The sequence below is a fragment of the Panthera pardus genome, unplaced genomic scaffold (assembly GCF_024362965.1).
Source record: "Panthera pardus isolate Hobbes unplaced genomic scaffold, ASM2436296v1 HiC_scaffold_16, whole genome shotgun sequence".
In the NCBI taxonomy this organism is placed as follows: Eukaryota; Metazoa; Chordata; class Mammalia; order Carnivora; family Felidae; genus Panthera; species Panthera pardus.
In genome coordinates this window covers 136,985,299-138,138,731 of record NW_026526721.1, presented here as the reverse complement: position 1 = coordinate 138,138,731, position 1,153,433 = coordinate 136,985,299, and the positions used below count along the sequence as shown (strand labels likewise).

The window sequence follows — 1,153,433 nt, the reverse complement described above, 5'->3', positions numbered from 1 at the left end:
CGGCTGAGACTGGGGAAAGGATTACATACGTCTATCCATATAACACATATATGCCTGTATGCATGTACAATTATTCTTCATATGAAATAGGTTATTTATGATGACTTATTTTCTGTGAGTCATAGAGGTAGGTATTGTTGAAAATATATGAGTTCACATTGTGCACTGGCAAAGACCCTTCTGGTTGCTCCTTAAGTTGTATCCATCTGATTCTAAAAAAGATACAAAAACAGGTGGACTGATTGGCAAATCCCTATAATTCATTTATTTAGGTGACAATGTCGTGGTTTTAGAAATTAAAAATTCATTGACAACTTTTAAAATTTGGAGATTTTGCTTAAAAATAAGATTTTCAGCTTGTGATACATCTAAATTCATGGCAAAGTTAGTCTCCCACTTCACAAAAGGATTAGAATGGTGGCTGTCTCCTTGTATGAAACCTCCTTCTTTAATTTGCCAGTTTCCTCTTTCTCTACAGTTCATTCATTGGAGTGAGTCACTTCACTCATATGAGTTCCTTGCCTGGTCCATTCATGTGGTAAAATAATTTAATTCAGTGAATTGATTAATTCTTCAAACAACTAATTGGTCTACTCAATCAAAACAGATGATTAAGTAGACCAATATAGAAATATTGTGTGACTCACGTTCTTGACAATTTTTCAGTTGAACCTTCTATTGATTATTCTGCCCTTGGGCCTTTAAATAAATTAAGTCCAACTTCTGGGGAAAAGATGTTGGCTTTAAGAGTGAATATATCAACTTCCTCCTGTTAAACAGGAGGAATGTCTAAAGAGAAAAAAGTATAGTGAGTGGAAATGTTTATGATGTTTTTTCAGATACAGCATAGATGTATCAATATGAAGGAGGACACAGGAAGCTAACAGATAATTCACCTTTTTGAAGAGAATAGAAATTCACTTCATTCTTTAAACCTTTATGCATTCTGTAAATTTTTTCAGTTATTATAAGTCTTCAGATCCCACAAACTGGGAAGGGTGGAAAAGAACTTGGACATAGCTTGGTTAGCATAGAGGAAGAGCTTTTCACTGATGTAATTCAAATGCATTCATATGCAGAAAAGGTGTCCCAAAGATGTAGCAAACAGTAGTTAATCCTGCTAATTGAAATGCTGCCATTACATCAGGCTTAGACTTAATATGTCTAAGGCATATTAAAATAAAAAAAGGACCTCTTTAGTGCAGCAAAGCCAAGAACGTAGATGAGCCAAAACTCTTTCCTTGGTAGGAGGAGCTCACAGGGAGTGGGTTGTGATGCCTCCCCCTGTGTGGTGGCTAGACTTCTCACCTTCTCTGTGAAGCTCTGGGGACAGGAACTGATTTCAAAATTGTAAGAGTGTGCTGAACTTCAGAGTCAGAGAAGTTGGGGTTAGTTTAGCAAGACCCAAATCTAGGGTTAGGAACCAAAGATACGAATTAAGGAAAGTTACAGGATTAAAACAGTAAAGTGGATCTAGCCAAGTACAGGATGGACAAAGGAGAGTTGCTGAGGATGAATTTATTTTATTTCCCAAATTATGAGTTATATATAGGATAAATATATATATATATATTTTATTTCCCAAAATATGAGTTATATATAGGAAATGTGATAATGAACACGTATACAGTATATTTTATTGGTCTAACACAAAGCCACTTATCAGAGTGTTTAACATCACTTATAAATGAAGCCCTTGCCTTTAAATGTCTTTGTTAAAAATAATTGGTATTTTCCCCCAAACATGGACAAAATAATTCTTTTTAGTGTAAAATTAATAAACTTAGTAATTTAAAATGGATAGTATATGAAACTACAGTGGCATAATCAGACTGAAACTCCTCATAACATCAGGTAAAAAGTACATCAATTTTAGAGATGATAATAAACCAGACTGGAATTAAATGATTAAATATCATGTTCAAAGGAAAAGTAGAAGAGGCATTGGAAAAATTCCTCTTTCAAGTCACACTATTAGCTGTTACATAATATAAAATTGTAGTCAATATGAAGGTACAGTTAGTCTTGTGTTTGTATTAACAGATATTTATGGGGAGCCGAAACCACAGTGGTAGATAGTACAGATCAGCTTCTGACTCACAGTGCTGCCTTTTTGTTCTGTTATACAGTGAAGCACTGTGCTCCCAGAAGTTGATGTGTTTTTTTGTGGTTTTTTTTTTTAAAGTTATGTTGTAAATAAGAAAATTGTTTTGGGAGTAGTAAAGAGTGCTAGCTGTGTGCAGAGGAGGATGGCATAACTACATAAATAAAGGCAGATGACATGGATGTCCATTGATAGGCCAGTTTGCTTACCCAGAACATCTGGCAATGAAAATACTTTTTCTAATCTTGAGGCAGCCTTGGAGGAAATGTGTATGTATGTGTGTGTGTGTGTGTGTGTGTGTGTGTGTGTGTGTGTATTTTTTTTTTAATAAGTTCATTTTGTATCCAATGTGACTGTATCAATATTCCAGCTTGGAGAGGAAAAGAGCACACATGAGGTTTTACAATGAGGGATGATTTTCTAAAAGTTTCATAATGATGGTAATGCTGGTAAAACCATGTTGGATTTATTTATTTATTTATCACTTTTTAAAGTTATATCCAAGTTCGTTAGCATATAGTGCAATGATGATTTCAGGAGTAGAATCCAATGATTCACCCCCTACATATAACACCCAATGTTCATTCCAACAAGTGTCCTCCCTAATGCCCCTTGCCCATTTAGTCTATCTCCCTACCCACAACCTCTAGCAACCCTCAGTTTGTTCTCTATATTTAAGAGTCTCTTATGTTTTGTTCCCCTCCGTGTTTTTGTATTATTTTTGCTTCCTTTGTCTTATGTTCATCTGTTTCGTAACTTAAATTCCACACATGAGTGAAGTCGTGTGATACTTGTCTTTCTCTGACTTATTTTGCTTAGCATAATACCCTTTAGTTCCATCCATTTTGTTGCAAATGGCAAGATTTCATTCTTTTTGATTGCTGAATAATACTCCATTGTGTGTGTGTGTGTGTGTGTGTGTGTGTGTACCACATCTTCTTTATCCATTCATCTGTCCATGGACATTTGGGCTCTTTCCATACTTGGGCTATTGTCAATAGTGTTGCTATAAATATTGGGGTCCATGTGCTCCTTCAAAATAGCACACCTGTATCCTTTGGATAAATACCTAGTAATGCAGTTGCTGGGTTGTAGGGTAGTTCTGTTATTAATTTTTTGAGGAATCCCCATACTGTTTTCCAGACTGGCTGCACCAGTTTGCATTCCCACCAGCAGTGCAAAGGGGTTCCTCTTTCTCCACATCCTCGCCAACATCTTTTGTTACTTGAGTCATTAATTTTAGCCATTCTAATTGGTGTGAGGTGGTATCTCGTTGTGGTTTTGATTTGTATTTCCTTGATTCTGAATGATGTTGAGCATTTTTTCATGTATCTGTTAGCCATCTGGATGTCTTCTTTGGAAAAGTGTCTATTTGTATCTTTTGCCTGTTTTTTCACTGGATTATTTGCTTTTTGAATGTTGAGTTTGATAAGTTATTTATAGATTTTGGATACTGACCCTTTATCTGATATGTCATTTGTAAATATCTTCTCCCATTCCCTCAGTTGTCTTTTAGTTTGGCTGATTGTTTCCTTCACCATGCAGAAGCTTTTTATCTTGATGAGGTCCCAGTAGTTCATTTTTGCTTTTGTTTCCCTTGCCTCTGGAGACATGTCTAGTAAGAAATTGTTGTGGCCGAGGTCAAAGAGATTGTTATCTATTTTCTCCTCTAGGATTTTGAAGACTCCCTGTCTTAGTTTAGGTCTTTCATCCATTTTGAGTTTATTTTTGTGGATGGTGTAAGAAAGTGCTTTAGGTTCATTTTTCTGTGTGTCGCTGTGCAGTTTTCCCAACACCATTTGCTAAAGATACTGTCTTTATTTCATTGGATATTCTTTCCTGTTTTGTCAAAGATTAGTTGGCTATACGTTTTTGGGTCCATTTCTGGGTTCTCTATTCTGTTCCATTGATCTGAGTGTCTGTTTTTGTGCCAGTACCATACTGTCTTGATGATTATAGCTTTGTAATACAGCTTGAAGTCTGGGATTATGATGCCTTCAGCTTTGGCTTTCTTTTACAGGATTGCTTTGGCTATTCGGGTTCCATATGAATTTTAGGATTGTTTATTCTAGCTCTGTGAGGAATACTAATGTTATTTTGATAGAGATTGCTTTGGTTATATAGCTTGCATTGGGTAGTATTAACATTTTAACAATATTTGTTCTTCCAATCCATGAGCATGGAATATTTTTCCATATGTGTGTGTGTGTGTGTGTGTGTGTGTGTGTGTGTCTTCTTCAATTTCTTTCATAAGCCTTCTACAGTTGTCAGTGTATAGGTTTTTTCGTCTCTTTGGTTAGGTTTATTCCTAGTATTTTATGGGTTTTGGTGCAATTGTAAATGGGATTGATTCTTTGATTTCTCTTTCTGCTGCTTCATTATTAGTAATGTAACCAATTTCCATGCATTGATTTTATATCCTGCAACTTTGCTGAATTCATGGAGTATTGTGTCACCTGTGAAGAGTGAAAATTTGACTTTCTCCTTGCCGACTCGGATGTCTTTTCTTTGTGTTGTCTGATTGCTAAAGCTAGGACTTCCAATACTGTGTTGAATAACAGTGGTGAGAGTGGACATCCCTGTCACAATCCTGACATTAGGAGGAAGCTCTCAGTTTTTCCCCATTGAGGATAATATTACTGGTGCCTCTTTCATATATGGCTTTTATGATCTTGAGGTATGATTCTTCTATCCCTACTTTCTTGAGGGTTTTTATCAAGAAAGGATGCTGTGTTTTGTCAAATGCTTTCTCTGCATGTATTGAGAGGATCATATGATTCTTGTCCTTTCTTTTATTAATGTGGTGTATCACATTGCTGGATTTGTGGATATTGAACCAGCCCCACATCCCAGGTATAAATCCCACTTGATCGTGGTGAATAATTCTTTTAATGCATTGTTGGATACAGTTGGCTAGTATCTTGTTGAGAATTTTTGCATCCATGTTCATCAGGCAGATTGGTCTATAGGTCTCTTTTTAGCGGGATCTTTGTCTGGTTTTGGAATCAAGGTACTGCTAACCATGCAGAATGAGTTTGGAAGTTTTCCTTCCATTTCTATTTTTGGAACAGCTTCAAAAGAATAGGTGTTAAATCTTCTTTAAATGTTTGGTAGAAGTCCCCTGGAAAATCGTCCAGTCCTGGACTCTTTTTGGGAGATTTTTGATTACTAACTCAATTTCTTTACTGGTTATGGGTCTGTTCAAATTTTCGATTTCTTCCTGTCAGTTTTGGTATTTTATATGTTTCTAGGAATTTGTCCATTTCTTCCAGAATGCCCATTTTATTGGAATATAATTGCTCATATTATTCTGTTATTACTGTTTGTATTTTTGCAGTATTGGTTGTGATCTCTCCTCTTTAATTCTTGATTTTATTTATTTGGGTCTTTTCCTTTTTCTTTTTTATGAAACTGGCTAGAGGTTTATCAATTTTGTTAATTCTTTCAAAGAACCAGCTCCTGGTTTCATTGATCTATTCTACTGTGGTTTTTGTTAGCTTGTTTTTTATTTTATTTCAATAGCATTGATTTCTGCTCTAATCTTTATTATTTCCCATCTTCTGCTGGTTTGGGGCTTTATTTGATGTTCTTTTCCAGCTCTTTAAGGTGTAAGGTTAGGTTGTGTTTCTTAGGTTTCTAAGACCTGTCTTCCTTCTTTAGGAAGGCCTGGATTGCTATATACTTCCCTCTTATGACTGCCTTTGCTGCATCTCAGAGATTTTGGGCTGTCATGTTTTCATTTTCATTGGCTTCCATGTAGTTTTTAATTTCCTTTTTAATTCCTTGTTAAACATTTAATTCTTTAATAGGATATTCTTTAACCTCCAAGCATTTCTTGTTTCCAAATTTTTTCTTGTGGTTGATTTAGAGTTTCATAGTGTTGTGGTCTAAAAATATGCATCGTTTGATCTTGATCTTTTTGTACTTGTTGAGGGCTGATTTGTGTTCCAATATGTGATCTATTGTGGAGAATGTTCCATATTCACTCGAGAAAAGTGTGTATTCCACCACGTTAGGATGAAATCTGATTATATCTGTTAAATCCATCTGGTCCAGTATGACATTCAATTTCATGCCATTGTTTCCTTGGTAATTTTCTGTTCAGATGATGTGTCCATTGCTATAAGTGGGGTGTTGAAGTCCCCTACTGCTATGGTGTTATTATCAATGAGTTTCTTTATGTTTGTGATTAATTGATTTATATATTTGGGTGCTACACATTGGGGGCATAAGTGTTTATAATTGTTAGATCTTCTTGGTTGATAAACCCCTCAGTTATGATTTATTTTAAAATCTAGATTGTTTGATATAAGTATAGCTACTATGGCTTTCTTTTGGTGACCATTAGCATGATAGATCCCCTTATTTTCTTTTTAAAAATTTTTTTAATGTTTATTTTATTTTTGAGACAGAGAGAAACTGAGCATGAGTGGGGGAGGGGTAGAGAGAGAGACACACACACACACAGAATCTGAAGCAGGCTCCAGGATGTCAGCTGTCAGCACAGGGCCTGATGTGGGGCTTGAACCTGTCAACTGCGAGATCATGACCTAAGCCAAAGTCACACACTCAACTGACGGAGCCACCCAGGAGCCCCTAGATCCCCTTATTTTCACTCCGAAGGTGTCTTTAGGTATAAAATGGGTGTCTTGTAAACAGCATATAGATGGATCTTGTTTTCTTATGTATTGTTACCCTCTTTTGATTGGAGCATTTAGTCCATTGACATTTAGAGTGAGTAATGAAAGATAGAAATTTATTGCCATTGTGTTGCCTGTAGAGTTGGAATTTCTGGTGGTGTTCTCTGGTCCTTTTTAGTCTTTGTTATTTTTTGTCTTTTTTGTTTTGTTTCATCTTTTCTCCCCTCAGAGATTCCCCCTTAAAATTTCTTGCAGGGCTGGCTTAGTGGTCACAAACTCCTTGAGGTTTTGTTTGTCTGGGAAACTCTTTATCTTTCCTTCTATTTTGAATGACAGCCTTTCTGGATAAAGAATTCTTGGTTGCATATTTTTCCATGGTCAGTTTTTGTTGAATCTAATGGAAGTTATCAGTGTTTCTTGGATTTTGAAGTCTGTGTCTCTCCCCAGGTTAGGAAAGTTTTTCATTAGGATTTGTTCACATAAACCTTCCCCCCCTAAACCTTCTACCCCCTTTTCTCTCTCTTCGTCTTCTGGGACTCCTATGATTTGGATGCTATTCCTTTTTAATGAGTCACCGAGTTCTCTAATTCTTGTATCATGATCTTTTGCCTTAGTTTCCCTCTTTTCTTCCTGCTTCATTATTCTCCATAATTCTGTCTTCTATATTGCTGACTCACTGCTCTGCTTCATCCATCCTTGCTGCCATGGCATCCATTCGAGATTGCATCTCAGTTATAGCATTTTTAATTTCATCCTGACTAGATTTTACTTCTTTTATCTCTGCAGAAAGGGATTCTATGCTATATTCAACCCCAGCTAGTATTCTTATTATCATGATTCTAAATTCTAGTTCACGCATCTTGATTATATCTCTCATGATTAAGTCCCTGGCTGTCATTTCTTCCTGTTCTTTCTTTGAGGTGAATTCCTTCATTTTGTTATATTTGGAGGAAGAAAAAGAATTAATATAAAAATTGAAAATTGAAAAATTAAAAACAACACAAAACTCAAATAATGGAAGCTAGATCCTAGGTATGTTTTAGTCTGGTTGTTGAAAGAAGCTTGAGAGAATAGAGAAAAAAAGGAAAGAAAAAAAGAAAAGTAAGAAAACATTTAAAAAGTAAAAAAAAAATGTATAGAATAAAATAGAATAAAATGAAATGAAGAAGGTAAAATAGAATTAAAAATAAAATAACAAAAAATAAAAAGTATAGAAAAAGAATAAAATATTTTCATATAAAATATGGAAAATAAAAATAATTTTATCTCTTTCTGTATCCAAGAATAAAGAAAAGAAAAAACCCCAAATAGATGGAGCAGTGAACAGAATGAAATCCAAATGAAATTACATCCAGTTTCCCCTAGTAGTCAAACTATGAAGCACTTTATAGTCCATGCACTAAGCTGACTGAGAGACTTTTGGTGGTCCTCTAGGGCGTGGTTGGTGCATTTGGACAAGGCTTGGTGTAATGGCTCTGATTTCCACTAGGTGGCACTGCTTAGCATACTGGGGTTGTTCAGTGTGGCGTGTGTGTGTGTGTGTGTGTGTGTGTGTGTATGCGCATGCCCAGAAGAGGTGAAAATGGTGTCACCCAGCTTCCCGGTCTCTAGCTCCAGAATTCTGTGCTCTCACCTATCAGCAATCAAGTATCCCTCCTTTGTCTCCGGCTTCAGTCCACTACCTGCTTTTAAGCCATCAGCCTGCCAGGCAGCACCTTCCTCCTGAGTTTTATCTCAGGTGGTGCTGTTTTTCCAAACCCCTCACTTTTGTGGGCCCTGCAGCGTGGACCGGCTCTGACCCTCTGGGGAAGGGTCTCGAGAACAATGGCCAGATGCCTGTTTGCCCCCAGGAAGTTCATGTGCACAACTGCAGAGGTTCAGAGATGGTGGCTGGGTGCCGGCCTGCCCTAGAATAAGTTTGTGTGATCACGCAGAGGCAGTGGTTCAGGGATTATGGTAAATCACAATACACAACTAGTGCACCCTGGCATTTTTGTTCAATACCAGCAATCATGTTCTCCAGTGTCCCTGAGACCTTTGCCTGTGGGGAGGCCATACGGCTTCTACCAAATGCCCTCCTAGCAGGGGAACCACTTCTCCCTGTGTGGCCCGCGGACCCCTCAGACCTTGCTGCCTACTCCTGAGGAGTTACCCTTCCCACCACATCACCACCAGGAACTGAGCTGTGGAATTTCCAATGTGCTCTCCCCTGTTTATAGAGTCCTAATGGTATTGATACCTTCTCCTTTCTCCTTTTCCCCTTTCTTGTTCAGTCTTTTGTGGCTATTTCCACTCTTTTTCTTTCTTTCCAGATACTTTTTGGGGAAGTGCTTTTCCTGTACCCTCCCCCCTTTCTCTGTCTTCTATCTGCAAATACAGCTACCTACCCTCCACAGCTTCTTTCTCCCCTAGTTAACCTCTCCATACCATGTACCTGCCAAGTTCTGTGGCTCAAGTTATGCAGATTGTTGTGTTAATGCTCAGATCAAATTTCTAGGTGTGCAAAATGGTTTGATGCTGATCTAGGTGCATTTCAAGGACAAGAGAAGCAAAGAACTTCCATGCTGCTCCATCATCTTGGTCCCTAAGTTCCATGTTAGTGTTCTTGAATGTCAATGTGTAGAAGATCTGATAAAATACTGGAATTTGTAATGAAGACCACATTGTGATACCACAACCAAAAATGGCTTGATTTTTTTTAAGTTTATTTATTTTGAGAGAGAGAGAGGGTGAATATGAGCGCAAGTGGGGAAAGGGCAGAGAGAGAGAGAGAGAGAGAGAGAGAGAGAGAGAGAGAATCCCAAGCAACTTCCATGCTGTTAGTTAAGATCCTGACTTCTCAGGAACCATGAGATCATGAACTGAGCCAAAATCAAGAGTCAGAAGCTTAACCGACTGAGCCCCCAAAATGGCTTGATTATTCAGAGTTGATATTCTTTTATGTTTTATGATTTTTACTTTTTATTGAAGAAACAAAACAATGACATATTGGACATTTTTACAAACCATATCTAAAACTTGCTATAGATTATAACTCTTAAATAAAACTTTCCAAAGCTGAATACAAACAAAACACAAATTGGGAAACAAGTCTCCATTATTTCACAAGTAGAAATAGTCAATGTTTTCCTTTTTGGCTATAGTTATACCTATTATGTTAGTATCTGATAATGCTCTTAAAGTAGTAAGTCAAAAAGATGTGTCTCCATAATTTTTAAGCTCCTGTTTGGACCATTGCTGCCATTGATGATGATATATGTAAATCTGAAGTTTTACATTTAACAGAAGTAAAGGATAGGAAAGTAAATTGAAACTGTCTGAATAGAAAATCAGATCTATGCCCAAGCTATTTGGCATTGCATCACATATAGTTGCTAAGGAAAATTTGCTGAAAGAAACTTTACTTTTCGTCACTATTAAACTACTACCAGTAGTAATACTAGTTTACAATACTGCTTTATTGTTTTGGAAAGGGTTTAAAAATAATCTAAAATTTGTGGATTATGAGTGCACCGAAAGCCAAATGAATGGTCTACAGATGCTGAAATGCTCAAAAGCATTGAGCTGGAGAATGAGGGCCAAAAGGGAAATTGAGCCAAAAGCCTGGAAATAATCATTGCAAAAAACAGTGTGAGATAAACAGAGAATCCAAGGTATTTTCCATGAGTAAAGCTGTGCTCTTCAGGGCTAGTCCCTGTTGCATATGGAGGGGTGTTGCTTTCTGCTAAGGCATTAAGTTGGGGCTGACCAGTTGAAATTCTCACTGAAACTTTTACTTTCATAGTAGATATTATCTTCCTTATCTTTAAGCCTTTCTTTCTCAGTGCCCTTCACGTAATCATTTAATCCTAAGTGACCCACCCAACCAGGAAATGCCCTTTTGTCCAAAGTTAAGGCATAGGCCTCTTTTATTTTCTTTCCATGGATGACTTTATATACTTCAAGTTTTAACTAGCAATTTAAAGCAAATGCTTTTTAAAATCAATATTTCTGCTTCATCAGTCCCCTAACTCATGGCCCATTTTTCAGCTGCCAGGGGCTCTTTGTTCTCAGAGGGAAACTTCTCCCCAAAGGTGGGTTTCCTTAAGCCCACAAAGTGAATCTCCTATTTTGAACTCTTACAGGACACTCTTCTTCTGAAATTATTACTATCCCATACTTTAATTAATTAATTAATTAATTGTACATCATGTACATATTGAATCCTTAATATTGGATTATGTGTCCCTTGAGGGCTAAGAAGGTTTTATGTATTTTATTTATTAACCCCTGTTCATCCTCATCACTCCCTATAGTGCATATAATAGTGTCTGCCACAGTAGATGTTGCATAGTAGGTGTAACATTAGTTAAACGGATCTATGAAGGAGTAAACTATCTTGGACACTTGCATCCCTTTTTCTGACATTTCGTTGGTCAAATAAAAATAAAATTATAATATAAAACCAAACATATTTCTGTTCATTTGCCTCCGTAAAGAGATACTATTCTTAGAACATAACATTTAACAGAGTTCTTAATGTTCTTTTTTACAATCAGATATTTTCATTAAAATATACTGAAACCAGACTGGTATGACAAGTAAGGCATAAGGCTAAAGGCTACAAGAAAAGCAAATTTAGAAAAATTTAGTAAGAAAATGAAGAAAGAAACATAAGTATATTTTAATCATTGTTAACTCTTGTAAATAACCAAATATTTAATATTGAAAGAAAGGACTCTATGTAAGTTGTGGGATTCTGTAGACACACATGGCAAGAGGTGATGTTTTCACAGTTTTATTAACTTAGTGACTTGATGAATTTTCTCTAGTTAAAATTCTAATAAACTTAAAATCATTTCATGGAGTCTGTGTATTCTCCGCTGTATCTTCATTTTCCTTGCTCAATTTATTCATTTTTTCTTTCTTTATAAAATAGATTTTATAAAAAGTACTGTTGGTTGTGCAGTGTGTGCAGTGTTTTGGACATAAAAATTTGTGAGCTAATTACAACCTTAAATCTCTTGAAGTGAATTCATTAATCTTAAATAGACTTGATGAGTTTGGTTCCTTTGTTTGTCTCTCTAGCACACACATACACAAACACACACATTAGAAAATACAATAGTTGTTAAAGTGTTTACAAGATCCTTTTATTAAGATCCTGCACCTAAATAGATAAGAAGAAAGAGAATTGGAATACACATATACAGACACATACTTAAACACATATGTATACATGCACACATGCACATATACATATTTGTTATGCTTTCTTTTTTAAAATTTTTTTATATTTATTCTTGAGAGAGAGACAGGGTGTGAGCAGGGGAGGAGCATAGACAGAGGGATACACAGAATCCAAAGTAGGCTCCAGGCTCTGAGCTGTTAGCAGAGAGCCTGATGCAGGGCTGAAACTCACAAACCAGGAGACCATGACCTGAGCCGAAGTCGGATGCTCAACCAACTGAACCACCCAGGTGCCCCTGTTATGCTTCCTACTCTGTAGTCAAAATGCATGGATCAAGACCAATGGGTGGAGATGGGAGTAGCACCCTTCAATATGACACCTGTTCATCCACTGTAAGTATTTTTGTTTGGTCTTTTCTGGACCCCTGGGCCCAGTGAGTTTGGAGGACCTAGTACTCAAGCAAGGATTTCTTTCATCAGGTAATACAATTATAGTTCCTATGAATTGGAAGATAGAATTTCTTCTCTGTCTATACATAACATTAGGTATGTATGTATGTGTGTCACTGAACCAACCAAGTAGAGAATAGTGTTATTATTTGGGCAGGGTAAATAGATCCCTGTTATCAGAGAGAAATTGGATTTCGCTTCCACAGTGGGGGCAAAGAAAATAATACCTGGGATCCAGAGAATGTGCTGGAGGGACTTAGGATACCTCCTTCCCCAGTAGTCCTAGCTAATAGAAAAATATGATAACCTAATATTAAGACAAGACCACTGGTTCACTTCCCACAGGAATGAAGTTTGTGGAGTAGAAGGAAGCTCTAATTGCAAATTTAGGTCTTAGGAACCAGACACAGAAAGAACAATCGAAGCAACTATGTTTTATGTTACCTAATTGCTTGGTTTTTTTTTCACTTTTTCCTTTTCCTTTATATGAAGAACCCCAATTTGGGCTAGCATATAAGTTTTGGGATAGGAGTGTGACTTGAGTTGACATCACTCTATTTCACAGTTGCCAATAGGACTTCAAACATTTCCTGTGTTTGGACATGATTTTTTCAAAGGGCCAAAATTATGCCAAGAGGGAAATGGGGTTAACTGTGATACATAATTCCACTCTCATCTCAAGACCCATTTTCTAACCTTTTTTTTGCCCCAGGCAACCAAGTTGTAAAGCTTAAATGCATGGTCTTTCTTGCGCTCCAACTTCTGGTTGGGTTTGGCCAATGGAGTGCCAAGCCTATAGATCAGCAGGGGAGAGAAGAATGAGGTCTAAGCATTTACTTTTCTGGCTCAAGTTGCCTCTGACTGGCTTCTTTGACTAAAGTTCAATACTTTACTCAAAGTTGCCTCCTCTGCATGATTTCTTCCAAGCCTGTGGGTCATTGCCTTTGGTCTGGATTAATTAACTAGTACCTTCTTGTTTTCCTAGAGCCTCTACACGTGTTTGTAAGACCTTCTCAAATTATCCTAACTTGCTTGGTTCTCTGCTTTTTGTTAGGAACTGCACTGACATGATTCCTTTTGTAACCCCTGTTCAGTAAAAAGAACATAGGCTGTGAAAAAGAGTTTGAGGTGGAAAGAGGTTATAAATTGTGGTTTGGGGCTTTTAGAAGAAGGAGAGAAAGAGCTAGGGATTAAGAATATATGGAATCATGTGAACCTCTTCTTTTTTTTCCCCAAATATATTCTCCCATTCCGGAGGTTGCCTTTTCCTTTTTTATTATGCCCCTTAAAAAATTGGGATATAATTGACATGTAACATTTGTTTCAGGTGTACTCTATAATGATTCAGCCTTTGTAAATATTGTGAAATAATCAGCACAGTAAATTTAGTTAACATCTGTCAACACATTTAGTACAATTTTTTTTTCTTGTGATGGGGACCTTCAAGATCTACACTCTTCGCAACTTCCAGATATACAAAAAGTATTGTTAACTCTAGACACTATGCTACATGTTATGCCTTCAGGACTTATTTATCTTGTAGGTGGAATCTCATCTTGTATACGTAGCCCATTCTATGGCTCTCTTGTCGTAATACTGTCAGCTCGTTCTTCTTCCAATTTTTATAATTCATGATTTAGCCTGAAATCGGGACCAGCTACCTAATTTATGGGACTCAGTGAAAAATGAAAATGCAGGGATACTTGCTAAACAATTCTTAATAATTGCAAGAGCGTGACAGCGGAGCCATAAACCAAATCCGGGGCCCCTGTGAGTGCCAGGCTTCTGTGTACCTGTACCCCGTGTGCCTGTGGAACTGGTGCTGCCTGAAATCCGAGGATACAGGGGAGAGAAGCCACCACTTTTAAACAGTACTAGAAAGTTTAAGCTACTAAGATGAAAAGTCTTAGCTAAAATACATATTTTTCCATAATGCCTGAAGGCTGAGAGCTGCTGTTGTTCAAACTTCCTATTCTTTTCTGGGGCTCTTTATAAGAAGGTCGAGGCATTAGGGAGGGATGAAATAAAGTCAGAGGTTGGGGCTCTTGAGTCACTAAGACAGTGATTCTCAATCCTGGCTGCTAATTAGAATGTCCAGGGAGGCTTTAAACAAAACCCAATTAAGTCAGTAGGGATGCGGTGAGGTGAGCCCTGCACCCCTTTGGACTTAATTGGTCTGTCCTGGGACCAATGTAGCTTTAACAGCTTTCAAGGTAATACTAATTTGTAGACCAGTCTGTGCCCTGTTCCTGTAATTTTTTTCCTTCACAGTTGGAAACTGTTGGAGGTTTAGTCCCTTTTAAAGAGAAATTGATACCTTGCTTTTTCATTCTAAGGAAAAAGGTAAGGAAAAAAATTAATGTAGGATTTTAGTAAAGCTAAGAGTTCTCCAGAGCATTAAGAAAATATAATTGAAGTTGGAAAGATGTGCCCTCTATTTGAGGCTTGGCTTGACTTTAAGTTTAGCTTCAAATGGTACTTTCATATCAAATTACTGTTTGGGTATAAGTAAGTGCTCCATTAATAGACATACTGATATTTTAATTATATATATATATATATTTCCTGTATAAAATATTATATATATATATATATTTCCTGTATAAAGCATTTCTTTGGGATTTGTTTATTCCAGTGAATTTCAAAATATGGTACAGAGATCCTTTCAAGGGGTCTGTGAGTCAAAATTATTTTCATGGGATTTCTAAGATGGTTTTTTCCACTCTCATTCATTCATGTGTGCGCAATGGAGTTCATACAACAGGTTGAGTGCAGGAACAGGAAGAGAATCTAGTTTGCTATTAAGCCAGACATTAAAGGGATTTGCAAGCATTTAAAACAATGACTACATATTTTGAATAAGATATATTTTTAAATAAGAATGTTTTTTTACATTAATACATATAGTTTTACCTTAAAATTAACAACCATTTAATAAAATGATCAGCTTTAATTTCTAGTTATACCAAATAGTTATAGGTGTAACCTACACAAAAGTTCTTTGATTTCTTCAATAATTTATTTTCACAATCATTTACTTTTTTATTTTATTTTATTGTTTTACTTTTTTTTCCCATTAAGATAAGTGCACTTCTTAATCTCCTTCACCTATGTCACCCATTTCCCCACCCACCTCACCTCTGGTAACCATCAGTTTGTTCTTTGTTTCCAAACTGTATTGCGTTTATTTATTTATTTACTTACTTACTTATTTGCTTATTTATTTATTTATTTTTCTGATGGCTATTTCTTTTGCTGGATATAGAATTCTGAGTTAATAGTTCTTTCCTCCCAGAACCTTAAAACTGGTGTCCCATGTTGCCAGAGACAGAAAAATAGCCCCTCAAAGATGTTAATGTTTTAATGCCTGGAACCTGTGGATAGTTTACCTTATTTACAACTTTGCAACTTAATTGTAATTAAGTTAAGGGCTTTAAGATGGAGGGAGAATGCTGGATTATCCAGGTGAGCTCAATTTAATAACATGCACCCTTGAAAGTAGAGAACCTTGGGGCACCTGGGTGGCTCAGTAAGTTGAGCGTTCGCCTCTTGGTTTTGGCTCGGTTCACGATCTCATCATTTGTGGGTTCTAGCCCAAGCCGAGTGGAGCTTTGTGCGGACAATGTGGAGCCTACTTCGGAGTCTCTTTCTCTCCCTCTCTCTCTGCTCCTTGCCCCCTCACACTCGTGAGTGTGCATCCTCTCTCTCATCAATAAACAAACGCTTAAAAAAACAAAACCGAGAACTTTTACAACTCTTGTCAGAGGGAGACATGACTGGATAAATGGCCAGAGACATGAGTGTTGCTAGGTTTGAAAAAGGCCGATGGAAATAAAGAACCTGGGCAGCCTCTAGAAGCTGGAACAAGCAAGGAAACTGATTGTCTTTGAGCCTCCAGAACGGAATACAGCCTTACAGATGCTTGGAGTTTAGCCTGTGAGACCCACGTCAGACTCCTAACTACAAAACTGTAAGGTAAGAAATTTATGTACTTTAAAGCCCCAGAATTGATGGTGATTTGTTACAGCAACCGTAGAAAAGGATTGGAACAGTTCTCTGGTTTCTGTTGAGAAATCTTTAGTTATCTGACTTGTGCCTTTGTGTGTGATGTGTTACATTCTCTGTTTTCTGGTAGTTTTGGTTTTTTAGCGGTTTTGTTATGTGATATTTGGGTAGGGTCTTCAGATTTTCCCTTTTGGGGTTTTGCTACACTACTTAAGCCTATAAAATCATGTTTGTGGCTCTGAACTGAAATATTTTAAGAAAAGTTAGAAAGTGCAGCAGGGGTTAAGTGGGTTGAAAAGCTTTATTCTTTTTCAAGATTGTTTATACTGTGCTATGTCCCATGAACTTCCATATAAATGTGTGGATTTGTTTAGCAATATATGTGATGAAACCAGCTGGAATATTGATAAGGCTTGTGTTGAATCTGTAAGGCCAATTTGGGAAGTATCCCACTCAACAATATTAAGTCTTCTGATGTATTCCCCTTTGTTTAGGTCTAATCTTCTTCCAAAAGCATTTTGTAGTTTTCAGAGTGTAAGTTTGCTACTTTTTTTTGTTCAATTTATTCTTTTCTATTCTTCTTGAGACTATTTAAAAGGAATTGTTTTCTTAATTTCTATTTGTTTGCCTGTTGTTACTGTATTAAAAAACCAATGGATTTCAATATGTTGAGCATACATCCTGCACACTTGCTGAATTCTCTTATTCTAACAGGTTTTTTGTTTTAGCAGATCCCTTAGAATTTTCTATTGTGATGTATTAGCTGATTTTTTGGGTGTAGAACCAGTTTTGCATTCCCGGGATAAATCCTATGTGGTCATGATATATAGTATGACATGTTGTTAGATTTGATTTATGATATTCATCAAAGGCAAATCTGTAGTTTCTCTTCCTGTAATGTGTGAAGCCTGAAAACAACCCCCAATGAGCTGAGGTATCAGAAGAATCTCCTGCTCTTGGGTATTAGCCCTTGGGCTAAAAGGAGGAAAGCTGGAGATCCAAGGGTTGAAGGTAGAAGCAGATAGGATAACCACCTCAAAAAGTGTTTCAGGGGATTGTTGGTAGTATGTGGAGTGCCTGAGATTATTCCCAGTTTTTGCTGTCTTGCCAGCAGAGGACTAAATTCTTCTTGGTTCCAGGAGATGGGTAGGGAAGTCTGTAGACTTGGTTGAGTGAAGAGGAAGTGGTTAGTGATAGGCCCACTTAATAACTATTTGTCTTCCATTGTGGGACCAGACACAAGTCTGCTTTAACACATCAAATGCTCCATGCTCAAAAGCAGAGTGACTAACCATCCTGGCTTTCTCTGGACTGAAGCGGTTCCTAGGACATGGGACATTTGTTGCCTAAAAGTGGGAGAGGCCTGGCCAAACTGAGTCAAATTGCTCAGCCTATTTCAAAGTGACTTCTCCTAGTAAAAATATTCTCTCTCTGGGCTCCTGGGTGGTTTAGTCGGTTAAGCGTCCGACTTTGGCTCAGGCCATGATCTCACGGTTTGTGGGTTTGAGCTCGCATCAGACTCTCTGCTGTCAGCGCAGAGCCCAGTTCAAATCTTCTGTCTTCCTCTCTCTATCCCTTCCCTGCTCATTCTCTGTCTCAAATATGAATAAACTTTAAAATAAAATTAAAAATATAAGTATTCTCTCTCCACTTGCTCTGAAAGAAAGGAGTGGTACTGGAATCGCCCATGCAGAGGAATGGATGGCTGTTGGATGTAAATCTAGGTGTCCCCTATTAGGGTCTGGGAGTTACTGTAACGTTTTCACAGTTCTCTGTGGAAATAGTACTTTTATGTCCAATGCAATACAGTTAAATGTAAGATTTTTTTTTTTTTTTCGTTAAGAACCTGAGAATGTCTGTCTAGAAATTTCAGAGCTGGAATTGGGCTGCGTAGCACTGTTTCAGTTGTCCAGTTCTAATATGTAGAAGGCAAAACCAAACTTAATAGTAAATATCAAGTGGGGGCCAAGTGTCTTTCCTGCAGGGTGTTTGGACAAAGCTTTTCCAGTCCTTACATTAGGTGTTAGAGTTGAGGAAACTGAATTACAGCGAAGTACAAAGTAGTGAAGAATGTAGAACTCAAAACTGTGTGTGTGTGTGTTGTAGAAGTTAGTAGTGTATTTGGGCTGCGACTCTTGGATTAGTTTCAGCAAAAATACCAGTTATGTTAAATTACTGTTGCTTAATAATTCTGTTTTTATTGGCTTTGTAACTTCTTGAGTTTTAACTTGGTTTTATTGTTGAATGAGAACAATAGTTATAATTAGTTTATACTGAGATTTTCTATATACAAGTAACATAATAAAGTCAACACTGAGAGTCTAAATATATATAATAAACATATTGTTTTTCTTTCTTACTTGGCTATATAAGGCATAATGTACACTCTCTTAAAGGTGTTTTGATTTAATGCAGATGCATTACTATTCGTTAAACTTTCAGCTCTGTAGAGGGAGATAGAGAGGGTTACATGGGAAAGGGGAAGGAATGGAAGAATTTAAAGAGCCAGTATATCTTATGGTTCATTGCATAACTCATTTCCTAACATTTTTGACTGTACTATTTAGAATCCACAAACCTTTAAAAATCTCTAAAGATGTCTATGTCATGTCTCCCATGATTTTAGTGGTATATTTCTAAGGAAATATAAGACTTAAGTCTTTTGGGGGGATAACTTGGAAATCAGGCATGCGTAATATTTTTTTTTTTTTTAGAGTGTATTTATTTTTGAGAGAGAGTACCAGTGGGGGAGGGAGGGGGGAGAAGAGAGAGCGAGCGCGCGAGAGAATGAATAAATGAATCCCAGGCAAGCTCTGCACTGTCAGCAGACTCAAGGCTCAATCTCCCTAAGCAGGAAATCATGACCTGAGCTGAGATCAAGAGTTGAATGTTTAACCAAATGAGCCACCCAGGTGCCCCCAGGCATGGGTCATATAAGAACTTCCTCAAAGTGTAATAATAAGAAGAATTCCAGGAACTTCCTCAAAGTATAATAAGAAGAATTGTAATAAATAAAACTTGCATTGAACTCCTATATGACACACGTTGTTCTAAATGTTTTAATAGAGTACTTTATTTCCCAACCATCTATGAGTAAGCTATTACTTCCATTTCCTGGAAGAGAAAGCAGAGGGAGAGAAGAGTATAGTAATTTGAGGAGGATCCTGAATTTAATCTCAGATTATCTGGTTTCAGAGTGCCCATTCTTAGACATTATGCAGAGAAATGTGATTAACAACAAAATGATCAGACATTTGTAATAAAGAGATATAAGATTCAAAGACTTGAAAATAAGTGGGGAAACAACAAATACCCATTATTTGTAATTAAATAATCTTTGGTGTTAATATGCTGAAGATAACAAATTTTAATATCTGTCCTCTGAAGGCAAAAGGATTGAAAGATGAAAAATTAAAATATAACCGAAGATTCCTTCATTTGGTTTCAGTGTGTGTGTGTGTGTGTGTGTGTGCGCGCGCGCGCGTGCGCGTGTGTATAGGTAGGTAATCTCTATGCCTGGCATGGGGCCATTTGGTTTTAGTTTTAAAATGTCAGTTGCATACTATATAGTGGGTGGTAAACTAGAACTTGTGTCCTCAAGCCTAAATTGGTGATAAAATAATTCCCTGGGTCTCAAAGTTAGAGGGCAATACTATAAAACATTCTGAAGGTTGTGTGTAACATGGCCCCATTTCGAGAAGTTTAGTTAAGGAAAATGCTGGTGTTTGGGAAAACACTGTTATGCTCTACCAGGGTCTATTTTTCTAGGAGAAAGTACTTTGTTAGTCTATAGGTATGGGCTACACAACTGTAATTTCTAAACAAGGTAAAGTCATTGCTGCCATTAGTAAAGGTCCTGTTACCAAGAACAGTTGAGGAAAAGTGACCTGCAAAAATTTGTTCCTAATACCTTGAAATATCTTACTTTCTTAAAGTCCCTAAACTATACAGCAATGATCAATATAATGTCTCAAAATAGTTTTCAAGGAGTATATCTAAATTTGAAATTATGTAGATCAAAGAAATACTTCTTTAGTAAACAGCATAAGGAGAGCCTTCTCTTTTTGTTTTTTAAGGCCAGGCAGAAGAAATATAAATGGGTCACTTCAATGAGAAGATCAAGGGTGGAGCTCACTTAAGATGTAACTGGATATAAAGACTTAAAGTCATGAAGGTTGTATTTTTTCGTTTTAAAAGCTCTTCATCCTGATTGGTCGGTTTAATATTCAGACAGGATTTTTCAATGTAAGTGAAAAATAGGTGCCATAGTTTAAGAATAATATTATCTTTATAGCTAATAATACCAGATAAACAACAAGTCTTGTTAGGAAAGCCCTACAAATAGTTTTTGATTGTTGTGGCTTGATTGCTGTCACTATCTCAGACTATGATCTATAATGGAGAGATCTGATTGGCCAGCCGAGGTCATGTGCCCACCCTTGTGATGGAAGATGGAGCCATGTGATTGAAAGTATCTCTGAGAGAATGGCCACCTGACTGAGATCTGTTAAGACCCTTGACAAAAGCCTGGGTTACTTTCTGAAGCCTCTTTTGGGGGGGGGGGGGCAGACTTACCAAGAAACCAAGTCTTTTTCTGATATTGCTAAATTGGTAGGCTGTAAGCATGGATAATCATGGGCCATCTTGCTTGCCATACAGCTAGAACCTATCTATAAAGCTGTGGTCCTCTTTAATGCTCTTCAGTCAGTATTTTTAAGCACATAGTAGGTTTGTACTTCCAGTCCTCTTTGTGGTTGACAGCATCATGTGACTTTATTTGCACAATAAATCGCAAGAGGAAGTGATGCATCACTTCTGGGTGGAGGACGTCATTACTGATATGAAACCCTGCAGAGTGCTTTCCCCTTAGCACAGCACTTGACAACATTTGAAATGGCACTTGGTTTCATAAGCCTGAAATAGTCCTGAGTTATTACTGTGATCAGGGTCCCTCTGTTGGATCCCAGGGGGCATGTGATATAAGCAGTCTTCAGTTTTAAGTCAGCTTTTGGGATTATTTGTCCCCACACCATGGTCTAATCATTCTAATGATCCTGTAACTATGTAAATTTCTGTATTAGCTAACAGCATTGGCTCATTGTGGAAATTACTGTATGTGTTAAGCACTGAGGCAAATATTGCTAAAGTTTATTTCTGTATTATCAGCTCTTTAACTTTCATATTAAATATACATACAAAGTTTGGTGAACAACTGTTGTACATATTCCTAACATTTGTCATTGACTCTACTGAGCCTTTTATAAAACTAAGTATATTTTATCACAAGGCTACATTTTTTCCCCTTACATGCAGCCTCAGTACCTAACATTGAAAGAAAGAAGACTTCCTTCGAAACTTGGGTTTGGCTTAAAGTCTGAAAGAAAAGGTTATGTGCTTTACTGTTAACATTTTAAATGAACAATACCTCAGAGACCTAGACTGTGTAATCTTCTAAGCTCTTCTCTTATTTTGAAATCATAAGTTATATTGATTTATTAGCTATATATATCTCCTTTCTTCAGGGATTCTTTCCCCTTGCAGCAGCAGAATGTCAAGGAAACAGTAAGTTTCTGTTGCTTATTAAGCAAAGGTATAAGAAAACAAATTGCTCTAATGAAATATTTAAGAAGAATACTAGGGTAATATGTAACTTCATGTTTATTTTTCTGCAACTGGAAGGCTCAGCAGAGGAATGAAGGTATAAGAGATAAAATTTGTAACGTGAGGTAGAAAATCAAGATGTAAATTTTCAAAGGAAAGACATAAAGAAGCAGTTTCACAGGTTTTAGATTCTCTTCACCCATAAAGGGTGATAGAAAAATTAGGTTGTTGGAGAGGTTAGAGGATTCGGGAAAAAGGATTTCTTAGGTGTAAGATGTACAGTGATTCTTGGCTTTGACCTTAGCTAGGGCGGGGGGGGGGGGGGGGGACTAGGAGCATGCTAATGGAAGGTACTTCATCAGTACTATGGAGATTTTTGACATGATGTTCCTGAGTTACAAGCACCAGAGAACTAGGGGCTGATAGCTAACTACTTTGCAAGTGGAGTTGCTGTCACTGGGTTTGGATTCGCATGTGCTCCTAGCGTTTCTCTGGGCAAAGGGTGGATGCGTTTTACCTATAGATCAGAGGATGGCCACATGGGAGAACCAGCCTGGAAGGGTTTGAAATCCAGCCAAAAAGGTGTCTTAGAAGTTCTGTGGACTCCATAAAGAGAATGTGTGTGGCGAGTGGCTGAAGATAATGGGCCAAATGGGAGTGGCAGGAAAATTGATCTCTTGGATCCTGGAAAAGAAAAACAAATTTTTCTGATGTGGGGAATCTCTGAAGAAGTTACAAAATCACTTAAGAGCAAAGGAATTAACTTCCAACATCTGCCACCCTTGGAATTGGGAGCTAGCTTAAAATGTTGCCATTGAGTAAGAACATTGCTTTTCTCTTTCCTTTCCCACTGCTTGGACCCTCATGGCTTCAGGAACGGTGACAAGCAGTTTCTCTGCTGGAAACCGACCTCTGGAAAGGCTAGCTCAGGGAGACCTTACAAACTGTGGGTCTAGATTATGATAAGTAGTTGGAAGTTTTTAGTTGTACAATTAAGATAATACTTGGGACTCAAAGTGGCTTATGCTCTTAGGAGCAAACGGGTGAATTACTCTATCAGCAGGTTGGCAAAACTGTAGAGTAGCTCCTATGAGCACATACCCATGGGACATGTTTGTTCAATTTACTGCTTATGTTCATTACATTTGAATAGAGAACGCAGCCTCTCAAGTCTCCAAATGATACTTTACATTAAGTTACTACTTTGATTCTAAGTTGCACTAGGTTTTTTAACATATTTACAATTGATATGGACTGATTTTTTGAGTGATTTTTTTCTTTCTTTAAAAAATGTTTCCATAATAGTAATAATACATTATATAATTGCTTCTGTCCTAGAACTTAGGAAATACATGATTTTAAAAAAACACCATAATTTTGCATAGTAGTTTACATAATTTTATATTAAATATTGGAGCAAGTCACTAGGGCGTTAAAATGGTCATTCAAATACATACAGTTCCAATCTAAGGAAAATACTGTTTAAAAAAACAAGGATTTTGATCCTGGGTTTTCCACATCATAGTTTTCTTGAAAGGTGAAATCATGAAGAATCTTGACTTCAGAAAAAAAAACGACTGAGCAGGTAACTTAATATGGTAAGTTGTATGTGAATTGCAATATTATGATCTGAAATATTACCTAACTTTTAAGTACCTCAGGGCTCATCTTATTCTACACTTAGATATGACATGAAGGATATTTGGGCTTGTTTCACATGAGGAAAAATATGTTGATATCTAGGTTGTTTGAAGCCACATAAGTGGGTTAGAGTCTTGGATTCAGATGTTACTCTCTCAAATTCTAGGAGAGAGAGAGAGAGAGAGAGAGAGAGAGCGCGCGAGCGCGTTTGCTGCATTGAGATGAGTATAAAGAAAATGCATCAGAAAAACCTAACAAGCAATACTGGAAAAAACTTATATCCACACTGACTGCCATGTCCATTATAAGATAATATTTTTCCATAGCTAGACAAGAAATTTACTTGGAATCAAGAGCAAAGAATACTTTAGGCTGTAAGATATAAATAACCCAACAGATGAATTATGAAATTTGTTGAATCCTGCTATTGTCCGGGAAATCGTTGGGATAGAGAAGAATACACAAAGTTTAAGACATAGTTCCTGCTCTCAAGAAAATGAATGTTTTATTGCTAGAGCCTTACCTGTGGAAAACTAACACGTGGGACATAGTAAGAGCCCAAGGAAAGAGAGTCACAGATGGTAAATGCTGAGGAATCACCTGCCCCTCTTCTCACAGATTGAAACACTATCCAGAATGGGAGGATTTCTGAATTACCATTTTGAGCCTTGAGTGCATTTTCATGGTTCTTTTAGACCTTTCACTTGATCTCTTCATTTATCTTGTGATGTGATTGCAATTCTCATAGTTGACAAAACTGTGAACCTTAAAGTTGTCCTAGAATACTTTTTGTCTTTACCCCACTACCATGAGATTGTCTCAAAGACCCGCTGGTTCTTGATCCAGTATACTTTTTTTTTTAATGTTTATTTATTTTTGAGAGACACAGAGTGGAAGCAGGGAAGGGGGGGGGGGGAGGAGAGAGAGAGAGAGAGAGAGAGAGAGAGAGAGAGAGAGAGAGAGAGAGAGAGAATATGAATCTGAAGCAGGCTCCAGGCTCTGAGCTGTCAAAACAGTGCCTGAAATGGGGCTCGAACTCAAGAACTGCTAGATCATGACCTGAGCTGAAGTTGGACGCTTAACCAGCTGAGCCACCCAGGCACTCCTGATCCAATCTAGTTTTAAAAGCTGGTGATTTTTTTTCTTTCCCCCTTCAATATGGGTTCAGGCTCATCTCCACTTGTGTCTTGGTTATAGCAATACCTTGTTTTCCCTCTTTTCCAAGTTTATATGTTGACTGTGACTTGACCTTGCATTCTCTGACAGTATCTGTGAAAAGCAGAGTTTTTAATGATAAGTTGATAAATCGGACTTCACTGTCTTCTATGCTTCATGCTTTTTGTGTCCGAAGAAATACTTGCTTAACTCGGTGTAATGAAGGTTTTCTCCTGTTTGGTTGCTGTGTTGTTTTTAGCCCTTTTCCAGATGTTATATAGTTTGACTTTATACACTTAGGTTTACAATCTATTAACTTTTGCATATATGTGAAGCAAAGTCAAAGTTCTAAAAACTGACATGAAACATTAGATGGGTTTCAGAGATACAACATACTGATTTTGTATATGCATACATTATGAAATCATTGCTACAGTAAGTCTAGCTAACCTCCATCACCATGCATAGTTACAATTTCTTATAATTTTTAAGATGACTCTTCCAACTACTTTTGAATATGTGATACAGTGTCACTAACTATAGTCACTGTGCTACGCATTGCATTCCCACTGCTTATGGTATAATTGGAAGTTTGTACCCTTTGACCATCTCTACCCATTCACCCACCCCTCAGCCACTGTCTACAACAACCACCAATTTGTTCTCTGAATCTGTGGGTTTGTGTTTTGTTTTAGTTCTTGTTCCTGAATTCTACATATCAGTGAGATCATATGGTAATTATCTTTCTCTGTCTCACTTATTTTACCTAGCTAGCATAATGCCTTTAAAATCCATGTTGTCTAGGGGCGCCTGGGTGGCTCAGTCAGTTAGGTGGCCGACTTCGGCTCAGGTCACGATCTCACGGTCCGTGAGTTCGAGCCCCGCGTCGGGCTCTGTGCTGACAGCTCAGAGCCTGGAGCCTGCTTCAGATTCTGTGTCTCCCTCTCTGTCTGACCCTCCCCCGTTCATGCTCTGTCTCTCTCTGTCTCAAAAATAAATAAACATTAAAAAAAATTAAAAAAAGAAAACAACAACAACAACAAAAAAAAACAAATAGGAGACCTAGCTGGTAAAAAAAACTTACCTGAATTTGGATTTTAGGCGAAAGGAAGCTACATAAATGATATTTTTAGTCCATAAATCATTCTGCATTGGTGCATTTGTTATGTATGTGTCAGGAACTGTTAGAGACCTTGGGACGAGGTCCCAAGATGGATGAGATAAATTCCCTGCCCTCAAGAAATCTGCACATTTTAGGGGATATGAACATTTAGAGGAAATATGTTTAAACATTTAGTTTTAGATGATAGCAAATACATCAAAAGAAACCAGATTTAGACAGGTATATTAGACACAGTTTGCGCACTATCTTGGATTTGCTTAGCCTCACCTGCCTGTATATTCAACCTGGGTGTTGATTTCTTTGGCTGGATTGGATCTAGCAATTGCTTATACCATCTCTGCAGTTGTAAAGCTGCCACAGGGTAAGGAGGCCCCATCTGTGGTGCCAACCAAATAGGAGAAGCTCCTATCCATTCCCTACCTGGAATGGGTGCTTGGAGTCTACAGCTTGTTCAGTGGCTTCCTAGAAGAGCCACTTTTTACAACCTGGAAGTATGAAGAAGTTAAAACCTTGAAGAACATCATATCCATTAGAATGGTTAAAAAACAACAACAACAGAAAATAAGTGTTGGCAAGGATGTGGAGAAAACTGGAAACCTTGTGTGTGGTTGTTGGGAATGTAAAATGGTGCAGTCACTGTGGAAAACAGTATGGCAGCTTGTTAAATAAAAAGGGATTAACATGATACAGCTATTCAATTTATTTTTTTTTAATTTTTAACTTTTATGCACTTTTGAGAGGCAGAGAAAGTGCAAGTGGGGGCAGGGAAAAGAGAGAGAGGGAGACAGAATGTGAAGCAGGCTCCCATTGGTACAGAGTCTGACATGGGGCTCAAACCCACGAACTTTGGGGTCATGAGCTGAGCCGAAATCGGAAGCTTAACTGACTGAGCCACTCAGTCCCCCTCAGCTATTCACTTTTTATGTGTACGTCCAGAAGAATGGAACGGAAAGTCTTGAAGAGGAATTTGTACACCCGTGTGCATTGAAGCATTATTCACAATAGCCAAGAGGCAGAAGCAATCTAAGGGTCCATCATGGGGGAATAGATAAACAAAGTGTGGTATATTTGTACAATGGAATATTACTCAGCCTTACGAAGGAAGGAAGTTCCGTCACATGTTGCATCATGGTTGAACCTTAAGGACCTTATGTTAATTGAAACAAGCTAGTCACAAATAGACCAGTACTGTGTATAGATTTATGTGAGCTACCTACAGTAGTTAAACTTAAAGTAGAACAGTGGTTGCCAGGAGATGGGAGGGGAGAAAAGGAGATTTGTGGCCTTCAGGGAATAGAATTTGCAAAACAGAAGAGCTCTGGAGATGGGCTGCACAATAATGTGGATGTACTTAATATGAAACTATACATTCAGTAATGGCCAACATGGTAACTTTTACGTATATTTCACCACAGTTAAAAAAACTCACAATCTTATGAAGTAGAATTCAAATAATCACAGACAGGAGATTGGAAAGAGCTAGAAGAAAAATTGTACACTCTTTGTCTCCCTTACAGTGACAAACTATTTGGAGACAGAGTAACTTCATATGGCCCTTATGGAGAATGTGAGAACAAACAACCAGCTGTGTTTTGTTTCGTTTTGTGTTTTTCTTTCTTTTTTTTTTCTTTTTTTGTTTGAGAAGTTGTGGCTAGCAGAATAATACATTCCCCTGGCATATGCTATCTTATTCATGATCTTCCTTGTCTTTTACTCTCACTCTTCCTTAGAATTTCAACCTCGCCTATCTCTAACTTGACACAATTGATAGTTGACTCTTAATCAAATTTTATTTTCTAGGGAATCCAGTCTTAGGCATGTGCATTTGTAATATTGTAGATGATTTATTAAGGGCAGCATTTTAGAAGAGATCCTGTGTGAGCTGAGCTTGGATAAGGAAGTAGGAGAGAGAGATTTTCAAGAAGTGCATTTCAGGGGCGCCTGGGTGGCTCAGTCGGTTGAGCGTCCGACTTCAGCTCAGGTCATGATCTCACAGTCTGTGAGTTCGAGCCCCGTGTCGGGCTCTGTGCTGACAGCTCAGAGCCTGGAGCCTGCTTCGGATTCTGTGTCTCCCTCTCTCTCTTCCCCTCCCCTGCTCATGCTCTGTCTCTCTCTGTCTCAAAAATAAATAAAAACATTAACATTTTTTTTAAAAAGTGCATTTCAGATCAACAGCAAGTACAAAGGCCTTGAGGTGGGAGAAAGGTTAGTACTTCTGAGGATTTTCAAGAAGGATAATATAGTTGGCATGACATTCAAAATAAAGTGCTGACAGTGGAGAGAGGGAGTCATGTCCCCAATCAGTTGGGTCCTTGGATGCATGGGAAAGATTCTGAATTTGATTCTAAATGGTGGGAAGCCAGTGGAGGAGGGCTCTGTCATCTGAGATACAGCTATAAAAATACCTTTCTGGCTAAAATTAAAAAATGAACAGTAAAATATGTTGGTAAGGATGTGGTGAAATTATAAACTTGTTTGTAAATCATAACAAAGAATTGGAGATTTCTTGATGGATTGCTAGTGGGAATGTAAAATGATGCAGCTGCTGAAGAAAACAATTTGGTAGTTTCTTAAAGTTTAAATCTTAAGACAGCTATTGCACTCCTACATGTGTATCTCTCCTCCCTGCACCCAAATTGAAAACACAGAATCAAACAAAACTTATCACACATTAGGAGAACTATTCATAATTGCCAGCTGCAAAAACAATCTAAATGTCCATCGATTGAAGAATAGGTAAACAAGATGTGGTAGAAACTTATAATAGAATATTATTTAACCATATGAATGTCTGATATGTGCTGTGTGTATGAACCTTGAAAGCTTCCAAGTGAAAGAAACCAGGTACAGAAGGTAATATATTTTATGATGGATATGAAATACCCAGAATAGTAAATCCATAGAGACAGAAAGCAGTTGGTTGGTGGTCTGGTCCTGGGGGGAGGGGGAATGCAGAGTGAACATCAACGGGTGCAGAGTTTTCTCTGAGGGTAAGAAAAACGTTTTGGAGTTGATGATCGTACAATATACGAAAGTACTAAACGTCACTAAATTGTACACTTAAAAGTGATTAACTCCAGGTTGTGTGAATTTCACCTTAATTAAAAAAAAAATTAAAAGATCTTTCTGGCTTGTCTGAGGAGATAAGATAGAAGCAGGGAAACCAGTTACAGGATTGCATTAGTGCAGGCAAGAGATGACAGTAGCTTGGGCTAAGGTGGTGGTAATGAGGAATCTCCTTTCTTGGGGATGAAATGAATGTGGAAAGGGAGGAAGTGTGAGGGGCCAGATGAAGCCAGTGAAGTGGATAATTTATGAATCAAGTCTACAAACAGTGTGTACCCAGTCAGCAACTTCCATTTCTGTGCGTCCTTCATATCTCACAGGACCAAGGCCCACATGGTTAGTCAGAACCTTGAATAACCTAAAATCAAGCAACTTGGTTTCTTCTACACTCTGTTGCCTATTTTATTGTTGATGGTTTCTTATCAGTATTAATGTTAGTGGAAGAGGAAACTGAGGTGTATCTTCTTGTAGCATTGCTTCTCCTGACCTTTTGGATACAAGGAAACTGTGCTTTAATCATTAGATACTTTATTGGTGCCTGCAATGGTAAAACCTTTTTTTAAATGTACCCTTTGCTTTAGAAATTCATTTGAGGGCCACATGGATGTTTTGCGATTTCAGGATGATTCTGATAATTCCTCTGTTTTGTTATGGTTTTGCTGAAGGAGTCCTTTTTACCTGTTGACATTACTTATGGCTTTCCCACTGGGACTGGGACATGTTATAAACCATTTGAGCCTCTGCAAAGTATGGTTAAAACCTCAAGGAGGGCTTGGATTTTTCATTTACTTGATTTTTATTAGCAAAGGATAAACAAGGTATAAACTTGAGCCTTTTTCAAGGAGTCAAATCATTGTGTATAAAGGCACCAATATGAGAAAATTTGATTTCGGTAGCTTGCCGTTTTGATCAGCTTTCCATGTAAATTTTGTTATATCAGTTTTACTCTTGCCTGGGTCAAGATTGTGAGGTTTTAGGCAAGCCTAGATAAATGCAAATGACATGAGGTAGTAATTAGGAGGGTAAAAACCCTGCTACCCTTCATTGTGTGGATGCAAGACAATTCAGTATGTTGTTGTTGTTTTGTTGTTGTCTATTTGTCCTTGAGAGAGAGAGAGAGAGAGAGAGAGAGAGAGAGAGAGAGAGAAAGCAGGGGAGGGGCAGAGAGAGAGGGAGACACAGAATCCGAAGCAGGTTCCAGGCTCTGAGCTGTCAGCGCAGAGCCTGACGTGGGGCTCGAACTCAGGAACCGTGAGATCATGACCTGAGCCGAAGTCGGATGCTCAACCAACTGAGCCACGCAGGTGCCCCCAGCTCAGTATCTTAACGGTATTTTTGTAGTGGTGTTAGTGGAGTGAATGACGATCTGGAAGGGTGCTAAGGAAAGTGCCCCTATGGCAAGCAGTTGAGGTAGATATGCTCACTTTTCCTGAGGACCAAGATTAGGAGCTTTGTTCAGTGTTTGTTTTTCTAACCAACATGATACTATTCCCGCAAAAGGGGGAAAAAACTGAGATCAGAGACTATGCACACACGGTGAGTGTAAGTGATTTCCAAGCTGACAGAAGGTAAGGATCACCTCTGGGCGACAATGCATTAAAGCCTTTTTCTCTCTCTCAAGTTGCTGCAGATCAATCAGTACCTCTGTACAATGGAAACTATTCCGTAAAAAGGAAACTGGGATAGAAAGATACTGAAATATATTTTATTGGAAAATAACAAGCCCGGGCTCTCTAAGTTAGCAGTTTAACTTTTCAGTGCTGGAATATAAAAATAGGTCAAGAGACCTATTAAAATAGATCATGGTGAGGCTGTTTCCAGTGACTGTCATGGATAAGCCAGCAGCAGCATGTCATAGATAATATCGGTCGTCTTCGGAGAGTTTCAGCTCTAACTAGATAGGTTCAAAGTGGCAGTCATTCATAACCCTGTAGGTGGTGGCTGATTCCCTTTAAGTCAATTTCTCTTCTCCCTCTGTCTAGTCTGCCACCCTCTTCATAGCCCGTTTCATCTTAATAATCAGCGCCTGGGAGGAAGTCAGGTGGTCATGCCTCTGAACTACCTTGCTCCCCAGCCAGAGTGTTGGTTATAAAAGTTGTTCCTCTGAGGCATTCCCTTAGCTATGTTGGAGATGGTGCTATAAAACTAGGGAGGTACATAGTACTTAGTAACATAGAATAAACCCTAAGCAGTTAAATTGGAAACAATAACCTGGTGTGCTGTTCTTCAAAAGTGAATGGGTTGTAAATATTTGAAATTGGAAGATGGCACACGAAAATGTCCCAGATTCTCAACTTTCATTGAAGAATTTGTCATTCTGGAGCTGGGCTCACACATTACCATGATCAACTGTTAGGTAGCAGGCTCCGAGGTTTGAAGGCAAAACGTTCCTCTTAAAGGTTGTTTTCTCTCTTGTTTTCCTTTTCCTTTACCCCAAGTCAGCATTGCTGGTCTGCTGTCCTTGCCTGGGTCCTGTAGAAATTGGAGAACCCCAAATGAATGAATGCAAATTTTTTTCATAAAGTGGAGACACCTAATTAGAACAAGTTGGTTTTTTTCTATTTCCCTCCGCCTCCTGCTATGTTCTGCTTTTGAGGTTTGCTACCACAGAATGATAAATAGTGTGACTCACTCGAGAGAAGAGGTGTTGAAAAGAGAAATGTGGAGAGGGATGTTTCCTATAGCTATCCGCCTTGGAATATCTTAGATTGGATAGGACTCCAACTGAAGAAGCTTGGGACAGGAGAAAATAATTACCTTTCTTGTCAAAACTGCTGCAGTCTTTCTGGAGGGCAGTTAATTAAGGAGTTTATAAAAAGCCTTAAAAATGTGTGTATCCTTTAACCCGGTAATTTCATTCCTAGAAACATTTTGAAGAAATCAGCAGACATGGAATCCAACATTTATTGTGAGGGTTTTGATAATTGGAGGAAATAAAATAGAGATACAACCTAAATATTTGTCAGTACGGTAAATTCTGGTGTATCCTTATAAATTGAAGCTATCACTGGAAATATTTAAAGAATGTTCAGCAATGATATAAATGTCGAGCGTACGTTGTAAAATAGACAAAGGCAGTATGATTCCTCTTCTCTGAAACTATTTGTTTACAGGTACGAGGGAAAAAGAAGGATTACATAACCAAATATTAATAGCAATTATTTAGATTACGGACATGTATTTTTTTCTATAATTGGAAATTTTTGCCATGAATAAATAGGATTTTGTACAAGTAGAAAAAAATGGTTATTTTAACATTCTTTCCTCCTATTCCCCTTCTATTCCCCTGTAGGTACCACCCTCTCAAACTTCAACAGATTCATAAGAATAAATACAAAGAATAGCGACCAAGTGGTTGATACTAGAGAATATGAAGAGCCACCGAGCTGCTTGAGTTGAGGTTCTAGCTGAGATATTTTCTGGCTATATGAGCTTGAGCAGATACTTAGTCTTTCTTTGTGTCAATTTCCTCTTCTGTGAAATGAATGTGTATTCATATATCACAGGGGTGTTGTAAGGATTAAGTTAATATTATAATCTTAATTATAATGAAATTTATAATGGTATTTCATTAAACAATTCTATATTTTATATAATACAAATATTATAATTAAGTTAATATTTTAAAGCACTTAAAATAGAACCTAGTTTATATTAGATGCTTGGTGTTTATTGAATACATTAAATTTAGTGTGAGTTAGAGTAGAATGGCTATGACAAACCCTTTAAAAGTTACATTGTGCCATTTTGGGGGTATTACTCTGTTTCCTTTGGAGTTTTCAAAGGGACCAAAGACCATTTGTAGTTCATTGCGCTTTGCAAGGGCAGGTCAGAACTATTGGAAACACCTTTGACCACCTGGTACTGGTGGATCAAAAGATTCTAGAATCTTTTCTTTGAGAGCTCCCCAAGGATGGGATAGGACTCAAGAGCATTACTAGCAGGTTTAGACTGCAAGTGATACAACTTAATGGATCATTAAAGTAAAGGAGGCCCTAATCTCCATCCAGCTGCCAGGGTGCATATTTTGTCTGTCTCGGAAGAATCTGGAAACATTAATATAACAATCAAGTGGCAGTGTTTGGAGCCAAAGTTGTAAAAAACAAAATTGTTAGAGGTTCTCCTCACCACAAAACATATACAGATGAGGCTAACTTATATGCACTACTTTAGACACTGTGGGAAAGGAGATACTTTTATTTTAATAGAAAATGTGCATTTCCTTACTTGGAAATAGCCCTGGGTTTGTGGCTTCCTTCCTTAAAGGAGCTTTGAACACCCTTCTCCTGACTTTGCAGCTGGAAATTACTTGATACATTGTAAGCACTCAATCTTTTTTTTTTTTTTTTTTTAATGTTTATTTTTGACAGAGAGAGAGACATAGCATGAGCCGGGGAGGGGCAGAGAGAGAGGGAGACACAGAATCTGAAGCAGGCTCCAGGCTGTCAGCACAGAGTCCGATGCGGGGCTTGAACTCACGGACCGCGAGATCATGACCTGAGCTGAAGTCTGATGCTCAACCGACTGAGCCACCCAGGCGCCCCTCAAATCTTTTTTTTTAAACAAGAGTAATAAAGTAGCTAGAGTTGATGTTTCAAGTAAATAATTTGCATTTTAGAAATTACAAGCATATAAATTCTAGTTTCAGCATATTGGGCATTGCTGTCTGCCCACGCTTGTAATCATTTGACCAATATCCCCCCATCCTCTCCCTGAAATCTAGACATAATTCTAACTTTAGGCAAGTAGATAAAGTACACCTATCTCAAAGCCAAGGCCTACCACCAACACTTAAAAATACAGAGCTGTGTGTTGAACTTGCCAAACAAGTTGATTTCATGTTACTTACACGTGCTGGTCCTTCTGCTGAGACGCTTTATCTCTAGGTACTTGGGTGTTGCATTTCGGTCTCCGATCAAGTATCACTTGTCACTGATGCCTTACCCACCTACCTTAGATGAAAGAACAACCCCCTCCATGCTCCTACACTCGCACAGATGCACTCCCTAAATCTTTAACCTGGTTTCATTTTCCTCTAGGGCACTTAAAACTTGCCAAAATACCAAATGTTCACTTGTTTGTGTGTTTATTTTTGGTTGCTTCCTATTTGAAAGCATCATGCGAACAGGGACTGAATATAAATTGTATTCCCAGCACTCAGTCCCGTGCCTGGGCACAAAGTGGGTGCTCAATAACTATTTGAGGAAATGAACAAGCTAGTAAATGACCCTTTATTGAGAGCCTAAGGTTTTAACCTATTCTGATTATCTGGAAATACTATCTCAGGTTATTTTCCAAATAGCCCTAAAGGAGAGAAGTATTACTTCAGTTTTTTAGAGCAAAATCAGGACCAGAGAGCTGAAGCAACTGCCAAAGCTTGCACAGGTAGAAGCAGTGAAGCTGTGGTTCCGCTCTAAGGGATTTCAAAGGCTGTGCTGCTGCCCTCTGGGCCCCCATCTGGTTCAGTTCTCATGTGACACCTGTGTTTCTCCTCTCAGCCGGAGTTTCTGCCATGGGACTTGTTGCATCCGGATGTAAGATTTGGAGTCCTATTTTGCCACCACCTGTTGGCCCTGATAAAGGGCTGGAATCCCATTCCTGAGCCCTGTCTACTAGTGGGGGGCACTTCTTTCTGGGCAGAGTTCCCCCATATTGTCTGCCTGCCCAGACTTACTACATTACTTCTGCCCCAAGGGGGATCCTGTTCAGGTTTCTAATACTTCAACTCAGACCCTATTCAAGTGGAGGCCTCACCTGAGTTGTCTAAGGAACCCTTATTGAGTGTCCCATGATCCAAGTTCTAGACTTAAAAGCTAGATAGTCAGTGGGAACAAGACAGACACAATCCTTGCCCACAAGGAGTTCCTAGTTTACTATTTAGCAGGAATGTCACTGGATAAATGATTATGATCAAGGTGCTTCTTCTGGATTGTTTTTTGCAGGGTCAACAAAGTTGGTCTTTAAGGGCCAGAGAGTAAGGCTTTGTGGGCCTTAAGGTCTCTTAGTGGGTAATCAACTCTGCCATTGGAGATCAAAAGAAGCCAGAGACAACACATGAATGAGGGACCCTGACTATGTCCCATTATATGTTACTTAAAAAAACAGGAGGCGGGCTGGATTGAGCCTATAGGCCATACTTTGCTAACCTCTTTTCTGCTGTCAGTTTGGCTTTAGGGACAACTACATGTCCCACAATCGTATGCCAGGATGGTGTTAGGCTAGAGTTGACATGTGATTTTGGGAAGCAAAAATAAAATAGCATCCATCAAACTCTGAAAGACTTAGGTGGTTAGAGATGGAGAGAGGCATGGGTAGGTTCCAATTTATCTGGCTGAGTATCCAGCTCTTTTTTTGTCCCACCTTGACGCTGGTCCACTCTGAGACCCTTGACTGTGAACCCAAAGAAGAATGACACTTGGAACAGAATCTGCCCCACTCATTACAAGCTTCCAGGTTTCTCTGAAAACAAACTTGTTGATTGGTATTGAGACTGGGGAGGAATTTTCTCCTTTGTTTGGAACTTCCTTCTCCAGATCCTGCAACACTTGTCTAAGGTCCAACACCTGGACTAAACTTTTTTCCATTACACTCACAGTTCTTTCCTGATTGGACTGCTCTTAAGGGATGAAGTCCAGAAGGGTATAAGGTTTTCTCAGGTGAGCGCTCAGCCTTTGCTACTAAGAATTTCTCCCGCTGACTCTATTTTCATTTCTCCTTATCTCTTTTAGGTCTTTTGCTTACTTGATCTTTGGTCTTTATTTTAATTTTCATTATTATTCTATACTTGATCTAAACCTGGAATGGGTAGGAAATTTGATAAAGCAACTAAACCAAGTCATTCATCAAGTAAGGTGGACACACTCTTGACAACAGTCAACAGCCAACGTGTGTTTGCTTTTTCCCTTCCCCTTACAAGACTTGATGGAGGCCCTTGTTTGGGTGAGGCAAAAGCCTTGGATGTTGGGGTCAGACCAGTCCTGGGTCAAATCCTTTCACTCTCTGTAGGCCTCCTAAAGTTACTTAATGTATTAGAATCTGCATTTGTTCCCATGTCATGAGGAACACCTGCTGACGGATAATAGGGTGACTAGGTCACTATGTATTTGACACAGCTACTGGGCACTTCATAGCTGTGAGGTCTCCTGTCACTGTCCTTGGCCTGCTCCCCTGATGTATTGTTTGCAGCCTCACTTATCTCCCTGCTGTGCTGCATTCTGCATATCACTGTGATAGCAAGGTGTTCCTCCTCTCGAGCCTGGCACCCCCAGACCTTTCTACCACAGCAGTGACTCATAATGAGAAACAATCCCCATGCAGGGATGTTGGCAGAGGAGGAGAGAAGATGGGAAGCCATGAGCCCCCAGTCTCTAACAGAACATAAAAATACAGGTGTTCTGGGGCGCCTGGGTGGCTCAGTCGGTTAAGTGTCCGACTTTGGCTCAGGTCATGATCTCGCGGTCCGTGAGTTCGAGCCCTGCGTCGGGCTCTGTGCTGACTGCTCAGAGCCTGGAGCCTGTTTCAGATTCTGTGCCTCCCTCTCTCTCTGACCCTCCCCCGTTCATGCTCTGTCTGTATCTCAAAAATAAATAAACATTAAAAAAAAATACAGGTGTTCCAATAGGTACCCTGGGGAGGAAATGATAGCAATTCCTGTACCAGCAGACTATTTCTAGATAAAACAGGTAGATAGAACTGTTTCCCCTGGAATTATTTCCTAGAACTCTTTCATCAAAGAATCAAACCTTATATGGCTAACTGCTATTCTTCCATGAAACCTTTTCTGATCCTTCTAGATCCAGAATTCTCTTGTATCTAAACTCACAGTGGGTGTCTGGGTAGCTCAGTTGGTTAAGCACCTGACTCTTGGTTTCTGCTCAGGTCACGATCTCGAGGTTTTGGGAGTTCAAGCCCCTCATTGGGCTTTGCACTGGCAGCATGAAGCCGCTTGAGATACTCTCTCCCTCTTTGTCTTCCCCTCCCCAACTCATGTTGTCTCAGTCTCTCTCAAAATAAACTTAAAAAAATTTAAACTCACATAATCCTTGATTGTTTGCTGACCAAACAGATCATGTACACTAATAGACTGTAGCAGAGCAGTTAAAGTGGGGGTCAAAAGTTAAAATATAGACTGGGCCTTGACTAGATATATAAACTCAGGAACAATTACTTTCTCTTGGTATCCATTTTCTCATCTTCACAATGGTAAAAATAACGGTATTTACTATTCTGACATAAGCTCTCTTTTAGAATTCTAAGTATGTGCATAGCTAAGCTCTACCCCTCCCTTGTATGTGAATTCTCTAGGAGAAAATCTAGGTTTGATTTATCGAGCCTGTGTCTTTGATCTTTGTTGCAAATTCCCAAATCATGGCTGCTGAACGGATAAATACATGAGTGTACTTAGCTGATCTGATGAAAATGTCTCATCAGGGAAACAAAAGCAGATGAGTGTGCTTGGATATACTTGCTTCCTGGAGACATGTATTTAGGGTTGAAAACACCTTGTAGTGTGTTCAATCCATATGCCTTTAAATATTTAAGGTCCCAAATTGACCTCTTACTATGCTTTCTGCCTCTTGCTCTCAGAACTTACTTCTTACCCATTTTGAGCTAACCCCTACTGTCATCAGTCCCATAAAAGAAAATGAATGTGCTCGTTCCTAAATAAATAATGACACTGTTGCTAGTTTGGGGAGGGGGGTTCCACAAGGGATTCTTCCCATGTCTTATTGGAGCAGTGAGGCACACAGAGAAAGGACTACTACATTCTTATGTGGAAATGGGAACAGACATCTCAAAAACAGATATTTCACATTGGTTTTGGGTGCTACTGACACATGTCTTAATTTACAGTTAGGGGGAAGCTCTAGGTTACAAAGCTGACATCTGAAGAAAAGACCTGAAATGGGGAATTTTGACAGTCTCTGCCTTTCTCCATTACCTCACGGATGATGGATAATTTCATACTGATGACAGCTCAGAATATAGCTCTGGAAGTCCTTATCTTGTCAAATATCCATTAAATGTATGTTGGTGCATGCATATTTTAATAAAAAAATTTTCCTTTTTCTCTAAGTGGTAAATAGTGCAGTTTTCTCAACTGGTATGTTGCCGTATATGTAAGAAGGTGGGAGAGCAGCAGACAATCAATTTTATCCTAGATCTAGGACTAATCTGCATGAAAGAACACCTAAAGCTGAAGGAAGTTGTAAATGTGAATTTCATATCCATGACCAAAAGTTCTTTCTCCTTTTCCCTCTACTCCTTTCCCTCTTCTTTGCTGCCCCTCCTCCCTTGTCTTCCTTCCCTCCTTCTTTCTCCACTTGATTTATCCTCCTTATCCCCCTACTTCTATTCTTCTTTCCTCCCTCAACCCCTTCCTTCCTCCCCCTGCCTATCATTTCTCTCATCATTTTTCTTTAAACTTTGTCAACAGTTCTTGTGAAAAATAAATGATTTAGCATAGTGGCTCCTTTCAATGAATACACTTAGTCTCTGAAGACTTTTAATTGTTGTTACAGTTGATCTGATAACTGTTAACAGATATCTGATAACTGATAACTGTAGTTACAGGTGATTTTTTTTAGTCTTTTATTAAGGGCTTTGGTAATTCTGTCTGGGATTCTTTGTTCGTTCTTGGATCATCATGTGCCCCAGTAGGATGACAAACTGGTATCTGATTTTAATGGTGTGACTACCATGTTGAACTTCACTAGGAGTGTTACATTCTTCTCTTGTAGATTAAATTTTTCTGGCTCGTAAATAAAGCACAACAAGGATAGTTAAAAACCTAGAAAATACATGTACAATACCTCATATATAGGGTTCCCGTTTCCTAAGAAGCAAGCTTTTTATTTTTCTTATTTCTCTTTGTTTATGGCCAGAATTGTATTGGACATCATGATTTCTCAATGTAATCGTACCACACGGATCCTTGATAACATGAAATCATATGTTAAAGGCAGTAGGGAGCTTTGGACATCAGGTAGCAATTTTTTCTTTTTTCCACAGGGGTGTATCTAGGCTCAGAAGCTCAGTCTTGGCCTAGAGCTAATTACCAGTAGAAACAGAAGAAAAATTAGCCATTACTCGCAAATATAGGTCCTATTGCTTATCTTTAGTGAAGGCTCTCAGAGCATCAAGTTGTGGATTGATAAATCATGACAAGTATAAAATGTACGTGAATATGAGTGTGGGCTCCATTGTCAGACTGATTTAGGTTCAGATGCCATACTTTCTTACAGGGTACCTTGGGCAAGTGATTTAATTATCTCTACCCTTGTACTTCACCAACTATAAGAAAAGGAAATATGAAAGTATAAAATATGTGTTTTCCTAAGTAAAGGAATTAAGAAAGTGACTGTCATATTAAATTTGTAGTAAGTTTTACTTGTACATTGTATTATTATCAGTAGTAGTAGTGATATTCTTATTATTTAGTGTCATATTTCTCTTCTCTAGACTATTCCTGTAGTGGTCAGAGTATATGATGCTCTATAATTGAGCTTGTTTTCACTGAGGTTAAGATTTGGTGGGTTTTTTTTTTTTTTTTTTTCATGTTTGTTTATTTTTGACTGAGACAGAGTATGAACAAGGGAGGGGCAGAGAAAGAGGGGACACAGAGTTCGAAGCAGGTTCCAAGCTCTGAGCTGTCAGCACAGAGCCAGACGTGGGGCTCAAACTCTTCAACCGCGAGATCATGACCTGAGCTGAAGTCGGACGCTCAACCTACTGAGCCACCCAGGCACCCCAAGATTTGGTGGGTTCTTAGGACTAATAAAAATACAGAGCAATCCAGGAGAGTATGGCCACTATAGAGGTACTCCTGAGAGATACCTTTGCTATCTCAGTGATACTAAACATTTTTAGGCTATACATACATACGTACATTTATCTATATCTATCCAGCCATTCATCCAATGAATTGTTACTGGTAAGTTCTATGTGACAGGCCTCAAACTCATGGTAAAGGAAGAATTCTAAAGTGCTAGAGGAACATTCTTAATGTCATCAGGATTTTCCACTTCTTGTTGGTCTTTAAGGGGGATGAGGGAGGAGAGTTGTTGGATATGGAAGAATGTGTATGTGAGAGTTTCTGTTGGGGTTATGGAGATGGGTTGTGACACCAGTCCTACCTCAGGAAGGAATATTTCATGCCATGACTGGCTCATAAGAAAGATTGCTTTGATAGCTCTTGAGGCCATGTAATTACAAACCAACTCAATCTGGCAGAAAGAAGTTGTCTACACAGAAAATAGACAAGTTATTTTTTATATATCCCAAAGGCATTTACCCTGACTCTTGATGTACTGCTATCCTGAGTGGCGGTACAAAGAATTCTGGGAAACTCTATGCCACTATAGAACCATTTTTCATGAACTTCAGCTTCATTTTCATTAAGCTTCTCCCCTTCCCCTCCCTTTGAAGACCTATACGTTACTCCAGGAGATGCTGGGATCAGAGCCTTCTATTACAAAAATCCACCATTTGTTGAACACCTACGATATGTCAGATGCTGAGTTGAGCTCTCTGCAGGCCCCATCACTCACGGGGTAGACATGATTCTAAGAGTTGACAGTTGAGAGAAATTAAACATAAAAGGAAAAACTGTGGAAGTTCTTGAGCCAAGTCTGTGACTATATATCCAATACTTAAAAGGGAACGGAAGAGGAGACATGTCAAAGAAGACGATGGATGATTGTGGCAGAGAACTCCATGAGAAAAAGAGGGAACACGTTTGCACCCTGGGTCTGTTGTAAGACTGTCTGCGGTTGTGGTTTATCTTAAGTTTTCTTTTTCGATGAGAGAAAACTTACAAAAGTGAGTAGAGTGGGCTACTTGGTGAAGGCAGCAGCTTGTAATTCTCTGCTCAGAACCCTGAAAGATGTGTTTTCTGCAGAACCCTGTGGACCCAGAAACTGGTAAAGGAGGTTTCCTATGAAAGCAAAGCAGGCGGGGGGGGGGGGGTATTTTAGAATATAAATTGCTAAGAGACATTCCCTTGTACACTGTTAACAGCATTAAAGCTACAATCTTGCGCATGCAACGTTAGTTCTCCAGAGTGATAACTCTGAGCTGGAGTTCAGGAAAAGAGGAGGGCGAAAGCAACTTGCAAGCTCACCAAGAGTTACTACAACTTACAAGACACCATTGAAGGGGATATCTAGTATTGTTCCCATAAGTGTCCAAATATTAGAGCGCAGCAAAAATGTCTGAGGTTTTATTGTATTACAGGAAGTAGTGTCTGTTCGTTACTTGATAGGGGAGCATACATGAGTTACTGTTATGTTCAGATTTTAACATGTAGACCCTAACTGAAAAATAGATGAATAGAAAACCAACCCATGTTTTTCTGTCCATTGTGTTGATTGAAGGTTCATTAGATGGTGTTGGGAGTTTGGAAAAGGATGTACATCCAGAGGAAAGAATCTTTATCAGTACCTGCATTGATTCTCTTCTCCCCAGAGAGTGGCCCCCGTGTCTGTGTATAAACTGCCAGCTTTTCTGGGTGCATGATAGTACATGAAATTAACTATGACCAGCTGGTACAGTCCTTCCAGGAGACTATACCTTAATTGTATTCAACCCACAGTCCCAAACTCTGTGAGTTATTCTATTCTTCACTTATTTACACCTCAGATTTTCCCCCATTGGAGATGATGGTTTTTGCAAAAATGCAAGGATACAATGGCTGGTTGTAGTATGTTTCTGTTGGAATGTGAGTATGCATACTTAACCAGAGCTGAACTAAGTTACTACCTGTTCACTGTATTTTTTTAAAAAAGGAAATAGCATTGTGCTGGTCATTTCTGGGTTTGAACCTCTACTTAACAGTGTCTTAAGGATCAAACAAGATGAAATTAGAAAATAAAGCGTGGTGTTCTTGGAAGATAATGGCTCCTTTTCTTTCATTCCTGCTTCTGATTTGTCCCACATGAGCCCAATGACCAGTGGGGCTGCAAGCAGCACTTAGATCCTGTGGGAGTTGTGGTAGGTCAGAGGAATAGGGAGGTTTTTTGTTTTTTGTTGGGTTTTTGTTTTTGCCTTCATTGGTGGGTGAGATCCTGAAGACCTACATCAGAGAAAACTGCAGTGAGGATCAGAAATGTGAGGTCTTGGGAGAACCGTGGACCTCACATGCACAGTCCTGATAGGAGGTCAGTATTAGCAGCATGCATGTGGCAGGTCCCTGCAGTGCTCAGGAGGCCAGAGAAGAACCGACTGGGTGGATGGAGTCCTCTGTGCCTTTGAGGCTGAGAGAGTGAATGCGGGCCAGGTACCAGTTAAAGCGTTCCTTTTGATGCCCCTTCAACTCCATGAGTCTCTGAGAACACTTAGCTGTCTACTGTTTACAGGACTCAGGCTACTCCTTAGACTCCATGGAAAAATAAAGGTGTCCATAAGCTAGAAAGATGATCAGTCACAACAAACTAGATACACATCCACTGAAATACAGACTAGAGGAGACAAATGTCAACCTGACATACATAATAAGCATTCAGGGCTAATATAAATTTTGTGGTGTTGGAAACAATTTCTGTGCCCAAGTTCTTGGTTTAATTGAGAAGAAGGTCAGAGTTGAGACTGAATTTGTGATCTAGGAAATAGGATAAATATCTTAAAGTACACAACAAAAACAAAGAGAAATGAGGATGAAAAAGATCGGAGACTGGTAGGTGACAGAACCTGGACACTTAGAAAAAAGTACACAAAATTTAAGGAAGATCTTCTCTGGAAGACACAATGAAAGAGCATATTGAGGTCAAAGGAATATTGATAAGAAAAACATAGAGCACAGTATATTCAGTACAGTATAAGTACAGTAAAACCTTGGATTGTAACTTGTTCCATGAGTGTCATGCAAGATGAACAAACATTTCTAATAAATTTTAACTTGATAAATGAGTGATGTCTTGGAATAGGAGTAGTACATGACGCCGAATATCATGTGATCACATCTGAGCCAATGGTTCTCTCCCTCTCCCTCTCCTCTCTCTCGCTCTTGCTCTCTTTCTCTCTCCAGGATTCTGGGTGATCGTTTCCCATGCTCAAATGCTTGGTGTCAGGCCACAGTGTTTGGCAGAAATGAGTGATCTTTCAGAATGTTGGAAGGTGCCCACAACTGGCACTAGAGTATTTTTTGTCACTTCAAAGCACGTATGGACAGTCCTTTGCTTTTCCGTACAAGGCTAAGCTCAGGAATGCTTTGCTTCATTCTAGGTCAGGCTGCCTGCAGATAGAGACCTTTTCTCCTGCCTTATTGCCAGTTACATTAAATACGGTATGTGATAAGAGTTTATTAATACCGTACTGTAGTCAACATCTGTGTGAGCATATACAATTGTCCCCATGCAGAAAAATGTTGAAAAGAAAGGTGGTAAGAAGGAGGAGATGATGATGGTGGAAATTAAGAAGGAAATCATTGAAGAGTACAAATGAAGTATGCAAGTGGCCGAAACTGCAAGATTTTATAAGATTTCTGCCTCTTGTCTGCAGAAGACGAGAAAAAGGTGGAGGAATCTCTCACTTCAAATGAAGTTAGATATGTAAAATGTGGGCAACAGTGCAAAATTACGTAGAAAACACCACCCCAATAAGGCCATAGCAGTGGGAGTGATGAGTTTGTTTAATGACAGTGCAATGTCACATTTCCACAAAATCCTCAAAAGGACGCAAAAGCTCGTGTCATTGGATAGGTTCCTTGTTAAAGTTGCATGAAAAGAAAAACCTTCCATTGAGCCAATGGATAGCAGTGATTCTGTCAGTGACAGTGAAAGTTGTCCTACATAATAACCCTCCTCTCTCGTGTCTCACTCACACCAGCCATGAAGGTTTTCAAAGGGAAGTGCAGGTTAATTTGTTTATTTTTCTTTATATTTTTTATTATTTTACAGTATTAATTTTTATATGAATATTTTTGGGTTATGGAACAAATCATCTGAGTTTTCATTATTTCTTTATGGGGAAATTCACTTTGATATGCAAATGCTTTGGATTACAAGCATGTTTCTGGAATGAATTATGCAAGGATTTACTGTATATGTGGAAAATTCCTGAATACTCCCATTCCAACAGAAACACACTACATACTACATACATACCTGTGTTGAAGGATAAAGAATTCTGATGAACTTACTGTTGGGGAAAAAAATCAAGTTACACATAGAGTAATAGTCTAAATTATTTTTCCCTATTGATAATCTGCAGTGCTGGAATCTAGAAAACAGTAGTATGGTTCCTACAGATGGAAGGTATAGAACTTCAACCTGAGAATTTCTTACCCCTGAAATTATAATTGGTCTGGAAGGCCAACAGTTGAATTAAGATCTAGAAAAAATTTAATTGGGCACCTAGTGGCTCAGTAGGTTGAGCATCCTACTCTTGACATGGACTTCTGCTCAGGTCATGATCTCACTGTTTGTGGGATTGAGCCCTGCCTCAGGCTATGTGCTGATAGTGCAGACCCTGCTTGGGATTCTCTCTCTCCCTCTCTCTGCCCCTTCCCTGTGTGCTCACTTGTTCTCTCTTTCAAAATAAATAAAGAAATAAAAACTTTAAAAGAAATTCAAGAGTATATCCGTAAGAAAAACACAAAGGTCTAGAAGAGATTCTAAGTGGACAAGTGAAGGAGAGATGTGTACTCAAGCCAGGAAAATGCGAAATGAGGTGGAAATTGTGAGAAATCAGAGAATATGTGCTTGATGGTGTCAGTTTTGATGTAAATGGATGATAGATTGACAATACATGATCTTTAGCATTTTTAGCATTATATGTGAAAGATAATAGAGGCAACATACAGCAATGGAAATTCAATTAATAGTTTAGAACTAAAATGATGAATTGTCCGTAAATCCTTGGATTTGAAGTGAGAGGAAAAGAAAGTAAAATCATTCAAATTCTTGCTCAAATTTTATGGAGGCAATCAGGGAGAGAAATGAATCTATGCTAACTGGGTAATATTATGGAAAAGGAGAAAATAATAATAGAGCATTTTATTAGGGGGAATGGTTTTTTATTTTTACTTAAAATGTAGAAAATGGGTTTCTGGTAATAAAAGATAAGGTAATTGTTAAAGAATTGGGAAAAAAAATCTATTAGTAAAATTTTCAAACAAATATCGGAAAAGAGCAAATAGCAACAATCAAACTAGAAAAATAAGACCAAAAACTAATATACAGAATTTTTATTCCTCCTTTCATTTTCATTTTGTCAGCTACTCCATTTTTTTTATTTTTTTTATTTATTTTTTAATATATGAAATTTACTGTCAAATTGGTTTCCATACAACACCCAGTGCTCATCCCAAAAGGTGCCCTCCTCAATACCCATCACCCACCCTGCCCTCCCTCCCACCCCCCATCAACCCTCAGTTTGTTCTCAGTTTTTAACAGTCTCTTATGCTTTGGCTCTCTCCCACTCTAACCTCTTTTTTTTTTTTCCTTCCCCTCCCCCATGGGTTTCTGTTACGTTTCTCAGGATCCACATAAGAGTGAAACCATATGGTATCTGTCTTTCTCTGTATGGCTTATTTCACTTAGCATCACACTCTCCAGTTCCATCCACGTTTGTCAGCTACTCCATTAAATATGAAAGCTGGATTGTGTCATAAGTGTCTAACTTAAAATACAGTAAACTGCTTTTAAAAGAAAAACACAAATGATTTAAAGTAGCAATATGAAGAAAATAGGAAGAAAAATGAAAGCATAAAAGGAAAAAGGAATATTATACAATGTAGAATTTAATAGAAACACTATAAAGATCACGAAGGACAATAATTGAAGGCATAGTTTATGAAGACCTATAACAGCCAGGAAGTGTTTTAAATCAGGGAGAGGGAATTAATAAAGGTGACAAAGTATGCAGGGAAAACCGCAATGCAGGGAAGGATAAGTAAGTCTCATTGCTGAATATTTTGAAGTGACAAACTAGTGAAACCAATCAGAAGTCTACAGGAAAAGGTAAGAAAGCAAAAATGGAAAAACATGGAACAGAAAGGAACAACGATTCATAGAGCAATTGGACAAATCTTACGAGTGAATTACAATGAAGGTTTCAGTAGTGCTTTTGAAAAAGTAGACAAAATGACCCTTCCCTGAAAGTTATAAATTACCAAATTATCCCAAGGAAAAGGAGACAACTAAATAATTGATGAAAAGTGAGAGAAGGTAAGTTGAAGCAGTGAAAAAACCACTAGTCTTGATAGATTTCAAAGATAAGTTGCATCTAATCTTTAAAAATGGCTTGTTCCAGTTTTATTTAAGGTAATCCCCTAGTATAAAATGATGGTATTTTATTCATGAAGAGAGCATCATATTAATAGTGAAACCTGATAAGAAAATGAGTCTAAAGAAGAAAATTTACACCTATACTCAGAAACACAAAGGTAAAAATTGTGAATAAAATATCAGTGTATAGAATGTAGTAATAGATGAAAAATTTAAAGTATCATCTCCAGGTAGTATTAATGTAGGAATATAGTGGTTTCTGATTTTAGCGAAGTTACCATCATAATCCTATTAATACATAATTATATCAAAAGCTGCTGAACAAATATTTGATATCCAGCAGCCATTTCTATTAAAATTAATTGAAAGGGTATTAGAAGGAAAACAAATGTAATGAAAATCTATTTACCGAAAATCAATGGCAAATATTGTCCTAATGTTAAAACAATTAAATAGAACATTAAAATAATTAAAGTCAGGCTTAGATAGGGAGATGTGTTTAACTCTATATTAGAGATTCGAGAAAATGAAGCAAGACAAATGATTCGATAGAAACACAGAAAAAGAAAAGATAATGTTGTTGCCAAAATTTGATTGATATAATACTAGATCATTTGCTAAGATTTGATTCATTTTTAGAAAACCAAAGAGTTTAAAATGACCAGAACAAATAGAGGATGTTGGTAAGGTGGCAGAAAGTTCATTTTCTCTATCCTAGCAATGAGAATTTGAAATGGTCTTGGGATATTCTTTATATGATGGTAACTCATACCATATTAGGAATGAATTTAACAGAAAACAAAGGATTTCAATGAAAAAAATCATGAAAACTAATGTGAGGATATAAATCAAGAGCTAAATGACAAACTGTTTTCTTGGATGATAAAAAAAAAATAATAAGAATTCTAATTCTCTCAAATGAATATACAAATTCAGTGCATTTGAAATTAAATTACAACAAGGTTATTTTGGGGAAATGCCCAAGTACAGTGGTGTGCACACATTCTTTTCATACATATGCAATATATGTTTAGAATATGCACACACATATACACATATATGGACACACAAACATGCATATACATAAGTACATAAATATATCAGTGTGTATATGTATACATATGTATATACACAAATATTTCATGCATATGGATATACATGTATATAAGCATACACATATATTTTGCATATGTGAAAAGATAAAGTGAGATGGGCCTTGACTTCCAAGACATTAAAGCATACCATAAAGTTTCATCATTATGATATTGACATAGGAATGGAAAATACATGCATGGAACAAGAGATTCTAGAAATTTTAGTTATACGTATGACCAAGGTAATGATTTTCTGGGGAAGAATAAATTATTGGTGTTGATCCTATGTCCTGTGCATATGGAAGAAATATTAGAATCTAATTTTACATCACATACAAAAATAAATTCCAGATGGGTTAAAGATCTGTTTTTCCTGAACCGTTTGAGAGAAAGTAGCAGACATGATGTCTTTTCATTCTTAAATGCTCAGTGTGTATCTCCTAGAAATAATCACAGTACAATCAAAATCAGGACATTACAATTGATGCAATATTACCTACAATATTAGATAATTCAAATTTCACCAATGTCCCACTAATGTAAGATGAAAAGGGAAAAGTAATTCGCTTTTTCTAGTCCAGGGTCCATTTCAGGATATTCTGTTGCATTTAGTTGTCCTTTGGAATTCTTCCAGATTAAGATCAACTATAGTCTTTAATTTTTTAGGCAATTCTAATTAAAAAGGCTTTGGCTTTTATAACCGTGATGTTTTTGAAGAATATAGAAGTTATTTTGTAGACGGTTCCTCAATTTGATTTGACATAACTAAAGACATTCTTAACCATGCTTTTGATTGATCTGCAATGACCTTCAAACAGTGGCCTCTTCCACTGATGTGAGGCTGCTTGGTGGCAACAATGGAATGGACCTCTGATTCAGGGACTTTATATGCGAAGCTACTTGCTAATGACAATAAGACCTCCTGATAGCAGCCACAGCCAAAAAAGAAGCCTACTAGAATAACTTGTACTTATTGTCCGTTGAGGTAATTATATAGGAGGCAACACCCTTAGGAAACCTTTGTCACGTTTGTAATGAAATTTTACACCCAGCTTAATCAGGCCCTAGTGACAAGTCCACCTAGAAAGGAAAAGCAGTTTGTTTTATATTTCTACTTAATGCTGATTTTTTTTTTTTTTTTTGAATTGGCAGGTAGTGATTGTCTTTGTTGTAAACACTTTTTTTTTTTTTTTTGACTGGCTGGCAACCAGTATTTTATTTCAGGTAAATTCTTTTGATCTTCTGCCCCAACTTCCAACGCCTCAAAGACTGTGGGCTAGATTTTAAACTGGCCCAAAAGAGTCTTTAATACGTGCGATTTAATCTCCTGCCGTTTTCTTTGCAAACCGCCAACGTTGTAAAGTTTATCAAAAGGCTTATAAACGGGTTGGCTTGTTGCTGTGGACAGACGGAGTGAGAGAAGCGCTGCTGAGTTGGTCCTCAACTTTTGAACTGGTGTGGTTCGACATCGGGACCTGTGATACTGGCTAGATAAGACAAGACCTTGGTTCCAGCACTTTGACATCCATCTGACTTCAGGCAATTTAATTTATAGCACCATATCTAAGCTTTCTCACTTCCTAAACAGCAATAATGATGTTAAATATTTCCTAGGTACTCATTTAAATGTGTGGAAGATTTAAACAGGAATACGTGGTACATAACATACGTATAACTACATTTAGTAAATGTTGCTTATTATTTTAACCTGTTAGGTCACTTTAGGAAACCATGTAAATGAATGTCCTGGTTATTTATTCTGTGTAACAAACTACACCAAGCCCATAGGATTTAAAACAGAAATCATTTTATATTCATGATTTTGCGCAAGAATTTGGGCAAGACTTGGCTGGGCGTGGCAACACTTGGTGTCATTTAGTCATTTATAACTGATAGCTAAGACGGTCTGGGATAGTCCAAGAACGCCTCATTGGTTTGGGGTCCCACTTATCTGGTGGCTTGAGAGGGACAGCCGCAAGACTGCTGTCAGCTTTGTCTCTCTACTTCTCCATGTAGTTCCTAGTCTTCTCCATATGGTCTCTCCAGCAAGATAGACTTACATAGCAGCTCAGGAATTCAAGAAAGAGTGGTCTAAGAGACCAGAGAAGAGTGGCAAGCCTTCGTACATCCCAGCTTAAGTCAGTGTCACCTGTGCTGCATTCAGTGGCTCATGTTCAGTGCAGAAAGGGACTAATCAAGTACACGAACACTTGGAGGCATAATCCATTGTGAGGTTATCTTGGAGACAAGCTGCCAAAATGAATAATCAAGGTTCCTCCAGTGGTGTTCATTCACATTGTGTGCAGACCGTGCACTAGTTGGTGTGTGTCCAAGATGTGTTACTGCAAAAGCGTTTGAAAAAAGAACTACAGACTCATCATACAGAGTAACTTGAAATTTTTCTGTGGTTGTATTTTTGGAATGATACTGGGTTGGGGGATCCCAAGAAAGTATAATTCGTAGTTATAGACTCTTTATTAGATTAATATTTTCTCATTTTTAATTTCTTGTAATGGATAGTATTTGAGGGTTTGGAATATATTACTTGGTCATTGCTTTGATTGCACTGTGTAAAAAGGCACCCTTTTATGTCAGTGGTTTATAATATTTATTTCCTTTTCTCATGTCTGAGTCCAGCTGTGGGTTGCCTGGGTTTGGCTGAGATTACTAGGAGTCAGCTGGACGAAGCCTCAGGCTGTGGGTTGGTCCAGGTATATTCCACTTATGTTCTCAATCTGGATCCATGATACAGTTCCATTCTGAACTTAGGATAAAATTTAGTTCTAGAGGCCAAAGCAAAGCATCCAAAAACATCTCACACCTCTGTTCATGCCATGTCTGCTTATATTCCATTAGATAAGTCAAACCAATGGTTAAGCCCAAAGTCAATAAAGCTGGGAAGTTGATTCTACCTATAGGGAGGCCATGGAAGAAAGGAATAATTGTGAACAAGTAATACTCCCTGCCACAGAGAATCTAGGTATAGCTAGGTAGAGTAGAATAAGAACTGTTTTCATGGGCATTCATACAGTGCTGAAAGCATAGACAATTTTCCATTTATGAATCTGTCTCCTACATAGTAGATGAGAGTATCTCCCTGATAATTTTGTGTGTGTGTGTGTGTGTGTGTGTGCACTCAAAGTTCAGTCCAAAGCATCATATTTTAATTGTATAATATACAGAAATGGCTGCCCTATTTTTAGACTTTTTGTTCTTTATATTCATACTGTGTTTATGAGGCACCAATGCTGTATTCAACTATTGACAATGTGTAAGAAATTGGTCTCTGCCCTGAGGAATTTATTTCAGAGCAATTCAAGCTGTTTAAATCAGTGTCAGTCTCTCAACTTTGAACAGACAGCTGTGGAGAGGAGATAAGCTTTTGAAGATGCAGCAGAAATGGTGTTTATACAGGGATGAAAGTGGGAAAGATGATAGGCAACCAAGAAAGAAGAGTTTATCCAAACTTGCAAAAGGAATGGTAGGGGAGGCAAAAACCAACAGTTTAGATGATGAAACAGACAAAGGTTAGGCTCCAGCTCAACTTTATCCTCTGCACTTTCAGAAATCCTGAAGAATTTAGATGTCAACTCGATTTGACAGACCTACTTCTTGAAGACTTGAAGTTTATCATCTCTTCATCACATACATGTTTTGTGCTGATAACATGGAGTAGTTCTCCTTGAGTGTGGTGAATTTTTCTCTGTCCTTGTGGGTATGCTGCTAATAGATAGATAGTCCCTGATAATACTCCAACTCAAGTTAACACTTGACTATAGGCTGAAACAGCAACTTCCAGTATGTGTAATTTGAGAGTTTCCACAGGCATTTAGACCTTCAAAATAATGTTTACAACTGAACTCATCATATACCTGGTAATACAAATTATTTACCACGTGAAAATTTCTCTGTATTACAGGAATTAAAACTGATTGGGGCGCCTGGGTGGCTCAGTCGGTTGAGTGTCCGACTTCAGCTCAGGTCATGATCTCACGGTCTGTGAGTTCGAGCCCCGCGTCGGGCTCTGTGCTGACAGCTCGGAGCCTTGACCCTGTTTCAGATTCTGTGTCTCCTTCTCTCTCTGACCCTCCCCCATTCATGCTCTGTCTCTCTCTGTCCCAAAAATAAACTTTAAAAAAAAAACCTGATAAGGGACGCCTGGGTGGCTCAGTGGGTTAAGTGGCCAATCTCTTGATTTCGGCTCAGGTCATGATCTCACAGGTTCATGGATTCGAGCCCCACTGCACTGAAAGGGTGGAACCTGCTTTGGATTCTCTCTCCCACTCTCTCTGCCCCTCCCCCACTCATGCATGAGCGTCTGTGTGCTGTCTTTCTCTCAAAAATAAACGTTTTTTAAAAAGCACAAGACCATGAAAAGTCTTGTAGATGGAGTGGCTCATGGGATGGCCACATAACAGAAGGAGATTTGATAGGAAGATCCAAGCTGGCAGAAAAATCATCCATGCTCCTTGCCACCCTGAGCTGTCTCCTCAATCTCTGCCACCTCCTTACCAGCTTCTGTAGTGGGCAGTTGTTTTGGGCTGTGTGGAATCCATGTACTTGTCTCAATATCCACTCCCCACCCATGATTGTTTTCAGGTGAATTCTTCCTCCCACATGGTGGGTAATGTTTGCTGATCTATAAACAGAGATACTTGGTTCTGCTACTCAGGTGCATTGGTCTTCTGGTGTGTCAACTTGTCTACCCTACTGTCCCCAGTTGCTTAAGGAAACCCTAATCTAGGTATTGCTGTGAATATATTTTATAGATCTTATTAAAGTCCATAATCGGTTGGCTTTAAGGAGATGACCTTCAGTAATCTGGGTGGGCCTAGTTCAATCAGTTAAAAGACCTTAACAGCAGAGTTGAAACTTCAAATTCTGCTTGTGAGCAGCAGCTTCAGACTGTGCCTGAGAGTTTCATCGTGCCTTCCTGATGGCCTGAGAAGTTTGAACTTACCTAACCAACCCCCACATCAACTATTGACCGCATAACCTTTTCTTTGTAATAAATCCTTTAATGTAGGTCTTCTATTGGTTCTGCTTCTCTGGATGAACCCAGAATGATAGACTTTTGCATTTCTCCTTTCTCACAAATGACCTGTAAGGGGTGCCTAGTGCTTAGTTTCCTCCTCACCAGATCTCTGCTCTCACTTCCATAATAGACCTGAAACTAAGCTTGGCCAGCTGGAGACGTCGACTGTTTTTCTTCTATTCCTTATGTTACTCTCCTCCACAGAAAGACTAACATCCTGATAAAACTGTCCTGACAAGATCCTTCAGTAGTTTCTTTTTCTCCTGTTTTTGCTCTATTTCCAATCTTGGTGCGTAGCTGTTGTATTCTAGAAATAATTTTTTCTTTTGCTTGGCCACATCAAAAAAACCCGCAAAACTACCCCACCCATTTCTGTCACTTGGAACAAGAACAAAAAAACCTTAACTGATACAGCCCCTGAGCATGTTGACAGACTTAAATAAAACCTGAGTCCCATTCAAACCTCAGCCCCCAGAGTATGTCCAGAGAACCCCTGAAAGGGCCTATAATAATTGACTCAGCTTATTCCTTTGGCATTAAGTCACAGGGTGGGGAAATTATTAAAAGGCCAGTGTTTTGTGGCCAGAGTAATATATTTAAGCTATTATCCATCACATACACTTTGGTTCAACTTAGCCTATTCATTGAGCCAGGCATGTGTGGAAATCCAAATGAATGGAGGAAAACAGTGTGTGCATTGTGATACAAAACATGAAATGTATCAAAAGGCATAACCTAATACAAGATTGCTATGTAGAAGTAGGTGTTGAATAGGGGATGGAGAAATAGGGCAGGGGAGGAGAATGGGATTGCCACACCATTATAATGACAGCTATGCTCATGCTCTATGGTAGGCAGGGTAATGGCCCCCAAGAAGTCTAGATCCTAATCCCTGAAACTTTGGAATAGGTTATTTTACATGGTGAGGAGGAATTAGGTTGCACCTGGGATTAAGGTTGCTAATTGGCTGGACTTAGTGTCAGCCTGTATTATCCATCTCGGCTCAATGTAATCACATGAATCTTTAAAAGTAGAAGAGGGAGGCAGAAAACGAGCAGGTGTCAAGGCTGAGATGCGGGAAAGACTTGACCACCTATTTCCAATTTGGAGATGTAAGGGCCCTGTACACTGAAGAATACAATGCAGCCTCTAGAAGCTGAAAAGGCAAGAGGCACAGTTTCTCTAGAACCTCCAGAAGGAATGCAGCCATATGGACCACTTGATTGAACCTAGTGAGACCTGCATCACATATCTGACCTATAGGACTGCAGGACAATAAATTTGTATTGTGTTAATGTGGATAATTGGTTATAGTAGCAACAGAAAACTGTTGGACCCTATGACCCACAAACACAGAAAGAATAATGTTTAGCCATAAGACCCATAGGTGGTCTATACAATGGAAAGATACAGATCATTTTTCAGCTCTACCATTTACGTGCAAGGTGATCCTTTGCACTTCCTTAATTTCTCTAAACTTTAATATTCCCATTTCTGAAATGGGCAGAAGTTACATACCTTTCTAGGGTTATTTTTGTTTTGTTTCGTAATGCAGTGCTTAGTTCTTACTGTGTGAACTCTTGCTAGCTCTGAGGCTGGGATTCAGGATAGGACTGGGTGCCACTGAGGGGCAAGGAATTGATTCTAGCAGTCAGGGAAATACATTAGAGGGAAAACTGACGTTCATAGAATGTCAGGTCAACATAGACACTGGAAGAGAAGAGAATAGTGACCTGAAACTCAAAGTGATAGGGTACAGAGGCAACAGCTGGCTTTGAGCAGAGGGCTAGTGCTCTGACTTGGTGAGAGTGAAGGGATGACTACAGGGAGGAGTTTGAGATGCAAGGGTTAGCAGCAGGCTTACAGTAATTGGGGGGGGGGGTGTCTCTCAGGAGCCCTAGATAGTGTAGACACCTAATGATAGCTCAATAAATACAGATTAATGTTTTTTGTAATCAAGTTGTGGAAGATTCCAGCCATTATTCCTTGTAATAATTTGTTTACTTTCTTCTCTCCCACCCATTATACTCATTGGCTTGTATGCATGATGTCTCCTATTTCTTTGAGATGCTGTGTTTTTTGTTGTTGTTGTTGATACTTTTTTTTCTTTGTTCTCCAGATTTATGTAATCTGTGTTGATCTATCTTCAAGTTTGCTGTTCTTTGTTCTATCAACTTACATGCACTGTGGAACCCCTCCAGTGAATTTTTTATTTCAGTTTTGTACTTTCCCACCGCTTCCATTTGGTTCTTTTTAGTAACTTCTTAGTGATCTTCTCTATTTGAAGGGATCTTGCTACAAGCATGGTCTCATTTAGTTTGTTAAACATCTTTTCAGTGCCTGCTTTGAAGTCTTTGGCCGCTAAGCCCACCATTTACACCTCTTCAAAAGCAGCTCTTATTGCCTTCTTTTTTTCCCCCCTATGTACGGATCACACTTTTCAGTTTCTTTATGTCTCCTAATTTTTGGTTGAAAACATTTTAGATAATGAAGCAATTCTGGACACTGATTCCTATAGAAGTTACTATTTTGTTTGCCTGGTCATAGGTTTGCTTGGTCACTGGTTTGTGTTTAATAATGTGGCTGAATAAATTCACCATCTTCTTGGTTGTACCAGCATGGCTTAGAATGCTGGGTGGGCGTTGGGGGATGTTGGAGCACAGAACTGGATTGGGAGGGTATGTAAGCAAGTGAATCTTGGCTTAAATGCCATGGACTCTGATTATTCTTTCCATGACTTAGTATATTGTCATATATCAAGGTTCCTTCATTTGATGTATTCTTAGTACGATTTCCAGAGACTTCAAATTATTTCAAAATAAATTTTACCAGTTAAACATTTATTTTGCTGGGGAGAATCTGAGCTCCTTATTATGCCATTTTAGAAGTCCTACCTCGCAGGGTGCCTGGATCAATTGGTTGAGTATCCAACTTCAGCTGAGGTCATGATCTCATGGTTTGTGAGTTCTAGCCCCAGGTCTGGCTCTGTGCTGACATCTTGGAGCCTGGAGCCTGCTTCAGATTCTGTGTCTCCCTTTCTCTCTGCCCCTCTCTGCTCATGCTCTGTCTCTCTCTCTCTCAAAAATAAACATTAAAAAAAAATAAGTCCTACCTCTTTTTTTTTTATTTTTCTGCTAATTTGAGTATATGCTACTCCCCTTTAAATAAGTGAATGAAAGTTACTTCTCACCAATAACTTTGATAAATGAGAAGTTCTGAAATGTGCCCAACCTGACTGACGGTCACTTAGTTTATTTTCCAGTAAGAGTTCATACTCTCAGAGCAGCAGCACTTGTAAGCAGGGCTTATATCTGAAGCACTGGTTTCAATACAGTGATTGATTGTGGCATCTGTTTCGATAGCCTTGGTACAGTCTGACTGTGGAGTTGAAGATACACAGGGTTGACCCTTCCAGAGGTATCTGTGGGCACTTAGTAGAATTGCTTTTCATCTAGTAAGAAGGAAATAAGATAAATGAGCTAAAAAATTGAACCTTCAGGTTTAAAGTAAAAGGCTTAAATGTCAACTAAGGAAATACAGGTAAAGATCAGAGTACAATTGTGGTTAATAGTGTATGTTAGTCAGTGTGCTGGAAAAGCAGCATGACCCTGCTGACATGTTGATTTCAGATTTTTCATATCCAGAACTGTAGAGAATAAATTGCCTTTACTAGTTTGTGGTAATTTGTTATGGCAGCCTTAGGAAGCAAACATCTATATATGTCTCCTGTTCCCACTATAGTGTAATGTATATTTTTTCAGCTGTTCATATATTTTATGTGGATGTATGGACATCCTTGATAAATGTCTAGGCTTATTAGCAATGAAAGGAATTCAACTTTTAAATGGCTGTAAATCAATTAAGTCTACCAACAACATGCCTGGAATGTGCCTGGCCAGCTCTGAAGGCAAAAAATCTATCCCAGTTGTCCTAGAAGTCCACTTATAAACTATACTACTGGGGCATCTGGGTGGCTCAGTCAGGTAAGCGTCTGACTCTTGGTTTCTTCTCAGGTCATGATCTCATAGTTCATGGGTTCCAGCCCTGCATCAGGCTCTGTGCTGTCAGTGTGGAGCCTGCTTGGGATTCTCTCTCTCCCTCTCTCTCTTCCCCTCCCCTGCTTGCTCTGTATCTCTCTAAAAATAAATAAATTAAAAATTTTTTAATTAAAAAATATACTACCAAATTGGTAATCATCACCATCGTGCATCTTTTGAATTACCATAATGATAAAAATCATTCTGCTGATAGAGGAAACAGGCAAACTTGGATATTACTAGAGGTACTATAAATGGACCCAGTGGTTGTAGATAGCAGCTTGGCAATATGAGATATGAATCATAAAGATGACACCACTTGCCTTAATAACAATATTTATACAAATATGTCCCAAAGAAGAACTACCAAAGGGAAAAAAAAACCAAAAAACGATCAAGGCATTTCTGTACCTAAATAAAAATAAACAACCCCAGAATGGTTCAAAGGCCAAACTGTGAGCTAGTAGGTAAACAGACAGTATTTAACTCCTTCATAGAGTAAATTTTTAGTAAAGACTCTCCTAAGTGCTGGGGATAGAAGTAGATAAAGCAAAATGACATCTTGAAGAAGCTTAAAACCTAATTCATAATGTCTTCTGTGACAGAAGGAGGGAGGGAGGGGGAGAGAGAGAGAGAGAGACACGGAGGGAGGGAGGGACACTACTTTCGAATAATGTTAAGAGTTAACTGAGCACTTACTTTGTGCCAGGGACTGTCCTCCACACTTTAAATATATTAACTTACATTACTCTATGAGATGGGGAACCCAGGCAGCCTAACTCCAGAGCCACTGTTCACCACCCCTGCACAGACTGCTCTTCCCTGACACAGTCAAGATGCGTGGGTTATTAGCTAAACTTAGAAATTACGATGGTTGGAGAGACAATCTGGAAGAAAATAAAATCCGTCTTGTAGTGAGGCCTATGGGAGAGCAATGTCATAGTTATGTGAGTGTAAACAGGGTAAAAGAAGGTTACAGCAAAAGTTGTGTTTTGTTGGAGCTGATCACAGTTGTGTTGCAAGCTGCTTGGCACTCGTCTCCTGGTGGACCTCACATCACCAGTCTGTAGAGGTTGAATATATATGTGCTTCCTTATTTATGATTTTATGCTAGATCCTTGTTATTTTGGGTAATTAAATTTTTGGTTACTGGTTCACTGTATGGCTGAATATAATTGAAAATCATCAAAGGGAAACAAGTACAATTAGTATTCGAGTTGTTTCAGTATTACCTTGTATTTCCTAATGCACTTACCACCTTCACTAATATTCTTTGCAGGGTGCTGGCCTGTTTGAAACCAAAGGGAAGGAGTCCCTTGTTACCTAAATACAAACTCTGTGGTCGGGTATAATGCTGCATTCTATAGCTTCACATATCTCCTGTATTCTCAAAGCCCATCTTTTTAAGCTTGGTATTTTAATTAGGAGGGTTTCCTACATTTTCCCCCAGTCCTTTGCCTCAAAATTTCTTAGAAAACACATGTCAGCTTTTCACTTCACCTTCCTTATTATAAAAGAAGAGGGCAGAATATCTTAGTAATGATCACCCCTCCCCACATAATTGGTTACTTAGATAATCATAGCAGATGTAATAGAACATTTTAGTGTCCAGCCAAGAGACACTTGTATAATAAATATAGCTGAGACAAAAAGATGTCAAATGACTTGCTCACAGTCCCCAAACAGTAGTTGACATTTGGGGACTAGTAGAGTAGCTCACCTGAGAAGTATATGATGTTTTCTATTGAAAACAATCTACTTGTTCTTTATTACCTATAAAATTCTAAACCCTATGATCAGGTATTATCAAGTAGGCTAAACCAGTTCTCAAACTTGAGCATAAGTCAGATTCATCTGGAGGGCTTGCTAACTAATAGATAGCTGGACCACTTGCCCCGAGGTTGTGATTCAGTAAGTTGGTGTAGTGCCTACAATTACATATGTTTAAAAAAATTGAGTGGTGCTGATGCTTATGGTGTGGGCACAGCACATTGAGAACTGGCATGAAAAATACAGATGTTTATTATTTTAAATAACAAGAAATCCTGGGACAGGACAGCTCCAGGGCTGTGGAATTAAGCCACTCAAAGATTATGAAATTATCAACCTCGCTGTCCTGCCTCCTGTCATGGTTACAGGATAGCTGCTTTGGTACAATGTACTTCAAGAAGTAAGAATGTCCACTGAAAGGCAAGGGACCATCTTTTCTGGTGTTCTTGTTTTTGTTTGTTTGTTTTTTAATTCGTGGGGAAAGCTTTCCTCAATGTCCCTAGCATACCACTGTTGGCCACAAAGGCATCATATATACCCAGCTCTTAACCAATCACTAGCAAGGGGAATGGGATTACTATACTAGATTTGGACGAATGAAGATTTACCTCTGAGTGGAAGATGAGACACAGTGCCAAGTGGAAGAATGTGAATACCCCAAATATAAGCAGCGTGGGGGATCTGAGAAAGGGGTTTGGATAGGCACCACTGGTGTCTATTCTACTAGACATTTAATATCTTATACAGTTAAACTTGATAATCACATACATGCAATAAGAAATATGACCCTAAGTGCTTCTATCTGCTACCTAGTAATGATTCTCAGTTTCATGGAGTATTCCATCCTGCAGTGGTTCAATGTAAGTAGACTGTTCTTAGAAGGGTGTAACTGGCTCCAAAGAGATAGGTTGCCTTTCCTCAGGTGGAAATGGATCGCATTAGAAATGTTAAAAATGACATCCCGCCTAATTTGTTAGGACTAAGGATTCTAAGTGTTGATTTTCTTGCCAAACGAACGTTAGAAGAGGTGCTGCTTGCTTGACAAACTGGGTGACAACACAGCCTTTAAGAAGGACTCCTAGAGGCAAGACTGTCTGTTCTACATCCTTTCCCCACCCTCTTTGGTTCTTTTCCTTGCCCTCTTTGTGTGTCCAGACATAACAAAAAGACTGTAAATTTGGATGTTAGGATCTGAGGAAATCCCAACCATACTTTGAAGGAGAAAATTAGAGACAAATTCAGTATGTCTATTGCGGATCCGTTTGTCCATGAATTCCTACGACTGTCTTTGAGAGATGGGGGAACTGGTTTCCGTCTCTGTGCCAGGTGATGTGAAGCCCATAGTGGACAAAGCAAATAAATTCTAGGCCCTTAGAGATGATACCTTAGCCCTGGTGAATTAGTAAGCTGTAAAGAAATAATTAAGAATTAATGTATATCTATTCCATTATATCGATTACCTCTTTCTAGATAAAATTTAATTGTAAGTTTATATTATTTTTAATATAGTGTATTGAACTGGCTCACAAATTTCCTGAGAGTGAGATCCAGCACTCCACTGGGTACATGATACACAAGGAGGTAGGCCAGAGGTACAGCATCGACAGACAGGACCTCCACTTGATGCAGGTTTCTGCTGCTGAAATGAGGGAGCGTTCTAAATGTAGGTCAGTTCTATGCACTGGAGCCCATGTCAGAAGGTCTGTTTCTGTCAGACCCCAGGCTGGCCCTGTGCTTCCATGGCTCTGAGTATCCTAAGTGAAATCAACTGTAACTCAAGTTCTAAAATTGCACGACAGGTGACCATATCAAACCCTCCTTAACCCCTCTCCCCAGTGTGTACACACTCCTCTGAGCCGAGGCCATACCACACAGTCCTGTGGTCCCATTTATTGGTCCTCGATCCTTTTCTGATGCAAGCCCAAGCTTCTCTCTTAATGTATGAGTGAAAACAGGAAGAGAAGAGGGATGAAGTCATTGGTTGGGTTGAGGGGGCATCAGAGATTAGATATGAAACTGCATTTTTTCCCATCCTGATCTCAAAAAATGTATGAAGACTTATAAGATACAATCATTACTGGCAACCAGCTTAAAAAGTAAAAGACTTCAGACTGTATCCCTGGCATCAATTATCGTTCTATAACTTGAGAGCCAAAGATTCAGAAGATATTTTGAGATTTGGCTTTTCATTATTTGACCTCTAAAGAAAGTTAGCATGACTCTTGTCTGCTTCCTGTTAAGTTTCTAAAATGTATAAATTATGCAGGTAACTGGATATCATGAAGGGGCTGGAGCACAGAGTTGGAAAAGCCAGTGTGAGGTTTGATAGCAATGACACGAACACACACACACACACACACACACACCCAACACACACACATTTCTATGTTTTAAAAATATATATACACTGATATATACTTATGTAAATAAATGTATACATGTTTGTGCTAACATATATTAGCATATACCTATATTTTCTGATTTTCTAGTGTGCAGAAGCTTTGTAAGGGAGAACTTGAAATGTGCCTTCCTTCACAGTTCAGTCTAATAAAGATTTTAACAGACAATTGCAGAGAGGTAGGAATCCTATAGTAGGGAGAGACACCTCCTTAGCAAAGCGCAACCATTGGGTACGGAGGAAATCTGGCATGGGGGCTTACACTGAGCTTTAGGATCTACAGATCAAGAAGGAGCAGTGGTTCTAAGTCAACCTGCTCTATGGTCCACTTGCCTCGTGGCTCTGTGAGGAAGAGAGCTGCATGTAATATGACAACAGGGTATCAGACAAGTCTAAGCTTCTCTGGGAAAGAGCTAGAGGTTCACAGCGGTTGAAAGACGGTCCTGCCCCCACTCATATGTGTGCACCATGTCCTGGAAACTGAACTTGAAATTTGGGAAAAGGGTCTTAGCAGATATAATTGAGGTAATTAATTGAGATGAGATCATCCTGGATTATCCGGATAGATAATAACGGGTGTTTTTGTAAGTGATAGACGAGATGCCCGGAGAAGAAGAATGTGAAGTTTGGAGTGATGCAGCCACAAGCTAAGGATCACCTGCAGCCTCCAGCAGCTGGACGTGGCAGGAAGGATTCTTCCCTACAGGCTTGGGAGGGAATAGGGCCCTGCTAATTCCTTGATTCTGGACTTCTGACCTCTGAAACTGTGAGGGAAAAATTTCCTACTGTTTTAAGCCATGCAGTTTGTGGTGCTTTGTTACCGCAGTCCTGGGAAACGTCTAGAAGGCTGCATGAGAGAAGAAAAGACCATGGGTTGCTGGGGAGCTCCCCAGGTCTTCTGTGGGATATGTTCTAAGAACAGGCCACAAGAAGGGGCATTAACCTTTCCCTTGTGAAAGGGGACAGTGGAAGTTAAGAGACAATGATGCGGCTCTATTTGGAGTAGCGGAAACTGTAACCACTGAAAGAGTATTGCAAACCTAGCGCTACCCCTTGCCCTCTCGGGTGGAGCTACAGCAAGGTCGTGGTCCGTGATGGCACGGCCCGTGTGGTGTGGCACCACTGCAGACATGGGACGTGATGGATGGCGCGAGCACCGGTGAGCCCTTTCATAGCTGGTCTGATTTGTAAGATGCGCTCCTCCCTCTGGAAGCCTGAACAACACAGCAGGGAGGGAGGCTGGGACCCTGCAAGTTAACAGGACCTGGTAATTGGTCCAACATACTTAGGAACAAAACATTAGAGTGCGCTTCCCATGATCTATAAATTGAAGGTTTCCTAGGGCCATTTTGGTCACATATTTTATTTATTGGTGAATAGAAATAATCATAGTAATTTTCTACATTGAGATGAGAAGAAATTATTGCCACCATGACTTTTGATTATCGTTGCCCCTATGGATAGAATCTTTGTATCAGTATAGGTACCATGAACACATTTTCTGAGGGAGCGTAAAAGATTTCTGACAGTAATATTGTGCCACTTTGGGTAATAAATGATAGTCAAGGAGATACCATTTGAGTGACAAAATGCTGGAAATTTCAAATCTTGGTGGGAATGGGCAATTCAACATAATACATAAAACTGGCATTGTTTCAGAACACCCAGGTGGTGGATACAAGGAATTAGCAGCTCTTGCTTGTTTTTGGCTTGGGAAAACTGAGACTAGAAAAAAAAAAAAAATCAACAATGCATTTGTTTTTACCAGAATACAATTCTGGTCAAAAAGAGTGCTATTAATTAAATCTCTAATGATATTCAAGGCTCTGTGAATTTCTCAGTGAGAAGCACCTGAGATTAAAGAGGGGGCCACTCACACTCAGGTTCTATGGATTCTGGGTGTGATGAGACTTCCAGGCCTGTGTGATTCAGTTTCTTTATTTTACAGGTGTAGAAATTGAGGCAGAGGTTGTAGTGTCTCAGATGAGTCACCCTAGGAATGGTTGCCAGAGCCTGGAAGAGAGCCAGGACTGCTGGGTTCTGGTCTGCTGACCTTTTCCCCTGGCTGAGCTCGTCAAAGCTTCCTATGTAAATGCAGACAGCATTGTCCTTGGCCACTTTTTGTGGCTCCTGGCTGCTTCTCACTGGCTTCTGGCTTTTCTCAGCTGTTATCAGAGGCAAACCTTCAATCGCCTCCTTAACATATAGTCAATTCTACTTGAAAGACTGGACAATGTACTCAATTCTTCAATGTTCCCAGGCATTCTGAGCTCTCTGCCTCAGAGGATCTCCAATTAAAAATCAGTTCCTTTAATTACAAACTTATATTTCCCTAGAATCATTTACCTTAGACTTAAACACTTTTTTTTTTTTTTGCCCCAAGATGTGAAGGCATTAAATAAAACCTCACACTTTCTTTTCATACATAACGAATATGATCAGTGCTTACTAGGATCTGTGTGAACTTTCACATACATTGTGGGAGGAGGCATGGCATGCATGTGCAATATCAAATCTGATAATTATCAAGGTGTAAATTCAAGTTCGAGATGAACTACTCTGAGTTCTGGGTCTCAGTTCTGTCAGTAACGTGGTAAACTTTTTTTTTTTGCTTGGTAGCAGGACAACCCAATGGAGTTACTAACTCTGTTACTTTTCTGTGGGCTCACTGAGATAAAATGAGAGAGGAGGGAAGGAGGAGAGTTGAGTCGGAAAAACCTCGTGCCCCCCCTGTGGTTTCTATCTTTATCTCTTGAAACTCGTTGGGCCAATCAGAGCAGCAGAAAAACTCTAAGGAAGTAACTTCTGATTGCCTTGAAGTTGCATAATGCTGTCCTTCACTGTCCAGTGATTGACCCAGGAAATTCACTCGCCAGCTTAGGGGCCTAGAGTTAAAACCCTCTCTTCCAGTTATGTGCATAATAGCAGCCAGTGCTGAAAATAGGAGGATGTTCTTCAAGGTGACAGTGATCATAATCGAGTGGCTTTTGGAATCATCTGGCTTCCTTCTCTGGGAATCCATCATTCTCTTTGCTGCGCCAGCTGAGCCCGACAGAGACAGCTAGACCGAGGTTTGATGCCAGTGACTGCTCCAGGAATGCAGAGCTGGAATCTGAACACATTACCAGGAGGTACTCGATTCCTTGTCAAATTCAGCACTAAAATGCTCACAAAAAATAAAACCCAAAAAGGTTGGTTGTAGGACCCTATCTTTCACCATCAGTAGTATCTCACACTTTCCACCAAGCATGCTCCCCTGTGGAAAAATGGCTCAGGTCTTGATCTCACGGTTTTTGGGTTCAAGTCCCACATTGGGCTCTGTGCTGACAGCTTGAGCCTAGAGCTGTTTCAGATTCTGCATCTCCCTCTCTCTCTCTGCCCCTCCCCCTGCTCACTCTCAGTCTTTCTCTCTCTCTCAAAATTAAATAAACATGAAAAAAAAATTAAAAATTAAAATATATTTAATGGATACCTATTAGAGGCAGGACATCCATAGCATTCCCATAGCTGATAATGGGGTTTCTAGTTACTGCCCTGTTGCATTATATGCCTGTGTCATCCTCATCTAACCCACCTATTTAGCTCTTGTTGTGGACCAATGTCCTCCTCACCACCAACCCCCCCCCCCACCCCCGGAGATTGGTGAATTTTTTGGTGGTGGTGTTGGTAGTTCTTTTGTTTGTTATGTTCTCAACTCTGAGTCCCATTTTCTCATTGAGCTTTACCTAGAGGTCTCAATCTCATCTGGAGCCTGAGATCTCCCATCTTAACCTACAAAGGAGTGATTTTTTTCTTATAATTATCTGTGTATAGACATAACCCAAATATATTAGGAATTTCTGACTGTGGTGGATTTGCAATTTATTCACAGCAACTTGAGAATCACTCCCTCCTTCTCCATAATAAAACAGATCTCAGTGTTAAATATTCTGTTTTTTTTTCCCTGGAATCCCCATCCCTATTCACAAGTAGGAAGAAAGCAGCAATAACCACCACAGCATAAACAATTATACATTTCAGCTTGTTTATTAGGGATAAATTAGTGTCTTCCATTTTAAAATAGTATCTTTTGGATAAACAGCATCTTCCAGTTTAGGAGTTTCCATTTGGTAAACTCAGTTTCTTTTTGAGCGACAGCTCAGTCTTTCAAGATCTTTTCCTCTCTTGCTTTCCTTTTTCTTATGTCATCAGAGTGTAGGAGAGATTTTACCCAATCTCCTATAAGTGGTTGTAGGGCCCTTGGGTCCCTATGGTGATGCTGTTTATGGCCTTTGGTTGAGATATAGCTCATTTAAGCCGAGTCTTCGGGTGTTGCTCTCTGTCCTTGCTGTGTCTTCAGGTGACAAGTTTATGCCTGATGTAATGCATGGCTTAAAGTTCGCCAGCAGCGGTCATGGTGAGCCTTAGTATGCATCCCTACTGCTTGGTTCATTGCCTCAGCCTCATCAGGGGCTACCGCCCTCTTGTGGCTCAGATGTTTCACTTCCCTCCTGGTATTGAGCTGCCTAGAACCCAGCCTGGACCTTAGGAGTCCCTTGCCCTTGTACTACTGTGATCCTTCAGTAGGCACATTGATTTTTAAATTTTCACCTGTCTCTTGTATGTTTCATACAATCATGTGGTAACTTAGGAATCTTTAGCGTGTACTGAGCAAGCATAGGGAAAGAGGGAAGCAATATTTCTAGATTGTAATCTACACCCCTTTACTCTATGGACAACATTATACCATTCATGCCATGATTAAGGGGAAGCAGATCCCCAACTGAGCTGTGCTGGAATTCTTTGTTAAGCTATGTGGGATCTTTGTTGTTGAATTTCTGTCACCTTGAAGTTTTTAACATCTATTGCCCCTCTGGGCCTATGTTCAAGGGCGTTAAAATACTGAGTGCCAGAGAAACAACAATCTTACCCTGGTTATATCTCATCAAAATTTATTTCTGAAATTGCATTTTCCATCCAGAAGCCAGAGAAATTTGTATTTTTCCTTCTGTGACTGGAGCTGTGACTCCATCAAGTTCTCTCTATTCTGTAGAATAAAACTCCATGCTTAGATTTCCAGGGTTTGCTCTTGATAAATAAGTCAGGCTTTGGAATTTACAAAGTATTTTGTCTCTAAACAGAGCCTGGGCGTTCAGGACTTCTCTCATGCTATGGACTCAAGAAAATTTATGTATTTTTAAGTTTAAACCTGAACAATGATTTCTTTATTCAAGGCAGCATCTGACTTTCCTCAGGAATGAAAGGCCATTAAATGAGAAGCCAGAGGCAACATGATTTATGGAGGTGGAAGAATCATTGTTTTAAACATCGCAAAATAGAATGCTCTCGTAAAGAGCAAGGATCGTGTTTTATTTCGGAATGCTTAGTGCCTGGCTCAGCATCTGCTACACAATAGGCACTCAATAAATGTGTTGTGGGTGAAAGGATAGTCTTGTCAGCTTTTATTCAGATTACACTTTATTGCATACCTCCGGATATCCCAGTCTGAGGGAAGTCAACTGGAGGATGTACATGAATGAATGAGGTCTGTCTGTATGGACCTGTTTGATGTGTCTCCCCACATTTACTCAGTCCCACATAACCCCTGGGCCTATGTGGTTATCACCTCCCTCCTAACACAATGACTCTTTATGTGTGGTGTCTGGATAAGCACTATGAGCATCACCTGAGAGCTTGTAATAAATGAAAAACTCATGTCCCATCCTAGAACTGTAGAATCAAAAACTCTGAAGTGGGTCCCAGTAAGGTGTTTTGACAAGCCCTCTAGATGACTTTTAGTGGTAATATTTGAGACCCACTTCTCTAAAACCCCTATCTAGCTCAGCTTCCCCTAGGAATGAGAGCTAGGATTTATCCTCTGCTGAGCCCACCTGGAAGAAGCCTTAATCTCTCCCATATTCATATTCTATTGGGCTGGATACTCAGTTTCTGGCTTCCCAGAAAGATCAAAGTAACAATCTCCAAAGTGCTCAAGGAGTTAATGCCTTGTACAGATATGTGGAGGTCATGATGAGAGTGTATGTGTGAACTCAAGCCAATGAGCTTGATCTCCTTGTGTTTGCGGTTGAGATTAATTTAAAGCAATATGATAGGAATGTGTGGTCTGAGACCGACATCAAAGCTGAATCTCTGTAAGACAGCATTCTGTAACGGGGACTGTTTTTCTGGTCTCCTATTCCTGATGGCCAGAGTCTTAATGGTTTAGTTAAGTCAATAAAATTCTGAATACACCGTTAGTATCATCAACCAAGACTTTCTAGAGACAGTAAAAGGACTTTGAGTAAAATTTTATGTGGAATGTATAAGGTCAAGTTCATCTAGTAGTTCAAGTAAGTATGATGGTAAATTACCTACAACACATTTCCCCAACATACAGTATGTTCCCAAGTTAAATCTTGGGTATATTTTCAAGAAATAACTGGTGAAACCTTAGGAAAATATCTCTGTCCTGCTCATAGTTTTCTCCTAGTTTTAAGTCATTTGATGAGTTTCTTAGTCACATCTGTTTCAGGTTCCAAGATGTCTGTGTTGGAATGGTTACCTTCCTTGTCCTGATTGCAGAGAACTTTCAATTCTTTGTCATGTTCAATGTTTATATTGATAATCTAGCAGCCTCAAAAACTGTATGTGCATTGCTTTCTCCTCTGATTAATACCTGTTGTAAATTTCAATTCAGTTCTGGAACTTGAAGTTTGCTTTTACAATGTCTGCTGTCTGTTCCTCTGAGTTCTTCTGTCTCTGAGGGTTTTATTCATGGTTTGCTCTTTCCTTATTCTGAAGGCTTGTGTCTCTGAAATCTGTCCCTCTAAATTGAATAACAGTGGTTTTTCTTGATGAAAAATCACTTTCCAATCTGATAGAGCTAGAAAAAGACTTCTCTCTACCCTTTCCCCTAACATGTTTACCATTTCGTCATAATTGTTACATGTTTTGTCAAATATTTTCCACCTCATTAGCCGTATAAAGTGTTTTTAACTCTTATGTGTGCTTACGTAAAGTTACCAGAGGAGTAATGTCATTAGTAACATAGGAAAATATCTACTGAAAATAGATCTGTAAAGAATATTTTGGGCTTTTAAAGGGGAAGAAAAATGAAGTTACATTGGGTAGCAAGCCAAGGAGTCAAGGTGCACTTGCCAAGAAGATGAAGGCCCAGGTTAAGACTGAATGGCATGGATGTAATGGACTTTGGGTGCATGGTTTAGGTAACCCATTTGATGAAACTGTAACCCCTAGGAATTGAGACCAAAATGGTGGAAGATGTAGACACTTTATCAAGGCTACTGTGATGGAGTTGGTGCTTGCAAAGCTCAGGAGGGGAAAGTTAAGGACAGCCAAGAAGAGGACACTTGGGTAGAAGAGGTGACTAAGCAGATGCCAAAGTGAAAATTAAGAATTAGTTCATGTTCTCATAAATCTCTTTGATTAATTAATGAGCACATGCAAGTGGGGGGAGTGGGGGGCAATCGTCGAGGCGGGGGGCGGGAAGAGAGAGAGAAAGAGAGAATATGAATCTCAAGCAAGCTCCAGGCTTAGTATGGAGCCCAACTCGGGGCTTTATCCCACAGGTCTGGGGTCATGACCTAAGCCAAAAGCAAAGACACTCAACCAGCTAAGCCACCCAGCACCCAGGTATCCCCTGCCCCCTATAAACCTCTTTAAAACCTTTTGTTACCAAATAGAGCACTGTCAAACTTCAGAAAATCACTCTTGTTAAAAATTCCTAGTTCGCGGGGCCCCTGGGTGGCTTAGTCAGTTAAACATCTGACTCTGGATTTCTGCTCAGATCCTGATCTCATGTTTCGTGGGATCGAGCTCTGCATCTGACTGTGTGCTGACAGCATGGAGTCTGCTTGAGATTCCCTCTCTCCCTTATTCTCTATTCCTCCCCTTCACATCCTCGTGCTCTCTCTAAACAAACAAACAAACATAAAAAAAATCCTAGTCTGCAACACAAAGATTCTTGTGGTGTATTTATAAGGTCAGGCTTAGAAGTCTTATCTTTATCTAGTAGCCTGACTGATATTCCCATACTTGCAGAAACCCCTTCAGGATCCAGTCCAAACTGTTGACCATAAAAAAATGAGTGTCCTCTAAGATTTTTCAAGGCTCTTCAAGCATTTGTTGTTGTTTGAAGTAATTCCAATGCCTTTGAGATTGATACTTTTCCTTTCTATTACAATGCATTCAACGGATTGCTATAGTGCTTTTGAACATAACAACAGCTATTTATTTACATTTCCGTCCTCTTCTACAAGATAGTGAGCAATTTAAAGATAAGGACTGTCACTTGCCTCTGACATCCAAATCTTCAGCACAGTGCTTAGTATAGAACAAGTCCTCAAAAATCAGTTCTATTTACATTTATAAATGTAACCAAGTGAAATTTACTCCCATCTCTTTAGGGTAACAGATACTGCTAACTAATGTTAAAAGATCAATTATCCCCTTCCGCCAACAAAATCAAAAAATGATACTGTATTGTCACCACTGCATTCCTTTCTTGTGAAGTCTGGCTTTGATATCAGGCTAATCTTAGCCTAATATGTGGGAAATATTCGCTCCTCTATTTCTGAAAGTTTGCTTTGAATTGGAGTGTGTATATATATGTGTGTACATATACACATACTTGAATGTTTGGTAGAATTCACTAATAAAGTCATCTGAGCTTTGATATTTGTGGGAAGATTTTTTTATTATTAATTTCTGTACTATATAGGTAAATTCAGATATTCTCTTTCTTCTGGTGTCAGTTTTTGTCATTTATGTTTTTCTAGAAATTTCTCTATTTCATCTAAGCTGTCCAATGTATTGGTATGAAACTTTTCACTATGTTCCTTATAATCCTTTTAATTCTTTGTGTTCCATAGTGATAGACCTTTGTTTTTATTCCTAATTTTAGTAATTTGTTACCTTTCCTTCTTAGTTAAAGTAAACTGTTCTTTTGCTTTTTCAAAGAACTCAATTTTGGTTCATGGATTTGCTTTGTTTTTTGTTTTCTATCTTTGTGATTTCTGTTCTGATCTTTATTTTCTTCTACTTACCTAAGCTTTGATTTTTTTTCTTTTTTTTTTTTTTTTTCAGCTTCTTAAGGTAAGGCTAGATTATTGATTATAGATCTTCCTTTCTAATTTAGGTGTTTAAAGATAAAAGGTCCTCCTAAACACTGACTCAACTGAATCTCATAAATACTGATAAGTTTTTATTAAGTTGTTTTTGTACTTAGTTTGATATTTTAAATTTTTCCTTGTGATTTCTTCTTTGATCTATTAGCAATTTACAACTATGGCTTTTAATTTCTAAATAATTGAGTATTTCCCAAGTTTTTTTGTTGTTGTTCACAGTTTTATTCCATTATAGTCAGAGAATATTCTTTGTGTAATTTAAATCCTCTTAAAAATATGTGAATTGTTTGATGACACAGTGTGTGGTCTACCCCAGAGAATACTCGATGTATGCTTCAAAATAGTTTGTAGTGTGTATTCAGCTGTTGGTGTGGATGGTTATATGCATGTCAGTTAGGTTAAGTTGGTCGGTGGTGTTACTCAGGTGTTCTATAACCCTAGTGATTGTCTAGTTGTTATGGCAGGTATTTCAATTGAATATTGAATATTGTAGCTCACAGAAATACAAATTAGACTTTTCCCAAGATCTCTGTGATGATTCAGGATATGAACTGATAGAAAAGGAATTTTTAATATTACTTTATTAAAAGTTAGCTATGCCTCACATAAAATTATACATGGATAAAAATTATTTTTAAATGGGTCTTTTAAAACTGGTTTTGTTAGTATGGGGAACAAGATACATTTTGGCTTTATTAGAAATAGAAAAATCAGTACGTACGTATTGTAAGCATGTGGCATGAGATATGTCAAATTGGCTGGTCTATACTAATCAAACACTAGGTATTACTGTAGATTTTATAGATGTGGTTAGAATCTATATTAAGTTCACTTTAATTAAAGAAGATTACCTTTGATAATGGGTGGGTCTCATACAATCAGTTGAAGGCTTCCAGAGCAAAAAGATTTCCCAGAGAAGAAGCAATTTTACCTCAAGACTATAGCAGAACTTCCTGCCTGTATTTCTAGCCTGCCTTTTAGATTTCAAGTTTACTAGCCTCCACAATACATGAGCCAATTTCTTTTAAATAAATCTGTGTGTATAATAAATGTAAGTTATATAATATATATGTAATTATGTATATAAAAACACATGCATTTATACATACTCTCCTGTTTCTCTGGAGAACCATGACTGATCAATCTGCTTACTTCCTAGTTTTGTAGTCTCATTGTATTCCACTCTACTCTTTGAAAAAATACAGCTTTATTTATTGAAGTATAATTTAATTATATCAAATGCATACATGTTACATGTACAGTTTGATAAATTTTGACAAATTATACATTCATGTAATTATACTTCAGTCAAGATACAGGCACTTTACTCTTGAATGTGGTAGTCAATGAAAATAAAACATAGCATACCTAAGTTTATGGGATCCAACTTAAACAGCACTTACAGTGTAGTATAACCGTGCAAAGTGGTGTGAACACAGTGTTGCCACTTCCCCCATTAATTGATAATAGTTCATTTGTCAACTCCTTGAATCTGGGCTGGTCTTGAGTCCTCCTTTAATGTATAGAAGTGAAGAAAACGATGTTGTATGAGTTTTGAAGCTTCTTGCAATTTCTGCTTCATACGGTTGAAATCTTGAAGCTTCTTGCAATTCCTGGTGTCACACTGTTGAAATCCTGAGGCTATCGTGTTCTGAGGAAGCCTCATCTAGTCTACTGACTGGTAAGAGGCCACAAAGAAAAACCGGGAGGCAACCTAACTAGTAGGTAAATGAACTGCCAGATAGGTGGGTGAAGCCATATTGGGCCTTGAGCCTAGCCAACCCTACAGCTCAGGGGCTGGCAAACTTTTTCTGTAAATGGCCTGATAGTAAATATTTTCACTGAATAGGCCCCCCACTAAACCTAACACTAAAATGTGTATTAAGTGTCCCTCCTAGGTCCTCCTGTAGACCCTGCTCATATTTTCCCACTATGTAATATAGGTGCCCAGCAACTCCCTGTGTTATAGGCTGTGGCATTCATGGGGCCAGTGATCACATTTCTTGGGTTTATAATTATATTTGAATGTCTTGCATACTTGCTGTCACATAATAGACAAATAATAAATGGAATGAATGAATCATCCTTCTTTAAAAAGCTAAGGATGCAACAGGGGGAAATTTATTCACAGTGTCTTACTTCATGAAATGTTTAGATAGAATGAAAAATAAACCTGGATGGACACTTAACTTGGTTTTTATTAGGTTACAAGGTTACAAATCAAAAACATATGCCTTTAAGAATGTTAAAGAAGATGGACATAGAAATGGACATGACTAATAGTAGTGGAAAAACAGGCAGTTGTTGAATTGGTTTATCGAATACATTTTGAATTTGAAATGTTACAAATAGAAAATGGCTTTCTTTTCCTCCAAAAAAGGCCTTCAAGCACACTGTGTCGGCTTATACTTCCTGATTTTGTTTTTAAGGTAGATTATGTAGGTATTCTAAAGCTGAAGCCATTCAGAATGGAGTTCAATATAGGCTTTGACTTCTAAATGAGGGATTCTGACTATATTTTGTACTAAATGTTAAGATTTCTACAGTTCGATTCAACATAACTTCACTGGGCAATCAACTAGGCTGTGACTATACAAAGGTTTATAAGCAAAACTGTAACCTGTGGTTAGAGAGAAAATGAAGAGCACTTTCGTACGTGTTTGTACACGTTGCCATGACAGCAGAGAGGAGAGGTCACCTATCTGGACTGATGTATGTTTAGAAGAGATGTCTGATCTGAGTCTTAAAAGATAGTAAGGAGAAAAGGTATGAGGAGGCATTCCTAGTGTAAAAAACACAGGCCATAGGGTTAAAATGTGAAAAAGCAGCTTCATGTATTGCTGTATTAGTTTTTGATTATTTGGGAAATTATAAAATTCTAAGGTTGGGAGGGATGCTAAAGCTAATTTGATGTAATTTTCCAATCCAATTCAAGAATTCTTACTCTAAAATCCTGAGCATATCATTCCATCCAATGTTGTCCCTGTGATTTCTGTACATGTAACTAATGTCACTGACATTCTAAAAAGGAAAGAGAAGCAAGTAAGAACAGAGAAACTCTAGTCCCAGAACATACTGCCCAGGACTGTGCTTCCGTTTTTGCATTCCCCATGGTGCACAGACCTTTCCTTGGGGGCAAAAGTAGGTGTTCACTATACAAGAGCTTACTGCAAGACACATCCTGGAAGCAGTTCAAAATAAAAAGCAGTCATTTCAGTGACTACATGGAAATCCAACCTTGCTCATTTTTTGTTCTGACAGTTACTGATTCTTAAGGCTATCTGAGTGCGTAAGCAACTTGAGCCAGTCAAAACCCTTTATAGCTTGTGCCATGTGAAGGAAAGCCATAGGCCTTTTGTAGGGATGGCTATATAATGATTGGTTTTTAGTGGAAATAACTTACTGATCCTTAATCAGGGTAAAAGATAATCTCAAGATAAGTAAGGGCTGAAGGTACAAGACACAATCAGTCAATTACAGAAAGAATCTCATTTTACATACACTGGAATGCTGGGAAATAGCTTAGAAGTATGGAAATTTTAGAGCTAAAACAGTCTTTATAAAGTACTTCAATTCCTTTTTTATTACTGTTGAGAAAACTGTAGCTCAGAACATTTTCTTCTTTCCTAAAGTTGTCCCAAGAGTCTGTTCACTTCATTAATTTTACTGGTCAGCAGGCAATCTGTCCAACTTGATCAAGCAGATAGGCCTAGCCCATAACACAGATTTATTTCTAAGCCAGTGCTTCCGTACACATAGAAAAGTCCTTTGTGCTCCATTAAAATAGCAGAGGAAGGAAAGAATAAACTTTGAAGAGCCCATGTTACTGCTTCTGGAATATTTGCCTATAAAGCACATACGTTCTACCCAATAGTTTTAATTCATTGAACACACACTATGTTTCATAGTAAGAGGATCTAGGTTTTTTGAGAATGGCACTAACATTTTAAAAGAGAGATTAAGAAATAATCAGTATTAACAGCAACATAAACAGGTCTTAATCAGTATATTGATAGCAACATATACAAGTCTTTGTGTAAAGCTATTTTCCTTTTTGTTCTCTCATAAACCCTCACCTCAAGCTCAACAAAAATATAATACATATTTTCTAATATGATATCCTGAGCACAAGCAAGTTTACTTTTTTGCCAGTGAGAGATCAAAGGAGAGTTTTAATGCAACTATATTTATTCAATAAATACTTCAATGCCCAGCACATGTCAAACATTATGTGATGCACGTAATATCCAACAGTAAACAAAACATGCAATTATCTCTGGTCTCATTCAAATGTAAACTTCAAGCGATATAGGTGGAATAATTACATTAGTCTAATGTTTAATTCACTTGCTCACATATGCCTATTTATTATATACATTATGATGTGAATTTTGAATATTCCTTTTTTCTAATCTCACATTTCAAAGGCGATTTTGTTCAAACTTTTGCATGCAATATTTAAAGTAATTCTTAAAAACTATCATGATTCATCTAGCAGTTTTCCAGTGTAAAAATGTGGTTTTCACTTTTATTGAAATTGAAATAATGCTGCTATGCTCCAAGAACCCCTTTGTATAATGGTAGCATTGTTTTCTCTTTTTTCCTGTGGGTAAATATACCTGGTTTCCACAAGTAATCACTTATTATAATGTGCTTTTAAGTAATTGTTGAAAAGCATCTTCACAGTTGTGTCCAACGATGCTGTAGTGATGTCATATCCCTAGGGATAATTAATAAATTCATGCTTAAATTTTAAATTGCATTTTACTGATTCTGTCAGATGAGCACTACAAACATTAAAACTACCATTGATTGTTATTTTATGGTAAAGTATCTTCCCCCAATACTTTTGTTTTTTAAAAATAATGGACAAACTTCCCCAGATAATATTACAACTCATGAAGACTTAAAGGTAATTCCCTTACCAAGTGCTATTTAGGCATATATATTAGGAATAGCCATAGTGAGGATTCTATCTTCTCTGTGAATTACCCATTCCTCCCACACCCTTCCTTTGTGACCTTTTCACAAAGGAGATTTAAAAAGGTAATGCATTTTGGCTTCTGTGTCTTTATGTAATTCTTTTTTTTTTTTTTCCCATAGAGAAGTCTAGGGCTATCTTCATTAGTGACTGGTGGATCATACCTCTAGAGGCCAATTACTGCTCACAGAGAGTTGGAGGGGTTTCTACCTCAGTAGGCTTCCTTGTGCATTTGGCAGAGAGATGACCTGAGTCAACAATACCCATGCAACTGCTTCTAGCTTCTGTACGGTTGCTGGAGAGATGGTTTCCAGTATCAAGTCTGTATGGGGTCGTTCCGTCAACAGATGCTTCTTGAGCATCTACTGGAAATGATTAAAAGAATTCCTGAGTACCGTAATCAGTGTGTTACGAGCCTGGGTTTGCTCCCTTTTGTGCTCCTCAGCATTGACAGGAGCGCTTCTCATCATTTTTAAAAGAATGTTAAAGCCATGTAAAGTAAGTGTCGATCACAATGATGGCTTGTCCCAGGACTCAGATCCAAAGCCAAAGTATGAATGATACATGTTTGTTTTTTTTTTAACCATCAATTTGATGTTTTCTCCATCATAGTATGAATGTGATAGAATTAGTCTTTAAACTGTAGTTTTTGACAGGTGAGTTAACTTGATTAACACATAGCTGTTGGAAAGTCCCATGATTAACCCTGTTAAAATCAAACATTATTGTATGTTTATGATTCGGAACACTCTAAAGATTAATTTGGGAAGGGAATGGAGGCATTGCTTTAAACATGTATGCCTTCCGTTTTATCTTAATATACAGACAGATGAACCATAAGTAACCATTACCGAAATATAGTTATGTTGCTGAGATGTTATGACATCTTGCCTTCAAGCAATAAAAAGTTTGCATATATTTTCTTCCATAAATACATGTTGCTTCCTGCACAAAAATGCACAGTTCTATAGTTCATAGAACTATTAATGGTCTATTTTTAGAATTAGATTTAGGTGTATAATACAAAATAAAAGTAACTTTTTTTTCCTGTAAGCCATAGAGCTGGCAAATTGATTCCTAACTGGTTCTTGCTAGAATAGCTTCTTTGGAACTGATAACCTATTTTCAAGGCTTCTTGGGAAAGTAACATTTACAAGTCCAATGGTTCACACAGATTAGATTTGTTCATTTTGCCTATTTTGAATTATGCTAGAAGTAAACTTGTATTATTCCCTCATAGTCTTTTGCTCTAGAGCTAAAAATACTGCCACAGTTTAATAAAATGGTGCAAAGTGACTGTAGTCCCCACATGGGACATCCCAACTTGGTCTCCTGTCTGCTAAAAAGAGGACCAACTTTGAAAAGATTTTGGATTACAAGATACGTATTAAAAAGTGTACTTCTTGGAGGGATGATGTCAACAGGTGGAAGATTACAGAGAAACGAATGTTGAGTGAACATACTGAAATTGTGTTCATATAACGGTGATTCCCTCAGAGCCCACAAGAGGCTCTGATTAGCCTCAAGGAGAAACTCGGGGCTTATTTTCTAAAGTCCCAAATGGGTCCATGGCTACCAGGCTTAGACATAACCTTTGCCAGCACGCTTGTTGCCTAAAGGACAAGGTGGTTTGGGTCCTGTGATTTTCAACAGTTGGGTCCCAGGTACCTTCTCTCCTGAGGTAATGATGTGTCCGACAGACCTGAGTTCAAAGCTTGTGTCCTGCCCTGACACTGTACTCAGGAATGATTTCTGTTTCTTCCCAATTCCCATAACAACAGCACTGGTGTTTCTGTTGCAAGGATATATCCTCTTATCTTGAAGTAAGGTATTCTGGTTCATATGTTATTTCTGTTACCAGACTGCCTATGCTTTGAAGGGTAAGGATTGGGCCTTCTTCATTGCTGTGACTCCCAGTACCTTCCAATCTAGAGACTATCACATGGTAAAAAATAAAGGGGTCTTTGACAAAAGGATCAACGAAACCCAACCATCAACCAAACAGAAAAATTTTGAGGCTTTTTAGAAGTTGAGTTATAGAGAAGGCTATCAAGTTGAGAATTGCTAATCAGATCTTACTCAATTTTACCATGACTACCAAGTTGTAAGGAGCAGTAAAACAAGTTTTAAGACTGTTCTTCCTCCTAAGTCTTTTTTTCTTTTTTAACATTTATTTATTTTTGAGAGACAGAGTCAGAGCACAAGCAGGGGAGGGGCAGAGAGAGAGGGAGACAGAATCTGAAACAGGTTCCAAGTTCTGAGCTGTTAGCACAGAGCTCAACACAGGTCTTGAACCCACAAGCCCTGAGATCATGACCTGAGCTGAAGTCGGATGCTTAACCGACTGAGCCACCTGGGCCCCCTTCTCACCCCCCTCCCTTTTTTTAATACCAGTGCCTATACTTTGATTCCAAAGTATGTAAGCAAGCTAATATTTGATGCTTTGGGAATGGATAACTAGACAATTAGTTCCCAATCATGTCTGATGGTAACAGTCTGTAGGGCCTTGTGTGGGGAGTGTGGTCCTTTGACTAGTAGCTTCGGTATCCCCTGGGAGCTTGGTAGACATGCAAACTTTCCAGTGCTACCTCAGATCTACTGAATCAGGATCTGCATTTTAACAAGTTCCCCAACTGATTAGTTTGCGTATTCAAGTTTGAGAAATACTGCCCTGGGGTATTGATTCAAAATATGGACTCCCAGGCCTCTCCCATAGATCCCTCTGATGCACTAGAGGGTTTCTGCAAATCCATATTTTTAGTACCGGTGAGTTTTTTTTAAACCATAAATCAAATTTAAAATGTAACACACTAGTCCAATCAGGGACAGAATGTTTTAAATGATGACCTAACAAGTTTACTTCTTTGTATATAGTTGCAGATGTTCTGTAGGTAGAAGGGAAGAAAAATAGAACAACGATCTGTTAGGAGACTCTTGGGTCCAGATTGACCGTCTACAATTGGGGTGATCCATGTTTTTGTAGAGTAAACCTGTGCTTAGGAGATAAACAATTTTTTAAACTTTAGCTCTCTTTGATGGAAATATTCTAACATGGCATTTTATGTTTCCTTACTTTGGCAACATAATTCACTCTTTGAGGCTGATGCTTTCAGGTTGATGTGTCTATTTGTACAATGGTGTTATAAAACAGCATCCTGGGGCATCTCCGTTACGTCCTGATGGCTGCACATGTAAGGGATGATCCACACAGATGCACAGAAAGCATATTATATGTACAGGTGGTGTGTGTATGTGTGTGTATAATTATGCACATATATTTAAGTATATGCACATATATTCACAAAAATTCACCTGCAAAACTTGCCATTTGTGAGTGTGAATGTATGTCAACACAAAACATGTTCCTAAAGTGATTGTTTTTTTATTTTAAAAAAAAATTTTTTTTAACGTTTATTTATTTTTGAGACAGAGAGAGACTGAGCATGAACGGGGGAGGGGCAGAGAGAGAGGGAGACACAGAATTGGAAGCAGGCTCCAGGCTCTGAGCCATCAGCCCAGAGCCCGATGCGGGGCTTGAACTCAAGGACCACGAGATCGTGACCTGAGCTGAAGTCGGACGCTTAGCCAGCTGAGCCACCCAGGCGCCCCTCAAAGTGATTGTTTTATTCAAAACCTTGGAAGAAGGAAGGGCTCTAAAACTACTGGGTTTTTTTTCTTTCAGATTCTATAATTAAAGCTTATCATGATAAATTTATTTAGTCAGACCTATTGCGAAAATAATGAAGGGTAGATCTGAATCAAATACAAGATGAGTTTTCTTCGAGCATTTGCCACAGAGACAATAATTTGTTTCGAAGCAATTCAGTGGCGTCAAGGTGAATGGGGAGTTCTGGTGAATCAAGGGCCTTCGTGGGAAGCATGTTCAGAACTGAATAGCAGTTAGCACAGAAAATATCCTAGATTTGCTTGTGTAAAAATAATGACCTGACAGACTATGTGCTGAGAATGAACCTCTTTAAGCTCAGCAACAAAGGCTTTATGGCAATAATGCCAAATAGTGACTGTAAACAAAACCTTCTGCCTCACCAGCTCTGTGAAAATTGTTTGTGTTCCCCACCCCATGGTTGTCATGTTGCCAGTGGTGGCCTCTATGCGATGTTAGGAGTGTTCTGTTTGGATTTATGGTTTTAAATACTAATGATTTGTGGTTTTTATGGAAGAATGCCTCAAGCTTTCCTGTTTCTTATAAAACCCTTCCTTTTTGATCCACATGCAGTGCTACTTGTCTGTATCGTACATCCTGTGCTTAGTCATAAACATGCTTTCAGTATTCTGGAACTGTCTGTTATTTATAAATGTTAGTATTCTTTTGAGTGGGGATCATATGGTTTAAACTCTTTATATACTAACGAAGTATTCAGTGTTCGTTACACTTTGTCTAGATGTAATGAGATGGAGATATGCCATTTGGCAGGTTAAAAGTCATTCCACAAATAGTTATTTAGCATCTGCCATATAAGGAGAGCTTACTTAAGTGGTGGGGATATGGTAGTTGTGATCTCTTCTCTTAAAAAGCTTAATTTTAATGCAGGGATGGGCACATAAGTAAAACAGAGGTACATATTCTGATGGAAGGAGAGGGCATATTGGCCACTAAGCCAGAACTGGAAATGGGGTAAATTTTTCAGAGGAAGTCCTCTCTGCAGTAGTCCCCAGGACAGTAGGAGTTAGAATAGAATAGAGTCCCAGGAATAGAGAAGAGCATGTAGAGGTCTCCTGCATTGGAGAGAACATGGTAACTTGAAAGACCCAAAGGTTCAATGTGCTGGAGTGTGTCCTCGAGTAAGAACACCTGGTATTTGGATTGCTCTTCAAATTTTTCTAAGCGCTTTTTCATGCAGTATCTACCTTATTACTCACAACAACCTCATCTGACATAAGAAAGGTCAGTAGGGATGGAGTAAGTTCCTGGCTCAGAATTGTAATTGAGGCTCAACCTTCTCAGGCTGAGTTCACATTCCATAATATTGTTAATATATGCATTCTAATATATTGTCATTCAATGCATATCAACTTGGAGATTGTCCTCAGAGTTTCGAGAAGTGCAGTTCCTTCTTTAGCAGCCTATTTTACCTGTGAAAACAGTGCTTCCTCCATAAATCAATCAGTAAATTTTTATACTCTCAAAAATACATAATACATTTATCCTGTAAAATATATACTATATTGTCTAAAAATATATACTATACTTTATATTATAAAAATCTATATATTATAAAATATATAACTTTATAAAAATACGTAACGTATTTTACATTAGAAAATAAACATTATAAAATGTGTACACTTTATATTATAAAAGTATATAAAATACATTTTATATTATACAAAACATATTAAAAGACTCCTTCGAGGGCCTTAAAGACATTCAAACCTCAGGGGAGACACCTGGACAGGTTAATTAACTCAGAATTGACAATAATTAAAATATGATAAAAAGGATGCTTTATTGGGCCATAAATCTCAGAGAAAAGTACAGATTTAATGGATGTCAGGAAAGAGCAGTGTTACCAATTACTTAAGGAGGGACTCTACCTTAATTATAATTTTAAAGAACTGTCAGTTACAGAGTTTTATTTAGCCAATGATTTTGAACTAGCTTTTCAGTTTTTTGTTTTTAACTCAGATTGGCACTTAACCTATCAACAAGATAAACCTAAATTTTATTTTTGTATACATTTTTAAATGTTTATTTTGAGGGAAATAGAGACCACCCGCGCCTGTGTGCAAGGGGGCGAATTGAGGGAGGGGGAGAGGGAGGAGAGGGAGAATCCCAAGCAGGCTCCACTGCTGTCAGTGCTGAGCCAAATGCTGTGCATAGCTCAGTCCCAGGAACTGTGAGATCATGATCTGAGCCAAACCAAGGGTTAGATGGTCAACCAACTGGGCCATCCAAGCACCCCAATAAATCTAAATTTTAAGCGGAAAACTTCAATTCTCATGCTTAAAAAATAATGACTAAAGACCATGAAGCCTAGTGGAAAATATACAGACTTTGAAACCTTTCTGCTTAATTGTTATAAAGAAACAACGTTCTTTGACTCTAAGTTTATTTCTCTCTTTTTAAATTTTTTTGTTAACATTTATTTATTTTTGAGAAAGAGAACAAACAAGGGAGGGGTGCAGAAAGGGAGACAGGATCCGACACAGGTTCTGTACTGTGAGCACAGAGCCCAATGTGGGGCTCGAACTCAGGACTGTGAGATCATGATGTGAGCTGAAATCAAGAGTGGGTAGCTTAACTGATTGATACCCCCCAGGCACCCCTGAGTCTCAGTTTCTATATCTGTAATAAAATCTGTTTGCTGAGGCTATCGTGAATATTAAGTAAAGAATAACCATTTTACATTTACATAAAATCTTACTAAGTTTTTTAAATCAGTGCTTAACTGAATTGCCTTATATCTCCTTAAATACTAAACAAAAATGAGTCTATTGCCATCAAGGAATTTTGAGAAGTTATAGACAGTTGTAAACTGTTATTTAGATGTATCTAGAATATGGTCGGGGAAATGGAAAATGGTAAAAAAAAAAATTTAGGTAAACGAATTCACCATTAACAGAAGGGCAGACTGAATGTATAGAAGCTTAAAGCATTCATTGGGAAAGAGTGATGTGTGTGCAAGGAGATTTCCCACCTATCGTGATAAGAAAAATCACCAAAAACTTGGAAATAAAAGCAGGATGGCATATGTTTTCCATGTCATACCTAACCATTGTCTAAAAAACCCACCCAATGGCTATTACTTTTCTTAAGTTTATTTTACTTATTTTGAAGGAGAGAGACAGAGACAGAGAAAACACACATGCATGAGGAACAAGGAAGGGGCAGAGAGGGAGAGGGAAAGAAAATCCCAAGCAGGCTCTGTGCTGTCAGTGGAGAGCCCAAGGCTTAATGCAAGGCTCCATCTCACAAACTGAGAGATCATGACCTGAGCCCAATCAAGAGTGGGATGCTTAATCGACTGAGCCACCCAAGTGCCCTTAATTTTCTAGGTTAATGTAGCTTTGTTTTGCTATTGATTATGGCTGGCCAAAACTGTGAAGTTACATGTTAACTGATAGACTTTTGTCTCCTAGAGAAGCAAATGATTTCTGGTACTAATGCAAGTGAATGGGTAACCCCAGTGGTTATCCTTTTATTACCCTGTGGAACATTAACCTGTCCTTTCTTGAACTTAGCAAAACTATTTCAGCAGATTTTCTCTGATAGGCTTTATAAATCTGTTTTCAAATGCTGCTTGAACCAATTTTACCATCCTCCTGGTTCCCTCACTCGTGAAATAAATAAATCTTTGACACACATATTCTACATTTGTAGAATGGCTTTTACCTTTTTGGAAATTAAGCTTGACAGTTTTAAAGAAAATATACTTATAGTAGGTTTCCAAGGACAGTGTAGAAAAGAGAAAAGGACCTATTAAAGGCTCGATTATTAAACACTCTTTCCTTTATGGACAGGGTGAGTAAAGGCTTGAAGCATTACTTAATTTGTGAACTGTTTTTGGTCTTCCATATCTAGCAGGATGATGAAATAACGTTTTCTACTGAAAGAAAACAGCAACAAATTACACAGTTACTTTGAAGTAATAGTACAAATTAGGTAAGTGGGGATATATGAATTGGTTAAAACAGTATAAATATTCTAGTTATTATATATAATGGGATGCACTCTGGAGATTTACCTTTTGCTTTTATTTGTCCTTTTGTGGTTTTTTGCTCTGGGGAGTGGCCAGAAATTACTATCTAAAAGGAGACAGGGGATTCATAGAGAATCCTAGAAGCATTTAGATAGCATGACTGTTGTTAGGAGGTGGCCAGGAAGACGATTTTCAGGGAGGGACAGTAACCTGATAGGTGGATATGTAGGGCCTGAAGGAAGAGGCTCTAGAGGAAATAAGGGAGAACGAAGGTATATCTTGTCTGGGGCTCTGGATTTATGGCTTTGTGATTACTTAGCTCACTGTGACCAAGAATTATGCAGTAGGCTGTGGCTGAAGCTGGGATGGCACCCAGAAGACCATCCAACATAGTGAACCTGTGTGAATGGTGTTGTGTCAGAGCCCGTGTCTAACAGGAATTTAAGAATCAAAGCTCCACTTGTTCCTGCCTCCATTTTTCAGAACAAGCACTACTGTGGATAGTGTACCCCCTTGTGGTCATGGTAGGAGTTGCACACTAGCGCCTTTAATGCCCTTTATCTTTGGGTGAGAATCTGGGCTCAGGAACTCATTCTCTGGTCAGGCTTAGTACAACAAGAATTGGGGGAGATGATATGGGGAGTAGTGGGGAGGTTAGAGAAATGTCCTTGTTGATTTTATTCTGTAAGAGACTAGAAGTGAACAATAGCTATTAAGATAACCTAAAACGTGGTTTAGAAGATGAATGAATGATAAATAAATCAAAGGAGTAAGTGTGTGTCTAGATTTCTAGATTTCGAGGTAAAATGATATGTAATAAGATAAAGGCTCGCTCCCTGATGTAAGGATATGTTTCACATAGATGACAATAACATAATAGCATTAATTAGCATTAAAAGAGAAACAGAATCTTTACATTTAACGTGAAGATCACATGAAAATATTAAGGCCTATATTAGTTTCCTATTATTACAAATTACCACCAACTTGGTGACCGAAAACAATACAGATTTATTTAATATCTTACAGGGCAGGAGATGGGAAATCTGAAGTGGTTCTCACTAAACGTAAGGATTTTGACGGGACTACATTCCATTTAGAAGCTCTAGGAGGAAAGCTGTTTACTTGCCTTTTCCAGCTTCTAGAGACTGCCTGTATTCCTTGGTTCATTGTCTTGCTTCCATTTTTAAAGCCAACTATGACTGGTTTAGTTTTTCTCTTGTTTTTCACTCCAACACTGGCCTTGTGCTGCCCTTTTTCACATTGAAAATGCCCTTGTGAATACACTGGGCCCACTTGAATACTCCAGGACAATCTCACTATATTAAGGTCAGCTGATGGGCAACCTTACTTCATCTGTACCCTCAGTTCTCCTGGACCATGTAACAGCATATTTATAGATTCTCAGGATTAAAAATGAGCATCTTGGAGTGGGGAGTATTACTCTTCTTACCATAGGTCACAAAGATAAGGAAAGCAAGATGAAGTAAGAGAAATATGAAGTAAGTCTCACTGGATCATAAGATATAAAAACTTTCATTGATTGACTTCATTGAATGTTTTATTAGTGCATCATAAATGCTTGTAAAAATCTGTGGTTATTGGTGGGAACTTTCAAGCCAAGTTCCTTATGATTTGATGTTGTGGCAAGTTAATTTTGGACAGGTGTTTAAACAGCTCTTTTTGGGGGGGGGGGGTAAAAATAGTTAACCTTCAAGTGATGATAAAATAATACCTTCTTTTCACAAAAATGACAAGAAAATAAGAGAAATACATAAAGAAGAAAGTGTTAATTCATATAGAGAAAACTCCAAGTGCATTTTAGAATATCAGGTATTTGGATAAGCCTAAAAGCAATATGCTTGTTTAGATAAATGGGGTTATCTTTTGTTCATGAAAATACAGGTCTGCATCATGGTTTTTAACTGGTTTTCAGAATTCCTTTTTATGATGTTTAATTTAAATGATCTGTTATTGTTGGACATTTCCCGTAACTCCCATTTTCCTTTTCTTAAAAAAAAAAAAAAAAAAAAAAACCTACTGCAGTTAAATATAAAAAATATTGTTGACATCTTTGTACCTACTTATTTCATACATTTTCTGTTGATTTCCTTGGAATAAATTCTAGAATTAGCTCAAATAGTAACAGATAACAATTTAAATTAGTTTTTGATTCTCAAGGACATGAAGGAAATAGCTAACAAACCTAGAGAATAGGGATCGTAGAACGGTGGATAATTTAAACTGTACTGAAGTATGGTAAGAATGACTTTTACATATAAAATTGGATGTTTATTATTCATAGAGTTGCATTGCACTCTAGTAAAAATTGATTTTATTCACTGTTTAAAGCTCACTTTGATTATTTCCGTGGAATTTTGTGGATCCTCATACTAACAGGCAGTGAGGTCCTTGGACAGGAAGTAAAAATGAACCACAAAAAGTGATTCCACTCTATTTTGAAGAGAAGGAGACAGTCACATAGTTAGGGGCCGGGTGTATGCCTCAGGTCATTTAGGATACCTCTATGGGCCTTGCTTGTCTAAGGGTGGGGTTGAAGAAATGACAGAGTTCCTTCTGGCTCTACCATTCTGCAAGTATTTAGTGTTCTGCCCTATGTAAAGCGATGTTTTGATGTTGAATGTACTGGTTTACATTATTTATTTATGTATCCTCTTTACCTCCAAAAAGGCTTGTAGCGGCTTATAATGAAAACTTGGATATAATAAAGCCAAGAATAGCTATATAATAAAAGTCAAGTTACTCAAACTCTGTGCATCAATTTTATTGGTAGAAACAGAATCTGGACACCTACACTACATCGCTGTCAAGCAGACTCAATGAAATAACATAAAGAAAATTCCCATCACGCTCATGTCTATAGTTCCCATCCCTATCTTCTCAAATGAAAGAGGAAAAGCAGGGAAATAATATAATAAAATCTGGGTGAAGAACCCTGTACCAAAATAGGCTCCAGCTTCTTAGCATCTAGGGCAAAGTGAGAAATGTGGGGGTAGCTGAAGCTGATGCTGGCTGATAGCAAAATTGAAAAAGGGACTGCTATCTTTCTGCCCGTGAATTCTAAATGGATCTCATCTCAAGAGTCTTTATAAATGGCCATAAACTATTGCATATCTATCGTAACAATCGCATAAAAACGTTCTTCTGAATAAAAGGTTGATTGCAGATTTTAAAATTCAAAATATAGTATCTTCCAGGAGTATTGGAAAACTACTAGAAGTATATTTATCTGATATTTTGAAACAACCCATAACCAGTGAGTCCTGGCAAAGTTCCTAGACATCTAACACTAATTTAATACATTTAAAAGGTAAATTGTTACAAGTAAAGAACTTCAGACATGTTAATCTCTGACCTGCTCATTTAGCTTTTAAGGACCTGGTCTAAGGTTAAACCAAATGCAAAACACAGAATAGCCAAAGGCATTAAACTTTTTGCTACAGCATTATTTTTAGTATGTAAACGTTAGATATGGTCTAAGCACATGGAAAGTCTCATAACTGGTAATGGGTAAACTGATTTACATACCTGCAGAAGAATCTTAAAACCTTTTAATTGGGGTAAAATATATATAACAAAATTTGCCACCTTAACCATTTTTAAGTGTCCAATTCAGCGTTCAGTGCATTCACATTTTTGCTCACCCAATCTCCAGAACTCATTTTAGTAAAACTGAAGCTGTACTTATTCAACAAAACTCCACTTTTCTTCTTCTCCCGTCATTTCCTGCCAATCACCATTCTTCTGTCTCTATGAACTTGACTACTCTAGGTATCTTACATAAGTGGAATCATACTGTTTGTTTGTTTGTTTGTTTTTCCAGCACTGGCTTGTTTCACTTAGTGTCCTCAAGGTTTATCCACGTTGTAGCATGTGTCAATTTTTTTTCCATTTTAAGTGTACATAATATTCTGTTGCATGTATATACCACATTTTATTGATCCAGCCATCCATTGATGAATATTTGGGTCACTTCTACTTTTTGGCTACTGTGAATAATGCTGATGTGAACACAGGCACACAAATGTCTCCTCAGGACTCTGTTTTCAATTCTTTTGGGTATACACTTAGAAGTGGAGTTGCTGTAATATATGGTAATTCCGTTTTTAATTTTTAAAGAAACCGTCCTACTGTTTGCCACAGTGGCTGCACCATTTTATATTCCCACCAACAGTCCACCAGGGTCCCAGTTTCTCTACATTCTCACTAACACTAATTATTTCCTCTCTTTTTGTGAGGTGTTACCTTATTGTGATTTCAATTTGCATTTCCCTCATAATTAGTGATGTTCAGCATCTTGTCAGGTTCTTAATGGCCATTTGGATTCTTGCTTGGATTCATCTCTGTTCAAATCCTTTGCCCATTTTTTAATTGGGTGTTTTTGTTCTTGTAGCATTGTGGGTGTTTCTTACTGACTTGGTGATAGGCAGGTACATATATGACTTGCGTATATATTTTTTTGCAGGTTCTGATCAGATATTATGATTTGCACATATTTTCTCCCATTTTGTAGATTGCTTTTTCACTCTGTTGATTATGTCTTTTCATGTGCAGAAGTTTTAAACTTTGATGTAGTCCAATTTATCTATTTTTACTTGTGTTGTTACCTGACATAACTTATATATACATTATTATAATGATAGTTATGAAAAATTATAACTCATGAATATAATCATGTTACCTGAAAAAGCAGGACAAAAGATTTATATAGGAGATTAACAAAACACAAGTGCCACTTAATAGTTTGAATGATACAGTTACATACTCAGTCCTTATTTTTGATAGACACAAGGTGATATGCACTGTCCTTGAGGTGTAAAAACCCATTTCATGTCATATGAATATATTAATTTATCTTAAAATAATATTTTAAGGATTGTATTAACTATATACTACCATGTATTTAAATTATAAGGCATGTTGCATTTATTATTTAGGCATTTTTGTTTGCATAAGTCATTTGAAATTTCTTCCCACACTAGAAAGTTTGTATTAGAGGTGATTTTCTTTTCCTACTTTCTACAAGCATTGTTATGCTGAGAAACGATTGCATTCAAATATTACCTTATACGCTTCTTCATTTATCTGTGTTTAATGTTTACCGTGGTTACAAAGGTGATTAAGAAACAAACAGTATATCATCATGGAATTTCTTTTGGGGAAAGAGAGATATTATATAGGGGAAGTATATGAACAAGTGAGATAATGTCAGAGGATAAAAGGTTCTATGAAGGAAATAAAACAGGAATTGTGACAGAGACAAAGGAAGAGCTGTTCTCTTGAACATTGATATTGCTCATTTTACATGCATTTATAACTCAGGAAACACTAGAAATTTTACTTGATAGTTTTCAAGCCTCGTTCTCTGTATAATATGATATAAATATCGGCTTTAAAAAAGTTTGCATACAACAAAATATGATCTCAGAAAAGAGAGGTACCTCAGTTCTTTTCCCTCTGTTCCCCCCTACAACATAGCTTTTTTTCTTTGATGTTTATTGATTTGTTTTTGAAGGTGAGGAAGAGCAGAGAGATAGGGAGAGAGAATCCCAAGCAGCCTCTGCACTGTCAGCACAGAGCCCAATATGAGGCTTGAACTCATGAACCCTAAGATCATAACCTGAGCTAAAATCAAGAATCAGAACCAACTGGGCCACTCAAGTGCTCCTTTACCTTCTCAAAGAAAACATCCACTAATTAATACGTAAATGCAGCATAGTAGCAAATTTGTGGAGTGCATAATCAGGATGAAATACTCTGAATCATATGGAAGTAGATTGAAAACATTACTAGGAAAACTAGAAACAGGGAGAATGGCATAGTTCTCCTTGGTCTTTTTCTTTGTTTCTTTTTTGGGTAGGGGGGAGCGAGGGTGAGTGCTAGTGGGAGGGAGGGAGAGGAAGAGAGGGAGAGAGACCATCCCAAGCAGGCTCTGCTCAGTGTGGAGCCTAATGCAGGGCTTCATGCCACAACCCTGGGATCATGACCTGAGCTGAAATCAAGTCGGACACCCAACTGACTGAGCCACCCAGGAGCCCCTATTTGGTCTTTTTCAGTTTGAATGTAAGTAATTCATGTTTTACTCACATTGAAAGAAAAAAAAAATAAAAGCATCACTTTTTTATTGTTAAACAACTAACATTTAACGACTAAATTATTAGAATATTAAAATTAGTAGAAACCAATAGAACTCACATCCACCATTCTCATTTCAGAGATGGGAACTTAGAGGCACAGCTGTAAAGTGACTTACCCACAGTCACGCACAGCCAGCTTGACTTCTAGTCTGGAGGTCTTCTGCCTTCCCTTCGGGACTGTGGGCTCATTTTCCAGCTGTAGGAGAAAGTTCAGCCTTGGCAGGGAGGGTCCCTGTCCTCCGTGTTCCAACCCTTTTTCGAGGAGGGTAGAGAGGGGAGATGGCTCTTTTTGTGACATGAATGTTGTGTTTTCACTGTCTCTATAGAAGTGAACTATTTCCATTTGTTCCTGATGTCCTTTATTTTAACGTAAAATGAATGATACTTGGAGCACTTTTGTATTTTGGTTTTAGGTTCTGTTCCCGTTAGTATATGCAAATTATAATCATTCTCAAGGCATCTGAAACTCTCCTATCACAAACATAAAGGCTGAGAGGCAGTTTAAATCTGTTTTCTTCTTGTTGTTCCTTTATGAGCAACTTACCACACTACAGGTCACTTGTCAGTAACATTTAGTTAGCTGAGGTTGTCTTTCTGAGCTGAGACCAAAAAACTGGTTGATTGAAAAGTCAATGCACATGAGTTCACCACTCTGCAATCAACGGGGTAATCAAAGGTGCTGAAATATTTTTCCCAGGTTCAGATTGCATTGCGTCGTGCCTGGATGCAGATTCTCAGCACTTGTACTTTAAATATTGTGGGACTAAAAGGGACTACATAAACATTACCTGAACCCTGATTGCCACTGAATTGGAGGCAAAACAGCATGTCTAAACAGTTGAGAGTCAGCTTTGACATTTTTGTGGCGTTGGAGATCTGTAGAAGGTTTATGACTGTCAGTAAAACTTGGGAGTCTCACTGAAAATCTTCATAAATGAATGAAAGCACATATGTGTAGCCGTATGCATAGCTCTATGCATTTTATTATAGCAATATGAGCAAAACTGCACTTCTAAAGGTAGAAGGTGAAACAAGGGTATGTTTTAAGTCACAACTGAAATCCGGGAAAGAATGTAGCTTATTTTCTCACCTCTTGTGAACTTGCAGTTGGAAGTTGGTTGGTTGAGGTTGTTGGCGTGGGCACGGATGGTTTCCTTAGACTGTGGTGAAATAAAATTCGTTCATTCATCATCAACACCACCAAAACCACTGCTGTCACCCTGTCAGCAAATGAAAGTTGTTTGAGAACCAGAAGCTACTCACTACGGGCATAGCATAAGCGGTATGAATTGCTAGAAAGAACTTAGCTTTTTTTTAGATGCTCATGGCTGTGTAATTAGCTAAATTACAATAGTGTAGTAACCTGTTCCGACGAAACTACAGATCCCCACATGATACACAGTCACTGAACACCTACTTACAGGCACTGGGCATATACACTGTTGACCGTGATCCTGATGGTCCTAGCTCTCATGGACCTCAGAGGATAAAAGCTAATAAGATAATTTTAAATATTAAGCACTGTGAAGCCCAAAAATATCATCAAGGAGAAGGCATTTGACCTGAGTCTGCATGTCCTATGCAACCATCATGTCAAAATCTGGGGAGAGTCTTACCAGGCAGGTAGAGGAATAAGGGAAAAAGCTCCAAGATAGGAATCAGCTTAAAGTGTCTGAGAAACATAAAGGCAGCTGTCATGGTGGGACTATTGGAAGCAAGAAAGTGGGTGGAGGAAGATGAAGTTGGAGAACAGAGGCTGGATGGGGTTAGGCTATGTAGACGGTAGTAAGGGGTTCGTGTTGGGACACCGCTATGGGGGAGTGAGCCTGGATTTGTGTTAGAACTGTAAGGAATGGATTGATTATAAAAGTGATGAGAATGAGTATTTTATGAGAGCAGATTTGTATCATTTTTATTCACCACTGCATCTCCACCCCTGAGTGGTACTTAGAATATAATAGGTGCTCAATAAATATGTTGAATATACAGATGGGATGTGTGGATGGGTGTGCACGTGCGTTCCTATGATTATTAATAGATTTTGTTGAGCATCATTTTCCCCCTAGAATTCTGCCATCTACATATTAATTTTTCTCTCTAGAAAATAGCTTTATTAGAACTTTAACTTTGTCTTTACAAGAAAGTTGATAATTTGCTTGCTATTTAGTATGCACCTTTTATACATACAAAGTGGACATCCCTGAAATTTCATGTAAGAGTCTATGCTTTTTGTGTTCTTCAATCTGCTATAAATTATATTTTATACCTGTTTTTGTAATACAAAACTGTACACCAAGTGATTTTTCCCTTATAAAAACTTGATTTTCTTTTCTTTCCTTTTTTTTTTTTTTTGGTTAATTTAATACCTTAGTCACTAAAAACATCCTTATCAATTCCTTACACATTGACCTCTATCTTACTTGCTCATTTTGTCTTTTATTGTCTTCATTTTTTAGTAGGGTGTTTAAATTGTGCGTCTCCATCTTATCTCACCTGTGTAGGTGTGTTTTAGATTTCTAGAGAGAGCTGTTTCTTCCTTTATATCTTTATATGTCTTACAAAGTTGCTTATTGCATGAATAGCAAGTTATAAGCTTGCCTGGGGCCATGACTACACATCCACTGGTGAAACTTAAAAACTTAAAGATACATTACCTGTAAACACATGCTTGTTGTCTTCCCTGCAAGTTATTTCAATAGTTGGAAAAGTTTCAGTAGTTTCTCTGTTGACCTCATTGTCTACAGTTTCTTCCTATTCCAATTCATCCTTCAGTAATGTCCCAATTTCCTAAAACAGTGGTTTGTTAATGTCATTGGCTCACTTAAAGCAGAATCCAGAAAAAGGTTTTTTATCTACAGAATAAATCACCACCCATCCTAGTGATGAAGGAGTGTGGGACAAGCTGAGGGCAAAGTGCAGGCTAACAGCAACCCTGCCCCCCCCCCCCCCAAGGTGGGACATGCATGATATTCCTTGGGCACTCCAGGCTAGCCCAAAACAGGAAAGGACAAAAAACAAATGTTTCAACTGATGAGTCTCTACCAGTTTACCAGAAAAAGGCAATTCCATCATAGCCTAAAGTCCAAGAACACCCTGCTGTCTTAATGTTAATGCCTTGTTGGGGGGAAAAACAAATTTAGCTTAAAAATAGCTAGGCCTCCAGTAAATCTTTAGCATATGAAAGTCACTTTGGAAACTCATTCTTGATCCCCTGACTCCATAAAACAGTTGCCCCCCACACTTACAATACAGCTTTTCCTGCCCATGGGTCCTGTCTCCATGCTTTAATAAAATCACCTTTTTGTACCAAAGACAACTTCAAGAATTCTTTCTTGGCTGTCGGCTGTATTCCCCCACAAACCCCACCATCACCCCCAAACTTCATCACTACCACCTGGAGTAGGCCTTCCTTGACTGTTGCCTCTTTTGCTGAGCCCACCGCACCTTGTTTGTTGACATAAATCTCCTTTCCCCAGTTGGATCATTTCATCGAAACCCTCCTCATACTTCCAGTGTCTCTTGAATGCCATTCCCAAACTTCTTGGTCCAAATTGGTGATCATGAATCTCTACTTACGCTGCTGTTTTCTTTACTCTCCTGTCGTACTTAACTGGCCACATAACTTGTTACTACTATTAGAAAACAGAATTGAAAGTGAATTTGAAGATCTAATTGGCTTTATTAAGCAATTCATGAATGGGCAGCCTCACATCCAGCAAGTATAGAGGGGAGCTGTGAGGAGTTGTACAAAATGGAAGGTTCTTACAGGAAATCGGGTAGGACCAAGAAATAATTAGCAAAAGAAAAGAAAGATCTTTGGGGGCTGTTTTCTTTAGGGGGTAGAGCAAGTGGCTTTGTTTTGCAGATTACCTCATTTTCCTTTAGGGGATGGAGAGGGTCCATGTGAAAGTTACGTCTTTGATACTGAGTAGAAAATTCCTATCTGGCCTTTTCTGGGGGCTTGGTGGTTGGAACTGCAACTAGCTTAGCTGAATTTAGTCATTTTACATTTATTGTACTACTGATAGACCTGGCCTTGATTCTGGGCATGTGGCCCAGAATAAGTGACTCCATTTTGGGCCTGTGGTTTTCTTTTTGACCCAGGTCTTTGAGCTCTTTAAAGGCAGAGGAAGAACCCGATTGTCATTTTTATCACCAGTATCACACACAGTATTTTACGAAGTTCCCAGCCAGTAATTGATGAACAAATGAGTGAGTGAGTGGCCCAATGAATAGTGGTATTTGGGAACATGAGTGTTACTGCCCTATCAGCCACATTCTCCATATTGGCAAGACTTTGACGTCCTACCAGAAACTTGGAGACACGATTGTCGGTGAGATAAGCACTAGCAAATTGACCTACCTCAAAACTCCAGCAAGAATAGTTGGAAAGGTAGCTCTGATCTTAAGTGTAAGGCATCTCCGTTTTTATTTTTCTGAGATGATGCTCTCTTTGTAGCTCATATATTTCCTATAAATAATACTGAAACTTTTAAATTAAGTATAGCATATACATATTAGTGGACACACAGCGAATTTTCGTAGGGATAACATAGCCAGGTAATCAGTACTCAGACCGTGATAGACATCCCTGATGCTGGGCATTGTATCTCTTCAGGCTGTCTGAATGAACTGGCTGTCTTCTTCTTTGGAGAAGACAGTGCTTCACAAGCTGATAGTTTCTCTTACACCATAGGAGGGTGTCAAGGAGAGAGGTGGTGGGTGGTTAGTGCCCTTGGAGCAGCCCTCAAGGGATGTGCATGGAAGTCTGCTCCTAAATTGCACAGCCTCCGCATCCTGCAGTGGTGCAATCTTGAGGTGTGTTCTACATGGGTCCTCATGCAGTGATTACATCATTTTTACAATGTATTTAGAGCACAGCTTAAGATTTGTCCCACACAAAATTGTGTTAGAAAAATCATATTAAAGTTTGTGGACACAAATAAAACTTTATTCTATATAAACACCACATAAAACCATTGTCTTGAGAGGTATATGTGGTATATGGATTATGGAAATTAATAAAATATAACAAGAAAATACTAGTCTGGGAAACAATCTATTGATCTATCTGTATATACTGTAGGAGTAAAGGCCACAGTGCCTCCCTGCAAATAGAATCAAGGCCAGTTATATCCGTAGTACAATAAATGTAAAATGAATAAATTCAGCTATTAAAACAAAGAGTTCTAGATAGGATTAAAAATAACTAACTATATACGCTTAATAAGACTGGCACCTGAGATCTGAGGCTAGAGAAATTTTGAAGATAAAGGGTTGAAATGTCAAGAACATAGGAACAAGAACATAGGAACATACAAAAGAGTTAAAGAGGAATATCACTTTATGTTAAAAGAGATAGCCCACTTGGAATATATAACTCTCAAGACTTAGGCATTTAACAACCTAGGCAGGATTCATGAAGCATAAAATAAAAATAATTATAGTTTGGGAAAATTTAGCACAGCCCTTTGAGAAATGTATAGATAAAGAATGCAAAACAAGATAACAATATTTGGAAATATTGGAAACACAGGATTAATAAACTAATACATGTGCACAAAACCTTTCATTTAATAAATAGAGATAATACATTGTTTTCTAGTATTTAGTAAACCTCTATACACTTATGTATCACAAGGCCACAAATGAGTCTCAATAGATTTCAGAAAGTCTGTATTATATAGATGATATTCTCTGGCATTAATATAGTAAATATTCATAGCTATAACTGACATAAACAGAAACTCTTTAAGATCCTCAATAATTTATAAGCACATAAAAAGGTCATGAGATTAAAATGCTGGAGAGCAAGTGATGTTAGTCAAACTACCCCTTCTCTCTTCTCCTCCTCATTCCCACATAAAAAGAAAATTCACCAGGGTTCAGTAAGTTTCACAGTTTCATTTTACAAGTCTTCATGGAATAAACAGTATTTGCAATACTGTTTTTGCAAATACATTCTATTTTTTTATGTTGGTAAAACTATCTTAATGTCAACTTCTGACAAGGATTGTAAAGGAAAGGAATATTTAAGACTGCTCGTTTATGAATATAGCTGCCAACTGTTTAAATGAAACACAATAATTAAAATCTAGCATTGTGTAAAAGAAACATCAGGTGGAGTTTATCACACAATTACAAGTTTGATATGAAAAGATAGGATTCAGTAGGCAGAGAGGGAAAGGTTAGGACCTGAGGTCCCTGGGTGGGGAAAAACACATATTTTGGAGCAATGCTGGGAGCCTCTGACCACAGTAAACCCCTACCAGCATAAAGTACCTACTTACTACCTACTCCCCCTCAGGTTCGCTCAGGAATTTAACAAAAGACCTGACTGAAAATAAGTAGTAGACTGTAAAACATACATGACCCACAAGGAATGATATGGCCGTAGACCACCCCTCACACAATGGAAATGAGCCAATCAGGAATGAACAACCCAGCACCTAGAGTTATCAAGCCAATAAGGGGTAGAACCTGAAAAGGGTCAAGGAGGTGGGGGGGGGGGGGGGAGGGAGGGATCAGAACCTTATAAAACAAGGACCCTTGCCTACTGTCATGGCTCTTCACTTTCAAATGTCCCCTCTAAAGAGAGCTTTCATACTATTCTTCCTTTCTTTTACTCTAATAAACTTTTGTCTGCTGCTCATTTTGTGTTCACCTCTTCATTCTTCTAAGCCCCGAGAAAACTGGGTATTGAGGTAAAAAATCCTGCAACACAAGGATGATCCACATTACTATCATCTGTTGATTAATATACTAGGGAAATCTATATCACTTAAATAGATAAAAAAAAAAAAAGCAGTTGTTATAATCCTTTAGTTTACTTGTAAAAAATCTCTTATCAAACTAGCAATAGAGGGCAATTTCCTTAATCTGCTACATGGTATATATGAACATCATAGTTAGTAGTCTAAGTTTAGAAGCATTCAATTAAAATCAGAAATAATACAGGCATAACTGATACCACCTCCACTGTTCTTCAGTTTTGGTAATTACAGCCTTTACAATAAGAAAAAAATATTATTTAAAGGAAGAGATAATTATCATTATGTATAGATAAAAAGATCTATGGTATAATCCAGAAAATTGAGCAAATTTATAAATTAAATAAATTTCAAGTGTTTTTTTCATGACCTTTGACAAAATACCTTTAAAATTTAATACAGATGATGGAAGTTCCAATAATAGTTGAAATAATTTTTTTGTGGAGAAAACCAGAAAAGTCCTACCACAAGAAAGCCATTTTTTGTTGTTCAGATGAAGTGATTAAAATGGTGCAATATTGGTGTCAAGCCTGACAAGATCAACAGAGCATTATATAGAAACTCAGAACATATCTAAGCACACACGGTAAATTGCATAGAGTAGAGGTGGTGTTGAAATCACCGGGGAGACCATGACCTACTGAAATGGTGTTGGAAAATGGCTATAATTTAAAAATTTGGTCACTATTTAGCATCACATAAAAAATATAATTTTTTTAAAGACTCCCAAGTTTTCAAAGACAACATAAGAAAACATTTTTATTATCCGATGGTAGAAAGGATTTGTTAAAACGCAAGAAGTACATAGAGGTAAAAATGGAGGGGCGCTGTCAGGGCTTGGGGTTCTCTCTCCTCCCGCTTGTGCTCACTCAAAATAAATAGATTGATAAATTTGACAAATTTAATATTAAAAATATTATTTTAGGGGCACTTGGGTGGCTCCATCAGTTAAGCAGCTGACTCAATTTTGTCTCAGGTCATGAGTTGAGCTAGGTCCATGGGATCGAGCCCTGCATGGGCCTCCACATTGCTGAGTGTTGAGCCTGCTTAAGATTCTATCTCTCCCTCTCCCCCTCTCCGTCTGCTCCTCGCTCCCATTCATGTGTGCTCTCTCTCTCTCAAAACAATTTTTTTTTAATACCATAAAGTTAAACATTAATTTATAGACTGAAAACGGATATGTGCAATGCATCTATCAGAATGAGTTTGATATTAAGAACATACGAAGAATGTATATAACCCAGTAACTAAAAGATAGAACTGAAAAGAAAAGTGGGCAAAAGTTAAAGCAGAGAAAAGGAACCCAAATGGTCATTAGACATAAGAGAAATTCACCCTCACTAGTAATCAGAAATGTCAGCTAACAAAAACAGTTTCCTGTTAAATTAACACAAAACCATTAATATTCATCAGTTTCTGTAGAAGTGGTGTGTGTGTAACAAGTTCAGAGAGTTTTGTCTCCATGCAAATAATTTTTTATATTCTGTAAATTGCTTTTTCTCCTAAACTTGTGTGTGATTTTCATTAATAAGAACAAATGTACAATGGACTGTGATTGGCTGATTACTGTGGGAGACTGAATAGTAACCAGTGGAAGATACCCGTGTCCTAATCCATGGAACCTGTTACTGGCTATCTTAGGTGGTGAAAGGAACTTTACAGGTATAATCAAATTAAACATCTTGAAATGGGGAGATTATCTTGGATTTTCCAGATGGGTCCAAGGTCATGGCAAGCCTCCTTACAAGAGGGAAGCAGGAGGATCGGGGACAAAGAGAAAAGATGATGATGGTAGCAAAGAGAGAAAAGACAACATGATCCAGAACCATGAGCCGGGAAATAAGAGGCAGCCTCTAGAAGCTGGTAAATTTCAGGAACAGCTTTTCCATAGAGTCTCCGGAACAATGCAGCCCAGCTGATGCTTTGATTTTAGCCCACTGAGACTGGTTTTCATCATCTGGCTTTCAAACTGCAAGATTATATGTTTGTATTACTTTAAGCCACTGCATTTATGGTTACTTCTTACAGTAGCAATATGAAACTAATACAGTGATCTGCGTGGATAATGGAATTTCTCTCCCACTATGTAATGAAATGACATGAGAAAATCCTGGATCCATAGGAGGGCTCCTTGTAGTTCTCTTGACCCAAGCAGATCTGTTCATGTCTGTCCAGGCACTAAGCACCCCCAGAGAAGGATCAGGTTAGTAAGGGAAACACTGAGTTTCTCAGATAAAAGCAACTAAACATGCATTGCTTAGTTATTCACCAGGGACTCGGACCGTGAAGCCTGTTCACATGATAGACATTCTTGGCCCATCATGAGAATTGATAAAGATGTAAAGTAATCCTTGGAGAGTTTGGAGCAAGCTCTTCTCATCTGCGAGCAGAAAATAACCATGGTTGAGGGTAGCAACGGCACCAGGGGTAGGTAGGAAAGAAGAGTGACCTAACTTTAGTCAAGTAGATGTTATTTCCGGTCAAGCTAACTAGATGCTAACGTTTAGGAAGCACCCCGAGATTCCCAGCCACCACAACCTGTGCTCTTCCAGACTGGGCTCTGAGAGTCTAGACTGTGCATCTGTTCAGAGGGAAGGGAGAGCGGCGGGTTCAGGTTCCGGCTTAGTCAGTGACAGGTTTCAGTCTGTCCTTGTGTAGCCATTGATCTGTGAGGTGATCGCAAGTGCCAAATAGCCTGAGAATGAACGGCTGCAATTTTCAGTGTTCGTGCTAGCAGACACCGTGTTCCTGTAAGTTGCAGGAGCCAGGCCAGCTCGAGCTGGCTGACTTATTTTTCATGTCTTTTTGTCTCTGTGTGGGTGGCTGCCTGTATCTATGGTAGGTGGTACATTTTTGTGTTCAGACACAGATTTTCTCATGTAAATCGATTGTGTTGATCACATGACAGGAACCAAAAGATCGCTCCAAAGAGGACAAAACCCCAGAGTGGCCCACAGGTGGCAAAGGTGTGAAAGAAAAAGATAAGACTACTGTAAAATACTGTATGTTATCAACCAGAGTATACCTTGTGTATTTTCTAGGCATACTGGGCATGCTCCATTGCTCTAGAATTTGTGCAAGAATAGACTTTGGTTGGGTTTTGGGAGCCTGCAGTGTGCCTGGCTAGATTCTAGTCAGCTATAATTAATGTCCATTTAAAATATGGTACAATAGGGGCGTCTGGGTGGCTCAGTTGGTTAAGTGTCCATCTTCAGCTCAGGTCATGATCTCACGGTCCGTGAGTTTGAGCCCCAAGTCGGGCTCTGTGCTGACCGCTCAGAGCCCGGAGCCTGTTTCAGATTCTGTGTCTCCCTCTCTCTCTGACCCTCCCCTGTTCATGCTCTGTCTCTCTCTGTCTCAAAAATAAATAAACGTTAAAAAAATAATAAAAAAATAAAATGAAATATGGTACAATAAAATGTGATTAAAATTACAAGTGGAAGTTGACAGTATGAAAGACAGATTTATAATTTATTCGAATCTCCTAGTTTGTTTTTAAGGGTAGGTGGTCACTTGTTTTTCTTGTTTTCCTAAAGTGATCAGTATCTGGGAGTTCCAAGGTAGAGTGTCCCTGGTAGATGAAGGCTATCCTCAGAAAAAAAGACATGCTGTTTTGCTGTTCTCAGCTTCAGTTGCAAAAGTGCCCCAACCCACCCACCAGAGAGCTGGCTTCAGTCGTTTGTGCTCCAAATGACATCTTCGGTGCGTGGTGAAACAAAGCGTTCTTGGCAGCCCATCACCATTACATTCCTTTGTATTTATCTTGGCAAGTATTTACTTTTTTCCATCTTCACAGTCACCTTTGCTAGGTAAGTAAGAACACTCAGTCTTGAATAAACTGAGAGATTTGCCCAAGGTCACAAATCTCGTAAATGGCAGAACTAACTCTTGAGCTAGTTTTTGGAACCGCTCATACATTTGTTTTTTAAAGATGGTCTACAGAATTTAGTTACACAGTATTTCCACAAAATGAGTAGAATTTCTATATTACTGATTTGCATGAACTTGTCTATCTGATGAGAACATTTAGTAATTTTCCTTGAGATATGTTTGGTACATATTGACAACCTTCATTCATAAGAATGAAGCTATTGATACCCTTTTTGTGTATTTGTTATTGCTGCTGTGCTTTTTCAAGCCACAAGACGTTGTTAGCACTCAATTTAGGCTCCTTATTACCACTGGGTTTTGCTAAGCATCACATAATAACCCAAAGATTAAAACCTTACTTTAAAAATTCAAGCCTTTTATTATGCATTTTCTCACACACGCTTGTAAGTAACATTGGTATGTTCAAATGACAGGGGGTGCAATGTGTTTTTTGCTTTCATTATTTTTCTCTGTGTTTATAATTACACGGAGCTCTAATATATTTTTAATAACTTTAAAAAAGTTGTTGCAAAGGCACAAAGAATAGAATGGCAGAGCTCTGCAGAGTAATAGAATTAATTTCAGCGTCCTTTTCAAATGGCTCATAACAGTTGCCAGGTTTAATCACAGCTATCCATCCCCAAGGAACTATTTGGTTTGCAACAATTTTAGATATGAAAGTTCTTTGACCTGAATGCTTGGCATCCTGGAGTGGAAAAAAATGAGGGTTGTAGTTAAAAATGGTAACGTCATATTTTTAAAATAAAAAATGCATATTTTGTGGAGCCACTAAGGAGCATATTCATAAAAATTTTAAGCTTTACTGTGTGTGTGTGTGTGTGTGTCTGTGTGTGTGTGGCAGGGAGGGAGGACGTTTTGTTGCTCATTTTTCCCTTGAACAGGTGTGAAGAACATGGTTTGCCAGCAGGAGCCTGGGTGATTCATTAATTTCTTCTCACTTCATGCAAGGGAGCTTTCTCTCACACCTGAGGTTCTTACTCTCTGACCCACTCGAGCCTTCTCTATGGCCAGGGAAACCACCTTGAAAACAGCAAAAGAGGGAGTATGTATAGCTATTTCCCCTGGTGGGTTCTGTAGCCTTCCGCACTTTTCCCATTTAAAGGGGCAGGATGCATTAAAAAAAATAAAGGACTTGTAGCCCAAACTTCATTTGACTCCCAGGTCTACCACTGGGTAGTTGTGTTAAAATGAGAAAGTTACTTAACTGCTCTGAGCTTTAGTTTTCTAATATAGAAAATATAATTAGTGGTCTCTGCCTTGCAAGATGGTTTGGGAATGCGAAGTGATGACATACACAGCATATGGCACACAGAAAGCCTTTGATATATGGAAGCCGTTTGTGTAGATGTTACCGTCTTTGACTTCTCCATTAAATCCTGGTCAGTCTGAATTGTGGACGTCTGTTTATTTAAGGTGGAGCTGATAGGGTCTAACTTGTTGGAGAATATTGCTTCAAGAAGAAAAGCAGTATGTTCAGAGTAGGGTCCACATGAGAAGACAGATTTGGCCTCCTCTTACTGTATTGAGAGAACCAACGACTTACTTTTTAAATTGAAGTATCATTTACACAGAATAAAGTGCACAAGTCTTAAGTATACAGCTCAGTAAGTATTTACATTTATATGTACCTGTGTCATCATTACCCAGATCAAAATTGGGAAAGATCCCTCCCGCCTCTTTGCAATCCATGGCCTCAACTGTGCTCACAGATAATCACTATTCTGCCTTCTTTAACCATAGGTTAATTGGTCTGTTCTTGAACATCATATAAAGAGAATGATACAGGATATCATCTGGGTGTGGCTTCTTTTGGCTTCTTTTAACGTTTTTGAGATTCAACCATATATTAGTACTTCATTTGTTTCTCCTTTTAATAGATTTTTTGGATTGTTTCTAGCTTTTGACTGTTACAGAAAAAAAAATCTATCAGCATTTTATCATACACTTTGGAGGACATAGCCTCTTACTTCTTTTGACTATATACATAGGATTGGAATTGCTAGGTCATAAGGGAAGTACATGTGGAAAATTGTTAGAAATTGCCTAGCTGTTTTCCAAAGTGTTGGTCCCACCTTCTGTTCTCACCAGCATTGTATGCAAGTTCTAGGGCCCTACATCCTCCCCAAAATTTGCATTGTCAATCTTCCTAATTCTACGCTTTTTAAAAATTTAGTGGTGACATCTTAGTGTATATTTAATGTACATCTTCCTGAAGGAAGATGAAGTCGAATATCTTTTCATATGCTTATCTTTGATCTATCTTCTTTTGTGAGCTGCTTATTGATGGAACCAAAGGCTTACTGAACAATTGGACTTCGGGGGGGGTCCTTATGTATTAAAGATAGATAAGCATTTTTCTTGGAAGCAATTGATTTTAAAAAATCAAACCAATACAAATACATTTTCATTTTCTAGAACAAGGCTAATTGGTCGTAAAGAACTAAGTCTTCCTTTAAGAAAAATACACTGGGGTCTCCTTCAGTTGGTTCCCAGAAGGTCTTGTAATAAGATGTTCCTACAGCTCACAGCCTGTTGGAACATAGACATCACTGGGGAATGCTTTATTGCTAGCCTCTGTTTTGTGCCTGGGGCTTGATGGCTGCTCGCACATAGCAGATATGATTAGGCATTTTCACAGAAGACAGCTCAGAAGGGAGCTGTCTGACAGCTTCCCTTGCGTCTCTTGCTCCACTGAGGTGTTCAGAGGCCCTTAGGGTGACATCCGGTGAAAGAGGTGATTTAAGCGGAAAGTGTCTGGATGGCTATTATTTGGTGGCTGTTATTGAAAATGTACTTCAGGAAACAGAATGTCATAAGCAGAAATGAACACATGGCTCATAGAATTGGAGGATTTTAAAGTTAGAAGGGGCCCTAGAGATTATCTAGCCTAAACATCTCATTTTGTGAATGAGGAAATCGAGGCTTACTGAGATACTGGACTTAGTGGAGTTTGCAATGCTGGTCGAGGAGTTAGATTTTTTATGTTCTTTATAAGAATTAGATTACCTGTTGAGTAAAATTACATTGAATTCAGGGTCTTGGGGGCACACTTTGCATCATTTAAAAGGTCCTGATAACTCTTGCCACTGCTATTTATTATATACCCCTGAGCTCTTTTGGGTAGAAATTTGCCCTATTCTCCTTCTGTTCCCCAGCATATGCATAAAACCTTGCTTGGGATTGGAGCCCCTCCTCTTAGGAAGGAAACTATGAAAAGCCGGCAGCATGTTTTAGCCACAACAAGTGGAGTTGAAGAGTGAATCATAGAATTATGCTTGAAGAAAGAGTTCAGGATCAGGCTGGAGAAGTGTGTCTCAAATTCTGTGAAAGTCAATAGTCTTGTAAAATTCCATTTATTGAGCAAGTAATGGAAATTTTAACGAAATGTTTATGATCTCATACAACAGTAAGCCTGGAGGCAGGTACTTTCCAGGATTGGTTAACTTCGTGGATCAATGGCACCAACAAGGACGCAGACATCTGCCATCATTCCATACAGAATCCTCAGTGGACTGGATTGCCCTGTGGTAGACGAGGTGTACTACTCAAGTCCTTCTTCAAGAAAGGTCTTGCTGTGAGGAGTAAGGTCAACAGGCAGCCCCAGATCTCCACACCTTCATAAATTTATGCCTCAGCTAAAGAGAGCTGCCTCATTCTTCAGATATCTGAGTAAAGTTGAGAGTGTAAGGAAATAAGCCATTTCTGTCCAAAGCAGGACAACTTCTCTGGGGGAATACTGGTCCAGAGCTCCTCATGTGGTTGAGTAAAGCTTTGTTGGGCCTGCATCATAGTTCACTTCTCCCTTGCCCTAATCCTGCTTCTTCCCACTTTTCCTTCCACTTCCTTCCACAGGTGTTGACGCCTAACAAACACATTGCATTTTAGTCTCTGTCTTTGTATGTGTGCATAAAGCTTTTATGTATTCTCAATTATTTTCTTAGGCTAGGTTCTCAGATGTAGAATTACTGGGTTAGAATATGCCATTTCAAAGCCGTTTTGATATTACAGCTTACTGAGCTACAATGGATATAAAATAATTACAGATATTTAATGTATACATTTCGATGACTTTGGACAAATGCATCCACTCATGATACCAACACCACGATCAAGGTAATACATGTATCCATCACCCCCAATAGATTCCTTATGTCTCTTTTTTGTGGATTTAGATCGCTTAACATGAGATACATCCTCTTAAATGTTCAAGTGCATACCATGTAAAATGTAGGCCTTATGTTGTACAGATCTCTAGAACTTACTCATCTCACAAAACTGTAGCTTTATAACCATTAAACACTAACTCCCCATTTTTTCTTCTCTTAGAAGACTTACTTCACTTAGCATCAGGTCTTCCAGAATCGTCCATATTGTCACAGATGGTAGGATTTTCTATTCTTTTTCAAGGTTGAATAATATCCCAACCTCTGTCTTAATAATGTCTGCTTCTGGCATATTCAGTTCACCACAGCTTCTGAATCTGGGGTCCCTTCCCAATATTGCTGTCCCAACTCCAGGTGTTATAAGCTGACAATTAAAAGGTAAGAAAGAGAATATAACTCTCTTAAGTTCCATTTATTTTTTTAAATTGTTAAAAGTTTTTATTTATTTATTTAATTATTTACTTATTTATTTATTTATTATTTTTTAAATATATGAAGAACAAACTGAGGGCTGATTGGGGGTGGGAGGGAGGGGTGGGTGTGTGATGGGTATTGAAGAGGGCATCTTGAATCCCATTTAAAGAGTGTAGAAATCCATCCCAGAACCACTCAGCAGACTTCCTCTCATTTTTATTGACTGTAATTGTGTCACACACGAATGCTAAAAGCAATCACTTGGGAATGTGAGTGAAATCATCACTGTTGGCATAGACCAGTTAAGATTTACCTCTTGGGCTTGGGTTGTGGCCCAGCTTCTTCTTAAGAACTATACTGTACTGAGGACAATAAATAAAATTTGACCTCTGTGGAGCACCTGGGTGGCTCAGTCAGTTAAGCATCAACTCCGGCTCAGGTAATGATCTCATGGTTCATGAGTTCCAGCCCCATGTCGGTCTCTGTGCTGACATCTCAGAGCCTGGAGCCTGCTTCAGATTCTGTGTCTCCCTCTCTCTCTCTGCCCCTCCTCCACTCATGCTCTGTCTGTCTCTAAAAAATACCAAAATGAGATTAAAAAAAATTTGAGTTCTGAAAGAAAAAAGACAGTGATTGGGAAGAGGAGGATAAGGCTTGCCTTGATATACAGTCAAAAATGAGAATCTCAGAGCCAAGAGGTGTGTAAAAGCCACGAGAGAGAAAGGCAAAGAGCAGTCTTACTGGAACATGCAAATGGCCTGAAAAGAATGGACACAAAATAATTGGCCAATGAATGCTTATTGAATAAATGAGAACAGGTTTTATGATTTATTGGTCCTTTTGGGATAATGATGTTAAGTCAGCCTTTATAAATCTTTCTTTCATCATAAAACCACACATATGATACTCTAATGGACATGTGCAGATTTAATAAAGACACATCAAAATTTGTGGGAAGTAAGGCATCTGCCTGTAGACATTTGCCCTTTTGGCCTGGGATTTATAAAATATATTCTATAAGCACATGAATTGCAAAGTTATTTATTTCAGGGTTTCAGGATAGAAATTTACATGAAAAAAGAAATACGGCTACAATAATTTAAAATGAATTACTGAGGGTTTTTTTTTGATAAAATTTGATGTTTTTCTCAGGTAACATTAATGAAGACATGCGTGTCTATAAAACAATATTAATTTTCCTAGTTAAAATTGGAATATATTTATAGATTCTTTGAATTTAGATTTTAACACTACTATAAATATTAATAATAATATCACATCAGTAATTTGCCTGCTTTGGGTTTGATATATAAAGTTGTTTTATCTTTATAGAGATATTCTAGCATTATTCTTCCTGAAAAGCAATGAAAATATATATGCAGTAATCACCCTGTCTTCATCTTTTGCTGCCTTTTTCCTTACTAGCTTTTTATCCATGGATAAAATGAAAATCAGAAATACAAAATCACAGCTAAAATGCATAGTGATAATTTGCAAACAAACTGTTGTGAGGTATGTCTGTAGAGTTCCATCCCTAAAATGGATGGATAAGACAGACTGCAGATTATAGCCGCACCTGCCGTTGTAGCAGGTGGCTGTTATAACTCTACCCTTTCTCTACCAGCTCAGAAAGTGTATTGAGATGCAGGTAGGTGACAATGATAATATTCCAAGACTAATCTTCGATCAGTACTAATTTATGTAAGCATCAGTCTTCACAAATGTACTTTGACCACTATTGATTATAAAATAGTAGTGACCTACCTGTCAATATTTATTTGGGGGAATTATAACACAGTATAGTTTATTTAGCTCCAGGGAACCTCTTGGTTTAGTGTTTTTTTTTTCTTTTGTAAATTGAGATGAATTTCTCATAAGATAAAATTAACCATTTTAAAGTGCACAATTTAGTGGCATTAGTGCATTCACAACGTTGTGAAACCACGGTCTCTTTTAGGTTCTGAATCATTTTCACCATCCCAGAGTTTTAGTATGCTTCTGAGCCTTTATGCTAAATTTTACATAAATCTTGTATTACATAAAAGACAGGCAGTACGTAGAGGCCATTTGGGAATTGGCACTTCAGTAGAAAGTGAGTACATCCATCTTCTAGGAAAGTGGAGGACTTGGGAAAAGGCTATTTCGTTACCCCATTTGTTTGGAAAATTGATAAACACCATTCATCAATCAGTCAATCATCTATGTTGGGTATTCAGACAACTGAATGTCTCAGTGCACACATGCCTTCAGACATGTCTACCACTGGTAAAGTGTGGGGATACTTGTTCCTATCATAGGAGTAAGCGAATAGTAGGATGGATGGAAATTTGTATGCAGTCTTAAAATAAGACTATTTTATTTTGTGCTCTAGCCTTACGAAATTGGTTTTCCATAGCTTAATTCGCCAATCCGAAATGACTGCTCCGATATCTCCATGGCATCAACCATCTGTCAGTGGATCCAACTTTTGAGGTGTTAGGATAGTAGTTGTTGAAGGACAACAGGGGAATCTGTTGTAACTGTTCATCTCCTTTTCTTCTCTGATAGGTGTTCTCGTAAGTGGGTTAGAGCTATTGTGAGTAAACTGCAGATGTTCGGTGGAGGAAAAACTGCGTTTTTCTACTTACATTGCATTTATTCGTATACAGCATGCATTTATTTTGAAGCCTTGATTTCCATTACATTCCAGTGCTGTCCTTCTTGAGTTAGATTCACTTGGATATCCTTGTAGTAAACCAAAGAAATATGTGTGAAAAACTATGTGCAGGTACTCCTTGTGAAGAATGAGAAGAAACTGTTACTGGTTGGGAATACTCACATTTAACCCGAATGCTAAAACTGTCAATGTATGAAAAAGACTAAAGAGGAGGGAAGAGGAGGATGCTTTCAAAGACTGAAAATATACCAACAACAAAGGAAAGGACTTAAAATTTTGAGGAAATAAAAAATAAAAAAAAATAAGAGAAACCCCAGACTTCTATACAAGAGACAGAATAAGCAAAGTGAAAGTAATAAGCAAAGTGAAAGCGAATCAAGTGCATATAAAGTAAATGCAGTTAAAGTCCACACGTGAATGTGGAAAACAAAAGTCACCCAACAGGCAACTCCCCTAACAGAAATCTTACAACTCCAATAAACACAAGAAACTCAAGATCACCAATAAACAAATGTATGCAAGTCAAATCCAATATCAGATAATTAACACCATTTCAAACTGACAAAGTTGAAAAAGACTCAAATACCAAATGTTGGAGAAGAAGTAGGGAAATACTGACTGTCTTAGAATTATGGGTTGTAATATCTCTTGGTTCTATTTAACCACCTCAAAGGTCAATCTGATAATATCAAGTATAATTGAATGTTTACATACTCAATTTTATAGAAATAGCAACAATATTATAGAATTTGAATGTCAAACCGTGTGAGTGATGATACTGTTCTACTTCTAACAGTGGGGAAGATTGAATGTTATGAGGGCCTTGAGCTGAGATAAAGAAGATACTGGATAAAGTCAGAACACATGTATGAGGGGAAGAGTTATTGGGAAGGAGTGAAAAAAAGAGGGAAAAGGTGGTCCAGATAGTGAAATCACGGGCATAAATATTAAACTTAAAAGTGAAAACACAGTGACTATGAAATTGGATTTTTTTAGACTGTTTTTTAAATGTTTATTAATTAGAGAGGGCACAAGTGGGGAAGGAGTAGAGGGGGGAGAGAGAGATTTCCAACTGGGCTCTGTACTGTCAGCACAGTTCGTGACACGGGGCTCAATCCCACAAACTGTGAGATCATGACCTGAGCAGAGATCAAGAGTCAGACACTTAACCAACTGAGCCACCCAGCTGCCCCTGGCTTTTAAAAAGTAGAGAAGCAAAACAAAAATAGAACAACATCAAAAAACCTAATTAATTTTTGTGCTATTTGTACGAACCACACTTTAAACAGAAGAATATAAGAAGGTGGAAAATAAAATAATTTGAAAACCAAAGTTTTTCTGGGGGGGGGGGGTAGTGTTGGCAGAATACCTTTTACTATTCTCTTTCTGCTTTTCTTCATTGTTAAATTTAAGGAATATGTCTTAGAAATAGCATATATTTGTGTTAGGGTGGTCATGAAAAGAGTAGACAGACATTCCAGACATAGAAGCATTTCATAATGTCTCAAACCATATAGCTTCAATATGCAAAGGAAAATAATAACAAAACTACAAAAACTGCACAATTACAATGGTAATTTTAATGCACATCTCTCAGCCAATAAAATAAATGCATACAGACATCAAGCAGAATATAAATCGTTTGAACAATACAGTCAGCAGTTGACATTCTATAGTACACCACACCCAACAACTGCTATTTGAACATTTATAAGCATTGGCTATTGGTTTAGCCAGAGAACAAGGCACAATATGTTTTTTGTTTTTTTCTTTTTAATTACAGCATACAAACTATATTCTTTAATACTTGTGAAAAAGAGCTAAAAATCAAAACTAAAATGACACTGGAAAATTGCCAAATAATAACTTCTAAATAACCTATAGGTCCGAGGGAGACAAAGTGGAAATTAGAAAACATTTTGCTGGGCGCTTGGGTGGCTCAGTTGGTTAAGCGTCCAGCTCTTGATTTCAGTTCTGTTCATGATCTCACAGTTGGTGGGACCAAGCTCTGTGTCGGGCTTGTACTGACAGTGCAGAGCCTGCTTGGGTTTCTCTCTTTCTCACTGCCCCTCCTGCCTGTGCATGCTTTCTCTTAAAATAAATAAATAAATAAATAAATAAATAAATAAATAATAAAAAACATAAACCATTTTTACATAATATATGACATGAAATCTAGTGAGATATAAATCATAGATATATGCATTAGAAAAACCTGTGAATGCTAATATTCTAAGATCCAGCTCAAAAAATTAGCAAAAGAATAGCAATTCAAATGCAAAAAAGATAGATAAAAGGATGACCAGAAATTAATGAAATAGAAAACACAATAAATCCAGAAAACCCCAAATCACTTTTTTGGAAAAGAAAAATTTGAAAAACTTGGCAAGACTGATCAAGAAAGAAGGCACAAATAAATGATATTATAAATATGTTGATAAGTTTGGGACAAATTCTTAGAAAAACGGAGCTCACTAAAACTAACTCAAGAAGAAATACAGGAAATCTGAATTGTCTTGTAGCAATTAAAAAATTGTCATTCGAAACCTCCTACAAAGAAAATCCTAGGCGTAGATGGCTTCATTTGTGAATTTTTCCAAATATTTAAGGGAGAATTATCACAACTCTTCCTGAGAATGAAAGATGAATCCATTTCCTAACTCATTTTTTTTGAGACCAGGAAAACATCGTCATGAAACATTGTTGAGGACATTTCATGAAAGAAATACTACAGCCTATCTTTCTCATCTACAGAGATGCAAGAATTCTAAGCGAGAATAGTAGCAATACAAGTCTGGTGTTAGATAAAAAGGCTAATATGTCATGATCTATTTGGCTTATGCTAGAAATACAGTAGTAGTTTATTTGAGAAGGAATCGATGTAATCCACATGGACAGAAAAGGAAGGCAAATCATATAACCATTTCAGTAGATGTAGGAAAAGCATTTGATAAAATTCAGCAGCCACTGATTGTTTCATAAAAATTTTAGTACCAGAAAGATAACATTTTTAATCTAATAAATCACATCTCTAAAATTTTAAAGCAGTTGTCATACTTAATAGTAAAGTTTTAAAGCTTTCTCCCCTGATATTAGAAATGAGAATATTTGATATGATTATTTTTATTGAATGTTGTACTAGGAATCCTATTCAGCATAATTTGTCATTAGAAATAAATAAAACTTGCAAGAACTGTAGTGGAAGAAAGGATACTGTTATTTGTAGAAAATATAATTGTATATCTAGAAAATCCAAAAGAATCTACAGATAAAATGTTATAATTACTAACTGAATTAAGTAAGTTTTCTGGATACAATATAAAATCTTTGAGAAAGCAATACTATTTCTATACACTGTCAGCAAGCAACTGGAAAATTAAATTTTAAAAATATAATATAAGGTAGTGTTAAACATCAAATACCTAAAAGTAAGTCTAACAAGACATGCTTAAGAACCCTATATGTAAACTATAAGAACATAACTGAGAAAAAAACAAAGGAGGCAAGTGAAGTGAGAAATATACCTTGTTCACAATTTGAAATAGTCAATATATGTTGTAAAGATACCTATTCTTCTCCCAAAGTGTCTAAAGATAAAATGCAGTATCAATCAAAATTCAAGAGTTTTTAATGGAAATTAACAGATTTGATCCCAATATTTGTTGGGAAATTCAAAGGGCCAAGATACCCAAGATAATCTTAAAGGAAACGAAAAAGTCGGCTGATTTTTTTTCTTATTAAGTCTTATTACAAAACTATAATAATTAAGAGAATCGTATTGGCAAAAGGATAGATCAAAAGAACAATAGCAGGGATTGTAAAGTACAGAAACAGACGTTCTCAATCATGGACAATTTGTGTATGGAAAAATGGCAACATGAACAGCCGGAAAAGAACAATTTTTACAGCAGGTTTAATATCACTTCCATACAAAAAAATAGATATTGACTTTGAGCATCATGCACAAATATATGTCCCACATAGGTGCAATTTTGAGGAAAATAATCCAGATCCAAAATGTGTGATTCCATTTATATAAAATTTAAATATTAGTCAGAAACCTTCTATAATAATTAGGAATCAGGATAGAGGTTGCCATGGTGAAGGAATGAGGAGTATGCACCCAGGGCATGCTTCGGGGTGCTGATACTGTTTAATTTCTTGAGGTTGGTGGTGGTTACATGGGTATATTCATTTTATGGGATGTCATTTAGCTATATGTTTTTGATTAGCATTCTTTTCTGTAAGTATACTATGCCTCAATAAAAATTATTTCAAAATAGGGTTAATTCATATTTACATCTGTCAGCTATGTGTGTCTGATAGATTGGTAGGTATAGGTTTTATTATTCCCTACACTTTTCCTTTTCTAAAATAATTTTTTAATTTAAAAATTATAAAGGGGAACGCCTGGGTGGCTCAGTTGGTTAAGCATCCAACTCTTGATTTGGGTTCAGGTCATGATCTTGTGGTTCAGCATTGAGGCCTGTGTGGGGCTCTATGCTGACAGCTTGGAACCTGCTTGGGCTTCTCTCTCACTCCCTCTCCCTCTGCCCCTCCCTGCTCCCTCTCTCTCTCTCTCAAAATAAATAAACCTTAAAAAAATAATAAAGGAAAAGAAAGCCATTGATAACCAATCATTCTTTTGAAAGGATTGAGGCTTAATGTATAAAGTTCTTCTAGAAAGTTCAGTAATCAATTTATTAATTCAGTGAGTTAATTTATGAGTTTAATTCTCCTTTTTTTTCTGCTCTGTCCACTACCTCTCTCAACCTGTTAAAAATAGCCATCACATTATTTTTTGGGTGTGTCTATGTATATGTCAATATCTGTATCTTTTTTCCCCATAAAATGATAGTCTTCGTGGAGTGTTCATGCTCAGGGTTTTCTGGGAAATAAATTATTCTCTGAGCTAGAGAAGAATCAAAGCTTCTTAACTCCTGCCCTTTTTCTGAGAAAGCAATTTATCAATGAGCTAAGAATTGAAGTGCCACAGAAAAGTAACACATATTGCTTTTCTTGAGATCATCAAGGGCTTATATGTTGTTTATATAAAAAGATAATTACCCATATTCTCACATATTCTACCACTCATATGCTGATTTTTAAAAGAAACATAAATAGCTCATTTAAAAATATAGGAGTATATATAAAAAGTCTTTTAATCTGCTCTTTTCACTTTACATAGTAAGACCTTTTTCATGTAATTATATATGAAGGTATTCTTTAAATCCTATGTTTTAGGATCTTTAGAAACATGTTAAGTGTGTAGAAGGTAAAGGGAACATCATCCTTAGGATGTGATTATTTACCTCATAGTCATAAGTATTTGCTGGCTTGGGTGACTGTGCGGGGTGTTCTCTATTAAACTGTGCATTTTTATTTTCCTTGTCAAATGGGCACATCTCTGCCACAACGCTTCGATCTCTGCTCTGTTTTAAAGAAATGGCCCGTAACCTCTGAAACAGAGTGAACCTAATCAATCCAGAGGAAGCAGTGCTTTTTCTGAGGAGGCCGCCCAATGAGTGACTCTTGAGCAAATCTCCTGTCTTACTTGCCTGGGTTGCTGCCCATTTCTGCTTCTGAGATTACCTTCTCCCCTCCGAGTGGGTTTTTATTTCCCTTCACCTCTCAGCTCACAAAAGTATGATCAGAGTTACTCCAGGACTTACTTAAATGGACTCAGCAAAACTAAACCCACTTCTTTCCAAACCTAACTATAGGAACAGACAATGCTCCAAAGTTATTCTTTGCCTTTTACTTAGTTTCTCTGTTTACAATTTCAGTTTAACTTTAGAAGTCTTTAGAAGTACTGATTACATTCTTTGTGCTTAGCGTTACAGAAGGATGGATAAACTGGTTTATTAATACCACATTATTTTGTGGTTATAATAAACACATTTAAATTGTAATTTTAAGCCAGTTGGTGAGTCAACCCAAAGACCTTAATAATGTGCTGCTTCAACGTATGTCATCTGCTTTAAATTAAAGCATAATTTGGAAGGCCCCTCTGGTCAATGTACAAAAAGCTAGTTAGAGGACTATAACTAGAAAAGTTTTGTGATTCAGCTACAAAGAAAATTATCTATGGGGCTTACACTCTCAATTTACTTTTTTTCTTTTTGGTAGATTTAGTTTGTAGGTACTCTCAAAGAAATAATCAAAAATTAAATACATATAAAGAAATTTCTGATCCAATGTGTACAATTCATGATAACATCACTAGAATAATAATAGAATTTACTATTAAATATTGTGGATGATTTCTAGTTTATAATGTACTTTGGAAGAAATAATTCATTTTTGTAAGAAGTTAGAAATTCAAAATGATCTGAAATGCTGCTGTTACTTTCTGGCAAAGATGGGATGTCTAAGTTAATTTTGGCAATTGGCTTTAGGGACTTCAAAGCTTCATGTTATCTATGAAGTGCTTCATTATTAACGCCCTGATGTAGCTGGTAATGTTCAGTCTAATTGGATTTAAATAGCTTATTGTAGGAAGTTTTCATTTGAGGTTATTTTTACAGTCTTGGTGATAATATCTTGAGTTACTGAATGTTTTCCTAAGAATTTTTGCCGGGAGAAAAATGTTGTCAGCTGAATAGTTGTATCTGATCATCAGTTGATGATGGGATAGAGTAATATAGTAACTTTATTCATAATAATGATTCTGATTTTTCATAAGTATATAAAAAACAGATCTAGTTCATAGTAATTGTTCAATCATAAGATAAAATGTAGCCCTGTGAGGTTGGGGTGGAGAGGAAGGGTTGCTAGGAAATGTATCAACTTAGACCTCTACAAGAAATATCAATACCCTTGATCCTGCCCCATTGGGGCAAGACATAAAAGGGACTGCTGGAAAACTCTCTGGGACAGGATCACAGTATTCCACAGCATAGTCATTCACAAGGAAAAGTGAAGGATATCTATCTATTTGTCTTACATGGAGTCTCACTACGAACAAATCATTGTTGTAAGTGTTCTGAAATATTAACTCATATATAAGGAAGAAGCATTCATAACCGAGTAAACTCTGTTTTTTATATTTATGGCTTAGAAGGACCAATGGTAATGTCATGAAACAAAACTGAGCTATAGACACAATGTCATGAATCATGAAAGGCAGGTTGACATGGGAGTTGAGGCCTGTGTAGAGATTTCCCTCAACCAGTCTTGAAGTAATTAGGCAATGGGCTTTCTGCTCGGAACATGATACACTGTTTGTGTCTGTCAAAGGACTAGACAGCCTCTGGGAATAACTGATCAGGAACAATTAGGAAAGTCAGAAGAATGGATTAAACCTAAATTTTGCTACTTTTCTCTAGTGATCAAAGCATTTTATAGGTGTGATGGAATTCACTGGTTATTTTGGAAAGCCCCTCTGATATTCAAGAATGAGTCCAAAAGTGGAATTATCTTCTGTAGCCCCCAAGACTGAAAGTGAATTTCTAGAACAGTGCTGTCCAGTAGAGCTTTATGTGATGATGGAAATGTTCTGTTATCTCTACTGTCTAATATTGTAGCTACTGGCCACATGTGGCTACTGAGTACTTGATACATGGCTAATGGGATTGAGGAACTGATACATTTAATATGAATTAACTTTAGATGTAAATACAAGTATCACATGTACCAAGTAGCTACTGTATTAGGGCAATTATAACTCCTTTTCTAAAATCCTAAATCATAATTGTGTATGATAAACTTGCCACTAGAGAAAATTTTATTTATTTTACATTATATCCTATAAGTTATCAGGTAATTTATATGAATTATAAAAAAGAAATGTTTGGTTAAATATGTGCATTTCCAAAATCACTTTGGCACTGTGTTTTAGTATTTTAAACATTTTCCCCAGTGACACTATGCATTTTTAATATTTTTGAGAAATGCGATTTTTTCCAAAAACAGAAAATATAATTCTGGCAATATTGAAACATTTTTAATGTAGTTTTATTTAGTTGCTGGGAAGAATGTATTTTTAAGGTTTTATTGAGATAGAATTTACCTACCATAAAATTCACCTATTTAGTGTACAATTCAGTGTTTGTTTTTTTTTTTAGTGTGCTTAACAAAATTGTGCAAACATCATCATAATCTAAATTTAGAATATTTTCAACACCCACAAAAAGGAACCTTGTTCCTGTTAGCATTCACTCCCATTTCCTCCCTAGTCCCTTGCATCATCTTTCTCTCTTGATCTGTTTATTCTAGATAATTGATATGAATTGGAATTATAGCACATGTAGTAATTTGGGACTTCTCCCAAGAGATGAATTTCTTCACAAGAACCTTTTTCTTTATCTGAGACAAAATAAGTAAATACGGTTAAAAAAACAATAGATTTCATGTATAGGAATAACCACAAGAACCCAGAGAAGAAGAAAAAAGTCCAATAAATGTGAATAGAGAATTGGCATAATTAATACAACATCTACAAAACCAGTGCTAGTTGGGAATGTAAACTGGTGCAGCTGCTCTGGAAAAGAGTGTGGAGGTTCCTCAAAAAATTAAAAATAGATCTTCCCTATGACCCAGCAATAGCACTGCTAGGAATTTACCCAAGGGATACAGGAGTGCTGATGCATAGGGGCACTTGCACCCAAATGTTTATAGCAGCACTTTCAACAGTAGCTAAATTATGGAAAGAGCCTAAATGTCCATCAACTGATGAATGGATAAAGAAGATGTGGTTTATATACACAATGGAATACTACATGGCAATGAGAAAGATTAAATACGGCCCTTTGTAGCAACGTGAATGGAACTGGAGAGTGTGATGCTAAGTGAAATAAGCCATACAGAGAAAGACAGATACCATATGTTTTCACTCTTATGTGGATCCAGAGAAACTTAACAGAAGACCATGGGGGAGGGGAAGGGGGGAGGGGGAAAGAGAGAGGGAGGGAGGCACCCATAAGAGACTCTTAAAAACTGAGAACAGGGAGGGTTTCTGGGAAGATGGTGGCATAGGAGGACACTGGGCTCACCGCGTCCTGTGGATCACTTAGATTCCACCCACACCTGCCTAAATAACCCAGAAAATTGCCAGAAGACTAGCAGAATGGATTTTCTGGAGCCAAGCGCAGAGGAGAGGCCCACGGAAGAGGGTAGGAAGGGCGGAGAGGCAGTGCGCGCTCCACGGACTGAGGGAGCACGGGCGGAGGGGCAGCCCACCGGCCAAGCAGAGCCCCCGAGTCTGGCTTGCAAAAGCGGAGGGGCCGGACGGAGTGTGTTCCGACAGTAAATGGGACTTAACATCTGGTAGGTTATAAGTTAACAGATCTACTCAGAGAACAGGAGGGCTGGAGGACAACGGGAGGGAGAGTTGTTGAGCCCTGGACAACAGAGCTCAGCTTGGTGGGGAACAAAGGCACTCACCAGCGCCATCTCCCTCGCCCATCCCCCAGCCAAAATCCCAAAGGGAACCGGTTCCTGCCAGGGAACTTGCTTGCACCACACAAACACCCAATGCTGTGCTTCTGCGGATCCATCTCTCCAGTGGTGGCTCTGACTCCCTCCCGGTGCTGCAGGGCCCCTCCTAAAGGGGATCACTGAAGGAAAAGCGAGCTGAGCCTGCCCCTCCTGCCCCCCGTGCACCTTGCTGATCCACCCCAGCTAATACGCCAGATCCCCTGCACCACAAGCCTGGCACTGTGCAAGTAGCCCAGATGGGCCATGCCACCCCACAGAGAATCCCGCCCCTAGGAGAGGGAAAGAGAAGGTACACACCAGTCTGACTGTGGCCCCAGTGGTGGGCTGAGGGCAGACATCAGGTCTGACTGCAGCCCCACCCACCAACACAAGTTATTCAAGACAGCACAGGGGAAGTGCCCTCAGTCCGCCCCACTCCAGGGACTATCCAAAATGACTAAACAGAAGAATTCCCCTTAAAAAAACCTCCAGGAAATAACGACAGCTAACGAATTGAGGAAAAACGATTTAAACAATATAACAGAAAGTGAATTTAGAATAATAGTCATAAAATTAATCGCTGGGCTTGAAAATAGTATAAAGGACAGCAGAGAATCTACTGCTACAGAGATCAAGGGACTAAGGAACAGCCAGGAGGAGCTAAAAAATGCTATTAATGAGATGCAAAATAAAATGGAGGTGACCACAGCTCGGATTGAAGAGGCAGAGGAGAGAATAGGTGAACTGGAAGATAAAATTATGGAAAAAAGAAGAAGCTGAGAAAAAGATAAAAAAAATCCAGGAGTATTAGGGGAAAATTAGAGAACTAAGTGATGCACTAAAGAGAAATAATATACGCATAATTGGTATTCCAGAGGAGGAAGAGAGAGGGAAAGGTGCTGAAGGTGTACTTGAAGAAATCATAGCTGAGAACTTCCCTGATCTGGGGAAGGAAAAAGGCATTGAAACCCAAGAGGCACAGAGAACTCCCTTCAGACGTAACTTGAATCAATCTTCTGCACGACATATCATAGTGAAACTGGCAAAATACAAGGATAAAGAGAAAATTCTGAAAGCAGCTAGGGATAAACGTGCTCTAACATATAAAGGGAGACTGATAAGACTAGTGACGGACCTCTCTACTGAAACTTGGCAGGCCAGAAAGGAATGGCAGGAAATCTTCCATGTGATGAACAGAAAAAATATGCAACCGAGAATCCTCTATCCAGCAAATCTGTCATTTAGAATAGAAGGAGAGATAAAGGTCTTCCCAAACAAACAAAAACTGAAGGAGTTCATCACCACTAAACCAAACATACAAGAGATCCTAAGGGGGATCTTGTAAGACAAAGTACCAGAGACATTGCTACAAGCATGAAACCTACAGACATCACAATGACTCTAAACCCATATCTTTCTATAATAACACTGAATGTAAATGGACTAAATGTGCCAACCAAAAGACATAGGGTCTCAGAATGTATAAAAAAACAAGACCCATCTATTTGCTGTCTACAAGAGACTCATTTTATTTATTTTTTTTTTTTTAATATATGAAATTTATTGTCACATTGGTTTCCATACAGCACCCAGTGCTCATCCCAACAGGTGCCCTCTTCAATGCCCATCACCTGCCCTCCCCTCCCTCCCACCTCCCATCAACCCTCAGTTTGTTCTCAGCAAGAGACTCATTTTAGACCTGAGCACACTTTCAGATTGAAAGTGAGGGGATGGAGAACTATTTATCATGCTACTAGAAGTCAAAAGCAAGCTGGAGTAGCCATACTTATATCAGACAAACTAGATTTTAAATTAAAGGCTGTAACAAGAGAGGAAGAAGGGCATTATATAATAATTACAGGGTCTATCCATCAAGAAGAACTAAATTATAAATGTCTATGCACCGAATACAGAAGCCCCCAAATACATAAAACAATTACTCACAAACATAAGCAACCTTATTGATAAGAATGTGGTAATTGCAGGGGACTTTAACACTCCACTTACAGAAAGGGATAGATCATCTAGACACACAGTCAATAAAGAAACAAGGGCCCTGAATGATACATTGGATCAGATGGACTTGACAGATATATTTAGAACTCTGCATCCCAAAGCAACAGAATATACTTTCTTCTCGAGTGCACATGGAACATTCTCCAAGACAGAGTGGCCACAAAACAGCCCTTTATAAGTATACAAGAATTGAGATCATACCGTGCATACTTTTGGACCACAATGCTATGAAGCTTGAAATCAACCACAGGAAAAAGTCTGGAAAACCTCCAAAAGCATGGAGGTTAAAGAACACCCTACTAAAGAATGAGTGGGTCAACCAGGCAATTAGAGAAGAAATTAAAAAATATATGGAAACAAAAGAAAATACAACAATCCAAATGCTTTAGGATGCAGCGAAGGCAGTCCTGAGAGGAAAATACATTGCATTCCAGGCCTATCTCAAGAAACAAGAAAAATCCCAAATACAAAATCTAACAGCACACCTAAAGGAAGTAGAAGCAGAGCAGCAAAGACACCCCAAACCCAGCAGAAGAAGAGAAATAATAAAGATCAGAGCAGAAATAAACAATATAGAATCTAAAAATACTGTAGAGCAGATCAACGAAACCAAGAGTTGGTTTTTTGAAAAAATAAACAAAATTGATAAACCTCTAGTCATGCTTCTCAAAAAGAAAAGGGAGATGACTCAAATAGATAAAATCATGAATGAAAATGGAATTATTACAACCAATCCCTCAGAGATACAAGCAATTATCAGGGAATACTATGAAAAATTATATGCCAACAAACTGGACAGCCTGGAAGAAATGGACAAATTCGTAAACACCCACACACTTCCACAAGACAAACATGAGGAATAGAAAGCTTGAACAGACTCATAACCAGCGAAGAAATTGAATCAGTTATCAAAAATCTCCCAACAAATAAGAGTCCAGGACCAGATGACTTCCCTGGGGAATTCTACCAGACATTTAAAGCAGAGATAATACCTATCCTTCTCAAGCTATTCCAAAAAATAGAAAGAGAAGGAAAACTTCCAGACTCATTCTATGAAGCCAGTATTACTTTGATTCCTAAACCAGACAAAGACCCAGTAAAAAAAAGAGAACTACAGGCCAATATCCCTGATGAATATGGATGCAATAATTCTCAATAAGATACTAGCAAATCGAATTCAACAGCATATAAAAAGAATTATTCACCATGATCAAGTGGGATTCATTCCTGGGATGCAGGGCTGGTTCAACATTTGCAAATCAATCAATGTGATACATCACATTAATAAAAGATAAGAACCATATGATCCTGTCAATCGATGCAGAAAAAGCATTTGACAAAATTCAACATCCTTTCTTAATAAAAACCCTCGAGAAAGTGAGGGTAGAAGGAACATACTTAAAGATCATAAAAGCCATTTATGAAAAGCCCACAGCTAATGTCATCCTCAATGGGGAAAAACTGAGAGCTTTCCCCCTGAGATCAGGAACATGACAGGGATGTCCACTCTCACCGCTGTTGTTCAACATAGTGTTGGAAGTGCTAGCATCAGCAATCAGACAACAAAAGGAAATCAGAGGCATCAAAATTGGCAAAGATGAAGTCCAGCTTTCACTTTTTGCAGATGACATGATATTATACATGGAAAATCTGACAGACTCCACCAAAAGTCTGCTAGAACTGTTACGTGAATTCAGCGAAGTCGCAGGATACAAAATCAATGTACAGAAATCAGTTGCATTCTTATACACTAATAATGAAGCAACAGAAAGACAAATAAACTGATCCCATTCACAATTGCACCAAGAAGCATAAAATACCTAGGAATAAATCTAACCAAATATGTACAAGATTTGTATGCTGAAACTGTAGAAAGCTTATGAAGGAAATTGAAGAAGATAGAAAGAAATGGAAAAACATTCCATGCTCATGGGTTGGAAGAATAAATATTGTCAAAATGTCAATACTACCCAAAGCTATCTACACATTCAATGCAATCCCAATCAAAATTGCACCAGCATTCTTCTCAAAGCTAGAACAAGCAATCCTAAAATTCATATGGAACCACAAAAGGCCCCGAATAGCCAAAGTAATTTTGAAGAAGAAGACCAAAGCAGGAGGCATCACAATCCCAGACTTTAGCCTCTACTACAAAGCTGTAATCATCAAGACAGCATGGTATTGGCATAAAAACAGACACATAGACCAATGGAATAGAATAGAAACTCCAGAACTGGACCCACAAACGTATGGTCAACTAATCTTTGACAAAGCAGGAAAGAATATCCAATGGATAAAAGACAGTCTCTTTAACAAATGGTGCTGGGAGAACTGGACAGCAACATGCAGAAGAATGAAACTAGACCACTTTCTTACACCATTCACAAAAACAAACTCAAAATGGATAAAGGACCTGAATGTGAGACAGGAAACCATCAAAACCCTAGAGGAGAAAGCAGGAAAAGACCTCTCTGATCTCAGCTGCACCAATTTCTTACTCGACACATGCCCAAAGGCAAGGGAATTAAAAGCAAAAATGAACTATTCGGACCTCATGAAGATAAAAAGCTTCTGCACAGCAAAGGAAACAATCAATAAAACTAAAAGGCAACCGACAGAATGGGAAAAGATATTTGCAAATGACATATCGGATAAAGGGCTAGTATCCAAAATCTATAAAGAGCTCACCAAACTCCACACCCGAAAAAAAAAATAATCCAGTGAAGAAGTGGGTAGAAAATGTGAATAGACACTTCTCTAAAGAAGACATCCAGATGGCCAACAGGCACATGAGAAGATGCTCAACGTCGCTCCTTATCAGGGAAATACAAATCAAAACCACACTTAGATATCACCTCACGCCAGTCAGTGTGGCCAAAATGAACATATCAGGAGACTATAGATGCTGGCGAGGTTGTGGAGAAATGGGAACCCTCTTGCACTGTTGGTGGGAATGCCAACTGGTGCAGCCACTCTGGAAAACAGTGTGGAGGTTCCTCAAAAAATTAAAAATAGACCTACCCTATGACCCAGCAGTAGCACTGCTAGGAATTTACCCAAGTGATACAGGAGTATGGATGCATAGGGGCTCTTGTACCCCAATGTTTATAGCAGCACTCTCAACAATAGCCAAATTATGGAAAGAGCCTAAATGTCCATCAACTGATGAATGGATAAAGAAATTGAGGTTTATATACACAATGGAGTACTACATGGCAATGAGAAAGAATGAAATACGACCCTTTGTAGCAACGTGGTTGAAACTGGAGAGTGTGATGCTAAGTGAAATAAGCCATACAGAGAAAGACAGATACCATATGTGTTCACTCTTATGTTGATCCTGAGAAACTTAACAGAAACCTATAGGGGAGGGGAAGGAAAAAAAAAAAGGTTAGAGTGGGAGAGAGCCAAAGCATAAGAGACTCTTAAAAACTGAGAACAAACTGAGGGTTGATGGGGGGTGGGAGGGAGGAGAGGGTAGGTAATGTTCATTGAAGAGGGCATCTTTTGGGATGAGCACTGGGTGTTGTATGGAAACCAATTTGACAATAAATTTCATATCTTAAAAAAATAATAAAATTTAAAAAAATAAATAAATAAACTGAGAACAATCTGAAGGTTGATGGGGGGTGGGAGTGAGGGAGGATGGTGGGTGATGGGCATTGAGGAGGGCACCTGTTGGGATGAGCACTGGGTGTTGTATGGAAACCAATTTGAACAATAAAATTCATATTAAAAAATAAACATGAAAGTCAACAACAACAACAAAACCAGTACTAGAAACCTAATCCATAAAGAAGTCACTCCGCCCGCGAGGTGCCGAGTGCAGATAAATGACACAGAGAGTTGTCCTGGGAAAATGTAGTCTTCTTGAGCATGCTGTTGTTGCCTTTCAGGCTCCCTGTGCAGTCCCCCCTCCTTTTCAGGTGCTGCCTGTTTTGTCATGGGAGTTCAGATTGTTTGGAGCATGGAGTGCTGTGGTCAGTGAGGGGAGGGGTCCTCTTCTGGTTTTCTGGTGGTTTACTCTTCAAAGGGAATACCAAGGCAGATCTGTTTCTGTCCCAGTGTTTTATGGAGTTTTAAGTGGATAACTTCTTAGAACTTTCACCTACTGTTTCCTCCTTCCCACTTGCTTTCCTTCCACATGCATTCAGATAGGTGTACGTGAAAGGGGTCTAGAGGACAAATGTCTTCCCCAGCAATTATGATCTGATCAGAATTTCTCCTCTTTGCTGAAGAATAATAAGGCCATACAACTGAGTCCATCCAGCTTACTGGGTCCCATTCTTTCCTCTCCATAACAAGTTCAGATCTAGAAGCCACCTCAGTCCCTCATGAAAGCTGGTTTTCAGCTGGTCAGACTCCTCAGTTTGTCAGACATGTCCAGCTATGTTGGAACACCAAATCTTTGTAGTTAAACTAAGGTTGGGAAATCCATTAAATTTCTCATTGTTGTGCCATAGGACCTCTCAGTAGTGAATAAGGGTGTAAATCTGTGTGTGGAGCCATCAGGTGGTAAGACCATCTACAAATCTGCCCCAGATTTTGGCTACTGTGGAATTCTCACGTTATATAATTAGCTTTTCCTTACCTCTGGGATGGTAGTTCCCAATTCTGTAGTAATGCCCCAAACCATCATGTTTCTTTTATCCAGTAAGTTGACTTCCTAAAAAAAAGTCTATTTTACAAATAGAACTAAATATAGTCAAACGCTTGTCTAGCAGGTTGATCTTGAAAAGGGCTGTATGTCAGTGGCAACAAGACAGCTAGTTGAAAAAATACGCATCATGTTAAACATTAAAAGTAAAACGTTGAACCCATTAAAAGTTATTTGGTGCTATGTGATGCAAACCAAGACTGGTTAACTGGTTTTCACTTACAAAAATTACCAAATTCTGTCAAGTGAGTGATATGTGTGCCTATAGCCGACTTAACATGCTAACAAAACTGTATGAATTGAGTAAAAAAAAATGCTCATTCTCATTACTGGCACTGTGAAAAATAGAAGGATAAAGAGTTTAGACTTTTTTGAGTTGTGCCTGGGTGGCTCATTGGGTTAAGCATCTGACTCTTGATTTCCGCTCAGGTCATGATCTCACAATTCGTAAGTTCAAGGCCTGCATTGGGTTCTGTGCTGACCAGTGCAGAGCCTGCTTGGGATTCTCTCTCCCTCTCTCTTCTGCCCCTCCCTGTTTTCTTTCTTTCTCTCAAATAAATTAAAAAAAAAAAAGAATTTGGACTTTTTTGAAAAGATACTTAAGTGAGTATTAAAAAAGAAAAGACTTTAAAGGATCCAATATAAATCTAGACCTATAAAGGAAAAATAAAATATCCTTCTTCAATAGCTATGGAATGCAGCAGACACCGTTTCTGACTTGAGGGTTTTTTTTTTTTAGACTTTTGGAATATTACATGTTAGATTTTATCCACATTAATCCTTCAGTTTATCCTTCAATTTTTTTGTCCCATAACCTTATTGTATGGACAGATGTGACCAGCATACAAAAGAACTCTCTTCTAGGGGTAGAGCAAGGCAAAGGGAAATAGCTGGTCTGGGTTGTGACTTCATGGGGGAACAAGGATGTTGATTTCGAGACAGAGATGCTCGTTTCTCTTGTTTCAGAAACTTAATATTTTCTAGACTAGAGTGTTGTAAGTATTACCCTGCTTTTTCCTTTCTCCTTTCACTTCCTTTGTTCCCTAACTATTAGGAATATTTCAGGAGAAGAGTCACAGAGATAGTCTTGTAACTACATAGGCTCAATATGGTATGGGCCTTAAGCTTTCCTAAGTTCTTCTGATTATTTTTACATTCTACAAACACGTACTGAATTGAGAAATGATTGGAAAGAAGAGGAGAGTTAGTAAAACAGATGAGAGTGATAATGGATAGTTTGACACCGGGGGAAACAGAGGCAAAGTTTTTCCACACCTTGGAACCATACACCCTTGATCAGAGAAGAGGGACTTGAGACATTTTTAAGAGAAACTGGTGCTTTTGCAGGAGCAGTGGGCCAGTGTGGTGCTGAAGGCTCTATTATAGTCTGTAGATTCTGATCAAAGCCAAACTTTTTTTTTTATAATTTTTTTTACATTTATTTATTTTTGAGAAACAGTGAGACAAAGCATGAACGGGGGAGGGGCAGAGAGAGAGGGAGACACAGAATCTGAAGCAGGCTCCAGGCTCTGAGCAAGCAGCACAGAGCCTGATGCGGGGCTCGAACCCACGAACTGTGAGATCATGACCTGAGCTGAAGTCGGACACTCAACCGACTGAGCCACCCAGGCGCCCCAAAAACAAACTTTTTAACCTGATGAATCCTGCCTGCTCTCTGTGGCCCTGGGTGAATTCCAACGGAAAGCAAGAACACAGCTTCTCTTGATCCGTGATTACAGGTTTGGCAGGCCACATTAGTGTCCTAACAGGCACCAAAGATAAATAATGAGACACTCTTGGTGTTCTGAAGGAAATTATGACTTAGTAGTAGGCACTTCCAGGTAAGCAATCACAACATGGCATTATGTGTAGTAATAGAGAAAGGATGGATTCTGAAGCCAGCCTAGAAAAGAATACAACTATTTCAGTTTTGGGAGAGTGAAAAGCATAATCCAATAGGTGACGTTTGGGTATTGAAGGATGAGTGGTAATTTTCCAGGTGGCAAGGAACAGAAAGGGAATAAGTTTGTTGAAATAATGCCTTGGGAGAAAGGTATGCACGTAGGCAAAAAACAACAACAAAAAACCTTTCCATTTTTATAATCTTAGGCTCGATAAGACCTTTATGTGAGTAGGAGCTGGGTTCTTATTTTCTTTTATGCTCTTCTGTGAGCTGATATATGTGCAATGCCAAATGGAGTTTGGGCTCAAAATTTCCTAACCCATTAATCTTCAGGTGTTTTTCACATTTTGCCTTTGAGTGACTGCCATAGATGCACTGACCCCTCAAAATGTTGGTAAGCCACAGAGAAAACAGCAGACTCCCTGAATGATAAGTATTTATAGAAAAGGCAGTTCACTTAGAGTAATTACTCAGGGAAATTAGGGGGGGAAATTAGGGAGTGAATGCCCATCACTTATTAGGTTAGAATTAAACCGAGTATAATCTATGGATAATGGATAGAGATGACTTTTTTAAAGTAAAATTTTTCGCTCTAATAATGTAAACCTCTGACATCAGGGCCTGCTTCTGTGCTGAATCACTCAAACTGTGGCTCAGTGCCCAAAACTCAATTTCTTTTGTTCAGTGCCCTCTAAAGCATGTTCTCTCTGAGACTCAGCTTATCCTGGCAGAACTTCGCCTTATTGAATTTTGCTTGATTTGCTCTTCCTTTTTGAGTCCGATTAAAGTTTCCTAAGCTTTCCAGCACCCATTTGTTTCTGCTTCAAGGGAGGAGCTTGCTTAGTTAGCTCCCTTTGATTTCCCTTGTGGGTTTTTCCCCAGTATGTTTCTTTGTTGCAGAAACCCTTGCAGATAGAAATGTGATCTCTTGAGCAGATAATAACAGCTCTTGTTAACTAATAGTACTAACCCTTACATGGCTCTTATTACTTGCTGGTTACCATTCTAAATGCTTTTTGTGACTTAATTCCATCTTCATGAAAACTGGCATGTATCATTATTTTCCCCATATTGTAGAGAGGAAACGGAAGCAGAGAGAGAGAGCTTGCCAAATCTCACAGTCTTGGTTGGTAGCAGAGTTCTGTTTCCATCCCAGTTGTCTATGCTTCTAACAATATACTCTATAGCCTGCCGTTACAAGCCCGGGACTTTGTGTACATTACCCTTTTTACTGCTGGCACCCTCCATGGAAGGTGGGTACTTTAATCTTAATTTACATATGAGAAAGTGGAGGTTCTTATAGCTTCTGTAACTAGCTCAAGTTACCTGCTGGCTGAGATGTGTTTCAAATGCTAGTGTCTCTAATACCAAATGCCTTGTTATTAGCCACTACATTGAGCACTTTTGTTTTGTTTTGCTTTTTTCAAAGCAGTGATCCGGAGCTCAGACCCCGACCTCTCCTCCTTCCCTATATGATCTTCTCTTGTCTTGAAACTTTTTTTTTTTTATTTTTTTTTTTCAACGTTTTTTATTTATTTTTGGGACAGAGAGAGACAGAGCATGAACGGGGAGGGGCAGAGAGAGAGGGAGACACAGAATCAGAAACAGGCTCCAGGCTCCGAGCCATCAGCCCAGAGCCTGACGTGGGGCTCGAACTCACGGACCGCGAGATCGTGACCTGGCTGAAGTCGGACGCTTAACCGACTGCGCCACCCAGGCGCCCCTTGTCTTGAAACTTTAAATACTTATCTGTACTGTGATGATTCCCAGGTCTGACTTCTTTCCTCAGTTTCACATTCTTACATCGGCGGGTTGTGTTGGGGAATTCTTTCTATAAGACCCACCTAGTAAAAACTGTAAAGTTTGTGGGTCATAGGACATTCCTCTAATAGTGTGAGTAACTTGAGCGTAGGAATTGGATCTTTTCATCCTAGTGTCCCTCGTGCCTAGATCGACATCTGGCAAATGTGTTCTCAGAATTTGTTAGATGAACCTTAGTAAATGGATATAAAACATTATCCTTGAAAACAAGTTGTTGAAACCTTGCTTACAGACACCTTTTCTTGACATACTCCTAATACACATTAGCTGCTCAGTAAGGGGAACAGTTTTTCTCAAAATCTTGGTACCTCTGACGGAAATGGGTTCTCTCTCCCTACTGCTGAATACAATACAATACAATAATTTTGAAAAAAAATTGTATAAAAATACAAGTGGTTATCATCACTGTTGGTATTAACTTTGATGTGCATAGTAAATTGGAACAGTGTTGGGAGCCAGACAAAGCTGGAATCAAATGATAACACTGCCCATTAGCAGTTTTATGACAATATGCAGATAACTTAAACTCTTAGTCTCAGTTGTAAACAATGACGCGGAAGTTTTACAGACTCTGTACAATGTGCATTATGCCATAAATCATATAAAAGGATATAAGATTATTATGAAGATTAAAGAACGTATGTTCAAAATAACATAGTACTGCACACAAGTTGCTCAATTAATGGTAGCCACTGCTGCTGCTCTTGTTCTCTTGTTAGTGGTAACTGCCATCTAGGTACAAGGAATCATAACACAAGACATAACACAAGACAGTGACATTAGCCATGAAGTTACTGTTCAAGTGGTTACTGATGCTAGAATGTCTGATATCAGGGTGGTCAATTTGATTCATGCCAAAGGCAGGTTTCTGACACCCTCTTCAAGAGAAGCCAGGTCAGATCATCAACCAAAGGTACTTACGGAGTCAGATGCTGTGCTAAGAATTAGAAGGAATGAAAAGGGACCCCTCTGCTCTGAGGATCAGATCATCTAGTTAACAACCTGGTATACCAAAGGGAGAGAAAACACTGTAGGTACCCTCCAGTTGCTCAGTTAAAGAAATATAGGGCCTTGCATTTTACAAGACAAAAATAACCCAACTGGTCATAGAGGCTTCCTTCCTTCCATTAGAATCCTCATCCTAGAAAACTGTTCGTTGCTATTTTTATATTAAACATTTAGAGAAGGATGGAAGATGATTCTGAGGAATATATTCCTCCTCTGTGTTCCCAGTGCCAAGCCCAGTGCCAGACATATACTACATGTTCAGTAAAATACGTTGAGTAAGTAAATGAATGCATAAAAATGTTCTTAGCACAGAACATGGAAGGGATATAGGATCGTGATAATATTGATAGACTCTCTTCTGCATTTATATTACATATTTAATTTCATTATCCACAACTATTTCATGGAAAAAGAAAAGTAACTTGATCAGCATCAAATTTATCACAGCATAAACGCCTGAGGGATATTAGTGAAAGTTTAAACAAATGATCTTATCAAACCTCACCAGGAGCGTAACAGTAACTGAAACAAATACCTCGTTAGAGCCATTGATTCTTACTTGGTTCAAAATTTCTTTCAAATGCAACACGATTCCCTTTTTTTTTTTTTTAACGTTTATTTATTTTTGAGACAGAGAGAGACAGAGCATGAACAGGGGAGGGGCAGAGAGAGAGGGAGACACAGAATCGGAAGCAGGCTCCAGGCTCTGAGCCATCAGCCCAGAGCCCGACGCAGGGCTCGAACTCACGGACCGTGAGATCATGACCTGAGCTGAAGTTGGACGCTTAACCGACTGAGCCACCCAGGCGCCCCTCCTTTTTTTTTTTTTAAGTGAAATTTTGAAGTTATTTTCAAATTATTTAATTAATTTTCAAATAATTTAGATTCCACTTAATATATAGTGTAATATTAGTTTCAAGTGTACAATTTAGTGTTTCAACAGTTCCATACAATACCCAGTGCTCATCACAAGTACACTCCTTAGTCCCCATCACCTATTTCACCCCTCCACCCACCCTTTTCCCCTCTGGTAACCATCAGTTTGTTCTCTATAGGTAAGAGTCTGTTTCTTGGTTTGCCTCTCTTCCCCTCCCCACCCCCCTGCTATGTTCATTTGTTTTGTTTCTTAAATTCCACATATGAGTTAAATCAAATGGCATTTGTTTTTCTCTGAGTTTTGCTTAGCATAATACTGTCTGGCTCCATCCACATCATTGCAAATGGCAAGATTTCATTCTTTTTCATGGCTGAGTAATATGCCATTGTGTGTGTGTGTGTGTGTGTGTGTGTGTGTGTGTGTACATACATACATACATACATAATACATACTACATGTTCTTTATCCGTTCATCAGTGGATGGACATTTGATCTCTCCATAGTTTGACCCTTGTTGATAATACTGCTGTAAATATTGGGGTGCATGTATCACTTCCCATGAGTATTTTTGCATTCCTTGGGGAAATACCTAGTAGTCTAATTGCAAGGTCATCTAGGTCATAGGGTAATTCTTTTTTTAACTTTTTTTAAAAGTTTTTTTGTTTATTTTGCGAGAGGGAGGGAAAAAGAGAATCCCAAGCAGGTTCCTCACTGTCAGCACGGAGTCTGACGCAGGGCTCAATCTCACAAACCATGAGATCATGACCTGAGTGGATCAAGTGTCTGCTGCTTAACTGACTGAGCCACCCAGGTGCCTCTTAACTTTTTTTAAAAGTTTATTTATTTATTTTGAGAGAGCAAGAGTAGAGGAGGGCAGAAGGAGAGGGAGAGAAAGAATTCTCCACACTCAGCACAGAGCCCAATGTAAGGCTCATTTCATGACTGAGAGATCCCGACGAGAGCTGACATCAAGAGTCAGACACTGAGGTTCTGGGATGGCTCAGTCTGTTAGGCGTTCAGCTTTGGTTCAGGTCATGATCTCACAGTTTGTGAGTTGAAGCTCCACATGAGGCTCTGTGTTGACCGTGCACAGCCTGCTTGGGATTCTCTCTCTCCGCCTCTTTCTCTGCTACTCCCCACTTGCACACTCTTGTTCAAAATAAATAAACATAAAAAAAAGAGACACTAAACCAAATGAGCCACCCAGGCATCCCTACTTTTAACTTTTTAAAGGAATCTCCATACTGTTTTCCAGAGTGGCTACAACAGTTTGCATTCTCTTTATCTGCATCCTTACCAACACTCATCTCTTGTGTTGATGAGTTTAGCCATTCTGACAGACATGAGGTGATATTTCATTATAGTTTTGATTTTTGTTTCCCTGATGATGAGTGATGTTGAATATCTTTTCATGCGTCTGTTGGCCATTTGTATGTCTTCTTTGGAAAAATGTCCATTCATGTCTTCTACCCATTTTTTAATGGGATTATTTGGTTTCTTTGGGGGGGGGTATTGAATTTTGTAAGTTCTTTATATATTTTGGATACTAATCCTTTATCAGATCTGTCATTTTTCAAATATTTTCTCCCATTCTATAGGTTTCTTTTTAGTTCTGTTGATTGTTTCCTTCTCTGCATACAAGCTTTTTATAAAGCTTATAAACTAAAGTCCCAATAGTTTATTTTTGCTTTTGTTTCCCTTTCAGGAGACATATCTAGAAAGTTGATATGGCCAGTGTCAAAGAGGTTACTGCCAATGTTATCCTCTAGGATTTTAATGGTTTCAAGTCTCACATTTATGTCTTTAATCGATTTTGAATTTATTTTTTGTGTATGGTGTAAGAAAGTGGCCCACTTTCATTTTACTGCACATTGCTGTCCAATTTTCCCAGCCCCATTTGTTGAAGGGACTTTTTCCTGTTGAATATTCTTTCCTGCTGTGTTAAACATTTATTGACCATATAGTTGTGGGTTCATTTCTCAGTTTTCTATTCTGTCGTCTTAATCTCTGTGTCTATTTTTGTGACAGTTCCCAGCTATCTTGATCACTACAGCTTTGTGATACAATTTCATGTTCAGGATTGTGAAGCGTCTAGACTTGCTATTCTTTTTCAAGGTTTCTTGGGCTAGCTGGGGTCTTGTACAGGTTGTTTGTTCAACCTCTGTGAAAAATGCTGTTGCTATTTTGATAGGGATTGCATTAAATCTATAGATTGCTTCGGGTAGTATAGACATTTTAATAATACTTGTTTTTCCAATCCATGAGCATGGAACATCTTTCCACTTCTTTGTGTCATCTTTAATTTCTTCCATCAGTGTTTTGTAGTTCGATTCAGAGTATAGATCTTTTACCTCTTTGATTAGGTTTATTCCCAGGTATCTTATGGTTTTTGGTGCAATTGTAAATGGAATCGATTCTTTGATTTATCCTTCAGCTCCTTCATTTTTGGAGTATAGAAATGCAATGAATTTCTGTTGATTTTGTCTCGTGACTTTAATGAATTTGTGTATCAGTTCTCGCAATTTTTTGGTGCAGTTTTTTGGGTTTTCTACATAGAGAATCATGTCATCTGCAAATGGTGAAAGTTTGATTTCTTGCCGATTTGGATGACTTTTATTTCTTTTTGTTGTCTGATTGCTGTGGCTAGGACTTCCAGTACTGTTAAAAAAAAACTGTGATCAGAGTGGACATCCCTATCTTATTCCTGACTGTACAGGATACTCTCTCAGTTTTCCTCATTGAGGATGATATTAGCTGTGGGTTTTTTTTGTATATGGCCTTTATTATATTGAGGTATGTTCCTTCAATCTCTACTTTGTTGAGGTTTTTTTTGTTTTTTTTTTTTTTTTACCATGAATGGATGTTGTACTTGGTCCAATGCTTTTTCTGCATCTGTCAAAAGGATCATGTGGTTCTTATCCTTTCCTTTATTAATACGGTATATCATGTTGATTGATTTGCACATATTGAACCACCCTGGCAGCTTGGGAATAAATCCCACTTGATCGTGGTGAATAAATCTTTGAATGTATTGTTGGATTTAGTTTGCTAGTATTTTATTGAGAAATTTTCCATCCATGTTCATCAGGGATATTGGCCTATAGTTCTCTTTTTCAGTGGAGTCTTTATCTGATTTTGGTATGAGGGTAATGCTGGCCTCAACATGATTTCTTTTAGACCTTAATCCTAACGGCTAATTTTATACAACTGAATGCTGCTCAGATGTTAATGTGTCAAAGAATCACCTTGGAATCTTAATAAAAGGCAGAGTCTGATTCTAGAGGTGTAGGGTGGGACCCGAGATTTTCCATTTCTTATAAGCTCCCAGATGATGTTGATCCTGCTGTTCAAGGACCACATTTTAAACATCAAGGGCTTGACCATGGTTCAACATATTTCAGGTGATTCTTTTTTTTTATTTTTTTAGTGTTTCTTTATTTTGAGAGAGAGAGAGAAAGAAAGAGAGAGAGAGAGAGAAAGAGAGAATGCATGTGGGGGAGGGGCAGATAGAGAGGGAGAGTGAGAATCCCAAGCAGGCACCACACCATCAGCACAGAGCCCGATGCAGTGCTCCATCTCATGAACTGCAAGATCATGATCTGAGCCAAGTCAAGAGCTGGGTGGTTACCCCACTGAGCCATCCAGGTGCCCCCAAGTGGTTCTTTACTTTATTCATTACTGGCCATTTTGGTGACCCTATCTATATCTTGACTAATCTCAGAACCAACCCGTGTGTATACCTCAACATACTAATTTCTAATTTCTAATGGAATCTCAAAGTCTATGGAGCTGTCTTTTTATTTGGAAAGCCCTACCAAATGAGTACAACCCTCAGGGGTTTCTGTGTTTAGGAGCGGCTTTTGTGCCCTCCAAGCTGATATTATATGTAAATAGGGTTTGACTACATCAATGTTATAATTACTGTTACAGATTGTAATCCTCATGGGAATAATGAGGGCTTGCTTGAACAATAGGGAACTTCAGAATTCTTATCAGACCACATACAGCCAACTTAGTCACAAAGAGGTCAAATACAATTCTGTGATATTTTTATATCACATCAAGAATGAGTGTTACATTAATAAAATGAATGAATGTTATAAAAAGGTGGTTGTTAAATTAGGTCTGAGTCGATGTGCGTATATAATACAATTTTCTCAATTTCTTTTTATATGTAATTTTCTAGCTATAAGTCAGGCAATTTTATCTCCTAAATTTTCAGTGAGTATTAGAATATGATATAAAATACAATATTTAAAAAGAGTAGCCATTTATTTTAAAGACACTTGGATTTTTCACCAAAATAAATTTTATGTTGTATTTTCCCAGTTTTATCCCAACATTTTACTAGGGATTTTCCTTATGTCTGCAGATATACGGCATCCTTATTTTGAATATTTTGTCACTTCACAATGTCTTGGTAATTTTTAGAAATAATTCTAATGTACAATGCCAAGCATTTTTTAGTGCTTGAAATAGCCAGCCACATAAAATACTGAAACAGAAAGCTATTTAACCATTACCTGGAGAGAAATGGAAACTTTTCAGGGACGTACATGGTCAATATGCTTTGAAGAATATAAATAAGGATTTGCATGTATGTGTTCGATAGGTTATTTTATTGTCTAGCAATAATAACAATAATTTATTGTTCTTCACACGTAAGGATTTTAATAAAGTGTTTGTTGCCAGATTTAACTAGAAAGACAATTAGCCTCAGGAAAGGTTCCAAACCTTTGGCTTCTTTCAAGCTCAAAAGATCTCAGGTCACTAACTGCCCAAGGGAAAGACAAAATCTGTTATAAAATTGCCAAGCCAAGCTTTGAATTTTAGTTTGTAGAAACTGGAAAAGGAAAGGAAACATGAAAATCAGCTCTCTCCTTTTCACTTTTTTAGGCATTAGTAGGTCCAACCCTGGAAATATTTAAAGACTGCCTTACATCAGAAATGAGAGATGTATAAAGAAAAAAGGGAAACTTTTACTACATGATATTAAAACATCCAGTGGTTATAAAGCCTTTTATTATCTAGGGCAATGCAAAAACCAAACAAATATACGCACTCATCTTTCTGAGAAGAAATAGGCAACGATTGAGCATGGGAGTGACTGGCGGTGGAGGGGATAGTGTCACATTCCAGGTCATACTTTGAGTATAGGTGACACACAATATTACTTTTGAAAAAAGTCAAGGTACAGTGATTTTATTTCCAGCAAATTGTTACTATGGCTGTTTTATTTATGAATGCTAAAACTATATTAGGTAGATAACTTCAAAGTGTGGGATTTAATTTTTTTGCCTTAAAATTACATGTTTTAAAACAATGTTAACCCATTTTCAACAATTTTTGTGTTGATCCTAGATTTTTGTGTTATACTTAAATCTCTGCAGAATAGAAAAGCAAGAAGTGAAATAATTTTGGATAAAATTTGCATTCTACAGGCTAGGCCAGGTTATGCTGCAGAAATCTTCTTGTCCCCGTTCTTCTGTCCTCTCCAGAAAGTGGTTTGGCACCACACACAGTATCCATTGGGTGTCTGAATGGCTGTCCACACAATTCTGCAGGAGGATCAGTACTTTAGGCCCTGTTGCTTCTATGGCTCTCACACACAGTCCATGCCTCCAGGTTGATGAGGGCAGAAAGGGCATGGAAGAGCTATGACAGGCTCTCAGTGTTTGACACCTAAAAGTTACAAAATCATTCTTTATCCACACTTTTTTAGTTGAAGTAAATCTTAGGCCTACATCCTGTCCGTCTTCCAAGGGCGGTTAAGTACAGCCATCCTGCGTGGCAGGAAATAACGTTTCCTACGGAGCTCTCTATTCACGTATTCATGTATCTCCTGATTGATTGTGTTTTTTCTTTTCTTATGTCACTTTGCTGGTTAGGCCTTTTTAACCTCTCACCTAGGTAATTGTTCTAGCCTTATCCATAGACCTCTTCTTTTCCATCTGCTAATCTTTGTCCGTTTCACCTATAGTCACAAAATAAGTTTCCCTAAACCAAAGAGGTTTCTATTTAACCTCTGCCCCAAATCATCCATTATTTCCCTACTGGGTCATCTCCTAATGTGACGTGACAGTGAAGGGCTAAATGTGGTTGGAGCCAGTAGAGAAGTGGACATCCAACCTCATCCACTGAAGCTGAGAACACACTGGGAGGAAAAGTCCAAGAACAAACTTAACCTATATGTGAAAGAGTAATGATAGAATGTGCCATTCATCCAGACAAGCACTTGGCATTGAAAAGGCCAAACTGAGAGATATAGAGGTCTCTTCAGTTCAGCAGACCATAGGCATAAGAATTTACGAGCATTGACTATCAATAGCTGAAGAAAGCAGAGTCCCAAATAGATAACTGGGGTTTAGCAGTAGACTCACTGAGCAGTGTGGAAGGGAAGGGATCAGTGTGGGAACACTGAGTTATGACAGGTTAGAAAGGTAGAAATTCATGTGATAGAAGACAGCTAGAACTTAGAGACACACAGTCATCTACAAGGCACTAGCTTTTAAATCTTGTACTGTTGTTTCAGAGGAAATAATCAGAACCCCAGGATATGTTAGATGACAACAGAGCTGCCCTGGTTGAAGTCACCATGGTCTCCACTCCTTCTTGCTATAGAGTAGCAACCCCCCCAAAGTAAGTTTTCAACATCTATAGGGTTCCACTCAACAAACATATAATCTTAGTTTAAAGGAACGTGGCAGATGTACAGGTGCCAAAGCAGAAGCAAAGTGGGGAGGAGGCAGAAGGTCAAATGAGTGCGAACAGTGAGAACAACTGACCTGTGTTGCCCTGAGACCCCTCTTTGATGAGCCAGATCAGGCTTTTAAATCCTATCTGACTGCTGCAGATTGTGTCTAGATCTGAGAGCAGAGGGAGCCTACAGAGAAGTGCTAAGGGGCCCTGAACAGGGAGCAAGGACAAAAGATGAGGTAGCACCAACCTCTCATCCCTCTTCCTTTTCCGTGGAAGAAATGTCCCTGCTGCAATCAAAGACGTTTGTCCATTGGTCCCAGGCCTTCACATGTTTTCAAAACTTCACTCCTAAAGTTCTTCCTATCCAGCATCACCCATGTCTTTTTCTATTCAGGCCCATTTTCTGCAGCACAAACACGTGTTCAAGGGCAGTGGTTCTCAAAGTGTGGTTCCTGGATCAGCATCGTCATCACCTGGGAACTTGTTAGACATGCACATTCTACTGTTCCACCCCAAACTTACTGAATCAGAAACTCTGGGCCTTTGGTTTTTAATAAGTCCATCAGGTAGTTCTTATGTAAAGTCAAGTCTAAGAAACACTGCCCTAGCATAACACACTTAAAAAAGAAGCTTGGCCCCTCATTTTCCTGTAACCACTGCCCATTGCCCTGTTCCTGTCCATGATAAAACTTCACCATGTTGTCATGCTGTCTTCACCTCCGACATGGCTTTTAATCTGATGTTAGTCCCTACCACTGTACGGAAGCTGTCCTTTTCAAAGTCACCCAAAATCTCAATGCCAAAATCAATGGGCACTTACCTTTACAAATCTCAGTCTTTTATCAGTATGTTTCAGTCAGTCTCTCCCTTTCTAAAGAAAATTAACTTCTTGATTTTCATGACATGACATTCTTCTTTTTGATTCCCTGAGTGTTCAATCTCCTTTGCTGCCCGCACCTTCTCTGCCTGATCTCTAAATTTTGGTGTTGTATGGGCTTTAGAACTTTGCCTCTTCCTTTTCATCCTTCCACTCTCAACCAAGGTGATTTCATCTAATTCCAAGGTTTAAATGACAATTCTATTGGATAACCCCATAATTTAGATCTCTAATCTGGATTTCTCTGAGCTACATATTTGCAAATTCAAAACATCCTCCTCTATATCTTAAATATAACAATCATATACATCATACATTAGCATATATAATATATATTATTTATCACAATATCAGAAAGACTAAATCCCTCCTCCCACAGCCATTCTTCCACTCTGGCTTTGCTTACATAATTCATTAATACCACCATTCACCTCTGTCCAAATAAAAAAAAAATCTGAGCGTTGTCTTAGAATTCCCTGTTTCTCTTTTCCTTCTTCCCACCCATCTGATTCATGGATAAATATTACTGATTCTATCACTAAAATATATTTCAAATCTGTCCATTTCTCCCTATGTCCACTGCCATCACCTTGGTCAGGATCATGGTGATTTCTCGTTAGCACAAAGCCTACCACTTGGCCCCCCAAATTTCATTCCTGCTCTGTGCAAATCCATTCCCTACACAGCACTGAGAGGTCTTAAACTATAAACAAAATCGTGTTAATTTTTTGCTTAGAAAACCAGATTTCTTTCAATGGGCAAAGGACATGATTGGCCTCCTGACCCCTTCTGCAGTGTCACTGGTGATCCCTCTCTTTTTCATTGCTGTACTCTGGCCACATTAATCTTGAGATGGTATTTAAACCACTCTTGGTCCTCTCCGTCTTCCAGACCTTTGCAGTTGGTATTCTCTTGCCTGGAGGGCTTTTACTCTGGCTCTTCCTGTGGCTGACTCTTTCCCATGTTTCAGATTTTAGCCAATATGACCATCTCATTGAGGTCTGGATAGTCACATCATCTAAAATCCTGTCAGTTGAGATATTGTCTATTACTGAATCCTCTCAATTTCCTGTATAGCACTTAGTACCATCTGTAATTATTTGATGTGCCTGTTTGTTTGTATGTTGTCTGTCTCTCTACCAGAATAAACTTTCCAAGAGGGTCTTTTATTTTTCATTATATTCTCAAGACCTAGATAAATCATGTTAGCAGTAAATATGTTTCAAATGAATAAAGGAAGAATAAAGAACAAATGTGGCACAGATATTGATATGCATTGTTTTCAGGATACAATTCCGAAGCCTGTCATTAAATGGAACCTTACGGAGACCCCATTTCCTTTCCAGCCCTTCTTCAAGTCTATTCACATTCTACCTTCTCTTTGTTGGTGTCCTTGATCATCTAGTATCCTTTATCTATAGTTATTTCCACACATCTTATTTTGATGCTCTAGTATTGTTATTCATTTTGTGTGTATATGTCTTAGCCATCTGACCCATTTATTGAGAACCTCCCTGTACCCCATGGTGTATTTGAAGCTCCTATGTATTGTAGTGGTCTTGAGGGCTGTGATATCCTTTAAAACTGCACAGTGTCAGGCAGGGGATTTGTTCATAGAAGGCATTTAACAAATGATTGATGATTAATTGAGCCCATCCTTGATGGATGTTATCCATCAGCATGGCTGTTAACCGGTGGTTGTAACCTTTAGGGTAAGTGTTTTAAGAATTCTAAGTTTTGTTTTTGTTTTTATAATAGGGCAGATTCAGCCATCAGGGGTATTCTAGAATCCTAAGGGCATCAGAATGAAGTATCAGTTGTCAGAGTATTTTTTTTTAACTGTAATAGGTCTTCACAGTTTTTGCTTCAACATCTAGAAAGGATTCCTTTTCTTATTTCAAACCAATTAAATATTCTGGGTGAAACACGTCATTCATCTGCCTATGACCCTTTAGAAAAGTTGTCATTTTGTTAATATATTGTACCTATTATTAATCCGAATTTGTAGTGACCATGTTTTATTGTACTTACAAATGGTGAACTCAGTTTTTGAAATTAAGCTTTTTATTTGCAATTTTTTTAAAATCAAACTTTGCAAATTTTTTCTGTGTGACATTCATACAAAGTCATCCTACACTTGAAAGGGATTTTGAGAATCTTGGATACGTTTTCCTTTTTATCGAATATTTACTTACTTTCTGGGTCTGTGTCCTGGCTCTATTACTTATTGTATAACCTTAGGCAAATTTCATAACATGATTTTGCCTTAGTTTTATCATTAGAAATGTATATGTACAGGAGACATACATACCTTATAGAATTGTTATGGATTAACACATATTTTCTGTTTAGTTCATGCAGTTCCAGGCATAGAATGTTGGCCATAATACTGTTTTTATTTTGAATATCTGCTATATGCCAGACATTAGTGAAGAACAAGATAAAGTCTTTGACTAATAGTTGTTCATAGTATGTTGAGGCTGGTGGCAATTGTACATGTGATACTGCCTTGGGGACCACCTCTCTTGTGAAGACATTTACTCTTGTCTACCACATGGTGTTTAGAGATGGTTAATGTACCTAATACTGTCACCACTCTTAATAAGTATTTCTTTTGTCTTCAGGAGGCTGTGACTGTCATTCTTCACCCTCCCTGCATCCACATCCTTTGTCCTATAACTGTGTATTACCCTCCCCTCTGACACGGGGCTTGACTGTCAAAATGGATTTGGCCATTTTACTGTTAAAAAGTGCTTTGAGTGGGCCTGCCTTCTCTCACTTCTGTCTCTGCCATGGCAAGACAGCACTTGTAGGTGTTATAGGTTGAACAGCCCTCAAGGATGTCCATATCCTAATCTCTTCAACCTGTAGATATGTTAAGATACATGGCAAAAGATTTTGCAGATGTAATTAGGGCTACAGACCTTAAGATAGATTACCCCAGATTTCTGGGTTGGGATCGATGTAATCACAAAGGAATAGAGAATTTCCCAGGCTAGGGTCAGAAGATGGGCAGAAGAGGCAGAAGACTGATGCAGCAGAGGGGGAAATGAAAGAGATTTCAAGTGTGAGAAGGGTTCATTGCACTGCTGTTGGCTCACACGGAAGGACCAGAGGAAAGCCTCTGGGAGCTACAACCAGCAAGGAAATGGGGCCTCAACTCTGCACTTACAATGAAATAAGATTACCAACAACCTGAATGAGCTTTGAAGTGGATTCTTCCCAGTACCTTGCAGTAAGAGCCTAGGTAGCCAACAGCTTGATTTCAATGTGGTAAAATCTGGAGCAGAAAACCCAGCAAAAGTAACCCTAACTTCTGAACTGTAGAATCCTGAGATAATAAATTTGCGTTGTTTTAAGATGTTAAGTTTGTGGTGATTTGCTAAGATAACAATAGAAAACTAATACATAGGGCTGTGACAGAACAGGATGAGTTGCCCTCTCTTCCCAAACGAGGGCAGCATAGATGGGTTGATAGCTCTACAATCCCAAGATGAGGGAATGTGCCCAGCCAAGGTCAGCATCTCCCAGACCTGGCCAACCACCTCATGTGTAGGAACAATACATAATCATCTATGCCTCTGATGTTTTGCTATTGTTGGTTATTCAGTCCTGTGGCAATGGGTATCTTGATATGGAGGCCAAGGAACAGCTGGGTGAATGTCATGCTTTTTCATGAAATATTCTCTTAGAATGGTGAGTGAGAAAAATCTGATGAGTCGTGTGAGATTCAACCATGGAGCAAGATTCTAAGGTGGGGTCTGGTAGAAATACTCTATGAAGGAAAGCAGATGGAAGAGTTGGATTATTTATTTGTGTTATTGATAACGTATATATGAGAACACTTTACATTCAAGGAGAAATGGAATTTATTAGAACTTCACTTTTTTTTACAAGCTTTTTATGTGTGGCCTGGTCAGTCTGAATGATCTTTGTGTTTTGGGAGGTTTGAATCCATTAAAAGAAAACAAAGTATCAGTCACACTTCTTTCCCAAACCAGTTAGTAAACAAAAAATCCAAATGAAGAAGTTTAATACTTGGACTTAAATGAGAGAGAAACTCCACAGAGTTAAATACAGCATAAAATGGATATTTCCACTAAGGCTATCTTAACTGAAGCAGCTATTTTTTTTTAAGACAAAATTAATGTAATCCTGGCTTAATTTAGTTTTGTTTTATCAAGTCAGCAGAGTTAATTCTATGTCAATAAAAAAAGAAACTCAAGCTGTGCAAATCATTTTACACTCTATGTGAATTTCTGGAGGAAATACTGAAAACATATTTAAATTGCACCACAGGAACTGTGAGTACATTTAATTTTACATTAAAAAAAAGTGTCGCTTGTGTTTCTTGGAGAATAAAACAGATCCAAACAAAACAAACCATTCCATAATTCAGCGTTTGGGACACAGTGGGCTACCAGTTGAAGAAATTCTCTCCCGGGCCAAAAACAAACACTGCCTAACATAGTGTTCTTCTAATCAATACCAGACTCAGCAAGGCTGGGGTTTGAGGCGGCCAGTTTTCTCTCTAGCAGTTTAAGATGAGTATCCATACGGTTTTATGAATGAAGGAGATGTGGTTCCTGGTGGAGTCATAGCATGGAAGTCACTGTGTGCAAGTGACAGTGTTAGTTGTGGCCCCCGGAGAGAGGTTACCTGGTCTGAGCTTGTCCCTGTGGGTGAATAATAACTGGTTAAGGAGAACTGATTAAACCAGTTATGTGATCTGTATACAGCTCACCTTCACGTCTGTTAGAGTGCCAAAAAAGAAGAAAAGGCAATTGAAGTTCATATACTGTGTGCTTTAAGAAGACAAAGTGAAAGGCAGTCATTCGCTTTCCAGATTGCTTTAATTGATTACCAAGTGTCCTAGAGTGTACCTATGAAGAGATTGTGTCGTGTGAGATCTGAAGTCTGTTTGATCTATCCATGGTAGTCCAATTTTCCTGTATCTTGAGAAGGGGAAGAATTGACCAAAGGCTTTCCAGGAAAGGTAGCTTTATTGTTTTCTCCAAGATGGGAAATAGAATTGGCATTAAAACATCAATTCTGCCAGCAGGATAAGACTGGAACCTTGGTATCGAGACATGCAGGAGAATTCATAAGCATAGTTGATGCTTCAGAACATGTATTACCTGACTATGGGGAAGAAAAAAAAATAATTCAAATGCTGGTTCCCTGTGGTGTTTCTGTGTGTGGCAACTATTCCTACAGCTACAAAGATCTTGTCATCCGATAGAACGTCTCTGAATATTTTAAAGTAGTTTCCTCCAAAAGTACATGATTTATTTATTTCAAATGAGGATTAGATGGTATGTGTTTGACACTGTTATCTGCATTTTGAGTTTATTCATTCATTCACTCCATTCATTAGACATTTATTTAAAGCCTTGCTGTATCTAACACCTATGATGTCTGGAGCAAACCATTTTCAACAACCCCCCCCCCCACCATATATTTCAACATCATGTTCAGTACTAATGATGAAGTGAAATAAATCTACACCTATAACGAAGGTTACAGTTACTGACTAATGTTTAAATGCAGGAATCTTAGTACTATAGGGATTGGAGGCACAATCTGTGCCTGAAGTCTGTTCACATATTCCTACCTGCTATGAACTTCCTCTTAAGATGAGCACAGGTAGCTGAGCGCACAGAAGTTGTGGGGAAACTATACAACTGAGATTTCTCCAAATTAACTTCAATGTAGGATACAAGGCTTATTAGAAGAAAATAAAAATGTACTAATGTTAAGCTTACACATATAAACATACGTGTGTGTATTTGTTATATTTGGAATATTAAATAAGTGTGTGTGTGTGTGTGTGTGTGTGTGTGTGTGTGTGTGTGTACTGACAAACCTACATCTATGATCTATCTATCTAGTTAAATCACAACATTAACTGCAGCATTTTTTTTAGGATTTAAAGATTTTGGGGGGAGGATGGAATATTTTACTGACATTGTTTAAAATTGCTGGAGTACACTGATAATAAGAAACAGCAGTATTTTTTCTTTGCTTTTCCACTGAAGCAAAATATACATTGCATAAAACTTACCATCTTAACCATTTTCATGTATAGTTTAGTGGGATTAAATACATTCACACTGCTGTGCAGCCATCGCCATTATTCATCTTTACAACTTTTTCATGGTCTCACAAGGCAGCTCTGTGCCCATTAAGCAATAGCTTTCCAATCCTCCTTTCCTCCAGCTCCTGGCGGTTGCTCTTCTACTGTCTGTCTCTGAATTTGAATAGCTGAGGTACCTCATATAAGCGTCATCATGTATTATTTACACTTTTCTGTCTGGTTAATTTTACTTAGCATCATGTCTTTAAGTTTTATCCATATGGTACATGCATGTATCGGAATTTCATTCCTTTTTAAGGCTGAATGATACTCCATTGTATGTATATACCAACATTTTGTTTTTCCATTTATCTCTTGCTGGACATTGGGGTTGTTTCCACCTTTTCACTGATGTAAAAAATGCTGCTGTGAATTGTTGTGAAAATATGTTCAAGACCATAAAGCAGGCCAATTTTAGTTGGCTTTATTATCTTTAAATCTCCACAATGCTCCCTCTTATCCTGTGGTAGGTAGGAGATTCAGACTTTTGTATCAATTCACTGGCAGATGTCATAGCTAAGTCTCCATTTCTTCGCCACTAGAAGGAGATTGATGAAATCTTATGTACTATTCACACCATCTTATGGTTTTACAAGTGTGGGTGATGATAACACAACTATATTTGGAAAGTACTTCTGGCCTTAAGCATCTCAGTCTTCACAATAATCCTGTGAGGTTAGTTTTATGGTCATTCCCATCCTATGAGGATAGTGATCCTTTTGTTTGTTTGTTTATTTGTTTATTATTGTCTCCCAAGACTCTAGAATACTGTCTGGGTCATAAAAGGCTCACAATAAATATTTGTTAAGTGAATGAATTTTCAAATGATGTGAATAGAGTACTTATTTTGAATCCTTTACTCAGTAAATAATGTCTGTTCTGGAACTTAGTTTCCAATTCCAATTTCTATGCAATTTTCACCATCTCATTTTGACATATTGTACTTGGAGCTGTAGGAGCAAATATTTACTAGCAATGTGCCTTGCTGAGGACTTTCACTTTCATTATTTCATTAATTTTAAAATGCACCCTGAGTATATAAGATTGTTCTCATCTTATAGATGAGGAAACTGAGCTCAGAGAGTTGAAGTGATTGGTCCAAATAGGTATGGGGCAAAGTTGAGATTTAGACCGCAGACTTCCAGCTCTGGAAGAAAGTCCTATAAATAATTAGAATGAGCAGACTCTGCTCCTTGAAAATTTGAACTTAGCCTCAAGAGAATTGCAGAATAACTTTAGCAAAGTTAGGGGAACAATAGAATAAGCAAGATTAGGGCAGGAAATGAATGGGTCTGTTCAGAGGGGGTTTCTTGGGAATAGAGAGGTACCCCGAGCTGCTGGAAAAAGTTCAGGCCGATGCAGTAGGTATTGAGGAACGGAAGTCAGTGTGGGAGGTTTCTAACTATTTCAGGGCACTTGTAGTTGCTGTTAAGTTCTGCTGTCTGTTACTTAGGTTTCCACAACAAGGCATTCAGTTCTACGAATACACCAAGACATAATCAGTCTTCTGGCAAGTTGATTCAGACTAACAAAATCATGAGAGAATGACTCATACATCAGAGTTATTTTACAGTAGGAAATTCACTTTACCTGAGAACTGATGGGGTCTGGTGGGTGATGGAAATACAGTGAAGATGGTGGCAGGGGGCTGGCAAACCTCAGAGCTAGAAGTTAATTTAGCTCAGGAGATAAAGCACATGATTTCTTCTCACATATTAAATCTCATCAGAGAGAATTGATAGCCTTTCTTGCCAAATGAAGTCGATAAAATGCGATTCTAAACTCAGGAACTATCCAAGGACCTGAAGCCCTTCACTTAAAAATATCATCTCCTGGGGCGCCTGGGTGGCTCAGTCGGTTAAGCATCCGACTTCAGCTCAGGTCATGATCTCACGGCTTGTGAGTTCGAGCCCCATGTCGGGCCCTGTGCTGACAGCTCAGAGCCTGGAGCCTGCTTTGGGTTCTGTGTCTCCCTCTCTCTCTGCCTCTCCCCCACTCGCACTCTGTCTCTCAAAAATGAATAAACATTAAAAAAATTAACAATAACATCTATAGCTGTTACAGGAAAATCACTCATTAGTTCTTACCCTATGCTGTTGTCCTTTCTTTGGATCATTTAATCATTTTTTTCCCCTCATGCTACAATCTCAAAGTTTATAGTTGTAAAGCCTTTGCAAAGCACTGGGTTGGGAGTTGAGGCCCATATTCAAATATCAGTTTTGTCAGTGATTAGACAGTGGACTTGAGCAAGTCACTTCCATACATAGGCCTAAATTTCCTCATCCTTACATGCAAGTGTGGGAGAAGATAGTAGTAATAATCCTATTCTGCTCTAATGGATGGTAATATATTTAAAACTGCTAATGGCACATACGTATTTTTCAAGTGAGTTTTCTATAATGGATCTCTGTTGTGTTTTTGACTTCTCAACATCCATTCACCTTGTCAGTTGGCTTAGTTGGAGGAGGACATGTGGCCTAAGGGAGTTTGTTATGTAGGTTTTTAATACGTCATTGGTAGGGACTGAATTTTTGTGCCCCACATCACTCAAATTCCTATCTTGAAATTCTACCTCCCAAAGTTACGGCATTAGGCGGCAAGGCCTTTAGGAGATGGTTAGGTCATGATAGTGGAGCCTTCATGAATGGAATTAGTGCCTTTATGAAAGATCCCCAGAGAGCTGCCTTGCCCTTTCCACCATGTGGGGACACAGGGAGAAGATGGTCATGTGTGAACAAGGAAGCTGGCTCTTAACAGACCCTGCCAGTGCTTTGCTTTGACTTGGAGCCTCTGGAACTGTGAGAAATGTTGTTCAAGCCACCAAGTCTATGGTATTTTTGTTATGGCTGCCCAACAGACTACGATAGTCCTCTTATTTCAACCCAATCAATCACCCATCCCTGCTTTTGCTGCTTCTTGGTGGTTAAGTTAAGGAGACTGTCAGGTTCTGGCTAGCATCCATATCTCACAACCCTACGTGGTGTTTACGTTCCATGTTCTGTTACATCAGATGTCCCTCCTCCCTCTGTTACATAGTGTCCCCAGCCTGGTGGACATGTCTGTTCTTTTTCTCCTCCTGTTTTCATGGTCCTTGCTAGTTACATTTTTTGAAATGTCTTTACTGTCATTTTAATGGGGTTTCGGGAAATAATGGAGATAAACACATGTATTCAATTTGCTGAGTTTAACAAGAGAAATCACCTCTGTAATATTTGATTAAAGGGATGAAATGGAAAATGTTGGGGAAAATTATTTTGGCAGCCATGTGTGAATAATGGAGTGGAATAGGTCAGGAACCAGAGCCAGGGAATCAAAGAAGTCTCTTTCCATAAGTATAGTGTAAAGCGATGAAATAGGGGTTTCCTGATGAGAACAGCTTGAATCAGAAAGTTATATTTGGGGAAAGAATAAAGTAGGGTTTAATAAATTTTAAGGTGCTGAATAACCATGGTCAAACAGGAGAGAAATTGAAGTAAACGCCATGATTTAAAACTGTTTGAGTGCTGTTGATTGGAGTCAGGGAGACTGTGTTAGTGTTAAAATGAAGTCAGGCTTACATGAATTGTTGAAAAGTTTAACACTGAGAAGAAAAAGCATCAGGGTGGAAATTAAAGGCACAAGAATTCAGAGGACGATTTCAGTTTTATTTGGAGGCAGGGGAGACCTGATCTGAGCATTAAACCAGTGAAGCGATAAAAGATTTTGGTATGTGGGAGGATGTGGATATGTGGTGTAGACTCCCAGTTTGGCAACCCAGAGCTCTTCCCGAAGTGTGTACTTTGGTGGTGTTGCAAAGTGTGGTTTGCCTACAGGAGACTTTCTGACTTTGATGGTTGCATGCCGGTAATGGCCTTGATGAAAAAACTTTTGCAGACACTTGGAATCATACTACTTCTTCCTAGCCGGTCACCTTTGGGTTTGCCAACCAGTACCTACTGTTAAAATGATCAGAGCTACCAAATCAGTTGCTTACAACTAGTCCCATGTTATGTAAACTATATTTCTGGCACATTTCTGTTGCTTTGTATAGATTTTTGAGGGGACGCTTACTGATTTTTCCTTAATTCCTGACGAATCCAATGTCAGGGTCCGTGTAGTATGTAGCATCTGCTGACTCATCCCTGAACACATTGGTTCTAGGATTATAAGCTCCAGCTGTGTGCCAGATTCCCCCCTCTCCTACCTTCTGAGTAGTTGACTGATAGCTCTCACAAACCCCACTAAGTGTTGGTGGTTTAGGATCTGCATAATATCTGATCCTTCATTTTGTGTTTAGTTATTTTATTCATATCTCAGATCTTGCTTAATTACTTTAAAAACCACTTGAAAACTGTCATAAAATTAAAGCATTTGATGTGGTTACAGTTAAACTCTGGCTGCTTCCAGCTTCAGGGATTAATCTTTTGCCTTTTTCCTGATCGCTGTGGAAGAATAGCTTTCTCTTGACATCACCATATTCTCACTTTAGAGGTGGATTCCTTCCTTCCTTTCTCATGGCTGTGTCTCAGATGTTTCAGTGGGAGCAGGGTGTTTTTTGGTAGTGTCATTCTTGTAATTTTAGGATTCTTCACACTTTACAGAATCCTATTTTTGTCAGCTGCTGCTGTGTGTATATTCACAAGGGCCATGTGTAGGCTTGGCCAGAAAATCACCATAAAAATTAAGAAATTAAAACTTCTCAGGAGAGGAGCACCTGGATGGCTCAGTTGGTTAAGTGACCAACTCTTGATTCTGTCTAAGGTCGTGATCTCACAGTTTGTGGGATTGAGGCCGCTTTGGGGTCCCTACTGACAAGGCAGAGCCTGCTTGGGATTCTCTCTGGATTCTCTCTCTCCCTCTCTCTCTGCCCCTCCTCCTCTTGTGCGCGTGTGCGTGCTCTATCTCTTCCTCCTTCCCACCCTCCCTCTCAAATAAATAAACTAAAAGAAGAAAAAAAACTTATGAGGGGAAATTTGGGGAAACTTGGGATGTACAAAAAGGAAGTTACTTATTGTGTAATTTCTTTTAAGAATGAAGGACTAGTCTCAGTCCTAGAGAGAAAAAATTGATTAGCAAGTATAGATTAGCAAAAGGTGTTTATGATGCCGATGGGCAAAATATCTATAGTTTATGATGAAGTAGTTGGGAAGAAGGACAGAAATGAACATATATTTCAGCAAAGGAACTGACTGGGGACAATTAATAAATAAAATACCAGAGGGTATGTGTTGCAGTTTGAAGGGAATAGATTATCAATACAGATAGGAGACAAAGAAGTAGCTGAGTCAGAATACAATAAAATATGGTGAAGTAGCATATTGATTCATACAATATTGCTGCTCTTTTTTTCTTGGAATTTTCAAGAAGCAAATTTGTTTTTATTGACTAGTAGTTACTGTCGGAGAATCTTGAACTCTAGAGTGTTTACATAAGGACAGAAAAGGACGTATTAATACATTATCTTCTGAGTTTGAGGGAGGTCTGTGTATGATGTGTCTGGGGAACAAACCAAGAGACTTCTGGAACATGTTTCAAATGTGTGTAGTTAAAGGAATTTCAAAGTAAGACTAAATGACCAGACCCTCAGGGATTCATACTTTTCCAAGTTTTCTATCAGTAAAGGAGTATTGAGTTATGTATTTTTGAATGTGTGTGATGTGTTGAGAAATGGCACTTAGGAAGCAAGAAAGACTATAAAGTAATAATTCATTTTTCTCCTGTTTATGTTAAATCTATGGACACATGAAATAGCAGCAAGAGTTTCTAATGACCATGAGGGAAAGTGAATAATGATGTTAGGTTAAAGTCCTATAGTTGGTGGCAGTTTTAGTTAGTCTGCCTATCCTCAGCTTAAATAAAAACTAGCAATTTTTATTAAGTCTATGAAATAATAAAAATAAGTCCTCAGGACCCCATATGGATATTTGAGAAGCTAAAACTTAGATTGGATTCAGAGATGTTCCATGTTGCGCCGGATGGGAAAGGTTCTTTGAAAACGATACAGAATTTAAAGGTAAAAATGAAGAATCCCTTCCCCTAATACATTTCTGATCATAGGGGGCTAGAGTTTTTAAATGAAATTTTTCAAAAATAATCTAGGAAGAAATCCAAGTTGTTGGCTGTATTCTTACAAAGACCCAATAGGTTTTATTGTTTTCCTCTTGATCTAATTTCAAGAGTGTGTGTATCCTGACAAGGTTTTTGGATTCCCTCATTCTTCTTGTGAGGTTCATTTCTGTATACTATCAGTTAAGCTAGAAATACCAAGGAAAAAGAGGCGGAGAAATATTATTTTTGTTTGATAATAAAATGCCTCTGTTGGATATATTGAGTTAAAAAACATTATAGGAAAACCAGTGAGTGGGTCAGAACTTAGATACACATAGAGGATTCAAGGGAAAGAAGCTACCCCATGTAATTTAAAAGGAAATCAGGTTGTCAGATGAAAGCAAGTATTGCTTTGTGAAAGATGTGATTGGAAAAACGTCTTGCTATAAGGCGATCGCTGAAATACCTTCTTTTAGTTCTGCCATGATACAATGAGTATGTAGGTGTGTGGTCTGTCTGTGTACATACATACAGGTATTTAAAAAATTGACAAAAGAGGGTTGATTATACTTAAGAAAGCAAAATAATAACATGTGATCCTTTCAAGTGAAAAATTATTTAAACTAGCAGATGGACAAAAGAAATGTGGGAAAATGAGGCTTATTATAAGTACTTTAGAAGAAATAAATGGGTAATATTTATAAATGATGACCTTTCAGGACCGAATAATGTCATGGTACTCCTTAGCTAAATTTCAGTAGTGGGAATCATTAGCACAATTGGTTATAACTTTCACTTTTGAGGCTAAGGATATAGACTTCATTTCTCACCTGGAGCAGATAACTACAACATATGGATTACCTGGTAAAGTGTTTTTGCAACATGGTTCTCCACTTTAGTCAGATGTGAGCTCTGGGTAGCCAACATGTGACCATCCTTGTCCATACAACTCAGAATATCTACCTTTTTGATGCATCTTGGCACAAGTGAAACTGTAGGGTATAGACAATGACCTTGCCATAAATTTAAGGGTGTAAGGTTCTGCCTTTGGATAGTGGTGCGGATAAAATCCCATTCCATTCTGTGTATTGTTTTGTTAAGAAACAACTTTCTACATAGTATACATAACTTGGAGCAGAGGTAGACTCTGCTAACTCTTGGTAAGACCCCTTTCTGTAAGAGTGCTTCTGGCTTATCCAATTAGTCTTCAATCTCTGTCAACCGGAGCTCATGTTACCTACCTATTTCCATCTCTTCTCAACTTTGGACTTGATAATAGGCACTACACTTCAGTAAGAACTGAAGGATATAGAAGCTTTCTGTTCATTCAGCGTAAGCATGTATCAAGATGCTTTTTATCATTCCAGAGAATTTTCAGTCTCTGAAAGGTCTAGTGTTAAACACATTTTTCAACAGCTGCATTTTTACTTTTCTAGCTATTGTATAGATGTGTACTTACAGAATTTAAGATAATTCCGTCTTTAACAAACTTTTGAAAAATGCCTGCTCCACTTGCTATTGTCTTTATGAAGAGCTGCACCGTTTGTATGGCTTCTCAGTCGTTTCACCCACTGAAAACTTAAGAACATCTGTACTGCTCCTCTCTGATGTGGAATGGGAAATAACTTTGGCGAGTTTAAGTTTTACCTAAGAAAAGACCCCAGGAGTGGCATAAGAATCGTGGTAGTGTGAGTTGTTGCCATTTTCTATCCTGTTTGATGTACAACTAGTCACACCTCCATAATGACAACAACAATGGATGCCTCTGCAGAGCACACCAGGACACCCGAGAGAACCATTTACCTGTGCACCTGAAAGCGGGAAGATTGAATCATAAGGGAGGCAGAGGAGCAAGGGAAGTGGTGGTGGGGTCGGTGGTGGCAGCAGAGTTGGTGATACAGAATTTAAAATAGCTTTCGCGAAGAAATTCAACTGGCTACGAGAAAACTCGAGTATAATGATCTTAGGAATAAAGTTAATAAACAGAAGGAGTACTTTATCAAAGAAATTGAAATTCTGTAAAAGAGCCTAACAAATTGCTGGAGCTGAAGAAGTCAGTGAGATGAAGAATGAATTGGAATGCAGTGGAAATAAAACAGATCATGTAGAAGAGAGAATTAGTGACCTCAAGGATAGAAACAAAGAAATGATTCAGGTGGAAGAGGAGAGAGAGAATTAATATTTTTTAAAAGTGAAGAAACCCTGGGACTCCTGGGTGGCTCAGTTGGTTAAGCGTCCAAGTTCAGGTTGGGTCATGATCTCATGGTCCGTGAGTTTGAGCCCCACATTGACTTCTGTGATGACAGCTCAGAGCCTGGAGCCTGCTTCAGATTCTGTGTCTTCCTCTCTCTCTGCCCCTCTCCCACTTGCACGTGCGCGCTCTCTCTCTCTCTCAAAAATAAATAAACATTAAAAAAAATTAAATGTGAAGAAACCCTATGAGAACCACCTGACTCCATTACAAAAGCCAACATGAGAATACTAGGTAACTCAGAAGGAGAAAAGAGGGAGAAGGGAGAAGAGAGTGTATTTAAATAAATAATAGCTAAGAACTTCCCAAACTTGGGGGAGGAACTGGATACCGAAGAATATTGAGCTAATAGAACACTTATCTCAATGCAAAAAGATCTTCTCCGAGACACATGAAAACTGTCAAAAGTCAACAATAAAGAACTGTAAGGGGAGCCAGGGGAAAAAAGGACTGTAACCTATAAAGAAATCAGTAATAAGAGGAGTGTGAAAAGATCTACAGATATGTGGAAATTGCATAACAAACTTATAAACAACCATTGAGTCAAAGAATAAATTAAAAGAATAAAAAATTATCTCTAAGCAAGTGAAAATGCAAACACAACATATTAAATATCATAGGATGTAGCAGAACTACTTTTGAGAGGAAAGTTGATAGCAATAAATACATATATTAAAAATTAGGAAGATCTCAAATATACAACCTAACTTTTTACCTGAAGGAACTAGGAAAAGAAGAACAAAATGAGCCCAAAATTAGCAGAAGGAAGAAAATAAGGATCAGAGCTGAAATGAATGAAATAGAGACTGGAGAAACAACAGAAGGGATCGACAAAACTAAGACATGATTCTTTGAAATAATAAAATTGAAAAGCCTTTATTTAGACTAAGAAAACAGACCCAAATAAAATTAGAAATAAGACATTACAACTGTTACTACAAAAATACACAGAATCAGAAGAAACTATTATGAACAATTATATGCCAACAAATGATATGGGTACATTTCTAGAAACATACAACCTACCAAGACTGAATAAGAAAAAGAAAATATGAACAGACCAATAATGAGTGGAGATGAAATCAATAAATTAAAAAAAACCTCCTAACATAGAAAACTCCAGGACCAGATGGCTTTACTGGAAAATTCTATCAAATGTTTAAATAAGAATTAACATCAATATTCCTCACACTCTTCCAAAATATCAAGGAAAAGGGCACATTTCCAAACTCATTCTATGAGGCCAGTATTACTTTGATATCAAAGCCAGATAAGGATACCACAAGAAAAGTATAGATCAACATCCATGACAGATATAGATGCAAAAATTCTCTACAAAATATTAGCAAACTTAATTGAAGAACACATTAAAAGGGTTATACACTATGACCAAGTGGGATTGATCCCTGGGATGTAAGGATAGTTTAACACATGCAAATTAATAAGTGTAAGAAATCACATCAGTAAAATGAAAGATAAAAATCGTATCTCAATAAATGAGAAAAAGCATTTGGCAAAATACAACATTCTTTCCTAACAAAAACCCTTAACAGACCTGTTATAAAAGGAACATATCTCAATATAATAAAAGCCATATTTGACAGACTTACAGCTAACAATACACTCAATGGAGAGAAATTGAAAATATTGCCTCTAAGATCAGGAACAAGACAAGAATGCCCACTCTGACCATTCCTGTTCGAAAAGTCCTAGCTAGAGTAATTAGGCAAGACAGAGAAATGAAAGGCATCCAAATTGGAAAGGAAGAAGCAAAATTGTCATTTGTTGGTAATAGGATTCTCTATATAGAAAATCCTACAGAATCAGTAAAATAAAACAAAAAAGCCCCCCAAAAAAACAAAAAAAATAACCCTGTGGGAATTAATTTATTCAGTAAAGTGGCAGGATACAAAATCTACATAGAGGAATCAATTGCATTTCTTAAAGTAATGATGAAGCATTGAAGAAGAAATAAAATAATCCCATTCATAGTAGCAGCAAAAACAAAATACTTAGGAATTAATTTAATCAAAAGTGACAGATCTATACAATGAAAACTACAAAATTTTGCTGAAAGAAGTTAAAGACACAAATGGAAGATGTTAACAGATCAAAATAATTAACACTGTTGGGGCGCCTGGGTGGCTCAGTTGGTTAAGCCTTCTTGCATTTCGTGAGTTCAGGCCCTGCATCGGGCTCTGTGCTGACAGCTTGGAGCCTGGAGCCTGCTTTGGATTCTGTGTCTCCCTTGTTTTTCTGACTCTCCTCCACTCTTGCTCTGTCTCACTCTGTCTCTCAAAAATAAATAAATTTTTTAAAAAAGCATTAATACTGTTAAAATGGCCATACTACACAAAGCCATCTACAGATTCAGCACAATCCCTGTGGAAATACCAAAGACATTCTTCACAGAAAGAGAAGAAACAGTCCTAAAATTTGTTTGGAACCATGAAAGACCCCAGATAGCCAATGCAATCTCGAGAGAAAAGAACAGAGCCCAAAGTATAATGCTTTGGGATTTCAAATATACTACAAAGCCATGGTGATAAAATCAGTATGCTATTGGCACAGAAATGAATATATCAATCAATAGAATGAATAGAGAGCCCAGAACTGAACCCCAGCATATCTGGCTAACTAATATTCAACAAGAGAGCCAAAAGTATCCAGTGAGAAAGGTAATCTTTTCAACAAATGGTGATGGAAAAACTGGCGAAACACATTCAAAACAAGGAAACTGGACTCCCATCTCACACCACTCACAAAAATTAACTTGTAAACGGTCAGAGGACTTTCTAATAGGACTTTCTACAATAAATCTCCTAAAACAAAAAATACAGAAGAAGCTCATTAGTACTGGTCTTGGCAATAATTTTAGTTTACAATTTAACTTGCAACTAGTAGTAAATAGGCCATAGAGACTCAATGTATAGTATAATGAGTATAGATAGTAATATTATGCTATATTATATATAATATTATAACATTATATAATGTTATAAATGATACAAAAAGCACAAACAAAAGCAAAAAATAAAAAAGGGGGGACTACATCAAACTCAAAAGCTGCTTAATTGCAAAAGAAACAAGTAACAAGACAACCTAGAGAGTGGGAGAAAATTTTTGCAAACCATGTATTTGATAGTGAGTTAATATACAAAATATATAAACAACTCAATCAACTCAATAAGGAAAAAAACTAAAAAATGGGTGGAAGATAGACATGTTTCCAAAGAGGATGTGAAAAAATGGCCAACAGACAAATGAAGAGATGTTCGCTACTAATCACCATGAAAATGCACATCAAAATCATAATGAGCTATTACCTTACACCTGTTAGAATGGCTGGTATCAAGACGAGATGGAAGAGGTGCGGGAAACAATGTGGTGAAAAGGCAACACATGCACACTGTTGGTGGGAATGTAAGTTAGTTCATCCACTATGGAAAACAATATGGAGGTTCCTTAAAAAATTAGAAATAGAGGATCTAGCCATTGCACCTCTGGGTATACACCCAAAGGAAATGAAAACAAAACTCGACGAGATATATGCACTTTGATGTTTTTTGTAGCATTATTCACAATAGACAAGATAGGGAAACCATCCAAATGTCCATCATCATATGAATGGATAAAGATGTGGGACATATATACAGTGAAATATTATTCAGCCACGAGAAAGGAAAATATCCTCCCATTTACAATGACCAGGATGGATCTTGAGGACATTGGGCTAAGTGAGGTAAGTCAGACAGAGAAAGATGAATGCCGTATGATATCCCTTATGTGTAGAATCTAAAAAAGTTAAATCTATAAAAAAAAAAAGACAACACAGTAAAATAGTGGTTTCCAGGGGATAGGAAAAGAGTGATGGTGTTTAATGGCCCAAACTTATAACAAGTAGTAAATAAGTCCTAGAGATCTAATGCACAGCATAGTTAATATAGACATAATATTTCATTTAGGTAATAGGATAAATATCAGTACACAGGCAATCATATTACAATATATAAACTTATCAAGATAACATGCTGTACACCTTAAACTTAGGCAGCGTTACACATCAAATTTGTTCAATAAAAGATGAAATAAAAAAGAAAAAAATCTGATTTGAACAACATGAAGAACCCTATAGCTCCTGTGTATTTTACCTTGCCCTTTGTCTTTCCTGGATGGAATCATCTACCCTTTCTCTCCTGGAGGAGCATATGCTCTCAGCCAGGAGTTCTTGGTTTCTTATTTAATAATCCCAACCAAGTATTCATCCATTGACTTTTGTCTTTTCAGCAGAGCCTTGTGATAATGCCTCTATATTTCTGGGAAACAAAATGGGAGAGAGGTAGGAAAACAACCATCTCTTATACTTGTAGTGCATTTTATGGCATATATGTTTGATTTCCTATAACTCTCTCCATAGCCCTATGAAATAGACATTTGTTACTGGGGATATTTTACTTGATATAAAAACTAAAACTCAGAGACCCATGTAAATTGGTAGGAAATGAAAGCAAGAAATTTAACATCCTTCCATGCTATCACTATATACCATCTTACAAAATTTGGTTTCCCAGGAAGACTTCAATGACTTTATTTTATTTTATTTTATTTTATTTTATTTTATTTTATTTTATTTCATTTTATTTTATTTTTGGTCTGTGGATAATTTTATTATTTTTTTTAATTCCCAAGCATAGTTAAAAAAGTTTTTTTTAATATAAAGTATTGTCAAGTTGGCTAACACAGTGTATACAGTGGGCTCTTGGTTTTCGGGGTAGATTCTCATGATTCATCGCTTATATACAGTGCTCATCCCAACAAGTGTCCTCCTCAATGCCCATCAACCATTTTCCCCTCTCCCACACCGCCCCCATTATCCCTCAGTTTGTTCTCTGTATTTAAGAGTCTCTTATGACTTGCCTCCCTCTCTGTTTGAAACTATTTATTCCCCTTCCCTTCCCCTATGGTCTTCTGTTAAGTTTCTCACGTTCCACATGTAAGTGAAAACATATGATATCTTTCTTTAAATAAGACACCTGCCAGCAACACTGGTAAGAAAGTGTAATCACTTTAAGAAGGGAGGAGAAGATGGGTCCAGAAGCCACTGCCCAGAATCTCCTATTAGGGATCATCCAGCGTTAAAAAAGTGAAGGCTGCAATGATACCTCCACAGGAATTATAATATTTTCAAGTGTTAATTACCTCAGTGATCTGAAGCCCTGAGTTATTCTTGGCACAACTGAAACTGTTGAGTGTATGAGGTAACACTGCCATAAATTTGAGTATAAGGTCCTATCTTTGGATGGTAATACAGATAAAATCCTATTGCCATTGTATATTGTATAGGTTGTTAAGAAATACTTTCTATGTAAGTGTAATTTTCTGATTGTCTATTAGCCGCAACAGAAAAACATAAGTTGCCTAGGTTTCCAACAGGGATGTGTGCTACAGAAAGGTAAAAGGGGTATGGAAAGAAGGTGTGTGTATGTACACACACACACACACACACACCTATAGTAAATAAATGCTGAGCAAATAAATAAGGCCAAGCATGTAAACAATGACAAGAAGGTCTCAGGCTTAGGGTGTCCACTTGGATATATTCCAGCATTTTAAGTTGAAAATATTGCTGACTGTACTTTGTCCTCCATTGTGTGTTATGATGCCAGTTGAGACATAAAAGCAGAGCTTTTCAGTGAGACTTCAGTCAATACAGCACAGCTTCACCTGGCGCAGGGACAGATCATATATAATTATTCTAGAGAGTGGCCCATTCAAACATATGGTGCTCATTCATCTCAGGAATCTGAAAGCCCAGAAAATTTCATACTTTCTGTTGCACTGTTTGATTTTTTAATTTTGTAGGCTTCTATCAACTGACTGTGTCCCTTTCAGTTTCGAAAGTTAAATCTTGGGGCGCCTGGGTGGCGCAGTCGGTTAAGCGTCCGACTTCAGCCAGGTCACGATCTCGCGGTCCGTGGGTTCGAGCCCCGCGTCAGGCTCTGGGCTGATGGCTCGGAGCCTGGAGCCTGTTTCCGGTTCTGTGTCTCCCTCTCTCTCTCTGACCCTCCCCCGTTCATGCTCTGTCTCTCTCTGTCCCAAAAATAAATAAAAAAAAAAAAGTTGAAAAAAAAAAAAAAAAAAAAAAGAAAGTTAAATCTTAATGCTCAATGTGATGGTTTGGGGAGGGGAGGGGCCTTTGGGAGGTGGTAGGTCATGAGAGTAGAGCCCTCATGAATGCGATTAGTGATCTTATGAGGACACAGCAAAAAGATGGCCATCTGTGAACCAGGAGCAGGCCCTCACCGGACAGTTAATCTGCTGGTGCCTTGATCTTTAACTTCCCAGCCTCTGGGACTGTGAGAAATAAATTTCTGTTATTGATAAGCCTCCCAGTCTATGGTAGTTTGTTACAGCAGCCCAAACAGATGAAGATAGGAACTACAGGCTTATGTCAACTGTGTGAGCTTAATATCCAAATAAGAGGAAGTGATTATGATAAATGCACCCTCAAGTGTGGGTGCAACAATGGTACATTGGTCACATGTAGACATTATTCATAATTTATAATTATCTTCCACTCTTTGTGTTGTGTGACAGATCTTACCTCCCTTCTTGTCTCTTATCTGGTATCATCAGCTCTTGTCACCTAAATTAACAGATTGTTCAAAGAATGCAAAATAAACTCCAGACAACTGTCCCAGGCATGTACCCACACATTGTCAGCAGTGTTATCAGCATTAGCAAAGAGAGTATGGCATTTAAATCAAATTGATTTTTTGAAATCATGAGTTATTCATTGGAAAATGGGGAGTGAAGATAACTAGAACCTTTTTATCTTTTATTAAAGTAGATAGCAAAATTTTTTTTCTAGAAATGGTTTGTTTGAAGATAACCTGGTAGTGGCTTAGACACTCTCTTTTGGTTAGGCAAACCGGTGGTATAATCTTTTCTGGTATCTTAGTAAAAGTAATCATTTGCTAAAAAGACATAAGCGCTTTCTCTCCTTTTTTTTACTACTCTTTTTCCTTACGCTTATATAACTTAATGCTTTTCAAAATACTTCCACTATGCTATTTTATTGGATCCAAAGGGATGTTTTCCAGCTCTCAAAAGAACAGCAGTAACAACAAAATCTTTCACAGTAAAAAGATAAATAAAACAGGTCTGGAAATGACTAGCACAACTAAATGTAGCTGGAACTATTGGGAAACAAGACTGGTAGCCCTCCATCTAATGGGGTAGGGTGCTTCTTTAAATCCGGGTGCAGTAATTTACCACTAGTTCTGTCTTAGGCACTGTTTACATACTGAATGTGAGTTTTAAGTCATGTCATGATGAAAACAACCCTGGACAGTGTCGTTATCTGTGTTTCACAGATGAAGAAACTGAGGCACAGAGATACTAAGTAATTTGTTTAAGTTATATAGCTAGTAAAGCTAGAATTCAAACCCAAGGAATCTGTCACTGAAGTCTGCATTTTCATGCATGGCTTATCAACAGAATTTGGCTTGGAGAAAGGAAGAATTTATCTTTGAAAAACTCAACTCAAATACTGAAAATATACTTGCTCTCATCTAACTTTAATCTTTCTTTCCCCTCCTTTCTGCTCTGAGCAACACTGTTGAATGTTAATGAGTGTGTATTTTATTCAACCTCAACCAGTCATTTGGGGGTAATTAATCTGCGTTGTATACATCCAGCCTCTCTCTTAATGAGTAAACTTTGAGCAAAGCATGCTTCCACCACTGAGTATTTGCTTATAGAGGCAAATGAGCAGCATATATTTTGGTTCCCGTTTTGCTGTCCTTGTTACTGACTTCATTGGTAAGGAGGACTGGCAAAATCGTTAATCAGAGTATAACAATTCATTTTAGCAACGGACTGTGGGAGCCCTGACACACACAGGTACCTAAATGCATCAACAAAACACAAACACAGCCTGTGTGATTTGCACAACCGACACGTAGGTGCTAGTCATTCTACAGCACAGGCAGTGGTATTCAAATAGAAAACTGTCAGCAGGCCATTTGTGCTTTCAGGAATGACCAGCATAAGTATCAAGTATAATAACAGAATCAGGATGCTTTCCCCGTCTCTGTTAATTTTGCTTTCTTTTTTCCTTATTACCTTGCTTGAGGTTTTGGGGCATCCCTGAGTTTTGTCTCAAATTATATCTGGTCAAAGATCCACAAGATTCTGCAAGTTCCTGAGAAATTCTTAAAATGGCTTAAAAGAGTTGAGTTCAGGAATAATGCCCTGCTTCAGAATACGGTGCTTGAGTAGTTAGGGGTGCAGGATTCACCAAGGGGGTGTGGCTTGGGCTTGGGAAGACATGGCTAAGCCTTTGACTAAGCCATCAGGAAAACTTAGCTAGAGGGCTCAGCACCCTCCAACTCCTTTTGTGATGTAGTGTTTTGAGTCGTGGTGGATATATCACAGTCCCCTGGAGATTAAGTACATACATGATACACATGTGTGTGCACGCACACGCAGTCAGCTTTGCCTCCAATCATTCCATCGTCAGCTGCTCTTGGGGTGGGCTGGGGACCGACTGTGAGGGAGGTGCTGGGTTGGGAGGAAAGGCAGATCTGTCATGGTATGTGACTTTTATGCTCTTATTGAAATCCTTGTACGTGACATAGAAAGGAATGCAACATGTCAGAAAAAAAAATTGCAAAAGCTTTGGAGCCAGCCAGGGGCTTCTGCCATAGCTCAGCAATTTGCTCCTTGTCAGTCCCTGGGCAAGCTCCTCTTTCTAAGAGTCTCACTTGACTTTTGTGTGAAATGGACATTGCACCATGTAGCTTGCAGTAGTGCTGAGGGGATTTCAAAACACAAACACAGCCTGTGATTTGCACAATCTGTGCAAACCTGTTAAATGGCAGTCATAAAATTAATGAGAACAAATATTAGAATTTTTAAATTATACCTATTAAACTGTACCTATTTTTTTAAATTAGTTAATTTATTTATTTTGAGAGAGAGACAGAGAGAGAGAGGTAGAGAGAATCCCAAGCAGATGCCATGCTGTCAGCGCAGAGCCTGACGTGGGTTTGAACCCATGAACTGTGAGATCATGACCTGAGCCGAAATCAAGATCAGATGCTTAACTGACTGAGCCACCCAGGCACACAGTAACTGTACCTGTTAAGCAAGCAGTTTACCTAATTGGGTATTAACTCTGTCAATTGGGTAAGCTATTGACTATTTTGAGAGCATTAACTGAATAATGAAGTGAAAAATTTGTTAAAGTTGATCTTAACAAAATTTAACTAACTTTTCCCCACAAGAGATGTAAATAATTTCACTGATGGTGGGTTTTGCTTGTTTTGGTTTTGGTTTTGGGGTTTTTGGGTTTTTTTGGGGGGGGGTTTTGTTTGTTTTTTGGTTCCTAATTGATTTAGTCTTAGCACACAGTACACTTTTTCTGGTAGTTACCTAGCCACAGGAATATAGCAACCTGCATGGTTTTGAAAACATTGGCTGACAGGGTTTATTTATATTTTTATAAATAGTATACAGTAAGGAACCTTCTAAATAAGAAAGGACAGTATATCCTGGACAGTATATGAGTCATGGTCAAGAGATAAGCATAGGCCAAGAAACAACAAGTATTGGCAAGGATGTGGAGAAAAAGGAGCCCTCGTGCTCCTTCACCAATAGTGTCTTGCACTATTGGTGGAATACAGACTGGCGCAACCAACGTGGAAAACTTTGCTCAGCAAGTTGAAAATAGAACTACGTTACAATCTAGCAATTGCACTCCTGGGTATTTGCTCCCAAAATATAAAAATACCAATTCAAAAGGACACATGAATCCCTATGTTTATCATGGCATTATTTACAAGAGCCAAATTATGGAAGCAACCCAAGTCACCATCGATAGGATGAGTGGATTAAAAAAAGATGTGCTATACGTATATAATGGAATATTACTCAGCCATAAAAAAGAATGAAATCTTGCCATTTGCAACAACATGGATGGAGCTAGAGAGTATAATGATAAGCAAATTAAGTGAGAGAAAAACAAATCCCATATGATTTCACTCATGTGACATTTAAAAAACACACAGCCAAAAAAAAAAAAAAAAAAACCAAGTAAAGGAAAAAAAAAACAATAAACCAGGAAAAAGAGTCTTAATTATAGAGAAGAAATTGATGGTTACCAGAGGGGAAGGGCGGGGGGATGGGTGTGTAGGTGATGGGGATTAAAGAGTACATTTATCACAATGAGCACTGAATAATGTATAGACTTGTTGAATCACTATGTTGCACACATGAAATTAATATAATGCTGTATGTTAACTATACTTAAATTAAATTTAAAACTTAAAATATTGAAAAACTAAAGACCTAAGCATGGGATAGATTCTCAGCCTCTCTGCCTTTTATCATTCCCAAAGTAAACCAAGGTAGGAAAATAGGACAACATGATAGAATGAAATGATTAGAAGAAGATAATGAGTGGTTTTTTTCCCCCTAGGATTATTTGGAAATATGAAATGTGCTTCTCATTTGTAGCATGCATGTGTTTTTTAATTACAAAATAAAGACAAAAGCATATGAAGTACTCAAAAGAGCTAGTTTATGAGTAATTCAAAAAGATCGGATTAGGATAGTCTGTGTATTATATGTAATTCACTGCACGTGTAATGATTGCTCTTCCTGTCAGCCCATTAGGAAACATCTGCCTTCACAACTGCCACTGAACTCAATTATGTTTGTGCCTCAGAGGACATCTTCAGTGTAGATAAATAATATATGTTTAGAGATATTATGGATTAACTTAAAATGTGTCGTATCTTTCAATTCTTTTGGAAACACACTACTCAAGAACATTTGACTCAATTTCAGTTCATTATGATTCTCCTGTTTCTGACTTTAAAGTCTCAGCCACAAAACCATTCAAGATCATTTTTATCAGCATGTCCTAAAAATTATTTTAAAAAATTAATACTCCGCCTCTAAATTCATTTTCTTGGCACCCTTTAATAGTTTCAACTAAACTATTGGGTTTTGAGAACTAAATTATTGGGGTTTTGAGAACGATTTTAATCTTAAGTTTAGAGTTACTTATCAGAACTTGTAAAATGCTTAGAAAAAGCATTTCCAGAAACTGCTATCACATTGAACCGGTGAGGGTCCACATTTCCATTAAAACAGTGTTTTGTGAACCAGGCAAAATATTTTCCTTTATTCTTTGTGCCAAGATTATACTAATAAATCTGTAAATGAAGGAGATTATTTTAAATTCAGTACATTGGTAACATTGTTACCATTGGTAGAAACCATACAGAAAACAAATGGATTTATTAAAAACACATGCATGTGTGTATTATGCTATCATGTTACTTAATAACAGCTAAAGTTATTTCAGATATGAAAGGCAAAGTGTGTATCTTGGGGAATTTCCCAGATGGAAACTTTATAAAGAGATGGTAGAGAAAAGAAGACCTGCTCGGTTCAGGCAGAGAGCATGAAATAATTTATGGGAATAAGGAGAAAGGAGGGGAAGGAGTTGTCTCAGGTTGGCCAAGGGCGTTAGAGAAAGAGCATGTGCATGGAGTGAATCGAGAAGAGCTGGTTTTGAGAATAGACTCTGCCTCTCACTAGTTCTATGGTCATGAGCAAGTAATTTCGTTTTCCTGGCCCTTGGTTCATTTATCAATGAAGACAGAAGATTTGACCTAGTGATCTTCAGCTTCTCGTCCTGCGCTACAGTTTGTCATGACATTATTCCAGCATCCAAGGCTAGGCCATGCTCTGTAACATTGCTCCTACGGTTCTGTTAGGATAAAGGCGGGGATTGTCTTTCCTGACACCCTTACCCTTCAACTGCAGCTTACATCTTGCCAGTTGAATTACTTGACTCATACTACCACTGCTTTTCATAATTTTTGAAGTGGTTTTTTCAAGGGCAGTTTTGGTATTTAAATGACCTTGTTTCCCAGAGAATGTATTATTCAGACATTGCCATCATCAAAATTACAGAATCATAGAATATTAGAGAATAAAGACCCCTTAGAGGAAACTCTTATTTAAGGGGATTTACTTTTTCAAAATTTGGATCAACACTCATCCAGCGTGATAAAAAGCTCCAAAATGGAAATAGCTGCACAATCACTGAGTTGAAAATGAAGTGTAAATTTAGATACAATCTACTAATTAAGCTGATAGCGAAGAGTAGCCAGTCATAATTTTCAGCAGTTCTACTTCTAACATGGAACTTGTCCTCCACTATTAGATAATACAATTTAAGGAAACTTTTTTTTTTTTTTTTTAAGTTTATTTCTTCTTGAGAGATAGAGACAGAGCATGAGCAGGGGAGGGGGAGAGAGAGGGGGAGACGCAGAATCCAAAGCAGGCTCCAGGCTCTGAGCCACCCAGGCACCTCCCTCTCTTATTTTTTTACAATAAGGCCTAAACAATATATGTAAAATATTTTGATGAAAATTTACTGGCTATCAGATGAAATATATTTACAAAGTAAAAAAGATTAATTGTGAGAGAGTTAGTGTTCAAAAAGTTGATACTAGCCCAACTCTTCTTTTGATTATAGGTAAAATCTTTAAATAAAAATGACGTTTTTAACTTATAATTACCCTCCAAAAAATGTGTTTATATAGTCTGTGTTGATGTGATTTCCACATACTCTGTTTTTATAACTAATGTGTATATGTCTAAATGATACCAAAAAATTAGCTTGCCTTTTATACCATTGAAAAGACCTTTGGCTCATAGAGATAAAATTGTGAAAAGGAATAGGGGTGTTAGGGTAGCTCAGTCGGTTAAGCAACTGACTTCAGATCAGATCATGATCTCGCGGTTCGTGAGTTTGAGCCCTGCATGGGGCTCTGCGCTGACAGCTCAGAGCCTGGAGTCCATTTCGGATTCTGTGTCTCCCTCTCTCTCTGCCCCTCCCCTGCTCATGCTCTGTCTCTCTTTCCTTCAAAAATAAATAAAAGTTAAAAAAAAAATTTTAATTGTGAAAGGAATAGTATTCACACATAATGATAAGATTTTTCCACGTTCTCTACACCCTGGTAATTGAAGATTTTGTCTAGGGGAAGGATTGTATTTCTTGTATATTCTCAATCTCTTCATTCTAGCTCATGTAACATACTGCATTCATTAGTATTCCTCTTGACTTTGTGTGGTAGAACCCCAACTTAAGCTGGCTTAAGCAAAAATGGGATTTATTGATCCAGGTAATTAAAGAGTCAGCCATTGGGCTTGCCTCAGGCCAGGAGTTCTGGCAACTCTCAGGCTCCCTCTCCACCTTTCACTTCCACTTTCTCTGCCTTGGTCAAAATCTCTGATATGCCCTTCCTTCCTGATGGCAAGGTGGCTGAAGTAGTTCTAGCTTTTATTCTTTCATGTGCAAGATCAGGAAAGAGCACTTACCTGTCTCCCTGAAGCCCAGTAGGTTCTGGATTAATCACTGTGGGCAAGTCAAGCCCAGTCATATATAGCTGAGGGTAGAGGCAACAGCAGCCAGGCCCCAAAGATGTCTTCAAGGATGGGATCAGAAACAGCCTTTTATCAGAAGTGTAATTGCAATTTTTTTTCCTCCAAAGAATATGAAGAAATGAATTCAGAGTAGATAAAACCCAGTGAATATCTATCACTAATACTTAAATTTATAGTTGACTTTTCAGAAAGCAGTTGCTGACAAACTTAGAGCCTAAATCATGTGATCTATTGTACGCCCTAGGAGTCTGAAATGAAAGTAAAGCAAAACAAAAACACAAGAAATAAACTCTAACAGTAAAATAAAGCTTCAGGAAAGAGGAAAAATATGCACGGAAGTAAGTCTTAGGAGCAGGTGTGAGTTATATACAAAGCACTTTTAACTATTCATGAGCATTGAGTTTGCACGAACCTTAAGACATACTGTTTTATTAGGATGAGAAACTTCTTTCCAAGCTTACTGTGAGTTGATAATTTTGCAAACTGTCTTTTAGTGTTGAAAGAAAGATGTGGAATACCCCTATCCGTTTAGAAAGCGTTGATGGGTGGCAGCTCGTCAAGGTTACTCCTGTCAATTGGAAAAGTCATGTTTAAACATGAATGCATTATTCTCAATGTTTGATTTTTGTCATGATTTTTAATAGCTTTTGAGATTGTTCTTGGGGGGATGGAAAATATGTATATAAAAGAGATGACTCTTTTCATTAACCTTGCCAGAATATAATCCTATAATCTACCTACAAGTAACAGAGCTGTGGGGTTTCTTTCCCTAGCAAGTTTTCAGAATTTATACATCCAATTCTTCTGAAAGTTAAAAGGATGATGATAATGAGTAGATTAGAAAAAATAATTCTGAGCCTTGTTCTAGAGTTCTGCATAAACTAGTTGACAAAAGGTTCATGTTCACTCATTGAAGGCTGCTTTCGAATAAAGCATCTGCTTACAAAGAAACACATTACTGATTGCATACATTTGATGGGTTCAAGCATCTTTCTCCTCTTCTAGTATTGAAAGGTTTCTCTTGCTATAGAGGGGTGTGAAAGCATTGGCTGCCAGAAATTGTTGGTGGGGAGATAATTAATGGAAAGGATTTAGATATGAAACTCAACTGGGGTTGAGAAAAAAACACTGAAGGGACACATCCAAATGCAGGCAATTGGAAGATTTTCCACTGGGCAAATCCACACTGTGCCAAGATAGCCAGTGCTTCTCCAGAGAACCATTTGGTGCCCATTGTAGTCTAAGGAAGAGAGGTTCATGTAGGAATGATGAGGTGATTAAGGCAACATAACAACATTGGAAGCAGAAATTCCTCAGGGATCCATAAAAGAAATCAGAGTCTGGGGCCTTGTTGAGAGTAACTTCTGTTTCTAAGGTTAAGAACAAGTTTGTAGACTCTGAGGGTAATTGTCAGCCTGTGTCTAGGGACCTCAGTCCTCAAGGGATTAAAATTCTGGGGAGTTACCTAGCCAGGGGCTCACAACAGGAGAATAAGACAGAAATCCAACAATTAGAAGAGGGTAAAATTGGACACATCTCAGAAATAAAACAGAAGTCAGGGCTTGGTTCATAGAGTATGATCTGTAGTCCAGTGGCTTCAGCATTGCCTATATGCTTATTAGAAATTCACTATCTTGGGACTCCCCAAGATGAACTGAATTGGAATCTGTATTTTGACAAGGTCTTCAGGTGTTTCATGGGTTCACTAAGAATAGAGAAGTTTTAGGACCCAGAGCCAGGGCTAGAGGGCTGTAAGTTTGGCATTGGTTCTGGGTCTTTAATTGGTAAACTTAAAGGGCACTGATGTTTGTAGCAGTTCATAGGGACCCTGTCCCCAGTCCTTTTTAGTCCTTTTCTATTTTTTCATTTAATCTTGACATGAACTCCGTGAAGTGAACATTTCCCTTATTTATTAAATTGAAGAATTGGGATTCAGAGGAGGTAAATAACTTACCCAGGATTAAACTACTCATATGTGATGGAAAGTAGATTTCTAGAAATCTTTTTTACTGTGGAATTTTTCAAGGACACACAAAAGTAGGGAGAAGAACATAAAGAACCTTCGTGTCCCCTCACTCAGAACTTCATTGGTTATCAACATTTTGCCTCTTCGATTTCATCTTCCTGCATCCCAACTCATATACTTTCTTTTCTCTTCCAATTGCCCCTACCCCCAGCAGACATCCCTGTAGAACCTGGAGTGAATGTGGGCCTGGTTGGCTCCACAAAGATTATGTTGTATCTACCATACTAGTCACCTGCTTGATTTGCTGTGATTGTTACAAGAATTGTCACAGATGCTGATAGGGAACAGAGCCTAGAGCCAATATAAATGGAGCAAATGTGCATCAGGGAGAAAGGAAGCTTATAGAGCCTGAAAATCAGAGAAACTCAAAGACCATTACTGAAAAGGGGTTCAATAGCCAATGCATACCTGTAAATAATAGATTTCTTGCTTCCAGGAGTAGTTAATTTCTCAGGTGATAAACATTTGTGGGTATCTACAATGGCACTCAATTCCTTGAAGGTCATTTGAAACTTATGGTCCTATGTGGTGTTTCCTCTGTCTGGAATAGTTAGCACCTCACCATCCAATTGAATCTCTCTAAAATCCCAGTATAAATCTTAGAGAAGATTTCCTTGACCAACATTCTCCATGCCTTCCCATCATCACATTCAAACATGAACTAAGTTATATTTCATTCTCTGGATGCACCATACTTAGTAATTATCAAAGCCTAGATTCTGAGTTCTGAGGGATAGTGACTGGGTCTGTCTTCTCTATCACAGTCTACATGGCGTATATAAGACCAGCCCTCACAGGGATAGGACAGACAGAATGTATGAGTGCTTGAGTACTCTTATTCTTGCCTTCATCCATCTCTGAAAGAAGATTCTGGCATTGCTGACTTACTTTGTTCTTGTTCCTTGCTTTCCACAGAGGACTCTGCCATTACCAGACCAGCTCTTTGGGACTTCTGTTATACAGATTGCTTGGACAAATGGTAGGCTCCACAGGGAAATAGAAGAAACTTCTGTAGGAGATCTTGGAGCATCTGTAGAGTGTGAGTAAAACTAATAATTACTATAATTTATTGCTGTGAAATGTCTAGCTCAATGTCCATCGCCCAAATAAAAATCAAAACAAAGCCACTGTTGACTAAACTGGTGGTGAATCATAGTATTGATAGCATCTTAGAGTGAAAAGAATACTTTTTTGGGACATTTTATAATCCAATATACCCTTGCTATAGGTACAATATATGAAGATGAATAGGAAGAATGCTCAAGTTAGAGGAGAATAGAGAACCAAGTCATAATCATTACTGGACTTAGCAAATCAGGCAGTCAACCAACATTTTAACTTTTCTTTGGAACTCAGTTAAGATCTGAGTTACTGAGTACAGAAATATCTTCGAACAGGATTTGTTCTTTTAGTCATGTAATTAAGGGGATGTGCAAGTTATATAGTAAAGAATTCCAACTGGAAATTGACTTCAAAGCTATTTTTAAGTTCATTTTATATAATCACATGTATGATAAATTGCCTCACACATCTGATTCCAAAGAGTAGATTGGTCATTTTCAACATATCTTATAGCCATCTTCAAATTGTTCCTCGTATAATATATCCTTATATATATTCTATGAGCTATATATGATAATGCCTGAATTTACCGGCTGTCTCTTGGCAGTTAGTCAAGATGATGATGCTTAGAGTTGGAAAACCATGTGAGCTGTCTTTGCTTTTTTAATTTTTTTTTTTGTTTTCAGAATAAGTTTACACTATCTTTTAAAAATTACTTTGGGGGCGCCTGGGTGGCTCAGTCGGTTGGGTGTCCGACTTCTGCTCAGGTCATGATCTCGCGGTCCGTGAGTTCGAGCCCCGCGTCGGGCTCTGTGCTGACAGCTCAGAGCCTGGAGCCTGTTTCAGATTCTGTGTCTCCCTCTCTCTGACCCTCCCCCATTCATGCTCTGTCTCTCTCTGTCTCAAAAATAAATAAACGTTAAAAAAAATTTTTTTTTAAATAAAAAAAAATTACTTTGTATAAAGTACATTTGGAATTATTGGTCACTATAGTTATGAGCATTTGAAACTTATGTGAATGCCATGAACTTGTACTCAGCTGCCATGCTATGCTCCCAGCTCAACGCAAACATAGAGAACTGGTTTAGTACTCTCAACTTGTCTTTTGTATGCTTACATTATGTATACATGTATGGATAGAAATGTGTGCAGATTCTATATGTCCCTGTTGGTTTGGGATCATTTCTGAGACTTCTGTAAATTCTGAGAGACTATCTCTGTATGCAAAGTAGAGTAACCAAACTTCAGTGTGACTCAAGAAAGGCTCCATTCCATTTAGACTCAAGTCTTTTTTAGAGATGATGGAGGTGAACCATCAAAGGTAGAGAATTCCCAAATGTATCCTTTTGCCTTTGGAGTCTCTCGTACGCAAACTGGCGGCACTCTGTACCCAGCCTTAACAGTCTCTCAGGAACAGATCTGCATAAATCACCTGGTCGTACTGGCATCTGGGAATTCTCATCTTAGGATATTCTTAGCAACCCAACATGACCTTATCTTCTGATATACCTTGCCATTCTGTCTTAAATTTTAAACAGAAAAAGCTGTATGCTGTTGATTAATGATAGTAAGTCCTTGCTTAGTGTTTTGCTCACAAGGCTAAAATATCCCAACAAATCAGTTTCAGGGCACTATCCCGCCATAGTGTATTTCTCATAGATGAACCATCTTTCTTATATGTCTCTAAACCATGTCAAGTTTCTTCTTTCTTGAAATGCTGTTTCACAGAACAGAGTACAGTCTTCTTTATGAGAATGGTTATCACCAGCAGGAGGTATTATTATTCATTGGTGTTGTTTTGTCTATGTGGAACAGGCCTGGATTTGAAGTTACATAATATAGTTTCCAGGGCTAGTCTCCCAGTGATTTTCTTGGCCTTGAGTGAGTCCCTGAAAAATTTCTTTTGGAAGCAGTTTCCTTGATGACAAGTGGGAACAGTTATTCACCCCATGACCACTTGACAGAGATGGTGTAAGGATACAATTAGGTGGAAGTTATGAAAGTGCTTTGCAAAAGTTAAAATGCCTGTACAGGTGTGAGCTATTACTAGTGAAAAGAAGTTTGAAGAACTCAGAACATTTTCCTAACCTTCTTTTCTCCAGGGCTAAGAACGCATTTTTAGATTATATGTGTACTTTATTTCATAGGCTCTTTTTGATCATCGTGTTAAAGGATTTCATTAGGGCTGTCACTATTAATTTTATGCAGTATGCTGCACCAGATCAGGCTTTAAAATTTTGATTGCCCTCTTTTGACTAAAGATTGCTTGGTGGGGTTTACAATCCGTTCTCCCATATTCGTAAAGCACACACCAAAGCATGTCAGGAAGTCACACACTTCATTAAAAGACTTCTACCAGGTCTAAAGCATGCTTGTTATTTCATTAGTGGAAGAAATTATGTGTAATGCACATCCTAAGTCTAGATGATCAAGTCAAATGTATGGAAGTTTGTGCTAATTGAATTCTAAGAGCCTTCATGGCACAAAAATTTTAGTAGCTAATTTGTGCTCATTAAAGTTTGGTGGCGATATTATTTTAACATAAAATTCATATAATTTTAAACTATTTTTTATGAACCCTTCACATGGATGGCTGGCAGCATCTATCACATAATGTTTTGGGCAAAGTTACCAGATATTTGGGGGGTTTATTTTAAATTCCATTTAGCCATGCAGACCATTAGAAGGATTTTTTTAATAGGGTAGGTGGATTTCTCATGTATAAATCAACATGCAAATTTATATATTTTCATAAAAGCATTTTTAAAGAAGCCTTCTATAACATTAGAGAGCTCAAATTAGATGTAATGAAACGACATGAGGTTTTATGAGAATTATGTCATTCCCATAAAAATATTTACATAAAAGTAAATACAAAATCGCAAAAACAAAATTGCAAAACATATTTGTTTTATCGTCTAAGTCATCAGCTTCTGAAAATTACTTCCTGGAGTAATTACAAGATAAAATTCCCAATTCTGAATGTTAATAAGGAGACACATATAGGAACTATCGATATGAGACACTTAATTCTTCCTCCTGAGAAACTGTAAGGGGGTAACATAACTGCCCCATGGGGATTGTCGCAGCATCACTTGAACTCCTAGACATAGTTCTTTTGTAAAACACTGAGAAGTAATGCTGCATCCCCTCCCTAGCATCAAGAAGTTTTCTTTTCAAACTTACAGGTGCTTGCAACTGAACCACAGGTTAGTGAACTGTTTTCAAATGTCCCCACACTCCATTTCCCCACAAAGACAGTGATGTTTTAAGTTGCTTTAAGGCATATGTTCTTTTGATAACTAGTATTTATGCCATCCTAAGTTCCATTAGTTTAGGTCATGTGTGAGACGATTACCTCTTCTCTTTAAACTCGTAATAGAAATCTTATTCCATCTGTTCAGGTGAGAAAAGGTAATGTTTTGGGGTTGGTTTTTTTTTTTTTTTTTTTTTTTTTGAGCTGGTATTATAATTGAAATACGTTTTTTCTAAAATCCTTTTTCTTTATTCAAGCCCTTTCCTTTGCTTTCTTGCCTTTTCCTAAATATCCTATCAATGTATCATCCACATAATCAGATTTACCCTTCATAGTGTGCACCTCGATGAGTTGTCTCTCTTCCTTTTATTTCATGAATCGCTGCAAGCCAGGGCTTCACCGCAGGAACCTAGAACCCAACATACACCCAGTGTTTTTGTCTCTTCCCACGGTGCAGCCCCAACAAAGGGGCTTTCCTGATTAGTTATTGTCCATCACCAAAGATGTGAAACTGAATTGATGTGGTTTAAGACATGTGTTTTGAACTGAATACACCATTGTCAGAGGTTGGAGCCGAGGGATGCTCTTTATTCCTGGCCGTTTATGGAAATGGGTTTTTTATCTTATCCTGTGTTCTGCTTCAAAACTATTCAGAGCAGAGAACTCTGGAGACATGCTGTAATCTTTGCTATCTTTTACTGAAAACTTTGAACTTAAAACCACTGATGCACAGGCCATTACCAAGGTCACGTTAAGTGCTCTAAAATCAATTGCTTAAAATTAATTATTAAGCCTCTTTATCAATCAGGATTCATTACCTGATGCCGTGATCCCCATCAAGCCCCAAATCTCAGTGGCCAAACACCAAGTAAAGCTTAGTTATCATGCTTGTTCTAGGTCTATTGATAGAGCTCTGTTCATTGTTAATGTGTAGGAAACAAGGATGACAGAATTTCTGTCTTCTGTTTCTATCTTTCTATTTTCTTAAGAACCCTTAACATGGATGGCTGGCAGCTTCTATCACATACTGTTTTGGGCAAAGGTACCAGATATTTTGGGGGATTTGCTTTTACAACTTTTCATAAGGGATGTATGTTATTTTCACTTACATTTCATAGACCAAACAAGTCCCATGGCCATGCCTAACCTCAAAGGAGTCAAGAAAATACAATCCCTCCATATGCCTGGAAAGAAGGTAAACCAGAAAATGTATGAATAGCCCTCTTAGGAAGCATGATAAAAACAAAGAATCAAGCAAAGATATACAAGTGGGTCATCAGCTTAAAATATTAGCCACACACAATGATACATGTTAATTGGAGAACTCTTATATTCTAAAAAATATAATCAAAACTACAGCCTCCCTCTGGAAAAGAAAGACAATTTTAAAATTACATGATTTATAGTGATTTTTTTTCCCCCAGTGCTTTTTCTTATTAGATGTGTTGCTTACCCAGGAATGTTTCCTGCCCTGTCCATGTCGTTTCCTTTCAATTACGTGGTGATGAAGCTCCTTGTACTCTAAGTTTTAGTCCATTATTGGGTATGTTACACAGCTGTTACTCTCCTGGGAAGGTGACAGACTGTTATTAACTTCCATAACATATTTTTATTTTCTGATAGACTTGCCAGCAGCAATGAGCCGGTAATAGCAATTGCAGTGGTAAGAACTTTGGGGGTCCATCTGAAAGTGGCTCACAGACATATAGTCACGAGGCAGCATCTGGGCTGCAGAGAAAAAAGAAACCCTAGGTTAGTTTACCAAAGAGAGTGGTAGAGAGTCATACAGGAAGCAGTATTTTATTATCTATGAAATTCCACTTTGTTTTAAAAGAGAGGACCAGAAACCAGCATTTACACACTTTTCCCTCTGTTAATCTCACAGGGCGGATTAGCACTCTATGGCCTCCTGGAACCTTATCTTGGGTTTAGGGAAAAGGAGATTGGGCGAGGGCATTCGTGATATTCCTTTTTCTTTTACTGGAAGTTACAGGGCAACTTTTTATCCACACGCTGTAGCAAAGGAGCCACTTTCAAAGTCTTATCTTAGAGACTTCTTTAAAGAATCACTGTCATCCCAGAGAAGATGCGAAGACTATCAAGGTCTAATCCGCTTTTCTCTCCAGAGAACAAACTTCAGCTGTTTATCAGGAAAATACTCTCCAGTCAAATCCATTATCGTCCTTGAGTCTTTGCTGACTCAACTCAGGAAACATTTCTTGAGCATCTATCTTGCATAACGGAGTTTTAATACCTTAATTTTGTTTTATCAGTTTGTTAAATATTTATTAGTGAGTTCTCATGTTACTGATGAAGAAATCCAAAGCCCAGATTTTGGGTTAGAAGGTGTGTCTTCTTTTATGAATTCAGGGTTTCTGCTGTTAGATGCTGCTGCTGTGGATGCAGACCTCTTCTCAGGAGCTCTGCCGATCTCTGAGAAGGGGACGATCTCTGGCAGGGGGACAAATCACTAAAAGTGCAGAATACTTTGTATGTAGAAGGCAATACTATATACCATGTACTTCGTGCTTAATATGTCTAGATGTTACTTTAGGTCCAATTAAAAAAAATTTCCTTTACCCCTCACAAAACCCCAAATGACAGGTAGAAACTAAGGTTTAGAGATGCTAAATAACTTGCCAAAATTATTAGTTCACAGCTAATAACTAGTGGGCAAAGATTAGATCTTAGGTTTGATTCCAAATTCAGGTGCTTAACCACTTTGCTAAGCTGCCTTCATAAGGATTTTGATAGGGAAAAAAAATAAGAGGTAGGCAGAAATAAGAGCTGCACAGTGCTAGGGGTTCAGAGGAAAGATGGGTTCCTACAATCTGCAACACCGTCTTTTTCTCTACTCTTTGCACTCTCCTTACCCTGACTCTGGTGTGGATTGTCTTGTACCATACTGCATTATTTACTGATTTATTATTCCAACTGATTGTAGGTTTTCTCTCCTACTCTCCATTCTCCCTCCCCTTGACTTGATTGTAAGCTCCATGCAGACGTGGATCTTTGTTTTATTCACTCTGAATACCAAATGTCTAGAGTAATACCTGGCACAAAGTAAGAGGTAATTATTTGTCAAGTGTAATATATTAATAACTTATATGGGAGAATGCCTCTTAGAAGACATAACAGAATTTTCCAGACGGTCATGAGATTTTTAGTTTCAAAGCCGGAGACAAAAGTATAAACAATATGAGGATTCTGCCCAAAGTAAATAATCTTCAAAATGTGGGTGTGGCCAAGGAAGTGTTAGAAATGTATATCACCTGCTGCTCACGGTGGAGATAACTGGCTATGATATCCTTTTATGATGGGAAAGAACAGCTGTTTAGTTTATGTTTTCTTTTGTATAACTTGGGTTTTGAATAACAATTGCTTTCTTTCTTTTTTTTCTTTTTTTTAGAGAAAGCTGAAAGGCGATTTGAAGAGTTTTCCCCCTGCTCTTGTCTTCCCAGTCTGTCCTTTGAGCCAGTCAGTATTGACGCCTAATTTCCTCTGTCTTTACATCTCACTGATGGCACAGTCCCCTTCCCTGGCTTTCGTTGCTGATAACTGGATTCTGTTGGTGTACTCTCTTTGTGGAGTGAGTTCAGGCAAAGTGTTGTGACTTCGTGCCGGGATTTCTGTGCAGATATGCACAATGTCTGACCAGAGTTGGCCCATAATTCTTGGTTAGATTTCAGCACCACAGAACCAAAGAAGGTGGTGGAATTGTGAAGGACACCATCCCTTTGAGTGTAGAAATTACCTAGCTCTGCCAGGAAAAAGTGAAATCTGAAGGGTTTTCTGTTTGTGTTGGAAATGAAAGTGTTGGAAGCCTTCTGAGATCCGTGGAGATGATGCTGAAGCTCATGGACTCAGTCAAAAGCCATTAGGGCTTCTTATGGTTTATTTCTCCTGTTTGGTTAAGGGATTCAAAATGAGGCCCAGGTGGTTACTTCTCAGCTTAGGTTTTGGGACGTTGGTAGTTGGAGGTGTTGGGAGAACATTAGAAATAATTTCCTGAAGGATGGCAGTTGAAGACAGAATAGACAGTCCAATGCCAGGTCACAATATTCCGGCAGCCAGACGTGAAATGGCTGAGCCCAAACTGGATGAACGTTTAGCAACCAGCTGTCGACAAGACGGAGCTGGGCAGACAAACGGGGCCAGGGAAGGAATAGCTGACTCGGGGATTCTGAAGCAAAGGGAAAAATGCACTTTTAGGTGTTTCCTGTACACCTTGTAGGTGCACACCAGGTGCCTATAAATTGACTTAAACAGAATAAACATATCTTGACTAGCAGAAAGTAAAGTGAATGTCATGCTCACTGGAATGACAGCCAACACAGACATGTTTCTTGCCACCTTCCCTGGAAAAGCTCCGGGATATTATATTTTAACAGAACCCAAACCTTTTCTTATTCATCATCTCCCTATTTCCTTCCACTATGGAATCTAAAGTTTCCACTAATAGGCTTGTGAATTCAGACATGTGAGAAAAGAGAGCCCTGCTCTCTTACATCACAGTCAGGTATCTGGTATTAGCAATTTTAGACTAAATGCCAAGAAATCTGCTAATGGGATGTTCCCAGGATGATTTAGGCAATAGGCACCTTAACAGAACCTAAGGAATCTTGGCAACACATTAGACTTTTGTGCATAGTGCTGTACTTATAGAAAGGCCCTATTTGTTGCTTCTCAGTGGACATTAGGCAAACCAACCTAGAAGTAGCATACGCTGACAGCTGGGCACCACTGGACCCCAGAGAGCATAAAGCAGGACTTCCTGAGGAAGCTGGATCATTCTTCATTGGATTATTGAGATCTGTGGTTTTATATGCGGTTCCACCAGTATCTCATTTTAGGTTACTGACACACAGGGTAGGAGAGTTGACACAGTAGTCAAATTCACATTCCTAATGCCTGCAGTATTGTCTTTGGTCTTAGTGCTAAGCACCATGCTTCGCAAATGTGTCTACAGACAAGGGATGACTATACCTTTCTTCTTTAATGACGGATCAAATGATTTGCGGTCTGAGAGCGCTTAAGCTCGGCACCTTGTGCTGTGATGGATTAGCAATGGTTGCCAAGGGTGTGGGTGGGAAAGTGAGTTTTCAGTAGGCCCTAAAACTAATATCTACAGTTAAAGGACAGTGGCTCCTGGGTGGCTCAGTCGGTTAAGCGTCTGACTTCAGCTCAGGTCATGATCTCGCAGTTCATGAGCTTGAGCCCCACGTCGGGCTCTGTGATGACAGGTCAGAGCCTGAAACCTGCTATGGATTCTGTGTCTCCCTCTCTCTTTGCCCCACCCCCCACTCATGTTCTGGCTTTCTCTCTCTCAGAGATAAATAAACATTAAAAAATGACAAAAGAAAAAAAGAAAAAAGAAAGTTAAAGCACAGAGCTCACAGGGCCACTCCCATGTCACAGGCTTTATGTTCTACTCCACTCCAACCTGCCACGGCAAAAACATCCAGCCATGAAGAGACAGGTGCATTGAGTCTCTGCTGTTTTTCAGAAGTATGCTAGAGAGAATGTTAACAAGTACAAACTCTTCAAGAGCAAATTCTTAACCTTCATGAATCAGAACTGGTTGCATTCACAAAGAGCCAGAAGGATACCAGAAAGTAGACCTTAACTCTGATGGGCAGAAATTAAGAATTTCTTAATCTTATTGGTGGCATGGTCGTAGCTTACCATGACTCATTTATGGTATCTATCCATTTCCAGAAGTAAATCTGAGGGGTTCCTGAGCTTGGCCTCCAGGCCTACCCTCTTTCCTTCCAGGCTTCTAGTCATCATCTTCCCCTCATGGTCCACACTCACCCTGAGCCTAGCACCCCACTACTCCCAAGCAGGACACTCCTGTTGGTAACATTAAAGCAGTAGCATTGGGGGCGCCTGGGTGACTCAGTCGGTTAAGCGTCCGACTTCGGTTCAGGTCATGATCTTGCGGTCCGTGGGTTCGAGCCCTGCGTCAGGCTCTGTGCTGACAGCTCAGAGCCTGGAGCCTGTTTCGGATTCTGTGTCTCCCTCTCTCTCTGACCCTCCCCCGTTCATGCTCTGTCTCTGTCTCAAAAATAAACAAACATTAAACAAAAATTTTAAAAAAAAGCAGTAGCATTGTTGAAAGTGCGTGCACCCACACAGATCAAGTAACTATTTTAAGATAATAAAGGGCAGTTGCACAGCACACCCCCCTGAACCTTGAACATAACCTTTTTAGGACCTCTCTTTAATTAAGTTGCAGAACATTTCTTAGAAAAAAAAGAAAATGCAAAATTAGGAATTTCTTAGCTATACTGTTGAACAAAATCTCAGTCATTAATCTTTGGTATGGTTAGTCTATTCAGTATGTAAAGTGGCTTTTTAAAAAAAATTCTTGGGGCGCCTGGGTGGCTCAGTCGGTTAAGCGTCCGACTTTGGCTCAGGTCACGATCTCGCGGTCCGTGAGTTCGAGCCCCGCGTCGGGCTCTGTGCTGACAGCTCAGAGCCTGGAGCCTCTTTCAGATTCTGTGTCTCCCTCTCTCTGACCCTCCCCTGTTCATGCTCTGTCTCTCTCTGTCTCAAAAATAAATAAACGTTAAAAGAATTTTTTTTTTAAAAAACATTCTTACTACCTTATGTTGCAGAGTGTCCTGTAAGTTTATTCCCTATTTTAGAAGAAGACTTTTCCTTTGTTGAGTGGAAACTTACTTCCTTAGAGTATCAAAGAGGCACATGCTCATTACTAATGCAATAATACATGGTAACTAAATCCATGGTATCCTTACCCTTTCTCTTCAGAATCATAGAACTATGTCATGTTGCCTCTTGGCCTCACCAGACCAAAGCCTTGGCAGGGGCTAGGACTACAGTGACAAATAGATTTGCTGTATCTACAGGGAAAATATAGAAGTGGCTCCTGGATCCTGTTCCAGAGTGCTATCTCTTAGGTCTCAGACCCTCATTCTCTACATTTTAGATTGCTCACCCAAATCACAGATCAGCAAACTGTAGCCTATGAATGAAATCCTGACCATTGCCTTTTTTTGTATGGCCAAGACCTAACAATGACTTCTGCCCTTTAATGTAGGGAATACTAAATGTGGATACAAATGAAGTTATATTGCTTGTTGGTGCATAGAGCTTCAAATATTTACCATCTGGCCCTTTACAAAAAAATAAGTAAACTCGTCATTTAAATGCACACATCATTAAATAATAATACATTTAAGTAACTTTGAGGCCCACCTGATTACTGGGTTTATTCCCACATATGCTGGCTCCTGAGATTTTCTGAATGTAAAAGTTTTGTTTTGTTTGTGTAAATTAAGTCAAAGGAACTTAAAATCAGGCTGGGTAATTAATTGGCAGAGTGGTTCTAAGAACTGAATACACAAAGTCATTTGGTATTATGTACCTGAGATTAATCCATCAACACAGCTGACATAGTTAAAACGACTTAAGATTCAGGTCGGGAGGGGCTGTTCTCAAAGTCCACCTGAATGGCTTTAAACTGCTGGAACGTATTGCATACTAGAAGGCAATCTTTCTAGCTGACTTTTCAAACACTAAAGTACACCCCAAATCCCAGGAAGTTGCTGAAGTGTTGATTCTGATGTGGCAGGTATGGAGCCCAGCCTGAGATTCTGCATTTCTAGCAGGGGGTCTGAGGCTGCTGCTCTGTGATTCATGAGAAGAAAGACTCTGGTACTTTCCATTGAACTCACCAGTTTTCCCTTGAGCTGTGTGGAAGCCTGACTACAAAGGTAGCGCTTTGACCTTGAAAGTCAAAATCATAAAAAATCACAAACACCTGGACCGAGTTTTTGTTTTACTAACAAGATTTTATAGCTCTGGCATTCCATCAATCAGAGGCTGGTAGGGAAATTATAAAGAACAATTGCCTCAAACTGCATATGTTTACCTAGAGGCAAAAGTGACAGCCTGATGGCTGTGCCTGTGAAATACAAATGCCATATATTAATCGGTCCCTGTAAACCGCAGACAAATGCTGATGAAGACAAAAAGGCAATCCATGAGAACCATAGATAACTCATATATCCTACGAGAAGCTAATTGTTGGGGTTATACTAAGGTTCAGCCCATCTGTGCCTTGTCAATGCTGCAGTGCACCAACTTCCCATGGCGGCAAATTATGCAAAATCATAAGGTTTGAGCTTTAATATTATCCTGGTTTCTGAATCATGCATGATTGATAATAAAAGTGGTTTGTAAATAAGCTAAGAGGTTGAATTAACAACTTTTTCTTGAGAATTGAGTCTTTGGGTATACTTGTTTCTGTAACTTCTTTTTATGTTTAGATTTATTCATATAGACGGTATTGCTCCCTCTCTCCCCACCTCCATTCCTCCTTTCTTCCCTCCATCCTTTCTTCCTTGTTTCCTGGCTTCGACTTTTTCTCCTTTGCTTTCTTGGAATCAGATTTTTGGAAGAGATTTACTGGTATTTAAGGCAGAAAGACTTTCTATATCTTGTATTTATGTAATTCATAGTGACAGAGGAAAAGAATTCAGTCTTCTTCAGTCTTTTCTTTTTAGATCCATAGTCACAAAGAAATGATTTGTGGAACTGAGAAGGGTATGTCTATAAAGCAAACCAAAAAAAAAAAAAAGAATTTGATGTTATTATTAATGAAAAAGGTGGCACATCTTTTCAAAATCCCATTTTAGCTGGGCAGTGATTTGCAATGAAAGCTGACGTGTTCATTTCTGCCAGGCTAGGAAACCCAAGGCCTATTGAAAGTCAGGGTGAAAAAAAAAAAAAAAAGAGAAAATCCTTTTTAATAGATCTGAGTTTTTGTTGCAGAATTTTTGTTGCTTTCCCTTTAGAAAGTTAATTCTTAACTCTATTTGTTACCACAGGCTTGCTAGCATGATAAGATCAACCAAACAGAAGCTGTGCAGTTATTTTTAAGAATCATCCCAGAAACTGATGGCAAATGATTATTAATTCAGGAGTGGAAAAGTTTGAGGCACTCTTCTTTCTATGGTTATTATGTAAGAATTTTTTTAGAGCAAAAATGTAATAGGTTGGAGTAATCTGTACTCAAGATTTCTGGGTTAAGCTCTAAAATATTTAGATGTCATAAAATGATGGGCATGTTTAGTCTATTAATTATAAGAAACTCATCTCATGGTCCCTCTCCTTTGATTAAATCATGTGGCAAATCAAGGCGAAACAGGAGATAACTGACCTTTAAAAGTAGTTTCACATTAAATATATCAGGGCTATAATTCTTTCTCATTTTAACAGAACAGATTTTAGTACTTATGAATATTTTAGAGTTCTACTTAGATTTTTCTCCCTTTACTGAAAGAAAAAGCCATCCTGAAATTAATTTTTTTTTTTTTTTTTTTTTTTTTTTTTTTTTTTTTTTTTGGTAATAAGCATGGTCTAGGTACCTAGCTAGAGGCAATTTACACAGTAACTAATCCTAATATCCTCATGCACCTGGAGATAGGAACTGTTGATAGCATTAGATTCTTCAAAAGTGAGTAATAAGGATTGTATCTGATTTGGGGCCGAGATGCTAAGACCCTTTGTCTAGTAGGACAGTTGCCTCAAATGGCCCTTGAGGGCAAGGCTGACAGTAGAGCACCCTTCTGATTTCTAGAAGAAATAGGTAATTCTGTGGGGAAACTTGATTCATATCCATGTTTTAGAAAAATCAACACTCCAGGCCCTTATTATGTTCTTTTATACTGCAGTTTTAAAAATGAAATGCTACAAAGTAACAAATACAGGAGTGTTAGCTTCAGCTTACCTTGCAGAATGTGGCTGAATCAAATAAACGTGTGCTACCTAAATGAGCCAGTAAGGTAGTTTTAAGAGATTTCTTCTTGGGGGACAGTTATCACGGGTTGTTCAGGTAGGTCAGCACGTTTGCTTCCAGTTATTTATTTTATTTATCTTTGTGGCTTCAAAGAAGGAAGAACAGAAAACTGAGAATGGCAAATGGATCTTTGTCCTATGATAAGTTCCAGCTCGATCTGGAGTGCAGGAGAGAAGTCTACAACAGAGCAGAGGTGGAGGGTTTTCCATTCTTGGCTGTTTGGGAGCTTTGACGACACGGTCAAGTCCCAGATGGCAAAATGAGGAGATTGGGGTGAGTAAAAGGTGGTACTGTGGTCAAGCCAGGCAGAACCAGTGTTGGGTTAGGTTAAAATGGAGATAGGCAGCAGGCTACTCAGAAGGGTCCAGGTATACTTAGTTGCCTTTCCCCCAAATACCTATTTAAACCGACACCAAACTATAGTAGTTGGTACAGTCCCACTTCAAAAGGAAAAGTGTAATTAACAATTCATGTGTTAGGATATTTGAGGCCTAATACCCGAGTGGTGCCTTTTTTTTCGGACCGGACTGACAGTCGTTTGCCTGAATTGTGAGGTACCTAATTTCACCACCTGCCAGAGCCCAAACTATAAAGTGAAAGCAAATTTATGAGTTGCATAGTTTCATCCTATGAATCCTGTTAGATGAATTGGCATTTCAAATTAAAGATCTCCTGCATCTGTGAATTTTACTTGATAATAAATGTTACTCTTCATTAATATTTAATGACATTTCTAGGAATTAATGTTGCTGTTCTCTATGGCTTCTCAGAAACAAATATCCTTTGAAAGGCCAGTTATGTTGCTGCTAGAAAATGTGTACATGAGATTCTTGTTTAGGACCATTTGATAGTTCTAGAACCTAATTGTTGATTCACAGTGCTCAGGAATATGTGCACACAGACTTCGGCTTGCAGAGCTGTTGTTTCCTATGAAGCTATAGTGCAAAGTAAAGGCAGGCAGCTCCTAGTGTAGCAAAGATCCCTGCCTTTTCATTCTCTTATCACCTGTTCTCTCTAAGGAGAGATACTATGTTAATGGGTGAAAATAGTAGCCCTTTGCAAAGGTTGTTACTTATGCTCTATAGCTATTTCTAGAAGTTAGCCTTGTCTTTAATAAAGTCCTGGATTCCCCAAAGGTCTGACTTGCCTTACGCTCCTCTGTTTTCCTTTTGTTGTCCTGCACTGTTTGTTGGATAATGTTGAATTACATTTTTGTGCACCTTGCCTCCCGCATCACTCTGACTTCTGAATACATTGGCTCCTAAATTAGTTCACAGAATGACAGAAATTCTTTACAGCAGATATAATTGGCTCAAGCTGATTTTTACTGCTCCTTGTCATTTACTCCCTTCTGTAGAGTGAGTTTTCTCACTTTTTTAAATTTCTGGCTTATGATCTGCGAGAAATTTTACCTTCTGAAGATGAGTTCTTGTAGACTTCTAGAGTTTTGGCAGGTGAGTTTCAAGGTAGATGCTGTGAACTGAATTCAATGTTTTGAGAGTTCACCTGATGCTGGAATTGCAGAGAAGGCAAAGTGGTGCCCTCCTGGGTCCTCAGTGGCCTGTTAGTGATCACAGCAAAGTTTTAACTGAAATCTACTCTTTATTAAGACAGTAACACTGATGTAATAGAATTATAATGCCTACGGAAAATTAATTCACCTGTAGGGGACAGAATTGACCCCTCAGGTCTTTCAGTTATTTAAATTGGGGTGATTGTCAGAGAAATGAAGTAGACAAAACATCCGCTTCTCTGAAGAGCAATATTTTACCATCTTTTACAGCGTATTATAATTTCTCATACTGTGTTCAGTGTTCTTGATCTAAGAACACTTTCGTTTTTTAATTTAAAGATGGCATACTATTTACTATTGAATATCTATACAAATAGCAACAAGAATAGGCGGCTCAACACCCAGATTTTCTCTTTTTTTGGCATTTCATGTGAAATATGATGCTTATGATTAGCTATTCATACTGTGACATGTCACATTATTTTCTCCCAAAGACGTTTTTTTCCTTCCACCCTTGTGCGCAGTGTTGCTAGGTGATGAAACGATGTTTACAGCAGTCCATTTTAAGTCTATTACTTCTGTAGCTTTGTACTTACAGAGCTCATAAATGAAGTTTTCTACTAGTTTACATTCTTCTTTAGGTCGACCTCCACACACCTGAAGGAGAAGCCCTCAATCCTGTGGCTCTCTGAGCATGTTTCTTCCCGACTCGCCTGATGCTCAGAATTATAACAATATCTCCATTAGAATAGCATCACCAGTATTTAAGATGACAGGCACTTTGTGCGTTGCATCTCAAGATAGCTTCTAACTACAGAACTAACAGTGGAGTGTATCAACAGTATTAACCAAACCCTGGCATGTCAGAAAGAAATAGTTGTTTGAAAAGCAAAGTAGTTCGCACACACAAAATGCTTGATACAATGCGAACCATTTTTTAAAAAAATAAGCTCTAAACTAGTTCAAATATAAGCCATGATACAGATGCGTATGAAATGTGTCGCTGGACCATTCTCAAAGAAGAAAGGTGAAAGAATAATTTTAAACAGGTAATGAAGTGGATAGGTTGTATTCAATGAACTTGTTTATCCTGTTGAGAAAATACAATTTTCATCTTCATGTTTGGGTAGGAAAACTTTTTTTCCCCCAATGAAGCATCTAATGTCTTTCATTTGCATTAGGATTTATGGCAAATTTAATTGCCCACCAGCTGTTCTGAAAATAATGGGTAGTATTTTAGTAGGCTGGTTTTGAGAATGTGTTTTGTTTTGTTTTTGTTTTTTGTGTTTTTGGCTCCACATGCAAGGTGAGGCTTGAACTCACAACCCTGAGACTGAGAGTTGCATGCTCTACTGACTGAGCCAGCCAGGCATAGTAGGCTGAGTATCTCCAGTTTTTGCTACATCAGGAATCATTGTAATGGTGCTTACCAGCTGTGTCTTTCTTTTGACCTGGTGTTCCCTTTTAGATAAATGATTATTTTGTATGTAACCTTGCAGTGCCAGATGTAGCTGTCAGATGAATTCTGGTAAAAGCTCAATATTGCAATGACTTTTTTTTTTTTGACCAGTATCTTAAATCTTTTCCTGTATTTGGAGAAACTACACTTAAATTAATTATGGTGGGAGGCAGAATTCTACCTCCCATTCCTACCAGAGATACAAAAAGGCCAGATGCCTGCTCTTCCTGACCTCTGGCATCCACACCTCAGCCAAACAGGTGCTCTTGCCTGGAATTTAATTGAGGAATGAGAACATAAAAAATAGGGATGGTCTAGAGGAGCAGTTCTTAGAGCATTGTCCTGGAACCCTATCGGGGGTGTTCACAATGTCAAAACTAATTTCACACTAACAGCACGTTATTTGCCTGTTTCACACTGATTTTATCATGAGCATAGAGTGGAATCTTCTAGAGGCCATATGACATGTGATATTGCAACAGACTGCTGCAGAAGCTAGGAGAATCCAGCTGTCTTTAATGAAGTCAGACATGGAAGAGATATTTCAAAAATGTGTAACAGTATCATTTCATACTCAGTTTTTTTTTGTTTAGAAAATATACTTGTTAAAAACATTTAGGAGCACCCGGGGGGCTCAGTCTGTTAAGCATCCGACTTCTGCTCAAGTCATGGTCTCACAGTTTGTGAGTTCGAGCCCCGCATCAGGCTCTGTGCTGACAGCTCAGAGCCTACTTAGGATTCTGTGGCTCCCTCTCTTTCTGCCCCTCCCCCACTTGCGCTCTGTTCCTGTCTCTCTCTCTCTCTCTCTCTCTCTCTCTCTCTCTCTCAAAAATGAATAAACATAAAAAAAGAAATTAAAAAAAGAAAACATTGGTGCTAGCATGTAATGTGTTTAATTTTAAAAGAAACAATACATAACTATTTTTAAATAGTTTTACTTTCTAATGCGTTGAATATTAATAGATATAAATCATATAAACAAAAACTCTTTGGAGTCCTGAGAAAAATTAAGAATATAAGGGGTTCTGTGACAGAATTTTGAGTACTGCTGTTGTGGAATCCCCAGGTCTATTACGTCAGTCAGCATTGTCTGGACATTTGTTAGAAATGGGAAGACTGGGGCTCCCTCCCAGATGTGTGAATCAGAAGCTCCGGGGGTGTGGCCTAGCAGTCTGTTTCAACAAGTCTTAGGGGTGATTTTGGTGCATGCTCATATCTGAGAACTAGCGGTCTCGAGCAATAATTTTCATCTTCAACTTGCTCCAAATTGCGTGGAGAAAACGGCACATACCTGCTGACCACCCTCATCCCCTTCTCCCTTTTGTGATTCAGCAGTCTGGGATGGAGAGATCAAGGATTTGCATATCTCACAAGGCTTACGGTGGTAACACCACTAGTGTGGAGGACGCTTTTTTGCGTGGCTCTGTCCTAAAAGTCTTGTTGATGGTGGCAGTGGTGATACTGACCATTGTGCCAGCTATCCGGTGTCTAGTAGATATCCTAATCTCTTCCTCTAGCATGACTTTGCCTATAAGTTTGCCAGCATAAGTTCTCTCGGCTGTTACTTGTTTTGTTTTTTAATACAGTTTTCTATTTTCAGCAGTTATATATACAGTTTTTTTTTATTTAAAAAATTTTTTAATTTTTTTTTTTTTTTTTTATTCTTAAGAGAGAGAGAGAGCACAAGCAGGGGAGGGACAGAGGGAGACAGGGACACAAAATCTGAAGCAGTTCCAGGCTCTGAGCTGTCAGCACAGAGCCCGACACGGGGCTTAAACTCACAAGCCATGAGATCATTACCTGAACCAAAGTCGAGCGCTTTACTGACTGAGCCACTCAGGAACCCCTATATATACACACAGTTTTTAACAAGTCAGAGTCAACAAAACTCAAGGGAAACTGGTCTCTTCTTTCTCCATTCACATTTCCTACTTTTTCAGAAACAACCATTGGGAATTCTTTTAGTTTTTTGGTATTTATCTCCATATCTCTCCAATAAAATACCTATTTTCTAGTTCTTTATGAATTTTAGGTGTATCACCTTCACATTCTGGCAGATGAAAGCTTCACTCTTCTTCACTGCCCTGGCCTGTACCTCAAATGAGTATACTTTTCCCCCAATTTCCAACTATAGTTATAATTGTGTTTAGATTAATAATCTTTATGTTTTTGTAACTAAGTAAATGTTATTCAATTGAGCTGTGCTGTTTGCACTGACTACTCTTCTTTCTGGCTCAACTTTTCCCCTTTGTGAGTAATAATTGCCTAATTTTGTGCTTTGTTTACTTTTGTGAGTACTTAGTCCTTGACTCTTTCTCCTTCGGGTAAAATGTATTTCAGTATTTCAGGTACTTTCATAATTTCATTTTCTTAGTCATCTTTTATTGGAATATTATTGGAATATATTTTATTGGAATATTGGAGTATTGAACCCAGAATGATTGCTTTCTGTATGAACGCACAGTGTCATATTGAGGGAGGGAGACCATCTTCCTGTCTTCATTTCTCTTTTGTGTTAGAGACTTTCTGTTTCCTATTTCTCTCTCTCTCTTTTGGGTTATCTTTGATCTTGCTGGAATACCTCCAGTTATTTCCTAATAAGGCATGTATGGAATGGAAATTTCTCGAAGTTTTGATTTTCTGCAAATTTTAGTAGAAGACCTGCACATGTGTGATAGTTTGGTTCAGGTGGAAATTTTTTTTTATTTTTTTTAAAGCGTGTTTATTTTGAAGGAGAGAGAAAGCACAAGCCATGGGGCATGGGGGGACAGAGAGAAGGGAGAGAGAGAGAGAATCCCAAGCAGGCTCTGCTTGTCAGCAAAGCACATCCCAATGTGGAGCTCAGTGCCATCAACTATGAGATCATGACCTGAGCCAAAATTAAGAGTCAGAGGCTCACCTGATTGAGCCACTCAGGTGCCCCTGGAAATAACTCTTATTAGAATTTTTAGGTTATTTATCCATTCTTTTTCACGTTGTAGTGTTGAGCCAATTCTGATTCCCAATTTTCCTATGCAACCTTTTCTTTGTTTTGAGGTTTCTTCATTATTTCTTTGATGCTATTTCTCTCTTAGATTTTCTCTCATCTCTCATTTTAGAACTGCTATTAATTGTGGCATCTCTTGGTGTATTTCTCTAATTGTATTTTTTCTCTGTTTTTCAACTCTCAGTTTTTTCCTGTGTTCTGGGAGATTACCTCGAGTATAATATCTTCCACCTTCTCAGTTGAATGTTTAATTTCTTTTGAGTTTTAAATTTCTAAGATCATATTTTTGCTGGAAGTTTTTTTCTGTCTGTAAAGCCTTTATTTTACCCAAGTTGCTTGCCCTTCCTCCCTCCCTTCCTTCCTTCCTTCCTTCCTTCCTTCCTTCCTTCCTTCCTTCCTTCCTTTTTTCAGGGTTGTCTCAAATGTGTTTTCAACTTGCCTGTCTGTTTATATTTAAGAGTGGCTGATATGTTACCCGTGATGCAAAACAAACCTTTGGGCTTCCGCTGCTATGAACCAAATCACTTGGCTACATGGAGTGACAGGGGAGCTTAGGTTCAAACTCTTAACCTTTTCATCGTTACCCCCCTCTTCTGTGGATAGTGGTTTCGTCAACTTCTTAACCATTTGGAGACTGTAATGTAAGCTCTGCTGCTTCCTACTCTCCCATCCTGCTGGTTTAGTAGTCATTTTTGTCAAGTCTTCTAAGTCCATTACCCACTTACTTATCTGAAATTAGGCTGTCCAAGTATGGTTGCATTCATTTATTCCCATCATTTTCTTAGACCTTGTAGGTTTTTGGGGTGTGTGTGTGTGTGTGTGTGTCTACTTTCCTGTAATTCTGGAAATGCTTCAGGTGGGATTATAGTTAAATGAATGTGGGCATATATACATACCAATCTATGATCTTTAACTGTAAGACTTGTCTATTTTGAGTCTGATTATAAGTACTTTCCTCATTCTGTGAACCAACCAATTCCCAACTAGTCAATTTTTTTTTCTGTTGAAGGCAACCAGAGCTGGTTTCTATCATTGGTAAACAAGAACCTTGACTGATAGACAAATCCTTGCATTTTTACACCTACCAAAGAGGTCATATTATTTTATGATAAGTATAATTTCACTTACTATTGCCAGAGTTTAAATTCCTAGACTATAATACCTAGAGTTTATATGTCACTTAGTAAAGTGTGTGTGTGTGTGTGTGTGTGTATACATAATTATATTTCTCTGTTTATTGAGATTTAAATGTAAGAGTTCTTCCAGATACAGCTTAGAGGAATATATCACATTTCTTTTTTGTTTTGCTATCACTACAATGTTGGTCAAATTAATTATAGAAAAGTTTGATATCTGTAATCAAGATTAAAATTTTTAAACTGACAATAATCATAGCCATGAAAATAATAAAACAGCAAACTACTCGATACTAACTATTGACCTTATTTAATAATTTACTTATTAGCACAGGAAAAAAAAACTACTAAGGACATTTTGAAAATTGTTTAATAATGTTAAATTTGTAACAAGTGTTTTTAAATAAGTGGCAGTTGTGAAACTGCTATCCTTTATGAGCTCAAAAATTATGGTACCCAGTGGGTCAGGCTAGGAGAGATGCTTCTTACATAGTAGAATATGAATTTTAAAAGTCACTGAGTTTAGCCTCACATCATTGAAATAATGTTAGAAAGTTCCTATCAAATATCTAGGTGTCAAGAGATTTTAATAATGGTAACCATAGCTCTATCTTGGGAGACGATTAGACGTTTTTCAGTTCATTTTACTTAATTTCAGAATAAATGCTTTTAGTATTTGCAACCTCCGTTAACAGGTACAGACTTCCAGTTATAAAATAAATAAGTCATGAGAATGAAAAGTACAACACAGGGAATACCGTCGGTAAGACTGCAATAACTTTGTAGAGTGACAGATGGTAAAGACACTTGCTGTGGTAAGCATTTAGTAATGTATATAGTTGTCAAATCATTATTTAGTACACCTGAAACTAATATTATGTCAGCTATAAACATTTTTTAAAAATGGAAATTAAAAAAAGAGAGACAATTGGAGATTGCAATATGCCTGGGATTGAAGGTGGGGAGTATTAGCTTCTCTATGTCTGTCAGCCCACTTCCCACACAGCTCCCCACAAAAGTGTAAGCACAGCTTCCATGTAAGTCTTCTAGCCCCAGACTCCTTCAAATAGCTTGTCATCACTAATTTAGAGAAACTCTGAAGTTACCTGTCTTTTGTACAAGGTCCTAACATGTGACTTTGTTTGCTGTTTTCCCATGCTTGCATCCAGCTTATACATTTTTGATAGAAATAGCACAGGAATGATTATGTGTCCTCATCAGCTTATTGTTGTATTAGGAGGCACATGATACTGTGTTCTCTCATTAATGGGGTGAAGGAAGTGTGAATTTTGATCATTAGGAAAGATGGGATCTCCTGGGTGTCTCCATTGTAAAGTTATTTTTTTCCCTTTGTAATCATTAACTATTTGGAGGATGTAATTTGAGACTATGTAAATATTCTGTTTTTCAAACTTTTATTCAGTAGTTTAAGAATCCATTGATAATTCTCAGTTAAATAAATTTTTCGTAACAAAAATCATATGATTTCACTCCTATGAGGACTTTAAGAGACAAAACAGATGAACATAAGGGAAGGGAAACAAAAGTAATATAAAAACAGGGAGGGGGACAAAACAGAACAGACTCATAAATATGGGGAACAAACTGAGGGTTTCTGGAAGGGTTGTGGGAGGGGGGATGGGCTAAATGGGTAAGGGGCATTAAGGAATCTACTCCTGAAATCATTGTTGCACTATATGCTAAATAATTTGGATGTAAATTTTAAAAAATAAAAAAAAAATATTAAAAAATAAATAAATAAATAAAATTAACTGCTTTTGTGCTAAAAGATAAAAATGTGTCTTAGAAAATAATAAAAAACCAATAATAAATAAATAAATAAATAAATAAATAAATAAATAAATAAATAAATAAATTTTTACCATGGTGTTTGCAAAATAATGTTTTTCTAACTCTGTATTTCCTTCTAGATTTTTAGCTGACATGCCAACTATGTGAACAAGTATTTTCTTCATACATATCTGTATCTGTCGTTAGTCTTGATGTCTGAAGGGAATCCTACATGAGAACTTACCAACATATAAATGTTTTATTTTTGTATGTCTTGCAAAAGCTTTCAAGTCTTCACTAGTATATGCCTGTTATGTGGCCACAAAAACTTTGAAACCTCAAATTCCCTGTTTTTGCTCCTGGCTTCTAACACAGGTCCTCCAGCCACCCACACCGCTCAAATTCCCCTCAAGTATTTCTGGAAGTCGTGGGGGTAAGGGATTAGGATTTAATGACATGCTTATACACCCATCTACCAGTGATAGTCACTGTGTGTTGCCCACCAACCTTGTTACCATTTTTCAGTCCCAGCAACCTTCTGAAATTGTCCTCTCTTCACAAAATCATGTGTGGGAACTGGGTATGTTGATGATTACCAAGTTTAAACTAATGCGTAGGCCCAAAACATTCTTAAAATGCTAGCTCCGTGTCAGGATCCATGCAGAAGGGGGAGAAACAGCCCTTTCCCCAGTCTTTGGTCGCAAATAGCAGTGCTGTGGCTCACAGACTCATATTTCTCCTAATAAAAATATATATGTATATATATATATTTATTATTATAATTATATAATTATTATATAAATATTATATATTATAATTATATAATTATAATTATTATAAATAAATAAATAAATATGTATTTATTTATTTCAGCTTAAATATAATATTTCAGCTTCTGGCCCCAAATCCTTTCTATGCAGGAACTGGAAACTTACCTGAGAGACTGGAGAGAGGACAGACACCATTCTTTTCCTTTCATTAGTTTCCAAACTTTCCTCTGAGGGTCCTGTGCCTATACAGGCAAAGAAACAAGTCATAGATTCCCTGACATAAGAGTTCTCAGCAGTGATACCATTGACATTTGAGGCTGGATAATTCATTGTTTTGAGGGGCTGTCCAGTACATTGTAAGATGTTCAGCATCCCTGGCCTCTATGCACAAATGCCGGGAGCACCCCTCCCGAGTCTCAATAACCAAAAATATCTCCTGACATATTCAAATGTTCTTGGTAGAGGTGGGGTTGGGGATGGGGACAAAATCCCCCCAAGTTGAGAACCAATGTTCGTAAGCCATTCTCTACCATGTGTATCAATTTTCAAAGATACTTAAGAATCTGGGCTCACTTATGCCATGGACAGGCACCCTCTCCTCCCATTGGGTAGCCATGGGAGTCAGCACTTTCTCATTCTGTTCCTTGTTGGTCTTGAGTTTTCTTCCCCTTTTTCTTTAATCATGTGCTAAATTATCAATCCATCTCTTTACATCTAGACTTATCTCAGACTCTTTTATATAAGTGGCAAAGAAAAGGAAAAGAAAGACCCTAACATCTGCTGCTTTCCTTCTTCATTCTCTTTGTCTCCCCACCCCCATCCCAGTGCAGTTACCCTGTTTCAGCTTCATCTCACAGGCAAATCCCCAGGCTGACTCACCTGATTTACATTCCCAGTGGTCATACACCCAAAGATACACCATTAGTGTCTATGAGTGCCCACGTTCACTTTTATCATTCTCTATAGCACCTTGAAGAGGGAGGCAAAGGGCCAGGTGCTTGTTGCCATACCTGTTGCTTGTTCCTCTTTTTATTTCTTTGATAGGAATAAAAATATCAAAGGAAGTTAGTGTATGCATGGCAAAGAGTCTTTACAGCCCTGGGTGGGAATCCCAGCTAAAATTACCAGCTATGTTACCTCAAGCAAGTTACTTTACTTTTCTGTGCTTTCTCACCTGTAGAAATGATAAACCCTGCCTCATAGGGTTGTTGTGAGTGTTCAACTCTTTATTAAATCTAATATTGAGCACTTATGTGTCTATCAGTAATTATATCTCTGTCTACATATATCCATATATATACATCTCTATCATATTCTTATTTCTGTATCTCTCAATGATAAATTCTCAATTCATAGTTTTATAATAACAATAATAGTGGATAACCAGCATTTGCTGTAACTGTACAAACACTATTCCTTTTCTCATGCTTTTTTTTTTTTTTTGTAGAAAACTTCATTGAATTAGCTTCTAAAAAAGGGAAATAGGAATCTGAGTTTTATTTCAGAAGACCTAGGGTTATTCTCCTTGAGATTTCTCAAAGTATTAGGCATGTTTCTGTTACATTAGTACAAGTACATCATAGAGATGCAAACACTTGGTTATAGCCATTTCTTTCATACTAGCAAAGTGTTTGAATCAGTGCTTCTAGAAACTTGAGCTTAAAAGTTGGGTAGATATAATTATTGATAGATATGTATTTGTTGCCATTTTAGTACTTGTTTTGTCATTGTTTCTGAAGATTTTCTCTGATCCTTTCTTGCCTTCATCACTTTTGTCTTTCCTTTGCACTCATAGAGTCCCCTTTAATATTATGTGGTATATACATGCAATGAAATGTTACCCAGCTATAAAAAAAAAATGAAACCCTGCCATTTGCAATGACATGGGTGGAGCTAGAGAGTATTATGCTAAGCAGAATAAGTCAGAGAAAGACAAATACCATATGATTTTATTCATGTGGAATTTACAAAATGAGCAAAGGGCAAGAAAAAGAGAGGCAAACCAAGAAACAGACTCTTAACTATAGAGAACAAACTGATGGTTACCAGAGGGGAGGTAGGTGGGGGGATGGGTGAAATAGTTGATGGGGATTAAGGAAGGCACTTGTTGTGTTGAGCACCAGCTGATATATAGAAGTGGTGAATCACTAAATCCTACAACTGAAACTAATATCACACTGTATGTTAACTAACTGTAATTTAAATTTTAAAACTTTAAAAAAAATTTTTAAAATCTGTGCATGTAAAATCATGTTTCACTTGGTGGGAACGTATGATTTCTTCTATTGCTATGTTAAGTTCTCTGTGAATCACTTTGGAGTCTGCTTTTGGCAGTGTTCTCTGAATGCCTGCAAACTGTTTTGGGTATTAGTTAAGTATAATGAATGGTTTATGAGTACCAGTATTGGAACCTAATTGCCTGGGTTGGAATCCTGATTCTCCAGTCACTTGACATGACCTTGAACATTTCACTTAACTTTCTGTTCATCAGTTTCCTCATCTGTAAAGCAGAGTTAGTAATCATATCTGTCTCATAAGGTGTTTGTAAATATTAAGTTAATGAGGAGCCCTTAGAATATAGGAAATGCTCATTAATTATACTATTTTATTTACTTAGAGAAATATTGCTATGACAGAAATCAAACTTTATACATATTGTGCGTGCAGTTTGCATATATTTTGTAATATATACATTATTTATAATAAATTTATATCTCACAAAAATAAAATTTAAACTTGTTTTCTACCTTTCTGAATGGGATACAGTAGCACTATGAATAAGAAAGAAAAATACATTTCCCTAGATGTCTGTGGATAAGCAATATCTAAGAAAAACTTGTGTGATGTCTTTGACTAACCTACTTTTAATTATTCTAACTGGAAAACTAATAGATTTCTCTGCTCTATAATTCAACATGCATTTGATTAATCAACAAAAAGCCTCCAGTATAAAATGTCTGTAAACATCATCAAGTACTAGATAAACACCCAATGTGACAGACATCTCATATTATTGCTAAATACAATAAAAATTAGTGGGACTTAATGTCAAAAGAGAAGGCAAAATATGACACAATTAGTGTTTGTTATCAGTGTTGTGTAAAACTTATTGACACAGCATGCAAAATAAATTGCTTTTCCTCCCTTCTTCTTAAAGTATCTGCTACTCATTTTATATTCAGGGCATGAATTTTTGCATCTCAAAAAATCTACAGCACCATAGTTGAATTTTTGAGAATAGTACTATTCACCTGAGATGAGAATTTGGATCAGGAATACTTTTATTACATTGTAAAAATTATTTTTTTTCCGTTTTGATACTCTTACATGTTTTGTTACCTTGCTTTCTTAACATCTGTGAATAAATGTCAGCAGATAACCATGGAACATAGGGACATTATTTTTGCTATATACTGTAGGAAGGTTCTGTCCCACTTCCTGGAAATGATAGAAATTAGATAACTCTCTAGCAAGTGATCATTTCAACAATATTCTTTGCAAATGTTAACTACCTATAGTCAAAACATGAGCAAAAAGGAAATCATTATTTTAAATGTTATTGGAAGAAAATAATACACTGATATACTTAATGGATGGAATTATATGGAAAGTAGGATATTTTCTATGTGTTTTTAAATTAATAGATTTTTTTACAGAAGTTTTAAGTTTATAGGAAAATAAGTGGTGAATAGAGAGTAAGTATACTCCCCCCATTTCCCCTTATTAGCATTTTGCATTAGTATGGTCCATTTGTTATAATCGATGAACCAAAACTGATATATTACTAACTAAGGTCCATATATTTGGGCTCACTCTTTTTGTGGTGCATTTTATTAATTTTAACAAGTATATACAGGTGTATATCCATCATTATCATATCCTATGGAATGGTTTTACTGCCATAAAAATCCCTTGTGGTCCACCTGTTAACCCCACCCCCCTTCCTTCCTCCTCCTAAATTCCCAAAACCACAGTTTTACTGTCTATAGTTTTGTCTTTTCCAGGATGTCATGTCTTAGAGTACATAGCCTTTTCAGATTGGCTTCTTTCACTTATATGTATTTAGGTTTCTTCCATGTCTTCTCATGGTTTGATATCTTAACTCTTTTTAGTGTCGATTAACATTACAATATATGAATTTCATAATTTGTACATTCATCTGTACATCTTAGTTGCTTTCCAAGTTTGTAAAATTATGAATAAAGCTGCTTGTGTAGACGTAAGTTTTCAACATTTTAGAGTGGATATCAAGGAGTGTGATTACTGGATCATATGGCATAAGTATGTTTAGTTTTGTAAGAAACCATCAAACTGTCTTCCAAAGTGGTTGCACTGTTTTACATTTCCAGCAGTAATTAATGAGAGTTCCTAATGTTCCATATCCTCACCAGTATTTGGTGCTTTCTGTGTTCTGGATTTTGACCATCCTAACAGGTATATGGTGGTATATCATTGTGTTAATTATCTTTTGTATTCTTATTTTTTTTTATAAATTACTTTTATGAAAAAAACAGTGTTTTCATTTAGTAGCAGTAGAGTTACATAAAAGCCATGCATAGAGATGCACCAGCCACACATACAGATACTACTTCTTTGTAGGACAGTGCTAAGTGGAGGAAATTCATAAAAACACACGGCCTTCTAAATCTTGATTCAATAGGTATAAACAGCTAGGAAAATAGATAATTTGACTTCAAAGAGGCTAAGTCTGAGATAAGAAGGATTTTTTAAATTGTTATTTTCTTTGAGAGTCACGTTTAGTATCAAAGTTGGAATACCTTGGGTGTTAAGACCTGATTCATTTTAAATTTCTCATGGTCCTAAAGTCATTATCTTTTAATCACAGTGTGTCACTGGAATTCAGATTAAATTTGAACATACAAATAGGAGAGAATAGGCAAATCATTAAACTGAGTAAATAAACCAAAGCATCCAGTAAGACTGTTTAGAATTTTAATACCCAACAAATAGAATACTGAATGTAAGGACAATTCAGGCCCTGCTTTCAATTGACAACTGCCTGGCTCTGGATAGTTAAAATGAATTGTCTCACGCAGGGCTAGGAATTCAGGCTTGTCTTAACCTGTGGTTCACTAATGGGTAAACAAACTGAAGGTAAGCCCCACTCACAGAATTTCTTTAGGGTAGGAGTTGAGAAATGATAATACCAGTAAGTTGAATTTGACTATCCTAGTAGCATCTCCCAAGCATTTTCACATTAGTGTTCAAAATTTTTTTCTTCTTAGCTCATTCTGTATATATTTGCTGGACAGTATTGCTCACTGGGACTTCAAGAATCAGGCACCACATGTATGCTGATGGTCCTTTCTACTGAGCTCCCAGACACACACCTTTCATTCATTCATTGATCTGTTGATTGACCAGTGGAGAAACTCATTCAATCACATGTCAATTAATAGTCAGGTAGATCAACATATCAACTATGAGGTTTTGCACAATTTATTAAGTCTCTCTGAATCTATTTTCTTACCTACTTTGTAGGTATAATAGTACATGCCACTGAGCATCACAGAGTTATTGTTTTTATTTATTTATTGCTAAATAAAACAGTATTTGTAATTTTTGTGTCTCAATTATTACCACTTCCTTAGTACAGAATATCTCCATTTCTTTCCTGAACTATTATGATAGTTTAGGAACTATTACAGGAACTATCATAGGAACTAAAGATGAGTTTCTTTGCCTTTGTATATTTCCCCATTTATATAAATTCTCTGCCTGTTGATATATAGTTTCCACGCTTCCACCAGTGGTGGTTGGGGCTAGGGAAGCAGAGGCCAAGAGAGAAATGCAAAGTTCACCTGTGGAGGGAGACTGGAGGCACTACAAAAGACCTGCATGAAAACTGTGCAGAGCTAAGACCCTACTCATGCTTCAGAAATGTGTTAATAAGCCCTCCCCACCCCCAACCTACTCCTGTACTTACAGGTGCCATTAAGGATGGGAAAATTGAATGAGGGACCCTTTGAAAACTTACAGCATTTTCCTGAAAGGAATCTTTTAAGCCAGGAGGACACAATTTAACTAGAATGGGGTGGAAATATCATTAGTTGAAAACTTCCTATTTCTCTAATACTTAATAAAGTATCCAGAAGAAGATAAATTAGTTGAGGAAATGTGAAGAAGTAGACTTCATTTTCACATTGTATATGATGTTTGTAAATTTGTACCCCTGCAATAGAGACATAGAGCGGTATCTCATGGAATTATGGTCCTGCTATTTTCTAGGCAGTGGAACTTTGCCAAACTCTTCTGACGATTGTTTCTTAGAAATATTAATATTTTACATACTGTCCTATTAAAAATAGGTTATCTATAAATGTAGAGTATGCTAGCATGATAAGAGTTTCCCTTGACATTCGATAGAGAATTTGATAAGACAACCATGTTAGACAACACAAATCTGTCTGGCTTTCAGCTTTCCACACAAGAAGATAGTGATAAAATTCCTTCAAAATCTTTAGGGAAATGAAACATGACATATTCTAGAGTTTATAATTAACCAAATGGACATTCAAGTATAAAGGCAGCTAAGAGTTTTGATTATGCAAAGCTTTCTCAAAGAAGCGAGATGTTAGATTTCACCCAAAGATGAATGAAGAGACTGTGGCCAGAGGACTTGGGATGGCCAGCTAATCCATTCAACTGTAGGTCAAAGGTTAATAATGTGGGAATCATGGTAAAAGAAAAGAATTGTAGGATATAAAAAGTTAGTTCCAGCCTCAGCTCTTTTTCTTTTTCTTTCTCTACTTCTTTATTATAATCAAGGCCCTTTCCATACTAAAATTCTTGAAATCAGTGATGGTTTTACCATGGAGCTTTTACATAAACTCTTCACTCTGCCTGGGACAAGCTCACCTGAGTTCCTTCACATATCCAACCCTACCCAGCCACTTATTGTTTTCTTGTTCCACATCTGTTCGTCCTAAAGATTCAGTTTCATCATCACTGTCTTCACAAATTTCCCCCATCACCTTCCTCTTTTGTGCTCTTGTGCTGTGTCACTCTCCATACCCATCAAACTGCATGAGAAATTTCCTGTTTCTAACCATTCTCTCCAGTCGCTGCACGTCTAAAAGACTTAGTTTTGTGCTTGTAGAAACAGGATCTGTCTGCTCATTTGTTTTTAATTCTTAGCATCTCTCACGGTGCCTCATGCATGGTAAGCAATAAACAAATTGATGTACATCAGGATGTGAATATGGTTTTAAGTCCTTCTTTTTGCTTCCCCTTGTCCTGTAATTATACACACTTAAACTCTATTAAAATATTATGCAAAATATTTTGATAAATATGTTAGGTAATATTAGGTAACACAATTCACACTCTGTTTCGACTTGCCCAGATCAAGATTTTAGGTAAAAACAATGAATACTTTTTTGGTCATTAAACGATGCCATTTCAAGTGATGGTTTTATGCCATCAAAGATGAATTTTAACATGTGTATTTGCATAGCATACCATTAACTTGATTTATTATGAAATAGCAAACTTACTTACTTTGACCAGACACCATGCTGTCAGTAATGTGACAATAATGATACTCGTTTCCCCCCAGTGACTGAGATTAACAATACCAATTTGCTAAGTTAATGCTTGTGTGGATATTGTCAATAAATAATTGAGTGAATCACTTGGATAAATAAAAGGCAGACTTTGATATTAGGACTACTGAACTGAAGAGTTCAAGTTTGGCCAAATAAGCTACATTTCCAAACTATATATGTGTGAAATACAATTATTTACTCTTTTATAAAACAAGTATATTTTTATTGCATATTGAAAACATTGCACATAAAATATCAAAATATCAGAATAAAAGATGGAATCAAATTACAGAATATTGTTATCCAAATGGATCTTTTAGGAAGGAGTCATCATCTTTCCATAACTGTTATTACAAAGGTTTTCACCTGAAGAACTTCTAGTATTATTATATCTTGAATTACTAAATTCACTTTAATGAATTATTTCTCGAACAATATAATGATACAGTTAAACATATTTTATCTTTTGAAGCCTAGAAACATGATGCAAATGAAGGGAGAATAACATGTCAGGGACATTTAGTTGTCATTTTACTTCCTTTAAAATTAGAGGTAAACCTACAGATAGAACTTATTTTTTCTACCTCTCTTCTCCAATTTTTTATTTCACAATTAAAAATAAACTGGCTTCAGGGCGCCCGGGTGGTTTACTCAGTTGAGTATCCAACTTTGGCTCAGGTCATGACCTCGCAGTTCATAAGTTTGAGCCTTGTGTTGGGCTCTGTGCTGACAGCTCAGAGCCTGGAGCCTGCTTCAGATTCTGTGTCTCCCTCTCTCTGACACTCCCATACTTGTGCTCACACGCTCTCTCTCTGTCTCTCTCAAAAATAGACATTAAAAATGAAAAAAAACCCTAATTTCAATGACTGTATGTTAAAACTAAATTGGGGCGCCTGGGTGGCGCAGTCGGTTAAGCGTCCGACTTCAGCCAGGTCACGATCTCGCGGTCCGTGAGTTCGAGCCCCGCATCAGGCTCTGGGCTGATGGCTCGGAGCCTGGAGCCTGTTTCCGATTCTGTGTCTCCCTCTCTCTCTGCCCCTCACCCGTTCATGCTCTGTCTCTCTCTGTCCCAAAAAATAAATTAAAAACGTTGAAAAAAAAATTTAAAAACTAAATAAGGAACAATTTGCTCTTATATATGCTAACTGCATTCAAATTTTGGATAAAATCTTGTCCTTTTCTTTGGGATTCATTGTTGTATTTAGAAAAGGATATTAAACAGTCCAGTATATTAGTCACTTAATCACTATTTAAACCCAGTATATAGTTAGTTTAGTTTCATTTTTGAGAAAAATACACAGATATTGAAGAAATATTTTAAACATGGAAATGTATGAGTGTTTTACATTAGAGATTACCAAACTTTTCTCTCTTCTTTTGTAATTGGAACTGATAATCAGGAGTTTCATCCACATTGTGAGTTACTCTAATCAAGAGCCAAGAAACATTCAGCCTGGAGCATAGGTCTCCCATGGGGAGTATGTGTGGTGTGAAATAAATGGATCATCTTGCAATGCCCGGGATGTGATGTAAAGGGACTATGATTGAAACTAGGATATTTCTAGGATTTATATGGTCAACATTCCACTGTTTACAAAGTTTATCTAAAGTATGCATAGAGGCACCTTAATGTCTAGGGTTTCTGAATGAATCTAACAGAATCAGTAGTGCCCCCCACCCCCCACTGCCCCCCAAATACATAGCAGGGCAACTATTTAGCTGTGAATATCTATAAACATTGATGGTTGCATGTCTTTGTCAATGGACATTTGCATAAATAACACATGGGACTATTTATTTACATTGAGTATAATGACATGTAGCTGCTGTAGATTTTCCTTTTTTTTTTTTTTTTTAGTAGAATGCTGTGAAGGAGACACTTGCTTATGGTTGGAAGAAATTTTTTGTTAACTTAACTTGGAATGAGAGGTGAAACTCCCACAGAGCATACTCACTTAACAATAGGCTGTCCTTTAAGGAAGAAGAGGTATTCCATTAATTACAGCACATTTGTTTTGCTAGGCAGTGATATGAATGTGATATGTAAATATGGGACAAGAAAATTAGTACTTGGGGTAGCAGGGTATGTGACAAAGGAAGTTGAGATACCTGCCTTATCAGATGATGACTACTGAGGTGGGTTTTGTATGGGGTTTGCTCTGTCTTGGTAACCTCTTTTCTATGTCACCCTGTGAAATCTTTGATCTCTTTTACATTATTCCATAATGATTTTTGTGAGGAGATGACGTGGAAGATTTGTGAAGAACTGCTTCTTAGGCTAGTGATAAATGATAATAGAATACGAGTGGAGGTTGTTGGGTATCTGGCTCATAGGTATACAGGTTCTCACTCGAGAATAAAATTGTTATCCCTACAATTTATCTTAGAGACGATGTCCTTGGAAGTATTTTTTTTTACCGGGAAGTTTATTTTGGGTGCATATTGTATTTCTACCTGTTCCTGGTACATGTGTGTATATGTGTATACATTTCTCTAAAACACATATGTATAATGCACCTTGATTCTCTTACTCTTGACTAAGACACACCATGCACCATGCTCTGTGCAAGAAACACACACACACACACACACACACACACACACACACATATTCTTTAAGTCCTTCAGATATGTTCTTTTGAGTAAAAAGAACCAGAAACATTTTGTGTCTGAAAAATATGTACTATGTGGAACCAGAGTTTATGTCTTAACCATTCCTGACTTCACATACATAGTTTTAGGTTTTATATTTTATTTAAGTTTATTTATTTATTTTGAGAAAGAGTGGGTGTGCAAGTGGGGGAGTGGGAGGGGCAGAGAGAGAGAGAGGGAGAGAGAATCCCAAGCAGGATCCACACTGTCAGCACCGAGCCCACTGTGGGGCTCAGTATCACAAACCATGAGATCAAAGTCAAACCTGAGCCAAAACCAGGAGTCAGATGCTTAACTGACTGAGCCACCAAGGTGCCCCTAGGTTTTATATTTTAAAAGTATACTTCAATTTTGATTGGGATTGCATTGAATCTATAGATCAATTCAAGGAGAACGAATATCTTAATACCGGTCTTCTAACCCATGGACAGCATATAACTCTTATTTAGATATTTAAAAATTCTTTCAATAGTGTTTTAGTTTTCAGTACTTAGAGCTTTCACGTATATTATAATATTTATCCTTAATATTTTTGAGGCCATCATTGACCTTTTTTTGATTTAAAAAATTATTTTTAATGTTTATTTATTCTTGAGAGAGAGAGAGAGAGTGCGCACAAGTGGAAGAGGGGCAGGGAGAGAGGAAGACACAGAATCTGAAACAGGCTCCAGGCTCCAGACTGTCAGCAAAAAGTCCAACGTGGGGCTCGAACTTGAACTCACAAACCATGAGATCATGACCTGAGCCGAGGTTGGAAGCCCAAATGAATGAGCCACCCAGGCACTCCTCTGATTGGAATTTCTTATTGTTTGTTGCAGTACATAAAAATATAGTTGCAGTTCAACATGTTGGTTGAATTCATTACATTTTCTGTATAGATGATCATGTTGTCTGTGAACAAAGCCTGTTTTATGTCCTTTTTTTTCTCATTTTGCTTTATTTTATTTTATTTTCTATGTTATTGCACTGGCTAGAACCTCTAGTGCAATGTTGAATGGCAGTAGAGTAGAAATTCTTTTCTTGTGCCTGATCTTAGGGGAAACCATAGAATTTTATAGAATTCCTTTCCAGATACAGACCATTCCCTTGTATTCCTAATTTGCTGGGCTTTTTCTTTTTCTAAATCAGGAATGGATTTGAGATGTTGTCAAATACTTTTTGTATGCTTGTAGGGATGGTCATATGTTTTGTTTGGATTCCTTTCTCTTTTTTTGGTTTTCTTTCTTTCTTTTTTTTTTTTTTTTTTAGTTAATATAGTAAATTACATTCATTGATTTCCCAAAGTTAAATTTAATGTGTGTTCTCAGGATAAATACCACTTGGTTATGATATCTTTTTGTATAGTGTTACATCAAATTGCTAAAATTTTATTTAGGATTTTTACGTCTATATTCAGGAGGGATATTGGTCTCTCATCTTACTTGTTGTCTTTGGGTTTGGTATTAGAGCAATGTTGATCTGATAAAATGTACTAGGAATTACTCTCTTCTGTTTAATTTTCTGGAAAAAAATTGTATAGACTTGGTAATATTTCCTCCTTATATAAATAAAGACATATTAGCGTGGAGTTCTCTGTTTGGGAAGGTTTTAACACTACAACTTGAATTTCTTCAGTAGATAAAAGACTATTTAGCAGTTTCTCCTTGAGAGAATATCGATAACTTGCGTCTTTCAAAGAATGTGTCCATTTCATTCAAGTTGTTAATACTTATTATCCTTCTAATAATGTCTTTAGAATCAGAAAGCTGTCACCTCTCTCATTTCTGGTATTGGTAATTGGTATCTTACTTTTCCCTTATCCTCTGATCAGTGTCTCTGGGGGTTTACCAATGTTACTGATCTTAAAGAACCAGCTTTTAATTTCATTGATTTTCTCTGTTGTTTTTCTATTTTTATTTCATTGATTTCCACTATCGTTATTATTTTCTTTCTTCTCATTTTGGTCATCATTTGCTCTTATTTTTATTATATCTTAAGGTATAAAATGAGGTCACTCATGTGAGATCTTTCTTCTTTCTGAATATAAGGGTTTGTTGCTATAAGGTTTCCTCTAAGCACAACTTTGGTGGCATTCCACAAATTGTGACATATTGTGTATTATTTTTATTCACTTGAAAGTATTTTCTAATTGCCTTTTGAGTATCTTTCTGACCTTTGGTTATTTAAAGTGTGTCATTTAATTTCCAAATATTTGGATATCTTCCTGGCATCTTTTTGTTACTGATACCTAATTTGTTCCATTTTAGTCAAAGAACATGCTTACTGTTACTTGAGTCTTTTAAAACGTATTATGATTTGCAGTATGAATCAGAATACGCTAGCAAATGTTCCATATTTATGTGGAAAGAATGTGTATTTTGCTGTTTTGACGGAGAAAGTTGACTAAAAGTCAGTTAGGTTGAGTTGTTTGATAATGTTGCTCAAGTATATCTTTGCTGAACTATTCCTACTTTTTCCATCAGTTATTGAGTGATGGTATTGAAATTTCTGACTATAACTGTAGATTTGTCTATTTTGCAGTCCATTTTTGCTTCATGTATTTTGAAGCTTTGTTATTAATACATAAATATTCAGGATTGCCATGACCTTTTTGATGAATTGAACTTCTAATATCCCCAATAACATTCTTTGCTGCAAAATCTACTTTCTTTGCTATTACCATAGCCACTACAACTTTCTTTTGACAGGTGTTAGCATGATGTGATAGCTTCTTTTCTTTCTTTTAGTGCTTTAAAGTTGCCTCACCGCTGTCCTCTTGCTTGTGTTGTTCCTGATGATAAATCTGCAGCCATCTTAGTCTTTCCTTCTCTGTACATAACATTGTTTTATTCTGGTTGCTTTTCTCTTTCTCACTGGTCTTACATAATAGGATTATGAAGACCTTTTGCTATGTTTATTTTTCTTGGGATTTGTCAAGCCCGTTAGAACTTCATTTATTTTTTTTTTTTTTTTACCAATTTTGGAAAATTTTCAGCTATTGTTACCTCAAAACTTTCTTCTGTTCTTTTTTCCCTTGAAGATTCCCAATTACATATAAATTAACCTGCTTGCAGTTGTCCCACAGTTTGCTAAAGTTGTGTATTTTTTTCATTTTTCTTTTCTCTGTTTCAATCTAGATAGTTCTATTACTTTATTTCCATGTTCACTGTTGTTCCCTTTAGGAATGTTTAGTCTGCTCTTAATCCCATCCAATATATATTTTACCTCAAATATTGTAGCTTGCACCTCTAAGAAGTTCAATTTGTTTCTTAAAAAATATTTTTCCATTTCTTTATTTAATGTTTTTAACATAGGGAATGCAATTATAATATTGAAATCTTGTCTGTCAGTTACAATACCTGTGACAATACTGAATCATTTCTGTTTTCTTCCCTCACAATGAGCTATGTTTCCCAGTTTCTTTGCATGCCTAGTGGTCTGATTAGATGGCAGATATTATGAGTTTTAACTTGCTGAGTATGAGATATTTTTATATTCTTACTAATATTCTTGGGCTCTTTTGAGGGGTAAGTTAAATTACTTGGAAACACTGTTATCCTTCCAGGTTTGCTTTATGATTTGTTAAATGTGTCTGAATTAATGCTCATCTAGTACTAGGTATCTCCCACTGTTGATGCAAGACTTTCCTTAGTATACTCCCAATGCATGATGAGTTTTTCCAATCTGTCTGGTGGGAGTGGTGGAAGCAAGTGCAAGCATTGTTTCTATCCCCATGTGAGTGCCAGAAATTTTCCGTTGAATCCCTTCAGATTCATTCTTTTCCAGGTTTTGGGTAATTTCCTTACATAATTTTGTTGATGCATACTCAGCTAAACAGTCAAGACTTTCTGCAGTTCTCTAGTGTTCTCTTTGTGTGCAATGCTTTTCTCTCTGGAACTCTAAATTGTCCTGGTTTTTACAGACTCTAACTCCCATCTCCTTGATTCATTGAGAGCACTAGGTTCTGCCTCATTCCCTCTTTCTTTGCTATAGCCTTGGAATTCTGTCAAGCTGGGGCAGTTAGAGGACTCATCCTGTTTCTTATTTCCGAGGGACCTCCATCTTTCATTACCTCACATCCCTTGTCTTGAAAATTGTTGTTTTAAACCTTTTCTCTTTTGTTGGGGTGGGGGTGTTTCTAATGGGAACATAAGTCTACTTCTGATTTGTTTTTATTGGAAACAGAAGCCCATATTTGGATTTTATATTTCAGACCTTGCATAGGGGTGGAGATAGTCTACAAAAGAGACCTGAGGGCCAAGGGACCTGAGAGCTTCTTACCTTATGCGAATCAAGACTATGATGGGCTGGTTTATTAAACCTTGAAAATATACACTCTTCCTCTGAAATCATTATTAGATTGGATTATATATACCCAAACCCACCTGAGATTGCAAATGGCATAGTTTACTGGTATCACCAAAGGTATTAGAAAGGAAAGGAATTTTCTTTGTTAGTCTGTGGCCTTGGAAAGGTAGTTCAACCCCCTTTATTCCTCCTGGGTAAATTGTCAGATATATTACATTTGAACAGTCCTTCAGAATATATAATGAAGAATGTTGTATAGGTCAAGTACATGTAAGGCTGGCTGACTCCTCCTCTCAGTTCTATTTATTTTATTTTTTGAGTTGCTTTGCTTCTTGTAGAAGCCCCTCGCCTCTAGGGGAACAAATAGACTGTTGATCTTTCCTCTTTGGATACCTAAGATGGTCCTATTCTAAGTATCTAGCCTTCAGTCATTAATGACATAATGAACAGGAATTTATTGAACTCTCTCTCTAAACAGGCAATGCCCTGATCTTTTCAGGTTTTGTTCTTTTCAATGAGTTAACAACAAAACAACAACAACAACAAAAAACAGCATTGTGGACTGTTTTGTTTTTGTTTTTGTTTTTAACTTATACCTATATTCCCTTGCAGAAAGTTTCCAGCCATGGCGTTTTCCTCATTATTTTTATTTCAACAATTTGTTCACTCCCACTGAATGCATGCATGTACATTCGTAGGGAGAAAGACCATGTCCTGTACCTCCTGTCACCTGGCTTTCTATTGTCCCTTAAACCAATTTTAGAGAACTTTCTGCTTCCACAATATAAAAGCCTTCCAATTATCCTATAATCTAAATGTTCCTAACCAAATTTTCATATTTTAAGTTTCATGGTTTCCTATTAGTAATTCAGAGTACAGAAGATTTTATTCCTGTGTTTGAACTTTTGGGTTCATACCTTATCTGGGCAAAGAAAGTTGTCTGCACAGGTTTAAATTACATTTTCTTTTCAGTATATCTAATAGAGAAACCCCATCTTATGTCACATTCAGCATACCACGTGTTAGCTGTACTCTTAAAATGTATTTTCATTGCTTTTTTAATGGATGTCCTATTTGCTTATCAATTGTATTATGAAAGAATATGGGCAGTATTTCTCTGTAGATGTTATTAAATTTTAAAAAATGGGCTTATCTTTGAGGTTTTAAAATATACATTACAAATCTTTTATTGATAGTAGGTATCTAAAAACATTTATTTCATCAAAATGATCTCTCCTTTAGAGGTTTTTATTTTACTCCATGAGATCAAGATCCCAGGAAGACTACCGAAGGCTTTTTAATGAGAGGCAAGATTCAGATATTCTCAAGGGGGGGATGTAAAACAGTTTTAGCTATTAAAAGATAATATCAAAGAGTGCACAAGTGCATAACCTGAAAAATGGATCAATTAGGAACCTATTGTATCCTTGGGAGAAGGAGCACTTCAATTAAAAAATTGAGACCATGGCTATTAATATTATTAAATGAAGACAACAAAAGCTGTGATGCATTTTCATTTACTATTGTAATACCCAAGGGCCAACTGCAGCTAGCATATAGGTCATTTCTTCACGACCACATGAATTCTCAAAAATGTAGAGAATTGGTCACAAAAGAACTTCGCCCTTTTGAAGAGTTTCCTTGATTTGTTTAAAGCTTCGACCTCCCTCCTGCATGATAGATTTATTGACAATTCACTGGAGAAGAATAGAAAGTCTCTTCTAAATGTTAGAATTAGGATGTGATATGAGTATATCTATCAAAAATATATGTATATATATTTTTTCTAAGAGTTTAATAGGTTACAGTGAGACATTGTTAATACTGGACATCAGAAAATTCTGTTAGCTCTATCTTCCAAGTAGATGGATAACCTGATCACTTTGCATCACATCTTCTGTTACCATAGGAGTCCCAGCCATCACCATGCATCCCTGGATTATGCCAATAGCATATGAGCTGGGCGGTCTGCTTTATCCCTGCCCCTTCACAGTCTATTTTCTACCAAGAAGCCTGAGTGATTCTTTTAAAGTCATGTCCAGTAATGTTCTCTCTACTTAAACTTGCAGTAGCTTTCCATTTCAGGCTAAGTAAAAGCAAAAGTTGCTTACGATGACTTTCAAGGCTTTACGTGGTTGTCCATGTTGTTACCCCTCTGGCTGCTTCTAAAACCTCTTCCTCACACTCAGTTGGCACCAGCCACACCAGTTTCCTTGCTCTTCTTTAACATACTAGGCATGGCACCATCTTTGAAGCTTTTGTACTGGCTTTTCCTTCTTCTAGGATGTTCTTCCCGCAAAATATTTCCACTACTGCTGCACTCACTCATGATATTTGAATCTTTGCTGAAATGTCTACCTTCCAAAGAAGATCTGCCTTGGCCACCCTATTTAAAATTGCTGACCTCAGGGCGCCTGTGTGGCTCGCTTGGTTAAGTGTCCAACTCTTGGTTTAAGCCCCAAGTCGGGCTCATGCTGACACTGCGGAGCCTGCTTGGGATTCTTTCTTTCTCTTTCTCTCTCTGCCCCTCCCCTGCTCAGTCGCTGTCCTTCTGTCTGTCTGTCTCTGTCTCAAAATGAATACATAAACATTTAAAAAAAAATTGCTGATCTCATCTACCCCCAGCATTTTAAATTCTGTCTCCTGAACTGTGTTGTGGTTTTTTGGGTTTTTTTTGTTGTTGTTGTTGTTTTGCCATAGCAAATAATAGGTACTTAATTCATATTTTTAAATGAAGTAGATGGATTAATTCATTTCAGTGACACTGCAATCAGTGCTTTGTATATGGGGGAAGAGAAGCCAGGACACAGCTTTACTTTACATTTATAGGACAGACAGTCCTTTATGTAAATCTAATTTCCACATAGAGAAACTCCTTTATGTTGCTTCATTAGCATCATTTTAACCAAATGCATTTATGAATAATGAATGCTTTGTTGTACATCTTAGGTTAGATCATGCATACACAGGATTTGTATTGTGTAAGTAAATTTATTGAATTCATTGGGGTGGGTATGGAGGACCAGATAAAAAATATAGTTCCACCCTTTGCATCTAGTTTTAATTATTTATCTGTCCTTGGGTCAGAATGTGGACTCCATTTCTGTATACGTAAATGAGATGTCCTTCTGCTAGTTTGGATGAGCCATAGAAATTCTTAATATCTTAAAACTTCAATAGCCACTGCTTTTGTATAGAAATGTGGGATGCAGTCATTCCAAAGGAAAGGAAAATGGAATATATATATACCTTTTTTAGCTTATACCTCCATGTTTTAATTAGACCAGACATCAGTTTTAGGAACACATCTAAAGTTTGCTTGAATATTATTTATTTGAATTGATTTGTTGCTTAAAAGGAATTTTTCCTAAAATGCCCTTTGACATGTAATGAAGCCAATGAATACACTTCCATGAAGCAATTTTAAGGTTTGACAATACTTGTGGAAAGTGCTTTTAAAACAAAACGTTGTTTACTAACCTAGAACACTGATGATATTTATCTAATTTGAAAGTTAGAAACATTTCACACCTGTAAAAATATTTACCGACATTGAAGGTAAGTGAATTCTAAAACTTTGTCTTGCCAGCATTATTAATACATGTTTATTTTTCACTCACCCTATTTTAGGAATAAGGGTTGGAGGAACTGAAAGCTATTGCCAAGTTGCTCTTGAAGTCTGTTTTGGAATTTGTTTTATTTTTTCCATTCCAAAACATAATGCTGATTGTAGTAGGTAGTCATACACAATAAAAAAAGTTATATACAAACCGTTTCTTAAAAACACCCAAGTGTAATGGCATCTAATTCTAGCTACGGAAATGCAACTGTGTATGCACAAATAGTTTTACTCTGTCATTATCATTATTACTAGAGCATCTCTGGATCATTACAGAGATCTAGTTGGAGAATTCCAGGTTTGTGCTTTAAAGATCACCTCAGTAATATTTCAATGCCTCGCAGTTCTATTATCGTTTGTTTGAATAGTGGGAATTCTAGTATTTTTAATGCTTTTTTCTTTGATTTATTCAATAATTATTTAGCACAAAGTCAAATCTAGGTATCCTTTAAAATTCCTACATGCTTAACTCAAGTCTCCTCTAGATAGTAGTTTCTTCTTCTTCTTCTTCTTCTTTTTTTTTTTTGCATGTTTTATTGAGAGAGAGAGAGAGAGAGAATGAATGAGCGAACAAGCAGGGGAGGGGTAGAGAGAGAAAGAGAGAGAGAGAAAGACACAGAATCCAAAGCAGGCTCCAGGCTCTGAGCTGTGAGCAGAGAGCCTGACTCAGGGCTTGAACTCATGAACCGTGAAATCACGACCTGAGCCAAAGTCAGACGCTCAACCAACTGAGCCACCCAGGCACCCCTAGGTAGTGGTTTCTTGCTCATAGGTAAGGTCACTTCCAGACCAGAGCTTGTCAATAGAATTTTTTGTGATGAAGACACTGTTCCATATCTGTACTATTCCGTATGGTAGCCACTTGCCACATGAGATTATTGAGCAATTGATATGTGGTTAGTGTGACTGAGGAATTGAACTTTTAATTTTATTTAAATTTAAACAATTTAGATTTAAATTTAGAGAGCCGTATGAGGCTAGTGGCTACCATATTGGCCTTCTTAGGCCAGGGTATTATTTCTTTTTTTTTTTATTCAAAAATTAAGCTTTTTTTAATTTTTATTTTTTTTTCCAATATATGAAATTTATTGTCAAATTGGTTTCCATACAACACCCAGTGCTCATCCCAAAAAGTGCCCTCCTCAATACCCATCACCCACCCTCCCCCCCCACCCCCCATCAACCCTCAGTTTGTTCTCAGTTTTTAAGAGTCTCTTATGCTTTGGCTCTCTCCCACTCTCACCTCTTTTTTTTTTTTTTCCTTCCCCTCTCCCATGGGTTTCTGTTAAGTTTCTCAGGATCCACATAAGAGTGAACACATATGGTATGTGTCTTTCTCTGTATGGCTTATTTCACTTAGCATCACACTCTCCAGTTCCATCCACGTTGCTACAAAGGGCCATATTTCATTCTTTCTCATTGCCACATAGTACTCCATTGTGTATATAAACCACAGTTTTTTTTATCCATTCATCAGTTGATGGACATTCAGGCTCTTTCCATAATTTGGCTATTGTTGACAGTGCTGCTATAAACATTGGGGTACAAGTGCCCCTATGCATCAGTACTCCTGTATCCCTTGGGTAAATTCCTAGCAGTGCTATTGCTGGGTCATAGGGTAGATCTATTTTTAATTTTCTGAGGAACCTCCACACTGCTTTCCAGAGCGGCTGCACCAATTTGCATTCCCACCAACAGTGCAAGAGGGTTCCCGTTTCTCCACATCCTCGCCAGCATCTATAGTCTCCTGATTTGTTCATTTTGGCCACTCTGACTGGCATGAGGTGATATCTAAGTGTAGTTTTGATTTGTATTTCCCTGATGAGGAGCGACGTTGAGCATCTTCTCATGTGCCTGTTGGCCATCTGGATGTCTTCTTTAGAGAAGTGTCTACTCACGTTTTCTACCCATTTCTTCACTGGGTTATTTCTTTTTCAGGTGTGGGGTTTGGTGAGCTCTTTATATATTTTGGATACTAGCCCTTTGTCCAATATGTCATGTGCACATATCTTTTCCCATTCTGTTGGTTGCCTTTTAGTTTTGTTGATTTAGTTTTGCTGTGCAGAAGCTTTTTATCTTCATGAGGTCCCATTAGTTCATTTTTGCTTTTAATTCCCTTGCCTTTGGGGATGTGTCCAAGTAAGAAATTGCTGCGGCTGAGGTCAGAGAGGTCTTTTCCTGCTTTCTCCTCTAGGGTTTTGATGGTTTCCTGTCTCACATTCAGGTCCTTTATCCATTTTGAGTTTACTTTTGTGAATGGTGTGAGAAAGTGGTCTAGTTTCAATCTTCTGCATGTTGCTGTCCAGTTCTCCCAGCACCATTTGTTAAAGAGACTTTTTTCCATTGGATGTTCTTTCCTGCTTTGTCAGAGATTAGTTGGCCATACGTTTGTGGGTCCAGTTCTGGGGTTTCTATTCTATTCCATTGGTCTATGTGTCTGTTTTGTGCCAATACCGTGCTGTCTTGATGATGACAGCTTTGTAGTAGAGGCTAAAGTCTGGGATTGTGATGCCTCCTGCTTTGGTCTTCTTCTTCAAAATTACTTTGGCTATTCGGGGCCTTTTTTGGTTCCATATGAATTTTAGGATTGCTTGTTCTAGCTTCGAGAAGAATGCTGGTGCAATTTTGATTGGGATTGCATTGAATGTGTAGATAGCTTTGGGTAGTATTGACATTTTGACAGTATTCTTCCAACCCATGAGCACGGAATCTTTTTCCATTTCTTTCTATCTTCTTCAATTTCCTTCGTAAGCTTTCTACAGTTTTCAGCATACAGATCTTGTACATCTTTGGTTAGATTTATTCCTAGGTATTTTACGCTTCTTGCTGCAATTGTGAATGGGATCAGTTTTTTTGTCTTTCTGTTGCTTCATCGTTAGTGTATAAGAATGCAACTGATTTCTGTACATTGATTTTTGTATCCTGCAACTTTGCTGAATTCATGTATCAGTTCTAGCAGACTTTTGGTGGAGTCTATCGGATTTTCCATGTATAATATCATGTCATCTGCAAAAAGCGAAACCTTGACTTCATCTTTGCCAATTTTGATGCCTTTGATTTCCTTTTTTTGTCTGATTGCTGATGCTAGAACTTCCAACACTATGTTAAACAACAGCGGTGAGATGGACATCCCTGTCGTGTTCCTGATCTCAGGGAAAAAGCTCTCAGTATTTCCTCATTGAGGATGATATTAGCTGTGGGCTTTTCATAAATGGCTTTTATGATCTTTAAGTATGTTCCTTCTATCCCGACTTTCTCGAGGGTTTTTATTAAGGAAGTTTGCTGAATTTTGTCAAATGCCTTTTCTGCATCGATTGAGAGGATCATATGGTTCTTATCTTTTCTTTTATTAATGTGATGTATCACATTGATTGATTTGCGAATGTTGAACCAGCCCTGCATCCCAGGAATGAATCCCACTTGATCATGGTGAATAATTCTTTTTATATGCTGTTGAATTCGATTTGCTAGTATCTTACTGAGAATTTTTGCATCCATATTCATCAGGGATATTGGCCTGTAGTTCTCTTTTTTTAAGGGGTCTTTGTCTGGTTTAGGAATCAAAGTAATACTGGCTTCATAGAATGAGTCTGGAAGTTTTCCTTCCCTTTCTATTTTCTGGAATAGCTTGAGAAGGATAGGTATTATCTCTGCTTTAAACGTCTGGTAGAACTCCCCTGGGAAGCCATCTGGTCCTGGACTCTTATTTGTTGGGAGATTTTTGATAACTGATTAAATTTCTTCGCTCGTTATGGGTCCATTCAAGCTTTCTTTTCCTCCTGATTGAGTTTTGGAAGCGTGTGGGTGTTTACGAATTTGTCCATTTCTTCCAGGCTGTCCAGTTTGTTGGCATATAATGTTTCATAGTATTCCCTGATAATTGTTTGCATCTCTCAGGGATTGGTTGTAATAATTCCATTTTCATTCATGATTTTATCTCTTTGGGTCATGTCCCTTTTCTTTTTGAGAAGCATGACTAGAGGTTTATCAATTTTGTTTATTTTTTCAAAAAACCAACTCTTGGTTTCGTTGATCTGCTCTACAGTTTTTTTAGATTATATATTGTTTATTTCTGCTCTGATCTTTATTATTTCTCTTCTTCTGCTGGGTTTAGGCTGCCTTTGCTGTTCTGCTTCTATTTCCTTTAGGTGTGCTGTTAGATTTTGTATTTGGGATTTTTCTTGTTTCTTGAGATAGACCTGGATTGCAATGTATTTTCCTCTCAGGACTGCCTTCGCTGCATCCTAAAGCATTTGGATTGTTGTATTTTCATTTGTTTCCATATATTTTTTAATTTCTTCTCTAATTGCCTGGTTGACCCACTCATTCTTTAGTAGGGTGTTCTTTAACCTCCATGCTTTTGGAGGTTTTCCAGACTTTTTCCTGTGGTTGATTTCAAGCTTCATAGCATTGTGGTCTGAAAGTATGCATGGTATGATCTCAATTCTTATATACTTATGAAGGGCTGTTTTTTGACCCAGTATGTGATCTATCTTGGAGAATGTTCCATGTGCACTCGAGAAGAAAGTATATTCTGTTGCTTTGGGATGCAGAGTTCTAAATATATCTGTCAAGTCCATCTGATCCAATGTATCATTCAGGGCCCTTGTTTCTTTATTGACCGTGTGTCTAGATGATCTATCCATTTCTGTAAGTGGAGTGTTAAAGTCCCCTGCAATTACCACATTCTTAACCATAAGTTTGCTTATGTTTGTGAGTAATTGTTTTATATTTGGGGGCTCCCCAGTATTATTTCTGTATTTCTGTATTCCCCAATATTTTCCCCTGTATTCTTTCTACAGGGTTAATAGGCCCTATAAGGAATATGGACAGAAATGACTGTGTTCTCTTTCAACTCTCGATCTTTGCTGGATTGGGGCCATTACAGGTCCCTTTGAAGCTTTTCTTTACCACTCATTGTTGGGCTAACTGTGGATCGCTGCTTACCCCTTGCCAGTCAGCTCCTTCATCTCCAGTTCTCTACCCAACTGTTGCTTGTGTCCCTTTGACCCGTGGGGTGACCTTGGAGAATTTGGAGTCTGAACTTCCCCTTGTTACTCCTTAGTATTTTTTCTACCTCTTGTCTTCTGAAAGCTATGGGTCACATTTTGTCCACCTGGAGAGCTCAGTCTCTTAGCATGAGGCAGATTCTGTGGAAATTTTTTAAAAGCACTGCTATTCTACCACCATGTTCATAAAACCAAGTAGGAAACCAGTTGGATGAGCTACATACTGGGTGTCGTTAAAAAATTCATTACAAAATGTATTGAAAAGATTCACAGGGTGTTGCCCGAAGCCTGGTGACTTCCACACTATTTTCTGAATGCTGAATCTTATCCCCTTACATTTAACTTGTTATACCAGTCTGTAGGTATCTTATCCAAGATGATGTTGGGTGTGGGTGGGAGGCCCACCCAGAAACTTCTCCTTCACTTCCCCTTTTCCTCTGTCAGGCTTGTAGGATGACAGATACTTCTAGGAATAGGGCATAAATACGTGGGTTTCATGAGGGGGTACCCCCTGGATTTTATGCTCTTGTGGGTCTTATCTGAGCTGCTTATATAAACGTGAGCTGTCACATCAGAGCTTCATAGGAGAGAATCTGTGTATGAAACATAGGTGCTTACCCCTTTTCCTAGCCAGCAAGAAAAAAACAATAAAAAATCTTTACTTGTGTCAAGTTCCATGAGAGGGTAGTCCCCTAGCACCACTGCTTGCACTCTTGGGGATACAGCTTTTCATTTCTCCCATTGTCTCTACTTTCCCAGGGAGCACAGGGATTTGGTAGCAAAAGCTGTTCTCAGGCCTGGTTGCATGTACTGTTCTTGGAATCTGTCCCCTCAGAAACCCAACTCACTGTAATGTGTTCTGTCAGATTTCTTCTACACCCACAGAGATTTTCTTTTTCAAGACCACTTTGCTCCTCTCAGTGGTTGCCTTTGGTAATTAAAACTCCCAAAGCCCCAGTCAATCTGTTTGTATAGGTCTGAATCTAAATTGTGGGCAAAGTTCAGGATCTTTCCCATAGGACTTGTGGGCCCCACATAAATCATTGTGTATTGATGGAGGTTTAAATATTCCTGAATTGGTTACGGAGCCCTGTCTAATGTATCCATAGACCTCTGGCTGTCATTGTCCTTAACTCCACATAGTTGGATGACAGGCTCTTCTGAGCCTCACATTTGACTGAGTCAAGATGTTCTACCCTTGAAAAATTTTTTTTAAATGTAAAAAATATTTATTTGTTTTTGAGAGAGAACACAAGCTGGACAGGGACAGGTAGTAGTTTCTTTTTTTTTTTTTTAACATTTTGAGAGAGAGATAGAGGGAGAATTCAAATAGGACAGGGGCAAAGGGAGAGGAAGACACAGAATCTGAAGCAAGCTCCAGGCTCTGAGCTGTCACCACTCAAACCCATGGACAGTGAGATCATCACCTGAGCCCAAGTCAGATTCTTCATCGACTGAGCCGCCCGACGCGGGGCTCGAACTCACGGACCACCAGATCGTGACCTGAGCTGAAGTCGGACGCTCAACCGACTGAGCCACCCAGGCGCCCCCCAAGTCAGATTCTTAATCGACTGAGCCACCCAGGGGCCCCTACTCTTAAAAACTTTTTGAAAAAATTGCAAGTTACACCAAAATCTTGAAACCAGAAAAGGCAAAGATGGCATTGTCACATCATAAATATTGTATTAAGGAAGAATATGATGGGCCTGGATCATATGACTATATACCCAGTACATTTGCACTCTTGTCTTGAGGATGCAGTTAGAGTGAATGGTTAGGCAAGGGCATTTATAAAATGCTTTCACATATCTTGACTTACTTAATTCTGATGGAAATTCACTGAAGTTCAAAGGAATGCAGAAACTGGGATCCAGAGAGGTCAGGTGCCTCACTCAGTCAAATTATGTTAAAAATAAGTTTTCCTCAAGGAAACTGTACAAAATCATTCTAAATAATGCAACTTTATCATTTGGGGCCCTTAATAGCTTTTTATCACAAACCTAACCCTCCTAATTCTTTGCCAGGTTGTTTAATGAGTTGCTTCATTTGTTTCTAGGACCTCGTCAGGAAAGTTCTGATGAATTAGCTGGAAGTCTTTTTTTTTTTAATGTATTTTTTCCTTCAGTTTTTGTTGACAATTTAAAACAAAAGCAACACAAAAAGAGAATCTGATTCAGTGATGTCACAAGTCCACTTGTTAGGCAGAGCGACTGCTTGGCGGTCCCTACCCCTATGGCCTTTGAATGTAATTGTCACATTTGTTTTGACACTTACTCTTCATTTTATTGGAAGGTGTTGGTCTGGCAGGATTGCAAGAGGCAAATTCAAAAGAAGGTCTGCTGAACTGCCTCTGTTCATTTCTCTTTATGGTCGTTGTGAACGCAAAGAGAATATGAGCCTGGATCGAGGCAGGACTTTGCTTCACTATCCTTATCTGCCTAACTTTTCACCCTGACAGTTCTGGAGGACAATGACTGCTTCCCTCTTTTGCTCATTTACAAACATGCTGGCTGATTTGTTTCTCAAGCCCTAAGGTGTATGTAATGGAGTGGAGAAAAGAGGTAATGAAGGGTGTCCTTAAAACTGACAGAAGAGTTCCTCTCTCTCCATCACCCTGTTCAGTTGGGCATCATCAAGTGCATATTTACCTTGGGAAAGTTGCCGCTGAAGTAGGAGAAATGTGTACAGTAGAGGCAGGTGTTTTTTCTTACGATAAAAAGAGAGTTTTAAAATAATGGCATTCCATTAGCCTATAACTAAACTGTGTATGGGTGTGCACGCTCATGTGGAGTATATACAATTTTTGAAAAATGATGGAAAAAGCATAGTGGGATATTGGAAAGGGTTTTGGAACAGGTGCCAGTGATACTCCTGATTAGTGATGTGGCCTTAGAAAAATCCCTCTAAGCCACCATATTTTTACACTTTCAGTTAAGGAGAAAATTCTGGGTCTGGTTGCCTCACAAAACTTGTATGTAGAGCAAGTGCGGAAGTATTTAAAAAACTATAAAACACTGTAGAAAAAGATTAAGCTAATTACAATCACATTTGAGGTTTCTCATCTGGAGAATGAAGAGATATTGAGTATGCAACATCCTTTATTTTAAAATAATCTTTTAATTTGAAGGGAGATAAATTTAATAAAATAGATTATTCCCGGGAATAAATTACATCTTGAGAATTAATTGGGCATTTTGGAAGCTACATAAATTTGAACAGTAATTTTCTAGATGAGGTTCTGGTATTCTACTCAACTCGATGCAGCTTATGAATTGGTCAACTTTACAATCAAATAATTTATGGATGAGGAAATCTGGTACAGTAGTTCAAACTCTTACAGTCAATTAGTCAGCAAAATCAATGTAGTGCTCTTTAGGTGTTGAGGACTGGATTAGGCAGTAATGGGCCACAAAAAGATAGAGATTACATCTAATGAAAAAGACATTCTCTCAAGGAAAAGGCTTACATCATTCAATCTTTTTAAATTAAATGACAGGAGAAAAAGTTCACAGGAGAAAAAGTCAACTAACTTAATGGTGAAGACATAGAGAAATAAAGTAAGAATCAAGGTGAATTGCAGCTTGTCTAGGAAAGCTTTTGAAGGGTGGTTCTTTAAAAAAGATGGCATTCTTCGATCTGCACTATTACCACAAATCAAGTTAACCTGTACATGAGAACTTTGTGTAATTTATGTGATTTTGGACATCTATCCATTTTATAAATACCAAAATTATATAAAAAAAATATATATATATATATGTCAAACTGTATTAACTATGATTTCTTTAGTGAAGTATTTGAGTCCAATTTTTCTTTCCCTCCACCAAAGGAGGATGTGTATGGGTAACTTGCACAAAATCCTGGGACTCCTGGGTGGTTCAGTCGATTAAGTGTCCAACTTCAGCTCAGGTCATGATCTCCCGGTTCCTGAGTTTGAGCCCTGCATTGGGCTGTGTGCTGACAGCTCAGAGCCTGGAGCCTGCTTCAGATTCTGTTTCCCTTCCTCTCTGCCACATCCCCACTCCCACTCTGTGTCTCTGTCTGTCTGTCTCTCTCTCTCTCTCTCAAAAATAAATACTTAAAAAAAATTAAAGACAAAGTTGCACAATAAAGTCTGAGGTTAATATACATGACACAAGGAGTGAGGAAGAAAACAACATTCTTAGAGAACGTTATTTCCTAAAAGTCAGTTGTTTGCTTTTAGCTCTAGTATACTTTTGTAAGCATAAGTATGCATACTGCCAGGCAGCTTTTGTCTGAACTGAAATGTTGCTATGTGGGAACTACCACTAGCCCTAAGGCAGTCAGTCTATCTTATCGGTGATGGGGTATGTCCACTCTCCAGAGGATAAAGCAGTGAGCGTTAGGCTGGTAGCCAAGGTAGCAGGTCCTGTGGTCGTCCATGATGGGTAATTCTCTTGGTATCTTGGGCCCAATGTTAGCTGAGACTAAGTGCACAGCCTCACTCTCCCTTTTGGTTTCTCCACTTTGTAAAAGGACATACAATGACACATTTATGAAGCTTACGTTTTGCCATATCCTGCATGTGTATTTTAAATAGTGTTGTAGAGATCCAAAATAACCTTATTTGTATTTCTGAGCTACAGAAGCTGAGATAATAGTGTTGTTTTAAGCCACTAAGTTTGTGGTTATTTGTTATGCAGCGGTAGTTAACTAATACAGATATTTAGCATCTGGGAATATGTCATTTTTATTTTCAGTACGGAGAAAAGGATGAACCTTTGGCTGTTATTTTAATATTTTTTTTTCAACGTTTTTTATTTATTTTTGGGACAGAGAGAGACAGAGCATGAACGGGGGAGGGGCAGAGAGAGAGGGAGACACAGAATCGGAAACAGGCTCCAGGCTCCGAGCCATCAGCCCAGAGCCTGACGCGGGGCTCGAACTCACGGACCGCGAGATCGTGACCCGGCTGAAGTCGGACGCTTAACCGACTGCGCCACCCAGGCGCCCCAAGGCTGTTATTTTAGATGACTTCCATCACTTATGGCAAAAACACACCTGTGTACTACTCCTTGCTATTCTTTTCAATGTCTGAATCGGGTATAACTTGAAGAGAATAATTTCATTTAACAATTTCTAAATGCGCTCCATACAGTATGGCTAAGGCAGTATGAAAAATGTTCCCTTAAAAAACAGCCAATTTCTTCTGTCATTTTTGGACAGATACCTTATATTGGTTTTATAAATAGCCTTCATTCTTCAAGTACTCTGCCATTTGCTTCTGCACAGTATATCTTTTATTTCCTCTGACCATGCTACAAGCCCTATTATCATGCTTCCTTAGTCATAGAAAATGAGTTCCAGAGACTCAAATCTCTTATCAAACACATACAGCTAGTAAGTGTTAACAGAGTAAGGATCTGAACCCAGATATGACTAGTTCTAAGGCTGTTAAACTATTTGTGCTGCTCTAGGACATTATTCTCCTGTGGCCTTCATAAAGCCTCCCTTACAAAGCCTTGAAAGATACTGCATTCAAGGCGGAGAGAGTTCTTGGGACATGTGCTAGTGAATTTCCATGTGTAACTGATTCCACGGTACCTTCTTAGAATAGAGGCTCAAAGTAGTCCCTAGTTTTTTTGTTTGTTTGTTGTTGTTGTTTTTCTTTCAAGCATCACAGATGCCATTAGAGTTCAAGTAATTAGTGCAAGGGCTGGATCCAGATGGAATTGTGCTGGGTATCGTGTCTAACTGAAGTTGTCAATTCTTTTGAGAGTAATTTAAGAAATCTATTGACATTTTCCTTCGGTTGAGCTGTTCTAATGGTAAAATGCTTTGTACTCTGATTTTTTTGTTCCTGGCGTGAAATATTTGTTCCCTCTCTATTTATACTCCCCCTTGCTGTGATAAGTGAAATTTTTCTCGTGAAAAAGTTCTGCCTATATTCACTTGAAAACCCCCAGCTACAAAAATCATTTTGATTGCGGACACGTTTGAGAATGCACGATGTGTTCAGTCACTTTGGTAAAGATCCTGTTTGAGAAAACAGGAAGTTGTGTTAAACACAATATGGAGCAATATCCACTTTACATATTTGGTCTTAAGTATTCTAGAATCTTATGCTTTCAGAATTGATGAAAATCCTTTGTTTGACATGTAAATAATCATACCATACAGTGTAGTGTAAAACTATGGCTTTTTTTTAAGTTTATTTATTTTGAGAGACAGAGTGTGCACAAGTGGAGGAGGGACAGAGAGAGACGGGGAGGGAGGGAGAGAATCCCAAGCAGGCTCCACGCTGGGCTCCATCCCACAAACGGTGAGATCGTGACCCGAGCCGAAATCAACAGTCGGATGCTTAAATGACTGAGCCACCCGGGCTTCCCAAAACTGCTGTTTTCTAATAATTTTGAATGAAGTTTGAAAGCTTTAGTATCTGAAATTATCCATTCTTTGTGCAGAGTTATATATATATCTTGCCTTTTAGAAATCATGCGGGAGGCAGGGTGCTGGTGTATCCAGCAGATACTACAGAGGGCACATTTCCAGTATTCTGATCTTCGCTTTCCTTCCTTTAAATATAAAGCACATTTTAGATGATCTGTTTGCAAGTTTGCTTATTGCATGAGTGCAGTATAAGCTACTTTTAAAATCTGTCTGGCATATAAAGACACAGCCTTACTGCCTGGTGCTTTTTATGGAACATTATAAATGTTGTATATATTTCGGTCAGGATGTGTAACTGCTGCATTGGAAATTCCACATGCAAGAGGAGCCTGCAGTTTATCATTTATGAACCCCTTAAATTTCAGGGTTTATACATATGGTATGACTAAATATTAGTTAAGATGAGAATTATGGGTACAGAGCCCTCATATTAATCATAAGAAGATCTTTATATTCGTACACAGGTAGAAAACTGGAATGAACTCAGAGAGCCCAAAGGCTTGAAAATACCATTTTTCGCTCACTCTTTGATATTTTCTAAAGCTAAAAGGCCCCTTTCTGTAACATGAACTTTCTAGATTTACTTTTGACTCCAGATAATTTAGAATGTATTCTTTTAGTTTTTAATTTTAGAGAGAGAAAGACAGCACAAGCAGGGGAGAGGGGCAGAGGGAGAGAGAGAGAGAGAGAGAGAGAGAGAGAGAGAGACTCAGCAGGCTCCATGCTCAGTGTGGAGCCTGATGCAGAGCTTGATCCCATAACCCTGGGATCGTGATCTGAGCCAAAATCAAGAGTTGGATGCTCAACGTACTGAGCCACCCAGGTGCCCCTAGAAGGTGTTATTAAATGGACTGCTCACTGATGTCTCATGGCACAGATAGGGTTCTAAAAGATGAGAGGACTCTATGTACAATTTGGGTGAGGAGTTTTAAAACAAAAACTAGGTAGGCATGTTGTAAATATTTTTATTTTGGTATGAAGTTCTTGAAGGGATTTAGCTTTTTTCAGAGTTGTATCAGAAATATCAATATGAATTTATCACCTTTAAACACACTTCCTAGCTCTATTACCAAATGGACTTACAAAACTGTCACCTTTCCACAAACTGTCATTAATCATGTGGAACAACCTATTTGTGTTCAGATTTTAGTCTCCAATACTGTCCTTTACCCGAAAGGAACCAGAGTTCCTTGTGACTTTAGCGACTTTAGGATGATCCAGGACCTTTCTGTTATTACCAGAGAGAAACAATATTAAAAAAATAATACTAAATTAAATTAAAAAAAAAAAAGAGGCAATGGAGGTTGTGGTTGTTATTAAAATGATGAAGGAGTCAGTTAAAGTGGCTTCCATAGGTGAATCTTAAGCGTCATAAAGAAAACAGTAATCCCTCAAAGCTATGAGTCCCTAAAATTACTCAAAATAGGCCAATAATATGATGGGTTTTTTTTAAGAGAAGGCAGCCATAAATTTTCAATTAAGTTATCATGAAAAGAGTCTATATTAAGCAACTTGAACTGTATGCCTACTACCTTCAAATTTTGTTAAATATTTAAAGTTAAAATCTGCAGAATTTTCTAAATTTCCATTGCACTTAAAATTTTTTAAAAAATGTCATCTCACGTAAAAGACCATCAAGAGGTAGGGTATTCTCCACTACCCAGGGTGCTGAGGACCCCTGGACTTTCCATGTCATTTGGTCATGAACAAAGGCTGTTTGTCTCATGATTCTAAGTGATTGGAAGAAGACTCACATCCATAATGTAGGAGGAGGAGAACCTCTCTGTGATTCCCTCTCCTCAGTCTGCTCTGGACAACTTTAGCCCTGAACTTGCTTCTAGGTGACCAACAAGAGTCTCCAGGTGTTTATTTTGTTCTGATTGACTTAGATTCACTAGGAAACACATTTGAATAAAGGATGGGGGTGGATTCTTCTGATTATCTGGAATGAATTCCTGAACAAAATCAGATTCTGTTAGGAAAAAAGGATGGTTTAATGGGTGGTTGATAGGCAGCTAAGCGTGGCCACTACCAGCTATAAAGTGCTGTAACCCAGATTTGGAGTATAAAAGCCTCAAAAGTCAAAGTTGTGATAGAGGTTAAAAGGATAAAGTTGTAAAAATTATCATCAAAGGCATAGTAATAATTATGTAAGATGAAAACCTAAGAACATCCAGGGGATATATGATGTGCATTTTGAAGGGAAAAATAGGGACTTGCAAAAACCAATTATAATAAAGGCCCATATATACCAGTTCTAGTCAGATTATTCTGGGAAGTACCCATGTTTCTGTGTCCCAGTTACAGCCCTCCAATTTATAGCCCAAATTTGTAATTGTATCCTAGTCTTTTTTAAAAAAAATTTCTTTCTAATGTTTGTTTATTTTTGAGAGAGACAGACAGAGATTGGGCACGAACAGGGGCGGGGCAGAGAGAGAGGGAGACAAAGAATCCGAAGCAGGCTCCAGGCTCTGAGCTGTCAGCACAGAGCCTGATGTGGGGCTTGAACTCATGAACTGCGAGATCATGACCTGAGCCAAAGTCAGAGCTTAACTGACTGAGCCACTCAGGTGCCCCTAACTGTATCCAAGTGTTAAATTATCTACTGATAAGCATTGGTTAAAATTGATATGTTAATTCCACTCTTGATAAGTATTAAATGACTGTACAATCACTGGGAAAGTATGAAAGTGAGGATAGAGATGATGAATAAATGAGCCACAGTAATTCAATTTGATTATAATTGTATTAACCATTTTTGTAAACATTTTATAATTTATGTAGATGTTTTTTCTGCTTCCTAAGGCGTTTTTAATTTCTTAGAAAACCATGATTTAAATTGTAAGTGTTTTAATTGCTTAGGAAAATTATGATTAATATTTAAATTATTTAAAGGAATTTAACCAATTATATATGATAATGTTTAGAGAACAAAACTGTCAGATTTATAAGCTAATCAAGAAAAAAAGTGAAAGAGTATTTTTAATTTTAATTCCCAAATCACGAGGTTCATAAATAAAATAGCAAGATTTGTAAGCTGAGCTTAAGGGATTTAAGACAAAAAATTATATTTAGGTTTTTAATAGAGATTGAGTGTAATGATTATAAAGGCTATTTTCCACATACATTGTTTCCTTTTGGAGGTATCTGTGATCAGGTTTGGCATGCTATAAGCAAGGGTGTGATTTGGGGAAGGTGAAGAATGTATACCTCCCCTAACAGATATATATAGTATCATCTGTGTAACTTAGGACTTTGGATTTATCGACTAAGGTGGTGAGGATTACGGCTATGACTCTTTGGTGGTATAAATTAGGGAAATCAAAGACAAGAAAAGGCCCCTGAGTAAGATAAATATCCAAAACATCACTTCTTCCATCTTTATTATGTATGTGGTGATAAGGTCAGACAGGAGGAATTGGGAGGGGCTGAAGAATATCTTGCAAAAATGGGGCTTGTAAAATCTTTAGTGTCCTCTTTTATTCCGCCTTGGACCAGGGTTGTGTTTGAGTTTCATTGTGTTGATAGATAAGGTGTTGTTGAGGAATGAATCAAGCGTCTGTAACTCACCTGGCCTTTCCATTTTTAAAATTGCCCCTAAATCCCAAAGGGCTCCAACTTTGATCGATGAGGACAGGGTGGGGTACATTGTTGAGTCCTAGTACCATACCAGTTCTTGATAGTTTGAATCTCTGCTATAAACACCTAAACCTATGGTTTTTCCTTCTGGCATTTAAAACGTATAGAAGACGACGTTAGTGGAAAGGTTATCTAGTATTCCACAAGTCTATCAGATAGCTTATTTCTAAGAGAAAGATGTATGGCAAGTGTATTATGATGCCAATACAATGGACACACATTTGAAAGTTCTGCTTTAATGAAAGATAACCTTCTAAGCAACCCATGTGAGCTTAGGTTGGATCAATTGCCTTGAAACCATACTTACAGTGGTTCTATTATAGGAAGCCTTCTCAAACTTTATACCGTCTTTACTTCCTTTTAGTTTTAATAGAATCCTTCTTCATTTGCTGTAGATATGGATCATGTTGCTAACCAGATTAACACAGGTTGTTCAATTTTTTCTAAAAAAAAAAAGTGGTTTTTGTTTTGTTTTGTTTTGTTTTGTTTTGGCTATAGCAACATAGTAGAACTCATTCCTTCCCCTAACCCCACCGCCGCTAACCATGGCAACAGACAGTTTTCCTTAATAAAATAAAAACAGATTATTATCCACAGAAATGCCAAAACTCCTAAAGGCTCAGTATGAGTCGCTCTAATACTTGCACAAATCTGCCTGTGGGAAGAATTAGGATGATGAAAACAAGTAAAAGCGGAATTTGAGGAGTGGACTAGTAGAGCAGTGCTTCTCAAACTTGAATGTGCATACACAGCATCTGAGAAACCCTCTGAAAGTTCAGATACTGACTCAGGTCTGGGACTTTGCATTTCTAACTTGCTCTCAAGTGATGCCAGTACCATGTATCCAAAGGGTGCAGTAAATTAGAACTTGGCTGAAGCCAAAAAAAACATGCATTAGGCATCATCTGGTCAATGGGTCACTTTAGTAGGAAACTCTAGGTGTTGATCTCTAATGGGCAAAAATGAGGTGACAACTGTTTCAGGACATGGAATCTGGTCCCCCAATGGAATGGGTGGGTACGGGTTTGATAACACACTAGGAATCACTTTTGGACTCTGGGCCAAAGGAGAGCAAGATAAGCATAATATACATTATTTTAAAGTGTATATATTTATTTTGAGAAGGTGGTCAGAGAGAGAGAGGGCCTGAGAGAATCCCAAGCAGGCTCCATGCTGTCAGCACAGAGCCCAATGAGAGGCTTAATCTCATGAACTGTGAGACTGTGACCTGAGCCAAAATCAAGAGTCAGACGTTTAATGGACTGAGCCACCCTGGTGCCCCAAGTTAATGTACCTTATTTTAGACTTAACCTGGGGATTAGGTAGGAGCCTAAAGCCATCCTCTATAGGTCTGTCTTTGCTTATATAGTTTTCAAAGCCCTTCTCCAAATACTTGATCAGTCATTGGTGACTCATTGCTGATAAACACAGAGAATATTTCTTTATTATTTAGATGTCTACCTATGTATCCATCTGTCATCTATCAGCAACTTTGCATATGCTCCTTTCTTTAGTTAGAATGCTCTTTTTTCCCATTTTTAAAGTAACAGCTATTTTTGTTATTTAGTTCAGAGTCTAAATGAAAAATACACTAATAGTCTTTTTCTCATCCCCTATCTTTAGGTGTCTGTGTTTTTGTTTCTCATAATGTCCTGTTAGTGTCCTCAGTTTTCTTTTTTTTTTTTTCTGCTTTCTGTGCTTCATACATTCAATCAATAAATGTAGCCCTCCTGCTGTATGACAGGACCAGCCACATTGTTAGAAATATAACAATGAGCCTAACTAAAAAGAGGTTTTGTTTTCGCTTCTAGTAACTTGTTTTCTTTATAGCTTTATTAAAGTTTTCAATCATTTATTTTGATTAATTGTCAACATATTAGATTGTAAACTCTGAGTCTGAAAGCAACAAATTTCTTATGTACCCATGTATCTACAATATTTGTTGAATAATTTAATTATGAAAGTGAAACAGTAATGAAGTTAAAATTTTTCCATGAAAAACAGACAATTACAATAAGAAAAAATAGAAGGAATAAGATCTTTAGTAGGAGATTTATGATGTGACAGAAACTAGATTTCCTGTTCAAGACTAATTGAGGGTTAACAGAAACCATATTTGTCAGAGCCTTGGAAAATAAAAAAGGATATAGCAGGTGAAGAAGCAGAAGAAAAAATCGTGCTTTGCATAGAAGAAGCAACATGTTGCAAGCCTTGGAGGAAAAAGAAAACATGGTGGGTTTTGGGGGGGGGGGGTTGTTTGTTTTTTACTCACAACAATAGGAGGTTGTGATTCTCTTGTTCAGAGTAGGGTATGCTTATTTTCTCATATGGTGAAGGATGAAGGGAAGAGAAGGAAAGCCACAGTTACTGAAATGCAGCGCTGTGCCTACAACTGTGTTAGATGCTTTCAGGTGGGACCTCATTTGATTCTCTAACAACGCAAGAAAATGGCAATTCGCGTCCTGCATACCATTGAGGAAACTGTGATTCAGAGAAGAAACATAGTTCTTCTATATTGTGTACATTATAAGTGGCCAAACAAATTCACACAGCTGTCTGTTGGATTCAGCCATCTTGAAATAAAATCAATATGGCTGGTATATACAGTGCAAGAAATGCAATGGCAAGATATAAGCCTGCAAAGCAGAAATTAGTATATGATAACTATGTTCAGGAGCCAAACCTTGTAAATAATATTGGAAAATTTTTAGACTTTATCCTCAGTTCAATGGAGAGTGACTAAAGACTTCTGAGTGGGGGCACTATAGGTTCAGACACATATTTTTATAGGATTACTGGATGTGCTCTAAACAATGGATTGGACAGAAGCAAAACTATAGACAAAATTAAACGCTATTGCAACAATCTGGGCCAAATCTAAAAAAAACTTTTAGAACTAATAAATGAGTTTTGCAATGTTATGGGATAAAAGATCATTTTACAAAAATTAAGTGTATTTCTTTGAACAACTCAATGAACAACTCCAAAATAAACTTTAAAAAACAATGTTATTTACAGCAGTATCAAAAAAAATAAACTACTTATGAATAATGAGAAGTATGAAATTAATACCATGAAAACTATAAAATATCTTGAAAGAAATTAAAGAAGGCTTAAATAAATGGAAAGACATTGCATATTTATGTATTGGGAGATGTGATACCATTAGGATCACAGTACCCTTCAAATGAGTTTACAGTTTCAACATCGTTCTTATTAAGATCTGAGCTTTTTTTTTTTTTTTTTTTTTTTGCCGAAATTGACAAGCTTATACTAAGATTTACATAGAAATTCAAGGGATTCAGAATAACCCAATCTTTTTTTTAAAGAAAACATTTGGAGTTCATACTATCTGATTTCAACATTTACACAAAGTTAGAGCAAGCAAAATTGTGTAAGACTGACATAAAGACGGACATGTAGATTAGTAGGGAAAGTGCAGAAATAGGCTATCATATTTACGGCTTACTGATGCTCAACAAGGATGCTAAGACAATTCGGTAAGTGAAAGAAGAGTCTTCAACAAATGGTGCCAAGTTTACTGGATATTCACATGCAAAAGGATGAAGCTGGATTCCTTCCTGACACCGTATATAAAAATTAAAGTAAGGACTAAATGTAAGAGCTAAAGCTCTAAAATTCTTAGAAGAAAACATCGGCTTAAATTTTTGTGTCCTTGGATTAGCAAAAATTTCTTTATATGGCACTGAAAGCACAAGCAACAAAGAAACAAAAGGCAAATGGGACTTTTTCAAAATGTAAAACTTTTGCGTCTCAAAGGACCCCACCACGAAAATAACGATATAGCCTGCAGAATGAGAGAAATTATTACAAATCATGTATGTCATAAGTAAGGTGTATCTAGGACATGTAAAGAACTCTGGCAACTCAATAACGTAAAGGCAAATCAAAATGACAGGGGTGCCCGGGTGCCTGGGTGCCTCAGGCGGTTAAGCGTCACACTTAACACTCAGGTCATGATCTTCTGGTCTGTGAGTTCGAGCCTTGCGTTGGGCTCTGTGCTGACAGCGCGGAGCCTGGAGCCCACTTCAGATTCTGTGTTTCCCTCTCTCTCTCTGCCCTTCCCCTACTTGCATGCTCTCTCTCTCTCTCAAAAATAAATAAACATTTAAAAAATTTAAAAAAATAAATGAGAAGAGTGTCTTTTAAAAAAAAGTTTATTTTTATTTATTTTGAGAGAGAGAGAGAGAGAGAATGTGAGCAGGGGAAGTTCAAAGAGAGAGGGAGAGGGAGAGAATCCCAAGCAGGATCCGTGCTGTCAGCACAGAGCCCAATGTGGGCCTTGAACTCACCACCATGAGATCATGACCTGAGCCAAAATCCGGAGTCAGATACTTAATCCACTAAGTGACCCAGGTGCACTAAGGAAAGGGTCTTGTGAATAGACATTTCTCCAAAAAAGATACATAAATAGCCAACAAGTACATCAAAAGATGTTCGGTGCCATTAGCCATCAGAAGAAAATGCAGATCAAAATCATGAGATACCACTTCACGTCCACTAGGATAGATGTAATTTAAGAAAATGGTAATCATAACTATTGGTAAGGATATGATGAAATGGAAATCTTTAAACTATCCGCTGGTACAAATGTGATATTGTACAGGCATTATAGGAAAATAGTTCCTCCAAAGGTTAAACATAGAATTACTTTATAACATAGCAATCCCACTTCTAGATTTATGTCCAAGGGAAATGAAAAGATATGTCCCCACAAAAACTTGTACATGAATATTCAGAGCAGCATTACTCAAATAGCCCCTGAGTGGAAACAACCCATTTAGTTCTGTTGATGAACAAAGGAAATGTGATATATCCATACATGAAAGATTATTCAGCAGTAAAAAGAAATAAAATATTGATACATGCTACAAGGTATGTGGAGTTTGAAAACATGCAAAGTAAAAGTGGTCATTCACAAAAGACCACATATCATCTGATTCCATTTATATGGAATGTACAGAATAAGCAGATCTATAGAGATAGAAAGTAGGTTAGTGGTTGCCCTTGGGCTGACGGTATTCGGAGGAAATAGGGAGTGACTGCTGTGTATGAGGTTTCTTTTTGGGGGTGAAGAAAATGTTCTAAAATTGGTTGTGCTGATAGATTGACAGTTCTGGTAATGTACTACAAATCACTGGTTTGTACACTTTAAATGAGTGAAGAGTGTGGTATATTCACTTTTTCTCAATAAAGCTGCTATATTAAAAAAAGAAAACTAGACAAAAGCTGCTGCTGGCCTGGTCTACCATATTAATGGCAGTGAGAATAAATTTAGGACATATTTAGTAAAAAGGATCAACTGTACTTGGATACGAGGGAGAAGATAGTGTATTAGTCCAAATACTCCAAGAAGCAGCATTCAAGCATGGGATTGAACATGAAAAAATTGTATTAGTGGAAGGAACTTTGTAAGAGAAAATAGTAAGCTTTGTAAGAGAAAAGAGATAAAATTGGGAGAGGCCATCAGATCATGAGGCCAGTCTAACCCCCAAGTGAAGGAAAGAGGAAGAAAGTTATGTGAAAGTGTTCGAGATTACCACAGAGTCTAACGGAATTGCTACAAAGTTATTAGGGAGTCCTCAAGCTAAAGTTGGCCATCTCAAGAGCCACTTGTCTCCAGCAGTGGTTCTATCATGGTATTCCTGATATACTCCATTACTGGTCTTGGGAATTATGGGCTCGGTGTAAATATGGGGATAGATTTAAAAGTGTAGCCCCAGTTGGGGATCTGTGAGCACTTGTCTTCTGGTCAACCGTAGATGGTGTCAAGGATGACCCCCGGGTTTCTTACTTGAGATCTGAAACATTTATTAAAATAGGGAGATGCTTGAGGACATGAGGAGTTCAGGCTCTTACATGGCTGAGGCACATCCAAGTAGACAAATTGGAACTATGAACATAGAAGTTACAAATAAGGATATAGAACATAAATGGTATAAAAGGAGCGCTTTGGGTTGGAAGTAAAGATTTGGGGGAAATTACCATATAGCTGATAATTGCAGATGAGATGAATGTTACCACTTACAAAAGTCCAAAACTAAAGTAATGGAAGGAATCCTTGGGGAAGTGGTTCCTGACCTCAAAGGATGTGAAGGAGTCAGGTAAAGGGTGTAGAACAAAGGTGTGCAGGTTCCAAGAGCATTGTGCTCTCAAGGCTCTGTAAGTAATTTCTTTTGGTGGAGGTGCACATGAGAAAGTAGACAGAAGCCAGGCCATAAAAAGCTTGCTAGAGTTTGACTTTTGAATTATTTAAGGTATAAGGGTGATAAAAAAAATATATATATATATATATGCATTTTTTAGAAGATCACCTTGGCATTGATGTTGACTTAGGAATAGTGTGTCCTCTAGTAACCTGAAGAGGCCTACTCTGTCTACAGGGCCCAGGGTTGCCAAAAATTATGGTTTAAATAAAGAAAACACTGTAATTTTTATGAGAGATCCCTAATTATAAAGTTATTAAAAGCAATTCAAAGAAAACTCAGATATTCATGCATTTCGTGTGGGCCAGTTTTCTATGCCTTTCCCAGTATTTCTTCTGATGGGATATAACCCACACCTTCGACTTTGCAGGCTCAGAACCATAGACCTGGGTATTGCCATAGCTCTTGTTGTTAAAGAGCTTCATACCTACTGACTTGGATTTTAAGTATCTTTATGTGACATGAGTTAACTGTTACCCTCTGCTCCCTCCCTCTCCTCTTCCTATCTCCAAACAATTCACATGTCTCTTCCAACCCTACCCCGCCATGCATTACTTCACTCCAGAAATAGGTACCTGTTTCTGACTTTTCATTCACCATTTTTCTTGCTACAGGGTCTAATCTCATGGCCCTGATGCTTCTAATCTCACCTCCATGCTCCATCTCTTTGCAACTTGTTTTTTTACCACAACCTTTGCTACTTGAAGCCCTGCCACTATTTCAGTCTGCCTAACTCCTTTCATCCTATGTCTGCATTTCTTTCTTTTTTTTTTAATTTAAATTTCTCAATCTTCCAAGTATCTGAGTTTCCATGTTGATTACATTGTGATAGCCAGTGACAATGCTTCCGAACTGTTTATGATTTTTAGTTGGTGAACTAATCATTCATGATACATAATGGGATAATCTTCATGTGTTAACCATCTGTTTTTGTTTTGCAAGGATTAGAGAATAATGATTAAGAGTATACTCTCTGCAGTCAAATGGCTTCAGTTTAAATCCTGTGTCTACTGCCTTCTAATTACTTGTACTATTTTATTTCCAATCTTCAAAGTCTCAATTTTCCTCATTTGCAAAAATGGGGATATTGATAATAATGTCCTCATAGGGTTATGGTGGGAACAACTGTTTAGGATACATATGATTTTCCTATGTGTGTTTTTGTTGTTGTTTTTATTGTTCTTTCTGAGGAGGATGTTGATGGGATTGGTTTTTAACTTTACATAATATCTGGATTTATTTAACAGCAAGCTGTGTTATAAATGGGTGTCTAGGTAAAACTGGAAGTAGAAATCATATTTCCTGAATTATAGCCACAAATACTGACCTGGTGGGGCAAAGGGTGGAATAGAAGACCGAGAAATAGACTGGGAGTTAACAAATAGAATCCTTGATGGGGCGCCTGGGTGGCTCAGTCGGTTAAGCGGCTGACTTCGGCTCAGGTCATGATCTCCCGGTCCGTGAGTTTGAGCCCCGCGTCGGGCTCTGTGCTGACAGCTCAGAGCCTGGAGCCTGTTTCAGATTCTGTGTCTCCCTCTCTCTGACCCTCCCCCATTCATGCTTTGTCTCTCTCTGTCTCAAAAATAAATAAACGTTAAAAAAAAAAATTAAAAGAATCCTTGTTGTAGCTTTACGATTGTGTAACTGCTGGTCTTGGTCAAGTTCAACTTAATCGTGTGGGTCTGGGTGGAGATTGGACCAAATCTATGCTTTTTATTCAGGGATACCCATACACCAGGACTTTGGGGTTCTGTGACTACAAGGGTTTAAACAAATCCATGTTATTAATATAGGCATAACTTCTGGAGCACAGTTTTACTTAAAGGTTTGGAGAAAGACACATTATCTGAATAATAATAGATAAATATATTACCACATTTTAAAATAAATTGTGTGTCTTAAAAGAAATTGGAATTAATGCTTTGGCTCATTTGGATTAGTTCCTCAAATATGCTGGAGTACATGTCAAATTTTCAGATATATTTTAGAAGAAATTTGAAAAGTCTCAAACCTCTAGGGCTAAAATTCATTAATTTTACAATGTATGTTTTTATTACTCTCTTTATACACCCATAATAATGTCTTTCATTTAAGACGTTTGGTTATCACGGCTCTTGGGTGCCTCAATCGGTTAAGTGTCTGACCTTTGATTTTGGCTCAGGTCATGATCTCATGGTTTGTGGATTTGAGACCCATGTTGGGCTCTGCACTAACAGCACAGAGCCTGCTTGGGATTCTCTGTTTCCCTCCGTTTCTGTCCCCTTCCCCTCCCCCCAACCCCCCAAAATAAACATTAAAAACAAATGAGTGTAATATTAGTCATTCATAAAATATACTCATTTAAAATAGCTTAGTATCAATTACATTTACAAAGTTTTAAAAATAAGTATTTAGGATATATTATTTACATGCTTTTTGCCTTGCAAGGCATTAAACATATGTTAAATAGATGTGTTGAGTCATGTCTTGAGAACCCTAGATTTTTAAAAAGGCATTTAAATAAAATTTACTCATAAAAGTATTATCTTGACCATACCCTTGCTCATTTTCATGATGAACTAGTACTCATTTCTCAGTAATACTGTGGGCAAATACTAATGTTCTCATTTTTTAATATATATAATTGCTGCTTGAATTGTTGGGTTTTGCTTTAAGCTATTAATAAGCCAAGATAGGTGAATAATTATAATTTCCTTTTCAAAGAATATTTGAATATTTGTAGTCAATTCTCATGAAAACTCATGCAGTTAGAATTCCAGACTCTGACCTTATCATCCCCATTATTTTAATTACTTTGGGGATCAAATAAAAGGTTCCAACAGCCTCCCATACAGTGAGTAACACTTCATGTTATTTGTAAATTGTCATACTGACTTGAATCTGTAGGTACACTCACAAGAGATTTAATTTCTACAGCAATATTCACCATGAAAATTTGCTTTCTTTTCAAGTAGAAAATATCAGGATAATGATGCCAGCATTAAAAAAATGAAAACAGCTGTGAAAAACATAAAAAAGGTGACTGTTTTTAAAAAGATAGGGTTTTTTTTTTTTAGCCTGATTTACTTTTTCTTTTTCTTTTTGATAAAAAGAGAGCAAAAACTTGAGTCCTTTCCCAGTAGCCATTTATATAACAGTAGTTAGCATTAATTCAGGAAAGATTATTTCCTTACCACAAAATTTACTTGACAAAATTTGTTAAACAGTCACACAATTCTTGGGCAGTAATTTTCTTGAAATGTCACACTATCATTTTGTACATCTTCTGAATGTGCCACATGATACTTGAGTCTTCAAATACAAGGTATGAGTATGGATATTGTCACATATTTAGTTCTAAAAAATGCCTTCTGAAATATATGGATTAGCACTGAAAATTTTTAAACAAATATTTGTCTTATCAATGACTACCTACCAGAGTATATACAATATCTACCACTTAACATGTGGAGATGAAGTGAGCAAACGTGTGTTAAAGAATTTGTAACCTATTGAGTAAGTATACAGTTACCATTGCCCTAACTCTGCCCTAGGTATTTGTGTGCTTCAAGTTCTTAGAAATATTGCCCCTGAAGCACACCCGTTCCATCCTCATAAAATATATGCTTAATTGCCAAAGAAATGGTGTATATCACAGAGGGTTTTCAGAAGAGTGCCTTTCTTTTCCGATGAATAATTCAATATTTTAGAATAAGATAATACTTTTTTCTTTCCCCAGTGGCAAATTTTTCTTGGACCTGCACCCTTGAAAATTGGTTTTATACGCTGATATTTGAAGGATCTGCCCATTTGTCTGATAAATGTACCGGAGCATTTTAGGGTGTACACGCTGTTTTTGCAAATATGCTAGTGTTTTATGTCTCCAGCTGGGGGGTTTTGATTATTAAAAATACCGAAAAGTTTATTTCCTAAACAGGAAGTCACACATCCCTGTGTGTCAAGCTTTGTAATAATTACGTTGATTAGTGATAGGCTCTTGAATCAGCTGTTCCAATCTGAAAAATATTGGGAGGTAAGAAGATTAATTTTTACAAATAAGATAATACGCAGGCAGGCAGAATGTGATTGGAGATAAAGGTCAGCAGCCATCTGTTCCTCAGTCTTATTTAGAAGAGCAGAAGGTGTGGTATGTCATGCCCAAGCTGTTTTCAGATGCGTGATAACAAAAAATGTGAAACCATTTGGAGGGTGAATGCTTTGAAATTTCACCTTGAAACAAATTGCTTCCTAAGACAAACAAAATAACGCGTTTAATTTCTGCTAAGAATTTTTCCTACAGATTTTGAAAATTTCTGTGGCTCCTAACCTAAACGAATGGACCCTGGGAGTAGTCTTGTGAAACAAATTACAGCAAACAGAAATAGCAGAGGATAGAATTATGAGCCCTGTACAGTAAACATTCTTCAGATATGCCAATGATTGGCTAATTCCTCACAGAAAAAATTTTATCTACCTGTTCTTTACATGGATTAATCTATTATTATTATTATTATTATTATTATTATTATTATTATTATTATTATTTACTCTGGGGATACATGCATTTTTCCAGAATTTTTGTGAGGACCTGTGTTGGCAATACTTTTGAGCTCTGATGTCAGCAGACAGGCAACCTTACTCAAGGTTCTAGGTGGGTATGGGCCCTAAAGCAATAAAATATGTAAACATGACAATTCTTTTTAGCTGCATCAACTCTTTTTGGTATTCCCACAGCTGATCTCAATTTTCTCTTTTTATAACAACTCAGTAAGGGGTTTTACCAGAGCAGACAAGCATGAAATTAATTTTCCATAGAAGTTTACTGATGCTGGGAAACTTGCTGGTCAGTAATATTGATATAAGTCCTATGCTGGCTTGGCTGTTTCATTTCCTTCTTTTTAATTGCAGTGAATTTTATCAACATCAATTCTACAAAGAATATAATATGCAAAAGCTAGAAGTGAAGGAATATGGGTTCTTTTCATATTTAATCTCCTAACTTTAGCAAGATTTATAGTAGTACAACACGCTGAGTTGGTGTTGTTTTTTTTTTCGTTTTGTTTTTGTTTTTGTTTTGTTTGTTTGTTTGTTTTGCCAACAGCAAGGTAATGATTTATTTTGGCACTTGCTGTACCTGACCTACAGAACGTTAGAAGAAAGATGTTCCGGTACTCCAAGGTGTACCTAAAGAGCTGAGACTCGTCTTAGGCATTTTTTTAGAACTAGCAAAATCTGACTATATTAGCCCTAACTTGGATAATTTCTTTCCCTATGTTGTTAAGTCTAAAACACCTCTAGTGTCTTGCCAGTCTAATAGATGCCTGGTAGATACAATTGTTGCTTCGAATTCTTGAGGAATTATATACTACTTAGCTCCCCCTCACCTCCAATTGTAAGAGACACTCGTAAAGTATTTATACAATCGGGCTTATTGTGCTGAGAGGTTTGGTATTCAGTAGATCCGGTCTGGGTAGTGGCTTTTAGAGACTGGTCATCTGGATTGCCCTTGAAGTGCCTTGCTCTTCAGGTGACCTTTCTTATATAACCTCTGCCAAATGCATCACTTTCTTGTCGTAAAAGCCTCAGCTTGGTTCTCCCCTTTGCACCGGGTGTATCACCAGGGATGTGAGCTCCTGCTGAGTTTCTCACTTCCTGCTGATAACATTTGAAAGGAAAAAAAGATCCTCCCTTAGTTTCTGAGGCTAGCATGTGTTTGTAAATGATGTTCCTGTGTATCTTTAGGAGAGTGAAGATTTCACAGACCGATAATAGCAAATCTCATGCTTGTTACTACTTCAGAAAGGTAAATGGGTATATTGTTCGATTTGGTTTTTTACTGTTGAAATGTATTCGAGAACTGAGAGACTGGATGTGTAAGAAGGGAGAGATAAACTCTCTGAAAAGATTGTGACAAGTGGGAGATGCGGTGAGAGGAGAATGCTTCTTGCCCTCTAGCCTCCCTGCCCTTCCCAGTTGGAACAGACTTGCACTGTTCAACAAATATTTATAGAACATTCATTAGGTGAAAGGCAAAGCACCAAGTTAAAGGGCTGCTAAGCAAAAGAGCAAGAAAACAAAAGACTGTGGTCCCTATTCTCAAGGAGCGCATGGATATACTCATAAAAATGTGCAGGGGCATTTAAACCAAAAATACGAGACAGTGTACAAACAGGTAGCCATTTGTTGAATGCCTGAATGTGTTAGCTCATTAAATGCTGACAGCAATTCATAAAGTATGTACTGTTATTTTCAGCATTTTCTGAAATACGAAGGTGAAGTTCACAGAGGTCAAGTAACTACCTGGAGACGGTATAGCTCTTAACAGAAGAGCTGGGATTTGAACCAGTGAAAACCGGGATCAAGCGTCCATGTGCTTAACTGTTATGCTATAACTCCTCCTCCTCCCTGTATAAGTCAGGACAGCACTTATGTGTTCTTAAAGAAGAATTGATTACTTCTCTTTGATTGACGTGTAAAGATGGATTTACAATGGCGTGACCAGAGCTTTGAAGAGTGAGCAGTTTTCCCAAGATGAGGAAAGGTGGGATAGTGGTGGTGGTGGTAGAGGTGGCATCTTCCAGGCAGAGGAGCCAAGGAATTCTTTAAAACCAAAAAACCAAATGAAGTTTGGCTTTTCGGTATCACAAACTGTAAGGGCAGAGGATAAAGTTGGAGAGGGAAACAAGGCTGAGTTCTGAAGGGTCTTAGAAGAAATGTGAGAAGATTAGAATGTGGATTATGAGGACAGCATCACTTGGTGTCCAAACCGAGAACACATTTCAAGTATTTCCATCAGGAGGCACTAAATCTCCAGTGGTAATGGAGGAGTTGAAAGCCTAACAAGGGATAGTAAGATAGGTACGTATCATAGCAGGAAGCCATGCGTCCCCTAGGTTGAAGGCACAAAGGAAAGCGGTGATGTTGCTGGGTCCCGGTGACCCAGAATTACTGGTGGAAGCTGGGTCCATTTGAGCCTGACTTGGCTGGGAGGGAATGCAGCTGTTGCCTGAGTTGCTAAGTCATTAGGGCAGGGTTAGGGGGAAAAAGAGTCCTCCGCTCTCTGGTCACTGTTTCCCAACGGAAAAACAGCAGAAGCCTGGAGAATGCTCTTAAGGAGTCAGCTGTCACCTCACCTACCATTCAGATCCAAGAGGGAAGGGAAGGTGTGAATCTGAGGGGGCAAAAGACCTAGGACCAGCCAGGTAGGAAGGGTTCCTTCCTGGGTTGTATTGTGTGAGACATACAGCTAGCTACAGTTTGGAATATAGATTTAGGAACAGAGATTGGTGGAGTCACAGGTTATTTGGAAGGCTGTTGCATTTGGCAGGGCTTAATAAGAACTAGAATTAGGGGCACCTGGGTGGCCCAGTCGGTTAAGCGTCCCGACTTTGGCTCAGGTCATGATGTCGCGGTCTGTGAGTTCCAGCCCCGAGTCAGGCTCTGTGCTGACAGCTCAGAGCCTGGAGCCTGCTTTGGATTCTGTGTCTCCCTCTCTCTCTGACCCTCCCCTGTTCATGCTCTTTCTCTGTCTCAAAAACAAATAAACATTAAAAAAATTTACAAAAGGGGCGCCTGGGTGGCTCAGTCGGTTAAGCGTCCGACTTCAGCTCAGTTCACGATCTCGTGGTCCGTGAGTTCGAGCCCCGCGTCGGGCTCTGGGCTGATGGCTCAGAGCCTGGAGCCTGCTTCTGATTCTGTGTCTCCCTCTCTCTCTGCCCCTCCCCCGTTCATGCTGTGTCTCTGTCTCAAAAATAAATAAACGTTAAAAAAAAATTAATAAAAAAAATTTAAAAAAAAAGAACTAGAATTAAATAGGGTCTGAGGAATGGGTCACTTTTCTCATGACTTCATCGTAGGGAAAGATTTCATAAACAAGACACAAAAATCACTAACCATAAGTGAAAAGATGATAAATATAATTACATTAAAATTGAACATTCCATTTATCAAAAGACAATGTAGAAAACTGTAAAGGCAAGTTATAATCTGGGAGAAAGTATTTACAGCACATATAGTCAATGAATCATTGATTTTGAGAATAACGTTGCTACAAATCAATAAAATAAATGAAAAACAGAAAAATGGGTGAAAGGCATGAACTTGCATTTCATAGAAGAGAAAACCTGAATGGCTAATAAGCATATAAAAAGATGCTCAATATCAATAAACTGGGAAATGCAAATTAAAACCACACCATGATACAATTCACACTAACTAGGTAGACAAAATTTAAAAACTCAGATGCTACAGAGAACCGAAGGATACTGAGATATAGGAACTCTTACTCACTGATTATGGGAATATATGGGCATAACCATTTAGGAAAACATTATCATATTACATTGCACACCCCCAAAAGGTATTCCTGTATATGTGCAACAGTGTATCTCTAAAATAGTGACCATTGTTTGTAAAAGTAAAATTAAAATACGTAAAACACTGAAACACAGCCTACTTAAAAGCCCATTCTAAGATGAACATATGCCCTGTGTCATTCAAACAACATAATTACACACAACAGGGAAATAAGTGAGCTGTATAGTTCACTGGCAGACATGGTTGAATCTTGAAAACATAAAGTTGAATAAATATACTAATCATAGAAGTATATAAATAAAGCATTACCATTTGTAAAGTCCAAAGTATATAAAACTTAACCATATACTATGTACATATATGTATATATAATGATGACAAAAAGTTATATACAAAACCTCTGGGAAGGAACATAGGAAGAATATCAAGAAACTTCTGAATCTTGAGATGCATGGCAGAAAAAGATATTTGTTATAAGATTAATTATTCTTTTGTATTATAACATTTTACAACAAAAGTATGTTTAAAAAATAAAGAAGGTTTAAAGCAGCAGATACAATAGAATCAGTGTCATTGAAAGCTAGGAGGGAGAGGAGACTTGAGATCTTAGGGTGTTCCGTATTGTTAAAGACTGTAGCCTTCTAGTCTCTAAGAAAGCAATATTTTCCCTCCATGGAATCATCAGTTCCCCAATTAAAATATAAGCTTCTTGAGGAGAGATATTACACCTTTTACCTTCTTATGTTCCTCTGTGTACTAGCAATGCTCTATTGTATTGTGGATTAGAACGATGGTGATGTTGAAGGGAAATTAATTAGCCCTTCCCCTACCCGCCTCCTGTTCCCATTCTGTGATTGGGGGAAAAAGTCTCCCTCATGGGTAAGAGAAACATTGGCAAATTGGACTGTATCTCATTCTAGCTTGTCATCAATCAGATGGCTAACCTTAAATAATTCACTTGGCTTCTTTGGCTAACCAGTTTCCTTAATGTCTGAAAGTTGAGGTTGTACCAGAAGTTTGCTAACAGCTTTAAAATTCTAAGGTTGAGGTTGTCACTGTAGAGATAGATTCATAATCTACCGACCTTTCCATTTTATGCACATAAATAGTTGTTTCTTTGCTTGAATCCCTAGTTACAACCTGTTGTTTTTGCATAACTGATAGCAGACAGTTTTTATTCTATGTGAAACACCTTATTTCTGATGGCTGTACATTAAAACGATGGGTTTGCCATAATTTCTCAGCTGTCAACCTGAATGTTTTTAGGATCTTAGGTGTCCTTGAAGTGCTTCATCTACTTTGTTGGTATTGCACCCAGAAACTAGAGAACATGTGATCCTGTCTTAAGAGTCAAGGGCACTTGATTTTGGTTGGCATTTAAGCACTGACTTTTAAACCACATCATCAGTTGGCAAATTTATTTTTTAAATTTTATTGCAATCTTGCAGAAATAAACTACATGTTCAGTTCATTTTGTGTTCCTTTCTGATGCCAAAAAGCAGAATGATCCAACAACTATATTTTTATGCATTCACATTGGTATTCATTTCTAAATAACACTATCCATAATTTTTCCTGTACTTATTTTAAGGATATGAGTTTGACATCTATAATCGTTGCTGTAAGTCATAAGGATAAGCTTCCTCTTGCAAGAATGCATTTCTCTTTCAGTATACTTACTTTCAGAAATATTCAAATGTAATAGCGAAATATATGGACATATTGGGGATGTCAGTGGTATCAGTGTTAAAAGAGGGGCATTGTTACCATCAAATACGGTTGAATTCAAGAGATGTGGCTGCCTTATGGTTGTTTTCCATCTTGTTGTGAGGCATTTGGTCAAACTCTTTTATATTTTGGGAATGCCAGCCTTTGGTTCTTACTGATCTCTTGTTAAACTTAGGGAATGTTTGCCATTGTCTTCATTTTAATCTTTACCTTTTATTTAGAAATTAATAAAACTTTGTTTACTTCTTAGTTTCTGAACATGCAGTTCTTCTAATGTTCGTGCATGTGGTTGTGGAAGATTGGGTCCAGCTTTCAGGAGGGCATCAGTTTTCAGGTGGGCATCCTACATTATCTGTTTTGCTTACATGATCCCAGCATGGTAGTTCTTGGTGTAGAATTATTCTCTAGTGATACTACAGAATTAACCCTATTGTAGAAAAACAAATAGTTTTGTTTTTACCAAAGGTGTGCAGAATAGTCTATTATTTCTACGCTAGTGTATAGTCAAGAAAAAATGATTAGAAGGTTTATATGTGTGAGGCTATGGGTTCAAAAAAAGCTGTGGCAATTAATGTCTATGAATTCATTCCTCATTTTCCAGTGTTTCAGTCAGTATCTACCTTGTTTCAGCCATTGTGGGCATTTGAAATTGGGAGAGGGGACAGCCAGGTTGTTGAACCTATTCCCAGGTTACTCTGGGAGCTGCATTCTTCTCTGAAAATATTTTCATTGGTCAAGATCTTTACTCCAAAGTAATTACACAGAAACAGTGAGGGACAGTCATTCCCACAGCACAATTTTCCAAGAGGAAAACATTGAGGAGAAGTCAAGTTAACCCACCAGGACAGAACCTCTAATTGTTTGACTGGGTTCTAGAAGAACGATGATCTAAGTGGAGCTATGAAAGTGAAGATAGGGATGTTAGTATGCCAGAATGGAGTATTCAAAGACTTGGCTTTATTATTATAGGTAACCGGAAGTGAGTGAGGTACAAATCTGCCATTTAGCTAAATGAGGGATTTGTATTTTATTTCTTTCTCAAAATTGTGGGATTGGCTTTAAATCCAAGAGATTGTTGTCAGAAGGAGTATGACTTCTGAAATCATATTACTTAGGCTCCCACCTCAGCTTTGTGACCTTGAGCAAAGTATATTACTCATTTATGTCTTAGTTTCTTCACATGGGAGAAATGATAGTGCTTATCTCATAGGGTTGTTGTGGTAGAAAATGAGATTATGCATGTAAAGCATAAAATGCAGTGTCAAAGATAGAGTAAACATACATCAAGCAATTGTTTTATCTATTATGTACTTTAATTGTAGTCAATTAAAACCTATAACCTTAAGCTTGGAAGAGATCCATTAGAGGAATTTATTGAATATATTTTTGAGAAATGGTTGTGAAGTAATAGGGTGCTCTCTACTTTATAAAAATCCCATTTCCTCTTGAATAGTTCTAATCATTAGAAAACTCTTGCATATTGAGCCAACATCTGTGATGTCTAACTTCTCCCTATTGTTTCTGCTTCAGGGAGCTTCATACAACATTTGAGCTTTCTTCCACATGGCAGCCTTTCAAATATAGTATTTAAAGACAGATATCTCATTTTCCATATGTTTTCTCATTTCTGTCCTAAATCTTCTAAACTGTTGGTTTTATGTTAAAATCTTCCATTTATTTGACTACAATGTTGGCTAGCTAATTAAGTAGCCCACCTGAACTCTTTTCTCCCTTACCTGTTCTCCAGGGTAAAGTTTGAAAAGCAACTAAGGGTAGCTAGGCGACTCCATTCTGGCCAATGAGATGTAAGGGGAACTCAGCTGGAGACTTTCTGGAAAAAACCTTTAGTTGCCTAGTAAAAGTGATCATCCCATCTGGCATTGTCCTTTCTCCTTTTATCTCTTTCTTCCTGTCGAGAGTGAGAAAATGATTACTAGGGCTACAGCAGCCATATTGCAGCCTTGAGATAATGAGTTTGAAGGCAAAAGTCAGCAAGCTAATTCCACAGGACTGGCATAATCAAAAAGAGCCCCAGACTTGTGGACCATGTCCAGCAGTGAATCTAAAGAAAGCCAAACTAAACTTAACAAAATCAGATCTAGGAATTTCACTTTCTAAGTCAACCATGTACAAAACATCAGACAAATACTTGTAATTGACATATATCATGTCCATCTCCTCCCTTTTCAGGACAATATGAAAATAAAATCAGCTTTATTGTTTTATGACACTTGGCAGTGATAAATTGCCTCTTAAGCAGATTGACAACTGGATGTTTGAAAATTATTCTGAGGACCTCTTTTTACAAGTAATTTTTCAACTAATGAGAGATGTTTATTACTGCTATCTACTGTGGTAAATTTGCACAAAGGTGCCAGGTTAGGTGATAAGTCAAGACTGAGATCCCAGCCATGTGCTCTGGCATGGGGCTACCTCTATCCAGAAGAAGAGGGACATTTTTCATCAACTTCAAGGCAGAGGGAGTCAGAATCCACCAGCTACTCATCTCCCACAGTACCGTGAAAATGTCCCTACAGTCCCGTGGAACCAGACACCAATTCTGAAGGAATACAGAGCAGGAAGACATTTGGAGAGGAGAATCAACATTAAAGAAAATTTGAACTTTGAGTTGATGGAGTATGTACTCAAACAATGTTATTTGACACTAGAAGAGACTGAATTAACTTTGATTTTAAATTTAAGTCTTCAATCCTCTTCTCTTCTGCTACCCCCTACATTCCATCAGCAGGGATGAGGTTCCACCAGGAAGTTGTTGAAGCTTAGAGAAGTAGAAGAGCTACATTTTTTGTATTTGTTTTGTGACATTGTGGGGGCCAAGGGCAAGTCACTCCAAGATGCACTGCTTTGGCATACAGATTATTTCAAGCTAAAAACAACCAAGGCCCAAAAGACTCAGGAAGAAACTTTGATCTCCACACTTAATGCCTGAAAGACTGTAGAGTACTACTCCAGGAAGAAAACTATCACCATAGATGATGACAGCATAATAGGAACTAGGTGTGGTAGACAAGGGAGGAACTTAGCAAAGTCTCTTTGTTAAAATTCCTCTCTATGTCCCCTTGTTTCTGGATGGCCCAGCAAACATGTGTTAACTAAACATTTAGTCTTTTTCATCTTCCCATGAATTGCTTTCCTTCCTTTTGAAGTCTCAGACCCCTACCCTCTTCTCCTTAGTTCAAGATGACATACATATCTCATTTTGCCTGGCTATGTGGATTCCTGGCATGTACTTAATTAAATTTGATCTTCTTCTGTTAATCCATCTCATGCCAGTTTAATTCTTCTGGCGTGTCTAAGGGTAGAGGGATTATTTTCCTCCCCAACAACATCTTAATTGTGGGGTATGAATTTCAACCTCACTACATGTGTAAAATTTACCACATATTCTAAATGGTAAGAATTAATCCTAAAAGGAATTGATACATGATACCACACAACATGTATAAAGTATGAATTCTTGTCCTGAAATTGCTTACAATCTAAAATGGAGAAAATTAACATTGATATAAACATGTCTGAATATAAGTAAAGCAATTCTAAGTTCATTACACAGTTAGTGAATATTGTTCATTTGCACAATTAAATCGTATGCAATCTTTCCTTAATTATCTTTCTCTATTTTAGACATTTTAAAATTCATGAGATATAACAATAAATACAATAAAAACTTCCCAGTTTTAAAGAATTTTAGTTAGTCTACTATAAATAAGTGTGCATTGAGAACCATGTAGAGAAAGAGATGTAAATAGCACAACTGCCTTTTCTTAGTTGTTATTTTGGGAAATTTATCAAAATGTGAACTTAATTTCTGTTCAGGGCTGGAATTCTAATTGAAGTAGGCTATTTCCTATATGGTATAATTTGCATAGTAATATTTTTTTCTTTTTCTGATTATTGAAATTCAACCATTAGTGATTCATTCGCTAGGTGCAAGCATTGTGGTCTTTCTGTAGGCCTTTTAAAATGCAAATGCACATGGAAAAGTGCAACCAAATTAAGTTCTTTATAATTTAGAATGGTTGTAAATATCACATGGATTCTTTTCTCAGCATAGCAACATAAATGTTTCTAGGTGTCTGAAGTGAAATACACAAAGTAAGGCATTAAAAGTTGGAGGGAAGGCAAATTCTCAGAAAGGCGAGTGGAAAGACATGTGCTAAAAACCAGTATCCTGTACTTCACAATTGTGGCTGTAGCCATTCCTGGTTTTGTATTATATACGTGTGTAGGTGCCAAGGGCTGTAATGACCACGGCATCTCGTGAACTAAAAAAATAAAAGGGGATATTCTGACAGGATATTTGGCACATGGTGATACTGTCTGGCCCTTGGGCCTTTGAGTCTTCCATTGATCCTCTGCTTCCAATCTGTAGATGACATGGGGAGAAAGAAGGAGTGAACAGGTATTTGCACAAAATCCCGGAAGATTTTTGGAGCCCAGGCTGGCACGAAGGCCAGTGTTTTCTGTTGACATCCTTTTCATGAGCCTTTTTCTGGATGCCAGGGTACTGGGAATGGTGGTTTTTTCCCCGTCCCCAGGGGTGAAAGTAGATCGTTTGGAAACACACAGTACTTTCCTGCCACTGTTTGTTTTCACAATTATTAACAGGAATAATCATCTTAAAGGCAAAAAAAGTCTTGAACATCTGAAGTAGAACAGAAATTTGTTTGGCACTAGATATGATTTCAAAGTAGGGGCAAGCCACTTAATAGTCACATAGAACATTTCCCATCTGTAGTAAATCAATAAGTACTGACTGAGTTCCTGTTGTAGCAAATATGTAAAATCATCACTTTTTTAATACCTACTTACTGTATACTCTATGTGAGACTGTGTTCCCTACACTAAAACCTATCATTGAGTACAGTAAGAATATTAGAGACTTAAGTGCTTTGTTCAGGATCAGTAGATGGGTTAAGACAGGGCATATATAAGTCAAACATTTTTATTTTTAAGTTAGTACGTATGAATGCATATTCATTTACCAATCTTTTTATGTAGGGCAAAGATCTTCCTTTCAGTATGAGTGCTCATGTGCATCTCTTTTTATAACCCATGATGCGTATTCTACCTGGTGCACATACTGTGGAATTCCTGTCCAACAGTTACTCTCCTCCTCCATGCTGCCAGGAGCTTCTTAATTTTTTCCCCCTAGTGTCCTCCCCTTTCCCAAATGAATTGGGTGATTTTCTTCCTTATCAGCACATGGTGCTAGGTATTTAACCAGCTCCTGGCCAATGAGACACAAAGAAACCTAGAGAACTTCTTTGAAAGATGTCCTTGTTCGTAAAGGGTTAAGAACCAGGGGCTATCCCAGGGTAGCTTTCCAGCCTTTGACTATTGATTAATGAGGGTGAGCTGCTTGAGCTGCTTCAGCCACTTTGATTCAATGAAGGAAGTGTTCCAATAATCTGTAAATGGTTGGATAGAAAGGTGGAAAAAGGATGATTTGATTAAGTTGTTGTATTAAACAGCCCTGGAACTTTTCTACTTCAAGACTTCCGGCTAGTTAGAATAATAATTCCATTATTATTTTGCCTTTCAAGTAGAATTTCTGTTATTTCCAGCCAAAACATATTAATAAAACATCACAATTCTTATTTTGTTTCTTTAACTTTAATGAGATATTAAACACATTTATTAAGATACACCATATGAACAGTCTTTCCAGATTGTTATGATTTTTCCAGTCTTTTACAACTGTCTCCCACCTAATTCAAGAGTAGATCTTTTTGTTGGTTGTTTTTTGAGCAGCTAATTTTTTTTCTTTTTTTTACCTCCCAATTTTAGTGAGAAATAGACATGCATACTGTATATATTTCAACTGTATAGCATGATGGTTTAATTTAAATCAGTGTGAAATGATTCCTACAGTAGGTTCAGCTAACATCCACCTTCTCACATAAATGAAATAAAAGGAAAAGAAAAGGGGCGCCTGGGTGGCGCAGTCGGTTAAGCGGCCGACTTTGGCTCAGGTCATGATCTCTCAGTCTGTGAGTTCGAGCCCCGCGTCGGGCTCTGTGCTGACAGCTCAGAGCCTGGAGCCTGTTTCAGATTCTGTGTCTCCCTCTCTCTGACCCTCCCCTGTTCATGCTCTGTCTCTCCCTGTCTCAAAAATAAATAAAACATTTAAAAAAATTAAAAAAAAAGAAAAGAATAAAGAAAAGAACTTTGTGATGAGAACTATTAGGATTTACTCTCTTAATAACTTGGCTACATACAGCACACAGCAGTGTTAGGTTTGGTCATCATGGTATACATTACATCCTAGTATTTACTTATCTTATAACTGGAAGTTTGTACCTTTTGACTACCTTCCTCCAAGCCCTCCTCCCCCAGTGTCTGCCTTTGGTAACCTCAAGTCTGATCTATTTTTCTTTGAGTTTGAGTTTTTTAAAAAATTGTTTTAAGAGTATATATACAAGTGAGATCATATAACATTTGTCTTTACTCTGACTTATTTCACTTGAGGTGAAAGGTCCATCTATGTTGTCACAAATGGATTTCCTTGTTTTTATGGATGAATAGTATTCCAATATGGATATTACTGTTTCCTTCCTTCCTTCCTTCCTTCCTTCCTTCCTTCCTTCCTTCCTTCCTTCCTTCCTGTCTATCTGCCTGCCTATCTATCTATCTATCTATCTATCTAATATCTGTCTAATCTACCACAACTTCTTTATTGTCCCATCTGTGGATACTTAGGTTGTTTCCATGTCTTGGCTATTATAAATAATGATATGAACGGGGGGGGAGGGGTGCAGATATCTTTTTGAGTTAGGGTTTTCATTTCCTTTGTATATATTCCCAGAAGTGGAACTGCTGGATTATATGGTAGTTTAAATTAAAAAACATTTTTTTAATGTTTTTATTTTATTTTTTTTAGAGAGAGAGAGAGAGAGCACAGGTTGGGGAGGGGCAGAGAGAAAGGGAGACAGAATGTAAAGCAGGCTCCAGGCTCTGAGGTGTCAGCACAGAGCCCGAAATGGGGCTTGAACTCACGAACTGTTGAGATCATGACCTGAGCTGAAGTCCCATGCTTAAAAGACTGAGCCACCCAGGTACCTCAGTAGTTTACATTTTTTGAGGATCCTCCATACTATTCTCCATAGTGGCTGTACTGTTGACAGTCCCCCCACCAACAGTCCACAAGGGTTCCTGTTTGTCCACATCTATGCCAGCATTTGTTATATCTTGTCTTTTTGATAATGACCATTCTAAGAGATGTGAGGTGATTTCTCATTGTGGTATTAATTCACATTTCCCCAATGACTAGTGATGTTGAGCATTTTTTTCATGTACCTGTTGGGCTTTTGTAAATCTTCCTTGGAGAAAGATCTGTTCAGGTCCTTTGCCCTTAAAAATGTTTTTCCTATTGAGTTGTAGGAGTTCTTTATGTTATTCTGGATATAAACCTTTATCGCATAAATGATTTACAATTTTTTTTCCTCATGCTCATTTGAATAGATGCAAGGAAGTATTTGACAAATGCAGAATCCCTTCATGATAAAAACTCTTAAATTAGGCGTAGAGGAAGATATCTCAACTTGATAAAGGCCATATAGGACAAGTCCACAGTTACCATCTTACTCAGTGGTAAAAGATTGAAAGTTTTCCTCTAAGGCTAGGAGCAAGACAGGATGTCTACCCTCACCACTCCTAGTCAACATAGTACTAGAAGTCCTAGCTAGAGCAGTCAGGCAAGAAAAAAAAAGGATCAGAATTGGAAAGAAAGAAGTAAAAGTGTCTCTCTTTACAAATGACCCAAAAACTGCTAGATGTATTCAAGTTGCAGGATACAAAATTAACATAAAGAAGTCAGGTACATTCCTATACACTAACCGTGAATTTTCTGAAAAAGAAATAAATCAATCTTATTTAAAATAGCATAATAACAGGGAATTAACTATGGAGGTGGAAGATCTCTACTCTAAAAACTGTAAGACATTGATGAAAGAAATTGAAGACGTATATGGGAAGGTATCTTAGGTTCATGGATTGGAAGCATTAATATGGTAAAAATGTTAATTCTACCAAAACCATTCATAAATTTAACACAATCTCTATCAGGATTTCAATGATGTTTTTTACAGAAGTAGAAAATACACCTGTAAATTTTATACAGGAGCACAAAACATAGTAGTCAAAGAAATCCTAAGAAAGAAAAACAAAGCAGGAAGCATTAAACTTAATGATTTCAAGTTACACTATAAAGCTATAGTCCTCAAAACAGTATGATACTGGCATTTGGTGTGTGTGTGGGGGTATGTGCAAAGCATTACATTTAATTTTCATAGAGGCAATGTCTTTTTCACATTCATATTTCATTGTTTTATGTTATTTTAAATTAAAAAATAAAACTGTAATAAGTACAACAAAATTGGCTGAATTCCAGTAAATATTTAATACAACTGGTAGGAATAACCGTAGGCACAACTATAAAGTAGCTTTAGGGAAACTGTAAGCTTTCAGAAACAGGAGGCTCTGACAGGCTGAAGGTTAGGGTAGAAGACAGAGAGTGATTAAAAATGGCTTTGAGGGGCACCTGGGTGGCTCAGTTGGTTAAGCCTCTGACTCTAGATTTTGGCTCAGGTCATGATCTCACAGTTCATGAGTTCCAGCCCGATGTCAGGCTTCTTGCTGACAGTGCAGAGCCTACTTGGTATCCTGGCGTGCACTCTCTCTCTCCCTGTCTCCCTCTCTCCCTCTCTCCTTCTCTCTCTCCCTCTCTCTACTCCTCCCCAGGTTGCAAGTGCAGTCTCTCTCTCTCTCTCTCTCTCTCTCTCTCTCTCTCTCACTCAAATAAATAAATAAACATAAAAAAAAGTTTAGGGATTCCAAGTTTGAGAGGAATAGGGATACCACTGTAAGCAAAAGAGAAGTCATTGGGAGGAGATGTTGTTGAAGAAGACACACAGAGTTTGAGGTAAGGTGGGATTTAGGAGTTACCATGTTCATTCTTTTAAACATCCAGGAGATCAGTGTTCTCAAAAAACCAGAAGTACAAATTTCCATATATCTCCCTGAGAAGACAGCTGGATAGGCAAGCTGAAATATACATAATTTATGCTTATATATTTAAGACTAACTTGAGCCTCTGTTAACTTGTTTACATAGTCAATGCATTAGTTATGGAATAGATTTGTGTTTGGGTAGCAAAATAAAAACGTCTTCAAGCACGAATGGATTATATACATAGGACATTGTGCTTTTATGTGATTTTTCTATGTCTGCAAAATATCCCGCGTTTATTACAGCCATGCCACTCCATGACGTTGCTTTGTGTAGTTCAAGGTGTCACTCCCATTCAGTTGGTTTCAACAACACATTACTCCTTCAAGACTGTATCCTTGAAGATGACTCCCACTGTGGGAATGGTGTGTAGAACATACATTCCAAGGTCAAGGAGAAGTTGAGAAGCCTCTGATTGCCTGAGTGTAGCTCACAGGTCAACCAGTGGTCACATCCTCTTGATGACCTCCTCCACCATTGTTACGGAACCAGACTGGAACCCTGGCAGAAAAACCAAGTGGCACTCAGAGATCTTGGTGGATGGGGGATTTATTTAACACCACTGGGCTCAGAGGAGACCGTTTCTCCAAAGATCTGAGCTCTGAATGAAGGGGGGAAGGTCAATTGATGGTTGTAATCTTCCATATCTGCGGCAGGTTTTCGTGCCTATGGCAAACAGGGCAAGAAGAACTGGGAAGAGGGGTCTCTAAGCTAGAGACCAGAGCTTGTTTTAGTCCCATTGGCCATCTTATGGCGGAAAACTTTATTCATTTTCCCAACACCATAAGTTCACTTCTTTGTCAGTTTATTCTGTTTCTTTCAACCTCCCATCTGTTTATTTAAAAAGATCCAGGGTCCCCAGACAATCACAAATAGGTTCTGTATTTGGCCATTACATTGGTCTTTCTTAGTTAATAGCTACTCAGGACCATTTTGTGTTGACCATAGTCCCCTTCTCAACATCCAAGCTCTAATTATTTTGAGCCATGATTTTGCTGTAGTTTTATATGTATTTTCATTAGCAATTCCAGAATTTCATGAGTAATGGGAAAGGACTCTTGAAACAATTTCTATGAAAACAAAATATTAACCAATGAACCATTTCTGAAACCCTGTGAGGTTTTTTCCTGAGGAATAATAATAATAAATAATACTGATATTAGTATTACATTAATATTTATTATTATTGTTAATTATTATTGTTTGTCTCTTCTAGTCAAATAGACACAGTGCTGAGGAATTCCACATGTAAAACAAACAGAAGGACCTTTGCATTCAATTTTCTGAAAAAAATTAAAAACAATCTAATCCATATATCGACATAGCACAGTTCAATACTGATGGGGTTCAGGGCAGGCTACCCCAAAATAAGCTACTCTGGCATACTGATTATTTTGAATTAAAGTTGCTTAAGAAATAGCCACTAGAAAAGGAACGCTCTGACCGTCCTTTGCCTAAAATCAGGAAATAAATTCCCCCATGTGAAAGGTGTCCTCCTGGAGGGTAGAAGGCATCCTGACTACCACAGATATGAACTCAGGGTGGAGAAGCTGTATAAAGAAATATTGTTATTTCATTAACTTGCTACACTAAGCTCAAACTTCTTTGTCTTATCAGCACTTCACAAATTGTTTCTTTGTCTAAAAGGTATAAAAGCTGCCTGCTTTGGTCACTTCTTTGAGTTTTATATCCTTATGAGCACATACAAAAGTAAAATTTGTTTTTTGTTTTTTCTCTTGTTAACCTGTCTTGTGTCAACTTAATTATGAGACCAGCCAAAAAACTTGAAAGTGCAGAAAGGAAAAGTTTTCCTCTCTTGGGGTGCTGACTCATTTGGTCAGAGATAGTCTGGAACGATGTTAGTAGACAGCAATCTCACTCTTGAGAAGTAGAGAGGAGGATTGCTTTAGGATATTCCCGAAGGATGTTTGCTCCAGAAGAAAAACGTGTTACAGAAACACTATAGCTAACAACTTCCCTAATGTGGAGATAGAAATAGACATCCAAATCCAGGAGGCACTGAGAACTCCTATCAAAATCAACAAAAGCCAGGCAACACAGACACATTTCATTGTAAAATTTGCAAAATACAGAGATAAGGAAAGAATCCTGAAACTTGCAAGGGAAAAGCAATCCCTAACCCACAAGGGTAGACAAATAAGGTTAACAGCACACCTCTCCAAAGGGAGTGGCATGATATATTCAGTGTGCTGAATGGGAAAAATATGCAGCCAAGAATACTTTATCCAGAAAATACTTTATCCATTCCAGCTATTGTAGTTGGGGGAAAAAAAACCCAGAAAATCTATCCAGGATAGAAGGAAAGATAGAGTTTGCCAGACAAAAACTAAGGGAGTTCATGACCCCTAAGCCAGCTTTGTAAGAAATATTAAAGGGGATCTTTGAGCAGGAAAGACAAAACCAAAAACAATGATTAGAAAGAAAATCTCCAGAAACAATGACTTTACAGGTAATGCAATGGCAGTAAATTCATATCTATCAATAATCACTCTGAATGTAAATGGGCTAAATGCTCCAGTCAAAAGAAACACTATAGCAGTAATTCTCAAATTTGAATGTGAATCAGAATCTATTCCTGGAGGGCTTATTAAAACAAAGGCTGCTGGGGCCCACAAAGTTCCTAGTTCAGAAGGTCAGGGGTGGAGCCCAGGAATCTACATTTCCAGTAAGTCTCTAGGTGATGCTGATGCTACTGGCCTAGGGACACCACTTTGAACAGTCTCTGGAAAGATAGATTAGTATAAGGCAGGAACAAGAAACAGAAAATTTCGCTTCCAGTTTCTTTCAGTTTCAGTGGTTCACAGGTTAATGTTCATAAAACAGAATTTTATTCATACTTATAATTTGCTCAAAAATTTCACTTTTTATAGTCTTCTAAATAGTCACAACAATTAACTGGACACTGAAAATCATTAGCAGTGTCCCTAACCTTTCACCTAAGTTCTTGACATACTAGTCCATTTAGTGGCTGTCAAAAAAATTTCTGAGCTTTTATGCTTTACATGTCCATCTTATTTGTTATCCTTTGGATGTATTCCTCTCCTCACCATTATTTTTCCCTTCCAAACTCCAACCCCCTCTTGAAGACTCAACTAAATTCATTTTCCTTCGTTACATTTTCTCAGTTAAAGTGATAGCCTCTCACTTACTACATATTTATTTGTACTTTGTCAATTGTATTGTGCAAAACGTTTCATTCCAGCTATTGTAGTTGGGGGAAAAAAAACCTAAATACTTTCGTAGCATTTATTTTGTGGCAGGTTTTCAAGTCCTCGGATCCACCCTATGAGACAGATATTATTATATCCATTTTACAGACAATTTACTTCTCTATAGTTCATTTTACTTTAAATTTAAGTTACATGATATCAAACATGTGATTTAAATAAATTTGTGTTCCCCCAGAGTACCCATCACAGTGCTTTGCAAATAATAATGTTTATTAAAATAATTGCTGCATTTAAGATAGTTTTCTTTGGGTTCCTATGAAGCAGTGATGATGAAATATTCATATATTTGAGCAGGTTAGTTCTACAGGCTTCTCTGTGAGCTCAATTCTGATTACTAGGAATGACAGATTGATGTGAGGGTACAAAGACCTGCTTGTCTGTCCTCAGTGCAGAACAACTCCAAAGGGTCCATTGAGTCCAGAACTCCCATGGAATGGGCTGAGGCCTTTGTTGAGATGGCATTGGAGTTCAACTTCCCCTTTTTCCCAGCTCTGCTTCTTTTACTCTCTCTCAGGTGTTGACCTCAGGGGCTTTCCCCAGTAAACTTCCTGCATACAGATTTCCATGATTCCAGAATTACTCTCCTGTCAAACCCAAGTGAAGACAAAAGGAAAATGGGAAGATGAGATTTATTAACTTTTACTTTTTGAGAGACAACATTTTAGAGTGGAAATTAAACATGCTGTCTAATCCGAGACATTGGAGTTTTTTAGGTATCATCTCAGGGAAGTTCCTTTATCTCTCGGAGCCTGTTTTCTCATCTTGGAAGAGTGATTTTACTCGAGGTTGAAGACCATCCTACCGCAGTACTTGACAAAATACAGGCGCTCTGTACAGGGAGGCCTGTACATGGGTAATGGTGAATCACTAGAAGGCTAAATATCTGAAGCACATTTTCTGAACCACCCCCAGATGTGCTTTTTATTAATTGTGTTGTAACACTATGGCTTGATTTGTATTAAAGCTTCCACTTAAGGAAGCCACATGAATTCCAAGTTACTCAGTGTTCCAGGAGTGAGAGATTCGCTCAGTTGTGGGAGTAGGAGCAGTTTTTACAGCATGAGAGACTGGGATTTACAAATCTTCATCTCAGACAATGACAGTTACGTAACATCCCTGATTCCTGTTTCCCAGTGGCTTCCAAGCCCGAGAGCCTGGCTCTGTGTTGTCACAATATTGGTGTTGACCTGCTCAGTCTTGCTGTCCTTCCTTGACCCAGTTTTCTCCTTCCATTATCTGATTTAATTGTTATGGCCTTGGCATTTTATTATAAACCACCATTTTAGAAAGTGTTGGGGTAAGCATACATTGATGTCCAAGATTCTGATCTTGAATCTTTCCCACACTAAATGCAATCTGCATTTCTGTGAACTGATCAATCTTTCCCAATAATCTCTGTCCATGATTCACCTTTGTGTTTCATTTACAGCCATTTCAGCTTGGACTCTATATTCAGCTATCATACCTGAAGCAAGCACCAACCCTAAACACCTGCTACCATGTATTTAGTACTTATTATGTACTAAGCGTTATATTAAATACTTTATAAAGGGCGGTCTCTGGACCAGAAGCATCAGCATCCCTGGGAAACTTGTCAGAAGCTCAAAATCAGGGGTGCCTGGGTGGCTCAGTCGGTTGAGCGCCTGACACCGACTCGGGTCATGATCTCGCGGTTTGTGGGTTCCAGTCCCATATTGGGCTCCGGGTGGGGCCTGCTTCAGATTCTCTGTCCCCTTCTCTTCCTGCCTCTGTCCCGCTTGCACTTGCTTTCTCAAAAATAAATAGACCTTAAAACCCTCAAATTTCTGAGACTCATCTAAGATAGAGAAAAATCACTAACTCTAGAGGTGAGGCTTAGCACTCTGTGTTTTGACAAGTCCCCCCAGGTGCTACTGCAGAATGCTCTAGTTTGAGAACCACTGCTCCACCAGTGTTATATCATTTTATTATAGAGGCCTAAAACTGAAAGGAAAACAGTCTTACCCCCATTTTACAGTTGAGGAAACTAAGACTAAGAGAGTCTTACTTTGTTGATTATTAAACTTAGGTCAGCCACGCTGCACACTGTGTTTCTGTTCTTACGTCTTTGAATTTTACTAGGAGAGTAACAAATAAAAATGCTGATTGTCTTCATTATAATAAATGTATATATTTTAACCCTGAGGCAGGTTCCCACCTGGTAGGATTACCTAGTGATCGTTCTTCCCATCTTTTGTGGATTCACCATGTTATCCTTGTTAAAACTCGTTCCAAATATTCTCTACTTTTTCTAGCTCACAATGCTGTTTCTTCAGTAGAAGGCCTCATCTGTGTTTTCCTAGAGATCCAGGGACAAAATAATGAAAGGCTTTCTTACATTCTGCCATTCCACTTTAGAATCTCAGTACATCTTTTTGTTCCGGTTCCTATGTTCTTTCTCCTAAGGAACAGGTGACCCTTTTCTCTGCTAAGATTGATTACCTGCACTCTTGGTTCACTAGTTGTGTTTTTCTTTTCTTTTTTTTTTTTTTTAATTTTTTTAACGTTTATTTATTCTTGACACAGAGACAGAGCATGAATGGGGGAGGGGCAGAGAGAGAGGGAGACACAGAATTGGAAGCAGGCTCCAGGCTCTGAGCCATCAGCCCAGAGCCAGACGCAGGGCTCGAACTCACGGACTGTGAGATCGTGACCTGAGCTGAAGTCGGACGCTTAACCGACTGAGCCACCCAGGTGCCCCACTAGTTGTGTTTTTCTTTTTTTTTTTTTTTCAACTTTTTTTTTTTTTATTTTTTTATTTTTTTTATTTATTTTTTTTATTTTGGGACAGAGAGAGACAGAGCATGAACGGGGGAGGGGCAGAGAGAGAGGGAGACACAGAATCGGAAACAGGCTCCAGGCTCCGAGCCATCAGCCCAGAGCCTGACGCGGGGCTCGAACTCACGGACCGCGAGATCGTGACCTGGCTGAAGTCGGACGCTTAACCGACTGCGCCACCCAGGCGCCCCTAGTTGTGTTTTTCTTTTCAGTTCTTGCTCAATCAATTCTCACCTTCTCTCACCTGCAACTTCTCTCCCACACATTTGGCCCCTTAACCTCATCAACAAGGTATGTTGGGAGTTTGCTTTTTCTAAAGAGGAACAACCTTCCTCAATCCTGCTACCAGCCCTCTGCCCACCATCCCCCCAACCCCGTCTCCCTTTTTAATCTTCAGTTGTCACCTTTCTTTAAAAAGTAATCTAAGATTGTTTTTTAATTCCTTTGCCACTCATAATAGTGATACCTTGTTGGTTTAACCAGACCCTTGAAGGTAATCAATTAACTTGTTAAAACCAGATCCTACCCCCCCACCCCCCACAACCCAAACAAATCCAAAATCTTCCTCGGTGACAGTAGTGTTTTCCCTTTAATACCTCTACCCCATTTGTTATTTGTTATCAGCCCCATCTCTGTAACAAAACTTTTCTCCAACTTGGATTTCATGACATGGAAATAACCGAGCCCATTGAGCCATCTCTTCCCATCTTTTTGGTTGTGATTTGGTGTCTCTTATTATTTCTATAAAATCATTATGAACATTTTTAGAGACTCCTATGTGTCAGGTTAGTGCAAAAAAATTTAAATGAGAAAACAGTACACTGTCTTAATTCACAAAACGGTTTTATGCAGATGGTGCTATTATCCATGTTTTATGGATGCTGGGGAACAGGAAGAGACATAGTGCTAAGCTTCTGTCCTAAGGACTTTGTGTTTCTTTCTCTATTCAACCTCACTAACCTTATATTCTCCAACAACTTAACTATACATGCCCAGTGCTCTAGAAAATGAAAGCGAACACAAGCTCTAACCCAGAATCTATTTCCCCAGAGCAGGGCTTCTATTCCCGACTGTGTAAACATTCCCACCTGAACATCTTCCCCCACACCTCTGACTAAAAACGTCTGAAGAAAACTCATTACCTGATTCCGTTTCCCCAATAAACATAAAAATAAAATCCACCGACTGTACCCAACCAACCTTCTTGACTTCTCAATTCTTAACGGTGTCACCTATTTCTAGTACTCCAGGCACGAAACCATAGAGATAGGTTTTTTTCCATTTTTTAAGTTTATTTATTTATTTTGAGAGAGAGAGAGAGGGAGCGAGCATGCACAGAAGCAAGGGAGAGGCAGAGAGAGAGAGGGAGAAAGGGAATCCCAAACAGCTTTCTTGCCGTCAACATGGAGCCCGACTTGGGGCTTGAACTCACAAACCGTGAGATCATGACCTGAGCTGAAATTAAGAGTCCGATGCTTACTCGACTGAGCCACCCAGATGCCCCAAAGCCTTAGAGATACCTTGGACAAATCTCTCTCCTCCACATAGTTGCGATATACTGTTAATTATGTCTCCTTTTAAAGGTCTCCTTTCCTACCTTTGTTCATATCTTTGTTCATACCGTTATGATCTCGTACCTGTGGCTTTGACTGCCTCCCAAGTGCTTTTACAACTCTACTACTTTTCTGCTCCTAGGTCATCCCATTAACTTGTTTTATCAAATCTTCTTGCTGTATTTCTTATCATGGTGGTCCTCAGCTCAGCACTTCTCAAGTGAAGTACAGTCTGCTCAAGGTAGCAGTCCTAGCACCTGCCAATCTTCCAAGCTCTTTCCTTATCTTCTTCCATGCGGTGTATGTTTTGGGCCAAGGGATCCACTGTTCCCCATACTTTTCTGCCCTTACTCTTTCGTCTTAATGGTACTTCCTTTTTAATTCTTGCCTGATGGAATCCTATCATAGTTGAAGGTTTTTCTAGAATGACTTTCCTTCTCTTTGATTCTGTGAAGTTTCTCCAGGCCTCACTGCCTTTTGAACTTGCTGCAGTATTGTGTTTGGTAGTCTCTAGTGGGACCATAGACTACCTAATATGGTGCTTCTTGGTATATTGTCAAATTGTTCTTACAAAGCAGGAATGGTGTCTGACTCTATTCACCCCAGGAAAGGTCTTTACCACGATAAAGACGTGTTAACACTTGATGAACTGAAATGATAGGATGAATGTTTAAATCCAGATGAAAACACGTCAAGAGAGAGGATCAAACCAAACTAACATAGGCTAAGTCGAAACCACATATTTTTTCGGTGCATTTACTCTATTTCTCTTTTTATTTCCTTATTCTTGGCATTTGCATTTCTTGGTTTTCTTTACCTATTAGCTTGAAAAACGATTTATTTTTTTTAATTTTTTTTAAACATTTATTTTTGAGATAGAGAGAGACAGAACATGAATGGGGGAGGGTCAGAGAGAGGGAGACACAGAATCTGAAACAGGCTCCAGGCTCTGAGCCATCGGCACAGAGCCCGACGCGGGGCTCGAACTCACGGACCGCGAGATCATGACCTGAGCGATGTCGGCCGCTTAACCGACTGAGCCACCCAAGCGCCCCGAAAAACGATTTAACTACTTGATAATGCATACTTGAATGGTGCCGTTCTCTGCTAAAATCAACAACTGGCTCAGAGGATGAACAGTCTACTCTTTTGAGGATGTTACTTAGCATTTACTTTCTAAATGTCTGTGAATTTGTGGGGAAGTCACTGATGATTATTTTTTAGAGCTACTCTTGAAAACATACAGCAAATTACCATTATTATATACACTTTCCTCAACATTAGTATTCCTAATAATTTTATCAATAGAGGATTATTAATGACAATGATGACAGCATTGTACATGTGGGGCATTTTATACTTGTGCACTCAGTTCACGTTTCTAAGTTATTTGGCCTACACAGCATGCTGAAACCCCATGAAAGACACTGTCCCAGGGACTTGTTATTTCAGACCGTGGTACAAATAGCTAGTGGCTCAGCTGGTACTAGAAAGTGAGTTGATATTGTTTGTGTTTTGCCCACCTCCAGCCAGCACCTGAGGGATAATACGCGCTTTCAGAGACTACTGCCCACAGGGCAATGTGGTCCTTGGACAAGCATCCTCTGTCACACCATTAAACAAGCAGAGACTCTCAGGCCCCACTCCAAGCCTATTGGAACAGAATCTGAACTCTAACCTGATTTCCTCGATGATTCCTGTGCACGGCAAAATTTGAGAAACACCTCTTTACCTCCTAAGAAAGGACAATGGAGTATATGTTTTCATCCCCAGGGTATTGTAGTGTGTGTGTGTGTGTGTGTGTGTGTGTGTGTGTGTGTGTGCGCGCGCGCGCGTGTGTGAGAGAGAGAGAGAGAGAGAGGGAGAGAGAGAGAGAAAAAGAAGAGAGAGAGAAGAGCGAGAAGAGAGGGGGGGATAGAGGGAGGGGTAAGGGAGGGAAGGAGAGAGGTAGGAGTGAGAAACAGAAGGGGGAGGGATGGAGGTATCAGGTGAGAGAAGAAAAATCGCAGTAGGACCTGGGTCCCTCAAGAGGGGGGAACATGGGTTTTGTGGAGGTGGAATTTCCCCTCATACTTCAGTAGCTTCACCCTATCACTTTGTATCTGCAATCTGAGATTGGAGGTTCACTGTTAAAAAAAAAAAAAAAGAAAAAAGAAAAAAAAAAAGAGGGGTGTGGAGGTGGGGGTGGGGCTGTTTTCAGGTAGACCTGTATGCAACCCGGGAAGATAAGGGACCTAAGCACAAAAGGAAAGCCCCTTTCCCGAGCCTCCTGAAGCAGCTCACTTGAGCTCATTTCTAATACCCCTAGTTTCTGGATGCATTGCTGTCGCTCGCATTTCCCCTTAACACCCAGGATCCACTCACTCCATGAAAGCTAGTTCCTCTCCCCTCGGTTTCTTTCTCTCCGCTCAGCCTTCTCTCCCTTCCCCGGCACCCCCGGGCCGGCCCCTCCCTCCGCTCCAGCTCGCACCTCTCCCCAGCTGGGTGCACCTGAGGCTGGCGCGGGCTCGGGACGCGTGCAGAGCACGGCGGGCGCGGCGGAGGCAGAGGCGCGCCGACAGCCACCTCCAGCCAGCGCCCGAGGGACCACACGAGCGGCGCTCCGGGGACTATTCTCCGCGGCAGCCGCTCACGCCTCGTGGTGACTCTCACCACCGAAGCTGCAGATCGGCCCTTGTGCGCCCCCGGGGCCAGCCAGCCCGGGCGGCCGCTCCTCCTGATGCCGGGGCCGGGGCGCAGGGCGGCCGCCGGCAGGAGGATGAAGGGCTCGGCGGGAGGAAGGAGAGAAAAACTGCTGGGGGCGCCGAAAGCTCAGTCCAGCCGCGGTAAGTTGAGCGCAAAAGAGGTGTCTCCGTGCGGGTGGCGGAGTTGGCTGCGGTGCCGGGCGGGCGCGGGGCTGGGGTTGCGCCCCAGGGCGCGGTGAGGCGTACCGAATGGGCATTCGCATAGTCCGCACCCGGGACGTCACCCTGTCCCCTCGAACCCCACACCGTTAGTCTGCTCCCTTGTCTCTTCCGCTCGGCGCCCAGCAGAGATGTGAGGCAGTGGGGGGCCCGGAGTGTAGAGCGCAGAGCTTGAGGGTCTCCAGGCACCACGCGCTGACGGGGACCAAGGGGCAGAGGAAGCAGCGGCAGGGGGCGACAGGGTCAGCCAGGCTCCGGCTGGAGTCGAGGGCTGGGCCACCGAGGACGGACTCCCTGCCGCCTGTCTCCTATTGGGTGTGTGTGGGGCGCGCTCCCTCCTCGGGAAACCAGGCGAAGTTGTTGGGATAAGAAAGCACGGCGGGCTAGCTTCGTGATTGTCTTTTCTTTTCATTTTCTTCCTTCTAATTCGTCCTTTTTTCTTTTTTTCTTTCCTGCCTTTTTTGTTTCTTTTCAAGATCTCCCCTCCGGATGTACAAGATTTGAGGGCAGTGGGGATGCACCCAGTTACAGGAAGCCTTCCTCCAGGGGAATAATTTTAACATTTCGGGTGGGGTTGGGAGGTTAAGGGTAAATCAGTGCCCCTCGATCTGATTGCCTTCCTGGTCCAGGGGATTGAGTTGGAGGAGAGAGTACAGGGTCTGCGTGCCTTGTGACTTCTTGCATTTAGGGAGAAGTTTTATTGTGCGTGCAAATTGGGGTCAGAGGAAACCTGCGGGGCCCAACACACTGTCGCCCCTTGTGAAATGCCCAGTGTCCTGTCTGCCCCCCTTACAGTTCAGACTTGTCTGCATCACATATTTCTGGGGACGATGTTTGTGTCTGCTTCAGCCTGAGCTGCAGCTAAAGTAGCAAGGAATGCGATGTTCCTGGGTGTTATGAGCATCTCCAAATTCTGGAAGCTTGAACTGACTTGCAGGACTACTTTCTGTTCTGTAGGTGTAACTAGGGACCCTGGAGCTGGTGCTTTTTGCTGACATTCCTGTGGTGCTTTCTGGGGATGTCCTAGGGAAATGTCTTTCTCTTCTCTTGAGGCTGTTTGCTACTTGTCTGTTAAAAGCGATTTTCATGTCCACTCAGTTCTGGTTCATCACGTTCCCTGAAACCACTGGGAAAGGTTTATCTCCTTCTGGGTTTTCCTGCCACCCTTGCTCCGTACTGGGTGATTTAGTCACTATCCTCTGGTCCCGGAAACATGAAAGGCAAATACGGGTCATTTCAAATTATGTTGATGGATGCAGCACAGTGTGTCTGGGGGTTGTTGCAATGTCTTCGCATTTCCTTCCAGATGTTCCTCAGAAATTAACTGGAGTGCTCTATCCATGGAGCTCAACCATAGACTAGGGGAATGGGTAAGCATCTTGAGTTAATGTATTATCTTAGATTTCAATAAGTGAGGTGCTAGAAGCTATGTGTGTTGAGAGAAAGAAACCTGAGCCAAAATATACGACGTCTGGACTGCTTTGCTTTGTTACAGAGTGGCTGAAGGAACTTGGGGTCATTTGACAAGAACAAGAACAACCGTAATAATGACGCCTAACATTTTTTTCCCCATTCACAGCACACTAAGCACTGTATGAAGGCCCTTACAGCTCCTTTAAATATATAACAACCCCAGGAAGGCAACATCCTTACTTCTCCATTTTGTGGATAAGGAAAAAGGAGCCTTAGAGATGTAAAATTTGGAAAAGTTCCAGAGTTAGTGTTTTAGAACCCAAGATTGCTGGACTTCAAAGTTGATTCCTCCAATCATTACTCAACCTTGTCGAACCTCATTTGAAAAGTGGGAGGACTATCTGAGTTCTAAACCCCATGAAAAATTAGTACCACATCATAGATTGATTCATGTACAACTATTTCAAATGTTTAACAGAAACGTCCAACTTAGACTTCAAATCAAATGAAAAATGTGTCACGTTTATGTCATTTGGCTTGCCATCTGTAGAGAGGGCTAAATGCTGAGGTCTTGGGGTTCCCCTTGACAGTGTTTCTTCTTTGAGCCCCTTTATTGTAAATCAGTAGTAGTATTGTATAGCCTTTCTCTTAACAATCTGTGATTTATAACATTAAATATACCTGATGCTAACATCACATTTGTACGACTCTCTAGAGTTAGTTATCCTGAGGTCTACCTGGACACTCTCATAGTTTAGCCAGCTTATAATTAATGCTCAAATCCTAACAGGATGTTGAATTTCTATTAAGAGATACATGCAGCTTGTTTGAAAATTTCCTTTTTATTTTCAGCGGTATTTTCAAAACAATTACACCCCCTGCTGTGATTTGCTATTTACTAGTACATCAAAAGTTCAGTAATGAAAAATGTTTGTAATTCAACAAAACATAGTGTCTCATCTACAATAACAACTTTGGCTAAAAGATTCACATCCAATTTAGGGCTTATTTTATCTGAAATTTAATTAAGACGTTGCATTTGTTACTGCAAAATGTATGCAGGTAGTTGAGGACACATCTTCCATTATTTTCTTGTAATCTCCAACTATAAATTCATTACTGATGAGTTCTTCAGATAATTTGTTATGTGCTGTCTAAAGATTTTGAGGGTTTAAAACAAAAAACAAAAGCAACAAATAGATCGTATTTGTTGTATTTCTTCATAAGCTATAATTATGCATATCTGGGGAATAATGATGTATTTTAAGTCACAGATCTGATTTGCCTGCACATGAATGGAATGATCAGATAAAAGTACATAAGTCCGTTGGGATACTAATGATTCATATCCCAGATGGGGGAACAACTTTGGAAATAGAGAATCTTTGACAAGTTATCTTACTAGGTTTCATCACACTTGCATAATATCTTATTGTTTGTTGTCAAATAAAAGGACATTTCTCTGTTACGGTAAACTAAGTTATTCCTTTGATTTCTTTTGTTTTAGGGTTAAATTGTGTTTTCTAGTAGTAATGTAGAGTTGCATAAAATTAACGTTTGTGTCCTTTCAAATATTTGAAGCCTTAAAAAATCATACTTTGTGTACTGTAAGTAATCCATTTCTGAATACATTCACAGGAATATAAAAATAGTACAGTGGTAACTTGCCTTGAGGTTTTGTTTGTTTTTTTAGAAGTAGATAATGAGGTTGTTACAGTGGTTAACATATTTAACCTTGGTAACGAAGTATTGAAATTTATTGTAAATATGAATTTTTGAACTGCAAAATATTTTATGATGAGTCTTATAAGTGGGTTAACCTTGTAATCACATGAACATCTGTTAGGTGTTTGACAATTTTTTTTGTTTCATATTTGCACAATAGGACTATTTATGTGCTATTATTTGGTGATTTGAACAACCAGCTTTCTGGAAAATGATTTAAGCTCTATAAGCATCTGAGTCATATTGGTGTCACAGACCAAAGAAACTGATATTGGGGAAGGAGTTTTAATTTTGAATGTTGCAAGGGCTTAGAGCTCAAGGTAGATGACACTCCTTGGTTTTTTGACAAGCCTCTAAAGAGAGACTTTGAATAAAATAAAGCCTGTGGGTTGAACATTAAGCAAGCAGTTGAGTAGGCTCTTTGGAAACCTAGATCAGCTCAAATGGAATTATGTGCCTCAAATTTGGTGTAATTAATTTGAACAAGTAATTAACAAACACATTTGAGATCATTAAAAAAACTCCAGTATGTTAAAAATGCATTAATTTACATAATCTAGGGCTTGCTAAGATTGGCAATAACTCCTGTTTGTGGATTGACCCATCCTTAACTTTAAAAATGAAGTTCAGGGGCGCCTGGGTGGCTCAGTCGGTTGAGCGTCCGACTTCAGCTCAGGTCACGATCTCACGGTCTGTGAGTTCGAGTCCCACGTCGGGCTCTGGGCTGACGGCTCAGAGCCTGGAGCCTGCTTCCGATTCTGTGTCTCCCTCTCTCTCTGCCCCTCCCCCGTTCATGCTCTGTCTCTGTCTCTCAAAAATAAATAAACGTTAAAAAAATTAAAAAAAAAATAAAGTTCAATAAGAAAGAACTTTAAGGATACTGAGAAGCAGAGATGAATCAGATTTCTTCACAAAGTCTTTATCTCATTTGAAATTGATTGTAATCAAATCCAGGTAATTCTGTACCACTTTTAGTATTTTGCAGAGATTGAGAATGGGATTCAAAGAGTATCTTTTTCCTAACCTACTGATGTACTGGTAGAGAATACTAGAACAGAGTTTTAGAGTGACGATAGAGTGCTCTAGGCCATTTAATGATTTTATTACTTTGTAGTGTCATCCAACCATGTGTTTCATTTTTTGCCTTATTTGAAACACAAAGTGGCAGTCCACTCTGATCTCGAATTATATGTACCAAAGCTGGCAAACATACAGCATTTCTAAACTGGTCTCTTAAGTCAGAGATTTGCAGTAAAGGAGAGTTCTTAACTTTGCCTCTATGTAATTATGTAGCCCGTCTTCTGGCACACAGTACTAATCTTGGCATATCTTGATTACCCATTAGACCTATCTGTCTCCATGAGAACAGCAAATACTATTACAGTGCAGCGTTAAGGAGGTCCATTTGCGGATTTAACTAAGGTTTCTTATAACACGGGGTCAGGCATCCTCTGTTTAGTTTTATTCTGGTCTTGTGATGTGTCCTTGTTTATATATCTAAAGAGTTAATCGCTGCTGTTTTTATAATTTATTATTAGACAATTATTAGAGATTTCTTTCTTCTTTAACAATCTCTCATCTACCCCCAATTGAAATGAAAGACATAATAATGAAATAGGTCTATAGTATCTTTATTTGACTTTTACTTAAACAAAGAAATGCACTTGAAACTCCAGAAGGCGTCCTGAAAACTCTAGATTTTAAAACTATTTTGTTGAGAAGAACTTCCAGTAGTTAGTCTCAGTGTACCAAATCTATCCAGATCACCTAGAATTTGAAGAATATAGGCACTGGATTGAGCTCTCAAGTGGATGCAAGTGTTTCATTCATAGTAAAATTTGGCCTTAAAGTTACAGAGACAAAATAGTCTTTTAACATGATGTAGCATTTAAGAAAGTGCACTCAAGAACTGGACCACCTTAGTTTGAATCCTTGCTCTGTTCCTTACAAGCTGTGAGAATTTAGAGGCTCCTGGGTGGCTCAGTTGGTGAATTGTCCGACTTTAGCTCAGGTCATGATCTCACGTTTCCTGAGTTTGAGCCCCATATTGGGCTCTGTGCTGCCAGCTTGGAGCCTGGAGCCTGTTTCAGACTCTGTGTCTCCCTCTCTGTCCCTCCACCTCTCTCTCTCTCTCTCTCTCTCTCTCTCTCTCCCCCCCATCTCTCCTTCAAAAATAAACATTAAAAAATTTAAAAATGTGAGAATTTAGTCAACTTATTGTACATTTCTTTGCTTTAGCTGTAACATGGTGATACTAAGTGATTGACTGAATTTCATGGGTTGATTGATGACCATCAAGTATTAGTTTTCTATAGTTACTCAACCAGATTGCCACAAATGTGGTGGCTTCAAACAACAGAAATGAATTCTCTCACAATTCTGAAGGTCGTAAATCTGGAATCAGTATCACTGGACTGAAATCGAGGTCTCAGCAAGGCTGTGTACTCTCTGGAGGCTCGAGGGGGGAATCTGTACCTTGCCTCTTGCAACTTCTGGTGGCCATTGGCATTCCTTGGTTTGTGGTCACATCACTTCTATCTCTGCCTTTGTCTTCCCATTGCCTTCTCCTCTGTGAGTCTAATTTCCATCTGCTTTTCTCTTCTAAGGACATTTGTGATTGCATTTAGGGTCTATCCTGATAATCCAGAATAATTTCTTATTTTAAGATCCTTAACTTAATCCTACCTGCAATGACTCTTTTCCCAAAGAAGGTGACATTTACAGGTTCCAGGGATTGGGGTCTTGAGACCTGGAGTGGGAATGTTGGAGGGTTGTATGTACATTACTTGGCCTGTTATAATCATCATCCTCATATTTTTGTACTGTGCTAGATGTATGAAAAGATAGCAGAACCAATATAACTAAATTATGGAAAATGTAGAAAGTATCAGAAAATTCATATATTTTTAAAGCACATTTTCCTAACTTATGTTCAAATTTTGACCAGATTTTTTGATCAGAGACTTTAGGGCAATTGATTATTTTCTCTTCGCTTTAACATAATGCAGTCAGTAAATATCTGATGAGTAGTTACTATGTGCTTACAGAATGTTGGTCCTGGGGATATCAAAGTTGACAGGAAAAGAAAGACCCTGAGCTCATGGAGCGTTTAGTGTATGAAAAATAGCTAGACAACTACTACAATTTATTTTATTTATGTATTTTTTAAATTTTTTAAAATGTTTATTTATTTTTGAGACAGAGAGAGACAGAGGATGAATGGGGGAGGGTCAGAGAGAGAGGGAGACACAGAATCTGAAACAGGCTCCAGGCTCTGAGCTGTCAGCACAGAGCCCGACACGGGGCTCGAACTCACGGACCACGAGATCATGACCTCAGCCGAAGTCGGACGCCTAACCGACTGAGCCACCCAGGTGCCCCCACAGCTACTACATTTTAACTAGTACTTTGATAGAATACAATTAGCTCTTTATGTTTAATTCACAATTTTAGGAGCAAAGAAATACCATTAAACACAGTTTAGAGATAAGGAACTAAGCTAGGAAATATGCATATACATAGCTAAGATGAGACAATTTTTGAACTCTCTTCCTTCTGCTTACACTATATGTGCCATAAAATAAAATGAAAAATGAGGAACAAATTTAACAAAATAAATAAAAATAAAATTTTTGAAATACAAACAGAATTTGTCAACCACATAATTTAATTAACTAGAAATATCAACTCATAAGATATTATGGTTGATTGGACTTGGGTTTAGCTGAAAAGTTAAGAGCTTCTCTTTCAGAATTGTTATATTTTACTTTTTTTTTTCTAGAGGGTATTAGTTGATTTTCCGACTTTGGTGAATAGACACTGTTTACTTACTTATTCTTTACCTTTTTAAAGAAAATGATCCGAATAAAATACATAAAACATGAACGTTATCATCCTAACCATTTGTAAGGGTACAGTTCAGTGGCATTAAATACATTCATATAGTTTTGCATCCTTCATCACCGCACATATCCAGAACTCTTCTGGCAGAACTAAAACTCTATCCCCTTTAAACAATAACTCCACATTTCCCTCTCCCTATTACCTAGCAACCATCTTTCTACTTACTGTCTGTATGATTTTGACTACTGTAAGTACCTCCTGTAAGTGGAATCAGAGAATAATTGTCTTGTAACTGGCTTATTTTACTCAGCATAATGTCATCAAGGTTCATCCATGTAGAGTAGCATATATTAGAGTATTTCCTTCCTGTTATATGTATAAATGACATTTTGTTTATCCATGCTTCTATCAATGGGCACTTGGGTTGCTTCTGCATTTTGCCTTTTGGGCATAATGCTGCTGTGAACATGGCTGTACAAACATCTCTTCCAGGCTGCTTTCAATCCTTTAGGAACATACCCAGAAGCAGAATTGCTGGATCATATAGTGATTCTGTTTGTAATTTTTTGAGGAGTTGCCATAGTGTTTTTTTTTTTTTCCTTGTGGCTGTACCATTTTACATTCCCAGTGCACAAGAGTTCCAATTTCTCTGATCCTTGCCAAAACTCATTTTCTGGTTCATTCATTCACCTCCCTCCCTCCCTCCCTTCATTCCTTTCATTGTTGTTGTTTTAATGGTAGCCAATTTAGTAGATACGAGATGGTATCTCACTGTAGTTTTTTTTTAATTGTTTTTAATGTTTATTTTTGAGAGAGAGAGAGAATGCACACCCGTGCACATGGGGGAGGGGTGGAGAGAAAGGGAGACATAGAACCCAAAGCAGGCTCCAGGCTCTGAGCTGTCAGCACAGAGCCCTACATGGGGCTCAGACTCACGAAATGTGAGATCATGACCTGAGCCAAAGTCCGACACTCATCCAACTGAGCCATCCAGGTGACCCTCACTGTAGTTTTGATTTGCATTTCCCTAATGATTAGTGTATTAAATATCTTTTTGTGTGCTTATTCATCATTTGTATATCTTCTTTGGGGAAAAGTCTATTTGAGTCCTTTGCTCATTTTTGAGTTAGATTGCTTGTTTTGCTGCTGTTGTTGAGTCTTACGAATTCACTATATATTTTGGTTAGTCCCTTATTTGGTATATGATTTACAAGTTTTTCCCATTCTGTGGTTTGCCTTTTAATTCTGTTGGTAATGGTTTTAGATGTACAGATTAAAAATTTTTTCACAGTCCACTTTGTTCATTTTTTTCTTCTGTTCCCTGGGCCTTTAATGGCATATCTAAGCAAACAGTGTCTCTTCTTTACCTTTTTGGTAACGAGTTTGAGAAGTTTTGTTTTTTTTTTTTAACCTTTTATTTATTTTTGAGACAGGGAGAAACAGAGCATGAACAGGGGAGGGTCAGAGAGAGGGAGACACAGAATCCGAAACAGGCTCCAGGCTCTGAGCTGTCAGCACAGAGCCCGACACGGGGCTCAGACTCACGGACTGCGAGATCATGACCTGAGCCCAAGTCGGCCACTTAACTGACTGAGCCACCCAGGCGCCCCTAGTTTGAGAAGTTTTAAAAACAATATGGGGTGCCTGGGTGGCTCAGTTGGTTAAGGGTCTGACTCCTAATTTTGGCTCAGGTCATGATCTTGTGGTTCATGAGTTTGAGCTCTGCACAGAGCCTGCTTGGGATTCTCTCTCTCCCTCTTTTTCTGCCCCTATTCTGCTCATTGTCTCTTTGTCTCTTTCTCTCTTTCTCCAAATAGATAAATAACCTTAAAAAAAAACAACAATGTAAAATATCGCTAAATTAAATCTACAAAATAAGAGACTAGGATGAGAAGAAATAAACTGTAATTGCAGACTAAAATATCAATAATCTCACATATGTAATGTTGACCAACAAAGGCCAGCAAGCCCCAAAAGCCCGAGTCCATTCACACATGTTCAAAATTAAGTAAAACTAACTTACAAATACATCATAATTTCTGGAGGGGAAGGGGGCAACATCCTGAAATGTTCTGTTTTCTGATCTGAGTGTTGATAATGTGGGTTTATTCCCTTGCAAAAACTCAAGTTGTACCTATGATTGATGCACTTCTCTGTATTTCATTTACACTTAAGAAAGTTAAAAATCAGTTGGTCATTCAGAAGCACATGACAAAGAGAAATTTCCTTAGAAGTAGGAAAGATAGGAAAAGAAATGTGTTCTAAGGGTTTATCCATTTGGACGACTTGGTCTGTATATTTGGCCCTAAGGTTTTATTATTATTATTATTTTTTTAGAACAAGTGAGCAGGGGAGAGGGACAAAGCGGGAAGGGGGGGGGGGCAGGGGTTGGAGAGAGAGAGAGGCAGGGTGGGTGGGTGGGGGGTGGGAAGAGGAAGGGGAATCTTAATCAGGCTCCAAGCTCAGTGTGGAGCCTGTCATGCGGTTCTGTTCCATGACCCTGGGATGATGAACTGAGCTGAAATCAAGAGCCGGGTACTCAACCAACTGAGCCACGCAGGGGTCCTTGGCCCTAAGCTTTTAAACAGCAATCACATCCGTGGGCACAGATATCATCAGAACAATGCTGTTCAAGAGAAAAACACCATTCCTAGGACTGAGACTGGAGGGAAGTTTTCCCATGAGTCTTCATGAAAAAGGGAACTGAATGACGCAGCGAATAACATCTTCTTGTTCATACAGCAGAGACTTTGATAGGAATCTTTCTTAACAGTGAAGAGCAGTGTAGTTACTGGATGCTTTCTGGTTTGTCTTAACTTTAAACATTTCAAAGTTTCTAGCGGAATGGGAAGGCCGTGTATTCCTTAGACCACGCTTTGTAAATTCACTTCCTTTAACGATACCTTTGGCCATGGTTGCATGGCAGTGAGTTTGAGCCCACTTACATAGACAAATTCATCGTGCTGATACTCCTTGTGATGAGTTAAAAACTGGAGTCAGCTTGACTCTTTGGGGAACCTGGGAAAATGGATACCTTCCAGGAATGAGAGGGGTAGCTCTGAGGTAAAAGCAGTGGGCAAGTTCATATTTGCTTAAATAATTAATAAGTAGGATGCAGTGAATTAATTTGATTTCCCTTGATAATTCTTCACAGTTCTTCACAAGTCTCTCCAGGCATCAATAATCTAGACAATGATAGCTATAATCCCACAGAGAATAATTCTTGTATGACAGGGACCGTGTTGTATTAATCTTTCTACCTCTTGCGATGCTGGACAGTGCCTTGAACAAAGTAGGTATCCCCAAACGTTGTTGAATGAATAAATGATTAAATTCTGCAATGTGGTAGACATAGAATTTGTAGAGGGTGGAAATAGTTATCAGAATCTTAAGATACTTTAAGAATTGCCTTAAAAACAGCCTCATGATCTATCAAATTTTTGATACACTGTGTCATTTGGTCCCTTCTGAGTAAAGTAGACATGGTTCAATTATTGGTTAATTAATGGCTTTTAGTGAGTTGAGTAAAGTTTTTTAGCACCTCATAAAGAAAAGTTTGACCTTAAGAAATTCCTTTCAAAATACCATTTTTCCATTCCTATGGATTTTGGGTGAACACTCTGTATTTGTAGAAATTCCTTATTAATGAGTGGCATAACTCTTAATTATATTATATATATATATAACTCTTATTTTATATATATATTATATATATATTATATATATATAACTCTTATTATATATATTATATATATAACTCTTATATATATATAACTCTTATTATATATATATATATAACTCTTAATTTTTTATATATATATATATATATATATATAACTCTTAATCTTTTTTTTTTTTAATTTTTTTTTTATTCAACGTTTTTTATTTATTTTTGGGACAGAGAGAGACAGAGCATGAACGGGGGAGGGGCAGAGAGAGAGGGAGACACAGAATCGGAAACAGGCTCCAGGCTCCGAGCCGTCAGCCCAGAGCCTGACGCGGGGCTCGAACTCACGGACCGCGAGATCGTGACCTGGCTGAAGTCGGACGCTTAACTGACTGCGCCACCCAGGCGCCCCTATAACTCTTAATCTTAAGTCGCATGCTTAACCGACAGAGCCACCCAGGCGCCAACTTATTAATCATAAATTATGTCTGATCCCAATGTATACTTCCTTGATTCTTTGTAAATGAAAAACCAGAACAAGTTAACCTGAAGAGATGATACCAAATATTTTAAAAGTTTTCTTTTTATTTAATTAATTAATTTATTTTACGTATTTGACAGTGAGAGAGCACGAGCCAGGGAGAGGGGCAAGGGGAAAGAGAGAGAGGGAGAGAGAGAGGGGAAGAGAGAGGGAGGGAGAGAGAGAAAGAGAATATTGCTGGGATCATGACCTGAGCTGAAGTCAAGACTCAGATGCTCAACTGACTGAGCCACCCAGGCACTCCGAAACGTGTTTTCTCTTTTTGGATCATAAATTAGAACATGATTTCTGAATTTAAATATTCAAAACTTGAAGAGGAACTCTTCGAGACTCTGAGGACATCAGAAGAAAGAATTTCCTTCTTAAAAAATTGCCTTTAACAAAGTACAAGTTTCCCTAATTAGGATTTTTTAGCATGTGTAAGAAAATTTGAGGAAAAACGAAATACTATTCAGGGTAGAAAAGGTTGCCATTATGAATTACGGGATTCACATTGCTTTGTCCATTTAGAGCAAGCATTCTATTCCTATCAAGGCACACACTAAAATATAACAATGAAATAGTGTTTTATAGAATACTGAAATGACATCTGTAATTCCTCATTTGTTTCTTCCCACAAATTAGGTGGGTATGTGTTACCATTACGACAGTTACATTTTTTAAAGATACATAAACAAAAGGTCAAGTGATTCGGCAAGGTTGGGTAACTGGTAGGTAGCAAAGTTGGATCATGAACTAACCTTGTCTGACTCAATGCCTGATGTTCTCTGTGCTACTCTGAATAGTTTCCTTTTCTTTCCACATATTCAGGGAAATAGCTTCTGTTAAGTCTATCATACATTGGAATGAATTACTTGGGACAATGATAGTCTATGACTGGAATGGAGATGAGAACAATCAATAAATGACAGTATTAAGGCAGTACTAATGAAACTTTAATTTGAAAATTGCTCCGAAATGTATTCCAAGATAGGTTTTATAACCATACTCAGATTTGATGTGAAGATAAACTAATTTTATGCAAATGCTAAAGTGACTTTAACAGTTATGTTATATACCTTGATGTGGTCCTTAAGGAAAATTGTCAGGACCATTAATAAGTTTCTAAATTGATTAGGCTAATTTGGTACTCCAAAAGGCATCTTCCTATAAATTAATGCTGCCTATTACATTCTGATTACAGCAAATTGCGTGCTTTCCATGCCCAACTTTGAAAGTTTCCAGTCTCTGCATTTTTGTGCTTTCCCAGTTGTTGACTTTCCATTTTGTCTTGCCACATCAGAACAATGAATCATCTTGTCCATTAGCTGAGTTTGGAAATTCTGTGTTATTCAATGAATTTGTTTTTACTCCATCCCTCTGATAATTTGAAACCTGGCAACTTAACTACTTTCCCAACTGTGTTTGTGATGCAACATCAAGGAGTTTTGTTTTGAACAGCAAAAGACTGCAGTGGTTTTTTTTCCATCCTTATAACTCAAATGCAATATTTTGTAAAAAATGTTTTTACATTTACTTATTTTTGATAGAGAGCACAAGTGGGGGAGTGGCAGAGAGAGAAGGAGACAAAGAATCCAAAGCAGGCTCCAGGCTCCAGGCTCCAAGCTGTAAGCTGTCAGCACAGAACCCTACGTGGGGCTTGAACTCAGAAACCGTGAGATCATGACCTGACCTGAAGTCGGATGCTTAACCGACAGAGCCACCCAGGCACCACTCAAATGCGATATTTTAATAACTGACTGTGTGTTTCAGAATAATAAAAGGTTTAGGGTAATAATAGCTAGTGATCTCTAGAGGGGCAGCATAATCAAATAATATTAGAAGGCTCTCAATTTTTATAACCTGATGGAAACAGAAATGTGCCAACTGAGTGATCACCCTGATTATCAGAGTCTCAAAGGAATACACAGTTATTCGTTTTTATTTCATGATTTCATACTAAAGGAGAGCCAAAACGTTAAAGTCAGAGTGTTATTTCTTTGTTTCTAACACTTAAAGCATGAGGTGAACAGAGGGACACACAGTGAGACAACGTATGTCAACACAATGTGCCTCTCGTGCCCCCTACAGTGAACAGGGCTTACAAGGACATTGGTATTTTTTCCATTTTGAAAGAATGTTTAAGACTTGATGTCATTGCTTTGTTATTAAAATACACAGCATTGAATCTTGGAAGTTGGCTCTTAGAGAAGCGTCAGTGAAGTCTAGTAAAAATGATGGTAATAAATTACAGAACTTTGGTTGATTTTCATAATGTGCATAGAGAATACAGTGAAGCATGTCCCTTAGGAAACTGCCAAGAACTGCACAATACTTATTGTGTCTGGAGCTGGAACCGTGGCGCCGATTCCATGAGTATGGCTCTGTGTGTATGGGAATATAATGTGTGTCCGCACACTAAAGTCATTTGGAAGTCATTGGGAGGTTAGTTTGAGGATGGCTTGGCATATTTTTGTGGAAAATCATAAAAGTAGTTTGCTCTAAAAGAATAAAATTACCCAGGCATATGTTTTCAAGAAAGAAATCATGCTCTTCCAACAGTCTAGTAAAGGTTTATTTAGCTCTTGCTTTATTAGTTCCTGAAATTTTTCAGAAAATGAAACAAGTTGTAAGAGTTCAACTGTGACTACTTTCCAACATAACGTTGGAAGTGTCCCCAAAGAGGATCTCGTTAAAGCTAGTAAAGTGGCTGTGATTTTAACAGTCGCAGTAATCCCATCCTCATGTGTCATGTCGTTTGTGGCTTTTCTTTTGCCTTCCGTTCAAGTAAGAAAGTGATCCCACAGACAATTTTGAGAACTTTCCTGTACCTTAAAAGTACCTTGTTTTTGAACCTTATGCTGCCTTTACTACATAGATCTCATTCTCTTTTACAGCCCACTTAAAAAATTACGTGGCCAAGGAATAGAAGTGACATTATACATTCATTTGTTTACATATGGTTCATAACTAGTTTTCATTACCAGTGAGAGATGCACTGTGTCCACAGGGCATCATTTCCTGTCATTTCTACTGGTACTCCCATTGTCATTTCAAGCTGAGTTCATCATTTTGCCTCTAAATTCAGCTCCACTTTTTCTTGGCTTGAGGTTTTGTTTTGTTTTGTTTTGTTTTCAATACCAACACTGCTTTCCTCAGAGTTTAACTATTTCTATACGTTAAAGCATTTTTTAATGTTTATTTATTTATCTATTTCTTTATTTTTTTTGAGAGAGAGAGAGAGAGAGTGCAAGTGTGAGCAGCAGACGGGCAGGGAGAGGGAGAGGGAGAGAGAATCCCAAGCAGGATTCATGCTGTCAGCACAGAGCCTGATGTGGGGCTTGCTTGACCTCATGAAACTGTGAGATCATGACCTTAGCTGAAATCAAGAGTTGGACGCTTAACCGACTGAGCCACCAAGTGCCCCTCGCCGTGGCCATTTAAATCTACCATCATTAGGTAATTCTAGGTGGAGGCTGCAATTGATTCAACTAACAACATACATAGAGAAATACTATCATGCAAGTTCCAAGAGATTTTTCTGTCTTGCAGAATCCAATACCTCCTTACAAATGAGCTGGTATTAGCCTTTTACTAGAAGGAAAAATAATACAGACAGCTTTTGCATTTTGCTCAAAATCGCTGGCCGCAACTAGCCTGCTTGAGATTCTCTCTCTCTGCCTCTTCCCCACTCATGCTGTCTCTGTCTCTCTCAAAATAAATAAATAAACTTTAAAAAAGAAAAACAAAATGGCCACACTGAGAGAAGCATTATATAATGGCATTTTTATTTTGTTCCCAGTAAATAAGTCAGAATGGGCAAATAGAGTTTTAGAGGTTTTTATTTTTTATTTTTTTGTATAGGGAGTCAAAAGTATCCCACTTTTTGCTAGATGTCAAAAAGAGGTCCTCTGCTTCCATTTCCTGGGTTCTGGGCCTGGATGTGTAACCAGATGATTTGTAGGCTTATGATATTGGGTCATTAAATCATAGAGATGGTTCTCATAACTTTGGAGATGAGTATGTTGCTGTTTAAAATTTCGCTTCCAACTGGACATTCATTCTCGGTGCCACTCATTCTTCTAATGCTTAGTAGCTGCCTTCCTATAAGGCTGTTCAAAAGTTTTTCCTGAATTTCAATTCTTTATCCAATGCCTGCTCTTAAATTCAGAATATTTTCTGGTTTCTTTTTCTTAGATGAAATAAAGGCCATTAGAGTGGTACACCTTCACATTTTCCTTCTGTCATTACCAGTTATAGCTTCATTTATAACCATCCTGATTCACATCTCTGTCCCAAGAGGATTGCTCTCCCAAGGCCCGATTACTTATCTTATAATCCCACTTCCTCCTGGTACCTTTTAAACATTTCACCAGTTACTCATCGTCTTGCTTAAAACTTGGCTCTTTTTCTGTTTCAGATTCTGTCTCCCTCTCGCTGACCCTCCCCTGTTCATGCTCTGTCTCAAAAATAAAAAATAAAACGTCAAAAAATTTTTTTTTGAAAAAAACTTGGCTCTTTTTTTCCATCTGCTTGCCCTCCAGATCTGCTGTACTCTCCTTTCTTCAGGCTGCTGTCCCAAATCTCTCCGTGGAATCACTGCCAAACTTTTAGAAAGGGCAGTCCCCATGCTTTTCGTTTATTGCTTTATCTCATTTTGTCATACTTCTGAGACACTTCTCTAGGGTTACGCATGAACTTTATGTCGAATCCAAAGGTCTCTTTTCAACATTACTTGGGCTTAAACATGCTAAAATATTTAACTCAGCAGACTGTCCTTATTATTCATTCACAAATACTGAGTGCCCAATACTGCATAAGGTACATAACCTGGGAATAGGGATAGGATTCAACATTTTATTTCCACGAATGTAAAGTTACCCAGGAAAGGAGGAAATAATTCATTGAAAACAGAGCATATACACTGCTTGTAGTGATTACATGTGCTTACTAATCACTCACTTGGAAGGATTGTAATACTCCACACCCCTGAAATAAGGTTATGACCTATCATTTGCTCTAGCCAAGAAAATGTGATTGGAAGTGATTTGTCACTTTTTGGCAGAAGACTTGAGAAGCTGGCGTGTGATTTGTTAGTTTCCTTTCCTCCGTCACAGAGATCAACACAAGTGTTTTAGTTGGTGGAGGCTTTGATAGTTCGTGACCCGGCCTGAGGGTTAATTTGCAGTGAAGGCCCTGCTGATCTGAGATGGACATGTGGTGTGAGCAAGAACTAAGTTTTTGTTTCTTTAAGTGACTAAGATTTTAGAACTTTGTCGCTGTCGTTTAACTTAGCATATCCTGTCTGCCGTGAGGATTCACTGTAAGCGTTGTGAAAATGGAAATGCACTTTCAGGCTTCTACTAGACTTTTCAAACTGTATGTCCCAGCATGACTCGAAATCCATCATATTAAGAATAAAATGTCTGAAAAAAATGAAAGCGATTGCTAAGCAATTAGTGACTTAATTTCAGTGCCTTGCATCTATCTAGAAAGTAGTAGAGGGTCTATGAGAAAATCAATTCACATCCAACTGTATACATTTCGTAATGTACTTGTTATTGTAGCTCAGGGCTGCTCTGAAGTTTATATTTCCTTCTCTACAAACTTCTTGAAACTTAAAATCATTTCAAGTTCACTTAGAGATTTGGGGATAATGATATGCTTTGGTCTATTTTTCTTCCTATCTGAAAGCTTCATTGTGTTAAGGCTGGAAAAGTACTATGTAATTATGTGTGTGAACTTCTTGATAATTTCAGTGATGGAATTTTCTTTTTATGTGCAAATGCTTATTCCTGCACTTTTCATATAATTAATGTGCTCACAATTATATAGGACCTATTATAACTTGCTATCTCATTTCCTGTACATACTGAAGAGAGGGCGTTGTCTGGGTGGTAAATGTTTTGCTCACTTAATGGTAAACTCTGATTTTATTACCACCTTAACCTCTTCTTCTTGATATTTTATATCATCTTCTACTTTGTTTTAAATGTCTCACCGAACACTTTACTTTGTAATATGTCCAATAATATATATAACTGAGGATAGCACTGAATGGACCAACCCAGAAATAACCCTTTAGAATGGACTTATCATTGATTTGTGCTCATATATATTATTGCTCTGTCTTCATCTCTTAAAAAATTCACCAATAACAATCCCTGTTCTGTTGATCTAATCTCACTTTGATACTTCAAAACGTATCTTTACATTTCTTTGAAAGCTTTGGTGTAAGGAAAATTAGTTGGGGCACAGAATTCCAGCATCAACAGCCTGCTAGCACCTGAATGAGACAGGAGTTTCTGTGGCCATGAAGAAGGGTATTATGATGTTTGCCCTCTTTTTGCCTCTTGTCTCTTTCCTTCTCTTACGTTGACCCTCCTTAGGTGCTGTTCAACCCCAATCACCCCATGTGAAACACTTTCCTTAAGAAATAAAGGTGCTACTAAAAGAAAAGTCACATAAAGGTAACACTCAAAGTAGCAGTGTTTGTAAAATTTTACATTTCATATGCATCAAAATATACTTCCTATGGGATTTGTTGTTTCATGTGTGGACCATTTTATACATGCTCAGTAATAATAATGATGCAAAATAGAATATCTGTGATATATAAACACAGATGCTTTGGTTAAATAGTATTTGCATGGTTTGGTCTGTTGGTTTCCACCTCCAGCTAGTCCATGGGAACCAAAAGTAATTAAATCTCAAGCTGCTTAAAACATGTACACAGAGGGGCACCTGGGTGGCTCAGTCGGTTGAGCGTCCGACTCCGGCTCAGGTCATGATCCCGCGGTACGTTGAGTTCAAGCCCCGCGTCGGGCTCTGTGCTGACAGCTCAGAGCCTGGAGCCTGTTTCGGATTCTTTGTCTCCCTCTCTCTGACCTTCCCCCATTCATGCTCTGTCTCCCTCTGTCTCAAAAATAAATAAACGTTTAAAAAAAACCATGTACATGTGATCACACAGTCATATGTCCATGTAAGCAGTAAGAGTTTTTACATTCTATGTATGTTTTACTATTCTATGTATGTTGTTTACATTTCGTTCTTGGGAAAGGAATTGGAAGTATTTGCAACCTATATGCAGAAAAGAGAAATAATACTAAAAGGATAATACAAGGAATTTACTGAGTTATGTATCTGTTGTAATACAACCTTTTATATTTCATACCTTCTGTAATGATTTGGAAATATACCGTTTGTAGTCTATAAGCCCTACCATTAAATTTGTGATATGGATGTATACTGTGTATGCTAATAATCCTTTATTTGTTTCTTAAGAACAAATGAATATTCTTTTCTTAAACTTTACAGATGATTCAAAGTCCTAATAGTTTCAGTTTGTTTCATATTTGATCACGATATTCTTTGGAGTTAAAAAATTTTTTTTCATGGAAATTTTCTTTCTTTTTTTAATGGAAGATATTTTTCTTCATCATCTTGCTAATGTCCAGCTTCTTCTAATTTCTTGGAATCAATTTAAGGATACTTCTTTAGGTTTTCCTAAATTCACTGGCTTCTTGGTTTCCATTGCTTTCTTAGCTGCCACTATGAGATTTCATTTCATTTTTGTATGCTCCCATTGTCTTGTATTTCATATATCCCATATTCCTGGATCATACTGGAATATATAACAAGGAACTTATGTTAGAACGATGTGTGTGATATAAAATATTTCAGAGTCTTTACAAAAGAGTTTACAACAGGGGCGCCTGGGTGTCTCAGTCAGTTAAGCCTCCAACTCTTGGTTTTGGCTCGTGTCATGATCTCATGGTTGGTGGGATTGAGCCCACATTGGCAGTACAGAGCCTGCTTGGGATTCTCTCTCCTCTTTTTCTGCCCCTCCCCTTGCATGCAGGCGGGTGTGTGCAAGCTCTCTGTCTAAATAAATAAATTAAACATTTAAAAAAAAGAAAAGAAGGGCTCCTGGGTGGCTCAGTTGGTTAAGCGTCTGACTTCGGCTCAGGTCATGATCTCACGGTTCGTGGGTCGAGCCCTGCATCGGGCTCTGTGCTGACAGCTCAGTGCCTGGAACCTGCTTCGGATTCTGTGTCTCCTTCTCTCTCTCTGCCCCTCCTCTGCTCACACTCTGTGTCTCTCTCTCTCTCTCAAAAATAAATAAACATTAAAAAAATTAAAAAAAAATAAAAAAGAATTTACAACATATATCCAATGCTTAAAAAATGTATATGTCTTTTGATAGGACAAATAAACATAAGGGGATTTCTTCTAAAATGTATTTAATGAAAACATTATATAGAAAGACTTAATGACAAGTTTACAGTTGCAAATTTTTGCAAGACAATGGGGACTATGTAAAGGACCTTCACATACAACCTAGAGACATGATGGGATAATGAGGTAGCCAGAACACATCTATTGACAGTGAATTTAAAAAATGACAATCAAATGTAGATTTTAATTTATATTCACTGTTACCATTACATGTGTATAATACAGTGCATAGACAGTATTGTTCAGTAGAACTTTTTGTGATGAGGGTAATGTTCCATACATATTTTATCCACTATTGTAGCCACTAGTCACTTGTGGTTATTGAGCATTTGAAATGTTAGCGCCACTGAGGAACTTTAATTTTGTTTAACTTAAATAACCACAACGCCACATTGGGCAGCAAGGGTGTAGAAAACGATTATATTCCAAGGTGTTAATGGTTATTGTTTATGTTAGGGAGTTATTGATTGCAGGTTTTTCTTACGTTTTTTTTTTTTTTTTTTATCTCATCTCTATTTTTTAGGTGAAATTTATCATAAGAAAAGTAAAGGAAGCTATTTTTGAAGAAAACATTCCTAATAGTTATTGTTACACTATGAAAACCATGACATCTAAATCATGATTTAAGCTTTTAATAATATATAAGCAAATTATTCATTTCTTTCATATCAACATTTCTGCCATATTTCAGGCATAATTAAGCTTTCTTAAGGGATCTGCCTCGGATTAAATTCGAGTTTTAAAGGACAGAAAAATATGTTTAATAATAGCAACAATAGCCAACATTTATGAAGACTTAACTAATGCCATGCATTGAATAACATGTACTAGCTCATTTAGTTCTTACTGTATGTATTTGAAATATGTACTGATACTCTCCATCCTGCATGAAGCAACTGAAGCACAGAGAATTTAAATAACTTGCCCAAATTACTCAGCTAGAATATAGCAGTGTGTAGGGTAAGAATCTGACTTTCAGACCCAGGCAGTATAAAAGCCCTATCATTGTCATAACTCCATCCACATTCAGGAGAGAGGTTGCTGGTGAGAAGCAGGTGGAACATTAGATTTAAGGAAGAAGATAAAGTTCATGTGTGTTTGTGATTTTAATGATAGTCCGTGGAATTTAGGTCAGACAAAAGGGAAAATGGGAGCAGAGCAAAGAGGAATACTGAAATGTGGTAGGAAGGGATAAAAAACCATGTCAGTTCTGGTAGGAGAACATGTGATCGGGAAAGACAGGAGGTGGTGGTCAGAGAGTGGGATGTCTGAGATTTGAGAGGGCTTTCGCTTATTTGCAGTTAATACTATCGAAGTAAGAGTATGTGGCTGGGGTAGGACAAAGGGTATGAGTACTGCAGGTGAAAGAAATGGAAGAACAATGCTTTGGAAGGACGTCTACATGAATGAGAGCACCATGACCTAAGACAAGAGCAGTTTGAGAGAGAGTGATTGTAAGCCAGGAGCTAAAATGTTGCAGAGGTTTGTGGGTGACCACAGCCAGGAAGGTGACTGAGGGGGCAGTGGGATGTGTGCTGCCCTCTTCTATTGTTTGTTCTAACACGGGCTTCTGGCACACAGTAAGCAACTGTATCAGAATGTGATGAATTCCGGTTGGGTGTATTTCCTGCACCTGGTGTGGGTTCCCTGCAGAGACGGCAACAATCGGCAACAATAAATCAGGGAGGAGTGGTTGTGTTTTGCATGAAAGTCGCAGAGCTGCTGACCTTGATGAGAACCTGATGCTGCTGGGGCATGGATGTGGTCCAAGAGACTTGGTGGAACCCACAGGAGGAATGCTGAGGGCACAGCCTGTGTTTCCATCATTGGCGTGGCACAGAGAAATAAATTTCCATGGATAGAGGGCCAGCCACTGGATGAGGAGAATCCAGCAAGAGGCTTTGGCAGGGCTGCGGGGTTCAGGTTTGTCCAGATCTTCCACACCAGGAAATTGCTTGAGGTGGTGGGAGTGGGGTGGATAACAAGTACAGCCTTCTTGGATGCTGCCCACATGGAGGAAATAAGCAGGAAGGAGTGTTTAAGCTTACTGTCGGTTTATGGGATTAAGCAAGCATGAAACAATCATCAGAGGAAAGACAAATCTCCAAGGACTAGCACAGAAAGAAATATATTTTCAGGGCACCTGGGTGGCTCAGTTAAGTGTCTGACTTTGGTTCAAGTCATGACCTCGTGGTCCGTGGGGCTCCAGTCTGTGGGTTCGAGCCCCTTTGCTGACAGCTCAGAGCCTGGAGCCTGCTTCGGATTCTGTGTGTCCCGCTCTCTCTGCCCCTACCTGCTCTCTCGCGCTCTCTCTCTCTCTCTCTCTCTCTGTGTGTCTCTCTCTAAAATAAACATTAAAAAAATAAACTTAAAAAAAGAGAAATATATATTTTTTGTCCTTTTCCTTCCTACCCCATCTCTAGTAGAATAAGAAGCATTCTGGAAAAAAAAAGACGTTGTAACATCAGACGGGGCCTCACATCCCTCCAAGCAGAACTCCAGAGCTTGGCAGAAGGAGGGGATGAGGAGAGAGTGTTTAGCCCAACAGGAGACCGAAGTTTTAAAATGGTTATGACTGACTCTTAATAACTGAAACGAATTCACAGATTATAGAATTAGAATAAAATCTTGTTAGGGAAGCCTGTTCCCTAAAGGAAAAGGAGACTTCAACAGAAAATATTTGGAAGCAGTTTTTAGAAAACTATGTATGCCCCAAATTTTTACTGACTACTTGTGGATTGAATGAATAACTTACACTCTATTACAGCTTGATATTATTATGCACTTAAGACCTGAGATATTTGTACAAAAATGTTTAGTGACAGGAAATTATATAGACTAGGAGGCTAGGCTAGGTCCTCATTAGGTCAGTATGAAACCACTCCTCTTAAAAATGTGTTAGGAAATAATTATGTTGCAGGAATCAAAGACCCAAGGAAATCTTTTAATTTAGAACCCAAGAATCTTAAGACAACTCTCCATCTGGGCTGTGAATTACACTTCTCACCTCAGAAAGTGCAAGCCTCAGTCACACCATGTCATGCACAGGGACAGGGTTACGTGTAATTGTAACTGGGGCTCTGCTGACCTCAATGGATACAAACTGTCACAAACACTTGTAGTACTTTAGTGCACTTTGATCATGTACAAAATTGAACACTGTTATAATCTTATTAGATGAGAAATAAAAGGGACTTTTATCATAGCATATCATAAGCGGGAAACTCGTAACTTCTGTCTTACTTTCTTCTTCTTTACATTTTATTTTCTATATGCCAAGAAAAGTAAGGATTGTGAACTCCCTTTAATTTGAAGTTATTACAGACTTCTCAGCCTTGCAGAGAGAGAGTCTGTGGTATCCATTGTGCGATGTAGCCTTATCTTTCTTGCCTCTGTGGAAACTTGCTCAGATAAGGGAACATTGACCTACTCCCTTTATGTTGGCTACATGAACAATATGAGGTAATGATACAAAACATATATAAGAGAAAGCTCGGCTTAAGGGTCAGTGAGAACAAGCAATTCTTTTGTTTCTCTTCAAGTTGGCAGGATTTTCATTCCATATTTGGAAGCAGCAGTCATTTAAATCTCCTACTCACACTTAACCTGATTTTTTACCCCCCCCCCCCGCCCCCCCCCCCCCTTTTTTTTTCTTGGTAGAGAGGGAAGCATCTTTGGACTGTGAATCCCATTATTGTATCATTACTTGGAATCAATGTTGAAGATATAAGTTAATCTTAAATGTGCTTTGTGCTGATGGGTATTTATTTAGTCTTAAACTACTACCATTTTTCACTCTTGGCTTGTTTGCATTGGATTTTCGGCTTATTCTTGAGTTCTTGAATTCATTTGCATTTGGAGCAACTTAGTTATGGTAAGTATACTACTTATATTGTAGCTTGGTGTATAAAAATCTGATTCAGATTTTTTAAATGCATTATCTAGGAAAAGACCCTTAAAGTATTTTTAGGCAGATGTTTTAGCCATTATTCTTGTTGATTTTTAGTAATTATATCTCTTGTGTCTGAATATCTTTTTGAACAGACTATTCATTTCTGAAACATGGATTCTTCTAGAAAGTTCTAAAAAAGAGTGGTCTAAGGACAAACTATAAGTGAACATTATATTGCTGTGCTTTTCAGTGGAGGATTTTGATAGCATCTCATAGACTTTAGAATTCAGTGTTTTCAGCTAAAATAAAATTGCTATTTTTGTTGTCAAATATAAACAATTCTGACTACTTTACATTTCATTTTATAACTGTTATTTTATCAGGCTAATTACTTTTTTCAAATTAAAATTTTTATTTTGAGATAATTGTAGATACACAGGCAGTTGTAAGAAATAATACTAACTACTTGTGGCTGATGTCAGTATAGCGTTGTGGATAAGAGTATTTCTTGAGTCAGAGAAAAGCAGGTCTATTCAACCTACTCTGACATGTCCTAGTTAGGTGATCTTGTGCAGCCTTGCTGAGAGTTTCTTCACCAATTAAATAGGAAAAGTAATTTAGACCTCTCAGGATGATTTTAGATGCACTTTGAGTATAGAGTGCACCTGCCAGTCATTAAGAAGTGTTTATTATTAACAGTATCTTTAAAGTGTTGTGATGAATTATAGCTTTTTTTTAACCACAGAAGAATATATCTCCCACAAAGCAGAACACAGTGGAAAGTACCCTTTATATTTATACGTTTGTACATTTAATATGGGTACTCTTTCAAGAAACAGATCTATTCCATAAAGAAAGCTATAATTACTTAGGGAAAAGCTCCAAATATTTACCTTGCTTATAAGAGATATTATTTCCTGGAGTATTGTTACTGGAGTATATGATTATCTTCTCCACTGAATTATAAGTTCTATGAGGATAATGGCTAAATAGCATTTTACACACAGTGTGTCTTCCACAAATATTAATTAAGGTTTTGCCAAGGTTTGTTAATCAATACCTTACACAAATAGATTTGTTTTGGGATAGTGTTTGAAATGCTTATAGTTTGGACTTTGGTTAATTATGGGGAATGATTTTCATTTTCAGTATTTTATTAAGATTTCATCCATATTTGGGCTCAAGGGTGACAACATAAACAGATGGGTAATGTCAATCTAAAGAGTTGGCTGCACAGAGAAATTTTTACTGAGATATTTCCCAACTATACATTTTTTTTAAATAATACTGAATTTCAAGTGAAAAGACACTTAAAGTGATGCGAAGTGGATACACAGTCATAAATAGCAATTGACTTAAAATGTTAAAACAGTTGTATGGTCTTTTTCCTCCTTTAAAACAGTAAGCTAAAATAATTTGCATATGAACAGCTTGCCCTAGAGTCTTGGGTAAGTGGTATAGGTACCTGGGGCATCCAGACCTTAAGTATGGTGACAGGAGAGAATTTTAGTAAGTTCTACTGAACATTTTGTAGTTACATCCTGAGCATATGAACTCGAGTGGATGCATTTTTACTTACAATGTAGCCACATTTTATTTCACATTTTACACAGTGCATTATTATTATTTTCTTCACTCTTGTTTAGTCATCTTTGCTTATATTTTACCATGTTATGGGTAGTTATATCTTGTTAATTTTCTACTCCACAATTCAGAAAACTAATATAGTAATAATAATAATAATAATAATAATAATAATAAAAAATTGCAGTGCCTAGAAGTTTATAGAAGTTACTAGCTCTCAATACACTTTTGAACATCTTTTTCATTTTGTTCTCACAGTAAGTGTGGTGAGACCCAGGCTATAAATATTACATTGGCAACTACATAAGAACTCAGGTGCCTCTGATTTAAGGTCCAGTGCGTTTATTATTTTTCACCAATCCTTGATCATAAGTGGCTTCTATGTTTTTAAATGAGGGATGACAGAACAGTAAAGCATTGGGTTCGGTCCCAGAAATGTCATACCTCCTAATAGATGTTTTAAAAAATCTATGCAGTTGCATTATTTTATTCTTCACCCTTAGTACCACCTCACGAGTTAAGAAAGGCAGCTATCCTCAGCGTACCTTTAGAAGAGTAGTCGGGGAGCTAATTGATGTGCTCAGAGTTTGACATTGCTGCTGGGACTCCTAACTTGTAGCCCTACATTGAGCAGTCTTTCTCCTAACATTTGAAACATTGTTTCAAAATAAGGGTCCCAGTGCCACCATTTGTTCATATCTTGAATATGGTGAGTGGGTAACTCATACTGTAAGTTTAATCTAGATTTAACTTGATGTTCTGTTGCTGTTGTTGCTGTTCAGCCGAAGGAGCATTTGCTCATTCGCTACAGATCTTCCATAATTTACGATGGGATTACACCCCAATAAACCCATCATAAATTGAAAATATCCCAAGTCAGGGACCCCTGGGTGGCTCATTTGGTTGAGCCTCACACTTCGGCTCAGGTCATGATCTTGCGGTTTGTGAGTTTGAGCCCTGCTTGGGGCTCTGTGCTGACAGCTCAGAGCCTGGAGCCTGGAGCCTGCTTCCAATTCTGTGTCTCCTCTCTTTCTGCCCCTCTCCCGCTCGTGCTCTGTATCTCTCTGTCTCTCAATAATAAATAAATAAACATTAAAAAAAGGTAACTATCGTAAATCAGAAATGCATTTAATACACCTAATCCACTGAGTCTCAAAGCTTAGCCTAGCCTGCCTTCACTGTGCTTATGGTTGGACAGAATCATTTAACACAAAGCCTATTTGCTAACAAAGTATTGAATACCTGTGTCAGGTATTGAATATTGTAGCTAGAGGGGAAAACAACATTTGTATCAGTTGTTTACCCCAGTGATTGCAAGGCTGACTTGGCGCTGTGCCTGCCCGCCCACGCTCTGAGAGGATCCTACTGCATAGCACTCGCCTGGGGAAGGATCAAAATTCAAAGTGCAGTCTCTGCAAAACGCATATTGTCTTTGCACCATGGTAAAGTCAAAATTTCCTAAGTGGATCCATTGTAAGCTGGGGACTTCATGGACTTATTCCCTTCTTGAAGCATTTCTTAGGTGTTAAGGGTCATCCTAGGCACTCTATTTGCTAAGATTGATAAACACTGTTTTGTTTTTTTCTTGAGAAAACTGTAATCTAGTGAGGGAGTCACAGGCTTCTGAATTTGAAGCAAATATTAACTTAAAAGAAGACTAATTCGGTAAATGAGATAGAAAGATTGATGAATTGTTTGATTCATGAATGCAACAATTAGCATTTGCACTGGTTGGACTCATTTGCTCTCAGTTAACTACCAGAGTTAACAACTATGTCTCCTTTATGTCACTTTGCTTTTTGTGATGTCTTACCTTGATACTTGAAATTTTACTTCTTATTTTAATATATAATTACATTAGGTGGGATCTCAAGTCTCAAAAGGTCAATCAATGTGTCACCTGGATATTTGGTTTTTGTATTGTCCCATTAGCATATATATTAGCATAATAGTTCTACTCTTTGGTAATGAGCTTTGTCTACATGCCTGCATTCGTTTTTCTAAGGCTGCCTTAACAAAGCGCCATACATAAACTGGGTGGTTTAAACAACAGAAATTAATTTTCTCATAGTTTTGCTAACCAAAAGTCTGAGATTAAGGTGTTGGAAGGGTTGGTTTCTTTGAGGCCTCTTTCCGTGACTTGTAGGCGTCGTCTGCCTTTTCCATGTTTCTTCACACAGTCTTCAACTTCTGGGTCCTAATTTCCTCTTCATAGAAGGACATCAGGAATAATGGATTAGGGCCCACCCTAATGATTTCATTTTAACTTAATTACCTCTTAAAAAATTCTTTCGCCCATTACAATGAAATTGTGAGGCAGTGGAGTTAGGACTTCAATCTTTGACTTTGGGGGGGATATAACCTGTAGCAATGTCTTTCTGACAGTGGGTTTATATTATTTTTTAAGAGACCAGTAAACAACTAGTTGCTTCTTTTCTCCTATAAATGAAGGCTCCGTGAAAGACACATACCAGGTAAAGGACATATATTATTAATGTTCTAAGTGTAGACTTTGTTTATTTTCGTAAATGCTGAAATTGTTACAGTATTGCAAAAATGGGGATACTCCGATTTTCTCTGGAGTTTACTCATGTTTTAATTAAAATAAGACACAGCAGACACATTGAAGGTAAGTTCTAGATTCCTACAATCCATTTTGTGCAATCTGGTTATTTGACTGGTGTCTGAGTTATACACACACACACACACATATGTGTGTGTGTGTGTGTGTGTGTGTGTGTGTGTGTGTGTGTGTATACACACATATATGTGTGTGTGTGTGTGTGTGTGTATATATGTATATACACACACACACACACACACACACACACACACATATATATAATTTTCTTTATGTGAAAAATTTAAGTTTATTTTTTGAGACTGTCTGCTCCAGTATGAATGCAGTTTTAGAAATTTTGGTGTCAAAGATTCCATGAGAGTTTACCCCATCCTTTTGTAAAATCTGTAGTATTATGACACATAAAATGAGCTAGTTTTATCATACTTTTATAAACTTACCAACAATTTAATTTACCCTTTGTAGTGTTACTACCAAATAGAAGAGTCTATTCTCAATTCAGCTTCCAACTCAGGTTTTTGTTCTGTTGAGCAGTGAATGGCCCCAACTTCGGCTGCTCTGTCTGATTGTTATGAAACTGCATTGTTCTCATGTTAGCTAGCCTTTCCTAAAATTGACTTACCGTCAACTTTCCTTTTTCTTCTTTGGGGGCTATGGATCAGGAACAGTTTACTATTATGATTCTAGGAGAGACTTTTTGACTTCAGTTCAAAACTGCATAGATCAAAACTCAGGGAGATAAATCTTTCTTCCCTGCAGTGGTTTGACCTAAAATAACTGTGTTCCAATGCTACTGATGATATATTTTCCTGTAAATTGTAGTGTTTTTTTAAACCTATTTTTAAAAAGAATGTCCATGATAAATTTAATTAAATGCAAACTCAAATGCATTAATAAATGCATTACTCAAATATAAATGATTAAAATATGAATAAAGATGTTGTGGGCCAAACCATGTTATTTTGCTCACTTGCTCAAAATGAAATTCATTTTAGAAAGCGTAGTAAAATATACTACACAGGACACAATACACTATGTCTCTTTTGTGTCACTTTCCTTTTTGCAATGTCTTAATACTTGAAATTTTACCTCTTATTTCAACATAATTATATTAGGTGGGATTTAAAGTCTCAAATGGTCAATGTCCCACATGGATATCTGGTTTTTGTATTATCCCATTGGCATATTAACATGTGACTGATTAAAAACTGGAACAGAATAGAAGAGAACATTATGATAGTGAAGTGCAGCACTCTGGAGGAAAAAAAGGTTTTTTTTTCTTTTTCAAGTAGGAAAAAAATCTCAAGTTGTATTTGCAATTTCTACTTTTAAAAACTACCTGGTTGTTTTTATTTTCATAATTAGTGTAAAATGTACTGGGTTTATTTTGAAATTGGGTAGGAGAATGGGATTTTTAAATAAATGCATAAAATGGCACCTAACCCTTAGAACAGTCCTCAAATGATATAAAAGGCAACTCTAAATGGTCGCTAAGGATTAGACCCTCCCCTGTTCATGGTCTGTCTCTCTCTGTCTCAAAAATAAATAAACATTAAAAAAAATTTAAAAAAAATATAAAAAAAAAAAGAAAAAAAATGTTATCACCCAGTGGATGTGGTTTGTTGCACACATTCATTTACACCTGGTAAACCTCAGTTTTCTTATTACTATAATGGGATAAGAGTAATGTGTAATTCATAAAGTTTTTCTTGGGATAAAATAAAATAATGAATATAGAAGCCCTTATTTGAGTCATAGCAAATGCTCTGTATATGTAACTTGCTATAATTGTTACTAAAACACTTCAGAATAGAGTGAAGGGAGATTTCCCAGTATATTGCCTCAAATAATCCAGATTCTCATTTCTAACAAATAACTCATTATTCATATTTTACACAAATATTTTTGTGAAAGTAGTAAGTACTTTTTGAGGTAAAAGGTTGATATATGAATATATATAGATATATCTATCTATAGATACACACACGCATATACATATATATATACACACATATATGTGTATATATATATATGGTTGAGCTGAAAAAAGTAGTAGACATGAGTTTATAGAGGGCCTTGCTTATAAATTAAGTCATTCTGTATGTGTAAAGGCAAATGGGAGCAGGAAATAAATTCTGCTATGCAAGGGGATGCTAAAGGAGTCAAGCAGACATTCACTTTCTGTTTCTAGCCCATTGCAGTTGGGTTCCATAGGAATCCGACTCTGGGAAGAGGTTAGTGTGCAGGGAGTTTATTAGGGATCAAAATGTGTCGGGGAAGGGAAGAAAGCAGGACCGGGATAAGGGAGAAGCAGGACTATGATGCAGTCACAAAGAGTTCATCCAAACTATGAGTTCTAGAACTGGGATGGCTTCTTAGTGATGTCCCAAGTTGGCGCTCACGTCCAGCCTTTATATCTCCATGTTGACCAGCCATTGGTTACAGGCTGTCCTGGAAAGAGGACATGACTGGGCCAGGGAGCTCTCGTCACCTGGAGTAACTAGAGACGTATGACAGCTAGGTGTCAGCCAGTAGCATTTCTGGAAGCTGAAGGACGAAGTCGTTTAGTCTTGTGGGGGTACCCAGGAGGTGCAACACAGAGCCCACAACACAGTTGCTCTCCTGTACAGAACTGTTTTATTTCCTCCATACATAAGTTACATTCAGCATCTCCTTATTTATTTGGTTACTGTGTCTTTCCAGCAGAATGAAAACCCATGGCAGCAGGGATGTATCTGTCATGTATATTTTCATTGTCGAAAATAATACTCGGGACATTTTGGCCACTTACTGCCTTGAAAACTAATCTAAAATGTTTGTTTAGCAAAAGAAATTGAAGCCTTGGTGTTGTAAAATAAGAATTTTACTTCATGTGTAATGAGGCAAATAATTACATAGTTTTTAATCATTACACAGCAGGTACATATATTTTTGAAATCCAAACAAGGAAATTTATTATTATAAGGCAAACTGAGGAGTTGGAACTTTCTCCTCTGAATCTTTTTTTTTTTTTTTTAATTTTTTTTTTCAACGTTTTTTATTTATTTTTGGGACAGAGAGAGACAGAGCATGAACGGGGGAGGGGCAGAGAGAGAGGGAGACACAGAATCGTAAACAGGCTCCAGGCTCCGAGCCATCAGCCCAGAGCCTGACGCGGGGCTCGAACTCACAGACCGCGAGATCCTGACCTGGCTGAAGTCGGACGCTTAACCGACTGCGCCACCCAGGCGCCCCTCTCCTCTGAATCTAAGATGATATCTAGTCATGAAATTACCTGGACAGTAAAATAATTAATGGAGAACTACCGTAAGTGCAATTCATAAGAAAAATAATAATGACATTAATTATCATTAATATGGTTTGTGTTTATTTCTATTATTGTTGTTATAGCTAATACTGTACCATATAGCCCGTATCTTTTGAATGCCAGTGGGTGGGAAATATAATACTAGGATCCATGGTCATGGTAAACAATTAAAAAACCTATAGAAACTAGAGCTAACCATAACCGAATCACATAGGAATCATGTAAAAGTAAACAGTAGGCCCACAGCACCTCACTGGGTAAGTAAGGCTGGGTAACTGAAGATTTCAAAATCTCCCTAGGTCAGTCTCTTGCACTCTAAAACTCCAAAGTTTTAGATCAATTGGTTAGTTGGTGAATTGATGGATACACCATAAAAAGACAAGAATAGAAACGTGACCAGCATTTATTCATCATCTGTTTTGTACCAGGACTGTGTTAGGTGTTATCTTCGTTAATTTTTAAATATAATTCTAACCAAAAAACAAGGCTGAAAGGTAGATAATACTATTCTTGCTTTTTAAATATGAGACTGAGCTTAGAGGAATTAGTACTGAGTTAGCAATGAGTGGAGACAAATCCAAATCCTGCTGTGGATTCAAAGCTCATTTCCTTTCTGCTGTACTGTGAGGTTTCCCGGTCATGTAGTTTAACACACACACACACACACACACACACACACACACACACACACACGTGTATGAACATTCAGCAAAACTCACAGACAAAATAGAAGAGTTTGTTATCCACCGTCATAGGAAGAGTACACAGTATATGCCATAAAGTCACGCAAAGAGGAATCTCTGTCTTTTGGGAAGGCATTGTGAGGAAGGAGGTTTGAGTGGGATCTTAAAAAATGAGTGGAAGTGGACAAGAAACAAGTAGAAAGACTATTCTTGGTTGTACAGTTTTCAGAAAAAAAATCTTTGTCATGAAAGTTTCCGTGGAGGTTACATATGCTCTTGAAGTCTTGCTACTCAAAGTGTGGTGTGCAGACCAGCAATATCAGCATCACCTATGAGCTGTTAACAGTGAAGGATCTTAGGTCCCACTCTAGATCTGCTGAATCAGAATCTGCATTTCAGCAGGATCGTAGGTGAGCTGTGCACAGTACAGCCTGGGAAGCAGACACAGCTCTGAAAGATAGTAGTGGACTGATGTTGCTAGAACCAAGAGTATAAGTGGGTTAAGTCAGCAAGTACATACCTGAGCTAGATGGTAAAGTACCTGTGCTTCAAGACTAAGGCATTAAGATTTTAATTTTACAATACCTTATCAAAATTCTAAAACATTTAGAGATAAAAGATTAAAATAAACTTTAAAAAATAGGAAAGAAAATGCTATTTATTGAGAAGACCATTTAATGGGAGCAGCAGGAATAGTAATTTCCAGGGCTGTGGTCCCAGGAGCAGTACCAGCACCACCTAGATCTTGTTAAGATGAAGAGTCTCAGATCCCGGGCAGAATCAGAACCATAGTGAATCAGAAACTGTAGGGTTGGGGCCCAGCAGTCTGTGTTTTTTATTTTATTTTTTAATGTTTTATTTTTGAGAGAGAGAGTATGAGTGGGGGAGGGGAAGAAAGAAAGGGAGACACAGAATTAGAAGCAGGCTTCAGGCTCTGAGCCATCAGCACAGAGCCTAACACAGGGCTCGAACTCAGCAGTCTGTTTTAAAGAAGTCCATCAGGTGATTTGATGTACATTCAAGAATGAAAACCACTATACTAGAGGCACTGAATGTGACATTGTTTTCTAATGAAAAGCAAAATAGGGGTGCCTGGGTGGCTCAGTCGGTGAAGTGTCCGACTTCAGCTCAGGTCATGATCACGTTGTATTCTGTGCTGTCAGTTCACAGCATAGTGCCTGCTTCAGATTCTCCCTCTTTCTGTGCTCCTTCCCTGCTCATGCTTGCTCACGTTCTCTCTCTCTCTCTGTCTCTCTCAAAAAGAGACAAACATAAACAAAATTTTTTTAAAAATAAAAAAGCAAAGTAGTGAAATATTCTAGATGTATCTTTTTCTTGGATGCATGCATAACTTATGCTGGATGGGAATGTGTTTTTGTTTGTTTTTGAGACAGAGAGGGCACAAGTGAGGGAGGGGCAGAGAGAGAAAGAGAGAAAGGCGGGGCTCATCGGGGCTGGTGTTTTACCTGAAGCAGGATGCATGCTCACTTGAAGTGGGGCTTGAGCTCACCGGATGTGAGACTTGAATTCATGAACTGTGAGATCATGACTTGAGCCAAAGTCAGATGCTCAAGTTCTTAGCATCTGACTGGGAATGTTTTAGAAATACGTTGGGTTGCTCACAGAATCAGTGAGAATACCGGGGCATCAGATGAAAATAATAGGCAGAAACCAGGGGTATCAGAGGATCAAGAGAACATGGCCATTATCAAGGTCAAATCATGGGCATAATCCTTAGGGGGCTCCACTGGTACCGACACAGGTACTGTGTTGGACATGTTTTTCTGTTCCCAGCAGGGTAGTCTATAGTAGTTAGATGCCTAGTTGCTCTGTCTGTGTCTTCAGTTCCAGAGTCCTGAACAGCAGTTTCTGATTGGCTGAGCTGAATCCAGATCTTTCACTTTTTAGATTCAGAGAGTAAAAACAGGGCATGCCTGGTCGCTTTTGGTTCCCACAGTGAAAAATTCCCTAAAATGAGATAGTAGATATGCCATAATAATTTCTGCATTTTTTCTGTTCAATGAATAGTTTTAAAGGTGCTGTTTTTTTCTCATCTTTATTGAGATATAATTGAGAAATAAAAGTTATATATACTTTAGGTATATGAATTGATGTTTTTATATATATTGAGAAATAATCACAAATCTAGCTAATTGACATAATCATCACTTCACATATTTGCTATTTTCTTTATTTTTTTGGTGTGTGTGATAAGCGTAATTAAGTTCTACCTTCTTAGCAAATATTAAGTATACAATACAATATTATAACTATATTTACGTTGCTGAACATTAGATCTATAGGACTATTGATCATGCCTAACTGAAACTGTGTACTCTTTGACCAACATTTCCCTATGTCCGCTCATCCCAGGAAAAGAAATAACAGGTATATCCAAATCATAAAGGAAAAAGTAAAATTATCTCTGTTCGCTAATGACACAATCATATATCTGGAAAACCCTCAAGATTCAGCAAGAAAACCTAGAAACAAGAAACACATCCAGTGAAGTTGCAGGATACATAATCAATTTACAAAAAAGATTGTGTTTCTATATACAAACAATATACAATCTGAAAAGGAAATAAAACAATTCTGGGACACATGGGTGGCTCAGTCAGATAAGCATCCAACTTCAGGTCATGATCTCATGGTTCATGAGTTCAAGGCCAGCATCGACCTCTCTGCTGTAGGCACAGAACCTACTTTGGATCCTCTGCCCCCCTCTCTCCGCACCCCTCCCCCGCTCACATGCATTTATGCATGCTCTTTTTCAAAAAGAAATAAACTTTATATAATAAAATTCCATTTACAATAGCAAGAAAAAGAATAAAGTAATTAGGAATGAGCTTAACCAGAGGTGAAGGACTTGCACTAGGGGTTTTAATGATGGGTCTTTGAATCAGCTCTTTATACCAATGCTGTCAAATAGAAATATAATGCAAGCTACATGTATTTTAAGTTTTATGGTAGCCACATTAAAAAAAATAAAAAGAGGTGGGAAAATGTTAATTTATTTGACCATATAGGTTCAAAAATTTATTATTGCAGCATACAACCAATATAAAAATTGTTGAGATATATGATATATATGTATTTTTATTATGTCTTTGAAATTAGGTATTTGTACTAGTTCTATTTCAAGCTCCCAATATCTGCTTAGGCTAATTGCTACTATTAGACACAGAAACTTTAGATTATTCAGTATGTTCAGTTTTTATTTGAGATACTCAGGACATTCCTCAGATTGAATGTTTTTTCAAAAACATTTAGAGCATGTGACTAACTTATAACGAAGTAAAGACATTTTTGCAAGGCTCTAGGGTATTTATTATATTCTGTATTCTTTGTTGGTGATCTAAGTTCATGGAAATCACCTTGGAAAATACAGGACCATTAGAAGTTCAACACTGCTTCTCTTTTTCCTTTCTTGCTTAAAAATCTCCAGCAGCTGTCACATATAGGTTAAAAATGTATCCATCTACAGAGACCTATTCTTTAAGTAGTTGCCATTGAATTCTGTCCTAAAGTATTTAAAAAATGATGGGATTGATGTGCTTTTCTAAAGGACTTGTTTAAGTAGAAGGAAAATGAGGCAATTCCAGATGCACAGAGAAGAGTCTGGAGATTCAGATTTATAGGGTTTGCCAGTAAATAAGCCTCAGAATTTTATTGTGGGTTTACAGGAGATGTTAAAACCAATGATAGGACTGAAGTTTTAAAAAGCCTGAGTAACTGGTAATGTGAAATTATCATTGGTAATAATTCATTGAATCTTTTAGCTATTTCATTAATTCAACAAAGGTTTATGAAGTGTTTACTATTCTGGAAGCTGGAGATACTACCATAATTTATAGTAATAGCTCAAATTTATGGAGCCCTTATGTGTAGGAAATTGATATGTGTGCCTTACACAAAATAGTGTTGTTTTAGGGATTATACTGTATTCATACATTAGGAGATAGTGAATGGTAAGAGGAAGAGCTCACAGTATAACTTAGTTTGATTCCATTGGCAGTTATGAATTTGATACTCATAACCACCACCCTTTATAGTCTCTAAAAGATGTGATTGTAACTTTGTATAATATTGACTTCCATGGGACTTATCTCTTAATAGTAATGGAGAGAAATAAAGGAATGCCACTTTGCTATGCATATAGTGTGTGTGTGTGTGTGTGTGTGTGTGTGTGTGTGTGTGTGTGTGTGTATAGGGTTCATTTTGGGTATGTTATGTAGTGATGTTAGCCCATCCGAGTGTTGCTTAGCACAATTAGTTAAAGATATGGAATTGACTTCTGGAGAGATCAGAAAAGGATTTGTAGATATGTTGGTCAGCTAACTTTTTTTTCTGTAAAAGGCCAGGTAGCAGATATTTTGTGGTTTCTGGGCTATATGGTCTCTTGCAACTACTCAACTCTGTCCCTGCCGCAAAAGAAGCCACGGGATGCATGCCATATGTGATTTGTGAATGTGTTGCAAGGCATATGTATTTATAAAAGCAGATGGTAGGCCAGATTTGGCTTATAGGCTCTAATTTGTAGATAAAAGTACTATTATATCATGATGGAGTTTGGAGAGAAATCAGTAATAATGGGATTTAATTTACTCATTTTTGCAGGTGATAAGAAAACAGAAGTGTAAAGAAAGCCAAAGACCCTCAAAATCATTGATAATGCTTGAACTGGAATAAGAAGCTGTGTTTCCTTGATTTTTTTTTCTAGGTCTCTAATCCCCACACTTTGATATTCTGTTTTGAAAGACCCCAATGGTCACCTTAATGGTGCCAGAGTTGTTCCACATGACAGGCCATGGCTCAGACCTATCATTAATGAGGAAGCATTGAAAGAAATAGATTTTGAAGGAGAAATACATAGTGATCGCACAGGAATGAATTCCTTTATATAATAGTAGGTTGACATTAAGGCTGATAATGGCTCCTCCCTTGCTCAAAGGTATAAAAGACTGTGGCTACAGATTCCTTTATCCTTATAGGTTCCTCACTCCACGTGGGTGTAATTAATCTGTCATTTGGTGGCATATTTGTGTGGATCCAGAGAGACACTCGGGAAGGTGTGTCCTATTATGCCCTTCTGTCTGTATCTTGTGTCCTATTCACATTGTTTTTTGTTTTTTGTTTTGAAAGAAAACCAAAGAAAATTTGGACTGGGTATAAACTGACATTCATTTCAATTTTAGAAATATTTGTTTTCAAGGTAGTGATTTAACACACAAGCTTGTAATTTATATTTAATTTAAAATCTGTCTTTCATAACAATAACTTTGAGATACATAAAATTCTGAATATCTCCCCAGAGAGTTAGTCTTCTATCTTTATTCATAGATATTTAATATAGTTTACTTTTTTAAATGAAATTTTTAATTGTGTACTTGAAAATGGCTGAGTTTTATGAAGCAGAGGGGAAGGAGTATTAGTACATAGCTGATGACTCAAATTTGAGAAATGTTCACAGAAAATAGGAGACAGGAGAGAGAACAACAAATAGTATAGAGAGGAGCTCAGAGAGCTGGGTGGAGAAACCAAATAACTCAGAAAACCAGAGAATCAGAGGAAGGGAGTGGGTAAGAAAAAAAGTGAATGTTGAACAGTATCCAAAGATGCAGAAACTATCAATAGACCTGGGTGATTGGTGACATTATTCTTTTTAAGGTCATTTATTTATTTATTTCTGAGAGCGAGAGAGAGAGACTGGGAGGGAGGGGGAAAGGGGGAGGCAAAGAGAGAGAGGGAGAGAAAGAATGGCAAGCAGGTTCTGTGCTGTCAGCCCAGAGCCCGATGCAGGGCTCAAACCCACAAACCCTGAGATCATGACCTGAGGTAAAATCGAGAGTCAGACGCTTAACCCACTGAACCACCCAGATTCCCTGATTAGTGATATTTTTAGTGATGTTTCAATACGCTGATGCCAGAAACCAGTATGTGTATGTCTACGTAGTGAGCAAATAGAGCAGGTGATTGTTAATTTCAGAAATTTGGGCAACTAAAATGGATTTAGGAAGAGTAGCATGGATAATAAGGTTGGTTGGTTGTTTTGAGAAAGAAGCTTTTGTTTATATGTAAACACTAAATGGAAGGGGCTAGTAGAAAGTGATCTATTAATACATAGCATTTATTGAATATGTTGAAGGTTTTCAGCTCATTTCAGTACTGCATATGTACTTGTTATTACATGTCTTTCACCTCTAATAGCTTTCTGGGGGTAGAGGATGGTTGATTAATCTTGAGCTATTCAGCACCTAATATGGTACATGGCACATAGTATGTATTTAATAAATAGTAGTTGAACTTAAAAGACCAGTCACTGTTTACAAAGAAAGTGAGAGAATGATAGGATGGACAATAATGAGCTATGCCAATGTAATCATGAAAAATTTCCAAATTTCCTGGCCAGGTACTTGGGTAACTTCAATTTCCTTAATTGTTTTGTGGTATCAAGCTTTTAAAGTATTTAGTTATTGAGTTTCGGCAAAAGCTACTAAACTTTATACACGATGGCAAAGCCAAGATGGAGGGACAGTTGCTAAGCAAGGCAGCCTGCAGGAGCACAAACTTTAAAACACTATGCAAGTATAACGTGCATGCATCTGTGTTACCTATTTATAACATGGGTGTGTGTCTATATCTACACGCGTATTTAAACATTTACAGTGTTTTCTTTTTTTAAACATCCAATAAACACTGTTTTGCTGAACATTATTTTTGCCTTTCCTTTTTTTTTTTTTTTTTGTATTGGGTTGTAATGAATTTTGGGTCTAAATCTCTTGTTAAATCTCTGAAAGCAGCTCTCAAAGTAGAGAGGACAAGCATCTACAGCCATTTATATTAACTTATTCAGCACCAATTTCTGGTCACTCTGTATTGAGATTTCTGTAATTTCTGCTCGTCTATTAGGAAAATCACACTTTCACACTGCATACCGGGAAGAAAAAGCACATCCTGCACATCTACAGATTTGGATTATTGAATTGTTGATGGAATTCTATGTTATTAAAACTAAGGTTCTCTCATATGTTTATGTCTCTCTTTGAATTACTAAACCAGACATTCATAGAGAAATTGTATATTCATTAATGTTTTTCCCAGAAAGTAGAATTTTCTCAGAAAATAACATTAATCGCCTGTTACGCTGTATGGAGAGTTAAGTGTGCATGGAGTAGTAATTACTTAAGATAATTAACAGACACCTGCTGTAGTTCTCTTTGGTATTAACAATCACCTTCCTTCTACCTTCTTTTCATCTTTTTCAATAGTTTCCTCAAGGAAAATATTTTAACCAAATTTTGGTGAGAACTTTCTACACTTTGAGCATTTTTTAGGAGCTCGGACGAATGATGTGTGTATGAGACAGAATTCCTACCCTGGGAGAACTTCACCTCTGGTTGGGAAATAGCCGGTGCCTTTTCTTCGTTCAGTCAGCCTGCTGTACAAAAAGTCAGTTGTTGGGAAGTCAAGGGATCCACTCTCTTGACTACCTATGAAGTCTGTCCACCTTCCAGTCAGTGAGTCACTGGTTATAAAATCGGGCACAGTGATAATTTTGCTCATTTCTAGGTCTTTGCTCTCACCTCCTGGATATAAAACTAATATGGTGCCATTCCTCTCCTGTCCTCTTGAAAGGATCTGAATCCATATACGTAGAAAAGGAAAAAAAAAGATGGCAGAGAAAATACAAGCTTTTAGTTATTTCTGCTACTTAATTTTCATTAGTGTCAGTCTCATCCTAAAGTCAATAAGCATTTCCAGTCATGTCAAGTCTGTCCACATTTCTATAACCATTGAGTTAATTGGTCATTTGGGTAGGTTGTAATACCAAGTGTGAAACTTAGCTGTATTTGTTTTGATAAAATGTGGAACTATCCATTCTTAGAATGAGCATACACATTTGGAAAAAAATGTCACGGACAAGTTAAGCTTTATTTCCAAATGTCGAATGATTCATAAAACGTAATTAGAATGATTTACAAAGTGTTACTAATGCATAATTCTTAATGACTTTCCACTCTCCAACAACAAATAAATGAATGGGCTTTTAAGACTCTTTATGTGAATTATGGTACGTAAAACGAGCTGCAAGAGGTGTGCATTAGTAGTGCACAATATATCCCCTCTCCATTAACGCTATGATTTTTTTCCTTAGGAGAAAATAAAACACCCTTTGCACAATGGTTTTGAGGATGTCACTCGTTACCGTTTTGTCTGTAATAAACCATTTCAGACACAGGTGGCATTTCCTTTGCACACTCTGGTCCTACACATTAAAGCTTAGTGTTTCAAGATTTCTCAACCATAGTATGTTAAAATTTGGTATAAAATGTGGCTGTTTTGGGGGCACCCCGTTGGCTCAGTCGGTTGAGTGTCTGTGACTTTGGCCCAGGTCATGACCTCACGGTTGGTGAGGTTCAGCCCACGTTGAGCTCTGTGCTCACAGCTCAGAGCCTGAAGCCTGCTTCACATTCTGTGTGTCCCTCTCTCTTTGCCTCTCCCCCACTCACACTGTTTCTCTCTCTCTCAAAAATAAACATTAAAAAAATAAAAATAAATACATGGCTGTTTTTAGGAATGCTATAATAAAATAATTTCTTTTTTTTTAAAATAGGAATAATACAGAAACAATTTTGGTCTACTTTGGTATATAATGTTACCAGTTGTAAATATGAGCATTTGATGTGTAGTAAAATACTTGATAATATGCTGTGGAAAACAGTGATCATATGTGACAAGATAAAAATACATGATTTCCTTTATAGGTCACTAACCTAACTTTTGAAAATTACAACTTAGATTTCTTCAGAAAGTCACATGGAGTATATAAATACTCTGTGTGTAATTAAGACAAAAAAGGCAGAAGGCACACACTAATTTAGAGTTACTGCTGAATAAGTCAGTTTCATAAAACTATTTCTGATACAGTTGAATGGTTTTTGAGTTCCAACAAATAAAAACAAAATTAGGATTTGGTATATGCAACTTTCGATACGACTTCAGTTATTACCCTAGAAGAACAACTCTAAATATTTCATTTAAAGTCCCATAATATGTTATAGTGAACTCTATCTTTGTTGATATGTTTCAAATTTCTCGATTTTACTTTATTCCTTACTCTGTCTTTCCACTTCAAGTCAATGTTTTTACCTGGTAAGGCTTATGCAATGAGGAGGCAAACACATTGTCTGGGTTCCATTGTGGGTGGGCTTTAGTTACAATTATTCATATTACTTAATCTCTATCAATAATTTAATTATAACATCAGTGCTGGATAGTTTTGAAAATAGAATTGTTTCAGTGGGCTTTGGATTCTGAATACATGTATGTTTTAGAAAATTCAGAAAAACCCAAAGTAAAAATATAAGTCATCCAAAAACTCACCACTCAGAGATGCTTAGTATTTTCATTTTTGCAGACAATATAAAGATTACTGCATTTTAGGCAAAAATATATCACAAAGGACCTTATACACATTTACATAATGCTACTTAATAAAGATCCACAGATTAACATTTTCAAATTGTTTTTTCAATTTGCAAAGAAATATGTGTTTAATAGAAACCTGGAAAATATGGGATACCTAGGTGGCTCAGTCGGTTGGGCATCTGACTTGATTTCTGCTCAGATCATGATCTCACAGTCCTGAGGTTGAGCTTTGCATCTGGCTCTATGCTAGGTGTGGATCCTGCTTGAGATTCTCTCTTTCCCTTGCCTTCTCTTGCTGCCACACATTCTCCATCTCTCTTAAAAAAATCTGGACAATAAAAGTGAGTATCTTCTTCAGAAATAATCATGGCAGACCTTTTGGTTAATTTCCTGTGGTTTTACTTCTACACATATGCTGTATATATCAGTGCTCTCCAGGCAGTGATCACCAAGAACACACTTTGTGGTTGTACAAGTTGGGTTTATTACCTATTTTGGTAAGGAAGAATATGTTATATGGGGACTGTTGAGTAAACTAGTGTTAGAAGTATAGGGGCGCCTGGGTGGCTCAGTCGGTTAAGCGTCTGACTTCGGCTCAGGTCATGATCTCGCGGTCCGTGAGTTCGAGCCCCGCGTCGGGCTCTGTGCTGACTGCTCAGAGCCTGGAGCCCGTTTCAGATTCTGTGTCTCCCTCTCTCTCTGACCCTCCCCCGTTCATGCTCTGTCTCTCTGTGTCTCAAAAATAAATAAATGTTAAAAAAAAATTTTTTTTAAAGAAGTATAACAGTGTATTAGAAAAGACTATTGAGGGGCGCATGGGTGGCTCAGTCGGGAAAGCATCTGACTTTGGCTCAGGTCATGATCTCGCAGTTTGTGAGTTCAAGCCCCGTGTTGGGCTCTGTGCTGACAGCTTGGAGCCTGGAGCCTGCTTCAGATTATGTGTCTCCCCCTCTCTCTGCCCATCCCATGGTCATGCTCTGTCTGTCTCTGTCTGTCTCTGTCTCTCAATAATAAATAAATGTTAAAAAAATTTTAAAACAAGAAAAGACTATTTGTAGGATTTAGGCTTTGGTTAGGTGAATTGGAGGAGCGTTTAAGGAATTGAGGCATTGCTTTGGATTGGATGCTGTTAGGAAGCAGGGCTAATGCTATGATTATGTTAATACACCTGTACAGAAAAAAGAGAAGACTAGATTGAGACTAATTTTATTGGTAAGCAACAGTTACTCTCATTAGCCAAGATAGAGGAATGTTCACACATTTTTGTGGTTTGACGATGTTCATGATGTGTCTGTGCTCAGGCATTGCAGAATGATCTTATTTTTGTTTGGAGCCAACATGATCATAAAATAGCTTTATCTAATGTTGATGTTCTGTGAAATTTTTTATGTTTAGCAGGAGCCCAAGAGTTATCAGTGAGGGCCAGGCCAACTCATGGCACCACTCCTGGATCACAGGGGCTACTTTTCTCTTTCTCAAATATTATCATATTTTATATTCAGTATAAAATATACTCAATGAGGGCAATAAACGTGTTCCATTCATTGTTGATATTTGCTTTTTAGCTGGTTTATTATAATATACATTCCTGGGGCTTTTCTTTGTAATTTTTAGTTTGTGTTTGTAGTACTACCCGAATCTATGGCATAATGTATTTTATAAATTTTTGAAAAAGTTTAGCCGATATATCTTCAAATAATGATTGCTTCTTCTCTATCACAACTTTCTTACTGAGATTCCATTTATACACTTATTAGACCTATTTACTGTATTCCATATATTTCATATTCTTTCTCTCTTTCTCTTTTATTTTAGGGAGAGAGAGAGAATGTGCAAGCAGGGGAGGAGCAGAGGGAGAGAAGGGGAATCTTAAGCAGGCTTTATGCTCAGCACAGAATCTAATGCCGGGCTTGATCCCGTGACCCTGGGATCATGACCTCAGCCAAAATCAAGAGTTGGTAGCTCAACCGTCTGAGCCACCCACACACCCCTCTTAATCTCTTTTGAATGATTACATGTAATCATTATATCACTAATGATGTGTCTTTCTTAGCAGAATGTTGAAAAAACTTGCTTCTCAAGTATATCCCAGCAAATAGAGAAGGCAACATAATTTGGATGTCTGTAGCTGATACAAATCTTATTCTGTATTTATTTATTCAACAAATACACATGTCTGTAATATGTGCCTGGCCCTATTCTAGTGTTAAGGATGCATTTACCCAGACACAAATCCCTGCTTTCATGGAGTGGACGTGATAGTGAAAAGAAGCTCATGGGCTAGCTAGGAGAACCAGAAGAAGAGGGGAAGTGGGAAAATAAGTGGCCGATGAAAGGCTGAGACCTTTTATGTGCTGATCTGGTAAATTAACAGGTAGCAGAGGAGAAGCCCTGAAACATCATTATTAAGACTTGAATTTCACCTGAGAATCCCAGGGATGGAGACAAGCTCAAAAACTGTTAAAAAGAAAGGGAATAGAGTGAAGGCATCAACAAAAATAAACTCCTACCTAAATGATGGTACAAATCTAAATTCCAACAAGTTGAGCAATTCTAACTTTGAGAAAGAGAAAAAAAACCAGAAAAAATATCTCAACAGTTAGTACATAAATTCACTCGAAGGTAAAAGTGATATTATGGAAAAGTTTTAAGTAAATATATTTTGAATGTTCAATGAGTAAGTGCAGCCTTAATTTCCCTTGAAAATTGAAAATGAAAATATGAAATAAAAGGCAGAAATGATAAGAGAATACTTCCTACAAAAATGAATCAATTAGAAATTTTGGAAGTAGAACATATAGTCACTGAAATAAAAGCTCAGTAGATTGGAAATACTAGATTAAGCTCAGTCTAAAGGTGAATCAGTTTGCCACCCAGATAGACAGGGAGGCAAAGATATAAAAGAGCAGTTAAGCAGTACAGAGAATAGTTTGAGGGTTTATCACATATGTTGACCAATATGGTAACTATTAAGCATAAGGGACAAGTAAGCAATTAAAATGTGCTGTAAGTGTAAAATTAGACAGTAGATCACAGGGACTTCATTCAAAAGAAGAGTCTCAGATATCTCTTACAAGTTTTATATTTATCTCTGATAATTTTATATTGATTTATGTTGTATGATGACATTTTGGACATTGGGTTAAATAGCAAATATTAAAATTAATGTTATCCTTTTTTTTAGTTTTTAACATGACTACATAAAATTTTAAATTATATATATGCCTTGCATTGCATTTTGGTGGGCAGTGTTAGTCTGTATAATGTTAACTCTTATGCAGGAGTCCTGGGAAACAATATAGAAGGAATGGTGGAGAAAAAATATTTGAACAGATATTAGTGAAAATTTTCTATCATTGAAAAAAAGATATAGTTTCATGGTGTATCAGGCTATGTTCAGGATAAATAAAAACATACTCAGAAACTTTGGAGTGAAATTGAAGAAACTCAAGTATAAACAGAACAATTTAAAAATCTGTAGATTGCACCAATGGGTCACCTTTGAAAAACAGTTGGATAAACAGTAGACTCCTCTAGAGGCCATAGACAATGGAGTAACATTTTTAAGTGGTGAGCAAAAGTAACTGACAATCTAAAAACATTGTGCCAAAATAGACATTTAAGTATAAGGAAAAAAGAAAAGGGAAATATTTTGAAATAAACATCTAGTTAGTTTACCATCCATAGGTCCTCACTAAAAGAGTTCTGGAGGAATGTACATAATCAAGGATAGTGGACCAGAGGGAGGCATGGGGTACAAGTGACCCTAGAAAGTGAGACAATATTAGTAATGGTAACTTTTTTTAGTAACTCTTTTTTTTGTTTCATAGCAGGTAAAGTAATAAAGTGGGTCAGGCAAATGCTCAGTGTATATTTAGAGTATGCTAACACTAGCAATAGGGAAATACTCATTTATAGTCAGGAAAATGAATTATTAAATTAATGGTAATCCTAAAAAATAGGAATATAATACATAGTCTCCAAAATAGAAAAGAATAAAAAAAGGATTTCATAAAAATATAACCCTACTGAATTGCCAACAGGAGTGTGAAGTGAAGAAGAAAGAAGTCAGGGTAGGGTGGAGAAGATAAGTAGGGGAGTTAGAGCATAGGCAGGAAACACAAAAGAATTTTTTTAAGTCCAAATGGATCAGTGATCACATCATATTTAAGTTGGTTAAACACCGATTAAAAGTCAGAAATCATCAGATGAAAAAAAACATAACCTAAATAAATGGTATTTGTAAAAGACTTAGATAATACAAAAGTAAAAAGGAAGAGAAAATGCACGTTCAGTAGAGTGCTTATAACATACTAGGAATTCAATAAATGTTCTGTACCATTTCACAGTTTTCTTCCAAATGATATATTTTGGATATTAAAATTACCAGGTTCTTTATTGTACACCTCTAAGTGTTGAAACAGAGATAAAATCAAGAGAAATGCTTTAAGAAATAGCAATCTTCTTTTCCATACAAGGTCAACATTTACAAAGTATAGGGGGCAAAGGTGATAAATCACATCTATGCAGCATCACTGTTTTTTTTCCCCTGGCCAGGAGCTCAGTTTAAATACACATCAGGGTCTTTTTCATCTGCCAGGCAGTACGCAGTCTGTCACCAGGTGAGCAAAATAAGAAAATACTGCACTACCAGCTATGTGGAGATCATAGTCTGGCAAAGAAATTCTTAACTGAGTAGATAGATTTAGTTGGAGATTCATGTGAAGCTTCAGGAAATCTTTGGACTCTTTGAAAGGATAGACAAAAATGTGGTTTTACACGTGTTTTCAGTGTGATAGGTCAGTAACTTTCATCGCATTTAGGAAGGGTTGATAGCTCCTCAAAATTCAATACAGTGTTCTAGGCTGGGTTAGCTAATATGTGCCCATGGAAGTTAAAAGAAGAAATGGAAAGGCAAGCTTTCACATTTTTTGATTTTTTCCTACTTACAATTTAACTTAGGAAATTAAATTTCTCATTTTATAATAATTGCCATCTGAAAGACACCCCCCCCCCCGCCCCATTTTTTTGGGGGCATCAAGTAGTTCTTACATTATTCAACTTGTAAGGTTTAATGCTCCTGACAACCACTTTTCAAATTGACTTTTGTGGCCCATTCTCAATTATACTTGCAAATTAGTAAGGGTGGTTGAGTGATAAAAAGAAACCCTTGGATAATCTCCAAACCTCATTTTAGCCAATAATTTCTGCATTTTTCTTGTTCACTTTTTTTGGTAAGAACTTCTTAAAATAGGTTCAAAAATAAGTCATTTGGTTTTTACTTCCATCTACTGTCTCTCTCTCCCTGTAGCGAGGATGTTCATGACCCAAAGCAAAAGATCTGTAAATGGCTCAGAGAATTTAAACATTAGGTAATTTCCTATTTTCTAGCACCGTAGCTGCTCTATCAACTTGCATTCAGTCTTATGATAAGTATAGATATGTGTGAATAAATAATATAAAATATTTATTAAGTTCTCATCAGCTTGCCTCTTTTCTTAGGCAAAATAAAGATAAAAGTTCATATAATAAAACAAACATGTTATGTGTCATTAGAATTTTACTTATGTAATATGATATGTGGTTGCTTTTATAATTTTAGTAACCAAGCCACCCTAGATACAGGTCTGAGATCAGCCCATCTTTTGAGTTTAATTTTCAGTAATAATTTTATATTATGTTTTACAGTATAATATAATTTTGTTATAAGCAGAGTATCTTTTAGTGAGGACTCTAAGGATAGGCTACCTAATTTAAATCTCAGCTTTACTGCTACTCATAATTAGAGTGACTTGGGCAATTGACTTGACTTTTCTAAGCCTTAGTTTTCTAGTCAGAGAGTGGGCATTGATCTTATCATCATCGTTGTAACTTACAGGGTCAGTGTGAGGACAGAATGAGATAATTCATATACCATAGTTAACACAGACCAATTTTCAAGGAAGGGATATATTTTAAGATTTTATTTTTAAGTAATCTCTGTATCCAACGTGGGGCTTCAACCCACACCCTGAGATCAAGAGTTGCATGCTCTACTGACTGAGCCAGCCAGGTGCCCCAAGAAAGGAATATTTAATAAAAGAAATAGTTTTCCTCTTAAATATTCAAATTACACAGTCTTTCCTTTTTCCTATTTTAGTGTAGCAACTATAATATTTTATTGGTTTCCTCTTCTTGAATATTTCTGAGTATTCCTAAAGAATATTTTCTTGGGGTGCCTGGGTGGGTGGCTCAGTGTGTTAAGCATCTGACTTCAGCTCAGGTCATGATCTCATGGTCCGTGGGTTCAAGCCCCACATTGGGCTCTGTGCTGACAGCTCAGTGCCTGGACCCTGCTTTGGATTCTGTTTCTATCTGTCTCTGTTCCTCCCTTGCTCACGCTCTCTCTCTCTCTCTCTCTTTCCCTCTCTCCCCCCCTCTCTCCCCCCCTCTCTCCCCCCTCTCAAAAATAAATAGACATTAAAAAAAAAGAAAAGAATGTTTTCTTGATTCCATGAAGCAATTACACACAAACCAGAAAAAAATCCCACCAGCAAATTACTGAATGAACAGAGCCAAATACAGAAAATCACATATGGTCTGATTCTATTTACCCTTTGCATAGGGCAGGCAGTGATCAGGAGGCAGCAGAAGGGTAACCTTCTGAGGTGCCGGGAATGTTCCTTTACTTTGAACTGGGTGCTCTTTACACAGATGAATTTAGTTTGTGAAAATTTATTAAGCTGAAAACTTTTGATCAATACACCTGCAAAGGTAGATTTATTCACTAAAAGTTTTTAAAGCAAGTCCGTCGAGGTATTACCTGTCCCACCTCTTGAGCATCCACTCAACGCTGATGCTCCATTGTTGACTGATTTCTTCTTGCTTTTGTTAACTTGCCTCTACTCCCCCTGTTCTAGCTTGTCTTGTGTTTGGGTTCAGACCTCTCCTGTTAGTCCCAAAGCTTAGAGCAGAACAGACTTCAATAAAAACTTTTCTCATGTCTCGTGTGGGGAATAACAGGAAAGAAACCAATGCAGCAAATGCCTCACCGATGACCGGGAGTAGAAATGCGTAGCCAGAGCCCTCTGCACACGTTCTTGGCTGGCTCTCAGTTAGACCTTGAGTGTCATTGTGTTGTGGCCCACAACAAGAATCATTTCCCTAGAACTCTTAGAATTTTAGAACACACTAGAATGGGAAGTTTTATTTTTATTAAAATATTTAATAGAAGGAAATTAATTTTTTTAAACTGTTTTAAGAAATTGGCTTTCTTTTAAAAATATGATTTTATCATTTAATTTTAATAGATTACTTTCTGGGGAAGATAACTTAAATTGCCTCATGTAAACTAATTCTTCAGTTTTTAATATTTTCACTGAGTTCTACTTTTGGTGAAAATATATTTAAATTTTGTACACTTTGAATATAACATTTTAATTGCTTAGATTTATCTTTTACTGTAACAAAAATTGATTATACTAATATATTTAGGTATTTTGTTGCAGTTACAGTCAATTTGTGGAAAGCTGTGGGCCCTGAGCGTGGGAATGATTGATAGTCACCCCCAATGTTTGTGCCAGACGTGTCTGCAAGCCACAAAGAGGCTGGGCATCCTTCCTGCTCCTGAGAGTACAGGAAGACCAGGAACTGAGAGGATTCTTCTGCAGAGGGCTTTTACATGTTTCCTGGTTCTGAGGGTAGAGGCTATGTCCTTTCCACCATTGTCAGGACTACTGTCATCTATAGTGCTGTGGGGTCCCAGTGAGAGAAGACAGAGCAATAAGAGTCCACATAATGCCCTAGCTATAAGATAGAAGAACAGAGCAAACAGAACATGTAACCAGGACTGTTAGCAAAGATAGATGGTAACCTGATAAAAAACAATAAAAAGCCCTCACATGAAGAATGTCTGTCTTGAACTTAAATTATTTCTGAGCTTAAGAATTCAGAAGAGTTGAAGGAGAAAAAAAAATCACCGAATGGTTGGGCAAATGGGAAGGCAGAGCGTAAAGATGGATATACGGTGTAAGAAAATATTTGTAAGAGATAGAGGGGATATGCCCAATAGATGTTATATGTAAATAATGCTATTTCACTGGTAAAGAACAAAACAGATGAAGGAAGGACAAAACTTAAATAATAGACTAAAATATCCCTGAACTGAAAAAAAATGGCAGGTCGGGCAGACTGAAAGGAAGGGTTAGTGAGAAAAGACTGTGATAGACAGTAAAACTCTTGATGTCCACAGTTAGAGGGAAACCTTGTAAAAATCTGTCAGGCCCAGTCAAGTTTCCGAAAAAAGTCAGACTCGTTGTGCTTCTCTTTTATAGTACTGGGAGATAGAGCAGAGTGTAGTAGTGTCTAGACTTCAGAGAGAAAATTACTATAATGTAGTGTTACTACGTCAAAATAGTCTTCCTCTGTTGAGATGAAAGAAAAGTAATTCAGGATATAAATAATTCAAAGAGGAGGTCCTATTTCCCTGTCTGAGCAAAGCATTTAAAAAAAGACTATAAGTAACAAGCAGGTAGCACAAATTGGGGAAAAATAAAGAAGGGAATAAAATAGTTCTGAGAAACAGTACATATGATGTGCAGTAAAGATATATTGCATGAGAATACATAAGATATAAGTGTGAGTGAAGGACTCTAGAAAACATATAGACTAATCAAGTTTAGTAACAGCTCAGATTTAAAGGGGATAAAATTATCTCAGAAACAGCTATGAGATGGGGGAGGAAGAAATTTTTCTAAAGATCTCAGTTTGTAGGGGATGTAATGGCAATGGGGGGGGATGATGAATAACAGTGGGATAAACAAGTTTCTGTGGGTAGCGGATATAATAGTCTTAAAATATTAATTGTGGTTATTGTCAAGACACTCAAGAGTATAGCTAATAACAGAGTGGAGACCATTAAAAGGGTAGAAAAGCACAACAAATCTTTTTATTTAGCAAGGGAAATAGTGAAGAGAATAGTGTTATTAACACCAGTAAATCAAAGGAAAAGGGAAAGATGATGAAACACTTGAGATAAGTAGTAAAGCAAGTTGAAAGGAATAAAATAGAGTACCAGACATTATATTAAATATAAATAGACTTAATTCCTGCATTAAAGTGTAGGGACTTGGAGAAAGGGCCAAAAAAGGGAATATATTATGTACATGTAACACACTTAAAATGAAATAATGAAAGGTTGTTAATAAAGTAGTGCTAAAAAAAAAAAGTGAGGTGAGAGAAAAAAAAGGAAGATCAGCAGTGTTAGTGTCAGATAAGGTGAAATTAAGTGGTAAGAAAACAAGATGAAATGTGGAAAAGTACAATTTGTGAAACAGTTATAAAAATCAGGAGCTTATGTACCAAGCCACATAGCATGATTTATTAATTATGTTTTTCCACAAATTAAGTTCAACAAAATGCCTAATTATATTATTAAAATCAATTTTTATAGTAAAAGGTAAATCTAAATAATTAAAAAGTTGTATTCAAAGTGTAAAAAATTTAAATATATTTTCACCAAAAATAGAACTAAGTGAAAATATTAAAAACTGAAGAATTAGTTTACATGAGATCATTTAAGTTATTTTCCCTGGAAAGTATTTAAAGTTACCTATTTTTTATAATTTGGTTATTGTTGAAAGTGCTGCTATGAACATCGGGGTACATTTGCCCTATGAATCAGCACTCCTGCATCCTTTGGAAAAATTCCTAGTAGTGCTATTGCTGGGTCCTAGGGGAGTTCTATTTTTAATATTTTGAGGAACCTCCACACAGTTTTTCAGAACGCCTGCACCAGTTTGCATTCCTACCGACAGTGCAAGAGGGTTCCCATTTCTCCCTATCCTGGCCAACATCTGTTGTTTCCTGAGTTGTTAATTTTAGCCACTCTGACTGGTGTAAGGTGGTGTCTCAGTGTGGTTTTGATTTATATTTCCTTGGTGATGAGTGATGTTGAGCATCTTTTCATGTGTCTGCTGGCCATCTGGATGTCTTCTTTAGCAAAGTGTCTATTCATGTCTTCTGCCCATTTCTTCACTGGATTATTTAAGGGTGTGGAGTTTGGTAAGTTCTTTATAGATTTTGGATACTAACCCATTATCCGATATGTCATTTGCAAATATCTTCTTCCATTCTGTTGATTGCCTTTTAGTTTTGTTGATTGTTTCCTTTGCAGTGCAGAATCTTTTTATCTTGATGAGGTCCCGATATTTCATTTTTGCTTTTATTTCCCTTGCCTTCAGAGACATGTCAAGGAAGAAATTTCTGAGGCTGAAGTCAAAGAGGTTGTGCCTGTTTTCTTGTCTAGGGTTTTGATCTTTTCCTGTCTCACATTTAGGTCTTTCATCCATTTTGAGTTTATTTTTTTGCATGGTGTAAGAAAGTGGTCCAGTTTCATTCTTCTGCATGTTGCTGTCCATTTCTCCCGGCACCATTTGCTATAGATACACCGTTTTTTTTCCATTGGATACTCTTTTCTGCTTTGTAAAAGATTAGTTGGCTATCTATTTGTGGGTCCAATTATGGGTTCTTTATTCTATTCCATTGGTCTAAGTGTCTGTTTTTCTGCCAAAACCATACTGTCTTGGTGATTACAGCTTTGTAGTAGAGGCTAAAGTCTGGGATTGTGATGCCTCCTGCTTTGGTTTTCTTTTTCAACATAACTGGCTATTTGGGGCCTTTTGTGGTTCCATACAAATTGTAGGATTGTTTTTTCTAGCTTTGAGAAGAATGCCTGTGCAATTGTGATTGGGATTGCATTGAATGTGTAGTTTGCTTTGGGTAGTATTGGGCCTAAATATCCATCAACCAATGAATGGAATATACAATGGAATACTACTTGGCAACGAGAAAGAATGAAATCCTGCCATTTGCAGCAATGTGAATGGAACTGGAAGGTATTATGCTAAATGAAATTAGTTAAAGACAGACATCATATATTTTCACTCATATGTGGAACTTGAGAAACTTAACAGAAGACCACGGGGGAAAGGAAGGGGAAAAAATAGTTACAAACAGAGAGGGAGGGAGGCAAACCATAAGAAACTGTTAAATGCAGAGAGCAAACTGAGGGTTGATGTGGGGCGGGGTGGGGGGGGCGGAGGGGGGTGGTGGTGAGGGGAAAGTGGGTGAGGGGCACTGAGGAGGGCATTTGTTGGGATGAGCACTGGGTGCTCACAGGAATCTCCCTCCCAAAACCAAGAGCACACTGTATACACTGTATGTTAGCCAACTTGACAATAAATTACATTAAAAAAAATTATTAGAAAAAAATTAAAAAATAGTTATTTTTTAAAGCTATCTATTAAAATGAAAGGACAAAATCATATTTTTAAAAGAAAGGCAGCATCGTTTTTTTTAATACGAAATTTATTGTCAAATTGGTTTCCATACAACATCCAGTGCTCATCCCAACAGGTGCCCTCCTCAATAGCCATCACCCACCCTCCCCTCCCTCCCACCCCCCTATCAACCCTCAGTTTGTTTTCAGTTTTTTAAGAGTCTCTTATGTTTTGGCTCCCTCCCTCTCTAACCTTTTTTTTTTTTTTCCTTCCCCTCCCCTATGGTCTTCTGGTAAGTTTCTCAGCATCTACATAAGAGTGAAAACATAAGGTATCTGTCTTTCTCTGTATGACTTATTTCACTTAGCATAACACTCTCCAGTTCCATCCACGTTGCTACAAAAGGCCATAGTTCATTCTTTCTCATTGCCACATAGTATTCCATTGTGTATATAAACCACAATTTCTTTATCCATTCGTCAGTTGATGGACATTTAGGCTCTTTCCAAAACTTGGCTATTGTTGAAAGTGCTGCTATAAACATTGGGGTCAAAGTGCCCCTATGCATTAGCACTCCTGTATCCCTTGGGGGAATTCCTAGCAGTGCTATTGCTGGGTCATAGAGAAGATCTATTATTAATTTTTTGAGGAACCTCCACACAGTTTTCCAGAGTGGCTGCACCAGTTAGCATTTCCACCAACAGTGCAAGAGGGTTCCCATTTCTCCACATCCTCGCCAGCATCTGTAGTCTCCTGATTTGTTCATTTTAGCCACTCTGACAGGCGTGAGGTGGTATCTCAGCATGGTTTTGATTTGTATTTCCCTGATGAGGAGTGACGTTGAGCATCTTTTCATGTGCCTGTTGGCCATCTGGATGTCTTCTTTAGAGAAGTGTCTATTCATGTGTTCTGCCCATTTCTTCACTGGATTATTTGTTTTTCAGGTGTGGAGTTTGGCGAGTTCTTTATAGATTTTGGATACCAGCCCTTTGTCTGATATGTCATTTGCAAATATCTTTTCCCATTCCGTTGGTTGCCTTTTAGTTTTGTTGATTGTTTCCTTTGCTGTGCAGAAGCTTTTTATCTTTATGAGGTCCCAATAGTTCATTTTTGTTTTTAATTCCCTTGCCTTTGGGGATGTGTCAAGTAAGAAATTGCTGTGGCTAAGGTCAAAGAGGTTTTTTCCTGCTTTCTCCTCTAGGGTTTTGATGGTTTCCTGTCTCACATTCAGGTCCTTTATCCATTTTGAGTATGTTTTTGTGAATGGTGTAAGAAAGTGGTCTAGTTTCATTCTTCTGCATGTTGGCGTCCAATTCTCCCAGCACCATTTGTTAAAGAGACTGTCTTTTTTTCCATTGGATACTCTTTTCTGCTTTGTCAAAGATTATTTGGCCATACTTTTGTGGGTCCACTTCTGGGGTTTCTATTCTATTCCATTGGTCTATGTGTCTGTTTTGTGCCAATACCATGCTGTCTTGATGATTACAGCTTTGTAGTAGAGGCTAAAGTCTGGGATTGTGATGCCTCCTGCTTTGGTCTTCTTCTTCAAAATTACTTTGGCTATTCGTGGCCTTTTGTGGTTCCATACAAATTTTAGGATTGCTTGTTCTAGCTTCGAGAAGAATGCTGGTGCAATTTTGATTGGGATTGCATTGAATGTATAGATAGCTTTGAGTAGTATTGACATTTTAACAATATTTATTCTTCCAATCCATGAGCATGGAATGTTTTTCCATTTCTTTGTATATTCTTCAATTTCCTTTATAAGCTAAGAAAACCAACATCTTAAAATCAGTTTTAATCAATGAAAAATTAATTTCATTCTATTAAATATTTCAATGAAAATAAACTTCCCATTCTAATGTGTTCTAGCATTCTAAAAATACTGGGGAAATTATTCTTGAGGCACGAATTTATTGTTTTCATAATAACTGAAAGGAAAGGTTTGGGGCAAGTTAAATTTCCCTTTACTGGAGTATTAATCCCATTCAAATCCTCTTTGAGCTTTAAAGCAGTGTTCATGACTTATACTGGCTGCAGAACAACCCCTAAACCTTAATGACAGTCAGAAAGAGTCACCTTTATTTTCTAGCACACAGGTTAGGAGATGTGCAGAAGTGTTTTCCCTGGGATATTTTGGGTGTAAGTCACAAGAATGGATGTTGAGGATGTGCAGATCATTAGGTCACACGAGGCACACGTGTGCTGTTTCAAAAAATGTTTGGGTGAAGTCTCTCCCAAAAAAATGCCTAAGCAGGGGTCCTATTTGCCTGCATCCAAGGTAGTTCTGATTATCACATATCTCAAAATAATAAACAGCAAGATAGATTTTCATGTTAAAATCCATGAGATAGCAACAGTGATACTCAAAGGAAAAAGTATAACTAAAATGATATTGCTCAACAAAAATCTGTCAGAAATTGAAACAACTTTGAGACCAATTCGGTCATGTCCAAGTTAAGGAAAGTTGTCGGTGATACCAGCTTTCTTCTTCTGGCCTTTTGATCCTTAATCTGCCCTCATCTTTTTTCGTATTAGGTAAGTTTGTTGACATTTTCATAGGAAATTATCTAATTACTTTCTGGGAGCATAGCTTTTCACAGGAGGACATTGTGAGGCAGTATTCAGAGAATACTCTTGACGTTGTAAGCAAATATTTGCATTTATTCTTAATTACATTTTTCTTCTACATGGAGTAGAAGATTTATGGCTCCTATCATAGTGTCTTTTTTAAAAAATTTTAATTCCAGCATAATTAACATACAGAGTTATATTGGTTTTAGGCATACAATATAGTGATTGAGCAATTCTATACATTACTCAGTGCTCCATCATGGTAAATATTCTCTTAATCCCCTTCATCAATTTCAACGATATCCCCATTCACCTCCCCTCTGGCAACCATCAGTTTTTTTTCCCCAGGTTAAGAGTGTTTTTCTTTGTTGTTGTTGTTCTTTGTGTTTTGTCTTTTTCTTCTTTGTTCATTTGTTTTGTTTCTTAAATTACACATATGAGTGAAATCATGGTATTTGTCTTTCTGTGAATGATTTCACTTAGCATTATACCCTATACATCCATCTATGTTGTTGCACATTGTATGATTTCATTCTTTTTTATGGCTGAGTAATATTACACACACACACACACACACACACACGTACACACACACATACGCACACACAACACCTTTATCCATTCATCTACCGATGGACACTTGGGTTGCTTCCATATTTGGCTGTTGTAAATAATCGTGCAGTTAACATAGGAATGCATGTATCCTTTGAAATTAGTGTTTTCATATTATTTGGGTAAATACCCAGTAGTGGAATTACTGAATCATAGGGTAATTCTATTTTTAATTGTTTGAGGAACTTCCATACTGTTTGCCATGGTGGCTACATGAGTTTACATTCCCACCAATAGGAGAGTTTCTTTTTCTCCACATCCTCACCAACATTTGTTTCTTTTGTTTTTGATTTTAACCATTCTGACAGGTATGAGGTGATATCTCATTGTAGTTTCGATTTGCATTTCCCTGATGATGAGTGGCATTGAACATCTTTTCATGTGTCTGTTAGCCATCTGTATGTCTTCTTTGGAGAAATGTCTGTTCATGTCTTCTGCCCATTTTTAATTGGATTATTTGTTTTTTTTTGGGGGGGGGGGGTGTTGTGTTACATAAGTTTTTTACATATTGTAGATACTAACCCTTTATTAGATATGTCATTTGCAAATATCTTCTGCCATTCAGTAGGTTGCCTTTTAGTGTTGTTGGTAGTTTCCTTTGTACTGCAGCATTTTTTTTTATTTTGATGTAATCCAAATAGTTTATTTTTGCTTTTATTTCTCTTGCCTCATGAGACATAGTAGACAAAAGTATTTAGAGCTGATGCCAGAGAAAATATCGCCTGTGATCTCTTCTAGGATTTACATGGCTTCAGGTCTCACATTTAAATCTTTAATGCATTTTGAGTTTATTTTTGTGTATGGTATAAGAAAGTGGTCCAGTTTCATCCTTGTGCATGTCCAGTTTTCCCAGCACCATTTATTGAAGACAGTCTTTTTCCCATTGCATATTCTTGCCTCTTTTGTCATAGATTAATTGACCATACTATTGTGAGTGTATTTCTGGGATCTCTATTCTATTCCATTGATATTTGTGTCTAATTTTGTGCCATTATCATACTGTTTTGCTACAACTCTATAGTAGATCTAGAAATCTGGGATTGTGATACCTCCAGTTTTATTCTTCTTTTTCAAGATTGCTTTGGCTATTCAGGGTTTTTGTGTTTGCATATAATTTAGGGTTATTTGATATAGTTCTGTGAAAATGCTGTTGGTATTTTGACAGGGATTGTATTAAATCTGTAGTATAGAAATTTTAACATTGTTTTTTCTCTTAATTCATGAGTGTATAATATCTTTCCAATTTATTTGAGTCATCTTCAGTATCTTTCATCAGTATTTTATAGTTTTCAGAGTGTAGGTCTTTTACTTCTTTGATTAAGATTATTTCTAGGTATTGTTTTTGGTGCAGTTGTAAATGGAACTATTTTTTTAATTTCTGTTTCTGCTATTTCATTATTAGTGTATAGAAATGCAATGGATTTCCATGTATTGATTTTTGTCTCCTGTGACTTTATCGAATTCACTTATCAGTTATAGTAGTTTTTTGGTGGAATATTTTGTATTTTCTATATGTAGTATCATGTTATCTCCAAATAATGAAAGTTCTACTTATTCCTTACTGACTTGCATGCCTTTTATTTCTTTGTCTTATCTGAATGTTGTGGCTAGAAATTCCAGTATGATAATGAATAAAAGTGATGAGAGTGGACTGCCTTGTCTTGTTCCCAATCTTATGGGAAAACCTTTCAGTTTTTCACCATTGAGTGTGATCTGTTTTCATTTTCTGCATCTGTTGAAAGGATCATATGAGGTTGATATGGCTGATGTCAAAGAGGTTGCTACCTGTGTTCTCCTCTAGGATTTTGATGGTTTCCTGTCTCATATTTAGGTCTTTCATGATGTGGGTGGAACTAGAGTGTATTATGCTAAGTGAAACAAGTCAGTCAGAGAAAGACAGATACCATATGATTTCACTTATATGTGGAATTTAAAAAACAAAACAAATGAGGGGTACCTGGGTGGCTCAGTCAGTTAAGTGTCCAACTTTGGCTCAGGTCATCATCTTGTGGTTTGTGGGTTTGAGCACCACATCGGGATCCATGCTGCCAGTGTAGAGCCTGCTTGGGATTCTCTCTCTCTCTCTCTCTCTCTCTCTCTCTCTCTCCTCTCTCCTCTCTCTCTCCCTCTCTCCCTCTTTCCCTCTTTCCCTCTTTCCCTCTATTTCCCCCCTCCCCCGCCTTTCTACTCAAACCCTCTGTCTCAAAAATAAGTAAACTGAAAAAAACAAAACAGATGAACATAGGGGAAGAGAGAAAAAATGAGGGGAGAAAGCCATAAGAGACTCTGAACTATGGAGAGCAAACTAAGGGTTGATGGAGGGAAGGTGGGGTGAGGGATAGGCTAAATGGATGATGGGTATTAAGGAGACCTCTTGTGTTGAGCACTGGGTATTCTATGTAAGTGATGAATCACTCAATTCTACTTCTGAAACCAATATTACACTATATGTTCACTAAATAGAATTTAAATAAAAACTTGAAACAAACATAAAAATGAAAATAAATAAGATTTGAGCAAATATCTGAGCAAAAAAAATGATCATAGAATTTTTATCCTTTCTTGTGTTGATGTGATTTGTTATAATGATTGACTTGTGAATATCGAAACACTCTTGCATTCCAGGAATAAATGAATGTGTAAACGATTTTTTTACATGTATTCTTGGATTTGGTTTGCTAATATTTTGTTGGGGATTTTTGCATCTATTCTGGCATTTAATTAGTATGTGTCTTGGTGTGGACCTTCTTGGGTTGGGGGCTGTCTGTTTCCTGGGTGTGGATTTTGGTTTCCTTCCCCAGATTGGGGAAGTTGTCAGCTATTATTTCTTCAAATAAATTTTTTGTCCCCTTTCCTCTTCATTCTCTTTCTGGGATCCCTATCATGTGAATTTATTCACATCCCTAGATGTGGCTGAGGTCCCTTAATCTATTTTCATTTTTTATTACTCTTTTTTCTCTCTCTTGTTCAGCTTGATTGCTTTCCATTACTTTGTCTTCCAGATTGCTGATCTGTTCTTCTGCTTTGTTTCATTTACAGTTTATTCCCTCTAGTGTATTTTTAATTTAAGTTTTTGAGTTCTTCACCTCTGATGGGTTCCTTTATGTTCTCTCTCTCTTTTTTGAGGGTCTCTTGGAGGTCTTTTTCTCTCAAGTCAAGTAAGTATCTTTAGGACTGTTACTTGCAATTCTTCAATCAGTCATGTTACTTATCTCTCTTTCTCTCTCTTTCTCTCTGTTTGTTTTTTTTGTTTTGTTTTTTTTTTTTTAGCTCTCTTTCTGTGTTTTTGTCCTGTTCTTTGCTTTTAGACATATTTCTCTGTGTCCTCATTTTGTCTCACTCTTGGTGCTGTTTCTATGTGTCAGGAAAGTTAGCTACATTTCCTTCTCTTGAAGGTAGTGGCATTATGAAGAAAAGGTCCTGGGGGCACCTGAGTGGCTCAGTTGGTTAAGCATCAGACTCTTAGTTTTAGCTCAGGTCATGATCTCACTGGCAAGTTTGAGGGGTGTGTTGAGCTCCATGCTGACAGTGTGGAGTTCGCTTGGGATTCTCTTTCTATCCAGCTCTCTCTCTGCCCTCTCAAGCTCATACATTCGCTCTCTCCCCCTCCCTCTACGTAAGTAAGTAAGTAAGTAAGTAAGTAAGTAAGTAAGTAAGTAAGTAAATGTCCTATGGTGCCCTGCAACGCAGTGTCCCTTATTCCCTAGAACCTTCATGGGTGTCTCCTGTGTGTGTTCCTATGTGCTACTGTTTTAGCCGAGCCACATTTGCCTTCAGTCCAATCATCTGCAATGGCTCTCTTTGCCTATTGTGGATAGGGTTTTGTCCCTGTGTTGTTAGTGGGCCCGTCTGGGGCCGCTGTGGGCTTGAGTTGTGTCAAACTGGGCACTTGCCAGAACTATGGTTGCACTGATCTGCTGGGCACTTTGCCTGGTTTGTCCTCTGTGAGGCTTTTATTGGTAGACAGGGTCTGCAGTCAGACGAGCTGCCTGCTTTCACCTCACTTCTGGAACCACAGTTCCAGTTAGACTGGTGTGTACGATGATCTTCCCCTCCCCCTGGAGCCTGGGTCACTTTGGCTGGACTGGTGCTGGTCCCTGTCAGGGCTGCACGCACGCTGCCAGGCTTGGTGCTGCTTTGAATGGACACTTACCAAGGGTGTGTGTGAAGGGACTGCTTCCCAGGAGAGTGCGGGGACCAGGCACTTAATGCCAGCAAGATCCGTGCAGGTCCACTGAACCAGGTGACCTCCAGTCACCCTGGGAAAATTCTGTGTGGCCAGGATGGAAGGGGCAGATCTGTAGAGCTTTGGGGTTGAGGCGCCCTTAGCAGGTCAGGTGGAGTGTTTGGGCTGTGCTGGTTCCTGCAGGTGTCAGTGTATCTGGGCGGGGGGATGGGCTAGAGAAATGGCTCCCACCAGCTCTTTTGTTAATGAAGAAGTCTCCCAGTGATCTCTGTCCCCCCAGGGCATGCTCAGAGACTAGTAAACAGGCATTTTTCAACCTCTGCTTCTATGCTGTATCTCAGCAGGGTTGTTTGTTGTGCTGTCTTTTTAAGGTTGGGGACTCAGTTTCCTATCACCCTCTAGTTCTCCCAGAGCCTAGCTGATGATTTTTAAAGTTCCAGGTGTTAAGCCCTGCTGACGTTAAGAACTCTTGATGTTACACCCCTCTGGTTTCCAAAGTAAAATATTAGAGGGGCTCTTCTTCCTATTGTGGGTTCCCTGTACCTGCAGTGCCTGGGGCCGGGTCTACTCCTCTACCTTCTCTGTTCCTATGGTATGCCTCCTTCCTCTGGACAGTCCCATGGTTCAGTTCTTTGGGTCAGTTTGGCTCCTGACTTCGTCTCCACCCCTTCCTACACTCTTGATGTGGCCCCTTCCCTACATATAGTTTTGGAGCGTTTGTTCCACCAGTCTTCTGGTGGTTCTCTGGGTTATTTACACTGTTGTGGGTGTCACCCAGGTGTATCTCTGTGATGAGGGGAGACTATAACCCTCCTACTCTTCCCCCGGAAGTCTTTTATTGTATTCTTAAAGAGATCTGTGCAGGACAGGGTGGGCGGGTAGGGGGAGGGAGTGCTACTCTGAGTTTCTGTGTGCATTTATTGATATATCCTTTGATCTTAAGCATTTGAAGAAAAACATCATCCCTAGTGTCCAGTATGATCATTTGACAAATTTCCCCAAACTTTTTCAGCATTGCTCTTGTTCTTAAAAGTAGTTTGTAAATGCTACTTGAAAAAGAAAAAGTATTTGTATTAATTTTGACCAAACGTTAGAATTTCTACTAAGTCCCTTTCATTAAAAATTATTTAAATATTGCATACTGGACTGTAGATGTTATTTATTGTGACTTGAATAGACATGGATGTCTATTCAAAGGAGCTCTTTTTTTTTAAAGTTTATTTACTTTAAGAGAGGAGGAACAAGGGGCAGAGAGAGAGAGAAACCCAAGGAGCCTCCGCACTGTCAGCCTGGAACTTGATGTGCAGCTCGAACTCATGAACCGTGAGATCAAGATATGAGCTGCAATCTGGAATCAGACGCTTCACTGAATGAGCCACCAGGTGCCCCTCAAAGGAGCTCTTTAAGTTAAATAATACTTATATAACTAATGAGAATTTACTTAAAGTTCGAGATAACATTTTACAAAACTTTGTAAAGATCTTTACATGTGGTAGGGATTAGGTAAAAATACAGTTTTGGTCCTTTTTCTCCCATATGCCTTTAAAAAAGTATTTACCATCTAGTGTTCTCTGTGGTGTTTATATTAGGCAGCTGCATGATAGTTATAAATTTAGCTTTTGCTTTGTGCTAATTTTTGGCATATTTTCTGAAATGGAACAGTTTCTAAAAGCTTGCACTGCAGGCATTTAAGGTAACTTCTTTGGTCATTTATAAGGAAAATACTCAATGCTTTTAAAAAGCGCAGTATTCTACCTTTTCAAGAAAATGCACTGTAGAGAACTTAACCTCTGAATATTTCTTTTCTGACTAGAGCTACCAGATTTCCATTTTCCTTATTTCTAATGATATTTTTCTTCTCATCATGACCTCCAGCTCCTTAATCGTTTTTTTACAGTACATTTTCATTTCATATACTGGACTTGATTATTTCTGCAATGTTCAGTCAAGTAGGCTATGATTCCTTTATCTTAAAAATTGCAGAATTCCTGGGATCTTTTCCTTTTAGTCCTCTGTTGCTGATCCACAGTCTTAGATAATTCCTGCTGCTTAATGTCTGTTTCTTTGCTTGCTGCTTCCAAAATATCGCTGGAAAATGTCAGGCAGTGGGCCAATTTATTTGACCACCAATTCACTTAGTGCTAATTCATCTTGGCTCCTCTTTCAATCAGAAACACTTATACTCAACTTTAATTTCCCTCCTACTTTATTCTCTACATCTCTAGCTCCATAATTTCCCATTTACCTCAAGCCTCTGACCTGACTGTCTTCACTCTGGAGATGCAGTTGTCTGATTCTTTATTGATTTATCAAGGTTATCTAATGTGTGCACTTTTCATCATTTTCCTTTCCATGTCAAATTTTCTCTGTGTCTTCATCCATTTTCTCAATCTTGCCACTTATATTTGATAAAGAATTTTATTTCATCCTATTTAAAGCTTCTTTTCCACTTGGGCATTCAGTGAATCTTTGTCTGCTTCCATTTTCACTGTGTTATGTCAGTTACTGTCCTTAGCATTTCCAGCATTGTAATGTTCTCAGAATTCTTCCTTGCAGTTAAAAAATAACAGCTGAAACATTTTGAGTACTCCCAGTATACTGACCCTCTGTGGCACATTTTACATCAATTATATAATTTTATCATTTAGACAATCTTGTGTGGCAAATACCATTATTAGTCCCATTTATAAAATTTTTAAAAGTCTATTCCAGAGATAGAGCGCATGAATGTGGAGGGGGGGGGGTTGTAGAGAGAAGGGGAGAGAGAGAATCCCAAGAAGACTCCACACAGTGCATAGTCTGATATGGGCTCGAACTCACGAACACATGAGATCATGACCTGAGCCCAGATCAAGAGTCAGACACAACCAACTGAGCCACCCCGGTACCTCATTATTACATTTATGGATGAACAAGCTGAGTCTTAGAGAATCTAGATGTAAAAAATGGGCTTCAAATCTAGGCCTATATGACCCCAAAACAAATATTCTTAAACATCTAGTTCCTCTGTTATCACTCTCCTTTATCAGATTTAGTGGGGAAAAAAGAATCTCATTTTGGTTTCTTAAATGTTTCTTTCTTAGTTTACTGCTTAATTATAGTATCTCTAACATATTGACCTAGGCCCACTTCATTTAAAACCCTGTCTTAACGCAGACTTCTGTGGTGTTTGACATTGTCATCAGTGAGGCAACTTCCTCTATTTTGAATTTTTTTGTCCCCTAGCCCTCGCTGACATTGTGGTCTACTGACTCCATGCCCTCCCTCATATTTCCTCAGGATTTTTCTTTTTTCCTCTACCCAGATAGTGTTCCATAAGGTTCTGTTATGTAATGTCTCCTCTGGGTATCATCCTCTTCCAAGGTTTCAAATACCATCTATAATTCAGTGTCTCCCTATTATAAACATTGACTTTGAAGTCTCTCTCAGTTGCCAGACCTGAGTTTCCAACTGACTTGTGATCATCTCTATGGGCAGTCAGAATATCCATAAACAAGTCATTATTTCCCTGAAGCCTTCATTTACTCAGCTTGACTTCCCTTCATCAAAGGCATTGCCACCTACTCATTTGGCTAAGATGGTTTGGCTTTTACTTTCCTCCATAATGAATTTGTCACCCAATCCTACCGCTTCTGTTTTAATGAGGTTCATCTCTTTCTCTCTCTTGCTCTCTTTTTTTTCTTTCTTTCTTTCTCTTTCTTTTTTTTTTTTTTTGTCTCTTGCCTGTAACCCTGATTTCATCATCTCTCTTGGGAAATATTACTTATCACAATAACCTTGATTGTTTCCTTTGAGTCATTCCTTTATTCATTCAGTCTTTGCCTTGATAGCTTTGCATAAATAGGACTCTGTTCAAAGTCTAGATGTGATGGGCCTTTATCATTTTGTTAACCTATACTCTTTATCAATGCACCTTCCTCTTGACCATGGTACTGGCAAATTCTCTTTGTAGCACAATCCTTCCAACACTTGTTTTGTTTATGTGGTGCTCACTCCATCCTCACCTGTAGGAGACCACATGATTCAGGCCTGGCCAAGAACAAATGGCCCTGATGATTGACTTAGAGAGAGAACCCAGAGCCACTCACACTTCAGGAGGAACACATATTCTCATTGGGGTGATATACGCCCAAGGAGGTGGAATTTGTTCTCGTTGGGGGAGATGAGAAAATCTTAAATTTTACAGTGGTTTGTGGCCCTCTGGAGCTCAACCCTACCTGACAAAATCTTATTCCTTAATTTCCTAGGGTTGGGTGGGGGATATGACAATTAGGAAACACTATATATATATATATCTATATATATATAGATATATAGATATATATTATAAATATATGTATAATAAATATATATATTTATAATATATAAAAAATATATAAAATATAATATAAATATATAATATATATTAAAATATAAATATATAAATATATAAATAATATCTATAAATATATACATAAATAATATATAAATATATAAATATACATTTATATTATATATTAGATATATAATATAATATATAATAATATATAATATATAAATATATATAAAATATATCTAATATATTATATATATTAGATCCTGATGGTACCTTTTGCACCCCTGAATCCAGTGATTTCTGAAGTGAGAAGTAATGCTGAATCTGTTAACTATGTAGGCAGATTCCCATTTCTGCTTAGGCCATTTTAAGTTGTTTTATTTATTTTTATCACTTTCGAAGGTAATAATCATTAAGAATATTCTACTCTGCCCGATGTTTATATAAACTAACCTGCTACTCACCTTCTCTTTCAATTTTGGGACAAATTTATACATCTTTTTAATTAACTTTTTTATTTTAATTCCAGTATAATTAACATACAATGTTATATTAGTTTCAGGTGTACAATATAGTGATTCAACACTCCCTTACAACGCCTGGTGTTCATCACACCAAGTGCACTCCTTAATCCCCATCACCTGTTTAACCCAATCCCCTTGCCAACCTCCCCTCTGACAACTATCAGTTTGTTCTCTGTAGTTAAGAGTCTGTTTCTTGGTTTGTCTCTCTTGCTCTCTTTTTTTGCTTTGCTCATTTGTTTTGTTTCTTAAATTCCACATGTGAGTGAAATCATGGTTTTTGTCTTTCTCTGACTGACTTATTTCACTTAGCATTATACCCTCTAGCTCCATCCATGTTGTTGCAAATGACAAGATTTCATTCTTTTTTAGGGCTGATTAATATTCCATTGTGTATGTAGATTCATTCATCCTATCCATGAATACTTTGGCTATTTCCATAATTAGGCTCTATAGTGTAAATAATGCTTTGATAAACATAGCAGTGCCTGTATCCCTTTGAATTAGCGTTTTTGTATTTTTTGGGTAAATACCCAGTAGTGTGATTACTGCATCATAGGGGAGTTCTATATTTAACTTGTTGAGGAACCTCCATACTGTGGGGCTGCCCTAGTTTGCATTTCCACCAACAGTGCAAGAGGGTTCCCCTTTCTCCACATCCTCACCAACACCTGTTGTTTCTTGTGTTGATTATAGCTATTCTGACAGGTGTGAGGTGATAGCTCATTGTAGTTTTGAGTTGCATTTCCCTGACGATGAGCGATGTTGAGTATCTTTTCATGTGTCTGTTGGCCATCTGGATGTCCTCTTTGGAGAAATGTCTGCTTATGTCTTCTACTACATTTAGACATCTTTATCTTGGCTTAAGTTATTTTTTCTTAGCTGTAATGTTGTTTGCATTATTAACTCCTTTTTTAAAGATGTTTAAAATGACATCTGTACCATAATCCTCAATGAATTTCTCCCATACCTTATGATAATAGAAATTTATCCATAAATTAGTTTTAGTATTTGTCATGTTGTGTGTTTTTTTAAATTGATAGGGCCATATCCTAATGAAAAGAGTTTTATGAACACTGTTTTAATTTTTTTTTATCTCTAGGTTCCATCTAAGGTTATTAGGCATTTCAAAACAAATGCCTAAGAAAATTGGTTTAATTGCATCTTTACTTAGAGATTACTGGCATATTTAATTTTTTCTCAACACTTCTGAAGAGAAAAGTTGATTATCAGAATAGTATTTTGCAAGTCAAAGAAGTAAAACCTACCCAAAGAGAAGAGACTCAGAATTGCATAAGTGATGAATTGAGTCCCTATTTACTTAGGCATTTTTTGCCACATAGATTGAGTGGAGTACAAATGGATAGTGTGAGGGTTTCTAGCACTGTGGCCCAAAATGGTGGTTGGTACTGAAGAAAGGATAATTACAGGGCTCCTGTGCCCCCAGTGATGTCCTATTGCATAATGCATAAATCATGGCTAATTTATGTCACAAGTAGCATCCTTCATCAGTCTAGAGGCAAGTATGCCACTTGACAAAATTGTAGGTATATGGCAGTGCCGCTGGGAATACTGATTTTATAGCGTGACAAGGATAATAATCGTAAAAATTGACACATTTTATTGTAGAATCATCTGACTTTCTGAAGCTTTAAAAAATTTCAAATTGTATCATATTATGAGACAGCAAAGCACCCATATTGCCTTCTTTTCCTCTGCTCTTTTGCATCGTATCTTTAACCAGGATTATTTTCCAGATTTACTGAGATATAGTTGACATGTTACTATAAGTTTAAGGTGTACAATGTAGTAATTTTATATATGTATATATTGCAAAATGATTACCACAATAAGGTTAGTTAACATTATCATCTCACAGAGTTACAATTTTGTGTGTGTGGTAAAAACTTTAAAAATCTACTCTTTCTCAACCAGAATTAATAGTATAGGTTTATGTATGCATAGTTTGTATACAATTCTGTAGAGTTTACATCTATATATTTAGAATTTTTTCTTGATTTTTTTCTTTCTGTTTTTCTTTGCCTAGGTTTGGCTTTTAGACAAAAACAGAATTTAACTGAAAGAATAAACAGATAAATACACCTGATACTATTTTTAAAAAGAATAAAGGGAAAATTTACCCTATTAGAAATTAAAACACATTATGAACATACGTTAACTATTAAAGTGATAGGATATTAGAAACATTAACACATAAAACAATCTAATACAGTTTTTAAACATCTCATGTCAAGAAGAGAAAATAAATCATGGTCATGTAAAATCAAAGTATCTGTTTTTCACTATGTATAATTTTACTGACACTGAATTTAAGTTTTTGATATAAAAACGAAATTATAATTAATATTTATGTAATTTTTAATGTCTGGGTATAGAAAGCCTTTCTAAGCATAAAATTGTTTTATGATAATAGAAAGAAAAAGACTGATAGTTTTGACTTCATAAAATGTAACAACTCTTCAGAATGAAAACCTCCTATATAAAATTAATAGCTGAAACCATTGTATTTAAATAATATGACAAACAGAACAAAAGCCCTTACTATATAAATTGTACCTACAAATCAATGAGAAAACTGCTCATTAAAAGTGAACGAATCAAGGAGCCTGGGTGGCTCAGTCAGTTAAGCATCCAAATTCAGCTCAGGTCATGACTCATGGTTGTGAGATTGAGCCCCATGTTGGGCTTTGAACTGATAGCACAGAGACTGCTTGGGTTTCTCTGTCCCTCCCCTGCTCGTGCTCTCTCTCTCAAAATAAATAAAAAATAAAACTTCAAAAAAGTGGATACATAACATTGTACATTAATAGAGAAATGGGAAATGAGCCTGTGAAAGGACTCAATATACTAAAAGGGCTAACCGTGAAAACAACATACTAATTTTCACTTGCAAAGTTTGTGAGCATTGTGGTAAGATGAGAAAGATCAATGACATGTGGAAATTTAAATTCACTTTTCTTTTCTGGTAAGCCATTTGACAATAAATATTAAAATATTTGAAGATGTTTATTTTTATTTTCTCTGGATCAGTCTTTCTGCTTCTAGGGATATTCCATAGGAAGTAATCAGTGATGCCACTGTGAGGTTAATTGCAGTACTATTTATAACAGTGAAAACCTGGAAAGAGAATAAGTTTTCAAAATTTGATAGCGGATTAAATACAGTATAGTTTACCAAAAAATTTAAGTACTATATTATGGTTTTAAATATTTTTGTTAGGTAGTAATGATGTTTCCTATGTTACCATGTAGAAGTCACACATTATGTACTAGGCCCTGTGGTAATGACTTTCATGTAATAACTCACGTTCTTACAGCCATCCAGGAAAGATAATTTTTCTGTTTTAAGCAGAGTACAATGAAGCTCAGAGAAGTTAAATTACTTGCCATTGTTCACACAGCAAGTAATTTGTGAAGCCTGGATGTAAATCCAGGAAATTGTTTCTGGAGCTCACTTTTAACTTCTGTTTTCCACTGTCACCAGAATGGTCAATGATCACAATCCAGTATTGTGAAAGCAAATAGGATGCTGTGCTTAATACGGTGTAAAATCCAGATGAGTAGATGTGTTTATTTGTTGGATCTTAGCTCTCCTTGGATCATCCCTTATCCCAGGGCAAGTAACTCTAACCTCTCAAGGGATGAACTACTTGTCCCATCGAATAGCATATCAAGCCTTTCTGAATTCATTGGAGATTGACATGTTTTCTGCTACTTAATTTGGGTCCTATAGTGTCTGTTCCTACTTGGAATGTAAAATTTCACCCTGTTGCTCATTGGTACCTTTTTCTTTAGGATATCAAGACTGGTTCAGAATGGTAAGGTACCAAGATGGCTGTAGGAAGAATGGAAAGCTGAAGTATAAAAAGAGTGAATTTTGAAAAACTTAAACTAGATTAGTTGATTACAGAGAAAGAAGGAACAATCCTCTTACCAAACGAGTGACTAACCTTTGCAACATACCAAAAACAGGACATAATTCACAAGGGAGTTTGGTCAACTTAATTGTCAACTATCACCTTTGACATTTTAATTATTTTAAAATAGACGAAAGCTATCTAGATGCATTTTAGTTTATTCTAGTCCTGGTCATGACTTACCTGGGAGTCTCTTTCACGTTGGAACTTACTTAAATAGTTGAACTCTTCAATAGAATATATTTTTGACTTTATATGAATACTTTCTTTATATATAGCCTAAATGAAACTAGTTCACTGTCCTTATTTTCACCTTTAGAAGTGAAAAACTGGGACAAGGTCATGCCCTCTCAAATCCAAGAAGTGTTTTATTTATACTTGCTTGTCCCCTTCCTTCAAATGCTTTATTATAGGAAGGATTACTATATGAATAATTAAAATTTTAAATGTACAGGGCAGAGATAAGTAAATAGTTACAAGCAAAAACTCATTTTTGTTTAAAGTAAACGCAGCTGCAGAGGAGAATTTCTGATGGTGCTACTTTCTTAGGAAAGGACAAATACCTTCTTCCTTTTCACATTTTAGTGTACTTTTTCAAAATGGTGAATAGCCTGGAGATTTAACACAAGGACTGCTTTTCCTTTTTTGTTTCAGATCCATTAGTGGAATATCTTGGCACCCTTAGAGCTGCACAGTGTGGTTTTCTGGGTTATTATTTCCTTTCTGGCAGTATTTTAATACAAGTACAGAAAATGGAAAAATTATCTTTATAGCCTTTCATTTTATTGCCGAAGCAATGCAGGGATTAATCAATTTGCAGTTAGAAAAAATTCCCTAAATTATTAAACAAACTTTTGAAATTCATTAATTTGCAATTCACAGAAGGATCTTGGCTGTATTTGTTTTCTCTGTTGCTGAGAGAAAATTGGAACCTTACATGAAAAATGGATTGGCCCCAAGCTCATATTCTGCATGGTAATATTTTTGTAAGTCCTTGTTAAAATCTCCACGTTTTGATTCTCCAACATGGCCTCTTTTTGCCACTACTTTTTTTTCTCCCAGAGTAGTCCAAGTCTGGCATGAGGTTCCCTCTCAATAAATTCTAATATTCATAAGTTGTAGTGTTCCTATGGTTTTATTAAGAATGTGATTTTATTTAAAGAATTTATTTAGCAAGGATGGTAAATTATGCTATGAATACTTAGGAGTTTATATAAAGAAAGTATGGAATTTATATGAAGGAAAGAAAAAGTGATTTATTTTTGAATTGTAAAATTCCGTTCAGGGAGATGAGTAATAACTTGAAATAAAGACTAAAATTCAGTTTGGAACAAATCTTTTCTAAAATAATGATTATTACTTATTTTTTCTTTTAAGTTTTTATTTAAATTCCAGTGAGCTAACATACAGTGTAATGTTAGTTTCAGGTGTAGGACTTAGTGATTCAACACTTCCATACGTCACCTGGTGCTCATCACAAGTGCCCTCCTTAATCTCCATCACCTGTTTAACCTATCGCCCTGGTATCCATCACTGTGTTCTCTAGAGTTAACAGTCTGTTTCCTGGTTTGTCTTTCTTGCTCTCTCTCTCTTTTTTTCTTTGCTTGTTTGTTTTGTTTCTTAAATTCCACATATGTTTTGTTTCTTAAATTCCACCATTTGCTAAATCAAATGGTATTTAGCTTTCCCTGTTTTTTTCGCTTAGCATAATACTCTCTAGCTCCACCCATGTTGTTGCAAATGGCAAGATTTCATTCTTTTTTATGGCTGAGTAATATTCCATTATATATATATATGCATATATATATACACACACACACACACACACACACACATATATATATATGCACATACCACTTTATCCATTCGTTAGTTGATGTGGACATTTGGGCTGTTTACATAATTTGTCTATTCTATAAATTGGCTAATTGGTTTCCATATTGTCTAGATAATGCTGCTATAAACAGTGGGGTGCATGTATCTTTTTGAATTAGTATTTTTGTATTCTTTGGGTAAATACCCAGTAGTGCAATTGTTGGGTCATAGAGTAGTTCTATTTTTAACTTTTTGAAGAACTTCCATACTGCTTTCCTGAGTGGCTGTATCAGTTTGCCCTCCCTCCAATAGTGCAGGAGGGTTCCCCTTTCTCCACATACTTGTCAACACTGTTGTTTTTTGTGTTGTTGCTTTTAGCTATTCTGACAGGCTTGAGGTGATATCTCCTTATAGTTTTGATTTCCCTGATGATAAGTGATGTGCCTATTGGCCATCTGTATGTCTTCTTAGGGAAAATGTCCATTCATGTCTTCTGACCATTTTTTAATTGTGTTATTTGCTTTTTGAGTGTTGAGTATTATGAGTTCTTTGTATATTTTGTATGCTAACACTTTATCAGCTTTGTCATTTGCAAGTATCTTCTCCCATTTAGTAGACTGTCTTGGGTTTATTGATTCCTTCACTGTGCAGAAGCTTTTTTATTTTGATGAAGTCCCAATAGTTCATTTTTGTTTTGTTTCCTCCCCTCAGGCAACATATTAGTAAGAAGTTGCTACAGCCCATGTCAAAGAGGTTACTGCCTGTGTTCTCTAGGATTTTTGTGGTTTCAAGTTTCACATTTAAGCCTTTTATCCATTTTGAATTTATTTTGTGTATGGTGTAAGAAGGTGGTAAAATAATAATTTTAGGGTTTTTGGCATCTAAAAGTAGATTTTCTTTGTGCTTTAAATAATTTGTAATCTTTTGGAAATTGGAGTAACTGAAGATCACCAGAGCTCTTTAATTACTAGTTCACTGCTTTAAACTGTGCTACACTCATGCTGTATTTTCTAGACCAAAAGGCAAGTGGAACTTTCAAGAGGCCTAAAGTATAGTATAGAATTTGATTATACATTGAAAATATTCTGATTCAGTTATTTAAAAAATTAGTGGTAATTTTAGGGTACCTGGGAGTTTCAGTCAGGTAGGCGTCCGACTTCACCTCAGGTCATGATCTCATAATTGGTGGGTTCAAGCCCTGTGTCAGGCTCTGTGTTGACAGCTCAGAGCCTGGTGCCTGCTTAAGATTCTGTGTCTCCCTGTCTCTCTGCCACTTCCCTGCTTACACTCTTTGTCTCTTTCTCTTCCAAAAATAAATAAACATTATTTTTTTTAATTAGGGGTAATTATAATTTTATTTGGCTTTAAAATACTTCATTTTTCTTTTATCATTTCCCCCTCAGCAACATATTCTGAGTTTGATGATGTTATTAACATTGCCTGCTAATAAGCAGCATTTCTTCTTTGCGTATATGTCATGTGTATTTGCCTTAAAACTTGCCTAGTTTATGTTATCTTAAGAAAATGATTTTTTTTAACAGAGAATAAATTCTAAGTATGTTGAAAATATGACCTTAAAATGAACAAACCAATCCCTTACCTCTTACCTCTCGGTCAGCACACACACAAACACATATACCCTGTTCCATAAGGAGCTGGAGTCTACTGCAATCCATTTGTGTTACAGGTTCCCCAAAATACTACATGTGTTACACAGCGTGGTTTGATAAATGTCACATGCACACAGGTCCTCACAGACAACACACACGTACACAGTACTTGTATATTTTCCAATTAATCACATCTTTTCCCATGCCTTCAGTTCTCATCTAGAGATGGATGGCTTTCAACCATTGTGGTTTTGAAGCTTTCCAAAATCTCTATCTATAGTCCAGTTTTGCTCCCAAACTTCAATTCTGTGATCAAATCTCTTTATTACCCACCTTATTAAGGTTAATGTCTTCATTGTGGCATTGAAGGCTTTTTGCATAATGACCTCAGTCTGTGATTAACAGATTCGTCTTCATTCTTTTCTTTCTTCTTCTGTTTGACTTAAACTGACTCTTTTTGAAACACACTCCTCACCCCAGAAGGACTTTCCTCAGGCAGTTACTGTTGTCTTTCATTTACTTCCCTGTTCGACTTTTCAGGGCTCAACTCCCATGCTCACAAATCTTGGTTCTACCCCAAGTTGAAACCCCAAGCTCTAGAGAAACAAAAGGGTTCATTTCTTTTATAGGACTTTCAAATTCAATCTCTTCCATGGAGCCATCAATGAGATATCATCCTTACCTCCCTGGAGCTCTAATGCTCATTTACGCAGAATCTCTTTAAACACTTCAAAGAGCCTTGTAGTCATTCTGGAGTTGCGTTTTTCCCTTTTCAAAGTGAAGATGCCTTGATGATGGGCCATTCTTCTGAAATATAATATCTATCATTTAGCCCATTATCTTTATGTGTAAACTTGTACTTTTCTATGTCTACAAATTTAGTATGCCTAGTTTATATTGCTGAAGTCCATTCTTCCCTCATACCTACAACCTGTTCTTAGAAAATCCCGTGTCTGTGTCTGAAATATATCCGGCCCATGCAACTTACATTGCAGCCATACAAAGGACACACACATGCAAAGGATTTCCCCGCAGTGAAGCTGCTAACCCCTCTCCCCTGCTGGAGCAGTTTCTGGATCTGCCCCAGTATCAGCACCCTCCACCTCCTTCCTGCATATAGACAGGCAGCTTCTTACTTGGTTCTGAGACTGGTTATTTAATGGAACCATATTTTCCTCTCCATTATCTTAGAAATATTAATGAACAGACAAAACAAGAGATATGTAGATAGACCAGCCTTGGTAAGTAAGAGTATGAGCACCAACATACTAATATGCCATTCTCCTGGGGGAACTTTTGCAAATAGAGTGTGCTCAAAGTGCTAAACCAGGACAACAGATGGCAGAAGAAAGGAAACATTTTTTTACCCACAAGGAGAAAAGTGTACACCACTTGGTATCCATAGATGAGAGATTGAGAAGTGTTGCTCATCAGAAAACTGAAAAGGACTTATCTGTGCCACCCTTATCAAATTCATATACATGAAAATTTCTTATGATTTTTAGATGTAGCATGAAAGGTACAGTCTATGAAAGAAATAATTGATGAGCGATACTTCATTAAAATTGAAAATTTATGCTCTGCAAATGACATTGTCAAGAGAATGAGAAGACAAAGCACAGACTGGGGGGATATATTTGCAAAGGACCTGTCTGATGAAGGACTGCTCCCCAAAATATACACGAGCTCTTAAAACTCAACAATAAGAATACATATAATCCAATTAAAAATAGACCAAAGACTTTAAGTGACACTTCACCGAAGAAGATATGTAGATGGCAAATAAGTGTATGAGATGAAGCTCCACATAACATGTTACCAGGGAAATGTAAATTAAGACAATGATTAGATGTTACCATATACTTACTAGAATGGTAAGAATCCCAAACACTGACAACACTGAATGCTAAGAAGGATGTGGAATAACAAGGACACCGATTCATTGCTGGTGGGAATGCAAAATGGTGCAGTCACTTAGATAGTTCGGCAGTTTCTTATAGAACTACATGTTCTCTTATTATTTGATCCTGTAATTGTGCTCCTCAGTGTCTACCCGAAGGATTGAAAACTCATTTCCACACAAAAATTTGCACAATGATATTTATAGCAGCTTTATTCACAATTGCCAAACCTTGGAAGCAACCAGAATATCCTTTAGTAGATGAATGGATAAATAAATAGCTGTAGTACATCCAGACAATGGAATATTATTCAGTGCTAAAAATAAATGAGCTATCAAGCCCTGAAAAGACTTGGAGAAACCTTAAAGGCATATTACTATGTGGAAGAAGCCAATCTGGAAAGGCTACATAATGCATGGTTCCAACTATATGACATTCTGGAAGAAGACAAAACTTTGGAAGCAGTAAAAAGATCAGGGGTTGGGAGGGGGCACGAAGCGATGAATAGGCATAACACAGAGGACTTTCAGGGCAGTGAAAAAGATCTGTATGATACTATAACAATAGATGTATAGCGTCATGCATTTGTCTAAACCCTTGAATGTACAACACCAAGAGTGAACCCTAAGGTTAACTGTGGACTCGAGTATTTATGATGTGTCACTGTAGGTTCATTGATGGTGATGAGTGCACCACTTGGTGTTGATAAATGAGGGAGGCCATGCTTGGGTGGAAGCAGATGGTTTATGGAAAATCTCTGTACCTTCTGCTTAATTTTGCTGCTAATATAAAATTGCTTTAAACATCGTTTGTCATTTCCTTAATGAAGTATCCCAGGGCAATTCATCCACACCTTCATCCTCACCACTAAGAATACCTTGAATTCCAAAGGAGAAAATAGGAATGGTGAGTGTTAAAGTTTCCTTGCCCTACTTTTTTTTTTTTTCTTACAAGGGAATCAACTGTAGACTTTTAAAAATAGTGGGGGAAGAATCTGCCCTTAACTACTAAAAGAAATAGCTAACAGCTAACAATCTTTATTTTAACCTTAAAAAATTCTTAACTTCAATTTTTATGACAGAAATGCATTACTAAGACTTTTTGAAGTTAGATGTGGCCATGTTTAGGTCAGTGACGTATGAGCAGCAGTGACAGGGAACACTCCTGGGTATGAGTTTTCAAGAGCTGCTGTGTTTATTCACTGTCATCTCTATCCTGTGCTCAGAGGACGGGATACTTACTCCACAAGGTGGAGGCTTCATCACAGGTTCTGCATAATGACCTGAAGCAGAGCCCAGTGCTGTCACTTGAGCGTGTCATCTGAGCAAGAAGTCAACTCATGTTGCCTGAAGCCGCAGATTTTGAGGTTGTTTGTTACTGCGCTATGATCTCATATAGTTGGTGAACCAACTACAGTTAGGTACCATCTTCATGCAAGAACGAATAAATTTAAAGAAAAAAGAAAAGGAAGATAAAAAACCCTAGAACCTATGAGAAATTCTCTGAAACAACCAGAATAACATAATACTCTAGGAGCAGATACATGAAAGCACAGTTTAGGAGAAAAAAATAATTATATATACATTTAGAAAACATCTGCATTGTGTTTTCAACAAAATCTGATAAACCATAATTCATGAATAAAGAAATTACAAAGAATAAAGTGATAAAAAAGAGAAAGCTGCCTAAGATGAAAGCTGAAGTTAAACAAGAACTAGATGAGATAAGGAGAATATTTGGAGATTAAAATGCAAAAGTGAAATGAAAATCGTTATTGAATATAAGATAAGCAAAATTAGCACTATCGAGAAAGAGAAATAGTCCTGTATTAAGGACTCAGCATTCTCATTATAATAAGAAATAAATAAATGAACTAATGATTTTAGTAAAACATAGAGGACTTAAATTAGATGACTATTGAAGCAGATATTAGCTGAAATACAGGGAAGCAAAAAGTAACAATGATAAAATATCTGGCTGCTTAAAAATCAAAAATAGTTCTTACATGCCTACCCATGTAAGGAAGAGAATAGGAGATATTCAAAACAGCAATAAGGAAAATATTTTGGCCATTCATAGGAAAAAATTTTGAAAGGGCACATTTGGTATAGTTGGAAATCTCATGGTAATCAATGTTCAGGGAAAGATAAATTATCAAAATTGGTTCTAGAAGAAATGGTAAGTGTGGTTATATCATGAAGCATGAAGGATACTAAAAATTCATCAAAGAATTATCTCCATGAAGGCTTTGGGCTCAGATGGATTTAAAGATTATTTGTTACAATATTCTGGCACAGAGCAGCACAAGTCTTCAGTGTGCTTTACAGTGTCCACACAGCACTGAAATTAATAGCAGGGAATAAGCACAAAGAAAACTGCACATCAGTGTCAGCTAAAATAGAGGTACTCAAGAACCTTAAGTAAAATGCAAGTAATTTGAATTTAATAGTATGTAAATCATAAAAAAGAATTTGACTTTTTAAATAAATCTTTAATCACAAAGTATAACTTGTTACTTTCAAAACACATTTCTGATAAAAAGTTACAATAGGAAAATATACTGATAGGGACTTTAATTTGAGAAAAAGATAAGAAAGGCCTCCTCTTAGCATTTTTATTGAAAATTTTACTTGAAGACCTATGCAACAAAAAGGAAATAGAAATAGGTGGCAAAGAAACTGGAAAGAAGAAAACATTTATTATTTGAGGTTTTATGATTTTCTACATTGAAACCATCAATTTATATACAACATAAAAAGACAAAAGTCAATGGTTTGGCTTTAATTACAGAAATATGATTTAGTAGGTAAACTATAAACTCTTCTGGGAGAGAAAAGCTAAAAATACAGCCTCGACTATGCCTTAAAAATCACTTAATGGGGTGCCTGGGTGGCTCAGTTGGTTAATTGTCTAACTTCGGCTCAGTTTGTGATCTAGCAGTTCATGAGTTCGAGCCCCTCATCGGGCCGTGCGCTCACAGCTGAGAGCCTCGAGCCTGCTTCGGATTCTGTGTCTCCCTGTCTCTCTGCCCCTCCGCTGCTCGCACTTTTTCTCACTCTCTCTCTCAAAAATAAATAAACATTAAAAAGTTTAAAAAATCACTTTAAATGCATATAATATAATTTCAATCCTGACAAAAGTCCAAGAAAAATCCTTATAAACTAAAAAGGAATGAGTCAAGACAAGTGACAGAGTTCTATATTTCACAGCTGTCCTGGTCCCACAAGCAGATACCAGGTGGTGAGTAATATATGTATAGGAGGGATTTGGGCAGGGAACAAAAGCCAGAGCATGTGCAAGGTGAAAAATCCTACTGAGTGTTCATATAAGCTAGTCTATTGACAGACTGCATGTGTAGCAAGGGAGGCTGGAGAAAGTGGTCTTCTCCCTCAGCAACAACATGTGTGGCCAATAGTCTTATTACTACTTAGAAGATAATGGAGAGTTGGGGGGCGGCGTAAATCCTGGCAACAATCAAAGAATTGGTAAGCGCTGATCAAGTCTTGTCACAATACATTTAAGTTAGCAATGTTAAGGGTGCCTGGGTGGCTCAGTCTGTTGACTGTCTGACTTCAGCTCAGGTCATGATCTCACGGTCTGTGGGTTCGAGCCCTGCTTCGGGCTCTGTGCTGACAGCTCAGAGTCTGGACCCTGCTTCTTATTCTGTGTCTCCTCCTGTCTGTGCCCCTCTCTGCTCATGCTATGTCTCTCTGTCTCTCTCTCTCTCTCTGTCTCTGTCTCTCTCTCTCTCTCTCAAAAATAAGTAAACATTAAAAAAAATTAAAAAGAAAAGATTAATGGTTACCTTTCAAATTTGGAAATTAGAGAATTAAACTTTTACGCCTTTTCATAATTAAAACTCTTCTAAAGCTAAGAATAGAAGAAAATTTTCTGTCATAGCTACTCTAAGACTGTTTATTGGTATCCTTACTTAGAGAAATAAGACAAAAGTATACTACCATTTCAAATAAAAAGAAAAATATTAGGTGACTAAGAAATTTAATTTAAAAACCTGAGGACTTTTGGAAAATATAAGGTATTTGGAAAGGTATTAGAAATTTAGAGAGGCAGAGATCTGTGTGCAAGGGTACAATGTCTAAAACTCTAAAGATCTTAATTCTGTCCAAATTAATGTACAAATTCATTGTAATCCAATTAAAAACCCAACAGAGGTGTTCTTTCTGAATTGAAAATTTTGTTCTGAATACACACACACACACACACACACACACACATACACATACGTATAATCCTATAATATATGTGGAATTTTACTACTGATTGATAGAGGTACAATTTAAACTCAGCTTACAGCATTCAGAAACTAAAGTTTTACAACCATGGCAATATTAAGTTTTTGGTAAGGAGCAGCAGAGTATCTCCCAGAGAGCTGGTGATAGTGAAAATTGGTATAGCAATTTTGGGGATAAATTTGTCCAGAGATAGTAAAATTGAAAATCTGCATTCATACATTCTGGAAGTGTGAATCCAATTGGACAGTTTAGAAAAACTCTGCTATGTGCATGAGGAGACATGAGTAAGAATGTTCATATCAGTGTTGTTTGCAAAGTGTAAGCATGGAAACAATTGTTAATGAATAGGAGGATGAATAAATAATAAAGTGTAAACTCTGGGTAAATAAGTTTTATACACGAGTGAAACCAGTGAAGAAAACATACATGCAGTTGGCACATATAACAACCTCAACACAATATAGAAGAAAAGTAAATTGCAGAGAATACATGCCATATAATACCTGTTTCTATAAGTTTTAAAATATGCAAAACACTGGTATATTTTGCAAAATAATGCATATTTGTGTATAATGCCAAGTTCATATATAGTAACTTGAAATTGGCAAACCCTAAATTCATAATAATGGTATCCTCTGGGGATAAGGGTGAGCAGTGAGTTAGGGTAGAGGATTTATCTATATTTTCTGTATTTCACTTCTTAAGTCCAGAGACTTTTTTTTCTTTTTTATATGTCTGAACTTTTTTACACCAAAAAAAGAAGTTATTTGTTTCATTGGTATGTTTAGAGAATATTTTGCTGTTTTTCAAATTAAGGTTTTGTTTCTTGTTACTCATACATATTCCTCTGTTCCATGTCTGTAGCATAATCCTTCTTCAGATAAGAAATATTCTTAGCATTTGAGTTATTCAGCGTCTACAGTAAAGTCATGAAATAAAGAGTTATTTTGAGAGTGGACTTCTTCAATTTTGCTTTTATTTGGTCCGTTATTGTAGCTATATTGTGAATTGTAATCCTCATATAAATTATAATCTTAAAAGAACAGATAGTCATTTCCACTACAAACTTGCATAGATGTTAGTCATTTTATTGGTTATTAAAGTCACCATCAGCCTCTTTAATTTCCACGGACCCAGTGAACCCTGAAAGCAATTTGAGAAGAGATGCTAGTTCATTATTGATAGAAGCATATTCTCCTCCTGACACAAGCTCATAAAATTTGAATTATGGTGGAAACTGCTCTATAATATGTTTTAATCATAAAAGCGCCTTGGCTCTGACATTGTCCCCTCTGCCAAATCATGTTTTCCTAAAATTAAGTGGAATCAGAAGAATGTTGTAGTTCTTTTTTTTTTTTTTAAAATATAACTGTCTAACATAATATGGTTATAATTGTGTGGGTTTGGTGGAAAAATAAAATGAAAGATCATAAGTCCATGCCCAAGTATGCTCAGCAAACTTTTAAATAAAGTTGAGCAATTTATTTACTGTTCCTCAGAGCTGTTTGCTCTTTTGACACAGTGGAAATTGAGTCGTTGAAATAGAAATGCGATCATTCAGAATCTTTTTGTTTTGTATTTATTTTTTAATTTTAGGCCTGCCTGTTAACACTATTTACAGAATTCAGCTTGAGGGACACTGATGTAGCCTGCTAAGAGAAGAGAGGGCCATCAGTGGTCACAAATGCTTTTTCCCCCCTCCTCTCCACTTGCTGTTTAAACCTCTGTCAATTTTGTCCTCTACTACTCTGTTTAAATGACACACTGTACAATGACCTTTAAGTCACCAAATCTCATGACCTTTCCTACATTTTTATTCTCTTTGACTGCTGTGTGTCTTTTGAAATTCTTAACAACCCTTTAAAAAATTCTACCTTTAATAGCTTCCATTTACCTTCACTTTAAATTATTTGATTTAATTTTGTAAAACATGGAAACGTGTCTACCTATTTTAGGAAGTAAAAACGATAGAGACACACATGAAAAGAACCTCAGAAAGTCCCTTTTCAATCCTATTCTGTACCCTCTGTTGATCCTAAATGTGATCTGTCTTAACAGGTTGGTCACATTTACTCCTGTGTTCTCAAAGCTATGGAAATGTATTTATAGATGCTTACGTTGGTTTTCGGTTTATTTCACTAATCTTTAAATATTAGGCAAAAATATACATTGCATGTTAAACATGCTTTTGAAATGTAATCTTGTTGGGGCGCCTGGGTGGCTCAGTCGGTTAAGCGTCTGACTTCAGCTCAGGTCACGATCTCGCGGTCCGTGAGTTCGAGCCTCGCGTGGGGCTCTGGGCTGATGGCTCAGAGCCTGGATCCTGCTTCCGATTCTGTGTCTCCCTCTCTCTCTGCCCCTCTCCCGTTTGTGCTCTCTCTCTGTCTCAAAAATAAATAAACGTTAAAAAAAAAAAAGAAAAAAGAAATGTAATCTTGTGTCATGTGCTTCTAGATCAGTACAGATAGCCATGGCCATTCATTTTAATATTTATATTTTTATATATCATACATATTTTTAAGTACATTCATAAGCTTTTCTATAGTATGTAAGAAAATACCCCGTTGTATTTGTACCGCATTGTATTGTATATGTACGTTCTCCCATATGTGTTTACTTTAGGCCATTTCAAAGAGGGCTGTGAATAGGCTACGGGAACATCAAGTCCCCCAGTATTCTGCTCCTCTTGACACTTTCCAGTTCATCAGCTGGTATTGCCCAGATAAAGAGGATTTCTGCTCTGGGCTTTGCCTTCTGCAGAGCCCTCCTCTGGCAGTGCCCCCTACCTCTGTAAGGTAAGACATTTGCAGATCAATGAGCTTGCTGTTTTATAGCCCATGCCTTTCCCTTTAGACTTTGTTCTGGGTAGGCAGAATCCTGGATTCTTCTAGGGCCTGTCGGAGCCTCTACCTTAGGCCATCTTCCCAGCGGCAGACTGAGCCAGACAGAGATCTGGTCAAAAGTCAGCTTTTCTCAAGTGAAGGGAAGGGTGGACGAAGTGAATGGATCTGGGACGTGTTATCTGGGGTGTCTAGACGCATGTGTGATAGGCCTTACTAGAGGGGCTGGGGCTGGCAGAAAAGGTGGATGATCCCAGGCTGGGAGCAGAGGATTAGAAACCAGTTAGTCTCACATTCTAATGTGAAGACCTGAGAAATATGAGAATTCTGATTTTGAGCCTGGTCCTTCAGGTCCTTAGGAGATTATATTTGTCAAGATAGGAGAATATATCTTAATAGTTAACTACTTTAATCAATAACATAAAATAATTAGGAGACACGAGGGCCCCAATGAATACTGGTGCCGCAGGACGTGCAGATGTGAGGATGGGCCTGTCAGTGCTTCCAGTCTGGATGGTTACTTTGGAGACTGTCATTGAACTATGTGTTCTGGTATTTACATTCTTGTATAATCTCCTCCCCTTAAATCTGGGTTGGCCCTTTGGCTTGCTTTCACCAGTAGAGGATAGCAGAAGTGGCCCTTGGGAGATGCCATACCCCATGCCTGAGATCGTTTTCCTGGGAGGGAGCTCAGACTCCTGTGGCACCCACGGAGGTGCATGTCCTTTGAGAAGGTACGTTCCTTTCAGCAGGGAGTGCAGTTAGCTGAGAGCTGTCGGCTGATGCTCCTTCAGGCTCTACCTCAGCATTCAAGCTGGGGCCATGCTTTTCTCAGCCAGCCCCCAGACTCCACCTGGGCAGGGCGGGGACACCAGGGTCTGGCCCCTGCTCAGCATGACAGTGTGTGCTATGGAGCCCTACAATGGGTTGACTGAGGCTTTGTCATCTGCACTGAAGTCTCCCTGCTGGATTCAGTTTCCTGCCTCCTTCCATTTTATAGGTGCCACATCTGCATCATGGCATAAAGGCATTCTCCCTGTTTTAACTTTCTTAGGCATTCGTCCACCCCACACCCCCGAAAACTACTGGCAATCCTAACTCCATCTCCTTATCTTCTTTCCGGAGGACCCAACTCACACAGCAACTGAGGCACTATCCAGCACCAGGAACGGAGTCAAGCCAGTGATGCTAGCGGAGTCATTTTTGCTATCCCTAGCCATTCGTACCATCCTGGCTGATGCCACAAGAAACAGTGACAGGCTGTCTGCACCGAGCACTGCCCAAATTGCAGAATCCTGAGCAAATAGGAGACACTGTGGTTCGAGACCCATAAGTGCTCGGAGTAGTTTGTAGCAATAGATGATGAAATAGAAATTACCCGAAGCTGTTGACCTCATAACAAAAAAGCCTAACACATACGACATCGACTTGACTTGCAGCCTTTAAATGTTTAGGTATTTAGATATATGGCATGTGAGCCTCCATTTGTACTCTTTCCCCAGGCCTGCAAATATGACATCTGGATTTGACATCGGTTACCATGACACTTTGTTAATTCTTTTCTTCTCCTCTGCCCTGAATATTCTTATGCACTTTGCCCCATTTCTTTTTCCATCTTCTAAAGGTCAGTCTCCTTCAAAGACTTTGTACCCCTTAATCAGAAACCCAGTTGGGAGAGACCATGAGCTAGGAGTGGTAGCTTTCTCCAATTATATTTTCCAAAGGTTATGGCTTTTAGTGGTTGCCGAGGGAGTGGTAGAAATTGTTAGATGAAAAGTTGTTAAATATGGGCCTGAGACACCAGACGTCAGATTGTGTGATGTGTAGACAAAGTAATAAAAAAACGTGGTGCGTTTTCTTGTATGTTTATCTTTTTCTACCAACCAAAGGTTCAGGTACATTCCCTTCACCTGGTTCAGCTCTGGCATCCTCCCACGCATGACAGAAACTTCATTCATGAAGGTTGAAGTGCTCTCTGTGAGTGTTCTTATTGTGACTTTTTGGCAGTTTGATTCATACACAATAATCTTTGTCTAGTTTTACTTTGAAGGGACTTATTTTTATTTATTTTATTCGATGCATTTATCTTATGGGGCCTGGAGGCAGATCACAGGGTTTGAACGCATGTAACGTAGACCCATCAGTTTCTCTTCCTAGTGTGTGAATGTGGGTAGCCTGCTCTATATCCCATGTGCTTGTATCAAAATTCAAGCTTTTTTCCTAGAGGATCGCCTTGATTGTGTGCAAACATTACACCCAAACATATTGGAAATGTTCTAAATAGTACTTAAGTATAATTTATCCAGCCTCTGAAAGACTGCCAAGCTTAGTTTCGGAATTTTTATAGTTTATTATTCATGTGTAGAGAAGGAATTTATTGTTACCTATGATATGTAATTTCAAACACATGTTACTGTTATTACCAGCACGATGACTTTTCCATTAATAGGAATACTGGAGTTTTCCCACTAATAATAGAAATTAATGGGCCATAAGCAAACATTTTGAAACCAATTATTGTTCTATAGTGAAAGATGTATGTGATTGTGCATATGAATAGATAGACGAAGATAGGTGGTTATTCCTCTGGTCCTATAATTGAAACCAGGTATCTAATTTTCCCACTCCTTTGGACTTATTTGTTGAATGCTTTTTATAAGCCAAAGGATATCTAATAGTGGTCACAGATTAAAGATGTATTGCTTAGTAACTTATTGCTTTATTGCTTAGTAAGAGCCAAATGCATTGGATTCCTAATCAGTCTTGATGTCTTATTTATTTTGCATTCTCGCAACAATCTAAAATTTTGTATCATTTTTTTTTCTCAATTGAGAAAGTAGAGGCTAAGAGATGTTAAGTAGTTCACCCATCAACACACAGCTGGTAACTGTCAGCATCAGTAGCCACATCCTGCTCTCTGACCTTGAATTTCATGTTGTCTTTTATTTTATTAATTTTAGTCTTAAAATCATAAATCAATGTATCCATTTAGCTAGCCAGTTAAGATCATGAGGAAAGGAAAATAAGTTGGAAATGGAAAATGAAAAGAAATGGAATATAATGTGTATATACACACATAAACATATATATACATATATATGTACTTTTCCATATGTATTTTTTTCATATATATGCTTTTATTTATATACTCTTAGGGCATATATATGTTTATATATTATTATATATATTATTTTACACACACACACACATATATATATGTAATACTTATGTATGAGAGAGAGACAGAGAGAGAGAGAGAGAGAGAGAGAGAGAGAGAGAGAGAGACCAAGCGCAAGTGGGGAAGGGGCAGAGATGGAGACACAGAATCCGAAGCAGCTCAGAGTCCCATATGGGGCTCGAACTCACTACCTGTGAGATTATGACCTGAGCCCAAGTCGGACACTCAACCAACTGAGCCACCCAGGCACCCCATATATTTATGTTAATAGAGTAAGGAATGGATCCACAGGCACACCATTCCTATCAGGAGAGATCCTGTTAGCAAATAGGATGAATATGTCATTTAATACTAGAGACTTATCAAGGAGAGAAACTGTACAAAGAGGCACTAATAGGAATGTTGTGGGAAAGCTAAAACTGTGTCTGCCTCCTCTTAGAACCTGCCATAATTTTTTTCTTATACCTACGCAATAGAAGTACATAATGCTGCATCAAGGTGATCTTTAGAGTGACCTCAAGGGATCTTCGGTGTGTGTATCCAACATTTCTCTACCAAATCCCCAAGAGAATATAATTAGGAGGAACGGTATAAACAAGTGCCACAGTCTAGGGAAGGATAGAAATACCAATATCTGGAGAAAAAAAATATTAACCCCAAATGTAATATAGATAAATGGACAAATATGTCACAATTTTATAGCTGAACTCTTAAGATTGCTGGGTCCCCCTTCCCAGGGTTTCTGATTCAGTAGTCCTGGAGTGGGGCCCATGAATTTTTATTTGCAGAAAGGTGCCAGGTGATGCTGATGCTGAAGTTGATTCTTGTGGTCTGGAGACCACAATGCATTCAACATGGGCAAGTGAGGCTATGGAACATCAGGTGGAATTCATTTGGAAAAAAAAAAGAAGTATTGCACCAAATATATGAATACCACTGTGGAACTAACTTCCAGGTTCCTAAGTGTTAAACTAGGTATGACCATGGACACTGCCACAATTAGCTTATAAGAACAATTACTGAGAGGACATCATTGACCAAAGAGAACTCCATTGCATTGGCTCAGAAAAAAAGTACAAAATTTGGTTAATAGAAAGAGAATGTTTGAACTTTCTAAATTAAAAGGAAGATGTATAATTTATTAAAATCTTACGGAGAAACACTAAGTTAGGAATTCATGTGACCACTAATTAATTAGTGGTGAGTTGAGGACATACAGTTTAATTGAAAGTCAAAAGGATCCGATATATTTCTGATGCCAGGTTGCCCTAACACTGGGGCTTGCTCTCCAAGGCAACAAAATTAAAATGACACATGCAAATGAAGATCATAACTATGATCAAGTTTGAGGGATTTCTGGTAGAAGGTTTTTGGAGGCATTTATAATGTACAAGTAATAACATGGTATTTGTGTAGTCTGTAAAAGAGTGAAGTTTGGGGCACCCGGGTGGCTCAGTCAGTTGAGCGTCTGACTCTTCGTTTCAGCTCAGGTCATGATCCCAGGGTCCTGGGATTGAGCCCCCTGTTGGGCTTCATGCTGAGCATGGAGCCTGCTTGGGATTCTCTCTCTCTCCCTCCCTTTGCTTCCCCCACTCCCACCCCCACCCCCACACATGTGCTTTCTCTCCCCTCCCCCCGCCAAAACAGAGTAAAGTTTAGCATACATATTGAAGAAAACCACTTAGTACTACTAACTTACTGCTTCTCCAGGTAACATTAATTCACTAGAGATAATAAATCATATAGTTTACTTATGTTATTTAACTCATTGACATCATGACTGAGGGGAAAACAAAAGTAAAACAAAAACATTAACCCAAGATGAGGAAAACACAAAAATGCATTTTCTTGGAGATCTGTAACTGGAAAAAATTCAGTGGCTACAGCTTAGAATCATCTTTTGCTTTTATTGTTACTAGAGAATTTTCATCCCAGCAGGTAATGGAAGTTGAGCAGGGAATCAACAACAAAAACTACCAGGAAAAGAATGAGACTGTAGCACATCCTTTGTAATTTCTAATAATCACATACAGAAAACAAAACCATTTGTTAGGGAAATAAAACTCCATGCCACTATTACATTTGTATCTCATCCCTTACCTTACCTCTTGAAGCCTTTAGATCTTTAAGTTGGCCATGTAAAACCATAGATAAATCTAAATTTTTCATTTTGACACTCTTGTGGACATGTTACTTTCAATAGAAGCCTACAGAATTTCTCATATACTGCTTCATAATAGTTCCAGTGCTAGATAATAAAGTGCCATCCTCCATAAATCAAAATTAAAGCATATAGTCTGTTCATCTATTAATAGATATAAGGTCTTGAACTTCTGTGCAATACTTAATTCCATACTACCTCGGAAAAATATTTAGAGAAATGTGAGATTAAAATATAAAGATCCACATATGCAGCATTTTATATGTTAGAGCAGCAGTGAGAAAAAAAGTTCTATATATGTATTAGGGCTCAAAGGAAGAACTTCCTATATAGTCTTGGAAAACAAAAACAAAAGCATATTGTAACTTATCAAGTGATTAAATTAGAAGATAATGGAGGTGACAGAAAGTATATTAGATATTGCAGAGTTATTAATTAGATACTGTCTTAATAATTTGGGTTGCTCTAACGTGAATGCCATAGACTGGCTTAACAAATACTTATTTCTCATAATCCTGGAGGCTGTGAAGTCCAAGATCAAGGTACTGTCAGAGTAGGTGTCTGTGAAGCCTGCCTCCTGGTTCATATGTCTTCTCTCTGTAATCTTACATGACTCAAGGGGTGAAGGGGGACCTCTGAGTCTCTTTATATGAGGACACTAATCCCATTTAGGAGGGCTCTACTCTAGTGACCTAATTACCTCCCCTAAACTCTTTCCTAATACCATGACATTGGGCGTTAGGATTTCAGCATATAAATTTTGGATGAATACACAATTCAGTCTATTGCAGAAACCAACATTAAGAAATCACCCAGCTCTCAAGAAAAAAGGTAAAGATGACAATTAAGAGGAGAATATTCACTTTCCTCAGGGAAATAATAGAGCACAACCGAGTATTTGATTATCTTGTGTGAAGATTAACCGATTCTCAATTGATTTTATGAACCCAGCATGATTAGAATATAAAATTAGAGAAAAAGAACGGAGGAAAGGAAATTCCTAATTTCACATATGAAAAATGTAATTTTACATAAATAAAATGTTTAAATTGTATTTTTGCATATTGAAAGAATAACAGTGCACAAATGAGTAGGTTAATCTTTAGAATGCAAAAGTTTTTCAACATTATGAAATCTGTTATAAAACAACACATCATTCAAAACGATATATTTTTTATAAAGTGGAAAAGAAGTAAAGATATCCATTATCACAAGCTCCACTATGTTTAAAGCAGCTCAGAAGGTTATTGGTAATGCCAAATGACAGTAAAGAGATGTAATAATTTTAACTATTGTAATGAATCATATAAAGCTATCACTATTTGAAAATGTACTTAATCAACTAAAATTTATTGGCAATAAAGTTCAGCAAGTTATTCAATTATAGTAGCTATACAGGGACGCTATAAATATTTACATATGGTAGAATATAAAATTGAGTAGAAAATTATTCTGTTTAATAATTTATTCTTAATTGATGTATCTTGAAGTAAGATTATCAAGAAATATGTAGGACCCAAATGATTAAAAACAAACAAAAAACTTAAAGAGGAAGAAAATAAGTCTTGATATTAAATGTTGTGTAACAGTATGTGTAACATTTTTCTCCAAATCAATGTACATTTTTAACATAATCACAATGAATATTTTAATGAGTTTTGGAGGAAGCTTTGCAAAATAAATTTATTTTGCAAGGAAATAAAATAGTTAAGACTATGTTGACAAAGAAGAGTAAGGGTATAGAAGGGGCAGGGGATTTCATTAACCAAAAATAATGAAATATTCTCAAAAGCTAAAATCATCAAAATAATAATAATTTGAAGGCAGTGACTAAATATATACTGAGCACATATAACTACTGAGACGTAGTTCAACTTGTCATGGTCATACATGTAGTATGGATGGACCTTTGTCAGAAACAAACTTATTTATATTCTGTTTTTTTTTCTTTCTTCCCTCTGCCCAGCCTCTTCACTGGGGATTGACATTAGGTCTTTAGTTTGGTGTAACTGTCAGATACGGTTGATGTGTTAGCAAAATTGTATGTGCTTTGCCCAGATCTGGAACATCAACAGGAACATCAAGAAAAACACCCAGAGTTACTAGCTAATTTCTTGCAGAAACATCAGAGAGTAAATAAAAGAAGAAAAAAGATATAGATGGGATGAAGTAGTACACAAACAGCAGAAAATTAAGGGAAAAGAGGGAAAGAAGGAAGAAGAAAGAAAACAAAGGAAGGAGGGAGAAAGAAAAAAGGCAGACGGAAGGAAGAAAGAAGGAAAAAATTAAAATGAATTATAAAATTTAGAGAGATCTGTGCAGATGAATAAAAAAACTAGAAATTTTTAGACTTTAGAATATGGTAGATGAAGCTATTAAAAAGAACACATAAGAGTTTTAGGAAATGGAATATGGACAAATAATACTCTGGGAGGCAGAGTTGGATCCCTATTTCAAATTATATATTCAAAGTACAAAACGACCAAAATTTTGCAGAATTTGCAAAATGTGACAAAATCGGTGTCTTTTAACGTACGAAAGCATCTTATGAATCAGAGGGGAAAAATCAAATTACTTGCTTAGAAAAGTAGGTAATGTATGATTTGTGAAAGACAAATAGAGTCAGTATTCACATACATGAAAGATGTTTAGACTCAGTAATATTGGAGAAATGCAAACCGAAGTATGAGTGGTCATTTGTTAACTTAGATTTTGGTTTACACATATGAATGCATACACAAACAACGGTTTGGAAAGCTGCAAGGAAATGGGTTTTCATACACTTTTGCTATTGGAACATTTGTGGAAGACAGATGGGAAATATGTGTGTTGACGTTGATGTTTTTCTTTTAGGAATTTATCCGAAGGACAAAATTATAAGGGCCCACAAAAATATATATAATGATTACCAGACAAATGATGGCAAATCTATGCTCTGGAATAGTACACAACCGTTAAAAACTCTTGAAGGTTTCAAAATATGAAATGGCCAGATGTATTGTACAGGGAATGGAACTTGATTTCAAACTAGCACACCTGTTATGCATTAACATTTTTGCTTAGTGTTCTGCATGTTGCTATTTTTATTTAAGAATATGTCTTAGAATGTTCTTCATTATGGAGCTTCGACTAACATTGCTTCTTTTTTAGTAATATGGTTTTGAAATCTCTTCTCAAAGCCAGGGTAGGCATTTGTCACTTTAGGGATGTCATGGTGGGGACATAGGGCTGACCGGAGGCTGCTGGAAAGCCTACTGGTGCCTGCCTGAGGTGAATAGAGGGATGTAGAAGGGATGTGCAGGTCATGTAATCATATCGTGTGTTATGGCATACCTTTAAAACCATCGTTAAACGAAAGAAACTCTAAGGCTTCTGCTGATTCTAAAATTCTGTGGTTCTCATGTATCCTGTTTTTGTCTGTTCATTCCTTACCAGTCCCATCTTACACTGACTGTAGCACTGGGAACAAGAAGGATGTAGAATAGAAGTGGTGTCACATTTGCCCTTGTCCCTGTAGCAACTACGTTTCTTAGCTGACGAGACAGAGTTTCTTTCCTGATCATCTGATGAACTGTTTTGATTCTGGGCTTTCACAACTATCTGCCAGTGATTCCTGTTTTGCTGAGAATCTATAGGTTCCTAAAATTGTTTTCGTAAGAGTCTTAGCAAATTGTTCAAAACTTAGGAAGCCGTTGTACATGGGGTAGTTGGGGAGTTGTGGAATGTAATCTCATGGCAAAATAAATGTCTGACATTCTCTGTGAGTTTTTAAGTAGCCCTTTGGAAATCCCTTAAATAATTTTAATCAAAATTCCAAAAATGGAAGCAACACATATTGAAGTTTTTTAAATTGATGAGAGTATAACCAGTTTTTACAACTGCATACCTTGCTGATATAATACAAATTGTGTATTGTGTGAGAATCATAAGTACGTTTGAATAATATTTTCTGTAGGTCATTGAATGGATTGTGCTGTCGGGAAAGGAAAGAAAATCCATATTTACAATGAACTCTGAGGTTTACTTTTATGTGACTAAGGGAGTTCAAATACTTTCAATCAGCAAAACAATAATACCAACTACAAAATTTCATTTATATTCAACGTGCTGTTTTTGGACATGAGAATCTGCCATCATATTTTTAAATGATGTTGGCTGAAATGATTGAAATGGAATGATTATTTCCAGAAAATTCAAGATTCAGAGCGCTTCTTTGTATTAGTACTTTTTAAAAAGGCTGATTTTGTTTTGTTTTGTTCATTATGCTGTGTGGAAGCATCCAAGTATTAGTACATTACACACTACACACTAAGGAAGAAGAATTAGAACCACGTCAATTAGCTGATCTTAAAATTAAACCCAAAATAGCTTTGCCAGATTTTATATATGTTGATAAATAATAATCCTGAACGTCCACGATGCGTTATGAAAAAGAATCAATACATTGCATCAAGAGAGATTAGAGTAAGCGCTACCCTACACTACTGGAGTTTCTTATTTCACACCTCAGAGTGTGTCCTTAGCTCATCTATTTACAAAGGAAATGAATTTAAAAAGAAACGCCCTAGGGAGGTATTAAAATCTAGTTGATTCTTTGGTGACCTACTCACCTGAATTTCTGTGTAGCTTCTTTCTGCTTGCTCAGAATATGGTTTGGTATAAAATTTACTTCGTCCTCAATTCCTTCCTAGGGGGGAAAATGGCTTAAATAAAAACAAACACTTGACTTACTGATGTGTCCAATATTTTTCAACCAAATAAACGTAAAGTAAGCATTTGTTATTTGTGACAGTCAAGTGTCTCTCCTTGGAGTCAGGTATGGGAAGTTGAAGATAGGAGTGTTTTGGAGGCTGAGAGATGGATGAGCCCCTTATCATCAAAAACATCCAGGCTCAATCAGAAGCACTTACAAGATGGTCTATTTGAAGATAGCTTCTCTAGGGATACTCATCTTTATAAAGAAATTGATAATTCAGTTGGTTTGTCAGGAAAACACTACTTATAATCACTAAAAAATTCCATTTTCTATCTTTTAAGTTTGTGCAAGTCCATTTCTAATGCATTATCCGGCAACATTTAACTCATTGTTCAGTAATCCCAACATTTATTCTCTAACTTCTCGTCTTCTTTGCTTATTTTCCTTTGCAGCTTGTTCTTTCATATTCACTTTGCTGTGCCATTTTTTTCTTGTCTGCCCTTTTAATGTGATAAAACATTCTATCTAAAATGATTTTGGTCTGTCAATATAGATTCAGAAAGGATTTTCTTTTTTAAGCTTTCCAGATTCAGATTCTTCTCCTTTCCCGTGACATTCTTGCATTATGACTGAATTTTCTCTTATTTCTTTCTATAAGAATGAATGATTCATAGAACAAGAATGCTGAATTGGGAAGTATCTGTGTTTGGTTACCCTGTGTGGTTCTTTCACCCCTTCTTTTCTGTCATACGTGATGAAGAGGTTTTTCCTTCCGCTTTTGGCTGTGCCTTTGAAATTAAAATCAGTCGTAGTGTCTAATGGCTCTAGAAGGACCTGGAAGGATCTTGGTGGTCTGCCACACAATTTAGAATCCATTCATAATATGCCAAAGATTCAGGGCATTTAAAAGATACTTGTGCTTATTGATTACACTTAAATTTTTAAAGTTTCCTTTTCATTGGTGGATGTAGAATGGCACTTGTAATATCTTGTTTCATGTTCATGTAAAAAGGATGTTAGATGTGAATTTTTCTGTTGTTGTGGAATTATAGCCAAGTATCCACACATAATAAAGAGAGTCATGAGACTATGAACAGCCTCATTAAGGAGTACCAGACCCAGTTATGGGGACATAAACATCAGTCCCTATTCCCTTCTTAAAGCACTAGATGAATCTAAGGGACAGAAGACATTGGGAATACATTATCCTTATTAAGGAAATTGCTCTTTCCCTTCTTTGGGGGAAAAAGATGGAAGGTTCTATCTCACCACTGAATTCAGGTATCCAAGAGAAATATAATCGTAACTAACATTTATTGAGTACTCGGTATGCAGCAGGAAATGGACTAAGCACATGTCACTTACCATGAACTCATCTGCTTCTCACAGCTACTATCTGATGTAGGAGCTGCTATTATCTCCAATATACAGATGAGGAAATTAAAGTATGGAAAAACATCTTGCTCAAAGTTACACACAGCTATCACCCATCAGAATCTGGCTTCAACTCCATCCATGTGTTTTGTATCTGGATGCTTTACCCATTCAAAGTCATATTGCCTCTCATTGACAGGGATCTGAATTATGTCAAGAAAAGAAGACTAGAACACTAATCCTTGATTGAACATCTGCTTACACGTCAGGCTCGCAGATCTCTGTTCCTATTTAAGAAAGAATTAGAAACTCAGAGTGCTTGCAGATAGCATTGTATTTCCACTGTTTGTTATGGCAGAATGCATAGCATTCCTTTCCATCAAGTGGACACCATAGGAAGTAGAAAGTCTACGTCTATGTTTCCAAAAACAGAGCTGCCTGTCAGGCACAAGGACCAAAGAGTAAGAGAGCCTTGGAGGATGCCATTGCGGGAGGGAACTGGAGGGAGGATTTGGAAACAGTCGCAGCAATCTCATTTCCCATGCCTGGAGCAAGGGGAGGACCCTGCTCAGGTTTTCATCCCAGACCCCTTCAGAGAGTCAGCTTTTGGATTTCTGCCTAAAGAACACAATTGTTGACCAAGAGAAGACTACAATTTTATTATTTTTTTAAGTTCAGGTATAAATGACATACAACGTTCTGTGAGTTTCAAGTGTAGAACATAATGAGTCAGTATTTGTAGAAAATGTGAAATGTTTGCCACAATGTCTAATTTCCCCATCACCACATAAAGTTACATGATATGCAGTACACTATTGTTGACTATAGTCGCCGTGCTGTACCAAAATAAATAAATAAATAAATAAATACATGATGTATTTATCTTATGACCGGAAATTTGTACCACTTTACCCAGCCATCCCTTCTGTCTGGCAACCACCAGTTCTCTGCATCTGAGTTTTGTTTTGTTCACTTGTTTTGTTTTTCAGATTTTACATATAAGTGAAATCACAGGGGGTTTGTCTTTCTCTGTTTGGCTTATTTCACTTAGCATAATATCCTCTGGGCGCACCCATGTTGTCATAAGTGGCAAGATATCATTCTTCTTTTAGGGCTGAGTTGTATTCCATTGCATGTATATACTACATTTTCTTTATCCATTCATCTATCCTAAGTTACTTCCATATCTTAGTAACTTGTTGTATATAAAGTTGCAGTAAACATAGGGATGCATATAAATATATGTTTTTATTCATTTATGTTAAACATTTATTTATTTTAGTAGTTTCTGTACCCAACATGGGGCTCAAACTTACAAACCTGAGATCAAGAGTCACACACTCCTTCAACTCAACCAGCCCGGGGTCCCTGCATATATCTTTTTGAATTAGTGTTTTTGTTTTCTTTGGATGAATACTCAGTAGTGGAATTGATGGATCATATGGCAGTTCTATTTTTAGTTTTTCGGAGGAGCCTCCAGTTTTCCATAGTGGCTGCACCAGTCTACACTTTCACTACCAGTGCATGAGGGTTCCTTTTCCTCCACATCCTCCGCATCTTTGCCAACAGCTGTGATTTCTTCTCTTTTTGATACAAGTGATTCTGACAAGAGTATCTCGTTGTGGCCTTGACTTGTATTTCTCTGATAATTAGTGATGTTAAACATATTTCCATGTGCCTGTTGCTCCTCTGTATATCTTTGGAAAAATGTCTATTCAGATCATCTGCCCATTTTAAAATAGGATTGTATTTTGTTGTTAAGTTGCATGAGTTTTTTATATATTGTGAATATTGACCCCCTACCAGATAAATGATTTGCAAATACCTTCTCTCATTCAGTAGGTTAGGTTGCTTTTTTTTTTTTTTTTATTGATGGTTTCCTTCACTGCAGAAGCTTTGTAGGTTGATGTAGTCCCATTTGTTTATTTTTGCTTTTGTTGTCATTGCCTTTGAAATCAGATCCAAAAAAAAATAGTGCCAAGAGCAATGGCAAGAAGTTTCATGCCTATGTTTTCTTCTAGGAGTTTATGGTTTCTGGCCTTAGATTCTTTAATCCATTTTGAGTTAATTTTTTGTATGGTATAAAATAGTTGTTCACTTTCATTGTTTTACATGTAACTGTCCAGTTTCCCAGAACCATTTATTGAAGAGTCTATCCTTTCCTACAACTAAATATATTTTTTAAATGTTTTTTAAGACAGAGAGAGAGAGAGAGAGAGAGAGAGAGAGAAAGAACACAGCAGGGGAGGGTCAGATAGAGGAGACAGAATCTGAAGCAGGCTCCAACCTCTGAGCTGTCAGCAGAGAGCCCTATGCGGTGCTCAGACTTAGAGACTGTGAGATCATGACCTGAGCTGAAGTCAGACGCTTAACTGACTGAGCCACCCAAGCACCCCTACAATTAAATCTTTAAAGTAAAAACAAAGTTTCTCTTTTTCTTTGATTGTTATTTAAACCTCACCCCTGAAGGTACTGGAAGAGAAGAAGAAGGTAGCCGGGAGGAAAATGAAGAGCAAGATTGGTCTTCTCTAGCCTGTGACTTAGGGGAAAAAATTATTGATGTAGGACTGAAGGGGAACATTAGAGAGCTCAATTAGATAAGAGATAAAATTTTAAGCTGTATTAACTGAATTGTTCACTACTTGAGTTACTAGAAAGTGGCTGGATCTGCCCAAGTTAATTTTAAGGTACAGAAAAAAGTAAACAAAAATATGATTACAGGGGGAAAAAGAATTGGGGAAAGTTAAATCCTTTCATGAGGTTTATCTATGGATTCAGATTGTTCAGTAAATTAGCCACATAGCCCTCTGATTTCTTATAGTAGATGACACCTACTGGCTTCAGATTAGAAATATATTCACATGATGATAATGATGATGTACTTGGGACAGTGCAAAATGGGAAGTTTTATTTTCTGTGACTGTGTGGTTTTTGAATTCAGTGTTGTGTACATAATGACTACATTTACAACTGCATTGTTTTTGTATCCAATAATGATATACTGAGTGTCTTCTTGAGACTTTTGTAGGCCATGTGGTAAATAAATATGAATGAGACATGTACTTTCTGAGTAAATCAGTGATGCAGTGCGGAAAATGTAAGTTGATAATTATCACAAAATCTAGTAAGTACAGTGGTGGAGACACCATGTTAGGAAGCACAAAGAAGGGCAAGCAGCCATGTCAGGATAAATCAGGAAGGCTTCCTGGAGGAGGTCTAGATCAAAATATGAAATATATTTTAGAGGTGCTATTCCTCACTTTCTACACTTTATATCCCCCATTCTTGGAACATGTTAAGCCTTTATGCATGTCAGGAAACTCTTTCAAAATCTAATCCGTAGTCATTCTTAAGATTCAGATGAAAAGCCATTTCTTTAGGAAAATGTAACCTGTACTGTAACCTGAACTGTAAATCTAAAATTTGTCTCCCTGTTGAAGTAACAGTACTTGCTGATTCCTTCGCATCTCCTCATAAGTAATGCCTGTGCTCACTTGATTAATACATTTGTATCCCAGGAAATCCTAAACATCATAACATTGAGAATCCTCTTTTCTTTACTGTTATACATCTAACATCTTGTAGGTACACAATAAATATTTTCTGCATTATTTTCATTAGAATTATTTAGTGACTCATTAAACAGTGTGTGGTTATTTTGGCTCCTGGCACTCTGTTCCTGCTGCTTTCTTGATTTAGGTGATTTTATTGTTCATGAGCTACCTATGTCTGGTGGGCCTGTTGCCTTTAACTACAATCTTCCCAGCTTCAGCTCGAGTCCTGGCATTCCATAAAAAGATTATTTGCCTTGTGTGAATTGCATCAAGGAATTCTTCTAGGCTCTGCATCTTTTTTTTTTAATTGAAAAAAAAATTTTTAACGTTTATTTATTTTTGAGACAGAGAGAGAGAGAGATGAACAGGGGAGAGTCAGAGAGAGAGGGAGACACACGATCTGAAACAGGCTCCAGGCTCTGAGGTGTCAGCACAGAGCCCAACGCGGGGCTCGAACTCACGGACCGTGAGATCATGACCTGAGCTGAAGTTGGACGCTTAACCAACTGAGGCACCCAGGCACTCCTAGGCTCTGCCTCTTGAACCTACTTACATCCTCTACCTCAGTCCTTCTCTTTATATTCATTTATTTTTCTCCTCTGTTTCCTTCTGTCAACAGCCCTGCTTCTGTTCTCACCAGTGCTAATCTTGTGGCCTTTACATGCCCTCTGTCTCCCAGCTCTGTCTTCATTTTACTTTTTACTGCTTTTAGGGAAGTTTCAAGACAGTTTTGGTATGGGAAGAATTAAATCTGTTGCTTAGAATTAGAATTTTGAGCTGTCTCATGCTTTGGCAGATAGAAATAAATAAGCACAAATAAATGCAATATAATGAAATGTGATGCTATATTTAAATAGTGCTGAGATTTTCTATTTTTCATTACCAACGATTTATTTTTTATTTATATTTTTATTATTTTTTGTTTTTTTAATTCATTGTCCAGTTAGCTAACTTAAAGTGTATACAATGTGTTCTTGGTTTGGGGGTTAGATTCCCATGGTTCATCACTTACATACAACACCCATTGCTCATCCCAACAAGTGCCCTCCTCAGTGCCCATCACCCATCCCCCCCCCATCCACCTTCAGTTTGTTCTCTGCATTCAAGATCCTCTTATGGCTTGCCTCCCTCTCTGTTTGAAACGATTTTTCCCCTTATGTTCCCTCATGATCCTCTGGTAAGTTTTTCAAGTTCCACATATGAGTGAAAACATAAGATATCTGTCTTTCTTTGACTGACTCACTGATTTCACTTAGCGTTATACCCTCCGGTTCCATCCACATTATTGCAAATAGCAGGATTTCATTCTTTCTCATTGCCAAGTAGTATTCCATTGTGTATATAAACCACATCTTGTTTATCCACTCATCCATCGATGGACATTTGGGCTCTTTCCATAATTTTGCTGTTGTTGAAAGCACTGCTAAAAACATTGGAGTACGTGTCCCCCTATGAATCAGCACTCCTATAGCCTTAGAATAAATTCCTAGTAGTGCTCTTGCTGGGTTCTAGGGTAGTTCTATTTTTAATTTATTTTTTATTTTTTAATGTTTATATTTTTGAGAGAGAGAGACTTTGAGTGAGGAAGGGGTAGAGAGAGAGGGAGACACAGAATCTGAGGCAGGCTCCAGGCTCTGAGCTGTTAGCACAGAGCCTGATGTGGTGCTCGAACTCAGGAACCCTGAGATCATGACCTGAGCCCAAGTCGGATGCTGAACCTACTGAGCCACCCAGGCACCCTCTATTTTTAATTTTTTGAGGAACCTCCACACTGTTTCTGAGTGGCTGCACCAGTTTGCATTCCAACCAACAGTGCAAGAGGTTTTCCTCTTTCTCCACATCCTCACCAACATTCGTTGTTTCCTGAATTGTTAACTTTAGCCACTGTGACCATTGTGGGGTGGTATCTCATTGTGGTTTTGATTTGTGTTTTCCTGATGATGAGTGATGTTGAGAGCATCTTTTCACGTGTTTGTTGGCCATCTCGATGTCTTCTTTGGAAAAATGCCTATTCATGTCTTCTGCCCATTTCTTCACTGGATTATTTGTTTTTTGGGTGTTGAGTTTTATAAGTTATTTATAGATTTTTCATACTAACCCTTTATCTAATATGTCATTTACAAATATCTTCTCCCATTCTGTGGGTTGCCTTTTAGTTTTGTTGATTGTTTCCTTTGCAGTGCAGAAGCTTTTTATCTTGATGAGGTCCCATCAAGACATGGAGACGTGTCGAGCGAGAAGTTGCTGCGGCTGAGGTCAAAGAGGTTGTTGCCTATTTCCTTCTCTAGGGTTTTGATGGCTTCTTGTCTCACATTTAGGTTTTTCATCCATTTTGACTTTATTTTTGTGTATGGTGTAAGAAAGTGGTCCAGGTTCATTCTTCTGCATGTCGCTGTCCAGTTTTCCCAGCACCACTTGCTGAAGAGACTGTCTTTATTCCAGTGGATATTCTTTCCTGCTTTGTCAAAGCTTAGTTGGCCATACATTTGTGGGTCCAATTCAGGGTTCTCTATTCTATTCCATTGGTCTATGTGTCTGTTCTTGTGCCAGTACCATAGTGTCTTGATGATTACAGCTTTGTAGTAGGGGCTAAAGTCTGGGATGGTGTTATTTCCCTCTTTGGTTTCCTTTTTTCAACATAACTGGCTATTCGGGGTCTTTTGTGGTTCCATACAAATTTTAAGATTGTCATTACTACCCTTTTAAAATAAAATGTTAAATGAATCCATGTGGTTGAAATAACTGATATTTTTGATAATTTTATTCATACGATCTGTTTTCAGGTACAATAAATAGAAAAGAAGAGGAGGCTAAAATTTTACCATTTGTTATTTGATTTCATTCTATATTTCTTGCCTCTGACATCCTTGTATGGATAATTTATGGTTTCCATGAGAGTGTCATTTGTAAGCAGCAAAAGCCAGTAAAAAACAAAACAAAAGACGAACAAAAAATGGAGAAGCAAATATCGTGGGGCATTTTTTGTCACCATTAGTGGTATACATGGTAATAAGTAGGAAAATCACATGTATTTACTGTGATTTTCCCCCATATTTCCCAAACTCATTTTCAGATTTAAAAGTAGCCTTGTGATCTAAGCTAAGAATGCACCACCATCATTAATTTTCAATTATAACATTTTTCTTAGCATCTTCAAATGCCTTGCATGAGCTTACATGGCTGAAGAGTTGGTAGAGCCGGGACTAAGATGTAGGTCGAAGTCCACGCCTGTGTCTCTTAAGCTCTTGTACCTCTTTGTGAGATAACTAAGCCAAGAGGAACGTTGTTGAAGCATTTTCTGAGTGTATAAATAATAGTAGTGTCTATCATAAATTAATATCTAGTGGAAATTAAGATGCACACTTACTGGAGGATGAATCTTTCTAATTAAAATTTGGAACGTCCATGCAAACAATTGGATCCTAGTGCTTCCTCCATTGACATCCCAAAAGCATCAAAATGCTCACTACAAACAAAATTGAATTCATTCATGATAAAGAAGCAGTTTTCTTTTCTTGTGCCGGTGCCCATCGTGACTGTCACCATTTCAGTTCTCATAATTCTTTAAGGAAAACAAATATGCTAAATTTTTGAACGTTGCTGACATTGGGATTTTGCGACGAAAGTCTTGTGATATCACCAGATACAAGGCTCTATGGATTTTTTGTCATTTTTGAAGTTGATAAAAATATCATTATTCCCCTACCCCCGTTCCAAGCACTCATGCTGTCAAGGGTGAAAGCAACTATTGTCTTATATAAGAACATTAATCTAACTTTAAACTTTCGGAAATGGAAAGCAGAGCCTACAATCCCAAGATTGGGAGAGATATTACTGCATTTTTAAACCTATGTGTAGGTGGACTGTGTCTTAAAAACACCTCAATCTTACTTTGATAAATACAGTATAAGCCTCGAAGAACCATTGTACTCTGTAATTACCTTGATTAAAGAAGAATAAAAAAGGTTTCACAGCAATCAAAGGGCTCTCACACTCTTACACGTTAACAGCCATTATCTCCCTGCTTCCAGCGTGCAGGTGTTAGTTGGAGTAAGGGACTAGTTATGCCCTCCTGACAGTCTGTGATTAATTTCTTTCTTTCTTTCTTTTTTTATTCTGCAAAGAGCTAATCAAATTTTTAATTTGCTAATCAGGTTTCCTTTTGATTAATACCACAGTAATCATTTAAGGAAATAGAATACAATGTAAAATGTCCCTCACTGAAAGTATGCTCTCACTGGCATAGCAGAAGCATTTATCTTGACTAAGTTTTACCACTAACTATTTGTGAAATATAATATTCTCAAGTAATTAAGAAATGACAGTAGAATAATAATAGAACCTAGCTGACAAAACTGGCATATTTGATTCTAATTTTTAAATTACTGATGACCATGGGTTCGTGGGATTCAGTCTCGGTAAAAGAACTGTTCAATATGTATGACAGCTATCCTTTGGGTTTATTTTATCTTCTAATTGATTGATTTATGTTGTACACACTCATCCTGTTTCCTTCCTCAAATTTGGATATAATTTATTATGTTGATCTTAATTTTTATATGCTTAAATGTTTTCAAATTTTATTTTTAGTATATCTGTCATTCTGAAGTCTAGTTTAAAATTAGTCTTAATGATTTCAACATTTTAACTAAAGAGAATAAGAACGCTTTCAAAAAAATAATGATTAACTTTGTTTGAATCCTAGCCAAATGTTTCATTTCGACTAAAGGATTACATAGAAAGGATTATATTAAGTGCAGAGTGTTTCATTCATACATATTTTACTTCCTTTTTTTTTTTTAATTTAGTAAAATGAACACATTTGGTATCATTGACTGGAGATATTATTTTCATGTTCAATCATCCAAACTGTTAGAAAGCCAAAGGAATTTAACATCTTGATCGCAATGCACTCTTGGCCAACCTTGGTGAAACAGTTCACACATAAATGAAGTTAAGGTGGTGAGCCATTAAAAATCGTAAGTGATTTATATGACGTTGAATTATCCATGCTTCCTTAGGTGCCTATACTGGACATTCTAAATAATCTCTATTAAACTCATTGTCTCAATCATTTTTTCCAGGCCTATGGCTCTCTATGAATCATTAATTTGTCCTCCATGTAGATTATTATGAGATATTATACTGTCCTCATGGTTATGTTACAATGAAAAATGATACATTGTTCCGTAAGGTGCCTTTAAAAAGACAAAACATTTGATTCTAGTTTTAGTATTTAGGCAGACAAAGGCAATACAGTACCACGTATTTTTTTTCTTTTGTGTTCTATATTCTGATGGAGCTTAAGTTTTGTTGAGGGGGAGGTAGAGAAAATAAAGAACTTTGATTTTAGATGTGCATTTGCTAGGAGAATAGATGAGGAGATCCTTCATTGAGAATCAGTTTGAAAGGTTAAGTAAATAGAAATATTGTTCATAGTCTTACCAAAGTCGTTATCTGGTGAATATTACTGTAAAGCCGCTGGAATGTACTTGGCCAAAGGCAGCAGTTGATAGTGACCAATGTTTCTGTCTCTCTATAAAGAAGAAAAGTGTGAACTTCAGTGGAAAACTATCCACTTGTCCATAGCACTCCCTTCTGTCTCATCTGATTCTGATTCGGCAGTTACTCGACATTTTTGTATGTTGTAGCTAATCTCCACGGGTCCAGTAGAGGTTCATTCAAATTCTCTACCCATCCAATGGAAAAGGTAGTCTTACCTCCATGTGCACATTACTTTCACCTTCCTGATCTATTTTAAACCACTTAGGATATTTTCTTGGTTCTCTCTTTGATTGATTGAAATAAAATCTTTAAGTCCCGTTCATTTTGTGTATCTTTTTTTTTAATATATGAAATTTATTGTCAAGACCTATTCATTTTGTAGCTGTATGAGAATCGTGATTTTATCCTTTTTTGAAAATTACCATGCGTCACTTCTTTCTCTCGGGCACATGTTCTCAGTGTCAGTATTTCTGGCATTTTGCACCAGGTAAGTTTTTTGGTGGTGAGGTGGCTATTCTCTGCATTGTAGGGTATTCAGCAGCTTCTCAGGCTTTTACATACTAGATGCTAGTGACACACACCCTCCGTTGTGGCAACCACAAATGTTTCCAGGCATTGCCACATGTCCCAGGTGAGAATATTTAAAACCACTCCTGGTTGAGAACTGCTGCTCTTGGGGAAAGTGATACCCTACAGTTTTCTATAAAAACTAATGTCTTCTGCTCATGTATTCATTTAACTAATGTGTATTGAGTAGCACACAGACATACGTGCAAAATTGTGAATAAGACCAATCGCAGACTGCCCTAGGGACACTCGTAACTAATCCCATTTCCAGGCGTACCTTTTTTAATGTAGGTTCTTGTTTACTTTTTAGCCCTTGAAAACACTCTTTGTCACATCTGGAAATTTTTCTATCCTTTGTTTTACTTGCTATTTTTTTAAAAATAAAATGTTGATTAATTTATTCTGAGAGAGAATGAGAGCAAGGGAAAGGGGCAGAGAATCTTAAGCAGGCTCCGTGTTCAGCACAGAGCCCGATGGGGAGCTCAACACCATGACTGCGACACTTAACCAGTTGGGCCACCTAGGCACCCCAGCCTGCTTTCTCTTTTGACCCTGTCTTTTTCCCTGAGTTTTTTCTTTGGTGAGTTAAATAATGGCCCTAGCCATAAGCCATACCATATATCTAGGACATAAGTAAGCAGTAGTCGTGTAAGTGAAAAGAGTTGTCGTTAATTTGGTCCTGTGTTTTCCCTCACAGTTCGTGGAAGTTGGCCATGGAGATAACCCTCAAATAAAAGATTAAGTGAGAAGCAATAGGAACAGTTAGAATATATTTTGGCATATTGTATGCAATATATATAAGAAAAGATACAGATATTTAAGACCTATCTAAGATACTATAGTTGAGTTTATTGGTGACAGAGCCAGTCAAGAAATGGAATTATTATATATTGTCCTTAACAAAGAAATATATTAGATCCTCAGTACAATAAATTTTCTGACAATTATCTCAAAAGGAAATGGGAAAAACAATTTGGGGTGCCTGGGTGGCTCAGTCGGTTAAGCGCCCGACTTTGGCTCAGGTCGCGATCTCACGGTCCGGGGGTTCGAGCCCCGCGTCGGGCTCTGTGCTGACACAGCTCAGAGCCTGGAGCCTGCTTTGGATGCTGTGTCTCCCTCTCTCTCTCTGCCCCTCCCCTGCTCACGCTCTCTCTTTCAGAAATGAATAAACTTTAAAAAAAATTTTTAAAAAATGGGAAAAACAAATTTATGAGTAGAGGGTCATGGTGATGACACAGTGGTAGATAATGTCCGCAGAATATCCCTACCCAAATCCAATCACAGATTTTACAAAGCTGCTTTCATCAATAAGAAACTGTAGGTCACTGCTCCCTGTGAATCCAGAGAACACGCTTCTGCAGAGAAGCTTCTACAGCTCCATGTGAATGCAATTATTAAGGCACGGTCAGTCAGCACATACTTACTTGAGTATATTCTGGCCACTGTCCTAGGTATCAAGGATATAGAATTAAACTTTAAGACAGACTTCCAAACCTCAAGGAGTTTATATCCATCCCCAAGGGGAAAAGAAAGAGAGTAAATTATAAGGTGAAAAATAAGGTAATTCCAGATAAATCTTGAAAAGTCCTAAGAGGATTTAAAGTAGGTAAAATGATTAAGCCTGATTAGTAGTTTGATGCATGGGGCTAGGAAGGATAGGGAGGTGTCTTTGAGAGCATAATGTGTAAGCAGAGCTTAAATGATGTTGAGGCAGACCAGAAGGTCTGGAGGAGAGTCATTTAAGGTGAGAGAATAAGTACATATTTTTGAGGTGAGAACGGAGTTGATGTGTTTCAGGAAACACAAATCTGGAGCATGGCTGGGGTCTGTCAGTTCAAGGGCATGGAGAGAAAGTGGGGTGAATTTGGAAAGGTAGGCCGCGGTCAGATGAGGTGGGGATTTGTGAGCCACGGTAAGAAATCTACTTTTTACTCCAAGGATAATTTCTTTTTCTCTGTGCAATCAGATTCTTTAAATTATTTGCAAAAATCTTTGAAAAGTTTGAAGGAAAATGTTTGCAAGAGAAAAAAACCCTTTTAGAATAAAAAAATGTCTGTATAGAAAGATGGTGTGGAAAATGAACCCGAATTTGTCTTCTCCAATGTCTTTTTTTCCTTATACTTCTTTTCTTTCTCTCTTTCTTCCTCTTCCTCCTTTCCCTCCAATACAGGGAAGCTGTTATTGTTCTCTTCTGACTGTCATGGTCCAAAAGACAATGCCCAGTGTATCACCAAGTACATTTTGAATGTTTAATATCAGTGGATATGAAGAAATGAATGAACAGATGACTGAATAGATGGATAGATCACAGGATCTCTGGTTCAAGAGAGGGAATGTCCCAGGAAAGTTTGCAGGGATGGGGCCTCTAGGGGTGGTACCTGGGTAAAGACTTCAAAGAATGATACATGGATAATAACAAGAGTGATACATTCTTGATACACCGAGAATGGAAACTGTCAAGACGCAGAACCAACAAGGGTCACCCTTGAGAAAGGGTCCAAGGTTAACAGAATAAGATGTGTGTGTGATATGGGTTATTGACTATAGAATTTTACAGAGCGTTTCAGAGTAGAGAGAGAAAACAGAAAAATTATGTAAATGAATTCAGTACATTTATTAAAAGTACATACATTTAAAATACTTTAAGTTGGGGTAAGATTCAAAGCTTAGTCAACAGTTGTGCTGCTTTACAGTTAAAAAAATACCACAAGCAATATAGGTTATTACCGCAAGTAATCCAGTGATAACCAAGGGTTTCGTGTTATATAGCTTTATATTTTCTACATGCTTTCTTACTATTACAATAGAACATTTAAATTTTATGATACCTGGACAGATATTTATATCACACTGTCATTCATTCTGTACAATAATACAATTTAAAACGAGAAATAGACATTGCTTTGAATTTAAATGTAAGTGTATCCAACAGAGAATGAACATTTTCAAAGGTGCGAAAAGAAAGAAAAATTGAGTTAAAATGTTGCGTTGTAGATTTTAGCGGAAGAGGAGTTAAACAGATAGGCTTCTCAATGTCAAACAGGCATCAAAAGCTGTGTATGAAAGCCTTGTTAGATTCAAGTTTTTAAAGATATGGTCTTAAAACGCCTCATTTAGGCATAAGGGAAATTGTCGATCTGTTCACAAAGTGAAGGTAGAAGGAATAAGTGACCACTAATGTTCCATCTGAGCTGTGAGCAAGAGAGGAACATTTCCAGGGAAAAGAACAGAAGGATGTTAGGCACCAAATAAGAACTAAATGTTCTCAATACGTTTGCTCCTCACAGTTGGGGAGTTCATGGATCCATAGCTTGTTGGAGACAGATTCCTATTCAGCCCCAGGCCCTCTGAGCCAGAATCTGCCCTCAACCAGGTGTCTAGGTAAACCACATGCATGTTCAGGGCCGACAAGTGCCCTGCACACTGGGATGGAGCACCAAAGGAAGTCTGGGTTGTCTCGTCAGCACAGGATAAAATGTGACATTACCGGATCTTTATGAAAGTAATGCGGGTGGGAGCAAGCCAAGTTTTGCCCCTTAAGGTTCATTAATATTTGGGACCAGCACTGGTATTTAGACCAGAAACAGAATGAAAGAATGAGAAGATGATTTTATGGCATGGTATTGGGAGGTCATATTGCCAGTTCTGCACCTACAAAAAAAAAAAAAAAGTTCACTTGTATTTTTTCTTTGGAGACCTTGAAGAAGCTGGAAAAATCCTGTTCCCCACGTTGTCATTTAATTCCAGTTCACCTTGCAATCTGTCTTTTCTTGAAATACCTTTGATGTCTCTAATGGCCAGCACTCCCTCCCCATCACTTGAAAGTGTTCCTGACTTTCCATGCCCTCCAGAAAGTCATTCTTTTTTTTAAAAAAATATTTTTTTAACGTTTATTTATTTTTGAGACAGAGAGAGACAGAGCATGAACAGGGGAGGGTCAGAGAGAGAGGGAGACACAGAATCCGAAACAGGCTCCAGGCTCTGAGCTGTCAGCACAGAGCCTGATGCAGGGCTCGAACTCACAGACTGCGAGATCATGACCTGAGCCGAAGTCGGATGCTTAACCGACCAAGCCACCCAGGTGCCCCTCCAGAAAGTCATTCCGAAGGCATCAGATGGAGTCTGAACTTCCTGGGCTGTCTCCTATCCCTAACATTGAATTTTTTACAAGAAACATATTTGTCCTTGTTCTCAACACACCCCCAAGTGGTCTAATTTCTAAGAAGTATCTCATGTTAGCACCTCATGGTGTTATCATTGCCTCTGGCCTTTAGTTAACTCTCGAGGGCCTCTAATCGTTAGCCATCAGGAATGTCTCTTTTAGTTCTTGGGTTCCCAGATTCATTCAGGCACTTCTTCCCCCATTCATCCCACATTTCCCAACTCTGCGTTGGACAGTAGCTTAGTGCCAGGCATAAAGGGGTAATAATAAAGAAGCCTCAGGCATGACCCTTGGGAGCTCAGAATGATTTAACACATACAGATTTATCATATACGAGCAGTACGTGCACAGTTGTTTGTTGGTTTATTTTCTGATGACAAGGAAGTACTGGAAAATATGAATGGGCCCTTTTTTTCTTGACAGGCTGTCGTATATGAAAATGAACTTTTATAATAATAGATAATGTTACTTACTTCTCAGACTTTACCATGCATGCTTCTGAGTGGATTACCTGCCTGAACCCACTTAACTCTGACCACAATCGTATTCCCCTCCACCCTCCATTTTCCAGATGACGAAGGAGAGAAGGCAGAATTAAGTAACTGGCGTAAACCACATAGTTGGCAGGCGAAGAGCCTGGATTCAAATGGAAGTGATCTGGCTCCGGAGTCCCCACCTCCTAAGATTCACTTTGAAGCATGCTGCCCCCTGTAACATAAAATGACTCTCAGTACCTGTTTGATAAAAGTCATTGCTCCCTCATCGTGCATTTCAGTACCACTTGCCATGCTGTTCTATACCAGAGGACTACAACTTACGGCCCATGCCACATTTATTTTGTAAGTGAAATTTTATAGGAATGCAGCTATCCCCCTTTATTTACATTTTGCCTATATTTGCTTTTGCGCTAAAATGACCTGGGGTGAGTTGTTATGGCAGTGACCTTCTGCTGCCTGAAAAGCCTAAAATATTCATTATCTGGCTCTTCATTATCAAGTTTGCCAGCCCCTCTTCAAACAAAAGTATAAAATCAATTCATACCTATGTATTACAGAAAAAAATTTGAGCAGTAATACCTTTATACACTGAGTATATATAACATTTACAATGAAACTTAGTGGAAGAAAATAGAGACACTGCATTTATTTTAGTCATAGAACTTTCATAGAGTCCCAGTAAGAATTGGAGGATAAGTGATTCTTATCCATTGTGCCATTGCTGAGTGCCCCTTTTCACGGTGTCAGCCATCCTGGTGTTGGAAAACAGAGGTTGCCGTCCTGAAATAGCAACGGCTTATTGTTTCATTTTGTTAGCAATTATTTAGCACATCCTGACACTGCAAACTAAATTTATGTAAAAATTTCCCTTGTAGTGTAGATTTAGACTGTGATTAGAAAAGAGGAGAATGTATATTTGCCGTATTTCAATTATTGGAATGCCAAGACTTAAAAACATTACATCAGGGGCGCTTGGGTTGAGCGTCAGTTGAGTGTCTGACTTCGGCTCAGGTCATGATCTCACATTCTGTGGGTTCAAGCCCAGCGGCAGGCTCTGTGCTGACTCACACACAGCTCAGAGCCTGGAGCCTGCTTTGGATTCCGTGTCTCCCTCTCTCTCTCCCCTTCCCCGCTTGCACTCTGTCCCTCGCTCTCTCAAAAATAGATAAACATTAAAAAAATTTTAAAAAAAGAATATCTTTAAAAAATACCAGATTTGTTTTTATCTTTTCACTTTGAGTGGCAATGTAGTCAGTATTTATCTTGTTCCATCAATGCTTTTTATTACCATTGTTTTATTTCACATAAAATATGAAAAGCATGCATTATTTTTTTTTACTACTTTGATTACTTAGAACTTATTTTGTTTTTAATAATTTAATAGGTAAAATCAAAATAGAGCACGTGACTGTATATGTAGCATCCTAATTTGGGAGTGCATTTAGGGAGAGCAGTTCATCATTTGCACGACAAATACAGGAAAGTGTAATTAAAATAAGAATTATGGTGTTTTAATAAAGTTAAAAGGATTTTTTTTCTTAATCATTCTCTTATTGTTCATCTGGGGTTGTGAATTTGCATTTCTTACTGAGAAATATTGATTTGACTATTGATCTTATTTTCACTGAACTGAAAATTTTTGAAAGTAGAGAATTCCAACCTTTTCAAAATAAGAAAGAATTATAATGTTACACATGCAACTTGTTCTTTACTTTCTGTTTCTTAAAAAAAAAGTGGCTATCTGAATATGCAGTTTTAGAAATCATATTCTTTGGTAAAATGAAAAACAGTTTGGTTAGAATTAGAAATTAAGAGATGGATTCTTCAGGTTATGGCAAGGAAATAATGTATGCCTTTACACACACACACACACACACACACACACACACACACACACACATTTTATTTGGAGTAGCTGGGATTCTGTTATTTATCCTTTGAAATGTAATTATTTAGTCAATTTAAAAATATAATAGCTACTTCTCCAATGCCTTTTCCCATGGACATTTGATGCCAGTTCAGCTCCCTTTTTTGGGACTTTTTCTGAAGAAAGTCATGACTTAGCTTGGTTCATTTACTTATATGGATAAGTAAATGGACTTTTTTTTCTTTAAAAAAATTTTTTTTTAACATTTATTTATTATTGAGAGAGAGAGACAGAGCATGAGCATGGGAGGGGCAGAGAGAGGGGGATACACAGAATCTGAAGCAGGCTCCAGGCCCTGAGCTGTCAGCACAGAGCCCGATGCCAAGCTCGAACTCATGAACCTCGAGATCATGACCTGAGCCCAAGTTGGACGCCCAACCGACTGAGCCACCCAGGCACCCCCGTAAATGGACTCCTTTATGTTCTAATTAAAATTCAGAACAGAATAATTTATTTGTGTTTTTGCTTTAAGTAATGCATGTAAGCTGTGGATAGTTAGAATATTGTGTCAAAGCACAGAGCACTATATTTATTGTCATTTAATATCCTTGGTAGGAAAGTTTGTTAGTTTTGTGAATGGAATGATAATGACGGATGACACTGCTTTTCCCAGAAGAGAACCTGACTCCACTTGGCTATCTGTGCATTATCGTATACTCAGGAACGGGCTCTCTGATAATATTTGAGCAGCCTTATCAAATAATGATAAAGTTGAAAGCAGTGGCCAAGGAGTGTGCTGCTTTGGGACATGGAATATAAATATATATCAAATTGTAGAAATAATACTTTTGCCACCGAAATAAAAAAAAAAAAATTCCATTGCGTACTGCTTACCTGTCCTGTCCATTCTCACAGAGGCCCAAGAATGTTAATATTCAAGCCAGACTTTTTGATTGTTCCTCCTTTTCATGTCCACAGTGCTATCACTCAGTGAGTTTAGACTGCTGACTCATAGGCCTGTGTCATAATCCTTCTGTGACAAAATTGATTTGATAGCGTGTGTTAGGTTGATGGCGACAAGGTCAGTTGAGTTCGATTTGCTTTCGTCTCTAAGTAATCAACTTTTTTCCTCTGGTATGTGGAGCGCTTAAATGGCCTGGAGAGTTTTAAATGTTTCTACTCTACAAATGTTTATTATTTAGATACAAAAGACTTCATTTAACCTCTTTGCCAATAACGTTTCACCCCAAGATTTTGTAATCCCGTTATGAAAGCCTAAGTGTTTTTGCTCATTTAAAAACGATTACAGCACTGACTTTTTAAAAACCATAAAATATTCTTAGCTTAAACACCACCTCCTCAGAGAGGTCTTTGCTGATCATGTTATCTGAACACATCACCCTGTAGTTCTCCATCTTTGGCTGTAGGTTTTTATCTATCCATTATGCCTACCACAGTTTGCAATTAACTTTTGTTAATGGTTCCTTCTTTCACTAGTTTGTCGGTTGTACAAGAATTGGGGCCAGGTCTATTCTGCTCATGATTCTATCCCAAGCACCTAGTTACAATTATGGTGCATGGGAGGTGTTTAATAAATAGATGTTGAAAAAAATTGTCTGTTATCTGAGGAGCTTGGAGTGAAGGACAAAGAAATGCTGAGGTGACTACAGAACCTGGCTTAGAAGTCTCATTGGCTTGAAGGGGCTCAGTGTAATTATTTGAATCCTTTCTTCTTATACTGGGATAGAGAGTGGAATTTTAGAGACGCCAGCATTCATTTCTCATCATGGAACTTTTTTTTTTTTATTGCAATGCAATTCATCGCTATGTGTACCTTTATTCATGAAGGCATTCAGCATATATTTATCAAGCAGACCCTGTGTACCAAACACTACACAGATAGGGCTATTTCTCCAGTAGATTTAAAAACATTGTTTTTAATGTTTGTTTATTTTTTTGAGGGAGAGACACAGAGTGCAAGCCGGGGAGGGGCAGAGAGAGAGGGAGACACAGAATCCAAAACAGGCTCTAGGCTCTGAGCTGTCCGCACAGAGCCTGATGTGGGGCTCCAACTCGTGAATCATGAGATCATGACCTGAGCCGAAATCAGCCACTTAACCAATTGAGCCACTCAGGTGCCCCGAACTCCAAAAGATTTTGGAATGCAGTGGGGAGATCCACATTAATCAAGCAAACATATATAGGAACATGTGTGTAATAAAGAAATCCTTAGTCCTTGCCAATCCTTAATCCAAAGAGAAGCACACTATTTCCTGTATAGTAGCTGCTGGTTCATTTCCTGCTCTGGATTAACTGGTGAACACTTTTGTTCTCCTGCTAGCATCATGTTATCACATACTTCCTGCATTTCTGTCAAGACTTAGTCCGGAGTTACCTTAAACGTGACTTGGCTTGTGATCTGATTCCTCCAGTCTTCTTCCCCTTCACGCCTCTCTTGTGTTGTCCCTACCTTTCTTACTCTATATCATCTCTTTCTAGGTTCCATATTTTTATACTTACCTTAGTAATGACTATTAAATATGCTACATGTGTTTACATTTTTTTTAACTTTCTGATCAGAGTTTCTCATTCGCAATACTACTCACATTTTATGCCAGATAATTTTTTTTCCTGTGGGACTGCCCTCTGTGTTGTAAGGTGTTTGACTTTATCCCTGGACTCTCCCCACTAGGTGACAGTAGAATCTGTCTCCCACTTGCATCTAAAAATTGCTAAATATCTTCTGAGGTCAGTATTTCCCCACTGGAGAAGCAAATACAGTTTCAAGTAACCAACGTATGTTTTACTCACCCATTTACTTGTTTCTCCACTCATGCAACAAATATTTTTTGAGCACCTACTTGGTGTCAGAAGCTGTTCAAGGCATTGGGAATACCCCTGTAATAAATGCAAATAAAACCTTTGCCCTTATAGAGCTCACATTTTTGTAGAGGGAAAATATAATAAATGAGGAATATAATGTTAGTTCATGAAACATATACTGAATTGAAAGAAAGCAAGGAGGTAGAACACTATTTTAGAGAGTAGTCAAAATCTTTCTGAGAAGGTAATTTTTGAGCAGAGACAGGAAGGGAAGTTGAGAGTTTTGTAAAGATCTCGGACCAAATCATTACAGAAAGAAAGAAGCACAAAGCAGAAAGTTCCTGAGTGGGAACAAGCTTGTGATTGAGCAATAGCAAGATGGCATATGTGGTTCGAATTGAGAGAAGAACACCTGGGTCAGAGGGATGGTCCTGGGTATGATGAGAAGTCACTGGAAGGCGTTGAGCTGAGCAGTAATGGAACTGGATTTTTAATCTGGGAGGGACATTCTTACTGCTGTAGTCGGAATCAACAGTAGTAAAGGAGCCAAGAATGGGTTTGAGGAGACCCAGTAGGAGGTGGCTGCAAGAAGATGAGTGAGTAAAGATGGAGGCTAGAACTGGGGTGATGACACTGGAGGTGGTTGAAATGCTATTGTCATAAGACATAGCATTTAAAGGAAGGCCTGGCTGCACCTACTGATCGATTGGATGTTGGATGTAGGTAAAAGAACGGCTCAAGGGTGATTTATAGGCACATGAACCTAGTTGACTATTGCTGCCATTTTCTGAGATGGACAAGATTGGGAGAGGAGCAGGTTGGGGGTGATTAAGAACTCCTTTTTTGCATATTTTAAATATTAAATGGAAGTTTGTGGGGATGTTAAGGATAAGTAATTACTTGTAATTGGATTATCTGTTTTCTTCTGTTACCTCAAGACAAAAGTATATATACGTAGTTAGTACAACCATTTTTGTTTAAATGAGCAAACTGAAGTTCAGAAATGTTGGGTAAACCAGTATTTGTACACAAAAATTCAGACTCTAAATTGAAACTCTGAAGAAGTAGCATCAATTAAGCTGTCAGGGACTTTTCTGATGTTTTTATGTCAAAACTGAAAAACAAAGCCTTTTCTTGTATACTTTGCAGCAAAGAAAAAGTAAATGCAAGTCCAAACTGCAAATACATATTTCTAAGACATTTATATATTTTTTTCTCTGTATCTCTATTATTGTTAAAATGAAGAATGAAATTTGGAAAAAACACCTGAATGATTGGATTTACATAATCTCATCAGTTTCCTCCAATGACTGTTTTGGGTCCTGGTCTTTTTTCTTACCCATTCAGCATGCATTAACTCCATGTATCCCTTGGAAGATTTTGATAAATGTTCTCCTCATAGTTAGTGCAGACAGTATTAGTAATATTAACAAAAGTGGTTTCCACTTGCATGGAATATCTTTTTCCGTTCTTTCACTTTTCGTTGTGTGTGTCCTGTATTTAAAGTGAGTCTTTTATACCCAGCAGATAGATGAGTCTTGTTTTGTATACATTTAGTCACCCTAAATCTTTTGATTGGAGCATTTGATTTAAAGTAATTATTGACAGGTATGTGATTTTTGCCATTTTGTTAATATTTTCTTGCTGTTTTTGTAGTTCCTCTGTTTCTTTCTTGGCTCTTTTGTGGTGATGACTTTCTTTAGAGGTATGCTTACATTCCTTTCCCTTTTTCTTTTGTGTATTTGTTATAGGTTTTTGTTTTGCAGTTACCATGGGGCTTATGTATAACATCTCTGTAACAGTCTGTTTTAAGTTGATAACATCTTAAGTTTGATCCCATCATAAAACTCAACATTTTTACTCCCCCTTCCATGTTTTGTTTCTGATGCTGCATTTACATCTTTTATCTTGTTTCCCTTAACTCATGATTGATTGTAATCATAGTTATTTTTACCACTTTCGTCTCTTTCATCTGTATTAGTGATTAATCCATTACTTTTACTGCACATTTACCTTTCTAGTCAGATACATTATTTCATATGTATTCTTATAACTAAACAGCACTTGTTCTCTCAGTGTAAGTAACTTCTTTTAACATTCTTCTTGTGAGGCCAGTTTAGGGCTGAAAAACTCCTTTAGATTTGCTTACCTGGAAATTTTCTTTTCTTCACTTCTGAATGATAACTTTTCTGGGTAGAATATTCTTGGTTGTTTTTTTTTTCCCCCATTCAGCACTTGGACTATATCTTTTCACTCCTGTCTGGCCTGCATATTTATGCTGAAGAACCTGCTGTTAGTCTTATGGGGGTTTCTCCGTATATAACAAGTTGTTTTTCTCTTGATGCATTTAAGATTATCTCCTTTACCTTTTGACATTTTAATTATAATGTGTCTTGCTGTGGTTCTTGGGTTGCTCTTACTGCTTCTTAGATCTGGGTGTCCATTTCCTTCTTCACGTTAGGAATGTTTTCAGTTTTTATTTCTTCAAATAAAATTTCTACCCCTTCTCCTTCCCTTCTTCTGGGAGCCCTACGATGCAAATGTTAGTCTGTATGATGTTGTCTATAGTCTTTTAAACTATTTTCTTTCCATTATTTTTTTTTCTTTTTGTTGCTCTGATTTGCTGAGTTCTACCGCCTTCTCTTTGAGTAGATCCTTCTTCATCTAGTCTGGTTTTGAATCTGTCTAGTGTATTTTTCAGTTCATTTATTCTATTCTTTAACTCTGTGAGTTATATTTAATACTTGCCTATATGTTCCATCTCTTTGTTGAATTTCTCATATTGTTCCTCCATTTTTCTCCCCAGTTTCATAAGCACCTTTATGACCATTGCTTTGAACTCTTATCCGGTAAATTACATATCTCCATTTTATTAAAGTTTTTCCTTGAGGTTTTATCTTGCTCTTTCATTGGGAACATATACCCTTGTTTCTGCATTTTACCTGATGTTCTATGCTAGTTTCTGTACAGGAGATGAAACTACCTCTCTCAAGTCTTGAAGTATTGGCCTTGTTGAGGAGGTGAACCTTGTTATTCAACCCTTCCTCAGCTCTTGGTTGTCTTTCAAACCTTTGTGCTTGGTCTAAGCAGCCTGTTCTGGTTTTTAATAGCCCCAAGTAATGAGGATGTGCCAAGATTTTCTTTGTCCCAAGGGGGAGGATCTCAGCTTCTAGATTCAGGCTGACTGGAAGCCAGACCCTCAGGCAGTGACTTTTAAAAGTATGCAAATATATAATGGTACTGTAGGATTCAAGATTAAGCCTCACTGGCCCCCAGATAGAGGTGATCCAGAGGCATCTACTAGGTGGATAAAAATTGGGTACCAGACTTATATAAAAGCTCCTTTCCAGGATGCCTGGGTGGCTTGGTCATTTCGGCATCTGACTGTTGATTTTGGCTCAGGTTGTGATCCCAGAGTCATGGGATTGAGCCCTGTGTCAGGCTTTGCATTGAGCATGGAATCTGCTTAAGATTCTCTCTCTGTCTCTCTCCCTGACTCAGACACAGGTTTTCTCTCTCTCTTTCTCTGTCTATCTTTCTCACAAACAAACACTCCCTTCCAGGTTATAGTGGTATTCTGGAGTATAGTTAGTGAAGCATGTGAATATGGCACACACCAGTCTTTGTCCTTGGAGAGTGTTCTAGCAAGCTCCTAGATGTGTGTGTTAAATTACATGCCTGTCCTTCAGGCTAACACTTTAATGCAAGCAGGTGAGCCTTACTCACTTTAAATCTGGGTAGGATCACCTCTCTCTGTGAAATGGGCCTTGGGGTGGGTGAGTTTAATGTGTGAGACCTTTTTTGGGGGGCAGGGGAAGGGGAGATGAAACACTTTTTTTTTATGTTTACTTATTTATTTTGAGAAAGAGAAAGCACAGGTGAGGGGCAGAGAGAGAGAGAGAGAAAGACAGACAGACAGACGGAGAGACAGACAGAGAATCCCAAGCAGGCTGCATGCCATCAGCACATAACCCAATAGAGGGCTGGAACTCATGAACTATGAGATCATGACCTGAGCCGAAATGAAGATTTGGATGCTTAACAAACTGAGCCCCCCAGGCACCATGAAATACTTTTAAGTTTTTATTTTTATTCCAGTTAGTTAACATAGAATGTTATATTAGTTTCAGGTGTGTAAAATAATAATTCAGTTCCATAATCACCCTTCATAGGTGAGCCCTTTAAGAACATGTTCTCCGATCTGTAGAGTCTTGTGGGCGTTGGGATGTGAGTCCCATTGTTTCTCAAAATTAAGTATTTTGGAGACTCATCTCTCAAGTTTATGTCTTAAAAGTTGGGGTGCCTAAAGTTGGCTTTCAACCCTTGAATCCTCAGGAGGAAGCTCCAGGTTTTAAGTTCCTTTTAGGTTGTAGGTCACTGCATTTGAGGTGGAGTGTATGGTGAGAATGTATCCAAGCTTCTCCTACCTGCTTTGATATTGTTTTCTTTCGGTTTATTCAATGTGTAGTTGTCACAAACCAGCCTTTAGGTTATTTTAAGGAAATTATTCCATTTGTAACTGTAGACTCCTCTGTGGAAGGAAGTGAGTTCAGGATCTTTCTGTGTTTCTCACTTGAACCAGTTCAGAATATTATTTTTAAACCCTTGATATGATAACTGGATTTTTTTGTTTTTACATAAAGAATGGATCAGTCTATTCTTCATGGTTCTTATAGGTGGCACACTCAAATAGTGTAATTGAGGAGAGTTTAATGGAAAGGGCAAGGTTGAGATAAATCAGCAGGTGATGGGAGGCACCACAGGGCTAGAAGCATGTTGCCACTCCTAGACTTGATTGGGAAGTTGAGGGATGAGTTTCAGGAACTGAAACAGAACCCTGTTGGAAGATGCCCACAGATGTGTACTGCAGCCTCTGGTAGATGAACACAGCAAACTTGAAGCAGGGGCAGGGGCAGCTGAAGATCTCTATCCCACTTTCCCCCGCCATTAGGTCTCCCTGACAACCCTCCCTCCACACACACATGTGCTCAGTCCAGTCAGAAAGTAAGCAGCCCATTGAGGCAGACCGTGAAAGTCAGGGCACAGAAAAGAGTGAGGAAGTATGAAAGGTTTTGGAAGGGCAAATCCAGCGCACTTCTTGACCCAATTATTATTATTATTATGTTAACGATATTACCTCCTGGAATACCTCAGACATCCTCATTGGTTTCTCTGAAATTATTCTTCTTAATTTTTAAAAAATACTTTATTTATTTTTGAGAGACAGAGAGAGAAGAATGTAAGCAGGGGAGGGGGAGAGAGGCGGGAGACACAGAATCCAACGCAGGCTCCAGGCTCTGAGTTGTCAGCACGGAGCCCAACGCGGGGCTCAAACTCATAAACCGCGACATCATGACCTGAGCTGAAGTTGACGCACAACCGACTGAGCCACCCAGCTGCCCCTCTTTTTTATTTTTATTTTAAAGTTTATTTATTTATTTTGAGAGAGAAAGAGAGCGAGTGAGCATGAGCGGGGGAGGGGCAGAGAGAGAAGAAAAGAAAGAACCCCAAGCAAATTCTGGGCTGTCAGTGCAGCACACTGGGCTTGATCTCATGACCCTGGGATCATGACCTGAGCCGAAACCAAAAGTCAGATGCTTAACCAACTGAGCCACCCAGGCACCCCTGAAGTTAGTTTGAATGCTTACTGCATGGCCTTACCAAGCTAATGCAACCACCTCTTAACAAACCAAATTCCACCCAGGGTGTTTGCGTACTACTTTGTGTTGTAAAGCCATGTCCTGAATTATTTTCCTAATATTATACTGTGCCATTTTTTACCTAGGCTTTAACTATGATGTGGCAGCAGCTGTGGCCAGTTTCATTCTTATTTCCAACTACTTAAGTATATCCAAGGTCTGGTCTTATCCCTTCATTATACCTTGCTATCAGAAGGGTATGGAAGGACAAGGAGTAGCAGGTGTTGGAAATATATAGGTAGGAAGGGAGGAAGGTAGATATAGAAATAGATAAATAGATACTTCTGGGAGACTGTTATTTAAGTTAATTGCAGTTTATTTCTTGTACATATTAATGAAATATCCTCACTGAAATTGTATTAAAATGCCATTTAAATTTCTTGAATTTCTGAAGGATTGCATAATATGTTTTAATGTAATTTTGAAATAATAGCGTAACTAGATTTATTAAACATATTGCTTCACTAAAAATTATTTTCATAGAACAATTGGTAAAAACACATTTCCTTCAGAATTAAAAATCTGGCTATAATTTTGAATTTGATAAATAGTCAGTATATCATGTTCAATGTTTAAAATTAAAGCCACAACCAAAAATTTATAGTTGAATTAGCATTTTTATATAGGGTAAAATGAGAAGATATTTATTATGTTAGGTAAAAGCGCTTCCTTTTTGACAGCAGGCAGATTTATAACCATTTTGCTAATGAAATCTTGTTCAGCATTAAATAGAAATCTTAAAATATCTAACTTTTAAATTTATACCCATTTTATTGTTATAAGAGATTACAAAATGATTTACAACCTATCAAAATCAATTCAAGTGTAATTTTCATTTATTGGATACAATAATCACAACTTTTAATTAGAATATAATTTAATTTTCCATTAAAGTCTGTATTAGCACAGAAAGCCAGAATGAAATGTATTTGAATAACTTACTACTTAGAGTGGAGCACATTGAAAATAACCTGATTAATTGTGTCTTTACATGATTAATTGTACATCCTAGGTGCTGATCTCCTTCACACATTGAATTTCTCTATTTTCTTTATTACCCTTTCATGTCATAACAACCTTTTTCTCTTTTATGTAGATTTTGAGGTCCTTGAAAGTAGAGAAGGACAAGGTTGCTCATTCTCTTTCAGAGAGCATAAGAGAGAATAACTCTTTTCATAATATAATCATGATTTTTATTTGCCTTTTTTTTTTTCATCTTGTAAACACTTTCACTAGAGATAAAGCAACAGTGGTAAAAATGCTGGCATTAGCACAAATCAAGGCAGTGGCAGCAACCTTATTAGTGACCATTGGGTTTTTCACATTATGTGCAAGCATTTTTAAAACAATTATTATTAAGACTTGAATTTTTAGAGCAGTTTTGGGTTTGCGGTAAAATTAAGAGGAGGGTTCAGAGATTTTCTATATGCTGCATGCCCCACATATGTATATCCTCCTCCCATTATCAATATCTCTCAACACAGTGATACATTTGTTACAATTGGTGAAACTACATTTGACACAGCATTATTACCCAAAGTCCATAGTTGGTATCTTTGTTCACTTGATGTTACGTATGCTATGGGTTTGTAAAAATGTATAATGAATAACATGCATCTATCGTTATGGTGTTATACAGAGTATTTTTTTATTGCCCTAAAAATCCTCTACTTTTATTTAAGAAATTCTCTTGTCTGATGAACTCAGTGGTAATTTTAACAAATGATATTTAAATAAACACACATTATATAATGAAATGCACCAATATTTGGAAGATCAATATAACTCAACATATAACTCAGTAAGCTATTATTTAACTCAATATAACTCAAAATATACCTCAGTAAACTAATATTTTCTAAATGAGCTATGCATCATGTTGTAAAATCGCACATGAGAAATTTACTCAAAGTGTAAGATGAACTAATTTATTTATAATAGTTTATTGATAATATTTCAGAAACCATATAGCAACCAAGCTTTGCAAAACTAGCACATGTTGAGTTTTGTTGTGATATCAAAGAAGAATATCCATAATTATTGGGAAAAAGACTTCAAAGGCTCCTTCCTGGGGTGCTCAGTCAGTTAAATATTGACTCTTGATTTCGGCTCAGGTCATGATTTCACGGTGGTGAAATGAAGCCCCACATCAGACCTTACGTTGAGTGTGGAGCCTCCTTAAGATTCTCTCTCCCTCTCCCTCTGCCCCTCCCCCATGTACACGCATGTGGGGCTATCTCTCTCTCTCTCTCTCTCTCTCTCTCTCTCTCTCTCAAAATAAATAAATAAACAATAAAAAAATAAAGGCCCCTTCCTTGTCCAAGTATATGCTTTCAGGAGATATGCTTTTCTTCATATACTTAAAGCAGAACAATACATTATAATAGGTTGTATACCAAAGAAAAGAGACTGACATAATTAGAAAACAATGCCATTCTTCTCCCTAAGTTTATTTTTGTTTTGGTAGATATTGGTATTTTTCATGTAATATGTGTTTTAACACAGAATGGGATTATAATTGTTATTTTTAAATGAATCAATAAATGTGTAAGCTCTTTCTGTACATTTTCATTTCAAATGTGGCAAGTAACAATAGACATAACTCATATGAATTAAAACCTCTTTGGGATTTTCAACATTTTTTCTACAGATTTTGTTTTTACATAATCTCTACACCCAATGTGTGGCTTGAACTCACAACCCCAAGATCAAGAGTTGCATGCTTTACTGACTGAGCCAGCCAGGTGCCTCAAGGGATTTTCAGTAATTTTTAAGAGTATAATGGAGTTTTGAGGCCAAAAATTTGGAGAACTTCTATAGTCAGTCAAAGTAGTTTAAGTCTGTTTTTAGATGCATTTTTAGTGGGGGAATGTATTGAGTTCTGCCCAGAGAAATTTTTTTTTGGTCGTTCTTAAAAAGAACTAATGTAGTTGTGACAGAAAAATATTTTTAATGGTACTAATCAGAGTATATTGTGAATCTCTTTCAAAGGAGCAAAAAAAAAATATTTGTTTCACAATTTACTTTTGAACCAAGCTTCATTTAAGCATTCACAGATCCTAACTTGAGAAAATTGTGCAGTATTCTTTTTCTCTTACTCTTCTAATTGAATGTTGCATAAATGTGGCTGCATTGGCAATTTCTTTCCATTTTTTTATATACTCCCTCCCTTTTAGAGCAAATGTTACCTCTAACATTTATAACTTGTTCACAGTAGTAGACCCAAATGCTTGCAAAACAAATTATTCTAATTAACATTCTTTGGCAAAGTTTTTCCTAGACAGACTAAAAATAAACTGCTTTAGTTATAAAAAGTAAACCTTTCCCTTACCCTGAACTGCAAACTCATCAGTTTATTCAAGGTCCCATCGTATTTCTATAGGAAACATTTAGCACTGAGTCTGTCTATAACACCTCTACTGCCTGAAGATAACTATTTTACTCCTAGGTAGTGCTGTGTAACCTGAATTAATTAAAAAAGATTAAATATAATGTAAAATATCATGTAGCATTTGCTGACTTGATCTTTCTTTTGCAAACATCAATAGAAAATGACTTGGTACCAAAGTATGAGATCTTGAGATGGTTACCAGGTATTTTATCTTTCTTTAGCATTTCAAATCAGGTCTCTGATTCAAACCTGTTAAGGATTAGAGTCTTTGTAATAACAGTTCTTATTCTCAACTCAGTAGGAGATGTATGTTTCAGTCTTTACAGGATTCACTGTCTAGAAGAAAAGACCATTTTGTATAGATGTGTGATTATAAACATGCCCATACATAGGGATCAATGCAATGTATGAATTGTGTGCAAAATTCAGCTACAGCATGAAGGACAAGTGATTTATTCTTGTGGGGATTGGATAGTCACTTGGAATGCCTTCACTGGAGATGCTATACCTTACCATCATCTCGAAAGATGAATAGAAATTTGGAAGGGGAATACATATAGTCTGGATATTTTAGTCTGAGAAATAACATTTGCAGAGATCTTAGAAATATGAACCATTATCTTTACACATTGATCCACAGCTTCCTTTGTATTGCTGAAGCATCAGTTACTGATGAGGCTTGGAAGTGAAATGGGACTGAGAAACAGGATAAGACCAGATTAGGGAAGAGTTTGACTTGATCCTACAAGTACGTGTAAGTCATAGAAGACTTTAAAGATGGAAGTGATTGTGGCAGAAATTTGAAGGTAGCACTACAAAAAAGATGACTGGAGAGGAAATGGCTATAGTAGTCCGGAGTGCAGAGGAAGACAGTCTGGACCGGGAAAGTAGCAGTATGAGTGAAAAGGATGAAATAGATTTCAAAGAGGTTTTGGAGGGGAGATTGACAGGACTCCATCTTTAAATCCTTTACTCAGGTGCTGGGCAGAGTGGAAGTGTACTTCATCTTCCTTCATCTCCAACAGATACGAGCCTCTTAGAATACACAGACTGCACGTAGACAAGAACTGCATCTGAAATCCTAGAGACAACCTACACTGAAAACGAAAGCATAATAGAAAGTCATAGAGATAGAGGAGGAATCTCCAGAGAGAGAGAGAAGGGGAAATGACAATACAGGTCCAGTTAAGGGACAAGAAAGTTTCAAGACATATTGGGCAATTGGACAAAATATGGAGAGGTCTTCTGTGGTGACTGAAAGATGTTGGTAGCTTTGTAGCATTTCTGAGAGTGGCAATGCCTGGTGGTGCTTTTCTTTAAGAAATGTCAGGGAATGGAAGATGTCCATACTTTGAGTGTAGAATTGAAAGATCCTATTAAAGGACAGAGACATGAACACAGATAGAAGCTAAGCTAAGGAGTTTGTTAAAAAGAGATTGAAAATATAGCTGCAGGTTTTCCCTTGGTGGCGCTAAGAAGTCTATTGCCTATCATCTGGAAATTGTCTTTGGAAACTGGGAGGAAGCCTGTGGAGGTCATGGCATTTTAATCTCATGAATCTTCTGTGTGGTCTTGAAATACATCACTGCTTCTGCTTCCCCAGGAGTTTTATTCTTCCTTTTGACTAGAGAACACCTGTTCATCTCTAAGGTCTCAGGTCATGGATAACGTTTTCTCAAAGAACTCTTTTTTAACCTGAAAGACATGCTTTATCCTTATGAATCCATTCTTTAACTGTAAAAGATCACAAAGTATACCATTGACATTTACTTGTGTTAAGTCTGTCTTCACTAAGGAAATGTACACCCCGTGAAGATAGTACTAGTTTTGATTGATCACATAAGTCCAAGATTAGTGATAGAAATTGATGTGCAGAAGACAGTCATTAGATATTAGTAGAATGAATACATATATAAAAATGGCAACTTGAAATTTTGGTTATAGAAATATTGTCTTAAAAGACATTAGGCTAACCACTTATCAAGACAACTGCTACACTGCGAACAATAATAGCAGCAAAGGTTATGTGACAGGCAGTGCAATTGATGACCATCTCATTTGTAGAAAGAAGGAAATTATATTGCTGCCTCATGACTTATACCCACATAGATTCTAAATAAAAGAAAATACAGAAGTGTATAGTCCAACTGGGAGAGAATTGTCTGAAACCTGACCTTGTAGACAGGAACTCAAAACAAAGATTGATAGATTCTGATTTTATGACTTAATCATCATATGTGGCAACAATCAAAAGCGCTTCCATGAACAAAGTTAAAATGTAAATGACAAAGCATACAAAGTAGTTGTGATATATTGGGAAGACTTTTATTAATAATGGAAGCATTCGTATAGATCAATAAGGTAAACATTGAGTCCCAGTTAGAAAACACAAAAGTTGAGTTAAGGTAATGAAATTGAACCTCTCAAGAGAGTGACTACAAACTGTTAGCAAACATGCATATAAAATCTTACTACTTCCCAAAGGAACATCAAATGGATAAAGAGATACCAACTTTTCTTATCAGAATGGTGTTCTTTAAGTGTGTTGTTACAGTATTTTTAAAGGCAGAAGATAGGCTTGTAGAAGTGATACCACATTTCGGCTAATAATTGGCAATATAATCAAAGAAGGTTTGATAAAACAAGTTTACTAAGAATTGTTTTTAAATAAATGAAAGTTTCCAAAGAGATATATATTCGATAATATTTACCTAGACTTGTTACAAATAGAAAAAAAAAAGGGAAATACTATGCATGCCAAGTCACATGAAATATTTAGGTAAGTTATTTCATATCTGGAGGATGAAATATACCCTAAAGTAAAACAATGTTATGCATGTCTGTTTATTGATTCCCATGTTATATAAGGGAGGAGAAAATAGAGGTTTTAAAAACAGTCTGATAATATCACATTTGTGGGAGAAAATCCTACATGATTACAAAATCAGTGTCAGCATTGATTTGCCTCAAGGTGTTGGTGATAACAAAATTTGTTTTTGCTTATTGGCATTTTTGTTTATATGATAAATAAAGCTTGTGTATTTAGGAAATGATACGTATTTTAGGGTAAAATATATGAGGAAGTGGAAAGAAGAATAATTACAAGTGCAGAAGAGACGGGTTCTGTCGAAGAAAATGCACAAGCCTAATACTCTGTTTCTTTCTATGTTTTCATTTTTTTTAATTGTTTATTTCTGAGAGAGAGGAGAGAGAGAGAGAGAGCAAGCAGGGGAGGGGTAGAGAGAGAGGGAGACACAGAGTCTGAAGCAGGCTCCAAGCTCTGAGCTGTCAGCACAGAGCCCAAGAGGGGGCTCGAACTCACAGACTGTGAGATCTTGACCTGAGCTGAAGACAGATGCTTAACCCACTGAGCCACCCAGGTGCCCCAAGCCTAATACTCTTGATAGAAGTTGTTAAATACTTCAGAAGGCTGTTGTCAGTGAAAGTGACCACACTTTTAACATTGAGAAATATAATTAAATATACACTCACCAGTTCAATAATCAAATTATCCATTCTTTAATGTGCTTAATTATAATTGCTAGTAAGACTTGAAAGTTTTGAAATGTTTATTATTCCTTTCCATTTCTTCTTTTAGAAATTGTTGAGGGGTGTCTCTTCTCGGGTTTGCTTCTCTTGTGTGCTCTCAGTCATCGTGAGGGAACGGTATATATTAAGGTCATCAATACTTGGTAGATTCTACATATTGCAAACATTTCCCCAGATAATTATGTGCTTTTAAATTTGTTTACGGTGTTTTTTCAACATAACAAAAAAATTAGCTTTTAGGTTGTCATAACCAAAATTCCTACCTTTTTTGCTTAGGAGAGGATTTTTAGAAAATTCAGTAGGTTGAATGAGGGGAAATCTAGTTTTACTTTAATTTCCTAATAACCAACACAAATGGATAATAGGTTTTTTTTTCCTACTGATTCGTAATGCTTCTCTTATCATGATTATGCTTGTTTCTGGATTTTCTCTCTTGTGTTAATGATCTGTTCTGTCATTTCTTGTGCCAGTTACACTGTTTTTGGTAATTCTGTTTTCTAATGTGTTCACTTATATAACATTTTCTAGGTTTTTATTGTCTGTTCTACCAGATAAAACTGAATGACAAAAATCCAAAAGTAACCTCATTTGAGATTTCAAATTAAGTTGCATTAAATTATAAAATTTAATATATGAAAATTGGAATCTTGTCATTGGTGAGTCTCCCCCATCATGGTAATATGACATGTTTTACCACTAAACAGATTTTTACTTATCATCCTTAGTATTATTGAAAGGAAAACTATTATTATATTGGTTGTAAACTCTGATCTTTTTTAAAAAAACCCATTATAATTAGCATACAGTGTTATATTAGTTTCAGGTATACACCATAGTGATTCAACGTTCTATACATTACTGCTCATCATAGTAAATGTACCCTTAATCTTCTTCATCCGTTTCCCCCATCCCTATCCACCTTCCTTCTGGCAATCATCAGTGTCAGGTTTGTTTGTTTCTTCTGTTTGTTTTCTTTCTTAAATTCTACATACGAGTGGAATCATTGGGTATTTGTCTTTCTATGACTTATTTCACTTACCATTATACTCTCCTGGGTGTATCTGTGTTATTGCAAATGGCAGGATTTCATTCTTTTTTTTTGCCTGAGTAATATTTCATTGTGTATGTGTGTGTGTGTGTGTGTGTGTGTGTGTGTGTATACACCACATATTCTTTATCCATTCACCTATCAGTGGACACTTGGGTTGCTTCCATAATTTGGTTACTGTAGATAATGTTGCGGCAAACACAGGGGTGCTTTTATCTTTTCAAATTAGTGTTTTTATATTCTTTAGTTAAATATGGGTAGTGGAATTACTGGATCATATTGTAATTTTCTTTTTAATTTTTTGAGGAACCTCTATACTAGAAAACACTCTAATCTTTGTATCTGAAAATTTGGCTGGCTAATGAGAAAATGCTTTCATAATTTACAGTTGCTAAGATTTTGAAATGCAAGCTGAAATTCAAAACCTCTGAACCAGCCAACTGTTCTTTTGATTACAACTAACCTTATGGTTTTAATTATAATACATTTTATCGTTTCTTACGTCAATATGTCAGTTCTAATTCCTACCCACTCCACCACCAAGATTCAACAATTATTTCCAAAAGGCTACTGGACAGCACAGGTGTTACCCAAACACCAAAATTTAACATTTTCCTACCCTCTAATGTGATTTTTTAAAGGAATATTCTTCTATCAGTTATCGTTACCACAGTCTATCCATTTTCCTAGGGTAGAAGATGCATATTGGTCCAGAACACTTCCTTCCTTGTCTTCTAACATCTCATCAATTATCGAATCCCCCTGATCTTCTATTTAGGTTCACACTGTGCCACCACAATCATCTTCTTGTGAATAGATTTTACTGTGTAATGCTGGGATTTATCATTTGTTACTTCCTGATACCTACAGGGTAAAAAATAAACTATTTAGCCTGAGGAAGAGACATTTTTTATAGTCTTGGCCAATGTGCCTCTTGGTTTTCATTTCTATGCTTTCAACTCAAAAATTCACCTGTGTTTCATCCATACTAAACTCATTAAGCTTACTCAAACTTGCCACACATTTTAGTGCTGATGTGCAAACGTGATTTCTTATTACTGTAATGATCTTCTCCATTTTTAAAAATCTCTCTTGGAGCCAAAGCGTAAGAGACTCGTAAAAACTGAGAACAAACTGAGGGTTGATGGGTGGTGGGAGGGAGGGGAGGGTAGGTGATGGGTATTGAAGAGGGCATCTTTTGGGATGCGCACTGGGTGTTGTATGGAAACCAATTTGACAATTTCATATACTAAAAAAAATAATAAATAAATACATATCATTAAAAAATAAATAAAAATTAAAAAAAATAAAAATCTCTCCTGGATGCCCATGAATCATTCTTCAATATCCAGGGCCAGCTTTTGCTGCCTTCCCCAGCCACCCAGATAGTGTTCATGAAATGAGATGATATGTTAAATACTCAGCAGAAACCTCAGCACCTAATAGTCCGTAAATAAATGGGCGCCACTTTTCATAACAGTAGTGTCTTTTTTCAATTTTGCTTCCATAGTTTCTGTTGATACCTTTATCATATCAGTTACTTTGTGATAGAATGATACACAAACACATCCACCCACCTTGACTAGGATTTGTAAAAGCACGATCTGCATCTTAAGTGTCTTTCTGTTGGGTTTATTTCCCCAGAGCACAATGACTCCTTACTCTTTTCTTATTAAACAGGTGAATAGCAAATGATTTTCAAACGGAGGAAAATTCAGTATTTTGGCATTAAATCTAATTACTCTCAATTTACCTCCACAAGGATGGACTAAAATATGTGCCAAGAAAGCACACAATTGTTTAAAACTTCCTAAATCAATATTCTGAAATTCTGAAGTCAGTAATATCACAGTCTAAAGTTCACATCCAAATGGAAGAAAAGAAAAGCCTTTAGTTTGGGAAATACTTCACTCTCTATCTCTTTCTTCCCTGAATTCTTGATTCTCATTTTATTGATTTGAATTCGGTTGCATTTCAGTTGCAGTTTTTGAGTAACACGTATTGAGTGGTTACCATGTGCCAGGTACTAAGCTAAGCATTTTACAAGCGGTATCCATTTAGCCTTGATCACAGTCCTATGACGTAAATCTCATAAGCTCTATTTTACAAAGGCGGAAAGAGAAATTTAAAGAGGCTAGATGAATTTTCCTGGTGCATACAACATCTGAGTGACAGATATGGATCTAAAAATAGCATCTATAGGATGCCAGGTGCAAACTCTGAATTTTGTTCCATTTACTTCATTGTTAACAGAAGTAGGTCTCTGGCAATGATTGCCAATGGAAATGGGTGGTGATTTTGCCCCTCAGAAGGAATTTGACAATGTCTGGACACATTTTTGGTTTTGACAACTGAGAGTAGGTTTGCTGCTGACAGCTAGTGGGTAGAGGCCAGAGACCCTGGCCCAAGATACAACCCAAGACAGCTCTCTAAAACAAGGTATTGTCTGGTCCAAATTGTCAGTGGTGCTCAAGTTGAGAAATGAGGTCTAAGATAAAGGCAGAAAAACTTATAAATTGTGGAGACTCACTCAGGAAACTTCCACATAGAGAAATGTGTGAGAAAGGAGGTGCACCAGTCAGGCCTTGTAATATATGGTAATAAATTTTACATAACAAATGGTAGTATATTCTTATTTTTGTGGAAGACAAGTGTTATGGAAATATTACTATGCTATGCTTATTTCTCTTTTAGAACTTAAAGCAAGAGAAGGTCTTCCTAAATTGTTCAGTGAAAGATTATAGTTGACACTTGTGTAAAGATGATAGTTAAGAAGGAATATTTAGTTTTATGTATGTACTTTAAGATACCAGGTTTTCAGGGCTTATTAATTGTGGTCTTGATTATTTTAGCAAATGGTATCAGCAAAATCTTTTAAATTTGGTGTAGAATTTTTCTTAATCTGAACTAATAGTGAAATTGTAAGTGACTCAGTAGTCCAGCACATTTGGGGGCTTGGTGTTTTCATTCTGGTGAAACAAAGTTGATGACTTGGCCTTGCTCTGATCCCAAGATTGATGCATTGAGGATCGATGGTTATTTGGATAAATGACTATGGAAACCCATTTTCCTGAAGTGTTTGGTAGTGTTTCATAATGTAATTAGTAAAGTTCTTGAGCCGTTTTTGGATTCCATGGGTTAAGGTTTTCTTGGCAAGAAGGATTTAATATCAAAATGACGAGACACCCACAAATTCACACTGGAACTCTCCGCGGACAGAATGCTTTGCTTTTTGCTCACTTGGTCCCTGTTCTATGTATGCAGTATTCCTTAAATATTTTGCAGCCAGGGCTGGCTTCATCTGTGTCTGAAGCAGAGGCAAAGGGCCTTGGGCTTTGACGACCCTTCTCCATGCTTTGTTCAATCCTTGTCTCTCAACATCTGGAAATTCTTAATTTTTGAACCAAGGGCCCACATTTTCATCTTGCACTGAATTCCCATATTACATAGCTGGTTCATGTATAGCAAGTACATTTTGATTATAAATTATTAAATTCAACATGCAGAGTATTGGGGGCAATATTCCCTTACACTCCTAATAAATCAATTAAAAGAAAAGTAATTCCAGTCTGAATACATGACATTTATTTTTTTTTTCCAGGAAAACAAAAAGGAGGAGACAGGGGTCGCCTTGAGAAGGCAATATCTAGCAATACAGTTGGCTGAAAAAGGTCATTACTACACTCAGAGTATGTTAAAATCTAAATCAATAAATCTATTTTAGCATCCTTATTAAAATAGGAATTAAAAAAATTTAGAGTCTTTGCAATTTAAAAAATGATACTCAGGAAATACTAGAAATTACTCTATAAAGGTATTTTAATTGTTTTCATTTTATCACATAGGATTGTATAGCTCTGTGTTTTGTTACATGTAAATACGTTTGGGGAAAATACTTTAAGTTTATTACATCTTTGGCTTGTTCTTTCCAAAATTACAAATTTGAGAGTGAATATTTGTAAACATATAGAAATTTAACTGTACTTTATGAATGTTGATATGTTTTTTTTTGGGGGGGGTGGAGAGTTAGTTTCCATTCTATGTACTTGCTGTGGGTAATTTGGATAATATTCCCCCGAGTGAAAATGTAGTGCCCAGTTAGCCTAAAGGGGTGATCAATATCTTTATAGACCATGTGAAAGAGAGGCTTCTTTGCTGAAGGGAAAAGCTGACATGGCATATACATCCCTCTCTTGTTTCAGGTGGACTCTTTGGACCCAAGTATAAATAAAAGCAACGCTATTTTAGCTACCTCCATTTAGAAATTGAAGATCAGCATAATTTCAAATAATGCACATTTGCACATTTCTCCGAGCTTTGAAAGGGTTTGTCACAAACTATTGCTGTTGCTCTTCAGTTATTTATGGATTTATCTATAGTGTATCAATCTCTATCCTTAGTAATTTCCAGTACAACAAATCAGCCCACTGACCTCATCCCTACCGAAAGAGTGATGTGTGGTAGGATGTGTGTTACATTCTTCTATTTATACAGGTTTTAAAAAATAATATTTCACATTACTAGATTTCTTTTTTAAAATGTTTTTATTTATTTTTGAGACAGAGACAGAGCATGAGCAGGGGAGGGGCAGAGAGAGAGGGAGACACAGAATCTGAAGCAGGCTCCAGGCTCCGAGCCGTCAGCACAGAGCCCAACGTAGGGCTCGAACCCACGGACTGTGATCATGACCTGAGCTGAAGTCAGACGCTTAACCAACTGAGCCACCCAGGCGCCCCTCATATTACTTGATTTCTCAAATACAGATCAGAATTATGATGATGGAATGCCCTAGAGGTTGTAAAATCTTAGCTCAGTGCACTTCAATCTTACTATCATGTATATGGCACTTCTTTTGAATTTCTGACAAGCCATATAATGAAAATGTTTTCCTTCACTGAGTGCCTACTATGTTGAAGAAAAAATACCACCTGCTTTACATTTATTGTTACAGTTACTATTATGGAGGATGGGATCCTAATTATCTATTGCTGCATGACAAGTCAATCCAAAACTAACTGGCGTAAGGGCGCCTGGGTGGCTCAGTTCATTAAGCATCCCACTCTTGATTTCAGCTCAGATCATGATCTCATGATTCATGGGATTGAGTCCTGCATCGGTCTCCATGCTAACAGCATGGAGTCTGCTTGGGAATCTCTTTCTCTCTCTCTCTCTCTCTCTCTCTCTCTCTCTCTCTCTCTCTCTCTCTGTCTCTTTCTCTGTCTCTCTGCCCCTTCCCCGCTTGTACTCTGTCTATAAAGAAATAAAATAAGCTTCAAAATTCACTGGCATAAAACAGCAGCCAGTGTATTATGCTTCTATATTCTAAGATTAGAGATATAGATAGGAGATTCTGAATGGACATGGTTTCTCTCTACCACAAGTCTGGGCTCTCTTACAGGGAGATTTGAATGTCTGAGAGTGAATGGAACACCTGGGGTGAAACTGTTAAGGCTAGTAATCTTGAAAAAGCAGAACAAACCTAGAGTCATCATACTTCCTAATTTCCAAATATACTACAACACTATGGTACTGGATAAAAACAGACATATTGATCAGTGAGACAGAATAGCCCCCAAATGACCCCATACATCTATGGTCAACTGATCTTTGACAAGGACATCAACAATCCCCAAAGAAAACAAAAATGCTAATTCAAAAAGATATATCTATAGCTTTTTGTTTATTGCAGTGTTATTTACAATAGCCAAGATATGGAAGAAACCTAAGATGAATAGACAAGAAGCGGTGTACACACACACACACACACACACACACACACACACACCACTATCACCCCCTCCCACCCCCTGCCCCCCCTCCGCCCCCCCCGCCCCTGCCCACCACATACAGGAAAATTCCACAACCATTTAACAAGGATGCAATCTTGTTGTTTGTGACAATGTGGATGAACATAGAGGTATTGTGCCAAGTGATTCAAGTCAGACTGAGAAAGACTAATGTTATGTCATTTTACTCATACGTAGAAGCTACAAAAAAATACAATGAATACACAAAAAACCAAGTCACACCTACAGATACAAAGAACAAACCGATGGTTGCCAGAGGGAAGAGAGGGTAGGAGGGTGGGCAAAATGGGTAAAGCAGAGTGGGAGATACAGGCTTCTAGTTATAGAATGAATAAGTCATGGGGATAAAAGGCACAGCATAGGGAATACAGACAATGATTTTTTTAATTTATTTTTTGGTTTATTTTTTAAATTTTTATTTAATTTATCTTTTAAGTTTTTTTTAATGTTTATTTATTTTTGAGACAGATAGAGACAGAGCATGAATGGGGGAGGGGCAGAGAAAGAGGGAGACACAGAATCGGAAGCATGCTCCAGGCTCTGAGCCATCAGCCCAGACCCCGACGCGGGGCTCGAACTCACAGACCGTGAGATCGTGACCTGAGTTGAAGTCGGACGCTTAACCGACTGAGCCACCCAGGCGCCCCAATTAATCTTTTTTTTTAATTTACATCCAAGTTAGTTAGCATATAGCGCAACAATGATTTCAGGAGTAGATTCCTTAATGCCCCTTACCCATTTAGCCCATCCCCTCTCCCCCAACCCCTCCAGTAATCCTGTTTGTTCTCCATATTTAAGAGTCTCTTATGTTTTTGTCCCCCTCCCTGTTTTTATATTATTTTTGCTTCTCTTCCCTTATGTTCATCTGTTTTGTATCTTAAAGTCTTCATATGAGTGAAGTCATATTATATTTATCCTTCTCTGACTAATTTTGTTTAGCGTATAACCCTCTAGTTCCATCCACGTAGTTGCAAATGGCAAGATTTCATTCTTTTTGATTGCCGAAGTAATACTCCATTGTGTGTGTGTGTGTGTGTGTGTGTGTGTATACATGTGTATACACACATTGTGTGTGTGTGTTGTTGCCTGAGTTGTTAAAGTTAGCCTTCTGACAGGTGTAAGGTGGTATCTCATTGTGGTTTTGATTTGTATTTCCTTGATGATGAGTGATGTTGAGCAATTTTTCATGTGTCGCTTGGCCATTTGGATGTCTTCTTTGGAGAAGTGTCTATTCTTGTCTTTTGCCCATTCCTCCACTGGATTATTTGTTTTTGGGGTGTTGAGTTTGATAAGTTCTTTGTAGATTTTGGATACTAACCCTTTATCTGATATGTTGTTGGCAAATATCTTCTCCAATTCCGTCGGTTGCCTTTTAGTTTTGCTGATGATTTCCTTCGCTGTGCAGAAGCTTTTTATTGTGATGAGGTCCCAATAGTTCATTTTTGCTTTTGTTTCCCTTGCCTCCGGAGACGTTGAGTAATAAGTTGCTGCGGGCAAGATCAAAGAGGTTTTTGCCTGCTTTCTCCTCTAGGATTTTGATGGCTTCTTGTCTTACATTTAGATCTTTTATCCATTTTGAGTGTATTTTTGTGTATGGTGTAAGAAAGTGGTCCGGGTTCATTTTCCTACATGTCGCTGTCCAGTTTTCCCAGCACCACTTGCTGAAGAGACTGTCTTTATTCCATTGGATATTCTTTCCTGCTTTGTCAAAGTTTAGTTGGCCATACGTTTGTGGGTCCATTTCTGGGTTCTCTCTTCTGTTACATTGATCTGAGTGTCTGTTTTTGTGCCAGTACCATACTGTCTTGATGATAACAGCTTTGTAACACAGCTTGAAGTCTGGGATTGTGATGCCTCCTGCTTTGGTTTCCTTTTTCAAGATTGCTTTGGCTATTTGGGGTCTTCTCTGGTTCCATACAAAATTTAGGATTGTTTGTTCTGGGTCTGTGAAGAATGCTGATGTTATTTTGATAAGGATTGCATTGCATATGTAGACTGTTTTGGGTAGTATTGACATTTTAACAATACTTGCTCTTCCTATCCCAGAGCATGGAATATTTTTCCATTTGTTGGTGTCTTCTTCAATTTCTTTCATAACCTTACTATAGTTGTCAGCGTATAGATTTTTCACCTCTTTGGTTAGATTTATTCCTAGGTATTTTATGGTTTTTGGTGCAATTGCAAATGGGATCAATTCCTTGATTTCTGTTTCTGTTGCTTCATTGTTGTTGTATAGGAATGCAACCAATTTCTGTGCATTGATTTTATATTCTGCCACTTTGCTGAATTCATGGATTAGTTCTAGCAGTTTTTTGGTGGAATCTCTTGGGATTTCTATATAGAGTATCATGTCATCTGCGAAGAGTGAAAGTTTGACCTCTTCCTGGGCAATTTGGATGCCTTTTATTTCTTTGTGTTGTCTGATTGCAGAGGCTAAGACTTCTAATATTATGTTGAATAACAGTGTCGAGAGTAGACATCTCTGTCTTGTTCCTCACCTTAGGGGGAAAGCTCTCAGTTTTTCCTCATTGAGGATGGTATTAGTGTTGGGTCTTTCATACATGGCTTTTATGATCTTGAGGTATGCTCCTTCTATCCCTACTTTCTGGAGGGTTTTTATCAAGAAAGGATGCTGTATTTTGTCAAATACTTTCTCTGTATCTATTGAGAGGATCATGTGGCCCTTGTCCTTTCTTTTATTGATGTGATGAATTACATTGATTGTTTTGCGGATGTTGAACCAGCCCTGCATCCCAGGTATAAAAGTCAATGATTTTATAATAGTGTCGTATGGTGATAGATGGTAGCTACGCTTGTGGGGTACATAGTATAACTTATAGAGAAATTGAATCATTATGTTGTGCACCTGAAAGTAATATAACATTGTGCGTCAACTGTATTCAAATAAAAAGTTAAAAGAATCAGTGGGGAAATGACAGTCTCTTCAATAAATGTTGCTGGGAAGACTGTATATCCACATGCATAAGAGTGAAATTGGACCCTTATCTTATACCATAAACAAAATTTAACCTGAAATAGATTAGAGGGTTAAATATGAGACCTGAAACTGTCAAACTCCTAGAAGAAAACAAGGAAATAACTTCTTAGTAATGATTCTTTGGGGGATATGAAACTAAAAGCATAGGCAATGAAAGCACAAATAAACAAGTGGGATTATATCAAAGTAAAAAGTTTCTGAAGTATCTATTTTTTTAATGTTTATTTATTCTGAGAGAGGGAGTGAGAGAGTATGGGGGAGGGGAAGAGATTCCCAAGCAGGATCTGTGCTGTAGAGCCTGTTGCACGGCTCAAACCCGTGAACCATGAGATCATGACCTGAGCTGAAATCAAGAGTCAAGTGCTTAATTAACCGCCTGAGCCACCGAGGTTCCCCTGGAGTATCTAGTTCTTTTTTTTTTTTTTTTTTTAATATTCTATTCATTTATTGAGAGTGCACGCGGGTACGCAAGAGAGAGCAAGCAAGCGAGCATGAGTAGGGGAGGGCAGAAAGATGAAGACACAGAATCCAAAGCAGGCTCCAGGCTCTGAGCTGTCAGCACAGAGCCCAATGCGGGGCTTGAACCGTGAGATCGTGACCTGAGCCAAAGTCGGAATCTTAACCAACTGAGCCACCCCGGCGCTCCTGGAGTACCTACTTCTAAATGATTTCTCTATTCATGTGAAGGGTGGCTACATGGGAGTGTCTACCAGAGAATTTACAGAGGGCCTCTCCAGGTGGCTTGGGCTGACAGCCACCTTCCAAGAGGGTGCATCTGAGAGAAGTAGGTGTAGGCGGCATGCCCTTCCCTCAGCTGAAGAATAGAACATGGCTTCTACTTGTACCTGCCCTAGAGGTCACTGCAGTGACTGCTGAGCTTGGAGTGAGGAGACGTAACTGTTCATAATTTTATTCTTTCCATTCCCTCTCCCTGCCTCAGATACCATCTTAAGGTGTCAAATACACACTGCAGTTGTGTCCACTGTACCCGCCTCGGAGTCTAACGCTTTCGTACGTGGTGTGCAGGGCACTGTTATGTAGACCAGAGTTGCAGCTTCACATGCCTGAAACCCCGGCCACAACAAAGGAGGGGGTGTCCTGTGAGGAGCGTTGTGATGCCACCAGCTCCCCTCTTCAGTTTTTAGGGGAAGAGTGGAACAGAACTTGTAGTCCCCCTTTAAAATGTCCACAAGTAGGAATTAATTCTCACTAGAGAGCTGAGGAAGTGGAGTCTACGGGAGATGGACTAGTTGGCCCAAGTTCATAGAACACGTAAATCATACAACCACATCCAAATCCAAAAGCCTGTGCCTGCTGAAGAGTAATGCCAGTTTAAAGATGCTCGGTTTCTTACTTTTCATAACCTTGATCTTAATTGTACAGTTATAATTACGTGATGAAAAAAAGTTTTTTTTAATGTTTATTTATTTTTGAGAAAGAGAGAGGCAGAATGAGAGTGGGGAGGGGCAGAGAGAGAGAGAGAGAGGGAGACACAGAATCTGAAGCAGGTCCAGGCTCTGAGCTGTCAGCACAGAGCCTGACATAGGGCTTGAGCCCACAAACTGCGAGATCACGACCTGAGCTGAAGTTGGACACTGAATGTACTGAGCCACCCAGGCACCCCTAATTATGTGATTTTTTTAATGTTCTGCATCTTCCTCTAACACTGCATGAAAGGTGAGAAGTAGGTTTATCTTTTTCCCTGTATTCCCAAAGCACAAATTCAGAGCTCAGTAAATGTTTGCTGAATGAATGAAGGAATGGAAGTTCAATTTCATCTAAATTGGATAAAGCTTAGCTTGTCTTGCTGTAGAGCTGTATGGTCCTGTATAGGACATGTGGTCAGTATGTCCCTTGCAGGTAGCTGGTGATTACTGGATTTCTTTCCCAGTAGCACACTGAATGACTGACTGGTACAGCCTTGAGTATGTTGGGATGCTTTATGCTGAGATTTGCCTGATTCTGGGAAACAGAATCTTCAAAGAGCAAGTTTGTATAGTTAATGAACCCTTGCAGTGGCTTGACAGAGGACTATCAAACAGTTCTATCCTTTTTTGTAGACTTAAAACTCATGCTTTTTGTGAATTTATTTTTGTAGTGGATACAGTAAGATTCTTGATTTTTTATACATATACTCTGGAATTCAGAGGAAGTCTGCCTTGTAAATTGTCATATTGGAAAGTTGTGAAAATTGTGGTATATAAATAGCAATCTGTGAAATAGTGAAAAATATGTTAAGTAAGCTTAACTTGTGTGACTTTCAAGAATAACGTGGTTTCCCCAAACATCTCTAACACATCTTCATCAAAATATGCATTTTTCAAGATGTCATATTTTTCACTGATGTAATTGTTGGTATAGGTTGTATGGAGGTCAAATTAGTCATCATCATCATCAATTTGTCTTGTGATTTAAAAATACGGTTTAGGGGCACCTGGGTGGCTCAGTCTGTTAAGCCTCTGACTTCAGCTTAGGTCATGATCTCGTGTTTCGTGGGTTTGAGCCCTGCGTCGGGCTGTGGGCTGACCACTTGGAGCCTGGAGCCTGCTTTGGATTCTGTCTCCCTCTCTCTCTCTGTTCCTCCCCTTCTTGTACTCTGTCTCCGTCTGTCTCTCAAAAACTAAATAAACATTAAAATTTTTTTAAGAAATAAAAAATAAAACTATGGTTTAAAGCTTTCTATATTTGCATGCTAAACATGCATACTTTCTCCTATCACTTTCCCTTAAGCTTTTAGCCTTAACTGAAAGAAAAAAAAGTTTTGACTTTTATAACTAGCTAAAAAATGATTATTTTTTTCTACTAATCAGTAGCTTAATGTATTAAATAATCAATACTGCAAAGGACAAAGAAAATGGTAAATAAAGCTGCATTTTTGTGGCCCAAGGTAATTGAATGAAATCACCGTAATAGTTCTACTTCCTGATACTAGGCAATTCAAAATGTAACAGAAGAAAGGACAAATGAAACTCTGTAATATAAATAAAACTTTGTGAGTATGTAAATGAAATGTGTGTGTGTGTGTGTGTGTGTGTGTGTGTGTGTGTGTGTGTGTGAATAAACTGAACTGGGTCTGTATATTAGTTGAACAGTGTGAGTGTTGTGTATATGCCTACACTTCTCAAAGGGTGCATTGACATACGCTACAAACATACGTAAACAGAGTCTTTCAGTTCTGAAAAAACAATAAGTCTAATAATTAGAATCACAGGATTACTAAGGAAGCACAGTTATGTTTTATCAGAAAAAAGTGGGGAAAAAAAGCTTGAAAAGAGGAGTATTTAAAATGGAATGAGAGAATTGGTAGAGTATCTCACAAAATCATTTCTGGAAGGATTTTCTTTTTTTCTTATCTTCATCATAGGAGTAAGAAATGCGATAATTTCCCCCCCTTTGATACCATATATTATGGAAATGAAAGCTACTAAAAGCTTTTTATCTGAATGATTTAGTGTGGATGTTAGGCAATTGAGACACTAACCTCAAATTTTATATCATAAAGTTAACTACACTCTAGAGCATTTCAGTTAGTTTTAAAACAAAGGCAGTTCTAGGTTTAGAGTGAAAGAAAATGTATCTTTGGAATTCGTCCATGTGGTTCAGAGTATGGTTCTTGCTTGTCAGTTGAGTTTCCTTTGGCAAATGTGTCTATGTGGTTTTTGAGGGCCTACAGTAGTCATTTAATTAATGTTTTCTGGTATTGAAGCAGGCGTTTATAACACACAAGGTAAATCGTTTTGGCTGTGGCAGGGAAAATGCTTAAGAATGGACAGACGTCAGAAAAAAGACACATTTAATACTTTATGAAAGTCAAAGACTGAAAAAGAATTTTGCTAATAGCCATGGAAAGGCATAGTTCCGACTTGAGAGATATTCTAGAGAAAGAAGGAGAGTTAGATTTGAAAAGAAACGCATTTCTTCTTGTGTGAGCCATTAAAGTAATTGCAATCAAAGGCTTGAATAAAATTTTACATTTAAAACATTCTCTCATTATCCACGGTTTTATGAATCTGATCCTAGCACCTGTTAACGCTTTCCAAAACCCCTGGCCAAATGTTTTGTGTCAGAAAGTAAAAACAGTGGAAGGGTGGTTTCATTGGACTGTCACTATCGCTGAGCTTGGTTGGGACTGAGACTTCTCTCTTCATAAGGAGCTCAGATTGAGCCATGACACTTCAGTCTAAACCACTTTGCAGATTCTCCTGGAAATGATTCACAGTGATTATTACTTGATTAGAGTGGTTTTTCATGGTACCTTCAATCACAGTTCCTTCCAATTTGTGGCAGGCTTGGAACGTTTGTCATCCTCCTGATAAGGCAGGTAGGACTCAATATTTTCCACACAGACTGAAAAAAAAAACTTTTTAAAGAAGAAAGAGAAAATGAACTCTTTGATAAAGCACTTTCGTCTGAGCGTTCACCAAGCCTTTTGTAGTTGCTGTGTCACACACATATGTATCATCTATTGTTGCAAGCTGTCAAAGCTAAAACAAATTTACTACTTTAAAATTAAAACGCTCTCACCAGGTGATTTGAAAATGCTGATTAGTGAAAATGGAGGCGGAAGGGTGCTAATTTTTTGTTGTTTATCCCTTTTTTTGCTAAATCAAATAGCTGAGTCATATTGCACTGCTTCGAAATATTTGGTAACACACCGGTTTATATAGATTTTGCTGCAATGAAGCCAGCAGTATGCTTCCTTGGAATGCAATCACAGCTGTACTAATCCCAGGACATATGTCATGTGGTAGGAATGTTGACGCCAGAATGGTGGCAAAAAAAAAAAAAAAAAAATCAAGATATAAATCCCATTTCTCTATTTACAGTGACACCTCTTTAATAAAACGTATTACATCAAGAGTAACCTGAAAACAAGGTAAAAAATAATAAAGGAGCTATAGTTAATTATTTATTATTTAGACTTTCTTCTCAAACTCTACAATCTCACAGTTTCTTTGAATGCGGTATACAGGAAGTATTAGCTTAGGATGCTGTAATAGAAACCAAGACTGAGTGGTTTAAACAACAATATTTTTTTTCTCACAGTTCTGAAGGCTGGGAAGTCCAAGATTAAGGTGTGGCAAATCCAGTTTTGGTGAAGCCTGCTTCCTGGCTTGTGGATGGTCAGGTTTTTCTTGTATCCTACATGCGGAGAACAGAGTGAGAGCAAAACTCCTGTCTCTTGAATCCTGTTAATGGGAGCTCCACCCTCATGACCTAATTACTTCCCAAAGTCCTCACTTCCTAATACTGGGGTGTTAGGATTTCAACATAGCAACCTTGGGTGGGGGGGACACAAACATTTAGTCCATAACAGTATTTCTAGCTTGACATTTTAGGACTGAAAAATACAGAACTTCTCTTCACTTGGAAGTCATTTCCTCAGCAGTTTTGATACAAGTGCAGACAACTTCAGAATTAAGGTAGGCCATTTTGGAGTCTGGGATGTGCCAAGGTCACATCCTCAAGCATAAATTTTGGAAATCACAGCTGATTTTGAGACCTTGGAAAACTCAGCTGATATTTATTCATCTGGGCACACGCTAAGGCCAAGTTGTACAGCAGATGTCCTGAAAAATTTATCCCCCCCAAAATTACTTAAAAACCAATAGCTGTACCTAGGATGTTTTTAGTCTTTGCCATTACTTTTAAATATGCCTGTGGGGCATGAAATACCTGCATTTGGAAGATTGCATGAAATAGTAAATTCAGCATAGAGTTATAGACTGTGAAGTCATTTGTATTTAAGGGGTATTAAACTCACTTTGAAAACTATCCTATTTCAGACTTACCAATTGTACTTTGGGAGCTGATGTGCCTGAAAGGGACATTAAATATTAATCATCTGAGCCTCTCATTTTAGATTTTATGATCCTGATTCAAAGTAGATGAGGGTTTCACTTTGGTATATTTGTTAAAACCAAAAGATAAAAAATCCAGTTTTTGGATTGATAATAAGAACATACCTAATTTAAAAAAAAAAGGAATATACCTAGTTTAGGGGCGCCTGGGTGGCTCATTGGGTGTCCAATTTCGGCTCAGGTCATGATCTCGCAGTCTGTGGGTTCGAGCCCCGTGTCGGGCTCTGTGCTGACAATCGGAGCCTGGAGCCTGCTTTGGATTCTGTGTCTCCCTCTCTCTCTGCCCCTCCCTCCCTTGCACTCTCTCTCAAAAGTCTCTCTCTCAAAAGTAAATAAACATTAACAAAAAATTGTTTTAAAAAGAATATACTAGTTTATTATACTTTTCTGCTTTTGATATTTTCAGGTTTGTTTCGTTTCCATTTGTCTGATATCAGTTTGTCTCAGAGCTAAGTAAGGAATCTGTCTTGAAACTCTCCAAAGACTAACACAATTTCAAGATAAATCACTTCCCAAGTCTTAGGCAGTTATAACAAAGCAGCGCACTGTGGCAAACCACAGGTATTACAAACCCTGGAGCAAAAGTTTAATAATGGTTAATTTATTTTTTCCCTTAGGAAGGTTCTTGCTCGGAGTATTAACACTTTTTGGAACTGTCGATTTTGTAGAGGTTTGTTGACCTCAAGGAAAACTGAATGTCTCAAGAGATTTTTCAGTAACTGTTTTTGTTCTCATGGAAGAGTGTTGTATCAATGGAGAGATTTACTAAATGAAAGTTGGGCTGTTGTCATGAACTCTATGTTTCTTGTTACTATTATCCGAAATATAGAACAGACACATTTCACATCTCTTGCCTGTCTTCTGAGCTTAAGTTTCATACTTTAAGCTGTTGATTGAATGCCCTATTTGATGGAGTGCTGATCTCCAAGGTTAAAGTTGTAAACATCTCTTCTTAAGCCCAAACCCGATTCTTCACCTGATGTGTGCTTTCCTGGTAACAGTGCCATTGTTTTGCCAAGCTCAAAACTTGACAGCTGCCTTTCCCTCTTCTATTTCAAACAATCCCGTTAGGCACATTGGTCAGCCTATTCTTGCTTTTCAAGTACTCTGAAACCTTTTGATTTTCATTTCCATTGTCCCATAACGACCCGAATAGTGATTCATGGAATTTCTCCTGTTGTAGTGGCAGACTAATTCCTCTCCCTGTTCTCTAACTCAACCTACCTTTCTGTACACACTTTTTAACATCTTATTCTCTTGCTCAGAAATCTTCAATGGTTTCATATTGCTTTAGGATGTAAGTATGTGTTTTTAGCTTGGCAGTCAAGAATAGATTACTTTCTTATCCTAATATCAAAACATTCACATCTAACCCTTGAGACTTCCTCGTTCTTCTTTTTAAAATATTCGGCCTCAATGATTCAGCTCAGGCCATTTTACTAATCTATAGCATGGACACTAAATCTGTATTTAGATTTATATGGCAATGTATGACATATTTGACCATGTTAAGTGACTCGTTAATACCTGTCTTTGATGGTCTAGGGAAGGGAAGGCTGCTTTGAGTGATTGAAACGTTGACAGACCACCTCATATTTCCAGTGATGAGGGACTTTTTGAATGATAATTTCTAGAGCTCAGTTGGATGATGTGGCAATGTGGAGTGGGTTGTTGGCTTATTTGATTGGAAGGAAGCCCCTTGATGGCTTCCATGTGGTAATGCTATATGCCCACATATATTCAGTGAAGAGATGCAAATTGCTGATACACATATAAGGACTGCTGGACCTACACTACCTCGCTGCAGTTTTTTGGAGCCTAACAATCAGTTTTGTTCACTGTTAATGGGGGATGATATATTGAACATAGTATGTAATGTCATTGAATTTAATATGTACCATCATGTAATATAGATAAATAATTTTAATATATATTTTCCTATTTTCCCAGCATTTTGGCCACCCAATAGAATGTTCTTTCTCTTAGGCAACTGTTACATTTCTTTATTTTTTTTTTCTCTGTCTCCAAGTTGTTTTCTTCCCTAAACTCTTTCCTAGTAACTCAGCCTGGACTAAAACACTGAACATCCATGGAAATTACTGTTTTGTCTGTGGCGGGATAGTTCCAACTACTACTTAGCAAAAGTGATGTCCTTCCTATCAGTTTTAATTCTTTTCTTCACTTGTGCCCCCTAAATCCCCTTCTTCCACACATTGCTTAGAGAATTAGGTGTAACTGTCCAAGTTCTTTTCCTGATGATAGTCATTGTAAAGCCACAGAATTTAAATCATATTAATTATATTCTTAGGATGTAAGTATAAAGGCCGATGGCTTGAGTATAAGAAAAAAATGTGTATATGTTTGAAACATGAGTTCTCATTTTCTCAGACTGGTTAATATTCCATGGGTTGGAGAAGGGAAAGAGAGAGATCATGTGGACAAAAGAGCATTTCCTAGAAGTTTTATCTTGCTATCATACTAAGAAGGCTTTCTTTTTTAAGCAGCTGGCATGTTACCTACTGACCATTGGGAAGCCTGAGACCAATTTGTACCTACAGATTTTTTTCAGCAGCTTGTCCTTTGAGCAAAATCTCTGTTTCAGTGGTCAAGAATCTAGTATGATGCTTCTCACATCACCTGTCGTGAGAGTGGTGTGTGTGTGTGTGTGTGTGTGTATGTGTGTGTGTATTTAAAGTTTTCATTTCCAGTCAACTACAGACTGGTATTTTGTAAAACATGATAAAAATGAATTACTAGAAAAAATGAGATGAAAATAAAAGATACTCAAAAAAATAATAAAGTCCCAAGTATCTTGTAAGAATCAAAAGACAATTATTCATTCACATTAGTATAGAAGTTTCTTCTATTTGAGTGTCTGGGTTTATTTCATTGCAGGCTGGTAACAAACAGCGTCCAGACCAGCACTCCCCTGTGGAGCATACTTGGAGTAACATTGCTCTAGTTAGTCTCTGAGGTCAAGTGTGGAGCTGAGCAACCAGAGGTGGTAGGGAACTGAGAAAGCCACCACCCGGCACACGTCAGTGCCTCCACATCTGGGAGAGGCTGGCCAGGCTGGCTAATTAAAACAACCCGGTGTCTCTCCCTGCCCTGAGACATCAGTCTAGCAAATGCTTTACTCCCCGATCCTCTACTCCCCTCCACAGGCTGTTTTATTCAATACTTAATCTTGAAATAATCTCTTCATAGGAAATCCATTATACTGTGGTCTTCAAAGTTGTTTTACACACACACTAATATTTATTCTTCTAAGTTTTCACTTTACTTCCCCCCCAAAGATCTTAAGATTCTTGGGGTTAGACAGTAAATTTTATTTTTCTTTGCATTTCCCACATTTTCTTGTTCATTGCCTTACATAATTGCTTGTAATAACTTATTTGTTCTGATTAAGCAGAAATGCCAATCACTTCTAGAGAAAACAGCAAAATTTGCATCATGTAGATAAATCATAATAGCCCTTAATGTTATTTTTGGTATTCTGGATTATCTCATGCATCCCCAGGTGGAGCTGTTTATTTAGGTTAATAGAGAAATAGGAGGTCAAAGGGATCTCGATGTTCCTAAAGTTTAGTTTGTTTCCTTATCTATAAAGTAGACCTAAGAGCAGCTTTTCTTTTAGGTTATTTTGAAGGTTAAGTACTACTTACAAAGCCCCTAAAATATGCTTTGTGCATAGCAGTTACACAAAAGTATTAGTTGTCATCCTCTTAGCAGTGATGTTTGCTCTTGTTGCAACAAATATGTAACACAGGATTGTTAGTAAAATGGCTTTCTTTTTCTTTTTTCTTGTTTTCTTTTTTTTTTGTTTTTTTTTTCTTCTTTATATATTGATTGCATGTACACAAATATAGCTACTAAATGGAAGAAAATAGTTTTTAAAATCTTAATTCTATCTTTAAGGAGAGACACAACTAGCTAATGAAAATGATATTCTATATACCCCCCCTTTATTTTTAGTGCCAAGTTTATGATACTTTGCCTACATTTATATTCCCCAAAGAATTGTGTATCCCCAAGGAAACCATCTGAAAGAGACACAAATACAGATTTTGCCTTAGGGGACACTGGGAATGTGGACCAACATCTTCCCTGGAGAATCCCCAGCAAATTGCTCATGTTGACTTGCATCATTAACTTAGCCAAGATCTCAGCATGTTAAAGTATATTTCTCATTATTTACTTGTTTTTAGTAAATAATTGAACTTGTATTTTCTCTTTAACCATCTCATAAATTCACAATTCTAATTTAAGACTATAGTAGTGCGAGGGGAAAGGCGTGTTTATGTTCATTTCTTAGCTTTGAATTTGCTCTTAGGAGCAAATAGAAAACACAAACTCTAGAAAGTAAACTTCTGTTGTTCCATTGCCCTTTGTTTTTTTAAAGTTCTTTGTGTTTCACTACAACTCTTGAGTTTGCCAGTTTATAGGGTTTTTAAAAATTATTTTTTATTTAGAGAGTGTACACATATGTGGTGGGGGGAGAGGGAGAGGCAGAGGGAGAGAGAGAATCTCATCTCATCTCATCTCATCTCATCTCATCTCATCTCATCTCATCTCATCTTACTTATCTTATCTTGTCTTTGAACTGTAATGCAGAGTCTTAGATTTCCAAAGATTTTCTTATGCTGTCAGTTGTTTCTTCTTTTGCTAATTAGCCATTATTTATTTCCCTGGATGAGGAAGCAACTCATTTTTATTTTCTAAACTGAGGAGAGGCATGTTTCCTCTCTCAATGGGGGAACTAGACCATTGCTTTAGGCCACGTTACTACTCAGCATTTACTAATTACTTGTTATGGTCTGCATGATCTATAACCTTATGAACTGAATTGTAGAATATATTTACACATTGTACAACTAAACTTGAAACCAGCAACATGAAGTGATTTCTTGACACTGCTATTAGCAGATAATCTTTCTGGATTATACATTCTGGATTTGTTTCTTTTTTTAAAAAAAGTTGAGATAATTTTAGGTTTATAGAAAAGTTGCATAGTTAGAATAGAAAGTTGCTATGTACCACCACCCAATTTCCCATATGTGAATATCTTATACAACCATGGCACATTTTCAAAACTAAGATATTAAAATCGGTTTCATACTATTAAATAAATTACAGACTTATTCGGATTTAAAACAATTTTTAAATTTATTTTTATTTTTAGAGAGTGCATGAGCAGGGGAGAGGTCAGAAGGAGAGAGAGGATCTTAGGTAGTTTCCATGCTCAGCATGAAGCCCGATGTGGGACTGAGTCCCATAACCCTGGGATCGTGACCTGAGCCAAAATCAAGGGTTGGATGCTCAACTGATTGAGCCAGCTAGCCACCCCAGGACTTATTCAGATTTTATTAATTTTTTTTCCCAGTGATGTCCTATTTATGTTCCATGATCAGTATAGGATACCATGTTGTATTTAGTTGTGATATCTATGTAATCTCTTCTAATCTGTAACTTCCTCCTTCCCTGTTTTCATGACTTGGGCATTTTTCAAGAGAACTGGTCAGGTATTTTGCAGAACATTCCTTCTTTTGAATTTATGTGTTCTCATAATTACACTGGAGTTACTAATTTAGGAGAAGAATACCACAGAGGCAATGTGGCATTTTCATCACTTCCTATCAGGGTTTACATGAAATCAACATGCCTTATTACTGGTGTTGTTAATCTTGATGATTTGGTTAAGGTGTTCACCAGGTTCCTCACTGTGAAGTTGCTCTCACCATCTTCCCCTTACCCCTTTCCAGTTGTTTGTTCTTTAGAAGTGAATCGCTAAGTCCAGCTCACAATCCAGGACAGGAATATTAACCTCTACCTTATGGAGGGAAACCTATCAAAGAATTTGAGCGTATATTAAAGACACCACAGTGATTAATAAATATTTTGAGGGCACCTGGGTGCCTCACTTGGTTAAGTGTCCAACTCTTGATTTTTGGCTCAGGTCACGATCTCACAGTTTGTGAGTTCGAGCCCCACGTCGGGCTCTGTGTTAACAGCATGGAGCCTGCTTGGGATTCTCTGTCTCCCTCTCCTTCTGCCTGCCCCCTGTGCACATTGTTTCTCTCTCAAAATAAATAAATAAAAACTTTAAAAATAAATATTTTGGGGAATAAACAAATATCCTTTTTCTCTTTAGAGTTTTGCCCAATATTATCATTAATTTGTGGATTTGCCTTCACCAATTATTTCTTTGTTGTTCCAATAGTGATTTTCTATTTTTTTTCATTTCTTTTACATTTATTGTTTGGAATTCTTCTCTAAGGAAAATATTTTCTTCTGCACTTACTCGTTCAATCATTTACTAAGGTCAGGATGGAGAGACGCAGATATTTACTTTATTCTTTGTGTTATAGACAGTGCTATCATTATTAGGTTGTTTTTCAAACTATTCCAGTTTCAGCCCTTGAAAGACTGATTTTCAGGTTGTTCTCTGTCCCTTTTTGGTGTACCCCTATCCTTTTTTTGTTTGTTCCTTTAAGCACTTCCTCACTTTCTGATGCTCTAGGATGCCCCATGTTATCCTGTCTTTGACCTGTACCAGCCCTAGAATCAGTGATTTCTCTAAAAGGTCTGCTATGGATAGAATGTTTGTGTCCCTCTAAAATTCAAATGTTGAAATCTAATTCCCCAGTATAATGGTATTTGGAGGTGGAACTTTTGGGAGGTAATTACATCACAAGAGTGGAGTCCTCACGAATGAGATTAATGCTCTTATAAAAAGAGACCAGAGAGCTGGGGTGCTGTCTTTCTGCCATCTGAAGATGCAATGAAAAGTTGACAGTCTGCAACCAGAAAGAGGCTCTCACCAGAATCTGACCATGTTGGCAGCCTGATTTCAGATTTCTAGCTTCTAGAACGGTGAGGAAAAAAAAAAAATCTGTTGTTTATAAGCCACCCAGTCTATGGTACTTTGTTGCCAAAGTCACTAAAACAGAGCTTCAGGATCTTTTATTGGAGAATACTTAGAAACCAATATCTGGGTGCTGGGTCTGCTTACAATGTCGTTCCTTTTCATCCTGCTCAGTGGGCTGAACTCAACTTCCTAGGCAAGAAAATGCATTTATGTATACTCAAGCACACATGTGTGTAACATCACTGTCCATCCATTAAACTAAACATGATCTTATGATTACAGATCTGAGTCTAATTTAGCACCACAGGGTTCATTCTAGCTTTCCACCTTTGCTTATTTATAAGTTCTTTCCCTGAATGTGTAAAACATGGCTCCCATTAGCCACAGTTTATATATATACTTATTTGTAGCCCTAAACTACATTAAAAATAGTATCAGAATTACTAACCCATACTGTGTTTATGTATAATTCATTTTATGTTCAGCTTTACAGTATTCAGTCAAAACATCATTTCCCAGAATTACTTAGATCTGCTCCTTTTCCTCCACCCTCTTCGGTGAGGTTAACCATTTGTAATACAGTTAGTTTCATTTGTAACAATCTGCATCCTCCCCTGGGATCCCCTGCCATCTATTGATCAGAAATAGACTCATAAATGTAGAGAACAAACTGGTTGTTGCTAGAAGGCAAAGGGTTGGGGGAATGAGAGAAATAAGTGCAGGGGGTTAAGAGATAGAAACTTCCAGTTTTAAAATAACTAAGTCATGGTGATGGAAAGTATTAGCATAAGGAATATAGTCAGTATACTATAGTATTTGTATGGTACCAGATGGTAACTACACTTACTGTGGTGAGTATGTGGTAATGTATAACATTGTCAAATCACTGTTGTATACTTGAAATGAATATAACATTTTATGTCAATTATACTTTAGTAAAAAAAAAAATGCTTCTTTTCATTCTTTGTGGTATATAGTTCTGTGGGGTTTGAAGGTTATGTCAGCATGTATCCACCCCCACGACAGCATACCGAACCTTCCTGTCATCTTAAAAATTCCTTTGTGCGGCCATTTTGTTGTCAACAACCCTCTCCCAGCTGTGGGCACCTACCGATGTGTTTTCACTATAATTTTGCCTTTTCTGAAAGGCTGTGTAAATGCTTGCATGCAGCAGCCTTTTGGGTCTGGTTTCTTTCACTTAGTAAAATTCATTTAAGATTCATCCATGTTGTTACATGAATAAATAGGAGTAGGATTGCTAGGTCATATGGTAAATGTATGTCTGTCTTTTGAAAGTAGCTGTACCATTTTGTATTCTTATCAGGAATGAGTGAGAGGCTCTGTTCTTGTTTGTCACCAGCATTTCATAATGTCAGTTTTTGCTTGTTTGTTTTTAGCCACTCTGAGAGGTGTGCAGTTGTATCTCATTGTGATTTTAATTTGCATTTTCCTAATAAGTGATGATAATGAGCAACTTTTCATATGCTTATTTGTCATTAATTTATCATCTTTGGTGAAGTGTCTGTTCAGAACATTTGCATATTTTCTTTAATTGGAGTTGTCTGTTTTCTTATTGTTGAGTTTTAAGGGATCATTATATATTCTGGACACAGATCCTTTACCTGGATATAATTTGCAAATATTTTCTGTAATTTGTAGCTCGCTTTTCCATTCTTTTAATACTGCCTTTCATAGAGCTGTTTCAAAAAGTGTTTAATTTTGACAAACTACAGTTTATCAGTTTTTCTTCTCATGGAGCATGCTTTTGATATCTTACCTAAATACTCATGGTCACAATGATGTTCTCTTTCCTTCTCACAGTTTTATATCTTTACATTTCATACTTATGTCTACGAATAATTTTCAGTTAATTTTTGTATAAAATCAAGGAGTGTGTGAGTTGTTCATTTTCTTACCTATGGGTATATCCACTTGTTCCATATCATGCGGAAAAGATTATCTTCCCTCCATTGAATTCCTAGCTGTGTTTGATAATGGAGAAACAGTCTCTTCACTACAGAGTCAATTGTTATGGTTTCTATCCTAAATTTAAACTTCTCCTTTAGTGTAATCTGCACACAATATTCTCCTTCTTAAGATGTGAATATTTAGAACATTTGTCCCTCTTATTTAAAGACGTTCTTTTTTTTTTTTTTTAATATCCACAATAGAATACAAAAAGTAGTAGTATATTCAGAGTACGTAAGAGTTATCAATGCAAGAATACATTGTGTTTGGGATTGCAAATTATGGACATTGTCTTGTAGAATATGAATTAACCACTGTGTAGCTTTTTTTCTAGGAACAAAAGCCTTTCTTAAATATTCTTCACTTCAGCCTTAACCAAATTAAAACAATCTGAAGGCATTCTTCTTTTCCTTTCTAGAAAAAAATAAAATGGATGTGGAAGGGTAACATCCTTTCCCAAGCCAAGAAGCTAGGTGAATTCATTAAAAGCCAAAGGACTGCAGGTTTAAAAATAATAAACTCAAAACCTAAAGCGGTCTATAAGTGTCTGAATAGAAGACACAAAATAAATCTTGTCTCTGATTGGGAAACTGAGTCAGGGATGGACCAGTACCTATTCATTCAGACAATAGCGAAAGCCTGGTAAAGGTCAATGGAAAGCCTGCAAACGTAGAATAGGCCAAGATCAAAGCCAAGAGGGAATGGACAAGGGGATGAGATATGAGAAATCAGGCGAGGAATCAGGGAGGAAGAGTGTGTGGGGACAGTGCCCTGTAGAAGTCAGTTGGTTTCATTTATGAAGCCCATAGCCTTATCATCTTCCCTAGGACACTCAGCTTTCTTTGACTTTCAATGTTGCTCGGTGATTTCTTAAGAACATTATTCAGCAGTTATTTTGGGGAAATGGGGAAAATGTCTCAGAGCATTTAGGAGAGTTGAGTTTCTTGGAATACCACCAGGAGAGTTTATTTATTTAATCATCCATCAAACATATACCAAGTATCTGTTTCTTATGAGCACCTTATTGGGAGTTCAGGATTCAGAATGAAAAAATTTGCTTAAATGAACATGCACAGATGGCCTGAAGTATGTATGGGGTTGCGGAAGGTACTTATAGTTTAATAGAAACTGGATTTCTATGTGAATTGACTATACTTCACTTTGATATGCAACAATGGAAATATGCACTTTCTATGGAGGTACTACGAAAAAGTGATTAGATCTGTGGCGGTAATGTTAGGGGAGGATTAGTCAAGGAAGGCTTCTGGGAGGAGATGATATATGTGCTGGCTGTTGATAGGCTCCTTCACTTATAGGTTTGTTGTCTGGAAACAGAATAATCTAGTAGTTATTATTTAAGTGTGGTACAATAGAGATCCTCAGAAAGTATATAGAAATTCAGAAGAAGAAGGGAGTAAGGGAGGAAGGGGGGGGGGAGAATGGAAAACAAGAGAGTGACTTAAAGGAAATATATCACAGTTTAAAAACTATTACTCTGGGTTACTGAATTGTAAAATATTTTAAATATCTACACTTTGCTACTTTTCTTCTAATATGTACATTTCTGAATTAGGAAAATGTTAAAAGTCATTTCTTTAAAGATTTGCCCTAAAGAGGGAGAAAAGCACTGAAAACCTTTAAGATAGCAGAGTAAAAAAAGAATTTTTATTTTTAGGATAGGGATCATGGAGAATTTCTGGACACTAACTGAAGAAAGGCAATTGGCATTGTAATATTTCCTTTAAAAAAAATCATAGACCCACATGCATGAACTCCTGCTATGCCAACTCTCAAACTCATTTTCCTGGTGAGGGATATTAGAGAAAAAATAATCTATTGAAATGCTTGCTGGGTTACAGAGTATAATTTTAAAGAGTTACAGAAATGGTGAAATGGCTATTAAAATTCCTTTCTAAAGTACTAGTGTTGGCTGAACAAATTAAAAGTCAGTCAGTGTTTCAGCTTTGAAGCTTGGGAAGCCTGAAACTGGACAAGTTAGGTGGCATTATGAAAATTACTGGTACATTTCAAAAATCAGAAAGTTTTGCCAAACTCTGAACACTCTGTACTTGGTACCAGACATCATTGTTTATGCTTGGTGTTTTTTAATTTTTTTAATTTTTTCTTGTATCAGTTTTCCCTGTGCTTCTTATTGGTATATATGTTTACACAGACACACGCGCGCACACACACACACACACACACACACACACACACAGAATACAATTTTGATGAGGACAAAATTATCTAGCAAACAACACTTGAAGTATTCTTAAATGGTCTAGCCGTGTGTGAATCTGGAAGGAAAAAAAATACAGAATGAGGGGATAGAAGTTTACTCTTTCCACAATTTTCTCTTTTTGATATATTTTTCTCCCCTTTTTTTTTTTTTTTGGTCTTATTTAAGTAAATATTAGTGATTTGTTCCTTTATTGTGTTTTTTCTTCTAAGTGTATGGAAAGTAATGCTAGTAGCTTTTTTAACTCAGATGAAAGAAAAGGCATGTGAAATGTATATAAAATTGAATATAGTAGCCCATGAAGCCTTGGTCGGAAGAGATAATTACAACAGGAAAGGAAAATTATTCGAACAGTATAACTAAATATGCTTCTTTTTTTCATTTTATTTATTTACTTTTAAATTGAAATATAATCGACATGCAATATCCTTTTGGTTTCAGGTGTACATCATAGTGGTTCAATATTTTTATACCTTACACAATTATCTTGATAATACATCTAGTTACCATCTGTCACCACACGGTTATCCCAATATTAGTGACTATATTCCCTATATATATATATTCCCTATATATTACATCCCTATGACCTATGTACTTTATTTTTTATTTATTTATTTTTTCCGAATAATTTTCTTTTTTTTTGCTATTTTTTATTTTTATTTTTTTTCAATATATGAAATTTATTGTCAAATTGGTTTCCATACAACACCCAGTGCTCATCCCAAAAGGTGCCCTCCTCAATACCCATATGACCTATGTATTTTAAAACTGGAAGTTCATACCTCTTAATCCCCTTCACATATTTTACTCACCCCCCCCCCAAACCTCCCTCTGGTTGTCAACATTTTGTTTCTTGAATCTATGAGTCTGTTTCTATTTTGTTTCATTTGTTCATTGTTTTTCTTAAAGAATGCATTCTTTTCTATTTTTTAAAATTGAAGTATTCCTTACAACTTTATATTAGTTTTGGGTATATAACAGTGACAAATCTGTATGTGATGCTATGCTCACCACAAGTATAGCTATCATCTGTCAACATACAACACAATTATAATACCATTGACTATATTCCCTGTGCTGTACATTTCATTCTTGTGACTTACTCTTTCAATGTCTGGAAGCCTGTACCTCCTGCTTCCTTTCACCCATTTTGCCCATCCCCTCCCTGCCACCCCACAATCATAAATTCTCTGTATTTATGAGTCTATTTCTGCTTTGTATGTTTTGTTTTTTAGATTCCACATGTAAGTGAAATCAAATGGTATTTGTCTTTCTCTGTCTGACTTATTTCACTTAACATAATGCCCTCTAGGTCCATCCATACTGTCGCAAATATCATATATACTTCTTAAATGTCTTAAAGATGCTGGATGTAACTAATTATGAGCTGTTGCCATCTTTAAGGGTTCAAATCATTTATCATTTGAAATTAAATGCCCTCAGTAAAATACAGGTTTGTAATGTTGTGAAAACCTAGATAATACTATCATTTTTTAAAAATTGAGAAATACATAAATGTACTAAGAAGAATGTAAAAAGTTTGTTTTCCTTCAAATAACATTATTAATTGTAGGAACCCTGAGTTTCTGAGTTATTTTTTGTGACTTTTCATTTTCCAAAGTTATAATAATTTATATGTTAATCCACTCGATAACTATTTAAAGAAAAATTTAAAATAATGGGGTGGAGAAATGCTACAAAAAAGTTATAAATATGATTAATCTTAAATGGGACTGTATGCTTAGATAAGCGCAGAAGAAGGAAAAATGAATCAGCCTTGGAAAGCAGGTGTTCAGGTAACTACTGCTGTATAACAAAATATTCTTAATAGTGTATTGCAATATCATTTGTTTTCCTTGCAGGTTTTGGGTCAGGTATTAGAGAATAGCTTGGTTGAGCCGTTCTTTTTAAGACTCATATGATGTAGTCAGAAGTTTCTTTTGGGAATATAGTCATCTGAATCAAGTTCAGCTACATAATTTGTGGAGCCCAGTGTAAAATGAAATGGTGGGTCCCTTTATTCAAAAAGTTGAAAAAATGCTGTGTTAAAGGTGATAAAAGTAAAACTTCCCTTTTTTATAGTCTCTCTCAAATTGTCATGGTATATTTTGTGTGCTATTTAATGGTTTTCTAAATAGAGAAAAATCCAAATTTTTGACCATCAGCATGAATTCTACCATTCATCTTTATTTTATGCAATACAAGTTATAGATGCAAATGTAAGAATATTTAAATTACATGTGGAATCACTGAAATTAAACAATTCACATTCCATAGTTTATACATGTACATATATTTCATTCTTACCAGAACAATGGAATCACTGCACAGAAGCAACAAAATTGGTTTTGTTTCAGTTCTTGCTATGCATAGATTCTACTAGTATTCTCTACTTTTGCCTTACTTAAGTAAGGTCTGAAAGGAAAAGGAACTACGAGTGGCCTTATTTTTCCCTTTCTTCCTTTGTAATTGTTTTTGTGGGAAGCAGTTGGCAAATGGAAGGAAGTACCATGAGTAAGAAGGGATATGATAGTTTTCCTTGGTCACTAGTATTTCTTAGAGTGCCACTGCCTTCCTTCTGAATTCTAAGTAAGGTGTTTTTTTAGTGGAAAGCAAGGCATCTTGGTTACGGGAATTCCCATGCTTGTTAAGTTGTAGATGTAATTCGTTTAGTTGCTAAATTCCTGTGCTTTGTGGGTCCAACAGATTTCTGTACTCCTGGGGCATCATGAATGCTATATGTGAGTAGAATGGCAAGGAACAGCAGATGCTCACAAATGTATTTATCTCCTTTGCTCACTCACATGCTCCATTGTTGTTGTGGAATTCATACCCAAAACACAAAGAGATATGATAATAATAATAAGGCCTCATATCATATACCATTATATTAAAAAATCTATTGGGGTACCCGGGCGGCTCAATCACTTAAGCGTCCAATTTCGGCTTAGGTCATGATCTCACAGTTGGTGAGTTCAAACCCCGCATTGGGCTCGGCTAACAGCTCAGAGCCTGGAGTCTGCTTTGGATTCTGTGTCTCCCTCTCTCATTCTGCCCCTCCCCCACTTGTGCTCTCTCTGTCTGTCAAAAATAGATAAAAATATTTTTTAATTTTTTTTAATGTTTATTTATTTTTGACAGAGAGAGAAACAGAGCATGAGCGGGGGGGGGGGGGGGGGGGGTGGGGCAGAGAGAGAGGGAAACACAGAATCTGAAGCAGGCACCAGGCTCTGAGCTGTCAGCACAGAGCCTGACACCGGGCTCGAACTCACAGATTGCGAGATCATGACCTGAGCCGAAGTCAGATGCTCAACTGACTGAGCCACCCAGGTGTCCCTAAATAAAAATATTTTTAAAAAATTAAAAAAAAAATCTCCTTGCTCTGCTGGTCAAATTTCTAGTGTAATAGTTATTAAAATCTGAGATGTTTTTATATATAAACAAAATATACGTGTGTATACAAATATAAATATACACATATGTAACAAATATACACATTTACATACACACATATCATAAAAATTTGCTTTCCAAAAGATATAATTGCTCAAATGATTTCTTGGTACTTACTTTATTTGTACTAAAAAATTTGTATTTTTCTCTGTGCTAGTTGTATATTATTCTAGATATCCTCTAAATCTTTTCCAAATTCTTTGCTATTACAATCAGGATCACAATGAGTTATGATGTTTTATCTTGCCAATTTTCAGATCATCTCTCCGTAGAAAATTTACAGAAGTGAGGTTGTTGGATCAAAAAGCATATGCAGGGGTGTCTGGATGGCCCAGTTCGTTAAATATCTGACTCTTGATTTTGGCTCAGGTCATGATCTTCCCATAGTGAGACCAAGCCCCACACTGGGCTCTGTGCTGAGCAGGGATCCTGCTTAAGATTCTCTCCTCCCCGTCTTGCATAAATGCATATGCACTCTATTTCTCTCTCTCAAAAGTAAAAATAAAATAAAATGAACAGCATATGCAATTTTGAATTTTAATTCACCAATATATATTTTCCACTTCTTGTCTTCCCGATATTAAACTAGGCACATATTTTAATGGATATTTTCATCTTAACTTTCAATGAGATTGTACCAATTTGTACTCCCTCAAGATTATGTGTGAAATTCTGTTTGCTCTTGTCCTTATTAGCAGTGTGTTTTTAAGCATATTAATCTTTTATAAGTGGATAACTGCAAAATGTTTTGATTTCCAGTTTTTGACTCTGGGTGTGATTGAGCATATTTTTATGTTTATTTGTTATTTCTCTCTTTTTGTTTCAAGGGATTGCCTACACACATCCCTTGGCCATTTTTCTTTTGACTTAACTGTCTTTAAACAGTAAGAAAACTTTCTGTTCAGCAGAAAATTTGCATATTTAATCTCTAGTTGTCACTTTTGCATTGTTTGGGGCATTTTTGAAGATTCTAAGATTTTGGTTATAAACCATCTTTTTATTTTATGGCTTCTGAATGTTTTGCCACGGTAAAATGAATATCATCTTTCCTCCTTTCCTTCCTAGTAATTATCCTTAATTTCCATCTCACCAAGATTGCAAACAAATTCACGTTTCATGTCTTCCAGGTTTATCTTTCATATGTAAATTTTTATTCTAGTTAAAAATGATTAAACATCTTTAAAATCAAAGTATTCACTCCTTTTGAGAAGACGGTGCATTGAAATTAAAATATGTGAAAGGCACAGATTTGGGTCTGGCTGAAGGTAAAATTCTGGGTTCTTATGAAAACAACTTATTTTCATTTGTAGGTTAAATTCCTGCAGATTCACACATGCGCGTGCACACACACGCAGTCCCATACTTACGTAGATATTGCCCTGAACCTACTGGAGGTTCTTTTACCAAAAGTTGACTCATGCCTTGGTGGTACCATTTCAACACCATTTAAAATCTTCCTATTAGTTGCTTGAGATTTGACACACATAATGAAATGAAGAAAATTTATATTAATTGGTGCTACCAACATGTTTTCTTGAAGATATTTGGCCTGTCTCAGTATCAAAATAGCCCTAAATACATTATTTGATAATTAATGACATTATAACATAGGGTGGGTGGTGAAATATTGAGTTGTCATTTTTACTGAGAACCATGTGAGCAGGACCATGTGAGCCCTCACGTACAGAGATAAATTTCATACCATTTCCATCCAGAGAATATAGTCTGAAAAACTGACACCCATAGTCATGCAAATCACTACAATACAAAGGAGTATATAATTGGTAAATATTTGGGATAAAGCAAATAATTTAGATACATACAGGGGATGTGTCCCTTAAGCAACTTAAAATCATTCCAAAGAATTTGACACTTGTTGTATCATCAAGGCATTGATAGTCATCACAAGACATCTATAGGCTAAGATTAAGGTAGGACACTTTTAGTTAAAGAGAAGAGTAATACTGAAGTTCAGGAGTGAAAAACTTGAGGGAATTCGTGGAGAACAGTGACTCTTTCAGACTAGTGAAATATGTGAATTGGATTTGAGGATAGAATTTAATAAGCCTACAGAGGAAGAGATTTTCCAAGGCCTGAAGATTTGAGACTCTCTTTAAAAGGCATTGATCAAAAGGTATGATCTTTATAGTTTATTGAGCTGCTAAGTGGAACAACCAACACAATGCATTTCAGGCAATAAAACCCAACAGCAGTAAATAGAATGCGTTGAGGAGATGAAGTTTAAAATGGGAGTTCTGAAGAGAGAGAGACCAGTTGTATTGACAAGGCAGCAGATAAAGGACTGAGTTCAAATAGATGTCATGGGAATGGAGAGTAAAATCTGAATTTGAAAGCCAGTACAAATAATGTATTTACATACCTGGTGGATGTTTCATGTGAATTGGTACAAATAAAATTATTTTTACATTTTTAATTTGAATACCTGTACACTTGTCGGCGAAGTTAGGAGTGGCTGGCTTTAGACTGGAGAGTGGATTTGATTTTAAATATGTGGACTTGGAGGTGGAAGACAGGGTACATGTTAGGAGGCAGGGGAGTGTAGGGTTTGATCTCATCACAAAGGAGAGGTTAATTGAAGCTTTAGGAAATCATGGTAATTCATGAGCAAGGCAATGGGAGTTTTTGTTTTTTGTTTTTACTATTTTTTAAGCCTCAATTGAAGTATAGTTGAGATGTATTAGTTTCACATGTAAAACATAGTGATTCGACAATATATACATTAGAAAATGCTCACCAAATTAAGGATAGCTACCATCTGTCACCAAAGTTACTGTAGTATTATCGACTATATACCGTATGTTGTACTTTTTGTTCCTGTGACTTATTTATTTTATAACTGGAAGTTTGTATCACTTAATCTTCTTCACCTGGTTCACCTATCCCCCACCCCTCCCCCCAACCTCCCCTCTGGCAACACCTGTTTGTTCTCTCCATTTACGAGTCTCTTTCTGTTTTTTGTTTGTATTTTAGATTTTATGTATGAGGGAAATGATGTGGTATTTGTTTTTTTCTAACTTATTTCACTGAGCATAATACTCTGTAGGTCCATTTGTGTTGAGGAAAATGTCAAGATTCCATTCTTTTTTTTTGTGGCTGAATATTATACCATTGTATATATATACCACATCTTCTTTATCCATTCATCTGTCCATGGAAATTTAGGTTGATTCCATATCTTCGCTATTGTAAATATATGCTACAAGAAACATAGGGGTGTATGCATCCTTTCAAATTAGTGTTATCATTTTCTTTGGGTGAGTATCCAGGAGTGGAATTGCTGGATTATATGGTAGTTCTATTTTTTTTTTTTGTTTTTGTTTTTTATTTTTTAAAATTTACATCCAAATTAGCATATAGTGAAACAATGATTTCAGGAGTAGATTCCTTAATGTCCCATACCCATTTAGCCCATCCCCCCTCCCACAACCCCTCTAGCAACCCTCAGTTTGTTCTCCATATTTATGAGTCTCTTCTGTTTTGTCCCCCTCCCTGTTTTTATATTATTTTTGTTTCCCTTCCCTTATGTTCATCTGTTTTGTCTCTTAAAGTCCTCATATGTGTGAAGTCATGTGACTTTTGTCTTTCTCTGACTAATTTCAGTTAGCATAATACCCTTCAGTTCCATCCATGTAGTTGCAAATGGCAAGATTTCATTCTTTTTAATTATTTTGAGAAATTTACCTACTCTTGTTTATAATGGCAGCACCAGTTTACATTCTCACGAACAGTGTATAACTGTTCCTGTTCTCCACATCCTCAACAACTCTTGTTATTTCTTATCTTTTTGATAGTAGCCATTCTGACTGGTGTGAGATGATAACTTATTGTGGTTTTGATTCGCATTTCTCTGATAAATAGTGATATTGTTGGTCGTTTCATATGTCTCTGGTCATCTGTGTGTCTTCTTTGGAAAAGTTTCTTTTCAGATTCTCTGCCCATTTTTTAATCAGGTTATTGGTTTTTTGATGTTGCATGATTTCATTGTATATTTTAGATATTAACTCCTCATTGGTTGTGTCACTTGGAAATATCTTCTCCCATTCAGTAGATTACCTTCTCACTTTGTTGATGGTTTCATTTAGTGTGTAGAAGGTCTTTAGTTTGTTGTAGTTCTAATTATTTATTTTCACTTTTGTTTCCCTTGTGTAGGGAGACAGGTTCAGAGCAAAAATTGCTAAAGCTTATGACCAAGAGAGTACTGCCTATGTTTTAAGAATTTTATGGTTTCAGGTCTTATATTTAGGTCTTTACTCCATTTTGAGTTCATTTTGTGTATGGCAAAAGAAAGTGGTCCAGTTTTATTCTTTTGAATTTAGCTCTCCAGTTTCCCAACACCATTTATTGAGAAGACTGTCTATTCCCCGTTGTATTCTTGCCTCCTTTTTTAGAGGCTCATTGACCATATAAGCCTGAGTTTCTTGGCTCTTTACTGTGTTCTTTTGATCTTTGTGTCTATTTTTGTGCCAGTAACATACGGTTTTATTCTTAAAGCTTTGTAGTATGGTTTGAAATCTCAGATTGTGGTACCTCTAACTTTTCTTTCTCAAAATTGCTTTTGCTATTCATGGTATGTGGTGGTATTTTTCCATAAAAATTTTAAGATTATTTTTTCAGGTTCTGTGAAAAGTACTATTAGCATTTTGATAGGGATTGTATTGAATCTGTATAGTGATTTAGGTAATATGGACATTTTAATATTATTCTTTTAATCCATGAAGATGATATATCTTTTCATTTGTGTCATCTTCAATTTCTTTCATCAATGTCTTAGAGTTTTCAGGGTCCAGGTCTTTCACCTCCTTGGTTAAATTTATTCCTAGATATTTTATTATTTTTGATGAAGTTATAGATGGGGCTGCTTTCTTAATTTCTCTTTTTGCTGGTTCCTCTGGCTATGACTCCTGGGCTTTCAGGGAGTGGTCTTGTATAGCAGAGGTTCTGTGGAGCCTATGGGACAATCCCCTTTGGTCATCAAAACCAGATGCTCCAAGGATGTCTGTTATGTGGGCTGCATGTGCCCCCTTGTCGGTATTAGTTGCGATCGCCACTGGTGTCTTGGTGAGTGTGGCTGGTCCTCAACCTGGTTGTCACCAGTGATTGGCCGTGACCATTACAGGGGCACTTGTGGGCAGGGTTTGCCCCCATGCAGCTGGCTGAGAGGCCTGGGTATAGCTACTGCATGTGCACTTGTGGGTGGGATTAGTTGCCAGTGCGGATAAGAGGTCTTGTTTTAACTACTGCAGATAGGCTAGTGGTAGGGCTAGGTCGCCCTTCGCCAGAGCAAGAGTCACTCTGGAGGGCCACCAGTCCTGACTGGGGATGGCTGTCAGGTGGGGCAGTGCAGTATTTGCTCTGGTGGGGGGATGGTGGTCCCAACTAAGGCTGCCCACTGGGTGAGAAGGGATGGGAGCCACTTGAGAGGGGTACCTGCCAAGGCTGCAGTATGGGTGGAGTCATTCTGCAAGGAAATGCTGGGGCCAGGCAAGCAATAATAACAAGGTAGATGGAAGGCATTATAACTGCCTCTTAACAGTGTCTGGTCAGCTAGGTTGAAGGAAGGCAAGAAAAACATGCCTGCTAGTGCTTCTGTTCCTGAAGAAACCTCCCTTCCTCTCTGGCACATGTCCTAAAAGTAGGAATAAATGTCCTTTACATATATTTCAGGCACTTTTTAAGCTGCTGTTTCTGTGTTGGGTCTCAAGGTGAGTAATACAGCCTGTTGTCCTGTTAAGAACAGAGACTCAGTTTTTTATGGTCTCTTGACTCTCCCGAGAATTAAACCTGCCATTTTTAAAGACTTTATGGTGGCTTCTCTACTTGGTGCAGGTCCTCGGGGCCAAGGTTTCCAAGTGTGGGGCTTGATTTCCCTTGTTCCTCCATGCCTGTTTTACTTGTGAGTGTTTTATCCAGCCTTGTGTATTGGGGTTTGATTCCCAACCACGTCTCTTTCCTTCCTACCCCTCTTAGTGTGGCCTTTTTATGTCTTTATCTGTAGAAGATCTGTTCTGTCAGCCTTCAAGCCATTTTCATTCATTACATTCCTACATGTAATGAAACTCATTCACTACATTCATTACGTTGAAACTCATGTAGATCCTCTTACTCCACCATCATCACCTATTCTTAGACTGGTTTGGCGTGGGCTTTTAACACAACCATTAAATTGCTTCCAAATGTCAGAGTAAGAATAGAGGAGAAAGATTTAGGGGAAGAGGTGTGGAAGGGATGTTTAAATAAGCAGGAAGATAATAAGCCCTTCCTCCCTGGAAATTGAAAGGAGAGAAAGTTCTATTTGTACACTGGAGTGGTTTCATTGAAGTGGTGTGAGTAGAAGCCAGATGTCTTGGGGGTTAATAGCCTAGTTTCAAAGTCATATACATAATAAGTGAGGAGTATTTCAAAATCAGCTTCATTGAAGTATAAATGGCATGCAGTAATATGCACCAGTTTTAAGTGTGCATTTCGGTGAGTTTTGATGAATATATACACACCACAATAAAGATATAGAATATTTTCATTATTCCACAAAGTTCTTTTACGATCCCTCTCAATTCATCCCCTGACTTGTTGCCCCAGGCAACTACCGGTCTGTTTTCCTTCATTAGAGATCAGATTTGTCTTTCCTAGAATTTCTTGTAAGTGCAGTCATATAGTACATAATCTTTTGTGTCTGGCCTTTTGCACTCAGCATCATTTTGAGATTCATTCATGTTGTTGTATGTGTCAGTAATCTGTTCTCTTTTTTTTTTGGTGAGTATGTAGACTATGTTTTTGAGCAGTTTTATTAGGGAGGTGATATAAAGACCATAAGAAAGAAATATAAATAAATTTCTTGCTTATTTTTCAGATAGCAAAAATCTGCGAGTGTTTGTAAACAGATAAAAGGACTCAGTAAGGAAGTCAAATAGAGAACACTAAAAAGGAAATGATTTGTTTAAAATATTCCTAGTGGACTATGGGTTATAAAAGTAAAAAGGACATAAGATGTGAGAGTACAAGCAGGGAATTTAGCCTTAGAATTAAAATAAATAAAACAAAAAAACAGGAAGAAAATATTTCTTTAACCACAGTGAAGGAGATAAGGTAAACTAAAAAGGTATTCTAGTTGAAATGAAATTTTCAAGATAAAGAATATGTCAGGAATTAGGGTAGAAGATAGTGGTGAAAATGCACATCAGTTGGTCTAGAGTTTCTTTGTAAGAAAGTAAATCCATTTTCTGAGAGAGATAATAGAGTTGGAGGTGAAAATTTGAGGAAAGGGGGTCTATTTTATTAACATGGCACATGGAATCAGCCCATGACATCTCATATACTCAGCATATTTTTTACTCTAGCAGTATTTGAGAAGAAGAGAGAGAAGAAGAGATTTGAGATTTGAGAAGAAGAGAAATACCCTTCAGTTCCATCCATGTAGTTGCAAATGGCAAGATTTCATTCTTTTTAATTATTTTGAGAAATTAATTCATAATTAATACCATTAATGAAATAATTTAATGGTATTTCATTACCAAATAAATGATCTGGTATTTAGGTATTGATCAATGAGTGGGTCATGAGGTCAAGAAAGTGATGGATTTCATGGTGCAAGGAAACACCGTTTAAAACACTAACTCTGGTTACTATAAAAAATGCTGCAGTAAATATCAAGGTGCCTATATCTTTCCAAATCAGTGTTTTCATGGGGGGGGGGGAGGCAGTAAATACCCAATATTGTAATTACTGTGTCATATGGTATTTCTATTTTTAATTTTTTGAGGAAGCTACATGCTGTTTTCTATAGTGGTTGCACCAATTTACACTTCCACTCACAGTGCATTACGGTTTCCTTTTCTTAACATATCGAAGACACCCAAATGCCCATCAATAGAAGAATGTATAAAGACAAGGTGGGGTGTGTGTGTGTGTGTGTGTGTGTGTATGTACGTATGTGTATATACATTAGTTAGCTATGAAAAGAAGAATGAGAACTTGTCATTTGCAACAACATGGATAGACCTATAGGGTATTCCAAGTGAAATAAGTCAGACAGAGAAAGATGAATACCATATGATTTCACTTAAATGTAGAATCTAAAAAAAAACAAATAAAACAAGTGAACAAACCAACAAAAAGGAAAGAGGCTTTTAAATAAAGAGAACATACTGGTGGTTGCCTGAGGGCAGGTGGGTGGGGGATGGTCCAAATAGGTAAAGGGGATTGAGAAGTATAAACTTCCAGTTGCAAAATAAGCAAGTCATGGAGGTAAAATACAACATGGGGAATATAGTCAATAATATTATAATAACATTGTATGGTGATAGATGGGTATTAAACTTACTGTGGTGAGCTTTCAGGAATATATAGAATTGTTGACTCATTGTGTTGTACACCTGAAATTAATATAACATCGTATGTCCATTATACTTAATAAAATAAATACCACTAAAAAAACCCCCACTAATTCTGGGATCCATATTAAGCGGAAAGAGAAGTTCAGGAAGTTGATGAATGAGAAGAATAAAAGGGGAAATGGAACGAGGGAACAACAGTGGAGAATGTTGGAAACATCCAATCCATTCAGTCTTGGGTGAACCTCATGATCCATGAATTAGGCACCAATGTGTCCTTTCTTTCTGATAGGGTCCTTTGGTGATTGATGCTTTTCCTGGGTGGGACTAGAATTCTCTGAAGGCCCACTTGAACTAAGTAATTGGAATCACATGCACTTCCTCAGAAAAATCCCATGCTGCCTTGCATTCTACTCGTTCCTTTTCTTTAATTTGGAACTCCCAGAATGCCCTATGGTTGTGTGCCTTTTTTTTTTTTTTTCTTTTTCGGTAAATATTTGCTGTTTCTCCTGTAGCACTTGACCCTGATCCAGTAATGAAATCTCCTAGTATAAAAATTTAAAACAGCCGTAAATTCGCTTATTCCTGCCTATATTACCTACATGAAGAGTTGTCAAGATTTAAGCTACATATGAATAATGTGAAGTCGTATTAAATGCAAGTTCTAATTCAGTAAGTCTGGGTTGGGCACAAGAATCTGCATTTCTAGCAACCTACCACAATATGCTGATGTGCTTGAATCACATTATCAGTTCCATAGATCCGGCCTATACCTCTCCATCTTGGCCTTTGCAAGCAGAAAGATGTTAAGGAAGAATGAGTTCAAAGATATGATTAAACTGAATTAAGGCTGAATTAAGACTGAATTAAGAGACTATTAAGGTCTTTGGAGTCGTCAGCATTGCACTCGTAGGAGAAAACACAGATATTAACTAAAACCATATAATAAAATGACACATGAAGTAGAGAGGAAAAACCAGGTAAATGAAGAGGGTAAGAAAAATGTGATAAAAATGAAAACCTGAGTGACAAGTATGTAAAGAAGACCCTATAGATGGTGACCTAGACTTTGAAAGAGGCAACTGTTGAATGCTTGCCTAGGGAAAGAAAATCATAACAAAGAACATAAATGAAAACGATGCTCTGCTTGGGAGCTTCAATCACAAACCCCTAAACAAAGAGGAATTATTACACGTGTGTTGCCAAGGCTACTGTTTTCACAATTTAAAAGAGTTTTGTCACCTATAGATGGGAGAACAAAACAGTTGAGTTTTGGAAGATAAGTTTTGATGCCTATATAAAACAGTAATGAGGTATCTGGGAATCCCCACCTGATTTCTGCTGAGCTCTCTTACCTTGTGCTGTGTAGCTTTCTCAAATGAGAGTCTTTCCCCTTGTCTGTGTATGATTCCAAGATTTCTTTGGCCTGTCATGCTGGGGCTCTGTGCTTCTGAGCACCTTTATCACTGCTGGGAGCTTGCTTATAAATTTTGTGTCCAGCTGTGGTAAAGTGAACGCTGTTAAAAAAGGAATTGAGGGATTTTTTTTCCTTTATATAGGATCAAACTTGGAAAAGGGAACATCAATATAAAATGAACAATACTTAAATAACTTTTTTTTCACTTCCATTTACTTTCGGAGAGATAAGTTAGGATTCTTTTCCACTTATAGTTTCTTTTCATGTTGGATCCTGCAGTGAAGGTATAATAACTTTGCATATGGAAGTGGTCAGCAGGGTTTAATTTCAATAGGACTCAGAGGTGGGTTAAGATAGAGGGAGTGGTTTAAAGAACCCTTCCCCTGCTCTTTCAGATACACTAGAAACTACTGGAAAGTGGTGTATGTGCAGAAGTCATTTTAGCTAAACTAAACACACTGAATGTGTTAGTATTACAGGTAAAGATCATTTAATAAATATTAACAAGACCACATTTGTATAAGTCTGACAAATCTTTATTCATTTGAGATCAATGTGAAAAGTTGATATCACTGTCTTAATTTGGGTTCCCTCAGAGTTAGACCTATGACCAGGATTTACGGTTAAGTAGTTTTTTGGGGTGTTGAATCCAAATACTTTAGAAAGAAATGTTCGTGCTGGTAGTTGGACATCAGGCTACTGCATAATTAACTAGTAAGTGTGAAAAGTTCTGGATTGAGCGTTGCCAGTGTCTGCTGCATACTGTAGTATTGAATTCCAGTTTGTATGTGTCATCTTTTCCTACAGAGATGTGCTATTCAATCAGAACTATTTTGAATATAAAAACTAAAGAGAGGATATTATTACAGTATGAAATCAGAAATTTAGAGATTAAAGTATGACAAACAGCTTTCAGAACATAATTTTAGCTGTGATTATAAATATACACCCATTGTTAATGCAATTAGATATCTATCAGACCTCTTTTCTTAAGAATAAAACGGTGAGAGAAAACACGGTGTGTTTTCAGGGATCAGATTTTCTAGTGTGTGTGTGTGTGTGTGTGTGTGTGTGTATTTGTTTTTGACAACAACAGATGACATAGAGGGGCACCTGGGTGGCTCAGTCGGTTAAGCGTCGGACTTCAGATCAGGTCATGATCTCATCCTTGGTGAGTTCGAGCTCTGAGCTGTCAGCACAGAGCTTGGAACCTGCTTTGGATTCTGTGTCTCCCTCTCTCTCTGCCCCTCCCCTGCTCACTCTGTCTCTGTCTCTCAAAGATAAATAAACATTAAAATTTTTTAAATTAAAAATATAATAGATGACACGGAAATAGATACTCATTCCTGTTTGGTGAGAACAAAGTTTATAGCCAAACTGTGTGAACAGAGGTGTGTGGGCATCTCCAAGAGGGGATCTGCCTGCTGTGCTCTATAGCAGGAGCAGTGCCCAGTAGTTGAGTTGGTGATTTGGTATCTTAAATCTACTGGAACCAGAGTGTCCCAAGCTTCATCTCTGTGTGGGTAGAAATGAGATCACTTTAGTAGGAATAGCTCAACTTCGATTGGATCTTGCCATGACTTCCTGACAATGATCTTCCACATCTTTTTATCCTCCCTGTGGCGTTTTCTTCGGTTTCCAGCTTGTGCATCATGGTGTCTTAACTCTGTCCTAACTTTCCACGAGCCTGCTATCATTTAATTATCCTTTGTAGTCACTGCAAAACTTTGTTTAATAGATGCTGGTTGTCTACCATGCCTTCAGGGCCAGAATGGAAGTAAAACCTTTTGATATGTCTTGAAGTTATGGCAGTATAAAGAGGTAGAGTTGAAGTATAATGGAGAATACATGCATCAACTGAAGATATTTAAATTAAAATATTGTGAACATTCTCCCAAGTAAAATACATACCTGGAATATACTAAGCTGGCAAGTAAGTTATCATGTTTGTGACTATTACTCCAGTGAAGATTAAAAATACAAATTAAAAGAAAAATCTTTTCTGTCATTTTCTCTTTGATGGTTGAAATAACAGTTCTCTCCTCTGAAATCTACCAGTATTGGACTTACTTATATCTTATTGTCTCATGAATATCTGTTTTTCTCATTCTATTGTTGAGAGTCCAATTGACCACCAGTTTATCTTTGAGCCTCAAAATATTTAGGCCACTGCCTAGCATATACTTGTCATGGGCAGGATTTTATTATTTTTTTAAGTGCGTTCATTCATTGTACAACTACTTGTGGGGATATTCTTTGGACCAGGTATCAGGTGCTGGGAATAGGCAGTGTGTAATGGTGGATAAAATAGGCAGTGCCTCAGAGTTCACATGGCTGCATTCTAGTGAAGTTGGCATATGGTAGACAATCAGTCAGTAAAATTGTTGGGATACTTTAGGTTACGTGAAAATATATAGCATCTCCCATAATTTTATAAACAGTAGTCCAGAATTATTAAACTATAGACACTCAACTTGAAATTTTTCATTCACCTGATTTTCTGTTGACACATTCTTGGACATCTATGATTGTTTATCTTGGGCATTTGATTTAAAAAAAAATATTAAAGTATATTTAGTGCTAAGCAAAGTGGCTGGCACATATTCTGATTTCCGTAAAACTATTTATTAATGTTAAATACATTATGTTCTGTTAATGATCAGGAACCCTGCCACATACTTTCCATGCATCTCTGTTTAATTTAACAACAATCTTACAAAATCAGTAGTATTATCCCCAATTTACAGTGAAGATATTTGTGGCCCAGGAAAATTAAATAATGTATCAGTGCTGTACCTTTCAGCAAGTAAGTCTATGTGCAGAAATGAAGATTCGTTTCATTTTAGAGCCTATGTTCTTAAACACTATACACAGTAGCTTATAGTAGCTCAGCTGGCCAGAAACTATGGCATACACATATGAAAATTACCAGCCATTTCTATAACAAACAATCCACATATAGAAAACATGGAGAAAAAAATAAGCACAACATATTAAAATTCTCATTAGTTGTCACATCTGATTTTCATTGGCCCACTTAGATTTAAGATGATCTGTGAAATTTTATTCACATATTTTATACTCAATATTTTTAATTTAAATTGTAGTTAACATACAGTACAATATTGGTTTCAGGGGTAGAATTCAGTGAATTATCACTTAAAAACAACACCCAGTGTTCATCACAACAAATGCCCTCTTTAGTACCCATAATCTATCTAGCCTCTTGCCCACCTACTTTTCTCCATTGACTGGTAGTTTGTTCTCTACCATTAAGAGTCTCTTGTGGTTTGTTTCTCTTTTTCCCCCCTTCCTGTATGTTCATCTGTTTTGTTTCTTACATTGAACATGAGCGAAATCATATGGTATTTGTTTTACTCTGATTGACTTATTTCTTTTAGCATAATACATTCAAGTTCCATCCATGTCATTGCAAATGGTAAGATTTCATTCTTTTTGATGGCTGAGTAATATTCCATCATATATATATATATATATATATATATATATAGTATTATATATATAAAATATTATATATATATTATTCCATTATATATATATATATATATATATATATATATATATATATATATATATATATAATGGAATACACACACACACACACACACCACATCTTCTTTATCCATTCCTCAGTCAGTGCACATTTGGGTTCTCTCCATAGTTTGGTTATTATTGATAATGCTGCTATAAACATTGGGGTGCATCTGCCCCTTCAAATCTATATTTTTGTATCCTTTTGGTAAACGCCTAATAGTACAATTACTGGATCATAGAGTAGTTATATTTTTAGTTTCTTGAGGAACCTCCATACTGTTCTGCAGAGCGGCTGCACCAGTTTACATTCCCACCAACAGTATAAGAGGGTTCCCCTTTCTTCGCATCCTCACCAATACCTGTTATTTCTTGTGTTGTTTAGTTTAGCCATTCTGAGAGGTGTGAGGTGGTATCTCATTGTGGTTTTGATTTGTATTTCCCTGATGATGAGTGATGTTGAGCATCTTTTCATGTGCCCATTAACCATCTGGATGTCTTCTTTGGAAAAGTGTCTATTCATGTCTCTGCCCATTTCTTCACTGAGTTGTTTTTTGGGTGTTGAGTTTGATATGTTCTTTATAGATTTTGGATACTAACCCCTTATCATATATGTCATTTGTAAATATCTTCTCCCATTCTGTAGGCTGCCTTTTAGTTATGTTGATTCCTTCACTCATATTTGCTTTCATTTCCTTTTTTGGTGAACTGAGAACATTTATGATTAAAACCTAAATATTTGCTTATGAAAATTGGAGGAGGGGTGATGAGAAACCAGAGAATTGAAATTAATTATCATGGCTTTTATATTCAAAGCATTAAATGATATTATACTAGAAATTATGGAGTAGTAATGTTATATTCTTAATATATTTCAAAAATGGAAGTAATGGCATATCTAACTGAATTGAGTTTGGAAAAAAGATGATTACATTAGGGAAGACTTGAGGGATAATTACTAAATGATTAAAACAAACCCACACAAAAAAGACTGGTGTTAACTGGTTTATGTAAAATGAACATTGGATATTTAGATGAGCACTATTAGCAAAAAAAGGCTTTAACACTCTCAAGATGTTCATTATCATTTAAAAAAGACTTCTGTGATTCTTATTTTGGTAGTGAAACACAGCATCCTTGTAAATTGCTGAATACTGTAAGTTGCCTAAAACTAAATATAAAATCTCACGTTTTACTTAGAGCTTTATAATTTGCAAAAGCACTTTTACATCCATTCTTTCATTTGTTCTTAACAATGGCCATGAAAGCGAGGTGGTTGTTCTTTCCATTTTATAGATGAAGAAGTTGAGGCTCAGAGCAGTAAGTGGCTTGCCCAAGTTCACAAAGTTAATCCATTCTCCTGCCCAGTATGCAAGCCCAGTTCAATTCCAGCTTCACAAAAGTTCAAACTGAAGCTGACTGTCCCCCTCCTTACTGTCATTGTCCTTATGGAGCTATATGAAGAAATGACATTTACCCTTGAATGCCCTTAATTTGAACATATTTAATCTCAGAACTTATTGTATTTTCATGATTACTTTAGTAATTGGTTACAAATTCAGTTCATTCACTAGGCTGTCATCCCAGACTTTTTTTCTTTTATTAATTTGAGGCTGGCTGGTGATGACTATGTGGTAAAGATTATGGTCAGCAAGTTGGGTGTGGTTAATGAAATCTTCTGTATAAAACATTTTGAAAAAGATAGTAACAAACCATGGCATCTCTGTGTATTTATTGAGGGAATTCACTTTGGCTCCTTGGCCATGGAGACATGTCTTTATGAATACCTTAGAGGCTTTGATGAGTAAAGAAGACAAAGCTTAAATTGAACCAATCACACAAAGGTGATTTAATTTATATTTAAATTCAGATTCTTAAAAATCTTTGTTTTGCACTAGCTTTTGGTGAGTATACTGTGTAATTTAGTTACTGTCATGCAGACTATGTGCCATTAAGATGTCTATATTAACAAGTTCAAAAGAACAACTGAGTTGTCTTTTTTATTAAAAAGATCAAAAACACACAGCTACAAAGAAATCTATTTTCTCCTAACCCCTGAAGTGATTATAAATCTCTCTAAAATAAAGCAAAATAAAACCATCATTTTCTTTTTTTTTTTTTAACATTTATTTATTTTTGAGACAGAGAGAGACAGAGCATAAACGGGGGAGGGGCAGAGAGAGAGGGAGACACAGAATCTGAAGCAGGCCCCAGGCTCTGAGCCATCAGCCCAGAGCCCGACGCGGGGCTCCCAACTCACGGACCGCGAGATCGTGACCTGAGTTGAAGTCGGACGTTTAACCGACTGAGCCACCCAGGCGCCCCTAAACCATCATTTTCAAAATTGCCTCTGTGAATTTGAAAATCTGTAAAGATTTTCAGTCTTAACATTCAAAGCAATGCTTCATCCAGAATGCCATACTTATGAATTAAATGTTATGATGTCTGGGATTTGCTTCAAAGTAAATGAGGTTGAGGGTGAAGAACTGCTTAGGGGTATATAGATGTAATATGATTGACCATTGATTCATAACTCTTGAAGGTTGGCAATGAATATATGAAGTTCATGATCATACTTTTTCTACTTCTATTAAAAAAAGTAAAAAATAAGAAAAAATCTTGTCATTTTGATATTCCATATTTTAATTTAGTGCATATACATAAATTCTGTATTCATATGTATGGCTCTACGTGTGTGTGTGGGTATGTATGCATGTGTATATTTGTGTGTATATGTCTATATTCTTACACATATGCACATGTCACTTCTACCTAGAGAACATGGTGAATAAATGTTTAGGTTCTGATTGCATGTGAATAAATGTTGAGGTTCTGATTACATGCTATTGATGCAGTTGTCTGGAAGAAATTAAGCTACCCCAGGGAGAGGTGAAGGAGCATTTATTTTTCTTCTCTTTAGAGATTACTTTGTTTATGTGAGAATCAGTGCTTTCCTAAGGGAAAATAGAAAATAATGCATTTTCCTGATAATGTCTACATGAAATATAAATCATCTGTACTTAACATGATGGAAAAATATTTAAAATTACTCTGAAGTAGAAATATAAACAAAGATTAAAAATATCTGAGACATTGCTAGAAGAACATTGAAAGAGGAGATCTGTGGTGAGCATGTTTCTGATGCACCTCTTTAGAAAATTTGTACCAAGTTTATAGGAAATTGACAAAGAATAGCATTTTTTCATATCATTCCAAGATATATGAAACAGAACAAAAAGAATCTGTTTCAGCTAAAACAGTTACAGTAAGTACCAGCTCATTACCATATACTTGGACTGAGTTATGTCAATTGATTTGCTTTGCTTGTAGCTTAAGTTTTGAGAATTTTCATTTGAAATGTCCAGCAAAGGAGGATTTACTAAATTGTGATACATTTATGCTACAAAAATAATTCTCTGTAGTGAGTCAAAAAGATGAGGGAAACTATTTTGTGCTTGTATCTGGCAAAGAATAATTCTACCATGCAGGGTTAAATAGGCAAGGAAGATTTTATTCGGTACTGTTGCAGTGGAGGTCAAGATTATTGCAATAGGAGAAGGAGACTGACCTCAACTCCACTACAACAAAGATGAGATAGTTTTGAAGCACTGGAGTGAACTAGTAGAAATAGACTGGAGAACATCATTGCGGGGCGGGGGGGGGGGGGGGGGGGGGAGGGGAGGGGATGACCAGGGATTTTGGTCATTCTGATGAGGCTGTCTATGTTTGCTAATTGGCGCTTATCTAAGTTAGATTCCTACCATACCATGGAGACTTGGAGACAGAGGCACTGTTTTTCTTGATATTTACATTTCAAAACGATGGCCCCCAAACCTTGGGAAAGACTATCCTGAGTTGTAAAACTGGCCAGAGGTGGGAGAAGATTGACATCTGAAAGGGGACATGCTGTTAAGAAAAGTGAGGCCAGGGGCCAGTATCAGGAAGAAACTTGTCCAAAGTTTAGCCACGCTGAGAATAGTAGCTTTCTTGGTTATAGGGAATAACCTCCATTTTTTATGGAGGAACCTATGCGTGAGTGATAGCACATAAACAAAGCTATATGCATTTAAATTTTCTTCCTTACACACTTTTTTGTTTTCTTACTTTTCCAAAATAGACTTGCTAATTTTAAAGAAGAAAATATTTTAAAATGTCAATCTCTTCCTTTTCTTGATGGAACTTTTTACAGTCCTTTATTCCTGCTCCATTTTATTCCGTCTCTGAAAATGCCTGTAAACAATTGTACGTGAATATAATAATTGAATGAACATATATTCATATGTGATATATACACTACATGGTGTATTTTTTATATATATATATATATATATATATATATATATATATATATATATATATATATATATATAAGTAGTCAGTTAATAAATACTGTTTTTCAATGAATTGAATTTTATGTCTGCATAAAATGGGAAAAAATAACTTACCATGGAAGTTTATCTGAACTTCCTTGTGGTCTGGATGCTATCACCATCTTTTTTTAGGCTCTGGGGGTAGAGCTTCCCACAGCTGCTGCTTAACTGCTTCAGTTAGACCAAGGCCAAGATCACTTACCAGCGGCATTGGGTCACTGCTAATTGTCTTCACTGCTACTTAAGCAGCAGTCCAAAGAAGGGTCTCCCCTTCTGGGAGTTACAGTTGCACCCACAGTGAGCCTGAGATAAAAGCCAGTCCTCCATTTGGAGCATGCACATGTGTGTGAGAAGGGTTTTGTGCTGTTGTAAGAATTTCATTTTTGTACCCATGAAGGGTCACAGGTAAGCCATTTAATTCATCCTCCATGGCTACTACACAAATAAAAAATTCTGCCTGCCCTAGTTATTAAATATTTTAAATATCACTTTTTTAGGGGTACCTGAGTGGCTCAATTAAGCACCTGACTCTTGGTTTGGGCCCAGGTCATGATCTCACGGTTTGTGGGTTCAAGCCCCGTGCTGGGCTCTGTGCTGACGGCACAGAGCCTGGTTGGGATTCTGTCTCCCTCTCTCTCTTCCCTTCCCCTGCTCACTCTCTTTCTCTCTCTCTGTCTCTCTCTGTCTCTCTCTCAAAAATAAATAAACATTAAAAAAAATCACTTCTTTAGAGTGGTGATTTTTTACTATTTGAGTATTTCCATACTTGGTTGAGAATTGCTGGGACCAGGCATAGTTCTACGTAGTGTTATACACCATGCCCTCATTGCATTGTTACAGCAATGCTGGGCCCTGGGTTTAACTATGTAGACCACTATCAGAGTTTTCTCAAAGTCCATGGCTAGGATACGGCCAGGGCAAGATCAGGGGCCCTCTGGTTTCATATACACTATACTGCACACCAGGGTTTAGGCCACATTGTGCTTGTCACCACCTGCAGCCAGCATGTGAGTGGATAGCTTCACAAATTTCACCATACATAGGAGTTCCTTTGGTACATTTTCTTAGGATTTAAAACTTTCAGCTCTAGTAATCACAGAAGCAGGGGAAGAGGCCATCATTCTAGTCTAATTACAGTTATTCAGTAATTAAAATATATGTTAGGACAGGCAATCTTATTTTTTCAGACTTAAAAAAAAATTTTTTTAATGTTTATTTTTTGAGAGTGAGAGAGAGCATGAGCAGATGAGGGGCAGAGAGAGAGGGAGACACAGAATCTGAAGCAGGATCCAGGCTCTGAGCTGTCAGCACGTAGCCCGACATAGGGGTTGAACTCACGAACTGCAAGATCATGACCTGAGCTGAAGTCGGACATCCAAACGAATGAGCCACCCAGATGCCCCTAAACTTTGTAAAGTGTTTTGTTTTGTTTTATTATTATTATTATTATTATTATTATTATTATTATTATTTAGTGTTTTATTTATTTTTGAGCGAGCGAGAGAGAGAGAGACAGCAAGCGAGCATGAGCCATGGAGGGGCAAGGAGAGTGGGAGACATAGAATCTGAAGCAGGCTCCAGGCTCTGAGCTGTTAGCACAGAGCCCATTAGGGAGCTGGAACCCAGGAACCATGAGATCATGACCTGAGCCGAAGTTGGATGCTTAACCAACTGAGCCACTCAGGTGCCCCAACAGGAAATTTTATTAAGTACTCTTAAGAAATGAAGGTCCAAAAGTGTTTGTAACATATATAAATTTATAATTAGATGGTTTAGGTACTGGGTATTTACCCAAAGACTATGAGAAGACTAATTCAAAGCGATACATGCACCCCCATGTTTATAGCAGCATTAATTACAACAGCTATGGTATGGAAGCAGCCCAAGTGTTCATCAACTGCAGAATGGATAAAAAAGATGTGGTGTATATATACAGAATGGAATATTATTCAGCTATTAAAAAAGACAACAAGAACATGGATGGCATTAGAGAGGAATGCGCAAAATAAGAGAAAGACAAGTATTTTATGATGTCACTAATATGTGGAATTTAAGAAACAAAACAAGCAAAGGGAGACAAGAGAGAGAGAGAAACCAAGGCATAGACTCTTAACTATAGAGAACAAACTGATGCTTACCAGAGGGGAGGGAGATGAAGAGATGGGTTAAATAGGCAGTGGGGATTAAAGCGTGCACTTGTTGTGATGAGCCCTTGGTCATGTATGAACCATTTAACTACTATACTATACACCTGAAAGTAATATAACACTGTATGTTAACTGGAATTAAAATCAAAACCTAAAAAAATAGATGGCTTATAAAAATACAGCAGCTATGACCATAGTGTACCCACAAGGTCTTGAAACAAATCTCCTAGACCCAAAACTTCAGAAAACAAGTATCACACTGCAGTAAAAATGCTGGCAAGAAGCTAGAATAATAATGCCTGATCTAGACTTCAGAGCACTCTCATCTGATTTCCCCAACTATCCTGAAGTGGTGACATCAGCCTCTTCATGATGGTAGGTGACGAACATGAGGCTCAGATATAGGAGTTTACCTCCCAGAAGTCAGAGTTTGCTGTTCTGGACCTTGAAATGTGTTTATCTGATGTAGGGCTCACTTCATTGTGCTGATTCCAGGGGCACAGCTATTCTTAAAAAAGCGTTTCTAAAGTTGGTGAATTTTTAATGAAATTTCCTCCAAACAAAGATTTGGGCCTGCGTCCTTCCTCTCTCCTTTGAGACTGTAAGCTCTATGAGGGCAGGGACTCCACGACCTGCTTGTTTCTTCTACAACACCTTACACAGTGTCTCCTTTTGAGAGGGTAAGAGTCAAATAAATGTGTGCTGAATGGCAATGTAGTGTGAAGGTATTAGGGGTTGTGTTTATTGGCTAGGACTGGAGTAACAAAGTACCACAACCTGGGTGGTTAAAAACAGAAATTGTTTCATGTTTCTAGAGACTGGAAGTCTGAGATCAGGATATCCACGGGTTTGCCTCCTTCTGAGGGCTCTGAGGGAACCTCTGTTCCGTGCCTCTTACCTACTTCTGGTGTTTTGCTGGTAACTTTTGGCATTCCTTCTCTTGTAGAAACATTGCCCAAATTTCGTCTTCACACTGTATTCTCCCTGTGTGTGTGTGTGTCTGTATTAAAAATGTCCCTTTTTACAAGGACACCAGTTATGTGAAATCAGTCTATCTTAATCATGTGTGTGTGTGTGTGTGTGTGTGTGTGTGTGTGTGTGTGTGTGTACGTGTGTGTGTGTGTGTACTTTGTGATGGCTTGACATCTTGGGGCATTGCCAGTCCTGGAGAATTCCCTCACATGGCTAGCTAATTTCTGGAGAGAGTAAATAACTTGCTTGTAAGCACAACTATGATATGCAAATCAGCCAATCCAGAGCCCATACTCTGAGCCACTTGCTCTATCTGGCTTTTATATTCCAGGAGGAATATTTCTCTGTCCTAATCATTCCTGGGGCAGGTATCAGACAACTAGGAGCAGCCCTCTACACCCTCGAGCTTACAAAAATATTCAAACTAGCCAGTTCTAAATCTGGTCAGCCTCTTTCCTTGCCTTACCAATTCTTTCCCATGAAAACCACAATAAAGACTTTATCCATGCTTTTCCATCACTCTGTCTACCTCTTGCCTGACCGTTCTCCATGTGGTTCTGCATGGTATATCTCTTATTTCTGGGGAACTGTGAGTAAAAACCTCTTTCTTGGTAGCAATAATATCCTGATCTGTCAGCCTCACCATGCCTGATTGAGATAGATCCCAGCTACATTAATACAGAGGACTGCTGTATTCCCAGATGACATCATCTTGACTAATCACCTCTGCAATGACCCAGTTCTCAATAAGGTCACATTCTGTGGTACTGGAAGTTAGGACTTTAACTAATGGACTTTTGTGGGAAGTAATTCACCTCACAACAGACCTGGACTTGTTTGTGCACTTTTTGTGTTACAAACATCTGAAAACTTCATAACACGTAGCATTGTATGGTATATAATATAAAGGCATATGTATAGGGTGTGTATTGGGGAGAATGATAGGTTTGGAAAGAAGGAACAGAAAATAACCTAAGCGTGTCACAGAGCTGAAGAAGTGATTAAAGCAAGCTTTTACATGGATGATGAAGGATTTCTAATATTACCATTTGCAGTATTTGACAAATTGTCTGTACCTCTCTAATTTCATAATCTCTAATTAGCAGAGAGTGGGGTATACTCACTTAGAGAATATTGCAACAGATTTCTAACTGGTCTCTCTTACTCTTTCACATGCTTTGTCCTTTGAGGTTTTTCTTTTATTACCTTTAGGTTAATCTCCAAAAGTTAAGGTAATGCTAGCTCTTCCTGTAGATATATAGCGAAATCTAAGTGGTTTAACACAGTAGAAGTTTCATTCTTATTTATGAAAACCCAAGACAGATGCTTCTACTCGGCAGGTACTTTTCTTCCCAGTGGTGATTTTGTGACTCACCCATCTTTAATGTATGACTTCCAAATGGCCATAGAAACCAAAGGAGAATGAAGAATCCTACGCATGGGAGGCTTTCATGGGCCAGGCCTGGAGTTGCCATAGATCACTTCCAATCATTTTTCATTGACTATCTCTTAGTCACATGGCCATATCTAACTGCAAGGGTGACGGGAGTGTCACCCACTTGTTGACTTAAAGGAAGAAAGGATGGGTTGGTGAGCTGCAAGCAGTGTCTACTGCCTAAGAGCCAACTTTTTCCATGATACTCTCCAATCTGCTTTCCGAATTCATACTGCACAAGTTTTATTATGAACTTGGTGTAAACCAAAATGGGATATTTGTTTATTCTCTACGTATTTACTTTGCGTTTTTACATCTGGGTCAATGCTCAAAATTTCCTCTAAAACCCCTACTTCTTCGCTTCTAGGTTTTCATGAACAATATTGCTTATCTTTAACAAGAAATGTCCCCTATACCTTCCATGACTTAAAATGAAAAGGGCTGTCCCTCTTCTGGATTTCCAAGGCAAGTTATCTGTGAAGGAAGTGTTGTTGGACAAGACAGTCATAAAAATCTCCAACATACATTATAAATGGAATGAATGTTTATATTTATGAAACTATCAAAAATTTTTATTAAAAATGTTATTAAATTGTGAAATTTGGTAAATAAAAATATGTTCTTTAATATTAGAAAAATTATTTTGACAAGAATGAGATCATTCTACTTACAGTTCATTTCTACTTAAATATCTAAACTGTTTTATTTATTATTTTTCTTTTCAAATTTTTATTTATTTATTTATTTTTTAATTTTTTTTTATTTTTTTATTTTTGAGACAGAGAGAGAGACAGAGCATGAACGGGGGAGGGTCAGAGAGAGAGGGAGACACAGAATCTGAAGCAGGCTCCAGGCTCTGAGCTGTCAGCACAGAGCCCGACGCGGGGCTCGAACCCACAGATGGTGAGATCATGACCTGAGCCGAAGTCGGACACTTAACCGACGAGCCACCCAGGCGCCCCTCAAATTTTTATTTAAATTCTAGTTAACATGCAGTGCGATATTGGTTTCAGGAGTAGAGTTCAGTGATTTATCACTTACATACAACACTTAGTGTTGATCACAAGTTGCTTCCTTAATGCCCATTTAGTTTATCCCCCGCCCACATCCCTCTATCAACCCTTAGTTCTTTATAGTTAAGAGTCTCTTATGATTTGCCTTCATCTCTGTTTGTATCTTACTTTATTTTCCATCCCTTCTCCTATGTTCACATGTATGTTTCTTAAATTCCACACACGGGTGAAGTCATTTGGGGTTTGCCTTTCTCTGATGTGTTGACCATAGCATAATACGCTCTAGTTCCATCCACATCATTGCAAATAGCAAGATTTCATTCTTTTTAGTGGCTGAGTAATATTCCATTGTATATATCTACCACATCTTTATCTTTGTCTAAACTCTTTTAGTGGAAATTATCTAAACTTTAAGGACTAGAGGGGATAATTGAGTCATAGGGGATAAAGGGAGAAAAAGGCATCAGTTAGAAGGAATATATTTTGCCTGAAACTTAGCACAGCATTATAGGAACAGAACTGGCAAGCAGTTCCTGAGCACTGCCCAAGACAAAGTTGCTCTTGGACCCGTAGAGCTGTCCAGTTTTTACCCATGTGTGATGGATTTGTTCCTAATAATGGAAAAAATTGACTCAGTAAACTGGTTCCTCTAATTCCATGATAAACAAGTAAACTTTTCTTCATAAATAGGCTTCTCATAAACATCTGCCTAAGAAGAGAAGAATACACAGGCCACAAAGATATAAGCATTTAACATTTGGGACTTTAATCATTCTCTTATGATTTCACTTAACCTTCCTGAGACTTCTCATCTCTGGTGTGCTGGTGAGACTGTGTTTCCTAATGAGCACCCCAATCTCCTCCATTGAAAATTTATCCTCTGAAGCTTCTTGGACTTACAGTGACCTAATGAACACTATGTGTCCAACATCAATCACCTGAGGCTTTCTTACGACATTCATCACTCTCTACTTTGTGTTATAGTTCAATAGGTTTAGTAAAATTAACTTGTCATATTAATTTTGAATACTGGATCTGGCTAGGACTGAATCACCATGATACCTACAGTGCCTACACAGTGCTTTGTTAGTGATAAGGCATAAATTAATATTTTTAAAAATTAGGAACCCACACAGATTAGCAACTCAATCACCCTTTGCTTTACAGTAATAAACTGTATCCTCTGGCCCAAATATGGCCTGTGGCTTGTGTTTGTGTACTCCTGATGAGCTAAGGATGGTTTTAACATTTTTTTAAAGTTTATGAGTACAACAAACAAATAGAAACAAAAAAAGAGAAGAATATGAAACAGAAACTGTTTGTGGCCCACAAAGCCTACAATATTTACTATCTAGCCTTTTATAGAAAATATTTTTTTTGGTGCCTGGATGGCTCCGTTGGTTAAGCATCCAACTGGCTCAGGTCATGATCTCCCAGTTCATGAATTCAAGTCTACATCAGTCTCTTTGCTGTCAGCACAGAGCCTGCTTCGCATCTTCTGTCCGCCCCCGCCTTCTCTGCCCCCCCTCCACTCTTGCTCTCTCTCTTTCTCTCAAAAATAAACATTAAAAATTAAGAATAAAAGAAAATATTTCTCAACTCCTGTCTCTGATTACCAAGCCAAACTATGGCAGTATTATAATTTACCAATTATATTGTTATGTGACTAGGTTCCCATAATTATATGTATTCCTTGGGAAATGTCCTTTCCATGTGAAAGAAACTTTCTGAAAAGAATGTGAGCTATAAACTTCCACAGATTAACCTGCGTTTTATTTATCAGAAAAGAAAGATTTTAGTTAGTCATTTACTCACTACCTCCAAATAAATGCACTCTGATCATTATGTTTAAACAGTCTTTCATTGGTTCCAAATTAACTCATTTTATGTTATTTTCACTTTAGTATTGTAATTAATTTGTACGTGCATCTCAGTCCAGTATCTTACAGTTAAGATTACTTAGTGATTTCTTCTCAGAAAGGCTATAAATAAGAGAAGAAATGAATGCTGTTAGTTTTATAGTTTCATACTGAATATACCTATACTTCTAGCTTTGCTCTAATTTTACTTTTCTAATTATAAAAAGAAAACAAGCATTATGCGTTACTTAACCCTAAGATATACTTTCATTTGCCTTTACTTTTTCTTACCTAAATCATGTTTATATTGACATTAGAAATGGCCTTTTTGACTTATTTAAAATAGTCACTTGAAAGAGAAGCATATTAAGGCTGATTTGTTTAATGATGTGGCAGTAAAGCCTGACATTTTAGAGACTTATTAGTTCCAAGAAAAGAAACTCTCTTAAGTGAAACATCACTAATGTGTTTCCAAAAGGTCAACAATTTATTACCTTATAACAGGTGGATCAGAGCCACTTGATCTGGGCTAATCAATTTCTTTTTTCCTTCAGTCTTCTTGATTTAAAAATTGTTACAGGAAGACATATGCATATGGAAATGTAGCAAGTTGGCATGAAAAGGTGGAAGCATAGAAGCTTTGTTGTTGTTCTTTTTTTGTGGAACAGGGATTGAGAGATGGTTAGAGCAAAGACCAAGCTGTGGTGAGCAGGTGGCATAATGCTGTATTTGGTGGTCCACTATTGTCTTCTACCCATCTTGTCTTCTTCCTCTGTCTTTGGCAGTCCACTGGGAATAATTGAACAAGAGATTGTCAGGTCATTTTTGTATTTGCAATAGAAAATAGAAGTTCTCAGGGTGTCTAGGTGGCTCAGACTGTTGAGCATCTGACTCTTGATTTCGGCTCAGGTCGTGATCTTATGGTTCATGCGACTGAGCCCTGTGTGCTGACAGCGTGGAGCCTGGTTGGAATTCTCTCTCCCTCTTCTCTCTCTGCCCCTCCCCTTCTCACGTTCGTTCATTCTCTCTCTCTCTCTCTCTCTCAAAATAAGTAAACATTTTTAAAAAGAGAAAACTAGTTTTCGGAGGAGAAAACTACATATTGTATTGATGCTAAGATACTTCTTCTCTTTTGCCACAACATCTTAGAGAATCACTGCTTGTGCAGCTGTAATCACTTCGTATCTAAAAGAGTATTTGCAGGGCAGAGAAAATTGAAGAATTATGAATGGAATACATTGCTTAGGTATGTGTTGCCAGGGCCAGGAGTCGTTTGTTTGAATTAAAAATAATCAAACTAGATTTAGAAAGGAAACAGGGGATGAAGGAGTTTGCTGAGAGTATACTGAGTCATCTTATGTACTCTCCTACAAAAAATTAGTAATGTCCCTGATATGGTTTGGAATGGTGGTGGGGTGGGTCCAAAGCTGATGGCCAAGAAAGAATTCTTGAGACATCTTTGGTGCAAAAAGGTGATTTTATTAAAGCATGGGGGCAGGACCTGTGGGCAGAAAGAGCTGCCCGGGGATTGTGAGGAATGATTGATTATATACCCAGGAGGTGGGGTGGAAAGAAAAAAGGGAGGTTCCCAAAAGGGCTTTCATAATCTAAAGAGGACTCCTAAAATACTGGAGGCCTAGCCATTGTCAAGCTAAGGTTATTTTTTCATTCTAGCAAAGTATTAACATGAAGACATTAAGGAGTTCCTGGAGAAATGTTATACTCACGATTTGCCTCAAGTATTTGTCAGTGGGATGAAGGTTATAAAGAATTTTAATTTTATTTACCATTTCCTTTTTTGCCTTTGTTCACTACATCATTATAGAGTGAAGGGTGGTGTTAGGGCTCCAGAAAACTGTGTCTATGGATTTCTGGAGGTGAGGCTATTGATAAGATTGTCCTTTTCTTATAATTTACTAAGACCTTTGTAAACTGATGGAGACTCATATCCTGCATGGCTATGATCTCTACCAGTTAACTAGTTTTTGCACTTCCCTTTGTTCTTGGGCAGCCACAAGTGCCTGAGGAATGTCACAGGTATCCCACCTGGGGTGGGGGGTGTTAGCTTGTGCTTGGCCCTCAGCTTGTCTTTGGCTCCCTCATCGTCCCTGTAAGAGTGCGTCCAAGAAATAGGTGGCACTCAGGGACCACTGGACCACTTCTCGCCCACTTCCATTCTCTGTGCCACTCTTGAACATTACTCTCTTTTTCTTACCCTCTCTCCTGGTCTTTCATGCTGCTGCTTTCTGTTTCAAGGCAGCCTTCTCCTTTGTCTATAGATTTGATTTCTTAGTATCAAATCCAGGGAGAGTATATCCAGTGACTCCTTTTACTCTGTATCTCCTCCTAGTTCAGCTACCCAAGCGAAGCTCTAAGTCTACTCTGAATCTACATTGCAGATGCTAACATGCAAGAATCAGATTGAGTAGGGAAAGGGTTAACAGTAGGCAGGAAGCCGTGGCTCCAGCCTGGTCTGTAGCACCCCCCCCACCCCCAAGCTTCAAGGCTCACCTTAATAGCCCTTGGCCCTCCTACTCCTCAAAGTGTCCACCATGCACCCTGCCCCAGCTGCAGATACTGGTGGAAGGCTATAGCTGAGGGCGGGATAAAGGCATTCCAGACCTGCCCACCATGCTAGGTGCCATGAATGAGTATCACAAACTGTTCCAAGTTCCTGACAAGGTCCCAATACAAAGAGACAAAAATCCTTGGTGGCAACCCAGTCAGGACCCCTCCTACCTTGTGAGCTTTGGACTTTCATTCAATAAACTCTATCGCTTTGCTCACCACTGTCCACCAGATTCATTCTTTGATTCCTTGAGACCAGGACCACTGTCCCTCCCACCCACCTGTAACAAGATTGTCCTTGTTTGAGCCAGCTGCCCACTTGTGACAGGAATGAGCTGTAATCTCTGGGGTGAAGTTACATTATCCACTGACTGCCAGAAAGACCAGGGAATCAGATTATCTGAAAAGTTGGGAGCCTAGGGTGAGAAGAGTAGCTACTGACCTTTACAGATTCAGGACATTTATTTGGTTTCCCAGTCCTTGGGAACATTGAGGAATATGCATTCATTCACCAAATGCTTTATTGAGCATCTGGCATGTGCTGGGCTTATAACAATGAGTAAGATATGGTTATTTCAAGGAGCTTATAATCTACTGGGATTGACAACTCTGCAACCATTTCCTTCTACTGAAATCAGTTCTTCAGCTGGGTGAGCACAGGGCAACCATGTGAGGAGTTTTGGAGGACTCAGATGAATTTCTGGTAAAGCAGTGAGACAGAAGCCACCTCTTAAAAGATGTATAGAAATTTGTCATATGGAGAAAGTTGGGGAAACCCACACAGAGAGAGAGATATTTTAGGATCTGAGTCCATTTGATTAAGATCAATTGTCAAAAAGAACAGTTTATCAAAAAGCCAATTCACGAGAGGATCAATGTGGCAAACTTGCCTATTATCAAAACTTATTTTAAGGCATATCATCGTTTCAATACTAATACATCCAATACATATCAACATGAATATATTATGTTTATGGATACATACTGAGTTTTATAGTTTTACTGAATTGATCATTTGATGAAATTGATATTTAGTAAATTGGTAATTTAGTGCTTCTGTCTTTGGGTGGTTAGGGAGGAAGACCCTCTTCTGCACTTTAGAGTCCTTCTAGCTGGACTTAGAATCAGATTGACATGAGACAGATTAACAGGAGAAAATCAAATTTAATAGCATATTTACAGGAAACCCACACAGACAAGAGATTCCAAAGACAGTGAGGCAACATGAAGCTTATATCAGCTAAGGAGAGGAGTAGGTCTGAGCATCTGAAGGGGAGGAAGGCCATTAGAGGGAAAATGAAAGGAGATGTTTTGAAAAACAAAGGTTACTCTGTTTTGCAAATAAGTTTCTGAAGTAAAGGGGAGTCTCTGTTAAAAGCTCTCTTCCCCAGGCACTTGGGTGGCTCAGTAGGTTAAGCTTCTGACTTCCACTCAGGTCATGATCTCATGCTCCCTGAGTTCAAGCCCAGCATCAGGCTCTGTGCTGACAGCTTGGAGCCTGGACCTTGCTTCAGATTCTGTGTCTTCCTCTCTGTCTGTCCCTCCCCCACTCACACTCTCTCTCTCTCTCTCTCTCTCTCTCTCTCTCTCTCTCGCTCTCGCTCTCGCTCTCGCTCTCAAAAATAAATAAACACTTAAAGAGAAAAAGCTTTCTTCTTGGTACAGGCTCTCCTTTCCTATGTAAATTTAGGCTGTTGAAGCCTGAGAAGGAAGCTGTTCATGCCTTTTCTCGATTTTGATTACTTTAATTCAAAATAATGCTCATACCAAAGTGGCCCATCTTGGCCTGCCCTTGGCCCCTACAGGGAAGAAGGAAGAGTATGAAGAAAGAAGTTCTTGTTCCTTGCGGCCAGAGCATAAAGTATGAACTGGACAGAGGAAGTTGATTGGCGAGGGAAAAAGGAGAAGTGGGGAGAAATTAATTACCTCTCAGTAAGCTCTTATGTATTGACAAGAGTTGATGTCTGAAAAAATATGTATAATAAAAATATAATGCCAGATACATTATTTATATTGATTTTATATTTACCCATATCTATTCCATTCCAATGGGTTGCAGGTTTCTTGAGATCAAGAAGAGTATTTTTTCTTAACTTAAATCATCTTGGATTTGGTATGGTATTTCAGACTACCCACATTTTCTTCTCTTTCAGCTCTGTGAGTTTTTTGAGTAATCAGTAAAGATATTTTAACTGACTAAGCCCTCATGCTAATCAATGTTAAGTATAATTAGACTTTACTAATTCCCTGTTCACTTGTGGATGCCTCTGTTCCTTCAGAAATACAAGCATAGGACTGTTATATAAATTTCATTATTTTTTTATGCTTTCTGAAATAGAAAAAAAATTGTCCCTATTACTTTAGTGACTTAAGATACTAATCACTGTAAAAGAATGACATGTATTTAACTATTGGAGCTACACCTTATTGATCATTAATGCACGTCTCTAAATGAGTATTAAGCACAGCAAGTGATTACTACTCAATGACTCCTTCCCTTCACTTCCACAGGATCTTTTCCCAGGGCTTAACTGACATAAATAGTTTGAAATTAGCTCTTTAGTTTTCTATAGATTTCTTTCATTCAAAATATCTTGGTACTTAGGGAAATACGATCCAGAGTATGATACTTTAAATTGAATAAAATGAATATAATTATGGATAAAGGAGTTCTCAAGGTATCTAGAAATTAAGATCAGAAATTACCTATGTCTCATTACTACGGTAAACAGTTTTCCAAAATGCATATTTTTGCTTAAATCCTCTCAATGGTAGTTTTGAATACATAATAGCCTTATAATTTCCGCATATACCCTGAGTTGACTTTTATGTGTGGGCTTGTACTGTTCCTTAATTAAGTAAAAGACAAAAAGGAAGAAGAAATGATTGCTCTATTAGAGATTAAATCACAAATGAAAGTCCCATAAATCATAGCAGTAGGGTCAGCAATAACTTGATGTTTTGCTCAAGTTTTCAAAAATAAATGTAAAGGAATAAAGTTATTTCAGGAATACTTCTGATGAATAATCTTGGGAAAAAATTGCTAGTTCACAGGAAAGAAACATGGTTTGCTTATAGTTCATTTTTATAGTTTTCTTCCCCAAACCAACTTTATTATAAAAATATCCTAATATAGGGGTGCCTGGGTGGCTCAGTCGGTTAAGCATCTGACTTCGGCTCAGGTCATGATCTTGAGGATCGTGAGATCGAGCCCTGCATCGGGTTCTGTGCAGACAGCTCAGAGCCTGAAGGCTGCTTCAGATTCTGTGTCTCCCTTTCTCTCTGCCCCTCCCCCGCTCATGCTCTGTCTCTGTCTCTCTCTGTCAAAAATAAATAAACATTAAAAACCAATATAAATAATATAAACCAGATATAGAAGAGAGGAATTTGAAAGCATTAATGAAATAGGCACAATGATTTTCTTAAATATGAATGCCTTTAAAGTGTTGCTATTCTCTACAGTGAATCAATTCCTATTGTGCTTGCCAATCTCTTTAATTAACTTCCAGTAGTAAGTTTATTTTAACAGGTTATTTCATTTGTATTTACAATGCTAAACATGAATGGGAGCATTTGTGACATGTCTATGAGAAGCGTTCTGTTTTTCAAGTTTAAGCTTTTCAAGGCAAATCGTCTTATCTGCTCTTCCTTCTGTAACTATCCCAAGATTTATATAGCACAATGTTTTGTTCACATTGTGACTTGAGTAAATATTATGTGCTGACTGAATGGATCTGAGAAGCAGGATGCTTTTATGGCCTATACTTCTCCACTATAATACCATTGTCAATGAATCCAGCTGGCCATATCAAAGACTGAGACACTTAACATTTATAGTCTCATAAAGTGGGGATCACCTTGAAATCTGCAAGTGGAACTATAAATTGGCAACAAACATTACAAAACTGGCAACAAAGATTCCCCAGTTTCTCATTAAGGCCATCACGTGATTCTCTAGGAACCTTTTCAGCTTTAAGGACTGTGATTCAACTTTCTTCCTTCGTTTTGCCAGCTTGTAAATTTTGGAAACTGCTAGTCCATTACTCATCTGATGGCTGATAGCACGTATCAGAAAGCTGTCATTCACAAGGAACCGTCTCAAGGACCTGATGCCCTTGTTGTAGCTTACCTGACCCAGACACACTTTCCTGGATGGCACCAGGATTCTGCTACCATTTCTTTGAAAATTCCTTCTGCTTGCTTCTGAGATGTAGGAGACATGGTTGAATCTGAACTCTTCCCCAGATGTGCTATCAACTTTTTCCAAAGATCTTTTATGAGATGAGCAGCAGAATCCAGGAAAAATGGTTTCAATAGAGTTTATTGGAGCTTTCTTACAAGCCATATTTTAATGGAGTTAATCTTTACATTAACTCAGTAACGTGTCAGTAGTTAACTATTATTGTATAGATTTAGAAAAATAAAAATAAAACTTGGAGAGAAGGTGAGTAATCAGTCTGAAGTTTGGTAGGTCCCAAGTTTGCTGGTCTCAAATCAGAAAGAAAGACTTTTGGTGTAAAAGCCACCAAAATGATGAAGTTTTGGGGTGATGGTGGGGGTGGTCTGGAGCCGATTGCCAAGAAAGAATTCTTGAAGATGTCTTTGGTGCAAAAAGGTGATTTTATTAAAGCATAGGAATAGGACCCATGGGCAGGAAAAGCTGCCCTGGGGTCATGATGGGTAACTCATTATATACCTTCAGGTTGGGAGGGGGTCAGGGATAGGATATATCTCTAAAGAATTTTGGAAGCAAGGTTTCCAGGACCTTGAGGGGCTAGCTATTATTGCCAGGGAAACGCCATTTATTGTCATTTATTACCATTTAAATACAACCTCGGTCATGAGACCCTTCAGATGTATATGGGGAGGCCATAAGCTTGGAGTATGATTGCCAGTATAGATCTTGGAGCAGTTGAGATAAAGGAAGTAGACATACAGTGCCCTTGAGGTTGAGATAATGTTAAGGTAAGGTACTCTTTTGCCCCTAGCAAAGTGTCATCATCCAGGCAGCTGAGCTCCTAGAGGGAGGTCATTCTGTCCTTTTCAAGGACTTGTTAATGGGCTATAGGCAGTAGGGAATTTAATTTCTCATTTGCCTTAGTTACCCACATTACCATGACAAGCGCTTAAACCCCTTTCCTTTGTTCCTGGGTAGCCAGGAGTGTCTGGAGAATATCACACATATTCCATCTGGGGTGGGGGATGTGTGCCAGCCTGTATTTTGTCTTCTTACCCCAAGCTTCCTCATCAAAGAGAACATTTAAATAAATTTTGTGAAGCCTCACTTCATATCTCAATTTTTCTAAAACACCCACTTTTTTGTTGTTGTTTTTTTCTGTGTAGTACCCAAGTAAATGATTTTTTTCATACTTAAATTCAAAGGAGAACTGCAAACATAATTCTATGTTGTCAAAATTATCAAATTAAAATTATTTCTTTTTATCAGGATATATTTCTTTGGATCAGGGTAGCCACTTCTATATTACCCTTTTTCATATGTGAGCAAAAACTTGTTATGACTAGAAAAGTAGAAAAGTAGCGTTTGGATATTATTTAAATTTTGAGAATTCAAGCAAGAATGAAGCAAAATGTTTATTTTAAACATCTTCTCTCAGTTGCATCTACCAGATCACCATGGTTAAAGTTGAATAAAAAATGAATTGACCTCTTTTCCTTAATTTCCTAATCACACTCATCAGTGGAAATTCTCCTAGGGCCGTGTGGTGTCATGTTCAGGATATGGATTTTGGAGGTTCCCATTCCCACAGCTGCTAATTGTATGATCTGGGTGGACCTTTCTGTGACCTCTTTGTACAGTCTTTACCATAAAATCAGAAAAATATTCATATGTACTCTAGAGGGTTTCTTTAATGATTAAATGCATTGGGGGCAGATAAAGTCCTAAAAGAGTTTCTAGCATATAATAAGTAACCATAATGTCAAGCATTAATTGATTTTCTTTTTATTTGAGTTTCCATAAAATTCCACATTTTATTCTTTTTCCTATTTAAAGTAGAATTCATAAATTCTGCCTATACATCACATTTATGCATATCTGTGGTTAAGTACATATTAATTCACTTTAATTCTTGACCTCACAGTTAGCCATATCTCATTTCAGTCAAGTGTCTGGCTTATAAAGATGCATTAGGGGCGCCTGGGTGGCGCAGTTGGTTAAGAGTCCGATCTTGATTTTGGCTCAAGTCATGATCCCATGGTTGTGGCATGGAGCCCCGTGTTGAGCTCTGCACTGAGCATGGAGCCTGCTTAAGATTCTCTCTCTTTCTCTCTCTCTCTCTCTCTCTCTCTCTCTCTCTCCCCTGCTTGTGCACTCTCTCTCTCTCTCTCTCTCTCTCTCTCCAAAAAATAAAAATTATTTAATTTTTAGGAAATTTACTTAAAATTTTTGGCTTCAGTTTTCCCATCTGAGCAATGAGGATAACAATGAGACATGTCTTCCAGGATGAGTACAGCTCCTCTCCGGTAGTCAGAATGTACATGTGCTAGTTCCTTCCTCTTTCCCTTTTTCACTGTACATTGTGAACTTCTACACTAATGCCAAATCTGAAGTCAGCAAGTCTAATTCCTTGACTATACGAACCTGCCAAGCGAAACTTTAAACTTTGAGTATTTCCATGGCCTAGCATCTTATTATTTTGCGGGGACAAACACTCCCTTTTTGGATAGCTCTTGCGTTCAGCCTTAGTGTCAATCATTGTTGTTAATGATGCTGCCTATTTAAGTATGCATTGAATAAAACATTCACATCATGTTATTTATAACTTGTGCCTTCCCTTTCACACATTGCTCTGATCTGAGATGTAAAATGTAATCCACATTGGGCAGACAATTACAGCTTGTTGAAACAAAGGGATAGAAAAGGAAGGGGAAAACACTTCAGACCATAAAATGACAAGAATGTGGAAATGGGATTGTGGGACATGATTTTTTTGTGTTGTTGGTTTTGTTCTTTTATTTTTTCCAAATCTTCAAATTAAGAAATTCTAGCATTCTCAGAAATTTGAGAGGAGAAGCAAGGCATATGAAATCTAGTCAGTGAAGAGTGATACGTGTAATGATCAATAATCATGGTGTGTTGAAAAGCAGTAGATGGTATAAAACATACGTTTTTGCAGATGTTAAAGAAGATAGATTTTTTTTTTAATGTGAAGCAACAAGGAAGTTTCTACTCTCTTTCCTTCAATTCATAGGTAGCATAAGGACAATGTAGTAAATTTGGAAACCACCATTTTCTATTTAAAAGAAACGGTGAAATCTAACTTGAGGAAAGGAAGTTGATGGTGTACATTCTCACAAATAAAGACTGAGGGAAAGTGATTTGTTGAGTTGGCTTACTTTTATGTGAAGTGTGTACTTTATTGCCAGGCTTGTCTGCCATGTACATATTTTAATACTAACAAAAGTATGTGGTCATTTGTTTAGCTTTTGTGTTAGCATGAAATACAAGATAGGAAAACAATATAAAAAGTCTAAAACGAGATTTTAAGCATGCCAAGCCAAAGCAATGCTTTTGTTAAGATAAACTTTTTTTTTATTCCCTTGCTTTATGATACTTTGAATTCAATAATACAACAAAACCCAACTCGTCTCTCATTTTCCATATCTCTTCTCTGAAAGCTTATTTACACAAACAAGGACTCATCAATTATCTCCTATGTACAAAAGACTCAGAACTCTCTTTCACAATATGCTTAGTGCCAGATCGTTAATTATCCTAAAGCTATCTCTCCCTGAATGTCCTTTCACAAATCAAGCTTAATACACCTTTTGCTGCAAATATCAGTGGTTGCCTCAGCACCGTAAATTGAAAGTACTATTGTCTTCTTCCTTCTAAACATGAAATCAGTAGAAGTCTCTTTTTTATCTTTCAACTTAATCTTACTTTTCAGTTTACTAAGTCAACTTGTCAAATTGAGATAGTAGGAGCTCTTTGTTCATTTTGGTTCTTTTTTCTTAAGCTATTTTGGTTCTCATTGCTTAAATATTCTCAGACCTTTATGATTTTATACACAGTTTCTATGTCTCTTCCCCAGCCTTTTATTCTGGATGATTAAAACATTTTACTTTGCTTGGGGCCCCTGGGGGGCTCAGTCAGTTAAGTGTCCAACTTTGGCTCAGATCATGATCTCACGGTTCGTGAGTTTGAGTCCTGGGTCAGGCTCTGTGCTAACAGCTTGGAACCTGGAGCCTGCTTCAGATACTGTTTTTTTTTTTTTTTTTCCTCTCTCTCTCTCCTCTCTCTCTGCCTCTTCCCCACTCACACTCTCTCTCAAAAATGAATAAAAATATTAAAATGTTTTAATTAAAGAAACATTTAACTTTGTTTTACAAATTTTATAGAAGTACTTCATGAATAGATACTTGTTGAGTATCACCACGTAAATATATAGGGTAAAATATAAAAGTAGATATCTTTTTCTATGACAGAGTAGTTTGTATGAAGTCAATCTTCCTTTCAAGCATGGCTGTGAAAGCAGCATAGAATCACAACAGAAGACTGTTTGAAGTCAGAACACAGTAAAGGAAGGCAGGACTTCTGGAGGCAAGGTTGCTGAGAAGAAGAAACCAAAAACAAGTGAGACAGATATTTTAAGCAACTTTTGTTCATCAAGGCATGTGTCTAATCTTGAACTGTGGGGAGTCATCGGTCCCAGAGACAGAAAAGAATGAAGGTGCAAAGGCTGAAATTCTGAGTGCTTCTGGCCACTGAGCTGGGATATACACATGGGAATTCATGATCTGAAGGGAAATTTGGAGTAGGTCTCTTGCTTTCATCTGAGACTCCTGAGGATTTATACCCTAGAAGTAAGGGCCAAAAGCCTGGAATCTCATCGAATTTTCTGATTGAGTTAAGAGGATCTGCCTCAATTCTAGTGGAAGGCCAGAAGAAAAGTAATCTCGGGGGGAGACATCTATCTTCTGGAGCCCCTGTAAATTATTATATGCATTTCCCACCATTCAATAAAGTTTTTCAAGTATATCAAGAAAGATGACCAAAACCTAAGAGAAAGGGTAGAGCCATAGACCACAGATTATTCAGATACTGGAGAGATACAACTGAAGTTAATATGTTGACAAAAATAAATATGATGTAGAATTTCACCAGAGGACTGGGATATATAAAAACAAGTTGACCTCAAATTTTATAACTGAAATGCATCATCTTTATTTTTTTAAATTTTATTATTTTTTTACAGATTTTTTTTTTAGGATTTTAGTTTTAACTAATCTCTACACCCAACTTGGGACTCAAACTCACAACCCCAAGATCAAGAGTCACATGCTCTACAGACTGAGCCAGCCAGGTACCTCTGAAATATGTAATCTATACCTAAGAGCTCAATAAATGGATTCAACAGGCATTTGGTCAAAGCTGAAGAGAGGTTTTGTTTTTGTTTTTCAATTGTCATACAACTCAGTAGAAACATCTGCGATGAAGCACTGGTACGAAACAAAATGGTAAACACACAGGAAAAACAGGATGGAGGTAGAGAATTCACTGAGAGGAGTTCTAATGGTGTAAGGATAGTCCTGGAAGAAGAGGAGAGAGAGAGAGTCTTGAGTAGAAATTATATAGATTAAAAACATTGAATTGCTTATAATGTTTGGATCATAAATCTTATAATGTGAAATGTAAAACTACAAAATATTTGTAGAAATTATAGAAGAACATCTCTATGTATGGGCTCAAAATAAGTGTTCTTATACATGTTACCAGAAGCAGAATCCATTGAAGGAAAAAATTGGTAAATTCCACTTCATCAAGACTTAAAATCTTTGCTCTATGAAAGACCGTGTTAAAGAATGAAAAGACATCCTATAGACTGGCAGAAAATATTTGCAAAGCACATACCAACACACAGTTCTGGCTGCATTTGATAGGTGGGCCCAAGGCAAAATGAAAATGCAAATCTCTTATTCAAAAAGCAAGATACAAGTGTCATTAAGTGTACTAAAATAAAACTTGTCCCTATCTTTCATGATTTCTCTCCCATTATTCATGGTAGTTTTTAAAAGACTTTTTTTAGAGCAAGTTTAAGTTCATAGCAAAATTGAGAGGAAGGTACAAAGACTTCCCATATACTCTCTGCCCCCACACATACATCACCTCCACTATTTCCAGCATCCCCTACTGGAGTGGTACATTGGCTGTAATCAATGAACCTACATTGACACATCATGATCACCAAAGTCCTTAGTTTACCTTATGGTTCACTCTTAGTGTTGTAGATTCTGTGGGTTTGAGCAAATGTATAATGACATGTATCCATCATTATAGTATTATATGGAATATTTTCAGTGCCCCCAGAGTCCTTTGTGTTCAGTCTAGGCATCCCTCCACTCCCCCTCCAACTCCTGATAACCGCTGATATTTTTTCTGTCTCCCATCATTTTGTCTCTTTACAGAATGTCACGTCGTTGGAATCATATAGTATATACCTTCCTCAGATTGGATTCTTTTTCTTAGTAATATGCATTGAAGGTTCTTCCACATATTTTCATGACTTCATAGCTCATTTCTTTTTAGCACTGAATAATATTCTTTTTTCTGGATGCACCATAGTTTATTTTTATCCATTTACCTGCTGAAAGATCTTGGTTGTATCCAAGTTCAGGCAATTATAAATAGAGCTGCTATAAATATCCATGTGCAGATTTTTGTGTGCACATACATTTTCAACTCCTTTGGGTAGACCATTACTGCTGGATCAAGTGGCAAGGGTATATTTAGTTTTGTAAGAAACTGTCAAACCATCTTCCAAAGTGTGTGTACCAGTGTGTACTCTCACCAACAATGAATGTGAATCTGTTGCTCTATATCCTCACCAGCATTTAGTGTGGTCAGTGTTCTGGATTTGGACTCTTCTAATAGGTACATAGTGATGTCTCGTTGCTTTAATTTTCATTTTCCTGATGACATAGGATATGGAGATTTATTCATATGCTTATTGTCATCTGTGTATCTTCTTTGGTGAGATGTTTTTTAAGGACTTTGGACTGGTTTTTAATCAGATTGTTTGGGTTCTTATTGGTAACTTTTAAGTGTTCTCTGTGTGTGTGTGTGTGTGTGTGTGTGTGTGTGTGTGTGTGTGTAAACATACATATGTACATACACACATATTTACATATGTACATATGCATATGTATGTGTGTATATATCACTTTATATATGTTGGCATTTTTATTACCTTTATTTAAGCAAAAATTGGAGGATTCCATGTGAACAGTGGGATTACTGACCGTTATCAGAATAAGTACTCAGGCTTATATAGAAAAGGATTTTATGTTTTCATATATTTTGGATAACAGTTCTTTCTTATAATTATCCCTTGCAAGTACTTTCTTCTGCTCTGTGGCTTGTCTTTTCAATCTCCTGACATGATATTTTACAAAGCAGTTTTTAAATTTAACAAAGTCCCACTTATCAATTATTTCTTTCATAGGTTGTGCCTTTGGTGTCATATCTAAAAATCATAAAGCGATTTTCATGTCTAGGAATTTGGTGAGGAGGGTAGAGAGTTTGCTTTTCCAGTTTTCTGGCAAGTGGCACTTGTAAATCTCTTATCTGTGGATATTAAGTGGGGTAAACTTTTCTCCTTCTTCTGGTTAAAAAAGAACTGTTCTGTCTCTTCAGCACCTGTCATTCTGGTTTAGCACCTGGAACACACTCTAATTGTAGAAGTTTGTCCCGGAGAAGGGCATAGTATTGAGTTGGCATTCTTATTTACCAGGGTTGGTCTGTCTTCATATATTTTGTTTTGACTGTTGATTAAAATTTCTAAGATAATAAAGAGGAAACTATGGTTCCATTAATGAACTACCCTAAGAACCAAGTCAGAAGAGGCTGCCTATGAGGAGGGAGCAGGAGGTGGGCACTGATGTTGGGGCTGATTAGGATGCTGCTCCAGCAGGGGTGGGGTATCAGAAACGTCACTGGAGGGAAGTCCTTTGCATGTATGTATCCTTTATATGGCTTTAGTGTACAGTGAATGAACATAAAAATGTGGTGAGAATCCCCAGTGCTCCCCCTGTTCATCCCTGCCCTGCTGTCATAGTGTTTTTATTTGTTATAATCTCCTGCTCCCTTGGGAACTTACATACTGTAACCTAACTCAGGGCAGGGAAGGCAGTCTCCACTCTTCACAAGCCCACCACCCCAACCTATGACAGAGCACAACACCCACCAGATTGTAACCTCTCCTGGGTACTTGGATGAGAGATCACTCAATGTGCTGTGAAACTAGGAGCCCAGAGTAGGGATGGCCATCAATATTCCCTAACCCAAGATAAATCAGGGTGCATGTGCCCAAGCCTGACCTTGACCCCCCTCAAGGGTGAGGGAAAGATACATCTCTTCCCCTGCCAACACAAACTTGCTACTCTTGGCAGAGGGTGATGGCAGCTGCAGTGTGGGGTCAGGGAGGGGAAGGCAGGGCCTGGAACACCATAAGGTGGGGAGTGGGCAGCTAAGACCTCATCCTGGGGAGGCACAATGGTGGCATCTAAGCCAAAGCCCTAAGCGCCCACCTCCCTGACATATGCTTCATTTTCCTATTGGAGTTCACTTGCAAAACACAAATCCAAAGACTGGATTAAGAATCTTAAGACAATGGCTGCAGAACATTACACTCCAAAAACAGGGTCCTCTTGAGGGTGAGGCCTCCTTCACTTGCATAGGTTAAATGCCCTTGACACTGAGCCTGCCAACAAAAGACGTGTTTCCAGAATATGTAAATATTTGGTGTATATGTATATATCTTTACATTTCACCCCCTAAATTTCTTTTAACTCCATTGAGAATATGATTAAAAAAACATCTGGGTTATGAAACTATTATTAAATAGATTTAAAAGCAATGAAAATTTTATGAGTTTTGGTAATTATAACTGGACAATTGTCAAAAGATAGCACAGCTTGTCCTTGGTGCTGTCCCCCTACCCATCACCTGCCACAGTGGACTGACTTCATTTTTCATGTTAGAAAGAAAATATATTGATTTACGTCTCAGTTGCCTATAACTTGACATCCTTATTACATAATTCACTACTCCACCTATCCAGTCTTCCACTTAGGGCTGGCCTTGAATCTGTAGGATTTATGACCAATGGATTATATCTAGTTAAGTTGAGTTTAATATTTTTTATTAGCCTGTAAATAGAGATGACATCTTTTACATTATATAAACATATATTCTCAAAACTCCAGCCAATAGACTTGAACAGACACTTCACTAAAGAAGATATATAGATGACAAATAAGCACGTGAAAAGATGTTCAACATCATTGGCCATTAGGAAAATATAAATTAAAACGATGTGATTCCACTAAATATCTAATAGAATGACTAAAATTAAAAAAAAATATACAGTACTAAGTGCTGATAAAAATTTGGAGTAATCGGAACTCTCAAAAATTGCTGGTGGGAATTCAAAATGGTACAGTTTCTTTAGAAAACAGTTTGTAGTTTGCTATAAAGTTAAGCATACCCTTGCTTCAATACTGCTCCTGAGTATTTACTCTAGAGAAATGAAAACTTAGGGGCACACAAAAACCTATACATGAATGTTTCATGAAGCTCTGTTTATGATCAGCCAAAACTTGAGAAAACCCAAATGTTCTTCAACAGGTGAGTAGGAAAGCCAACTGGCACAGTCATACAGTGGAATACTTCCCTACAATAAAAAGGAATAAAGTATTGATACATGCAGCTACTTAAAAGAACCTCAAAAGTATTATCCTGAGTTAAAAAGATGGTCTAAAAAGGGTATACACCTTTCCATTCCTTTAAGATTACATTCTTGGAAAGACAAAAGTAGTTACAAAGAATGGATCACTAGTTGCTGGGAGACACAAGTAACAAGTATATGACAAAGCAGTAACTCAAGAGAGTTTTTGCCGTGATGAGAATGCTTTATACGCTGATTATAGACCACAGTGGCTACACAAATTACATTTATTTACACAAATTTACATAGTGTTACAGTTAATGAAATTTTACACAAATGAAATTCACTTTTAGTATATGTTAACTAAAAAAAAATCAATGGATTAAATACTAAAAATATAAATGGAAATGGAATAAATCTTTCTAGGATAATTAGCTAGCTATTTGGGGGACAATTTTGTCAGTTTAAGTCCTAACTCTATACTGTGCACCAAAAATACATTTCAGAGAGAATTAAATTATAACTCAAAAAAAAAAAAAAAAACTTAGGGAAAATTATAGTTGCCTATTTTCTAAAATCTGGAGGGAATCAAAAAAAAAACAAAAAAAAACCCAACACCTGCATATATAACTACAATAAATCAATAATTTTGTCAAAAGTAGCTCACACAAAATTAAAATTAAATTGAAAGTGTCAGTAACTGTAGCCTAATAGTTAATACTCATTGAACAAAAGCTTTAAAATTTTTTTTTAATTAAGTTTATTTATTTATTTAAACACAGAGTGAGAGAGCATGAGAAAAGGAGGGGCAGAGGAAGAGGGAGAGAATCCCAAGTGGGCTCTGTGCCCATAGCACAAGGCAGATGTGGGCCTCAACCTTATGAAGTGAACCATGAAATCATGACATGGGCTGAAATAAAGAGTCAGACACTCAACAGATTGAGCCACCAATGTGCCCCTAAAATTGCCTTTTTATTTTTTTTTTAATTAAGACCCGTAACTTAACTTGTACACATGGATGAGGTACAGCACTATATATTTCACAGAGGAAATTCTACTAATAAAAACATATGGAGATGCCCTAACTCCTAATAAAATAAAAGTAAAAATATTCATAGCTATGTGTTACCACTTCTCCCTCATTTTTTAAGAAAAATTAAGCAAAAAATGTAATACCTAACACAGGAGTTCAATGAAACTGACATTCTCACATCTTCTTCATTGTAGTATAAAAATGAGTATAATCATTTTAAAAGCTATCTAACAATATAGATGAAAAATCTAAGTTGTTCATAGTCCTAGAAGCAATACTTACATCTTTATGACTCTAACTTAAGGAAATTATCCAGAATATATACAAAACAATGTAAATATCCAAAGATTTTTATTGTGGCTTATTTATAAAAAGTGAAAATTACAAAGAGCCCAAATATTGCACTCATTTGCAAAGTTCCATGGAATACTAGTCCAAAAGCTTTGTGATAAGAGGATTTGGTAGCCAAATAAATTAGGAAAATCCTGCATACTATATTCTTCATTTCTAAAGTTACAATAAAAATCTGTACATTAAAGTTTCTTAGATGTCTGTCAAACAGGAAGTAATTCTGCTTACCTTTGTTTAACCCAGATTTTTTAAAACTAGTTTGTCCTTAGATCGGATATTTCCCATGTGATAACTGTTAATATCTTATATATGAATTTCAGGAAAAGCAGTGTTAGGATAATTGCATTAAGTTTTTCTCTCTTTCAAAACTGGTATGATTGTGTTACTTTATAATATAAAAATACATAAAAAATGACTAAATTGAAATTACTGTCTTAGATAAGTTCATTTTCTATTGGAGAGAGAAAACCGTTTTTAATTAATAAAGGCTCCATTGTGGAAGGATTATGTCAGCTCTATGAATGAACTTCCAAGTGAGCAAAGTGATACAAAAATTAATTCTGCCTGGAGGGGAAATGTTGGAAGAAGGCATGAAGTAAATAAAGGACTTGCTCAAACTTGAGAGATGAAATATCTTTAAGGAAGCATTGTTACTTTTCTAAGACTTAAAATTTCATTAATGTCACCTAATAATTTCTTGTTAACATAGAGTGATATAAACAGTTACTCCTGCCTTGTCTGAGATTAAATCCTCTCCAGATGTATGGAAATATGAACTGTAGAGTCATGATGGAAAAAACTCTGGCTTCAGTATTTAATAGACCCACGTCTAAAACCCAGTTTTATTTCTTGGCCACTGTACTTAAGCACTCAGTTATGATTCGATCATAAAAAGGATAAAAGCAGAGTTCTTCAGGGATTAGAGACAATTCTTAAATCTTTAACATAGTGCCTGGTTCATTAGAGGTATCACTAAATAGTAGCTATCCTCCTATCATTAACAACCCTAGTAATACTTTTCAAGCTGCAAATGACCCAACACCAAATCAAGTACCTGAGCAAGAAAAATAATTTATTGACGTTTACAAAAGGAAAGGATATTGGGCAACTTAAAGAGTGAAAATGAAAAAAAAAAAAAATCGAGTAAAGCAGGGCTCAAATTTGCACACTTCTGCTATAATTCTCTTTCCTTTTCTGCTTCTCATTTCTTTATGAACTTCAGTGTTAGTCACCGGTCTCTGTGTAGCCAGTTACTCTAAAACTTAGCAGCATAAAACAGTAAATATTTATTACCTCACACATTTTCTGTAGGCTTGGGATTTAAGAGCGTCTTAGCTAGGTGGTTCTGGCTCAGGGTTTCTCATGAGGTTGCAGTCAAGATGTTGGCATGACATCAGTAATCTCTCGAAGGCCTGTTGGGGCTGGAGGACCCATTTATAAGGTGGTTCACACACATGGCTGGTGAATTGGGACTTGGTCTTGGCCGGAGACCTCAGTTCCTTGCCATCGGTACCTCTTCAAAGGGCTGCTGGAGTATACTTAACAATGTGTCACCTGGTTTCCCTCCAAGCAAATGGTCCAAGAGGGTGCAAAGCAGAAGCCTCCTGATGCTGGATCAGGAGTCACACACCATCATTTCTGCAGCATGAATACAGAGAAGTGAGGAACATTGGGAACAACCTTGGAATCTGGCTAGCACTGCTTCATTTTCTCAGGCTGCAATAGGATTTCTTCACTCAGGGGAGACAACAGCTACTGGATAGTCTAGAGAAAGTAACTCCCTCAGCATCTAAGCATAAAATCTTGCAGAAGGTCTCTGATTGGCCCAGATTTGGGTCATATGTCCTCCTTTGGAACAAGTCACCATGATTTGCCAGTCCTGGGTCATGCTCCTAAACCCTGAGACCAGGGGCAGGGGACTCTGCTTGGTAGACTGACTTGTATTGTAAAAGTGGAGTGGAGAAGGAGAAGAATGAGTGCAGGCTTTTGAGGGTGGCTAGGTAGAAGAAAATTACTTCTTCATCATTATCAGATTCTATATAGGAGAGAGTTCTATAAGGGAAGAATCTTGCTTTATAAATGAATCTAGAAATGAGCACTTGTTTTTTTTATTTCCGAGAGAGTGAGAGAGAGAGCACAAGTGGGGGAGAAGGGCAGAGGGGGAGACAGAGAATCCTAAGGAGGCTCCATTCTCAGTGTGGAGCCCGACGCAAGCCTCCCATGACCCTGAGATCATGACCTGAACTGAAATCAAGAGTCAGATGCTCAACCATCTGAGCCACCCAGGCGCCCTGCCAGTTATTATTATTATTATTATTATTATTATTATTATTATTATTATTATTTTTATTTGAAGAGATTGGCATTTCAAGATGATTCTATGAATATCAGTAGTAAGATATTTTTCTTGTTTTTCTCATTAAGTATAATTTTTATAAAACTTGTATTACTAATGTCTGGGTCATTTTATTCTCCACTGAAATATTTTAAACTATAGTCTTCATTTGAATTATATTCCCTTAGACTATACATCAAAAGTATTTATTCATTAATTACTCTTTTGCAACTACTACACATTTTATTAGTGTCTGATTTTTTGAAAAACCTATCAGCTTAAAGAATTAAAAACTATAGAGAGCTATATAAAACAAAAGGCTCATACTCTATCACAACATTCCCTAGCTAGAATTATCTCTAGAATAAAATATGTTCTGGAGACACCTCTAAGTGATCACAGTAAGCAAAGTAGCTCTAAAAGGTCAGTATAATACACTGCTTAAAAATATATTCAACTCATCCAATAATAATTACATAACCCAATTAACAATATAGAAAAGAATTTCTGCTTTAGACTGCTCATATTTATAAAGAAAATAGAATGCTATGCTTAACTTAATTCATATGCTAAATCAACAATTGGAATAATAATTACTGCCAATTTCATTAAAATTGGGAATATTTCTTATAGATGAATAAAGATCCCTGGGATCGGAGAGAAATAACAAGTTTGAATATGAATTTTGGCTATTTCTTAAACATTTCTTACAAATTTTAGAATTTCATAGAATATCCTTTGTAAATAGTCAGTGTAAAATAATGGGTCATGTTGTTGTTATTTTAACATAGCTGAATTCCACGCAAATTACAAGAATGTAAAGCTATCTGCATGTAGAGAAAAAAAGCCTGAGATCTATGTCCTATTACTTAGTATTTCTAATAGATGGATGTGTTCACAAGAATGCAGTTTCATGAAGGAATTCAAGAGAAGCATAAGGCAATTCATAGAGATCATTTTAATATATATCAATATTTAATTTGACCTCAATGCCAGGTTACTTCAGATAGTTCCTGTGAGTGTTTTCCATTGTTCCATTGTTACTTACATAACCTTGATCATTTAAAACTCATCAACAATTGCTTTATGAACTTGTGACTGCTAGACATGATACTCAGTGACCACAGCAACATCCTTTTAACGCATATATTTAGAGAAATTAGCTCTAGACACTTTAGGAAGAACTTTTCACTGGTTTGAAATGAAACCAAGGTTACCAATATAAGAATTAAAAAATAAATTAGTAAAGAGCTATCCTCAAAAAATCTACACTTCATAAATGTAACTATCACCACAGAGGGCACAAGTCAGAATAAAATTAATACCCGCTGTGGTACCTGAGCCCGGGGAATATCCATAACATGGACAGAATGTCAGTCTGAACTTCAAATTTCCTGTCTTGTAGATTTGCTTCTCAACTTTGCTATATTTGAATATTATTAATATATTTGCCCACGAGTAGCTGTTTTAGAAATTACTCCTCAGCAACAATATAAAATCTCAAACTGTGATGGAAACACTTGCCAAGAATACTGTTTTTATTGCTTCATTACACCCACTGGGCCATTTTTATTGTTGAATATAATGGGTAAGTGTTCATTTTCCAAACAATGCAAGCACATCGGGGCAAAAGTGCATTAGAATTAGTAAAGAATAGCAGATGGCATATGATGGTGAACGTATACATAGCTCTGTAAGTGGGGCTCACTTTCTAGGATGTCCTAAAATCATTTGGAAGGTAGCATCTGCTTAATGAACAATGGGACACTTTCACTGGGACACAAGGCAATATAGAATCATCTTCTTAGGTCACCTGTCTATCTGTTAACTTCTGCTTTTGTAGATGCCAAGCAAAACAATTTTGAATTATTTAAATCTGACTTAATGTCCTCCCCTGAATAGAAGCATGCAAGATACATTTTAAAATGGAAGGTTTCTGAGGATGAGGAGAAGGATAAAGACTTGTATTTCTGCAGCATCTTTCTTTAGATAATGTAAACCAGTTTGTTCACATCTACAAATTCGTCCAAATTTACCCAATATCATTACAATCCCTCCCTTCCTCTCTCCCTTTCCCTTTTGGGTTTCCCTGCTTCTGATTCAAATCTCTCCACAGTTATCACTTTTCCCTTTAAACAGAAGTTTGAATACTATGAATTGGCATATGTCTGTGAAATTAAATGTTATTTAGAATATGTAAATATCTAAATATTCCTCATGAGAGGAAAGGGGCTTCCTTCAGATTTCAGTACTTACTCCATTCCTTCTACAAAATGAATTAAATATCTATATAGTATTTTAAAAGAATGCTTGTGTGTGGTATGTGTGTCTGTGTGGAGAGAGAGAGAGAAAAAGAGAAATGAATCACTATTTTCCAAGTTGATTTCATATTTTAAGAGTTGATTTTTATAAACTAATTATGGCCATAAATACTTTTAAATCACTCAAAGTGCCCCATTACTTAGCATGAGCATGAGAAATAAATATGTATTATCAGTTAATTGAAAAACATATGTTGTTGATTAGTGCATAGCCATTTTATTTAATAGATCTCAATTAAATAAATGACTGCACTGTATCCAGACTACAAGATGCCAGCTAAACGTTGCTGCTAGAAAAAGGTGCTGAACCAAGAAAGGAAGAAGCTTCAGTAAAGGATGGCCATATACTTTGTTAAGAATGTACACGTGCCTTTTCATATGTGAGGGGGTCTTAGATTGTATAATCTCCTTATTTGTTACAATATGGATTAAAGATAACATTAGGCACTGACTCGACAGCCGGTGCCAGAGTTCAAAACTCAGCTCTGCTACTTATTGGCTGTGCCTCAGTTTTCTCATCTATACATTTGGGTTAATTATCGGATAGATACAATGTAACCCTCATTGGCAGTGTTTTAAAAATTAAATGAATTAATATTTGTGAAGTGTTTCATCAGTATGTGGCACCTAGGGGAAAAAAAGTGTTTCTAAATTATTAGTCTTTTTTTTTAATTTTGTTTTTAAAATTTACATCCAAACTAGTTAGCATATAGTGCTACAATCATCTCAGGAGTAGATTCCTTAGTGCCCCTTACCCATTTAGCCCATCCCTCCTCCCACATCCCCTCCAATAACCCTCTGTTTATTCTCCATATTTATGAGTGTCTTATGCTTTGTCCCCCTCCTTGTTCTTATATTATTTTTGTTTCCTTTCCCTTATGTTCATCTGTTTTGTCTCTTAAAGTCATGTGAGTGAAGTCATATGATATTTGTCTTTCTCTGAGTGACTAATTTCACTTAGCATAATACCCTCCGGTTCCATCCACATAGTTGCAAACGGTAAGATTTCATTCTTTTTGATTGCCGACTGATACTCCATTGTGTGTGTGTGTGTGTGTGTGTGTGTGTGTGTGTGTGTATGTGTGTATGTGTGTATACACATCTTCTTTATCCATTCATCCATTGATGGGCATTTGGGCTCTTTCCATACTTTGGCTATTGTGGATAGTGCTGCTATAAACATGGGGGTGCACGTGTCCCTTCGAAACAGCACCCCTGTATCCCTTGGATAAATAAATACCTAGTAGTAGAGTAGCTCTATTTTTAGTTTTTTGAGGAACCTTCATACTGTTTTCCAGAGTGGCGGCACCAAATTGCATTCCCAATTTATTAGTCTTTTTTCACACGCTTAAAAAGCCCTGACATTTTTATTAGTATTAAAAACACGAATTAATTATGAACACATTTTAAATAGGGAATTAGTGCCAATTACTCCGAGCATGTGTTTTAAACAAGGCTATTTGTTGAATACTGGGGTGTAGTCCATCTAGCAGGAGCATAAAATGAAGTAGGACACCAGGATTTCAGAAGGAATTTACTCCATGGGATCGAAATCCTATCAAGTTCCTACAGTCAGCTCATTCTCCCCTTATACACATCTCCCCTGGATACGTATAAGGAAAGAGGAATCAAACTCAAAAGATTGCTTGTTGGTCATATAATCAGGACAAAGAGAATTAAAGGAACCAAGAATTTTGTGGTATCAGGACACAAGCCTGCAACAACTCACAACAGAGATGGTCGTACCAAAGACCACTTCTTTTCTACAGGGATGGTCTCCACCGGACAATGCATTACTAGATCCATGGGACCCTTGCCTCTCTGACTTTCACATGCTTTCCTGGTTGACAATCCCATGACATCAGTATTTTTTTCATAAATCTGGTGGCCTTTGTTCAAGTTACTTCAAGTTTCCTCTGCGTTTGTGCTGGCCTGAGAGCATTCTTTCCATGGTAACTTTGCAAATCTCTTTTGTAACCCATAATGTATCCCTTTTCAAAGGTTAATTCTTCAGATCCTTTTCTTCTTTTCTTTTTATTTTTTTTTTATTTTTTTTATTTTTTTTAATTTTTGGGACAGGGAGAGACAGAGCATGAATGGGGGAGGGGCAGAGAGAGAGGGAGACACAGAATCGGAAACAGGCTCCAGGCTCCGAGCCATCAGCCCAGAGCCTGACGCGGGGCTCGAACTCACGGACCGCGAGATCGTGACCTGGCTGAAGTCGGACGCTTAACCGACTGCGCCACCCAGGCGCCCCCTTTTCTTCTTTTCAAGTTCCTAAAGAAGTCTCACTTTCTAACTGTGGTGTATGTTGAATAAACTTGCTTAATTAAGCAATTGGAATGTAAAAGTGAGTCTTGAAATTGTTAAAAGAGTGTGAGCTTTTGTCCAGGAATGTCTCAGTTTAGGTGTATTTCCAGTTTAGCAAACTATTATTATGATTATGATTATGATTATGATTATTATTAAGAGTTGCATTAAAATAAGCCAGCAGGAGTTTAGTATAAACATATTCTATCATGCCAGCTTTCTACCATTGTCCCATCTTTGTACAATAAGAGAGTTCTTTAGGCTGAGTCATCTTTCGATCGAGAAAACAATCCGTGATAAATACTGTTTATTTCCTGGGAAGATTTCAGATATAACATAACTAACATCTCCCTTTCAAGGGTGCTTTTCCATGGGGACAGGAATCATTAAAAAAAGGGGGGGGGTGCATGAATGCTGAATGTTTTGCAACATACTTATATATTTGTGAATTGATTTGAGGGAAAAAAATATCACTCTGCCTGCGTTTTGCGCTTAGAATTGTAGTCTAGCTTGCACTAAGGCAACAATTACAGTTGTTTTACTGATAAGGATTATTGAGTTAGAAATGAGTATGAGATTGAGAATACTATCTTGAAACATTTTTCTACTATAATGTTTCATTTGGTTAAATGTTCTCTTAGTATTCTATTTCTTTTTCTTTTTTTCATAATTTTTTAATGTTTATTTTTGATAGAGAGAGACACAGAGTGTGAGTGGGGGATGGGCAGAAATAGAGGGAAACAGAATCTGAAGCAGGCTTCAGGCTCTGAGCTGTCAGCACAGAGCCTGATGTGGGGTTGGAACCCATGGACCACAAGATCATGACCTGAGCCAAAGTCAGACACTCAACCAACTGAGCCACCCAGGCACCCCTGTTTCTTTCCTAGTTCATTGTTGCTCTATACCTTTGTTTCCCCAAGTTTACCATTTTAAAATTTCCATAGCCTTTTCCATTTTCATCACTGGCACTTTGGATCAGGTAAATTAGATCGCTCTCCCATTTGGTAAATTACAGTTATATGATCTGAAGTTAGTTAATATTCAATAGTTAATATTCAATATATACTAACATATCTGCTGATTTCAACATTTCTGAAAGGAAAGCCATGTTTATCTAAAACATTTTAATTTAAACATAACTCAAAAGGTAGGATTAAAAAAGGATTTGTTTCTTCTCTCTTCTAAATTTAAAAATTAGACGTACATGGAATGACAAATTTTTAAAACCTTCAGTGTTAAACAAGGAACTTTTTGGCATTCTCATACACTTTGCCATTCTTGACTCCTGGGCCATCAAGATTTTGCTTGAGTAGTTTAATTCTGAGATATATCAGTAAGAAGCAATAGTCTTTGTTTTTAAATTAAAAAAAAATATTTCAATATAGCTGGCAATGTTACATTAATTTCAAGTGTACAACATAGTGACTTGACAAGTTTATACATTATGCTATACTCATCACAAGTGTAGCTATCATCTGTTACAACACTTTTAAAATATCACTGGCTATATTCCTTATGCTGTGACTTTTATTTCCATGACTTATTCATTCTATAACTGGAAACCTATTTTCTCCCACTTCCCTTCACCCATTTTCCCTGTTCCCTCGGGCAGCCACTAGTTTGTTCTTTGTGTTTACAGGTCTGATTCCTCTTTTTGTTTGTGTATTCATTTGTTTTTTTTTTTTGTTTTTTTTTTTTTTTTAGATTTCACATATGATTGGATTCATATGGTATTAGCCCTTGTCAGTCTGACTTATTTCACTTAGCATGATACCTCTAGGTCTATCCATGTTGTCCCAAATGGCACAATCTTATTTTTTATGCTGTGCAGTATGCCGTTGTGTAAAAATACTACCTTTTTCTTATCCTTTCATCTATTTTAAGTGCTTAGGTTGCTTCCATGTCCTGCCTATTGTAAATAATGCTGCAATAAGCATATATCTTTTTCAGTTAGTATTTTTTTCTCCTGGGTAAATACCCAGTAGTAGAGTTATTAGATCATATGATATTTTTTTTTTTTTTTTTTTTTTACATATTTTGAGGAAGTGCCATACTGTTTTCCAGAGTGGCTGTACTAATGTACATTCCCAGCAACAGTACGTGAGGGTTCCTTTTTCTCCACATCCTCACCCACACTTGTTTATTTTTTTCCTGATTTTAGCCATTCTCACAGGTGTGAGATGATATCTCGTTGTGGTTCTGATTTACATTTTCCTGATGATTTTTATGTGTCTGTTGGCCCTTTGTATGTTTTTGGAAGAATGTCTATTCAGGTCCTATGCCCATTTTTTAATCAGTTTGTTTTTTGTTGTGGAGTTGTATGAGTTCTTTATATAGTTTGAATATCAACCCCTTATTGGATGTATCATTTGCACGTATCTTCCCCCTTTCAGTAGATTGTCTTTTTGCTTTGTTGATGGTTTCCTTTGGTGCGCAAAAGCAAAAGCAGTAGTCTCATCAATTAACACATCCATTGCTGAAGATTTGAGATCTGGCACAATGAGAGAAAATTAGTTGAGAAAATATATGTGAAAATCGTTTATTAACTCTTAAAGTCAAAACAAATATCAGATTAAAAAATTTATTCTAAAGGCAAAACACAGTGTTGCAGCAAGGTCTATAATGGATACATGAGCGTGAATACAAAGTGTCACTTGACGACCTTTTGGTATCATTAGAAGGGAACAGGGGTCTGGGGTGCCTAGGCGGCTTGGTGGGTTGAGTGTCCAACTCTTGATTTCAACTCAGGTTATGGACCCAGGGTCATGGAGTCCAACTCCAGGTTGGGGTCCATGCTGAGCATGGAGCCTGTTTAGGATTCTTTCTCCCCCATGCACTCTGCTCCTCCCTTCACTCACTGGCATGTGCTCCCCCCTCCCCTCAAAAATAAATAAGCAGATCAAAAAGAAGGGAACAGAGATCAATTGCCCACCTGCTTCATTCTACAAATGTGGAAACAGAGCCAGAGGGGTGATGGTTTCACACACCTGCAAAATGTTAGGATCAGCACACTTTGATGAGCCTTGCCCCTTACACTGTAAATTCATGTTAAGAACTCCTCCAAGTGATCTTTGGATTTACCAGAGAATTAGAGTTGATATTTAGGTAAAATCCAACTACTGACACATTGAAATGTGTGGTTTTGTACCCCATATGTCTTAAATATGAAAGCTGCGTTAAAGAAAAATCTCAAGTTACGGAGAAAGTGGAAAAAAAAAAAATCACTCATAGCCCTAAGACCCAACATTTTGCTAAATTTCATTTCACTTGATCTTAGCCAAAAGGCCAAGAAGCATTTGCTAAATACCATTTCAATTAAAAAGCAACATTCAGGGTACCTGGGTGTCTCAGTCTGTTGAGCTTATGACTACGGCTTAGGCCATGATCTAGTTCATGGGTTCGAGGCCCACATCGGTGTTTGTGTGACAGCAGAGAGACTACTTTGGATGTTCTGTCTCCTTTCTCTCTCTCTCTCTCTCTCTGTCCCCATCCCACTCACTCTCTCTCTTTCTCTCTCTCTGTCCCCATCCCACTCACTCTCTCTCTCTCTTTCTCTCTCTCAAGAATAAATAAACTTTATTTATTTATTTATTTACTATTTATTTGTTTATTTATTTATTTATTTATTTAAAGCAACATCATCCAAGGGGTATCTAGGTGGCTCAGTTGGTTAAGCGTCTTACTCTTCATTTCCGCTCAGGTCATGATCTCAGGATTGGTGAGATCTGTTTGGGATTCTCTCTCTCCTTCTCTCTCTATCCCTCCCCCGTTTACAATGCGCAGGTTTGCACGCTGTCTCTCAAAATAAATAAACATTTAAAACAATAACATACAAAGGGAATTATAATTTATTTGCCTACTAAAAATTGTTTAATGAAAAATGTATATTAATGGTAGGATATAAATATACTTTTATAAGAAAATTTCCATTTCATAAAGAATCTTTGTTAGTGAAATTTTTCATTCTCTGGAGGTCACAACACTTGAAAAGAGCAGAATCCATCTTTTTATCTGTAAAAGGATTTAATTTTAACCATCCTGGATGAATGAAAGCCTATTAAAAAATGAAAAGAAAAGAAAAACACCAATCAAAGAACTTTCTTTCTTAATGATAGTATTATATATAGCCTAAATTATTCATGCTGTAGTTTAAAGTCATGTATTATTATTCTTTCATTAAGAGAAATGGACAGAAGCTGAAAACCACCTTCAATTTAATAATATTCCTTTATATATTTTAAGACTTATTAAGATTCTTCTTTGTCTTTTTTAGGTCAAAGAAAACTAATTTGTTATAATTTAAATTTATGAATCCACTATCTAATATTTAATGGATTTTCACATCTCTTCTTAGACCTGTATTCATATTAATCATGTCTCTATTTGGAGCTTAAATCCGAATATCATGCATCTGAGAAACATGAATATAATGAAATCTGTACTAATCTCTTAGACACAAAAAAGAACACCTTCTGTTTATGTGTATAGCTATGTTTTGTTTCAAATTTACCACCTATACATAACTTTTTATTTACAACAACTGCCATAATTTAACAAAGTCATTTAAAACGTGGATTATTTTTACTGGGTGTAGAATTCTTGAATTCTACAAACTTAACAGTCTTCAAGCTTATTCTGATAATGGAAAAAATATGTTAAATGGTACCAAAGTAAAACTATGTAGTTTCAGCTTATTTTATAAAATTGTTTTTAGTTTTATCTTATTTTTAAATCGATTTCTACTACTCTCTAGGGTTGACAGTGATACATTAATCAATGTATTTTGTATAGCAAATACACTTTCATTTTATATGGCAGATATGAACAATTTGTGGATCCCTACATTGATGTGTTGAGTGTGTGAAACCAAATCCAGACTCTGAACGGAAGATTGTCATATATAATTAATGATGTCTGTCATGGATGTACATCAGGTCATTTAGATCTTTGTGGGGGAAATTATTTATTTTTCTATTTGTTTTACTCAAATATGTTTTATATGTGTGGGGGATCAGATAGCTGGGATGTCTTAAACGGAAGCATTTAAGAAAGATATGACTTAAACCATTTTTTTAAAAGCTTGTGGAACTTTTTCTTAATTCCTTGGAAATTTGGGTTAGTTCCTAATGTTACTATTAATTAATACAGAAGAGCTACTTGATGTATTAGTTATCTATTGCTGTGAACTGAAGAGCTTAAAACAGCTCAGATTTATTACCTCATAGCTTCTGAGCATCAAGAGTCCAGCCATTGTTCAGCTAGGTTCTCTGGGTCCTCTGCAAGCTTGCAGCTGATGGGCAAAAGGGAAAGGTGAAACATAAGGTGTCTCTGATTGGCTGGTTGAAATACTCTTACCCAGAGTAAATAATCCAGTGACATACCAATTACACTGTGTGGGTGAGGGCTTAAGAGTTTTGGAGCAAACAGCTCTAAACAAAACGTATCATCTGAGAGCACAGGGCTAATGGCTACCTGAAATAATGAAGAAGAAAGCTGATTAAGGGAAGTCGTGACAGACCTTTTGATTCCTTTTGGTTTCTAGAAGTTGGTTACCAAGACATCAGCCAAAGCTGTGGTCTCATCTAAGGTTGGACTGGAGAAGAAACCACGTCCTCACTCATGTGTTTGTTGGTACCATTCAGCTGCTTATGAGGGCCTCAGTTTCTTTCTGGCTGTTGGCCAGAGACTACCCTAAGTTCCTTGCCAAGTGGACCTGTCCATAGGGAAGCTCATTACTTGGCAGCTTGCTTTTTCAAAGCTAGCAAGGGAAAGAAAGTTTCTGTTCATATAATGGGAGTCACATCTCCTCTCACATAACATAATAATGCCTTTATAATTACATACATCCCATCACCTCTACCATGTTCTATTGGTGGGAAGCAAGTTATGGGTTCTGCCTACACTCCAGGGGAGTAGACTGTGAAGAGGTCTGACTACTATGAGTTAGGTATCATGGGGGCTATCTTAGAGCATTGTCTGCCACAGTTGGAATGCACATATCTTTTCGGGGAACTTTCTCTTGATACGAGAAAATATTTTTATGTAGTCTGTAGATATTCTGAATTATCAGTAGTATCTCCCCTAATCCTCTGATACCAGGGTGGGCGTGTGTGAAAGGAAACATTGAGCTAAGTGATTATGTCATTAATAAGAATGGTTATGGTAAAACTGCATGCATATCACAAGAAAGTCCATATTATAAAAAAAACTAGACATGGACAATAGCCGAAATCCCAAAAATATCAAACTGTTTTATTAAATTTTTTAAAAGTTTTTTAATTTAATTTTGAGAGAGGGAGAGAGAGAGAGACAGAGTATAAGCTGGGGAGGGGCGGAGAGAGAGGGAGGCACAGAATCCAAAGCAGGCTCCACGCTCTGAGCTGTCTGCACAGAGCCTGATGCAGGGCTCGAACTCACAGACCATGAGATCATGACCTGAGCTGAAGTCGGCACTTAACCGACTGAGCCATCCAGGTGCCCTCAAAATGTATTTTCAGAATATAGAGTCCATGAAGAAAAAAAGAAAAAGAAAATCCTGGGACTTAAAGCATGAATAAGAGCTGTCTCTTAAAATAAATAAAGCTGTTTCTTAAATGAACAGCTCAAGCATCCAACTGCAGAATTTGCAAACCTAAATCTTAACTGCAATAAATACCAGAGTTTTACTCTTCCCTTAGCATGTAACCGATCGTTAAGTCATCCTCAAGTCAATATAATCTACATTTTCACCCTCTCTCAAACTTGGAGAAGACTAGAATGTTTGCTTTGTGGGTGTGCTACTCTCCCAGGTGCTTAAAGGAATGGTATACACAAAGGAGGTGCTTTAATAAATATGTCGAATCACTTTTCAGTGAGCTTCTGGTTTCCTCCTTCCTTCCCTTGCAGAATTTTTTGCCAGATATAAGCCCAAACAATCTCTCTCTAATTTAGGTCTTCAGAAGTTTTTCTGGGGCAAACTACTCTTTAAGTTTTATATAAGCTGTTTTAGATGCAAAGCAGGATACAAATGAAAGCTAAGATATTTGGTTCATTCTCAAGGGAACAGGGTTCGTATTTAAAATAGTATCATAAAAACATACATCCTGAGAACTCACGAGCATGGCTCATAATCCAGCCTCAATTACCCTGAGAGCATAGCGGAGATACTGGGTGGCATAAATCCAGGGGGCCGGGTTTTGCCCTGAAGTCATGACTGATTTACGAAGAGATTCCTAAAAAAAAAAAAAAAAAAAAAAAAAAAGGTCAGAATATAGGAAAATATCTGTGTCTTGTTTGTAAAAAATATAGTAATGAAGTTTTTTCATAGGACTTTGAAACTTTAAGGGATGACATTAATTACATTGGAATTGGAGATACATCCAACTACAGAAAATAGGTTTGAATAGAATGCCTTTTATAAAAAAATAAGAATTGCCTTTGTTTTCATTTTTGAGATTAAACTATGAGCTCTTGTTTGGTCTCAGAGATTCTAGCCATGATTTCATTCTAGTCACTTTAAGAATAAGGTAGAATTTTCTTTATCTGAGCCCTCAAAATAGAAATGGCTGATGCTGAGTTTACAATTCTAAAAGTCCACTGCCTGAGAAAGAGAAAGGAATATATTTAAAAGTTTCATTCTGTATCTCATCCTGACATTCCCAGTTTAATTTCTGCATGTGAATCCTTGAATATTTAGTAAGCCTTCCTTCACCTTGTGAAAACCATAATCTTCTTGAAACTGACAAACTTGGTTTAATGCCATGATGTAATAAAAACTGTAATTGAAATAATAATCCATTAACCTTGACTTGTCTCATGTAATCTTCTATAATATCATTTTCCTATCATAAAGGTAAGATAATGCTAATTAAAGTGTACTCATTTTTAAAGCTCCACAGTGATACTTAAATCAGAAAACTATATAAAACAGTTGCTGCTCATTAATAGAGAACTTAAAGTAACATATGATGATTCTATTGATTTAGATTGTCTCCTTTTCTGTGCCATTCCTCTAGTTTATTTTGTCTGATTTTTGGAGCTAGATTTTGGTGAATTCATGTGGAATTAATTAAATATACTGTGTATATATTGCATGCCACTAAAGCTAAATATTGTATATATGAATATGTGTGGATGTATTATATATTTACAAAATTACAGTAATGCTATTTTTATGCCTAGTGTTATGGGAATCTCGATACTGTAGATTTAATTTTAAATTCATACTGCTCTCTAGTGGGGAATGAGATCAATGCAAAATTGTTCTTGTGTTGGTACTTTATAGCACTAATTGTAGACTATTTACAACTTTGATATTGAAATGTAGAATACTGTGATCTATAATTTTCTCAAAGGTGAAATGCTAGAAATGTAGTTTATCTTTTATGCATATAATGTACATATTTAATATTTAACCATTACAGTAAAATACAGTACTTTAAAAATTAGTCCTGAAAACAGAGGAAACTTGACTATTGAATTCATTTGATTTCTTGCAGCTCATTTGGAATACCTGTATCTATATAAGTAGAGATGTAATTTATGCCATTTAAATCCCAATTCAAGGAAATGTTGACTAAAAGTTAATCCCTCATTTTCTGTACCAAGAAAATAATGGCCAATTTTCTTTCATAAATTTCAAGATTGAGGATTAGATTTTAGAATATTTACTTATTATGTTTCATATTTGATCCTAATTTCAAGAAGCAACTTTATTGAAAACTTGATAACAATGTTTGTTATTGTTAGAATCAGCTTTCAGGTACCTCATGGCTGTTTTATTTTTTTCAAAGTTATTTCAAATTAAATGAGGGTTTTTAAAATCCATTTATAATATTGTGTCTGGAAATTTTATTCCAAGTAATCACAATCCAGTCATATGGCAGTAGCATAGTATTATTTTTCTAAGTATTTTGCTCCATGAATACTTATTCAAGATCTTCACATCTTTTCTCTAATTTTTAACATGACCTTTGAAAGGTTTCTTCAGAATGATGTCTTACAGTTGCAGTTGTAAGATCATATTCTCACAAATAATGATGAAGTATTTGTTATATTTTTTAGCTTCTATTTTTTATTGAGCCGGTCAATTAGTCATACAAGAATGCACTACGAACTCTATAAGAATTTGTACAGATTATACAAAGTACAATTTCTTTTTAGGGAAATGGTCTAGAATTACATGTCCTCACCCAAAAGTACTTTTCTTTTTTTTTCATGATAAAGCAATTGAGAAAACTTTTTGAAGTGTAATAAACTTTTTAGGAATTTAATATCAGTAGATTCTTCCTTTCAGTATGATAATTTTTTTGGGTACCTGGGGCTCAGTCATGCGTCTTACTCTTGACTTTGGCTCAGATTATGATCTCGCAGTTTGTGAGATCATTGGGCTCGCTCTGCACTGATGGTGCAAAATATGCTTGAGATTTTCTGTCTCCTTCTCTCTCTGCCCCTCCTGTATCACTGACTCTCTCTCTCTCTCTCTCTCTCTCTCTCTCTCAAAAATAAATAAGCTTAAAAAATAAAAAAAATTTTAAAACAAACTTTATCTTACACTTGGACAATATTTAGACCTTTACTTTTATTTCCTCAAAGATATTGATTTTGAAGAAATAGGCAAAATTTATCACTTGTTGTCCATGTATAAGTATTATCAAAACTCAAAGAATTAAAGCTGCTTATCAATTGAACTTGGGAGTTCTATTTTATTTTAGTAGCTAGCTGTTACATTATTTATCATCTGTATCACCATGGCATATCTATAGATCATATTTTTATTTATTTTCACCTATATGACAAATAATTGCTAGATATATGGTCATACCTAAGTTTCTAAGGGGATTTTTAGTGTTTGGTATTTGGTTGTGTCACTATTTATGGAAGCAGGTCTGTGCTAAATGTGTTCGATATTTATAAGTCCCTATCTGTTTCATTTAAAAAAAATTCTATGACAGGAGAAGCCACTGAAAAACCAATAATATTTTAGTTTAGTTTATTGATGCCATTTACTATTGTATGATTTTATAGGTCATTTGTAAAACCCTTTTTAAAGTATGGTTTATTGTGCTCTAAACTGCCTGTTGGCAGATGTCATCTCCTGTCACTTGATATTATTGTAGAACCTTAAGTTTCTTGAAGAATTTAAAGGCTTGTCATTTTGATAAGGTAGCAGATCCAAGAATAAGAGATAAAGGCAATCATGGGCAAGAGAATGGAACCTTGCTTGTTAACTTTGAAACAAAACACTGACATCATCTTTAGAGAAAGTTTTCCACTCAATTAAATTAGGTTTGTTCATCAAATAATATACACTCCTGTAAATGCTTCTAATTTTATATTAATGGTTGTTGATTGTTGTGGTAGAGTTTAAATACTAACCAAAAATGGACTTTTGGAATTCTTAATTATATGGAGATAGGTTGGATAACACTCTCTGTGTGTGTGTGTGTGTGTGTGTGTGTGTGTGTGTGTGTGTGTGCGCGCGCGCGCGCAAGCGTGCGTGCAAATAGCTCATTCTTAATTTTGATTGAACTAATCATAAATAGACAAAAGGCCTCAGTTAAGGTTAAGGTGTGTTAAATTTTTCATTTAAGGGTTAGTTCGTTATTTTTTAAATTTTATTTTAGATAGAGCACAAGCAGGGGGGAAGGGCAGAGGGAGAGAGAAAGAAAATTTTAAGCAGGTGAGCTCAATCTCACAACCTGGGATTATGAGCCAAAATCAAGAGTCGGACGCTCAATCTATTAAGCCACCCAGGCACCTGGTTGGTTAGTTATTTAATAGGCAAATTGAATTAGAGAAAATGGCTTGGAACCATGATCCATGTTGGATTTCCCAGACTTTCCTGTCTGAATTGCATTTACCTCCCCAGTCACATGCAGTCATATGGTCCTTTCATTCAGGGATGTGAAGCCTTTACACTTTAAGTTCACATATGGCAGCTGAGAAGATAAGAGAATGTAATTTTGAGTGAATTTGAAATACAGAGTCGTGATGGTGGGCCATACATGAGGCCTTGATCCTTTCCCTCACCCTCCCAATCACACAGCTTATTTTCATGCTTGGAGATAAATGAACAAGGGCTGCATAAAAGAAGAGAAGCTTCTTTCTTAGTTCCTTCCCAGACTACCAACATTCTAAAGAAATTCCTGTTTTATGCATCAAGGAGAGAGACCAAAAAAAAAAAAAAAAAAAGTAGGTCCCTGACCTATTCCCAATCTAAAATAAATAATATTTTTATTTTAAAATAGTTTTAGTTTTGAATTTTTAATGTTTATTTATTTTTGAGAGAGAGACAGAATGTGAGCTGGGGAGTGGCAGAAAGAGAGGGAGACACAGAGTCCAAAGCAGGCTCCAGGCTCTGAGCTGTCAGCACAGGGCCTGACGTGGGCCTCAAACCCACAGACTGCAAGATCATGACCTGAGCCAAAGTTGGATGCTTAACCGACTGAATCACCCAGGCACTCCTAAAATAGTTTTAATTTTGTCGAAAAGTTGCCAAGTTAGTAGAGTTCCCTTATACCCCACCCACCCAGTTTCTTTCATTGTTGACAGATTAGTATGGGTGATTTGTCACAACTAATGGACTAATAATAATGCATTAATATTAATGAAACTCCATACTTTATCTAGATTTTATTATTATTATTATTTTTAGCCAGTATTATTACTCTCTTCCTGGACCCCATCCAGGATACCACCTTTCATTAAGTTTTCCTATTTCCCTTGGCTCCTCTGGGGTGTGATGATTTCTCAAACTTTCCTTATTTTTGATGACCTTGACAGTTTTCAGGAGTAAGGGTCAGGTATTTTTGTAGAATGTCTTACATTTTGTTATTGTCTGAAATTTTCTCATGCTTGGACTTGGGTTATGTATTTTTGTGAAGAGGATATGCAGAGGTGAAATACCATTCTCAACGTGTCATATCAAAGATACTTGCTGTCACCCTGACTTATCACTGTTGTTAGCCTTGATTACATTGCTCAGGTAGTGGTTGTCAATTTTCTCCACTGTACTTTTTTCCTCTTTCTGTACTCTATTATTTGGAAGCAAGTCACTAAGTATAGCCTACACTTAAGGCATATAGAGTTATATTCCGTCCCCCCCTGGGGGAGGATAACTATTTAAATTACTTGGATTACTTCTTTATAGGGGGTTTACATCTTCTTCCCGATTTACTTATTAATATCAGTATTTACTCATCAGTGGGTACTTATTATATACTTAAAATATGAAATACTCTATACTTTGGGATGTAATCCAGTAATACAATATTTAGTTGTTCCAACTTTGGTCACTGGGAGCTCCTTCATTTGGCTCTTGTGTCCATTCTCCAACTTTTGGTTATTAATAAGTCGGGTTACACTAAACATTGGGTGCACCAGGGTTACGGACTGTCACCCTGGGGGTGGTGTGGGGAAGAAAAGATCAGCACTTTTCAGGGCAGTCTTGACACCAAAAGCTGGTGCTTTGGTACAAGTGGTGACATATCAGCTTCTACCTCAGAAGGTTCTCAACTGGGTTAACAATGTACTATAAATCAACATCAAGAACCCTCCTATCTCCCAGAAAAGTATTGTTTCCACTTTTTTTTTTCAAGTTATGCTCAGATGCATTGTCTCATATAGCTTACCAAAGATGAATTCTCTTAAGTACTCTACCTTTTATGTCTATGAATCATAGGATTAATTTAAACTCTATGTCTACACAATTTAAAACACACGCACAAGCAATTGACTAATTCCTATACTGATCATCCCTAGGATAATTCTAATCCTTAAAGCTATCACATGGTACAATCTAGATTCACATTATTGTGTTAAGCCACAGACTTTCGTAGTGTCTTCATGGATAGAGGTTAGGTGGGAAAACAATGGATGAATTGATAAAATCGTTTGGGTTCCAAGTAGTTGCATAAAGCATATGTATGACCACTGAAATTTTTCTCAATGAAACTCAAATGAGCAAAATTTCCCTTCCAGAAATGCTTTTACTATATTAGGAGTAAAAATTAGTTATGCATATTGCCTCCTATGATAGTGCCATTTGAATCATTGCTATTTTCTTGCAGATGGTATAAATGTTTTGTGATATCACACCCCAAGCATGAGAATTTATTTGGGATTTCCTTTTTTCTAGTGTTGATGCCACATGGTTAATATATCTTACTTTCTATTTCCTTTACGAGTTGTTATCCTTGCCTCTCCCCTTCCTGGTGCAAAATTGTTGACTCTGGTGACAAAGTCTTCACTTTCTCTTGTGATCTGTGAACCTCTTATGTGTAAGCAAATAAATCTCGTAGCCTTGGTAGAAAATTTCTTATCCAGTGTTTCCCCCTAATAAATTGTTGGCAGACATTCTTATTTTATGGGTCAAGGTGGAAATGTGAATCAAGGAAGTAAAGTTTTCCTTCCAAACAAATGCATATATTTATTAAAAATCATGTGTCAGAGGAGCTCATGTATTGTTTGGCCTAGTTCTGACAAACCTACCATTCATCTAGTAGGATACAGATTCCTTCTTTTTTTTTTTGGCTTATTTCTTTCAAGTACATTGATTTTTTTTTGTAAATAATAAATGTAGTCAGTGGTCATCATGTAAAATTTTGAAAATATGGACAAGATGAAGGAAAAAACACCAACGCTAATTTCACCATTCGTAATCAGCAACTACTTGCATTTATTCTAAGTCTTATTTGTGTTTTACATAGTTATGAACATACACGTAAATTTACATGTGTGTGTTTTCTTAATTATATAGAATTTCCCATGTTGTACATTTTTCCAATCTGCTTTATTGGCTACACGATATCACAGTAATTACATGTAGCATCATATATTTAATTTTTTTCATTACTTAATTATATTTGAGATAAAAGACTGTAAAAATATAAAGCAGCTCTAGAAAAAACAGTTTTGGAACAATCTGAATACAACCTGGGGTAGACACTTAAATTGCTTTTTATATATATATATAAAATAAAAGCTAGGGGTGCCTGGGTGGTTCAGTCGGTTAAGCGTCCGACTCTTGATTTCAGCTCTGGTCATGATCACATATCATAGGATTGAATCCCATTTGGGTTTCTGGGCTGACAGCATGCAGCCTGCTTGGGATTCTGTCTCTCCTTCACTCTCTGTCCCTCCTCTGCTCACAATCTTTCTCTCCCTTAAATAAATAAACATATTTAAAAAAATAAGAAAATCTGATATCTTTAGTATATATTTTGCTTTAACCAAAATTATGTAATCATTTCACAAAATCTATTTTCTTTTAAAAATGACCACTTAAATTGTATACTTAGTATTATGTAATAGGGGCTGCCTGAGTAAGCAAGATGAAACTTCCTTTTTACAATAAGATTAACATATTTTTAAGTAAATGAGTTCCCCCCAAAAGCATGGATTATATACTTAAAATATTTTACTTCTTTTGGAAATTAGATACTTGAACATCCTTTAAGTTTCAAGTATTAGGTATTTGGCTTGATTTAGCAGATCAATTTTGATTGTTCAAATAATCTTGGCATTTGTTATCTCATTCGCCTGATGCCAAAACACATGACCTTCTTATCATTATTAGTAACTTGAATAATGATAAGGACCATCCTCGTCTTGCATATCATTTTATCTCCAGCACCTAGGAGATTGCCTGCCACACAGTGGGCAATTAACAAATGCATATTGGGGTGCCTGGGTGGCTTAGTCGGTTAAGCCTCCAACTTCAGTTCAGGTTATGATCTCACAGTTGGTGAGTTCAAGCCACACATCAGGCTCTGTGCTGACAGCTCCGTGCCTGGAGCCTGCTTCAAATTCTGTGACTCCCTCACTCTCTGCCCCTCCCCAACACATGCTCTGTCTCTCTCTCTCTCTCTCTCTCTCTCTCTCTCTCTCAAAAATAAACATTATATACATTATATACAAAAATAAACATTATATAAAATTTTAAAAAAGTGGATGTTAAAATAATTGTTTTCCTCTGCCAATATTTTCAAAGAGAATAAAATAAATCTTTGAAGAATCTGGAAAATTAGAATGGAGAAATCAAATCTGAGCCATAAGAGTTATGCAGAGTCCCATGTAGTGAAAGCACAGAAAAATTTTAGAAAGGAGCCATTGTTTTAAGTAATTTGTAAATGAATAGTAAAATATGTATTGCAATAGTTAATTGTTACTATCATAAGGCCAGGGGTCCTGGGATTGTCAGTGGCCCTTTTCTCTTGGATTTGAGTATACAAAGCATAGATTTGTCCAAAAATAATATATTCCATTGTAATCCTTTAATAAGTTACACTTTTTTGCACCCCCTGTTTATGAAGATATCTTGGGTATTCAAAATTTCTTTTGTGTTCCAGGTGTAAAAGATACAATTTTAGGTATTGAAACAGTTTGAGCATTTTTGTTTGTGTAGGATGTATCTATCCAGATGTGACTTTACATAACTGGCAAGGAATATAAAAATAAGAGACTGTTATTTAGTTGAGTCTAAAGGGAAATATCCAGTACTCAAACATATGCTAGAGAACAAGATGACAAATAATTTGTGTTTTGGAGATTAATAAAACGGAATGCTTACCCCACCTATACCATTTATTTGCCCTGTGACCCTGGACAAGTTATTTAACTGATCTAAACCTTAGTTTCCTCAGCTATGAAACAGGAAAATCTATAGTGCCTATTCTGTTGTTAGGATAATTGAATGAGGTCACGCCTGCTAAACCCTTGTCAGACATTTAACACACTATTTGACATAGAAAAAACAAAGTGAAATATTTGTCATTTATATTCCATTAAAGAAGCTATCCACTTTTAGATAGTATGAAAATAACCTACTGAAATGGGAGAAAGTTAAAAATGTGAATTCTTATATCTAGAACAGTGCTCATTTGCTAACCCATTCAGTACTGTGAAAGAATCCAGAAGTCTTGGTCAGCCTATCCATAAATTTCTTTGCACCCCTAGATTTCACAAGTGCACAAGATGGAGAGAGTGAGGCTGAATTTTTACCTGATGACTTTGAAGAAAAACCAGAAAGAGAAAAGAAACATACCAATTTCACTTTGTGCAACGTTTGTAACATTCAGCTGAATTCTGCAGCTCAAGCACAAATCCACTACAATGGCAAATCACATCAAAAGAGATTAAAACAACTGAGCAATGGGATGCTGAAAAATGACAATGGTAAGTTTTTCTAAAAATATATTCTTCATTTTACATCGCCGACTTAAGTTATTTGTGTACCTGCAGATGTAAAGATAAAAGAGTGGGTTAATCTATTTTTAAAACCAAGATAGAACATTACATAAAAGCTTGATTGGCATACTACATTAAAATAAATAATCTTTCACAGTGTTTTGGATGAAAAGAGGAACTTTCTTTGTTGTGTATAGTTAATTGCATTAGGATTGTGATCATGACCCTGCAAGGTATTTATTTGATATAATTTGAAAAAGTCGACATTGGAGTTCCTTGATGTTTGCCTTTAATGTAGTTTTTTGGAAATGGATATCCTTTAAAAGAATAATGTTAAAGTTTTTGTTTGTTCTTGCATGTTAGGGGCTTCAATAAGTTAGTAAGATTGCAGTTTGAGAAAAATACACATCTTCTCAAGTAGGTGTTTTAACAATAAAGTACGATCCGTCACTACTTACAGATTGTTTAAATTTTCTAGGCGAAACTTATGGTTTGTTTAATCATTTTAGAATACTTTTTGATAGTGTATGTTGGTTGGGTTTTGGAGTAAAGAGATTTTTAAATTAGCATAAAAATACTTTTGGAAACAAATCCAAGTTTATCGGAAAAAGCATGGAGAGATGAGGGAGAGGAGGGGTGGATTCCTTTGGAGATCTAAAACTATAGCAACAACAAAATGTCACAGTATTGTATTCTTGTTGAATGCTTTATGTTTGACAAATAAGGTATATTTTTTTTCAAATAAGGTATATTTTACCTAATTTAATGATATGTAAAAATGAGACTGAATTTTCATTTGTTCCAATGTTTGACATCATGAAGAGTTTTTAAAACAATGTTTATTTGTTTATTTTGAGAGAGAGAGAGTGAGCTGTGGGATGGGCAGAGAAAGGAGAGAGAGAATCCCAAGTAGGCTCTGCACTGTTAGAGCAAATGCAGGGACTGATTTTAGGAACTGTGAGATCATGACCTGAGCTGAAATTAAGAGTTGGGCGCTCAACCGACTGAGCCACCTAGGCACCACCATCATAAAGATTGTTTGATATGAATTTGTAGTTTGCTTCAAGGTTACCAAATAATGAGATGAAAAAAGTACATTTTAAAAATGGAAATTATTTGTCTTTCTTTGTGTTATAGTATGACTAAGCTAAAATATTCTAATAGCACTCCACATTTCTCTTTCTGTTGTATGACAAAGAGTTTGTCACTGGTGTTATTGGTCAAAGACATGTAAAAACGCAAAAATAGTTGTTTAGAAAAATTGAGAACTACTGAATTCTTTAGGCATAAGATGAATTGGTAAGTCATGTGTAAAATATATATTTCACAGCCTCTATTTTGAACATCTTAATCTTATACTTACATTTAGGTCAAACCTTTTTGAGCAATGGCATTTGATTCCAAGTTGTTGTTCTTTAAGTCTGTATTGTTTGGAGATAATGGTGGCAGCTTTGGTATTTTACTTCACCTACCTTAATATTTACAAATGTCTTTTGGAGGAATAATAAATGGTATCATAGAAAGAAACGAGGACAAAAATCATGCCTGGCTTATGAACTCAAATTAGAGCCAGTCCCAGACAAAATTTAGAATGCTCAAAGATTTTCAAATAATAATACTTAGGAAGGAATACCGTCAAATTGATTATTTTAATGTTTTTATCAGTGCATTTATTATGGGCTAGCATTGTGGTAAAGGCTTCATGTACATTTTCCTATTTCATTTTTCGTTACAACCACGGGGAGATTGCCATTATCTTCCTCTTGTAAATGTGGAAATTAGGGATAACATCGATTAAATAGTGTGATGAACGTCAAACTAGCGATAAAACTCAGGTTTTAGTCATTTACATACGTGCGTTTCTGAAGTCTGCTTGCTTCCTCAGAATAAATATTCTGTAGAAACAGTGCCTTTCTTTATTCAAAGAGAGAAATCAGTTTCAGAGAACGTTAAAAAAAATCATATTTTTCCGTATTTCCAACAATGCATTGACTAATATGGTACTTAACAAAGTGATTTGCTGCATTTTCTATTTATATAATTTTTTCCAAGGCTCTATCTAGTAAAGTTATTAAAAACAACCATGAATTACTGAGAATACTTGGGTTAGGTCTTATTAGTTTAGCCCGGAATTACACTTGGGAGCAGCCCTCCCCTTTATCTGCAGGTGGATCTGACTACAGGCAATCAAACTCACAACTGAGTTCTAGGACCTTACATTAATACGCAAACATATTATTTCTTATACATATTCCCCTGTCTCCCCACTTTAAAAGTGTACTCTTTTAGACTTGTTCGTAATAAGAAAGGAAGCCCAATTCCAAGCCTTGTGTATCTATTAATGGCTATTCCTTTACCATACAGAAACCAAGCTTCAAATGGAAATCCTAAGAATAAAGGATCCTAGAAATTCTTAGTCAAGAACATTATCATTTTTATTTAGAGAAAGATAGGAGAATTGTTTGATTCTTCTTCTTGAATGTGCACACTTGCACATTGGCTGCTATAAACTGCTTCCATCTTAGAAAATCTTCAGTCCTGATTTCAAATGGGAATAATTAAATACAATCGTGCCAAGAAAGAAATATGACAATATAGATGCTTACCTAAATTCATCCAACCCTTGTACCTAACTGGTTTATTTTTAAGGATGCAAATAAAAATACACAATAGACATGGAAATAATTATTATTTTCATTTGGGCTTGTCTAAGTGGAGAAAAGTATGCTTTCATTTCTGTCTTTAATATATGTAGAACATTGTATAATTATATGTCTAAAGGCATATCCTCATACACACTACAGAGAACAAGAGTGAACAAGATAGACAGTCACCGTATCTAAAATTTGGTTTCTCTATTTCTGAGCAAACTGTGGCATTTCTCATGTCATCTCACTTATTAGGGAAAATGATCATCTGAAGATCACAGAGAGAAAATGTATTATGTCAATGAATTAATTAATAGGCCACTGTCTCCACAGGTAAGACCTAACTTTAATTTGTGCCAATGCTGTACTCTGAGGAAGTAGTTATATACAGTATGTGTTTGCCACCTACCGTGCACGCTGTCCTGAGTCGCCAAGGTCCCTCCTGCTGAGCTGGGAGTACTGCCTGCTTGGTTCTTCCCTAAGCATGCCCTCAGCCGAAGAGAGCTACCTCTCCTGAACTTGTCCCCTTCTTGGGGGCATCCTGCAAAAAGTCCCAGCTCCTTGCCACAAAAGTGGGCAGATAACTCTGAAAGGCTGTTCCAGCTTCAGAGTGGTGGTTCTATGACAGTTTCCCCCCATCCCTGACTCAGTCCTGCTCTCCTTGTCCCTCACAGGTCTAGGCCCCTTGTTCAGCACTCACCCACAAAATCATCTGACTCTACTTTCCGGAAATCTAAGACACCATCAATAATTTTTGTGTCTTAATAAGTAATACACTTCATTGTGCAAAAACAACTAAACTTAACACTTTCTCCCATCTGTATTGTCTATTTGATGCCTGTATATAATAAGCTTTGTCATAAAAAAAATGGAATGGGAACAAAAAGTGAAATAGTATTTATTGTTCCAGGTATCTTATATATATCTTCTTTTCACCTCCAGTCAACACATTTGCAAAGCATGCATTATTACTTCCATTTTATAAATAAGGTAGCCAAGAATCAAAGGGACTAAGAGACTTGCCAATTAACTCTATCCATAAAGTTGCCTATGTCTCCTTTATCATCAACTTACAAATCTCCCTGGTAAATGTATATTCTGTTGTCAACACAATTATGTCATACATTTAAGTGTATTCTTACGTTTTTGAGTTATGTTATTTTTTAAAGCACTTAAGCTTACATTATTACAACAAATCTGATAATTCCTTAAATTCTCTTCACCAAATCTAACTCCTGAAAATATATTGTGGAATATTTTGAATAGAGTCATGTAAATAGGTCGTTTTATAATTTATTACTATATATGCACTTGTATTCCAGAAATACATTTCTTTTTGTTGCACATTTTTTGAAGATGAGGTGAGATATGGAAGTGGTAAAAGGGCATTCTATAGTTAAAAGGTGCTTAAATGTGTCAACTTTCTCATATTCCGGAGATTCCATGCTTCACGCTCTCATGAAAACTATAAGCTAAAGAAATTCCAGTACAAACTGCATGGCTTACTAATGTTCTCTTTGGAAAACATCTCTAATTTTGTATTTACTCAGAAATTAACTTTTGCGAATAACTATTATTTTTCTGATGATAAAAATAAGATTTTCCCATCTGGGCTATTCATAAATGTACAAATTGAAATAAAAATTGCCAGGAGTCCTACAAAGGTAATTTCTTCTAAATTCTCGCAGTTCTATCAGGTATGCAAATAAATACGAGTCAGCAATATTAGGTGTACAATATTATATGTATTATAATATGATGGTGTTTGCATACCACTACCTTCTTATGAATGCATATTTTAAAATTACCCTAAAGAAATTAGTAATGGAGTTGAGATTTCTGGCTAAATGTTGAGATTTTGCTCACATTTGACATTTTGTTTTCTAACCATGCGATCTATTCTATAATGGAAACACCTTAATAAGGTTTTTATTATGTTATAAGTAAAAAGTTAAGTATTAAAATTAGGTATACTATGAGCATACTAAGTATACTGAGGTAAAAGTATACTTTTATCTAAAAACAGAAATTTGAAGATTAGCATAAGCATGCTCCTTTGATTCATAAGAGCATTTTGGAATGCATGTAACAAAGGATAAACCTTTCAGGATATTTAAGGTCTCTATGGCCAACTAATTTAATTCATTTTCATGTGCTCACTATGGTTAAGTTGTTGTTAAAGCTTGTTGAAGGATTGAGTAACAAGTTGACGTATTGTGACAACTTTATTTTATTCATAATACCTTTGTCATATTTGAGTTATTTTATTAAGCCCGGTTTTCCATTTTTATTGGGTTGAAAGTGCTATCAAATAATTCAGTTTTATCTAATAGTATGCTAGAGTCTTTCGGTGCTCGTTGTTTTGTAGCACATAAATCTAGAATATTGTCACTGTTATCCATCCTGTTAGCATTAAATTTTCTTTTATTTAACATAAAAGCTAAATAAAATTTGACTTTCGAGCTCTCACTGATCTATTCTCTTTTCTCTTTCCTTTGATTGTCTCTGATGAGGCTTAAGGTATCAGTGGATTTTCAGTTTACAAGAGGAGTGCTCTTTTGCAACATGGGTAGTTAATAAAAGCAAAATAGCTTCATGGAATTTTCTGTTCCTTCAGGCTTGATTTTATGATACATTCTTCATTTACATAAAAATTTACTTTACCTTTTGATTTCCCCGCACTCTCTGCTTTTGTAGAATGTCTATAGACTAGTTAGAACTTACTAGTACATTTGTGAACTCTTAGTGATGCCTTTTGGGGTCATTTTATTAAATAGTGATAACTGCTTTCTTAATATTATCTTATCCATATTAGCATATGACATAGTGTGACATGGCAGTAAGGAGTCCTGCTTTTCTCAAACTTTTCTTAGTCCTTAGAAGTTTCAGCCTAGGTGGGGGAGGGAGGCAATGAAAAAAATCTATTAAATTGTCCAACATTATGTAATAAGGCATTTTGTTCTTGTTGGAGTGATCTAAGTGTCTTTTTTTAGCATTGAAGGATTAAAATATGAGAGGAAGTGACAAATGCTGGTATTACCAGGTTCAGATTTTGAGTAGGTTTTTGGCTTTGGTTACCAACTTTTTTTTCTTCATTAAAGGAAAACATGTTGATCATTTCAAACAGATGGAGTTCAGGCAACTAGCTCCTTGCTTCACCTGGACTTAACATTAATTTCATTGAACTGGAGCATTTTTGCCAACACAGAGATTTCTTGTTTTACAACCTGAGGCTCATGATCTAATATCACTCCTGTCTGAAGAGCACCCCAGTAGGAGACTGCGCCCAAGAAATATATTCTAGTTCTTCATGACTGGTGTTACCCATGAAAAAATTGGTGAAATGGCCCTTAAGAGAAGCCTTAAGAAAAAAAAAATGAATTAATCAAATGCATGCTGTTTAACCTGAGAATAGAGTTTATTCTATTTGAGATCTAAGAGATTTCCTTTGGTGATTTTCTGTGTGTGTCTGTTTGGGGAGGTTTGAAGAACTGGGGGCTTCATAAATTGAGGGTGCAGAATAATTCATTTGTGCAACTGAACTTCAACTCTGTTTAGCACAGCTCAAACTACTTCTTGTTTTCTCACCTTTTGTCCCTTTTAGTCACTAACCACTTCCACAGCCATATCTTCAGTTCTAGTGTCTCTGTTCTCCAGTCTTAGGAAAATAATCACTTCTACTTTAGGTTTGAAAGTATAGATGTTTAAAAGTATTTTCCTATTTCCTTTTTCTGTTTCCTCTAAAAGTAATTTGCCCATGGTAACAGAGCTAGTATGTACTAGGAATGGGACGTTTTTATGTATGAATTTCCTGTTCCTGAACAGGTTAGTTTGCAGTTGGGGGCCAACCCAATTAGTTTTTTCTTGCAAGATTTTATTTAAATTCAAGTTAGTTAACAGATGTGTAGTATTGGCTTCAGGAGGAGAATTTAGTGTTGCATCACTTACAAACAACACTTAGTGATCATCACAACAAGTGCCCTCCTTAATGCCCATCACCCATTTTAGCCCATCCCCCCCCACCTCTCCTCCAGCCACCCTCAGTTTGTTCTCTGTAGGTTAGAGACTCTAATGGTTGGGAGGCCAGCCCTATTTAAATGGGCTTTGGGAAGTTTCTACAGTTTCACTCCAGGCATAGCATGCTTCATCATTTTGTGCATGTGTCTCAGAAGTACTAAAGAGTGTTAGGAGTGTGTGTGTGTGTGTGTGTGTGTGTGTGTGTGTGTGTGTATGTATGTGTTTAAGATGGCACTTTAGATTAATGCATTAAATAGACTTTCAAAATATTAAGCCTTTAAATAAGAGGTAAGAAAGTAATTTTCAAAAGTAGCAGCACAGATACATATATTCCCTCTCCTTGTTTCCAAAATTATAATGATGTGACACAAGAAATTTGAGAACACAAATAAATCCATAGCAACACTGCACAGTGAAGAAGAGTAAAATGGGAAGTTCTGAAAGGTATAACAAAAATGTGATGAAAATGAGGTAAATCCCTGAATCTAAACACAAATATGGAAACACATAGAGTTAGGGAAAAATGCCCTATAACTTCGGTTTCCAACAAAACTTCAGAATACCCCTAAGATTAGGGGTAGCCTTAAAGGTGGGGCTCACTGTTTGATGAACATTATGATAAAATTACTTAGGTTGCTTTGTAGTTAGAAATGAGATATAACTGACCTGCCCAGCCTAATTATAGAAAAGTGGAGGGGCGCCTGGGTGGCTCAGTCGGTGAAGCGGTAAGTCTTGGTTTCAGCTCAGGCAGTGATCTTACGGGTTTGTGAATTCAAGTTCTGTGTTGGGCTCTGTGCTGACAGTACAGACAGCCTGTTTGGGATTCTCTCTTCTCCTCCCCCACCCTCTATCCCCCCCTCCCCCCTCCCCCTCCCTGCTCATGCTATTTCTGTCTGTCTCTAAGTAAATAAATAAACTTAAAAAAAGGGGAGAGCAAACAAGTCTGGAGACTAGGAGGCAGACAGGTCAGAAAGTGAATGTCTTCATGGGCCAGGGATAAGAGAGGATAGAGGGAACAAATATATCCGGTATGGACTTTTAACCTGTCAACTTGGTATTGTGTGCTGTAATTCCCTCTTACATCTCACCTGTGGAATCTTCAGTAAAGACACTTGTGTTTGCTGATATTTTATATAAGGTTAGATTCTTGGGAAACTGAAATAGGTGTCAAGACTATCCAGTTTGAAGTTGACCCTGTGCATACAGGTAGAAAGGCAAAGTACAGATTACATAGGCATGGCCATTTCCAACCACTTGTATCAGGGACGGTGTAGAAATCAAAGATGTGAGTAAGATTGCCGCACCTGGGTGACTCAGTCTGTTCAGCGTCTGACTTCAGCTCAGGTCTTGATCTCACGGTTTATGAATTGAAGCCCTGCCTCGAGCTGAGAGCCTGGGGCCTGCTTTGGATTCTGTGTCTCTCTCCCCCTCCCCGACTCGCACTCTGTCTCTCCGTCCTCTCTCTCTAAAACAAATAAACGTTAAAAAAATTTTCAAAGATATGAGCAAGACATATTTACTACTCACTTAAAATTTGGCAAGCTTTGGAGGAGAGAAAACATGAACATAAATTTCGATTCCAGATTTTACTTCAGAGGAAATATGTGATGAAAAAACACATGTGATTTTCCTTTAAGATTTTATTTCAATGACTAAATCCAAGTATAGAAATATAGAGGAGTGTATGAACTAGTCAATGCCTAAGAGATAAAACAACTATTGTTTCAAAAGGAGAAGAATAAAAGCAGAATTAATCTAAGAATATTTAACTTCCGTGACATACATTAAACACTTGTGTATGCAATAGTAATTCTGAGAAATAATTAATATTTCCCAATTCCAAAAAAGATTACGATCTTCTAACAAAGAAAATTGGCGCAACATATGCAACAAGCAGGAGAAATAAAGTACTGAACACGGTTTAAATGAGGAATTAACACGATTCTAGATTAGAACGCTGTTTGTATGCTCTGCGACTGTTGTTCCATCAGTTTAGAATAGTGTCGTTGATGTTAAGAATGAACAGAGAAAATCTGGTTGGAGGGTGGGTAGCAAAGATAATAATTTGACCTATGTATGTGTTCAGTTTTTGCTACCAAATGGAGTTTTATCTCACTGATAGAAGAGCTATAGCCGAAGGAGTTATAAAATAACCAAAAGAAAGAAGAAAAAGGAAAGGACTCTTATAATTTAATTCTTGTCAGAGGAAGAGAAAGTGTAGCCTAACAAGGTAATGAAAGTGTCAGAAATATAAGTAATGAGCAACATGTGTTGTCCATTAACTTTGTTCTAGGTATTATTTGAATAATTCTTTGTATATATAATCATAATTTGGTGAGCTACTCTATTAGTGTCCATTATGTAGATAGGTAAACTGAGACAAAGAAAGTAATTTGCTAGCTAGAGAGAGGTGGAGTCAGACTCCAAACCCTGGCAAGCTGGCTTCAGAGTCCATGCCCATGTTCATGACGCCACATCACCTCTCAAGCCTGGAGAACAACTAAGATTGCTCTAGGATTAGAAGTCAAAGGAAGAGAGAGAAGGATTCGAAGTCAAAGGAGGACAGAGTTTCAGAAAAAGAATATGGTTCACCAGTGGGTACTGAAGGCTTTTTTCAGAGAACTCGAGAAAGACAGCCTATATTGGAGATCTGCAAACTGCGAAATGGCAGGCATCTTTGAGAAATTATTTCAGCCAAGTAGGAAAAGCCGATTCAGATTTTGAGAGCTTAAGACGATGTTTCTTTAGCTGTTGGTCTTTAGAACACGTGATTCAGACTCACCCTGAGTGTGTTCGTTAAAAATTCAAATCCACCGAGTATACATTCCAAGTCCTTTAGTTGGGATTCTCCAGTAACATTTAGTTAGAAGAAATAGAAAATCAGTAAGAGGGAAAGAAAGAGGAAGAGCAATGAGACAGTCATGGCCTAATTTACATACTTCATTCAGCAGTGAAAACTCCGCTATGGAGGCATTTTAGTGACCATCTGTTTTTATTTTAACATGTGCTGGGGAAAGATGAATTGCAAACCCAAGAGACTAATCAAAGTGTTTTCTTGTTATATTTTCAGCCGTGTTTCAGGGACTCTCACAGATCTACAAGTCATGAAACCAAATGGTTATCTCCCTCTAAATCTAGCTCCGGTGGTTGTGAGTGGGTCCTGAGCGTTGTAGGTAATTTGAGGAACAGATAATCCATCTGTGCAGGGGCAGGAAGGTTATGTACACCACAGTCTGCATCTGGTCTTGCTCTGTGGTTTGGCATCCCGACCATGACATTTTGCAACTTAATCATAAAAGAGTGTCCAGGTATATATACTTTATCCCAAACTACTTCCTTCAGCAATATTTTGTATGTTTTTTTTTTTTGTTGTTCTTGTTGTTCTTGTTACATCTTCACGTGTTGAGAGTATTGTCTTCATATGGTGGTAATTATTTTTCTCCTAGAAATACATTTACAGTTCACCTGAAAATACTTCTTGTGCCGTTGTCAATATTTGTTGATGGCGGGTATTCGGTCCTGTCGCTTCTACATTTTATCTTTACCAGACACATATGTGCTAGTGTCCCTATCTTGAGGATGTTCTTGCGCATGGGAGAGTTACGGAGACAAGAGGTCTTAGTGGTTTTCTTTTCATCTCCTGTCTAAATTTCACGGCTTACACTTGATAAATTGATTTGTACCCTGGGCTGGGTGAATACTCTTTTGAATACTGTTACCTTTCTTTACGTTTAATTCATCCATTATTAAATGTAAAAGAAACCCAGATTGAAAAATGTTCACAAAATATATTATTTTTATTTCATTTCAAAAACAGTTGAGGAACCACTGCTACCATCATTTTTTTATCATGACAGTAAGAGGTTTAAATTTATATTTAGTCACTAACCTCAAAATTCATTTTTTAATGCTGAAAAATTATAATTTTATGAGTAGTGAAATGTTTTCTCTTTATTATTTGAATCTTTTAGTCTAGAGGTCGAACTTTGAGATAATAAATTAGAATGGAGTCAGAACAACCTAACACATCTTATAGGTACTCAATAAATATTAATTTATGATAATCCTTTCAAACACATTTTATTTACTCACCTAGTCAATGATCCCATTTGCTAACTTGACTAATGAAAACGTCACAGTGTTTGTAATCTGTGATCAGATTTTTATTCCTCCTTTCATAAAATATTTTGCCTTCTTAAATGGAATTTCCTGAAAATTTTTCTTTAGTTCCAGAAACATCTTAATAGTGTTCAATATTTTCAGTCTAATAAGCATCGGGACCCATTTTAATTATGTTGTGTTTCTGAATTGAAAATTTAAAAAATCAAAGTGGAGACCCCTACATTTAATATATCTGATCCCAAAGTGATTTCTTTATCAAACTGTCAACGATATTGTCATTGTTATCACAGAATAAGGTTGATTGACTTACTTCATGATGCTTAAAAATGTCTCTTCCTTGATATACTGTTTAATGACTTCATTCAGTAACTTAATATAAAAGCCCACCACCAAATATCATATGCCATAACAATTTCTCTGAGGTTCAATGACAATAAAGTAGTATAAACCAAACAACATATTTCTTTTAACATCACTAGAAGAGGAGTGCTCTTTGTCTCCTTGGGAGGTGGCTATAGCCTTACAATCCAACAGTTGAAGGACTTGAAAGAAGAATAAAGTGATATAAAATATTTCTGAGTTGTTTACTATTATGAACAATACTGGATATTTGTTTATCATATGTGATTTAGGGAAGTGTTAACATTAAAGAAGCAGGGTAGATACAGGGGAAAATTGGAAGTGAGCCAAGAAGTCCCAGAGAGGTAAGATATATTAGAGTTGTTTATAGAAACATCAAGGCTTAAAGGAGTACCTTGGTTCTTACTTCATTTAGAACTCACTCCAGGATAGTTCTATTTTTGTGAGTTTGTGCCAAGTAAAGAGATGAGAAAACGAGGGCTTAAGCTGCACACCAGAGCTTTGCTCAGTTCTCTCCTAATGGGAGGAGAGACTCAGATATTTCCCAATGTCTCTACATGGTAAAGTCATACATCGCTGAGTTGCTGTGGGGTCTGGCATGGTGAGAGTCAAGGAATGCTCACATCCTACACTTGTGTTTGGTTTGATGATGTAACAGAGACTCATAGCGGCTTGCAGCATTAAGATGAATCAGTGTAATGTCAGCTTAACCAGGCAGATACCCTCATTCCTCTTCTAGACAGAAATGAAATGAGTTTTGGTCATAAAAACAGGACTTTAGCAGCATCCATTGTAGAATACCCTCAGATGGGTACTCACCCAACTGCACCCCAGTCACTATCAGTATATTCTCAAGGACCATCATCATGAGGCCAGAGATCACCGTCACTGCAAATTTGTTCACATGAGACTTGCTCTAGTACCAAAGTCTTCTTGCACAGGGATAGAGGAAACAGAGATTGACCCGCAAGATGATATTAAAACTGAAAGTAACTGAATTACCCAAACGTTTGAATCAATACAGAGAGAGAACAAGTATGATTAGCACTTTTAGGTATTAATTGTAACTCTGCTACCCCTCCCATATGGTGTGGAGACAAAAGGTATTCAGGCGTTTCTGTTAATGTATAGCTGAGGATGCTGGCCATGAACAGAAATTGCCACATAAATTTCAGGGATCAGTGCAAAATGACACTGTGTTGTCACTTGTTCAAAATCCATTAAGAAATTCAAGATGCTTATAGTGTAGCATTAAACCATTGTGAGTATGGGGCTCTGTGTGCCAGCACGGGTCATAGGGCCATGAAGCTGGCGTTGGCTGTGAGCTTGCCTGATGGGATTATAGATTCAGGACAGACCTAGCTCTGTGGGCATTGGCTACAGACCAGACCACTAATTCCAGCAAGTAAAAAGAGTCCCACCTGAACCAAAGGGGTACTATGGTACCAAGGAGAATAGAAATGGGGCTCAATTAGAAAAGGGGATGTGGCTTATTCTCTACAGATTGGTATTCAACAAGGAGACCAACAACCATATAGAAAATGATTTTATACAATGGAATACAGTAAATGTTTAACACCTGACTCTGTAAAAATCAAAGCCATGATTTGTAACAATCACCTCTTCCCACCATGGCCAGTTTCAAGCTACTAATGTGACATCACAGAACACAGAGTAGGAAAGAAATACATGGAATTGCTTCTTGTGAGCCAGTGCAGATCTCCATCACATCTCTGTATTCATGACCAGTGGGTTCAGAAAATAGTACAAGGACCTTACATGTAGAATGATTTTCTGTGGTAGGCAAAATAATATCACCCCTAAAATGTCCACATCCTAATCCTTGAGAGCTGTGAATATGTTACCTTACCTGGTAAAGGAGACTTCGAAGATGTGATTAAGTTAATAATCTTGAGATGCAGAGAATATTCTGGATTATGTGAGTAAGACAAATGTAATGACAAGGCTTTTGTAGGAAGGAAGCAGGAAGATCAGTGTCAGAGGGGATATGGCAGTGAAAGCACAAATTATTCTGCTTAAGTCACCAAGTTTATGGTAACTTGTTATAGCAACAACAGAAAACAAATACAGGTAACATTATTTTCCTTGGTGCAGTGAGGTAAAACAAGCTCTTGTTTTAAATAGAGGTAAAATAACTCTTGAGTTATGTTAGGATAGAGCAGAGGATAACAAGTACTAAGTGTTTGTCTCAAAGAATTACCCAAAGAGATTTTTAAGTTACTAAATGAAGAAAATTGAATTTCTGTAGCTTATTTGGTAGAAAGAGTTATGAGAAAAGTTCTTTAATAAGAAATCAGAAGCTACATATATTTCCCATTTTGATGGTTAACTTGTTTGCCAACTTGGTTAGGCCAAGGAGAACAGATATTTAGTCAAATATTATTCTGGATGTTTCTGTGAAGGTGATTTTTGGATGACATTAACACTGAAATCTGTAGACTGAGTAAAGTGTAACATAATGTGGGTGGGCTTCATCCAATCAGTTGAAGGCCTTAATAAAACAAAGACTGACCTCTCCCAAGCAAGAAGGGATTCTGCCAGCAGATGGCCTTTCAACTAGAACTACAACTCTTTCCTGAGTCTCTAGCCTGCTAGTCTCCCCCATCAGATCGTGGCCTCACTAGGCCTCTGCAATCCCATAAGGCAGTTCTTTAAAGTAAAATCTCTCTCTTTACCTATCCTCAGATCCTGTTGGTTCTGCTTCTCTAGAGACCTCTGGGTAATACACACATCGAAATTTAGTTTGAGTTACCTTATAAACTCAATATATATGTAATCCATCAACTGTAGATATTGTATTCCCTATTTAAACCCTAATTGTTCATCTCTTCAACCCACAGTATCTAAGAGAGGCCAAGAGCTGCCTCTCTTACAGGTATTTGAGAACATGATATTCTTGATTTCCACCTGATATTAGGTATTTTCCTACTTTCTTCCTCTGTTTCATTGTAGAAAAGTCATTTTCTGCTGCCAGCATAGTGCTACCCCTGTTAGTCAGCTTGCCCAAATGATCTGTGATGTTCCAACCCTACCACCAAATCTCTCCAAAGATGCCTAGCCCAATGAAACTGCCAGTCATGCCAATGACTTATGATGTCCTCTTCAACATTTTCCATGGCCCCAGGAGAAGACACATTCACAGTTGAGACATCATGTTTATATTGACATAAATAGGAAATCAAAATTAGAAGATTTTTATTTTATTTTTTAATTCATAGATTCTGTCCCTAGAAGTCCATGTGGGTTGGGGCTTAGGCCAATCTGAGAATCACTCCTTTTTTTTTTTTTTCTTAAAGACAACTTTATTGAGCTATCTTTAACATACAGAAATTGAATATATTAAGGTATTCAATTTGATATATATACTGAAAAGATGGCCACAATCAAGCTAAGTACCTTATCCATCAGTTCTATGTGGATATCCTTTTGTGTATATATGTCTGGTGAGATTTAATTTAAGATATAATCTCAGAAAATTTCAAGTATACAATATATTATTGTTAATTGCTGTCACTGTTGTATATTAGATATCCAGAATTTATCCCATATGATGAAACATTTGTACCTTTCACCATCATATCCCAATTTCCACCCCCCCCCCCCCCAGCCCCTGGTAACCACAATTCTACTCTCTGTTATTATGAGTTCTTCTTTTTTAGATTACATATATGAGATCTACCATACAGTTGACCTTTCAACAACAAAGTTTTGAATTGTGCAGGTCTACTTATATGTGGATTTTAAAATTTTTTTTTTAATGTTTGTTTTTATCTTTGAGAGAGAGCATGTGAATGGGGCAGGGGCAGAGATACAGGGAGACATGGAATCTGAAGCAGGCTCCAGGCTCTGAGCTGTCAGCACAGAGCCTGGTGTGGGGCTTGAACCCATGAACCATGAGATCATGACTTGGGCTGAAGTTGGATGCTTAACCGACTGAACCACCCAGGCACCCTGGATTTTTTATAATGTAGTACTATAAATGTATTTTCTCCTCCTTATGATTTTCTAAATAACCTTTTCCTTTCTGTAGTTTACTTTATTGTAGGAATACAGTATACAATACACATAACACATAAAACATGTTAGCCAACAGTTCATGTTATGTTATGTTATTGGTAATAGTAGGCTATTAGGTGTTAAGTTTTGGGGAAGTCGAAAGTTATACAGAGGTTTTTGACTGCACAGAGGGTTGGCACCCCTAATCCTTAGGTTGTTCAAGAGCCAACTGCATTTGTCTGTGTCTGGTTTAATTCACTTAACATAGTATCCTCCAGGTTCATCCATGTTGTCTCAAATAGCAGGACTTGCTTATTTTTTAAAGCTAAACAATATTCTATTATATATTTATATCCACACATATCCCATTGTATATGTATATCCAAACACATACGCAGACACCATATTTTTTATTCATTCATCTGTGTAGAGACACTTAGGTTGTTTCCATATCTTGTCTATCATGAATAATGCTGAAATGAACATGGGGTATAGATATCTCTTTGAGATACTGATTTCATTTCCTTTGAGTGTATACTCAGAAGTGGGACTCCTAGGCCATATGGTAGATGGACCCAGAGACCCATGTGGAAACACATTCTAATAATTATAATAAAATTGTCAAAAGTTAAAGAGAGAATGCTGAAAGCATCCAAGACAAAAGTGACTTGCTGTATACAAGGAAGCCCCCATGAGATTACTAGTAGTTATTTCAGCAGAAGGCCAGAGGACAGTAGAATGATACAGTCAATGTACTGAGAGAAAAAAAAAAAAAAACCTGCCAACTAAGCTACTATACCTTGAAAATCTGTCCTTCAAAAATGAAGGGGTTAGATAAAGACAAATAAAAGCCGAAGGAGTTCATCACCCCTAGCTGTGCCGTCCAAGAAATGCTAAAGAGGACTCTTCAGGTTGAATCAAAGGTTGCTAATCAGCAATATGAGCGTAAGATAGTATGAAAGTCATTGGTAACAGTAATATATAGACAAAAACAATACTGACGTACCACAACAGCAGTGGTTAATCATTTTTTAAACCTAGTGTAAAAGTTAAAAGACAGAAGTGTTAAAAATAGCTATAACTAAATTACATTAGTTGTATCTAAATAGATGGAAGTTGAGAGTCACGCTTTCCCTTCATTATTCCTCAAATGGTTGACTTCTAGACCCTGTGAGGTGAGTCTTCCCAGGAGGCTCACTGTTGAGTCACATCATCTCCTGAGGGACCCGTCTTCACACGCATGATCGAATAGGTCTGCATTTCTACATGAGTAAATATAGCTCAGATTAAGTTAAAACCTCTACTAGTTATATTTACTTACATTTTGTTCTGGATTTTCCTTTTAGAATGTTAAATATATTTTAAAAACTAGCATGTGGGTTCACAGCAGGCTTCTTAAGTCATGTTTTAACCACTGTCTCTCTCCTTTTATAGTTTAATGTGTTAGCAGACTACTTGAGTTGGTGGTCTAAAGGCAGAAATTAAAAATATTTATCTCCTCTTAATACTCATTGCAATGAGTATGCCTTCTCTGTAAAGAATTGCTGTTCAGAACCAAGGGGGTATGAAAAGAAGCCTGCATTTTTACCACTAACCATTGATCTAAACAAACAAACAAATAAGCAAAAACCCTTTTTGCCTACTTTTATATTTCTGGGGATGCTATTTCAGCATCTAACACTTGATTTCTTTAGGTAAAACCTATTGTGAACACAACTCTTTCCAACTGAGGAATGTTTATGTAAATAACACAATGAAGCTATGTGTGTATATAATACACACACTTATAACTCACAATTACTATGTAGCTTTGAAATGTTTTTTATTTTTTTAAATATTTTACTTATTTTTTGAGAGAGAGAGCACATGCGCCAGAGGAGGAGGGGTAGAGAGAGAGGGGGGAACAGAGGATCCAAAGCAGGCTCTGCGCACAGACACGCTGACAGCAGCCAGGACCATGTGAGGCTCAAACCCACAAACCAGAAGATTATGGCCTGAGCTGAATTCTGACGCTCAGCCAACTGAGCTACCCAGGCACCCTGGAACATTTATAAGGTCCCGTTTGAACATGTAGAAAAAGATAGAAATGTTATTCTGAGAGGAAGATCTTCCTAAACTAAGACTTATTTTTCTGTTGCTACTTTGTTTTCAGTTCCCCCTAATTTCTTTTGTGGCATTATTCTATTTACTGTGCCTATTTAATGATATTCTTGACAGAAGCAAATGAAGCAATGTTGGTGGAAGTATTTCAACAATCTCATTTTCTTAACAAAAATGTGAATTTTAATTAGTTATTTCTTTGAAGTACCTCTGAGTTATTTGAATATAAAGGCCCAAAGAATTTAATCGAAACCTAATTCCACGTTAAAACCTAGAGTAAAAGTCAAGGGAATAAACTCTGAGGGTGTGTGAAATTTGTGGAATGTTTCTTACCCTCAAAAATCACCCATCACTCTGTAGTGACTAGCACTGATAACATCAAAGCCGAAACATTTCAGACTTAGAGACAGTCTGGAGGAAGAGAGGTAGGGAAAGTGTATTATCTTTTGCAGGTGGCTTGAGAAAAGAGGCAAAATGACCAGTGGCAACTGTGGGAAAGAGGGTGTGTCCAGAAAGGTCCGCTAGGACTAGCCAAAACAATTTTTGTTTTAGTTTATTTATTTTGAAAGAGAAAGTATGAGTAGGGGGAGGGGCAGGGAGAGGGTGGGGGGAGAGAAAGAATCTCAAGCAGGCTCCTCGCTGTCAGTACAAAGCCTGATGTGGGGCTTGAATTCACAAACCATGAGATCATGACCTGAGGCAAAGTCGATTCTTAACCAGCTGAGCCCCCCAGGTGCCGCCCCCCCCCTTTTTTTTTGATAAGTAGCCTGCATCCGAGATATGGGCCCAGGTAATTGAATTGACAGATACCTCTATTTGGGGGCTCTATATTAGTGGTCTCAGCATCACCTGAGTACTTGGTGAAACCCAGTTCTTGAAGGCCTACCCCAAACTTACTGAATCAGAAACTCTGGCAGTAGGTTGAGCAAGCTGTGTTTTATTTTTATTTATTTTTAATTTTTGTAATGTTTATTTTTGGGAAAGAGGCAGACAGAGCATGCGTGGGGGAGGGGCAGAGAGAGAGGGAGACACAGAATCCGAAGTAGGCTCCAGGCCCTGAGCTGTCAGCACAGAGCCTGATGCGGGGCTTGAACTCACAGACCTCGAGATCATGACCTGAGCCGAAGTCGGACACTCCACCGACTGAGCCACCCAGGTGCTCCGAGCAAGCTGTGTTTTAAAGAGCCCTTCAGATGCTTCTGTGATGCAGTCTCATGTGTGAGAATCACTCCCCTATTTATAAATACATCTGAGAAGCAATAACTTTAAAATAAAATAATTTATGTATTTAATTCAAGCATGCTTATCTTATGATAAGCGTCAGCTATAATTATGGTTAGTCTTGGTTAAACCTATAAACAGCTGGCCAAAAAGTCAAGATTGGAAAACTAACATGTATATAGACAAAGACTTTTAGGAGTGATGGTGTTCTTAGAAAAATAGTTCAGTTCAGAGCCCTGTCATACTGTGAGCTGCATGAAAACTACCTGGGGATTGCAAATTCAGATTCTCGTTCAGACAGGTCAAGGGCAGGGCCTGAGAGTCAATGTTTCTAACCAGCTCCCAGGTAATGCTATTGCAACTGGTCCTGGGACCACACTTTGAGTAGCAAGGAGCTGGCCTATGACTGCTTTCACTTCTTCGTACTTCTTTGCAGCCCCCAAAGCAATCTTAAGCAGAAGTTTGCATATTCATAAGAAACCCAAAGAATAGAAGGTGAGTATCGAGTTGGGACTCCATCTGGAGTTCATGTGATCTATCTTTCTTTAGGGAGCAATTCAATAGTTCTTAGAAAAAAGAGTTTGGAAAGTAGCCATAAATTCCCAAAGTTTTATGGTCATTTCCCATTAATTACATAATTTAAAAGGGAGACAAATGGTACTATTGGACTAAAGGTAAGGCATTAGATTAACCATTTATAAATACCACCATGTAGATCTTACTTTGCAAAAATCATCTGGAAAAGTCTCTGCTTTTGCTTCTCTTAGTAAACCTTACACATTAAACTTTCAAAAGCTCCTTTTTTTTTTTTTTTTTTTTAAGTTTGTTTTTGACACTAAACTTAGTTTTAATTGTTGACTCATATATGGATCCTGGGTGTGTAACTGTGTGGCTGAAATCAGAGGGAATTAAAAAAAAATTATGCTGACTTGTGGTCAGCCCCTTCTTCTGCAGTTTTGAGGGTTTTCCAAGAAATCATGGAAGGTATGATCTACGTTTTAATAGATGAAGCTCAGTGGTGGTAAGTGGTTCTGTTCTTTAACCAAAACAGTTAAGTGTTTAGACGTGGGGTATGCCACACCAGAAATGACACCTCTTATTTACATGGAATCCATTTAAATGTGAGACTTGTCACTGTTTCTGGACTCTGCTCTTTGAGGTCTGGTAAATTTGTACTTAATTGGATTTGATAGCTCCATCATGCATGGCTGAAGACAAATCTATAAAGCACAAATTCTAACTCAGTTGAGTTTCCTTGAATTATATGGTTTTATATTAAGGTTGTTATACACATTTTACACAACTGGAATTCTGTTTATAAAGCTCTTAGTCCAAAGTGGTATCATAATAAGAATAAGCTATAATCAAACTACACTTTTATAATAAAGTCATGAAACACTTATCACAGAGATGCAATATTTATTCATTGTCAGCCTTAGGAACATTATTTTTAAATCCTCATCCCTTGGGTCAGCCTTCTTTGTTTGGAGTCACCATTGCCCGCAGCTCTAGGCTTCCATTTTCTCAACTCCAAGCTCAGTTAAAAGAGAGTCCTTCTTTCCTAGTTATTTCTGTAAAAAGTCTCATTTACCCCTGAATTCCATGGCAAATACAGAGCTAGGGAAGATGGTTAGTAGGATCTAGAGTCAACCCTGACTCTCTCGCTGTGAAGGAAATATTTCCTGAGAGGAGGTACTTGAAACATTGTACTTTTAAAGCCCTTATGAGGAATTACAGAAATTGAAAGGATAGTAAACATTAACTGAACACTTGCATGGACCAAGAGTAAAATCTTTGCCAAAATTTTATGTGGGAAAAAAGCACATCATCTCTCCAAATTCAGAAAGGGTACTTTGGGCTATAATAGCATTTTTAAAAATTTTAATTCCAATGTAATTAACACACAGTGTAATTAGTTTCAGGTATACAACAGAGTGATTCAAAGATTCTATATTACTCAGTGCTCATCAAGCTAAGTATACTCTTAATCCCCCTCACGTATTTCACCTATCTCCTCCCCTCCCCTGTGGAACCATCACTTTCTTCTCTATAGTTGAGAGTCTGTTTTTTTTTTATTTGTCTCTCTTTTTTTCTTTGTTTTGTTTCTTAAATTCCACGTATCAGTGAAATCATATGGTATTTGTCTTTGTCTGACTGACTTTACTTAGCATTATGCCTTCTAGCTGTACCTATGTTGTTGCAAATGGCAAGATTTCATTCTTGGCCTGTAATAGATTTTATTATTTATTTATTTATTTTTAATTTAAAAAAAATATTTATTTTTGAGAGAGTGTGTGTAAGTGGGAGAGAGGCAGAGAGAAAGGGAGACACAGAATCGGAAGCAGGCTCCAGGCTCTGAGCTGTGAGCCCAGAGCCTGATGTGGGGCTTGAACTCATGAACGGTGACATTATGACTTAAGCTGAAGTCAGATGCTTAACCAACTGAGCTACATAGCACCCCCATCTGTAACAGATTTTAAAAATGCCTCTAAGGGGCGCCTGGGTGGCTCAGTCGGTTGAGCGTCTGACTTCAGCTCGGGTCACCATCTCGCGGTCCGTGAGTTCGAGCCCCGCCTGGGCTGATGGCTCAGAGCCTGGAGCCTGCTTCTGATTCTGTGTCTCCCTCTCTCTCTGCCTCTCCCCCTTTCATGCTCTGTCTCTCTCTGTCCCAAAAATAAATAAACGTTAAAAAAAATTAAAAAAAATAAAAATAAAAATAAAAGTGCGTCTTAAGACACCAAGTTGTAGCCTCAGTTTTATATACCTTGTAGGCAGGATTTGGCTGATTGTTTGTATTTTAAAATACTTTGCACTTTTGCTAATAAAATTAATTTTTTGAATAGGGAAACATATTGCCTGTTGTCCTTTTATAAGTGTGTATTTTAATATTTGGTTCTTAGAAGGATGCTTCTTTTTTTATGGTAAAGGGAACCCTACTAGTAGGTTGCCTTAGTTTTCAATTTTACATTATTTCCCCACAAAGGATTAATATCAATATCAGGATCTGTCACATTCTGACCTCTTCAAAAATTCCATCCAAGGCTCTTATTAATTTGGCTAACTAGTTTGTTTGCTATTAGTTTAATACTATTTTGCAAATATTACACATACATAGTCTATCCTATGTTAATTTTTTGTTTGGGGGACCAAATTATACAGTAAAACTTTATGTTATCTCAGCATACTTATTACTGTTCTCATTATTACGGTGCTGTTATTATTCAGAACTTTTAATCACAAATGTCAAAAAAAAGACTGACTTAAAAAGGTAGTGTATTAACTCATTGAATAAAATGTCAAGGGTGGAGGTCAGAGAAAGGGGTGTGCCTGGTTTTTACACAGCTGTATTTCAGAGCATGACCTCTCTGGTCAGTTGTGTCCGCTATTTACTAGCGATAATACTGCACACATTACTTACAGTCTTTCAACCCCAGTTTCCTTGGCTGTGTAATGTGTATAATAATATCTTTTTTGAGTTGTATTAATAGACACGAGGTGCTTAAAATGAGACCCGACACATAGAAAGCATGCGGTGTTACCATAAACATTTCATTTACCAATCTGCATTTCTCAGGTGAGTTTTCCTCTTTATTGACTACACCATTGTTACCAGCAACTGAAGCCTTCCACTTTCCCAACACTAATGTCAGCAAAAGAAAATAGCCCTTTCCAAGTTACTACAGTAAAAGTTTCATGATAACTTTCACTAAACTGATTGGGTTATGGTCCCTTCCCATGGTCGGGAAGCGTATGTCCCCCTCTGATAAGCCAGTTGTGGGCCTACTCTTGGAGCTAGAATCAATCCAACATAGTGTTAGAGTGGGGGCGGGTGGTTTTGTGAGGACAATTGAGATTCTCTTACCAGAAGGGAAGGAAGTAGATTTGGGCAGGCAAGAATAGCATCTGTTTATTTTTCAAGTTCTTTTTGAACTTGGATTCTAACACTTTGGCTACCTCGTTATATTTACTCTAAGTTGTTTGGTCCATATTACAAGCATTTACAAAATAGCAATAGGAATATTTACTACTGTGATTTTAATTCAGTAACCATAAATGGAATATAGATTTACTAACAACTAGCAGGTAACTTTTGGTTACCAAAAATGCTGCCTTGTGTGAAAAGCACTCTCTTGTTTTTCTGTTTTATCTCCTTTCAATAGTGAAAAACAAAATAGTCTCCTGAAAATAAACAAACAAAAAAAACCCCAAAAGTAAAAATCTTCACATAATGTGCATCACAATTTATAAGAAATTTTAGATAAATTGGCTTACAGATCCTCTTACTTTATTTTATAACATTTTCATTAAAATGTATTATTTTGGTCTGCTTTGCGGTCTAGTGGTTTATTCATCTAAATTATTCAATGAGATTTATTTTCAAAGTTGCACAAATTTTTTGGCTTAAAGTCTCAGGAAAACCAGAATATCAGAATCAACATGATCAAAATATAATAAAAAAATTTGATTTTTGTCATCTGCTTTTTCATTCATTCCGCAAATATTATAGAGAACCTCTAATTTGCCAGGCATAGATCTTTGCCTTCATGGAGTTTATACTTTAACAAGTAGAGAAAGACAATAAAAATGTACACCATGAAAAATTATAGTGTCAATATAGTATAATACAGTATGGGGACAATGCAGATTTTATTTTATTTTATTATTATTTTTTTAAACGTTTATTTGTTTTTGAGACAGAGAGAGACAGAGCATGAACAGGGGAGGGGCAGAGAGAGAGGGAGACACAGAATCCGAAATGGACTCCAGGCTCTGAGCTGTCAGCACAGAGCCCGACGCGGGGCTTGAACTCACAGACCGCGAGATCATGACCTGAGCTGAAGTCGGACGCTTAACCGACCAAGCCACCCAGGCGCCCCGATTTTATTTTATTTTATTTTATTTTATTTTATTTTATTTTATTTTATTTTATTTTATTTTATTTTATTTTATTTCATTTTAATATATGAAATTTATTGTCAAATTGGTTTCCATACAACACCCAGTGCTCATCCCAAAAGATGCCCTGCTCGATACCCATCACCCACCCTCCCCTCCCTCCCACCCCCCATCAACCCTCAGTTTGTTCTCAGTTTTTAACAGTCTCTTATGTTTTGGCTCTCTCCCACTCTAACCTCTTTTTTTTTTTTTCCTTCCCCTCCCCCATGGGTTTCTGTTAAGTTTCTCAGGATCCACATAAGAGTGAAAACATATGGTATCTGTCTTTCTCTGTATGGCTTATTTCACTTAGCATCACACTCTCCAGTTCCATCCACGTTGCTACAAAAGGCCATATTTCATTCTTTCTCATTGCCACGTAGTATTCCATTGTGTATATAAACCACAATTTCTTTATCCATTCATCAGTTGATGGACATTTAGGCTCTTTCCATAATTTGGCTATTGTTGAGAGTGCTGCTATAAACATTGGGGTACAAGTGCCCCTATGCATCAGTACTCCTGTATCCCTTGGATAAATTCCTAGCAGTGCTATTGCTGGGTCATAGGGTAGGTCTATTTTTAATTTTCTGAGGAACCTCCACACTGCTTTCCAGAGTGGCTGCACCAATTTGCATTCCCATCAACAGTGCAAGAGGGTTCCCGTTTCTCCACATCCTCCCCAGCATCTATAGTCTCCTGATTTGTTCATTTTGGCCACTCTGACTGGCATGAGGTGATATCTGAGTGTGGTTTTGATTTGTATTTCCCTGATGAGGAGTGACGTTGAACATCTTTTCATGTGCCTGTTGGCCATCCGGATGTCTTCTTTAGAGAAGTGTCTGTTCATGTTTTCTGCCCATTTCTTCACTGGGTTATTTGTTTTTCGGGTGTGGAGTTTGGTGAGCTCTTTATAGATTTTGGATACTAGCCCTTTGTCCGATATGTCATTTGCAAATATCTTTTCCCATTCCGTTGGTTGCCTTTTAGTTTTGTTGGTTGTTTCCTTTGCTGTGCAGAAGCTTTTTATCTTCATAAGGTCCCAGTAATTCACTTTTGCTTTTAATTCCCTTGCCTTTGGGGATGTGTCGAGTAAGAGATTGCTACGGCTGAGGTCAGAGAGGTCTTTTCCTGCTTTCTCCTCTAAGGTTTTGATGGTTTCCTGTCTCACATTCAGGTCCTTTATCCATTTTGAGTTTATTTTTGTGAATGGTGTGAGAAAGTGGTCTAGTTTCAACCTTCTGCATGTTGCTGTCCAGTTCTCCCAGCACCATTTGTTAAAGAGACTGTCTTTTTTCCATTGGATGTTCTTTCCTGCTTTGTCAAAGATGAGTTGGCCATACGTTTGTGGGTCTAGTTCTGGGGTTTCTATTCTATTCCATTGGTCTATGTGTCTGTTTTTGTGCCAGCCCCGATTTTATTTTATTTTATTTTATTTTATTTTATTTTATTTTATTTTATTTTATTTCCCTCATTGTGATTTATTTCGGGCTCAAGCTTTAAGACAACAGGGAAAAGATACAAAAAATTTTATTTTGTTTAACCCTTTATGGTAGCCTATGGTTTTATAACAGTTAATCATATTAATGGGGAACTCCTGTAGACTGGTTATACTTTTAGCATGCTTATGTAATCATAAATAAAATAATTCCAACGGGAGCTATTTATCCAATAGCTCTATTAAATGAAACACGGTAGAAATGTTAGCTCAAATCCTATAAATAAAAATGAACTTTCCTCCTTTTTTTAGTGCGCCAGTTGATTCTCCCTCAGGCTAATTAAGCCTTTTCTTGAGTGTTCACGGGGCTCCCTAAGCACTTGTTACGCTGTGCTCATTGCAATCCACAGTTTGCTTTGCTTTAGTCATGTGTGTACATCATGGTTGTCAGTCTGCAGGCCACGCTTCCATTCTCCCTTCACTGAATAGCCAAACTCTTCAGGGACAGGTTGCTAGCCCTCCATTTCTTTTGCTTTAACATCCATAGCCAATCTGTCTATTATTTACCCCAGCTGGGACCTTACTACTTTTTGGGAGGAAAATGCTGTCTTCTTTGTGATTTCCAACTACCTGGAGGTTTATCTCCCTCCAACTCTCCTACTGACTTGGATTCGTGGCCAGTATGGCCAGCGACTCCCATATAGTACCCCTTGTTGGGGAAGCACTAGTCTCTAAACTCCATTTGTAGGCTCTTTAATACTCTGGGTCATTAGTACCTGGTCCAATTGCAGAGTGACTGAATCGTTATTCTTATAAGTGTCCTCCTTATGTCTGAGTTCTTCCCTCCTGACTCCTTATCCCCACCCAAATCAAGCTAGTTTTCTAAACAAAACCCATAAGGGGCACATATTTGTTCTTTTTGTCCTCTTGGGCTATTCCTTCCTTTAGACATAAATGTGGGGAATGCCACATGGGGTAGCGGGATATACCGAGAAAAGAAGCCTAAAATTTTACTTCAGAAGAAGTGTTTTTGCCTGACCAACTTTCCTACTAGACATTGAGTTTCATCCATAAGTGAAAAATATTGTCTAGTGAGGAGAGAAAGCATGGTGTAGTTCGAAGAACAGGGGTTGGAAGACCAGGGTCCTTGCGTTCAAATAAAGATCTGTTTGCAAGCCCTGTAGGTTTGGGCTTTTTAATTTCTTAGCCTCTGTACCTTCATTAGACCACAAAATCATAGCTGTATTTCAAGGCGGTTGCGAGGAATAGATATAGATATAGATATAGATATAGATATAGATATAGATATAGATATAGATAGATATAGATAGATATACACACACACAGATAGATATAGATATAGATATAGATATAGATAGATATAGATAGATATACACACACATGTGTGTGTGTATATCTATCTATATCTATCTATATCTATATCTATATATCTATATCTATATCTATATCTATATCTATATCTATATCTATATCTATATCTATATCTATATCTATATCTATAATGAGGGGCACCTGGGTGGCTCATTCAATTAAGTATCTGATTCTTGATTTCTGCTCAGGTCATGATCTCAAAATTTGTCAGATCAAGCCCCACGTCGGCTGCACGCTGACAGTGCAGAGCCTGCTTGGGATTCTTTCTCTCCCTCTTTCTCTGCCCCTCCCCCACTTTCTCTTTGTCTCTCAGAATAAACGTTAAAAATATACGTATAAAGAATGAAATGTAATATTCACTCAGTTAAAAAAGGTATGTCATAGTTGCTAATATTCAAAGAATATTCTCTAGTAATAGCTTAGTTTTCATATATAATACATATAATCATGACTTTATATAAATTATTTAATGAAGAAGAGCATAATGTTGAATAAGAATTTTTTGAGGAAGTAATTTATCAATCACATATACAGATGCTTATCATGATTCAGTGTTGATAACAGCATGAAAGTTTAATAAATCTAAATGTCCATCATTGGAGAAGTATTTAAATACAAGTCACAGAAGAATATGCATCATATGATCGAAACATACCGAAGAAAACAAATTATCTGCCAGTATGTGTATGCAAATGTATAGAAATAGATCTGGTACATATAGCAAATAGTTATAGTTGCTATTTCTGGGGATCACAGAAGTTCGGGGTATGAAAGGGTATTTTACTCTCCTTTGTCTTTATTGTTTTAACCTTAATGTGGAAAAACATGCTATATTAAATGAAGTTCTCCCTCTTCATATAAATTTAACTCTTACTGTCATCATTCATTACTGTAGAGGAAGCGACACACTCAAACTTGTCGACAGTGAGAGGGGAAATCTGATAATAGTGAGCAGACATCTAATAGGGATTGATCATCACTACCATTTATGGCAGAGTGAGGGCAGAGAGCTTTTTGGAATGCAGGGCAGGGAAAATCCTGTGAAGAAGGCTGTTCTGTGAGTTGTGCCTGTTGACACAATTAGACCAAGTGACCCCCTGGGAGAGAACTGGGAAATAAAACACCACAGTGCCCTTGACCTCACTGACCTCATTCATCTCTCCTGCTTCTAGCTCCTGCTGGGGCTCTCCATTGGGTGAAGGTTGTCAGGAGGCAAGGATACCCACTGAGATAGTCTGTATAGATAAGTTTCTCAGGTTGGAGACCAGAGTAGAGAAGGATGGAAAGAATAGCTACAGAATCAAACAAATGCCATAAAAAGGAATTTAAATAAATAAATATTCATATGTACAGTTGACCCTTGAACCGTGGGTGGGTTAGGTACCTAGACCCCCTGCACAATTAAAAATTCACATATGACTTTTGACTTCCCCAAACCTTAACTGCTAATAGCCTACTGTTGACATGAAACCTTACCGAGAACATAAATAGTTAACACATACTTTGTATGGCATACGTATTATATACTATATTCTCACAATAAAGTAAGCTAGACAAGAATATTAATAGGAAAATAATAGGGAAGAGAAAATACATTGACAGTACTATACTGTATTTATCAAAAAAAATCTGCATGTAAGTGGTCCTATATGGTTCAAATCCATGCTGTTCACGGGTCAACTACACCCATATACATACATGCGCTCACACACACAGAACTAAATTAATCTTATAGATGCATTTTGTTCATAATTTCATTATAACTACCACATTTTGTGGTTTGATTTGGTTTTTCATCACCAATTTATATTCGGCCTTTCTCAGACTTAAGGAAAATAGCTCTGGAGATAAAAACAAATAAAGGGAAAAACAGCAGTTAAATTTGGAATGAAATCCAAAGGAAAAAAATCATGAAACATTTAAACTTGTAGTAAAAAACTAGTACAACACAGAACAAAACTAGTAAAAACTCTCACCAAATAAAACAGTTTTGTTTAGTTAAAAAAACACTATGAAAACCAAACAAATTACAAAAAAAAAAAAAGCAAAATAAAACAAAACAAAACACCAGCACACAATATTACTGTGAGCTAAACATTTCACCAAAAATAGAGACATCTCCTAGGGTAGGCTTGGGTGTTTTCCAAGTTTCCTTCAAGGCCTGAGTCTTGTTGTGCCTGAGAACTGTAGTGTTCTCATGTTTCAGTTACGCCAAATAAGCTGTCAACCTGATGATGCTTTTTAGCTATCTGTAAAATTGACTGTCATTTAACCATGAGTTATGTGGATAAATGTTGAAATGCAGTCACTCAATGTCTTTTGATCTGTACATGTTTAAGAGGCAATAAAATACCACAATGCAGGGAGTACCAGCTTTGGGGATAAAAAGAGATCTGAAATGAGCTTGGCTAATTGTATGTCCATGATCAAGGTATTTACTACCCGTATGCCTTAGTTTCCTCAACTGTAAAACTGAGAAATGAATAACAATTTGGGCCACTGTAATTTCACTGAGATAATCTGTTAAATTACAACAGTAAGTGTTGGGGCAAAATGTTTGTTCAACACAAGTAGCTCTTCTTTCCTTGATGTGCTGCCCTCTACCTGTTCCCCCAAAACAGTGATTTCAGTTCTTAATCTGATTCTTGTCTCCAAAAGGTGAATAGCAGACCAGTAAACTATTCCTATCTTACCAGAGAGGCCCCAGGAGTCCAAGATTCACTAGGCTGAGTTATAAGTATTTCCTACATTATGTGACACTGTTTTCCTCCATTAGCACAAATAATTGAGAATTGGTCTCCTTAATCTGCGGAAGTTCAGCAAATTGAAAAAAGTACCTGCTTTTGTTTTTTTCCAAGATGTAAATAAATCAAGAGGTGGATGGAGAACTAATTCATATACTTTCAAAATGTACATTTTAAAATATTAGGTTATTCTTATTTGATGTGGTTTTTTGTTATATTAGATGATTTCAAGACAAAGAAAATTTATTCTTTAAGAAATAGTCTTCACAGTGGGTTTTTAAAAAATAATGAAATACTAGTTGGGATTGTTATGATACTACGTCATGAAGAACTAGTGACTCTATATTTGTATATAAAGCATTCCGGGAAGTTTTAAATTTTCTTGTGAAATGTTTTTTAAGTTCTTTAGCCCTCTAAACCTCTCTTGTATTTTTAAATAATGAAGTATGCTGCTCTTTAAATATTTAGCTTCCAAATGCATTAGAGCAAATCTTCTAATCTCTGATATTTATCATACTGTAAATTGCTCAGGACTTGAATCCTGGTGGCCTTGTTGTACAATTTGTGTTTATGTTCAACAATTATCTAAGTTTCAGTGTACCTTATTTAATGTAAACCTCAAAATACAAATGATTAAAGACATGGAATATTGTCCCACTTGTCCTGTGATAAAAATGTAACCAACAAAACCCAGCACAACCTTCCCATGCTCTTGGCCTTCAAGAAACTAATTTTAGAAATAGCAACATCCTAAGGTTGCATATTAGCTCAGTTTCTACAGATTTATCAACCTCATTTTATTTTCCTATATGCTTTCTAATTTTTTGTTTTTAAACAATTTAAGACTGTTAAGGTGTTGTAAAACTAGTATACACAGTTTTTATGCACCTTTAACCCACATTTCCCCAACGATAACATCTTCTACAATCAGAGTATTAAATTGGAGAATTGGCATTGCTATAATACAGTTAAACTAGATTTATTTGGATTGTATCCATTTTTACATGCATTCTTTTTTTTAATTTTGCTTTGTATAGTTCTGTGAAAGTTTATTGCATGGATACATTCATATAACCACCACCACAAGCAGGGTACAAGATTATTCTGTCACTACAAAGAAACTTCCAACCTCCCTATAACACTAATCCTTAATTCCCTTCCTCCAACCACTGACCTGTTCTCCATTACTATATTTTTTTCATTTTGAGAATCTTATGTAAATGGAATAACATAGTATATAAACACTTCATTTTTTTCCATGCAACATAATGGGTGTGAGGTCCGTTCAAGTTGTGTGTTTCAGTAACTCATTTCTTTTTATCGCTGAGTAGAATTCCATTGTATAGGTATACAGCAGTTTATTCATTTAACAGTTGGAAGACAGTTGGCTATTACAAATAAAGCTGCTGTGGAAATCTACGTACAGGTTGTTGTGTGGATGTAGTTTTTATTTCTATAAAATAAATACCCAGGAGTGCAATTGCAGAGTTGTATGGTAATACATATTTAACTGCCACATCGATTTCCAAGTGGCTCTACCATTGTATATGCCAGCTAACAACACATGAGAAATATGGTGTCTCCATATATCATCAGTCCTTGATTTAGCCTGTTAGTTTTTTTTTTAATTTTGTCAATTCTAATAGTACAGAAGTATTTCATTGTGCTTTTATTTTGCACTTCCTAAATAACAAATGCTATTCAACATCTTTTTGTCTGCTCATTCTCCATATATTCCCTTTGGTCAAATGTCTAAGTCTTTTACTCATTTATTATTAACTATTTTCTATTATTATTATTATTATTATTATTATTATTAAATGTTTATTTATTGTGAGGGAGTGAGCAGGGTAGGGGAAGAGAGAAATGGAGAGAGAGAATCCCAAGCAGACTCTGCACGATCAGTGCAGAGCCCGATGATGACACAGGGGCTCAGTCTCACAAACTGTGAGATGGTGACCTAAGCTGAAATCAGGAGTTGGATGCTTAACTGACTGAGACACCCAGGTGCTCCTATTTTCCCTATTATTGATTTCACAGAGTTCTTTATGTATTTTGAAACAGGTCCTTTGTTGGATATGTCATTTGGAAATACTTTCTCCCAATCTGTGATTTACCTTTTCATTTTCTTAATGGTGTGTTTCACTGAGAAAAATTTTTTAATTCTTTAGATGTCCAGGTTATTGATTCTTTGTTATGGATTGTGATTTTGGTGCCATGCCTAAGAACTCTTCACTAACCCCAGGTCACAAGGATTTTCTCCTATTTTCTCTTCTATTTGTTTTATAGTGCTATATTTTGCATTAATAATTTTGTTCAGTTAATTTTTGTAGAAAGTGTTATTATTATTCTTTTGTTCATGGATGTCCAATTACCCTAAAACTATTTGTTGAGAAGCTAACCATTCTTCATTTAATTGTTTTTTGCATCTTTATCAAATATCAATGATGTGCTTGTGTGGGTCTACTTCTGGACTCTCTGTTTTGTTCTATTGATCTTTGTGTATACTCTTGCCAATTCTAGTGTCCAAATTATTGTAGCTTTATAGTGAGCCTTAGTATTATTTAATGTGGTGGCTCAAATGTTGTTATTTTTCAAAATTATTTTAGTGATTAAAGTTCCTTAGTTCCTTTTCCTTAAAAAATGTTTTTAAATGTTTATTTTTGAGAGAGAGAGAGAGAGAGAGAGAGAGAAAGAGAGGGCACAAGCAGGGGAGGAGCACAGAGAGAAGGAGACACAGAATCCAAAGCAGGCTGCAGGCTCTGAGCTGTGAGCACAGAGCCTGACGTGGGGCCTGAACCCATGAACCATGGGATCATGACCTGAGCCAAAGTTGGACATTTAACCGACTAAGCACCTAGGCACCCTAGTTCCTTTTCATTTAAATGGTAGACTCAAGTTATCTATATCTACAAAAATCATGCTGGGATTTTGATAGAAATGCATTAAGCCTATAGATCAATTCGGAGAGATTTGACATCTTTATTATGTTGAGTCTTCCATTCCATGAACGTGGTATGTCTTCCCATTTATTTGGATCTTTGTCGTTTTAGCCCAGAAATTCTGGATATATTTTATTAGATTTATACTTGAGTATGATAATTTTTGGAATTGTTATAAATTGCATGCAAAATTCCTGTTTTCAGTTATTCACTGTTTATATACAGAAATAAGATTGATGTGTGTGTGTGTGTGTGTGTGTGTGTGTGTGTATGATAGAGAGAGAGAGAGAGATTGCTGAACTCTCTTATTAGTTATAGTGGTTTTCTTGTATATAGCTAATCATATGTAGTTAATTAGGTAATCTGAAAATAGGCTAGTTTTATTTCTACCTTTTACGTTTATATCTTTTTTGTTTGTTTTTCTTGCTTTATTGCACTGGCAAAGATTTTGCAGTATGATGCTGATTAGGAGTGAAAGGAGTGACTACCCAAATGTTTGGAGATTTTCCTGTTTTTATTCTATTTAAGATTTTTAATATGATTCCCTTATGAACAGAGACTATACTCTGATTTTTGATTATTCTCAACTTGTTGAGGTTGATTTCATCAACGAATATGTGTGCCTTTTTGATGAATATTCCATGTACACTTGAAAAGAATGTGTTTTCTGCTGCTGTTTGGTGGAGTGTTCTTTAATTGTCAGATTTTGTGGGTTAATGGTGGTATTTAGATCTTCTCTATGCTTGCTCATTTTCTGCTTGACAGTTTTAGTCATTACTAAAAGAAAGGTTTTGAAGCCCCTAGCAAAATTTATCCTTTTAGTTCTGTCATTTTTACTTCATATATTTTGATGCTCTATTGTTGGATGCATATACATTTCACATTGTTCTATTTTCCTGGTTATTTGACACATATTGATTTTATTCTGAATTCTTTGTCTAATATTAATGTAGCACTCCAACTTTCATTGATCAGTGTTTATATGTAACTTATTTTCCTTTCCTTTTACTTTTTCTTTCTTTTCCAACTTTACTGAGATATAATTGGCATATAATATTGGGTATGTTTGAGGTATACAACGTGATGATTTGATGCATATATTGCAAAATGATTGCCACAGTAAGTTTAGTTAATACCTCCATCACCCCATATAGTTACCCTTTTTATAGTTTTGAGAACACTGAAGTTTTACTCTCTTAACAGCTGAAAAGTATGTAGTGTTCACTATAGTCACTATGCTGTGCATTAGATCCTCAGAAATTACTCATGTTATCACTGGAAATTTGAACGCTTTTACCAACATGTCTCCATTTTCCCCATCACCTGGCCCTTGGTAACTACCATTTTACTCTCTGAGTTTGGCTTTTTGAGATCATACGATACTTGTCCTTCCCTGACTTTTTTCACTTAGCAGAACAAACCCCCTCGCCAAGGTTCATTTATGGTGTTATATATGACAGGATTTCCTTCTTTAGTATGGCTGAATAATATTACATTGTATGTATGTGTGTATTTGACTATGTGTATATCACATTTTCTTTATCCATTTATCCACTGATCCTTTTAACTTATCCGTATTATTATATTTTAAGGTTATTTCTTATAGATTGTATCTGGTTGAGTTGTTTTTTAATCCATTCATACAATCTGTCTTTATTAGTTTGTTTAAACCATTTAGATTTAATGACATTGATATCTTAGTATTTAAGTCTGTCATTTGATTATGTAGTGTTCTTTCTTTTTTAAAAAGAATTAAGTTTATTTATTTTTGAGAGAGAGAGAGAGATAGAGTGTGAGCAGGGGAGGGGCAGAGAGAGAGGGAGGCACAGAATCCAAAGCAGGCTGCAGGCTCTGAGCTGTCAGCATGGAGCCTGAGGCAGGGCTTGAACTCACTGGCTGCGAGATCATGACCTGAGCCAAAGCCAGACGCTTAATCGATTGAGCCACTCAGGCACCCTTTGTTTGTTCTTTCTGATTTTTCTTTCTGTCTTTCCCTTTTGCTGTCTTCCTGAGGTTACTGAACATTCTCTTCACTTTCTTATATGAAATACTCATGGATCTGCTCAGAAGTTCATACACAGCTTAAAGAATTCTTTTCATCAGCAATATTATCTTGCACAGTTCTTGATTATCTTGCTACTCTTTGCTGTTGTTACTTAGTTCATGTTGAGGATGACCCACCAGACTTGTGTCCTCCTCTGCAACTGTGGTGTCCATGGAGAAGGGAAGGGTACTGCTTCTACTGAGTTATTGTAGGGTGGGGAATGTTAGAAGAATCATTTATTGAGTTCTGAAGTCTCTTTCCAGTCTTCCTTCTTTTCTCTATCTTTTTGTCATCTTATGGTTGCTTTATTGTTTCCAAGGTTTTTAGTTGTACTTAGTAGGGAGAGTACATAGAGTGTGTTTTCTTATTTATCTTGCCTCCAACCCGAAATGTGATCTGTTTCAAATTTCTTAATTATTTTTATTAATTCAATGTGGCCAATATACTGTGTTCTAGTATAGCACAAAATTAATAAAAGAGCAGATTTTTTTTATTGTCTGTTTCTGTATATAGCCTTTTACTCTCTCCTTCTTTCCCTCTCCCTCCCACTCTCCTCACACACACCTCACATAGAGAGTTCAAGTACAGTATTCTGTTCCATAGTCTGACTGAATTGCTTTTTACACCTTTGAGTCTTCATGCTATTGAGTAGGATATTAAGCAAACTTTATTTGTGGAGAATGAAGAAAAAAGGATCTCAAAGATATGAAGTATTTCTGAAGGCCCAAAAATGTTTTATTTAAGGATCCAAATTATTTGTTATCCCTGCCAGGAAGGAATAAAAAGGAATTTTTGAGGGTATTTAAAGACAATAATACAAAAATAACTACTTTTTTATTAAAAGAGATAAATTAACTGCACTTCTGGCTAATAAGACATTTAATAGGTTTCATAAAGATCTAGAATTTTAGTTTTTGGAAGGGCTTTATAGATTTCCCAGTCTATTACTTTCATTTTAAAAAGGAACAATTTAAGGCAACTTCACACTATTTATATAGTCTGAATCTATTGTATTATATCTTCTAAGTGAACAGAATTTTCAATGAATAACTTGGACTAGTTAATTTCTTTCTTAAATGTCAAAATATCTTCATAATTTTACACAAGTGCATTTTTTGGAATTTCAGAACAGGAAGATATAATTACTAATTTATCATAAATATACATTTAGTGATTTTTTGATAAGTTACTGTTAAAGATATGGGAAAATTATTAAGTTTCTAAAGTATTCATATTTCCTAGGCATCAAAACATTAGGCAATCAGTTCATGCAATGTTAATAAATTAATGACCATTAATTATCATTACTATTTAGTAACATTTCTACAGTTCATCTACAGGATTGTGTTTACAAATGTATATAATGGAACACTGGTTGTACAGTATATTGAGGTACATGTTGAAATATATTTGGGTTAAGCAATCCATTGTGTTAGTCTTGCCATCAGTTCACTGAAACTTATCTTTATCTTGCTCTTAGTTCTCTCCTTAAGTTACACATTTTACCATTATAATCACTCCCTTAAATATACTCTAAACCTCCTTCCTCCTTTCTCATTTGGTGGACATCAACTCTAGTTAAATCATGTAACTCTCTTTCTACTTCAGATCTGCACCCATGCGGGTGAACACACACACACACACAGGCACACACGCACACACACATCCCTGCTGACTTGTTCCCATGATCACTGACTTCTAGTGGACTCTCTGTGCTGCCGAGTAATTGCACTATATCCCCTGGTTATTTTTCTCCTAATCCACTAGATGACTTTTCATCCTTTCCTTCAGTCCTCAAATCTTCATAGCCTTCTCCTCATCTTTATTCTTGGCTGATGAGTTTGCTTCCTATTCACTATGGAAATAGAAGGGTTTAGCAAAGACCTTTCACAAGCTCTCCCTGTGGCATCTTCTTACCTCCCTGCAGCTATGCCCCAAAACAGTATGCCTCCACTCTTTCACAATGGCCAAGATCCTGTCCTCTTTTCTAGTCCCAGTCAGTCCTGAGCAGCCTCCCCGTTGTCTCCTGGCACATCAGTTTTTCATTCCCTGCTGCGTATTTCCCATCACTATTCAAACATCTTATTAATTCTTACATCTTAAAAGTACTCTTTATTTTCCCTCTATCTCAACCCCACTTATCTCTTTCCCTTAATAGAAAAACTCTGTGAGAGAGTTGTTTATAATAGTTATCTCCACTCCAGATAAATCCCTGGATCCACTCCAAACAGACATGGCTTCCTTCCCCTATTTACTCAAACTGTTCTTTTCAAGGTCACCAATGACTTCATGCTGATCGCTGTCTTTTTTTTTTTTTTTCCTTATTTTTTTTTTTTTAATGTTTATTCATTTTGAGAGACAGAGAGAGACAAAGCCTGAGCGGGGAAGGGGCAGAGAGAGGGAGACACAGAATCTGAAGCAGGCTGTCAGCACAGCGCCCAACGCGGGACTCGAACTCACGAACTGTGAGATCATGACCTGAGCTGAAGTCGGACGCTCAACCGACTGAGCCACCCAGGCACCCCTGATTGCTGTCTTCTTATTGAAAGATTGTCTTCACTAGCCATTGAACTTACTGGATTTTCTCCTACCTTCTTACCACACATTCTCTTTTTGCTAGTTTCTCATCTCCTTGACCTCTCAGTGCTGGGGCGTCCTGGCGCTTAGCCTTAGGAAGTCTTCTTTATTTTGTCTGTTTTAATTCCTTGGTGATTTCATCCAGTATCATAATTTAAGTTCTTTCTAAACATTGGTGGTTCCTAAATTGTATTTCTGGCCTTAATCTCTTCCCTGAGTCATATAGCCATTTGAGACCCATGTAACTAATTGCTACTTAATGCCTGTGTAAATATGTAATACATAAATAAATATTTCAAATGTAGTATGTATAAAACTGAGCTCCTGATCTTTCCCCTTACGATTTCCTCTTCTCATGTTCTAGTTAGTATTATGTTCTGTTCTATTATATCCTGTCCTGTATCCTATCTTGTCTCATTTCACCCCATCCCATCCTATCTTATGCCATCCTATTCTCATAATTACAACAATCTATCCTCAACACATCAGCCAAAGTGTTCCTATCAAAACAGAAGTCAGATTATGTTCCTCCTCTGCTTAAAATCCTCCAGTTGCTTTCCATTGCATTTGGAATAAAAACAAAATCCTTATAGTGGCCTTCAAAGTCCTGTATAACCCCCCTATTACCTTTCTTCATTTCTTTTTCCTTTCCCCTCTACTTATAGCATATCAGCCATACCAGCCTCCTAGCTCTTTCTATGATGCAGACTAAGCTTGATTTCACCCCAGGGCTTTTGCATTTGCTGTTGTCTCTGTTTAAAGCATTTTTATTTAGAAAATTGCATGACTAATTTTCTTACCAATTTAGCTCTTTACTGAAATGTCACCATCCTTTCTTGGAACTTTTAAAAAAATTATTTTTAATGTTTATTTATTTTTTAGAGAGAAACAGAGTGCAAGTTATGGAGGGGCAGAGATAGAGACGCAGAATCCAAAGCAGTTTCTAGGCTCTGAGCTGTTAGCCCAGAGCCCAACATGGGGCTCGAATTCATGAACCCTGAGATCATGACCTGAGCCAAAGTAGGACGCTTAACCAACTGAGCCACCCAGGCACCCATTTCTTGGAACTTTCTATATCCAAATTGTGACTTCTCTATATCCATACTTCCTTTTCTCCTTCCCTTTATAGGAATTATCATTATTCAACCAAACATATTGTACCTTTTAATTTTTTTTTTTTTAATTTTCTCTCTTCCCCACTTGAAACTAAGCTCCATGAATGCAGAGTTTTGTCACTTGGTTTACCTATATCTCCAATATGTAGAAATATATAGACAATATATAGACAATATATGGACAATATATGGACAAATATATAGACAATATATGTAGACATATATTGTATTCTCGATAATATTTGTAGTGAGATTAGTGTGATTTGTAGTGAATGGATAAATTCTTTGTACAGCTAAATAATCCATTTGAGAAAATTGTTATGAATGTACTTGGGAGAATACTACTGGGAAATTACATGTACGATCATGTTACTCTGAAATCCAGAATCCATTATAGTAGAAAAAACAAAAAACAAAGACTTTCCTAGGGTAAAAATGTAATCATTTTTAGGTCATTTAAGGATTATGTTTTTACAGGTCATCTGTCTTGTTTTTCATCATAAATAAATGCCACACCGTTTGACAACGTTCTCTAAGTTCTTCAAGTTTATGAACATGACAACCAGTAGGTATTTTAACTGCTTGTTTTGCATCTGTAATCGGAAATCCTTAGAGCATTGTTCACACTGTTCATCCTGTGACACAAGCTCACCAGCTCAAAGCATTTTCCTTTTTCATCTGAACAGGTTACCATTTTAAGATTCTTTAATCAATACCTTTTTCCATTTGCATCATATTAGGAGGCAATTTAAAAGTTTAATCAAAGACTTCAGCAATTGTTGCTGATTATGCATGCTGAATTAAATCTGGGGGCTGCAGACTGTGAATTGATTCATGAATGAGGTCCTCTGTGGTAGGAAATGGAGAGAAGCAGCATTTCTCTTTGCTGTAAGCGCTGGCAGGAGGAGTATTGATCTATTTGCCTTTGTGCTTCAGTGCTTGCCTGGTCAATTATTTACAGATCACTGAGACAGTGAGTGTTCAGGAGCAGGTGAAAGAAGGAGGTTGAATTTCCTGTGCTTAGAGTTTGACGTTAATGAAGAAGTTGATAAAATGAAAATGTGTTGTCTTAAAGAAGCAGATATGTCACAGTGGGCAACAACCAGTGGCTTCATCAGTGTCGTTTTAAATGAAAATGATTTTGGTATGAAGGAACCTTCCATTTCTATGTGTTATTTTTGGTGGGCTTTCAGATATGGGAAGTGGACCAGTCTGAAAGAAACCACAAGCTTGGTGATTCATTTTATTTTACGGATGTAAAAATAGGTGGTCTCAAAGCTCCCTCTACCTTTAAAAATCACTGCTTCTAATATTGTACACATTTTGTAATAGATGTCTTTTAAGAACCTGTTTCACATCGTATGTAATGTTCTAGCAATGTAACAAGTGAATAAGAAAGCAATTTAAAAAAAAATTAATGTTTGTTTATTTCTGAGAGAGAGGGAGACAGAGCGAGAGTGGGGGAGGGGCAGAGAGAGAGGAAGACACAGAATCTGAAACAGGCTCCAGGCTCTGAGTTGTCAGCACAGAGCCCGATGCGGGGCTCGAACCCATGAACCATGAGATCATGACGTGAGCTGAAGTCGGATGCTTAACCGACTGAGCCACCCAGGTGCCCCAAGAAAGCAATTTTAAATTTCCGGGTTTTTTTTGCAAGGGACTACCTCTTAGGGTTGTTATGCATTTTAAGTAAGATAAACAGTAGTATATGAACTAGATTATGTTATTTAAAAAAAATAGATGAAGAAGCTAACACAGCTTTGTTTTCTCTTAAATGATTTGTGCAACATCACATCGCTAGTAAAAGGTAGAGATGAATTCAAACTTGGATGCCTTTAATTTAAAGCTGGAACATTTGGCGTGCCTGGATGGCTCAGTCTGTTAAAGGCTTGACATTGGCTCAGGTCATGATCTTGTGGTTTGTGAGTTTGAACCCCCGCAACGGGCTCTGTGCTGACAGCTCCGAGCCTGGAGCCTGCTTCGGATTCTGTCTCCCCCTTTATCTGCCCCTCCCATACTCATGCTCCATCTCTCCCTGTCTCTCAATAATAAATAAACATTAATAAAAATTAAAAAAATAAATTAAAGCTGGAACATTTATGTGCTATGCTGGGCCCTCCACCAGAGTCAGGTGTTGAAACCTTAACCCCTGATGTAATTGTGTTTGAGATAGGGCCTTCACAAAGGTAATTAAGGTTGAATAAGGTCATTAAGGGTCAGGCACTAATCTAACATGACTGGTGCCTTCGTAAGAAGAGGAAGAGTTACCAGGGATATGGCACATAGAGAAAAGGCCATGTGAGGACACGGTGACAGGACAGTCATCTGTAAGCCAAATGAAGCTATTGCAAGAGAAACCAAACCTCTAACACTTTGATCTTGGACTTCGAGCCTCCAGAACTGTGAGAGATAAATGTCTCTTGTTGAAGCCACCCAGTCTGTTATAATTTGTCACGGCAGCCCTAACAGACTCAAACACTATGCCTTTCCCAAGTGCACAAAATCCCTTTACTCTTTTCGGTAATTGGCACCAATGCCTGGTATGTAGTAGATGCTGAAGAAATCTCCACTAATAAAGGCTCATCAGACACTTCCCAATATAATCTATCAAAGAGATCCTAACCAATTCTGTGAAAACAAACCCACTGGATTGATAACAAGAGCCTATTTTCGATCCCACCACTCCCTGAGAGGCCCCAGAATCCAGACCTGTTGGATGGCAGAAAGGGCTATAGAAGTGCCCAGAAGGGGCTATAAGGACTTTCTGGAAGCAGAGCAAATGATGAGAAGCTACTGGAGATACGGTGGCTCCAAGGTGAGCAACAACTCTAAAAATGTAGTAATTGAGGGGCCTGCTGTGGAAGCCAAACCATTTAAAGAAACAGAGATCAGTAAGAGTGAGAAGAATTATTAATAAAAACTCATTGGAGCATGCTCAAGCATACTCCCCCGTTTTCAAAATAATTTCCAAATGAAACATGTTTTCAGATTAAAATGGAAGTAAATTTCTCTAGAATGAGTTGTTCGAGTTCATATGCCAAGGAAATAAGATTTTAGAGTAGATTTGTTAAAATTTGACATAGATCATTGCCCTCTTTCCATGTTTGCTTAATATTTCTTCTGACTTAGTTTTACAGCAATGAAGATGTTGACTTGTATCCTTAATCTATGTTGAGTAGCTGACTAGGTATTTATGGTATATTAAGTTCCAAGTAAATCCCTTCCGAAGGCACAGCCAATGGCAAAGTTCATGTGACAGGTGGCATTCTTGGCAGCCCCTTATTGACATCTCATTGGTGGTCTCTGTAGCTCCCCTAGAACAGTTAATCTGGCCTTGATTTCATTGCTATACAAGATCATCAAGGTTCTGTCCTTTTAGAATTAATCACTGAAGAAATAATACATATAGCAGGTGGCAGTTTCATATGTCTTGGGTCATATTACATGTGCAACAACCCAAACTGTTTTTGCTTTGGTTGGTAATGTTTTAAGATTTGTAACTGTATTTTAGAACCTGTAAGGGGGAAAAAAAGTTGTACTAGAAAGTACATATGGAATGCTTGTATCTCTATGTTTGGAGCGAACCAAGAAATGTGTTAAAATTGTGTTTACGTCATGTTTCTAAGGCCAATGAAACTCTAAACCCGGACTTGCCACTGTTAGCTGAGAATGTGCTAAATCAAGTCAAAAATATGCTTTAAAGATACCACACCTCTCAGCTCTTTGCTTGTCTTTACAGTGTATCGGCTGAACTTTCACACGAGTACCAGTGAATTTTTTTAATCTCCGAGTGATTTGATTGAAAGAAAAAAAAATGAATTTCTTAATTCAAGGTACTAGAATTCCCACTGATCTAATCTAAATATTCGCTATAATTTATACTTATGTGTACTATGCATACAACGTGTATATCATGCATACATTATATCATGCATACTTATGTATACAGCACCCTTTGGAGATGAGTCGTCTACAAGCTACACATCTGTATGCAGCAACCTTCCTCTCATTCCCTTTTTCTGCTCCCATAACCACAGTCTCTTACTCTGAGTACCCACACTTGTATTTTTTATTTATATTGCGATTTCCTAAGATTTCTTAAATCTTGCTTCATGAAGGAATTTGTCAACTGTGGCAAAACAATCATTTGGAGGGATTAACCACTTGAAGTCATTTGTTCTCTGCCAGTTATCTGAAATTACCAAACGGGGAAATAATAGCACATTTAGAATCCTAGGATTTTGGAAGTAAAAGGCACATTAGTAATGCCAAAGTTGGTAATACCATAAGTAGAATGTACTGCATTTATTTTAATTTACAATTATTGACAGTGTCTGTGTCTAATAGTCTTAATAAAGAAAACAATGCTGTTTTTTGTTTTTGATTTGCTGGTGGTAATTTTAGTCACCCTAGGTTTCAAGTAAACAGATTTCATTTTGTTGAGCCTTCTTAAGGCGATGTGTTTACTCTTCATGCTACGTGTATAATATCCATGAGAGGGCAGTAGAGTATCTGGTTCAGATGCTAAGAAATTGTACCTCTTGAAATTCTTGTTTTTAAAAAACCTTGCCACCTCAGAGTGACTATTATCATCATATTATATTAAAGAGAATGCTACCCTTGACAGATAACTGCTTCAGCATAGAAAAGTGAATTTGTTTCTTAATTTCTTCTTGTCCTGGCAATAACAGACATTCATTCTCTCTTGTAGATAATTTTTATCCATTAAAATAATCAGTGGTAATGTCAATAGTCATGTTGATCAAGTTAGAGGTTTATATCCATTAAGGTTATTTAAAAGTAAACACCTAAAATACTCAATTTGAGCCTATTTTTTTTCATTAAGAAAGTAACAGGTGTTTTTAAAACAAATCCAATGGGACAAATCAGTGTGAATTCAGATGCCTTTCCTATTTAACCTGTTAATTAATTGTTTTATACGAATTTTGGTTGGATAATATGTCTGTGCCTAATCTCTTCCTTCTGAAGCCAGAGAGATAAGTGTTTTCTTAACTTCACAACCAATATTCACATAACCATTCCCCATAGTGAAGTTGGTTCATAGCTAACATTCCCACATAGCAAGTTAATTCAGCTACAAGGAACCCATTCAGCAACCTGCTTATCTTAAGAGGGAAAATTAAAAAGTTATATTACTCAAAGGATTACTTATGAGTGGTTTACTGAGTTCCTATTTAATCTTTAGAGTGCAAGTGTCATATCAAAACCATAGGGTGCGTGGGTGGCTCAGTTGAGCATCTGACTCTTGATATCAACTCAGGTCATGTTCTCACAGTTCATGAGATCGAGTCCCATGTTGGCCTCTATGCTCACAGTGTGGAGCCTCCTTGGGATTCTCTGTCTCCGTCTCTGCCCCTACCCCACTCCAGCATGCACATGCTATCTCTCTCTCTCTCTCTTAAAATAAATAAGCATCTTTTCTTTTAAAACAGCATACTTGTGATGATTTAAGGTATTTCCAAGCTCTATATTGTTTCTAAATGCTGAGATATCATGACATTGGACTTAACTAGTGGCAACTCATAAGGCCTAGATTCTTGGAGCTTGATCTGCAGTCATCAGTTGGGAATCTAATCTATGCCACTGATGGATAATTGATTCTGAACAAGGTATGTAACTTCTCTAAGCTGCTTCCCTTAACAGTTGAGAGAGGATAATAATTTTGTCTATTACATAGAGTGGTTCTGATGGAAAATGACCTACCAATTATGGTACACAGCAACAACTCAATGTTGTTATTATGAGCTTTAGCATTTTATCTAGTTTCTGTAAAGAAGCTATTAGAAATAGGCTTATCTTATAAAACCTATTGTTCTATTTATAGAAAATACATATTTTAAGGACATTGCCACTATATTGCTAGGCCCTGTGGAAGAAACGTGCTTCTAATTGTAGTACTGTCATGCTTTAGATTATGTTAGCAATTTCTTTAGCATTATCCAATGATCATTTGAAATTCCCTCTTATGGCTCTTTTTTCGCACTTGTTGTTAGAGAGCTTATGTTCCAAATTTTACTTTATTTCTAGCAAATTTTGTGTAATTTAACTCTCCACATTTTTAAAAATCTTCTCATGTACATTTTTTTTCTCTTTTCTTCATCCACATCGATCAATTTAGTTGTGTATATTTTTCAAAAGGCCTTACATTTCTTATTGGACTAGTTATGAAATACATTTATCCACGTAGGCAAATGAACAAAGTAAACCTGAGTGGTTCCTGAGGAGCATAGTTTCTAATTTATTAAAAAGGAAGATAGTATGTGTTGACTGCTGAAGACTTCATTCTGTGAGTGCTAGTAATTATGACCTCAATCAAAAGTATCACTTGGTATTAAATGCCGAGTATAGATATACAAAAGCATATCTGTAGTAGATTTAGGAGATTACACAAAGGAAACTTTAAGATTTTAAACACTGATTCTCCCAGGTCTCTCACTCTGCATATCTGTTTATTATAAAAGTTCACCGGTTCCCTTTCATGAAGATGGCACCACAGGTGAAAAAGGAAGCCCCTTTGAAGACCAAGAAAGCAATGCTGAAGGCGTCCAGTCACAAGAAAAGGTGTGCACATCACCTACATTTGGGTGGCCCAAGACCCTGTGTCTCTGAAGGCACCCCATATATCCTTGAAAGAGCACCCCCAAGAGAAACAAGCTTGACCACTCTGTCATCAGGTTCCTCCTAACTACCGAGTCGGCCATGAAGAAAGCAGAAGACAGTAATAAAGTTGTGTTCATTGTGGATGTCAAGGCCAAAACCATCAGATCAAACAGGCTGTGAAGAGGCTGTATGACATTGACATGGCCAAGGTCAACACTCTGATCAGGCCCGAAGGAGAAAGGAAGGCATATGTTCGGCTGGCTCCTGACTATGATGTTTTGGATGTTGTCCACAAAATTGGGATCATCTAAACTGAGTCCAGCTGGCTAAATCTAAATTTAAATATTTTCACTATAAAAAGAAAGTTCACTGGTTCTTAAGAATTACAATTTGCCCTGGTGTGGCTGCAATCACACTCATGTGTAAATGCTGACAGTGCCCAATGCTTACTTTCTTCCAAACAGGACACTGTTAACCTTCCATTTTTTTAAAATTTGTTTTGTTTTGTTTCTAATGTTGTTAAATTTATTTTTGAGAGAAAGAGAGAGCGTGAGCACACGAGCAAGGGAGGGACAGAGAGAGAGGGAGACAGAATCTGAAGCAGGCTCCAGGCCCTCAGCTGTCAACACAGACCCCAACACAGGGCTCAAACTCATGAATTTCGAGATCATGACCCGAGCAGAAGTTGGACGCTCAACCAGTTGAGCCACTCACCTGCCCCTAACCTTCCAGTTTTAATCTGGAAGTGGTCATGTTGCTGCTTTCGGCTTAGGTATCATCAGGTTACTTTATATTACTATCAAGATCATATGTTGCAAAGATCATTTTGTTTTGAAAAAGCAAAAGCCTCTTGCCTTATGTGGTCGTACCCCTGCCTCTAGGGGCCTTTCCTGATGGTTACTCCAAGCACCCAAGTGTTTCTTTCAGAGGTCATATGACTAAAGGTGCACTTATTTTTCCTTAAATTAGGGAACTACTTTGCATTTTAGGCTTTGCAACAAAGCTAATGAAGCGCCCAAAAGTCTCCTTATGGTTCACTGGAAGCTTGGGATTCAGTACTGGCAAAACCTCTTTAACTTTCTTTGATGCTTTTGGCAACATGTAACTAGTTCTCTTTGTTATTGTTAATGATGGCTGCCATGTAGCATTATTGTCTCATCATTTGAAATATGTTGTGAATGCCTACTCTGTTTGTATTCATAACACAATCAAAGATGAGACGCAGCAACAATATGACACAAAATAATTTGGCTCAGGTATCTAAATTATTATTTTAGGAAATCTGAGGACACTTATACTCCCTTTCTGTTTTGTGCCTTAACTTCATTTTTTGTTCATTTTCTTGTTTTAAAATCATTGATTTCCAGGGTTTACCGAGTCTACTAGAAACTCCATGAGGGCAGAGGCCACTCTTCCTTTTTATCCCTGCAACGTTTAACATTCTCTCTGGCTGTTATGAAAGTTTTCAATGCCCTCACCAAGTCTCCTAGGTTCTCTCTTTTACCAGTGACTTCTTGCTGCTAATCACTACAGTGGTTTGCTTAATGGATTTCTTTGGCCGTGGGAGAATACACCTTAGAGAGTCTAGAAATGCCAGAGAGTTAATACCCCCCAGCCCTCAATCAACAGTTAGTGGGACCTGGTTGGAAAATACCTCAATTTTCTCACCTTCTGTCTGGGAGAACTCTCAGGTTTATTCTACACACTGCCTTCCAATGGCCGCCGGTGGAATTGAGCCCAATTTGCTCACAAGAGTGCTGAACTCATTAATGTACCTTCTGTTGGCTTCCTCTCATTTCCCATTTCTCTTACCCAGTCTCCTCGTGTTTCTTGGGATCATCTCCCAAATAAACTACTTTCACTCAAATCTTCCTCTCAGGATGTATCTCTGGGGAAACACAAATATTGTGTGAAATACTGTGTATACCAGGATCATAATATGTACTTATTGAATGATGAATGGGTAGGCAGATGGATTACTGGGTAAATGGGTAGACATGGATAAGTTATGCCTTTATTTAGATTACATAAGTGTTCCTTTTTAAAAGAAAGCTTTAGCCGGAATAGAATCCAATTAGCTAAGGCACCAATCTAAACACTTCATCTCTATTTCCTTAAAGTTATCTCTTTGCTTCATGTAATGTCAACATAAGAAAATTTAATAGCTAGGTAAAATGTTCTTTGTCACAGTAACTAAGGGGGAGAAATATGAATTGTCCTACTACACATGTAGAGAGACCAGTAGAGTTGTTTTATTTTACACAGATATTTATTGAGAACTGATTTTGCACTTTGAGTTTAATTTGGTGTGAAAGGACAATCTGTCAAGATATTGTCACTTTAAACTATAAGCATAATAAATCCATTGCAATTGCTACGGTGAGAAGAGAAATCAGATATACATGAAGGAAAAAAGGTGCCTCTGTTATTTCCATACATGCTGTGTTTTATTAAGGTAAAACTTGAATGGTATTATTTCTGAAAGTTTTTCTGCATGAAAAGGCACGTGCTCTAATTTTGTAGTTCACAGTCATAGCCTCCATGATCTCTAGATCATGGAAAACAGTACTGTGATTCAATTAATATCCTCCAACAATCCTATCACAATAGTTTTTTTTAAGTTTTTATTTAAATTTCAATTCGTTACCGTACAGTATAATATTAGTTTCTGTTACACAGTGTAGTGATTCAACAATTCCATACATCACCTGGTGCTCATCACAAGTGTGCTCCTTAATCCCCATCACCTATTTAACCCATTCCCTCCACCCACCTCCCTCCTGATATCAGTTTGTTAATCAGTTTGTTCTCAGTAGTTAAGAGTCTGTTTCTTGGTTTTCCTCTCCTCTTTCCCTTTGCTCATTTGCTTTGCTTCTTAAATTCCACATGAGTGAAATCGTATGGTTTTGTCTTTCTCTGACTCATTTCACTTAGTATAATGGCTTCTAGCTCCATCCATGTTTTTGCAAATGGAAGGTTTCATTCTTTTTTATGGCTGAGTAATATTGCAGTGTGTGTGTGTGTTTACCACATCTTCTATATGTGGACTGTTTCCATAATTAGACTATTGTAAATAATGCTGCTATAAACATTGGGGTGCGTGTACCTCTTTGAATTAGTATTTTTGTATTCTTGGGTAAATGCCTCGTAGTACAATTGCTACATTGTAGGGTAGCCAATAAGGGGTTGGTATACAAAATATAATGAACTTATAAAAATTAACACCCCATAATGAATAATCCAATAAAAAATGGGCCAAAGACATGAATAGACATTTTTAACAAAAAATACATACAAATGGCCAACAGACATGAAAAGATGCTCAACACCACTCATCATTAGGGAAACACAAATCAAAACTATAATGCGATATCACCTTACACCTCTGACAGGTTGTCAGAATGGCTAAAATCAACAACACAAGAAACAACAGGTATTGGTGAGGATGTGGAGAAAGAGGAACCCTCTTGCACTGTTGGTGGGAATGCAAACTGCTTTAGCCACTGTGCTAAACAGTATGGAGGTTCCTCAAAAAGTTAAAAAATATCATAGTATTTGTATGAAGAAGGTTCAGTGTTATATGTTCACTGTGGGTACAAATGAAAAATAAGATTTTAGTGTAAAACAAGCAATATATACCCTGATATACTTTAAAATAACTTTTAACATTCAGTTCTTGATCACCATATCTGCTGAATAGTCTTGAAGTTCAAGAACAATATAAAATCGAAGAATTTAAGTTCTATCATTCCTAGTGTTAAAACAGTAATAACTTGTATTTCTAGAAAAGCTAATTACATAACAATTTTTTAACCTCTCAAGTACTATATCATGATTACCATAGTATAGCTCTGGAACCTGATTCTAGAAAAATAGCTTTTGTGGTTTTTTAATCCTTAACAGTCTTAAATAATTATTCTAGTAGTTATTGAAGTTTGCATTTGTTTTTTTATTTTTTAATGCTTATTAATTTTTGAGAGAGAGAGAGAGAGAGAGACAGACAGAAAGAGAGAGAGAGAGAGAGAGAGAGAGAGAGAGAGAGAGAGAGGCAGTGTGGGGTGGGGGAGGGGCAGAGAGAAAGGGAGACACAGAATCTGAAGCAGGCTCCACGCTCTGAGCTGTTAGCCCAGAGCCTGATGCAGCGCTCGAACCCAAGATCTGCGAAATCCTGACCTGAGCTGAAGTTAGACTCTTAACCCACTGAACCATCCAGGTGCCCCTGAAGTTTGCATTTTTTTTAGATATTTGAGGATTTTTGTTTTGTTTTGTTTTATGCCTTCATATTTTTGCTGTTCTCTCAACTAATCATTTTTCACTTATCCTGGGTTTGATCATTAAATATAATTAAAGGGTGGAAAATATTTTTTCACTTATGCTTATCCCCAAACTTAGGACACAGAAAAGGAATATCACATGTATGAAATGAGTGTCAGCATTGTACTGCTATGCCTGTTGCAGACATCAGTAACCGATTCAAACATTCCTTTCTACTGAGAGCACATTTTTTAAAACCTTCTCAATTTATCTCTTCTGAAAGCTTTTACCAATGAATACAAATTGACAAAGTGATTAATTCAATTTGCCACTTCAAGTATAGAAGTAACTGAATGTAATTTCTTTAAACAGCATGGTTATATGCGTGTATATGTAAAATGTATATCCACCGAAATGTAGATACATAGCCTGTTTATCACATGTAACTACTCATATTTTATATATGCAAATGCATATGTGAATTACTATTTCTGTTTCTGCCAATTTAAATATTTACCATTATCTGTAATGTTTTATCAAGAGAAATACGCGACAGAAATCGTTATTTTCATTTAGCCTCCAGCAGCAATTTGAAATTTAGATAGTTTTATATTTTCATCTGATTACTATAAACATGTAATATTAAATATTCCTAAAATATGATTTATGTTTTCTTATTTCTCTTGTTATATGTTTATTAATCCATTTGTAATTCTGTTACTAATTACAACGTTTATATAATTAGATTTATCGCTATCTTCAATTTTATTATTTTAAGGGTAAATGAAAACCATTAACCATTGCCATGGCTGGGATTGGTAATTTTAGGTCTGATAAATGGATTCTGCTATTTCCATTTAATTTTTTTATCTAGATTAGGAAAGTAGAATCATGTACTTTAACCTGAGTGGTAGAAATGATATTGATACATTCATTCTTAAAAAAGATTCCATTTTTGTTTTTCCTCCTTCAGCAGAGTAGTCCCCAAGTAACACTGTAGAAAGAACGAGCTTTCTTTTGTATCTATTATAGAAGCAGTTTTCTTTTTTACCAAATGGATGCTCTTTTAGTGAATCCAGATATGAACAAATCATTGTGTGATACACTACACGCATGTGTAGTGAAAGTGAACATGACTGGAAAGTATGGAATTTGGTGATGTGGTCAGTTTCCTATCACCTATTACCCTGACTTCTGGAAACATTCCATTATTGACAATAAGGCAAGTCGATGATTTCCTGGTTTCTGGATTGCCCACTGCATACTTCAGTCTACACTACCCTTACTTACAATATTGTCACACACATAAGACCTTTTTCCTTTTTCCTTTTACATACATATTATTATACATCTCATTTTTCCAAGGTCTACTGTCATCATAGGTTAGCTGTATCGATCAATTAATTTGAACCAAGGTGTTAATGATTAGTAATAGTTTAAACTGGTAATAGCTGCCTGTATCACCTTAACCAGAAAGATGAACAAATATAGAAATTTAAACACTGTACAAGGCAGTGATGTTTTTAAGTGTTGGGTCCTTTCCTAAAGCTTGTCAAACGATTGCCTGCTTCCCCTATGTGTTCTAGCATTACCTATTATCTTGATGTTAAATTATAGAGTCACAGAGATTTAGAACTAGAAATTACCCAGGGATAAACCAATTCATGAGTAGCAAATAAGCAGCACTTGACCTGCCAAGTCCTTACCCTTTGCTCCATTCTTTCTTGCTGAGCTGTGACACAAGCTCATAATCTATTTCAACATACAGCACCAAGCAGCTTTTTCCAACCTACCATTATTGGCACTTGGTGTGAAAATGACTTGTCATACTGGACTTAATCTACTTCCTTATTGTCACACGTGAAACAAAGAGGGATTAATGCAGTCGACCAAGGCCACACAGCGAGTTGAAGAACAGGATAACATTCCATACTTGCCAGGCATGTTCACTTTCACGACACATGTATGTAGTGTGTCACACAATTATTTGTTTATGTCTGGATTCACTAAAAGAGCATCATTTTGGTAAAAAAAAAAAATGTTTCTCTAATTTTGCCCCCACAGGAAAAGTGACAACTCAGCTCCTGAGTGAAACAGAGGCTTAATCAAGAGTGGAACCTATATTTCTTTTTTTTTAATTTTTTTTAATGTTTATTTATTTCTGAGATAGAGACAGAGCATGAGTGGGGGAGGGGCATAGAGAGAGGGAGACACAGAATCAGAAGCAGGCTCCAGGCTCTGAGCTGTCAGCACAGAGCCCGATGCAGGGCTCAAACTCAGAAACCGTGAGATTATGAACTGAGCCGAAGTCGGTCGCTCAACTGACTGAGCCACCCAGGCGCCCCGGAATCTATATTTCTTAAAATTCCATTCCATAACACTTCAAAGCTTTCACCCTTGCCTGAGAATGGAACTCCTGTCTCTTGATCCTCTGTGCATAGCTGTCTCCCTATGTCACCTAGGTCTGTTGTTTCAAATTACATCTGCATATATCTAGCTCTCATTTATAAAAACAAAGCTAAATCTGAAAATATGCTAAGTCCTATTACTTATGTGTTATAATTGTGAAGTATATTAATAAATGATTTATGTAAATTGATAATGTTAATAAATACAGTTTTGTTTATCAGTGAGAAATAAGGACTAGTGTGATTAGTAAACTCATTGCCCACTATTATCTTTCTTTTTATGTCCTATAAACATTCTATGCTCTATAATATTTTTGTGCATTATTTCTTCACATTCCCGATAGCTAGAGGAAAACGATTGGCATAAAATTATTAATTACTGAAAGATTTCTTGTGGTTCTCTATTAGTTATTTTAATTGCCCAGAGTAAAAAATTCAGAAGTTACTCTATTTATGATATATTCAAAAGAGTAGAAACTTAATTTTGCAGCGAATGCTAATCAGATATAGGAGTAATGAATAATACCGTATTAAACAATAGCCGTAACCATTTCTAAATTCAGCAAACTGCCACTTTGGTTGCATTTACATGTTAATTTACAGTACATTTATTAGCTTTTAGCTGCACCGTCTTGGCTGTTCTTTATCAGTATTCAAGTCAGGTGAATTTTGTTGGAAGCCTTTGAGATTAGGGTAAATGTCTGACTAAGCTGTATTCCTGCCGTCAGCTTTTCTACTTTTTAATGACTGAGGTGCATTTGATGGAATTCTAATGTTGGAATCAAACCAACATTAGAAAGGAATGTAGCATCCCCTGTACTTTTCACTGGACAGTAGTGTGTTTTCTGTCCTATAAACCTAGTCTGTGACTCTAAAACCAACAGAACAGTAGGCTAATTCCACATTTCACTGTTCATATTTTCACAAAAATCAGAAGCAAAAGCATTTGGAAAATTGTCAGAAGAAATAAAAGAAGTAAATAAAAATGTGATCTGGTTCCTTCTACTTTTTATGGATTTAAGACTGCCATCTACCAACACAGTAAAGGTCTAACAGCAAAACCATTTGTTGAATTCATCGAGTCACTGCAAGGAAATGCCTAAGGAATCAGCAGTGGTTAAATAAAAGACCAATACGGTAAATTAAGAAAAGAACCAAATAGTGCCTAACCCAAGAGTTTTAAATCTCGATGTGGCTTCAGTGTGGCTTTTTCATAGTCCTGAATATGATGACATTTGATGATTGCCTCATCATGTGCATTCCCCAGGAGTTTGACAGTCCCTGCAACGGGGCCCTGTTTCTGCAGTGTCCAAGCCACGTGTCCTTGGGCTGATTACTGCTCTGCTTGCATCTGTTAAAGCTTACTAAATTGAAGCTCTCATACATAATTAGCAAATTTAGATGTTCCAAGTTCACAGTCAGGACAGATTTCTACCTTCTAGATACTCCTCATCTTTTCTTAAATTATTCTTAAGTAAACAGAGCTGTTTACAGACTCCTTTTCACATGCAAAATGTATAAACCAGCCTCCTGAGATTACAGAAAGCCCACATGGAGCCCCAATATGTCACTGCCTTAGTTTGAATATTCACTCATTTTATTTATTTATTTATTTTTAATTTTTTTTTTAACGTTTATTTATTTTTGAGACAGAGAGAGATAGAGCATGAACGGGGGAGGGTCAGAGAGAGGGAGACACAGAATCTGAAACAGGCTCCAGGCTCCTAGCTGTCAGCACAGAGCCCGATGCGGGGCTCGAACTCACGGACCGTGAGATCATGACCTGAGCTGAAGTCGGCCGCCCAACTGACTGAGCCACCCAGGCGCCCCAAATATTCACTCATTTTAGGTTGAATTCTTATAACAGTCTTAGTCCCACTCTCTGAATTTATATCATTTTAATGTGCCTTCAAAAATGATACCAGAGTAACCTTTCCCAAACAACCTGATGAAACTATACGCTACAGCCCAAATGTCTTCACTCTGCTTTTCAAAATCATCTAAGGAGTCCATTTCAGATTTCTTGTCCTTACATACAAGACTCTGTTACAAGCCCAGCCTTTCTTGACAACCGTATCTCTTTCTCTAATCCCGTCATCAGTACCTCAAGCCCTTTGTTATACCTTTATTTCTCTTGATGTTATTTCAGTTCTTTCACTGGAAAAACCCTATCATTTTGTCTCTAGTCCCATCCATCTGGAAAATACCTATTTGTTTCTAAAATTTGCTGCAAAAATAAGATTCTCTAAGATACTTTCTCTCTACTATCCGAGGAGAGGCTGTAACGCATTCCTCAAAAAACTCAAGCTTTACTGTATTGTAGCTATGACATATTAAGGACTTATATTACATGTCTATACGCAAGGCAGCATCTTCTATTTATTCTTATATGCCCATATTTTTGTAATGTGTGGTACACACTAGGAGTCAATAAATCAGTATTGAGTGAATGAGTGTAAGTGACTGAATGAATGAGTGAATGTGTGGGGTTGGGCCTCTGGATGAGCCATCCTTCCAAAATGGCCTGCCATCAGTAAAAGCTGCTTTGGTTATTTATAGCTTCAGGCAGCAGAAGTCAGGTAGAGTTTCCTTCTCTGATGAGTACACATCAAGGAAACAGTGGTACTAAGGATGGAGACTAATAGCTACTATGTATGCAAGACTTTACCCTGTGCAAGCATCATCAGTTAATGCTTTTCGTATTAATCTTATTTGGACTTGAGAGCAACTCTATGAAGTAATTATAAATTACAGAAAAACCTTTGTTTGCCAGCATAATTCATTCTGGAAACAGGCGTATCATCCAGACCACTTGCATGTCAAAGCAAATTTCAAGAGCCATTGGCTCAGTTGTGATCACGTGACACTTGGCAGCACACACTACTTGTATTGCAAGACATCGTTTATTTGTCAAGTTAAAATGCGTTAGGAATATTTGCTCGTCATATGGAACACTTGCAGAACAAGTTACTCGCAGTTCGAGGCTTTGCTGTGTATCCATTTCATAGATAAGAGAACTAAACTCGGGAAGGTAAACTTTGTTAAGGCCGCTCTGATAAGGAATTGCACAACTTGAATTTGAACTCCAGTTTGCTCAACTGCAGAAGCCTTAGCTCATCACAGAATGCACTAATTTGGCAATCATTTCATGGTGATTGGGAACCAACATGTATCTAGTTATTTGAATTTTCCTATCTCTGTCCCTGTCAAGCTATAGCTTCATTTCACACCCCTACTCCTTCTCTCTTAAGGAATTTTATGCCTTGACAGACCGTGTAAAAGAACCTCCATTATACTTATAGCTACTGCTGAAAATCACCTTTCTTGGGAGAAAACCACACATTTGACAGCTGTTCTCACCAAAGGTATGGATTAAGATGAAAGGGATATGACCACTGAATATAAAGCAAAATAAAAACAAAGAATCTTCTATCAAGTTTGTGTATGTATGCAAACACAAATATTATTTACTTTGTATGTATTTACATAAATCAGCATTAATATTGTACTACATATATGTGTATGTGTATATATAATAACATACATTTACCTAGTTGGCATTATATAGCACATGTAAGGAATTTTACCAACCATTTGCAATTAAGTATTTACAGTTTAATATTTTTAATGTATATATGTTATAATGTAATTGTAATAGGTATATATCGTTTTATAATTTAAATAAAGTTATGGAATTTATAGTCCTTAAACTAGTCACCTCATGTCAGGTTCCAATTTATACACAAAATCTACTATAATTAACTTTTATTTTTTTATTTTTTATTTTTTATTTTTATTTTTAAAAATTTTATTTTATTTTTAAAAATTTTAGATTTAAGGAGCACCAGGGTGGTTCAGTTAAGTGTCCGGTTCCTGATTTTGGCTCAGGTCATGATTCTACAGTTTGTGAGATTGAGCCCTGAGTCATCAGCATGGAGCCTGTTTGGGATTCGCTCTCTCTCTTAAAAGTAAATAAGTAAAAATTTTTTTTAAAGAAAAAAATTATAGGTTAAAAAAATAGGTAGTTTCTAAAATATATTTCCATGTAAAACCTCTGCTTTCCTCTTTTTTTTTTTTTTAATTTTTTTTTTCAACGTTTTTTATTTATTTTTGGGACAGAGAGAGAGCATGAACGGGGGAGGGGCAGAGAGAGAGGGAGACACAGAATCGGAGACAGGCTCCAGGCTCCGAGCCATCAGCCCAGAGCCTGACGCGGGGCTCGAACTCACGGACCGCGTGATCGTGATCTGGCTGAAGTCAGATGCTTAACCGACTGCGCCACCCAGGTGCCCCTCTGCTTTCCTCTTATATTTTTTTCTACTTATTCACTTTACAATCTCTACTCTCAGAATCTGGAAAATTTAACATAATTTTCTGTCAAAAGGGGAACTGCCTTTTAAGAATTTTAATTGCACATTTTTTGCATAATTAGTTAAGATGGCTGTATTTACAAGGCCTGCCGGGAGCTCCTCGCAGAGGGCTTTTAGAGAGTGAATAGCAACTATCCAGGGCTGGGGGGAGTGGAAGAAGAGTTAGCTGACCCCTTCTGTGAAAAATGAGGGTCCAAACCACCAATTTAAATCATTGTGACTCAGAGTCTAAATAATCTTGATCCAAACTGGCCAGGCCTCTCAGCATCAGGTGAAGGAGCAAGTTCTAGATCAAGATGGGTCATGTGAGGTAATTTGAGGGTCCTGGAAGATAGTTCCAGTTGCAAGGGTTAGGATCACCCAGTACCAGACAAGAGGTCAGGCCTTCAGGCAGCTGAGTTCAAGTTCAGGGATGGGCTTGCACGAACTTGCATTAAACCAAGTAAGCAGAGACTGGTGAGAGGCTCAAGCTGACTAACAGGGGCCTCAGAGCAGATACTCAGGAACTAAAGTGACACCAAAAGAAAGGACAGCAAACACTGAACACTCAGGGAAATTCAGTTTAGAGGGTCCTCATATGCTTCCTGTTCAGATTCTCCCTGTGTATAAGGCTGAGCCTGTAAAACACAGGTTTTTAGTTCTTGAAGCTGGACCCAGGATGACAATCACTAACAATAGGCTGAACATATCTCGATTTCTTCATCTCTCAAATGGGAGGAATAAGTACCCCACTGCATAAAAGTTTTGTGTGGAATAACTAATGTGTTAAGTGCTCAGGTTTGTTATTTGGAAAATTAGATTATTTTTGAGGACAAGTTCCTTATGACCTGATGTTGATACAAGTGGCTTTCTTTCATTCAGGTGGCTGGTGAGAACAGCCCAGAGGGCTTTTTGTAACTGCAAATACCTGGGCTCCACTCTCGTCCTGTTGAATTAGAATTTCTCAGGCTGACATCTGAAGATCTCTGGTTTTCAGACAATTCCAGGTGTGAGGGATCCTGTAAAGAATGACTAAGCAGGTGATAGTGACATTTTTTTTTACCAAAAATTATTTATGATTAAAGTAAAACAAAAATATTATTTATGTTTACTTAAGGTAACACAATTATAGCAGATGGATACTATTCAGTTAGATAAGCTCACAGTTTTAGAACTGAAATAACTACTACATTAGTCTCTGAAGAAAAAAAAGACTAGTAATCATTGAGTTTAATTATCTTAGGTATATTATAGTGCACTTTTGGGCCCTTGTATTCACATAGGGAAAACTTGATGATGATAACATGATAAAATGATACCATTTTATGATTCTGATATGCAGAAGGTGATCATTCTTTCTGCCTTTCTCCCACAGCCCTGCCACATGCAAATGAATGAATGAATGAATGAAAGAATGAATGAATGAAACATTGTCTGAGAATACCCTGTGAAAGCGAATGCTTGTTCTAGTTTTCAAATCTCTTTGTCAAAGGATTTCTTTTTATTGTTGAAACAGTTCAATTTCAAATATATCAGCACTATGATCTCTGAACCTCTTTGATCCTCTCATAATACTGGGTCAGCGTAAAGATATCGTGGCAAGGAGCAACAGATTTGAGTAAAACATCCACCATTCTTCAGCACCCCTTTCAGTTACACTGGCAGCCACTGGGTGCCCTGGAGAAAATCTCCTTTAGTTTATTCACTCAAGTTCATAGACTCTTTTTTTTTCTTTCCTTCCAGACAGTATACTTTCAGACAGTATGCCTTGTGGCACAGAATATGATTCATACCTGCTAGCTGGTGCAATTTATCTCTCATAACAATGCTTTATTTTCTACTGCTTTTGATTGCAACAATTTTTCTTCCTAGTGTGGGTGGAAAGAGACTAACAACTTTGGGGTCATTTTTATGCCACTGTCTTATGTTGTAGTTTTTATGTAGAATGCAACAGAATTTCATAATTCTAAACAATGAAGAAACAGAAACATCACCAAGAAGTACACATCCCAACAGGAACTGCCTGCCAAACCCAGGGGGCTGTAAAATATTGAATGAAACATTTACAGTCAGTGAAAAAGGAGAAATTGCTGTGTTAAAAAAAAAATGAGTCCAAGCATCCTAATGCTACCTGCAGAAGAACGTCATTATTCTTCCTCTAAAGCAGGGCAATGACAAGAATCACCAGAGTAGATTATAGTGAACAAGTTATAAAACATCATCTTTTTTCAAACAGCCTTTGATCGCAGGACGCACTCTCAGTGAATTTTAGCGCATGTGGAAGCTGGGAGTGACGGCAATCAACAGAGGATGCCGTATGTAGGAACACAGAAGGTTTCCACAGATGCATCTGCTGGAATCCATCATAGAGGTGATGGCGGTCTCATTGGCAGAAATGCATTTTCCATAAAGGCTCGACCAGTTTGTTTCTGGCTTGAAAATGTATGGACACCTTTTAAAGGAAAAACTGGAAAGGCTCTCATAGACTTCTCTCCCTCCCTGAGGTAGGCACATTATTTTTCTGATAGGATTTTTAAATATTACATACAATATATATGTATATATGTCATATATATTACATAATGTATGGTAGACATTAATTATAAATGAAGAATATGTTCTTGATGCTGCTAGTTTTATACAATAAGTCAAAATTGATTTACCTATTGAATTCAAATAAACTTTAAAGCCATACAATTCAAGTTAATCATGTTAATTTAATAGGATGGATGTTAGTGTTTTCTCAAGGTGGGATTATCCCTTTTAACATGAAATTACCCTTCATGACTGTGCTGAGGCATAGTTTGCTATCTAACATGAACCACATGAGGACTTAATTTTCTTCCCACTTGTTTCTGGTTGTACTAATCACAAGATTTTTATACCACCAGTGATGTTACTTGACCTTCACACGGTACCAGTATGACCCCAAACACCAACCCAAATGTGGGCACTGAAGTTCAGTGTTAATTTTGTGGATTGCCAAAATTCAAATAAGCCATTTAAGAATAAATCACAGAAGAGCTTTCATGACACCCTGAGATCACCTCTTTAGGCTCAGTTTGGAAAACAAAGAGGTTGACTGAGACACAAGTTTATCAAAATGTCTGTAGGGCATCCCTGAGTAGACTGGGAGTACTGGGGAGAATGCGGGGCAAGTATTTACTTTGTAACTATATGACTTCATTCCCACTTTTTTCCTCAACATCTACTGAACCTTTACTGTTCCAGGCAAAATGATAGGCACTGGTGAGACTGTGATTTTATTTTATTTTTATTTTATTTTATTTTTATTTTATTTTATTTTATTTTATTTTATTTTATTTTATTTTATTTCATTCTACTTTTATATTTTATTGTATTTTATTTATTGTTTTAAGAGAGAGAGAAAGAGAGAGACAGAGAGGAGAGAGAGACAATCCCAAGCAAGCTCTGCACTGTCAACTGTCAGAGTGGAGCCTTTGGCAGGGCTTCGAACTCATGAACTGTGAGATCACGACCTGAGCCGAAGAGACCGGTGCTTAACCTACCGAGCCACCCGGAGTCCCCAAGATCATGATAATTTAGATATGGCCCTCGTCTTCAAGAAACTCAGAGTTTATCAGGAGAGACAAATACAGATTCTGACAAATGGCTCCAGTGCAGTGTTAAGTCCTATCACAGTAGCCACAGAAGTGTGTGCAAGGTGCTGTGAGGAAACCTAGAAGCACACGATTTTTCTTTAGTCTCATAGCTAGTGAGGATTTGGAGATCAGTCAGAATACCCTCACGGTTTAAAGATGAGTTAAGGTCCTTTTCCTTTTCCTTTTCTCTCTCTCTCTCCCAGTTTTCCTGGTGTCAGCATATATTTTTCTCATCTCTGCCTGTACCTTGTTTGGCCAGTGACACCAAAGATGTTGCTCACTTTCCGAGGGAGTTCTCAGTACTTGAAAGCCACCTCCTGTGGTTTTAAATATGTTTTGAGTAAAGATATTGTACATTGATGGTTAGTAATGTGGGAGATTGGGAATTGGTTTAGTGTAACCATGAAGTACAGGGACTCCTGCAGGATACAGATTCCAACTTTTGCTATCTGATCAACATTAGGCTCATCGCTTCTCTTTTGGTTTCTTCACCTTTCAAGTAGCAATAAAAATAAAGCATACTATATCTGGTAACTAGAATAATGAAATGAAATCATGTGTTTAAAGTGCTTAGCACAGTGTCTGGCAAATATCAAGTGCTTCAATAAAGACTGGCTCATGTAAGAAGTACTACCCGACCTTAATGACACAATAGCTGAGAGGTATTCCCCTGGTAAAAAACACAGACAATTAAACTGTGTTGGTTATCAATCCTGGAGCTTTTTGAGTTCAAAAGGAGAAATTACTGTGGTTGGTTCTTTCCTTTCACTACACGTCCTCATTGATGTGCTTTAAAATTTTTATTCTCTTAGGAAACAAACCTGATGTGGTACGATGGAAAGGTAGCAGGACGCTAGATCCCTTAGAAGTTGATGTTTTTAGAAACTCAGTTTGTCTACTACCTCATTCTGTTGTTCTGAGTAAACCATTTTGCTTCTGTGAGCTTCGCTTTCTCATTTGTAAAATGAAGTCTGGAGTCACCAGATGATTTAAAATGTGTTCTTGGATTCATTTGAAGATTCCCAAAAAGTGTACTTTTTTTGATCATTGATTTCATCTTCTTTTGGGTCCACAATTTATGGTCCAAGAACACTGCTGACGTGGTATGTTTTTTTGCCAGAGAATTTTTTCTTTGGTTTGTAGCTGAACTGATAACTTTGCAAAACTTACATATCCCTATTGTTTTTGCTCCTTGTTTGTTTGCTTGTTTTTTAGAAGTCATAGTTGGCAAAATTAAATATGTCCATTTCTATTCTGGTGTGGCCAGTCTTAGTACTGTATAAATAGAACTTATAGGGAAATGGTTCACTATGGGAGCAATAATATGCTTATATTCAATGAGTTGGATTAATGTTAAACCCTATATCTATTGTTTATTATATAGGGTAATAATAAATGTATATTGTTTACTATGACGAAAGACATACTTCACCTCTTTGAGAACACCTGGCACACAGGTTGGCACCTGATACCTGCTCAAAGGGAACCGACATCCCTTTGTTTTGCATTTTTATGAGCATCTTATATACACATTCATAGGAAGTCTAGATAGATAGATCTCTTTATATATTTTATTGTTTTGAACTTTGCTATAAGGTAAGCATTTTTATTTATTAGTTTTTAAAGTTTATTTATTTGAGAGAGAGCACAAGCTGGGGAGGGGCAGACACACACACACACACACACACACACACACACACACAGAAAGAGAGAGAGAGAGAGACATAGAATCCGAAGCAGGTGCCAGGCTCCGAGCTGTCAGCACAGAGCCTGACACTGGGTTCAAAGTCACAAACTGTGAGATCATGACCTGAACTGAAGTTAGATGCTCACTGACTGAGCCATCCAGGTGCCCTTAAGTTAAGCATTTTTATTCATTACTTAATGGTGAATTATGATGCTTTTTTTTAACTCCCAAATGCATTTTGAATACTACTAGAAATGACAATAGACTATTGATTTTTGTAACAGTATTAGTCCAAATAAGACCTTATTGTTTATGAGCATTAAGATTCAACAATATCTCATTTTCTCTAATTTCTATAACTTCAAGCTAATGTACCTCAGAAACCATAGTATTAAAAGCTTTTTGGATATCTCATTTATAATAGGCCCGTGTACTACAGTGTAAACCTGAGTATTTGTATCCAAGAAAGTGTTGCCTGACTTCACATTTACTGTTTCACATTTTATTCCTAAAATATCTAGCACAACTCTCAGAGTTTTATCATTTCTGCAAATATCTTAAAAGCAGGCGTTTAATATTGGACATTTTTTGATGAGGGGCATTTACCAGAACCTCTGATCTTTGACCTAGCATTTTAAGAACTCTACAACCAGACTCTAATATGTTTATTCTTATAGTGTATATATATATATGTGTGTGTGTGTGTGTGTGTGTGTGTGTATACACACACACATATATATATATATATATTATAGTATCTAGTTCTTTTTTAAAAAATATTTTATTTTCCATTTTATTTGAGAGAGAGAGTGCAAGTGGGGTAGAGAGACAAGGGGAGGGAGGGAGGGAGGGAGGGAGAGAGAGAGAGAGAGAATGAATGAATCCCCAGTGGGCCACACGCACAATGCAGAGACTGACGACTTGGGGCTCGATCCTACGACCTTGGGCTCATGACTTGAGTTGAAATTAAGAGTGGGATGCTCAACCAACTGAACCACCCAGGCACCCCTAGTATATAGTTATTATTTCCACTCATTGTCAGTGTAAACACTGGGCTTCTGGGCTTTGTACAGACCGCAGTCAGAATACCTTTACTGGTTTGGGGTTTCCTTACACTCCATTCATCTGTTGGTACCCTTCCTATGCTTCAAGGCCCACTACAAGCCCAGTATTTCCATAAAGCCCAGGGTGACAGTTTGCCTTAGCATTTATTCTGTGTGGATATGTGAGGGATTATTTCCATTTGCACTCAATTAGGTTTATCAGTGAAATTATTTTGTCTGTCTTTTTAAGCATTGGTCATCTACTCACAATTTTCCTATAAATCCCAGTCTTGCTGGTTAATTCCATCCTCCCCATTCTCAATTCCTCTATATCAAGACTTTGATACAAGCTAAACAATATTGCTTGTTCAGGTTAATTGCTATCACTGTAACGTTCTAATCATTAATTGCAGCTCATATTTTCTAAGTACATCAAAACATTGTATTATTCATACTTATTTATTTATTTTAGTCACTCATCACTCATGTTGGTCAGTTTCCTTTCTCATCGACCATTTGTCTATTCCAGACCTTCAGTGCTGTCCTCAAGTCACTAGTCCACTTGCACAGAGGGTGTCCACATAGATGTGTTTCTATATGTACGCACACATCCCGTGATAACAATGATATAACACTGTGCTTACTATTTTGTTGTTTGCCCTTTCACTTAAAAATTATTATACACATTTTCCATGTCACCTGATACAGTAGTGTGAATATTTCTGTCTGCTTTGCATTCTATTGTTTAAGAATACCATATTTTATTTAGGCTGTTCTCTGACTTTAAACAAGCAGATATTTTTTTGTCCTTTTGTTTTCTTTCTATCATCTTCTATTACAAATAGCACTGTGCTAACTCTAATTATGCCTTTAATATAGATTATTCAAATGCAAATTGCTGGCTTAAATAATATGCATTAAAACCTTTGATAAATAATGCCAAATTTTCTTTCAGGAGTTTTCGCGCAACTGATTATTGTCCTATTTTTCCGCTCTGTCACTAACGCTGACTGTGATCCTTTATTTTTATCTTGCTTATTTGGTAGTCAAAATATATAGTCTTTATTTAGAATGTATTTTTTTGATGACTAAAAAGACTGGACAATTTTTTGTGTGCTTACCCAGTATGTGACATTTCCCCTGTTGTGAATATACTCTTCATGTCATTTGCACCCATGGCTACATGACAGGTTCAAATGAGGACTCTCTGATTAAAAAAAAACAGAAAGCCTAAAACCCTGTATTTGGTGTTGGCAAGATGACTGTTCTTGGAGGAACTTTTATTTTATTTTATTTTTATTTTATTTTATTTTATTTTACTTTATTTTACTTTATTTTACTTTACTTTACTTTACTTTATTTTATTTTATTTTATTTTATTTTATTTTATTTTATTTTATTTTATGTATATTATTTTGAGAGAGATAGAGCACACAAGTGGGAGAGGGCCAGAAGGAAAGGGAGAGAGAGAAGCTTAGCCAGGCTCCATGCCTAGCGTGGAGCCCTATGTGAGGCTGTATCTCACAACCCTGAGATCATAACCTGAGCCAAATCAAGAGCCCAACTTTAACTCATTGAGCCAGCCTGGCATCCCTCATAGGGACTTCTAGAAGGTGGTTAAACACTTAATATTTAAATCACTATCCGATGACCACCATTCATTTAGCATGGTTTCTTTCATTGAATTGGAGGAAAATCTTCCCCTGTTTCAAATTTTTTCTTCTCTTAAATCCTGTGTCGATAAAGTATTTGAAAAACCATTCTCTGTACCTCCTATGGCAATCCCTATATTTATAGTTCTTGCACTTTCCTAAAGTATTTGGCTTGGTCTCACTCCTCCCACAACAGCTTAGTTACATTAAATGGTCACTTTCTCTCATACTAATGTTTTCTGGCAACTCACATACACACCCTGGATATCACCCTAGCCTCAGGGTAGCTAGGAGTTTAGGACGTTGAAGGAAAAGTTCTCTGGTTTTCAATGGCCATCGGTCAACATTGGCATACTCTTGGTGCAAGCTCATCTGATCTTCTAAAGAAGGGCACCTCCACTTACCTTTATGTTACTGTGGACAAGAGATATTATTGTTCTTCCCATAAGTGTCATAATAACTCTAAGGCACTCTATCAAAGCTTTGACTTCTAGGGGTATCTGGATGAGACTGAGGTTCCTAGGACACAGAATTCTTTCTTGTGACGGCAGAAGAGATACTATAAATTATTTCAAGTGTACCTGCTCTCTCTTTTACTTCTCCAAACACATATTCCCTTATACTCAGGAATATCTTGGCATAATTTCCAACATGTGTACCTATAAAATCATAACACTAGCTTTTGTTTTCTGGCAGATAAGAGTGGAGACATAAGCAAACCTAGCTCTCTTATTTCACATTATATCACAGTGAAAAGAAGCCATATAGAATATCTTTCAATATTCTGGCTAGAAAACTGCTTAGCTAGATTTGAGTTCATTAGGAATATTTCCTACTTTGTACAACACTGCGGGTGATAGTTTTGTCAACCTTTCTGTCGATTTCTTCCAGCTTCCAGTAACATTTTGCTTATTTTCCTTTATGTCCTAACCAATTTTCTTTATGTCCATGCCTCCTCATGTATCTTAGGCTCCTACTAACAATCTCCTCAGGGCCCTTTTTCTTGGAGGACTCCTCTAATATATGTTTATGTTTCTATTAAGCAAGATTTAAAGACAGAAGACATTAGTACAATACCCACACTTTCTTAGCGGAAAAAAAAAGGCAATGTGAAACTTAAGAACAAAATACGTACCCCAAGTTATTATTTAAGTATAAAGGCAGATGCATACATTCTCAAATATTCAAAAACTCAAAGAGGTTTTTGTGGAAAAGAAACAATACTACTCGGCATTGAAATACAACCCAAAGATGAATGAGATAGTTATCTCAAAAGGAAAATGATCAATAGAATATTTAATGCCAGAAGACATTAGAGTAATGACTTCATGTGTAAAGGAAACATATAACAGACACATTTTAAAATGGGAAAAGATTTGGAGAATTCAAGAGCAATAAGCCTTTTATTTAAAAACAATTGAAAATAAAATCCAGTCTACTCCTTTATTAAAGATTGAAAGCATTAAACTGATACCAGTTTAGAAATTGTACTGGTTTTTCTGTGATAAGCATGACTAGTAAATGGAAGGAAATAAGTGGGTTTTAAGCTATTTGCAGTGATAGAAATGCTCTGTTTTTTGATGTGGGTATGGTTGTAGTATACCCTTTAATTTATATCTTTATGTAGATTGATGTCCAGATTGATTTGTATATTAAAAGACTGTACCTTCTGAGTTTTAGATGGTGGGTAGTTTGCTCTTTTTTTAATGTTTATTTATTTATTTATTTTTAATCTGAAATTTATTGTCAAATTGGTTTCCATACAACACCCAGTGCTCATCCCAACAGGTACCCTTCTCAATACCCATCACCCACCCTCCCCGCTCTCCCACCCCCCATCAACCCTCAGATTGTTCTCAGTTTTTAAGAGTCTTTTATGGTTTATTTTTGAGAGAGAGCGAGCACACACGTGCACTTGTTTGCGAGTGGCGGGGTGGGGGGGGGGTAGGGGGAAGGCAAGTGGGGTAGAGAGAGAGGGACAGAGAATCCAAAGCGGGCTCTGCACTGATAGCAGAGAGCCCAATGCGGGACTCACACTCATGAACCTTGAGATCATGACCTGAGCCGAAGTCGGACACTTAACTGACTGAGCTACCCGCTCCCCCCATGCGGTTTGCTCTTTTTGAAAGAAGTATATTCCGTTTTTAAAAAGAACAGTGCAGTCATTTGTCTTAACGCTAAGTAAATTATTTAGGCACAATTCAATGACATTTTTCCTGGAGAGTTTTTCTACTTCATTATTATGTGTGATGGATTATAGCACGTGGCCCCAATGATTTACTTTTCCCAGTGTCCATATACCCTGCCATGTAACTTTACATTGTTCTACTTTAGGGGTGGGGAAGGCATCACTTCTCTGTCCCTGGATGCTGGACTCAACTACATGACATGCTTTGGGCAATAAAATGCTAAAAGGTGTGACCCAGGCAGACACATGGTATGAGCTTGTGCGTTACCATTGCCAAAACTAGCAAAGTTGCCAAACCCTGTGCTAAGCCTAGACAAGTGAACAAAAAAATGCTTATGTTTTATACCACTGAAGTGTTTGTTTACCCGTTATGTAGTATTGTTGTGGCAGTAATAGCAGCTATGTTGTTATAATATGTGTTGTTCCTTTATCAATTATATAGTAACATTTAACTCTTCTCAGGTAGGGAGAAATCATTAAAATGATCCTTGATACAGCAGATTAGAGGTTGAAGTCCACAATCCTTGGCAAATGCACACTTTTTGATGCCCTGCCCTGCCTAGTTTTTGAGCTTTGTTTCTTAACATAACTCCACGGATGCTCTTGCTTGTGTTCCAAATATGGCACATACAGGACCTAAAACCTTTATTCCATTATATTATCTACTGAAATCTCACTTGTTCTTGAAGACTTAGCTCAAAAGTAACCTCATTCCTTAGTGTTGATCCTTTCTGCCTTCCCCTCCTAACAGGGTAAGGCCCTTTCTTTTTCTCTGAGTTTCCAAGCATATTAGGCATTTCATTTGGAATATTTTATTGTTTCTTTTCATTTTAATGTAAGGAATTTTCTCACTAAAAGGTAAGCACTTTGAATTCCAGGATTCTAAGATCATTTTCTCAACCCCTGACCCTTAAATAGAATGGGCCTTTGATGAATCATAATGAATGGATACATGAGTGAATGAATGGATGAGTGAATGAAATCATATAAAGGACTAATTTGGTTCAGATATATTAATACATTTTTAATTATAGAAACAAGTGAAGACAAACCTTATGATGAAGTATATAAAAATAAGTTATAAATTAGTAAAATTAAAGGTGTTTACCATTTCTTTCCTGATTTTTCTGTTTTAAGTCACTGAAAATATAACTTGTACTCAGTATCAGATATAATGATATTTGGAAGAATAAGCAAATAATGAAGTGCTTTGATTTCATTTGATTTCATTTTGACTTCATTCATTTTCTAGCCAGGCTAAAATCAAAGACCAAAGTAATATTATATACTTTAACTCATACTTTTATGTGCCTACAGGTTTTTTCTGTAAGTTTTTAAAGTCTGGCTTCTATAGAAGAATGCCTATAACAAATTTCTTTAAAAATCTGTAATCATTTTTTTTAGTCTAAAAATAAAGATGCTCATAACTAGAAGAATTTTGCAATGTTCCTTATTTCCTTACAATTCATTATGTAGCAACCACTAATAAAGAAGATGAGATGCCTCATAGAGTAATTTTTGTACTTTTAATCTTTTTTTCTCACTGAAGAATACATTTTAGTCGATGAACAGTGACAGTCTAATTGAAAGCAAAAAAATAAAAAGAAAAAAAAACCCTCAAGAACAAAGACATGGAGTATTTAAAGGCTATTTATTTAAAAAATATACATTTTCCTTATTTCTGTCTCTCATGAGCAAGCACAAACTTGGTATAAATAATTTATGTTAAAAGGACAACAATAAGCATTATAGATGCTTACGTAAAATTAAAACACATTGCTAACTGTTCTAAATGTTCATTTATATAGGAAAATAGAAAAGAAGCATGTAAAAGTCAAAATGGTTCTGAATTTAGAAGTAGAAATTATACAAAGTAATTATCAAGATATACTTTAATGAAATATTAGCCAAGCCCCACTTTAGCGTAAATGCCTGGGGAGGGTTTGAGAGTATGCCAAATTAGGCAGTTGATAAAACAACAAATGAGTCAAGATTGAAAGTGAGTTTTCAGGGGTGCCTGGTTGACTCAGTTGGTAAGAATCTGACTCTTGGTTTTGCCTCAGGTCATGATCTTGTGGTTAGTGAGAACGAACCTCTGCATCAGGCTCTGTGCTGACAGCATGGAGCCTGCTTGGAATTCTCTCTCTCTCTCTCTCTCTCTCTCTCTCTCTCTCTCTCTCTCTCTCTGTGTGTGTGTGTGTGTGTGTGTGTGTGTGTGTGTGTGTCTGTTTGTCTGTCTCTCTCCCCCTCTCCCCTTCTCCCCTTCTCTCTCTCTCCTCCTCTCCCCCCTCTCCCTCTCTCTCTCCCTCTCCCTTTCTCTCTCTCTCCCCCCAGCTCGTGTGCACACACACTTTCTCTCTCTCAAAATAAATAAATAAAGTTTAAAAAGTTATTTTTCAGAAGAAAAATAAAAAATAATTGAGAAATCCTTCCTAACTTCCTCTTCCATTATAAAAATGTTGTTTGATATGAAACTTTAAATAACTTGAACTTTTTTCAAATCAACTCATAGTATCAGAACACTAAATTTTATTAAATAGTAAACACATATGTAATAATAACTATATATGTGTGCATATGTACGTATGATATTGAATTTGATACTTCAGCCAAAACACCAAGATACAACAAAGCGTGCATTTACAAAACTGAGATTTGAGACCAAAATATGAAGTCATCAAACTATATATAGTTTTGTTACCCTTGTATTTATGTGATAATCCTAAATCAGCAAAAGACACAAGAAGTTAACAAGAATGACCAAAAAGAGAAAAAGAAGATGAATATTTTGTGATAATAACCTTTAAAAAAGTCACTGGAACAATGTGACTCTCATCTTTTTGCTAAATGGGAGGGAGGGCCCTGTGTCTCTTCACTTAAGGTATAGTGAATAAAGCTTTAGTTCTTGGAGAATTCCCAGTCAATTCCGTGTTTATAATTACCTAGTGAATTTTTTCATTTTAAGAGAAATTGGCTTGTTAGCCAAGGGAGCTACTGGATTCCAAAATTTTATCCTGTGTTAAGAGAAAAATGGGCTTCCCTTGTAGTTTAAAAGAATATTAGTAGATCAAGTTAAAGTTATCTTTCAGTTATATCCATTTGATATATTTAATTTTTCCATTAGAATTGCATATATAAAACATTTGCTATCCATTTTTACCAGACTTTTCCAAGGTTTCGTCTTCATTAAACTGGATATATTCAGTATTTTCATAAATATATAAGACAAAATTGAATGTTGTGCATTTTTCTTATACAGCCTTTTTATAATGCTGAACTTTGATATATCAGATTTTCTAATTTTTACTTAAGAAAATTTCAAAATAATTACCTCATTACATCTAATTTACTTTAATTTAAGAATAGATGAGTTACAAATGATAAAGAACTAGAATGAATGATTCCTGGGAGACTATGATTAAATCAGACCTTAGTTTAGTTCTTTCTTTTTTCCTCAACTAAAATATTGAACTTTTAAGAGTCGCCTGGGTGGTTCAGTTAGTTAAGCCTCTGACTGGTGATTTTGGCTCAGGTCATGATCTCATGGTTCATGGGATTGAGCCCCATGTCGGGCTCTACGCTGAGAGCATAGTGCCTCCTTGGGATTCTCTCTCTCTGCCCTCCCCAACTCATGCTCTCTTTTTCTCTCTCTCAAAATAAATACGCATTAAAAAATTTAAAAAAAATTAAAAATATTGAACTTTTAAGAGGTTTCTCAGTCAAGATTCAGAAGATGAACCCACACAGGAATCTGAACATCAAGCATTATTAGATATAACAGGGGACTGACTGGCCATGAATAAAGAGATCTGTAAATAATATAGTAGTAACAAATTTAGGGATAGGACCTGTACTTTTAGGGCTGAAATAGTGCTCGACGAACAGGACATGATCTGGAGAAACCCCCACCACACAGACTAAGATCCAGACTTCATCGGAGAGGGCATAGCCGTGACTGGATGGCAGAGTTTTCTGAGGTTGTCGAGCTGCTCCTGGGGATGCCAGCGGAAGCCATCCACAAGGACATGTCATGCCCGTAAGTACTGTGACCCACCTGAGAGGACTCCACGGTAAGCTCTACCTGAGTGTCTAGAGCTGGCCCTGCAGTCTACCGGTGCGGCTAGAGACGGACATTGCAGAAATTAGACGTGCTTCAGGAAGTTGCCTCAAGGAATATACCAGAACCCAGAAGAGAAACCCATTCCTTTCCCATTTTTTCTTTAGTATACTGTACTGACAAAGGTTAACATGGTGCCACCTGGCAAAAGAGAAATGTTCACAGGGTCCAGATCCATTATCATAGAGGAGGCAATGAATTATGGATTTATGACTGTTGCTGTCAGCGAGCTGTACAATTAAATATTGTGTTTAATTTTCAGCAAGATCAGCCTTATTGCTACAATAAATAAAAGATTCTTTCAACATTCTCATGGTGGCTCTGTGGTCCTCAGGTTGACAAGCTAAGAGCTTGTCATTTTTTTCTTTGTAAGTGTTTAAGTGCACTTGAAAAAATCTATCTTACACCGTAGTCCTTGTAGGCATCATTACTGTCATAACGGTCAAGTGCAGCAGCCACTTGGGCTCTCAAGACACTTGTTTAGTTGGCTCTTTATCACAATCCACCACAGGTGATAGTTTGATTACTTACAATCTCACCACGTGCCGTAGATTCCTAGAATCCCATTTTCCATCAGCAAAAACCTCAGCACTGTACTCAAGCCCAAGGGTATAACCAAACTTCTCCCTGAATCCCATCTTTGCAGTTCTATTGCTTAGGACCACTCCCAGGGTAGAACCCGCATAGTAACTTGAACAGGAGAATTTTAACACAAGGAATTATTGGTTACGCCAGGGACTGAGGTAATGGGAGACATGCTAGTAATGATTGCCCATTTGGCTGAGATACTGTAGCCAAGGAATCATCAGGAACTGAAAGATCCCCTTTGCCAGGCTGAGATCTAAACCTCATCAGAGAAGGTGCTTCCATGGTTCCCTGTATAGCAAAAAGTTCACTGGTAGCATGAGCTATCAGTGGAATGTCAAGGGCAGCTGCCACCAGGGAACTATTGTATGCTGCCAGATAGCCCGAGCTGCTAGAAGCACACCTCTAGACGCCATGCACGTTGCGGGACGCAGGTATTGCAAAAACTGCTTATACTGCAGGAGCCTGTCTCCACTCACCGGAAGCAGGAAAAACAAACAAACAAGCAAACAAAACCACTTTCTTCCTCCAGTGGCCCTTTAGCACCCTATGCTGACAAAGCTTAACATCATGCCAGCTGACAAATGAGAAATATTTTTAGAGTCCATCAACATTATCACAAAATAGGCACTGAAGGGTAGGTTTAGACCAGGAAGATAAAACGAATAGCTATCACACAACACTTTCAGATTAGGACTACAGGCATACCTTGGAGATCCTGTAGGTTCAGTTCCAGAGGCCCGCAATAAAGCAAATATCTCAATAAAGTGAGTCAAATGAATTTTTTGCTTTCACTGTACATGTAAACGTCATGCTTATACTATATTGTAGTCTATAAGGGTGAAATAGCATTAGGTACAAAAAATGTACATTCCTTATTTTAAAAAATACTTTATTGATAAAAGAGGTAACCGTCATCTGAGATTTCAGCGAGTTGTAATCTTTTTCCTGGTTGTGGGGGGGGGTCTCGCCTCGATGTTGATGGCTGCCAACTGTTCTGGCTGTTGGTTGCTAAAGGTTGGGGTGACTGGCAGTTTCTTAAAATAAGGCAACAATGCAGTGTGCCGCATCACTTGACTCTTCCTTTCATGAACAATCCATTTGTTTGTAGCACGTGATGCTGTGTCACAGTATTTTAACCACAATAGATCTTTTTCTCAAAATCGGAGTCAGTCCTCTCAAACCCTGCCGCTACTTTATCAACTAAGTTTATGTAGTATTTTAGATATTTTGTTGTCGTTTCAGTAATCTTCACAGCATCTTCACCAGGGGTAGATTCCATCTCAAGAAACCACTTTCTTTGCTCATCCATGAGAAGCAAGTCCTCATCGGTTCAGAATTTACTATGAGATTACAATCATTCAGTCCCATTTTCAGGCTTTGCTTCTAATTCTAGTTCTCTTCGTATTTCCACCACATCTGCAGTGACTTCCCGCACAGAAATCTTGGACCTTCAATTTGTAAAAAATGCAACATGTACAAAATGCAATAAAGCAGAGTACAACAAAACAAGGTATAATTGTATATCTGCAGTCCATTTTACCCAGCAAGTATGAACAAAAGTTTATTTATTTTTTTTTAATGTAGAGAATGTAGGAGAGTGAGCCATTTTTCTGATGACAAGTGGGTGAAGAAATTTATAGTCTGGCATTGAAGGCATGTACAGTCAATTAAATAGCAATAGCAATAACAATAGTAGGAACAGAAGAGGAAATATTTGAGGAAAACTGAGTCTATTCAATGCATTGGTGGATCACTCAACATAATATGTAATAGATATCTGTAAAAATAAAAGGAAATCACAAATAATCTGAACTGGGATTAAATTGATAGATTTTTCTCTGAAGTTACCTAAAGGGAGTTTCTAATTTATTTAGCCTCATTCCAATGTTTCATGTTGTTACAGCTGTTTTACTCTTTTCCACATTTCAGAAATAAGAACAGGCACACATATCAATTATTTTACTCCTTTGCAAAAATATTCTGTTCTAAAGTTCATCGTTACAATAAAAAAAAAAGTGTGTGGCATGCCTTCTCTTTGAGCGTTGTAAATATAGTGATCTAGCTGACTAACTCATACAACACTTAGATGTATGAAGAAAATATACATCATTATAGGCTCTTTTAGCTGTTCTGATCTTTCTTATGATCCCTACCTACTCACTAAGGGAAAAATTATCCAATGTAAATTTTATAATTTACAGTCTTTAATGAAATAACTGTAGAATGTTCTTTAAGGTAAACTCAGTCCTTTTAAATGTAATGCTCAGTCTCTCTGATCTCCTCCCTTCTCTTGATGGTATCTGGGTACATGGGCAAGGCAACTTAGTTACAGTAGGGAAGGGTGAATCTCATTTCTCATTGGTCACTGTTTTCTGAATTCTCATTGGATCTTGCAGGAGCGTTGTTTGTTTTTCTTTCACTGCTAGTGTTTCACCTTGTTTGTCGTTTTGTTGTTTTTTTGTGGAGCATTGTTTTCACCACTGATGCCCGTGGTCCCAGACAAAACCTCTCCCTAAGGTTTTTATATGTTCTGGTCACTGCTCTGCCTCTATTCTGTGCCACTCCACTAGAGCTCTCATCATTGGTGTCCATACTCAGGCCCAAGAGCATTTTTAAGTCTTTTAAGTTGTGTAATTTAACGTATGTAACTTTAAGTCTTCTCGCTTGTGTGACTGTTAAGTTACACAAATAATTGCAGACCATAGGAAACTAGGAATCTGGCCTTAGATTGATCCATGTACACCTTTGCTCTCACACCATTTTGGATGGTGCCATGCTGAAGCAATGAAGCCAAACCTCAAAGTTGCCCAGTGCTAAAAAAAAGGAAGGGGCTCACCAGATTCAGTGTTGCCGGGCCCCTTCACATTTAGTGAAATGTTTCAACGGTGTCACCTGTAAAGAGCTAGATGGAAAGATAATTATTCTCGCCTCTCATGTGTTATCCCATATTTTATTTTCTTCTCACAGGGTCCAGGGCTAGGAGACACAGACTCTGGGTTTTCTCTTTCTTTACAGCATATATACTTTGTGCCTGTTTACATGACTTGTGGCCTAGTGTCGCGAGAAGAAGGGTTATCTCTAATTTCTTGTGAGAAAATTTGATTTCTGCCCTCCCTTCTGCGTGTGGTTCTGATATATGAAGTTAGATTGGTAAAATCTTCTTGTTCTAGACAAAGCTCTGCTTTAATACTACTTATAAGTTCTTATTTTGCGTATCAAAAGCTGATTATTAACATTCTTTCTCTTTGTATTCCCGCTGTAACAATCCTAAATCTTTCCCAAATAGGTGCTACTGGCAGAATAGAAGGAATGTTGATAAAAGGAAATATGGGAGACAAGAGCCATTAATATAGTTCAGGATATCCCTCTTACACAGACTTTTGGATAATCTTCTCTCTACTCTGCTGTTTGGTTTTTGTTGTTTTTAAATTATTCTCACTGTTCTGTTTCCTTCTCATTATGAATAAAACACTAACTTTAAACTCCCTTATCTATTCTATCAAATAGGATTAAAATTGGCCTCAAGTGACAAGGCTCAAAATAAAAAATCGTTTTAAAAGTTGATGTTGACTTCTGTCTTATGTAAGAGTAGGCAGTCCTAGGGTGGTGCAATGGCTCAAAAAGCATCAGGGATGTAGGTTCTCTCTGTCTCTTGTTGAAGCTTATCTTCAATAACAAATTTCTACCTCCAGGTCCAAGAAAACCTCCCTCGCTTCAGCCATTTTACCTTTCAGCAAACAGGACAGAAGCAAAGGAGGAGACCACATCTTCCTTTTACTCCTGAAATGTGTGTGTGTGTGTGTGTGTTTTACTTTTTCTTTTACTTTTGTTTTTTAATGCTTATTTATTTTTGAGAGAGAGAGAAAGAGAGAGAGCACACGGGGAGGACAGAGAGAGAGGGAAACCCAGAATCTGAAGTAGGTGCCAGGTTTTGAGCTGTCAGCACAGAGCCCAGTGCACAGCTCGAACCCATGAACCACGAAATCATGACCTGACAGAAGTCAGATGGTTAACCGACTGAGCCACACAGGCGCCCCTGAAATTTGTATTCTTCATTTTGACTTACTTCCTTCGGCCAGAACTTAGTCACATATCAGCTATTTGCAAAGATGATTGGTTAATCTTTTTTTGTTTCTTCTGGCCATCTGTGTGTTTAGCCAAAAAAAAAAAAAAAAAAAAACTCCGAGGAGATGGATATAGCAGACAATTAGCAGTCATCGTGCCCATAGTAAGTAAGAAAATAGTATATTGTTTAATTTCACTGTCTTACTTGAAATACAAGATATAATTTTCAGGAATAATTTGTGATGTTGAAATAATCAGTGCTGTTCAAAGAATATCGCACAATCACCACTCTGCTGATTAACATCTTCCAACAAGAAAATTTCTAACACTGTAGTTCCAAACCATTTATTTTGGTTGTTAGATTAAAAATATGAAAGGAAACAAAAAAGCAACCATGAAACAAGTAACTACCATTGGAAAAATGGAGGGAAAGCAGACAGTAATTTTAGGAGAGTGTACTGGCCTTGTGTTAGCTATAGTAATACTATATGATATAAGGAGCAAATCAAATAATTTCAATGGATCTACAGAGTAATGATTTCTTTTTTGCTAAAGTAGGTGATAGCACCTTTGTTTGGGATGGATCAGATAATAGTTGTGTTAGGGTTTTTTGGCTGTATCTCTGTCATAACTACTCAGCTCTACCATTTTAGCTCGAAAGCAGCCATGGATAAAACATGCACGAATGAGCGTGTTTATATTCCCATAAATCTTTGGTTATGAAGAACAGGTAGCTGTAAGTATTTGGCCCTGGCTTCATGTAGGTACTTCTGCCCAAGAGGTGACGAAAATACTCAATTTTCTAGAATACTAATCTCCTAGGAGAGCCTAGGCTCACTGTGTGCTCAGGAGGAAGAGGAAACTGCTTTGGTGAATGTCTAGCTCATCCCTGCCTCGGCCATTATTGTAACAATTCCTTAACTTTTATATTATGTCAAAGTGTTAAAAACATGTTTATGAATATAAACCTATGAATTAGACAATTTAGTAGTAATACATTATTTTGTAGGAGACGGAGGCTAAGTAGCTTTCACACAGAAACAGAGCTCTTACATGTGTGAACAAGGATATAAACTCATGTCCCAAACCAGTTCTGTAGCACACTACTCCCAGTATTTAGATTAGGACCCACAGGTGGATAGAATATAGGAAGAGGTTAGGAAGAATTTTGTGCAAATAAGTTAATAAGCTACTCGAGGTTAACACTAGGCATTTAACAAAAATCCTTGACCATCCACTACATTTTATTCAGAAATGTTTTAAACGTAAAGAGATATACGATATGTTTGTTGACTTTCAGGGATGTATTTTTTTAAGTTTATTTATTTATTTTGAGAGGGCGTGGGAGAGGCTGAGAGAGAGGGAGACAGAGAATCCCAAGCACTGTCAGTGCAGAGCCCAGCTCAGGACTTGATCTCACAAACCCTGAGTTCATGACCTGAGCTGAAACCAAGATTTGGACGCTTAACCAACTGAGCCACCCAGGTGCCCCAACTTTTAGGAATTTCTAATTTAGTTTGAGATACATAATATATGTAATATTTTATATGCATATATGATCAGATATATAGATATATACATATAGAATATATACTTATTAATATGTTGTATATATAGTCTATATTATAGATACGTAGGTATATTCATAGAAATATATAAATATAACAACTGTGATCTATGTATTGAGAGGCAAATATAGCTTTGAATTATGTGATGCAATTTAGTTTTGTTTAAAGTTTATGAGTCTTTATAAAGATACAGGATGAGGGACACCTGGGTGGTTCAGTAGGTTAAGCACTGACTGTCCATTTGCGTTCAGGTCATGATGTTGTGGTTTGCGAAATCAAACTCCATGTGGGGCTCTGCACTAATGGCACAGAGCCTCTTTGGGATTCTCTCTCCTATCTCCCCCTCCCTCTCTGCCTCTCCTCTGCTTATGCTCGCTCGCTCTCTCTCAAAAATAAATAAATCAGCGTAAAAAAAGATACAGGATGAAAGCAGATTCATTATTATTTATTGGTCGTAGACATTGGCTTCTTGAAAGACAAACGTAGAATCAGTGTTCTCAACATGCAGATGTGTTAGCTGCACACGTAACTGTCAATTGTCTATGCATCAAAGTCTCCCAGGTTTGTTGACACACAATCATCACAACTTTGGAGTTTTTAGGGCCTCCTATGTCAGTAACACTCTAATTTGTGTGATAAAACAGAATGAGTTTTCAGGATGCATTAGTGTAAAGTGGTAGACAAGACACATTATATAACTTCCTAAGTAATTACATGACAAAGTATAATGGCAAAAACATCTTATGAAATGATCTCTGAACATCTTGTGTCTTCATTAACATAGCTGTGGGTAGGCTGTCTGCCAGGTAAGCATATCAGCTTTGATATTCTTCCCCTGAGCATATTTTTAAAATGATTGCTCTGATGCTTTTAGGTGCAATATGTATACATAAATTTTTAGGGACCCATTTTTAAACATATACAAAGATCAGAATTAGCCTTATGCATTTCACACACGTCTTTATAAAGCCCTCCGTTCCTATGTCTTTATTTTCTCAACAGAAGTACTCTTTGCAGTAATGTGGAAAATCAGAGGCAAAAAACATCCTGCAAAGAGATAGTAACATGAATAAAGGCATACAGTAATCTAATTTTGGATACCCTATGCTGTCAATGAAACTGGAATTATCTTCCTTAGGGCAACATCTCCTTATTATAAAAGAATGCAGGTACTTCCAAGTAATGAAAAAGCTCTTACTTGCCTTGAAGAAATGTGAGAGAACACTTGTTAGGTTGTACTTGTGTCTACTAATTGGTAATTACCCTTAATTCACTTCAGAAATCTCTCCCAATTCCACTTTACAAGATCTTACTGAACTCTCACATTCAAAAATATAGGAAAGACTTTCAAATGAATGTATCTTCCTTGAATATCATTGTTAGTCCATTAGTACTTGGCGGTTTCATATTAAAATATTTTAATCATATAATTCATTTATTAGATAATTACATGATGATTTTGCACTAGCAAATTTTTCTCTGAAGACTTGTTTATAAAATCACATCTAGAGGCTCTTCAAGTTTTTGGTTTGTTGTAAATATTTTTTCTTTTATCAGCTCATTTCATTTTAATGGTGGGGCGATTGTTGAAGCTATATGTGTTGTGTGGCTCTCAAGTTCAAGGTTGGCTAAACTAGATAACAAGTTAACTCCCCAAACCTATGACCATTCTGTTTAATTCTATTTATCCAGATATTTGCTCACATGTCTCGAATAACTTTGATTCTGTTCTAACTCCCACATCCTCTGCTCAAGTTGTGGTTATTCTAAACACAGGAGTTTTAGCTATTAAGAATTAAGGTAAGCATAAAGAATTTTAAAGTATACACTTAAAATAAAGGAATATTGGTTAATTACACACATTTTTAGGTATATGGCTCTATGTATTCAGCTTTATGGAACTCATCCTTGCCTGTCTATATTATTTTTAAGTAATACTATATATATTCTGTATAGAAAAGTTATTTCCTAAAATCATTTTTCAAATTTATGACATTTACATCCACAACCTGCCACTACTTATGATACAGGTTCCTGACAGCAATGCCTGAGGAGTCACTTGAAAAGACACTGATTGCCATGTCCTGTCACTATTAGAGATTTCTATTTTGAAGATAATGTCAACAAGATGACCAGGCATTATTGTTTCTGTTGCTGAATTCTTGCCTTGTTAAGCACCGTGCCTTCTTGGATTTTCTTTATAAAATACTGCAAAATTCTCTCATCTGTGAGCTTGAAGACAAAATACCTCAATACCATATTCTTATCCACTCATTTTTAACAAGAAATAAATACATGAATAAATAAATAAGAAGGTCACCCATGCACTTGATGGTAGTACTGTGGTTGGATATTTTCCTCAGTTTGTGAGCCTGGTCAACATCATCTTTTATGATCACCAAATGATGACCACTCATGGTCATATTGCAAAATTCTTCAATCATTCAGGCTTTTAATTTGTCAACGTTTTCTTAAAAATATAGACACTGAGTGGGGCACCTGGGTGGCTCAGTTGATTAAGCACCAGACTTCGGCTCAGGTCATGATATCACAGGGTGTGTGTTCAAGCCCCTCATCAGGCTCTGTGCTAACAGCTTGGAGCCTGGAGCCTGCTTTGGATTCTGTGTCTCCCTCTCTCTCTCCGCCCCTCCCCCAGTCACACTCTTGTCTCTCTCTCTCTCAAAATGGATGAACATTAAAATATTTAAAAAAGAAAAAGTCACCGAGCTAGTGGAAACTCTACAATATAAAAACCATAACATTTCTATCTTTTAAAAGAGGTCTATGGTATGACTTTTTTTTAAAAAGGAGTTTACTAAACATTCTAGGCATTGAATATCCATCTGAAATTTTCAGGCAATGAGCCTAGAAAATTCTCCCCTGATTGCAGCATTCATGAAAAGGTATCCAGAGAAACTAAAATGGTGTTTCTAAATTTCAGAGGTATCTAAAGTAAATAGTCTTCAATTTTTAAATTTAATAAAAATGTGTGATTATTTTAGGCCACTGCTATTTTCCCTTTTATCACAGACTTTCCAATTGTAAGCTTCTCCATGCAGATGCCCCACAGTCAGTATTCAGATATCAGAAGTAGTGTTAGTAAGCATTTTCTGTGAAAAAGTGTGTCTCACTTTGAAAAATGAATAAATGGGAACCTATCACTAATGCATCTATTAATTGAGATGATGCTTTGGAAGACAGTCATCTTCTGGAACAGTCTCTTGACAAGGACTCTTGCCTATTTCAGACTTGGTTGAACTGGACAAAATCACATTCAGCATAGATGATGTATTCAGTTGATTACCAATATTGCACGGTTTCATTTTTCTTCTCTTTTGAGTCTGGTCTGTTTTAAAATTATTCCATTTCTAATACCAAAGATGCTCTTTTGAGGGTAGTAGAAACAGGCAAGGAAAGAGCAGGATGTAAGTAAAACTCTTGATGGGAATGGAATCAGGTGAATCAATGCAGCACATAATGATGAAGCAAAGAAAAAAAACCACTCGTACAATCTTCACAAAAAACAGATACAAATACTGACCTATAGCATGGGAAGAGGGAGATGTGTGTTGAAACTTCCAAGAGAAAATAGGAAATAGATATTTGAATCTAAATCTGATAAACATCTAAGATGGATGTAAGTGTTTTACTTAGGTGACATTCAAGGGAATGAATCAAAACTTATTTGGGAATAGTATGCAAGAAAGAAAAGAGAACCCAGGACTAAGTCTTGAGCATCTCCAGGCTTTATCAGTTGGACATAGAAGGATGAGCTCACAAGAGTGATCATTCTGGAAGATAGTTAGGAAATCCAGAAAAGATTTGTTAGGGAGGAAAAGTGAGGGAGGATGATGAGAGCAGAGGAGCAGCATTTGGATTTGGCAGCATGGAGTTCATTGACAACTTAAAAAAAATTTTTTTTAATGTTTATTTTTGAGAGAGAGAAAGAAAGACACAGAATCAAGAGCTGGCTCCAGGCTCCAAGCTGTCAGCACAGAACCCGATGTGGGGCTCGGACTCATGAACTGTGAGATCATGACCTGAGCCCAAGTTGGACGCTTAACTGACTGAGCCACCCAGGTGCCCCAGCAACTTTTTTAAAGTGATCATGGTGTGCATGTATGTTGATGGGAGTAATCCAGTCGTAGAAATGAGATTGATAGTATAGAAGAAAGAAAGCCTACTAGCATCTGTGGTTTCAACTCTGGTGTCATATTAGAATCACTTGGGAAGATTTAAAAAGTATCAGTGTTTGGGCCAATCCCAGACTAGCTAATTGAAATCTCTGGGCTAGAGAGCCTGGAATTGGTATTTTAAAAAATTTCTCACATGATTCAAATACGTAGCTAGTGTTGAGGGTCACTGAACTAATTCAACGGTTTCTCAAACTTTAGAGGACGTCTGTATCACCTTCCAGAGTTTCTAATTTGATTTGTAAGTGCTGCTGACGTTGCTGGTCTGAAGGGCACATTTTGAGAACCTCTGAACTGACAGAGTGATTGTAGCCTATATAAAGAAAGGTGTGAAAGGAAAGGGGCCCAGAGTACCTGTGGAAGGATGCGTTGTGGACAGACTGAGGCTCACTTCCTTTATTATCAAGTGACAACGGGAACTGTAAGATTGATCTGTGATAGGAAGGCAAGGGTATGCCCGTTGCAATGAAATCTATTTAAGGTAATTAGATGAGAGCTAGGTGGGGAATTGGAACATAAAAGTTTGAAGACAGAGGGAGGTTATGTGGTAGGAATGCCAGACATCCCTCACTTGAGGTTTGAATCAGAAATTTAAGGGGAAGAAACTGCCTGCTTATATAATTTTCTCATAGAAGCAACTAGAAGCGATCAACATACAAGATTCTCGTTCAATTGCCATTTATTAGTAATCTTTTAGGATTCGGCAATGGGCTAGATGCTGTTTGCTTAAATCCATCCATAAAAAAACTGAGAGTTGGCTTCTTTGCCAAGAGCTAGATGATAGCAATGAATGGAATTATAGCAATTGAAACACTTCAAAAGCTGTTTATGGTAACTACGTATCTAATTATTCTTGCATTGACATAATCAATGCCTTCACTCCAGCTGATCATTGTGGGATCAGCTTGTCTTTGCCTTTTCTTTGCGGAGCAAACGAGCTGGCACAGGCATGCAAATCGAGCAGCTGTTGACACTTGTTTCTGTAAAACCCTTCGGGAACTTCATTCTCGATGTCTTCATCTTCTAGGTACACGGCAACAGAAAACTTTATCCTAGGGTCTACCAAGAATTACTTAGGGTACCAGAATACTGAGGAACAAAATTGAACACCCCATGGAAAGGGGTTGAATCAGGAACATTGAATCAGTCGCTTTAGTGCAAGCAGAAAAAATTGAAAATAGCAGATTTTTCAGTACACAAAGGTAAACAGTCCTTTTTCAAAGATGCAGATCCATTCATGAATTGGATTAACCAATCCTCTTTGTAAAAGTTGCTTTAAAAGAGAAATGTTTCTCTTGCTCTAAATACGCAAAGAACCTTGCAGAAGGGTCTAGGATTGGCAATTAACCTCTTTTTCCATTTTTTAGGACACTTAAAATAGTGTGCTTTTACCTATTCAAAGAGCTTCCAAACGTATTCTTCAATTCAGCAAATCTTAATTCCTACTGTACAAGCTCCCCGTTCTTTTATTTCCCATTACAAACTTGTAAGACAGGGAAGCTAATATTATGCTCCTTTTACAGGTGAAGAAAAATAAAGAACCTAAATTATTTGCATAGTCTTGTAATTGATCCTAGAAATGGGATTAAGACCCATGCTGTTTGATATCTCGCCTGTTTTTCTCCCCGTGTAATTTGTTGAGTGTGACTTTTTATACTTTTTTAAAATAGATCAATCATGAATTTCAGGAAGGGTTGAGTTTCTAGAAATTTAAACTACTTTTTCCCTTAGGAATAAAGCATTAACAGTGGAACAGTCACAGCATTTTGCCCTTCTCACCCCATCCTCCTTTAGTGGAAATTATGCTCATTTCCTCTTTTCTCACTGCCAACCTTGTCTTTACATAAAACTAATTTTAACGTGAAGTAATTTAGAAAATGAAAAACAGGGACCTGAAAGGAAGACATTACTGGATTTGTCTCCAAATTATGATTTTAACTAATTACTTGGGACTTAAAGACGATTGAAGGTCTGGCGTTTGACCAGAACCTAGCCTTGTTTCTAGCACAAGGGTGCTTCTAGCCTTACCACATCTGCTTGTCTCTGCCCTGAGGGAAGCTGCTTTTTTAGGACTGAAGAGCTTTCTAGTTCAAGGGTGATTTGAGGTGCTTAGAACTAGAATCTGAACTTTTGAAAAGAAAGTGCCTGGAAACCATCTGAAAGACAAGCTAGTCATGGCCTTTCTTCTCTATTACTGAGAGCTTTTAACTTCGCCCACATCTTGCAGCGAACCTCACTTTAGGATCATATAGCTCAGCCTCAGGGAAGAATATGTATTCCAGGCCACTAGGAATCAAATCTAGGCCTTTTCTTTTATTTTTGGTTTCCTTAGTTCCTAACCTCCATTCCATTCTTTCTCTCACCTTTAATATTTCTTGTTATTTTCTATGAATTTCTACTTTCTATTAATATTTCTTTTTTTGCATTTATTTATTTTTGAGAGACAGACAGAGACAGAGCATGAGCAGGGGAGGGGCAGAGAGAGAGGGAGACACAGAATCTGAAGCCGGCTCCAGGTTCTGAGCTGTCAGCACAGAGCTCAACACAGGGCTCGAACTCATGAACTGTGATATCATGACCTGAGCCAGAGTCGGAAGCTAAACCGACTGAGCCACCCAGGTACCCCTGTTAATATTTCTATTTATTGTCTGAGTTTCCTTTGACCCTCCCTCCCCCTTCTCTTCCATCTTCATCCAACGTTTCTTGTTCCCCATCCTCTCTCCCTTGCTCCCTCTCTTCCTTAAGATCTCACTTCCATTCCTTTACTTCTTTCATTCAATGTTGCTTACTTTATATAATAATATATAGTAGATTTAAAAATCATTTGCTTTAGAACAATTTTAACCCTGTAATCAAATCCATAGAGGAAAATTTAATAAGTAAAATTTAGGCACCAGCTCTTTAGCAAGTAACTGTTGTTCTTGAGTTCTAGTGATCTTTGATGGTGTTCCTGAGAGAATGATTGATTCCACCAGAAGGCACAGAAGAAACTTCCAGGGAGTATAGTCACAGTATTCTGTTGCACAAGGCTTTCGTCCATGTTTAGTTAAGGGATTTCCATGTCCAGTTAAGATGTTCTACCATTTCTCAGACTTTCTTACCACTGGGTAGCTTCAGTTACTATCTATAACACTAATTTGGAATAAGAGTCTAACTTATAATCCTAAGATTCAGTTTCCTCAGTGTTCAAATCATTATTGTCACTAAGATGAAGAAATTAAAATAATAATACTACAATTTACTTACCACGGATGTTACAGGAGTCAATTATTATCCTTCTCAAGAAAAGAATTCTACATCAGATGTTTTTTTTTGAAATTGATAGCTTCCTACAGATACCTTGATTAACAGTTTCAGCTACTAAAGGAATACATTGCAGGGCCATTGTATTAACAGTCTTTGACTTACTCTAAAGGAGTCTGTGATGAGACCATTATTGAATGCACCACCTATAAGTGGCAGAGTGCAAACAGCCCGAGCATGTGCGTTAGGCATTTAACTGCACATCCAGAAAGAGAAAGGTTTGTAGCTTTTATGGACCTTCTTTGGATTTTTGGATAAAAGGTAAATTCTGTACTGCAGCTTCCTCATCTGCCAACAGAAGAGAATGTCAACTAAGTCATAAATAATCGGATATTTTCTAACTACATTGATACATTAAGCCAATGTTTGTTTTCTGGAAAATGAGAGAAATATACAGGGATGAGTAAAGATAACTTCAGAGGTACCTCCAGAAGAGAGAAAGGAGGACCAGTGATGGCAGATTTGTAGTGGGTTTAAAAGGTATTGTTGGGATGCAAATGCCAGCAATTTCTCTTTAGTGACCCAGTGACCTCTAGTGTGAAGGTAAATAAACTCTTGTTTCTCGGGTTTGTATCTAAACAACTGTTTTATACTTTGAGAGGAATATTAGGCTGCCTGTTGTTTAGATAGGTTGCCATCTGCCATGAATATTATTGAGATCCTCACTCTGAGTATCAGTTTGATTAAGATGACCAAGAGATTGTGAAGAATGGGATTGAAACTTGGGAATAGTATTTGTCACATATCTGCATTTAGCTCTTGTGATGAGTGAGAGAAGAAGGTAATTTGCAGTGTAAACATAGGCATTTAACTTTGTGTAAAGTCGACACTGGACCATTTTATTCAGGACCCACAATTGAGCTCCTTCATGAATATCATGTTTCCTTTCTCTTTCAAAGTGTTCAGTCCGTAGACATTTTGCATTCTATTCATAGATTTGGTAAATGAACACGTAGAAAGTTTTAAATTTTGTCAGACTTTGGAAAATGCTGGATTCATTCATTTTTTAATATAAGTTAACACACTATTCATAAAACTATTAAGTGTTTCAATGTAGTAAATGCTTTCTGAAGACACATGAGAAGAGAACTTAATAAAAGTGATTGAACTTAATCTAGTTGAGATTGTTAAATTGTTGCAAATAATACAATTGGAGCTGACCTTGTTCACTGATTTTTGTACATTATGTCATTTCATAACTTACTTCTAAACCTGGAAATGCAGGAGTTTGGTTTGGCCATGACATTTATCTAGATTCCTCTGACCCTTAAACAGAATTTCAAAATTGTAAATATTCTGATTTTATTTGGAGGTTTTGTTTATTTCTCCCACATCTTTATTGAGTATTTTCTCATGCCCTTTATCCTTGAGTCACTCTAGGGCTTCCTGTGACTAGAATAGCTGTGTGTCTGTTTGAAAATAGTTTTACTCTTTTGTGTTTTCTCATAACAATGTGTCCAAGAGTGGAAAAGTTCTCATAGAAACCCATTTCATTTTTCTAGGTGTAAATTTGAAGCAAAGTACACAGGTCCCTCTTCCAAGTCCTAACAGAAACAATTAGCAATGTGTCTCCCATCCAATGGCATGTTAAATATAAAGTCTTAAAATTTAGGAACAATATATCTGGGAAGCAGTTACTTCAAAGACATCTATTTCTTTACAGTACGGTTGACCCTTGAACAATGTGGGGCACTGACTCCCGCTCCCACACAGTCGAAAATTTGCGGATAATTTATGACTCCTTCAAAACTTTATGAACAGCCTACTGTTGACCAGAAGCCTTACTGATGAACAGTTGGTTAACACACATTTTGTATGTTATATGCATTATAAACCGTATACTTACAATAAAGTAGGCTAGAGAAAAGAAACTGTTAATAGGAAAATCATAGAGAAGAGAAAATACATTTACTGTATTCTGTGTGTATATATTGAAACATCTGCATTTAAAATGATCCGCACTGTTCAAACCTGTGTGGTTCAAGGGTTAACTGTATATATTGCTTGCCTTTAAAAAAAAATTCTAGTGGTGCCATTTGTAAAGTAGTGTACCTGTCTCTTTATCCAAGACCCAAACTGCGCTTTAAATGGATGAAACCACTGATTTTTTTTCAAGGACGTGTGAACAGATAATGTTTATTTATTTATTTATTTTCATGTTTATTTATTTTTGAGACAGAGGGGGACAGAGTGAGAGTGGGGAAGGTTGCAGAGAGAGAGAGACACACACAGAATCTGAAACAGGCTCCAGGCTCCAAGCTGTCAGCACAGAGCCTGATGTGGGGCTTGAACCCACGAACCACGAGATCATGACCTGAGCCGAAGCTGGTCGCTTAACCAACTGAGCCACCCAGGCGCCCCGATAATGTTTATTAAAAAAAAAAAGCTTGCCAATTATTTTTGCTTTAAAGTTTGAAGTGAAACATTTGGGGAACATTTTTAAATGGCAAAGGAAATTAATGAATTTCCAGTTCTAAAAAAACACCATGGGCCATGTGAGGATTCAGTACAGTGCTGAATTTGTGAGTGGAAATAAAACAAGACAAAGAATGATAGAGCAGCAAAAGGCTCATTTGGCCTAGCTTGTTCTTTTCTCTAAGTGTAGCAGAGAGCTTAGCACCCCTAAATCCATCCTATACCAGATAGCAGCAGAAAGGCAGCGGGGGACTTGGAAGGACAAAGGAAGATGTCTGCCTTCAGGGGACATGGAAGGATCAAGGCTGCTGGCTTAGTCCTGGCTGTTTAATGGACAAAGGTGGGAAAGAGGGCCCTGTAAAGGAGGCCAAGTTTACTTATCACTGTGGTATGTCTACTTCCTCCGCACCTAGAAAAGGTGTCCAAAATCCTGGAGATTCTACTTTATTCCCCCTCCTCGGGGAAGATTATAGGACAAGAGAGACATCGTGAAGATATTTTATTTCTCCTTAGAGAACAAAACATTATACCAGCTACCATTCTACGCCACTGATAAGTATTGTGCCATTCTTTTGTTTCAAACTCTCCTTGTCATTTCAGTCATCTAAAGAATAAAGTCCACAATTTTTAGTGTGCCATTTTTATTGTTTATTTTCCCTTTACATCACTTACGTATGCATTCCAGCTCCTTTGGGGGTCTTCCCATATCCTGAATATATACTGTTCCTCTTTCCACAACTCCAAGGCTGTTGATCTTTTACTCAGAAAGCATTCATTCAGTTTTCCCCTCAAAAATTACTTTCCTGCTATTAGAACCTTGATTTGGTGGCTAGTGGAGATAGCCTCACTTTGCTGTGAGGAGGCCCTTCTGCCAATTCCAAGAAATTACCCTTATTAGCCTAAGCCCGCCTTTGTGATCTTCTTTTTCTTGTGATCACTCAGTGATCACTTTTTCTTGTGATCACTCAGTGCTGACCAGTGACATGTAAGGAGAGGTTGGGTGTGGGGAGGGAGGGGTGGTTAAAATACTGGATTTTCTAACACAAAGGCCATTTGTAACTAATCCTACACTTTATATCTTCTTACTGGTTGAACATAGATGTAATTTCTGGAGACATAGCAGTCATCTTGGGACAATGAAACACTGAGCATGAAAACAAAAGATTAAAGCTGAGGGTGATGAAGGGTAAAGATAGAGCCTGGGTATGTAATGACATCTTGTAACATCATATACAATTCTGAGATACCCTCTTTCATACTTATCGTTCAGTTAACTTTAAATGCCCTTGTGATCTAAGCTACTATCAGCAGACTCTCTGACTTGTAGGTAAAAGCATTTCTTCAAGGTTATGCATTTGCTAACACTTCTGTAGCATTCTTCCTTATGTATCAGTTATAGAAATTCAGTTACCCTTTGTATAAAAGTTCAACCAGTGTTCAACTAGAAGTATGTAGAATAAAGAATTCATTGTAGGAGTTAGACCTTGCACAAATGTTGGAGGCAATCGGAAAAAGAAGATCTAAAAAGGATCAAATAAAAATCACTAACCAGAGAGGGTATGTGTGAATGGTGTTGAATTTCTTGGAAGCCAGGTACGTCTTCAGAAGAACATAATCACAAGTAGTAGAGCTCAAGGTGGGTGGGGAAGAGAGAGGGAAGGAGGTATTGAAAGAGGAAAAGAGAAAAGGAAGGAGGGAAGGAAGGAAGGAGAAAAGGGAAGAAGGAAGGAAGGAAATAATTGCTTTATTACTACATGTGGATATAGACCCAAAGGTTGGAATCTTGAATTTTAACGTTCAGCAGAAGATGCGAATTGTAGTGTTGCTGGAAGTGTTGGGCTGTAACTAAAATAGTACCCAGAGTACCCTTCATATGAAAAAGAAACGTTACTAGGTATAACAAACAGCAAGTAGAATTAACACCACATTATGTGGAATTAATACAGCTATCTGAAAGAGTCTCTAAAGCAACTATGTTTAAACTAATCCAAATAGATATAACCCATAATAAAATAATACAGTGGGAGATACCGCATAATAAAACAATACAATCTTGTTAATGTCACTGAATTTTAAATTTTACTTAATTTCAATTAATTGCAATTTCACTAGCCATGAGTAGCCGGTGGTTTACTGTATTGGACAGAGATGTCTTCGATATTTTTGTATTCCTAAATTCCTAAATTCCTAAAAGTTGTAGAATGATTGCTTCTTTCACTTATGTAATTTGAAGTTATGGGAGAGAGCTGTACTTTCCCCTTAAAAAGGTATGTTTGCATAATAATATACATCAAATTTGGATAATTGAAGTGCACCATCTATGAGGGTAACTTTAGTGTTGTGAATCATTAGAAAGAGAGAAAATGGGAAACACACTTCTGTTTTGTTGTAGCTCAGAAGAAGATTATTGAGGCTTTTGTGAAGCTGTTGCCAACCCAGAAACTATATTATACAAATCTATAGTGACTTCATTATCTGTTACCTGTTATTGCCCTGTTGAACTAAAATAAACTGTTGTATTATGTGACCTATAAAATAGTATTAGGCATTTTATTACTTGCTTGCTGTCAACTTGCACATGAGACAGTTATTAAAGATTATACCGAGAAGATTCAGAGTACTACAAATGTTATTTTACAGAGCTGACAGGTTGCCCTTAATGTCTCCAGTCATAAGAGAAAAGAAACTGGATAAATCTGAAGCCAGTGATATAAACTCAACAGGCAGTGTGATGAATAAAACACAGACATGAGCAATCTTCCTTTCCATATTGCCTTTATTTTTCTAATGCCTATGCCATTACTTTAACAGCTTCTAACTGATGTAAATTGGAAAGCAAGGACATTAAAAGAGTAATTCCACTGAGGAAAAGAACATTTCTTTATAGTCCCATTAGGTGCCTGAGTGTGATCTAGACTTTCATAATCTATTGTTGAATTTATGGATGTTAGAAAGTAGGAAAACTAAATAGGAATGGGGCACTTCTGATTATAGGCATCGTTGATTTTGATGAAGCATCCAGTGGAGGTGAAACTTATTTAGCATCCTGGGTTATGTTTCCAAAGAAATACATTTTCAATTTCTTTTCCATGTGGCTTATTCTCTTTCTAGAATAGACACATCTCAGGTCCTGAACAACCAACTAGGGAACATCAAATAAATGTAAGTCGCTAAGTGCGCAATACTTACCATCTTGGCTGTCCCCCCCAACTCCCTTTTTCTCGATGGCCTACTTAGGGTTCACAAGAGCTGTTCTGGTCTTATGGTGCCCCCTGCTATACACATGGGGAACAGTCTCACCCAGCATCTTTGCGCTACCCCACCTTCCCTGCCTGCCCCCTTAGCAACAAGGAAGCTACATCATTGTTTTTCCTTTCCTTCATCTTTCATCTTTCAAAGCTATACTTAATGTTAAAAAAGCAATCCCTTTTTTTTCCTCTGCCAATAAATAACTTTAAACCAATTTATTGAATGGGCTGAATATAATGTACCATAGGAAATGACTTTATTTTTTCTCCCATGGATACATTCAACATTGCTCTGATGGCTTTCCTTTCCCTGCTTGCTGAAGACATCTCTGGAAGATACACTAGCCCTCTTGTCACTTTCAGTGATCACAACTGTCTTTTTTCTTTTGTTGTTTGTTTGTTTCTTTTTTTTTTTTATAATTCTCATTTTTGTGAATAATCAGTCCTTAGGTGATCCAATCTTAAACTTGAGCCCAGATACTATTCAAAGATTCCCCCACTCCACTTAACTTGGATTATTTTAGATGGAGCTGTGTTGTGCTTTCATTTTCTTTTCTCTTCTGATTTTTCCAGAACAAACATGGGAGAGTAGAAGAAAAAGGGCAAACCATCCTTTATGCCTGGTACAGTGTATTGGTATTGGTGACCTTCAGTAATGACAGGCATTTTTGTGCGGGTTCTTTTATGCAAGTATATTTTATGTCCTTTGGGAACACCTCTCCCCCATCCTGTCCCCCATAGATTTCTGGCTTCTGTGTATTTACCTAATTGGTGCAGTGCCTGTGCCAACTTGCCACTTACTTACATTCACACCCATTCCTTACCTCCACAAAATGATTTTTTTGCCATGCCCAAGCAAGCAGTCCTCTTGGGTTGAAGTCCCATCAAATTAGCTCACATCTGGATGCTATTGGACACTCACCTGCATGGAGGAAACATGCTTATCCCTGTCACATTGACATGGGAGTGCAGGCCATAAACTCTTGTCACCTGACTGTTCACTCTGCCATTGCAGAAGGATGCAGCTGCCTCCTACCTTCAGGATTTTCTGGAGAGGCAGGCACCAGTTTTTACAGTCAAGGAGAGAGACAATCTCTTCCAAACACTCTCTGTGCGCATCTGAGTTCTGATGTAGGTTTGACTGTTTTCACTACTTGGCAGGCATCTATCTAGCTCGGGGTGGGGGTGATTTTTATCTCATGCTTTTCAGAGTTCTCATTCTGTATCAGTGCTTCTGGCATCTCTCTTAGAATCTTTTTTTTTTTCCTTTAGAAAGAGAGAGTGCGAATGAGGGAGAAGGGCATAGAGGCATAGAGAGAGAGAGAGAGAGAGAGAGAGAGAGAGAGAGAGAATCCCAAGCAGGCTCCATGCGGGGCTCAATCCCATGTACCTAGTATCATGACCTGAGCCAAAATCAAGAGTCAGATGCTCACCCAACTGAGGCACCCACATGCCCCACATCTCTCATAGTCTTAGGAGGAGAGCAAGAGAGTAGCCAACAGTTTTCTCTTTGAGTTTAATACTTACTAACTCCAGAACCCTAAAAAAGTTCCTCTTCAGCATTTATTTAAGTTAAAATTACTTGCATTTATATTTGTATTTGTTTATCGCTTCAGCTGATAAATGACTACCTTTCTTTGTACATTACACTCACTGCTGAAATGCTTTGAGAGTTTGTTTATTCCCTTGAAGAGATTTCAGAAAACAAAGTTAGTTTGAAAAAATAGTTCTTTACAACCATCAAGTTATTAAATTAACACTTTCCCTATTACCCAAGCCGAAGACACATTAATACTGCCCTTAGAGAATAAGGGAATCAATAAAGCTTTTAAATATCCATAATTATCAGTTAATTATATCTTGATATAAAAGTTATTTAGTAAGACTGTCATTACTTTAGTTTGATATGACATTACCTTTATTTTTAATTTACAGTTTCTTTTGAAAACATATTTTATACTTTACTATAAGAACCAAAGTATTCTCCAGCTTGTAATTGAATAATGAAGCAATTAGAATTAGAGCCCAAACTCTCCTCTTTAATTACTACTCCCTGTTTTTTTTTTTAAAAAAACTCTCATGTGGGAGGCTTTTCTTATTAGATTTTCTCTTATTTTCTAATGGAGAAGTGCTAACCTAATGATAATCTACTCTGTTATGTTACACATGTATCTTTAATGTGAATAATCCAAACTTTATTTCTTCATGTTTGAAAATCAGTAGTTTCCATACATGTTAACATATTTTAAGTGAGAATTAAAATGGGTTGATTGTTTAAATCAATTTTGAAAATATGAACAAAGTTCAAAAAGAAAATTCCTCAGAATTTTCTAGAGTATTAATATATTAATATGTATTTTCTCTTTCCAAAGAGCAAATGTAATTTACAAAATTAAAACTTAATGACTAAATAATAGCTTAATTTACCCTTTAGAAAAAGACTTTTTTTACCCTATTCCTTTCAACAATATTACTCTCTGTAGTAATAGAAAACAGAATGTATACTGATAGTTGGTTGAAAGTAAATTTGAATGTAGTCACTATCATTAAGTTTTCAATAAATATTTGTTGAGCCCCTATTATTGTTTCTTTCGGCCCAGGTATATGGCAGTGAACAAAATTGACATAATTTCTGCCTTCTGGAATTATGGACTTAAGTTCTTCAAAATGGAGTCCCCATAGACACTGTAGGACCCAAAGACAGTGCAAGAAGCTAATTAACAGTTTTAAGGGAATATGTTTGCAGATTTTCAACTCTGTTCATACTTTTCCTTAAAATGAGTATAACTTAGGAAGTCCCTGGCAAATGATTCCTGCTTTCCACCCCTACCCATCCACTGACAAAGGATGGTTAAAGCTTTGCAAAAGAAAAGTAGTCCAGTCACCCATATCTTATCTTGCTTCTGTGCATTGTTTCACAGAAGAAAATCTTCCCAGAGACTAGTAAGGTTGATGTTGATGTTAAGAAAGTAATTAAACCAAATCCACCGGTTCTCGAACACATCCCTACCCCCACATTCACACAGTCTCTACCGTTCTATCTTCCTCTTTCTCTCTGTCCCTTCCTCCCCATTTTTCCCCTTTCCCCTTTCTCTTACACACACACACACACACACACACACACACACACACACACACACACACAAACACACACACCTGTTACTTAAATGAGGAGACTTGCTTTTTTATTAACGTTCAATGCTGGCCAGGAGGGAGGTCGCCACCAGTGATTCCATAGTACCATTTTGAATACATAACCCTGATAAGCTAGTTCCTGAGCCAGGTCAGCAAGTGGTTTCTCAGCTGCTGAGCTGTCCCCAAAGCAATGTGTCACATCTATGCCCTTTTCCTTCTCTTCAAACCAGAGCTAGTAGGAGGTTTCAGAGTGATTAAAGTAAACCTCCCGTGAGTTCAGTTACACTCTTGATAATAAATATCCCTAAAAATTATGTTAAGAGGAAAAGGCTTGAGTTACAGGGGGGTACCACCGTTCTTGATCTGAAGGTAGGCAGTGGTGCAACTAAACATCAGTCATTTCTTTTAAAGGCAACCCACATGGCATTAAACAAATATACAAAGGAAAGTATAAATTAGGGCTAAAATTTCAGGCTTTCAGAAGCTCATTTAACTACTGTACATTTGAAATAGTGTAGATTTATGATAGAAATTTTTTCAAATAACAGAATATTTAAAAATATAAAGAAAACATACAGTAAGGTCTTATTTTTGTGTTAGCATCACTAAATTAGTAAATATAAAACTCTCAGATTAGTGCAGGGTTCTAATATTCTTTGGCAGCACACATTTCCCTTCCCTTACCCAAAAATCTCTGCCTTCCATAGCCCCTGACCAATTAGGGGTTAGAACTAAAACCTCACTTTATGGCACCTCCATTATCGAATTCTGTGAGGTGTCCATAGGTCACACGAGAAGTAGGGAGAGTTGGAATGGACAAACCCATTTTGCCATACCTCTTTTAGACAGTAGAGTTCAGGAGAACCGCTCTCGTGGCTTGAATCCTGAAGGCCTATGTACCAGGCAGCTTTTTTTTTTTTTTTTTTTTTTGATTATTTTATTTTATTTTATTTATTTATTTATTTTTTTTAATATATGAAATTTACTGTCAAATTGGTTTCCATACAACACCCAGTGCTCATCCCAAAAGGTGCCCTCCTCAATACCCATCACCCACCCTGCCCTCCCTCCCACCCCCCATCAACCCTCAGTTTGTTCTCAGTTTTTAACAGTCTCTTATGCTTTGGCTCTCTCCCACTCTAACCTCTTTTTTTTTTTTTTTTTCCTTCCCCTCCCCCATGGGTTTCTGTTATGTTTCTCAGGATCCACATAAGAGTGAAACCATATGGTATCTGTCTTTCTCTGTATGGCTTATTTCACTTAGCATCACACTCTCCAGTTCCATCCATGTTGCTACAAAAGGCCATATTTCATTTTTTCTCATTGCCACGTAGTATTCCATTGTGTATATAAACCACAATTTCTTTATCCATTCATCAGTTGATGGACATTTAGGCTCTTTCCATAATTTGGCTATTGTTGACAGTTTTGCTGTAAACATTGGGGTACAAGTGCCCCTGTGCATCAGTACTCCTGTATCCCTTGGGTAAATTCCTAGCAGTGCTATTGCTGGGTCATAGGGTAGGTCTATTTTTAATTTTCTGAGGAACCTCCACACTGTTTTCCAGAGTGGCTGCACCAATTTACATTCCCACCAACAGTACAAGAGGGTTCCCGTTTCTCCACATCCTCTCCAGCATCTATAGTCTCCTGATTTGTTCATTTTGGCCACTCTGACTGGCGTGAGGTGATATCTGAGTGTGGTTTTGATTTGTATTTCCCTGATGAGGAGTGACGTTGAGCATCTTTTCATGTGCCTGTTGGCCATCTGGATGTCTTCTTTAGAGAAGTGTCTGTTCATGTTTTCTGCCCATTTCTTCACTGGATTATTTGTTTTACGGGTGTGGAGTTTGGTGAGCTCTTTATAGATTTTGGATACTAGCCCTTTGTCCGATATGTCATTTGCAAATATCTTTTCCCATTCCGTTGGTTGCCTTTTAGTTTTGTTGGTTGTTTCCTTTGCTGTGCAGAAGCTTTTTATCTTCATAAGGTCCCAGTAATTCACTTTTGCTTTTAATTCCCTTGCCTTTGGGGATGTGTCGAGTAAGAGATTGCTACGGCTGAGGTCAGAGAGGTCTTTTCCTGCTTTCTCCTCTAAGGTTTTGATGGTTTCCTGTCTCACATTCAGGTCCTTTATCCATTTTGAGTTTATTTTTGTGAATGGTGTGAGAAAGTGGTCTAGTTTCAACCTTCTGCATGTTGCTGTCCAGTTCTCCCAGCACCATTTGTTAAAGAGACTGTCTTTTTTCCATTGGATGTTCTTTCCTGCTTTGTCAAAGATGACTTGGCCATATGTTTGTGGGTCTAGTTCTGGGGTTTCTATTCTATTCCATTGGTCTATGTGTCTGTTTTTATGCCAATACCATGCTGTCTTGATGATGACAGCTTTGTAGTAGAGGCTAAAGTCTGGGATTGTGATGCCTCCTGCTTTGGTCTTCTTCTTCAAAATTACTTTGGCTATTCGTGGCCTTTTGTGGTTCCATATGAATTTTAGGATTGCTTGTTCTAGTTTCGAGAAGAATGCTGGTGCAATTTTGATTGGGATTGCATTGAATGTGTAGATAGCTTTGGGTAGTATTGACATTTTGACAATATTTATTCTTCCAATCCATGAGCAGGGAATGTCTTTCCATTTCTTTATATCTTCTTCAATTACCTGCATAAGCTTTCTATAGTTTTCAGCATACAGATCTTTTACATCTTTGGTTAGATTTATTCCTAGGTATTTTATGCTTCTTGGTGCAATTGTGAATGGGATCAGTTTCTTCATTTGTCTTTCTGTTGCTTCATTGTTAGTGTATAAGAATGCAACTGATTTCTGCACATTGATTTTGTATCCTGCAACTTTGCTGAATTCATGTATCAGTTCTAGCAGACTTTTGGTGGAGTCTATCGGATTTTCCATGTATAATATCATGTCATCTGCAAAAAGCGAAAGCTTGACTTCATCTTTGCCAATTTTGATGCCTTTGATTTCCTTTTGTTGTCTGATTGCTGATGCTAGAACTTCCAGCACTATGTTAAACAACAGCGGTGACAGTGGGCATCCCTGTTGTGTTCCTGATTTCAGGGAAAAAGCTCTCAGTTTTTCCCCGTTGAGGATGATGTTAGCTGTGGGCTTTTCATAAATGGCCTTTATGATCTTTAAGTATGTTCCTTCTATCCCGACTTTCTCAAGGGTTTTTATTAAGAAAGGGTGCTGGATTTTGTCAAAGGCCTTTTCTGCATCGATTGACAGGATCATATGGTTCTTCTCTTTTTTTTTGTTAATGTGATGTATCACGTTGATCGATTTGCGAATGTTGAACCAGCCCTGCATCCCAGGAATGAATCCCACTTGATCATGGTGAATAATTCTTTTTATATGCTGTTGAATTCGATTTGCTAGTATCTTATTAAGAATTTTTGCATCCATATTCATCAGGGATATTGGCCTGTAGTTCTCTTTTTTTACTGGGTCTCTGTCTGGTTTAGGAATCAAAGTAATACTGGCTTCATAGAAGGAGTCTGGAAGTTTTCCTTCCCTTTCTATTTCTTGGAATAGCTTGAGAAGGATAGGTATTATCTCTGCTTTAAATGTCTGGTAGAACTCCCCTGGGAAGCCATCTGGTCCTGGACTCTTATTTGTTGGGAGATTTTTGATAACCGATTCAATTTCTTCGCTGGTTATGGGTCTGTTCAAGCTTTCTATTTCCTCCTGTTTGAGTTTTGGAAGAGTGTGGGTGTTTAGAAATTTGTCCATTTCTTCCAGGTTGTCCAATTTGCTGGCATATAATTTTTCATAGTATTCCCTGATAATTGTTTGTATCTCTGAGGGATTGGTTGTAATCATTCCATTTTCATTCATGATTTTATCTATTTGGGTCATCTCCCTTTTCTTTTTGAGAAGCCTGGCTAGAGGTTTGTCAATTTTGTTTATTTTTTCAAAAAACCAACTCTTGGTTTCGTTGATCTGCTCTACAGTTTTTTTAGATTCTATATTGTTTATTTCTGCTCTGATCTTTATTATTTCTCTTCTTCTGCTGGGTTTAGGCTGCCTTTGCTGTTCTGCTTCTCTTTCCTTTAGGTGTGCTGTTAGATTTTGTATTTGGGATTTTTCTTGTTTCTTGAGATAGGCCTGGATTGCAATGTATTTTCCTCTCAGGACTGCCTTCGCTGCATCCCAAAGCGTTTGGATTGTTGTATTTTCATTTTCGTTTGTTTCCATATATGTTTTAATTTCTTCTCTAATTGCCTGGTTGACCCACTCATTCGTTAGTAGGGTGTTCTTTAACCTCCATGCTTTTGGAGGTTTTCCAGACTTTTTCCTGTGGTTGATTTCAAGCTTCATAGCATTGTGGTCTGAAAGTAGGCATGGTATAATTTCAATTCTTGTAAACTTATGAAGGGCTGTTTTGTGACCCAGTATATGATCTATCTTGGAGAATGTTCCATGTGCACTCGAGAAGAAAGTATATTCTGTTGCTTTGGGATGCAGAGTTCTAAATATATCTGTCAAGTCCATCTGATCCAATGTATCATTCAGGGCCCTTGTTTCTTTATTGACTGTGTGTCTAGATGATCTATCCATTTCTGTAAGTGGGGTGTTAAAGTCCCCTGCAATGACCACATTCTTATCAATAAGGTTGCTTATGTTTATGAGTAATTGTTTTATATATCTGGGGGCTCGGGTATTTGGCGCATAGACATTTATAATAGTTAGCTCTTCCTGGTGGATAGACCCTGTGATTATTATATAATGCCCTTCTTCATCTCTTGTTACAGCCTTTAATTTAAAGTCTAGTTTGTCTGATATAAGTATGGCTACTCCAGCTTTCTTTTGGCTTCCAGGAGCATGATAAATAGTTCTCCATCCCCTCACTCTCAATCTAAAGGTGTCCTCAGATCTAAAATTAGTCTCTTGTAGACAGCAAATAGATGGGTCTTGTTTTTTTATCCATTCTGATACCCTATGTCTTTTAGTTGGCGCATTTAATCCATTTACATTCAGTGTTATTATAGAAAGATATGGGTTTAGAGTCATTGTGATGTCTGTATGTTTTATGCTTGTAGTGATGTCTCTGGTACTTTGTCTCACAGGATCCCCCTTAGGATCTCTTGTAGGGCTGGTTTCGTGGTGACAAATTCCTTCAGTTTTTGTTTGTTTGGGAAGACCTTTATCTCTCCTTCTATTCTAAATGACAGACTTGCTGGATAAAGGATTCTCGGCTGCATATTTTTTCTGTTTAGCACACTGTAGATATCGTGCCAAGCCTTTCTGGCCTGCCAAGTTTCAAAGGAGAGATCAGTCACGAGTCTTATAGGTCTCCCTTTATATGTGAGGGCACGTTTATCCCTTGCTGCTTTCAGAATTTTCTCTTTATCCTTGTATTTTGCCAGTTTCACTATGATATGTCGTGCAGAAGATCGATTCAAGTTACGTCTGAAGGGAGTTCTCTGTGCCTCTTGGATTTCAATGCCTTTTTCCTTCCCCAGTTCAGGGAAGTTCTCAGCTATAATTTGTTCAAGTACCCCTTCAGCACCTTTCCCTCTCTCTTCCTCCTCTGGGATACCAATTATGCGTATATTATTTTTTTTTAGTGTATCACTTAGTTCTCTAATTTTCCCCTCATACTCCTGGATTTTTTTATCTCTCTTTCTTTCAGCTTCCTCTTTCTCCATAACTTTATCTTCTAGTTCACCTATTCTCTCCTCTGCCTCTTCAAGCCGAGCCATTGTGGTTTCCATTTTGTTTTGCATTTCGTTTAAAGCGTTTTTCAACTCCTCGTGACTGTTCCTTAGTCCCTCGATCTTTATGGCAAGAGATTCTCTGCTGTCCTGTATACTGTTTTCAAGCCCAGCGATTAATTTTATGACTATTATTCTAAATTCACTTTCTGTTATATTATTTAAATCCTTTTTGATCAGTTCATTAGCTGTTGTTATTTCCTGGAGATTCTTCTGAGGGGAATTCTTCCGTTTGGTCATTTTGGAGAGTCCCTGGCGTGGTGAGGACCTGCAGGGCACTTCCCCTGTGCTGTGGTGTATAACTGGAGTTAGTGGGCGGGGCCGCAGTCCGACCCGATGTCTGCCCCCAGCCCACTGCTGGGGCCACAGTCAGACTGGTGTGTGCCTTCTCTTCCCCTCTCCTAGGGGCGGGATTCACTGTGGGGTGGCGTGTCCCGTCTGGGCTACTTGCACACTGCCAGGCTTGTGTTGCTGGGGATCTGGCGTATTAGCTGGGGTGGGTAGGCAAGGTGCACGGGGGCTGGAGGGGCAGGCTTAGCTCGCTTCTCCTTAGGTGATCCACTTCAGGAGGAGCCCTGTGGCAGCGGGAGGGAGTCAGATCCGCTGCCGGAGGTTTGGCTCCGCAGAAGCACAGAGTTGGGTGTTTGCGCGGAGCAAGTTCCCTGGCAGGAACTGGTTCCCTTTGGGATTTTGGCTGGGGGATGGGCGGGGGAGATGGCGCTGGCGCCTTTGTTCCCCGCCAAGCTGAGCTCTGCCGTCCGGGGGCTCAGCAGCTCTCCCTCCCTTTGTCCTCCAACCTTCCCGCTTTCCGAGCAGAGCTGTTAACTTATGACCTCCCAGACGCTAAGTCGCGCTTGCTGTGGGAACACAGTCTGTCCGGCCCCTCCGCTTTTGCCAGCCAGACTCGGGGGCTCTGCTTGGCCGGCGAGCCGCCCCTCCGCCCCGGCTCCCTCCCGCCAGTCCGTGGAGCGCGCACCGCCTCGCCGCCCTTCCTACCCTCTTCCGTGGGCCTCTAGTCTGCGCTTGACTCCGGAGACTCCCTTCTGCTAATCCTCTGGCGGTTTTCTGGGTTCTTTAGGCAGGTGTAGGTGGAATCTAAGTGATCGGCAGGACGCGCTGTGAGCCCCGTGTCCTCCTACGCCGCCATCTTCCTATCTGTACCAGGCAGCTTTTGATAATGGGAGGCAGCTTGATGGAGTGAGCTCATATCAAGTTTTTTCCCCTATTTTTTTTATTCCCAATTAAACTACATTGAGTTGTGTTTCTCTCATTTAAGGGGAAAAGCATTCTGACTACTATAGTTTGTTTTGTCCCACAAGTTATTGAATTATATGGTGCCATAGAGACCTGAAATCCATTATATAAGGGATTAATAGACTTTTAGATCTTTTATATAGATGCATAATGTAATATTTAAATTATTAATAGAATTTTAGAATTAGATGAAACCTGAGAAATTAACTCATTAAAAATTACATGGAAAAATTACGAGCCTTAAATCTATTTAATGATTTAATCAAAAGTCAGAAGCCTTCACTATTTGCACAGAAAAATAAGGTGAACTGTTAATTTACAGTCCAGTTACAGTACAAATTATCCTCCAGATTCTTCAGTGTTGGTTAACTGAATATTAACATATATTTTACTAATTGTTCTTTGTTTATTCTATGTAGATATAATCTAATATGGACATGTATTTCCTCATTGACTGTTGATTTTATGAAGTATAATGTATTTTAAAGTTTTCCTAGTTTCAACTTTTCCTTTTCTGTTACTGGAAAAGCCTTAAAATTATTCCATAGCGTAATTTACTTCCCCCAATACAATTTGATTTAGGAAATTACTTGTGTATGACTCTTTTACAATATGCTCCAAATAAAAAATGATCTGAGGATTAGATGGCACTCAATTCTACCCATCACAGCTGGGATATAATTTGTCTTGAATGAATTAATGAATAGCCAGTGAGTGTCATAAGTATTAAAAGTAACTCACTGAATAAATCTTAAGGTATTTGCACCCATTGATGTGAAAATGACAGAAGAAAATGAAAGCAGAAAACATGGAAGAAGAGGTGAATGTTGCTTTCCTTCAGTTCTCTAAACATTGCAGATAGCAAACTTGGGTGAAAATGGCTAGTGGATTGTCCATTTTGGTTAAATGTCAATGAACTAACTTAAAAGGAATTTTAGTCAATTTACCATGTCTTTTTTTTTTTTATATGAACATAGGCTGTAATTGGCTGTCAAGTCATTGTCTTTTTTAGAGAACATTTCTATTGAGTATCCTGGAATAGTGGGAGAGATAGTGAGGGAAAAATAGGTTTGAAACATGGTTAATGAAATTTCAGCAAAAGTGAGCAGTTTCAGAAAGTTTATCTGGTCTGCAGAAATGTGTATTGGTGCTTTGAATTGAAACCCTAAGTGAATATTTTCCTTTGACTTTTTCCTCTTAGTGGCCATTTGTTTATTCCACTTACCAGATCCCCTGCTGCCCACTCTGCTGTCATTTTGGTTGGAACAGTTGTGCTGAGCCACTATCATCAATTTGCCTCCCAGTTGAATCTGCCAAGGCTGACAATTATTATACTAACTAGTGCTTGTTCAGTAATGTTCAGTCATTCAGATTGCTTCCCTCATTATTTTTCTTCCCTGGAGGCATTTGATACGAACAGTCCCTAGCTCTTCACCTGGGGCTTGGAGATAGAAAAATTTGTTTAGATCTCAGTTATAGTTCTATCTCTGATTAATGGCAAAGAGATTTGAGTCTCTTTCTTGGGAGCAGCTGATGTCCCAAGTAGCCACATATAGAGAACTTGGTCATGTCCCCAGTGTCTCCAAATTTTATTGGTTTGAAGGAAAGCTCTGGAAATTGAACTAGAGAGGGAAAAACTATAGAAGCAAGATATCCTGAATAATCTTCAGAAGTGATTACAGCATTTTATGTGTAAAAACTGATTTTAAATATCACCTTACCTCAGCATTAGAAATGGTAATGAAACCTGTAGAGAAGCTCCCATACTGTGGGGGTAGTGTTAGAATGAAAAGTTGTACATGAATAACTCATATCTCTGAATCTCTGAATAAGTTGGCAGCAATTAGAAATGGAGTGGAAATTGAAGTAGGGGTAGGAGTTGTAACATTCCCTTCCTAGCTTGACAGTGGAAGAATTCCAGATGCTATGCAAGACTAAGTTCTGTTTTGTGTTCTGGATTGCACCCTTCTTCCCGTTTCTCAGGAACGTTTCCCCCTTTAATTATCTTTTTACTGGGGCTTTTCGTGTGTGTGTGTGTGTGTGTGTGTGTGTGTGTGTGTGTGCGCGCTATATTAAATCACACTAAGCAAAAAGAATCGTTTACACATACACTCCCCATTCTGAACCACACTCCCAACCCCATCTGCAGTAAACCATCACAAGGAACTTTCTACATTCATCATCTCATTCTGTCATCAAGAGGACTAGTTAATTTCCTCTCTTACTGTCATTCCTCACACTCAACTGAAGTCCTTATCTTTTTATGTTTTTGATTTTTCAAGACTATTTTGTAGAGCAGTTTTTGGTTCACAGCAAAATTAAGAAGAAGTTACAGAGATTTCCCATATACTCCCTGCCCTTACATATGATTTGGATATATAGCTCAAAAAGGTTTTTGCTTTGTTTCTTTTAAATCCAGTGACAGAGGCTTCTATTCTCTGAGTGGCAAAGATGTCAAGGTGATAATTGTGTGGTGAAGTCAGCCACAGTGGACTTTTCTCAGTTTGGAACCTTGTTCAGCTCTGGAGATTTTGCAGTTGACAAGCTATAGCCTTGTTAACAAAGTCCAAGAAATTAAAGAACCACAACCAATTGTAGTTGTAAGAATTAGAATTTTAAGCTAGACCCTTGATTTGGTGACTGTGCAGCTCACACCTCTCACGTAATTTACAGTTAAAAAAAGAAGTCGATTGCCTTTTAGTTTTGCTGATTGTTTCCTTCGCTGTGCAGAAGCTTTTTATTGTGATGAGGTCCCAGTAGTTCATTTTTGCTAGTGTTTCCCTTGCCTCTGGAGACGTGTTGAGTAAGAAGTTGCTGCGGCCAAGATCAAAAAGGTTTTTGCCTGCTTTCTCCTCGAGGATTGTGATGGCTTCCTGTCTTACATCGAGGTCTTTCACCCATTTTGACTTTATTTTTGTGTATGGTGTAAGAAAGTGGTCTAGTTTCATTCTTCTGCATGTCGCTGTCCAGTTTTCCCAGCACCACTTGCTGAAGAGACTGTCTTTATTACTTCCTTTGGATATTCTTTCCTGCTTTGTCAAAGATTAGTTGGCCATACAACTGTGGGTCCATTTCCGGGTTCTCTATTCTTTCCCATTGATCTGAGTGTCTGTTCTTGTGCCAGTACCGTACTGTCTTGATGGTTACACCTTTGTAGTACATCCTGAAGTCTGGAATCGTGATGCTTCAAGCTTTGGTTTTCTTTTTTAGGATTGCTTTCACTATTTGGGGTCTTTTCTGATTCCATAAAAATTTTAGGATTATTTGTTCTAGGTCTGTGAAGAATGCTGGTGTTATTTTGATAGGGATTGCATTGAATATGTAGATTGCTTTGGGTAGTATCGACATTTTAACAATCTTTGTTCTTCCTATCCAGGAGCATGGAATCTTTTTCCATTTATGTTTTTTGTGTCTTCTTCAGTTTCATTCATAACCTTTCTATAGTTGTGAGTGTATAGATTTTTCACCTCTTTGGTCAGATTTATTCCTAGGTATTTTATGGTTTTTGGTGCAATTGTAAATGGGATCGATTCCTTGACTTCTTTTTCTGTTGCTTCATTGTTGGTGTATAAGAATGCAACTGATTTCTGTGCATTGATTTTATATCCTGCAACTTTGCTGAATTCATGAATCAGTTCTAGCAGTTTTTTGGTGGACCTTTAGGGTTCTTCATATAGAGTATCGTGTCATCTGCGAAGAGTGAAAGTTTGACCTCCTTCTGGCTGATTTGGATGCTTTTATTTCTTTGTGTTGTCTGATTGCAGAGGCTAAGACTTCCAATACTATGTTCAATAACAGCGGTGACAGTGGACATCCCTGTCTTGTTCCTGACCTTAGGGGGAAAGCTCTCAGTTTCTCCCCTTTGAGGATGATATTAGTGTTGGGTCGTTCATATATGGCTTGTATGATCTCGAGGTATGCTCCTTCTATCCCTACTTTCTTGAGGGCTTTTATCAAGAAAGCATGCTGTATTTTGTCAAATGCTTTCTCTGCATCTATTGAGAGGATCATATAGTTCTTGTTCTTTCTTTTATTGATGCGATGAATCACGTTAATTGTTTCACAGATATTGAACCAGCCCGGCATCCCAGGTATAAATCCCACTTGGTCATGGTGAATAATTTTTTTCATGTATTGTTGGATCCGGTTGGCTAATATCCTGTTACGGATTTTTGCATCCATGTTCATCAGGGAAATTGGTCTATAGTTCTCCTTTTTAGTGAGGTCTCTGTCTGGTTTTGGAATCAAGGTAATGCTGGCTTCATAGAAAGAGTATGGAAGTTTTCCTTCCATTTCTATTTTTTGGAACAGTTTCAAGAGAATAGGTGTTAACTCTTCCTTAAATGTTTGGTAGAATTCCCCTGGAAAGCCATCTGTCCCTGGACTCTTGTTTTTTGGCAGATTTTTTTATTACTAATTCAATTTCCTTACTGATTATGGGTCTGTTCAAATTTTCTATTTCTTCCTGTTTCAGTTTTGGTAGGGTATATATTTCTAGGAATTTGTCCATTTCTCCCAGATTACCCATTTTATTGGCATATAATTGCTCATAATATTCTTATTATTGTTTTTATTTCTGTTGTGTTGGTTGTGATCTCTCCTCTTTCATTCTTGATTTTATTTATTTGGGTCCTTTCCTTTTTCTTCTTGATCAAACTGGCTAGTGGTTTATCAATTTTGTCAATTCTTTCAAAGAACCAGCTTCTGGTTTCATTGATCTGTTCTACTGTTTTTTTGGTTTCGATAGCATTCATTTCTGCTCTGGTCTTTATTATTTCCTGTTTTCTGCTGATTTGGGGTTTTATTTGCTGTTCTTTTTCCAGCTCCTTAAAGCGTAAGGTTAGGTTGTGTATCTGAGATCTTTCTTCCTTCTTTAGGAAGGCCTGGATTGCTATATACTTTCCTCTTATGACCACCTTTGCTGCGTCCCAGAGGTTTTCGGTTGTGGTGTTATCATTTTCATTGACTTCCATATACTTTTAATTTCCTCTTTAACTGCTTGGTTAGCCCATTCATTCTTTAGTAGGATGTTCTTTAGTCTCCAAGTATTTGTTACCTTTCCAAATTTACTTGTGGTTGATTTCAAGTTTCATGGCATTGTGGTCTGAAAATATGCATGATATGATCTCCATCTTTTTGTACTTACTTAGGGCTGATTTGTGCCACAGTATATGGTATATTCTGGAGAACATTCCACGTGCACTGAAGAAGAATGTATATTCTGCTGCTTTAGGATGAAATGTTCTGAATGTATCTGTGAAGTCTATCTGGTCCAGTGTGTCATTCAAAGCCATTGTTTCCTTGTTGATTTTTTGATTAGATGATCTGTCCATTGCTGTGAGTGGGGTGTTGAAGTCTTCTACTATTAAGGTATTACTATCAATGATTTTGTTTATATTTGTGATTGATTTATATATTTGGGTTTTCCCACATTTGGCACATAAATGTTTGCAACTGTTAGGTCTTCTTGGTGGATAGACCCCTTGATTATGATATAATGCCCTTCTGCAGCTCTTGATACAGTCTTTATTTTAAAGTCTAGATTGTCTGCTATAAGTATGGCTACTCCGGCTTTCTTTTGTTGACCATTAGCATGATAGATGGTTCTCCATCCCCTTATTTTCAATCTGAAGGTGTCTTTAGGTGTAAAGTGGGTCTCTTGTAAACAGCATATAGATGGATCTTGTTTTCTTATCCATTCTGTTATCTTTGTCTTTTGATTGGAGCATTGAGTCCATTGATGTTTAGAGTGATTACTGAAAGATATGAATTTATTGCCATTATGATGCTTGTAGAGTTGGATTTTTGGTGATGTTCTCTGGCCCTTTCTAATCATTTGTTGCTTTTGGTATATATATATATATTATATATTAATATATATATAATATATATATTATATATATATATATATATAAATTTCTTTTTCCATCTTTCCTCCCCTCAGAAAGTCCCCCTTAAAATTTCTTGCAGGGCTGGTTTAGTGGTCACAAACTCCTTTAATTTTTGTTTGTCTGGGAAACTTTTTATCTCTCCTTCTATTTTGAATGAAGCCTTGCTCAATAAAAAATTCTCAGCTGCATATTTTTCTGATTCAGCACACTGAATATATCCTGCAGCTCCGTTCTGGCCTGCCAAGTTTCTGTGGATAGGTCAGCTGCAAACCTAATCTGTCTTCCCTTGTATGTTAGGGACTTTTTTTCCCTTGCTGCTTTCATGATTCTCTCCTTGCTGAGTATTTTGTGAATTTGACTATGATACGCCTTGTTGATGGTCGGTTTTTGTTGAATCTAATGGGGGTCCTCTGTGCTTCTTGGATTTTGATGTCTGTGTCTTTCCCCAGGTTAGGAAAGTTTTCTGCTATGATTTACTCACATAATCCTTCTACCCCTATTTCTTTCTGTTCCTCTTCTGGGACCCCTGTGATTCTGATGTTGTTTCTTTTTAACGAGTCACTGATTTCTCTAATTCTTAAATCATGCTCTTTTGCCTTAATCTCCCTCTTTTTTTCTGCTTCGTTATTCTCTGTAAGTTTGTTCTCTATATCGCTGATTCTCTGTTCTGCCTCGTCCATCCTTGCCACCGCTGCATCCATCCGTGATTGGAGCTCAGTTATAGCATTTTTAATTTCATTCTGGCTATTTTTTACTTCTTTTGTCTCTGCAGAAAGGGTTTCTAATCTATTTTCAACTCCAGCTATTCTTATTATCATGATTCTAAATTCTGGTTCAGACATCTTGCTTGTATCTGTGTTGGTTGGCAACCAACAGAATGGGAGAAGATATTTGCAAATGACATATCAGATAAAAGGTTAGTATCCAAAATCTACAAAGAACTTCTCAAACTCAACACCCAAAAAACAAATAATCTAGTGAAGAAATGGGCAAAAGACATGAATAGACACTTCTCCCAGGAAGACATCCAGATGGCCAACCGACACATGAAAAAATGCTCAACATCACTCATCATCAGGGAAATACAAATCAAAATCACAATGAGATACCATCTTATACCTGTCAGAATGGCTAACATTAACAACTCAGGCAACAACACATGTTGGCAAGGTTGCAGAGAAAGAGGATCTCTTTTGCATTGTTGGTGGCAGTGCAAGCTGGTGCAGCCACTGTGGAAAACAGTATGGAGTTTCCTCAAAAAACTAAAAATGGAACTACCCTATGACCCAGCAATTGCACTACTAGGCATTTACCAACAGGATACAGGTGTGCTGTTTCAAAGGGACACATGCACCCGCATGTTTATAGCAGCACTATCAACAATAGCTAAAGTATGGAAAGAGCCCAAGTGTTCATTGATGGATGAATGGATAAAGAAGATGTGGTATATATATACAATGGAGTATTACTCGGCAATCAAAAAGAATGAAATCTTGCCATTTGCAACTACGTGGATGGAACTGGAGGGTATTATGCTAAGTGAAATTAGAGAAAGACAAAAATCATATGACTTCACTCATGAGGACTTTAAGAGACAAAACAGATGAACATAAGGGAAGGGAAACAAAAATAATATAAAAGCAGGGAGGGGGACAAAACAGAAGAGACTCATAAATATGGAAAACAAACTGAGGGTTACTGGAGGGGTTGTGGGAGGGGGGATGGGCTAAATGGGTAAGGGGCATTAAGGAATCTACTCCTGAACTCATTATTTCACTATATGCTAATTTGGATGTAAACTTTAAAAAATAAAAAACAAAATTAAAAAAAAAAGTTGAATAGTTTGTGCTAGACACGAATCTGCAATTCCAAAGATAATCCAGCAAATCAGGTCTCAGACAAGGGGCTTATTTTTATTATGAAGCTATATGTTCTTCTATTCTCTTACATTTATTATGAAACTGTACGAAGGATCTAGATGTTCTTACTAAATTGGGTCTTCACAGTAATTCTGAGGATGTGTTTATTGACTTTCTGTTCAATGATTTTATTTTAGTGAGACGAATTAGCCTTTTGATTCTTGAAAGAAGTGACATGTTAGAAGATAAGTTATGACTCTTAAATGGCCTTGTCCTGCAGAGAAATACATTACCAGCACTTCACGGCATTGCCAAAGAATGCTGTGAAGAAGACTGTGACCAGAGCTCCACAGTCACTGAATGACAGTGAGCTCCAGAAAATAGTTTTCGCAAAAGAATCAGATGAACACCTTAGAGTCTATTTTGCTGTAGAACGATAATTTAAGACCCTTAACTAATTATATGTTTGGTAACACAGAAGAAAATCTTCTTTAAAAAAAACTATCACAGGTGACTCTATCACATAGCAGCTCAGCTCTATACCAAAGAAAGGTGTCCATGATCAACTAGATAGCAATAATGGGCTAATATTGAACACATGGCCATTTACTAACATAAATTCCCTGTAGGTATTAATAATTTAAATCAACAGCTTTAAAAGTGATAGACTCTTTTCCTCATTTTACCTATGGAGGAATGAGGTTTGTAGAGGGTAAGTGAATTTATCACAGTCCCATAAACCTTGAACAAGGGGAGATGAATTTGGGTGCTACCAGTGTGATTCCTTATAGAATGCCCAAGCTAGAAGTACCTAAGACCAATTGTAGTCCAATGTTGTAACCCATTTGATAATTCTTCTGGTAGCTCATATGAGAGGTGGTGACTTACCCTCTGCCTACCACCAACAAAGGTTAAAGGGGAAATGGGCAATTGACTTACATGTTTCTCTTACTTAAACATACTGCTTTGATGAAGCGTTGAAGTATTGCTGAAAGTTAGTATTTCCTGGTCTTAATTCTGTCTCCAAGATTTATTTTGTATTACACATGGAAGTTCTTTAATATTGGAAGACAAATATTATAACCTCACTGAAATGTTCATCCTCTCATTTGAAACATCCTTGTTTCTTCAAACATTCATCAAAGGCCATGACTTTCAGATCCATTCTTAAGTCTCAGTTCTTCAATATCTCTCATAAAATGTATTTATCACCTAAAATGATATTCCAGGTGTAATCTGATAAGTGCAGCTTAATATAATAAATATTGCTTCTACTGCTGTGAACAATATACATTGGTCAGTTGAGTCTGTGCCTATATTTTAGTTTCCACATTACCCTGTTGGTTCATATTGAGTTTCACATCATCTATAATCCCCAAGGTATATTACATCCAACTAAAATGTTTCCATATAGTGTAGGAAACTATCAGTAAAACAAAAGCCAACCTACTGAATGGGAGAAGATATTTGCAAATCATGAATCCAAAAAGGGGTTAATATCCAAAATATATAAAGAACCAACACAACTTTTACCAAACAGTCAAACAACCTGATGGAAAAATGGGCAGAGGACTTGAGTAGACATTTTTCCAAAGAAGATATAAAGATGACCAACAGGACAAATATACTTGGCATCCCTAATCATCAGGGAAATGCAAATCAAACCCAAAATGAGATAACACTTCACAGTGACTAGATTGGCTGTTATGAAAGAGACAAGAAATATGGGGCAGCTGGCTGGCTCAGTTGTTGAAGCATGTGACTCTTGATCTTGGGGTCATAAGGTCAAGCCCCATGTTAGTCACTTAAATTATAAAAAAGACAAGAAATAACAAGTGCTGGTGATGATGTGGAGAAAAGGTAAACCTTGTATGCTTTTAGTGGAAATGTAAATTGGTACAGCCACTGTGAAAAATAGTATGGAGGTTCCTCAACAAGTCTAAAATAGAACTACCGTATGATTCAACAAATATACTTCTTGGCATTTATCCAAATAACATAGTAATTTGAAGAGATACATGCATGTCTATATTCATTGCAACGTTATTTAGAATAGCCAAGCTATGGAAGCAAGCTAAGTGCCCATCAGTAGATGAATGGATAAAGATGAAATGTTGCCATTTGTGGTAATATGGATGGACCTAGACCTGACTGTGCTAAGTGAAATAAGTCAGACTGAGAAAGATACTATGGTATGATTTCTCTTATATGTGGAATTTAGAACAACAAACTATCAGACAAACAGAAACATACTCATATGTATGGGAAACAAAATGTTGGTTACTAGAGGGGGCAGTTCTTGGGAAGGATGGGTGATATAGGTGAAGAAAGTTAGAAGGTACAAATTATATTTTACAATTTATAATTTTACAATTATAAAATAAATAAATCGGGGCGCCTGGGTGGCTCAGTCGGTTAAGCATCCGACTTCAGCTCAGGTCATGATCTCGCGGTCCCTGAGTTCAAGCCCCGCGTCGGGCTCTGTGCTGATGGCTCAGAGCCTGGAACCTGTTTCGGATTCTGTGTCTCCCTCTCTCTCTGACCCTCCCCTGTTCATGCTGTCTCTCCCTGTCTCAAAAATAAATAAAAACGTTAAAAAAATTTTTAAAAAAATAAAATAAGTAAATCATGGAGATATAAGGTACAGCATAGGAAATATAGTCAATAATATTGTAATAACTTTGGTGACAGATGATAACTGTCTACAAATCTCTATGGAGATTATTTCATAATGTATAAAAATATTGAGTCATCATGATGTACACCTGAAACTAATATTATACTGTATGTCAATTATACTTCAATAAAAATCTAGCTAAAAACCCCAAAGCCTTTGTAATTTTAATTATATATATATGTATTTTAAATTTTTTTACATTTATTTTTTAGAGACATAGCCAGAGCATGAGTGGGAGAGGGGCAGAGACAGAAGGAGACACAGAATCCAAAGCAGGCTCCAGGCTCTGAGCTGTCAGCACAGGGCCTGACGTGGGGCTCAACCCCATGAATGTGCGATCATGGCCTGATCCGAAGTCGGACGCTTAACCGACTGAACCACCCAGGCACCCCTCATAATATTATAGTTACGTTTGTCTTCTTCACTCTGTATTTTTTCAGATTGTTTCTAATTTTGTCATTGGTTTTCATTGTGTTTTTGCCTTATACAACTCGCACTTTTCTTGTAAGATCTTTCTGGGGTTTTTGTATGTCACACTTTTCTGACTTGTATTTATGTGGTTGTGTGGAACCATTTCTTTTTCTGGGGTGGGCCTATGTTACTTGCCTGTGCAGTCAGACCACTGCAGTCTTCTGGCAACAGTCCAGTCACAGGTCATTGGTCTATTTCATAGCCAACTATATATAAATCAGGGTCATTTTTAGAGATACTCCAAAGAGTTTTTGTCCTCTACTGGATCTGAGCCCAAGAGGCAAAATATCAACCCACATATGAGAGAAATTTTCTCAAGAACAAACATAGAAGAAAGCGGAAAAGAAATTTACTTAAGGGGAGAATTCATCTGACATCTTTTGAGCCCTGACATTCATTTTTATTTAACGTCCATTTATAAAATCTTTAGTTAATTGAGTTGATAAATACTCTTCTCTGCCTAAGCCTATATGGGCTGGATTTCTGCCTCTAGCAAGCAAGACAGTTGACTAACACAAACATAGTACAATGCAATATTTATTGCCATTCCGTTTTATTTCATTTTCCTTCTCTAGTTTTTCCAGGTCATTAACAATTTTGAAATTCTGTTAGTCTTCTGTCCCAGCTTAGCATCATCCCCAAATTTGGTAAGTCTGTCTTATCTGTGTTTCTGTGTTTCCTTAGTTGTTGACAAAAATCTAGAAATTCCAATGGCAAATTTCCTACAGCGTAATTAAGACCTTATTTCCATAATTCTTTACTATTCTCAAAAAATGTACCATATGAGGCAATCTACACATATAGTAATCCACCCTAAAACTTTGCAGTCAGCATTATTTTTTTCATAGCAATGTGTGATCTGTAGTTTATTTTCCCCCTTTTATTAAATCAGGATAGCAAATTCTTATCAGCCATCAAAACCAGAGCCTCTGGAGCCAGATTGCTGAAATCCCAACACTAGATCAGCAATGCATTATATAATTTTGGTCAGGTTAATTAGCCTCTCTGAGCTTCAGTTACCTTATCCATAAACTGGAGATGATAATCAAACCTTCCTCAAAGGGTTGTAAGAGTTAAATGTGAAAATGCTTATAAGGAATTTATGTATCAGTTAGGATTCCAGTAGACAACAGATGACACCCTCAAATTAGGATAACTTACAAAGAGATTAATGCAGAGACCATTTACAAGGATGTGGGCAGCATGTAGGGGAATCACGAGGAAAATGCTGGAGTTGATCCCACCACAGGCCTAAGCAGTGAGAGGAGTGGGAGTTGTTGCAGGACCTCAGAAGTGGAGAGTCAGATAGACATTAAACCTTGAGAAGGGCAGTGACCACCAACAGAGGTGTGTAGCCAGCCTCAGGCAACCTTGCAAAAGAGAGTGGGAGACCAAATATCCAACTTCCTACTCCTTCCTCTCCTGGCAGGGATCCCCCAATGGCTAAATCCAATTAAAAGCCAGAATACATGGAAGCAGGTTGGTGTAGTGAATGTAGATTAGTCTCCTCATCACAGAAAAGGGTGTACAAGTTTGGAGGAGCAGATGGGCTACATCCAGCAACAGTCCAACTCCTAAGAGTACTTTCTATTAAAAGTAATTTTTAAAACCATTCAGTTACCTATTCAGGTTCCCTAATAATCCTCAGGTGTAGTCTTCCTAGATTTGCAGAAAATTTAACATGAAGCTGTGGGTTACCCTTTTTTATGTTGTCTGTTAGTATGAACCCATGAAATTGTCATTTTGTTGGTCAAAATAGCTTATTGCTTATACTTTCTTATGATTCAAAGCAATATACTGAGCATGAGCCTCTTTAGTCTGATGGGACTAGGCTTTAGAGTATGCTTTGAATTAAAGGAGAATGATAGAATATCTGGCTGGAATGGTCGACGGGGCCCAGATAGATAAAGACATTGGATGGTATGCTAAGACATTCTGAACTTAGTATGTACTCATTTGGAAGACACTGGAGATTTTGTTGGTGTTTTGTAGATATGTTTTATTTTTGTTATTTTTAAGTTGTTATGGAAATTCCAGTTAGTTAACGTACAATGTAATATTAGTTTCCGGTGTACAATGTGGTGATTTGGCACTTCCATACATCACCCTGTTCTCATCACGAGTGATGAGCTCCTTAATCCCCATCATCTATTTAACGCATTCCCCAACCACCTCCCCTCTGGAACCATCAGTTTGTTCTCCATAGTTAAGAGTCTGTTTCTTGATGTGTCTCACTCTCTCTTATTTTTTTTCCTTATTCTCATTTGTTTCTTAAGTTCTACATATGAGTGAAATCATATGGTATTTGTTTTTCTCTGACTGACTTATTTCACTTAGCATACATAATACTCTCTGGCTCCATTCCACCCCATTGCAAGTGGCAAGATTTCATTCTTTTTTATGGTTGAGTAATATTCGTGTGTGTGTGTGTGTGTGTGTGTGAGAGAGAGAGAGAGAGAGAGAGAGAGAGTGAGTCATATCTTCATTATCCATTCATCAATGGACACGTGGGCTGTTGCCATAATTTGGCTGTTATAGATGCTGCTGTTATAAATGTTTGGGGTGTATGTATCCAGTATATTGACTTTTTCTTTCTGGTTACAAAGAGAGTTAAATCTTTGGTTCCCAAAGAGTTAGAATTGAAGCCTAAAATAATGCTAGTTTCCCCAAACATTTGATTGATTAAGCTGTCAGGAAAGTAAATGAGCAATGTGTTTAGAATTCCACTTCAGTAGAATAAAATTAACTTCCATCTGTAGATGACAATAATGACAACAACAACATTAGCATTATTTCTCACTGTTAATTCTGCTTCAGGCTTCATTCTAATTGTTCCACATGTATTATCTCATTTAATTGTCTTCAACAAATCTGTGAAACAGGTTCTACTCTTATCCTTGTTTTACTGATGGAAAAACTGAGGCCAAGAACAATTAGGTAATAAGTCCAACAGCATGCCTGTGGTAAGTGGGACAGTGAGTATTCTACCTGAGGCCATTTGATCCCATATATCAGGAATTTAGCCAGTAATTTATAAAGTCTCCACAGGTGTTTTGAGGGAGCCCATCACTAAAACATTTTGTCTTTCTTGAATGTTTTGTAATTTCAGCCAAGAAAACTTCTTTCTTCACATGCATTATTCATCTTGTTATCCCCTATACATTCTAGCCTAGCACGTTGCCTTTGGTTAGTGCCCAATAAATCTAGGTAACATTCAATTTCATATACCATGTACCCTGATGTTCATATCACTACTGTTTTTTTCCTTCTTTCTTTCTAATTCAGGCCTTTCCCACTCTTCTCCCTTTGGTTTGTGAACTTCGCTGTGAGTCCGTACTCTTGTCAGTTAATACTACTCCTGCTTTTCCTATTGGATCATTTCATGTAAAGAAGATGGATGCCAATTGTTACTCTCATTGAACTGATGAACTTGATGATGTGCGTGCTATCACAGTTACCAGAATTCTTTAAAATATAGCTCTTTAGGGGCGCCTGGGTGGCTCAGTCGGTTAAGCGTCTGACTTCCGCTCAGGTCACGATCTCGCGGTCCGTGAGTTCGAGCCCCACGTTGGGCTCTGTGCTGACAGCTCAGAACCTGGAGCCTGTTTCAGATTCTGTGTCTCCCTCTCTCTCTGACCCTCCCCCGTTCATGCTCCGTCTCTCCCTGTCTCAAAAATAAAAATAAAAAAACATTAAAAAAATAAAATAAAATACAACTCTTTGGTTAGATAACTGTACTCTTTTGTGGGGGAAAAATGATTATTATCTATCTCCTCCCCTGTTGTTTTCTCCTGAGAACAATTGAATACCTTCTTCTCCATGGATCTTCTCTTTTTGACCTGTGGTCCTCAGTTGGTTTAGTTCCTGTTAATTGTCTGAATCCTTTCCTCTAACTCCTGAACATTATTGAATTTCATTCATGCTTTAAATGCTCATGATGGAGGTTAGACTCTTGCCAGAATGTCCTTGTCTTCATGGTGGGCACCCAGCAATATATCATTTTAAACCTGAGTATCAAGGCCTAGAAAAACAAATACATTTTGCTTTTATTCCTCACTTTCCATTTCTGCTTTTCTCTTTTACTTACGCCTTTATACTTGGACTGTTCACTTTCGTTGTGTCCCCAGTAATTCATCAGCAACCACCTGAAAACTACATGTATCTGCTTCCTGGAACTTGTAACAGGATCTGCACCATTTCTGAATGCCAGAATTTTCATTACTTTTCTGCAGGGTGGTCATGCTTTAGTCATCTAAATTCTCCATCTTAAAATGAACCATACGCATTGTTCCTTTCAGAAATTCCCCTTGGAAATAGCTATGCTTCATTGATTCTTTTATAGGAGTCTCCTTGGTTAGGTGGGTGTCTGGGGGGGAATGCTACCTTTAGGCAGGTCTGGCCACTTCTCTCTCCTCTGTTTCTGCCACATTTCTACTGTTGGAGAAACTTATCAAAGACAATTACTTCGGCATATACTCATGGCTAAGTCCCAGGATTTCAAACCATAGAAAAAAATTTTAAACCAATTTTAAAATGTTTTCAAGAAACCACCTTTTCTTCTGTGTTCTCTATAATGCTCTGGGTTAAATGATGAGTAAAATGTTTTCCTCTTTATTTTTTTTATTTTTTATTTTTTTTAATATATGAAATTTATTGTCAAATTGGTTTCCATACAACACCCAGTGCTCATCCCAACAGGTGCCCTCCTCAATACCCATCACCCACCCTCCCCTCCCTCCCACCCCCCATCAACCCTCAGTTTGTTCTCAGTTTTTAACAGTCTCTTATGCTTTGGCTCTCTCCCACTCTAACCTCTAAATGTTTTTCTCTTTAATTGAAAAGGTATTATATTTGGATATGGTACAGCTTTTACTTAACAGTCAAAACATCTTTAGAAAAGAAGGGGTGTTAGATGAACACTGGGAACAAGGCTGTCTAGCTCTGTGTCTCATAATTTAAGTGGCCTTGTTTGGAGCAAAGAAGATAGGGTTGGGAAGTTTTTTCTGTTCTTCTAGTATTTCTTCTTACTCCCCTAGTTGTCTTGAACCTGATTGCTTTTTCGTGGAGATCAAACCAGATGATATACGTGATTTAACACACTTCATTCAGAACATTTTATGTGCACTGTACAGTTCATTAATGCTCAGATGCGAGCTACCATTAGACTGCTCAGTGTTCAGTGATTGTCTTACACAGACAGCAGTGTATAAATCTGCAGTGTTTATTTTATGTGCACATCTTTTGGGTATCCTAAAAACAGTGTAAAATGATTAAGTACCGTTTTGTAAATTTTCCTATTGAATGCATATTTTAAAATATTTTATATCTAAATTTTGAAATACTATTATATTAAAGGTAAATTCAACACATCTCTGGGCTGATATTTGATATTCCATTATCCTGTAAATTTCTTTTGCCTAGAGTATCAAAGATAGCTTTAAAATGCACAATATTTTCTTTTCCTGAGTATTTCTTTAACCTCATTTAATGCTACTTGTTTTAAAAAAATTTACTGAATTATTCTTGAATTAAAACATTTGTGATAATGAAAACATTCTTGAAAATAACATCTCAGTAGGAAAACTGATGTAAATTAGTATCCCATAATATCACATATCATTTGATAGTTCCAACATCCATTTATTTTTGTTACATGTTTTAAACCTATGATACATATTTTAAAGTCTTTGTAGTCAAGTTGACTCCTTTCGTTCCCTTTTGACATGATTTTCTGTCAATAATTTTTACTCATGTAAATCCTCCTTTTGAGATCTAATTGATGACAATTATGATGGGACTTTGACATACTGTATTATCCTGATATGATTACCACCCATCTGATTTGCCAAGGACTGACAGGGTTTTAGGGAGAAGGATGTTCAGTTTGAAAACCCCCATTGTTCTGGTCAAAAACATCTCAGGTTGCCTGGTGCGGGGAGGGGTCACCTGGGATGCAGGATTTTCAGTGTTAACATGAGGAGAATTCTAGGTGAACTAGGATGATTGGCGACCCTACTTCCTGACCTTCTGTAGATTTTAATTTAGAGTAGTTTTAGGCATGGTGCTTAGTACCAAAGTGAGTATTAAAGATAATCTAATATAACCTAATACAGTTAGACTGTTTTTCCTGCAAAATCTTATATTTTTAATTACTTCTTGATCCCTAGTTGTTTAGGAAGTGTTGTAGACTTTTTTCTGGTATAATCACCTTGATTTCCATGATGAAAGCCCAGGGAGTGATTTTTCAGCCCTCCCTTTCCTCTCACGACACATCTTCCTGGTGGAGTTCCACTCTACCCAGCAATAGGTAATACCTTCTTCTGCTGTGTTCTCATAACTTCAGTGAAGTTTGGTGTCTTTTAAAAATTTTCCATTCCCTTTTCTCCAAGGATTTTCCTGGTTCTGTCAACTTCTGTCTTTAACCTGTCACACTGTTTATCATCTACTCTTGGACCCTTACACCATTTGGTTTGAATGATTTGGATGAAAACTCGATTTCTGAATTTCAGCTCAGTCTCTTTCTTCTTGGTCTGCAGTATGATGTGGTAACTAAAAGCAAGGACTTCAGAATTAGATGGCATAGCTCAAACTTCAGCTCTACTATTTGCCAACTCTGGGACCTTTGACAAGTTACTGCACCTCTCTGTGTCTTCGTACTCTCGGCTTCTTAATTAGGGCAGTAATAGGAGGTCTAGTGAAGATTAAAATTATTGTATCTTGGAGACTTCCAGGATGATGGCAGGGTAGGAGGACGCTGGGCTCACCTCGTCCTGCTGACCACTTAGATTCCACCCACATCTGCCTAATTAACCCAGAAAACCACCAGGAGACTAGCAGAACAGATGCTCTGGAGCCAAGCATAGACAAGAGGCCCACAGAAGAGGGTAGGAAGGGCAGAGATGCTGTGCGCGCTACACGGACTGGTGGAAGGGAGCTGGGGAGGTGGAGGGGCAGCCCACCTGACAAGGCAGAGCCCCCAAAGTCTGGCTCATCAAAGCAGAGGGGCTGGACTCTGTGAGTTCCGACAGCCAGCAGGCCTTAACATCTGGAATGTTAAGAGTCAACAGCTCTGCTCTTGGAGAGCGGGGAGGGTGAGAGGATGCCGGGAGGGAGAGTTGTTGAACCCCAGAAGACAGAGCTCAGCTTGGCAGGGGAACAAAGGCAGTGGCAAGTGCCATTTCCCTCTCCCATCCCCCAGCCGAAATTCCAAAGGGAACCAGTTCCTGTCACCATCACTGAACTTACTTGCACCACTCAAAAGCCCAACACTGTGCATCTGTAGATTCATCCCTCCGTCGGCCTGCCTCCCTCCTGGTGCTTCAGGGCCCCTCCTGCAGGGGACCACCCACAGCAAAGGGAGCTAAGCCTACCCCTCCCACCCTGTGCACCTTGTGGATCCACCCCTGCTAATACGCCCTTGGCCACATGCCATCAAAGCAGCACCACAAACCTGGCAGTGTGCAAGTAGCCCAGACAGGGGCCACACCACTCCACAGTGAGTCCTGCCCCCGGGAGAGGGGAAGATAAGGTACACACAAGTCTGACTGTGGCCCCAGCGGTGCGCTGGGGGCAGACATCAGGTCAGGCTGCGCCCCGCCCACCAACACAAGTTACTCCAGACAGCACAGGGGAAGAGCCCTGCAACTTGAAACCACCCCAGGGACTACCCAAAATGATGAAACGGAAGAATTCTACTCAAAAGAAACTCCAGGAAGTAGCGACAACTAATGAATTGATCAAAAATGATTTAAGCAACATAATGGAACAAGAATATAGAGTAATAGTCATAAAAGTAATCGCTGGGATTGAAAATAGCATAGAGGAAAGCAGAAAATCTATTGCTGCAGAGATCAAGGGACTAGGAAATAGCCATGAGGAACTAAAAAGTGCTATAAATGAGGTGCAGAATAAAATGGTGGCAGCCATAGCATGGAATGAGGAGGCAGAGGAGGGAATAGGTGAATTAGAAGACAAAATTATGCAAAAAGAAGAAGCTGAGAAAAAGAGAGATAAAAAAATCCAGGAGTGTGAGGGGAGAATTAGAGAACTAAGTGATGCAATCAAACAGAACAATATCTGTATCATAGGAATTCCAGAAGAAGAAGAAGAAGAAGAGAGAGAGAAAGGGGCTGAAGGTATACTTGAACAAATCATAGCTCAGAACTTCCCTGATCTGGGGAAGGAAAAAGGCACTGAAATCCAAGAAGCACAGGGAAATCCCTTCAGATGTAACTTGAATTGATCTTCTGCATGACATACAGTGAAACTGGCAAAATACAAGGGTAAAGAGAAATTCTGAAAGCTGCTAGGGATAAACAGGCCCTAACGTACAAACGTAGACACATAAGAGTAGCAGCATACCTATCTACTGAAAATTGGCAGGCCAGAAGGGGCAGCAGGAAATCTTCAATGTGATGAACAGAAAAAAAAAATATGCAGCCGAGAATCCTTTATCCAGCAAGTCTGCCATTCAGAATAGAAGGAGAGATAAAGGTCTTCCCAAACAAAAACCAAAGGAATTCATCACCACTAAACCAGCCCTAGAAGAGATTTTAAGGGGGATTTTGTGAGGGAAATGTCACAAGGACCACAAAGTACCAGAGACACCACTACAAGCATGAAACCTGCAGACATCACAATGACTCTAAACCCATATTTTTCAATAATAACACTGAATGTCAATGGACTAAATGCTCCAACCAGAAGACATAGGGTATCAGAATGGATAAAAAAAAAAAAAAACAAGACCCATCTATTTGCTGTCTACAAGAGACACATTTTAGACCTGAGGACACCTTCAGATTGAAAGTGAAGGGATGGAGATCTATCTGTCATGCTACTGGAAGTCAAAAGAAAGCTGGAGTAGCCATACTTATATCAGACAAACTAGACTTTAAATTAAAGGCTGTAACAAGAGATGAAGAAGGGCATTATATAATAATTACAGAGTCTATCCATAAGGAAGAGCTAATAATTATAAATGTCTAAGCGCCAAACCCGGGAGCCCCCAAATATAAAACAATTAATCACAAACATAAGCAGCATTATTGATAAGACTGTGGTAATTGCAGGGGACTTTAATACCCCACTTACAACAATGGATAGATCATCTAGACACAGGATCAATAAAGAAACAAGGGCCCTGAATGATACATTGGATCAGATGGACTTGACATATATTTAGAACTCTGCATCCCAAAGCAACAGAATATACTTTCTTCACAAGTGCACTTGGAACATTTTACAAGCTAGATTACATACTGGGTCACAAAATAGCCCTTAATAAGTATAAAAGAATTGAGATCATACCATGCACACTTTCAGACCACAATGCTATGAAACTTGAAATCAACCACAAGAAAAAGTCTGGGAAACCTCCAAAAGCATGGAGGTTAAAGAACACCCTACCAAAGAATGAATGTGTCAACCAGGCAATTAGGGAAGAAATTAAAAATATATGGAAACAAATGAAAATGAAAATACAACAATCCAAACACTTTGGGATGCAGCGAAGGCAGTCCTGAGAGGAAAATAGATTGCAGTCCAGGCCTATCTCAACAGACAAGAAAAATCCCAAATACAAAATCTAATAGCACACCTAAAAGAAATAGAAGCAGAACAGCAAAGACACCCCAAACCCAGCAGAAGAAGAGGAATCATAAATATCAGAGCAAAAATAAACAATATAGAATCTAAAAAAAACTGTAGAGCATATCAATGAAACCAAGAGTTGGTTTTTTGAAAAAATAAACAAAATTGATAAACCTCTAGCCAGGCTTCTCAAAAAGAAAAGGGAGATGACCCAAATAGGTAAAATCATGAATGAAATGGAATTACTGCCACTCTCTCAGAAATACAGACAGTTATCAGGGAATACAATGAAAAATTATATGCCAACAAACTGGACAATCTTTAGGAAATGGACAAATTCCTAAGCACCCACACACTTCCAAAACTCAAACAGGAAGAAATAGAAAATTTGAACGGACCCATAACCAGCAAAGAAATTGAATCAGTTATCAAAAATCTCCCAACAAGTAAGAGTCCAGGACCAGATGTCTTCCCTGGGTTATTGCACCAGACATTTAAAGCAGAGATAATACCTATCCTTCTCAAGCTTTTCCAAAAAATAGAAAGGGAAGGAAAACTTCCAGACTCATTCTATGAAGCCAGCATTACTTTGATTCCTAAACCAGACAGAGACCCAGTAAAAAAAGAGAACTACAGGCCAATATCCCTGATGAATATGGATGCAAAAATTCTCAATAAGATACTAGCAAATCGAATTCTGCAGCATATAAAAATAATTATTCACCATGATCAAGTGGGATTCATTCCTGGGCTGCAGGGCTGGTTCAACATTCACAAATCAATCAGTGCAATGCATCACATTAATAAAAGAAAATAACCATATGTTCCTGTCAATCAATGCAGAAAAAGTATTTGACAAAATTCAGCATCCTTTCTTAATAAAAACCCTCAAGAAAGTTGTGATAGAAGGAACATACTCAAACATCATAAAAACCATTTAAGAAAAGTCCATAGCTAATTTCATCCTCAATGGGGAAAAACTGAGAGCTATCCCCCTGAGATCAGGAACATGACAGGGATGTCCACTCTCACCACTGTTGTTTAACATAGTGTTGGAAGTGCTAGCATCAGCAATGAGACAACAAAAGGAAATCAGAGGCATCAAAATTGGCAACGATGAAGTCAAGCTTTCACTTTTTGCAGATGACATGATATTATTCATAGAAAACCCGATAGAGTCCACCAAAAGTCTGCTAGAACTGATACATGAATTCAGCAAAGTCACAGGATATAAAATGAATGTAGAGAAATCAGTTGCATTCTAATACACTAATAATGAAACAACAGAAAGACAAATAAGGGAACTGATCCCATTCACAATTACACCACGAATCATAAAATACCTAGGAATAAACCTAGTCAAAGATGTAAAAGATCTGTATGCTGAAAACTATAGAAAGCTTATGAAGGAAATTGAAGAAAATATGAAGAAATGGAAAAACATTCTGTGCTCATGGATTGGAAGAATAAATATTGTTAAAATATCAATACTACCCAAAGCTGTCTACACATTCAATGCAATCCCAATCAAAATTGCACCAGCATTCTTCTTGAACCTACAAGCAATCCTAAAATTTGTATGGAACATAAAAGACCCCGAGTAGCCAAACTAATATTGAAGAAGACCAAAGCGGGAGGCATTACAATCCCAGACTTTAGCCTCTACTACAAAGCTATAATCATCAAGACAGTATGGTACTCGCACAAGAACAGACACAAAGACCAATGGAATAGAAGAGAGACTCCAGAATTGGACCCACAAAAGTATGGCCAACTAATCTTTGACAAAGCAGGAAAGAATATCCATTGGAAAAAAAGACAGTCTCTTTAACAAATGGTGCTGGGAGAACTGGACAGCAACATGCAGAAGGATGAAACTAGACCACATTCTTATACCATTCACAAAAATAAACTCAAAGTGGATAAAGGACCTGAATGTGAGACAGGAAACCATCAAAACCCAAGAGGAGAAAGCAGGAAAAAAACCTCTCTAACCTCAGCCGCAGCAATTTCCTACTTGACACATCCCCAAAGGCAAGGGAATTAAAAGCAAAAATGAACTATTGGGACCGCATGAAGATAAAAAGCTTCTGCACTGCAAAGGAAACAATCAACAAAACTAAAAGGCAACCGACATAACGGGAAACGATATTTGCAAATGACATATCAGGCAAAGGGCTAGAATCCAAAATCTATGAAGAGCTCACCAAACTCCACACCTGAAAAACAATCCAGTGAAGAAATGGGCGGAAAACATGAATAGACACTTCTCTAAAGAAGACATCCAGATGGCCAACAGGCACATGAGAAGATGCTCAACGTCGCTCCTCATCAGGGAAATACAAATCAAACCACACTGAGATGCCACCTCATACCAGTCAGAGTGGCTAAAATGAACAAATCAGGAGAGTAAAGATGCTGGAGAGGATGTGGAGAAACAGGAACCCTCTTGCACTGTTGGTGGGAATGCCAACTGGTGCAGCCACTCTGGAAAACAGTGTGGCGTTTCCTCAAAAATTAAAAATAGACCTACCCTATGACCCAGCAATAGCACTGTTAGGAATTTACCCAAGGGATACAGGAGTGCTGATGCATAGGGACACTTGTATCCCACTGTTTATAGCAGCACTTTCAACAAGCCAAATTATGGAAAGAGCCTAAATTTCCATCAACTGATGAATGAATAAAGAAGTTGTGGTTTATATATACAATGGAATACTACTTGGCAATGAGAAAATGAAATTTGGCCTTTTATAGCAATGTGGATGCAACTGGAGAGTGTTATGCTAAGTGAAATAAGTCAGACAGAGAAAGACAGTTACCATATGTTTTCACTCTTATGTGGATCCTGAGAAACTTAACAGAAGACCATGGTGGGCGAGGCTGGGAAGGGGGAAAAAATGCTACAGAGAGGGAAGGAGGCAAACCATAAGAGACTCTTAAAAACTGAGAATAAACTGAGGGTTGATGGTGGGTGGGAATGAGGGGAAAGTGGGTGGGCACTGAGGAGGGCACCTGTTGGCTGAGCACTAGGTGTTGTATGGAAACCAACTTGACAATAAATTTCATATTAAAAAATATGTCTAAAACATTAATAAAGATGTATATATAAATGGCATCAAAGCATTACAGATGCGCAGTATGCAAAAGAAAAAATAAATAAAATTATTGTATCTAAAGCACTTAAGTTATTCTGTAGCACAAAGTAAGTATTGTTTGAACATTCATATTATTACTCTTGATCCTTTTTTTTTATCTGACCACTGTAGTTGCATTCTCACACTTTGATTTTACTTAATTTCTTAATATCTGTCAGTACATTAATTGGACAGATCTCTGTTAAATCTAAGCATCTAGAGCAATGAAAGTCACTTCTGTTATTAATTCTAAAAGTGCTCAAACCTTACATGTACTGAGTCCCTTAATGAACCCAACATCATTGGTCTCATTCTATACCACTACACCAGCTATAGAATACTCTGAAGTTCTTACTTTGGGCCTTTGTCTATAATAATCTGTACGTTTTAGCAGTGTGAGAGTCATATGACTGAACCTAACGTGTATTTGAATCCATGATTAAGTAATTTGTACTGAAATTCACTGAATCATCAATTGATCTAAAATGCATTCTTTTACTTTCAAATCATATTTAGGATGTCTTTTTGTTTGTTGTGATCAACTTCGCTTCATTTGCCCTCAGCCTGAAACAGCTTTGTAATCTATCTAAAAGTGCAAAGGAAAAGAAACATTGTTAACATGATTTCATTCTATTCTCAGTGAAGATGTGTTTTGATGTATAACTTTAATTTGATAGGAGAAATCCGATTTAGTTTCTCAGTGTGATCCTTTTTAGTGTTCTATGCCAGTGGGTTTTCAGATGTTAATAAAAAAGTTATATGTGCATGGTTATACCATAAGTATAATCCTTCAGTCCTTGTCTTTGAGTCTAAAGCAGATGGTCTCTACACAGACTGATGGGTGGCCCTAAGCACATATGAGTTGAGGTCATTCCTGATCAGGCTCATTTACTACACTGCTGCCTCCAGTACTCACTTTTAATTAATCCCTTAATGTCTTTCTGCTATTCTTTCACCATCAGGATTCCAGTTGAACCTATTTATTGAAAAATTTGTGATACCATGCTTGCATAAGGTGTGGGTAGGGAAGATAAAAATAAGAGAAGGCCTCAGAGATGGGGGAAACACTTGTAAAGAGGAGACTAAAATCCATGTTATTTCTGAGATACAGAGAAGTATGTACTTTTTTTCTATGTATTTGCCTCCTCCAGAACCCTCATTTTTATCTTCATTCCTTATCTTCCCTGATCCTCACAGTATGAGTCCTTTCTGCCCTCCTGGTTAAATGATAAATAAGCCACACTGGCCTCTTAAAAAATATTTGCTCTTCTGAGAACTATTTTACATGTTATTTCAAAGAGTAGTGCCATTTCTAAACAGTAAGTTTAAAATTTTTTTTAATGTTCACCTTGGAATTTTTTCTTTTCCAATTTTTGTTTTATATTCCTTTTTCACTCTTAAAAAATAATATACTACATGATGTAGAATTTGTGGAGTTTGCTTAGGACAAATATCACTTCGTTTCTAGAAGTATAGATTTTTGGTAAGATACAGGGTATGCTCTCAGTGTGTTCATGTTTACTTGCCAGTCTAGGGATTTTCTGATATGTCATTTCTTTTTTACTCATTTCCTTTGGGGTTTATTTCTTTTAGGTACAAAGAACTGAACTAGGATCATTGAGGGCTGTGTTATTTCTGGACGCTGTTCGTTTTCTCTCAAGTTTTAAGGAGCCAAGAATAGAAAGTTTATTGAGCAACCCCAGGTAGAGAAGAAGGTCAGAGTTCAGGGAGGGTCTTTTTTGTAAAATGAAGTTGAAGTCAGTGAGCCATTACAGAAATGGCAGTTTACAATTGGCAGTTCAACTATTTTGAAATGCTTGTGAGACCTATACTTTTAGGTGCTTTATTTATAGATAACAAAACAGAAGTATAGGAAAATTAAGTTGCCTTAAGTGCAGAGCCAGCCAGTGACTAAAAACCTATTCACACTCAGTTAGTTTTGGCTTCCAGTCTGGTACTATTAATAGACACAGGGTCTCTAGTCTATACCCTTTCCTGCCACTGCATGTCAGAGAAAACAAGCTAATTGAGATTTCATGAATTTCATCACTTCATGGTATAGGTTAAGGCAGAGTTACCAGGTAGTCTGTGCATGAGACCCAGTCGAGGATTTTTTTTTTTAATATTCCAAACCCAAATCCAGTTTCTACCCTAGACTAATTAAATCACAGTCTCAGGGGGGAAGGACATAGGCATCAGTAATTTCTGAGGCTCCCCGTGGGATTCTGATATACAGAAAAATTTAGGAAACACTGAGAGGAAATGCTTGAGAAGAGCCTAACGGTCCTCATTCCTAAGCCATTTTTAACATTATATTAGGTACCTCCAGTTGGTTGGAGATTTCCAAAAGGAATTTTGTGTTTCGACTCATATCAAGTACTTGTTAAGGACTTGGCACTGAGAAATTTACCTATGTAAGTCCTCCCATTATGTATGTAAGAAAACAGAGGCTGAGAGAATCAAACAACTTGCTTAAGGTCATAGACATAGTGGAGAACCAGAAATCAAAAGTCAGGTCGGCTTGACACAGAACCCAAGGTGAGGGACTCTGGGAATAATTTGATCATCTCTATGGGTCTACTTCTATCGGTCACTTTTCTTTGTTTCTATCCTTATAATACCTGGGGACTTATTTGTGTTGTGGGTTTTTGACATTTCTTTTCACTGACCCTGACTCCTCTTGAAGCTTTGAGGTTTGAAGCATCCATATTTAGCATAACTCTGGTTGCTTCCCATGTAGAGTCTTAATCAGGCTAACTGCTGCGTTTAGAGCCTTATCTATATTTAGGTTCCAGCTGTTCTGGCTGATGAAACTGCTGGAGCACAGAAACTATCTCCATCCTGGGTTCCCCATGTGGTTCAACTTAAAAAAAATAGAAAAAGAAAAAGAGCCTCCACCAACATCCTTGAAATCTATGCATCCAGTTTTGCTCCTGCCACCTGGGTCTCCTTTTAGCAGAGAGTGCACTGGCTATCACTCTCGTTATGTTCTTAACTGTAGTCATAGCTCTTCACCTCCACACCACTTAAATAAAGAATTTCCTATCATGTATTGTATGACCTATAATAGACTCCTTAACCAGAATTTCCTAAGCATCCCTTAATAAAAGATTCTTCTTAGGGGCGCCTGGGTGGCTCAGTCGGCTAAGCGTCCGACTTCGGCTCAGGTCATGATCTCACAGTTTGTGAGTTTGAGCCCCACATCGGGCTCTGTGCTGACAGCTCAGAGCCTGGAACCTGCTTCAAATTCTATGTCTCCCTCTCTCTCTCCTCCTCCCCTGCTCATGCTTGGTCTCTCTCTCCCTCAAAAATAAATAAAAACATTTTAAAAAAATTAAGAAAATAAAAGATTCTTCTTCGAGAATACAAATGAGCTATTTGTGTTGCATGTTTGAAATGTTATGAATTTAGATTTTAAAATTAAGAGAGTTGCTAATTTTAATTAGTAAAAGTTATCAAATATGTATGCAGTAATTTATTTACAAAATGTTATCTTCTCTTGTTCATGTTCCATCACAGTATTTGGAACATAGAACATGAATAAAAGCATACTAATGAATGAATGAACTTTACCAACTCTTAGAGGTAGTGTATATATAGAAGCAAATCCTGCTTTGGGGGTCTGTGGCTTGTGCAGTCATAAGGGGCTCCATGCTGAGCGGGACCCTATACTCAGCTTAATGCTCTGTTGTTACCACCTTGAAATTTTTTAATAATTATGGAAAAGGACCCCGTATATTTATTCTTCACAAGTTCCAGAAATTATGCATGGGATCATAGTGTTACATAGTTTGTTCTGCATAGAAGAAATATATCTAAGCATAAATTTAGAGTTTCTAGAATTGGTTAAACAGAACTTTAGGGGCTATTTAAACTCCTAGCATCAAACATCAAACATGTTCATCACAGACACCTAAAAACCCCTTAATTAATTATTGTGAAATACATACACACACACACACACACACACACACATATATATATATATATATATATATATATATATATATATATATATATAGATAGATAGATAGATAGATCACTTTAGAATTAGGCTGGATAATCACATTCTATATATACATGTTCACATTTTTCATGTATATACCTGTTACTAATAAAACACAACTTCATTTAGTGTCTTTATTGAAGAAACACTGGTCTAGAAGAAATAGAACTCTCTTCTAGAACATAAGTCTATGAGATTCCTTAACAGGAAGCAGCAAGTGCTGAAAATATAAATAAGCTTATTTTCAAATTTATGTCGATTCATCCATGACCTTCATAAAGTCCCTTGTAACAATATGAGAAACTCTTCCTTTTTTATTTCCTCTCAAAGAATGACAATCATATGTTCCTATAATGTCCACTGTCCCCTGTGCCAGTGGGAAAAGATGCCCTTTTGACAGGAATGTGGGCACATTATTCAGTTATCCAGGAATTGGAGCCTTGGAATGTTTCTCTAGAACACCGGCATAGTGGTTCAAACATCAAAAGCATAAGAGTGCATTGAGGGCAGTCATGATAGGGAGGCCAAGAGATGAAGATCCATTACCAGAGATAATGCTGAAAGAATGTACTGGGAGAACAAAAACAAGAGGAAGACCAAGAACCAGGAGCCAGATGGTTTCTGTAATAAAGAACTTGTTGCTGGAAATAAACAAGGAGTATTGATGATTGAGTTAATTCCTAGATGAATATTCACAGCTCAAATTTCTGGGCAGAGAGATGTAAGTACAGAGTTCTTAACTGGATTGATGGACAGGAAAGGAATTGTGAGTCACCAAGGTTGATAAACCAGAGGATTGGAAATGAACTCCAGTGAGCATCCAGGCTGCCTACAGAGGATAGAGACAAAGTTCCTCAGCATTATTGCCGCTGACAGCAAAAGAATATGATCATTTGAAAAGTTGTGATAAGCCTAGATATCTTCTTTCAAGTTCCCTTAGCGGTTAATGATAGGAAAGGGTTTGTATCCTTTTATGAAGCATTATGGAGCATAGGGAAATAAAAATTATAGTGCAACGAATGTGTTTGCTATCTATTAGCTATTATCAATGTTTATATGCTAATTCATGGTATAATAAATTGATAAAGTGGTTTTATGAAATGGATCCACTGGCATGTTGTTTAATGCTTGACACTAAACTTATTTGCTTTAAATTGAATCTTGTAATTCGCAAGGAAGTAATTCTTTAGTATCTTACTCTATGAATTATTTGCTTAAGTAAACAGAAAATAGACCCATCTTGTGGCCACAGCTACATTTAAATTTTTAAAAGAGTAGTGATACATGCTCATTATAAATGATTCAAACAATAAAAGTATACATAAAGAGTGAGAATTCTCTTATTCTGCCTCTAATTCACTCCTCAGACCTTTGTAAGAGCTACTTTAAACAGTTTTCAGGTTAATTTGTAGCCTTTACTTTTAGATTTAAAAAAAAAAATGTGAAGTCTGTTTCCAAAGCTTTACTTTTGTCAACCATTTATTGATTTCTGTTTTTATTGAATTATGCATTTCTATTTTGTGAATATTTACATAGAAGTTCAATTATTAAGAAATATATTAAGTTAATTACTATTCTTAGTAGTTTTATTTGTTCATTCTTAGTTTTTGTATATCATATCGTTTTCCCTTCAGTTCATTTTTCTCTCTTTTTTTAAGAATTTTTTTAAGTTTATTGTTGAGAGAGAGAGACAGAGCGTGAGCGTTAGACGGACAGAGAGAGGGGGAGACACACAATCCGAAGCAGGCTCCAGGCTCTGAGCTGTCAGCACAGAGCCTGACGTAGGGCTTGAACTCAGAAACAGCAAGATCGTGGCATGAGCCGAAGTCGGACGCTTAACTGACTGAGCCACCCAGGTGCCCCTTCAGTTCATTTTTCAATTTGCACAACATATCATCATATTGTTTAAAGTTCCACGGACAAGAAATCTTCTGAGTATTTGTATACATAGAATTCTCTGTTTTGAATATGCTGGAGAGTGGGTGTACATTTCAGATTCAGAACTTTCTTAGCAAGTTTTACATAGTGCTGCATTTTGTATTTTTGTGTGTTTTGTTTTATTAGCATTCTTATTTCCTGATATAAATGAGTTTGGTTCATATTTCTTCACAGATATCATCTTTATTCTTCCTAGCAGTTTATAGGATTGTTGTTTTTATCTTTAGAGATTTCACTGTCTAGGAGTGTTGCAAGTGTGGTGCTTGAGGATGTATTAATGCTTCTGTATTCTATGTTCTAGAAGAATCTCTTTCCTTGCTTTTATATTAATTTAATTTTTTTGCCTTTGGACAATTCTATACTTCTGTTGACTTGTCTTTTTCTTTTTTTTCCCTTTCTCCCCCTCCCCACCCACCCGAACTTTAAAATTTTCAGCACCTATGTTTTTAATTTCAAAGAACCTTGGGTTTTAGTTCTGTTTTTTAAACAAACAGGGCCTTCTAGTTTTAGTTATGCGATAGCATCGTGAAGCTCTTTGAATATACAAATCATGTATTTTTTTCCCAATGATTTCTTCTCTTTCCTGATTTAGTTCTGCTTCTTGGATTTACTCCTTACTTTCACAGACTAATGGTCAATAATTTTCCTCAGATATCTGGTGATTTGGATGATTTGTTTACATATACATACATATATATGTTTATATATATGTTTATATATATATATATATACATACATATATATATATATATATATATATATGTATGTATATATATATGCTTACATATACATTTATATGTAAAGGAGGATCTTGATTGACCAAAACTTAATAGTGGGTCTTAACTCATTACTCTTTAAAGATCTTTATGACTCATTAGATGATATTGCTGGAAACCAGAAGTCCAGTTGGCTTGTTTTCCTGGGCTGTGGAAATACACACTCTGAGTCACCACCCTGCTTTATCCCCCAGCCCTCTCACCCACTTTGTGTTTCCTAGGGAATTGCCTATATTATTCACCAAGATATACTTAAAGTCTTAGTCTGGCTGGCTGGACCTTCAAAGCTAACCAGATCCTTAATTAAGTTTTCTACATGTTGCTCCATGGACTCATTTTGCTTCCAACACTGCTACCTGAGTTATTGGCGCTTTGTCAAAGGTCTACACTTTTTTCAGTTATTTTTGGGAGGCCCTAACCCAAATGTCAAGCACATTAAGGTATTCCCATATCAACAATAAATGAAAATATTTTGCAATATAAACAATATATTAATTAAAAATAATTTTTGGCCTAAAGTAACTAACTTAATACAGTTGGCTCTGATTTCTCAGTAATCATCATCATACTTGGGAATTCTAGCGAAGTGAGAATATCTACCTTCAATAACATGTAATTAAATTTATATATGCTGTGTATAACAAGTGAGACAATAAGTAGAATTTTAAGTTCTGTGGACATTTAAGCAAATGTGTTTTTCATCTGAAGTTTGTACTTTTTGTATTTTGAAGCCAATATATTTTTTCCATATTGAAACATTTTTGTAGATCTTAAGCAGTGACCCACATTTTAACCTGTGTGGTTTGCTTATTTCTTAGCTTTTTTAGACTTTACCTTCTATAAAACAAAATGAGCTGTAAAGCTGATCTACTTTAAATCTTCTATATATTCCTCAAATTTTGTTCTGCTAATAGTCCTCTTCTGCTTTATAGTACTAATATTGATTCATTTTCAATTTTACATTTCTTCAATCATTCTAATGGGATTTGGGGAGGTGTAAAAATGAAAGACTGTGTTGAGTCAGCTATCTTTGACCAGAGCCTACAATCACTCTTGATTGAGAAACTCTCACTTTGACCATATACATTTTTAATAAATATAATCTATTGCCAGTACTTAAATTTAAACAGAAGCTAATTCCCAGTTCTTAACAAGTCTGTGTTCAGCAGCTCATGGAGAATGTTCTTAACCCTGTACTGTAACACAGTGGGGCAGAAAGCCCTGAAGGAGTCTGAATGTATCTAAAGACCAGAATAAGTCACTGTACTTTCTTGCAAATGAATGTATACCAAGCTGCTGTCACATCAGTATTTCTTTCTTATACTAATTGTTTTATTTTTTTTTATTTTAAAAAAAAAAATTTTTTTAACGTTTATTTATTTTTGAGACAGAGAGAGACACAGCATGAACGGGGGAGGGGTAGACAGAGAGGGAGACACAGAGTCGGAAGCAAGCTCCAGGCTCTGAGCCATCAGCCCAGAGCCCGACGCGGGGCTCAAACTCGCAGACCTCGAGATCGTGAGCTGAGCCGAAGTCGGACACTTAACCGACTGAGCCACCCAGGCGCCCCCATACTAATTGTTTTAAATATTTGTCTGTATATGATCAGATCTCCTACTTAGACTACAATTTAGGAATCATAATTGATTCATCTTTATAATTCCCAATTATGGGACATTTTCTGGAGCACATGTGTTTTCTGGAAGAAAGAGAGAAGAGGAGGAAATATTAGAAGCAAAGGAAGGAGGGGGAAAGAGAGGAGGAAAATTTTATGAGCAGTGTTTGACAACTGCTAATGCAAATAAAGTACTTTAGTTTTTAGTATTGATACATTTATGGAAGCTATTTAGTGTGTTATCTCTTTAGAATTGACCAAACACTTGATGAGTGTTAATGGTACCAATATTTTGGTAAAGTTCAGAAAGTGCTATGTATTTCAATCTTAGCTTATGAATATAAAGACTTCAGGACAATAATTCTTAAAATATCAAGAAGGAGGTGTGTCATGTACCCTTTCAAGTCTAGTATTGAAAAGAAGGCACTTCAACCCTGAAGAATGAAAAGCAGGTTGTGCTAATGATTAATGAAGAATGGTGAGCTCTCTGGGGTCCCTCTGTGGGGCTCCACAGTTAGGACTTGTAGAAAGTTAATATAACTCCCTGCTTGATAATGTGCTGATTATTTTATGTGTACGTTGAGTCATGATATTTGAAAGAAATGAAAGAAAAAAGGAAGGGAGAGAGGGAGGAAGAAGAAAGCTGCTGCCTATTCAGGTCCTTTAAAAAAATGTTTAATTCGTGCTGATAAATACAAGATGTATTGTAGCAGCATAACTATTATCTTTAGACTTAGAATTTCGGCTCAACAACTTTACCAAAAGTGTAGTCTTAAGTAAATTATTGTGTTACTGCCTGTTCAGTACTTCTCTTTCTAAAAATAGGTTAATAATAATTACCTACTTTCTTTAAGGGTTTGTTGTAAATATTAAATGACTATAAATTACAGATTATATGATTACGTCATTAGATTTTTACAACCATGCTTATTAATACAACTCCTTTCCTAATTTACTATTGTTTGGATTCTAAAATGTGCCTCTGATCATCCATAACTTTATTTTATACATCAAAATTTAAGTCTTTAAGGTATATCAAACTCTATTGTTATATATTTCTCTTTTTTATGTTTCCGTTAAATACCATGATGGTAAGAATTGTGCCCTTCTTGTCATTAGGTGAATCTGCTAAGCTTATTACTGTGAAAAAATGAAATCGGGTAGAGAGTAACCCAGTACTAAGTTCATTCTTGGGCAGTTTGCTTCTACTTTAGTGATAGTTGTATTTGGAACCTGATGATGATGCTCTGATGAAATATAGACATGACTTTTTTTTTTATCTAAGAATAAGTATACCATTTTTCAATATTTTTAGATGCTTTAAAATAACCATTTAACCATAGTTTGTATTTATTTCTATAGAAAGCTTTCTTACTGGGGACTTTTGCTTACATATACTTGTTTTAGAAACCATAAACAGAGTGGAATTTACTCATAATTTACTATAGTTATGTGCAAAAATACATCAAGCTCTACATAATTATTTACTATGCTTCTGGGAACAATTTATGGATGATTCATTAACAAAACTTGTAGAATTTCACATATCATGTCTTCAATGAGTTATATTAATAATGAAACATTTTCAATTATAATCTGTTGAAATATTCTTTCCAGGATTCTATTATGTATATTTAGCTCGAAATAAATGATATTTTTGCTGGGACTGGGAGTGGGCAGGAGAAAGGGGGCAGAGAAAAACAAATCAGAGATTTATTGAAATAGCTCTCCTTATATCATTTTCCCAGTTCAAAATATAAACAACCCAAACATCTATCAAAATAATTATTCAGACAGGAGCACAGAAATTGTTGTATTCTTATGAAGAGATGGTCATACACCTGGAAAGAAATCCAGCTGGTTTGTCCCTGCGGGGTGAAATTTGGCCCTGAAATGTTTTGGTAGTATTGGGTCCATGGGTGCCTTGTGTGCACGGAGAGTCGGGGAGTCTTAGATTCTGAATTTCCAGACTTGAAATGTTGTCATTGAACTACATCGTACTGGACTCCCAGTCTGCATACTGACTAGGATGCAGGTTTTAGCCTACACAGAGCAACCTCATCAAAGTGTCTTTTGTTTTCCCCTCAACAAATTCAAGGGCTGGCTTAGAGGTGAACTGGTATTGGGAGTAAATAATTGTTTTTGGAGATAATATTCTTTCTTTGCTAAGGCAGAAAGGATGCTCTTGATAAACTGTGGGTGTATAACCCTTGTGGATTTGCTCTGTCCCAAAGTTAATTTCCTAAATATTCTCAGTCTTGTGACATAGGCTAATAAAGATTTAGAAGGGTTGATGTAAATCTTTTCTTCTTTTTCCTTTATACTGTTTTATCCTCCAGCCTACTGGTTCTATTCCTATTGTTATTTCTACGTCCATCCTGTTCCCTTTTCATTTCTCTTTTATTTATTTTTTTGTTTTATAATATTTTGGTAATACGTTGTTTATAAAACTATAGATTTAATATAATAAAAATCTGTATACTCATAACCAAACTTAAGAAATAAAACATGACAATGCAGTTGATGACCCCTGAATACCACTTTAAAATTTGCTTGTGTCCTTTTTAGCCATAATTAACTACTCTCCAGATTTGGGCATTTAAAAATTCCATATTTTAGGAGTGCCTGGCTGGCGTCATCAATGGAGTGTGCAACCCTTGATCTCGTGGTTGTAAGTTCAAGCCTCTCATTAGGTATAAAGATTACTTAAAAATTAAATCCTTTAAAGATTTCACATTTTAGTATTTAATTTGCATACTTGAAACATTAAAAATTTGTATATTTGACATAACCTTCTGCAACTTAACTTCTCACTGAATCTATTTTTTAAAGTTTAGTTTATATCATATAATACTCTCTTGTATGGATATACCGCATTTATTTGTTCATCCTCTTGTCGATGGATGTGGATATTATTTGTAATTTCTCCCTATTCTAAATGTTACTTCTCCCTATTCCAAATGTTACTTGAGTCAACTTGAGTTATGTATATTTCAGAAGACTGCATACACAAGGATAGGATTACTGGGGATTGCTTGTTTTAGAGTATAATTTAAATGGATTAGATAAATTGTTCTCAAAAGTAGTTTGACCAAGTTGCCCTCCTATTATCAGTACATGAGAATTCTATTCCTCCACATCTTTCCTAATGCTAGGATTTGTGCAACTTTGTAACATTTTGATTTCTTTTTATCTGCCTCATTTTGAATTTCCTTTTTCCAACTTCTTTTGCTTCAGTATATGGTTTTATTTCTGTCTTCCTGTTAGGCATGACTCTTTTTTTTTTTTAATTTTATTTTTTGAGTAATCTCTACACCCCATGTGGGGTTTTCATTCTCAGTCCTCAGGATCAAGAGTTGCATTCTCTACTGACTGAGCCAGCCAGGCGCCCCATGTTAGGCATGACTCTTAATTCGTTTTCAGACTTTAAAATTTTCTAATATAAGAGTTTGAAGTTACAATTTTATTATACACACTGATTTAGCTAATTACTACTTGCCTTGCTTCGCAGTAGTTTTATAATTGTTTGCTTTTAAGCATTTCTTGATTTTAATTCTTGTTACTCAAAGTGGGTGTAAAAATTTCCACACTGCTTTTCCTTGTGTTTTATTTTTACTTTCCAACTTGATTGCATTGTAGGTAGATAAAGCAGCCTGCATGAAAGTGATTATATCTGTTTAGTTTTGCCTTACATTCTGGAAAGTACTTTTCCCAAAATGCAGGCCAATAAAAGTAAGCTTCCTTGTCATCTCCCTATGTTTCTAAGTGAATATGTTTCTAGCTTACCTTATTTTGAAATTATAGCAGTTTGAAGGTCTAAATTTTATGAGGAGTCTCAGTTCTAAGGCTCATCTATAAAATGTAGGTTTTGAAACATAAATGATAGGCCAACTAAATAACCATTAATAAATAAAATGGGCCCTTACTCCTCACCAAACCCCAGAATAAAGTCAAAATGCATGAATGATCTGTATGTAGAGAGATGAACTGTAGAAGGACTAGAAGAAGATTAAAGGACTATATCTGAAAGATCATAAAGTTCCTTTATAATCTGTATATGGCCTAAACCTAACCAAAACTCAAAATTCATATATAATAAAAAATTGATAAATTTGACCATAGAAAAATTATAAAAAATAAATCTTTTGTATTAATAAATAGAAATCAAATAGAAAATTCCATTAACAAAAATATAAAATACATGACAAACTAGGAGAAAATATATATATGTACGTAATATATATATATACTATATTACATATATATGTATATCATGGATAAGCAAGGAATAGCCCCAATATATAAATTCCTAAAAATCAAGAATCAAGAAAAGCTGTGAAAACCCAATACAAAAGTTGAGAAAATACATAGTTCAAATTAAATGTATATAAATGGCCCTTATGCAAATGATGGTTATTTAAATTTTACTCATAAATTTTAAAATGTGAACTAAAACTACACTGAACTATTATTTCTCACATATTGGCAAGAATTCAAAAGCTAGGAAGTACCCTGTATTGATGAAACTGTGAAGAAATACTCTCACACGTTGCTGATAGGCATACACAGCCCCTCTGGGGAAGAATTTGTGGTATTTATGGAAACTACAGATGCATTTCCCACTGAGCCTGCAGTGCATGCTATTTATAGCTATAAACACGGAGGATATACCTCAATAGACACCAAACAACTTATACACAGATGATTCGTGCTATGTTATGTGTAAGAGCAAAATTTTGGTAACAACCTAAACAAATACCGATTAAAAACGCTGCTTTGACTTGACCATGGTAGGTCTACACAAAAGACCATAATTCCGATGTTAAAAAGAATGAGGAAGGTGTCTAGGAACGTCTAGGAATGGTTTCCAGATATATTGTTGAGTGGGGGGAAAAATAGCCCACGATGCAGTCGAATATTGCTTATTTTGCATAAAGAACCATGGAAAGATGAACAGGAAACTGAGGATGGTGGTTAGTAAATAGGAGTGGGTGGAACCAACATAGAAGTGTATGGATGAGATCGAAAACTTCTCTGCACATACCTTTTCACAGAGTTTTTCTGAAACCATGGAAACAATTTTCCTTGCAAAAATATTAATAAACGAAGATTTGAAAACTACAATCAATTCTAACTCTTTGTCAGCTGACAACATGAGCGTCTTCATGCTTCACAAGGCCCGCAGCTTGGAGTCTGCAGAGCTGGGAAAACCCAGGCCTCTTTGTTCAGACCCTCTCAATACCAGCTCTGCATGAAATTCCTGCTCACCATGCTTTTTTTCCCCTTTCTTTTTCTCTTTGGTTTTGATATTATTACCTTGGAACTTCATTTTTATATTTCGAAGGATGTTTATATCTTATTCAATTTGTTGTTGTTTTTACTAAGTTTTTCACAAATCTCCTTTACTGTGTTGACAAAAATTTAGAAGAGTTATTTCCTCATGTCTCTTTTATTTCCATTTCTTTCCCTTTCTTTCCACTTTTCTCTCAATTCTAGTTATCTTTTTAATCTTAATTGCTGCCTTGTTTCTCATTTTCCACCTCTGACTCAACTTCCTTTGTCTCGTATCTATCCCTATTCTCCATTTGTTACTATGGTCAAAAAGAGATAATTATCCTGTCATTTTAATATAATCATAAAAGGTCACATAAAATGTCACCTCTGAAAACACCTGTAGTTTCATAAACATACAAATTTGAAATATTGTGTCACAAACATTTCTAACTTTACAAGTATTTCATTAAGTAAAAAACATATAGAAACACAACCCAAATTATATTTCGGTTAAAAAGAAAAAAACCCAAACCATTTGCAATTGGCTTTTTATGCAATAGATATCAACAAGGATGATATTTTGTCTTATCACAGATGCACCAGTTAGTTAAAATCCTTTCCCTCCTCTTCTCAAAAAGTTAAGCCAAGATGTAAATTTATCTAAATGTTTTCATTTTGCCGCTTCTTTTTAAAAACATGCATCTGACGATTAAGGAATGGTCCAAACCCAAACCATCATGTGGAATTAGAACCAGAAGGTATATCTCTGAGGCTGTATTAAATACATAAAAGTGCTATTCTTTCTCTTTGCATTTACAGTCAAAGCTCAAAAAGGCATATTCAAGAATGGAAAAAAGCTTTTAAAATTTTAAATACCTGTGAGTAGTCAGCCATTAGAGATAGAGATAGGGCTCAAAATAATGGCCTTTCATATATTTCTGTTTCTGCTTTGTTTTGTTCCTGTTTCTGCTTTTAACTCTAACGCTCGTTCTTGTTCCCTCAAATGAGTGTTGGAACAAAGGAATGGGCATTTTCAGTAAAATAGTGGCATTTTGAAATTTCACACTTAGTGTTCTAAAAGTTGTCGAGTGGGTCCTTCCTTCATTATGTTAAATTTCCAGAGGGGGACTTACAGAGGACCATTCCCTAAGTGGGTAGGGGTCAGGGGAGGGTTAGAGGAGGAGAATTTTTAATATTGAATTGGTGTTGCTGAAACTCATATGACAATATATCGTTTCAAAGCTTAAGCAATTAGTTTGATGAGTGGGTACTCACTGACACCTTCTTTCCCAAGGATGTTTTTAGCTTTTAGCATAGCTTTGTACACCCATCAGTTTGTTCAGAATTTATCTTAGGTAAATTTTTTAAAAAGTCACTTCTCATTCAAAGCATATCTTTTATCTTATAAGGCATAATTTTATTTGCCAAGGATAGAAAAACTCCTAAAAATTTTAAATGTCATCTTAACCTTAGTGATAAGTGTGTCTATTCTTATTGAGGCAGGCACTTGTTGGGATGAGCACTGGGTGTTTTACATGTAAGTGATGAATCATTAAATTCTACTCCTGAAACCAATATCACACTGTAAGTTAACTAACTAGAATTTAAACAAGAATTTGAAAAAAACTAAATGCAAACTTAAAAAAACAAGTGTGTATATTCTATATAAAAGTAAGGAAGATTGGCAGATTTATTCACATTTCTGTTTGGAAAAAAATAATGAATTCATTGCGTCTCTCTTTCAGTAATTAACCAAGACCTTCATTGTAGCATCACTGTGTGTGAATAGCAGTAGGGTTTGTGCCAAACTGCAAATATAAATCTTGATTTCTTGAAAGCTTAAGCCAATGTTACTTAAATTTTGTCTCTTAATAAGACCATCAGAGGAATAACTGTGATTATTGTTAATGCAAATATTTTTTCCAATGTATCTCTTCCTGCAGAAGAAATAGTATAAAAAGGAGAGTGGGTGGGGAAAGAGACAAAATGGGACTCGAGATGGCAAAAGGGAAAAATGGAAAATAATAAGGTGTTCTTGCCAACATGTCGTAAAATTTAAGACAACAAAATAATACTAAAGTCTTTGGACTTCTACTAGTCAGTCACTAAGATCAATGAAATATGACTGATCTAGGTAACTATCTGATTTTCATTCTTGTTCATTTAGTTTCCACGTGTCTAAGTATGCCTATGTGTTTGGACTTATTTCTCTTTCAGTTTTATTGAAATATAATTAACATATAGCACTGTTGATGTTTAAGCTGCAGGGCATGATGTCTTACTTGACTTACATATATCATGACATGATTGCCACAGTGAGTTAATATCCATTATCTTATATAGATACAACAAATAGAAAAAAATGTGTTATTTTTTCTTGTGGTAATGTTTGTTTGCATTTAATAGTTAATTTCTCTTTAAGCTTTTCTCTCTTTCAGGTGATCAGAATTTTAACTTTTTAGGGAAATGGCAATTGTATTTTAAAGCGGGAACATACTAATATAGAAGTCCTTAACTTGGGATCTGTGGGGAGACTCTAGTAGTTTTTTGGTTTATGCTGTTGCTCTTAGATGGGTGTGTGTGTATTACTGGAAATTTAAAAAATCACATCTTTATTTATACTGAATGATATTTCCTCTAGAGGAAATATAGTGGTTCATTCAATTATGAATGTAGATGACAAACCATAGTACTGTTAGCAACTCCTGTGAGTTTGTCACCAATAGACATAATAGAAATCTGTTGCTGTTACAGTTAACTTGACTACTTTATACTAATGACCACCTTGAACTAACAATCATTATGAGACCTCCTGAGAAATCGGTTACTTAATGTGTTAATAAGCAATACCACATATGACCATATCACACTTTAAAAATAACTTGATAATGGCATTTTCACGTGATTGGTTGGCTTTGTAATTATTTGAACTTTAATATTTTATTTTGGGTATTTAAAACCATCCTTAGAAGTGCAGAGGCTGAACCAGACTGCCAACAGGCTCCATTGCATGCACTCTCACATGCACACCCTGAAGAGTTCTTGAATTAATTTATGCAATTATATTGCAGCAGAATCTTTCTTTTGCAATGTATGCTCCTTGAAAGAGGATTTCTTTTGCAATATGTACCCCTTGACAACAAGAATGATGTGGACTTGGTTCCCTCGGTTCCCTAGGTTGAGTTTTCTAAAAGACCTTACCATACCTCTTAAGTCCTGTCTGCTCTTAACATACTCATTGTGGGTTTTATTTTAGCAACGTAGAGGTTCAGCCATACACATCAGTCAGGCTCAATGAGCTGTAGCATTTCCCTTGTGGTTTTGTTGTTTTTATCAATAAAAAACCAAGGACATAACACTGCCTTGAAATGCCACATAGCAAAGATATTTTGAGAGTTTCACTGACAAACAATTGCTGTGAAGTTAGCTTGATAACTGTTGTTGCATCCATCTGCAAAGACACCTAAGACAAGACAGAGTGACTTTTTTCTCCTTCCTTCAATGTCTGATTGTAAAATGTACACATTTTCATACAATCTAAGCATATAAAATGGGAATATTTAATATTACTAGTATGAATTCGGTATTTTGTGAGTATGTTCTTCTAAATGAAGGGAAAAAATTAGACATCACCAACATCCTTGGACCGCCTGTTTTCTATCTGTATTCTCATTAAAATTTTTAACTTTTATGTTATTGTAAAGCAGAAGCATAATCTCTGGATTCACTGTTACTAATATTCAAATATGGTTCTACTGTTACTTTCTGACCTCAAACTTGTTAACTTATATCTCCAACACAGTGTTCTTCTTTGTTAAATGAAAATTATGGCAGCTAAGTCACATAAATGTTTAATAATTAAAGGAAATTATATGTATACACACACATACACACACATCATATATGTGTATACAATCACACACACACACACACACACACACACACACACACACACACACACATATGGTGTCCTGCAAAGAGCCTGGTTTACTGTAAGTGCACATAGTAAGTGCAAGATAAACAGGAGACATTGTGATGATTTCTAAATCCTTAACTCCAACCAATCAGCAAGGCTGATTTTCACAGTTCAAGTTCTTTTAGAAGAAGGTAATTCCATTACATGTCTTTATTCAGTTTTTATACTTTCCCATAGCATGTGATCAAGTACATTATTTATTAATAATGAATAAACATTTAATGTAAGCAAACAATAAACATTTGATTGAAATTCAGAGTCAGTGTGCTTTTCTGGCCAGTGCAACTTAGGAAATTTTTACTTTCTGTTAGGTCCTAGGGATCCAATAAGTTTTGAGTTGATCTATTCCTCAGTAGTTCATGACCTAGAAGAGACGAGAGAGCAGTAAACCCTAATTTTACTATAATGGAATAAGTGATAACATAAGGCATGTGCATAGATCAGAGAAGGTAACAAGCTTTGTCTAGACAAGTTGGGAAAACTTCATAAACATTGTGACAATAAATTGGACCTGGGAGTTTTAGAAAATTCTGTGAAGGGAAATGCAAAGATTGGATGCAAGGAAAAGGCTTAGGGGATAAAGATAGATATGAATGAATGGTAAAGTATTGTCCGCATTTTGTTTGCAGTAAATGATACTTTTCTCTCCAGGCACCCCAGTGGAAATAAAAATGCAAATAAATCGATAGGAGACTTAAAAATCTGACATATTGATAAGAAACTTTTTGAAAATATACATTGCTAACATTCAGGATTGGCAAGGATTCAGTGAAGTGAGCAACCTCTAAAATTATGGAAGAGAGAGCAAATTACTATCACATTCCTGGTGGGGTAATTTGACAGTATAATAAGGGTTTTATAAATGTTGACATCCTTTAGCATACTGACTCTGCTTCTTGGAATCTATACTAAGGAACTAATCAAATATGTATATAAAAACTTACACATGAAGATTTGTATTGCAAATAATATACAAAAGGTAAGGGACTAGAAACAACCTAAATATTTGGCAGGAGAGAAAGTGATAAATAAATAATTGCACAGACATACACTAGGACGCTTTGCAGCCAAGAGAAAACATGTTGGTGAAAAGCATTTAATGACATGGAAATATGCTCATAATATCATAAGGTTTGCAGTAGAGTATAATAACTTACACTGTAGACTCAGAGACCAGGGTTCTTGTCATATCTTCATTACCATCCATATAACCTGGAAAACTTAATGAAGTTATTCAGCCTCTTCACCTGCAATATAGGTAAAATAATAGCACTTGCTCTACAAGATTGTTTTCGGGATTCAATGGGAAAACATTTAAAGAGTTTATTTGGTGCCTGGCATCTAGAAGGGGAAGCCCTGAATAAATGATAGCTGTGATGGATGATGATATATTTTAAACTTCTATTTTTTTCTGTTTCATAAAAATGGTTATTCTACTGCCTCTTGCTGCTCTCAGATGTTATTTTTATGCCTTCTATCATGTTTGACATGAGCTTGTTTGGGTAATAGCCCTAGTGTATCCTTTTATTTTACATACAGAACAAATAGTAAAGGCTTTAAGATGCCCACAGCTATGCCTTCTAGAGGCTTTTTCTGATCTTTGACTATTACTGCATATCTCCTTTCTGTAAAATTAGCTCTTATGGTATCTAGTAGGCAATATTTATAGCACTGATGAGTTGGAGTGGAAGTAAGATAATAGCAAATAATCCACATAATACCGAGTGCCAGGAATTATGCATTTATATATAGGCTGACTCATTTAATTTTCATAGCAACTACATGAGGTAGGATTGTTATAATTCTTATTCTACAGGTAAGCATACTAAACTATTTAATTAGTTAACTAAACAAATTAACCTGTCCAATGTCACACAGATAATTAGTGGGCAAGCCAGGGTTTAAGCCCATGTGATCTGACCCCAGAGTCCATAACTCACTAACATGCTAAACTGCATTCTGGAAGGACTGCATTGCGAAATCACTGCAGGCAGACACCTGCTAGACTCCTTACTACTGAAACCCCCTTTCCTACCACTGTGATTGCTACAAAGTAGCAACTCATTAAATCTTGCCCAAAGCATGACTGGCCAAAGTGAAGAAGGTAGACATTTGAAATTCCAAATGCAGGCTGTTGGATGCATTACTCCTAAAAACCATTCTGCAGCTGCCGTATACATCCAGGGCTCTCAGGTAAAGTATCTACTATTGAGCCTTAACCATACTACAGCCCTTCATCTTATTAGCTGTTATGCTAGAGCATTCCTGTTTGTGGTGGTAACATTATTTGTCAGCCATTTGGCTAATCATTTTTAAATTATGGAAACAATCAACCTAAAACAGTGAGATGACTTCCAAATTATCTTATTTTAGCTGTATAAATACTACCATTTTTTTCAGTCTCCCCCTTTTTCAAATGTTTTCTAACCAAAAAAAAGATGTGTTTTTCGTCCTACTTTATACTTAGAAAATACCCACTTTTTTGGTAGCATGTGGCTACAGATCTCAAAGCTGAGAGCATGATTTTGGCTCTTGTTTTCAGTTTGCTTGACTGAATAGTTTATTATAACTACAATTTCAAAATTCCTTAGAAACATGAAACAGCCTGTGCCAGGAGTACAACTGCTTTCCATCTAAAGTGCCAGCATTTCAGTGTGTCTTGAAACATTTTAATTAGTTTGCTTATGGAATCAAATACACTCATAAAACACTGAAGGCAAAAAGGAAAGTCTCCCTCACCATAATTACTTTTTGCAAAAGATTCCTTCCATTTTCATAATTATTCAAGTGTTTTTGTGCAGAGAAGTTTACATTTTAAATGGAAAATTATACCTCCGTACAACCCACTGCAAATTAGCAGCTTTAATATAAGCATTCTGATTCTCAGTACAGCGCACTGTTGATACTATCATAGGATCACATACTGGTTGTTTAGAAAGATAGATTTGCTGCAGCAACCTGTTAAATTTGAGTTATTGCCAGAAGGTTTGTTGTCCTTTAATGTAGCATTCTGTTTTCAAAGGAAGTCCAGGCTGTACACATTATTTGCCAATGGTTTAAGAAGCTCACAATTTCCCCATGTGGGTGCAATAGGTGTTTCAGCTCATAATCTCTTTCTGTTAGAGGATGTAGAGATAGGCTGAGCTCTATAAAAATAAAATCAGAAAAAGACTCAATAAGATTTCTTTACCTACATTTGAGTCAATTGCTAACTGTATATATGACTTCTAGTATCAGTTTTCCAGACAGAATTACTGTGTTTACACAAAGATATAATTTATAGTATATAAATTATATATTAAGTATAAATGTAAATCCTGACATAGCCTATTTATATCATAGAATAGAGTAGAAATACTCATTCACTCTTAATGTTAAGGAATATAAATGAACAGAAATGAAAATAAAGATCAATTCTAATCTTATTATCCAGTTAACATTATCATCTCTTAAAAGGAATTTAGGTAAGTTCATGCTCTGGTAATATACAAAATGGATCATGATTTCTAACTTTAAATTTGTGAAGAGTTCCTTGTTGCTTCAAATGAATCACTGGTTTTGACCGAGGCTTAACCATAAAACCAAGTTTTAACCATAAGAAGTAAGAACCGTATCTGTTCCATTGTCAATAGATCCCTAAGGTGACAGAGTAATTTCATTAGCAATTATGGAATTTTAGCTCTAAGATTATTTTTTCAAAGAAAATAAGCACCCCATGACAGTTATTCATAGATGACACATCCCTACAAACTCTTAAGAAAGATAATTGAAGAAAGCCTTTAGAATTTTGTATCTGCAATCAGGGTAAAAAATATACCAATTTTTATAACATTCCATTTAAGATTTGTCTTCAATTAAAGCTGAAAATGAAAGATAAGTGAGAAATTTTTGTGATCTTGTGTTGTAAAGGTTACACATACAGCTTTGCATTAAATCAAGCTCGCCTGTGAAACCTCTAGGGGACTAGAAGCAGAAATAAATTCTCACTCAACAGCTGAATATATTCTATCAATACATATGTGGAAATGGCAAAGGTTGTGCCCAAAAAGATAGTAAGTTATAAAAAGGCTAATTTTGTGTTACCTGGGTCAGCTGAGGCATCTTAATGGTATTAAAATGAGGAGAGCACTCAAAAGTAATTACATACTTACAGACTGTGTGTGTGTGTGTGTGTGTGTGTGTGTGTGTGTGTGTGTGTGTGTGTGTGTGTGTGTTTTAATGCAAAGAAAACATGTTGCCCTAAGGACAACCAGTGCTTCTAAGGATCAGAATAAAATGACTTTTGCTACTTGGGATTGTTTAAGATATTTGAAGCCCATTTTATCTTTTATTCAAATATTTGTTCCAAGTCAAAAGCCCAAATACCTTTTGCAGGAGAGAATGAGCATCATTTGCTTATAATTATCTTTTACATGTCTAAAGTGAGAGGTAATCCACAAATAATTGGTTTCCAACCGTTGCATCGGAACATTGCGTCAGAAAAGCTGGACTATGTTGCCATGTGATTATAATTTAGATAATGACAAACACATTGAACCAAGTGTCCTGAGAGACTGAAGTCCAGAACAAATCAGAAAGATTTGGTAGAGCTCCTGTCCAGTAGGTTGAACCATATAGAATGGTGGATGTACTATCTGCAGAAACAGTAGTTATATATGGCTCACCCCAATAATGGTATTTTATGAGTTCTGTGACGCTGCTTTTCACTTCAACATGACAACATTATTAGTTATCTGTTGCACTGTAACAAATTACTCCCAAATTTAATGGTTTAACACAATCATGATTTATTATGTCAATGTTTCTAGGAGTCAGGAATTTAAAAGGGGCTTAGTTGACTGGTTCTAGTTCAAGATCTCTTATGAGATTATAGTCAAGATACTGGCCAGGCCTTCAGTTTTCTGAATGCTTGACTATGGCTGGTGGATCCATTCTCAAGGTGACTTACATGCAAGTTAGTATCAGTTGTTGGCAGAAGGCTTAATGCCTTGCCACCATGGCCTGTGCATAAGGCTGTTTTACTGTCCTCACAAGATGGCAGCTGGTTTCACCTAGTGAGAGATCCAAGAGAAAGAAAAAGAGTCATGTACCTTTTGTGACTAGTCTTGGAAGTCAGGCACCATCATTTCTACTATATTTTATTCATCAGAAATGAATCCCTAAAGGTCTTATGAACATATTTGTGAACCACAACAGCAATAGTTAGTCTACGGTAAACATATATGATTGATGTTCATACAGTACTTTCAATACAAGTTCCTTTGTCCTAAGATTTGATATGTATTTTTCCACCCTGGTGCTCTCTTTCTCTGAGTACTTATCTCCTCTTCATCTTGAATCTTCCTGCAGATTTTACTCTTCTTTCTTCCTTTTCTCAGTTTATCTATCTGCTGAGGAGGAGTATCTAAAAATAGTAATCGTTTTAGGGGCCTAAGAAATAGTTATTATTGAACTTTCCTTGTTAGAATATAAAGGTTTTACTGGACTGGGACAAGACCTTTACTACATCCCCCTTTTTTTAAAAACCTCATAATCACACATTTTATAAAGAGCTACCCCAAAAATTTATTACAGGAAAAACTCCTTCTTGTTGGCCCGAGTAAATTCTAGTTCAACTTAGTTACTAATTAACTGTCAAATGTTGAGTAAGGAGCTCAATCTCTAGACCTCAGTGTCCCTTATCTCAATGGTAAGATTTCCTCTAAGGTTTTATTTAATAGTCAAATATTATATGATTATGATTAATAGTGATGTATGGGATTAAGTGTACATAGTATGACAACACAGAATTTTTTTCTCTTTGTTTGATGCAGTTGAATAGAAAAGTGACAAAATACTTCGTGTGCACCATTTTTGTAATGTGGGACCTAGCCCAGACACTTTTTCAAGCAAATGAATCATCAATGAGCTATCATTAGGTCAAAGTGACCACTGAAAAAGAAGATCGGCATGTACTAGAGACAGTCACAACTATTTTCTTTTTGTTTTATGTTTATTTATTTTTGAGAGAAAGGCAGAGTGAGAGCAGGTGAGGGACAGACAGAGAGGGCGACACAGAATCCAAAGCAGGCTCTGAGGGGTCAGCACAGAGCCCGACACAGGGCTCAGCTCGATCTCACGAACTGTGATATCATGACCTGAGCTGAAGTTGGATGCTTAACCTACTGAGCCACCCAGACGCCCCAAGTCACAACTATTTTCTATTCTTCTCCATCTCATTATGTCCATTGGCTGCTGGAGCTGGTGAACCTGGATTCTTGGAAGTTGTGTCCAAAACAAATAAGCTTTTAAAACCTAAAGTTCTGATTTTGATATTAACATGAAACAAATATGTATGGTTTTGTCACACATTTTCAATTCTTCTAGGGTATTTTTATAGAATTGAGGTCAGTTGTGTAGGAAACATTTGTAGTCATACTGAACTTGTTAAGGTGGTTGCACGTGCTCTGTAGCCTCACTCCCAGGAATGCTTTTTAAAGTGTTAATTTGCCATTTTCTTCCCATTACATATGTCCCATCTAGAGACATAATTAGTGGGATGCTTTGTACTCAGAAAACAGTAATCGTATAAAAAGGTATATGGAAATTTTTACTAATTTCCATCCTGGTCTGGAGACCCGTGTAAAAGCTGATCATAAACATATGTGCCAAATCACAGGCAAAACCTCTAATCTCAGAGAAAATTTAGCAAGATTTTTAAATCACAGCAGGATAAATGCATCCTACTATATGTTTGCCAATGATGGCATAGTTCCAGGGTTATTTTCTTCTTTTTCCAGGAAAAGACAATGCAAAACATGTACCATATCGAAAATACTACAATATCAGCCCTAATGTAAATCCTGGGTTTAGATTATTGTAGTAACACACACATATGTTTAGTACTTACTCTTTCATAGGTGCTTGATTAGGAAATATAGGTACATAATGAAGTAAGAAACAACCCGGGAATTCAGTGTCTAGAATCAAGAAACCCTAATTAAAAGAGTATAAAGGGATGAAAGAAACTCCAAATGAGTTTGGGCTATTTTATGTCTGGAAATGGTCAAAAGCGAATAAATAAATAATGAAACAAAAAATTCAGAGAAAAAATAATTTGTTATTTGACAAGGAGATTGGAAATACTTTTTTTTTTTTTTTTTAAATTTCATTCCAGTGTCGTTAATACACAGGGTTGTATTAGTTTCAGGTGTACAATATAGTGATTCCAAGATTCCATACATCATCCAGTTCTCATCAAGATAAGTATACTAGTCATACTTGGATTTATTATTAGAATATAAATTCTGTAGTAGTGTAATTATTAACATCTGGTATTTCTGATTCTTGCCTTTGGGTACATCAACTATCCCTAGGTCTGTTGGACTGCTAGAGGAGGACAAATTGCTGGAACAGTTTGTTTGGTCTCCAGCAGGCTCTATTCTGCTCTTTTTAAGGACATACAGAGCTACTGAGTCGTCTTTCAGATACACACACATCCTCCTCTGCACCTCCTATTAATTTTTTTTCATTTTTTTGATATCCTGTCTCCTGATTAATTCTTTGTATTCCTTGAAAGCCAAAGGCAATCAATGTCCAAATAAACTTTCTTAGCTGTGGGAGAATGAAAATGATACATCCCTCAGAAATTTAATCTTAATTTTAACTTTAATATACTTACGTTTAATTGTTTAGAATATTTTTTAACTGAAGTCTGTCATGCATGCACAAAATCACACAGATCATAAGTGCACAGTGTAGTGGGTTTTCACAAAGCAAATACACTTGTGTAACCCCTTCTTGAGTCAAGAAGGAGAATATCAACAGCATCTCTAGCAGCTCCAGTAATTAACCTCTCTCTGATAATAATAATAGATTGATTTCACCCATGTTTGCGTTCTATGTAAATGGTACCATGCACATGTACTTTTTTGTATATGGCTTCTTTGGTATATTCTGGTAGAATGTTGATGTTTTTGTGTGCAGCAATGGTTCATTTCTCAACACTAAGTAGTTTTCTATGATACGAACATCCCGACATGTAGTTACTCATTCTACTGTTGATGGAAAGTTTGGAATTATTATAAGACATACAGATATGAAACATATAATACATGTTTTAGGGCCCATCTGTTATGTAATATGTTTCATGTGCTTCCCTCTACTTCCCATCTATTTTGCCATCTATGTTACTGTGTAGAAGTTGTGTATTCATCTGTATTACAGTTCATTCATCTCTCTCCAGCTGTGTCTCATTCATCATGCTATGATGTCAGTTATAGTATGTTTCAATTTAAACATTTCCATTTGATTCTTATTTTCTGTTACAAGTTTATACGTGCTCATCTATTTGCTTAAAGGTTTTAATCATAGTTCCTTAAAAATTTCATAACTGTATTATTTGTGTCACTTTGTATTGCCTGTTTTTTCTTCTGGTCTTTTTTTCTTAATATCCCAAGAAATTTTGGTTTCAGTGTCAATCTTATGGGTGAAGAATTTTAGCGATGATTTACCCTATCCACTGGCAAAAAGAGACACATTACCTAAGTCCATTCAGGTCTGGATCTAACTTGACACTCGTTTGCAGTGTTGGCATGGTTTAGTCTACTCTGGCTTCCTCTACATGGTATACCCCTCCAGGGATCCCATTTAGAGCCTGGAGTGTTTACTAAGGCCACTCCTTCTCGGAGATCTTGAATTTTGGTCTCTTGAACACTGTAGAAATTCTGAGAACACCACAAAGCTCTTCAGTCATATTTGGTTGCTTTTCGCACGCTTACTTCTTGGCTTCTTTGCATTTCTACTGTGTAGCTTAATCAGATAATGATCCAATAGAACAACAGGTCTTGAGTGCCAGTCTCACTTCTGTGAGCCTTACTCATCAGTGGAATTTTGGTCAATCAAGTCCTAGCTGCAAACTCCAATTCTTGTTTCCCCAAACATGAGAAGTTACCACAAGCTCTTTTGTAGTTTAGGATGCTTAGCAGCTTAGTCACATCTTGGTATATGTCAAAAATCAATAAATGTCCCAAAGAGAAATCCACTGTGCAGAAAATCTGGCTTACCTCAATAAAATTTCCTTCTCTCCAGGAGCTGGCTCTTCAAAACTGGCTACTCAGGCAGCTCTCTCATGCTTTCAAACCCACTGCTTAAAATTTCTTTCTGATATTTTTTTTTATTCTTAGCAGGATTATTGGTCTGCTATAAGAAACCTCAGTGTAATTGGAAGTGGAAGTTTTAGGCTTGCATTTTTATTTATCCCACATTTTAAAATAAATACTCAAATGGGAGTAAAAGAAAGCATTTAAGACAGTAAATGTGGGAGAAGTGAATTGTCCTCACATTATGGAATTTTAAGGAATTTGGGTAAAATAGATGAGATATTACTTCCTTGCCCAAGACTGAAATAGATCAAGAGGCCAACAATGCCAAAGCCCAAAACTTAAATGACCATGACAGTACTTCTAGGTTTTGTATTTTCACAGGTGCCTGCCTTGTACAAGTCAAAGATACAAATTTCCTTCATAAAACCAATGTATAGTACTTTTCAAAAGTATTTGGTTTATTTTTCACCTACTGTAAACATTTTTATCTGTGTGTATGTGTTATTTAGATTTATATACATAGATTTCTGCTCTACAATATATATATACAAACTCAACTATTCTTTCATGTGCATGCACACTCATTCTAAACATCCAGAAGTAAATCTGCTAGTTGACACCAATAGGTTTATGTGTCACACTCTTGATTAATCAGGAAATGAATATAATGAACGCTGTTGATTGTAAAACGTGTGCTATACGTTGTGAATTTGACCCAGTCCAAGAAATGCTAGCGTTAATTAAATTGAAAGCCACAAATTCCTCTTTACCTCGTTTCTCTCACTTGTTAGGAGAGATGAAGGTGAGGTCAGTTCCTTGGCTTTGCGATGTCAGTATGCTGTTTATGCTTGCTACACACCCAGCTTGTTTTCCAAATAAAACACCAGCTTTAGAAGCTCTGCCAGGTGTTCGGGGTTGTTTTTCAACTCATTCAAGTCAGTAACATAATTCTTCCTAAAGTCCTGTACTTTACAATTATTGAACACATCAAATCCATTGAGGTAGAGCTGTACTGCTCGATATCGAGGACCCACAAAGTGTAACTCTCAATTTCTACTGCTGAATTCTAAAGAAGATTAGCACAATTCACTCTAGAAAGGCAGGTCCCAAGGCAAAGAGAAAAGGGAATGATACGTGTTGAATTACTCTCTACCTTTGCTTAATCAAAGTGCCTCTGTATTGTTCATATAATTTCAAACTGACAGAAAAGTTTCAAGGATAGTGCAGTGAACTCTACATAGACATTATCCAGACTCATTATTATTTGCATTTTTCCCTGGTGCTTAATTGTTGTCTTTCCTCTTTGTATCCTTCCTCCCTTTTTCATTCCATGTTTTTTAGTCTTTTGAGAGTTGTTGGGAACATTTTGCTCCATTACTCTTGTATATTTTAGTGTGTCTTTCCTAAAGGCAAGGGTATCTTCTTACTATAGAATAGTTAACAAAATCAGGAAACTCGACATTGATATAATATTACCAAATCCACAGTTCACATTTGGATTTGTCAATTCTTCCAGCAATGCCCTCTGGAGCCATTTCCCCTCTGTCCAGGACCTGATCTAGGATCATACACTGCACATCATCTTGCTCTTTAGGTTTCTGTGGTGAAAAAGCTCTTCAAACTTTCTTGATCTTTTCTTAGTATTTATAAAGAGTACAAGCTAATTGTTCTGAACGTTTCTCAATCTGTATTTCTGACACCAGATATTTAAATGTATTTGTTTTCTTGGTTACTTTCTGTATGTCTAGGAAATGTATGTCTAGGAAATATATTTCTCCTGTTCACTTGGGTTTCCTCATCATTAGGAGTGTGACTTGGTACATAATAGGTGTTCAATAATTGATTTTTGAATAAGTGAGTGCTTATATGTGGCATGCAGCTTATGCATAGTATTTTCTGGCTACAACTTTGAAATTGAATTACCCTTAAACCTATTTTGCATATAAGGAAACTTAGGATCCAAGTCTACTAACTACCAAAGTCACCCCGGCTATTAAGTTGCAGTGCTTTGATTAAAAGCAATGTCTCCCTTGGTCAAATATGTTTTCCCTTCAAACTCTTCTCACTCTCATAGTACAGATTTTTTTCATCTTCTGGGCATAGTACTTCCCAATTCTAGTGCCAACTTTGGAATGCATTAAGCTGGAAAACTGTTAAGGGGTAAGTGTAGCTGGATAGAATGAAATAAACCTAAGCACTAACATTATTTTTATCTGCTCAGTACATGAACACATGCGTTTTCCTCAGTTCAGTACCTTCCTAATAGATGTTTCACAGTCTCCTATTGCTAGTCTCCAAATACGGTCTATAAGAATAGAAATTACCTTTGAACATAAAACAGAATATTCTGTGCTTCAAGATCTTTGAAATTGGAGATTCTTCTTTTCTTTTTCTGGAGGACCAACTGTGGAGCAAATACTTAAGAATTCTCTGAAGCAAGTGTTTACAGAGAGCCCTAGGGATATATTGTTTTTCATTTGTGAAAATGTTTTCACTTTGTTGTACATGTCATGCCAACCACAGGTTTTAGTAGATGAAGGAGATGCTAAAAGAGATAAGAAATGATCCTTTGTATTTAAAATAATTTAAACTTAACCAATCTTGGTTTTTTTCTATCCTGGCTAATGATACTTGGTTCATTCTTTTCTCAAGGTTATAAATTGATTTATAAGTCAAATGGACTTACACGTTGTAGATTATCATTCAAAATTGAATTAGAAGAATTAAACAGGCATGGTGGTGATGACCAGCATTTATACACCGTTTATTATGTTCCTGGCATTGCATGGAACACTTAGCCTGCAATTCAACGAGTCTGGGTTATTCAGTGATTATCAACATCATTGCCAGCACCATCATTTTTATTTACTTTGTTGCTTTTTAATGTGTATTTCTGGAATCTTGGGTATGCATATATCTTTAATTACCAAGAGAAGAAATACACAAAGCTGTCATAAAGACATCTCTTACATATTCATTATATATATCTTTTTTTTAATATGAAATTTATTGTTCAATTGGTTTCCATACAACACCCAGTGCTCATCCCAACAGGTGCCCTCCTCAATGCCCATCACCCACCCTCCCCTCCCTTCCACCCCCCATCAACCCTCATTTTGTTCTCAGTTTTAAGAATCTCTTATGTTTTGGCTCCCTCCTTCTCTAATCTCTTTTTTTTTCCTTCCCCTCCCCCATGGTTTTCTGTTAAGTTTCTCAGGATCCACATAAGAGTGAAAACATATGGTATCTGTCTTTCTCTCTATGACTTATTTCACTTAACATAGCACTCTCTAGTTCCATCCACATTGCTACAAAAGGCCATATTTCATTCTTTCTCATTGCCATGTAGTATTCCATTGTGTATATAAACTACAATTTCTTTGTGTATATATCCTAAAGTCAGATGGATAGAGAAATTATCTGACCACCAGGGGCAGCAAATTATAAAACAAAATGTTTTTAGAAGTAGAGTTCAGTGTTTTGATTGCTTTAGATTTCCAGAATGTGGACTCAGGCCAGAAAGTTTTATATAAGTGATAACTGTATTCAGAATCATAGGTAATAAGGATAATAATTTGGGTAAGGATAGGAAGCAGTGAGTAGAAGAAGCAAGAAAAACCCCTTTGCCTCCCTATTCTTAACTACTTTTCCACACAACTACTTTTCTAGCCAATGATGGCTAGATCATTGATTATAATCTGAAAGACTAGATTAGTACTGCTCACCCTCCTTGTGAACACTGCCTTCACCCTACATACAAACATACCACACCATACACAGAACCAATGCCACCACAAATATGGAAATTAACCTCCTAAACATATGATAAACTTCTCCCACATGGCCACTGCAACGGAGTTATAAGTGGTACATCCCAGTTTGCTCACGATTTAACATCCTGTAAAGCATATGAACTTTTTAAAGTATTTCTAGACAAATCTTATGAAATCTCCCGGGAAAGACCATGTGGCTATTTTTTTTTTTTTTTTTTTTTAACATTTTTTATTTATTTTTGGGACAGAGAGAGACAGAGCATGAACGGGGGAGGGGCAGAGAGAGAGGGAGACACAGAATTGGAAGCAGGCTCCAGGCTCTGAGCCATCAACCCAGAGCCCGACGCGGGGCTCGAACTCACAGACCGCGAGATCGTGACCTGGCTGAAGTCGGACGCTTAACCGACTGCGCCACCCAGGCGCCCCCATGTGGCTATTTTTTTAATGCTTATTTATTTCTTTTGAGGGAGAGAGAGCAGGGGAAAGACAGAGAATCCCAAGCAGACACTATGCTGTCAGCACAGAGCCCTATGCGAGACTCAAATTCATGAACCCATGAAATCATAACCTGGGCCAAAATTAAAGGTCGACACTCAACTGACTAAGCCACTCAGGCACTCTGAATTTGTTTTTCTAAGCCAGGTTAGACTATTGAATAAAAGGTACTGCTCAGAACGAGAGACTACTATTTAACAGAGTTGCCTAAAAATAATTCATTAAGTTCTAGTTGTAAAAGATGATCTTGGAGGAATTGCCCATGTTCAGATCACTAAGAAAATGTGTCATTACTGTATCCCCCTCACACATTGGACTAATAGTGGTGACTCAAAGATGTCTGGCAAAATCAAAATCAGTTTAAATTTGCTCAATGAAACATTTTCCAGGTATATATTAATATTCCTTCATCAGGAAACACACTTTCAAAACCACAAAACTATGGGACTATATGATAGGCAAAGAACTTACAACACAAAAAGGAAAATGACCATCAGGTACAAAAAATAAAAAATAAAAACATTTTCACAGAGGGCCTGACACTTCACCAGCTAATAAAAGTGGTCAGCAGTCAGCATGAATTTTGTATCAGATTTTCCTTCTGGGAGCTGAATTTCTGGATTCAATAAATTCTAGATTCTTACAAAAGAAGTAAGGAACCCAATTTTCTCCCCCAAGTATTTAAAATCCAGACCAAACGTCTTTCTGAACAACATGTTGCTTATGTCTGAAATCCCTATTTGTTATTTACTTCTCTTTATGTCTACCACTAGGATTCTAATCAAATCCATAATCTTCTCTTTGCAGAAATAATGTCTTAAACATTTTCTGCCTATTTTTACATTGCCCATAATCTGTTCTCCACATCCAATGAGAATGATCTTTGAAAGACATTCATGTGCCCATATCTTACCCTGCTTCACATTCTTCAGCGTCTTCCTATTGCTTTTAGGATTAAGGCCCAGCTCTTTAAGCTGGCCAACAGGATCATGTATGATCTCCCAACATCTCCCTTTGGAGTACCCTCTCTTTCTTTTATTCTCTTCCTTTTAGTCACATTCTTCTTCTTAAAATTTCTCATAGGTCCTTGGGTCCTTTTCTTTTCACAGTCCTGCAAATGTCCCTCCTTCTTTCAAAATTGCTCCCCATCTCGTCTACCATGCCCTCCCACTAAATAATGGATTTGAATGTCTTCTTCAGAATAATTTCTCCAAGAATGGCTTTTCTGAGCCCCCCGTAAGGTCAGAAACTCCTGCTATAAGCAGTCATATCTGTTGGCATTTCTACGTTATGGTATTTATCACAACTTTAATCTAATTATTAATTGGTTACTTAGTTATTGAATGTTTGTCTATCTCTTTAGGATTAAAGAAAGATGGGGATACTAGTTTACATCACTAAATCTACAAGGCTTAGCACTTAGTAGCTAAATGAACAAAAGCTTGGATGTATGGATGGATACACGGATCGGGGAATGGATGGGTGGATGGGGTAGGTGGATGGATGGATGGATGGATGGATGGACAAATAGATGGTTGGATAAATGAATGAACAAATTTTTAAAAATGGACGTATATGAATAAGCCCTTGTTCTATTAATATATGAAAATTCTTGGATGCTAAAAGATAACCTAAGTTTTTATTACTTTCATTATTCAATAGTAATTCTAAAGATGGGTTTCCTTTACCTCTCTTTATTCAAGTCAGTTTACTGTAGAAATATAATCTTTCTAAAGACTTTGAAACCGTAACCTGAATCACTCCTTTTGTTCACTATTTTCATCTTTATTTGGCTTATACTCTACTGCAAGGAGAAGTTACTGTCTTTGCTACACAAGCTTTGACTTTCCACAGCACACTGAATTGGGTATAGGCTTTTTGGGGGGCAGGTATGTGTATGTTTGTTTGTTATCCATTGTTTCTAATTGTTTTTTTTTTCAATTTTTTTATGCTTATTCATTTTTGAAAGACAGAGCACAAGCAGGGGTGGGGTGGAGAGAGAGGGAGACACAGAATCTGAAGCAGGCTTTTTTAAAAAAAATTTTTTTTTATGTTTATTGTTTGTTTCTGATTGTTATCCATTGTTTGGAAGCTGCAGTTGGTTCACTTCCAAAATATTGGGAAATCAGTTATTCATCAATTGAAATATAACAATGTAAACTTATAATTTATGTTCCCTACTTTGAAATCTTATAGTTCTATACATATGAAAGAAATAAAATTAAAATGCAAAATAGTCATTTAATTCACCATTGCAGTTAGTTCCAGGGAAATTTTTCCTGTTTTGCCATAATTTGTTTCATTGAAATTGAACCATTTCTACAGTTACTCAGTAGTTATACTTAAACTGACTTCTTTTTTAAAAGGATTTTTGACAAAATATCTATTGGAAACCAAAAAGAGAAGAAAAAAGATATTGATGAAATATCGTGCAGTCCAGTATTCTTCAAGGGTGAAATGAAATTGGCCAAATTGATGGCAGGAAAAAAAAGTTATCCCTAAGTAAGTTCCTATTCATTTAATAACTAGTTATCAAGACTTTTTATATGTCAAGTATTCCTCTAGAGTGTGTAAACCCCAAATGAATAGGACTGAGAAGGCTTCTGCCCTTTGCAGAGCTTATGCCCACCCTGTGCAAGTCATTTCCTCTTTCTGGGTCAGATTATCTAATTTTTCTGGGTTGACAGAAGCAGTCAGAAGATAGACCTTTCAGGATCCCCCAGTTCCAGGAAGCCACCGCTGGCCCCAAACTCCTTTCCCTGTGCCCACCATAGGGCCAGCCCCCATCTTCCAAGGCATCTGGCTGAGTGACATAGTCCCTTGCATCATCACATTGATGGGCTTTGAGTACTTCAACTCCTGTGCCTGGGGTCAGGCTGAGAACCTCGGAGAGTTGTTGCCAGTGCTCTGAAAATATTAAGTTGGACCGAATGCCTTGATTGCCTGCATTCTCAGCTGGGCGGGAAGAAGAGACATTAAAATGTTGACTCTTTCATCAGAAACACTATGATATTTTATAACTTTGTGAATTATTTTCTCTTATTTTGTTCTGACAGATGAAAACAAAACAAAACAAAACAAAACAAAAAAAAACAAACCTTGAGAGAGCAGTGCGTTTCTTTAACTGCATTTAGCACTCTCGTTTGTTCCTGGCTGCATTTTGTCGTATCTGAAGTACGTGTTTTTTAATCTGTGGGAAGCACTAAACTTCGTTCTGATTTGTTAATCTGAATTGATTTCTGATTGATGGAAAGCACAGAAGTCTCAAATTGTTAAAACAGTATTTTTGACCTAGATATCATAGGTTATTTGAGATACTGTAAGAGCTAAGTCATTTATGTAACTGAACTATTGGTTGCAAAATCACTATACAAGCAACTTTATTAACTACATGGAATAAAACAACAAATACTAGAAACCTGTATTTTATGCTGCAATCCAAGTAGGTGTTATCTTGTGATGTTGCATCGTAAAAATCTCAGGGCTTTAAAGGGAGACATTATAGTTTGTACATTTTTCCTCTTAAAAAATTATAATACAGTCTTTTATTTATCTTTCGTGTTTTTTTCCCCTAGGAATTTTTATAATGAAGAAAAAACTGACACATAACTTTAGGAAAAGAAAAAGATAATAATATAAACATCCATGGTTTATATTTAGCAGATTTTCTGATTGCTAATCCCCAAGCCATTCTGGCTTAGCATTTATTTGGATTTCTTTTTCAATTGTGAAACTTTCTGCACTATTTTTCTCTGATTTGGAAAAATAGTTTTCCTAGTTATATAATCTGGCAACAGAATTTACTTCTACCATAGAATTGTATTATAGGTGAAAATGTTCATATTAATTGACTGAGAGAAATTTTTTTCTTTTTTATTAAGTGTTCAGCTTCCGGTTAGCCACCATAATGACAATAGCAACACAATACGAGCACTCATTTATTAATTATATAGTATGTACCCAGCAAGGTGGCACAATATAAATATTGACTCATTACTTCCCACAGCAAGCTTATGGAGAAGCATTATAATCCCCATTTAGAGATAAAAGTACTGAGGTTTTGAGATATAAAGCTTACACAAAGTCCAGAAACTGGAAAGCAGTACAGTTTGAGCTTTTGTCTGACAGCAAAGCTCATACTCTTGGCCTCTACTATCACAATCCAGTGTCCCTACCTACAAAATATAGGTCTTCTTATGATCAGCTAATAAAATGATTTTGCACAAGCCAAGATCCTTAGGTTGAGATAGAATATGATCTACAAGGCTTAGTGACATTAATTTTACAAAGCACTAAGGAGGCAAGGATTTTCAGGGAGGAGGAGATAAGCCTACACATGTCCATTCCAATGAATTGTAGCAGTTTTATTGAGAGAGGATATCTCCATGGCTACCATGCTCCCACAACCTCCTTCTCCTTATATGTGTGTACATGCACCTGTATTTGTGCAAGTGTGTGGAGTAGCACTCAGGGGGAGTAGCACTTGGGCACACCAGGGGTGTTCTAGAGAATCAGGGTGCTTATTTAAACATAACAGTTTTGTCAAATACTGTATGCTACCTGTGTCCCCAAATTAGCAGTCAATTAGTACATTGAATGGAAATATTGTGTCTACTAATGGGACATTTTATTTCCAGTTGAGTAGGGACATTTTATTTTTCAGTAGAGGTGGTCCTGTGGGCTACAGAATGGAGAATTGACGGGGAAAAAGCCAAAGCAAAATGTTGGTCAGGCAGAATAAAATTCATTGTCGGCTCTTAAACTGTGAGAGAAAATCAAGGTAGAGGGAAATGGCATGAAAATGAATGGTGGCCAAATGGTTATATTCAGAGGCAAAGACCTGGGGACAAAGCCTGCCATAGCTTCCCAGGTCAAGCTGTGCACCACAATAGCAATATCTTACTTACATCCTTTGGGACCTGGGCAGAGTTGCACCATGTGAGTACATGGAGATAGAAAAGAGCGTAATTTTACTTTACAGACCATTGAGTAGGATTGCAGCAAGAAACTTTTCCTCCTAGAAGAATGCCCTTCTTTTGCAGACACGGATGAGAATTATTATAATCCTCAAGGACACTATTGCTCTCAAGGTAGGAAGATTCATGAAGTTTAGTAATGGAACAGGAACTGGGTCTTTGGAACCAGAAAGCAATGAACTTGTCATGGAGTTGCTACAAGAACAAAGTTGCAACACAGAAATAGTAGTTTAAAGGAAGAATATAGTTGGTAACTACAATTATTGAGTTAGGTTACCTGCCAGGTAAAGGAAATCTTAATGTAAGAAGTAATTAGAGTACCAAGGCTAAGGATACAGAATATTGGGAGATAATACACCTCAAGTAAAGGTTCCGTTGGATCACCTGTTGAGGAAAGACTATAAACCGCAGGATAAAATATTACCGATTTCTTTCTTCTTGGGGTTTGCTTTCAGTGAAGGTCTGGAATTGGCCCCTGCAGCTGTGCATCCCTCTTTCTGAAAGCGGGCTCATTTCATGATTATTCTGAGAGACCATGCTTATCATAACACATCCTCAAATTACCAGAATCATAAATCAGTGTTTATCATAATTGCACAGGCATATCAGAAAGCAGAAGGTTTCATCACTATGAACAGGTATCTCTGACATACCGATTGCTTTAAATGTGTTGCATTGTTGACCACAAACTCCCTCTCATTTATTGAAAAGCTAAATATAATGGAAAATATTTAGTTTTCCCAGGGTAACTTCTCAGTTGTCTCCTTCTTAAATGTTTACAGTTAGATCTCTGGGTAGTCATTTTTTCTCTCCTCTTCCACCCAAACTTTGTCAGTTATAAAGTTGCCTAAATCTTTTTTTTTTTTTGTAACTATAACACAATTTAAAAGCGAGCAAGAATATCACATTTATAAATCAAACCCCAAATGATAGGGTTGGGCAGAACAAATACCACTTTATAAAAAATTATAAAGGCAGTCCCCCCACCTCAATTAATTACTAGGAAATTAAATACATTGAATCAGCTTTTATCTTGTATCTATAGCTATTTATATGTACTCTGCAAGCAAAGGTTTTTGCAAAATCTTGTTTAATGGTAATGTTTCATAATTTTATGAGATATTTAAGGTAATGGATACAATGTCAAATCCATTTGCTTTCAAATCAGGGAAGAACAATTAGCCTTTAGTAAGCAAGTCTAGCTCAATCATCACAGTGTTATCTCAGTGTTTTAATAAACTTCTTTAGAAATATAGTCCTTGGTTTATATCCTTACCTCTCACCTGTAGTTTGAAAGAAAGTTGAAGAAAATGTTTATTGACAATAGCTGAAGTGAACGATGTCTGAAGCCAGAAGGTACTTTGAAACAGTGAGGGAGAAATAGAAATTGGAGAAAGAATGGTCAAAGAAAGATATTCCACAGGGGTCCTAATTGTTTTTGTGTGTGTGCAGCAATGATTATTAGAAGACCCAAAGTTTTCAGACCCATTGATCTTCTAAGAGCTGCTATCATATTTTTCTTGAGCCCTGGGTATGTGCTAACTATTTAACTATGTCTATAAACTGTTCCCACCCTTCACTTTAATTTATCTATGATAAATAGGCACTAATAAAGGACTCTGTCATTTAAATAAATGACATACTTCATCACTTCCTTTTAATGGTTTCTGCCACCCTTCATATTATCAGCGCGGCTGACAAGTAGCAAAATTAAATGAGTTGAGTCACATCTCTGCCTTGTAGTCTGCCCACCATCTGGTAGGTTATCAAAGCCCTGGCATCTATGTTTTGGCCTGTTGGTTATTTGCTTTAATTTCAACAGATTAAAGAAAGTTATTAAACTTAAACTGTCTAATGCTCCTTGTTACTACAAACATCAGTGCTAATTGTGTTTTTATTCTTTTTAATGAGTCCATTTGAATAAGTATCAGAGGTTCAAGTTTGACTTTTTGGTTATGACTAGTCAGTGCTAGGCTGTAAATTCAAATATTTGTGGTTAGGAAAATAAGCAATAATAAATACACAGAGAAGTATTGAGGAATGCTACTTGCCTTGAATTGCTATTGTTACTATTATTATTTTAATGCAAGCAAGAAAGCACTATTAATAGAGTCTGTTTCCTGTCATATTGTACTTTTTAATGTCATAGAATGTACTTTTGAGAAATAGTAACATGTTTTAGACAGGCATGCTGACAAAAAATTGTGTATTTATATGACAGTAAATGAAAGGTATATATTAAATGCATCAACATGTATTGTGTAATATTTACATTGTAAAATGTTTCTAGCAATATATTTAATAGTACAATAACCTAACAATTTCCATTAAAGTCAGGAATAGTCTAAATTTGTTCCTATCAGTCATATCATTAAAAATTATTCTGAAAATTCTAGTCACTTCAGTTAGAAAAGAGAGAAAATAAGAGGTATAAATATTATATAATAAGGAACACAAGTTTGACAATAATATGATATCCAAAGCACTAGTCAAGAATATTACAAATTCAATAAAATGGTTATAAAAATAAATATTGAAAAAATCGATGATATTCTCTAAAACTACTCCAAACAGGTTCAATTATATTTTAGAATGGCAGGGTACTGTGTTATCTCTGGAGAACACCTGTCTTATGGCATGACTGGTAGGTTCCATCAGGCTTTCTGAGTTCTCCAAGGCCTGGCCCTATTGCCATAGTTTGGATCCTTATATTTGGTGCTATAATGGAGCTGGGAATAAGGATCTGGCTTATGGCTAAGAATCTGGATGAATAAACTCAGGTTCTTATCACTTTTTAGAAACCCTCGAAGATGTTCTCTACTCTGAATTATGGAATACTAATTATCTGTATAACTCTTGTGTTGCTATAGACCTGCCTTGCAATAGATATCTAATACAGTCTATAGTTAAATTTCCTGGGACGATAACTCAGAGTGGATCCAAAATATTAAATTATCTAAAATGCAAGTTAACAAAGTAAGCCAGAATGAGTCTATGCACTGGCTGACTAGGAATTGGGAATAAAATACAAAATTTAGACAAATCCTAGTTCTTGCTTGGTTTGGCACCATCTAGTGGTGTTTGCGTGACCTTGCTTAAGTACTGATGAGAAGTTTCTGGAACTGTTGGCTACCTGTGGGCTTCCTGGATTGCATCATATCCTTAAGGAATCACCTATTTAGGTGTGTTTGTTGGCCAGATTTTGGAATACAAGCATGGGAGAATATTGGAGATGAGAAGACCCATCATCCCTCTCCCCATTTCTTAGAGTGGAGTCCCCTGGATCTTTCATCCAGCCTTGTTCTCCCTTTCATACCCTATCCCACACCTCACAAGAGAATAGGAACTTTAGCTGCTACCTCTCACATCCCACCCATGTCCCCCTAGCCATTTTGAGAAGATGACCAGGCAAAAGAATAAGCCAGTCACCAGTAGCATTGCATATAAATTTGTGTTATTATGCTTACAATATTGTTTTATGGGGAGAAGGAAGGATTTCATCTAGCTGTTTTTCTTTGTTTGAGGAAATAACTTGTCATAGCTTTCCATGACACTCCATTTGTAATACAACACAAAAGCCTCTGTTGAATAAAATACCTTGAATTTTTATGATAAGAAACAATTATTTCAGGTCATGGTTCCCAAATTGTGTACAAAGATGGTCCAAAACTCTTCGGTAAAATTCCAGTAAATCACCACATATTTAAAATTTTTCAAAGGCAACACAGACTGTCAGACACAGAACAAACCACTTGAATGAGGCTCTTTATTTACAGTTTCAGCCTTAAATCATATATATTACTTTTTGCGACATCATATTTTTGCAAAGCTTAGTTTTTGGTGGTTGCTGTGATAAAAAGCAAGTACAACAAAAATCAGTGAGGAACATAAAATGATGGTGAATGTGTTCCATCTTATTCTAAATGTTGATTAATTATGCCAGGTTTAGCAGGTATGAACATCTCATTATTAAGAAACTGTGGTAATTAAAGAATGAAATAAAAATAAGGTTTATTTTCATTAATATATATTAGTCATTTGGCCACTAATTTTTTTAGGACATAAATATTTGCTGTTTGGACATATCTGCTTAATAAACAATACTCACATATTTCTTTTAGCCCAAGAATATGAGTGCCACAAAATAAGAAAGTTTGGAAACTCCAGGTTGAGGAGTTATTCTAATTGCACTTTAGATCCTTAGGGATCTATGAAATACTGAGAAGAAAAGTTCCTATGATAAAGTACCATAAACTATAATTTTGAGCACTTCTGTGGTTACTTGAAGCAGTACACACACACACACACACACACACACACACACACACACACACACACACACGTGGAGAGAGAGAGAGACAGAGAAGGAGAGAAATGGACTACTTTACTGAGATAAATTCCAGGTGCTATAGGTCAAAAGTCACACAGTAAAAACATGTTTCCTTGTGTCTTTCTGTCCTTGTTTTGTGTTTTCAGTCAGCTCATGTCTGTTGATATTATAAATATTGCTCAACACAACAGATTGGAAAGGGTCTCATTTTAAAAGAAGACTCTGGCAGTGTTTTGTTGTAGACTGCATGTACATTTATTGTGTGTGTGTGTGTGTGTGTGTGTGTGTGTACTACTCTAATTAGAAACGCCTTTTCTAATTTACTGTAATATCCAAATAGTGCAGTGATATCTTTGTGCAAGCCTAAATTGCCCTCTCATCCCCCATATTCATTTTAGTTACACGAACATTAAAAAAATGAATGGCTAGGCATATTATTTACTGAAATCAAATGCAAGTACAAAAAATGCTCTGTATTCTTTGAATGTTTAGAAAATACAGGTTTATGTCAAACCAAAAATATTAGTTAATGTCATTTTCCTGGAAGCTATATTATTTGAAAACATTCTGTAATCACCAAAGCCATTTCATATATTGTATTTTAACCATTTGGTGAAACTTCTGAAAAAAAGTTTTACTTAGAAGCAACTACTTATTCTTACTGACGTTACATTTATTCAGGAGATTTCAAGTATATCACAATGGAGATAGTCATGAAAGATGAGTCAGAGGATAATGACAGGAAAAACCACAGTGTAATTCAAAGAGCCATTTAATTCCACTTTTTCCAGATGTTTTATTGCCACTTGAAGATTAAATAGTTACCCATTGAGCTTGATGTGACTTTGGAGAGGAAAAAACAGTATATTCTGAGTCTCTAGTTTGTAAGCGCTACTGTTTGAAATGTTCATTTCCCACACGACCTTTACAATGTTTTATTACATTTTATTAGGAAGAGACAGGGGTATAAGGAGACACTTGAGGAAAATCCAGACAGCAAAGGAGATAATGTTGTAGAGTATTCAGATTTGATAATTGTGGTAGTTTGTAACCCAACAAAGAACCTATAAAGTTAGAAAATAAAAAAGTCGGCCACCTGTAGTCTTGATTTTGTGCTTGCTGGATGTGTTCACTGAGGGCAGAGAAAGCAAATGTGTTTATTTTTTTAATTTTTTATATGAAATTTATTGTCAAATTGATTTCCATACAACACCCAGTGCTCAGCCCAACAGGTGCCAACCTCAATGCCCATCACCCACTTTCCCCTCTCCCCCACCCCTCATCCACCCTCAGTTTGTTCTCAGTATTTAAGAGTCTCTTATGGTTTGCCTCCCTCCCTCTCTGTAACTTTTTTTCCCCCTTCCCCCCCACCCCCGGTCTTCTGTTAAGTTTCTCAGGATCCACATAAGAGTGAAAACATATGGTATCTGTGTTTCTCTGTATGACTTATTTCACTTAGCATAACACTCTCCAGTTCCATCCATGTTGCTACAAAAGGCCATATTTCATTCTTTCTCATTGCCAAGTAGTATTCCATTGTATATATAAACCACATCTTCTTTATCCATTCGTGAGTTGATGGGCATTTAGATTCTTTCCATAATTAGGCTCTGGTTGAAAGTGCGAAAGCAAATCTTTAAAGCACTGTGAGAAGCATTTTGGGAAGTCTTAAATAGGAGTTTATAGATTATCAGCATTTTTCATGTACCTAGCCATTCTACCTTAGGTATATAAACTCCCTTTCTTTGAGGTTAGTTTATCTGTGGGAATTCAAAGTAAGTGGATGTTCCTGCTTTTAGAACTTTTTGAAATCATCATACAAGTTAATATGAATCATGTACCTTTTATTATAGTATTGTATAAAAAATCTTTCATACCAGTCTTCAATAATTACTTTATACTTAGAGTAACCAACATTTTCGAGTAATTGTTTTCTGTCAAACTCTGAGTTAGAGGCATATTTAATTTGGTTATTTTAATCATCACAATCACTCTCTGAGTTAGGTTCTGTTATTAACCATTATTATTATCATATCTAATTATCGATTACTATATATTATCGTCCATTATAAGGATAAGGAAACTGAAATCCAAGGAAATTCCAAGATCATTGGACAGTAAGTCAGGGACGATTTGCACCTAACCCATTTGATATAGAGCCTAAGTTCATTATCCCCCAATTTCAAAATTCTGAAATCAGATTTTGGCTTGAAATTAGTATAACTAATTTTATATCATCCTTATTTTTATTAATATCTTCCTTTAATAAAGACTTTTATTAAATCCATGGTGTGTCTTAAAAATGTATGGTATTTGAGAATCAAGAAAATGGGATATTAGAGAATAAGGCAGAGACCACCAGGTCTGGGGATTGAGGAAGCTGCCAGGCAAGGGAACACAGATAAGTGAAAAAAGAGTACTTTATTGAGAAGTCAAGTCAGGGTTTTGTTTTTTGTTTTAAGTTTTTATTTAACTTCCAGTTAGTTACCCTACAGTGTAATATTAGTTTCAGGTGTACAATATAGCGATTCCACACTTCCATACATCACCCTATGTTCATCACACCAAGTACACTCCTTAATCCCCATCACCTATTTTACCCATCCCCCCACCTACCCTGTCTCTGTTAATTATCTATTTGTTCTCTATAGGTAAGAGTTTATTTTTGGTTTGCCTCTCTTCTTTATGGCTGAGGAATATTCCATTGTATATGTATACCACATCTTCCTTATCCATTCATCAGTCACTGGACGCTTAGGCTCTTGTTCATAATTTGGCTATTGTAGATAATGCAGCTATAGACATCAGGGTGCATGTATCCCTTTGAATTAGAGGGTTTTTTTGTTTTTGTTTTTGCGGGTGGGCGGTAAATATACAGTAGTGTGATTACTGCATCATGGGTAGTTTCTATTTTTAACTTTTTGAGGAAACTCCATACTCTTCCACAGTGGCTGCAACCAGTTTGCATTCCCACCAACAGTGCAAGAGTGTTCCCCTTTCTCCACATCCTTGCCAACACCTGTTGTTTCTTGTGTTGTTGATTTTTGACATGCTGACATGTGTGAGGTGATATCTCATTATAGTTTTGATTTTCATGATGATGAGTGGTGGTGAGCATCTTTCCATGTGTCTGTTGGCTATCTGTATGTTTTCCTTTAACAAACTTTTTTTAACATTTTATTTTTATTTTTTGAGAGACAGAGACAAAGTGTGAGAAGGGGAGGGACAGAGAAAGAGGTAGACACAGAATCCAAAGCAGCTCAGAGCCTGATGTGGGACTTGAACACACAAACTGTGAGCTCATGACCTGAGCCAAAGTTGGGCACTCAACCAACTAAGCCATGTAGGTGCTCTCTATGTTTCCTTTGGTGAAATGTCCATTCATGTCTTCTGCCCATTTTTTTACTGGATTTTTTGTTTTTGGGGTGTTGAGTTTTAGAAGTTCTTTATATGTTTTGGATACTAATACTTTATCAGATATTTCATTTGCAAATCAATTCTCTCATTCCATGGTTTTCCTTTTAGTTTTGTTGATTGTTTCCTTTGCTGTGCTGAAGATTTTTATTTTGATGAAGTTCCAATAGTTTATTTTTGCTTTTGTTTCTCTTCCCTTAGGAGACATATCTGGAAAGAAGTTGATATGACCAATGTCAAAGAGGTTACTGTCTATGTTCTCCTCCAAGATGTTTATGGTTTCAGGTCTCACATTTAGGTCTTATTCAGTTTAGAGTGTATTATTATGTATTATGTAAGAAGTGGTCCAGTTTTACTCTTGCATGTTGCTGTCCAGTTTTCCCAACACCGTGTGTTGAAGATACTGTCTTTTTTACCATTTTCCTGCTTTGTTGAAGATTAATTGACCATATAGTAGTGGGTTCATTTCTGGGTATTCTATTCTGTTCTATTGAGGTCTGTGTCTATTTTTGTGTCAGTAACATACTGTTTTGATTATGACAGATTTGTAATATAACTTGAAGTCTGAAAAAATCGTGATGCCTCCAGTTTTGCTTTTCTTTTTCAAAATTGCTTTGGCTATTCGGGGACTTCTGTGGGTCCATACAGACTTTAGGAGTATTTGTTCCAAGTCTGTGAAAAATGCTGTTGGTGTTTTCATAGGGATTGCATTAAATGTTTGGATTGCTTTGAGTAGTATAGATATATTACTAATATTTCTTCTTCCAAACCATGAACATGGAATATCTTTCCATTTCTTTGTGTCATCTTCAGTTCCTTTCATCATAAAACTGTTAGTTTCAGGAGCATGAGACATACCCGGCTTTTCTAAAACAGAGAAGACAGAGACTCAGACTTACACAAAAATGCCAAAAGTTTTCATGTACTTAACCATTCTACCTTAGGTATCTAAACTTGGATATTTAAGGTATCTAGGCAAAATTTGGGAATTTATCCCAAATGAAATGTACATCCAGAGATCTAAGCAAAACAGATAGAAGTAATATGCCTGATGGAGAATTTAAAGCAACGATTATAAGGATACTCACTGGACTTGAGAAAACAACACAAGACATCAGTGAGACTCTTACCACAGAGATAAAAGAGTTAAAAAGAATCAGTCGGAGATGAATAATGAAATAAACAAGATTGGAAACAGGCTTGATGCAATGAACAGTGGGCCAGAAGAGTCAGAGGAATGAATTAGTGACATAGAAGACAAAATAATGGAAAATAATGAAGTTGAACAAAAGAGAGAAAGAAGAATTATGCAACAGGAGAATCGACTTAGGGAACTCAGGGACTCCATCAAATGTACTAACATTCGTATTACAGGAGTCCAGGGAGAAGAAGAGAGAGAAAAGGAGGAAGAAAATTTATTTGAGGAAATAATGGCTAAACACTTTCCTAATCTAGAAGAAAATAGATATACTGATCCAGTAGGCACAGAAAATTCCCATCAAAATCAATAAAAGTAGGCCAACACCAAGACATATTATAATTAAATTTGCAAAATATGGTGATAAAGAGAAAAATCTTAAAAGCAGCCAGAGAAAATAATGCCTTAACTTACACGAGCTGACACACAAGGCTAGCTTCAGATTTCTCAACAGAAACTTGGCAAGCCAGAAAGGAGTGGCATGATATATTCAAAGTGCTAAAGGGTAAAAATCTGCAACCAAGAATTTTCTATCCAGCCAGGCTATCATTCAGAATAGAAGGAGAGATAAAGAGCATCCCCCACAAACAAAAATAAAGGAGTCCTTGACCACTAAACCAGCCCTGCAAGAAATATTAAAGAGGACTCTTTGAGGGGAAAGGAGAGACAGATCAAAAGTGACAAAGACAAGAACGTATCAGAGAAAATCTCCAGAATCAACAACAAAACAATCAACAAAGTGGCAATAAATACATATCCATCAATAATTACTTTGAATGTAAATGGAATAAATGCTCCAATCAAGAGACATAGGGTGTCAGAATTGATAAAAAAATAATAATAAAACCCATCTATATGCCACCTATAAGAGACTCATTTCAGACCCAAAGACACCTGCCAATTGAAAGTGAGGAGTAGAGAAACATTTATCATGCAAATGGGGGTCAAAAGAAAGCTGGAGTAGGAATATTTATATTGTTCAGACTAGACTTTAAAACAAAGAGTGTAGCAAGAGATAAAAAAAAGGCCCTATATCATAATAAAGGGGACAATCCAATAAGATATAACAATTGTAAATATTTATGTACCCACCATGAAAGCCCTCAAGTATATAAAACAATTGATAGAAAACCTAAAGGAATTAATTGATAATAACACAGGTAGGGAACTTTAACACCCTATCTACTTCAATGAATAGATCGTCTAAACAGAAAACAAGAAAAACAAGGAAATAGTGGTTTTGAATGACACACTAGACCTATTGGACTTAACACATATATTCAGAACATTCCATCCTAAAACAACAGAATACACATTTTTTGACTGCACATGTTATATTCTCCAGAATAAATCACATACTACACCATAAATCAGGCCTCAAAAAATTCAAAAAGATTGAAATCATACCATCTACCTTTTCTGACCACAACACTATGAAACTAGAAGTCAACCACAAGAAAAAATTTAGAAAGATCCCAAATACATGGAGATTAAACATAATGCTGCTAAACAGTGAATGGGTCAACCATGAAATCAAAGAAGAAATAAAAAATTACATGCAAGCAAATGAAAATGAAAACACACCCATACAAAACCTTTGGGATGCAGCTAAAGCTGTCAGTCATAAGAGGAAAGTATATAACACTACAGGCCTACCTTGAGAAGCAAGAAAAATCTCAAATAAACAACCTAACCTTATACATAAAGGAGGTAGAAAAAGAGCAACAAATTAAGCATAAAGCCAGGAGAAGGAAAGAAATAATAAAGATCAGAGCATAAATAAATGATATAGAAACTAAAAAAAAAGCAATTGAACAGATTGAAGACACCAGGAGCTACTTCTCAGAAAAATTAATAAAATAGATAACCTCTACCCAGACTTTTCAAAAAGAAAAGAGAAAGGGCCCTAATAAATATAATCACAAATTAGAGAGGAGAAAAACAACACCACAGAAATACTAACAGTTATGAGAATATTACGAAAAACTAAATGCCAACAAATTGGACAACCTGGAAAAGATGGAAAAATCAAGGAATTGATCTCATTTATAATTGCACCTAAACAATAAGATACCTAGGAATAAACCTTACCAAAGAGGTGAAAGACCTGTACTCTTAAAACTATAAAACATTGGGGAAAGTCAGCATATTTAAGCCCTAAAGGGGAGGGGGTTTCATCATGCTTACCCTATCAAAAGAAAGAAGACAACGTTCTGGAAGGAAAATTCTAAGAAGGTATGAGATCATTGACTGATTGAAACGAGTCCCATTTTTCCTTCCTAAGCAAGTCTCCAGTCCACTGATGATCTGACATACTGAGGTCCCTGAAAATTCATGGTTCTTTAACAATCTCAACTGGTTTTAACATTTTGGGGAAACATAACATTCAGTTTGATATGTTCTAGGCACATGGTCCAGAAGTAGAAAGTTTTCCATTCTTTTATTTTTACGAGACCTAAAAAAGAAATGATTATGAATCTGAGAGGGGGGAGAATGTCTAGAATTTGTAAAAGACCTTATATATTGAGAAAACAAAAATGTAGAAGGTTTATTTTAATAAAGAATGAAAATAGGACCAGAAAAAAGACTGTCAGTGTACCCACAGCTCCACATTTTAAAAAAAGCATTTTCATGGAAAGTAGATAGTAGAAATAATGACAAGAGCCTACTGACATACTTAAAAGTATACAGAAATCTAGTATTTCAGGATTAAAATGGAATACACAAATATACTATGTATCAGAAATGAGATAAAGGATAGTAATATCAATATGTGGTATTTAAAAACTTCAGTGAAATTGAATATTTCATTATAAAATGAAAACTTTTAAGGGATTTAGGGAATTTCAAAGATATGAAATTAATATCTTTGGGAGAAATGAAAATAATTGTCAAAAAAGGAGCAAGAAGTGCGGGTGCGGAAAGTTTTACCAGAAACTTGGTTTCCCCCCCATATTCTGTGTCATAGGCTAAATATTGAAAAGCCTTAATTTCTATTAAATTGATATCCCAGTAGGTTTTTTAGATTAGGGACAGTTATAATTTATTGATTTAATTAATAAATGAGAAAGTAAACCCAGTTTTGAAAAAGAAGAGTAATGAGGTTGGATTAAACTATCAGATGCTATAAAGCATTAGTAATTATAACAGTGTGATACTGACAAAATAAGGTAGATCATTAATTAGTGAAATATAGAAAGTTCAGAATCAGACACAAATTTTTATGAAAATTATAATTATAGTATCTTAAAACTAAAACAGATAAAAAGCACACTTTTCAAATTATATAAAAAATGAAAAATAATTGGATATCTACCTCATATTATATGAAAAAATTAAACCAAGGGGAAATATTGGTTCAAAAGTAACAAAATGTGATTTTAAAGTTAAATATTAATAAGTACATAAATCTGACTTGTGGAGGGACTTTCTCGATATAACACTAATGACTGAAGCAGTAAAAGAAAAGATTGATAAATTTTATGCATCAACAGAAATACAGGAGATAGATAGCCAGGAAAGTTAAATCATGAAACACATAAAGTTCATGGAATGGCAATTTAAAAATAATTTGAAAAATACATAAAATAGCTTTTATAATAAAAATTACACAAATTCATTAGAGTGGTGAATATAATGGAAATTGGTCAACATTCACAAACAATTTAAAAATAAATTATAAATTGAATATTGTAACTATCAATTTGACATGTGTAGTCATAGGTAAAATGTTTAGACATTCTTATGCACAAGTGGTATGTAAGTTATAGCAAAGTCTCATAAGCTAAAATATCCACATCATCTTTGTCCCCAAAATTCCATTTACAAAAAGTCACATTAAGGAAAGAATCATAGAGATTTATAAAGATATTTCTCGAGAATTCTCAAACCAATATTTTGTCAGGAAGGTGAAATTGACATTAATCTATATGTCCACACAGAGGGTAGTTTAAAGAATTATGGTAGGGTACCCATTGAAATACTTTATGGATTCTTAAAATTGCTTTCAAACAAGACTACATGAAGTTAGAACATCTTTCTTAATATACTGTAACTTAAAACGATTAGTTTATAGAAAATTCTATTTAAAAATATATGTAAGAGAATTAAAAAAAGCCTTCAAAGTAGCTATTCAGTGATTCTTTATCTTTAGAATATAATAAATTCAGTCTCAATTCCAGGATATCTGTAAAGTAATAGGTGACTGGGTAGACTGTTCTATGTGTTGATATTGTTTGTATATAATGCAAAGCACTGAATAGATAAATGCAAAAATGTTTCGTATATATAAGTAATGAAAAAAAAACTAATAAGGGGCGCCTGGGTGGCGCAGTCGGTTAAGCGTCCGACTTCAGCCAGGTCACGATCTCGCGGTCCGTGAGTTCGAGCCCCGCTTCAGGCTCTGGGCTGATGGCTTGGAGCCTGGAGCCTGTTTCCGATTCTGTGTCTCCCTCTCTCTCTCTGCCCCTCCCCCGTTCATGCTCTGTCTCTCTCTGTCCCAAAAATAAATAAAAAACGTTGAAAAAAAAAACTAATAAAAAATATTGTAGTGGTGTTGTGTGGTGACAGAGAGTAGCTACACTTGCTGTGAGTGCAACATAACATATAAACGTGTCAAATGACTATGTTGTACACCTAAAGTCAATTAAATGTTGCATGTCAACATAAATTATAAATAAATAAATAATACATTATTCAGTTTCTCTACTTTATTTTTGTTGAAATATAATTGACATATCCTATTCATTTCAGGTGTACATTTTAATGAGTTCGTATTTATACATTATGAAATGATCCCAATGATGTCTAGTTACCACCTGTCACCATACAAAGCTATCATTATAATGCTGTTGACTCTATTCCCTGTGGCGTACATTGTATCACGACTTATTTATGTATTTATTTCTATTTTGTCCAAGTTTTTATTTAAATTCCACTTAGTTAAAAAACAGTGTAATGTTAGTTTCAGATGCAAAATTTAGTAATTCATCACTTACAGATAGCACCTAGTGCTCATCACAAGTGCCCTCCTTAATACCCATCACCCACCCATTTAACCCGTTCTACCCACCACCTCCCTCCATAGACTCTGCTCTATTTAGTTAAGAGTCTGTTTTCTGGTTTGCCCTTTTTTTCCCTTCCGGCGTTCATTTGTTTTGTTTCTTGACTTACTTATTTTTTAATTAGAAGTTTGTACCTCATAACCCCCCTCATCCGTTTCATCCCCTCCAAGCTCTCCCTGCTCTGGTAATCAACAGTTGGTTTCCTGTATATATGACTGTATTTCTGTTTTTGTTTGCCTTGTTGTTAGATTCCACATGTAAGTTAAATCATATAGTATTTGTCTTTCTCTGTCTGACTTATCTCAGTGTAATGTGCTCTATGTCCACTTACGTTGTCACAAATGGCAAGGTTTCATTTTTTTATGAATAATATCCCATTGTGTGTATATATACCACTTCTTATTTATCCATTCACCTATCAATGGCACTTAGGTTGCTTCCATATCTTGCCTTTTATAAATAATGTTGCATTGAACATTAGGGTGCAAATATCTCTTTGAATTTTTTTCATTTTCTTTGGAAATATTCAGTAATGGAATTATAGGATCATATGGCAGTTCCATTTTTAAGTTTTTGCAGAAGGTCAGTAATTTTTTCCATACCGGTTGCATCAATTGACATTTCCACCAACAGTGCATGAGTGTTCTCTCATCTTCACTTGCTCGCCTACACTTGTTATTTTTTGTCTTTTTGATACTAGCCATTTTAACAGGGGTGAAGTTTTATCTCATTGTGGTTTTGATTTGCATTTTCCTGATGATTAGTGATTTTGAGCATCTTTTCCTATGCCTGTTGGCTATTTGTATATCTTCTTTGTAAATATGTCTGTTGAAGTCCTCTGCCCATTTTTTAATTGGGTTGTGTTTTTGAATAAAAGTCATGTCAGTTCTTTATATATTTTGGATATTAACCTCATATCAGATGTGTAAGTTGCAAATATCTTCTCCCATTCAGTAGGGTGCCTCTTTGTTTTATTGCTGGTTTCCTTCACTGTGCAAAATCTTTTCAGTCTGATGTAATCTCATTTCTTTATTTTAGGTTTGTTGCCCTTGCTTAAGGATATTAGTCCAAAAAATATTGCTAAAACCAATGTCAAAGTGTTTACTACGTATGTTTTCTTCTAAGAGTTTTATGGTTTCACGTCTTACATTCTAATCTTTAATCCATTTTGAATTTATTTTTGTATATGATATAAGAGAGTGATCTAGCTTCATTCTTTTGCATGTAGCTGTCCAGTTTTCCCAACACGATTTATTGAAGAGACTAATCCCCTATTGTCTATTCTTGCCTCCTTTGTCATAGATTAATTCACCATATATGCATGGATTTTTATGTAGACTATTGTATTCCATTGATCTATTGGTCTGTTTTCAGGTTAGTACCATAATGTTTTGATAACTATAGATTTGAAGTTTAGTTTGAAATCAGGGAGTGTAATACCTCCAGTTTTGTTCTTCTTCTCAATTTGGTTTTAGCTATCTGAGATCTTTTGTAGTTTCATACAAATTTTAGGATTCTTTGTTCTAGTTCAGTTAAAAATGCTATTGGTATTTTCATAGAAATTGCATTGAATCTGTAGATTGTTTTGAGTGGTATGAGCATTTTTGTAATATTAATTCTTCTGATCCATGAGCCTGGTATATTTTTTCATTTATTTGTGTCATCTTCAGTTTCCTCAATCAACATCGTATCGTTTTCAGTGTACAAGTCTTTTATCTCCCTAGTTAAATTTATTACTAGGTATTTCATTCTTTTTGATATAATTATAAAAGGGATTATATTTTTTAATTTCTCCATCTGATTGTTAGTAGTGTATAGAAATGCAACATATTTCTGTATTTAATTTTGTTTCCAGAAACCTTACTGAATTCATTTATTAGTTCTAATAGTTTTTTTTTGGTCAAGTTTTAGGGTTTCTCTGTACAGTATGATGTCATCAGCAGATAGGGACAGTTTTACTTCTTCCTTTCAAATTTGGATAACTTTTACTTCTTTTTCTTAATGCAGCTAGAACTTCTAGTACTATGTTGAATAAAAGTAGTGAGAATGGAAATCCCTGTCTTGTTTCTGATCTTAAAGGAAAAGTTTTCATCTTTTCACCATTGATTATTATGTTAGCTATTGGTTTGTTTTATATATATATATATATATATACATACACACATATATATATGTATACATATATATATACATATAAATACATATATATGTATATATATATGTGTGTGTGTGTGTGTATATATATAAATTTGTTATGTTATGTTGCGGTAGTTTTTCTCTATACTCATTTTGTTAAGAGTTTTCATAAGTAAATGTTGACTTTGTCAAATGCTTCTTTTGCATCGATGGAGATGACGATATCATTTTTATCCCTCATTTTGTTACGTGGTGCATCACACTGATTGATTTGAAGATGTTTAGCTATACTTGCATCCCTGAAATAAATTCCACTTGATTGTGGTGTATGATCCTTTTAATGTGTTGCTGAATCTAGCTTGCTAATATTTTGTTGAGGATTTTGCATCTATGAAGTTTGCCTGTAGTTTTCTGTTTTTTTTCTGGTGTCTTCGTCTAGTTTTTGGATCAAGGTAATGCTGGCCTCATGAAATGAGTTTGGAAAATTTGGAATAATATGAGAAGGATAGGTACTAACATTTCTTTATGTATTTGATAGAATTCACCTGTGAAGCCATCTCATCCTGGATTTTTGTTGTTTGGAGTTTAACTACTGATTAAAATTCATTACTTATAATTAGTCTACTCAGATTTTCTATGTCTTTATGATTACATCTTGGGTGGTTGCATATTTGTAGGAATCTATCAGTTTGCCTAGGGCTTTCAGTCTATGGCATATAATTGTTTGTAGTAGTTTCTTAAAACCCTTTGTATTTCTGTGGTATCAGTTATAATTTCATTTCTGATTTTGTTTATTGGGCACTCTCTTTTCTTGATGAGTCTGGCTGTAGATTTTTCAGTTTTGTTTATCTTTTTAAAGAACCAGCATTTGGTTTCATTGATTTTTTTTATAGTCTCTAATTTATTTGTGCTCTTATCTTTATTATTTCCTTCCTTCTACTAACTTTGAGCTTTGTTCTGCATTTTTTACTTCCTTTAGGTGTATATATTGTTTATTTGGATTCTTCTTATATCTTGAGGTAGGCTTGTATTGCTATGATTTTCCCTCTAAAAAACTACTTTTGCTGTTTCCTCATTTTTTAAAGTTTTGTTTATATTTCAATTTGTATCAAAGTATCTATTGATTTCATTTTGGATTTCTTTGTTAACCCCATTGGTTGTTCAGTAACATGTTTATTCTCCAATGTTTCTGGGTTTTTTTCTAGTTTTTTTTCTTGTAATTGATTTCCAATTTCATGCCTTTGTGGCCACACAAGATGTTTTATGTGATTTCAGTCATCTTGAATTTATTGAGATTTTGTTTTCTGGCCTAACATGTGATTAAAGTATCCTGGAGAATATTCTATGTGCACTTGAACGCATGTTCTGCAGTTTGAGGATGAGGTGTTCTGTGTATATCTGTTAAGTCTATCTGGTCTAATGTGTCATTTAAGGCCAATGTTTCCTTACTTTCTGTGTAGGTGACCTATTCATTGATGTAAGTGAGTAGTAAAGTCCCCTACTGTTCTTATTTATTACTGTCAGTTTATCCCTTTATGTCTATTAATATTTGCTTCATATATTTAGGTATTGCTATATTGGGTGTATAAATATTTATGAATGGTATTTTTTTGTTAGATTGACCTTTATTAATCTATAGTGCCCTTCCTAGTCTTTTCTTATAGTCTTTGTTTTAAAACCTATTTTGTGTAATGTAAGTATTGCTAGTCCAGCTTTTATTATGCTTTTATTTTCATTGAATATATTTCTCCATCCCTTACCTTTAGCCTTGTTTTTCTTTAGATTTCAAGTCTCTCATAGACAACATGTAGATGGATCATGTTTATTATCCATTCACCTACCCTATGTCTTTTCATTTGGGTATTTAGTACATTGATATTTAAAGTAATTATTGATAAATATGTTCTTATTCCCATTTTGTTAATTTTTTTTTCTGGTTATTTTTGGATTTCTTCTCTGTTCCTTTCTTCCTCTCTTGGTCTCATCTCTCATGGCTTGATATTTTCTTTAGTGTTATGTTTGGGTTCCTTTTTATTTATTTTTTTAATCTATTATGGTTTTATGACTTACAGTTACTATGAGGTGTATGTATATATATATATATATATATATATATATATATATATATAGTCACATAAGTTGAAAGGTATTCTAAAAGCACACACTTGTGGTCTCTTTTCTCAATATTTTATGTTTTTGCATGATATTTAATATCTTTTTATTTTGTGTATCCCTAAACTACATATTCTAGTTATAATTGATTTTTTCTATTTTTGTCTTTTAACCTTTATGCTTGGTTTTTAAGTGGCTGATGTAATGCCTTTAATATATTTGCCTTTACCATTGAGATTTTTTTTATATTTTTAAACTTATTTATTTCTTTTGAGAGAGAGACAGTGAGAGCTAGCAGGGGAGGGTCAGAGAGAGAAGGAGAGAGAGAATTCCAAGCAGGCTCCACACTGTCACATGGAGATGATGAGGGGCTCAAACTCAATGAACCATGAGATCATGACCTGAGCTGAGATCAAATGTTGGATGCTTAACCAACTAAGTCACCCAGGCACCCCACTGGGGGGATTTTTTAAAATATATTTACTTATATCTAGAATGGCCTTTGCGCTTTGCTTTTAAAATACGCCTTAATATTTCTTACAAGGCCCATTTACTCATGATTAATTCCTTTATTTTTTACTTGTCTGAAAAACTGTTCATTCCCTCTCAATTCCAAATGGTAACCTTGCCATCTAGGGTATTCTTGGTTGTTAAGTTTTCCCTTTCAGCTTTTCAAATATATCCTGCTTCTCCTTTCTGGCCTCCAAATTTTCTGCTAAAAAATCAGCTAATATTCTAATGTGGTTTCCTTTGTATGTGACTATTTGCTTTTCTCTTGCTTTCAAGAGATTTAAGATTTAATATTCTTTAAGATTCTGTCTTTAACTTTTTCCATTTTAATTATAATGTGTCTTGGTGTGGATCTCTTTGGATGCATCTTATTTGGGATCCTCTTTGCTTCATGGACTGGATATGTGTTTCCTCCTCCAGATTAGGGAAGTTTTCAGCTATTATTTCTTCAAATAAGTTTCTGCCCCTTTCTCTCTTTATTCTCCACATGGAGTTCTATAATGCGAATATTAATATGCTTGATGCTGTCCCAGAAGTCCCTTAAGCTATCCTATTTGTTTGTTTGTTTGTTTGTACTGTTCTGATTGGGTGGTTTTTCCACTACCCTGTCTTCTAGGTTGCTGGTCTCTTTTTCTGTATCATTTATTCTGCTTCTGACTCCTTTTGTTGTATTTTTCATTTTGTTTATTTTATAATTCAGCTCTGATTAGTTCCTTCCTATATTTTCTAATTATTTGTTGTAGTTCTTACTAGGCTCTTTTTTTCTTCTCCAGAGTTCACTGAACATCTTTATGACCATTACTTTGAACTCTTTATCAGGTAAATTACTTATCTCTATTTTATTAGTTTTATTTCTGGGGTCATATTTTACTCTTATGCTTGGAACATATTCCTCTGTCTTATAATCTTGTTTGACTTCTTGTATTTGTTTGTATGAATTAAATGGAAATGGAACAGCTATCTCTATCAGTCTTGAAGGAGTGGACCTCTCTAGGAGCATCCCCTATGTAGAATGTATGTTCCTGGCTTTGGCAGGTGGGCTGAAGCTGAAGTGGGTTTGGGTTGTGGAATCCCTGGGAGTGTGGTTCAGCGACTTCTCTGATGGGATGGCTGAAACTATATGGCTCAGGGTAGGGATTCTTAGGCATAATGCACCAGGGCTGCCTTGGTGGAACAGCTGGATTTGGCATAAACCAGGAAAGCCTGGGGTGTGTTGTGCCAGGGTCTCCTTGGTGGGAGAGCTGGGGCTGGAGTAGGCACAGGCCAGGGTGTGCCATACCAGGGTTATTTTGGTAGAATGGCTAGCCAGTTGGAGTTGGAACAGACTTGGGCTGGGAGTGTTCCAGGGTCCACCATCCCAGGGCTGCCCCGGTAGGATGGTTGGGTCAGGTGCAGGCCAGTGGGGTCCTGGAGTGTGCCATACTGTGGGATGGCTGGAACTAGGGTAAGCACAGGTGAGGTCAGAGGGCATGCCACGCCAAGGCCACCTTAGATGGATAGCTGGAGCTGACATAGGGTAGGACCCAAGGCATACTGAGGTGGCCATAACAGGGTGGATAGAGCACATGGACTCTGCTCCTGCCCACACTGTCAAGGTCGAGGGGGGATATAAAAATGGCAATTACCAAGGCCTGTGATCCTCAAGTAAGCTGCAGTGGTTACCTACATGTTTGCTATTTGCTCTAGGATTAGCAAACGGATTTCCTTAATTTATAATCTAGTTGACCCTTGAACTGCTGTTTTGTTTTTTTGGATTTTTGGGGGGATTTTTCTGTGCTCCAGGGCAGGTGAGTCTATGTGCAGACCCTAAGTGATATCCTTCTCTACTGTAGATTGTTGTCTATGGGGTTGGGTTCCCATCATTACCAGGTCTCCATCTCTCCAACTTTTCTCTGTGTGGACCATCTATCATTTGTTGTGCAGAAGCTGTTCAGTCAGCTTTCAGTTATCGGCAAGGGTTGCTCTATAAGTAGGTATAGATTTGGTATGTCCATGGGAGGAGGTGACTTCAAGGTTTTTCCACACTGTCATCTTATACCTCTAATCCCTCTAATTATTTTGTTTTTAAAGAAAGGAAAGAAATAGTTAAGTTAAAAGAGAAGAGTCAGAAAATAAAGGAACCAGTGCATCCACAAAAGAAGAGATCCTAATTTTGTGGTTCACTGGTGTATGACTTTGGAGAAATACATAAATACGTTTGGTGAACTGATCCATGAACTGAGCAGGGGTCAGCTAAATCAGCTAATTTGCCATATGAATATACACACCCCATTAAGTAAAATTAAGAGATGATTACTGGATTGAGCTTAAATTCATATTACTGTGAGCTGATTTTTTAATTTTTTAGAGAGCTCTTAAAATTGAACAGCATAATGCAAAATGTGGTATTTATTATTATTAATGTGAATTTCTTAAAGAGGAAATGAAGCATAGTTACTTATGTTTCTGGAATAAACACACAGTACCAGGTCATAAACTTGATATCTCAGTGCACATATTTTAATATCTTTTCTTTTAAGGTATTTTCACAAAGGTTAGCAATTTGGTGATACAGTTTTAATATGAGCAGTCTAGTTAAGGTTACAATTAAGATGGCACATAAATTAGGCATGAGATCATTGAGCAAATACACATTTTAATGTAAGCACAAAATGTATTTTTAGATAGATTTTTGCTATCACCTAAAATTCTGAGTCCAGGAAAATCAACATTTGTTCAACCTTCTTTATGTCATATTCCTTGCCATGAACAAAATAATTTAATATTGACAGTCTTCTAAGTAGTTATTATTTTTTCTGTTTTATAGAAGTTGAAATTCAACTAGAGTTGGCAAAGTTCACAAACGAGTAAATAGGAGAACCAGACTTAAAAATTGTGGCTCTTCCTTGCAGAAAACATACAACTAACATGAATCTCACCATAAATATGCTTTGTACATGTATAGGTTATATACCAGTATAGGTTATAAAAAATTTTTGAAGTCCAGACAATATTAGAGAATAGTAATATATTTATAAACTCTGTTAAGTCAGATACCATTTTCTCAGGCTGGCCAGTGCCTTCATGGCATAGAAACAATGCCTTGTCTTTCTCTCCCTCTCCTTCTTTCTATATGATATGCACATTCATATAGGGTCATTGAATTTATGCATTGAGTATTTGAGAATTTTTTTAAGTTTATTTATTTATTTTTGAGAGAGAGAGAGAGAGAGAGAGAGAGAGCGTGCTCACATGCACAAGTAGGAAAGGGGCAGGGAAAGAGGGAGAGAGAGAATCTTGAGCAGGCTCTGCACTCTCAGTGTGGAGCCCGACACAGGGCTCGAACTCAGGAATCATGAGATCATGACCTGAGCCAAACTCAAGAGTCAGACACTTCAACAGCTGAACCACCCAGGTGTCATAGCATTTGAGAATTCTTAACATTATAATGTATATTTTTTAAGATTCTGCCTATGTGTAAATTGAAGATGAACAGGAATTTCAAATTATTCATATTGATAGTACATTTTTAATATTTTCTACATAAACAAGATTTCTGTAACTTACATGAAATACTCATGTATAGTCATCTGTGAAATAAAGGTGAAAGTATTGACCTCACAAGGACCTTACATTTATACATTTATATTTATATTTTAATAATTTGAATTTGACTTTCAAATAATTTCCAAGAGAGAACTTGGAAGCCTTCCCTCCCACCTCACCCTATAAAATGCAATGAACATTTTCTTGTTAAAGATGAGAGTTAAAAAAATTCACATTTCTTAATGATTCTGTAAACCCAGTTTTTCTCCCACCCTGCAGCTGAACGGCTTTGAAAATACAATGTGCAAAGCTGTAGATTAACAATACTTAGATGTCTGGGGTTGATGTAATTTCAGGCTGCTTGAATTAACTCTCTTTGACAAACCCTCTCTTGCAAACCACCAGCAGCAAAGTGCCTCTTTGTCTACAGTTATAAGCCAGGCTTCAGTCTCTGGGAGTTTTCACATTGTTTCTAATATATTGGTGCTTGGACAAAGTCGAATCATCCCCTATGAAAGCCTGACTGCCCAAAGGGTATAAACCCAATTGCTAGTGGTTGATTCAGCTTTGACAGTTCTCAGTGTGATCCTAACAGCCTTTGGTAAAACAAAAAGGCAAGGGAAAAGCTCCAGAAACTTCCTTCTATTCATTTCTGTAATAGTTTTCTTGCCACAGGAGACTTAAGAAGATTTGTATAGCCTGCTCTCTTTTCATTAGCAGCAAGTGCAATGCTATTGGGTAAGTTAATGTGAAAGACTATAAAAAAGCAGAGTGCTATATATATATGAATTTTTATAGCATTTAAAAAAACTGTCCTTTTACTTAAGAACAATGCAGTTGAAAACATAAAGAAATAGTAAATATACTTTGTGTTTTCTAAATCATAGACTTAGTGTTTGGCTTCATTCTGTTTGTTGAATGCAATACCATGGTTCACTGGATTTTTGGGATGAACATGTTAAAATTATCATTATTGGACTGACAAGGAAGCCTGATTGAATTTTCAGCACAATCATAGTTCTTGTCATAGAATGTAACAATATTTAATGATTTCTTTGTATTTCCATATACAACAAAATCTTGTCAACCAGAGTTAGAGATTTTTCTAACCAGTTATCCTTTTTTCTGGCAAAGAAGAAAAGAGGAATGCTACATGAACAGTAACTCAGTTCTGGAGGTTTAATGGAATGGTCAAAGTAAGCCTGAAAATACTGAAGCATTTTTGTTGTATTTTCAGGCATTTTTGTTGTATTTTCAGGCTTACTTTGGCCATTCCATTAAACCTCCAGAACTGAGTTACTGTTCATGTAGCATTCCTCTTTTCTTCTTTGCCAGAAAAAAGGATAACTGGTTAGAAAAATCTGTAACTCTGGTTGACAAGATATACAAATTTATATTTGGTACACCACATTAGACTATCCTATGAATGCATTTATGTACTATATACATGTAAAAGCAAGATACTTTCCCTGTAAAGTGATTTTAACTGCTGTATAGTTTGTTGGTTGTGTGTTGTTAATAATTTTTATTTTATAATTTACTCTGTATTTTATTATGTGGACTAATTCCTGAATTCAAGGATTGATGAAATGTACTGAATATATTATAGTCAGTAAATATATTGTTTGCTTAGAAGTTATTACTGCACAAGTCATTAATACTTTAAAGTTCAATATTTGATAAATTGGAGCATAGAGAAACTAGAAAAACAAAATGAGTCAAATAAGGAACAGTTATTTCTTTAGCGTATTTTTTTTTTACCTGATAGGATATATAGAATCAAAATGTGAAATAGGTGTGTTAAATTAATTCCTCCCTTATTTTTAGGTCTTCAGGAATAAAATGGCTAAATTCGGCTGAATGTTAAGACTTTTTCTGGTTTCTCTGATATAATTTTTTTTATTATTGGAACCATAAGTGCTTATGTGAAGTGATATTATAATTATACATTCTCATGTATTGTCAAGAAGGACCTAGCAGGGTTAAATTGTAATATCCCATGAGCCAAAATAAATGATGGCTTTAAAGTAAGACTGATGAACTTGACATTCAGCTTTTGGTGAAATCCTCATTTTTCAAAAAAGTAGCAGAGCTGCATGTATTATGTACCTGTGATTAGGGACATCTCAAACAATGACTTGATTAAAGAACCACAGATAGAAGTGTTCCTTTTTCTCCCTACATCTTTACATTTCTTTCCCTGACAGTTTGTGATGGTGCGTTGACATTTTGAAATATCAAAGCAGAGAATAACCATTGATACAGCTGTCTGACTTACCATGCTTCCTTATTATAGCAATCACGTTACCACGGGCCATACTTCTGTCAACAGCACTTCATCATGGATGCCCCAATTGCCCATATATGCATGGAAGCTTGGAGCTTTGCCTGCCAAAGTTGTAATAAATCAAGGAACAAATTATGTGGTTGCTTCTGCAGTGCTTAGATTTTCTCGTCTCCTCATGGCCATGTGTCTTATCCAAAGTTAGTATATCTCTAAACAATGCATTAGCGAGAGGATGAGTCCCTGTCTTCTGTTTGTAACATATTTTATAGGACAGCAAGATGACTCACTACAAATTCGAACACAGAGCATAATCTTAGAGAGGCCTTTACTAGTACTCAGTTTTAGAAAAGTAGCTTGAAACATTTATCACTCCTTTATTCTTCTCTGACTGCTCACAAGTGTGCCGTTTTATTTCAAATATAAACCAGTTGAGTACCAACTAGATATTTCTCTTGCAATGAGAACCCATGAGTATATCGGATATTTTAAATGGTACAAAATTGTTGATAGCTTATTGATTGCTTGAAATAATATTAACACATTGACTTAAGGTGTTATTGTTTTGTCATGTTCTTAGCTATAAGGTATACATTCATCCACATATGTGTATGTTGCATATACTTTTTTATTAAAAAAAGACAAAGTTTGGTAAAGGAGAATTATCCAAAATCAAACAGGATTATTATATGTAACCTATATCTCGTTATGTCACTTTCTAAATGAAGCTAAGTCTGTAAAAGAGAAAGAAAAAACACAGTATTTTTTAAATTTTATTTTTCTTTCCTGTAGATCTTAAAGTTTAAGTTGCCATAAATTAATTGTAAACAAGGTGAACCATATAAAAAGAAATTAAAGAGCATAGAATTAGTATTAGAAAATACACAGGAAAAAATCCAGCCTAATTACTGCATTTTATAGACCATTATTTTCTTTGCATTTTTTAGTTAAGCAGATAATTGAATTATAGCTGACATGTGGTTCATCTTAGTGTGTGTGTGTGTGTGTGTGTGTGTGTGTATATGTATATATATATATATATATATATATATATATATATATATGTATATATATATATATTACTACTTTAGTTCCAAAGAGTTACATAATTCACCAGAGGGTGTATTGGACTTTTCAGAAAATTAAATTTCCACAAAATTGGCATCATCAAAAAAGTAACACATAAGTTATATAAGCTACACCACACAGCTAAGAAAAATCAGAGCTTGGGAACCAGATACTTTGTTTCCTGAACCTTCTCTTTTAACTACCCCATAAAAAGGGTAGCACTCAATTCATTTTATTTAACAGTTCTTGAAAAAACACAAAGTAGATACTTGAAAGGTATCAAAATTTTTCAATGGCTGAAATTACCCTTTCAAAGACAATTTGTTTTTGTTTCTCATTAATCTGTATTAGTGATGATTTTTGAACACTGTAGGTTCGAGTACAAAAATTCTTTATCTTTTAGCCATTGAAAAAATACTTATTTTCCAAAAATGCTTGTATGGGTCCTCTGTGATGTATCTTTTTGAAATAAATTCTTATAAGGTTGATAATATTTTACAGTATTCCAAACTATTTCCAAATCATAACTTTGTTGACATATATTTTATATAACATATTTTTACATATGATATCTTCTTCATTAAGAACAAATTCATATATTGGGACTTAGCCGGCCATCTTATCTGAACTGTCCACACCCCTAACCTATCTTATATCCTCTTAGCCTGTATTATTTTTCTTCTCAGCGTTTGCAGATAATATTCATTACATGTTTATTATCTGATTGCTTTTTATCTCCCTAACTAGCTTGTAAGTTTCTTGATGGCACCTATCCTGTTGTGTTTTGTGTTTTCCTTATTCCTATTCTACAATAAGAAGGAGAGTCTGACATAAAATATCAACTTTGGACATGAATGTTGAAGAATTGATAATACCCAGAGCTAATTTTATGTTTACTATGTTGTAAACTGGTGCTTTTCGTATGTAATTTCTAATTTTCACATCAATCTTGTCAAGTAGTTACCATTTTCCCCATTGACACATTGTGTAAATGACTTGCCATTAAATGGCTGGGCTGGAGTCAAATATAGCTCTGTCTGCTTCAAAACCTGTGAATACATTTTTCTACATCATGTTGTCTGATGATATTGTCCTTGCAAAAAGTTTTTATTTCACATGTTGAAAAAGGTTTTTTTGAAGGAAGTTTTTTTTATAAGTAAGGAGGTGGAGGATAGAGAAATGGGTAAATATGATGATAAACAGTGTCATAGTTCATGATTGGCTAGAAACTTATAAAAGAACATAAACAAAACACGTTTCCAAAGACCTCTACAAGAAAGGGCCCAGGGAAGAAAAGTAAAGGAAAGAATTGGAAAGAAGTGAAACATGCACAGAGAAAATTTTTTTAGTTCCAAATTTTCCTACTACACTAGTCTAGAAGGGTTTTAATTTCTTTTTCCTTGGGACAGTTTTCTAGCTTGCCACCCATCATGTCCTATGTGGTCTCCCTCCTTTCATCAAGTGTGTTTTTAGAAAGTCGTCTGAACTGAAAGAACTGGACTTAGGCAGAACTCCCACCTCCAACTCTGAGGCCTTCCCTTCTTATGATAGAAATGCTTTCCATTCATTTTCCAAGGTCTTTCTCCATCCACCTAGTTACTTAACTCTTCAACCTGCAATGAAAATTACCCCATATAAATATTTAAAATTCAGCACCCCCAAAATGAATAATCCAATAAAAATGAGCAAAAGTCATAAATAGATATTTTTCCTACTATTTTCCAACAGACATGAAAATATGCTCAACATCACCCATCATCAGGGAAATGCAAATCAAAACTCCAATGAGATATCAACCTCACACCTACCAGAATGGCTAAAATCAAGAAAGCAAGAGACAACAGGTGATGGTGAAGATGTAGAGAAAGGGGAACCCTCTTGCAGAGTGGTAGGAATGCAAACTGGTAAAGCCACTGTAGCAAACAGTATGGAGGTTCCTCAAAAAATTAAAAATAGAACTACCCTACAATGCAGTAGTTACACTTCTACCTATTTTCCCAAAGAGTACAAAAATACAAATTCAAAAGTATATGTGCACCCCAATGTTTATAGCAGCATTTATACAATAGCGAAATTATGGAAACAGCCAAAGTGTCCATCGACTGATGAATGGATAAGGAAGATGTTGTATAGATATATATAATGAAATATTACTAAGCTGTAAAAAAGAATGAAATCGTCTCATTTGCAACGATGTGGTTTGGAGCTAGAGAATATCATGCTAAGTGAAATAAGTCAATCTGAGAAAGACAAATACCCCATGATTTTGCTCATATGTGGAATTTAAGAAACAAAACATGAGCAAAGGGGAAAAAAAAGAGAGAGGGAGAGAAACTAGGAAACAGACTGTTAACCATAGAGAGCAAACTGATGGTTACCAGAGGAGCCGTGGATGTGGGGACAGATTAAATAGGTGATGGGGAATAAGGAGTGCACTTGCTGTGGTAAGCACGATGTTGTATATGGAAATATTGCATCACTATATTATACACCTGAAACTAATATTACATTGTATGTTAACTAATTGGAATTGAAGTAAAAACTTTAAAAAACCAGAAAATTACCCCTAAAAACACTCACGGCATCAGATCTTAGACACATCACATATTGCTTTAACGCATTTTTTATTTTATTATATTTTGATTTCTTGCAAGTAATCTAAATTTTATTTCTTAATTGTAAGAATTATCTATTTTAATTCCTTGTATGCTTTACAATATCTAGCTACTAAACAAGACTTGACTGAATAATAATTGTTTTCTAATAGCATAGAATAGTGTGGAACTTATAGGTAATGTTGGTGGGTGATTAGTGTTTTAATGAATAGATACATAGTTCTTAGAAGTTTGAGGGCCTAAACTCTTCCTAGAATACTGTGGCAAAAAAATTTTCAAGTCAGACCAAAATAGTTTTTTATTCAAGTTCTACTTCTTTTACCTGTGGAATGGTCTTTAATAAGTCCCTTACTCTTTCTAAGACTTCTTTTCCTGATCTGTAAAATGGAGTTAAGAATACCTGCTTAACAGGAAAAAACCTCTCTGACCTCAGCTGCAGCAATTTCTTACTTGACACATCCCCAAAGGCAAGGGAATTAAAAGCAAAAATGAACTATTGGGGCCTCATGAAGATAAAAAGCTTCTGCACAGCAAAGGAAACAATCAACAAAACTAAATGGCAACCAACGAAATGGGAAAAGATATTTGCAAATGACATATCGGACAAAGGGCTAGTATCCAAAATCTATAAAGAGCTCACCAAACTCCACACCCAAAAAACAAATAATTCAGTGAAGAAATGGGCAGAAAACATGAATAGACACTTCTCTAAAGAAGACATCCAGATGGCCAACAGGCACATGAAAAGATGTTCAACGTCGCTCCTCATCAGGGAAGTACAAATCAAAACCACACTGAGATACCACCTCACACCGGTCAGAGTGGCTAAAATGAACAAATCAGGAGACTATAGATGCTGGTGAGGATGTGGAGAAACGGGAACCCTCTTGCACTGTTGGTGGGAATGCCAACTGGTGCAGCCGCTCTGGAAAACAGTGTGAAGGTTCCTCAAAAATTAAAAATGTATCTACCCTATGACCCAGCAATAGCACTGCTAGGAATTTACCCAAGGGATACAGGAGTGCTGATGCAGAGGGGCACTTGTACCCCAATGTTTATAGCAGCAGTCTCAACATTAGCCAAATTATGGAAAGAGTGTAAATGTCCATCAACTGATGAATGGATAAAGTAATTGTGGTTTATATACACAATGGAATACTACTTGGCAATGAGAAAGAATGAAATATGGCCTTTTGCAGCAACGTGGATGGAACTGGAGAGTGTTAAGTGAAATAAGTAGTAGAGAGAATGACAGTTACCATATGTTTTCACTCTTATGTGGATCCTGAGAATCTTAACAGAAGACCATGGGGGAGGGGAAGAAAAGAAAAAAAAAAGGTTAGAGAGGGAGGGAGCCAAAACATAAGAGACTCTTAAAAACTGAGAACAAACTGAGGGTTGATGGGGGGTGGGAGGGAGGTGGGGTGGGTGATGGGTATTGGGGAGGGCACCTGTTGGAATGAGCACTGGGTGTTGTATGGAAACCAATTTGACAATAAACTTCATATTGAAAAAAAAGAATACGTCAGGGGCGCCTGGGTGGCTTAGTCGGTTAAGCTGCCGACTTCGGCTCAGGTCATGATCTCGCGGTCCGTGGGTTCGTGCCCCGCTTTGGGCTCTGTGCTGACAGCTCAGAGCCTGGAGTCCGTTTCAGATTCTGTGTCTCCCTCTCCCTGACCCTCCCCCGTTCATGCTTTGTCTCTCTCTGTCTCAAAAATAAATAACCGTTAAAAAAATAAAAAAAAAAAAAAAGAATGCCTGCTTAATAGTTGTTATTCTGACTAAATGAAATGGTGTATCTATTAAACCCCTGGTTTAGAGCCTAGCACGAAGTAGGAGCCTAGCAAATGCTAGTCGTCGTTGTAATTGTGGTTGTTTCACTGTAATTTCATAGATATTTCAGTAGGCAAACATAGGGATTTCACTACTCTTCTTACCCTGGCAATGACAGTACAACGTTACTGTTAACATGTCCCTGTCTTTACTGGGTGGCTTTCTACTTTCTGTTCAGCTGCCAGCATGAAAAAGCAGTTCAGTGATAAACCTGTTCTTTCAATATGACATCCAGCACTGCTAGTAACCAAATTGCAGGTACCAGGAAGCACAAAAAATGGGCCATGACCTGGAAGATCTCACAGTTCAGTTAGGTAATGATCCAGTTGGCTTGAAACAATTAAAAAACAGTTATGTGCTAAATTTCAAAGTAATGACTAAAATTAGAGTAAGCATAATTGGTATGGACTGAACTTGGATAAACAGTAGTAGAAGTGAACTTGCTCTTGGCTTTGAGGGATGGTGAACTCTGTACCAAGTAAAGGTAAAAATGATGGCCATTTCACATCAGGGTGTTGGGATGGAAATGAGTTTTAGGGCAAAGGGCACTTAAAACATGGAGGAGAATAGATGACTTTAGTGTGTAGTGGGTGATGAGCAATACGTGTGACTGACATGGCGGTGTCTCATACAGTTGGAGAGGACATGGACAAACCCTAGAGATAAAACGTAAAGAATAGTTTACTGTGCAGTAGTAGAGAGTGGATAGAAACATCTCACGTGTTTCATCTGGGGCAGTATATGATGAATGGTTGCCTGACAAAGGGTGATTCATGTATAGAAAGGGGGCAAGTGATAATTGACGAGAAACATTTAGCCTAGTGTCATTCTAGAGTCTAGAGTCCATGATACTCTATGCACTGATTTTTTGTGTTGAGTATTATTTGAAGCAAATAAAAAAAAACTTGAACTTTTTACATAGAGATTTGGCACTGTGTTAATACTTCTGGAAATTGCATGTGTGGCATATGGAAGAGTTTGGACATTTGTTGCAAAGGGGAGACATTTTTTAGAAGAATATTATTTTCTGCTTTTGGTCTTTTGGCTTGAGATCTTAATGACAGACAAATATATTTATTTTATAGAGACTATGCTGCATACATAGTTTACACTGAATATGTATTCAGAGAATTTGGGGATGATAAAACCTTGGAGACTGTATACAACAATTAAAATTACTGATACATATTTCATTCACCATCGGAAGGAAAACAGTAACTGTTTTCTCATTAATATCTGTAGGAGTACTTCCATCTGGACTTTTTCCTTTAATTTCAAGACAGACGAGCATAATAAAGTATGATGTCCTTTGTGTTTTTATTTCTAAACATCGATGTAAAGATAAATAATGTTTATAATTCAAGCAATAGTGAAAAATTCAACATGGTTGAGGTTGCTGCATCATCAATAACACAAAACATCTTTTAAGTGTCTTGATTAGATTTTACAAACCCTTGTTAGAGTGACTAAAATACCTCTAGCATAAACAATTATTAATACAATGTCGAATAGGTCCTTAGGTGAACTCAATTACAGTGGCACAATGGGGCAAATAACTGTAAAAGCCATTGGCATTATTGTTCTCCGAAGGTCAAAGGCACTGGAGTGGAGAATGGTGAAATTAGATGACAGAGCAGAATAAGAGGCTGTGATTGAAGATGTTCTGGATCACAGACCTTTATTGTACTTGGATTTTTTTAAAGCTTACTTTATTTGGGTCTTTCATCTGTGAAAAAAATTAGTGTATGCTGCACTCTACTTTGATTGAAGTATTTGAACTTTTATGAGCACACATTTTTTCTTCCATTTCAAGAAGTACTTTTTCTTTCTGGGAGCGCTCCAGCTGTGAGGCTAACTTGTGTTAGTTTTAACATACATATCCCTGATCTAGACTAGTATTTTTCCTCTGATTATTACAATATTATGTTATAATCTGTTGTATTCTTCAATATTTTACATCCAAGAACCTGAAAAGTTTGAAATGTTAATAGACTTTAACCACTTGGAAGAGGAATGTTTAAATTTGGCAAATTCACTGCTTACTTAGTTGCTACTATCCCTTATCTTTGATTGCTAATAAAAGCCCATAACAGAATAAAATGCATAGCAACTGCCAGATATTACCTCAGGTTTTTAATCCTTAAGATTAAAAAGATTTCCGGTTTTAGTGAGGAGAAGGAACCTGTTGCATTTATTCATCTTGTGCCATAAACTCTGCTAATAAATGGATATACCTTGCTATAAAAAGAGATGGAGTGCACGGCTTCAGGAAGAATTGTCTAGTGGAGGAAACACACACTTAACCAGTAAACACGTAAATGAATATTATTACAAACTGTGTTAAATGCTGAAAAGGAAAACATAGACACCATAAGAAAATATCAGGATGTACCAATTTAGATTGATTGCCTCACAGAGTTGGTCTAGTTATAGTGCAGGAATTATAGTACTGGTAAAAAGTTTTTCTAAACAGACCAATGCTGACATAAGCAAAGCAAAAAATTGTACATCCCAACCAAGTTCTACTTTTCTTTTTTTTTTTTTTCCAACGTTTTTTTATTTATTTTTGGGACAGAGAGAGACAGAGCATGAACGGGGGAGGGGCAGAGAGAGAGGGAGACACAGAATCGGAAACAGGCTCCAGGCTCCGAGCCATCAGCCCAGAGCCTGACGCGGGGCTCGAACTCACGGACCGCGAGATCGTGACCTGGCTGAAGTCGGACGCTTAACCGACTGTGCCACCCAGGCGCCCCATGTTCTACTTTTCCAAAGCATGAGCACTTTTATCCTTATTACACTCAATGATGATCAAAATAAGCCTTTTTTTTTGCAATCTCTATCAAAATACCAACAGCATTTTTCACAGAACTAAAACAAAGAATCCTAAGATTTGTATGGAACCACAAAAGACCTTGAAGAGCCAAAACAATCTTCGGGAAGAAAAACGAAGCTGGAGGTATGATAATCCTAGATTTCAAGATATGCTATGGAGGTACAGTAATCAAAACGGTATGGTACTGGAGCAAAACAAAAATAAAAAATAGAGACATAGATCAATGGAATAAGATAGCCCAGAAAATAAGCCCACACTTATAGAGCTAATTAATCTATGGCAAAGGAAGCTAGAATATACAATTGTGAAAAGACAGTCTCTTCAGTAAATGGTGCTGAGAAAACTGGACAGCTACATTGAAAAGAATGAGACTGGAACACTTTCTTATATCATACACAAACATAAATTCAAAATGGATTAAAGACCTAAATGTGAGCTCTAAAACCACAAAACTCCTAGAAGAAAACAACAAGACTAATTTCTTTGACATTGGCAAGAAACTTTTTTTTTTTAGATATGTTTCCACAGGCAAGGGTAAGATGTGTAAAAATAAACTATTGAGAAGACATCCAGATGGCCAACAGACACATGAAAAGATGCTCAACATCACTCCTGATCAGGGAAATACAAATCAAAACCACACTGAGATACCACCTCACACCGGTCAGAGTGGCTAAAATGAATAAATCAGGAGACTATAGATGCTGGTGAGGATGTGGAGAAACGGGAACCCTCTTGCTCTGTTGGTGGGAATGCAAACTGGTGCAGCTGCTCTGGAAAACGGTGTGGAGGTTCCTCAAAAAATTAAAAATAGATCTACCCTATGACCCAGCAATAACACTGCTATGAATTTACCCAAGGGATACAGGAGTGCTGATGCATAGGGGCACTTGTACCCCAATGTTTATAGCAGTGCTTTCAACAATAGCCAAATTATGGAAAGAGCGTAAATTTACATCAACTGATGAATGATAATGTGGTTTATATATAAATGTGGTTTATATATATAATGGAATACTACATGGCAATGAGAAAGAATGAAATCTGGCCATTTGCAGCAACGTGGATGGAACTGAAAGGTATTATGCTAAATGAAATAAGGTAAGGAAAGACATATCACGTTTTCACTCATATGTGAAACTTGAGAAACTTAACAGAAGACCATGGGGGAGGGGAAGGGGAAAAAAAAGTTACAGAGAGGGAGGGAGGCAAACCATAAGAGACTCGTAAATACTGAGAACAAACTGAGGGTTGATGGGGGGTGGGGGGGAGGAGAAAGTGGGTGATGGGCATTGAGGAGGGTACCTGTTGGGATGAGCACTGAGTGTTGTATGGAAACCAATTTGACAATAAATTATATTTAATATTAAAAAATAAATAAACTATTGAGATTACATCAAAGTTGAAAGTTTGTTCACAGTGAAAGGAGCTATCAACAAAACAACAAGGCAGCCTACTGAATAGTAGAAGATATTTACAAATGACATACCCAAAGACAGGTTAATATCAATACATATAAAGAACTTACACAATTCAACATGAAAAACAAATAATCCAATTAAGTAATGGATAGAGGACCTGAATGGACATTTTTTCAAAGAAGACATACAGATGGCCAGGAGGCATATGAAAATATGCTCAGCATCACTTATCAAGAGGAAAATGCAGATCAGAACCACAATGAGATATCACCTTTCACCTGTCAGAATGGTTAGAATCACACAGACAAGAAATAACAAGTGTTGGCAAGGATGTAGAGAAAAAGGAACCCTAATGCACTGTTGGTGGGAATGCAAACTGGTGCAGCTACTATGTAAAACAGGTACCTCAAAACTTCAAAAATAGAATTACTATGTTATTCAGTAATTCCACTACTGGGTACTTACCCAACTGCAAAACACTAATCAAAAAGATATATATACACCTGTGTTTATTGCAGCATTGTTCATAATAGCCAAGATATGGAAGCAACCCAGGGGTCTACCAATAGATGAATGGATAAAGAAGTGGTGGAAAAAAAAAGTGGGGTGTGTGTGTGTGTGAGTCAGAGAAATACAAATACCATACGATTTCATTTATATGTGGAATTTAAGAAACGAATAAAGGAAAAAGGAAAGGAAGGGCCAAAACAAAACAAAACAAAAGCAAAAACAAACAAAAAAACAACCAGACTCTCAAACACAGAGACCAAAGTAATGATAACCAGACGATAAGTGGAAAAGGGGGTGGCTGAAATACATGAAGGGGATTAAGAATACACTTAGTGTGATAAGCACTGTGTAATGTATAGAATCGTTGAATCTTAAATCATTGTATTGTAAACCTGAAATTAATATAACACTCTACGTTAATTATACGTCAAATTTAAATAGTACATAAGCCTTTTGGTAAGTTGTTCAAAAGTCACTTTCATCTTCTCTCTTCTAACTCTTTGCCAACTTCATTGTCTCTCTTCTCTCAGCAATGATTTTTTTTTTTTTCATCTGGTGATGTGAATGCAACAATATTCTTCTAGTTTCCCATGCTTGAAGCTCTGGAATTACCTTAGACCTTTTTTTTTTTTTTTTTTTGCCTTGTTCCCCTTTTTCATATCCTCATTCCATTTATTTATAAAATTTGTCTCTACCTCAGGGAATTACTTCACTTTATGTCCATCTCCTGCTTTCCTCATCGTACAGGGATAACACCTAATCCTTTGGTTATTTTGGGGAGTAAACGGGTTAATAAAGCCCTTAGAACAATGTATGTTGCTTAGTAAGTGCTATGTAAGTGTTATATATAATAAGTGATCACTGTTTTATTGACATGTTCTTATGAAGACTTTTAAGGCATGCTTAGGACTAAAATTTGTTAATTACTAATACCAACAATGTGTTCTTTTCATGCTCAGTGGACACATACTCCTTCACTGTCTTCTCCTGTACAATTTATTACTAGGGGCGCCTGGGTGGCGCAGTCGGTTAAGCGGCCGACTTCAGCCAGGTCACGATCTCGCGGTCCGTGGGTTCGAGCCCCGCGTCAGGCTCTGGGCTGATGGCTCGGAGCCTGGAGCCTGTTTCCGATTCTGTGTCTCCCTCTCTCTCTGCCCCTCCCCCGTTCATGCTCTGTCTCTCTCTGTCCCAAAAAATAAATAAAAAACGTTGAAAAAAAAAAATTAAAAAAAAAAAAAATTTATTACTAGATAATGGCACTTTTAACTAGATACATCACCTATAAAGGGGACTTAGTAGATAACTCAGATAAATTAACTGTAGTGTTTTAAGGAGCATCCTTAATAGTAACAATACAACTAAGAGAAAACAGTGTGCTCAACACAGGACAGAGAGGTAAAACAATTTTTGGTCTACTGTCATTCATGTCATTTAAATAAAAATATTTAAAAAGTAACCATAGCTAATATATGTGACATCAATCTATTTTGTTCAGATAGGGGTCAGAATTATTTGGTATATAAGAAAGTGGAGGATCAATGTGTAAAACACCAAATCAACTGTATTTAACAGATTTGTTTACTCATTTGCTTGCAAAACAAGTTCATCTGTTAGTACAGTGAAGCTGCCAGCCAAAGCAGCCTTCCTTGAGGCTAAAATTGTTTAATTATCCCTTAACTGTAGCAGTTGGATCCCCAAATCTGAGCTCTTTTATTACATCACTGGGATTCCCTCATGCTGTGTTGTCAGTCTGTCACCAATTTTTGTCATTAATATATTTTAATATCTTGATGATGTAGTCAATAAACAGTTTGTCTTGGAGGTCAAAGCTACATCTACTTTTTCTATATTTAACTCTAAGAAAGGGTCTTCTGGTAAAAAGCCAAGATCTTTGCATGCTGCTGGATGTTTTAAAATATAGGTTATTACAAATCTCAGAATAAATAATTGATGATGAATGCTAGTAACTTAAAAAGTGGCAACATAAATTTCCTTGGAACTCAATCTGTTGACAGCGATTTCACTTTTTATATGGACAAGTGCATACAGAGTATTTCAATAGAAAATAGCCCCTGGTATTCCAGGTTTTATAGACTTTCCTCTGAATATATTCCCATCCAAACGGAGAAATATAATCAACAATAGTTGTTTTCAGATGATTTCCAAAATAAGATTCAACAAATCAGTTAATGCTTGCATCTTAGAGCTAAGGGGAGAAAACATAGGATATATTGAATGTCGGTTCTTTTTGCTTGTCTGGAAAAACATACTTAGGTACCTTTTGTACTGAAACCCAACTTTCAAAATTTTCATTTTCTGCCCAAATGAGTTTTATTAGCATTGAATTACTGTGGAAATAATAACAACTAATTAACTGAAAGCCAACTGTGCACTAGTCAACTTTGCTAAATACCTGATATATATTATCTTATTCAAAAGTCTTGGCAGTCTTATGATCTAAGTGGAATTAAAATTTACTTCATTTATTTATTTTTTAATTTTTTTAACGTGTATTCATTTTTTGAGAGACAGGGACCGAGCATGGCCAGAGGAGGGGCAGAGAGAGAGGGAGACACAGAATCCAAAGCAGGCTCCAGGCTCCGAGCTGTCAGCACAGAGCCCGACACAGGGGTCAGACTTACAAACCGTGAGATCGTGACCTGAACTGAAGTCAGACACTTAACTGACTGAGCCACCCGTAAAATTTAATTCATTTAGACTTGGGAAAATGGAAGCCAAGGGTTTTAATGCTATATGTAAGAGACCAGAAGATATGAAAGCTGTTCAGATTTTGTTGTTTGTAGGAGCCTTTAAATTGAATTGGAGATATTTTGACTTTTTCAAGTATATGAAGATTCACTGGTAGAGTCATATTAATATAGGACCCATTCATCAGTATTTTCCATGGTATACAAAAATTAATAAAGCTTCTCCTCCTTATCCCAAATAGCACTGTCTCAGTGCTAAAAACCAGTAGATTAGGCCAAGTAGATGTCAACCAGATATAGCGGTTTTGATCCTAAGATACAAAGAAAATTATACCCGTGAAGCCTTGAATTTTTTGCAAATGAGTACAAATTCTGTATATTAACAATATCTTTTTTAAATCTCTATCATTAGCCTCATTATAAGGTTATAAATCAGCTCACAGTTATATGATTTCAAATGCACTATGAATCAAAGCACGCATGTTAAGTAGAAAAATCTAGAGAATGCCACATAAATTCCTTTTGATGATAGAGAAACAAAAGAAGCTGTGATGAACCTTACTGATGCTTTACTTTAGGTAACAGATCTAGAGGATATTAATGTGTGGAGGGTAGGAGGGAAATCAACATATTTTTTGGAAATGAGGGATTAATGTAATCATATTTTATTGGTCTTTAAATATATTAGTCCCCAAGTCAAGGCAGATATCAATATTGCAATGTATAGAGTGTCAGTAGCACATGGGGAAATGGTACACAGGAATGGGTTCACAGTTGCCAAAGTTGGCAAGTTTCCTTTTCTCCTGGGTTTAGAATGTTAACAGCTCCTTAAGGAAAGCCTGCCCAGCCTGGTTTGGGGAAAGTCACGTGACCTTCTATCTCTACAGACAGTTTCAGGAAATACTTCAAGATAGATCCAGGTAACAGTCCATAAGTAATTACTGCTGTCAAAGTTATTTAAAAATAAAATCTTCACCATGGCAATGAAAAGGAACAGGCATGATTGTAAAATTATTTTATAGGCTCCTTTGTGGCATTTTCTGGTGCAGATATGACTTTGCTGTGGCTGACTTTTTAAGTTGTTCACCTGTTTGAGAAGCCAAAAAGTCAAGAAATAAGGTAGAGAGGTTTCTGTTCCAGTATGTGTATTTTCAAGCTACTTAACTTTCTCAAGAAGAGTGTAATCCTGACTCCAGCTCAATTGACTGTTAAAGCTTATGGCTCCCCACCTAATCAGCCACACAGAATAACTGCTCTCTAGATACTTGTCAAGGATTATAACGTCAAACTCACTGCTATTCAATATTTAATCAAGAGCTGGGTAGAGAGATATAATACCTATCGCAGATAGCCTAAAGGAGATGCTGCCCGTCACTTAAATGTAAAAAATCTATCCCGGTTTCAAGCCATAGAGTGCTGCATCATGTACCAAAAACTTGCTTTCACTAATTTCGTTTTCACATTTTTTTCCATAGGCAAAGATTTAGAAAGATTAACAAAGGCAGCTAAATATGGTATTTACTGGAAGGATGGTGTTCAAACTATTCGTCTATCGCAAATGCCCTTTTAAATTTTTATTTGCCTTGATCAACTCAACATGTTTTAGCAGCTTTGTTGAAGTATAATTTACATACCATAAAATTCACCCATTGAAGTATACAATCCAGTCATGTTAGGCATATTTATAGAATTGTGCAAATGTCCCCACAATATAGTTTGAACATTTCCATCATCCTAAAAGTACTTCCCATGTCTGTTGCTGTCAGACCCCGTTCTAACTCTCAGCCCAGGGTAACCCCTAATCTGTGTTCTGTCTGTATAGATTTTCACAGCAATGCAGTCATATAATGTGTGTGCCTGTGCAGCTGGTATCTTACAATAGCATGCAATTTCAGTTTTGGGTGTTTGTCCATGTTGTATCATGATCCTATTTATTGCTGAACCGTGTTCTGCTGTACGGATAAAATTTAAAAATATTTTATTTATCCCTTCACCAGTTGATGGAGATGTTGAGTTGTTTCAACTTATAGCTATTATAAATAATACCATAATGTATATTTGCCTACACATCTTTGTGTGGACATATGTTTTTCATTTCTATTAGCTAGGTACCTAGGAATGGAACTTCTGGGTCATGTGATAAGTTTATCTTTAACTTTTTAAGCTGCCAAATTATCTTCTAAAGTGACTATATCATTTTACATTCCCACTAGCTGCTCATGAGGGTTCTAGTGTCTCTACAATCTCCCCAACACTTGTTCCTGTCTATCATTTTGATTATAGCTGTTCTATTGAGTGAAAAATCCTATCTCATTGTAGTTTTAATTTGCATTTCCCTAATTCCTAATGTTGTTGAGAATTCTTCATGTCCTTATTAATTAGCAGTTTGTATATCTCTTGATATTCAGATTCTTTGCCCACTTAAAAAAAACTGTTCTGTCTTTTATAATTGAGTTGTAAAAGTTCCTTATATATTCTGGATACAAGTTCTTCAACAATAATGATTTGTGTATTGTTTCTCCCCTTCTGTGGCTTGGCTTTTCTTTGTCTTAATGTTGTCTTCTAAAGCACAAATTTTGAAACTTTTGACAAAATTAAAATTATAATTTTTAATGCTCTGCTCCTGGTGTCTTAGCTGAGAAATATTTTCCTAATCAAAAGCTCTAAAGATTTTCTCTTACGTTTTTCCCAAGAATTTTGTAGTGTACCTCTTATAATTAGGCCTCGGATAAAATTTGAATTTTTTTGGTGTGTGTGTAATGGTGTGAAGCATGGGTTGGAATTTATGTTTTGAACATGGGTACCTGATTTTCCTAGCAAATTTGTTGAAAAGGTTTTCCTTTGCCAGCCTGAATTGCCTTGGCATCACCATCAAAAATCATTTGACTCCAAATACAAGAATTAATTTCTGGTCTTAATTTTGTCCCTTGTCTCTCCTTGTGCCAGCATCAGAGAGTTTGCATCAACACAGCTAATCTCAAGTATTCCTGCAGCATTTATTAGACTGTAATATTTATGTGCATTGTGCATTCTCCAAGAGGGAAGATGGGAATGGAAAGAAATATTTCCCAAACTTCTTTAACCAAGCTGCCCGCCCTCTAACGTACCACTTTATTTTAATCTTGAGAACTTTGTAAATTTGTTTGAGATGTAATTTACATGTGATCAATTAAATGGGTCTAAAATGTACAGTTCAGTAAGCATTGGCAAATGCCTACATTCCTGTAGCCCACAGCGGTGGCAAGATACAGAATATTCATTCTAGGAAAGCAAACAGATTCTTAGGGTTGCTTTATTGGCCATGTGATAAGCTCAGTGCCACTAGAATCAGATAATATTCTGGTCCAAATCTGGCTCTGCAGAGGGTCTCATAGTCTCCAAGAGAATAATAATTCTGCTCAACAATAGTTGTAAGATCAATCATAGCTATATGAGGTAAGGGGAAGGTAGGTTTTCCTTGTTTTTTAGGGAACTAGTATTTCACTGGAAGTAGGAACCACTGGAGTTGCAGATTTTGAGCTGATCCCATGACATTTGGATTAAGAAAGGAGGGTTCATTATAGCATCTTCATTGAATCCCACTTCTGTGTTTTTGTATATTTTTTTAATGTTTATTTATTTATTTTTAGAGAGAGAGACAGAGACAGAGAAATCCACCCAGGGTCCACAGGGTCAGCACAGAACCTGATGCAGGGCTCAAACTCATGAACCGTGAGACCATGCATGACCTGAGCTGAAATCAAGAGTCAGGACATGCTTAACCAACTGAGCCACCCAGGCGCCTGGAGTTGAGAGCTTCAAGTGCTCTTTACTAATAGAATACCATGCCATCAAACATTTAAGGCATCTGGAATCACAGAGTACCCATAATTTTAGAATAGTAAACAATGCAATCAGACTGACTTAGATAACAGTGCATTCTTTTCTGATGGGCCAAAATGCAGTTTAAGGACTGTCAGAGCCTAATTTCGTTTACTTTTTTATCATGGAAAATATATATAGGAACATAGATTTTATATTTGTGTATTGTGCTATATAGGAGACTAAAAATGTTTTCCTAGATGAATTATTAGTTTTGTTGTTGTTGTTGTTGTTGTTGTTGTTGTCGTTGTTGTTTTAGCCCTCATCAACATAAGTGTATTTCTGGGCTCTCCATTCTGTTCCACAACTATTAATCTATTTTATATTAATACCAATACACATTGTCTAAATTCCTGTAACTTTATAAATAGCACTTGTTACCTGATAGGGCAAGTTTTTTTCATTTTGTTTATCTTCAGTATTGTCGTGTTACTCATTGTCCTTTTCTACACAATTTTGCCATCATCTTCTCAAATGCCATAAAATACATTTTGAGATTTAGATCAAAATTGCATTAAGTGTATATTTTAATTTTCAGGAAATTATTAGTGAGGACATAGGTTGTCCTTCGTTTTTTTAGGTCTTAGTTGATGCCTTTCAATACTGTTTTCTGTGAAAAGATCCTGGGCTGCTTTTGCTACAGCTTTATTTATAGGTACTTGATAACTTAAGTGGCCATTGTGATGCTATCTTACTTTTCTAATTTTATTTTCCAGTCTTTACTGTTGTTATATAGTAATAGAATTTATTTTTAGATTGATCATGAATCTAGCTACAATATTTCTATTATTTTTAATAATTTACAGATTCGCACAGTTTTCTAGAGTGCACTAGCAGGCCATGATACTTGTATTTTTTCTTTTGCAAACCTTTAGGCTTTTGAAGTTATAATTGTCATTGTTGTTATTGCACCAGCTGGGGTGTTCATGTACAAGTTGTGGTAGTGGGAATACTGGTCTCATTTTTTATTTAAAGGGGGTGTTTCCCCATTAAATCTGATGACGTCATCTCAATATTATCTTCAGTGATTAAATTAATGTCTAGCTCTTAGTTGAAATTTAATAAATATTTGTGAATGAATGTGACTGAAGTTGGTCATGTTTCTCAGTAAGGATCATATTTAATCTTTAATGATTCTTTTTCCGAGGAAGTTCTTTTTCTGTCTTGGGAATTTTACAGTAGGATAACCAAAATGATTTCCTCTCAGATTTTCTGCTTACCTACAAGCCTGTTTCTGCTGCCTCGTATCTTCTCTGTTCTCACACTTATCAGTGTGCCTACCATCTCTCATGAGCAAATGGCAATAACATCTTTCTTTCTCAAAATAACTGTGGATATACACAAAGTGAAACTAGAAAGGAAAGGAAATCCTAAAAATTAACACAGATTTCACAAATTATAAGCTTCCAAATTCACCTTTAACCAGCCAGTTTTTTACATTATGCCAATTAAAATTGTAAAGGCAATTGTAAGAGAAGTAAAATTGTGCGGGTTATAGATTGTATTTTGATTTTGAATATTTGAATTTTATTTTGAATGAACATAGACTAAAATCACCTTGGACCACTTATTAATTAATGACTTTGAGTACATATTAATGCATAAAAGCTGTATTTTCTAATTTTCCAACTCATTCTCAGCCTAAAAAATTTGGGAAGGACAAAAAGTAAAATCACTTTAATGTCATATAATCTATAAAATTGGTAATATGCTATTGTTGACTTTTTGGTGCATTTTCTCTCACACGTTTATCTATATTTACAATTATTAAGCAGGGACACTTTGGTATACTATTACTTATTCTTCCAAATAAATACAATATTTTTAATTGCTATATAATATTATACAGAATAGAGATTGAGAAACTATGGTCTGCAGCCCAAATCTGATGTTTTGTTTTTGTTTTGCACAGCCCACAAGCACCAAAAAAAATGGGTTTTGTACTTTTAAATAGTTGAAAATATCAAAATAACAGTAATATAATATTTTATTACCTGAAAATTATTTGAAATTTAAATTTGATTTCCTGTCAATAAAGTTTTATTAGAACATAGCCACATTCATTTGTTTATGTATAGTCTATGGCTCCTTTCCCACTACCATGGCAGAGTTGAAAAGTTCTGCCAGAAACTGACTCTCAAGGACTAAAATATTTATTTTATCACTACTTACAGAGAAACTTGCCAACCCCTGCCATAGGTTCACAGTAATTTATATAACCATCCCCTTTATGTTAAGTAGCAGCTCGGTGCCTATTTTTAATTGTTCGCAGATGATCACGTCATGAACTTTTATCCTTGTGTGCTTTTATTTCAGCTGTACCCTCTCTTTTAAAGCTTTTTTCTCCTTATCTACCTTCAGATCAGCTTCTACCTGTCCCTAAAGTCATAGGACAGTTATTCCCTTCCCTGCAAAGCCTTTGGTGTATCAAGACAGTATAAGACCAGTACAAGGTCCAGTATTTCACAAGGCCGTAGATTTCATTCTCTCATAAATGGTGGCAGTGTTAGTAATGAATATAATTTATACTTGTTAAGTGATTACTATGTGCCAGAATTTATGCTAAACTCTTTACATGTGTAGGCCGTTTAACACTCTGATCAAATCCATAGGTTATATACAGTGATAATTTCAATTTTACATATTTGACCACTGACTTAGGTGAATCAATTTGTCCCACGTTACATGGCTAGGAAATAGAAGAGAAGCTGCTAGAAGGTCACTTCCAGGTTTGCACCTTTCAAGGTGCATTATAGTTATAATTGTCTGTGTATGCAGACTCTTGGATGCCAGGCAACATGTATATTACGTCTTTGAACTCTTTGTGCCAAAATTGGTTCCTGATAAATGGTTGACCGTAATAATATTGCATAATGAAAGAATGGAGACTGAAGGCTGGCATTGTTCTCTAACATTCTCTAAATCCCTCGGCGATTTTATAATAAAACTATCAAAGACAAGATATGAGGGACAACTATTCAAACAAATGTTATTAGAGAAGACCATGTTCCTGATACTATTTAATGCATTATGAAACCATCTGATAGCAAGTGAAGAGATTTTAAATTAAGGCTGTCTTTATTTAATAGGAGGAGGAAGGATTTGAATATTTCCTCTTAGATTTAGGATCTGGGGCAAGCATTTGAAATAACCTTGGAGCTAATAAATAACAAAGGCTGAGCCTGAAGATAAAGACATTGATTAATATCACAAGATCTCCCTGTCAAAAAGTCATTTCAAGCTGGCAGTTTAGCTTTAAAAATTATAAAACGATATTGGAATGAAGAAGAAGAGAGGAAACATGTCAAACGAAATGAATAGTTGTTTTTAAACAATAGAGCGTGTAATCCTCTGTGTTATTATTTCACATTTCATATCAGATATGCTGATCACTATAACTATTGGCATTAGTGTCAAAAGGACAATTATGAATGTGAATGTGTCACATACATTCTCTCATTTGAGCCATAACAATACTTGTATCATTCAGGCAAACTACCCACAATTGTCTGAAATATCAAGGAAGACAATTTTAGAATGACAAAATCCCCTGAAAAAGTCACCAATTGTGCTTGCTGCATTCTTTCATAGATGAACCAGAATAGTAACAACAATAATAATGGCTTCTTCCAGCACCTAAATATCAAACAATAAGAGACTGGGTAAATAAATTGTGCTAGACCTTGACAGTAATTAGTATGAATGAATTGAAGCTGCTTTTGTAGAGAAAGTTAAACTATATTTGAAAAGACTAATTTTAATTCACATTAAAAATAAAGTTACAAAGCAGTATCAATGCTATACTGGAAAGAGTCTATGCCAAAGATATATGGCTGATTATATGCAAGCATAGTATCAGCGGTTAAAGCAGTTACTGTGCATAGAGAAACCTCTGTCATTTTGTTCTTTATGCTTATGTATTCTTTAAATTCTATAATTTTTGTGTAAAGATCATATTTCAAATATAAATGCATAATTTAAAAAATATGCATCAGAAGGAGCCAAGTACAGTATCAACACATCATAAATGAAATAAATAATGTGAAAGATCTGCTTGAGGAACTTAACAAAAAAGTAAAAAATAAGATTTGAATACAAAAAATATGTACACAACAATATGTGTTACTTAGATGGATAATATCTATCCAAGAAATCTTTATTACTTTCCAAATATTCTGATTTTCTATATTATTTTGTTGTAAATGTCAAGTTCTGTTACCTTCAGGTAGCAGAACATAACCTTTAGAGTTTTCACCTTTTGATAGATATTAACCCTTTGATGTGGTCTAACATATACCTTCAATATTCATGGACAATTAGAATAATTTCTTTTTTTAAATGTTTATTCATTTTTGAGACAGAAGGAGAGAGAGCACAAGTGGGGGAAAGAGAAGGGGACAGAGGATCTGAAGCAGGCTTTGCACTTACAGCAGAGAGCCCTATGGGGGGCTTAACTCATGAACTGCAAGGTCATGACCTGAGCTGAAGTCAAACACTTAACCAACTGAACCACCCAGGTGTCCCAAGAAAGAATAATTTCTGGTATTAAAATAAGAACCTTAAAATCTATTAAAACAAAATGTAGTATATACCTGGTTGTTATTGGTTATCTTTTTTGGGTTTAAGCTAGAATTTAATGGTACCAGTTCAATGTTTAAGTTGCCATTGGTCAATGTAATTAAGAGCCATAGCCATGATAGTCTCAGCATGGAAACCTCATTTCTGAGTAACCTCTTTTTTTTTTTTTTTAACGTTTATTTATTTTTGAGACAGAGAGAGACAGAGCATGAACAGGGGAGGGGCAGAGAGAGAGGGAGACACAAAATCTGAAACAGGCCCCAGGCTCTGAGCTGTCAGCACAGAGCCCGATGTGGGGGTCGAACTCACGGACAGTGAGTTCATGACCTGAGCTGAGGTCGGACGCTTAACCGACCAAGCCACCCAGGCGCCCCTCTGAGTAACCTCTTAATATGTATGTTGAAACTCATACACCAGGGACAAAAATTTTCCAACTAGCCCTCTGTTTTCTCAGAGTCCCATAGAAGGTATCAGTTGTGAACAGTATCTTTGCTTTCTTTTGACATTCTGAACAAGTCCTTGACTTCCCATTTATGGCCTTCTTAAAGCTGTATTCAACTGACCGACTTGTTGTTTGTTTATAGGGATATATGCCACTTTTTGTTTTTCTTGTTGTCATGTTTCCTTTTATTGTAGGGGGTGGGAGAGTAGTTTCAGGTTTCTTGAATAAACCAATTGCTTTACTCTAACCACTAATATAAATCATCAGTACAGACATTATTTAGAGAAACTCTTACTCATTTTACCTGATGACAGAAAAATACTAGTTAAAACAAGAACATTAAGAGGTGAAATGAAAGAGATACACCTACATTAAAAAGAAGCATGATAGCAGTTCCAAAGTTACACAGTGCTGTTAGATGTTTTGTGCTTACAACTCTATTTGCATTGTCTTGAACTAGCAAATACCTGCAATAATAATACCGATCTTTAAAAAAGAAAAATAACCTCCACCCAAGGTGCCTTTTGGGAAATGAAAGGCAGTGTCAGCAGTTCCATAGTGTGTTGAATTTTAATGAACTATAAACCCTTTCTGAGATTCTGAAAGTATTTATCTTATTCCCAGATAACCACAGCACTGTCAAGGCATAGCACACACGGTCCCTGGGTAATAGGAAAAATATGCCATGTAAATGGAATGACAGAGAAGTATACAGGGTGTTAAGTAACGTGCAACTCTTTCTTGTTGTGTTTTTACGAATTCTTAAGGTTATTTTCACACTCTGGCTTTTTACTGAATATGGTTGTGGTGACCCACACTAACCAAGTCTCTTAACTTCTCCCCATATTTGTGGTCTGTGCACATATACTACTTTTTATTGAAGGCTTTTTTTTTTTTTGCGATTAGATATATATGTTTTTTAATATCCCAAGCTGTCTGTGCTAAACACCGTGGTAATTTTTCACAATATTGTTAGATTTGATCTGAACTCCTCATAAGAGTAAGACTTCATCTTTCAGATAATGAACCTCTTCTTCAATACAAATGAACCAAAGGGCATTCAAGATCTTTTAAATAAAACCTTTTTTGTTTTAGAGATGCTATACATTTATGATTTTATTTTCTACTTTTTTAGAAGCAATACACAGTATTTATTTTTATTGTAACTTCCAACACAATGAAATGATGCAGCATAAATGAATGCCTTTCATCATTATCTTCTATTTCTAGAAATATTCATAATTTAAATAATTATGTATCTTGACTTCATGCCAATTAAGTTTGTTCATCTAGGGACTGAATTTTAATGAGGTATTTGAATGAGTTTCCACTGATATGATCTTTTGACGGGACACAATCAAATGAGAAAGGTTTAATCTCCTATATTTTCATTTCTTCAACATTTGAAAAAGACAGATAAGACTCCCACCCCCCAACTATCACCAAAAAAAGTCAAATAGAAGCACTGAACAGAAGATGGGTTGGAGGCTGAATAGTTTAAGTACATCCAAAGATCATTTACTTACTGACACTTGAGGTCAATATGATTTATCTCAAAAATATAATAGGAAACGTTAACCTGCCCTCTTAAAGAAAATTAAAATGAAAAACACAGTGGACAAGTTTTGTCATGGTTGAATTAGTTGGCTAGCTTTAGAGAAAGTATCCACTAAAATTGCTGAGCTCAATAAAAAAAGAAAAGAAAAAAGTGGGTGGGGGGAAGGGCTAAATGGGGGATGAGCATTAAGGAGGGCCCTTGTTGGGATGAGCCCTCAGTGTTAAATGCAAGTGATGAATCACTGGGTTCTACTGAAACCAATACTACACTATACGTTGACTAACTTGAATTTAAATAAATAAATTTTTACAAAGAACTGATGGATATTGATAATATATTATCTATCTTCTAAGCAATGAAGGAAGATTATCTTCATGATAGCTGTATGCATTACCAGCGATCAATTCATCTACATGCAAGTGACATATTTAACCACTGTCATTATAAGAATACCATATAGTTTTATGAAAACAATTGACTATATTTGCATCTGGATTAAAGAAAATATAGGGGCGCCTGGGTGGCTCAGTTGGTTGAGCGTCCGATTTTGGCTCAGGTCATGATCTCCCGGTCTGTGAGTTCAAGCCCCGCTGAGCCCCGTGTCCGGCTTTGTGCTGACAGCTCAGAGCCTGGAGCCTGCCTCTGCTTCTGTGTCTCCCTCTCTCTCCGACCCTCCCCCGTTCATGCTGTGTCTCTGTCTCAAAAATAAATAAACATTAAAAAAAATATATTAATTTATACTTTTAATGGGAAATAGGCATTTTTGGAACTACGATGACAACCACAAGTTTTCAGTGTTTATTGCTTTGATCTGAACATATTTCCCTCAATTGAATAAAAAATGTTTAGAAGGACAAAAACAAAGAAGAAGAAGGGAGGAAGGGAGAGAAGAAGGGAGGAAGGAAGGGAGGGAGAGAAGAAGGGTGATTTAATATGCTTCCAGGGTTAACTGTAGGCGACATGTGTCTCCTTGTGAATGGACAAAAAACAGTTCCCAGTTCCCGGGAGGAAGAGGATTTTATTAACTAAATGCCTAACAGCTGCCTCACAAGCATGAGCCTAGATAAACCAAACAAGCTGCAAATCTGTGCACCCTGCATGAAAGGCCACATAATACGAGCTGATTACTTTAGGGCTTGCATTAATGTGGCTGTGAATAAAAATAACCAACCAACAAATCCTTGCCTAATTTTAACAACTCCTGATGAGGGAATCTAAACAGATGGATCATTATGAGGTATGGGTTTATGATGAGTTCGCATTGTGATCAAAGCCTGGGAGAATGGCCTTTGGAGTGGAGTCGGTGGTAAGGGAGGTAGAATTACTGATCCTCACCAAATCAGAGCTCTAATCTCTCTTTAAAAAGCCAGGGATTTGATACTTTTATCCTAAACTGACAGAAACACAATAACCTTTGTAGGAACAAAAGGAAGGGCACAAGACCTTTGATTTACTAAAGTGTAGTTTAATAGAGACAAGGTTTTTGATGTAGAAACTCCCCAAAGGTAAACAAAATAGACAAATTGATATGAGCACCTGTTTGTAGAAATCCACCTTTTGTACAGGAATATTAAAAACCATCTCTTTAAGGAGAGTAATAATCCTTGGAATGTAATAGGCATTCCTCAACTACTCTTCGATGACTTAACAGTACAAAACTCAGGGATTTGTGTAGGTGGTCCTCGAACATCAAGTTTGGGAGTTGGAATGTGCCACATTTTTCCCTTAATCATAATTTTGCACCAAAGCTGATACATAACCTGAGGAAATAGTTTTTTGGAGGAAGATAGATTATGAAACTTTTATTCTGTAGGTTAAGGTGTGACAGCTATAGTCAGGAACATGTCGCAGCACTGCATGCACATTCTCCTCTCCCCGATAGTCCTGTCCCCATGCACTGACCCCCAGTGTGATCAGAAGTCATTCTCCTGGTGAGAAGGTAGCACATTACTCACATTTGGAGGAACATTGCCTCCCCAGGCAGAAGATTCAATTTGGTTCAATCACTCTTTCCGAGTCCTTTCCCAGAATCCTAGTCCAGAGTGATTATCCGCTGGTTCACAGAAGTGAGAACCCTATCCAGAAAGTGAACAATTTACGCTTTCCTTATCATCATCGCAATTCTATTTCCAATCTTCTCAAACCACAGTAAGATTGTCAGTACTATTTCAATTTCTTAGATGTGGAAGCCAAGATAGTTTAAGATTTTTCTTTGTATTCTTGGTAGGGAGCCAAATGCTATTTCAGAGATGTGTTCAAGAGTAAAATGGCAAATAACAGAATAGGAATGCTGATCTATCTTATTAACAGCTTTTCTGTAGAGGTCCAAGCTTAGCAAATTTATTATCTGTATATTGTAGAATGTAATATAATTGGTTGGGTTTTCTCCTTGTGTAAGTTCCAGAAGGATGGTGAAAGTTTTAATGATATCCATTTCCTACTGATACACAATTAGATATATGTCTCTAACTTGCATTTAATAGAGAACATTCCCCTGGATTGCTTTGAGTGGCTCACATGTCCTAGATAAAAGCATGACAGTTTTTTCAGTTTCCTGAACACATGTTCAGTTTTATCTGTACACGGGTGAGAAGAACATTATGTTTTACCATCAAGGTCAAAGATAATCATATCTTATATCTCTGGATAATATAAGAGATGTCTTAAAAATTGCTTTTCGGGCTCCTGGGTGACTCAGTCAGTTAAGCATCTGACTCTTGATTTTGGCTCAGGTCATGATCTTGCGGTTCGTGAGTTCGAGACCACATCAGTCTCTGTGCTGACAGTGCAGAGCCTGCTTGGGATTCTGTCTCTCTCTCTCTCTCTCTCTGCCCCCCTCCCCTGTTTGCTCTCTATCTCTCTCTCAAAAAAAAAAATAGAAATTTAAAAATAAAAAAAAATTACTGTCAGTAAATAGTTTAAATGTCCAGTAGAAAAAAAAATGTGTTTATGAAGTAAAGCCAAGCTTAGTAAACCTACAGCAGCAAGGGAGTATATCACTTAAAGTTAATAATGTCTCAGAATAGGAAATTAGGCAGGACTTTCACCAGTGTTAGGGACTAACACTGGTAGAAAAGGTAGAAAAATGGTTGAGACCGAGCAGAGTTACTGACATAATTGTTTTGAATTGGTGTGAAAAGCAAGTGATCTTGAAGTAAGTCTTAATAAGCAAACTGTTAGTCTTGATAAATAAGCTTTTTAGTTGGTTTACAGTCTTAGATTCCAGGAGCAAATATTTCCTGGAGCAAGAAACTGGGTTAACTTTGTTTAGTCTGAGTATTGTTTAACACAAACAGGACCTTATTTTACTTTCGGTTCTCATGAATTTCATTTTCAATGTCCTAAATCATTCTCCGGTTTATTTTTAGTTTGACATATTGATAAATGTCCATTTTACTATCATTTATGACCACTGAGAAACTTAACTAAAGTCACCATGATACAAATTTTTTTTAAAAAAATCCATCTTATAAATATAATTCTCTCTAAACCTTGGAATGACTTCCAGGTATGATAAATACCTACTTATAAACACATGGTAAATCCTTCATAGCTCTCCAATTGTAATAAAATAACTTGTTGGTAAATAGTTAAATAGAGAAATTATTTAATGGCCTTTAATGGTAATACAAGTTGTACAATACTAAGAAAATAGATCTTAAATGTTCTTATCACACATACGAAGTAATTATGTGAGGTGATGGATATGTTAACTAACTCTTTTGTTGTTACCATTTCACAGTATAAGTTTGATGAAATCATCACTTTATAAACCTTACTTAAACGTACACAATGTCATGTGTCAATTATATCTCAATAAAGCTGAAAAAAATAAAACTCAGTTAAAATGTTAAAAAAATTGTACAACGTCTGCATTGTGGCTCTTAATTTTCAATAAGAATGTTAAAATATGTTCAGTGTTTCCAACGTGTCATGTTGAATCAGTTCGAGTATCATCTTAGATCTTGTGATTGTCAAATAACTTTATGAAGTGAATGTTACTGAGATGGCCATCTTACAAATGCAGAACCTTAAGAACTTATGTAAGTTGCTCAGATCACGTATCTCAAGGATGGCAAAGGAAGAACACGAACTCAGGTCTCCAGCCTCCTGCCAGCATGACCTTAGCACAGTGGGCATATTGTCCCCGTGAAACCAGCAGTCTACAAAGCTCATATATGTATATATGTATATATGTATATATGTATATATGTATATATGTATATATGTATATGTATATATATATGTGTATATATGTATATATACACATATATATATACACACACACACATTATATGTATATATATATATATATACGTATATATACACTTTTTTTAGTATCTTAACAATAAGCTTTACTAATCTTTCTTACAACATGAATTAAATATAAAAATGAGAGTTAATGAGGTATCATAAAATCCATTTATTTAAAAATACCAATTAATTCTCCATTTTATAACTACCACAAGTATTTGCAGTTTTAGAAGTCATTAGCTTTTACCAATTCATTTTGAATTTTAGAAGCTCCAACATTCTTATAAGAGATTGTTAAACTATATCATTTTGAAAACACAGATACCCCTTTCTCATCAGCATCCTCCCCTAACACACAGCACATGTGCAAACACATAAACATTTCATTCTTAGGAATTTTAGAAAATATCGTGTTGTTTTTAAAATATGAGTTAAAGAGCATTATGTTTCTTTTATACTTCATATGAATGTATGTGAATACGTCATCATCAAATATTACAAAAGTGTACAACTAAATTTAATTTTAAAGCCTATCAACTCTGTATTTTGAAAATATGAGTCATTTATTTCATTCCTCAAATGCCATCATTTTATTTTCAGAGAATTTAGGTAGTGTTCTTTACATTCTCTCTTGCTTCCTCCAATAAAAACTTTGTCTAATCCCCCTCCCTGGCCCACATCATATCCCACATTTCCACATTCATATTGTGACCTATCAATCATACCTGTTCATTCACACGTGAATATCATTATACGTGAGATGCAATGATTACTTGTGTTTCTGGATGTCTGGTTAGACTTTCAAAGACTTTTAACTCATTGCAGTGGAGCAGTTATATCATTTTTCTGTGAGAATTTTAATAATTTCCTGACAACAGTAAATTCCATTTTTCACTATTTGTATTTTTAGAAGCAAGCAAAAGAGACAATATTTAAAAGAGTTTACAGTAAGTGCCAAAGCTCTCTTGCATTTTGACATTTTAAAAGTTTGTTTGTTGAGCTGAGAAATTTCAAGATTATCACTAGAGCAGCTTTTAATAAGCAACTGCCTCTTCCCTATTTCAGGGATCTGGAAACTACACAGAACATATGGAACCTGCATACTAAACATGTGGAACAGATATAATGCCTGGCAAGTGTTATCATTTCCAAAAACAATGAACTAAATGGCTGAATGAAGCCCTAAAGCACATAGCTATTGGATGGCAGAGTAATCCTATCAGTGGCCTGAAGTAGTTACAGTAATAGTTTAGGAAAAAGAAAGACAAGTGGTAATGTGTGTGTGTGTGTGTGTTTGAATGTTTGGCCATGTGTGTTAAATATGTTTAACCAGAGCTAGTTAAGTCTATACATTTTGAAATGCAGCAGTTAGCTAAATGGTTTCTGAAAAGCAGTGTATACTTTTTCTCCAGCCCTTTAGTTGCCTGTTCATTGTCACAGTTGCACAAGCGATTTGTTATAAATTCTTATCCTATATAATAATAATGATACATTGTTCATAGAGATAGGCTTGCAAGACATTATAAGAGTTGCCTCATATACATTCCCACTTCTCTTTTGCCTGATATAATCCCCATTAGTAGTCCCATTTTTCATTCAAGAGAACTGAAACCTATTAAATGTAAGTAATTTTTGGAAAGCGTTCTCAGAATTTGATGTCTGGAATTTGTCTTCCTACACCATGTCCAGTGTTCTTTCTCCCCGAAAATAACTACCACACCTCGGCCATTCCTGCCCACTTATCCATGGGAAATGGGATAATGACTTTGGAGCATTTAATTCAGACCTCGAATTGGGATTCTCGACCTGGACCTGGAGATTCTAAGGATGAAGTAGAATTTGTAATGCCCATCTATGAACCTTCTCTCTTTCCAAACTTGACTGTGGAGCTCAATGTTTAGCTAGCTATATTTAGAGATAAAATGATTGTTACACAGATTTTGTTACCAATAATGATTCCCATCTGCACATAAGCCAAGAGGACAAGCCTTTCTAATGTTACTATCAGTAATGTTTGGTCCTTTTTCGTTTCCACCTGACATAATGGAAAATGCAATGTCGCCAAATTCTCAGAATATCAGAGTTATTTTGTGTTGTTAAACTGAATACATGCTGCATAAATAAAAAAAATGAGGGGGAGGGGTGGTTGTATTTTATGCAGTGACAGAGTTTTGTCAAGTGGTTCCAAAATAGAATGTGATTGCTTCCATATGCAGTACTTATTATATTCCGACAAACTTACATCTCACAGGACAGGGCCATTCTGTAGAAAGAGAAGTTATTTAAAGAAATGGAACATCTGTGTTTTCAACACTTGAGCTATCAATGAGCGATTAACTCTTTGTTTAGACACTGAGACCTTTAGAGAAAGAGCAATTTAAATATCTATCGGAAACTGTATTCCGGTTTGTTTTACCATATTTTTTTAAATTACTAATTTGAGTTTTCTGTAACCTTTTCGTAAGCTAAAAAAAACTTGTGATTTTTTACTATGCTAAATAGAGCTAGGCCATGGCTATAAATAACTCTCCCATTCTGTAGTCACACAACCTTTTTTAACAGCTGCAATTGTCATAACATTGACACAAGGGTGTGCATGCTCATAATTTGCATGTTTCTCAGGCAAAGGTTTTTTAAGGAGCTAAACCAATCCGTCATACTGTTTATAACCAGTATGCTAAGGGTGATTGAGTCTAGATGAACACGGTTTTCAGAACTTTGCCCATGCTCTTTCCTTTCCCTGGAATTCGCTTGTCCCTCTGTAGTCTGGCCAAATCTGCTAAATTCTGCAAGCCCTGATTTACAGATTATATCCTGTGTGAAGACCTTCCTCACTTTATGGGTAGTTAACCCTTCCTTCATTCTACTCCTACAGCACTGTGCCAAGCCTCAGTTTGCAAATTCAGTGTATACAATATTTTCAGTTGGTCTCCCCACTTGGCTGGTGAATTCTTTACCAACTGGGGTCCTTGGCATTTATCCTCAAATGTTGATATGCACAGTACGTGCCTAGAATTGTTCAGTAAAATAAACAAATGATACAGAGCATAACACCATTCTCAGAAAAAGTATCTTTCTCAGGTAGTATCATTCTGACTCTTTCCTGTGTCAAATGCAGTTTTGCAACCTGGTGTTACATTTTTCTTTTCCTTACGGTTTTTCTTAATTCACCCATCTAATTTTCAAAAGGTTTCAAAACCTTCAAAAGAAGGTTTCATCCTTCTTTTCCCATGTCCATGAGTCCTAGTTTTTGTAAAATATATTAGGAAAGTAAACAAATAACCTTCACCCTCTTTCTACCAGTTTTATTTTTTTAAATTTTTTTAACGTTTATTTATTTTTGACAGAGAGAGAGAAAGAAAGAGAGAGCATGAGGGGGGGAGGGGCAAAGAGAGGGAGACACAGAATCCGAAGCAGGCTCCAGGCTCTGAGCTGTCAGCACAGAGCCCGATGCGGGGCTTGAACTCACGGACCGGGAGATCATGACCCGAGTCGAAGTCGGACACTCAACTGACTGAGCCACCCAGGTGCCCCACTACCAGTTTTAAACATATTTTTTCCTCCTCATCTTCAGTATAAATGGTCTCTGTTCCTTAAGTGTTTCACCCTTTCACAGACCCCTCGTGGTTTTTATTTCCATAGTTTGCTTATCCTTCCATCAGAAAAGGTCACTCTGGGGGTTGGGGGTGCCTGGGTGGCTCAGTTAGCTAAGTGTCTGACTTCAGTTCAGGTCATGATCTCGCGGTCTGTGGGTTTGAGCCCTGTGTTGGGTTCTGTGCTGACTGCTCGGAGCCTGGAGCCTGCCTCAGAGTCTGTGTCTCCCTCTCTCTCTCTGCCCCTCCCCTGCTTGCACTCTCTCTTTCTCTTTCTCTCTCTCTTCTCACAAATAAATGAGCATTAAAAAATTTTCTTTTGTTAAAAAAAAAAAAAAGAAAAGACAAGGTCTCTCTGGGCCTGTTGCTTCTAGCAGGCAAGTTCATTGACACACCCCGTTGGCCTCCCTCATCCTCTGCTTAGGTACTATTGGCATTCCGATCCCAGAGCCTAAGCTCCAGGCCGCAGTAATGTGTATAGCCTGCAGCAGCATTTTCTGTTACTGAGGATAATAGTCTTTTCTTATATCTTATTGTCAAACATTATAAAAGATTGATAGTACTGCATGTTGGTGAGAGAATGAGGGCGTGCTTCTGGAAGAATAATTGGAACAACTTTGTGCGGGGTCATGTGTATCAAAGAAACTCAGACTGTGTGTTCCCCTGAACTGATTCCATGGGTAGGAATTTTCCTAGCCTGACCAATGCACGTTCATGACCAAAATGTCCACTGCAGTGCTGTTTAGAATAGTGGAAAAAAATGGAAACCACCTAAATTCCAACCATAAGGAATCATTCATATAAACACTGATCATCTATACAATGAAATATAGTTTAGCTACTTAAAGGTATACATATTGACATTAAAATGGATTTTCTTGTAGAAACAGAGATTTCAAGGGGTAATAAAATGTCACTTTCATAATAAAAGTATATATGTATGTAGTATACAGGTAAAAGCATTAAGCTACACACAATAATGTTAACATTATTTGTCTCTAAGTGGCAGAATACAACTATGCTATTTTTTATCTTAACTGCAAATATATATTTACATATATATTTAATATATAATATGTAAATATATATATATTTGTTATATATTTTATATATTTATAAATGTACTTATATATTTTAACATATACTTTATATATATATATATATATACACATTATATATATGTGTGTGTGTATGTATATATATGGTGCTTGGGTGGCTCAGTCGGTTACGTGTCTCTCGATTTCCGTTCAGGTCATGATCGTAGTGTCATGGGATCGAGCCCATGTCAGGCTCTTCCCTGAGCATGGAGCCTATTTAGGATTTTCTCTCTGTTTCCCTTTGTCTCTCTTCCCCTCTCTCTCTCTCTCTCTTGCAAAAATAAAAAAAATAAAAGTAAATTATTTTTTAAAATATATATTTATATGATATATAAATTTAAATTTAAACATTTACATATTTAACATTTAAATAGTATATTTAATGTGTATTCAAAATCCACTAAACTGAACTTTATTATATAGCTAATGAAAACAACTAAGATTAAGAGACCATTGGGTTGCCTATGGAGAAGGTATGAGTTTTAATAGACCTTCTTGAAGAGCGGGTAGAAAATGTATTTTCAAATGGTCTGGTACAAGGGGGCCGTGGTCACAGCCCTGGGAATTGGTGTCAACATGGATCCCAGGTAGCAATACGTATGGCTGCATTCTAAAGAGTGTGAACATGTTGTTAGCTCTCAAGCAGTGGGGAATGGGGCAGGGAAGAGCCCTAGAATTAATACAGAACGGAGGGTCACCTGTCATTGGGCTTTGAAGGGCGCAGAGGCTGAAGACTGAAGACAGTGAATGCAGGAACTTGGGGTGTGTCCTCCGTGATCACTCGAGTTCTCTCAGCTGTTCATACCAGTGGCAGCTGGGGGACAAAGTAGTGTGGCAGACAGACAAGGACCCAGGATGCAAGAACAATAATAGCATCTAGAAGCCAAACACCTGGGGATGACTTTTAAACAGCCTGAGTCTCTGGCCAAACCTGTGGTTTAGAAGTCACAGCGAGGCATGAGAATAGAGTGGCTAGCCCGTGGCTGTGGGCACAGAGCCCAGTGACACCACAGAGAGCATGTTGGGTGAAGGCAAGGTCAGATACGAAATCATAAGTAAGGGAAGGAAAGAGAGGCAAGAACCGGATCCACAGTGAAAAGTCTACAAACTGTGTTCTTCAGGTCACAGGTGGGTGGCAAAGCCCAGGACGGTCCCCGAGGTGATCATTTATTTGGGACGTGAAGTGGACGTGAAGTCTGTAATGACATTTAAACGGAGCAATTATAATGCAGGAGCTGCTTTAAAAAAGAATAAGTCAAATGATTGGAAGGAAATAACTGTTCTTGGGGAAAACTGACAACCTGGCAAAAGAAATAATTTGGCAGAATAATTTGACAAGGTTCTTTCCAAGTAGAGGGAACTGCACATAGAGTGCTGTGTCCTGTTTACAGGGCTTGGACCACTTTTAAGATATTTCCTTGTAGGTTTTTCTCCCTAGTATCCATGATTCACAACACTTCTAGTTACATGGCTCAGCCCTTTTATTTTAACCTTTTCTTTAAAAAAAAAAAAAGAAAACAGCAATTAACAGTTTTCATTTAGCATCTTGATCTCTTGTTAAAACAGAATTTGCAAAAAGCAAAATCAAGACTGGCAGGCAAATATAAAGTGAACATGTAGGATCTCTTATTTCATTTCACTTGTCAATCAGACAAAAGAAAGTTGTTATGACCAATCCAGGAAGCATTTGGAAAATTAAGTATGCGTGGACCATATAACAAATAAATACTAGGTTAAGATGGCTGAGTTTGGTCAAAAAAAAATGGTAAGTGTTCAAAAGGCCCTAAGTTTGGATTTGTTTATTTCAGGAAAAAAAAAAATTACCTCTGTCAGAAAAAATAATTAAATTAACAAGTAAAGAAGTGACTTAACTAAGTTTGAGACCTGTACTCAATAGTCAACAATAGTTCAGCCCTGAACCGTAGATAATCCTTAAGTGGCCATTGTTGCCAAATGACATTTGAGTGATGGGCCACCGCCTTTGTGCTGTATGACCAAGTTTTAGATAATTTTTCTGATGCTCTATACCTCTATCATTTGTTTTCCTTGCTTTATTTTTTATTCTCCAAACTGAGGGGTTTAGATTTCCCTGGGAAAAGCTGTTATACTATTCGTGCTTCTTGGGTTGAAAAATGTGCCCGGGTTTGAAATGGAGAAAGGTTGCCTGCTGCTAACAAGTTAAAGTTGATGAATAAATGTAACCTCCGATAAAATTTAGCCTTTATGTGATAAGAGAAAGCCCCTGCTACTATCTCTGAATATTTATCTCTAAAATATTAATCACAGCTTGCCTTAAACATGCAAAGTGACAGCTGTGCAAACTTGTTTTTGTGCCTTTTCCTTTACAAGTAAAATAACTGAGACAGGTGTAGTTGTTGTTGTTGTTGTTGTTTTTAATGTTAAAATACTCACTACCGTCAGACTCTGAGTGGGGAAACTGGTAATGGTGACCCATTTATGTTCCCTTATAAACCCAAAACTCTATAATGTCATAATTTTTAAAGTATATGGTTGTTTCCACAAAGATGAATTCAACTACTACCAATGTAAAATATTTTAATCTATTATAGATCTTTTCTTAAATATCAGTGGATGAAACATAGCTTCATTTCTTTTTTATTTTTCCCTTGTCAATAATATTCTTTTTCTTTCTAATGTTTGCCTGTCAACTTCTAGGACATTCCTCATATCAAGTCCAATCTGCTGAAAAGAAATTAGTATACTTAGAGTATCTCAATGAGATAACTAAAAAAAATGTCCTCATTCTCTCATCAGCACCATCCCCTTTCTCCACATCTAGCATATCAAAAGTATTAGGTGATAACAAAAAGAGAGAATCTCTGGTTAGTAAAAATAGAGCTTGTAATCCATGAGATAAGTATGATTTATGCTGTTCTATGGCATAGAGCTTTGGTCTAGCACTTTCATTTTACAGAAGCCAAAAAAAAAAAAAAATAGGCATAGATTCAGAAAGATACGATTTTGCCAAGGTCACATAATCAAAGGTTGGTTATAGAACTGTGTGTGGCCTCTCGGTATGGACACTATTACATATTTAGGAAATTAGTCTTCATAATTATATTTCTTAGATATGTTTTCAAGAATCCCAGGGAAGGATGCTGCAGTATATTTTCTTGCAACAAGAATAAGATAACACTGTTCATAGTTAATGTGCACACTGACCTTGAGCCTTACCAGTTTTAATGAGTTTATGTGCCTATCCAAGGGTACAAACCTTTAGAAATCCACTGAGCATTCTGACACGCTCCATGATTAGTCTGATAAAGGAAAGAACAAATTCGAGGGTCTCATACTGGTCTTTAATTATCGTCTCCAGTTTCTCACAAGGAAGCCCTTCTGCTCCTGCCTGCACAGTCTGAAATGCTATATTTAATCTTTATTGGTTTGCACCCAGAACTAACCTCATGGTGTCTATTGCTGTTGCCAGAGGGGCATGTGTTCACGGTCAACACGGACAGCTGTCATTTTTTTAAATCAACTTTATTGAGGTATAATTTCCATACAATGAAAAGCACCCATTTTAAACGTATGGGTCAGTGAATTTTGACAAATGTTTACACCAAGGTAACAACCGTCACAATCAAAATACGGAACAATTCCATCAACCTATAAAGTTCTGTGACAGCCATCAATTTTGGTTCTCATAGAATGCTTGCTTAGACACTTGGCCTTTTGCCTGTCTCAGATGGTGCTGTTAAGCCAGGCTTGCAGACTCTGAGAATCTTTTTAAAATAGAGCACAGGTGTGAATGTGACACAATAGAGCCTGGGTCCTATTTTAAATGACTGAATCATTACATCACATATTGTATTTTGCCCTTGGCAGTGGTTCTTATTTGAAGTGAGCCTCCTCACATACACATCTAATTCTGTGATGCCATGTTTGAAATAGGAGGAAATGCCTCCCCAAATCCTTCTAATGATCAGTTTCTGCCCTCAGGCTAAAAAGCTTATGCATATTACTAGCTATTAAAATGGGTCATCCCTTTTTAGAAAGATGACTGGGTGGTTTGGTTTATCTTATGGTCTCAAGACCGCATGTCGTGGGTGACAGGTGCAATCATTTTATAGGTGTGGGGTTGCAGGCCTCGCACCGCAAATGCTTTTTACTTAAAGTCACCATGACAGAAACTGAGTTATCTTTCCTTTGGGCCAATGGTGACATCTGAGTGGTGATCGCAAAGACTGAAGAAACAGGCTTGTGTTGCTGAGGCTAAAGGACAAAGACCAATATCATTATATAAAAATAAAGTAGGTAGATATTCCTATGGAACAACTGTATCACAAATATTTCAAAACTTCCATTTTCTTTCAGACACCTTTGCCTTGCTTCCTAGAAAATAAAAGCAAAATGTTAAAGATAGATACAAATAATCAAGGAAAAATAACTTCACTGATATCATTCTGTTCATTGGTTATTGGAAAAGCTTCATTAAGTGCTACTCCCAAACTCCATTTTCTGTTTCTTTTTGCCCTTTTTAAATTTTTTCATTGAAGACAACCTTATTCTATAAAAGGAGGGGAGGAATAGAACATAAAGTCAGAGAACTTGATCTGTTCCCACCAAATATTAAGCTGTTTCGTGTTGACTGATCCATAGTTTGAGGCCTCTATGAGTCATTGAAGCCTCTACAAAAACGCGTATCTTTGAATGTTTTCGCTAACTTGGAATGAATAGAATAACGTTTTAAATGCAAATAGATCATATATCTTCTGCAAATATTTTGACCAGGCATTGGTACCTTGCCTCCACCATTAGTACAAAATTACATAACGAATATGTTTTTACCTCTTTAGTGTACTGTTGGAGAGATACAGTTTCTAAATCCATTTTAATTCCTGCTTTCCACACTCTTTCAAACTTTAGGGACTAAAATCATTAGTAAATTTGATGATGAATATTCCATTTTAAACCAGAATTTAGAGTTGGGAGGTGAGGGTAGAAATTCAGAGCTAAATGAAGACAGGTAGGGCCTTCCCATCTTCCTTAATCCCTAATAAAGTAACCAATGCCTCTTTGAAACTAATTAGGTGACCATCCTAAATTTGTGTCTCCCTTTGGACTCCCCTCTCCTTGTTTTCCTTTTATTAAAAAAATTTCAAATAAAAAAAAACTTTAACGAAGAAAATATGAGAAAAATGTTTACATGTAAGCTTTGGAATCATGCAGACCTGGCTTTAAGAATTCTATGACCTTGAACATAGCCTCTTAATTTTATCATCTATAAATGGGAATAGATAACAGGATTATCTTGAGAATTAAATGGGATAACACAGGCAATTTGCTTAGCACAGCACTTGCTACTCAATAAGTGTTAGTCATTAATGCTATGAGGTTTATCATCACCATCCAAGGGCAACACCAGAATTACAGCAGAAAGAGTAGTAGAAAGAGACCTTGATAACAGGCAGCACTAGTCTGGTCACTTCATCTCCCTGAACTTTTGTGTCTTCATCTGTAAAATGGAGATAACATTCATTTCCTTAAAGGGCTGTTATGTGCCCTAAATTAGACGATGACGATATCCATAAAAAGCACCAGGAATAGATGGTTTAGTAATCACCAGCCTTTATCCAAATCCAAGGGCAAAGTTAGTCAGACTTTTTGCCAGGCTTACCTACTGAATGAATGAACTATTTTTCTCTTTACATGTGTGTCTGTGTGTACACATGTATGTACATGCGTCCATATGTATGTATGTGTGGGCATATGTACATATGTGTATATATGTGTATGTGCATATGTGTATGTGCACACGTATATATGTATGTATATGTGTACATATGTGTGTATGTGTGTGTACATGTGTGTATCAGCCACCATGATGCCACCCTAATACCACTCACTACTTTTATTTTTTCAATTTACCTTCTTGGCTTAGTTCCACATTATAGTTTATCTTATGTGACTCACCACTTCTTACTATTTTCTGATCAATTGTTTTGTTATTTTTCCTTCATACCCACATGAGCATTTATAAAGTATATATATTACCCACTTCCCTATTATACTAAATTGAATATTTTTCTAATGTCGCTTCCTTTTTAGTGTGTTAATAAATAAAAGTATATCATCATCATCGTCATCATCATCAACAGCATCATGATGAAATAGCTGTAATGTTGTTCTCTTGTTTTGAAGCTGGTTATTACTCTTACATAGATATAGTAAAATTACACTTTGTTACCTGTTTGATTTTTTCCATAATTTGATATCTCTTTCTTATTTGATTCTGTCATCCTTCTAGAGCAAAATTTGCCCAAGAGTGCCCAGTGTGGCTCTAGCCCCCCCCACCCTTCACCAGCGTTCATTGATTTCTTTGTTTTCTTTTATCTTTTTCAATACATAGGTTATGCTAATTGGCATGTCTTTGTTAGTTAGATTGAACATTTTATCATTAGCAATTTTTTTTTAAGTTTATTTTTGAGACAGAGAGAGAGCATGAACGGGGGAGGGTCAGAGAGAGAGGGAGACACAGAATTGGAAGCAGGCTCCAGGCTCTGAGCCATCAGCCCAGAGCCCCACGCGGGGCTCGAACTCACCGACCGCGAGATCGTGACCTGAGCTGAAGTCCGACGCTCAACCGACTGAGCCACCCAGGCGCCCCTATCATTAGCAATTTTTATTTCTTGCTTTGTAAATAGCCTGTTCAGGATCTTACTGTTTTTCAAGCCCTGTTTCTCACAAAAGTGTTGAGATCCTGTGCCTTACCAGCTGTCCGACCATTCAACTTAAACTACATCACCTGCCATAGAGGTTAGCTGATTTGGTCTTCTGCTTAGAAGAAACTCAACTGATCTGTTTGTTCTTTAATATGGTTCAAATTTTACTATATCTTAAACAACTTTTCTGATTTTCTGTTAGGCAGTATTAATACCATAGGGGTGTCATTTTGATGAGAAATTTGGTCACAGAGGGGTCAAGGTTCACCAAATATAAAATGGTGTAACTCTAGTATATTGCTTATTTTCCCAGTGAGAAAGTAGAAGCCGACAGCGGGTAGTTGTCCAATGTCACAATCTATCCACAAACCCCTGGGGCATGATTGAATACATTGGATCCCAAACATGTACTGTGTGAGCCAACAGCACAAGCATCTCCTTAAAACTTGTTAGAAATGCAAATTTTTGAGCCTCCACCCCAGAGATACTGAATCATAACACCTGAGAATGGGGTCCAGCAATCTTTGTTAATTAGCCTTCTGCATAAGCCCTCTGATGGTTTCCTTTTCTCCCCCTCTCCGATATTTTCTGTGGTTTGAGAACCGCTGATCTTATAGTCTTTTCCCCTTTGGGTTTTTGCTAACAGAATCTTGATTTTGTTCATTTATCAAAAGACATTCTATCCAGAGAGGGTGAACAAAGTCCTAGGACAGGCTTTCTCAACCTTGGCACTATTGATATTTTGGGCCAGATAGTATTTGCGGGGGAGGGAGCTATTCCTTTGTTCCATCTTTTATTTTAGGATGCATAATCACATTGTTGCCCTGTCCTTACTAGATTCTAGTAACAACCCCCTTCAAGTTGTGATAACTAGCAGTGTCTCCAGGCAGTGCCTAATGTTTCCTGGGGAACAACCCCTCCCCCTTCTCCTAATGAGAATCACTGCCCTGGGGGATGATTCATAATCTGAGCATCATAACCCCATTTCTAATTGCCTGTGATGGAATTCTAGGTATATGACCTAGTTCTAGTCAGTGAGACCAGAGGGGAAGTCTTTTGAGAAGTTCTCAGAAACATTTTTATGTCCGGTAAAATTGAAGATGTCCAAGAGGAAACCTTCTTCTTTCTTCCTTCTCTTTGAGCATTATCTTCTGTGTATGTGATGCTTGTAGCTACGGCAGCCCTTGCTGTCATATAGGAAATGCCTACAAGATCAGAGAAAACTGGTCATAATTGAGCTACTACATCAATTAGTCCAGGAAACAGCCACCATCAGTCCTCCTGTTATTTGAGAAAATAATCTATTGTTTTTGTAATCTTTAGTTGATTTATGTTACTTGGAGCTAAAACATCTTGATATATGCACTATGACTGGAAATATTGCATTTATAAATTCTGGTAAATGGGAAGTTAGTATATATCGTATACCTTCTCAAATAACCAAACTGCAGCAAGCTACAAATATAAATAATATGAAACAATACTAAACTATACAGAAAGATAATCTGAAAGTAGTTTCTGCATGAACAACATTTTCTTATGTGTTTATGTACGACGTTTGTCTTCCAATAGCAATGAAAATGAAATGCTCCAGAAATCACATTCAGATGTCTATATTAGGAAAATTCCATTAGAATGAGCTATTTTAGAGTAGAGTACTGCCATTATGCTGGATCTCGGCAGGAGGGGGGTGGGGGTTGTTAGTGAATATATGCCCAGGTGTCTTTGCTGTTCAATGATAATGAAATTTTTTGTGATATTGAACATCACTGAAATGTAATTTTCTCTCTTTAGTGCACATTGTTCCTTTTTGTTGTTGTTGTTTTAAAATAATTGGCCTCAAAAATAATACTTAAGTGCATAGAAGAATGGAAAGTTGTACACTTTGATTTGCATACTTCATAGTCTAACATTTGAATGAATAAAAATACAACCCCAGTGCTTATAATTTAGTCATCTGTGTTTATAAAAAGAACCTTTTAGGAGGTAAAAAATGAGGAATAAGTTTTGGTTACTATAAAGATAAAAGCTAGATAGTATAGTTTATTTAAAACTAGCAATAACAACAACAACAACAAATAAACTCATGTTGGATATGGATTAGGATTTAGCTTGCTCCTGTCCTATACACATAATGATAAGATTCAACTCTCAGACCGAATTAAATTAACATGATGGTCACATGAATTCATCTTGATGAACTTGTGCACACATAATTCTCAATGGGGAATCTCTGCTTGATGTTCCCCTCTCTTGCTCAGTCCACAATCCCATCTTCATATTCTGAAATCTAGGAAATAAGTTATCAAGTTAGCCACAGACAGCACACCCTACATAAAATAGTAAGAGGAGGGGAGGCAGAAGGAGAATTAACTAACATATGTCAATAAATATGACACGATAAGGAGGCAAGAAAATAAAAATAGCTGCTCCAGTCTTGATTTCTGCAACTAATCATAAGGCTATCAGTGCACATCTCCTGAGTTCCATATAAATTATTTTCCTAAATGTTCCTAAATGTTATAAAGTACTCTGTTTTCACTTCATAGTCAAGATCAATCACCCAGGCAATATATTAATTAATCACCTTTTGTCTATTTTTAATAGTATGAGCAGTCTGAAATAGCCAGGTGGCAGGCAGTCTCAAGAGAGCCACTACTGTAGTCACTGATCTAAGGATTCTTATTTAGGTATTTAAAAACCTCTGAAGTAGCAAAGCCCAAAATGGCAAGCCTATTGAAGCCTCTGCCCAATCAGCCAAAGTCCGGCCTTCAATAGCCTCTGCATTTCATGTGTCATTGGTTGATAACTGCAGTAACTGTTTTATGACATTTCATGGATTTACCAGTGTTCTGTCCTCACTGCCTGTAAACATAGCCGTCAGAAAACTAATCCCAATGTCTTTTTTCCTTAAGGAGCTGCTGCCTTCAATGACTTCTACTAGCATTTTGTGCACTGGCCAGGATTCTTAATTGCAGACAACAGTCTCACCTCTGTCTAGTTTAGGCAGAAATTTTTTAAGAACACATTGGAGAAAAAGAGAAACAGACTCTGGCAGGCCAAGAGCATTTTCCTATATCCTGTTGCTAAATTGCCAGCTCTCATCACCCCCCAGACAGGAGCTGCTGCCTCTATCATAATCATGTATCACTGTATCACAAAACTACTTCCCAACTGCTGGCTCTAAAACCACACACTGTCTACCATAATCAGGGGGCTCCTCAACAGGAAGTTGCTTTCATAGTTGTTTGCTCCTGGAACATGATGCCTGTTCATAAAGTACATCATGTAAAAAGGGGGGGGTACCCCAAACCCTTCCTCATTCCCTCCAGATGACTCACCTCAAAATCATTCCCTTGAGTATACTTGATTGTGGAACCCAATTCACTTGTATGTGTCTTAGTATCAGGGAAGGCTGGGAAAAGTAGACTTTTTTAATTCTACTTTGGGAACTGGTGTCTATACTGTTGGGAACTCTCAAATTATGGAGCTTGGGGACAGCTATGAATGACATATCTCCAAAGCATCAGCGCTTCCCAAAGGTCATCTATTGCCCACTCAAACTTAACATGTTAAACTGTTCAGGTGCTGGAATTTCAGGTTCCCTGAGCTTTTCTTTACCCAGTTTCCATTAACCATCTTTCCAATAGACAATAGTGTCACAAATTTTTTTATTGACATAGGAGCAAAGGTATCTCAGTAACATCACTGATTCCCAATGTTGAGCAAGGAATCTCTTAACCATGCCCTAAATTTACTTTTAATCTTGTTTGTATAACTATTGTCCTCATTAAATTTAATTGTGATTGATGACATTAAACAAATTTCCAATGACTTTATTTTAAATTAAAAAAAAATTACAAATTACTGGAGCCTGGGTAGCTCAGTTGGTTAAGCATCCAACCTCAACTCAGGTCATGATCTCACGGTTTGTGGGTTTGAGCCCCACCTCGACTTTGGGCTGACAGCTCTGAGCCTGGAGCCTGCTTCAGATTCTGTGTCTCCCTCTCTCTCTGCCCCTCCCCTACTCACTCTCTGTCTCTCTCTCTCTGTCTCTGTCTCTCTCTCTCTCTTCTCTCTCTCTCAAAAATAAACAAACAATAAAAAAAAAAAGTTAAAAAATCACAAATTAGACACTAGTTTGAATTTAATGTAAACCTGACTTCTAGGACCATCATAGACACATTTTCTTTTCTCTGCCCTACATCTAAGATCTTAATATCTCTTGACTCTATTTACTTATTTCCATTTTGCAGTCTCTGGCATTCATTTCCTGCTTTTCATTTATTTTTTCCCTAAAAATTACTCAGCAGAATCCTCTGAACTTGGTTTCAATCCTTGCTTGTCTGCCCTATATGCCACCACACTTTACCCACATGCAAATCTATCCATGTCACTTCCTTTTAAAAAATATTTTAGTGGCTCATCCGTACCAAGATGGTATCTTCCAGATAGGAAGGTAGGGATCTTGTGCCCTCCATATTTTGATTCCTATCTTCCTGAACACCCTTCGCTCTTACTAGTTACCCAGGTGACCTCTAATCGGTGAAATAGAAATATTTAATTTTCCATATATGCTCAACTATTTTATGAATCTAGGCCTTTGAACATGCTCTCTCTTTGAACATATTCTCTTTGCTTGGAATGTCCCTTCTTTCAAACCACATATTCTTATTTTATGATCCCTTGAGAAGTCTTCCCTGGTCTACCTGCCTAGGATTATTCAGTTGCTCTCTGGGGTCTCTCCACTCATGCATGCCGCCATTACTGTGCTCACCTCACTGTGTTTTTGGTGGGTGGTGCTTGTCATTATTTATAAACATCTGTGTCCTCCCTTCAAATTGAGCTCCTAGAAAGAAGTTGCCTCATATCCTGAACCTCCAGAGGTTGGCATGGTGCCTGCCACATATTTTAAGCTCTACCATTTCTTGTTAAATGAAAAAATAGATGACCAGTTTATGGCTATATGCTCACCTGATACTTATTTTTCCTTGTAAGATTTAAACTTAGAGATTTTAAAACCATGGCTGATATTGCTTAAATAAGCTTAATAGTACAGAATAACCATTTTAAGAGATTTGTGGATGCTAAATTAGCCACTGGAGGGAGCCCATATACCATGAATTTAGAGAATCATTACCACTTACAAACTATGTTAATTAAAGATAATTATAAAGTAGATCTTTAAATTTAAAATAAGGTGAGTTTTGCAGATCTAAAGTAATAACTAAACCTCTCTGTGAGCTGGAAGGAAATCAGATAAAAGTCCAAGTTTGTTTTGATCTGAAGGACAAGTTATAGAAGATAAGGAAGATAGCAAATGGGAAAAAAATAGGAAATCCCAAAATCAGAGGTGTGTTTATTTTTATTTATTTTTTAAGGAGATTTTTTTAATGTTTATTTATTTTGAGAGAGAGAGAGCTTGAGCAGAGGAGGGGCAGAGAGAGAGGGATACAGAGGAGCCCAATGCAGGGCTTGAGCCCACTAACCACGAGATCATGACCTGAGCCACAACCAATAATCAGATGCTTAACTGACTGAGCCAGGTGCCCCCCGCCCCAAATCAGGGATGTTTTTAGTGCAAAACATCAGTTGAGCATTTTTCTTTGTATTTATGACAATAGTTCTTAAACTTATTTTTTAAGAAACATGTTTTTCAACTGGTGATATTAGATGAATAGACCAATTATAAATACTAGTCTTAAGACAGTATTAGTGATATTTGGAGTGGTTTGTTATTAACTCGTGGCCTAAATTTTTTCATTTTATTTAATTTTGTAGAGATAAAGACATTGGGTTTCTTGTTATATTTTTGAAAGTGAACTAAGTCAGATTTTGGCAATTTTAAAATACCATGTTTGATATACATGATTATGTAAGTTCAAAAATTTGAGAGGTTTTAGGAAGTGTGAAACACATATGTAATTGCCTAGAGACACACATACAAAGATTCTATCATTGGATCTTTCAGAACTTGCTAAGTCTGGGTGAAAGTTTTGAATGTATTAAAAAGTTGCTTTTGTGAATCATCTAAGGCAGTGATTATCTGTAGATTGCTCTAAAGCCCATACAATTAAAATAATTTTCTTTTTGGATGATAAAATGAAAAGACCAAATTCAATCTCAAGTGATGCTGTTAGGGAAAGTCTGAATAGAGTAGAAACTGATGATTGCCTAACGCAGGTACTGGAATGTGTAACAGTGGCTTTGATAGTGTGGAATGCCTCTCTAGTGATTCTCTAAGCTCTCAGGCAGCTAGACGAGGGAATTCTAACAAGGGAATTGTAATTGGCTCTCAGTTTCAAAGTTCTCTATGAAGCAACTTTCAACCTTCGGACTGATGCTCTCTCTTAGCAAACTTAAAATTTCTGATGGACTTCGCAAGGTAACCTAACTTAGGTGAGTTCAGTGGAAAAACATTCGATGAGGTAAATTATTTGAGGGCACGTTAAAACATTTAAAGAGCTTTATAATTTCTATAAATGCTAAGTTATTTATGGTTGAGCCTTTCTAAATATTATTCGTGAGAATCATGATTCATTTTTTGCATATCGCTTGTGCTAGCTCCCAGACCACATGCAGCACAGTAAAATGGGTTGATGACTTGGGCATTGATAAGAAGCAGTTGGCTGGTCTCAATGTGCAAGACACCTTTTTCATTTGTTGGTATTTTTACTAGTATTTTAAATGTTGTGCCAGATCTTCCTCACTTCTGTAAATGGGTAACTCACATTTGGAATCTGGTATATCTGTGACAGAAGCAGGTGAGATATGATGTCAATCCAGTTTGTTCTATCTTATGTTCAAGGTGGTTCTAATCTCCTGGTATTCTGGATTTATCATCACCATTTTAGATGAGAAATATGAAGTTCTGAGAGGTACTTACTCAGTGTCACACAGGGACTATTAGAGCTAGCATTCGGACTAGGCTTGTCTACCTTTAAAGTCTGTTCCTTTCTCTACTCCTGTGTTTTCCAAACTTCTCTGATTGAAATCTATTCTAAACATTCTCCATGTGATCAAATGCAGATACATGTAATGAAAACATTTTCCAAAAACACTTATCTTTTACAATATATCATTTATATGATATTTTGCATTCTATTCTCTGCTATTTCATTTTTTAAGACAAAACAGTAAACCGATCTTACAATTCACCAATTGGTCACAGCTCATGGTTCGGAAAACAATGATCTTCACTTCCCTTGTGGACTTTGTCTTGCTCTGTGAATAAATAGTTTCTGGAAAATAACTTCAGAGGGTCTTAGACCGGTTGAAGTAAAAGGAGTAGGAAAGTTGATGGAGCCAGTGTCTTTAAAATTAAATTAAAAATCCATTAAAGAGCAGGGTTTAGCTACTTTGAATATAAATAAGACTTGTTGTGGAAGGAAACCAATAAATCTTAATCTTGATATTTTTTCAATGTATTTCAACAAAGTCATACTTACATTAACGAGAGTTTAACCAAATTAAATCCTTAAGGGTAATAACTATTTTAAATCTAATGTGAGCAAAAACACAAACAAGTCTGTTTGGAGAAGCACTGTTGAGTTGAGGACAAGAGTGCATTTTGAGAAGGATTTTTCTGGATGGTGATATCCTTAGAGATTTCTTGAGGAATTTGTTTGAGCAAACCTAAGGCAGTCATTTACTCTTGTTTTTCCCTAGAGGTTTCTGTGCTGAACCAGCATATCCCTGACATTGTAGGTTTTCAAGGCCGTAAACTACAGGATCTGAAAAATTCAGACATCTCTCACTCTTTAAAAATTTACGTTCATTCACCCATTTTAATTATTAAAATGAAGTTTTATTTGAGGTATTTTATTTTTTAGTGCTTTTAGTAGTATTTTCATTCAGAATGCCTCCTATGAAGCAGGTATTGGAACTTAATTTTTAAGTAAAATTCAGTTGCCCTTGAAATGAATAGATATCATATAAGCTTCAGTTGAACTAAAATGTTTATTTCGCATGCACACACAGAGACCAATATCTTTGTTGCTGTTGATAATATCCTTTTGATTTAATATTTTGTGATCAGCTTGGATTTCTATTTCAAAAGACTATTAAGGAAACAGAGTGGAACTTTTCTAAATTACATCAATGACAGATAATCCTTCTATGGATTACTGAATTTGGTGAATTAGTATAGATTTTAAAATAATAGAAAATTACTGTGTCTTCAGAATTTTAGCTATATAACATAGTAATAATGATAATAGAATACGAACTCTTTATGTCTCACATAATTAAGACATTTCAAGACTTCTCAACCTGATTTCAGACTGATTCAACCACTTGGGTAGAATGTTAGCTGGATATTTGCTGCTGCTCTGAAGTCATAGCATTCATTTCTTAAGTGAATACTTACTGTTTCCTGTGTGCTAGACTCTCTTTGAAAACTAGAAACGCACATGTGAAAATGACAAAACATATGCTTACACTATTTATCTTCTAGTTAGAAAGACAGATAATAAACAACCACATATTATAGTGTCTGATCATTGTGATAAAGACTTTCAGGAAAAACTAACAGAGTATGGTGTTGGAAAATGGAAAGTGAAGAGTTATTTTAGTTGGGATGATTGAGGAGACCCCTCTGAGGAAGAGAGGTTTGAACATGTCCTACCTTTTCTTAGAAGCTACACTTCAAGGTATCAAAATAAATTTCTTTTCCTTCCCCACCTATGTCTCCAGTTCACTGCCCCTTGTGCATTCTCTGCATGAAAGTTAGAGTACCCTGCATTTTAATACTGGTAAATGGCTTGCCTTTAGACATTCCTAATCACAGAAATTTCTATTTAATATTCATTGTTGCCTCTGAACGATGTTGAAGAACTTTCTGTAGAAACTGCCTAATATGGTATGATTAAATAAGAGAAAACTTATGTTTAGTTGATTTTTTATTTCATCTGCATATTTGCCAAATTGATACCTAATTATTATTCTTTTAAGATAATTATTTTTTTGTTAGGGAAAGAACTTTTTTTTTAATTTTTAAAAATTTATTTATTTTGAAAGACAAAGAGAGCAAGTGGAGGAGGGGCAAAGAGACAGGAAGAAAAGAATACCAAGCAGACTCCACATTGCCAGCATGGAGCCCAACCCAATGCAGGGCTCCATCTCCTGAACCATGAGATCATGACCTGAGCTGAAACCAAGAGACTGGATGCTTAACCAACTGAACCACCCAGGCGTCCCTGGGAAAGAACGTTTTTATTTGACTTATAAGCATAGCTTGATGGACTGTTTTATGTTTGATTATTTTTGGTTTTGTATTTAATAGAATAAATATCATTTATATCATGTGTTTTTTCTAAGCATCTTAATGAATAGACCCACCTTAAGTGGTCAAAGTAAGTGAAGATATTTATTAGTAACTATAGGAGAATGAGAGAATCCACATATTAAGTCAATCAATTTTGTGAATTGGTTACTAACTGAGGACATCCTGATGCAGACCCTAAGTAGGGTAGACAGACCCTAAGGTAACACCTAACTCTTGCTGCCTCCTGGTGTTCTCATCTTTGCATCAGCCCTCCATTGGAGTGTGAGTAGGACCTGTGACTTGCTCCTCACCATAGCATGTGACTAAGGGAATGAGATGGCACTCCTGTGAATATGTTATGCTATAAAAGACTCTATCTCAGCAAAATGGAACTAGACATTCTCCTTATAGACTTGATGAAGTAACTGGCCATGTAGGAAAAGCCCATGTGCCAAGGAACTCAGAGTGGTGTCTAAAAACTCAGTGATCTCTAGGAACTGTGAGTGGTCTCCAGGAGCTCAGGATGGTCTCTAGGAACTCTGGATCATCTAGAAAATTGGGTGATCTCTAGGAACTGTCAGATGCCAGCAGGATCTGAGTTAGCCTATAACTGATAGTAATAAGCCAGGGCTGCAAGTCATAGAGCTGCAAGAAAATGAATTCTGCCAGCAACCTGATTGAGCTTGGAGGTGCATTCTTCCCCAGTTGAGCCTCCAATGAGAATGTAGCCTTGTCAATATCTTGATTGTAGCCTTGTGGGAACCCAACTAAGCATGACTACTCCTAAACCATGGAAACACTGAGATAATAAACATGTGTTGTTTTAAGCAACTAAGATTTGGTAATTCGTTACGCAGCACAAAAACAACTAACAGAAACATACGAAACTCCTCAACATCCTTTCCCCATCTAACCACCAAACCTCCAAACTTGAAAAATTATGATGATGATAATAAGACGATGATGAGGGTCTTACTACTGAGAACAGAACAATAATAAAAATCTACTGAGTACCTACTATTTACCAAGCAATGTATCATATATTTTCCTCTATTGTTTTATTTATTTTTCATAAAAACCATACAAAGAAAGTATTATTTTAACCATTTTATAAACAATGGAAACATAACTTTCTAGAACATGTATACTATTTAATTTAATTTTGTTGACTGTTTACTTCATTGTGCAGAAGCTTTTTGTTTTTACATAGTCCTGATAGTTTACTTTTGCTTTTATTTCCCTTGCTGAAGGAGATATATCTAGAAAAATGTCGCCACAGCCATTGTCAGAGACTGTCTGTGCTCTCTTCTAGGATTTTTATAGTTTTAGGTCTCATGTTTAAGTCTTTGATCCATTTTGAATTTTTGAGTTTATTTTTGTGTATGATCAAAGAAAGTGGTCTAGTTTCATTCTTTTGCCTGTTGCTGTCTATTTTCCCAACACCATTTGTTGAATAGATTTTCTTCCCATTACATATTCATCCCTTCTTTGTTGAAGATTAATTGACCATATAATTGTGGGTTTATTTCTGGGTTTTCTGTTCTCTTTCATTGATTTGTGTGTCTATATTTGTGCTAGTGCCATACTATTTTGATTATTACTACTTTATAGTACAGCTTGGACTCTGGAACTGTGATGCCTCCAGTCTTGTTTTTCTCTTTAAGGATTGCATTGGCTATTCAGGGTATTTAGTGGTTCCATACAAATTTTTGGATTGTTTCTTCTAGTTCTGTGAAAAATGCTCTTGGTATTTTGATAGGAATTGTATTAAATCTGTAGATTGCTTTGGGTAGTAGAGACATGTTAACAATATTTGTTCTTTTAACCCATGAGCATGGAATGTGTTGTCTTTAATTTCTTTCATCAGTGTTTTATAGTTTTCAGAGTACAGGTCTTCCACATCTTTGATTAGATTTATTTCTAATTTTTTATTATTTTTGGTGCTATTATAAATATAATTGTTTTCTTAATTTCTTCTGCTGCTGCTTCATTCTTAGTATGTAGAAATCCAACAGATTCCTGTACATTGATTTTATATCCTGTGACTTTACTGAATTTATTTATCCATTCTAGTAGTTTTTTGATGGAGTTTTTTTTGGTTTTTCTATATATAGCATAATGTCATCTGCAAATAGTGAAAGTTTTACTTCTTCCTTACCAATTTGGACACTTTTTCTTTTTGTTGTCTAATTGCTGTGGCTAGGACTTCCAGTACTACGTTGAATTAAAATTGTGAGAGTGGAAAAAAATAAAATAAAATGGTGAGACTGGACATCCTCGTCTTATTCCTGACCTTAGTTTTTTCCACATTGAGTATCATGTTAGCTGTGGGTTTTTCATGTATGGTCTTTATTATGTTGAGATATGTTCCTTCTAAACCTAATTTGTTGAAGGATTTTATCATGAATGAATGTTGTATTTTGTCAAGCACTTTCTTGCATCTGTTGAAATCATCATATGATTTTTATCTTTTCTCTTATTGATGTGATGTATAGTGTTGATTGATTTGTGAATATTGAACCACACTTGCAATTCAGGAATAAATCCACTTGATCATGTTGAGTGATTTTTTAATGTATTTTTGAATTCCATTTGCTTATATTTTGTTGAGGATTTTGTCATCTATGCTCATCAGAAGTATTGGCCTGTAGTTTTCTTTATTAGTGGTGTCTTTATCTGGTTTTGATATCGGGGTGATATTGTCATAAAATGAATTTGGAAGTTTTCCTACTTCTTCTACACTTTGGAATTGTTTGACAAGAATAGGTGTCATTCCTTCTTTATGTTTGGTTGATTCATCCTGCATATCCTGCTTTTTGAACAGGTACTTGGCCGGAGGTCGGTGGTCAGATATGGCCCTCTGCTATCTCCTCGGTACCCCCAACTTAGGTGAACTGGCATCTCACTTGTGGAAAACTCATCATCTATTATTTCCCTATCACTTTGAAGTCTTAGATAAAATGAAAACCAGGTACAGTTTTAATATCCTGTAATCATTTTATTCCTCCTTTACCCATCCACCTGCCCCTGCACTTTATTTCTCTTTCCTTTTCAGCCAACCTTTCTGAAAAATAGCTGGGCCTGTTTCCATTTTCTTCCACTTACTCCTCAATCCACAGTTTTATCTGCCACTTCCACAGCAACACTGAAAACTGTCCTGGAAGAAATTCATTAATAAACTCTTGATTACTTCAACAATGTGCAATTCTCAGTTCTGGCCACTCTAGAATTTTTAAGTCTCGATGAACCACTCTGAACCTCTCCTTCCTTCTTACAACTCTTTCTTGCATGTGCTCCGATACACTTCTCTCTCCTATTTTCTCTCTCACCTTCCAAAAGGTCCTTTTCCTCTTACCTTCATTAAATGCTAGTGATCTCCAGGTTTCTTTTTTTGGCACCCTTTTTTCTTTCTCTCTTTGCACGTTCACCCAGTATAATTTTTTTTTCTCTAATCACCTCCAAATCTAAAGGTCCACACGAATTCACTTTCCTAAATTCCAGATCCTTATTTAACTACCCAATGAACATTTCAAAGCTATACAATTTTGAACTATTAGACTTGATACAAGATTTTGCAGTCAAACAATGGAGGAAGAATTACCTGGAATTAGAAACTTTCAGTAGATTATCTCCCAAAAAAGAGGGGGAACAATGATTGAATTTGAATAAAAGTGAAAAATGAAAGGGAAATAAATTCTTAATCATTTAATCACTCTACAAGTAATTTTATTCATTGTGATGTAATTTTTCTTCACTAAATGCTCAAGTTATTTTACAATACATTACTATGCTTTCAGTTGAAATATGTCATCCATTTGGAAACATTCTGTTACAATTTTTAAAAGCAACATTTAAAATCATTTTACCAATTTATTAGTCATACTTTTTCCCCCCTCTCTTCAGTCCCTTAAATTCTTCCTAGTGACACAGAAAATGGTGGTAGGCATCTTAGAAATCCCTTTTCTATACATTCTTTATTTAGGAATCATCAGAGCCTGGGCCTAGTCTTAGCCACTTTGTTAGATGATTTCAAACATAATTTCACTGTTCCCTTTGCTGAATGACTGCTATTCATATTACTTACTTTATTTTTGCTTTTATCACACCGCTTTGTCCCTAAGTGGCTTGCAGAGGAGCAAATTCCATCTATGTTGCTAAGTTTTGCCTCCTGAACATGCAGCTGTTGATGTATTTATAATTGTTATAAATATGTTTCCTAAAACTTAAACCAAACTTCTTTTTTGGTGTGCTTATTTCCACAGCATTTGCTAGACTTATAAAGATTAAAATTTTTCGTGTTGTGTTACTGTTGTTTGCTCTTTTAAGGTCTCCATCCACAAGTATTCTCTCTTCTTTGCATAAATTCATATTTTTTATAAACCATGACATTAAGCCACACGCCTGTGTTTCCTTGAATGATTTGATGGCCAGAATGTTAAAATCAACTATGGGTAGTAGATAGCTAAGGGTCACACTCAGAAACAAACCGTTATTTAAGATTAAATCCACAAATAGCAAACATCTTTCATGACATTTCAATACATGAAATAAATTGTCACCAACAATTGAAAATGTAAACACTGTCGGGGCACCTGGGTGGCTCAGTGGTTTGAGCATCCAACTTAGGCTCAGGTCATGATCTCACAGTTCATGAGTTTGAGCTTCATGTCAGGCTCTGTGCTGACAGCTCAGAGCCTGGAGCCTGCTTCAGATTCTGTGTCTTCCTCCCCTACTTGCATTCTGTCTCTCTCAAAAATAAATAAACATTAAAAAAATTTTAAAATAAACACTGCAAAAAATCCAAGTTCAAATTTTTTGTCCTCCTAAAGGTTTCCCAAAGATGAATTTTAATGTAAACACCCCCATAGGGCAGGGACATTTCTTTCCTCTAGTAGAAGCATAATGGAGAAACATAAAAATTCCTAAGAAAGAACCAATAAATGCTTCTTCCAGAGGGATATCCTCGAAGAAGAGAATAAAGGAAGGAGCACTTGCTAAGCTGCTTGAAACAGTCTGGCATCTAATGGGGTGCCAGATATTCTAAGCAGGTGGCCCACATATATAATGAAAGAATATGCTGGAAGGGGACCCACAGAGACACTGGGGACCTAATCATGACCACAGATGAAGATGAAGCTAATGCTGGTAGGTAGGAACAATTATTAAAAAAAACACACAGCACACTGTTAGATTTGTTTTGCAAGGCCGATGCTAATCACGCATTTGAACTCAGATCTCATCAATTTATGCTGGTCTTTGCTAAATGTAAACCAGAGAACATTCCATTAATAACTACAGGCTGCCCATGCCTCTATTTCTTCGTATAGACACATTCCAGTTCAGTATGGACAAGGAAGTGTTCTAAGATTTAATGAGACCGGGCTTACATAGACTCATAATTGTAAAAATTGGTATGGTTTTTTTGAGCCATCTATCCCATATCCACCTGGGGCCCTTTTTCTTCAGATAGGATGAAGGCCAGAGCTAGTCACAAGGACATCAGTGACAGAGGGTTGCTCAGAGAGAAGAGTGAATGGATGCCAAATGCAGACAAAGCTCACTTCAAAAGGTTGCTCAGTTCTGAACCAAGGTTCTTCCTCCTCCTCCTCTCCACTCCATGCATCAGTCGCACCCAGATCCAGCTACTCTGTCCACAGTCGTTGTGCAGTAAGTTGAGTGTGATCTCATCTAGGCCATGACTCATAGGAGGGATGGGTTCAGCATCCTCCAGCTGTAACTTTGAAGTACAAAGCTGCATGAAATAGGAAGGCCACTAAAGGATATTCAGAGTTGGGGGTGGACCAGGGTCAGTGTGTGCTGGTCAGTGTTTATATGGCACTTCGTGAAAAAAGAAAAAAGCATGTGTAAATGTATGTAATAGTTAATTTTTTATTGAAGCATAGTTGGCATATAATGTTACATTGGCTTTAGGTATATAACACCGAGATTCCACAAGTTGATACGTTATACCATCTATCACCATACAACTATTACAGTATCATTGACTGTATTCCCTATGCTGTACCTTCTCTTCCCATGATTTATTCATTCTATAACTGGAAGCCTGTATCTCCTACTACCCTTCACTCATTTTGCTCATCCCCCTAGCCCCTCTACTATAGTAACTATCAGTTTGTTCTCTGTATTTATGGTTCTGTTTCTGTTTTGTGTTTGTTTATTCATTGTTTTCTTGTGTTTTGCCTGTTTATTTTTTATTTTTTAGATTACACATACAAGTGAAATCACATAGTATCTGCCTTTCTCTGTTTTATTTAGTTTAGCATAGTACCCTCTAGGCCCATCCATGTTTTCACAAATGGAAAGATCTCTTTTTTATGGCTGAGTAGTATTCTACTGTGTGTGTGTGTGTGTGTGTGTGTGTGTGTGTGTGTACCACTTCTTTTCTAACCATTTGTCTATCAGTGGACACTTGGGTTGCTTCTATATTTTGGCTATTGTAAATAATGATGTGATGTGATATGATGATCATAGACGTGTGTGTGTGTGTGTGTGTGTGTGTGTGTGTGTGTGCATGTATATATCTTTTTGAATTAATGTTTTTATTTTATTTGGGTAAATATCCAGTAGTAGAATTACTGGATCATATGGTATTTCTATTTTAAATTTTCTTGAGGGCCCCTCGTATTTGGTGTGGCTGCACCAATTTACATTCCCACCAACAGTGCAGCAGGGTTCCTTTTTCTCCACATCCTCGCTAGTTTTGGTATTTACTGTCTTTTTGATTCTAGTCATTCAGATAGATACAAGGTGATATTTTGGTTTTGATTTGCATTTCTCTGACAGTTAGTGATGTTGAGCATCTTTTCATGTGTTTGTTTGCCTGTGATGGTTAATCGTATCTGTCAAGTTATCTGGCACTCAGATATTTGGTCATTATTCTGGATGTTTCTGTAAAGGTAATTTTTGGATGAGAATAACATTGAAATCAGTGGATCCTGAGTAAAATAGATTACCTCCATAATGTGGATAGGTGGGCCTAATCCAGTTTTTCCGAAGCCTTAATAGAACAAAGACTGACCTCCCTTCAGCAAGGAGGAATTCTGCCAGATGACTTTCTTTGGACCCTTCCCTGGGTCTTCAGGTTGCTGGCCTACTCTCTAGATTTTGGGTTTAACGAGCCTCCACCATCTGTGAGCCAATTCCTTAAAATAAATCTCTCTATTTCTGTCTCCTATCTATATCTATATGTCTATTTATCCGTATCTATATCTATAATCGATCTATCAATCATCTATCCTTTTTGGTTTTTATTTCCTTAGAGAACCCTGACTAATACAATATACAGAAGTTTGTTATAAATGTTACTGCTATAAAAATGGTGTAGCACACAGTTTAAAAAATAATAAAATATGCAAAACTCTATTGTAAATTTTTTATAGTAAATTGATTCTCACATGCTTTCTTGGTTTTGACAAACTATTATATTACTAGCTAGCATGTGGTTGTCATTTAACCATGGTTTGACAAATGGAGTTATTTCCCAATCTGTTCACTCTCATCTCAATAAAGATATTTTATAAAATCTGGTATGTGAGCTTGTGAAGTCCACTATCAGTTTTGTAAGATTCTGTCACTAACACTTATGTCCCAAAATCAGACTACAAATAAATGTTTAATTATTATTCAACTCAACAAAGAAATCACTCACATCATTGTGACCATAATAGGTTGACACAAAATGTTAGTTGCTATTTTAGTTTTTATTAACAAGTAAGACAAAAGTAGAGGAACAGAGATGTATTTTGGAACTTCATTTGACTTCTTTCCTGCATTGGATAATAGTCTTACAATACTGGAAAAACTGTCCTCAATTTCTGTGCTATTCTCAACATAACAGGGACAAACCTGACATACTTTTAACTTTAATTTAGTTAACGTTTTTCCCTTTTTCTTAAATCCAGAGCAAGAGTTAGTAAAGTTTTTGCTTAAATGGCCAGATAGTTACTGTTTTAGCCTTTGTGGGCCATATAGTTTGAGTCTCAGGTATTCAACTCTGCCGTTGTAGTGTGAAGCAGGATGACAAGATGTTAAAGAAAATGACTGTATTTCATTAAACTGTATTAACAAAAATGGGTAGCAGGTTCAAAGGTCATACTTTCCTGTCCCCTAGGCTAGAAAGCAGCAATCAAAGTAATCAAGCCTTGATTTGTTATGCTTGCTGATGTCCTTGGTGTATATACTTCCATCATGGTTGATTTCAGGCTCCCAACGTGATGTCACTGAATCTACAGTTGGACAGAGATGTGCAATATCACACCGTTGTATAGAATTTCCACTCTGCAGATACAATACACATAAATAACCTCCAGAGAATAGAAGAGAGTAGAGTGTAGTAGAATAACTAAGAACCAGTGAGTTCTATTTATTGCTTTTATTTTTATATAGTTTAATTGTAAATATAAATAATCTAATATTTAATATTGACTCTGTCGAATAACTGGCTTGCAAAATTCCTGAAAATTTAGGAATTAGCTCTTGTGAACCAGTACAAGTAGGCTCCAACAGACCACTAGCCATGGTCAAGAATCAGCTTAAAATCTGGGTCAAGGCCATGAAACTATTCCACGGGGTAACTATTGGGTAGAAACATAGCTACAAGATAAAGACATTAGGAGGAACACTCAGATAGCAATGACAATGCAAGAATGTTTTACTTAGGCAAAACTATTGTTAGCATTGTCTACTGATTTTCAAGGCACCCTCTGTACCTCTGATTTGACTAAAGAATATACTTACTATTTCAGATACTATTTCTATGAGAAAATGAATCTCAGGTTCCAAACAACCAACTTGTAAGGACCTTTTTAGAACACAGTGTTCATAACTGGTAGACTGTGCATAATACAAGTCAAAGGGCCATTTTTGCATGGGCAAATTATATTTTGCCAAAATAATATTGAATAGAATTCATAGCAGTTGTTTTCACCACGTGTTGCATTTAGCAATCCTAATTTTTTGTTGTCAAATGGGAACAAGCAATCATGCAACAATCCCTGTGTCTTCCTTACCCTCTGCAGACCACCTGCATCATTACTCTGTCTTGTGTTATACATCAACACTAAGTCTTTGTGTTTCATTCTTAACATGCAGTAAAGATGCCATAAAATAGAGGACGAATTGAATCCCTTTGAAAGACCAGAAGTTTGACTTAGTAGCTATGATGTCCTGCTGAGGACAGAGAAATAGATGAGAAGGTATTGCAGGTTTCAATCTGAGACCAATTGTGCTTACCTGTGGTTCAGCCTCCTTAGCCAATGAAAGAACCTCAAAGGCAGTGATAGAAATGCATTGCTTTAATAAACAGTCGTGTTTTCCACACATATAAATTCTACCCTTATATGTGCAAGAATTGGATGAAATACGATAAAAACGAAATGACCATTGTTTTCAGTCAGCATGCTTTATTTTTCTCTAAAGAAATCCTTGTGCATCACCTAAACCCATTTCTCATTATTTCTAGTTAATTAATTTAAACTTATGCCATTCCAAGCTTTCGGAATCTTGGCAAAGTCTGCCTAACTGTACATGTTTATTCATATCATGAAATAGCATGGCTGAGAATAAATGGTAGATTCGTGTCATCAAACATTTTCATATATGAATATGTATCATAAAATTTCATGATCAGGTAAAACCTCTTCATTTTATAGATGGAAAAACAAAAACCTAGAATAAATAACTGACATGGTAAATGTAGCTCGACACTTGTCTGGTTAGAAAAACATTTTTATTTATTTTTCTTTTTATGAGAGGAAAAGGAATTTGCTAGTTTATTCTTAAAGGTAAAGAAATTATTTTAAATGATACATGTTTCGAACTTCCGAATTAATTTGACTTTTCCCCCATGAACTAATTCTTATAGAACAAATGATTATAAAATAAAAAATAGGGTTCTTGATGAGAAGACAAACTACTAAGACATTGTCATAAATCTAGACAAAATGGTGAGATAATAATCTTATCTACATACAAACTAACTCATGATTGATGTATGATGTTTTCTTATGACACATCTTTAATGTGGTGGGAGACAGGGCATAAATCTGCCACCTCCAAATAACCATAAATAATATTGATTTTCAGAATAATATTTTAATAAGTGTTTGATTAAGTAGTAGAAGTATTAAGGTGTATTCCATCCTCCAGAGTAAAGATTCTAAATGTAAACCCTATAAGCATGATGTTCCTAATCACTTTTTACCTTTATGTAAAGGCTCTTGAGCACTTTTTTGAGGACAAAGTGGAAAATCTGGGGAAGCTTCCAAGTAACTGTTCTCTTTATTAAAAAGTCCATAGAGGGGCGCCTGGGTGGCTCAGTCGGTTAAGCGGCCGACTTCAGCTCAGGTCATGATCTCGCGGTCCGTGGGTTCGAGCCCCGCATCAGGCTCTGTGCTGACAGCTCAGAGCCTGGAGCCTGTTTCAGATTCTGTGTCTCCCTCTCTCTGACCCTCCCCCATTCGTGCTCTGTCTCTCTCTGCCTCAAAAATAAATAAACATTAAAAAAAAAAAAGTCCATAGAATTAGCTGGGCAAATCACTGTGTTACAACTGCTCCTATACTTGGTTTAATGAAAATTAAAAAAAATATATTACTGTTATATAGGGCAATGTCTCTCAAACTTTGAGAATAAGGAGATCTTGCTAAAGTGCAAATTCTGATTTACAAGTTCTGGAATGGGACAAGAGTGTCTGTGGTTCTGAGAAGCTCACATGAAAGGCTGATGCTGCCGATCCAGACCATATTTTAAGTAGCAAAATCACTCTGGTATGGTTATTTTTGTACTTCTGGAGCCTTTAGAGCAGGCTGGGTGAGAAGCCATAATGCCATTTCAGTCACTTTCAATGGCTTGAGTTGCATGCTATTTGCATATCCATAGTATCTTTACATTTAAAAAGATTAGTTAATTTATTAGCTATATTACTGCCATGCAGCTCCAAATCATGGCCAAGAACTAATTTTGTGGACTGACTTAACAGCTCAAGGGAACATGGGAGAAGGGTTTGTTCTTGCATTTTATTTTCCTTGTAAGGTGAAAACACTAAGAAAGGAAGAAAGAATGTCAACTCTCCGTTGTAAGACCAAAGGGATACTGTCGAGAACCATCAGAAACATCGTTAACTGAAGTCTTTTAGGTTTATGCATCCTCTGATACTGAAGTTTGTAAGCAACTTTCCAAATGAGAACCCTCTGGTGCCTTTTAAAAGGTAGCACTCAGTGGCTCCTAGATGGCTCTTTCTATTATATTAGTTATTCCCAAACCATGTGAATATTTTTTTTTAGTTGAAGTGCTCTTGTGTGTTTCAGCAGCTATGAGAAAAATGTTGTATTTAGACCGTGTGATGGGCTCGATACTTCAGTTAATAAATTTATCTTTAATGCAAACGGCTTTTGGAGAAAGGTTGGTTTACAGCAGATGAGCTAAGACACAAAAGCCTACACCATTTCAAGATTACAGTCCTGCTTATTCATATTCGATGTTATGATGACAGAACTAGTGTTAATGCAAAACAACTATATTGAGAACACAGACAAGAAGCATCTGTGCAGGTAGCTGAGAACCTGCATTCTTATCCCAGAGATGGTAATAAGCAATTCCACCTATACTCTCCTTAGCAGACATTCTGTCATTTAGACATTGCCGCAGTTAGGAAGAAATGATTTATGGAAACAAACACTTTGGGGTCAGGAGGACTAAACCCATTTTGCTCATGAAGGTATATGACAAACACAGGATTTTTTTGATTCGATACAAGGTAAATAAATTATCGTATCATTTGATTCCACATTAGCATCATTTGTGACAGTCAAAATGTCACAGTCTTGACATGTTTTACAAATTTGAGAGGCATTTGAATGATGCAAAATAACAAGGACAACTTTGTTTTTTGTTTTGTTCCGGAAGCATATCACAGGAGAACTGCTTTTAGAAGCAAGTCTTGACCTATTGCTGTGCTCTTCAAATGTACGAAGTTCTTTATACAAGATAATTTTAGAGTGTGCATGAGCCTAAATAAAAATGGTATTATAAGGATTCTCTGCATGATGCAGAAAATCACTTCGAATTAGTTTGAGAAGTAACTGCTCTAATATATAGTTATAAATAACTCACTGATCTTAGAAACGAAGTGGCTATGTAACAGGCTTGGTGTATCATAGGTAAAATATTTAAATCTTCTAAAAGGCAAATAGAAGCATATCCATGAGCCGAAAATTCCAATTCCTGATATCTACCAAGAAAATACTTTGTTTAAATGAGAACATTTACATGTTTTATTACAGGCCTGTTTATAATAATGTAAACATGAAAATCACTTTCATGTAATAGAAATTCCATTCATGTAATAGAATATTAGGTAGCAGTTGAAAAGAAAGTTAAACAGTAAAAAGGGCTTCATCAAGAATTATTGAGTGATGAAAACAAAATATAAAGATTTACATAGCATGATACCTTCTTCTGTAAACACACACAGCATACTATATATTTTCTATTGTATACATATTAATGCCTTCTTCATATCGATGGGCCAAAATGAAGTTGATAATGGTGGTTCCTTTTGAGAAGGTCTTATTCAGGTGGCACTTGTGTCATATATAAATGGATCCTTGGGACAACATCTCACAGTAGTTAAGAATTTGAATCTGGGGGTGCCTGGGTGGCTCAGTCAATTACGCACCTGACTTCAGCTCAGATCATGTTTTCACAGTTCATGAGTTCAAGTCCTCCATTGGGCTCTGTGCTGACAGCACGGAGCCTGGAGCTCACTTCAAGTTCTTTGTGTCTCTCTCTCCTGCCCTCCCCCCACCTCAAAAATAAATAAACATTAAAAACATTTTTTTAAAAAGCATTTGAATACGGAACCAGATTGCTTACATTTAAATCACCAGTCCATTATTTACTAGATATGTCAGCTTGGATAAGTTACTAAAGATCTCTCTGTGTTTCTGTTTCCTCTTCTGTAAGATGGGAATAAAAGCAGTACATCCTTTAGAAAGTTGCTTAGATTATCTTAGTTGCCAGATTTTACTGAACCTAAGGTGCCATGGATTCACTATTAGGATACATCATCAACTTGAAAGATGTCAAAATGGATATAAAATGAGCATCATAACATGGAAAAAATATATAAAGCATTTATAAGGAGCACTTTGTCTATGTTGCTTATCATTATATTCAGAAATCTTAATTTATTGCTGTTATAATTAATAAAATATCAGTGCATAAAAAATAAAGGCAGATAGACTTTACTGAGTCCTCTGTGACTTCAAAAGTATATTTATTTGGGGAAACCATGAAATAGGCTCTCACTACCTTCATTAGATATCTCCATATGCAAGCACAGCAATGCCTCAGCTCTAAAAATCAGCCAGTATTGGCAGAGTTAATTTTCTTGGGTTCATCCATTGCAAATCCCAATTCCAACAGCATCTGACACGGCAGCTCACGTATTCCACTACGGGGCCCTTAAGAAAATCAGCTTTATTAACTAAGTACTAAAAATAGTTTATAATCCAGAGCAAACAAGAACTGTTACACAGCACAGCTGTGTTTTCCTTGAACCATTTCAGAGGTTCTCCAGAATCAATTATCACTAGAAGTCTATTGTACCTTACAGTTTTAGGGAAAGGTCAGGTTAAATTAATTAAACTTTAAATAACTACCTAAGTCTGTGTGACACCACTGTCATCCTTCTAATCTAACACGTTTCTGGGAATTTGCAGGCTACCTAGAATCACAGGCTCTGAGAATGGGTCATATATTGAGGGCATCTGCTCTTGAATTCATTTCCTCAGTGGATCAAAATTCTGGGCCACTGTGCTTTTGAGACTCCGCTTCAAGCCGCAGTAGATATTTGGGCACAGCGTATGCTAGTTTGATTCTCAGCTTTACACAGAGTGGGAAAACAGGGTAGTCATTAGAATGCTTATTCCTATGCAAGCAGAGCATCCAAAATGACCTTGTTGATCGAATCTGTTTCTGTGTTCCACGTGATAAGCCTTTCCTTCTTGCTGTACAGGTCACTTAGGGCAGAAGAAGGAACTCGATCCCATGGCACTTAAAACTCTCTAGGAATCCACAGTCATGGTGTTTTACTGCAAATGCAAATGGATCATAGAAATTAAACTGAGCTTTAATTATTGTGTTAACAGTTGCTCTTAATCCTTCCTTGGAGTGGGGATAGGGTGGAAAGAAATGCTTCTCTGGTTAATGGGCAAAAAGCATAATGTAAACAGTGATTCTTTGGAAGATTAGTGATCCTAAAGAAAGCAATTAGAGAAAGAAAGAACATTTAGACAGAAGCTAATGCTTGGTAGCTTGCAGCAGGGTGAAGCTGTGCGGAATTTTATTTCCATATGAGATGGAACTCTTTTAAAGCTTTCGTGTTACAAAACAGGAAATTGAGTTTCCAGTTTGATTCCAAATGATACAACAAATTGCATAAATTTAAGAAAACCTATCCAAACTCCCATATTAGTTTCTACTTATGACTCATTGTAGAGAATCTATGTCATTCTACATGTATACCTAATCCTGGGAGCACAATGCCTGGGATATAGTAGATGTTCACTAAATGTAGTAAATGTTAGCTGATTGAAAAGATGAATAAACAATTAAGAGTAAGTCAGCCCTTAGAACAATTCTCAGTGCAAAGAATATATTTTTTACTCTTTTGTTTTCTTGATGACAAATGTTTAATTAATTTGTATTGACAGATACAGCTTATTTGGGCAGCTAGTGGCTCTTCTGTGATCCCAAACAAATTATTTTGTCTATCCCATTTTGGCCAAGAAGAAAGGAATTTCCTCTTAGTATGTGTGTAAGTAGAAGGACAAAGAGGAGGATAACCAGATTTGGAATACAAAGTTTTACCACTAACAAGATATGTGTTTTGGCAAATCACTTTTCCTAGCCCTGTTGGTTTTTTCTTTTTTTTTGCTTTTTTTTCATTTATAATATGAAAACAGTCTCTTTTCTTGATATCTCATGTAAATTGAATGCTATATTCTTTGCGAAAATGTTTTTGAAGGACTATAAAACAACATTTCTCCAGCCAACTATGATGAAGGGCCTGCTTTTTTTTTCCCCCTTGGTTTTTAATTTCCAATTTATCCGGAACTGATACTTTTCGGTCTCCACACTTCAATGTTACAACAATGTTAAATTGCTAACAAGGTTTCTATATGCTTTCTTTCTGTTTCGGTCCACATCTTGTGTGGAGTGGTAGAAACTAGTTGGCTAAATGGCAGGGCTTCCCAAGCTTTACTCTTTGAGTAGCAATGCTCTTAATGTCTGCAAAAATAGAACAGGGATGATGATGAGATGATGATGATGGTGGTGGTGATGACAACAGTAATGACCGTAATGATGACATACCTGTTCTACTCAGTGTGGGTGGTTATCAAAGCCTGGACTGGATTTGAGCTGGCTGGGATTCATTTCAACTTTAAGAGATTACTAAACTTAAAAAAAAAAACTGTAAATTACTTTAAAAACATACCTTATGGGCTCACTGGGACCTTGAGTGCTATTATACATGTAGCATGCATAGCATATGTGACACATTTAATAGCACACTGTGTGTCTTGCATGAACACACACACACACACACACACACACACACACACACACATCTGTGTGTCTATATATCTAAACTGTAGCATTATCTTTCTATCATCTAGATGTCTACTATAACATATCCTTTTACATCCCAAAATATATTTAAAAGTGTCAAAGACTATTGGATGCAAAATGCAGAAAAAAAGAGAAGGGATTAGATTGTGTGACACAGTAACCTTGATTTGACATGGGTATGTGCTCTCCTTTTATACAAATCTACCCGTAGAAAATGGAGGTAACACTTGTGTAATTCTATCTTGGACACACACACACCGTAGCCGTTCAACTGTAAATAAAAGTTAACACTGTGTTGTGGGCACCCTCTGTTATGAAGACTGACGTTATCAGCTGTAGACTCTCAATACTCCAAATTATATGGATCCAATTACATCTTTAGAGAAAATATGTTATTGAGGCAGTATGGTATTGGCTTTGAAATTTGCTGAAGATAGACAGTTACGTCTGTGACGGTTCTTTCCCTTCATAGCTTGATTTGTGGGCTCAGCAGTTCTATTTCTTTCAGGCCATCTTGCCACCCGGTGAAAAGTGACCACTTCTTCATGGTCTCAGAATCTGAATATTAAGGTTTCACTGAGGCACGGCAACCATTTCAAGTAAAAGGGTGGTCTGTAAAGCCATGTAATTTGAAGACTTCTAGATTAAGTACCATGGTTTTTAAACTCCTGCCCTAAGGATGTGTTTTTATTGTATAATACCAGGATATTTTTATTTTATTATCTAGAGTGCCTTCAGTATTTTCAATTCAATAGAGTTTCATAATTTCAAAAAACATATATGTCAAGTTTCAGTTGTGTGTGATGTTAGGAATATACATATAATGAAAAATGATTCTTGTGCTTCTCAAAGAATTTACAACCTCGTGTAGCATTTCCTATGGGAAAAGGTAACTTCCGACACACTAAAAAAAAAATAAATAAACCTTGTTAAGGCTGTATTGGGAAAGGCAGTTATCTTCAAACATTTAATCAGGCATCAATCATGTCAGTAAATCTCTATGTTGTTTTTATTATGTGTATATTGATGCATTTATAATTTATAAATGAATTTCTCTAATAGTAATATGCCTAAACATCTTCAAATGTAGGCATTAAATAGGATGATGTAAAAAATGCATCTTTTAACATGTGGAAATTAATCTTATACAAAATGTATTTTATAAAAAATTACCATTAGTCAAAATGCTGGAGTAATTTCTAAGTCTATTTCTAAATTCCGTTGAGAATACATATTTGTTTGAAGTTGCTATTTTAACCAAATTATATCTCTCACAACGATACACAAATCCAATGGAAGATATAACCATTTACTAGATTGCTAATTTTGATGCCTCTTCTTTCTTCACACACTGATTATTAGTTCAACAAGTATTTACTGAGTACCCAGTACATGCCAGGTACTGTTTAAAACTATAAGGGTAGAGCTATGAATACAGCAAAGTTATTGCCCTCCAGAGTGAGAAAGAAAGAGCAGACATAATAGCTACTCTGAGCTAGTGTGTCGTCAACTAATTTCCAGCTCACAGTGGGAAAAATGATGTATTCGTTGTATATAGGTATGTTTATGGCATATATGTATATATTTGTGTATTTATGTAAAATAAACTAAAAGGATTTTTTCATTAAGTTTATCAAGGCATGTTAAGTTTTACGTTGATGTACATAATAGAAATTTTAAAAATTAATAGTCTTTAGTTTTGAGAAGTGTTAGATTTATAGAGCAGTTGAGCAGAAAGACACATATCCTTCCTTCTAAATGTATATGTAAACATAGTTTCCCCTATTATTAACATATCATATCAGTATAATACTTTGTTATACTTAATGAGCCAAAATTTATACCTTGCTGTTAACTGAAGTCCATAGTTTACATTAAGATTCACTCCATGATCTACAGTTTTGAGAGTGTTGACAAACACACATCATATATCCACCATTACAGTATCTTACAAAATACTTTCATCACAGTAAAATTCTCATGCTTACTTTTTTCCCCGTATTTATGTATTTATTTATTTTTTAAGTTTTTATTTAAATTCCAGTTAGTTAACATGCAGTGTAATGTTAGTTACAGGTGTACAATGTAGTGATTCAACACTGCCATACAACAACTGGTGTTCATCCCAAGTGCACCCTTTAAGCCCCAGCACCCGTTTTACCCATCCCCCCAGCCACCTCCCCTCTGGTAAACATCAGTTTGTTCACTACAGTTAAGAGTCTGTTTCTTGGTTTGCCTCTCTCTCTCTTTTTCCCTTTGTTCATTTGTTTTGTTTCTTCAATGCCACATATGAATGAAATCTTATGGTATTTGTCTTTCACTGACCGACTTATTTCACTTAGCATAATACTCCCTAGCTCCATCCATGTCATTGCAAATGGCAAAATTGCATTCATTTTATGGCTGAGTAGTATTCCATTGAGCCTGCGTGGCTCAATTGGTTAAGCGGCCAACTTTGGCTCAGGTCATGATCTCGCCGTCTGTGGGTTTGAGCCCCACATGGGGTTCTGTGCTGACAGCTCAGAGCCTGGAGCCTGCTTCTGATTCTGTGTCTCCCTCTCCCTCTGCTCCTTCCCACTCATGCTCTCTCTGTCTCCCAAAAATGAATAAACATTAATTTTTTTTTAATTTAAAAAAATTTTAATTTAATTTAATTTAATTTTAAAAATTCCAATTGCACAGCTAGTACATAGGAAAGCAAATGACTTTCGCATGTGAACCTTGTATTCTATAACCTTGTTATGATTGCAGTTTAATTCTAATTTTGTTGTTGTTGATTGGTTTGGTGTGGTTTGGTCAATGCCTTGGGAGTTTGTACATATACAACAATCATGTCATCGGCAAATAAACACAGTTTTGTTTCTTTCCTCCCAGTTTGTATACCTTTCACTTCCTGGTCTTGTCTCATTGCTTTAGCTAGGCCTTCCAGTATTCAGCAAATGGATAGTAATGGTGAAAGGGGACATACTTCCCATGTTCCTAATCTTACTGGAAAAGCTCCCCATTAAGCACACCATCCTTTCTCACCACCAGTCTGATGCTAACTGTAGAATTTTTTTGTAGATGTTCTTTGTCAAGTTACAGAAGTTCATCTCTACTTTTAATTTGCCAAGAGTTGCTATGAATAGGTGTTGGATTTTTTCAAATGCTTTTCTGTGTCTTGATCATGTGATTAATTTTTTCTATACTCTATTGATGCAATAGATCACATTCATTGATTTTGAATGTTAAACCAGCTTTGCATACACAGAATAAATCTTGTTTGCTCATGGTGTATAAATCTTTATTCACTGTTGGATCCAATTTGCCAATATTTTGAGAATTTTTACATCCAAGTTTTTAGTAGATATTAATTTATAGTTTTCCTTTCTTGTGATGTTTTTATCTCGTTTGATATTAGGGTAACACAGATCTCATAGAATGAGTTAGGCTGTGTTTTCTCTGTTTCTGTTTTCCAGAAGAGATCATAGAGAATTGGTACCATATCTTCCTTAAATGTTTAGTAACTCTTACCAGTGTGAGAGTTTTGGAAGGTTAATTGTTTATTCAATTTCTTTAATTGATATAAGGCTGTTTAACTGATCTATATCTCTTTGTGGGAGTTTTGGTGATTTGTGGTTTTCAATAAATTGGTCCATTTCATCTAAGTTATCAAATTTGTGGTCACAGAGTTTTTCATTATATTCTTTTATTATCATTTTAAATGGCTAGGGGATCAGTCGTTACAAGCCTCTTTTATTTCTGACAATAGTAATTTGTGTCTTCTCTTTTTTTTTCTTAGTCTGGTTAAAGGTTAATCAATTTTATTGATGTTTTTAAAGAACCAAATTTTGTATTATTGATTTTCTCTATTAATTTCATGTTTTCAGTTTCACTGAATCCTCTTCTAATTGTTATTATTTCTTTTTTCCTGCCTGTTTTAGGGCACTACAATTGCTTTTTCTTCCTGATGTTTCAAGGTAGAAACTTAGATTATTAAATTTAGATTTTTTCGTTTTAATATATTTATCTAAAGCTATAAATTTTCCTCTAAACACTACTTTTGCTATATCTCACAAATTGTGATAGATATTTTTTAATGTTTATTTATTTTTGAGAGAGAGAGGCAGTGCACAGGCATGTGAGCAGGAGAGGGACAGAGTGAGGGAGGGGCAGAGAGAGAGAGGGGGACAAAGGATCTAAAATAGTCTCTGTGCTATCAGCACAGAGCCCAGGGTGAGGCTGGGCTCAAACTCAAGAACCCTGAGATTATGACCTGATCCAAAACGACTGAGCCTCCCAAGTGCCCCATGATCAATTTATTTTTTATTTATTTATTTTTTCTCTTAGGACCTCTTGATCTTTGACCCATGTGTTATTTAGAAGCACATGAGTTGATCTTCATATATTTTGGTATTTGTCAGTTGTTTTTCTGTTATTGATTTCTAGAGTAATTCCATTGTGGCCTAGGAACAGACATTGTATCATCTCTACTCCTTTAAGTTTGATAAGTTGTATTTTATGGCCCCAAATATGGTCCCCAAATCTGGGAATATTCTTGGTGAAAATTCCATGTAAGCTTCAGAATAATGTGTATCTGCTATTTCAGGGTGGAGGATCATCTAAATATCAGTCAAACCCAGTAGACTGATGGTGCTGTTCTATATACTTACTGATTTTCTGCCTAGTGAATCTGTCAGTTATTGATAGAGGAGTGTTGAAACCTGCAACAATGATAGTGGATTTTTCTAATTCTCCTTGAAGTTCTATCAGTTTTTGCATATGTATTTTGGTGCTCTATTGTTAGTCACATAAACATTAAGGATTGCTGTTTCTTTTTGAAGGACTGACCTTTTGATCTTTATGTAGTGCCCTTCTTTGTCCCTGATAATTTCCCTTGCTCTGAAGACTGCTTTGTCTGAAATTAATATAGTGACTTGAGCTTTCATTTGACTAGTGTTAGTATGATATATCTTTCTTGATCCCTTTACTTGTAATCTGTATGTGTTTTTATATTTAAAATGTTTTTAATGTAAACAATAAATAGTTGGGTCTTTCTTTTTTAATCCACTGAGAGCCTTTATCTTTTATTTTTTGCACTTAGACCATTCACATTCAAAATGACTATTGATATAGTTTATTTACGTACTTGGATTAATATATACCATATTTGTAAGTGTTCTTTATTCATTGTCTTCCTTTTTAAATTTTATGTCTTCCCCTATTTTTCTGCCTTCTCTGGTTTTAACTGAGTAGTCTCTATGATCTTATATAATATCCTTTCTTTGCACATCAATTCTACTTCTTTTTAAAAATTTCTTAGTGCAATATACATATGCATTTACAGCTATCCTAAGTTCACTTTCAGGTAACATTATACCATTTCACGGGAGTGTAAGTACCTTGTAACAGAACATTCCCACATTCTTCCTCCCATGTCTTAAAAACACTTCTATCATTCATTTCAGTTATCCTTAAGCCAAAATGACCAAATATATTGTTACTATTACTACTTTGAACAAATTTTTAACTGATAGAAATAAGAAATACAAATAAGAAAAAACAAAATATTTTATTTTACTTTTATTTTCTCTAAGACTCTTCTTTATGTGGATCTGAGTTTCTGACCTATATCGTTGTTCTGACCTATATCGTTCTCTCTGAAGAATTCATAACATTTCTAGCATGGAATATCAACTGGCAAAATTTCCCTTAGTTTTATTTGTTTCTCTATACTTTTTGAAGGAAAATTTTCCTGTTGAAGAATCCTGTGTTGGTGGGTTATTTCAACAATTTAAAAATTTTACTCCACCCTCTTCTTTATTGTGTACTTTATGATGAGAAGTCCAATGTAATTCTTATCCCTTCCTCTACAGGCTAGGTGTTTTTCTTTCAAATGTTTTTTTCAGTATTTTCTCTTTGTCTTTGCCTGCTCTTTGAACATGGTATGCCTAATTGTAAACTTTTTCTTTTTATCCAACTATCCTGCTTTCTGGTTTATGAGCTTCCTCGATCTATATTTTTGTGTCTTTTATTTATTTTGGAAAATGTTTAGCTATTAATTCTAATTGTTTTCTTCTTCTTTCTCTCTTCTCCTTCTATTCAAATTATATAAATATATAATTACTTATTACATATAAATATATCTAATGATATTACATCGTTTATAATTCTTTCATAGTTGTTGGATATTCTTTCTTTTCCCATTTTTTTTTCATTTTTGTATTTGAAGCTAGATAGTTTCTACTGACACATCGTTTGTATACAGTCTACTGACAATCCCAATAAAAGTGTTTCATTGTTTGTTGATATTTTTTATTTTTAGCGTATTTTTTATTGGGTCTTAGAGTTTTCATTTCTCTGCTTCCATTACCCATCCCTTCTTGCTTGCTATTTACTTTTTCTGTGATAACTTAACATATGAATCATAATTACTTAAATTCCCTGTCTGATAATTCCAAAATATGTGTCATATATGAATCTTGTTTTGATACTGTGTCATCTCAACTGTTTTTCCTCCTGTCTTGTAATATGCTTTGTGATTTTATTGTTGTTGTTGTTGTTGTTGTTGTTGTTGTTGTTGTTGAAAGCTGGACATAGTGTTTCTGATTATGGGAACTAAGGTAATTAGGCTTTTAATATCATGTTTTATATTCATTTGGCTGGAAGCTGGACTGTGTAATATTTATCATAGCTGTAGACTTCAGACTTGAGTTCCTGTGGTTTCTTCTTTTTCCTTCCCTGTATACCTTTGGGTTTCCCTAAGAAGTCCTTCTTGAATAGAATGTGCATCTCTCTCTCAGTTGTAGTCTTGCTATCGTGAGGCTCTATTGATGTAGTGATACAATGTGGGGAAGGAGAAATATTGTTTAATCTTATGATTAAATGTATTTTTTAAATGGTCTGAGCTCCTAGGATGTGACCTTCAAAATAATTTATTAGCCTTTTCCTTTCCTTTCCATTAGATGGAACCAGAAAGCTGGAGTGGCCTGGAGTTGTTTCATCTAATTTTTCCTTTAAATAAGTTTTTTATTTTAATTCCAGTATAGTTAACATACAGTGTTATATTTGTTTCAGGTATACAATATAACAATTCAACAATTCTGTGCATTACTCAGTGCTCATCATGATAAGTGTAGTCTTTAATCCTTATCACCTATTTAACCCATCCCTCTATCCAACTGTAATCCGGTAACCATCAGTTTGTTCTCTATATTTAAGAGTCTTTTTCTTGGTCTGCCTCTTTTTTTTCCTTTGATCATTTGTTCGTGTCTTAAATTCCACATATGAGTGAAATCATGTGGTATTTGTTTTCTCTGATTGACTTATTTCACTTAGCATAATATTTTCTAGCTCCATCCATGTCATTGCAAACGGCAAGATTTGATCCCTTTTTATGGCTGAATAATATCCTATTGTATATATATACCACTTCTTTATCCATTTATCCATAAACACTTTGGTTGCTTCCATTATTTGGCTATTGTAAATAATGCTGCAATAAACATAGTGTACATGTATCCCCTTGAATTAGTGTTTTTGTATTTGGGGGTAAATACCCAGTAGTGCAATTACTGAATCATCAGGTAGTTCTATTTTTAACTTTTTGAGGAATCTCCATACTGTTTTCCATAGTGGCCTTACCATTTTGCATTCCCACCAACAGTGCAAGTGGGTTCCTTTTTCTCCACATCCTCGCCATCACTTGTGGTTTCTTGTGTTTCGATTTCAGCCATTCTGACAAGTGTGAGATGATATCTCATTGCAGTTTTGATTTGCATATTCCTGATGATGAGGAATGTTGGAGAATGTTTTCATGTGTATTCTTTGGAGAAATGTCTGTTCATGTCTTCCATCCATTTTTTAAATGGATTATTCATTTTTTGGTTGTTGAGTTATATACATTCATTATATATTTTGGCCTGGAATTGTTTTATTAGGGGATTTTCTTTCAAGCCACATAGGCTGTGATATAGTAATTTGAATGACAGAACTTTTTTATGGAGAACGCCTTAGGGATAAATAAAAATTATTACTTTTCACCTCCATCTCCCCAACACAGGAGTAATTTCTCCAATCTTCATTCTTGGGAACCTGATGGGATTCTTGAAGGTAAAACCCAAGAGTGTGGGGACTCCTTCCAAAAATCAGCCCCTAGGACTCTAATTCTCTAACTGGTCCACATTCAGCCTCTGGCAATTCATCAAATTTCCAGTTAAATGTTCCTATCAGTTACTGGCCTCACAACTTCTTCCCATAAGCTGACCTCTGGTATTCTCTGCCTCTCTAGATTTGGCAGTGGTGATTTGTCCTGTTCTGAAGTGGATCTAAGAGAAGTCACTGAATTTCAGTTTGCTCAGGTTTTTTTCTTGTTATGAGGTTGGGAGTGATGACTTCCGTGCTTTTTACATGTTGGAGCTGACACAAGAAGTCAGTCTTTTAAATTCTATTTTTCTGCATATAGCTGGATTATAATTCTTGATGTACGGCTTTTGGGTGTAATTACCTATCCACTAATAATGGGTAACAACCATATTCCTTTTAAAATGTTATCAATATTATATATTGGCCAAGTCATGACACACATTATGTAAAGGTTTTTTAGTTTATTAATGTTGTCTACTGTTTTGTTTCCTATGACAATAATAAGAGTTTGATCAAATATGGAAAGTTCATTTGAAATAACCTGAAATTAAACACAGGCTCTATTATGTATATTAAATTTATTGAGGGGGGGCCCTGGGAGTCTTCAAAGAGAAGATACTCTATATCTTTTTTTTTTTTAATTTTTTTTTAACGTTTATTTATTTGTGAGACAGAGAGAGACAGAGCATGAATGGGGGAGGGTCAGAGAGAGGGAGACACAGAATCCGAAGCAGGCTCCAGGCTCCGAGCTGTCAGCACAGAGCCTGATGCGGGGCTCGAACTCACGGACCGCAAGATCGTGACCTGAGCCGAAGTCGGCCGCTCAACCGACTGAGCCACCCAGGTGCCCCAAGATACTCTATATCTTTAAGACATAGTCAACCTGTAGTTCTTCTGTTCAGAGTAGAACAGTAGCAGCGGCACCTGTGAAGTTGTTAGAAATGCAGACTAAGGGTCCTACATCACACACATTGAACCAGAATCCCTAGGGGTGTGTGGCCCAAGGATCTATTTTTTGCAGGGTATCAAGTGGTTCTGAGGTCCACTGAAGTCTGAGACCAGTAACAGTACATTTGAATAAGCGGTTCATGTGGCAGATGGCACCCTTCAAAATGAGACACCACAGAGAAAGGTGTTTTTGATTGTAGATGTGAACCTCAAATTGCAAGTTACAAAGTCAGAAATCAGATTTATAGTAGTGCTACCTTTTACACGGATCACATATATGTACAGGTTACAGATTTATTTACTCATGCTAGCAGTAAGACTTTATTTATTTAACAGCAAATGTATTTGTGTACGGGATATAAAGGCATCCATATCTTGAATCCAGTCTTACTGTTACCATGATGAAACCAGAGCTGGGGCTTGCCCTTTACTTCAGGCTAACATCTACATAAAAAGACATGTCAGGGAGGAATTGCTCAATTTCTGCATATCCTCTGTATATGTGCCTATCATGCATGGGCATTTTAATGTATGGCTGATAAAAAGGAGCCAAAATGCCCAGCCGTGTTTGCTGAAAATTGTGATTTGGGTCAGGAAGAATACTTACTTCCTGGGGACAAATAATTTCTGAAATATTTAGCTATCTATACCACTGAAATGTTCTTTAAGTTTGCAGTTGCAATTTATTTAGTGAATATTTTTGGATTGACTGTTCAAATTTAAAACGAGGTATGTGTGTTCTGTACATTTGGGAGATGTTTTTTAAATTCCACAACAGTATATAAAAGCACAGCATCTGTTTTGTTTTGTCATCTTTACCTTACAAACCTTTTACCACTTTTGAGCATACTGGTTTTCATCTAAATTAAAGAAGAATTCTCCGTAACACTAAGTTGCAGTTTTTTTAAGAGACTTGTAACTACTTTATTGAGCTGGTTTTAATACTGCTTTGGCAAGAAATTTATTTAAATAATATCTTAGATTGACTCCAGGCTTAATTTTCTATTTTATGATAGAAGAATCCAATATGTACTCAAAATAGGTGACATTAACAAATTACTATAATCCATAACATGTTTATTTTTCTTCTTATATAGCATCAAAAGCTAAGAATAATATATATTTTTTCACTATGAGTGTGTCTAAACTATATCATTTAAAACACTTAATATTTTGTAAGCCTGTATGCTGCTTGTCAATTATTCATTATTGATCCCTCACAATATAGATTAATGGTGCTTATTCAATTGATTTAGTTCAATTTGGTGAATTTTCCCAACCTTTAAACCTGGCACTATCAGGGTTGCTCTCTGAATACAGTACATATCCCTCCTTTAGAAAAGATGGCTTGGGGTGCCTGGGTGGCTCAGTCAGTTCAGCATCTGACTTGGGCTCAGGTCATGATTTCATCCTTGGTGAGTTCAAGCCCCGCGTAGGGCTCTGTGCTGACAGCTCAGAGCCTGAAGTCTGCTTTGGATTCTGTGTCTCCCTCTCTCTCTGCCCCTACCCAGTTCATATTCTCCCTCTTTCTCACTTTCCCTCTCCCTCTCCCTCTCTTTCTCTCAAAAATAAATAAACTTAAAAAAAAAAAAAAGAAAAGAAAAGATGGCTTTATGGGAGGTGGGGGCATCACATTCGAAGACATTTTTTATTGCAAGGTTTGTCTTAGTTTCTATGGACATTATTGTTAGTAACAATAACAACAACAACAACAACAACAACAACAACAACAACAACAATAAGCATGTCTTTAATGACTGTGTGTTAGGGAAGCTAGTAACATAATGTGTGCATCCTGCCTCTGAAGAGGGCTTCAAGTCTTATTTGAATATCATTCTATTTGACATTGCACCTCTGCCCTGTGAAAATATACCAATCCATTAGCACTAGAATGATAGTCTTTAAATGAAACGATAAAGTAATCTCTTTCTGTTGGCTTAATCTGTGTGCTAATGAGTTTGTATAATGTTTTTTCTGCCTCCCTCCAAGCATTGTTATGCAGCGCACAACTTTGATAGGAGGGAAAACAGGCTTTTTAAATTAAAAAAAAATAAGTAAACTCCAACTGAAATAGAGATAAAATGAATCTTTTTTCTCATAATTCTTGCCACCTGATGTTGTGGCATTTTAATGTTTCGAGTTTTAGGCAATCTATAGAATATGACAGAGTCTAAAATTTCACCTCTGAAAATAGGGTCTTATTCAGGAAGGCACAGTTTGCCTTAGGCATCCATGTAACAGATGGATAACATGTTTACAATGAAATAAGAATGCAGTTAAAGAAAGTATTACTATAATTGAGAATACTATACTCTATTCAGGTAAAAACATACTACCTTTTACTGACCTATTTAGATGCTGGGAAAATAGTTTTTACTTTCCATTTGAATTACGTGTGTGAAATACTGTGCTTTTTCTCACCATGATGCTTTTAAATATGCATTTGGATTAATGGTAGTATATCTAGAATTAACTTAAATGGCAAAAAATGTCTGATAGAGTGGTCCACCATCCCCTCAAAATGACCACATGGTGCATTTAATTTTTTTTTTTTTTAACGTTTATTTATTTTTGAGACAGAGAGAGACAGAGCATGAACGGGGGAGGGTCACAGAGAGAGGGAGACACAGAATCTGAAACAGGCTCCAGGCTCTGAGCTGTCAGCACAGAGCCCGATGCGGGGCTCGAACCCACCGACCGCGAGATCGTGACCTGAGCCGAAGTCGGACGCTTAACCAACCAAGCCACCCAGGCGCCCCCACATGGTGCATTTAAAAGGAATGGTAAGAAGAAGAAAAAGGAAGAGGAGAAGGAGAGGCAAGGGTGTTGTTAATATGCTGAAATAATAAACATATATTGAAGATCATTTTTTAAAAATGCACATGAAAAATTATTGTGTGTATCAAGGGATTCTAATTTTTGTTATTGTGCCATTCCTGTTAATAGTTTGTTTCTGCTCTGTTGGATCCTTTGAGCTTTAGAGCATACATATACCAAATTGGCTTTTGTCCCAGTGATAATCACTTTCTGAAGACTTAACCATCCTTCATCTGTTCACAGCTACCACAGAAGTCTTCACTCCATGCATCACTCAGCTCAACCATAGGAGTTCTAAGATTGATACGTTGGCTGTACACATTTTGACAATAGTTTGTGTTAGATGGTACAGTGTTAAAACTTGAAGGTCTTTGACCCTATTGATTGCTGGGCGATAGTTATACCACTTTGTTCTAATTTTTTTTTTTTTTTTTTGTCAACTGGAATACTACATGATAATACACTTTGATGTTACTTGTTGTGTAAACACAAACTTTTTAGCCCTGTGCATTGGGCCGTCCATAGGATGTGAGTCTTCAGAATGTAATTACATTTTGCAGTGGTCTTCTTTACTCTTAATTTCCTTGAGGAGCTGTGTTATAGGGTTTATAGAATATTTTTGAAACCAGCCCCTTGGGATTTCCTTCAGTTGTTTGACGAGTGTATTTTCATGCTTTTTCTAATGATATCTTAAATTCAAGAAACAGGAAATCTAATATTTTTCTTTTTTTCATATTCTGCCAGTAGCCTACAAAATTCCAGGCAAAGAAGACATTTAGTAGATGAACATTAATTGAATTGATTTGAATTCTAGTGAAAAGTGGTCTCTAGGTTCTCTGGACTGCTAAATATTTAGTCTCTACCTCTCTTGAGTCAATTTGTGTTACAGTGATTTGAATTTCCCTACTTGGGCTCTAAGCACCCTGGAAAGAAGCAGGCTGTATGCTCTTGTCTTCCGTAATAATACCCAGCATTGTCCCTTGAATATGATAGGCATTTAATTGCCATTAGGTGAAATAATAAACATATATGGCAGATCAACTTCTTATAGCTGTATTTAATAATAATACACATAAACTCACAAAAATGTTCAACTGTGATGCTATAATTCTGCTTTCTGGCCAGTAGTAGTTGGAACCAAGAATTGCACCGTCAAGTCTCAGCATAGAAGTACATTACAATAGTGGACCTAGTAATAGTGAAAGGACATTCATCTTTGTTTCTTGTTTTGTTTTGTTTGTTTGTTTGTTTTTTTAGGCTGTCAACTTAAAAAAATTTTTAAATATAATTTATTGTCAAATTGACTTACTAGAACACCCAGCGCTCAACCCAACAAGTGCCCTCCTCAATGCCTATCACCTATTTTCCCCTCTCCCCCACCCCACTCCCCATCCATTCTCAGTGTGTTTGGTGTATTTTTTTTTTTTTGATGTTTGTTTATTTTTGAGACAGAAGGAGAGAGGGCATGAGTGGGGGAGGGGCAGAAAGAGAAAGAGAGGGGACATAGAATCCAAAGCAGGTTCCAGGTTCTGAGCTGTCAGCACAGAGCCTGAGGCGGGGCTCAAACTCATGGGCCATGACATCATGACCTGAGCTGAAGTCAAATGCTTATCCAACTGAGCCACCAAGGTGCCCCTGTTCTCTGTATTTAAGAGTCTCTAGTGGTTTGCCTCCCTCCCTGTTTGTAACTACTTTTTCTCCCTTCCCTTCCCCCATGGTCTTCTGTTAGGTTTCTCAGGATCCACATATGAATGAAAACATATGATACCTGTCCTTCCCTGACTGACTTATTTCACTCAGCATAACTTCCGGTTCCATCCACATTGGTGCAAATGGCAGGATTTCATTCTTTCTCATTGCCAAGTCGCATTCCATTGTATATACGAACCACATCTTCTTTATCCATTCATTAGTTGGTGGACATTTAGGCTCTTTCCATAATTTGGCTATTGTTGAATTTGGCTATTGCTATAAACATTGGGATACACGTACCCCTATGCGTCAGCAGTCCTATATCCCTTGGGTAAATTCTTAGTAGTGCTATTGTTGGGTCATAGGGTAGTTCTATTTTTAATTTTTTTGAGGAACCTCCACACTTTTCCAGAGCAGCTGCATCATTTTGCATTCCCACCAACAGTGCAAGAGGGTGCCCATTTCTCCACATCCTCGCCAATATCTATTGTTTCCTGAGTTGTTAATTTTAGCCACTCTGACCGGTGTGAGGTGATATCTCATTGTGGCTTTGATTTGTATTTCCCTGATGATGAGTGACATTGAGCATCTTTTCATACACTGTATGGTCTGTTGGCCATCTGGATGTCTTCTTTGGAAAAGTGTCTATTCATGTCTTCTGCCCATTTCTTCACTGGATTATTTGTTTTTGGGGTGTTGAGTTTGGTAAATTCTCTTTTGATTTTGGATACTAACCCTTTATCCAATCTGTCATTTGCAAATATCTTTTCCCATTCCGTTGGTTGCCTTTTAGTTTTGTTGATTGTTTCCTTTGCAGTGCAAAAGCTTTTTATCTTGATTATGTCCCAATAGTTCGCTTTTGCTTTTAAATTCCTTTGCCTTTAGAGATGTGTTGAGTATGAAATTGCTGCGGCTGAGGTCAAAGAGGTTGTTGCCTGCTTTCTCCTCTAGTGTTTTGATGGTTTCCTTTCTTACATTTAGGTCTTTCATCCATTTTGAGTTTATTTTTGTGTATGGTGTAAGAAAGTGGTCTAGTTTCATCTTCTACATGTTGAGGACATTTGTCTTTGAATAGATGACCAGGAACGAAAGTAGAGAAGGAATAGCTTATTGTGAGTAATTCATTTCAAGAAGCTGTCTCTTATGGTTCCAATAAAATGATACTCAGAAGTAGGGAAGTGAATGATGAAATAATTGTTTGTAGTAGAAATAAGTCACTGGCCTAGATTGGCTATGCACTCACCTTTTGCTATTATTTCCTCATCTATAAATTTATAGGATTATCTTGAAATAGATCTACAAATTATGCCCCATAGGCCAAATCTTTCCTGCTGCTTATGTTATAAAGTTTTTTTGGTACACAGTCACCCTCATTTATATATGAATTGTTTATGTATGCCATTACTACAGCAGCAGGGTTGAGAAGGTGCATTAGAGATCACACGGCTTAAAAGATTAAAGTTCTCTGTCACTTCAGAAAACTTTAATCAACTGCTTGTCAAAAGAATCATATGTAATAATGTGCACCATTCCTTAGCATAGAGCCTAGAACTAAGTAAAGGTTTAAGGTCACCTCATATAAAACGTATATATAAGGGTTATTAGCAGTTTATAAAGTAACTACTACTTGTTGCAGGCCAGTTTTGTGCTAGATAAAATTTATTGTTTAGTGATGTATTGTCCAATAGGGTGGCCACTAGCCACCTGTGGCTATGTAAATTTAAATTAATTAGGGGCGCCTGGGTGGCTCAGTTGGTTAAGCATCCAACTCTTGATTTCAGCTCAGGTCATGATCTCACAGTTCGTGGGATCGAGCCCCATGTCGGGCCCTGTGCTGACAGCACATAGTCTGCTTGGGATTCTGTCTTCTTCTCCTTCTCTCTGCCTCTCCCCCACTCTCCCTCTCTCAAAGTAAATAAATAAAAATTGAAAATAATAAAATAAATTTAAATTAATTAAAGTTAAACAAAATTTAAAGTTCAGTTTCTTAAGGTGCACCAAGCTACATTTTTATGTATTCAAAAGTCACATAATGTAGCTAGTGGCTACTATATTAAACAGAACAGTTACAGAATCTTTCCATCAACTCAGCAAGTTCTGTTGGACAGCTCTAGTTGAAGGTCTCAAAACTGACTAAAAAGTCTGTTGGGTTGTTACCTATTAAAATACATTTCTGCTTGGCATTAAGTAAGAGAATGAAAGGCATTAAAATAAGCTAATAAAATAATACATCTTACGTAAAAATAAACACTGAAATGGGGGGGAGGGGAAAATGGGTGATGGGCATTGAAGAGGGCATGTGTTGGGATGAGCACTGGGTGTTGTATGTAAGCGATGAATCATGGAAATCTACCCTCGAAACCAAGAGCACACTGAATACACTGTATGTTAGCCAACTTGACAATAAATTATATTAAAAGAACAAACACTGAAATATGTTTCCAATAAAACATTTATAAATACCTAAAAACTAGAGACTTAAATGTAATGAATGAATACAAATATGTGATCAAGATGCAGTCTTGACAGAGAGAGAGTGGAAAAGAAAGAGAGAGAGATTGATTTTCGTGATTATTGTAATATCATAGAAAAGAGCAAAAGAGTACTCTAGCATAGACTTCTAATACAGCAAGCATACATATTGGTCTCAACTTTGGAAGCACTGGAATCACCTGGACATCTAGTGAAGCCTGAGGCCTACCCCACACTTTCTGATTTAATTTGCTATGGGGTACAGCCCAGTTCCCAGGATTTTTAAAAGCTCCCTAGTGGATTATAGTAGGCCACGGTTTGAGAACCACTGGTGTAGAATCCCTGGCTTCACCTCAAGTCTAAAGATGTAAGATCCAGGTACGGTAGAACTTTGGTTTGTAAGCATAATTCATTCTAGAAACATGCTTGTAATCCAAAGCATGTGTATATCAAAGCGAATTTCCCCATAAGAAATAATGGAAACTCAGATAATTTGTTCCATAACCCAAAAATATTCATATAAAAATGATTACAATACTGTAATATCACATGAAATAATAAATAAAACACAAAACATAAAGAAAAATAAAGAAATTAACCTGCACTTACCTTTGAAGACCTTCATGGCTGGTATGAGGGAGACAAGAGACAGGAGGTTATTGTGTAGGACAACCTTCACTATCACTCATGGAATCACTGCTGTCTTGTGGCTCAATAGAATCTTTTTCTGCATGGGGACCATTGTATATGCTTGCACAGATGATGACTACAGTACAGTATTAATAAACTCTTGTCATATACTGTATTTAATGTAACTGGCAATAAGACAGCAGAGGAAAGGGTCTATATCTGACCTAGAATGAAGCAAAGCATTCCTAAGCTTACTCTTGTATGGTAAAGCAAAAGACTGTCCGTAGGTGCTTTGAAGTGACAAAAAATACACAGTCGTGGGCATCTTTCAACGTTCTGAAAAGTCACTGATTTCTCCCAAATACCGCGGCCTGAGACCAAACATCCGAGCATAGGAGACTATCACCCACAGTCCCGCAGAGAGCAAGAGAGAGAGAGAGACAGAGCCATTGGCTCCGTTGTGATCGTGTGATATTCAGCATCCTGTACTGCTCGTATTGCAAGACATCGCTCGTTTATCAAGTTAAAATTTATTGGTAATGTTTGCTTGTCTTGCAGAACACTCACAGAACAAGTCACTTGCAAATCCAAGGTTTTACTGTATTTATATATTTTTAAACACTCACTGATTGTAATGATTGATTTAAAGAATCTGATGATGAAAACATGGTAACAAATTCTTGCTCATGGTAAATTTTTGCTCTAATGGACAAAAGTCAATGTCAAAATGGAACATCTTGGTACTGTGTATGCCTAATGAAAATGAGATATTCTAGAGCAGTGACTTTCTAATATGGTTGCCAGAACTAGCAGTATCAACATCAGCTAGGGTACTTATTAGAAGTGCCAGTTCTTGGTTTCCACCCAGAGTTACTGAAATCAGAGAGTCTTTTAACAAGCACTCCCTCTTCTTGAGTCTGATGCAAACTCAGGTTTGAGAACAGCTGCCTTGGATGCATAGTGGTGTATTCATGAAACCCGGGCAGACATTTTTTGTTTGTTTGTTTGTTTGTTTGATTATAGATTTATAAAATCAAGAGAAAACTATTTTTTACATTTCACTACTATTTTTTAAAATTATCATTATGTAGATATATGCATATACATGTATATGTATATGTATATATATTAATGTTATAAACAGAAACAGATTGAGGATATAACCAGTATATTACTTACAATTCTATACGAAGATAGTATCTAGTACTGTTTTCTAAGCTAGTATTTAGTCATGTGACACCCAATGATGTAAATCTTATGAGTGTCCTTTGCACTGTCACAGCATGTGGTTACCCAAACAGGATAAATTATAGCACTAAGCTGAAAATGAAATATCTGTATTTGCACTTAAAAATCTCTTAGTTGTATTGAAGTGGTAAAGTGTACACATTTGAATAAAGGGACTAGTTCAATAATGCAGTACTTGAATTTCACATACCTTGGTATTAAGCAAGGCAGTTTTAATGGGTAAGAAACTCAGTCCATGTAAGTGAAAAGCTCAGGTTCTTCTGCAAAGTAAGTACTCAAGTTACACCACCTAAGTTAAGAGTTACCCAGAACTGTTCAGCTGTACACCCTACCTTAGCAAGTTCTCAATGAAGACATTCTGTGTGATTTCTAAACATTTATTTAGTGACATTCAAGAGTGTACATCAACAATATTGTCAAAGAAGATCTGATGAGTCTGCTTTAATGAACTGAAAGCAATGTTGGCGTGTATCACACTGTATCCCCTTGGTCCCATTTTAAATGCCTTAATGATAATATATTCTTTAAAAAAGGTAAATGACCTTGTTATTTTGCTAAACAAAGATTTTTTTTTCCTTCTACAAATAATGCAAAAGCAAATTCAGTCAGACCTATATCTGATAAATTACAAATTCGAAACTAGTATGGAATGAGTGTTCGAGGTTTCACTGTGTATTGATTCCATCTATTTATAAGTTTGTAGAACAGATTCATGGTGTTTCTTAAGGGCTCTGGAAGCACATAGTGTGTACCAAATGCTATAATTACTTGCAGTGTTCTATCACAGGCTAACCTAATAAATAAAAACGTGACGAAACGTAACTTTATTTTGCCAAATGAAAATAGATATGGCAAGTGGTGGGATCTTCTGAAAGTAAAAACTACCGTCCCCCAACTCCCAAAGTATTTGCTGCAAAAGAGAAGAAAAGCATTGTGCTGAAGGCACGATGGCTCCTCTAGGCTGTTATAATCACACTAACAATGTTTGACTGTTTGGTCAGTAACACTATTAACTCTGAAGGCTTCATTTCACACACCACTTATATTTACTTGACCTACATTTCTGAGTTATTGGCATAATAAAGAATGATATTTTACAAGGACATTTTTAGGCTTGAGTACTAAGCTTCTTAGTAAGAAGTAAGAATTAAACAAGGTGACGGTAGGGAATAAATAATGGAATGGAAAGCTTTATAGTTATCCTCAGGCACACCCACGGCCAAAAGACTAATTTTAGAGGCATAACAATAATAGTAAACCAGAATAGTCCTTTAGAAAATGGTTAATAGTATTGGATTATTTACTAATTTTTTTTAGCACTGTCATTTAGTGAACATTCGTGACATACCAAAGACTGTACTAAGCACTGTAAATATATTCAACTTTTTGATCTTCACAAGTTCTGTTTTATCCATAATTTAAAAATAGCGAAACTGAGGTTCATAAGAGTTAATCAACTTTTCCGATTACTCAGTTAGGATTAGAGGAGCAAGCACTTAGAGAAGAAAGGTAAGCAGCCCAAATTAGAGGTGATGTAACTGATGCGCAGAGAATTTGTAAGTTTCCTAAGACTCTTCATCCAATGCATTTCCTTTTTATCATAAATGGGGTTGACATAAAAAGGAGGCTTACCTGGCCAACCAATCACACCTTCTGATAAGGATCAAAGATCATGTATACTTTCTTTACATGACCTTGGTTGTTGAGCTCAGGTTTTCAAAATAGCAATAAAAGGACTAGCTGAAAACTAAACTACGGAACAAACTCTGTGCACTCATATGGGTGTATATGTGCATAAGCAAATTATATCCGTAACATATATATTGGTGAGGCACAGTTGTTATCTGGATCTTTTTTATTCTTTCTGAAGATCCTGGTTTTTTACTAAGAAATGCATGGTCCCTGAACCACCAGCATGAGCATCATCTGGAAGCTAGTTGGAGATGTAGAATCTCTCCCAGACACGGTGAATCAGAATTTCCATTTTGAGCAAGATCCCCAGGTTATTCATATGCACATTAATGTTTGAGAAACACTGAACTCGAACTCACTGTGTTCATGTTTTATAGATGTCTGGGTCTGACTGGCACTTTCTTGTGTCTGCACAGATACACTAATAGCTCCTTATTTCTTTCTCTGTTGGCAACACGAGTCCAGTCCTTAAAATTCTGACCTTTCTGCATCAGTCATACTGACATATTGACTGTTTGTCTTTGCAAGTCCTTGTTGTTTTCTGAGTTAAATTCTTGCCGAATAACTCTTCCAGCATTCAGTAGACCCTCCACAGCTTCTTATCTTGTCTCCACTACTAAATTTCCCCAACTCTTGAGTTAAATGCCGTTTGTTTAAATACTGGTTTGCCCTCAGAAACATAGGTTTAAAGTCTATGATTTGATGACCATTTTTTGTGTGTTAAATGTGAATACTATTTTCATTTCTCCTAACCAAAAAGGTTTCACAAAGTATGAAGACAAACATTTAATATGAGCATTTGACATTTGTTAATTTATTCATCCATCCATTCACTCAACAAATAATGAGTGCCTACAATGGCCTAGAAAAGATACATTAAAAATATAATCAAATGCTGGCATTTATCTTAGAAAGAATGTCAACACTTTTGAACACTTAGTTTGACAAAATTGAAATAAATGGGGCAGATGATGAAATACAGAATGAAAAGAAATTAGCTATCAGCATATAATTTTACGTTTTAAATGATACATCTAATTCAATGTCAGTAAGTTATTTTGCTTAGAGATCAGCTCTAATATGGTTTCCCAACATATTTTTATGCAACTGGCCTCTAGGATTTTGAGGACAGTGGATTCTATGCATATTTATGTGTGTATTTTCGACTATGTATACCTCTTTGCAAGCAGATTATTTGAATCTGTTTTCACATTTCTGTCCACAAGGTGAGGGAAAATGCATTTTTTCAAATAAAACTAAGTGAAGTGGGATGTAGGACAGCCTTAGTTTACCTCCATTTGGCTCCAGAAATCCTGGAAACAACCAAGAACAGTTATAATTGAGCTAATAGTCCAGTTTGACTTGAATTGGGTGTGTCTTAGGGCATTAGGGCTGTTGGCACAGGGCTCACTGATCTGTAGTGGCAGGTATAACCGGACCCACACAAACAGAAAAAGGACCTTTATAAGGAGGCAGGAGCTGCCTGCCTTGACGGCTTCATCTGGGCTTTAGGATGATGGTCTCCAAGGTCTTTTGGCTCCTTCTAATTTAATTACCTCTCTTTAGTATAAGTCCTCATGCTGGAATCACATACACACAGCACAATGAGGACACGAAGAGAAGAGAACTCATTCAAATGTGCCGCATGATGTGGTGATGGAAGTTACCTGTGGCCTCTTTATCAAAGTCTTGGCATATCTTTAGTCAGGGATGATAAAGGGAAACATTTTGTTCTGTTTCTGTTGTTCATTTTTTATTCATCTAGTCCTAGTGGGATATAAGGATCTCAAATTGGTTCACAGTCCATGATGATTCGTATAACTTTGGTCATGTTCAATAGCAAACCTGTTGTATTTACACTGCACTTATCTTGGGCTTTTAACCTGAAATTGCTAAAAAGTAGAGATATCTTGTCTTTTGTACACAGAATTAATTTACCAATAATGCTTCCATGGTAGTTCTATATCTCTTTCCAATTAGTTAACTACAGAAATGTGAATTAAGACATTCTACAATGTTTTAAACAGTTTCTCTTAAAAAAAAGGTATTTGATATCAATATAGAAAAGTGTTGATATTTCCTAACATAAATGAGATACTTGGGTATCTGTCTCAGTATTGAATTTCCTGTACACATGAAATACTTAATAATTTAAAAATATACATTATATTTATTAAAGGGTTATCTAGATCATATATGATGGTCTAGCTTTAGGATTGGTTTGATTTACCCATTTAATGATGTCTTCAAGGCCTGGCGTGGCTTTCCTGGTACATGAGCAACCTCTTCTTCACAAAGCTGCTAAGGCTTTTCTTCCTGTCTCACTGGCCCAGATTATATGTGCAAAGTATGAAAGGAATGCTATATGCTAATTGGCATAAAATAGGTTATCTCAACCAACTGCTGTGGCAGAGGGATGGGATCACCTTGATTGGGTTACCACGAACAGATATTACCCACCAATTTACACATTTTATTAAATAAGAGAAGAAAAGTCTCTTAGGGAGATAACCACAGCATTTTGCTACATTCTCCTGTTCTGCTAAAGCCACAGCCACCTATGGCTAGTGGAAAGATTCTTTCACTGTATGCCATTTGGCTTTCCCAGCTAGAGTTTGCAGAATAATGCTGCCTGGTCAGTGATTTTAGTGGTAAGCTATTTCAAGTCAATTATATATTGGTGAAATTCTCCCTATATTCATTTTAATTAATTGCATTTATCTACATTTCCACTCAACACACAAGAGGGTTTACCTGTTCCCAAGGTCGTATTAGAAATGTCATCAGAGTACAGGACATTAAGTGATATGAGTGAAGGCAATTAGATAAATGCGTTTCCATGAACAGCAACTGATGCCCCTAAATGAAAATTTTCACTTCTGAACATAGAAAAATTGTAATTATTCCGAATTTTCCAGTTTATGATGACAGACTGTATTGATACTGTTGAAACACCTGTACTGTGGCATGACAAAATAAATAAATAAAATAGAGCTTGTTTTGAAAGCATTCTGTTTCCTTGGGTTTCCCAGAGGCACTGAACATGAAGTAGGAGGCTGTCTGTGAATAGACTAGTGAGTTGACCACCCTCATTGGCTTGGCTGGATGGACTAAAATATTGTACCTTGACCTTGAACTGGCAGAGGTTAAACTCTGCCCTTTGCCCTGGGCCGTATATTGTTAGCATTGCAAAATATGGAAGTACCTTAATCCAACCTTTACCATAGAGCAGCCGTAAAAATAAGCCCCGGCAGATATGCCCAGAGACTAAAAGAAATCAGAACAACTAAATGAGAGTTAGGCAGTGAATCTAAATGGATGTTATTACATCCGGTCCCTTTTCATTTCATTTGACAGGGATCTCCAAATGGAACTCCAAGTGGAGTTGCTACAGACAGATGTTCAAATTCCCTTAGCCTAGTCTTCCCTGGAGCAGCAGAAAGTCATTGCGGTAGAACTGCCTTGGGTACCAATGGCTAAAATTAATACATGATTTTGAAGCACAAGTTAGAGAAAGTGTTTATGAGCCCGGCTTTGAGAACTATTAAGATTTTATTAAACCTGATGATGGAAATGTTAAACCTAATACAGACAGGATGCTTGATCTGTTCCCAGGAGCACTCTGATATTGGCAATGTAAATGTCTCCCTTCTTAACTGATGTTGATGTGGGGAAATCTGTACTTGTCCAGCTGATGAAAGAGGCCCGGGCATTTACAAGAGGAATAATCAACTTACAAAAGTAGGCAATAATGCTCTTAAATATTTAACTCACCTCATAAAAATACTGCTCTGTAGAAGTATATTCTACATCTGGGGTTGTCAAACTACAACCTGCAGGTGAAATCGGTTTGACCTCCTGTCCTTGTAAATACGAGTTAATTGGAACACAGTTCAACCCACTTGTTTACATATGGACGTTTGTTCACTGCAAGGACTGGGTTGGGTATTTACAACGGGAATCATGTCACCTCAAAGCCTAAAATAATTAGTATCTGGCCCTTTACAGAAAAAGTGCACTGCAACTTGGCAGGAGCAATCTCTTTCAGAACTTTTTTTTTTTTTTTTTTTTTTTTTTTTTGCACAAAAGAGTGTTCTTCTGTAGTTGTTAATGTACTATTTCAACATTAATCTTAATTTCATATATATTAATTTACCCAAAAAAGACCTCTATGTTAGTAAAGTTTCTGAATCCAACAAAGTGGTTTCCATGTTTTTTTCTCTTTTCTAAGTTTTGATACTTTTTCAAGTCAAACTCTGTCTGAAATTATTTCCCCATTTCAGCAGGATGCGGAGCGTGACATCCTCCATATCCCAGGGAAGTACAGCATACATAATGCATGAATCTTAGGGAAGATCTGAGCCTTTGAATACACAATTACACTTTGGGCTTAAAATGGAAAGTGCCACGTTTGGAAGCAACTTGAAGTTTCTCAAAATATTTGTTTGCAGTTCTAATTTCAATAATTAACATATGGATTAAAACATTTTTCTTATCTTCCAATTCCAGCAGTGAGGTCAGCACCTCATAGCTACAGGGGGAAAAATGTCTTTAGAGTTTCCTGAGTCAAAGCCAGCAATAATGTTGTTTCAGTGGCAGGCTCTTTGCAGGAAGGAGAGCTCTGGAGGCTGCTGAATTGATGGGCCTGCACCTTGACATGCTATTTTGTCTTTTTTTTTTCTGAATGCCATATTTCGTGGGCATTTGATGAGAGCACAGAGAGGAACCGTAGAATGTTCTCATCTACATGACCATAAAAATGGGCAACTGTATTTCTCCCTGTATTGTTTTCCAACTTTTTCTATTTCTTTTTTTCCAAACCCAACTACTTAAGAGGTAAGATAAATCCACACATGCATAACCCTGACTCTCCAACTTCTGGGCTCTCCACATGGTGGTTTTGTTCCTGGCTTTGTTCCTAAAGCAGAAGTAAATCTGCAGGCACAGTATAAAGTGTAGTTTTGCCAAGGGAACTTCTTTGAGTTTCTGGGATCTCGGAGCAGAAAAGCTCAGTAGCTGCTTTGAGGTTTTCATCTCTTACCTGTGTTTCCTTACTATTTACAGAAATAATAAATTCTGGTTCCAGGTGGCATTGCTCCTTAAAAGAAACCCTGCCTCAAACCTCAGATATGAAAGTTGAGTTTTACTTTTTCTCCTCCTTATATGCGCGGGCTGGTGGCTAGGATGTCTGCTATTCTGGCTTCCTGATATCAGATCTGTTCCTAGATCTCTTGTCATAAAGCAGAGGTCACCAGAAATGGGGTATACAGTCAGGAAAAACAGGAAACGCATGGCATTTACAGATTGGCCCTGGTATCTGATGGTTTGTCATGGGGAAGCCCTTATGCCTTGCCAGCATGCTAGGGGAGCAGCATAGAGCTGCATCATGGCAGGCAGTTGAATTAATGATACAATCCATGAAAGCCACCCAGTTAAATGGAGGAGTTACAGGTAGAACTTACACAGAACTGTGAAATTTTGCCCATGTATATCTACCCATCCATGTGAACATTTAATTTAACCAAAAGGGTCCATTGTGTAAATAACCTTTCCTCTATGGCTCCTGTTAGAGCCTCCTTACGTTAACCCCTCTCAGAATTACCTCTTCTGAGTTTCATTACTATTTTATGCCCTTAGTATTCTTTTTTTTTCAATATATGAAATTTATTGTCAAATTGGTTTCCATACAACATACAGTGCTCATCCCAAAAGGTGCCCTCCTCAATACCCATCACCCACCCTCCCCTCCCTCCCACCCCCCATCAACCCTCAGTTTGTTCTCAGTTTTTAAGAGTCTCTTATGCTTTGGCTCTCTCCCACTCTAACCTCTTTTTTTTTTTTTCCTTCTCCTCCTCCATGGGTTTCTGTTAAGTTTCTCAGGATCCACATAAGAGTGAAAACATATGGTATCTGTCTTTCTCTGTATGGCTTATTTCACTTAGCATCACACTCTCCAGTTCCATCCACGTTGCTACAAAGGGCCATATTTCGTTCTTTCTCATTGCCACGTAGTACTCCATTGTGTATATAAACCACAATTTCTTTATCCATTCATCAGTTGATGGACATTTAGGCTCTTTCCACAATTTGGCTATTGTTGGGAGTGCTGCTATAAACATTGGGGTACAAGTGCCCCTATGTATCAGTACTCCTGTATCCCTTATGCCCTTAGTATTCTTAAAAGTTTCTGAGATACACAGTCATTTGGATTCAATTTCTAAGTTTCCTTTGAAACCACATTTTGAGGATACTGCCTTGCATTTGTTCTGTGGCTATTTATTAAGTGCATACTGGTTGTTCTCTGATTGTTCTTCAGATCCACCTTCGTCTTTCTCTGATTGGCTCTGTGCCCTGAGAGGCTGGCCCCTGGCCTGAATTGCTGGGTTCCATTGATCTCAGCCTTCCGTTGTGTTTGACCAATGGGCAGTGTCAGCAGAAAATTCGAAGGCAGGAGACAACAGAGGTCAGGACATGTATTCTCTGCTCCTTGATATTTCAGGCTGAGTACTGGGTCCATTCCCTTTCCATCCAGGACTACAAATCCTGGCAGGCACCCACCCCCCCCCCCCCCACCAACATGGCTTCAGCTCTCCCTGAGCTCTAGTATTTCTGTAACCTCCCTACTTCTTCTTAGAGCATCAGGATTATCACCTGAACAATACAACCTGCTATATGTGAAGCATTGTTGTAGACCTGGGGATACAATGTGAACAAAATATAAAAAAAACAAAAACAAAAACAAAAAACTTCTCCTCATGTCGTTATAGTCTAATAGGCGTAAACAATACAAAATATAAAAATGAATGACTAAATCTATGTTATATGAAGTGACACAAAAGAACATCAAGAGGAGAGGAAAAGCTATTGAGGGCTGAGATCAAGTTATTACAGTTTTAAAAAATAGAGGTGAGGGAAGGTCTTGATAAGCAGGGGCATGGAAATTGTATTCCTGCTGTGAATAATATACTTAAGTGGAGTCATGGTAGAACAGGTGAAGGCTTTTTACCTTAGCTCCCCTTAGAATTGTCTCCCTTGAGTTTTATTTTTATCTTAGGTCTGTGACTCTTTTTTTTTTTTTTTTTTTTTTTTTACATTTCTGACATAGTTACTTGAAATCAAGTTCTAAGTTTCCTTTGAAAGCATATTTTAAGCGCATTGCATTGCATTTGTTCAGATGCTTTTTATTGAGCACCTATGAGCTGGTTGTTAGAGTTAAAGGGGCAAGAAGAAAACTGGGCTAGTTAGTCAGGAATGCACTGCAATAATCCAGGCAAAAGAGGATGGTGGCTTGGACTAAGAGGCAATGAAGGAAGGGATGACTAGTGGTCAGATTCTAAACTTACTTAAAATGTAGAGCCAACAGATCTCCTGATAGATTCTCTGTGGCGTATGAAAAAGAGAGATTAGAAAAACCAAACAGAACTCCAAGATTTCTGAACTGAGCAGCTGAAAGGGTGAGAGAGACTAGAATTAGAGCCGATTTCAAAGGGAAGATCAGGGGGTTCATACTTTACATACTTTAAATGTGAATTCTGAAGTGTTTGTTGATAATCAAATGGAGATGCCCATTAGTCACTGAATTTGAAGTTCACAGAAGGGCTTCAGAAAGAAGATAAAAATTGGGGAATGTTACATAAAGCCAAAGAATTAGATGAGAGTACAGGAGGAATGAATGCATGTAGAGAAGTAGGTGGGTCCATGGAAACAATCCTGGATACACGAATGTCTTAACTCCAGTTATTGAAACACACCCACAAAGAAAGAACTACGAAGAGATGATCAATGAATGAAAATGAAAGTTCGATGTCAACTGGTGCTTTAAAATACCTCAAGTGCTAAGGGTGCCTGAGTGGCTCAGTCGGTTGAGCGTCCGACTTCAGCTCAGGTCATGATCTCATGGTTTGTGAGTTTGATCCTCACGTCACGCTCCGTGCTGACAGCTTGGAGCCTGGAGCCTGCTTCAGATTCTGTGTCTCCTTTTCTCTCTTCCCCTCCCCTGCTCATGCTCTGTCTCTCTCTCCTACAAAAATAAATAAACATTCAAAAAAAATTTTTTAAATACCTCATGTGAATAATTTCTCTTGGAAATTATAGCAAGTGTATGTGTACGAACACAAACATATACTATACCCACATAGTTTATTCTATGTATGTGTGTGTGAATATAGATATATGATAGATAACTTTTATTCCATCTTGTGTTTGATGGTATAGTTTTATCAGGTACCCTCTCTCAACACCTTCAGCAAGATGTAAATAAACTGAATTAACATCACAGTATATTAGAATTATTGGCACAAATCATTATTATAAAAATTCAAATGTGATTTAGATCAGCTCATAACCCTTAAAGCAATACTTACATTCAATAGAAGTTTTATGGGGCTCCTGGGTGGCTCAGTCAACTGGGTGTCTGGCTTTGGTTTAGGTCATAATCTCTTGTCCCGTATTGGGCCCTGTGCTGACAGCTTGGAGCCTGGAGCCTGCTTTGGATTCTTTGTCTCCCTATCTCTCTGCCCCTCCCCCATTCTCTCTCTCCCTCTCTCTCTCTCTCTCAAAAATAAATACATATTTAAAAAATAGAAGTTTTATAAGTATTGCTTTAAGTATGGTTTAGAAACAAGTTTTCATTCTGTATCTTTCAGTGCAAATGGTTAAAAAAAGTCTTTGAGACAAACTAAATATCAATTCTGCGAGTAGAAGGGCTCCAGGTCTATATTAGCTTACATCTCATTTGGACAACTTTGATATATGTGAGAAGGAATAAAACTAAAAACTGTTTTCAGTGGACTGCGATTAATGCAGTGATTAGAAAATCCTGTGAAAATAGGAAAGAAATGAAACTCCGACTCACAGGATTAAAACACTAGAAATGACAAGGAAGGCCTTAGTTCCACGGAGGGCAAATGATATGGAGCCTACGGTACCTTATCTTCATAAAGAAATGCAACTTCCCAGCAGTCCGTGCGGCGTATGCATCTTGTGACGCTGTGATTAATTCCCCGGGTGGTGCAGACACAATCTCTGCTCGAGCAGGGCAGTTTGGGAGGCCACAAAGTACAATTTTTCATCGGCTAAAAAATTCTTAAGGGAAGGGAGACAAATTACTTTGAGACAATATGTTAGGACTAGATTGCAAGCAAAATCTTAGAGAAAGCAACAATATGCTAAGCTACTTTCTGGGATGGGTATGGGAATGGGTTTGGGGAGTGGTAATGTAGCTGTTGCTAACAACATTGCCCGTTTATTAAAAGACCTAGAAGCCCCTGAGAAAAACTCAGTGAGAGCTCTGGTAGATTTTGAACATAGTAAAAACCATGGTGTCTCCAACAGTTGCCTTTTAGAGGGTGTGCTTCCAAAACAAAACGGATAGGGCAGTGTATCCAACATGACTGCCCTAGCCATTTTCTTTTGTCATCCATTTCTCACTTCATTGACAAGAAACAAATTGCCAAGTGAGTTGCCAAGGAATGATTTTAAAAGGATATAAGATGAGTTAGAGTTTAAAAGAAAATTAGAAAGTAGGCTTGAAAACAATATGGCAGCATGCCTAACACTCACTGATTCTGTGCAACTTGATTTTCAGTTCCTGCCATGGTCTTTAGGGACTGATACACTGCACAGAGGCAGTGGTTTTTGTTGCTTGGCCCAGGTATACGGGAAGGAGGAGAGCCAAATTAGCCTGTCACAGAAGGGAAATGATGGATGCGACTGCCAGTCAATCAAGTCTTCTGGCGCACTATAGATACTTAATTTAATGTTTGTTGAATGAATTTACAGATCTGATTAATGAGCAAATACAGCTTTCGGTTTACTACTCAACTCCTTTATCATTTCTTAATTTGCCAAATCAATCTCTTACTCAATAATATTAATTAATGTACTCTGTTATTAATTAATTCACCCAGTTAATGGGTCAGTTAGTTATTCTATCAATCAATAAATATTCATGCACTGCTTATTAAATACTAAGAGTTATTCTAGATTCTGGGAATAGAAATGAAATAGCCACAGTCATGATTAAAGTTAAGGAGTCAGAGAAGTAAATAATAAATCCCAACAAGAAAGATGCGGGTACAGGTACTGCAAAGTGTCAGAAGAGCAGGACCTAGTTGGTACATAATTTCAGGACCCAGAGCAACGTGAAAATGCACATTCCCTTGTTAAAACATTAAGAATTTCAAGATGACTATAGCATAGCCTTAACTAAGTGTAAAGCCTTTCTAACCATGGGACGCCATACTATTGCTGCGGTTGTGTGCCCATGAGGACAGCCCTGTAAAGGAGAATTATGTGAATAACTGGGTAGAATGTTTCTTGGAAGGTTTTTGAAATCAGTGGAATATGGGCTCTGTTTTGAGAGAAGACGTGGAGTTTGCTTGGCAAAGATGGAATATGATGTAAACAAGCAAAGAGATGGGCCTTTTACAATTTCTTTTTTTAAGGATAAAAAGGCAAATGTTGTGGCCAGGAAATAATAATTGGCTCAAAATTAGATTGAAGGAGAATGGAGTGGTCACACTTGATAATAAAAAAGTAGATAAGGACTGGGCCGTGACTACTGCTGTGGCAATGCTAAGGAACATGGATAAGTATCACAGTAATTTCCTTTTATTTATTTTATTGAGGTGTAATTTACTACAAAATGCATAAATCTTAAATACACATCTTTATGACTTAAAAAAATTGTTTTAAACGTGTATTTATTATTGAGAGACTGAAAGAGACAGAGCATGAGCATGGGAGAGGCGGAGAGAGGGGGAGACATAGAATATGAAGCAGGCTCCAGGCTCCAAGCTGTCACCACAGAGTCCGACGCGGGGCTCAAACTCACCGCGAGATCATGACCTGAGCTAAAGTTGGACGCTTAACCGACTTAGCCACCCAGGCGCCCCAACCTTTATGACTTTTCATATTGTGTGTAATCTTTTAACCATCAACATACAACTATAGAATATTTTATCCCCCTGGAATGCTCCCTGGAGTTACTTTCCAATCAGTATCCCAATGTTCCATAATCATTGTTGTGATTTCTGTCACTATATGTTTTGCCTTTCTTGAACTTCATATAAACGGAATTATATATTTATGTTTCCTTTTCTCTTGGGCTTGATATTTTAATGATTGACTTTACAACCATATTTTCAATCATTATATTAATACTTTGAGGACATTTTTTTGGTCCCCCTTTTTACAGGTGAGAAACAGCATATCGCATCACATGGTTAACAAGTAATAAAATCAAGCTCAAAATCTGTTCTTCCAATGCTAAGTTTCCCCTCCATTTTTGTTTCACAACTTCCTACGTGGGCATTCATTACCTGATAAAGTGACATTTCAGAATTCAAAAAAGAACAGGAATGCAAATTTTGAAAAATTAAATTCTAAACCGGAAAACCTTAGCATTTTCATTAGTAATTATAATAAATTTGATCATCATCATGCTCTAAATATGCAAGTGGGGTGATTTACCATATTAATTTTGAGCTAACAAAGACAACTACCTTTTCTCTTCAAAACATTTTTTTAAAACCACCAAACAAAAAATTGATTTTTTTAAGAAAGATATATTTTTCTAGATCGTTTATACTCCTTTTACTAAAAATAACTTGGGATTTCTTACCAAAAATAGGAAAAAAAATTGATTCCCTTATGTAGGTAAGGGAATATATAACTTCAGTCACAACTAATTTTAACATATATTTGCTGAGGTTTTTTCCTTAAAAAAAATTACTCTGTATCTTTTCTTTATTTGTTTAGTTTTATCACAAGCCATTTTCAATTTCCTTGGAAGCCTGATTTTTGAAATGTATGCCGAACTTTAATTGGCTTTTACCACTGGGACAGGAAATTTTCACAATAGGTATGAGTGGATTCTGCTTTAGTGTGTGGAGGGAACAAGTGGAAGAAATTAAAACTGAATTTCGGTCTCCCACAATATTTCTGAACATGGATATATAACTTATTTTCCTTGTGGGATTATTCTGTTGTATTTCATGATGACTTTATCGGGAGTTTGAAGGGGAACATTTTCTTTGTATACATTTTTCCTCAGATCTCTTTATCTATCAATATCCTAACTCCTGCTCTATTCCCTTTTCCATTAAGGTTCAATTATTTCGTACTGACCTCTATCCATTAAAATATTTTCTCAATTTACAGCTTCTCATCTTGTCTACTCTTTTATTCTTAGTCAATTCTTATTAATTGCAACATCATCTTGCCCTAAATACTAGTGTAGAAATAATAGAACCTACTGCTCAGCTCGGGTTAATAATTATTGCCCAATCTTACCCTATTCAGAATCACAGCAATTCTTTGGAGAAAATAATTCCCTGTACAATCAACCACTTAGCATGATTTTCATTTTGTTTTTGACTTTGACACCTCAAAAGTAAGAGCAATGTAGAAATCAATAAAGCCACAGGTCTAGAGGAGACAGTTCTCAAAAGACTGCTGTCTATTACAGTCACTTAAGGAAGTTCTTTTATGAATAAGACCTCGGAACAGTGTTAGAAATGTCCTCAGGGAAACTACTATGCAGTTAATTGAACTTGTTCAAATTTCTTCCTTCTCTAAATTGTCTTGCAGTCAAAGATTCCTTAGAGATGTACAGCCAAATGAGAGACATATCACGTGCATCCTTTAGCTTTTGGACATGATAAGTTTACGCTGGAAAACAGAAAAAAATTTTTGTTGTTGCTCTACAATATGAAAATGTCTTTAAAAAAAATAATCCTTATAGGGGCGCCTGGGTGGCTCAGTCGGTTGGGCGTCTGACTTCAGCTCAGGTCATGATCTCGTGGTCTGTGAGTTCCAGCCCCTTGTTGGGCTCTGTGCTGACAGCTCAGAGCCTGGAGCCTGCTTTGGATTCTGTGTCTCCCTCTCTCTCTGCCCCTCCCCTGCTCATGCTCTGTCTCTCTCTCTCTCTCTCTCTCTCTCTGTCAAAAAATAAATAAATATTAAAAAAAATTTTAAATAATCTTTATAAAAACTACTTGGCATTCATTCCCCTGTTGGTAAAATGTTTCGAGGACCTACCTGGCACAGTTCTATGTAATTGAGGAAAAGAAAAAAAAAGACAAAGTTTTGATTTTGCTGTCGTGAAGGATTTTAGAAGAGGGAGAAGAGCAATAGTGACAGTGATAAATGTTGGGAAGGTGAAACAGAGCAATAAAACAAGGAATGTCTACAGCGACTGCTCTAGGTTGAGTAACCAGGGGATAAAGGCTGAGGTAGGTGTGAACTTGATATGTCTGAAAAACAGAAGCATGCGTATATCCAGAACACAGATATGGAGAAGGAGAGAAATGTGAAATGAGAGAGAAGAATCCAGCCTCAGTGGAGGAATGTGTATTTTTTTCTATTTGTGGTGGACACAAGTCAGATCGGTTTGAATGAACAGCAGTAAAAGAATGTTTTTCAATCCAATTTTTATTGCTAAAAGTATCAGTCGCTTAGTTTGCTATTGTGAAGAGCGTGGACTGCAGGACTGCAGGAGGCAAGAGGCAAGAACGGTCTTCAGACCTAGGGATGCCACCCCAGTAGTAGTCATTTTAAAGGGTACTCTGTGCAATGAATTGCTCTAAGGGAATCAATTTACAACTCCTCAACTTCCATACGTATTCTTTTCTATAATTGGTCTTCCCGAACTTGGCATGTTCTATTGCCTCACCTCCCCTTTCATAATTTACAAAACCAAGGTTCACCTCTTATCCATTTAGAATCTACTATGGTCTATTGCCGTAGTATGGTATATATCGTATATGGTATATTGCCCTGATAAAATGCTCTAGGATACCAAACAAAGGGACAATGAGAACTACCGTTTGGTACTGAAAAAGTGAATGACTAGTTACAAAATAAAAAATTCTCTAACAAGTCAGGTAGTTCCCCGTTAGTCACTTTATTAAAATTGTTGAAAATATTTTTTGGTAGATCACAATGTGATTGTTGGCATAGAGAGAGGGCCAGTAATTCAATAATATTACCATAACAAAACTTCCATTGTCCATCTACTTATACAAATACAGCTCCCAGCGCTTATATCTATAAACACACAAAAAAGGAAAGATAATTGACGCTGAAGTCTGTGTCACCATTAGTATTTTGCAAAATATATTTTATGTTCTTTTAATCAGCTTTTATTAAAGCTAATCACAAAAGGTTTACAAGACGGAGTCTTATCACAAGAGATTTTCGTTGTTGCTCTTAAGCTGTTTCATATTCCTTTAAGAGTCTATGCCATACTTTGTTTAGTCATTAGCTGTTGAGGGACCCTTGAAAGATTTCTAGTTTTTAGCATTTTAAGTATAGGTTCTATGAACATTTACATGAAATATGTTTTCATTTCTCTTGTATAAACACTTAGGAGGGGAATTGCTGAATCATATGTTAAACATATATTTAACTTTACAAGAAGCTGTCATACTGAAGTGACTGTACATTTTACACTCTCAAAAGCAGAGTGTTACCCTTCTGGTTGTTCCACATCCTCACTAATCTTAGATATTTTCAGAAGTTTTAATGTTAGCCAGTCTAGCAGAGCTGTGCTGGTGTCTTGCTGCCATTTTAATTCACATTTCCATGATGACTAATGACATTGGAGAATTTCTTCATGTGGTCACTTATGTACCTTCTTTTGTGAAGAATATGTTAAAATCTTTTGCTATTTTTTTAAATGGGTCATTTTTCTTTTTGTTATTGGGCTGGAAGGATTTTTTAAATACATTTAGATAGATGTCCTTTTAGGTTTGTGTATTAGAAATATTTTCTTCCACTCTTCCTTGCTTTTCATTTTCTGGAGGAGAAATTTTTAAACCAACAAAAATTTTTTTTTAATTTAAATAAATTGCAATTTGTCCTTCTTTCTTCTTTTATGATTAATGTATTTTTTGTGACGTAAGAAATCTTTGCTTATCCCAAGGACATAAGGATATCTCCCATGTTTTCTTCCAGAAATTTTGTAATTTTTCTTTGATACATTTGAGTTCAATTTTGTGTATAGTGCAAGGTAGGCATCACAACTCATTTTTTTTTTCATACCTTTTTCCATTGCGTAACATTGGCATACTGAAACTTAATTGATCATTTATGTATAGGTCTGATTCTGGGCTCTCTAGCTGTCATCCAAGTACTATATTTTCTTTATTAATACAGATTTAAAGTGTTTTTTGACTTTGTTCTGATTTTTCAAAATTATTCTTGCTAATCTATCTTATTTGAATTTCTACATAATTTTTAGAATTAGGTTGTCAATATCTACAAGAAAGCATGTATGGATTTTGAATCTGGTGGTATTGAGCATACAGTTTACTCTGAGGAGAATTTCCATTTTAATAATATTGAGTAGTCTAATCCAAGAACATGTTATATCTCCCTATTTATTTTATGGTTTCTTTGGTTTTTCTGAGGAATATTTTGTTCTTTTCAACATATAGGTCTTGCATAACTTTGTTAAAGTTATCCCTGTGTTTTTAAGTTTTTTTAATGCCTCATAATGATATTCTTAAATATAATATTTACTGAACATATTTAGAAATATAATTACTTTTTTGATCTTGCACCTTGTATTAGGCTAAACTGCCTATTTCTAGAAGTTTTCTGTAAATTCATTCAGTTTTTTTGTAACATGATCATGTCATCTACAAAAAATTTAGTTATACTTCTTCCTTTTCAATTATATCCTTTTGTATTTATGTATTTATTTTTGATTAGTTTAATTTATGTTTATTTTTATTCTACTGCTTTTGACTTTTACACTGTGTGGAACTTTCAGTATAATGTTGAACTAAAGTATTGTTTTAACTATTGATTTAAAATTTTCAACCTTGTCTTATGACCCAGAATATTGTAAATCTTGGTGAATGTTTCCTAAGTATTTGAAATGAGGATGTATTCTACATATGCTGATAGAGTTCTACAAATTTCATTAAGTACTTTTGTTCTAGTCTTAACGATAATGTTTATCATCATGAATATCCATCTTTATCTCTGGTAATAGTCCTTGTCAGAAATAATTTGTCTGGGGGCGCCTAGGTGACTCAGACAGTTAAATGTCTGACTCTTGACTTTGGCTCAGGTTATGATCTCACCGTTCATGAGATCAAACCTTGAATCAGGCTCTTTGCTGACAGTACAGAAACTACTTGGGATTCTCTCTCTCTCCCTCTCTCTCTCTCTGTCTCTCTCTCTCTCTCTCTCTCTCTCTCTGCCCCATCCCTGCTCAAGCTCCCTCGCTTGCTCTCTCTCAAAATAAATAAACTTTTTAAAAAAATTAAAAAAACTTAAAAAGTTTTAAAAAATTAAAAAAGAAATAATTTGATCATATAGTCATTCCAGTGTTCTTAGATTTGCATGATACATTTTTTCCCCATCATATACCTTTAATTTTATTCAGTCTTCACATTTAAAGTGCATTTCTTGAAGACATAAAGTTGCTTTTTGGTTTTAAAAGTCTATTCTTACAGTATCTGCATTTTATTTGGTATATTTAGACAGTTTACCTTTAATGCAAAGATAGTCGTACCTGGGTTTCCATATAGCATCTTGCTATTGATATTATTTTTGTCCCATCCATTCATTGTTTCTTATTTCCCATTTTTATTTTTTATTGGGTATGTGTTCATTTTTCACATTAGCTTTTTATTGGTTTATATACTATACTTTGTTTAATCTCATGGATTTCACTCTAGTGTTGACAATTTTCATTTTTAACTTGTCACAGTCTACCTTCAAATAATTTTATACCATTTTGCATGTAAGAAAGAACTTGATAATAATACATTTTTATTTTTGTCCTTATTATCCTTTTTTTTCAGACTTTTTATTTCTATGTTTGATATAAACCTGATAATTGTCTTCAAAGAAATTTAGTAATGAGAAAAACTTATATTTTCTTACATGAATACTATTCATTATGTTCTTCATTTCTTTAGATTGATTTTCATTTGGTATAAGTATCATCTAGCCAAGGAGCATCCTTTAACATTTCTCATACTGCAGCTCTGCTGGGGACAAAATCTCTGTTTTTATTTTTCTGATTTTTTTCTTTTATTTTTGAACTTTATTTTTTCTAGTAGTAGAATTTTAGGTTCACAGGTTTTGTTTTGTTTTGTTTTGTTTTTGTTTTTGTTTTTGTTTTTTTGTCGTTCAATTACTTTAACTGTCATCTGATTTGGATTTGATCTGATGAGAATCCAGTGGTATTATTATCCTTGTTTCTATAAAATATATCTTTTCTACAGTTGTTTTACATTTTTAAAAATGAGTTGTTTTCAACAATTTTCTTATGATGTATCTTGGTGGTTTATTTGACTTCTTTTTTGCAAGTTCTTTGAGCTTCTAGGATATCTGGGTGTTTTCATAAAATTTGAACATTTTTTGGCCACTGTTTCCTTAAGTTATTTTTTCCCTTATTTCTGAGACTTTGATTACATGTATGTTGGGCCATTAATATTGTCCCTCAAATTCCTAAGTATTTTGTCATTATCCCATCTTTTTTTCTCCTCCCTTTTCTTCTGTTCAAATAGTTCATAAGGCCCTTTCATCGAGTCCACAAATCTTTTCTTCTGTGGTTCCTAACCAGCTTAGGCTCTTCCAGTGAAAATTTCATTTTACATGTTGTATTATTCAGCATACAGTATTTATTTGATTCCATTTTATAGTTTCCATTGATCTTTTTATTGTGTGCATGTTTTCCTTTATTATCTTTAACCATAATAATAACAATAGCTATTTTATTGTTTTCAGTTTATTTATTTATTTTGAGAGATGGGGGTTGGGGGTGGGCAGAAAGAGACAGAGAGGGAGGATCCCAAGCAGGCTCCATGCTGTCAGTCTGAAGCCTGATGTGGGGCTAGATCTCAAGAACCATGGGATCGTGACCTGAACCAAAGTCAAGAGTCGGTTGCTTAACCAACTGAGGCACCCAGGTGCCTCAACAATAGGTATTTTAAAGGTTATTTATTTATTTTGAGAGAGAGAGACAGGGAGAGAGAATGAGCATGAATACGTGAGCATGGCGGGGGCAGAGAGAGAGGGAGAGAGAATCCCAAGCAGGTTCTGTGCTGTCAGGGCAAAGCCTGATGCTGGACTTGATCCCAGGAACAGCGAGATCATGGATGCTTAACTGACTAAGCCACCCAGCTGCCCCAACAATAGCTGTTTTGAACCCTTGTCCTCTACTTAACTTTTTTATTCCTAGGTTTGTTTCTATTGACTAATTACAAGTTACCTGTTTCTTCTTCTTTACATATTCATTATTTTTATTGGATCCCGGATATTTCAATGATGCATTTTTGTTTATCTAGATTTTGTTGTTCCCTTTTAAAAATGTTGAGTTTTGTTCTGGCAAGCAATTAATTTACTTGTCAGTCAGTTTTATAATATTTTGGCTGATTTTAAAGTTTTTAGAACAGATACAGAGTAGTTTTTACTATAGGGCCAGTTTATCCTTCCTTTTAAGGCATAGCCTTTCTAAAATCTCAACTAAATATCTCATATGTTCACAAGGTATCATTTCTTTGGCTGGTCAGAACTTTAACATTTTTCAACCATGTATGAACTCTGTTAGTTTTCTAACTTTTAGCTCCCTGATACTTGGTCTATCTCCATTAGTAGGTGTTTGCCCTGTTTTGTGAAGTCTTACCCTAATCCTACGTTTCTTTTTATGCATTGTTGGAAAATAATTTTAGAAAAATATTATCCAATTTTCTAGCTCTTGATAGCAGGAAAGCTAGTCTGAAATAAGTTATTCTATACGTGCAGATGCTTGATACAGGAAGTATCAGACTTTTATTATATTTATCATTCACTGAACCTTTCAAGGAGACAGGACTGCTTGTTTTTACATGTCAATGTTGATGAGAAGTCACAAATTACCATCCTTTGCAACTATGTAAACTCATAACATATAATTTTAGAGTTCCATTTAATATTATGTAAAGAGAACAAATGTAGGTTCCTTGAATCTTTGAAGAAGTATATGAACAAGAAATTTCAAAGACCTCTATAATAAGATAAAGTGGTTCAGACAAAAAATGATGGTGTCTAGGGTGATGCTTGGGGTGAAAATTGAAAAAGGAGTAGATTTGACATCCAATTTGGAAAATAACTGAATTTTAGTTGGGGCATAAATGGAAGAAAATATTAGGAAAATTATTTTTTAATTATTTCAGTGCCCCATTTTAGGATCTGTGCTGTATATTTTATCCTGTTGGGAAAAAAAAAAAAAGCCAGTTTTGAAGGAAGGGCATGTTGAATATTCAGATTGTTTTATTCTCTTGTGTTAAAAAGAGAAATAGAAAAACATGCTATATATAAGTATTTAAACAATTCATGAAAATATAAGATAATGCTTAAGTATCAGCTCACACAGTGGCATTACTTTAGACTTTACTTTCTTACCATATAAGATGTAGCACTATTATACTGAATATGTAAGATGCATAAGGTAGATTTAGTTATTCTGGAAAGAAATTACTTTGACGTTTCTGTTTCAACATCATGGTGTGTAAAAATAGTAAAATACCTTGAATAAAAAATATGGATGTAACAGGTATGTGCGTACATATAATTCTCAAGTACAAATAACATGGGCAACCAATGGTATCATGCAGAGTTTAAATATGTTATAAAATGCAGACATGATGAGAATGATCATAGAGAAATATTTTTATACTGTTAATAAGCCTTAAGACAGGGGTATAAAATGAGTTTAAGTAATGAAAGTTTTCATAAGAGATAATGCAATGTGACTATATTCAAAAATAGAATAATGATCTCTAATTATCTATTCCCAAGAATAAGTAATTTCTATTGGTACATTTGGAGTCTGTTTTGGCCCAAAAAATGATCAGAAGTTTCATAAATGTAATATTATTAATTATGTACTGTTTTTTGATGGAAAAGGGGAAGCTAACAATGATAAAGAGATCTTTCAAACTTCTAAGCTAATCAACTAGTCCATTTTCAAAGTTTCAGTCATTTATGACTCATTTTATGATTGAGTGTATGTGAATCTGGAACATTTTTTATTCCAGCTACTCTGCTACTTGATTAAAATACAATACTTTGGGTACCCAGTGTGGGAACAGATCCTTAAAATAAGATAGCCAAATCCTGTTGGTACTTTAAATGCTGATCTTTATTGGTAAATCTAAAAGAAATCTACTTTACATTGGGTTCAGTGCTTGAAAGTGTTTTTCCTCTCTTTAAATTCCACAATGTCTAGAACTCATAAAAGAAAACATTTTAAATGATACTTGAAAAACTGGTTGAAAGGGATTTTCATCTTTAAGTATTAATTATTTTCAAATTTATGATTATATGAGGTCAGATCATGGAGAAAAGTAGCCAAAACGAAAACAGAGCTATTGTCAATTTATTTTTTTCTGTTGTCTGAAAGTATTATTCTGGATCAGAAACATTCATGACTGTAAATAATCTGTCCAAATCCCTGATGTTTACATTGGAGACTGAGATCACAGAAGCCCTCGGAAGGCTTAATCAAACTAGCTTCTAGCTGAAGATTCCTATTTCACATGTGGCAGGGACATTCCCCCTGGAATCCAAGCACAATGCCTGAGAAATTTGTCTTTGATTTTACTGTAGGATTTGAATAGCTGTGCACAAGTTTATGGGGAAAAGTAGAAGGGAGAGAAGAGGTGAAAATTGTTCATCCCATAGGACTAGAAGGTGAATCAAACTGTCTAGCAATTCTAAAAATAAAAGTCAGCCTTAGGTAGGATTTCACCAAATTTCTCCAGCCAGAGTAAGTTCACTTCATTTCCTTTGCTATTTATATATACCAATGTTTTCAAAATGTTATGTTACTTTTTTATTTTTTAACAGCTCCTTTTGATGAGAAAAACTTTTAACTTTGATGAAATCCAATGTATTAAGTTTTTCTATAGTTTGCACTCTCCATATACTTTTTAAAAAGTCTTTGCCTGACCTAAGTTCACTAATATTTTCATATATATATATACACACATATGTATATATATATTCCAGAATTTTTATAATTTTATCTCTTGTGTTTAAGTAAAAAATGCATTGTGAGTTAGTATCTGTGTATGGTATAATGTAACGTTGAGTTTCATTCTTCTAATTTTTTATTCTTTTGTATATTGATATCCAGTTATTCCAGAACCATTAGTTTAAAAAAAGGTTAGAGAGGGAGGAAGCCAAAACATAAGAGACTCCTAAAAACTGAGAACAAACTGAGGGTTTATGGGGGGTGGGAGGGAGGAGTGGGTGGGTGATGGGTATTGAGGAGGACACCTGTTGGGATGAGCACTGGGAGTTGTATGGAAACCAGTTTGACAATAAATTTCATAATAAAAAAAAAAAAAGAAATGATTATTCTTTGCCTGTTGAATTGCCTTGGCACCTGTAGAAACATCAGCTTGCTATATATATGTGTGTGCATTTTTGGATTTTCTATAATATTCCATTCTAACATATGTCTGTTTTTACCCAGTACCACGGCCTCTTCATTACTATAGCTTTATAATAATCCTTAAAATTGGCATCTTATCATATATGAGTATTAGATCCAGGACAAGTATATACCTTTATTAACTTTATTAACTTTTTAACTTTATTAGCTTCTGGAGTATAGGTCTTGTATATTTTTGTTAATTTCATAATAAATTATTTATTTTATTTTTACACCTTAGTAAATGATAGCTTGTATGTATTGCTATCAATTTGTGTGTTCGTATTCATATATATAGAAATACATTTAATTTTGGTTTATTGACAAAACCCTATAATTCTGCTAAATTTGCTTATTATTTCTTATTTCTTATTTTAATTTTATTTTTTAATTTAGTAATTAAAATTATTTCTTATTTTCTGCATAGGTGAAACCAGCTTAGATAGGACATCTGGGTGGCTCAGTCAGTTGAGTGTCTGACTCTTGATTTTGGCTCAGGTCATGACCTTGCAGTTTATGGAATCAAGCCCCGTATCTGTCTCTGTGCTGACAACATGGAGCCTGCTTGGGACGCTCTCTCTCTCCCTCTCTCTCTCTCTGCCCCTTCTCTGCTCGTGCTCTCTCTCTCAATAGAAATAAATAAACATTTGGGGAAAAAAAAGAATAAAAAAACAGTTTTGCTTTTTTCCTTTCAATCTGAATGGCATTAAGGATATCTTTTACAAGTCTATAATAAAAAGGCAAACAACCCACTTAAAAAGAGCAAACTATTTGAGCAGACACTTCACTAGTTATATGGATGGCAAAGAACTACATACAGAATGTTCAATATTATTAATCACTAGATATTCACAAATTAAAACCAAAGACACAAAACATTACCCACCCTCAAGAATAATTAAAATTAGGGGCACCTGGGTGGCTCAGTCAGTTAAGTGTGTGACTCTTGATTTCTGCTCAGGTCATGATCTCGAGGTTAGTGAGATGAAGCCCCACATCAGGCTCTGCACTGACAGTGTGGAGCCTGCTTGGGATTCTCTCTCTCCCTCTCTCTCTGCACCTCCCCTGTGTGCTCATTCTCTCTCTCTCTCTCTCTCTCTCTCTCTCTCTCTCTCTCTCAGAATAAATGAATAAACTTTAAAAAATTTAAAAAAGAAAAAAGAAAAATTAAAATTAATAAAACTGATACAGAGTATTGGCAAATATGTGGAACAATCAAAACTCATATACATTGCTTCTGGAATTTTAAAATGGTACAATCATTCATTTTTTTTTTTTAGTTTCTTATGTATTTAAACATACACTCACAATACAGCATATGAATTTACACAAAAACTCACATGTGAGTATTCATACAGGCTTTGTTCATCATAATCTCGAATTGGAAACAACCCAAATATCTATTAACTGATGAGTGGATAAACAAATTTGTTATATGCTTACATTACTACTCAGTTATAAAAAGATATAAACAATGGACACCTGCAATAGAATGAGTGAATATCAAAAGCATTATGCTAAATGAAAAAAGCCAGACGTAAAGAAGTTCTTGCATTATTCCATGTATAATGAAATTCTGGAAGAGACAAATGACAAGAGTGTTAGAAAATAAATCACTTGTTTATTTTTTTTTTATTTTGTTGGTTGTGCTATTTGTTATAATCATGAAATGTTTGTGAACACCAGGGTCGTGAAGGTTTTCCACCATGTGATCTTCTAGGAGTTTTACAGTTTCACATCTTCTGTTTCAATCTTTAATCTATTTTGAGTTGATTTTTGTTTATGGTTGTTAAAAGAAAGTTCCAATTTAATTCTTTTGCACGTGGATATCAGGTTTTCCCAGCAACACTTGTTGAATGATATTCTTTCCCCATTGTATATTCTTGGCATCGTTGTCTAAGATCAGTTGACTACGTATGCATGAATTTATTTCTGTGCTCTCTATTGTACTGTATTGGTCTATATGTATGTCTTTATGCCAGTACCATAATGGTTAGATTACTGTAGCTTTGTAATATGTTTTGAAGTCAGAAAATATGAGGCCTTCAGCTTTGTTCTTCTCAAGATGATTTTCACTATTCAGGATCTTTTGTGATTCCATGATAATTTTAGGATTTTTTTTTATCCCTGTACAAAATACAACTGAGGTTTTGGTAGAGATTCCAATGAATCTTTAGATAGCTTTGGGTAAGTGTGGACATTTCAACAATATTAAGTATATTTATTAAGTCTTCTAATCCATGAGCATAACATGTCCTTCCATTTGTTTGTGTCGTCTATAATTTCTTTCATTAATATTTTGTAGTATTCAATGTATAATACTTTCACTTCTTTAAGTTTATTTCTAAGTATTTTATTCTTTTTATGCCATTGTTAATATGACTGTTTTCCTAATTGCCTTTTCTGGTAGTTGTTGTTAGTGTATGAAACACAAATGGTTTCTGTATGCTGATTTTATATCCTGCAGCTTTACTGAATTCATTTACCATTTATCAACAGGTGTGTGTGTGTCTGTGTGTGTGTGTGTGCGTGTGTGTGTGTGTGTGTGTGTGTAGTTCTTTGGGTATTCTATATATAAAAATATGTCATTTGTAAATGAGAACAATTTCATTTATTCCTTTCTGATTTGGATGCCTTTTATTTCTTTCTCTTGCCTAATGCTGTAGCTAGGGCATCCAATATTATGTTGAATAGAGGTGGCATCAGTGGGCATCCTTGCATTATTCCTGATCTTAGAGGAAAAGCTTTCAGTTTTTCACCACTGAGTATGATATTAGCTGTAGGCTTTTCACATATGTCCGTTATTATATTGAAGTAATTTCTATTCATAGTTTGTTGACAGTTTTTTTATCATAAAAGGATGTTCAGTTTTATCAAATGCTTTTTTTTGCATCTATTGAGATGATCATGTGATTTTTTTGTTCTCTATTTCATTTATTTCTACTGTTTTTTATTTTCTGTTGTCTTCTCCATAAACTTCATTTCTGTGTATTTATCCAGAAGAATGGAAATCAGGATGACAGAGAGATGTTACCAATCCCATGTTCATTGCAGTACTGCTCACTATAGCAAAGATATGGAAACAATCTAAATACTCATCGAGAGATGAATGGATAATGAAAATGTGGTACATACATACAACAGTATTATTTGCCTTGTAAAAGAAGGGAATCCAGAAATATGTGACAGCATGGGTGAGCCTTGAAGACATTATGCTAAGTGAAATATGGAAGCAGAGAATGCAATAGTCATTGGCAGTGGGTAGGGGAAAGGGCAATCAGGAGCCGCTAATCAATAGGTACAAAGTTCCAGATATTCATGGATATATGATATGCAAAGATAAGAGATCTGCAGTACAACATCGTGCTTATAGTTTACCATACTGTATTGTACACTGAAAAATCTGTGAGAAGGATCTGTCCCACGTTAAGCATTCTTGTCAAATTAAAATTAAAGTAAAGAAAAGAAAAATAACCTGTTGCTGCCAAAAACCATCAGTAGAGGAGAAGGCTGATTACAAAAGAAGAAAGAGGAAATTTTCTGCGGGTGATAGAAATGTTCTATATCATGACGGTAGCAGCACCTGCAGGCCTTAACACACTTATCAAAACTCATAACATGACGCACTTAAAAGTAGTGATTTTTATTGTACAAAATCATATCTCAATAAAATTAAAACACACATACCCAAATGAGGGAGGAAACTGCAAAAGCATTATTTTATTCAATAAACTATACTCGCTATGTAATTATTTAATTCTTCTTTTTTCTAGTAATCTAAAATATGTTAAGAGCTTAAGATTCTAATCAGCATGAAACAATTGAATTATTAAAATGTTTTGCTCCTGGTTCTGTCAAAACCATAGAAATGCAATCTTTTACTTAATTGATGCGGTCTTATCAATGTATACATTTATTGTTTTATTTTGTTCTTTGAAATTTTGACAGTAAGCCATAGACTCCTTCTTATTCTCAATTCCCTTGCTTCGTTTCCCAGCAGCAACTGTTTTGAATATAGATAATAGGAGCCTTCCAAACAACTAACAAAGCTCTTTGCATATACAGCTTTTTTTTTTTTATTCATACAGGGTCTCTGGGAAATGAGTCATGAAAATATAAATTGTTCCATGTTTCTACTGGTGAAAATATCATTAGCAGCTGGATTTCCCGAGGTGAAATTTTGGCAGCTGATGTGGAATTAAAATTTTCAATTGGCTTCTCTCGAAAAAGTTGAGCTTGGAGTCCTGTAACAGAAAGGAATCTAAATGGGGCTGGAGGAGATCTGTGTTCTTCTTTTGCTTTTTACCTTTGACTAGTCACGTGATCTTTGTTAGGTCATAAATCCCTGGGGTTGTCAAAATCAAGTACAGCGATAACAGGCCACCACTACTTTCCTTTGTTTTTCCAGGACAGCCACTAGCTCAAGCCCACAAGGTTCCGTTGGGTCCCACCTATCTGTAGCCTTGGCATGGATTTGTGTCTGGGTGCAAATTTCTTCAGCCACTCCTTTCAGCACTTCCCATACACTCTCCAAAGTCGAGGTATATCTTGGCGATGGGTAATGCCTTGGAGTCAGACCCAAGGTCCCAGAGAAATCTCAGTTACTCCCCATTCTCTTAGATCTCCCCTACATCACAAGTGTACTCAGGCGTTCTGCTCTTCCAGCAATATGTCATATTTTTCTGAAAATATTCCTGTTTTTTCATATTCCTGGAGGAAAAGGCTGCTTCACCTTTCAGCCATGGAAAAATCCCTAAAGCAATACATTGTACACTCTTGCTACCTGCTAGAATTCAAAGACAAGAGAAAAAAAAAAAAACAAAGGAGCACAGACAAGTTAATAAGTCAGTAATTTTCCCACCATGCGAGTTTAGGATAAAGTGCTTTTTAAATCTGTAGATTTAAATCTCTAACATTAAGAGACTTTTGAATAACTTGGGTATTACCTGTTCCAGGGCTGGGCAGAGGTGATGCAAAGGTGAATTGCTATAGGATCTATTAATAGGTTTGAGCATCTAGAGCACTCCAGAACTGAGAATCGCTTCTCGAATACTTTTTCCAAATATTCTTGGCCTGTTTCGCCAGCTGTACAATTGTAACTAGGTAGCCTGTCCCCAACAAAGGCTAATGTGCAGTTCTTGCCCTGACTTCCATGGCCCAAGCTGCTAGGGCCTCCGTGTTCATTCTCACTTAGGAGCAGAAGTTTTCCCTGTGTGTCACTAGCAGGTTCACCAGAAATCACAACTGCAGTGTGGTTTTCAGTGTCAGCGTGCTTTGGGGCCGTTCTGTGTTGTGCAAAGCTACTTCATGGTCTTTATCAGTAAGATTAACTTATTTTTGCTCTACTGGCCTCTTTCTGTGTGAATCTCCAAATATTTTTCTATACCCAGGCGGATTTTCTTACCCTGACATTGATACAGAAGTTGCAGGCAAGCTCTTTCCCTTAAAAGTCAAAGACATTGATTCATAGGAGCGCTCATGAACCACAAAAATTCCATCTCTAATAATCAAGTCTTTTAAGCCCTTTCACTGAACATCCTGATGTTATAATATGGCAAATGTGGCTGAGGTTATTAAGGTTTTTCTCCCCAGGGGTATCTTTATACATCAGAGGGCACTTACAGGACTATAAGAAACAAAAACAAAAACAAAAAACCCATATCCTTCCTGGAAGAGATTGTAATGCTGAAGGTGATCTGGATTAATGGAAACTGGCAGGGTTTGTTCAGTTCATCTTTCTAAAATGTAATGCTGAAAAAAATAATTTTTACTTAGATCTCCATATCAGTTCCGAGAGTAGATTTCATAACTGAAAAGAGATGTACAGAAAGAGAAGATGGAGAAAAAGATAGCCCCAGTTGCAGGAGCTACTGTGTCCTTGGTTGCTTTCAGGCATGAATTTGTGGCACAACCAAAATTATCGTGTCTCTTAGATTCCATTACACAAGAAGTCATTTTGTGCCGAAAACTATGGCCAAGAGGCAAAGTTAAATCTCCAGCCTCCTTTTCTCCTTTATTTTTTTAACTTTATTCGCCTACTTATTTTGAGAGAGAGTAGATGAGCAGGGGAGGGGTAGAGGGAGAGGGAGAAAGAAACCCAGGCAGGCTCTGTGCTGTTAGCACGGAGCCTGGTGTAGAGCTTGATCTCACGACTGTGAGATCATGACCTGAGCCAAAATCAAGAGTCAGATGCTTAACCAATGAGCCACCCAGGTGCCCCTTGCCTTTGTTTTTAATCAGCTGTGTTGTATAACAGCAAATTTGCAGTACAGATATGCAACCTGTAATCTGGCATTTTCAATGAACTGGACCAAAAAGTAAATGACTAATGATAGTTCCAACATTTTAACTCTAAGTGATTCTCTGGAAGAAAAAAGTTGCAAAGTCACACTAAGACCTGTGTGTCAGAGATTAGCAAATTCTGGATCTTTCTGCCGTTGTTGTTTGTCTCTGTTCATGGTTTAGTAGTATATCAACACATATTTTAAAATGTCAGAAGTACAATAGTACTATAAGTGAAACCAACATCTATAAAACCAATTCGAAAGTCTATCTGGATCTCTTAAATTATCTAAGCGTAGTCACAGTGGAACTATACCCTGATGTTTGTCTGTTTGTGAAGTTGAATAAGTCAGCTCCATGAAATTACAGTAAAATTGATCTTTTTTGCCTTTCAAGCTAAATGAAAATACTAGTTCCCAGTAGAATGTGGACAATTTGATGATAGTGCAATTTTGTTGATTATGACAAGTTCCTCATAGGCCTAAATATTTCAGATATTAAAAATCTTTCAATGGGATAAAAATCTTTTTAAGTTTATTCTTGAGAGAGAGAGAGAAAGCATGAGTGGTGGGGGGGGGGGAGGGCATAGAGAGAGAGAGAGAGAGAGAGAGAGAGAGAGAGAAAATCCCAACTAGGCTCCACACTGTCAGTGCAGGGCCCAGTGCAGGGCTTGATCCCATGAACCATGAGAACGTGACCTGAGCTGAAGTTGGATGCTTAACCAACTGAGCCACCCAGGTACCCCTCACTGGGGTAAATTTTTAAAATGACGTCCTGGCACTGAGTTTGGACTGAATGTTTACCATGCAAAAGTTAACACCTCAACTTTGTGTATCATTTTTAAAAGGGTTTCCTGTTTGATTTTTCAAGTAGGCTTTATTACCTCCCACTTGACATGGGAAAACTGAGCATCAGATGACTTCAACATATAGGTTGTCAGTCATAAATGCCAAAAGCACCATCCGTTATGTCCAATCCGCTGATGGGCTGGAATAAAGCAACTGATTCTCTGGTCCCACATCAGGGTGAATTCCCTTTAGCAAGAACAAATTTATGAAACTACTGTTGAGGAGTGAAACACAACTACAACAAAAAATAATAACAAAAGCCCTCTTCTTTAACTGAGTTTCCCCATCTGTGAAACAGGGATAATAATAAATCTTAGCCTGTTTTGTCTACCTCTCATGGTTCTTTTAAGATTAGAATTAGATACCATAGTGAAATTCTATAAGATGTATGTATTTTCAAATCCCCTGGCTCTGGCTTCTTTTCATGCCGAGTATCTCTCTAAATTCCAACCCAATTCCCAGAACGAGCATCTATATATGCTTCTAGTGTAATGCATTACTTTCTATCTTGTATCATCTTTATTTGTGAATGTATCTTATCTCCCTACTGGAGTGCCTTCCTGCATGATTCATGTCTGTTGCAACTTTGTTCCCATAGCAGGAAGCATGATGCTTTGAATGGACTTGATGCTAGCTAGAAAGTTAGAATGAATTTCCCCCCCCCTGGCCTTGGAGGTGCCAGTCCTCCCATTTCCACCCAGGACTCTTGGAATTATTCCTACCTGTCAAAGTCCATACTGCACAACTCTTTCTGTAAGAATATACCATCTTCTGGGGTTTCTTTCCTTTTCACAATTGGTAATTCCTTAATTATTCCTGTTTGCTATATCCTGACTTTAATGTATGTCCACTATTTGATAACTTCTTGGTTTTATTCTTTTTTTGTATTTCCTGAAGTGCCTAGTAGATTGTCTTGTATATTTTAAAGGCACAATAAACTTTAGTCAAATTAACAAATTAATGTTTTCAGTTGTTATCACCCTTCAATCAGAGTCTACCTTTCACTTGCCTGGATTATAGAATATGAGAAATATAAGTGACTTTGTGTCCCTGGAGCCCACTTTTCTAAAACAGACATCAGGCTTGCATTTTTCCTGGCTGAAACTTAGCCCAAAGGGCCATGATAACTCTTGGGCTACTTATGCCACACTGGTGATCTTTCTGGCTGGTGCATTTTAAGACCCCAGCAAAACTCAAAGTGATAGAAGAATTAATATCGATTCCCTGAGTGTTTCCACCTGGTTCTGAAACCCTCTTCCCCATACCAAAGAGTTTGTTCTGATACTATCTTCTAACTGGTCAGAGCTCCCCCACGCAGGATGGTCCTGTTCGGCTTGTTCTGATCACCCTCTAGCATTTGTCCAGAAAACTACTCTCTAGGATAAACCAGTTTCCAATAAAAGCCAACCCAGCTTCTACAGAAACTGTTCTTGGAAACTTTTACTCTAAACAATTTCAAATAAGGACTAAACATTCTTCAGAAAGTATAATGCAGTGCAATTTAAAAGAGAATAGATTTTCAGAAGTGCCCCAACAATGTCTGGCAGAATACTATTCATTTGACCTTAATGGGGGAGACTATAATGTTCTTGTTTTGAATTCTGTCTTTAGAAATGGCCTTATCAAAATAATACTTGTGCAGCAGCTTAACTGCTGTTTGACAGCAGATCAAATGTAGAAATAACCAAAGCTGAAAAGTACTGTATTTCGATGCCATTTTGGCATTCAAGAGGTGATGGATTGACTATGAGGCTGAATTAAGCAAGAAAAGACTTTTGTTTCACATTCAAAAGTTTTAAAATTATAAAACAACCCTTTGGGTTTCAATTCATGTTCTTAGGCCAATAAGTGAGCAACCATTCTAAATATCTAATAACAAAATCAACATAAAGAAGCATCACAGTGAACATCCACTAAGGCTGCAAAGAACCTTCTGGTGAGCCAAGTTGAGCTTTAAGTGATCCTTCATGCTTATCAATGGCTGCCCAGCTTTTCAAAAAAAGGGGTGGGGGGGTCAAATTCAATTCATAACTGCTGGAAATAATGTGGAGGAAAATCCACATAAGCAATAGAAATCAGATCTGACAGGAATCAGATTCCAGGATAAAATTCATTCACCTTCCTACATTACCTTCCTCTCCCAACTCCTTATTCACACATCCATCCAAAATAAGAAGTATTCTGAATGATATTCTAACTGGCTAGTCTGTCAGATCCCAGCTGACCTGCACAGGTGAGAAAATATTATATATTTAATTATTACTTATTTAAAAACCAGTAATCTATCACTTTTTCCTAAAAGATAAAGCAATGCTAAAATGATAGATAGTTTTAAGGTGAACAAAAAATTTAATGTTATAAATGGTAAAAGGTGATAGAATAAATTTGAGGTATGGGAGGATTTCTAGAGGAAGCTCAGAAACTAAAAAATTTATGAAAGCAAAGAATGCATATGCATTTATGAAATTAAAAATAGTATTAACTAAATACATCATAGATGGCTTCACCAAAGTCAAAGTCATCATTAAAAAGTCAAAAGACAAAAAATAGAAAAAGTGTGTATAATTTGAAAGAAAAATAGTTAATATCTTAAGTATTCAAAAGAAGCCCTAAAATGACCAAAAAAACAGGGATATGCCCAATGATATAAACAGGCTCATCACAGAAAAGAAAATATTTTCAACCTCATCAGTGGTTCAGATAGTACAAATTGCAATGGTGATCTATTATTATTATGCTCATAAAATCAGCAAAATTTAATAATATCTGTCCCTACACTGCTAGATGAGAAGATAAATTGATGTACCAGTTTGACTTTTTTTTTGATAAAATATGCTTTGACTTAATAATGTCAAATTGCAGATATGATCTTAGGAGAAATCAAAGCAGGTAAGCATACAATTACACATAAGTGAATGTTCATGACAACACTGTTTGTAATAGCAAAATTCTGAAAATACTCTGGATGTCCAAGAGTACAGGCATAGTTGGATAATCTGCATCATGTCTTGGGATTACTATGTAGCTATTAGAAAAAGTGAATTAGTTCTTATCACTGATCTGTAGGGATGCTCATGATACATAGTTTAGTGAAAAATGTAAGCTTCAGAGTAGTGTGAATCGTTGGTGTCATTTTTGCTCTTGAAGGTCCTTGCCTCCTTCCCTTTGGCTTGCGTTCCTTCTCTTGCACCATTCATCTTGATTCCTTTTTACATACTTTTTTTTTTCATTTTTACGTATTCTTAAACGTCTCATTCTTCCATATCTCTAAATGCAGCAAGGGCCTCAGCTTATCAGGAAAGCTAAATTGGCCAACCTAGGTGGGATGTGTCTTCATTACATGTGTTGCCAAATTATCCTGACCTCAGTTATGGCCATTTGTTCAACTCTTGGTTTCCTGTAGACCACAAATATATATATATATATATATATATATATATATATATATATATATATATAATAAATAAATATAATAATAAGTATATATATATATATATATATAAATTCTTAGGCCTGCTAAATCTTGAGCACTACTAGGTTATACAAAAGGAGGAAATGAAATGTCTACATAGGGATGTGTGGACCAGAGACCGCTCTGCCTTTTACCTAATGGTCAGATTCCTTACTCTGCCCTCTGAGTGGTGGGAAAGTGAATATGATCCCACTTGCCCACAGCTTTTCTGTTTTAATTTCAGATCTTTGAAGTCTTAATTTGTTTTAACTTGTTTGTTTTTGTGAGGGTTCATTGAACAGTACCTTGCCCCATGTCTGTGACCAATTTGCGGGAAAAGCCATATGGATTAGTGATTAAGAGTTCAAGTTTTGGAGTTAGACCAAGGATAGAACTTAGCTTTGCATTTACTAGCTATGTGACCTTGAACAGGTGGCTTAATCTCTTTAGATTCAGTTGCCTTGTTCATATAATAGGAATTACAATAATAGAAAGTCCTTTGTAGAGTGTAATGAGCATTGATGAAAAATATGAAAAATGCTTAGCATGTTCCCTTGCTTATTGCTTAGTCTATGCTATTTTCATTATTACTAGTCAATTCCATTACCTCTAAAAAGCATGTTTTGTCATAATTTATCTTTGAAAGCAGAAAGGATGCATCTTAGCAATTAGTGGCAGCTTATAATTATAGTTATATGTACTTTAGTTAGTATATACTTATTTACATTCTATAAAAATATAAGAATATAAAAATTATATAATATATAATAATTTATATAGTATGTAAATAAGGATGCAACTTAAAGTAGATAGCATCTTAGATTTGAAGACACAAGTTACTGCTAAGGCCTTTCTAGGTGGAGTTGACTTAAGCAGTAAGCATTAAGACCCTGTAGTAGATAGGGTCAGGTTGCCATCCTGCAGCAGTATCATAACCCGGCTAAGTCTCTCCTTCCCGCCACTTTATTGCCACTCAGAGCCCCGGTTGTTTCCTAGCAACATTTGAAAATGTTCCTTGCAGGAGGTGCCTGGGTGGCTCAGTCGGTTAAGCATCTGACTGTTGATTTCAGCGCAGGTCATGATCTCATGGTCCTGAGATTGAGCCTGGTATTGGGCTCTGTGCTGGGCGTGGACCCTGCTTAAGATTCTCTCCCCCCTTCTCCCTCTTCCCCTCTCCCCCACTTGCATTCTCTCTCTCTCTCTCTCTCTCAAAAAAGAAAAAAAGGAAAAGGGAAGGAAATGTATCTTGCAGACTGTAAAGATGTTGTTCTAGACAAAGAAGGTCTTAAAGCTGAACTAAAAACACTCTAACATGGGAGTCTGGCCACTTTATTGTGGACTTGTTGACTTATGCCTAAGTTCCGTATGACAACTTCTGGGAGCTCTTCCTGCTCCACAGTTCTGTGACCATGACCAAAGCATTCTCACACCTTTGCCTCTACAATCTATACCACCATGCGTGGTGTCCTTTCTCCCAAATCCTCCAAGTGCCTGTCCTGAGCCTGTCCCTGACATATCTGAGAATCTCCCTACCATTTTCATCTTTTGCACTGTGTTCATCCTCTGCACTGTCTCCACAGTGCGGTCTCCTTGGATTTTCCGTTTTATCAAAATGACAAGGGCCAACACAAACCCATTTCGTAATAACACTAGTCTTATAAATTGCGTTCATTTGTGTTGTTCTGAAATCTCTTCACTAAGCATTGTAACTATATTTTTAAGGTTTTTTCTCTTAATATACAGTTATGAAAATCCAAATGCTTCTAAATAAAAGGGATAATTTGGCTTCATAGATTCCACAAGTCCTGAGACAAATGTGCTATGGTAGGTTGTTTGTTGTCCATAAATTCTCTATTGAATCTAGGCTAGAATTCTGACTTGCTTTGAACAATACAATGTGGAGAAAATGATGCCAGGCAAATTCTGGGTCCTGGGCTTCAAGAGGTTTTTCAGCTTTAACCTATGCTCATTTAGAATACTTCCCTCAGCCCACATACTATGGAGAGGGCTGGGATGTGGAGAGAGAAGCCTACCTATGCCAGCTGTCCCAGATGAGTCCAGAACCCTATCTACATATCAGCTAAACACAATCACATGAATAAGCCCAGGCAAGACCAGAACTCCATAGCCAAGCCACCATATTGCTAGACATAAAAAATTATTGTGGTTTGAAGACGTTAGATTTGGAGTGTGTATTTCACACCAATAGGTAACTGAAAGAAGCCAAACATAGGCTGTCAATAGCCAGAAGGTGTTTCTCTGCATTAGAGGCTGAAAGAAAGCCTGTAGGAAGATACCTGAAAACAAACCTTAAAAAGTAGTTTCACGTAACTGTTTTTATTAACTTTTGGTTCTGTCGTTCCAATGTTTGTGACATGTGAAAGGCTCTATACTTTATGGGACTATAAAGATAGTTGGGCATTTTTTACAAGTCTTTCATGAAACCATCACAAATTGCTCTTCTAACAAGTTTCATGTCCTTACATAATGATTTCTCATTCTGCAACATGATTAGCTCACGGAATGGGGAGAAGAAGCCTGGAATAAGCTGGATGATACCTCCTGGTTTTCCCCTTTCTTTTTTTTTTATTTTTTTATTTTTATTTTTTTTAACGTTTAATTTATTTTTGAGACGGGGAGAGACAGAGCATGAACAGGGGAGGGTCAGAGAGAGGGAGACACAGAATCTGAAACAGGCTCCAGGCTCTGTGCTGTCAGCACAGAGCCCGACGCGGGGCTCGAACCCATGGACCGCGAGATCATGACCTGAGCCGAACTCGGCCGCTTAACCGACTGAGCCACCCAGGCGCCCCTGGTTTTCCCCTTTCTAAGAAAGCGAAGATGGAGTGGTTCTAGAGTAAGGAGGTCCGCCACCTCTCGCCCAGGAGCCAAATCTGCCACCACGTTTTCATATGCCTGTGGGCTAAGAATGCTTTTTTACATTTCTTAAGTAGTTGAGAGAGAAAAATCAACAGAATTCTAATATTTCAGGATATATGAAAATTATATGTAATTCAAATATCAGCGTCCATAAATAAAGTTTTATGGGAACACAGAAATGCCCCTTCATTTACATATTTTCATTTACATTGTAGTCCATGGTTACATTTTCACTTCAATGGCAGAGTTGAATGGTTGTGACAGAGGCTGCGTGCAATATCTAAAAGGTTGACCACCTGGGTCTTTGTAGCAAAAGCTTGTCAACTCATGGTCTAGAATACAGATTTGAGTATTTTCTTTCTAGACTGCTATCTTATATTCTATGCCGTGGCGATGTTTGTCAACCCATAAATGAACACGCCCAACTGACTTCCTCCAGCTCCATTCACAGTCGTCACAGTTCAATGGAGATGTGTAAAGGTACCTACGTCCTAGATCTGGCTCAGGGAAGAATGAGGGGAGGAGAGAAAGCGAGAGAGTAGTAGCTCACGGATTAAGCATTGGATGATAACAACTGACAACATGACTCTAAAAACTCCATATTCATGTTTCTCCTTTGGTACTTCCTTGCAATAACTTGTTTTGTTTAGAGATCAAAGCTGTTTTTGAGGAGCTGGAATAGCAAGTGACTAATAGCATTCGTCCTAAAAGATCATGTTTTTCCTTTCTATGTGCTTCCATCATTGGCACATTTCTCCAAAAGGTCTTATTTTGACCCGGTCGTTGAGAAGAGATAAATAAATATATAAGTAAGAAGGCTAGGTGCATTTTTCCTTACCTGCCTGACCTTTGCAGGCTCCCAGGATCCATAGACTTGGCTCCCTTGCCACCCTCCCTCAAAAAGGTGTTCCTAAAGTACCCTATAAATTTCTTTCCTAAATCATATTCAGAATCCATTAATATACCTTGCTTCTACAGCTGTTGTAGGATTATGTAATAAAATATCAGGAAACCAAATTTAAGGAGGCATTTGGTTAGAGAAACAATAATTGTTAGGTCTAGAAGAATTTTCTTATATTTTCTGGAAATGATGCATCATTACTTACGAATGGAAGAAAGGAAAAACAAGTCTTCCTTCCTGTAACAATATAGTTTCAAGTATAATTTCTGCTTTACCAAGCAAGAACCTTTCCAAATAACATATAAAACCTTTCTTGCTATAGACTGCATGACTATTTCCCCATGTTTTTTAGCTTTTCCTATTAGACCATATGCTAATATTTATTACTTTTACCTTTTGCCTTAGTGAACTTATGTATTTGGTGTAGGTATTTTTAAAAATAATCTGACTTTGATTCAACCTCCAAATCACTTCATGTTTACCACATTTCTGGGAGGGCTAAGAGTAGTTCGGCAGGAAACATTATCCAGCTGGAGAATTTTGGAGGCAACATATGCTATTTTAACAACTTTCTAGAGGGAAAGCCTATTCTAAGCAAATTTTACAATGGAAGGATCATAAGCCATTTGCTATATAGTCTCACAGAATCTATTTAGTACTAAGAACTACATCTTTTTTTGCTTCTTTATCTCACACCTAAAAAAATGCAAACTATAATTATCTTCACTACTTTTTATCTTTCCTTCTTAGCTATTGAGCATCTCTTGTTTTCTGGTTAATTCTCACATACGTTACTACCTTTATTAAATTTGAATTTAAATAATAACTTAATTATAGATAATAAGTGTTCATATAAGACCAGTGAACAGACACAGCCATTTGCTAGGATATGTGCAAGCATATGTGCAAGTAACGGAAAGTATAATTCAAAGTTGCCTTTTGAAAAATGGGACTTTTAATTAGCTTGCTTAACTGGGAAGTCTAAAGTAGGATGAACCTCAATGTTGGCTGATTCAAATAATCAGGACTCAAAGTGCCCCCCTTCCTCCTAAAATGTCATAGGATGGCAACAGTTGCATTCTTTCTTATTCACACTGGGTAGAATAAAGAGAACTTTCCTCAACCCTCTTCCAGATAAGCAAAAAATAACTTTTTCAGCAGTCCTCAATAAGTGAGTCCTTTGTGTCTCATCTGTCAACTTGTGGCATATGTTCATTCCAGAGTCAATCCTTTGTAAAGAGGGTAGAGCCCAAGATGAGAAGGTGGCGTCAGCTGTGAGTTTCATGGGCTGTGTGGCCATTTGAACACAACTAGCATAGTTCAGAAAAGAAAAAAAAAAATGGCTGTCTAGTAACCAAACATCAATATCTACTTCAGGCACTGATACATGTATGAAATGCAATGGAACTTTAATGTTATAAAGCAACCTATACACCTTTCCTTTATTGTCTTTTTCAAATAATTTGTTGTTATGACTATCAAAAATCACAAATACATAAAAGATTTTCTTTAATTTATTTATTTATCTTGAGAGAGAGAGACAGGGAGAGAGAGAGAGAAGAGCCAATGGGGAGGGGTAGTGAGAGAGTAAGCAAGAAGTAGGGGTGGGGAGAGAGAGAGAGAGAATCCCAAGCAGACTCTTTACTATCAGTGTGGAACCCAATGTGGGGCTTCAACTCACGCACCATGAGATCATAACCTGAGCTGAAACCAAGAGTCAACTGACTGAGCCAGCCAGGTGCCCCCATACATAAAAGATTTTGTATGTCTTTCATTATCACCACAAAAGTAAATCTAAAGTGACTTGCTCATATTTTCAATTGAAGAACTCCTTTAAAATAACTTTATCTTTTATGTAATTTATTAAATGACTATTGGTTAGCATATTCAAAAACATTCCTTGGCTTGTAGCCACATCCCTGTCTGCTCAGTCTTCACATCGTCTTCTCCACTATGTGTAGTGTTGAACCTCCCCCCCTCCCTCTGCTTCTCTATTATAAGGATAGATGGGATTGTTATATAGCCCACCTGGATAATACAAGATAAACTCCTCCTCTCAAGACCCTTAATTTAGTCACATCTTTTGTCACATAACATAATAATCACAGGTTCCAAAGACTAAGATATGGACATATCACTGGGGTCACCTTTTATCCCACTAAACATACCAGGCTAAAAATCTGATTAAAAGAAAAATCAGTGACAAGTGAATTCCTGTCTATCCTGATCTCTGCTATGTTCCTGGTAACCAACACAACCCAAAGTCTGGTATAGTATGTACCCAATAAACATTTGTTGAATGGACGAGTTAGGATATGAGGGTAGAAAGTGTCCTGGTTCTGATAGAGTGTGTCTTACCACTGAAAAGAGGCTGTGACTGAAGAGCGTAGCTGAAGAAGTGAGGTTGGTTTTATATAAAATATTCAGATTCCTCATGAGAAAGTTTTCGACCACAGGGACGTCCTTAAGTGAAGTCAGTAACATAACGGAATATCTTTTGCATTAATCTTTTCCCTGTTGTGGGTGGGAAACAGAGGATACAAAAGGGAGCAAAGGAATTCATAGAATCAGATCATCTCCAGGTTGGGAAGGACCTGAAATGTTATCTAGTCCAATTCCACACCAGGTGGCAAATAATCACACCTGTAAAACACTGACAGTTTCCATTCAAATGCCCCAATGCTGGGCGTTACACCACCTGACTGTTCGGCCCATTTTATCACTGGGCCCATCCACAAGGGTGAAGATGAATAAACAAAGCTTCAAAAGTATGTGACCCATTACACGGAATGTTGTCTGGGGCAGCTATAATTTCTAAGTTTTGGGAGAATCTCTTAGGAAAGGGAGAGCACCTTCCTATATTGTAAATTTCTCAGCTCATGAGAGGTCACTGGCTTTTCTAATCCCTGTGAATGCAAACATTCTATGAAATGTGAGGTTATTTCTCCTCAGAGGTAGGGACTGAGCACCAGTGGTTTTCAAATTATTTCTTGAAAGCAATGTTTATTATTTATCATAAAGCCCTGACAGAATGTGAATGAGTCTAACATACAAAATGCTAAAATGCAGACATTATAGAGAGGAGTTGATTTGCTGTAAGATTTGTTACATTAAAGAAAAATGCTGTAATTATTTTTCATGTGTATATTGGGCCAGTTTTAAATTAATGGAAATGTGAAGAAAAAGAATCAAATAAGATGTGATTTATTAACATATTCAATATTATAAAATTTAATCAAAAGAAAAAATTAAATACACGGGCTTGAAAGAGAAGAAAAGACAAACAAGCAAAAGATAAATTATTTAACAACACTGTCTAGAAAACCGATTGGGTTGATTTTCAATGTTTTTATAACTAAATCTGGAAAAATGATATCCATGCTAGTTAAAGGGAGAGTTCACTTTAATGTCAAAATGTTTATATTTTAAAAGCACATTTCCACCCCTATTTCCCACAAGATGTTCAAGTATGAACATGTGCATGTAAGCTTCCTTTAGTATTTTTAAACTGTAGGTTATTTTGGTATGAGTGCAGGGTTATGCAATGTTAAATATATCACTAAGATAACATAGTTGAAATTGTATGTGTTGAAACCCACCATAAAAATCCAGAATTGATCAGATTCCGTTTCAGTTCCTTGTTGGAACCGTGGCCTGGGAAGCAGTTCTGTGCAAGTTTGCATTACAAAGAGGGGAAAGGGGTGCACCTCTCCAATGGTTAGAAGGTAGTGGGGCTTCCAACTGCCTTTGTTCCCAAAGGTTGTGTCCGTGGGTACAATGGAGTTGATTTGAACCAGAGTGAAGCTCAGTAAATATTTATTGAACAAATGAGTAGCGAATTGGAATAGGTGACCTCTGAACTGAGCACAGAAAGGTCTGGGTTTAAATTCAAATACTACTACTAGCTTGGAACACCACTGAAGTTTTCTTATTCCTAGTCCAGGGCTCATTCATCAAGAGCAGTTTGCCAGTGAATTGATTAACTATAAAAGGGCTGAAGGAATGTAGAAATAAAATAAAATACATAAAAGTTCTGAGTACCAGCTATGTCTGCCCCACGACTTTGCATATATACTCTTTATCCTAGCATCCTGTGAGATAGGTATGATTCTGTTCCTCCCCACCACAAGTGAGTTAAATTTTTAAGGAAATTATAGAACATAAGAGAAAGGGCATTCCAGGTAGCAAAGGAGAAGAAATTTTTAAGCAAAATGTTTTTACACAGTTATTGAATTGTGCTTTTAAAAGCAACCCCGAGTGTTGATTTGTTTTGAAAAGAAATGTCAAGAAAACATTTCCTTTCGTGCTTAGATTCCATCTCCAGTCTCACTACGGTACATAAATTCTGAAGTCCTGGAATCTGACATGTTTAGTTTTATAAAACTTTACTCTTGAAACCAAAATACTCGTTTTTTAACAGAATATTATATGTCAGTTTTTAAAGCCAATTTATGACATGACATCCACCAAATGCACTCTGATGATAAATTAGATCAGTAACATGAATATTTTCCTCCAAATAATCCCAGGATTTCTGTATATCCCAAGGCAATGACAAATATGGGCCTGCTGATGTTGTTTTCTTTCCAAGAAGACAAGGTTTCTTTGTACACTGCGAGCAAAATTTCCAGACACAAATATTTGCTAAGGAAAAGAAATCGCAAACATAAAACACCTACTTAAAATTTGACGGGCACATCCCGCAAGTCTGCTAATAAAGACATTGTGAGCAAGATGCTGGCCAGAGTTCACCTCATCCTAGACAGACAGGGCAGAGAAATGAAGAAGGAAAGCAAACAAACACTGAGTAAGAATGGCTAAGCAAATATAGTTTGGGCTACAGAGTTGAATTGACATCAATCAGCCATCAGTACAGATTATATATAGAGGCATTGTATCCAAGAGGGTATCAGCTAAGGTTATTGCTAGTAGTTTTATACAAAAGAACTTAGAGCCTAGGATACCCAAGAAACGGTGACAGCTGCATCAACACTGTTAACATAACAGATCAATCCAATCAATTCAGCCAAACAGCTGATCAACTCAGTTAATCACGTATCAGTTCGATCAACTGCTGGACACAATGAACTAGAAAACAATCCCCAAATACTCATGCCTGTTATGTATGTGTGGAGGAGACACTGTCAGTTTGGTGGATATAAAGATTGCATTTTTGCTAGAGTAAACAGAGGTTTAAATGCAAACATTTTTGGAGCTCTTCTATATATATTCTAAAATATATTCCAATAACTTCCTAGCATCTCACCCATGGAAACTCTAATCCAAAGCACCGTTGCAACCTACTGGGCTATTGCAACCTGTCCTCCCGACCCGTCCCACTGCCACCAGCTTGACCCTCTGTGGTCCACATTTTTAAGCAACAAAGTTATCTCCTCAAAAGATAAACCACGTCATGCCTTCCCTTTGATTAAAACTCTCCTTTGTTTTGCCTTCTATTTTGAATGAAATTCAAGCTTTTTCCTACAACCTACAGAGACCTACTTGGTCAAGGCACAGCCTTCCTCTCTGACTGAGTGTCCTGCCATTGTCCTTCTAAGCCACTACAATCGCCTTTTTCTGGCCCTAATGCCTTAGATTGTGACTAATGCTGGGTCTCTGCACTTGGTGTTCCTTCCACCTAGAAAGTTCTTTCCTTCTCTCATCACTTAGATCTGAAGCTTCATACCTCAGAGGCTTGTTGTTCATTTAATTTTTTTTATCATACAGATTCACTCCTGAAATAACACATTTTGTTGATTTGGATACATATTTGTTGTCTTTCCTCTAGAAGATAAACTTCATAAGAGGAGATACCTGGTATGGAATAACATCCAACCCACACAGATGTCAACATCCTAATCCTCAGAAACTGTAAATATGTTTCCTTACATGGCAAGGGGGCTTTAACCATGTGATTAAATTAAGGATCTTGAGATGGAACGTTTTTCTGGATTATCCAAGCGGATCCAGTGTAATCACAAGGGCCTTTTTAAGAGGGAGGTAAGAAGGTCGAAGTCAGTAAGAGGAGATGTCAGGAGAGAACCGAAGGTTGGAATGATGTGCTCTGAAGATGGAGAAAAGGGCAATGAAGTAAAGAATGCAGGTGGCCTCTAGATTCTGGAAAAGGCAAGGAAATTATATTCTTCTTGTGTCTCCAAAAAGCACCCACCTTGACAGCACCTTGCATTTAGTCCAGTAAAACTAATTTCAGACTGATGTCTTGCATAACTGTAAGATGATAAATTTGTATTGCTGAAAGCCACTGAGCTTGTGGTAATTTATCAGGGCAGCAACAGGATACTGATTCACATGTTGCTTTGTTCCCTACTGAATCCATCCTGTCCACACCTGCCTGACACGTAGTGAAGAGTCAGTACATCTTTGTAAAACAAACAATGGTAAACCACATGCCAAAATTGCCTTATGAGAAGACACGAATGAAGTGATTTAGACTATATATTGGCAAGACTATAATTATAAGCCCTATTTGCTGTTAAAAACAATAAAATTTCCCCCCCTCTCTCATGCCTATTTCTCTACAACAAAACACAGTCATACATATGTTGATTATATCATTCCGAAGGTGTTTTAATATGACCCTTGCCAACTTGATGGTTTACTGAAAGCTATCCGTGAGCACACCTATCAGACTGTCCCCCTTGGAAGTGACCTTTGGAGACAGCATGTGTGGGATGAATATATGTGACAATATGGCCACAAACTTTTTCAACACAGATGAACATTAGCTTAAAGGAATATTTTGTGTAGGAAATATAGCTCTGGTTTTTAGAAATTATAATCAACTCGGGTACGCATAGATTCATTTCTTTGTAAAACGCATAGTGTTCATTTATGGTTTATATTTCTGATTAGTTTATCGACATGGTATTTCCATAGGCTCAGTTGTTAGTAAAAGGTAGGAAAGAGAAAAAGGGTAATGAGAAGAAAATGAATAAACGGTTAAGTCCAGTTTTTCTTAATATCCAATACAGCTGACTCATAATGGCATTTATCCAGGTAAATAAGTTGAAGATTAATTGCCTTCAATACGTTGAGCCCTTTACCAATGCTCTTTGAATAGAGAGAGAAACATATGCTACAGATTTCATGTGTTTCTTCCTGCACTATATATGTAACTAATGGAAGGCAAACTTCAAAAGAATCAGAAATTGCATTTGAATGAAGAGCCAAATGTCATGCACATTTCGAAGACTTCTTTTCTGGAGTTGTAGCTCCTGGGAGAATTACTCTTTTTATAATTTGTCATCCTTCAGCATTCCAAGAGTACTTGTAATTCTTCAAACTAGAGACACTCCAGTATATTAACATAATAAGGTGGCTGTTGGTATGATTACTGATCTCCTTCCTATATAAAATCTGGATGAAATATAAATTACTTAGTGTGTGAATTTAGTTCAACAAGTGACTTCTATGATCTAGTGTAGCATGCGTCATCTTGAGACACAAGTAAACGTAAACCAGGCTAAGGGGTACTGTTTGCCCACAAGTGCTTGTTAATCTCTTAAAAATATTTGACGTAGTCAGGAGGTCCTTGTAAGTCAGGACTCTGAAACCTACGAAAGGCTTAGAATGATCCGTTTGTACAAGCAGATATGCATATGTATATGTGTGCGTGCATGAGTTTATGCATAGTTTGCACAACAGCCGATTTAAAGATTCGGGAATATACAATAAACAATATTCAGGGAGGTTGTGGGCTTGCTTTCAAATCTCTTCCTGTAAGACTATCGATCTCTGAGTCAAGTGTGGCTTAAAAGTACCACTGGTGGTGACAGAACCTAACAAGAATTGAATATTTACAGTGTGTCAGTGTTCAAAGCATGTCACATGTGTTACCTAATTTTGTTATCACAATAACTATATGAGGGGAGTATTATTACAGTCCTCACTTTGAGATGTGGAAACAGAAGCACAGCGAAGTTGAGTTGATACAAGCTGTATAGTTGAGCAGACAGCTGGGCCAAGTTCTGTGCTCAGGCACTTTGACCTTGAAGCCATCACTGTTTCATTCAGGTATGTCCAGGAGTTGACCTCAGCTGAGACCGCCTATACCCTTGTCCTGCAGAAGGGCTTTCTGTCAATTTCCTGATTCTTGGTCAATCCTCTCCTTTCTTCTCTGTGTACTAATTGCAGAGAATTCTCTGGCTTTATTCCTAAAGTTGTTTAATCATCAACAGAGTCTTCATTACTGTGTGAATCTGTTTGTAAAATTCTGGAACGTAGGGAGTACATCCCCCACCCCCATTACAGTTCATGTTCTGCCAAGTGGCTGTTGTGTATGACCCCAGCCGTGCTTATTTCTCTGCCGGTCTGAACAGTGACAGCAGTTACCTACATCCCATATACTTTCTGAAGAAAGGGAATATCTTCCAAGTGAACCTGCTACCTGAATCTCTCCTTAACCCTCAACTCTGTTTAGACGCCGATAACTCTATGGCTGCCTGTGTGCCCTATCAAATATTTCTTCTGACTAGTGCCATATAGGGGAATTTTAAGGGGAGTGTTGAGCTACCAGCACTGAACAGACTACTTTGCTGAAAACATAAGTTGTATGCTACCAGTCGTACACAAAAGCCAGGTTGGGGGATTGCAGTAGCCACTGTGGTTTCCCACCCACCAGGCATTCTCTTCTCCCATCTTCTTATTGGTAGAATGAGTCTTACATGACAGCGACGACAAAGGCCAGATATTGATTGCCCCAACTTCATTTGCTTCTCTAAATGATCATGTGACCTACTTCTGATCAAATAAACAAAAGGAAACTCTGCTGCAGAGTTTATGGGAAAAATTAACCTGCATGATTTAAGAGAGAGAGAGAGAGAGAGAGAGAGAGAGAGAGAGATGGGCAAGGTTATCTCATTCTACTGTTCCCACTCTCCTTTCCCCTGACTTGTTCTTAAATGTCGCACTGCAAAAACTTGGTGTTTGAATTGCTGCAAAATTGCTGCAGCCATTTTGTGGCCATGAGGCAAGATAATGGTAATGGAATTGAGAAATGCAGAGCAAAAATAAAGAGCCTAGGTCTTTCAAGAGGTTTATAAGCCACTGAAACAACCCCGGAACAACCTAACTGTTCACTGTTTGCTGTTTGCAAACAATATAAAAGGTTTCACCAATTTTAGTTTCAAATTTTGTTTCTTGAAATTAAAAGTAATTTGACTCATGAAGAGAGACAAACCACAAACACTGGAAGTAATTTGAGGAGAATACAAAATAGTGTTCATTCAAGTGGTGAAATATTTCTGACAATAAGGGCTGTAGATGAGAAAGGAAATGATATGTGAGTTTGATGCACACTTCATGGAGCTTGTGGGAGTTTCACGTGGACCCCAGCTTCCTTTTGACATTCCAGTTCAGAGTGCTTGTCATTTTAGAACATTATTTAGGGGGGAAATGTGTCTCATTCTTGTTTGCATTAGTGTGTGCACTTATTAAATACTGACAGGGGAAAATGTAAATATTAGAAGAAAGTGTTTCTTTATAAATGACCTATGTGAAACTGATGCTTATGAACCTTGAAGAATCTCAAATAAGACAATTGGGTCACTGTTTAAATGATATGGGGATCTCTACACTATCTTAAAACCTGAATATATTAATTTCCTAAAAAGGCATTTATAGATAACATTTTAAATGGAAATAATTTTGTTTGAAATGCCACATTATCATAATATAGTTACAATCATCATTATGGTGCAAAGGAGTAAGTCAGCATTTTCTTCACCATTTCCTTATAGTGTAAAAACAACCATTGAGTCTTCTCAGCTGGAAATTTTAGATCAATTTCTGGGTTTTGCCTTAAATTCTCTAAATTATTTATTAAGATACTAAACTTGTCCATTTTCACCCATAGCTAATATTTTCCACATACTGGAACCTCATGTTGATGACACTACCAAGTGGAATCATTTGTCTCATTTCATTTTCTACTTAGTTTTAACCCCAATCTGTATCAAGTTCTTAAGAGAAAAATTAGGCTATACATATGACTACACAACTATACATATATAGTTATACAGATGCAATAAATAACTATATATTGGGGTGTGTGTGTGTGTGTGTGTGTGTGTGTGTGTGTGTGTGTGTTTATGGTGGTCAGGATACGTAAGAATATAGGATCTCGCAGGGCACCTGCATGGCTCAGTTGGTTAAGCATCTGACTGTTGATCTCAGCCAAGGTCTTGATCTCAGGGTTGTGAGTTCAAGCCCCGCGCTGGGCCCTGTATTGGGAGTAGAGCCTACTTAAAAAAAATAAAATAAAACAAAAGAATATAGTATCCAGTGAAGTGTAGATACAAACATACATGCATGTGAAGGTATGTGTACATGTTTATGTACACATACAGGCATGCATGTGCCTTTAGGCTTAAAGAAGAAAATATTGTTATTTATTGATTTTTTTATATCAACAACTTTCATAAGTATACATATTATTACATTAATATACTCCTGTATATTGACAAATGTTTTATTTGAATAAATGGACTTTTTTGCTTGCCCCAGCAGTTGTTTTTATAAAAACACCATTGCTATATAGTTTTTAAATAAAAATTGTCAAAGCCTTGGATATTTTGTCTTGAATATAATGTTAATTTCAACGTGAGGGGCAAGTCTTTGCTGTTTTGCTCTGAAGTCTTACGGCCTCTGGTGGCACATTGCACTGCGATATAATGAATTTTGAAAGAAGTCGTGTTTTCATTAGTCACCTTTTGTCATCAACTTTCAGTTTTAGGTTTGCACAGATGGCCATCCTATGTTCGGGGAACTGACAGAAATGCACTGTTTTGCATTACTACAAAGCACAGTCTTTACCCAAAATGCTTTTCTTCACAATTGCATTTTGCTTTCATGCATCATTAAATAGTGTAATAATTTAATGATTTCTCAATAAAGTGACAACTTCACCCCGGGTTTGATGTACGGCCCTGTGCAATACATTAACATAAATTGACTTTCAGTAAACTTAAGCAACGGAGACCCTTGGGAGTTACAGAGGCAGCATTTTTTTTTCTCTTGCCACCTTACCTGACAAAGTGGCATAATCAGCTTGGATCATATGTAGGTATTACGTGCTCCATTTGCATTTACTGGTGTGTTCTTTGGAAAACATACCCTCTGTGGTTAAGGAGTTTTCTGCTCTGATATTGCTATTGAATTTTATTTCACTGGTTGAGTTTTCTGGCTCACTTCTGGGATATTGCTATTGACTGTGTGCAAAATTATCTCCTTGGGCCAGAAAATTCATCTGAACATAGCAACGCTTGACTTCATCCCCAGAGAGAGCCTGTAATGTCTGATGAAAAGAGAAGTGAATTAAAACAAAATGTGTTTATATACTACATACACATAGTGTGTGTTTGGGGGCATAGAAGAGGGCACATAGGTATGGGACATGTAATGAGTTCAAGTCCAGTAAGCCAACCTTTAGGATCCAAATAGGAACTGCCAATATTCAGGAAGTTATTATAATGAAGATTTGGGTACAATGATTCAAATCTTTAAGTTGTCTGAAATGGTATGTTACTAATTCGTATAATAACATATTTGGTCAGAATAAGCAACCATATCAACTATGGTGTTGAAATTCCTACCTACTCTCTATTTATACAGTCTTTGAAGGTTTTTATGCAGCATATCATTAATGCCAAACAAGGTATATAATGCACATATACAGTATAAATATGACAATAAAGACACCTGTATATCCCCTCTGAGGCTTGAAAAGTAGAAAATTACAATATCTTTGAAGTCTCTTGTGTCACCCTTTTTGATTACAAACGCCTTCTCTTCTTGCTATCTTCCCAGGTAACTACTCTTCTGAATTTTGAGTGATCCATTTCTTTTGTTTACAGCTTTGTAACACACGCACCTATCTCTAGACAATATTTTATGCAGTGTTGGCGGTTTGTTTTTGATCTTTCTGTAAGTGTAAGATTCCACCTATAGTCTTTTGTCACTTACTTTTTTCACTCGATGCTATATTTTTGAGATTCCGCCATGTTGGTGCATGCCACCTTGGTTCTTTCCCAGTCCTGTTCTTCTCCAATCTGTTGGTACACCTCACTTCACTAAGAGACTTTACCGAAGCTTCTTTCCAGAGTTTGCTCTCTTAATAATGCCAGTCAGCTTTCTTGTTCAGGTCATCTGTTATACCTTTGCATGAGTTTCTCTAGATTATATGCCTAGGAATAGAATCACTGGGTTATACGATTATGCATTTTTAATTTTTCTCGTTAAAATGACAAATTGTTTTTGCAAAACGGCTGTACAAATAAACATGCCTACCGGCAAAGTATGAAGCTCCCTCTTGATTCACCAACACTTAAGTTTAGCTAATGTCTTACTTTTTCACAGCCTGGTGAGTGTGCAGTGGCATTGTCTTGTGATTTTAACTCTTCCTGATCACCAACGAAATTGGACATCTTTTCTCAAGCATGGTGATAATTTTTCTCATCTTCCTTGAAGTGCTCATTCAAATCTTCAGCCAAATTTCCCATTGCATTTTCCTCATTCTTCTGATTAATTTTTCTTTCCTTTTTTTTTTTTTTTTTTCCCATTTCCCCATTCACCTCCCCTCTGGCAACCACTCCTCTCTTTTCTGTATTTAAGATCTTATTTCCAATTTTAAAGGGAATGGATTTCACATTTTATTTTTAAATATTATATCAGATGCATACATGATACATATATATTTGTTCATATATATATATATATATATATATATATATATTAAGTGACTTCTATTGGTAAAAATAATCCTCTCAACGTTTAGTAGGTTGGGTGTTATTTTGGTTTCTTTTTGTTTCCATGATCAAATATTTTTAAATTATAAAATGCTTAATAATTTTCCAATATATTATAATCATATTTAACTTTTACTTGAACTAACCTTACATTTTTGGGACAAAATCAACTTGTTTGTAATAGTTCACATATTTTAAAGTACCCTACTGAATTTTCTTATTCATCCCTTGTTGAAGATTTTTTCCACAAAGCTTATGAATGAAATTGTCATGTCGCATAATTGCCTTCTACTATCCTTGTCTCATAAAATCACTTAGGAAGATTTTCCTATTTTATGTAAGAGTAGAATTTTTTTAAGATTGGAATTCTCTATTCATTAAAATTTGGTAAAACATATTTGAGAAATCATTCATACCTCTTGAGATATTTTTAAATATTGATTCAATTTACTTGATTATTGTGAGTTTATTGAAGTTTTTAATTTTTTTCCTGAATCATTCCCGATATTGCTCATTTGCACTGTGCTTGAAAAGCATGTAAATTCTACAATTTGGAAGTTAAGTATTATAGACATATCCATTAGATAAAGCGTATTCACTGTGTTATTTATATGTATTTTCCTATTGATTTTTATATGCTTAATCTAATACTACTAAAAGCTACATTTATAAAACAGAGCCAAATATTATAGTAATTTCTCTTGTAGTTGTTTCAGAATTTCCTTCCTAATTTTGAAGTAATGTTACATTATATAGTTTGTTCCTACCTGGGGAATTAGTTCTAGTATCATCATGTAGAACATTTTAATCTATTGTTTTTTTTTCTTATATTAATATGACAGCCCCCAAAATTCCTTTTTAGATGTTTTGTTTTTTATTTATTATTGAAGTATAGTTGATATGCAGTGTTATATTAGTTTTGTGTATACAGCATAGATTTGACAATTTTATACATTGCTCAGTGCTCGACACCATAAGTGTAGTGACTGACATATGTCACTATACGTTATTATAATAATGGTGACTACATTCCCTATGCTGTACCATGACTTATTTACATTACCATTATATTCATATATAACATTGTATGTGCACAGTAGTCTATATTAAGTTGATGGTTGCTCAAGTTTGAACACATTCTAAAAGCACTAAATTTTTACAACCCCCTCTACCTTTTATGTATAGGACATTCTCTTTTACATCTTTTTATTTTGTGTATCTTTTCACTAGGTTGTGTAGGTATAATTGATTTTACTGGTTTTGTGTTTTAACCTCCATACTGACTTTATAAGTGATTAATCTACTATATGTTTACATTTACCTGTGAATTTTTTTCCTTTTATCATTTTCTTGCTACCAGTTCTGGCCTTTTCTGTCGACTTAAAGAATCCCTTCTGACGTTTCTTGTTAGGCTGGTGTAGTGGTAAAATCCTTTAACTTTTGTTTGTCTGGGAAACTCATTACCACTCCTTCAATGCTGAATGATAATCTTGCCATGTATGTAGTATTCCTGGTTGTAGGCTTTTTTTTTTCTTTTAGCACTTTGAATATATCATGTCATGCCACTCCCTTCTGGCCTGTAAAGTATCTGATGAAAAACTAGCCATGTGAGATTCCCTTTTTATATAACTGTTTTCTCTTGTTGTTTTTAAGACTCTTTATCATTAATTTTTTGCCATTTTAATTATTATGTGTCATGACGTGTACCTCTTTGTTTTCATCTTATTTGGGGCTCCCTGTGATTCTTGGTCCTAGATATCTGTTTCCTTTCCCAGATTAGGAAACTTTTAGCTATTATTTCTTCGAATAAGTTTTCTGCCTTTTCTCTCTCTCTTCTCCTTCTGGGATCCCTATTTTGTGACTGTCATTACATTTGATGACGTTGCAGAGGTCTCTTGACCTGTTTTCATTTTTATTATTCTTTTTGTCTTTTTAATATTCAACTTGGTTGCTTTCCATTACCCTGTTTTCTTGATCACTGATCCATTCTTCTGCATCCTTTAATCTGCTACTGATTCCCTCTAGTGGGAATCTAGACCTGTTTTTCATTTCAGTGATGGAATTCTTCAGCTCTGACTTGTACTTTTTATATTTTCTATCTCTTTGTTTAAGCTCTCCTGGATTTTTCGACTCTTTTCTTAAGTCTGTTGAGTATCTTCGTGACCATTACTTTAAACTCTTTATTAGGTGTATTGTCCATTTCATTTAGCTCTTTTTCTGTGATTTTGTCTTGTTTTTCATTTAGAACATATTCCTCTGTCTCCTCATTTTGTCTACATCTCTGTGCTTGTTTCTGTGTCTTAGGTAGGTCAGATATCTCTCCTGGTCTTGAAAGTAGTAACCCTGTGTAGCAGATGTTCTGTGGCGCCATATAGCACGATCATCCCTGGACTATCAGAACCAAGGGCTCCAGGGGTACCTTCCATGTGCGTTGCATGCAACCTCCTAGTGTGGCTGAGCCACACTTGCTGTAGACATGGTGGTGGTTGGGGCTGGCTTTTTAGCCCAGCTGGCTGCAGTGACCCAGTTCACCTGCTGTGGGCACACTGGGTAGGGTTTACACACCATGCTTTTGAGAGGTCCAACTGCAGCAGCCATGGATTTGCTGGCACTCAGCCTCGCTGTCTACAATTACCTTCTGCCACAGCTGCAGACACATGGAATGGGAGGACTTCTTCCCTGCACAACTAGCTGAGAGGTTTGGCTACAGGAAATGTGGGCATGCTGGTGTGTGTGGTTATTTCCTCCTAGCCCCAGGGCAGGAGTCACTTTGGTGTGGTGCTGGTCCTGGCCAGAGCTTCCTGGCAGGTGTAGTGGGGCAGAGCCGCTTTGGAAGGATGCCTTCTGAGGCAGGAAGGTTGGGTTGGGGAGGTCTGTAGAGGAACACAGGAGAGGAACACATGGTCTTAGCAAGGTAGATAGAGAGTGCTAAAACTGGTTGTGTAAAGCTCCTGGCTATCCAGGATAGGAACACCAAGAAAAATGGCACTACCAGCACTTTTGTTTTCAGATAAATGTACCACAGATCCCTCCCTTCTGGTACATGTTCCAAGATTAGTCAATAAATCCCCTTTACCTATACACCGCGCACTTTGCAAATTTCTGTCTGTGCTGTTGTCTCAAACCAAGTTATTCAGCTTGCCGGCTCTATAAAGACACGGACTCAATTTCATATCACCCTCCTGGAGTTTAGTCCCCCCCATTTTTAAAGTTCCTGGAGTTAAGCCCTGCTGATTTTCAAAGCCACATGTTATCGGGCCCCATCTTCCCAGTGCAAATCCCCGGTGCCAGGATTGCCCAGTGTGGGGTTTGATCCTTTTGCTTCACCATGCTTGTGATATGACTCCCATTTGTGATTAGTCTCACCAGGGGTTTGGTTCCCATCTGTGTCTCTGTCCCTCCTACCTTTTTAAGGTGGCCTTCTCTCCATAGCTAGGTGTGGAAGTTCTGTTCTGCCAGTCTTCAAGTCATTTTTAGAATGAATTGGTATAAGAGGTAGCTGTTGCCTCAGTGTGTCTGTGGGACAAGGTGAGTTCAGGATCCTGCTATTGTGCCATCTTCCCCCTCTCTGCCCATGTTCTATTTATATTTAATATTTTGCTGGTGTATATTATCCCATTGTTTCACTGTCAAATTTTTGTTATCTTGTCTTAGGTTTGAGTCTCTGTTAAAGAATATATAACTTTTTTGTTTTCCAGTTTTGTTTGACAATCTTTGTCTTTTAATTCTAGAATTTAGCCTATTTACATTAATTGTGATCATTAGTATATTTGAATCCATTTCTAACATCTTATTATATGCTTTTTATTTATTATGCTTTTTTAATATTTCCTTTTTCCATCTCTTTTTGCCTATTTTCTTGTTCTTTTTTCTCTATTTTATTTGTAGTTTTTGTGGCTACTCAAAAACATTTAACAGTATATTTATTACAGCCAACTATAAATTTGAATTAATATCTTTTTCCATTCCAAAAAAATATAAGCTCTTTAGGAATTGTTAATGTCAATCACCTCTCAATAGCTTGTGTGCAGTTCTCTGTCATAACTTTCTGTTTTGATTTCTTTTCAAGATGAAAAGTAAAATAGATAATATGATAATGTTGGCTTAGAGTCATCCCTATGTTCTTAATTTTTTGTCCATCACTCCATCTTTAATCTCTTTCCTTGCTTCTGGCATTTACTTCAAGCTGAAATTGCTTTTCCTATTAATACAGAGAAAATTTTAATATATACAGAATAAAAGAGAATTTCATCACCCAGCTCCCACAATTATTACAGGCCTGATAGAGGTCATTTATCTTATTTCAGTATTACCCTTCTTCCATTTCCTCACGTCTCATTCCCTAATGTATTATTTCAAGCGAATCCTAGTTATATTTTAATCTAGAAAAATTGCAAAATATATCTCTAAGAGGTAATGACTTTAAAAAAAATTAACACATTATCATGATCACACCTAAATATGAGAAATAATTCCTTACTACCATCTCATATCTAGTTAACATTCATATTTCACCCAATTGTCTTATTATATTTTTATAATACTATTTAAATCAAATTTCAAACAAGGTAAAAACATGGTTTTTGATTGATAGGTCTCTTAAGTATCCTTTAAAGGATCTTTTAATCTATAAGAGCTTCCCCTCTCTATTTGTTTTTATTAAAGAAACCAGATTATTTTTTTATAAAAGATTTTATTTTCCAAATTTGATTGATTATATCCTTTTGGTTGCATTTCACTTGTTTCTCTGTTCCCTGTGTTTTCTATAAACTAGTTGTTATACCTACAGACTTGATCTTTTTCTTTTTCAGGAATATCTTGTAGGTGATTCTGTGTACTTTCTCTTGCATTCTCTTAAAATGTACAAAATATTTTATTGTCTTTTTTTAAAATTCAGCTTGTGGGTCAAGTTTACCTTTACCCATTCATTATACAGTTCATCATCAATTAGCCTTTTACTAAATAATTGAGGAATGATTGGTGATCATGGCCTAGGTACATAATTTTAGTAGAGTTTGTAAAACAATGATATTGTAATTCTATCTTTTGCATTAATTAACTGGAATTATTTTATAAAGAAACACCACTCTTCATCAATTGTTTGGTTTACAATTTACACAGGAAAGGCAGAATAAATACTTTCCTTGTTTTCTGAGTTTTTAGATTAATTAATTGGTGCCATATATTAGCAACCTCCCAATATGTCTGAGTTCTATTTTATTTTGTTTTTTTTTAACTGAGTTTTCACATCGTAATATGTTTTTGTTGTTAAAATTGCCCCCTCCTGAAGAAGTACTTCTACTGATTCTTAGACTTTTAAAATTACCATGATAGTCTTTGGTAAGATTTCTTGCTTTCTAATATGAAAATATATTCTGGTCTCATCTTGAATATTTTGTCTCCCAGTCCTGAGAATCAGCTGTTGTCCCAAGAAGTTCTTGTTCTTCTAAGTAGGAAATGTTATTTAAAGACAACAATCTCAGTGATTAGAGTGTTCATAGCTACTGCATTTGTCATTGTTTCCAGAATTTTTCAGTATATGAGCTAAGAAATAGGATTTATTAAAAAAATAATAAGTTTGCTAGTATTTTCAATTCAAATTTAAGATTTCAGGTTATCTTTTTAATGTCTCTGCTTTTTGCATTTGTATCCCTTTTCTATATCCTTTCTCCTACATGGAAAATGTGATCACTAAAGACCTTGACATACTTACTTATTTCACACTATTATATATAATAATATGATTACCATTGAAGTTATTTTTGTAATTTATTTTATCCTTTGGATATATTCACCAAGAATGTACATTCCAAGTTCTTTGTTTAAATTCCTCAAAATAACTCTTATCTGTGTGGTTAAGTCCCCAACTTATATTTTTAATTTAGTAATGTGACTGGTGAATGCTTTTTCCACATCAATTGATAAAACCCTGTGGTTTCTAGCTATAGCTTGATGGATTATTTCGATTGATTTAAATTTTTTTTTAACATTTGTTCATTTTTGAGAGATGGAGACAGAGTGGGGGAGGGGCAGAGAGACAGAGGGAGACACAGAATCTGAAGCAGGCTCCAGGCTCTGAACTGTCAGCACAGAGCCTGATTTGGGGCTCAAGTCCACGGACCGAGAGATCATGACCTGAGCTGAAGTCAGATGCTTAACCAACTCAGCCACCCAGGCGCCCTTAGATTGATTTTAAAATATTGTATCTGCCTTGCATTCCTGGAATAAACCCCACTTGATCATGGTATATATTTTTGCATACATTGCTAAATGTGATTTGCTAATATTTTGTTTACTTTTCTGTCAGTGTTCACAGGGGATACTGGTCTGTGATATTTTTTATATTATTTTTGTCCAGTTTTGGTATCGGTAATGCTGATCTCATAAATACATTGAGAAATGTTCCCTTCTCTTATATTTTCTGAAAGAGATTGTGTGAAACAGCTATGATTTCTTCCTGACATGTTTTGAAGATCCATTGAAACAACTGTGCCTAGATATTTTTTTTCAGAAAGTTTTTTTTTTTTTTGGTATGAATTTAATTTCCTTTTTAGGTATAGCTCTATTCAGGTTATCTATTGGTTTTCTGTTCATTCCTCTGTGGTTTTGCTCTTCTCTCCTTTACTGCCTACTTGTTTATTTCTTGGTATTCGATTTTAATTTATCTTTAGTGTTTTTGAAAATATATCTCTGCATAGTGATTTTAGTGGTTGCTCTAGGGTTTTCATAGATTCCTAAGATATCACAATTTATGATCTTGTTTCAATATTTTATGACTTCAAAGGGAATGTAACCTTAACACTTTTTAGGTCCCTCTTCCTCCCTCACCTTCGTAATATAATTATCTCACATGTCACCTGTATATTCATTGAAAATCACATCAGAAAGTATTATAATTTTTGCTTTTAATTATCAAACATTATTTTGCAAACACAAAAGGGTAAGAATGCCATATTATGCTTACCTGGATATTTACCATCTCTGTTGTTGTTATTTATTTGCTTCTGAAAACTTTTAAAGTTTCTATTTTTTTTCTTTGCTGAGACTTTCATTTTCCTTCCTTCCCACCCTGTCTCCAAGAGTGTTTATAATTGCTTGCTGGAGCATTTCAGGATAGCTGCTTTAAAGTCTTCATCAGATAATTCCAACATACGTGTCATCTTGGCATTTGGTAATTTGATTATCTTTTCTCATTCCAGTTGACGTTTTCCTAATTCTAGATGTGATGGGCAATTTTGCATTATATCCTAAATATCTGATATTATTAGACTCTGGTTCCTATTTAATTCTTCTGTTACAGTATGTAGGCAACCCTTGAAGTTTAGAATGCATGTCCTGGCTGTCCTTCATGGGCTGTGGCTCAAATGTCAATTTAGTTTTGAAAGTCTTTGCAGTACTATTTATTCTCATCTGTCCCACTTGTGTCCTACCCTGAGGCCAGTTGAAACCGGCAGCGTTCCACACCATTGTTCAGTTCTAAGGGCTTTTGCAATGTTGATTATGTTTGGCTTCCTGGGCTGCTCCAGGATGTGCCCTGGGATTACACATACTGATCTAAAGCATTGCTTTACCTAGCTCACTTCTTTCCTTAGTCCTTCCCTCACTTGCTAGTTAGAAGAGTGAGGTGATTTGCTCTCTTGCTGTCCTTACTTAGGGCAGGAGAGGAATAGTCAATAATGTTCTACCCAACAGTCTCAATGGCCATAGCACTGACAAAGGGAAAGGGAGGTATGGGGCTTGTATTAGTGCAGGGAGGTCCTAGTCGACAGGGTTCTCCGCACACTCTGTACAACTGCCATGCCTAGAGGGGAATGTGATGCATGCCATTTCTGCTTGCATTCACTTATCACAGAGGGGGATGGTCAATGGGCAACTTCCCACAGTCTTTGAGGCCACAGCACCCAGTACCAGGTGGGGAGTCTCAGGGTCTGGTGTTTGGTTAGAGGAGGGCAGCATATTCAGAAGGGATTTTTGTCTCAGGTCCATTTGTAAAGAGAGTGTGTTTTTGTGGGGTGACTTATTTAAGAAGTTTCCTTGTACTATTTGTTTAATTCAGTCCTACAAGCATGCTCAGATTAACTTTTTCTATGTATCTCAATAATTCTGATACTTGTTTGTTTATATTCTGTCACTTTTATTTTACGTAAAAGCATAGTAATTAGATGACCATTTTGTCTTTTTAAGTTTAAGAACTAAGCTCCTTAATAAACTCTCTATGAGTTCTGGTCTTATCCTTATCATTTAAACTATCTAAGAAATACTTACTCTCATAGTTTTCATGTTTTCTGGCATTTTCTTATGCTATACATATTTTTTAAAAGATTAGTGCTAATGATTACATATGGATATATGACATTATGTAGTTCATATGTATATTAATGTAGTCATGTTAAAATAAAGATATAAAATATACATTTACTACCTTACTTTTGACCATTGGCACATTCAAGTTTTCATAAATTATATAATTTTTGCACGTGTCATACAACGTCTTATATAACATATGTGGTAATATACATTTGTAAATTAGTTTTCACGTTTTCTTAAAGTGTTAATTTTATTTTCCTTCATTATTTGCTTTATATTTCTAAACCTCTTCGTTTTCTACAACTATTTTTCCTCACCCATAAAAATTATCTATAGCATGAATTGTTTGTTTTGGGAAGAAACCTAGTAGGTTGTAGCAAAGCCTATTTCAGAAAATGCATATTAAAATTGAGGACCTGTGACATCTCTCATCTTCTCTGTGGAATCAATATCTGATAAAACTTTTGCATGTGAAGCAGATGGAGAATCTTATGTTTTCTTATAATTCAAGGGAAGACAGGACTATGTGCTTGGCATGCCAGTAGTCGTCACAATTGACTTTCTAGGCAATGAGAATATCAGGATGAGTTACGGAATAGACAATTTGGAAAGAACAGATTTAAAAATCAATTTAAAGAGTTTATATATTATATGTAAGAAATTACTTTCTATTTCTTATCAGCACAATGCAGCTCCTGTCTGTGGACACCATAAGAAGTTTCTGACAGCGTTTGGAGATATTTTGAGCCAAAGTGAACTGCTTTCTGGTTTTCTAAACTCAGTACCTTAGCAAAGTCAAGATGACCCTATTAATATCTTTAATCCCCATGGGCAAATCTTTCAAAACTTTCTTCCTAATCATTGATTTCTACCCGTAATTTCATCATGTCACCTGTTAATAAGACATATGCCAATGCCCATAGGTAAAATTATATCAATGACAAAAGATTCAGGAAATCAGGGGACCTTCTTAGTATTTTTACTATTTGAAGCAGTTGTCGTGCAGAGGGGAGAGTATTGTTAGCACTGAGCTACCTCTTCCTTTTTAAAAATGATAATATTGCTAATATATTCAGAAGAGTTCATTTTTTTTTTTTTTTCCAAGAGCTTGGTTATATTTTCAGAAGTTACTGAGAGGATTAATTTCAACTTTAGGTGAAAGAAGGCTGATAGGAAACAGTAATCCGTGATGCCAGTCCACAAGACTATTGACTTTTCAACTCGCTATCTTTAGGCAAGCCGCCATCTTTATGCCGTTTGATCTGAAGATGAAAGGGCTAATCTATCTCCAGAGGTCAACAATACAGTCCAGGCAACAAAGGAATTGCGAAGGCTAGGAATAGCAAGGACAAACTAACTCGGTCTTTCCTATTGCAAAGGGTTTACCTAAATGCCCCAACCGGAAACTTCGGCTTACGTATGATTGATTGTCACTGTGTCACGGGGACGACCCCACTTCAAGGAAGGCTGAGAAATAGTGATACCCCAACTTAATTGGGGCTCTATTTGTAAACGGAACTGGAAGACTAGAGAGTGGAAAGTTATCTAAAATACGTGCCACCGTGCTCAATATATTTAAGTTTCTTTCGTATTAGGACCTCGGGAGATTTATAGCCATTTTTTCTTATTGCAAAATGTATGTTTATGTGTGTGTATTTGTATGTATAAGAGAGAGTAGGAAGCACATGTATACAACACATATATGCAATGACAACTATGAAGAAAAATGTTAACCATTATTCATCAAGCATAGAAACTTTTGATTGACAAATTATTTTTTTTTCATTACTTCTTAATACTGGTTTTGGCTTCCTATATCTTGTTCAATTTATTGCAGTGTCAGGGAAAAATAATAAAAATAGAATCTATACTAAGCTATTCTGTTTTCAAACACATTTGGCCAAACATGAAGTTAGACCTAAATCAAAATTAAGATTTAAATTATTGGCACAAGACAAATATCCAGGAAATAATGTTCTTCTGTAAATTTAGTTTAGATCCTAAAGATAGTGTAGATTTTGAATTTAGCAGAAGAAAGTCGGTAACTGTGATCTTATCATATTTATTATGACTTTATCTACCTCAGGGAGCACATTATCAAAGAAATATTATCAAAGAAATGGATTGACTTTGGGGTCTCTGTACTGATGATGTTTCACTTAGTCTGTATTCTTAATTTATTTTAACAAAGTAACTACAGTAAAATTTATTTTTATGGGTTACATATAAGGATTGAGTAAACAGCTCAGTCTCAGAGCCTCTCAGAGACTTTCTTCAAACTGTCCTTAGAAGTGAGACCATTTCAAACACCAATGTATTTAGAGATGCCATTAAAAAACAGAGGTTGCTATTCTAAAAAAGCTTAAGAAATAATATAAATGGAGCTTTTGTTTTGTTAAAAATACAAAAGAAGAAGAAGCTCAAAGACCCTAACAAATATTTTTTTCCATGATTCCATTCCACTAATACCAAAGTTAGTTATTTAAATATATCCTTAAGTATACTATGTATTTGGCATGGTAAGGATTGATACATAATACTTACTAATGAGAATTAGAATATCTTCTCTACTGTATTTTTTACCTCAATACTATTTTTGACAATGAAAATGAAATAGTATCTACAAGAAACTTGAAAGCTAAGCCATATTATATGTGTAACCTGTATTCCTGGTTTTCTCTTTACTTTTTATCTCGATAGTCAAGTTAAATCATCATTAAGATACCTAAAAATTGTTTCAGGTTTTTACAAGATAAATGATTAGGATAAATTAGAGTTACTCTTTACCATTATTGTATCATAAACCAATATATTCTAAACCTGCACCAGATACGGTCACTACTGACCACTTACCAAGTGGCAAGGCCAAATACAGGTGCACGTCAAGTATAAAGCAAATTTCTAAGGCTTTGTTCTAAAAAGGAATGCAGACTACCTCATTTTTTAATATTTGTATATTACTTTTTTATATTATTTACATGTTTTTTATATTATTTACATGTTGAGATAATAATGCTTTGAATATATTAAGTTATATAAAATTTGCTATCAAAAATTAACTTCAGCTCTTTTTTTACTTTTTAAAACGTGGCTTCTAGAAAATTCACCTAACACATGTAATTTGCATTATATTTTTATTGAATGGTGCTAGTCTAAATCCTTCACTTCCTCTTTCTTTCTTTCTTTCTTTCCTTCTTTCTTTCTTCTGATTTTCCACAATAGTGTGGACTATGAAATGGACTAGACTGACGTCAGAAAAATAGGAGGGATTGGCATTGATTTCAGAAAAAGTGTGCATAAGCAATGCAATTTCCATCTGGAGGCATATTAATGGCTTCCAAGTTTGGCTTTTATTGTAAAAATTACTGCTGATGTTTTCTGACCATGCATGTTATAAGGTTTCTCTCCTTAAGGTTCTTATTCCAGGTCAAGGGGAAGTTTCCAGGGTTTGTGTTTTAACAAGAGCCTCAAGTAACTTTTCTGACCAGGAAAATTGGGAACCCATGAGTGGAAGGAAATACAAGCACAAAGTTTTATGGGTTGATTTGAAAGTTAAATGTCATTACTATATAACATATGTTTCCTTGCACTGACAACATCTATAAACAATTAAGCATGTGTGGTTTGGAAGAAGAAATTCTAGAATGACATTGTGCCCTTTTCCCCTATAAAAAATATCACTGGTTTTATGTACACTTTTATTATGATCTCACTTAACCATAAAACAAACTCTCTCTAGACCATGTAGTTTCCTTTGGTTCTGATTAACTAGAATAAAATAGTAGTATCATATCTAACAGAGGAAGTAGATTTTAAAACTAAAATGGGTGGTACAGAGCACTTGGAAAATAGAATTCTTGGAGGGGATTGCTGGTGATCCTGATAATATTTTAGAAAGGGAGTGAGCAAGAGTCGTGATAAAATGGTGTTGGAGTCTATATCAGCATGAGAATTATTGTATACCTATGTCATAACATTCTCATTTCTGATAATGCAAAATTTAATATAATAAAATTAAAAATGGAAGTAAGGAAGAGAATGGGAGGAAGGAAGGAAGAGCATGGAAGGAAGGATGGAGGGAAGGAAGGAAGGGAGGGAGAGAGGAGAGGAGGAAAGAAGGGAGGAAGGGAGGGAGGGAGGAAGGAGGAAGGGAGGGAGGAAGGAAGGAGACAAAAAAGGAAGGAAGGAAGGAAGGAGAGAAGAAAGGAAAGAAGGCAGGGAAGCCCCACTTAAGTAATAGGCAAATAAGCATATCAATTGTGTAGGGCAAATGAGAATAAGGGTATATGCAACACTGTTTATTAAAATACTGTTTATTTATAGACATTGTATTTTTACTGTTCCCAAACCATATTGAAAGTGACCTCTTCCAGATTCCCATCATCTGGTCAATGGAGGTAAGTAGAAAGAATATGTAGCAGGCATTTCACCCAGATGCTAATTATCCAGGGGGAAGCGTTTCATTTTCTGTGAGATCTCATGCTCCAAGCAGTTTTCCATGATTTCCTCATGCCTTTTTTTTTTTAAGTTTATCTGTTTATTTTTGACAGAGAGAGAGCACTCCCGAGCACCTGTAAGTTGGGGAGGGACAGAGGAAGAGGGAGAGAGAGGATCCCAAGGAGGCTCCTCTGTGCCCTCAGATGTAGGGCTCAGTCTTATGAATCAGGAGATCATGACCTGAGCCAAAATCAAGAGTGGGAGGTTTAACCACCTGAGCCATGTAGACAACCCTCCATGTCTGCGTTAGAGCCATTTCACTGGTTCATTTCTCTACTTGACAGATGGGAGAGGAGAAAGTTAGATACAGTCTTTTCAGGAATACTATACTCTTGGCAACTCTGAGGTTAGTTGAGATGGGGGAGAAATCCTAATGTCAGGGGTGGGATGGCCCAAGATTGTTGAGCTCATTCATTTTATAAATAACAAACTTGGTCTCGAGGGGAGCCACAGGTCCAAGTCATATGATCAGAGACCAACCTCTGAATCATAGAGGGGTCTTTTGTTATTTTCCACGTGACTTCTTGTCTGTAAGACTCTAAGATGCATCTTTCCCGGAGTTGGAGTTTCAGCACTCCTCCATTCTTCTCAGTAATGACAGAAAATGTGTTTCCAAACTTCTGGGCTTATTTCTTATTTTACAATATGATTTGTGTTACCACATACCTTCCAAAATACTTAAAGATGAATACTACTATATATGGTTGTAAAAGGAAGCTAAAATACCATGCCTGAGAGTAAAACAAACAAAAAACAAAAAACAAAAACACAAAAACACCCCCCCCCCAAAGAAAAACCAGTTAAAACATTAGTGACTATAAACTACAATATTGCAAGTCCTGGATGGAGTCTCTAGCCAGCATTATCCTAAAGAAATTTCTGTAGTGATGAAAATGTTCCTTATTTGTGCTTTCCAGTATGGTAGCCAGGAGCCATATGTAGCTATCAAGCACATGCAATATGATTGTTTTAACTGAGGAGTTTGTAATTTTTTTAATTTAAATTAATTGAAAAAGCCACATATGACGAGTGGCTATCGTATTGGATAGCATGGCTGTATTCTAGACTCTTCTAGAAAGTTTTGCTGTGGTTTAAACTTTAATTTCTCAAAGAAAAAATAATGATAATTATAAAATTTTTATCCTTAAGACTGATTTTACACAAAGCATTCTTTCTAATAATAAAGCAATGGAAGAAAATAGGGTAAGATAGTGGATACAATGTAAATATAGTAGTATTGAACTAAGATAGACCCATCTACATTGTTTATGATCCTGGACAAATTGCTTAATCTCTGTGATACTCAGCTTTCTCATCCATAAAATTAAGTAAATAATGCAAATAAAAATTTAAACCACTTTACATTAAGCAAATTATGAAGAATCTGAAGACAAGAGAGGCTAAAATGAATTGCCTAGGGATGAACAGCTTTGAAGTGGATGGAGGAATTCAAATTCTTGTCTTCTGATTGTACCCATGTAGTTTTCATACACTGCGGGGCTCCACTTTTTGCAAGGCTTCGCAAATGCAAGAAATACCACTTCCTCTATTTTTGAATCATTTTTTATTCATACTCATTCCGTTTTCCCTGAGGAAATTGAAGCACTTCCTTGGTGATAGATTTACTTAATTTTTCATCTGATTGATTTCTTAAAAACTTTACTCTTCACTGGTAACTGCCGTCATCACATGTGTGTTCGTTTCAAATATAGTTCACAAATAGAGACCAATGTAGCCTTTTCCATTTGAGACAGCATTGCATTTTATCATGTAAGAAAGAAAATTAAAAATTCATAAAGGACAAGAATTGTGAACAATAGGCACGGGGAATAAAAAATACTATTCTGTTTACTAAAACAACCACGTCAAACATATTTTAATTTGGTCATAATTGTCTGCAAATAGTTTCACTATGGGTAAAAAATGTGCAGTGGTTTTAATTTGCCCTGGGACTGTGCTAATTTCTCAGCTGAAATAATTCACACGTTTTTAAAAAAAAATCCCTTAACTTTGGTTTTTGATGTTACCTCTAGCAAAGATTACTTCATTGTCTAAACGTGAAATGAAACTCTACAGAACTTGACAATATGCCTATTGAATTTGAAAAATACTGAATTTCTCATTCCAAATGACAATGCCACAGATGCTGCATGCAGTTTCAAAACGAGCAATGATTAATTATCCCATGGGGACATGTTAAAGCATTTTCCCCTTCCACCACTTTGATTTCCAAGACTCCTGGGATAAATGATTCCACGCAAACTTTATCTCATATGGAGATATTAAAAAACTACTTGAATTTGTCCCATTTCAGAAAGCCTCAAAGATGGTGAAGCCTGAGAAAAATGCTTTTTGTTTCTTAACGTTCTGTGAAAGTTACATGATTATTTGAAATACGACAGGGATGTTATATGCATCTTTTATGTGCTAGAACAAACATGGACATTGCCTTGAACTGTTTTCACACCTATTCTATATATTTGTAAAGAAAAATATTTTTCTTTATTGTAAAATTAACCTGAAAACTGAAACATTTTACAAGGCTATTTTAGGGGCGCCTGGGTGGCTCAGTCGGTTGGGCGTCTGACTTCGGCTCAGGTCATGATCTTGCGGTCCGTGAGTTCAAGCCCCGCGTCGGGCTCTGTACTGACAGCTTGGAGCCTGGAGCCTGTTTCAGATTCTGTGTCTCCCTCTCTCTCTGACCTTCCCCCATTCATGCTCTGTCTCTCTCTGTCTCAAAAATGAATAAACGTTAAAAAAAATTTTTTTAAATAAAAGGCTATTTTATTATGGAATATTTAGCCTTAATGCTGAGTTCTGGGACCATAATTCATGTGCACAGTTATTGAAGCATCTTGATTTAAAATAGCAATGACTATATCTACTCTTATGCAGGAAAAAAAGCCTTGTCTAGACACTTTTTAGAAAACTGTTAACAAATGAAAATATGGCAAGAAAATGAGAAGTGAAAGAAAATGGTTACAGTGGACCCTCCTGACCCACCTTGATCCTGGCAGATCACGTTTACCATTTGAGGGCCATTCTTCCACCCTCACATTTGGTGTTTGCTTCTCAGGTGTCCCCCGTACCCGTGACCCTCTTTGGAGAACTGCCTTTACGTTCCTGGAGCTGCTTTGTTCATATACACGGAGAACTAGAGTGGCTAAGGGATTTTTATCCCATAAGGGAGACCTTACAAGTGACTCGCAGCCACCTTGCCTTGACTTGAGACAAACTGGAGTAATTAAAACTCCAAAGCTCCCTGCTGCAAGATCAAAATTGCCTAAATTCCCACCCTTGCCTCTTTCTTCCCTTCCTTGCACTCCTTCTTGACTCCCTTATTTCTCCTGGGAGCACTTTCCAATCAATCTTTTGCACATGCATCTTTGAAAACTTAACCTTTGCTTAGGTCTAGTGGCTTTCAAAGCATTTCATAAACATTATGTAATTAACCTGCCCAGATGGGCAGGTAAGCATTTGTATCCTTATGTGACAGATGAGGAAGCAAAGGCTCAGAGATTACATGACTTGCTCGGGTTCACACAGATGGTGAGATGGACTGCCAGCACAGTGGTCTATTGAGGATGTTCCTACCTCCAGAGCAGGAAAACATCACGTGAGTCACTTGGCCTATGTGAACCTCCTTGCCTGTCACCCATGCACATACAGTTTAGGTTGCACCTGCTACACTTTATAAACCAAAACGGATCCCCTCTGAAAAGAAAATTCCTTTTCTGCGTGATACAGTGCTGGTTCACGTGTTTTATTTATTTGAAGATATCTATTACATAAATATCGTTTTGACTCTGTGCTTTTGAAGGGGCTCAGAACCTTCAGCATCGGCTTTCTTAAACAAAATAAAACAAATTGTTTTGGAAAAGATACTGGAAAATCCTTTCCAAAGAAGTGAGTCTATTTTCCTATGGGAATAGTAATTGAATTTATCAAAGAAAGGTTTTCATATTCATATTTGAAGTTCAAAGCCTTTCTTATTCTCTACTCATGGGAAACAATATTTAACATATGCTAACTCCTTTATAATTATAAACTCCTGGACAATATTGGAATTATAATCTATAGTAGCTAATGTGTATCATTTTCATGAGCCATTAATTAGATTTTTATGCACAATTTCCTTGTCTTTCAGGAAACATATTGACTATACAATTCTGTAGCCTCTGATTGCCAGTGTGTGACTTGGGCAGTAGCTTTTAAGAAAGCCATCCAATCTCTTACAAAAGTTAAAAGCCATATACTTTCCTCTTTGTGGAGAGAGGTAGTATTTCTTGATTGTTTATGTTTTCCTTTTAGTGTTCACAAGCAGTCATTAGTTCCTTATAGATGTCATAGCTTCTAAATCACCCAAGTTTCAGTACCTCTAAGATAATAAGAGCATTTCTCCATAGCTCCCAATTTTAAGATGGCAAGTGACACGGTCTCTGTCTCCAAGCCACAGAAGCTGCATGAACAGTCCACTGCCATCTCATACCAGTGTGGCCTTCCTGTCTGACGGCTTTGCCATAGTCAATTCATAATGCAAGGGCTTTGGCCAGAGAGGCAATGGAAACAGAGCCTCAGTTAAGTTCCAGCTCCATTAGCTGGAAGTTTGTACTAAAAATAGATACAAAGGTAAAGAGAATGAATTGGTAATAACAATTAAAAAACAAAATCTCAACAAAGAAAAGCCCAGAACCATGTGGTTTCACTGGTGAATTTTATCAAACATTTAAAAATGCAGGAACACCAGAGGGGGAACACTTCTTAACCCATTCTATGAGGCCAGCATTACCCTGATCCCAAAACCAGATAAAGACACCAGAAGAAAACTGTAGACAGATAACCATTTTTAATATCAATGCAAAAATCCTCAAGCAAATCCTAGCAAACTGAATCCAGCAGCCTATTAAGAGTATTATACATCAGGATCAAGTGGAATTTATCCCAAGAATTAAGAGTAATTCAATGTCTGAAATCAATCAATGTAATATTCCACATTAATAGAATGAAAGGAAAAAATAAAATGCATGGTTATCTCAATTGATGCATAAAAATCACTTGACAAAATCCAATACTGTTTCATGATTAAAAACAAAACAAAACAAAACAAAACACTCAAACCAGTAATAGGCGCCAACTTTTTGAATGTGGTAAAGGGCATTTATGAAAAACTCACAGCTAATAGTTTACACAAAGGCGAAAGGTCAAGTATACGACAAATATGCTAATGCTGGAGGTTCTAGACAACACTTAGACAAGGACCAGGAATAAACGACTTATGAATTCAAACTAAAGAAGCAAAACTATCTCTATTTGCAGATGACATGGTCTTACTATAGAAAATTCTGGAGAATCCTAAAGAATCTCCCAAAAAGGCTATTAGAACTAATAAACAAAAGTAGCAAAGTTGTAGGATACACGATCAATATACAAAATCAACCGTATTTCTGTGTGCTAGTAACGGATGAACAGTTTGAAAACTAAAGTTAAGAAACAATTGCATTTACAATGGCATATAATAATACTTAGTAAATTTAACCAAGGAAGTGCATGACTTATAGTGAAAACTAAAAAACGTTGTTGATGAAAGTTAAAGAAGACCTAAGTAAATGGAGAGAAAGTTCATATTCATGTGTTGGAAGACTTAATATTGTTAAGATGGCATTGGTTACCCAAAGCGCTCTACAGATTTAATGCAATCCCTATTAAAATCTCAATGGACATTTTTACATCAACTGACAAGCTGATACTAAAATTCACGTGGGGGCGCCTGGGTGGCTCACTTGGTTAAGCGTCTGACTTCAGCTCAGGTCATGATCTCCTGGTTCCTGAGCTTGAGCCCCATGGCGGGTTCTGCCCTGACAACTCAGAGCCTGGAGCCTGCTTTGGATTTTGTGTCTCCCTCTCTCTGCCCCTCCCCTGCTCGCTCTCGCTCTCATTCTCTATCAAAAATAAATAAACATTAATTTTTTTTTTTTAATTCACATGGGATTGCAGGGCATCTCAAATAGTCAAAGCCATCTTGAAAAGGTAAAACAAAGTTAGGCTACTCACACTTCCCAATTTCAAACCTTCTGATAAGCCAAAACAATCAGAACAGTATGATACTGGCAAGAGGACAGACATAGACAACTGGAGTAGAACTGAGAGTCTTGAAACAAACCCATAAGTCTGGGATCAATTGCTTTTCAACAAAGGTACTACTGTACCATTCTATAGGAAAAGAATAGTCTTTCAACAAAATTTCTGGGATAACTGCTTATCCACATGCAAAAGAATTCATTGGACCCTGTGTCACTCCCTATATAAAAACTAACTCAGAAGGAATCAGGGGTGTCTGGGTGGTTCAGTCAGTCAAGCCTCTGACTTCGGGTCAGGTCATGATCTCACTGTTCATGGGTTTGAGTCCCATGTCAGGCTCTTTGCTGACAGCTCAGAGCCTGGAGCCTACCTCAGATTCTGTGTCTCCCTCTCTCTGCCCCTCCCCGACTCATGCTCGCTCTCTCTCTCTGTCTCTCTCTCTCTCTCTCTCAAAAATAAACATTAAAAACAATTTTTTTAATAAAAAAAAGGAGTCAAAGACCTAAATGTAAGTACTAAAGTCTTAGTAGAAAACATAGGTGTAAATCTTCATGGAATTTGACAATGCATTCTTAGATAAGATTCCAAAAGAACCAGGAATAAAAGAAAAAAGATAAATTTTATGAAATTATCTTTCAAAATTAAAAAATATATATATTCATCAAAGGATACGACCAAGAAGGTCAAAAGACTACCTACTGAATGGGAGAAAATATCTGCAATCATGTATCTGATAAGGATCTAGTAACTTGCATATAAGGAACTCTTACAAGTCAATAACTAAAAGGTAAACAACCCAACTGAAAAATGGCCAATGAACTTGTTCTTCACACACTTCTCTAAAAAGGTTATAAAAATGGCCGAAAGCACATGAAAATATGTCAACGTTGTTAGTCATTAGGGAAAGGCAAATCACAACCACAATGAGATTTCACTTTGCACCCACTGGAGTGGCTGTAATTAAAACACCACCACCACCACCTGAAATAAGGAGCGTTGCTGAGTGTGTACAGACATTGGAACACTCACATATTGCTTGGAGAAATGTACGTTGATACAGCCACTGTGGAAAATAATTTGCTAATCACTGTATGATCCAGAAATTCCACTCCAAGTTATATACTCAAAAGAGCTGATAATTGATGTTTAAAAAACTTGTATAGGAATGTTCACTGTAGCACTATTCCCAACCGCCAAAAGGGGGACAGAACCCAATGTCCATCAACTGTGAGAAACCAGGCACAAAGGGTCACATACTGCATGATTCCACTCGTGTAAAATATCCAGAATAACTAAATCCCTGGAGACTCAAAAGAGTAGGGTTTACAGAGGCCAAACAGAGTGGGTAATGGGGAGAAACTGCTCAGTGGGTATGAGGTTTCCCTCTGGCATGGTGACAATATTTTGGAACTAGATATGGGTAATCATTACACAACATTGTGAGTGTACTAAATTCCACTGAACTGTGCACTCTAAAATGGTTGATTTTGTGTTATGTAAATATTACCTCAATTAAAAAAACAGTGTATCACAGAATCCAAAATAGCTCCCAAGATCCGCACCTCCTCTTGTGCATACTATGTGTGATCTCCTCCCCTTCGGTGGTAGCAGAACCTGTGAATGTGATGAAATGTCACACCCATGATTAGTTGACATGGCTGAGGAATTCTACACACGTAATTAAAGTCTCCAATTAGTTGATTTTGAGTTAATCATATAGGAGATTATACTGGGTGGGTCAGACCTAATTGGATGAGCCATTCAAAAAGACAAGTTGCTGAAGGAGGTGTTCCCCTATGAGTCTTGAAGGAGTGTGCTACCAGGTTTTAAGAGGAGAGCGCCATGGCTGAGGACAGGAGGATGGACTTTAGGAGCTGAGAGTGGACCCTCACCTAAAGCTAGCAAGAAAATGCAGACCTCAGTTTTATAGATCTCGGGAAATGAATTCTGCCAAGCACCTGCGGGCTGGGAAGAGAGTCCTGAGCCTCAGAGTAGGTAGCTGGTTTAGCCAATGTCTTGATTTCAGCCCAGTGAGGCCATGAGCCAGAGGCACCAGCTAAGCTATGCTTGGAGTCCTACCCATGTAACTGTGAGATAATGAATTTGTGTCGTTTTAAGCTGCTTACTTTGTAGTAATTTGTCACACAGCAATAGAAAACTAAGATGGATAGAGAGATTTCATTGCAGTAAAGTTCTCTAATACATTCTGACCCTGTATAAAATCTCCAAAAGACTAGGGAAATCTACCAGAACTTGATTAAAACACACGCGTGCACACACACACACACACACACACACACACACACACACACACATACACACGCCCCTAATCACAGTATTTACATCCAGATGCCAAGTGGGAAAGGAAACTGAGTACCACCTGGGCTCTGCTACTGCTGTGACTGCTCTAAATCTATTTACATGTGGCTGAATGGGGATAGACCGCGAGATCTTTCAAATGTATGTCTTTTTTTTTTTTTTTAATTTTTTTTTTTTTCAACGTTTATTTATTTTTGGGACAGAGAGAGACAGAGCATGAACGGGGGAGGGACAGAGAGAGAGGGAGACACAGAATCGGAAACAGGCTCCAGGCTCTGAGCCATCAGCCCAGAGCCTGACGCGGGGCTCAAACTCACGGACCGCGAGATCGTGACCCGGCTGAAGTCGGACGCTTAACCGACTGCGCCACCCAGGCGCCCCTCAAATGTATGTCTTAAATACTTATGCTTATCTTCATAGCTATCTACCTTTTGTAGTCCAGGTCTTAAATATTAATATTTATATTCCTTTTAAAAAAGAATATTTTCTGCTTGCCGTAGAAGATGGAGAATATCTTTCTCTTGCGTACTGTTTGATAGTCGTCCCTTCACTTTATTTGAGTGCATATAATTTGAGGCAGTGGTAGAGGGGCAAAGGTTTTGGGGCTGTTGTTGTTTTAAATTTGCCGAGTAGCCGGAGTCAGAATTTCTCCCCACACATTCACTGAATGTCAGGCACCTGTAGACATCTTGTTCCCAGCTTTATTCCCGCCCCCCCCCCCCCCCACCGCCGAACCAGGAGATGTCCTGATACTCCTCTTCCATGGAAATAACACAATTATTGCAGCTTATCTTTCCTGTTTAAGGAGCCCAGGGAAATTGTTTTTTTCTTAATTTCTTGCAGCTTATTTTTTCCCTGGGTGACATCAAGAGGGCATTATCTCACTCACTGTCAATTATTTTCAGCCCTAGCTTTCCTTGTGCACACAGCTACTACTCCACCAAAGTGGAACAGACGCTAATGGCCATGTGCTCCACCCTCAGCCAAGTATCTGGCCGTGGCCACTAATAAAACCATCTGTTACCAGGGTGAGTCCGTAGCCTGTCACTGCAGTAATTTGGGGAGGCGCAGACTTTCCAGACTTCTCTGTTATTAGAGGGCCAATGGGGCCCCTGAGGCCTAGAGCAACTGTGTACATAATTACATGAAAGACTGTGATGGCTTTTCCATTCACACTGGGTGATCTTAGAGCAGGCTAATACTGTCGTTAGATCACTAAACCTGAAGGGTGAGCTGAGGACAACCAGGGCTGGAACGCTTAAACTGAAGCATCAGATTCTTGGTTTTTTGCACTTTTTGTTTTAAGTTAGAATCGTAAACAAACTGTTGGATACAATACTCAACACACGATGGATACAGACTCAGAGAGTATGGACTAACAAACCGAGCCTTAATAAAAACCTGAAAAGGAAGGAATGCGTGTGTTGGGGGCACTCACAATTTGTCCCTGTTTCATAGTCATTATTTCACTTAGTTATCATGACATTATGTGATACGAGACAATAATTCCTGGTCTTCAGAGGAAGCTCAGACAAACCGGGGTAGGTAAGATCACACAGTAATGGCAAGTGGCGGAACTGGGTGCAAATACAGGCTTCTGGGATGCCGAACTCTTTGCCCTTTTCTTTGACATTCCGGAGTGAGCAGCAGTAACAGCTTCACAGGTGATCACTTTTTTAAAATGTGATCATTAAACATGGATTATTCTCCCTTCCATTCTATTCTACCATGCTCAGAGTCCTGAGAGATAAAAAAAAAAAAAAAATAAGGAAATGCGTTAGCCTGGTTTCTAAGTATACAACTTGGGTATGGCTTCCGTTCGGAATCCCTTTGCTCCCTCGGTGTGGCGGTCTGAGCGGGACAACCTAGAGGTCATTCCCTCCTTTAAGCCTCACCTGCAACCTCTCCGTCTCCATCCACTCTGTTTTCTATCCTCTGAGTGGCAGTCCGGCCCCTCTAGCTCTCCAGAAAAGAGATGCCTCAGGGGTATCCAGTGGCCTTATTAGAGCAGAACTTCCCAGTAGTCTAAACTGCACTCATTTCTCCTCCCAGTTTTAGCTCTGGTTTCAAATTGCCCATTTTGTCTCACTTACCTCTCATCCCCACACTCCTGCTTCCCTAATGTGGCCAGTTGCACCTCAAGGTAGAGAATGGGAAAGGGGAGATGGGGGGCTTCCTCTGTCAGCCGAAGAAACAGTCTTCCCCATATGTACTCTTTGCATTGTTTTTCTTGGTTATATAATCAGCATTTTCTGTTGTTTTGTATGTGTGTGCTTTTGAAAATATCCCCAGTTATTCTTTGTTCCTCTCTCTACGCCTTCTTCCATGTCATGTCATCGGTCTTGTTATTTTCTAAGACTAACTGCTCAGTGCTTGGGACAGTGACCAAAAAAGCCTATAGAATTTTCATGACTGATTTTACTCCATCCCAATGAGATATTACAGGGGAGTAGACATGCTACTTCCCATGTGACAGAATTTGAAGATTAAAAGATCTAGAAATCAGTGACTTGTTCTGCCAGTGGTTCCATGACCTTATAATAATAGATGGAAACTCTTTTTGGATTTCAGCAACCTGGTCAAGCTGTTTTTAAGCTTCCCACAGCCTGCTGTGTTTCTTTAATGATGTGTCTATCTTTTGCTAGGCGGTGAGCACTGTGGACACAAAATTATTTTGAAAACATTTCTCAAATTGCATATCCGTTATGCTCCCATCACTTTGCAACTTGACTTAGGCAAAACCTTAGCATGTGTTGTGATTTCTGTAGCCCTCAGTTTCTTTATCTGAAGGAGATCAGCCTTATGCAGTGATTGATACGCTGTAGAGAGATTTTTCCATGGCAATGTTCCACAGGCTTTAAGAGGCACACAAATCACCCGGAAATCTTGTGTAAGTGTAGATTCTGATTTATTCAGAGAAGTCCATAGGGAGGCCTGGGCACCTGCACTTCTAACGAGCTTCCAAGTGGTATCTTTGCTGCTGGCCTGAGGATCACACTTTGAATCCAAAGTGTCTAAGGTTCTTTGTTAACCTCTATGAAATGGGTTGTCAAAATCCCTCACCACTCAAATGGGAAGAGCTGTGTGGTTTATAAAATCTCTTACACATTACCTCATTTCATTCTTATCACAGCCTGTGGAGTAGACAGGGCATTTATTAATTTCACTATTTACTAAATGAGGATCCAAAAGCACGGAGAGCTTCAGTGACCTGTCATGTGTCTAGTTAGTAGAGAAGACAGTGCATAAACTTGTTCTTTTGGCTCCTCATCTGGTATTCTTTCTGCTATGTCACATTGGTATTCAATCCTATATAGAAATCTTGACCTTTATGGTGAGAATATTGTACAAATTATCTCATTTAGAAACTATGGTTGCTATCTGTTGTAAAATCTTAGCCTAATGTGAACCGCACCCCGCCCCCCACCACCGCCCCAGAAAAGAAAATTGAATGTAAAATGTTGTTTGAGTTAGGCAAACACATTTCCCTGGGGAGGGTCCATAGTTCAGTCATATTCTCAAAAAGGTCAGCGTCTAACCCAAAAGTCAGAGATTAATTAAAATGTACAAAACAAGGAAAATTTAGAGCATTTTTTAATGCATTTGGTGCCGAAGAGCTACATGTTCCTGATGAGAAAGCGTGTCATTTAATCTAAGGGATTTGAATATCGGGTTTTGCACAACTGGAGGGAGAGGGGGGTCCAGTCTTGAGTAGTGGCTGAGGTAGGTGTGGAGCCTGCCCTTCGGCTGTGTGTGTCCTCCTGTATTTCTCACGTGGACACGGGCACCTCTCTCAGGTCCCCCACCTCACAGAATGTCCTCAGCAACTCAGCAATTTTCCAGACCAGGTATCAGCAGACTTTTTCCATGAAGGGCCAGTTAGTGAATATTTGAGGCTTTGCCTGCCGGATGGTGTTTGGGCAAGTACTCACTGTACTGACTGTGGCTGGGGAGCAGCCACAGGTACTAAGCAAACCAATAGGTGTGGCTGTGTTCCCATAAAGTGTTATCTACAAAAACAGTGGCTGGCCAGATTTGACTGGAGGGCTGAAATATGTCAACCGCTTCTCTTGGCGAACATTTCTTTACCTAGAGGCAGGGCGTGGTTGCCTTGACTTCTTGAATCTCCCTATCTTTTAGTGGAGGGTGCAAAGTGCTCTACAGACAGAGAAAAGCAGCACATCTTAGTCATTGAATGTTAAAGTCAAGAGACACATCATTTTACATTCCTTATATGAAAATATAAGGCCCCAGGGAAGCTAATTGCTTAAAACTTTTGATTTATCAAACATCTTTTGCAGAAAAGGCCAAAGAGAAGAGGAAAATGATTAAAGTTGTTTAAATTTAAAAATGCATTAATTCATAAGCTTTCTCATCTTTGCTTTAGTTTCCATTCCGATGCGTAATGTTAGAAATCATTAAATAATGAAAACCATTAGAGTTGCTAATGTTTTGTAAAATATCCCTTGGGGTGGGTGGGTGGGGGGGTCGGGGACTGTAAGTCCTGGCTGAGTTCCAGATTTTTGTCCCCAAAGCAGGATAGGAAGTTGAAGGAGCCAGATTTCTTCTTTGGGAAAGGGAGTTTCTCTTAAAGCTTTCAACTGAAAACCTTACATGTAAGAGGCCAATTATCCGTAGCGAAGACATTTCTGCAATAGCTCCCACATTTGTCAGTTTCTCATGGATAAATGTTTGTCACTCTCCTGTCTCTCATATACCACTGCACACTTCACGTCTGGTTTTTAGCTTGAGCCACTGAAGAAATGTTTCCTTATTGTTGAAAATGGACCTACATGAGACCAACACAACTTGCTGAGCTGGAAGCAAAGCATTTGCTGCACCTAACCTGTTGAAGAAAAGACAATAATGAAAAAAAAAGGCGCACACCTTCTATTGTGTTCCTTTGACATGCTTAAGAAAAAGACAGAAAACATGCAATAAAGCTGATAAATGATGTGTTGACCTTTATAAAGGCATTTACTTTCCGTGAAAAGTACTTGTGATTTTTAGAACCGTAACCTCTGGTAAATTGAGAATGAAGGTCCTTGTTATTCTGAAACAGTGCTATGCGTTCTTGGCTCACGTGCCACTGGTTCTGTGAATGTCTTCATATTAGCTTTATGGTGTTCCGTTTTGTTTTGTTTTCCTTAGCCCTTGTTTTAACATATCTGGCAACTTAGGAAACAGAAAGGAAAAAATAAATAAGCCTAAAGGACAAGTTAAAAAATTATCCCTACACCCTCACCCATCCAGGCTATCCCAGTTTTACATTCCGTGATTTATAGTCTCTATAGAGGAAAAAAAATTAATTTTGATAATGGGGGACTCCTTAAGAAAATCTGAACAGATGCCTAATTCACATATTGGAGAGAGAAAAGTCAAGCATAAAAAAGACCTAGTCTGCCAAGGTTTAAATAGCAACTCGTGCCTCTACAGCAACAATTTTCCTTGAGAAAATCTACCATATGCTTTGTATGAAGTCCATCTGCAAATGTAATACACAGATGCTCACGCTTCCCTCCCAGAAAAGCTACGTTCTGGCTGCACATCTTCTCTGCTCTAGAGAATTGATAAAGGACTAGCATGTTCTCCCCTTTCTTCTTTTTCTTTTTAATATTTTTTCATTTTTAAAGTAATGAAGAAAACTGTAGAAAATTTGTAAACTTCAAAAAAATGACAAAAAAGAAAGAGCAATCACTCCAAAGGTCATAACCAAAAGATAACTCTCTGTATTGGTTTTACACATGTATGATCATAATTCCTTTTCCTCTTTGTAACTTGATCGATCTTTCCGTTTTTCTTCAAAATTATTTAACAGTAGCATGGTGAGAATTGATATTTTATTTATCTTTCGTAACCATTTTCTTATTGAAATGAACTATATATGAATAAGGTTTAAAAAATCAGAGTATTAAAGATTTCTGAATGAAATATGAATCTTCCCCTGTGATTTCTTCCTGAGAGGCCAGTGCTGTTAGCAGTATAATCAGAGGCCTCCTTAAATCAGTCTGTGTATCCACAGGCATAAATACTCAAGTGTGTGTGTTTGTGTGTGTGTATGTGCACACAAAAGGAACCAGAATGCATGCTGTTTTCTACATCTTGATCATTTCCTTAATACTTACTGGAGATCTTTTCATATAGATCTATCCCAGCCTGGTAACAACTTTCAAAATGTTTCATTTTAAGATCTGACTGTATTTAATCAATCTCCTATTGAAGAACTTTGAGTCCCTTTAACCTATCCTCTTGCCACAATCTGACAACATTGACAAATTAAGAGATGCCAAGAAGTCATCTACATGAAGGTTATAAAATATTCATTAATTATGTCCAAAACTTTGTTACAGTATGTGTGATAAATGCAATAAAAATACAATAATCCTGCTAAATATTTTAAGCATTTTGGGTCTTTTGTTTAGCAATTAATTTAATTTTGTTTTGCCTTATTCCTTTCTTTTAACATAAGCATGCAAATCCAGAATTTTCGAAAGATAGGCAAATAAGTCTGCTTTCTCACCATATAAATCAGTGATGTCTACCTTTATTCTTCAGGGAGCTTTATTTGTAGCATTGCAGTTAAGAGGCATGTTTTTTTTTTTTTTAATTTATATATTTAATAAATGAACACATGCCCCTGGTTTGAAAGTCAGGCAGTGCTTTAAGATTTTGAGGAACAACAATACCAACATTCTGCCCTTTTTCTCCCCAGTCCCACGTCCTGGTCACCAGAATCTACCACTTTCAGTTCTCCTACATCATTCTTCTGGATTTTACTTTTTATTTATACTGATACCAGGAGTTTATTGCTTTTGGTTGATTTGTTATTTTAGTATGTCTTGAATTCCTAAATTGGAATGTGTGTGGCACACACACCCTCCCCCCATACTCCAAAGATAATTGTATTATGAATTTAATTAAATCATTATTTGTGTTTCCTTTATTATGCCTGTGTACGTACTGTTCATGGTGAAGCCAAGTAATGGACTATAATTACTTTTACTTTATTGTACAATTTCTTTTTGTTTTTCTAGGAGTTAAACATTGTTCTAATTTTGCACTTGCTCGGGGCATTAGGGATACTTTTCCCCATGCCTTTCAATAACACATGGGATAGTGTGTCAGATACTCTATTTGATCCATTCTTTTTAAATTTCTCTTTCTTGATACCCTGGGGACTCCCTGTCCTAATTTAAATCAGTAGCACCCTGGACCCCCTATGTGGCTGTTTAGTCAAAATATCCCATTGGCCATCACCTTGGAAAGCCCCAAACTTTTAGTGTGTGATGCATCACTGATTCCTGTTTCCTTGATTCTGTGTTTTCTCTAGTGTGATCACTGACTCCTTAGAATGAAATGCCTCCTGCAGTGGAGAGAAAAAGTAGGGAAGGGTTATTCGTTGGAAAACTTTGTGTCTCAAAAAATAATTTTATTCTAGCCTCGTGCTTATGTGATAGGCTTTAGTGAGGATCTTGTTTCTTCTTTTTCATTTATTTTACTTGGTCCCTATGTATCTGGACACATGTCCTTCTATGTAGGTGTTTTTATTTTTTGTTTTTTGTTTTGTTTTGTTTTTTTGTTTTTTTGCTAATTTGCTGTCCTCAGTTTTATTTGTGGATCTCCCATTAGGCAGATATAACCTTATGTAGATCAGTTCTCTAATTTTGTTATCATTTCTCTCTCACTTTCCAGCTAATTGTCTTTTTATTTCTACTCTTTGGAAGATATCCTTAACTTTACCTTCTAATGCTTCTGTTGAATATTTGATTATTCCTATCATGATTTTAATTTCCTAGAGCTCTTCTTATCTGATTGCTCCTTTTCATGGACTCCTCCTTTTTTTTTTATGGGTATGATACTAACTCCTACTTCTCTGAGGTTATTAACTATTGTTCTTTTAAAAAAGAGATACCTCTTCTGCCCTTGGCATTGTCTCTCTTTCTTTGAATTTTATCTTTAGTTATCTTGGTCTCTGCTTTTCGAGATGGATGGAGGCTTTCTCCAAATATGCGGTGATCTTTTCTGTTCATTCATATTTAAAAATAAGGTGTTAAAAAGTTGATGGCAGAGTCTGTGGGCTGGTAACCTTCCCTAGGGTGATGGGCTGGCTTTTTCTTGGCAGCTTCCAAAATGTCAGCATCTGAATGTCATTTTTCTGGGATCTTTCTGTTTCTCCCATGAAGGAGCTTCTAACGTCCTGCAGGGCAGAATATGTGTGGTCGGTGTTGTGGTGGAGATTAGTGTCTGGATAATGAGCAGGGGCTGAGGGGGAGGTGGGGAAGTAATACCTACTCCCAATTAGTTTTCATTTGCACTGAATACTTCTGTTTTTATTTTAGCTTCTCACCACCTCCCTTCTCTGTGCCTCCTGTCCCCATTTAGTGAGTCTTTGAAGTCTCCTTTCTTCTGCCAAAGGTCAAAGAGGAGTGCCCGTCTGGTTGCACCCACATCTTTGGAGGTACCTCACTCCTCCGGTTCCCGAGCCTTTTGAGGATTCTGAAAGTTCAACAAGCTGTTCTCTCATCACTATCTTCTCTGGACACTTAGTTTCACTTTCTCCTACTTTGCTACGTCACGTATTTTTCCCCTCCATTCCCTATCTTCCAAAATGAGCTGTCATCACTTGTATATCGTCATTCCCCGTCTTATTTCTTTGCCTTCATGGATTAATACTTTTCTTATTCTTTGCTGTCATTGAAGTGTGTACGGTTTCAGGCAAGAAGGAAGGTAAACACGTGTTCAGTCCACTATGTTTTATTATTAGGTTTAAATAAATGCAAAATTTTCTCTTTCATTTATTCTTCTTTTCTTTTGGGTAGCACAATTCCTAAAATAACATAATGAACCACTTCATAGGGGCTTAGGAAAATATATTTGGAGATTTAGCTTAGGAATTTGTTTCTGGTTTAAAAGATAAGGTTCATTTATACAAAAAATAATAATAATTTCATTTCATTCATTAGCATATGTCCACAGACAGGGCAAAGCTTAATGCTGAAAAAATTACTTAGATGCAACTTGGTTTTATGAGTTACCAAATAGAAAAGTATAAATGGCCTTATTATTCTGTCAGTACTGTTGCTATACTGTTTCAGATCCTAGTTTTTGCACAATGGGAGGTATTGCAAAGTTGTTTTTCTCACTGATGGCCCTGCATAGATTGATTCAGAGATAATGCACTGGTGAAGATGGGCTATGTGGTTTCAGGGCAGTGGGAATGAGAGCAAAATTTCTGATTAAAGCCTTTTGAATAATTCTTGCTGGAGGCGCTATATCCCATTTGCTGTGAATTGTATATGTTTAAATTCCGAAATATGCCAAAGCAAACAATGAAGATTAAACACACACATACACACACACACACACACACACACACACACACAAAATCCTGACTTCCCTAGAGAAGTACTGTTCTCTCAAGCTGTTCTTGTCTTTCTTGAACTAAGATTGTCAAAAACATTTCTAGTCAGGTCATTAAGTGGCACACCGTGCTTGGGACACAGTGCCCTGTCCTTCCTAGCATAGTCAGTGGGGCCACACGTAGCACTTGGGACAGCTTATAGAAAGTTCTCCGTCAAAAATTATAGAAAAGGAAAGCCAGAAAGAGTGGAGTTCAAATCCCCTTTCTGTCATGTATGTTTGCAATGTTGAGTAGATTATGAATCTTGGCCAAATTCTTTGTTAGAATAATAAAGACATGAATATCCACGAAGATTTTATGAAGATGAAATAAAGTCGCATGTAAAAAAAATATCCTAAAGTACCGACACTTGAGATAGATGATATGCTCCAAGCTCTGTGCTTTGCTCCATCCCTTCCCCACATCGGGGTTAATCCCCTATGCAAATGAAGTACTTTTAGGTTCCTTTTAGGTGAGTGGAGGCTAGGCAGGGGAAGAGGCAATTGTCACACATAATAGTCCAGTAGATTTGTGTGTGCTTCATCAGGCCCTGACTACACTGAAGCAAGACATGTGTCCTGTTTGTCTTTAAATGGTTGGCAAAGTGCCATAATGTATGGGTAGGTGCTTACTAGGTGTTTGTTGAATTGAATTTGTTGTTATGTTGTGATAACCCTAATAAAAGGGAGAAACAGTGTAGCAGAGTGGTTAAATGTAGGGCTCAGGTGGGACCCAGACCAGGCGTCACATGCTAGCTGCCCTCTTAAATAGTTCGGTGATTTGGGCAAGTTACTAAATTGCTCTGACCCTCATTTTCCACAACTCGACTCTCTCGGGTCAGCGGTGGTACCACACACAGCTAACTCCTGTAGCATCCAGCCTGCCTGTGCAGCTCCTTCAGGGCAGACGAGGGTGAGGTGAGTGAGGCCTCGGTCAGAGAATTTAAGGGATTGCCAAAAACTCGGTAATCGAGATATGTAAGATTGTAGTGTAATATCTTTCAAAATTAAAATGCAAAAGAACCCACGATGAACAAAATGTGAAAGTTTTAAATAACGATTACAATCAGTGACAGTGCCACGTGGAGCCATATTGGGGCCTAAGGCAGGTGGCAAAATGAGGAAGCCTGTTTATGTCTTTATTTAAAATTTTTGTATTTTCTTCATTATGGCTTTTTTTTTTTTTGCATTGACTTTGATTTTAAAAAAATACCTTGTATCTTGATTCCTGAGGTGTTTGGGGCCCTGTTAAATTTCATGCGTGAAGTAGGAACTCACTCTCCACCACCCTGGTCCCTTCTCTGGTTCTTTATCTCTATACACGCAGTGTACACATTTACACAAAACATAAAAGTAGACTGTTTGAAACTTATTTATAACTTCCATTTGTCTGAAATCTGTATGTTAAATAACCATATTTAAGCGATACAGAATAGAGGTGACATCACCTTAGAAACTCCAGGTGACAACAAAATGGTTAATATGATTATGCTGGTGTTAAGAAATGTGACACCAATAGGTAGATCTTTAGGTAAGTAAGTAAGTAGCCCATGCTGAGAGTTGGCTAGGAAAGCACAATTACATTTTTAAGAATATCCATCGTATGGTTGATTATAATTTCCTTTTAAATGTATGGATTTTGAAGCCATAATAACATTCTTCTTCTCTATAGGTTGATTTTTAAAGTTCTATTTTTGGCAGAGTTTACTCCCAGTAACTCAGTTCTAATACCCATAGTTCACTAAATGACAAAGTTCTTACAGGAGACTGATAAGCGCGTGTATGGGAGAACCTGACTGCCTGCTGAATTAGTCTGGCCATGCTGATAACACCGTACTGTGGTCTATGAAGTCTGATAGAAAAAGAGGAATGGAGGGGGAAAAAAAATCAATGCTACAACTTTCTTTCTGGAAGGCTTGCTTACATGCTATATTTTTAGTCTGGTCATAGGAAGTGGGTGTTGATCAAGAAATTTTAGGAAAAGCTTAACTTTCTGCAGCCATATTGTAAGCTTCTGAATATTGTCTTATTTAAATAAATAGTAAGGGAGGAGATCAGCTAGCTTTTTCCAGTGCTGCTATTTTATTTTATTTTATTTATTTTATTTCACTTGTTTTACTGAATAGCATATTTTAGCGGGTGCCTTTGTGTTTCTGTAACGGTGCCCCTTTTGGATTCAGAAAAGCCAGATGAGAAGCCTGATGCTGTGGGAGCAAGGTGGGAGGAACTGCAGGTTCAGAGTAAAATGATACAGCTGGATTTTCCCAAAGCTCAGGACTTATACATCAAACTGTGCTGTTAGAGCATCTGAGATATTTGAGGATGAGTTTTTCAATTTATGCTCAAGATGGATAGTCTACGCACAGCACTCTCTGAAAAGCATTTTGCCAAATGCTGGTGTGTAGCAATATCTAAGCGTCTTCTTTGGAAAAGATGCTCTTTGCTTTCTCCTACTTGGATAATTTTGGGGAAAGGTCTCTTTTCAGGTTCTTCTCTCTCCACTGTTCCCATGGAATGTTTGACACTCTCCAGAAGAGCTCAATTTTGAGTATCATTTAATAGAAGCCTTGATTAAATGAAAGTTACCCATTCAACTTTGCGTTAATGGTTTGTTCGCTACCTATCCAGGTCCTTCATTTGTCAGGTTGTTTCAGAAACCCACTTGTTACAACCAGAGTATCACAATACACGAGTGTCCCTAAATGTAACTTACGAATGGAATATGGCATTCCCCTCCTATGCTTGTCTTGAAATATTGGGCCGAAGATCAGAAAGAATAATGATCAGTTACTAAGCATGTAAATCAAGCAAAACAGCAGCGTGAGGATCAGGGCTGAGTCGGACATGCAGTTGAGGCATAGATATTTTAACTAAGTCGTGTTTCTGTAAGTCTGAATGCAATTATAACTGCATAATGTATTTTCAGGTAGGACAATGTATTATCCCAGGATATGAAGTGAACAGGTTAAATCAAATTCCTGTTCTACCTTCCCTCTCATCCTCTGCTCAAATATACCATAACCTGCATTTTATCACCCTCATCCAAAGAGTGATGGTAGGATAGTAACTTTTATCAAATAGTTGCTATGTAAGTAATAGACCATGTTTTCTAACAGTGTTGTCTACTTCAATTCTCCAATCCTAAGAAGAATACAGTTATATTAATGATGTATTTTATGGTACATGTTTTAACTCATAAGGAAATAATTTCAGAGATGTTAAGTATCCTGCTCATAGCCCCACAGTTAGTAAATCTGGAGAGACTTAAATAGAGGCTGGAAAAGGAAATACAAAATGAATTTGATGATTGACCCATATGTATGAAAATGAAAATTGTCAGAGTCTAGACGAAAAGGTCCTGAATTAGAGGCTCATTTGTCTTGAGTCACCTAGTGGCCTTGAACAAACCTCAATCTTTCCAAGCCTCAGTTTCCTGATTTATTTATTTTTTTATTTACTTTATTTTTTTTTTTAATTTTTTTAATGTTTTTATTTATTTTTGACAGAGAGAGAGAGAGACAGAGCACGAGTCGGGGAGGGGCAGAGAGAGAGGGAGACAGAATCTGAAGCAGGCTCCAGGCTCTAAGCCGTCAGCACAGAGCCCAATGCAGGGCTAGAACTCATGAACCACGAGATCATGAGTCCCCATTTAGTGAGTCCCCATTTAGTCCCTGAGCTGAAGTCTGACTCTTTACGGACTGACCCACCCAGGTGCCCCGATTGATTTATTTTTAATATGATTTATTGTTAGCTTAGCTAACATATAGTGCATACAGTCTGCTCTTGGTTTTGGGGGTAGATTCCCGTGATTCATCACTTACATACAACACCCAGTGCTCGCTCATCCCAACCAGTGCCCTCCTCAATGCCCAGCTCCCATTTTCCCCTCTCTTTCCTCATTTAAAAAAGACATATTTAAATTATCTGATCCCTAAGTTCCCTCTAGGTGACAGACCATTTCTCTCCTTTCCAAGCTTGGAGATTTTATGTTGATGCCTCATCAAGACAGGTGCCCACATTGTGCCCTCCGCGTGGTAGGTACCACTAAACATTGCCCAGGATACTGAAAACTGACAGGCACGTATGCACAGCCCTTACAGTAGTAGCTATTTATCTCCATGAGAAGCAGGGCAGTGTCTTCTCTGAATGAATTATGCTAACAGTGCAGTAGATGATGAAAGACCTTCAGTTTTTGCTCCATGCCATGAAATGTCCCTCATCATCAAAGAGAAGGAGCAAAAAGTGTGGGGTAAATGATACAGGTGAATCTTCCCCCTGGATGGAGACAGAAAAAGCCGTGAAAGTGAAGTGCCTATTTTATTGATAGAGGCAATTTTCATCAGTTTGAGGAGTGATGAAAGTTGATGGAAAGTTGTTCCATCCCCATTTAGTCCTTTCAGCTTTCACTTTATAGCTCTAGCTTTTTTTTTCTGGGTCAAATGCCATTGCTGGGACATCAGTTATTTGATTCATCTTGACCTGCGGGCTAGAGGTCTGCTTGTAAAATCTTTTCTCTGCCTGGCAAAGGGATGAGCCTCTAAAAGCCATGCTGTGTAGATATTTATAACCTTTGATATTATGAGTTTAGGAGTCATAATAATAATAAGACTTACGGGTTTGCTCAAGGTGTCTGGCTTATGTCGTCAAGAACAGCAAAGAATCTTTAGTCATTCTCTGGCCTGAACTTATATGAGGTATTATTAGAGACGAGATTCATGGAACACTTACCCCAAATGACTCGTAAATGAAGTGTTATTCAAAGCATTTTCTATTAAAAAAACACAAAACGTATTTGTTTTATCAAAATATTACATATTGTATGGGCACTCAAGAATTGGACACTCTTTGGAAGAAACTTCAATATATTTAATATTTCCTGTATATGATTTGCTTCCAGATACTCTAGAGGGAGTTGAAATCATTCAGTAATTTTTGGAGTTTATTTTGTGCAGTGTCTCTATTTTAGATGTGGAGAGACTGCCCATTCTACATGGGCAAGGGACCTTCAGATTTCTACCTCCCATTCTTTCTGACAATATTTTCCCTGGAAAGGTTCAGTTATTTATTTTCTCTCTTCCAGAAGTCCACTATTTTCCTTCTTCCTTCTCTGTCTTTCAACGAAAGTGATACTTACCCTATTCCTAGACTTCATATTTATCTTGTACCCTTTCCTTTCATTTTTGGAAGGTTTGGTATAGCCAACCTTACCTGTCTCTTCTGGGTTACCTCTCTGTTATAATCTCTTAGCTTCTCCATCCCAACTTGGGGAAACCCATTAAAGCCATTGCCTCAAAATCTCCCAAGTATGGTTGATCTAAAATCTATTGCTTCAGATTCTTATGTCTAAAGTATTTTCCATGACAGCTTTGGAAATAAACAGCCACCAGTCATGCTAGATGGACCTCACAGGAAGTCTTTGGTTTTGCTATTGTTGTGTTGTTACTACCTGAGTATTGTTATTGACCACCTGATGGAGAAGTTTCCAGAAAATGTTCCCTCCAGTGAAAGTTGAAGAAAAAAGGGTTTATTTGAGGACAATGCAGTAGCCTCCCTAGAGATCCTGTGGTTACTCCAACCAGAATGTTGTTAGGGCCCCTACTGCTGCACCTGTGGACTTAGTTCAATCGAAAGATCCTGTGTGCCTTAGCAGGACTTTTATGTGTTAACTAGTATTGGTTCCTAACGTATCTTAACTAGAAAGAAAAAGTAAATACTCAACAAATTCAGATCGATAACAGTCTCATGTTTTAAAATTAAAGAAATTAAAATTAAGAAAGAACATATTCGTGTTTTTCAGAAAATAAATAATATCAGTAAATAACACAAATGTATATTATATCCATATTTGGAAGAGATTGACACAGAAGAATACACAGGCTGTGCAATAGAAGCTAAAGTAGGTGAGGAAGGGAGGAAAATGTCAGAAAGACTCTATAAACTGTGACATGAGTCCCCTGGTGGAAGTTGCAAAGAGAGTATTGGCCTACATCTAGCATTCACTTTGGCCGTGAGCGCTCTATTAAGCAGCTCGTTTCCTTTGAAACGTGTGAAACTTGTCTCATAGGATTGTTAGGAAGATTAAAATAGTTAATAGAAGCAAAGTATTTATAACAGTGCCTGGCACATGGTTAAGTGTTATACGTTTGTTGTTATTACTAGTGTTGATTCTCCAGAAGTGTTCACTTCCTCTATAGATGGTTGTGTCTATGTCTATGTGCATGTGTGCTCTTCACTAATATATTAGTCTAATCCTGAAAGTCACTTTCACATAACATAATAGATAACTCCATCTTTCTCTGTTCTTTGTGAAAAGGCAGCCTCTTAAGACAATGGCTGGAAATTACATTTAGAGCCTTCTGAGTCTCTTTTTTTTTAGATGTAAATTTCATTTTTGGACTAAGTGTAAAGAAATATATAGTGAGGACAAACAAAAGAATAAAAACGTTATTTTGAACAATTGAGTCAGTAGATCCTTTTCAACAGAATATAAAATCCTGCGAAATCTAAGGCCATGCTCAGAAACTAATACAAACACATCTAGATACCTGAAACCTTGCAGTTCTAAATGGGTATGTGCTTCGCATTCTACTGATTCTTTGGTCGCAGATTTTTTACTTTGATGTATTAAATCAACCTACATATGTAAAGTGGCTGTCTTTCAGAAGGCAGGCAATGCTAATTCCCCATCCCTTTCCTTTTCTCTGAGGTAGAAATGGAAAGTCAGAAAATTTTTTTTTAATGTTCAGAGAAATAGCTCTTGTATAAATTCGCTAATTACAATAGGCACCCAAATTGCCTTTTTTATTATATCCATAGTATAATAAACTATATATTATGCTTCGGGCCATACAATGTATAAAAAGGCAATAATCAACCCTTTTTAGTGTTTTTTTCCACACACTTTTAAAAAAGCAGAGAAAAGTAAATACATTTCTCCACATGGGCTATTTAGATATGTTTCCAAATACAAACCTTTGAGGCTTATGATCACTGAGATAGAAATTGATTTGACTTGCATAATCTCAGTTTTGTTGCACAGAATATAGAGCATTTGGAATGTTTCTGTCCTTAAACACCCAGCCGTGCTTAATGACACTGATGCTCTTAGCCATGTCATTGCTGAGAAGGTAATGTGTGCAGGTGGCTAATTCCTAGGCAGTTCCAGCCTCAGCTTGTCCCAGCTATGACTGGCTGATTCGTTTTTCTGCTCCAGGCTAAAAGTGGTCTGCCTCTGTCCACGTCAGCCACCAGATCAGCACTTACTGAGGGTTGCTAAAAGAATACCTTCTTTCCCAACCTGGTTCTCCATGGGGAAGATGTAGTTCTGCCTAACAAAACAGCCTAGGTTTGTTGCCCTTAGAAAAGCAGGGATATTAATAGGATCTGGTCCACATATAGTAATGTTCCAGACTATGTGCCAGACAGTGATTTTGTCTTATTAAAATAGTCTTTTCATCATGATATTTTCCCTTGAGTTTGCTGACCGTTTATAAAGCACTTAGCCACAAGTGGCTTATTGATTTTGGTAAAACTGAGTCACAACATGACCATGGCAGGATTTAGATTTGGCTTTTTAAATTTATTTTTAATTAAATTATAAAATCAATCAATGTGATCCTCTTTTCTCTGGTGAGAAATAGAAATGATACAAACGTAAGAGGTGTGATTTCTCAGCCTCATTTGACACAGGTGTATGTATACTTTTTTTTCTGTGATTGTAGATTTTGTTTCTCATGAGCCATGCCCTGAATCAGAATTGTTTCCCTGCATCTTTCAAGAGCTGGCAGTGAGAGCTTGCCTGATTGACTACAGAGTGCTTCAATGTTTAGATTATGCCTGTGAGATGAATAGGAAATGGGAAGGCTTGCTTTATTTCTGAACTCAACCGTCACCGCCTTTCACTCAGGCTCTTTGCATCTCTGTGTGTAGGAAAGGAGTGAAGTCATTGGGCACAGCTTTGAAGAGCAATGACTAGGTGTGTTGCGGGGGTGGGGGAAGGGGTATTTGTAGTGAGAAATGCTTCCTTGAAAGCCAACAAACAGAAGTGCTTCTAGTGGGAGCCACACATCAGGGGCTGTAAACAAGAATCTGAGGACGTTGGACATCACCATTCCTAAATGAAGGGTGCTGATTGGCTCTCTGCCCATCTGAGGAGTTTTTAAACTTTAATTTTTGCTTCCAGTGTGTAAGTTTTAAGTTGGTAAAGCTTCTAAGGGTATTTTATTAGTTTGTTATTGCTGTTTAACACACCGTCCCAGGACTCATTGACTCAAAACAGCAATTGCTTATTATCTTTATTCTTTGACACATGCTGCATATCGGCTGGGGTTTAGCTAATCTAGACTTGGCTCAGCTGGATAGGTTTGCTTCAGGCTGGGATTGCTTAGCAGCTCTGTTTCTCACTGCAGGTTTTAAGCAAGGTGGGTTGTCTCTGTTCCACATGTCTCTCATTCTCCTTCAACCAGCAGGCGTGCCAGAATAGGTTCTTCTCATGGTGGTATCAAAGGCATGAGGGAGCTAGGTTCAAATACGGCATACTCATTCCAGTAATTGAAACTGGCCACAAACCCAAGCCCAATATAAGGCAGGGGTTGAAATATATTATGGCCTCTAGAGGCAGAAACTCCACTGTTATATGGCAAAGGGCTTGGGTATGGGGGCAGAAGAAAAATTGGAGCCAATGAGTACATCTACAGTGGGGGATCCGTATGAACAGTTTCACAGACATCATATGTGGAGCCCGTGTATGAAGTCCCTGTAGTGTTTCAAATGATCCCTCTTTCCCTTTTTGATTACTTTGAAAGTCTTTCTTCCCCATGCAGTAAGATTACTCTGTTCAGAGTGGATCAATATTTGTGAACTTCTGTCATCCTGGGATAACTCATAAACATGATGCTTTTTTGTCTGTCTCCTCTCACTATCCTGCCTCAACTAGGGTAAAGGGAGAGGCATTTGGGGAGGAAAGTGGACCAGAAGAAAAGGACTTATGCAACATTTTGCGAATATTTATTAAAGAAAAAAAAAGTCAATTCAGGCCGATGCGATGAAAATGAGTTCTTGACAAAGATCAAAAAAGGGTTTGGAGTCAGAGTGGATTTATCAAAATGCAAATATTTTAAACAAAACAGGACGTTGCAATTGCATACAGAAGCTATTCCCTCAAAGCCTACTGGGGACATTTTCTAGTTTACATAATGTAATTAAATTCAAGCCTGATGAATTCAAATTCATCCCAAAGACATTATTGGCAACATGATCCCATGTGGGGAAAAGACTGAGGAAGTACCATGTTTGGGGGCCAAGGAGGAATTAGAAAATCATATCTGAAGCTCACAGCAATTGTTTGCAAGGATTCTGCTGCACCTCTGTTCAGCAGTGATGGAAAGGGACCTGGGAACCCTTCTGAATCTTGTCTTCAGTCTAAAATCCAACTGCATCCATACACAGAAGAAAACGCCTTCAGTATATGCCCAAGGTGATAGCAAATGCACCTTGCTCATGGGGTTTCAATAGCTGTAAGCGATAATGTTTCTTTTTGCTTTGTGTAATTATGATTTGTAAACATCATTTTCATAGTTTAGCTTTATTTTCCCTTTTATGGTAACTGCTGAGGCTCCATTTAGAAATTATATTTCCAGGAGCTCAAATAAAGTTTATTATTTCAGTTACCTCTAAATTGCATCAAATTCCTTGGGTAAGGTAAAATGCTAAACATCAATAGAAAAATGAGCAAGGGATCAGAAGAGAAATTCTCACACACACACACCCACACACACACACGCACACGTTTCTTCTATAAAAAAAACTTTAACCTACTTAATAAAAGAAAAATAAATGCAACTAATAATGAAATACTAGTTATTGCTTATAAAATGGGATATACACACAGACACAGGCACAAACGTACACACACATGTGTCTTTTTTAAAGATACATATCTTTTTTAAAGATAATATTCAATGCTGGCAATGGTGGAGTGAAAATAGATACTACATACAGTGCTGATGTGGTTGTAAATTGGTATAATCATTTGAGAGCACAATTGAACACTATGTACCAAAATTCCTTGCAGCAATTTTACCCTTTAACCCAGTAATTGCATTTCTAGGACTTTATCCAAGGAAGCAGTGAGTAATAAGCACAAAAAATAATGGAAGAGGATGTCCGTTGCCATTCCATTTATAATAGGGAAAACTTGGAAACCATTAAAGTGTCCAAAATGAAAATAGTGTTTAAATACATGTGATACACTCATAACAGAGGATATTGTTCAACAATTAGGATTACATTTTGCAGGATGTTAATGACATTGGGAAGACGTTGCTACTAAACATAATTTCAAAATGCAAAGAAATATGATCAAATATTTAATATATAAGCAAAACATGCCATCACGAATATAAACTGTATGCCAGTTGACTATCTGAAAGGAAATACTATTAATATTCTTGTATGATTTATGGATCCTTCTTTTCTTTTTTCTGAATTTTCCAAATTCTTTAACAAAATCATATCTTAATTTTACAATTAGTGAGAAATGCCATTTAAAAAAATGAACTTTAGAAAAGAATGTATCATTTTTAGCTTAGGTAATCCAGAAATGTACTCTGGAATCATCATATCCTTCTATCAGTGAAAAATTATTAATTATTCCCTAGTCGTTGAAAACCCCAAATATTTTAGGATCAATATTTCTGGGACAGAAACATATGTGAAAGAGGAAACGATGCACAGATACCAAAAACGTCATGATAAAATCATGGATTTAAATTTGGAAATTAGATAACATACAGCATCCTATTTGCTGAAGGAGATGGCCAGAAGGAAGAAAACATCGGACAGGTAGAAATAGGCTCATTGAGAATTTAGAGTACTTGGAGGATAACAGAGCTATAAAAGCAGTTTCCTTTGCCCACCCCCGTTTGTAGTAAGGAGAAGGTATCCTTCATTTACTCTCACCTTCCAATGACCTCGTGACATAGCAGGTGTTGCAGATGCCAACAATGAAGGCTCCAAGATGATTTAAGGAACAGATGTCAAGTCTTCCTGCAACCACTAAGCAACCCTGCATGAAAGAGTAAATAAAAAAAGAAACACAAGTGAATCAGAAGCAAAAGAGTTGCGGAAAACATCCCTCCTCCAGAGAAATTTACTCCACTTCCCATGGATACTTAATGCCTTTGGTTACTTCTTGCTTCTTGAATCACCCTGTATGTGATACAGCTGGCTAGCACCCCTGGCAAGAGCCAGCTAGCTATGCACATCTCTTCTGAAGCTAGGCTGGTTCAGGGTGCCTGGGTGGCTCAGCTGGTTAAGTGTCCAGTTTTGGCTCAGGTCATGATCTCACGGTTCGAGGTTCCAGCCCTGCATTAGGCTCTGGGCTGACAGCTCAGACCCTGGAGCCTGCTTCAGATTCTGCCTCTTTCTCTGTCCCTCCTCCAATCGTGGTCTCTGCTCGTGCTCTCTGTCTCTCCCTCTCAAAATAAATAAATAAACCTTGCAGCTATGCTGGTTGTATTATACCATGAAATCGGTGTCTTGGTAGGAGCATCCACACCATGGATATTGGCAAAGGCTATAAATCAGGACTTTGTTTCCCGAAAGAGTCAGTTGTTGAAGACGCCGAAATCCATCTTTTCAGTTTCAGACCTATTCTTCAACTGCCTGAAGTCATTTCCATTTCCTTGTTTCCAAAGTGACACCAAGATCTTATCCAAATCTGTTAACTTTGCTCCCTAAACTGGGCTTCTTCAAAGTTCCCCAAGTCCCTATATCAAGGACAGTCACTGATCTGAAAAAATCAAAACCCTAAATGATTCTTAATCATACCCACTCCTTCATCACCCCACATCACACATCATCACCTGTCTACGCAGGCAACAAGATCTTTTCAGTAGTTCTCAAGTCAGTCCACTCCTCCTCATCTCTGTACCTACTACAATATCCTTCTTGGGAATTACTATCTCCTTTTAACTTGCCTCTGGGCTTTGTAAAAGCATGGGATTGAGACTTCACTTCCTCTGTCCCCTTCTTTGCTTCCATCACAGTGTCCCATTGGCCTCTCTTTTTAATGTTTATTTCTTTGAGAGAGAGATACCAAGAGAGAGACAGAGAGACAGAGTGAGAGCAGGGGAGGGTCACAGAGAGAGGGAGTCACAGAATCCGAAGCAAGGTCTAGGCTCCAAGCTGTCAGCACAGAGTCCCACGAGGGGCTCGAACTCACAAACTGTGAGATCATGACCTGAGCAGAAGTGGGATGCTTAACCGACTGAGCCACTCTGGTGCCCTCCATCGGGCTCTCTTTTTAAAGGTATTACTTCTTTTTGACCCCTGCTTTTAACAGAAAAACCCACTATAGGGAAGAGAAGCCTAAAGAAGTCTGAAATTGTCAGAGATAAAAGCACAAAATGGTGTATTTCTTTTTAATATTATTATATTTTAAATTTACAGAAATTAATATTAAGTCATCAAGATGATGGATGATAATGATGATAGCAGCTATTTATTAAACACCAATATAAGCCAAGTATTCAAAACCACAAAGCGAAATAGGGATTATTATCCCATTTGCAGATGATGAAATGGAATCTCAAAAGGTTAAGTGACTTTCGTGGGGTCACATAGCTGCTGAGTGGCAATGCTTGGATTCAGTCCTAGGTCAATGTTACTCCAAACCCATGCTCTTTCTATAGCATTCTGCCTCACCAGCAAGCCCAAGGGGCCCATTGTTCCTGGTGTTGTAACAGTCTTGGTCCAAGCCTGTTAGATATTTAAGGTTCATTCTGTTTTTTTTAATTTTTCTGACCATATTTCATTGCTAACTCCAACTTTCAAACCTTTGTTTACTCTATCCAACTCTTTCCTGCATGCATATGCATTTACCATTTATTTTTCCATTTCTCTTTTTTTAATATGATTTACATTTAATAAAAACACACTTCTTAAGTTTAAAGTTTGATTAGTTTGACAAATATACCCATTTAACCAGCACCTTAATTAAGATGTGTAGAATTTCTACAATTGAACACTGTAAAACCAGGTTTGGGAATAAAGCAGTTTCACTGGAATTTTGAGGTTAAGTAATAATAAATGAGTGCCTCAATCTTGGCAATATCTGTCCAACACTCTCCCAATGAGTTGGACGGTAAATTTTAATGACATAAACATTAAGGATGTAAGATAGGAGTTTTGCTAAGGCTCTCCCCATGGCCTGGATAAACCTGTAAGTCTTTCCATCTCCCTTTGTTCTGATGTTATGTTCTATAAGGACAACTGATAATCTAACTAATACTTCTGTTCTTCAGATAAATGATATTAGGAAAGGGCGAGAGTCTTAGAAAGGGAACAATGGCATATCAGTCATTGGATTCTGCAGAATAATTGTACAGATGTAAGAAACGTATGTAGTTTCAGTCTTGTTTAAAGGCAGCTGTCCAATACCATTCTCGTATTCTGAGAACTGTCATTTCTGTAAGGCTTTCAACTGATAATATTTTCTACCAAATTCTGTTTCAATTTAGGCTTGGACAGAAGTACCTAGGTTGTGTGTGGACAGGGAGGGGGGTGTTTGTACATACACTCTTTCCATGAGTAAAAAGAAAAGATTAGATTTGAAAAGATCTTGTATTTGATAGCTACGGTGTATATGATCATTGAGTCCATAACTTGAACCAAGTATTGGATTAGGTAAGATTTATATTAATAGAAGCCCATCTGGATGACCTCCTTACCCGTAACCACAAATCCTTTCAAGTACACTAGTTCAACTACAAATTATATTTCTAGTGAATATAATTTTAGCTCTGTGTTTTTGACTTCAAGGATCTCACTGCTTTACCCTGCCTTCTAACTCACTGAATCCTTTGACTCTACCTTTACTCTATGTGATACATCATCTTTTAAATCTCCTCTATTCTAACTTACTCTTCTTGTCCTTACTACTTAATTCTCTCCTATCTTCCATCCCATAACTGATGTCCCATAGTGGTTTAATAACCTTTTCTCTGTTCTCCTGCAAGATCTACCCTGAGATTTGCATCTTATAGCAGATTTATTGTGAACTGCCAGAAATTTAAAAAAGAGAATCAATGAATCCATGTTTCTTGTGGCCAATGATATGCTACACTCCGACTATTCATTAAAACACAACTTCATCTCTAGAAAGTGTGCTGAGCATACCTCAATACATGGGCCAAAGTCATGATTTGGGGTCCTGATATTTCAATAGGCATGTCTCTCATCCATAACAGGTAGGAAATTATCTGGTTGACAAAAACGAATTCTCTTCATCACTCTGGTAATAGAAGAGGTTGTGATTACTAGGAAAACAATATATGAAAATGTAAGGAATATAAGGGTGTCTGGATGGCTTAGTCAGTTATGTGTCTGACTCTTGGCTTCGACTCAGGTCGTGATCTCACAGTTTATGGGATTGAGCCTGGTGTTGGGCTTTTGCACTGACAGCGTGGAGTCTGTTTGGAACTCTCTCTCTCTCTCTCTCTCTCTCTCTCTCTCTCTCTGTCTCTCACACACACACACACACACACACACACACACACACACACACACACAAATAAATAAATAAATAAACAAACTTAAAAAAAGTTTTACAAAATATAAGGAATACAGGCTAAGTGTCAAAAACTTTTAGTCTTACTGTTTACATGTACATCTTCACAAAATATGACTGGAAAATGAAGGTTGGAAGAGAATACATCTTTGACCTAAAGAGGTACAGCAATTATTTTTTTCCTTTTAGAAACCATTATTATTAATCCCGTAACTACTCTCAGTTCACTCCCTGAATGCTCTGAATTTCCCCCAGCATGACTGACTCTTTCTGTTTAACCTGGACTGCCATCTTTCCCTTCTTCACAATGCTGCCACCTTAGATTCTCTTTTTGAGAAGGGGTAGTCTGAAGGCTAGTATACGATACTTCAACATGACGCCTCCTACGTCAGCTCTACTGAATCTCTTCCAGTTCATTAAAAGTGTAATAAAAGACATTACTACTGGAGGAACAGAGACTTATTAACGTTGCCTGTAGGGGGCTGGGGTGGGATGGTGAGATTACTGGAAAGGTGTATAGGAAAAGAAACCATTGGATAATCAAAGTCTGCCTCCTTTAAGGATGTGCCTCTCTCTCTTTCCACCCAGCATCCAACACATGTACTCTTCTCTGTGTCTGCCTCTTTTTCTCTTTTACCTTTTTGTGCTTATTCATCTTGCACATGAATCTGTATGACCTGAATCTATATGACCTTCTAGTTCCAGGACCCATCACCAATTTATAAGTTCCTTCTCTATTTCTTAGTTTATGTTTTTGAGAACAAACATGATTGTCTCAGTTCATCTTTTCAAGCTAGGTCATACAAGTCATAGGTCTCAGAAAATCCCATTCAGAGGCCACTCAAATCAAATCAGTCTTGTCCAAGGGTGAGTAAGTCCTGCATATTTCATATGAAAAAAATAATTTCCCCAAAGAGGAGGATGCCTTGACAGATACCCGGAAATATGTCAAAGTATCCTATATTTCCCATCAAGATTGATTCCTGACTTACATTTCTAGGAAAGTAAGACAGTAAAATCTCACATACTCACATTACATATATACAGTATATAGGTGCCATATATATGTATCTATATATATGTATATCCATATATGTGGATATACATATATATAGATAGATAGAGATAGATATCTATCTATATATATATATAACCTTTTGGAAATGGACGCTTATATTTTTCTGAAATAAATGCAATAAGTAGCTTATTCTGTGAAAATACTACTGTGATTATAAAGACACTCATTTTTTGAAACTTTAGAGAAGAAACAAGACACTTCTGGCCACTGCAAATGTCTCTGTTTATTTCTTTGAGGCAACTCTAGGTAATGGTAATCTAATAATACTCTTCAGTTCTCAAGGATCTTCAAAAAACAGGACCACTTATAATATGACAGAAGTTATTTAGGAAATTTGTAGGCAGGAGAGAATTAAATACTTGAAAAACATTGGGTTTGGGAGCCAGAAATGTAATATTATACCACACCTTCCTTGCATATAAACATAAAAACTTATGGCATATGCCTTGAAGTGTCATTCTCCCCATTTTTCTCCATGAATCACATATGTGTGTGCACATATATATATGTGTATATATAATATATAATATATAAAATATGTGTGTGTGTCTGTATATATATATATATATATATATATATATATATATATATATATATATGTATATAATTTCAGTGCCAGTATTTGTGTGGCACAGCCTCCATCATTTGAAGGTTAATCTGGGTCAATTGTCAAACAATCAGCCATTAAGTTTTGATTCTTTAATTCAATGCTCGGCTCCCATGACAGCTAAAAATCTGATTTACCCTGAAACTGGTTGAATTGGTGATTCCCAACTAGATGAGCCCAGCCATGCAAGACATCTTTTTCTTTTTCTTTTCTTTTTTTTTTTTTTTTGTTCTTTCTCGCTGTGTTTCATTGGGTGAAACGTAGATAGAAAACCCAAACAAGGAGTATTCTTGCCTGTACCAGAGATTTACAGAATTACTGCATATACTTTTCACAGTCACATGATTATATGGGAGCCTTATTGCCATAGAATAGTTAATGTTTAACTATTCTATAACTGAATCTATAACCATATGGTTCATCACTTTCTTGATTAAAGCCTTTGTAGTTTTCCAAATCTTTATTGCAAGTTCATGATTGCCTCCAAGCTACCAGCCCTATTTCATTTTATACCAGTTTTCCCTGCTTCTCCTTATTGAATATGTTTCACCTCTTGTCCCCATGCTCCTTTTTCTTCTGGGCCTCTGCACATGCTGTTAACCATACTTATTTTCATCTGATTCATTCCAAATTTTCCTGCGCTCGTCAACTTATGTGTCTCGTTCTCAAAAGTCCTTCTCTAACCTCCCTGACTTCCCACCTTTTCCTCCCTTTCTGCCTATCTGCCTACCTCAACAGATTATGGCAGCCATTGATCTACATCCCTTTATAATTTTCCATCCTCTGGAACACTGGAAGTTCTATGAAGCCAAGGACAATATCTGTCATGATCACTCCTATATCCCTGGTCCCAAGAATAGTACTTGACAAATGGGTGTTCAATTAATATTTGTCAAATTAGTGAATAAATGAAAACACTTAAATACTTCTAGACTAAGTATTGGACTTGAAAATAGGTGGTAAACCACTCAGTTCATGTCCATGTTCTGTTGTTGGTGATATGTAGTCAGAGGTTAAGAAGGCCTTACTGTTGATAGTTTCTTCAGGGTAGACTCTCCACACATATCTCTGCATCACAGATTTTTTCCAAGGCAATTTTTTTCCCTTTTCTCCAGAAAAAATTGTCTGGTTATTTAACTAAAACAATGTAATTTTAAAAGATATGTCTTATGCATTGTAGGCTCTAAAGAACATGATAAATTACTCAGTTTGAAAGGATTTCTCAAGAAATTTTATACTTTAAAATTATGAAATTCCTGCAAGCTAATGTATTTTTTCATGTTTAAATTAATTAGGGCCTTTTTCTCCTTTAGTTTTTTTTTTTTTTTTTGTCTTAAAAATGAAGAGAAAAATTTCCACTACATAGAAACCCTTGTGATACTTTTATTGTCTTTTCAAAGTAATGACACCTTCTAGAAAAGATAAAATGCTGAGTGATTACCTTTGTTGAAAAGAAAGAGGAGAGCATCATGATTGAATATCTCCTGGCCGACCTGACAGCTCTGAGCCATCACCATTACTCAGACAGAGTACACGGACCAGGGCATTCATTTAAATTCTGGGCTTTCTTTTCCTCACATTAATTCCAAAATCAATGAGTTACTGGGTAAAAGGTGGGCTTTCGTTCACAATTATCCAACAATTTCAAAGGCTTCTTGGGGAATCACTGTACTCTCTTTTTTGGGAAATTAGTCTTGTTTGTCTGTGGGGACTTAGGACTTAATTTATAACACTGAGCATTTACTGAGTATCTGCTCAATGGCGGTGTCACTGGATGGGTTCTCTGAGAAACGGACTCAGGTGAAGGTTAGAATGAAAGATGTTTATTAGAGAATGCTCTAGGTCAGCATTGTGGAAGGGAGAAGAGGAACAGGAGTGGCGAGAGGGAGAAGTTGAGCTGTGATATAGAAGCAAAGACATAGTTGGATGCTTCAGAGCTTAAGTGGCCCAAGTTGACCAAGTTGTCCCAAGTTTGTCTAAGATGGCCAGGCCTTTTTACTCCCACATTGATCCTTGGATATGGTTTGCCACAAAGAGGTGAAACCTTAGAAGTGCAGTTCCCACCAGATGATACAATAAAGATGTTGCAGTTGAAAGCCATCTGTCTACAGCACTCCTAGGAGTGAACAACAAGTCTTTCATTTCAGGGAGATCTGGACAGTGTGTTGCAGACAGACGTTGTAAAAATGCTCAGTGACAATCAAATTGATGAGACATTAATTTTGCCAAATGAGATTTCACACTATGAACAGGGAGACATATACCTAGCGGGACTCAAGAGATAAAGCAGCATTACTCTTGAGGTATAAGAAAAGTAGTCACTAACTGTGACTGACAATCAGGCAAAGCCTCCTAGGGGAGGAGTGCCATGTGAATGGACCATCAAGGATGAGTAGTATTTAAGCAGGCTAAGAAAGTTAAGAGGAGAGCATTATGCCAAGCAGGGAGGAATATGTGTTGGCAGATGGACAGTAGAAGTTTGTGATATAGAGAAGGATAGAGATAACGGTGAAAAGGAAGAAGGACAAAACAGATGAATTTAACAACAGAGATCTTTGAATAAAATCCTGAAGATACTTGAAAATGCAAGAGAGAGAGAGAGAGAGAGAGAGAGAGAGAGAAAGAGAAGAAAATACTGTTTCAATCATAGTTTTAACCAATGGCTTCAGGTTGAAGTTGCATGAAATTTTTATCAAATGTGTAATGTTTTAGTCATAGAAAGTAAGAACTGGAAAAAATTGAAGAATCTGGCAACATTTCCTCATGGCATACAGTCAATTGAAGTGAAGTAACAGACCCTCCCTTGTTAGTTGATACTCTGCAATCCTCCAAAGTCTCCAACACTCTCTATAAACATATATCTAGCTCACTCTGTACAGCTGTGTGACTTCCATCACTTCTCCGTGTGGGATTTTACATTGGTGACCCTCACTCATTCCCACACCATTATTTCTTGGATTAAGAAACCAAGACCCAAAGGAATACATAACCTCCTCAAGGCCTGTGTCTACCTCTATCTCAACTGAAATCTGCATCACATTGCCATAATTTTAAGCTATAAGCTAAGGCTATGATGCATGAGTTATCTATTGATGCATAGAAAAAAATTACCTCAAATTCAGAACCTTAAAACAATAATAACTGTTTCTTATCTCATGCAGTTGCTATGGGTGAGTAATCTGGGAGTTGCTCTATTGGGTGGTTCTGACTTGGAGACGTTCATGAGTTGCATTCATGGGGGCACCTGGGTGGCTCAGTTGGTTAAGCATTTAACTGTTGATTTTGGCTCAGGTCATGATCTCATGGTCATGAGTTTGAGCCCTGCTTTGGGCTCTGTGCTGACAGCATGGAGCCTGCTTGGGATTCTGTCCCTACTTTTCCCTCTGCCCCTCCCTCACTTGCACTCTCCTTCTCTGTCTCTCATAAATAAATAAATAAATAAATAAATAAATAAATAAATAAATAAATAAATAAAATGTTGATCATGGTTGCAGGCACCTGAAGACTTGACCTAAGTTGAAGAATCTACTTCCAAGGTAACTTACTCAGATATTTGCCAATTTGATGCTCGATATTGGCTGGAAATCTCAGTTCCTTGCCACGTGTACTTCTTCATAGTGTTTCTCGACTGTCCTCAAAGTATGGCAGCTCACTTCCCCTACAGTGTGTGATTTAAGAGAGAGAAACAGAACTCATTTTGCCTTTATGACCTAATTTTGAATGTCACACTTGTTCATTTCAGCAAAATCCTATTGGTTACACAGTACAGTTCTATTCAGAGTGGGAATGGACTATACAAGAGTGTGAATGCTAGGAAACAAGAATTACTGGGGATTATTTTTGGAGGCTTCTAAACAAGAGGAAAGGGAACACATTACGTTTTTGTTTTCTTCACCAGAGCCTGCCATGTATGTTGGCTCTTGGTGAGTTCCTTTTCTAGGTCCCCATGGCTATAGGTATGAATTGACTTTCATGTAGTCAAAATGTGATAACATTTTATAAAGTCATTCCAATTTTTTTTTTTTACTAAATTAAACTATGGTCAGCATTGAAAACAATAATGCCAAAAATAATGCATATAAATAAAATTACATTTCAAATACACGTGTATTAAACCAATCTTTCAAAAATATGACAGAGAGGGCTGATACTACCATTGGTTTAATGGTTCTTTTATTCCATCATTAAATCCAACTTTCACCTAATCTAATTACCAGGGGTCCGTGAAAAAGTCTAGATTTCTTATGAATTACATTCATGTTTAGAACAGTTCCAGATAATGCACTAAACATCAGTGTTCGTGAAAACAATTTAAACAAAATTGTGATCTTGTATTTAGATTATATAATCTGTGTATAGGTTTTAAAGCAGTTTTCCTGTTCAGGACAGAAGAGGTATTTATGTTTCCTGTGATTTTGTAACTTAAATATAAAGTGTGAGGATTACCTCCATATTAGAATAGCAGTAATAATGTCCATCTGCATAAAAGCTCCTGACGACAAAGGTGAGTCTTTGTTTACCTCTTGAAAGTGCTCTCCCAAGAAGCTATGGCTAGCCATTTCCAATACAGAGAAGACCAGTTGATCAGATAGCAGCAAAACTAATGAAAACCATCATGGAAGTGACAGCAAGATTAATTAAGTTCCTCCAAGCCCTATTCACGTGTGGCTGTGCAGAGTTCCTTTGGGTACTGCTGCAGTTAAATGGTACTCATGGTGACAAATACTGTAGATTTCCAGAACTGACACTTTTGAGTCAAGGGTAAAAATCACATTCAGTCATTTTATCCACCAGAAGGATCGAGATGAGCCCTTAGGATTATTAGTATGTTTGAGCAAAGCCAGGATTGAAATTGAGACATAATTAAAAGAATGTTGGAACTGTAATATTTTGTTTTCCATTTACACATTTCCTTTATGTGTTTTAGACATTTTGACAGAGGAAGCCAAACAAATTTCCATCTACTGTATTTGACTGGAGGCACAGAATTATGCACACTTGGAAACACTTTCAATTACTTGGTGAATTCTTGCAACAGTGGGGCAGAGTTGCACATCTCTCTGCTCACTCTATATAGTTATTATCACAGTATATATAAAAATGGAATGTCCATGGCCTAACGCATCCAAATTTACTAGAGCTGTACTCAATTTATCTTGAAGGATCTTTTTTTTTTTTAAAGCAAAAGAAGAAATTCAATATGATGTTGTTTTCTTCTTCCATTTTGTTTGCAAGCACATTTGTTGTGGGGCTGGATGGGGAGAGGGCTGATTCTCAAATTGCTGCCCAGGAACCATAAATGAATTTTATTTTAAGAAAAATTGGAAACCTCTGGAGTGTATAAGATCTTTCAACCTGCTATACAAGATATATTAACTCATGTTATTGTGTCGCCAAATGTCTTTGGAGGAGGCATATTATTATATTTCTGTCCTTGGAAACATTTTGAGGCTCATTCATGTATTCATTCAGCAAATACTTCCTGCATTATCTGTCAAATAAAATTAAAACCCTTTAACCTGGAATGTGAGATCACATCCAACAGGGCTTCTGTGTTTTCCTCTCCAAATTTATTTTGCATGAAAATCTCTTAGGAAACTTGCTCCTTAAATTCAAATTTGTTCTTGCTCTCCCAGACATATCACTCACAATCCCATCCTGGTTTTAGTCATTTGCAAAATTTTCCTGCATTTTATCAATCTGAACTGATATTGAAGACCAAGTTCAGGTTCCACCCCTTCTCTGTAGCTTTCCAGGTTTGCCTGGAGCCATCTCATAATTTTACCTTTTACCAAACCCTTACATGCATGTCCTAGATTGTTCATTTGTTGTTTACTTTATAGTACCTTTGTTTTTACTTGTATTTTTGGATATGTGTTTCATCTCCTTCAGTAAGCTACTGAATGCTTTTTGGAGTAGGGTGGTCGCTTAAGCATTACACTTCAATGCTTTGTTATTTAGGATCACTACTTTTAATGTTTTTTTTTTTGCCAGTGATAATGATAATAGTTATAATAATCTCACTTCCTTTTAATGAGGCACCAAACTACGTAGTGTGGTGCTACTAAACTTGTGATGTGGTTTCCATCATTTTTGGAGACAGTATCTACACAGACATAAAGCAATCTAATAAAAAAAATAAATAAACAACTTCTTGAGGGGTTTTGGGGGGAAAGATATAGAAATGGCATGTCAGGCAAATAGTCTGAGAGCCTACAGAAAGGAAGCTGGTGATACTTCCTATTATAAGGGAATCAGAACTATCTATCAATCAGGGCAAATGTACTCATAAAAACCACCTATATGAGCAGCTAGGGGGTTGTCTAGTTTCCCCTGAACTACTCTCTGCTTTAACTCTCTTCTGTTCTTGACTCTGGTACTTGCTTCCCATATTGGCCTCCTGATTTGCTCTACCCATGAATTTCTTTAAAAAAATTTTTTTTGAACATTTATTTATTTTTGAGAAACAGAGAGAGACAGAGCATGAGAGGGGGAGGGGCAGAGAGAGAGGGAGACACAGAATCAGAAGCAGGCTCAAGGCTCTGAGCTGTCAGCACAGACCCTGATGCAAGGCTCAAACCCACCAACCGTGAGATCATGACCTGAGCCGAAGTCGGACACTTAACTGACTGAGTCACCCAGGCGCCCCTACCCCCAAAATTCCTGATCTGTCTCTTGCCCGATACCTGATCAGTCCTCTGGTTCTTAGCTATCCTCTCCTCAGAGCTTTGGGATTTCTCTCTCTAAGATTACTTTTGACATCTCTTCCTTTTCTGTGTAATTCTGATCCTTGTCTCCAACCACAGCAAAGTTTGCTGCTTCCTAAATCATGGGCAATGTTTGATGTTAGTGCTATACTCTCGTCACTAACGCGATAGGCCATGTCCTTGTCATACATTTCTGCGATGTTTCTAGAGTATGTAAAGCATTCGAGGAATTAACATATATTTCACTTTTTCTGTGACATCAAAGAAGCCTACATTGTACCTGGGGGATATTGATAATTGTAAAGGTCACTGAAAGCCAATCTGATACTTTAAATGGAGTTTTGTAAAGAATGTGTGAGTGCTCATTAGGGAAACACATGAGTCAGACATAAACCCAGGGAAGACTTCTTTTTTTTTAAAGTTTATGTGTTTGTTTGTTTGTTTATTTAGAGCGTGTGGGGGAGGGAGGGGCAGACCGAGGGGGAAGAGAGAATCCCAAGTAGGCTCTGTGCTGAGAGTACCTGATGTGGGGACTCGATCCCATGAACTAGGAGATCATGACCTGACCCGAAACCAAGAGTTGTATGCTTAAACCGACTATGCTCCCCCAGATGCCCCCCAGGGAATACTTCTTAGAAAACCAAATATCTGAGCAGTTTTGGATGGTGAATATAAATATCTAGGCAAAGGGGAAGACAAAAGGGCATTCCTGGTAGAATATAACTATATTCTCAGGAAGATCAGAATGGAACATCATCTAGAAGTAGAAGATTTTTGAGATATTTACTCACTCAACAAATATTTATTGCAAGCCTGCTGTTGTTTAGACACTAGATGCAGCATGACCATGGTAGACATGCCCCTTCCCTTATGTCCATTGTACTGAAAGAAGTGTAGTCCATGAAGAGCATAAAGGATGGGTCCTTTTCTCTGCATGGAGAAAGGTAGAAGATGTTCTAAATTCTACAAGATAAGCTGATAAGCAGAATCCCAGAGAATGTAAGCTTCTTGTAGACAGAGATTTCTGCAATTTCATCAGTGTGCCTTGAGCACCTAGAACAGTACTTGGGACATGAATACCCAATGACTATATGTTGAATAAATAAACATGCCTGGGCCACAGTCAGTTCCAGGGTAAGAATTCAAACAGGGCTCCCAATGCTAGTTACTAATTATTGTAAAAGAATTGCTATTAACTGACTATCAGAATAGACAGGACTACATATAGAAGGGATTTATTGGACATCTCCAAAGTCAGAGAAATTCAGATAGACAGAATTTTGGAATATTATAGTATTAATAGTTTCTTTATTCTCAGCTCAGTATTAGCACTTCTTTTCTTGTAGGCAATTTACTTTCCAGACTAAGGTCCCTGGGCATTAATTTCAATGGAAGCATCAAGTGACAATCTAGGAATAAAAATGATTTATGAGTTTCAGCAGTGTCTATACAATCTAAAAAATTCATCAAAACACTGCATGGATCAATTGAACTAGGCATTCATTCTCTTACTGACCAATCATGTCTCTCTCCCCTTTTCAAACTGTTTTAACAGTGGTTGGCGATGTATCAGACAAAGGCAAACTCAAGCTTAAAATCAAGAGCCTTCCATTCATATGTCAACAAATATTCATTCAACAAATTGTTATGCTTCAACAAATATTCAGTCACCAAGTACCCATATATTTGGCCTCTTGCTTTTACAATGTCCCAGAGCTCAGTGTGGACCCTCTTCTCTTCTGAAGTTGAATACTCCTTTGAAGATATCATATGGTCTCATGGATTTAATTACCATCTATAAAGCAGTGACTTTCACATTTAAATATCAAGCCCAAACTTCTCCCATGAACTCCAGACCCATACAGCCAAACTTCTATAGAATGTTTCCACTTGAATATACAATAGAATCTTAAACTAGGATGCCCCACATTGACCACCTCCAAATCCCCCCACCCAAAGCATGTTCTTCCACAGCCTTCTCCATATCAGTTAGTAGAAATCCCATCCTTCCAATTGCTCAGTCCCCAAATATTTGGGACCCGATATTATTATTATTTTTTAATTTCTCTTCTATTACCTATCCAACTCACAGGAAAACCTATTGGCCTATTTTGACACACATACAGACTCTGACCACGTTTTGCCACCTCTACTGCTCCTACCATTACCAAACCACCATCTCTTCTAGATTATCACAAAGTCTTCCTAAATCATCACCGTGCATCTTCCCTTGCTCCCTTTTATCCATGCTCCATGCATCAGTCATAGTAAACCCATTAAAATATGTCGATCAGGGGTTCCAGGGTGGCTCAGTCGGTTAAGCACTGGACTTCAGCTCAAGTCATGATCCCACCATTCCTGAGTTTGAGCCCCACATCGGGCTCTGTGCTGACAGCTCAGAGCCTAGAGCCTGCTTTGGATTCTGTGTCTTCCTCTCTCTCTCTGCCCCTCCCCCACTTGCACCCTGTCTCTCTATCTCTCTCTAAAATAAATAAATATTAAAAAAATTTTTTTAATGTCAAATCAAGTTATTCCAAAGGCATTCTATATAAGTCAGAAAAAAGTCAAAATCCTTATAATATGGCCTACAAACTCCTACTGAATTAGGCTCCATGTGACCTATTTGACTTCATTTTTTTTTTAATTTTACGTGTAGTTGACAATGTTTTTTTTTATTAAAAGATAATCATGATCTAATATGGAGAATGGATTGGATTTGGGCAAGCCTGGAATTAGGAACCCTGGATAAAATTTTATTGCTGCAATATAGTAAGGAACGAAAGTGGACTCAACTAAGGCTCAGGGGAAGGCGACCGAAGACGCAACTTTGCCGTGCTAACTCAATGCTAAATTACTGCTGCATTCGGCTAGGGGAACTCGAAAGGACAAGCAAGCTCACTAACTGTGGCCCTGCAGTACCAGCTGGCATCTGTATTGTGTGGAATTTAAGAACAGCTGCTGCTAAACGTGGACAAGTTCAATTTGTGTAAACATTTTGCATCAAACACTATCAACTTCAAAGAATTGACTATAAGCACATAGAAAAGTATGATGTTTTACACCTAATATGGTTGCATTCAGCATGTTCACTCATTTATTCACAAATATTTATTGAGTAGGAACAAGTGCTGGGTACCCTCGCAGGGATGGTGGATACAGCAGGGAACAACAAACAAAAATCCCTGCCCTCATGGAGATTCTATTCCAGTGGGAAGACACGTAGGTAAACAGAGGTCTGCAGTAGTGTGTCAGGCAGTGACAATCCTTATGGAGGGAAACTACTCTGATAAACTTTGTAAAAAAATTTTTTTAAGTTTATTTATTTATTTTGAGAGAGGCAGAGACTGTGCAAGTAGGGGAGGGGCAGAGAGAGAGAGGGAGAAAGAGCATCCCAAGCAGGTTCTGCACTGTTGGCACAGAGCTCCAAGCAGGGCTCGAACTCATGAACCTTGAGATCATGACCTGAGCTGAAACCAAGAGTCAGGCATTTAGCTGACTGAACCACCAGGGCGCCCCACTCTGACAAACTTTTGATCAAGACTCAGCGATGAGGTATCCAGGCTGGCAGCTACGCGGATATTCAAGCAGAGAGAAAATTCTCCTCTTGCCATAATGTTTTCACTCAAAATATGTGACTGGTTTTAGGGCGTCTTTTGTTTTAATCCTGATAGGTATATTACTATCTGGCAAGCAGTGACCCGATTCCCCTCAGGATCCCCCAGCTTCTCAGACCTGCTTACAGAGAGAGAAAGGTCAGGAGTGTGAACCAGGTCTGTCCCTGCAAGCTGCTGGGTCCTCTCCTGGACATGACATATAGAAGCATCTCTCAGGCACAGCCAGCATGTCCATAATCCATGTCTAGCCAACATCAGCTATGCCTTTATTTGGATGCTATTCTGTTTTAAAATAAAAATACTTGCAGTTTTTTCCTTTATAAATATAAGGCATGCAAATAGTTTTAGGGGAAACAATACAAAGTATAAAATTAAAATAAAAATCACTTGTTTTCCATCCAGAAATAGGCACTGTTTCTATCCGAGCCCTTGATATTCCCGCTAACCCTTAACTGGAGAAGGGTGGGGCATACACCTTTAAATAAAGCAGATGCCTTCCTTTTTTTGGCCGAACAGAATTCCATTGCATGGATGGAACACTCAGTTGCCTCTTGGATGCCACACTTCTCCAGAGGCTACATGCTGCTCTTTCAGGAATAATCCTCTATAGACCAGGCAGAGGGTGGAATGTTCTATTATCAAATACTCTCCGCTTGCGTATTTGTGCCCATGTAGACAGGTATTTTTTTTCTGGAACGCTCAGTAACGTAGTTTGATTGGGGAAGACCTTTACCTGAGCCACTATAAATGGGTAATTTATAATTTATTTCTTTGAATAAAGAAATCTCCTGGGAATGCCTACATAAATTCCACATACAAATAATAAGACGATTACACTTTACTGACCGCACCATTGAGAAAACTGCTTAAAGTCTCTGAGCCTCAGGTTCGTTTGTCTTCAGCGTCAGCGTCCTGTTCATCGGGACATTGATAATATCCACCTTTTTTACATGTCAATTTGTTAGAAAGAAAGATGACGTAAGTGAAAGTACCTTGTAACTGCAAAATGCCATGAAAATGTAAGGTGTTATTAATTATTAAGACAGTCCTTTAGTGTCTTAAGCCTCCTGTTTTAAACTCAACTCTCAATGCTTGCATCTTCTAACTACAGGAACAGAAAAGGACCAAAAACTGTAGCATTAAACTACAGTGCCCCCTAGCCCATGTAGGAGGTCAGGACAGTTCATGAGCTTCATGAATAAGCTCTACCACAGATGGTTCTTTTGCCTGAGGGAAGGACCATTAATTGTACTTTTGGATGACTTCCATCTGTCCAAAAGGAAAAACACTTATGTGTTTCCCTCAGTAGTTTCCTGTAACGTTCTTTTTATTTCTAATTTTTAAAAAGGAGCAAAAAAGTATTCTTTACTATTTGCATTTTCTTGCTCCAAACTGCTTTCAATGAAGAGTGTTTCTAAAAAAAAAGAATCACTGGATTTAGCCTAAGACTGGTGGTAACGTTTCTGATTTAGAGATGATTACCATTCGCATTTACAAAATTCTTTATAATCCATCGCAAGAGGGGATATGGGTCATAGTGCTTTTTTCACAGAGAGGAAACAGGGGGTTTAGCTTCTTTGCGAGATTGCACAGCAAACTGCCATTATGAGCTCCAGCCCACCAGTTCCGATATGCATTAAACCCACAAACAGAGACAGGATTGTGCAAAGAAAGACCACGGATTATTTTAATATCACACCGTAGAAATATTTGCTACCATGGCTTATGAAAACCTGTACTGAAAATAGATCAATTGCGTCCTTCTGTAAGCTATAGTTCATTTGTTATCTCCAGCTCTTAATTTTATAGATTTTTGCAGAAAATTTTAAGTTTCAAAAAAAAAAAAAAAGAAAATTTTAAGTTTCGATAGTTCTGTAGGTAAATTTGGATGCCAAAGCGATGAGTCCTTAGGAAACTGAACGTATTTTATGGGTTATTTTCCATGCTGAGCATTTAAGTATTAATCAGCACTGCTTTCAGGGATTTCTTTCTAACATCCTTTTCTATGTAAGATAAGGACTGCAATTCATTAGACCATTGGAGGAGCCAGAGGCTTTGCTAAGCTTTGCCTTTCTTGACGGCTCCTCTCAAATCTAACGCGAGTTTGTGTGCGCTTGTGTGTGGGTGTGTCTATATTATGCTGGTGACCAGACTTGAATGATGACACAATCTTGGTTGTCTTTCAGGCTAAATTGCCTCCCCTCTTTGGGGGTCAAAGATCATTTCAGCTTCAGTATCCTTTCTACTACCTACTATGGGAAGCAGCAAATGTGATCTTGTGAAACTGAGGGGTGACTTTTATCACGTTATTTTTCTTTACATTTCTCTATCAACCTCGCTCAGAATATACTCAAGAAATAAAAATAACTCTTCCCCAACTACTAGGTTTCTTTGATCTGGTCATTTCTAAGGGAGAACCTCTATTACCCTAGCAATGGACCCTTGAATGTTTTTGTTTTTGTTTTTGTTTTTGTTTTCTCTTAGGCAGAAACATCACAAGCAACAAACCCTCAAGCCCACAGCAAAGAGAATGCAGACACAGGACACCATTCCTTTCCCCGCTGCTTTTTTAACTTAGGGTGGCAGGCTAAATTTTGGCGAGAATGATGGCATTCATGGGAGGGGCGGGATAAAAGTGTGTTGTCTAATTACACGTTAATGGCAGAACTCGCCTTAACCTCTTCCCCTCCCGCGCCGTGGTGAATTTCCCCCGAGTGCTCCCTCGTGGATCCGGAGACCCTGCTCTCTTTAAGAGAGCCTCCCGCGCCCCTCACTCCGCCCCCTCCCAGGTCTCTGGGCTCGTCAAAGCTTCCCGAGAGCCATGGTTGGTCCAGGCAGGCAATCGGAGCACCTCATGGAGCCGCTGCTAACCGGGGGTGGGGTGCGGTGGGGTGGGGGGGTCTGTTTGTAGTACTCTCAGTCCTGATGTCACAGGCGCGGCAAGGACATCGCAAGGAGGAGTCGGATTACAGTAAGGATGGGCAGTGCAGCAGGCAGCCGGAGCGCACGCTCCAGCCGCCGGGGATCGTAGCCCGGGAGAGGCAGCCTGCAAGGCGCTCATCCCGCGGAAGAGGCACGCTGGGCGCTCGCCGCTCTCCACGCCGGGGACGTTTCCACCGAATGTAGCATGAAACGGCTCTGCTCTGCGTGTCAGCCTTGGGGACGAGCTGATGCTGAAGACGCCGCGGTGGGGTTCCAGCTGTCTGATTAATGAGAAACATAATGTATTTTGGTGAGTGTTACCTCTGATGATGTAATTCTGGGGGTGGCCGGCTCTTCACCAGGGCAGACCAGCCTTTAAAAAAAAAAAAAAAAAAAATCTTTAAGCCGCGAGAATATATTACGTTAAATCTACCTCCAGTTGGCAAGTGGAGGACCAAGCTGGTGCAGCCTTCAAAGCTTCCTTTGTGCTACAATTGGGGCTGTTTATTAGTCGTGTGTGAGTTTAAGTTGGAAAAGAAACGAAACAGGGTGGGGGTGGATAAACTTTGGCTTGATTTGTCTGCATGAAGTTGGCTTTTTAGCTAGGTGAAGGAGAAATGGTGCGGCGTGGGAAGTCATGAGCTAACTCAATGGAATGTAAAACTAAGTTCCTGTACTATGGATGCTGTGAAATCTTAGTCAATACCAGCGTTTCATTAAGCATTTTGGTTTTTCCCGAATTCTGAGCCAAAAAGGAAAAACATTCTTTGGTGTGCAGGGGTTGAGCAGCTGAGGACGCTCCTCTATACCATCCCATTTTCCTTTTGGCTAGAACAGTAATAGCACAAAATGCATAGTATTTCAAACCTTTAGAGGTCTCGAAGCTGTTAAATATTTCTGCAGTTTCTGTGCCACGGTGGAACCCTCCCTTAAGATTTTCAGCCCAGCTGCCCTGCATTTCCAGAAAACATGTTGAGGCTTAGATCTGGGCTACCAGGGGAGCACTGTAAGCGGGCTTGGAGCTGTGTGTTAGCACTGTAAGGCTGCAACTTACTGCTGGGAGAGAAGGCACAACCCCTTCACTGAATAAGAAGCGGCCAAGGATTGGGACTGAATATCCTTTCCTCCTCCCCGAAGTTATGCTTTCCTTCTGTAAGTTCCATCCCGCGTCATCATCTGAGGGCATCTATCTGATATTAAAAGGTTTGTGAGAACAGCTGGAGAGGGGCCAGGGAAGGATTCCAAGATGCAAATGCTCTGGGTGATTTCTTGGTTGGCTTTAAATCTGAGACCTAGAGTCTTTTTTCAGATTAAGGAGGTGTTTAAATAAACTTGTGTTGGGGGAGTGTTAGTTTCTTGGGCATTTATTTCTGTGTGTACTATTTGCTTTGTTTTGTTTTCTTCAGACTTTGAAACATTTGTGAAAGTACGGGAGGAACACGAGTTGTAAAAGCTGAATGCCTTTAGTTGTCTTGACAGCCGTTTTGATTTCCCTATAATTTGTGTCATATTAGGAAAGAAGTCTTAAAAATAACTAAAATTGATTTGGAAGAAACAATCCTCATTTCAGAGCCAAATTTAAGACAAATCCAGAGTTAAACAACACCTCTCTCCAGGGGTACTGTTGGAGGTGGTCAAGCTTGTTTATTGGCAATTGATAAAACAGCAAGTGTTTATCATGAATATATTTTTGATAAATGGAAAATCTTGGAGACGTAATCTGTCCTCCGGACAAAATAAAATTTCAGCATCTGTAATGCTATTGAGGGATAGGAAGTAGGTTATAATTTTAAGTGTTTAGCCTCTTGCAACAATTCTTTATGTGATGATGGCGAGCACGGAGGTTAGCCACAGTAGTTGCATAGTCTAAAAGTACTGGTCAGTGGCCATCCATGCTGTACGAGATTATCATGTAGCTGCTGGAGAAATGTTCACTGGGCTAGCTCATGTTAACTGTAGGCTAGTCCAGCTGTCTCATAAAGCTGGGTGATTCACAGGGCAATTAGTTTCACCGTATAATGCAAGTTTTTAATGGTACAAATTGAAATGTGATGTCCTACTTCGGATGAAACTATACTCTTTGGAAGGCAAAGCTAAAGTTGCCCTCTGTGTCATGAATGTGGTTCCGTCTTACCAGGATTCCGGCATGAGATACGTTTTTCTATTCCTGGAGGAAACCGTGTGGATTCAGGAATGCCGTTGATTTCAGGTTAGGCTATGCAGCCCCTCTCACAGGCAGTTCAGAACTCCGAGAGCCCACCTGTCCCTAATAAAATGCCTGGTAAAAGACGTAGGGCAAGAGGAATTGAGCAGAACAATCCAGGCAGTTTCAAGATTCAGTAACATGCTGATGTTTGCAAATGCCTCAGACTGTGTATATTTGTGTATTTGTGTGTGTGCGTGTGTATTTGTGTGTTTGTATGTATCTATGTATTTCCAACATTTTAGCTATTTCGGGTAATTTTTCAAAACAATACTTTCACTTTGTAGTTTGGTTGCCCTTTACTTTCTTCTTCAATTTTGAACTGAGTCAGGGAGGACATAGGCAAAGAAAAAGTGGGGCTGCCTTCGTGGGCTTTTCTGGGGATTTGTGGGAATGGAGTGGAGGCGTCAGAAGACTTGTGTTTGCATCTCTGGCAGGGAGTGATGAAGAGCATGGTGATGCTGTAACACCAGGGAAACTGATATGCAAGCAGGGTATTTATTTCCCTTATAAATAATCTAATTTGTCAGTGTTGCTCGACACCCCCCTTCAAATATAACTGAAGAATCACTGCCTACCTGCTTTCTTTCGCCTTAAGTACTAGACAGTTGCAGCCTCCCCTTGCTCAGTTGGCGTCTGTCCTGTGTGTGCAAGTTGGTGGGATATGTAATAGTTCCAGTTCTCAAGAATAGCTCATGTTTTGAGTGTGCCGTCTCAGACTTGCAAGACTAATGGACCCTTTTAATGGCTTAAGCCTCACTCTTATCTCCTATTGAAATTTTAGTGCAGCGTTTTCAATAATTGTTCCTTTGCACTTACTGTGCAGTGATTTAAGAGTTTGCTGTTCAGTCACCGTGGATACTTTTGTTACTTATGCTATCGATCTTGCATTCATTACTTGGAGTTAAAAATAAGGCTCACATAGGAGAAAGAAGCAAGGAAAATCCCAGTCAGCAACCCGATTGGGATTACAGTAAAAGCCGGGGAAAATAATAAATAGTTCTGAAATTCCCTCCCCACCCCCATAAATATTTTACATAGTTAAAAATTACATGTGCCAAGGATGAATAGCCATTAATAATTTATCCAGAAATAAAAGCAAAGCAGCTGGGAGGCTTCTCCTCAGATTAAGGAAGAGAGGCTGTGGGTGGTTGTCAGTACAACAGACCTGAGCTGCTGGGTTACAGTTTGGTTAAGAGGAGTGTGCTGGTATGAAGGGCATGTTCCTTGCTTGAGTGCATCCTGGCTATTTGTCAGAGCCTGGCAGAAGGTTGTAACCATGTACTCTCTCCAGCTCTAAGCACCGTATGTCTGAATCATCTCCCCTTTCCATCTGGCCCACCACATTTCTCCACTGCTGGAGTGGTGAGTCGTTGCCAGTGGTCATGTCAACCTCACAAATTGTCCATGGTTGGCCAGAGAGGTGCTATGTCTGAACCCTTTGCCATCAGGGGAGAAAATGGGAGGCTGAATGCACTCAGGAAATTCTATGTGGCTGAAACGAAAGATGTTTTTAGGCCTGAGTCAACCAGATGGAGACTCTGGGGGAGCTTACAGCCAATGAGGGCTGGCTCCATGAGAATGCTCTGGAAAAAGGAAATAATACACCTGAAACAAATGAGCAGAACTGAGAGACAAATATTAGAGCCCCCTCAACGGTGTATTGAGGAAACCTGGGGAAAAGGGCGAACACAATCCACAAAGTGTGAAAGGGCTGTTCAAGTTCAGCCTGGCGTTCGTTGTGGATCAGCTGTCTTCCTTAAAATGCCTGAGAAAAATAGGAAAAATTACTTAGTGGTATGCTGATCATTACAAGAAATACTTGATTGAGAAAGCTTGTAATACAACAGCTAGGGGTAAAAAAAAAAAACTAGTAGGAAAATTCTAGACCAGAAGCCTATTTCCCCGGCCTAGAATAGACACATTTGTATATTGTCATAAGAAGGACTTTTGTTTTTCCCCTGGGAGGTTGAGAACATTCTCACGTCAGCATTTACACTTTTGGTTGTGGCTGGACCATCAAGTTTCACCTCTAAAGCAGTATGTTAGGAAAACAGTTAAGCAGCAAGGTTATGGGGAAGGAAATGAGCAGAAAACAGCAGGCAGCAGAGAAAAACATTCCTCTATTTTTCATGTTTTCAGTAGAAACATTTAACTCGTCCTAATTAGTTTGTACTGAGTGATCTGTTATGGGGAATTAGGTCCACTAGAGTCTTTCTAAACACTCTGGAGGTGTTTCTATCTTCCTGAGGCTGACAGGAGGAGAGAATAACTCAGGAAGGCACTTGTTACTGTAGACTCCCCTTTTTAAAGCGTGAAGTCATTGCCATTATGTTTTATTACAAATGAATCTAAATGACATGCAGTAAATTACTACATAACGGGGATGGAGAACATGACAGGTGAATACTGTCAGAAGGGATCATATGCAGGAACCACAAACCGAACAGAACTTGGAAACCCATTAAGATTTCTTCCTCAAGACAGGGTCTCTTTTAAATTCATACGAAGCCCTTATTTTAAGGAAACGGATTCCAAATTTGATCAATATGCCAGTAACATGGAATCCTTATTACACTCTTAAATTTTAAGCAAAAAAAAAATATTTTTAAGGACTTTATTAGTTGCTGTAATTATATGGAAATGAGATGGGTTTATTTAAGGGATAAGTTCCAAAATTCATGAGATAATGACGGCTTGCAAAGTTACCATTTTGTGGGTGGCATAATTGTTCCAAAAAACAAATGAAAAATTTAAATTAGTGGTTTCTGACTTCCATTTCAGAAGATTTGGTCACAGCTGTTTTTGACTAAAACCTCCCCTGATAAGACAAGATGCATTGGCGTGTGTGTGTGTGTGTGTGTGTGTGTGTGTGTGTGTGTGTGTGTGTGTATGGGTGTATTTCACACTGGAGCATCAAAAGGTGCCTTTTTACAGTAAACATCCAAATTTCTTTCCGCATTCACATCTTGTATGTTTTCCCAAATCTTTTCACATCATTTAAAAGGTAAAACATTAAGTATTGGTTTAACAAGATGGATATTAAACTCTTTTTTTTAGCACAGCTGGCTTCAAGTTTAACAACCATTATATATATTAGAGGTTTTAAAAATCAAGTCATGAGGATAATTTTTAAGCCTTTTTCTGCTTAAGAGAGAGTGATGCTTGTATAAGCAGAAACCTGTCTCTACTTTGACCTTGAGAAAGAGACGTTTCCATTTGTATTACACTATGAAAAACATGTCAAAAAACAACAAAGGTCATAGCAGCTGCCCTCTCTTTCTCTCTGACTCTCTTTAAAAAAAGCCATTACATATCATTTCCCACAAAGATTAGTTTTGCAACAGAATTTCACACATGATTGGTGGCATTAAGAGAAAATACAGCATGAGAGGTGGCTAGAAATATCAAAGCTTAAAGTGGTTGAGATCATGCTTGAACCAAATTGCTAGGGTTGAAAATAGGAAGACGCTTTGCTCTGTCACAGCGTTAAAATCGTTATGAGGCAGCTGGAAGTCGGGCTTCATGGCATGTGAGCTTCAGGTTCACACAGCTTTTAAAATCTAGGGTATTTCCGTGAAACCCTCTTGACTCCGAAACCTGAAATGCACATGAACCTCCATCGGAGCCCTGGAGGGGATGTGCTGAGCCCCGAACCCCTTCTCCTTGTCCGCCTTTCAGTTTTCTCTTTTTTCTAGCCTGGCAGTATCCCATTTCTGTAAGAAAGGAGAACAGAGAAGAGTAACCTGGGCAAGGTCAGGAGGGAGACCCAGTGTCAGGCCTGGAGCTCTGAGCAAATGCTGCCCGCCCCAAAGCACCACTGTACCTGGTGGGAGGGGAGGGCTGTGGGGCGAGAGTGGGTTTGGTTGGCTCCAAGTTCTTTTACAGGATGAATCACGTTCGATGTGTATCCTCAGCAGCCTGTTTAGCTCAGTGCCAGGCACATAGGTGTTGATCGTGCATGACTGAGTGAGTTGGAGAATTAGGGAGGAGCGAATTCTTCTTCCTCAGCAGATCCTTTAAGGCTGAGGTTCCCTATGAAAACTGGTCCATGTGTGTTGACAAACACTCTTCTTGGCTCCTGAAACATTTTAGCTGCCTTTTTCTTGTCTTTTTTTTTTAATCTTTAAAGGTAAGAACTAGTCCTTAGAAATCCGATCTGAAAATAAATATAAGGAGTTCTACAATCTTTTTTCACTTCTTTCTTCATAGAACTCTGCAGTGTAAAGAGTAACATATCTATAGAATATTAAGACCAGTGTACAAAAAAGTCTGAAGAATACCTAAAACCATCATAGGAGATGGTAGAATTGCACTTTGTTTTCCGTTCGCTTGATCACAACTTCGGTTCTCAGCTTTACTTGGCTTCAGGGAGTTTGCCCCAGATGTTGACGTCCTCTTGCCACAGGCTAGATAGGCAGGACTGCCCGCTATGTGCAATTAACCAAAACGTCCAGAAGGCCACCAGTTTTGAAGATCATTTGTGAAAGCTGAAGAAAATGGAGATCATTTGGACTACTATTTGCAAGGCTTTTGCAAAAATGTGCTTCACACTTACCTTTTTCATATTCATGTGTTTTGCTGGTGAGAGAAAGTGCTTGTGGCAGATTGCCCTGGGGATAAAAGTGCCACATGCGTGCAAACGTACTTTGATAAACATCATCCCTTACACTTACACCGCGATTTGTATTTCTCAAAATGCATCAATACTATGCTTTTTTTTTCAATCCTTAAAATGACCCATTGCAGGAGGTAGGTAAAATATAATTCTATTTTGAGATGAGGAATTTGAGCCTCCAGTGACTGAAAGAACATTCTCAAGGTCACACAGCTAGTAAACGTTAAGGCCAAGACTCCAATTTGGTCCTTCAGAGTCTTACTTCGGTGCTCTTTACTCTTTACAGAGGAGTAGAGGGGAATATTTCTTATGAATGGAGGATTACTTGTAATAGTAATGCTAGGAAAAAATATTCCAGCTGATAGGCTAAAGAAATGAATACAAAAGATTGGGAAATAAGATATATTTGTGTGTTGACTTTGAAAAATCAAAAGTAGTAACAGAGGCCTGACATAATTCATACTTTTTTTTTTATTCTGCCTTGTTTCTTGTGTCAAATAATTACTAATAAACACAAGTAGAATATTAGATTAGAATACTAATCGGCCTCAGGCAGGACCCGGCTTTCTCCACTGCCTCTGTTTTTCCAAGGCAGCATCAGATACTAAGGCTTGTATTAATTGTACAGCTGTATATTCCTGCTGTGTCACTATTTAACTCAATGCTTACAAAAAGAAAAATTCCAAGTCATTTGTGCTCCAGACTCTTTGATGTTTACAGTGACACCATCTCCAGTGTTTGGGTGTTCAAGATGGAACCCCAGCCTGGTCTTTTTTCTGTGACTGATAAAGAGAAACAAACAGCCTGTGAGAATTTAGCTGCTCCCCTCACTGCCTCTGTATTCTTGGGCAAGTCACCTCACATTTTTGATATCCAGGTTTTTGTAAAAGAAGAATAATGATAATGTGTTTCCCACAGTTCTATTTTGAGGACTAAAATATACAAGGCATATAAAAGTGCCAAGCCCCAGGAAGTACATGGTGAGCCGCCAGTAAAATGTGATTCTTTCCTACTTTTTTCCCCTCTGTATCCAACCCAATATACAAATGTATAAAATTGAAAAAAAGGGTTTATATCTCTTGGGGTCAAATCAGAAGACAGGAACCATGCTAACTAATTCACAAAGAAGGACTTTAATGCAGGTGGTTTGTTCTATGGATGATAGAATTGCTGGGAAGCCACATGGGGGCTGGTGAGGCAACCCAGAGATTAGCAATAGCAAGAAACTGGTAGTTGTAAGATGGAGGGACAAGAGACGTGGTCCTGAAGGCCAGGGCCCGGGGTCTCCTGGTGGGAGCTGGAGTCGTGGCAGACCTAAGACATCGGAGGTGGAAGGACTCGACCTTAGGCATGGAGAGAGACAGAGAAGTGCCCTGGCTTCTCCCTTTTGCCCACCCTCCAGTACGCTGCCTTTGCCCCTCATTGGTGGAATCGAACCAGAGGCCAGGCAGCGTGGGCACTGCACCCTGCAGGTGTCAGCTCCTGGGCAGTCCAGGGAAAGTTCAGGAAATAGACCTCAGGGTAAACTGGCCAAGGACCTGGAAAGAGATCTTACACCTGATAGGAGTGGCAGTTTCAATGTGACAGTGTCTCTGGAAGAACATCTCAATTTTCAGCCAGAGGTTTGGTTAGGGGGACATACAAGTAAGAGGGAAAGGAATAGAGCTGAAGAGCTTTCAGCAGTCCCCACTAATCCTCCAGGTTTCTGTACCTACTTTGTCACTTTCTGGTTCTGTGACGGTGGACAAATTAGTAAATCTGTCTCTGCGTCAACTTTTTCATTTATACAGTGGGTTATAGAGTCTGTCTGACAGCGAGGTTCAATGAGTTGTTGAATGCAAGCTTCACAATATGCAAAGCACCATGTGAATGGGCCTTGTTATGAGGATGTGAAAAACCATGTGGATTAGAAAGAGTGGAGCTTGGAAAAATAGCAGCTTGGAAATACATGTTCAGCTATGCAGTTTAGCGTTCCAGCAGAGATCTCTGAGTGCACTGAGAAAGGGAACATTTGGATACATCCTCACATAGCCCCTTGCATGGTGGGGTCAGATGTACCTGTGAGGCCATATATAATCGGTTCTTTGTTATTATTCTATAACAAAGGGAAATTGCAGGAGCAAAGGCAGGGAAGAGAAAGCGAGCTGGGCAGGAAACCCTCCGTAAAGATTCTCTAGCCCCATATTCCTTCCTGTCCAAGACTCTAAGGGGAATAGACACGTTGAAAGCTGAGGGAGTTTATTAATAGTTGCTTGGGAAGGGAAGAGGGATTTGATATCGATTTTTACCTGTTCTTCTATGTGTTGCTGGACTTTTAAAGACTGATTTCTTTGGCTGACTGGCCCTGCTATTAAAAACAAAACAAAACAAAACAAAAAAACCTAAGGCAAAACATTCTGCCCTTCCGGTATGGCATTATTAGCATTTCTCTCAAAGCCTTCTTTTAAAGCCTGCGACAGTTCATAACTTACGGTGCCCTTGTTTAGAGGCATCTCCACAGTGACTGCTGGAGAGCATTGTCCTTGCAGGGCACGATGCACGACACAGAAGGCAGGTGGTTACCACCAGGCATTTCACTTAGCTGCCCTCAGTGATGGGAGACATACCTTAGACGGCTTTGGCGATTCTTAGGAGCGTGTCCTAAGGTTATCAGTTAGAAGGTGTTTTAGAAGGCAGCTTGTTTAAAATATATATGTATTTTTTTTCTTTTTTTAAAAAAGTTCAAGATCCTATACACTAACCTTCTGGTAAACTTCTCCTCCTCCTCCTCCTCCTCCTCCTCCTCCTCCTCCTCCTCCTTCTCCTTCTCCTTCTCCTTCTCCATCTCCATCTCCTTCTCCTTCTCCTTCTCCATGGTGTCTTGGGTTTTCCTCACTTTAAAATGCTTAATAAGTAAGAGAGTTATAGTGAGAAGCCCAAGGCATGGAATTGACGGACCTCTTGGTTTCCTGAGAGTGTTTCCCAACTCCTGTTAATGGAGAGCAGTCCTGGTGCTGACAGGTGATGGGGTAGTACTGACAGAGAAGGGGGCTTAACAGCCTGAGTGCCTGCTTTGTGCCAGGCGCTGGCGTGACTTAATTCATTGCACCTCACCACCATCCTTAAGAGATGATCAGTGGATCTAAGTCCTGGCTGCACAGGGGCGCCTGGGTGGCTCAGTTGGTCAAGCGTCCGACTTCGGCTCAGGTCATGATCTCGTGGTTCATGAGTTGGAGCCCTGTGTCAGGCTCTGTGCTGACAGCTCAGAGCCTGGAGCCTGCTTTGGATTCTGTGTCTTCCTCTCTCTCTCTTGGCCCTTCCCCTGTTCAAGTTCTGTCACTCTGTCTCTCTCTCTCTCTCTCTGTCTCTCTCTCTCTCTCTCAAAAATAAATAAACATTAAATCCTGGCTGCACAATGGAATCCCCTGGGGAAATTCTGAATAGATGCTATTGTCAAGGCCCTACCACAATCCGTAAATCTACTTCTATGGGGATGGAGCCCGGGCATCTGAATTTTCTTTTAAAATGTCCAGGTTGATTCTGAAGGACAGCCAGAATTGAAAATCACTGAGATGTGTAATTTTAACCACTTTGCAGAGCAAGTCCTGTATGCTAGGAGTTCCCAGCTTGCCCCAACTCACCCTGGCAGCCAGGTCAGGAATTCATCCCAAGTCCACCTGACTCCAAAGCCTGTGTTCTTTCTCCCTTCACACGCTGACTCACTCCCCTTAGGGAGATCATCCCGTGGCCTCAAGTCCGGGCCTGATTGCAGCCATCTTGGGCTGCCCCCTTGCTTCCAGGGTGGAAGTCCCTAGAAATGGGCCCCCTCCTTTCTACCTGGGGTTCTTTATGGCGCTGGCACCCAAAACAGGTTCAGTGCAATAGGAGTCGATTCAGAATCACAGTTGGTATGGTTCTGGAAAGAATTTTAGAATTCTGCTTCTCAAAATTGAACGTTCATGCACATCACCTGAGGATCAGAGTAAAATGCAGCTCTTGATTCAGTAGGTGTGGTTTTGGCCTGTGATTCTACCTTTCTAACAACTGTCAGTGCTGCTGGTCCACCAACCACACTCTAAGTACTATGGCTTTAGAGAGCATATATCTGAGCTACAGGTTTCTGCAGATAGGGGGACTCAGGTCTAAGTGTCTCACCTCAATCTCCCTATTTCTTTTTTTTTTTAAATGTTCATTTATTTTTGATAGAGTGCATGCAGGGGAGGGGTAGAAAGAGGGGGGCAGAGGATCCAAGTGGGCTTCGGGTTGGCAGCAACGAGCCCGATGTGGGGCTCAAACTCACAAACCACGAGATCATGACCGGAGCTGAAGTTGGATGCTCTACGGACCAAGCCCCCAGGTGCCACTATACCTCCTTATTTTTTTCCTACAGGATACTGTATGGCCCATGGTGTGAGTTCCAAGTCAGGTGACCAACCATCCTACTTTGCCTGCCGCTGAGGGGGTTCCCAAGATGTGGGCTTTGAGTGCTGACACTGAGAAAGTCTCATGCAGACTGTGATGAATTGATCACCCTAGTTTCAGTAGATCAACATGCAAGACCAAGTTCCCCAGGGAGAACTTGGGCAAGTAACTTGATCTCTATGAGCCTCAGTTTCCCTCTCTGTGAAGCGGAAATAATAATTGATACTGCCTAGAATAATTGTAGGTATTAAACTAGGTGGTGCATATAAAGCACTCGACACACTTGTCTCTTTGAGCCTCAGTTTACCTCTCTGTGAAGTGGAAACGATAAATAATACTCCCCAGAATAATTGTAGAAATTAGGTGCTGCGTGTAAGGCACTTGACATGCTGTCACAATGTTCATTCTCACTAAATGCTGGCTGTGCCTATTACCTGGAATACAGAGACCTGTGTCAGCACTCCCCTTCATTACTGAAAAGAAGAAATACCCCAAAGGTCAAGCGTGAGTGCTCACGGATCATCTCTATTGTACCATCTGTGTGCAGAGAGGGCAGCTTGTAAATCACGTCCTGCCCTGAGGTCTGACGGGCAAGCGGGGGTGAAGCATTTTCCGTTCAGGATGTGGTTTGCCAACCCTGAATATCAGCGCCAGTGATTTTTATTTGCTGTTTAGGGAAAGAAAGGCCTGGCTAAGGCCCGTCCACCTTGGGACATTCTGAACTGGCCCCTGGTGTTCCTGTCGACCTTGTTCATCCATTAGTGTTTCCCTGAGCCCTGTAACAACTTATGAGGGCAGCTGCCGCTAATGACTGTGCCTTCCATCTCCTGACCTGTCATTGTGTTAACAATCGATATCCTTCAAAAAACACACACCAGGGGCGCCTTGGTGGCGCAGTCGGTTAAGCGTCCGACTTCAGCCAGGTCACGATCTCGCGGTCCGTGAGTTCGAGCCCCGCGTCAGGCTCTGGGCTGATGGCTCGGAGCCTGGAGCCTGTTTCCGATTCTGTGTCTCCCTCTCTCTCTGCCCCTCCCCCGTTCATGCTCTGTCTCTCTCTGTCCAAAAATAAAAATAAACGTTAAAAAAAAAAAAAAAAAAAAAAACACACACACCAACAGATAAGGCAGCACCCACACTACACCTTCTACTTAAATGGCCCACGGAGAGGGAAAAATAAAGACCTCTAACTCGCACGCTTCCTAGCACAGAGCCTGGCACACGGACACTGGATTCGTTAAGTGTTTATTGCGTGCAGTGCCAGGCTGGGGGCATCCCTCTTTCGTGCCGGTCAATTTCTCGTAGAGACGGGAGGGGCCGCTTCCTCGTGTGCAGTGGGCTGGTGTTGAGTGCACGAGGCTGGCTTTGCCAGTCCTTACCTAGGAAAAGCCATTTCACTCACCTCCTGTCAAATGCCATCAGCTTATCAGAACACTTGGTGTGCCAAATATGTGACTATTATGTGTGAGGCAAGGTGCACTTTTGTTTTCCTGTTGTGGCTCGTAAGTGGGACTGCTACAAGCAGCAAATTATTGCACGGTAGGGGTTACCAGGCCTGAAGTGCAGCCGACTAGCATTTTAGACAAGAAGACAGACGAACAGCAGAGCAGAAGCTATTCTTGCTTTCCTTCAGTGTGACGTCCAGTTGCAGAAAGGGCCCTCCACTTTCACGTGTATCCGTTTTAGAGGAACAATTGGCAGATTTTGTGTCTGGTCTCATCTCTGCTTACTTGTAGTCAGACCCTCATGCCATTCTAAAAGGGCATTAAACCTAGGGAATCAAAGTGCCCATTTCATAGACAGGAAAGTAGAGGCCAAGTGATTAGTAAATGCGCGTATCTGGCCAGGACCAACGCCCAGACTAAAAATTAAAACCCGGGTCTTGATCCAGTGGTGCGAATTTGGATGAATTGTCCGGGACCTCAGCTTCCAAAGCTTCCAAGTCAGTAGATTGGATAAAGACCAGTCACCCTACCCCACAAGGCAGCGCTGTTAACTACTAAAAATAGTCCAGGTTTTTTAAATGCTTAGTGCCTGCCATCACTGCTCTAAGTATACCCCCTTAACTCATCCTCATAGCATCCCTGTGATGGAAGATGATCACAATGCCTATTTTACAGATGAGGAAACGGAGCTACAGAGAGGTCAGGTAATGAGAGTAGGGTAAGTGGCTGAGCTGAGGCATACCTAACGTGTCTGGCTCCCCAGCCCCGGCCCCACCATCCTGTGCTGTGTGACCTTGAGTAAATCTCAGCCTCTGAAAACCAAAGCCCAGGAGCATAGTCTCACTGTTCAGACCGAGCAGCAGGTTTCTGAAGCAGGCAAAAAAACAAAACAAAACAAAACAAAAAACCTAACAGGCAAACCAGCCAACTAGCAAAACTCCTCTGGGTTTGCATGTCAAGCAGCCACCTGGTGGTGGGGCTGAGGCCAAGATCAAGGAAAAATTCCCGGTCCCTTCCAGAAAGTCTGCCTAAGGGCAGGACATAGGAAATCTTGTTCATAGAACATGTAACACCAGTCCTACTCGTGCTGCAAAATCAAGGCTTATAAATAATGCCATCACAATGACAACTGGCTTCTATGTGCTGGGAGAAAGGCTATGCCCTTTCCCTGTGTGTTTGTGCCTGATAGAGGGACCACACTCTTGCAAATGGAACAGTCTATTTCCTTTCTCACAGACTTCTTCCTGGGTACATCATGCAATGTGCCATACATGGGGTGATCTTTTTTTTTTTTAAATCAGTTAATATCTGAACTTATTTTAGGTCCATGGAGCACCAGGAAACTGAAAGAGACAGTGAATTCTTTTTATACCCATAAGAGAATATTTGCTATTTTTTTTTGAAAAAGTAATACATGCACAATTTTTAAAATTTTTTTTAACATTTATTTATTTTTGAGACAGAGAGAGACAGAGCATGAACGGGGGAGGGGCATAGAGAGAGGGAGACACAGAATCGGAAGCAGGCTCCAGGCTCTGAGCCATCAGCCCAGAGCCCGACGCGGGGCTCGAACTCACGGACCGCGAGAGCGTGACCTGAGCTGAAGTCGGACGCCCAACCGACTGAGCCACCCAGGTGCCCCCATGCACAATTTTTTAAGTAGAATATTATAAAAGGGTAAATAGTGAAAACTTAATCTTCCTTCATTCTTGTGCACTTTCTTACATTTGAGAGGCTAAATTCAATGGAAGGTGGGGAGAGGGGATGGGGGAAATATTGAAGGTGGTCAGGAGGTAAAAACTTCCAGTTATAAGATAATTAAGTCCCGGGGATGTAATGTAAAGTATGATGACTATAGTTAATACTGTATTGTATATTTGAGGGTTGCTAAGGGAGGAGATCTTAAAAGTTCTCATCATAAGAAAAGAAATTGAAACTATGTGAGGTGATGGATGTTAACTAAATTTATTGAGGTCATTTCTCAATAAGTACATATATTAGGTCATTATGTTGTACGCCTTAAACTTATATAATATGTCAATTACATCTCAATAAAACTGAAAAAAAAATAAATTCTATGGACGGGTATATGTGTATACCCACCCTCTTATTTTTATATGGAATGGAAACATACCATGAACCTTGTTTTGCATATTGCTTTCTTTAGTATATTTGATGTTTCTCATTCCCTTTATTTTATAGCTGCATAGTATTCTAATGCAGGAACATATTGTGATTTATTTTACTGGCCCTTTTAAAAGAGAAATAACGTCTTTCCACTCTTTTACTGATAAAAGCAATGAATATCATTGTGCATACATAATTTTTTGTGTGCATGAACACACATATATATAGGGTAAATTCTCAAAAGTAGAATTTATGGGGCAAGGCATATTAAATTCTCATGGGTGTTGCCAAAGTGCCCCATGGAAAGTTTTTACTGATTGATTTCTACATATATTTCTAAAATTAAAGAGTAGAATAACTCCTTTCTAAGTGGTAAACTATGTATGTGAACACCGCCTTGCAGACTTCTCAAATGTGGGTTCTCAGACTGAAACAAAATGAAATGGCTTTCTCCTGTTTTGTCCTTGCTTCCCCTTCTCCAGTCGGTTTCTCCATTTCACTTCCATTGTGCAAATTCCATATGGATATTAGTTTCAACTTCCAAAAAAGTAGTGGTGTCACAAAAGGGAAGATGCTGCATGCTTTAAGAATGGGGGGTCCATGGGGCACCTGGGTGGCTCAGTTGGTTAAGCATCTGACTCTTGGTTTCGGCTCAGGTCATGCTCTCACAGTTTAGTGAGTTCAAGCCCCATGCTGGGCTCTGCGTTGGCAGCACTGAGCCTGCTTGGAATTCTCTCTCTTTCTTTCTCTCTTCCCCTCCCCTACTTGTACTGTTTCTGTCTCTCAAAATAAATAAATAAACTTTTAAAAATTAAAAAAAAAAAAAGAATGGGGATGCATACAACAGGAAGTTTTCACCTTTTAAATAAAATTGTACCCTTCCCCTCAAAACCAGAAGGCTAGCCCTTGAAAGATCTCTATCAATTAGACCTTAAGCCAAATATGGTTAGAAGTTTCATTTTCTTCGAGCCAGTGGGCCTTAAAAGGTAAAGACACATTTGCATAATTTCATATTTCAGTATTTTTTTCTTCTGTCCCTAACCCCGTGTTTTTCTTTGACTTTTTCAGCATCTCTATTTACAACATATTAAGCTTAGAAATAATCTGGAATGTCTGTAGCATGTTTCTATGGTAAAAATGCCACAGTTATTTAAAAAACAAAATCCAAACAGTGATTATGGTTACCATTTATTGAGCTCTTTAGTTCTTTACAAACCTCAGCTCATTCCCTAAAGTAATGATACCGTTTTAATGAACTAGATGTCATTCTGTCTACTTTACAAAAGAAGAAAGATGTGTTTAAAGGTTTAGTTTCTTGTCTCCAAAACAGATTGAAAATGGCAGGCAAAGGATTCAAGCCCAAGACCATCCAGCTGGACATCTGGTGTGTCAAAGTGTTGACACCACCCTTTGGTATTTTCTGTCCAATGTACTACTGTGAGCCACTTCTGTAGAATCTTGATAGGAGGGGACATTTATATAAAGCAGAGGTTCTCATTTTCCCTGTCCTTGCTATTGAAGAGTCCTACGGATGATCACAGCAATTCCTGCTAAAATGTAGACAATGCTAGGAGCCTTATCCTGCGGTAGGGGACCTGTGGAGAGAAGGGCAGCCAATCCTCTTTTCTCTCTTCTGTTGAAGAGATGGTCTCCTTTGTTACCTGCTGTCTCTTTGGGCCATCCAAACAGTCCCCAGTGTTGTCAAAGCCAATGAAAATTAAATGAAGGAAGTCAGTAAAATACTGCATTTAATGATGTGTTATTCAGGAGTGCTGTGCAGAACTTACTGTCTAGTGTCCTAATTTATGTCCCCTCTGTTCACCGAGCTGTTTGGAGTTCTCTTCAATCCTGGTGACCATACAAACTTGTGCAATATGCAGAAGAAGCATCTCACGAATCTAGATGGCAGCTTGAGATCTGACATCCTACATTTATAAGTGAGAAGAAGGAAGAGAACAGGTGTAACTACTTACTTACCCCAAATAGTCGGTAGTGAGTGGTGGAGCTGGGCTACCTAGAATTGCGATCTACTGGTTTCCTTCCAGTACTTTGTTCTTCTTGGGATGGAAGGGAGATGCTCATTGTCTCATTTTTTTTCTTCAAAACAAATCTGGGAGATGGGCATTTTATAGATGAGGAAATGGAGATTAACTTACTTCCCCAATGTTATATAGAAGGTGCGAGAGTCCAGGGTTGAATCCAGGCTCACATGCTTTCTATTCCTTCTCTTTGCCTCCTGGACGCAAGGCTCCGGTCTGCCATTGTGTGCATTAGGTTTAAACGTGAATTTCTCAGGGTCTAAATGAGTTCAGAGATTCCTCCCAGCCTTAAAATTCTTGGATCCTACAATAGCTTTGGGGATGAAAGGGTCGTACTCATTGGAGCAATAAATCACTGCAGCCCACACAAGTCCCAAACGCATGAGCAAGTGTCCCTCATTCTATCCCTCACTGTCTGCAGAGCACATCATTTATCTTTGTGGGAACTGCTATAATCATCCCTAATGGGTTTCCTGACTTGATTCTTTTATGCTTCCAATTCAGGCAACATTTTGTTATCCCCAGGCATAGCCACAGCCATGATACCCCGCAACACACACATACTTAAATGCCCCTAGTGATTCCTGTGTCCTCATACAGAGCTTCCAAACTGCTTATCCCAGGTGGTCAGTACTGTCCAGGTTTTGGCCCCAGTTTACCATGCAGGTTCATTTTTACACAACTACCCCTATCTCATCCTAAGCTCTATAGAATCCCTCCCTGCTTCTTAACCCTTTTGAGACTTGGCCTCACTTTGTCCTTCCACCTGATACATGGTTTATTTTTGCCTCTGTGTCTCCAAAACTCTAACCCATCCATTATCTTTTTCACTCTTACTCTTTTCTGTCCTTTAAACAGTGTAAAAGCATAATCTTAGGAATTCTTCAAGGAGGTCCACTGCAAATGCACCTCCTTAAGGAAGACCATTGAATTCTTTACAAAAGCAGTAAACACCCTCTCTGAATTTCCATGTCTGGTGTTGCCAAAACCTACCTGAACAACAGCTTGGAGTGCTCGAAAATTCTGTTTCCTGTTCCCCTCTCTAGATTTACTGGATCAGAATCTTTAGGGATAGAGCCCAAGAATCAGTATTTTCAAAAACTACCTCCAAATTTAGTATCACAAGATGGTTGGCTCTCCATAAATAAAGCTATAAATCCAATGCAATCACTTTTAAAATAACAGGATTTAATTGTGAACTAGGGGAAAAAATGGTACTACAATTTACCTGAAAGAAAAACCTAAGGAAACACTCCAGGAAATTATGAAGAGTGGTCTAACGGGAGAGCCTTACCTAAATTACATCATAAAACCATAATAATTAAATTGTTTGGCCCTAAATAGTAGGTAATAAAAAACAGATTAGAATATCTAGAAGTAAACCTCAATGCTTATGTATATAGAGACTCAGGCTGTGATAAAAATGACATTTCAATTCATCACTGCAAACAGTAACTATTGACTAAAATGGTATGGGTACACCTGGATGAATATTTACACAAATAAATAAAGTGGATTCCTATTCCACCTCTTACACCAAAATAAATTACGGATTGAGCAAAGATTCAAACATAAAAACTGACGCCATAAATTTATAGAAGGAAGCCTGAGTGAATAAATTTACACTCTGGCAATGGAAAAGGTTTTTGTAATCAGGACACAAACCCAAAACTATAAAATGGGGAAGTGATAAATCTAATTGCATAAAATTAATAACTTGTGTTTGGGAAAAACTAAGTTAAAAATGACGAAATTGGAAAATTATTTAAACACCAATGTCAGACAAATGGCTACTTTTTTTAATTAACAAAGCTTATAAGAATCACTAAGAAAAGACAAACCATATTACAAGAAATATATATTGCCTGTGAAAATAAAGAACTGCATTCAATTTCACTCATAATTAACAAAATATACATGAAAATAATGGGATATATATACATATGTTATATACATATATGTGTGCATGTATATATATATAGTCCTTCACTTACCAGATTGTTGAATATTTACAAGTTGACAAATTTTAAAAAATTGGGTGTGGGAGAAGCCACTGTTATACACAGTGGTAAGGGAATAAATTTTTGCAAACTCTACACAAGATGAAGTGATAATATTTATATATGCATATCTTTATAGCATGTACTCTCTGCCCTAGCAGGTTTTTTTTTTACTAGAAATATGCTTATATTCCCAAAAAGGTCACGCACATAAATGATTAAGGATGTTGAATGCAATGTTGGTTTTTAAAGCACAAACTAGAAACAACAAAAATGAACATCAGTAGGGGAGACATTAAATAAAATTATGGTACATTGAAAATGTTGGAATGTTGCAGCCATGAAGAAAAATGGGTGTATCTTTATGTTGTGATATGGAAAACACCTAGAATTTAACACCAGTAAAAGAGGGCTCAGATATGTAAAGAGAAATCCCCAAAGAAATCCCTTTGGGAGTAACAATTTAAGAAGGTTCTTGAATAGCTATACTGATTTATCCACATGCATTTCCGAAAGGAGTCATAAGAAATCATTAGCAGTTGTTACATTGGGACAGGGCTTATGCTTTTTAAGTCATTTTGTGTGAATAGAATGCTCCACTGTGCTAAGGGTTCATGTCTGTTGTACTGACGTCTTTATACCCAGCATGAGGACAATGCCTGGCCATCGGAGGTGCTCGGTCACTATCTGCGGAAGAACTGCTTTATTTATTTATTTTTTTTCTTTCATCAAGGGTAACCTGTCATTGGAATATGAGCCACTTTGGTTGTTGTTGTTCTCTTGTTTACATTTCTCTGCAGTAACAAGGATGATACGTGTATTAGCCAAGGATAATAAATATATTGGTATAAATATAGGTAAAAGCTTCCTTTGTGGTTCAGATGCTCAGGCAGCCTTCGAGAGCAGCACTAGTGTTTCGTCGTCCCCCCTTTGGGGGAAATGTCTCTCAGATAGCAAGACAAATGTTTGTGGTTGGGAATCGTCCCTGTTTTCAGGCTTCAGGCCTTGGCCAATAGAGTCCCCTCTTGCACAGTGCTGAGAAGTGATTTAAGTCCCGTGTTCTCTCGTCAGGTCGCCTGGTTTTAAGTCCCATCTCTTGTGCCTGTAAGCTTAGTGAACCAGGCCAGTTTCTTCATAGGGCTGTTTTTAAGTTAGAGAATGTGTGTAATGTGCATAATACAATCTTGTTGAGTAGCAGTTTGTCATCTAACATGGAGGCACATAGCTGGTGAATGATTACTGAATGAATGGAGAACAGAGAAACAGAAGAAGCAGCTCCTGCTTTCTGAAGGGAGACCTGAGGCAGGCTACGCCCGCATCTTAGCTCAGGAGGGAGTACCATGAAAAATCTTCTGGTGATTTACTCAAACTGAATGTACAGTTAATCCCTTCTAGCTACAAGATCTTCCTGTCCATTTCTTGTTCCTCAGCCCAGTCACTGACGGGTGCGGTGCCTCAGCGGTATCACGAATGGCGTCATCGCTTGGGTTATTTAGGCACTTCCTCTATATTGCCGTGGCTTTCTGGGCCGTTGCTGTCCTTTTAAGCCTCCCTTGTTTTCCTTTTGTGCCAGGATTTCCCACCCAGTCAACTCAGGACTAGATTCTGAGAGAATACAGAAACCCAGATGGTAAGGCACTGGGAGAGCCCAAGATCTTATTTTTAAAGTACTTTGGGGGAGAGAGAAGCTTCCATCCCACTGGAGTTCCTCAGACTTGACAAGATTGCCAAAGTCCTTGAGTCACACTGTCTTCCACTACTTGTGGAAATGACAGTTTTATCTTCAAATACAGTGAAGTGGGAAGATAATCCATTTTCACTGTGGTTTATAAGATAAGTGTTGCCTCTTCTTAATTTTAAAATAGCTTGAGTGAAGGCCTTTTAGCCAACAAGGAACAAACTTATATTTAAATAAATATACCTTAATGAGCATTTAACGTTTAGGGTTTTCTTGCTTTAAAATTCTTACCGTTGATGCGTCTTTATACCTCAAGAGGTAAGGCATACCTGGATACCTACAACTTTGATTTTTACCATCAGTGAGACCAGAATGGTAGAAGATCTCTTGCTCACCCCTCCTGAATCATTACCAGAGAGAGTGACTTGGCATGGAATGAAATAGAATTTCTATTTCCGCACTCAGAACAGAGGCAGTATAGAGCAGTAATTAAGAACATAGGCAATGAAGACATTCCGCCATTTTATTAGTAGAGCCCTCACATACACCCAGTTCAGCCGTGTCCCAGGCACCGTTCTAGACACTAAGGGTGAATCCGTGAACAAAACAAAGACCTTTCCCCTTGAAGAATTAACATTTTCATGGGAAGAGACAGATATTAAGCAACAAAAAAAAAAAAACATAATAAATTAAGTATACTATATGTTAGAATAAATTAGGCTCTATGGGTGGCAAATGTAATTTAAGAGAGATCCAGCATGGCACTGGAAGGGTGGGCTGGCTTGCGGGAGTGGACCTTGTTATGAAAGTCATATCTGAACCCAAATTTGAATGCACTGAATCCCTCCTCTGCCACTGACTAGCTGAGTAGGTCAGGGGCCCCTGACCACACAGGCTGAGTTCTCTCACTTGTAAAGTTGGCAAAAATGTGTCTTACTGTGTGGTGGGAACTAAATGTTCAAACCCCAGTAAAGCAACGGATTTATAGCAGAATCTCAGCAAGCTGTAGGGTTTTTATTATTTGTTTTATTCCTATTCTTTCAGGTAGTCTAAACTTTTGTCTTACAAAGAAAGTAAAATAGTTTTTAATTGAATTTTTTTTTTTTTTTTTTTTTTTTTTTTTTTACTGGCTATGTGCCTTGTGGTGATGTTGTATCTGCATTGAGCCTCTGTGACTTGGTAAAACTTTGGATTTTTTTTTCCTCCTGTACATGGAGCCTGAGAAAGATGCTGGTTGGGTGGGCATCTGATCTTTTCTTCCTTTCATCTTATATAATATCGGGGAAACCACCTAGGCCCTAACCTGAGCAGGCTAGATATGAGGTGTCAAAGGAGAAGATAACACACAGCTGGGTAGACGGCAGGGTGAGCCAGGATTGCATGGGCCTGGGAAGCTAGCCAGGGGCAGCAGGTCAGAGACCCACACTGTCCAAAAGATGTGGCAAGCTCACAAGACTTTCTTGAGTGGTGGAGAGGACGACAAGAAAATCTGGTGAATGGGGCTGACTACACTATAGGTTTGGAGATAGTTCGGGTTACTTGAAGCTTTTAGAACATTTGTTCGGTGCCAGCAGGCTTCAAAGCTGGTTTGAAAGCTGATGAAAAGGATCTGATGTTCTTGGTATGGAGGTTGGCAAGAGAATCTAGGTCATATCAGGGGACAGGAGATGGAGGAGGTTTGAAGCGTGAGGCACAGAATCCTGATGGGCCCCAGGAGGGGTGGGGTGAGGAAATCAAAGCTGCATCTGAGAGGCCACAGTGGCCTCCAAGCCTTCCCCTGCTTACCTGGGAGCAAGACAGAATTCTAAGCTGCTCAAGGAAGAGGGGCCCAGGTGCCTGATAGGTAACCCTGGGCCTGCTTTATGGTGCCATTGTATTTTCTGCCTCAGAGAGGCATAGAAGGAAAGGCAGAGCAAACAGATAGGGTCTAAGCATGGGATGGTTGGAAGCATTGTTTTTCAAGGGTAAAGGGAGAGGGAGGGAGAGAGAGGAAGAGGGCTGTGTATGCCTATTAACCAAAAACATCTATCGTGCACATACTGTGGTGTCTAAGGAGAAGCCTTTATCCAGAGTTGCTTGCAGATTGGCACAGCCACAGGGGAGTGAACCGCTATTGTACAGGATGTCTGTTAGAAACAGGGAGTTTGCTGGGGGCGGCCATTGACTTAGATTACTTGTCCCCTTTGGGGACCAGGCGCCACCCCTGCTGCCCTGCTATTTGTTTGCAAATATCTCCTGAAGATGGGACACTATTACAGTTCAGACATAAAATGCCAGGCTGGGCTCCAGATTCCATGCTGATCTTTATAAAATCCAGTTGAGAGGCTTTGTGTATTTATAAACTCCTCTTTTCCATAAAGTGTAACATTTCACTTGCATAACTTAAAATAGTCTGAATTAATATTACTATCATTGCTAAGGGATTTAAGGATCAAAAGTATTTTGAAATAAATTAGGTACTCTCCAAAATAGGATTTTCTTGTCCTCATTTTTATTATAAAAACCTCAAAGAAAGTCAAGGCACAAGAAAATTATTTCTTTTTATTTAAAGATGGGCATTTTCCTGTTATTGTGAAGTCTTTTTTAGGATATGCCAACTTTTGGTACTGTCTTCTCTGGATTTTTTCTTTTTATAAGAAATATAAAACTTCCTTCCCATGGAAGTTTCAGACCACCAAGAGACAGAGCCCGTCCAAAGGATTTGAGTTGCTCTTTCTTCCTGCACAATAAAATGTCCAAACATGCTCAGATCTTACCCACTCTGCTTCAACTCTCTGCTTCAAGGTGGAAATCTTGAATTCTCCACTGGTTCTAGGTACTCGAGCAAGCAGAGTGCCAACGCCGGCTGAGGTCTTGTAGGGGACCTTAAGTAACCATTTAGCAATAGAGAAGAGTTGTGTACGCCCCTTTCCAGGAATATAGACGACAGGTTATATTTATATTTAAGCTCTGCTCATCAGAAAAAATTCGATCGCAACTTTCTCACGATAATGAAAGATATGTTAAAAAGAAAAAAAAAAAAGGAATTCTAAGCAAAGCCTGTCATTCATCAGATGGGCATATGCTAAGTATGCCCCCTCAATCGTGAAGTTCATCTTAGAGGAAAAAGAGACAAATAATTTCATGGTTCTGTCAGGGATTTTTTTTTTTTTTTTTTTTTGGTCACCATTTGGAAATCTTCTTGAGAATTTCCTCTTCCTTCCTTATCCTAAAATAGAAAGTCTGCAAATTAAATATCACGGGACTCATGAGGTAAACATACTCTTAACACATCCAGTCAGAAATACGTGCTAAAGTTATAGCTCTACGGTAGGAAAGGACCTTGATGATTTCTCCAGGTCAGTGCTCTCAAAGTGGACCACACAGCAGAATCACCCAGAGGACTTATTCAACACAGATTTCTGGGCCTCACCTCCAGAGCTTCTGATTCAGTAGGTATGAGGTAGGGCCTGAGAATTTGAGTTTATGAGTCTCTAGGTGATGCTGGTGCTCCGGGTCTAAGGAACACACTTTAAGGATCACTCTTCTAAGCCAGGGGTTCTCAATCGTGGCTGCACATTTGAATCCCTGGGGGAGTTTTAAACACTCCAATACCCAGGCCACACCTCTAACCAGTTTAAATTAGATTCTCTGAAGGTGAGAACTAGGCATCAGTATTTTTTTTCAAGATCCCAGATGATCCCAATGTGCAGTTAACCACTGCGTGTGAAATACCACTATTCTAGCTAGGTCCGTCCTTCTTTCTTTTAAATGAAACAGTGCAGCCCCAGGGAAGTAAAATCAGTCAGGGTCATGCAGCTGGTTATGAGAAAAAGTTCTCCTGAACAGCTAGTTATGAGAAAAAGTACCCAGGGTACTTTTACTACATGGCGCTTCTTTACCAGTATGCCTGGATTCAAAATTAAGCGACAGGTGCATAATGTGACCTCTGTATGAGAGGCACCTGAGATCCTGGTAAGATGGAGTCTGACTCAGCAGGTCTAGGGTGCAGTCCCAGAGTCTGCGTTTCTAACAAGCCCCCAGGTTTGGTATGTATAGCTGGTTCACAGACAGCACTTTGAGTACTGAGGTTGAAAGGGGCTGTATTAGCATTTTGAAATGGAAAAGCGATAAAAACCATGACCCCAAAGACAAGATAATAGCGACGGCAAGGAACATTGGCACATCTTAAGCAACTGCATTAGACCAACTTGTAGCCTTTTAAAATAATTTTCCTTCATTAATTTTTTAAGTTAAAATTTTAATAATTTAAAAAATTTTAACCCTCTGCTGAAAATATAGTTTACAGGTAAGAAAAAAGGAAGAATTGGAGTCAACTAACTTCCACAATGCTACTTGATTTTAAAATTGGTCCACTTGTGGGCGCCTGGGTGGCTCAGTCGGTTCAGCATCCGACTTCAGCTCAGGTCATGATCTCACAGTTCATGGGTTCGAGCCCATGGTGCGTGGGTTAGCGTCAGGCTCTGTGCTGACAGCTCAGAGCCTGGAACCTGCTTGGGATTCTGTGTCTTCCTCTCTGTCTCTGCCCCTCCCCCGCTCACACTCTGTCTCTCAAAAATAAACAAATATTTACAAAAATTGAAAATAAAGTCAGTCTAATTGTTTTTCAGTTCTGGTTGAACATTCCCAAGTCATGTTGGGAAGTAATACTTTAATTGTGGTAGTTTTTCCTCTTTCCTGATTTCATAGTTAGGACAAGGTAGTATAGCATCCGTTTACGATTTTGGCTTCCGGAATTAGAATATCTGGGCTCAAGTCCAAGGCTTTGCTACTGACAAGCTATTTCATTATCAGCATGATACTTAATCTTGATGAAGTTCAGTTTTCTCATCTACAAAATAGAGATAATAATGGTACCTGCCTTGTAGGGTTTTTGAGAGGACTTAATAAGGTGATACATGGAAAGTTCTTAGCAACTCTCCAGGCATGTTGTAAGCATGTAGATAAACATTGACTCTCATTGTTATCCTACCTCGTTGGCTGGTGGCTACAGCTGGCTGACTGATGTAGACACCAGTGGTTCCCAGGACTCAGTCTTCTGACTTGGCTGTCAGGAACGTCCCTGGAAGGCTTTCTCAGGAGACCAAGGCAGAGCCATCCTTCATATCAGCCCCAGGGAATCAAATTGCAGAGTGCAGTTATCTGAGTAGGAGCCCTGGAAGGATTGTCCAGGAGAAAACTTGGATGAGCATTCCAGGAAAGCTCCCAGCAGGTTGGCCTGGAGGGCCCCAGACTGCCTGTTTCCTGGAGTGTATCATGTGGGTTCATCTGGAGGAGGGGTTGGGAGGAAAGCAGATGTGTTCATTTTTTAGCCCAGGGGTTCACAAAGTGTGGTCCCAGCCCAAGTAGCAACTGAATCTCCTGTGAACTTCACGTGCACATTTTCTGTCCCCACCTCAGACTGACTGAACTTGAAACTCTCGGGTGGGACCCAAGAGTCTGTGTCTTAAGGAGTCCTCTAGACGATTCAGATGCAGGTGAAAATTTGTGAAGCACTGCTATAGGCATAGGCAGTCCTAAAGGATTTTAACCAGAAAAGTGATATGATGGGGTTTTATATGTTGGAAAGATTATCTTGGCAGAAAAATGGAGTGTTGGTTTCAATCTCTAGATCATGACTGCAGAGAGATCCAGGAAGTTATCATGAGGGATTTGAAAATCTCACATGGCTCCAAATATTATCTACAAGTTTGAAAATTCCAGAGGGGCTCAGAGCATTCTCTAGTGCATATCCATTCTATCTTTCCTTGAATGTACTAAGTGACTGTATGATCAAAAAAGGCAAATCCTTCTGAGGGCATAATTATATTTATAAAAACTTTTTGCCATGTATTTTCTCAGTCAGCTGATAGCTAGACATACAGCATTTATTCATTTAATATTTAGTATGGATTTGCCAGAAATTTTTCTAGGCAGTGCAGGCAGAACAACAAACTGAAAGAAAACCCCCTACCCTAATTTAACTTGTGTTCTAGAAGGGATATGGAAATATAACAAGGTAAATAAGTGAAATATTTCCTATGCTATATAGGCATACATTTTAAGTAATAAAATGAAGGAAGGATGAAGAAAAATGTTGGGGAAGCAGGGAAGTTTTCAATGAGAAGATGAGCTTCGAGTAATATATTTAGGAAGTTAAGAAATTAAACCAGACAGATAGATAGATGGGCAAGAATCATCCCAAGCACAAGGGACAGCAAATGTCAAAGGAATAACATGGAGGCCAGTGTGACATGGGGAGGGTGTGGCCTGAGAGAGGTGCAGAGTTGTAGGAGGTGAACTTGGAGTGGTGGAGGGTGGTAGTGGTAGGAGGCATAGAGATACTAGAGTGATTATGTAGGGACCTTGGGACAGTATAAGAACTTTGATTTTATTCTAAGATGGAAAGAGACTGACTGTTTCTGAGAAGAGGACAAAAATAATCCAACATATGTATAAACAGTATCATTCTGGCTGCTGTGCTGGGAATAGCTTGGACATGAGCAAGGATGGAAGCAATGGAACCTGTTAGGAAGCTATTAGAATATTTCGGCTGAGGTATGATAGATAGTACACTGGACAGGGGATGGTAACAGCAGAGGTGTTGGGAAATGTCAATTTTAATTAAAAAAATTCTTTTTAGGGGCGCCTGGGTGGCGCAGTCGGTTAAGCGTCCGACTTCAGCCAGGTCACGATCTCGCGGTCCGTGAGTTCGAGCCCCGCGTCGGGCTCTGGGCTGATGGCTCGGAGCCTGGAGCCTGTTTCCGATTCTGTGTCTCCCTCTCTCTCTGCCCCTCCCCCGTTCATGCTCTGTCTCTCTCTGTCCCAAAAATAAATTAAAAAAAAAAAAAATTCTTTTTAGATCTTTATTTATTTTTGAGAAAGAGAGAGACAGAGTGTGAGCAGGGGAGGGGCAGAGAGAGAGAGGGGGAGATAGAGAATCTGAAATAGGCTCCAGGCTCTGAGCTGTCTCACAGAGCCTGACACAGGGCTCGAACTCATGGACCACAAGATCATGTCCTGAACTGAAGTCAGACACTTAACCGACTGAGCCACCCAGGCACCCTTTGTTAATTTTTTTTTAACATTTATTCATTTTTGAGAGACAGAGATCGTGAGTGGGGGAGGGGCAGAGGGAGACCCAGAATCCAAAGCAGGCTCCAGGCTCTGAGCTGTCAGCACAGAGCCCGACACCGGGCTCTAACCCACGGACCGTGAGATCATGACCTGAGCTGAAGTTGGACGCATGATCGACTGAGCCACCCAGGTACCCTGGGAAATGTCTATTTTAAAGGTAGAGTTGACAGGATTTGCTGAGGGGTTGGATATAGAACAACGTAGATGATTCAGAGTTTTGGGGCTTGAGTAACTAGAAGGAGGGAGCTTCTGTTTCCTGAGATGGAGACAGTGATGAGAGGAGCAGATTTGAAGGGTGAAAAGCAGGAATTTGCCTTTGGACATGAAAGACTTGAAATACCTGTTAGATATTCATGTGGAAAAAATTGACTAGGCAGTTGAATGTAGTGAGTCTGAAGTCTAGGGGGAAAGGTCTGGGTTAGACATGTAGCCAGGAGAGTCATTAGCATATAGATGGTATTTAAAACATGGACTGGAAAGGATTGCCAAAGAAATTAGTGTACATAAGTTAGAAATTGAGCCAGTTATAAGGACCAGACCCTGAGGTGTTTCAACATTTAGCGGCCATGGGGGATGCAGTAGAACCAACAAAGGAGAATAAGAAGGAGCAGCCAGAGTGGTAGCAGAAAAACCTATATCCTGCAATCCAAAGAGAAGGGTGCAATTGGTTAAGTAATACAAGGGCTGGAAATTGTCTTAAGTGATCTCAGTTTCCATGGCATAGTGTGAGCAAAGGCTTGGTTGGATTAGGATTAAGAGAGATAGCAACAGGGACTTTGGAGACAGGAATTATGGACAACCCTGCCAAAGAACTTTGCTGTAAAGGAAAGAAGAAAGTTAAGTGTTAGCTGGAAAAGAGTGTGGGATCAGGACAGTTTTTTTGCTTTATTTGTTGTCTTTGTTTTGGAAGTTGGGAGAAATAATAAATAACATGTTTGGAAATGATTAGGAGTGATACAGTATGAAGGGAAATTTGATGATGAAAAAGAGAAAGGGAAGAGTGAAGAAGTGAGGTTTGTGTTCCGATTTCAGGGCAGAGATCAAGAGGAGAAATTGGCCTTGGTTTGGAATGCAGTTCCTTCATAGACATGGGGAGTGGGGAGGATATAGGCACAGATGAGATTCTATGATATTTATTTTTATGGTATTAATGTTTTGTTGCTTCCACTTTCTCAGTGAGATGTGAGGCAAGGCCACTGGTGCAGAAGTGAGTTGGGGAAGTTATTGGAGAAAGAACAAATAAAAGAGTTGTCTAGGAAAGAAGGAGAGTGAGTGAAGAGATTCAAAGAAGGTATTTGTTTAGTGGGCAGCGTGAAGGGCCCACTTGATGTTAACTGTCATAATTTTAAATTGAGAGCAGTCATTATGGAACATTCAATTTTCTCCTCTTGCCCAGTTCAGCTGCATGAGTGCAGGTATGAGTAGGCAAAGATTAAATCTTAAGCGTGATTTCATTTAGTCAAGGGGATAAAGAAGCAAGAAGGGGCCAGGGAGTTGAGGATGTATGCAAGAGTATTAGAATGATTAACCAAAGATTTAAGCTGAGTAAAGATAGAAAACCATGGATAAGTGGAAGAACTGAAACGATGGTAGGATCATCAGATTATGAGACGCTAGGTGAGTTGGTGTGATAGGAGTGACTTGTAAATAAAGAAGGCGGTGTTTGAAGGGTGGGATGTCTGAAACTGGGTTTGTGGTGAGCTTGCAGTTATTGTGAATGAGAAGGTCTAGGCTATGACTATGGGAAAGAGTGGCTGAGGTAGAGTGGAAGATAAGATTGTTGGAGGAGAGGAGGCCAAAGAGCAGAAACTCCAGTGAACTAGAAGTGTTGGCTATGGGATATTGAAATCACCACAAGATATGTCAAAAATCGTGCAGAGGATGGTGGTAGAGAAGTGCTGAAATACCAAGAAAAGAAGAGGAACACCCTGGGATCGGTAGAGATAGCAGTAATGATTGTGGCAGTGGCACTCTGAATGTATAAAATTTGAAGCTGGGGGTGAGAGGGAAAATGCCCAGGGGATGGCGGAGGGGCAAGGAGAACATATCCCCCACCTCCATGCCCAAGGTACAAGGAAGGTGGAGAAGAAAACAGCCACCACATGAGAGAATTCCAGGGGAAGTGCCAAGACTGTGGAAAGAGGTGTCACAGAAGAAGTTTGTAGGTACACACAGTTTGGGGGCTTCCACTTGACAAGTGGAGGTCTAGAGAATGGGTCATCTTTTCTCTAGTATGGGACTTCCCTTATACCTTGCTTTTGGTGTCTCTAGGGCCTTTGGGAAGGGATTATTAGTGCATATATGTAGATTCACTTCTGGCTTCTGCTGGTGGAATTAGAGTAGTCTTAAGTACATGGGTACTCTGTTGACTCACTCTGTTGGAGGCCATGGGGTTGGTCAAGTTGGCATAGCAGAGAAGTGGAAGAAAATTATTTTTACGTTGAAAAGTGGTACTCCTATTTTTAAAAACCTGGTACCACTGATAAGAGAGAGAGAGCGAGTGTGTGTGTGTGTGTGTGTGTACATGTATGTAGTGTGTTGAGACTGAAAACATCAAAGCCATTTAGGAGTCCATTGCATTATTTCAAGAGATAAACAGAGAATGAATTAATTCACTGCCAGCAGAGGCTGAAAGGGTATGATGGATTCCAGAAATAAATTACTCTTGATTGAGTAGAGAAAACTATATTTGCTCAGAGTAGATAAAGGTCTTATGTATTTAGATGTCAGTGAAATCCATGTTTTCAAGAGCTTATGTATTTGCAAACCTGAATAATCTCCGTATGAACTGTTCTTATTTCTTTGTGCATGAAATTTTCACATTGGATACCAATGTGTATAGAGTAAAATTTCTTAATATATTTAATAGAATTTCACAAGGATGTACACATTATTGAGAAATCTTTTTCTTACATCTGTACTTATTTATATTTAAAATAAATATTTAAAATAATTATTATTATAACAATTTTATTATTTAAATGTATCTCATGATGGCTTAAGCTAGGCAAATATGAAGATATAACAGGTTGCAGGAACATTATAAATTAAAATATGGGAATGAGAGTGATATTCCACATAAATAAAAAGAGACCATGAGCTCGACTGGCCAGGGGGCTGTGCTACAGCAGGCAGGTGAGGCGCTCAGTGGAGAATGAGGACTGAATGACGCTTGGCCTTGAGGGGCTGAGATCCTGCTCTATAACATGGGCATCACATTCCTGTAATGATGCCTTAGAAGTAGACATGTCCAAGCAAGAGAGGGGAGGATTGTGGGCATCCATAGTGGTTTTCAAGAGAAAAGAATATTTTAGGGCAAAGTAACCATAGTGAACAGAGAGGCACAAAGATGTGAAAGAACACAGCAAGTTTGAGGAGTCATTACTTGTCCATTGCCATAGAGAGTAAGGGCCGTGGTGGCACAAGAGTCCAGGAATGGTAGTGGGGCCTTTAAAAAAGACCTCAGAAAAGGTTTGGCTATTACCACAATAGGTTACAGGGAATTGTGGAAGGGTTTTCGTTAGCGAAATGATATTCATGTGACTGTGTGTGTGGTTTTTTTTTTTAATTTTTTTTAACGTTTATTTATTTTTGAGACAGAGAGAGACAGAGCATGAATGGGGGAGGGGCAGAGAGAGAGGGAGACACAGAATCCGAAGCAGGCTCCGGGCTCTGAGCCATCAGCCCAGAGCCCGACGCGGGGCTCGAACTCACGGACCGCGAGATCGTGACCTGAGCTGAAGTCGGACGTTTAACCGACTGAGCCACCCAGGCGCCCCAACTGTGTGTTTTTAAGACAGTAGTTATTCGGTCTATAATTCTGTGTGTTCATTATCATGAACAGTGATATGGGGAAGGTAGAAATGGGTCTTTCCAGCCCTGAGACTCGGAATTTTCTCTGTCGGCTCTTAGAGGAGATGGGGATTGGCCTTGGATGTTGCTGTTTATTTTCTATTTAATGCCCTTGGAAATGTGTGTATCAATAAAGCTAAATGTAAACATCCAAATTGGGTGTGTTTTAAATTTTGAAAAGGGAGAATGAATGAGTGGGTTTTTTTTAGAAATATTTCTGTTCATCTTCTCCATATGATAGCTCCAGATTGCATGTCAATGATGTATGGGCTCTGGAGCTCTCAGAGCTAGATTACTTATTACAGAATTGTCCTATAATTACTCTTGTTTAAAATGTTTTTTGAAATGTGTTAGAGGTGAGCTTTCCCCCCAAATCCTAACCATTTCTTCCATGTTTGCCAGCTTTTTAATAGAATATAAGAAATTCTGAAATCATTATAGGGGAAGAGGATTATATATTTTATTTATAGAAAACCCTTGGGGGGGGGGGTGAGTAAAGACTTGAGTTTAAGTTGTCCAAGGACAAAGATCACATGGCTGTTATAGAGGAAGGAATAAGAGAATTTCAGAGAGGTTTCAGATTAGTAAATAATTTGGGTATTTTAGTTCATGAGGTATGGCTGAGTTTTACAAAGAATTCTTAACATCAGGTCTGTGGGAGAATTAATCAGCCAGCTCATGCAGTGATGAGGAACCTGTATTCAAGGAGAGGCTGAGTAACTCCTTGGAGGAAATATAGAGAAGATATTCAAGCACCCATGGTTCAAAGAGCTGAAATGTCGATTCCAATATTGGGAATCGGCAGAATTAGCACAGATCCCTACGTTACTGTATCTAGCTGTAATTTAATAAATCCTGTCACAAACATGCCTGAGTGAAGGTAGAAATGACTGAAGATCAAAACTGGGAACATGTGAAGACTGTGAAACACTAATTTAAAAAACGCAGTGGAGATTAGGCCCTGCCTGCCAGTGCGCCTTGTGGAGTTGAACCATCCAGTCATCAGCTCACTGTGGATTAAGATACAGATTCAGGAGATAAAAAGAGGCCAGGGGCACCTGGGTAGCTCAGCTGGTTAAGCACCTGACTTTGGCTCAGGTCATGATCTCACAGTTTGTGAGTTGAAGCCCTGCGTGGGGCTCTCTCTTGTCCGCACCTGCTTGCTGTAGTCTGCATATAGTCATGTAACTACCACCCCAGTCAAAATACAGAACCGTTCCTTTTTCTCTCCAAATTCCCCCATGCCTCCTAGTAGTAAATGCCTACTTCCAGCCTCTAAAAGACTTCAGGGATTTCGGTCCCCATAGTTTTGGCTTTGCCAGAATACCATGTAAATGAAACCATAAAGTATGTATGTAGTCTTTGAAGAGGTTCCTTTCACTCAACTTAAAGCATTTGAGCCTCAACTATATTGCTTTAGGTATCAATACTTTGTTCTGACTTATTTATTTATTTATTACGTGGAATATTTGATGTATGGATGTGATACAGTTTGTCAAACCAGTCCCTTGTTGAAGGGCAACTTCTTTATTTCTGGTTTTTGATGATCACAAATAATTCCACTGTACACATTCAGAAAAAGAGGAAACTACCTAGGAGTGACCGAGCTGGGTCACATGTATACTTAACTGTGTAAGAAACTGTGGAAAATGTTCACTTTTAAAACACACATTGAAAAAAAAATATTTACAGTCCTTCCCATCCATGAGTTTCCTTTTGTGAAGTCTACAATGTGAAAGCAGTCTCTTAGAATCAATAAAACCTTCAGGTTTTTAGTTCCAACGTCGTGTGAGAGTCACTTCTATCGAAAAGCATTAGAAACTGATATTTTGGAAATAGAAGAAAAGGCTAAAGAGAGGCGAAGTTGTTTTTCACACAAGCCTAGGAAGCGTAAGTTTGTCTGAGAGAGCTCCCACTCCTGACAAGAGGATGGTAAGTGAGCTGAGGGCCGGAGGGGATCTCTAGAACCTCAGGGGCCTTTCTGGAAACCGAGGTGTCAGTGACAAGTGGTGCAGACAACTCTGGGTTCTAAAGTCAGAAAGGCATTGAACTTTAGAGGGAGTATGTGGTACAGAAAACAGCAAGGCGCCTGCCCCTTGGTGTATCAGCTTATTCCACCAAACAAAACCAATGGATGTGCATTACTAAAGCTATGTGAGATGCTGAAGGAGATAGGAACCGGAAATAAACACTTGGTGTTCATTACCACTAATGTGAAATGTGTAATGTGTCACTGACAGGCACTGTATTTGCGATGTGCCCATTTTAGTTGAAGAACTATGAAAGGAAGGCACAATAGGCCTACAAGAGTTAATCATAACTTCAATGCTGCTCGATCTGTGTGGTCTCTTGTCTCTGCAGATTCTTCTACCACGAAAGCTTTGGAAACAAACCTTGCCTTCAAGGAAAACTTGCTTTATGATCAAGGACATTATGGTCCATGTATTGCCGTGTGTGTGTGTGTGTGTGTGTGTGTGTGTGTGTGTGTGTGTTTACGTGTGTTAACACACTCCAGATGTTTTCATCATTGGCTCAGTTAAACAGGTTGAGTGTAAAAAGAGAACCAGTGAAAGCTATTGACACAAAAGAGTTGACATTCTTAGACAATTAAATATATTATTTTATAATAGCTGTTAATGAAATATGATATTAGGATGGAAGGAACTCAAACCATACTCTATTAAAATTATCTTTAACAGGGGCGCCTGGGTGGCTCAGTCGGTTAAGCATCCGACTTCAGCTCAGGTCACGATCTCCCGGTCCGTGAGTTCGAGCCCCGCATCGGGCTCTGGGCTGATGGCTCAGAGCCTGGAGCCTGCTTCTGATTCTGTGTCTCCCTCTCTCTCTGCCCCTCCCCCATTCATGCTCTGTCTCTCTCTGTCTCAAAAATAAATAAAAACGTTAAAAAAAATTATCTTTAACATTTAATGCAAAAAAATCAATGAAGAAACATAAAAAATGAAATGAAAAGGTAGGAGTAAAAGTCTCTTTTAAATTCTAAGTAATGTAAAACAACAATATCAGTTTTATTTTCATACTCTGGGACTTGGGGTGGGCAATTTCTTAAAACAAATTGGTAAAAATATGAAGGTATCTTAAATGTCCGTAGATGGGAGGAAGCTATGAGATTGGTTAGAACAGTCAGGATTCCCAAGTTATGTGAGGAGGTGACAGGGGTCCAGAGCACTGGCACGAAGTCAGAAGGTGAGCTGTGCCATTTTGGGTAAGTTCTTTCACCGCAACCTGGAGGAAATAAGAGCTTCCTCACAGGTTGTTGTGAGCATTACATGAGCTTCACAGATCTCAGCTCAGTACCTAGAACATAGTATGTGTTCTGTAGTTACTGATGCCACCCATGAGAGTAATCGTAAACAAAACTAATCCAAAGTGACTTTTTTTTTTGTTATTTTTTGCTTATAATTACCAGCAGTTTTAAGCTGATATTCGGGAGTTTTTTCCAAATACTAGAACTCAACTTATCATAGAGTTGGGGGGCCAAGAGGGAGTCCAGATATGTTTTCTGGCTGCCCCTTTGATAGGTGAGGAAACTGAGTCACAGGGCAGTTTTTATCTTCCAAGGTCCCACATGAGTGGAAGCACCAGAGCCAGCACTAAAACCCCGCTGTCTGTTCCCAGCATAGAGTTCCTCCACATCACTGCCAAATGAATGGGTTCACGTCATGAAGCACGCACGCATACAATTTGTATTTTTTTCCGGTCTCTGGAGCTGATTAGAGACTAGATATTACTGATCTGGAAACATCAACTAAAACACAATTAAAGAGACCATAGATCCTCAACTGATCTCATCTTCAGAAGCAGTTTATAGCTGTGCTGAGATGGTGCATGCCCGTTCCAAACACTACCATCCCAGGGGAACCTATCTCAGGTTTTGCCCATATTAGCATACACTTCCCTAATCTGCAGTCTTTTTTCTCCCCAGAGTGTGTAGGGTTTTAAATATTTTCTATATAGAGAGAGTTTTCTCCTTTTCAAGGTTCTAACAAAGAAGCATTTGCCATGTCTTTAAGGAGATACCCTGATGGTCGCTGAGTCTTAAAGTTGATCTGCATTGACAATTGCTTCGTATTTAAAGATTCCTTATAATGATCCTAACATTTCAGAGTTAAATGGTATTTACTGCACCATGAAACATAAATGAAAGCTTGACTTCCTACTGTACCAAAGGACTGTAAACAGTCCCACACCTGTGCACAATTTATAGTAAATCAGGCATTCGGAATTTCATTTCATGTTGAATATTTTAAGTGCCTTTAATAAAGATGATGTGATTTGTAAGTCACATAATGAAGCCAATCTAAATAGGAGTTATTAAAAAAGAATAATAACTATTTAACTAAATATCTCTCTCCCCCGGCAGTGTGATTCAGATCATCAGCTCGCTTGATTTTTCCTTACATAATAAATACAAATACTCTTAGCAAGTAAGGCCTACTCAAGTTTGAATCACATCTGGGTTTTATTAAAGGTAAGCAACTGAAAGCCTCTGAACTTAAACTTCATTATGCTTCTCAAAATTGTTTCTTTGGATATGTCTACATGAATAGAGAAATTCAGGCAGAGGTGGCCACTTGGAGGAGGAGGAAGAAAAATAAACTGTCAGCTTTCTAAACCTGATTTTGTCTCTGGGACTAGAATATGTGTTGTCTATCATTTACCCATCTATCTATCATAATACAAATGAATCTATCTACCTATTTAAATACTCCCACTCAGAAGTGGAGTATTGGAGGGTGTGGACCTCTGTTACCTTAACAGCTGCCTTCTTGGTGCATGGTTGCATGCAAAGCCATAGGTTTTGGAGTATTGGTCTTAATTATAATTGACTCTTTGATATCTAAAAAGAATAGAGGGGCACCTGGATGGCTCAGTCAATTGAGCATCCAAGTCCTGATTTTGGTTCAGGTCATGATCTCATGGTTCATGAGATCGAGCCCCATGTCAGGCTCTGTGCTGACAGTGTAGAGCCTTCTTGGGATTCTTTCTGCCTCTCTCTCTCTCTCTCTTTCTCTGTCTTTCTCTCTCTCTCTCTCTCTCAAAATCAGTAAGTAAATACTAAAAAATAATAAACGTTAAAAAAATAATAAAATGATTAGAAACTAGAATAAACCCTACTGGTTCATGATTACATATAACAACAAGATTATAAAGCTAATATAGACATGAATTTGAAAATATGTCCCTGGAGCCTCAATTTCTGCCTTTAGTCGAGGGGCCAACTATAGCTTACCAAAAAAATCATAAAATCTTCGCTTTTGTGTCTTCACATCATAAATATGCTATGTCTCATGCAAAATTAATCCCCAGGCTTTCTGTAGTTTCTACTGAAACTGAAACACCTTTTTTTGAGATATGTGACCTTTCATTGATCCCACTGTAAAATGTTTCAGGTAAGCTATCAGAAGCTCATTGTTTTTAAAAGGATGAATTGTACGGTATATGAGTGATATCTCAGACTGCTAGAAAAAAAGAAGCTGATAGCATGACAAGGACAAATTATAAAGACGAGAGCTTTGGGTAAGTCCATGTCTAATCATGTAAGGTTGTATGGCCTTGTTGAAGTCTCTTCTGGTTTTGTTCTGTAAGGGAAGTAGAGTGATTTTGAGTCATTGCTAGTCCTGTCATAAATGAGTAACTATTTTAAGGAGCATCATCATGTGGAAGTGAGTTAGACCCTTGGAGGAGGCGAAGTGGTACATCAGATGTTCCGCAGTGGACAGGGATGGTAAATTTCCACTTCCCACCCCCACCTCTGCCATCACTGGTCAAGTTATGTTTTCTCCCTGGTGACTGAGCTCATCTGGGCACATGTCCCAGGCTGAGGCTTTGGCAGGCAGGGCTTGGTGTGGGAGTGGCAGGAATTGGACCATTGAGTACTGCTGGGTCAGGAAGCAGAGAATAGTCCAGAGAGTCTAATCCAGACATGAGCAGAACAGCAAAGTCCACCTCTAATGCAAAGGGTCTAAACCACAGGGGAGGCATGATGGAGCAGGTGGGTTTCAGGGCGGTAGATAGATGCTGTGGAACAGAGTGGGTTCTTTTTCTATCTCCGCCGTCACATGATGGCAGGCAAGTCTCTTATTCTAGTACCCTTCATTTCCTCAGCTATAATGGAAGAAATTGATTGGCAAGATGACTTTTGAGGAATTCTTCTTATCCTTGTATTCTGTACCCTCCCATGTCCGCTTAGAAAGAAGAATCACATTACAAACAAATTGAAGGTCATAGGATCCTTGAGATCATTGAGTTTTAGCACAGTAGAATTCAGTTTAATTTTCAAATTAAGTGCTAATTAGTAGTTTTATCTCATAGTCTTTGTGACTTCTACAAGAGAACATTTTTAAAAATAAATATATAAGCTTTTGCTCTTCCTTCTTAATCTATATTAAGAAATTACTTTTGATATTTTTAAAGCAATGCACTAGTCCAGAATGCTGATATTTAACAGCTTTTTTTTTATGGATACATTTTACAGGGCAAAGATGTGGGGTAGAGTTCTCAGACTGATAGGCTACCGGATGTACTACACTTGAACACATTTTATTTGAGTCACATAATTATAATCTTTTAAATTAATTACCACTTTTAACAATGAAGAAACTTCAACATAGAAAAATCAAGAATTTTGACTTTTCTTGCAACATGGGAAAATCTGGCAGCACGAAGCCTACATTCTCAAATGATAATAAATGTCTGGCATTGAGTCCAATCTGCTCCTTCTAGATGGCTCAGATTCGTTACCTCCATGCCATAGGAGACCTCTTCTAGGAATACATGAAATAACCTGCTACTGGAGTGCACTACGAGAGGGAAGCCACTCAGCATTCAAACAGGCATTAATTAAGTGCCTGCTCAATATTAGGTGAGAAACATGAGATTATTTGTTCATTCATTCATGTAATAGATAGTTATTGAGGGCCCGTTATGTGTCAAGGTACTGTTCCAGATACTGGGGATACTGTGATGAACAAAACATCATTTCGTGGAACTTACACTTCAGTGAAAGAAAAGGATAATGAATAAAGGAGCAAATAAATATCATCAGGTATTGATAAAGATCATAAAATAAATAAAGTAAGGAAAGATGATAGAGAATGAAGAGTGGCACTTAAGGGGAAGGCAGGGGACCCAGCAGTGACAGTAAGGTATGCTTGGGACTCTGATGGAGGTACTTACGCTGTGTTCCATATACACATGAAGTAGGGCTCTTAATCCAGAGTCTAGGATTTAGTGGTAGCTTTTAACAAGAAATTATACCAGGGTAGAATCTTGAGGTACAGAGAGGAGCATTGATGGGTGACTAAATAGGCAAAGCAACCACAAAGTTAAAACTAACATGCAGTGGTACCTCAAGAATAAGAAAGGTTTGGGCTCAGAAAACTTATGGGGGATCACGAGCCCTGGGAAACTGTTCTAATTTCCAGATGCGTGCATTTTGAGTTTTATGGTTGGGAACTGTTTTTATTTTGTAGTTATTTTTTTAAGTTTATTTTTTTATTTTGAAAGAGAGAGAGTGTGAGCATGGGAGGTGCATAGAGAAAGGGAGAGAGAGAATCCCAGGCAGGCTCTGTGCTGTCAGCATGGAGCTCATGTGGGGCTCCATCTCACAGCCACAAAATCATGACATCAGCCCAAATCCAGAGTCACCTGGGTACCGCTTTTATTTTGATACAGAATGTGTTTTCAGTGTTTTTTAATTGATAAAGGACCTTAGCAGGTCCTTAGCAGGTATAGCCACCAAGAGAGCAGATATGCGCACTACTGACAGATGGCATAGTGTAAAAGGCCGAGAGTGTGAAGGGAGTTTGGCATGCTCACTGACCTAAAAGGTGTGCCTTCCCAGCACTAGAGTGTATGGGTTACAGAAGGAAGTGATGGGGGCTGGCCATGAAGGAATAGTGACTAATTGCTATGTAAGTGGCTGGGCTCGGTATAAGCCCAAAGAAGGAGCCACAAATAACAAATTTGCCTCACTCACCAGTCTAATGGTCAGCTTCGTGGATCAACATGAAAAACAACCATCTACAGTGGTCTTTACGCAGGGGATGTATGTCCTAGGCTTGGGGTTCTTAGTTTGTTCGTTTGTTTTTTAAGAGAATATACATGAGGGGCGCCTGGGTGACTTAGTCGGTTAAGCGTCCGACTTCGGCTCTGGTCATGATCTCACGGTTCGTGAGTTCGAGCCCCGCGTCGGGTTCTGTGCTGACAGCTCAGAGCCTGGAGCCTGCTTCAGATTCTGTGTCTCCCTCTCTGTCTGCCTCTCTCCTACTTATGCTCTGTCTCTGTCTCTCCCTCTCAAAAATAAATTAAATGTAAAAAAAAGAAAGAATATACATGATAAGCTACTTTTATAAGCTTGCAGTAACTTCTTTCTCATGTAAGTAGTTTATTTTACACATACCTATCAATGACAGAGCCCCAGCAAGGAACAGATATCACACTAAAACTGTGTAATTCTGAAGGATTAATAAAGCAACTATGTACAAAGGTTGAGTAGGATTTAAGGAAACAACGAAGATTGTGCAGTACCTTGGAGAAGGAGAAGGGTAGTCATCTTTGAATAGTATGGAGAGCGCTGCCTCAAAGGAGTTTGGTAGAGGGACACCAACCAATGGAGACCCATCAAGGAATAAAATCCTCAAACTTACACTTGTTCTGCCTTCAGATAGCTTATTGTCTCCAATGACCAAAACCACCAGAAGCTGGAAGGCTAAGGGGCCCATTGCCTTAGGACAGGAGAAAGCTAGAGTGTACACAGGGGGACAAAGAAAATATCCAGAACACTTACTGAAGATCAATCCATCTATCTATCTATCTATCCATCCATCTACCTACAGAGAGAGAAAGGGAGATATTAATCTGAAGGAAATCCTTTCAACATAATAATTATTGAACTGGAACTGTTTTGGACTCTCCCCTGTGCCTTTCTATTATGAAATTAACAGGTGCATATCACTTGAGTACTCCAGTGTGAGTTTTCTTGCATTATGTAATTTAAAGAACTTTCTAAGGCTTCACCAATTCTCTACAGAAGGCAGAGCAGATATTCTTACTTATCTTTACCCTCCAATATTATAGCAATTAATGAGGCTCAGAAAGGCCTAAGTGAGTTACTGAATCTTACAAGGTCACATCCATAGTGCACTCAGGTCTTCTGTCCAGCTGCTTTTCTTTAATCCCTGATGACAGTTAATCCTGGCTCTTCCTCCTCGGGAAAAGAAAACTCAAAACTAATTTTTAAAAATTAATCATACAGTATAAATACATATCTGTAAATATCAGCCCATGTTTTTGAGCCTTGAATAATCATCAGAGCTAAAATTTACCCCTTTACTAGGTGTCAGGTCTCTTTTTACTTGTGTAGGGTAAATTATTTCATTTATTCCTGACTGTTCCCTCACAAGGAATGCTACTTGTGGCCCACATGACTATGAGTATAAACCTTTTAAGGGCAGAAAAAATTAGTCTGCTTTATTCATTGTTGTGATTATAATGTGTGGACTACTATCTCACCCAAAGCAAGCACTCAAATCTTTGTGGGATGAAGAGTAATCCTGTGAAGTAGGTTCAGCTCTGACTACCCTCATTTGCCAGGGCAGGAGCAGAGGCAGCAGAAGAGCCTCTCCCCAGGCCACACAGCCGCCAAATCGGTTTCCACCCGGGGAAGTCTGTTCTTCAAGAGCACGTACCTGTTGAACTTAGAAAAACTAAGCAAACGCATTGATGAGAATGATAAGCTGTCGCTTTTTCATGTTTTTCTTATAGTTTTCCTTTTTGTGAATACCATTAAAACAAATATTAACAAGACACAAAATGATTTGTAAGATAGTAACTTCAGTTCCTTCCTGGCTAACTGGAGATGGGTTCAGTGGTAAGGCCCTTGCTCGCTTCAGGACTTGGTAATTGCGTGCACTGCTGATTTATGAAGAGGTTGACTTAGAGTAGATTTTTCCCCACAATGAAACATTGTTTGGTAGGAGCTAAGTTCTCATTATTTTGCTGGACAGTCCTCTGGAAATGCATCATATGGGCTTGATAGACAATGATCAATTGTTTCAAGAGCTGCGGTCTGATGGATGTACGTACCATATATGGACATGGTTGTTCTGATTAGATCAGAAAGCCTGTTATTGATTGATTAAGTGGTTTAAGAGAGAAATATTTAAATGCTCTGGATTGTGGCTGAATTTACTGTCCTGCTTTCACTCACATGGGCCAGCTTCGATTTGACTGTATATAATGATTATGTGCTGTCACAACACAGTGAATATCATAGTAACAACGAATATTCGTTGTGTGTTTTCTCTGTGCCAGGTATATAAGGGGCCTGGGATTATCTCAGCCATGCTTAGGCAGGAGAGTTTACTGTCTCCACTCTGTAGATAAAGTAACCAAGGGGGAGAGATTAAGTAAATCCCCCAAGGTCAAATACCTGCAAAGTATCAGTGCTCTGATTTGAATGATCTGAGTCCAAACTCTATGTCCAACCTTCCCACCTGCCCCCCTTGCATTATGAGCATCCTAACTCACCAGCTCACTGCCTCTTTCTACCCTGTGAAGGAACTTCAAAGGAAGCATACTCTGGATGGCTTTGGAGCTAGACATAGCTGGGTCCTCATCCAACTCTGACACTAACTGTAGGAAATTGGACAAAACGATTTACCCACTGTGAGCCTCACTTCCTTTATGTGTAAAATGGGGCTATAAAACCAATAGCACTATGATGATGTGAAATCATATATCTAAGCTGCTTAGCACAGGGTCTGGCGTAGAGAAGATACATAATGGCAATTATCTCTATAATTACAGAGTACTTCAGGAGAATAAAATGCTGTTCTTATATACACTACATTTTTTGGCTCTAACAAGAGGTAGCAGCAATTAGAATTAAAGGGAGAGCATTTTAAAGGAATCAAATGAAATACCTTCATGGACTTTGTATGTGCATAACATACCTCTGATACATCTGCAGTTTGACTACAAGGATAAAATTATTAGGACAGCTGTTAGATCTCATGCTTCTGGGTATAGCTTGATGACTGGCTGAGGTCAAGAATAAATTCTCTCTGTGGTGTTAGAGAGCGTGGTGAGGGATATCTGATGCATTTTGTACTTTCCCTTGAAGCATCTGGCATTATCTGAGGAAGAAGCCTGTTGTTAGTTGGATGGGCTACTGGTCAGTCCTACTTAAGCTATAATACATACTGTGTCCTGCAGCGATCCTTGCTTAAAATCACATGTGGCTGCAACCTTTGAACTAAAAAGTGCTGCACCGGGTGGCATCTTGCTGATGACACACATTTTGCAAACCAGACTGTATCCCTTAGGTATTATGCTCCACTACGGAACGGCTTCACTTTCGCTCAGCTCTTGAAAATCACCTGTCTCCAGAGGCATTTGAAGATTAATTTAAAAGGGAAAAGAAAAGTAATTTCTGAAAGCTACTTTAGAAGAGAAAAATAACTCCATTACACTGCTCTTCTTCTGTCCTCTTGGATGCCTGAGTTTCTGCTTCTTGCATTTCACGTTTGCGTTCTGGAGGTGATATGACACTAATATTTATAATGACGGCGATGAGGACAGTGACACATATGATGTCCATTTATGCATAAATCCTATGTTTTGGGCACTTCACATATCCATATCTGATCTTCAAGAGAATGCTCTCACTTTACAGAAAAGTTAAATGATTTATTAAATACAAAAGCAATTCTGTGGTAGAGCTAGGATCCAAGCCCAGGATGGCCTCACCTCAAAAACCAAGCTTATCCTTCTACCCTTCTTCCTCTCTTTCTTCCCTTCTTCCCTTTCTCCCTCTTTTCTTTCCCTTACTTCCCCTTCCCTTTCCTTTATTTTATTCAAAAAAATTATTTTTTGTTTTGAGAGAGAGAGAGCAGGGGAAGGGGCAGAGGGAGGGAGAGGCAGAGAATCTCAAGCAGACTCTGTGCTGCCAGCACAGAGCCCAATGCAGGGCTTGAACCCACAAACTGTGAGATCATGACCTGAGGTGAAATCAAGAATCGGTCGCTTAACCAACTGAGCCACCAGGTGCCCCCCTTCTCTTTCCTTTAAAATTCTCTTTTTTGTTTAATTAGATTTAGTGAAATTGACACTTGGCTTGGCCCTACACAGTTAATAAGAGGTAGATCTCAGATGGAACATAAAGGTTGCTTAATCGAAATCCATCACGAAAAGCCCAAGTTATCCTTATTCACTGTCATATGTTCAAAGACCCAAGATACCATCTTTTGTCTATATGTACACAAATGAGCATTCAAGTTGCCCTTCCAGAGAATTAGTTCACTGTGGTTTTCCTTTCTCTCTCTCTCTTTCTTTTTTTCCCCAAATTGTCTTCCTCTGTCAAGTGTGGGATGTTCCAAGATCTAAGAATTCTTCTGCAATGCCCACATCTGGCTGTAAGAGCAGTCAGTATTCTGAAGGGCTTAGAGAGAGCAGATTTAGGCCGCGCTCTCCTCATCCGAGCTGCTTACGCTGTGTTAGGAGTACATATCCAGGCTGCAGTTTTTTCCCCAGGAGCCCTTGTTATGTTAGAAGGTGCTCCTTAGAAGACTCTCCTCAATGGTTTTCTAAAGTTTTACAGCATCAGCAATTTTAACTGTAGTTCCTACTCCTGTCTGACTAGTTGATACCTCATTTTTCCTTCTTAAATTTATAACCTGCTTGTTGGCTTTGGTTGGTTTGCATAAATCTGTGGGGAATGTTTCAAAATTTTTTGAAATATCAACATGGAGACAATTACTTCTAATATTTCTCATAACACCTGATATACATTAGAAAGGAAATACACGTTTTCAGCCTATGAGTATAATTCCTCATAATATATTCTCTTTATGGATGAGGAAAATTGAATCACAGGGAGGTCAAGTGATTTGCCCAAGGTTACACAGCTTTTAACACTTGAACTCATGAACTGTAAGATCATGACCTGAGCTGAAATCAAGAGTCTATTGCTGAAGTGACTCAACCGCCCCGGTGCCCCCCAAGATTTAATATTCTGATTGTAAGTTTGAGATTCCCCCAGAAAGCAGAGCCTGAGACAAGGGTCTGCATTGCAAGTAGTTTATTTTGAGAAGGGTCTCAGGGAACCAGAATGGAGGATTGGGAAGAATGATCAAGCTGATCAGTGCCCTGGACAACTAGGCTCAATCATGCTGCAGCCCTCTGAGTTGCTGTATACAGTAGCCTCAGAAATTTCCACTTCCTTCTGCAGAAGGAGGCAGTCCACCAGTTCTTGTTTCCCTTTGGGTATGGGTGGCAATGTGGGATAACTCCCCCACAAATTTAAATCTGTGCATATGTATGAACTCAGCCTCCCATAGGCATCCTTCACTGAGGTATCAGATAAGCTCTGGGCAAGAAAGCAACAGATACCCATTATCGCTGAAGTCAGTACTTGAATGGTTACAACTGTGTGAAGCTAGTTGCCAGAACTACAGCTGGATAAAAAATGGCTGAGGCTATGAGGAGGTCATAAGTAATACCCAAATATATAAATTTTCTACTCTATTTAAAAGTAGTAATTGTCTTCACGATGTTCACAGTATCTTGGAGAATGACACATATGCAGATAATGATAATAATATGGTGGGCAGTAGCATCAATAATGGCAGGTCAGAGAAGGACGTGGTTACTCTGCCTGAAACAGGCGGGAGTTGGGATGGCCTGTGAGACTCCACAAAGGTAACTTATGACCTGTGCCCGGACCAGACTTTGTTAGGTGGAGTGAGAAGAAAAGGACATTATAGGAGAATGTGGGGAGAAGAATGGAGACCTGAGCTCTTCAGGAGGGAGGGATGTCCTGTGTAGAGTGCACTGAGGGAGTCATTGGCAGATGAGGCTTAAAAAAGTACATTAGTGATGGATTGGAAAGGCACAAAATCACCAGCGCTGAGTAGGAGAGGAGAGAGAAGAGACACTTGAGACAGCATTGGTGTGACCTTTGATGGCCAAATTTGGGAGACCTTGGGAAGTAAATTGAACATGGGAAGTCAAACAATTTTCAGCATTGAATGGATTTGAGTATGGTTTTAGAAAGGAGTGGGTAGTGAGGGTGGAAGCCTACTTGACTGAAGGTAGAAAAAAGATATAGTACAATCTCCAGAGAAGTGAAAATATAGGAGATACAGCCTGGGGGATATAGTGGAATAAAGTTGGAGGTTTTAGATCTGATTATTCCACCTGCTTAACAGCTGTGTGAATATGAAGACTTTAGCTAATCTCTCTAAACTTCAAGATCTTCATCAAAATATGAGGTCAAAAATAGACACCATACGAAAGTTTTGTGAGCAGAAACAATCCAAATATCCACTGATGGATGAATGGATAAACAAAACGAAGTACACACATAAAATGGATTATTATTCAAACTTAAGAAGCAGTGAAATTCTGATACTTGCTACAGCATGGATGGACCTTGAAAAAGCTTTATGTTTAGTAAATAAATGATGTAAAAGGACAAATATGATATGATTCTACTTATATGAGATACCTAGAATAGTCAATTCATAGAGACAGAGAGGAGAACAGTGGTTATTGGGGACCGAATAAGAGGGGAAGGGGGAGTTATTCTTTAATGAGTACAGAGCTTCAGTCTGGGATCATAAATAAAGTCCTGGATATGGATAGTGGTGACGGTTGCACAGCATTGTGAATGTACTCAATGCCACTGAACTGTATGTTTAAAGATAATGTAGGGGGCACCTGTGTGGCCCGGTCAGTTAAGCATCGGACTTAGGCTCAGGTCGTGATCTTGTGGTTTGTGAATTCGAGCCCTACATTGGGCTCTTAACTGAGAGTGTAGAGCCTGCTTGGGATTCTCTCTCTCCCCATCTCTCTCTGCCCCTCCCCCACTTGTGCTCGCTCGCTCTCTCTTAAAATAAATAAACTTTAAAGATAACTTAAAATGGTGAATATTTATAGAATGTATATTTTGTCATGATAAAAAAATGTTAAGCGTGTGAGAATTAAGGTGGGTAGTGCATACACATAACACAGTTTCATAGCAGTGATGATGTTCATTAGGTTCAATACGTTCAATAGGTGTCAAGATCTTGGTGAATAAGGAGAAAAGGGACATGGGTGAAGGTCTAGGAAAGGAGGTCAAGACACCTCAGAGGAAACAAAGAAGGAAAGGACAGGAGTAAATATTTGAGTCCATTTTTAGGTAGAGGGGAAAAAAAGTGTAAACAGCTCCTGCCTTTGACTCTTCTCTTGGTAAAAGAGTGTGAAGGTTGAAGGTGAGGTCGGGGACTTGGGGAAAGTTACAAAGCTGTGAAACAGCTGCTGTGGGTGGGAAAGGAAGCAAACTGGGGAAGAATAAAATAATTGCCAAGGAGCAGAGAGGAACCAGCTGAGGTTGAATATAATAAATTTGTAATGAAGCCAAGTGAGCATGGCTATGTCATTTTCTCTAGCAGCACTTGGCAGCATGGAAACAACCCAGAGACATAGTCAGTTGGATTGATTTAGGGAATGGCAATGGCAAGACAGTGTGGTCAAAAGTCAAAGAGTTGAGGGAATTGAGGGTACTCAGAAGAATACAATTTAATTGGTTGACCATGTGGTCCAGGCTGGAGAAGGAAGGAAAAAAAAAAAAGAGCAGGAGGGGTTGAGAGACTGAGAGGGAACCTGGAAGCAAAGGACCAGAGGTTTTGAGAAAGGGAACTTAGAGTAAACATGGATTGCGATCAGAAGTTAGAATGCCTGCATTCAAGATTTTGGAGGAATAGTTCCAGACATTGATCAGGTAAATGCTTAGACTGAAGACAGGTGGGTGGGAATGAAGTAGAGAAGTGGTTCTCAAACTTTAGGTGCATCAGAATTACCCGAGGCTCTTTAAAATGTGTTTTGTGGGGTCTAACACCCAGAGTTTCTGATTCAATAGGTCTGGGGTGGGGCCGGTGAATCTACATTTCTAACAGGTTCTCATTTGATGCTGATGTTGCTGACCTGAAGACCACACTTTGAGAACCACTGGAGTAGAGCACAGAGAAAAGTCTACCTAATGTTAGGGGGTAGGTTGGATCAGTGTAGGTATTGTACAAGGAAGAAGGTGCAGATACTCCGTTCCGTTTGCTGAAGTTTTCAAGGAACATGAGGAAATGACCTGGAAAGTGTAAAGGGGATCATTAGAAGAATGGAGAGTAAGGAACATAAACACGGTAAGGGGTAAGCATGAGATCTCTGCTAGGTTGACCGGTTTACTGTCCAATGAGGGCTTTAGTGTGGCAGTCAGTTCACAGGCTCAGGAACCTTAAGGACCCCTAGATAAGACTACACTGACTTATATATGCATGCTAGGTAGTTTAATGATTTAGTGCCTTTCAGATCAATATTCTTTGGATTTATGTTATATGGATACATATGTTTATCCAGATATATTTATTTTGCATTAAGATGTATTTAGTGAGAAAAAAATTTTAATGGATCTTTCTACTAAAGACATTAAAATTTTATGTGTCTAAAAATTGTATCCATATCTTGTGTCTAGCATAAAGGATTTTTTACATGTACTTTACATTTTGGTATATTCAATATGCAGTCTTTCCATCACTCAGAAAGTTTAATGGATCACAGTCATTAAGACAGTTGTAAAGTCTTATTGAAAATATGTTTAGGGGCACTGGTGGCTCAGTCGGTTAAGCAACAGACTTCAGCTCAGGTCATGATCTCACAGTTCATGAGTTTGAGCCCCACGTCGGACTCACTGCTGTCAGCATGGAGCCTGTTTTGGGGGATCCTCTGCCCCACTCTCTATGCCCTTCCTTCACTTGCATTCTCTCTCTCTTTCTCTTTCAAAAATAAACACAATAAAAAATATTTATTATGGGCGCCTGGGTGTCTTAGTTGGTTGAGCGTCTGATTCTTGATTTCAGCTCAGGTCATGATCCCAGGGTCGTAGGATCAAGCCCTGCATCAGGCTCTGTGCTGACATCACAGAGCCTGCTTGGGATTTTCTCTCTCCCTCTTTCTCTGTCCCTCCCCTGCTCACTCCATTTCTCTGTCTCTCAAATAAATAAACCACAACAAAAAAAGAAAATATGTTTAAAAGTCCTCATTCTTTCTTATTGACAAATGTTTTCCACTTAGAATAACAACAGCACTTTTTTTGTGCGTGTGCAATTTTGACCCAGACAACTTTTTGGAAGACATATTAAAGACTTTCACATTTAGATTTTTAAAATAATGAAGATAATCCTCCTTTCCCCAGTCAGCAGCACCAAGACCTGCATTATTCAGGCATAGAATTTTAGCTGATGCTGTTTAGCATTTTCAGGCAACCATAGGCTCGTTGATCTCAGAATTTGTAGAAAGATCTGTCATTTCAGAGTTGGATGGGGTGAATGCTGTTCCCATTCAGCGGAGATAAGTTGGTGAAAATGAGGTAACACTTTCAATTTCTGCTGGTATTAGACAGGTTTTATGAGCTTCCCTGGAAATCCTCAGTACCTCCATTCCCCAGACCTTCAGCTTCTCATGGTGAAGTTCCTGTGGGGTACACTTAGGGCAATGGAGAAAAGGAGAAGGAAGGCAGCCAAATTCCCTCTCCTTCCCCTCTCTCTCATTGGCTGCTCCACGGTAGTTTCTCTGAACAGCCTGTCGGAGACGTCAGATGCGGTCCACCAGGGTTGGCTGTGTCTCTTCCTAGCTTCTAGGGAAGGCCATGCATCACCTTGCATCTCTTGCCTATGTTCCCTGCCTTGCCTCCCGTTTCCTCACTCTCACTGTCCCGGCCACACACCTCCTAAATACAGCATTTAACACTCAGTTTTTGCCTTGGGCTCTGTTTCCTAAGGAGCCAGGTCTGAGACATTGCTCAAGGGCACTATCTACTTTGGTAGGAGCAAAAGGACTTACATTTCACCAGGTCTATAAAGAGTCGTATTTAGAAGCCAGTATAAACTGCCATCACATTCCCAGTGTAACTCAAGGGTATTCAGGGCAGTGACTCCCAGTATAAGGTCCTCAAGTCTGTATAGAGTCAGTATAGTCAGCATGACCTGGGAAGTTCATAGAAATGCAAATTACCAGGTGGTGTTGCCCAGAAGTGTGTGTGTGTGTGTGTGTGTGTGTGTGTGTGTGTGTGTTAAGCCTTCCAGGTGATTCTGATAAACCTTGAGACTCCCTGCTTCAGAGGTTCTTTTAAGATTGATGCCTCAGGCAGCTACCTGACTGGCCTCCCCATAACCTGAGAACTGCTCTAAGAAGCAAGCCCGTTCTCAAAGACCGATGTCTATGAACGAAAGGCACGTGAAATCTAGACTTAAGTGTCTAATTACTAACGCACAGTTGAATCTATGCTGAATTTCCAGTGACTATATATTTATAGCTTCTTTTCAAGTCCACCCATTCTAGACTGCTGAACAGGCCCAATCTGTACGTTGCTTGGTGAGCCTGGGAGTAAAGGGAAGTTGATCATTTTGAGTGACAGTTCACTGAGACGTTGCAAGTTCATGGGGCTTATGCTACCTTACAACAGAACACACGTCTCCAAGTGATTAAATACTAGTGGTTCCTTAACTTTGGTGGTGTTCTCCTCTGGACAGCGCTGGGTGAACAGCGAGATTGTCTCTCTGTCCTCTGCTTTTATAGGGTTGTATTAGAACACATTCAGCTTGGCATGACTGCTCTGAGATTCAGTTGTTCAGTCTTCAATTGTGATAGTATATATGTTTCAAGAAAAGGAAGTAGGGAAGGCTAGATGAGTCTAAATATTTGGACATCGGAAAAATCTCTGGATGTGGACATTGCACCATCTCAGCCACGGGAGTATGTAAGATTTGTGTATCCAACTTCCTTTCATTGTCGCAGGTATTTTTCTTAGCTTAGTTAACTAGATAATAGTCTTCTTGGCGAAGGACACATCTCACGATATGTATTGAAGTATGTTGTTGGGAACACAAACACATTCTAATCATTTCATAGTATACACATGCTGTTTTCAGATACCCTGGTGTGCTCTTAATTGATCTTTCAAACATATGGTACAGTAAAAAGCTGTTGAGTGGGAACTGAGAAATTTCTCTTTGTCATTTTACAAATTATATGGCTTAGCGTTTAGTTTTCATCTTTTATTTATGGAGTTATTAATTGAATATTGGAATATTCATTGAATATTAGAATTTTATCAGATGGCAATAGTTACAGCATAATCAGTGCATTTTTAAAGGTTTATTATTTAAAAAATAGTTTAAACAGCTTATCCATTCACCATGGAAATAGAGACAGGGGTAAAAACACTTAAAGCTCGAAAGGAATGGAGTTAATATCTAGCTGTCGTAAAGACTTGGGTTTTTTTAGTTTTATAATATAACTAATGGATAATGATATAACGATGTGTTTGATGATATTGCTTCTTCTCCCCACCCGTTTATTGATTGCCTTTTTATTCTGTTTCATTTGAAACAACTTATTTATGATGGTAAAATTATTCTATGTCAGCTTTATTTATAATAGGAAAACTTGGACATGTCATAAATGACCAATGATGGGGCATTGGGTAAATCAGTTATGATATGTCCCTAAAATAAAGTACGTTTCAAAATTTAAAATGATGTTTTAGAAGTATATTTACTAAAATATCCAATTGTTCTCAAAAGAACAAAGGTAGTTTCAAATGATTCTGGTTTTGTAAACTAATGTGTTTGCCCTCCTCTCAAGTGTATATTTTAAAAAGGAGCAAAATAGCAGAGTTGTCAAAAATAACAGAGGTGACTTCTGGTAGTGAGATTATAGTGATATAAATTTTTTGTGTCTTTTTTTTGTTTGTTTGTTTTTAATGTTAATTTTTGAGAGAGAGAGAGAACATGAGCAGGGGAGGGGCAGAGAGAGAAGGAGACAGAGGCTCAGAAGGAGGCTCTGTGCCGACAGCAGAGAGCCTGGTGTGGGGCTCAAACTTAGAAACCATGAGATCACACCCTGGGCTGAAGTTGGACGCTTAACCGACTGAACCACCCAGTCATCCCTAAAATTTTTTTTCTCTTCTTTGCTTATTTATATTTTCTAACTTTTCTATAATGAATATAATGCTTCATTAAGCCATTCAGCTGTTTCTTAAATGGAACAAATCAAAATCGTACATGATCATCATTGATGAACCATTGTTTTTCCTCTTTGTGTTTATTTCCTGTAAATTTAGAAATGCCTTTGGATTTACTCAGAAAACGTGATGGGTTTTGGGTTAATAGTTTTGTAACCCATTGCTTAACATTAACCCCCAAATTAACTGCCTTACAACAACAGTACGTTATTCCTCATGATATGTTGTGTTTGGGTACCTCTGCTTGTTTGGTCTGGCTTACTCATATAGCAGCATTTATCTGAGGAACCTCTGGGGCTTTAAGGTCCAAGATGACCTCACTCACCTTTCTGGAGGTTGATGCTGGGTGTTGACTATGAACCTTGATTCTCCTTTTTATGGCCTCTCATCCTCCATTAGGCTAGACCAGCTTCCTTTCCTACGGTCACCAGGCAGCCTTACTGGACAGCAAGGGCGGGAGTGGGATGCCTTATGGGACTCAGACTCTGGAATGCACATGGCATCACCTCTACCATATTACAATGGAAGATCAGGTCATGAGGCCAGTGATAACTCACGCGGTGAGAAGATAGGCTTTTTTTGTGTGAAGAAAGGATCAGCAAAGTACTAGTATGTATATTTAATTTGCCATGGAAATGACCACACCATTAAAGGCAGACTCTCACAGTTATGTGTGGTTCTCACATCTTGAGACTATCAGTAATTCCAAGGTCCTATTAAAATATTATATTAAAACTAAAATGTGTTCACTGTTTAGTAAGTATGGATTATCTCATTTAATCAACAGAATAACTCTTAAGGGGAGGAGGTACTATCATTTTTCTTTTTCCATTTTACAGAGAAGGGAAATTAGGTTAAGAAATATTAGCCCTGTTGCTTAGGTCACAGCCGGTTAGTGGTGGAGACCAGTTTTAAATTCAGATTCTGACCCCCAAATCTGATTTCTCAACGTCTCTGCCTATGCTGCCAAATATAATAGTCACTAGCCACATGTGGCTGTCACAGACTTTTAAAATTGGCTGGTCTGGGGGCGCCTGGGTGGCTCAGTCGGTTAAGCGGCCGACTTCGTTAAAAAAAACATTAAAAAAAATTTTAAATTGGCTGGTCTGGATTGAGGCACACTGTAAGTATAAAATATGTACTTTTTATGAAGACTTAATACATAAAGAAGAGTATATAAAATAGGTCATTTTTTTAGATTACTTGTATGTTGAAATGCTTTTTTATGCAAATTGAATTAAATAAATTATTATTAAATTAATTTTACCTGTTTTGTTTTACTTTTTCATGTGGCTAGTATGAAATTTATTTATTTTTTATTTTTTTTAACCTTTATTCATTTTTGAGAGACAGAGAGAGAGCATGAGCGGGGAAGGGGCAGAGAGAGAGGGAGACACAGAATCGGAAGCAGGCCCCAGGCTCCGAGCTGTTAGCACAGAGCCCGATGCGGGTTCCAACTCACGAACTGCGAGATCATGACCTGAGCCGAAGTCGGACTCTCAACCGACTGAGCCACCCAGGCACCCCTACTAGCAAATTTAAAATGACATAAGTGACTCACATCTGTGGCTCACATTACATTGTGATTGGCCAGTGTTGTTACTCTGTACGCTGATGCTTTTCAGTTTCTCATAGTTTTTTTTTTTTTTTAATTACATGGCTGGAGACCATATGTAATTTCAAAGCATAATATTCAAATCATTTTATACCAGTGTATAATCTGCACTTGCCAACAATAATTGTAGCAGCCTTAAAATCCAAACACAATAATAATTCAGTGTCATGTTACTGAAGAGAACTACTACAAATTGAGTACACATTTCTGCACCTTATTATAATATTCACAAGTACCAAATTGCTTGGTTTAAAAAAAAATTTTAATGTTTATTTTTGAGAGCGAGTGAGAGGGAGAGAGAGACAGAACATGAGTGGGGGAGGGGTAGAGAGAGAGATGAAGGCACAGAACCTGAAGCAGTTTCCAGACTCAGAGCTGTCAGCATAGAGCCTGAAGCGGGGCTTCAACTCACGAACCAGGAGATCGTGACCTGAACCGAAGTCGGACACTCAACCCACTGAGCCACCCAGATGGCCCTGTTTGATGTTTTTAAAAAAGTTAATTTAAAAATTTTCATCGTGTTTCTATTTCCGTTTTCTGTATTATTCATCTTTAATTATTCTAATGCGGGTCATATGAAAGGCTAGAACCTTTCAATTTGCCTTTATCCCTTATTTGTGTGGAAACCCAAGCCAGACATCTGTGATAGCCAAAGACGCCTGCCTTCTGGTTTTCACCATCGTTCTTTTTCTTTCCCTGGTTGACCCATTCTCCCTGCCCTGATTGTCTCAGTTGAGGAATTATTGCCTCGAGAGTTCACCTGTCTTGCTGTCACACTTGGCTTATTGCTTTACTGGTCCCTCGGCCAAAACCTCAGGGTGGCCGATCATTTGGACTCCTAGCACTTCATTTTCCAAATTAAGATAGGCAGATGTGTTGTTCCATACGAGAAAGGTTTTCTAGAAATCTCATGTCATTAGTAATTTGGCAATGCCAATTACTAACTTCATCAATTTCTAATGGGTTTGTACTTGGTCTTTTTATGAGCTGTGCTATTTGGAGCCCTTGAAATCTAGCCGGGTGTTTGGTTTAAACACCCACCAGGTGAAGCGGCTCTTTGGAGTGGTACTGCCTCTTGTTTGAGCACAATTGCATGTGCCAGCTTGTCTGTTTGGTTTATAAAGTTCATCACACACAAGGTTAGAGAAACTCCTGTGGAAAGACTGAAGAGTTTTACCGAAATTTGAAAATCAAATGCTTAAAAATCTGCTGTCTTTTATGAACTGTTAGACTGTGCCATATTGTGTGTTTGTTTCTTTTGTTAAACTCAAATATATTCAAAGTGTGCTTATATTTCAAGGGTAGCTAAGGTTGAATTCTTGTCACAAAGGCAAATGATGTTTCCAAATTGCTAGTAGCCAAAATATCTTCAGGGATACTCTTCTTCTTGACATTTCTTGAATATTAAAACAAAAGAATTCTGTTCTTTTCTTATATTCAACAAGAAGGAATCCAATATCTCTCTTGCTAAGAGAAAATGAGATGGTAATTGTTTGAGAAAATAAAGTTTAACACCTGTATGGACCAGGATTTTGCAGTATTTCTTACCATTAATAGGGTATGTTCCTTCCTTCACATACAAATTAGAAAAGGCTAGTGCCGATACCCACTGGATTCTTTATGAAGCTCTTAGACCTTATCAGTTTCTTTGCAAACCAGCAGTGTACCTCCTCTAAAGCATTGGCTTAAAAATTAGAATTTTCCAAATTGCCATACAAGTTTGCTGAGCTAGCAGAATACATTCCTGTCATTTATTTTCCTAAGCTGTACTCCTGCCTCATTTAAAATGAAGACATCCCTTTGAACAAAATTAATCGTTAATTTTTTTCCAAGTAGGCTCTTGAAAAATGTGACATTCTTAAGTAGCTAATATGTTCAGAATAAAAATGGGAAATTCTTTGGAAATCTGTTTGCAACCTAGCTTTGCTCTGATTAATAACCCTTGCAAATGTGTGCTTATTATACCATAAACATGACCTTTATAAGAACATTAGAAAAATCAAACTATGGATATGCCATGTCAGAGACTTTTTAAATGTCAGAAAATGTAATGCTTTTAAATTAATGTGATTTTATAATACTTAACTGTTGAGGGTATTTCTGAACTTTTTATGCATTTGGGGTTTTTTAAAGATTCTTAAAGCAGTTCTGTCATTGAAATAGTCAGAGTTGTCTCAAATTAGATGCTAAAGAACATAAAGGTACTTGGAAAGATAAAAAAAAAAAATTATATTTTTTGGTTTAGTGTGGCTAAGCTTGCCAAACATATAAGCTATTTATTAGCTACGTTTCTTTTAGACCCTGACCAGACTGAGCAGTTGAAGAATGTTTTAATTCAAAGAGAAATGCTTCCTAAATATGGTGCTTTGGGGAGTATGTGCTTAAAGGGGACAAAGGGTGGCACAGAGCATGTCAGGTGTTTGTTGGAGTTGATAATGGTGCCTGGCAGTGCAAATGTGACTGGTTCGATGGGGGAGGTTGAGGACATCCACCTTACACAATGTTAGATTTCTATTACTGTGTAGTAAATGTACCAGGAATTCGGAAGCTTAAAATAAGAGTTATTTATTAGGTCACACTTGGCAGAAGTCCAGCACTGGTGTGACTGTGTTCCCTGCTCAGAGCATCATAAGGCTGAAATCAAGATGTTGGTTGGACCAATCTGGAGACTCTGGGGAAAAGCTAAAGATCTGCTTCAAAGCTCATTCTTGATGGTGGGATTCAGTTCCTATGGTTGTAGGACTGAGGTTTCTATTTCCTTGCTCTTGGGGTTGTTCTGAGCTCCTTAACCACATGGTCTCTATCTGCAAGTCGGCAACAGAATGTTGTCGCATCGTTTTGGTGCTTCTGTGGCCAGCAGGAGAATGTTCTTTGCTTTTATTATTTCTTTTTAAAATTTTTTTAAACGTTTATTTATTTTTGAGACAGAGGGAGACAGAGCATGAACAGGGGAGGGGCAGAGAGACAGGGAGACACAGAATCCGAAACAGGCTCCAGGCTCTGAGCTGTCAGCACAGAGCCCGACGTGGGGCTCGAACCCACGGACCATGAGATCATGACCTGAGCCGAAGTCGGACACTTAACTGACTGAGCCACCCAGGCGCCCCATTCTTTGCTTTTAAAGAGCATATGTGATTAGCTCAGGCCCGCTCCAATAATCTCCCAATTTTGAGGTCACGTCATTTAGAATAACATAATCACAGGAATAATACCCACCAAATGCACAGGCCTGGGGATTATGCACAGTGTGTATACCAGGAAAGCAGGAAATCTTGTTATTCTGCTCAACACTCACAGATACACATACCCTTGCGCGGACCTTGGGCTTATCAATTCCATTCTCTGGCCTCAGGATTCTTAGTGTGTGGTCTGTGGACCAACAGCATCAGCATTGCCTGTCAATTAGTAAGACATGTAATTTAGCAGGCCTTACTTAAGACTCAGTCAGAAACTCTACATAGAGTTTCACCTCAGCAGTGAGTATTTTAACAAATCCTTCAGGTATTTCTGATGCTTACAAAGCCTGAGAACCACCGCTTTAGACCATGATCAGCAGACTTACAGCTGGTGCTAGAGAACTAAATCTGGCTTGATGACTGTGTTAGTAAATAAATTTTATTGGAACATAGTCATATCCATTGGTTTACATGTTGTCTGTGGCTGCCTCCACATTACAATGGAGGAATTACGCTGCAGACCATATGGCCCTCAAAGCCTAAAATATTTATTAGTTGGTTATTAAAAAAAAAAGTTTGCCTACCCCTGTTCAGGGAGTAGATTACTTGATTGCTTAAGTCTCATCCTATTTTAACTTGTTCTTATCCTGCATATCTTCCCATATGAATCCTGTAAAATTGCATATGAGATTTAGAAGCTCATTTTCCTAAAAAGTTTTAACCCTTGACAGTCATTCCTGCTAGAGGGCCTTAAAGTGTGTGTGTCATTTCCTCCAGACATGGTTGCAACTAAAATAACTGATTTTATCCTTCCTCTGCCCTTTCCATCCTCTGCTTTTTCTGTCTTAAGTGAAAATGGAGAACATCTGTTCACCACCCTTCCTATATTACTTTTCAAAGAGTCGAAGAGACTCACCCTGAGTCTCTTACCTTCAGGCAAACATTGCCAATGCCTTTAGCTTTTCCCCATTCCTTCTCTTTCCCTATCTCCCTACCCTTGGATCATGTCTTTTTCTCTGCCTTGGATATTTACTAGGGTGTGTACATCTTTTGTGAGTTATTACACTGTGAACACACTTAGCCAGTCTTTCTGGTTTCAATATTAAAAAAAAAAAACAACAACAACAAACAAATGAACCTTCCAATAGCCCAGATTTTTGCTTTTTATTTTGTGAAGACTTCTATGTGTTTGAGTTTCTTCTGACCTTACCTGTTTCTGAAGTTCACTAAATGTGGCCTGCATGCCTTACTTTACATGCTTTTCTCTCCAAAATCAGTCCAGCAATGAGGTTTTTAATATGATTAATTCTTACGTTCTGAGGCTGGACTCATTAATGTCAAACATGTGGCGTAGGGAAGGTTTTCACTGACATCTCATATTTTTAGTTGGCCAGCCAATTGTTCCAACATACTCTAGGTGCCCAATTTTAATCATACAAGCTTTTGTTTCATTTCTGTCCATTTTGTGACTCAATCAGTCAATGAAATCTCAGCTTTCTCTTTCCGTTAGTCCCGTTCAGTTTGATCCTTAGTCGTGGTATTTTCTGATCTGTGACACTAATTTTGTTTGGTTGTTTTGTTTCAACTTTTTGTATTTCTTTTATCATTCTTTGTCTGGAGTCTTCCAGAACACATGTTTTTTGTGTGGGTTGCAAATATATGCAGAGCTCTTGTTCTGTCCCTTTTGGTTTCCCTTCTACCCTGCTTTATCTGTGATGTACATTTGTGCTCTTGGTATTATGGATGTCTTTGAGGAACAGCCAGCTTTCCTAAGCTTGCCTCTTGAGATACGCCCTGCCATTTCCTTTAGCAGATTAAAACCTGCTCATTTGAAATATCTCATTACTGAAATAATCACTTTTAATTTACCAATTGTACAGCCTTTACCTTTCCGGAAACATAATGAATAATATAATTTGCTCCATGCCAATCAAATTTGGATCCCATGTGCCAGAAATGTAGGGTGTAACTCATAGACTCTATTCATAGAGGTTCTCTGAACATACAACTTTTTGAAAATAAAAATAACATGTTTTGAAGAAGATTACCTTGCCATATTCTTATGTTATCAGGGAAGGACTTCAGCTATTTTGTGACAGTATAATACTCTGAAATGTGATGGGAAACTCTGAGTTTTTTGTAAGCAGTTCTGCTATGCTCATATCCAGAGTTGGAATTTATCAATCAGTCGAGACCCTGCCCAGCCAGACTAGCTAAATGAAACTGTAGCCAAGGATAATCGAAAATGGAAGACAAAATTAAAAATAAAACGGCGGCAGACGATCCAAAATATCTACTTGGTTTTGCAGCAGCGGCCATTAAAGAAAGGCTGTCCATACAGCATGGCTGTCTATGGGGAATAAGAAATAGAAAATTATGAGCTGGTGTATAGGAATAGAAAAGAAAGGAATTGTGTAGCACTCATGATTTGGCTAGGGGGATTTGAGAGAAAGAGCCAACTAAAGTTTTGGCTAGACTAATTGGATTCTTCAGCTACAAGCAAGACTGCCATAAACAATTATTATCAAGATTTCCCCAGTGCCTATGTGCCATCTGAAACTGTCTGCCTGGAATCGTTGGGGAAAATGTAGCAAATGGACAAGAAAGCTACTCATAAAATTAAGTGGCCTTGATTCCAATCCATGTGAATACCGGAACATGCGACATTTTGGTTAAAAAAATAAATAAATAAAAGTGTCAGTCATGTCTGATGTTGTTAGTTAAACATCACACATGGCTCGCTACTAAAAATTAAAAAAAAAAAAAAAGTAGGTTTCAACCTGTATAAAAATATGGAGCGAAGACCAAAGTAAGGCCAACCAACATCCAGTTAAAAGCTGGTTTGCTTTTGTTAATATATGGTAATATTAACCAATTGTACTGTTTTTACTTGATGGTTCAGAAAAATATTCCATTTTATTAAACAAGAGAAAACTCGTATTCCAAAGGGGAAGCTGAAGAGAATCGGGATGGAAAAAGGCGTGTGCTCTTTCTCTTGCTATTGCTTTCATTTTATCTTTATTTAAAGGGCTTGGGATCATATTTACTTTTATTAAAACTTACCCAGGGCATTCACAACAGTGGGCAACCAATAAATATTTGATGAATGTTTGTGAGAGAGAGAATGAACGTGCCGGGACATAGATCCGAGAGGACAGAGAAGTGAGGGGCAGTAAGAGAGAAGAGGTGACTGAGCAGGGAAGTAATTGAGAACACAGATAAGAAGGGGAAGACTTGAATCAGAGTGACCGAAAATAATAGTAAATGTTTCCATGCTGGATTCTAAGTCGGCTGTTGTAGACACAGGGCTTGTCTCTGTCTCATGCAATACTTTGTCAGATACTGTCATGCTTTTAATTACTTACTTTCCAATTTGAAAGACAGAAATATTTCTGTGGGTTACCGTCAGCTCTTCAAAGAGTTGGTGTTTCCATATAGGGCATCTTTTCGGGTAGTTTCTATGTTGTTTTAGTAACATTTCTGTCTAGGTCCAGTGGGCCATCTGTGTATCTGATTTGGATATGATTCCTTAGAGTATTGCTTCTTCCTAACACCTCCTGTCCGCTTCCTTCCTCCCTTCCTCCCTTCCCTTTTTATTTCTCTGTCTCTTTTTAATACTGTTTCCTATGCCTACCACCACAATGCTCATACATCAATAACAGGCATCAGCGAATACTTCACATTCTTCATAGGGATAAACCAAATAGTAGTAATGAAATTAAATACAGTTTGCCACTTCCCTTTACTCTCTTTGGATTAGTTTTCAGAGAAACAGTGTCTTACTTATGCATTCACTCAAGTACACTTCAATGCCCATGATTTTCAAAGCACTTCATTAGGTGTCATGGAAAAAAATTAACGTAACACAGACATCAACACCCCCCTTCGAAAACCTTTTTAGCCAGAGCCGAATAACTCTACTAGTAAACAGAAAGTAAGACCCAACATAATGATTAATGAATCAAACAATAACTTTAATAAAATCAAATTTCACAAAATACTGTGTAGCAATTTATTTCCTATCATTTAAATAAAATAATAATAAAACGGCAATAAGAATAGTTACTATAAATTTAGTATTTACTCTTAAATATTTCTGCACATAATCCTTAAATCTTGTGATTTAGGTGTTATTTTCCTTAATTCGTAGGAGAAGAAACTACATAGCTGTGAAGTTCCTTAGGACATGAAAACTTTGGACTTCGGATTTAGGTTTCAAATAACAAAGCCTGTTCTCATAAGCACTTAAAATACTCTGTGGAAGTTTGCAAAAGAGAAAATTGATTTGGGTGCTAAAGGGACAGGGGGAGGGAGAAGTGACATTTCAGCTAAACCTTGAAGGGCAGGGAGGAGTTAAATAAGCGATATGAATGTGAAAAAATTAAACAAGTATTTTCCTTATCTTAGTTATATGATGAAGCCACTCAGTGGTATGAATAGGCAAGAAAAGGTCGTAATGACATTGATAACATGGGAGACAGATAGTTAGCACTCGGAAGGCATAATGACTTCTGAAAATGATATGCAGGACAGATCAGAATCATTCAGGAAAATGCAGGGCCAATTTCAGAAGAGATGCTTCTTGCAGAATTTCTCTCCTCTCTCAGCAGGCATTCCTGCTCAAAGCAATTTGACTCATTCTGTTTTGTTCTTCCTTTGGGATTAATGTCCTTTCAAAAGCACAAAATAATCTCTACAATTTAAGGCAAACAGTCCCATGAATTTAAAAGGACTCACTCCAGTTCTCGTGTCTGTGATCAGAACCCCTTTGCAAGTTTCTTTTTAAAGTCAGGAGTTCTTTCATTTTCCACAGATCTTTCTGGGTTTACACTGATCATGTCAATCCACAGGCTTTCCACTCTCTGAGACACATCAACGAGGAAGAATAGCTATAAGGAAGCTGCATGTTCTCAAGGTGTTCAGTGACATCTGAGATGTGAGGGGGTCTCAACAGAACATCTTAACTATGTCAACAGTCACTGTTGCAGAAAGCCAAACCCTGGAAATCTCCTACTTACTGAGAAGCAGGTACAGATCTCCAGTTGTCCTCATAACCTGGGCAAGCTTTGGCAGAAAAGTCAAATGGCCCTTCTTAACCCTCTCACCAGATTCTAACCCAGAGAGGGCTGAACTGTTCACCAAATGGCTTGGTATAAGGACACCCATGAGTGTGATTTCACTACCCATCTTCCCATGCTTGCAAAGCATTTCCATGCATCTTTGAACCTGACTGATAATAGTAGAGTTTAGGATGCCCTAATGTCATCGTGTTTAAGTCATTTTGAGTATTATGTTGGGGGGAGCAAACTTTGACCAAGTGGATGAGATACCATCGTGTCGTGCTGGAAGGATTCTGAGGCCTACTAGATACATGATTAATTGGTAACTATGTCTTGAGTACTAGAAAAGAAAGCAGTATCATGGATTTGTATCCTTGGCTTATGGGGACAATGGATAGAATATGATCTTTACCAAGAGCAGGAATATTGAAATCAATCAATCTCTGTTTGTCTTCCTACTCTGAATTAGCTGCTGCAAAGTACTTAATTTCATACAGCCTCAGTTTCACTAATGCAATTATTAAATTATTGAATTAACAGATTGTGAAAATTAAAATCCTACCTGTATATAAAGCACTGAAAAATTGAGAGTGGTTATTATTATTATTTTAATGTTTATTATTGTTTGAAATTGAATAATTGACTGTATGTAGGCCACCACAAACCAGCAGAGTACAATTAAATTACTGGTATATTTTTTCCTAATTGCTAAATTAAATATTTCTCTTCAAAATTCATTTAGGCCTATGCTATCTGGATATTCAAATTCTCATTCTTCTAGTAAGAAGATGAGCTTCTAGTAAATCCGTGGTCAAAGAAAAATCAGAGACAATTTCTTTGATGCCATACCTACATCTGTCGGTTCTGGCTTGAGTCTGAGTTGACTCAAACCACTAGGTATTGGTAGCATAAATCAAGATGTGTATGTACCTCAAGGCAAGTGAGTAACTATGTATTTTAGGCTGCAGTTCACAGGAAGGTGAGACGTTGATCATGGCGGCCAGAAAAAACCTGTGGTGTTCCCCTCTTTACTTTGGTCTCCGTTCTTGGACTTTTGGTCAGTGCCTGGTATTCTCTGAGTTCAAGGCCACTCCAGCAGACCCTCTCAAACTGACCCTTTAACGCCCATCATCTTTACCAACATGGCTCCCAGAAGTAACAGCTCCCACTGGTTGTTTCCCCTTCATTTTAGTTTTGTTTTAGTCCTCGTATTTAACTGCAGTGTTTTTATGATGTCTTTTATGTATCACAATACAGAGATCCCTTTTCATTATGTGTTGCATTTTGATGATGGCTCCATAACCTTGGTATGATGACTTTCTCCTCCCTGAGGCTATAAGCAGTTTCTGGGTTTTGTTTTGTTTTTTCTGGATTTGTAAATCCTGTTTCTGCTCCTTCCTGGCTATTTGAATGTGAAAACAGGTCCTTTACTCAGAGGCAATTTCTGTTTCCATCAATATACCTTTTTCAGATTGGTGAGAATCACAACGTGGTAGGTTTTGAGAGGAAGAACAGTGTACTATAATCAAAGAATATGGGCTTTGGAATCAGACATCTCTGGTTTCTAATACTTCTCGGCTGTACCACTTGAGGTGGTTTATCTTCAGTAAATGGATCCCACTAAGCCTCTGTTTCTTCACCTGTATAATGAGAACAAGGATATCTTCATTGTTTACAAAAACAATGTATAGAAAAAAGAACCTAGAATATAATAAATGCTCAAGATAACAGGACTTCTTATAAAAATTTTTTTAAAAAATGGCTATGTGTATCTTCCCACTTGCAGTCACTGATAAGTATTTTATTTTCTCTTCCATTTTAAAGCCAGGCATTTTCAGGACACCATAATTACTACAATTCCATTAGTAACTGATTTTACATCTTTTCCAAGAACTAAATGTTTCAGAATTAAAAGAAAATACAAAGTTAGGTTTGTTTTAAGCAAAACCTGCCAGAAGAAACAATCCCATTGAGGCCGAGACTAAACAGAGCACATGTCAACTCCACAGGGAATGTTCCTGAGGAAACTGAAATAAGAATTTCTTTTTGCTATTACAGAGTTTGTAAGAATGTTCACCAAAGCAATGGAAACCAGAACTCACAGTTCTAAGCCTTAGAAGCTAATGGATACTACGAATGGAGTGTGCTAAGTGTAGGCTCCTTAAGACGGCCAAAATGTGATCATCGCTGTTTCTAATATATTTTATTTAATTAGGTGATGGTGACAGTGACATAGTCTCTTCCATGGTTATTTCTAAATGTTACCCAATGCTAACTCCAGTCGCATTTCCTAGGAATTTTGCATCATGACTATTATGAAAGAAAATTCAATTGAAATGTGTGTGTGTTTTGGGGGGGGGCAGATCACAGTGAAACGTTGAATGAAAACATTCACAATCAAGTGAATGCTCTAGGAGATATTACTCTTAGGTTCAATAGAATTAATTAGGAGGGATGTAAATCTAACTTCGTCTTTGCTCTTCTGGACTGTGTAGATAGTGTGAAAAGGAGAACTAAACCCATAACAGGTTAATTCAAACAGAAAAAGTGGGATATCTTTGGGTAAATGTATCTGGTTGGTTCATTCAGATGGCTGTAACAGAACAGACTGGGTGGCTTATAATCAACAGACGTTTATTCCTCACAGTTCCGGAAGCCGGGAAGTCCAAGATCAAAGCTCAGATGGATTCAGTATCTGACAAGGCCTACTTTTTGATTCTAAGGCGTCTCCCACACACCTGGAAGGGGCGGGGATCTTTCTGGGGCCTCTTTCATAAAGATACTAATGCCATTCTTGAGGGCTCCACCCTCAGGACCGAATCGCCGCCCAAAGGTCCACCTCTAAATATCATCAGGTTGGGAGCTGGGTTTCTAATTTATGGTGGGCACAAACGTTCAGTCTATTGGATTATGGTATCTGGTAGACTCAGTATATGCATAATATGCAATATACTGGATTATAAGCACCAGTGGAGCACGAAACTGAAATTGCTTCTTCAATAATCCAGTGCCTTACAAATGAGTCCCTCTCAGGATACGCTGATTTGAGTTGCCTTGGCAAAGTTTAATTGAAATCAGTTTTTTGTGTATAGAATTTGTTTTTCTCTGTTGTACATCATCAAAAGAAATGGCAATATCTGAATAAAATGTGGCTATAATGGCTTAGACTCTGGGAACAGAATTTTTGGTGTCAAAATTTGGCCTCACACGTTACTAAGGCTGTGACCTTGAGCAATTGTCTTAGCCTCATCATTATTCCTTTTTTTTTTTTTAACTCACAAGGCTATGAAAGGACAAAAGGGGATACACTGTGTAGAGTACTCAGCACAGTGCCCCATGTGTAGGAGCTGAAATGTAATTGCTTTTAGGTTGATGGAGGAAAGGGGAGTTGTTTAAAAGATAGAAAAAATTCACACTTAAAAAATGAAATCCATGGTTAAGCAACTTAGGTAGAGAAGAAATGCTAATGAAATTAGGTTATAAACAGATTAGAGCATTTTATGCTTGGACCATGAATTTAGTTTTTTTAAAGAAAAAAATCAACAATGGAAGTTTAATTGGACTAAAAACATACGATAAAATGTTCCTTACCTTTTATCAAAAAACACCAATAAACTCTGTTTAGTTCCCATTTCTGTTCTAGTTTTTCCAGGAAGTTGCTGGTGAGTTTGCCTCTGGGCAGGTGCGTTCTCTCCCTTCTGTCTAGCAATTTCGCCAGTCCTACTCCGTCTTCCTCAATGGGCTAAAGACGGTCGAGGCTCAGGCTTAGACCCGGCCTCTTCTACACTTTCCTAAGGAAATCTTTTCCATGTCCATGACTTAATTTCCTACCTGACTAATCCAGTGCTTGCTCAGAGTGAAATCCACTTAAAACCTGCTTCTAAGCAGTAGTCCCTCTTATCCAATGCTACTTTTCCACTTCTGCTTCGGGCTCATTATGGCAAAAATTTCCTCAAGTCAACTTAATAGCTTCACCATTTGCATAGTAAAAACACTACTTAAGATAAATGAAGGTGGTGTGCAATTCTTATTTAACTCATTTTTTCAAATGTTTACTTATTTTTGAGAGAGAGAGAGAGAGAGAGAGAGAGGAAGTGCATGCACACACAGGCACGTGGAGAGCAGGGGAAGGGCAGAGACAGGGAGACAGAGTATCCCAAGCAGCCTCCATGCTGTCAATGCAGAGCCTGATGTGGGACTCGAACTCACAAACTGTGAGCTCATGACCTGAGCCGAAACCAAGAGTCACACACTTAACCAACTGAGCCACCCCGGCACCTCTTATTTAACTCATTTTGATGGTACTGGGAGAACTGGGAGAACTAAACCGTTTAAGCTCAGGAGATGTTTCATTAATACCACATTGACTACCTATGCACACTGGCTAGAGCTGGGACATGTTACATATAAACGTAACACAATTATGTCATGTGGGAAAAAAACAAAAACAAAGGGAAAAAACAAAAACAGGAGGGAAGATATTTATCAGGCTTTGGAGGAACACATGCCCAGCACCATTGGCATAGCAAATTTCATGCAGGCAAGTCCCAGTTGAAAGTCACAGATCGTGGAAAAGCAATGCCAAGTAACAAGACTTCGGCATCATTTTTTTTTCCCTCTCTAGAGTGAGATGACTAAAGCCTAGACATTATGAGCAAAATTACCCTGAGAGACAGATGTAGCTAGGCAGGTTTAGCTGCCTACATTAGCTGGATTTCCGCACTTGGCTATTAGTGAAACTGCATTGTGAGACACTTTGTTTCATGAAATAAAAGCTTTGTGATAGCACTCTCAAAGATTATCAGATATTAATAAACATTCATTTGCCCCAGGACTGACCCTTTTTGCATCCTCGGTTTGAAGATGTGGTATCATTTTTATCCAAAGCACTCATTATTCATTACTATTGATTTCAGCATTAAACATTTTTTTAAATTAGGTTTCCCTTTGAGTACTATCATCATTGATCACACATGAAGATTCATATTGGCTGTTGTCTTCTCCAGGAGTGGACAAGTAATCCTTTCTGGTATGACTGCAACAGTGTCTGCCTTCTGACAGTGCCCACATTTGGCTCTTGGAAAGTTCTCCCTAACTGCAGAAGGAGAAGAAACGAGGACAAAGCAAGACTTTCTCTCTTATCAGCAATGCATTCTGAAACAGACTATACCAGGCAACTTATCTGTAAATTACTCATCACTCAAAAATGTCGGCATTTCACTGTAGCTGTAATGCCAATAGAACCTTCTGTGATAATAGAAATGCTTTCTAATTGCCATATACAACATGGTAGTCTCTATCCTCATGTGACTTTTGAGCGTTTAGATGTGGCTAGTGTGACTGAGAAAACTGAATTTTTAATTTTACTAATTTTTAATTTAAAGTAGCCACACAGGGAGCACTGGGTGGCTCAGTCAGTTGAGCGTCTGATTCTTGATTTCAGCTCAGGTCATGATCTAAGTCAAAGGATCAAGCCCCACATCTGGCTCAGTGCTGAGCATGGATCCTGCTTAGGATTCTCTCTCTCTCTCTCTCTCTCTCTCTCTCTCTCTCTCTCTCTTTCTCTCTCTCTCTCTCTCTCTCTCTCTCTCTTTCTCTCTCTCTGCCCTTCTCCCCACTTGCATGCTTTTTTCCTCTCTCTCTCTCTCAAAATAAATATTTTAAAAATAAAAACATAACATAGCCATACACCCTAATGACTACCAAGTTGGACAGCTTGGTACCAGAGCATCTTTATTATTACTTATAATTTATTTTGTGAAATTAAATGTTGGGAAATTCCTTGTGAGGAATTGGTACTGAATTGAGAGGAATTTTTCAGGCAAAATCTTTTGACTTCTTGGGAGGAGGTACTTGTCCTGAGTTATGCACCCTTTGACAGAGGGGCTGAAATACAGGGTTAAAAGTCTAAATCTCCTAACTCTGGCATTCCTAACAAAATCTTCTCTAGTGTTTCCCAGGCACCAGAAATTGTCATGAAAGTTAGTTAAATAAATGTGAGATTCAACTTTTCTTCTAGTGAAGACTTGACTCATGATATTGGCAATGAGATAATAACTTTGTCATTTTTTTTTTTTTTTTAATTTTGGTCACGGTGTTCACTGACAGTGACAGAGAAAACAATGTTAGCTAGTCCTTTGTAGGTTCCTTCCAAAACGAGTTTTGAGGTGACTTACTGGGCTACTTAAATACCACACTTAAGATGAGTAAATGAAGAATTTGATAAAGGGAAAATACAGCTTGCTCACATGTGTTTTCTGTCATGGTTAAAGATGGAGTTCTGACCACTGACTTGGGCTAATGTTTCTGAATCAGTGTTTCCAGAGTGATGCTCCAGTTGCCCTGACTCATACCCCCATTCTCACCTCATTCCCCTCTGTGGTCAATCAAGAACAGGATGTGAGCTGAGAGCCACCATCCTGTGTGGCTTAGTGCTGCCACTTGCCTTGTGGATCCGAACTTGCTTTTAACATTTGAATTGACCTGCCAAGGACAAGTCACTTTAGGCCAATGAGGACCTTCATCCTGAGGGAGAAAGTGCTGGGTCAACTTTCCCAAACCTAGTAGGTAAATCAACAATGTAAACGGACGAAATGAAGGCAATAAAAGAACAATGGTGACCAAATCACACTAAATTCATATTTTATTTCAAAATAAGTTTCTAGTTTTATCATTCACTTGGGAACCATATTTAAACAAAGATCAAAACTGAGTGGGAGTTGGGATCACTGTGTAAGGAAACATAGTAAACATACAGTTTTCTAGCCAGAAAGTTGAAAAATCATCACAACATTGTATTACCCAGCCAACAAGCTTGAGTATTTGAGAGGCAGTAACACAAAGGAATACAACAAACACATATTTATTTTTCTGATTTGGCAAGTAGATGTTAAAGAATGCAAACTTGAGGGCTTTTGAAACATATTTGATATGATATGCATGGCCTTCTGGATTCTTTCTCAAATACAGGGCAGTGCCAGGATGTTCCCATGGTAGATAAATATCTGTGATAAATACTGAATATTCCCTTATCATAGCCTTTACAAGGAATGTAAATCAAAGGCTTGATTTTTTTTTTTTTGAGTAGCAATAAAAAATTTAAGATTTCTCATTTTAATGCATTACGTCCAGTTGCTAAGGAGCTGGCTTGCCTTATATGGCAAAACTGACTTTGTAGAGTGTTTTTGTTGTTGTTGTTGTTGTTATTTTGTTTGTTTTTGTGGTTGTTTTAACTTAAAAGCTGTTTGCATCAGTGCTTTGAAAATTGTTCAGGTCCCTACTACTCACAACAAATTCCATTTCTTACCCGTGTGAATTTAGGTAAGATACTTTGCTTCCTGGAGCTTTGGCTTTTGAGTTTGTAAATTGAGTATTGTAATAGATACATAGAAGAATTGTTGTGCATTTTATTCTTTTTTTTATATTGTTATTTTTTTAAGTTTTTATTTAAATTCCAGTTAACGTACAGTGTAATGCTAGTTTCAGGTGTACAATTTAGTGATTCAACACTTCATTCAACACCTGGTGCTCATCACAAGTGCTTCCTTAATCCCCATCACCTGTTTAACCCATTCCCCTCACCCACCTCCCGTCTGGTAAACATCAGTTTGTTGTTGGGCATTTTAAAGGAATTAACGGAGAGCCGAGCTACTCCATGCAATTACTCAATAGGTTTATAAAATGTAGCTATTATATTCTCTACCGTTGCTCACTCCCGCCCACCTGGCTGGCAGATTTCACTAACCACAGCACTCCATGGCCAGTGTTTTGTGTCAAATCAAATTTTACCTTTATGCCACAATCCATCATTTGTGTTCCAGTTCATGTTCTTGGGATCAGATGTAAATTTCTTGCCTACGGTCACATAGGTCACATAGACCCCAGAATTCCTAGTGCACCTTTCCATTCCCTCCTGCGATGGATGGAATAGTGTTTCATGTGTATGAAAGTAGTTGCTTCACAAGTAACTACTTAGGACTTGGTATTATATAAAATGCTCTTGATGTTTCCCTGTTAGGTATGAACATTCTGAGTGGTTTAGTAGTTTAATCATAGGTCACTATTGAAATATATATGTATATATATATACACACACACACACACACATATACATATACATATATATACACATATACTATAGTTAAGTGTGTATATATATATATATACATACATATAATTATTTAATACAAAAATTAATATGCATATATTTAATAAATAAAAGTATATAATTAAATTTGTATATACACGTGTGTGTGTATATATACACATATATATAAGGAAATAAGGAAATAGATACTATAGAAATTATTTATCCTATCAGGAAATCAGTTCTGAAGCATACACTATTTTGAATATTTAATAGCATCAGCCCTTGATTATTTTGAACTTTGGTTTTATCATTTGGAGAAATGAAAGATTAACTAGTAGGTTAAGCTGTCAGGCAGAACATCTGTGATTGATAAACCCTGAATGGATTAAATGCAGAAGTTCAAGGTTAAAGTCTTATATTACAGAAAGAACACTGAGCACTCTGATGGAGCATTTCAGAATATTGATTGACAAAGTATCCTCTTGTGAAGACTTTCTTTCTGCAGGGATCAAAATAAACAAAGTGAAGGATAGGAACACGCTTTTAAAATTGTCTTGATTGACTGCTTTCAGAGACCCCGGTTTGTGTCTTCAGGAACTTGGAAAGTTCCTTTGCAATTTATTAGGTTCATTAAAACATATATGCCTCACCCAGTGAGCACCAATATCGGGCAGGCATTGTGCTAGGCAAGGTATATATGTTGTCTCTAATATGATAAGCTTCAAGTAGCAACCAGTGTCTTAGAATTCCTCTGTTTCTGTATGAATTATTAAAACAGACATTTCCAAATTTATATTTTCATTTGATTTTCAAAAATGCAAACATTTGAGGTGCACATGTATTACTCTGCCACATAATCTTTATTAAAAATACTCTGATTGGGAATGCAAACTGATGTGGCCACTCTGGAAACCAGTATGGAGGTTCCTCAAAAAACTAAAAATAGAACTACCCTACAACCCAGCAATTGCACTACTAGGCATTTATCCACAGGATACAGGTGTGCTGTTTCTAAGGGACACATGCACCCCCATGTTTATAGCAGCACTATCAACAACAGCCACAGTATGGAAAGAGTCCAAATGCCCATCGATGAATGAATGGATAAAGAAGATGGGGTATAATTATAAAATGGAGTATGACTCGGCAATCAAAAAGAATGAAATCTTGCCATTTGCAACTACATGGATGGAACTAGAGGGTATTATGCTAAGTGAAATTAATCAGAGAAAGACGAATATCATATGACTTCAGTCATATGAGGACTTTAAGAGACAAAACAGATGAACATAAGGGAAGCGAAACAAAAATAATATAAAAACAGGGAGGGGCATAACAGAAGAGACTCATAAATATGGAGAACAAACTGAGGGTTACTGGAGGGGTTGTGGGAGGGGCGATGGGCTAAATGGGCAAGGAGCACTAAGGAATCTACTCCTGAAATCATTGTAGCACTATATGCTAACTAATTTGGGTGTAAATTTTAAAAAATAAAAAATTAAATTAAAAAAAATAAAAGAACTCAAACATTTCAGTTAAAAAATACTCTATTAACAAACAGGTCGGGGCGCCTGGGTGGCTCAGTCGGTTGAGCGTCTGACTTTGGCTCAGGTCACGATCTCGCGGTCTTTGAGTTCGAGCCCCACGTCAGGCTCTGGGCTGATGGCTCAGAGCCTGGAGCCTACTTCGGATTCTGTGTCTCCCTCTCTCTCTGCCCCTCCCCCGTTCATGCTCTGTCTCTCTGTCTCAAAAATAAATAAATGTTAAAAAAAAAATAATTAAAAAAAAAAACAAATAGGTTACTTTAGTATTTTTTCAAATTCACAAGTTTGTACTTTTGTAAATATACAACTGTCTTGTGAATAGACCAAAGTGATATTTAGTGTTTGCTCTATAGTTCAATTCTAAATTCTAAATATAAACTAACAGAAATAAATATACAAAAGGCACAGAGGAAATTTTGTGAGCTTTAATGATTATCTTATTTACTTAATACTTTGTCTAACATTTGATACTCAATGATTTTTTTTAATTTTTTGACTTTAATGGTATATTAGAAATTTGGTATATAGAGAGATTAACTGCTCTGAATTCAGAATAATTTGTTCAGTTTAATTTGTTAAGCCTGTGTACGTTAAAATTTCCTAGGCTTTGATATATATGTTACTAGACATATACACACAGAGTTTCAAATAAAAAAGGCATGAACTTAACATTTTTTCAGTCTCTACTCATGGAGGTTTCAAAATGCTTTCCTCAAATTAAGAGTACCAATATTTCCAGAAGTGTGACATTCCAAGGAATGAAGTGACACTGTTGGTAAACAGTAACAACAAAGCTACTCTTTTTTTTTTTTTTTTAAGTATATGTATTTATTTTGAGATGGAGGGAGAGAGCACACTCAAGAGCGAGAGGGAGGGGCAGAGAGAGAGAGGGAGAGAGAAAAATCCCAAATGGATTTTTCAGCATTGGGCTCGAACCCATGAACCTTGAAATCATGACCTGAGCCAAAACCAAGAGTCAGACACTTAACCAACTGGGCCATCCAGGGGCCCCACGAAGCTAGTCTTTTTAACGTATAGAAATGCCTACAAATTCATTAGGTATTTTAATGCTTATTATTGTTAAGACAATTTCATAATAAGGAAAATAATAATAAACGTATATTTGTATCCTAAATGCAATAGTTTCTATTAAAAAAAATGAAGACATGAAATCACTATCTTCTCAAGGAGAATATTTTAATCTGCTTTACAAACGAAATACATTTTATTTGCTGATTTTGATTTTGCGATATTGCAAATAATATTCTTGCTGCTGAGCCTGTACAGATTGGTGCAAGGACATATTTCAGGACTTAGCCAAATTTTAAAAGTAGAAATGTTAGTCACAGGGGTGCCTGGGTGGCTCAGTCGGTTAAGCATCTGACCTCGGCTCGGGTCATGATCTCACGATCCATGAGTTAGAGCCCTGCATCGTGCTCTGTGCTGATAGCTCGGAGCCTGGAGCCTGCTTCAGATTCTGTGTCTCCCTCTCTCTCTGCCCCTCCCCCATTCATGCTCTGTCTCTCTCTGTCTCAAAAATAAATAAACATTAAAAAAAATGTTAGTCACAGATCATTTTTAAGAGGTATCTTCAATTTTGTTCCTCAATATCAACACTATAGATTTAGAAGCACGAATCTATTTCAGAATAAAGCAAGTCAACATTTCACTTAGACTCACAAATAGTTATGCCCTGCTGTCCAAGTTCTTCTGGAAGTGGACTCGGAGACTTTATTGGGGAACATCTTCTGTGAGCAATGAGGCATGCAGGATTGGGCAGTGGGAAAAGTTGAACTGTGATGCAGTCACAACAGAGGCCTCCTTCTATCCTAGATGGTATGAGGAGGTCTGGAACTGAAATCAGAACTTCACAGTTGTCTTGCCTTGAGGCAAAAGGGAGAAGGCCTGATGCCTGTTTTAATCAATCCTTGCACTCTGGAGGAGTTTGAGCTTGGGTGAGGCAGCACCCAAGAATCTCAGGTGTGAGTCCTCAGCTCCCAGCGCTCCCAGCTCTCCCAGGAGCTGGGGAAGGGGGTGTGGAGGCACACCACAGCATCCACTACACCTGTGTTTGCATAGCCAATAGCCACAAGTATGCAGTCACATGTCCTCTGCTTTCCAACAGTCCTCTTGGTTTATTAAAACAGATAGGAGGAGATGGACTTAAATAGTTTGGCTAGGTTCCCTACATGTTATGACTCTTCTTTGATATTTTGTATCCCCTACTAAGGAAAACCCAGTGGCAACATTAAGAGAAGGTCTTGAATCTTTCCTCTCTCTTAAGTGTAAATGAAATACGCATCTTGGGGGAAGAGAGGTAGGAATTAACTTTACCAAGCAGTCAACCAACTATGTGCCTCTTACTGTGCTGGATAAAATAAATAAGCTTCAACTGTCTCTTTAACCTTTTTGGATATCCTGAACTAGAGGGGGACTTATAATGAAATAATTACAAAATATGTTCCTGCTGAATTGCATTCTTGTAATTATAAGAATGGAATGTTTTGATGGAAGCTACATTAACAGCTAAGGAGTTTTCCAACTTATTTTTTTTTCCCTAATGATATTATGTTAGTCCTTACCTAATTTCTGATATTTTTAAGCTCAAGCACGGTGATGGATGTAGATGAATACCTTTTGCAAAGCATGATGTGTCACTCAGATAAAAATCACATGAAGTTATTTATTAAAGCTCACTACTATTTGTGGACTTGTTAAACCATGTCACTGATATTCACCAAGGCATATTTTACGTTGAGTTTTCTGAAGAGGTGCTGACCAAAAATTTATTTTGGTTCTTTAACTTTTTATCGAAAGAGAAATTCTTAGCAATACTACACTCAAGACAGACCTATCACCAAAGTTTTATGGGTGCTCTAAGAAAGTTTAGACACCCGCACTCAGAATACTAACAGGTGGACAAGAAAACAGGTTTATGTTGTGCTTTGGTGACTGTAGACTTGTTATTTTTTTTGCTTTTATCTGTGTTTGTTTCAACATCTGCCCTCTATTTTCTGGCTTGTACTACTTTTTATTTTAATTGGTTTGCTGATTCAAACTTGCTGTGTTTGGCCTTGCTGTTGTTAAGCAATATTTTAAGAGGGAAGTGAAAAAGAGTGGGAAAAATACTGGTTTTGTTAATTTGGCTCCAGCTGGTTTTATACCTGGAAACAGGAGAGTTAATGGTTTTTTGGTATGGTTAATTAAATCTTGTGCTGATGGCTTCTGTTGTAGGTATTAAGTCACCCGCCTTGTTATTAAGTCATCCACTGGTCTAGTAGGGTTAGATTTGCCATCAGGGAATCATTTTTAGAATGTTTACCTTGTGTTCAGGTAACTGATTGAGGACAGGATGATGCTCGGTGTCCAGCTGACCAGAGAGTTGATTGTGAGATTAAAAAAAAATTTTTTTTTTCTATTTTATGTTTATTTATGTTTGAGACAGAGAGAGAGACAGAGGATGAGCAGGGTGGGGCGGAGAGAGAGGGAGACACAGAATCCGAAGCCGGCTCAAGGCTCTGAGCTGTCAGCACAGAGCCCGATGTGGGGCTTGAACTCACGAACTGTGAGATCGATCATGACCTGAGCTGAAGTTGGGGCTTAATGGACTGAGCCACTCAGGCACCCCGATTGTGAGATTTTTAAAGGTTATTCCTATGGGTCTCACTCTACTTTGTTTTGAAAACAAAATGGCAGGCAAGAAAGTGGTGCAGACATGGGCCTCTCCTGTCTCATCTGTCTCTTAGAGTTCTTTTCCGTGAGAAAGGAAAACTCCCACTGTATTTTGTTTTCCTAATGCTTCTTGGATTTTCACCAGCAGGTTTTTACAGTCTGTTGCTTGCCTCTCAGATTAGAAGAATGCTGGCATATTTTAACGGTTTCCTAGGATTCAAACAGCCTTTAATTAACAGCAAATTGATGTTTTGGAATGTTACCAAAATATGGGAGACTGAACACTGGGATGTGCTTCTTTCCTTCCAGCTTCTGAGTGCACGGAGTCCTCTAACGGGGAGTGGGGGAGAGGGGTGAAGGTGCTCCTTTGCAAACAGCTGGTTGCCTACTAGTATGCAAAGGGTGTCTTTGTTGGCATGATATTCCCACTGCTTGCTCGTTGGTGGCCTTCTAAATTCCACCTACTCACGACTGGGAAGGAGGCAGGTAGTCCTTGAATGCTCAAAGCTGCGGGGTGCTCAACAGTTCAGGGACTGCTTGGTTTGTAGCTGGGTTCACTTGTTTTAATCTTCCAGTTGCCAGGGCAGTAAGGTATGGCTGCCTGTCTTTGTGGTTAAGTTTCTTTTCCATGCCAAGTTCATGTTATCTTGCTGCCAGAGTTTTGGACATGCTGGAAAAGAGCAGTTCTGTAAAATAATCGCTTAGAATTGATGCATATTCTGAGCAGAAGTTAGTTTTCAAAGAGGGAGGGCATTGCAGTGGAGGGTGTTCCTTCTGAATCAAGGGGTTTCAGTGAAGGGTTTGTTGCTGATCCAACCCAGAGCTTTAGGCAGGAAAGGAAGGATAGATTGGGGAGCATGAAATGTTTGAAAGGGTAACTGTTACCTACACAACCACGTAGTTATATCTGAGGAGGGGAAGGGAGAAGCTCAGCTGGCTCCCTCCGCCTAATGGCAGATCTGCTCATTGGCCGGTTTCCAGTTGAGGTCACTACACTCCATGGCCTGTTTTCTCCAGTAACCCACAAAGCTGTCCTTTTGGGCTCAAAGGATGCCTCAACGTTTTTTTGTTTTTTGTTGTTTTTTTTAACGTGCATCATGTCCCTGATGGCTCCCTTTGCTCTCCTCTCTGCAGGTGGTACATGCCAGAGCCCTGCTCTCCCAGCCCTGGTCCGTCCACCAGCCCCTCCTCTGCAACCTTCGCTGGATATCAAACCCTTTCTTCCCTTTCCTCTGGACACTGCTGCGGTCAACCTCTTCCCCAATTTTAATGCGGTAAGTCTCAAGGTCAAATTTGCATATGTCACCGTGGTAAGTGCCTGGGGTGCGTTTTTTGTTGTCGTTGGTTTTCTTTTTTGAGAGGGTTATTTTATTTTTTGAGCGAATGCTCATATACATTATTGTGTTACTTCTCAAAGGAGAGTTTGCTGCAGCGTCGTTTCAATACAATATTGGAGGCTATGGGGTTCCTTTTTATAGCTGAGCCTTTGGGATTTGTTATGAACAATAAATTCATTTGGCCACAAGGTTGTAACTTCGGTGCAGAACGGAAAGGGGAGAAGTTGACCCGATAGCCATAAGATTAGTCTTGATTTGCCAGGGGTGAGTCAGTCACTACTGTTGTCTTACTGTATCAACAACAGATAAAGTGAATTATATGAAAGCCACTAAGTAGCTGGCTGCCTGGTTACATAAGGTCTCCAGAACCAGGCTCCTTCAAGGGAAAATTAAAAGAGGTTTGATCTGGGGTGCCTGGGTGGCTCAGTTGGTTAAGCGTCCGACTTTGGCTCAGGTCATGATCTTGCAGCCGGTGAGTTCAGGTCCCTCATCGGGCTCTGTGCTGACTGCTCAGAACCTGGAGCCTGCTTCAGATTCTGTGTCTCCCTCTCTCTCTCTGCTCCTCCCCCACTCACGCACTCTCTGTCTCTCAAAGATGAATAAATGTTTTAAAAAATATTAAAAAAAAGAGGTTTAATCTGATTGCATTGGTCTTGAGTTCATGTCTCCCCTTTAGTGTCTTTCTGGGTAACACTGACAATTCCATTATTTTGTTGGCATTTATCTAAATGAAAACCTAATGAATTTGTTATAGAGAACATTATAATTCAAGTAGATGTCTGAAAACATAAATATGTCCCTTCTATCTGGATCCTGCACTTTAATTTTCAAATCTGTTGCCACTTTTCTGATTGAATAAAGAGGACCCTGATAATCACAATAATGATACATTCCATTTGAAGAGCACTTTTTTCCTCCTTAAAACAACTCAGTGTTCTGGTAGTGGGAGTTTTTTGGTTTTTGTGTGTGTGCTTTTTCCTTCCTGCCTTGTCACAGTTGCTCAGTTAAGACTTTCTTAAATTGCTTTGTGTTTTGGACTTTGTCAGTGGCCTTCTCAACAAACTCAATGACTTACTTGCTTCTATTTTCACTCTTAGCATGTCTTTATAAGTTGACAGATTTCTCATATTCATCATCATCTCTTTTTGTACAAGCCGTGAGAGAGTATTGTGATGATTAAAATAGAAATAAGGGTTGAAAAGGTTAGAAACCAGAAAGTGACTTTTTTTTCCCCCTAATGTCATCTGATTCAGATTTCAGCAGTTTGTCATAATGCAGGTTTGAGCTTATCAATGACAATGACGGGATGTGTCAACACAACCAAAGCAAAGAGGATTAAGATGGGAGGTCACTGAATGCCCAGTGACCTAAATAATACAGATTTCTTGTTGTAACATCTTGTTCCCATGATGAAATTTTAAAAACTTTCCCACAATTAGATCATTCTCTTTCAAAAGACACAAGTGGGTCTTGTTTTCTTTAATAATACTTCATCGGGGGGACTTTGGTCATGCCAGTGGGAAGGTATAGTTATATGCTAGTCCTTGCTAAAGGGCAGGGGACAATCAGCATGATCACTTTGTTCTTTTAGGGGTGAGGGATTTTCCATGGAAATCTTACTTTGAAATTGATGGAGCATAAACGGAACTGCATAAAGATCATGTTTCCAAAGTAGAGGTTTCTAATCCAAGGCGTTTCAAGAATACTAGAGAAAAAAATTGCTCAGCATCAAATTCTCTGGTTTTTTAAGTGACCACACAGAAGTCCCCTGGGTTCCCTTTCTCTGCTCCTCTGTTAAGTGGCTTCCTGGCATAGTCTTGCTTCCCAGATACCCGGAGATGATCCATCAAGGTGCTTTACCTGGCCTCTGAGACCACTTGGCATCCTGTCAGTTCGGTCTCATGTCAGCTTTAGAGCAGTTGAGGTGAAGTTCCTGGAAGGCTGTAAAAAACTGGGCTTTAAACTTGCGATTTGCCAGTTGAGAAACATTAAAAGCAAAATGATTAATTTGATGGATGGAAGTATTGTTTGTCATAAAAAAAAATATGAGTGATATGCTCAGCTATTAGACACTGAGCAGTCTCTTTATCCTCTTGACTACTGTTTCCTCCTCTTTAAAGAGAGTGGACCTAATACTCTCTTCTTTTGGGGATTATTTCATTCAAATATTTGAGTTTTTGTGGCAAAGGAGGCATTGTGTGATGGTCAAACTGGACCCTGCAACTAGACTGACTACATTCAAATCTCAAAGTTGCTACTTAACCATCAATACGACCTTGGGTAAGTGACATAACCCCATATATCTCAATATCTTCATCTGTAAAATAGGATTAAAAATTAACCTACTTCTTAGGCATGTGGTAATGCTTGTGTGGGTTAAATAATGGAGAACACCACTCGACCCACAGCAAGCACTATTTGAGTGATACATAGTATGTTCATACATAGCCTGTAAACTCTTGTTGGTTTGAATGTGGCAGTTCATTGACTGATTGCAAAAGTTTGACTTGATTCTTTTTCCTCTATGATGAATTTTGACTTATGTTTGTATTTGCTCCATTTAAGGGGACCCTCTGTTGCTGCACACCTTAAGTTATTTCCTTTCAGTGCTAGTCAAGCAGCAGCCTAGCAAGGATTAAGCCACTCCTTGCTTCATACTGAGGAGAATGGTTGCAAAGCCCATAATCAGGTGGCTTTGGACTCAGAGTTAGTATAGAGCACTTCTATAACTAATAGCCTGACTTCTTGATTTTGTAGCAGGTGTGAATCTCAATCCATGAATTCAGGATGTATGAAGCATAATTTTTTTTATGCAGCAAATTGATTTTATTCCTGAATCAAAAGCCCATTTTATAATGAAGGGAAATGCAATTTAATTCTGTTTCAGGGTGTGCTGTGGTTCTGGAATCTAACAGGCTATCCATCCAGCCCTTGGTGGGAAACTACCTCTGTTCACTAAGCTCTTTATCCACATAGGCATTCATAGATGGTCAGCACCTGTTTAGCATGGCTGTTTAGGCCCCCACCTTCCAACTTTGGACACACAAACTTTGCATGGCTGTTGGTGGTCCCTTCTGCCTAGATGTGCCAAATTACTCTTATCTCTTTGCCAAGAAAATGATGAACCATCTGCCACCCAACAACCTTCCCACATCTGACCTTCTCAAAACAAGTTCCTAAGAATCACAAACTGCCTGTTATATTCCTCTACTTAGGATGTGTGTATGGAATTATCTGTCTATTGGGAGTAGGGTGGGGCAGAATGGGGAAAGAAAAAAATATGTGAAATAAAATCAGGAAAGCATAAATGGATATCTCTGATTATTATCCTTCCACAAGAGCATAAGCCACTGGGTTTGGACATTAGCCGAGAAGAATAATGAAACATCTGTAAAACGATGCACAGTTAAAAAGGAAAGGAAAACAGGTGTAGAATTTGATCTTAGATATGGATATGGAAGAGGCCATTCGATAAAACCATTAGGATCCCTTGGTCTACTCAAAGCCAACTTTTGAAGAATAGCAACAGAAACTGTTCTCTTGACCTGTTTTATCATGGATGTTTTACCATGGATGTTTCAGTAGCTTTGAGACAAGAGAAAGCTTTCCTTGAATTTTCCTCATGTACCCCCTCCCCTGTACTGCCCCTCAGTCTCTTAAGACGTTGGAGTCTCAGTGCTTAGGACCATTCTGATCCCAATGATAGTATTCTGCATCAGCATTTCTTGAAAGGAACCAATCCCAGAAGTAGGTAGGTGATGTTTAGGAAAAGAAATATTAGAAAGTGGTATGAGCTTGGTTCATTCTATCAGCTGCTATTTATTAAGCATCTACTTTGTGGCAGGAATAGGGATAACAAAAATTATGTTATGACCTCTGCCATGAACTAATTCAATGTATAAAGGATGCTAAGCAAGTAAATATTTGTATAAGTGTATAGAGTGCAAGGGCAGGATGGGAACAGGAATGGAAGGAAGACTGTGTGGTTGGCTTAGTGAGGGTTTGGTGAGAAAAATAGAAACTATTCATGCAAACAGGAAGGGACTTAATATAAGGATTTAGATGATAACAAAGCCTTTGTAGGTGGTGGGCAGTAAAACAAAGATCAGGGAAGGCTGTTGTTGGCTCTCAATTTCTCTGCTTCCTTTCATGGAATCAGGAAGTTGCAGAAATACGAGATGCCCAGTAATCCCAGTTACTTTCATCCAGATGCCATGAAACACCTCTCTTTAGTGAGATCCATGCCTGAATACTGCTGGCAGACACCTGTGGGAATGTAACCTTCAGGTTTCCAGTCCTTGTGCTGTAAGAGGGAGCACAGAGGGGAGAAGGCAGTGCTGAATTGCCAACAGACTTGACATGATGGCAGAATGGAAAGATTTATGCATCATCAGAAAACTGGAGCATGTCTGCAATCATGGGCAAGAAGCTAAATCCTTTGGAGCCTCCATGTCCTGTTCTGTAAAATGAGAATGACTAAATTTCTCTTAGGTTTGAGGGATAGCTGACTGTTAAAATGCTGGAGATTGATGCTGAGAAGTGGCTTGCATTACTTGGGATGTTGTTTAAAATGAGAGCTGCTCATTTAAAAATGCCTATATTCCTTGACAGTTTTCTCCTTGAGTCTCAGAGTTGCCCCTTTTCCTTTTCTCTAATGTATTTTCTTCATACACTGATCAGTGGTTTAGCAATAATGAACCTTCAACGTGTTGTTGAAACTGTGTAGCTTTGGGGGGATGTGTTACTGGGGACTGACTATAAACCTAATCCTGTGCTCCCCTTCCATGGCTGTGTTTCCTATTGGCATAAAGATTAAATGGGTAAACTGACATAATTCACCTGCAAGTGCCAGACTCTCAGTAAATATCGAGGTCTTTCAGGAGGTGCATGGAAAAGAGTAAGGTCACATAAAGGACCAAAAGACATAAAGGTGGGCAAATAGGAGTAACTATTTTGTTTTCAGTTAGCTTGGGCTAATATTCTTTTGTTGTTGTTGTTGTTTTTCAGTAATCTCTACATCCATTATGGGGCTCAAACTCATGACCCCCTAGGTCAAGAGCCACATGCTCTTCCTACTGAGCCAGCCAGGTGGCCCACATTCTTTCACATTCAAAAAATGTCAATTAGTATAGAAATGTTGACTCTGTGTTCCTCCTCTGTATGATATGATTTCGTTATGGGAGAGGGAGCCAAGCAGAGAGGAGGAGCGAGGTAAAGAGAGATCAAATCTTACCATCCAACTCTGTGCTGATTCTTCCTACTTCTCAAAAACAACTACCCTAGACACTTGAGTGTGGTGTTAGGTGGAGTTCAGAAGTGTTATCAGTGGTGAGGAGGGGGACAGGAAAGTGAAATGGATGTGATTTATAGCAGCATTTCTCATACTTTACGGTGCATGTGAATCACTGGGGGAATCATTTTAAAATACAGGTTCTGATTTAGTAGTTCCGGGTTGGGACCTTAGATTTTGAACATACGTGAATAGGGAAGGGGAGGGGAAGCCAGGGGAATGATTAAATACACTGGACAGTTCTTATACTCCTGGAGTGTATTTCTTCATTCATTCACCAAAGTTTACTGAGGACCGATCATGGGCTAGGCCCTTCAGATTCAGCAGTAAGACTCACAGGCTAAATTTCTGTCATTGTGGAACTTACTTTCTGGTGTTTGTGTGCTAGGGTATTAGGGAAGTTTGAAGTATTGGAGGAAGAAGAAGCAATTCATCTCTTACGCAATGATTTGCTTGTTGGACATTTACTAAGCACTGACTATATGTCTGACACTGTAGCAGATAATAAAAATGCAAAAATAAGAAGGAGGAAGAGAAGGAAAAAGAAGAAAGAGGAGAGGGGGAGGAGAGGAAGTGGAGGGAGTGAAGGGGCAGGTGGAAGAGGAGGAATGGTCCTTGTGTCTATAGTATTGACATAAGTTGATTAGTCACTTCTTAAAACAGTCTTCTATCAGCTACTGGTAAACATTTAGATTTTAAAACACTACATTAGACAGTATAGTTTATGCAAGCAGTAACCCTATCTATACAGTTTGCTTCACTTGTTGAAAACTGTGGTGCATTACTTAAGTCATTCTGTAAAGGATTCTGTAACTAAATGCTTAAATAAAATCCTTTGAATGTAAATACTCCCTGAATTCAAGGGAAGTTGAAGTCACTTGGAGGTGGCCAAGGAAAGCTATATGGAAAACATTAAGGTTTAATTTGGGAACTGAAATCAGTTTCATGTTTATCTTGTTTGGTAACGTAATCATAGTACAGAGCCTGGAACATTGCAAAGACTCAACACACAATTCTGGAATTGTGGATGGATGTATGGATGGATGGATGGATGGATAGATAGATAAATAGATGACAGAGAAAATGCATGATAGATAATAGAAGAGAAATAACCATTATAGGTGTACCATAAGAAACAGAACAGAAAATCTAAGTACTCACTGTTTTCATACACTAGATTATTTCCATTTAACCAAAGTTATTAATTTAAGGGATTATTAGGAAACATAAGCATGCATAGCATCAAACCATCCCCTTAATTTTCATCCGTAATTTTATGTTGGCTCATGTGTTTATTTACTCTGGTTATATGGAAGAACAGTGATGTTAAAATCACAGTGGTTGTTTATAGAATGTCCTCTAAAACTAGTCTTTTATGATATTCCTCAACTGTTTCATATGACTCCAAAAGGACTTTTACCATAAAATATTGGTGAGGCACTTTATGACTCTAAAAGGACTTCATTAAGTGTGTATAACACATATTCTACAGCTGTGGCTTACATATGCATTTATAATATCATAATAGGTGAATGACAAAAATACAGAAACCTAAAGAAGAAATGTCAGATTGAAGTTTTTGTTATCTTCAGATATATACCCTTCAAGATCTTCATTTCCTCCATCTTTAAAATGGAAACACTACCATGTGTTATGGTACACATTGCCTACTTTCCTTTCAAAAATTATTCCTTACTGTCACTTTCCTCTGTGGCTCTGTATTTTGTTCCAGATATGGAGATGCCTCCCATCACTCAGCAAGTGTAGCAGTTAGAGAAACAATAGTTAACCACACTTGTGTTTGTTTTTTAGAGATATTAATTAAATCCAGTTTATATGTTAGTAACTGCTCTTACTAATGTCTACAATTGCTGCCATCCCTAAAATAGGTAGGCAGCCAACTGGAAATTATGAGTAGAAGAAAATAAGACTGTCTTTCTTAGTCACAATTGATAGAGGATGTGGAAATTTTTCAGGTGAATAATGACATAGTAAATATAGTATTGATTGCTAAGTTCTTTGTCCTTTGAAGACAGAGATAGCAGATTGCTAGCTAGTTCTGTGCATTAACTGTGTCATATTTGTATAGCAAAAGCCTCTTAAGAAACATCTGCTTATGAGGTCTTTCATTTTATGTTTTCACACTGAAATATAGAAGCTTATCTGCCAAACCCTCTAGCTTCCTGTGAAGCCAAAAGCTGTAAAAGTCAAGCCTACTTATAAAGACTCCAAAACGCAAAATGACTTAAATATGAGTATCTCGGCTTGAAAATAAAAGGCTAATAAACAAATACACAATACACAAATAGTTTCCTCTTTTAATCCTTGCTTACTCTTTGAACAGGTAACGCATTCTCCTGTGATTCAAGATGTAAAAAGAACAAAAAGGTTTCCCTGACTGTTCTTCCCTTGCCGCTCAGTTCTCCTAAGTGACAATCAAGGTGGTCAAATATTTTTATTTCTATTTTTCCAGAGATAGACATTAAAGATGTGGCTTAATATACCCCATATGCTTGCTTATTTTCCTTTATCAGTCAATCTAATCATAACAGACTGACGCTTTGCTCTTGCAAAGAACATATTTGACCTGTTTCCTAGTCTGAATTTCTTACTAACTGTGATTCTAGGTAAAGAGGAGGACCCAGATAAGAGCCTGTCTAAGCTCTGAGTTTATGGGATCCAGCAGCTCTTTCGGAGATCCCTGCTCCACACTTAGATGTAGACATTTCAGAAATGAAATAAACTTTTTAGAGTTAATTTCTGTCTACTCCAACTCACCTATTTTATAGATAAGCCTAAAATAATTGAGGGACTTCCAGATTCGTGGGTAGTAACTGGCAGAAACATTTGAGACTCATGACTTCTGTTTCATGAAGATGCTAATCACTAAATCATGTTATGGTTTGAATTGGGTCCCCCCAAAATTCATAACACATAGTACCTTTGAATGTGATCACATTTGTAAGTAGGGTCATTGAAGATGACATTGAAGATGTAATTAGTTAAAACAAGATCATTAGATCATTAGAGTGAGCCCTAACCCACTGTAACTGGTATTCTTATAAGTGGAAATTTGGACACAGAGATACATGTGCAGAGACACAGGGTGAACACCATCAACAGGCCAAGAAGACAGGTCTAGAACAGATCCTTCCCTCACAGCCCAAATATTGACACATTGACTTCTGACCTCCAGAACTGTGAGGTAATACATTTCTGTTATATAAGCCCCCTAGTATGTGGTATTTTATTATGGCGGCCCTGGCAAGAAAAGATTTTTAGAGCCATCTGATTTACCACTCTCACTTGCCAGACTCTTTACTATAGGGTTTCTGACAACTTACAATCTATCTTTTTACTTGACTCTCTGCAGTGGTTGTAATTCGGTCTTCCCCTGGGGCAAAGAGAGTCCCTACACCATAGGTCATCTACACTGTAGGGAAGTTTTCTTTTAGGAGCCAGTTCAGGCTCCCTGGAACTCCTGTAAACAAAGGAAAAATATAATTCACAATATATTGGTTTTTTTTTTAAATAAAAAGTATGTATTGATCATGAACTGAGTGGCAAGGGCTCTTAAGGAAGGCAATTTTACACCGACCTTTTTAACAATATAATTTTGCAAGAGTCTTGGATGTTATAGCTATTATCTGAATAACATAGGTAAGGAAACCTATAGGTGAGAGATAAAATAGTTTACCCCAAATCACACAAATAGTGACCAAATCATGGCCAGATTTAGGTTCAGTGATCCAAATCCAGTGTGATTTCATCTATAACAAAGCTAACCGATCTCTTTCCTGAAAACAGTGGTAGTTTCTTCAGTCAGCTGCCAGAGCATTGGTTCTGTATTAGTTTATTAATTAAGTAATCTGTAACTCCTTAGAAGACTTAATTCCCAGACTGTAAGTTATTTCTTACGCAACAATCTGGCCATGATTGGGTAAGTATGGAAAAGAGCATTTAGAGCATAAATGGGGGCTTTATATTATGTCACCCTCACAAACATTTATGTTGTAGATGAGCAATCATTGTTAGGGGATAAATAACTTTAAATGGCAATAAATTTTAAAAAATTCACTCCTACTCCAACAATAATTTAGCCTTCTTAAGACTCAAAAATCCATCTGCACACATAAGGAAAAAAATACCAAGAATCTAAAAGGTTTGAGTTCTATGTTTAATACCTTACTTTTTGTGAAACTTTGAGTCCAGATTTTCTCATCTGTGGAACTAGAATAATCATGTTGACCCCATTCGAGGGTCTAAAGGTGTTAAAAATTGAAAATAATATAGAAATAGTAGACATTAAGGAAGCCTATTGTATCAGAGATTCTGGTGTTGGGACCCTAATGAGCATTATTTACACTCTCCCCAAAGTGATTCCTTTGCCCCTTCAATGTTAAGAGTCACTGTATTCTACCCTGTGGTCAAAATTGGTGGGAAAATCCATTTTCACAGTTCAGTGCAGGTGCAGGCTTTTCAGACTATCTTTTGAGCAAAGTTGTCTCTTCACACATCCCCCCTCATCACCAGCGTAAAGAACGACGTGAATGCTGTTTCTCATTACTCTTAGTCAAAGGAATGAGAACTTTTTGCCAGCAAGGCAATTGTTTCATGACTCAGTGCTTCTCAAATTGTGGTTCTCAGACCCATACTGGTCCAAAAACTGTTTACTGGTCTGTGAGAAGTACAGAAATTGAGAGTGAGCAGCATTTAAAAGTTTTTATAGAAGCCTAGAGCAATTTTGCATCTGTTGAAGCCAGTAAAGAATGATGACTTATATTTTGTATATTTTTAATTTTTTCTGATAATTCATTTCATTATATTTTATAAGAGTTTTAGCCTCTGATTGATGTGGGGAAAGCTGGTCCTTTGGCAGAGAGAATTGAAAAGCACTGCTCTGCTCTTATTGTTAAGGATTTGAGTTTCATCTATACCTAGAAAGTGATGGGGACTTTGAAGCTGTTATTTGGATAATTCAAACGATGGATAGTTGAGAAACTCACAAATACAATTTTCACCCAAATTCTGGTAGTGCTATCCAATTTCCCTTATCCTGGTGAGGTGTAGCAGTGGTAAATGACTCTCTCTGAAACTCATAAATCAAGACAGTAGTAGAGTCAAAAGTAAGATAATTTGCATTTTGCCTTTCTCTGGAGCTTAACCCCTGATGGCACATTTTATCTTGAGTTTGGGCACATATGAAAGAGGTAAAATGAGTAGTTAATTTTTGAGCTTCTTTTTGTGGACCTTGCTGAGGGATTTTAAGGAACTAAAGGTAAAAAGGAAAAAAAAGAAAAAGAAAAAAGAAATTTGAGGTTGACTATATATGAGAATAAGAAAGTAACTTTATTAGTTTGATGTCTAATTCCAAATTATTTTTTAAAAACTAGAAACTAGAATAAATGGTAGTCTAGTAATACAGTAGGTTGGGGACATTTTTAAAGCAGTTTTTCAAAAGAAATCACACAGAAAAAAACAATCAATTTTACCAAAACATCCTTGCTCTTTAGAACATCTCTGCATCCCCTACTGTTTTAGTACTTTTGTGACTTTTGTCACTTGCTATATTGAAAAGCAACAGTCCCTGTTTTCCTAGGAACTTGTGATAGGAAGAATATAAAAGAGAGGTAATCAGCTCTTTCTGGCACTTTCTATAATACAGAATTGATACAATCAAATAGATTGTGCTTATGTACAATGGTCTCTGGGAAGACTGGCCTTTTTGCCCCCTTGTATTTTTGTGTTTTTCTTAGCTAAAAAGAAAAAAAAAATCTGAAAATACCAATGGATTTTGAGATTTAATTTAACTAGCTCTTAGAGTATCTGATTCTATTGGTATACTCTGGTTTTGAGATCCTAGTTCAGAGTGAGGAGAGAGAAATAAAATAGGATGATTTTGAGCTTAGAGTTAGTTTGTTTTTAATTCTACTTATCTGAAATCATAGTAAGACATTTAGAATTTTGAAGAAGGGAAAATATATATACACATGTATATGGATATTTATGTTTATGCATATATACATGCTTCTTACTGGGGATCATGGCTTAAAATTCTGAATGTAAGTGTGTAGAAAAACTCTTGCATTTGTGTGTCAAGAGACTTAATTCAATGACGTTCATTGGAGCAATTTTGTTATTAGCCAAAAGAAACAGCTATATAAAACAAGTGCATAAAAACCAATACGAATATCAATAGGAAAATGGATATAAATTGAGATCTTTTTAACAAATGTATCTTTTTTTTTAATGCTTAAGCAAAAGGACAGATGGGGAGGAAACACAACTTGCATAATGTGTACAGACCTACAGAATATATGCATGTGTATGTGCATATTTTTAAAATCACATGGCAATGAGAGAGAGAAAGATTGAGATTGATTTATAGAATATTAACAACATGAACTGGAAAAACGTACATTAAATCCTTATTTGCAGTGTGTTCTAAGGAGCAAGAAGGAGACAATAGGACTGATTAGGGGAACAAAGGAGACTTCAATATATCTATAGTGTTAAAGCTTTGTTGTTTAAAAAAATATCTGTAACAAGGGCAAAGAGTTTTTAATACTTAGTTTTTCAGTCTAGGTGATCAGTACATAGTTATTTATAATATTCTATATACTTTGTGCATTAAAAAAAACTTTTTTAAATTTTTTAAGTTGCAAATGTCTTTTGCAAAATACTTAATTGCAACTTATACTACCTATGATATTATTTCATGAGCCCAGCTGATCTTAATAATTAGATATTAGCATCAAACACAAGTCTCTATTTCCTGATCAGCATGTTCCCAACTCTGAGACTTCTGTATCATACTTATGAGTAGGCTGCTCAAAGGCTTCTAGCAAACTATTTAGATTAATATCCAAGTAGAAAGGTTAACACATGGCTTCTTATAACTGTCTACTATTTAGATGAGATTGTACAATCAAAATGTGTTGACCAAGCTTGACAACTTACTCCTAAAATTCAATTCAAATTTACTTATTAAAGACATTATCTTTTAAAACATGGGTATTCATTGAAGGTCAAAGAGTTTAGGAAAATTTTGGAGTCTTGCTATTAATATCAGTTGTAATGCAATGTGATTGCGATGGTGCTCTAACTTACATCAGGTCTTAGTATAGAAGGGGTGGTATTTTAGGGTCTTCGGCAAATTAATATCACCATTCAAACACTGCCCTTTGATTATTTTTCAGAAGTGGTCAACTTTACAATTCCTTAGTCCACCCAGAAAATTTAAAATGTCAAGGTGATACTTAATTTTCTGTTGAAAGGTCTGTATTTTTCAAGGAATGGCTATAGTTTTTAGGTAACCACTGGGTTCTGAGTATTAGGAAAATTTTCATTTTAGAAGTAAGGATCACTGGACCCACTAAAATATATCTAATAACTTGTAGGCACCTCTCCCCATCACCCCCTACCCTTAAAAATCCAGAGAGTTGTGCTTACTAATCCAAATGGAACCATAAAACCAATAGAATTTAGCAATCACAGGTATACTATGTGGTACACCTGATGGATATATTCAATTTTAGCTGAATGAAAATAACCTAAGCTAGAATATAAATGAGACAATATCTTATACGCCCTTAGCTACAGAATTTGTCTTTGATTTTTTTTTTACCTTATAAAGAAATTTAAATTGTCAAGATAACTGTAAGAGCCCAAAAATAATATTTTGTCAAAAATAAAAATGGAAATTCTAACATACTCCTTCCAAAGGAAAACAGCCCACATCAATAACATTGACAAACTTTGAGCCAATCAACTATTTAAGTTTTCATGGTGTCTTTTACACACAGTAAAAAAAGCCAATAATAATTAAAAAAAAAAAAAACAATACACTCTCAGAAATTATCAGTAAGTCCACATGAGGAAAAAACATTCATTGCCTTGTGCTACCCTAGTTAATTTCTTTTTCTTTTAAGTTTATTTTAATGTGGGGTGGGGGAGGGGATAGAGAGTACACGCACACAAGTGGGAGAGGGCCAGAGAGAGAGGGAGAGAGAGAATCCCAAGCAGGCTCCACACTCTTAGCACATTGCCTGATGCGGGGCTTGAACTCACAAACTGAGAGATCATAACCTGACCTGAAATCAAGATTTGGATGCTTACCCAATTGAGCCACCCAGGCACCACTACTCTGGTTAATCTCTGACTTCATTGAAAAGTTTTGGGAATCTGTGAAAGGTGAACATATGAACTTTTAAACATGAGCCCATATTGTTCTCAGAATTCTTTTGAAAGCACGATACGTAATATATGTTATATTAAATATACGTAATATACGTAACATATACGTAATATATGTTATATCAAATAGTTTATCATTTGCAGATACGTGCATGCTGTTTGAAGGATTTTTAAAAATTCATGTTTTAAAAACTTTCATGCCTAATAAAAAATAAATAAATAAATAAATGTCGCCAGTTCTTTCTTATCTGTGTATTGTGCTGTCTGTCCCGATTTAACTGGTTAAAAAGACCCTTACAGTAGTTGGCAAGGAGAGGGGTGTCAGCCAAGGAAACCTAAAAGAACATCCTGAAGAAAAAGAATCACCACACGAGTGAAGGAAAATATTCCAAGTTGAATTTTGGCTCCTGAAATCATTCCAAAGATTTAAAGTTGACAAAAGATGAAATTTGTTTATATTTAATATACAATTCCACAGGCTTGGGGGGATGTTGATTATGTACGCAATTCCTTGCATTCTGCATTTATTTTGGTTTTCTCCTTTCCCACATTTTAAGTTTTTGAAATACTAGGACTCCAGGTTGCTTCTGTTCTCGTCACATCTTTTGATCCTCTTGCCAACTTTAACGTTCGACTATAAATATGGTAATTAGTTCTACAGTTACTATCTAATTCCATATTTAGGACATCGGCCTTCTTCAATAGAAGCTGCTTTCTTTATATGGCTGGTTGGTAGCCATTATTTTTTACTGGCATTGGCGAGTTCTATTTTTGAGTAGCTCAAGTGGAGGAATAAATGGCTCTAGATTTCTCCCCATGTCCTGAGGATATCTGTATTAGTTTCTTCTTTTTCTTATTTTTTTTTAAGAATGACATAAACAAAAATCTTACGGATGTGAGACTTGTTATAATAACACTCTAAAAAACACTTGTTAAAATAAAAACCCATATTTTATCTATACCCTTTTTAAATATTGTCTTTCTATGGAGCACTGATGTTTAAGGACCTGCCTTAAGGAATTCTTCTACTAAAATCATTAATGCGTGTTTCATTATCGTGAACTTTGTTCTTGTCAATTTTGGCTCTAGATAATGTGAATATTAAGTAGGAGTTAATACATAAGTGTGTGTATCAGCTTGATTGCTAGCAGACAATATTGAACCACAAGGTCTATGAACTAGTAGGCAATGAATATAAACTGAAAATTTTGATAATAGATATTTTTATTAAATTGAACTGAAAGGTATTTAGAACATGTGTTCCAATTGTTAATCTATATTTTAAGATATAAACTATTCACATTCTTGCCATTAAATGGGCATTGTTTGCTCATGGGAATTAATATATTTCACGGTCCTCTTCAAGAGCATGGTAACTTCCTGTTCTCTACAACCTTGTACTCATTCATTAATTCAGTAAATACTCAGGTACTGTCAGGTTTCTAGTATGGGAGATAGAACAATGACCAAGACCCCGTTCTTTGTGTCAGGGATTTTAATTTTAATTCAGAGAACCTGAATAAATTTTATTTTAATTCATGAATCAATAAGCATTTATTATGTGACTAGTATAGCTCTGTATCATGCTAGGCATCCTCAGAGATGCAAATAACAGACCGTTCATAAATGTTTGTAGAATGTTGTAGAATAAATGAAGACTAAAGCTTGTAAGGTAGCTGAGGAGGTAGGTGCAAGAAACCAATGTATTTTTAAATAATTTAAGTAGCAAATTCAATATTACTAATTTGATAGATTGATTCCCTTTAATGAGCTGGTTCTTATTTGGACAAAGTCAAATAATTGAAAAAAAAATAAATTCTATCCTATCTCATTGTTTTTTAACTAACTTGTATTTATTATAAAAGCGCTATATCCAATTTTGCATTCGATACAAATTAATTAAATTTGGTCCTTGAGTTATTTAAAGCATCCAGTAGGAAAGACTGGAGTCCTAAATATTTTCTGATGCTGAACAGTTGCTTTGCCAAGATTCCTCCTTGTATATAAATGGAAACTCTCATGAAACGGGTTTCTTTCATTATAGTCTCAGAAAGGATATTTAGTGTCATTTTTGGTAAGATAGGGTTTTGATGTGGTTGGACAACCCTTCCTAGGCAAGTTCAGCGAATTTCCATGATGTCATAGCGCTAAGTAGTTTCTGGGGACATGAGTCCATGACCACTCCCTTCATAATCTTCCAAGAGTACAGCGTGTTCATGCTCTCATGTAAACTGCAAGCAGAACACCGTCTGGTGACATCCAAATACACTCTTGCTCTTTTAGAACATTCTTCTTACTTGCCATCTAGCCTTGTCTTGCCCATGGTTGAGTAATATGTGTATATACTTTAAAGCTATAAAGAAGTATATAATGTAATACATGTTATTATGATTCATATTGTTGTTATAGTGTAGAGCAGTTCCCAAATGTCCGTACGCAGTTAAATCAGAACACGCACTCTAACAAAGTCACGGGTAAAGCTGATCCTGCCTGTCATGGACCACATATCGAGGAGCAAGACCGTGGAGCTGAAGACAATGGGTTTGGGAACCAGAGCCTAAGGTTTATATTTTATTTTTTTTAACTTCAAGTTTTTACTTAATTCTATTATTTAACATACCTTGTAAAATTAGTTTGAGGTGTACAATTTAGTGATTCATCACTTACGTAGTAACTCATAGTGCTTATCACAACCCGTGCCCTTCTAGTACCCATGATCCATTTAGCCCGTCCCCACCCACCTCTATCCGTCAACCCTGTTTGTTCTCTGTAGTTAAGAGTCGCTTATGGTTTGCCTCCCTCTCTCTTCCCCCCCCCATGTTTATCTGTTTTGTTTCTTAAATTCTACATATGAGTAAAATTGTATGGTATTTGTCTTTCTCTGACTGACTTCACATAACACGTTCTAGCTCCATCCACATCATTGCAGATGGCAATATTTCATTCTTTTTGATGACTGGTTAGTATTCAATTGAATATATATACCACATGTTCTTTAAATTTTTTTAATTTATTTTGAGAGAGAGAGAGAGAGAACACAAGCAGGGGAGGGGTGGAGAGAGAGGGAGAGAGAGAATCCCAACCAAGCTCCGTACTGTCAGCACAGAGCCCCACGCAGGGCCTGAACTCATGAACTACAGGGTCATGACCTGAGCCAAAACTAGCAGTCAGATGCTTAACCAACTGAGCCACCCAGGCACCTCTAAAAATTTTTTAATCTTTATTTTAAGTAGGCTCCACACCCAAGATGGGGCTAGAACACATGACCCTGAAATCAAGAATCACATGCTGTACCAACTGAGTCCGCCTGGTGCCCCAATATGCCACATCTTCTTTATCCGTTCATCATTCAGTGGACATTTGGACTCTTTACACAGTTTGGCTATTGTTGATAATGCTGCTATAAATATGCAGGTGCACGTACCCCTTCAAATCTGTATGTTTGTAACCTTTGGGTAAATACTTAGTAGTGCAATTGCTGGATTTATATTCTAGGTTCACTACTTACTAAATATATAGGATGGGGAAATTACTTGATCTCCCTGTACCTTTGTTACTCATCTGTAAAATGGCAGTAATACTACTAACTGCCTCATGGATTATTTGTGGCTTAAATGAAATATCACATATATCTTATTTCCTGGAACGCCCCTACCCTCAAGAATATGGTGCTCTCTCTGGAAGGTTGGGAAAGTAGCGATGATGTTTACAACTTTGTTATTTCCTGATAGATCTTCTCCTGTTCTTTAATCACATACTTGCATCCTTTAAATCAGTTGAATTCTATGGCTTTTAATCAAGGAATCACAAGAGATGTGTAAGAATCACACAGATTTTAGTTGCGAGTTGTTGCCGTCTCCATTTTTTATCGATGTTTATAGAAAACGAAAACCACGAACAGGATCGTGATTCCCTGCTCTTTCTTCCCACTTTGATTTGTGTAAGAAGCACTTTGCACAGCATATCTGCAGGAATTAATTGCCCACAGGTATCAGCAACTCTAGACCGCCTGAGTCTCTCTGGGTCCTTATGGTTCTGCAGGCTCTTCTTAGCATGCAAAACATCCTTGTAATGAGATTAAATAAAGTCATCTCCAGATTTGTCAAGTCTTAATGAGAAAAATTGCTTTAAAATAAGTTTCAATAAAGCATCTTAAGTAACATTTTAATCAGTTAAAGTTTACATCGTTTTTCTTAATAGCATTCGTATGAAAAAGATCAATGATTATTTTATTCTGCTAAGCCTATAACGTTGGTAGTGGATGACATATAATATTATAGCACATAAAATCTACAGTTAAATGTAGGCAGTTGTTAACCTGTTTTTTAAAGCTACATTTAAAATGAAAAGTGATGTACTTTAAGAAATTATTTGATTAAGCTAGTCAGGAATATGGAAGGAGAAGCACATTTTACCACCACAATTAATTCTGTGGGTAAAAGAAACAGACTTATAGATAATGAAAATGGAATAAAATCATTATTTTAGGAATTCAGCTGTGTTAATGGGTATTATGTAATTAGCTGTGTTAATGGATGTTCTTCAGAACTTAAAGCGCTCTTGAAAAATAAGCATGGGTTTGTTGTATCTGTGGTGGTTAGTAAGTGGAAGGAAGGAGGGAAAGAGAAAAGCAAGGAAGCAAGAAAAGGGGAAAAAAAGAGACAAGGAGGATGGAAGCAAACAAAAGAAAGGAAGGATTGATCTATCACTGTCATTTCAGATATTCTGCCAAAGAAATGTAGGTCTAGAAATGATTTACGGTAGGACAATAAGGAAATTCTCATATTGAGGTCCTGTGTTGTTATTACATGTTATTTAGGCAATCTCTTTAAAAGATTATTGCTTAGAAAATGACTACAATTTACTTAACAGCTATATCAGAATTTGGATAACAAGAGTTATCCTGGACATTTGGGTTGTCTGTAAATATGATATTGAAAATCTAAGCTGGGTCTATACCTGCTGTTTTCTTTGAGTAGTCTGTCTTACTTAGAAATGAGAGACTACGTATGTCACTAAGAAATTGATTACCAATTAAAATTATCACTGGCACAGGGGCGCCTGGGTGGCTCAGTCGGTTAAGCGTCCGACTTCAGCTTAGGTCATGATCTCATGGTTCGTGAGTTCGAGCCCCGCATCGGGCTCTGTGCTGACAGCTCGGAGCCTCAAGCCTGCTTCGGATTCTATGTCTCCCTCTCTCTCTCTGCTCCTCCCCCGCTCATGCTCTGTCTCTTCTTCAAAAATAAATAAAAACATTAAAAAAAAATTTTTTTTAATGATCACTGGCCGTAGAGTGATACATTACATTACAAAATCACTTTGGACCAGCTCTCCATTCTGTCTAGCCTTAATTTTAGCAAGCCATAGAATCAGACAAAGAGAGGCTGGGCAGTGGTGCTGTTACAGGCAATAACACAGCACGTTCTATTGCTTTCTGTCTGTGACCTGACATACCAAAGCTGTTGGCTGTGAATGCCGATTGAGACATTGCCAGATGATATATCGGAAGAAAGTAAATGGAGTGGCCTATACAGACCTCTAATGGTGGAAATGGAAAGAAAGGTTAGTTTCTTTCTTTGTAACTGCCTCTGAAGTGGGTAGAGCCTAGAGAGTTATCAAAACTCTCCCATTTTCTCTGACCTCGACATGTTTCCAAAATGCACTCTTTGCCATTTTTCCGTAACCATGGTCAACACACGGTAGATGCTCACTTAATGTTGGCTGAATGAATTAGTCTCAGTTACCACTGAAAGTAGTCTGTGGCTGACAAGTTGTCTTTCACATTGTAGCTTACCGTTGAAGATAAAGGTCTGGGTTCAGATCTAAGCATTGCCACCCAGCAAGTGTGATTCTTGGTCCATTTACTTCACTTTTCTGGGCAGCTAATTCCTCATCAGTATAGGATAATAATGTGTAACACAACAGTAAGCAAAACCTGCAGTATAAAAACTTCATACCACTAAGCACAGTCCTGGATAAGTAGGTGCTCAGGGAATGGTCTTTTCCTTCCTTCATTTTTAAAAAAATTTTTTTTAACGTTTATTTATTTGTGAGACAGAGAGAGACAGAGCATGAACGGGGGAGGGTCAGAGAGAGGGAGACACAGAATCTGAAACAGGCTCCAGGCTCTGAGCTGTCAGGACAGACCCTGACGCGGGGCTCGAACTCACAGACCGCGAGATCATGACCTGAGCCGAAGTCGGCCGCTTAACCGACTGAGCCACCCAGGCGCCCCTCTTCATTTTTTTTTAATGTTTCTTTATTTTGAGAGAGAGTGAGAGAGCACACATGAGGGACCATGAGCAGGGAGGGGCAGAGAGAGAGAGGGAGAGAGAATCCCAAGCAGGCTCTGTGCTGTCAGTGCAGAGCCTGATGCAGGGCTCAAACCCACAATCTGCGGGATCATGACCTGAGCCAAGATTAAGAGTCGGAGGCTTAACTGATCCACCCAAGCACCCCTCATTTTCTCAAACATAACCAAATCCATGACTGCGTCTGCTTCCATGGCTTATCTCCACACCCCCAAATTATATAGTCTTCCACAATTTTTGAAAAGAAAAACAATTTTAAAAATTTTCCCAAATTTTTCCTTCCTAAAAAAAATTATTTCGCCCTGTGGCTGTTGGTAGCCACTCTCCTTATAGATCTTCTCTCCATCCCTGTAAACTGGGACTGCACTTCTCTGAGCTTTATAAGATAGTCATTTAAACTCCGTTCTCGGAGTTGACTGCCCTTCCAAGTAGAAGATACATTCGAAATCCACCCATAACTTATCAACTAATCAAATGCAAGAACTAAAACCCTTGCTAGTGAAAGAGTCATGGGCTAAGTTTTGTTAATGTACAAATTTCTCTGTTCCTAATGTTGAACATGGACCTAGAAAAGCCAAATTGAAAACAAGACCCAGCCACTGTGACTTCACAATGAGGGAGAAAAAAATAGTTGGAACGAAGTTGCTTTATCTTTGCCCTTCTTTCCGGCTTTCCTTCTGCCATGCAGGGACTGATGTGTTCAACTTGGCCGCTGCTGAGGGCTGGTGGCCGGCTGCCTTGGAAGTAGGTGGGGGCTGAAGGCAACTTCAGCTTTTCCAGAAACTCTTAGGTCACACCTACTTCTGTAGAATTTGTACCAACTTGCTAATTTAATAGCTTTATTTTTCTCACCTCCCCCAGTTCTGGCCTGCCGGTTATTTATTTGTAAGCCCTGCGCCCACCTTCAAAACAGAGGCTGTACCTCAGGAGTAATACTTCTGAGGTCCATTTGCTCATTTATCCTGTCTTGTTTGTCGGCTCCAGCTGCAGTTAAGATCCCCCGCCATGAGGAGGGTTAGAGACGAAAGGGTCAGTAAGTTAGTTCTACTGGCTTCTGCACCTGTGTAGGTCGCCAAGGTCTCTACTGACCTCTACTTCCTGTGCCTCTTCATTCACACCCCCAGTCCCAGCTGCTAGTGCGCGCTCACCGGCGTGCACCGCCTCCCTCTCGGCAACCGTTTATTTTATCAACGACTCTAACAACCTTGGCTGCAATTTGATTTGGACGACTGTTAACTGATTAGTGTGAATTTGATGGCACAGCTGTTGCCAGTTCCAGCACTGCCAGTGGGTGCAAGAACCTGGCATATTCTCTAATTTGGAATTCACAAAACTTTCTCAGGGACCATTGCCTCAGAGACATGCCAAGTGTTGTGACCTAGAGGACTTCACGTCCTCGCAGCTCTTCTTGGCTGCTTATTCTCCAAGATGGTTTGGTTGTTTTTCGATATGGAAGTTTTGCTTCTCAAATACATGCGTTTGTGTGTTTAGAACGAGATGTGTTTAGACAGTAATAATCAGAAACGCTATCATTTTTGAGTGCCGTCTATAAACCAGGCCTATAAACTAGGCACCACATTGAGCATTTCATATAGGTGGTGATAAGAATAAAATCTTACCTTAAAAAGAGGCTACAGTCATTTTCACACACTAGTGTAGCCTGTTTATCTTAGGACAGTGTGATTTATGTGTGATGTGGTACAAATTTTAATTCATAAGGCTATGCACGTAGGAAACTTCCCATTTTTTAAAAACTGAACTTGGTGTCTATTTTTAACTTCAATTCTCTGTGTGGTAAAAATACAATTTAAGTTTAATTTAGAATCTTCCTGCTTTCCTGGATTATATTTGTATTTCGGGTGCTTTAAAAATGTCAGAAGGCAGGAGACATCTAGTTCTTTGTTCTTCCTGTTCACGTTTGCAAAAGGTGGGCTACACCCTGGGGTAGTCCCTATGATTCTTTGTTGTTCAGCCACATAGATTGCTATTATAGCTTTTCGTTCCAAAACAGTGTTGTCCAACGGAACTTCCTATGATGTTGGAAATGTATATGCTCTAATTCTGTGGCCACTAGCCATGTGTGGCTATTGAGCACCTGAAATGTGGCTCATGCAACAGAGTACCTGAGTATTTGGTTGTATTTAATTTTAATCTGTAAAGAATGATACACAGCTTGTGGCTGTGTTGGACAGCGCATTTCTAAACAGTAGGGTCTCTGCAGGTTACTTCACTTCTGGCCACTTCTACATACTATGAAGGATCTTGAAATAAATCCAGTCATTTCTCCATGACACTTGGAAAATTGGCAGGGCTGTCTTAGGCCATAATAGGTTCAATGATAATCTAATGCAAATGAGAAGACATTCTACTGAATTTTGCATCACCAGAGCCTTCCATGACATTGACTCAGAGTAATTCCATGACATTGACTCAGTCATTTGTTTAGATCCTTTCTACCTGCCCATGCAGAAATATATTTTGCTTCTGGGCAAAGCAAGCCCAGACAAAGCAAGCTCTGGGCTCTTGCTGTGTTACTGGCCTTTCTTGGTGTTGGGGTGTTGGTGGGGGATGAAGCTAAAATAGGTCTCCTTTTCTCTACTTTCCCAACAAAGCACATGGTGGCCCTGTCTTCCTGCTCCTCAGGTTGACTCTTCTTATTTACCAACAAACACTATGTTTTTGTCTTCTCTCACTCTGTGCTGCCCTCCTCAGCCTAGAAAATGCTGTTATCCATTGACATGAGAAAAATGGCTCTGCCATGAACCTGTATTTTTCTCATTCTGTCTTGTTATAGTGGGGACTTTATACACTGTGGCCTTTAGAACTTATACTCAGAAGTTCAACTCTCAGAATTCAAACACATTGGCTTTTGAAAATCAAATGGATTTTCTCTATTTTATCTTTTTTGTAGTGCTAAAGTATACATAATATAAAATTTGCTATTTTAGCTATTTCTAAAGGTATAGTTTGGTGGCAGTGAGTGTATTCACACTGTTTTGCAACCATCACCCCCATCATCCACCTCCAGAACTTTTTTGTCTTGCAAATCGGAAACTCTTTGTCTATTAAATAACAATTCCCCATTCCCCCTATCCTCCCTGAAGCCCCTGGGACCACATTCTATAATCTGTGTCTAAGGGTACAATGTTTGTCCTTTTGTATCTGGTTTATTTCATTTAGGATGTTTTCAGTGTTCGTCCATGTTGTATGTGTCAGAATTCTCTTCCTTTTAAAGGCTGAATAATATTCCCTTGTATGTGCCTACCACACTGTGTTTATCCATTCACCCATTGATGGATATTTGGGTGATTTACACCTTTTGGCTATTGTGAATAATGTTGATGTGAACAAATATGTGTACAGATATCTGTTCAAGTCTCTGCTTTCAAATCTTCTCAGTGTATGCCCAGAGGTTTTTTCTTAACTAGTGAGTACTGCTGACTGAATGAGGTTGGGATGACAATGCCACAAAATGCATCTTGACTTACAAGGAGATTTTAAGAACGTAGCTTCAAAGAAGAGCTGACTTGTTCTGCATAGTGAAGCGAGAAAATTTTTGTTTGGTTGTGGAAAGTGGGATATGTGTGGGAAGAGAGAAAATAAAGAGATGTAATAATGGTTTAACAGGAAAGAGGAGCCTGAGGACATGGCGGGAGGACTAGAAAAGAGAGGGAAATAACCCATGGAATTCCCAGTGATAGGAAATGATGATGATGATGACGACAACAACGATAATAATAATAATAATAATAATAATAATAATAATAATGATTTTCCTTCTTTTTTTCTCTTCCTTCTCCTCCCTCCCTTCCTCTCTTCCCTCCTCTTCTTCTCCCTCCTTCCTCTTCTCTTTTTCTTTCACTTCTGCCTCTTCCTACTCCAACTTCTCTGGTACCATACTTCATTCCTCATGCTAAAATTTACTCTGTGTACCCCTTAATTGTTTATAACACTTTACTAAACAAGAGAGCTTTAGGAAAATTGCAGATGAGGGATAATCTATAGTGTGAACAAAAGCAGACCAATGAGAAAGGATGTCCTTTGTAGGAGCTAACAGGGACATAGCTACAGTGAGGAAACATATAGGAAAACTCTATCTCCACTTCCAGCTTTTGGAGATACTGCTGAGAATTTGGAGCATTCCACCACATTAAGATGGACATCAAGATACTTGCTTATGAATGAGCGGACTGAAAGATTAAATAACTTGGGGCTACCTGGATTTGAACACCTCAGTTACACAGGCAGTTAGAATAATTTTGTTTTTAATAATTGTAATTATCCCCATTTTACAAAAAGGAGATATAAAGGCAGAAATTAATTTGCTTATGTTCATGAAGCTAGAAATTGATAGACGCATGTTTTGGACAACACTTTTCTGATTGGATACTCAAAAGGTACCTTTGAAGTAACTGAAGAAACACATCAAACCCACATGTGTATGTGGATTTTTAGCAAAAGTATTTATATGTCAATGTGTAGTTGTCTTTTTTGTGTGGACATACATGGGAGTATCCTTAAGTACATTAAGATCTAGAATTCTATAAATGTTTTTACAGGTGGTGAATTTAAGGGCCAGCATGATTAGGTGATCTACCTGTGCTTAGTCACCATGTCAGAACAGAAGCCAATATAAGCGGAATCACCAGACTATAGCCTATCGGCCAAATCCAGTGGGCCACCTATTCTTGTAAATAAAGTTTTATTGGAATGCAGCCATGCTCGTTAGTTTACGTATTGTTTATGGCTGCTTTCATTCTACAACATAGTTGAATCCTTAAGACAGAGGCCCCATAGCCTGCCAAGCCTGAAATATTTACTATCTGGCTCTTTACAGAAAAGGTTGTCAATCCCTGGTCTAGATTAAGTCCTATTCCAGTTCTCTTGTATTATAATAGTGCATATCAGGTATTGCTTCACATGCTTCTTAGCCCTTCACACGAGCCGTTTACAGACTGATGAATTTAGCCAGCCTGGTCATGGAACACTGAAATTTAGTGACTTTGACCCTGTGGTCAAGAAAACAAAAGGAACCAACCCATGACAGCCTTCGTCACAAAGAGGCTTTAACTGCCTGTAAGGGCTTTTCTCAGAGCTTGGAAGAAGGTGAAATCCTTTAACTGTTGGCGTTATCACACCATCCCACCCTTTCTCTGTTTCCTAGGAGGCTAAGGTGTATGTTCTCCCATGTGCCATCATACATACCAAAGGATACATTCACAAAAAATTCTGGATCATTGTTACAAATATTCAGTTGGTAGCTCCCAAGCATAAGAGGCACTTTTAATAGCCATTGTACTTCTTAGTGCCTAGAAAAAATATAATAGGTTCGGAAAACAGGACCTGAATTTTAAGAGTGGTGAATCTGAGATGGTCTATTATTTGTAGATAAGCACCATGGCTCAGTCAGAAAGTGAAAAAAAGTCAGAGAGGCACAACTATGGAGATAAATTACTGTGATAGTCTCGTGTGTGTGTGTGTGTGTGTGTGTGTGTGTGTGTGTGTGTGTGTATTTCAACTGGAAGACCCCCTTTCCACCATGTTAATTCCAGCATAACATGTGAATTAGAAACATTGGGAGGACCAGTGTAAAATGTGCAAGCCTCACAGTACAGAATCGATTTCAAGCTTCTTTCTTTCCCAAAGATTTGCAAAAAGAAAGTAAGTTAAAACTTTAAACAAGAGGAAAAAGAAATCCAATTTTAAAATCCAAGATTATTTTGAGTTAACAATGTAAATGTTTAATTACTTAAATGGTTGGAAAAGGGAAATAATACAGAAGGATCATTTGAAAGCCTTAAAGTCTATTTGAACTATTCATTATATAATAGAGCTAAGTCTGAGATGTTTGGTCTCAATTTTCTTTTTTCTAAACTACAATAATGTAGTGAAGGAATTTCTCTTTGTGAGAGTCAAGTGATGAATATTTTTAAATAAATAAATCTATAATGCAAGTAATTACATTTATCCAAAATTTCTAAGGTAGGGCAGGTCTAAAGCACAATTGGGTTTCATTTAAAATTGTATGATATAGACATTCCCCGAAATGAGAGTACATACTTAGCATTAGGATGGGCAAAGATTAATATTCATGGAAGTATAAAAAGGATCATTTATAATATCAAAACAGTGGACAAAAGCCAAAGTGTCTACCTATGAGGAAATATTTAAGTTTATGGTAGATTAGTAAAATGGAATTTTATGTAGTCATAAAAAATAATGGCTTGAAAGAATATTTAATGACATAGGGAAAGGCTCATAATACTTTAATTTATAAAGCAGAATATAAAACTCTTTTCAGTACTTTACTAATTTTGCAAAAAAATCAATCAGCGTTATCTATTTAATGTATTAATTCATTCACTATTTATTGGGTACCTACTGTGTATCATATTCTATTATAGCTCTAGCAATCACACTCCTTGACTTTAATGGAGAGAGGCAGGTAATCAATAAATAAACAAGAGATATATCAAGTATCTTAAGCAGTACTAAGTACTCTGGGAAAAAATGGGAAGGAGAGATATAGGTAATGAGGGGTGATGGGCATGTATTTCTCTGCTGTTGTAGGACTTAAGCATGAAAATATCATACATAATAATTATCTTAATTGTCCTTGAATAATTTGAAAAGTTGAAGTTGGTTGCTCTGCAACCAATTGAAATTCTGAAATTCTGATAAGTCTGACTGGTAGCTGGATTAGATGGAAAGATGAGGTTAACTCTTTCCGAAGTTGGAGTGTGTGTGTCTTTATCTGGTGAATTTGAGAGACTGCGTCTTGTAATGTCTAGCCAACCTGCCATGTCTTTGTGGTTTCATACCAATGAATATGTCTGCATGCTTTGGCTATTGAGGAAATTTCTCTAGGTAAGTTTCATATATGATTGCACATCTGGTCATTTCTTATCAGGTTCAAGTTTATATTTCACTACGTATTCTTCCAGAAATCTGAGGATTACAAGAGATAGATAAAGATTTAAACAAAGGACTCCTAAAATTGCTTTCTATGCACAAAACCAATGTACCTCTTCTTCAGTTGGAATGTGTTAAGGAGAGTACAGGATCTCATGTTACACCACTTGCACACTGAGGAAGTCTACCACAGATTTAGAGATGTTGGCAAAAGACATAAGACTTCTAGGTCAGAGATAAATGACTTTATTACTGGCCCCACTGAGCTTCATGTTCCCATCGGTTTGCTTTGCCTCCCAAGTCCACAGGGTGATGCGGGGGGAGGCACAGATTGATACTGCGTGTGCAGTGCCTCTGTATTACAGCTGAGAAACCTTGAGCTTAGCAAAACCGCAGTCTTTGAAAGGAAACTCCTAGCAAACCTGCACAGCCTTCGCCCCAGAGAAGAGCATTATCTTTATTACACCGGTCCGGAAACAAATCTGTCCTCTGCCCAGAGGGAGACACTATCTAACTTACAAGGCTGTTTGCTAAACAAACATCCTAGCAACGATAGTCCAGAACACTCGTGTGTTCTGGTGTGGAGTATGGAGGGTGTGGAGGTGTGGAGTCCCTTTGCTCACAAGTGCAGAGACATAAAACCCATGGAGAATTGTCCTTCCAATTTTATTTTGAATATTAAATTTTCTGGTGAATTATTTGTAATTTCTTAGGTGTTGTGTGTTTGCTTGAGTTTGTTCATATTTATGAATATGCTTAGGGAAAGTGAGGGCTAACACTTTTCTGTTAATGTATACTGTTAGTGCACAGTATGATGCAATGACCAGTATGACTTCATGTTTACTGCTATATTTCTCTTAATTTCCTCTGGTCATTATTTGGAATTTTTGTGGATCATGTCCTCCATAACAGAAGAGGATAGGAAAGTACATGGAGAAATGCATTAGGACTAAATTTTAGATTCAGCCTGGATAACAGTCAGGAGTCAAGGTTTTGGAATTGTAGAAATAATCAGGAGTATCTTCAAATTCTATTTCCTCCTTTAACAAGAAAGCAAGTTCCCTGAGAGTGACCCATTAAAGTCATCTAAAATCTAGAATTTAGATTTTGGGGAGAGAGAAGTTGGAGAGGGAAAGCAAGCAAATGGAAAAAAAATAGGATGACTCAGACACAACACATGCTCTGAACCTCACGTTGAAAGTTACATGGCAAATGTGGATTGGTGGCTGTGTGCTCACAGGGTCTTATCCCAAAGTTCCTGTGGTGTTTATGATCATGGGCTCTGGGGCGTCTGCATGGCTCAGTCAGTTGAGCGTCCAACTTCGACTCAGGTCATGACCTCACGGTTCGTGAGTTCCAGCCCCACGCCAGGCTCTGTGCCAACAGCTCGGAGCCTGGAGCCTGCTTCAGATTCTGTCTCCCTCTCTCTCTGTCCCTCCCCTGCTCATGCTCATGCTCGCTTGCGCTCTCTCTCTCTCTCTCTGTCTCTCAAAACTAAATATTAAGAAAATTTTTTTTTTAAATATCATAGGCTCTGGAGCAAGACTGCCTAAGCTGGATTCCCATCCCAGCAACTCTAGTAGCTATGCAGTTTGGGACAAGTCGTATAAATCCCTTGTGTCTCAGTTTCCTTATCTACATGCAGGGGATACTAATAATGAAACTTAACTTGTAAGATTGCTGTGATGATTAATAGAGTTAATAGATATTATGCCCTTTGAATAGAATAGGCATGTGGTGGGCACTCATTACATTTTATTTATTTTAGATATCATCTGATTGTTTATGATTTTTCCCCTTGGGAAACAAAGATACTTTCTGAATCCATTTGATTCTGCAGGAATAGGAACCAAGTCTGGCTTGCTCACTATTATATTTTTAGGCAACCGCAATGCCTTATATGTGCTTGATCAATATCAATTAAATAAAGAATAAAATAAATACTTTCTTGTCATGATCCTGAAACAATCTACAGGAACATAAAGAATGTCTGTGATTTGTTCTGTATATATGTGCATATGTCTAGAGGTTTCTATTGGCATAGACATCTACTTTGACTTTTAGGAAAGTGCCTCTTGATAGCACCGTTAGACCTGAAGAAAAAAAAACATGCTTTGTTTCCATTGAAATTGTAAGCTAATGAAACAAATTATCCTGATGTATGTGAAAAGATTTATTTTCTTGACTCATATTTTAATTACACTTCTTCTAAATGGCAGTTTTCTTCTCTCTGAAAATGAAATTTTTAAAAAAGCAATCCAAAAATTTGTAAGCCTTAAGTCATAGAATGTCCTAAAGGAAAATATCAGGTGTGAGAACATTGAGTTATTTACATCTAATTTGATTAGCAGACTATTTGTGTACTTATGTGAGCCATCACAATAATATTACATACATGCAATTCACCTAAAAAGTTATTATGTAGTTGGAAATACTAGAGGGATGGTACTTAGCCTTTATGTACTTCTAAACTAAGTATGTCATATATTCCGCGCTTTATTGACCGGCAAATGAGAATTAAATTTTGGTAATTACTTCTCAAAGTTAATATTACAAATATATTAGATGTTTAAAAATGACAGAGATGTGTAGAATACAATGCTGTTTAGAGCTAGAAGATCATGGATTTCCTTTGTGGCTGATTTTATGGATTGTTATTTTGTGTGTGAAAAAGAAAGCCGCCTTTTCCTTTTATTTGCTTGGTGTAGCCACCAGTACCACTGGTTAAAACATTGACTGAGTATGCAAGTATATGATCATATATTCATTAGGTTTCTCAGTGTGCTATGAATAATGCAATGTATACATTCATGAGGGGTCAGGGTTGGCAGAAATGGGCAATTTTATAAAATGCTTATACTTGATTATAAATTTTCTATTTCCGGGAATCATTAAAAGAACACAATTCTAAAAGCTCCATCTTTCAGTATCTTAATGAATTTATTGGCTATCAAAATAACTTAAGATATGATCTGAAGCTTCCTCAGTAAGGTCAGGGCATTCAGACTGATATTTAGAACAGTAATTCAGCACAATAGCTGCGTACAGTATATACATTAAAGTTGTTTTTTGGGGGGCGGGGGTGCCTGGGTGGCTCAGTTGGTTAAGGTCTGACTCTTGATCTCAGCTAAGGTGTTTTTCTTTTAAGTGTTTGAGAGAGAACATGTGTGCGCATGTGCATCCACAGGAGTAGGGGGAGGGGCAGAGAGAGAGAAAATCCCAAGTAGGTCCCTCACTGTCAGTGCAGACCGGACATGGGGCTCAGTTTCACAAACTGTGAGATTGCGACCTGAACCAAAATCAAGAACTGGGCCCAGCTGAGCCACCCAGGCACTCCTCAGCTCAAGTCTTGATCTTAGGGTTGGTCGTGAGTTCAAGCTCCAGGTTGGGCTCCACACTGAATGTGAAGCCTACTTACTTAAAAAAAAAAACAAAACAAGAAATGTCCATTTCTACATTTGTTTTTCTACAATGGCATGTGTACTCCAGTTTAAAGGTCTGTCCTTTTGACACACACACTCATTGTGACTTTGTGTAATTCAAGTGCCATATAGCAAGCTCTTATTCAAGGTAATTGAATAATCATGAATAGTAGAGTCAAATAAAGATTATACAGTAAAATAAAAACTGCTGCACCTCTAATGATTTCATTTTAATTTCACTCTCATACAAGGAACCAAAATGAGTGATTTTTTATTCCTTTTCTTTCTCTGCCTTTAAATACCAGCTTATGACACCTAGAAAATTAGTAATTTTTCTGTTAAATGTGAAGAATATACTGAATTTTAGATTTTTTCAGTGTATTCCATTTTCAACTAAGTCAAAAAATTTGTTTTTAATAACATCATAACTTTCTTCAAAATAAATGTATTGAAGTAATAAGCATATAAGAATAACTTTCCAAGCCTAAACTAGTATATCAACTGATGAATGCATAAAGAAGATGTGGTTTATATATACAATGGAATACTACTTGGCGATGAGAAAGAATGAAGTCCTGCCATTTGCAGCAATGTGGATGGAACTGGAGGGTATTATGCTAAGTGAAATCAGAGAAAGACAGATATCATAGGTTTTCACTCATATGTGGAACTTGAGAAACTTAACAGAAAACCATGGTGGAAGGGAAGGGGAAAAAATAGTTACAAACAGAGAGGGAGAAAGGCAAACCATAGGAGACTCTTAAACACAGAGAACAAACTGAGGGTGGATGGGGGTGCGGGGGAGAGGGGAAAATGGGTGATGGGCATTGAGGAGGGCATTTGTTGGGATGAGGACTGAGTGTTGTATATAAGTGATGAACCATGGGAATCTACTCCCAAAACCAAGAGCACACTTTACACACTGTATGTTAGCCAATTTGAAAATAAATTATATTTAAAAAAAACCAATAACTTTCCTATAATTAATTCATCAAATAAATAAATAAAATAGACATGATGCAAATGCCTCAGTTATTCACATTATGATATTTGGCTAAGACACATGAAAAAATAATTTCTCAGGACTTCAAATGTCTTGATGACAATGTAACTTGATTCTAATGTTCACACAAAATGATGATTTCTATTTTGTTTCCCCAAATTTTGTCACATCCAATCCAACAGAGATGATGTGTGTTCTACTACAAATTAGGGAGAAGCAGCAGTCCGTGTCAACTGAATCTGAAAATAGATTTGTTATGTCTCCTTTCTCTGGTGTCTTTCATTAAAGAATACACTCTGTGGTCCAATTCATATCGCACATTACTGTTCAATCTCCCAGAGCAAAATGCTATTATATTGCCTTTTTTCCCCTTAACTACATTCTTTTGGAAATTAACTTAATGCATTTCATGCAGAATTGTTTTGAATTGACAAAAATCAGCATGAGAAGTGAGTAAAATTTAATATATTTCCCAAGGGTTTTAACTAATGATATAAACTCAGTAAATGAAAAAATTAAGAAAGCCAGTCTCAAATTGGTCACTTTTAATTAAAATTTACCAGCTACCATTACCTCACCACTATGCCTGCCTTCTTTCCAGTGTTGGTTTTCTATATAATACTTACCCAAATCTGACATTATTTTATATGTTTGTTTCTTTAGTATCTCTCTCATCACTACTAGATGGAAGTTCTGAGGGTAGGAATATAATTTCTCCCCATTTAAAAAAATTAATGTTTTTTATAATTTATTTATTTTTAGAGAGAGAAAGAGCAGGGGAGTAGCAGAGAGAGAGACGGAGAGAGAGAATTGTGTGCAGGCTCTGTGCTATCAGCACAGGCTTGGTCTCAGGAACTGTGAGCTCATGACCTGAGTCAAAATCATGAGTCGGACGCTTAACCGACTGAGCCACCCAGGCACCCCTTCTCCCCATTTTTAATTGACTATCTCTCCCACCACTAGACTGTAATTTCTGTGACAATGGGGATTTTTGTTGTTGTTTATCACTTGTCACTGATCCCTGGAATAGTGCCCATCATATACTAGGAATTGGATAAATATTGGTTAAATGAGAGAAATTATTGGACATCCATAAATAGATGTATACATAGTATGAATAAGACTTATATAAACTTGGATTTTATATAATCTCTAAATTAATAAGGGTCAACCCCTGGGAATCTGAAGACTCAAAGGAAATGCTTTAACTTCCAGTAACATGATGAGAATATAGTCTTTAAAACTTTGTCCGGATGCTTACCAGAGCATTTGCCTATTTGATACCCAAATTCTGGCATTTGGAAGCCTCCCCTCCCCATGTCAGTTATCCTTAGGATTTTCTTTTATGTGAGCCTCAGGACTTCCCTTGTGTTTATCTTTGAAACTCGATAGACTATTTGGAGCTTACCTTATCTTCATCACCTACTCATGATGTGGACTTGGCCAATTGCTTCACCTTTTTGATCTCTTACCTCATCTTCCCAATAGAGAAATCAGTAGTACTATTTCACAAGGTGTGTGAGAGGAGTAAAACTCTACAGTAAAGAGCACATAATATGTGCTCAGTAAATAATAGTGATGCTGGTTATGATGAAGGTGGTGATGATGATACAGAGGAACTTAAAGTCCACGTTCCTGATGAGAACAGTGAGTAAAAAGCTATCATAACAGGGCGCCTGGGTGGCTCAGTTGGTTAAACATCTGACTTCGGCTCAGGTCATGATCTTGCAGTTCGTGAGTTCGAGCCCCACATCAAGCGCTGTGCTGACAGCTCAGAGCCTGGAGCCTGCTTCAGTGTCTTTCTCTGCCCCTCCCCTGCTTGCTCGCCTTCTAAAAAAACAAACAAAAAAAGTTACCATAACATCCAAACCTGATACTTTTGAGCTTGTTTAGTTGTGAGCAAAGGGAGGTTTATAAAGATGAAGTGACTTGCTTAAGTGTACCCTGTGTTGGCAATACTGAAATATGGATGGTATTTCAAAAGGGCAATGACACTTTTGAAAATAAAGGTTGTGAATTTGGAAAATCTTGACTTTGAATGCTGGTTCCACTATTTACTAGCTGAATAATTATGAGAACACTTCTTAAATTTTATAATCTTCACTTTCCTCATTGGTCAACTGGTAACGATGATGGTGAAACCTACTTCACAGAATGATTTTTTCATTTCACATAGAGAATATTCTGCTTTATTAGGAAGATCTTGATTGCCTACCAGCTCATAAACAGCAGCGTTGAGAAAAAAATACACAGAGGGACACTTTGCCCAAGAATCCTCCCAGAGAAGGCACCATCGATATGATAAATATTTAATCACATCCTTGCAGCAAATATTGTGATGGGTTTCCTCAACCTTACTTGGCAGAGACCAATGAAATGATGTCAGAGTACATTGTGTCAAAGCAATTCTAGGGTACATTGTGGGTTCCAGTACAATGAGTTCTATTTACATCTTTCTGTTTAATCCATGACATCTAGCTTCTGAAAGTGGCTAGATGGGTTTATATAATGTATTGTATCTTAGATTCTCCTCTCTGAGAAATACTGAAAACCAATTGCCTATAGAGCTTATAATAGTAGCCCACATGGGAGGAGGCTACCTTTCCTTTGAGAAAATACTGCTGATAGAGACAAGAAGAAAAAGAGAAGGAAGGAGAAGGGGAGGAAGAAGAGGAAGAAGAAGAAGAAGAGGAAAAAGAAGAAGCAACTTCACATGGGGAAACAGAAGTGTGTGCTTGATTAAGTAGTCATTGGCAGTGATTCCCAACATCTGGGCAAGTGGTCGTTTTTCACGGGTTTAATCTTTTTATTTTCAAAGTGAACAGTGGAACATGGACTATAGAACATGTATTGTTCTGAGTTTTTATTCTCTCTCAAGAACGAGCCTTCTTACCTGGTAAGAGAAGAATAGGCCTGGAGAAAAATAGGTGGAAATCAGAAGCAGATTTTCATAGGATGTGGTGTGGGGAGAAACGACCAGCTGGATGAGCCTTGGTAGGGCCTCCAGCCTCCATCCCTAGTTTAAGACAGTCCTGACCAGAGAGGCCTGATGAAGAACTCTGCACCTTTTTTGGTTCTCCTGCCTATGACAAATAGCTTGGACAGACCACAGCATTTAGCAAGTCTGAAGGAAAAGAGAACGTGCAACTCCACAGTATAACAGACTCATTCTCCCCAGAATTGACTTGGAACGGATCACAAGAAAGAGAACCTTTAGGCTGATACTCTGCTACTTTAACCAACACTTCCTAAGTGTTTGTTAATTATGATGTACGGGCCGAATGGGAGGTTTTCTTAAAAAAAAATACAGTCCCACCCTTAATAAAATCTTACCAGGCAAAATATAAATGGGAAGGTACATGGAATTCATAAAATCATGGAGTTAGAAAGGCCATATTTGAAGAGATACCAACACATGTTATTTTAGTAGGGTCTCTGGTGGATAGTAAGTGCCATAGTATGTTAACTATCACTGTTATCATTATTATTGCTACAGCTGCTCCTTCTTTTGCTTATGTGTTCAGATCATCTGGGGTGATTATAGTAATTCAGGTTCCACAGCTCCTCCTCAGACTCACTAAGTCAGAATTTCAGGAGTAGTTCCAAAGAATGTGTATAATAAGGAAGATCCCAGATCATTCTGATGCTACAGCCGGGCCCTAAGCCACAGAATGGAATTTCACAACCATGGATAAACCCATCTGCGTTTTTTAGAAAACCATAAATGGAGGCTTGGAGAAGTTAGGCCACGTCTCTATTTCTTCTCATGAAATTGACCTTTTCCTTTTATCTAGGTTGTCCATAGGAGCTACCTCAAATCCTTTCTCTCCAAGAGTACCCTTTAAGAAATGAATCAAAATGACTTGCTTAAGGTGACATAGCCAGTTGGTGGCAGATTTGGGAATAAATCCTCCTTTTTTCTCCACTGCTGGTTAACGTTTCCTCTGTCGAACCCACAGCCTTCCCCCGTTAATGTCCCTTCTAACAGCAGAGTTGTCACTTGTGAGCAGTTCAGCCGGACCCTACCTGACGATGGCATAGCTCTTAAAGTCCATGGTGTCAGAATGAAGACGTATTACAACAGTCTTTATGCAACCTCAACCTCAGTTTTTCTAAATGCATTGTCACCTTATATGTCTTTCAGACTTCTAGTAATTTGCAAGCATCTACGCGATGAGCCTTTGTCTGCAGTGTCAGGGGTGAATGGGGAACAAAGGAGTCAGTAGGAAAAGTAAAGTCTTTCCGGTCATTCCTCAATTTTGTCATGCAAATTGTTGTGCAAATCGCAAGTAAATTATTAGCACACCCCTTCCTTGTTTTAGAGTATATTTGCAAAGAAAATCCTTGACATTTTGGTCTGCTCTGCTTGTTGTCTGCACAACAAAATCTAAAATAAACTCTTTAGATCAGATTATATTTGTGGTATAAATCCACATCTACCCATGTATTGCCGCATGATTCAAAAGCATTTCAGTGACCAGCATACCTCTTTCCACATAAATGACCGGGACGGTGATACTTGAATAGAAAATTTCCTTACGCTCTGGAACAGTAAATACCTGTGATGCTTGTTTCAGCAGCACACATTTTTCTTTTCATATGTTGTTTCATGGGAAATCCATGGTCTGCCCGGCAGTGCTGTGTATTGCCCAAGGCAACTGGGCAATAACTTTTTTGTATGTTTCTTTTTTTTCTGTGTCCATTCTGTTGTTTGTGATATGCACGGCTTGGAAGCCCCAAAAAACAAAGCAGGTGGGTATAATTTCACCCATTCGAATTGGGCTGGATGGTGAGATGACACTGGACCTACCACCTGATTTTCACAGCATCTTTTGTCTTGCAAACTCTCAGCTTCCCTCATAAAATATGACACACTGATTAAAGGGTAATTCTTTAAAAGGTTCAAGACCCAGTATGAATTGCAACATGTGGAGGACCTAAGCATATGGAGCCTGGGCTTAGCTTTCTCACTAATTGTCCCATAGCAGAGTGGTTCCTAGACTTGGCCTTCACAAACCAGTAATAATGCTTGCTCTCTCTCTCTCTCTCTCTCTCTCTTTCTATCACACACACACACAGGCACACACACATATTTTTGAGCTAATATAAGGTTGCCAGTATTTAATTTTGACAAGTGAGTAAGGGCATTAAAATGAACAACCTAGCATGTACTATTAATGTCATTTCATTTAAAACAGATATTTGAAAACCAAAAGACATAATCTCAGTGAGGGGGAGATAATTCTGTAATTGTGGTTATTTAATTTTATGAAAAAAAGTAAAATTCCCTAAACTGTCCTAATTTTTTTATTTTGTTGCAAAATATCAACACCCGTCATCGATAGGCACCAGCTTCCTAATTGACATGTGCTTTTTCTTAGCCCCTCAACACGATACCTTTTAAACAGGCCAATCAGGGCCACATCTCTGTGCACTGAAGCATATAAATAGCCCACCAGCCTTGACATCAGGTTCTGAGATCCAATTGGATCACCATCCATTTATAAATTCTGATGTACTTGTTTCCTTCTCTCCAAAGTTCTATCTCCCCATTCTGCCTCCAAATCCTATTTGCCTTAGGTTTTCTTATATATTGGCACCATCTGGACTCACTTTTCAGGTTCTCTCTTGACACTTTCCATCACTTTCAGGCACTTCAACCAAAGGGGAGAGGCATTTTCTTTCCTTACCTACCTAGCTTTCCTCCAAGGAGAAGAAGTATATGCAGTGGCCACTGTAGCCACAAGGTGGTGATAGCCATAAAGCTCATCAGTGCTGTGTCATTTCGTAGCCACTGGGGAGCTCTACCTCAAATTAGCCAGGAACATCCCACACAAGAGAAAGGGAATGCCACAGATGGCAAGCATACCTGACCTCAAGAGATGACATTTCATCTGCTTAATAAATAAGCCAATTTATTAAGTTCAGTGACCATCACTTTCTGTGTTATGTGTGTACATTGTACTGGGCTTTTTGTGAAGACAGAGACAACATATCTGGCATAGTTATTGGCACAGAGGTGACTCTTAGACCATGTTAATTTTTTTTCTACTTTCTTGCTCTGTCATGTTTTCACCCAAAGGACACATATAAAAGGCATTTGGGTGGGTTTGCCTCCTCATCTGTGTCTCTGAAATCTCATGAACCAGTGAGCACAAACTCCAGAAGCCAGAAAGCATGGTGCATAGAGTGGGAGCTCTGAGCTAGGCAGACCCGGGCATTGAGTCCTTGGGCAATGTGTTTAACTTCCCTCAACTCTAGTTTCCTCATCTGTAAAGTGAGAATTGTATCATGTGTCTCATAGGGCAGCTCTGAGAATTACATGGAGCTGAAATGTGGAAAGTACCCGATCAATAGTCTCATTTAAATGAAATGGAAACTTTAAGAAACCTGAAAGGAGAGAGGGCTTGAATGACAACCTCAGATGGCTTTGACTACCGTGAAGTGCTCACTGTCCACTAGAACTCTCTGTGATGCTGAACGTTTTCTGTTTTCATCCAACGTGGTAGCCACTCACCATGTGTGACTGTTGACCACAGGAAATGTCAGCGAGATCGAGGAACTGAAATATTAGTTTTAATTAATTTAAGTTTAAGCAGTCCCATTTAACTAATGTCCATGGTACTGGGCAGGACAGGAAGAGAAACTATATAATTTTTTTGTGTCTTAATCACTTAAGACTCTTCTTATTTAGTCAGGTAACATTGTTCTCTTGTTAAAATTTAGTGGATATGTGTTTCTAGAGCCACCAGTGAAGGTCAGAGAAAAACATTGCTAAGTATTCTTGTTTAAGAGGACTGGATTCATAAAAAGATTCAGTGTCGGGGCGCCTGGGTGGCTCAGTCGGTTGAGCGTCCGATTTCAGCTCAGGTCACGATCTCACCGACCGTGAGTTCGAGCCCCGCGTCGGGCTCTGGGCTGATGGCTCAGAGCCTGGAGCCTGCTTCCAGTACTGTGTCTCCCTCTCTCTCTGCCCCTCCCCCGTTCATGCTCTGTCTCTCTCTGTCTCAAAAATAAATAAACGTTAAAAAAAATTTAAAAAAAAACCAAAAAAACAAAAAAACAAAAAAAAAAAAGATTCAGTGTTGTCCTCAAAGTCCTGAAGGCTTTACTGTGGCTTAGAAACTTTTTATTTGAGTGTGTCCTAAAGAATCCTCATGCAGGTAGTCCCTTCCTGGTTGTTCCTCATTTGGATCATCTCATATTGTTTTATTTTCAATTTTTTTCAATATTTACTTTTGAGAGAGAGAAAGAGCATGAGAGAGGGAAGGGCAGAGAGAGAGGGAGACACAGAATCCGAAGCAGGCGCCAGGCTCTGAGCTGTCAGCACAGAGCCCAATGCAGGACTCGAACTCACGGACTGCGAGATCATGACTTGAGCAAGAGTCGGACGCTTAACTGACTGAGCCACCCAGGCGCCCCATGTTTTGGCTGTTAACAGAAAGGGCAAAAACATGTAAAATGCCATCATCCACAAGAATATGAAGCTTAGGACCACTTAAAAAGTCCTTTGCCCTGAATTTGGGATCATTAGGAAATGTTTTCTTTGCCTCTGATTTATAAAGGTAGTTTCATTTACTCTTTACTGTTTTCATTTGACTATTGGTGTCAAGGATCAAAATATTTTAAGTATGTTCTAAAAATCAATTCTCCTCTATCTTGTTATATTATAATTTTAACTTACTTATCCTTAAAATTGGTTCAAAGAAGGGATGTAAAACATAGGCAAGAGGCAGATTAAGAAAATATTCACGAGTGAACAGATGCTTCCCAAGTCCAATTTTTGTGGAATTGTAATCTTTCTTCAAAGTCTATGTGTGTGAGGGTGGACATAGGGTAGGTTTGGCAGGTCACTCCAAGGAGAAGGAAATTTTTACCTCTACTCTTTAAAAGGTTCAGAGCTTGGCTTCCACTTGGAAATAGGAAAACAGTCTGGGGGCGCCTGGGTGGCGCAGTCGGTTAAGCGTCCGACTTCAGCCAGGTCACGATCTCGCGGTCCGTGAGTTTGAGCCCCGCGTCGGGCTCTGGGCTGATGGCTCGGAGCCTGGAGCCTGTTTCCGATTCTGTGTCTCCCTCTCTCTCTGCCCCTCCCCGTTCATGCTCTGTCTCTCTCTGTCCCAAAAATAAATTAAAAAAAAAAAAAAAAAAAAAAAAAAAAACGTTGAAAACAGTCTGGACACTACAGCGTGACTTGAGTTGAAACAAAATATTCTTCCCCACCTTCCAGGATTCAGATTGCAGTTGGCTTGAGGTTTTCCTGGAATGTTCAGCACTAAACCTGCATGGTGCCTGAGTTGGGTCTTCTGAGGCTGAGGAGTGATGGTTTCCTTCCTGAGTTCTGGGTAGGGACTCAAGCTTTCTCTGTGGAGTTGTGGAGCCAGAATTTTCCCAGCTGCCTGGATTTCCACCAATCTAATTCTTGCCAGTAGTCATTACAAGGTCTCAAAGTACGATTGTTTCTCAGATTTCTCTTATTTTAAAACAAATCCTTTCCAATTCAGGTACTGTATCTTTTTCATCTTTTGTATCTCTCTGTCTAAGTCAAAAGAGGGCTATTATTTTTATGATTTCAGCACTTTTTGAAAAGAAAAAAAGAATTACTTCCATTAATGCCCGTTTTTAACAGTAGGCTGATTTCACAGGTCACCCAGAAAAGCCGATATATGACCGTCATCCTCCATACAGGAGGAAACTGGGTTTTGTTCTAAGGTTTGTGAACAACCTAGGGAGCTCCCAAGGAACACCAAACTGTCATTTCCAAACCTGCATTATAATGGCAATAAAAAGAAAGTATATGAATGGAGGTACATTCTGAAATAGTGCTGTTTGGTTATTTGCCAGTAATGTTGATTAGTTGCATGTGACAGGAACAGGAAGCTGAACTGAATACATTTAACGTTTTTCTCACCATACCTTGTTCCAGGTATGTCTCTGAAACAAACAAACCACCAGAAAACACCTTTGGGCCATTCCTCCCTTTTCTCAATACACCCTAATGATTTTAATATAGTTCAGCTTTTCGCTTCAGACCCATTGACAAGCATAATTTAAGACTAATTTTTGTCAACATTTCGTTGCTTTACTTTTGCAAGAAAGAATCTGCAGCTCAGATAGACAGGACAAACTAGATAGGGAACATTAGTTTCAAATCAGTATCATCAGGCCATGCCTTACTAAAAAAAGCAAAGCAAAAGTGCTGTGGTACTTGTAACTGTATAAATATAATGTAGTGATATAAGGGTCATATGGAAAGTTACTTTTTCCTGAGATTTGTTATTAATGTGTAATAATAGTGTTGTTGAGGCAAAGCATTATTTTATGATCTGTATAAAATAATAGGAACTTGCATTCATTAAACATATTCTAAATTACTACATAATTTCCTGACCTACATTATTTATTGGGATCCTTACATCCACCTAGTGGAGGAGGCGCTGTGTTGTCTTTCTATGCAGTTGAAGCGTCTGAGTGCCAAATCACAGGGCCAGAGCTCTAATGTGAACAAGGGCAGCAGGAAATCAGAGCCCCGGTTTTCAAACACAAGTTTTACTGTCTCTGACCATAAAAAAGGCAGTTCTTCTCATTGAGAACATTATTTTTTTTTTAATGTTTGCTTATTTATTTTTGAGAGAGAGAGAGAGAGAGAGAAAGGGCGGGGCAGTGAGAGAGAGGGAGAGAGAAAGAATCTCAAGCCGGCTTTGCACTTTCGGTGCAGAGCCCAACACGGGGTTCAATCTCAGGAGCTGTGAGATCACCACCTGAACCGAAATCCAGAAAGTCAGTCGCTTAATCAACTGAGCCACCCAGGCTCCCCAGGAGAACATTATATTATCATCACTTTGCTTCACTGACAAATTGGAAATGGCTAATAAACATTTTCATTTGGGGGCAAGATTTTTAAATTGTTATTTCCCTTCACCATTACATTTTGCTTGGGACGTCCACATAAATCATTCTGAAAGGACACGTGAATTAATTTAAGTTAAATGTGCCTTGGCTATACATGTATTATGACCATCATCAAGTAAAGTGAGAATTAAGCAAAATGCAACATTTGTTTTACATTAAAAAGCGAAATAATGATTATGTCCAAGAGAAATTAAACAAAAGCCTCTTGAGCTATATAGATGGACTGAATTTAACACAGAATTAATTGGACTGTAGATATATACGCTGTCTCTATATAGATACCTCTCCATCTACTACATTTTTTTCCTGTAAAATAAAGAAAAAAAAAAAAAACAGGATGTGCAACAGAATTGCCTCTAGCATGTGTAGAGCCTGAGCAAATAAATACTGTTTGGTGGGGCTCCTGTCTATAAAACAAGTTGATTACAAATTATAATATCCATGGGCCTATATGAGGTATAGTGATTTATTGAAGAAAAGTTTTTAAAATGGGTAGAGAAGAGCTAGTGGTGTATGTATTTTTTTCCCAATCAGTGCACATTAAAATTCTTTTTAGGGCTCAGACACCATCTTCTCTTGTCCATTATTGTCCAATGCACCTTTCCTTGTTGATTTCACATCTCCCACCGTAGGAAGAAAGGGACAGCATTATTCTTATAGTGCCAGACTTCTCCAGAGTTGGTTTATATTGGAACAGATCATCTTGATTCTCATTTTCCTAAGACCATTAATTTAAGGCTTGTTACATTATTACTAACGAGCTGCCTTATCCGTTGTGCTTCAGGGGAAGATTGGCTCCCAATGACCCCCTTAAAGGTTGTCACTGTGTTTTCCCTTTGATGAGGAACAGGAAATGCAAATCTTCCTGGGTCTGCCAGAAAGTCTGAAGACTTCTGGGGGCTTTAAATTTACTGTTTGAAATTTTCTAGTCTAAGTGTCGAGGGTCTTAGAATATGTTTTGAACAATTCAGGAGGTAATCGTTGGCTTCCTAGAATGTGATCCCTGTCAGTGGGGACCCACACCCTCGCCAGCCACACAAGGCCACCAGACCAGAGGGTAACGGCCCGTGGGGAGAGTGACAAGAACAGTTCCATTATGGCAAAAAGTGTCCACCCTCATCAGGCATGGCCTAAGATGATAGAGACAGCATGAGGTGGGAGACATCAGTGAGAGACAAAGGAGGACATTGACCAGCAGGCTCTGTTGGCATTGAGGAGGAACAGTCTGGAAGGCCACCTAGCAAGATGACTGAGACTGCACTGGGAAGTAGGTGGCCTTTCTGGTGTTGGTGATAAGGGGGCACACAGCCAAGGTTGCTTCTTGTCCTCCTTGGTGCTGCGGACCTGGATAGTCAGAATTATACAGGGCCTACGAGTACGAGTCCTGTAGGGTCCATGGTGGACAGTGGAGGCTCAGAGCCCCAAACAGAGCCCGTGTTCCTTGTTAAATGGTTGCCCCAAATCAGATATCAGCACCACTGGTGGCCTGATCTCCTGTGCAAGAAACAGTGCACGAAGCAGTGGGAGTGATCCAGGCTGCCCTCCCAGAACTACAAGGCCCCAGAACTACACGTATGGTGACAGCCTTAAAGGCAAGAGTCACTGAGCTCTGTGGACATCTGCATCCTGTTCAGGATGCCTCAGAGGATGACCCTGACAACTCCTGCAGGTCCAGGCACCCATGCAGGTCTTGGCAAATTTCCAGGAAGGTGCCCCAACCAGCAGGGCCAGGTGGCTGGCTCCTTTCCCAGGTTGAAGGGCCATTTTGAGTCCCTGCCCCTGCCGGGGAGATTCTGATCTACAGGACCAGAACTGAAGATGCATCTTTGTTGATAACTATATAGATGGACCAAATTCAACACAGATAATTGATTTACATTTATGAGCACTTTCTTATCTGTAAAATCACATGAAGCCTTTAACATCTCAATACCTCTTTAGTAGGAAGGAAGGTTATGCCCTGTTACTCCCTTTTGATGGATGAAAAACCTAAATTCCAAGATTTTTTTTCCTAGTAAATGATAATGCTACAGTGTCAACCTTGATCTTTTCACTCAAAACGTAAGACTCGAGGGGCACCTTGGTGGCTCTGTGGGTTAAGAATCCGACTTCGGCTTAGGTCATGATCTCAAGGTTCATGAGTTCCAGCCCTGCATTGGGCTCTGTGCTGACAGCTCGGAGCATGGAGCCTGCTTGGCATTCTGTGTCTCCCTCTCTCTGTCTCTCCTCCACTTGTGCTCAGTCTGTCTCTCTCTCAAAAATAAATAAACATTAAAAAATTTAAAAGCTTAGGACTCAATATATTCTATCACTTGACTTAAAAATTTGCCTCTTCTCTGATTTCTGAGGTTCAGTATGAGTCTTACTGAAAACAGCAAGACCTGCACATCTGGAAAGTTTACAAGCAAATGATCTCTTCAGACTAAGTGCTAACTGTTATGTCAAGGCAGATTTGTGGTGTTGAAAATTTGAGGGCAAATGCTCTTAACCTTATTTTTTTAAAGCATTATTTTTTAATTCCTTCCTCCTAGATCATTTTTTTCCCCCACTGAAATACATTTAATCTCTGATAAGACCTAAGGGAGATTTTCTTGCATCAGAGTCTCAGTTTGTGAATAATAAAAAATGAGTGGAAACTCTATGCCCCCTATAAAAGAAACTACCCTTTATTAGCAAATTGAGTTTCTTCTTGCCTGTAGAGTAACAAAGCGCACGTTCCTGGCTAAGAAAATAAAAGTAACACAAAAATACAAAAGAATTAACATCCAGAAGAGTAACAAATTTCCCCTTTTGTGCTAAGGACCAAATAACACACACACACACACACACACACACACACACACACACACACACACACACACACACAGTGTAAAGGGTTGGAAAGGACACTTCAAGTTAATTCAAGAACAGAAGACATAAAATTAGTAATCAAACTGGGAGCCTTTTGTGATGAGAGCAGCAAATGCGCTTGAGTATCTCTGAAGATAAAACACTACATTCATTTGTCCTCGGTAGCTAATTTAACTCTCCAGTTTTACAGCTGGCATGCCTCTGTTCTTGCATTATTAGCTGAAGTCCACATTTCCTGTTGAAAGGTTGTCCTTAGTGGTGATTATTTGCTGTCGCATAAAACAAACAACTTTACACATGCCCACACGAATGCGTGCGTGCACATGTGCGCGCGCACACACACACACACACACACACACACACACACACACATTTTTTTTCTTTTAACTGATGGCACAGTGAATTGGCACTTTCTTGCTCCCTGCATTGTGAACACTCTGCCTTGTCATCCCTAGTAGGCACTGCTTTGGTCGGCCTTTAATGACTCCACTTACGCTTTACCACAGCTGCTACTAAGGTATGTTTTATTTTTTCCCCACCACAAACTATTTTTTACAGAAGAATGTTAATTAGTAACTGATAGATATAAAGATTGCCAGCGACAGCCCATTAATTCCATTTACTTTAATAGGACTTAGAACTTAGCTTGCAGTACAGCTGTATTCAGACTGGATTATAAATGTAATTTTTTGCATCATTAACTTCCCTGATTAATCTTAGACAGCAAATGCATAATTATCAGGGGAAAAAGCCACCCAGTATTTGCAGCCAAGAGTCCAGCTCTCAAAGTTGTGCTTTTGCAGCCTCCTTTATTAACCGCATGGTAAGTGCACAGGTTTTTATAAGGAAACAATTGCTTTCCATTGCTTAAGGTTAACCTATGCCAGGTACTTAGTACTTCAGAAAATAAATAATGTATGTGTGGCACTGTGTGTGTGTGTGTGTGTGTGTGTGTGTGTGTACACTCCTGTGCACAGCACCCATGCACACAGTCACACCGCTTTGCTTACCCACTGTGTCTGTTTTGTGATGGGTTCCCTTACAAGGATTTGCAAACTAGTATCACACCATTAGTAGTTTGCATATGTAGGTTTCCAGCGCCGGTTCTGCTCTTGAGCCCTATGTGGAAAACTGCCCCTACTGTGACTTTGCAGGGGTGAAGCGTACTGGCACATGTTGTATCACGGCCACGCTTGTTCCTGTTGCATTCAGCATATTGGGTAAAACCAAAACACACAGTCAGATAGGCTGTGGGCATTCAAAGCAGGAAACCAGTGGACTGACGCTAAAGAACTTTGCTTGCCATTCTGGGCTACCTGATGCCGAGAGGACAGACCTGGGTGCTAAAAGAAAACTGCCCTAGCAGAAGGATATATAGCCTGAATGCAAGGATGTGCACAATGGCTGCTTGGAATGAGACTAATTGTTGGCTTATTAGGATCAAATGGCACTTTATTAGCGTAGAGCTTCTGGCGAAGGAAGACAGAAAACATCTCGCCCCAGTAACATGCCTATTCACTGCCAAAAAGAGCCACTGAGAAAGGAAGGCGAAGCTAAGGCGTGGGGGAGGGGGGGAGGGGAGGAAAGATTGGCCACAAGGTTCTTCTCTAATGAGTTACAGCGTTCATTTGAATAACAATAGGCCCCACCTCAGCTGCTGTTCCTCTGGAACACTAGAGGTGGGAGACCCTTTTTGGCTTCAATTTAAAATACAAAGCAGCCAGAGATTTCTGACTACCTTTTTTTTTTTTTTTTTTTTTTACTGCTCTTGCTTTCAAACATAAACTTCCCCATACTGTATTTCTGATGCACTGGTCATTGCTTTCTAGACTAACTTCCCCTTGCCCTGAAATATGTGCTGATGTTTTGCTAGCAGGCTCTTGAACACTTACAGTGCTAATTCTGATGGGCTCTCAGTCAAGGGATACATACCTTTTTGCCTTTGTTAATATGCTTTGAAGAGAGATGCTTGGTGGTGCCCAGAACAGAGTTTGGTCTCCAAACACACGAAGTACTCCCCTCCCCTCCCCTCATTCTTTCTGAGGTAAAATGGTGCGGGGGGGGGGGGGGGGGGCTGTGGGGGAGGGGCGGACGGTGGGGGGAGGGGGCAATTCCTAAGGAATGTAATTATGTAATTGCTAGAGTTCCTATCTTCTCTTTCCCAGAGACAATGCAGTTCCCAGAAGCTCCTTCTCAGTTAGACTCAGAATGTCATGGGTTCTTCTTCATCACGACTCCCTCAGCAAGTCTGAGCTAAGAACGTTAAAGCAGCTAGCGGTTTTGCAACTCTTACTTCCATTCCCCAGAGAAACAGAGGCTTCAGGGAATTTTTAATGAAAGAGAGTCTCTGTTTCACAGCATTGCTGGTGTTAAGCAGGAGAATAATGTGATGATCACATTTGTTTTGTCACTGTTGTTTTGGCTGGATGGTGGAGTATGAATTTAGAAAGGAAGGACTACAGCATGCCAGGCTGGATCTAAATGTGTGTACTTATGCATATTTGCATTTATAATCACACACACATAAAGGTTAAGTCAAGAAGAAGGTAGCTTTAAATTTCAAGTTTTCTCAGGGGCACCGGGGAGGCTCAGATCATGATCTTGCAGTTCATGGGTTTGAGCCCTGCGTTGGGCTCTGTGCCGACAGCTCTGTGTCTCTAGCTCTCTCTGCCCCTCCCCTGCTCTCTCTCTCTCCGCTCACACACTCTCTCTCTCTCAAAAATAAATGAGCATTAAAAAAATAAATTTCAGGGCGCTGGGGTGGCTCAGTCGGTTAAGTGTCCCACTTTGGCTCAGGTCACAATCTCGCAGTTTGTGAGTTCGAGCCGCACGTTGGGCTCTGTGCTGACAGCTCAGAGCCTGGATCCTGCTTCAGATTCTGTTTCTCCCTCTCTCTCTACCCCTCCCTTGCTCACACTCTGTCTCTCAAGAATAAGTAAATATTTAAGAAAATAAACAAGTAAATAAATTTCAAGTTTTCTCAACTGCATTACCTTATATTTGTTAGACCTATGTTTTTTTAATGATGGATGTTTTCTGTATTTAAGATTACTGTCTTTGCTAGTGTTTCCCTAATTTATACTTAAACAACAAACTCTATTGACTTCTGTGATGTGATTTTATATTTGTTGCTCATTTACTCTGCAGTCATTGGGATATAGAGATGATTCAGATACCTCTGTTTGACTTACCTAATTCATCCCGAATGGGGTACTGTTCTGGTTTGTGGGGGCTCCTGCACCACATTACTACAGAACGGGTGTCTTAAAACAGTAGAAATTTATTCTCTCCCATTTCTGGAGGCTGGGAGTCCGGAATCAGGTATGGGCAGGGTTGGTGCCTTTGAAGGCTCTGGAAAAGGACCCTTCCCAGCTTCTGCTGGCTCCTGGCAGTCCTTTGCCTTTCCTTGGTTTATAGAAGCATCATTCCAGTCTCCTCTGTGTGCCCATGTGTGAAATCTCCCTGTGCCTCTATTTTGTTTGTACACTTGTATGAGCTGTTTCTACTTTGTTTTGTGGCAAAATTGGTCAGACGTAGAGTATAGACAAGTATTTGTGGTTTGCAAATCTAACTATGCCCTGTTTTATAGAGGTCTTTTTAGGAAAGAGAATGTGTTTTGCTGTGACTAGTTACATAGCATTTAGGGCCCACCAGGGGAATCTTACCTCAAAATCCTTAACTTCATTACATTACAAAGACCCTTCCCCCCCCACCCTGAAAAAGGCAGTATTTATTCTTTTGCTGTATAAAGAAATATTCCTAGGTTCCAGGGGATCCAGGGATCAGATACGGATGTACCTTTTGGGAGGCCACCATTCAACTAACTACAGAGGAGGAAAGAAATCATTGTCCTGGGAATCTAGGCTTCCATTCACAATAAGAGATGTGCCAGTTGTTGATTCAAAGCTAAAATCCCACAAATGGGGAACTGGAAGGGATTTCAAGGAGTTGTGTAGCACAACAAGCTTCTTGGCAACCTCCCTAGCTGTATACGATTTCTTTTTTTTTTTAATTCTTTTTTTATGTTTATTCATTTTTGAAAGACAGAGCACAAGGAGGGGTTGAGTGGAGAGAGAGAGGGGGACACAGAATCTGAAGCATGCTTCAGGCTCTGAGCTGTCAGCACAGAGCCCGACGTGGGGCTCAAACTCACAAATGGTGACATCATGGCCCAAGTGGGGCTCAAACTCACAAACGGTGAGATCATGACCTTGAGCTGCGGCCAGATGCTCAACCGACTGAGCCACCCAGGCGCCCCTGTATACAACTTCCTAAGGGAGGAAGGGGAGAGAGGAAGTCAGTTACCAGGTTCCTGGTCCAGGCGCTTTTCCTTATGACAGGTTATCTGTCTCAAAAATTTTATCAAGGATAGTAGACCTAAGTTCCTTGTAGGAGAGATTGATATAAATCGGAGCACATTAGTGCTAGGAAGGACCTTAGCAGCAGAACAGCATGGCTAAGGGCATTTATTCCTGCTTGAATTTGCTTCCCACTCACTTGCTGCTTTGACCTTGGGCAAGATTCTTAACCTCACCATGCCTTAACTTTCCACATCTGTTCAACAAAGATTCTCAAAGTACCTTCTCTTGGGGTTGCTCTGAAGAAGAGGTGAATTAATATCCATAAAGCAAAGGGAAATATCTGGGCCACAAAAACACTGTCACATTAACTATTTAGGAAGTATCTTGTTCGAATACCTCACTTTATAGATGCACACGGGGAAGTCCTAAGAGCTGTGACTTGTTCAAGGACATACGGCTAGTTAATAACAGAGCTAGATTCAAACCCTGCTCTTTGGAACCTAGTCCAGTTCTTAGCATGCAGCATTCTTATACCCCCAGTTCTCACCAGAAAACTCTCATGAAGAACTTAGCTTATTGTTCAGAGCACATGAGAGTTGAGACACCTTGCCCTCAACCATATTAAATAGGAATGAAAATTTGGTATCCGTAGTGGCTAGAGAAGCCAGAATTCTCTATTACTCAACTCATTAAGGCTTATAAATGTAGAAATTGTTATTGATGGAACAGGTCTCAAGGACAGAAAGGAGATTGCTGAAATTCATGCATTTGCAAAGAAGGAAAAGATCAGGTTTGTATTTTTAAGATACGCGGTAGGGGCAAAATCAATGTGTTCTAGGGATTTAGTCAGATGGTACCTTCTGACTCTGTTGAGGCCTTTCAAAAAGTAATCAGTGAAGAGGAATTAATAATCTGGCTATTTGCTGCAATAAAAAACACTATTGCAGATTCAGAGGTGATGACAATGTATAAATTCTTTTTATAACACCTTGAAGTTCCAGCTTCAAAGTGACCTGTGTTGGTAATTTCTGTCTTTTATCAGAAGCATACAGATATCACAGGAAGTATTTTGTACTACTCATTTAGACACCAGATACTACAAGGAGTGAGCCTTGCACACGCACACACACACACACACAGACACACACACACAACGTTGTTCCAGACCTGTGCATGCGTTGCTTGGAGACACTTTAACAAACCACTTACCAGGTGTAACAAGCAATAAGAAACAAGCAGGAGAACCGGGGCTGTTTTTAATTTTTTTTTTTTAAATGGGAAAACTAGTTAGATTTAAAGGATTGAAAAATATTTGGGATTTGCAAGAGTAAATGTGCCCTATTTGGTAGAGGTCATTTTAGGAAGGAAAATGTGTTCTGCTGCAACTACTTATTTAGCATAATAGAAGTTCCCCAGCCTCCTTCAAAAACTCTCCTGCAAGGAAATTGATTTTCTGATAGAAGGTACTGAAGGGTATCTTTAGCATCAGTGGAGAAGCAACTAATTTGGCCCTATCAGTGAGTCAGATGTCTGTATATTCCCAACAGTAAACAAGAATTAAGCCATTCCTTACCCCATGTCTTTTACCCAGATTCCTTTGCAAGGAAATAGCATGAATTGTGGCCACCCCAAACTCTCAAATAACCTGATAATCTGTGCTGTCACCCCTTCACGTTACCTTTATTTTTTTTTATCACATTGTGCATATTGTAGGATTGCTATGTAGTATCCTTAAGCCTTTTGTTGTGTTCGTTTGTGTGTGTGTTTTTAATGTTATGAGAGAGGGTAGTCTTAAGGTGATTTTATTTTTTAAATTCTCATAGATTTTAGCCTGTTTAAATAGAACACAACTTGATGCTTGATTACAGTTTTTCTTTTCCTGTTTTCTGGGCATTAATTCTATTCCTTAATTTTTCTATTCATTAATTCTGATTAGCCTTTCAGAAAGTTATCTGTTCATATCCTACGTAAATAAAACCGCTCAGATTCCTCAAGCCTCGTTTAGATTAGCCTGTTATACCTTTTCCTCTCTTTCACTGAATAATGAATTCTTTTCAAATTGATGAGTTTTTAAATCACTCTCCAACACACACATGCACATGTATAGGCATGAACACACACACACACACACACACACACACACACACACACACACTCACATTTTCTTCACTTTCTGTATACTTCCTCTTTCCAGAGATTAGATAGAAAAGGCTTTATAAGATAGTCTAGCCACCTGAAACACTAACCACTGAAAGATTTTTATATTATTTTTATTTTTTATTAATGTTTCTTTATTTTTGAGAGAGAGAGCATTAGCCGGGGAGGGCCAGAGAGAGAGGGAGACGCAGAACCTGAAGCAGGCTCCAGGCTCTGAGCTGTCTGCACAGCTCCCAGACAGGGGCTTGAACACATGAGCTGAGCCATGAGATCATGACCTGAGCAGAAGTCAGAGGCTTAATCTACTGAGCCACCCAGATGCCCCAACATTGAAAGATTTTTAAATGTAAAAGGAAAGAGAAAGTCAAAGGACAACTGCAAAAAACAACAAAACTCTAGTATTTTAAATTTTTTTAATGTTTTATTTTATATTTGAGAGAGAGAGAGAGAGAGAGCAGGGGAGGGGCAGAGAGAGGGAGACAGAGAATCCGAAGCAGGCTCCAGGCTCCAAGCTATTAGCACTGAGCCCAATGTGGGGCTCAAACTCACAAGCAGTGAGATCATGATCTGAGCTGAAGTTGGACACTTGACAGACTGAGCCACCCAGGCACCCCAAAACTCTAGTCTTTTAGAGTTTAGAAAAAAAGGTCAAGGTGTGGCTAGAGGACAAGATTAATAATATTAGGGGATGAGAGCAGGAAACAAAGTTAAGTGAAATAAAATTGTATTCGTTGAGTTCTTGCTATGTAAAACTCACTGCTGCATTTGAATAAGGAACCTACCGATTTAAATACAGTGCTGTGGCAGGGATGCCTGCCTGCCTGCCCACCAAAAATGTGTTCTAACCTTCCCTGTGTGGGCTTTTGCTGGGAGCGGGCTGCCCAGGGGTCCTAAATCCCCCAGCTCTCCTTGTGGACACAGCCACTGTCCAAGTTCAGCTGAAGGAAATGGGACTGCAAGAGATAATTTTGTACTTCAGCATGGCTGAAAACAAAAAGCACCCAGTGTTATTTTTCCGCATGGTCCTTTCCACGTCTGTGTGACTAGAATCAAGAGAACCCCCAGGATAATGGGTTTGGATTGAACTGTGCCCCGCACCCCGCCACGTAAAAATGTATGTTGAAGCCCTAAGCTCCAGCACCTCTGTATTTGGAGAGAGGCCTCTAAAGAGGTAATTAAGTTAAAAGGAGGCCTTCAGGGTAGACCCTAATCCCATCTGACTGGCATCCTTATAATAAGAGATTAGGACACACAGAGGCACTAGGGATGACATATAGAGGGAAGGCCATGTAAGGACACAGCAAGAAGGTGGCCGCCTGAAAGTCAAGGAGAGAGGACCCAGGAGAAACCTAACCTGTCGACACTTTGATCATGGACTTCTAGCCTCCAGAACTGTGAGAAATCAAATTTCTGTTGTTTAAGCCATCCACTCTGTGGACTTTTTTTTTTTTTTTTTTGGTTGTTTGTTTATTTTTAATGATAGCCCTAGCAGACTAATACAGGGACCTTGGAAACTGCATGTTAAAGGTGGTAGAACCAGGGGTGCCTGGATGGCTCAGTCGGTTGGGCGTCCAACATCGGCTCAGTTCATGATCTCATGGATTAGTGAGTTTGAGCCCCGCATTGGCTTCTGTGCTGACAGCTCAGAGCCTGGAGCCTGCTTCAGGTTCTGCGTCTCCCTCTCTCTCTGCCCCTCCCCTTCTCACGCTCTCTGTCTCAAAAATAAATAAGCACTAAAAAAAAAAAAAGCAAGTAGAACCTTTGTCATCCAGGGTCCCTGAGTGACCACATGTGTGAGAGTCTCACATCAGACCTGCTCACCCTCCCTACAATGTCTTATGCACAATAAATAAACCTTCCCTAGGGGACCTGGCTGGTTCAGTCAGAAGAGATGAGACTCTTGATCTCTGGGTTATGAGTTTGAACCCCATGTTGGGTGTAGAAATTACTTAAAAAAAAACCCTTCCATGTGCCTGAGTCATTGTTATGTTTGGAGTCTAATTGTTTGAGTAGTTTGTCTCTCCAAACTAACAGAGGTGGCTTCTACGTCCAGCGAGATATAGGGGCAGGGACTGATTGCTCAACTAACCGTGGATGTTTGCATGCATGGAAATGAGCTGAGGAACCAGTGTGTCCGTTTCCTCACAGAGCAGGCATTCTATGACTCATTCACATGCTTGGCTTCAACTTCCAACCTCAGTATTCTCACGCTGTCCCCATCTGATAATACAAGTCTGTGTATGTATTGCTTCAAGAGTTTAAGGGCCATTTAATGAATAAAGAACAGAATGTATGTAATTACAACATTGGAAAGTTCAGTAAGGGTCTTCTTGACAAAACTTCACGAGATGTTAGGTTTCCTTACCCGTAACGCACAGAGTAATAGCAGAAATGTCAGGTCAGAGTTTAGATCTCAATATGAACCAGTTCTAAAGAGCCTGAAACTAAAGGTATGTGTGCCACAAAGAAGGACTGAGGTTTGAAATGTACAGAACCAGAAACTGCTCTATGGAAGCTACCTCTCAATTGTATAGCTCAAATACAGAAAAAACTAGATAGAAGTGTCCCAAATTTGACAACTATCCTAAAAGTTGACCTTATACTACCAAAGGTGAGTAGTTTTGAAGTTGAAGGAAAAACTGTTCAAAAACTATTATTTGAAAAACTTAGTCAACCAAACTGGAGGAAAGAATGATTTTGTTTCTTTAGTCCTCTTCATTGAAAATTATAGGGGAGCCTGGGTGGCTCAGTCGGTTAAGCGTCCGACTTTGGCTCAGGTCATGATCTCGCAGTTCGTGAGTTCAAGCCCCGCATCGGGCTCTGTGCTGACAGCTCAGAGCCTGGAGCCTGTTTCAGATTCTGTGTCTCCCTCTCTCGCTGACCCTCCCCCGTTCAGGCTCTGTCTCTCTCTGTCTCAAAAATAAATAAACGTTAAAAAAAATTAAAAAAAAAAAAAGAAAATTACAATATAGGGATGCCTGGGTGGCTCAGTTGGTTAAGCATCCGACTTCGGCTCAGGTCGTGATCTCGTGGTCCGTGGGTTTAAGCCCCACGTCAGGCCCTGTGCTGACAGCTCAGAGCCTGGAGCCTGCTTCAGATTCTATGCCTCCCTCTCTCCAACTCACAAACTGGGAGATCATGACCTGAGCCAAAGTTGGACACTTAACAGACTGAGCCACCCAGGTGCCCCCAAAGTTGTTATCTTGGATACAGAGTGTTCTTTTTTTTAATGTTTATTATTTTTTAGAGAGAGAGACTGAGTGTGAGTGGGGGAGGGGCAGAAGGTGAGGAGGCACAGAATCTGAAGCAGGCTCCAGACTCTCTGAGCTGTCAGCAGAGAGCCTGACGCAAGGCTCCAACTCACAAACTGTGAGATCATGACCTGAGCCAAAGTCAGAGCTTAACCAACTGCGTTAAGCACACAAGTGCCCTGAGTACACAGTGTTCTTAAGTACTCTGGTGAAAGAAGATATGACATGAACATGTTTGTTTTTTGACTATTACCTAAAACTAAATGGATCAAGATTGTGTTTGCCCAAGACTGTAACAATATCTTATATTTATAGTGCTTTATTTAAGTAATTTGATCCCAGTTACTGCTTTGTAGCAGAGGGGATTGGTACAATGTTTATAGAGAAGAAACTGAGGCTTGGACTATAGAATTTAAATCAGTTAACTTAGACACATGGTGAGTTAGCTGTACAGCCAGATGAGGATAGATGTCTTTTGAGTCCCCACTCATGGTTTCTGTATCAAAATACTGTGACATTTAATCTGACTTTTCATTCCTTTTGTGTATTTGTGACTGATATAAAAGCTCAATTACTCCTTGGTGATTTGGTAACTGAAAAAATGAGTGAATTCCACCATGATGTAGTGTGTGTGTGTGTGTGTGTGTGTGTATGTGTGTGTGTGTGTATATATATATATATATATATATATATATATATATACACACACACTTAAATATATATTTTTTCCTATTTGTCCAACGTGAAGAAATCTTGGGTTTAAATTCTACATGGAAAAAGTTACACAGCCTCCTTGATTCTTAGTTTTTGAATCTGAAAAGAGAGTTAAAAATGACTCTTTCACAGAACTTCTTGAAAGTTAAATGAAATGACATCAATAAACTACCTAGGACAATGGTAACTTTCAGTAGCTGCTCCCTAGATGTGGATTTCCTTCATTTTCCCATCTATTATTACCAAAGGCGTTTCTTGAAGTCTAACCGTTATAGAAGTATCGCATGGCACGGCAAGCAAAAAAATGTGAGTGAATTTTTGCAAACCCATCTCCCCTGCTGTCAGTGTTCTCAAGTATCATGTCTTGGTGATAGTGAAGCATCACGTCGTCTGCAGATACTTTTATCTTTATTTCCGTCTGCCTAACAAGGCTGGACGTGGTATCACTACTGCAGAAAGCAGTGGGATGTTTTCGTTCTATATCATAGGGATATGGGGTAATATTTTTGATACCATATTCTTATACTTTCAGAAAGTATAAAAATGTTTTTATTGATCATTCTGCCTTAGAGAAGGAAAATAAAATGAAGATCGGAGAGGTTAAGCTGTGTCCCAGCTCACACAGCTAGTGAACATCAGGTCTGAGACTGATACTGATCTTACCATACATAGTTTTTCTTTTTTCCATAAAGAGTTGAATAGTAGAAACAGGCTGCCTGGATTTGAAATATAACTCTGCACCTCAACTTCTCTGGTAAGAAACGCCCCAACCTCCTCATGTGTCATATGGGAAATGCTAATATATACTCCTATTTTTCTCTCTTACTGGCTTTGAAAAAGCAGGTTGCCGTGTTAATGGGTTGCTTATAGAGAGATCCCCATAACGAGGTACTTGGGGCAGCCTCATGCTGCCAACATCCAGCGGGACTGAGGCCCAGTTTAACAGCCCCAAGGAACTGACTGCAGCCAGCAGCCAAGTCAGGAAAGCAGTGATTCTTCCCCATTTATGCCCCACATGAGGCTGCATCCCAGGCTGACCCCTTGCTTGCAGTCTTGCAAAAGACCTAGCTAAGCTGTGTCTGAACTCCTGCCCACAGAAGCTGTCAGATAATAAATGCATGTTTGTTTTAAGCCGCTGAGTTTGTAGTTAAATTGTTGTACATCAGTAGATAACGAATTCACCCTAACAGAGCTATTGTGGAATGAAATGTGATGATAGATGTGAAGTGCTTATATCCGTGGCAGACATATTGTAAGAACTCATAGAAACATCATTGTCATGCTTTATTCTTTAATCCAGTAATGTATGGATATTTGCATTCTTATATAGATGCCTGTCCTTTGTTATAATACAATCTCCTGTAAGTTTCCTATGAGGCCTTTGTAAAGACATATTTTCTACATTAACGCATATTATATATGTTTTTTGTAGACACGACTACTGCTCAAATTGCCCCTGTAATTCTAAGGTCTTTGAAATGAAGCAAGCTTCAACAATATTTAAAGAAAGTAATCCTGGTGTAGTGGCTTACTAATCAAGACATTTTGATTGCAAGTGACAGGAACCCAGGTTAGATTAGTTTAAGAAAAATGGGAAGTTTATTAGCCTGTGTAAATGTGAATGTTAAGAGTAAAGCGAGGGATAGAAGAAGGGATTCAAATGCCATTAGGCCTCTCTATTCATCTTTCCCTACATCTCACCTCTTTGCCCTCTGCACGAGGGTTTCATTTGTCTTTGTGTGGCTGCGAGCCAATTAAGCTTATCTATGAACAGTTCCAAGACCAGAGTGTCAAGAACACATCCTCTCTTAGCTTCTTTTCTGACACCTCAGACCAATGAGTATGAGCACTGCATGGCAAGCTCCTCTAAGAGGCTCAGAGCAGTTCGTGAGTCTACAATGGTTAGCGGGTGGATAGAACTATTCCCATAAGAAGGATGGGAAGACATGTTAACTAGACAAAACAGCGATGTCTCGAATTTATTTAGCAACATTTTTCTCAAGTGCCTAGAATTTAAATATTTACTGCTGGAAAACCTGATTTGGATAGCATTCTCCACAAATGAGCCATTTGGCTTGGTAATAGATGATTATGAAGCATAAATTCACTCCATACTTCTGCTCACTTTTTTCTTCCCTGTTTTAATTAGTGATTCTGGAATGAAAGGCCCAGAGATTGAAATCTGAAAACAATTAATGGTAATTCTATCTATAGCTGACCCTAATTATTTAGCTCAATTGGTTAGAGCTGTGTGTTAATGAGGCTAATGTGGTAAGTAAATCCCTGTGTGGACAAGTCAGTTTTACTCATCGTGGAGTGTGGGCTTTACTCTTCCTCTAACCTTTTTCTTCTGAAAACACCAGCTTTGGGATGCGGGACAGATCAAATGAAATTATTCGGCACAATTCTATTTAGCACAGCTGGGAAAACAACCCAGAGTAACTCCTCAAGAAAGTGGTTGGCAGTGATTTACGTTTATGAAAGATGGCACAATTATTTTCATATTAGGTATCTGATTATATCCCACGGTTGTCTGAATTACCATTGCTAAGATGTTTAAAAAGATTTTTCCTGCCTGTTTCAGTGAAGTCTCATAATCCCAACCCATTCTTATGAGAATGAATGAAACTTATTGGAAATTTAAACAAAGATAAAGGAAGGACTATAAATGTTAATACTAATGGCTATGGCAGACCTTGGTTTTATTGCAAACTGGATTTGGAACTACTTTCATTTGTAAATGGAATTTTGATGCTTCTACATGAAACCCAAAATGAAACTTTATCTGCAGAGTAAGAGAGGGAAAAGTAGCTGTGGAGATGATCAGAGTAAAAATAACAACAAAAACAACAACTGAATTTTGTTTAAGCTCTTCTTTGGGTCAGTTACTGTGGTAATTGCCCTCCATATATTACTTATTTTCATAACAACCTTTTCAGGTAAATTCTTTTATTTTCTATATTCTACAACAGAGGAAGCAGAAGCAAAATAGGTCAAAAATAACTTGTTTCATGTTACGCTTGTGTAAAGGTTTGAACCTAGGCATTCTGAATCCAGAGCCCGCACTTTTAAGCACTATCTGTTAATTCTACATTTTTAGTTACCCGACATTCCACTAATGCTTATGGTTTAATAACCAGCAACACTCAGAATTCATGGCAGTGTTTCTAAGAGACATACATAATTATCAGGGAAAACATTATAGTTTTTCATTATGGGTCACTTGGTTGCAAGTAATACAATACTATTCAAACTTGCTTATGTAAATTAAAGGAAGAGGTAATTTACTGAAAAAAATCAATGGACATCTCACGGAACTCAAGGCAGGACTGAGCATCAGATCTCTTAAAGGGATGAGACAAGACAGCCATCAGGGAGTTCTATTTCTCTTTCTCTGTCTCTCTCTCTCTCTCACCAGAACTCTCTCACCAGAACTAAGTGGCCAATCATCTTTGTTTCTCTCTGGAGATACGCATTTGTTCTCTCTTTAGCTAGTTCCCTTTGGTCCAACATGCACAGGGCCTCCAGCTCATGCTCCCACAGGGTGTTCCCATTTAACCCCCAACAGGGCTTAAACCAGTATCTTCAGGACACAAAACTAAATTCCCATAAGAGAGAATGGGATCCGACTAGAGCAGGTGCTGTCCCATTATGAACTAGAGGGTCAACAAGTATTCCAAGAAGATGTGGGGACTGGAAAGAAGTGATTGGCAGAGGATATCGTTTGGCCTTATCAATAAAGTTATCTTCTGTGGATCAATGTGATAATGGTATTGATTATAAAGGACCAGAAAATGGAGAGTGTGCCCTGCTTATATAGGAAGCCTAGACTCAAATTTGCAGTTTTCTACTCACTAAGCTGTGCCAACTTAGGCTGACTTTATTAATTTCTTTTTTTTTAATTTTTTTAATGTTTATTTATTTTTGAGACAGAGAGAGACAGAGCATGAACAGGGGAGGGTCAGAAAGAGAGGGAGACACAGAATCCCAAACAGGCTCCGGGCTCCGAGCTGTCAGCACAGAGCCTGACGTGGGGCTCGAATCCATGGACCGCGAGATCATGACCTGGGCTGAAGTCGGACGCTCAACTGACTGAGCCACCCAGGCGCCCTGACTTTATTAATTTCAATATGCTTCACTTTTGTCACTTATTAAGCAACAATAATACATGTCATCTTCATTTATTGTATAATGCAAAAAAGTTACTAATGCAGAAGTTTCCCCAACTAAACAACAAATAAATGTTTATCATTCTTTATTATAGATTTAACTGAATAATTTCATTTTAGTTTTTAAAGACTTTGTGTATATGTTTGTATGTACTTTGTGTGTGTGTGTGTGTGTGTGTGTGTGTGTATAAGTTCTCAATTTAGCCTGGTAATCCGTGATTTGCCATAAGTATGCAGGAGAGGGAGAGAGAACAAGATACCCCATCTCACACCCCAAAACAAGAGGCAGGTGTAAGAGCTTCATCCATTTGCAGTAGAATTGATCAGAAGAAAATAGGTTTGACCCTTAAGTAACATCTCTTTTTGAAAGCTAGCAGCTTTCTGCCTCTGACACAGAGGTTAAATCCTAATTATCTCCATGGAGAGAGATGGTAGGTCTCTTCTTACAATGGGGTGGAAAGGTTTGACGGTGGAATTTATTTAATAGAAGCCACAGTCACTGTCTTGCAGCTGCTTCCTCTAATCAAACCCTTTTGTTTTCCAGTTCAGGTCCCCCTGTGAGGGAGGCCACATGACAGAGCACAGATTGTCTGTTCTGGGAGTCAGGAGACCAGCCCTTCTCCATTTCACTCTTACTCACTTTAGAGCTGGGATCCAATTTACTTCTCCAGCCCTCAGTCTTTTCATCTATTTCAAATGCATTCTAAAGTCACCTATGGATCTAAAAGTTATTATTGGTGTCCCATTTTGTACCTAAAATAAATGGCACTTCGTATATACTCTGTGAATCAGTCAGGGTACCGATAGGAAAAATATCTACTCAACAGGGTTTAATGGAATTCATCAAAGGACTGTGCTCAGAGGTGAGGGCAGTTCTGGAAGAACCAGCATGTTCTTGTGTATGTGTTCTTGTGTATGATGCTCCCAGAGGTGAAATTGTGGCCACTCCTGGGCGTGAAGGGGCAAGGGAAGGAGTAATGATACTGGAGCCCAGAAGATCCGGGCTGTGCAGAGAGGCCACAGGGCTTCAGCCACAGTATTAAAGAGAAGCAGTTACTGTCAGAGAGGTATGAGCCTTTGGAGAGAGCTGGGGAAGATTTACACTGACCTTTCTCACCACCATCCCTTGGTTCTGTTGGTGCCTCTATGGACCAAACACAACCAGAATTCGGGGGGAAGGGGTCCAGGTGATGGAGAGTGAGCCCCCGAGGGAACTGAGGGGGTAAGAGGAAGTCAGAGACTAGATGGAGATGGTCAAAAGACAATATCTGGTCCAGGCTGCACATGCTAGGGTGTGCATGATGTGGCTTTCCTATATGCAATGTGCATGAATCTTTTTGCGTTTGATTTGTTAAATGTTGGATAATGTTGAGTGAGCTGTTACTGTGAAGTGCTTATGTTCAGACTTTTTAAATTTTTTTAATGTTTATTTTTGAGAAAGAGAGAGTCCACATGTGTGCAAGTGACTGGGGGAGGGGCAGAGAGAGAGGGAGGCAGAGGATCCCAAGAGGGCACCACGCTGATAGCAGAGAGCTCAATGTGGGGTTCGAACTCACGAACCATGAAATCATGATCTGAGGTGAGATCAGCCACTTAACCAACAGCCCCATAGGTACCCTAGGTTCAAATATTTTGATGAAATTGTTAAAGATCAAGGTAAGAATCTTTCAGTTTTTTCATCTATAACCTTGCAGTTAATGACAATGCCTAATTCACCAGATGCTAATACTGATTAAATGAGACAATGGCAATTAGTCTTCATATTAACCCTATGGATACTGCTATTTTATCCATTTTAGAGATGAAGAAATTGAACCATGGGAAGGTTATAAATGCCAGGGGAGTGAGTCAGGCAAAAATGTTGAAAGACATCTGAAGAGGGCAAGATCTCTTTTCTTTCTGTGACCTGGAAAAGCTACCCCTCCTTTTGTCTGGGGCCATCACCTGTGATAGACACACTTGTAATTTCCTACCCTGGCTCTGACATCTGTCACTGGCATTTGGAAAATTCCCTGAGAGACAAGCTCTGATTCACACCTCCGCCATCATTTAGAAAGTTCAGTGATAGACAAGCTATGATCTGTCCCTTTGCCTTACTCTTCTACTTCAGTTGAAGCCCAAGGAGACCCCAGTTCTGTTGTCTCCACTCCGTCCCGGGCGACTGTACCTAACTGGAGACATTTACCAGATAGCTCTGTTGTGCCCAGTACAAATCCTTTCTCTTTGCATCTGAGCCCCCAGCAGGGCTCACAAGCCCTTACGCTTCTTCCTTCCCAACTCGCTGTCTGTTCCTGGAAACGCAATGTCCTCAACTCCCACACTGCAGTACTCTCACTTCTAAATTGCTTGCAGCCTCCACACTCTGCTGGCAAGGGCATACCTTTTGTTTCCTCCACTGAGAAGTGCTAGGTCTAAGGTGAATCTCCCTGCGAGCTTGCTCTTCTTCGCTTCAGAAACTTGCCAGGGTTTCGCCCCCTTTCTCGTGCTTCCTGCTCCAGTGGAAAGTATCCTTAGGGTTGCTCTTTGCACCTGTGCATGTGATTTTACCCATCGTCACCATGTATGGGCCATTAATGCTCCTCCTGCCCTCCTACCCTGACTCTTCTATGGCCCCAGGTATTTCATTACCTTCCCTATCTCAATAAATAGCTACATTTGGGGGAAAAATAACTTTTTTTCACTTAAAAAATTCTTCAAGCTGTTCTCATTTCTTTCCTTCTCTTTGCATGTTTTTCAGAGAGTTTCCTACACTAAGTGACCCCATTTCCTTACCACCTACTCACTGCTCATAACCATACAACCCAGTTTCTTTCCACCTGACTCTGCTAATTACTTTCTCGAAGTTTATCGGTTAATCACCAGAATCACTCAGTTCTCAGGCTTTACCTTATTTCATCTCCTTGGGTTTTATACTGTGAACCACCCAGCTCACCTTCCTTTGTCCTTGGATTCTAGAACACAAAATACTCTCACTTTTCTCTTACTCTTTTCTCTCTTGGTTGCCGAATACCCCTCTTGCGTATCCAAAACTAGGCATCTTTCGTAGCATAACACTGTCAGGCTAGTTTTCCTGAGTAGTAACTGATAGTCCTGAATGTTGATCATGTTCCTTTGTAGCTTAACACAAAAACAAAAAGCCAAGCAACAGGAAAACTTTCAGCAACTTACTAACTCCAAGAAAATCAAATGTAACTGTTCATTTGGGCAGTCCGTTTCATTTACCTTTCAAATTCAGGTGACTTTCTGAGCATCCCCCACCTGTCCACCTACACACGTAGCAGACACTCACCATTATAAACACACACCTCCATTTTTAAAACCTTTCCTTATGTGTAATGTTATTTCCTCTGCTGATATTGTCCGCATCAGGCAGGGTGGGTTTGACTCTAGTAACAGACAGCTCCGCATCTCAATGGCTTTGCAGTGAAAGTTTATTTTTCGCTCTCGAGGATTCACATGACACAACTGAGCAGCTGTTCTCAGTGTCTTGCAGTTATTCCACATCTTGTTCCATCTCCACTCAACTTGGCACAAGTCCCTCTCTGTGATTGAACCACGTTACTCAGGGCTTTCACTTCCTCGGCCTGGATAGGACACAGGTCACTTCCACTCGCATTTCAGGGGCGAGAGCAAATCACATGGCCATGCATACTTGCCACGTGCTGTTCACTCTCTGTAAAGAATCCTTCCACCACGTCTGTCTACTGACACACTTACTACCTTTCAAGGCCTGTGTAAAATATCAGAATCTCATTTAATCTTTCCCCAGTATTCATACCACTATCCCATCAACTATGTAAATATCCAGACTTTTTAAAAAGTTCTTTAAGAAAATAAGTAATTATGAATATGATAACTGTGTATAGATTTAAAAAATTCAAATATTGAAAAAAAAAAAAAGAAAGAGCCTGGGTGGTTCATTCGGTTGAGCGTCTGACTCTTGATTTTGACTCAAGTCATAATCCCAGAGTCATGGGATCAAGTCCCCTGTCTGGCTATATGCGGAGCATGGAGCCTGCTTAAGATTCTCTTTCTTTCTCTCTGCCCCACCCTCCTGCTCTCTCTGTCTCTCTAAAAGAAAAAAGAAAATAAAGAAAGATGAATTCCCACCCCAGTACCTCTAATCCTTCATCCTTGAGACATATGATCACTACTTGGACTTTCTCAGTGTACTTTGATAAATTTCAATGTATACAAACACATATTTGTGTAGGTAGTTTTAAACAAATGGAATCCTATTAGACATATAGTTCTGTACTTTGCTGTCTTCACAACTTACGTTTGAGTTTTTTTTCTATATTAGCTTGTAGACAACTAGCTCGTTCTTGTTCACACATATTATCTATATAGATATAATACAATATTCTTACCAACATCCTATAATTGAACACTTGTTTTACTGGTTTCAGAATCTTAGAAAAACTGCCATCGTCATTAATGTACATAAGAGTTTGAACATATATAGGGGAGTATCTTTTTGAGAAATTATGAGAAACAAAATTGTCAGGTTTGAGGGGACAGGTACCCTTAATTTAGAAAGACATTCCCCCAGGAATAAAACAAAACCGTTGCATCCCTACCAACAGTGTGTCAAAGGGGTTTGTCTCAACCTCTTACCAAACCCTAGATATTATCAGTCTAATTAAATGGTCCGCTTCTTTAAGAGAGGCCATTATTCATCTTTTTGTCTCCTGTACTGCTTGGTATATAGAAAGTGTACAGGGGCACCTGGGTGGCTCAGTCGGTTAGGCAGCCGAGTTCGGCTCAGGTCATGTTCTGACGGTCCGTGAGTTCAAACCCCGCGTTGGGCTCTGTGCTGACAGCTCAGAGCTCGGAGCCTGTTTCAGATTCTGTGTCTCCCTCTCTCTGACCCTCCCCCATTCATGCTCTGTCTCTCTCTGTCTCAAAAATAAGAATAAAAAAAAGTTAAAAAAAATTAAAAAAAAAAGTGTACAGTGTTTTATCTAATTTCTTGTTTAGTTTTGTAATTGAAAGTGATGGCATTTAAGCTGAACCCTGAATGATAGTTGTTTTTGGATAAAGATAAAGACAGAGAATTCCTGGCATCAACCGAGGCATCAAAAACAGAAGTGGGGGTGGGGGGGTGGTAAACTGGGATTATCTGAGCAATAAACAGACCTTTTTGTCCAGAGGTGTAAGAGAAGGGGAAGATAAGTAATGGAGGAGAAAGTTATAATCATCTTTTGGTGGCTTCTCAATGTGGGCTAATGAGTTGTCTTAATACTTCATAAAAGTAATAAGCAAGGAAGCTGGAGATCTTAGTTAGTTCTGCTCCTGTTTTTGCTATTAACCTATTCTGGGCTAGTGTTTGCATCTGTAGTACTGTTATTTCCTCATCTCTAAAATGAAGAGTTCTGTTTATTTCTTCATTTTCCATTTCTTCACTCTTTCCTTCAATTTTTGTGCACCAGCCATGGTGTGCAACAGTTTCTTAGCAGCTCTGTGTACACCAAGGAGTAAGATAGCCTGGTTCCTAATTCTCTCTGAAAATAAAGTATCGTGGAGAATAGGGACCAGGTGAAGAGATCATTACAATATTGTGCTAAGTGCTCCAAATGGAGACATGTAAGGATGTCTGGGTACCATTAGTTGGATTACTTTACCACTGCAGTATGAGTTGATCAGCTCAAACTTCCCAAAGGAAGGGACAGCTACAATCATTTCAGGGGTCAAATGTGTCTTCCATTCATAATGAGATGCAGCTGGCTTGATAGGGAGCAGAGCATCTTTAGATGCTTGGGAGCAAAAGTGATGGGATCTTTTGTTTACAAAACAACAGTCATAGTCTACAAATACTTAGCATTAACTTTTGCTTTCCTTAACTGATTTCACATTTAGCAGCCTTATAAAAGGGAAGCACTTGCTCTAATCCAGGTTTGGAAGTATTAGAAGATGTTGCTTTTTAAGAGATGCTCATTTGTAAAGGAGGCCAGATGCTTTGCTTAACTCCCTGGTGCCTGCTCCCCAGGGGTTTTCTCCATCTTGGGAGAACAGTCTCTAATCTTACATGTTACTTTTTGCTCTTGAGGTTTCTTTGTAACACTTTGTGCTAATCAATTGGAAGTATTCATGCTAATGAATTTGCACAAATGGTCTCATTAGCTGGAGGTTTGGGGGGGTTAGTTTTTTGTTTTTGTTTTTGTCTTGAGGTTTTGAATGTTTTACTTCATTGATGTAAATGAGTCAGCAGGAAGAATTCAGATCTGTCTTGGCCTGTAGTTTATCTTCTGGTTTCTAAAGTGAAAAATCTTTTGGGTTCACCATCAGGAAATGAACTCAAATATGTGCTTTGTGAGTAACTTCATCATGCATCCAATGGAATATATGGATTCTACTCTCTTTTATAAAATTGTTTTAGGGTCTTCATATAATAATTATTAAATTTTTATCAAGGGTTGTTCACATACACAGTTAAAGTAATAATGATAAGATTCTCCTAAAAATTAACAACAGAAAACTAGTATTTCCTGGACTTCTACTATAACTTTCTTTGCAAATTTTCTGAGGATTTTCTTTTTTTCTTTTTTTTTTTTTTTTTTTTTTTGAATTCCCATTAGTCAGATGTGGGCTCTCTAGGTTAATTTTCTCTATTTAATTTTCTGAACTTTTCACCTATTTTTCATACTTTTGGTTTAGTTTTTGTTTTTGTTTTTAATTTTGAAGATATTTTCTTGAGTTTATACAATTTTCTGCTACATTTTACATATATATTTTCACATTTAAAATTTCTTAGAGATTTTTTTGCATTCGAATATTCCTTTTTAACAGCATCTTCTTGTAAGTTTATTAATGAATGTATTTGTTATCTAGCATGCATTTCTTTTTTCTTTCGCTTGCAACTGTTCCTGTTTCTTCTTCATATTGTGTGTGTGTGTGTGTGTGTGTGTGTGTGTGCATGCACGCGTTTTATTTAGGTCTCTGTCTTCTATTTTGGAAGGTTTTCTTGAATGTTTTATCATCATCAGTTTTAGAAAAGACAGATGTGATGTTGTGCATGAATGGTGGTAGGATCAGCAATGCAGGGTGATATGACAGAGCTATTTTTCACTAGAAGACTCTAAATGTTAAAGATTATAGGTCTTGTTCTGGGGCTTTTAGATGTTTTGAGAGGCATCATTTAATCTTCACTCTGGTAACTGTAAGACAGATTGCTCCTTTCTTTAATGTTGTCCAATCTGTCTATTCTATGATGATGTGCATGTTCTATACTGAGCTGTCTAGAATAGTAACCATTAGCCAAATGTAGCATTTCAGCCCTTGAAAGGTACAGTTGAGGAACTGGATCTTGCTATTGTTTCATTTCAGTAGCCACATCTGGCTAGTGGCTGCCATATTGGACAGCACAATTCTAGATGTTAGAAGGATGAAGGGAACTGGGAAATTTTACCAGTTATTTTACTGACCTTTACTCAACTCCCATTTAGTCACTCCACCCCAAATGGCTACTGTGTTTGACCATTTCCAAGACTATACTTCTTGCTTGCCACACCTATGGATCAAAAGTGAGCATGAAATAGAAAATGGTGGCAGGACCTATGGATCTAACCACTCCTTACAAAGCACCCACTGCTTTTATAGCCCTAAGTGTCACTCTCAAGGTACTTGGTGTCCCAAATTCCTGATTCAATGACTCTGAGAGGTAAATGAGATTTTGTTGTTGTTGTTCTCTCTTGAAGTCTTTAGAATTCATCTTTTTTCACTTTCCTCCATATTTGCGTTATCTCGTATAAAGATTTTCATTCTGGTTCTTATGTTCATTGACTTTTTTCAGGTGATAAAATTAAAGGAGACAGGGGCAGAAATTAATTTATTTCCCATCTTACAATAGAGTTATTTCACCTTCCATTTGAATTGTTGTGAGTCCATAAAATAATACTTTGTTATTTGACTGTCAAATATTCAATTTAGAAATTGTGCCAACCACCTTAGAAATTCAAGTTTCTTAAGAATTTAATATGTCTGTTATCTTTTACTATCTTAAACCCTTGATTGTTTAGCAATATGCTGCATAGGGATCATAGTGTTAGTTCAGACTTATCCAAAACAATAATTCAAATATATTTGGCTAGAAAATTTTATTTGATTACCTTGTTTTTACTTTTTCTTTACAAAAGTAGTAAAACAAAGGATTGTTATGTATTTATATTATATGTCCTATGAGTAAATATAATGTAGTGTATTATGAAATTAATATTTTTAAATTTTACTTTAAAAGTAAGGCATATTGGAATCAATAATTTGCCATTTTTAAAATTGGTATATCATTTGGGCATGATTGATTTTATATCAGGTGACTTTTTTATAACTGATATTAATCAATACAATTGTGATCATCTGGAAAGAAAAGCAAAATTAGGTTAGATGGCCTTGTTTGGAAAAATTTTTAAATGGAGAAAGGCACGAGTACATTTTAAAATAGAAATTCTCTACTGTTAGAAAAAAAACACACCTCAGACTTTTATTTTCTTTCAACTACTTTTTGATCAGCCTTAAATATGTGTTCTACGTACCCTGTGACTTTAAGTAAATAACCTCTCTGAGCATCTGCAAAACAGGAATAATAACACAGAACTTTAGATGTGTACAATGGATCAACATTATAGTCAGCAAAAGGCTTAGCATATGACCAATTTTCAACAAATAGTAGCCATTCTAGTTCACCTGGAGAAATTACCTCCTTTGTAAACCTTGGAGGAAATACGTAGGCAACTTAGGAAAAAATTGGTTTTAAAATTATAAAATGCAAATTCTTAATGTTTAATGCTTTTATCTTTTGATATCACATGTAACTCACCCATTCAATAAATGTGCTTTCAATGTTTTGTATTTGCAAGCATCATACTTACCCCTGAAAGAATCCTTTCCAGAATCCTTTCTCAGTTTTCTCATTCTCACATATGGAGTAACACTATTTTAACCGAACCCATAAAATGGCTTGCCCTCTGGTTTGTTGTAAACAGGCTGAATGTCTGTAAAAAAACAGAGCCAGCCTGCGATGGAAACCAGCATTGACTTTTCAGTGACCTTCTGTAGAAAAGTTTATATGTGACCCCAGTTAGAAAGTAATTGAAGTTCATTTGGAAATCACTGCCTTTTTTAGTGGAGTTCTTTTCAGCCATTTTGATAAATATGACATTGGAAATCATTTTAGACATGGCTAGTAGACTCAAGGACGCCTTGTTCCATTGAGGTCAGCCATGTAGATAATCCCTATGTAAGATTTTTCTGAGCATTAGAGAACATAGTGAACATTTCTGGAATCGTTAAAGAAGTTGAATAAATATATAGTTTTGAAATGAAATAGATCTGTGTTGGCCTGAGAGGCCAGGAGAAATTCTGGTGACCCCAGGTGTTTTATATCAGAAATTTGCATTCCTTTTTCAAGTCGCCAAATACTTATGTAGTTTACCTAAGTCATAGTACCTAATTTGTGCTGTAAACTAAAGCACATAAGCTCATATATTCGTAAATTAGTTAAAGGCGTAAATTGATGCTTGAGATTTTTTTTTTTTCTTTCAGGATCCAAATCAACAGAAATTATCTGAGACTCTAGCCTCTTGTCTGTTGGACAGAAATCTCACTTTCTGCAGTCAGTTTTGAGTAATGACATTGCTTCACTGTCATTAAATCCAATTATAGTATTTGGGCCAGTTATATTGTTTGTTCACATATAAATGATCCAGTTGGGAATATGCTATGTAGTGCTTGCCAGTTCTTTCTCCTAAATTTCCTCCTTAATGACCAAGCGTAAAATGCTTCTGCGTTCTCTAAAATTTTTACTATGGATTTTTCTCCCATTAGGCTAAAAGCTATGTGTATGTGATTCTCTCCTGCTGTCCTTACTTTTTTGAAACAGTCTTTTAAGTCTAGAATTCTTTGAAAATAATTTAGAAATGAGATGTATATGCATAATTTTATCCATATAAATATTAAGCTAAACGTACCCTTATAAATACTGTTTGAAAAGGATGAAAAAAATCACTATTTCCAATACTTCTTTCTCTAAGACTCTCATGGTTATCTTGTTTTATAAATAATTCAGCCCCCTCGGAATTATTACAGATGTATTTGGTAGCAGGTGTTCTATAAAGTCGGTTTTCTGTAAGATGGTGTGTGGATCAGTACATATCTTAACGAATTCCATCCATTCTTCTTTTTGGAAGTTTCAACAGTCCTTTCATTTCACCTTTTGTTTTTCATCCCTTGTTAAATGTCCCCTGGATCTCTGTTCAGACATCTCAGGTTTCTGAGTCCTCTCTTTACTTCCTGTTCAACCAGCTGTCCACATGAATGTTGGATTACAGTTTGCAAGGACGGTTTGCCATTTCCCACCCATTCAAAACCACATGCCAGGTCTTTGGTGTGCTCGTCTCCCAATAACCTTCATATGTTTATCACCTACCCCTACCCACACCTTATCATCTATCCCTACCCTACGCTTTATCACCTCCCCTACATTTTATCAGCTCTCTCTACCCAGTGCTTTGTAACCTCCATGCCTTTTCCATTCCTTCGATTCTGCTGCATAGTTGGTTTGTCCGATGTGCCTCTCACCACACTCTTTCATTTTTATGGCCTTACTCAACTGTCAGTCCTAAGCTTTAAAGCTGTTTTCCACTGAATCTTCCTTCTTTACTTCCCCCCTTTACTCCTTCTTCTCTCATTCTCTCTTCCTACCTTCTGAACTCCTGTGTCATTTTATTTGCACATTGTTGTTACTCTGCGTGTATTCTAAGTTTTATGGGAAGAGAGTTGATGTCTCATTTTTCTTTAGATCCTCCCCCAACCCTTCTTTAATAACACAGTTTCTAGCCCACAGACAGCTGCAGGACGTTTGCTTCTTTCATTTAATAAATATCAGTGCAGTGTGAATTGCAGGCCTTCTTGAGTCGCTTGATAACACTACTTGAAAATAACGTCTGTGAGTGTTCCCACTAGAAAAGAAAATGAAACCACTAATTAATTAGGTTATAAATTATAACTAGTTGATTAAACCTTGAACTGAAACATTGCTTCATTTTTAAAGCAAACCCTATTTAATTAAAATGCCTTGGGGGCACCTGGGTGGCTCAGTCGGTTAAGCGGCCGACTTCGGCTCAGGTCATGATCTCGCGGTCCGTGAGTTCGAGCCCCGCGTCAGGCTCTGTGCTGACAGCTCAGAGCCTGGAGCCTGTTTCGGATTCCGTGTCTCCCTCTCTCTGACCCTCCCCCGTTCATGCTCTGTCTCTCTCTGTCTCAAAAATAAATAAACGTTAAAAAAAATTAAAAAATAAATAAATAAATAAAATGCCTTGTTTTTAGGTCACTAGTCAATATTTTTTTTTCAACTCTTAAAATATTCCATCTATTAGGTATAATATTATCCAGCATCAAGGCTGCTGTTAGTATTTGACACCCACAAAAACATAGGGGAAACCAGCATAGCCATAGTAAGAGTGAAATCTGCAACTCAGAATGCATTAGCAGAGGGCTACATTCTTTGGCTGAATTAGTTGTTTTGGGCTCTAGAAATGGGAGATATATCATAAAGTGACACCCCCTTTTTCCCTCCATCACTAACTTTCTCTGTATTTCTTAACTGTGAAGAAAAAAGAAAAGGGGAAGGTGGCGAGTATTCATTCCTCACAAGCACAGAGAGAAATGAAAACAACTTACAAATGCACCTCTGATTGTGTTGGCTTCTCTTCCCTCCTAGCATCACCTCAAAAAATCGGAGGATGTTGGACTACTGAAAAATTTGTCTTCTGACTGTGTCACACAGCTTGTAGACTATTTGAAGATGAGACTAGGACTCTCCCAAGAATACTAAGTCCCTATCCTTCTAATGCTTTGCAGCTCTGTCTACCGAATAGGGTGGTTTGTGACTATCTGATGTTTGCTTTGTGATTTTTATTTATCCTTTTAATTTTGTTATAAAATTATTGAAGCATTTGGCAGTAAATTACTCTCATTCAAATTACCCTCTCCCCTTCTTGCAGCTGCTGAAACTGAAATTCAGAACTACTTTGAATAACTTTCCTTCCTATGTCATCTTTTCTTTTAATTAAAACATGATTGGGAAAGAGTTTCTGTGAACTTGTGCGGTACAATGTTCATTGTATTTCAGTCAAGGCTGTCAGATTGCTAGTTCTTTGAAAAACGAAAACACCTTTGCATTATGAAATTGCATTGATACTTAGGCCTCTAGATTAGTGTTTTTAGAAGAGAGTCAGTGTGCAGTTACATATTGTGGAGGGTTTTGGTGGAAAACCACTATGGAATGAAGGATTGGGGCTGATGTTTGATATATATTGGTATTTATGAAAGATCACTCTAAGATATTCATGCTTTACTTCTTTACTTTACTTCATAAAGAATGTCTCTATGTTTTGTATTTCAGACTTTAGTTTATTTCACTAGGGGAGCTTTGTCATTATTTCTGCTGCTTAAAAATCACTTTGGTTGGTAAAATGTGATCGGCTGAGAATAACGTGTTTCTCTATAGTAAGCAAGGGCTCCCATAAAGTGGATCCTACTGAATATAGAGTCCTGGAACAGAAGAGAAACTAAAGAATTGGAAACTGAGGGTTGGTGCATTCCAATTTCTAGAGGTGGTCTGGTATTCAATATTGGTCACATCATAGGTACTCTGTTTTCCTGTTTTATATTTATATATATGGGTTCCTGTCTTGAAGTGAAGTGCTAAGGTGAAGACGTGTACACAAATAAAAGGGCTTGGAAGATGAAGCAAAGAACTGAACAAAGGTGATAAGTCTCCTTACTAGGAGAGTTTATGAAGATTGACCACTATAGGCATTGATAGGCCCTGGAACAACAAAGAACCAAGCTTACACAGGTGCTATATTCTTGTTGCTGGGAGAAATATTGGCTGAGGTCCACGTATGTGCCTATCTGATGGAACTCACAGTTGCCCTGGGGTATGTGAGCTCTGACACCCGTGTTTTTCAGGGTTCCTTCTGGTCTAAGTTCTGTTAAGACAAATGTGTATTTTTAAGCTTGAACCAGAGAGTGTCACAATCACTTGACTATTTAATACTGGTTATGAAATGTTAGAACATTTAACTGTTGGATTTACCTGTGGTAGCAAATAAGAAGTTTAATTTTATATTGTATTGATAGATTGATACATAGGTGTGTGTATATGTCCATGCATTTTTAAAACCATGTGGGCAATTATCATTATGGCTCAACAGCTCATTGTAGAAAACAGTTGTATCCTAGGTCCTGAGTTTATTTTGCATCTTCTTTCTTTGTTTTAAATTTTTTTAATGTTTATCTTATTTTTGAGAGACAGAGAGAGACAGAGTGTGAGTTGGGGAGGGACAGAGAGAGAAAGAAAGTCACAGACTCTGAAGAGGCTCCAGGCTCTGAGCTGTCAGCACAGAGCCTGATGCGGGGCTTGAACGCACGAACTGCGAGATCATGACCTGAGCCGAAGTCGGATGCTTAACTGACTAAGCCACCCAGGCGCCCCTTGTATCTTCTTTCTGTTATTTATGGCTACAGCATCAAAATGTCATTATAAATGAACAGAGGATTAAATAGATGGAGTAGTCTAAAAATAATCCTCCAATTTAGGCTTGGCTTATATTTTTCTTCAGTTTTTATTCATGTCAGACCGATCACTAAGCTTAAAATTTCCGGACTCTGTCATGGCTGCTTAAAGGGCCTGTTGTGGATACTGTCCATTACCCACCCGTATCACCTTGACCGCCTTGGCTGTATCTGTGTGCCCTTCTCACATTTGGTATGCTTTTGCTTCCAACAGTTTGCTGTTGGGCTACTACTGCCCACAATGCCAACCCGGGCAGTAAACCAAAATCCTCTGGAAATTTAAGATACACGAGGAAGGCCTTTAACGATGATTGACAGATGTGAGAATACGTAAGCCGAGCTTCCTCACCTCAAGTCAGGACAAACGGTGGCTAACCCCACACTCTGGACACCCCTGTAGGATCAGGCGGAAGCCGTTCTCCGCAGGCATTGCCTGACATCACACCATTGATTAAGTCTTCTGCCTTCTCTCTGTTCTTCCGCATAAGTTTACTGGTCTCTCTTAGGATCAGGTCATTAAAAATCACTCATACCGGGTGATCTTTATCTCAGAGTCTGCTTGTGGGAAACCAGACCTGAGACAGGTCTGTTCCAAACAAAGATGCGCAGACTTTCTCTGTTAGCTAGCTCTGTTCCTATTTGGCATCCCACACTTTCATAAAGATGTTACAGTCGCGGGAAATCTAGCAGGGAATTACACACTTCAGAATAACTAGATGGTTTTGGCAGTTCTGGCATGATGTATTACACAGAAACCCTCGTGGACTTCGTTGATAAAAGAACAACTTTTGGGCGTTGCCTGAACGAACCCACTGCATCATGCAGAAGCCCAAGCTGCTAGATTTGCATCTAATCTCCCATTACCAAGGTTCTTCCGGGACAGCAACTCTAGTGAAAACTTATCTACCTTCTGTCTCCTTGGAGTTAAACCATTTTAACTATTCCATGTCATTTCTCCTGACGTTAAGCTCCAAACTGGGAAGCCAGATTTGGACAGTAAGCAGTAGTGGGAGTTGGTCTTCAGTGGCAGGATAAACCCCTTAGAAATCCTCTTGGCTGTGGCCACTGCCCTGGCACTTTTGTTTTCTCCTTTTAAAACACATCTTTTCTCTCTCGCGTGCGCTCCTTCTGCCCTTCGCTCCCCCTCGCATGCTCTATCTCTCTAAAATAAAAATAGATAAAAACAAAAAGAGATTTGGACAGCTAATAAGCTGTATGTGTGTGTGTGTGATAAATTACTAATTTTTCTATTTTCTGTTCTTTGATATTGGTCATTCATGTAGTGCTTTCTTTCACTTAACAGACATTAATGGAGTGTTCACAAACTCTCTCTCTCTCTCTGTAAAATAAAAATTATAAAATAAAAATAATGTTGTTGGGTGCCTGTGTGGCTCAGTTGGTTGAATCTCTGACTCTTGATATCCGCTCAGGTTGTGATCTCACTGTAGCGAGATGGAACCCCGTGTGGGGCGCCGTGCATCATGCACGGAGGCTGCTTGGGATTCATTCTCTCTTTCTCTCTCTCTCTCTCTACCCCTCCCCTTTTCTCTCTCTCCTCTCTCTCTCTCTCTCTCTCTCTCTCTCTCTCTCAAAATAAGTAATTATAAAAAAACTTCTCTTTTCCTTTTTTTCTACAGTTTTCTGGGATTAGCTTATTTTTTGGCCTCTGTTTTCATTGTCGGTAGTATCAGATCGCATATTCCTGTTACCCAATGTAATTTTCAACAAAGTTTATAATATATAACTAGGGATCTAGAAGCAAACATAAGCTCCTTTCATGTTTTTATTTTTATTTATTTATTTTTTTAATGTTTATTTTTGAGACAGAGAGAGACAGAGCATGAACGGGGGAGGGTCAGAGAGAGAGGGAGACACAGAACCTGAAACAGGCTCCAGGCTCTGAGCTGTCAGCACAGAGCCGACGCGGGGCTTGAACTCACGGACCGTGAGATCATGACCTGAGCCGAAGTCGGACGTTTAACCGACCGAGCACCCTTCCTTTCATGTTTTTAAAATGCATCGTGTGTACATGGTGTGCACAGGCACCTATTTTTGGAGTGGTGTGGGGACTGTGTATAGAAAGAAAGATATGCTACTAAATGCCAAGAGACAGAAATGGCAAATAGCTCTGCTTTACTTAGGTGCCCCTTCCCTAACCTTCTTTTCAGTTAAACTCGTGGAGAAAGAAAAATAGAACTTTGTCCACACAAGATGGCATAAGCCTCATTTACATTTCGGAAGTTGTTTTTGGATGCTTTGGCCCAGAGCTGGGTCTAGTGTGAGGGTGAAGAGAGAAAGACAGGAGGTTTGTCTGGGAAGTGAGACAAGGAGAGGGGAAACCAGAAATATTGCTAATATCGCGGGCATTGGAGCCAGGACAGGTAGGGAAGGATGGAGACAAGCCAGACCCTTGGTCACCACACCCGAGCCACTGGTCCCTCAGTCCTTCTTTAAAGAGATATATCCAGAGTCCCCACTACAAAATGCAAAGTAGAATTGGGTTGAGAGATCTGAGCAGGAGTAGCTGGAAGTAACTGGAAACATGCTTCACTGCAGCGGGAGAAAGGCACTCTGACCAAGGGTGTTGAATGTCCTGGTGGTGGGCTTTGTGCGAGGATACTCTGAGACCATGCAAAGATGTGCATTTCCCCATCAGCAGCTTGCTGTGCAGGCCGTATTTTAGCCTTTGTTGTCCCTTAGCCAGTATAGGGAACAGAGCACATTAAGAAAAGCGCCTGCCTAAGAGATCTACCTTTTCATTTGATTTAGATCAATGAATGGTTTTATGTTCTAGAATGCTTTTCCCTTGTGGAAGTTTTGTACTTTGATTGACAGATTCTAACTGCTTTCTACTTAGAAGAAAATGGAATAGGTTTTATTCTTGAAAGGTACCTGTTGCTGGGATTCGAAATCTTAAAATAGAAGTTGCCATTCCTTTCCCATCTGAAAAGATCTGATCTGAGAACAAGAATTTGAGCCAACCAAAGCTTTACTGCAGATGTATTTTTTTTTAAGTTTTTGCTTTTTCTCAAAGAACAGAAAATTAGACTTAATTCAATAATTAATTGTGTTTTGCCATGAAGACAAGATTATGAAAGATGGAAGGCTTTATAAGAAAGTATAAATCCTAACAGAGAGGATACAGAGAGAAGAGAGAAATACAAGACACATTAATATATTGCCATCTGTGGCAATCATTAACTTCTTTCTCCTAATGTTTGTTTATAATTTTTAAAGTAGTGTCCTTGTAAATCATAATAGATAAATAAGTCATCAGCTAGAATGCAAATGGGATACTGGAGAATGGTGTCATTTAAGGGGTAGGCAGAGAAACAGCATCTTGTAATAGAATTTATAGAGAAGTAGTAAGTGTGGAAACAAAGCAGAAAATCTACATGAGAGTTTCATTTGTCTCAGATAAGTCAAGATAACTACTAATAATCAGAAGTGATAATTATGAGAATTTATGTGCCAGATAATATGCTAAAGTCCTTTGCAAATATAATCTCACTTGATCTCCCCCAACGTATGTCACATGTTATTACCTTAATTATAAATATTCAGACTTAAAGAGGTGAATTAACTTGTCTAACATCTCACCACTAGTAAGAGTTAGGAGTTGCTGCTTGAAAGGGGATCAGACTCGGCAGCTGGTAAAAATAAACAGTCGTAACCGAAAGAGCTAAAAACTCAGATGTTTGGTTGATCTGTGATGGGAATTTTTAAGAAAAAATGTAATGGAAGTATAGTGGAATACCAGAGGCATGGAAATCATTGATCTGAAAGATTTCTAGGTTTGATATTGGAATCAGAATTATAGCTAGAAAGAACTAGTGTTCTGAAGGAAGTTAAAAACAGGATACAGTGAGAAAAAGGCTTGTGGGTAGAGTAAATGATGCTTTTGTGATTTCCCAGGCAGGGAAGTGGAAAATCAGGGATCAGGGTGCGACCCTAAGACTAGGCTAATACATACTAAAGTAATTCCATCTGTGTGTTGTCTCTACGTGAGGACAACATAGTAAATAGTTACAAGTACCTAGTGAGTTAATTTATGTTCCTGTTGGACTTAATATTGTTGGCTTTCAAAACGGAACATTATCATAATATTTAATCATGTAATCAGCTCATTAAAGGTGAACAATGATTTTGGAAATATATTAAATTTCTGTCACTTTGTTTTACTTCCATACCTATTCAGTGTTTTCACCTTCTCCCCAAGAGGTATTTAAGTACTATAAGAATAGACACATTTCCTTTTAGTTAGTTAAAAGAGAACATCGTGTTAGTTTTGTTTATTGAAGAGGGAAGGAGATGTTTAAGGGAAAAACAAATGTATAATGTGGAATTCTAGTTTATTATAATTTAATTTAAAAAGAACATAAACTTAAGAAACATTTTTTATACTTATTTTTCTGAGTTGCCATATCTAACATGTGATTTTACGATTCTGTATATATATTTAAAATTTGAGGGGTGCTTGGGTGGCTCAGTTGGTTAAGCGTCTGACTCGTGGTTTCAGCTCAGGTTATGATCTCACAGTTTTGTGAGTTCGACCCCCATGTCAGGCTCCATGCTGGCAGCCCAGAGCCTGCTTGGGGTCTCTGTCTCCTCTCTCTCTGCCCCTCTCCCACTCGTGCTCTGTCTCTCTCAAAATAAAGAAAAATAAACTTTAAAAAATAATAATAAATAAATTTTTAATTTACTTTCTAAAAAATATAATGGAGTTCAAATTCATTTGAACATTTTTGGTTTTGTTTTGTTTTGTTTCTTCTTGATTAGGTAGAGATATAGATAGCCATTATAGAGGGTTTTTGTCAGGAAGGGGGTCTCCAGTGCACATCACTGTGATAATCCTTCTATTCCCTGATCCTCTCCCACCACCAAATGAAAAAAAAAAAAAAAAAAAAAAAAGCAGAAATCAGAGAAATAACCACTGCTTCCACTTAGTTAATTTTAATGACCTTAAATTCCTGGTAGCCATTTTTCAGTATTCTCAGGATAAACATTCAGTTAATAAAACAATGTCATTCATTTTTTCCTGGTGCATTTTTGAAGGTTCATTGCAGTCATTTCATAATGTTTCGCAAACTCTTCGTAATCTCTCTTTCGGCTTCTTTTAGTGGAATATTTGTGTCTACAAGTATATATGCCATGTATGTAAATTATGAAGCACACTGTGGTGTAAACACCATGTACCTCCCATCCAGCTTAAAAAATTGAACATTATAGTTAACTTTAAGATAATTTGTTCTTTCTCCCGCTGATCATATCCTCTTGCTTCCCTTGATTCTCTGATCATAACCTCCAGCAGAGATAACCACTATCCAAAAATTTGTATTCATCATTCCCATATTCTTCTCTATTGTTTTATATACTCTTGAATAATTACTCAGTTCTGTTTGTTTTTTGCATCACAGAACACTCTTTGTTTCTCTCAGTGTATTCATATATCTACATAAAGATATATATGGATATATCTCCTCTGTCATTTGTTTTTCTCCTCAGTACCATGTATCTGAGATTCATCCATGTGGATACATGTCCTTCATCTCTTATTATGTTGCCTGGTCTATCTATTATATGGCTAGACCATAGGATATAGGTCTAGTCTACTACCGATGGATATCTGGATCCTTGTTCTTGCTGTTATAAGCACTGTTACTATAAACATTCTTGCTGCATAGTATCTCTAGAATCTATTGCTCAGGAATGGGATTGCTAGGTCTTATATTACTAGGATCATAACCAAAAGCTTTTACTTCCGTGTGAATGCGAAAGAGTTCTTTTTGTTCCACATCTGTACCAAAGATTGGTGCTATTGTACATTTTTAAAAATTTATGTCCGTTTGTTGAGTGAATAATAGAATCCTAAAGTGATTTTGTGATTCAAAAGTTTTCCCTCACTACTAGTAGGGTTGGTCAGTTCTTCATATGTTTACCGACTGTTTAATTTTCCTTTCTGGGAAATGTCCATGTTCTATTAAGTTATGATTTTTTTTATTGAATTCTTCAAGTTTTTTATATATATCAAAGATGTTAATTCTTCATAAGATTTGTGACTTGTTACTTTGCTGTCCTTACAGGAGACTTTTAATGGACAAATGTTCTTAGTTTCAAAGTTGTTTTAACCTTTTTTTTTTTTTCTTTTTAATGTTTATTTAGAGAGAGAGAGAGGGGCACCTGGGTGGCTCAGTCGGTTAAGCATCCGACTTCAGCTCAGGTCACGATCTCGCGGTCTGTGAGTTCGAGCCCCGCATCGGGCTCTGGGCTGATGGCTCAGAGCCTGGAGCCTGCTTCCGATTCTGTGTCTCCCTCTCTCTCTGCCCCTCCCCCGTTCATGCTCTGTCTCTCTCTGTCTCAAAAATAAATAAAACGTTAAAAAAATTTTATAAAAAAAAAATAGAGAGAGAGAGAGAGAGATTGAGAGAGCTGGGGAGGGGCAGAAGGAGAGAGAGAAGGCTCCGCACTGTCAGTGCAAAGCCCAGTGTGGGGCTCAATCCCACGAACTGTGTGATCATGACCTGATCCAAAACCAAGAGTTGGACGCTTAACCAACTGAGCCACCCAAGTGCCCCTTAAACTTTGTGTCTCAAGTTAAAAAAAAAAATTCTACCTTAAGGCCATTGAAATATTCTCCCTTGTCTTCTAAAAGGTAAAGATTTGTCATTTCATTCTTAAGTCTATCACCTAACTGGGAATTAGTTTTTATGTACTGCATGAGATATGAATCCAATTTTATGTTTTTTCCCTGAGAATAAACAAATGTCCCAACTCACTCATTGATTAGTCATTTCTTTCTCTAGCACACAACAATGACATACCTGGTTTGGGTACCACACACTTCAGGGCCTTTGCACTCACTTTGCCCTCTGTCTTGAAGGGCTCCCCTCTTCATCTCCTTTGGGCTTTATCTCTAAAGTCACTTGAGACCTTAGAGAGTAAGACCACATCCATTTACATTTAACATTCAGCAATCCCCCAAACACATTCAATCCCTCTTGTCTGCTTTATTTTTCTCCATCGCTCCTCTGACTCTTTGAATTGATATTTACTAGTCTTATTTATTTTATTGTGTATGTACCCACCATAACATAAGGACAAGGAAGAGAAAGCTTTTTGACTGCTTTGTTTACCATTGTTTTCTTTACTATCTGTTTTGTTTACAGCACCTAGAAAAATGCCTGGCACATAATCAGTACTCTACATATTAAATGAATGGATAAATCAGCGTATTACATTTTAAAATGTTATCTCTCCATGGACTTCAGGCCTGTTCATTTTTCTCTTTCTTTTTCTCTGGCTGAGTATCATTGTCTTAGTCTATAGCTTTGTAATAAGGTTTTTTGTCTGATAGGACATGGCCTCTCCATGTTCTTATTCTTTAAGGGTGTTTTGTTTATTCTTCATAATTTCTAACCTATGTCAATTTTAGAATTATCCTATCAAGTCCCACAAAAAACCCCACAGCTATTTGATTCACATTGCATTGACTCCATAGTTTGATTTGGAAAGAACAGAGACATTTTAATTATTTTTCTATCCATAAATATAATGTATCTCTCATTCATTAAGTTCTTCTTTAATGTCTTTCAATATATTTTTAAAATTATCTTTATAAGGTTATACACGTTTGATAAATTGTTATTATTCTTGCAGACATCGTTAAGCTGTCCATTTATTCTTCAATTAAATTATGATGTCTTTATCTTTAACTAAGCATTGACACTGTATATTCTAAAAATTAAATCATAAAATAGCATGGATTTTTGAATGAAGGTAAAATTTTGAAAGAAGCTAGTAATTATAATTCATCAGAAGATTTCCATTTAGCTAAGAGATGAGCATCTAAAAAGAAAAACCTAATTAAAACTACTGAGAAAGCTTAAAGAAACACTTTGCTTTTAACTTACAACTTTTCCCACTCTGAAGCCTTTTGTGACCCATGCCCAGCAAAATTCATTAGTGTCTCCCCTGTGTTTCTAACTATGACCCTGTTTTACAGCAATTACCATAACATTGTCTTGTACTGCCATTTTCTCCACATACGTCTAGCTTTCCCCTACACCTCTGGATGATACATTTATTGAGACCAGAGACTTAATCTTGGGTTTGTATCACAGTGCTCCGTCCCAGTCCCTGCCATGTAGAATGCAGGCTCTGTAAGTTTTTGGACATTAAGATTGGACATCCAAGGAGGCAATAGAATCTACTGTTGGTGAAATCTTCAAAAGTTGCACAGAAATAGGGCTATATGGTAATTCCTTCCTTCCAGATCCCTTGCCCCTTAGACCCTGTTGTTCCATTCTCTGTTTCTCCTCCAGCGCTCCCCCAGAAATCTCTTTGTCGTCCCATCTCTCCTAATCTTACTCAAAAGTCTACTCCATATTATCCCCTCTCATTCCGCAGTTACACCAAGAATTACTAAACTTGTAACTTCACCACTAAATACACTAAAACTCCTGAGACTTCTTTCTAATTTCCTACATATCTATGACATATCTTGTATAAAACCTGCTGTTAGCACATAAAATGTAATATGTTCCCCATAATGAACTCATTAATTTTTGTACCCGCATACACACCTACGCACACACCTTTCTGAGATCTGCCATTCTTCCTTTATTCATATGATGGTTAATGTTGTCACTATCCATTCTCTTCCTCAAATGAGAAGACTCCATCGTTCTCGGGACTGACTTCAAATAGATAATGCTTACTTAAAGCGCATCTCTTAAAAATCTACCCAAACTCTCCTTCGATCTCCCAGTTGCTACTGGCTGATTTATGACCTGACCTGTGTTTTCTGCTGAACTATTGCAACGGTCTCCTGATTTGTCTTCCTGACGCCAGATTGATTTTTCTCCCTTCAGGTTCTTGTCTAAATTATTTTTCTAAAAATACAAATATCATTACGTATACTTTTGAGCTGAATGTTTTCTTAGAGCTTAGCGTTGCTCAAAGGACAAAAGCCCAAATTCATCAGCATAGGACTCGTTATGTACTTTCATCACTTCCACTCACACTGTGCTCCACTTATACCTAAATTTTATTTCTTTTTGTTTTTTTAATGTTTCTTTATTTATTTTGAGAAAGAGAGAGAGAGAAAGAGGGAGCAGGGGAAAGGCAGTGAGAGAACAAGAGAGAGAGAAGGAATCCCAAGCAGGCTCCATGCTGCCAGTGCATGGCCTGATGTAGGACTCGAACTCATGAACTATGAGATCATGACCTGAGCCAAAATTAGGAGTTGGATGCTTAACCACCTGAGCCTCCCTGATGCCCCTATTCCTAATTTTTAAATGGTTATTGACAATATCACATTCTTCTATGCCTTTACATGGGTGGTTTCTTTCATAATTGCCATTTCCCCTTTTCCATCTAAATAATACTTGCCCATTCAGCCCAAATATGACCATTCATCTGACATCTTCTAGGACACCCCCACATTGAGTAATTGTCTCCTTTCTTCTGTTCCATGGCACTTTGCTCATATCTTTATTTCAACACTTGCTAATTAGAATTAAAATGCATTTATATGTTTTTCTCACTTTTACTATTCTAATTTTTTTTTCTAGAGATCAAAACCATTTATTTTACATTATTGTACCTGCCCCAACAGTTAAATTACAAAACCTTTCTTGCGTAAAAGTCCGCAGAGATCTAGAAAACATCTTGTCTACTTCACAAGCAAGTGAACTACCGCGACTTCACCAACACTGGTGAACTACCACCCTTTTTGCAAGCCTAGATATTTGGTCTGTGTGTTCAGTTTCTTCCCAAAACCTGATCAAACTGATCATCTTTCCCAGTGGGTCTTTAATTCATTGCTTTCAGTTTGTTGTAGTATTAACTAACCTTTCAGTCAATAATCAATACAGCATATTGTTTCATGATTCTGTATTTCAGGCGTGATCTTAAGCACTGAAAAAAGCAGCATAGAAGTTACTATTTCTTCCACTTGTTTGGCCCTCAGTATCTGGAGGAGGATAATGTCTGAAAACCACAAAACCACTGTGGATCCATGACATGCCTGGCTCTCTTTCAAGTGCTTCCCATGTATTATTTCACTTAATCCTCCCAGTACTCTTTCCCAAAGTCAAAAAATTAGTAGGCGACCATTTCTAAATGTCAACCCAAGTCTATGCACCACAAGATTTATATTCCAGGACACCTTTTTTTTTTTTTAAACCAATTCCATCTCTTTATTTTCCATTGTACAGCTATCACCTTCACCATAGCTTTGAACCCTTTGTTGTCCTTACTTTACTCATGTGTAGATTTATATGATAAAGTGCAAATGACTCCAAAAACTCTTGCCAAGCTCTGTCATACAGTGCATGGGATTTTCCTGTTTGATGTTTTGGAATTGTTCAAAATTCAGTTTAGCCACCTGACAGTTGATCTGTGATGTGTTTTCCTTAAGACTTAACGTTGCCATCCCAGATGTGCTCAGGCAGCCAGATTATTTTGCCAGGTAATTAGCAGAAGTCTTTGGTAGTGTGCACTTTCTTCATTGTGATTGCTTTTTTTGTGTTTGTTTTTCCTTAGCCAAGATATTTTTTTTTTGACAAAATGTAACTTGTTATGAAGAAAGATCTGGAGAATTGGTTTACAAAGTTCACTTAAAATACAAGGTGTATTCAGTAAAAGAGGAAGGAGAAAAATGCAGTTTTTAGCTGTCATGTATGATTTTCATGATTGAAGGAATTACTTATTCTAAGAAGTAGTGGAAAGCAGCTTTCACTAAGAGTTCCCAGAAGACCTCAAAGGAAGCGACATGATCTTAAATCATGTTCTTGATATTAAAATTTGTTTAGAAGGGTAATTATTTAAATGGAGTAGTTTTTTATAATCAAATAGAGCAACAATAAGCCTTTACCTGCAAACTATAATTTATTGATATCAGATATATTGGACTGGTACACATTTTTAGGAGCCAAGGTTACCTCTCTTCAGATTTGTTATTTAAAACATACATATTTTTAAATTGTTTAATGTTTATTTATTTTTGAGAAAGAGACAGTGTGAATGGGGGAGGGGCAGAGAGAGAGATGGAGACACAGAATCTGAAACAGGCTCCAGGCTCTGAGCTGTCAGCACAGTGCCTGATGCAGGGCTCGAACTCACGAATCACGAGATCATGACCTGAGCTGAAGTCAGACGCTTAACCGACTGAGCCATCCAGGCACCCCTATTTAAAACATATTTAGGAATGACTTCTAGTTTTATTCTAAAACAGGACAAGGTTCATACAAATACCATTCCTTTTCTTCTAAGATTTCCTCGAAATAAATCTGAAGAAATACAAAAAAAAAAAAAAAAAAAAAGACAAAGCTGCAGAAGAACAAAGACCCAGAACATGTTTGGGTCTCCAAAAGATAAAGTTTTAAACATTTCTGGAAGCCAGATAGATGGTGGATGGATGTGCACAGAAAAATAAAGTGGAGAAAAGTAGGAAGCCAGGACCTTGGAGAAGGTCTGGAATTAGGGCCTGTAGGTATAATGATGTGTGAACAAAACAGAGAACATGAGATGATATGGCCAAAAACATGGGTTTTGATCAAAAAGAAGAAAATTCATTCTAAATTAAAGTAAAATACATTTATAGAAAAAGACATAAAATGAACAATAAGAAAGTGTGGTTTGTATATGTAGTAGTCGAAAATAGGACAGAATTTCGATCATTTGATGGATAATAAAGTGGAAGCTACTTTTCTCTAAACTAAAATAGTCTCTTTTGAACAGGCCAAGATTCAAAGCATTGGAATCATAGAAAAAGAAATTGAATCCTATGACATTACGTAATCAGCAGACAAAAATACTGATAAGGCCAACACAATGGTAATGTTGTAATTACAATGTAATGTTGTTTATTAGCTTTTAAATTTTAAAGTTCCCCTTGAACAAAGCCTGGAAGAATGGGCCTGTAATTAGAGGCCAGACTATTTCAGTTAGAAAACTTTGAACATTTTGAAGGGTAAATATAGTTGAGAGAATTTGGAAATTGACAATTGAAGGCAAAAAGATGAAAGAAAACTAATAACTCAAGCAGGAAATTTGAGATCCTGACTGAAGTTAATGGAATCAAAGGTAAATGTGGACTAAATATTATGTGTAGTTGTAAAATAATAGAATATTCAAAGTAAGAAAACTTTGAATGGCTATCGAAAGGAATATGAAAAGAAAAAAAGTACAGTGGTATCTATATGTTAAATTCTCCTCTTTATTAGTGTCTAGAGATAGAAATATGTTAGTGTGTTATTTAGAGCTATGATGTCAACAGGCATAAAGTGATAATATTAATGTAATAATAATAATAATAATAAACATTTCACACATTTACCTCTGGGGTGGGAGGGTTAGAGTGGAAGAATTTTTCTTTTTATCTGAAAGTCTGGTGTACTATTCGATTTGTTACCACGTATGCATTATTTGATGAAAATAAATAAAAATAGAAAAGAATTATATACATGCAGAGAGTCCCTATGAAGAAAGCCAGAAGTGCATGGGAAATACAAAATGCACAATGTAGTGTTCCAACTAACAAAATAACTTCTTAAATCCGTCATTCTCAACAACGCTTGCTCCCAGGAATACATCTGAGATTTATTTGCAAACCCCTAATTTATGTTCTTACAATTTATAGTTTGTACAGTTTTTGCTGTGGTTTATGCAAGAGGCCACCAGTAGTCCAACAGCACTGTTTTTCAAAGGTTTATATACACGTTTCTATACGGTAGACACCAAAATTGTTTAAAATGCAAACAAAATCTAATACACCTTCATGGTTAAGAGAGACCCTTAGGTATTGGATCACCTTTACTTTGGGTTCAGGTTGGTTTAATCTTTAGGATTTCTGGGAATACCAGATAGCCCTGTCTTCATCCTTCCTTGATCTTAACAATTGAGAACAGCTTGCTAACCATTTGGAATTCATAGAATCTGATTCAAGCTTTTAACTAGTTCAGCTTTACATTAGTTATTTTAATTTAAATCCTTAAAAAGGTCAGGAAGTGAAAAACAGGCAAAGTAGAGAAAGGAGAAAGAGAAGTGAATCAGTGCTTTAGAAACACTTTGGGGGATTAAAAATAGCCGACAGTAGAGGCACATGGGTGACTTAGTCAGTTAAGTGTCTGACTTCGGCTCAGGTCATGATCTTGCGTTTCATGGGTTCAAGCCCCATGTCTGGCTCTGTGCTGACAGCTCAGAGTCTGGAGTCTGTTTTGGATTCTGTGTCTCCCTCTGCCCCTCCTCCACTCACACTCAGTCTCTCTCAAAATTAAAAAAATAAAAATAAAAAAGGTAGCCTACAGTATAATAAAAGTAACTCAATTGTTAGAAATACTTTATGATAGCCTTTGTTCTGGTGTGATTTTTTTTCTCAGTTCTTTTTTCTTGAAGGTGTATTTCTTCCTGTCCTTTCCCAATTCCCAACAACCCCAAATTCAGTTCCAGTTTTTAAATTGAGTCCAGAAGTTTCTTACGTTATTCCACATGTCAGAGTCGGTGCAATTTGTAGGAAGAACACTAGACTTCAATAAACCTGGATTTCAGTCTTGGAGCTCCTTGAGAATATGAAGTTTACCCTGGTAGATCATTCTCCTGGCTGTTCCTCAGTTTCCATTTCTGTAAAATGAGGGCAAAACCACATCCTTTATAGGATTATTTTGCTAAAAATTATTTGTTGATGGAAATGAAGACATTGGTTTCCTGGAAACACATGGGGAAAACATTTTCATCACAGGAAGTTGATTCTGTTATCAAGCTTTTAAGTGTACTTCTTAGCCACCCACCACACAGGTCCTTTTAAACACTGACAGAATTTGCCTTGTGTTGGGGCTCTGGCTGTGTACCTTTTACAAGCTCCTCAGCTTATGCTCAGTGTGTATAGCCAGGGCTAAGAATGGGTGCCTTCAATATACGGCAGGCATTTTCAGAGGCATATTATTATTTTCTTTCTCAACATGCAGTTTATTTTGAGTATTGACATCAAAGTCTCAAACACAATTAGCCTCAGATGACTGTGCATTTTTCTATACAATTGAACAGTGTGCCTTCAATCAAGAGTGATATCTTGGGCTGCTTTTTAAAAAAGTGATTGACAAAATAAATAAATAAATAAATAAATAAATAAATAATAAATAAAGTGATTGACAGTTGGCTAGAATAAGCTACTTTTACATATCTAATTGCTTTCTTCAACAATAAATCTTTCTTGAGCATTTTCTGTGCTTAGACACCTGTTTTTTGAAGACGAGTATTTTCAGTTTGGGGAAGGGAGAACTATAAGCAGAATGCTTGAGTGGCAGACAACGTGTGACATGATGCTGGGGTGTGTAGGGTGTTGTTAAACTTGAGAGGAGGAGTCTTTAGCCCTACATACTAAGAGGGCAGATGGCTTCCTCTTGGAAAAGATGACATTTGGAGTGATAGACAGGAATTATACATGTAAGAAATAAGTCATAAAGGTTGAAGGAAGGAAAAAGCCTTACAAAATACAAGGACACAAAAACCACAGTTAGATTAGGCAAGAAATTGCCGGTAGATCTATATTAAGGGAATATAGTATCAGAGGCAGGGAGGAATGGAAATGAATCCGAGATACGGGCCTGTGCTAGTTCATGGAAAGCAGCGTTTGACAAATACAAAATGCTCCTTTGTGGCTTGAATTCCATATCACTGGCTAAGGGAAACAGGTGTATAGGAAACATATGGGGGCAGGGGTAGGAAGTGTGTGTAAGTTAGTGAATGAATACTTTAGTGCAAGGAGGTGTAGAATATTTCAAGAAATGATCAAGTCTAGCCAAACACAGGACAAAATAAATGGAGTCATGCCAAGTTCCAAGTAGCGAGAGACTATGTAGGGAATTGGTGGATAAATATTGGTATGTAAATTGGTACCTTAATAATATGCATGGCACGCATGTATATACACAGACACAAACATGAACATCCATATACACAGCCATATATGTATATTTATGTTCTTAACATAAAAACAAGCAGGAATATTCTGACATGGTTCATTTTAATATGTGTGTTATCTTCGCATCTTCATGCTAGAACAGATCATATAGATTACCTATGGAGATGGAATTTGTGTAAAAAGACCCCAGACGTCGTTATCCTTTCTCAAAAGCATTAAATGGTGATGTCAACAAAGAAACAAACAAAGAACAAGAAAAAAATACAGTGCAAGATATCTGCCCATAAATATATGTCATTTGTAATTTAACCAAACAATTAAAATCATGATAATCACGTAGATCATACTAATGTGCCACTATTTAAACTTTCTAGACACTCATAACTTTCATTTTGTGACATTTCAGAAACACCTCATCTCAATTATTTGCAGGCTTGCTAGTAAAGATCTACACTCCTTCTTTCAATTCCATTCTCCTCTCTCTGTGTATTTCAATATTTGGAACTTCTTTCTTCTTCCAGATCCTTGGGGATTGCAACATTCTTTGAGGCTTATACTGATCATGTTAACAAGACAAAGAAACTGAATTTAAAGGGTGTCTCAGTGGCTCAGGCATTTAAGTGTCCCAACTGTAGCTCAGGTCTTGATCTCATGATTCATGAGTTCAAGCCCCACACCAGGCTCCCTGCTGTCAGCACAGAGCCCACTTCGGATCCTCTGTCCTCCTCTCTCTCTGTCCCTTCCCCCGCTCAAAAATAAATAAACATTAAAAATAATAATAATAAAACCTCTAGAAAAAAGAAAAGAAACTGATTTTAAGTTTTACTTTTCCTTTAACCAAGAAATCCTAGAATTAGTGCCTGAGTAAAATTTTACAGTGACTTCTAGATTTTCACACTATCCCTTCCATTTATTATGGGTTGAATTATCCCTCAGAAAGATATGTTGAAGCCTGAGCCCCACAGGACCCCAAAACATGACCTTATTTGTGCAGAGGTTATCAGGTTACAGTGAGTTCAGTAGAGTGGTCCAAAATCCAATATAACCGGTGTCCTTGTAAAGGGGAAATTTGGACACAGAGACAGACACGCATAGGAAGAATGCAGTGTGAAAGCGGAGGATTATAGTAATCCTTGGCATCTATAAGTGAAAGATTGCCAAACATTGATGGGAAAACACCGAAAGCTAGGAATAGGCAGGAAAGATTCTCCTTACAGATTTCAGAGGAAGCACGGCTTTGCCAAGACCTCAATTTTGAACTTTTAGCTCTCAGAAGTGTGAGATAATGCCAACAAATTTGCCGTATTTCGTTATGGCAGCCCCAGGAAATGAACACATGGTTAAAATATTAAAAAAGAAAATGTTAAAAGGCCAACTGGGGGCACCAGGGTGGCTCAGTCAGTTAAGCATCTAACTTCGGCTCAGGTCATGATCTCGCAGTTTGCGGGTTCAAGCCCTGCATAGGGCTCTGTGCTGACAGCTCAAAGCCTGGATGGATCCTGCTTCGGATTCTGTGTCTCCCTCTCTCTCTGCCCCTCCTCTGCTTGCGGTCTGTCTGTCTCTCTCAAAAATAAATAGACATTAAAAAAAGTTTAAATTTAAAAAAGCCAATTAGCATAGGACTTTTACATTTTAATTTTTCAAGCCAGAACTACCTACCTACCTACCTAAATAAATAAATAAATAAATAAATAAATTCATCTGATAAAATCATGATTCTGTAAAAGAAAGGAGTTCAAGAGAAAAGTAGGAAGGACATACTTCCAGAATAAGTAAGAGAAAATTCTTTCAATTTAGCCACGTTTAATTTATGTGCAACAGTATATTTGTCCGTACCTTTCCGTTCATCTCACAGCACAGCAGATTTCAATACCTGACCCATAGTTTAGTGACCTGCCTGGGAACCAGATGTGTTTGTGGACTTCTAGTACAGCAGGTAATAGAATAGATTTCTAGAATTTATTTTCTTGCTCAGTCAATAATATCATGCTCTCTGGGGCGTTCCATGTAAATGGAATCCCAACTCTGGAGTTGTTTGGTTTAATTACTTTAAATCTTATTCAGAGACCAACCCTAAAGTCTCTTGAGAAACCTGACTTCCTGTACAGACAGGATCCTTAAGCATTTGCTGTCTTTGGAAGAGATTTTGCTATTTAAGTCCACCAGAAGCAGGATTCTCATCAAAACATTTGAGTTAAATTAAGTCCCTGTAATGCTAATAACAAAGTTTTTAAAACATCTAAATTAAGCCCTGCAACCTTCTCTACAGGGCATTATTAGTGTGATCAGGCAACTTTCATTCTTTTCAGACAAACTTAGTATTCTTTTGACTAGCAAAAAGTATAACATTGCAGAAAAAGGGAGCCCATCAGTGGAATAAAATCACCTTTCCTTCCTTTTTTTCTCCAACTTCCTCCCCCACTCTAGGGTATAGCTTTTCTCATTTATAAACTGAGAAGTTTCAATAAATTTTAAATATATTTTGAGTTCCACAGAAAGGAATGAGAGCCACAGGGCATATAAACATGTGTGAAACATAGATCCCACCCACTGAAAATACCACAAAGAGATAATTTCTAAAGTTGTAACCAGGATTGAACTTCCATGACTGAGAAATTGTATTGGTCACAATTTCATATTTGCACTTGAAAATCCTAAAATGCGTGTATCTGTGTATATTCCATGACTGGGCCATAATACATTGGTTAAATGCAGTTTGCATGATCATGAAGGATTCTGAGAAAGGTAATGTCTTAAAATCCCCTCAAGCTAATCCATCATTTACTTTGAGCTTTTTAGATTTCACTTTATTAGCCTATTCATAGAACATTAGGAAAAGGAGCCATGGCAGAGATCTACTGACAATGAAATCTCTCACATTTGGACATGTCTTGAGTGCTTGGAGAGCATCCAAATGCCTTTGCTCAATCAAAGTCAAGTACTGGTTTTTTTGAGCAAAATCATCTTCTCCTTAACTGATCAGGGCACCAGTATGGCTGTTAGCCTTTGCTGAGGAAGATGCCTGGTGAAAAGGTGGCCTCATGTTGGCACATAACGGGTAGATGAAAGAACCTATCAACAATTGCCCTGTTGCTTAGATGGAAATATATGCAAATTCTACGTGCTAGCTTGTAATTCTAGATTCTACTCCCCAAGTCAATATCCTATATCCCGTATTGTATCACGGAATCATTTCTCCTGTGACTTTGCTTCCAATAAGCTTACTTTACCTTCAATGCCTAAAGTTTCCTAAATCCATGTTTTCTCACTGCTATTGTTAATACCATTCCAAGATTGGTATTATGTTCTTTTTATTGGGTTTCAATATTATTCAGTTTACTTAGCACCTCAAAAGACATGCATTGAGCCCATGATAAGTGGGAGCCACTCCACTAATTTCCTGAGAAAAAGAACAAGGAGACCCACCCCTGCCTTGGCTTGACTTTCTGTTGGGAGAGACAAACAAGTTAAGAGATATCATCGATGGTATGATGGAGTGTTTTGCTGGATAAGTGGGAGGACTTAGCCCATTTGAGAGAAGCCAGCTAGGTATCCTGAAAATTTGAGTCCTGAAAAGTGAGTAAGTGTTAGTCAGGGGAAGATGAGCTAGAAAGCATGGGGAAAATAGTTTTCAAGACAAAAAAAACTGGAATATACAAAAGAATTGAAGGTTGTTGCTTTGAAAAATGGCTATACCGTTAATGAACCTATGTGACTTATATGTGTTATATTTTCTACTTTATTTAAATCAGAAGATTGGGGCATGGCCTGATTAATGAGATTCATGGGAATAAGGCTACCTCCAGTTGAATGAATTTATTTGTTGAATGAACTCTTGTGTGTCCTTTGCTGTTTGGCAAAAGCAGAGAAACCATGGAACTTCATGCGTATCTCCATTCAGCACCCCCATATACCTCGCTCCGAGCTGTGTCTTAGTCTTGGGTGATTGGTATTCCTGTTAAATTCCCTACCAGCCCAAATTTCAAAGAAAGGAGAATAAAGGCATCATCCCTCAACTTATTTTCACTCACGTATGATCTACTGAGGGATTCGCATGTGAACATTTACTTGTAGATCTTTTAAAGTAAGTAAAAAGCATGATAAATACTGTAGCGAAACCCATATTCACCCAGAATTTTATAGCTGTTAATATTTTGTCACTTTTGCTTCTAGTTCCACATTTTAGAAGGAATGAAATGTTATGGATGTAGCTCTCGTCCTCTGGAGCCACTGTCCCAGTCACATTCTAAGATCCCCAAAGACAACAACTGTTGCGAGTTTGGTATGCATCCTTCCTTCCACTCTAGTATACATGGGTATGCTCTTAGATACACATGTTGTGTGTCCACAAACCATTTATAGATTGTGTGTGTGTGTGATTATTGTTAAGTCTATCTTATGGTGGATTTCAAGCATGTACAAAAATAGAACAGTATAATAAAAACTCACATAGCCAATACCTAGCTTCAGTAGTTAACAACTCGGAACCAATCTTACTTCGTCTATATCTCCACTCACTTAGCCCCCAAATATTCTCAATTATTTTGAAGCAAACATAGCCATAATATTGTTTCCTCAGTATATATTTTACTATGTATTCTAAACAATGACTTTTTTTTTTTAATTTTTTTTAACGTTTATTTATTTTTGAGACAGAAACAGACAGAGCATGAACGGGGGAGGGTGAGAGAGAAGGAGACACAGAATCTGAAACAGGCTCCAGGCTCTGAGCTGTCAGCACAGAGCCCGACGCGGGGCTCGAACTCACGGACCGCGAGATCATGACCTGAGCCGAAGTCGGACGCTTAACCGACTGAGCCACCCAGGCGCCCCAGCGATGACTTATTTAATACATAGCCACACAACAATTATTACCACTAAAAATCAAAAATAATTCCTTACTGTGAATATCCAATTCCCCCCGCTGTTGTCTTGTAATGTTTATTAAATAGTTTGTTGGAATTTTGATCCAGTAATACCCATTGTTTATAATTGATTGCTAGGTCTCTTAAGTATGTTTAAAGTTATAGGTCTTCCCCTATTACATTCTAGCTATTTATTGATTTCATTAGTGTGACGACTTTTTTTTTTTTAAGTTTATTGATTTATGTTGAGAGAAAAAGACGGAGCGGGGAAGGGGAAGAGAGGAGAGAGAATACAAGCAGGCTCCACACTGCCAGCATAGAGCCCATCATGGGGCTTGAAACCACGAACCGCGAGATCATGACCTGAGCCAAAACCAAGAGTCGGATGCTCAACCGACTGAGCCACCCAGGTGCCCTGGAGAATTTTCCTTTGATAATTGAAGTCTAACTGACACATTACTTTCAGGTGTATAATACAGTGACTCAACAGTTATGTACAGTATGCAGTGCTCACCAGCATAAGTATAGTTACCATCTGTGATCATACAACGCTATTACAATCCTATTTCCCTTTGCTGCACTTTTCATCCCCATGACTTATTTATTTTATAACTTGGAAGTTTGTGCCTCTTAATCCCCTTCACCTATGTTGCCTGCCCCCCCTCCTCCCCTGTGGCAACCATCAATTTGTTCTTTGAATTTATGAATCTGTTTCTGTTTTTGTTCATTCATTTGTTTGGTCATTTGTTTGTTTTTTAGATTTCACATATAAGTGAACACATATGGTCTTTGTCTTTCTCTGACTTATTTTCCTGGGCATAACACCTCTAGGACCCTCAATATTGTGAATGGAAAGATTTCCTTCTTTTTTGTAGCAGATATGTGTATGTATATAAATAGTTAAGATATATAAATATATATAGATAAGGTATATAAATAGATATATAAATATATAAATAGATATATAGATATAGATAAGATAAATATATACATATATATGTATATATGGCTGATGTATGTATGTACATAATAGATAAGAAAGATGTGGTATATATTGTATGTATTATATACACACACACATACCACATCTTCCTTATCTATTTATATATTGATGGACCCTTAAGTTGCTTCCATATCTTAGCTATTAAAAATAATGCTGCAGTAAGTGTAAGAGTCCAAATATCTTTTCAAATTAGTGTTTTCATTTTGGGGGGTAAATAGTCAAAAGTGGAATTATTGAATTATATGGTAATCTATTTTTAATTTTTTGAGGAATGTCCATACTGTATTTCACAGTGGCTGCACCAATTTACATTCTCACCAACAATGCATGAATATTCCCCTTTCTCCATCCATGTAGAGACCTTTACCATGTTCTTTTGTCCCTATATTTCCTGTTTGCTGTTGACTTATTTTTGAGAGAGAGAGAGACTGAGCGTGAGTGGGGAACAGGCAGAGAGAGAGAAAGACATAGAATCTGAAGCAGGCTCCAGGCTCTGAGCTGTCAGCACAGTGCCTGATTCGGGGCTCGAACCCATGAACTGTGAGACCATTCCCTGAGGTGAAGTCGGATGCTCAACTGACTGAGCCACCCAGGTGCCCCACGTCTCTATATTTCCTAAGAATGGGTAATTACATCCAGAGGCTTGATCGGATGTAAGTTTGTTATTTTGAGCATGACTTCCTTGCAAGGGGTTTTGTAGTTCTTCAAGAGACACCTGATATTTGGTTGTCTCTTTTGGTTCATTAGCTAAGTAATGGGCATTTCCTGGGCACATTATTTCTTTAGGAGTTATAAAATGATGCTATCCTAATCGTTCCTTCTTATTTTACTTATTGGGTATGCATATGTGATTTTTTTGTAAGTTCTGATGTCATATTGCAGATATTCTGACACATTATATTTTGTTTATATCCCCATGCTGATAAAGAAATATTTAATGAATCCCTTGTAACTTCTGTATGGTATTTTATTTTATACCTCTTTGAATATTCATTATTGGCTAGTTAGGTTGTTTTAAAGTTTTTACTGATACCAAAAAAAACTACAGGGAACTTCCTTGTAATAATCTTCTAGTGCACAGGAGCCAGAGTTTCTCAGAGCTTGAATGTTCCGATCATATGTTCAGTTCATTTTCAGTTTTACTGGGTGATGCCAAATTTTTCTGCACTTTTCCCAAATCCTTGTCAGTACGAAATGTTGTCAGACTGTTTTTGCCTTCTGTCTTCTTGTTATTTTAAACTTTACTTTCACAATAACCAATACATTTTATTTTTTTAGTGACCGTTCAGATTTTCTCTTCTACAAATTGCCTTTTAATATGCCTTGAACATTTTGGCTTTGGTATGTTATCTTTTAGAAATCATAGTGATTTCTACAGCTCCTCAAATAACCTTTGATGATTTGGATGTTGCAGACATTTTCTCCCATCCACGCCTGTGTGTGTATGTGTAAAGACATTGGTATTTTTCTTTTGCTGGTGAAGGAAAATCTAGCACTGTGTTTATCAACTGGGAAAATGGTGGTGCCAGACTACCTGAATTCGGATCACCAGTCTAGACCTGCCTACCTGTGAGAGCTTAACTTCATGTCTCTGTACCTAAACATTCTCATATGTAAGATGGGAGCAAATAAAGTATCTACTGCTGTGCCTTCTGCTCAGTTTTGCTGTGAACTTAAAACTGTTATAGAAAAAATTAAATTTATTAAAAGGAAAAAACCAAAGTGTCTCCCTTACAGGGATACTGTAAAGACTTAATGAGACATAGAGTCCTTATTGACAATGCCTCACACGTCTAAGTGCTCATTTAAAATTAGCTATTGTTATTTTTTTCAATTACACGGTTGATTGTAGTTAAATTTATGTGTTTTTTTTCTGGATGGTTTTGGATCACATGGACCCTTTAAGGTATCTTTCTACTCTTTTTTTAGGTTTTTTTTTTTTTTTTTTTTTTTTTTTTTTTGCTTCTGGAAAGGAATGATGATATTCACTATTATTGCTATAAAATAGTAATAGAAGAAGCAGTTACCTTTATTGCATGCCCAGGCACAGGGCTGGGCTCAGTGTACACTTTATATAGTTCATTATTCGAAATAACCCAATGTGATTATCACTCCATTTTAGAGGTAAAGACATAGAAGCTTAGAAAGACTAAAAAAGAACAACTAGCAAATAAGAGCAGCAACATTTCAGACTACATCTTAACCATTTGTTACTTCCTATTTGGGGGTGCAAAGAGGAGGGATTAGACTCACTGTCACATGTTACAGCTGTAAGAACCTAGAACAGGGATGTGGAGAATTGGTTTGTTGTGCATTTTCTACTACTGGTACTCACATCTCTGGGCTTTAGTGGCCTTGTCAATAGAATGAGAAGGCAAAATACGATCACTCAGATTCTTCCCAGCTCTAAAATGCTGTGGTTCTTAACAAAGTGACACCAATACAGATGATCTGTGCCGTGCTATTTAAATTGTGACAAACTAAATATCCAACAACAGGCTAAATAAATTGTGGTACAATCATGTAATGAAATAGTATGCCACCATTTAATTGGTAAATATGAAAACTGGTGCTAAATGAAAGTATTCTTAAGATATATTGTTAAATGAAAAAAAAAAGAAAATATTCTATATTATGTTTATAGCTGTGTAAAAATATGTGTAAAGATGCACAACTGTTGTATAATAAAGAATTTGGGCCTCCTTGTCCTCAGTTTTTAGATTTTAGGTGGAGCTCTAGAATCTTGGTGTTTCCTGAGTGGTAAGTGGCTTTGTGAATCATGCACACCCTGGATCACACCTGGGTTTACACTAATGAGATGACTCGGGCTGGAGGGAGGCTGGTCACCAGAAAGGCCAACCAGAAAGAGGATTGGGTTTATCATTCTGGATTTCCAGGAAGGGAAGTGGGGCTAGGGATTGAGTTCATTCACTTTGCCAATGATTCAGTCAGTCGGCCCTGTGTATGTGATGAAACCTCAATAGATATTAACTCTAGACGCCAAGGTTTGGGCCTACTTCTTAGCTGTGAGGGTTTGGGGAAGGGTGATGCATTCCAATTTCTTGGGGAAGTGACCTGGAAGCTCCATGTTCAAGATTCTACCAGACATCACCCTTTGGGACTCTCCATTTGGTTGGTCCTGATGAGGGAGCATAGGGCAGGCTGAGGGCAAGTACAGGCTAATAGCACCTCTCCACCCCCGGCCAGGTGGGATATGTGTGATATTTTTTGGACACTCCTGGCTACCCAAGAACAAAGGAAAGGGGTTTAAGTGCTTACCATGGTGATGGGGAAACTAAGGCAAATGAAAAATTAAATTCCCTTACTGCCTATAGCCTACTGACAAGTCCTTGAAATAGGCAGAGTGACCTCCCTCTAGGAGCTCCTCTGCCTTGATGATGATGACACTTTGCTAGGGGCAAAAGGGAATCTCGGCTTAACATTATCCTGACCCCCAGGATCCTGTAAGTCCACCTGAACATATGAAAATTCCTTTGGAAGCTTCCTTTATCTCAAATCCCCCAAGATATATGCTGGCAATCATACTCCAAGCTTATGGCCCCCTGATATACATCTGAAGGGTCTCATGACTGAGGTTTTACTAAATGGTAATAAATGGCATTTTTCTAATGACACCAAGCCCCTCAAGGTCCTGGAAACCTTGCTTCCAAAATACCTTAGAGACTTAACTCTATCCCTAGACCCCTCCCAACCTGAGGGTGTATAATCAGATACTGGTCCCAACCCCAGTGCTGCTCTTTCTGCCCTTGGGTCTTGTCCCCATGCTTTAATAAAAATCACCTTTTTGCACCAAAGACTTCTTCAAGAATTCTTTCTTGGCTGTCAGCTCTAGACCACACCATCATTACCCCAAAACCCCCATCAGCCCTGATTTGTATCTTTTATAATAAAACTCTAACCATAAGTATAGTATTTTCTTGAGTCCTGCTAATCATTCTAGCAAGTTATCAGACCCCCTAATTTGTAGCCTGTTTGTCAGAAGTGCAGGTGGCATGGGGACTTCCAAACTTATGGCTCCATTCTGAGAACCTTCTAGATTGCTGAAAATGTCCTATATGTTTATTGGGATGGTGATTAACATGGAAGTATGCACAGGTTAAAAAACAACATTTTCACAATAGATAAACTTTTAGTGATAGATACACTTAATATATATACATTTTTAAATGTATATATATCCATTTAAAAAGTTAAAGCAGGGAAGTGGGCACCTGGGTGGCCCAGTCACTTAAGCATCTGACTTTGGTTCTGGTCTTGATCCCCTGGTTCGTGAGTTTGAGCCCTGTGTGGGGCTCTGTGCTCACAGCTCAGAGCCTGGAGCCTGCTTTGGGTTCTATGTCTCCCTCTCTCTTGCCCCTCTCCCACTCACACTGTTTCTCTCTCAAAAAAAAAATAAACATTAAAAAAAAAAAAGTTAAAGCAGTGCCTGGGTGGCTCAGTTGGCTGAGCTTCCTACTTTGGCTAAGGTCATTATCTCCCAGTTCATGCGTTGGAGCCCCACATGGGACTTGCTGCTGTCAGTCTGTCCAGCACACAGCCTGCTTCGGATCCTCTGTCCCCTTCTCTCTCTGCCCCTACCCTGCTCTCTCTCTCTCTCTCTCTTTCAAAAAAAAAAAAAAAAATCAAAACATTTTAAAAAGTGAAAGCAAAATGTCAACATTGCAAATTTTACAAATGAACAAGTTTGTTGCAGGATTAGGATAATTAGGATTTTTTATTAGTGCTTCCTAGTATGTGAATGGAAGTAATATAAGCTCAAATTTTGTTAATTCATAGTTGACGTAACAAATCCACCAGGACCTCAGCCCAGTGTCACCTAATACTACAGAGTCACAAACATCCAGGACAAAGGACATCACAAAGCTTGATGTCGGTTCCTGCCAGAGACAGCAGGGCAGAGTGAGATGTTGTATGTCTTAGCTGGCTATGCCTCTTAGTAGTTGTGTGATGTTAGGCACGGGGCAATGAGAGCTTATAGTAAGTTGTTAGGATAAAAATGGCGCTCATAAACATAAAAATACACAGTAAATGCCTGTGAGCGTCACCTTTAGAGTTATTGTTACCAGTCGTTGTTACATAGAAATATCAGGTGGAAGAGACAACCTTTATATTTCTGAACTTCTAAACTTTCTGGCATTTGCGTTTTTGTTCTTTGATTTTAAGACCGAAAGCCACAATAATAATAGGAAAAGAAAGAGAGGAAGTCTTTAAAGCAGAGAATATAAACTCAGGGCTAACCCCCATCCTCAGAAAATACAACAGGCATTTTAGAGAAGGGAATCTTGAGCAGTGGCTGTCCCTTCTATGCTCATTTACGAATCGATTTGGCAGAATGCCCAGAGGGGAGGAAAGGGAAAAGTAAGACCTGAGATAGAAATGCAAAGATCCTTAAGCCTAAAATGAAGAAAAACATATTCATTTGGCTTTAAGTAAGGCCCTAGCAGAGTTTGAAATTGAATTTTAGGCTAGAGTTTGGGTACACATATGAATAGGTACTGTATCATTCTTCACTTTTGCTTGTTTGGGGGGTTGGATAATGTGTTTGGAAAATTTTAGCCATCAAAAAATCCCACTTTAGACATTAGATAAATATGTATGAAAATATCATGTGGAGTTTACCATTTAATTTAGTTTTTAATTCAGTGCTGCATGAGTTAAGTGAAATGTATTGAAGCTTTTATGGATCTGATTTCTTGTTGTTACATTTTTGGTTTACTTTTTGCTTTATGTTTTCATTTGTATTTTTATGGTGATTTTATTCCCAGGTCATTACTTTCTTAACTGTATGCACTAAACAAGGACGTTAAAATTTAAAAACAAAGAAAACAAAAGTTTTGGTTACATTATTTTAGAAATTACTTATTTAAAACAGATTTTTTATTGTAGGTCATCTCGGAGAATTTAATATTTTATTGGGCACTGTGAATGTCCAGCCTGTAGCACTGAGGTTTCCTGCAGTTTATTTTACCCAAGAACCCCTTTTTCTTGCCTATACACATTGGCGTCTCTTGAGACTGATTTTGTAGAAAAACTCCTCATGATAAAATGCATGCACACAATAAGGTGTCATTGTTTTGACGGATCACAACCTATGGTGGGGAGGGGGAACCAACACATAAGGCTTCCTGTTAAACAAAATGTTTGATTATAATGATGAATAATGGTATATTTAGACAAAATGATTGAAGTGGCTTGTTGATAATAGATGCGACTTTTACTTACATGTATCATTTATTAATTTTTTTAAAAATTTTTTAATGTTTATTTTGAGAGAGAGAGAGAGACAGAGCATAAGCAGGGGAGGGTCAGAGAGAGAGGGAGACACAGAATCTGAAACAGGCTCCATGCTCTGAGCTGTCAGCACAGAGCCGGAAGCGGGGCTCAAACCCATGAACCGCGAGATCATGACCTGAGCTGAAGTCAGATGCCCAACCGGCTGAGCCACACAGGTGCCCCATGGTATCATTTAATTAACTAACAACAGAACCGATTGTTATTTATTATTTAGATTTTACCCTTTCATGATTCCTTGTTACAGACGGTTTTACTTAAAGATGTATATATTAGAGAGGTGAATAGGATTCATGCTCATTAATAAAGGCATTAAACTCACCGTTTTGTTGTGTTGGATTTCTAAAATGATAAAGATAATTACTTTTGTTGATATAACTATAGTTTGTGAAATCCACCATTGAAATATAATTCGGTGAGGTGGAGTTTTTTTTTTTTTTTTTTTAAGTATACTGGGAAATAAAATTGTCTCTGAAGAAGAAGATTCTACTTTGCATTTTGAAATTTGATTTTACAGTCACAGTGATCAGAACATCATTCAATTCAAACAAAAGAATTAAATCTAGAGAATCTGCCACATTCACATTAAATGTCTAGTTCCAAAACACCTCCTACACAAATTTGGATGGAATGTGGTCACTGCTTCCCCAGTGTTACTTGAAAGACCAAAATAATATGCTGTGCACCAGTATATGATAAAAATTCAGCACTATTCATTTTCAGAGAGCATCTTTAATATAAATGTGTAATTTATTTATTTTTTTAAATGTTTATTTATTTTTGACAGAGAGAGAGAGAGAGAGAGAGAGAGCGAGCATGAGCGGGGGAGGGGCAGAGAGAGAGAGGGAGACACAGAATCTGAAGCGGGCTCCAGGCTCCGAGCTGTCAGCACAGAGCCCTAGGAGGGGCTGGAACTCACGGAGTATGAGATCGTGACCTGAGCCGAAGCCGGACGCTCAACCGACTGAGCCACCCAGGCGCCCCATATTTTTTTATATTATAGTATCCTTCTAAGGGGACTTCAGTACTCCTAAATGGATTCTAGGCATAATTCACCTTATCCCCAGATGGGAATGGGCCCCATTTATGCACCAAACAGATGCAGTAGCATATGATAAAACAGCTACCTCTAAGTCAGCGACCTCTTTCCACTTTTAATTTTTCCTGAGGTGTTGGGCTGAAAGGGAAATTATCCCCAAGTGTTCTCTATGATTGTTGTCAGAGAAGCGTTGCGATGGCATGTTTAAACAAGGATAAAAGTGATCCTGAGACACAGAATGATGGCTGTTGAAGCAGCCAGATTCACACATTTGTGTGGCTTCTGGCTTGTCAAACTCTGTGCATTTTCCATTTAGGCTCTGAGGAAAGGAGGATGAAATGGGGTTGAGGAAGGTTTGGAAGATTAGCTGGGGTAGGGGACTTGAAGAAAAAAATATATGTGTGTGTATATATGTACATATATGTGTGTGTTTATGTGTGTGTGTGTATAGAGAGGGAGAGAAAAAAGAACTTATACCATGTTTGTAGGTCTAAGCTAAGAAAGAGAGAGTAGCCTTTTTTTTTTCTTAAGTTTATTTATTTTGAGAGAGAGAGCACAAGTGGGAGGACGGGTAGAGAGAATGAGAGACAGAATCCCAAGCAGGCTCCAGGCCATCAATGCACAGCCCGATGCAGGGCTCGAGCTCGTGAACCCATGAGATCATGACCTGAGCTGAGACCATGAGTCAGACACTTAACCAACCGTGTCACCTTGGTGCCCCAAAAGAGACTGTAGCTTTAAATTGATTTTTAATGTGTAGATTAAGACACGGAACTGAATGTAGGAATGTACTTTAGACTGTGTGTTAAGACTCGAAAAGATAATAAGAATTAACTGGAAACAATTCCCATGTTCATCAGCTGACGGATGGATAAAGACATTGTGGCACATCCGTGTAAAAGGAATACTGCTCAGCAATAAAAGGAATAAGCTAATAATGCGTGCCACAACATGGATGAATCTTAAAAGCATCATACTGAATGAAAGCTGTCGGGCAGGGTGCCTGGGTGGCTCAGTTGGCTCAGTGCCCAAGTCTTGAGTTAGGCTCAGGTCATGATCTCATGGTCGTAAGATCAAGCCTCATGCCCGGCTCCGTGCTGGATGTGGAACCTACTTAAGGTTCATGCGTGCTGTCTCTCAAAAAAAAAAAAAAAAAAAAAAAAAATGCCGTCAAGCCCAAAAAAACCACATGCTGTATGATTCCCTTTGGATGAACTTCAAGAAATGGCAAAAAGAACAGATAACAGACCAGTGATTTCAGAGGTGGGGAGTAGGAGTCATTATTGACCACACAGAGGCAGGAGGAAACTTTTCCAGGTAATAGAAATGTTCTATGTGATAATACTACTTTTACGTATTTGCCAAACCCCATCAAATTCTACACTTAACGTTGCTAAAGTTTATTATATGTAAATTATACCTAAAATAAAACTGGTTAAAAAGAAAGTATGATATGAAAAAAAAAAGTATGATAGAATTCACTAATAAGGAGAGAGGGGATCCTAGAATTTAAACAATTTCTGGAAATGACCAGAAAAATCATGGGGTAGCTGAGTTTCCTCCAGAATATGGGAAAGGATGAACATCAGATAAAAAAAAGGAAAGTGATGATGGAAGATAAAAATTATGACATTTTTTAAATAAAGTATACATTTTTTAATGTTCATTGATTTAAGAGAGAGAGAGAGAGAGAGAGAGTGTGTGTGTGTGTGTGTGTGTGTGTGTGTATGTGTATGTGAGAGAGAGAGAGAGAGAGTATGAGATCGGGAAAGGGGCAGAGAGAGAGAGGGAGAGAGAGAATCCCAAGCAGGCACTGCACTGAGCACATGACCATGAGATCACAACTTGAGCCAATATGAAGAGTTGGACGCTTAACCAAATGAACCACCCCGGTGACCCCAAAATGGTCAAGATAAACCTTTTATCAAGATAAACCTTAAGTTATTCTTAATCGTTGTAACTATTTAATATATAAAAAGCCTAGCCTATTACTTAGCTCATAGAAGGCACTTAATAAATGCTGAGTGCTATTATTTTTTCTGTACATTAAGAATGCCTAGGTAGCCTAGTGGGAATTGTGACTATATAGACAGAAGCTTCCTCCTACTTACCTGTGAAGACAGCCTATGAGTGAGCTGGTTTTGATAATCTGAAATACACAAAAGGACGTGGAATTTGTCAGTGACTTGTTTAGGGCAGTCAACAAACTACAACGTATCACAGAAGCTGAATATTAGAGCATCATTTCACAGACACATTCTTAGCTTTGTAGTATATGTCAAATCATTTCTAAGCCATCTTAATCCATTGTGAGACGATCATAAGAACTTTATATCTGATGAGGGTTAAGAGTTCTAAAGTTTGCAGGCATTCAACAGAAGTAATGGCTGTATGCGTAACGTTTATTTGGAAATGTTTCTTGGTCATGTGAGAAATTAATAGTGTGCCAACAATGACCATAGGAGCGTGAGACTCAAGTTAACTTTGATCTTCACATGTGCTGTGATAGAGAAAATATAATAGCCAACATTTATTGACTTCGTAATGTGCTTAGCACTGATTGTGCTAAATAAATTTCACATGTTATTACTGTTAAAACTCATCACCACCTCAGGGAGACACAGATAAGCAAAGAGATTGCACAAGTATTAAGAAGCAGATCAAAATTTTTATCTGACTCCAACAGTTGAGAACCACTGATGTAGACTGTAGGACAAAGCTGATGAGTTTTATCAGAGCTGGATTGCTGATACTGTGTGTTTGGTTGCACTTGACCTATCCTGAGAATATGGGATGGAGAAAGATAACTAACCTGGTCTAGACTGTCTGAGCCTCAAATAATAAGTTCATAGAATAGCAATCTATGCTAAATGGTCAATAAATGATAGTTGAGTGAATTGATAGCTCTATACATTTGAATTCTTAGAAAGTAGGATTTATATACTACATTCTTAACATAGAAAAGGTACCGAACAAAGCATAAGGTTAATGTTGGATTATGGTGCATAATTTATTTTCAGAACTGTTCATCTGACCAAGTCTATTCACAAGTCCATTTTTGGGGCAATGGCATAGACACACTACTGTGTAAGATTGCTGACATTTGCAATAACTTGAGTTTTGATAAACCTTTAATGATATTTTAGGTTTATCAAACTGAGACAATTGTTGATCGTAAATGAGAAAAACAGTTAGTATGCAAACTCTAATGGGTACATTTATCATTTTCTTATCATACTGAGCTTCGAGCTTATTGTCTATTTTCCAAGAAAGTAGAAATGCTGTTTCTTAGAATAAAAATGTTTTTTATAATGTGAGCAGTAGATTCAAGCTGTACAGATTGGCTCTTTAATGAAATAGGCAACATTCCAATGGAACTGACAAGCTTTATTTCTATTTGTTGTATTTTCTTTCTCATTACAGATGGACCCGATTCAGAAAGCTGTAATAAATCATACATTCGGGGTTCCTCTTCCTCATCGAAGAAAGCAAATCATATCATGCAACATTTGCCAGTTGAGATTTAATTCTGATGTAAGTTTACCATTTAGTATTCACTGAAAAAATGTATTATGCTGTTCTAATCTTGCAGAAGAGATTCCTTAAACATTTTTCTTCAGTAACTGAGCATGTCAAAATTCAAAGATAATATTTTTAACTCCTTACGTCCTTTAATTTCAGAGTTTATTGTATTATTTTTGGTTGCTTACTATGGGAACATCACACATATACAATATTTTGTACTTGCACTTTAATGGTATTTTATACTCTCTTGGGAATGCTGACTTTAGGTAATACACTTCCCTTTGGGGAATAGTCAAATTTAGGACCAACGAGACTTTTAATAAACTATTCCTCTGAAGTAAGATAGGTCCCAAATTGTATCTCAAGGCCAACATTTTGCTTTGTAAATGTTTTTACCTGCCTTGGTGGTTCCCAATTCCAGATCAGCTCTTGTGTCCTTGATGATATTTGTGATAGAGCTCTTAAGTTATTACCCCAGAAGTATTAGCATTTTAATAGGGAGTCTAAAAGACCTCAAAGCACTCGAGCCCCTGATGAATAAAACTTACGTGGAAAACATGATAGAAAGGAGACATTTGTAGACCTGACCAGTGCTTTTGCAAATTATTCACAGAGAATTATTTGTACTTTCCATACCTTTTCTAAGGGTCAGAAAATCTCTGGATTCATCACAGTGAAGCTAATTTTGGCCCGTGGCCAATGTGACAAATACTGCCTGCCTGCTTTGGTGTGGAGTTGGTGCTGAAAGATACAGAAAAGAGAAGGAATGTTGGTTTAGAAGGACTAGGAATAGAATACTTTTTGATACTATAGGCAAACAGAGGATGGTAAAGTAACTCCTCTAAGCTGGCATTATCTTGCCCTAAATTGATGTGTGGTGTGGAGATGACCAAACGGATCTGGATTCTGGAGAATGTTAGGCTTTCGAAAATTTCATCTTTCTAGGCAAGTGGGTCCTGTAGGGGCTCTGATGGTGAGAAGAGCATACAAAGTAATCAGGCACAGAAAATAGACATGACAGTAATAAAGCATCTTTTTTCTTCTGTGAGGATGTTTCATTTTGTTTAAGGATTGCTACTATCTTATGAACTCATACTAAAATCATCAGGTAGATTTATAATATTTCTTCTGTTGGCTTAGAAAAGAGTAGATTGCCAGCATAGCACCTGAATGGTATTTGTAGATATAAAAAAAGGGTATACTAGACATATGGCATTTTATTTAAAGAGCGGTTTAGGGGTTTTTGTTTTGTTTTGTTGTTTGTTTTTAAATACTGAGTGCTTTGATTGGATTTGAATTTTAAGACATTTGCCATAGTTTAATTTAATAACAGAAAATCTTTTCAACTGATAAATGTTATACAATAATCTCCTCCAACTGTTGTAAAGAAAGAAAGAAAGAAAGAAAGAAAGAAAGAGTCCTCTCGACTTGCAAATTAGAGTTCTGAACTCAAAAGTTGCAATTTTGATCATTTCTAAACATTTAACAAGCAATCATATAGTTCTGTAATTGCTATTTTAAGTGGCTCTTTCTTGATTTCTTTCCTTCTTAAATTGTATTGATATTTCACTTTGGAACTGATCAGATAATGATATAAAAGTCTCCCAGGAGCCATATTGTCAGCTTCTTACATCTAATGGGGGCTATTTCAATATCTCCTCCTGCCAACAATTTCACTGTCAATATTTTCCTCTGTGTTAAGTAAACTTCCTGTAAACTGGGAATCAGAAAGACACTTCAAGCTCGTTGAACCCAATCTCCTACTAAATTTAAGAAAACCATCTGCCACATCCAGGCTCGGTCTTTAGTTGGTTCTCTCCAGCTATGGGTCACTCACAACTTAAAGACAAATGTTCCTTTCTTTGTTGTTTTTGTTTTTGTTTCTGTTTTGAATGTTCCTAATTCTGTAGATGGCTATCAAAGTCATATTTGGAGTCTTTAGAATTACTACTGGGTATGCATTAACATTAACATAATAGTTTCTTCTTATAAAATGTCATCTTGTTTTATAAAATGTAATCTCGTTTTATTTTCTTGATGAGAGAATAGCAATTTATTTTGCTAATGAAGTTTCAAGGTGATACAGAAATCAGTATGTATTTATTGGAGACAGTTGCTTCTCATTTTCACAGTTTTGTTTTCAGGTATGTACATGACATGTGGTCCAAGGAAAATGGCCAAGGTATTTGGAGAAGTTAGACTAATCAGTCTGGGCCATAATTACATAATTGCAGACTTGATCATTCACTAGATGGTTACTGCATTTATCTTCTATTCCTGCTGTAACAAACCATGGCAAACAGTGGTTTAAAACATAAATGCGTGATTTTACAGTTCTGGATGGGAAAAGTCAGAAATGGGCCTCACTGTCCTATAAGCAAGGTGTTGGCAGGGTTATGTTCTTTCTAGAGGCTCCAGGGGAGAATTCAGTTCCTTGCCTTTCTTTTCCAGATTCTAGAGGTCACCCTGTTTCCTTTGCTCATGACTCCCTTCCATCTTTAGAGCAAGCAATGACCAGATGAATCTTTCTCACATTGAATGACTCTGACCTTCACTTATCTGACTGCTTCTTCCATGTTTAAGGACCCTGATGAACACAATGAATTCATCTGGATAATCCAGGATAATTTCTCTGTTATAAAATCAACTGATTAGCAACCTAATTCCATCTGCTAACTTAATCCCCCTTTGTCATATAATAAAACGTATTCATAGTTTCCAGGGATTAGGACTTAAATATCATTATTCTGCCTAGCATGGATACTCATTCAGATGTTTGGCTTAGATTTGAACTGAATTTTATGGCCACTTGAATTTATCAGGTAATTACCCAGTATACTTTTGTTGCTGTATATAAACTGGACACATGTGAATTCATTGCTTTTACATTTTTATCTTGAACCTTAAATATAAATTCTCTAAACAGTGTTAATTTTTAAAATTGCAGATTAACAAAAACAGGAAGACCCAATGTTATTGGTTTTATAAATGACATAGCAACATTTTACCTATGATTTACAAACAAAATATAATTATTGCAAAGTTGAAATACAGGAGTGGAAACTCTTAGAGACTTAAAAATGTCTCCATAGCATTATTATGTCAATAAGGGAAACTAATGTGCAGGAAATATGAGATTTGTTTACTATTGACTGGTCATGTCCATAAATAGCAGTTTTATAAAATATTCAATACTGAATGCCAAGATCAATTGTATTTATCATCCATTCACCCACATATAAGAAAATAATCTCTAAATTAAGAGAAAATACAAATGTTTTCTAGATAGAGAGATATAGATACATCTCACATTTGACCATTTTAATCCCAGGAAAAGGCTTTATAATCCCATTACAACTGCATCTACTCCTTCTGGGTAAATCTGGAATTTATTGTCCTATTTCCATTATTAAACGTAGAATTATTCTGAAAAAGTAACACTGTAATTTACTTGTATGCTTGGTTGCATCCTTAATCACATAGGAAAGTATTTTTGCCTTATGAACCTTTTTACATTTCAAAGCTTCTTCCCTTTCCAATGAAAATAATAGCTTGTATTTCTTTTCATCTCCGCATCATGAAAATTCAATTTCCTTTCCCTCTATGCTTTTATTTATCTTTTAACCCTTCATATTATAAACTGTGGAGTTTGGTTTTATGCTATTGCTGTTTCCTGTACAGTACATTTTCTATTTTTGGCCCTGGAGATATCTTTTTAAATGGCATATCATACTGTATGTACTTTAAATGAGATTGCTTTCTTCTGGCGTAGGCTTTTTCTTTGAAAAAAACTTTTCTTGACGTTTACATGAAACACACATAGAGGTTATGCAAAAAGTTCCCAGTTAAAGACCAAAAGATTATAAATTGTCCAGTTATTTTATCAGCATCTTAAAATAAGCATAAATTGCCATTGGCCTGGGCAAGCTATTAAGTGTACCTTTGAAAGACAACTTAAGCGGGACCAGTATGGACACAAGGTTATTTAGCAAGATACAGAATGATTACTTGATGACTATGTATAAGAGTGGAAAGTAAGGTCTCAGGCCCCAAACTAAAGAATGATTAGGTTGTAGCATCTAAGAGTCACTACGATTAACCTCTTGACACTGATGTTTCATAATATGTTAGAGACAGAAGAAAATGTTTGCTGATTTCCCATGTGGAAACTGAGATGCAGAGAATATAGGAGACATACAAGGGCCACCTGGCCAGTCACTGGACACACAAAGTCAGCGTCCACACTCATCCACTGTTTCTGCTCTGTCTGGTCCAGGCGGAGTAGCAGGCCCATCCAAAGTCTCCAGCCAATCCTACGGTAATGGTGTGGCTGGAGATCTGCATGTTCCCAGAGAGAAGGCATAGGGGCTCCTTCCTTCTTGGAACTAACTGGATGTGACAGCTGTTGTAGAGGTCATCTACGCCTGGGTGAGGCCTTGCCCACAAGTGCTTGTGAGTACACTCAAATGGCATCACCCATATTCAGTCACACAATTTAATCATAAACACAGTGAAAATTTCAATGTAGATGCAAATTACTGAGAGATAATGTAGTAACAACATGTCATTTATGACTCAGGACTGTCAAGCATCAATTACGTCAAGGGGCTGTTTTGTAAGTCAGAGGGGAAAACCACCTTGGAGCTCTTGGACCCCTTCAAAGGGGAACCTTGGGATTATGACCAATATAATTGATATATTTTTCAACAGTATTATAAGATAGAAATCATTATTATTTTTCTACATTTTAGATCCCAGAAATGTAGTGGAGTTAAGCAATACATCTGAATTTAATTTACATCTTCGTGTTAACTTCTGTAACCAAATGAGGCAATATAATGATGAAGTTGCTAAAAGGAACATTTTTTTCCTATCAAATGACCAAATTAGATGATTAAACATTTGTAACATCATATCTTAAGAAACACCTTTTAAATATTTATATCTGTATTATTTATGGGGGTTGATATTAAAAGGAAATACTGCTTAGAGGGAGAGAAAAAAAAACTAACAGTGGTTGTACTGGAGTTGAAGAACTACTCTTCTTTCTACTTTTATTTTCAAAATTTCCTTTATGAGCATGCTTAAAGTTTATAAAGGAAAAAGGAATTGTTGCATGGACTATCTTATTATGGCTTTTAAATCACATACTTTGTCCTAAATTATAAATTCCATTTTGAAGGCCTTTGATGCAATTTTGTGAATATTTCTTGCCTATTTCTGGAAGTGTCTCCAGTCTCAAAACATGCCCAGCAGAGTTCATAGATATTGTTGCCTCATTCAGATTTCAGCATTTTATTGCATGTCCTAGGAGAAGGGTTAATAAAATTGTATGCATGGGGGTACATCATGCAGCAGAGAAGCTGATGTGATGGTAGGAAAATCATCGGATCAGAATTTAGATAACCTCTTGTCTAGATCTGCCCTTTTTTTTTCTTTTTTGTTGGCTACATGTCCTGGGGCTCTTTGTTGAACTTACAGGACCCATTATCATCTTATTTAAAATTAATAGCCATCCCTTCTAGCCATGTTGTAAGAATTATAAAATAGAACATGTAGGCAATCAGATTATAAACTGTATAGCAAATGAAATGGAAACTTCATTTTTGTGTTATGGGATGAATAATGTGGTTATCATTATTTTATTCTCTGAATGTTAAATTACTTTTTTTTAATCTTTTAAGTGTTTTTATTTATTTTTGAGACAGAGACAGAGCATGAGCAGGGGAGGGTCAGAGAGAGAGGGAGACTCAGAATCCCAAGCAGGCTCCAGGCTCTGACCTGTCAGCACAGAGCCTGACGCGGGGCTCGAACTCACAGATTGTGAGATCATGACCTGAGCCTGTGAGATCATGACCTGAGCCGAAGTCGGATGCTTAACCGACTGAGCCACCCAGGCACCCCTGTTAAATTATTTCTTAATAAATACTGAAGTTTGAAAAGATCTATCTTCAAGAAAAGTACTTAAAGGGCTCTACCCCATTGAAAGTGCCTGTGTTTAGTGTATTTTTGTGTTGATTTGAGGTTCTCACTCCTCATAAATCTTTACCTTTTACCTTTTAAAAACCACAGGGTCAACTTGTCAGTGACAAAGCTGCTTTATTAGCAGTTCTCAACCTCTTTAAGTCTGTTGCTGCTGCTGCTGCTAAGTCCCAAAGGATTTTCTGGGGGACCCACTTAGAAATTAAATTGCAGGCAGCTTTGAAACGTCTCTTTCATAAGACAGTGTCTCCTGTCAGTCTTCAGGACTCACAGAGATATTTAGAGGTTTGGGCTGAGCACTGTGGCCTTCCTACTGGGTGCTTTTTCTTCTTCAAAAGTACTTCTGTGACAGGGCCATTCAGCTTCTATAAGAGGAGACACATCCAGGGCCTGATGAGGTTTAGTTTCACTGTCGCGTCACCCTCGTGTGAGAGACTGGCTCTGGGGCATGTGGTGATGAACTGTAGGTTTGGCTGCATTTGAAACAAGTGCCTGGGACGTCTCTTTTGAAAGGCTTGTGCTCTGAGTGTGCATTTGGGCCCCATTTCATCGCTCAGCCTCACCAGCTTGTACTTCCTGAATAGAGCCCACAGCTCTGTCAGGAATTCTCAGAAAACAAAACTTGGAACAGAAGGACCAGGCAAAAAATATTGGGTCTGGCTGTTAGAGATTTCAGGAGAAAATGAGCCAGTCAAGAGCACAGGCACCTAGTTAAGCATCGTGCCTCTTTGGCAGGCTTTTAAAAATAAAACTTCAACATTGGGATATTTTGGGACTCTCTGAATCAGGCTTTGATATTCCAGAGTTTCATCTGTGGATGGAATGAAGGGTAAGGGACTGAGAAAAGAGAACTCTTTGTAAAGGAGTCCCTATTTCTCTAGTTATTTTTTTCCCTTTATAAACAAAGAAAAACAAAATAATAAAATTCACTTTTGTATCAGATTCTCCTAGACATGGCAAACTTGAGCATTGTCTCTAGAAAGAGAAGTTGATTTAAGATTTGAGTAGATGTTGGGATGCCTGGGTGGCTCAGTCCGTTAAGCATTGACTTTGGCTCAGGTCATGATCCTGCACTTCTTGGGTTTAAGTGCCATGTTGGGCTCTGTGCTGACAGCTCAGAGCCTGGAGCCTGCTTTGGATCCTGTGTCTCCTTCTCTGTCCCTCTCCCGCTCATGCTCATGCTCTGTCTCTTAAAAATAAATAAACATTAAAAAAAATTTTTTTAAAGGTATGAGTAGATGTGTTACATAACCTTTGGTAATCGAAGCGATATTTGTATTTCTATAGAGGACTGTGAGCACCTCAAAGAATTGCTGTGTGTTAGGACTTCGAGATGTCTAAGAAGTCATTCTGTCCGTTTTAGAGATTGTCGAGATGGCAAAATCACAGGTCAGAATATGAGTTGGCTTGTCCAACATATCTAAGCTGTTGAAATAGCTGGTGGGGCTGGAAACAGCCCTTACGTCCCAGCATAGTGCTTTTATTTGTCATACCAGGTGACATGCCCCAAGGGAAATTTATTTTGGGATTTGCACTGGCATCAGCTGACAGTTTGCAACTGAGGCAATTTGGTCACATAAGTTCTACACCCACTACAGAAGCTAATCAAGGTGGACACACTCATTGCTAGCTTGCGAGAAGTACAGATTGCTGGAATGTGGAAACACATTTCCAAACTGAGTCCCACTTGAGGGATGATGTGATTGCACCGAATATTGAAGGAGCGCGTGAGAATCTGTGCTGAGAGTCTGTTCCATCCAACGACACCTATTGAAGGCAGAGTTTTCAGAAGAGGACTAAACATGAGCAAAGCATAAAAGGGCAGAATATGGGGAAGGTAGAATGTGGCGACGCAAGAGGTGTGTTTCCAATTAAACGAACTGACAGTTGTCCGTGTGTGCCCCAAAGATGAAGCAGGAAAGCCTATTAATGTTAGGAAAGCTCTACAAGTCTTAGCTATCACTCGATGAATTTTTAACAAATAATTTAATGCAGTGCTCAAGACTAGAAACATTTTTCTTTATTGCTATCGTAAGAAAATTAAGGTAGAAACAGGAGGCTCCAGGATGGTCTACGCTTCAGCTTCACTGAGGACATTTAGAATAATTGCTACATTTTGATAAAGCATAGAAGTTTAGGTTGCCTTTTCCCCAGTGCCTGATCCCTTTGCAATACAGGATTCATATCCTAAACAACTGTTCTTTATAACCTAAAAATGAAAGTTCACTTGACTTTAAAGGGAGATAAATACATGGGACTAGATGAGCACAGCCTTGAAACGGGTTCTCATGACTTTGAAACCTTGCCTTGTAGCAATCTCTGATTTTTAGGTTATTTCGAAAAAAGAAGTATATTCAAAAACTCCCAGCTTTAACATTATGATTATACCCTGACGTTTTCAGGGTACACCGGTAACTTCATCACTGGCTAATGATGCCTTTGTTGGCCATGGAATAGAAAATCCTTGATGTAACCTGGTTGCCCAGAAATTGCTTGATATGCGTATCTACTATAAATGTCACCAGTCATTTTATATCTCTTTTTACAAGTATATGCACTTCTTAATCTATCACAGGCCACTAACAGTACTTGGGGAAACTAAATGTAGAAACTGGGTTAATGATCACCAATAGTTGAAAGTCTCAGAAATGAAATTTGTTCATCCCTTTCCATATATTATGGTCAGTATTTGTCAGGTCCCTTGTCCTTTTTGTTATATTTCATTTTAGTTTATTCAGCATTTAATAAGCCATCAGTTTTGCCATAACCCTGGAAACTAGGACAGTAGAGGGATTTGTTTCTGGGCAGAAGAGCAAAGGAATTTAAGAAAAAGGTAGTTTATGTTAGTGCTATTCTTTTGTCATTTTGGGTTTTGTAGCCCTTTGTATCCTGGCTTTCTTAACAGTTGCTATCTGTTGTCTGTTTCACTGACTCCTATTATCTGTATTAATTAACTAGAGTAATTGTACCTTTTTCAAGGGTCCACAGGGCCAAAGTTTCCTTATAGATGAGATGAACATATCCATTCATTTTATCTCCTTCACAGTAAGTTTCTTATGATGACCAGTTTAAAAGTGGCCATTTGATTTTACTGTGAGCTTCAGGAGATTGAAATTGTACCAGGCATGCTACAAATTACACACTGCATTAGGATTATGGTGCTAGAATTTCTTATATGACATTAGAACCAGAACTTGAAAAACATGGATGCCTTCCTTCGTACTCTCTAGATCTCTGTATAATCTAGCCACTGTTTTAGAACACTGTTGTACACCCACCATTCTGGCCCAGATTCACCTTTTTCAAGCCTGCCAAACCTCATTGCAGATGCTAAATACTGCCTCTGGGAACTGTTGTCTCAGTCCAAATCTATGTTTTGATGTTAATTGAATGTGATAGTGGTAAAGGTTGCAGTCATTTGGGGAGCTTATTCCTTGTGAGGAGGGAGCTGCGGAGGGTAAACGGAGGCCTGGTGTGCTATGCAAGTTTAATTTTCTGCGTCCACCTGCGATGTTTCAGTAATACTTTGAGAAGCAGAGAGAGAACTTTTAAGAATTGCCCGGGTAACATTGAGCGTATGTGGTTTACTCTTTATTGGGCCTAAATGAGCTTTTAAATTCCTTCCATAGGAAATCTGTGGAGGTGGAGGTAGGGAAAATTTATTCTTACCAGGTTTATCGGGATATCAGATCGGTCTGTACAACTTACACCTTCTCTCAGATGCCTTTATAAATAAGGTTTCAGAAGGTAGTCTCTTAACAGGTTTTTTATCCATTTCCCAGGCAGGGCTTATTTTCTCTGCATCAGCGAACTTGTCATGATAATCAACTTTTTTGTCCCAACCATCAATCACTCTTGATTACAGCTGGGTAGAAGTTCTGTTCTGTTGATCAGCTCATCAGTGCACATGATATTACACCTGGAGGCCAGTACAAATCATCCCTCGATGGGGAAAGCGTTTCCCTTCAAGGCTTTTGTCGACGGTTTTATCATTTACATTTGGGTCTCACTGAGTTGTCATGTATAACTTTAACTCTGCTTTCTCCTATGAAGTATTCTCCTGAAATAGCTCTCAAGGTTTGCTCGATCATTTGTGCGATATGGTTATTATGTTCATGCTTTGGCTTTCTTAATTCAAATAGTAGCTTATGATCTATTGTTTCCTTACTTTCATATCAACTTTTTTTCCGTTCTTAATGCAGTCATTGTAGAAATTAAAATCCCGCGAATCATAATTCAATGAATATTCAGGACTTCTGTAAAAAAACAGTTTAGCATATGTTTTAGTAGAATGTTTGCAAGTCTAATTTTGTTGATTTTTAATGGTTTCCTAAGTTAGGTTTTTTGTTTTATGTTTTGGCTTGGGCTAGGGAATATTTATCTTTAATTTTCATCTTATTTTAAGTAACACTAAGTAGCTATCTTCATGGTTTCAAAAGACATTGAGAAGTAAATGTTTTAAAATCAATTGCTCAAACTCAGCATTACTCTTTGCTGTGTCTGCAATATGTGTTATGCGAAGTAAAATTATTTCTTATTTCTCTAAGCCAACTTCTATTTCTTAAAACAGGAGCATGTTCAGATAAGTACTACAGCAATGATAGAACATTATCATGGTAAAATATTTATTGATTTCATAAAGTATTTAAAATAAACGTATGATTAAATAAACATTTAATATGTCCTCGGTGCATCCCACAAAGATACTTTTTCTTTTTTTATTGCATTTTGTTGTGTTTTATTACTTTATAAAATCCAGAACAATAATTTAGAGAAGCATAAGAGATATTTTAACATTTAGAGTGCAAAGTATAAAGAAAACTGAATGGAATATGAACTTACAAAATAATGCAGATTTGATTAGATTTCATGCCTTTCCCTTAAAAAGGATGAATTAGAAAAACCTAAAGTTTCCTGTGTGGCTGGACTTCCTATGCTAATGATGTATTTCTATTTTTTGTGTGTAATAGGACAACAGTAGGAGAGAGACTGCTGCTTTCTTTCGATACCGATTCAGGTATTATTAGTTCTTACTTTAATCCCCAAAACAAAATGAGGGCAAATGGCATCCCTTAACAAGAAAGCGATCCATGCAGAAGCATATAAACCACACAACACTATATGGGGTTTGGTTTTTAAAGGCTGAGCCAACAGCTCAAGCTGGTTCACTGATAGATCTGTTGTCCTGGCTCTCTTACCAGGATGGGAGCTGATCGCTTCGGGCGAGAGATGCTATGTCATTATGCAGGTTTAACAATTAACGAGAATATATGCACCCACTGTTGTGGCTCTTTATTAGCAGTCAGCAGACTGGATGTTATAATGAAGAGTAGGTCAGAATAGTTCATCTCTTCTTAGCCCAGAGAGGTTAGTCAAATGGTTTGCCACAAAGAACTTGGCGTCTTAGCCTGCCATATGACTTTTTTTACTTTTAAACAGTAGCCACAGCGTATAACCTAATGCCAAACTTTGAACATCAGCCCCAAAGAAGGGGCTGTGTTTATATATTCATAAAACACTCAGATTGTCTGAAAAAATTCATTACAATTTATTGGAGGCTGATATGAAAGGACAGACCTTTATTTTGAATAACTCAAGGAGAGTTTTCTCCTTCTCGTCTAGTGTTTTCCGGGTGGATATGTTTAGTTACATTGTAGTTCATTGGCACATTTCATGTTGGCAGAAAATTTAATGCAGATTTTGGAAAGTGAGACATTTGGGGTGGGATCCAGTTACTAAAATTTTACCATGTAATCTCTAATTTGAAACATGTTGTCAATCTTTAAATTAAAAAAAAAATGCTGAGAATTAAAAGCTCAGTGAAAACAGAGATTGTATCAAAGGTATTTCCACCAAAGGTATAGAAATCAGTGTGGGGTTTTTGTTGTTTTTAAACAAACCACTGTATTGCTGAAGAACCTTGAAAGAGTAGGCACTAATGTAGTTCTATCTCATGAAGAGATGTATTCTCTATAAAAAGTTTCTCAATTCTGGTTTCAGGAGAATGACTTCAGTATCTGGAGGTGGAGGAGAGGAATAAGTTAATTATGTCGATTTCAAAATGGCACCCATATTTGTTTCTTCAGCTGAAATCTCTTCCTCAACTTCATATTTGAATATCAATGGCTTAGTTAGTATTTTCACTTGGTTAGCTAAGAGATAACTCAGATTGAAAATGTTCATAACTATAGGCCCATTCCCTTCTGCATTTCCCTGATAATGGCAGCTCCGTGTTTTTGTTTCATCTGGTAAAAATATTGAAATCACCCTTTCTTACTATCTCGCACCCTATGTTCAATGTTACACAAATTATGTTAGTTCTACCTCCCAAATATCCAGAATCTGACCTCTCCACCACCTTCTTGCTACCACACTGGTTCATGCCACCATCCATCAACTATCATTTAGATGATTACAAACATCCTCTTAATTATTGTCTTAGCTTCTACTCCTTTTACTCAACATTTTTAACTTGGTAAGTTGAAACCAGATGGTTTTCTGTTTAAAATCCTCCAATGTGGTACGTTCTCCTTACATTAAAAGGCAAAATCCTTAGACTGGCTCTCCAACCCTATGGAATATGGACCTCGGGAGCCTTTCTGACCTCTTCTCCTCCCATCACCCCCTCAGTTGCTCTTCTGCAAACACATTGGCCCCTTTTGCAGGGCCGGGACTGGAGTAAGGCAATTGAGGCACTCAGGCACAAAATTTAATAAGGGTTGCTAAAAAAGTGAGTAATCAGAATGAATATTAAATGCAATAGTAAAGAGGTAAAATTGGCAGACTGTGGTCTTTATGCTGGCCACCCATTTTTGTAGATAAATTTTTACTGGAACCAGGCGAGTGAGGCAGGGTTGTACAAGTACGGGGTCAGATCCTGTCTTACTTAATTTGGATATTTTGTCCACAATAGATTTTGTTTGTTTTGGTTTTAATTTTTTTAAATATTAAATATTTAATTTTTTAAAATAATATGAAAATATTATTCATCTTGATCCCTGAATTGTTTAGTATCCCCTTAAGTTTTTCTCCTGATGCAAATACCTCACTTACCTCAACTTCGTTCCAACCCAGCTCTTACTATGTACCTAGAATACACCTGGTTCATTCCTACCTCTATGTCTTTGCATGGACTCTCTCTCTCTCTGCCTGGAATTCCCTTTCCTCAGATTTCTACATTTTTTAAAGCTTTATTCAAATATTACCATCTCATGATGCAACCACTGTGTTTAGGATTTCAGCCCCTGTCATTCCTCCTCTCCTTACCTGATGGTTTTTCCCCTAAGAACTAATTACATCCTAATATACTTCATGATTTACTTATTTATTATGTTTATTGTCCACTGCCAATTAGAATATAAGCTCTCTTGGGACAAAGACTGTTTGTCTGTTTGAGTCACTGTTTTATCAAGTACTTACAGCAGTGCTTGATATGTAGTGCTTAATAAATATTTATTGAGTGTATAAGTTAATGGCTAAGTAAATATCAGGATGCTCCCCTGAGGTAGATAGATGATAGATAGATAGACAGATCGATGTCGAAGCTTCATTTCACCTAAGCTTTATGATACGTCAGCCCTCCCCCAATTTCCTCTTCTTTCATACTCAAACCAGGGAAGTCCCGTGTCAAGGAACAGAGACATTCTTAGGGGAGATGGAAGAAGCTCCCTTTGCCCTAGTTCATTCACCCTTAGGGAACAAATATGGTCTCCCTCCTGTGAGCTTGCTTCATTTTCTGACATCAAAATATTTGGTCTGTCCAAGGACATTAGATGGCTTCACAGTGGATCCAGGCTTTGCTTGGTAACTTAATACCAAACACGTTGTTAGGGCCTTCCATCATGTAATGCATCCACAAATAAGATGAATGGTCAGTGATGTAAATACCCACATGTTAGTTAGGTTAGGGGAACGGGAAATGAAAGAGAAGTGAGCTTTGTTTCCAGATAAGTTGTCACTGTTTTATCCCCAGGAAGATTTAGGATGATCAAGGGCTCTAGCAGCACCTCATCTTAGAGGACATATGGGAATATTTAACTGTAATAGATCCAGCTCCCCATTTTTGGTTCATCTGGTAAAAATGTTGGAATCACACCTGTGTTCAATACTATGCAAATTATGTTAGATCTGCCTCCAAAATAGACCCAGTGATTTCGGGGTATTTTCCGAATCCCGACGGAAGCCCCAGTCTTCCACAGACTCATGTTTCTCAGGAATATAGACAACTATGTATCTAAGAAAACTAGCGGGTGACAAGCAGTGGCATCTGGTCAGGGCAAAGCGGGATCACAAATAGACATGACCAGTGGCACCACTTTGCTTTTCCCTTTGTGCATGTCGGCTCATGTGGAGCAGTGAGCATATGTGGAAGTGACTAGTTAGAGGTACATCATGGGTTAAACAGAGTTTCTAGCCTAAACTTCAAAGTTAAATTACTTAGACTACAAACTTTTCTCCTCTCTATACAAATCCAAGCTGAAAGAACAACAATAAAAAACCCAAAGTGGATGTATCTTCCCTTTTCGAATTCTTTACCCATTAGAGCACTTTCCCTTTATTCTTATTCTACCAGTTCTTTGAGTTGACTTGAAGTTCCACAATAATTATTGTCTGTGCCTACCAAAACAGGAACAGATAGAGACATACATTTTTCTATCGCCCCAACTCTTGACAGCTGCCATAAGATGAGATCTTCATAGATATTACAGAAGCCCAGGTTTCTTCAGTAACTCAATAGAATACTATGACACTTCCTAATAACCGGGAGTAAATATTTTCTAAGATTTTGTGCCATGGAAAAGATGAGGATCACAGCTGTGGAATGATTCAGGGAACTCTTAAGTGTTAGGTGTTCTACAGGGTTACTGTTCACTAGCAGTTAAATGAACAAAAAGAAAAAAAATATTATCAACTTTATTTGATAATTCATACCTAGAGTAACCAGATTCTTTAGAGGCAGAGTGATGGGTGCTGACCTTCCTACTTTCTTGCCATCGCATAAAAATCTAGGCAAATTGTTACATCCCCATTGCCTTGTTCTCTGGATGACTTAGCCTAAAATGAAAGAGTCCGAGGTCCTAAGAAGACATTATCTGAAACTCAGTCTACACATCTGTCTTCTGATTTCAATTTTATTTATGTGGAAAAGAGAGTTGAGGAAGATTTAAACACCTGGACTTCTTTCCATGAGGCTCTAATTCGCCCTATAGAGGCAATTGCTCAAAAGAAAACAAATAAACACAAATGGCAGCTAAATATTTCTCCTTCCATAATACTAGAAGGCATCAGGGGTGTCTTTCATGAACTATTGCTTCAAAAGCCATCCATCACTGCAACAGTTTTCCCATAGATTAAGGGCTAGATTTGCATTCTAAATTAGTTCTGCCAACAGCTGCTGTAAGATAACTTGGCTGTAAGTTAAGAGTTTGTATTTGATCATCTGCCAGTGAAGATCATAAAATTCAGCTTGGCAACAGAATTTAGGAAAAGAGGTCTCCTCAGCCCAGCTGTGCTTATCCGACTGAGTGGCGGGTGTAAAAGCAGTGCTCCAGCTCTCCTTCTCAGGTCAGCATGTGAGTGATTTGTTGCTGAGGGAGTTTGAGCTTAGTTCCAGTTTCTTTGTGTAAGAGAGCTAAACTACCTTTTGTTGAGCTTGGAGAGGGGCAGGGCAGGGAGGATTATTTTAAGCCTGCTATAGTAAACATTCTAGAGTGTTGATGTGGCAATCTGTTCGAATCTTTGCATGATCCCTTGATAAATCACCAAGACCATCATTTCAGCTTTGCACCTCATCCACAAAATGCAAGTTCAGATGAGAAAGGAGTTATTTTCCAGGTTACTGTCTGCACCAGATTCATGAAATGGAAAGACAAAGGGACCTTGGATCAGGCTGATCCGGTCTCAGCACATATTTGTTGTATGACTTTGAGCCAGTTTGTTTAACTTCTATGAATCTCAGATTCTCGTGCAATGAAGATGATAACACTACTGTGCAAGATGTCACTGAGGCTTAAAGGGAGTGTTGTAAGCAAAGCAACAGATTCACAGTAGGATTTAGAGTTAATTCTCTTTCCTTCTTGTATTTGATACTGGCATCAAAATGGTCATGTTTATCAAACTTGGTGTCTTTCCAAAATCACAAATTACATATCTGTGGCAAGGATTGCTAAATGTCTAATTCTTCCTTTATCTTTCTTCATCAATTAGATGATTGCATGTTAATTGGCCCCTGCCAATGTGTTCTATCCTTTCGGCCAATTCTTCTTTCCAATAAGGCATTAAGCATACAGAGTCACTAAGTTATTTTTTTAAATATAGGTAGAAATTAATTCTAGGAGCAATTTGTAGCTTGACTTAGTAACTGACAGGTTGATTCTGGGTTTTCTCTTTCTCTGTTTCTAATCCTAAACCGCAAGATCTTCTATAATAGATGTGGGTTTGACCTAACATTTTTCAAAAATGATATCCAGTGAACTGCTGTTCAGGTATCAGACAGTTGGCATTTTGAGTCATATAGATGGATAATAGATGCACAGCAATAGTTATAAATAAATTTATATGCCATTGACAGATTCGCAAAAGGTTTGCTGCTTAGGATTAGTGCAAAATGACTGGAGTTCAAATGCTTAGAGCACCAAAATGTTCCTGAAAGAGAACTGGCTTTGATTTCCAGATATGAGACTGTCAGTGGTCGGCGGAGGGGTGGTGGGAGGAGAAATAGGTATTTTCCAACTGATAAGCAATCGCTCGGTGCTTGTGGTTTTCTAGGTAGGGAAAAGTTTCTTATGTCAGCAATTCATGCGACAGGCCGGTGATGAAGTGACTTCCTCTGCTCCTGTTAAATGCTGAAGTGCTTATTCCTCAGTCCATTGGGAAGATTTAGAGCCGCAGCCTACAGGGCGAGGGCCACCTGTTCTTTCACTCGCTAGAGGTTTGGTACTACATCAGTAATTTCAGGGACCTGTGATGGGTTGTGGCCTTGTTTGTCACTATCGCTTTATGCATAACTCGTCAATTGATGGCAGTGATTATATCCATCTTCACGGAATACAGACTCGGTTTGAATCGCAAGATCTTTAACCCTTGAGTTTCAGGACCTTGAGTGAGGCAGTTGCCCGAACTCCCAAACCAGACGGTCGTGATATTTTGTAGTGCCAGATAATGAACCTCACAGGCTATTTTTCTTTGTGAAGTGCTTTGATTTACTCCGTTACCTGTGTTTTTGAACACACGGTGTCTGAATAGTTTCTGGCCATCGTAGGCATTCAGTAACTGTTGCATAAACTCAACATGTGCTGGAATGACTTGGTGAAGGATGAACAACAATGGGAAGAAGAAGAAGGGGGAGATTGCTGGAAGTCGCTGGACATATTTCAATTTGGAATCTTTACTCAGGATATTATCTTGTGATAACTGACAGATACAAACTTGTATACAAATGCCACTTGCATTTGTTTCAGATATGGGGCACAGAGGATTTCATTTAAATTTTTTTTAACATTTATTTTTTTTAATTTTTTTAATGTTTATTTTTGAGAGAGAGAGAGAGACAGAGTGTGAGCTGGGGAGGGGCAGAGAGAGAGGGAGAGACACAGAATCCGAAGCAGGCTCCAGGCTCTGAGCTGTCAGCACAAAGCCTGACACGGGGCTTGAACTCATGAGCTGTGAGATCATGACCTGAACTGAAGTCGGATGCTTAACCGACTGAGCCACCCAGGTTCCCCTAACATTTATTTTTGAGAGACAGAGAGACAGAGTGTGTCTCTGGAGGGGCAGAGAGAGAGGAAGACACAGAATCCGAAGCACACTCCAGGCTCCAAGCTGTCAGCACAAAGCCCGACACGGGGGCTCGAACTCACAGACCACGAGTTCACGACCCCAGCTGAAGTGGGATGCTTAACTGACTGAGCTACCCAGGCACCCCGAGGATCTTGTTTTAAAAGTGTTTTCTATTAGGCTTGAGAATTCATATTGGAACTATAGCTAGAAGGAAGCCAAAATGTTCCCTTTTTAAGAATATTTTAAAATCTAATTATCAGAAATCTATATTTAGTTAAATATGATGTTGAAGAGAGTGAAATTTTTGCAGCATGTACTATTCATCACTGTGTTCTCCTTCCCACATACATCTTTTCATGCCCTCCCCCATCCCCACTTGCTGACGTTAGAATGGGCCATGTGAAATTGCTAATTTTATAGGTTCAAAGTGGTCACATGCTGGCAGTTTAATATGATTCATGCATATGTGCATGCAAATACATTTTGGTTATTCTAACAGCAGTCTAGTGTGGGAGAAGCACACTTCATCTGAAAGCAAATTGCTCATTTTGCTTTTTCTTTTCTTTCTTTTTTTTTTTTTTTTTTGAATGGAAATCTAGAAATCCCCTAAAAGCCTCATAAGCTGCACCAGGATTGGTTTCTGTGTCATAATAATAACAGTGTCGTGAGCAATCATAGATATAACTATCATGTATGGAGCATTTAATGTGTTTAAATTCAGTGACTCCTTAATCCTTATGATAATGCCAAGCTTACCAGGGACTGAGTCTGTCTCCCCACCCCGCCCCCTTTTTTTTGTTCCACCACCGCAGCCCTAGTGTCTAGCACATAGTTTAGTACATGGGGCAGATTATAACAACATTTGACGCAAGCATCAATGAACAGGTAATCATGGATTGTTACTTCTACTTTGCCAATGAGAAGCTTGAGCTTTAAAAAAAAAAACTGCATTGGGGCGCCTGGGTGGCTTAGTCGGTTAAGCGTCGACTTTGACTCAGGTCATGATCTCACGGTCTGTGAATTCGAGCCCTGCGTGGGGCTCTGTGCTGACAGCTCAGAGCCTGGAGCCCGTTTCGGATTCTGTGTCTCCCTCTCTCTCTGCCCTGCTCACACTCTGTCTCTGTATCTCTCTCAAAAATAAATAAACATTTTAAAAATATTTTTTAAAAAAGCTGCATAAACTCCCTGTGCCCACAAGCAGGTGGAACCCAGTCTTCTGACCACAAAGTCCTTGAATATCATTAGAGATCCTGCTTGCCTGGAGCCACTGCAAAAGGGAAGATACATCTTTTGACAGTTTGAACTGTGGTTTTGTTTCCTGTTTTCTTGAAAAGTCTTGAGACAATGTGACACAGATCTGAATTATAGAGCAAATGAGAGAGTGGGAGTTGAAACTAAGTGTGATGGTAGTCAAGCCTCCGGGGCATTTAATTAAAAACAAACAACAGCTCTGAGGTTTACCAGAGGGTACATGGGTGGGAGGATAGAATTAAGGAGAGCACTTGTCCTGATGAGCACAGGGTGATGTATGGAAGTGTTGGATTGCTATATCGTGTACCACAAACTAATGGAACACTGTATGTTAACTAACTGGAATTAAAATTAAAACTTAAAATAAAAAATAAAATAACATTATGAGAAGAAACATTAAAAAATATATAAAATTTAAAACCAAAAACAACAATAAAAACACTTTATTTTCCCACCAAAAATTAAAGGAAAAAAAATAAGCCTAGAATGTGCCTTTTCAGGTAAGCTTAACAAGAATTAAAATACTCGAAGAAGAAAAAGAAATGTTTCCAAAACCTCTATAGCTTGCTCCCTATTTCTTTTAAATGTACCATGATAGCAGGATAAAATGTTTTAACTAAAAGGTACCTTGATAACATCCCACCCTTTCCCCTTGAGTCTTAAGAGTCCCAAAGAAAGTTCCCAGTAAGCAACTGAAGGGGGATGAACTGGCATTGGTGAGGAAGAAGACCAAAGAGTTAGGGATTGATTTCCTGCCCCCTTCTACTCCTACTTTATAACAGAGCAGATATTCTGTATTCCATCTTACTTACAAGTCTGGATTGTTTCTTTGCCACAACTTTTAAGAACACAGCTGTGTTGGGGCGCTTGGGTGGCTCAGTCGGTTAAGCGTCCGACTTCAGTTCAGGTCATGATCTCACAGTTCGTGAGTTCGAGCCCCGCATCGTGCTCTGTGCTGACAGCTCAGAGCCTGGAGCCTGCTTCAGATTCTGTGTCTCCCTCTCTCTCTCTGCCCCTCCCCTGCTCATGCTCTGTCTCTCTCTGTCTCAAAAATAAATAACACATTTTTAAAAAATAAAAAAAAAAAACATAGCTGTGTTACAGGCCGTGTTACAGCCTTCATACAACCCTAGTATTAGGTTGGGAACATCTAGCCTCTTGCCAGTAGAGAAATCATATATTAGATGACCATGCATATTCACAAATTCATTTACCTCTCCTCTCAGTCCCTAAAGAGATCCATTAGTCCCTTTGGATGGGCATCAGGGATTCCTTCCTCCCTTATCTCCTCATCCTCATTTCCTATTTTACTTTTCTCTTCCTCTACCGACATGCTGATAAGCTGTTCTCTGTATTTCTGCATTTCCCCCAGAGCTGACTGTCCATCATCTGCTTCTGTTTGGTTTTTCTTTAGCTGTATCTACAGCAGAGAAGGGCAACTTTAGACCTTGTATCCTCTGGGCTCTGGAGGGGGTGCTCAGACTTCTCAAGTTCCTTAAAATGAAATACCCATAAAGCGAACTTTTTTTTTCCCTCATGCTGAGGGTCTATTTTAACATAACTCTTCTAAATGATTATGAAAACATGCCTAACATCTTTTCTCCCTGTCTTGCTAAGACTACTAATGTTGTCTTCTCCCATTAGTATAGCTTGGAGCTGATAGAGGCAGTTAGTTGAGGTTCCCACAAGTGGGCGGGGGGGACGTCTGAGAGTTGGGTAGAGAAAAAGCTCTCCCTTCCACAAAAGGGTTCTAATGTGATGAAAAGATATTGAATCAAATACCAGGATGGAGACTCCAGAATTTCTCATTCAAATTTAGTTTTTATTCAAGGCGCTGAGTTTTGCTTGTCCAATTCGAGCCGCACAAAGTAAAGAATAGCCTTTTCTATAATAATTTTGCAAATGAAGAAACTGAGATTTGGGGAATAATAACTTTCTTAAGGTCATATAGTCCATGAGTAGAAAGCCAAATATTAAATTCAGAACCATTAAATCCAAACTTCATTTCATTCCATTTTACTGAAGTAAGACTTATGCCTAATGCTTAGCTTATAGACCTGGAACCATGCTCTTTTGGGTTCTGGGTTATAGTAAGATTTATAGAAAGGTTTAAGTACTATATTTCATGTGTGTGTGTGTGTGTGTGTGTGTGTCTGTGTGTGTGTGTGCATTAACACACCTATTGTGAGGCGATATTTCTTCTTCACTTAAAGATGGTGAAAAATGAATGGATGTTTCCAAAAAGGACTTGAGGTCTATAGATGAAATTCATGTAAGATTGAAAAAAGAATCACAAGATTATCTTGGTGTCTGCTGAAAAGATGTTTTTTTAAAGGCATGAGTAAATTATTTTATTTTTTTTAAGCTTCCTAAGTATGTGATGAGAAAGGACAGCCAGGAAAAAGGAAGACACATAAAAAGCCGTGGATGTGAAGGGCTCCTGAAATAAAAGTAGTACTTATTTTTGAAGTGCATGACGTTAAAATTTGGGGGAGTGTCATCAATCACTTGCAGGACTCTCTAGGAAGGAGCAGGATCTTTTGATTTATTGTCAAAGTCAAATAGGATATCAGAAACTGAAATTCCTTTGCGCTATGATGAGAAGATATTACTCGGCTTTGATGAAAATACTGAGAAAATCCTCAGTCATAGTTCCACCTTTGGTTTCAGGTAGAGCATCTGGGGAAACTGGGTGTGCTGTCCATACCAGAAATTGATTTGGTAAGGATTGAGAAGGTAATATATAGACGTGATTTGAGTCCATCCATATCTATGGTTTAGCACCACATCTAGGTCTTTCGTTACTCTAGGCTATCCAAAGAAATACCCAAAGAAAGATACACCACAAACTTGCCTCTTTTAGAATCATGTAATTGTAGATTTTCGGAGTACTTCGGTCTTCATTTAGGCAAAGACTAGCTTAAAAAATAAATTTGCAGACTTAATTGTGACTATCTGCTCACACACTGTTTCTTCTTTTCCTTGGCTGGGAACTCTGTTTATCTAGATTTAAAGCATAATAAGAAGGTAAATGCATTTGTTAGTTTAATATAACCCTGATTGTTGTGTAAATCAATCAAAAGATATATACCAGCTCTAATAGTCAATATTTTAATTTTTCCTACGTAATATCCAAAATACGTGTACTTCATCCATTGACACATGTCTTCCAAGTGGTGATTTCAGAAATTCAGGCCCTTGCATTTTATGGTGTTAACATCTTTAGAGTGTGGCTTCTAAGGTGATTGTGCTTGTTTGATCCAATGGGCAGAAGAGAAAGAACCTAGAAAACTATGCTTGGGAAGTTTTAGTAAACCAGGGTGAGACATATTGCAGGTCCTTTACACTCGGAGTCATTGTCTATTACTCAACCACATAGCTACCTAGGTGTAAGAGAAGTATAGTCTGGCTGTTTGCCAAGGAAGAAGAAGAAATAAATTTCTTCTGTGAATTCCTGACATTGTGCCCCAGAAAGTAGCTAGTATATTACAAAAATGATTCTGTTTTGTTTCTGTGGTAAAGATATAGGATCATAGAAGAAAGTAGGAAATGTACTAGGGCTTTTTAAATTTTTCTTTTTTTTACATTTTACTTATTTTTGAGAGAGAGAGAGAGATTGAGACAGAGCACAAGTGGGGGAGAGGCAGAGAGAGAGGGAGACACAGAATCAGAAGCAGGCTCCAGGCTCCAAGCTGTCAGCACAGAGCCCGACGTGGGGCTCGAACTCACAAACCGTGAGATCACGGCCTGAGCTGAAGTCAGATGTTTAACCGACTGAGCTATCCAGGTGCCCCTATCAGGGCTTTTTAAAAAAATCTTTTCTCCCCTTCTGGTTATGTATGTGTGTGTGTGTGTGTGTGTGTGTGTATGTATGTGATTAATTTATATATATATGTATTATACAGTATATATAATATATAGTTCATTTTCCTAAATATTTGTGCTAAAGACAGAACTATTTGAAAAGTTCTTCATGTTGTAATGGAAGGATCATGAGTTTTGGAGACAAGAAGACCTGGTTTCAGATATTTCCTCTCTGACTTACTCCTTCTGGACCTTGGGCAAGTCACTTAGACATTATGAATCTCAGTCTCCTCATCTGTGAAATTAATATAATAAACCCTAATTTTGATAAAATCCCTTCATAGTATGTAGGATGTATTAGTTGGCAAATATTTGGTATTTGCTGTTTTTATCATTTTCTGGGCACCTTTATGTTCTTTTTTCCTTACCTGAAAATCTATGGAAAGGATTTGATTAGTTATATTTACACTAAGCTGCTATAACAAATAGGCCTTAAACTAGAGAGACTTGAGAACATGGATGTGTATTTCTCTTTTACTGGTTTTCTGCACTGAGCATTTCTGGTCATCTGGTTCCATGTGGTTTTGGTGACTTAACAAGTCATGGCCATTCCAGACATGAAGGATATTGAAGACCAGAGGGTAGCCAATTTAAATACTAATCTATAGAGGAAAGTCTAAGTTAAGATTAGACTCTTATTTAGTCTTTATCTGAAAATTTACTTTCAATATAACAAATAAATCAGTTTACTGCTTATAAACCTTTTGTACCATTGCTCTGTTTTAGGGACTGGGAAATTTTCAGGTGAAATGGTTTATGTTGGATATATGAATGAACTTGGGAGACTAGTGGGGAGCTGTGCCTTCACTTTTTAACTTGTTGCTTACAATACCAAGCTGTATCACCTCTCTCTAAGAGTGGCACTCATCATGAGGGTGTGAGAGAAACAATCTTGATTAAATACAGAAATGTTGAAGATATGTTAATCAGTAAAGTATTTTATGTAACAGTAAAGAGTGTGTTCTTAATTTTTATATAATAACATATAATTAGTTCAACAAATAGATATTGAGCAACAGCTACTATAGGAAACTATTGCTGATAGGAAAAAAAATCTCTGAACATCTGAAAGGATTAATATTAGATGGTTTGTTTATAGGTTATTTTGTATTATCCCTTGTCTTTATTTAAACTTTCAAGACTTTCTACTCTGAGGACTTTGATAAAAAAAAAAAAAAAGTAAAAGTATTTAAAAATAACTCATTGATGTTATTGAAAATGTTTACTCATCTTTGTGCTTTTATGAATGATAGAATCAAAATGCAGGTCTGTTTCCAGATATCCACTTATAATATGGAAACATATGTGAGTAGAATTAGATAATAGTGCTTAGTTCAGAATGATAGTGTCAGATGACCAAGTTTGCATCTGGAGGCCGCCTAAATTGGCAACTGCTTGACCAAGCATTCAGATCCTTCATTTATTCCAGACCTTTCCAAAATCCATCGTTTTAATCAATTGATTAAGCATTAAATGATCCTATTCTGTATTACAGTTGCCAACAATACATATGTTATAAAATCCAGTGGACACTTCCATAACTCCTTTTATCTGACATAGCAGCCTCAGTCAGTAGTGACTTCCCTTCCAGAAGTCGTTATCTCTCTTGGTTTCTGTGATACGAGATTCTTCAGGGGCTTATCCTATTTTCATTACTACATCTTCTTTATCTCCTTTTCTTGATCCACTTCCTGTAATGCCTATCTATTTGGAATGCCCCACAGCATAAACACTAGTTGAATACATAAATATTTAAATGAACAAGTAAATAAATAAATGTAATCTTCAACCTAAAGGAGGGACACTAATAGCGGTTCAGGATTTGGGAGCACAATGAGCAGAGGAGCATGTGGAACCCTTCCGCTTGAAGGATTGCAGGACTCACCATGCAAAGGTGCACACACAGCATTGGCTAAGCAGCCTCAAAGAACAGGGGCTCCACAATTCCTTATCGAAAACGGAATTTTGGAACAGTTTTGCAAACTTCATGCTTGATTTTTCCCTTGGTTTCCATGCAACTTGAATCACTGACTCATTCTTGAAGTTCTTTTGTTGTTTTAATACATTAAATTAGCTCATTACAGCTGAATATGTAGTGGAAAATAGCATCTGTTTACACTGTAATAATATAAAAATTACTTACTAGTAACAGAATAAAGAGCAATTTGCAAAAGCTAATCATATTTGTGCACTTGTCTGCAAAAAGTAAATTGTTAATGTATGCCCAAGGGGGGAATCACTTGCTGGTTTAAGCATTAGAAGCGGTGATATTAACAGGCATCACTTAGACAACTCTGGTATTTAAGATTGGATACAAATATCCCAACTTGTCATGAAAATATAGATGTTTATTAGTTTTGTTTTGACCCTGGTAAATTCAAACAATGTGGAGATTCATACAGTATCATAGAAAATTCAATGGTTAGAAATTTCTTAATATTTACAAAGTCAAAAAGTTTTAGTAAGTCTTATTTAGAGAAAACTTTTTTTGACTTTTCTTAGTGCTAATTACAAATACTGTTGAAAAAAACATGTCAAAAGCAGCCCCCCACACCCCCCAAAGCATTAAAATGAAAGAGCTGTTTAAAAATTGAAAATGAGTCGACTTTGGCTCAGGTCATGATCTCATGGCTTGTGAGTCGGAGTCCCGCGTTGGGCTCTGTGCTGACAGCTCGGAGCCTGGAGCCTGCTTCGTATTTTGTCTCCTCTCTCTCTGCCCTTCCCCACTCATGCTCTGTCTCTCTCTCTCTAAAAATAAATAAATAAATAAATAGATTAATTAATTAAAAATTAACACTTGAGAATATTGAAAAAATGTAGACAAGAATCTTAGATTTAGTGATCTTACTGAGTTGTGGGGTTTTGTTCCTTCATATGTAGAAGCCGGAAAGTACTTAAATTTTATAATTATTGACTTGTAAATGTCACACGTATAAACAATTTTAAAACCTGATTTACAGAACAAACCCTTTCTCCTTTGGTCATCACAGATATAGGGCTTCTGTTTTGTTTTTCTCCCACATTTGTCGGAGGTGGGGGGGCGGGGGGGGGGGAGAAGGAAACCTAGATGAAGTTAATCTTTAAATTCCCTTTTTCCAGATGCCAGGGTGAGACCTATTCAACTAAGACGGTCTTACTTCAGACATGTTAATAATATTCATTAAGCACAGCTCTCTTTTACATTCAGTCAGCCCTTGATTAGTAGTCTCATCCTGCCTTGTTGCTTTTGACCTACCCTTTAATAAGATCTCTGTAAGTGGCTCATTCCATCCGCTACAATTTTAACTGAGAGAACAACTCACTGCCATGTCTAGAGGCCACCTCATTGTGGCCTTTAGTAGTTGGACTTTTACCAAATCTCATTTTGCTGCTCTAGCGAGAGAACTTTTATCCTCATGAATCCAGCCTCTAGAGACCCAATGCTGAGATACAACATTCTATATATGAGAGAAGTGTGTCATTTATTCCTAGTTCACTTATGTTGGTGCGAAGTTTAAGAAAGGAGTGATTCACCGTGTGACTGAAACTTGAAGATTTTAAGCACTTTAAGGAAAGACTTGCTTTGAAGCTAAGTGCTGAAGTATACTTGAGCTCAGTGAAGAATTTGGAAATATGTTCTCCCATACACGACCAGAGTCTTCATTCACTCATTCAAATGTTGCAGCTGATTAAGGATTGTGTTTCAGTGGTTAAACAGGAAAAAATCTTTTATTTGCCTTTCAAATGGCATTTCCCAGTGGCTTCAGTTACCATCTGTTTCTGATAACTCCCCAGTTTAGCTCCAGCCTAGACTTCATCTCTCAGTTCCAGACCACATAGCTAATCGCAGAGCCCATATTTTACGTAGATGTTTTAAAGACTCCTGAAACGCAACATATCCCAACCCAACTGATGCTCTTTCCCCAGACATTTAGATCTCTGTCACTACCGACAGTTCTGGGGATGGAACCTCCAATCGTGTGTTTGCAAGAACCAGAAACCTGCGAGGCATATTTGACCTCTCAAAGGTCATCATTAATTCTTGACATTTTTAACTCCCACATTAAGCAAATGTGTGCCCTCTTCTCTCTCTTCTTTGTCTTTCATCATCTAATTCTTAGCGTGGCCATCTCTTCCTTTGGCCACTGCGATGAGAATCCACTCCTCTGCTCCTCTCTCACTCTGGCTCTCCTCCCATCCAGAGTTCTTTGCTCTTGCCGAGTGATCTCACAAAAATGCAAAATTTGTGTGTTTCTGTGTTTCTCAAAGCCATCAAGCAGCCTTCCATTTGAATAGAGAGTAAAGAATATAATCCTTAACCAAGCCTACAAGGTTCTCTGTGCAAGAGCTGACTTGTGCCCAATAATACTTCCTGATGCCTGAAGGCTTCACATTTTGGGATATAAACAAATACCGCATAGTTTTCTGTACTGTGTTTACAGCATCAGCATCGCTTTATTGGAACTGGCATGGAAAGAATTAAACTAGGTAGACCCTCAGAATGTTGCTAATAATAGTATCTAAAGCAAGGGCCTAAGACAGACTCTGAGTGAAATTCTATGAATTAATGACCACAAAAATCAAGATTTTTTTATTTATGAGCTTAATATCTGTGCCCTATTTAGTCTTACTTGTGTCCTTTGCAAGGTGAGCCACTATGAAGTTGTATAACAGGTTGTTTTCCATGTTCCAGTCTCTTTTGGACTGGGAAGAAGAGCTACGTCTGTGGTCTTTGGAGTTAGACAGGTACACACCGTGCATTGCCCTTACTATGTGGTCGAGTGGTTCTAGCTTCCAGAGTCTTAGTCTCTCCATTTATAAAATGCTCACGGTCAGTGTCATTCCCTCATAGATCTTTGTAAGGAATGGGTGCGAATGTTCATATAAAGCCTTTAACACACTACCTGGCACAGATGAGCATTCTGTAAATGCTTCAAACAAACATCCACTGTGTAAAGGAACAACAGGGTTTCCTTAATGCATTCATAGCACACTGAGTTCCTCCACCAGACATCACTCAGGAAAAAGAAACCCTCTGGCCAGAATTCCACCAAGGGCTACTGAATGCTCACAAGGGATACTGTGCTATTAATACCTCACCATTTGTGGAAGTTTTCTCTAAGCCTTAAACTCTTGGGATTAGAGTGCCTAACACAACTCCTGTACCCATGGTCAATCATGGAAAATAAATTTTTTTTTATGCAAAAGAAAGAAATTTTGGTATAACAAGAAGTCAGTCATTTATGCATGCCCAGACAACTCAGTCTTCTGGAGTCATTGCCATTGTTTCTTGCCAGCTCACCCTCCCTCCAAAACTTAATCCAAGGCCATAGCCATTTCTTTCTGCAACTTTGGTTGTAGGAAGCTAAAAATGACAACAAACACTTTTTTTCTGCCTACCAAATATTTTCCTAAGTCCAAGAAGAGACCATTATTAGAGCAGTTGGGTGATTTTGCTGGGTTTTGCCCATAAAATGTCTCACCTCAGATCTCTTAGGTCACAGGAGTATCTTGAGGTGGGTCCAGTTGGAATAACTTATCTTCTTTAAAAGTATTTTGTTTTCTCTCCTTCCTAAACCCACAATTTCCCAAAAATAACAATTTATTCACAATTTTTTTTTTATTTCCAGAGTTCTAACCTAGGCACCAAATTGATTTATACAGATGAACATTAGCTTTCTTTTATTTTGACCAAAAAATAGCCATTTATTTTTATTATTGAACCCCCATACCAAGAAGCCTTAGGTACTTTGAGATAATTTACTTCATTGAATTTATGAAGGCTTTGCCGATTTTTCTAATCATTGGCATTTTTCCTCCTGATTTTGTAGATGTTCTGTATATAATATGAAATTTAACCTCTTTGCAGTAGGATTTGCTAGTATTTTTCATATTTTTTCAAATGTTTTTACTCTGGTATTTTTTATAGAGGTGTGTAAATGTAATTTATCTGTCTGACTTGTCTTTGTTCTATTCTCACAACTACAAGAACGTCTGGCCGCAGTTCTGCGAGTCCTTTGTGAATGAATGGACAGCAGCTGGAACACAGGTGGATCATGCCTATAAGGGTCTAGGTTCTTGACGTTATATGTGATATCATTCTTCATCTTTTCCTGGTGTACCCAAAGTGCTTCAGAAAACTGTTATGGTGCCCAACACTGACAAAACATCTGCCTCAAATATAAACCATTATTTTGTGAACCCAATAAATCCTATTAGCAATTGCATGTTAATTGCATGTCTTAGAAGTGATCTTTGGGACACGTCCATTAAAGTTGCAATCAGGACAATTCTCAAATTTAAGAATTAGAGACTAAAAATGCTACAAAAATGGGATGCCTGGATGGCTCAGTCGGTCAAGCATCGAACTCTTGATCTCGGCTCAGGTCACGATCTCACATTTTGTGAGATTGATCCCCACAGTGAAGAGCCTGCTTGGGATTCTCTCTCCCTGTCTCTTTGCCCCTTCCTTCCTCTCTCTCTCTCTCTCTCTCTCTCTCTCTCTCTTTCTCTGCCCCTCCTTCACTTGCCCAAGTGCACATGTGCATGTGCTTTCTCTCCCTCTCTCAAAATAAACACTAAAAAAAAAAAGAAATGCTATAAAATTATAGAGGGAAGCCCTTCCTTCATTTATGGAAATGTAGGGAATTTAATAATTTTTCCCCAATGGAAGGTACTCTTTTTCAGCATATACAGGGTATATTTTATTATGTGGGTTTTCAGGGAGGAAAATGGGTTAACAATGTCATAATTAATTTCTCTATATTGTTTTAGAACATAATATATTTCATTTTGAAAGGTTAAAAATAGTGTTAACAGAAAATAGCATTCTCCGAGTACTGAAAATTACTATAGGAATTTAGTCTTTCAGATAAATCTTAAACTGCAGAGTCATCACTGGAATAATTCATTGCATTTCCCAGATTTAAAAAAAAAACTTGTTATTTATCAAAATTTTTAGAAAATGAAACAATCTCGATATTATTCCTTTGCTTCGTTCCATGCAAAGAGAGCGCCTGTAAATAGCACAATTTGCAGTTGATGATAAGCTTCTCCCTGAGAAAAAAATAATAGTTTGTGTTTGTGCCAGATGCTTTTCCAGCATTAAGTGCCATAAAAATCCCCTAAAGTGTGTTCAGCAGATAAGGCAAAGTGCCAAAGAATGGCAAAGAATTAAGTTGAACCCTGTTCACATACAAAATCCATTGAGACACCATATGCATATTTCCATTTTAAAATCAAAATGTGAAATTAATGCAACATGCGTTTAATCGGCACCTATTTAGAGATCCATCCTAGGTTCTAGGGACAGAATGATGAGTAGCATCAGGTCTTTCTCTCTCTGTTGAGAAATTCACTCTCTACTAGAAGAAACAGACATTTAACCCTTCCTGTGTCAGTGACAAGTGTTATAATGCAGCCATACCCAAGACTGCAGGGAGGAGGTAACATGTGATGAGTAGATATCCACCAAGCAAGTAACCGTTCTCTAGACAGAGGGAAGTTGTCATGCAAAGGCTTGAAAATTACTTCTTGTGGTGGTATTTTCTGTAAGAGAATACAAGGGAGGCCTGTCCCTCCCTGACCTACACTGAAAGTGGTTGTCCTCCCTAGAGAGCAGACATCGTGACGGTGAGGGTCACGACTGTGGGGTTGTGCCAGGGGGCAGGCAGGTTGCCTGGAGGGGGAAGCTGGAGGTTATTTAAGGGAAGCCTACATGTCATGCCAGGAAATAAGACATTTTTCTCTGTTACTGATACCAACACGCACAACAGCTTGACCCTCCCCTACAATTAGATTCAATATTTCTAATTCCCCCCACATTTTAACTAGCATGTGACAATCACCCACCAAGCAAAGTATTAAATGATGGGCATTGTGAAAAGGTACTGAACATTGGCTGAGCAGTTAGACAACATGGTTCTTCTGATTTCTCTTAGTTTCATACAAAAACCTTTTTTGTGATTATATCACTAGAGTTAAAACTCACTTGAAGTTTCTGGCTTACAGAAAGCTCCCATCAATGTTGACCAAACTTAGGCAAGGCCACATGTTCCTTTTGACTTCATTACATCATTTGTACTAGCTTCTAGAACCCACTGTTAGCCATTGTCCCCCCCCCCTTCAGGACCCCACCACTAGAGGTCAGTGAGGCAGCTATCTGGATTCCAAATACACATAAACCGTGGTTTCACAGCAGGAACCAGACAAAACCTCTCAAATTAGCTCCTCTCACTTAAATAAGTACTCTACTTTATCACTCACGTTACATACTTGAAAACATTAAATAGTTAATGTTTAAAAATCATGAAGTTTGTAGATGTATTGAGAAACTTCGAAGAGGTAAGTGAGTCCATCTAGATTACTTTTTTCACAACTACATAAGTACTTAGTGACAAGGTATTTTCTTTGCTTCTAAAATCAGAGTTACCTAATGTAGCTGAGAAATTGTGACATGCCTCTCTTCTTTTACTTTATTTTTTTTTAAATTTCTTTCTTCCAGTGCGTACTGCTACTGTATAAAAATCACTCTACTCTTGTGGCATTATCTCTTTTTTTTTTTCTATCTTTTTTTCTATTCCTGTGACTCTTACTGTTCATTTCTGTATTGAAAAGCACAGAAGACAGGAATACATTTAAAGTAAGGCATCAATCACTTGAGCTCAAAGAGAACACTCTTAATTGAATCGTGTTTTTCACTTTAGGGCTCAGTGCAAGTGAATTTTCATTTTTATTTGTAATGTAGTCATCCACTTAACATGTGAGCTACATAATCACAAGTTAAATTAAGTTATTAAATATTCCTTATGGGGCATGTAATTAAGGGAGAAAAATACCTGTATCACATCATTTTTCCCACTATATAGGAGAATTTGAAAGGTTCCTGTATCCATTGCAGGAAGGCAAACGTAAAACAAAGAACTACTCTTTCAGTTCCTTCTTCAAATGTTTTGTTAAGTGGAGTAGCAGAGAAGGCATTCTCCCAGCTTACCAGAGTGGTCTTTATGTGTCTCCTGGCTAGAAGTTTCCCTCAGTAAAAGAGCCGTGAGTACATGATGAAAGAAGCTAGACATGTCTAACACTAAGTCAGTTTGTTGCAAATAAAACAGTGGGCCATATACTTGTTATGGTAATGTTTTAAATGCTGTGCTTGATTTTATTTATTTTTTTCATAGAGTTGGGGATGCCCCACCCCCCCAATGTATCATAGCAAAGCATTCATCATAAAGGTAAAACTAATGGGGACAGAGGGCCAGGCTACAACAAAAATTAGAAGAACAGAGGTCAAAATTGCAAAGAGAAAATTGCAAGGACTTGGGAAGCACTTCTGTGAGACTTTAGAATTGTATGGAGGTCACCAAGGTTGATTTGCTCTTTTGCATCTATCCCTCTTTGATAGAAGTTCCCCCAAGTGCCTGTGTATAGGAGTTATTTTTTATTTCTTGTTATGTCTTGGTTTTTCTTGGGTGATACCCGTTGTTCATATTTAGTAAATGTTAAATTTTCAAATGATTAAATATTAATCTTAAAAAAACCTAGACTTTGGCTATTTACTAAACAAGGGCCCATCTTTGAAGAAAACGCTCTAGTATTTAAGATGAGTGGTTCTGAAACTTTGATATGCATTGTAAGCTTCTGAGGAGGTTTTAGAACTCAGATTGTTGAGCCCCAGCCCCATCATTTCTAACTCAGTATGTCTGGGATGGAGATTGAGAATCTGAGTCTCTAGTAACCCAGCTGCTTCTATGGCTACTGGTCTGGGGATAGCTCTCTGAGCACTATGTCTTTATTTCTATCAACGTTAAATGAAGCTGAGAGTTGATAATGAAAGAATTAAGATATAATAATTAAGACAGAATACGATAGAATAGAATAGAAATCTGCTGCTGCTATATACAAAAGTGATATTCAAAATGTTTAATAAGCCGCTGACCAATTTTTTTAAAAATCTTTTAACATTTGTTCATTTTTTGAGAGAGAAAGACAGAGAATGAGCGGGGGGAGAGGCAGAGATGGGGAGACACAGAATCTGAAGCAGGCTCCAGGCTCTGAGCTGTCAGCACAGAACCTGACATGGGGCTAGAACTCACTAACAGTGGGATCATGACCTGAGCCGAAGTCAGATGCTCAATTGACTGGGCCACGCAGGCACCCCATCTACTGCTGACCAATTTAAAATGCGCACTGGCCCTAACCCATAGGGCTGAGCCTGTACACACTGTTTTAGTATTAAACTTGAGTGAATGTACACAACATAGAAACAACTGCACGTAGATAAACCAAAACATTAAACTTTCCTGAAGTAATTTTTTAAAATAATTCTTAAAATGTAAATCTAAAGTAAGTGTTTCAGAATTTAGGATACTGTATCATGTTTTGTCATTTTATTTTTTTATCTTCAAAATAATAATCTAAGCCAAAATTAAAAACATGAGGTAACTTATTATTAAAAAAGAGGAAAGAGAGAAAGAGAGGAAGGAAGGAAGGAAAGAAAGAAAAAGAAAGAAGGAAAGAAAGAAGGAAAGAAAGAAAGAAAGAAAGAAAGAAAGAAAGAAAGAAAGAAAGAAAAGAAAAGAAAGAAAGAAAATTTATCTGGCTCAGGTATTATCTGTACCCCCTGCCCCAAAATGGATCACAACTTCTCAATTAACTACACTTTACTTTTCTGATGTTGCATTTTAACATGATAACGTTCATTTAATTTTCATACAGTTTCATATGTGGCAAAATTACGTATTAAAAACTAACAAAGACTACCATGTTCCTTTTGAAATCATATGTGTTTATGAAAATTAATATTGGTTGTGGGAACTACATGTTTGTGCTAATAATAAATTTAGTTTTTAAAAATCATATTAAGATACCTTGTATTAAGGAGACATAGAATAAAAGTGTACAAGGTATTGATGGTAATGAGATAAGATGATAGATGCATATGAATATTCACACAATATTATTCTGTGAGTTTCATAAGAGAATAGGGGTTTATCAAGAAGTCTCTTACTTGAGTAAAATAAATGTGTGGGTGTATGTGTGTGTGCGTGTGTGTGTGTGTGTGTGTGTGTGTGCATTTCAAAAGAATGAGACTTCTCTCCCAATTGTGGCCATTTAACAGTTATTTTTGTCTACTTTGGGACTTCAGTTACATTTAAACTTGAAGCCATTTTGAAATGCTGAAGATAAAATTTGAAGATGAGAAAGTATGACTGGCTACTGATGACTAGGATGTGGTGATGACATTTAAAGTGGCATCATTCTATTCTGCAGGAATGTGTGTGCATATCTTTAATGTCAGCATTTGCCTCTGGGATGACACTTGTTAGATTTCATGCTGTCATGTGCTATTTCAAGGGTGGTAGAGTGACGTTTATTATACAACACCCTAATATTACGCTCATTATTTAAAAGGAAGTTGTCAAAGCCCAGTTTCTATTGTTCTGCTCCCTTCTTTGTGTACTATGATCATCTGATTCTGTTTCAGTCTCAAAATACAGAATGCTGAAGTGTGCCATAATGAAGTAGTCCACTTATTTAACCTTGGAATCATTCCTGTGAAAAATAATGGGTTGCTTGTGTCCGATGGTCCCCAGGTTTCTGGGAATGACTTGATTCAGAGGCTAATAATAGGAAACAGCCCCGAGGGAATATGAGGTGGTATGGTACATCCAGTGCCTCTCTGCCCAAAGGAAAAGCAGCTGAGGCCCAAAGAAACGTCTCTGACCAACTGCTGCTTTCAAAAAATCTCCCAGCAGGACTCCCTCTTAGGCTACAGCTTTGTCTGCAGTCACAGAAATATTAGATGGGGCTGAATAATTGATTCAGTCCAGGAAGTGGCTGAAAGGGATACAGGGAGCTCGCTGGATATACTTCCTTTGCACAAGGAAAACACCTTTATACCACACACCTCTATCAAGATGGATCAAGATTTATGGGGCCAACATGCAGAGACTAGAAAATTTATACCGGTGTAAACCAAGAGCAGTCCAATAAATCCTACGAACATTAAATAAAGGTCTAATGTAAAATATCCAGAAAGGGTTATCTGCCTACATTTGGTTTCCAACTTGTATGCCCAACTCCTCCCCACCACTTATGCCCTGCACTGTCATAATCATATTGACGCCTCCAGTGTTACCAACCCCTCTATACATTACCATTCCCCCTAAATTCTGTATGTCCTGATCTCTCCATAGCACTTTGGATCTTCTTTTTTTTTTTATTTTCAAATTTGGGGAAGGCTTAGTTACCTTTTTTTTTTAATCAGACAATTTTTAATTGAAATAATTATTATCAAGATGCTTTGGGACTATTACTCAATTAACAAGTGAGTATACATTTTTATTATGTTTTTAATAGATCAGGTGTCTCACTTGGGAGGGAGCCCACCAACTCTTGTTTATTCTGTCACCCCCTTCTCTCTATGACTCCCTGAGCCATTTCACTGGATGGAAGCATTGGCTTAGCTGTGCCTGTCTGTGGAGAGAGTATTTTGGGGAGGTATAAATACTCTCTTCACTTGCAGGGGTTCCTTTGGAGTAAGTTTCTTAATATCCAAAATAGTGACATTCACCTGGTCCTATGGTGTGTTAAAACAGAGTCTTGCCTGATTTGAAATACTACTGAGAATGCAGATTTGCAAGGAACCTTAAAAAAAAAAAAAAAAATATATATATATATATATATATATATATATATATATATATATATATGAGGTATAAATGGAGATAGCACTGTTAATATAAACCCTGTCTTTTAATACATATTACATATAAAACATTCACTTCTATGTCAGGAATAAAAATGCGGACAGAGAGAAGAGAGGAACTTTGCTTTAAGAGAAAGTGTGTAGCCAGCTGTCTAGAGAAGAGGACCATCTATATTGTGGATTTTATTAAAAATGCATATTGCCCTCAAAAGATAGGGCCAAAGGAATCGATTTGTTAAGAAGGAGAACTAGGCAGGAAAAAAAAGGACACAACTCTGTTCATCAAAGTGGCATTCTTTATGTAGAATCAGCCCAATCCAACCTATCATTGGTTCTTCAATTAACTACAGCAAGTCTTAACTTCACATTTTGGCTCGCACTATGTCTTTTGATGTTATGTGTTGTTGGAAAACTCGTAACTGATGCATGAGTGTCCTCTCTGTTCAAACTGTTTCTAATATATGATTTCCTTGTCCAGTGTTCTTTCAATAAGGGTACCTAGTCCTTTGAGAATATTTGTCAGAATGATGCAAATGAAGGTGTGGATTATTTCTTTGCCTATTTACAAAAAGACATTATACTACAACCCTACTTACCATAATTGCTGTGACAAAGAGGACAGTGTGGTTATTATTTTTTCTGGCAAAATGGAGCCAGAACATGGAGTGGAACACGGATTTAAATAAGTCACGGGAAGCAATGGGTAGTCTGACAGACATAGTCCTCCACTGAGATTTCTTCTTTGTGAGGTATCTTTTTACGGGTTTTGAGCTGGGAAACTTTCTGATCTAAGAATATCTCTCCCCAGTCCCCTCCCACCCCAAGCAGCAAAGACTCCTTGTTTTCCAATAAGCATTAATAAATATAGGATTCTTTAAGATGACTTTCTATCTCAATTAATGTGTCTCTCCAGGAACAACAACAACAAAATCATGTTAAGAAAATATAAACTTTGGAAAATGTATATTACTGTTTAAGAAAAAAATCTCAGAAGGCACAGGTAAAAGAATTGTTGTGGCTCCATTAAGTAGTCAAAGCACATTGGAGCCTCCTGAACATGGACCAGGACATGAAAGATCCATGTGTTTAAGGAATGCCAGTCCCTTGAATTTCTCAGACTACCTCTGTAGGAAGCAAGGAGAAAGAAAGAATCAGAAAATTGCCCAGCTTGTGTGTACTTCATTTGGACTTAGGCAGTACATTTGCTTTTGAACTGTCGAACTTCAATTTCAGTCTCCAGGGTGCCCACTTCCCTTGTTATGTGTGAACTTTTCCTTGTAGACACCTGTTGGGGATTGTATTAATAAGACACATTGCAGAGAGAGAAAACACATTTCCTGAGCCAAGAAGATGAGAGCTACTCTTTTCTGGGGCCCTTGTTAATCTTTGGGAGCCCAGCATCCTCTGTGGCAGAGCCAGAGGAATATGGGTACAAATTTTTTTTCCCCACTCCACAAAGAAAATGTTGTTGATGTGTTAGTGTTCAGCTACATTTCTCTCAAGAGAAACAATGGAATATCTCTTACTTCTGTCCAGAGGTTTTAGAACTTGAATCCCATTGCTTTCTAGCATCATTCTAAATAGAACCCTACTGTTTGGCCACTGCCAGAATTAGCTTGAATGGTACCTATTATTGAAAGGGAGTCTGTATTTGCAGTAATACAGAGAATGCCAGTTTAGAAATGAGCCTGATTGCACGGTTCATTTTGTTCTCCTTTGTAGAGCCAGGCTGCGGCCCACTACAAAGGCACGAAACATGCCAAGAAGCTCAAAGCACTGGAAGCCATGAAAAATAAGCAGAAATCTGTAACTGCCAAGGACAGCGCAAAGACTACCTTCACCTCCATCACTACCAATACCATCAATACCAGCTCTGACAAAACAGGTTAAGCGATGATCTTTGTTGTTGTTGTCATCATCGTTGTTTGGGGGTTCCTTCCCTTGTCTAGACCCATGTCTGTTTCCTTATGTTCCTGCCGCATCGATTCATGCTTGATCCATCTTTCTGTGTAATGGTAATTGTTTCCCCCTCATTTTCCCAATACCCTTCAGCAACTGATTAAGATAATCACTAGTTATGTTGCAGATTTTGCATTTGAAACAGTCCTGTGGCTATTCTGGAGGAACACGAGAGCATAAAGGCATTTGAAGCCACATATTTGAGAAGTAAACCCTTTCAGTGTGTATCATTGACATCTTGTATGCCGCCCCTTAGCCTGTAACTGCATGGCAGATTCGATTTAACTGTGAATACACTGTAGCATATGCCAGATGAATCGAGAAGGCCCCTTCAGACAAGGGCATTATTACTGACAGGACTTATTCTCATAAATCCCAAACATTGCATTGTTTTAAGTAGTGGCTGTGTGAATCTGGCCTTGTTATGGCTGGGTAACCTTCCCTCTGCATACACAGGTAAGTGTTATTGATACCAATTATTCTTTTTTTTTTAATGCTTATTTATTTTTGAGACAGAGAGAGACAGAGCATGAATAGGGGAGGGTCAGAGAGAGAGGGAGACACAGAATCTGAAACAGGCTCCAGGCTCCGAGCTGTCAGCACAGAGCCCGACGCGGGGCTCGAACTCACGGACCGTGAGATCATGACCTGAGCCAAAGTCAGACGCTCGACCGACTGAGCCACCCAGGCGCCTCCCGATTATTCTTTTTAACAGAGTCTTCACAGTGAAATAATGGCCTCTGAATGGCCTCTTGGGACAGCTCCTGCAAATAAGCAGTTAATTCATGGCCGGGGAAGCCAGTGGGGTTTCTCTAGGCTGGCATTTTTAAATATAAGACTATTGGTCCTCAATATTTACAGAAAAAGAAGTCCTGTGTGACTCATGGCTGCATGTTTAATAAATCCTTTTCTAGATCACAGTGGGTGGTACACGTCAGTTGTTTTCTAAGCCCTACAAATGACAACGGTTAGGAAGCATTTGTATCATCGTCAATAGTAGTATCTTAACAGAAGAGAATCTTCCAGCCATAACGGATGAAAATGTAAAATGATACAGTGAAAATATGGAACAGAATAAAGCAACTTTGTTATATGCCTTGCACATTAGACACCTATATATTCCTCAAAGGATCTGGAGAGATGCTTACTCCTATGTGAATCTATAAGGGATAATGTTCAGTACGAGTTCCCATGACATATTTCATGTCCTTTACCCGAGTGTTATGGGTAGATGCATTATGTCCCCTACTGCCTGAGAACCCTGAGTACTCTCTGAGGCTGAGTACACCTCTCATCTTTGTACCCTAGCATGGTGCAGCTACTGAGTACAATGTCTATTGAGTGGCTGCATTTTTCCCTCACTCCTTTGGTTCTCTGATTCATCCAGTTTTGTGTTACAATATACTAAAGGGAAAAAGAAGTGCTTGTCATGTTCGATTTCTTTGGTATCCAGAGCAAGAGCTGGATTATGCCATCTTATTAATTTAGATGTAAAACCTTATCGAGAAAGCATTAATCTTTTCTCTATTAGCTGAAATTTCACTGCTTTATTTTGGGGGCTGTAGGAGAATGAGCAGTAATGTAGCAGATGAGTGTAATTTCTGCTCCCAGATATTCAGGCACAAATTAGGATCCCTAAAGCCATGTTTGCCATAAATAATTTTTTTTTTTGCAGAAAGATAGTGGGTAGTAAGAACAAAGAAATTAGCATGATATAAAGACACGGGATTTGATGTACAGTTTGTGCTTATCCCCAAACTTTTCTATTCTTAGATATTTTTATCAATAAAGGCTATTTGGGTTACCTTGAATCCTTTTGAAAAGGCAAAAAATCCTGTTAAGCTGAGGATTCTCATCATTTAAAAGTATATATGTACATGGAGGGGAAAGTTGCTAACTTGGTTTAGGAAAGACTCCTGTGTGTGTTTTCTCTGTTACATAGATGAGTTACGAATACATACCTCCATCCCTCGACCTTAGAAACTAAAATGGAAAGGATGGGAGTCATCAAGACTCTGTCCTTTCACAGGTTAAATGGAAACAAGTTTTGGATTGGGCTGTGGGAGAGAACCCACATGAAACAAACAAATTCTCAGTGGAGATGCCAGCATTTACCTAATGACTGGAATGGTGTTGAAATGGTGAAGTACCCTTTCAAGCTGAAGCTAGAGAAAATTCTTCAAGGACAGAAAGGATAGCAAAGTCTGTAAATTAGTACAGATATCCTAAAGCCAAAGGAAGAAAGCTATGAGCATCAGAAGTATATTGCTTCTGAGCGGCTCAGTCGGTTGAGTGTCTAACTCTTGATTTTGGCTCAGGTCATGATCCCAGGCTTGTGGGATCAAGCCCTTTGTCCAGCTCTACACTGAGTATGGAGCCTGTTTAAGATTCTCCCTCTCTGTTTCTCTCTCTCTCTCCCCCGCTGCCTCTTTCCCCTGCTCTCTCTCTCTCTCTCAAATTAAAAAGCAGTGCATTGCTTTCCTAATACAGGGGGACCTTTGCCCAGAAAGAAAGGTCATATAGTTGAAAGACTAACACTTGCCCGATGTTTTAAGCTGAATTCTGTCTATAAATTGGCATTTCCACAAAACTATCCATGAAAAATAGCCCAAGAAAGCTCCTGTCTTTTCATCACCCTTCTTACCCATTTATTTTTTTGTTTTTTGTTTTTGTTTTTGTTTTGTTTTTTAGGATGGGGTCTTTTTTTTAAATAATTTATTGTCAAGTTAGCCAACATCTTGGCTTTGGGAGTAGATTCCCCTGATTCACAACTTACATACAATACCCAGTGCTTATCCCAGCAAGTGCCCTCCTCAATGCCCGTCCCCCACGCTCATCAACCCTCGGTTTGTTCTCTGTTGTACTTAAGAGTCTATTATGGTTTGCCTCCCTCTCTGCTTGTAACTTATTTCCCCTTCCCTTCCCCTATGGTCTTCTGTTAAGTTTCTCAGATTCCACATATGAATGAAAACGTATGATATCCTTCTTTTTCTGACTTACTTCACTTAGCATAATACCCTCCAGTTCCATCCACGTTGGTTTTTTATTTTTATTTTTTTAATATGAAATTTATTGTCAAATTGGTTTCCATTCAACACCCAGTGCTCATCCCAACAGGTGCCCTCCTCAATGCACATTGTTGTTAATGGCCAGATTTCATTCTTTTTCATTGCCGAGTAGTATTCCAGTGTGTGTGTATGTGTGTGTGGGTGTGGGTGTGTGTACACCACATCTTCTTTATCCATTTATCAGTTCATGGACATTTGGGCTCTTGCCATAATTTGGCTATTGTTGATAGCGCTGCTGTAACAGTGGTACATGTACCCCTACAAATCAGCACTCCTGTATCCTTTGGATAAATTTCTAGTAGTGCTATTGCTGAGTCTTAGCGTAATTCTATTTTAAAATTTTTGAGGAAACTCCACACTGTTTTCCAGAGCGGCCACACCGGTTTGCATTCCCACCAACAGTGCAACCCTTTCTCCACATCCTCACCAACATCTGTTGTTGCCTGAGTTGTTAATTCGGGCCACTCTGACCGGTATGAGGCGGTATTTCAGTGTGGTTTTGATTTGTATTTCCCTGATGATGAGCAATGTTGAGCCTCTTTTCATGTGTCTGTTGCCCATCTGGATGTCTTCTTTGGAAAAGTGTCTATTCGTGTCTTTTGCCCATTTTTTCACTGAATTGTTTGTTTTTCAGGCATTGAATTTGGTCAGTTCTTTATAGATTTTGGATACTAACCCTTTATCCAATATGTCATTTGTAAATATCTTCTCCCATTTCGTTGGTTGCCTTTTAGTTTTGCTGATTATTTCCTTCATTGTGCAGAAGCTTTTTATCTCAATGTCCCAATAGTTCATTTTTGCTTTTATTTCCCTTGCCTTCAGAGACATGTCTCCTTCTTACCATTTGTATTCCAAAATAAATTAGAGGTACCTATGCTGACAAATTGGAGTTTTCTTAAAACTACTGTGAGTCCTTTTTATTACTGTCTGCTTCTTCATATTGATTAGGAAGAAGTACAACCTTGAAAACGATATGGGTCTCTGAGCTAGTTTCCTAGAATGGTTGAACACTTTGGGGGCAGAAGGAGAGAGAAATAAGACTCTAGAATCAAGGATCATATATTTTTCAATAATAAATTTTAACCCTACTGCTTAATATGCAAGCTGTTTTGTGATTTGTGGATTTATACATACATAAAAGATATAGATGCATTAAATCACATTTTACTAATTTTACCAAATCATTCTTAATGAAAATAATCCAAGCATATACAAAAACTAATTGCCTTTAAACATGCTAAGGATACAATGGTTTGACAGATAAGAACCTTAAATAAGGGTGGACAACAGCAGAGAAAAGGACGAGAAGTGGTGTGGACTTCAATTAGAACATTAATTTGGAGGGTTTCCTGGGATTCTCAAAAATGTAAGAAATAGAGTAGTCATAATAAAGTTTCATTGAAAACCTACTTGATAAAAGTAATTTTGACAGACAGTTTCTGTTAAATTCCTAAATCATATATTGTGGGTTTTAATTGCTGCCTTGGGATAACAAATATGTCTAAATGCCCTACAGGGTAAGCTCTTATTCACTAACTATAATTTTGGGATTTTTTTTGTCATTGCTTATGCCAGTCTGCATGCTGGCATGGTGAGCAAAAGATAATATTCAGTGATCAACCACCAACTGCTCACAGAAAGCCTATTCCCCCTACCTCTAGGCAAGATGAGACTCCCTAACATTAAAGCATAATTTTATTTCTCATTATCTGAGTGCTAGGTTAGTGAATTTACACAAAGAAAAATTTACAAATAAAAATAATATTTAAAAAATATATTTAACACTCAAAATTGTTGGTATGTAAGAATGGTTACTAATCATTACAGAATAATTCAAACAGCAAACATTTCCAAATATGGCTAGATGATTTTGTCTGATCCAGCAAGTTTTTTTAATGATTTTTTTATACAGAAAAGGTAATGACAAAAATTAAATATTCTCAAAGTAACTTAGCAAATGTAACTCATTTTTACCCCTATCAAATACCAAATTCAAAATCGTAGAGTTAAGTCCCAGGCTTGGTCAGCTTCTGAACTTTCTTTAGTTTTCCTTTTTGGGTAATCTTATTCAACTCCTTGGTCTATGAGTTAAGTTAAGCTAGTTTACACTGCAATAATAAACAACCTCCGAATCCTAGTGGCTTTTCCAACAACTAATTATTTCTCACTCATAGTACATATTAGCTGTGGGTTTTTTCCATGTTAATTTAACTCCAGGTTAGGCTAATGAAGCAGTCACTAGCTGGACATTCCCAATTCTGGACCAGGGGGAAAAAGAAGATTGTGAATCAGTAGGCTCTTAAAGTTTCTTAATGGAAGTGACATATAATATTCTTCGCACTTGACTTTGTCAAGTCCCGTGGTCAAGCTTGATTATCATAGGCAAGGAAGAATCATCTCCTCCGGGGAGGGGAAGCAGATATTGGTGAGCAGTAACACAGCATTCCTCCATGGCTTCAACTATGACTTGTGCCTACATATCTCAGCATTCCACATTTCTAGCCTGAAGCTTGACCTGACTTTCCATGGCTGGTTAGTCACTCACTTGGGTGGCTTGTCAGCATCCGTGTTTCACAGGTCCAAAAAAAAAAAAAAAAAAAAATAGGCCTAACCTTGACCACCTTCTCCAATTTTCTCTCCATCCTGTATTTCCTAGTTTCATTTTTGGTCCTGCAGTTCACAGAGTTGAAACTTCCTAGTTGTCTATGCCACTTTCCTTTATCTCAGTTCACACATCTATTCAGTTGTTGGAATCCACTCTCCTCCCATCCCCAGAAAACATCCTTTATCCTTTCCCTCTTGGTTACTACCTTTAACCTGGCTTTGTATGTCTCTGCCTTGCCCATACAATTGCCCTAGCCTCCATGCAAGTCCAGCTATCTCCATTCTTGTCCCTTGACAGCCATATCCTTCACTCTCCAGTCCATTTATACTATACAGGGAGATCATAGGACCTACCCATTCAGGAACTTTCAATGTACCTACTTGCTGAGCTGCTTGGTCCTCTGTAGTTTGACCACAACCTACCTCTCCAAACTTCTCTTCTGTTGCTCGCCTGGAATATTCTCCATTAGAAACACACCTTGTTTTTCTGTCTTCATTTCTTACTGTTCTTCTACATTTCTCTCTTAAAAGTATATCACTTTTCTCTCTGCATCTCAAATCCCATAAGAATTCATAGCTAACTGCTCTATCATATTCTTCTTAAAATATTATTTCTTATGTCTTTGCCTTTTCTTATTGCTACATGACATGTTCATTGACAGTGTATACTTGATTAGTCTGATTATTTTTTACAGAGTACTGCTTATATAAAATATAATAAATAAGTAGTTTTAAAACTTGAATTAATCAGTTTTGTGTTTTTGATCTAGAATGGGGGAGCATAGCAAAGCTTTAGATTTTGCTGTTTATGCATAGATAGTTCCATGAAAGAACAATGGTTCTGGTTAATCTAAAGAATTCTGAGATATTGCTCATCAAATTTCAGAGTTTTCATAAAGGTCATCAAGTCAAACTCCTAAAGTTTGTTTATTTGTTTTGAGATTCTCTAGTTGCACAGGTAAAGAAAACTTGACATTTATAATGCCCCCTTGGTGACTGTCTTTCATGAGTTAATTAGCTTGTATATTGAGTATATAGATTTACCTTAGTCATCTAACCAGTAAGGTATGAGAACATTTCTTTCTGGTTCTAGTACATGATTCTTTATCAAGTCTCAGTGAACTGCAAATATATTCATTAGATAAAGCCACTATGTTATTTAAATTTGCACTATTCACCTTTATGATTTAGTCTTCTTTGTATCCATTTTTCCCATCTTTTTCTATTTTAAATTTAAAATTATAATCCAAGAAGATTGTATTCATCTGATTCAAAGGTGCTGAGAGTAAAATATTCTTGAATCGATTGTTGAGAAGCTCTAGGAATGCAAAAGAATATTTATTTGCTGTGGGTTAATAATTGACTCTAACTGTTTATTAGAATTCACATTATTTGGTCAGGCACTTGGAATAATAGAGACTTTTCTAATGATAAAAAAAAAAGATATTTGATGTAAAATGATGGCCAGTGATTGAAAGCAAATACGTTGGGAAACAAAGCCCCTTTGGGAGAGTCAGTCAGTTGTAAGGTCACAGAATCTGGGTTTTTCCCTTTCCGGGTTCATTCCTAAGAATTATCCTCTGGAGTCAGCTGTTTACAATAGGCCCGGTGCCAGGCAAAGCCAAGCACAAACAGTTTTTTTTCCCCCTTCTATTTAGGTAGAAGCCAAATCATGAGAATGGTAAACTAGAAATAGAGGTGGTGGATGGATAGTTTGTAAGGCGACACTAATTCCAATGTCATTTAGAAAATAGATACGTGGGTTTTCATGGAGGACAAGTGGGAATTAGCTTTGTTCTGTTTTCGTAAGGAAGGTGGTAAAAGTTTTTTTTCTTGACATAGTCTTCAAACAAATGCCCCAAATGTTGGAAATGATAACAAAATACAAGCTGAGCTTGGTATCAGAAAGCTATATATCTTTGATTTTGTATTATATATTTGTATATAAGATATAGTATAGTATGTATTATATAAAAATATATTAAGCACACACTTATTTATATGCAAGATTCTGTCTTTAATGCCTGTCCCTGAAATTTCCCCACTACACCAGGTTTCATAATCAACATTGCACATGACTTCAAGAAGAGAAACAAACATTTTTGTGGCTTGTGAATCTATAGGTCTGTTGAAATTTAAGAAGTAAAACAAAGTCATTTGAAAAGGGACACATCACTGTCAGCACTTGAAGATCTGATGTAGTACTGTACAGATGGCCTCTCTTGGCTTTGTGGAAATTGTGCTAGTTCCTGGGGTCTTTCTTTTCTGACCCATTCTTCCAAACAAAACCTCCCTGGGACAAACACTACTATGATAAAGGATGCCATTGTATGCCTCTTGGGGCAGGAGTTGAAGCACCATTGTGAGAACATTTATGCTTAAATTGCTTTTTCTTTTCTTAGCACTGGTTCATGACATGCTTCAGATAGGCCAAAAAAGAGACTTTATCAAGTATTCCCTTCTCAAGATGGGTGATAAGTGCCAACAGAGTATGCTGGCAGCAGATCTCTAGAGGGACTGAAAAAGAGAGAGGAAATTCAGAAGGGAAAAAAAATTTAACCCTTATTTGAATATTGTGGTTCCAGGATCTTTGTATGTGAACCAGTGATGGCAAATTGTATATTAGAGATGACGTGGAAATAACACAGAATATTCTATCCCGCTCTTCTTGTGCATGAGGAAATCAAGATGAATTGTATTTTGCTGGTCCTATTAGGCTGATAAAGGTCTTGTCTTAGATATACTACATAAAACTGCTCCTTGAATCACAGAAGAATTTCACAATGAATTATTCATCTGGACAAGAACATGTTGTCTTCCTCAACATAATGAATGAGTGAAGCAGTTAGAGGCCTAAACTTTCTAAAGGACCTGTCATCCAGCTTTGTTCAGGTGCAGGTGTATGGTGTGCAAGATAAGAAGGGAATTAATAGTAACTTGACAAGCTAGTATATAATTTTATGTTAGAATCTAAAGCAACTGGTTCGCTAACTTGTGTGTGTATGTGTGTGTATGCATGCATGTTGTGTGTATGTGTACACAGTCTGTATATGTGTCTTTTTTACCAGAAATATCAAATCTTAAAATAATTGATAAGCTAAACACCTACCCAGTATCTATGAAATACCAGACATCTGGTGAATTTTAAAAATTAAATTAAAGCTCCCGGTGGCTTTGCCTACAGATGCCACAGTTCTGGAAACATCTGTGTCTCTGTTTGTTTGTATGTGTTTTGTTTTAATTCATGGAGGGATTTTTTCCCTCTACTTTTATGTCATTCTTAGGAATTGAGTAGACACATGCTTGTATGATGATAAACTATTTCAACGGCAAGATAATAATTCTTAAAGTTGAATAACAACTATAACGAAAATCGTTGTTGAACAACGATCAAATACGACAGAATGTGAAGTAAGCACCTGTAAAAGCATGTGGGCCATTACAGAACTTTGTCTCTAAATTGGAAAAGTGAGGAGTTTGCTATCTAATAGTGATAGGAAATGTGGAACAAAACATGTCGACAGCACATTACTTCCAGTCAGGAGACATAAAGCTTCTACTGCATTCTTTTTTTTTTTTTTAATATTCATCTATCTTGAGAGGGAGAGAAAGAGTGAGTGTGAGTGGAGGAGGGGCAAAGAGAGAAGGAGAGAAAGAATCCCAAGCTGCCAGCACAGAGCCAGACATGGGGCTTGAACTCACGAACTGTGACACCATGTCCTGAGCCAAAACCAAGAGTCGGACGCTCAACCGAGGGAGCCACCCAGGCGCCCCTCTACTGAATTCTTAGTAAAACCCAAACTGAAATAGATATTTAAATTAAGAATTATACTTTTATTTATGTTCTACGAATTCCAAACTCTTAAACATGGCAGCAAAAGTTGTTTGTGATTTAGCCCTTGAATCACAGGGATTTAGCTCCAGAACTACTATTCTGCCAGTCCTCCATATCTGCCCTTAATTCCAACCCAACAAAATCACTTGAGCGTGGGAAGAAAGAGCTATACGTTCTTTTTCTTAGAAAAATCTTTTCTAGGGGCGCCTGGGTGGCTCAGTCGGTTAAGCGTCCAGCTTCAGCTCAGGTCACGATCTCATCGTTTGTGGGTTCAAGCTCCTGCTGACAGTGAAAAGCCTGCTTGGGATTCTCTTTCTCTTTCTCTCTGCCCCTCCCAACTCGTGCTTTCACTCTCAAAAATAAAAAAATAAACTTTAAAAAATAAAAAGGGCACCTGGGTGGCTCAGTCAGTTGGGCATCCTACTTCGGCTCAGGTCATGATCCCTTGGTTCTTGAGTTTGAGCCCCACCTGGGCTCTGTGCTGAGCTCAGACCCTGGAGCCTGCTTCGGATTCTGTGTCTCCCTCTCTCTCTGCCCCTCCCTCATACTTGCTCTCTCTTCCTCTCTCTCTCTCTCTCCCCCTCTCAACAAAACAAAACAAAACAAAACAAAACAAAACACGTTAGAAAAACCCTTTCTTATATTTCAGCCTTATCTAATACATCACATACTGGTGCACAGAGGATGTACAAGTTGTGTGCCAATGCATATGTGCATGGATTCATACAAATGAATTCACGCTCTTTGCCCAGCTGATTCCTATTTCCAGGCTTCTATGTAAGCTCTGTCCTGGCACTTATTGAAATTGTGTATCTTCCTACTTGTCAACCCCATAAAATTTTCACTTCCTTGATGGAGCATACACTTTTACACCATGTGTCTTTGTCCAAGCACCTACCGGTTCTACATTAAAAGTACCAATAAATAGTGCTGTATTAATTTTATCTTCAGGAAGATCATCCTAAGAATTCTTTTAACAGTGAAAGTTCACACACTCCAAACTATTTAGCAACAATTTGAATGCATACAGTCAATAGTTTTTACTAATTGAAATCTATCATATTTAAATACTTTATAATATGAATCAAAGATACAAACCAGTGTAACTCAGACTTTGGATGTGCAGCCCTTGGGTTCAGCATTTCCCAAAGACAGCATAAAATTAAGTTACTATTTTAATGATCATAATTGCAGTCAGATTCCTCATTAAATTACTGTGCTACTCCACTTTCTATTTCAATGAGAGTTGAGAACATTTTAAAAAGCTATATTGAATCAGATTGACTATGTACGAACTATAAGTTCTGACATCAGGTTAAATTTGAGGACAGAGAGCATATTTAGCTCCATGGGGTAGAATCTGTGCCACTTTCCTTACTTTGCTTTGCTTTTGTTATGACTCAGTTTAGAGGCAGTCTTGACATTTTACACTTACGTGATTGCTCAAATCAATCACTCTCAGACTAACAGTTGGTGCCTGGCCAAACTCCAAGGGGAAGGTCAAGATGCAGAATGTGTAGCAGTAATGATGCTGACCCATTTGGACCTTACTTTATTTATTGTCCTGCCTTCTGTTTTCCTGCCAGCTCTCTAATGGAATTAAGTAAAATACGAAAAAAAAAAATGATGTATCTCTTTCATGCAGCCGAAGAAGTAGAAGACCTTGTAGAAAAGAAAAACTCCCCCATCCCCCTCTGAATGGTCAGATATTTGAGAGTCTGACTTATCAACTCTAGGTTGTTTATTTGTTCTTTTATCCGTCTATTCAGCCATACCTACTCGTTCATCTACAGGTATTTTTGCAATGGGTAAGATAAGGCAAGAACGAAAACTAAGATGCAGATTAGGAGTTCTGCCTTAAGGTGTCTTCAGTCTGGTTGGGAAAACAAGAAGTGAAACCAAAATATAATCCAGGATAGGCCATGATTTGTCAGGAGGAGATAGCAGGTAATGGTACCATGAATGTCTAGAGCTTGTCAGAAGGAGATAGCAGGTAATGGTACCATGAATGTCTAGAGCAGCTGGAATGTCCCTTTCATGGGAGGGAGATGGAAGGATGAATATTAACTGGTGTATGCTAAACTTAATGGCAAGGGTGTGTAATCCCTAAAATAACTCCCTTGATGAGATGTTTCATTTTACCAACATTTAGCATGTACTCAGTATTTGCTGTCTTTAGATGTAACTCCCAGGCTCTAGGGACTCACTTCAGTGAAGAAGGCAAAACAGAAGGCCCCAAGTAGTTTAGAACTTCAATGCTAGAGGCTTGTGTTAGGCTAGTGCTAGAGGCTTGTGCTAGGTTATGGGGAGTACCTAACTCTTAGAAATAAACATTCTTAATTGGCAGATAAAGAAACTGTGTTCTGAGTTGAAGAACTTGACTGAAGTCAATAAATTTGTAAGAAGCAGAGGTAGGGTTTGAACTGAGTTCTGACTCATTTTGCCTTGCTGTCTTGACTTAGGCAGCAAAACACGGAATCACCCTGTAATCCTTGTTAGCACTAGCCGCAGTCTGGGTTGCTAATTGATATCACCACGTCTGTAGATCACCCAGGATAGTTCCACTTATTTTGCAAAAACACTCTTAACACCCCTAAGGATGCTGCTGTATTTGCCTGTGCATATCAGACCTTGGACCTGTTAAAAGATTCTGATGTGTGTATCTGCCCACAGTTAAGCTCTTCACATCTTTATTGTGATTTTCACCTTCATGGAAGCTGGTAAAAGAAGATAAGGTTAAGGGCCAAAGCTTTTTGTTGGTCTACGTTTTGTTAATGAAAACCATACTGTTATTCTTATTACTTTTCCAGACAGAAGAGCTCCATGTGTATTGAAAAGTAACATCTTTGACCTCTCTATGTAAAATTTATAGTAGATATTTTAGGAATTGCATGTGAAACCATTCCAGCCTTAGTCTTTCTGTGTAATTGTGTAATGCTGTGTACACAATGACAGAATTCTCTGCAAGAACAAAACTACAAAAGAAACAAAAGTGGGTTTTTTTTCTGCAGTCAAATGTTAATGTTTCTAAATGAATATAACAAAACTATCAAATAGACATAGAAGATTACCTACATTGCAAGAAATTAGAATCCCATATATCATCTCCTAAGAATTTCTACTTTGGAAATCTGCTTTAATTCTTTCAGGAAACTAAGGTGATAGTTAGTGTGATAATTTTGGTAATTGAAAATCCAGTAACCCAGAAAGGATTGGTTCAGGGCCCATAAATGCAAGCCTCCTCCTTTGCTGCTAAGACATTTTAGATTAGCATATAGTGATATTTAAAAATAAGGTAATGCAATCTAGAATTCAAGGTCATAAATTGTTTTCCCTATAAAGCTGGCAATTCCCTAAACAGGAAAAACAATGTAGCTTTTATTTGTATAGCTTTTAAATTTTCAATTTGTCATCATATAAATCATTGCATTTTATACTCATACAGAAAAATTAAAAATATAAACAGCTATTTCTAAGATTGGCATCCCCATTTAAAGAATTTGTTTTGAAGAAAGCTATGTGTATCAGTAATAGGACAGAAATATACTTATCTCCCTATTAGTAGAAACATTTCATAGATCTCTCATTTGCCAAATACTGTGGAGAAATATGTCAGTGATGTATTATCCATCTTTTTGTTTTTTCTAGGTACTAGTCTTTGTTAACTTTTGTTTCTAGGAAGGGGACCAGAAGTACTCATTACCCTAAAGGGTAAATGGATTTTGAAAATTTTTTTGAAACAGTAGGTGAAAAAGTTTCTTACTTTAGAGTAATCCAAGATTCCAACCAGATTATGTGTCTTTGTGTTAAAAACCACTAAACTAATAGCTATGGTTGGAACCTTGATAGAATAACTTACTTGTCCTCGTTGTCAAGTCCACGGAGTATTTCTTTCCATGATTATTCCCTTTATTCAAAAGGTAAAGGTAACATCATCCATCAAACTTGCAATTAACAAGGGAGAGTAAGATAGTTGTTTTGTTTTTTGTTTTGTTTTTTGCTTTTTTTCTTTTCTTTTCTTTTCTTTTTTACTTGTATGCTGCAGAAATGTAATTTGTTGTAATGCAAAGAGTAAAGAAGGAATCATGCCATGTTGGCCTTGATTGACAAAGTAATTTTTTCACATAGAACACATTTAAAATCCACATAGCAAGCCCATTCAATTTGTGGGCACTTTGTCATCAGATTAATTAAGTTTAGATGTTGGCCTTTAAGAACATTTACCTTTGGTTAAAAACCCGAGAAAGCCTTTGTTTTGTTTTCATCAAAATCCCACCCAGTGTAAACTTCTGAACAGTCAGGAGTTGCCAGTATTATTAGCTGTTTTCTTATTACAGAAAGAAAAATAAAACATTTTACCATAATGTGTCACATTGCTTGGTCAATGACCATATTTATTTTTGGGTTCTTCAATTCATACTTGATTTCACATAACCATTATGAAAACCACATACATGACTCCTTAGAATCTGGATTTGCATTTGATGAAAATATATTAATATAAAATTTTACATAACTGGATAGGAAATAAGTATATTACGTTGCAAAATGGGAAATATCCACTGTCAACAGTTTTAAAAGCATGTAAGAGAAAAGAAAAGTCAGCCATTTGTCTAGATCAGGGTTCAGCAAACTTTTCCTGTAATGGGGCCAGGTATTAATATTTTAGTCTTTGTGGGCCGTGCACTATCTGTCACACTACTCAGCTCTGACATTGTCACATGAATGCAGACATCGGCCATAAGTAAATGACTGAGCTGTGGTCCAATAAAACTTTATTTACTAAAACATGCAGCAGGCTGGATTTGGCCTACTGGCCATGTTTTGCAAATCCCTAGTCTAGACACCTCCATATATTCAGCTACTTAATGTTTTTTTCTTCCTCCGATTATCTGTGTATGTATGCAAAACAAGCCGTTTTTTTTGTTTTTTTTTTTTTTTGGTAATGAAAAAAGAAAAGAATTGATTGTCCATTTCTCTCGTGATTATTAGGATTTTATTAGCAATATTATTCGTATTATATTATTAGCATCTCTCCTGATATTGAAATTAAGTGGGCAGTTTTTGCTTCGGTGGAGGAATAGGGGGTGTTCTCTTCTGTGTGGTTACAGTCAAGTAGCACCTTGTGGTGGAATGATGTCTCCCACGTCAGCCTATTGATGCTGCCTTTGGCTAGAACCTCAACAGGGGCTTATCTGCCAAGGGCACTACCGGTAGCCTCTTCATGTGTCCTGGGCTGCTCACAGCATGACAGCGGGATCCCAAAATGACAGCTAAGCTGAAGCTTTATTTTCTTTTATAACCTACCCTCTAAAGTCACAATATCCTTCCACCGTACTCTATCAGTTGAGACCGACACAACGGAAGAGGGCCTAGATTCCACCCAATGATGGCAGAATGGCAAAGTCACAATGTAAGATGGTCCTGTAAGACAGGAACCATTTTTGCAAATGAAACCTGCCACAGTGGGATTCGATTCAATTCGATTCGATTCATAGCTACAATAGAAGAGGCAGGACAAGATTTGGGAAACAAGAGAGAAATTGGGACAATAATAAGAAGGACATATTGATCATGGTAGCAAAGGCAAGAAAGAGCTAAATCCAAGTTAAAATGAGGTTCAAAACACTGGAGCCATGTTTTGAAGTAAAAAAATTTTAAGAATGTATCTCAAAAATGAATGGGTAGCCTCAAGTTTTCAGAGGAAGGTTGTAAATCTAAATCCAGACAAACAGGAAGGAAATCAGAAAGTGGTCTCTGTAACCAGAAGAGTGAGATGTCCTTAACATTAAGGCTACATTCTGATTAACCAAGAGTTTCATCATCTCCTGGAGGCCTAGAACCTCTTGCAGGTCAAGGACAACCCATTGCACTGGGTGGGGCTGGTAGATGAATGTTCCTAGGAGGCAAGGGAGAAGCAAGTGTTGACTGTGTGCTTAATTGTGACTGCAGTCACAAAAGCAAAAGTCTCACCAAAATGACTGCATCAATGGGTTGGTTTGACATCACGAATCCAAAATAGATGAAACAGCCCATCTGGGAAGTTAAAGAATGAGGAAAGTCTTTAAAAGTCCATCCCCTAACTTCTTTCATTTTTGCACTCATTAAGCCATTTTCCACATTAGAGCCCCCGGAAGAGCCCTTCTGAGCATGCACCTTGATATGAGAGCCCCGAGACATCTGTTGTGCCATTTTAATCCTCTCTTTGCTATACTCGGCTCTCTCTGTCTGTGGACCAAATGTGCCTATTTTTTGCTCCACTGATTTAATAGCCCCAGGAAAAGTTGATAATGTAATCATAGTTCTGTCTGAGTGAAACATCTCGAGTTTCATCTCCAGACTGTCTGTGGAGCTCCTTGGACTCTCTAGACACTAAGGTTTTGCTACATTCCAGCTGCTTTTTGGTGTCAAGCCTATGGAAATTAATCTCTCAATTGTGTGCGTGTGTGTGTGTGTGTGTGTACGCTCCTGCCCTTCTATCAACTGCAAGAAAAATTTATCTTATTATTTAGCAGCATTTTAACAAGTTTCAGTCCATTAAAAGCAAAAGAGAGCATTAAATAGCATTTCTCCAGCTTTTAGCTGGTGAGCTTTCATCAGTTTATTAATAGACTCTAACTGCAAATGTGCTTGTTACATGCTAGGGCTTTAGGCCGACTCTAGCAGCAACATTGGTGTCCTCTGGGACCAGAAATCCAATTCTCAGTTCTGCCTTCAGGTAATGCTTTTGGACTGCTTTAGAGAGATTAAACAAATAAATGCTGAAACTTTCCTTCCAGAGAACTGAAGCTGACTGGATTTATTCATGTTCTAAAAACCCTGGTCTAACAAAACAGCCAAGTGTTAAGTAGCAAACTGCCCAGTAGGCCCAGGTCTCTTCTACTTGTAATCCCCTTAATATCATTTCTGTCCTGTTTCTACAGTACTATGACATTGGATGAACAGAAGGTTGAGAATCAGGACAGAGGGATACATTTGAATTCCTCTACAGAGAATCAGATGGACTAGAATAAACTTAGGAGTTTTGTCTCGGTAGTATGGTAGAAGATTCTATTCTGGATAGATGCAGGTGCCAGAAAAACTAAATTAATATTAGCTCTCTTCGGACCTGGCATACTTCTTGCTTTTTCATAATGAGTTATATTTTCCTTTTTGCCTTGACTGTATGAATAATTATAATCCTCCTAAAGTTAACAGTAAGGAAGAAGGAATGGCAGAGCAAGCACAGGAAGAGAAAGAGACATAAAACTTTAACTCTGCTCCATAGAGTTAGAAGAAATCCCAAAGAGGCTATTCAACCTGTAAAGAGTATGATGACGTTAAATACGTAAGTTCAGTGTTGTAGTACATCCTTCACCCCCCTTCCAATTTAGCATGGAGGAAGCTCTTTAGGAAGACTCACTTGGTTTTAGCAAATAAAGAAATTGTGTTTTCATTGCATAACCGAATATAACAACAACAATAGCACACATATCTCCAGCACTTACAGTGAGCCAAGCACCCTACATATTATGGAGGGATGCTGATTCTGATCTTATTTTCATTTTGTGATGAAGATACGAAGGATCAGAGAGGTTAAGTGCTTGTCTAGAGTCACACAGCTAGTAATGATAGAACCAGAATTGGAATCTCAGTAAATCTAGCCCCAGGGGCCTTGATCCTGAGCAGTAGGCATGTTGTTTCTGAAATGCAAGATTGTGATCCAGCTATATATGTGTTATATTTTCAATAAGCATATTATTTAATTCCCTTTCCTAAATCAAGTCTTCTCTGTTTTATTACTATATTAACATTGTTATGTATGTGCATATTATATAGTGTGTATGTGATTACATTTAAGAGTTAGGTGTAGTATTGGCAATGAGGAAGGTAATGGCATTCATTATTACATCAACTGTCGTGATGTTAGGTGAAATTTAGAATTTGCATTAGAGACAACGTTCGCTAAATATCCCTGTATTTCCCTCCATGTTCAAGGCCTCTTGCATTTATATTGGGGCCACATAATTAATTGTAGCAAAAGTGGTTAGGAGCAAAAGTGATAGATTTTGAACCAGTGCATTTACAAAGGAAATGCCTACAGCCTACCATGTAGGACCAGTGTAGTGAATGAAGGGCCACAACATTTTGTCAAGTGCGAAAGAGTTAAAACAATTCTGGAGGTGTTTGTCCTGCAGAAATGTTGAGGATAAGGTGCTAGTTATCCTCAGGTATCTTGTGCGTCGCCATGTAGAAGAGTAAGAACAGCCTTGTTCTGTATGGCATGAAAGTATACAACCAGGGAAGATTGATGAAAAATACAGAAGACCTCACCAGGTTCACACTATCACACATAAATAATTTATTCTTGTACAGTTTAGTTTATTGTCTGCCACCTCCAGTAGAAGAGACATTCCTTAAGAACAGTGACATATATGTTTTGTTTATGGCTATTTTCCTAGCACCTTGTCTAGTCTTGGCTCAAAAAAAAAAAAAAAAGAAAAGCACGTGATGACTATCGAATGAATGAAAGAATGCATGAACGAACGAACAAAAGAACTTCCTATCAAATAAAGCACTTCAGGTATTTTCCTGACTATGGAGGAATTCTGGCGTAGGCTGTGTGACTAGTCGTTAGGAATGTTTTCAGCAAGTTCCAGCTCTGGTTTATGCTTAACACTAGATGTGATGTAATGTCTACTCCAAAGCCCAGATCCTCTGACTTTTATTTCTTTTCGTTTTAGCTTTCCTGACAGCTAAAGCCTTTTGCTTTTCATGCCACAGAAGATAAAAAATCCAAACAATATGTTTGTTGTTGCAAAACCACTGAGAAATATTTCAGGCACTTCTTTTAGCCCTACCTGTTTGGGAGGACATTTATCATCTTTTGATGTTCAGAGAAATGGACAGTGTGTACTTTGTAATCAGGACAGGAGGCTAGGCATGACTGATGTGAGCCTTTATCAAGTATCATCGTCATATATGAGTCTCTGAAATGTGTGTATTTGAAAGGCTTGTACTTGCATTTATGACACTTGGCTCCATTTCTTCATATGTAGCTATAAATTAATGCATACAGTGACACCTCTTTTCGGGTTGGGTGCGCATAGGCATGCATGGTCAAATTTTGATTATCAGTCGGATTAGCCTCATTATTCACTGAGCATCCCTTCCACTCAGCTAGTCATTGGCTGGATTTGTGACTCTCTAGATAAATTCTTTTAATCTCTCCGCTAAGTCAGTTGCTAGAGAAGGACAGCCTCTAAATTGGCAGCTATGAAAATCAGCAGCCACTCAACACCTAACGTGGGATTTTTTTGTCAGCTCGGTGTTTTAAGACCCAAGGCAATTCACTTCCATCAAGGAGCTTTCAGTTTTGCTCAGTAGAGAAAATCAAAATGGAAATACTATGATGTATACCTATAGGTACAGGCAAAAAAAGGATAGTATAGATGTGGCAGTAGGGGCTTAGAGGCGAGGGGTTGGTTTGGGAAAGGTGGAAGAAATTTGGAATCAGACTCTAAGTTTCTCATGTCTACTATACCATTTTTTTTCTTCATTTGTCAAATAATCAATTGTAGTAAGGATGGTCAAAAGTGTAGCTAAGACACACATCATAATGCCTAGCATGGAGTAGATACTCTGAAATGATAGGAAGGTTACTATTACCATACACTGTTATATTCATTATTATTATCAGGTATTGTAATTTCGAGATAGGATTGGGATTTTCTCACTCCTCTGGATCCTCACAAATAGAGGGAAAGGTTAGAAAGACATCATCTATATAAAGGAAATGCCAGGGAAGAAGCCCATAGCCAGCAAGATCAGAAATGATGGTATAGCCAGAAGAGTTCCAAGGCATTCCTGTACCTTTGATGTGCCATAGAGGTGAAAATCGATGCTGAATGTACATTTGCCTCCCCCAGCTGGCGGTGTAGGACAATTCAAATTCTTTCTTCATTAGTTCTAATATTTAGTAAAGCTTGCCCTTCATAATGGCATGGGTGTCTCTTCAATGCCCACATTATGGCCCATCTCCAGCTTTAGTGAATAAGAAAGTCTTACAGATCAGGATAAGCATTTTTTAGAAGGGATCTTCCTGAGCCAGCTGATCATGACAATACCATGGCTCAGAAACACCTGTATTTGGAACAAGCTTTGACATGTTGCCTGAAGAAATCAATCAGTTTAAACATAGACTATGGAGATTTTCTGGTTCCAGAGAAGATGGACTAAGCACATAGCACCCATTCTTCTTGCTAATTACAGCTATAAACCCTGGGAAAAATACATGGAGCCAACTATTGGAAGACTCTGATGGGTAGACAGAAGTAGGACTACCGGGGGAACCTAAAGACTTGAGGGATGACTCAGTGGGACATTCCATGGTTTTTGTTTTCATTTTTGTTTTTGATGATTTCTTTTTTTTTTCCCCTCGGTTTTGATTTTTGTTTTCCTCCCCTATATGCCAGCCCGGGTGCTAGCACAGTCTGCAACCTGGAATTGCCAGTAGCTGCACATACAACAGCTCCAAGGAAATCCTTCTCTTTCCAGCCTTCTCGTGGGTTTGGAAGGTGGTGGCCCGGTGGGATGGGCCCCTTCTGGCTATACTCTGCACTCCAGGTGAATAGCTCAAAGAAGCTTCTTCTCCTCCTCACTGGACCCTTCGGAAACTGTGGGATAGAGTCCTGCTTAGCATCCCTGCTCAGCACTGGTACAAGCAGAGGCAGTACTCCTCTCCAGCAGGCACTGTGAAACTGTGGGGGAGAGCCCTGATAGCCAGCCTCACTCTGTGAAAGTGGATCTGGGTGGGCCCTTCTAAACTATCCTTTTTTTTTTTTTTTAACCAGCTGGCATTATGTTAATCTTGGTCAGTAAAGGGCACTGGAGAGACACTAAAGGAGGAAGAAGTCTTTCTTCCTGGTCTTGGGTACTCACCGGCCAGACTTCTGCAGGGTGGGCAGCTTCTGCCATAGACACCCAGCTCCTGCTGTGCATGGTGGCCAGCAGCATAGATAGGCCAACAACTTCTCCCAACTCAGCCAATGGCAGTTTTATAGCTTTGTTCCTCAAGTTTGATACTTCACAATGAACAGCTTTCACTGGTACCTTAGAGGCCAGATTTCCAGCAAGTACTACCAGGGAGGCCCCATAGCAGCGATTCAGTGAGCCATGGCCCCACCCTCTCCAACAAGGTCTGGAGATCAGCTCTGGGAGGGATGCATTCATCCTTAGGCACATGACCTCAGCACGTGACATGACCTCGCTACTTTGTATATCTGTTAGTCTTACATTATTTAGAGATATCTTTACTTCTGACCCCTGTTAGAGTTAATGGCAAACTTTCCATGTGCAAAATACTGTGTAGTTTTTCTCTCCAGATTGGACCCTGAGTGATAATGACAGCAAATGCATGATCCATAAAGGAGAAAAATTGATAAATTGGGCTTCATGAAAATGAAGACTTTTGTTCTATGACAAAACCTCAGTCGGGAAGAAAATACTTTCAATTCACAAATCTAGGAGATTCTATATCTAGAACATATAAAGAATAGGTTAAACTCAACAGTAAGAGGGCAAACATTCTAATTAGAAAATGGGCCAAAGTTTGAACAGCTTTTTTACCAAAGAATACACAGATAATAAATAAGCACACAAGAATATATTCAACTTTTTTTTTTAGCTGTTAGGGAAATGCAGAATAAAACCATGAGAAGACAACACTACACACCTACTGGAATGGCAATGTTACTGGCAATGCCAATACTGATGAGGGCGCAGAGCAACTGAAACACATTGATGGTGGGAATGCAAAATGGTATATAGCCAGTGAGGAAAACAGTTGGAAGTTTTATAAAGGTAAACATATACTTGCCATATGACCTAGCAGTCTTACTCCTGGGTATTCACCCAGCAGATCTGAAAACTTAGATTCACACAAAGCCCTGGATACAAATCTCTGTAGCAGTTCTATTCATGCTCACTGATTATTGGAAACAACCCAAATGTCTTTCGCTGGGCAAATGGATTAACAAACGGCGATACATTGATACTATGGAGTGCTACTCAACAATAAAAAGGCGTCAACGATTGATGCACGCAGCAACTTGGGTGGACCTGAAGGGCATCATGGTGAATGGACAAAACCATCAATGAACAAAACCAATTTCAAGATTTTCCATATTCTGTTGTTCCATTGAGGTAGCATTCTCCAACTCATACTCAGCTGTAGTTTTTAGGATTTGGAGTTATAGGGAGGCTGTGACAGCCAAGGGTTAGCATGAAGATGTTTCTTTAGCGTAATATCACGGTCTGTTTCCTGATTGTGGTGGTGATTACAAGAAATACACATGTGGTAAAATGTCAAAGAAATATACACGAAAAAATTGCATGTTAAAACTGCAAATTCTGAAGGAAGATCTATAATTTAGCTAATAGTATTGTCCACAGTCAATTTTCTGGTTTGGATAATTTTGTTACGCCTATAAAAAATGTTACCGGTGGTGGAATCTGAATGAAGACTACATGGGAATTCTCTCAATACTATTTTTGAAACTTCTCTGTTGGTCCAAAATTTTGTTAAAGTGACACTTAAGCAAACAAACAACCACGACAATAACAACAAAACCAGCAATAACTAAAGGATATGGTGTTAGAAGGAGAGGACTAAGGCAGGAGTGCTAATGTCAGGGATTATTCAAAGCCACAGCCTTGAGTGTCTGAGTTAGTTGACCTAGTTTGAGACCCAGGACTTGGCATTTTTAAAAAATTTTCACAGATAATTGTAACAATTTCAGAGGTTGGGCTAACAGTGATTTAAAGAAATTATTAGGTAAAAGATAGCTTTGCTAGGAGAGACTAGCTTCCTTGGTTCTCTTGGGTTTGTGATATTTGGTGCCACTGCTTATGTTGGCATGAACCTTGACCCTGGACAATGATCAGCAAACTTCTGTAAAGGACTAGATGGAAACATTTTCACCTCTGTAGGCCGTAAGTCCCTGTCACAGCTACTCACTTCTGCCATTATAGAGTGAAAGTAGCCATATGTAATACATAAAAGAATGGAAGTGCCTATGTTTCCATAAAACCTTATTTACAAAGACAGATGGTAGACCAGATTTGGCCTGCAGGCCACAATTCACTGACCACTAATTTAGATGATTGAGTGAACCACACACTTAGTAGGAATCAACCATGGGTTGGTCCTAGACCATTTTTTTTTTGCAATCCTACTCAGAACAAATGAGTCCCATGCTCAAAGAACCAGTGGTCCCACTTACTGTCAAACCATGCTTAGTGCATTGCACTTAGTTCTGACCTCACTTCAAAGAAAGTCTATGAAATTGTTCAAGGCCAGAACAAATCCCTTAGGATGGCAAAAGGTCTAGAAACCACACAATGAGAGAAGGACCTGAAGCAACTGGAACTCTGAACCTGAGGAAAATGTTGAGAACAGTGTCCAAATACTTTGTTATTTAGAAAAAAAAAAGATTATGAAGTTTATGACTTCCAAACAAATAGGGTTGTTTCTCCATTCATTTGTCCTACAATTGTATATCGAACACTTACTATATTCATGTGCTGTTCCAGGCCACAGAGACAGAGCTAACCCGTCCAGAGCTAACTGGACAATGAAAGGAAGTTGCAGAAAGGTGGATTGCAATTCAATGAGAAAAATCTGTAAAATTTAAAGGTATCTGCAAGTGGACCGGGCTACCTTGAGAGGCAATGAATTCTCAGTCTCTGCAGTTGTGAAAAAACAATCCCTCAAATAGAAAAAGCTAGCCTAGGTCATTTTAGGTGGGGGTGTGATAGGGGCATAATCTGCTGTATGGACCTCAGAGCTCTTACTGAGCTCCATAAAGGATCCAGTTCATATGCTAAGCTTACACATTTGAAGAAGTCAAATATCATCAGACAAATCACTTAGTAGTGAATCAGGTTATATGCGTGATGCACCTTAGTGGTCTTCAAAGTGAATGGGAAATCCTTCTTCATCTCCTGGATCTTTCCTGATTGGAAGGAGCTGCTGATCTGGATGTATGTGATGAGAACAAAGGAGCAGTCAAAGGAAGGACGTCTGGAGGATAAATTGATATCGAGTAACAGATGGCCTCAATCTTACTGTGATACCAAGTGGCCCATCCTTCTGAGATCCCCCTTTTTTCTGGACAAGTACAGAGTTTATCCCATTTTCTTCTCTCTTTTTTTTTTCAATAAATATATGCGTCCACCATGTTTATTGTATGCCATTATCTCTGTATATAGCTCTTTTAATATGGGGAAATGATAGTAATGCAAATTGTATTTAAAAAGCAGATATTTCTAAGTTCTGGTGGCTGTAAATTTTACGTTCATTTTAAAGAAGACCAGAAGGAGTAATCTGTGTGTTTAAATAGCAATAATTACAGTAGATTCTACTTGCATTAATACTGTCTGAGTACATTATGAAGCATTTGTCATAGCTAATGCATTTCTGTCAAATCAAGTAATATTAGAAGGGGGCTTTTGTAATGAATATTAATGCAAGAAACAGCCGTGAGTAAAGCAAGTTATGGAGGCAGGTAAATGTAGAATTAGCTGCAACTGCAAAGTTGCCTTTCATTACAAATTAAGTTCTTCTGATGTTAATAAAAATGTAAGGTTCTAGGTAGTCATCCAGAGCCTGCTGAACACTGATAGGAGTTTGGTAGTACCCTTAAGTCTAAATCAAAAGCCTTAAATAAATTTGCCATGCAGAAGAACACTTCCATGTCTTAATTTTTTATTCTTGCCCTTAAATAAATCTTATTTTATAGAAATCTACTCTTTAGTGGAGTTAATTTAAGTCCAAAGTTAGTTCCAGATGCATATGTTTAGAGAATAAATTAAGTAAATAGAGTACTTTGTGTTCATTGAAGCTAGGTGCTGTATAAATAAGAGATCATTAACACATCATTACATGTGTTAATTACTAAACATGCTAAATTATGGATCAGGTCTGAGAAGGAAAATTTCCACAAAAAGTTACATAAAGCAAAGATAAATTTCTCAAGTGGTATCATAGATGAAATTATACAGAGAAATATGCATTTCCTGCCTGAATATTGAACTAAATTAATTTACAGCTCTAGAATTTTCTAAAGTTTTCTATAGAGGGAATAATACCAGTACCTGTAGGCTACCCATTCAAGTAGGAAAACATTAACTTTATAATTTATGTTTTGATCTTAAATATATCTTAACATATTCACAAAATATTTCTACCTGAAGTTTACATGAAACTTATGGTTGTCACTTTATCTGCTTATATATATATATTACAGATAATTTAATTATACATAATACAAGCTCATTTTACACATTTTATTAGATGTCTATGACTTAAAAGGTAAAAAAACTTCCTGTAATCCCCTTTGCCTCAAATTTCTCCTTCTACCAAATTTGAGCAAAGGTAAAGAGAAAAAATGAGGTCTAATCTCTTGTACTATCCCTTCATCAGTCTGTTTTCTGTGTTACTGGGGACAGTGTTTTTGTACTGAATAAATTCACAAACCTGATTTAAAAGAATTGCCCTTTCTTTCTTTCAGAGACAATAGCTAGTACTAGGAGAGAATAGTCCTACTTCAAATATTTGATTCTCTCTGTATGAGAAAGCTTAAGGCAAGTTATGGAATGGTAAGAGATTACCCCTACATCTCAATGGCTTACTAAACTAAGATTGATTCTTTGTGATGACTTTGCTGAATAAGCCTTTATTTGTGGACGTAGTCTGATAGAGTAGGTGTATCTGGGCATTGTTTGTCTCATAGTACAGGGAAAAAGAAAGAAATGGTAAGCCATACATTATCTGCTGAGAGATAGCATGGGTCACTTTTACTCTTGTTTTTATGGCGAGGGTGCAAAGTCAGTCACATGGTGAGTTCACAAGTCAGCGGAGCACAGACATATGCAATTCTCTGTTAGGGAATGCATTGTGGAGAAATGTTTTGGATGTTGTATACAATGATGCTATCATCCACACTAAATATTTGTTTATATAATATATATTTTGGAGCATCAAATATGTGCTGAAGTTTGTACTAAGGTTTAGGCTGGAATAATAGATAACATAGATATACTCTTTTTTCATTGATATTGTGTTGATGGAAATTTTATGTTTCTTTCATAGAGGTTGCAAACACTGCTTTTTGAAAGAAATTTCATTAGGGATAAGGGAGCAAAAAATGAGCCAAGAACATTTTCGTACACATCTGCCTGAAGGATCAGATCAATTCTGGAAGATCCCCCCCTGCGCCCTGACTCCATTGTAATAGTAGAGAAAGTAACTGTCATCCATAGATTTGTGTCTTTTAGAAATGGGGGTGGTAGCCTATAGAGCAGAAAGTTGGTGGCCATGCATGTATGTTTCCTGGTTTTAGTTGCTGGGGCCTCCATGAAAGATGTAAAATTTAAAGGAAGAATCTGCTTGGACACAGATTTTTGGGAGAGAAAGAAAAAGCAAGCCCTGTGGAAGAGAGCATAAATTTAAAAAAAGTTGCAGGAATGGATGTGATGTTGGTTGACGGCGAGTTAGAATGCCAGGGTTCAACAGGGAAGGTGAACTCCAGCAAGAAATGGCCGACACAGTACATGGAGGACTCAGGGCTTGATGTTAGGGAGACCAATCTGACAGTTGGTAAGACCTTTGGGTGCCAGCAGTGACTTGAAGAAGAAAGTACCTAGGGAGATTTTTGCTCAATTGTAAATATGATACAATCACTTCCCAGAACAGGACAGTTAATAGAACAGGAAAGGAAGGGGTAAGCTGGTGAGACCTTGAAGTGTGGTAGATTTGGTCTATCATAGTAAAGGAAGAAGTAACAGTGCCTTAAATACTGATTTGGAGGGTCTTAGAATTGTGAGGCAGTTACACAGATGGTCAAGGTGATTGGGGACAGAGAGGGATTGAGAATTACCGGGGACTTTTCAAGGGATGGGAACAGAGAGAGGGCTGTGAATATGGATGAGATTGCATCCAGGAAGACAGTCATCTTGGAATCTCTTCCATGCAAGGGAAAGACTGAGCACTCCGTGGAACTAGTTTCTGGGGGGAGAATTAGGTTGTAACCGAAGTGAAAGATGAAATGAGATAAGAAACAGATTTAGGATAGGGAATTTTTTTCTTCACTAGAAGAGACATGTTCTATTTTAATTCCAACCTAAATAAATTCAGGTTCTGTAATCTGAAAAAGATAGCCATTCTCACCTAAAAACAGTTGTATTTTATATGCTACAAATGCAAAATACAAGCGAGTACAGGTCTCTTTCCAACCCACCCACACGGCACCCTGAGCTTAAGTATCTTCAAGACATAATTCAAACACACATATGTAGTGTCTTCTATAAGAAGGAGAAAATGGCACTCAATATCATTTTAAAGATTCCAATTTGTGTGTGAGGGAAGTGGACAGTCTAATTTTAAAATTATTAGGTAAATAATAAATTTGGCACATACTACTTTGAACAGCCCCTTTTTATGACTACTTTGTCTGGTCTATTTTAGGGGCTGAATGAACAATTAAATAAGGGGTGGCCTTGTTTCACAGAGACAGTGTTTATTTAAATCCAGGCTGAGACCACAACTGAAGTGGTTTAGTTCTGTGTTTAGACGCTGTGTTTCGATGGAGTAAAGCCGCCATGCACACTATGATAGCTTGCAGCTTCTCTGCCCAAACAAATAGCAATTGTTTAAGTGTCTAACACTGCAGTTCAGAGCTGAGGAATGTTTACAGAGCTATGTTCCAATAATCAGGAATATTTTGCTATACTCTATCTCTTAATCCATATGACCAGCAATTGCTGAGAAAGCAACATGCTTATGTGTCTGTTGATGATTTACTGTGCATGCAAAATGCATAAACACATGAGCTGTATCTAAAAGATGAGGTCTTTTCCATACATAATACACTAGAAATGATTTTATATCAAGCCATAAAAACCAAGAGAAAAGAAATAGATTTTCCCATGTGTGCCAATGGAGTCTGCTTGAAACTCAAAATCTAAGTACCTATAAAATGTCATCTTTTTTTCCTATCTTAAATTTTATTTGCACTAACATAAGTCTGCATTGATTGTTTCCTAGGGGGACTGAAAGAGTTAATGGGCCTGACATTTGAAATGTGTATGTCTTTAACTTTGAGCATAATGGAGCCAGCTCTCTGGTTCATAAGAAAAATACAGATGTTTTGAAATTTTATACAGTTTTAGAATGTTGGATCAAGGAGGGTCTTTCCTCTTGGATCTTTTTAAGATTAAGAGAATTCAGTCTAAATAAGGGCTTTGGATTTTAATAAAAAATAAGTCTTTTGTTTCAGTATTATGAGAAATTTAAAAGTGAATATCAAATCCCTAATATCCTGAAGACAAAAGTTGAAGAAAAGAATCACTAGATATTTTAAATGAACATATATTCTTACTTTATACATGACGTTTTTCACCTGAACATTAAAATAGAAGTTGAATGCTCCAGTTTGAAATAGATGCCTTCAGACTATTGTTATAGAATACATATATATTTTAATATAAAATTCTTAGTCTAATTATATTACCTAATATAAATATTAGTTAAAATACTAGTAATAATAAATGTAATAACACAAAGGAGTTATTACCACTCCCAACCAATTTTTTAAAATATTTTTCTTTTAGGAGTGCCTGGGTGGCTCAGTCGGTTAAGAGTCTGACTCTTGGTTTCAGCTCAGGTCATGATCTCACCGTTCATGGGTTCTAGCTCCACATCAGGCTTTACACTAACAGCATGGAGCCTTCTTGGGATTCTCTCTCTCCCTCTTTCTCTCTGCCCCTCCTCTGCTCGTTCTTTCTGTCTCTCTTTCTCAAAAAAATAATAAACTTAATAAATTTTTTTAAATATATTTTTTCTTTTAAATTTGTAACTATCCCAGTAGAATTTTACCACTCTGTATACCTTGTGAAAAGAAATAACATGTCAGTGATTTAACTCTAAACAAAACAAGTTCTTTCTTAATTTATTTTATATTTTCTGTATCAACAGCTAGAGAAAAGTGTCCTTATGTCAGTTATACTAAATATATCTTCATCAGAATTAAAATATAAAACTATTCACGAAAACATGTAATTAAGAATGTAATTAATATGAGGACTATATCATTTACGTGTAATGTTAGCAAAGATGTAAATATGGGTTTTGAGCAGTATTAAATCATTTTGGATTTTGAGAACCACAAGACTTGTGAGAGGGCTTTGATTAGAAAATATCTGGTATGTTTTAAAATTTCAGTATCCAAAATTGTTCTTTACTTTTATTTCTCAGAATTTAAAATAAATGAAATATATTTCTAATGTCAAAAGTAAAATGTGAGAGGGGATGCCTGGGTGGCCCAGTTGAGTAAGCGTCCAGCTCTTTATTTCAGCTCAGGTCATGATCTCATGGTCATGAGATTGAGCCCCATGTGGGACTCTGCACTGGGCGTGGAGACTGCTTAAGATTCTCTCTCTCCATCTCTCTCTGCCCCTCACCTGCTCACATGCAAGTGCTCTCTCTCAAAATAACTAACTGAATGAATGAATGAATGAATGAATGAATAAAGTGTGAGAAATTTTTGGGACATGACAGCTTGAACTGGAAGAGAATGGTGTAGGGAAAATAATAATTTCTTTTGACTTTGGGAGAGCCATTTATCTGCCCAGACCTCATATTACTCTCAAATGAAATGATGGAATGAGATCAATTCATTTGCCAAACAGTTTGTTTTTTGAGTACCTACTCCAAGTCCAGAGACCTTGTGACGTGCCTGGGAGATAGGATAGCACAGAGACATAGCCCCATGCATATGGTCCTCACTACCTCTGATGGCTTTGCTAAGATTTGCCTTGATGCAGTGGTGTGGGTAACTTCCCCAGCTACTCTGAATAAAGATTCCCTCTTGTGTCCCTAGCTAAACCATGGTCAGTGAAAAGCAACAAAAGAAGAATGGGCTGGCTGAAAAGTTGGACAACTCCTAGAAGCAACATAGATTTATTTTTAAAATAAATGTGTCATGCACTCTCCAAGGTACTAGGTACACATTGCTGATCAAGTGGCAGAACTTACAATTTAGTGACTAAACATGATAGAGAAGGTTATATAGATGTAGATATAGATACAGATATATGTATATGGTACAAAACATCTGATATTTTATATGTGTTTATATATTATAGTGTATGTTAACTACTGTTAAAAAGCAGAGTGTTTAATGGGAAAAACTGGGGAGTATCTAAGTTGGGTTGATTAACCAAGAAAAGTATGTATGAGGCGTTCATGTTTGCCTCCAGGAGTGAAATTTGAGAAACACCCAAAAGAAGGCCAACCCAGTCAAGGAAGAAAGTATGTGCAAAGACTTAAAAAAAAAAAGTTTGGCATATTAGAGAAGCTGAAAATACATATATCATTCGGGGTTGAACAGCTGGATTTAGACTTCATTTTAGCTTGTTTTAGTAGAAAGGATAAAATGGATTACAGATTTATTAGGAAAGCTACGGAAAAAAAACTACCTGTAGAATTGGGCCAGGAAAGGGCCATGTCCTTTATCAGGAAGACACTGCAATTAGAAAACAGCTCAAATGGGAAAAATTCCTCCCAAAAAGCCAGACCCCTCCTACATACTACTTGCCAGAAAAGAGAGGGGTGAAGGAAGAGATAGAAATATTTTCTAAATCTCTTTTTTCAGTCTTATGCAATATAAATGGTAGAAACCAAACCATAATCAGGATGTACTGGGTGAATCTAGGACCTGCAGTTTGTAGCTCTCTGGCCTCTAGTATGAATGCTAAGACGGGCCACCATGTCCTCTACAAAAGAAGAGAAGAGGACAGGAACCAAATCATGCTGGAACTTTGTAGGCTGTGTCCACAGTTGGACTTTTTCTTTTTTTTTAGTGAACGCTACACACAATGTGGGGCTCATACTCATGACCCCTCAAAATCAAGAGTCTTATGCTCTACCAACTAAGCCAGCCAGGTGCCCCTATAGCAAATGGACTTTTAAGAGCAATGGGAAGCCATTGCCAAATTTTAAGTAGGAGTCATCTTTTTCATATTTCAAAAATGTCTTTATTTGTTGTAGTACAGGAGGTTGACCAGGAATTGGGAGTGGAATCGGGGAGATTGAACGAAGGTAGTTATATCAGTCTAGGCAAAAAGTGATGGTGACTTGGAACAGTGTGGGGACAGAGTGGTGGAAGGATTTAAAGTACATTTTCATACAGAAACAATTAGACTTGTTGATGGATCAGAGGTGAGAGATAAGGGAGCAAGGACAACCCAGATTCACACTTGAGCAGTTGGTTGCATTGTGGTGACATTTGTGGCTGAGGATCACATTTTCTAAATGGGAGTCATCACTTACCCTTTGGGGTTCCATAATACAATTCTTGCTCCTGTGCTGTTGCCCTCCTCTTATGTCCCCTTGAATGCCACTGGGTAAGGTTCTTACCTGCTTCCTTCTCTTAGTTGTAAGCTTTTCAAGAGTAGAGACGTCTTGTCATATTTTTAAATTAAAAATTTCCCCCCAGAATGCCTAGCAGAGTTCCTTATGTCAACAAATGTTAAAATAGAATTAAAAAGTTTTTCTTTTGTCACATTCCAGCCCTTAGCCACATGGCTTTATTATAAACATAAGGGATTATTATGTTAAAAGCCTATGAAAAATGTTTAATCTTTAGACTTCACCGGAAAGTAACATGAGCTAAAGTTTAAATACTCAGGTCATGCTGTCTTGAACATATTTCAAGATGACAATAGTACAAACCAGTCCTCACATAAACACAAAATTTCTCTCTAAGTTAAGCAAAGTAATTTAACAAACTTAGCATTTTGTTTTCTGAACCCATGTATGTAATGAAATGGGAAGAAATAATTATTATGTTTCCCTCCAACAGGGAGGAAAAAAACGTAACCAACGATAATTGATTTCCTTTGTCTCTCTGAGATTTTCATGCACAAAGATATTCAGAAAGACCCTATAAATATACTCAGAAAGAAATCATTTTTCCAATTGTGTCAAAACTAAAGAGTCTTAAGGGAAATGTTATCCTACACACTGCAGGCTATTTCAAATGAGACAAAACTGATTATCATAAAAATATTTTGATGTTTTAACTTGAGGGGTGAGCAGTGTTCTCTGTACTCCATCCTCTGGGAATTTTTGATTATTAGAAGATTTCAAATAATAGATTAATTAACAGAGAAGTCGTTCCACCATAAATATAAGAGGCTGGAATTATATTGCAGAGAAATGAGTTTGCTTACTTGCTCTGGGTTCTTTAGTGAGAGTATCAGAGCTGCTTTAGGGCTGTATATTACCAGAAACTCTGCAGTATCAGCAGACTATGCCTTTGAACTTTGTTCATAAAAGTAATGGTCCTGTCTGAAGAGATCCAACCAAGTAATGATATGAAAACAGCCCAGGTTGTAAGTCGATGAAGGAATGAGGGCAAGAGAGAGAGGATGGTGCAGGAAAAGTAGCCCCAACTCAGAACTCAGGAGAATTGGGGATTAACCCTGGGTACGACCTGAGATATGTGTGCGATCTGGGGTAAGTCATTCATCCTTTTCGAGCCCCCTGGTTTTCATGTTAAATTGACAGAGACACACTGTCTACCTCTAAAATTAAATAATTTTTTGAATCACACCAGCCTATATGGTCTTTAACTAAGAATTGGATATAGAATTCGAATGGGGAGTCCTACTACGTGCTTTCTTCTACCGGCAGGTTCTGATTGGCTGTGTTGTGTTGCATGTAATTGCAAACCTTCCTCAACTGGGTACCACAAATATAAACGTATACTTGGGCCCATTGGTGGCTGAAGGTTGGGAACAACCATGCAAAGACAATTTCGCCACAAAAAGGTAGTCAACTCGAGGCCCTTTCCTTAGCATTTTCCTGTGTCCTATATTATTCATCTTCATCGTCAGTCCCAGAGGACATCTTCTGTTTGCAGAAGTCGTTTTCAAACTGTAGGTCTGGCTCAGTTAGGGTCAGTTAGAGAATGTTGGGAAATCCAGCATTCTCTAATCAAATGTTGGGAAAACCATTTGTTTCTGTTTTCCCAGAAAAATTAAAGATAGAAATCATATTAGATACATGTAATTTTTATGTATCTCATGTCACTAATTTATTTTGAATGATGCCTTTGTTACCAATTCTATGAAACAATATTTTTAAGTGTTAAAAAGGTTTATATAGAAGTTTCTGTTGTGCTTTCTTGGTCCTAGAAATTTGAGGATAATGTATGGAGAATACATCCAGCCCTGCCACATTTTAGAATAATACTAATGCCTGGGTCAAGAATTCTAAAGCTGGACAGCTGCCTATTTACCTCAAGCTACCTAGGTAACTACTTTGTATCCAGCACATTTATAAATATGGACGCCTTTTATAATGTGCTCTTAATTCTTGAGTTCTGTCAGCACACATTTGTTGAAGAGTTGGTCTGTGCGGCACTGTACCAGGCAAAACAAGAAAGTAGACAAGAACTACGTGGTTTCTCCCCTTACCATGATTATACAGTGAACCTGTACTTTCAAGGGGAATTAAGTGCTATGAGTGCCTAATAAGACACACAGCAAGCAAAGTGCTGAGAGAAAAGCAGTTATACTTAGGTGATCTGACTTCCATTTTATACAACTTTAAAATCAACACATTCCATTAGTAGCTATATTTTTAGTCCTCTTACCCATCATTTTTTTCGTAATGTGCCTGCTTTGTGGAGTACTTTGCAAGAAATGAGAGATTGCTTTGGATCTCCAATGTTAAACTTGGAGACCACAAAACAATTACTGACTTTTTTCCCCCTCTCTTTAAGCCTTCTTTGTATGGTTATTTAATACCGTGAGTTCCACTTTAATAATTCCTTCTAGAGCTTTAAATGGCCATGCCTATGTCAAATTATTTGTTACACTGAAATAAGGAAAGACAACTTAAAAACCTTTCTCAAGTAATTGAACGTCCATCAGTCTATATAGTTATTTAAAAAAAGAAAGGAACTGGAACATCAACGGAATATTTTGTAAAAAAATAACTAAAACACTCTTCCCATAGTATAAACCAAACTCTTATGTATGTCCAATGTATAATAATTATTATAGTTCCCTACATTTCTTAAATTCCCTTGGGGGGAAAACAAAGTTCTTTAAAAAGGGCTAGTAAAATGTGTTTATATTTGTCCTCAAAGAAAAACAATGCATACCAGGTTGTGTTCTGTGAAGCCTGGGGTCCGCCGGAGGTGAACTCAAATTTTGACAAGTTTCAGGGAGAACTCAGGGTGGCATTTACCTTGTGACATCACAGTTGCAACTATGATTATTTTTCCATTTCTTGGCCGCTTCTCATATTCTATATATAATACAAGAGTCAATATGAGTGAACAGATTTTTGTTCCTTTACTGTTTTATTGAGGCATACTTTACAGATGAATCTGTTCACCAGTGTAACCATCACCCTGGAAAGATATAGGACTTGACTGTCACCCCAGAAAGTTCACTTGTACCCCAGTCCAGTCAATGCCTTCCCTATTCAGAGGCTACCATTGATCTGCTTATCTGTCATGGTAACTGCTTTTGCCTTTTCTCAAATGTGCTGTAAATAGAATCTTACTGTGTACTCTTCTGTGCCTTGTGCCTTTTGTACAAGGTAAAGTTTTCCAGTTTCATGCATAGTGTTTTTGTATCAATTAATTTGGGTTTTGTGTGTGTGTGTGTGTGTGTGTTGCTGAATAGTATCTCAATTTATGAATATCCCACAGATTACCCATTTACCTGGTCCTGGCTATTTGGGTTGCTTCCCAGGGGTGCTTTTATGTACAAAACTTCTCTGAACAGTTGTATATACTTTTTTTTCATGGGTATATTTTGATTTTTCTTGGTAAATACATAGTAGATTGCTGTGTTTTGGATAGGAGTATATTTCACTTTAGAAGAAATCATCAAACTTTTTCCAAAGACATCATACCATTTTAGATTCGGGAGAAGCATGAGTTTGCTGGGATATAACCAGTATATTGTGAATGACCAGGGAGATCCCACAAAAAGATGTCACTGACACGAGGCATCTAAGACCAGGACAAAGCTGTAGAGAGTGGAAGTGAACTGTGATTGGTGTGTTTGCTGTTTGTAAGTATCTTCTCTTTTCCTTATTCCCCAGACTCAATGGGAAATGAGTAAGATTGGAAACAAACAAACAAACAAACAAAAAACCCTACAAACAATTCTGGAAAACTATTTTGTTTCCCCAAATACTATGAAGTCTTTGTGCATCAGAATAGTGTCCCAAAGAAACGATTTTACTTAGGCTTTCAACTTATGTGTACTTAGAATTAGAATACAGTTTTGGTAAAAACAAACCAAAAAAAAGGAAACAAAGGACATTCTAAACTTCTAAAAACAACTACAGCGCTAACACAAACAAAACTGTTCATGGTTTTTGTATTTTGTAAAAGCTGTCGAGTTCACTCAATGGAAAAATAAGTGTAATGTGTTCAAGTTTTGACACAGCATCTCATTAAGTCCCCTTAATTGTGCTTTCACATGTTATTGATGAGTACATTGGTGAAGAGCCATTAATTAAATAAGCTTCCACACCCCACCCCACCCTGCCACCGTCCCATCAGCATTTGGCACAGATAAGAGTGTAAACACTAGGGCCGATGGCACAAGAACCTTGTTGGAGGAAGTTGATGAGAAATTCTTGATCATCGGTAAGTAGCTTGGCGTAGTTGAGAGAACACAGAAACACAGACCAGGGATTTAGAAGGTTTGTCTTCTGGTCTAGAGCCTGCTTCTTTCCAGTTCAGTGTTCTGGGCAAGTTGTTTTTATTTCTTTGGACTAGGGCACTGTCATTTATCAAACTGTAGAACAGTACTAGATACTGTCCTAAGTTTCCAGTCCTCTGAGTTTCTCTGTATTTGCTTATCAAAGCCAATAATTCATGAAGACCTAAGGCAGGAAGGAAGAGGGCATGTGTAATTGGGAGAGAACACAGAATTAAAGGAGATAGAAACAGCTATTCATTAATTTAACAAATTTCTGTTCCTAATAATGCTTGAGCAGAACTCACAAGACGTCATGGAAAACAAGATGGATATGTTACCATTTCTTTTTTTTTTTTTTTTTTTTGATATGTTACCATTTCTTATAGCACTTTCAGACCAGTGAAGTATTCACTAGTAGGCGGAAAATTGAGATAGAGATGTTGAAAGCCATGATTGTTAGCAACAGCATGCAGGAAAGGTTGACATCCTCTTTTAGGGGATTGTTGAAGCCTTCCTACAAAAAGAACGTTCTTAACTGACAGACAAACAGGCTTTACCTAGATAATGAGCTGGAATGTTAAAGCCAAAGGTGACTTATTGTTTGAAGCCTTGAGATAAGAATGATTTTCAAGGAAGTGGAAGAAGTTCAATGTGACTAGAGCAAAGTGGTTATATGGAGGAGTGGGCAAGGTGAAAGAAGATTCTAGAAGGTTAAGCAGAGACCACATCCTTCAGGACCTTATAAGCCATATTAAGGTCGTTGGATTTTGTGCCCCAGAATGTTGACCCAATGAACGTACTATAAGGTAAAAATTGGTCATAGATTTGCATATTAGAATGAAGGTAGTGTAATAGAAGATATGAAGCTATCCTTTACAGAGCCATTTCAGTGATGTAGTTAAGAAATATCAGTCTTCTGAACTTTGCTGTCGAAGTAGGTGGAGACAAGACCTTTCCAAGACCCTTGCAAATCCCGGTAGAGGTGCGTGGCACACATTTATGCCGAGAAGTCTGTAGTTCGCAGTAGTCTCGTAGCCTGAAGTATGATGGAGAATGAGTGTTCTATAGCCTGAGATAGTGGGTCAGCCTGCAGGCCATGAGTCTGGTTATGTGCCAAATCTCATCCCCAATGCCAAGTGTAGGTCTACTGTGCGATTAATCACAAACATTAAATAGGTGATAAAGGAACAGATTACAGGGATGTTATGAAATTCACACAGATGGACTCTGAATGGCTTATTTTCACAGTCAAGGAAGAAGCATAGTCGGGACAGAAAACAAGACACATTGAGACTCACACAGATGTGAGACAAGAGTGCCAACAAAACGAAATAACAGTCATACATTCTTGGAGGAATTATTTGAGAATTTAGGTTTTAAACCCTGGTGATAATTGACAGGTTTGGCTTCTGATTCATTCATTCTTTTATCGCTTTTCCTGGACTTCAAAATATTTTGTCTTGTGTTATCAACCCTTGCCAGGTGATGAGAGGCTGTGCTGTCTTGGGGCTAGGGAAGCTTACAAAAGCATGAATAAGAAAAGAGAGGCCCGTTAGATCTAAGCTCTGCATGAAATATTTCAATACATGATTTTCCCCACTGAGAAAAGAGAAAGTGCTCCAAACTAACGGAGATTGTATATGATATTGGTCGATGAGTTTATAGCACCTACATAACCATGGTTCTGAATAAAAAATATCCAGTGAAGAGAACAATCGTTAAAATTTAATGTGTTTTTCATTAAACACTTAACAGGTTACGTAAAAATATAATCTAAAGCCACAAAAAAATTTGGAAAGACTCTAGATATCAGTGTGGTTGCCTACATGGAAATAAAATTTAGGTTTTGCAGGTGGTCAAGAAAACAGTAAGAACATACGTGCTAAGAAATATTTAACAGAAAATGTCCCATATAAAGAGAGATGGATGGAAATCTGTTAAACACAGGGCATAGAGACTTGGATATAAAACCTTTCTGTGATGATGACTAAGTATTTAATGAGAAAGAAATTTATAGCTTCTTTGTAGCAGAGTCTTTGGCTGACGGTGGGGTCACATGACAGCCTCATAAATTTGCTTGGATCCCTCTGTCTGCACCCCACCGAAAAAGGAGAGAGTAGCCAAATGATGTTTGGTAAGCGAGGGTACTATCTCATTTTCACGCGGGTTGTATTTCTATGAACGTTTCAATATACTACAAATTTGCTGTGGTTTTGTTTCGCTTCATCCCGAACTTACTGCAGAGGTAGTGTTCATGAGGTGCACATGTGAGTGTGTGGGTGGGCACACATGCATGTGTGTGTATTTTATTTTCTGGTGGCTATAAATAATTATGCATGTGTATCTACTTTTTTCAAAAAAAGGGATTTTTTTGGAAACTATGAGTTGAAAACATGGCATGAACATAGCAACTTTGGACTATAGCTTCTAACAGCTGTGGTTTTAAAACTGCAATTCTGGAGCCCACTCTTGTTTGGAGAAGCGTTGACTGCTGTTGTTTCTGAAGCTTACACGATGTTTCAGGGAGAAGAAAGCAATAAGCATTTGAGTGTCTGCGGTTCCCTCCGCAGGTGTGCATGTGCCTGTGTGTTTGTGCCTACCAAAAGGGGAGACACAGGAAGAAAGGGAAGAAAGAGAGAGAGAGAGAGAGAAAGAAGGGGGAGGAAGGAAGGAACGAAGGAAGGAAGAAAGGAAGGCAGGCAGCAAGGGCATGGAAATATATTTATTTTTGTGTGTTTTTAATATAGAAATACATTTATTAGTGTTAAGATTTATTTGCATCAAATTAATAGACTCATTTTTTTTTAACGTTTATTTATTTTTGAGACAGAGAGAGACAGAGCATGAACAGGGGAGGGTCACAGAGAGAGGGAGACACAGAATCTGAAACAGGCTCCAGGCTCTGAGCTGTCAGCACAGAGCCCGACGTGGGGCTCGAACCCACGGACCGTGAGATCATGACCTGAGCTGAAGTCAGACGCTTAACCGACCGAGCCACCCAGGTGCCCCAATAGACTCATTTTTAAAAAGGCTTTGGTTTTCCATTTGGGAATATATAAGATTGCATAGTTAACAAGTATATGTGATGTATGTGAATGCTCTACATTATCCCTCCAGTCAGTACTTATAAAGTTATTTTGGAGGCGCCTGGGTGGCTCAGTCGGTTAAGCGTGGGACTTCGGCTCAGGTCATGATCTCATGGTTTGTGAGTTCTACCCCCGCGTTGGGCTCTGTGCTGACAGCTCCGAGCCTGGAGCCTGTTTCAGATTCTGTGGCTGCCCCTCTCGCTGCCCCTCCCATGCTCATGCTCTCTCAATAATAAACGTTTAAAAATTTTTTTAGTTATTTTGAAATCTCTGCAATTACTTTCTCAAAAGTCTTCTTTATGTGTTTGAAGCAAATACTCTAAGAATATTATAATATTAAATATTTGCTTTCGGTAGAGACTTAGATGAGTTTAAGGATATTTGTAACCTCTGTTCCTTTGCCAAAGCCAAAAGTTGTGAATAACATTTACCCCGGCTGAGCTCACTTCGGTTCATTGCTTTGTTTCAATTGTTTCATTTATATGTGTGCTGTAGCTTGCTATAAATAAGATAGATGAGGCATATACTCATTCCTGTTGGGTCTGAAGAAGCTAATACGAAGTGGCTCTCCCAAAAGTATACACTGTATGAGAGTACCAATCTGGGAAGAAAAATGTGATCTCTAAAATGCAAACATTTAACCCTGCCCATAATTTTGGATTTCATCCAGTCGAGTCTCTCACTGCAAATGAAAGACCTCAGATCCAAAGAGTTTTCCCCTGTTCCCAGGTATTTGGTCTATATAACAGCCACCTGGCAATGGGCATCTTTGCATATTGTGGGCATCTGTGGAGAAGGCTAGTTGAGTCTGGAGGCCTGGGGGAGCAAAAGCAAGGCAGCTGTTACAGAGAACTGGGCCTTCAAGGCCAGACTGAAGGGGCTTAGCGGGCCCCCGCTCCACCGTGACATTCAGCCCCGAGGATGCCCTCAGGACTCTCAGGCTCCTGTGCGTGCGTCTGTGTGGGCTCAGCCTCTTTCTGTGTGACTCACAGGCTGGCCACTGCTCAAGGCTGTCTCTTCATTATTTTAAATAATTAGTATTTTTTTTAATTGTGAAGGAAATACATGGATCTGTTTTTCATACAGGAAAAAATGGATAGTGTCGATCACTTATAAATCCGTCTAGTCTTTCTTTAAAAACATGTGGGATACATTTTTTTTTTATAAAACTGGGATCATATTACATATAATGGTTTTTAATCTTATGTGATTGAATATTTTCTGTCCTACTTAATTTTTCCTCTTAATCTATTTTATTTTTGTATATTTACAATTTTAGCTACCGTGACTAATAAAATTATATGTAGTACCTTTAATATCATGGTAGCTTAATGTACTTCTTAATGTACTTAATCTTTCAAGTCTGTATATCTTGTCCATCAAACAATATTTTAAAAAGTCCGACTTTGGGTCAGGTCGTGATCTCGCAGGGTCTGTGCGGTTCGAGCCCCACGTCGGGCTCTTTGCTGATAGCTGGGAGCCTGGAGCCTGCTTCGGATTCTGTGTCCCCCTCTCTCTTTGCCCCTAACCCACTCCCACTCTGTCTCTGTCTTTCTCAAAAACAAATAAACATTAAAAATTAAAAAAAAAGTTGCCTCACTTGGGGTTGCCTGTTTAGCTTTCTGTGAAAAACATTATATAATTATTATTACATATAATTATATGTAGGTATATATTATATAAGTTAAGTAATTATTTATAATGTATGATTACAATGTTCCCATATAGAAATTTCAACTTTATAGCATTTAAAAATTATATTAACTTATTTTGTCTCTTGCCCTCATTATCATTTTTTATCCTCAGATTCTTAAAAATTGCTATTTACTTCTAGCATAGTGGTACATATATATTAATGTCTACTTTTACCCTTAAAATAGTATTTAGCTACTTATCTAGCTATGTATATACATATCTATCACTTCTTATATTTCTTCCCTTGACTTATTTAATTGCAAGCAAGCATTTTAGGTGTCAGGATGAGACCTGAAGTAAAACTCTTTTTCTGCCATTTGGTTCTATGACAACTACTCTAGATACTCATTATACAACTTCTCCTCCAGAAACTAAATCGTTACTCAGAGTCTCAGAAATCCTAAATACCAAAGAATTCTCTCATCCTGTGTTGGGGTTGGAGGGGAGGTAGAGATTAAATTAAAAGTAAAAGAGTTTAAAAAAAAAAGTAGAGGGGCGCCTGGGTGGCTCAGTCGGTTGAGCGCCGACTTCGGCTCAGGTCATGATCTCGCGGTCCGTGAGTTCGAGCCCCGCATCGGGCCCCTGTTCTGACAGCTCAGAGCCCGGAGCCTGTTTCAGATTCTGTGTCTCCCTCTCTCTGACCCTCCCCCATTCATGCTCTGTCTCTCTCTGTCTCAAAAATAAATAAACGTTAAAAAAAAAAAAAGTAGAAAAGTTTGTGTTTGGAATTGAACATAACAATTCTATTTGCCAACCCACTATGGGGTTCTCTGGAGTTTCTTTTTCTTTTTCTTTTTTTAAAAAATGTATTTATTTGTGAGAGAGAGAGAGTGGGAGAGAGGGGCAGAGGGAGAGAGAGAGAGAATCCCAAGCAGGCTGTGTGCTATTAAAGCAGAGACCAATGTGGGGCTCAAACTGACGAACCTTGAGATCATGACCTGAATGGAAACCAAGAGTCAGGTGCTTAACCGACTGAGCTACCCAGGAGCCCTTCGAGTTTCTAGTCTAGGGGATTTGTTGTCAGTTATTGTTATTGCTGCCACTGGACATGCAGTTGGTTTGTGAGGTCATCAGATTTTGGTTATGAAAATGTAGGAACCAAAAAAAAATAGCTCACTCAGAAAATATACTACTCTATAGCAAATATCCTAGTCTTATCTAGTATGCTAAGAACTAAAAAGTCACAGGGACTCTCTAAGCCAAATGAGAAGTCCTCAGAGGTTAAAAATACTTGCAATTTACTTCTAGCATAATGGTACACATATTTTAATGTGGGTACAGATGTGTTTTGTATTGGCAAGCAGCTTTACTGGACATCTGTAGTTATGCAGAGAGCATCCTCTCAGAAGAGCGTTCAACTCCTTTCTGCGAACTTGTGAAATGTGCAGCATAAGTTGATAATGTGTGATTTCAACTGGCTAGAGGTCTAATTAGTTGCTATGCAAATTGGAAAACAATGAAGTTATTATTTAACATTTGGTTCAACGTGGATCATTTGAATTTTTAACATCTGTATTGGAACTGCTCTCTTAAACCGTCCTCTTCAAAATTAAAACTTCATTCCAAAGAGAAGGTTAAGTATGAAAAACTCACATAGCATTTTAAATGTGAAGACCAAAAAGGAAAAACTAAACCTTGAAAATGATTTTAGAAGATGAAAGGTGGAGAGTTGGTGTTCACTTTATATCCTTTCCTCGCCTCAGCTCCCTAAGACACCACAGGTGATGTGAGAGGTACACCATGGTCTTGGTCCAGCAATGCAGAATTCGTGTTATGTTATTTTATTTTATTTTATTTTATTTTATTTTATTTTATATTTTATGTTATGTTATTTTATTTTATTTTATATTTTATGTTATGTTATTTTATGTTATTTTATTTTATGTTATGTTGTTATTTTATGTTATGTTATTTTATTTTATTTTATATTTTATGTTATGTTATTTTATGTTATTTTATTTTATGTTATGTTGTTATTTTATGTTAGGTTATTTTATTCAATTCTATTCTATTTTATTTTATTTTATTTTATTTTATTTTATTTTATTTTTAGAGAGAGTATGAGTTGGGGAGAGGGGCAGAGGGAGAGAGAGAGAGAAAGAGAGAGAGAGAGAGAGAGAGAGAGAATCTTAAGTAGGCTTCACCCTCACTGCAGAGCCCTGTGCAGGGCTCGATCCCACAACCCTGGGATCATGACCTGAGCCAAAAATCAAAAGTCAGATCCTCAACCTACTGAACCACCTAGGCACTCCGAGCTTATGTCTTTAGATGAGTAAATTCAAGTATCCCAGCATTCTTTGTGGGTTTTTTAATTTCACTTTTATTGAGGGATAGTTGACATATAAAATTTTAAGATATTGAAAGTGTACATGGTGGTGCTTTGATATGCATACTTGTGAGAGGATATTCCCCCTATCTAGTTTATTAACACATCTATCACCTCACCTCTCTCTCTCTCTTTCTCATTGAGAACATTTAACTTCTACTCCTTTAGCAAGTTTGAATTATGCAATATGGTGTTATCAACTATAGTCACATTTTAAAAGAGGCAAAAATAGCTCTTGCTCTGATTTTAAAGAATTTTGTGAGAATGAGTGGATGTAAAAGCATTTAGCAAATTGCACAGTTCTAGACACAGCTTAGATGTTATTAAGGAAATCAACAATATTTTTTTCATGACAGAAAGATGAGTCTTGTGTTTTTCAGGAACTAGATCTCAAATCCAGTTGTCCTAATTAATTGTTCTTTTCTTTAAATAAGTTCTACATCATTGGGGTGCCTGGGTGGCTTGGTCGGTTGAGTGTCTGACTCTGGCTCAGGTCATGATCTCGCGGTTTGTGGGTTCGAGCCTCACATTGGGCTCTGTGCTGACAGCTTGGAGCCTGGAGCCTGCTTCAGATTCTGTGTCTCCCTCTCTCTCTGCCCCACCCCTGCTCATACTCATGCTCATGCTCTGTCTCTGTCTCTCTCTCTATCTCTCTCTCTCTCTCAGAAAGAAATGAACATTAAAAACATTTAAAAAAAATAAAAAAGTTTTACATCATGACTCTATGTCACATTAGAAAACCATCAACTTTAGAGATTACAGCTGCTCTAGTAAGTAACACTGTTATATCTTCTTTCCTTAAAAATTACTGTAGTCAATAGAAAACGATAGAAATATTTCTTCTTACACACATAGCACAAAGACCACACACGTAAACACTTGTGTGTTTATTAAAGGATCCATTTGCTCCATATCTTAATCACAAGATTACATCCAGAAAGATTTAATTTCTAAGCTGCGTGTGATATAATATTTAAAAAGAATTTTTTAAATGTTTTTATTTATTTTTGAGACAGAGAGAGACAGATCATGAGCAGGGGAGGGGCAGAGAGAGAGGGAGACACAGAATCAGAAGCAGGCTCCAGGCTCCGAGCTGTCAGCACAGAGCCCAACCCAGGGCTCGAACTCATGGACTGTGAGATCATGACCTGAGCTGAAGTCCGAGGCTCAACTGACTTAGCCACCCAGGCGCCCGGAAAGCAAAATCAATTACTTTGTTCCTTTTATCCCTATTGAAGTACACAATTTAAAACCATGCCACTAAAGTTTTATATTGAATATAATCTGGTATAAGCAAAGTTAAATAATGAATACCCAATATCCACCAACCACTTTATGGTTCTCTCTCCTATTTCTCACATGATCTGATAACTATGAAATAGTTACACGGAGGCTATTAGGCTCAGCTAATAGGCTGAGACATATGCATTTCAGGCAAACACAGAAACCAAAAGCACTTCACTCCAAATCTATATTAGTCATTCATGCAAGTTAGGGCACACAACAATAAATTATATTTGAATTTTACTTTGTCTAGCACTGGAAAGAAACAAAATGGTGTTGTAGATACAGCATCTGAGCATTAAACTGAGGTCAGGCCTGGTCTCTTGGGAGTCTTTACATAAACAGCATCAACAGAAACATGCACACAAAGGATCGAGCTTAACATTCAGAGTAAATTGAGAATTCAGAAAACTTGACAGCTGATTTAGCAGCAGCCAATAATATTAGTAATGTGGGCCAATGCTTGTTGCGGCCTAGGTCGTGAAGCAATACTGTGGGAGGTTGTAAGTGGTTAGCCTGGGACCTGGAACACAACTGAGTATACCCAGACTTAGAGAATACAGCCCCATCTTAGTTGAGAGCCGAGTTCTAAAGTCATTACCTAGGGTGAAAATTGGGTATTATCATAATTACCCTTGGAAGGGTATCATAGGAAGGTGGTAATTTGGTATAGACCTTCCATCTATCTTGAATGCCCAGCCTGTTCCATTTTCATCAAGCGGTACAATAGATTATGGTACATTGGTTGAGGAATAGATTGTGGTAGTTGCTGTGTTCATGGGCTATTTTGTTTGAAAATAAAATATACTTAGCATAGTGGAATGCTGTCTCTCTTCTTTTTAATTTTAATTCCAGTATAGTTAACATACAGCATTATATTAGTTTCAGGTGTACAATATAGTGATTTATCAAATCTATATGTTACTCAGTGGTCATCATGATAAGTGTACTCTTAATCTCCTTCATCTATATCACTCATCATCCCATCCACATCCCCTCTGGAAACCATCAGTTTGTTCTCTGTATTTGAGTCTGTTTCTTGGTTTGTCTTTTTTTTTTTCTTTATTCTTTTGTGTTGTTTCTTAAACAAACATATGAGTGAAATCATATGGTATTTGTCTTTCTCTGACTGATTTCACTTAATATTCTACCCCCTAGATCCATCCATGTTATTGCAAATAGATATCTTTTTTTTTATGGCTAAGTAATATCCTATTTGTGTGTGTGTGTGTGTGTGTGTGTGTGTGTGTACCACATCTTTGTCAATTCCTCTATTAATGGTCACTTGGGTACATCCAAATCTAGGCTATTGTAAATAATGCTGCAATAAATATAGGGGTGCATGTAACTTTTCAAATTAGTGTTTTTGTATTCTTTGGGTAAATACCCATTAGTGGAATTACTGGTAATTTTAATTTTACATTTTTGAGGAACCTCCATACTGTTTTCCACAGTGCCTGCAAAAATTTGCATTCCCACCAACAGTGCATGAGGGCTCCTTTTTGGGTGCGATGCTCTCTTGATGGGGATTGAAAACTCACTGGGAGTAAAACATGTCCTAATTGTCAGTCTTGTACCTATTCCACACAGTTGTCCACCCATTTAATTTGTGATTACCTATGCCACTTACAAAATTTTAAATTTATACTTCATTTATAAAGTATTGTTTAACTCCACCTTTCCTCTCCTATCCTGTAGAGCAGAGATGTGAGTCAGAGATAGTTAAAGCTAACACTAGATTCAGTCATTCATCCATCCAGCCAAATAATAAGTATTTTATTTAGGCACCTACCAAATACTAGATACTGCCCTTGATTCATGGCCTGGAAAAAAGGTTACTAACTTAAAAATAATTATAATAACATGATTAGTACCCAAATAGGAATATGGGCAAGCGTGGTATAAGCTTATGGAGAAGGAATCACTGAATTTCTACGATGACATTTGTGCTGAACCTTGGCCAAAAGATGCACACAAAGCTAAGAAAGAGTATAGCATGCGTGGCAATGAGGACAGTATGACAAGATTAAAATATAGTGTGCAGGTGAAGAGCTTGAGTGGAAGCTCGAAAGCTTTCAAGGGTCAGACTGGTGTATTATACAGAGTAGTTTAGATTTTGTTCTACAAGGTTTGTAGCAAGATCCTCCCAAGGATCTTTTTGGCTTGAAACACATGATAACTACTATCCCTTTTGCACATATTAATTTATAAAGCTCATCCTCCCAACATAGCAACCTCAGGGCATAGGTAGCACAGAGGTCCTTCCCCCTCTTGATACGTCTGAAGTTCACCACTGCACCAACGTAAGAGTTGATGTAATCTGCTCTCCCTTCTTATTCTCCAGGTGACAGGAGTCTGTTTCTGGTCACGCTTCCTCGGAGTAAAACCAGAAATCAGGGTGCTAGAACTTAAAGCATTTTCACAGCTTATTGTATTTCTTAATAGCTGCTTTATTGGGATATAATTCACATACCATACAATTCGCCCATTTAAAGTGTGCAGTTCAATGGTTTTTAGTGTATTCACAGAGTCGAGCACTCATCACCACAATCAATTTTAGAGCCCCCTAGAGAAACCCCAGACCCATTAGTAGTCACCCTGCATGTCCTCACAAGCCCACTGGCTACCCTCATATGCTTTTTGTCTCTGTAGATTTGCCTATGCTGGATATTTCATCAAAATGAAATAACATAATACCAGGTGTTTTGTGACTGATTTCTTTACTTAACATAAGATCTTCAAGGTTCATGCACAATGTCATACATATCATGACTTCATTCCTCTTTAGGGCGGAATAGTTATTATCCATTGTATAGATACACATTTTGTTTTTTCTTTAGTCATTGGTGGATGTTTGGATTTTTCCATTTTGGGAGTGTTGTGAATAATGTTGCTATGAACATTTGTGTACAGGTTTCTTTGTAGACCTAAGTTTCCTTTGCTCTTAAGTATGTGTGGAATTGGGTAGGATGGGAATTGCTGGGTCATATAGTAATTCTATTTTTAACATTTTAAGAAACTATATTAAAATGTTTTCCAACATGGTTGTGCTAACATTAGGTTTGAGACTACATATTCTCAGCTACCAGGTCAAAAATTGCTTCCATATCTTGGCCATCGTAAATAATGCTGCAATAAACATAGGAAATGCATGTATCTTTTTAAATTAGGATTCTCGTATTCTTTGGGTAAATTCCCAGTAGTGGAATTACTGGTAATTTTGGGTTTAAGTTTTTGAGGAACCTCCATACTGTTTTCCACAGTGCCTGCAACAGTTTGCATTCCCACTAACAGTGCATGAGGGCTCCTTTTTAGTGGAATGCTCTTTTGACGGGGATTGAAAGTTCATTGAGAGTAGAACATATCCTAATTGTCAATAAAGTTTCCCTGGGTTGATACTCTTAGGAGGTAGGCTCCTCCCATAATTACTACCTGGAAAAAAAATCAGTGCGTGTTTTTATTCAATGATGATGTTCCTGTAAAAACAAAAACGAATCACATAAAATGAATAAACATAAAGTATAACTACTAACTAGTCTTCATAATATGTATAAAATTCATTTAGGTTTAGAATAAGATTTAAAGAACCATAATATTTAGTAAAAGTAAACTTTTTTTCATATTTTTACCTATAGTTTTAAGGAGAGAACCTCAATCTGTTTCTTAATAGGGTCACATTTTCTAGGCTTTACACAGCTACTTGAGGCTTGAGAGTTCAAATTTTCCTTTTTTTTTTTTTTTCCCCTTGCATAACTAGCTTTTATCTGAGTCTCTTTTCCAGCTGCTTAAGGTTACTTGTTTGTTTGTTTTCCCCAAGAGTCTTAGAAACTTGCTCTTCTGGACTATATTATCCCTTTTTTCCTGATCTAACAGAAAGTGGGGGCAGGGGGTAGGAGGGGAAGTCATAGCAATAATGCCTCAATATGATTCTGCTATAACTTCCCAAATGCAGAAAATAATTCTGAAGATATACCTTATCTGATTTAGCTGTTGGCCTTTGGTAGCAGAAGGGATAGTGTAGAATCACTTGTGTGTTATTCTAAAATTAACTTATTCATCACTTCTTTAGAAAATCTGTAGACCTTACAGCTAAGTTTTAATAAACATCTTGTTCTTCAAAGGTTCACATTATTTTAGAGCCGGAAGAGACTTCAAAATTCATGTAACAAGGGCATCTGGGTGGCTCAATCGGTTAAGCATCCAACTCTTGATTTTGGCTCAGTTCATGATTTACAGTTTGTGACATGGAGCCCCACAACTGGCTCTGTGCTAACAGCCCAGAGACTGCTTGGGATTCTCTTTTGTACCTCTTTCTCTGCCCCTCCCCCTCCCCCCCCTAAATCAATAAACATTTAAAAATAAATCGTGTAATAAAATTCCTTATTTTAAAAAATAACTACTTTTGGGGCACCTTCATGGCTCAGTTGGTTGAACAACTGACTCTCGATTTCTGCTCAGGTCATGATCCCAGGGTTGTGGGATAGCACCCCACATTGGGCTCTGCTCTGAGGACTGTGGAAACTGCTTAAGATTCTCTCTCTCCATCTGCCCCTCTCCCCCACTGGTACTTGCTGTCTCTCTTTCTCTCTCTCTCTCTCTAAATTAATTAATTAATTAATTAATTATAACCACTTTTTAAAAATCATCTAATTAAATCACACCTGAACAAAAGAAAGCAGACATTTTAGAGAGGTAAACAATGGCTTCCACAGAAATGCAGTCACATACTGATGTTGGATCTTCCTCTTCCTTCTCCTACAATTCATTCTTCCTTTTCAAGCATCATTTTATTTCCTGGGGTGTTTTATTTGTTCGCTCATTCATTCATTCAAGAAATATTTGTTGGGAATCTATTAGGTTTCAGGTACAATTCTAGATGCTAAGGAACAGCAGGGGACAAAAAACCCTAAAAACCACTGCCATTATAGAGTTTACATTCTACTGGTGTAGACTGATACTAACCAGCCCACAGGCTGTTAGATGTTTCACAGCATACTTGAATGTGATGAGTTCTGTGGAGAAAAAAGAAAGCAGAAAAGAGAGGGGTGGCTGGGTGACTCAGTCGGTTAACTGATTTCTGCTCAGGTCCTGATCTCACGGTTCGTGAGTTTGAGCCCCGCATCAGGCTCTGCGCTCATAGTGCAGAGCCTTCTTGGGAATCTCTCTCTGCCCCTTCCCAACTTGTGCTTTCTCTCTCTCTCTCTCAAAATGAATAAATAAACTTTTTTTAAAAAATGCAGGGAAGAGAAAGAAGAATTGCAGACAGGGGTGGAGGGATACAGTTTTACCCAGGGTGGTTAGATAAGCCTCACTAAGAAGGTGATGCAGACTTGAAGATGGGGAGGGAGTGAGTAATGTATGTGATTTTCTGGGAAAGAGTGTTCTGGATAGATGGAATAGCAAACTCAGAGTTTCTGAGGTGGGAGGCTGCAAGAAGGCCAGTGTGGTGTGGTTATTAAAGAGGGAACAAAAGAGAAGGTAGAAAAAGATAAAGTCAGATAGATAATGGAAGACCAGGTTATATAGGCCTTCTGGCCATTGCAAGGATATTGACTTTAAAACAAACAAACAAAAAATTATAATTTTTTTTTTTACATTTATTTATTTTTGAGAGACCAAGACAGAGCAAAAGTAGGGGAGGGGCAGTGAGAGAGGGATACACAGAATCCGAAGCAGGCTCCAGGCTCTGAGCTGTCAGCACAGAGCCCGACGCGGGGCTCAAACCCACAAACCCTGAGATCATGACCTGAGCCGAAATCGGACGCTCAACCGACTGAGCCACCCAGGCACCCCCTTTTTTTAAATTTTTTTTACATTTATTTATTTTTGAGAGACAGAGACAGAGCACAAGTGGGGGAGGGGCAGAGAGAGAAGGAGACAAACAAAAAATTATACAGACAAAATTCATATAACACAATTAACTGTCTTAACCATTTTGAAGTGTACAGTCTAGAGGGTTTTAGTATATTCACAATGTTGTGCAACCATAACACTAATTCCAGAACATTCCCATTACCACAAAAAGAAACCCTGTATCTCCTAATTTCCCCTTTTTCCCATTCCCTGGCAGCCACTAATCTACTTCTTTGTCCGTATCAATTTGGCTATTCTGGTAAATGGAATTCTACAATATGTGGTCTTTAGTGATTAACTTCTTTTAACCACCATAATGTTTTCAAGATTCAGCCATGTTGTGATATGTATCCAAACTTCATTTCTTTATATGGCTAACTAGTATTATATTGTATGGACATACCACATTTGTGTATCCATTCATTACTTGATGAACTTTGGGTTGTTTCCATTGTTAAGTAATTATGAAATGCTACTATGAGTATTCATGTCCAAGTTGGTGTGTAAAAATATATTTTATCTTGGGTGTATATTTAGAAGTAGAACTTCTGAGTCATAGGTTAACTCTATATTTAACTTTTTGAGAAACTACCAAACTTTTCCACAGCCACTGCACCATTTTTTTATTCTTACAAGCAATATATGAGGATTCCAATTTTCCACATCCTTGGTCACACTTGTTATTTTCTGGGGTTTTTTTATTTTAATTTTTAATCATTGTTATAAACATCCTAGTAGATGTGAGATGGTATCTTGTCATGATTTTGATCTTCATTTCTCTAATGACTAATGATGTCAGACATCTTTTCATGTGTTTACTGGCCATTTTTATGTTTTATCTGGTGACATGTCTATTAACATCATTTGTCCACTTTTTTAATTGTTTGTCTTTTTATAATTGAGTCATAGGAGTTCTTTGTATATTTTAGACACTAGACCCTTATCAGCCATATGACATCACTTTTTTGACAGTCTCTTTGACATACAAGAGTTTTTAATTTGGATGAAGTCCAATTTATCTGTTTTTTTCTTTTTATCTTTGTATTCTTTGTATAATTTTTAAGGAACTATTGCTTAATTCAAGGTCACACATGTCTACAACTACGCTTCCTTAAAAGAGTTTTATAGTAATAGCTGTTACATTTAGGTTGTTGATCCATTTTGAGTGGTATAAGATATGAGGCAGGGGTCCAGTGTCAATATTTTGCATGTAGATATCCATATGTCCCTTAAAGAGACTGTTCTTTCCCCATTGTATGGTCTTATCACCCTTGTCAAAAATCAATTTGCTATAGGTGTACAGTTTTATTTCTAAACTTTCAATTTTATTCCATTTATCAGTATGTCTGGTATCCTTATGCCTTATTACTTCAGCTTTTCAGTAAGTTTTGAAGTAAAGAGGTTTGAGAACTCCCAACTTATTTTTTTTTTCAGGGCTGTTGAATATTGGGATCCCTTTATTTCTATATGAACTTTAGTTTAGCTTGTCTCTTTCTGCAAAAAAGGTCATTGGGAATTTGATAGATATTGCATTTACACTGTAGATCACTTCAGGGAGTATTACCATCTTAGAATATTAAGTCTTGCACTTCATGAATAAGGAATGTGTTTTCATTTATTTAGATATTTTAAGTTACTTTAGTAATGCTTTGTGGTTTTCATTACAAGTCTTGCACTTCATGGTTACATTTATTCCTAAGAATTTTATTCTTTTTCATGCTATGGTAAACGAAATTATTTCCTTAATTTTATTTTCAGATAGTTTATTGCTAGTGCACGGAAATACAACTGGTTTTTTGTGCATTGATTTGTACTCTGCAATTTTGCTAAACTCATTTATTATCTCTATTTTTTAAATTTCTTAAACGTTTATTTATTATTGAGAGACAGAGAGAGACAGAGCACGAGCATAGGAGGGGCAGAGAGAGGAGGAGACACAGAATCTGAAGCAGGCTTCAGTCTTCGAACTGTCAGCACAGAGCCTGATGCAGGGCTCGAACCCACAAACCACGAGACCATGACCTGAGCCGGAGTCAGATGCTTAACCGACTGAGCCACCCGGGTGCCCCATCTCTATTTTTTTAATAGATTCTTTTGTTTGTTTTCAGATTCTTTAGAGGTTTCTATATGTAAGAGCATGCCATCTTTGAACTGAGATGAGTTTTACCTTTGCCTTTCCAGTGTAGATAGATACCTTTTTTTTTTCCCGCTTAATAGTCCTGGCTAGAACTTTCAGTGCTGTGTTGAGTAGCAATGGCCAGAAGGACATCCCTGTCTTGTTCCTAATCTAAAATAAGAGGGAAGCTTTCAGTTGGACAATGGCTTTTACTTGGGATGAAATAGGAAGCCATTCTGGTAGTTTGAGAAAAATGTGATCTAACCCCTATTTTAAAAGTATATCTTTGTCTTTTTTTATTTTTTTTAAATGATTACAATTTTTAAAACTAAAGCTAGAAACCTTAGTAAATATGATAAGTAGGTATTAAAAATCTGACATGGTTCATTAAACTTAAGCATTTTTGTGTAGTAATATTACTCTATTACTTAATACATATGTCTCTTCTAAGTACTATAAAATTAGTTGAAAATTAAATGTATAATGTGTTCAAGTCATACACTTGTCTTAGCTATCTATCTATCTACCTATCACTGTGAGTTTGCAATGCCCTATTATGCAATTTTTTAATACTCTTTTCTTGATAATCAAAGATAATATTTTCTACTAGCTAGCAACAAGAAGCCCTAAAAAAACTTCACACTATTTGAAAACTAAAAGCACTTAAAAATGTAGGGTATCACTATTATCTTGCATCTTTTAAATGTTCTTTATCACACATTTGTTTAAATTTTGTAATTATTTAGTTTGCCTTTGAGAGAGTGCAGTCACATCTGATGGCTGATTCATGTAACAGTAATGGCATTTAGAATAAGAACCTATAAAACTAGACAGCTAGGTTGTTGGACTTACTAGAGACAACCACTCTATATCATGCAAAGTTTAAAATAGCAAAAAATAATGAGACATAAAAGTAGTTGAAGACACAGTCTTTATCTCATTTTGCGTGATGCATCATCTGTCATCTTGGGTATATCGTATAACATACATCTTCAAAAATCAGCTGTAGACTTCTTTGGCATTTGCCATTCATTTGCGTTTCTGTGGTATTCACATCAGAATTCATAAGTCTTTATATTTGGTGGCACCTTTTCCATTAGCATCTCAGAAATCTTCACAGAAAATTGCTTTCAGTAGAAATGGAGCATTTGTGATGATGTGAACTCCAAAGATCGAAAGAGAATAATTTCATCCAAATGCTATGGATTGGTCCATCATATTGGTCCATCTGGACTGACGGATAAAAATACCCTTAAAGAGGAGAAACTCACAAAAGTTTTCTTCCTATAAAATCTGTAATTTAGAAGAGCAAATAAGACACAGATCTCTCTTGCCCTTTTCTCTTGCTTCTTTTCTCTCTAGTTCTATCTTGCAAAAGACAGAGTTAATAAGCAAATACAAATAATTTCTCTCTCATTCACATCTACTCAACTTAAGTTACTTAAACTTCCAGTCTGGGGAAACATTTATTAACCCAGACTGACAAGTCAGGCAGAGGAGAGACTTGTATTGGCTTTGGAATTCTACGTTGAGGGTTAAGTACAGTGGAATTTTTCTGACGTGTTAAGTAAAAGCAAATGACTACTGAAATTATGGCTTAGCAATGCTAAAAAAGGAATATATCACACATGGAATGAAAATAAAGTTGTGTGAAAATAAAATACATCATTTTTTAACGTTTCGGTGTTTTTCAAAGAATTCCCCTAGATACAGGGCACCTGGGTGACTCAGTTGGTTAGGCGTCCGACTTCGGCTCAGGTCATGATCTCACGATTCGTGAGTTCGAGCCCCATGTCGGGCTCTGTGCTGACAGCTCAGAGCCTGGAGCCTGCTTCTGATTCTTTGTCTCCCTCTCTCTCTGCCTCACCACTGCTTACCCTCTGTCTCTCTCTGTCTCTCAAAAATGAATATACATTAAAAAAATTAAAAAAAAGAATTCCCCTAGATTCTTATAGTTATCTTTGCACTTAAATTATCCAGGTAAATTTATTTTGTGCTTCAATTTTGGTAAAAAAAAAAAAAAGCATTATATTCTGCGAAGCCACTAAGCTTCAGTGGTCTCTAGATGAGCTAATAAGAACCAAATGATTTCACAGAACTAGATCATACAACTCAATTCTATTAGCTAACCTGCCCAACCCTTGGTCACTTTTTTTTTCTTTTTTCCAGCCAACCTGGAAAGTTTTCAACTTTCTTTCTCTTGCAATGTCCTGAATTCTAGAGGCACAGCTTACAGGAACAAATTGAAGTCTCAAAGGGAGAAATACATACATACATGTGTTATCTTATTTAGTTAGGTATTTTATTTTGAATGGTGTAAGGCATGGGCGAGTTGGGCAAAAGAGGAGGCAAGAAAGGAGCTCGAACCCTAGCCTGGTGCTTGCCTCCATCTTCATCCCAGTTTCCTGCAGTGTGATCCTGCATAAAGCTTGAGGTCTCTAGACACACAGCTATCATCTCTTCCTTTGCCTCTTCTCCCCTTTACTGGGAGGCACAGATAGTGCCCGTGAGTACTCTTTCCTCAATAAACCATGACAGTGCTGTCCAGGAGGCAAAAACCTCCGTCCTAAAAATAACCTGACAAGGTCACCACCTTATCTCCCTGCCGGGGTCTTAAACAATGTCCTTAAATACCCGAGAGCTGTTTCTTCTCACCCAAGTTGCCTTCTGGCTCTGACTTCTCTCCTCAGCCTTGTGAAGTGGCTGTCGACTTGGCTGTGATCTTGACTGGTTGGCAACAGGCTTCCCAGTGCCAGCCTTGAAGGAGGTCTCTGCCTTGCACACTCCCCGTCCACTCAGACTTTTGACTTGACACATTCCAGCCCTGGACTGTTAGCTTTCTTGGCCCGGCTTCCTCCCTGAGCGAGAAGAGTTGGCCAGTAAGGATGTGAACAAAACTAGTCACATGCCGCAGTAAGGCTTTTTTCCCATTTCTAGAGAAACAACCTTAAAAGAACCGAGTGTTGATTTAAAACAGGCTTACAGAACACAGATACATGGAAAAGAAAATCTTCTGTCCCATGAAAATAATTTTTAAAAAGCGATCTGTAGAGCAAAGTGGTTTGCTCTAAGTGCTGGCTTTAAATTTGAATGGTCATGGTTGAGTTTTGGTAAAAGGAATAGAAATAGTGCTTGTTAAAGACAGCCAAACAAATATTTATCCTGAGTAAAATCATGACTCTTTTCTAAGCCTTAGATTAAAAGTTATATTTTAAAAATTACTTTATCTAACTTAATGATGAAATTTCAGAACTTCTATTCGTATCAAATGGTCTCTAATACGGTGTTCTGATTTGACTCATGAAATGAGATCATCTCATTGAAATGCCATCATCCTTTGAGAGGTCAGGTCGCATGGGATAGATTTCTATCCTTTTGTAGCTGTAAAAATATTTAGCATGCTACGGTCTCAGAATGGCCAGTACTGACTGTCAGAGATAATATGAATTTACTTTGAAATTAATCATTAGCATGTATTTTATTAACACAGCTCCACTTTAAAAATAGATTTATCTTAAAGTATTGAATGAAATCTTTGTTGGTAGAGCTAAGTAAGAAGTCTCTTTTTTTCCCTGAGTATACACCGAAAATAAATCATTGGACTTAGAGCTGTTTAAAGAATGCCAGAATAACTAGTCTCTTAAGTAAGCCCTAAGGAAAATCAAAATTGTTGTTCTGCATCATTTAGACAAAGGAGACTGACTTTTTTCTTTTAATGTTCCAGTTAGTGTTTTGCTGAAATGGTAATACAATTACAATGAATGTATTCTCAAAAACAAAAAGAAAGTATGATAATTTTTTGTGCAAAAAGCAGTCTTCGGTAGCTTGGAATTTTTGGAGCAGTATGATAGTTTATGGGAATATTTGGAGAGTTACTTTTATACCTGGAATTTCATGAAAATCTGGCTTCTGTGGTTTCTGTAGATTAAAAGAGATTCTTCCCATCTTAGAAAAAGGTCTGTTGGCTTTGCTGAAAAAGAGAGGCATTTGCTCCAGAATTTTATTATTTTCCAGGCAGTTCAATTAATTTTTCAGCAGCCAACCTTTCAGTAAATGAGTAGGATTCTCATTTCTCTTGGTCTATTTTGATGTGCACGCTTCCCCTAATTTTTATGTTCCTCTTCCCAACTCTTAAAAATCGTCTCAGCTGAAGTATATTAATATTACAAGGAAACAAGTACTTTGAGAAGAGAAATTCTGTCAAAAAGTGACTGTATTATATGATGACCTCCCTTTTGTTTTGCTTCCAGCAGAGGGGAAAATAATAATAAATTGCTGTTTCGGGGGAAATGACTGGTAGTTTGAGTCTTGAGACAACATAGTGTACATGGGATGCATAGGAGTTGCAAAAAAGTTCTCATTACAATACATTATATATATATGTGTGTATATATATAATATATACTATACAATATACAATATGTATACAGTATATTATATATACATATATAATATTATTTCTTGGTATTTTTAAAGATCTCCTCACTTTCTGTATTTCTCTCATCTTTGCCAACTATTTTCCATAATCTGTCCAGTAGAACTTACTCCCTAAAAACACCTTTCCCCGTCTCTCGAAATTTGAAAGAAAAAAAAATCCTTTAAATGCTGAGTGTGGCATGTGACATCATGACAGCTTTCTGGTGATTAAAACATCGTCCGCATAGACATGTGTAATCCATGAAACACTAACATTGTAATGAAAACTGCTAAGTAACTTACACATGCAATAAACTGCCCAAGTGTAGATGGTATAATGTCCTAAATTATGTCCACAGTAAATATTTTATCAGTATGCCAACCATTATGAGAGCTTGTTTTCTTATCTTTAGGACAGCAATATGGTACAAAAAACAAAAAACAACAAAGACAAAAACTAAGCCCCCCAAAAAACTGTAGAGCTAACTGACCATTATTACTTCCATGATTATTATTATTATTACATGGGCCACCTAACAGGATTCCACAGCAAGTATTCGTATCCTAAGTGACTTGGCAGAACCATCTCCATGTTCTCAGTTCTCTACACAATCTACATTCAATAGTCAGAAGGCATGCTTTCTCTCACTTTGTGTTCACTTTCAGTTAGTAACACATCTCAAGACTCACCATTTATCATGTCATAGTTTTTAATGGTTAGCTATTATGGAAGGACACAAGGCAAATCCTTACTTGTAACCTAAAGCACCTGGCCAGAAGGAAGACTGTTGCTATGTACATTAAACAGACCAAGTACCAAAGGCAGTTGCTGAAAAATCATGCGTTGACTTTTTGCCAGATTTCAAATCGAGTTTTTCGATATACAGACTTTCTCACTGATGAATTGGGAACTGCTTCTGTGGCCTGCATACCTTTCCCTCTGGTAGTTCTTGGAACAGGGGAACTATCATTCATAGACTTGGAAAGATTTTTTTTTCTTATTCTTTTAGAAGTCAGAAAAGGCAGCTTCCTAATCTAGTGGCATCCAAGTCGCTTAAAATAGCTCTGAAATACACTGATTTTTATTTAGTCTTCTCCCTTTATTCCCTTCTGGAAAATGTATCAGAGTTCACAAATTCTGACAAAATGCCCCCCCTTCTTCTTGGTGCTTTGCAATTCATTTACAGTGGCCAGACTCACTCGATTAACACTACAAAGTCCTAGAGTCCTACCTTCTAATTAGCTTAGTTTTAAATTAATTTACTTTAGATCAATCTGTGTTTGGAAGGGATGAAGCATATATCCTGTGAACAGTATAGGAAAAGAATTCCCTTGGAAATGTACAGACCGTAAGTTAGAGAGACAAGGCTATATTCTTACAGAAGAGCCCCTGCTTTAACTACTAAATGGAAGGTTAATTAAGCCCCAAAGTTATTTTTCTGCTTCAAGGATCTGAATGTTTCTCCATCCTCTCTCATGTGTTGTCACATATATCTTTTAAAAAAATGTATCTTTCGGGGGCGCCTGGGTGGCGCAGTCGGTTAAGCGTCCGACTTCAGCCAGGTCACGATCTCGCGGTCCGTGAGTTCGAGCCCCGCGTCGGGCTCTGGGCTGATGGCTCGGAGCCTGGAGCCTGTTTCGATTCTGTGTCTCCCTCTCTCTCTGCCCCTCCCCCGTTCATGCTCTGTCTCTCTCTGTCCCAAAAATAAATAAAAAACGTTGAAAAAAAAAATGTATCTTTCAATAGAAATGCTCATTGCTTGCTTAGTTGTGTCTAAAATACATTTTTTAAGAGTTGTTTCCTAATTTATCCCAAATTCCCTTATAGGGTGACCAATGTGACCTGACCTGCCGGGACCTTTCCCTGTGTTAATACTGGCGGTCCCTTCTCAGGAACTCCCTTAGTCACAGGCAAAACGGGACAGTGTTGGCTCTATCCCTCATTTACCCTGTTTACATCAGTGACTTTTGACTTCAGTGACATTTGAGCTCCAAAGCTGAGTTAACCTAATTGACAGATCTGTCAGTGGTGGTTCCTGACATTCTGGCCTCAGACCAGCAGCAGCAACAACACCTGGGCACTTATTAGAAATGCAAATACTCAGGGTCCAACCCAGACCTAGGAATCATAAACTCTGGGGGCGAGAACCAACAAAGTTTTATCAAAACTTCCAGGTGATTCTGATATAGAATACATTTTTCCAACCATTAGTGTCCAGGGAGAGGAATATTTTGGATTCACAAGTTTCTAACATCTTGGTTTCATCATTGTTGGATGTTCTGAGAGCCAAAAGACAATAGAGAAAATAGAGTGAAAGAAGCAGCGTTTTAAAAATGATAAAATGAAACTGATTGAGGATGAACACCTAAGTTAGCAGGTCAGAGTTTTGTTATTTATACGTCTATGCCAGTTTTCAGTCTGGTATTTTATGGAAGCTCTTAACTTTTGAAAGAAAGGCAAACGTCTAACAGAACAAAGTTACTGACAGCAGCCTCTATACTTATCAATTATAAAATATCCAGCAAGCTTGGGGCGCCTGGGTGGCTCATTTGGTTAAGCATCAGACTTCGGCTCAGGTCATGATCTCGCGGTTTGTGGGTTCGAGCCCCGCGTCGGGCTCTGTGCTCACAGCTCAGAACCTGGAGCCTGCTTCAGATTCTGTGTCTCCTCCTCTCTCTGTCCTTCCCATGCTTATGCTCTGTCCCTCTCTGTCTCTCAATAATAAATAAACATCAAAAAAGAAATTTAAAAAAATTACAAAAAAAATATCTAGCAAGCTCTTTCTAGTTGTGTTATAAGGTAAGTATAGGAGTAGGTAATATAATCCCCACTGACTTTTAGAAAGGAATGCTCCAACATTATAAGACATTGGTACCTCAGATTGCTGAGGTGGCTTATCAACCAAGAACATCTCTGGGATATTAAGTTGTGAACCCTTACACGTAGCTGACAAGACACACCAAGGTTTCCTCTCCAGAATGAGCCCCTTCTTGTGGACTTGAAAGAAAGGAATGAAGGAAAATTGTCTGGTAAAGGAAAAAAAAAAAAAGACCAACTCTAATCAGCTATCTTTGCTTCAAATAGAGACCTTGTCTTCTGAGGGAGACTCTAAGTCAAGCCATTGGAACAGTCTCTGAACCTTTGTGGAAAGGAGCAGTGTCTGGGGGCACAGCCACCACGTCCCTAGAGAACCTTGCAAAACTGGCAGCCCATAGCCGAGATAGAACACAGGGAATATTTGGGCCCACACAGGATTTTGTATGCACACACACACACACACACACACACACAGTTGCTAACATGTAAAATTTGGAAATTTTACATGAAACTTTTGGCTTTTAACATAATAATCAAAGCATCTGGTAAAGCTGGACATGTGTTTCTAAAATGACAGGAACTGGCTACAGTGGTACAATGAACTACCCCTTTTCTGGAGAGCTGCCTGCTCCCCAGTTTACCACAGCTGCTAATACTATCATCGTCAATTGCCCTGCCTCACTCATCTGCATCTTCTCTCTTCCCTGGGGGTGGGGGTATATGTGAGTGTGACTGCTGCGTAGGTGTTTTTTTTAATGTTTATTTGTTTTTGAGAAAGACAGATGTGCAAGTGGGGAGGGGCAGAGAGAGAGGGAAACACAGAATCTGAAGCAGGCTCCAGGCTCTGAGCTGTCAGCCCAGAGCCTGACATGGGGCTCAAGCTCATGAACCACGAGATCATGACCTGAGCCAAAGCGGACGCTCAGCCGACTGAGCCACCCAGGCGCCCCCGACTGCTGCCTAGTTTTATGCCTGTTTTTACTTGGTGAGATCCCAGTTCAAATAAGAGAGGTCCATATTTGAGGTCAAAGACATTTTGGAGAGGGGAGGTTTGAAGATGTAAGTAGATTTCAGCTTTGGTTGGCCAACTGCTCCATCCTGCCTCCTCTCAGGGGGCTGGACAGTCCCTGCCGAGCCCGCTGAGCTTCAGGGGCTGCTGGTGTCCCTCCTGCTTGGCCTCATCCTCCTGCCCTCCCCCTTCTCATTAACTGCACTTGCAGTTGCCTGGCCTAAGTCAGCCCCGCTCGCTGTGGTCCTAGTCACCACTTCTTTCTGAGGGCTTCTGCAGCTATATGCTAACCTGGCAACCTGACTCTCTAGCTTCTGACTCCAAAAGTCTAATCAGTGATAGGAATAACCTAAATTTCTGATAAATTATCCTATGAAAGTTAATCTAAAATTACCCTCTCAAATCATAGATGCTCCTGAAAAACAGCCAGTCCCAATGAAACTAATTGGTCCTGGTTTCAAGAGGCAAATCTGAAAGCTCAATCACCTATTTTGTTTTTAAAATAGGCTCTGTCTCAAATGCGTTTCATCAGAATAATTTATGTTCTAATCTGCATGTGGTATACATGGCAAAGTGAGTTCAACAGATCATCATTATCGGTGTATGAATCTACTCCTAATGTAATTGCCTCAAACAGATCATAGATTGGACAGCTTTGGGAAGCATTTCAGAAGTTGCACTTTGATATTTTTGCTTTGTGAGCATGGGAAATGCTGTAAAGGTAGAAAGAATCAGTCACCCAATCCCTTAGGACGTTAAGAGTTTCATTGAGCTCACTGTACAACAGAATATACCACTTGGTTTAAAAAGTATGGAGGACACTTGGGTGGCTCAGTCGGTTCAGTGTCTGACTCTTGATCTCTGCTCAGGCTGTCATCTCATGGTTCCTGGGATCGAGCCCTGTGTTGGGCTGTGCACTGACAGTGTGGAGCCTGCTTCGGATTCTCTCTCTCTCCCTCTCTCTGCCCCTCCCCCACTCGCTTGCACACTTCAAGCCCCACATCGGGCTCTCTGCTGTCAGCACAGAGTCTGCTTTGGATCCTCTGTCTCTTTCTCTGCCCCTGCACCACTAACACTCTCCTCCCTTCTCTCTCTTTCCCTCTCCCTCATCATATTAGTGCAAATTCATTCTTTAGCATACAAATTATATCATGTTTATTTCTCCACCTCCAGTGAGTAGCACAGAGTCTGACATATGAGGGCTCATTCCGGCCCACCCCAAAGTTTCAGGGCTAAGAGAAGAGTGCGGATAAAGACCATATGTCCTACATGGAAATACTGACAACTTCCACCTCAAGCTTACCTAGCAGCCCAATGACCTTACCCTCGTGACCTGGAGGGTAAGGTAATCCTGAGCCCTACCAAGTAGTAACACGGATCTATAGGGACAGAGCAGAAGCTGTTCCCAAGCCAGGACCTTTGGATGGTGGCTGGATCCACCCAAATCAGGTCGCCTGCTGGGGAGGTAACACTTTCTTCCCACCCTCATTTTGTAAACTCAGGATTTCCAGGCAGTTTGAAGCCCTTCCTATACCATCATAGCAGAGGGGAAGAGGGGAGGGAGGAAATTTGTCGGGGAGGGACTTTGCTCAGGTGATTTGATAGAGCCACATATGAACGAAATAACTTTTTTTTCTGGTTTCCAGATACAAGCTTTGGTGTCCTGCCACCTCTCAGTGCACATAGATGTATGCACACACACACACACACACACACTCGTGAGATATTAGTCTACACAGGCCACTGAGGCAGCCATTCCAGCCCTCACTTCCCTTTCCTATAATTCCCACTTGCTCAATTGGCTATCAGACACTCTAAAAACTTTTTTACAAGATCAGTGCATTAAAAAAATAGGCTTTTGTTTCAGTAGCTCATGATATGTGGAGCCCTCAAAACTACAGTGCCCAGTGCACAGGTCATTGCCGCCTGGGTCTAACAGTGTGCTCAATAAATGTTAGTTAAATTAAATTAAATTAAATTAAATTAAATCCATAGGAAAGAAACTGCCAGTAGTAATTTCTAAAAACTTGTGATTTTTTTTTTGTCAGGAGGCACCTTTTTTTGTACTTTGGAATGTCAGCATATTTAAGAGGAAGCAGCTGTTCTCACTTGTTAGCAAGCCCGGGTGAGACTTAAATTCACACGAGGAGGAAGGACATAAATTGTATATAATTCTCAGTCTTTAATCTGCGGGAAAACATGATGAGCATCTTTGGATCATAATACTAATTCCTGTTACCTGCAAGGAAACTTAAGTAACTCAGCTGTGGTTGTCCGACTTGGGTTATGAGGTCTGTGTCTAGGAGAATAAATTTCTTACCCAGGCCATGAAACTTGGCTGCTCTATTTTATTACCTAGAATTCAAGTCGTTGTTATCTTCTGGAATCTTTTCTTGTACAAGGATGAGGGCCACAAATGGTCCACTCTGAATACTGACAAGTTTTCTTTCATTCTCAACTAAAGCCCCATTCCACCAAGTATCAGCAATCTGTTTTGATGCCAAAGCCAAATAGTGATTGTTGCAGTAATGAATATTTGCTACAGGGCACTGGCAGAAAACATGCACAGAAATGCAAACCCAAACCATCTCAAACGTTTTTCTTCGCACTGAACAGCACCCATTATTTTCGACTCCTTGTCACATATATTGTTCTTACAGGGCCATTGGTTGAAGAGTGCAAAGAAATCTGAGTCCACCTTTGGGAAACATTAGGAAAAGTGAATCATTATTCCCATTTCTCATCTTTTGGAAAGAAAAGACAAGACAAGAAAAGAAAGAAGGATTGGGGAGGGAGGAAAGATGGAAAGGAGGAAGGAAGGAAGGAAGGAAAGAAAGAAAAGAAAGAAAGAAAAGAAAGAAAGAAAGAAAGGAAGGAAGGAAGAAAGGAAGGAAAGAAAGACATGGAGTGGGAGGGAGGAAGGAAGGGTTGGAGGGAGAAAAGGAAGGATTGTAACGAGGAAGAGCTGTACTTTTACCATTTTGCACAAGAGATTATTTGAGAGCTGTAAATTATTTTTTTCTCCCCTTCCAGATGTATTCCAGTAACTTAATACTTGAGCTTAAGTGGATGATTGAACATATGTGATTGACTCTAGTTCTGGCCATGTTTAGTTTCTTTTAAAGTCAAATTTTTAAGATGCTATCTACAGACATGCAAAATAAATCATAACCAATTTGAACTAGCTGAAGAGGATGTAGTCAGTTCTTTCATTAAAAAAAATCAAAATTTTAGCATAAAAAAAATAGAAGAGCTTGTGCTTCTGAGCCATACTGTCTGAGTTCAAATCATTGCGCCACACCTGGGAGCTCCGGCTTTGGGCAAATCCATATCTCAATTCCTTCTCACGATGGGGATAGAAATGGTATGCCCCTCTTAGGTTTTTATGAGAATTGAATGAATTCATACTTGTAAATGCTTTAAAAGTGATTCAGTAAACATTAGCTGTAATTGTTGTTCATTCATTCATTCGTTCGTTCATTGTTTTCTTTTCATAAATATTTGAGTGTCTTTTTTGTGACAAGTATAAGTGTAAGGATATAGCAATGCTGATTAAAGATTTCACTTTATTATTATTTCAGCTTAGCACGAGGTGTCTCATAAAACCTTTAGTACGTGATGGTTAGTACGTGATGGATATTTATTGGTCTTGTGGATTAGTATATATAGAACCTGGCACAAAATAGCTGCTTAATAAATGTTGATGGCATGAAGGTTGAATATGTGAGTCATTGCAATACAGGATACTAAGCACTTAATTTAGAATTGGGATATGCAATGTCAAGTCCCAGTGTCTACCTTAAAGCACTATGTAACCTTGAGAAATTTACTGAAAAATTTTACTCTGAAAACCAAGAAAACTATACTATGAAACCACGAAGATATCCTTTAATTATGATTCTACAAAGTAACTGAAATGATGCGCTATTTGTTGGCTGGTTATGATTCTATTTTTCTTCAATTTAATGAACTTTAAATTTTAGAATAGTTTTAGATTTACAGTAAAGGTATAAGAATATTGTGGAGGGTTTCTGTATATACTGCATCCAGTTGCCCTTATTGTTAACATCTCACATTATTATAGAGCATTTGTCATAACTAATGAACCAATCCTGATACATTATATTAATTAGAGTCCAAGTTTCGTTCACATTTCCTAAGTGTTTACCTAATGTCCTTTTGTCTCACCCTCCCCCCTGCCACACACACACAGGATCCCTACCAGGGTATGATGTTATAATTAGTCATCGTGTCTCCTTAGACTCATCTAGGTTTGACAGTTTCTCAGACTTCCCTTGTTTTGATGAGCTTAACAGTTTTGAGGACCATTAATCATGAATTTCATAAATTGTGTTTAAATTTATGTTTGTTTAATGCTTTTTCCATGTTCAGACAGGGGTTGTGAGTTTGGGGGAGGAAAATCTTAGAGGTAATTCTTCTCACATCTTATCAAAGGTATATGCTGTTAACATGAACACCCATTTAAGATTTGACTCTTATGAGTGGATAAGGATTATTATAATTGGTAATTTAATATACCATATTAAAATCTCTTTGCTAGGTGTAATTTTCTAGGCAATGTATAACATAGGTGATTGTCTTCTAATACGGCATAATCTTGCAGCACCTGGGTGGCTCAGTCAGTTAAGCAGCTGACTTCATCTCAGGTCATGATCTCACGGCTCATGAGTTCAAGCCCCGAATTGTGCTCTCTGCTGTCAGCTCAAAGCCTGCTTCGGATCCTCTGTCACCCCCTCTCTCTGCCCCTCCTGGGCTCGCGCTCGCCCTGTCTCAAAAATACATAAACATTAAAATTTTTTAATGCCATATTAATGGCATAATCTTAAAATATAATTACTTTACTTTTTTATGAAAAAATCCCCTCACCACTGATAAACGAAAAGTAACTGAAAAACTCATGTCTTATTATAAATTAATAGTAATCCTACCTATGGACATAACATTTATATATTCAATTCAAAATGAAAAACATAACTATTTGTATTTCTTTCAAATTAGTTGCCAAATGGAGAAAATAACAGATTTGTACTCAGCTATGAGGTCTTAAAAGACCAAAGTAGAGGTTCCAGAAGTTAGGCATTTTGATACTAATTCCCCTAAACCTAGCTCATGCAAAGGACCTGCCTTAAGAAATGTTAATACTTCATTAAGCCCTAGGCATAGAGAATCTGGCAGTTCTAATCTTGTGGCATCCTTGGTCTAAATGTACGTTATCCTCTGAGGTTAGAAAACGACTAATGTAGCTGTCACAGGGATTAGGAGATCCATGGTTTTGTTTACTCTGTACTTAAGAATTTCAGTGTAAATAGGGAAGCTGGTTTAGGACTATTACGATCGATGCTACGCAGTTTTCAGATCAAGACATAAAATCAGCATTGTCAATCCAGAGGAAATGTTGTATTACTCGGGACATCTTTACTTAGAATTAAATGAAATAAATATCCATAGTGTCATATGCTCTGGCTCTACATGTAGCCACACAAAGTTTAAATATATCTATATTTATGGTTGTCACTCCCCATGAGAGCGGATCGTAAGAATAATTTAGCAGTTTTAGCCTACTGCCATTTGTGGCCTTAGTATGACGAATCACAGTCTTGGGCAAGAATATCATCCACAACATCTTTTTTTTTTCTTTTTTAAATCCCTGATTTTTTCAGTCTATAAACACTTTGCCTTGACTCACCATATTCTATTTGTGTGACCTTGGGAAATTTTCTTAACTTCTGGAAGTTCCTCAAGTTTGTGTGAAGCATATATGAAATCATGTATCTAAAACATTTAGCAAATTAACTGGGCATTTGTTATTTATTCACAGACACATATGCGTATGCTTTCAAACAGTCATTTCTGGTTTGTTGGGAGCAATGAAAAGCTACTAGACTGTCTTAAAGTGGTCATTCCATTTTATGCCATATCTAGGTTCTCAGAAATATTTTCTAGCTGTTAACTGATGTTTTAACACTGGTACCTCAATAGATAAGCAAAAACTAATCAGGAAATAGACTTGTCCGTGTTCAAGGGAATGAATGTATTCTGGTGGCAAAACTTGGTGTTCGAGTAATTTTATTTATTTTTCCCTAATCACGAGAAACTGATGAGCAGTTTGACTTTTTTTTTTATATGGTTGGGGATATTCTTCAAAAAGGAGGCTTCCTTGATGATCTCAGAAGCTAAATAAGTGATTAAACACTTTTGAAGTATGAGGCAAAGGAAATAAGATCCAGATGAATTGTTTTATACAACAGCCCTCAACAAGAGCCCATTTCTCTTCTTCTTCTTTTTTTCTTTTAACATTTATTTATTTTTGAGAGACATAAAGAGAGCATGAGCAGGGGAGGGGGGGGGAAAGAGACAGAGAGAGAGAGAGAGAGAGAGAGAGAGAGAGAGAATCTGAAGCAGGCTCTAGGCTTCCAGCTGTCAGCACAGAGCGTGATGCAGGGCTCAAACCCACGAACCACGAGATCATGACCTAAACCAAAGTTGGACGCTTAACCAACTGAGCCACCCAGGCACCCCATCTCTTCTTATTGACTAGTGTTTCTGATGCCCTATTTGGGAAAGAAGCCACAACCAATCTCACCTAAATCCCCACCTGTATATCCGGATCAAAGGAAATACCCAGGTTAAAAGGCATTTTGTAACTGCGATCAACTGTTGGTAGTGTGACCTAACCAGCATTTTTGAGGACAACACTTCATTGCAGGCAGACCACTGTCCCTTGTAACCACGCCTGATCCATTTATTATGAACTTTTCAGTGTGGCATTAGTGACCACAGCAGTATCTGGAATGAGAAACAGTTCCAAGAGCAGCTGTACCTAGGGAGACAGCCTGGGAATATTTTGAATAGAGGTTAAGAACCAGCCAGCTGGGAGGCTGAGTAAAGAGTATAAAAGACAAAAGGATACGAACACAGCTTCTTTGCAATTTGCTATTGGATATGGCAAACACTGCTAATTATAATTGGTAATTGTTGGTGTATACCTAAGTGAAGTCAGGATAAAGTAGCTTTCCTTCAGAAGTTGACCTCTCCAGATTTAGAATCAGACTTCAGAGCCAGATGGGTTGTAGGATTCCAGTATACCAACACTTTCATGGTCATCTGACTCTCAAAATGATGAGGTGACATTAACATGGTGTGATCAGCCTGTGAGTTTCTTGTACAGAGGCCATTGATGTTTGAATACTATGTCACAGACTCCCTGAGCACAGCCTGGTACAGAGCATGCATTTAATCAATACGCCAGAGTAGAATTCCTCTTGTTTATATGTTGATGATCCCTGTACCTGGTGTTGAATATACAACTCTTTGTAAATAGGGCAGTGGTTTTCTAAATTGTTGATCTGAACAGAGCAATATGTCATCAGGATTCCATGTTTTCTCTTTTTTTGCGCAAGTATATACAAAAGGATCGGTACTTGTATTTACTTAAAGAGATAAATGTAGAAGGAAAATAGACTAGTCAAGAAAAATAAAAATATCTTAAAAGTGTTTATCCTCTATTTTGTCAAAAATCCTCTGTGTAGAAATATACATATGCAAAATACAATATACTGTAAAGATGATTTTATTAAGGCCATATGGTAACAAGAGAAATCTGTGGGTATGTTTATTTGCCCCACAGGAAAAAAAAATTAAGTGTATTTGGGCATATTTTTAAGAATTATCTGTGCCTTTGATATCAATATACGCAATTACATGTGGCCGTCTATGCAAATATCTTCATGAGATGATTGACCCATACCACAGTCGCCAAGCAGCAATTGCTGATTGCCCTTATCATTATTAGCGGAATGTAATGTTAGTGATACATTTCCAAATAGGGAAAGATAATACCACTGTTTTGTCCTCTTTTTTCTATGCTATTTGGAATGCAGACAGTACCGCAGGGACACCAGCAATATCAACGACAACTGTGGAAATTCGCAAAAGCAGTGTTATGACAACTGAGATCACCTCCAAAGTGGAAAAAAGCCCCACAACAGCCACTGGCAATAGCTCATGTCCTTCCACGGAGACCGAGGAAGAAAAGGCAAAACGGCTTCTTTACTGTTCGCTATGCAAGGTTGCTGTCAACTCTGCCTCACAGCTGGAGGCACACAACAGTGGTGAGATGAAGCGATTTCTTTTCTGTCTCAACAGTTCTTCAATTATCTTCCTCTGAATGGGTTAGATCTTTTGCAGCAGGGGACAAAGGGTTGGCGGAAAACTGGCAATTATTACATGGAATTCATTAACTGTTACAAAATAAAAATGACATGCAAAGTGTCATTTACATGGGAGCAAGAGAGGACTTCCAGGGCTCCTGTGCCTCGATGTGTATGTGTTTGTGTTTATGAATGTGTGTGTGTGTGTTATTAAACATTAGGAGATAAAGTAAAATATTCTAAAGTCTAAGATTTGCATTTATTTGATTTCTAAATTGCTATACACTCCCACACATTTGCTTCTAAATGAAGTTTGCTGAAGTTTTTATCGGTGGTTACAAAATTTGGTTCCATAACTCCATGTGATTTTAGGTGAAACCTCGCTGTTATGGTCTTAATGGCAAATAATACTATTTGGGCTAAATCTGTATCACCTGGACACTTTACCGTAAAGCGTTTATTATGGGCAACCATTGAGGTATGTTCCCCACATGTGATATTTTATTTACTCTTTGTGACAACCTAAACATACTATTCTTGCTATTTGACTGAAGCTCAGGTGAGGCACATGACCAATTAAGCGACTAAGCCATGACGTAAACTTAGGTCTCTCCAACTTAAACACTAAACTTGAACATATCATAACAAGGATGAAATGTTTCCCCAGTATATTTCAATTCCATCCATCTGTTCTGTATTATATCTATAGAAAGATAATGTATAGATATTATATCATACCAAAACCTATCTATCTAGATAAATACATACAGGGAGAGTATAGCTCTATCTATATATCTATCAATAAAATCTAGATGATATCATATATAGATATATAGATATAGATAATCGTATATATATCCTGCCTAAGATTTAAGCCAGCCCTTTGGCCCAAGATTAGATTTTCTCTCAAAGACTGTGTTCGTTGCCGGGACCCTGTCAGCAATTACAGTAAAAACAGAATCATTTGTAAATGATACCGTAGGTTAATGTTGCAGCTATATGTTCACTGTCATTGGCCACTGTGCTGCACAGTAATATCCAAGTATTGACTTCAGTGTTCTGAGGGAGTAATTGCAGGTGGAGAGCAATTCCTTCAGTCCGTGTCTTCCTCCTGCACGCAACATTAGTTGTCGTCCGGCAGTTCATGGGTTCAGGGCCTGAGAACACAGAAAAAGATCTGGCCCCAAGTCAGAATCTATATACCATGCAGACATGCCTCGAGTTTTACTCATGCAAATATATTAGTCAGGGATGCAGGGTAGTTGGGAGAGCGAAAACATCGTTGGAGGTCCAGTTATTTCTCAACAATTCTTGATCCTTCTGCATAGTGACAGAGAAACACATTCATTTGGGGGGGGGGGGATCAACTCTGACAGATAAACAAAACCATACCCTTTGAGGCTGGCGATAACTTATCAAGAATTTGGGCATCCTTCTTGAATTCTTATCAGAAACATCTGATTAAGAAGCAAAGAGTAATTAGTTATTTCATGATATCACACCAGGTCAGCACTTTTCATATTCCAATTCTATGATGCTCATCTCTGCTTTGTGTTGTCAGAAATAGCCCATGAGCTTTAAATACATACTCACCCATGTCATTATATATATATATGTATATTTCTTATATCTAGGGATTCTGATTTATTATATATCCAAGCCTAGAAGCTATAGTATTGGGGAAAAGAAAAAAAAAAGCAAACACAAAATCCTCACAAGTGTTGTGCAGGCAGAGCTTAAGGTAGTAAATGTGGTTGTCACCTCTACTATGAGTCCCTTTATAGGGATGTCCCCTCCAACCCTTTGTCCTAGTCAGGAGACTGTCCCCATTCCCCCTAAGCTTAGGTTTCTCTAGCCCTGCATTTCCCTTCCTACCTCAGAGATCTTTCTCTCAGGTCCAGGCCCTTCTTGGAGGCCTCACACTAAACGTGCACGAGCCAGCTGTGCCAGAACTGGAGACGGCAAAGGAAAGCAGGTGGACAAGTAGACGTGTCTAACCCCCTTTGTGTGCCATTTTTGATCTCCAGATTCAGCTCTCTTATTTGTAACGGAAGCGGTGTCGAGAGGCTCCCTGCGTCCAGGACATTCTCTAAATGTAGATGATGAATGCAGTCCTTCCCATATTCATACAACTGCCCCTTATCCACTGATCCACTGGTTCCAGCATCTTTCCCTTAGGACCCCATGTGGGGAAACCCATGGGGGGTGGGGAGATAGAAGGAGACGGGCTTACCTGTATGATCACTCTCCTTTCAGGAAAAGGAGTAGTTGTTGTAGGATCCATCATAGGGTTAGTGTGTGTTTTAGTTTGGGTTCCGTTAGAAGCAGACTCGGAGACCAGGATTTGAGAGCAGATAGTTTTCAGGAGAGGCCAAGGGAACAGGTTAGGAAGCGAGAAAAGGTAACAGGGCAGGAAGGCAGCCAGTACAGTGCCCATCACTAGGCAGTTACCAACGTGGGCAACTGACGCTCGCCAGACAAAACCATGACACCCCACGGCTCACACTGTGTTTCGCTGCTTTAAACATAAAAACTTCCAGCAGTCACATAAAATGACAGAATTGAAGCAACCCAAATTCTGTCGCTTCATTTTTACAATCATGGTGGTGTCGTCGTTCATCTATAAAAATACAGGGGGCCGCAGGGGTTGAAGGCATGAACCGCAGCCTTCGTGAGCTTGAATGATTGTGAACTGTTATGGACTCGCTAACAAAACAAGAGCCCGTAGCTGAGTTCCTGTGTGTGCGCGGCCCGCTGTGTAATAGAGAGGTCTACAGATCAAGTTCCATGTAGCATGATGCTTAGTATAGGATAAGTAACACAATGGGCTAATTTAATACATACTAAATCTCAACAGTAAACACACCAATGGTGTAGAATATAGATCAACAAAATGTTTTCTAGGAAGAAGTCCTTTATCATGGACGTTGTTTAGAGTTGTCAGTTCATGGCCCTAGTGGAAAGCAGACTGCTTTTGTAGTCCATTTAATTATTGTTTTCTAATTCTCTTTAATGGACCCCTGGATTACCTGCATCTGGAACAGACCACAGTCACTGCCTTAGTGCCCCACTGCCCCCACACTCACCCCTACCCACCCAACGCCACCAATATCACTTTAAAAGAATTCCCTGCTTTCTTTTAGAGCCACAGATAAGGAAACCACCGTTGAGATTGGGCTGTTTTTCAGGGAGCCATGTTTGAAAGCCAATTTTGATCAAAAGCAACCAGGCTGCAGGGTGGGGAGATGTGTCTTTTGCATCTAAATTGTAATTCTAAGTAGTTTTCCCCCTTTTTTCCCTTTTAGAAACACATATGCATGAAATAAGGCCTATAGCTGTGAATGTAGAGTTCTGCATTTATGGTTTTTCTTTTAATCTCAAAAACACATTCTTAATCATAAACAGATATTGATGCTATAGTTTCCATCAAACACTGCCTCTTGTATATTGCAATGGAATGAGCTAGAAGTGATCAGACTATTTTTACCTCAGATCTGTAAATAACATTTCTATGTGAACCTGGGCAAGTCATTTGTTCTCTTTGAACCTACCCCTTCCCTTTCTCCTTTCTTCCTTTCTTCCTTCCTTTCTTCCTTTCCTTTCCTTTCCTTTCTTTTCTTTTCTTTTCTTTTCTTTCTTTTCTCTTTCTTTCTTTCCTTCTTGCCTTTCTTTTCTTCCTCTTTCCTCCCTCCCTCCCTTTCTTCCTCTCTTCCTTCCTACCTCCTCCTCCCCCTCTTCCTCCCCCTCCTCCTCCTTCTTCCTCCTCCTCCTCTTCTTCTTCTTCTTCTTCTTCTTCTTCTTCTTCTTCTTGTTTTCTTCTCTCTCCCCCTCTCTCTCTCCCTCTCTCTCCATCTCAGAGCTAAGAGGCCATATGGCATCTTGTAAGGATGAGTTATTACGGCACGATTATTAGTATGACCACAGTTGCTTCTAGCATTATCTGGGGATCAGTTGTGTTATTTCACTTGCTTTCTCTTTTTATTTTTCACTAAAGTTGCAGTTAATTGGTTTATATTCCATAATATTGGAATGCAGGATTCGAATACGGGCATTCTGGCTTTGCATGTTTTGTTTGTTTGTTTGTTTGTTTGTTTGTTTTGTTTGTATGAATTTGAGAAGAGAAGTAGTTCTCCTAAGCTTACAAGCATGATTCACAACCAGTCTAAGAATATTTAAAACAACTTAAGGGGACCTACTCTTTCCAAAAGATCCGAAAGTCCCCTTTTAGTTGTATGTTATAGACACAGATAATACAAAAAATATGTTTTGTCTTTGTCTTCAAAGAAATCTCCCCAAAACATTCCACTAGGTAATGCTTTCCTTAGGTAATTTTGATGGTTTTCTCTATATAATAAAAAATCCAAACCTTTTAAATGTTTTATAGTTAATGCTCATTACTAATTTGGGCAAATTTTTCTGCTAATCACTTGAAGTGGTAACATTTGATAATATTCACTAAGCTCATTCAAGCTTTTTTATCCCTAGACAGAGCTTATGCTACCCCTCACTAAATTTTAATATGCATAAAAGGCAGTTATCAAAGGATAGACTTCACTAAATTTTAAAGTGCTTAGCGATTTCTAAATTTTCGCCTAAATAAAACCAACACCATTAAGAAAGAGGATAGACTAAAATGTGTAGAACACATGGAAATGCCAAAAGTAATCCTTAAAACAATAAATGCATTTAATGCAGCACTTCAGTAGAGCAGATAATTTCTTTTTTCACAGCTGAGGACACTGAGGCACAAAGACATGTAAACCACACAGCTAATGGAAGCAAACTCTGACTCATACCATGCCGGAGTCTGAGCTCACAATGCTCTTTACAGATATTTGTTCACTGGTCTTTAAAATATCTAATACTTGACCTAGTCTTCACTGATTCTCTACTATGTGTCAGGCACTGAGAATAGAGTATGAGCAAAACCCAGGGTTTCCTTTAAGAAGCCCATGTCTAAGCCATGCCTCTGTGTTCAGGAAGAGAATAGGTAAAGACTTGTTTCATTAAGGCATCTCTCATTTCATATTTCAAGTGAAAGTTCATTTAAGCCAGTCAGCTGTGGTCAGTGTCCATGGCCTTGTTATCAAGGTCCAAAGATTATCTGGCACTCCTATTGAGAATCTTCTAGGGTAACGGTAAGACTCTCAATTACAAAAGAGGTTAACCAGGGTGAATCAAGAGTCCCTCCAAAAAGTCAGAGTAACATTCAGTCTCCAACTGACTACTTCTTAGACATTGATAAGCCAAACCAGCCCAGGAATCCTTCTCAGTCTGATTGAAGAAGCTGCATGGAAAAATATTTTGATATAACCACCTGTTTAGATAAAAAAGGTTGGACAACTGTCCAGACACATACACACAGTGACACAAATTACATATATACATATATATATGTATACACATATACATATGTGTGTGTGTGTGTGTGTGTGTGTGTGTATATATATATATATATATACTCCCTAGAACATTGTTTTACTCTACACTGGCTTACACCAACTTCAGAGTAGAAAGTGTTTGTATCTATTTTGCAAGGGGGATAAGTGAAAGCGGACTGCAGGGAGGCCTCCCACCAGAACCACAGAGCAGTGCTGTGGCCCATATTTCAAGTCCTCCTGTCTACTTACAAGGTGTTGACCTTTTTCCCTTTCCTTAATATGTTGGGATATGAACATTTTCACAGCTATGGATAAGAATATGTCATTCAGGGGCGCCTGGGTGGCGCAGTCGGTTAAGCGTCCGACTTCAGCCAGGTCACGATCTCGCGGTCTGTGAGTTCGAGCCCCGCGTCAGGCTCTGGGCTGATGGCTCGGAGCCTGGAGGCTGTTTCTGATTCTGTGTCTCCCTCTCTCTCTCTGCCCCTCCCCCGTTCATGCTCTGTCTCTCTCTGTCCCAAAAATAAATAAAAAAACGTTGAAAAAAAAAATTTAAAAAAAAAAAAAAAAAAAAGAATATGTCATTCAAAGTGGGGAATCTATTTTGTAGAAATATACATTTGTTTATATTGGGTTCAGTAAAGTTGTAATCGTTTTGAAAGAGAAACGTGACTGTAAACCTGTTTCGTGTATTTCACTGCCTCTTATTTAAGGCAATGGTGATTGGCACTGACCTCGTGTGGCCCTCACTGTGTTTTCTTCGTTAATATTCAATGGTTCTGGGAGGCTGGCTCAGAAATCAGAAGTTAAGAATCTTATTTTTTATCCTTACAGAGCTGATACCAATCTAACAAATAAATCTAATAAATATTAAATCCAATAAATCTATTAACAGATCTAATAGATACAATTAGGAAAAGAGAAACCACTGAAAATGGATTTAGAAAACCAGAATGGCAAAAAGGACATAAATGATTAACAGAGAAAATTTCATAGCAACACCATATGACTAAGTGAGAAAAATAAAGAATATTTATCAACACTAAGGGAAAGAAAATTGCGAACAAAGTTTTGAGGGAAAACTCCCATGCATGAACTCTAGTAATTGAAAAAAAAGTATTGAGAACTGGAGTTACACTACTTATGTGTGAGAGTCCAAAGATGTTATTGGTTTACTAAAAAGAAGTATTTACTTAGAGTGTATCTGCATACCCTCTCACCCCTCATCATCCTGGTCATTTGTTTATACATTTGAAATTACATAACCAATCAGTGTGGGCTTTACTCTCTTAACAGGGCCCCCTGTCATTAAGATCTTTATACTATTACTCTTTTTTACTGAACCTAGACACATGACCAGGAAAGCTTGTTTGCATTCTGTTTAGAACATGGGTATTTAATTAGTGCCACTTCTGTAAACACACCATGCTTAAACTGATTACATTTGTTACAAATCACCTCCAACTATACCTTTAGCAACTAAATCACTCTTCCTCATCAGCTATCATTTATGTCTTATTAGCATCAAGAGGAAATGAAACAAAGTCACACCCATTTAGTTTCATCTCAGGATGCTCCCGTGCAGGTGCTGTATTAATGGTGCTGGTTTGTTATGTGGTACGCTATAAAAACATGAGTAATTAAGTGATATTGTGTCAGGTGGTCAGACAACATTGTCTTCTAAGTTAAGCGTATTTCAATCATAACCCTTGGAGGAACTGCTCTAAAACTAGATACCATATTTTGTTATTGAATCATTTCTTAAAGGCATCTACTAGCTAAGAATTTTTTCTATTTTTTTCTTCCTTTTGTTCTAAATATTTCTGGCAGGTACTAAGCACAAAACCATGCTAGAAGCCCGGAATGGAAGTGGGACTATCAAAGCCTTTCCTAGGGCAGGCGTGAAAGGCAAAGGACCAGTTAATAAGGGAAACACAGGTCTGCAAAACAAAACGTTTCACTGTGAAATCTGTGATGTGCACGTCAACTCGGAAACACAACTTAAACAGGTAGACAGCGCATATTCTAGAAACGAAAACAGATAGGGGACACCCTTATGGGCAGAATATGTGTGATTCCTTTATTCCCTTTCTGTCCTATTTTCCTCTCCCATCCATCCATCCATCCATCCACCCATCTGTCCATCCATCCATCCATCCATCCACTTGTCTTGTATTCATTGCCCTTATTTAGTAATGCTTATGTCAGTTGCCAGGGGGAATACTAAGATGTAATGTTTTCTAAGGCCTTTCAGAAATTGTCTGAAGTGAGTTTGTACTATTCTTATATCTGAAGAGTGGGAGAAAAAAGGGGTATGAGATCTTTTCTCTACCAGGTTTCCCCCTCAACAGTGTTGATTTTCTTTAAAGGTCAAATTGCAATGTTCCCTTTTTACTTGTTTAGACATTTACATGCTACAACTAATTTTATACTGTTCTTTTATTTTATGTACTTTATTACATGGTGGTGTACTGTATTTCTAAACCCTGCAGTGATCTGCTAAAGAGATTACTAATCCTATTGCATTCGCTTTTTCTGTGAATAGCCTTCCAAAGAGATCAGCTGTACAGAGGAAGGGCCGGCCCTCGTACTGTGTTGTGTTTTATATGCATATGTACAAAATTGGACTCATTTTATGCACCTTAGTTATTTATCTTTAGAATTTAGGGGATTGACATTTGGCTGTACAAATGTGAGGATAAATATTAGTATGGAAATAAATTCATGCCTGCCTGGGCATCTTTGTTTATTTGCACATAAAATTCCTTTAGACATTCCTTTCCTCTGTAAACTTTCAAAAAAGGAGATCTGTGCAGTGATATAGAGAAAAGCTGGGAAAAAGAAGAGCCTTCTATCCGTTAAAAATATACTAAAATGGGTAGCATAAAAATATATATCCTCAAGCCATCAGGATCCAAGGACAAAAGTGCATGCTTTTTTATTTTGGTGTTTCTGCAACTTCTGTGAAGTAACTACTACCCTTCTTCAGGTTAAAACAGTATTTATAAGGGGGGTTTGGGGATGATTTTTTTTAAAGCTGTCATTTTTAATTGCTTTTAATAGCACATTAGCAGTAGAAGGCACAAAGACAGAGCTGCTGGGAAGCCCCCGAAACCTAAATACAGTCCTTACAACAAACTACAGAAGGCAGCACATCCACTGGGGGTGAGTGTCTTTGTTGCTTCTCAAATGATAGTGATCTTGAATGTCCGACAATCTGCTGAACTTGATTTTTTTTTTTTTTTGGTCAGTTACTGTATGAAATAAATGGAAGGTACCTAAGTAATGACAAACAGCTGATTAGAGAGTCCAGACCCTGCTCCACCAATAGAATTACTTGTTTCATGAGTTGTTTCTGTGGTTTGCCACTTTTGGCCATAGTCCAGCACCTTTATCTTTTGGAGTTGGGCTCTGGTTAATGACAGAAGCATGGGGAAGGGAATAAAGCCAATCGTTGGAGTCAGGTAAGTCATTACATGAAATCACATGAAATCTGGCCCTGCCGTTAGTTCATAATTTCAGGAAAGGTCAGTGAAAAATTTCTCCGAGGGACAAAACATTGGTGTTGATGATGCCCTCAACAGTTTTGGATTTTGAATAACAAAGTCTGAAAGGCATGGCTTATTTTATTGAATTATCAAACCAAGGACAGTATCTAAGGCCTGGGGAAACACTTTCTGGGAGATGCCCCCTTCCCATTACCCCAAATATGCCATTTAGATTAGTGAACACACTAGTATTAATGTCCCGGCCTGTAATTTTTGTAGGAACTTAGGGGAAATCTGTGAAACCTCCTGATAATTTCAAGCGAATATTTATGACCATGTGCTTCTTCTTTTTTTTTTTTTCCTTTGTCAAATTGACCACAGATTTCTCAGGGATACCCAGGGCTCAATGAAGAGTTAAGAACAACTGATCTATATAGTATGTGCTGAATTATGCACTTTGAGATCTGTTTTCTTCAAAATAGATCTTATTAATAATTGGTGCTATTGTGTGCTGCTGGCCTGTGAAAATATAGTTAAAGGAAAACTGCAATCATCTATTATGAAACCTCAGTAGGAGTTGACCCAATTAATTTAGTAGCATCACCCATTTTTATGCAAATGAAGTCACTTTACTCTTTTGTACAGAAGCAATTTTAGCTGCATTGAAAAGCTGTGAATTCTATGCAGAGCTGAGGTTTCAGCACCACTAGTCATAACTTTGAGTGCTATTTCTGACCAGCATAGACACAAGTTTCAACAATCAAGTGAATGGTTGTTAAGTAAACAGGGAAGTCAAATTGTATTAACAAAACCTCAGTGGTAGCTCTGTGTTACTGTTTCCATAAATGGGAACATTCTTTCTGTGAGAGCAGCCATCTTGCTAATGCTACTAGCCAAAGAATGAACTGGTTTTGGAGAGTAGAGTTGAGAGCATGTGGTTACCATGTGCCCAGAGAGGAAGCCGGAATGTCAGATTTAGGGGGAAGTAAGTGGTCTTTTCTTCTTCGTTGCAAGTGGAATTTTGTTATTTTTATTTCTCTTTATTAATACCTCACACCTTGCTGTGCAACTCAGTTTGTTCACTAGGATATGCTCCTAGTAGCTGACAGCATTAATAAATCTCCCTTTAAAAATATCTTCCCATGACAGTTAATGTGTGTGTGTAAAGAGTAAAAAACTCCCTATTTTTTTCTCAACATGAATAGTTTCCTACTTTATTGAGAAAAATAAAGTAAGGTTGCTGAGTACTTTTCTGGGGATTTTTCAACATCCTAGATTGGCCATCTTCAGTGATCTTCCAACTCTATCAAAGAAAAGATGTTTACACTTCCCATTATTTTTATTGATCATTCACAAGTGTGATTTCATCTTTGTACTTCTTTACTGCTTTATTTATTTATTTATTTATTTAGAGAGGCAGAGAGAGCAAGCAGGGGAGGAGCAAAGAGAGAGAGAGAGGGAGAGAGAGAATCCCAAACAGGCTTCACGCCCTCAGTGCAGAGCCTGATGCAGGGCCTGGACCAACCTGAGACGATCATGACCTGAACTGAAACCAAGAGTCGGAAGTTTAAAGGAACGAGCCACCCAGGCGCCCCAACTGCTACATTTTAAAAGCTGCCCATCATTTTGGATTCTGAGTGTAGATGCCCAAACTCTTGTCCTTCTGCCCTCTTTTTTTTTTTTTTTTTTTCTTCTCTCCCTTGCAGGTAAAATTAGTATTTTCAAAAGAACCTTCAAAGCCATTGGCTCCGCGAATTCTACCAAACCCACTGGCAGCTGCAGCGGCCGCTGCTGCCGTGGCAGTGAACGCCCCCTTCAGTCTCCGAACTGCCCCAGCGGCAACACTGTTCCAGACCTCGGCGCTCCCTCCAGCACTCCTGCGGCCAGCTCCTGGACCTATTCGGACCGCCCACACTCCTGTGCTGTTTGCTCCTTACTGAATTCCAAATGGGAGTACTTGTACTGCAATAATTTTTCAAAAGACAAAACAAACAAAACAAAAGAGAACTATGCAGTGTTTATTTATAGTTTAAAGTATATCCGAAGAGCCAGGACTTTTGATAGTGAATTGAAAAGATTATTTAAAAAAATTAAAAAAAAAAAAGGAGGGAGGTTTGGGGGGGAGGGGAGGGGTGGTATTTTCTCCAAATTAAAGCATTCCTCTTGAACATTGATTGTTTTAGAAGTGATCTCCAGCATTGACTTGTAGTGGTATCTAGAACTTCTGAAGCCTTTGTGACTGTGCTTTTGGGCACCTATTTCCCTCTGCATTGTCTTTCCTGCTTTATGAAACAACTATACATTGTAAGGGCATTAACTGGTTCCAGTGTATATATATAATAATTTACTCTGTAGATTAAGATAATATGAAAAGAAGAAAAACAAAACAAAACAAAAAAACATAAAAAAAAAAAACACACACACACACAAAAGCAACACTGTGAATAGTAGTACCCGTGCTGGTCCTCTTGCTATGACAGCAATTACTGGGTATTTATCCCAACAAAAGTAGATACAGTAGATGTCTTGTAAAACAATAGTGCTGTGTCTCAATCTATGCCACTAGGTTTTAAAGAGTCGCAAAAGGTAGAATGAACAACTATTTCATGCCAGTAAACAGTCAAACGATAAACAAACACCAGAGGGTTTGTGGAGGTGTTCCTGGTCCACATTCTCCCCCTTCTGTCCAGCTTGTAAGACTTTAAGTTGAGGACAAGAGAGCAGGGCTAAGCATCGAGATAGGGGAGACATTAATAAAGGTAGTTTCTTACAAAGTACTCATTTTCCCACCCTGAGGCAGTATTGCTGGAAATCGGGAAGGCTTTGTAAGGAAACTATATCTGAAAACAGGTAAACCCGTGCATCATGGGTGTTTCGAAAGAAATCAGTACAAGTGTTTTGTTTCATGGATAAGGAACGGTCACGACCTAAGATGATAACGCAAAGTAAAGGTTTTTCATGTTAGTGTATATCCAAAACAAGAAACAAAAACAAAAAAACACAGAGAATATTGCATCTCTGCAATATATCCCCTTTATATCATACCAGTAAGGCTGTGTCTTAGGCAAAGGTTTCTGCTTTGAATATGATGATAGATGTTAGCTATTGTTGTGGGCTTTTTCTTGTTTTTTAGATTTCCTACTGACATGATATAAACAATTAATATATATTTAAGTGTTAGTAAAACAAGAAAAATGACTCTGAGTTGATTGCAGACCAAGGATATAGTATTGGAAAAAAATCTGGTAGGACGCACTTGACCATCATTTCTCTAGTGGAGTTGTGAAATCTGGCAGCCTTCTGTGTTCACCGTAAGGCTGAAAGGAGTTGATGTTTTACCTTTAAAACAAGATTTATCAGGGGTATATATAAATATATGTATATTGTATATATGTTAGAAAGATTAAGAGAATAACTTATAAAAAGAAAATCTATATAAAATAATTATATAACCATCCCATGTTACATGTTATCATTAAGTTGGTAACGAATGGCATAAAAATAGCTGTGCCTTTAATTTGTGATAAAGGCTATTTGCTTTTTCCCATAGAAAGCTAACATATACCTATCACTATGATGGGGTTTGATGCAGCCAGTCTGTTGCATTAATAACAAGGATACTCAAACTTAGAACAATGATAAAACATGTACAAATCAACCCTACATGATTTAGGTTTAGAGAAAAAAAATATTTTTGAAAAGGTTTTGTAAAGACTATTTAAAATATAGGGAAGGGCTGGATATGGCCTTCCTAAAACTGCTCTTATCTAAACTGTAGTAACTTTTTGAGAGGTATAAAGATTCAAGATGAAACCATTTGAGAGATAGGTATTTAGCATTTGTCATTTTATATTTAAGAAACACCCATAGCGTGCTTGGTGCTCAACATTGAACGTGGTCTTTGGAGTTCTTCTCCACCATCTATCTAGCTATAGACATTTGTCATATAAACGTATCTTTAAAGCAGTTGGCTTTATATATCTTTTTTTAAACAACAAAAAAAAATAAGGGTAGAAGGAAGAAAGGAAGGTAGGAAGGAAGGAAGGGAAAAAAGGAAGGAGGGCAGACAGACAAGACAAAAAAGTATTTCATTAGTCCTTGGTAAAAAGAATTTCAAACCATACACGTCTGGTTAAACATGTTGGTTAGTGTTAAAATTTGTTTTTTGAGAGTATCTGGTGATTTTACATTTACCAATACCTCTGCAATCTGGTGTTAGCAAGTGTTTCCTTTTTTCACTCACAGACCCTACTAGTTCAGTCAGATGGAAAGTTGCTCATGAGTTTGTTGTTTGGGGCTCTGTCTATATCTCGTGTGACCAGCTTCTGACCGATTTGAACTTAAGTTGCCTTTTTCTGCTTTGTCAAATATTTTTATCTTTCGCTATAAGTTAGCCTGAATCCTTATCCAACAACCTTTACCCCTGAGAAAACCTCTTTCTATTGGAGAACCTGATGTTAACTGATGCAATCTCACTACTCTGTGCTTTTGCTATTCTTTCCCCATTTTCACCAAAGTGAACAAGCCAGTCCACTAGAAGTCAGGGCCTGTGGGATGCAAAGAGTCCTGGATCACAAGATGTTACTAACTTTAATGATTTGCTGGGAGCAAACAAATCAGCCATATTTTCTCCATCAGCCATATGAGAAAACTCAGAAATACCTAACTCCCTTCTGCCTCACTTCGCTATGGAACCATTTTTGTTTAAATGGTCTCTTAAATTGGAGTTGTAATCATCAGTTGTCTTTTACTCACTACCTAATAAAGGATGAAGCCTAACTATAGAACTTACAGTGGATTTTCTGTGAATTGTTTCCCCCCACTCCACATATTTATCAACACCAGATCAACATCTATTACAGTTCAGACTGCTATAAAGCTATATCCTTTCCCGTAGGGAACCTTTTTCATGAATAAAGATCAATAATTCAGATTGGTCAGCATTGGTTCTCTGAAAATCCCCAGGGGTGGTCTGACTTTATGGTTATATATCCCTTCCCATGCATCACACCCGTGGCGAGGAAGTGATAGAGGAAGCATCTCCGATTTCATTTGAAACAGATATAAATGCATTGCAAGAACCAAATGCCTCTGGACAAAGCATTGCCACACCTCATCCAGATCATCCAGACAAATGGGAAACAGTCGTTGGGGAGGTACTGTATTTCTCTTTTGAGAAAACAGGTGATTACACATAACAAATTGTTCCTGTCACCGGTCTTAATCTTTGAAGGGTTCTATTCACGTGAGCAAACATGGTTGGCTTTTGGCATCACTGCCTCATCTGTAAAGACTGCAGTCTTTAGGTACCATTAGGCCTCCCTTCATCCACTGCGATAATTCACTGCTGTTATCATCAGAGATCTAATTTGGGTTCTTGAAAGGTGCTACATATTTTGCTGCCAAAGAACTATTTAACCAGGAGAGCATTCACGCTCATTTGGAAATTAAAAGAGCAGGAAATCATAAAACAAAAAACTGAAAGACAACAAAGTTTCTTAAAATAGGATTGTTCAAGGTTTATCCAAAGTTAAAGTTTTATGTACCCATATAAGTTTGTAAGGCACAGAACAAATACATAGGACACATGGCAT

General features: G+C 37.5%; 1 protein-coding gene and 1 long non-coding RNA gene across 4 annotated transcripts; one reads left to right on the top strand and one right to left on the bottom strand.

The window, feature by feature from the left end:
• The first annotated feature begins 257,983 nt into the window (after positions 1 to 257,983).
• On the top strand, positions 257,984 to 1,152,630 carry ZNF385D (zinc finger protein 385D). Of its 3 annotated transcripts, XM_053903848.1 has the most exons (9): positions 257,984 to 258,206; positions 477,915 to 478,133; positions 929,471 to 929,610; positions 1,033,299 to 1,033,409; positions 1,070,683 to 1,070,845; positions 1,138,704 to 1,138,934; positions 1,146,182 to 1,146,360; positions 1,147,415 to 1,147,516; positions 1,149,546 to 1,152,630. In XM_053903848.1, the coding sequence occupies exons 1-9, from the start codon at positions 258,101 to 258,103 to the stop codon at positions 1,149,777 to 1,149,779; spliced, it is 1,485 nt and encodes a 494-aa protein (XP_053759823.1). In that variant the 5' UTR covers positions 257,984 to 258,100; the 3' UTR covers positions 1,149,780 to 1,152,630. The 3 variants fall into 3 exon arrangements, with proteins under 3 accessions (XP_053759823.1, XP_019290766.1, XP_019290771.1); XM_019435221.2 differs by lacking the exons at positions 257,984 to 258,206; positions 477,915 to 478,133 and adding an exon at positions 853,606 to 853,934; XM_019435226.2 differs by lacking the exons at positions 257,984 to 258,206; positions 477,915 to 478,133 and adding an exon at positions 854,646 to 854,776.
• LOC109258423 (uncharacterized) lies at positions 1,054,936 to 1,064,304 on the bottom strand. Its single transcript, XR_002076312.2, has 3 exons — positions 1,064,245 to 1,064,304; positions 1,058,161 to 1,058,393; positions 1,054,936 to 1,055,414 (listed from the first exon to the last, which is right to left on the bottom strand). It is a non-coding gene; the product is annotated as an uncharacterized LOC109258423 (long non-coding RNA).
• Positions 1,152,631 to 1,153,433: the final 803 nt, after the last annotated feature.

What these genes read in the sequence shown, in the direction of transcription:
- ZNF385D (XM_053903848.1), top strand. Translation starts at nt 258,101, where the DNA reads ATGCCGGGGCCGGGGCGCAGGGCGGCCGCCGGCAGGAGGATGAAGGGC. An exon ending in TCTTCCCCAATTTTAATGCG is followed by an intron (nt 929,611 to 1,033,298) that starts GTAAGTCTCAAG and finishes TTCTCATTACAG; the next exon opens with ATGGACCCGATTCAGAAAGC. An exon ending in TACCAGCTCTGACAAAACAG is followed by an intron (nt 1,070,846 to 1,138,703) that starts GTTAAGCGATGA and finishes TTTGGAATGCAG; the next exon opens with ACAGTACCGCAGGGACACCA.